Source organism: Pieris brassicae, chromosome 5 (assembly GCF_905147105.1).
Source record: "Pieris brassicae chromosome 5, ilPieBrab1.1, whole genome shotgun sequence".
Lineage (NCBI taxonomy): Eukaryota > Metazoa > Arthropoda > Insecta > Lepidoptera > Pieridae > Pieris > Pieris brassicae.
Window position 1 is genome coordinate 18,689,513 of NC_059669.1, and position 1,150,695 is coordinate 19,840,207.

The 1,150,695-nt window shown below is 33.1% G+C and overlaps 63 protein-coding genes and 2 long non-coding RNA genes across 134 annotated transcripts; 31 read left to right on the top strand and 34 right to left on the bottom strand.

The window, feature by feature from the left end:
* Positions 1-7,913: 7,913 nt before the first annotated feature.
* Positions 7,914-14,781, bottom strand: LOC123709690 (protein krasavietz). Its single transcript, XM_045661185.1, has 11 exons — positions 14,520-14,781; positions 14,111-14,182; positions 11,766-11,942; positions 11,490-11,590; positions 11,086-11,151; positions 10,861-10,933; positions 10,152-10,317; positions 9,514-9,757; positions 9,072-9,218; positions 8,370-8,565; positions 7,914-8,121 (listed from the first exon to the last, which is right to left on the bottom strand). Exons 2-11 carry the CDS (start codon positions 14,169-14,171, stop codon positions 8,093-8,095), a joined length of 1,260 nt encoding a protein of 419 aa, XP_045517141.1. The 5' UTR covers positions 14,172-14,182; positions 14,520-14,781; the 3' UTR covers positions 7,914-8,092.
* Positions 14,782-15,733: 952 nt separating this feature from the next.
* Positions 15,734-17,348, top strand: LOC123709527 (probable 39S ribosomal protein L45, mitochondrial). Its single transcript, XM_045660929.1, has 4 exons — positions 15,734-16,010; positions 16,186-16,429; positions 16,530-16,918; positions 17,025-17,348. Exons 1-4 carry the CDS (start codon positions 15,987-15,989, stop codon positions 17,325-17,327), a joined length of 960 nt encoding a protein of 319 aa, XP_045516885.1. The 5' UTR covers positions 15,734-15,986; the 3' UTR covers positions 17,328-17,348.
* Positions 17,349-17,415: 67 nt separating this feature from the next.
* On the bottom strand, positions 17,416-72,188 carry LOC123709526 (regulator of G-protein signaling loco). Of its 8 annotated transcripts, none has more exons than XM_045660922.1 (14): positions 72,118-72,188; positions 71,606-72,042; positions 68,910-70,423; positions 68,579-68,761; positions 25,985-26,077; positions 25,441-25,592; positions 23,744-23,948; positions 23,257-23,397; positions 22,820-22,942; positions 20,307-20,486; positions 19,779-20,021; positions 19,292-19,435; positions 18,647-18,815; positions 17,416-18,459 (listed from the first exon to the last, which is right to left on the bottom strand). In XM_045660922.1, exons 2-14 carry the CDS (start codon positions 72,009-72,011, stop codon positions 18,353-18,355), a joined length of 3,660 nt encoding a protein of 1,219 aa, XP_045516878.1. In that variant the 5' UTR covers positions 72,012-72,042; positions 72,118-72,188; the 3' UTR covers positions 17,416-18,352. The 8 variants fall into 8 exon arrangements, 7 of the variants coding, with proteins under 7 accessions (XP_045516878.1, XP_045516879.1, XP_045516882.1 ...); XM_045660923.1 differs by having other exon boundaries at positions 71,606-72,029; positions 72,118-72,132; XM_045660926.1 differs by lacking the exons at positions 68,579-68,761; positions 68,910-70,423; positions 71,606-72,042; positions 72,118-72,188 and adding an exon at positions 62,704-62,820.
* A 290-nt stretch (positions 72,189-72,478) lies between these two features.
* Positions 72,479-80,378, top strand: LOC123709644 (nucleolar complex protein 3 homolog). The gene is made up of 13 exons (XM_045661108.1): positions 72,479-72,639; positions 72,730-73,007; positions 73,145-73,329; positions 74,002-74,249; positions 74,606-74,771; positions 75,180-75,300; positions 75,485-75,698; positions 76,209-76,397; positions 76,719-76,900; positions 77,767-77,975; positions 79,102-79,280; positions 79,684-79,895; positions 80,164-80,378. Exons 1-13 carry the CDS (start codon positions 72,634-72,636, stop codon positions 80,354-80,356), a joined length of 2,382 nt encoding a protein of 793 aa, XP_045517064.1. The 5' UTR covers positions 72,479-72,633; the 3' UTR covers positions 80,357-80,378.
* Positions 80,379-80,383: 5 nt separating this feature from the next.
* On the bottom strand, positions 80,384-88,913 carry LOC123709645 (cingulin). The gene is made up of 14 exons (XM_045661109.1): positions 88,725-88,913; positions 88,379-88,562; positions 88,010-88,105; positions 87,699-87,784; positions 87,301-87,484; positions 86,842-86,976; positions 86,085-86,173; positions 85,359-85,486; positions 84,280-84,496; positions 83,837-83,975; positions 83,009-83,142; positions 82,587-82,728; positions 81,544-81,758; positions 80,384-80,739 (listed from the first exon to the last, which is right to left on the bottom strand). The coding sequence occupies exons 1-14, from the start codon at positions 88,778-88,780 to the stop codon at positions 80,586-80,588; spliced, it is 1,959 nt and encodes a 652-aa protein (XP_045517065.1). The 5' UTR covers positions 88,781-88,913; the 3' UTR covers positions 80,384-80,585.
* Positions 88,914-89,163: 250 nt separating this feature from the next.
* LOC123709646 lies at positions 89,164-90,121 on the bottom strand. Its single transcript, XR_006753744.1, has 3 exons — positions 89,913-90,121; positions 89,391-89,565; positions 89,164-89,310 (listed from the first exon to the last, which is right to left on the bottom strand). It is a non-coding gene; the product is annotated as an uncharacterized LOC123709646 (long non-coding RNA).
* A 373-nt stretch (positions 90,122-90,494) lies between these two features.
* On the top strand, positions 90,495-91,803 carry LOC123709773 (trafficking protein particle complex subunit 2). Its single transcript, XM_045661313.1, has 3 exons — positions 90,495-90,716; positions 91,071-91,220; positions 91,392-91,803. The coding sequence occupies exons 1-3, from the start codon at positions 90,627-90,629 to the stop codon at positions 91,569-91,571; spliced, it is 420 nt and encodes a 139-aa protein (XP_045517269.1). The 5' UTR covers positions 90,495-90,626; the 3' UTR covers positions 91,572-91,803.
* A 349-nt stretch (positions 91,804-92,152) lies between these two features.
* Positions 92,153-93,661, bottom strand: LOC123709740. Its single transcript, XM_045661266.1, has 4 exons — positions 93,427-93,661; positions 93,017-93,268; positions 92,621-92,767; positions 92,153-92,411 (listed from the first exon to the last, which is right to left on the bottom strand). The coding sequence occupies exons 1-4, from the start codon at positions 93,509-93,511 to the stop codon at positions 92,353-92,355; spliced, it is 543 nt and encodes a 180-aa protein (XP_045517222.1). The 5' UTR covers positions 93,512-93,661; the 3' UTR covers positions 92,153-92,352.
* Positions 93,662-93,975: 314 nt separating this feature from the next.
* Positions 93,976-98,083, top strand: LOC123710244 (DNA-directed RNA polymerase III subunit RPC4). The gene is made up of 10 exons (XM_045662026.1): positions 93,976-94,130; positions 94,261-94,420; positions 94,493-94,620; positions 94,804-94,910; positions 95,085-95,217; positions 95,334-95,408; positions 96,118-96,224; positions 96,621-96,722; positions 97,047-97,157; positions 97,853-98,083. Exons 2-10 carry the CDS (start codon positions 94,263-94,265, stop codon positions 98,015-98,017), a joined length of 1,086 nt encoding a protein of 361 aa, XP_045517982.1. The 5' UTR covers positions 93,976-94,130; positions 94,261-94,262; the 3' UTR covers positions 98,018-98,083.
* A 424-nt stretch (positions 98,084-98,507) lies between these two features.
* On the bottom strand, positions 98,508-99,452 carry LOC123710245 (probable 28S ribosomal protein S26, mitochondrial). The gene is made up of 2 exons (XM_045662027.1): positions 98,895-99,452; positions 98,508-98,719 (listed from the first exon to the last, which is right to left on the bottom strand). The coding sequence occupies exons 1-2, from the start codon at positions 99,360-99,362 to the stop codon at positions 98,549-98,551; spliced, it is 639 nt and encodes a 212-aa protein (XP_045517983.1). The 5' UTR covers positions 99,363-99,452; the 3' UTR covers positions 98,508-98,548.
* Positions 99,453-100,714: 1,262 nt separating this feature from the next.
* LOC123710497 (calcineurin-binding protein cabin-1-like) lies at positions 100,715-106,991 on the top strand. The gene has a single exon (XM_045662476.1). The coding sequence runs from the start codon at positions 101,015-101,017 to the stop codon at positions 106,946-106,948; it is 5,934 nt and encodes a 1,977-aa protein (XP_045518432.1). The 5' UTR covers positions 100,715-101,014; the 3' UTR covers positions 106,949-106,991.
* Positions 106,992-107,034: 43 nt separating this feature from the next.
* On the bottom strand, positions 107,035-110,154 carry LOC123710498 (protein unc-50 homolog). The gene is made up of 6 exons (XM_045662477.1): positions 109,733-110,154; positions 109,464-109,529; positions 109,030-109,150; positions 108,533-108,669; positions 108,141-108,242; positions 107,035-107,983 (listed from the first exon to the last, which is right to left on the bottom strand). The coding sequence occupies exons 1-6, from the start codon at positions 109,962-109,964 to the stop codon at positions 107,847-107,849; spliced, it is 795 nt and encodes a 264-aa protein (XP_045518433.1). The 5' UTR covers positions 109,965-110,154; the 3' UTR covers positions 107,035-107,846.
* Positions 110,155-113,983: 3,829 nt separating this feature from the next.
* Positions 113,984-123,910, bottom strand: LOC123709888 (clotting factor B). Its single transcript, XM_045661480.1, has 7 exons — positions 123,788-123,910; positions 118,199-118,252; positions 117,094-118,083; positions 116,645-116,837; positions 116,246-116,406; positions 115,912-116,168; positions 113,984-114,279 (listed from the first exon to the last, which is right to left on the bottom strand). Exons 1-7 carry the CDS (start codon positions 123,849-123,851, stop codon positions 114,124-114,126), a joined length of 1,875 nt encoding a protein of 624 aa, XP_045517436.1. The 5' UTR covers positions 123,852-123,910; the 3' UTR covers positions 113,984-114,123.
* A 7,531-nt stretch (positions 123,911-131,441) lies between these two features.
* LOC123709885 lies at positions 131,442-134,626 on the top strand. Of its 2 annotated transcripts, none has more exons than XR_006753772.1 (3): positions 131,442-131,576; positions 132,973-133,086; positions 134,321-134,626. It is a non-coding gene; the product is annotated as an uncharacterized LOC123709885 (long non-coding RNA). The 2 variants fall into 2 exon arrangements; XR_006753771.1 differs by having other exon boundaries at positions 131,453-131,630.
* A 1,840-nt stretch (positions 134,627-136,466) lies between these two features.
* LOC123710466 (glutamate-gated chloride channel) lies at positions 136,467-160,767 on the top strand. 9 transcript variants are annotated; one of them, XM_045662374.1, is made up of 13 exons: positions 139,372-139,609; positions 140,859-140,933; positions 142,231-142,343; positions 144,403-144,473; positions 148,822-148,891; positions 149,425-149,661; positions 151,242-151,376; positions 151,709-151,861; positions 152,013-152,287; positions 152,813-152,991; positions 153,361-158,230; positions 160,301-160,398; positions 160,598-160,624. In XM_045662374.1, the coding sequence occupies exons 2-11, from the start codon at positions 140,866-140,868 to the stop codon at positions 153,398-153,400; spliced, it is 1,341 nt and encodes a 446-aa protein (XP_045518330.1). In that variant the 5' UTR covers positions 139,372-139,609; positions 140,859-140,865; the 3' UTR covers positions 153,401-158,230; positions 160,301-160,398; positions 160,598-160,624. The 9 variants fall into 9 exon arrangements, with proteins under 9 accessions (XP_045518328.1, XP_045518330.1, XP_045518329.1 ...); XM_045662373.1 differs by having other exon boundaries at positions 160,306-160,398; XM_045662372.1 differs by lacking the exons at positions 139,372-139,609; positions 160,301-160,398 and adding an exon at positions 136,467-136,590 and having other exon boundaries at positions 160,598-160,767.
* A 2,215-nt stretch (positions 160,768-162,982) lies between these two features.
* On the bottom strand, positions 162,983-164,610 carry LOC123710339 (cyclin-H). Its single transcript, XM_045662163.1, has one exon. It carries the CDS (start codon positions 164,481-164,483, stop codon positions 163,506-163,508), a length of 978 nt encoding a protein of 325 aa, XP_045518119.1. The 5' UTR covers positions 164,484-164,610; the 3' UTR covers positions 162,983-163,505.
* Positions 164,611-166,116: 1,506 nt separating this feature from the next.
* Positions 166,117-168,666, top strand: LOC123709329 (ras-like protein 2). Its single transcript, XM_045660568.1, has 4 exons — positions 166,117-166,344; positions 166,817-166,904; positions 167,097-167,308; positions 167,544-168,666. The coding sequence occupies exons 1-4, from the start codon at positions 166,240-166,242 to the stop codon at positions 167,736-167,738; spliced, it is 600 nt and encodes a 199-aa protein (XP_045516524.1). The 5' UTR covers positions 166,117-166,239; the 3' UTR covers positions 167,739-168,666.
* A 1,419-nt stretch (positions 168,667-170,085) lies between these two features.
* On the bottom strand, positions 170,086-172,329 carry LOC123709328 (ATP synthase subunit b, mitochondrial-like). 2 transcript variants are annotated; one of them, XM_045660566.1, is made up of 5 exons: positions 172,180-172,329; positions 171,661-171,805; positions 171,311-171,509; positions 171,004-171,192; positions 170,086-170,394 (listed from the first exon to the last, which is right to left on the bottom strand). In XM_045660566.1, the coding sequence occupies exons 1-5, from the start codon at positions 172,205-172,207 to the stop codon at positions 170,221-170,223; spliced, it is 735 nt and encodes a 244-aa protein (XP_045516522.1). In that variant the 5' UTR covers positions 172,208-172,329; the 3' UTR covers positions 170,086-170,220. The 2 variants fall into 2 exon arrangements, with proteins under 2 accessions (XP_045516522.1, XP_045516523.1); XM_045660567.1 differs by having other exon boundaries at positions 171,661-171,802; positions 172,180-172,311.
* Positions 172,330-172,927: 598 nt separating this feature from the next.
* On the top strand, positions 172,928-174,658 carry LOC123709330 (small VCP/p97-interacting protein). Its single transcript, XM_045660570.1, has 3 exons — positions 172,928-173,088; positions 173,572-173,736; positions 174,285-174,658. Exons 1-3 carry the CDS (start codon positions 173,029-173,031, stop codon positions 174,297-174,299), a joined length of 240 nt encoding a protein of 79 aa, XP_045516526.1. The 5' UTR covers positions 172,928-173,028; the 3' UTR covers positions 174,300-174,658.
* Positions 174,659-180,145: 5,487 nt separating this feature from the next.
* On the top strand, positions 180,146-197,359 carry LOC123710444 (solute carrier organic anion transporter family member 1B2-like). Of its 2 annotated transcripts, none has more exons than XM_045662316.1 (13): positions 180,146-180,306; positions 186,620-186,676; positions 186,985-187,146; positions 187,901-188,068; positions 188,874-189,059; positions 189,607-189,801; positions 189,924-190,045; positions 191,556-191,645; positions 192,382-192,581; positions 193,644-193,757; positions 194,467-194,594; positions 195,266-195,406; positions 195,668-197,359. In XM_045662316.1, exons 2-13 carry the CDS (start codon positions 186,646-186,648, stop codon positions 195,865-195,867), a joined length of 1,737 nt encoding a protein of 578 aa, XP_045518272.1. In that variant the 5' UTR covers positions 180,146-180,306; positions 186,620-186,645; the 3' UTR covers positions 195,868-197,359. The 2 variants fall into 2 exon arrangements, with proteins under 2 accessions (XP_045518272.1, XP_045518274.1); XM_045662318.1 differs by lacking the exon at positions 180,146-180,306 and adding an exon at positions 184,628-184,800.
* A 653-nt stretch (positions 197,360-198,012) lies between these two features.
* LOC123710445 (UTP--glucose-1-phosphate uridylyltransferase) lies at positions 198,013-213,965 on the top strand. 5 transcript variants are annotated; one of them, XM_045662319.1, is made up of 7 exons: positions 198,013-198,142; positions 198,524-198,550; positions 210,746-210,932; positions 211,378-211,610; positions 211,976-212,181; positions 212,642-213,410; positions 213,851-213,965. In XM_045662319.1, the coding sequence occupies exons 1-7, from the start codon at positions 198,119-198,121 to the stop codon at positions 213,956-213,958; spliced, it is 1,554 nt and encodes a 517-aa protein (XP_045518275.1). In that variant the 5' UTR covers positions 198,013-198,118; the 3' UTR covers positions 213,959-213,965. The 5 variants fall into 5 exon arrangements, with proteins under 5 accessions (XP_045518275.1, XP_045518277.1, XP_045518279.1 ...); XM_045662321.1 differs by lacking the exon at positions 198,524-198,550 and having other exon boundaries at positions 198,017-198,142; XM_045662323.1 differs by lacking the exons at positions 198,013-198,142; positions 198,524-198,550 and adding an exon at positions 199,759-199,909.
* Positions 213,966-215,574: 1,609 nt separating this feature from the next.
* LOC123709789 (solute carrier organic anion transporter family member 74D-like) lies at positions 215,575-223,143 on the bottom strand. 2 transcript variants are annotated; one of them, XM_045661335.1, is made up of 12 exons: positions 223,010-223,143; positions 222,432-222,596; positions 221,943-222,113; positions 219,658-219,837; positions 219,345-219,536; positions 218,943-219,064; positions 217,959-218,054; positions 217,659-217,849; positions 217,119-217,232; positions 216,782-216,912; positions 216,167-216,307; positions 215,575-215,754 (listed from the first exon to the last, which is right to left on the bottom strand). In XM_045661335.1, the coding sequence occupies exons 1-12, from the start codon at positions 223,017-223,019 to the stop codon at positions 215,588-215,590; spliced, it is 1,680 nt and encodes a 559-aa protein (XP_045517291.1). In that variant the 5' UTR covers positions 223,020-223,143; the 3' UTR covers positions 215,575-215,587. The 2 variants fall into 2 exon arrangements, with proteins under 2 accessions (XP_045517291.1, XP_045517292.1); XM_045661336.1 differs by having other exon boundaries at positions 222,432-222,593; positions 223,010-223,136.
* Positions 223,144-224,240: 1,097 nt separating this feature from the next.
* On the bottom strand, positions 224,241-235,795 carry LOC123709899 (venom protease-like). Of its 2 annotated transcripts, XM_045661497.1 has the most exons (9): positions 235,640-235,793; positions 233,192-233,902; positions 231,045-231,199; positions 230,669-230,861; positions 229,153-229,294; positions 226,879-227,042; positions 226,371-226,472; positions 225,378-225,562; positions 224,241-224,919 (listed from the first exon to the last, which is right to left on the bottom strand). In XM_045661497.1, the coding sequence occupies exons 1-9, from the start codon at positions 235,695-235,697 to the stop codon at positions 224,773-224,775; spliced, it is 1,857 nt and encodes a 618-aa protein (XP_045517453.1). In that variant the 5' UTR covers positions 235,698-235,793; the 3' UTR covers positions 224,241-224,772. The 2 variants fall into 2 exon arrangements, with proteins under 2 accessions (XP_045517453.1, XP_045517454.1); XM_045661498.1 differs by lacking the exon at positions 233,192-233,902 and having other exon boundaries at positions 235,640-235,795.
* A 3,918-nt stretch (positions 235,796-239,713) lies between these two features.
* Positions 239,714-263,443, bottom strand: LOC123709790 (NGFI-A-binding protein homolog). Its single transcript, XM_045661337.1, has 8 exons — positions 263,195-263,443; positions 246,930-247,031; positions 244,516-245,246; positions 244,130-244,257; positions 243,723-243,792; positions 241,917-241,969; positions 241,767-241,842; positions 239,714-241,241 (listed from the first exon to the last, which is right to left on the bottom strand). Exons 1-8 carry the CDS (start codon positions 263,313-263,315, stop codon positions 241,122-241,124), a joined length of 1,401 nt encoding a protein of 466 aa, XP_045517293.1. The 5' UTR covers positions 263,316-263,443; the 3' UTR covers positions 239,714-241,121.
* A 4,271-nt stretch (positions 263,444-267,714) lies between these two features.
* Positions 267,715-282,620, top strand: LOC123710016 (kinesin-like protein Klp61F). Its single transcript, XM_045661666.1, has 21 exons — positions 267,715-267,915; positions 268,325-268,472; positions 268,736-268,885; positions 269,283-269,501; positions 269,865-269,953; positions 270,481-270,729; positions 270,987-271,240; positions 272,302-272,531; positions 272,828-272,991; positions 273,911-274,050; positions 275,507-275,598; positions 275,713-275,916; positions 276,628-276,795; positions 277,298-277,518; positions 277,667-277,827; positions 278,136-278,251; positions 278,711-278,842; positions 279,129-279,351; positions 279,992-280,122; positions 280,752-280,874; positions 281,251-282,620. The coding sequence occupies exons 1-21, from the start codon at positions 267,854-267,856 to the stop codon at positions 281,359-281,361; spliced, it is 3,387 nt and encodes a 1,128-aa protein (XP_045517622.1). The 5' UTR covers positions 267,715-267,853; the 3' UTR covers positions 281,362-282,620.
* A 1,745-nt stretch (positions 282,621-284,365) lies between these two features.
* Positions 284,366-297,519, top strand: LOC123709554 (protein masquerade). The gene is made up of 15 exons (XM_045660958.1): positions 284,366-284,381; positions 284,933-285,103; positions 289,995-290,144; positions 290,837-290,950; positions 291,406-291,599; positions 292,636-292,833; positions 293,197-293,324; positions 293,523-293,647; positions 293,862-294,065; positions 294,205-294,276; positions 294,391-294,550; positions 294,841-295,028; positions 295,316-295,405; positions 296,406-296,560; positions 296,669-297,519. Exons 1-15 carry the CDS (start codon positions 284,366-284,368, stop codon positions 296,834-296,836), a joined length of 2,133 nt encoding a protein of 710 aa, XP_045516914.1. The 3' UTR covers positions 296,837-297,519.
* Positions 297,520-298,311: 792 nt separating this feature from the next.
* Positions 298,312-301,253, bottom strand: LOC123710271 (chromatin target of PRMT1 protein-like). The gene is made up of 5 exons (XM_045662069.1): positions 300,851-301,253; positions 300,599-300,741; positions 300,193-300,288; positions 299,753-299,883; positions 298,312-299,481 (listed from the first exon to the last, which is right to left on the bottom strand). Exons 1-5 carry the CDS (start codon positions 301,049-301,051, stop codon positions 299,348-299,350), a joined length of 705 nt encoding a protein of 234 aa, XP_045518025.1. The 5' UTR covers positions 301,052-301,253; the 3' UTR covers positions 298,312-299,347.
* Positions 301,254-301,988: 735 nt separating this feature from the next.
* On the top strand, positions 301,989-316,121 carry LOC123709829. The gene is made up of 8 exons (XM_045661405.1): positions 301,989-302,361; positions 302,720-302,906; positions 303,097-303,201; positions 307,980-308,114; positions 310,036-310,164; positions 310,785-310,953; positions 312,976-313,118; positions 314,110-316,121. The coding sequence occupies exons 1-8, from the start codon at positions 302,213-302,215 to the stop codon at positions 314,197-314,199; spliced, it is 1,107 nt and encodes a 368-aa protein (XP_045517361.1). The 5' UTR covers positions 301,989-302,212; the 3' UTR covers positions 314,200-316,121.
* On the bottom strand, positions 316,084-317,677 carry LOC123709831 (protein C19orf12 homolog). Its single transcript, XM_045661406.1, has 4 exons — positions 317,395-317,677; positions 317,290-317,355; positions 317,060-317,218; positions 316,084-316,816 (listed from the first exon to the last, which is right to left on the bottom strand). The coding sequence occupies exons 2-4, from the start codon at positions 317,351-317,353 to the stop codon at positions 316,590-316,592; spliced, it is 450 nt and encodes a 149-aa protein (XP_045517362.1). The 5' UTR covers positions 317,354-317,355; positions 317,395-317,677; the 3' UTR covers positions 316,084-316,589.
* A 13,626-nt stretch (positions 317,678-331,303) lies between these two features.
* LOC123710039 lies at positions 331,304-332,419 on the top strand. The gene is made up of 2 exons (XM_045661708.1): positions 331,304-331,676; positions 332,013-332,419. Exons 1-2 carry the CDS (start codon positions 331,391-331,393, stop codon positions 332,234-332,236), a joined length of 510 nt encoding a protein of 169 aa, XP_045517664.1. The 5' UTR covers positions 331,304-331,390; the 3' UTR covers positions 332,237-332,419.
* Positions 332,420-332,681: 262 nt separating this feature from the next.
* LOC123709889 lies at positions 332,682-333,706 on the bottom strand. The gene is made up of 3 exons (XM_045661481.1): positions 333,443-333,706; positions 333,152-333,368; positions 332,682-332,956 (listed from the first exon to the last, which is right to left on the bottom strand). The coding sequence occupies exons 1-3, from the start codon at positions 333,548-333,550 to the stop codon at positions 332,838-332,840; spliced, it is 444 nt and encodes a 147-aa protein (XP_045517437.1). The 5' UTR covers positions 333,551-333,706; the 3' UTR covers positions 332,682-332,837.
* A 339-nt stretch (positions 333,707-334,045) lies between these two features.
* LOC123709580 (ubiquitin carboxyl-terminal hydrolase 8) lies at positions 334,046-355,003 on the bottom strand. Of its 4 annotated transcripts, XM_045660999.1 has the most exons (20): positions 354,727-355,003; positions 354,414-354,644; positions 354,022-354,158; positions 353,493-353,655; positions 353,179-353,335; positions 352,690-352,831; positions 352,327-352,421; positions 350,644-350,763; positions 350,232-350,357; positions 349,353-349,476; positions 348,656-348,831; positions 348,456-348,542; positions 348,196-348,315; positions 340,863-340,993; positions 339,824-339,923; positions 339,076-339,201; positions 338,243-338,437; positions 337,465-337,805; positions 336,486-336,622; positions 334,046-335,834 (listed from the first exon to the last, which is right to left on the bottom strand). In XM_045660999.1, exons 1-19 carry the CDS (start codon positions 354,825-354,827, stop codon positions 336,523-336,525), a joined length of 2,772 nt encoding a protein of 923 aa, XP_045516955.1. In that variant the 5' UTR covers positions 354,828-355,003; the 3' UTR covers positions 334,046-335,834; positions 336,486-336,522. The 4 variants fall into 4 exon arrangements, with proteins under 4 accessions (XP_045516955.1, XP_045516954.1, XP_045516956.1 ...); XM_045660998.1 differs by having other exon boundaries at positions 334,046-336,622; XM_045661000.1 differs by lacking the exon at positions 348,456-348,542 and having other exon boundaries at positions 334,046-336,622.
* A 163-nt stretch (positions 355,004-355,166) lies between these two features.
* LOC123709705 (synapse-associated protein of 47 kDa) lies at positions 355,167-379,660 on the top strand. Of its 7 annotated transcripts, none has more exons than XM_045661210.1 (10): positions 355,167-355,532; positions 356,085-356,297; positions 358,096-358,175; positions 358,784-358,849; positions 360,201-360,322; positions 374,832-374,969; positions 375,933-376,072; positions 376,372-376,481; positions 376,920-377,018; positions 379,018-379,660. In XM_045661210.1, the coding sequence occupies exons 1-10, from the start codon at positions 355,402-355,404 to the stop codon at positions 379,140-379,142; spliced, it is 1,224 nt and encodes a 407-aa protein (XP_045517166.1). In that variant the 5' UTR covers positions 355,167-355,401; the 3' UTR covers positions 379,143-379,660. The 7 variants fall into 7 exon arrangements, with proteins under 7 accessions (XP_045517166.1, XP_045517171.1, XP_045517170.1 ...); XM_045661215.1 differs by lacking the exon at positions 379,018-379,660 and adding an exon at positions 377,472-378,894; XM_045661211.1 differs by having other exon boundaries at positions 355,168-355,532; positions 356,085-356,288; positions 379,018-379,659.
* Positions 379,661-380,320: 660 nt separating this feature from the next.
* Positions 380,321-388,016, bottom strand: LOC123710432 (organic cation transporter-like protein). Of its 3 annotated transcripts, none has more exons than XM_045662300.1 (5): positions 387,924-388,016; positions 383,719-384,144; positions 382,783-383,190; positions 381,993-382,236; positions 380,321-380,989 (listed from the first exon to the last, which is right to left on the bottom strand). In XM_045662300.1, exons 2-5 carry the CDS (start codon positions 384,123-384,125, stop codon positions 380,561-380,563), a joined length of 1,488 nt encoding a protein of 495 aa, XP_045518256.1. In that variant the 5' UTR covers positions 384,126-384,144; positions 387,924-388,016; the 3' UTR covers positions 380,321-380,560. The 3 variants fall into 3 exon arrangements, with proteins under 3 accessions (XP_045518256.1, XP_045518257.1, XP_045518258.1); XM_045662301.1 differs by lacking the exon at positions 387,924-388,016 and adding an exon at positions 387,818-387,917; XM_045662302.1 differs by lacking the exon at positions 387,924-388,016 and adding an exon at positions 386,435-386,471.
* Positions 388,017-394,263: 6,247 nt separating this feature from the next.
* On the top strand, positions 394,264-396,770 carry LOC123709555. Its single transcript, XM_045660960.1, has 5 exons — positions 394,264-394,270; positions 394,315-394,443; positions 395,274-395,445; positions 395,960-396,213; positions 396,655-396,770. Exons 1-5 carry the CDS (start codon positions 394,264-394,266, stop codon positions 396,768-396,770), a joined length of 678 nt encoding a protein of 225 aa, XP_045516916.1.
* Positions 396,771-399,560: 2,790 nt separating this feature from the next.
* On the top strand, positions 399,561-471,046 carry LOC123709286 (inverted formin-2). 5 transcript variants are annotated; one of them, XM_045660491.1, is made up of 26 exons: positions 399,561-399,672; positions 400,185-400,271; positions 411,261-411,367; positions 442,845-442,871; positions 453,571-453,679; positions 454,376-454,456; positions 454,825-454,984; positions 456,485-456,518; positions 457,882-458,020; positions 458,344-458,523; positions 459,070-459,184; positions 460,007-460,218; positions 461,346-461,450; positions 461,874-462,034; positions 463,369-463,557; positions 464,280-464,406; positions 464,922-465,074; positions 465,483-465,677; positions 465,885-466,007; positions 466,309-466,438; positions 466,834-466,962; positions 467,083-467,220; positions 467,761-467,905; positions 468,062-468,183; positions 468,580-468,687; positions 468,886-471,046. In XM_045660491.1, exons 5-26 carry the CDS (start codon positions 453,578-453,580, stop codon positions 470,238-470,240), a joined length of 4,203 nt encoding a protein of 1,400 aa, XP_045516447.1. In that variant the 5' UTR covers positions 399,561-399,672; positions 400,185-400,271; positions 411,261-411,367; positions 442,845-442,871; positions 453,571-453,577; the 3' UTR covers positions 470,241-471,046. The 5 variants fall into 5 exon arrangements, with proteins under 5 accessions (XP_045516447.1, XP_045516444.1, XP_045516443.1 ...); XM_045660488.1 differs by having other exon boundaries at positions 400,202-400,271; XM_045660487.1 differs by lacking the exon at positions 400,185-400,271.
* On the bottom strand, positions 471,035-474,060 carry LOC123709287. The gene is made up of 6 exons (XM_045660494.1): positions 473,944-474,060; positions 473,382-473,862; positions 473,048-473,316; positions 472,172-472,371; positions 471,432-471,543; positions 471,035-471,363 (listed from the first exon to the last, which is right to left on the bottom strand). Exons 1-6 carry the CDS (start codon positions 474,019-474,021, stop codon positions 471,247-471,249), a joined length of 1,257 nt encoding a protein of 418 aa, XP_045516450.1. The 5' UTR covers positions 474,022-474,060; the 3' UTR covers positions 471,035-471,246.
* Positions 474,061-488,947: 14,887 nt separating this feature from the next.
* On the top strand, positions 488,948-490,286 carry LOC123709965 (cyclin-dependent kinases regulatory subunit-like). Its single transcript, XM_045661606.1, has 2 exons — positions 488,948-489,159; positions 489,482-490,286. Exons 1-2 carry the CDS (start codon positions 489,101-489,103, stop codon positions 489,702-489,704), a joined length of 282 nt encoding a protein of 93 aa, XP_045517562.1. The 5' UTR covers positions 488,948-489,100; the 3' UTR covers positions 489,705-490,286.
* A 390-nt stretch (positions 490,287-490,676) lies between these two features.
* Positions 490,677-821,728, bottom strand: LOC123709958 (dystrophin, isoforms A/C/F/G/H). Of its 2 annotated transcripts, XM_045661594.1 has the most exons (51): positions 821,676-821,728; positions 818,894-819,307; positions 813,430-813,491; positions 812,085-812,177; positions 811,081-811,528; positions 810,490-810,794; positions 809,360-809,756; positions 808,138-808,815; positions 806,861-807,601; positions 806,642-806,784; positions 806,013-806,506; positions 805,500-805,641; positions 805,023-805,403; positions 804,517-804,705; positions 802,658-803,278; positions 801,019-802,071; positions 800,747-800,872; positions 800,430-800,621; positions 799,424-800,293; positions 798,643-798,909; positions 792,760-792,879; positions 789,441-789,578; positions 788,594-788,924; positions 764,717-764,811; positions 757,873-757,971; positions 746,775-746,880; positions 706,788-706,856; positions 704,997-705,208; positions 702,057-702,211; positions 701,160-701,301; positions 554,343-554,515; positions 544,854-544,998; positions 543,745-543,868; positions 542,055-542,221; positions 502,317-502,576; positions 502,078-502,236; positions 501,710-501,846; positions 501,234-501,352; positions 500,530-500,699; positions 500,343-500,424; positions 499,743-499,875; positions 498,032-498,254; positions 497,630-497,741; positions 496,841-496,961; positions 496,467-496,614; positions 496,152-496,292; positions 495,630-495,756; positions 495,311-495,439; positions 494,692-494,815; positions 494,147-494,230; positions 490,677-492,683 (listed from the first exon to the last, which is right to left on the bottom strand). In XM_045661594.1, the coding sequence occupies exons 2-51, from the start codon at positions 819,003-819,005 to the stop codon at positions 492,568-492,570; spliced, it is 11,775 nt and encodes a 3,924-aa protein (XP_045517550.1). In that variant the 5' UTR covers positions 819,006-819,307; positions 821,676-821,728; the 3' UTR covers positions 490,677-492,567. The 2 variants fall into 2 exon arrangements, with proteins under 2 accessions (XP_045517550.1, XP_045517551.1); XM_045661595.1 differs by lacking the exons at positions 706,788-706,856; positions 821,676-821,728 and having other exon boundaries at positions 818,894-819,396.
* Positions 630,040-636,440, top strand: LOC123709960 (spidroin-1-like). 2 transcript variants are annotated; one of them, XM_045661602.1, is made up of 12 exons: positions 630,040-630,197; positions 630,792-630,878; positions 631,103-631,228; positions 631,583-631,600; positions 633,488-633,535; positions 633,635-634,090; positions 634,168-634,206; positions 634,480-634,605; positions 634,801-634,827; positions 634,897-635,655; positions 635,692-636,090; positions 636,301-636,440. In XM_045661602.1, the coding sequence occupies exons 1-11, from the start codon at positions 630,143-630,145 to the stop codon at positions 636,069-636,071; spliced, it is 2,121 nt and encodes a 706-aa protein (XP_045517558.1). In that variant the 5' UTR covers positions 630,040-630,142; the 3' UTR covers positions 636,072-636,090; positions 636,301-636,440. The 2 variants fall into 2 exon arrangements, with proteins under 2 accessions (XP_045517558.1, XP_045517557.1); XM_045661601.1 differs by having other exon boundaries at positions 635,692-636,085.
* On the top strand, positions 636,689-647,172 carry LOC123709959. Of its 5 annotated transcripts, XM_045661600.1 has the most exons (27): positions 636,689-636,865; positions 636,941-637,523; positions 637,593-637,667; positions 637,742-637,813; positions 637,906-637,979; positions 638,086-638,139; positions 638,240-638,449; positions 638,602-638,739; positions 638,957-638,983; positions 639,061-639,093; positions 639,426-639,566; positions 639,687-640,430; positions 640,510-640,569; positions 640,685-640,822; positions 640,935-640,955; positions 641,216-641,263; positions 641,328-641,351; positions 641,427-641,459; positions 641,702-641,830; positions 642,729-642,743; positions 642,813-642,845; positions 643,459-643,575; positions 644,079-644,564; positions 644,655-644,738; positions 645,493-645,549; positions 646,422-646,550; positions 647,049-647,172. In XM_045661600.1, the coding sequence occupies exons 1-26, from the start codon at positions 636,769-636,771 to the stop codon at positions 646,541-646,543; spliced, it is 3,615 nt and encodes a 1,204-aa protein (XP_045517556.1). In that variant the 5' UTR covers positions 636,689-636,768; the 3' UTR covers positions 646,544-646,550; positions 647,049-647,172. The 5 variants fall into 5 exon arrangements, with proteins under 5 accessions (XP_045517556.1, XP_045517552.1, XP_045517553.1 ...); XM_045661596.1 differs by having other exon boundaries at positions 644,079-644,738; XM_045661597.1 differs by having other exon boundaries at positions 644,079-644,738; positions 646,422-646,539.
* LOC123709964 lies at positions 647,908-651,890 on the top strand. The gene is made up of 5 exons (XM_045661605.1): positions 647,908-648,051; positions 649,695-649,869; positions 650,919-651,002; positions 651,275-651,432; positions 651,782-651,890. The coding sequence occupies exons 1-5, from the start codon at positions 647,985-647,987 to the stop codon at positions 651,859-651,861; spliced, it is 564 nt and encodes a 187-aa protein (XP_045517561.1). The 5' UTR covers positions 647,908-647,984; the 3' UTR covers positions 651,862-651,890.
* On the top strand, positions 653,144-656,456 carry LOC123709963. The gene is made up of 5 exons (XM_045661604.1): positions 653,144-653,289; positions 654,169-654,309; positions 654,495-654,603; positions 655,239-655,396; positions 656,273-656,456. Exons 1-5 carry the CDS (start codon positions 653,247-653,249, stop codon positions 656,416-656,418), a joined length of 597 nt encoding a protein of 198 aa, XP_045517560.1. The 5' UTR covers positions 653,144-653,246; the 3' UTR covers positions 656,419-656,456.
* A 1,734-nt stretch (positions 821,729-823,462) lies between the features above and the next one.
* On the top strand, positions 823,463-841,089 carry LOC123709620. Of its 6 annotated transcripts, XM_045661067.1 has the most exons (11): positions 823,463-823,819; positions 824,494-824,965; positions 833,037-833,178; positions 835,783-835,962; positions 836,599-839,486; positions 839,708-840,016; positions 840,086-840,240; positions 840,317-840,383; positions 840,540-840,646; positions 840,751-840,809; positions 840,913-841,089. In XM_045661067.1, the coding sequence occupies exons 1-11, from the start codon at positions 823,772-823,774 to the stop codon at positions 841,031-841,033; spliced, it is 4,548 nt and encodes a 1,515-aa protein (XP_045517023.1). In that variant the 5' UTR covers positions 823,463-823,771; the 3' UTR covers positions 841,034-841,089. The 6 variants fall into 6 exon arrangements, with proteins under 6 accessions (XP_045517023.1, XP_045517021.1, XP_045517024.1 ...); XM_045661065.1 differs by having other exon boundaries at positions 839,708-840,240; XM_045661068.1 differs by having other exon boundaries at positions 839,708-840,240; positions 840,738-840,809; positions 840,913-841,059.
* LOC123709621 lies at positions 826,045-828,321 on the bottom strand. Of its 3 annotated transcripts, none has more exons than XM_045661073.1 (4): positions 828,194-828,321; positions 826,991-827,250; positions 826,713-826,853; positions 826,045-826,302 (listed from the first exon to the last, which is right to left on the bottom strand). In XM_045661073.1, the coding sequence occupies exons 1-4, from the start codon at positions 828,213-828,215 to the stop codon at positions 826,141-826,143; spliced, it is 585 nt and encodes a 194-aa protein (XP_045517029.1). In that variant the 5' UTR covers positions 828,216-828,321; the 3' UTR covers positions 826,045-826,140. The 3 variants fall into 3 exon arrangements, with proteins under 3 accessions (XP_045517029.1, XP_045517027.1, XP_045517030.1); XM_045661071.1 differs by lacking the exon at positions 828,194-828,321 and adding an exon at positions 827,444-827,893; XM_045661074.1 differs by lacking the exon at positions 828,194-828,321 and adding an exon at positions 827,363-827,439.
* A 1,861-nt stretch (positions 841,090-842,950) lies between the features above and the next one.
* Positions 842,951-855,806, top strand: LOC123709247. 3 transcript variants are annotated; one of them, XM_045660396.1, is made up of 22 exons: positions 842,951-843,048; positions 843,407-843,516; positions 843,724-843,857; positions 844,406-844,597; positions 844,830-844,916; positions 845,329-845,421; positions 845,805-845,998; positions 846,573-846,708; positions 847,382-847,464; positions 848,125-848,261; positions 848,368-848,520; positions 848,725-848,843; positions 849,320-849,370; positions 850,514-850,675; positions 851,155-851,280; positions 851,607-851,825; positions 852,144-852,233; positions 852,585-852,725; positions 852,998-853,123; positions 853,348-853,458; positions 853,721-853,877; positions 854,448-855,805. In XM_045660396.1, the coding sequence occupies exons 2-22, from the start codon at positions 843,414-843,416 to the stop codon at positions 854,555-854,557; spliced, it is 2,724 nt and encodes a 907-aa protein (XP_045516352.1). In that variant the 5' UTR covers positions 842,951-843,048; positions 843,407-843,413; the 3' UTR covers positions 854,558-855,805. The 3 variants fall into 3 exon arrangements, with proteins under 3 accessions (XP_045516352.1, XP_045516354.1, XP_045516353.1); XM_045660398.1 differs by having other exon boundaries at positions 845,808-845,998; XM_045660397.1 differs by lacking the exon at positions 842,951-843,048 and adding an exon at positions 843,106-843,244 and having other exon boundaries at positions 854,448-855,806.
* A 3,386-nt stretch (positions 855,807-859,192) lies between these two features.
* Positions 859,193-884,907, bottom strand: LOC123709248 (facilitated trehalose transporter Tret1-like). Its single transcript, XM_045660400.1, has 7 exons — positions 884,691-884,907; positions 870,475-870,661; positions 868,622-868,757; positions 862,973-863,181; positions 862,369-862,635; positions 860,920-861,141; positions 859,193-860,402 (listed from the first exon to the last, which is right to left on the bottom strand). The coding sequence occupies exons 1-7, from the start codon at positions 884,708-884,710 to the stop codon at positions 859,869-859,871; spliced, it is 1,575 nt and encodes a 524-aa protein (XP_045516356.1). The 5' UTR covers positions 884,711-884,907; the 3' UTR covers positions 859,193-859,868.
* A 15,844-nt stretch (positions 884,908-900,751) lies between these two features.
* Positions 900,752-911,826, bottom strand: LOC123709456 (mediator of RNA polymerase II transcription subunit 1). Its single transcript, XM_045660837.1, has 13 exons — positions 911,422-911,826; positions 910,757-910,890; positions 910,321-910,444; positions 909,998-910,114; positions 909,590-909,728; positions 908,958-909,204; positions 908,583-908,712; positions 908,059-908,181; positions 906,776-906,956; positions 906,318-906,552; positions 905,368-905,564; positions 904,895-905,279; positions 900,752-903,969 (listed from the first exon to the last, which is right to left on the bottom strand). The coding sequence occupies exons 1-13, from the start codon at positions 911,578-911,580 to the stop codon at positions 901,392-901,394; spliced, it is 4,749 nt and encodes a 1,582-aa protein (XP_045516793.1). The 5' UTR covers positions 911,581-911,826; the 3' UTR covers positions 900,752-901,391.
* Positions 911,827-919,750: 7,924 nt separating this feature from the next.
* LOC123709756 (orcokinin peptides-like) lies at positions 919,751-930,391 on the bottom strand. 2 transcript variants are annotated; one of them, XM_045661289.1, is made up of 7 exons: positions 930,313-930,391; positions 925,543-925,622; positions 924,315-924,354; positions 923,100-923,202; positions 922,780-922,866; positions 921,094-921,213; positions 919,751-920,178 (listed from the first exon to the last, which is right to left on the bottom strand). In XM_045661289.1, exons 2-7 carry the CDS (start codon positions 925,615-925,617, stop codon positions 920,067-920,069), a joined length of 537 nt encoding a protein of 178 aa, XP_045517245.1. In that variant the 5' UTR covers positions 925,618-925,622; positions 930,313-930,391; the 3' UTR covers positions 919,751-920,066. The 2 variants fall into 2 exon arrangements, with proteins under 2 accessions (XP_045517245.1, XP_045517243.1); XM_045661287.1 differs by lacking the exons at positions 919,751-920,178; positions 921,094-921,213; positions 922,780-922,866; positions 923,100-923,202 and adding an exon at positions 923,404-924,007.
* A 7,874-nt stretch (positions 930,392-938,265) lies between these two features.
* Positions 938,266-944,747, bottom strand: LOC123709721 (gustatory and odorant receptor 22-like). Of its 3 annotated transcripts, none has more exons than XM_045661243.1 (9): positions 944,363-944,747; positions 943,952-944,090; positions 943,310-943,560; positions 942,423-942,683; positions 941,032-941,159; positions 940,524-940,683; positions 940,370-940,441; positions 939,532-939,621; positions 938,266-939,161 (listed from the first exon to the last, which is right to left on the bottom strand). In XM_045661243.1, the coding sequence occupies exons 1-9, from the start codon at positions 944,471-944,473 to the stop codon at positions 939,081-939,083; spliced, it is 1,293 nt and encodes a 430-aa protein (XP_045517199.1). In that variant the 5' UTR covers positions 944,474-944,747; the 3' UTR covers positions 938,266-939,080. The 3 variants fall into 3 exon arrangements, with proteins under 3 accessions (XP_045517199.1, XP_045517198.1, XP_045517200.1); XM_045661242.1 differs by having other exon boundaries at positions 942,339-942,683; XM_045661244.1 differs by lacking the exon at positions 944,363-944,747 and adding an exon at positions 944,205-944,241 and having other exon boundaries at positions 942,339-942,683.
* Positions 944,748-946,439: 1,692 nt separating this feature from the next.
* On the bottom strand, positions 946,440-949,211 carry LOC123710391 (charged multivesicular body protein 2b-B). Its single transcript, XM_045662243.1, has 6 exons — positions 948,970-949,211; positions 948,793-948,884; positions 948,455-948,571; positions 948,080-948,260; positions 947,828-947,934; positions 946,440-947,229 (listed from the first exon to the last, which is right to left on the bottom strand). Exons 1-6 carry the CDS (start codon positions 949,001-949,003, stop codon positions 947,128-947,130), a joined length of 633 nt encoding a protein of 210 aa, XP_045518199.1. The 5' UTR covers positions 949,004-949,211; the 3' UTR covers positions 946,440-947,127.
* Positions 949,212-949,938: 727 nt separating this feature from the next.
* Positions 949,939-979,433, bottom strand: LOC123709640 (putative phospholipase B-like lamina ancestor). 3 transcript variants are annotated; one of them, XM_045661102.1, is made up of 11 exons: positions 979,290-979,433; positions 972,145-972,255; positions 959,243-959,583; positions 958,220-958,369; positions 957,220-957,472; positions 956,297-956,571; positions 954,916-955,144; positions 953,994-954,196; positions 953,046-953,205; positions 951,070-951,346; positions 949,939-950,687 (listed from the first exon to the last, which is right to left on the bottom strand). In XM_045661102.1, exons 3-11 carry the CDS (start codon positions 959,359-959,361, stop codon positions 950,359-950,361), a joined length of 1,995 nt encoding a protein of 664 aa, XP_045517058.1. In that variant the 5' UTR covers positions 959,362-959,583; positions 972,145-972,255; positions 979,290-979,433; the 3' UTR covers positions 949,939-950,358. The 3 variants fall into 3 exon arrangements, with proteins under 3 accessions (XP_045517058.1, XP_045517060.1, XP_045517059.1); XM_045661104.1 differs by lacking the exons at positions 972,145-972,255; positions 979,290-979,433 and adding an exon at positions 959,802-959,920; XM_045661103.1 differs by lacking the exons at positions 972,145-972,255; positions 979,290-979,433 and adding an exon at positions 959,769-959,786.
* Positions 979,434-1,013,782: 34,349 nt separating this feature from the next.
* Positions 1,013,783-1,018,460, bottom strand: LOC123709617 (aryl hydrocarbon receptor nuclear translocator-like protein 1). The gene has a single exon (XM_045661059.1). It carries the CDS (start codon positions 1,018,076-1,018,078, stop codon positions 1,016,534-1,016,536), a length of 1,545 nt encoding a protein of 514 aa, XP_045517015.1. The 5' UTR covers positions 1,018,079-1,018,460; the 3' UTR covers positions 1,013,783-1,016,533.
* Positions 1,018,461-1,021,318: 2,858 nt separating this feature from the next.
* LOC123709416 (serine protease persephone-like) lies at positions 1,021,319-1,030,658 on the top strand. The gene is made up of 10 exons (XM_045660743.1): positions 1,021,319-1,021,681; positions 1,022,027-1,022,099; positions 1,022,672-1,022,808; positions 1,023,205-1,023,228; positions 1,023,334-1,023,425; positions 1,023,897-1,024,006; positions 1,024,733-1,024,876; positions 1,026,119-1,026,234; positions 1,027,375-1,027,532; positions 1,028,512-1,030,658. Exons 1-10 carry the CDS (start codon positions 1,021,627-1,021,629, stop codon positions 1,028,680-1,028,682), a joined length of 1,080 nt encoding a protein of 359 aa, XP_045516699.1. The 5' UTR covers positions 1,021,319-1,021,626; the 3' UTR covers positions 1,028,683-1,030,658.
* A 71-nt stretch (positions 1,030,659-1,030,729) lies between these two features.
* LOC123709417 (KRR1 small subunit processome component homolog) lies at positions 1,030,730-1,031,930 on the bottom strand. Its single transcript, XM_045660744.1, has one exon. It carries the CDS (start codon positions 1,031,830-1,031,832, stop codon positions 1,030,816-1,030,818), a length of 1,017 nt encoding a protein of 338 aa, XP_045516700.1. The 5' UTR covers positions 1,031,833-1,031,930; the 3' UTR covers positions 1,030,730-1,030,815.
* Positions 1,031,931-1,032,520: 590 nt separating this feature from the next.
* Positions 1,032,521-1,034,434, bottom strand: LOC123710340 (serine--tRNA ligase, mitochondrial). Its single transcript, XM_045662164.1, has 4 exons — positions 1,033,642-1,034,434; positions 1,033,238-1,033,425; positions 1,032,999-1,033,166; positions 1,032,521-1,032,842 (listed from the first exon to the last, which is right to left on the bottom strand). Exons 1-4 carry the CDS (start codon positions 1,034,233-1,034,235, stop codon positions 1,032,527-1,032,529), a joined length of 1,266 nt encoding a protein of 421 aa, XP_045518120.1. The 5' UTR covers positions 1,034,236-1,034,434; the 3' UTR covers positions 1,032,521-1,032,526.
* An 831-nt stretch (positions 1,034,435-1,035,265) lies between these two features.
* On the bottom strand, positions 1,035,266-1,063,144 carry LOC123710461 (NFX1-type zinc finger-containing protein 1-like). The gene is made up of 28 exons (XM_045662359.1): positions 1,063,009-1,063,144; positions 1,060,023-1,060,053; positions 1,059,752-1,059,802; positions 1,059,165-1,059,239; positions 1,057,648-1,058,240; positions 1,057,286-1,057,505; positions 1,056,197-1,056,242; positions 1,054,997-1,055,222; positions 1,054,148-1,054,321; positions 1,052,348-1,053,205; positions 1,052,054-1,052,209; positions 1,051,036-1,051,183; positions 1,049,331-1,049,414; positions 1,048,810-1,049,078; positions 1,047,807-1,047,953; positions 1,046,530-1,046,704; positions 1,045,931-1,046,073; positions 1,045,710-1,045,861; positions 1,044,882-1,045,065; positions 1,044,147-1,044,272; positions 1,043,648-1,043,776; positions 1,042,522-1,042,680; positions 1,041,752-1,041,980; positions 1,040,930-1,041,104; positions 1,040,465-1,040,576; positions 1,037,312-1,037,529; positions 1,036,783-1,037,081; positions 1,035,266-1,036,664 (listed from the first exon to the last, which is right to left on the bottom strand). The coding sequence occupies exons 2-28, from the start codon at positions 1,060,042-1,060,044 to the stop codon at positions 1,035,952-1,035,954; spliced, it is 5,883 nt and encodes a 1,960-aa protein (XP_045518315.1). The 5' UTR covers positions 1,060,045-1,060,053; positions 1,063,009-1,063,144; the 3' UTR covers positions 1,035,266-1,035,951.
* Positions 1,063,145-1,063,429: 285 nt separating this feature from the next.
* Positions 1,063,430-1,071,489, top strand: LOC123709655 (DNA (cytosine-5)-methyltransferase PliMCI-like). Of its 5 annotated transcripts, none has more exons than XM_045661132.1 (10): positions 1,063,430-1,063,446; positions 1,063,810-1,063,900; positions 1,063,991-1,064,357; positions 1,065,166-1,065,379; positions 1,065,659-1,066,306; positions 1,067,180-1,067,565; positions 1,067,893-1,069,853; positions 1,070,085-1,070,265; positions 1,070,958-1,071,139; positions 1,071,373-1,071,489. In XM_045661132.1, the coding sequence occupies exons 2-10, from the start codon at positions 1,063,823-1,063,825 to the stop codon at positions 1,071,442-1,071,444; spliced, it is 4,089 nt and encodes a 1,362-aa protein (XP_045517088.1). In that variant the 5' UTR covers positions 1,063,430-1,063,446; positions 1,063,810-1,063,822; the 3' UTR covers positions 1,071,445-1,071,489. The 5 variants fall into 5 exon arrangements, with proteins under 5 accessions (XP_045517088.1, XP_045517085.1, XP_045517086.1 ...); XM_045661129.1 differs by having other exon boundaries at positions 1,063,433-1,063,561; XM_045661130.1 differs by having other exon boundaries at positions 1,063,436-1,063,552; positions 1,063,748-1,063,900.
* Positions 1,071,490-1,072,806: 1,317 nt separating this feature from the next.
* Positions 1,072,807-1,078,431, bottom strand: LOC123710057 (ESF1 homolog). Its single transcript, XM_045661744.1, has 8 exons — positions 1,077,705-1,078,431; positions 1,077,422-1,077,545; positions 1,077,094-1,077,196; positions 1,076,676-1,076,793; positions 1,075,883-1,076,073; positions 1,074,779-1,074,980; positions 1,074,177-1,074,374; positions 1,072,807-1,073,470 (listed from the first exon to the last, which is right to left on the bottom strand). The coding sequence occupies exons 1-8, from the start codon at positions 1,078,156-1,078,158 to the stop codon at positions 1,072,824-1,072,826; spliced, it is 2,037 nt and encodes a 678-aa protein (XP_045517700.1). The 5' UTR covers positions 1,078,159-1,078,431; the 3' UTR covers positions 1,072,807-1,072,823.
* An 88-nt stretch (positions 1,078,432-1,078,519) lies between these two features.
* LOC123710058 (TP53-regulated inhibitor of apoptosis 1-like) lies at positions 1,078,520-1,079,267 on the top strand. Its single transcript, XM_045661745.1, has 2 exons — positions 1,078,520-1,078,766; positions 1,078,847-1,079,267. The coding sequence occupies exons 1-2, from the start codon at positions 1,078,620-1,078,622 to the stop codon at positions 1,078,946-1,078,948; spliced, it is 249 nt and encodes an 82-aa protein (XP_045517701.1). The 5' UTR covers positions 1,078,520-1,078,619; the 3' UTR covers positions 1,078,949-1,079,267.
* Positions 1,079,268-1,079,603: 336 nt separating this feature from the next.
* Positions 1,079,604-1,080,754, bottom strand: LOC123709884 (transcription elongation factor SPT4). Its single transcript, XM_045661477.1, has 4 exons — positions 1,080,632-1,080,754; positions 1,080,463-1,080,569; positions 1,080,110-1,080,165; positions 1,079,604-1,079,794 (listed from the first exon to the last, which is right to left on the bottom strand). The coding sequence occupies exons 1-4, from the start codon at positions 1,080,698-1,080,700 to the stop codon at positions 1,079,676-1,079,678; spliced, it is 351 nt and encodes a 116-aa protein (XP_045517433.1). The 5' UTR covers positions 1,080,701-1,080,754; the 3' UTR covers positions 1,079,604-1,079,675.
* A 12,542-nt stretch (positions 1,080,755-1,093,296) lies between these two features.
* Positions 1,093,297-1,098,940, top strand: LOC123709953. The gene is made up of 3 exons (XM_045661588.1): positions 1,093,297-1,093,458; positions 1,097,132-1,097,244; positions 1,097,664-1,098,940. The coding sequence occupies exons 1-3, from the start codon at positions 1,093,393-1,093,395 to the stop codon at positions 1,097,791-1,097,793; spliced, it is 309 nt and encodes a 102-aa protein (XP_045517544.1). The 5' UTR covers positions 1,093,297-1,093,392; the 3' UTR covers positions 1,097,794-1,098,940.
* A 2,041-nt stretch (positions 1,098,941-1,100,981) lies between these two features.
* Positions 1,100,982-1,103,529, top strand: LOC123709952 (nanos homolog 1-like). 6 transcript variants are annotated; one of them, XM_045661585.1, is made up of 7 exons: positions 1,100,982-1,101,160; positions 1,101,439-1,101,568; positions 1,101,691-1,101,795; positions 1,101,967-1,102,071; positions 1,102,148-1,102,290; positions 1,102,421-1,102,598; positions 1,102,995-1,103,529. In XM_045661585.1, the coding sequence occupies exons 1-7, from the start codon at positions 1,101,101-1,101,103 to the stop codon at positions 1,103,168-1,103,170; spliced, it is 897 nt and encodes a 298-aa protein (XP_045517541.1). In that variant the 5' UTR covers positions 1,100,982-1,101,100; the 3' UTR covers positions 1,103,171-1,103,529. The 6 variants fall into 6 exon arrangements, with proteins under 6 accessions (XP_045517541.1, XP_045517540.1, XP_045517539.1 ...); XM_045661584.1 differs by having other exon boundaries at positions 1,100,983-1,101,160; positions 1,101,448-1,101,568; positions 1,102,148-1,102,299; XM_045661583.1 differs by having other exon boundaries at positions 1,100,985-1,101,160; positions 1,101,970-1,102,071; positions 1,102,148-1,102,299.
* A 2,906-nt stretch (positions 1,103,530-1,106,435) lies between these two features.
* On the bottom strand, positions 1,106,436-1,142,081 carry LOC123709650 (arf-GAP with coiled-coil, ANK repeat and PH domain-containing protein 2). The gene is made up of 20 exons (XM_045661120.1): positions 1,141,861-1,142,081; positions 1,141,649-1,141,765; positions 1,141,304-1,141,477; positions 1,140,685-1,140,769; positions 1,140,287-1,140,430; positions 1,133,483-1,133,578; positions 1,132,126-1,132,382; positions 1,129,559-1,129,675; positions 1,128,733-1,128,924; positions 1,128,358-1,128,464; positions 1,126,362-1,126,450; positions 1,125,169-1,125,263; positions 1,124,483-1,124,617; positions 1,122,460-1,122,530; positions 1,121,749-1,121,880; positions 1,120,425-1,120,582; positions 1,110,657-1,110,770; positions 1,110,146-1,110,252; positions 1,109,121-1,109,269; positions 1,106,436-1,108,034 (listed from the first exon to the last, which is right to left on the bottom strand). The coding sequence occupies exons 1-20, from the start codon at positions 1,141,911-1,141,913 to the stop codon at positions 1,108,015-1,108,017; spliced, it is 2,412 nt and encodes an 803-aa protein (XP_045517076.1). The 5' UTR covers positions 1,141,914-1,142,081; the 3' UTR covers positions 1,106,436-1,108,014.
* Positions 1,142,082-1,142,211: 130 nt separating this feature from the next.
* LOC123710338 (transmembrane protein 19) lies at positions 1,142,212-1,144,151 on the top strand. 2 transcript variants are annotated; one of them, XM_045662160.1, is made up of 6 exons: positions 1,142,212-1,142,374; positions 1,142,521-1,142,754; positions 1,142,836-1,143,084; positions 1,143,151-1,143,300; positions 1,143,385-1,143,705; positions 1,143,870-1,144,151. In XM_045662160.1, the coding sequence occupies exons 2-6, from the start codon at positions 1,142,598-1,142,600 to the stop codon at positions 1,144,028-1,144,030; spliced, it is 1,038 nt and encodes a 345-aa protein (XP_045518116.1). In that variant the 5' UTR covers positions 1,142,212-1,142,374; positions 1,142,521-1,142,597; the 3' UTR covers positions 1,144,031-1,144,151. The 2 variants fall into 2 exon arrangements, with proteins under 2 accessions (XP_045518116.1, XP_045518117.1); XM_045662161.1 differs by having other exon boundaries at positions 1,142,212-1,142,370.
* Positions 1,144,152-1,150,695: the final 6,544 nt, after the last annotated feature.

The window sequence follows — 1,150,695 nt, forward strand, 5'->3', positions numbered from 1 at the left end:
CCGTGGCTGAATTACCGGGTATAACTGTCACGTGTCTTTTTTTCTTTTAAATAGATGATGTATCGAATGTTCTATTATAATTTGTCGTGAATTTAATATAAAATTTAATATATTGTATCCTATATTAAAACGATTTAAAATAGAGAGAATTGGAATGAACAATTACTGGAGGTGTCCATGAACCGCGATGACTGTCCTTTTTGGGGGTCTCCTGGGCTCGTTTGCCCCCCCCCCCCCCTATCATAAAAAATAGAATTAGTTTCTACTACTTTATGCACAATCATCATTATTCATAAATTTTTCTTATTCAAATTTTCAAAGAGCGCTTCATTCATACGATTACTAGTGAAGTGTAAAGATAACGTGACAGTATTGTAGGTAGCGCACACGTGTTAGCTTAAATATTCAATAATAACCGTATAAAAACAGAAATGTGTGTCACATCGGTTAATAATTGTTTGAAACCCGCTACTCATATACATTTTGTTCACGAAATTATAAATCTTCCGGTCTCAAATGGTTTTTTACGTCGTGTTACGACTACATATTTTGTACCTCGAAAACAGTTCTGATTTCGAATACATCTCATTAATTTAAGTATAACTTCCTCGGATACAACCAAAATGTAATTACACGCAGTGTATGTTTTTTTCAATGGATGTACCATTGAAAAAAGTTAGGTATTATGTATATTTTTTATAATGGTATACTTATTTTAGTTGCTTAATTACACACGAAACAAACATACATTCATTCAATGCATTTAATACAATAATTATCCCAATCCTATTTATCCTTTAAATAAAAATACCAATATTCTTTCATGCAATTTCAAATGTCAATAAAACTATTCTATGTAAAATATATTAATTATAATTAAATAATTTACACCTATAATTTATAATTATAAATAATTAACCATACAAACTCGTTGAATTTTAGTGTTAGTGTAACTGTAGATTACATGACAAATTGTTTTAAAAGCAGTTCCCACTCTCAATAAATTAAAAATTGAGTTAATAATAAATATCTGCTTAATTTAAAAGCTGTAGGAACAAGCCATTCTTGTTCACAATAGACGATCAAAGTTAAGTTTAATAATCAATTATATATATTATTATTATTACTATGTAGAACAATAATATTAAAAATACTATATATTTTTGGGTTGGAAATAAATATCATTTATGATAAATATTGAAAACCATTTCACTAGAACTTGCTTTGCGTTCATAAACCCTTCAAAAGCAATTAATAGTCCTTGAAGGTGGTTAAGTATAATAACCTGTGATTGGTCACAAAAAGCGCGTTGAAATTGGTCAGATGTCGTCCAATCTGGCAGATGCACGGCAGCTGGCTTGCGATGCACCCACTACACACTGTACATGGTGCTACTAAATTATTTCTGGGTCAAGACGACATTAAATAAAACTTGTTTGACGCGAATTTATTAAATGTTCTACATTTATTACACGAAGACGTTTCGAGTGCTTTTTGACGAGAGACGTGGTCAGCGAGCGTCTTTCTCAACTACAGTACTTTGATACTTCGATTCTATAATATTAAAGTATAGAGATAAATAACTTTGTCTATTATTACTTTCAAGTGGAACACATATTGTGTAGTAGTATCATTATTATAAACATACGAAATAACTAGTAAAACTGAAACACCATGTATAGATTACACATGACACGTAGCTTTTATTGTATTTCAATTACTTAATTTTTATTAGCATCAAAAGCATTTTAAGAATGAGAAATTAGAGATAGCTATAAAAAGTTGCTATTTTAACGCAAAAACTTAATAGATCAGAATAGAAATACTACTTTTTTATATTAGCTCACAGATATGATATTAATAAATGTTATTATTGCACATACATTACCCGTAATGCATGTAGGAGCTGTTAATACCACATTGATCCTAATAAGTAAAAAAAATGTATCCAGTCCTCATTGTATGCAGCTTGCGACAGGTGGCGGGGCGACTGATTTTCTGGCTTCCCTTCGCATATTTATTTACTATGCTAGTAGGACTAGGTCTTTATGCTTTTAGTAAAACTGTTTTACCGACTTTGTATCGGTTTGATAGCAATACTTATAATCTTGTATGAGACAGGGACCAGACATAAAGGCGGCTCATTCGCTGCGTTACTGGCGTTATTAAGTAGAAACTAAAATACGCATTTGGTGAATATTGTGCATTATATTACACAATTTACCTGGACTGTGATAATTTAATGACGATATACGCTGTGATATCTAAACTATTTTTATATTTATATATAAAATTATTAAATATTTTATTAAACCCATCAATTGTGAAGATCTCATTCGATGTGTATAGTGTATAGTATAATATTACGGAGAATATAGTTTTGTAAATGACGGTGGTTTGCTAAATTATCTATGATACTACAACACAATTAATTCTTTAAGTAATTGTACTTGATACTGCGCTCATAATAAACACTTTATGGTCTGTACATATGATCTGTCATAGACAATAATTTATTATTTAACATATGTATATCACCTATATACATATGTTAAAAAACAGTATGATTTTTGTTATTTTAAAATTATGGACATAACTCTTTAAAAGTAAACACCGCGTTTGATATAAGATATCTAAACAACGTACGTTTATACGAACACACAAATATAAACAACTTAAACCACGTTGCAGTAATCATATTAATATGTACATAGGATTTTTATTGTTAATGACACTTGACACGTAGGCATTCCTATTCCGACTTCAATAAATCCAAACGAGGATTAAAATTCAACCAATATTTTCTTAACTTAAACAAAAATACCTATGACTTTGACATAATGTAGAGTTTACATCTTTGTAACACATCACAGACTATTTTACATGTTCAACGATTGACACCGGAATTTCTTTATTACTCTTATTTTGACGTACGAATGCTTAACAAACATATCATAGATTTTTCCATTGAATACGTATGACTAATTTACGGCTCAGGACGGTTAGTATTTTGAATATAGAAAAACTACCTTACGGCATAATCCTACACCTAACCTACAACTGTTAACATATTCTTATGAATTCTAATAGAAGTTAGCTTTGTATCGAATGTGACCGGCACAGGCCCGGGGGCAGACCGGTCGCAAGCGGGACGACCGTTACTCCACTGTAACGACACGCGATTCAGTTTTCTTATGATAAACTTTTCTATAATAAAATAATCGCCATTCAGCTGTAAGCTTCTTTAATAGTAGCTCGACTGTAAGGCTTGGTTTTAATTGTCGGGGAAGGATTTATGTATATTATTGTATCTCTGTAGCTAGATGACCCGGCTCTGAGGTAATGAGAATTCTAATGATTCACTTTCAACCTTTGAAATCTTTTCAATCAGTCAGGCACAGAGAGCTAATATGATGAACTTGTCTATAAAAAAGATAATTCATATAATGAATCACACCCAGGAATGTACCCATTGGCGAGTTAACATCATCGAAGTGTGGTTGAATGTTGACTACTCAATGCTAATAGTGCAGATAGCTCAGTCCCGTTCCTAGAGCTAGGCCTTTTGACCTCGCCTCCTCTCACTACGCCCCCGCACTCCGCTACTTTCCAACTGTTTAACACAAAATTGATTTTGATCCCTTTAAACCTCAATATAAATGCGTTTGTCAAATCTGCAATAATTAATTATGACAGGATTATTATAAAAACTATAATGAAATTATAAACCGCCCAAATTAATGATTTTGGACAAGCCTCACCGATTATAATTATTTAGTTTCATTTTATTATCTTATACGCTGAAAATAATTAACCTCTAAATATGTATACTATAAAATTTTGCTTTAACTGCGTCATAAGTTAGATTTCTGGATAAATATCACTTGTTTCGAGTTGTAGGCAAAGTAGGCATCTGCTTCTTTTCCACAGGACTTTTATTTAATATTCAGCATGTTCGATGAGCAAAGGTATACTTTTAGTAAGTTAAGTTCCAATTTAAGATACGCAATAAAACAACACAAAGATAAAAAAGAATTTGTTTAAATAATTTCAACTGAAATATTCAAGCGTAAACAAAAACCAGGTACAAAATAAACTGTTACAATGTGCCCAATGATTGGTAAAATTCAATAGTATTCTATTTTCAAAAGTCTAAAATGTCAATTGTCACCATAAAAGCTTTCTCGAAAGCTGGCATTAAATCATAAATCCCGAAACGTAATAACTAAATGTATTGTATACCTACCTGGTTTTCTAGGAAGAAAAAAACATCTTTTGTATATCCCCGGACGTACTTTCCCCAAGCAGTTTGTGAGTTTTTTTTGGGACGAATTTTCTGGGGCTGTCAGTCCTGCCTTCAATGTTAGTGAACGATAATGATTTACAATAGTATTTGTTTTAACATTATTAAGATTTAAATAATGTTTTTACACTAAAACCTGATTTATAATAATATATATATATATAATTATTAATACATATATGTGTATACTTGTATATACTTTAAAAATAATATAACAATAAGATAGTAATAATGTTCCGTAACCAACTATTAGGGGTTGATTCCTGATATTTTAAGGTGTGGCTTCTATACGGAAATACTGTCAAGAACTGTTATAACGACATCGTAGGGACTGCTCATATTTGGTCTTAAAAACCGATATATACAGCCGATGACGATGTTATTAAGTACATAATACATAAAAATACATAGAATTTAGCCGGGACCTTTGATATTGGTATAACGGGTATGTTTTTCTAAACGATGTCGTCGTAAACCATTTTTGATTTAATTATTTTCCCAGGAATCGATCCTAATTTTATAATCGTATATCAAAACTAACGATACAGTTACATATATAAAACGTGTTTACAATACGCCTTGTTGTACTAATGAATGCATTTGGTTTCTTAACTATATTATTTTAAGTTCACTTTCAAGTAAGTAGGAAGTCTTCTGAATTCTGGCTAAAACATACTTCATTACGTGTACGGTGTGTATTTTCAACATCGCTTGTCACAGATAAAAGTATTGTCTTGGTATGGGAAATTTATCTCTTCGTTTGTGAAACCATGTTATCTTGATGCCACTATTTCGTTAAGATTTCTATGAAAATTGAGAAATTAAATGTCTAGATTGCCTACGCTTTAGTACATTCGCAATTTAAAAAAAGAACGTTGAAAATCGGAATGACAGCTGCGTAGGAAATCTTTAAGCAAAGGAGGCGTACGAAGATCGCTTGAAAAGAGCGCGCACCTGGCTTATTGTAGCTTTGAATACGACGCACACATGCGCACCCGCACTTATCCCAGTACAATACCGGATAAAGATTTACCCATGATATAATATACCTGGGAGCAAAAAATCAAGGATAAGCTCTGGTCTAATGATCACGCCAGAAAAAGTTATTCAGGAATCCCGTACGCTACAATGCACCATTTCACCTCAATTTGATGTTTTAATGTTATAAAAAAGTGGATTTTAAAAGATTTTATTTTTATATATTTCAGCATTTTATAAATGGTACAATTACTTTAAACGCATAATTCATTGTATGAGAAACTTTCAACATATTCATAGCAAGGCATAGTTATACACTAAACGCGCAGAAATAAAAATAAATCAAATAAATCTGCAGCTATATTTCAATACTTCAAATTAACTTGCTTTTTCAGACACCAAAGTGTATTTTTTTCAAATATAGTCTTGATATTTTATTCATATGAGATTAAATCTCAACTTCTAATGTAAATTATCACCGATCTGTCATAATGGTTACCTACTTAATTTATCTTTCAAATGACTGCATTATAATAAATTTACATTTTATTTGGAATTAACCATGCCGTTAATGCGACCCTATTATGAGATGGCAAACTCAACAACTTGTTCCCAGCGTGTTTACTTTTCTTAAACAAAAACTATTTCCATTTTTACAATCATTTCTAAAATCTAAGCATTCAGTACAATTCAACAACATTTGTTGTCTAAACAAGATTTTCGAATTTATAAAGTTTAACCATCTGAGTTAAATTGTCTACGCGTAGCACATTTGTAGAGTATCCCTGAAAATTCATTAACAGCAAAATTTCAGAAATAAACCTAACCATTTTTAATTACGTAAGACGTTGGGCACCTGACAACTGACATCTGACCTTGGCGCTCCGTGTCCCGTGGCCTTGGACCGCGAAGGGTCTCACAGACCCACAATAGCTGGCCGTTAAAACTCGTCTGATGAATACCGCGGAAACCCTCCCCTTGTGCGAAATCCGGCTAACGATTTTCTTTATTTGTCCTTTATGCTCTATTTTAACTACGTATTGATATGTGGGGTTCATTCGAATACCGTTACTGTCAAGTTAGATCGTTTAAATGTCCATAACTTTTTATAATTTTATGGCTTCTCTTCGCAAAATCCCTTGTTTAATTTTAACCATTGACAAAGCAAGTCCGCAGATCTATTTTCAAAAATAAGTTTTACGATTTCTCTATTATTATTTTTGTGATTTGTAGCGTCTATTTATATTAGTAATTCATAGGGTTTATACCATTATTGTAAAGTTGTCTATTATAAAAGTTTATTACTTTAACGTGTCCTAAAGTTTAACAAATTAATAATAACAATTATGTGCTTGTTTGTTAAAATAATATGAAAACCTATATTGATTGCTTTGAAATACACAGAGGGCGCTAACGTGTTCATCAACTTATATACAGTTATGATAGTAATCGTGTTCAATCTGTAATTATTTATCTCATATACACCTTTTTATTGACTTGAAAGTACAACTACAGCAATAGAGCTTTTTTGCACAACGATGACATTATAAATGAATAAAATAAGAGCAGTCCGGAATTAGGTTCCTGTTTTAAAGACACGCATCAATAATAAAATTACCCAAACGGCTTATTCTTGGAAGTGCCCGAAAGCAATTCTAAATCCTTTTTAATACAAAATAATAAAAATCACTTTCGTGAGAATAACCTTTGCCTAGCTAAACTCAGTTTCCACGTTCTGTCATAGACGTTTCGAGTTTAGTATATTTTACTAGAGTGAATACTCTATCGTTACATGTTAATTTACGTATAACATGTTTTTATTTTCGAAGTCCAAGTAAAATTTAACACAAAGGTTCGAAATCTATGAAGTCGGTTCAAAATAGAAACATTTTTTTCAACAAGAGTGAAATATAGGGTCCAGGCTATTGTTCAATCGAGGACTTATGAAACTCAATAGCTCAGTTTGGTACAAAGCATATTTTCTATTCAAATTATTGTTTTGTTGTTGTTCCTAGGAAAGCTGGCGATTAGGGTTCATAATTGACATTCATGAATAAGAAATGCAAGTAGAAAAATATTTTTAAATGTAAGTCGTTGATGAATCTAGATATATTTTTTATTATTTCAAACCTTATAGAGATTGGTCATTGGCGTATCTGGGGTTACTTTTGAAGCAGGCGTGTCCAATTTCACGCTGCTGTCGAACTAAAGTGCATATTGCAATAGATTTTCAGTATCATAATATGTAGGTGTAAATTATAGCAGATAAGACCCGTTTAATATAAAATTTCGCAGCCTTAGATGGTGATGGAATTTGCATTTTTTTGTAATACTAAATTGATCGGTTAATATTAATTAATTAAGTCAAAACCTTTGATGGCCAATGAATAAAAAAAGGGTAAATAAAAAACCAATTTGATGTGTCGCCACATTTATTTGAATTTTACTTAAAAAATTGAATAAAAAATATTGTATTTCATCAACATTACTTTAGAAATGAATAATATACAGTGGTAGAAAATCCGTTTGCTGCACCCGGAATTATTGTTATTATGACGGGGTGAGCGTCGGTAGCGCCGCCTCGTGGTTGAACGAGACAATTAAAAAAAATGACTTTACATTCATACATGAATAACAGAATACACATATTTATTATTTTGTTCAATCATACTACGGGCAACACAGGTTTAAATTTTCTTTCACAATACTAATACGGGTCAAGTTTTCTAACTGTCTCTGGGTTGGGTGGATTATTGGCTTGTCTATGGGTTGTTTGAAGGCGGCCGCTGTCAGTCTCACGCTGCTCTTAAATTAATCTTCTTCCTCACCACTCTCCGACTCTGTGGAAAAATATTTTATAAAAAACGGTTTTCTAAAATACTCTAGAAACTTGGATCAACATATACCCAACACCTTACTGTTGTTGCTGGTTTGGTGTAGTTAATTGAGAGTTATCAGTCAAATGGTACACATTAAATTTACGTTTTTATCTTTAATGTGTACGATTTGACAACTGGAGGCAAATCAATACAGACAACATATTAATTCAATTGGTTCTAAAAGTGAGTAAAGCTCTGTAGTAACTCACCCTCCTCAGCGCTCTGTAGCCACTCGACAAATTTCTTCATCTGATCGAGGAACATATGCTTGCCCTTGGAAGAGTTGGGGTCGCGGTACCAGCGCAAGATTACTTCCTCGGAAACCACTTCACTCTTGTACAGCATCACAACCAGCTTACTGAACGCGCGCATGAAGTTCATGTTCTCGTAGCAGTACTCTTGGACCTGTACAAATTTAATGTGGTCATAATTATAAATTGAAAAAGCAATTTTAATGCATCAAATCCGAGTAAACGGCAATACCATTCATGGTAACTCAGTTGGCAAGTGTCAAGATGCATTGAGGTAAGAGTGCTTATAATTAATACAATGGTTGTTGTATTGGAGTTGCCAATTTAAATGCAGTCATGTAGGCAATTTGTTATGAAATATTTGTTGCGCTTCAACATCAGTCTCGGCTTTAAACCGAACCTGGTAAATATATCCACGCGATACTATTGCACACTTTCCACACCGACGCGACTATGTTCTAATCGTGACTGTTCTACTTATGTGCAATAATGAAATGTAACAAAATATATTTACTGATATTTCCTGTGACTAAGTACTAAGTATTTTAAGGGTCTTTAGGTTCTAATAATACCAAGAACGAATTTCTTCAAAAAATAAGATACATAACTAATAGGATAAGAAAAAAAAACTTATTATTTTCAGTAAACTAAATAAATTACCTTAGTCAGCAAAGCAATTTCAGCCTTAGCAGAGTGAGCAAACGCAGCTAGAAGCGGCGTATATTGGCGCAAATGTTTCGCAGCTTGCTCGGCCAAAAGTTCCTCTTTCTTATTCCACTCACCGCGAGCCATCACGCACTGCCAAATCTGAAATTTAGTTACCGTTAGTAGCTTATAACTACAAAAATATATATTAATTTATATGGGATAATGATCAGATTGCCATGTCAACATAGCATGACAGCTACTGTGTAAAAGCTTAGCGACGCCCGAAAGACTCAGTTGCCACTAGCCTCAAACACTAAAACCGCCACACTCTGACTCGTCATCAAGTTTCATCATATGAGAGGGTTATAAATCATTTATTTTAATGTTAAAATGTCTAATAAAAAAGAAAAAAACAAATAATGATATACATCATTTACAAAAATAAAATACTTACAATCGCGACCACCTCATGGTCTGGTATGTCATTCTTCTGCGCCATGTCTCTCAGGTCTGGTATGATGTCTCTCACTGGTTTTTCATCATTTAGCTCCTCATCAAGAACACGAGTTAGTTCCCGACGAGCTTCCTGCGAAGCTTGGGCCCGGTGCAAGCGGACAACTTCGCCTAGACCCCGCGCCCCAAACATCGTGGCTAGAGATTCCTCGCTGCGACGATTTAGGGGCAAGAACTCCAGAAGCCTTATGGAAAAGAAATTTTGATATTTATACTAGAAGTATGCAGTAATCCATGGATGGGATGTAAAGGCAAATTTTACAACCTTCAACCTTTAGGGATTTTTTATGTAGCCACATTTATGACGACATCACAATAAATGCGATGAGCCAGTACATGTAGCAGTTATCTTTCCCAAATCTTAAACATGATCACATTAAAGAAAATCATATTACTTTTGAGATTGGGATCATCCTTTTCAATGTTTGACATTATAACAGGACTCCTGTATTTGTGTATGCATTGTCTAATATGGTTACAGAAATTCAATGAATTACACCATATAAATATACCTTTAAAAAATGGTGGGTACATAAAATTTTAGTATTGAAAACAATTCATGAACTTAGCCTCACTCACCTGCCTTCAAGTTGCCCCCTCTTCAACGCAGTAACTAACGAAGTAACTCCACGTTCGTTCTTCATTGTTACGAATACTTCAAGCACGAATTCTAAAGCAACGTTTTCCTTCAGAAGGTGCTCATTCACCAGCACTAGAAGTACTGATGGTGGGACGCATCCGTTGCCTGAAATAAGATTTTTTTGTAACATGGTCTATGTACGTATTTGATATTAAATAAAAATAATTGATTAAGATCTGTTACGAAAGTAAACATAGTATATAACATCGATAATAATAACTACCTTAGAAATTTGTAAAACAAAATGGCCGTTGCCACTAAACAAGATGGCGGATATAAGCATCCGAATTTACGATTCGATAATATAATAGACCATTACAGGTTTTTTTTAAATCCTTAGATAGATGTTCAAAAATTATATGTAACACCGTCAATGTATCGGGCCCCACGCAAACAGGGACCGAGAATAATCTGTGGCGTAATAATATCGCACATTTCGACACCCACCAGGCTAGGTAACGCCGGGCCGGCTCTAATTGTGTGCCTAATGATTTTTTTTATATTTTACGTTTTGTACATAATTTTTTTATGATTATTTAGTTATGGTTTTAACTCTTGAACAGATAAGTCAAGTACTATTAGTACTCTTACATAATTGGACTACTTATAAAGCAAAAATTTTAGAACTTAAATATAATTGTAACTTACATATCCACAACGCCGTCATCCTTGCCAGTTTGATGCGCTGCAGAGGTTCGAACCCTTTAATGTACACCAGCACCTGAAGACACAAATTTAATTTTATCATTTTGAAAAACACCTTTATAGATGTAGAATAATAAATTGTAAATAAATTTCTTACTATTAATAGGTCTTAAAATAAACGACTATAAAAATCATTTTTATGATTATAGATTGATAATGTAGTATTACCTTTTTCATTTCCTCTTCAAACATTTTTTCCAGATACTTATAACGTCGCATTAGTTTCACGAATACCTAAAGAATACACATCTGATGAGAACAATTTACGAAAAGATTATTAATTTTAGGGTTACTTCTTTATAATCAGCAATAAAACGAACGAGTGAGGATTCACATCAGAATTCAGATCTCTAGCCAGTTGTTTCATCATTTTAAGTTAAACATTTGTACTATTTTACTTTTTGGAAATGTAATTGAATAATATTGATCACAAAAATAAATTACATATATGGTTAAATTTTTAATGGCGTAATTATTAGATATGATAATTACTTGATAAATATTAATTTTGGTCCCTATTGAGGGTGTGCCAAATGTTCCTAGATATTTGTACATTTTTAAATAAAAATTACCTGTTCAAAGTTGTGCATTGACTCCATATCCTCACTAGCGTTGAAGATGCAAGTGTTTGTCTTCGGTGTCTCCCCATCCATCGACACCGAACCACCGGGGACTATAGGAACATAATTTTTGTTAGTAATAATAAAGAACATTTATGTAATTGTATTACTATTAAGAACAATTAGCCTTTGTAAATACAAATTTTAGAATATGTAAGGCTACTATAAAATACAAAGAACCAGTATATATTTATATTACATATTAGAATTTAATTTTCGGGTACTTACGCAATAGCCCCCCAGCAATAAGAACATCGAAAATGACCTCGCCATACCGGCGATAGTCAAGTTTGGAGCCGGCCGCGTCTAAGAACTTATAGGCCGCCTCCAGATCACCGCCCGCGCGCTCCAGTCCTTGGACCAGAGCGTCGCGGAACCCGTTAGGGTCATACTTCTCTTTCTCATCTGAAACAAACACGTATAGTTATGAATTTACTTTATGTGTTGCTGCTATGTTCTGAATCGCACTTTCCAGGTTTCCTAACACGCTATTTAATAATGCATGGTTAGGAATCCTAACCTAATCCTATAAATATAATATCCTAACTTAGGATTTTTAATGAAAATAGTGAAGTTATAAGAAACCAGTAAAGTTTTTAGAAACAGACAACTTAATAAATGATACTCTTTATCTTTACACGTCAGGAAGCGATTACGTAGACAGACATTTCAGATGTTAATTTACTATATGATTGTCATAAATCTCTTGTGTATCATAATCATATCATATTTTTAGTCCATTAACAATAAACAGAACATGACGCAAATGAAACGAGGAAGAAATTATTTTCAGATTGTGTTGTTTGTACTAAATCAGTTGATAAATTGCGTCATTCTTAAAAATTTTGTTTATACTTATATGAAGTCGGATGAAACTTGGACCTAATTATGTATTTTAAACAGGCCTGGTTTTACAGAAGCGCATGTTTTTAACCGCCTGCAACCGAATTTGCACATGTACGCAATCAAACATTAACATAGAAAAAATGTTATTGTTAAATATTAACTTGAACGATAAATTATTTAGTGATTCATATTGAGCAGCGACCTTATTCCTTGTAAAAATTTAAAAAAGGATTATGTATAATTGGAAATTAAACAAATTTTTGATTACAGAAAAAGTGTTTCCCGACACTATATAGATACTATAAATACTTATATTGTTAAATTTTAATTTCGAAAATCGAAGGAGTTAAAAAAAATATACAATAACATATTGGTTGCTGGTGAATAAATCCAAGGCAATTGCAAAATCATCCATTAATTTATCAACATACTGTCGATGTGTACGACGACTTGAGCAAGGTTACGTGATTCATAAATAAGCACTTGGCTAAGGAAAACTACTTGGAAGTATATAAATATACAATTAGTCAACTTAATATATATTACATATATAACTTAGTAATAATATATTTATAAACTGTTGCTATGAAGTTCAAAGTTTTTGCAACAAGCGCAACATGTATTGTGATTGATTTGTTCATTATTTATTAGTAGAAAATCATCACATAGACAGCTATATGTTAAATAATTTTTTTTTTAGAATAATTCAATTTGAGAAAGGATTCATGTTAGACCAACAATATAAAACAATTGTTTAGAATGGGCTTATATTTTTGACAGTATAACAATATGTACCTAGATGGGAGTGTGAAGGTTACCGAAAATTAAGTAACCTGTATTAGCATCTTATCATTAACTTAATTCACACTGCAAGACATTTTAGCTAGATTCTCTCATGCTTGTAGCCAACATTAATAAAGTTATAAAGCTTTAAATGCTAAATGAGATTTAACCTACATATAAAATTAAGAATTTCAAGTTCAAGTTTTCCCATTACCTTTTTAGCTGTAGTATACAGATAACACTCTTAATAAATAAAATGTAAGATTTAAGTAATAAAGAAAAATGTTTATTGATATGCGTACCAAATCTATTTAGTAGAAACAGCTTGGTATAGCTTTAATCAATAGTTTAATCTCCACAGTCAAAAGAAGCCAGTTTGGACACATCTATTCCATTCTGGGGCAAAGCTGTGGCTACATTGTACTATTAAAAACCTCACAGAAATTAAACACAGCCTACATGAAATATGCCATATAACTAAATAAAATTGTACATGGAGTAATTACTGTTTTGCATAAAAAAAATAACCTAAAAATTATTTTGTATCAGAACTTTATTATTTAAAAAAGTAGTCTACCAACACATTGAACATAAACATGAAGTAAATCTGCATTGTATATTAACTACCTATATATGGTAATATCTATGTAGCTCTTTTTTAATCATGTTATTAATTTAATATCAAACAAGCTCATCAAGCTACTGTTATTTTAGCCATTATCGTTGAACAGTACATTCGCATGAGAATTATAAATGTTCACATGACCCACTTCGTGTGATTCATTAATATTGTTAGTGTGTGCCAAGGTGAAGGTTATGCGGAAAAAAATATCTCCTTTAAGCAGTCCTATTTTACTTCCATAGTACAACTTGAGGCAATAGATTAGTAATTCTAAAATAATTAGGAGCATGCGACTTTTACAATAGCTACAATCACTGCTTACCTCTTTTTCTGGTCTTGATCCGTTGACCCGATAATACTGGTTTTTCTACCTTTTGACTCATACAATATATTGCTGAAACAAAATACACGTGGCATTTACTTGAGTAGAGAGGGGCCCTAGGATTTTAACGAAAGGTCATCGCCCCGAAAGGACCACATGTTGAAAAATTAAATCATAATTTTATTTTAATCAAACCAAATAATTTCATTTACGAAAACGAGGCGACGCCTACTTACCACAAGGCAAGACACAATAAATCACTAAAATCTCTAATCCTTTGTGAGCCCAAATTACAACCTCCACAAATGACTCAGCAAGGATATCGATATATTATTAATGAATTTCAACTAGTATTTTAAATGCAACTGAAATACAATGAAAAACTAATCGATAATACACTTATACTTACGTAGTTACAGGTTATGTAGGAGCCTTTTACTCCTTTTGCGAGTTCACTTCGACTGCGCCTGTTCGGAAAAGAAAGAAACGCTCGAAGATCTTTGACTCGGAGAGCTAGAGACAACGTGTATGGAGTCGCCGGATATCCGGTTTTAAAAAACCGACATATCGATTTTCTCAGTAAATAAAATTTGTTCTCTTGCAAACTGCTATTTTAATCTTCTTTTTGCCTTTAACACAATAATTTGAAAAATAAATCAACCCTCAGATTTACGTGTGTTGGAAAATATAAGATAAGGAAAAAAATTGATGATTGTCGTATAAATATAAAAATCACATAAAAACTAATAAATGCAAAAATCTACAATTAAAATTTTAATTATATATTTTAAAAAGACGACACGATAATTTAATCAATTTTGTAATATTTATTTAAAAATCACAATTTGAAAGGAGAACATATGATTACAAAAATATTATTAATAGACAACATAAATTTTTTCATCATACGCTTCGTACAGGCATAGTCTGTGGAAGCATAAGTAGCAAACATAGAGCAGAACTTTATTAAGCCAATAGCAAAATTAGGACCATTTGAACCACGCTAAAGTAGCTAACGAAATAATATGCTGACTCTTTATTTTCTAACGTTTAATGCGTAAATATCAGATAAAATAAAGGATATCCTGTATTATTTTACGTAGGCTGACAGTAGCTAGAATAGTCGACATCATCCTTTTTCGACATAATGTATCGATAAAAATAAAATATCGGCTATTCTGAAGTTTTTGGACAAGAATTATAGAAATAAAACAAGATGAACCAAGACCAAAATCTATTTTGGACTTTAAATATAAAATAAAATTTGAATGACATCGTGTTTATTGACATTTAAGGATTACAATTATTATTATAATTTGACCAAATAACGTTGTCACTTTTTAGAAGTTAATAAATTTACACAACTATACACTCAATTTGATATTTTAAAGGTTAAAAAACAAGCATCTTAATTTAATTAGTTTACGACCACCAAGCAAGAAACGCAGGAGACATATTTTTTTTAGAACCAATGTATAAGCTGTCCATTGTTATTTATTTATATATTTTCTATGCTTTGGTACTTGTGCACAAGTACTATAGTGAGTATTGTATTTAGATTTAGTCTAAAATGTTTGTAACCTGTGGAGTTATAATATATAGTTAGTGATTTATTAGCCTAAATGCAGTAGGCATAAAATATAATATAAATAGGCTCATAGTAACCATAGAGTAAAACTACTCGGTGTGTGAATCTGTATACTAAATGTTAAATAATAAGGTTCATAAATAATTTTATTGTATTATTTAGCGATTAAGAGTTAAACACTATATCAACAAAAAAATCTAAGCCGAGGATAGTATTATTGTATGGTATAATACCACAAATTGAACAAAGCCTTAAATCTATAACGTGTGTTCTGAATTCTGATTTAAAATGGCAAATTGCATTTTGGCAAAGGTAAATATACTGTGCAGATGGTTAACCTCCTCCCTCCTAACTCCTATAAATCAACGTATTAGATTTTTATGTATGGGATTTAGTTAGTAATAATCTTATCCTAAACTTCTACTGAAAATATGTATACATATAAATCTCATTGCGTTTTAGACATTGCATTTCATATATGTTTCAGATAGGTCAACTACGATTACTTCCAGCAACAAAACTTTTACAATCATACCGCACAACCACATCAAAACATTACGACCCCAAGTTTAAGAAGCTTCGTAAAGAAAAATTCCTTAAAATAAATCTCCATGACTATAACGAGGATATTGACAAACTACCTGAAGAAAAAGTCAGGCAGAAGATGAAAGAGCGTGGCTTGCTTCCTACTAGACCTTGGAATGACAGACCTTTTTACATTTCAGCAACAGGTATTACACGATTGCATTAAATTGGTCAATCTGAACAAGACATGACATGACATTAAATTGATCTTAGATGCTTGTTAAACATAAATATATAACTTTTTAGGTGGTGTATTTGAGGCATACATCCCACCAGAGGGTGATGGAAAAGCTTCCATAGTATCAACTACACGAGCCAAACAAACTGTAGAGCTGCTTGAAAAAAAATCTAAATCAATGATGGCAATACGTAAAGTTAAATCTTTTGATGAAGATTTTGATACCAAAGAATTTTGCCGGATAGCTCAAGATATTTATGTTAAAGCACATGAAAGTCTTGTTAATAATGATAGGCATGCATTGAGAACATATGTTACAGAGAAGGCATATCCTGAATTTCGGCATAATTCATTTGGAAAGACAATAAGATGGAAGTTTTTGGAATCACTAGAGCCACCAAGAGTAGTTCATGCCAGATGTACAGATGTCATTAGCAAAGAGAATATATTTGGACAGGTTTGCATTTTGTTAAGAAGCTTCTGAATATCTATATTAAAATAATACATTCATAAGAGTAGTTTTGAATTTAAAATGATATTTCATTAGAAAATTTATGTTACAGATCACTGTTCGCTTCCACACTCGTCAGCAGTTGTCAGTCTATGACCGTTTTGGAAGACTATTGCATGGTAGTGAGATTCTTGCTAAGGATGTCTTGGAATATGTTGTATTTGAGAAGCATTTATCTAATGTTTACGGTAATTGGAGAGTGCATGGGAAAATCATACCAGATTGGGCACCAAGTAAAGACCCATCCAAACTAACAAGAATAATGCCAGAAGAGAAGGCTGTGGTGCCAGAAGAGACGGCTGTGGTGCCAGAAAATACTGACAATGAAAAAACCCCAGTTGTAGCTAATAAGTAGTTAATAAAATATACAATGTTAGATTTTTTTATTCATATATGTATGTAGATATATGCAATTGGTGAATACATACATTGTAGATAGGGCCTTAAACAAGCTAAAACTTTGAAGTATTTGCTTTGTTGTTCTATGAAGACAAAGTTAATAGTAACATTTTACTAATTTAACTAATTTTTGCTAATAATGGACATAATAACAATATTAAAAACCAACATCAATTGCAACACTTTTATTGTATCAAAACTCTTAAATCTCTACAAAGTATAGTTATTTTGTATGATAATTTAGATGCCAGTTGACTTAAAAGTGCAATAATTGTGCATCAAAACATTCTACAAATATAAATTAAATTTTATATTTCTTATTTACAAATTTTAACTAATAGGATTATATTTTGTACATTAATAATACACTTCGATATATAAAATATATCTAATAAAAATAGCATTTTATATATTGTTTCAAAATTGGTAAGACATTTTCAACTCTAACAAGTAACAATTATAATACATATGTTGATTTGTTTTCATTTTTAGGAAGCAATATTTAACCAGCCACATTATGTTGTATTTACAAGTTAAACATGTTTCTATTTATTTAAAGCACTTAACTATTATTTCAGTGGTATACATTTGGAATGATCAGATTTTATAAGAGATTGCGTAAGTCTATGAAAATATTTTTATTATTAAAATAAAAATACTTATCAATCTTTTAAGATTAGTTTACACTTAACAATAACGTCTCAAAGAAATACTTAATTTATAAAACAGTATTCAAAATAATTTGATCTCGTTCAGATCCAATGATTGGAACATTGCGTTTCAGGCATGTTCCTTTCATTACAGCTAGTTGGTGTTGTTCCCAGTTATCACTATATGTCCATACAGCTATTGGCGTTTAAAACGCCTTCATATATCGTTAGATAATGTTGCATTTAACTCCGTCATCTATTCTGCAATTATATAGCATTTCCGACGAATCGTAAGATTGTACACGATTATCCGAGTATATTGTTTCGGCGTTCAGACTACAGTGGGCGCTGTGCGTTGCGTGGGTTTAGGCGGAAGCGGCGGCGGGGTCCGCGGCTGCAAACGCTGCCTCTGGGTTTCACGGAGATTCTCTAAGAAATCTGAAAAAGAGAAAATATTTAATTTAATAACATACAACATTCTTAGGGTTGAATTACTTTATTATAGGTATAAAGGAAAAAAATATTATAGGATCGGCTAGTTGAAAAGATTAGCAGGCGATCATTCATAGGGGCTCTCGCTCAATAACATTGTTACTTCTTTTTGTGTAATAAATTGAATACTTACGCGGTGGGTGATGATGTAAGGGTGGGCCGGGCCGTAAAGTAGCTCTAACTCTATTAGCGGGTACGGGGCCTTGAGACAAAGAGGACTGGGGATTGGGTCCATCTGTGTTCACCCCATTACGTGACGCCTCGCTAAAGCCTCCTGAACTGCCAGAGGTGCGGTCTATACTCTATAACAAAAAATATTGCATTGTTATTGCAAATAGATACATATTTTTATTCTATGAAATCCTAAGCCCGCCAAATAAGGCAGCTAATCGTTATTTCGTTTCTAGTTTTAATGAAATATAGTATATATTTATCGACTGTATTTATTAAATCATTTTTTTATGACAACGTGAATGTAAATTGTTATCTTGTAAATTAGAATGTAAAACAAAACACTTAAGACAAAGCGTAAAGTTTGATTGTGATTGGTTAAATGGACGTAATAACCTGACGTATGTTGGGTGCCAATGCATATTGGAGATGCTGTTGACCAAGTACAGTACTGTCTGTGCCTACAATCAATACGATGACGTCATACCCGGAAAAGTTAACAAAGTTACGACCGCTAAAGCTATGTACAAGTTTTCGACCTTAGTCTAACCACTGGGACCTTCTCCCACGTAATACATTCCCACATTCCTACAGGCTATAAGCTCACCAGCGTGTCTTCATCGTGAGGCCGTAAAGTGACGTCAGGTATGGAGTCAGCGTCATCTTCCTTTTCACCTCTCTGGTTAATTCTCACAGCGCGCCATTCACCATCACCGAAGTCCACTATTTGCAGCCGAGCGCCGTCTAATTCCTAATAATAAATAAATAATTTATATTTTTTTATTGTTTAAGTAATAAAAATATCAATTGTGGAAGTGTATCACCTATGGCCCAACATGTTAAAGACTTTAATATAGAAACACGTTTGTCAGCTCTGAACACTAGAATTAGTTTTGACGATCTACAATTATTACTTAATGCTTATGAAGTAAAGGTGTATTTATTAAAGTAACATGTCTTTAAGCGACAAAATTTAAAAAAAAAGGTTGTTCCGGGAACTATTGATAGCGTATAATAATCTCGAAAGGTCCATGTCATATGTCATGTATTCAAAAAATCATAACATACTATGTCTATACATTAACACATCGTACCTGTAACAACGTATCAGGATGCAACGCCTGCGCGTCTGTGGGTATATTCCTCACATTTCCATCTGGAGGGTATCTTTGCAATAACGGCCTTAGTACATGGCGCAATCTCCTTGTGGGGCGACATCTAACGAGCACGGCGCGGATGCCGATTCGTATACGCACGACACAACGTTTCTCTACGACCGCACACTTGCCCGAGAGTATTGTCGATGGTGATTCGGCGTCTATCACGCGGGATTCGCCCTGTAATTATGTTGTATTACACATATCGCCCTTTGATATATTATTGTTTATGATCTACATCAACACTAGATCAACAAATACAGGTTACGTTATGTGACATTTATCTGCATATACAAACTTAATTTTTTATCACCTAGGCATTTTTGGGTTCTGTAAATTCACAAAATGATATTTAAACAATTTAAAAAACTCAAAATACAAAAAGATTCTTCAATATTCGTGTGATTATAATTAGATGTTTTTTATTGTTGTTAAAATAACTTATTTATTAATCAATTTCTTTACCTGATCATCAAGCAGGACGTCGTAAGTAGTACAGAGTAAATTTCTTCTTTGCAGCAGACGGTCTACTAATCTTCTCACCGTCACGCCCTCGCTTACGCCAACCACAGATGTCGCTCCATCCGGTAACACTACACGGCAAAGTGAACAGCCTCCAGATAACGTTTGACTGGCCGCAACCACCTGCAAAGAATATTTCTTCTTGATTTTCACACGTAAAATCTTGTTATAATACTGATAAATCATTTAACAGTTGATTTCAACATTTTTAACACACTATTGGCGACAATTAAAAGCTACACCGAAATTAGGTAAACAAATTATTCAAATCCTACGTAAGATTGTCAATTTTGTAGTTAATCTCTGTTTGTAAAGCGCAAAGCGCTTATGAGGAAAACGCTTATCACGCAAAATTCGGCAAACGTAAAATGTGAATATTTTTTTCATTTAAATTCTAAAAAAACAGAATACTATCTTGTAGTAGTTAATGTATTGACTTCATTATTACTAATAAAACCTTAAAAAATGTATAAAACCTTTTATGAAAATCAATTTTTTTCCTAATTAACCTAAAAAGTAATTTAACATAGGCTGGTTTAAATTGTCTTACGTAGGTAGACCTACTCTGAAGTTTGGCATTATTTTCTATTGTGACTCTTCCTCAACTACACACACACTATCCCTTTTTTTGATTAATATTTGTTGTTAATGATTACATTTATTTATAGAATATCTCTAAATATCAAAGTAATCATCTAGATAACACAGCATATATAAAAACTCTTGACTCTTAACTTATGGTATGTAGGCGTGTCTAATGATAATTGCAAATAATCCTATCGTAAAGACAAATATTAAAATATGGTACAAGTTGTTTGGCATTATGATATTTCACGCTGGTATAGCTGCTCGAAGCGTGGGCAAACGAATTTCAGTAGAGCTGCCGAAGTCTAAACATTATCTTTGAGTTATTATCACATATGTACAATAATCACAGTATTAAACTATTATAGAGTATTTAGCAGTTCCATTAAGCATTACGCCGAAGAAAGTTGTATTCACAATCAAGTTTTGTTCTATATATTTATTCTAATTTATTGTTAATAATTTCAGAATGATTAGAAAAAAATATTTTAACATATTTTTGGAACAAAACAATTACTTACCTATGTTGTTCAGTTGTATTATTATATACAACTCAACAACATAGGCGGATTTCATTTTCATTCATTTTTTAATCTATATTTTCATTTGGTTGTTTGTTCACTAATAGTGGTTATAATTCCTTTATAATGGGCTTACAATAGGAATTTTTATAGAGCCCTGAAATGAGATTTGATAAGATAAATTTTAAATTCTTTATTGATACATTTACTTTGTAGGTTACAACACTTTCATAATAAATATGACTGTTAATTTTAATCGGAAATGGCCTCGTCATATATCTTTTTGAACATTGGGCTTAGAGACCAAAGACTTCTTTTCTAAGATCTACAAACTATCTTGCTCTCAAATACAAACTATATCAGTTACAAATAGAAAATCAAAATATATAAAAATTTTGTAACAAAACCATGCTAAACGTTTACTGAACTTTTCCAGTATACTGAAGGTTACACTCGTACGCTATAATGACGTAGGTCAACACCTTTATTTACTTCGTCAAGAAAAAAATATATTTTGCGCCTTCAATTATTTACTAACAAATATAACATTATCATACCATGCGCTCGTAATTATTTCACAATTGTGAAATTCTAAGAAATAGTTCAATATTAGTTTAACTTATTTGTTTAGTTCAGTATTGTTTATATTCCTGTGTACTCAAGTGTTGCGTGGATTGATATATTTTGTTAACATTGAGGTATCACAGTATTAATGTTGTTTAGAGGATTTTGACAGTTGACATACATCCAACGTTTATAGACAATTAGAAATGTCATATCTTGAAAATGGTTAACATTTCGTTCATTTTCTTTAACGCAAAAAATGCTCTTTCGGTAAGATTTTGCAATTATTATCAATCTAATGCAATGGGAATAATATACAAAGTACAATTAACCTCATATAATATATATATATATATCATATAATACTTTTTGGTACCACTTAAAAAAAAAGGATGATAATTAACTTGTGTTTTTCTTGTTTTTACATCTCTCTCCGGGTTTTTTTCTAAGGTAATTTTTAGGATATCCTGAAAATAACTGTAACACGCAATATTGGCGTGTTTGACAGATTCAAGGGGGCATTAAAAATGCATGTCAAAGTGAATATGGTGAACTAAAATTGGGACGTGTCGCTCGCTCATAATATTTAGTTTCTCATGTAAATAAAATAGAATTTTTTGTAATGAGAAATAAAGTTCTTTAAACGTTATAAATATATATATATATTTCTTAAGACCTGTTTTTGGGGGTGGTTAGGTGGTGTTTCGTTCAGAAATCATATGTATAGAAAAAGGGAACAATACGAATTAAAGTCTATTATTACAAAATTATATACTAAATACTCACATCAGTGGTGGGTGGTGTATCTTCTTCAACACGATCTCTTGACGCAGAGCGTAGCCTCCAGCCCAATAGGGAACCGCCTCCACTGCGACGTCTGTCTGATGCGTTAGACGAAGACTTTTTCACCTGAAAAATATATTTATAAGAAATTTTGGTTTTTCATATATATAAATGTAACCTAACGTCTACCGAAAATGATTTTCACAACAAATTTGGACAACGGACGTTAATAATTTAAGTGCAGGTACCAAGCTTGATACTGTGTATTTGGTATATGAAAATAAACAATGTTTTTATTTAGCTGAGCTGGACCTCATTTACTGAAAATTTCTACTACTTTTATATTTGGAACGATAAGTATCCATAGCAAGAATCCACTGGACCAGTCATACAAATGATTAATTAGGAAAATATATTATCCAAAAATATTGACAAATTACTTTATTATTAGTCTCAGCCGGCGGTATATAAGGACAGGGCAGGCCACGTAGATCTGCGCGTGCGCATTCGGCGTGCACTCCTGAACGTAGAAACCGTGGGTAGCTGTCGAACTTCATAACGTTGAATATTTGTTTCTGAGCCTGTAACAATCAATTGATTTTATATAAAATATGAATAAGATACTTTTCGATAAGAGTTACGTATCTATAATATATTTCTTTAGTAAATAATATTTCATATGAAGTAGCCATCTGTGCTATAACGACCGTAAGCCCTATAAAAATTTAGATAATGCAAGATCAAATATAGACTAAACGGTAAAAAATGGTATTGTTAGTAGATAATGGCTTTGTATAGAAATAACTTTAAAATAATATCGATATTTACATCGGGCATATCCCGATATCATCATCACAATCGTGCTGGTTTTCCTTCACCGTATAAAGAAGTCGTTTAGCCAATTAATTACGTAATTCGATTAAATACCTGAATAAACAAATCAGCCGGAGGTGGCCTCTGATCCAGGCGTAATGCCGTAGCCCGTTTTGCGGTAGCGTCTATATTCACTGGTTCTGGGGCTTTGTCACCCAAATGCCTTTGCCAGATTTCATTCGCGAGCGACGCCCGTACTTCAACGCTTTCAGACTCATTTTCCGAACAGGTTCTATACTGTTCGCAGGACCACCAGAATCTGTTAAAATTTTAATTATTAATAAATTCAGAATAACATTTCAAAAAAACGCTCAACAATATCAAATAAACATATTCGACTTTTTCAGACGATTAATCGGTAGCAATTTGCACATAGGGTAGCCTATGTGATCCTGATTCACACTTATATTATACATTTCTGTCTCTTTCTGGCAAAATTTATTTTCGCTATGATGAAAAGAGGCAGACGATTGTTTTAGTAAAACGGTGCAATTGGGCCTATATTTTATTAATTGGGATTTGTAGCTGGGAGGCTGGTGCCTAATAGGACTATAGAAGTATGGTAACAGGTGTTAGCTTTTATTATTTATTTAATTAAATTCTAAAAAAAAATTATGAAACATATTCTTAAGAATCATGCTACATTGCCATATGCCAAATATTTGATTCGATTGTTTAGGAATTGTTACCAATTGACGTGGAACATCTGCCCGAAGTGGCATGGTGGAGTCGGAGTAGGGTATATATTATAAAAGAAATTGCGTCACATGCGCATGGGCAATTACCTGGTATAAGTTTGAAGTTGTACAGTTTATGTAAAGTCACTGAAGTGAATTATAGCGAATCAAGTCATTATTGGATTTAGTATTGTCTTTTGTTAACATAGCTTTTACACATTTTTATGTTTTAAGTTTAGTTAGTGTTAAATGCTAAAGGCAAAGGCGGCTGATCACCTACAAACAACAGATACAGAAATCTGAGGCCCAGATATAAAAAGTAGTTTACTGATTTATTTGATGTTTTAAGTGTTAACATTGATTAATGGATAAAAATTGTACACAAGCACAAAGTGTCTTCCCCTTAATAGAGACTGTAAGTAGTGTTATTGGACCCTTTTCTGATGTCAAATATCGTTTTTAGTAAATTGGGTAAATGATGCCTTAGTGAGACAATTTATAAAAACTTTGACTTTATTGACAGAGGTTACGATTGCTAAGAGTACCAATATGTGATTCCATAAATAAATCAGAATATATACGGAATGAACAAGTAACTGTATAAAATCAGTATATATTTAAGATTCTAAATAGGAATAGTCGGAACGAAGGTCTCTTTAAGTGTTACAGGGTTAGTTAAAACTTCTCCAAATATTAGTAAGTGGCCGTACATAATTGTTATCTATTTTTAGATGAACCCTTATCGTGTAACACAAATATAACATTTGTATTAGCATTCTCTATTACAAATATTGGTATATTATAGCGATATTGAGCAATTCAAAGGGCAATTTCATCACCCGAAATAAACATTATATGGATAATAATCCTAAGGTGATACAGTTAATAATCTAGATTTTTCTTTTTATAGACATTTAAATTTAATTAAATATTTCAAAATATTGTTATATATATTATTTTATATATTTAAATCCGAATGAAATTAGAACAACAGTTGCTTACATAGAATTGATAGCATCTTCTGCGATCCAAAAAATATTATTACGCCTTCAGGGTTGCCAACAAACACCTCACCTAATATTTTCGGCGGCAAACTCCTTGTCCAAAAAGTGGGCAAACGCAGCCGCGCCGGCCGAGTCCGCAAGCAGATGTTCGAGGCCGAGTGACCAGCGAGCCACTCCGCCGCCGCTTTTACCGCCGCCAGGGCTGCCACCTTCGCTCATTTGCTGTAAGAAATAATGAAAAAAAATTGCTTAGATATGTTAAACACTTATAATATGTTTTGGAAAGATTGGAATGTAGTAGGGAAGATGAGAGACAAAAGGAAGAATTTGGAGGCCTTCACTCTATCGGAGGTTGAGTACTAATTTTAAATATAATAAACTTAATGTAATCCTTATTATAGTACACAGTACATACAGGCTATTTTATATTTATATATTTCACAAATATAGTAGGCGACCACCCAAGACTATTAAATAATACTAAGCATAGCTCGTTAATTAATGTATATTAAAAATCTTGACAAGCACGACGAGTCTATCAAGGCTATTTATTTAGTCATGATATAACATTTATTATGTATATTAAAATATCAAAAAAAATACTTAGAACTTACTTTATTATAAATATTGCGATGCTCGTGATGTCTATAGGAACTGCCCGCGCCACTGCCCGTTGTCCACCGGCGGAATGGTGATGACTGCTCACTCTGAAACAAGGATACGCAGATATTAGTTACTATATACTTAGTCAAAGCAGGATTTGTTTATATGTTCTTTCATTGTCCTTATATGGTCTAAAATTACATCCGAAATATCTTCCAATTAATATTCTAAGTAAAAAATCGTAGTCCAAATGATTATCCTTAATCCATATAAGACATATCCTTATTACTAGTCACTTATTAATTGTTATTACTAGTATCAATTCACTTGTAAAATACTGATCGAAATTAAAATACCTCACTTTGCTCATGTAAAATTAAGAAAAATTCTTATCATTAAATCTACTTTAATATCACTATAAAAACAGTGGATACTTGGGTTAACGCACAATGTACATATTTGGTGTCCGATATTTAACTGAGGAAACAGGTGACAATTTGTGCGGAAAAACCACAACCGGCCAAATTTGTGGAGAATGAAATTTGTTTAAGCGTGTACCCGGACTAATAATTGAAATTATATAGAAGCAAAGTGATATGTAATTAGGTAAAACTGTATACATATATAAGTTACCTCACTATCGGCATCCGTCACATACCACACCACCATATTTAGACACTAAATTACAAGCCACTTATATGTTTAAACTATCACCATAGTTTACAATATCTTTTTATTAATTAGGTTCCCGTCGTGTGGGGAGTGCCTCTAGCGCTGTCCAGAATGACACTATATCGAGTCATCGCAAAATTACAATGACAATCGCAACGAGCAAACAGCCCCGTTTCCGCTGAAGGCAGCTGTAAGACATAGGCTTAAGCGGGCGGGGCCGAACTCTACTTAGACTGAAATTCATAGTGCTTAAACTTAGATTACGCCAAGCTTAGTGTAATCTCAAGAGTTCAAAATTATAGACCTTCTGGAGTTTACAAATTACAGGTTAAGCAAGAGTTCAGCGGAAGGGCACCCGTGACAAGACGGAAAATTAATTTAATTTCAAATGAAAATGCTGTTATAAAAAGATACGACTTTTGGTTTATATACTTTTGCCATGTAGTACGAGCCCCGATCCAAAATAGTTCGTCTAGTATGGAAAGTAGTGCAAATCGTAAAATATAGAGAGAAAATATTAGTAAAATAATTAAGAACGTTTAATAAAAATTAAACTACAATTTGAGGAACATTTTAAAGTTTATTTTAACATAACTGAAATTCTTTCATCACCTTACATAACATAAATAGAAAGTAGAGAAAACTTACTTTTAAGCTTAATATATTTTAGTTTTGTACATGCTAAAATTATAGAATGATAATACAAAACTCATACTGAACCCAGTAACGTACGCATTAACGTAAATACTACGTACACAACGTATAAAAATATGTCTGCTTGCGTAGTTTAAACTAACCGGATAAACACCGACGCCTACTCGTAACATTGTATAATTTATTAAGGAAACAACTTCAAAGATGCGCCAATATGATTGGCAATAATTGTAACAAGGCCGAGGTTAAATCAATGTAAGCAATTGAATGCCCTCAATACTAAATTTAATTAACGAATAAAATTGTTTAATGCATTTAAAAATGGTTTTGAATTGGATGAAATGTACTTGATATAAATTATTAATCAATTTGTAGATGGAAAATGTTTTCATTGCAGTTTTTGAAAATTTAAAAATAATGATATTTTATTTATTTCATAAATCTGCAGGACATGAGTAAAGCTAAAATATTAATCCTCAATCCCCGTAGATTACTTGTATAAGCTAAAAATCGTGTGTTAAACAAAACAATTTCTATAAATTATTTCTCCTATAACTTATACTATATATTCTGACGCCAACGAATGAATTGAATAATTAATTTTTCACTCCATACAGCGGTTTCAATGACCAACGCTATAAGGACGCTATTGTACATCGTATTAGGTGGTCGATCGATTAAAACATAATGAACTTTATCTAACAGTATTAGAGTCGAAAATCATTTAATTTTTTAAGTGCATTCTTGCGTTTGATAAACAAATACGTTTATATTAAACAATTTGAACTAAATTCGCTACATGACCTGAAAACAAGCAAAAAATTCAGTGTATATAATTTTTTATTAATATATAAATTAAAAATTATTTATTAATAAATGTAAAGTAAGTTTTTGTCAACTTATAAAGATGTGAACGAACGCTAAGAACAACCTGTATAATCCTGTTTAATTATTTCTCAAATATTGGCAAGATTTCCTGCGTCTGCTTGGAAAATTTTGTCAAGCTTAAGCAAATATTGGTATTTTTATGTATGTGCGAATTACATACGTTAACTTATATTTTTTATATGTTAGTAGATGTACAACTTAAAAAGTTCCGAACGCTCCAAAAACTATCTATAGGGCAACTTATTTAGCACAGAAGTTACGTGCTTTGACTTATTTTTTCATCGTTCATAACACGAAATTACCATAATCTCTTAAAATATAAAGAACAGCTTTATATTAAATAAAGTGGACTCAACAGAAGTATCCTTAAGCTCTAACCCTTGAGATACGTAAATATATTCGATAGGTTAGGATATAGGCAAGTATAAATTACAGAGGTGAGTGATAAACATCGAATAAATGAAGTGGGCTTGGTACCTGCATGGCAACACAGTGAAACTAATTAAGTTATTTATATGTGCAGTTCGGCATTCGAGAGTAAAGATAACACGATAGCGATATAAATAGAACGTTGAGTGTTTTATTTATATTGGATGCGTAGGAGGCTCCTCAATGGGTTATACAGGGATCGTGTCCCCTGAACCTCGTGACATATACAACTTATATCACAATATAGCGATATTGTATCGATATGATATGTATAGGAAAGGGGACAAAAATATTCAAGTCAAGATTTATATGATGTATAGATTGCTAGAACTTTACATATAAATTATACGTTAGTGAAATGTTTTAGTAAAAATTTCCTTATCAGTTTTCTATTTTTAAATTAAACTTGTAATCAAATACAGTTTGATTAGTATAAGTATTCGATTAAATGTATTTTAAATAAAGTATAATAATCAAACAAAATCTTTTTGACTAACTGATACGGAGCATTTAAGAAGAAATACTCATTCTACGTCTTTCGGTAACGTAAGCTTAGTAAATACATAATTTCTTTCATGATTTTAACTTACTCTACGGCCTAAGACCAAATGTGTCAAGGATATCAAACACATATATATGCATTACAAGTACTTACAAACCACGAGAGCCTCGCAAGAAACGTTTCAGTAAGAAGCGTTGGCATATTCTGTGCAATTTTCACTTCAAACAATAATGTTATTTTGATAAAAGACAAGTCAAGACACTTGCAAATTGACACAGACTTCACTTTTTTTCAGAGTAAGCACTGGCATAAAAAGTTAATTGGTGTTCTTTTTTTAAAATCCTTGAATCTTATTGTACTCTTTGACATTCACACTTTTTCTATTCGAAATTCAAAACACCATTAATCTAGCAAAAAATCGATAATGCTGGCAATTTTTTCACGAGGAAGGGATATTGTCGCGCGTCTACCGTGGTATCGTATCAACGACTGACGCTCTCAGCTACCTGTTGTCTTGTTATAAGCTCTTATCACTGATAATACAGGCCGTACACGCGTGATACGCCCACGAAGTAATTCGGTGAAAACTTACTTTTATTAAATAACTAATTGCATATCGGCCTTGAGCGGTCAATAGCTTTTGGCTAGTGTTGTAATATTTTGTTTAGTGGATAATAAAATAGAATTAATTGACTTAAAATTACCGCTCCTTCGAATGGTGAACTGATCATTATTAGTTAAATCTTATTTTTTAGAGGACCTGAGTTATGATTGCTTGGCTCCAGTCATGGTTTGTATTGATTGATTTCCTAAGTCTTTAGTTTCATGAATATGTACTGTAGTGTGACCTTTCAGGCACCAAGGTTAAACCGGTTAGTGGTTGTTTTTCTGTTATATATTACGTACATTAACGAAAAAAAAAGCTTGGTTAAGCGAAAAATTCTCTTGAATTTTCTGAATTATGAACTAATTAGTTTTTCTTACTAACTACTGGCCGACAAGGACCATCACATATTGATGCCTATATATATATATAGACAAATCACAAAATAATATAAATTTGATCTGTATGTTGCGTCCGTATATGATATTTCTAAACCTTGATAATCTATGGTTTCTATGTTCACTCTTTCTCACAGAGTAAATTAATTTTGAGAAAAGACAAAGTCTAGACACTCTCGAGGTTCGACATTATTAGCCCAAAGTCATTGGGAAGCATGTTAATCCAACTAATCGCAATCTTAGGCTTCTGATAAGGACTACGGCTTATAGAAAGGTTAACAATACACGAGAAAAATATCGCCTTGTACAATAATCCAGTGGCGCTACAACGTCTTGGCCTCAGATTCCTCTATTTGTTTCGTGATTTTCTTAATAGGCCTTCCGTATGACGTGGATTGTATAAGACATGCATGCTTCCTTACGATGTTCAATTGTGTACATATAAAGAAAAGTCAGTGCCTTGATTTGAACGTACGATAAAAATTGAGAGCTGGCCGCTCGAGCCATTAGGCTAACAATTATCTTAACTCCAATAAATGAGATATGATTTTTTATTTTTATACCGACCTAACAATTCATTACCGGGTTTCAAGTAATTTACAAAAGAAAACCATACGCTTCTTCAAAAATCCAGGATGCTTTACAATAGATTCGTAAAGCATCCTGGATGTTTTTTTTTTGCTTGTCGTGTATTAGGTACTACCACCATATTATATATTTCATTATAGGCAAAAAGAAGTAGACAGTTATATAATACACAGATAACAAAATAACAGGTAAAAAGATAAAGCAAAAGAGAACAATAGGTCATAGATACAATGCAAATAGATGTACAGAAATAAATCTGTAGAAATATAATGATAACAGGTATCTTGCGTTGGAAAAACACAACATACCAGATATAAATAGATAAATTTACTTAGGTAGGCGACATATGATTGCGTTTTGGTCATTATGTGGTTATATGGTTTTGAGGAGGAAAAAAGGGCTAAAGACAAAGATGGGTTTATTTATATGCCGCAACGTATCGTAAAATATATGGAATTATCATATCTCCCAAAAGGCACATGTTCATATTAGTCTATGTGATTTAGGTCCAGGCTCCAATGTGGTTAATTACGAGCGTATTAGTTAGTACGCTAGAAAAATGAAACTTCCCTCCACGATCTTCGAAGGTGCGTCCACAGAGTTGGCTCTCGCTTAAAAAATTGTCTTACACATGTATAATCTTTGTTTAATTTACACATTGGAATATTAATTAAGATCGGTAATAGATATGTGTCTGTCGCCACTAGCTTTATAACTTCTATTTCGTAGCAGTGCTACAGAGGAAGAGGATAAACGCGTTAGCCCATAACTGTGAAATGTCACAAAAATATTGTAAAAACATTTTCTAATAATAAAATATATACTCTAATTGATCCTCGAAGTAAATTGGTATTAATACAGAGTACCAGAAACAAAATAAATTCAATTCTAATTTTTATTTTTTATTACACAATTTAATAACACGATTATTAATTAAAAATCTATACATTATTGTTCATACAATTGTTAAAATAAATGAGCGAATAGTTTTAATCTTCTTAATAAAATCCAGTATTATAGTAATCCTCTATAATCAACTATTCGCAATACGTGTAATTATAACAACACATTACAACTATTTAATTATATTCTATATTCAAATAAAAGAAATTTTATATATTAGATAGATGTCTAATATATAAAACTCTCGTGTCATTGTGGATGTAATTAAACTCTTTCGAATGGCTTGACAGATTTTTGTGATTTTTTTTTGTATCGGTTACGTCTGCAAATCGGACATCTATTTTTCATCCCTCTAAGTGTTAACGGTGGTTCACTCTTCACTTATTTATTTTATTATTTAGACATTTTTCTATGATACAGCATACAAAATACATACAACCCTTAATTTTTACCCCTCTACAATCAACCCCTATTTTTATGTGTTAATTAAAAACTTATGACTTGAACTCTGAAGTTTATATAGAGAAAAATTCATAGGAAATCTTAAGAAGAAATCATTCCGGAAAACCGGAGTCTCTGGAGTAGCATAGTTAGCAAAATGTTTCATGTTGGTATATACTAAAGAGGTAGGCTAAGTAAAATTAATTAAGGAGAAACGAAATTCGTGGGGGCAGCTATAGATAGTATACTTTATCAATATAGAAAGACCGGGTACAATATAAAACCATGATTTATGTATATATAGGTAGAACACGAAAACATTCATTATATTGTTAGGCTACAAGTGACTTATTAGTTAAATATTAATTAATAAGTCACATGTGGTCGATAAAATAGTTTTAGTGATATTATAATCTAGTACTTTCTCTGGTATTCTCTACAGAATGTCGGGCGCCATCTTTTTTTAGTTTTTTGAACCTCATTTTATTTTAAGAATGTGTTTAGAAGATACAGAATATATACATTATACATAGAGAATTGTAAATATTTCGGGAAGGTCTGTGTATCTGCAAATAAAACTTTACGAGGCAATAAAAACCTTGCGATTCGGTTGATAGAAATCACACATGATACACTTGATTCCAAGTTCAATATCTGAATACGAAAGCATTCCTCTCTATGTAAAAGTAGTTTCCTAATAAATTGACGAAAGTTTTTTTTAGTTTCTGGAAACTCAAGCGTTACTAAGCTACAGTATCTGAAGTAAGCTGTTAGAAAAACCATTAAAGAACGTTTACCGTAATTTCTTACGTCTTCCGGATCAAATCGATTGATTCGAGCTACGATTTCTTATTGTTCAAAAATATTCATTCATACTTGCGACTATGATTTAAGATGATGCCAGGGCAAACTGTCTATAAGGAGCATGATGCTTCAAGACCTTTTAAGTGAGAAAAAATATTTATATCAAATTCGAATGCAAGATTTTCTAAACAAAATAAGTAACTTCGTCGAGGGCTAGAATGTAAAATTTATGTATGTATTTGATAAATATTTTGTTTAATTTGATTAGCGTTATTAAAATGAATCTTCAATCAGACATAATCAAACATTAAATTTCACATGAGATTGGAATTACAGATAATGTTATATTGGATGGATTTTTTTGTTAACGAACATTTTATCTATAATGAAGACTATTTTTCAATCCATCCTTGCAAAAACTTTGATTAATATCAATTTACCACGACAAAGTCAGTGTATTTAAAATTTTATATTCTCAATATTTTAATTTTTAAAAATTAAACAAAATTCCATAGATACAAATTCGTTTACATTATCTTACGCTTTAGCTTGTCTGGCTGCGAAATACTTCTCTTCAATATTATACGTCCCACTATGGCGACGTGTCAAAGGTGTGAGTTGAAAATGTCTAATCATAAGACTGCCATACATGTTTACATACACTATCTGTGAAGAGGTTTACTATAGGTATTCTATGGAAACATAAACCACTTTCACTTCACGTTATGCGTATGCGAACGATGTAAGCAACAGGAAGGCACATGTCACAACGCCAAACTGATAATAAATATTGAGGAGCCGGTTTCTATTAGATTTAAGAAAGCGGTATTTATTAATCACGACAGTTAGTAAAAAAACTATTACTTAGGATAACAGACTAAAGATATATTAAGATAAAGAAGAATCTTGCTTTGATAACGCGTTAAATTTTACAAAAAAACAATTACGAATCTACTCTTTTCCCGCGATCTTTAAAGGCATATGCTAACATGAATTAGATTAACGTAAATACTAAATAATCTTGAACTTCAACACCTTAAAAAGTTCTAAGATTGGAAATGTATTAATATCTTGAACGCCTAAGCGAAACCGAAACGTCTAGACACTAGACACTATAAAAACTGGAGTACCACAATAACAAAACACATCGATCACATGATTTTGGCAATCTATAATCTATCATAAAAACTTATAACTTTCTATCATTATCCTACCACAGACTATGTAGAATCTAGTAGGCTGAAACGTTATTCTTTCATCATAGATAATAAATATCATAAACATGGGTAACCTTACGGTACCTATGGGATCACCGTCATGAAAAAGCGTAACTTATGAAACGTATGAAAGCGGACATTATAATAAATATATGCTTTAAAGTATAATTATAACGATATAATCTTGTTTATCTTAGTGAAGTACGTTGTACTAAAATTCAAAATACGATTAAAATATTCATTTTTATCTCTTACGGGAACAGACTTAATTAAAATCAGCTTTTAGATAAAATATTATTATTAATATTTTATATTTTGTTCAAAGTACCGCACAAACGACAATATTAATAAAGTATTAACATAAATACATACCCTAATATTTTCTATTCGTTCCACGGGCAATCACTGACCACTAGTTATGGATCAAGATATAAGGCAGAACCAAGACAAGACAAAAGAGGATAAAAATATAATAAAATCGATCTTTATTACACTAAGGATCACGCTGTAATTGTCACTCTACGTTAAAGTAATGTTATTTTACTTAAAGGGAACACAGCACCTAAGGTAGCAATGGGCGACTGAACATGGTGAGATGGAGCTTCCCACGGCAACAATGGCCAACCAATTACGGTATCTGACCGCTGCACGCCATCTTTCAGTTTTATAACATAGTAATTTTACGGCTTTTGAATTTTATCAGATTGAATTCGGGTTCAAGAGTTCAAAACGTATCTGATTCTTGTGTGAGGCTATTATATAAAGCTTTTTTTTTATAAACTGTCTGTATTATAAACTGTACAAAGACACAAATTAACATTACGATCTAGCCTAACTTAAGACTAATAAGTACATAATTTAAATGTAACCTAATTTACTAAAATATTTAACATAAGAAAGTGTCCAATAACACTACTTACAGTCACAGTTTCTGTGTACTATTGCGAAAAGATATTCATTGAACGGAAATTTAAAAAATACCTTTCTAATGCTTGGTTTAAGAAAATTAAATTTACAAAGTACTTGTAACATAGTATCCAATTTCAGATAGCATACCGAAATATATCTTTTAACTGGCAGACATCCGTTGCTATGTGGAAGCATTAAAAATATACGTTAAACATAACCCGTGGCATGTGCCAAATAAACACTTGAGCAAGCAGAATATTATTTATATTAAATGCTATTTATTGACATTAGTATATAAAACATTTGTGCAAATATTTGGCGACATTTTGCTTAAACGTTGAAAAAAATGTTTCGAAGTCAGACATGCCACAACGTAAGCAAAATTAATATTGTTATGTATGGGTTTTTTTTTATTATTCGATAATTATTCGATTAAAAAAAACAAAGAAAAACTCTATACATAGAGACTTTGAGTTTTTGCATGAATTTATTGAATAATTAAATTAAATTAAAATATTATCTTTAATATATATAACGTTCTTAATAACAAATCCATGATATTCCATACAACATAATATTATCTATAATTCCAATCTCACGTTCGGAAGACCATTGTACTATGCGCTACATTTTAATTAACTAAAGAATTAACATTTCGTGAGGCGTTACGAATACAATGGATCATAAACTATGCCGCATTGGACAAAAACTGTTAGAATACTTTATTTTATTTAATATACCTAGTGAGTACTTTGTACCAACATAACGCTAAATAGATTTGAAATAATAAAACATATCTGATGGTTTATGATATAATAAATGAACATATTAAAAGTGATTCGCCTCATGTTTACAAAAAAATATTTAGCTAATGAAATTGAACTCTTAAATTGAGAATTTACCTAACTGAAAATGTATGAAAGCTATTAGTAAGCAGTACAGCCATAATAAACAGCTGAATTTCAGGCTTTTCTTCCCTCGAAATAACACTCGACCAACACCACCAACCCTGTGGCGGGGGTGTGTAGAACCAACGTCATAATCGATTCGCCCGATACAAACCGGCGATGCAATTTCTTTTTAGGTATAAGCCTATTTTCTTTTTCCGCCAACTTTCGCTTCAAAATTTCGTTTGTCAGATCTTTCACAAAGGATTTTAACTTCCGTTAGCCCTTTAGTGTCACCCAATGAATAAGATTCATAGTCGAAACCTACGCTTGAAGTCTCCCCATGTCAAATCTCCATTACCCTAACAGCGTCAGTTAAGCACTTGCAAAGTTTATCGCTTTCCACAACTTTGTTGTCAACGTCAATGTTCACGGTACGCGATTCGGTTTAACTTTATCTTTCCATTGATCTATTGACGTGTGACGTCAGCGTTTTTACGTATATAGACGATTAGCATTAATTACATACGTCAGCCCGTAGTTAATATTTGTCGTTAGTATTAAGTTTATATAGTGTGTAGGTTTGATAATGCTTTGAGAAATAATTTTTAAAATAAAAAGGTAATCTGTATTTGCAGTGCAAATGCGACAAAATAAATAATGATAGGAGTCTGTTACGGCATAAAAATCTCATTCCGTCAACGCCATATCGGAAGAGATTACATCGACAACATGCAAATTTCTTCTATTTTCACTTCGCTCGTGTGGATGTATTATGCAGACAAACAGAGGTCAATATATGTACGAATAATAAATATAAGATTTCTTTTAAAGTTTATCAGAAAAACGATTCAACTTTAAGCCAAATTTAGAACGTGAACTATTTAAGGATTATTCCTTAAATATAAAACCTTCTTGTGGTCGTAATATTAACGGCAACGACAAAATTCTACTTTGTATAGAGTAAGCTAATCTATAAGCCCTTTTCGTTTCATGGAAAAGCTAATTAGGGACACGCTAAGCAATAATTCGCCCACACGCATTGCCTTATCACGACACTCATGTGTGCTTGGTAAACACTTAGAGCTTTCTATTTGATTGTATTTAGTGCGATGCGGATTTAACCGCTTAATTCCAACCAATGTTTATTATATGGTGTCATATATCATAATCTATGTAACTTAAGTGATTGATAATTAATGTAAGGGTTTTATAATATTCTCACTTTATCTTTTCCTCCAAATGTCATAATGAAAGAAGGACAATTCTATACATTATTTTTTTTTTAATTTGATTTAAATTATTTATACGATATAAACAATTGGACCTATACAATAAATATTTCTCAATTTTCAATTACTCTTAACAAATCTATTTTTAACCCTAAACATTTGGTCACATTTAAAAAAATATTTTTATAAACATTTTGTATGTATTATTTGTTTCTCATTTACGATCGCTTCTAATGTATTGCACGATCAAGACGTGAGATAATAAAGAAAACTTTGAATGGTTCGCTCATTGTAGATATTTTGTTATGTATGACAGAATATTATATAACAATTACAATATTATTATAACTAAGAATACGAAGAATACAGTGTGAGCTGCTTTAGTATGAGACTCTCATTCCTGATGAGGTTTGAACCCTTCCCAGTGTACTTTTATTTCTATATACACTTTTAACACTTGTTCGTACGGTAAAGGAAAACATCGGGAAGCATGCAAGTACAAAGAATCCAGTTGATTACCTACTTGCTATTGGATAAAACAAACGATCACGAAACAGATACATTTATCTGAAAACCAGATCTTTAAAGTTGTAGCATCAATGGTATTTTTATAACTAAGAAATCAAAAGGAAAATTACTTTACTTAGTGAAAGGCCAAAACTATTATACCACCTATAATTATATGTTAGTGTGCCTCATTAACTCATAAGCCTAAATGCCTATATTCTCGTTCGATATCATTTATCTAAATGGCGGTTGACACTTTTATAAGAAGACAAATATCGTCTACTTCATGTTGACAAAAATACTTAGCAAGACTGCTGAGTTATTTAATATGCAATTCGCGTGTCTATTTCGATTACGCTCAGCAACTGAAGTAATGAAAAATCGTTTATGTCAATCTGTTTTATACACGAAAACGCAATGAAATCTAACATCACTGAAGTTTGGGTCCTGAAAATTAAATAAAGAATTTGATGATGGTCTATAATTGTCACAAGCAGTTGTCCCATTAAATATGTAATCGAATCTTCCGTATAAAGCCAGAACTGTTAATTAAGTTCACAATACTTATAATAATAACATAGGATCTAATCTCTATGGAAACAAAACCGCAATCAAATGTACGCGGTACTTAATTCCTTTGGAGATTTATAAAGAAAACCCATTTTTGAATACTACAGACCACGAGTTTACCTCGCAAAAAGCAAGTCATACTAGATATTTACAATATTTAAAAAATACATAAACACCTTATATATAATTTTCTAAGCTTAAATTGCCGAATACGAATTTTTCAAACAACTTTAGTAAGTTGCAGTTGCTCCAATATACAGATACAATAATTAGAATAATCACATAAGAATTCATTTAATATGATAATAAAATTGGAAGGTCTAAATTTACATTTACTACCAGTTCCTAAATGAAGGGCCGCTTTTATGCCCTTCATTTTGGCTTAAAAGAACTGGTAAGAAAAACTCCGCCACACTTTAACCGCGTAAAATAATTAATCACCCTATTACCAAGTAAGCCTATTACCCTATTACCTTAGTGGAAAAAGTTTCAAATCAAATATATTCAATTGAAGTAAAAGAAAGACTGTACAAGCCGATAAGCAATGATTCGGAAACAATAACATCAAAAACGACCGGAATTATTTTACGGCGACCATAACTTTTATCGCACGATAAAACTATATTTCATTTGCTTCTTTGTTTAAGTTTTTGCTGAGACTTCGGAAAAAAATTAAATTCAATAACATTAATTTTTTATTCAAGTTATTAAATCAAATACGATTCAGATATAAAAGACGCTGCCACATTTTTTAAATGATAAATCTCGAACAAATCCTCCAATTCAAGTACATTTTAAAACCAAAACCGCACCTGTTTTCCAAGCAGAAGAAACTTCTGAGGATTCAGCTCTTGAAGCCTCTGGCAGAGCTGAACAGCACTGGTAGCTAGACGAGCCATTGTACAAAATCCGAAACACACTTCACTCAAACTTCGTTTACATCACGATAAAGTCGTTTTTTATTCACGATAAAATGTTATTCACAATGTATTTAAAGATCATACGTGCACTACCTACGCTGGTCAGCGACGGACTGAATCAAGCGAATTTAGTTTACCACTTGCCGTTTTTCGTATCATCTTAACAAACATGTAGACGTGTGCTATCATAATTACATCGATATACTGTAACCACTTCCATACCGAATGTTTAGATAATCAATATATCTTTAAATAACTTACACTTCGTGCTCTTGATATCAGCAATTTAGCAATTTTATTGAAACTGCTTTAAAAATTCCTCTGCAAAATAGTGAAGATTTGAAGACGGATAAAATATTTTCAAATTATAAGATTTAAGAACCACGATAAAGATTCTCAAAGGGCATGGGAAATTCAAATAATAAAAAAAATTCCAAATGCCATTGGGAAACTTTCTAGACCGTATAATGGGGCCAATGCATGCAATGCAATCTAGGATAACCTTTTATGTTTGGTGACTGAATTGGTTCCAATATGGAGTACAATGGAACCGAATCTGTGACGCATTTTCGGATTATTCAAACTGATATCAATCTTATAGACAATGCAGGTTACCATAATAGTAATACTAATCAGTTTGGAAAATAATTGATACATATAGTTTCAATAGACTTACTGACTTTAAAATAATTTCAATGACAGTAACGCTTTTTAGAATGTCTAAATAATCCTATATTATTATCACCATCATCGACGTTGCGAACCGCATTAAACTCTATCTATATAAGAGATAAGTTGGGATAAATACGGACTATTCATAAACAGCAAAAGATTGACCCACTTATAGTTTGCAGACGATCTGATTTTATTTGCCTCAATATGCGATGAATGGGAGAAGATGGTCTCAGAAGAATATGGACCTTGACTCGGAAAGCAGGATTGACGGTGTTAGAATTTATGCTAAAAGCTTAACAAAACCTTCTTAAGAAATCTAAAATACAAACGTTAGCGTCTCAAAATTAAGTGTCAGTTTGCCCCACGGTACATATTCTGACAGGACATGGAGCATCTGCTGAATATCTATATCGCTTTCATTTAAAAAAAAGATCGGCCGTATGTGTGTCTCCGAAGTCCAAGAAAACGTATTACGTACGTCTGGATTATCCAGAGTAAGGTGCACCAGCTACTACTTTCTGCGAAGAAACTATAAAGGTGAAACGTATTAATAGGAAGGAACCTGAGCCGTAAATATTTAAAAAATATTGTTGGGTAATTGGCGCAGCTGGCTTCCCGAGTATCCTGCAGGACCATCAATTATTGTAGTCTTTAAAATATCCCTGACCTCTGTTAAGGTATCTCTTGTAAACAGAAAAAAATATATATAAATATAAGAGAATAACAGCTAATGTATTATAATCAAATGACCACATAAAATCCGATAGTAATTGAGAAGCGCCCACATAGTAGATCAAATGACAACGTTTATGTAATTAAAAACACCAGTATGTTAAGGGCTAGGCTTTAGTAACAGCGTCGAGTATATATTAATAGTCTTAGAAGTAGCCTCTTCGTAAAAGCAATCAATGTACTTGCACTCTTTTAACTCAAATCTTCGTCTCTTTTTGTGAAATGGTGTATACCCTTTGATGACAGAGGCAGAAGACAGACCGAAGGGTCAGTATCTAAATAGCTATTATTTCTATGTGGCTGTAGCCGTTTACAAAGTAAATAGAAAACATACTGCATATAAAGGATATAATGATACCGGTTTAAAAAAGGAATACTTTTTGTTCTGCTGTCTTTGTTAAAACAATATGGCTGTCGTTTCGATTTTCTTTTAAGAAAAAGTTACAGTAGATTTAAGTCGTAACTTACGATTGTTTTAATATCATCGTAATCATCAATGGCTTTACAGCCCCTGGACTTTTTCCTACTCAAGTATATTTGCCATCGCAATCGATTTAGTTAGTTTTTCGAGGTACCAAGACCCATTCCCCATCATCAAAGCCTCGGTCTACCGGGTTTTCTCTTACCACCAGGTTGTGAGTCCAGTAAGGACCTTAGGGTACTGTCTTCTGCCATTCTGTCCCGTTTCTTTTAATATAATTTTTTTTATATTTGTGTAAGTAAAGTAATTCGTATTATAATTAATCTATATAGTGATAAAAATCGCTCAGCTTATTAACGAAAGCATACACTACGACAAAATAAACATCAACATAATATGAGATATTAATATGTCATAAATTACATAACTCATTATAATTGTTGTAACAAGTTATTACTACTTTGATAAATATTGGCACATATCTATTATATTGCTTTATTTGTTAAGTAATTGATTGTTAATTACATATTTGTGATGAACTTGTACAAGGCCAATGCATTAATTTTTTGCCACCCTCATAATTTCAATATACTTATACAATATACAAGATTTTTTAAATTTTATTGTGTAGAGGAAATTGTCCGAACTAAAGGCTCATTTTTCTACAGGCGAAAAAGTCAAAATGATATATAAGTATGTTTCTATAAGAAACCATATTAATTTTGACATAAAAGATATTTCTAAGGTTCTATTATATTTATCTTGTGTCTTTGGTATCAACCAATTATAAACATAGAATTCTTGATTCGATTTGAAAAAGCGTCTTGAAAACATAGTACCGATTTACGACAAATTTTTGTTTTTCAATTTTACAAACTCTATGGGTGACATCTAATATTACAGCAATGGTAACGTTATTACAATTAGTAATCAATCCTTCATCCGAGTTATTGATAAAACAAATTTACGAAAAACACAGCTTCAAGAATGAATCGGAAAGCGATTATGTTAAATCCAGCCGATCGTCGGTCGAACATCGTGATAAATTAGGAAGTCCTCGAGAATTAAACTAAATTTTGTGTCACGATTTGAGATGAACATCCACTTAACATGTTAAAGCTGAGAATACACAATAGCGTGTTGGCTAAAATAAACCAGTAGCTACTAAAAACGATAAAAGGTGGAATCTTGCATTGGACAGCGAGCTAACTAACATTACATCTAAGGGATCGTTCAAGTATTACGTCACGCAATTTTTGGAGACTCTTGACCCGTAACTTTTATGTATCCAATAGTAAAACCTTTCGTGACCACCCCCAGCGACTCTGTATACCTAAAACTTACCATTATGTGGTGTAAAATAATATTATCAATAACGCATAATTCAATCCCCGCCCCGCATCGTAACGTAATAGACAGTAATATAAATTGGAAAATTTATTCTTAAAGAGAACCTTTAGAAGAGCGTATCACTACCTAAAACGCCGGCAAACGGCAATTAAAAGTTTCCTATATAAAGCAAAAATACTTTTTGCAGTATGAATTGACTTTATGTTCTTACTTTTAAAAATCCCTTTTGTGTACTTTGCTTTAACATATTCTAAATAATCATGTGCACTAAGTATTACGACACTACAATCAAGTCAATAACCGAACTATCTATTCAGGACACAATTATCCTCGAACTGAAACAATATTTACAAAAGAATTTATCAAACAAGAGTGACGAACGAACGTACGAATTTAATGTTTTAAGGTGATTTTCACCAAACTTATACCTTTATTAGGTAAAACAAAACAAATTCCATTGCAATGTACAAATATTTTATTTACCAGCCAGCATTTGGTTGGTTAATCGATGCTGGCAGATCCAACATTCCTAACACATCTGCATTCTGTACCCTATCGGTAAGGACTTTAAACGGGTAGCAAGTAACAGCGGACGACATATGGCCTGATAGGAATATTAAGATTCAAAAGAAAATACTATAATAACATTTTTCACATATAAAACTGCATCTGTTATTGTAAAATTCAAATTAACGACTATTAATAATCCTGTAACAATGTAAATTACGACATAGAGTTTACATGTGAATTTGTAAATCACGATGAGAACATACATTATTTATATATTAACGGAATAATAGGGCGTACCAAGGACACTTGGATAAGAGGAAAAGGAAATAATTTAATATGTATATACATTCGTTACATAAATATTGCGTTTTATGGACTATAAATAACTAATAATTATGTATCTTCAATCGGTATTACTAGAAAAAGTACAAAATCTTCGACTTGAATTTTTGGAAATAAATAATTTCTGTTATATTGAAAATATCATGGACGTTTATGTTTTTCATGTATATCTATTTTGTTTTTATTTGCGGCTAACAAAATAACTTTCTTATTTGGAAGATTTAACTCAACGTTAATATTTCTTAATGCAAATAATGTTGTTAGCGGACTGCTATGAAGAAATTATTTTCCAGTGATCTGCCTTAATTTATGGTTTCAATGCCTACTGTGTACTGACTGAAACAATTATTGTGTCAACGGAAATGAATTAACCCTATTACTTTATTTGACAGACTGAGCACAGTAGAACATTCCTGTGTGTGTGACCCGATTCATCCGAGGTACAAAAAAAAAGAAAAACATAGAACGTAAAAATGTACAGTAAAATAAATAATACATGTCATCTAAATATTTAAAAATACCGACCGCAATTATCGTTATTATTTTTAATTATTATAAAAGTCTTAGAATATCTTAGTACCAACAACGCTTTCATCAATTATACGTGACTGCGAACAACTAGAGAACACTGTCCTATTGACGTCAATGGCTGCCTAATATGCTCAATGGCACATTACAACACAAGTCATGTTTCTATTGTTACGCTGAATACGACAAGTGTTAATTAAGGACACCTGTTATTGCAAGAAGTCAATAGTGGAAGTCTTCGTGATACTTTTATCAGCTACACAATATCAAACGATATTTGTACGTTTAGAAATCAATTAGAAAAGATGCTTCTTGTAAACTGTAAATAACGCGATTCAAATGCTAAATGTTCTACTTATATAATAGCGTATATTTTTTTTCTCTTTATTATACAAAATAACATAATATAATCAGAATATGTTACCGCTGTGGTTTGTATTAATGTAACCACAGCAGTCTTGTATAGGAGCGCGGCAATTGCATATAAAAGTAGGTTTTTTTAATTTACTGTTTATGTTGGTTAGCGTTAGGCTATCTATTATCTGATTGGGCCGATAAGTAATGCTTTCGTTAAATTCGAAAATCCTCTACATTGGAAAAATCGTTGCATTGTGTAAAGGTTTTGTCATATTGTGTTGTGCAATAAATAAATAAAACAAATGGTAAAAATTTCACGTAGTTACTGCTATAGGCAATTTTAGATGATAATATAATGTAAATCTGATAGCATCCCTTTAACATAATAGATACGGCAAACCATTGATGAATAAATCACGAAATATTGTAACAGCTCTGCTTCCTGTAGAGTATTTCTAACCGTACACAAGCAATTAGGAGCACAAATAGGCATTGTTGGTTTGAAAGATGAATTGAAAGCGGTCAGTGACATGGATAAGATCGACAAACAAGATAAAAATATGCATTCTTGCATACATTTGTCGCAACATACTGTTTGGTTTTCACAGGAACAACGGTATCAAGTCACAAATAACGCAGATATTTTAACAAAAAAGATTTTATAATATATATAATTTTGTACTCAGCCTACTATTTCAGTAGCTACTTATATGGAACATTTTACTATGCTACCTTATAGACACTGCTAGCTTTTCCGGTTTTTAAATTTCCATAAAAACCTTCCTCAGTGTTTAAGTAATAAAAAAATACTCGAATTGGACCAGCCGTGTTCGAGTTTTGAGCTCAGCAACATATTTTCCGATCCATTTTTATTTTTATAGATAAGAACTTTACAAGAGACATCAATACAACTTTTGCCTTCGGCCATAGACCAGGGTTTTATATAAAAGTTCAGTCTACATGCGTATTAAACACATAGTTTCAAAACCAAGTATATTTTAACGCTTTTGATTAGTAACTTAATAATAACAATGGAATCAGCAATATATTGCAATTTTGCAATAGCTTTCATTTAAATATTTAAAGAATCAAGGGAACGGGACGAATATTACCAGTTTGATAAATTTAGAGCCATTTACGTTTACGCGGGAAAACAAATTTTTTTTTTGACACAAAATTGTCAGTGTCATTTACTGATTTAAATGTACACCAACACAATGTACAAATTTAAATGTACAAAGTTTTGTCATGATAGGTGTATCATGACAAAACTTTATCTAGACAGTGCACTAAGCCAGCGATATAACATTACGTAGAAATAACCCAACACGCATAATCCACATATATTTTTGTTACTGTACTTAAAAAACAATATTAAGTTATATCCCACAGTTCTAATTAGCACTGTTAATGTCGGAGAAATATGTTTCCGAGGCGCTAGTTAAAATATAATTAAAACTAAAAAAATGTAAAGAAAATATCTGGAATACAGGAAGTTGTCGTGTCTGTGATTCCCTTAATTACTAGTAACTTCCTGGATCAACTAACCGTTTCGATCTAATGTTATATTTAGCAGATTAAGACAATCAATGTGTTTAAAACTTATTCATTATTTCTTCTAATGAGTAATATAATATATATTAAGTAATAATAATTCGACTTAGTGTCCTTCAAAAGAGGATACCCATTCATAAAATACCGGCAACGCACTTGCGAGCCCTCTGGCAATGTGAATATCTGTAATCGTCGGTATCACTTAACATTAGGAAAGCGTCCTGTCCGTTTTGTACAAAAAATAAAAGGTAACAGAGTTGTACTGCAAGTTCCTTTGTAAATTCATCTCAGCAGATACGATTAGTGACCGAATGTTTTTAAATAAAAATGCGTGAAGAAAAACACTTTTTGAACGGATTAAAACTTATAGTTATTTACATAATTCTAAATTTTAATTTTTTTCCGACGTTCCGCGTACTTTTCAGTGGTCACGGTGACCACGCACACGAGTTTTTCTTAATGTGTAAAAGCTATTTTAACAAAAGACAATAATAAAAATGCGTGTTTATTACGTTCTATCGCAGTCTCGTGACTAAGGTAAATTCGTACATGTGGTATATACTTCACAACGACAATTTATATCATACAAGTGGTATAATTTATTCACGTTTAAAAGGTATTGAAATCTTTTGTTAAAACCCCATTCAACCAGATAAAGACAACACAAAAGCTATTCAAACTAAATGAAATATTATACAGATAGGTTTCTGAAAACAAAGCACACAAAACCGAAATAACGATCGCATGAAGTGGCGGATGTTTAAGCTACCTTTAAAAGACGAATAAAAAGGTTTATTATTTAATTTAAAATAGGGATAATATACCACAAGATATTCTATGAAGAATCTGAAAAAACGCATATACACACGAATATATGACATTATTTACGATGTCCGAGTGATTTTTAGCAGTCGCAGTCTAGAAACTGTTATATCATGTTTACAGATATTTGTTATTATAAATTAAAAATAAATAAATTCAAGGTAAAGAAGTTTAGCCTGCGTTAATGATTTATTACGCATTAAATTTTCATTGAAAATAGCAAATCGCTATGTACCCCAAATGATTGCTCAATGGATATTACATTAACAATTATTTGTCAGTTAGCAAAATACGAATATACATTTTTGGGCCTAAATTCTCACTTTGTTTATGATATACATCAGAATACGATTAACGTTTAATGAATCACACTAACGCGGACGGAAGAAAAGGACTGAAGCAATTGCCAAGCAAAATCCACGCTATATATAGAACCTAACTCCGGAAGCAAAGACAAAGGAATATTTTAACGAAGGTACTAAGTAATAATCTTTGAAAGCAATATGGAGCATTGTACGCTTTTAAACAGGTCTAAATAGCAGGGAGTATTAGGAGGGTGTTCACCTGCCGTGTCAAGCGCAGGTGTGGTGCCACCTGACACAACGACCCCTACCTCTGCGCTGATATAGTAGTACTGAATTGATAAAACGCCGATTTTTACAAATATTTTATGGTTCTAAGTTTAAATATATAATATACCATATGTAAAGAAAGGGTTTTTGAAAACAGCTTCGATAAATGACAAGTAGGATTTTAAAGATATACGTAAGATGATCACCACACCTTCTTGCTCCGTTATCACGACTTATCGCACACATATAAATAGAAATTGGTATTACCAAAGATACACTAAAAATATAAAAACTTATAAAAATTAAAATAAACTCTTCAAAACAATTTGAAAATGCATATATGCATTTGTTATACAATAAATATATAAACGCCTTCAGGAATTAATATAGAAAACGGTTTAAGTGAGTGAATTACAATATGGTTATGAAACAATTAAAAAAACTAACAGACATGTATGCTATCTGTTCGAAATATCGATAATCAGTTTTGACATACTTTGTACCAATAGAGAAAATTATTACGATGCACTTGAGCTGTTTCGGCATCTTTCTTATCTTAAGGCGATAATATATATGGTATATCATGCGACTCCCATTCCTTACGTCGTATGTTCGATCATTAGTGTGTGTGCAACAATGGACTTTGTATGTGCGAATTTAACACTCGTTCGTACGGTAAAACATCGCGAGGAAACCCGCAAGCCTTAACGCCAAAAGTCGACGGCGTGTGGCACAGAAGACTCATCTTTTTATCTATTAGAAAAAAATATTACGAAACAGATACACAAATTTGAGCCCTACACTTAGAAGGAACCTTCTCCAAAGTCGATGCAATGACCTGCCTTTATTCCAACTTCTATTGTATGAAATACATAGAACCAACTAACACGGAGTTAGATGTTATCATTAAGACGAAAATATTCCATCAACTATGTGTGCTTTGACGCGATAGGTTGATTGATGGTGTGTTATAGTTATAAAAAGAAGAGTTCAAACTGAGATCACGACCTAAACTGAACTAAAGAGGAAAACTAAGACTAACGTGTTTTTATGCGAACAACTTTGAAATTCAACCAGAATTTTGAAACCTCGAATGATTTACACGAAAACAAAAATTGATAGGCCGGAAAAGAGGTTTCCAAACTGCCAGTACGAAATCTATTTCAAGTTTTTCACTAACGATTCAAAACTTTATCAATCTTAAACAACACCTTATCAACCTGTCTCCTATGCTGATTCGGAAAGGATTCTATTGTGCAATTATTGTCAATTACCATTAATATACCAAAAGGAAGATACTATCTCTCTACGATACAGGGAATCCTAGTGCAATTATTTCATTTAACTAAACATCCTTTTTTATTAAGTATAATAAAGTTTTGACATTTTTTTTCTATTCGAAGACAGACCGGCCTGCAACTCTCATCCCTGAGGTCGTAGGTTCGCTTGCCAGCTGTGCATGAATGGACTTTCTATGTGCGCATTTAGCATTCGCTCGAACAGTGAAGGAAAACATCGTGAGCAAACCGGCTTGCCTAAGACCCAAAAAGTCGACGGCGTGTGTCAGTCACAAGAGGCTGATCACCTATTTGCCTATAAGACTGATTACTGGCAACTGATTTACTTATTTTAGTAATTTGTTCGACGACAGAGCGTAAACAAAACGAAATGCTTGCTAATATTGCTCCTTAATAAATATATAGGTCAAAGCTAGTCTTAGATTTACGAGGAAATTACAAAAGAGCGCTTTGATCCAAACAGTGATGCCTTGTATCGTGAGCCATTAAAATGTAAGCATAAACACGAGGCACACAATATTGGGTATAACGATCGTAAACGTTACGTTTCCGTTTCACGAATTTAATTATAAACAATAGCCGGTAACGGAGTTTATATGGCCGTCAACTCACGAGCGAGTAAACCAAGCTAACAATACTAAAAACTTAGCCATACGGCTACTTAAATGTTAATAAACATGAGCACACACATGCACACTATCACACAACACAGCCGAACATAGTTGTATGTATTTCATAATTTTAATTGTTTTTTTTCCTTTCTAAGTTTGAATCTTTTACATATATTATGTGTTCCGTCTGTGACTATATATTCAGCGTAACCAAACCCAACCAACGAAGTATCTACCCCATTGTTCTGACTTCAGACAAATTTTTGACAGATACCATGTCTACTTTCGTTAGTGAGTTCAAAATCTTATTACGCAATGTTGATATTGTAAATATTTTGTATTTAGTATTATAACCGCTTCATCATGCTCACGTGCCAATACCTATGTAAATCTACGTTGGTCGACTATATGCAGTGTGATATGGTATCAGATAATTAATCACTTTTGAAAGCGGTAACTTCAATGGATTCCTGGTGTGGAGGTAGGTAAAATAATTTATCTTTAACTTCAGACAGAGAGGAGAGAGAGGATGAAAGATAATTAGACAGAGCCCCTGGTTACGCGTAAAACTATAACCTTCAATTTTCTTGTGTTATTAATATTTTATTATAAAACAAATTTACAACAAGAAATTACATAGAAACCTTTGTTATCAAATATCATTCTAGTTAAGCAGTTCCTCTTTTGTTTAAATTCAGAAACCATTCACGTGATTTGCCTTTTATTTATCTAATATATAAAATTCTCGTGTCACAATGTTCGTTCCCATACTCCTCTGAAACGGCTCGACCGATTTTTTTTATGCATATTCAGTCTGAGAATCGGCTACTACCTATCTATTTACCCCCTTAGTGATAGGGAGTGTTCAACCAAAAAAATGTGTTTATGGTTTTTGGTTATATATGATTTTTTTAATGTTAGAACATACAACCCTTAATTTTCACCCCTCTACTATCAACGCCTATATTTTATTTGATAATTCGAAAATTATGACTTGAACTCTGAGGTTTACATAGAAGTATTCACAGAAAAACCTAAAACGTTTTAATAAAAGGAAATCGAACAGTGTCTAGGGTAGCATAGCAAAATGTTCCATGTTGGTATGAACTAAATAGGTAGGTTAATCACAATCACAGTAAGGAGAAAGAAGTTCGCGGGGGCAGCTAGTTATATATATATATATATATATATATATATATAACAAAGACAAATCATTATTGACAAAAACCCGGATTTATATAATGCTTTGTATGAGACTGACCCGCGTGGTATCAAAAGTAAAAATATACGTCAATTTGAATTCCTTCGGTTCGTTTGGAAAACAGTTACAAATCGTGTACACGTGAAAGATATTCAAAAATAGAACATTCAGTTAAATTGAAGAATGATACACAAAATTAAAAATCTAACAGAAATGAGGTACCTCGGTGTTGATGATGCACAATGCATTAGTCATATGTGACGCTTCCGTGAAGTAAATAACCTAAAGAGTGCACAGTGCACAGACCTCGAATAAAGTACATCACATATTTTTATTACAGTAGTCAATAAATGATGATGTCTTCTATAAGCCACGAACATAGTATTAATAAAAATAATTAGTTTATAATTTGTAGCCCTACTCAAAAATTCATATTCGTTCATTAACCTTAAGACGCAACAAGAAGGTCTTTATTTCTAAAGGTCTTTTTTAGATATAAAACAACAATTAAAAATCTAAGAATGAGCATATGTTCGACTATAAGGACTATGGAGCTATGTGTATAAGGAGAGGACTGGTAAGAAAATTTAAATTACTTTTATAGAAATTTTCATGTAGGCTAAAAGTAAACATACCGTTGTTGTAACTTGCGGTTTGCGTGCGCGCAGTGACATATACGCCCTGTCCATTGCCGCGACCGCACCATTGGTCGCGCACAGCATCCTCACAACAACCGACTTGGATATATCCTCAATTGTATTGGTTTTACACACTGATTTACATTAAACTTCGGGTTAAACCCAGTCAATAGATCATTCCGTCAGAGTACGAAACTATTCGTTTGCGCGTCCAACGTTTTCCACAAAATAAAAATAGATTTCACGATAAACCCAACTAAGAATGTAATAATTTCATTTAATCCGGGGATAAAATAATATAATATTTAGAATAAATTAAATCAATAATGTAAAATACAGTCTCACGTGATATCGGCTCAACGGTCAAAGCATGACTGAACGTTACTGCCTACTGCCTGTCAGCCTGCAGAGTGCGCATACGCGCGCCCCCACGTTATTTTCGTATCCCTATATTATAAACATAATAAATGACAGAGCGTCTGTTCCTGTTACATATATTTTCAACCTCAATTATTAAATGTGTATTTAAAGAACCTAATTTCATATATTATTAAAGAATTTAGAAGAGGTTCCTAATTTATTTCGATTATAAAAGAGGATATTGAAGAATATATAATAGACCAGCTGACCCGGCAAACGTCGTGTTGCCATGTATATTATTTCCAGGAAAAATAAATTTTAGTTCAATAAAAATAACCTATCTACTATAATAAAAAATAGGGATTGATCGTAGAGGGTGACAATTAAGGGTTGTATGTATTTAAATATGCTGTATCACAAAGAAATTAAAAAATAGAAAAAAATCACAAGCATCGGTCAAGCCGTTTCGGAGGAGTATGGGAACAAAAACGAGAATTTTATATATATAGAGATAGAACGTATCAAGTCAACGTTTTTATATTATAAACTAAAATATGATTTGTATTAGCGTACGGATTCGTTAGACAAAAGTAAACAACCACGCAGAACACACATCCTGTTCACTCAGTTAATTATGGAGTGTAAAATTACTTAATAATTTTGAAATCTTGTCATTATAAGGAAGCCATCGTGCAGAAGAGTTGTTTAATAGTTACATCTATGTTGAGAGCACTCTAGCTATGACAATCTCTCCTGTGAATTCTCCTCCTTATCACCTTGATTACATACGCGGAATGGGTGTGTTTTACTTAGGATTAAGAGACACACAACGAGCGTAACTTAATGTAATTTCCATAAAATTAGTTTAATAGCAGGTCGTGACCAACCGATGGCGTAGACGTTCAGGTTTAGCTTTTTCATAATACCCAACAATTATGAATATTTTACAAAACTGTTTAAAAGTGTTCCTAGCTGTTGATTATTAAAGTATATTTTCACACGACGACAATATTATATTTCTTGTTGATAAATTAGTGTTGACGTGTAATTTTAAACAATTTGAAATCTAGGAAAATCAAAAAAAACCTGTATAGTAACGGGTATAATCAATTCGTTATTTTCTCCAATTAATACATTCTAAAGAAGAAAATTGTGGAAAGAATAAAAAGAGAGTCGCCATGACAATTATTAGCGCAATTTTATTCATTATTTAATTCCAGCTACAACTGTAATTGGACAATTTGACGTTCGAGGAAACAATTTGTTAAGGTTTCAAGGGCGACGCTTTTCCTGAGTTCTCTATGGCTGTGAGTAACCATAAAACTATACTTAGGAAGTATATAGAGTCTTGTCTACATAAATAAAGAAAATTTGTAAAAAAAGCTTATATCAACCAATACAGCACTCGAAATGTAGAACATATGCACGATAATTAATATCCGTTATATTTACAACTTGATTTTTTCTTTTTTTTTCTCACGATCTAGATGGCTATACGCATTGTAGTGGGTGCCGACCTTTGAGGGAGGAGTATACTCTTTCGTTTTAACAGTAATTGGCGAATCTACCAGGGGAGATCAGTTCCACAGTTCGCTAGTTTGCAAAAGCAAATGTATTGTGATGAGGACTGTGGAAGACTTGACAGAAAGAGACAAATATTTTAGTACAATTGTGTAATAAATATGCTTTGTATTATAATGTACATGAAGACTAGATCGTGTCCCAATTCCGTATGTTTATTCGCGTAACGGTTCGAATGTATCTGTGACCTGTAACAACGCTGTTTGTTCTACAACTATCACATTACCTAACCGTACTAGCTAACGTGTGCCTCTATCTAGTTTAATGTACAATAAATGTGTGGAAAGCGCCCGGAAACGACTTAAGAATTGATTCTTGAAGATAAATTGGTATTGAAAAGAAAAAAAACTGATAGATTATATTTACTTAAAATACATTTACTAAAAATCTTAAACAACATCTTCTTAACCTGTAGTTTAATATAAAATCCTCAATAGTTTAAATATAAAATGTGATCTGTAGAACTTATTGTCCATGGCACAGGGAATCCTATGGGCCTAGTGAACTTTATTTTTACCTAAATATACTTTTTAGTGTAACATCGCTTCGATAACACAGTATAGGTATTCAAAATAACAGATGCACTCAAAACTCTCTAGATTTATATACAATTAATGTGTGGAAAAGGAAAAAAACTGGTCGAGTATAACAGATAACCATCGCTTTGATGACACAGTATGTAGGTGCAAAAACTGCGGACCAGCTAAATCTTTCTCTAACTACATATACAGACGTGTTAAATATCGTATCTATTTTATATCAATGATAACATTTTCCATAACAATTGAGGCGAGACGGCCTGAGTCAGACCTTTGTTCCAATTATGCTCGATAGCCAACGTGCGTGGGAACGCCTTAATGAATCAAATGAATAAAGATGGGTCATGCAGACGAAATTATTAAGGAAAATCATACGTTTTAATTGCGAGATGTGTAATAGATTATAATATACAATAGATAGATAATGTAAGTGACTCGCCAGCTGCTTTACCTAAGTCCTGTAAAAACATAATGCACGCCACGAATTTTTAACCTATTTTTTATCTTTCTTTAAATATAATTTACAAATGCGTGCATCACGTAGTGGCGTAGTATATACATACTACCTACGACTTGATATTACCAAATCACAAACAACTAATTGACAACATTATATTAACATAACCAAATAATGCCACAGATAATCTTATAACTATAGCAACAAGATTATCGTAAAATTCTATTTTTAGGTTGCTACCATCTTTTACGTCACCAATGGCTGAAACGGCCTACCGTATCCTTCGACGCTAGTGCACCGTTTTCATTCAACAAAAATGTTTAATGAATGTGTCAAGGGACAGAGGTGAATCACAGTGACGATAGACAATAACGTGTACATTGTCATAGGCGCCACTGACGTACTTAAAATAAAGGTAGGGCTGGCACCTATTCTGATATAGATGCTTCTACTACGCAAACTGATCCAAATTCAACAAATGCTAAAACACTTTGAGAATCTATGAGACGGAATTAAGTCACTGATATAATTTGTTATTACATAAAAAACACTTAGGTTAAGGCTTTCTTCGAATACAACCAATGCAAATGAAATTTGATAATAAAACCAAATTAAATTACTCATAAAAGCGCAGTTTTACACTGGTCTGCTATTGTAATTATATTGAATGTACATTATACAGTTTCATCAAAATTCATTTCACATACGTAGAAATCAAATATATCGATACAATTCTATATAGACAACCCTAAAGCGAACATCTTAGCGTCATTACTCGTTATTCTTGACTCAAAGAATTCGTAGTAAGGCAAAACTATTTCTGGACACCATAAAGGCGTTTCTGCGTAATTTAATAAAATAATACACGAAGGAGTTCAAAACAGACAAACTACTGAAAGATTACTTCGCGTGGCTGTGTCTAGAGCCCATAGTTCCCTTTAATGTGACCTTCCCGCCCCTGAACATTTTATAATCTTGAAGAATTCTCTTTCATTTATATCATATTGAGAGCAAGAAATGTTTGACAATGTTTTTTAGGGGTTTGTTTACTTGGGCTCAATGGTGACTAGTGATAATAATCCTGAGAGATCAGTAGACGCATTGTGATAGCAAATTATCGCTACTTTGGCCTTCGTAGATATTTCTCGACTTCTCAGAAAGAATACCAAGCTTGTTCTGTACACAACTGCTGCGACCAGTTCTCACTTATGGTTCTGAAACCTGGCGCCTTAGCAAGAAAGATGAGATTTCTCTCCTTATTTTCGATGATCCTTCGAAGAATCTTTGGTCATGTTTGCGACGACGGTGTTTGGCGTTCAATGAAAAACTTTATAACATGATTGACGACACAAACATCGTCCAATTCATAAAGTGCAACAGGCTCAAGTGGTTGTGACATGTGCACCGAATGGCGAACGATAGAATCCCAAGGTCCTTACTAAACTCACAACTCGGCGGGTGGCAAGAGAAACAATAAAACCTAAAAGCTGCCTTTGGTGGGATGGAGTTGTCAAGGACTTCGAAGTTGGACGTTGGAAGCACTTGATAGATTGCGATGGCGAACTGTACTTTAGGAGGCTAAGGGGTTGTATAGCCATTGATGATGTTGATGATGATAATGATGACATTATTAATTGTTCGCAACTACAGTAAAAAAACCCGTCACCGAATTTAGAACAATGTCCCAATTGCAGTTCACTGACCAATGCTTTTTGAGTGTGTAAGATATACGGAAACAAACAATAACATATGTGGGTCAAGTGACTATTCATTAATCCTTGAATTGAGATCGGGGAATATATTTCTGAAGTTTGCGATGTTTTCCTATATGAAAATAAGACGCCATTAGAGCTATATACTATAAAAACATATTGGTACAGAAACCTTTAAAAAAGAATTTGTCTAATAGAGTTAATAAAAATAAATCTAATATAAAAGTATATTATTATTATAAGATAATACTTCGACAAAATTTCTATAAAAAAGCCTAGGTAGGTAAAATGTTATTTAATAAATCTCGATGGTTAAGCCTAATGACACAAGGGTCGATTTTAATAGATTTTCCTATTTATTGGCTGGATGGTATGCGCTGGTCCTAATATCATTTTAGAAGAAGAAATAATAAAAATGCGAAGTATAATATAATGTCGTATATGTCCAACGTATTTTTAATCAAAAATTTCCGTGTTTTTTTGCAAGAAAAATAACTCGACAAACCGAAACAGATGGCCCAAGAAATTAGTCCATGCAAATATAAATTCCGTTCATATGGGACCAATATAAATGTCCTATTTATTTGGACGCTGAATCTGGGTGACATATCGAGCATGATTCATTTCAAAGCATGAGCAGCAAGCAACGTCTAAAATGAGACATGATTATACATACCCTAACGCAAGCTATTTGGCCCTGTAAATGGGCGGTAATAGTGACCAAGAGATTATTCTAATTTCTACAAAAACTTTACGGACCATACAAAATTAGACACAATGGATAAAATTATTTATATCGATGCAAAAGGTAACAAATTGCGTATAATTAGCGCGATAAGACAATACTCCTGCTAGTACTCTAATTGATGCTTCTGGAAGGAGTTAGGCTGGCTAAATTACCCAGGGCTTTTACGCACAACGGACCAACTACGCGTCTAAGTGCGGAAATTGAGTCCACCATACCATACCCATACTCTAATTGTTTTATTCTAATACCAAGCTAGTTTTAATGAAGGCCATGCACCTAAATGATCATCAGTGATCACTTAACAATAGGTACGAATTGACTTTTGGCACCGACTTCCAAATTAACCTCATAAGCCGTAAAAAAAAAATTTTTAGTTTAATAAATTTTATTTTCTTGGCGGTACAAAACCAATGAATACAAATAAAGGATATAATATTGATTAATATATATAAAAATGAATCCCTATTTCCCTTGGTCACGGCATCATGCGTTAGACCGACTCCGCTAGATCATTTTTTTTTGTGTTTGTTATTGTCAGGAGAAAGTTCTTATGAAAGAAAAAAATAAGAAAACGGAAAATTTAACGTGGCCTAATTTTTGTTGCCGTTGTTTAGAATCACTTATCAGGGCTATTTATACTATGAGATGTACTATACACGGTCTTCTAGATAATGTATCCACGTGAAGAGGATGTTATGTAACGATCAGCCGTGCTCCGAAGCAGGATGTCCGATGCTCGATACGGCGTGACCGTCATGACAATTGCTCATTATCACAACTTATAACTCAGCTTTGTTTCTTTAAGACAAGGCTTTTCGTAGTAAGACCGTTATTATTCTTAACTTACAAATCTATTTAAGTCATAGTAGAAGATTCAAAGTCGAGACCTCAAAGAGAAGAGAAGTCAAATTCTAACACGACTATAGCAATTTATCTATAAGACATTTGGGAATTCTATTGTATATAGTATATAAACGTTTATCAACAATATATTTCATCTGACGTCGTGTTTGCTTATCTTGCCGAACAAAATTAATTATTTCAAAAAAACTGTAAACTATGAGGGTGTGAAATTATTTAATAGATTACTTTCAAAAAACGTAATTTTAAAAGGGTTTTAAAATTACACATTATAAGCCTAAAAACTGTACAAAATGACTACTGTCCGAGGTATTACAATTGAGTTCTAATAATAAAAATGTAATTTTGTTTATGAGAATTAAGTTCTTTAAACATTATATATATTGGGACAATTAATACTAACAGCATATGTTAGGTCAGCTTTTTAGTTTAAAACAGGAAACGCGAATTTATATAATAAAGTGGCTGTGAAAGTCGCCGGACACGGAAAAGTGCCAACAGCCGCTTAATGGCGACTAATTGGTACTATGTAGAGCTAAGATGATATCAGCCTCTATTTTAATATAACTATTAACTGGATAGATTAAAATATACATTTTAGTCTGATGTAAAGCCTTACACCATTTTCACTCTATAAGAGTTCAATTCATATGTAAACTTTGATAAAAAGTGACAGAAAAGTACTTTAGTTGAAACGGTGAAATTAAATTCATATAATTTTTGTAAATAAAGGAAGTCTTTAGAAAATAATTTACGGTCAATAATTATATAATTTATTTAAAAAGCAGGCCTTCTCTATCTAATAGAGTTGTTTATCTTTTGTGTATTGTTCTGTTCAATCTATGGTATCTTACAAGGTAGAGAATAACTACTCTTGTCGTAAAGCTCGAGGTTAATGACATTACACATACGACTTTGATATTTCCTATTCCTTATTTCTTCCACTCGAATAATCTCTCGAATTCTAGTGGATTGGAAAGGTCAGCTCTTCAATCAAGAGCTGCATATCCTTCTTCGAAATGACGTACATTTTGTGTTACGTACGTTATAGTCGCTTGGAACCTTGAACGAAAGTGACTTGAAACACTGAAGTACTAATAATATAAACTAATACGATATGGATTAATCGATAATCTATGTTGTCGATATACAATTCAACAAAATAATTATGGATATATGTAATCACAACGATAATTCAAACCAACCAAAATTCACAAACACGCATAATTAAGGTCTACGATTTTTCTATAATTAAATCGAAATTTTCTTTAATAGAGCTGTAATCTAGTCACCTACACAGTACCGTCAGAAAAATGGGGCCTATTTAATGTTAAAAAAAAAGTTTATTATTTAATATCGCTCGCCCAAATATTTAGCTTATTCGTGGAAAATCAAATAATCTGTTACATTTTAAGTTAGGATTCTTTGTATTGCATTACTCATTGAATTTGAACAATACTGCTGCTCAATGGATACGATAATTTACGTCTTCAAAATCTAACCGATTGATACAATAACAAAACCCGATCAACATCGGAATGCATGAATGTACATTCCAGATATTTATGGATACTACTGTTAGTATTCCTCTACATGAATCATTCATCTATATATACTTAAGCAGACTAAGGCAGAAGAAAATTTCTTTGTGACATTGGCGCAAATATCGTGAATCCTTTAAAGGAAAACAAATGAAAATCGCAACAAAAGTTGACGAAAGAGTTTTTACGTACCTGACCTTAGCATATTATGAAGAAAGATAAATTACGGATATTGATATAACATATCAGCCGTGACCATATATTCGTATTCGACGTAGCAATATTCAGTAGAAGCACATTACACATAGGCAAGACAAAATTTAAACAAAACAATTCCAAAAAGTTAAAATATCAGCAAATACTTGACTAAAATGTAAATACATAAATTACAATATATACTCTTGAATCTATAAAAAAAACATTTACTTGCAGGCGTATTTGTACTGTTTAACTAGTCTTGGGCTTCTGACATGTGTGATCATATTGTGTTTTATTATTCTAATACTATAGAAATGTGACTAACGTTTCAAGCCTGAGCCAATATAACTTTGACAAGGAGGACACATATACGATATACACCATGACCCTATGGTGACGCCACAGCCGCCATTTCATAACGACAAACTGAAGCCACACCCCACAGATTACTACGACATATAGACGGTACATTCCGCAAAAGCTTTAATTAATCTAAATATAGCACTTGAACAATTGATGACGTGTGGCAGACGAAGCGTGAATCACTATGTCCTGATTAGGCATATAAAATACCATGTATCATTGGTGTAATTGATTTGTTAAAGTATATACAGCAACGGAGTATTGATATAAACTATAGAGGCAAGTATGACTTAATTTATAAGTAATAATATCTCTAGCATTTCCCAATAAAATTTGAAAGTGAAAGCTGCTATATACTTATACGTTGTATTTATCATTTTATATAATGTTATAATAGATTAATTAATACTTATATATATAGAAGAGACCGCAAAAGTGTACGCTTGGTTTCTATATTACTACAATTCCTGCGATATTCGTATCTGACTTCTGTTTGATAACGAATGTGGAGTTTTTTTCCCACATAATTATTCTATGTGTACACTTATTACTTATGCTATACTACACAATAATACCTAATCCTGAACAATTCAACAATTAAAAAAATCATATACCTACATATTATGATTAATAATAAACGACGGGAACTCAGCCAGAGTTTATACAATTAAACAACCTTATTGATTACAGTATCGCGGCGCACATCGTACAGTTGTACCTTCCGGATCAGATTTTTACTTGGAACCTTTACACCTAGTCTCTCCATCATATGTAGGGAGTATCCGGATGTAGCCAGCACCCTTCTGAGGCGTAGATGGTCATAACCAACAAACATAAGTGGATACAAAGGATACACTCCAAACAGTCTATTGTAGAGCTGACGGGAGAAGTTATTTGGTACACACTATTGCGTTGCACTCCAAGTGACTTCTGACTAAAGCATTGTATAAGGTCACTGATATTCGTGAAGCCATTTAATATACAGACATCAGAAAAAAAACAATTATAATCTTCATATAGGATATTACGCAACGTTATCTTCATATAGTTTACATTTAAAAATTGTTGTTTTGTGAATTCCGATATACGTGATTTAGGAATACCGATAAAAACTGATTTGTCTTTTCAGGAAATATTGAGAAATATGGCCTCTAGATAATTTCAAGAGATACAATCTCCGTATTGATTTAAATTTCATATGTTTGTATATTTGTTTCTTAGCTGTGATATATATTATTACAACGGTAAGTTGCGTCGCCATGACTCGTTGGTGTTGGTAGAAGGAAAAAATCATGGCTTCGTAACGTTAGTATTGCAACTACGGAACTGTTGCTGCATCTGACATAGGGCAAGTCGCGCTTCACGAGACTTATGTCTAACCTCCAGTAATGGAGGTTGGCCGGCTTTTAAGGAATATTTATTTCAATATGTGTAACATATGTGACATACCCTTATGTCAGAGTAGGACTAGCCCACCAGAACTAGCTTAACTTAACAAAGTCCCTTTCATGGAAAGAGGACTAGGCGTAGCAGCAGCCACAGATCTGTCTGATGGTAGGCTAATAGGGGCCTTAATAAAAAATATATTCAAAGTTGAGACTTAGCGCGAACTATAACTCTCGTGCGGTCCCGAGCGATGTGCCAACGAGATTGAAATAGTAAAAGGTAAAAATTGGAGCCTGACGGCTAAAGATAAAATACATTGGCCGCATCTTAAATATCTAAATTGTATATATCTTTCGTATATTGTATGTAAAAAAATATGTGTATTAATAAAGGCTTAATATTATTTTAACTGCATGTATATTCGATACATATTTTTTTATTTTGGGAGTCAGACTTATCGTTAAGTCTCGTTCTGAATCTCACTCTCAGATCAAAAGATAGACGGCGTGAGTCAAAGGCCTACCCACTTGCTTAAAAATATCTATGAAATATGTTTCCAAGTTCCAAAGCAATTTTATTCAAATGTACAATATAACATAAGTATACATGCACATACATATACAAACTATTCTGGTCTTACCTACTAATTAAGTAATGGAGCAACGATGCGGGTCTTAACTATTACCAATTGAACTTCATTTAATCTATTATCTATGAAAGGGATCGTTGATACGAATCAAGTATTGCCATTTAATACTTTATTGCTAATTGTATCCGGTAATATAAAGTATTAATACGTATTTGTCAGCAAGAGTAGAAAATAAAATATTATTGCCAAATTTATTTGATTTTATTTTTAAAAATAAACTACCATTACAGATTATTCCAAAGCCGCTACTATATAGATTTACATCACATACAAAAATACGTACACAAAGAAAAAAAACAACACCACACACACAGATTTAAATACAAAAACTACGTAGTTTCAGCGTGCGATTCTCATCTCTGAAGTCGAGGTTCGATCCCCGGCTGTGCACCAATAGACTTTCTTTGTACGCATTTAACACTCGCTCGTACGGTGAAGGAAAACATCGTGAGGCAACTGGCATACTTTAGACCCGGCGGAGTGTGTCTGGCAAAGGCGGATCACCAACTTGACTATTAGACAACGCAAAAGATAAAGAAATGTGAGGCCCAGACCTAGAAGAATGTAACGCTATATGTTTGTTTTGTCATATAGGCATTCTGTAAGTGCATTTATGCATTTGTCAATCAAAGAAATCAGAGCAATTCCAACAATGTGTGAGAAAATTGAAAACAAAAAATCGTATCACAAAGAATAACGTCGCTTTTCCGCAATTTCCATTTGTATTGTCTTTAAGAAACACACACTAGCGGTTTTACGATGTGAACGCAATCGAGAAATCGGTATAAAATTATTACATTAATAAAAATCAATTATAATTTTACAAAATATCGCCTACATATTGTTTAGGTTCAAAATTAACCACCAAATTTATGCGGTTTGTTATAAAGCTCAATTCTTTTGTTTATATAAATTACATTAACATTTGAGCGAGAGTTTTTACGTTTGCCATACTATGTATGATGTTTTCTAAATAATAGACAAATTTGATACACAAAAATTAAATTCAAAAAGAGATACTGTATAAATTGCATGTTCATATATATTTCTTTTATTAAAATAGGCATTTGCCAAAACCATCGTCAACAATTAAGATTATTTTAATATTTCCAATAATTGCTCAATATATTTTGATGTTTATTTTCCTTATAACCTTATAATAACCGCAACATTGTCCTTAAGCCTGCTCCAGTTTAGTCTAATTTAGTTTAGTAATTAGCTACTTGCCTCGGCAGGAACGATTAGTGGTACTTGAGACTTGTTGAATAAGTATATCGCTTCTATAAGTCCTCAATTAAATTAATTATCTGCTACCCTAGCAATTTTGCTTGTATGTTTCTATACGCCATTTAATATTAATATGTTAATGCTGCAATTTCATAATATATCATATAACAATTGTTTATATAGAACGAATTCCATTTTTAAATATTTAAATTATCTGTAGGTGGGGTTAAAACAACCTCTTTAGTTTCTCAGTACCTTCCCGAATACTGTCACTTATAACAACGTGCAATCACCGTTACGAGTTAAATGTTCTAAATTTGTATATCTTTACTCGAGTACAGTTACTAATTTACAATATATAAGAGAACTCACCATCAAATTATCCATAGAATTATAACCGCATATAACGTATCCCATCATTTTATTCGCCATAATCACTCGACAACCGTTTTAAACACACTATCACATAATCACGTCAATCTGTCGCGGTAGTCTGTAACGCACTGAAAGTTGAAACGTCTTCTCCCAGTGGTGTATGGGATGTATCGTAAACACGCGTAGAATGTCTAGCACGAAATAATGACGAACGTTTTCGCAAACATTTCCATTTCGCCATACTCGTCGATTAGATAACCTTAAATGGTAGTTTAATAATTACAATTTATCCAACTGCAACATGGATTTGATAAGGAGTGATCCAAGGATGAATAGGACAGTATACCTTGTGCATTTCTTTAATTTTAATTTTACTCCTAATGAACGATTTTCAATATCTCAGAGATACTATCAAATGTTATGCTAATTTTATAGCATCTGAAGTTCGCACGTAAAATATGTGAGTGTATGTATATGTAATCATGCCTTATGAATTATACGTCCGATACACATTTCTGGATGGATATGCTTTTCTTAATGCCTAAAAAGATGGCCTTAATACTATTCTTGAATAATTTAAACGTATTTTAACACGATAGTTTCATAACCTGAATTCATACTAGGCTCTTAATGTGTATGTCTCAGTTGCGGTCAACATGATATTTAATAGTTCGTAATGAGTGATGCCGCGGTCTTATATAGGCCAAATTAAATTTAAATTGTCTTTAAATTTAAAACCTATTGTAATCTAATTATTAAAAACTATTTCGGAACTTATTCATATATGAATATTTTATAACGGCACCCTGTTACTCTTAGTCATTATAGATATGTCGCAGTACAGTAGTTAAATCAGAGAGTTAATTGACTCTCTAGACAGTTAATTAAAAATCGATATTCAATCAAGTACCTAAAATTCCGCCAGACAAGTGTGTAAACGAAACGTTTAACGAGTTTCCTAAACGTTCCTAGATAGCAAGACTAACCTAACCTAACAACTATGTTGTATATTAGAATAAAAAATTACATTGATAATATGTATCTCCTATCGGTAACAAAAATGTTAGGTAAGTCTAAAGGCTATAAGAAGAATGAGGAAAGCTGTAAAAATAAATTTCTATTTAAAACTTTAAATATCTTTAAGCACGACAAAAATAGATCGCCAACGCATCACTGAGTTGTAGTATGTGGAGATCTCTCAACATTAACCCTTTTTGTCTGTATGCCATGTATATAAAAGTATGTTTTCAGATATTAAATATCTTCAACGCCGAGATAATATATATTGTTTTATTACACTCAAAATAAGACTGATAAAAATGTATATTAATATAAATATAATTAGTACGATACGATATAAATATAATAAACACGTTACACGAAAAATAATATTTTTATATATTCCAAAATAATATTGTGGCGAATACTCCACTGTATTACAAGAGACTTTTGTAAGAAGATTTTTTGACATAACGTAACCTAGCCGACGTTTTATATTAATTTGGTAACAAAAAGTATATAAATTATTTCATTTATTTACAAACTTCATTGCATAATTACATAAACCTATATACAAACCTAAAATCTGCAAGTCATGTGTACTTTACTACCGTATTACCGTTTCTATTTATAAGATAACAATCGTATCAGCAACGACTAGTAGCTTTCCCTAAGCTTATGTAAATCGTTCGTTTCTATAACAAGGAACATATTCCGACTTTAATGGCTGTTTGATAACCCTAAATTCATTGATAAACTTACAATGACCGAATTGCGTGCGGTTTGCGACTTATTTGACACATCGTGTTTCAAGACGTGATAAGGTACGGCATATAAGAAACTTATAATAAAAAACGTTATTAACGTTTCATGGAAACAGTTTTAAGGAGGGATCTAGAACTTGCTACTTATTTAAAATCCTCACGGGTAGAGTAAGTAAGAGTACAGATGTGTTAGAGATAGTCACCTATTCACCACACTAGACATGGGAAACGGAAAACTCTTATATCTTTTCTCTTCGGAAATTGCTGTCCGGGCGATTCCCAGATCCCCCTTCACCACACTGCAGTCCTTCAAGTTATTCCTTTTTTTTAATGTTTATATTACAGGAGGCAAACGTGCAGGTGGCTCACCTGATATTAAGTAATACCGCCGCCCATGGACACTCTCAATGCCAGAGGGCTCGCGAGTGCGTTGCCGGCCTTTAAGTATTGGTACGCTCTTTTCTTGAAGGGCAGTCAAATTCGTAACGCATTTCCCCACGAAATAGCTATTTTCAGTTTTAAACTGACCGAAATCACAAGAGTTGCATAGTCCATTATTTGTTAGGCTAACGTTTTTTTTCGCTTTACCGAATTAGTGTTAAGCTGCTGTAAGGGTGGAGAACAAGGTTCAAATAAACCGGACATTAAAATAAAAACTCTATAAAATAGTTACAAAACCATGGTAGAGGTTTTTTTTTTAAAATACTGGTTTTTTGTGATGACAATTGTAGGGCGCTTAACTTACTTCCTGTATTGCATTGAAGGCTTTTGCTTGAGTAGATTACAGATGTGGAAAAAATAGGAGTCTAAGTCGCAATACGGAAAGCAAACCATATTTTATAATTATATTCATACTGTTGATCAGTTAAATGTAACATCGTAAGATTTTTTTAATATTATATGTGACGTAAATGAGCTAATCCTGATGAATGTAACAGGAAATTGATTTTATAGTACAGAAAAATGGAAATAAAAATGAAGTTCTTCTATTAAGTAATTGAATAACATGTAGATAATACATATATTGCTAGAACCCTCCTTTAGGATTCGGCTCATATTTTTTTATGATTTAATTCAAAACATTTTTAGAAATAATTGTATTTTTTAAATAACTCCTCCTGAAAAGGGTCGATGCAAAACTTTTTGTGTGTTGATTCGAGAATGGATTAGATTTACAAATACATAATTTATGTATTTCAAACGTGTATATAGGACCTATTGCAATTATTTTATTTATGATAGTCTCCCGATACAATATTAACAAAAATAATATAAAAAGAAAACATATAAGTAGAATTATATAAGGGAATGCAGAAAACCACACTAGAGAAAAAAAACATCATAGAGGAACTCATAGTGGCTAGTTCAGTTATCATAACAGTTTATCTGATTGAAAGTACCGTTTTAGATCGGCTATCAGCTGATTTTCATATTCCCCATTAATACAACAATCAGTATCAAGTCAGCTTGTTTACTAGACTTTTTCTACAGCAACGTAGAAATTACTTTGTTTCACATTAGCACAAAATGTAAGGACAATGTTTGTCAACATGTACATAGTATAGTGCTAACTTTATAGAGTCGTGAGGCGTTCGTTTAGACTAAAACACGTAGTACTCCTAAAATAATACATATGATCATAATATGAAACAAAGTATATTATGTAACTAGATGTAGTATAAACTACGAAAATAAGTTTAATTGTATCTACCCGCATTCTGTTACATCTCCGCGAAATCGAGCAAAAAGCGGCACGGCCGTAACATACTTTTCTCGAAACAGGTCGAGCCATTTTTGGAATATATTTTTAATATTGATAGGGACAGATGTTAGGTTAGACGATGTACTTAGGTAATAAGACAGAAGGTCCCTTTAGTAGAGACAAAATAAATTAATCGACTTGGTATTACATGGATTTTACAACTATTCACGATAGAAGCACTCAGTTTACTTTAGAGTTGATTTTGATAGCATTGTCTACTTTGCTTTCCTTTATATTATAACTAGATATTTTATTTGTCTTCATTCCATGAAAGAGATACCTATTTGTTTCCTTATAAATAAATATTCATGACTTTCTCATTAGAAATTAACTTTTTAATGTTCATCATACGGGCAAAATCATGATCACTAATGAATTTACAAAGCAATCGTGATTATCAATTCACAAATTTGTATCTAAAAAAATATAGTTTGACAATTTTTTTTATAAATAATTCTAAATTAGTTTAGTTCATATTTCCACACACTATTATTATTTTACTCCGTAACAGAATTTACACATCGTTAATATTTAACGTAAATATTTTGCACGGGCGTACTGCGTTGTAATGCTGCGTACACGCACCTACCTACTAAGTACATTAAAACTCAAATAAACAACTATTCCTACATCGTTAGACAATATAAAGTTTTCTGACCCGTCGCTGTACTAATTAAATTTGTAGAACTATTTTGCATCTTTCTTTTAAATGAGAAATAATTTGAAATTGTTCAAAAAATCCTAGTCAACAATATTTTTAAGCTCTCCTATTTCTCTTTACAGAAGAATCTGCGTCCTGCGGCTAATATCAATTCACACATGCATTAAATATCCATGCATTTGTCCCTGACTTGTCATTACAAGCAAATTTGGCCTTGATATACAATACGATATAATACTTGAATACCGTATAATTTACGTGGAATCTATAAATGTTAAACAAATACGCATAGGCATAACATAGCTTTCAATTATTACATTTAAGATTTATTATTACTAACGAAACACAAAAATAATAATAATTTAAAAAAAAAACCTAAATTCATGGAAAGAAAAAAAAATTAAACCTCCATAAAATAAGACTTAAGAATCTAACATAAAAGTCATATAAAACACCTCACAGCAATATACGAAGGTAACGACTCAGTTTATTAGCAACGACAAAGATTTATCGTATTGTCTATTCGTATTTGGGTCAGGAGTCGGCCTCGATACATCGCGATCAATCAGTCTCCAGTTACATCGTCGAGCCATTTATTGACCCATTTCGAGATCACGAAATTATTTTCAATGCTTCAAATGATATTAGAATATAATTTTGTTTTCAATTCTAATAGAATTATTATTTTTTATTAGCAAAAACAATTTGTTACTGTATATTTTTATCAAAGCATAGTAGAAATAGAGTATATAAATATTGCAAATTGCTAATTTTATTAGTTCCAATTCAAATAATGTATGATTCATGTCGCCGGTTGCTTCTAAAGAGATTTATATAAATTTCCCTTATTTAAAAAACACAAAAACGAGCTTAACTCGACCTTCGTTCTATATTTAACGGCCCCTGTGCATTGATAACGAGTTGATAACGATCGTATTGGGAAATGTAAAAATAAACAATTCGACGAAACGTTGATAGTATGTATTTAGAACGATTACTTGAATGTACTATAGGGCCTTTGTTCGTTCCATGCTTAAAGGATATATATATATATAAGCATGGATTATATATATATTGTTAAACACCAATGCCACACAAATGGCATTTTTTTGCGATACAACTGTAAAACTAGTTGTCTTAAATAAGCATAGGTAATTAAAAAGAAAATCCACATATACATAAAAATCGCCTGTACTAAGTAACTAAGAATAGAAACCCGGTTTTCCATATAGAATTTTTGCAGTGCGCTTTCACGATTTCGACATCAGCGCGACGAAGGTTGAAAGAACTTCATCGAAATTGCATACCCGTATCGCTATTGAAAGCTATTGCTGCCTAATAATCTAATTTAATAAAAAAATCTCACAGTGGTTGCCTGGAAGAGATCGCTCGAAAGCGATAAGGCCGCCAGTCTTTCATTTAATTATGTTAAATTTTTATATTGTAATGCAACGAAGTGCTAATAAATAAATAATACTCAGAATCAATCAGTCAGTAATGTTCATAATAGAACCTATATAATCTGATAACTGACACTAGTTTTGTTGCAAGATAGTCATTGGTCGATACGCGCCCTCATTCCGACCGACATGAATTAACAGAATAATATTACCGGCTAAGTGAATTATTTTAGCATTTATTGTATACATCTGGATACCATTTATAAGCAGTATGATTTTTACTAACTTGTGTATCTCTAAGATCGGGTTCACTAGCAGCAGCAGGCAACGCATCTTCGACGTGTGATTCATCGCCTGCGCTTGCGCTTAGCGATCTACGCCGCCCGTCCTCTTCTCGTTTGTCACTCTTGCCCGTCAACATATTCTTCGTTTTTGATAACAGGTTAAGCGGCTTGATAGATTTGCGTACCTAAAAGTTTCAAAATTATTATAATTATATAAACCTTTGATAGGTACTGTTTTTTTCTAAATTATAAAATAATATCCCCTTAACAAGCTTGCATATACGATGCGGTCTTGGATATAATATAGGAACATAAAAGTATTATAATTTTTACCTTGCATTTAACAGCACCGGGATGCAAGAATTTACCCTCATCTTTATCAGACTCTTGAGGTTGATCCCTCAGTCCAAGTACAAGCATATCATCCAATGAAGCTTGAAGATGCTTTCTACGTGACGGGCGAGCCTCCTCATGACTCCGAGACGAGTATACAGATACTGTGTCCATACTAATCTTACTTCTCCCTGAAATAACTGTCACATTTTCCACCGACTCATTAGAATGGTAGTCTGGATGCCTCGCCCGCTCTTCGTAAATCTCCACAGAATTAAAAGTCTCGCCAACGCGATCTACCTCATCCATCTCCAAATTCGATGGTATAAACTCATAGTGGCCTTCATTCTCTGTGTATACCTGATCATATACTGCACCATTGAACCCTCGTGAACCTGATGGCATGTTACCATATATATTATTGTAATTGTAATTGTCATCCTCGCTTCTAGGATTATGCCTTGCCAAATCATTTGCGTTTAGTATCACGTCATCCAAATTCAATGGCCGGCCCTGTCCACCAAATCCATCAACAACTGGGGTCGTATTTGATAAAAATGATCCATCTGCATCAAAACTACTACAACCAACCAAGCCTAGAGGCCGAGAAATTTCTTGATGATACCGATTTGGAACTGGCTGCTGATTCGCGAAGTCAACAACTAATATTCTATCCGCAATGTTTCTACAGTCATTATGAAAACCAATGCCTGAGTCACTGTTACTTGATGTAGTTGTGATTTCACTGTGATTACTTGGTTGGGGAGAGTTGGCGACAAATTCAGGCTCCATTCGAATCTCTTCATGTCTACAAGGTCGTCTCTCGCGGACTGGTCTGAATGCTGGTCTATTACACCGTGAGAAATTACTTGGGGCTGGACTGTCACTTTTCACAGCTAATTTTGATATTTGCTGTAGTACGGGACTAGCACAATCGTCAGGTGGCAAAGAGTACATTCCTCGTATGACCCCTACGACGTATTCAGCAGATGGCGGAAATTCTAAGCAGCGCTCTGCAACAGGATCTCTGGTACAATTAATTTGAAACTCTCTAGCTCTTGTTACATGCGCTTCGTGTTCTGTCATTCGCGGATCAACCACAAAAACATGACAAGAATGAGAGAACGCCTCAGCTTCCGAGTCACTTACTTCGGCTGCAGTTACAAGTCCAAAGAATCTTCTATCAGCTTCAGAACCACAACCAGCGTAAACTATTCTTTCCCGCTGATACTGAGCTAGTACTTGTCCCGATGGTCTTCTAAGTAGTAATGAACTAGGGAGAACTGATAAAAGAACTGGTGTTGCTGCTCGTCTTTCTTGACGAAGTTTTCTTACAGCATTTCTGACGTTTTCTGGAGCGGAATTGGCTGTAGCTTGAGGCGTTTCTATAGTGCCTAAATAGCCCACAACTGCCCGGCATTCTAATCGCGCAGCTTGGTTTGGCGCAAGCTGAGCGCGACTTAAGTTTTGAAGAATTTCGCTGATGCCGGATGTTGTAGGAGCAGCATGACAACCTGAAAAATGCAAACAAATATTTTAAGGGACATTCAGATGAAAACATAAATGTAGAATTATAATAACACTTCCAACCAGTTGTGGTAGAGATTAGAGACAAAATTTTGGTATAACTGAGATGGCAATTTGGAGTATGTTTTAGTATAAGATACAACTTGTACAGTAGGATAAATATTTAAATGATAGAATTTTCTAATTTGATAGAAATAGTCAGTAGTTAAATGTCATTAACACAATCATTTTAAATTATCACTTGAAGGATTTTTCTGTCTTATGGTCACACAAATTTATTAAAAAATATAGTTGGACATTTTATAAAATTAGATTTACACTTATTTGGCCAGAATTAATTATTTAGTATAAAATAATTAAAGCCGCTATGATTTATATGTTCCATTATAGTTACAAATACAGACAATAAAACTAGAAAGAGGCATGCATTACATACATTTTCATATTTATACTTTTATATGTTGAAAAGTTCATTTATGCAATGTAAATGTGAACTTTAGGTAATGGCACATGAAATTTCAGTCATAGACTATATAAAAATGTGCAATTAGACTTATGAAGAAACAAACATAATACTATTCTAACTACAATAAAGTGTTATCATTCTAAACATTCAACAGTGTGTTTATTTTTAAAAACTGTTTTAATTACATACATAATCTTTATATGTTATAAGAGTTACAGCTTTAATATGAATATTAATTAATTTAATGAATTATGGAATGCATTTACAAATTAGTAACAATATATGCACTATAAATAAGTTCAAACAGAATTCAAACAAATTTTAAGACACAGACACAATAGTGAAAAAACATTCAGTAGGATGTGAGCTCAGAGACAATACTAAATTACTCACATACTAAGTGTATTGGGCATCAAGTCATCTGAAAAACAATTTAAAAATTTATTCTGAAATACACATTTCAAACTTTGTGCAGGTTCTGTCTAAATAATAGTAGCTGTAAAAATAATACTAACACCCTGACTTATAAGCTAAGTACTAATAACATTGAAAATTAACATTTAAGTAGTGATACAAGAGAGTAATGAATTTTCTACATCTTAAGAGTCATATAAAATAGTGTAGAATTTATTAAATTTTAAATGATTTATGATTACTTAAAATAATGCCACCACCAATAATAATAGGAATAATTCCAACATACCTGGATGATGTAACACAGCAGGCTGTGGCCTTCTTCGCGGAGGAGGATATCTCCTACGAGTTCTAGACCGCTCTTCTGGTTCGGTATCTTCTGTATCAGTAGGTGGAGATTCTCTAGGTGCAACTGTGAGTGCAATCGGCCCATCCGCTCCTGCTATCGTCCTAGCGACGGACGCATGAGGAGATCGCGAAACATTTGCTCCGTCGACAGCCAGTAATGCATCTCCAGTGCGGAGACCTGCTCGTTCTGCCGGTCCGCCGGTTGCCACGGCAGAAACGACACAAGGACGCTGTCCTGCAATTGTAAATCCAAAACCACCAGCTCCTCTAACTACTACAACCCGTCTTTCTGCATTCTTGGACAATACAGCCCGTCGACGCCTTCTTCTTTGCTGTTGAGGCACCATACTCCAACTTTTACACTTCTGGTAATTGAATCTTGAAAAAAGATAAGTAAGGAACGTACAACATTTTAATAATTTATGGATTTCTGAATATATCCATCACACTTACACTTAGAAAACTAGAAAAACTTGAATTTAAAAACTCAAGAAAGTTTCGAGGTCTTTGTAACTGACTTGACGTTTAGACTTATTTAGAAAGTTTGAGTTTGTTTAGAAACCTGTTTGATCTGTGTTGTTGTGTAAAAATATTACGTTTTTTATTTTAAAATCTGCTAATTTTGACGGTAAATTAAAAAATAATTAAATATAATACTTAAAATTTACATTTTAATTTATTTACCCCTTTGTAACTTTTCCATTACATCTATTTTTAGTTTCCTCCTTACTTCTAGACGAAATATTTAAAAAAAATCCTCTGTCATCTGTCAAAGGACTATATATAATTTTTAGCAGTTTGTCACTTATGACATAAAGTCAAAACAGCATGCGGTTTATACTTTAGTTTACTTTGTACCTTGGTTTTGAACCAATATTGAATATTAATTTTTAATGTGTTTTTATTTAAATACTTGTATTTATTAAATATTTATTATTTAAGTGCATAGTAGTAGTTATCAACTTTAAAATGGCGGTACGTGTAACATTTATGTTTTGCATAGCTCTAAGTTTTATAACATTAAACTAAAAATTTGACTCTCATTGAATTTGCTCGTTATTACAGAAAAAGGGCAAACCAAAAATAAGTAAGTTGAAGAGAACTAACCACACAACTAATAAAATGAAAAAGGCTGGTAAACTCAAACTACAAAGGCATAAACAGAAACTACAGAAACAAAAGCAACCTCTACAGAAGCAAATAGAATATAGCAGTGAAAGTGAAGAATCTACCAATGAATGGGCTGACATGTTGGATGATGAGGAACAGAAATATATTCTAACGCGGCTAGCAAAGCAACCTCAGCTGCTGTCCAATGTTCCAGAGGAGGTAGAGAGCAACAAGTAAGTTCGGGTTACTCCAAATATTTTACATGATTATCGTAATAAATACTGCAAGCACTTTTCAATCAAAATGGTTTCAAATATATTATAATATATATATATTAATATTGTATAATAATCATATTTCACTTTCACAGACAAGGAAAGAAAAGGAAAAGAAGTCGAGTGAAAGTACAGAACCAAGAAGGAGACAGTGGAGCAGAGAGTGATATGGAAGAAAAATATGAACAAGAACAAGCTGACAAACCAGTTAAGAAACTAAGGCCATTACTTCCCATCAAGACAAAAGATGGAATTTTACAGAGAGCTGAGGAGGTGGAATGTAAGTTGTATTAGAGATAAGTTGATTCTACATAATTTGTAAAATCTGGAAATACATGTTTATAAGTATTCAGTGACACCATATCAATACTGGCATAGTCCAGGCTATACTTAGCAAAACTAAGGTTCAAATTGTGGGTCACCAATTATGGACAATTAAGTAGTAGAAAGACAGATGAAATAAGTAGGAGAATTATATTATTAAATTACATGAACTTATGTTTTACTATGATTATAATGAATAAATTACAGCCCAAAATCTGTTATAACAACATTGATGGAACTATTCATATTTGGTTGTAAAAACTGATAGTTGTAACAGGAAATGACATTGTTAGTAAGTACCTAATACTTTTACTGACTGGGACCTTTGTTTTTGGTCAATATAACCGGTATGCTGTTCTAAAAGGTGTTGTTGTAAACGGTTTTGACTGTACTATTATTTTAATGATTTTACACAACATTTGTACAGAGCTGCAACTATTACACCATGTTCCCCATGCCATCTTAAGCATATTAAATTAAAAATAAAGATATTTAAACTGTCAGCAGAAAGCATGGTGAAGTAGGGGCACACACTTATATTCTCGTGGGAACGCCACTCAAATGCAATATATAATCAAGTGTTAAATTTTTAACCTTTAGTATATAATTATGTATATATTATTTTCAGTATCAGACACAGAATCAAATGACAAAGACGAAGAATTGCAACTTGAAGGGTCTGGGGATGACCATGAGCATCAAGAAACAGAGGATGAAGTAGATCAAGAATCAGATTCAGGTTTAGACCCTGGTGAAGAAGACGGAAGAGTTGTGACTACAGTGGAACTGTTGGCCGAGAGAAGAAATCGGCTACAGCATGAGAAACTAAGGATTGGAGCACTTTGTTCCTCGCTGCTTGAGAGTCCAGAGAAAAAGGTATTAAAGAGTATTGGGTACTGCACTAGAAAGTGACAACAATTCATCAAACAAATTAATGTATATCCATTGAATTTGACTAATAAATAAATCTGTACCACTAAAATATACCAAAACTTGTAATCATTATATATATATATATTATTATTTTTTATTATATGAAAACTTCTATGGTTAGAGTTTAGGCACTCTAAACAGGACAACAGTACAGGTTAAAATGTATATCAATCTCTGGTTATTAAGATGCAAAACTATTTTAATTCTTAGTAAGCAATTGACAAATTAAGACTACTTGTAAAACGATTTTATAAAACCACAAAAAATTTAAGTCTATAAGTGTGTATTATATATTTCAGCTTAAGAATCTATATCCTATTCTATATTTGATGGAAGACAAACTAAAGGATGGTTCTTTAAATCTACTGTCAGTACGTAAGCTGGCAACTGTATCTGCTGCTGAAGTATTTAGTGATATTTTACCAGAATACAGGATTAGGCATCAAGATTATTCTGACATCAAGTGTGAGTACTATTGTTGTGATAGTTCAAAGGCATCTTGCTTTCATAAATGAATGTGAGAAATGTATAATTTATGTTTTTATAACAAGAAAAATATGGTAACTCTAAGGAATATTGGTTGTGTTAGAACACCTCCGTTCCGGGGCTACTCTCTTTCCTTGGGTTTGCTGCCCTTGTAGTGTAACCAAATTCTGGTTTGTCAGACAGGTCTGTGCCATCTGGCTATGAGAGTTATGCAACTGAAAGTGCAACTGTGTCTGTATACAGAATGGGCTCCATGAACTATGCCAGTCTTACTGAGATAGCTGCCATGTCAGAATTAATCTAAACAACTTATTGATTTAAATAATTTCGATATTAGGTATTGTTTAGTCTGAAGTAAAATAAATTAACATAAAAATATTTTTTTAGTAAAAAAGGACACATTGGCTTTATACAAGTATGAAAAGGAGCTATTGGAGTTTTACAAGAGATACCTTGTTAGAGTAGAGAGAGCTGCTAATTTATTGAGAAAGAAGAAAGGCGACAATCGGTAAATTACTGCTAACTGTAACAGAAACACAATAACAATATTCTGAAAATTAGCCAGTGTATATTAGAACTTATTAGAACTATCCATGCATTCCATATTCCATCCATATAATACAAGCCATAATCAAAATATAAAGATTTAAAAAATTGAAAAGAAAAGAGAAATGAATTATTTATGTTTTCAGGAAACTAGATGCTCCAACAACTAGTCTAGCTATACTTTCCCTTCGATCAATGTGCAGTCTTCTTGAAGCCAAGCCCAACTTCAACTTTTCAACTAATATAGCCCAAAGTGTGGTACCGTTTCTGGACAGTGCCATTCCGGAAGCCAGGAGCTTAGTTACTGAATGTTGCTGTAATGTTTTTAAAGATGATAGAAAGGGAGAAATTACCCTTGATGTAAGTTAAATTTTAATATAAAAAAAAACATCTATTGTATTGTCATAAAATATTATCGGTAGTTAAAAGTAAATCAACAAGTCATTCAACAATCAAACATGTAGTACCAATAATTTAGTTTTGATATGGTAAATTAGTTTAAACACATTTAAAAAAAATCTTGTTTTACGTATTAGGCGGTTATTTAAGACGATCACAGAGCGCGATACGTCAATAAGATAATATAATTTTTTTGACAGCTCGAATCGATCGACGTTTCGTAGAATTTAAATACTACATGTTCTGTGTGAGTGATGCTTCTCTTTAGTTCTAAATTCATACTGTTTTTGAAACAAAATGTGTAAAGAGCCAAAAAGAAGAAAAAAATGTGTAAATATATATATATATATATATATATATATATATAATTACATTTCTATTACGATAGATATTTGATTTAACATTTCTTTCGTGTTCTAAAAAAATCATCAGTTATCCGAATCGAGACTTAACCGTTCTTTATATTTACAGATAGTACGTCTAATTAACCAATTAGTTAAACGCCGCGGTGAACGCTTACAACCAACCGCCTTGGACTGCCTACTGTCACTGAAGATCGCAGATGTTCAGCTCGATGCCGAAACGGACATTAAGATGAAGAAGAAACAAGATGAGAAGCATAAGAAACGTATTGTGAATTTATCAAAGAAGGAGAAAAAGGTATTTATTCGAAAATTGCTTGTTTTCGATTGTGAAGAATGTATGTTTTTTTTTAAATAAGTATAAATATTTGTTTTAATGTTTATAGATGGCGTTTTACGAAACGTGAATTAAAAAATTAATTTTAAATTTCATATAGAGTTGTTAAAGAAAATGCGTTTGTACTCATCATTTTGTCTACAAAAATAAGACAATAATTTTATCAATCCTGGTAATCAAACTTACTGTCTGGTATTTTTATCCGTCATATACAAAATGAAGTATTTAAAAAACGTGTATTTTACTTTTAAAGATACTTTAATTAAAAAAAAATATGTTTAGCGTGCCAAGAAACTTAAAGAAGTAGAACGTGAACTTCTAGAAACAGAAGCTAAAGAGAATGAAACTGCTCGACTGAAGCAGCTTACGGAAGTTACCCGACTCGCCTTCCATATTTACTTCCGGTTGCTTAAAACCGCTCCGAGGTCGAAGCTACTCGTCGCTGTTTTACAGGGACTAGCTAAGTAAGTAAACTTATTATTAACCGATTAAATAACCGACTTAAAAAATATAATAGTCTAACTGTATGTTTGTCTACAAATTTCTTACATTCGTAATAACAGAGTTTAATTTAACTAATGGAACTGTCTAAATGTCATAAAAATCTGTTTAATAGTTAAGATATGGCTGTTCAATCTCTTGTATTTTTCATTGTTTTTTAAACTATTTTCCTTGTAACTAAGTAAATAATGTTGAAGTCTGTTCAATGTTTCTAAGTACCTTTTTTGTTTCTAAACTCATCGATATTATATCAACCAACTAACCATAAATATTACCGTTGTATAATGTAATGTGTTGTGTTTTTTTAATATCGAGATTAAATTGGGATTGATTTGCTCCAGTTCAAACAATTTGTACGACTCAATACTTGGCGATTAAAAAGTGGCGGAAAGTTTCTTACCCGCTCTACGCCCTTGACTTGCGAACTGGTAGTAAATGTAGATTTACAATTAATTTAACTTTTTTTTGACGTTTATAAGTGTGCTTGTTTACCTATATGAATAAAAATATTTTGAGTTTTAAATTGTAAATGGTCACGCCTACCGCAGAATAATATTATCTTGATGTCGTTCAGATTTTTGTAAAAAAAATATATGCATATTATGACTTTAAGGCATAGATATGTAAAAATTTACTACCTATTTATATTTTCTTTACGTCAATTAATAATAAGTTCAAATGACGATTGAGAATTTAATGATCTTAAGGTATTTTAGTCCAATATCTTGTTTGTGACTGGTTGGATAATAGTGTATAAACGTAATCCGTCTAACTACAGAATAAAAATACGATGTGTAATTAAGTTCTACATGTTCTTGAATTTCCACAGATTCACACATGTCATAAATTTGGAGTACTACAGTGATTTAGTTGCTATTCTGACGCAGCTAGTTCGTGACGAATTAGTCGATGCTCGTTCTAGGCTTTTGTGCGTTCGTACAGTACTTGCGATGTTATCGGGTGCTGGGGACGCACTTAACATTGACCCCCATCACTTTCACGACCATTTGTACGCAAGTGCACTCACCGTACACGCTGGTAAGTAAATAAACTGGAGAGCAAACAAATCGACTCAATTCATACTTTCGCACTCAAAGTGCTCTAGGTTTAAAGTTAAGACCTAAATCTCAATTTAGGTCATAAATTCTTAAAGTTTTAGGTCTAGCCTTAAAAATAAAAACAATGATGGCAGGGTTAACTTTTAGACAACGTCACAATAGTCGAGGAATGGTCACTGTATCATTTCGTACTCGTTCACTCAGTTAGCATTGCGCGACCTTAGGGCGTACCGATGCGATCAATGAGGAACCGATTAGAAGCTGTAATCAGAGCAAGAGTAGGTAACACCAGGTATTAAAGCTGTTATCATGTTTAACTAAGTTTATTTTAAAATGTTATGTTGTTTTTTCTTTTAATTTTTTATCCTTAATTTTTCAAGTTTCAGTACTCGCAAAGTTTAAAAGCATTTATTCTTCAAAAAAATTGTGCAAGATGTGTATTTGTACTCACTATAAAGCTAACATCTAGAAATTAAAGATTTTAAGACCTAAATTGAGATTTAGGTCTTAATTTTAAACCTAGAGCACTTTGAGTGCGAAAGTATGAATTGAGTCGATTTTTTTGCTCTCCAGTATATATAGAAACGTCGGGTTTGAGGGCACGGCAGACATAAATGTATTGTAATACTGGTTGCACAATTATCCTTATCTAAATAATACAGTATAAGATTTGTCTTTAATTAACATACCTTTTACACATTTAAAGAAAACACTTTTACACAAGATTTTAATTTGGATATTATTGGATCCCAGTCGTCGGGAAAAATTCAACATTATGTAAAATAATTATAAGTTTATAATAATACATAGCTATAATCCGTTAAAAAAGTGTTTTCTTTAAAAGTATAAGATTTGTTTTTTTTAAATATTAATATACATAGGTCATTGGTAGATTACAAACACAGTAATTTTATTTTTTATTTGCTATACGGTAATTTCATTTACTGACAAAATTTATATACTTAATATTAATATAATTACTGTAAATCTGTTGTAAACATACCAAAAAACGTAATGAAATTTCATAGATTCACGCATTATCATAATGGACTAGCAGGCATCTTTTTATCTATTCAATGGTTCTTTAAACAATATTTTATTTCCAGCATCAAATGATTCAGAAAATCGCTTAGTACTGGAGGCGATATCGGCCATTTGTGGACGTGCTAGACGCGTATCGGCCAGTGTACTTTTGGCATTTAGCAAACGTTTGGGAACGCTTGCAATACAACAACAACATCACGCGGCATTGGCTGCTCTCACTTTGCTTCACCAACTTGTACAGGTACAAATCATTTATATAGTTGCTTGACTTAAAACTTTTGATTTTTTTAACAAAAAAATAAATAAACACATTCAGTCCAGTAGGCAAATGCTAATTGCGTAGAATATAGTCATTTTTAGTATTTAAACTGTAATATTTCTGGCTCTTTTCATCCCAGCGTAAACACAATGTGACAGAAAGAGACGAAGTAGTACTTAAGATATATTATATTATAAAGTGTAATTTTTATGGATTCAGTCTCTCTAGGAAGTATATTATTTTTATTAGTGTCATTACATCATTTAGGACTGCAAGATAAGATTGAACTACTAATCTGAATTTCTTAAATTTTAATAACACGTGTTGTTGGATTTGCAATTCCGATTGATTTTAATTTTATAATTAATGTTTTACTTTTTTTCAGCACAGCAAATCCGTCTCCTCCCTCCTAGACACAGAAGAGATAGTTGGATCTGGTCGTTTTGATCCTTTTGCGAAGTCACCTGAACATTGCGCTGCGCATGCGGCGACACTTTATGAACTGTGTGCTCTATCTAGACATTATCATCCTACTACAGTCAAAGTCGCTAACGCTCTACTTGCTGGAGGACCGTTGCCCAACGAGCTTTTGAAAATGTGAGATTAATATATTTTATATCTAATTCAAGTATAGCGCCATGTCTTGTGTACTATATTTTGAGCCTTAACACACGAACGCTTCGTATATAATTCAGTAAAATGTGTCAGTACGAAATTGTTTAATTATTGTTGATCATTGTCTCATTGGTTAATCAATTACAGTGCAAACCTTAGTTATTTTTGTGGTACTGGTGTGGTGTGGTAAACTGGTATATAGACCAGTTTACCTAATAGATTTTTTTATTAAAAACTTTTGTATTACCAGGAGTCCTCTTCAAATATTTGACAACTACAATGGCTCGCAAATGGCCTTTAAACCTGCAATACCACCTCCGGCAGCCGAAATAAATAGGAAGAGTGGTTCAAACCGTCCACACGTCTGGACGCAGCAAGAGTTTAAAACACACTGCCTTAATGTTGAAGAAAATGTAGAAATAACGATTGACAATGTTACATAAATAAAATGCATTTAAAATTTTAGTTTTCTTTAATTTGACTGTAAGTAAAATCATTGAAAATACATTTTTATTATTACAATTGATACACATTATAATCTACAGAATATATACTTAGCAATTATTCTTTTCGCTGAACATGTATGGCATGATCACTCCGGTATTTTACTATTGTCTACTTTTGTTGAGACAGATATATTTTGTGACGTATACTATAATAAAAGAAGAGCAATCACTGGAAATCCTTACGAATCCTTTCCCTGACCTTGTCTATCGCATCTCGCATTAATCTCTCGTGTCGTATTCGTGATCTTTCAAATACTTTGTCTGCGTGCGTACGCGCAGCATCCGCTACAGACTTCAAATATGCCACTCGCTCCTTTAAGCTGTGAAGAAAAATAATTCCTAGATTATTTCTACTTAGGTATACCCTTAGCTTATATATATATATATATATATATATATTAATTACTTAGTTATACCAAAGACAAAGTAATAATCCAGCAATGAAGAATTTGAGAAAATAGACAAACGACAAGATTACCTCGTAATTCCATTGTATGTATATGTATGTATCGATTTATTTACCAATAATATTATTTCAACCCAAGATCCTGAAGTATACAAAGTATTATATGAGTTGTAATTATGATAATAGTATTACCATTTTATGTTAATATTGACCAGTTTAGGTATGTAAGTACCAATTGCAATATTCATTCATTGTTTGGGTATCTTTTGCTTTTGAATAAATCAATAAATAGTGTTGTATCTTATACTTTTGCGACGTTGCACTTGCATATTATAGTCGCTATTCAAAGATTGGCAACCTCATCTAGGCATCAGGCCATAGGAAAGATTTTTAAAGAGATTTTTGTTATTGTGATACAGCTTGACATCCATCGTCAAAATTTGTAATTACCAAGAGTGTTACGGCTTTTCCTTAGCAATCATTTGTCTACTTTTAGTCTTATGTAAAAATTGTGTTTTAAAATGTACAGACGGAATTTATCTTAAACCTATTTTTATACAAATTTGTGATATTCAAAAACAATTAAATTTTGTAATCTAAACCTATTATATTAACATTTAAATTATGTATTTGTATATTTATTTTAATAAAACTAAAAAAAGTATCGGTAAAAATCCGGTCAATAGGGATTTAAGAAGCACTAGGAATAAATACTCACAGATGATGCTGTTCCTGCATCTGTTTTAGCTGGTCCTCTACCTCCTGGTACCTCATGAGCTCTGCCTTCATCTCCTCAGTTCTCTGTTGCAATTCGGCCTCTTCCCGGCTCCACGCGGCTGCTGATGCTGCATCAGATGTCATCTCCTCCTCCAAAAGTTGCTGTTCACGGTCAATAGATACTTTCACTTCATATATTTTTGAACGGGTTTCCTCCTGAAAATAATATTTTGAAATGTTTAAATTACTTCAATAGAATAAAATTTGATAAGAGGTAGACCAGTGTTTTTCAACCTTTTGTGCCATGCCTTATTAAAATCCTTTAATGATAGGTTTTATGAAGTAATTACATGGAATTTTTTTAGTGTCTGTGGAGAACGTGGAGCGCACGTCGGGAGACATTAAGTTAGACAAAATAGTTTTAGTTCTAATACTTTTTTCCATTTTGTCCAACATACCTCTGATATTAGTGGTTAAGACCGATATCCTCAGGTACTAAACTAAGTGTTTTAACACTTAACATCCAAAGTCAGGATATTTTGTTTACAATAAGCAATATGTATATTTATAATTAGTAACAATCCTTATATTTTAGAAACGTCATTAAAACAGATTTTGCAAACCCTTTTAATTTGATAAAATAAATCAATGTCGCTACAACCTTTTTAGGTCTGGGCCTCAGATTTCTGTATCTGTTACATGATCAAATAGGCAAGTAGGTGATCAGACCTCTGTGCCTGACGCACGCCGTCGACTTTTTGGGTCTAAGGCAAGTCGAGCGAATGAGCACATAGAAAGAAAGTCCATTGGTGCACGGCCGGGGATCGAACCTACGACCTCAGGAATGAGAGTCGCACACTGAACAAGAAGGCCAACACTGCTCAAAATTTTAATTTGATATGTTCACATAAATCTTACACATCATCTTGTAAAGAGTTTCACTATTTTCCTTATTTTGTACTTTGTACCAATTTAATTCTATGCTTTTCCTCTTACCATATTCCCAAACTAGAATAAGCCAATAAAAGACCAAGTAATGCTAACCGCCATTTGCGCATTCCGCCTGTGGAGCTGCGTCTTGGACCTAGCTCGTTGAGAACGGCGATCGGTCTGCGCCGTCTGCTCACGCTGCAGCTCTTCTACTGCTTTAACCATCTTTTGGACACATTGTTCACTCATCACCTCCCTTTAAAAACGTTTCTTTGAAAACCCTTAGACAATAACCACTCGAGATCTTATCAGGTTGTTTTTTTTTTTAAATTTATTGTGATTTTACAATTTTAAAAACCTGTATCGGATGTTATTAGAATTGAATATTATTTGAGTACGATGATCCACATAAATCCCGTAACTGTATGCTGTTATAGAGTTCATTAAATATCAGGATGGTAATTTAATTTAAATTTAAAAATGTCGATATACAAAAGGCGAGCAGTTTTTGTCCAGCTAATATAAATGGTACTCACGATTCATCTACAGCGAGTGAAGCCAGGTGTGGACAAACCGGGGTTAGGTGTATGAGTCCTTGCTTGTACTGAGCACAACACTCAAGGGCACGCTTTTGCCATAGAGCCAATTCGTTCTCCTTTTTTATCAGCTTCTGAAAATTTAAATCAGAATATGAAACTTTTCTAAATAAAAAAATTGCTATACATCATCATTAAACATATCATATCTCTGCATTTTTTTTTAAATATTACACATAAAAAAATAAGCTACATTTTTTTTATGTAATTCATATTCATGCAATAAATATACGAATACGAATATAGGTCTTTAATGCAACATTTCAAAAGCGGGGGTCTCCCAGTGTGTTGAAAAATAATAAAGCAAACTACATATAGTTACAAAAGATTCGTTAAAAATATTGCGCTATGTGCATATTACAGTGACGGGTCGCAAGATTTTTTTACTAAACTTTTTCGTGGGTAACCCATAAAAATGGTTGAGACACGGTGTTTTAATGTATTGTGTGGTAGGTTTGATGATTATTAATCATACCAAACCTACATTCTAACAAAATAAAAGCTAAACTATATAAAGAACAGCCCAAATAAAATCATTATTTATTTAAAAAAATATTTAATTTATTTTAAGCAGAAAAATATATTTTAGATAAGAGAAACAAACAAAGATATATTTTTGATAAGACATGGGGGCGACTTAACTTAATTGCTACAATTATAGATTCTAAGTAAAATGCAAATGTTGATCTTGTTGACCTATAGCTGTCAAACTATTTTGATTGAGGCTGATTTTTTAACTCAATTTTAAATAGGACAAACTTTTCTTACCCTAGAAATATCTTCAGCAAGTGCCCGTTTAGTATCAATAACTCTTCGGTTGAAGCCAAGCCTTTCAAGTAATACATCCCGTTGCTGTACTGACATGGTTTGAGCTGCCAACTCGCTTTGAAGTTGTGCTTGTTGGGGTCTGTAATTATTTCAGTTTCTTAAATATACAATAGCAAAGACTAACTGAAAAGTTTTTGGTAAGACAAATGCAAAACTAAAACAAAATTTTAGTTTTTAACTGAAATTTAAAAGAATTTCATTAGAAAAATAATAAATTTTGATGAACAACAAAAAAATGTTGACAATCTAATGAAGCATGCAGGAGCAAAAGCATGGTTAAAAATATTTATTGTATATTCCCACCTTATGACTTGTGTCACTATAGAAATAATATATGATAGTCTAACTGAGGCTCAGTTGAAAACCGTTTAAACAGGACTTACGTGAGCCTCTCAATCTCAGCAGCAAGTTGTTTCTTGCTGTCTGACAGATCATTCGTACGCGTACGTTCAGATGTCATTGTGTCTGCCAAATTGCGTCTGTCGTTCTTCACCGCTTTCATTTCAGATCTGATGTGAGCGAGACGACACGACAGTGCCTCCTCTTTCTCACGTTGTCCTGAGACCTCTGCTTCGCTCTCTTCTAGGTGGGTTTTATATTCTATCGAATGGTATAATTAATATTTAAAAGCTTAAAGACAAAGCTCCTTTCTTAAGAGAGTAACTGGAAGATATTACTGTGAAAGAGGGTTTTGTTGTTCGTCTCGGCAGTTTACATTAAATAATGTTTACATGTAATTTTCTTCCAGAAATAAAAAGGGGTTAATTTTTTAATACTTGATAGTGTTTTACTCCCTGATTTCAGGAAAAAAGGGAGAGACAGTAGAAGACATATAGAGTATAAAATTTAAGCACAGAAGTAAATTACGTAGTAGTGTCGGCCTGGTGGCTTCTGCTTGCGGCTCATATCTCCGAGATCGTCTTTTCGATCCCCTACTATGCACCAATGAATTTTGTTATAGAAGTGAAACGTCGTGAGGAAACGAATCCAGCACGAATTAGACCCAGAAACTTGCTCTTTAAGCAACAAATTATTACGAAACATATCTAGATGAAGCTGAGGTCCAGTCCTTCAAAGCTCCAGTTTTTTTTAATTGACGTTGGCGTCATATGGATTTTGGATTTGTGAATAAAATTAAGACATTGTCTTACATAGCGTTTTATAATGAAATAATAGTGAAACCATTTATTTCAATACAGGCACATAGTTATAGTGAAAAACAATTTTACTGCGTAATATTGAATATATATAGTTTTTTAACGACGGGAATGAAATGTATTTCTGCAGTGTGAGCCTCGTTATAACAACCCACTAAACGCCTCCCACCCATTACGTAGGTAAACCCCCATTAGCATTCTACAAAGATTGAATATATAGGATGTTTTTTGCAAATACTTTATTTTTAAATAAAAAATATACAATCACATTATGATTATGAGTAATAAATAATAGATTGACTTACTTTTATTGATCTCCTGTAGTTCGAGCACTTTTTGTTCATCAAATCCAACAAGCTCTTTGAATTGATCGACATATGAGTTTATACGATCAGAGACTTCTCCTTGTTGACTTGTCCTGTCTGAGTTGAACCTATACAAATATTATTATTTTTCAAATATTATTCTATGCTTTTCAAGGGCGCATGGGACAGACAAAATTTATATATATTTATAATCATTTAAACCTAATTGACTAGTTCTATGATACAAACTACTTTTATTTAGAATATTGTCTTTTGTTAACATAGCTTTTACACATTTAAAGAAAACACTTTTTACCGGATTGAAGCTATGTATTATTATAAACTGATAATTATTTTACATAATTTTAAATTTCTCCTGACGTTTCGCCTGCTGTTACCGAGTGCGTGGTCACCTGTACTTATATTTTCAAAAAAAAAGGAAAGAAATATATATAAACAAAAACAATAAAATTGTCATACGAAATATTCAATCAAGACATATCTGCCCTTAGATAGTTTTATGTCAGACATACAATCTGAATTTTTGTTATATATATCAGGAGGCTGATCTCATGTTAAGTGATACTGCTCAAAGACACACTGTTTTTTCGAAGGACCCTTAGTCACATTAATCGGAAATACTTTCGTGCAGCTGATTCGACATAGTGGAGGCGCACCAAAAAATACTCTCAAAAGCGCCCAAACGTGTTTTAAGTAATCACTTACATTCGCCATCCCTCCTTGAAAAACTCTCTCCGAAGGCAGGACACCTCATCAAGATGTTTATATAACCATTCATCAGTGACGGGCCGCCTCTAAAAGTCATTATTTTATGTGATATTCTCAAGAACTATGTACAGTTACATCTAAAGTTAATTTTATACAGTCAGCACTATTAATAAGATTGGTTTATTATCTGTATATAAGTTGCACTTATGGTATGTTTGACTGTATACTTGTAGAAATTGAAATGAATAAATAAATAATTATATTGCGTGTTGTTCCCACGAGAATGTAAGTCTGTGTCCGTATTTCACCATGCCTACTGCTGAGAGAGGACAAATCTTTGCTTTATTTTATTTTATTACTTAATTATAATAATTAACTTATTACTTAAGATGTCATGTGGGATGTGGTGTAATGGTTGCAGCTCCTTACAAACATTGTGTAAAACAAAAACTCGGCGATTATAAGTGGCGAAGAGTTTATTGCCAGTTAAGCTCTTCCGTTCTACGCCCTTGATTAGAGAACTAGCAGTAAATGAAAAATTTAGAATAATTTAGCATTTCATATGCATTTCCTTATTGACATTCATAAGTGTACCTAAATGAATATTTTTTGTTTTTTTTTGGATTATAAAACACTAAAGGTTATACTCTAAGCAAGTGTTGATGGTAAGATAAGTCTATGGCCACAGCCAGTTGAAGCAGCTTGGAATCTGTACAAATGCAAATAAAATTAATTATATCCAAATATTACTTACAAGATCACACAAGATGTCAGTGAGGTACGATATAAGTGCTAATGCATGTGGAAAGGCGTGTAGAGTATTGACAGTACGCAGCCAGGACTTTGATACAATACCTGGGTATAAAAGACGCTTGACTAGATGTGGCATCTGAAAAGCAAAAGTTTTTTTATGAATCTAATGTATGCAACTATGTTTTGTAAACGTAATTCAGTTATTATAAATACAATAAATTATTAAATCTACAATTTACAGTAATTCTAGATGGGTAACCTTTTCACCCAAATACTATTTTTTTTAATGTTGAAGAATTTATACAAATGCATGCACATCGAATGGGGATATTGTTAGCATAGATAGTATAAAATGAGTTCTTTAATGATAAAAACTTCTAGCAAACTAAACTTTAATCCAGGTTTAACATATAAGTTAACATACATTTTCAAAAGTTTACAAATACCTTATACTATTTACCTTAGTAACATATGTGTCATTATTCAATTTAGGATCTTTTAGAAGGTGTGTAATTAGCCCATTCACTATTTCAACAAACCGGGCAATGGTCAACGGTCGGTTGAGTCCTCCTAATTCTTGAGATGTTAGTACTTCATTCATTCGGGAACACTCTGAACGTTGCCATGCTATGTTGCTTATTTGTCTGAAATTTACATGAAATAGCTAAATTCAGTTCAATGAATAGTTACTTTTACATTCAAAAAAATAATCCTTCTAGATCTTAATCATTACGACAATGTCCTAGATATTAATTTACACTTAAAATGCCAAAGCATTTATAAATTAAATGGGCTTGAATAATATAATTCTATGATATGACATCATGACAAAAACAAATGTTTAAAAAAATTACAAACCTTTGATCCTTAACAGTATAAAATGCCAGCACACGGTCCAAGGCAGCTTGCAGGTCAATTTTACCTCGCTCCTTGGATGGTGTCCGCTATCAATTGTAAACTTGAATTAAAAAACTACACATACCATTGTGCCCTTTAAAGACCAAAATTATTTTCTATAATATAATAAAATTCTCAGAAATCTTTTTGTCATAATTCCCAAAAGGGGAGCATAAGTTTTGCTTTACAAACTTTACAGTGTAGTTACGTACTACAATTATTACTTAAAGTAAAAACTCCATGGTAAATAAATAAAATAAGATAATACATACATTTGGTGTATTAAAATTCCTGCTGTATTGGCTTGATCGTAGAGGAGTTGTTTTTTCATACTTTACTTCACCTCCACTAGTTTGAGAACGGGACCTCTACATTATAAAAAAATTAAAATATGATTCTACAGTCTAAATATGTTATTTCTTATGCAATACTACTATTATTAATATTGACAGTAGTATCATAAGCACTAGACTAGAAAACATTAAAAATAACATATTCAGTCAGTTTCTAGTCTATTTCAAAGCAGAAATTAACTTAACTCTTGACTTAGATATTGAATTATTCTTCTTGAAAGTCAATGTTTTAAAAATTTAATCATTTATACAATAGAAGAAAATAAACAGGAAACAAAAAAAACTCACCCCGTTAAGAGGTATTTTAGTGGCAGAAGCCTCTCGACTTAACCGTCCTCCAATAGTAGCTCTAGGGGGTTCAGCACTGCTGGATCGATAATTGACTGCTGATGGCCGCTTAGCATCTATAGATGGTCTGTCGACCGAACCTGGACGACGTAGCTTAGGCAATAAAGACATCTTGCCATCCAACCTGGTCCCATAAACAAAGTATAAAGGTAATTTGCATATTTATGTACCTGTTATTCATCAGTGAGTTCTTACAATAAAGGAGTCTTGCAATTTTTGAAATATAAGGCGGTTCCATGAGAGTAGCATCAAATACTCATGAAAAATTCACAAATTCTTAACTTACCTAGATTTTCTAACCGCTGACGGTGGTCCCGCCATTGAACCATATCTACTAGCCATATTGATACTTAGTACGCTTTTGATGCAGTAATTTTAAATAAGTAACTATTCAGTTTTCAATCAATTTAAAACAAAGCAACAATCAACACCAGAATAAACATTTAAATACCAGTACAAAATTCAAATTCCAAAACTTCTATAACGACGGTTGCTGATTGCCCTGTATTTTAGTCACAGACTAAAGAGACTATCATATACTCTGTGGTGCTGAAATATTACAATCATACAAAAATAAAACTACTAAATACTTTCTTATCTTCTACTGTGTTGATTGATTGACAGTTGCTATATTTCAGGCTCTGGCGAGGTGCCTCGTCAAGGCATTCGACACGAAAGATTTTATTTTAATTTGACGACGAAAAAAATACAATAAACTTGTGACGGTATGTTTTATAATACTTTATTTTCCTAAACATTTTCATTGTTCAGAATATTTTGTGTTTCATGAATGATCAGAGGAAAAGCTGGATCAAGAAGGCATAGTTTCACAAAATTCTTATAAGCTCCAGGCAATGGAAAATTGAATGATTCTGAAAAATAAAAGATTAAGTTTTAAATATTTTTTTGCTTTTCAAATGTTATTAAAACTATTATAAAAATGTAGAGGTACCATTGCTATTTTTTATGTTATTTAAAGCAGTTTGAAAGTGCTCATTAATATTGCGAAACTTCATATTTTTATTAATAAATCTCGTAGATTGATAATTTGAAATTGGGAAATGTTGACTCAATTGTCGTATAACACTAGAAGTATTCGCTTTTATTTGAAATTTTAGTTTTCGTACCTAAAAAAATAAATACTCATTTAATCTTAAAATTGGTGATTTAGATAATTAGCTATAACAATTTAGTTCTTATTCTGAAGGTATATCTTTATGGTTATTTAATAAGCGTAACTAAAAAAAGAGGAAACGTAATATTTTAATTTGAAATAATTATATATTTTCATGCTATCTCTTAATGTATTAAATATACATGATACTTTATTTGTTTCATATAACGATACATTTTGATTTAAAAAAAAGTGTTAAATCAATAAACTGAATGACAAGGACAAGTATTAAAAACATTTAAATATACTTTATTTTTCAACAAACATAGTATATATATATATAACAAAGAAACGCCATACCTTTTGAGAATTTTCGGAAACCATTAAAACTAAAACGTCATTTTTATATATCCCTTTAACTTTGCTATTCATATTGAATGTTTCAAAAATTGTATTATCTAAATCTGACGTAATAAGAAGTTGATCTATGTGTACATTCAAAAACACATCATTTGTTTTGGAATAGTTGGATATCCAATTTCCTCCGCGCCATAGCCGTAAATTGCAAATTGGGAATCCTTAAATTGATCATTAATCTTTTCATTCATATTTTTAAATAATTAAATCTATGGTGTACTTACTCTTACTCATTTTAAATGGATAAATTAACTTTATTAACAGAGACTTAAGTTTTATTTATTTAATAAAGGTGATCTTGATGGTCTTTAGATTAATGAGCACTGGTAATTAATGTAAATAACATAAAGTACTAATAATTAGTAGTAGTTAAATACTCCGCAGTACGATGAATATTGGCGCCTTTTTCATATTGCTTAAAATGTTAGTGACAGTCCTCAAATCTGCCAGCCGTCAAATACTAACACATTTGATTATAGATGTAAATGTCAGAACATGAAATTTAGATTTCAATTTACAAGAAACTATTTGCACTTGCCCAATAATGTTTGTTCTACCAAAATAAGCAGTATTAATATTTGTTTGTTTATATATGATTCAAAACTGTCTTTAATTAATCTAAGAATTGTTTGAAAATATATTAACAGGATAATTAAAATGGCTGGAACTTATTATTTTGTAATTGTTGGCCATTCTGATAACCCCATTTTTGAAATTGATTTTATACCAGTTACCAAAGAAGTAAAGGTATTAATATTTTTGATTTCTCAATAGGTGTTTTACCTAAGAGCTAATATACTCTTTTAATAATCTCCTAATAATTAGATAGAATAGATAGTTATGAAAAAAAGACTGATTAGCACATAGTATGATAATCAACAGATTTAGCTGGAATGTCTTCTCATTTTTCATACTACATGTCCTTATCTAAACTATTTCATAAATAGATTATAGATAGGTTTTTATTTTTTAAAAGGCAATACTTTTAATATATTACTATTAATAAAAAAAAATATTTAGGCAAGGACATTGAACTTCCTATTTAAGTTTTAGTATTATGAATAATTTGCAAAACCAAGTCATCTCCATTATAAATTTCAGAAGGAAGATAACAGACATCTAAACCAATTTATAGCCCATGCAGCCTTAGATTTGGTTGATGAACATATGTGGAAGGGTACAAGTACTTATCTTAAGTCTGTAGATAAGTTCAATCAGTGGTTTGTCTCTGCATTTGTTACAGCTAGCCAGGTTTGAATATTTTACGAATATAAATATTATATTGAATAGTGAATTATGGCTGTATTTTTTAAAAATATGTATATGTAGATAAGAAATTTATGAGAGTGAGTTCTGACCAATTTATAACTTTATTATTTGATACAAATCAGAGAATTCAAGATATTTATCAAAAAATTTCAGATGCGTTTTATAATGGTTCATGATGCCAGAAATGAAGATGGTATAAAAAATTTCTTCACAGATGTATATGAAGCATATATAAAACTTATGTTAAACCCATTTTACAAAGAAGACACAGTTATTACCTTCTCAGCATTTGAGAAGAGAGTGCAGTTACTTGGGAAGAAATACTTGACATAGCCCAAGTTTGATTTGAAGGGCTTTTTGTTGAAAGACTGAATTTATGTGACACTAAAATAAGGTGAATAGACAACTTCAGAGTGCAATGGTGACTCATACTTCCTACAAGTGCCCATAAAACAGATTTTTAGAATCATAACATAATTATTTTTAATCTATGTTGTTATTATTTGATTATATCATTATTTGCCTGGAAAGTTGTTTACTATTTTAAAGAAAAAGGTTGCTACTGGCCTTGTAATTTTATGATGTATGATATATAAATAGCTGGAATGCTGTAAAATGTTTAATCTATACTTATATTGTATCAGATAATTGTAATGTTAAGATTCAGAGATGTCACTTAGCACTAGATATGTTAAAATCTAATAGAATATCAAATATATTTAATTCTGAATCTTGGGGTTACTTAATAAAATATAATATTAAAATATATGTAAATTTAATTGGCAATATTTATAAACCAATTTTATTTATTCCTATAATAGTCCCCTTCAAAACAATTTCTTTAATTGTGAAATGACCATGATATCTTAGTTGTTGATAGTGTAATGTAATTGAAAAATATAAGTCACAAGTCATAGTGGTATGATTAATGACATTATTTAATTTCTATTACAAGTTTTTAATTCCAAACAATTTGAAGTCCAGAGTGATGTCAGAAACATAAAACTTTCCATAGTAGACTAACACAAAATTTGTTTATCATATTTTTTTAATATAAGCAAAATCTAAAATTATTATGATTAAATGAAGATATGTATTTTTTCTAAATTGATAATTAAAATATGTCAGGTAAGTTCAATTCCGGGTCTGGTAAGCTGTCAATGGAGAAATCATCTGTAACAATAAAACATATGTATTGTTTCTATTTCTTCTATTCTATTTATATCTGGGAGAAATCTTAAATAAACATCATTAACATTACTGATGTTTATTTACAGACAGTTAACATCAATGCAAAGTAAAACTAAGACTATCCCTAAATGAGATAAATTATTGTTGATATAGTTAAGCTCAGCTTTAACAAACTAATTTAACTCTCTTACCGGTATAGAAATCATCTTGATAGGAGCAGTTTAAATCCATAGTTGGTTTAGACATAGTGGGGGGTGGAGTATTTGGAGGAGTAAATATTGTTGGGATTTTTAACTCAGGCAGAGGTAAATAGTCTAACATATCGGTGTGAAAGTTATCTGAAAAAAAAATTTTTTATAGGTTTATGCTTATTCTAAGAGTATTGTTGTAAATCTTTATCTTTTATTCATTTTTACATATAGCAGTGTACATGTGTATACATAAATTATAAGTTCGAATTTTCATTCGGGTGCTTTGGTTAGTCACACTATTTCACTATTTCATCTAGTCACTGTTGGTTCTGATATAAATTTTAGGATAGCAATGTTATATGTGTACAATCTATATATGAATGAAAAATGAATTACCATATTTATTTGAAAATCCAGTAAACTGTATATCCATGAAGGAAGATAGTTCTTCTATGTAGGCATGGTCATTGTAAATCAAAGTTTCTACTTTAACTCTAGGTGTGGAAATCTGTTGAATTGGTGTACTCTGTAAGGCTTTTCCCTTGTTTGACATGAAAGACCTCTTGATGTTTGTTTCACCCTTCTTCATAGGTAAATTAGCTTCCATAGGTTTAAGAGGTCCGTTGGATACGGTTTTACCCATATTCTCTAAAAAAACAGAAAATGTCGTAACTACCCACATAAGAATGAAATAAAAATTTATAGATGATTGCTGTTTTACGTTTAAGATAATATTTGAGAGGTATAAAGAAGGTGAAATAGTAAACTTTACCCAATAACGCTAGCTAGATAGCTAGCTTGCTTACCAATTGACGATATCGGCTGACGAACAATACTTTTAATCGTCGATTTAGATGCATCACCAAAAATATCAAATAAGGAGTCCCCCATTGTTTTTAAGAAATAACAAATACTTTACGGTGAAAAATTCGAAATAGCGTAATTTCCAAAGCGAGATTTTAGACGACACTGCCGATTTAAATATTTATGAATTGAAAAATAACGAATAACGATCGCTTATTATCATTGACCAATAAACGTAAGCTGCAAGTAGACGGAAGTTCGCCAAAGACCACAGACCCAAGAATACAGGTAACGGGCAGATTTTTGGCCTATGATATGGATTGTCTTGTAATTTTTGCAGTAGCTGTGGTCCGTACTTCTTACTGAAAGCCAGCTTATATATATATATAACTAATTTTATCGAGTTTTACGTAATATTTATTTGACGGTTAACTTATTCCATATATATTTAAAATAATGAGATCATATCATTGTAACATATTAAAATATATTTGTTCACAACACTGTTGATTGACAAAGGAAAATAGACAGTTATCAGTTGTCACAAGCCTAAACAATTTTTTGATAAGCACTGAAGTCTTAACAGAAGTTAACACTTAACAGTGTTACACAGATTTTGTTCTAATGATAAATGATTCAATCGTTTAATAATCGTTTATATGAATTAAAACAAACATATATATAATAACAGTTCTTATAAAGAAAGGTGCCAAAACAGTTTTTTGTTTTAAAATAGTTTGTTTTTCTATTTACTACAACTTTAATAATATTTCAAACCCCTATCTCCGCAAACATAATTCTAAATAACTTTTAATCGTATTATTACTTGGTTATAGAAATGTCTAATTTAGAGGATAAGACTAACGGAGTTGGTTCGAATCCTCTCCAAAGATTGGCTTCATTGAAGGCGCCTCGTGATCTTCTTCTTGGTGGTGTTAAACCAAATAAAAAGGTGTTTACCCCAAACCTCAATGTTACAAGAAATAAAAACAAAGGGTAAATATATAATTGCCTCACACTTTAACTTTCATGTAATAGTGTTTTATATTATGGTTTTCTATATTACAGATCATGCATAGCAAATACTCGGGAACATAGGAAAGATGAAAGAAATAAAAGAAATAAAAAGAATGATAGAAATAAGAATTTCAAAAATGGACCAAACATTATTAAGTCCTCTGGGGTTTTCTCAGAAGGTATAATTTAACTAGAGGTTATTTTTTTTGAAGCACAATTTTTGTAATTCAACAATAAATAATCTTATAATTTCACTATCTACATATTGTACAATAATAAATAATATTATATGTATTATGTATATGCATTAGATATAATATTGCACTTGATTAAATTATTATAGTATAATAATCAATCTATAGGTATGGGTAGTGCTGAGCGGCATTCAAACCGTGCATCATATGGAAGGGATGTTAATGCAGCACCAACTTTACAAAAACCAACAATACGAGTGAAAGATGTCATAAAGGTTATTATTTTACAACTATATTTATAATACCAAAAATACACACTAGTGTAACTATTTGAACTTATAATTTTCCAATATGTGCTCCATTGTACAAAACTAATTTGTTTAATATTAGCACAAAGTTAGTTAAAATATGCACACACACCATATTATATTATACATATTACTATTTAGATTGATAAAGAGCTAGAAGATCAGAAAATAAAAGCAATTCTTAGTGAAGATGGAAAGGAAATAGAAGAAGCAGAAGATTTCAAGCAAGTTCTAGAAACAGATGCTCCTGTGAAACTACCGATGGACGATGGAGGTATGTAGGATTTGCAAATTTGTTTATTTAAATATATACAAAGTAAATAAAAATTAACTAGAGTCATGACAGCTGCTCTTTCAACCCCACTATATTAAATATTTGTTTTCTTTTAGGATGGTCAAGCAGTTCAATGAAAATTAAAAAGGAGGTAGTGATTAAACAGGAGCCAACTGATGATGGAGAAATGCGTAAGCTATTAATCAGTATAAACTTGTTTTAAAGAATACACAGTAAATAGCTGCGTATAAGAATACACAGTAATAGTCTTTACTAATTTTAGCAACTGTGCTTTATCACTCAACTGTTGTCGCTATTGACAGTGGGCGTAATGCTATGTAGAGTGTATCATTGGATGGAAGGCAAGCTAAACCAACCAAAGCCAATTGATTTCGACGCTTTAGCGAGTTCGTCGTTAAATCGAGGGACGTCACATGGCAATCGTAAATTGGCATTTATACTATTTTCGCATATTATATTTATTACTTACACTCGCACAAAAACTTATATGTTGCGCAGTATGATTGATCTAAAGTCTACACTTAGTTGTCTTTAACCTGGTACCTCTCAGCTGCTTCCCTTAGAAATTCTTTAAGTAAAGTAAGTTAAAAGATTGATCAATTCTGGTCTGACCAATCAAAGGTTACTTTGGAAGTGATTTGAACAGGATTGATTATAAGAGCTTTATAGCAATTTATTTTATATTTTCTGCATTGTATAATAATCTTTACGATAAAATAACAATGCGATTACGAGAATTCGAAGCAATAATTTACCAAAATGGTTTATCAAGAACCCGTGTCATCAATGATTCAATAAAATCCAGTTACAGTCGAGTTATGGAGTTTCAAGCGTTTTTAAATTTTACACAATTTTTTCTTATGATTTTTTTTTCAATAGAGACAGAACCAGAAGAGAAACCAATTCCAGATGTTAAGGATATATTTGAAGATATCAGTGTCGCCAACCTAATGAAAAGTGACAAGCCAACATTGATATTATTACAGGTGATTATTCTGACGTACCATATGAAACGTAAATATCGCAAGTCCCTGTGGAGCAACCAAGATGCTACAATTAGGCTACCTCTGCTTACAAATGGAAATCCTTTACTATGCATTATTTAGTTATTATTTTTTAAACAATGAGTAGGCTCAGAATTATACCCACACTTGTAAAAAATTAAATTTTTATGCTTTTTTTTAAATTAGACTCCATACGTCCACGAGCACCTGTAGCGATTAGAAATTCGAGGTTTGAAGTATTCGAGGTGGTCGCTGTCTAGGATTTGATGCCCTCTTTTTTGAAGGACATAAAATCGTATTAGTTAGAAAAAATTGCTTTAAAAATCGTTCTAACTAACACAATAAAGATTGTGTCTACATTTGTGTCTTACATTATAGTTATCGGATACATTGCCGGGTCGTGGAGGCAGCGGTGATGATGATAGGAAAAAAACAAGCAATCAACCTTCTAGTTCCAGCGAGGAGTCTGAACCCAAACCGGTACGCTTTAGTTGATAAGGCTTAGATGGCACTTAAGCTAGCAGCATATATATGTTTTATAGTAAAGTCAGAATTTTGTGCAATTTAGCAACTATTTTTCAAGAGAAACCAAAGTAAAAATGATTTTTCCCTGGTCATTAAGAGTGGCTAACTTCTTGGTCATGTGAGACTTCGACTGCTAAGCTCGGGGTATCCGGTTTCAGTCCTGGTTCTTTAGCAAATTTAAAGTAATTAAATTTGTTCTCCGCTTTAGTAGTCGAAAATTTAGTTTGCACTTTTTGACTTATTTTGCCTAATTATAGAATTTAAATTTATGATTTACAGCCATTGGACACAAAATGTCGTTTATCCGATTTAGAAGAAGGACGTATAGGAAAACTAAGAGTGCACCGCTCCGGTCGAGTAACACTTGCTCTTGGGAATACTATTTTTGAGGTATGTATTTAAATTGGGTTGGATTTAGAAATACGTCGCCTGAATTTGATGATACTGATTATGTAGGTATCTCGGAGGCTCTAAGTATAAAAAAAATTAAATTAAATTTTGTGTATTGTATTGAAATTCGTTAAACGAAACGTATATTTCATACTTTTTTCTTAATTATTATAATATTTCAAGCAGCGTGTATTTTAAAACATGTGAAACGAAACGCAAACCACTATTAATAATGTAGATTTTGACAGAAATTACACTGACAGCAGAGAGATTCAATCCGTTACTTTCAAGTTTACGTGGATGTGCTTCTGCGTTTATTTTATTTGAAACTTGGCTATATTTTACAATGTATATATATTACACTACAATTCATCTACATGTGAACTAGATTTTGGTTTGTTCGGTCCGCGTTTATGACAACATCAATTCAGCTAACCCAACTAATGTGTTACTACTCTGTTTTACTCCTTATATTTAGAGTGTTATCTTAAATGCGTAGGCGTGGAGGGCGAGCAGCCCTTGATAAAATACATATTCTTGATCAAATACATGTGCTTTGGTAAGCCAGGGTGGAGGGGCTCCATTTCCCGAGGCGCCGAAACTGTCCAAAAAACCTATTATTATCTATTGTTAGGTTACATTATATATATATATTTTTTTTAATAATTAAAATCCTAACCCTTGTATAATTTTAGGTGAGTTCTGGAACAAAAGCTTCCTTTTGCCAAGAAGTGGTATCTGTGAGTGTTGATGATAGAAGCCGTTCTGCTAGTATGATATCTTTGGGATCTTTACAACACAAGCTGAATGTCACACCAGATTGGCAGGCAATGTTTGATGAGATGGCTATTAAGTTGTAATTATTGTTTAGAGATACGTTAAGTTACGGTATTTTAAGGATTTGTAAATATATTGTTCACTGCTGACAATTTTTTTATAAACCCCTGATAACTTTAAGCTGATCTTAAAGAAAATTATTATATGTTCTAGGTTTTGACTTCTTCTTATCCGGTACACTCTTGATAGAGCGGTCGTGATCGCTATGTTGTAGTGGTATTAAACAGGGCATTAGGTCTTGACTATGCATTCTTAATCCTTTCATGTTGATATAATAATTCTTATAATTATAGTAGTTAATTTAAACTGTAATATGTATATCACACTGTTATGAACTGCCCTTTGATAGTTGTATATTGTTAATTATTTTAACTTTCTTTATAAATGAATTATAGGAAACCAAAATAGTAACAACCAAAACATAATGCACAGACTAGTCCTAGCAAGATATTGTTAATGATGTTTTGTACTAATGATATGAACTATTAAAAAAAACGTTTTAGATGCCTATAAATATTTATTAATGTAATGTAATAGTATAAATATTGAATAGATTAGTTTGCAGCTTCAACCTTTTTTTTATCTTCATATTCTATTTCTGTGTCTCTTCCTTCATAGATATTTCCTTTTGAGTCTATAGCAAAGTTGTAATCAATAGGATTTGCCAAAACATGTTCAATTGTTTCTTCTAAATTTTCACGTGTGACAAAAGTTGTACTCAATTCCTGAAATAAAATTAATTATTATTAATGGTATTATTATAACAAAAGTTAAGTAAACTCATCATAACAATCATCATATTTAAAAGATGATTTACAATTAATCCAAATTCAAGTGCTATCTATCTCTTATTATGCAATGCATCTAGTCTATTTGGGCAATGTAAATTAAAAACTGTACCTTTTCTTTCTTAATTTTTTCTGAAGCTCTTTCAATTCTCTCCTTTAATGCCTTGTCTTTAGCTTCCATCCTCAAAAGAGCGAATTCTTCCATAGCTTCGAGTTCCTTCTTTCGTCTCTCTTCTCGGTTAGAAGCTATTTGTTTGTTCCACTTATCATTGAGTTCTTCACATTTTAACCATTCGTCGGCTTCTAAACGTTGGGACATCTCCGATGTCGCACTTTCTAGAGATGATTTTTCTCGTACCCAGTCTTCAACATAAAACCTCCTAATAGCACGCATTTGTGTGTTATAAGCATTGTTTATTCGTCGCAATTCTAATCGTTCATCCTCGGATACTACAGGGCGTTTTGGAATTCGATATATTTTACTTTTAGCAACAGGGAGCCACCGAGGTTTTCGGTGAGCCTCAGCGTGTTGAATATACATAGGAAGTCCACGTTTTAATAAATACCGTTGAGATAGCATTTTATACAATAAACTGAAATGTTATTCTTTAAAAGGTATTATTTTTCTTCAACTTTTGGAAAACAACCTAAAATTTAAATTTACAAATATGTACCTTGTCATTTGTCAATGCCCTTGTTGAATGATTATGTATGTGTCGTTCGCGATTGATCGGTTCAAAAGAACCAGATCTTCAAATCCTCGCTAACGGATGGGTCACTTCGCTTCGTTCGCAATTCGCAATTCGTTCGCTTAATGAGGTCGCGACTCGCGGTGGGTCGTAGCGATCCATGAGAAACTGAGCTATGAAACGAAGTAACGAACAAACCAAGCGGGAGCCGACGATGCGGTATTTAAAATTTACGAGAGAGACAATCGAATATGATACTTAAATGTAGGTAAATCTATTTTATACTTTTAGTTTGCTTCTACTTAAGTTTAATAAGCTATTCTATGGGGGTACAAATAAGGTTCTATCTTCAATATAGGTCGCGGTTATATTATTTTAGAACTACTTGAACTAGCCGATATATTTTGAAAATTTACTTTTTTCTTTAAAACAAAAAAAGGTCCCATTTAAATTTTATATTTTAGTGCCATAGTGTCCTTTTGCGTGTTGATTGTTAACTTAGTGGCGCGTGAAAATAATTAATTACGAAAGTTTATCTTTTTTAAAATAATAACAAAATAAGTTTAGAGCTAATATTTATTAAGTAAGGTATTTCAACAATAATATTTGTAAAGTTTACGTAGGTAGTAGATACTAGGTAGGTACACTCTACTTAAATTAATTGAGGTAAATTAATAATTAACATGTGAAATGAATTTAATGCAAAATGATGCCAAGAAGTACGAAGTGAAAAGATAATATCAATCTTAACATTACTAACTAATAATAATATGTATTTTCAAATCTGACCCGAAACAACCCGAAACGATTCAGTTCGAAATGACCTTTGGTTCGTATGAACTATGAAATTGAATCAATCGTTTGATTGAACGGGTCGTACGAACCAGATCATTTTGTCAATGGGTCAGTATTGATTCAGATCTTTCAGATCGAGCGAACGACACATGCACACACATGAATGATATACTGGATTAAAGCTTTAACATCACAGATTACTAATTAGTTGCCTTAATTGTAAGTGAAATTAGAAATAGCTTATTCACACTCATGTGTTGTTTAACAAATGAGTTACAGTTTACGATAACCACGAACAAAGAACTTGAGTGTGAATTAAGATTAGATTTACTCGTACACATATTGCGTCACATTACGTAGAACAGTGAAGACCGTTTCATGTATTTCTAGTCTTCGATGTATTAATAATAATTAAGTTCTAATGATTTTAGTTTATCTTTCAATTTTCACAAACGAAATAATTTAAGGATCAAAAAGTATATTTTAGATAATATGCTTGAGTCGCCTTTGACTTCATACTTTTATCTATTGCGTAAAACTTGACTAGTGTTTTTACTTTCTTAGTCTATCCTTTATTTGCGGTAGTCTGTGGCCCAGTGTTTACTATTGTTTCGTGATTTGTTTAAATTTTTCTTATGACGGACTGTTTTGATTTTCCTCCTGGCTGTTTGCGTGCTTTATAGCTGTTTTTACTTTAATATTTATACCAAATAAAAATCTTGAATGAATGAAAAAATAATCCAATAATATGATAAAAATAGCTGCTTTAAATGACGAATCCGAAGAGGATAGCGGTTCTGAAGAAGAAGTCTCGCGAGAAGCATTAGAGCAAATAGCATTACAACAATACACTAAAGCTTTAGATTTACAGAGAAAAGGGAGTCTAAATGATGCAACACAACTGCTTAAAGATTTATTGGAAACTGAATTATTGTATGATGTTAAAAAACCAGTGCAAGGCGAGAAAGTAAGTGGACCGCTATTCAATTTAAAGTATTTGTGTTATAAAAACCTAGCCTCTATGCTGAGTATGGCTGGTCAGGTGGATGCAGCTATTGAAGCTTATACTTGTGCTACAGAGCTAGATGATACAGATTTGACACTCTGGTATCGTTTTGGTTTAGTATGTTTCAAAGCGCAACGTTACGAATGTGCACTATATGCTTTTGAACGTGGTGAAGATATTAATCCCCGCCATTGGCCCTGTATTGATAAAATAGTTACACTTTTACTTGGTATGGACATGAAAGAACAGTGTATAGCTGTTATACATGATGCCCTTAAATTAGATGCATGTTACCTTCGAGGAATTGCATATAGAAAACATATTTATACTGTTTATCGCCATATGAAGGAATATATGGAGTATTTAAACCCAATTTATAAGTGGGATGAAAAAGATGATGAACCTATTAATGAAGAAATTGCAAAAAAACTCATTAAAGAAGCAGAAGAAATATATGATTCATTTATAGAACAACAGCGAGCACAAAAGGAAATAAATAAAATGCCAAATTTAGTTTTACAAAAACCAATAAATAGGTTTACTTGGGAGTCAGTAGGTGAGTCCTTAGTACATATGCATAAGTACATATCTGAGAATGGACTTAGCCATGCAGCATTTGTAGAATTAGTTTTTAACCAGGAAGTCCAACAGAAAAAGATGGAAATTTGTGAAGATCACCATGAGAGTGATAGCGACAAGGTAGAGTCTAAACCAGAGGAAGTTGATGAAAAACCAGTTGAAATAGTCTCCTCAGAAAATGAAATGAATGATATGTCTGATAAAGAAAAACCAGTAACAGATAGTGAAAAAGTAGAAAGTGATATTGAAATGGTAAATACAGAACAGTTAGAAACAGCACCTGAACATAAAGAACCAAAAAAAACTCGTGGGCGCAGACGGGGGAGTGCACTTAGTTTTTTGGAGCAATGGGAGTGGTGTACAAAACGCAGATCTAGTCGAAAAAAAAACTCGAATAAACAAGATAACATTTATGATATTCTTCGACGGATGGTTCCTTTGAATTTAGAGACTGACAATATTAAGAACAATGATAATCCAAGTGACGAACCATCTTTAGTTAACTTGGAAAATTTGTTTGAGGGAAAAGAAGAATCTGAAATAGTAAGTTATTTTAATTCAGAGGAGGAAGAAAGAGATGTAAAAGAATTTATTAAGAAATATATGGAACAAAAGAGGGATATGATAGACATGCTGAAGGATTATGTGAAAATACTTTCACAAAAATGGAAAATGAAGTGGCCAAGAGATTTGTCCAAATTTTTTGTACAAGCAAATGAATGTTACAACAATCATATTGAAATACCTGCTTGTACTGATGACAATATTGAAGATTTATTGCACTACACAGCTGCCAATCTCCTAGTTGAAGAGTTTGTTGTAAATGATAAATTAACAACTACTGATGAAAAAGTAACACATAGCTTAAGTGTAATAGATAACATAGAATTTATTCTTTCATTTAAACCTGAAATTTATGGAAGCACTGAATGTTTAGAAGTAATATTAAGACAACTGTGGCTCAAAATGCACATTTACATTATAAACAAAGAAGAAAATTTTGCCTTGGACTGTTTATATCAACTATCAGAAGAGTTTGAAGCTATGGGTGAACATAAAAACTCATACCATTTACATATCATTAACTTCAGGTTTAAACCAATAATAAATAAATATGAAGTTTTGGAGTACATAAAGTTTTTGGAAAGAAACAAAAAGCTGTCCACTGTCAATGATCTATTTAAACGAAATTGCCACGAAGAAGTTTTAGCTATAATTATAGATTCATTTGAACACTGCAGAACCTTAGCAAAAGAACAAGAAAGTGAAATGTCACTTGATTTTGCTGTCCAACTGTCATTCATATTAGACTCTTATTGGGCATTGGAAAAAGTTGGTGATTGTTTAAGATGGTCTTTTATATGCTTGCACGAAGCTTTAAAGCATTATTTCCGATTTCCTTCTGGCTCTCCAGATTATGCGAAATGGACTCTGGCCGTGGTTAAAATATTAAGTTGTATGGAACATCTCTTATCATCAGAGGGCTTTGCATGCTTAGATGCCATTTCGCCTAGAGAAATGAGTCAAGGGCTTGAAGATCTTATAAGAATAATTGGTCATCAAATGGAAACAAAAACATCTGATATGCCATTAAATACAGTTTCTCCTTGGATAATAATGCATTATATACTGCAAAGAGAAGAAGATCAAGGAAGAGGTAGACCAGTGGATGAATCTGACAAGTCCTTAGATGAGGAAATTTCAAACCCTCTTATGGTGCTATTTATTGCTCACGAAAAACTAGGTAGTAAAGGTTGGTGCGATAATTCAAATGGGAAGCTTTTATATTTTATCTTAGATACAGTGGTTCCGTTATTGCGTTCTCCGGCATTGTCTAAGTCATTAGAAACAATATGTCAATATATGGAACAGTGTGTTTATTGCCTTTATGGACATCCGGCAAATCGAAAAAACAAAGTTAAATATGTGGAAATACATAATAATATTTCACCTCATACATTAGATTGGGTCAGAGCTCAACAACTGTACGAAATCTTTCGCCCACCTATCCTCCCTGCTTTAGAAGGAAAATTAACTGGTATAACTGCGGATATAGAAACATTGTTCCATCGTATTTTAGGATTGTTGCCTAACGAATGTGACCCGCAAAAATATGTTCCTGACTTGGAAAAATATATTAAAGGCATTGATCCTAAATTGCCTTTGTTTGCCCCACTTTTGCCTTTTAAAATTAAGGATATATATTTTTTGCTCGGAGACTATTATTTCAAGAAAGAAGAGGGTAAACTTGCTGTAAAATACAACATGTTAGATGTTATAATCAATAAAAATAGATTAGAATCGTGGGCAGAAATATCGCTTGCCAAGGCAGTTAACCTAGAAAGGGTGTTAAATTCATGTAAGAATCTGAATAACGAAAAAGAATTCTTAAACCCTGCTAAAAGTACGATACGTTGTTTCAAGAGATCTTTAGAAATCGATCCTTATCACTGTAATTTATGGATAGAATATGGAAATTTTGTTTATTCCGTACATTCTTTCGTCTCTAGGTTGCTAAAGCAAGCTAGTGAATCGTTAAGCATGGAAGATTTTGAAGCTCTAGAAAGACAAAAAGAAAATTTACTTGATACCACACAGAAATGTTTTACGAATGCACTTGATCTTAATAATAGTGTCGAAAATGAAAAGGCAAATGAAGACTCTTGGCTATTATATTACATGTTAGGAAAAGTAGCAGAAAAGCAAAATAAACCTCCATCGATTTACTTAAACTATTATATGAAAGGTGTTAAGAGTCTGCGGGAGGTGGACGCTACATATCCTTTGAAAATTAACTATAGTTCACCTACCCAATTGTGCATAGAAGTTTTGGAGTTACACTATAGAATTCACGCGTCTATCCTTAAATATATAGAACAACATGAAAATAAACCTATACCCACATCAGTAGGTAAAGTATTTTTAAATTGTATTGAGGAATGGCAACAAGGCCCTTTTACTGGTAAAGCAAAGAAAGAAAATGCTGAAACTAAGTCTGAAGAAACTTCTGTTCAAGCTGCGAACATTTTAAAACGGTCTATTAGTGACGCAGGAGAAGAAGATAATCAAGAAGCTAAGAAACTTAAGTTAGAATCTGCTGCTGCAAAAGTTAGACGGTCAGCTTCCTACGACACGGAGCGTATTAAAGATGTTCAACAAACTAACTTTAATTGCTCTGAAAGAAAAGTAACTGATACAGAAACGAAAAGCAACGTTGACGTTATAAAAGAAATTCAAAATAACGACGAAAGAGATAAGACTGAGCAAGGCAATGCTGCTCAAGAAAATGTTGAAAAAGACAGCGATTTGGAAAAAAAGGAAGTTAGCTCGAGCTCATCGTCTTCATCATCCGACTCAAGCAGCAGTGAATCTTCATCAGACAGTTCTGATTCAGCAAGAGTAAGTGAGTCTTCTAGTAAGTCCTCAAATGAAACCAAGCCAATAACCGAGGAAGAAATTATGAAAATAGTGTCAGGATGTCTAGATGCTTTAGAAGACTGTGCGAGTCGGTTTCCACCACATTATAAAGCCATTTATAGGCTTGCTCATTACCACTTCTATTACAAAAAGGGTAAGGATATAGAAAGATGCCGCGATTTAATGCTATCTTCTTTTACATCACGATCAGGCCAAAAGTTAGGTGGTTTATTTAGTGAAAAAAAGACAAATAACTTTTTTAATAATATATGGAAAATCCCATTAAACGAAGTTGATAGAGGTGGTAGTTTTGCTTTCCACATGAATCGGTCGGTTCTTCTTACCATGGAAATTCTAAAAGAAATTGACGATCACAAAACATTACTAGATTTGAGTATTCATTTACAACGAATACCTGAACCAGATAAAAAGTATTTACGGGATTCAGATAGAGAGGATCTGGCGCAACAAGCATTCTCGTTATGTGTTCAGGCCCTTAAAGGGCAGTTGGTTAAATTTAGCCAACAACCAGATATTAAAAGTAATGAAGTTGAACGTCAAGCATTGAAAAGTTTGATGTTAGATATTTATCGTTCATATCAAAAGGTGCAAAAACAACCTCTTTCAAAACAATTCGTTAACTTATTAATTGATGCGTACAAACTTATAACGACTACTCCAATAAATGAAAGTATGAATTTGGTGGACTTGAGTATGAAATACTGTCAGTCTATGAATTTGGCCCTAAAGCAGCAGGCCCTTGCTCAAGCAAATTTGGACAAAACGCAGACACAGAAGAAACAAACTGCAAAATCTACTGAATGTAGCAAAATCACGCCCACATTAATCCCAACGTCTCAGTCCAAGTCTGAACAGAAACCTCAGCCAACTGCTACGTTAACTACTGCGGTACCCAAGCTCCCATCCCTTGACATCACAGCATCTTTCCAAGACTATATGCCAATGTTAGCTGAAACTATGCTCTCCCAACAAAGAGCTGCTCTATCATATCTCAGCAACATGAGCGCCCTCGCAAACTTTACTTCACTGCCAAACCCATTGCAATTTTCCGCTCAAAACTCATTTCAAGCCGAGTTTTATAGGCAATTTCTTAGTCAAGGGCTGTCTTCATTTAATCCACCTCCGACAAAAAAGCAAAAGCGGGCCCCAAAACCCACATCCAGCCGTTTAACAACATCACTACCGAAGCACAAGTTTACATCCACTGTGACCAAGGCAACATCAACGCCGGTTATAACAAGTATGACGAAATCAGCAACAACGTCTTTAACGCCCAGTATGGGGACAGTTTTACAAACTTTGCCTGCTTCTATGACCGCAAATTTACCAAGCTACGCAGCATCTAAAACAAATAGTTTGCCATCATCTCAATTACCGTCTGTCTCATTAAAGACAACCGTACATACAAAGCCAGTGTCCAATCAGGTCAGCCCAGGAAAAACGTTGCAGGAGAAATTAGCAGAGCGTCAAAAAAATATTCCGGTGTCTAAAGCTTCAATCGATATAAGTGCCTCTATAAGTCGGTTGCCATCTTCGCTTACAATAACTAAAACTTCCAAATCTGGACCTAAAAAACCAGAGGTTAAGAAAAGTATTTCATTCCACGAGTCAAAACCGAAGGTGGATGATGAAATTATAGTATTAGATGATGATGATTAATAATTTGTTAATATTTATACTTTAATAAAAACAAAGACTTTTACTTTATGCTTTGTATTTATTTTAATGTATTTAAAAAAAACCAAAGTACATTGAAAAACACTCGAAATTTCGCGTCCAGTTAACAAAACGAAGATTAATATAGCTAGTTTTATAAACTTAATTTAAAATCTATTTACACCAATGTAAGTTAAAATATATATATTGTCATAATATAAATGAAACTTTAACGTTTGAATGCTAAATTATTAAATAACAACTATTGTTTTGAATGTTTCACAGGAGTTGTGCCCAGCAAGCAACTGTCTAAGAATTTACTTACACAACATAATGTATTATTTTATATTTAAATATGAAGAACTGAAGCAAAAGATATCTCTTATAAATAACATTGAAACAGTATTGTTTTTTTATACTAGCAAACGGCGAACAATAATAACAAGTATATTTTTGTATAATATATTAATTTACAATTAAATCACTTAAACTAACAGTTTACAACCATGAATAAATTTTATTGCCTTGGTCACTTGAGTTTATAAAAGTACTCATATGGGTTTATTCACGTAACAATACCTAATTTATCCATTGTATATAGTTGCAGACATACAAAACTGAGATAGAATAATTTTAGAATTGTTGTTGTTGATCACAAACTAATTAATAAAACAATGAAACACAAAACAAATGGATGGCATCCCATGTATTATCTACCTGCGTTTCACGCGAAATAATAAATAATCAAGTCCCAATGTTACTATTTATTTAGTTCAAATGATAATAAATTCAACAACACTTTTAAATAATAGGAAATTAGTTTCTTAGACTAAGTAGTTTAATATTTTTCATTTTTCAGGCAGATATTACAAGCATATATATAGTGGAATAAGTGTTTTTCTTAAAGTACTCTGTAATGGTAAAAATTCATTAGCATATGACTAAGATTCCAATCTGCCATTAGTGATGCTAAATAGAGCAGCACCAGTAACGGTAGGGGCAGTAGAAATATTCGAGTATTTTTCATCATTGGTAGATCTGAAAGAAATATCATTAAGGCCAAGATCTAAATGTCAGAAATATAAGTAATTAATGGTGCATGGATACTGTCAAAGTATTCAGTTACACGGTAATGATATAAGTAAAATTTAAGATTCTATATATGCCAATTATTTAGGCCAATAAAAACACTTACTGCTGTATCCCAGAAATGTGATGTACAAATAATATATGAAGGAAGCCAACCAAAATGTGTTTGAAACAACACATGACAGTAAACCGCCATGACTAAGAAGGCCTGAAATTGTATAGAAAAATTAAACTCATTTCTACCTAGAGTACAAATTATTAAATCAATTAAAGTAGAGATTTTGAGTTTGCCCAAGTATTTGTATAAAATAAATAATAATATTATGAATGTGTTTGATATTATAAAGTATGGCAGCAGAAATATGAACACTTTTAAAGTCATAAACTTTACACACAATGGACTAAACAGAAACTGGGTCCACATTACATTAAAAAAATTATAAGAATATATTAAGTTACAATTAGTCATAATAATATTGAATGTAGTTAAATACATACCATTGAAAAGTAATATCTGAAAGCAATGCAATAGTGACAAGGGTGGAAAGAATGCATTAATATGGACATCAAATGCATAACCCCACTCTACATCAGGGGCTGAAGAGTCCATTCGTAGGTATTTGTTGCTTACAACCCTAAAATAAAAAGTAAAGATAATTATAATTTTTCTCTCAACAATTATCATATCCTCTAACAAGGTAATTATTATTTTTAATAAAAGTCAATTCCAAATTGTTCAATAGTTTAATGAGCTTGGGAGCAATTTATACTGTATACTGATACTATCCTAGTCTACCAACTACATTGTGCCTTCCTACATTCTATAATAACATTACAAATACAAACATAACAGTAATTACTCTAAAATTGAAAAAATTGATCAGACAGAAAATAAGTCTAGTAACAATCTGTTTGTAAGTAGTAGTAAATTATGTTAACTACCTCTTACATTTAGACTGGTAATATTATGTGTGTAATAGAATGTTTTTGCTTACCATAATACTGTTGACATAAATATCCCAGCTCCTATAAAGTCAACAAACACAACATACAGCACAAATAATGCTGTTTGTATTGTTGTAAGTCCCATAGCCAGCGCAAAACATACTGAAGATACTGAAATTTATTTAATGAAGTGTTAAAATATTGAAGATATAATAATGGCTATATTTTGGTGAAAACATATTTTTCAATATATTTCACTATCCAATTAATATTTACATGACTCAGATTGGTCAATAGTCTTATAAAGTACTGGTATTGGTGCAGTGCTAAAAAAAAAATTGAGTACCCCGGGTAGACAGTGGATGACCTACTACTTGCCTATAAATAAAAATATAAGTATATTAAATTTAAGACACAAATTTTAACATTAAACATAAAGATTGTAAGACAATTTTGGGTTCGCAATATCACAAAAAATACTTACAGAAAAGCCACACACTCAGTAAAACTAGAAATGCAGGATCATCTCTGGCAAATTGTGATTTAGTATCTGTAAAATTAAGATAAGATTTTATATTATTTTAAGAATATAAAATATTTTACTTGTATAATATTATATTTATAGTAATACAAAAATTTGGTAGCAAACTAAAAAAAATATTAATTAAGTTTACATAAAAGATATTATTTTTATGGTTTCCACAATAAGGTGTCTTGGATATAGACCTTAACATAATAGAATGTTCTACTTACGTTTTCTATAGTTGAAATTTCTAAACACCTTCTGTGGTGAGACAAACAAATATACCATTTGCCAGGCTGCAAAATCAAAGTCCATTTGATTGAATTTGAACAATCTTCTCAAGTATATGTAGCGTTTTGCCGCTGCACTAGGTGTACATGGTTGGTAATTAGCTGGTGCAGGCAACGGAGAAGTACTTCTGGGATAATTAGATGGTACAGGTGAAGTTGTGTATTTTACCATTATTATTAGTCCAATCACAGTTTCAAAACACACACAGCAAAGTCAAAAAACAATACTTTTTGTTGTTTATACAAAAATCGATTAGAGAAATAATGGGCATCCTAAAGTAAATAAAATCTTATTTTTAAAATGATATCAAGTTGAAAAATATTGTAGTAATCATCATTCTTGCGTCTGCGTCATTTTATTGATAAGTCGTTACTCACTGTCAAAAAAATACGGCAGACCTAATCTTATTTATCTATAGTCTAATTATGCATATGATAGAAAATTGACTTTATTCAGGCAAATCAAGGAGAAAGATGTTTCTGTTTTGGAATGGACATAAGAAGACATACCAAAATAAATTATAAGTCAGTGAGTTTCTTGATTACTGTTGTTGTACTTAAGGTCGGATAAGCAAATTAAAACTAATAGAGACTTTCTCTAAAGGGACCTCCACAGGGTTTGGTTTGGGATTTCTGTACATGTGGGATAGTTAGCACTTATCAATGATTCATATACTATATACCCAGTAAAGCATTCATGTTACACCCGGGTGACATAACGTACTATGCATTTCAATTACTTTTTTTTAACATGGCAGCTTTGTATTTTATTTATGTAAGTTTTTGCGTTGTTTGGAACACGAAAGCAAAAGATTTCTTGTCAGTTAATTATTTGAAATGACGTTCAATAAAAACGTTTAATAATTTTTTAAGGCATTCATTGACAGATTGATGATTAACTCCCAGAGAAGATAGCTAGTTTGGTCAATGAAAAAATAATGCGACAATGTTCTCAAAATTAGTATCTGCAATTTTCATAAAATTATCTAGTTTAAAGTCAATCAAATAATCAATGTGATGAACTTGTTTTCATTTCCAGATATATAATCTACGTACTCATATATTCCTTCCAACTTTTTATTACTTATTTTAATTTTAAAAGGCACACTAACGAAATATACAAACAACACATAACATACAAAAACAAAATATAAGTCCCGCACGTTGATATTGCGACTGGTGGCCATCTTAGTGACGTAGTCGAACTGTTAGTGTCAGTTTCGTGCGCAAGGTCAGCCAGCGCTTAAGGGTAATGAGTACATCTACCACGTATTTTTTATTGCTTTTTATTTTCGTTATCCTGTTTTATTTTTGTTATCACTCTTATCCTATTAAAATGAGCAAGAAAGTAACAGCCGTGCTCGTGAAATGATTATTATAGTGGACAATAATTTCTTAAGTATAAATGAATATTTTTATTATTAACTTTTTTGCTGTCTGTACTTTTCTACTGTGGATAACGTCACGCAGCTGTTATTGTGACAAGGTTCCATCGCAATATCGACATGCGGGGCTAGTACATGCATGTGCATCAATGACAAGTGTACACAACATTTAGAGGGAAACATTACAATAATAAAGAGAAAATAACTTAAAAAGTAAAAGACAAACTAGACTACAAAATACAAATGTGCAATTTCAACATTTTAATATATTTCTACTTTGCAGTTGTCACTAATGGTCACGGATCAACAGTGGCTGTATCTTACACCTTACACCTGCTTCGCATGTACTTAGAGCGTTGTTTAATGCAGATTACATCTGAGTCATGCTTTTCAACCAAAGGTTTCAGTTCCTCTTGTTGCAAATTGCACAGCTTCCTTCAGAGACAACATTTCTTCCTTTAGCGGTGATATTTCAGACGACAATATATCACGCAAAATTGTAGGCATTTCTGCAATTAGGATTGCTTGAAGCTCACTTCTATTAATAAATACTCTCTCATCCTGCGCCATCGCTGAGTTGTGACGTTCTTCACTTCTACGTATTAGTATACTTAATCCTTAAGCAACTCAAAGATAATACATACATATGACAAGGGCGTTAATACAAAATAACCACGTCTTACACAGATAAAACTGTCAATCTGGGTTCTCATTTCCCTTGCAAATATCTTATTGGTCACAATTTATAGTCAGGGTTATGACTACGCGCTTTTTAAGCTTTGACAACCCTTTCAGTGACACTGAATGGAATTTAAAAAAAATATATAAATGCGGAGGGCATTAACAACAGTGTACAGTGTGAAATCTGATAGTACGCACTTTATAAATCAACTTTGCTGTAAATTCGGTACTTAGTTACTTAGGAGACGAGATCTTCAATATTTGATAATTGTCTATTGAGTGTTTATTATTAACTTTTTGAGAGTACTATGTACAAATTCTTTTCGTGTAATTTTCATAAGTTGTAATGAGCACTTGAACGTTCCACGGTGAAATTTTTTTTTTAAATTTTTTTCTCAGCGAAATTTTTGATCTCTAAATTAATAATATTTGTTTTATTTTCAGAATATTATTGAGATTTAGAATAAGAATAAGCATTATAATTAGGCTAAGTATTATGATTAGCTTTAAGGTCAGGACAAGATAGGACAAGACAGGACAAGGCGGGACAAGACGGGACAAAACGGGTCAAGACGGGACAAGGCGGGACAACACTTATATCAATAGTATTTCCTATTATAATACAGTCACACTTTCAGGAGATTGTAGGGAGGATGTGCACTTGGCACATGATCAGGTGGTCGCCATTAATGATGTTTTTTAGGTTTTAACTTTATATTAAATAATTGCATATCCGATTCCACTATTGGACTCCGAATGATTGGTTACTTTTGATAAAATTCTAAAATCCATACTAAAATCGTTACCCGACTCCGTCATCATAAGTAAACGCGCGGTGCCTAAGAGTGCAGTAGTTAATATCAAAGTGTGCAAGTGCGAAAGTGTGGTTGATGCTTCCGCCTCGGCCCCTCACGTCTTTTGACTCGCACCCTTAAAACCGGATAGGCGGCTAGGCGAGGCTAGACGACGCGAGGGGACACGAGAACGCGCCGTCCACCCCTTCCTGACAAAAAGGGCTCGTAGGAGGCCCCGACACATACTAACAGATCCGGACGATCCAATTACCGTAGCAAACGATAAATTAAAAGCCGCCCGCGCGGCCAATAATAAAAATAAAAATAGAAATTCACAGATTAGGGTAAAAAACCGCCTTCACCGGGAAAGGCGAGGACCTTTACTACGCACTTCGCTCACTCCAGTGAGCTTCCGTCCTGCCCTTCAGGCGATTGACTACCCCGCGATGGCCCAAGCCGAGGTTCGAGTCTCACAGGAGACGCCCTTGCGCTAGCCGCGGGATAAAACGCCATTCTGGCCGAGCTACGATCGCCAAAACAGCCCGAGCTGAGCTGTAAAATCCCTTAAGGCCAACAGCGAGATTTAAAAAAAAAAACGCCGTCCACACTCTCGCGCACATTTTCATACAAATTCATTTGACGTTAGTGGATCACGGCTACCAAAAAGTGACTTTGTCTCGTCATGAGGAAATACGGATGGTATTTCCAATTATGTCCCGACGTTTTATGATGAAATTAGCTTCAGTAAGAAAAAAAACTAATGTAATATCACATTATTTATTATTTCATTTAAGTACAAAAACACGGAATGCTTTTATTATGTATGAGTTATGTAGATACGTAATGTATTTATCCAAATATTAATTATAACGAGGGAGAATTTTCATCCATACTAAGAAAATAAATAAGCATTTTACAGCAGTATCCTTAATATAAAAATACGTTAAATAAATAATTTAATATTATTAATGTAAATAATTAAAACGGCACTTTTTGAAGTGAAACTTCTTTATCGGGGTTTTTAATAAAAAAATACCGTCACATTTGTCGGTTACGCGTCACATTATTCCGTTACGTGCCACATTTTTCCGATACGCGCCATCTTTTTCGTGTCCCGACCACGGTTGATTCGAAGAGATTCGAAGCCATAAATAAGCCATAAATAACAAAAATAACGATATCAATGATAGTAGTAATTCTATGAAATTCTGTAATAATCTTAGTATTAATAAGGTAAAATGAAATAATTGTAATATTTGTATTCAGGTCTAGGATAATAAAGCCTTTTCTTAAACTTTATCTAACCAATTTCTGTAATGTTGCATATAGTAGATAAGTTTCACTTCTTACGTGTGTACACTTATTTTTATATATTTATTAAGCTCATATTCACACTTTTCTCGCTTCCGTTAAAATACACCTTTTAGTCCTATTGTACAATAAGTTAATAATGGTAAAAACTAAATATAAGTTATGTTATATTTTGCTGTAGCCAAGTGAGATAATGTGTTACACGTGTGTAGACACCCGGGTATCCGGGCTCTCCACACTTGTTTCCAAACGAAACCACACCAATTTGAGTCCACCGACCATTAGCTTGCAACATTAATGGCCCTCCAGAATCACCCTGAAAAATTCAAAATGGATGAAAATAATGTTTAGTTTAATATATTTTTATGGAATAGTGTAATGTTTAATAAAAATAGAAATATTCAAGAGTTAAATAATTTTAAAACAAGTATTAGTAGGGGAGCCCAAGAGGGGATTTCGAAATTTACTACAGCGTGGCAGATTAATATACAGGATACCTTGTAGCCAGTGAAGTACCTGCACCATATATATGGCCGTCCGTCAAGGATAAAGGATCAGATTAGTAAAAAAATAATAATCATCATATATTCTCGAGCGCGTCAGATTAAAGTAGGGTAAGTTATGCTGAAAATTGTATTTTTCACTAATCTGACAATTTGCAAGTGACGTAAATAAAGAGGAGGGCTGCAAAGTTGTAAAAATCGTCATCTCGACATTATCAAGCGTAGCTGTTCTTTTGTTATTTTGAAGGAAATAATTCAAGGATGACGAAAAATATATAATCTGATGATTTCCACAAGCCGAAGTAAGACAAATTCATCGATAAAGTTTAAAACGTGCGGCTGCATGATGCCTATATTCGTTTAAAAATATTAAATATGAGTAATCTTAACATAAAGTGTGTATTTTGTGGTTATACTTTGGAAAAATCAATAAAATTTACATTAGAAACATTAGAAAAATGTACAAATATTTTAGAATACCGTCGAGGTTAACCAGTTCTTCCGGTTAATGATTTTCTAAAGCATTTTTTTAAAATTATTTCTTTATATTGTAATGTAACGAAGTGTTAATAAAGAAATATAATAAATACAAGTTCTACTTAAACATCATACACTTTTTGCTATTTCCTGAGCTTATCAATCAATTAAGTTCAATGATTTGAAAAAGATGTTTTTTTTATTAACAGTTTAAACGAATCCCTTCAGATAATCGTCAGACTATGAGACATCACGTCTAAGGATATAAAGATGAACCATATATATCTTAATCTGACGCGCTTGAGTATTTCAATTTTTTTTGCATATTCTAATAACGGCCGCAAGTTTCCGTCGCATCCAAATCGTCAGATTATTAGATGAGATCGTTTTTTTACGTTCACTTAACATCCCATTAGAAAATCTGACGCGCTCGATTAATTTCTGAATATTTTTATTTTTATTTTCAACCCTTACGTACGACCACCCACCCCCATGCAAACAATTAGATTAACATACGCACATTATTAAAAATACGTAGGACATTGATGCTCTCAATATCTGACGCGCTCGAGTATGTCCATGGCACAGTTTTTTTTACATTTTTGAAAATCTATAGCCACCGATGAAAAGGTTTATATAACATTTTTTTCTTATCATTATCTAAGCTTCGCAACCCAATAGGTCTCTATGACGCTCGAGTAAATCCCCTTTTAGCATCGTGGGCTTCCCTACTATATTATTAGTACTGTACTGAAAACTATAGTTATATAATCAACTTTAGTTTACAAGGTGTTAAGATATTCTTAAAAGTCGATTTATTTTTGTTTAAGTGCAAATATGTCCCGGTTTCCCCAGTGTTGTACAAGATAGACCCTGTCTGTTTCCCGGTTTTGACAAATGAAAGTGGGATATTTTTTGCTTTATTTTTTAAATTAAGTAATTATTATATACTTAGATGCTTTTTTTACCTGGCAAGCGTCAACACCTCCTCTGGCATAACCAGCGCAAAGAAACGTATCAGTAATTGGTTGAAAATATGCCTTATCACACTCCTCATTCCTCCAAACAGGTAATTTGGCTTCTAGCTGTTTGGAACTCTCTCCACCACCATATCGAGTGGTTCCCCACCCGACCACGGTGGCTACAGCACCATCAAACTGCTGTCTTGATAGTTCTCCATGAGGAAGGCATATCGGGATTACGTATTTTGACTTTTGAACATTTTCTGAAAGTGATTATTATATCGTAATTGTTTGTTAGGGAATTGAAAAGTTAAACCGAAAATGAAGAGGTTGGTTTTACCTGCTAGCACTAAAATAGCGATATCATTATAAAATCCAACTCTAGAGAATTGTTCATGGGCACGAACGGCGGTAACGCGTAGAGTGACAGGGCGGGACGGTTCATCCTCACGTGACAAATCCACGTCTCCGAGGCGCACTGTGAATTGCCGAGGTGGGAAGCTGCAATCAATAACATCAGCGATTATTTAAAGAATAACTTGCCGTATAGTGGATAATTACGTTTTTTAATTGGGTACAGAGACCAAGATTCTATGGGTAAAATTCAGAGATGAGACTGCAATGTTTCTGAGATACGGGAGTGATCAGGAATCGGAGGAATAAAAAGTCTTGTCAGACGTCACGGACTTAAGATTAAATCCTCCAGACTTAAAATTATTTTTTATTAAATATTACTCACGGTCTTTGCTTAGAGTCTCTAGTACAATGTGCAGCTGTAAGCACATGCCGTTTTCCAACCAAGGTACCTCCACACCAGAACTCTCGTCTCTTGTTTCCGTGCAAGTATATAGCCGCCATCCAAGGCCAGGCACCGGGCTTTGATTCTGTACCTCCTACAATGCGACCTCCTTCATCTTCTCGCTGGCCGCATTCTGAAATATTTCATCAAAAGTCTATAGATTCCTGTATTCATTACGAAATTGTAAGTTTTATTATAATATAACAATTAACAAATTAGTGGTTCCCGCTACTTGCTGCAGAATAACTAATTCCAACGATTTACAATAAATATTTTAAGGCGGGTGGTTTAAATACTACATATAACTGTATTATTACTTAGTATTACAGTTAACTACAGTTACAAAATATAGGTACGCGTTTTCCGGAACACGCTAAATATAAACTTACCGTTGGCATCCACAATATTCGAATAATTTGCGATTATAGGTGGTGTAACTGTATAAAAAGACGTAGTCGATGGTGGGCGGGATGACGTCACCGTTGGTTTTGTAACTGGCTTTGAAGTAGTTATCGGTTTCGGCCGTTTTGTAGTTAGGACTAACACAGCTGATGGTTTGCTTGTTGTAACTTTCTTAGTCGTTGTTGTTACAGGACGTTGAGTTGTGGATCTCTGTGTTGTAGTGGTTCTCTGAGTGGTCACTGGTACCAAGTAAGTTGGCTTGCTGGTTGATGCCACAACTGGTTTTTCTACTGCTGAAGTCGACGGCACTACTGCATCCCTTGGACAGCATACTCCAGGAACGAAAAGCTCTTTAAAACACAATGATTCTCTAAGATTTATAAGATTAAGTAAAAGTTGTGGACAGTTGCTCAAATCCTCACATACGCCATCTTCTCCTTCAGGTGTAGTACAGGACTTAGAATCATTTTCATTTAAGTTAGGAGTAGCTATCTTACTAATGGGTGCGTCGGGAAGTACTTTGGGTAGTGCTTTCTTTACAATAGGCGCTATTTTATCGGTAACATTTCTGCCCAATACATTTTTGCTAATTGTGTACAATGCTTGAGGTAGTTGTTGCAGATTTGGGTCTCCATCTCTCCTATCATTATCGTTTACCATGTCAACTAGATAATGGCCAACTGTATTGATTGCACCGAGAGTTTCAGAGATTTTTGTAAAAGCTGAATCAGATAGAAGTCTTCCATCGTTTGGGTTCTGTATAGAAGCTGCTGGAACCAGATCTATTGGTGATATGCTGTCGTAGTATTGTGGTTGTTGTGGGGATATAAATTGTCTATTGTAAAATGCTTGACTATATGGATTGTTTTGGAAGAAATTACTGCCTTCTGGTGATCTCATGCGAGACATGGAATATTGGTTCCAATGCGGATATCGGTTCTGAAGACTCGTTTCATCCATAGTCCGTCTGAAGGAGACTGAAAATTACATTACGATTAAATATAAAATTATATAAGAAGCTCATTAAAGTGCGTTTGGGAAGTAGATAATATAAAATATGTTTTCGAAGATATACGAATGATGCGTACCTACCCGGGTGGAGAACAGTTTGTTGGCATTTTGTTCTCAGCGCCAGGAAGGATACAACTGCAAAATGGAAAAATAAATTAAAAGTATTAGCTTTTCTCGAATATACTCGATTATTTCGAGTATACATATGGAACATCATGATCCGGATGCCCTTTAGTAATCATATAGTTAGATAGATAGACCACTGTGGTAAAAAATATTAATTCCATAGAATGCGTTATATAAAATAAAATTAATACATTCTAAGTACGTAATTGAGATTGGTAAACGTGACAGAAGATAAAAATAAAGTCATTAGGTAAATACTCATTTTCCCAGACGTGAGAGGTGTGGTTTTGTCATGCACAGAGCAAACAGACGAAACGGCTTTCACATTATTTAACTTCATAACTTAGATCCTTGATAAGATGATTGTATTGTCTTAAAGAGCGTAAATTATAACAATGCGTAAGTTTCAAATAGCGTCGATTTCTATATGAAAACACTGTACAACTCTCAAACTGTAAAGGTTACAAGTTCAGTTAACTAAGTAGGCAGTACTAAGTACCAATACTTAATTACAAAATGTTAAAAGTATTGAATATATGCAATGTAACTATTTTAAGAGTTTATCAATTTACCACCACCTATTTACATTACTAAGTCCCAAATGGGACTTTGTCAATCAAATACAAAATTTCCAGGAGCTATGATTTTTTAAACTGTTTCATTTGCGAGGTTAGTACATTATTTAAATATAAAGGAATGAATACACGTTCCGTTTAACGGTTGAGAGGACGAGAAAGTGACATCTATTATTTACCTATTCTTGCGTAACTTAGACTTAGATTTCCTTGACTATAAAAAAATAACCTTAATTGGACACGTTTAAGGTATTTCTCGTGAACGAATCAAATTATGTAGTAGTATTGGTAGATATGCAGCTAATAAAAAACACGTAATGTAAGAGAACAATAATATTGAAGTTTTATATACGTTATCTCTATAGACTTATTTCATTTTTACTTAATTCAGAATATAAAAATATCAACTTTAAGGTACAACCAACTCTGATGCCATCGACGCCTGCCGATGATTTTAACCTCAATATTTAGTTAATCATCGGCTGGAATTTGCACTTTATAAAAACCTTTCCTCTTTCGTGTTCTAAGGATGTGAAAATATAAATAAAAATATAGTTTCTTCAATGTAAAAACTGATACTTCACATATCTGTCTATATTGTATCCCGACACTAGTCTATCCTTAGTATATGTGTACTATTACATCAATATAGATGCTTGGTTGTACTAAAAACTCACTTAAGTATTTCATAAGTAGACCTTGGGGAAATACGTCTAAGAATAAATATTTGTATGCAAACTGCGTTTCACCTACATAAAACGTAACACATTACAGTGTAGTTGTAAGTCTAATATAATTACGCAACTTCATTCATAATAATTAACCAAAACAATCTATGCTCAATTTTTTTTCGAAATTATGTTTCTCTGGATTATGTATGTTAAGTGACCATTTACTAGCAAGCAATTAATTGTTTAAAAATGTGAATATAATTATGCGAACATTATGTAAATAGAAGATACTAGCCCGCATGTTTGTCCGCAATGCACAGGGTATAGAGGATCATAGAGCAAATATTTTAAAATAAATCAATCAGCCCTCAGTCAATTAATATGTATATTTACTAATAATACTTCATAATTATTTTAACTTTACAGTTATTACTAATGCGATAGAACCACCATAAGACCTACCTTATTAAAAATAATAAAACAAGCTACTCTTATGAACTCGGCCAGAGTAAAAACAAATAGGTCTTTGGTAGGCCTATCTGTTTCTGCATAGTTTTATAAATATTAATTTCGTTTTATGTTTAATATGTAAATACACATGAAATTTAAACGCGTGTAAAAGGCTCTTTTCTAAACGGCCTTAACCCGTTGACTCATTGACCGGCATCTAGTGAAAGTGTGTGATGTCACGCGCACAACTAATCTACAATCTCGCAAGTGTTATTAGATAAGCGAAATTTACAGCATTTCAAGTTATATTCTTAGATTAATAGTTATATATATCAAGAGATTCAGTAGGGACACGAAGCGCGTGCGCGAACGATCGTATGCCAAAATCAAAATCCATCATTTTTGACGTACGGGGTTGGGTTGCTTTTGTGTGTAATAGATCTTTTAGTAGAGTCAAGTTCACAGATAATAAATCTCATTTAACAAGCCATTATGTAAAAATTAGCTTGCCAAGTAATAATTCAATTGTAATATTACGTGAAATTATGTAACCGCAGACAATGCAAGCGGATGTTTCGACATTCGAGAGATTGGATCCGGTTCTGAGGCTGCAAGATGTAAGATCTGTAAGGTTAAACATGTAAAGAACAAATTTTCGTTTAAAGCTATGTTTTTATTTGTAATATCGTGGTATAAAGGATTTAAAATAATAATAAAAACTCATAAAAATTAAGGGAATATTTATAGACTTTTAGCGACCCGTTCCAGCTTTGCAGTTCTTTTTTTCTAAATATAATTATGAAAAAACATTCGATCTAACGCCTATTTTTGTTTATTACAAAAATACAAAACTTTCTTCTTTATAATATTAGTATGTATAAATTCCTGTTGAATAAAGGTATAACAAACAATCATATACTTCATCTAAACTTCTTTTGCTACCATCGAGGAGGGTTCCCCCCATTACGGTAGATGGGGTATAATTTTAAAGGCCGGCAACGCACTCACTAAAATGGGTGTCCATGGACTGGGATAACTGCCCTTTTTGGGCATGCCGTAAACATGTTAGCTCAACTAAAAACCAATAATAGCGATGGACGACGGTAAACTAATCGTACGCAGATTGTACGATATTTTATGTATAAAACTGGTATATAACATATTTATATATATTTCAATAACAAGCTCAACTCATTTGGTAAGTCGTTAATTAACGGGGAAAAATAATAAAAGCCCGTCATTATCGGTATTAAACATATACCGTTTGGTGTCATTATAAATCGAAATCCCAAAAATACCAGTATCCGTAAAACCGGCTCGAAGGTTCAACAATTCCTTTGTTAAGGGTCATCGTACTCGGCCCAAATATCTCGATCACACATGTTCAGTTTTAAGAATTGATTAATGAGCACAAATACACAATGAGGGCTGATTGCTTTCTAAGTATTGTGTAATTTGTTGATAATAATTATTTATTTGCAAGAATATGGTACAAAAATATTGTTGTTGGTACAGTCTTAATTGTATATTCTGTTATAGATCATTGGTAAGTTTGTTTAAATATTTAAAAGTAAGTTTTATATAGTAGTTACATTACAGTATCATATCATCATAGTCAATTCTAAATTTCTTAAAGACGTGTTCTTAAAAGGCCTTATATGCGAGTCTTATGACAATGTGAGTGTCCTGAACGGTATCACTTAACATCAGGTGAGCCTTCTGCCCGTTTGTTAAAGTTATACTTCTTTTGGCGCTTTAGGGAAAAATGATGAGAATAAATTTTAACAATGCGCGCGCACACCGTCACAAAAACCCGACGCCCTGAAGTTAGCTATAGTCAACATTTTAGTTTTTTCTATTGTTAGTGTTGTATTTTTCTACAAACGTAGATTTTTTTTTGAATTTTTTTTTATTTTGTTACACTAAAGAAGTGTAACTTGTAACGCGTTTACTTAAGTAAACACACGTTTTTATTTTATCACTAACTACATTATTAAACATCATCATCACATTATTAAAACATATAAATCTAAATAGTCATTAATAGAATGATATTAATAATATTTTTTTACAAGAGTAGCATATTAATTCAATTCTTCAAAACTGTAGTAGGTGGATCTTTGAATGTTTTTGGTAAATTATTAAAAACCTCGTTCGCCGTACAAGAACTATTTTTCCTATACAATTCCTATTTAACAAAATCTGCGTACTTTTCGTAGGATGAATAGAAAACGGTTATAAATTATATTAAACAGTTCATTAATCATTAAACCAAAAAGCTATTCAAGTGATTAATTAGTACCTCTTAAAATACATTCACTTTTACGTAATAATTAGCAGATATTGAATTATTCATTCGAATGCATCTCAGTAAATCACTGACACAGATCAATGTGAATCAGTGGCTACGATATATATTTTATTTTAAAAAGGCCCAACGAAACAGACATATAGTGTGCCACACTTGAAAAACATTACAGTTATAACTTATTTATTCGTTATGTGACATCTTTTGTGATAAAGAAAATAATAAATACATAAAGAAAGATGTTACTGTTAGCTTTTAGAAAACGAATAAAATATATAACGATTAGTTTCCAAAATAATCTTTCTCATCACGATTTTATAGTTGTTTCAAAACGTGCAGTAAAATAAAGAAATTTTTATTGTATCGATCTAAGATAAACTTTCAGAGGTATAATTATATTGCCATTTACGTACGAAGAATCAGACGTAAATACTTAATGATAGAAGTATGCATACGTAGCTGGTGTAGATTTTATTTTAATATAAAATAATTAAAGTGACCAACTGATTGTATTAATCTGTTGCTAATGAAAAAACTATGAAGTAATAAACAAAACTTTATTAATCCGGTCAGTGACTCATGCGCATGTCGTGATGCGTCCATATGTGACATAATAGTTTATTGATGCAATTATATTTAACACGTAATATACGGACTCGTACACCTAACCTCCTTTAACCAAACTTTTTTCTGTTTGCAAAAGATATTATTTTACATAGGATATGCGTAGTTCGCCACGAACGTAGGTCAGGAAATACGATTATTTATAATCAAAGAAAGTTCTTATTTTAGAGCATTAGAAATTTAAACCAATTGCAGTTTCATTAGCAAAAAACAAAGGCTTTCTCTAGAATTAGCGTTTTGTTTTTATTTGGCCATAGTTTGTGTCACTTTCACTGTTTAATTACGAAAATGGTCAAATGCGTAAACCGATTTCGTAACAGAGGAAAGTTTTACATACAATTAATGGGTTAACAGCCGTTGTTCAGTATTTAGCGTAACATGAGATACAAATACAGACCGTATTTGAGTCACTAGAAAGTTTCCTTGGTCTTTTAGGTGCATACAAATCTATCATCGATCAATCTTTTTCCTCGAAATTTTCCCGTATTTTACGAATTATTGTGGTATTTATTTTTGCTGTATTTTAAAATGTTTAATCTCAAGAATTTTAATACTTTACTGTGCAATACAGTACACACAATTTCAACGGTTCTACGCTCATTAAAATTTCCAATTGGTTTTATATCTAAAGGTTGTAACATTCGATAAGTATATGTAACGGTCTTAGTGTTGAAATTTTGAAGGCTTAACAACAAAGTTAGGAAAAATTTCAATGTATGTTATCTTATGTTACGTGGATTACATTATATATATTGTACTCTGCTGTGAGATTTATTTCACATTATTTTTTTATAAAAAAACTTATATTAAAATTTGAGGTTGTAAAGAATTAGGTGTGGGAAATAGAAATGCGTAAGTCAGATTTAAAGTGGGATGGGGTGTAAATTATTGTCATATTTAATTCATAGTGACTTACCAAATACAACTAGAAAAACTATATCTACGGTACGGCACTTCCCTATGCGCATAAAGTCCGCCATAACGTCTGATCTAATGTTTACGTCACAACACTTTCACTACAACAACATCGTATAATCACTTATGAAACCGGGGGCTCTGCACTCGTTGAAGTTCAACGCACCAAAGAAAAAAAAAAAGAAAAAAAGGAACGTCAAAATGAAGTAGGATGAGCGGGAAGTCAAAACGTCAGATGGAACGTTTTTTTGAATTTGAAAAAAACGTGTTTCGCGCTTACTTTCATGGCGCGTTATGCGGCGCGCGCGGCTTGCGTTGTGCTTTTACTTTCAAAGAGAAGACAGAGGGGATTACTTTGATCTTGCCAAATATATTTAACAAAGGGTCGGTGATGCGTCAACAATATTGCTTGAGTCGTCGGCATTGACCTCTTGTCTGGCCTAAATATACCAGGATCATTCAAAGAAGTGTAATATTCACTTAAAATATAGACGGAAGAAAATAATAGGTGCATCATAATCATTTCAATTGTCTTCAATCAAATACAATTGCATAAAATATATAATTATCTATTTTAGTTTAAGACAATTGCCTAACGATCTTGTTTATTTTTTAACAAAGACCTGAGAGGCATCTACATTGGTACATTTAATAATCCGAAAAATTTTAATCGTATTTTTTAATATCCCTTTTTCTTTGTCCACAAATCTAATAACCTAAACAAAATGCACGTAGCTCTTGAGTACGTTGCCAGGCATATTCGGCAGCAGTATGCTTTTCCTGAGTGTTCGGATCTCGAAACGGAGCTGAATTGAAACGTTGTGTAAAGCCATATAGGTCTTCGTTATCATTCTGCTTCTAATATATAATTTATTTATAACCACAATAAATTTGTACTAATTGTACATTTACTATAGTTCTCAAAAGGTTTCTATAAATGTACTTTAGTAATTAATAATAGTCATTAGTATAGTTTGTAATAAATATAGCTGTTAAAAATCAAAATTTATTTTGAACCTTCAAAATCTATAACTTTCTTAAAGATGTCGCAAGAACACCTTGGAAGCTAAAGGAAACTCATATTATTAATCATAAATGGAGTTATTATTGTCCGTAAAACCCGACTACGCAACGTATATGCTCCATTTGTGGAATTGTTACAAAACTCTTGTATAAGGTCCGGCCGATGACGGCATACATTTCTAATTTCTTATTTACGAAGCTGCTAGCTTACGGATTTACGCAATAGCAGCTTTGTAACTCGGGAAAACCAATCTTTGTATATTAAACGGAAAATTAAGTAACTTTATTTAAATATTTATATGTAATCGTAGTTGTACACAAGGTTTAAATAAATAAAAAACGCTCAATTTTATGTGACTGACGACGCCGCCCAAGGACACCCGCAACACCGCACACTCGAAACACAGAGGTTTGCAAGTGCATTGATGAATTCGCTTTAATGAATAGCTTTTTTATATCTATAACATTGGAAAAGTAATCAATATTAAAAAGATGTGTTTGAACATAGTACAGTAATAATCATTAATTTAGACATACACATATGGTATTTCTATTGATAGGTCACATACTAGGTTCTCGCTGGTTGCCTGCCTGTTGTTTACCTTAAACCAGCTGGACGTTGAGGTATTTCTGAATCAATCAATACGACTTACTTCTTCAAGAGTATATCTATTCTTAAAAGGTTTTTAACGAGAAAAAGTTCGTACCAGCCCTCAGCGTGCGTATCCATGGGCAGAGAGGCTTACCATCAAATGAGTCTCTTGCCTGTTGCCCCCCAAAGAAAGTATTCGAAGCGTCCAGGTGAATAATGCCCAACTCACGATGAAATCCGGTAAAGAAGTTATTTAATATAAGTCACCAATGTCTAGTCTAGTCTTTTTTTGGCCTCTGACTGATTGAAATCGGGGTATTGGTAGGTTATAGTTTGTTAGATTAGATGTAATAAAATGTTTTTTTTAATTTTAATGTTAATTTTTAATAATTAACGTAAAAAAGTCACGGTACATTTACATAATTTTGAAGAGAATTCTTTGTTGAAATGTCATTTCAAAAGCCTTGGCCCCCAAATTTACAATCTTTTGCCGTTATTTCTCTTAGATATAGCTCGTGACTTTAACAAATCACAAGTACTGTCGACATTTAACCAAATCTATCATTGAAAAGTTGGAAACTTCTAGGTTAGACTAAAAAATACAACAAATGGTCAAAGGCGAAAATTGGAATTTATTTCGGGCTTTTCCCAATATGGTCAAACCCAGGACATACCCTTGACTATGACATACATTTAGCCTGTTTAGTAAGCTCTGGATATATTATGATATATATATATATATATATGACCCAATTGACAACAATGGGCCATATAATAAAAATGCCGACAGCACTTCAATACAGATTCTCACAAAGGACAGGACGACAGGCTCATAGAACGAATCTTTTAACTTCCTGTATGGAGCCTTATATTATGTGGAATTTGGGTCAGATGCAAAATATTGAAAATATTTTGTGCGGGAATTTTTATTCAAATCTCACGAATTGTAGGTGAAAATATTAAGAAGTTGCGTTTCTTTACAAAAAAAATAGTGATGTTAGTGTGATGTCATGCAATTTATAGGAGTTTGAGGGCCAGCCTTGAGGGATGAAGGTTTTTACCCTCGTGTCGAGGAAGTCGAGAATTTAAAACGTTTGGCGCGATTAGCTACTATGGAGAAATGGTACTATACAATAGCGGGGCATAGAACCGTGGAGGCTATTCGTCCAGTTCTTAGTGACTGGGCAAACAGAAAAAGTGGTACCCTTACCTTTCGTCTTGTGCAGGTGTTGACAGGAAATGGATGTTTGGGGCGATACTTGCATGTCATCGTGCGGCGAGAACCAACACCGAGCTGCTTGGAGTGTTGCGCAGATGACGACACTGCACAGCATACGTTGGAGGATTGTCCGCAGTGGTCTCAGCTTCGTCACAATCTTTGTTTTGTGGTGGGAAGTAATCTTGCTTTGCCTTGTGTTGTGGAAAAAATGGTCGGCAGTGGCGAGGTTTGGATTGCAGTGGTATCCTTCTGTGATTATCATATACTACAGAAGGACACAGCAGAACGAGAGAGCCCTTTAGGACGAATCCTACGGGTAGAAGACGGGAGTAAATAGAAGATATGTCCATCTCCTACCTCCTATATAGTGTGTACTGCACCGGAGGTTTGTGAGGGTAACATTCCGTTGAGGTCCCGGTAGAATGCGACAGCGACCCCGGAGCTTTGTAGGAACTACTCGAGGTTATTTTAGTGGGTATTGTTCACCCAGTCTCTGAATAGCAGAGATTTTGGCGTGGGTCGAGTCCCACATACCCATGCAAACTTTGAGGGCAGGGGATGTGCAAATGCATTTCCACCTCGGATATCAAAAAACAAAAAAAGAGGTTTAGCCTTAAACCGAATGTAAATTGTCTTGTATTTGACACCTAAACGGCTGGATTCTCGAGGTTGAAGTTTTGCATAGATACGAGAAACTTAGAAAAAACTCATAATTGTTGTAATTCTTGTTAGAAGTCATAGGCAATAAGTCTTTCTCATTAACACTTAAATAAATGGACGTGTTAAATAATTACTTACGTAATCTCTAATCAATTATGATCCCAAAGTCATCAGCGATACGGATATCAAAAAGAACTAGAAATATACAGCACTATATTGAAGTGCGTATATTTTATAGATTAGGATCTCAGTCACTATTGGAAGTTACAAAGTACCGACGCAAAACAAAATAACACACAAAATTTTGTACTTACATTACCAGCCCCGAATTCATGTCGTTTAGTTTTATTAGAATTTTAATCTAAAACCTTGTCGAAAAACAAACATTAGGATTATATTTTAAAAATGTTTCGTAAAATATAAAGTAAAAAGTACTAGTTAAATAAGTCAATTACGCCGTAGTGCGGAGTACATCAAAGCAGCACTCACTGTAAGAGGGATTATAATTAAGTTACCCTCCGTATAAAATGAGAGGGCATAGAAGTTTTACGGGCCTAAATTTCAGGGGCAAACTTGCAATAAGATAAATACAAACGTTTACGTAGTTTATATAATAAATTTAATAACTATTATATCTGTGTTTCAAAATAGAATGCGATTTAAATTTTGTATTTAAAATTAATATCGGACTTTCTTTTTTTAAAGAATGCTTTGTTGATTATCTTTATCTTTGATTCATAGTTAATTTATTTTTACTTAAGTATTATAATATTATTGCAATGAAATTGTAACCAATTTGTCAATTTGTCCACCGTCACATACATAATATTTGTATTTTTTTAAACATTAAAGTGATCTTTCGTCTCTTTCATAAAGGGAGAATAGATTCAACAATCAAATTTTATGTAACTTTTGCTCAATAAATTGTACAGGCGAAATATTCATATTGCTTGGTTCCTAATAAGGACTTTAAATAACTTTGCAATATTATAGTTTATTTCTATGTGTTGCACGCTCATCATAAACACTTTTTTTGTTAGTACGTGGGTAACACTGAAAATGTTTAGAACTGGCCAGTTAGAAACATTGCTGATGAAAACTTTTTTGATTTTCAATTTTAGAACTCTTTGTTAACCTAATTTAGTATATTGCATTCATTTGTCATTTGTTTTTGTGAATTCGCGGCAAATCTAAATCTCTTATTACACGTGAAAAGGAACCTAATGGAAAAGATTCGGCCAATGATTTAGTATGACTTTCGTTGTGGGCTTACTCGACAACAAAGCTATGATAGGCTACGATTAGCATTTCTTAATGAAGCTCCAACTCGGGCCCCTATTTTTTAAATTTGGTTTAACGAGTCTAAGCGTGGACGTAGCAATCTCAATGATCATCCGCGTGAGGGACGTCCTTTAACAGCGACTACTAAAGATAACATAAGTGCTGTGCGACCCATGATAGAGGAAGATAAGAGAGTGACCTATCAGCACATACGGGCAAGCCGAGGCATTGGTATGAGTCAAGTTCAAAAACTATTACACAAAAGTTTAGGCGTCAGGAAGTTTTGTACCAGATGGATTCTCTATACTTTAACCGACGACCATAAACACCTTCGCAAGGACTGTTCGACAGTTCAACGGCGGTGACTCAAATACTGTATTTGACATCGTCACAGGTGATGAAAGCTGGACATATTGCTACGAACTCGAAACCAAAAGACAATCAGCTCAGTGGGTGTTTCCTTTCGAGGATCGGCTAACTAAGGTAGAGAAAGGAAGAAGTCACGGAAAACATATTATTGACTCATTCTTTGGTCGGAAAGGTCATTTCGCGACAGTTGTACTAGAAGATGGTCAGTTACTGTAGACTGATATGTCAATCGCTGTTTGCCTGTTGTCTTGGAAAAAATTTGACAGCAGCGCCCTCGAAGCAGGATCCTTCTTCACCACGACAATGCTTTAACGCACTCCGCAAAACGGACTGTTGAATATTTGAATATGGCAGGTGTCGAGATAATGAGTCATCCGCAATACAGTCCTGACCTGGCACCCTGTAACTTCCATTTATTTCAAGAATTAAAGATAAAATTCAACGAAATCGTACGAAAATGCCATAAAAGAGAGGGCTAAGGAATATGCTAATATGCGAATATGATAATATATCTAAGGAAGAATGGGCCCACTGTTTTTTCCAGTGGTTCAATCGAATGCGACGATGTGTCTTACCTACACATACAGAGATTACTTCGAAAAACAATAAAAGTATTGGCAACTTTCTACATTAAGCTGTTTTTCATTGTTTAAACATTTTCAGTGTTACCTAGGTACAAGAAGTTCTATATCTATAGCTTAGTAAAGTACAAGATTGTAGACTTAAAAATAACTTACAAGGAAGTGCTTTACATTTCTATCAAGTTACATTAAAGCTGCGATGTCTCTAGCGAAACTAGGCGCTTATGGCTTCTGATAGTAGTGGTTTAAAAATAGAACTTTTCGCGATTATTATCTAAAAGGCGATTTTTATTTAAACAATCTGTGCTATTATCTCTTGAATGTCATAGTTACAATAGTTTCCTGTTGGCAATCACGTGATAGACGTTATGATTAAAAGCGTCGACGAAGAATTAAAAAAAATAATGTATCTAACAACAGAGGCTTCTTTACAACTTGAACCTTGACGCCCGCAGTTCCTCGATAACATGGGCTAGTGTGTAGCCTCAAAAGGACCAAGCCCTTGGAGCTAATATTGTTTTAGCAACTATTTGTATAGTGCTAATAAAACTGTAAAATTAAGTTCTAGTGAACACTGAAAATTATTACTAGCTTTATAAGGCAGTTCTTTAAGACTCTGGTATGTCCTTCAATGGATTTTAAATAAAAGAGATTATTGTTTTATGTCAGATGTCATGTTGATTAGCTAAAATAGTCTAGTTCTGTATAATAAAAGTGTAAAAAAGGCGTCGTTATAGTTGGACTATGACAATTTTGACCAAGTTATTATCGTAATTTTACAATCTCAATTTTACCTTAATTACTGAAAATGTTTTAAAATAACGCGAAATGTTCAATTGACAACCTGACATGGTCCACACTACTATATCGTCAAAGTTAGTAGCTTGTGGCAAGAAAAGGCAATTTCAGAAAGCTTCGACTTGTGTCAAACTTGTCAGAAGCGCGTGCCCTCATTTCCAGTGTACTGTAACAATAATTTCAAACCATTCGTGCTTCAACCCGTCGTCTTCTAGTTAGATTTGTGTATGTGGTCTGTCTCAGGTTATGTTGAATGAGCTTACGTAGTACAGTTGCGGAACAAGAATTGCTGTCATAGAAAAAATATTTGCACGGTTAAGGCCGTCGACGTCAGGGCTGAGCCCGCATAGGGTTCTGTGCTGATACTGTTGGGAACAAACTTACGAAGAATTTTAATATAGTTTATATTAAACATTATATTAAAAATCAATTTTTATAGATGTACCTACATCATCTAAACGTCAACCATAGTTACATCTATGTGATTGGAGGAACTAAAATTCTTATTACTAAAAATTATAACGGTTATGATATCAGGTAATACTGTATTTCATACAAGTAAAAATGAGTGCAGAAAAAGCATTAATCAATTATTCCACACAGACAATTATTCCGCTAGCTGGACTACCCAAAATGGCCTCCAAAACGAGAAACTCCTAAAGCCCCCTTGACGGATTTGTATGGAAATGACATGGGCTCACGCTTTGTCATGTGAGCATTTTCATACAATTTCTTACCTTAGGTACCTTAGATTACGCCCGTCGAAAAATGGTTTGTCTCAAAAACCTGGATATTATATAACTACTCGCCGAATAATATTTTCTTTTATTATATTTTAAAGGGCAAAGAGTCTTGTGAATAAATGTCCCTAGTCCAAATTGATATTAAAAGTTAGATGAATTTATTAATAAAATAATTCTAAAACACGTAAATACAAACAAATGAAATACAATACAACCTTTTGAATGCGTAATGCCAGATACTACCACACAAAGTTATTAGTGATTAAAGCATATTATTTTAATAGGTAAAGTCCAGTAAATATTTTATTAATGGGTGACCAATCTCCATAAAATACAAATCTTTAAAAAAACAAACCATATCTTATTATATTATTATAATAAAAAAATAAGTCATAAAATCTTGTTCATACATGTTTTGAATAATATTACTTCGGAAATTTATTACCAAATAAAATATTTCAATAAAAAATGAAAATATGAAATGCAATGTTTAAATGAATAAAGCGTTTAATAAGTGACACAAAGTGAGTTTGTAGAGTGCTTGAAGATATCAGTTGCGAAGTGCCCTAGCCTATTGGGTGGCTATTTAATTTAATTTTTTCTCTTAATACAAACAAATATTTGAAGTGAAACTTCTTTATCGGCGTTGTAAACAAATTACCGTCACATTTTTGGGTTACGCGTCACATTATTCCGTTACGCGACATCTTTTTCTTGTCCCTACAACCTTCCACTGATTCAAAGAGATTCGAAGCCATTAATTACACATATATATATAATAACGATAACAATGATAGTAACAATTCTATTACAATTAATGAAATTCTGTAATAATCGTAGTAGTAATAACACAACAAATCATTTTGAACCTGAAACTTAACTGATTATGGAACAATTTTTAGTTATTCTTATTTGTGCCCCTCATCATCTACTTATTTCCTTAACAATTTTTTTGTGGAACTCGCTAAAGTTAGTCGTTTTTTAGTAGCTTTATTTAAAAGCATAAACTTAACAAAATAATTTTACCTGAGTTGGTTAAGTAATAAACGATTTGTTATGGACGATATTAATTAATTTGATAATTTATCCTTTTGATGTAATTGTAACATACACAGGCGGATAACAATTTTCTTTTTCAATTCATGAGACCCTCATTTGTGGAGATCTTTCTAAACAGTAATATAAAGAATTAATAGTTCAGACACACATATACATATTTTTACATAAACAAACACAGTTGACGATAAAGATGTATGGCGCTAATTCATCTCTGCATGTGCGGCTTCCCTGGCAACTTGCGCTGTGCAAGTGTGTGTATCTCATTTTACACTAATAGTAAAAACTCAATTTTCTTTTGCATTGTATAGAATCTCTGTATACCTTGCATTATATAAACTTCTCAGCCGATTATTACTATTGTAACCGAGTCTTTGTAAGCTAAACCATTGTTGAAAAGAGTGTCCATGGAGTTTCTTGCCGGTTCTTCTCCATGAGACCCACTTTTTGGAACCGTGCAACTAGACGTTTCATAAGAGCCTGCAAAGGCCTATTTGAAATAAAAACTTTTGATTTTTGATTTTGATTTTGACAGAGAAAATACAACATTAAAAAATACGAAACATTTTCAAACAAAAAACATATAAGTATAATATGTTTAGACTAAACAATACTATTAGATCTATAGTAAAGTAGTCAAAATAACAAATAATCTAATTTATTGTTTTGACAGAACCGTCTAGACTAAACATTTTATTTGTAAAGTTCTTTGTCCCTTCGATACTGCCAGGGCAGTGTTATTTCTAGGCAAATAGAGTAGTTGAAAGACCGAATCGGGGTGTCTTTCTTATTTAATAGTGATGATGTGAACTGGCACTAGTGGTAGAGCCTATAAAATATTTTTTTCAATAATGAATTTAAAAGTTCCAGACGACGACAAATCGACGAACAGTCACTTTTCGAGCGGCTTGATCATTTGGCGTTGCGTAGAGATTTGGGATCTCTCTGCATCTTCTGCCGCATTAACCAAGGAGAGTGGTAAGAGCATTGGTTCAGATTAATACTTCCAGTTTCTGAGCGTTTTTTGAGGAAGTTTTTCTTATGCGGAACAAGACACTCACTTAAGTATTTCCAAACGGATTCGGCTTGATGTCCTTCAGTACAGGACATAAGTAAGCAACGCATTAGCGAGCTCTCTGGGCATTGAGAACATTAAGTGAGCCACACGTTCTATAAAAAAAACAAGCAGCTTTCAAGCTACAGTATTAGTTTAAATATTAACATTTAATATTTTTCCAGCCACGTGACAGCGTTATTTTACTGTAGCACGTTGTATAATTGGGGAAAACATAAGTATACTCCATAATAAAGAATAGGACAAATGACTCGTCTCATTTGAGGCTACAAAAATATTCATAACATTCTAGGCCATGTTAGCGACGAATGACTTGAGCAAGGTTTCGCGAAGGCTATGTCAATTCATGTACGAGGTCACGGGGCACAACTAGTGTTGAGAGCTTGCTAAAATAGATTAATTGGGATGTTTTATGAAAAATAAACATAAGTAATTGTTATTTGGTAGTGCTAAGTGTGCTCTAATTTTTATAAATCCTGATGATTTTTTCAGTTAGACGCAATATTTGCAGATTGTTTACATAATTTCGAATTACTTTACTTTAATAATGCTCCCAGCTTCAGGTTTAAAGCATGTAACATTTAACAATCATAATTAAAATCACATATTGTAGTATATGCGTATTCTATATTGCTACGGTTTTCTCGTAGCGTAGCACGCACTATAAAAAATAATATTGAATTTAATTGGTATATAATGCTGCTTTTGATTACATATAAGTTGGAGAATCATACTGAAAACAAAGACAGTAAAGCTATGTTCTTATAGTAGGGGAGCCCAAGAGGCGATTTCGGGATTTACTACAGCGTGGCAAATTAATATACAGGATACCTTGTACCCCGTGAAGTACCTGCACCATATATATGGCCGTCCGTCAAGGATAAAGGATCAGATTAGTAAAAAAATAATAATCATCAGATATTCGAGAGCTCCTCTACTATTACTTGAATCTTAGCGAAGTTCGATGTCCCGTACGTCGAAAGCATATTAGTTTCACATAGGGTGTTGAAGATTTAAAATTGAGACACCGTTGTATGATAACTACCTCATTTAGATTTTGTTTATTATATTTTAGATTTGAGTTATTATATATGTGTATAATTTAATATAATAATCTATTATTTAACTGTTTTAAAGCCTACGCCAAAACGCGCAACTTCAACAGGGAAGATGGTGAAAAACAAAAGCCAGGTAAAAGAAAATTGAAAAATCCTTGGATATTGCAAATACCAATTTCACAATAACAGTTGGAGTTAATATCAATAACATTTATTACGCAATAAGTGCATAATTTTGTTTCAAACACATTTGTTTCATTAAGTTAATAATTATAAAATAATGTTTTCTGTCTATCTAAATGGAATATAATTCACGTTTATGTTAAAAACGTTTAATTAATAATAGATTATGTATTCTATACCAATAAATTTTTTGTGTGAAGTATTGTTGGATGTTAGATGATATTGCAGTATGGGAGTGTAGGCAAATCGTAGCCAAAAAGGAACTTTTAGATTTCTAAGCTGACCTTTTGAAAATTGGACGCATATCCAATTAAATGTTTCTAACTACATGCATGACCTTTGTAAACATCAAAATCACGACTCAGGTGGGTAGTTTTCATTAACGAAACAAACATGGCGGAAGCTGTATTTATTAAATAGACGTCGATCAATATAAGGGGGTGCGTCAGACGGGAGCAAATTTAATCTGAAACCCGCCGTGGGGCAGGGGAGATGTGGTCAGTTAGGGCTTAGTCACACTAGATTCATGATATAATCTCATTAAAATTCTTGTCATTGTTAATCTAAATTTTCACATTGTCGTTTGTTTTATAATGAAATAAGTTAGCTTTAAAATTCGTAGCTACGTAACTTCCAACAACCAAAAATACGTAGAACGAAAGCCTTTGTAATTTACTATTTTGGTTCAGTCAATTATGATTATTAATATAATGGTATAATGGACTTTATAGGGCCAACATAAAAATGTTCGCATAATTTCTAATACTGGGTTGGGTTGTGCTTCCCATTGTGTCTTTTGTTTTACACTATGGGTGTGTACAGCAAAAGTAACAGAACACCTATGTATGCTTATGTATAGCGTCTGGCTGTTGCTATATGAATTTAGTTAATAGTCTATGTGTATGAGTTATTTGTAATACGAGAATTGAACACTAGCACTAACCACGAGTTTGTCATTTTATAAATTTTTATAACAATTATAGGCTGTTGTAATTGACATAAGTAAAGGGTTATTTAAATGTTAAATTATGACATATACATATGTAGTACTCTAGTAATCAATTTGGGTTGAGTTTAATAATCGTCGAGTTATTAACAGTCTTAAGACGAATTTTAAAAAATACATAGAATCACCCTATTAGAACTAGGACTTTTGAGGCTTCCGAAAAATACTTTAATAAGTTTATCAGAATTAAATCGCTGTTTGTCACCACCATGAATGTCCATGACACCACGGGTCTAGTGAGAAGACTGAAAAGGACAAAACCATTTGAATTAGTGATAGTGCACGTTAGTATTAAGTGAAAAAACAGAACACAAGAAGAGAGTGTCAGAGAAGAGACTGTTAAATAGTGTTTTTGGACACTTCCTGTTAGAAATCCTTTTTAGCAAATTAGCTTAGACTTAAATTACTTATTAGTCTTAATTAAGGTTAGATCGTAATGTTCTATGATATCTTAGTACAGACATGTAAAAAAAAGCTGTTTAGGTTTTGTATCATGACCATGTGCTAATAACAGGAACGCGCAGGTAATATGTTAATATTTCGAGCAGAGATTTACTAGATTGCATTTATAACAATAATTACTTAAAATCATAGTAAGAGTAGTAAAAAAACGATGATTTCTATATTTAAAGCAGTCGCTTAAGCTCTTTATTATAGGAAAGAGCAACCTACGTCATAACTCAGGGGTGCTAGCGACACCTTTGTGTGACAGAATCTTCGTTTTTAATACATTGATTCGCATTGAATACTATTTTGATTTTGGTGTTCATAATACACTAACTTTATCGATTTATATCAACTTAACGAACTAAAACACAGCTTTTCGACTGTAAATATATTTTTGATCTGTTTTCAGTGATGTAGGCTTGGTAACTTAGTAAACCTTTTTGTACTTATTTTCATTTTCTCATCATTTGCGTAAGGCAATGTAAGTCATACAAACCGTTTTCATCTTGAAATTCATCCAATCTCGCCAGACAGGAGTCTGCGCGCTTGCTCAATCGATACAGCCTCCGATCCAGTCTACCCGCGGCCGTAGAAGCCTTCACGCGCCATTTTTTACACTTTATTATATGGAACTGTTTTTTTAACAACTTTATTAGAGGTTTTTACGTAATAAATACTCCGGAAATATATCTGGAGATGGCACACTGCTGAGGGTAAGTTCTATGTTGTATTCTTTGATATGCGAATTTTCAGTTTTAATTGAAAGTAATTTAAACCTCTAAAGGTTGAAAAAAGGAAAGAATATGTATATGTATATCCCTTTATGTAAGGAGCAAGTTTAAAGTAAAAATATTATTTTTGACTTTTTTTATCTTAGTGTATTTATTTAATTATTCTAGTTCAATGTTATAAACACAAACAAGAGTAGTGCTTTTATACAAAAACTTTATACTCGTTCATTGATTATTGCGGCATTTATAATTAGTCTAAAAATAACGTGTTTTCGTAGACGGATTTTTTAGCGCCATCTAGTGAGATAAATGTTGGGTGGGCCTCGCCCATTGAAATTGCAATGTACGCAAGTGCAAGGAGATGCAGTTTTTTGTGGCAAAACTTGTTAGAGGATATCAATGGGAAATCAAAGTATTATTACATTATATTAAATTTTAACAGTTTCATTATTCGGGTTTTATAACAAGTCTTATAAAATAAAAAAATTCTAGGTGTACTTTTCTATTATGTATGCATGATTTAAATATATTAGTACTAAATAACTAAATTAGATGTATTAAAAATGTTATCTTTTGATTACAAACGTTTTACATGGCGTCGCAGTGGCTAGATCATTGTGGATAATGAGAAATAACTATAAATTTAGTAGCCTTATTCATCTAAGCCATATAAGTACAAATCTGATACATTAGTAATTATTGTGAACACCCGACAGTTTTCATAAATTTAATATTCCTTCATCACTTAATTACTTTATTTCTTCTTAACCTACGATTTGTACTGGGCTAACTTTGTTAACATTCAGAATGTATTTTTAAGTTGGGAGTATTTTATATAATTTTAATTTTTCTAAGTACTCTCATAAGAAGAGAGACAAGTTAATCTAGGAAAGCTTTCTGTCAAAGGATTTTATTATCCCTTTATATACCATGTAAATTCTGGGAGCTTTGTCATAGATTTGATTTAATTCCGGGGTGTAGTTCGCAGCCAGGAGCCGCAGCCATAATTCCCGGAAATAGACCTCAGTTTTATTTTATAATCTGGGGACTTTGTGCATCCTCCAGCTGAAAACCCCTGCCTTTTGCGGGGCGTGTCTTGTAAATTACCCCCTCTTTTGACACGCCCACTTCGCCATCCTTGCACTCCACAGGTAGTATTGATTATCAATAAAACCCAGGACTATTCTAGGACCTAGGCTTAGTTAAATTTTTCAAACAGTTTTACCTATCTACAACTGTATACGCATAATTCAAATATGGTATTAAGAGACTATAGAAATTTTACTTTGAACATATATCTTATGAAATATACTTGTCGGGCAAAAGCGAGACAAAAACCATTATTACGCGTTGGCTTCACAAAGACGTTGTCTTAAACATGTATATGTATGTTACGCTTATTGCAAATTACAGAAATTCTGGTTTACAAAAACTTTGACAACAAGTTATTCTCATATAATTTTAATTAAAAAACTGTCATTCACATTTCATTCATGAACAAATACAGAATTTCACCCCAATTATACTTGTTAAACATTATTTTTAGCGGCAGCTCGTTACGGGCGTAAACAAGGCTTTGAACAGCATGCATTGTGCTACTACTTGACCGGAATACCGCTTTTGTTCTAAACTTTTGTCTATGCCGGTATTTGGATTATGGATTGATATTTAAACGTTACGATGATTTAATTTTACAAAGTTTTTTTATAAAATTTCAATGTGAAAGCATTTTATTTTTAAATATTTCTAAAGATTTCATTGAATTGTTTTATTGGTCCTTTTTCTTTAGTTTTTTTTTATATCTCTTCGTGTATGTTACATATACGTTATTTTTACATATATGCTATATGCTTAACACATTCTTTTTTAAATTATTCTCACACATTCACACTCGGTGTGTGCAAGTTGGAAAGCTTTTATAAATAAATAAATAAAGATTATATAAGAAAATCTTTTATTTTTTTATAGTGCGTTGCTTTTGTTTTACGAGTATCGAAAGGGCGGACTATAACGTTCATGTAGTCCGACTCTTGACCGGGGTGGAGTTATTATTCTGACGAGAACTGAAATATTCCAGTGGGAAATTAGCTTGCTCTGCAGATATTGAAGTATCTATTTGGTCCTTTGTCTACTGTGAAATAAAAATTCGAGTATTACGACATTTTACTGACATACAAAATCTCACCCAGATTAAAAATAGATAGCCGTGTTAAAAATATACTAAAATAAAGAGAAAATTTTACAATTCGTTACTAAATATCATATTTACCTCATACCTCCATTAAGAATGACGTTAGTCTACTGTTTAAGATGGCGTCTTTGCACCAATGTGTGAAACCAATGTGTGAAATCCAATAAAACAGATGGGTAATTGCGTCTGCCCTATCCTTGTTAAAGCATTAATATATTTAAAAATATATTTCATGAGAATGGTAAAAACGTTTATAAAATATTCACAAGATATATTTTTTTATTATATAAGGCTTTTAATAGAATTGATTACAAAAATAGTACCAATAATTTCATTATGCAAATAACTGCTGCGGGAAAATGGAAATGTGTTATTTATCACCAATGCAATGAATATCCAGTACGTGTGATATTAATGCCATTAGGCACATTTAGAAGTTCTAGACTGCCATTTTAAAACCATTTCCCGCGTAAAAGGTTCTGTCAAAGTGACATTTGTTTCCGATATAAGGTCATCGCGCAAGCGACGGAATGCGCAAATGCAGTTTTATGTGTTGGCTCTCAGTACTCAGAAGTCGGGGTACTGACTACTCAGTTCTATTTCGGCTGTCAGCAGTAGCAGACTGCTGTGTGAAATAAATAATAATTGCGGTATAATAAATTACCAGTGTCTAGTTGAATTAAAGCATTTATTTTGGTTGACATTTAGTACTTTGGTGAATTTCGTGTTCTCAATTTACTTCACTTTATATTACATAAATTGTGCAGCGCGAGTGAAATTGTTTTCTAAGTTTAGACAGGAATTTAAAAGGTTTGGATTTGTAAAGTTTTATAATTTGTTTATTATTAAAATACAATACTTTGAAGTTAAGATTTTCGCTGTCTTAACATATTTATTTGAAGATATTATTTTCACAGCTAGGCAGGATTTTAAAAACAACTATTTAGTTAACAACAATATTGGCGTATATCCAAATAAATGACAGACACACGAGAAGAATTAATTTTAAAAAAGGCTCCTTTTACTCGTGTTCAATGCTAATCCTCTTATTTAACATCGTGTCTGCATTTTAGTTGACTTTTTTATTTGTATTTGGTATTTTTATACACTTTTAAAATTACATTAAAAAATCTACATTTTAAATTCAATAATGGCTATTATTTTTTGTCGACCATCAATTATATCCTGCATATTAAAGGGTATAATCTACTATTACGTAGCCTGATCGTAGCAAGTTGCTCGTAAAGGTACTACAATGCAGCTGCTACGAATTTCGCTCAAACTCCCTCTAGATGTCCGATAATTCATTAGATTATTATAAGAATTTAACGCATATGAAAGGAATCCAATTGGTTTAAGCGAAATATATGTGTTAAGTGATATATAAGACCTAATTAATATACGAGTACTTGTCAAAGCGTGCTTGGTATAAGTGCTCGTGTAGAACACGGGCTAGCAATTAGCCACTCAAGAGCTAATTCAACTTCTTTGCATAATTGCTTGCTAAGTACGTTGTTAACTTAATTGACAGGATTACTTTGAACTTTTTAACTAAAACAAAAGAGGGTTAATAATATAGTGGTCATGTCTGTGTATAGTTTCACTGATTGTGTTTAAAAACGCTCGTGCTAGCTATGTATTTTATTAAGTATGTATGTATTATTATGTATTTTTATAATGTGAAATATATTAATTTTTAATTAAAACTCTGGATTATATTTATGCATAGGCAACAATACGTCATTTAGGTTTTACATAAAGTAATAATTACTGTAATATTAAGAAAACTTGGGAGTGGCAGACTACCAAATTGCTGGCAGCGATTCATCGCTGTAATTTGGTGATATACTTTGTGAGAAAGGAACCTGAAAAAGAGCTCTAGAGTCAATGATACACCAGGCATACTTTCTGAATAATCGTACTTGTACAACTATTAACCGAGATTTGTCTCTCTATAAGGATTAGATTTCCATGTTTGACACTTTCTTTAATTATTATTTTGAACTATTTGTCCATACAATTAAAATAAATAAATATGTGTAATTAAATGTTGTTTCAGGGAGAGGATGGACTACTCTCGGCCAATATGTGCCCTCCTTGCTCTAGTAGTTTTCTACTTATCACACCTCGCACAGTAAGTAACATCTTCCGAAGTCGTATTTCCTAAAGCTCATATTATAATGCAAATTTCATTTTTTTCTTAAAGAATAAGATTGATGTAAGGCACATCACCATACTACATTGTAAATTTCTTCGTAATCCTGGTTTATACTATGTATTGTTTATATTTTTAACACGCATTATGTTACCATTAATTCTCTTTGTCTAATTCATTCTTTGTCTAAATATTAATTCACTAGGCATATAATAAATCAAATTCATTCAACACGTGGTTATTAGTACACTGCATATTAAAATTTACTACTTAATGTACGTTTACAGGGATAGAGTTGTGCTCACCACGTTTCTGCTTCAAGTCTTGAGTTATTTAGAATAAATGTCAGATTAAAAATCTTAATTGATCAAAGACAATCCTAGCAGTAGATAGTGAAAGTAAAAGATAAATAATAAAAACTTCACAATAATCAAAAATAAAAATTCAGCTAATTTAATTAAAATATTGTGCTAAATTAGTTATAGAAATATTTTATAATTTTATTAAATATAAATATTTATCCATCATATGTTTACGTATAAAGTAAATAATATTTAATTCCAGTCTTATAATTTATGTTCATACGTATTATACTTAGTAGACAGGAATGTCACAGCATTTGCCAAATAAATAGTTTGTGTGCGCATAATTATGAAAGTAATATTAGTGATAATATTTATAGTTACTGGCTTTAATGGAATTTATTCTCAATAAAACGCAATACTTAAACAGCAACTTAGCACAGATAATGATAATTCAGACAAAAACATTATTTTTTATTTAAAATTTATTATTCATTTGTTTAAGATTGAATATATCATCGAATGATTATAACATTTTATTAAATTGATAGCTATTTTTATATATAATGTAATGATAGAAAAAATTAACTAATCCAGTTAGCTAAAGTAAAAAAAAACCTCAAAGAATCAATTTTGGTTCAGACTAGCTTTTATCATACAAATAGAAAATCTATGAATAGCAAAGAATGCCGAGAGTGAGTATACAACTGCCAACACCGTACAATATCTTTGCACTTACATATGTCAGATCTAGAGTCACGTGTAACATATTATTTTTACATTATTTTTCAAGAATTTTTATGTAACTGTAACTGTGTTACACCATACTTTGTAATCAGCATACTGAAATAACTGAAGTCATTGTTATTCAGCCATAAAGCGTTTAAGATCGTATAGAAACTCGATATAGAAAAGTTTCGTACTGTTTGATTTTACGCCTTAATGGTTAAGTTTAATCAAATGTTTAATACCAGATGCACGAATGCGAAGATAAACTTCAGGGAGAAAGAAAAACAAATTCTGGACCAGATTCTAGGTCCAGGGAGATACGACGCTCGAATCAGACCTTCCGGTATCAATGGCACTGGTTAGTAATATACTTCTTTTTATTTATAGAAAAGTCTTGTCTGAGAATTTGTTTTTTTCGGCAAAAAGTTTTGATATATTTTGGTACAATTCTTAATTCAAAGCACGAAACTACGTTGGAAAATGTGTTTTTAATTCTTTAAAGAACAAAATTTGATAATGTATAATTACTCATTGTTGGAAATTTTTGACAATGACAGGGGTAATAAATCATAATTTCACGCTCTAAGACCTAATGATAATGGAATGCAAAGACAATACAATTTGGAAATACATTTTTAAATATAATTAATGTATCGTTCGAAGCTTTAATAAGGCTTTCATCCTCAGGCTTTATTATAACACGGGCTAAACCTGTGAGGCTATTGACATTTCATGGCCTAATGATATAATCGTTATCACGACTAAATTGTTTATTAACCCGTCTAATTTCTACAAATCTATACAATCAATAAGTGTGGTTTCCTTCGATTTTTACAGTATATGTTGTTCTAAATATTTATGACATTAGTCTCTGACTACTCCGACAGATGGACCCGCCGTAGTAAATATAAACCTGTTCGTCAGAAGTATAACAACTATAAGCGACATTAAGATGGTTAGTAACAACAAAGGTGACGAAGATCTTTGTTAAATAGTTATAAATCTCATTTTGTTGTCGCTCCTTAGGACAATGAAGTGAGATCAAGTGTTAGTGTATCTCTTACCATGGGGACGTTATTAATACTAGTGAGAGAAGTGAATGAGAGAACGAGAGAAACAAAAGACTATTGTATGCGCAAACATCTGTTACTGTTATTTTTAACACTATGGTAAGGGAAAATTAATTCCGTACGCCATTTTGAATCCCTTTGCTTAAATTAAAACTTTTTCGACTTCCAAGACATAGAAAAGTATTATAGTTATGTCTAGAAAGTCGTTGAATGAAAGCTCATATTACGGCCCGGTGGTTTTTTTTTCTTTTTTCTTTTCTTTGGGTGCGGGCGTGGGTATGATTTACTAAATGATTTTTTTCAGCTTTGTTATTGTATATGTAATTGTAATTCAAATAAGAAAGGGATCGATAATGTTTTACTTACAACCATAGTTTGTTAACCATTTGAAAAATCAATACCATGTCACGATATTTTTCATTTGATTTGCTACAAAAATTATATGGCAACTAGATATTGGTCTAACCGTATTTAGATGAGACGATAAAGGTAATTATTATAATTGTAGTAATTTTAAACGAATTAAAGTGAAACTATAAATGTTAATGTTTTTACGGTTTTTTGTGAAAGATAGGCTATGCTTATTATTATTTTTATATACGAGTAAATTTTAAATCTGTAATGATGTTTAGCGCTATTGAATCAATTAAGAAAAATGTACACAAATTCGTATTAACAAGTTGAGAGGTGAAGATTTATGATCATAATTTTAATCGTCCGTAATTATGCCTAAGGAGTTAGGTTTTTCAGGTTTTAAGGTGAGTACGACACGTCATCGCCGCGAGATATATAAAATACTTAATCCCTTAGGGTTTAGTTTCTTTTGTATATATTATCAACCGTATATTTTGCTTGGTACTTAGATGGGCCAGCCGTTGTGAGCGTCAATATATTTGTCCGAAGTATATCAAAAATCGATGACGTCACGATGGTAAGTCGACTGGACTAGATTAAGCACTATGAGATAACTATTTTCCTTAAAGCGGTTGTTCGATTCTTCCTAACAAGTCAAATGAATGGGCAATTCACTCCGCAACGAAGGAGAGTTTTACCCGGTCGTGTTTTCTTTAATTATTTTTTTCATGTTCCTCTTTGGTGTTGACGACCAAAATCGTTTTTCGCGCGCGGTGATCGGTCGTTGCTTTAAAGCTGGTGTCATCATAGTCATGAAAGGTGAAGCTAGATGTACGAACATTCCATATAGTCTGGCTCATTTCTGGAACTAGACAAATTATCATATAGAATCATACATTAGAATTTTATCATCTCGACATCAAGAATCATGACTGTGTCATCGATTCGCTGGAAAAGGCTAATTATTTAAATGATTTTTTTTCTGTCGTTAAGGCGATGCGCCAACGTTTGTACACGTCAACATGTTTCTACGATCCATCAGCAAAATAGATGATTACAAGATGGTGAGTGAGGCTGCACTAAGGCACAAGCCGAGACTATTTCACGACACTTTTATTAAGCAAAGTTTCGTTATTGGATACGTGTGAAGCTTTGTTTATAGACTTGGCTGTTCTCAAATAACTGTCAAATTGCACACTGCTACGTTAACGCTAACAATTGGATGTCTGTTTTGTATTCTTTTGTTTGATTTCTGTTTTACCCTTTTGTTGCCTCAAATCTTCAATCAGCCCTTTTTTAAATGATTGCGGCGCCGCGGTCCCCTTTTCGACTTAACATTTTTATTTACTTCCTGTACATACACAATTAAACTGTTGAAATAGTAGCACAACGTATAGCACTAGGTACAGTACATATAATTGGCACACATGGCTTAGGTCAGGGGGGTATCCGCGGCCCGCACATTTTCTTCACCTCATATTATAATTTCATCATGCTTTATTTGTCATGCATTAACGATTATGATCGTAAAAACTATTTTGGTCGTGTACGTTGATTGTGATTTTTGATATTGTCTTGTTCATGTGAATTTGTGTTGTAAAGAATTTGGGTTTAACGCGCCCGCACTCGCCTTTGGTGCTTACGGTGGTTGACCACCCGACCGCAATATGTGACCCCCGCCATAAGGCTAGATGTACTATACTGTAGCTCTAGTTGTACCGGCCATGCCTGCTAAGCATTCCTTCATCGAATGCTGTGGTGAGTTCTAACTTATTGCTTCCGTAGTTGACACCGAGCATGCCGTGCCTGATATCGATATGAATGAATATAGATTTATATTTTTATCTTAATCTATTTATATCGATATTTCACTTTAAATTAGCTTTTGGAAGTCTAAGTGTCTACTTTATACTATGTACATACTTATCAAGGTATATATGGAATATACTACTCTGTGAGATAATTTTGTTTGCTTTTTTCTTTTTAAATTTATTGTATACATTTAGGTATTTATAAGAAAAAATAAACAGTTATAAGGCAATGGTTTTTTCGATTTTTTTATCCAGAACTAGGTAGGCTCGTCACTGTGGCTATTCTAGAAGTTTGATATAATATAGATGCGTAGTTTAGACATTCGTAAAGAAAAATATGTGATCTTAATTTAACATTCGTTTTTATGTAATTTATATAAACACATTTTTAAACAAATCTGGAACTCAATTTAAATTGGTAAACAAATTATTATCATAATAGATATTTAGGGTTTACACATGAACTAGGGTTTACCTCTTATAGAGTTGCATGACGTCTTGTTAATCTCAATAGGGCATTTACTCATTCTGCGACTGATAAATCGATAACTTTTACCAGGTATGTTTTACTTTAATCAGGCGTTTATGCCTAACAAATATTCGGTGTTGTGATTTTAATAGGACTAGTTGTTTTCCATACATTTATTTTATAGATACATATTTGTTTGTTCTATAATCTACTGCACAGCTAGATTTCGAACTCACGACTTCAGGGTCTTATATTACAATCATTATTATTAAATTAACCAATTCACACCACGTAAGTACAAGATAAAAAAAAACTTTTGTAAAACAGACTATAAAACACTAAACACATAGATTTAGTCAAGCAAGTGGTTGTTCGAATGAATTCATAGTCATAGATAAATATTAATAGAACTGTTTATAAGGGAAATATTTACATTGAGTATCGCCCCACACGAAGCGTGGGCGGTAATATGTCTTGATAGTAGCATTTGGCAAACAGCCAATATAGTAATCATTCATAATAATGCCGCATCAATCAATGTCCACCTAATATTTGTTAACTTTCAAGTTAATTTTTTTGGTCTTCCGGTCCTGATTTTAGGGTGTTGTTTGATGAAACTAATATTTTGAAAGCATAATTTTTTCTTTTGCTAATCCAATACTCTCGGTGACACACATGAAACAATTGTTTGACCATTAAGAGAACTCTTGTATCCTTATACGTATGAAAATAATGAATAACTGATCATAATCGTGTCTTTCACTTAAAAGGACTCGTAGCATTGTGCTACAATATGCTACGAAGATTCAAGATTAATTATTCTGTGTTACCAGAACAAATAATTATTGTAAACATCAATAAATACCGGTATGCGGGATTCAAGCAGTCGGGGGCGTTTACTTATATTATATTAAATTCTGGGGTATTGCACAGAATATAAAAAGGTCCTAATAGTTGTAATGTTTTTTTAATAAAATTTTAATGTCTCTTATCGATGTTAAGCGCTAAGTATTATTTTCGTACGTCAACATCAATACAATCTTACCAACATTTTTAAGTTCCGAAAACGAAATATAAAATCCAAAAGCTAATTTAAAAACTTTGCAGCTTATAACATGCCTTATTTCTATTATTATAACATAGCAATTTAACAAGACTATTAATATTGCAGAGTCTCTTTTTCTATTACGATTTCCAGAATTATCTAACGCCGCTTTTAATAATTTAAATTTTAAGCCACGCTATGCTATAAAGCTTATAAAATAATAATCTTAATATTTATTGCTAACAATTGCTTTTAATAAAAGAATAAAATTCCAATATACTGTTTATATATATTTGTTTAAAACTATTGTCTACTTATTATTTATGGCATGCGCAGTTGGTTGCATTCACATCGATCAACCACCGACATTTTTATCAACAATAACACAGTCTGTATTTAATGACGTCCAAAAAAATATTAGTTGCCAAGTTGTAGCAAAGATTTGATAAAAAAACGTGACAGTGACCGGTTATTCGAAATTCGAAAAATAGATTCGTATATCTGTTGTATAAAAAAACATCAGAATAATAGAATATAAAAACTCTCTGGTTTGAATGCACCAATTAATAGCGTAACATCTGCCACAGAAACGACTTGAATTGTAAACGCGAGCGCTTGAGGAAAATATGGTACTTTTCAAGAAAATCTACTAATATTAAACTGTCAATGTGTTTAAGTAATTGAAGATTTATTCGTAATGCTAGTATAGGAAAGGCTGATCCTGATTTGTCCTTGTATCTTTAATATATGGAATACGCTTTTTTCTTCAAGTTTTTTTTGCGTCTGTTTTCTTTTGTAACTGACAACCTGAGGTTCGATACCCGTATTGACTGTTAATTTTTTGTCTCAATTGAGTCGTTTCGGTGCAGAGGTTTTGATGTAAGCTTTTTCGTTAAAAAAAATTCATTTGACTTGCTGTTTTGATGTCGAAGGCAGTAATTTAATGTTGAATGTAATATATACCTTCGACATCATTGTATGTGTGTTACTGTGTTTGCTCTACACGAACAATAAGTTATCACTTAAGAACACGTATTGTTAGTACATTTAGTTTAGGGTTGCCAATTATAGTAACTATTAACTATTTAAACTTTTTTATAAAACTATTTCGTGAATTAGATTATCATTTATTTTATATCATCAAAGATGTTTTGTAAAATAAAGGATATTCTATACTTAAGTACAGTCTTTATAAATCCTGACTCTATAAACTCTTGTCGAATTATGTGCTCCCAATGGGAGTCGACTAAAAAATATTTTTTAGTACATTTCCTTCTTCTTAAATTAGATGCGCGTACTACACACTAAAATACATATACTTCTTTGACTATGTATCTTAAAATAAAAGCTAGATTCAATTTGGCAACCCTATTTAAGTCTCATAAAGGCACATTAAACTATAGATTGCTGAACCAAAGCTTCATAGAACTTGTAACTTTGATTTATAAAAAAATATTATATAAAAATTAAAATTTCCTTTTTTTAAAGAACTGACTTGAATGTATGTACCTTATATTAAACCTACTTATTGTTTTAAAATATTTAGAGCAGTATTTTTGTGATATTACTTAAAATAGACTTCGGGTTATTTACCCGAAGTCGACTCTACTTCGAATGCCATAATCTATTATTACTCATAAAACATCAAATATGGACCATTCATCCGTCAGTTCAGTCCTTATGAATCTCGTTAAATTTTGCAAATATATACATATGACATATTTATTAACTATATATAGTACGGATACAGCAGGGTAATAATGTTAAACGATGTCCAGTATCGTTAGATTCTAATTGGTCAACAGCATCTCTCGTCCAACGGCGTACAAACATCAAGATTTGCTATGATTTTACATCAGTTTGTCAAATCATAATCGTACGGTTTCGTCCTTCGTCTTTTGATTTACATAGTGTATCTTATAAATGTTATTTTAAAATTATCAGCGTAATATATATAAAATACTGCTAAAGGACACATAAAAACGACAAATTCAAGTCGGTTTAAAGACCGATTAAAACTTTTCTCGATAAAAATTATGTTACCTTAGGGATAATAATAAAATTTTAAACCAACTTTACGTTTTTAGGAATACTCTGTTCAGCTGACGTTCAGAGAACAATGGCTGGACGAGAGACTGAAGTTCAATAATTTGGGAGGTAAGTATTATACAGAGAACATACATTGTCTTTGGTAATATTGTAGATAATTAAGTTATAATCACCATTTATAACTGTTGTCTATGAATAAATAAACAAAGCTCGAAATAACCGACCCTAAGTTTAATACCAGTCGGCAAACTCACGCAATGCGTTCGTAAAAAGCTTTTAAAGTTTCAAAATAAACTTTACCCTTTACCCGGTGTCTCGGAGGGAGTTAATGTTATGACTATGAACTATACACATTTTGATAATGTTAGAAAAAAACTACAGTTTTTCCGTTTAGGTATTTGCTATATTATATATTATTAATGAACGGACTGTCAGTTATTAGATAACTTAACTTAATGAAGAATATAATATTTGATATGCAATTGTCGCGATCCTACCATGACTGCTATTGTTATATGAATACAAATCACAGTGGATATAAGCATGATTTAGATTGTATTATTCTGTAAAATAAATATATAATAAAAAAATGGTGTATAAATGTGTGTGGTATTTAAAAATTTATACATTTTCATTTTCAGGACGTCTAAAATACCTTACACTAACCGAAGCGAACAGAGTATGGATGCCTGACCTCTTCTTCTCCAACGAGAAGGAGGGTCACTTCCATAACATCATCATGCCAAACGTGTACATCAGAATATTCCCCAATGGCAATGTACTATACAGCATCCGTATCTCTCTGACGCTGTCCTGTCCGATGAACCTGAAGTTGTACCCACTGGATAAGCAGACCTGCTCGCTGAGGATGGCTAGCTGTAAGTTTTAATATTTTTATACACGTTTTATAAAAACAGCTTTCCACTAATTTGAAGTCGTTCAAACCCCACAGAGGAGGTAATAATAAAAAAGTATACTTACCTACATGGTAAAATTAAAAATAATACAGGATTGATAGAAAACTAAAACAAATTTAAGTAGTTTTAACTTTATTTTAGTTTACTGGATGGAAGCTTTTCCTCGCTTTATTGTGATAATATTTGTTCATTTATTATGCTTATTCTATTATATTACGTAAATGTAAAATACCCACTGTAAATAATTACATTAAATACTATTTGTAATAAAGCACATTTTCAATAATATTAGAAAAACATTGACAATTTTTATAAAACGAGACGAGAATGTATGGGATTTTGGCATACGGGAGACATAGTACGTGCTAAGTCTAGTTTCTAAATCTTACGCTAAATTACGCAAATGTAGTTTTATCTAAAAATTATTTGAGTTGGCAGAAAGAACCGAATCAGTAATTAAAATTAGAACAGTATAATGAGAAAACACAGATTAACATTGTCTTTTATCAACTGTTATATTTTTGCCAAGAGTTACCACACATTAGATTTAGCGAAAGATAAAATAACAGTATCGCTACCGAGCGTTTGGTTAATGTAAACAGGGGCCGGTTATTTTTGTAAAGGTAAACGTTTTTACCGTCTTGACATATTTACTGCAATTTCCTCACGAAAATGTGAATTAAAAATGGTATTGCTAATGGATGTACGATATTAATAAAAATACTATATCAATTGATTACCATCATAGTTTAAATAAACCTATGAGCAATGTAAGAAATGAAAATAGAAGGAAATATATCTGATAGAGTCAGAACAAAAACACAAGATTTAATATTATTTCATTTAAAAAATAAACTTTCCTTTTTTGACTTTTTTTGACATTTTCATTCGAGGTGTTAAGGAGTCCACTTGGTATATTAAACTTTAAACGACACCTGCAACTACAACGTTTGTAAATTATGGATTCGTATTTAATTCGTTACATTTGATATAAAAGCACGATAAAAAGCGTACCATGAATTAAGTTTTATTACTCCTGATTACAATAATTGTAAATTATTCACAACACGATGAGATTTTAATAGAAAAATATATAATATTCTTTATATTGTTATCAAAATATACAAGCTGTCTTATACGTCATAAGTAAGGTTGTTTAACCCCACAAAATTAAGAAAATTTACATATTATTAAGATTACAAAACCTAACTAAAGTAAAGCAGCTGGTAAAACGATAGAAACGTACTCGCGAGCCCTCTGGCATTGACAGTGGGCGGTATCACTATCATCAGGACGATGTACTCAAAATTATTATTGTATTCAACTGTCTTGAAAAAAAACCATATATAACGGTATCGTTATAAACTATATTTAATTTATATAATTGACCCGCCTTCGTCAGTGTAACGTGATAACGCATGTGGCGTATTAGGGTCTGGGATCGTACAGACGGCTGAAGCGAAGAAATGAGCGTTGCCTATAGGGAACGCCAAACGAACCATATCATTTATAATCATGTTGATTTTTATATTGATTTACAGACGGCTGGACGACAGATGATCTCGTGTTCCTGTGGAAGGAAGGTGACCCAGTCCAGGTTGTGAAAAACCTTCATCTGCCTCGCTTTACCCTCGAGAAATTTTTAACTGATTATTGTAACAGTAAAACTAATACAGGTGATTGTTTTTTTTTTGTCAACCAACTCTAAAGCATTCCTATAAGTTTAACATATTGGTATTAGAAACGGATAAATCGTTGTAAATTTTATCTTGAAGTTTTCATATAATCCAAATATCTTTAGAAGTTATTTGAATATTTAAGATCTATTAAAAATCCTATTCTTAATAAAAGATACCAGAATCCAAGTTAGTACATATTAAAATTTACTATTTAATATCAAGCGAAATAAGTGGTAGTGGTAGTTTTCCAATATAAATAAAAATATATATAATAATCATCTAAATATATATCCTACATACATTGTAAAGTGAAATAATTAATATTTCAGGCGAATACAGTTGCTTGAAAGTGGATCTTCTTTTTAAGAGAGAGTTCAGTTACTACCTCATTCAGATCTATATACCTTGCTGCATGTTAGTAATCGTCTCCTGGGTGTCTTTCTGGCTCGACCAAGGAGCTGTCCCGGCGAGAGTCTCATTGGGTAAGATAAATTTTCTTGCATAAACCGTAAAGTTGCATTTTGATCCGTTTTTCCCTCAATTAGTCTTATATTCTATTTTATTAAATATATCTAGCAGCAGTTTCTCGTTAGATGGTGGCCATGTTTTTCTATATATTACCGTTTTTAACAGGAGTAACGACACTTCTAACTATGGCCACTCAGTCGTCTGGAATCAACGCGTCGCTCCCTCCAGTCTCTTACACAAAGGCCATCGATGTCTGGACCGGAGTATGCCTCACGTTTGTATTTGGAGCCTTACTTGAGTTCGCTCTGGTGAACTATGCATCTCGCTCTGACATGCACCGGGAGAACATGAAGAAAACGAGACGGGAGATGGAGGCAGCTGCAAGTATGGATGCGGCCTCTGATCTCCTTGACACAGATAGTAACACAACGTTTGCAATGGTGAGCCGCATTTAGTTTAACCATCTGGGATCAAAGCAGATTTAGACCCGAAAGCATGTCCTATTTTATTTCTATTTGGACAATTTATTTTGCATGTCTTAAAGTACTCAGTTAACAGTTATACTCTTTGATCCCATGAGATAGATGCTTCTTATTTTGGTATTTTGAAGGATACATAGGTTTGGGTTCATGTAGTTAGAATCAATTTTATTATATAGGTTTGGAAATTGGTGAATGACTGTATTTCATTGTATTTGGTAGAATGTGTTATCAATAGTTTGTAACTTATAGCTTTCCAGGCTTTCTGGAATTATATTAAATTAGTAAGTATTTTATTTGACGCAATACACTATTGACCACGTAAAACATACGAAACATCAATTCATGACATTGAAAATCTCACCTTACAAATAAATATTTTCTAAATTTGAAAACCAAATCTGGCCTTTAAATACCAAAGGAAGTAGCATTCGTATCGTAGAGAGTGTAATATTACTGTCGTGCCTGACTCTCTGCAACTGACAGAAACCGCTGATGCGCGGCACCAACGACAAGATGCGGCAATGTGAGATCCACATGACTCCGCCAAAGAAGAATTGCTGTAGAATCTGGATGTCCAAGTTCCCGACGCGCTCTAAGAGGATAGACGTGATCTCGCGTATAACTTTCCCGTTAGTTTTTGCGCTCTTCAACTTGGCCTATTGGTAAGTGTTTTAGGTGCTAAGTAGACTGTTATTCACTTGATCTGTATCAGATACAGGATTCTCGGGGACACATGAGTATGCATTTTCGACGATACCTTGGTTGAAATAGACCAGTGTTTAAACCACAAAATCATTGCGCAAGATTATTATTCGTTTTTTATGGCATTGCATTCATCTATCGTGAATGAAAATGTTATGAAAAGGTCAAACAAAGCTCAGGCATACATAATCATAAAACAATCTCTTAATCGAGAAACATTTATTTAATTCCATTGTAATTCTTTAAATAAATTTACACAGACAATAGACAAGACTACGCTACTTCTATATCTTATCTATATCTTTCATTTTGACTACACTACCTTCCAGGTCGACCTACCTATTCCGCGACGAGGAGGAACAAAAGTGATTCTCGCGTTCAAGTGGCGAATTAGGGCAGGCGATGAAGCTGACCGCCGCCGTGCTTGCGCCCTACGTCTTATTCGTGCTCGCCTACCTGTGCTGCCTGCGACGACCCACCGCGTCTGCTCGCGTGCGCGTGCGCAGGCATCGAATATAGTCAATGAAACGTTGAGATTCCGATTCTCACATTAAATTAAAAGGCTTTCGGTTACATAACACGTGTCAATCACTAACTAACTGCTCAAAACATCTGGTGTACGTTACAATTTTTTAGAACTTGAATCACAACAATTGTTCAATTAAATAATACTGTAAAGGTATCAGATTATAAAAATATCAGTTTCTGAATTAAAAAGCCTTGTTAGTTACACAACCATAATTCATAAATAACTTATAAGAGATACGGAAACTTCCATTCACTAGCTCTCGTGCATTTCACAAAAGCGCTTAAAACTATCCGAATGTAAAAAATAATCATTAATAAATTATTTAGATATATTTAATTTCTCTAAATTAAATTAATTTTTCTAGATAAAAATGTGTCAAGTGATACTTTAAGCTTTCTTGATTTGAACACTACAGAGAGCATTGCACCTACTCAAAATTTTGTTGTTTCATTGGTCATAATCATTACACATCACGAAATAACTAAATTGAGACTATGACAAAATTGAGACCTTAGTCATTGCGCCTCTTTATATTGCCCGAATTATTCAATTGAAAGGATGAAATTCAAAGTGACACAATGGAAATTTTAGAATTGCCATCATCTTTCATAATAAATTTAATTACTGTGCAAGACCAATGTCAAATTAACTAAAATATTCTAGTCTGCAAATATGGATAAAACATAAGACTTGGATCAAAATACCTTAGCGTTGTAGCCTACATGCAAGCACTAGATTTTACCAATTATATTATACACGCATGTAAATTAAAATTAACTAAAGATATTCTTCAATTGTAAACTTCATATCTCCGTAGAGTAGTTTTTTAACATACATCTACATATGTGCTTGAATAACTTATCTTGGATCTCGTAATATTTTGGGCATTCTTAGATATTTTTATCTATAAAATTTTCAAATTTCGTCATTTTTCACCCGACATTTCGTGCGTTCTATTTTGGCTGTGACTATTATGTATCCGAAACAATGCTTTCATTTACATTAGATCATCCAGGTAGACACAATGAAGACAAATCCAAGAGCACTGCGGCTGTAAGCTTGAGGAAGGTCGTTTGTTTTATTAAGATTTTGATATTTTTTACTAAAATACCCTTGGCGTAGTGTATGTTCGGTGAGATGTAAAGTAAGGTAAGTGTATAATAATAACTCATCACATACCATGGAAAAATCCTTTTCACATAATTACCACGAACTAACGAAACAAATATCTAAACGTTATTCATGTAACTGTTTAAAGGATTTTTTCAAATCTACCAAATAGAAAAAACACTAAAAAATTATTGATGTACCTTTACAAAGTAATTATCAGCAATATTTTAGATATAGATTATAGTTTTCAATTCGAATCAGTAACGATGTGACAATGCAAACATCACGCACACAATAACTGATTTAACTTTGTAGTATCCGTAGATTAAACGGGAGTTAATTACCTGTAATTAAGACTATTAATCTTAGATGATTCTAAGAAAGCAAACTTAGATGATAAAATAAAGGAATTTATGAAATAAACGTTAATTGTAGCTTAGATTTAGTGGGGTTAAAAACATTATCTTTTTAATGTTTATTTTACGGTTGAAGATAGACATAAAGCCTCCCATAGACAAAGAATATAATTGTGCTATTGTATTCCACAGTACTGCTCAAGGTAACAGATTATGTATATTAAAGCTACATTTTACATTACGGTTTTGTGACATAAAAAATAGTAAAAATATGGTAGTAAAATTAACTTCTTTGAAGTCAACAATTTCAATCAAACGTTCGTAATTAATTCGTCACAATTTAATCGTATAACTCTCGACGCATTTTTTTAAAAGATAGACGATTCGGCTCAATAAATGTTCATTTAAAGAGATAATGTTTTTACGATAAAGTAGGTATTTATGTATATAACTGGCCTACTCTACACCTGTGTCGCTCAGTGTATATAGATAATATTAATTAATCTAAGCTTCTATCTGTTATTTTATCACTCATTTCTCCGAATGTAAATAAAATTGTCTTTATATTGGATATTATAATCATCGCATATACATTCTGGCAAAAAGTATCGGGAAAGAATGATTTGTTTACGGATTCCAATTCCATTTTGTTAGTTTAGCGCAACTATTTCTGTTTAGCTAAATCATATCTAGTGTGTATCGTCATAATAGATACAAACATCGAAAAAAACATGTTTTCTTAAATTTTGCATCTTGCGTAATTTTTCAATTTTGGATTTCTATAAGTTTTCAATTTGCCAATAGAATTTTTTCGGAGGTCCTGGTAATGTTATAATCACGTGATGATAAGTAGTACAACGCAGTACTGATATTAACAGCACGTAAGTGAAGAAAACCCTCTTTTGATTGATTGAGAGATAGCCACTGAACTTTCTATCTCACAAGTCGATACGTTCCATTAAAATTATCATTTTGGTATGAAACGCCTCTCGGCTAGATGTTGCGCCACCTAACATAATAAGCCTTCGCACGAAGCCCTCATCATGATCTTTTTACTCGAACCTCAACAAAAACCATCTAGCAGCTACCTTATTTACTAGATATGGCTCCAGTCAATTCCTTTCTTTTTATAAAACTCAAATTACCAATATGGCACTAACCACGTGACGTCGACTGACGTCGTGTCGTTAATCGTTTGAGGAGGAGTTTAGTTTAAAGGCGAAGACATTTTGTGTATTTATATTCATCGTTTCCTAGTACTTTCGTTACATAGACAGTTACTAGGTTTAAAAACGAATGTATAGAATTTTTAAAATACACGCAAAATGAATAATTATGGTATATCCTTTAGTCCACTAACATTATTGTAAAATTTTGTCTATTTAAATATGTTAATATTAATAGTGAAAAGGAAAACGGTTTCAACTATATAATTGGCAAGACGTTAATTAAAAATACGCTAACGTAAAATGTGAGATTCACCTTCGAATACAAGGAATAAAAACGTTTTAAAATCATTGTTAACATAGGTTTCCTTAACTTCTTAAACGCATTATTTGTATTTGCAACGTCTAAATAATGTTATATACATGCAACTACTATCTATAAATTTCAACAACATTAAAAATACGTCATAGAGTTCTATGTAGTCCTACATCTCCGTATTGGGGCGGAGCAGAATACATTCCCCAATACCATGTCGGAAGAGATGGGTGTCGTAAGAGGCGACTAAATCCGACCGGTGGGAGGGTAAGGAACCCGCCTGGCTAGCTACCACCCCCTGATGCTGCATCAGGAGTGCCAGAAGGCCATATCAGACCTCGACAAAGTAATCGATTGGGTGATTGATCTGATCAATCATCAAATCGTGGCTCGAAATGTTGAGGACTGATGATCGGCTCAGGTGTGAACGACCACGCGGGCAGCATTTGATCCAATGCACTAATCTTTTGATTTGATTTAGTTGTTTATTTAACGTTTTCGAAGTGCCTTTGCCTTTTTTTAGACAATGTTAATATTTTTTTTAGAAATAGACATTGGATTTGGAAGAAGTATATTGTTGGTTAGGTTTCAGTACAAAATTTTAATGTAGATAGGTAGCATCTTAGTTTAAGATCTCCAGTCGAAAATGGACGTTACCTCTTAAAATACGACTTGTGATGCGTCGTCCCCTTGCTTCTATATTGTTAATAGTTAGAGTGTGCCTTTATTTTGTTTTATTTAGATATTTCATGCATTTAAAAGACTTATAAAGTCTTTAAGATACGTGAAATATCTTCTGTGGGTGACAAATCGTCTAGTTGCATTGTAAGAGCATCTTAAGTTAGTTTATTCATTTGTTTAATGATTTGGTTAAAATTACTTTCATATTGTTGTATAAGATACTTTATTTTCCAATTTCGACTGGCTATCGGCCATCATCAGTAGGTTACACCATTCACAACATCTATAGACAAATAACTTCAAATAATCATAATGTAGACCCGAAAAATAGTTAAGTCTAGTTGTAATAAAATAATGTTAAAATCCCAATTACACAAATGTATAGAAATCATCCGCCTAGAATTGTGTAATATAATATTTATACTATACATTTCTCAGAGTTCTATACATTTAGGTAAATAGTATTTTAAATTTCCTTTAGTTTTCTGTTTGAGTTCTTTATTTTTACCGTTTATTGTATTTATACCCGATTATTTTTATATATTTTATTCAGATATATATTTACATTTAATATTATGATTTAATATCGATTAGTTCCTTAATTAATTTGTTTTCTTTCATTAGTTCATTCCTGAGACTAGGGGCTATCTCTAAACTGATTTTATTTCATTTTCAATTAATAAATCGAAGTACAGGAAAGCAATTGCGATTTCCTTTACTTTGATTACTATAAATAGTGTATAGGTATTATTATTAAGTATAGAAAGTAAGCTAGAAATAATTGTATATACATTCAACACATATAAGGTTAAGAATTTTAGAGAATCTACTGTGAAAAGTCTGAAAAATCCAACAATATATATATAACATTAAAGCATATATGTATATTGCAACAATGTAGTTATGAAATTCCATCTTATATACCTACGTGTTAACCGTAGTAATAAAATCGTTTTTAGTAGACGTAAATCACGATATTTATTTTAATCGAATAAAAGTATTTGCAAGTTGCATTTGTGAGTAGCATTATTTAGAAGAAATGTAAGTATAATAATATCATTAATTGAATGATTACTTCTTGAAGTACATACTTAAGTTTTAAGTAATATGACGAGGAAACGCTGTAGATAAGTCACACCTAGGATTTCTTCGGACTTTGTTTAAGGAATTTTGATTATGTTACTCTCAATTATAAAATGTTTTACTGGGGATTAATTCTACCTGCCACATATCTACTATTCTATAGAACATAACGTTAAAATTATGTCAATGACTAAAATGTATTTCACAAAAGTGGGTTCAAAATAAAACACCTTATATGCTGCGATGATTATAATATTATAAATATTTCGGTGATCGTACTACTATGTGATGATAAATTACACATTTCCGCCATTTTATTTTTAAACGTGCTCATTTTTCCGTCCTTTTTTTCTTTACATTTGTTAATTGTTGACTCTAGTTGTTTATGGTTTTTAAAATAATATTACAAAGCAAACACTTAATCGGAACTAATGTCATATTGCACTATCTACACCATTAAATCTTATATCACTGTTATATAATATATTTGTAAGCTAGATGACATATAAATAAACCACGATGTAATACAATATCATAGATTTTCGTAGACACATAATGGATTCATTACTTTAGTTACTATTCCCTATTATACATTCTTGGGCTGTGATGAAGCTAGATTAAAAAAACATCACTAATACGTCTTATACCTAAATATTGGCAACAAAAACTGGTAGGGTTATTCCTTGTCCTTAACTGGTCGTCACTCGTCAGATCGCCTAAAAATTAAATGTCAATTAGAAACCCCTTGACAACTCAAAGCGCGGGAAAAACTCTACCAATGCCACGAAGTTGCCACTTCACTATGTTTCCGCTATTAAATTAATACAATTTAAGCACTTAGATGTACTCATCAATAAATGTTTAGCTATGTTATATGGACTGTTGGAATAAGAAAAGAATGGAAGGGGTTTTAATAAAATTATACCAAACAAAATGAATGTTATTTTATATAGACCTTGCTCCAGATAAATTAACGAATTTTCTTTATTACATTATAACTCTTTGGTTATGCCACAAACACTTTTGATCTATATACTGGAAAAAAGCTCTGATAATAATTATTTGAAAATATAGATTTTTAGGTTAATATGCATTTGTAATGTGTCCTATATTTTTTTCTTCAAAATGTATACACACCGGTTTAGTGGTTTTGGTTTAAAAATATAAACAGCACGCTGCCCTATTTATAATTTTATATTTATAATATATAAATATATACTGATTTACTTGATTGTGCTAATAATGCAGACAGAACAGTGACTAAAATATAATAGGAATTAAAACAGTGGCTTACCGAAACTATTGGAACTGGTCATCCAAGTTTATTGTGATCTCGTCATCATTATCAGACCGCTTTCCCCAACCGCTGGAAAACGTGAGTTGCCCATTTGAAGCAGCAAATAGATTTGCAGCAGCAAACAGAAGAATGACAGCCGCTCGTTTGAAAAGACGTAGAGATGCCATTGTTAATTATTCAATGAATGATTTTTCGTCTTCGTTCCCGTTTTTATACAAGAAGAAGAAACCTATGAAATTAATTTAATTATCTAGTTTATTAGAAAAACTTTCCGTCACTGGGAATATAAAAGTTTTGTTAAGGAAAAAATAACCGACCGCTAGTAAAAGTGTATTAAAAACCCTCATTTTCTACAATTCTTAATATATAATACAGATTTTACTAACTATTTATTATATTATCTAGTTTTAAAAAAATCATAACGCGATTACATTTTGCTACGTTTCAATTTTGTAAATATCGTGACAGTTCCATTTTTAGCAAAATGATGTCGTGATTAAGTTTGAGAACCACCGAAACCAACAAAGCGTCTAATTATTTTCTAACTTTCCACTAGTAATATCCTGTGTCTTGGAGAAAATTAAAAAAAAAACCTAAGGCTTCTTGGTGTATAAAATGGCCGTATTTACTGTAGCACCATCATATCATCTCATCTAGTTAACCATTAGAACGCAAAATGTACAAGATTTTTTTCTTCCTATTCATCGCCGCGTGCTTATGTTTGACACAAGCACAGCTTACATTTACATCAAGTTGGGGTGGAAAACGATCTTTAGGTATGTCCTGCAGAAGCGACGAGGCTGTTGCTAAAATCTACCGAATGATTCAGGTAAGGTTAGGTCTATTCATGTTTAGAAAATTTGTTATTGGCGGATCATACGTACTGATTCAAAGCGTATTATTTTGTAGAATGTTCAGTTTGTTCTGTTTCAGTCACAATCATACCTTCTAAAACTGCCAGTAGCAACTTTATTTTATAAATAAAATTTATAAAAGTTGAAAACCCTCATTTATTTTGTTTTTTACAGCACGAAGCAGAGCGACTACTTATGTGTCAAAAACCCTGAAAGCTGAAACTCTCGCTAAATTTCACAAGACGATAAAGCATTTGTATGAAGGAAATTACATATTTAGTTTCTCATGTTTTCACCATTTATAAGTGTAACTTTGTTATTAATGAATAAAAATTTGATGTAACCATTTGGATTTAAGTAAATAATACCTAACCACTTTTGTGTGTACCTAAGTTGGTACGACACGCGTAACTCGGAGGTTTTATTTTTTTATTAGTTAGTTTATCAGCGTAAAAATGATTTTTCGTTCGTTTTGCTAAAACTCGAAAATGGCGGGACTGATTTAGGGACCGGGACCTAAATATGATCTTAAAATATTAACCGTGAGAAAAGTGAATAACTAGCGGACCCGACAGACGTTGCCCTGTCTTAACTATGAATATTAATTTCAAATTGGTATAATTAACGAAAAAAATATTTCAGAAACAAAGTGTTTATTATTCTAATGCTTTATGATATACATTATAACAACATTCTTTGTAGTTTCTGGCGCGTTTTTGTTCGTATTCCGACACGGGATCAGGCGACACATACATATATAGGCGACAGGATTTTCAAGATTATTACCACACACAATAAGCAACTGTAATTATTGTACTTTAGATAGAAGCATTTGTTTAAGTCGTTATTCAATTTTTTTACGTCCTCTTTGCTGCATTCATGCTGGCAATGTTATGTCAAACCCACTGATTTTTTTTATTATTATTGTAATTGTAACAAAACTCAGGATTACTTAATATGGTGGTTAAATTTTCCAATTTTCCGCACACTTTTCAAAAATTTGCTCTCATAAGAACCTTCTCCTGACAATAACAAACACAACAAAATTAGTTCAGCCGTTCACGCGTGATGCCGTGACCAAGGTAAATATATATAGATAATTAAAGAAAAGTGCAAATATCTTTTTAGCCTTTTTAAATATTTTAACACAAATATACGTAGATGATACGAAGTTCACCAGGAACGCTTTCTCGCTGAAGACATGTTTTGTGATTCTATGTTTGTTATAGTACATATGCATGCACTTGCACTACAATAAATGACAATTACGGTAAAAAAATATTTGTACGTGAAAAGAGAATAACAAAATGTTAAATTACTTATTAAAAAGAAAGTTAAATTATCTCTTAACACGGATTAGGTTTTTAGTATCCTAAGCTAGCTTAATCATTTTTTTATGGACTACCAAACTTTAAGATACACACAAATCGAAAAGGCTATATGAATATATAGATGAGCAACTGCTTACGGACGAAAGAATTTAGCATAGTATAAATAAATAGTAAGGATATAAAATAAATTTAGCCTCTGCTAGTATACTATTCGGAAAATGCCAGAGCTTTTAAATCACGTAACAATTTAAATTGTGTGGAGGTCAAATCTGAAGGCGTGGGTTACCAGGAAAGTAGTTGTGTGTACCAGGAAATTAGAGTGGATAAACCTGGCGTTCGGCCCTTACGTTATTCAAAATATCGACAGGAAAAAACCTACCCACGCAAGCCCTTTCCGTGGTCTACAATGCCCCTGCTCACCCACCAAATTTCGAAGATGATTTACTCGAAGAGTTTATAAAGGTTATCTACCTACCACTCCTTTTAAGATATTGTACACCGAGCACATTTTTCGGCGTTGCTTTGAGGTGAACACGAACCTTACCCTTCATTTCATAAACACATAACAAAAACAACTGAGGTTGTATTTTGGGAGCTGGAACGGAATAATGATATGTTAAATAATTCCAATGGGGAAACTTGTAACTTTGAGTTACCATCAAGTTTTCGGAACGAATTAAACTCGTAAATCGAGGGTACCTAGATATCCGAGTATATTATTATTTATATAAAAATCAACTATTCGGAAGAGGGCTGAACTATATTGCAGTCTAATATAGTCTACTTTTTACATCGAGGAAGCAAAAAACCAGCAAGTAGGTTACGCATCCTCGCCAGAATAAATAAACAATACTTAGTTATTAATTCTACTGTTAGAAAAGTTAAAAATATTAGGAACAATAATTAAAATGTGAATATAATGTAATGGCGCCAACAACATAAAAAGCTAGCGCATCTGATCCGTGAAATTGATTGAACCTTTAAAGGGCTACCAAGAAAAATTATAAAGCGGCTTGGGGTGTAGTATACCCACCATACTTTTAGAAATGGTTTTAATTTGTATAAAAATGATCCTATATAACATTGTGTATAAAGGATTACTTTGTCTTTCAAAAATCAAATATTACAAAACAAGATTAAACATTGCAATTTCACCTTGGCCATGATAGCTGATAAACAAGTTCCTATAAAGGATCTCTTAAAGAACTTTTGTTATAAAAAAACACTATTCAAGTTTCAATTTTTATTGGTCAGTGGGTTTTAAAAATTAAACAAATTCAGATATAGTAGTCATATATACAATAGGTTTAGCTTAGCAGTTATTGAATTTAGCATATATGTAGTTTCAAATCTGACAATGATAAAATTGTATCTCCAACCATGCAATTGTATTGTTTTGTACCGTCTGGATTTATAAAACAATATCATAATTGTAATTTGTTTTTTTTTATCTACACTCTTTGTGTAAAAGAGGAGGAGGCCCTAAAAGGTGTTCTTACAAAAACTGGACCACTAAAAAAGAAAAAAATAAATCTTTAAAATCTTAAACTAACCAATTCTGTGTGAATAATTAATAAACTTATAATAATTGTAACAGTATATACATATAGTGTAGATAAAAAAAAGTGTGGCTATAAAGAAATTTAGTTTCCCTTATGGTCATTTACAACACCAACAACCAGGTCAAAGTGAGAATAAATTAAAACTAGGTTTCCAAGCATTTAGTAGTCACAATAAATATATATATAAATTTATGATGCTGATGGAGACAACACTTGTGTCACTCCACTTGTATCTAATGACATTCTACTAGTGCCAGTGTACTGCACATCATCCTCATCTAAGGCTTCTCGGATTCTCTGTTTATATATCTCACTATCAGGATTGTTCTCCTGATTTCGACATCTATCCAATTTCTTTTCGATGGCTCTTACTCTTTCACGAGCAGGACTCTCAACCATTTTAACCATTGATCTTATTTTTCTAACGGCTTCTATTAAAATTGCTAACTTATCAGGTCCAGCATCTCTAAACAACATATCAGTCACATAACTATCCAGGTTCTCTTGTTCTTTACTGGCTGCATGCAACACAGCTGCTAATGCTATTTGTGAAGGAGCATACAAAAGACAAGCATCAGTGAGAAAGACTTTTTCTAGAAACTCATCAATTCCTGAACGTAACCGCTCTGGGTTTGCCAGAGAGCATCTTGTCTTAATGTCAATAAGGAAACCCTCAACAGGGCGGAAAGGGTTGTGGACAGTCAAGTGATAATTTAACTGCTGCATTAGAAGTAATTCATTATTTAAAATAATATCAGAAGCTTTTTCTCTGTCACCTTTAATGTTAGCAACAAATTGTCCAATGGATACATTAAATTCTTCTACTTTGCATGCTAAATAGACACATGTAGCGAGAATTTCTTTGGGATGATAGTCCATAGAAGAATTGTAAAGATAGAAACGTTTGAAGTAATGAAACGCTGTACCAATAACGCCTTTAGGCATAGGAGGCTGGAATCTTTTACAGAATTCTTTTAAATGAAGCTCATACTGCTTTAATAAAAGTCTTTCCTCTTCTGGAGATAAAAAATAATTGTAACGTTGTTGTTCATCTAAGTTCTGTCCATGTCTTGAAATAAACTCTAAGTTGTGCTTTTCTCGATGACATGCTAACTCATTTTCGTCACTAAATGTCCAAAACTTTCTTTGTGAGCTAGTTGAAAACATATTTCCAATAAGAGAAGCCTTAAAAACTTAAGCACAATACATACATGTATTTTTAAACTCATAGAACAGTTAAACATTAAACTGTTGTAGTCTTTATAGGATCAGACACAGACTAGAAAGACAACAACAATGATGCAGGAATGTAGGGTGTTCGGACGAATATTTTCCACCACAGACACCTAATATAGTGAAAAGAGACAAGACTAATAACGAATGAAGTTTTTTGTCTCAGGCAGCAAAGTTTATACTCTGTATTTTAATGCTTCCTAACTCACGTTAGATTTCTTTTCTCCCACGTTAAATTTTATGAATTTATTTGTGTAGATCTCTTGTTCGATTCATTATTTTAATTTTTTTCTTAAACATAAAAATTAAAATAAAAAATTAATTTAAAGAAAAGTCTAATTAGACCTTTTTAATCATTGTATTTTTTATTAAGAATAATACTAATTGGTATTAAACCTTAAAAATTAAATTATATTCGTCTCATTATCTTGAAACCAAAATGTTTGAAGGTTTCACTTCTACCACGTGTGCTCACATGTTTTTAAGTTATGTTAAGATTGAAATCGTTTAGTCATATCATCGAGATCGATTTAAAAGTCTGATGTTGTGATGTAGTGAATTGTGAAGGATATTGCCGTTTTAACTTCTAATGCTGGTTCCCGAACTTTCACAAGGCGCCTCGTTGAGGCCCCCGCCCGAATTTTGGTGTGCCTACTAATATTGACAATGCCTTGCGTTAATATCACAAAAAAAATTATGTCATATCATACCGGTATAAATAATATTAAATATAAGTTTTATCTTTCTTAGGCGCTTACGAAAAGCCGCGCCTTAATGATGTTTTTAATTTACTAAAAAAATTATATGGAAGCCATACACAAATCGCACTTCCCCTCTTCAAAATTGTAGGAGGAAAAATATTAGTATAATAAATTTGTATATCACGTTGCCGTCGTACGATATACATATCAAATACATCGTACATCGTACGGAAAATCTATTAGGCTGGTCGACATCAATGTATATCAGTCGCAGCCAACTAGCTTATCAAACAGCTAGGCAATGAATCGATGACGTTTCACTTTCGTTCACACTCATTTCACGTTTACTTGCCTAGCCTGTTAACTGTTAATTTAAATTTATTTCCACTTTTTGCCACTCTCAAACTCGAAAGGAAACTCTTCAAACTATCAATATGGCGTCGGCAAACCACTACTTTGATGGTGTTTTCCAAAGAATCATGAAAAATAACAAGTAAAATTGAGAGTGTAGCGACAATAATAATATGAATTTAAGCAATTTTATTTTAAAAGTAATATAATTTATGTCATACGTTTTATCTGTTTTATTTCTGCCAAATAATGATTCTATCGTACGAATGGCCTAAGCATTAGCCATCCAGTTTATTAAATGTTGTAACAAACGCTACGGCTGAATATCTTTCAGGCCCTTAGGTTAACGGCGCCGTTTAGTTAAACAGCTAGGCTGTTAATTGAACGGCTGATTAAGCTAGCTGGCTGCGACTGATATACATTGATGTCGACCAGCCTAATAGATTTTCCGATATTTTTTAATCTATATACGATTTGTACCACATATTGACATATTACTTAGTCTGTGCTGAAATCTGAATTTATGATTGAAAAATTAAAAGGAATTAGGTGCTGACTACTAAGTACTGACTGAGAACAGTTTCTGTCGTATTACATAGAATTTTTACAAAACGAATTTATTTTAATTAGTTAAAATAATGTCGCGACCAGGTGATCGACCAAATCAAGCTCAAACCTATAAATTGGTAGTTGTCGGCGGTGGAGGTGTAGGAAAAAGTGCTATTACAATACAATTTATACAGGTATTTTTATATATCTTTACACCACCTACGATACGAAGTCTTATTTTCTTATTGCTGGTATTCACATCAATTTGTCTATTATCTCAAGAAATAGAAATAAATTGTCAAAATTTGATGCTTTAAGATATTTATGGGTTCGTGCATAACATTTATTCATCAATATAAATAGCATAATGGGTGCCTGTGTTTTTGTCAAGGTAAAGCATTAAAGACGCCGCCCACTAGTGTAAATTCATGACTAGATTTCTACATAATTTTCATTATCAATGCACATGTGAGAAATTCTTCGAATATTCTTACATCTTTAAAGGAAAACGTGTGTTGGTTACATATTAACGTGTGTGCGTAATTAAACACTTTATTTGTAGTATATATGGTTTTCATATTCACATGTTAAATTACACTTAGAGAAAATGATTTAAATATAAATCTAGTGACTCAGTGTGTAGATGGTAGTTTTTCCTGATTTCAGAGCTATTTTGTAACTGACTATGATCCTACTATTGAGGACAGCTACACAAAGCAATGTGTTATTGATGATATTCCTGCAAAACTTGATAGTAAGTAGATAAGTTATAGTTGTTAACAAGCAGATTAATTTATATTCAATTCTTTATGTAATCAAACCAAAATCATTTTAGGCGAATTTGATTATATATGGCCTATTAATTATATTTATACATGCTCTTATATTTAATAATACATGGTATAAAGTAGATTTTGATCTTGCAATTCCTTGATTTACTTTATAGTCCTTGACACTGCCGGGCAAGAAGAATTTAGTGCAATGCGAGAACAATATATGAGGTCAGGAGAAGGCTTCCTACTTGTTTTCTCAGTGGCTGACCATGCCAGTTTTGATGAGCTTTTTAAGTTCCATAAACAAATTTTACGTGTAAAAGATCGGGATGAATTTCCTATGCTGATGGTTGGAAACAAGGCTGATTTGGAAAGCCAGAGAGTGGTAAGATATAGTTAATTATTTCATACACATATACATAAATATTCTGTTTTTTAAAGTAGTGCTTTGTAAAAGGCTTCTTTCACTCCTATCTATTTCATGTTGTAGATCCCGGTTATAGCCATTTTATTGTATGAGTTTAATTTATATATCCTCCAATGATTTTCTTGAAGATTGCCCCTAATAATTTTTTTTTAATTTATTGTGCCACTTTTAACAAGTAATACAATTATTACAGGTTACATTAGATGAAGCACAATCTCTATCCCGCCAACTCAAGATACCATACATTGAGTGCAGTGCCAAGGCTCGTATGAATGTTGACCAGGCCTTCCATGAGCTTGTGAGACTTGTTAGAAGATTCCAGGAAGCAGAGAGAATTCACATTAAGTCAGAGCATAGAAACAAGAAGAAGAAATGCACTATCTTGTAATAAACTCAAAATTGGGTGAGGATTGCAGCTATGAAATAGTAAATATCAAAAACATTTAGTCTGCAAAGATTTAGATTCACACATTTGCTGCTTTGCTTAATTTTTGCTATTCCTTTTTTAAAATTTGTTTCTCTTCAATTTTGACTTTGAAACTTGATTTATTAATAAAAATCTAGGTTTATCTTCTAATTTATTAATTTATGTAAAGATCCAACTAGTAAGCAATTAGTTGTAATTCTGTGATTTACAAATCACATTTTTTGTGTTATTTCTTTGATACAAACCTCTTTTTTGTTAATTGTTGTCATTAAGTATAAGTTATGTACCTCTTCATTTGCAAGCCTCTGTTATTAGTTTTATGTAAGTTAATTCATAAAGGTATTTAAACATTAGTTTCTGCCGCTGTATTGAAAAACCAATGCCAATTACATAATTTGGCTGACACCTAACAAAGTACTCTAAAGTCTACTTAAAAATATGTGGTGTATTTACACTTAATATTATAATTGAGATCAGATTCACTATGGAAGTTTTGTAATGAGCATGCTGGGAAAAACCCTGTCAAAATTATTGAAAAATGTTCAATCAAGCAAACTAATTTACATGCCAGAGATTTGTGGCACTAGATCTCTCTTATGAGCAAGGAATTGTTGGTCTTATTTTATGGAAGGATATGTTATGCTGTTTAAGTCAAACTGCACAAATAGCTGTAGAAAATATCATTCTGGATCACATCTAAGTGGTAAAATTTAACTTTTAAGCAACAAGTCTCAAATTCTATGTGACCTCAATTTCTTTCTTTAAAATCAGTTTTGTATGTAACATTGATATTGTATCTTAATGTTTATATTATGGTCATGGTTTTTATTATGTCTCGAAACCAAAAACTAATTTTTATACATTCATATAGGTCAGCTCTCAATAGACATCTAAAGATAGAATTTTCTTGTATATTATTTAAAAAATACATTAAAACACTCTTAGAACAACATATTCCGTTCAGATGTCTATTTTGAGCTTTTGTTGTTTTCACATTCTCGTAAAACGAGTGTTTTCCGATTTGAAATTTTTTACAATTTCATTGTTATATTAGTTTTTACACCAAAGTTATACATTTTGTACATTGTTAACACGAGAATGTAAATACGACGTTAGTGTAAGTTTTGTATTTATTAACAATTGTGTTTTCAATGTTTTGTGTTTGTCAAATAAACAGACCTCATGGAGCATATTATGCATCATTGATAACAGTCTTGGCTCTATAAACCAGTTCTAATGAAAAATTTAAAATCTCTTTTCTCTGGTGCATATATATATAGCATATATTCAGCATCAAAACATTGGAAATAAAGTATACTAAACATAATTAACAATATTAACATCTAGTGTATTAGTATTTAGAAGAAATCATATATTTTTATATTATTTGTTTTTAGGTTTTTTTTGCTAAGCGTCAATTTACGTACATAGATTTTGATAAACGTTTACAATATTTAGTATAAAAGCTATATTTGGCGGTTTTAACGTTACAAATGTACGCACATTATTTGCTAGCTTTGTTTTTAGTGTTTTCCGTTACAGTACCTGTTTATCTTGTAAAAGATCTAAAAGCTGATGTAATTAGTTCAATCGACATCCCCTGGTATCAAAACGCCGCCATTGAAATCTTAATATGATGCAAAAAAAAATTGATTGTTTATCTTATTAATGAAGCATAAACAAAATGTAAGACAAGTGTTCTGTTTTTAACTCAATTTTGTACTGTGTAATTTATATGTTTTACGGAATTGAGAGCTAATGTAGTCTAAATATCATTTTCAGTTTTAAAATCTTCATATTTTGAATATTGTTAAAGCAAATGTACTAATTACATTTGCTTTTATATCATGTTGTGAAACATCTACTATGTGGGGCATTGTAATAGTAAATATCATAGACAACCTCTCTTGAAATGGCAAAAAATCTCGATTATAACATGCCAAATATATTTTTTACTTAAAGGCTGCTAAAACATTGTCTATGTTATACCATATTCCATTAGTGTAAAAATGACATTTTGCTGTGGATTTCATGAAAATGCTGTGATATTTTAATATCAACAGTCATTTTTATATAAAAATTAAAAGAGCTTTAACTAAGGCGAGAATGTCTTACTGTTGTTAAGGGCATATAATATTATGTAATTGTAGTAATAAAGTAACATGAAAAGATAAGTCTTTTATTTACAATAATATATGTTAGTTTACTTATTGCTTAAAGTAGCACAATTTTGTTTTGAAAAATGTATGGTAAAGAGTGATGTTACTTTGTATGTAAAGGACTAAGGGTGTAGAAAAACAACAAAAAATATACTATCACGATTCAGCGTTTATTAACATAATATATAAATAATTCTAGGTGTTGTAGAATGTACATGGATTCTAGAGACAGAATAATTTAATATCTAGAATGTTTGTGTTCGTGTTCATGAAATCTAGAATGTTCACTTGCGTGCCATAGCTGCCAGGTCTGCAATGCAGCGGTCCAAGGTCTGTTTCTCTTGATCAGGAGTAATAGCCTTACTGACATTGGTGATAACCCAGTCAACGAGAAGCTTCTGTTCAAAGCGGCGTTCGAGCGCTGCCTTCTCGAGTTGGAAATCCAGTCGTTTCTTGACCTATTTGCATTATTAAAGATTTGATAACAATAAACAATATTCTATAAATTATTGAGCAGTGTCGGCCTAGTGGCTTCAGCATGCTACTCTAATCCCTGAGGTCAATCCCCGGCTGTAGACCAATGGATTTTCTGTCTATGTGCACATTTAACATTAGCTCGAATGGTGAAGGAAAATGTGAGGAAACCAGCTTGCCTAAGACTCAAAAAGTCGACGGCGTGCGTCAGGACAAAAGGATGATCACTAACTTGTGTTTTTGATTAACAAATGATCATAAAACAGATACAGAAATCAGAGGCCCAGACCTAAAAAGGTAGCACCATTGATTTATTTTATTTTTAAATTCTATCAATTACAATCTTAGCCATAGGCTTTCTTCAATTCTGTATTGCAAATAAGAAACCAGATATGTAGTAAGAAAATTTTAAGAACATTGGTGTCTTGACAATTCTCTAACAAGATTTCCTGCAAGATTGATTGTTTACCAGGCATCAATTAAGTTTCTGAATAATAATTTTACTATACACTAATTGAAATACAAACGAGAAATATTTTTATATAATAAGAATGCATTATTAAAGCACATTTGTATTGTAAATGTCTTATTACCTCCTGGTAGGTATTCATGAGGCGTTCACGGTAAGCAGCTTCTAACTGTAGAAGTACATTTTCTTTCTTAGCCTGAATAAGCAGTTCCTGGCCTTGGGCACGCCATTGAGCATCCTTTTCTGTTGCAATACTCTCTTCCAGTGTTTTTATGGTGTCTACTCTTCCTTGGTTAAGGTCAGTTTCTATTTGCTAAAATAATAATTTATCAATCGGTTTAAAAGAAAAACAATTTGGTAACGTAATTTTATTGTATATTGCATTTAAAAAGTAGTTTTTTTGGTATAATTTTTTTATTATTAACACTTACATCAACTTCCTTGTCCAGCCAAGATGCAACTTTAGGGCCAAACTTAGTGGTAGCATAATAGACCATAATAAAAATGGAAAGACCAGTATAGTATTCATGTTCCATTACATAGATTTCTTTGCTGAACAGGTATGTTACTAGACCAGCACCAAATGTGTATGGTCCTGTCACTCCTGTTTTTGAATGGAAGAATTGAAACCTGAAATTTATTGTATAGTTTTAGTGAAATGTTAAAAATACAGCTTGGTTTCCATATATTTCAAATTTCTGTGCTAATAACTTTGGATTTTGAATAGGTAAGGAAGTTTTTTACACATTCTTTTGTAAAAAAATAATAATAGGATGCACACCATTCTTCTGGGATGAAGCCAAGCCTAACTTTGCCAGGTTCACCTCTCACAGGTCTAGGGAAGTTCTTCTCATCCCGTACTCCACAGGCATCAGTGGCCGAAGTGCGAGCTACAAGGGCTGTGGGGGCTGACTGCCGGGCCACTACTGAAATTAAAAGATTAAGTGTTTAGGTTTTAATCCACAAAAAGAATTTTTAACGTAATTCAGTCGGAAGAGTGTCTAAAGCAGTAAAAAACACAATCTTATAGGTACCGAGAATATTCTCATTATGAGCTGATAAAGGTTAGCTACTATATGAAATATTATTTGATTTATGGACATAATAGTACTAATTTTCAAATTACAAATAGTTTCTTTATATCATCTTTGTTTTCTAATAGAACTTTTAAAATAAGAATAATCTAAAACACTAGGTAGGGTCTTGTCAAATGATTACATAAACCTGCGCACTAAGGTTAATAATAATTTTGTGTTTATGTATTAAGTTATTGTAACTAATACTTTATTATAAATCATACCTGAACGCAAAGCCACGCGAGATAGCATATTTTTATGCTTAATTTTCAAATAATTTGAATTTTTCCGACAGTCTCCTCAATAAAGTACTTTGCGTTAGAGATGTTCCAAGTTTCAACTTCCAATAGTCGCTTGACTGTTAATCGTAATTCGATCACAGATTAAAAATCAAAAATAATATATATATGGTTTCCAATCCAGTACGTTGTATGCTCATGCTATAATTATGATTTAAAAACGTTTATAATATCAAAATTATTCATTATTTTTATTTTATATATCAATAGTGTTGAATAAAATTTTATTTATTGTAACTAGCAAGTATCTTCTGCAGACTGTAATATTGATCTTTTGTGTTTTTCCACCATTATACGGATGATTTTGCAACAAACTCTTAACGGCCAAAAAAATTCAAGAATATAATTTTAATACGCGTTGCAGTTTAAATTGTGCAAATAGAAACACAATGGCAAATATGAACAATATTATGAAGATGATGGTTAGTTATCAAAGTAGAATACTTCTCATAATTATAAAATTTAGTTTTATTATTTTACACCTACTTTAGATATTTAAATAAATATATTGTTCCCTATATCCCTTTACGACGAATGGAAATTGCTTAAGATTTGTAAGAGAAAAGTATACAAACTAATTAAGTAGTTTTTTTTTATGAAACGTTCCCACCCGTCATGTCAATTAGGCTATTCTGTTGACATATTGACATTTATAAAATTATTTGATTGTCAGATCAGTATTCGGTACAAATAAAAACTAAAATGAACGATGCTGTACGAATGTTTGCAGTATAGAATACTAAAAAGTGGAAAATTAATATTGTTCTTCTCAATATGGGGCTAATTACATCCTGTTGTAAACCCTCAGCATCAGATGTATTGACTCCAGATACAGTAAGTGTATTCAAAAGTGACTCAAAATAAAATTTTAGTATGTTAATAAGTATCCCTTCTAAATTTTTCCCAACATAAAACCAGTTTAAAATGTAATACATAATCAAATTTACGAGAACAAGTATAAAATGGCAAATTGTTTTTCTTATATGCATGCTTTTTAAAAAATATGTTAGAATAGGATTAGGATAATTTTTTCGAATAATATTTTTCTGTATACCTTATTATTTGAATGGCACGATTTTTTCACCGTTCCCCTCATCAATTTTTTCTTTTTATTTACTGTATTTGAAGATGATAAACATGAGCTGTCACTTCTTAAGTTTTTGTGTGCAAATTCCCATGCCAACTCCAACCCATGTTGGCCCATGTTAACCCCAAAAGGCCAGTCCCTGCATTTTGACAGCTCCTGTACTTCTATATTTAACATTAAAACTTATGTTTATATATTATTTATTTATATTTATATAAATATATCGATAGGAAACACGACGTCGTCAACAAGTCGAAGCAGCTGAACGTCGTCGTGTTCAAGAAGAGGCCAGGGGTGTAAAAGATCCAAATAGGGTGAAAAGAATGCAACAACGATCTGAAGAGATGGAACAAAGAGAACAAGAGTTACAAAAGCAGGGTGGAGCTACTCTAAAGGTAAATCTACAACAATAACAACAACAACAACAATACATTTATGAAAATATTTAGTGTGCATGAAAGTAGTAATCACTATTATAAGACTTCCAATGTAGATTAAAATTTGTATATAGACTATAGATAGAATTACTTTCAATATCATCATATGTTTAGTAGAAGCATAATTGATAAGTAAATAATAAACTTATGTCTAAAGCTGTTCACTACGGGTAAGATTCTGAGTTGCTACAAAGCTATAAGTATTTTGCCTATTGTATGACTAAGTCATAGTTAGGTAGAATTATTGTAGTGGTTGAAAATTTGAAAGACCTTACCACCCATTTTTTCAAACCAGGATGTAATCTCATCTATAATGCCTATAAATGTTTCCATTCATAAAATATCACAAGATGAAAAGATAAAATAAAAGAATTTGTATTTTTCAACCCAATAAGAATTCTTTGTTCAGTGGTGGACCATTAAGTATTTCCTAGGATACCCATTCACGATTTTACCTGTACCAATGTACCTAAGCATAATAAAGCTAATGTACTCCTTTTTTTCAGTGGTCAGCTGACTGAGATCAGGCCCAAAGTGGGCCTAGCAGAGCGAACCCGAATGAAAAATATAAATACAAAAATTAAGCTAGGTATCATTAATGTGCTATCTCTATTCATCTATTTTGTATATTTCTACACAATAGTCTATGCCTATGACGTGACCAATTTTTCGATGCTATTCTATACACCCCACAACATTTATACTTAAGAGCTTTTGTGTATATTATGGTGAATAATTTATTGAAATATATTCTGTAATACATAATTTATATTTCTAGTTATAAAATATAAATGTCTATTAGATAAGAGTAATGTAATATATGCTATGAGATGTGTTATGTATGTCATACCTTTGATTTTATTAAAGTGTACTTGTTCAAAAAAATATTAAAATAAAGGATTTTATTTCATTCTTGTTGAAAAGTGAACAGTGTTGGCTTAGTGGCTTCGGCGTACGACTCTCATCCCTGGGGTAGTAGGTTCGTTTCCCGGCTGCACCAATCGATTCCCTTTCTATGTGCGCATTTAACATTCGCTTCAACAGTAAAGGGAAATATCTTGAGGAAATCAATGAATATGTTGTCATCATGTCAACATGTCCCTAGTTAGATTTGTTGAAGTTATACTTCTTTTGGTGCGTAAGGGCTCATTCAGACGAACGGCACGCGCCAACTGCAAGCGTCGACAGCTGCCGTCGACTACCGTTAACGACAGTCGTCTGTGCGTCGACAGCAAGCGCCAACGTGTCGGCGGCAGCCGTCGACGTTTGTCGACGCTTGCAGTTGTAGAGTGCCACGACCGCCATTTTGTCAGTCGACTGCAAATAGTCCAAGAGTGCGCAAGCGTCGCGACTCGCGTGTCCACACAAGAGCTCCAGTGAACAGATTGATATTAAATTGTTGATAGTTGCAGTAATAAAAAGAGCTTGTATTTGGAATAATAAATTACGAGACTATAGTAACAAAATAATAAAAAACAGGGCACGGGCGGCTGTGTGTTGTTGACATTCGAAAATAATTGAAAAAAATATTTTTGTTTCTTGGTATACGTGGATAGTGTAAAAAACCATCTTGTTCTCTGTACATCAATATTTCTTCAACCCATAATGAACGTGTCTGTCTTCTTCACTTATGTCGGCGACGACGGCGAAGTAGAAGCAATAACAGTGTTTCTTCATCGGAAGCCATTTTGCAACTGGCTCCCTGTCTATATTAGTTACGTAGCACGCAATAACTGCAAGCATAAAAACCCATCGACGGCTGCCGCCGAAACGTTGACGTCTGCCATCGACGCGCTAACGACTGCCGTCGAATGCCGTTGACGGCAGTCGACGGCCAGTCGACGCTTGCAGTTGGCGCGTGCCGTTCGTCTGAATGGGCCCTTAGTGAAAAATGAGAGTAAATTTTTACGATGCGCGCGCACACGGTCACCAAAAACCGACAGCCTGTTGTTAGGCGTTAGCATAGTCAAAATTTTAAAATAAAAATGTCCATTTCTTTAATTGTGTAGAAATATATTATTTGTGATATTTAAATAAACTTTATTTATCTTGATAATGCGTCATAATAAAACTTTCAATGTATTAAATACCTTTTTTTCCATTGTTAGAGTCGTTTTTTCTGCAAACGTAGAATAAGGCGAAAGATAAAATTTTCTAAAAGATTTTTATCTTGTTACGCCAAAGAAGTATAACTTCTAACACGTGTACATAAGTACACCTCAGGTTTTTTTTCTATGTGATTTTTTCAAATGTACATTTGTTTCACAGGTGCATGCAACATAGACACTATAAATGTTAAAGAAAATAAATATAGTCTATTTTTTAAAGTTTGAAATAACATGTTTTGAAAAATATACTAAGTCAACACTCTCAAGAAATGTTAGTTTTATACACGCAGAGATTTTCTTCCATCATTTCGTCATAAACATCAAAATAAATGGCTGGCTGCGACAACACCACTATTTTAATAAGTATTACTGGCCACTTTGACCTCAAACATATCTCTCCTCTTTGGTTAGAAATTCAAAAGTTCATTTTTTTACAGCTATCTACTAGAGCATTTGTTTTCGAAAACCATATTTAATTTCCCGTTTTAAGTATTTTTTAATCTTTTATCGAGTACGAGTTCCGCCGTGGCCTTTAAACGGCTTGAAGGGTTAATGATGTGTATGGCGGCCGTATCGTAAAAGAAAATACAGTGCGTTTTGGTTCCAACATTTTCGTTACTGAAATTGTGAAAGCGGATCCATCGCAAACTACGTCTGAGCTGCCACGCTGTCAGTGATAAAACTGTATTAATCCACTTGAAGCAAATTGGGACACATCTTGAAAGGTACCTTACGAATTGAGTCAAGCAAATCGACAAACGAGCGTCGACTTCTGCGTTACAGTACTCAACCGGCACAATAAGGAAGGGATTTTAAATCAAATCATTATCTGTGATAAAAAGTGGAACCTGTACGATAATCGGAAGCGCTCATCGCAATGGCTGACCCAGCCGAACCTGCCAAGTCGTACTCCAAGCGAAAATTGATTCCGAAAAAGTTACTTGTGAGCGTTTGGTGGACTAGTGTTCAATATAACTTTCTAAAATATGACCAGACGATTACGGTAGATGTCTATTGTCAGCAACTGCGAACCATGATGGAAAAGCTAGCCCATTATTATTATTAAGCCTTTATTTCTGACACCCAGCAAAATATATTAACACTTATTTAAGTTACATAATAAAACTTATTTCTATTACTTAAATAAAACTTAATCTCATAATATAATAATAATAATATGACGCGTTTAGGTAATCAATGTGTCCTGTGACAGGCTGGAGGAGACTGCTAACATTTTTTCTGATGTTAGCTCTTCTCCGAATTGTGCCTCCTATTCTCTTTGTATCGTCTACCCATCTCTTGCTCTGTCTTGCTCTATTCCTGTTTCCATTGCGCGGTTTGCCATTATGTAATAATTTCTCTCGTCATGTGCCCGGTCCAGTGCCATTTCAATTGCCTTATTTTCTTTATAACGTCCTCTACTTTGTTCGTTGATCTTATCTCTTGTGCCGATGTCTCAGTGTTACACCCACCATGCTTCTTTCCATTCATCTTTGGCATGTTCTCAACTTTAGAAGAAGTTTCTGAGATAATGCCCAAGTCTGGCAGCCGTATGTGACACATGGTGAGATACATAAGTTGAACACCTTTTTCTTAGGTACCATTGGGAAGTCTTTACATTTAAGTACTTCCTTAAGGGACCAAAATCTCTTCCAGGCGCAAGAGACTTCTTTCTATCTCAAGATCTATTTAGTTATTAAATTATATTATTTGCCCTAGATATACGTAATGATCCATATATTCGAAAGCATCTTCGCGTATTTGTATGATAATGGTTTCTCTATTCGTCATTTTCGTTTTAGGTTTATTCATGGAAAGCCCAACCATCATGCTTACTTTTGTCAGCTGTTGCAGCATAGTTTGCAAGCGTCTTTCCGTTATCTGAAATGAGCACGAAATCGTCTGTGAATTTTAGGAGGTTAAGTTGTCTGTCGTTAATGTTTATGCCGACATTATCCCATTCCAAATGTCTAAATATATTCTGCAAAATGGCTGAAAAGAGTATTGGGGACAAAGGATCTCCGCACACCCCTGGCTATAGGAAATTCTTCACCCGTTGCTCTAGTTTTATTTAAGCCGTGCTACTTGTTAATTATTATTATTTCTAACTATACGTATGTATTTTTTGGGTATTCCTTGTTGTATTCAGGATCTCCAGAGGCAATCGTGTTTTATAGAGTAGGATGCTTTACTGTAATATACAAAAGCGATGTATAGGGCTTTACCGTATTCTATGCACTGTTGTATTAGCTGTTTTATAACATATATGTGATCCCCAGTTGAGAATCCAGCTCTGAATCCAGCTTTTTCTATGGGTTGTTATTCGTCCATTGAATTAATTGATCATTTTGGAGAAAACCTTATAGATATTGGACATGAGGCTTATAGGTCTATAGTTTTCTATGGTATTCCTGTCTCCCTTTTTGTGGAGCAGTGTAATTAAGTTCTTCGTTCAATGACAAGGTATGTATTCCCTATTTAGTATGGTGTTGATTAGTTCAGTAAGCTTTCTTAAGTTCTCTGGTGCTGCTGTTGATGCTTTGTGATCCGGTCCAGGCGCTGTGTGTTTTTTTGGCAATTGATTGTGTGTTGTAGTTTTCATTATACCTTTTCTTTTTGTTTGTTGTTTGCCTACGTTGTTCTTATATCAATAAGGTATCTATTGAGTTGTTTCTAAGAGCTTTTTTAACTCTTCCAGTCTTGTTTATGTGGTAGTTAAGTGCTTCTATATTTCTTTTCGTCCTTTCTTTTTAAATGTTATTACAAATTTTCTTACTTATTTCTGATATCAATTTTAGATATTGCTTGTTTTTTCCAAGCTAAGAGCCGTTTTCTTTGTTCCATTAGTTTTTGAGTTTCTTTTCCAATTGGTTTCTTGTTAATTTTTGGGGGATTGCGACATAGACTTCCAAGTATATCATTTACTTCATACGATATATTTTTCTTATATATTGTTTTTGACTTTGTTTTCAAATGTCAGGGATTTGTTTTACTATCATTTTGTCTTGGATTTGTTTTACTATCATTGTATTGTATTTGTTTTTACTTGTCTTTGGTTTGGTACATTTTATTATATATTACCAATCGGTGATTAGTGTTGAAGTTGAGTTGATTTAGGATACTAACGTCCTGGAAGGGTTTCCTATTATTTGTTCCGATGTAATCAATTTCATTTTTGTGGTATCCGTTCGGTGATGTCCATGTGCATTTCATCGCTTTTTTTAACACTTTAACTGTGTACAGTTTGTGTTTCCACCACACCAACTTCCTTTATATTAAGAACATTTATACAATAAATAAATAACTGTTCATGAAGGCTTAATTAATTTCGAGGGCTAGATTCATTTTTGCTCCTTGGGCCAAAGCCGAAGTTGCCTGTGATGTTCTCTTCGCCAATTTTTACCATAAAGCCTACTCCATAGCTTCCTTTTGTTTCACCTATATAATAGAAGTTCTACTCTTTGTGATCTTTAACGCTTTCGCATAGTGTTCTTATTTCGCTTAATCCTAGTATAACCCTATTTATTTAAAAGAGCTACCTCTAGTTCGGTAAGTTTTCCGTGTGTTCTCAATGGTAGACACATATCAATTCAGAGTGGCCATATAAAGTATCTTGTTTTCGATTGGGCTATGAGTGTTTGACCTTGTACTGTTTTTGAAGTTCTTGTCATCTCGTTCCTACCATATAAAACGCTAATTTCATATGTAAGGACCTAAAATAAGTACCTACGTAGTATAAGAATTAACGTTTTTAAAGGATATGAATTGTCGTAAGTGTCGATGTAAACAAAAATGCTGTATTTTTGTTATTAACAGAATTTTTTGGTATGTATAAAAAGAATGGTCAATTTGTTTTACTACGTGTTTGCTTTCCCGTGTCGATCGATATAAGGCTTATTATCATTTTTGTAAAAGCACCTTCCGAAATAATGCTTATTTTAGAAAAAAAAAATATTATCATAACTAAGTCAATTAAGATATAGACAGACGTATGTCGCGTTCTTTAAAACTTTTTGAAGGACAATATTTTTTGCATAAAGTATTACACTCCACTTTGATGTGCCTACCTAGATAAATGGACTATCCAACACAACAATAATTGAATGCAAACCCATAGTTTTTGACATTAGCGCGGTCAAACAAACAAACTCTTTATTTTGTTAGCTACCTAGAAGTAGGACACGTGCGACTACAATACAATGCCGATAGAGGTATTGTTATCTAATTACATTCGTTTATAATTGAAGTATATTATCCTAAAAGAACATTTCTCTAGTTCGCCTTGTTAGGAGCGCATGTACTTATATTTTTTAATAAGTTCTGTTCACATTATTGTTACTGTTTTGCACAAATAGTTAAAGAAACAATTTTGGTGACTTAGTAGTGTTAGTAACTTATAATTTTGTGGGATAAAAAATTGGTAAGTTTTATTTTAAACACTGAGGTGCCGTGCTCAGGCATTTCTTATAGCGCGCATTACAAATAGTTCAAGACGAAAATAATTAAAAATTATGACATTAATTACAGTGTACACAATCTAGGATAATAAATGATTCCTAATGCCTTAATTAAATATATTAAAAAGGAATAGGTAAAAGAAAATTCAAAGGGCAAATTTTAATTAGTTTAAACGATTTTCCATAATACAAATTACAAATATCCGCACAATCAGCCATGTATAATTACGTATGCAAATGTCATATAAATTTTTACAATTAAGAACATAATATAACGTCAAAGATAAATTATTTACAATATTACAATCGGTGTCAAATCTATGGTCCAAATACTCGCCTACGCTATAAAGGCACTTTGCCTAAATTATAATAATAATAAGACTTACTTTTCTCACGAGTTGTCAATAAAAATGTGGGAATTTGTTTGAGCTGTCGTTTAGCATTTACTTAGTAAATTCTTAGGTTAGACGAACTATCAATGTTAGCCCTAAGATAACACTGACCAGGATCTCACTAAAGTTTGGCATGAGTCTGGCCAAATTTCATCATCATCATTTTTCATCATCTTTATTTAGATGAAAACTTCCCTGAGCGGATCTTGGCTCTACAAGTTTTGTAACTGACATAAATAGATTAATATGTAGATGTGGAGAGATAGATACCTCCTAATATTATAAAGATTAAATTAAACAACTATTACGTTTTTTCCTTCTCCAAGCTATTTGTTAAAATTATATACGGAAAGAAGACAGTAAAATTTTAAACATATATATGTTCTACCTATATGTCCGCGCACAATGGTAGGTCCATTGTCGATTGAGCGTCTAAGTGCGAAAACAGAGTCCACACATACATACATACCTATATGTCCGTGGGGTATATTTTCGTGTAAAGGCTTACTGAGAACTGCTTATAAAGCCCAAAACAAACCCTTGTTTAGCAAAACTACTATTTATACATTAGCTATAGAAAAATTACTTCAAACAATATGAACCTATTCTAAAACAATACATAAAATGATTATGAAGTATATTTTAAGTAGTTACTTAATAAGCAATACGAAAAATGACTCATAAAAAACCATGCTCGGTGATTAAGATACTTCAGTCTGAGTACATCCGATAAAGCTGACAATATTTTGTTGTTACAGCTTATGTAATCTCGATATATCAATGAATGTAAAGCAGAAATATATAATTTATGTATTGTTAAATTTGAAACCAATTAATAAACTTTCAAATGTAGATTAAAAATGTAATAAAATCATAATTTTGTATTGATACAGATAAAAGTTAAAATAAACTTATTAAACTATTTCAGTAACCTGTAAATAAAAAAAAAATGTGATGGATGCATCGTATAAGCAAAGAAAATTAAAGTTAAGTAAAAAGTCTGTAATTGTTTCTATATTAGCCTTCTTTCCTAACTTAACTACAAAAATATGTTCAATAATTCCATTCAATGTAACAAGGAATAATTTATTCATTGAATTGTTTTGCTTTTGATTTAGTTTGAACTGAAAATAATGTGTGTTTTCAAACTATGTCTAATCGTTCTGATATCTTTCCGTTATCTTATCCTATCTCTTATCAAAAAGAAATTCTAGTTTTATTTATGCGTCATGAAGTATATAGCTATTGTACAGGTTCCTTCAGACAAGATTTCTTATTTTTCTTTTTATTTATTTATAATAATAATAGCATATATTGCAGGAACTACTACTTATAATAATTAAAATTAAAATAAGCACTAATAATTAATCGGTAAGCTGGTTAATTTCTGTTTTACTGCTTTAAGAATTTTCACTATTCTCGGTGTCTAGCTTTACGTTGTTACTTCTTTCAAAACAGAATTTTCCTATGGTTTTCTCTTCAGTTCTTCTCTCATCTTTACAGGTCCCTATTTTACCGTTGAAATTTCCCCATGACAATAACGTTTTTGTGAGCTTGTGCTATTGTATTCTGTAGATCATTGTTAATGATGACCATTATTCTTCTTTTGTTCCGGTGGGTATTAATGTGTTTAGAACGATCTTCTCTGAGATACCTATGATTTCCTCTATTTTTGTATGCAATTTTTTCTTAGCTAGAAATCCGACACCGTTTAATTCTGAAAATCCCCTTTGTGATATATTATAACAAGTCTGGCCATAAGTTCTGTTACAAATGAAAACAACTTCAACTTCTTAATTATTTTGAATTTGGAACACGAATATTATTTTTAAAAAATCTTTCGATTTTGCGCCATTTAATATATTTTTTCATGTTATCACCCCATTCCCATCTAAATTCTATATTGTAATTTAAGTTATCAAATTACAATATCGAATTGGGTGTTAAAGAAAATAGGATTGCCTTGCATGCTGTTATGCCGTTAAAGCCAGAATTCGTAAAATAGACCTAAAGCTACGGTGCTAATCATGGATATACAGGACATGCTCTAAATCAATCTTTAGTATTAAAGAGAGTGGATCGATCAAAAAGCCTTCTGTCGCGCAAAAGCACAGAAATATCCTCTTTACCGATAAAACAATTTTTCACGATTGAAGAACACTACAATAAGCAAAATGATAAAGTGTACCCTCACAGTTCTAAAGAAGCTGCTTAAGTGGTCGGAAAGGTACAACGTGGTCATCATCCTTATTCAGAGATTATTATCTAGGAGTCTCCAAACTACATTTATGTGAAAAAGGAGTGAAATCTTCGGCCAATGAGTATCAAATTACGTGGGTAACACTGAAAATGTTTACAACTGGCCTGTTAGAAACATTGCTAATGAAAACTTTTTTGAATTTCAATTTTAGAACTCAATTTTAGAATATATTTATATTCATTTGTTATTTGTTTTTGTGAATTGGCGTCAAATTTAAAACTCTTGTTACACGTGAAAATGAACCTAACGCGAGAAAATTTTCGGTCAATGATTGATTATGACTTTCATTGTGGGCTTACTCAACAAAAAAGCAATGACAGGCTGCGATTAGTATTTCTTAATGAAGCCCCATCTCGTGCCACTATTTACAATTGGTTTAACGAGTTTAAGCGTGGACGTAGCAATCTCAATGATTATTCGCGGGAGGGACGTTCCGTAACAGCGACTGCTGAAGATAACATCAGTGCTGTGCGACGTATGATAGAGGAAGATAAGAGAGTGACCTATCAGCAGATACGAGCAAGCCTAAGCATTGGTATGAGTCAAGTTTAAAAAATATTACACGACCTTTTAGGCGTCAGAAAGCTTTGTACCAGATGAATTCCCCATACTTTAACCGACGACCAGAAACACCTTCGCATGGACTGGTGTCGTCAAATGTTAGATAAGTTCAACGGCGGTGACTCAAATGCTGTATTTGACATCGTCACAGGTAAAGAAAGGAAGAACGAAGAAACGAACTACTCAAGCTTGGCTTGTAACCAACGTTCCGTACTTTATAAAAACTGCAGGCTGGCCCTCATCTAGATTAGACCTTAAGCATTTAGACTTCAAATGATGGTCAGTTTTAGAGGACATAGCCTGCTCTAAACGACATGGCGACATTGAGTCTCTTTAAGAATCTTTGGAGAAAGCACTGGCATAATTTCCCTTGGTAACAGTACGCAAATCCATAGATTCATGGCCAAACAGATTAAAGGCCTGTATAAAATCCAAAGTTTTTTTTAAAATTATTATTATGTAATAGCAAGTAAACGGGCAGGAGGCTCACTTGATGTGAAGCGATACCGCCGCCCATGGACACTCACATTGCCAGAAGGCTCGCAAGTGCGTTGCCAGCCTTTCAAGAATTGAAAGAATCTTTCAAGTTTCGAATAGAATATTGTTTAATTTTTTACTGAGAGTATAATAAATATGTAGGTATACATTTAATTAATACTACATTACTTCATTTAAAAAAATTGCATTGTCATGTGTAACAGAACTTATGAATGGACTAGGTATATACTCGATGTTGTTCCTTCCTTCTCATTTGACACATTCCCAATATATCCTATTTAATATTAACTAAGGCTAATTAGTTCATGTAATTTAACGTCTTGACTGAGGGCACTTTATATTATTATATCCGAATAATTTTACTTACATAAAGTTTTAAACATACTTTTCGTCTGAACTTGCTACATTTGTATAGACTGACTGTACTGACTACTAAGTATAGTTACAGCCAGTAACTTTTACTTAATATTACTAACGTTAAAACTCTTCAAACAAATTCAATTATAAAGAAACATGGCATATTTATTTCGGACTTAGCCTTTTCTATTTACTTCTTGCAAGATACACGCGTGACCATTTTTTCATTAGCTGTTGTATCAGAATCGTAAAATTATCACAGCTTCTGTAATCTCGATATATCTAGTCTATATAACTACGAGATATGATGAGAATATATACATATACCGTGATACGTAAATTATGAGCACTGGTTTATCAGTGGTCTGAGAGTACTGTGGTCTTTTATGGTAAGTATAAGTTTTGCTGTCACGTTTTGAATTCACACTGAAACATTTTATTAAAAAGGCATTGTTTATTCGTTGATGTTTTACGAGATAAGTTTGCTAAAGTTCACTGTTGGTATTATTATTTGTGGTATTTTCTAACACATTTATTGAGTATAATTCAGTTTTAACGCAAAATTTAAACAAAAATTATAGATACGAATGAGCTCATAATTGTGTCTTAATCGTTATTAAGGTTTGCTTTAATTTTTAAATTATTACTTAAAATATTCCGATCGTTTTAGTTAGGGTCTCTTTTTTTCTATAAACTATATTTACGATTATATTATATAGATTAAGATAAAGTTTGAATGTTTTGCTTTAATGCTATCAAAAGTAATATTTCTTATATTGCTTTACAACAAAGAATTTCAATTGTTATAAGTTAAAGGAGTGTGTTAAAATAGCTGAGAAATGATAAGACTCTCCATCCATTTATAAACGCAACTAAGAATGATGAGGTTAATATTAAAAATGGAAATTCAATCCAACATATATTCAATGAAAATAACATAACACACACATAAATTAATATAATAAAAAACAATAACAAACCTTTAAATATAATGAAGATGCTAGCAGCGTTCCCCCTATGAATAGCTAGACTAATTCTTTGTCCGAGGTAGCTGCCAGTTCTTCAGTCTCCTGTGATATCGATTAACTTTTTTGCTATTTCCTTAAAAAGCCTAATAGCGCTAGGACTCCATAGACCAAGGGTCTCGCATGGGACAAAATCATATTCAGAGCCTAGACTATTGTATAAAACATTATAAATATATTGATTTAAAAAAAACAAGTGGGCTGTCATTGCTGATAAATAATTCTGATTTAATTTATTATATTTATATCTTACTTGCTAAGCTTACATGAAAAATTCCGTAAATAAAATAATTCAAAATAACTTGACAATTATCCATAATATGTTATATAGGTAATATCTAATCGGTAATCACATAACCTTGCCCTAAAACCTGAGTTATCATAATTCAGTATAACGGGTTGAAAGTATTTTAAGAGTTTGTTGATTTATTTTTAAACATTCAGGAAATGGAATTAACTATCAAACAATTAATGTATCTGATAAATGTTTTAAAACCATAGTAAAATTGTACTAATAACTTATAATTTTACTGTACGTGTGTATGTCACTGAACACCTTTTGAACGGCTGGACCCATTTATGCATAGTTTCACAAATTTGCCCGATAGATGGCGCTGACCTCAGTATCTAGGTTATTTATCTATACAGCAAATAAACAGCTGGTATTTATATATATATATATATCTGGGCAAACACATTCGTTACTTAACTCCTAAATGGCTGGACAGATTTTAATTTAGAAAAAAATTGTATGTAAGACGTGTGTATAGGACGTCTATCGGATTCGCTAATAAGTTATAAAAATCGAATAAAATCGACGAAAATGTTAAGTATTCAAAACCCATAACAATTAGGATATGTTTATACAATATTTTTAAAAGTAAAAAAAATATTGCAAATCGGTGAAAATCCTGTACTAAAATAATACTGTAATACATCATAGGGGAGTCATACTTAACGATATTACATCTAACTCTGTGACATATGTTTTGTAAGCTTTGATTAGATATTTAAACGTTTCAAACGTTTTACTATTCCGGGTGAAGATTACTTTATGAGAAGGAGTAATGTACAGTTATCTAAGTTATAGACACATGTTAAAATGTTTTTTTTATACTTCAGAACGATACATTTCTGATAAGTGTAATCAGTGAAAAGATAATCAAATGATCTAATGTTTTAGTTCAAACTGAATTGGATTGACGGAAAATGGGCTGTTTTAATACTGTGTGGAGTAAAGGTACTTGTATTTTTTTCTATATAAATAAGGATTGCACATAAAATCAATCAAACTCAGACTGAAAATATTTTTTTTACTTTACACAAAATCGTTATGATTTAAGTTATCTGTGCAAAATTCACCAAACTCTGGCTGTCTAGGTTTCTTTTTCGGAGTATTCAGTTAAAACGATTTGAACGGAAAATAATTATTGAAATACATAGTAATAATAGTATTGAAATTGATAAGACGCCGATACAGTTAGATTGCAAATGTAAAAAGGTCAAATTGTGTGAGCCATAAAATGATCTTACATTTTACGTTTCCAGCAAAATCAAAAGTCCAATCATGGCACAAGACAGAGTTTGTCCCGAGCAAGGTTCGGGACCCTATATTTGGGAACATAATAACTATATCCATAGCGGAGACAGCAGCTTATAGGATCATCATTCAAGATCTGAGAGTGGGTCTATTGCCTTCATATGCACCTTGTAAGTATTAATAAGAGATACATATTGTATGTCTTTAGTGGATAAGGTAATTTATTCTTAGAAAGAGTTCATAGACTTCTAGATATGAGGTACCAATTGGAAATTCACGTGGAGACCCTGAACCGGCTAGAGCCAGTAATCTATGTAGGACTGATGCAAAATATAAATTATTCTCGTATTAAATAATAATATAGGTGCTGCGTTTGAAAATAATTGAAATGACTATGAAAGCAAAGGGTCAACTAACTATACATGTGTTAGGGCCTATAGCAATCATTAAAATTAAATTATTAATTAATTAATATTAGACGATTTATTGCACCAAAACTTAAAACTATTATTGTTTTGTTGTTAACATGTATTCCCTATTCTAAAAATCTTATCTATTGCCATCGTAATTAATAATATCCAAATTACATGAATTAGGTACGTAATAAACACGTTGTTTTTGTCTATTTCATTATTGAAACAACAGCTTCTTAGGTGATGCATATGACTAAAATAAAACAAGATACTCTTGGCTTTGGCGTGCGTCTTAATCTTTAGGACGTACGTAAATCATGGTGCATAGATTATTCTCGGAGTGCATAATTTTAATTCAGTTTAGAACTTATCAAAGTCAATCTTTGGTAAGGCTAATCTGTAAAGGCGAGATCGTTGGTAAATGGGTCGTAGCTTTCTATTGTTGTTTGATGTTTAACATCTCTTTAACAATATTTTTTATCCAAAGTAAAAATGTCACATTAATCTTTAGATTTGCTGATATCATTCGTCGCAATGTTCGAGGCAATACTGGGCCCTTTCGTCGCGTGGTGTGGATATAAGACGCGGAAGAGAATGTTGCTAGGCTGGTCAGTTGGTTTGATCTTGGCTTCTTTTTGCTGGTTTGCAATCCCGTCACCCGTGAAACTTGAGGAGTCAGGTAATCAATGAAATCAATATAATACAATATTACGTCTATTTCGAATTAATAATTTATACCTATGATTACATATTGCAACCTATTGCAATTTAAACAAATATTAAAAACTACAATAATTTATATTCAAGATTAAAATAATTTTCATAATTCCAATAACTGGGGCGTGGGTTTCAAGTGCATAGGCGCCTATGAAAGAGTTAGATGGGCGCCTGGTAGATAGTATCAATGTCCCCAGAGCTGGCACATTACAGTTTGGAAATGCTGCCAATGTTAAAGGTACACTGCCACAGGGATCATTTTTTCTTCTTATTATCAAATTGTAGATTTTAAAAAAAGTTCAAATAAAGAGCGTAATACAAACTTTAGACCTGTCTCGGTACTTAGTAACTTCTAATATCGATTCCAAGGTCAATTAGAGAGTCCACAGGGACTAAACTTTACAATTTACTTTAGTTGTCTATTTACTAATTTTTTATTCATACTACTATGTAGGTTAAAAAAAGTGTAAAAACTGTATATTTCTGTGTTGGAAACATAACTTTCATGTGAATATAATCATGTTATATGTATATATTATTTTGACAAGTATAATATTTTTATTTTGGTATTCGGCAGGAATTTTCATGTATGCGTTTATTTTAAGGATGGAAAAATAATAGGATAGAAGCCTAGCGCTGGTGTGTATATGTACTTAGCACTATCTGATAAGCGATGCTCACAATGTTTACTGTAAAATAAATATTCTACAGAAGTTTCTTTCCAATTTACTATCTTACCCTGTTATCAATATCAATTTATCTTACAGAATTTTGCGAAAATCCAACTGTCAACACAAATATTCTCTTCGCTGGTCTATCAGCTCGGACAGCAGTGCGGATGTTCGTGACATTATTTGTAGCAATATGCTTCTCTCTGGCGAGGGTGGCCACATGGAGCCATTACATAGCTTACGCAGATGACCAAGATCCTACTAGAACTACTGTTGATTTTGGTATGAAATTATTGTGTAAATAACAGTAAACTGGTACAAAGTTTCAGCACTGGTTACCTAAGTGTAAAAGGACTTCTAAATATCAGCTACTCAATCACGACAGTCCAAATATTAACATAATTTATATATTTACGTGTATATGACATCGGAATATAACAAAAGCCGAAAGTTTATCAATTTCGTAGGATTCTACAGGAGAGATAAATTGAATTATTATACGCCCACATTTTCGCCAATTTATCAATTTGCGACCTCTCGTGGTAAATTTATAAACTTGTGGATTTTGCTATATTTCCTAGGAAATTTATAAACTTTCGGATTTTGTTATATTCTGGTGACATATACATTCATTAATGTTTTACACCCAGGAACATTTATATGTGTTTAATTTGATTGCACAAACTATTACAGTACAACAGTACAAGATAAAAGAGTACAATACATCAACAATGGACAATAAATTAATAAATGAATTCTAAATACTTTATGCTAAAAAAATAGGAAAAAAAATAATCTGGCGTTTTATTGTTGTATATTTAATTTCCAGGGCTCCTTGTTATAGCTCGAGTGATACCCCTTATTTTTGGTTATAAGATGCTGAGTACGATTGTGGAGGTGTCCGTCCTCCTAAAGATCCTCATTATAACAATATCAACGCTCCTAAATATAGCAAAAATTTATTTCTTTGTACCAACATCTGAGCAGCAAATCGAAGCGAAGGCACCTCCAATGGAAGACAGAGGTATTTATTATACATGGTGTTAAAAATAATTAGTCGTTCGTTTTATAATAAAATCTGTGATATTTAAAAAACATAATACTGGGATCACAGTTTCTATGCATAAATTAATTTCATGTTAACAGGTTTCTTCAGGAGTTTGTTTCGAGTGCTGTGTAATGTTCTCGCTATGTCGCAAATGCTGTCCATGGCGCTAATCGCTGCTGCCTTCTGGGGATTTGGGTCTAACGAAGATGAGGTTGTCAAGGTTGGTAAACTGTTTTAACAATACGTGGGTAACACTGAAAATGTTTAGAACGGGCCAGTTAGAAACATTGCTAATGAAAACTTTTTTCAATTTGCATTGTAGAACTCTTTGGTAACCTAATGTAGTATATTGCCTTCATTTATCATTTGTTTTTGTGAATTGGCGGCAAATCTAAAACTCTTGTTCCACGTGAAAATGAACCGAACGCGAGAAATTTTTCGGTCAATGATTTAGTATGATTTTCGTCTTACTACTTATTCAACATCAAAGCTGCGATAGGCTGCGATTAGCATTTCTTAATGAAGTACCATCTCGTGCCACTATTTACAATTAGTTTAAGTGTGACGATAACATCAGTGCTGTGCCACGCATGATAAAGGAAAATAAGATAGTGACCTATCAGCAGATACGGGCAAGCCTAGGCATTGGTATGAGTCAAGTTAAAAAAAAATTACACGAATATTTAGGCGTCAGGAAGATAGGGAAAGAATGGGGAATGGGGAATCCATCTGGTTGTACCAGACTCCTTCCCAATACTTTAACCGACGACCAGAAACACCTTCGCATGGACTGGTGAATATTTGACTATGGCAGGTATTGAGATAACGAGTCATCCGCCATATAGTCCTGACCTGGCGCCCTGTGACTTTCATTTATACCCGAGGAAAAAATTCGAGGTATTTTACGAGCCCTGAAGATGCGGTTAAAGCATACATAATTCCAAAATTCCATAGAAGAGATCCCTAAGGAAGAATGGGCCCATGAATTTTTGAAGTGACTTTGACTTTAGAATAAAATTAACCGTCACATTTTTCGGTTACGCGTCATCTATTTTTTGTCCCTACCACGGTTGATTTGAAAAGATTCGAAGCCATTAATAACAAAAATATATAATAACGAAAACAATGCTAGTAATATTTCTATTACAATTAATGAAATTCTGTAATAATCTTAATAGTAATAATAAAATTAAATAATTGTATTATTTGTATGTTTGTGTCTATGATAATAAAAGCCTTTTGTTAAACTATATCTAATTTAAATATGTAATGTCATAAAGAAGATTCACTTCTTACGTGTGTACACTAATACACGCACACATTTTTTTATTTTCATATTTCGGCATAATATGTGGCCTATCAAACCCACAAACACAAATAACGTGGTTTTCTAAAAAAATACAATTTTTAAATTGTTCATAATATTATTACAGGTAACTCAATTTTTAACAAACCACAATTTATGTAAATTTTCAGTATTTTTTTTTAATAAGAAAACTACTAAGATCTCTTATTTATTCGATACTGTATGCCGCCATAACAAAAATATTGTATTTGCCCACAATTTTATAGGATACGAAAAACTTTATCGAAATTAGTCCATAAATCACGTATTTACAAGCAAATAAGGGCATTCTCCAGAGCTGTAACTGAAGCAAGTTTGATCAGTGTGTGTGAAAATTCTATGACTGTCGCAAGCATAAAAAATGAAATAGTTTTTACGATTTCAGACAAGCTTTGACATTAACGTCTCGAATGCAAGCATCATCGATCATCATGTGGAGTTCTTTCGATATTTATGTGCGATTCTTGGTGTGGTGGTGAGTACAGTTTTCTTAGATATCATAAACTATAGGTACTTTAGTTCTTATTATTCTAAGGAAGTTATATTTGTGGCCAATGCCGGATTAAGAGGTCTGGCAGTTCGGGGCAACAAAGGTGTGGAGGCGCCAAATTATATTTTTTTTAAACTAGACAAAAAAAATTCAGTCGAATTTCCAATTTTTTTTTTATTGTGAAACAAAGTAAGTTCTTTAATTATTTAAGTCTCTTTTGTGGTGCCTGGTTGCCCTCTCCATGGTCGTTGCAATTTGTTGGAAGACAATTAAACAAATAATGTATGTCGCAAAATTTTAATAAAAAAAATATAGATAAATTAAACCTATTCAAATTTATGTAATATTAAAAGATGAAACACCTGAATGAAATAAATTGGTTAAATAAAATACCGTAGAAACCCTCAAGGTTCGTAGAAGCATTCAAATATCGATTCCGGTACACCAAAACATGTTTCAGGTAAGAAAAGAAGGGCTTCTTGCTATAAAAATGTTTAAAAAAAGAGGCACACATATTGTTTCCTTCGATTCTGTAATATTCATTTAAGGGTAAGATTGAGAGTCATGACCATATAGATTATGAACAAAATTAAATATAAAATATTTAATATATTGTCCTAATACATTTTTACTAGACTCTGAATGTTATGTTGAACCATGACTTTTTAGTAGTGCTGAGAAAACTCTAAAATTGCATTCAAAAAGTTGTAATTTTTTTCAGTACATTGGCGTCAAGTATTCGACCCCAATACGGACTGATTACGAAATACCCAGGGCCCTCAAGCATATATGTAAAATGACACTTATCGCTGCAATCATGTATATACTTATTGTTATGGTGCCGTCATGTAAAAAGGGTCACGTGGCTGGCTTAGAAAACAGCAATGTATACACGCATCCACAATGCAGTTTGTCATGTGGGTGAGTAAGAACCTGAAAAACCACCTTCTGTAAAAAGAAGTTAAAAGTGTTAGCAGCACTGAGATTTTATATGAAAAATAGATAATAACACTAAAATGAAATATTAAAAAACAAATCAATGGCGCTACAACATTTTTAGGTCCGGACCTCAGATTTCTGTATCTGTTTTATGATCATTTGTTAATCGAATAGGTGACCAGCCTTGTGTGCCTGACGCACGTCGTCGACATTTTGGGTCTAAGGCAAGCCGGATTCCTCACAATGTTTTCCTTCACCGTTTGAGCTAATGTTAAATGCGTACATAGTAAGAAAATCCATTGGTGCACAGCCGGGGATCGAACCTACGATCTCAAGGATGAGTGTCGCGCGCTGAAGCCAAGACCGCTTTGATTGCAAAAAAAATATTATGCAGAAATATACGACTTAAGCCCGGGTTTTATATTTAAATTTTATATGAGAATTTTCTTTAGTTTTGGCCAAATTTTATTTTTGTTTGATAACTTTACGATAACCAGTGTTTTACATTAAAAATCAATTATTATTTTATCGCTATTGCGTATAGTCTATTATTTTCGCCTAACGTCGTTTATTGTACCGGTAATTATTGTTGTATTTTTTTAGTTATTTTATTAAAATCTTGCAATATTGAGGCATCTTCGTGTTAAAGCACATATAAGCAATCCCAATTTGTAAAGAACTGATTTCTTTAAAAGTTCGTTACGTATGATGCCGACAAAAGAACGCAAATAGTTCCGCAGTTTTAACTAATTTCGGCCACCTAAAAAGTACTTTTATTATTTTAATGTCGTTATTTAGGATGGGTGTTATGCTATGTAGAGTGTATTATTGTATGGAAGACAAGCTTAACCAACCAAAGCCGAGTGATTTCATCTTTTTTTTTGCAACGATTTAACGACAAACCCATCTGTCGTTAAATCGTTGCAAAAACAAAAATACAAACATAGAGCCTGTGAATGAATCTTAATTGTTATTATCTTTATATTGTTATATCTTTTTATCTGAAGAGTCATTTTTTTAAAATAAATGTTTACTTTATTGCAGTTGCGTGCCAAAGTGGAATGAGTACAATCCTGTATGTGTAGTGGACACTATGACGACCTACCTTTCACCATGTGAGGCTGGCTGCACAGGTTCCTATACAATTGACGATTTAATGTAAGTGTTTTATATTAAATAGGTTTACGCACCGTATATAAATATTATAAATAGACATATGTGTGTGATAAAGTCAAGACCATGAAGTTAAAGCGAGCTAAGAACATAGAGTAATTACTAAAATAATAAGCCTACTTTAGGTATAGTATAGTATAACTGGAATTTTAGATTAGACGCTCAAACGTTATACGCTTTCTTCAGTCGTTAGCTTATCTGGTTACGACTGCCGAAAGAACTATCTTTAATCTATAATTAGATAAAGAATGTATTCATTCATTAGTAAACGAATTTATTCTTCATTCCTTTAAATTAATATAATAATAATAATAAGTAATAGGTCACATTTGTCTGTCTCAATCTCTCAATCTCATCTGTCAGTTTTAGCTTCATATGACGTAACATTGTAACGACTCAGTTTACTCTTTAGAAGATTAATAATTGTTTATTGTTTAGAATAGTATATCATTAAAAGAAAATCGTAAAATCTTATTGTCATTAATACAATAAATAGGTATTTAATCGGAATTGAAAAAGTTAAGCCTATTGCTTAACTTACATAAAATAAATTATATACTGTTTATTCGTCGTTACCAGATAACATAATTGAATCTTGATGAGGTGTCAAATCTAATCTATTAAATTAGGACTATTGTAGCTGTCCCACACTTTTATTACCAAGTGTAAGTGAAATTAACCAATGTCTTTTCAGGGTATACTCCAACTGCAGCTGCGCAGGTCCTTCAGGGCAAGTGGCACCGGCACCTTGCAGTTATTTCAACTGTCAGAGTGGATATAATTTTCATAGGACAACCTATGCAGCAATCGTGATTTTGTCAGGTTAGTTTTAAGTCGCATATAAAAACCAAGCCATAAAATTTCCGCAATATACAAATTAGAAATAAATCTGAATACTTAGATGTCGCTAATGTTTCAAAATATGTATCAAAAATTGGTAAGTCATTACGAAAATTTTTTGTCTGTGGGAAATTGTATGAGTTTTTCGTGTTTTTTTATACAGTGCAACTTCCCCAATTTCCGAATATATAGCTGTATTCTCAAACGAACGAGTAAACGAATGTTCGTATTTTTAATATCATTAAGTAAACTAATAAAAGCAGTAGGTATAATAAATAATGACCACCCTGAAACCCTTTGTTGTTAGGTGTATTGCTATATATACTTACTATACTAATATTATAAAAAGTTTATGTGTGTGAGGTTTATAAAAGTAAGTCGGAGAAAAAACGGCCGACGCAGAAGTTTTTCTTTGCCTTAACGATGTGAGAATTATAATTGAGTTTTAGAGAAAAGTTTTAGAGTTTGATGATGGCCACAAATAAGCGACACTATATTTCCTATGCCACGTCCATCTGTAACTGAATTTTAGGTTCGGTTTTCATGAGACCTATAATAATTCATCTGGAGGGTTTTGGTACATAATTTTTCAAGGTTGCCCGTGCGCAGCCGAGTTTTTTATACTATACTAAGTTTAAGACTATCGCTTTCAGTGCTGGCGTTCCAGTCACAAGGCATGGTGATCCTCAAATCTGTGGACCCTCGTGATAAGTCCATCGCCATGGGAATGATGTGGTCTGTCATTGCAGCTGTTTCCTATGTCTGTGCCAATAATATCTTCTTGTCTATTGCATGTGAGTATAACTTTTTTACAACGTAATTCTTCGGGATTGAGAGTGAGTGAGTGAGGGGAGAAGTGGTATAACAATTGCATTTATATGAATTTTCTTATTGTTGTTAAAAAAATATTCATATTTTCAAAAAACCTGTTATTTGACGCAAGCCAAATTAGGCCTAATTAATTACGTAATTTCTGATCGTTACCGTAATGATTTAAACACCATATACATTTTGCATATTAATAGAATAAGAGCTATACAATACTTTTGTTCCAGGGAAAACATGCAGTTGGTACACAGGAGACAAATGCCAACTTTACGAACAGAGATTCTCGTATATTATAGGATTTACCTGTGCAGGACTCATGTTTATAGCATTAGTTATAAACTTCGTAGCCATAGGATATTTGAGATTAAAAAACAGACGAACAGAAAATAGGAATGAAGATAACGGAGAGAGAACTGTTATAGAATAGAGTTATTCGTAATACTTACCTCAATTAATCTCGTTGATTCTGTGAACAATTTAAACATAATCATAAAATGTTAATTATTAAAGAACAAATATTTTTTGTAATTAAAAACTTATTCGTTAAGTATAAAATTTATTTCTGACTGGCGTTTATCCGTTGAAGAGATATATTTAAAAACAAAAATTACATTTTTATTTATTTAGATTATATTAATATTGATAGTGTTATACGACTAGTCTTGATGTACGGCTAGGACGCTAACCATAAGAGCAGAAGCTACTGGAGGTGGAAGTCAAGATATTGCGTAGTCCTGGGGCCGACAAGGAGAGAGAACGGGTCATATGGAGTCCAAAAGATTGCCAAATTACTTTGCTCTTTTATAACATTAACTCTTCTATAAGAGTTAATAGAAAAAATAGCCTTGCCCAACGTTATAGGCGAATACAAGGCATCGATGGCTGGGGCACCTTGAGGGCATGGGCCAACATCGGGCGGTGAAGTAGCCAGTCAAGTGCTCGGATGCCCTGAAGTCGGCCTAGGTACTGCTGGATCGACAGAGTGTAGAAGGACCTGCTGCAGCTGAAATTAGCTAAAAGCCAGCATGCAGCGTATCACTTTGAAGGCCAAGTCAGTTTTTAAGCTCCTTTGGCGCTGAGCCAGTAGAATAAGCGTGAGTGATATAATTATAATTTAAATAAAATTGACTACGCACAAATATTAATAATTTAAGTTTTATATTATAAGTATTATAAAATATAATATAAATTGAAATAATAACTGGGAACTTCAATTTATTCTTAATATAAGTTCTATCATAAACCATGAGTCGAATATACTAATATATATTTTAGAAAATTTTCATTCCATAGTTCCCTCTTACGATTTATAATATATTTATTACAAGCTCCTATTAGAGAATTCTTATCTGTTACTTGTCGATTCCATAAAGAAATTGTTTGACAGGAGCTTGAGAAAAAATCAGTTTTCGTCAGTCGTGACCCACTAACACCAAACGAGTTTGTACGTGATAACTGACAAAGCGTCAGGTGATGTCATTCCCTTCTGTCTCCCTTAAAGCTCGATAAAAGTTTTCTCTACCTAAGGTTTAATGTTTAATAATAATTCAATTAACATTTGACATTGACGGTAACTTTTAATTTCATAACTACTTTTTTTAAAGGGGACTAAATATAAAATGTACGTGTTATTAGGCCATAACAGCTGAATTTGCATAATTTAAATTATGCAGAATTTAAATTGTACTAGAAAATTTATGCATGTCACTCTATTACAAAGTAATCGCTAAACTTTTTCTGAGTATAAAGTTTAGGACGATTGATTGTTGTTAAACACGTATAGACTTAATTTGTTAACAATATTATATTTATAAATAAACTAATTCTTTTTTTATAATTAAAGCTTTACAGCAAGTCTTTCTTGCTTAGTAAATATTTCTGACAATTAAATGTGTTACCAAAGACAATAGTAGCCAATATTTTTTAGTTTCATTTTCTTTAGATTTATATCGAATTTATGATTAATTTACGAGACAAAATAACTTATTAATTATATAAATAATATACAGAAACATGATAACATCACAATAATTTATTTTACATTAAATGACGATAATTAATCACTACTACAAGCTGTATTAATTGTTATATAAAAAAAAATATTTAAAACTTATTTTATTCTTCCTTGGTCTACTTCTATGTTTGACACTTCTTAAAATTGTAAGAGACATATTTGATTTATACAGAAGTTAAATAATATGCATTAGCGTTTCCTTTGGGGTGAGAAACTATATTTAGCGGGCACTTGGCTCTGTATGGCAAAACTTATCACGTTTTAAAAGTTAAACTTATATTAACGGTAAATGTCTGAACTGTCACTTTCATACAAATTTAGTTTTCGACTTTCTACATACATATGCATTACTGTTAAGCATCTTGATTTTTTTTTAATGGAATTTCGCTGTTGGCCTTTACAGCTCAGCTCGGGCTGTTTTGGCGAGCGTAGCTCGGCCAGAACGGCGTTTTATCCCGCGGCTAGCGCAAGGGCGTCTCCTGTGAGAGAGAGACTAACGATATTACTCGACTTCTTAGTCGTTTGTCAAGTTTCAAGTGCCAACAGCTAATGTCAAATTTCAAAAACATCTGATTGTCAAAAGAATACATTTAGTATTGCATTCGGCTTATTTCGCGTAGTTGATTATCATAACAAAGTGGAAATACGGCTTGATAACAAAAACATGGGCGATAGATGTGAAGCTAAGGTAGGTTGTATTATTATGTTATGCAATACATAAGTCATAGAAATAAAAACTATCTTGTTTGTGGTGCCCTCCATGTGACCTTGCCTATGACCATAACAAGCAATTAATAAAACCATATTAATGTCCTTATCAAAGTGGACTGAGTAACTCGAAAACTGCATATAATAAAAAAGTATTTGATTATATTTAATATCATTTTCCTCCTTCTGATAACACTTAAATGAGGTTACATAGAGACTTTTTGGGATAACGTCTGCAGGTCACCTGAAGATTGGCTTGTATGTGCCTATCATAAAACCTACATACTGTTTATATGGCCCTGATGTAATATAAATATTAATATGAAAAGATTAAATGTGACAATTAAATTCAAAATTCCAGGCAGATGACCACAGGCTGAAACCAGCGGTAAGGTCTATGTAGATGATTTTTTGTTACTAATTTGGTTTTGGAATTTTCAGTTTATAATTTTTGTTAAACACATATTTGAAGAATCTTTTTAGTCTAGTGTTTATAAGTGCATGAAAGTATTTAATGTTATTATATTTATAGTTTGTATTTTATATAATATAGATAAAGCATACAGAAGCAACATTTTTTTAATGAAACTTGTACTACATTACTAGTATATTAAGTGGTTTGTTGATAGACCTATATATATTTTTTAATATTAAAGTATTAAACATATATATGTACATCACCTGTATCAGTATTTTATTCAGCAATGCCCTAAAAAATATAGTGTAGTTTTTTTCAGTTGTATAAATTTAAAAGAAAATTAATGACTTTGAAAACTGATAAGTAGTAAACTATGTTTAAGTATTTCTGTATATAAATTTATGAAGTTTAAAAATAAATCTAATCAAAAACATTTACATACATACATACTTTTGCATATAAAATAAGTGAATAATTTATGTGATTGTTTCTAACATTATTTAAAAAAAACATTATATCATCTTATGTATGTATTTAAAAAGATGTTTAAAGCAATAATGAATATAAATTTTATTATCAAATTATTTACATTCCTAGATGTTTGATTTTCAGCAATCATGGTCAGTAAGAGAATAGATTTGTGATATTAATTTTTAATTGGACCCTAAGACTTGTAGGTGTGAATTCTGTGAAGTTTACGTAGATATTTTGCATGTGTAGGCATATGTGGATTTTGATATATCCATTATACATTTATAATTTATAAACCATGGTAATAAACAGTTAATTAAAGTATTGTTTATAATATGGTTTACATAGATGAAATTTAGACATGAAGAAAACATCAAATAAAAATTTGTGTGAATAGTGAATTTGTGAATGTCCATTTACCTAATTACTGTAATTTAATTAACAACTAGTAATTAAAAAGTCATTAGCAATATTTTTATTATCAAATTCATTATGGAAGTGATGATTATTATCTTTTTTGGATATAGCAGTATTTTTTAAATAGCATTTTAACAGCTACATTTGAAGGCTGACCCTTGGGACAAGTTTACTTTAGTGTCTGATTGTCAGTCATAGCCGAGTAGAAAATTTTCCTACATACTTAAATATTACTTAAGTAATATTGACTACTAATTGTCAATGACTGATACAACAAGTACTTGTGGACTCATTTACCCTAATCATGTCATAGATAAACAGTACTCTTGTACTGTCTACTACATATTTAGTTAGAAGGCAAATAGCTTACTGAACACAAGTGTAGTAGTGTTGAAGACCTTAGAACCCTTGAGTTTAAATATAATGGATTGGCTCAACAATGTAAGTATTTTTTGTTATCACAGTGAGTTTATAAAGTACTGTTAAGATTTGAATTAAATTTAATACATTGACAATACTGATGGTTTACAATATTTGAGAAGTTTAAATGAAATGCTGTTTATTTCATCAACTTTATTTAAGTGGAGTATATTTTATGTTGTGCCTTCACAATGGCTTTGAGAAATCACAACACTGGGGGACTTTCGTCTTCCCATAGGTTTTATGGCTTCCTTCACTAGAGATATGATAAAGGCCTATCAAGCTTATAAGGCAATTATCGATTACATTATGTATCCCACACATTTTGGAATGTCTCCAGAAACTTCATACATAATAAACATACTCTATATGTATAGGCTACCTGTTACCTAAAGTGGTAAATTATTTTAAAGGGAATCATTTTTAATCATTATTAATAATAAAAAATAAAATGTTATATAAATTTACGCTCAATATTTTTCTTATATAACTCTTTAACATTTGCTCACAATAACAGAAAATTGTTTAGTTGAGTGTAGGTATATATAAAAAGATAAATTAATTGTAGTTAAACTGTCGCTTTAACTTGACGTTAGTTTTGTGTTTCTCTCATCGCGATATTGATAATTCAAATGGATTTGCTATCGAAGGTAATAATTTTAAGTAGTTTTATGACCATTTTTATTCTAAAAGAAATATGTATTAAAATGTAAAAGCTTAGTTACCGATAATAATTTACACATTATTTTAAGTACTAATTTTAAAAATAAAATTTGTTATCGTAGTTATTAAAGGAAGTAATTGCTGGCACGATAATTATTGAAAAATGGATTGTTATTTATATAATTTGAAATACATTTATATATATATATATATATATATATATATATATATATATACACAAACGGATTAATCGTTGCAATTTAATATCCTTCGAAACACCCTGGCTGGTCTTTGAGATTTAGAAATCATAATTGACTCTTTGAAATCACTTTACCAAGGTACTAATACGAAATCTTCCTTTTAGCATATGTAAAGTTAATTTTCAAGTGTGAGCCCTGGTCTAAATATTACTCGTAACGGGACATTTTGGTCCCCGTCTCCTGTGAGTTTATTTTTATTTAACTGTTAATTAGTTCATATACGTAAAAAAATATTTATTTAAATATTTTACCTTTTATTTTTTCTCACCCTGAAAAATATATATTCTTCCCTACCTGCGACGAAGTTGGACTATATATAGAAAATGACATTTATATTTAAAAAAACCTAACACTATTTATAACAATAAAATTGTAGTAAATGATAATTAAAGTCCGTCTCGTATCATTACAGATAAATAATAAGGTTTATCTGGTCATAGGTTACGATAACTGAAATAACCAAGTTATCATAATTTTAATGGCGTTAATTACCACACAATCAAGAATAGAAAACAAATACAAATTTAATATATGTGTTTTGAGTAAGGCTATCTGTCCACATATAAATTCGCAATTAGGGCCATATTTTTAGTAAGCAGCTGTCAATATCTGGACTTATACGTTCTTAGCGCTTTATCTCACTAATTATTATCTGCGTAGTTGACACATAAACACTTCTCCTTAGAGATTATTTAAAAACGACAAAGTTCTCTATGTAAATTATGTCGTTATATACTTGCGAGGTTAAATAGGTAATTCTATATGTATAGTTCTATACTGTTGGGTCGCGTTCGTGCATATCTTTTTCCTTGTTATAACATCTCTAGATTATAGATACCTACTGTTCATGGTAGAGGACATGTTGAACAATTGATCAGTGATTTTATCTACCCCTGGCTTTATGTTCTAGTACTCAACTCCAGAACTTCGTACTCGCATAAACAGAAGATAATCTTAAGTAAAAGACATTGAGGTGTTACATATGTTCATTAGTTAGTATCTGGTGAACCGACAAAATATTATTTTGGTTTTCAGTTGTTTGTTTAATCGGACATACACAGCCAAATATATCTCCTTGTGTACCAACTAAAAGAATTATAACTTCGCCTGACTTTCGTTTGAACTAGTCAAATGTTTGATAATCTACTAAAATGCTTATAACGATTACTCTTTATGACAAAAGTGTTTCACAATAATTATGTACATAACGTTAAGGTGATTTTGTTATAAGTTTTCCAAAGTGATCATGACTATGAAATAATGATTATTTCGCCTGACTTTCGTTTGAACTAGTCAAATGTTTGATAATCTACTAAAATGCTTATAACGATTACTCTTTATGACAAAAGTGTTTCACAATAATTATGTACATAACGTTAAGGTGATTTTGTTATAAGTTTTTCAAAGTGATCATGACTATGAAATAATGATTATTTCGCCTGACTTTCGTTTGAACTAGTCAAATGTTTGATAATCTACTAAAATGCTTATAACGATTACTCTTTATGACAAAAGTGTTTCACAATAATTATGTACATAACGTTAAGGTGATTTTGTTATAAGTTTTCCAAAGTGATCATGACTATGAAATAATGATTTTTTCGCCCGAGTTTCGTTTCACCAAGCCAAATGATTGATAATCTACCAAAATGCCTATGACGATTACTCTTTATGATAATAGTATTTTACAGTAAAATTATTTTACAATAAAAGTATTTTTACAATAAAAGTATTATACAATATTGGAGTAAGTTTTTCAAAGTGATCATGACTATGAAATAATGATTATTTCGCCTGACTTTCGTTTGAACTAGTCCAATGTTTGATAATCTACTAAAATGCTTATAACGATTACTCTTTATGACAAAAGTGTTTCACAATAATTATGTACATAACGTTAAGGTGATTTTGTTATAAGTTTTCCAAAGTGATCATGACTATGAAATAATGATTTTTTCGCCCGAGTTTCGTTTCACCAAGCCAAATGATTGATAATCTACCAAAATGCCTATGACGATTACTCTTTATGATAATAGTATTTTACAGTAAAATTATTTTACAATAAAAGTATTTTTACAATAAAAGTATTATACAATATTGGAGTAAGTTTTTCAAAGTGATCATGACTATGAAATAATGATTATTTCGCCTGACTTTCGTTTGAACTAGTCAAATGTTTGATAATCTACTAAAATGCTTATAACGATTACTCTTTATGACAAAAGTGTTTCACAATAATTATGTACATAACGTTAAGGTGATTTTGTTATAAGTTTTCCAAAGTGATCATGACTATGAAATAATGATTATTTCGCCCGAGTTTCGTTTCACCAAGCCAAATGTTTGATAATCTACTAAAATGCTTATAACGATTACTCTTTATGACAAAAGTATTTCACAATAATTATGTACATAACGTTAAGGTGATTTTGTTATAAGTTTTTCAAAGTGATCATGACTATGAAATAATGATTATTTCGCCTGACTTTCGTTTGAACTAGTCCAATGTTTGATAATCTACTAAAATGCTTATAACGATTACTCTTTATGACAAAAGTATTTCACAATAATTATGTACATAACGTTAAGGTGATTTTGTTATAAGTTTTTCAAAGTGATCATGACTATGAAATAATGATTATTTCGCCTGACTTTCGTTTGAACTAGTCCAATGTTTGATAATCTACTAAAATGCTTATAACGATTACTCTTTATGACAAAAGTGTTTCACAATAATTATGTACATAACGTTAAGGTGATTTTGTTATAAGTTTTTCAAAGTGATCATGACTATGAAATAATGATTATTTCGCCTGACTTTCGTTTGAACTAGTCAAATGTTTGATAATCTACTAAAATGCTTATAACGATTACTCTTTATGACAAAAGTGTTTCACAATAATTATGTACATAACGTTAAGGTGATTTTGTTATAAGTTTTTCAAAGTGATCATGACTATGAAATAATGATTATTTCGCCTGACTTTCGTTTGAACTAGTCAAATGTTTGATAATCTACTAAAATGCTTATAACGATTACTCTTTATGACAAAAGTGTTTCACAATAATTATGTACATAACGTTAAGGTGATTTTGTTATAAGTTTTCCAAAGTGATCATGACTATGAAATAATGATTTTTTCGCCCGAGTTTCGTTTCACCAAGCCAAATGATTGATAATCTACCAAAATGCCTATGACGATTACTCTTTATGATAATAGTATTTTACAGTAAAATTATTTTACAATAAAAGTATTTTTACAATAAAAGTATTATACAATATTGGAGTAAGTTTTTCAAAGTGATCATGACTATGAAATAATGATTATTTCGCCTGACTTTCGTTTGAACTAGTCCAATGTTTGATAATCTACTAAAATGCTTATAACGATTACTCTTTATGACAAAAGTGTTTCACAATAATTATGTACATAACGTTAAGGTGATTTTGTTATAAGTTTTCCAAAGTGATCATGACTATGAAATAATGATTTTTTCGCCCGAGTTTCGTTTCACCAAGCCAAATGATTGATAATCTACCAAAATGCCTATGACGATTACTCTTTATGATAATAGTATTTTACAGTAAAATTATTTTACAATAAAAGTATTTTTACAATAAAAGTATTATACAATATTGGAGTAAGTTTTTCAAAGTGATCATGACTATGAAATAATGATTATTTCGCCTGACTTTCGTTTGAACTAGTCCAATGTTTGATAATCTACTAAAATGCTTATAACGATTACTCTTTATGACAAAAGTGTTTCACAATAATTATGTACATAACGTTAAGGTGATTTTGTTATAAGTTTTCCAAAGTGATCATGACTATGAAATAATGATTTTTTCGCCCGAGTTTCGTTTCACCAAGCCAAATGATTGATAATCTACCAAAATGCCTATGACGATTACTCTTTATGATAATAGTATTTTACAGTAAAATTATTTTACAATAAAAGTATTTTTACAATAAAAGTATTATACAATATTGGAGTAAGTTTTTCAAAGTGATCATGACTATGAAATAATGATTATTTCGCCTGACTTTCGTTTGAACTAGTCAAATGTTTGATAATCTACTAAAATGCTTATAACGATTACTCTTTATGACAAAAGTGTTTCACAATAATTATGTACATAACGTTAAGGTGATTTTGTTATAAGTTTTCCAAAGTGATCATGACTATGAAATAATGATTATTTCGCCCGAGTTTCGTTTCACCAAGCCAAATGTTTGATAATCTACTAAAATGCTTATAACGATTACTCTTTATGACAAAAGTATTTCACAATAATTATGTACATAACGTTAAGGTGATTTTGTTATAAGTTTTTCAAAGTGATCATGACTATGAAATAATGATTATTTCGCCTGACTTTCGTTTGAACTAGTCCAATGTTTGATAATCTACTAAAATGCTTATAACGATTACTCTTTATGACAAAAGTATTTCACAATAATTATGTACATAACGTTAAGGTGATTTTGTTATAAGTTTTCCAAAGTGATCATGACTATGAAATAATGATTATTTCGCCTGACTTTCGTTTGAACTAGTCAAATGTTTGATAATCTACTAAAATGCTTATAACGATTACTCTTTATGACAAAAGTGTTTCACAATAATTATGTACATAACGTTAAGGTGATTTTGTTATAAGTTTTCCAAAGTGATCATGACTATGAAATAATGATTTTTTCGCCCGAGTTTCGTTTCACCAAGCCAAATGATTGATAATCTACTAAAATGCTTATAACGATTACTCTTTATGACAAAAGTGTTTCACAATAATTATGTACATAACGTTAAGGTGATTTTGTTATAAGTTTTCCAAAGTGATCATGACTATGAAATAATGATTATTTCGCCTGACTTTCGTTTGAACTAGTCAAATGTTTGATAATCTACTAAAATGCTTATAACGATTACTCTTTATGACAAAAGTGTTTCACAATAATTATGTACATAACGTTAAGGTGATTTTGTTATAAGTTTTCCAAAGTGATCATGACTATGAAATAATGATTATTTCGCCTGACTTTCGTTTGAACTAGTCAAATGTTTGATAATCTACTAAAATGCTTATAACGATTACTCTTTATGACAAAAGTGTTTCACAATAATTATGTACATAACGTTAAGGTGATTTTGTTATAAGTTTTCCAAAGTGATCATGACTATGAAATAATGATTATTTCGCCTGACTTTCGTTTGAACTAGTCAAATGTTTGATAATCTACTAAAATGCTTATAACGATTACTCTTTATGACAAAAGTGTTTCACAATAATTATGTACATAACGTTAAGGTGATTTTGTTATAAGTTTTTCAAAGTGATCATGACTATGAAATAATGATTATTTCGCCTGACTTTCGTTTGAACTAGTCAAATGTTTGATAATCTACTAAAATGCTTATAACGATTACTCTTTATGACAAAAGTGTTTCACAATAATTATGTACATAACGTTAAGGTGATTTTGTTATAAGTTTTCCAAAGTGATCATGACTATGAAATAATGATTTTTTCGCCCGAGTTTCGTTTCACCAAGCCAAATGATTGATAATCTACCAAAATGCCTATGACGATTACTCTTTATGATAATAGTATTTTACAGTAAAATTATTTTACAATAAAAGTATTTTTACAATAAAAGTATTATACAATATTGGAGTAAGTTTTTCAAAGTGATCATGACTATGAAATAATGATTATTTCGCCTGACTTTCGTTTGAACTAGTCCAATGTTTGATAATCTACTAAAATGCTTATAACGATTACTCTTTATGACAAAAGTGTTTCACAATAATTATGTACATAACGTTAAGGTGATTTTGTTATAAGTTTTCCAAAGTGATCATGACTATGAAATAATGATTATTTCGCCCGAGTTTCGTTTCACCAAGCCAAATGATTGATAATCTACCAAAATGCCTATCACGATTACCCTTTATGATAAAAGTATTTCACAATAATTACGTAAATAACGTTTAGGTACTGTTGTAATAAGTTTTTCAAAGTGACTATGAAAACATTATTATGTCGCATGACTTTCGTTCCGCTAAGTCTAATGATTGATCTATCAAACATTCAGTCAAACAGTTTTCGGGGGAAAAAGGAGTATTATTACATATTGTGCTTAAAATGTATTTAAGATTCTCATGTGTACACAACACAGATAAAATAATTTGCACAATTATTAACTGGAACATTCAAGCAAAACAATCGGTAAAACTGAGAACTGAATGAGAATACAGACATTAAATTCCAAGCCCCAAAATCGATGTCTTATACAATAAAATATTTAGCACCTTCATCTTCTGTGGAGGCTTCAATCGCCTTAAATATCGCAATTGGTTCACATTGAATACTGATGAGTTGTAATGACTTTTCCTCTTGTTTGTCGTGTTCTTCAGTTGTGTTATTCTTATTATAAGCCCCGATGAAAATTTATAAATATTTTTTAGGATTTATTTATTATTACATTGTATTATTTCATTTATATGCTTTTTTATCAAACAAGCGTGATCGATATGATTATTAGTTACAATTTATGAAGATCTGTTCTGACGTTAAAACAACGTTATTGGTTCTTTTTATTAGGCAGTGAATCGTACACATATAGGCATGTACTTTTTTCCAAATATATGCTTTTTCTCAAATTTGGAATATAACATTGATCTTCTCTAATCATAATTCTTTAAGGTTTAAATTTTAAAAAATATAATTTTATATTATGTAGTTGTATTTTGAGTCGCGCGTCGCAACTTCTCGAAGTCTATTGCGCTCCAGTAATAGAGTCAATTGAAGCTAATAAATTAACTGAACAATAAAATATAGACGAAACGTTCTGGAAATTTCTTATCAGTGTCTCAGGCGATTGATTGATAAATTTAATGTTTTATAAAAAAACGATTTTATATATTTTTATTCAAAAATCTGGATATCCAAATACATTACTAAAAATATAAAAGTTGCAAAGTAACATTTTGTACTAATTAATTTTATTTACGCAGTGTACCTTTTATAAATTCATACGCTATACTATTCGTATCCTCTAACCGCAAGTTATTATTATTGAAAGTCAATATTTTATTTTACTTTTGTATAATTTCCTACCTACTTATCAAACTACGAAATAAATATGAATTTTTGAGTAGAATTTCAAGAATTCGTTGCATTTTTTTACTTTCAGTGTATCGTATTATCTTGTTGATGTGTAATTGTAAGTAAAGTTTAATACGGTGTCATTTTATATAGCTAATTGTATTTAATTAGGCGCACAATATTCTGCAGTATAAGATTTTTACGATTGCTTATCTAGTGTGCGTGAGCGCAACGAAGGTAACTCACGTGTGTTCTTTATTTCAATTTTATCCACAGACAAGATACATCCTGTATTAGCGAACTTATAAGATAAAAATTGCGTTTTTCAATTGGGTTGCTTTGGAGACGGGCATTTGTTTGTTTTGTTATATTAATCAGTGATGGCAAGTGAAACAGAATTTATACGTTCGTGGGTATGTATTTATATCTAGGAAAGATATAAATGATAATAATAAAATATTTTTTTTACAATCTTAGTTATAAGCCTTAGCTTATGTTATTCAAAACTAATATAATTAATTGTATACTAGAATTTTTCAATGAAAAATAATTGTTACATAAATTAATACGCATCTAAGCAAATAGTATGACAATCGTAAACAGCGGTCGTACTATCGCGTATAAACAATATTTGTTATTCTAATAACTTGAATAGATTCTTTAATATCATGTATGATTAAAAATGATTTATATTTATAATAATTATCGTACAACCTGGTGGCCACGACTGTATTCACGTGAAATCGAATTGAACATTGTTTTATAAATTTTTCCCTTGTAGGTTTTCCTTGTTGCGAGCTTATTGTGATAAAAGTATATTTTTTTATTGCTTTACAATTTATTACAAAATATGTATTGATAATTTCTTGCTACGATTATGGCTATATAGGCTATAATGATGTATACAACATTTAAAATGCATAGTCATTATGACTAGCAAGAAATATAAATTTAAATGTTTTTATCATATTGGTACGGAAGATTTAAATGAACATTTAGTACCAGTTCCCGAATCAAGGGCGTAGAGCGGGCGAGAAGAGCTGTCAAGACACCACCACTCTTCTTATGACCATGGTCTACACGGGAATTTTGTGGAACTGCAACCATTACGCCATTCTTCGCTTGACACATTAAACAGCGGTTGAAAAGATTAAATTACTAGTTTTCGTGTTAATTATTAACATAAAATCAAAATTTTCTGCTTTTCTATGTGTTGGCTACATTGGCTGAATAGCGCTCGAACTGTCAAGTTACATAAATAATATAATAAATCCCCATTTATATATAGAGGTTTATCTGTAACACTCGCATAATTTCTATTTCTCAAGGTGACATAATAATAATTATGTAAGTCATTTTATTGTGCGTATAGAGTATCATTCATGATAATATCAAGGTTATGTATCTGTCATTAAAATTGATTAATGCGTGTCAATTCAATTCTCAAAGATTTTCATGGTTTACACTACAACAAATGTCATTTAGTATATTGACTTTGTTGGGTAAATAATCTGATATAATGTAAACTAAATTGATGTGTTCACGTTAGGGCGTAATTTCGGAATATGTTATTAACAGAAGCAGTCGAGGACAGTGCAATCTGACCAATTATCGTGTTTGATAGCAGAGGTCAGGTTAAAGGTCATTGCTTTTTGTTTATCCATTAAAGGCACTTAATTCTATCAATTATTTGTACAGTTCATTATACAGTCAAAACCGTTTACGACGACATCGTTTAGAACAACATACCGGTTATATTGACCAAAATCAAAGGTCCCGGCTGAATTTTATTGTATAAGCTACTTAATAACAACGTCATCGTCTGTTACGACTATCGGTTTTTACGACCAAATATGAATAGTCCCTTCGATATCGTTGTAACAGATTTTGACTGTACAAAGTATCCCTTTTAAAGATGTTCTTGTATGTAAAAATGTCTTTAACAAAAAAATAAAAAAAAATAAAAATTATTAACTATTATTATAATAATAGTTAGTAATTATTGTGTTACAAAAATACAACATTTCATTATGTATTTATTATAAATATAAGATATATTTAATTATTGAGAATATTTATTTATATTTGTTATTATGAAGAATTTGGAGGCACCGGGGGTCCCCCTTCACAGGTAGCTGTGCTAGCTAGACCTGGGGCCCGGAGGAAAAAGCCATTTTTACCTAACCCACCTGGAGCCCGTATAGGTCAGCAGATTTAGAAAGGTCCAGCGTCCTCCCATTTAAGTCCATTCCATGAGGTGACGAGTTTTCTCCCTCTTCCATCTTAAAGTCTACCTTTCGTCCCGTCCACTTCCATTTTGTTATGCTTGACTGATTCTATGACGTATTTTTTTTGGAATCGTTTAACGCTGAGAATATTGTACTCTAGGTCCCTCTGACAAACTACTTCTATATTTATTTACTTAAACAAATGTATTTCGCATTTTGTACGACGTCTAATTCACTATGAAAAAGGAGTTTTTGTATTTTTTTCTAAGATTTCGAATATAAAATGCAAATTAAAATAATTGCGGTGTTGCCGACCGCAAGATGTCATTAAGTTACAACTAATATTAACGTCAAGCATATTATTATGTTGTTGGTGTATTTTTCTCGGTATTTTGTTCAATTTGTCTTTGATAATGTTCCATAATAGTAACTTATCAGTAGACGCTGCGTCGGGTTTTTAACGGAAGTAGACGTTTATTGCCAGTAATCGAACTCGAAACCTTCAAATAAAGGCGTTAAATATATCAAGCATTTAAGAAACTAAGCCGTTTAAATAAACAAGAAAATAACAGGAATACTTCTCATCTTTCAGATCCGGAGTCACCAAAGAACACCGTCAGGATCCAGAGATTTTAAAGAGGCGACCAAAAGGGATGCATTAGCTCGCCTGGAGGTGGAATTAGAGAGGCTACTCTCGAGCCTTCCTGAACCCAAGAGACCAGGAGTCGAAAAGGAGTTCAAGGGCTTTAAGAACTTATTTAGCAGGTTCTTGGCCGAACGTGAGTATCCTCTTATATCTATACTAAAAATAGATCTTTAGGCAATATAAAAGTTTTAAAGCAAATTAATTTATTTTTCATATTTTGTTATTTATTATTGAATATAAACATTAAGGCCCATATTCTAATTCGTATTTCAAGTAACCATCTTGTCTTGAGCGCTGTTAAATATGTCAAATTACATACAGGAAAAATGTTTTGACAGCTCTTGAACTTTGATTTAAGTTCGATTGTAGTTCGAGATCGGGCCTAATTGAAACAAGAGATTTCGGGACTTAATTGGTATAGGCTTATTATATATATTATATATAGTTTATCATGCTAAAACAGAATCGGCTTGTTGATAAAAAAATCTTAAATCATATAAACGTGTCGTTTGCCATTCTAGAGTACTTTACTGCCATACTCAAATTAACACTTAAATATATTTATATTTAAATTACAGAGGGGCCATCTGTAACATGGGAGAAAATCCAGAAGTTGCCCGAAGGCGCTGTCATCGACTACTCCACTCTGAGCACGCCGACCACAGATAACATCCACCATATGCTGGATAAGCTGGTGGTAGTAAAGTTAAACGGTGGTCTTGGCACGTCCATGGGTTGTAAAGGACCCAAGTCCGTGATTCAGGTTCGGAATGAGCTTACGTTCCTGGATTTAACTGTACAACAAATTGAGGTGAGAAAGTCTACAATTTATTGGTTAAATTGTCTCGCTTGAACTGCTGATTCTCTTTTCACTTTGGATAGACATTTTTTAATGATGCTAGGAATAACAATGAAATAATTTTTAAACCAAATTAAAGATAAATACGGTTTCAGCGTAAAATAAAAAGTCAAGAAGATTATAAAGAAAGAAGCAGAAATGCGACACATATTTTCTTTTTAATTTAAAAGTTCTGTAATATAAATATTATATACTGTAACATGTCAGATTGTAACAAGATGCCAATACAAATGATGTAACGAGCCTACTCCCTGTATTTTCATTGACACTATTTTGACGTGTGTCAAAGTATTTAAAGCATATATCTTGTTTTCCAGCACCTTAACAAAACGTACAAATGTAATGTACCCCTGGTTCTAATGAACTCGTTCAACACGGACGAAGATACTCAGAAAGTGATCCGCAAGTACAAGGGCTTGAAATTGGATATTCATACATTTAACCAATCGTGTCACCCGAGAATTAACAGGGAGTCATTGCTGCCCGTACCGAAAAATGTAGATGTACAAAATGATATTGAAGCGTAAGTACTAAAATAATTATTTGAAGTTGTCTGTGTACTAAATGACATTTCTAGTCCAATCATAGACACGACACATTCTGACCAATCACAATGAAATGGATCGTCGTACTCTATCGTTTAACATTCTCACAGATTACTAAACATGTAACTAGAATTTGAATTTCGAATCCTTATTAGCTTTACAGTGAATTGTGACCTACGCCAGTGACTCTTTATACCTAAAACTTACCATTATATGGTGTAAAGTACTGGAAAGAACATTATCAATAATGCGTAATTCAAGCCCCTCCCCGCATCGTAACGTTTTACAAGAGGACCCTCCCCCCAAATTCGTTACGTAATACTTGAACGCGCCCTTAACCGAGATTTCGTAAAGTTTATAATTGTGTGTTTTAATTCAATATATATATATATATATATATATATATATATAAATGTAAAATGTATGTTCCATTTTCAGGTGGTATCCCCCCGGTCACGGTGACTTCTACGAATCCTTCAATAATTCAGGTCTCCTCCAGAAATTCATCAAAGAAGGCCGAACTTACTGCTTCATCAGCAACATCGACAACCTCGGAGCGACCGTCGACCTGAATATCCTGAGTCTACTCCTGAATCCTGACCAGAAAAGCGCTGAATTCGTCATGGAAGTAACCGACAAGACCCGAGCCGATGTCAAGGGAGGCACTCTCATTCAATACGAAGACAAATTGAGGTTATTGGAAATTGCCCAAGTGCCGAAGGAACACATCGATGACTTCAAGTCAGTCAGCCAGTTCAAATTCTTCAACACGAACAACTTATGGGCGAAATTGGACGCTATTCAAAGGGTGGTCGAACAGGGATCCCTTAACATGGAGATAATCGTCAATAACAAGAGCTTGGCTGACGGTCTCAACGTGATCCAGCTGGAAACGGCAGTCGGTGCTGCGATGAAGTGCTTCGAGGGTGGGATCGGGGTAAATGTGCCGAGGAGCCGGTTCTTACCGGTGAAGAAGACGTCAGATTTGCTGCTAGTGATGTCCAATTTGTACAGTCTGTCGCACGGATCGCTAGTGATGTCTCCGCAGCGCATGTTTCCGTCTACGCCTCTAGTGAAGTTGGGTGACAATCATTTTGCGAAGGTTAAGGAATTTTTGAACAGATTCGCGACTATTCCGGACCTGATCGAGTTGGACCATTTGACGGTGTCCGGTGATGTTACATTTGGGAGAGGTGTTTCTTTGAAGGTGAGTTCAGACTGTTAATATTACAGATATATTATTAACATTTATGAGTTGCTGCCTCCTGCCCGTTTGCCCCCTATTTTATAAAAAAAATATATTTATTGATAAGCAATTGATACGAGAAAAATATGGCATTTCAAATTGTATACACATCTATGTTCTCTTAATTAAAATGTATAGTTGTCTATATTGTCGATAACTATAACGTTTTTTCTAGATTTTAACTATTTATTAACAGAAATCTCTGTACAAAGTGCATCTTATTTATAAGAAACGTAATAATTGTTTAGCACAATCAATGGCTTTTAAAATCATGTATAAATTTCTTGTTTGTAATCATAATTGTATTAAATGTAATTATTATTTGAAGTGTGATAAAAAAAATTTCGTTTTCTCAAAAACATAGCATTTTAATTAATTAAATAATTATTTTAAATTTTCAGGGTACAGTAATAATAATAGCTAATCACGGCGATCGAATCGACATCCCGTCAGGAGCTCTGCTAGAAAACAAAATAGTGTCAGGAAACCTGCGTATATTAGATCATTAATTTATTTTAAAAAAAAACTATTTATTTTTTATTATATTATATTTTATTAAAAAAAAATTCGTCAATGTTTAATCAAAATTTTCCTTTGATAAACACATTTGATTCTTATTGTTATTTATACTAGAATTATTAGTTTAAAATATAGTCAATTTTATTTTTATAAGTAGATACAACATATTGTCATCTCTATCATATATTAGAAGAGAGAGTAAGACATATTTGAATTTGCAGTGTTATTATAAATAAATATATATTTGCTTTGTCAACTAGTAAATTTTACGATTTTATTTTAATGGATAAGCACAAGATTAGGACGTAAGTATAATTGATCATTTTCTAATATTTGTATATTCATATTTTTCATGTTAGAATGAGTGCCATTGGGGAATAAAAAGTTTTACGTATTTTGTCTTTGATTTTACTTAATACCTTTTTGATTAAGGAGTATGGTATAGTAATACGTGGGTAGCACTAAAAATGTTTAGAAACATTGCTAATGAAACTTTTTTTAAATTTCAATTTTAGAACTCTTTGGTAACCTAATGTAGTATAGTTCATTCTATTGTCGTTTCTTTTTGAGAATTGGCGGCAAATCTAAAACTCTTGTTACACGTGAAAATGAACCTAACGCGAGAAAATCTTCAGTCAATGATTTAGCTGCTGCGATTAGCAATTCTTAATGAAGCTCCATCTCGTGCCACTATTTACTATTGGTTTAACGAGTTTAAGCGTGGACGTAGCAATCTCAATGATGATCGGCGTGAGGGACGTCCTTTAACAGCGACTACTGAAGATGTCATCAGTGCTGTGCGACGCATGATAGAGGAATATAAGAGAGTGACCTATCAGCAGATACGGGCAAGCCTAGGCATTGGAATGAGTCAAGTTCAAAAAATATTACACAAACATTTAGGCGTCAGGAAGCTTTGTACCAAAGGGATTCTCTATACTTTAACCGACGACCAGAAACACCTTCGCATGGACTAGTGAATATTGTACTATGGCAGGTGTCGAGATAATGAGTCCACCATACAGTCCTAACCTGGCACCCTGCGACTTTCATTTATTCCCAAGAACTAAAGTTATTAGAGGTATTCACTTTACGAGCCCTGGAGATGCGGTGAAAGCGTACGAAAATTTCATAGATGAGACCCCTAACGAAGAATAGGCCTACTGCTTTTCTCAGTGGTTCCATTGAATGCGACGATGTGTAGAGAGGAACGGAGAGTTGTTCTTCATTTTTTAAACATTTTCAGTGTTACCTAGGTATAACCATAAAGTGATAAGCTGGCCCATTTAAAAAAATCATGATGAACCCTCCGTTGAGGAGGTTTTTATTTTATTTGTTTTTTATTATTTAGACCACATAATTAGGACAAACACATAATATAAATTGACATACATATAAAAAGCGCTGCCGTCCCTATAACATGTGGACACGACCAGATAACATGATAAGCATAATAGTTTAATTTAAGTAAAAAAGTTCAAAATTAAGTATTCACATAACTTTTTACTTTATATGAATAAACTTAACTGAAAAATAAAATGTGGCAATTTTATTGAAAATAGAGGGGAGAAATAAAGAGGGGTATAATCAAACTTCTATAGATTTTCCATAATTTATTATCAGCTAACACCGTTAAGGGTAACGACCTTGTTGATACTAGCCCGGCTGGCTGCAAAACTGAACACTGCCGATATGAGACAGAACACTACACTCACGACTGGCATAACCCATACAATGTCCCCGTGGAATATACATACGCCATTCACTTTGTAAGCACAGGTTAATTCTGAAATATTATAAAAACTTAAGAAATCACTTCCTAAAGCGTTCAACTTCAAACCCAAATACATCTGCATCATAAAGAATTAAAGATTTGACTCCTTGATGATGAATAGGTTATAAAACGCCGCAGTGAAGTCCGGGTCCACGGGTCCATATACATTGGGATAAATTTGTTTTTACCGATATAATTTAGTTCTTTACATACTAAAAATTAAATTCGTGAGCTACGTATGAACGATAAACTCAAAAATACCGAATGTATTATCTATTTTTGATTGATTAAAAAGGTTAAGTTTTCTAAATGTTGCCAAAACGCGAAATTCATGCGGACGAAACTTTGAACGCATGCTTTTTTAATATTGTTTTGTTCTAAGCCAATACAGTACAATACTGCATTTGCAATAAAATGCACTTACCACTAATTAACATATATAAGAGATGACCTAAGGCGTGTGACACCAGACCAACTATCGCAAAAGCCACTCCCACAGCCAGCGGCTTATCAAGCCGACGCGTACAGCGTAAAATAACCATGCCTTGCATCAACAAGGATGCAGCTGGAAGTTATTAAAATAGGTATTCAATTAGATGAATATTATACATTCTTAATTACTGGAAGAAGGCATACATACGGTGCAGTACATGGGCTGTATGTTATTGAATTCTATGTGTGTTTATATGCTTTATTAAAAATCGGAACATATATACAACACGGTAATGCCTTCAGTATTTTATGTACGTGATCTTTTAGAATATAGAAAATATTTAGTTGCTAAAATGGATAGATTTTTTAAATCTGATTTATTAGAATCGCTCTTCGTATCCCAAAAAGTGAAGCTGTAAGCATCCTAAATATGCTTACAAAGCTAAATTTGAGGTATTAAAACCGTATTTTATACGAATAGTTAGATAACCAAGAGATGTCTGGTATACGAAGTGATATATGCGAGTGAAACCGGTGTACTTTTAGTTTTCGTTAGTCTAAAAGTTACTCAGTTTAAACTCGAAAGGTGGCTATAATAGCTCTGTACCTCCAGCAGCTAACATGACGGTGAAAAAGACCAGGTAGATGTTATAGATAAGAGCACACGACGGAAGCAATGAACAACCGCCACGTACCGCGCGTTGCGTCTGCGCACCACACGTGCAGTTTTGTAAGATCCTGAAAATATATCGCTATTAATCCTGTAATGAGTTAACGTTTAATATATCAATAATCAATATCACCTTTATTCATATATATAGTTTCGCTGTATAATATGACAGGCCCCATTATGGATACATCATCATCATTTGTTGCTCCAGATTGAAAGCTCCATAAGTATAAAAACTATATGTAAATAGGTTACCAGCACATCATATACTTACAAGAATCCGTTGAGATCCTCATATTGGTTACAACCAGCGTGGCACGGAGAAAAATAAGTGGTTTGACTATCCACTTCACATACAGGACTGAACCCGTACGACTCCGAAGTACACCTTGGAATTATAAATTCAATGATTTATCATGTAAAGATCACCTATACGATTAAAAATTGTAAAACAAAACGCACAGATATTTTTTTTAAATTTTGAGTTTTAGTTACAAACCCGTCAACATTCACGAAATTTTCTAGCACCTATTAAGCTTACAAGAGTAGGACCAGCGACCGAACTTTGTAAATTCCAATAGCGGAAGCGATACCTATCGCGACATTTTGGTTTGTAAGTTCGCTGTAGTACCATCAATATCTGTAAATGATGTCGCAAGCATTGATGGCGCAGAACAAAAACTCATTATTGGGATCGGGATCGTTATCGGTATCGGTGTTGGAAGTTTTTGGTTATAGACAGTTATAAGAAGAAACAGCTTCAACGTTCGAAGCTACTGAATCATGATGGTATCGTACTTAAAAAAATACATACCCGCACTGCATACTGCACTCGGGCTGCCGGTATTCGCTATTTAATCCTGCCATGTCTCCTGTGTTACAGCTTAGAGCGGCAAGAACACAGAATAATACTCCAACAAAAACTGCAACAGCTCCACCTACTTTCGATGCTGTGGTAGCTTTCACACCGTCGTTACGCCGACCCGAGAAACGCATGCGGAATATCTGAAGATACATAATTAAATATTAGTTTTTTATGGTTATAACATAAATGTACTGAAGAATAATAAAAATCTCGAATTATCTGTGTAAAATAATATAATGTGGTACTTACAGAGACAAAAAAGATAATAACTAGAGATCTAAAGATGTCAATAATAACCCGGGATGTGCGTGGATCCTGGCGTATTGTTTCCACATAGAATTTTGTCTGAAATCATACAATATTAAAATACTATTATAAAATATTGTAACGGCCATGTATTGTCACTTCTATATTACTTGTATATTGCTTTAGAATTTTATATTTTTAAACGTACACTTAACGGAAGAAAAGAACTAGCAATAAACTCTCTGCCCCTCTTTTCAATCGCCAAGTTTTTTGTTTTACACAATGTTTGTAAGGAGCTGCACCCATTACACCATGTTCCACATAACATCTTAAGTAATAGTTAATAATAATTAATTAATAATAAAATAATTTAAAAAAAGATTTATCCTCTTTATAAGAGCACATGATGAAATAGGAGCACACACATTCTCGTGGGAACAACACGAAAATACATAGTCGATAAAACTAACATCACCGCAAACACGAATTCAAGTCCGACCAGTCACCACAAGTAGCACCTGTTCACGAGTATGACGCATGGCCAGCCATCGCCGCCCTCGCCATATTTTAGGGAGAGAGGCATTTAAGCGAGTTTGCCAATCCTTGAATAGTGAACTTGGCTACATAAGAAAATAAAAATAATACTAATTATACTGAAATAATTCGATACCACATGGATCACGGTTTGTTCCCACTTTACATCAAACATTCCCACATACACCAATAATTATTAGTAAGTTGTCTTGATTAGTATATAATGTTTTAGTAGTAATTCTTCGTATACATAGTGTAATCCGTTTCGTGTAATGTAAAAAATGAAAAAACTGAAGGTTGTCATGTCAACAAACTGTTAAATAAATAAATTGTAAATTGTATGTAACCGAATCAAATTCAACTGATTTATTAAAAGAAAATTACAGTTTTTATGTACCTATATCAGTCTGTAATTACTAAAAGTGTGTTCCCAATATACTTATAAAGTTTAACCTGTAACAATGAAGTCTCGTAATTATTAAAGCCAAAAATTGCAATCGTCAAGAAGGACATGCCTAACGACTGCAGGATCAGGGCCCTGTTCTTCAGCACACGACGAAGCGGCTGGAGTAGACCTTTAAGAAAAAATATTTTATAAATCTTTATAGAACTTATTATGTACCGGAGATGTATATTGTTGCTTCTATATTTTCTGAGCGTTATCTTTATTATTGTTCCGCGAGGTTGGGGAATTTAAACAGAAACAGGAGAAGGAATTCTATACAAATAACTATAGAAAGGGCTGCTGAAATCTAATCTGGCCGCAAGACGGATACTTATTAAATAAGTGCTGGAAAAAAAATTATGCTTCAATAATGAAGCACGAATAAAAATTGCTATTCAACAATGACTTACATGTTCTCTCAAGCGGGTCAATCTCCTTATAAGAAGGCATCTGTCTCGGGAAGAGAGTATAAAGAATACTGAACATTAGAGTTAGCATTGAGAGCGACACGTGCGCCTCATACCAGTCCTCTCTAACTGACCCTGGTCGAAGCCAGTTAGTGCCACTCAGACCCAGGGAAAGACGGATTGAGATAAGAATACCTGAGGAGAAGAAGATTATTTACATTTCAACGATAAATCTTGCTTTCAAATCCACCCGATGGATGCTAAAATATGTTTTTGATGTAGGGGCTCAATAAACTATATTAAATACACAACCTACCATAAAAATAAGGTCCACTTTGTGGTTCATGATCATCCAGATACGTGATACCATGTGCCCATATGCTAATCTTTGTAAGACCACACAACACTGCTGTAATCACCAGAAACACGCCACGAATGACTTGATGAGGATCTATAACCTCTGAGTATTTTGTTATCGCACCACCAGCGCATAGTTCTAGAGGGAAAAAAGTTTTAATATTCATTAAGGTTTTATCAAATTACATACATTGTTAATAATTATAAGCTAACTAATTATGTTTGTCAGTGTTTCTTTTTTTATTGTTCCATATTAGGGTAGCCTGGAAGAGATCGCTTGTTAGTGATAAGGCCGCCCGTTGCCTAATAACTAATGTAACCTACTTACTTTTTTGTTTTTTTTATTTGTATAATTATGTATATTATGGTATAATACGAAGTATAAATAAATAAATATGTCAATATCGTCTAACTAAATCAACCAATTAATTAGAATAATTATGATCTAGGTCGTAGGTTCTATTCCAGGCTCTGCATCAACAGACTGTCTATATGACAATTTAATACTCGCTCGTACGAAGAAGGATAACATCGCCTCGAGGAAACAATGCCTCGACGGCGTGTGTCAGGCACAGACTGTCAACTTGCCTATCAGAAAAAACAAATGATGACGAAACAGATGCTAAAATCAAAGGCACAACCCTAAAGGGTTTATAAAAAAAGTAATTATAGATATTAAACTCTTTAATCTTCCGTCCACGCATATTTAAGTGATGCTTATAAATGTCGCAGTAAAGTAGTTAAATCAGAGAGTTAATTGAATCTCTAGACAGTTAATTAAAAATCGCTGCTTTATTTAAATCAAAATGCTAGCGACTTGATTGAATATAGACATTAATTTACTATCTAGAGATTCAATCAACTCTCTGATTTAACTACTTTACTGCGACATACACATTCTATATTGACGTCATTTATCGTTATTATTTAATAAGACCCAATTAATATTTTTTACATAAATGTAGATAATAATTATTCTATAATCTGTGATAATCAAAGATGATTGATGAAATATTTTCATGTTGTTATTTCTCAAATTAGTATTTTATCGAAACAAAGAATGATAAGGATAATATTATAAACATAACATAATCGACTGGAGGTCCAATGATTTTATTGGAAGTGGGCGTTCGCGATGTTCCGAAATATATTTACACAAGTTTCATTAAAATTGGAGGAATCGGTGAAATTCGTTTATTCGTCACACCCGACTGTAACAGTTACAATAGACGCATAAATCTCGCATATATCATTTAAATTCATAAGCAAAGATTCATGGAAATAATCCTTTGAGTGTATGTGTCGCTTCAGTCTAAAACATTGCGAAGAAACTGGAGTATAAGATGACGTGTATAAGACATATGAACGATTTCTAAAGAAAAAAGATTAATGAAGTAGACACAGAAACGTGTCTGACCCATGCCCCATTGTGGGCTTAGGGCAATGCATATTTTATTCTGACGTATTCTTCTTACCAAAGGCGGATTGTTCTTGGCCAAATTTATATTTTGATTTTAGATTCAATATTATTTACTAATGCGTTCAGTAGAAGTCTGAGAGACGACTGTAGGATGTTATAATTTTTTAATTAGTATTTGTGTGTAGTTTAAGGTAGTAACTTTTATGAATTCTGAGATAGTCAAGTTTATTCAGATAAACTCAGAAAACACAACAAATATGCTACTTGCTAGCCAATGGGATTTCGCAAAGCATTCACTAAGTTTTAGACATGCACGGTATAATTGTAATTAATATTAAATTGTTAAGGTTCACAACCACATTTCTGCCATGAATAAAGTTTTATTATTATTACTAAATAAAAAATAGTCAAAATTAATTATGATTAAATATATTATATATTTGCTGGTTTAAACTAGTATATTTTAGTTATAAAAGTATTTTATGTTTTTTTCCTACAATAAAGTTCCCAAAAAAGAGTGCGACTGTACATGAATTACAATCTAGCCTATAGAATATTTATGGCTAATATATAAATATTATGTTGACTTACTTTTCTAAAATTTTAATGAATAGCTGAAACTAAGGTTATTCATTAGTAGTCTTAGTGTTCCGTAATGTTTTGACACTATGTTTATGTGTCCGAGATAATGCATTTACACTTATATTCATTACACTGGGTTTATTAACTTAAAAGGTTTAGTTCTCTTTATGTGTCTTATTCCTGTCGTTATGTTTTAGTTGTAATTGTTTTAAACAATTTTCAAAGTTTGTTTGAAAGCTTACCTACATCCGGTACGTTGATATTAGGGAATGGAAATGCCAGTATGATAAGACCAGAGATAGCTGTAATTCCCAGCCAGAAGGAGAGTGTAAAGTTACGCCAGCCTTTTCCTTGCCATGCCACTACAACACCCAGAAGAAACTCCACAATACCTACACCAACTTTCACCCAATCTAAAAAAGGGGAAAATTTTAAATATTTTATTACGTATTTTATAATAAATACGTTAAATTTATATCACAACTTAGCGTAACGCACACGTGTTTAATTTTATCGAATCGAAATAAAAAAAAACATTTCTTGGTTAATAACTAAAATGGATCTTTTTATTTGATTCGATCCGAACACAATTTTAGAAATCTTTGAGTAAATACTATTTTTTTAAAGCAAGCCTAAATACTTTTACTCTAGTTATTTATTTTGAAATGTACTTTATTAAAAAGTTTTACTGTTCCAGCTCGAACGGTTCAGATTAAAAATAATAAACAAACCTTGGTTAATAGTGTGTATAAATCCTGTATTGTCATTTCTTCGCAGCAGTAAAAAGATATTGCTCTCAAGGAAAATGACGATGAGGAGAGCTCCTTGCAGGAACAGATCGAAGCGAGGTATGGTCAATATATACTTCCTAAGTAGTTCCCATCCTTTTAGTACTACTGAAAATTGTATGACAGTACCACTATATTACATTACATATTACTACGCGGTAATGGGACCCTTGTTTTTAATTAATTGTATCCCGAAGGTCCATAAAGGTGATTTTGCCTTCCTATAAAGAAGCTATTCCAGATATGTGCACCTATAATGGGCTTTCACAATTCCCATAGTAAATTCTGTTGTACCTTTTGAAATTTAGTTTTTTTAATAAATTTAACCGTTTCAATAACAGAATATAATATATATAGAAATTTTAAAAAAAACTAGTCCCGTTATTTTAACATTCTTAAGAATCAATAAGCATATTTTGAACTCAAATTTATTAGATATTTAAAAAGTTACTATTCCGCTATATATATTTTTTAATTAAAAATTTAGTTCTGATTACAAAAATCATAATTAGTATACTCACTTGATATCATTTTGTATTTTCCAACGTTATCACTATAACGTACAATCAAAATTTATTAAAAATAAAATATTTACGGCACATTATAAAACGAATACAAAAGTTCGTTAATGTTACTCTAGTGAATAAAGTTGTGATTGCCAATAATGACTGATTGCATATCGTATAAAATTATACACTATCTACATTATCAGGTTTTGGTTATATCTCTTCCTGATATTTGCTATTTTATGTTTTATCACCTCGTAATTACATGAACGAATAGTTATAGAAATACGTTTTTATTTATATAACCTTTACGAGTTATAACACAATTATCTAGATAATACAAAAGGCCAGTATCGTCAAATAGTTTTAATTTATATCCCGGAAATATTTACGAGATTAATTATAACCTAGTACGGAAGGGTTTGGATCAATTACAACAAAAACATACAAAATCATTTATTTCCACAAATTCATAACAACTAGCTATCAATTATTGTACATAATATTTGAGTATGAGTAGGTATATCACTAATCTAATGCATTTCAATCCAATCTTGGACATCCGAAATGCCAAACATTTCTTCCGATTTGTCATGAATACCGTTGGACCATTACAATAAAATTAGTTTAATCTTTATACAGTCAATTCGGAGTCATCCTTTATCTCGAATTTAAATTGTAAATATAGCATATATGTTATAATTGGAATATATATGTTATAATTGGGATATAATTGGAGTACATTCCGTATTCCAATTATATCCTTAAGCACGCTTTATTGCAATTGCAACCGCAAGGAAAGCGGAAGCGTGGCGAAAGGGAGCCGGAAATATTTGGAGGTAAAAGACGAGGTTCAAGACCGTACGCGATAATGACTTACTGAAGACGCCCTCTGCCCCATTTAGGGACATTAAGATATTAAAACGTAATTAAAACCACATTGGTTTATCCTATAAAATTTTACTGCCCATTTATGTTTAAGAATAAATATTGTGCAACGGACCAGTTCAACTGGATTGGTCCTAGAACTTGGTGGTGGTGAACTTTCTGATCTTTGTTAATGCTTTATTGAAAAATTAGAACTAACGACTCTGATTAAGTAACATAAATAGAAACTTATATCACATAGTATTTATAATAATTTAATACACAACCTTATGAACTATTATTGTCATTGAGTGCTTACATATTTTTAGTATTAGAGCTCACATAATAGCATCTTTCTTTATAGGTTAAAGTTCTTTCTTTATTAGTTTCCTCTTAACTCATGTTGGGCCACACAAGGGCATTATCCAATCCCTTATAATTATTAAGATTTGTAACAGAAATTTTCTTTTACATTTTTTAAAATCTATAAAAATATTACTGTTCATGTATATGTATCATTTCACAAAAGTTTGAATATTTACTATCCATTTCTGTATTTGAAACATATTTGATTAAATACAACAATATTTTGAGTGCTAAAATAAATACAATAAGGTCTCGAATGGTCACAGTAATATATAGACGAACGCTACAATGGCGTTTCTTACAAAAAATACATTCCGGCAATTTTACAAATCGAGAGTTTGTCCATTTAGTTATTCCTATAAAAAATACAACAAACATTTATAAAGCAATAATACTATGATAACATCATTATAGATAAATAGTAGATAATGAAGTTCAATACTGTTTCTAGTTCAAAATGCAAGCCAAAGCGTCTTCCAGCTCAGCAGCCAGATGTTAAAGATGGTAGAAATTCGGTCTTTATGTAGCAGTTGGATGGATATATATTAAGATCCGATTATCTTCTCTTCTAGCCATGGAACAAAGTGTGTGACCCGTGTGTAGACACCGGGGAATCCGGGCTCAGCGCATTTGTTTCCGAATGAAACTATGCCGATTTGGTAGAAGAATGTCTGGTATGTTTCCGAGTTCCACTAAAAGTAAATAATTGGTAATTAAAAATATAATGTTTGCATAAACGTTACATAGACATACTTAAGAATAATAATAACATTTTCAAATGTATCCACTTTTAAACGTTTTTGTTTTAGTACCGCTACTACTCTACTCATATATAAAATAAATCAATGGCGCTACAACATTTATAGGTCTGGGCCTCAGATTTCTGTATCTGTTTCATAATCATTTGTTAATCGAATAGGCAAGTAGGTGATCAGCGATCCCCACGATGTTTTCCTTCACCGTTCGAGCTAATGTTAAATGCGCACATAGAAAATAGTCAATTGGTGCAAAGCCGGGGACCGAACCTACCTATATACATATATATAATACTTATTTCTGTTTGAAAGATATTAAACGTATTTACAACGATAGACAAGACAAAGCTCCTATTAACAATAAGTTGCATTTATTAATGAAAGCAAATACTCACAATAGGCTGCATCAGGGGTCCTCCACTGTCACCCTGACAGGCATCCTGTCTTCCATCCTTCCAACCGGCACACAACACTCTTTCATCTATCACCTGCTTTTTGTACTGTTTGTATGTGTCTTTGCACGCTGCGTTACTGACTACAGGTATCTGGGCTACTTGAAGGTGGGTTGCCGAGGGACCGCCTGAAATCAATGGAAGAAGAGAATTCACTTTGTTCTTTAATTACTTGGCAAATGAATAAGAAAGAAAAAAGAAGTTTTGTGTTTTTGTAACCATACGATTTTATGAATATTATTTTACGATTTAAGCATTTTAATAAAGCTTATTTTCTAATTCATTTTTGTAAAAAGCTATGATAGATTTATTTTGTCAAATTCAAAAGTCAATATACGTTTATTCAGTTTTGATGCATCTTAGCCTATGAATGTCAAAAACGTTTACAAAATTCGTGAAAGAGCAAGACTACGCCATGTCTAAACGGTTATTACTACGAAAACGATTTATATGTTTATCATGAATAACCTGTTTTTATCATATACTACTTAAATGGTAAAAATAACATTTTTTGAATGTAAAACTAAATTTTTTAATAAATATTATATAATAACTAAAATCTATTATAAAAAGGTGTCCGTTTAGGCAATGTTTCGTTACTAAGATACTGGCAGCGTTCCCCCTTTGAATAGCTAGACTAATTCTTCGTCCGAGGAAGCTTCCAGCTCTTCTTACTCCTGTGATGTCGCCTTAACTTTAAAGTATTTCCTTAAAAAGCCTTACAGGACCCCACGGACCAAGGGTGTCGACATCGAATGGGCCAAAGTTATATTCGGAGCCAAGACTCCTGTATATGCAAGATTAAGCTTTTTCAGCCGCAAACTCTGTTGTTGGTTCCATGTAGATGGGAACAGGTTACATCCCATACCCGCCCCATCTTCCATGGAACTACTACTTAAATTTAACAAAAAAGTCTTAAATGTTATTATAACTTACGGTATGAAACATCCCCCCATCCTGCTATAAGAGGATTGTACTTTTCAAAGGTTAGAGATCGTAATTTCTGATTTTGAGGGATGCAGATTGGTTTTATTAATTCTGAAACAAAACATGATCAATTTATTTAAACTTATCTAGATTTAGACATAACAAAATATTTTTGTCGAACAAGTTAAATGCGATGTTTTTCCTTTTACTCACAGCTTACGTTTAAATTGAACCATTATTTATGAATATACCAATGCAGTAATAGCAATGGTTTGATGTACAGAAGTTTTTCAGTGATTCCTTTTTGTGGAAACTACAAACACAAAAGTTATGTTAGCCTGCTGAAAGAAACTCTGCATAATCGCGTTCCCGGTTTTATAAAATTCGGAGGTTACCTTGTGTCATTGTAAGTGGTTTACAACGGCTTGTCTACCAAATGCGTAAATCATAAAACCATACACCAGAACTTAAATAACCCGAGACGTTATGCAATAGTGTGGTAATAAAATAAACTTACTGGTAAACTGTACGTCCTTGTCTAAGACGAGTAAACCGACGTCATTTGTGTAGGCTACTGAGTCGTAATTCTCGTGTTTGATCTTTGACTTGATTAGCACATCTACAGGTGCTGCTCCATCATTTTCACTTGCTAGATCCAACTCTCCTAGACGCACTACATACCTGAAAATATTATATTCTATTGCTCGTTCAAGAAAGGCATGTATTCTCTCATAGACAGTAACATAGAAACTTTCTGAATATTTTTTTTGGAAACAGCTTACAAAACAGTAAGTTGTTATAAAACCAAGACTCTCCATTATAAAACGTAAACAATGTAACAATAATCAGTCTATGGTGGGCTCTCATTCTGGAACGTTGTAACGTTGTAAATATAGTCTTCTAGTTTAACGGTGTAAATCTCTGGATTTGCTTGTTCAGTGAGAATAATTAACAAGAGGAAACCTGCCTTGATATCATCATCGTAAAACTACACGATGAGTTGGAAAAAATAAACGAACAAGAAACGAACATAATTTGAAGCGAGATATATTGCGTTGTAGCGCCAGTGGTTTATTATTAATGACTATATACTACAGCGTTAAAGAGTTAGGTTGTTGGGTGTAGAAGGTTGGCATTGTAATAAATAATAATGGGTATCATCATCGTACCATACCACAATTATTATTTATTGCCACATATTGTGATTATTTAAATTGCGACGTTTAAAATGCGGATGTGCGCGTTTGGCAATAACTAAAATATTGGACTGGCAATTTTAAGTCATATAAAAATGTTATTGACTACTTGTTATAAGATATATTATTAGAGGAGAATTATACTCAATATTTTATTGGTGTAAACAGATGTAAATTTCGATATGGAAAACAAAACAAATAAATATATTCCTAAAAGTGTTTTTGTGTTTGAACAAAAAGATAACAAAGTTAATGAGCGGAGAATTTATTTCGACTTGACTAACTGTATAGAAGCTTATACTGTATAAATACACTTGGATTTACAAATGTTATGTACCTATTAGATTCCGAGATTCTGCATCACCTTTAAAATAAAAATTCAAAGCTTGTACAATACAAGGATATGATTCAGTTCTAATATTAGATATTCAAGATTTTCAGTCACAATGACAAATGTCAGTGAGATAAAACTACGCATTTTGAATTATTAATTTTGAATTTATTTAAGTTATAATGTTGTGTATAATTGTGCAAGACATAAGATTGCTGTCCCTACACAGAGTTTCATTAAGCGTTAATTATTCTTAAAGGTATTTATATCAAGTTACAAAAAAATAAATGATTAACATTTACAAAAATATAATTTGAATGAACGACGAAACGGTATGAGTTTTTTATCTACCAATGTATCCTAATGTATTACTGTATTATATATATTTAATATTGTCTTTTGTTAACATAGCTTTTACCCATTGAAAGAAAACACTTTTTTAACCGGATTAAAGCTATTTGTATTATTATAAACTTAAAATTATTATAAATTTAAAATTTTCCGACGTTTCGCGTGCTTTTCAGCGTGCGTGGTCACCGTGACCACAAATAGCTTTAATCTGGTTAAAAAAGTGTTTTCTTTCAATTATATATATTTCCTATTGGAATCACGATAAATAAGTGACATCAGTCACTAACTAACACAATGTATAATGCAATGCAAAGTTTGTGTATTTGTTTAATGTAATAAAAGTGAGTATTTATAGTCTTGTGGTAAATAAGTACTTCCAAAGCATGACTCACAATGAAACTGAGTGAAAAAAAAACAATACAGAAATAAGAAATAAGTTAAACCATGTATTTAATATATACGACAATATTAAAACATTATAAATCAAAGTTCCCCCGCCCCGTCCATCTGTTTGTATGAACGCGATTAACTCAAAAATATCGAATTGATTTGTAACGTACAAAACAGTTTTCATGTCATATAAGGAATGGTTTGAAAGTATATTTTCTTATGGTTTTGTGAAATTAAATTTTTATTTTTGTACTCCAACATCACACATGTTAAAATGAGGATAATCAAATACTTATGAGAATATGTTATTGAAAGAATATTCTAGTGACATGAGAACTTAACAAGGCGCTAACCAGATTTTCGAAGAGAATTTTCGAAGCATCCGCGTATATACAAAGTAAATACTTATACTTAGTCGTAAAATAATTTTGACAAAATATACGAAATCCAGGCTGTTTATTGAGAGTTGTGTGTTTGTGTGAGAGACTTTATGTTCATCATATTAGTCAAATAAGTAACTTACATCTGCTCTTCATGGCCATGTATGCAATGGGCAGCTGTGAAAACGTGGTGTTGAGTCACCAAAGAACCTCCACATTTCCACCTGGTTTCAGGCCCTCCACGGCTGTCGTGGTAGCCCAGGAGTGCCATCCAGGGAAAGTCACCTGAAAGAACAGTCTTAATATTGGCATAACGAAATAGAATTATGAATATATTCAAAAGCTGAGAAGATGTAGTTGAGTGAAAAATTGAGTGTACAGTAGTTATATTGCATACTAATCTATTCTAATCTATCTACCTTTGAAGCCACTTTGGATTCGGAAATAAATGGAACTATTATTTCCGAGTTCGCATGACGATAATTAATAATATTTAATGAGCGGTGATTTTCCTTTATGTCGACTAAAAAACTTGAAGCTTATACAGTATAAAGATAAAAAAGCATAAAGGAAACAGGTCCAAGGTCAATTCCACGAAGTTGGTATCGCCAAGATTATCTAATGTATATTAGCTTGGCAGTGCCTAGTTTCTATAAATTACGCCATTTTATTTACATTTCAAAAAACCTATTAAATTTCTGTCTCAGTAACTAAATCATTTCTTTTGCAACACGCCGTCTAATTTTTGGGTCTAAGCCATGTCGGTTTCCTAACGATGTTTTTCTCCATCGTATTACTCATCATCGAGTGTATTGGTGCAAAGCCGGTGTTCGAACTTGCGACCAAAGAGACTCGCATGCCACCAGGCCAATACTGCTATATTTATATATATAAACACTTTACCACATGTAATCTGTTTTAAATAACTATAAATCATTTCATTTATTACGTTGTCGACTTTATGTTTTCGGAGTAACTGTTATATTAGCAAACATCAAAAACTGGAATCTTGACAAGTTACTAATCGTAAAACATAGAACAAAATACTAAGGATAAGTGGCAAATTGCACTTAGTTGAATACACAAGTTAAACACAGTAATTACACTTGTATTGGCACAAATGACCAGCAATTATGCAAGATAGTTATTTGTAATAAATTGCCGCGAAAGATTAGATAAATAAATCTAAATAAAGCTGTTAAAACAATTTTAATGTTTATTCTACAAAACATGTAGTACGTTGGAATCGTGGTTATCACTCCATGTTCCTTGAAGCTGCGGTAAAGTGAGAATGAGGCAGACTAAAAATCGTGTAAATCGCTCAGCAGAGAGTATAGCAATAGTAGAATATAATACAGTAATTATTCGCATCAATACAGTGACACCACCCACAGACAGAGTGGGCGATGTTGTTCAATGTTGTATTAAATCTTACTACTCGTGTACTCAGTATAGTTTTACATATAACTGCTTAAACCCGACTGACAGATAGATGCTTTTGTAATATGAAACAGTAGAGGATGTTATTACTTATTGTATTTTTAACTGGTTAAGTACCGATTAATAATTAGAAGTCTAATATGCAATTTCATGCGTCATGAGCAAGAGCTCAGACATAGAGTCAAAATTTGTAACTATTTAGAATGTCATAAAACTTACCAAGTTTAGCAGGAATGCCATTAACAACTCGACTAAATGATGCTTCGCTAACACCGCAAACGGGTGGTTCCGGAAGCGACGTAACTGGTGTCAAGCCATCTGTGTCCACCGATTTTCCTTGCGGCGAAGGAGCAACTGTCGTGGTTTGTGGAACTGGTGGCTCGTCTGGTATACCGGGTAAGGGGCAGCATACCTATAAAGAAACTCTATTTCAACGTTCGTAAGCTTATTTTTCTCCCTTCTTTCCTCTTAATTTAAGGCGTTGAATAAAACGAAATTCCTCTAAATATTATATACAAATAGTACAAAACGTCGTATACTTTTAAATGGATTTATAAATAGCGCACGGTATAGTGACAAGTAGACAAAACATTACCTTAGGATTTTGCCCTTCAAAACCGCATTGCGATTTTCTTAAGATGTTTACAATCGTCTTATCCCGGGAATCCTTCAGCAGCTTATAATAGAGGTCACACTCTTGTATCATTATGCAATTTCCGACACCACCGTCCACCGTTTCACATGTGTTCTCTAGAAATATTAACGTCAGATAAAACGTCATGTCATCTTGATATAAAAATTTATTAATTTATCCTTCCTTTATGTCTTTATCGTACCAATTTTTATACCAGTTTTGTACTAAACTGAATTCTTTAACATTGGTATACGGGAAATATATTCAATAATTGAAGATTTTTTTTAAATATAGTAAGGAAAGGTAAAGTACAATTGGTAAACATACAATTTACTACAATTAGGATTTTAATACGCGTGTATAATTATATCCATATATATGAGTTTTGTATTAATGAAACAAAACTTTACGACAATTAAATTAGAAAATCCACCAAGCATGCCACATAATTGTTATTCACACTAATTAGATTTAAAAAGTTATGCAGGATTTTGTGTGCATTTTAGCGATGACGGATTTAACTTCCATAATTATTATTTGGGCACAAACTTTGAACTCAATAGAAGTACATAAGCTATTTAAAATATCACAGACTCTGTCTATATATAAATAAAAATGTACCATCGAGTATTATTTATATTTAGTCGTTGAACTCGTAGAGAAAACTTGGAAACATTAAAAATACTGCTTTTATTTAGTAGTTGGTTTATATGCCGGGAAAGCCAACAGTATCTATGGAGTAGGATAAGAATATGTTCCATTTGTTGGTATTTAGCTACAAAAAAGGTAGGCAAAGTAAAAAAAACATATTGAACAAGGTTCGCGGAAGCAGCCAGTATTATATAATGTACAATTTAAGAAGTAATTATTGATTTTACATGGCCATTCAAATACACCGAATAGTTTAGAATCTAAAAAATATTATTCCAATCTCTTATGAATAAATGAAAAAAAAAATATATTTTGTTTTTGTTTATAAAAAATGCTAAATTATTTATAAGAATTTACAACTGTACAATTAAGTACGCTGGATGGATGAACAAATTTAAAAATCAAATGTGATTTCGTCCGTGGATTACGAGATGAGAGTTGCTAGGATATATTCAATATTTATTTCCTAGTAATACATGCATAATATTATGTTGCAGTTGAAAACTATATGAGATCCCTTGTATATAGATTATTGGATAACAAAAACGGGGAAGCACCTAGCGTACAAACGATAAAAATATACGTTTCGTTGTGATAGCGCGAATTAAGTACATATTTGACCCACTCGATGACCACTGAGTGGCCTTCGAACGTGTTATTCAACGTCGAGGAAAAGATCTTGATTTTAGTGACTTTGGCCGTGTTGATAGCATTATTATAAGTTATACCATAGTCGTTTTTGAACTTGTGTTACTCATATGACGTTACGTTACAAGGTAACGTTATTAGTAATGTTTACCATTAATTTATAAGTCAATTTAAAGACACAATAAACCTGATATAGTTTTTCTAGTGAATTTTAAAATATCTAATAATATTTGAAATAATAGTCGCATATCCGAAGTCGATAGTTAATATTGATATTTGTGATCTGTTTACTAATTGCTTTACGTATATGGACAACAGGTTTATAAAATTATGTCATGGTAACAGTGCTTAAACAATTTAATATATATTTTTAATACGAAATATAATGCAGCAGGATTTATATATTTTACAAATAGACGTAAAATATATTGAAAATATCTTAAACGTTTTCGTCTGAAAAATAGAATACACAAAAACCTGTAGCGTCAGTCATCAACCTTTCGTTCGTCACCTCTCAATCATGTTTAAGGTTTCATTAGCGTTCCGTTTTTAGTTTTATTACTTCTAAGGTAATTTAATTTTAAATAAAAGCATGATTTCGGGACAACTCGACTTCTTTAGTACTATAATAATACGCTCCACAATAAAGCAGAACCAAGATTATTAATAACATGCTATTTAACACTGTTTAATTAACTTTTATTAGGTAAAAGCGAGACTATGAATGATACCACATGCACCAACACCAATATAAAAGCTATTGCTTCGTTCCGTGCACCATAAATACATGCACTATGTATAATATTTACTAAATATTCCAGCTGGTCCAAAATTCATGTTTTGTCTTGCATCCGACGGCGGCACAGGTGTCAATGTTGGAAGGGTTGTCACCTCTTCTCCGTTTCTATCTTCAAAAGAAGGCTTAGAACTGGTATCAAAGTTTGGAGAACCTGAATCTGGTGTTATAAAACTTCCGAACCCTGGTTTATTTGATACAGTACCCATTATAAGGCCACTGCTGTGATTTGAAAAGCCTGGCTTGTAAACTTCATCGTAATTAATATTTTGCGTTGTTATATCTAAAACAGGTCTATTGGTGATAGGTTCGTATGGATCATTTTTATAGGGCTTATCTGGATTTTCTTGTCCATTTGTATCGCCACCCAAAGATGGCTTCGTTATGAAGTCTTGAAATGTCAGACCATCTTTTGGTTGATTTGGAACTTCTTTATAGTCTGGTCCAAAAGTATTGTCACCAGGATATGTTGGTCTAGCATTGTCTCCCGGGGTTGGAAATCGAACGTTGCTGGATTGGAAATTGTTATCATAGTTATTGTATGGGTTATGAGGTATACGTCGGTTGTTGAACGGATAGATGAAGGCGGCGTTGCTGTTATCTGTTTCAGGTTGGAAACTAAGTAAAGAACTTAGTTTCTGCTGAATTCTTCTTGGATTTAGAACATTTTCACTAAATCCATATTGGTATGGCTGTTGATAGCGACGGTCATTCGGGTAGAAACCTATATAAAATATAGAAATATATATATATATATATATAAAATTTAATACAAGCTATAACATATTTTTACGAAAAAAATATATTATTTGTGACTTTATGGTCTAAATCATGTGGCTCATCATCGGTCTCCTCAAGATGTTTTCCTTCATCGTTCTAGCGAATGATGAATGCGCACATAGAAAAAAATATTTATACATAGCCGTGGTTCGAACTAACGACCTCAGGGATGAGAGACGCATTTAACAGATTTCAATATTATAAGATTTATAGATCCCTATAATTCAATTCTCCTTTTCATTATCGTACTGATAATTGTTATTAAGGAGGAAAAATATATTTATAAATATTAATTAAAACGTGCAAATATTAAGCAGAAAATCCAGAAAAGTCTCATATGTGAAAAATATACATAAAATCGAATATTGACATTTTAAATATAAGTTATGAGTATAGGTTCTTTATTGCAAAGCGTTCAGACTCAAGGTCACCTAAGCTGAAGCTAAAAAAGCAAAAACCACAAAAAATCAATTTCAAACTGTCATGTTAATGAAACACCTCAAGGATTTAGCAAATAGTCAATAAAACTTTTAGCAATAGTAAAAAAAATTATTGATTTTTTTTATAACATGTTTTATTAAAATTGTTATTAAACATCGCAGTTTTAGATTATTTTGTCACTGACTTGATACAAGTAGATTATCTTATTATATGTTGAATTGTATAAAGGTAGTTTTTAAGATTTGTATAGAAAAAATTTGCTCCAAATAGGTTACTATTAGGATTCGAATAATTTTTGAGACTCTTAAGTAATTTTATGAGTAACATAATCTTAGTATCGACGATGTGATTATTATATTTTTTTCAAATTAAAATATAAAAACTATATCATGGCCATTGTTTATGAAATGTTTGGCAATGCTTTGCTATAGTGCTGGTCTCCAAAAATTCAAGAAATAAATCATTAGTTAAGTCTATAGAGGCGCTTTTAGTAAATAATAATAATTAACTATTCAAAAATGTGTGAATTCAATATATTTTTACAGACAATTCTTAACAGAACACTAAAAGCAAAATTACTTTTTCCGTGTTTGATGATCCAATTGTTAGATTAGAGCTAATTATACCCCAATTTATATGTGATTTCCGTTATTTAATGTCAAGACAAATTTTCTTTTTAATGCCGGCTGGCAATAAAAGTAAATTTTTGATAGATAAATGAAAAAGGTATTGTTATTTTGTTGTATTTGCAGTGCGTATAGAAACCTTATTTGTCTAAAACATTTATTATAATATCAAGTGTACTTCATTGATCCGCAATTGGTATGTACTTTATTTACTGTTTGTCTTAATAAAAAATAATTTTTGATGTAAATTGAATAAGCATGTAAACGTATAAATTACAAAAGAAATCGTGAATCTAAATCGTGATGTTTTTTGTTATCTTAGGTGTGTGTTTATCTTCCTTTATATTTCTTTAATATATGGGTCAAATATTTTTGTATTATTCAGATACACACTTGGCTACTTCTTGATTGAAAAATAATAATTAACGATTTTGCTTAAAAAGATAAGTAATTATTAGCGTTATCTGATCTCTGTATTTCTGGTTTTCATGTTCAAAGATTACATTGGTTAAACAATTCATTGCTTACATATTTATCAGTTTTTTAGTAAACAAAATATATGAATTAATTTATAAACAAATGTAAAAGGCGCAAAAACTTCTGCGTTAACTCACCAAACTGTCCAAAAACAACTTGAACACACAAACAAATACACAAAAATACACGCAACATAATTAACACAATAAGGTTTTAATTTTAAATTAATTTGCAGCACAGAATTTTCAAGGCGTGCGTCTTTTGCCGCCAGTTTTATAAACTGAGATCGCAGATCTTGACCAAGTTAGTTGATATTTAAAGGTCACACGACGTCACATTGACCGGAACTTAAAATGGAATCGAAATTTCCCCAACGATATGTCGCCTATACTTAAATCAAAGGGATACGTGAATCACTATACTAATTACTTAATTATAACCGCTTTAGGTTCCCAGTACAGAATCAAGGTTTCGAAATATATACACAGTTTCCAGTATTCAAGTACAAATAACACAAACAAACCAAACAAAATTAATAAAAAGAGAATCATATAAAACACGTAATAAGTCTAGATCGCTATTAAATTATTTCCAGTAGATAAATAATTATATATGTAAAGAAGAGATGCTATGTAATGATTTTATGACAGCTTTGACAACACGTTATATTGCATAGTAGAGCGAAAGATTTTGCTATTAAATATTACAATGAATGGGATACCTACTCTTGTACTTGAAAAATGTTATAGAATTAAACTAACCTTTGAGTTTCTGCGATCTCTTCTGTCCCTTGCTCTTCACGACAATTTTTACCCTCCGTTTTACATTGTGTTTCTGACTGGGTGCGTAATTGCTTTTATATGTATATTTCGTCATATTATTTATGAATCCATTTCTGGTGAACGCCTGGTTTCCCTCATAAAGCACTGGATAGATACTGGAATCACTATGCCCATAAATGGCGTGGCCATAAGTGGGATAACCGTGGCCATAAGTTGGATATTCGCTGCCGTAAGTTGGATATTCGTGGGCGTATGTAGGTGTACCGTGTCCGTATATCGGGGTTTCGTGTTCTGGGTAATGGCATGGCTTATTCTCGTGCAATTTCTTATTGTAATAGCAGTCATGGCCGAATAGATTCTGGATCAAAGCATCATATGCTTCATAGTACTCTGGGGCGTGCGTTGGAGTTGGAGGTTTGTATATAAAAGGGGTTTTTAGACATTTTTCGTGTTTTTGAGCTAGTATTAGCAAAACTGGAAACGACTGTATTAGTTTGCAAATAGTTTTACCGTCAATTGTCATTATATGTTAAACTTATTGACCGAATACGAAGAATCCAAGAGGCAAACTGAATTGAAATATCCACAAAAATATGCAATAATGTATTATTAGCCGCGGTTTCAATGAATATACAGATTTTATCTTCTAAACTTTCTAAAATGAATAAAGCCATATATAATTTTATCAATTGTGATAAAATGGGGTGAAGGTGAGTTTAAAATTAGAAATGCTTAGAATTTTGATTAGGTAGGTACATACATAGGTATCTATATGTAAAATACCTACGTCAAAATTTAAATATCTCCGATAAAAATATTATAAGATGTATAAGGAACTAGAACTAAGAAAATAGATATTTACGCTAAACATGATATTGACAGTGTAGACGTAAGTCTGCTTTTTCCCCAAAGAAAAGTGTGCAAACACATTCATGTAGCTGTTTCATTTTTCTACAACTATTCGGAACATATTGGTTCTTTAGTTCTAATTATAAAATCTTCAACAGCAAGCAATGCAAATAGCGACAGCGGACCGGTTTTGTTTTCAGCGGATATTGAAAGAACTATATATTAGTTATAGAGCCACCAGTCTACTGAGGCAGCTATACTAGTGAGGCCGTCTATAAGTTTGTATTTGAAATATCTTAGGTTGCGTAATAAGTGGTAGGCGATTAGGACCATCCTTAGCATTTGACTTAACACGGTTTATAACACCCTATTATGAAAATATTTGGAAATTTGATCTTACATTGTTCCGTTGGACAATGGCCTCGGTACTTGTAAAAGTCTAGAAATATGTAATTATAAAAATGCAAAATTTAAGCTAAAAAACACTAAAATTAACAGTTCCTTCCGTTGGGGTAAAACCCAGTAAATACACATATTCATACGAATAGAATTCAATGCCATTCAATTAATAATCTGTAGATATTTCGTTTTATTTCCCGGTCATTTCTGCGAAGTGACCAACATGACCGTGGTTGCGTAAACTGAGAATGCATTTTAATGACATTACGCATGTGACCAATGAATTCAGGAAGTTTGATGAAATTTAACGAGAGTTAAAACTTATGTAATGTTACGTAATATTAAAATCGTATCTCTATAATTATCACAAACGCCGAAATATTTATGTGCATATTTAAGTGTAATGATGTTTTGTTTTTTATTTCATATTTTTACAGTTTTTTTACATTCTAATTCCAAACTGTAACTTTTTTTATGAAGAAAGTCATTACAAAGTAACATACAAACTACATAATATTATTTGTATTCTACAAACTATTAACTCGATAAACTGTTACAAATTGTGAAAATAATATTAGCTATGGGTGAAAAATATTATTACGTTAATTGCACTGCGGTTTCAAAGCCTTTCGACATTAATCATACACGTTCCCGAGAGTTCAGAATGCATATTAAAGAACAGCTCTATTACTATAGAAATGACAAATACTATCTTATATCCAAAGGCTGTAATAGGAATTAGAATAGGACAACGATTTTGTCATCTCGTGATGTTTTTCCTTGCCGTACGAGCAATGCGTTAATAGCGTTCGTAGAAAAAAACCGGTCACGCACGCTGTACCGCTAGACTAACATATTTCTATTGATTGTTAGGCCGGGAATCGAACTGCAGGACAAAGCCGGAAACGATATATATGAATTATTTTAATTACATAGACTTACACCTATATCCTACTAAATAAATTATTAATGACACATTACCCGGAGACAGTTTTTATGTCAACTCAAGGTGTTAGAACCTAGTATTACTAATTCATATTGAGTCATAAATTATTATGATCTATAAGGTCGGTGTGACAAGCTGAGAAAGCCGTATGACATCGGGAAACTTAATATTAGTACTTTTTGTGCGCTTGTATATACGTATATTCATTTTAAAATTTAACGTGACGAAAGTGATTGTTTTTTGTTTAAAAACAATAGTCAAACATTCAAAAATAGAATGCATGAATGAATTTTTAATATAGAAGAAATGATTTGTTCGCTTAAAAAAATTTTATGATAGGATTTAGGAAAAAATACTATGAAATTGTAAACGAAACACAAAGTAAGTAAGGTAAGAAAAGTTTTAAAACAAATACTGAAAAACACAAATTCACGTTGGGAAATACTTTGCCGAAATATTTTTTAAGGTCTTCAAAGGTATATAATGGGGAAATGTTGGAGAGACCGTGGCCTACTAATCACACAGATTAGTTGCAATAGCTAGCAATGACGAAGGCGTGTACAAATTTACTTAGGGAAGCACTATTTACGTGCGTCTTGCGCACCCTAAATATGAGACATATTTAGTTGCACACAGGCTGAATTCACAAGGATTGCATCATTCATAATTAGTTATAAAAAGTGTAAGGTTTTTTTTTTTTTTGCTTTGTTTATATGTAATAATATTATGTTCTTAGTTTAAATTTCGTATTAATAAGTATTCTATTATATTAAGTTACTGTTATAATAGAAAATAAAGAAATGAAGGTTTTAAAGATCAGACTGATTGAAACGAATAATTCAAATTATATACAAGTTTTTATTTCTAAAATGTACATATATAACTTAATTTATGACTAAAAGGCATACTATGGCTTTCTTAAAATTAAATATATTTATTTACAGAATATTTTACAATCACCTTATAGATAAAATAGTAATTCTCTTGTTCTACAGCGCTTCGTCTAACCGAGTTTCTATGACTAAACCAAATAATTAGTTTAACGGATGCGCTCAGCTTTTTGATCCTATGTAATACTACAATTTGTACGGCTCTTTTATATTACTAGTTCTATTTTGAATGGAAATCTCGGTCATAAGATGCTTGCCCGTAAGAACGCGAAACAATTATAGACAAGCATCAAGACTCTTCCGAGTGAGTAGTTAAAACGAAAGACGTTGCGATAGTTCGTTTGATTGTGATTGGTCGACAGCACTCTAGCCTAATCACAGATACGAGACGTGTCGCCATCGTTTAATATATATGTCGTTATATATACACACACTTCCAAGGCTTGCCTTTTTACGTTGTCGCTTTCGGGGTGGATTTGACACGCCTTAAAATTCGACGTTTTTTGTTAAAGAACTGACGAAGGAGACAAGGACATTAAATTAAAATATTAAACAAAAAATTGGCAAACGATTGTGACGACTTTGTATGATTTTTTTTGTGAATAAATGATATCGTACAAGTACTGATGGTACCAATTGTACTATATCATCCATTTATTCGTTGTAAAATTACATCTCCTAGAATTTTATAAATATGTATGTTTTTTATACACGAAAAAAATCGTTTTATACAAATCTGCGACTCATCGTTCTAAGAAAGTTTCTTAAGTTCACACGAATAACGAGTTCTTCTGGGTATTTTATTGAAATAGATAATCATGCTAATTTTAATGACGCAGTAAAGTCAAGTCCCTGAAAACCAGTGATTGCCCAAAAAATGTTGAAGCGTTTAACTGAATAAATAATATTTTGTGTCGCTTATTTATTTTAAGTGAAGAATGTGATAAGCATAAAACGCGAAATCCTAGTACGATTCTCAATAAGACACTTTTTAAATCAATAAGTTATTCCATTTGTCCTTCCTTTCCGAAGAACGCGTTTTAGTCAAAGCTCATTGATGTCCAGATTGAGCAGTCTGATAAACAAGCAAGGATATCCATAGTTGCTTCCCTCAAACTTTAAAATCGATTTTCGTTTAGATTTTGTTATTTTAATTGTTTTGTTTAATTTCTTCGTGATTGTTATTTTTGCCTTGCTTGTCAAAATAAAAATAGTATATTGTAAACGTTGGCAAGCTTTTATCAATGAAAAAATGTCACGAGATTTATAAAATAACACGATATAACGTGCTATGCCTATCGTACCCTGCCGTATTTCTCATCGCCTTACGTAATACGTTGATTCGGTCATAGCCAATATATATTTCTTCTCGCCCTTAATATATAGATAATCCATCTTTTGTCTCATCTCATCTCATAATCTATACGTATTTTCTTATACAAACACTATCCTGACAATAACAAGCTCGAAAGGTGTCATTCAATTTGGTTCCGTCATTCGGTGGTTTGCGTCATAAATTTCGTTTTTGTTTATACATACAGTTTTATTTTCTTTAATAAAAACTTTTCTGAAAGAAAATTTTGTATTTTACCCCGAATCTACTGCTCAAAATCGTAAAAGCAAAAACTTAACGCTGGATGCTGGATTTTTTGTTAAAAGGAAAACTTAAAAATTACACCGAATTGTTATTGGTCGTAATCTTCAAAGTTATGAAATAGGCTGTGAGAAGTTTCTGCTAGAAGCCGTCTGAAAGTCAGTTTGAATGATTTCTCGCTGGATGTGGTGGTGGAAGTGGTTGTAAAGCTGGATTGGCTACTGCTATGATGCTATCACCACGAGCTGCTACTACTTGGGGACGGGATTCTTCCGTTTCCTGCAAAAAGAAGAATAACAGATTGCATACGCGCTGCTCTTAATTGTACACTGTGTCCAACATTATTTCAACTAAATAAATACCGGAACTCGGGCTGGTTAAAGTCTTTAGCAATAATTAAATATTAAGCTTTTTAAAAGTTTTGAAGTTACAGAGCACTAGGCTCATACTCTTTAACGTCCAATAGCGATTCCGCCTGCGAACTCAACTCCAACAATGAGTTTTTGTTCCGCGCGATCAGCTTGCGACAACACTACGGATTTTGAGAGAACTTCATCCAATTTGCATATTAAAACTTCGGGATCTGTATCGCTGTTATTATTGGGAATTAAAATATCTAAATAGAAATTTACTATATTTATTACCTTTAGAACATATCCAATTTCACGTTTGCATATACTTAACACATTCGACGTTTCGTATGATTGACTTTCTGATTAATGCGTGTACATTTTATATTTATGAAATCAATTTATATGCCACGGTCCTACGAATTTTTCTTTTATAATGTACAAAAATACTTACAGGTGGTGGAGTACTAGTACTGGAATATGAACACCTAGAGTCGGCGTCGTCACTCTCGGTCTTCATGCCCCACCAGCTGGAAAAAAATTAGTTAAAAATAAGGGATATATTATGGAAAAGGGAATAAATAGTAGTAAGTGATATACTAACGTATGGTTGGAATTTCTTGCGTCTGGACTGGCTCGGACACCATCTTCGCCTTCCTGTATTTAAGAAACTGTTAGTTTTGTAAGAACGAATACCAAAGTGATACCTCCCATCGATACTACTAGGAGGCTCGAAAGTGCTTTGCTTGCCTTTTAAGAATTTGTACTTTTTTTTTAAAGAACTGGATTACCTAATTTAGAGTTATAGAGCTAAAAATTGCCACCTATAGAATACGAAACAGCCACAGAGTCTACCGCCAGGTGCCCACGTGTCCTCCACCACCTACCCACTAGGATATAGGTAAATCCGCTACGCTAAGTATGACTCTTTACGTGTGTCAAAAACGTATTAGATTTGATGTTCTGAAGTCGTTCTTAGAACTGATTCTGTACATAACCCAATCTACTTTGCCAACGATTTAGACGATATCGTACAAAATACAATTGTATAGGTCATTGCGATGCGCTGGAGCTGTTGAACACGTGACCATATATCTAGCAATGATTATTTATTACTATTACTAGACTTAGACTAAAAATCTAACTCAACTGGTCCTCGGCCAATAGACAAAATACTTTGACTAACTGACCAAGCGCATCGCAATGACCGAGTATCTAAGCGTGGGGTAATGTAAAGTAATATATATATCATATGGGCTCAGATGAGTATCTAGCAGTAGTATTAGTGATTTTGTGAACGAAATCAGATTGATGTTTCTAGATTATATCAAATTTGACTAATTTTAATATAGTTCATCTATATAGCCTTAGCACGAAGAATACGAACTATATTTCGCTATAGCTATCGTTATAACAACTAAGTTATCGTATTGAAGTCACGAAAACTTTAGTCATTGTCGTGAAGTTCGTGCTAAGGCAAGAATTCATCTAAATGTGTGTCTAAAAGTGCTGTTTTCTAAGTGCTATAAGCAAAGGAAGACGACAATTAAAAATGTTTTTACAAAATAGTAGGTTAGTTAGGTTAGGTTCAAATATCTAGAAAACTACACGAGATTCCATTTTCATCCTTGGGCAGACTCACGTGTCTAAATTTAGATCAGAAGAAGTTCTATTATGAAAAGCATGCGAAAATTAATGGTAAAAACGAATTAGTTTTCTACTTACCAGCTATAATCAGTACCGGGTTAGTTGCAAAATTAAAAGTGAACGTGACGTGAATTGACTAGGCGTTAACGATACAACTCATGCTTACTAACTGTTAATAGATTACGAAAAAAAATATTGAAACTAAAATGGATCGATGCTAGATCTAATAAGCCTTTTGTTCCGTTGTATATTGTTCGTTCTAAGAATTCGTTTTAAATTTACTCAAATAAAGATCATTTATTAAACATACATGAGCGCTTGAATTGTAGGGTGATTCTAGGTTAAAAATAAAAAAAATGTGCGGCAAACGTACTTAGAACCGAGTTATTAAGGGTTATCTGAATTATAACGGATGGACCATAGAAAATATGATTTTGAACATTCGATCTATCAAATCCAAAAATATCTACTAAAAAGGCGCCAAGGCGATTCGCTATAGACAAGTTTTTTCTTTTTGTCTATGGTAATAAAATTTATGAACATCTTTTGAAAAATAGAAACTCATAGATGCATGAGTTAGACACAGGCTCACGAAAATGAAGCTAAAATAAAATAAGTAATAATTGTCATAATCGGCGCTATTCTAGAAAAATCTAAGAAAGAAAAATAGAGATTGCTAAGCTGTATTAGTTGGAGTTTTAAAATGTTAGACTAGAGCTACAAAGCCGTGTTAGTCGTGCGCAGTGAGGTCGACGGGAGAGACCTGTCGCGGCCGTTTGCTTGGTGTCTCCTCTTCATCTCTTTCTCTATCTTCTGCTGGAGTGGGCGGAAGGCTGAAAGAGAATTTTAAATTTAATGCACTTTCATTGATTTTGATAAAACTTATCACTAATAATTAAACTGTACCGAAAGGCTAAAGCGTATATTTAATCATGAATAAACAATTATTTTTTCTTGTCTTATTAAGATGTGACATGAGTGAAACAAAAGATCATTGTCTGCGTTTAATAAAAAGGGTTCAATTTTGCATATTCATTAAGTTTTTTTTTAATTAGACGATGTTTTTTTTTTTTGAAAAGGTGAATTAATAGTGAAAGAAAATATTAAATTTTGATAATTATTAACATAAATAATAAGGACCCAAATAAAACGTATTATCAAAAAATTTACCCATGCTTTGAATAGTGCAATCCAGCCCTTCTGACAAGCTGTCTTGCTAGTGGGAACAGCTCATCTCTCCGCGTGAGCAAGGCGGGAACACATCGACACATTTGAGCAGCCGCTTCGTTTACCATTACCTAGGAGATGCAATTAGTATTAATAGAGCCTTAAATGAAAAAAAAAATATTTTAAATGTCGAACTCATGCTACGATTAATCTATATTTCTATTATCTATATTTCAAAAAGAATTGTCTTAGAAACATCACCTTTTGTTCTCCCAACCCGAATTTTTTAAGCAATAAACTAAGACACGATAATTTATTAGCTCTTTCAAATGTCATATCAAATGCTGTAAAACTTAACTTACTTTATCAATTATTTTGTTAATAATTACCTCGTGCAATGTCAACGGCTTCTCCGGCTTCCGCTTACAATCGAATCGGCCATATATCGCCGCATACTTTCGTATCTCCTCCATCCTCCTTGGATCTGACTCTGGCATCATCATAACCAGCTCCAGATCTTTACACATTTTCTTTTTAGTATTCTGCGGCTTTGGTTCCAATTGTGGCAAATGCTTGCTCAGTTTGTCTGCGGCGGTTGCCAATTTATGTACATGGACATCTAAAAGAACTGGTGTTAATAGGGGCGAAGTTCCAGATCCCGGGCTGGAGCTGGAAGCTGGAGGATTGTTTTGGGGAGAGAAGGATCTCGTGGTAGGAGCTACTGGAGAGGAAGGAAGGACGATTTTGGTAAATGTATTGGTTTGGCTGTGAACCGGACTTGCGTTTGGGGCTGATGCGGTGGAACCACAGCTGTTTTCGGGGGCGCCAGGGGACGGACTATACATCGGCCTGTTATTATCTGGTGAGGCCACAGTGCGAGGTAGATTTGGAATAGAGGGTATATTTAGTAGTCTTTGGTTGCATTGGATAAAAGGATTTTCGGTGGGACATATATTTGGAACGATTGGTATTTGGAAGAGAGCAGGGTTGTTCACCCATTCTTGAAGGGCTTTTTGGAGGCGTCTAACGTGAAGCGGTTTTGAGGCCATTCCAACCAGCGCCATAATTTCAAGGAATTCCTCCTCACCAGCGTCGCAGAGTTGCTGTACATCATCCCCACCTGAAATGTGATACGTTTTTGTAAGTGAAATAATAATTAATTATTTCGGGACTCATAGTCTTGGTTTTGAACGCGTACCCATATTTCAAATACAAATACTTCTTTCGAACGACTCCAAAGCACACTAAGCGTTGAGTGACTTCAATAATGTACATAATGAAGCCGTTCACGAATTTGTATTAAAACTCTAAGTATATAAATACAGCGTAAACTCTATATAACGACACTGAAGGGGCTGGCAGTTTATGGCGTTATAGAGAATTCTCTTTAACTGGAGAGAAGAAAAACGTATAGATAATCCATGACTCCTGCTTATTAGGCATGGTCAACAACGGTCTTTACGTGAAAGCAATCCCAATTTGTAAACTAAAGAACGAATTTCTTGGAAAGTTGGTATGCATGATGCCGACAGTCGAGTTTACTGTGGGCTAGAATAAAGCGGTAGCAACTTAAAAAGCAAGTATTTATATTATTACTCAATTGTTGTCGGTATTGAGAGCGAGTGTAATGCTATGTAGAGTGTATGGAGGATATGCTAAACCAAACAAAGCCAATTGATTTCGACGCTTTAGGCAGTTCGTCGTTAGATCAAGGGTCGTAACATGGACTCACTCCACTTTATTTATATTTAATTTTTAAACTATTATGTACAATCGATATTAAAATATTGTTGTAATGTGTGATTCAAGACGGTTATTGTTCTTAATTTTTCTTATGAAGCTACCTAAAATTAACATATGTGAGAACTAGCACAATAAAAATACATTAAATTCAAGAGATAAAAGGTCATCCCCATCTTAAGTTTTTCTAATCTCCTTAACAACATTAATATGCAAAATATGTAACGCTGCAAGTTCGTTTCGTCGGTATTGTCAAAACACTATTTTAATTTGGATAAAATATATGCTAATTCTTACGTGACCATTTTTCGAATAAAAAAAAACAAAAGACGCAGGACCGCCGGCCGAACCCTTCCTTAAATCAGTAATTGCCAGCATTATAGAAAGGAAAAAATAAATTTGCATGAGTTGCCTGCGCAGTTTTTTGTATGGAATTATATTTTTTGATTTCTTTCTTCGAAGATGATGAGAAGCAATTTTTTTCGATGTTCCTACGCTTGTGTTTTATTTTTGTGTGACTCACACATAGATAACTTTAATTTAGTCTAGTTGTAGGCAGGGAAGTTATCTTTATAAACATATAAAGGGAATCGCGATAATTCCGCAGATTTAAGCTGAATCAGTTTATTAATAAATTATATATATTTTACTAGTTTATATATGTAATATTTATGTAGGTATGTATATGTAATATAACGCCATGTCGTTAATAACCTCATGAAACCTCGCCTTACAAAAATAGGAAAAAGAGAAAACTTAAAACAAATATATTTCATTAAAATTCTTAAGAAGTGTGCTGATTTTGTCCAGATTGAGATATAAAAGTACCGACACTATCAACATCCTTATATATTCTCAAAGTGAGTTCACAGTAGCGATATTGTGTCTTATGCACTTAATATTTTATTTTATATTTAAATTCTCCATTATCGTTTTGGCTTGATCCTGTAAAAATAATGTATCATGTATTTTTTTGAATACATATAAAATAAATTAATAACTTCACATACGGTTCCAGCGTGTTCATGTTGAGTTGTATTTACTATATTTCACAGATACTAACCCATTTCCAATAAGGTGTCATAGTACGCAAGGAGACTTGCTCGTTGCATCACCCGATACAACTGCAACTCGGCTTCGTTAGATGGCGCTGATGTCACAACCACTGGAAAAGAGAAACAAATGTTGTCAGTTGTTTTACTAAACTACTATAATTAGTTAATTGTGACACATGTTTTACGTTTTACTTATTATTTTTAATAAATACAACGCCAAAATATTAGTGTAAAACTAGTGAGTTGTTTATTATATAAATAAATTGTCAATATGTACAAGGAAAGATTTAAAAAATCAAACTGTGTTTAATTTTGGAATTAGATTGATTTTTTAAAATATTAAATTATAAAACTAAACAAGATACTTACTTAATATTATATCTATAAATCTATATCTAATATCTTCTTAACTATTTTTTGAACAGATTGGGAGCGTGATTTGTCGATAATTGCAAATCTATGATTATATATCTATGAATCTAATCGTGGTCGTTAAATGTACTCGCAGAATTTTGTACATCCTAATTCTTCACACAAACACATATAATATTAAATTGACAGCTTATATTTAAATCGATAAGCCAACTATAGCCCAGACGTATGCGTGCAAATAATAATTTTCGTTCTGGCTCAAATCGCGTGCAACAAAAAACAACCCTTTGTACCAACCCTCGTAATAACCGAAAAGAATCGCTCCAACCGTTAAACGAAAAAATAGATGAATAAGAATATATAAGATCCCTTTTGTTGAAACGGGTTTGCTTCCCGCCAATGCGATGGAAAAATATTGATCATAGACAAGCGACAAAAAATGTTGCCACCCCAAATGAATAACCCTCGAACACTATTGGTTTTTGTCGTATGAAAAAATGTGGGGTGTGTCGAGGCAGGTAAAAAAATTATACAAAAAATATATACTTGGTGTAAATACATAATTTCGATTTAGTGGTTAATTATTTAAACGTTCGTGTTAGATATATTATGTGTTTAAATTATAAGGTATTGACTAGGTTCAGAACTATTACACTAAGTAATACCTATTAAACGGACACGTTAACCCAAACAAGTATACAAATTATACCTAGCGATATATGAATTTTGTCACAACCTATTTGTCATTAAAAAAGTTTTTATTAATTGTAATAAAAAATATATTTTTAAAATAAACAATTTAAAAAGAAGCGGCTAACTAATATAACGACTATTATTATGTCTATAACATTACATTAAAACAGAAGTAGTACCATGTTAGTATGTGAACCTAAAAAAGATATCTATCTCACAAAGAAAAAACTGCATTAAAAAATCTTGACTTTTTGCCATAGTAAAAGAAAGTGTTCACAGACACAAAAAAGATTTCTCACTACGCTGCGATGTCCAAAAAACACATTTGCATAATCTTTTTGCATAAAAAATCGCCACTAGCATCGACTATGCAAATTATATTTTAACTAGATGAAGGGGTGTGAAGCGACCACATGGCAACTTCATTGTCTATTTTTTATTTTAACTTATAAAATTGTTCACGTAGTCCTTCCGAGTTTGGTTTTGTATTAATTTAAAATAAAAAAGTTAATTTTATGCACGTCTCACGGTGTCTTAGATTTTTTGTTGGCAAAAACATTTGATTATCTTCAAGATGTTTCTTGTATGGAAATAAAGTTTTTTCTATATTTTAAAACTCATATTATTTTTATTACTCTGGTTATAAATTAAAGCAGCTGATGGCACTACGATGACTTGGAAGATAAGAATTGTATGTAGGTAATGGAGAAACAAACCTAATAATAAGTTAAATTAATAAATTACGCGTATAATGTAAACAAGTTTTAGTACTAGCCAAATTAAACATATTTTAATGCATATTGAAGCGAAATTGATATATATCTAAGTGTAAGCCTATATTCCTAGTTACGATTCTCCGCTTAACAATGATTACTGAGTATTCAAATTCGAATTACTTAGCGCTGAAGAAAAGTTTCAAAATTCGAAAAATTATCAAGTTGGATTTAGTTCGACACAACAGATATTTTCCAGTCGGTGTTGAGTTACTTGCTGTATTTATCATTTAATATTCGATTGTTTGAAAAATAAATGGTATATGTAAGTTTCTAATAGGCTACATCAAAATAATATTTATAAACGGAAATTGACGTTTTGTTCCTCAATAAAACTTTTTAATAGATTTTACTTATTATTATTTTATTAACTAGGCTAGTTAACGATTACATGACGTTAACATCCTTCAATGTAAGATTTCGCTGAAATTTAATTATTTCTTTCATGTGATATTTAATCCCTTACAATGCATAATAATAAAATACAATAAGCTCATAATAATTTAATTATGTAACGAAACAATCAAATTAACACACATAGTAATAATAAATATAATTAAATATTAATAACAAGATAATTTAAAAAGTTTGGTCCCTCAAAGACGGCTGGACCAATTCGAGTTGTTTTTTAATCCTTGATCTTTGATACATGTTTTTCATGGAGAGTAGATTTAGAGAATTTTAATAGGTAGGTACTTAGGTTGTATGTAGCTACTAATCATATTACAGCTATCAGATTTTCGAGGGAGTTGCCATTATATAAATAAAGACTAATTAAGACTTCATACAATTAATTCTCTATCAAATACGAGGCTCAATACAAAAACATAGTATTTTATGCATTTTGCAATCGGGTATATTCTTTTTTTAAAAGGTAATTATTTTATATATAATGTGTATCTTAAATGACATACCCACTCACAACAAATACTACGTATTGACTGACTGAATGAACCAAGTTGTAAGCATACTTCGTCTAGAGTAGATATTATAGGGACTAACTAGTTGCAAATTAGGATTTGTTTTCACCTGCCCAAAGACCAATTACATTATAAAAGTATATCTTATTCTTATTGTGTAATAACATTGTCGTCATCTCATTACCGGATCTTATTACATCTGCATCTATATCGTGTGAAATACAGCTAATTCAAATACGAAAGTAATTAGGCCCCGTCTTCCTGCTTACCAAACGCCCCTTGTCTATGGTTGTATAAAACCTCATTCATAATATCTCAGATAAACAAAAAAACGTTATTGAAAGAGAAAAAAACCGCTAATGACACTGACAGTGAACGGGTGATGTTTAGAATAAGATAGCGGATGTGTGCATGCATCTGATTAGGTGATTAACACTTGCGGTGATTGATATGCGTAATATGGTTTATGAATATTAATAGTTACAGGTTTAACGAGTGAGAAAAAGGGTAAACTGTCGTGCGAAGACGCTGTGTTCGCGGATTTAAAATAATAGGGTTTGAATAAGAATTTATAAAAGATTATATCTCCAGTATTTATAGGTTATAATCAAAAGCTTTGTTAACGTTCTATAGGACAGAGCTTTCTTCTGACTGATCTTCAAAATAGTGTCAAATAAGGGCACTATTAGCCGAGTGTTTAAAAACAAAACCCAGACCAATCAACTCATGCAACGGTTCAAAATCATAAAGGGATGTTAAGCTACTGCATTATTATTATATGTAATCGCAGTAATAGAGAAGTGTTGGCCTAGTGGCTTCAGCGTGCGACTCTGATCCCTGAGGTCCTAGGTTCATACCAATGACTTCTTCTATATGCGCATTTAACATTCGTTCGAATAATGAATGAAAACATCGTGAAGAAACCGGCTATCCTAAAACCAAAAAATCGATGTCATGTATCAGGCACAGGAGGCTGATCACCTACTTACCTATTAGATTGACAAATTATCATGAAACAGATATCTGAAGCTCAGACCTCAAAAGATACAACTTCAATATTACAAAGAAAGAATATTTCAAAGGTATGTAGATAGACGCAACTGATATATTTTTTAATTATCTCAATAATAAGTACTCTGACGTTAGAAAGGGCTAGTGATATACTCATCTGCTATCATTAACAAAAAATCCTTTGTTTCATATAAAACGGAAATCACAGAGTGACTAGACGATTTACATACCAAATTGACCCAGAAAAAGCACCGGCTTCTATATTTTTTCTTAGCGATCGAAAGTGATATTCGGCAGGTGGCAACACTTTTTCTAATAATTAATCAGTGTTGCATCTGTTTTGTAATTACAGAGCGAAGGGTTAATCAAATATAATAAAGAAATTAGTTTGACGGACATGTGTTTTTGGATTTTGATATTGAAGTTGTAATTATAGCCCTAATTTAAAGCATGGTATAAACTTATATTGTTGTAGAATCTTTATTTCTGTTACAACATTTAAAAATGATCCACAGAATTATTTATGTACCTATAGACATTGTTTCGAAAGAAAAATTGATTTCTGTCCAAACATCCTAAGAGATTTTACTAGCAAAGTTACACGAGTACATGGTGACCCTAAAAGGGGTCAGCAAAAAGTCACTCAATCTACTCTTTTACTTGCTCCCCTGACATACAAAAACGTAGGGTTGTCAAGGTATTTTATTTAACGCCAACCGATGTTTTTCTTTTTACTTGTACAGGTCTCATGGCTATTATATATATCGCCAACTCTTTAATTATTACATCAATAATATAATGTACATCACAATTGTCACAAATAATTTCATACATGGAATAATAGAGTATTTTCAAGTTTGCTTATCTTAAAACGACCCTAAAAGCCATAAACGTAGCCCGAAGCGCCATTTAGACCTTTTACACATGTTTCCATTAAATGAAAAATTGTCTAATTGCTATCCTTCGAAAGCTTCGGGCACCGTCGTTAGCACCTCACGTTTTTTAATTGAAAAAATGCGGGGCGAAGTAATTTTGACCACCCTCAGGAGGCAATCGAATAGGGTTGTCACTTGAAAGTCTTAAAGTTTCTAGAAAATATATTTACTCACTAACAATTTACTTAAAGTAGTACTCTTAAGTCGAATAATTGTAAATATTTAAAAGTGAAGCATCAATTATTATCCAATGTTTTAAACAAATAATCTTAATGGAAAATCAATGCCTTAAAGGCCGGTAACGCACCGTATCTATGTTCTATAAAAAACATATCACCGATCATGAAAGCATACTCATTAATACAATTGTCATTTTCATCTTTAAACCCTGTCCGTTTAAGTCGACTTAAGCGTCTAGTAAGTGCATTTATTTTGCTGCATAATTATATTTTAAAATAGATAAATCTATTACGATCTCAACCCTAGACCATACGCGGCATCTGTCAGTCAAAGGGTTGCACCCCTCGGACACTTGGCTCCCAATATGTTTACTTACCGACACTTAGTTCAGTTACATTCCACATAATACAATTTACAGTCCATATATGGAAAAGAAAAAGAAAAAAAAGTGTACTAGCCCTAGGTTTACCTGTGGCTCAGCAGCCTCTTCCATTTCACATCAATGGAACTTTACTTAATAATTTCTACATCTACACTTACAATTTTATATATAAACTACTGTTGTACAAGAAGAATACTTTCCGTTTCAGCATAGGATTTAGAATCGTTTTGTTTTTAAGAAACTGAACTGGAAAAGTTGAAACGGTCTCTGAAGGAGTAAAAGCGTTGGGCGAAGAAAGTGCGTTTTTTGGGTTTTGGGTTTGCGATATGTATGATCTTATTATTAAGTTTACTACATTAATTTGTACTACACTATGACGGTACTCCAAGTCTCCCATTAAATGTAGATGTAGGATTAAACTTAGCTATGAAATTTATTTCCCGACGTCATTGCACTTTGAAAAAAAATTGGCTGGCTTCTGATACGGTGAAGTTTTAAAAATCTCTTTAATACAATAAATAATACATTAGTGAAAAATCCGGACAAAATTAAAGCTTTTAAATTGTAATTACATCAATTATTTTCATAAGTTTATCAAAATGTTACTCATTACTTAACCTGTTTAAATTCCAGTTGTGTTTTTTGTATAATTATTGTATTCTTTCAACTTACAAAGAATGCCACAAGACGTATATCAACAGATGCATGGTCCAGTAATTTTTTATCCGTCCACATCCTCTCATTAAGAACGTTTTACCATCTTCCCGGAAGTTAAATATGGGGTCATTTATTCCCACACAGAGCACCTTACGGTTAAAACAAACTAATAATTTTGATAGTGGCAACCCTTCCGTATTTTTTCTTTGCGTCCATTCAATCTGTATTCAACCTCTTCCGTGAGAACATCAAACATGACCAAAGAGTCTATAGACAAAAAGAGGACTCTATGGAGGTCTAATAAAAAACATAAAATTGGGGTCGCGAGTGGACAGTTGTCTTCATAAAAAGAGTTATTGCTTGGGAATGAATAATAAAAGTCCTGATCCTCAATAAAACGGAATTATCTGATATCATAGTAAACGTGGTTCAATTTATGATCAAACAATACAAAGAATTTACAAAATGAAATACATATTAATAAACGATTATTTTCTTTACCTAGCCATAGTAATAATATTTTTCTAAGTCTTATGGACTTAAAAACTAAAATCTTTTAGTTGATAAAATATTTTTATCAAAATAAAAGACCGACACTTTATTTATATAAACTACATATTTGTTTTTATCGAAAATAATTACCGCAGATGTAGAGAACGCTGGTAGTTGCTATTGTTAATTAAGTTTTTTTCCTCCTGTCTCCCTCGGCTACAGGTGTTGGATAAAAACAGACAAATAATACCAACGCTTGCGTTCTCACCAGGTTTTTTAATACTTACGAGTGGTGCCGCATTATGTACATCATCACTTTACTGCTATAGACATGTATTAAGACAGAATATGAAAATATGGGTCTTTATAATTAAAGAATTGCTGTGTTAAATCGCGTTAATATTTCATTACATTTTTAAATAAATGTTATAGAAACGATATTCCACATATTTTCGCAATTTTTAAATCAAAACATTTTTTGCAGCGTAAAGACTGTGTGAACACTGTGAGACATTATACAATTTTGCTTAGTGTAGAAGGTAGGTTGTGCGATGACCCCGACTGTCACCCAATAAATACAGACCACAGACCTGAAAATCTACCAATGGTAGGCATATATAGCTTGTTCAGATATTAGCGTATACAAAATAAAAATATTTCGAATTGCGTCAATGCTTTATTGTTAGATATTATTTATTTAAATAATAACAGGAAACAAATTTAAACATAGGAGCGTAATTTTACCGTTTGCTTTTACAAAACCCACTAATTTTACTAGAAGATATAAAGTATTTTTATAACTGCAATAAAATCAATCAAAATCAAATTATGTAGAAGCTCAATGAAATTATTTTAATGATAAATGAATTCGAATGACACATGTTATTTCCGATTCGGTAAATTTTAGATCTCAAAAAATACATCCTCACCCACAACTCAAATTGACAATTAAAAAGAAATAAAACAAATCTCTATGGTCCTTAATGTCAAAAAGAGCGGGAAAACAGACAACTGACGCTTTTTTACAGCAACAGGTGGCAAAGGGTTAACTTGACTAATGCGTATTCTTAGAGAAAGCGTGAAAAATACAGTCAAAACATGTGGTTAGATCGTTAATTAATTAGTAAAGAAATTGAAAGTTAACCCCTTTCTAGGAATTATTAGGACCATTAATAAAACTTTCCATTATCTTTTTAAAAGTATCATTTATATATAACATAAATATTCAGGTTTTCATTCCATGGCTGAACATAAAGATATTCTTGAATATGTGACAAATGAGGTAATTTAAAAGTATTGTACGACGAAGACTAATCAATAAGTCAAAAATCAATTGTCAACACCTGTCAAAAAAGTAAACATCAATAGGAATATCTGTATCAAAGGTCTTTGACCTTACCATTGATAAGGTCAAAAGAGTCTTAACTGATCTAAATAAGGCCCACGTTAGTAAAGCTTTTCACCCACAAAGAATTGTTAACATAATTGAGAGTATACTAAAATAAACGCGTTTTATACTTGTAATAGGGTATAATTTTGTGTGGTTATAAAATTTGGGTCTGTCAGTATGATTGTCCGTCAAAATTGTGAAACATCTGCCAAGCAGCTGCCGAGATTAGATCGGACTTGTCCGTTCCTTCAAATCACCGTGGTCGCGGAAGGGTTAAGTTTTTTATTCGCATTTAGTAATAAGATTTATTCAATTGTCTCATTGGTAAGGTTTGAGTCAACTTTGGACTTTATTACCCGCAATATAACCTAAACCTTTCTTGAGAATTTTCTAGGATTTTCGATTGACACTTAATTGGTGTAACCTTAAGGTTAGGCTTATATTTTTTTTGTAAACAGCGATGTATCAGAAAAATAGAACAATTGAAAAAGATAAAATTAATCCGATTGAGATCGCTTTAACAAAAATTATAAATATTGCTTGTTCGGTCGACAACACCCTAAGGTATAAGAAATTAACAGATTAGTTTTTGCCGTCGAGTTGCAACCAGCCTTTCGTTCGCTTCTTTTGATAACGAAATGTAAGCTTTTTCTCGACTTGAATTTTCATGAGCACAATATTTATAGAGTCGTAATTATGTGGTGCCTCGCGCCCTTTCCATACACAATATTGTGGCAAAAACTATTCGACGAAAAAGGCGTTTCGAAGCCTTAAAGGCCGGTGACACACCTGCGGATTTTCGGCCATTTTCGTGACACACTAATTAACCGTATTTAACCTACATTATAAAAGGTATTACAAATAACGAGTGCCGTGACGTTCGGTAAATTACTGAAAAAATTACGTTTATCAAGTTAAACTATTTATAGCCAAGTTTAAAATAATAGTTTAGTTTATTTAGGGTTTGTTAAAAGTTTTAATATTAATAAAAAAATATAAGTTCTATCGAGCAATTTTTTGTTATTAATTCTTCATAATATAATGGTAGGAGTGAAATGACAAAGCAGCAGTAAGAAATAGTGGAATTTCAGCAATGCAAGCGCTGTCTTTTATGTATCAGGGATCCGCGGTATGCTTTGAAAAGGATTTTGTTTTACTCAGTTCTGTTTTAGTTATATAATACTTCCTCGTAATAATATTGTATCTAAACTTCTTATTATTATTATATCTACGCAGTGCCTAAGTTTCACACTTATTCTACTTTCCTGTCGTATATTTATTGTACTTTATTACTAGGTTTACATTAGGTAACCTGTTGCCTACATACTTATCTCTTTATATTATTCAGCACCCTGATAGCAATATCTCTTATTCTATAATTAAATATCTTTGATATAATGTAACTTGCAATTTGATGAATTTGCTATTGATTCGTAAGACACGATATACCATTTCAAAGAGTAAAGACTATGATAGCACGATTTTCGTAAGTATCTTTGACAGTTATTCTATAAGGAACTCAAATGTACGCATCCTTTCACAAACTTGACCATCGTTTTTATAGACTGGCGGTTTTCGGTGTTTTTGCAAATCCGATGAAAACCATAATGGCATTTTATCGTGCATAAGAGATGGTATCATTAATTATTTATAATAGGCTCTGCAATTCGCTAAAGAAACTTGCATCTGTAATTTTTCGCTGCAATTTTTTTACCAGTGCGGAATTTTTTACCTTGCAAGATTGTTAATAGGGTGGAACTGGGTCGTGTCAATCATTAAAGCAGGAAAAAAATTTAATAGCCTGTGTTAAGTTATAGCTGTACTCCATACATGGTTAACGTTATTCTAACTAAATAAAAAATATTCTTATTATTTCACAATTATCTCGCTTGTCCGGTCTTAATAAGAATTTTTAAGTTAAATTCTTTCCATTCTGATATTGGTGAGACGGAATAATTCAGATTGTTTTTAATAATATTTTGGAAAGACCTAGATCTTATTAATTTATTCATATTAAGATTTTATAAATTGTGATAAATTTAAAATAATATGATTGATGTTTTATTCGGGAAATATTTGGGCGTAGCAGGAAATAGTATATCAATTACTAATTAAAGTTCATGCATAGTTCTTTTCTCAAGCATAAAAGTTAGATTTATCTTTTAACTATGTAAGAATTTCCTAAGAATGCGCAAAGACGATAAAAAAACAGCGATTGAACGTTGATAAGGCGCCGGTGACGGCCCTAAATGATCGTGCGCACGCGCATTTTACACTAACTATCGCCTTATACAGGTTATTATATAAGGCATCCAGTCATTGGTAGACTGTAAAAAAATAAAATATTCCTCTTCCGTACTCCATTTGTTAAAATACTTGATAACATATTAATCAATAAGATTATTGAGAATGTGTTTGTTTCCGAATAAATAATTAAATTTGATCCATGAACCGCCAATATAGAAATCATCATTGTAAGTTACTTGTTTACTTACTCCTTCCAATTCCAATCTTTTAGGAAGCTTGTACGTAATATTATTTGAATGAGTTACTTAAAGCAGTTGCAATAAAAAGTTGACTATGTATCCTTGCAGTTTCTCCTCAGACCTGGTAAAAGCTTTCTCACAACAAAAAGTTATGAGTGAGAGAAAATGAAAGGTTTATGAGGATCGGGCAAGTAAAAACCTCAGCAGCAACTAGTTTTGCTCGTTTCTATGAAGAAATTAAGAAAATATTTTCTTCAAAGAATTTAATTTTTTTATAATCGTTTTTATTGTATTTTGGGTTAATAAAATCTTAATAATAATAATCAATGGCGCTACAACCTTTCTAGGGCTGGGTCTCAGATTTCTGTATCTGTTTCATGATCATTTGTTAATCGAATAGGCAAGTACCTACTTGATCACCTGATCAGCCTTCTGTGCCTGACCCACGCCGTCGACATTTTGGGTCTAAGGCTAACCGGTTTCCTCACGATGTTTTTCCTTCACCGTTCGAGCTAATGTTAAATGCGCACTTAGAAAGAAAATCCATTGGCGCACAGCCGGGGATCGACCCTACGACCTCAGGGATGAGAGTCGCATGCTGAAGCCACTAAAATAAAATCTTAATATAAATAATTAATACTTCACCCTACTAACTACAAAATAGTTACGTTAATAGTTAATAACATTTACTATGTTATGTATGTTCCTAGTAAATTTACACAGCGAAGCGTCTTTATTACTATTCATTTTTTAAAAATCACAGCCGGCCTAGGTACCACGGGATCGACAGTGGAGAAGGACTGCGTCTGAAAGCTAGTAATTGCAGGTAGTGGCACAGAAGGGAGAGGCAGAAGTTTTTGTTTCGGAGCCCAAAACACACTTTGCTTACTAGCGGAGTGAGTAAGCCATGCAATACTCACGTAGTAAAAAACGTAAATCTAATCCTACATATACTAGAAACATGAGCATGTTTCTAGTGAATCAAAGTAAATACAATTTCTTCATGTTTCTTTTTGTGCCTTTTAAAACATTTTGTAATATTTTCTTCGCTTTCTTAAAAACTCTGAACGCCGATGGACATTTGCATTGCAGAAACAGGCATGTCTATGATCCAAAATGTCGATGGCGTGTGGCAAGCACAGAAGGTTCCACAAAACAAATGATCACGAAACAGATACAGAAATCGAATCGGATTTTTTTATTTATACATCTGTTTGTGTACCTATAGGTTGGAAATAATTTTAAAAAATTAATGAGTTTGAAATGTCTTATTGTGTATTAAAGTCTCGTTTGATTTTATTTATTGAGTATAAAAAACTAAGTCTACATGCATTGAGCGCCATCCACACGTAAGATGGGATATGACAGATGCCTCAGGCCTACCATAGATTACAAACCACGAGGCTATTTGCATAAGTGTATTCAAGGAGCAAGCAAGTACAATAGTTTGAATTGTGTTAGGTGTTTTGTTCCTACACAATTATGTTTTAAAATACGGCAAATATTTTAAAGATAAATGCAGTAGAATGTTATGCTTTTATTTTAATTATATTTCGTATGAATACAATTACAGTAGTACATTAAACAAAAGCATTTTCCTGGGTTGTTACAATATACAATCAATATTTATAATTACTTATTTGGGTTATGGAAACAACCAACGTTCCGCAAGCAAGTATAAGACAATACTAAAGATGAAATTTTGACAACTCATTCGTAATTACGTCTGTGTAATTTGTTTTTTAATGTGTGCGTAAACAAAAGGCAATATTAGCATAAGTTATATTAATTTGTGTCTTGGAATAGAATTCTCTAATATGGTATGGTATGGTACGTTTTTAATAGACTATTGTTTTCTTTGAAAGCTATAGCAATAGAACAAAATTTTCTTTCCTATAGAAAATATAAAGACGAAAAAAAGCATGTTTTCTTTTAATTTTCCTTACACACAGCGGGCTTTAAATCTTCGGCCGGCTCCAGCCCGTCTACAGAGCTTAAAAAACTTGCAAAGAACGAGTGTACAGCCTTAATAGGGATCCTTATTGGGAAAACGGCTTTTTCATTCATACCATAAATCATTTTCATTATTCTACTTTTCATATGGAAAAAGTCTTTTGAAATACTTAAATAATAATTATTGGATGAAGCTTCGGTTGGAACGTGATATGAAAATATGATATTATACACGTAGACGAAGAAAACAATTAATTCAATTTTTTTTAATATACAAGTCTCAGTTAGTAGAGGAATCTTTTATCACAGTCATTAATCATTTAATGACAGTACCGGTGATTTGGGTTTATAGTACGAATTATTGTAGGTACTAAAACATTCGATATAATATTAATAAAATCATATATTCATAGTATTTGCAAGATTTTATGGACTTAATAATGCTTACAAATTACGTCAAATGTACAAATACCCTAATTCAAACGTTTATGAAAATTTTAATTAGTTGTTAGAAAATAGTGAAAAAATGTTTTAGATTTAGGATATAAATTATTTCAAAGGCAAGTAACTTAGAAAAACAAATACTTTTATTACATATAAGAACGCATTTGAATAGGCCAAATGAATAACACATGCTGAACCACGCTAACGATTTACATTTCGCGCGCTTTTTTCGCCCGCCATTTTATTTCATTTCGTTTTTCAGTCGGCGCAAAGCACAGGGTTATTATCAACTGCACGTTCAAGATATGTTTTTGCTTTTGAATTTCATTCAAATGTTTGCATAAAAGTTGGTTTTTATTCTGGGTCAGCATGTTTGCATTCAAATTTGTTTGCCGCTTGGAAAGAAACGCATTTGAATAGTTTTCTATGTTTAAAGAAATTCGTAGAATTTATATTAAGAACGTTCTAAGGAGGTTTTAATACAAGTGCATTTAAAGACATTTTAGCGTTTCAAAGAGCAAAAAATTAATTCAATGAATATATTAAATTAACTAGTAGTAAGCACTAAAAAGCTAATAGGTATTTAAAAAAAGTTTTCATGCTATTTATAACAAATCATAAATACTTTTCGGGACTAAAAGTACGGGTCAAACGAATTTTAGTGCTGATTATTTATGGAAAAGTTGAACTCATGCTACTGTCACACTTATCGATTCTTGAATATTCAACGATTTGCTGAGATGGTTTTCTCCACAGTACGTGCGTTTGATGAATCTATTGAAGCACAGCCGCGACTTAACCCCATTGAGTAACCACAGCATAAGAGTTGCTTTACTCACTAGGCACTTTTCCTGTTAGCTTTCTGTTCCAGGTTGTATCAAGTGATCCCATCTATACTGGACCGTAATAAAGTGGAGTACATGGGGTAGACACCATCATCACACTCAAATATTGAGCTGCTCGTAGATGTTAATATTCAGAAAATTGCGTGCCCTAGGCACTAACCAAGCTTAATATATGCTTTTACAAAATCTTGTCATACACAATTCTAGACAGCACAGAAAATTGTGTATTGTATTTAAAAACACAATGAATGCAGTGCACAATGGTTAGTTTTTGCGAAACCGCATGTGAGAATCGTTTTTCCTTCATTTCCACGGTTTTTCCATCATTACCTACATACTGTGTTGTTTTTTTTGCAATTAATGTTTAAAGAAAGGTTTTAATACTTTAAGACATTTGTGTTGTTCAATTGTTTTAAAAAATAAAACAAATGAAGCAATGATGTGGTTTTCAAAATACAAAAGCGGAAATTCCATAGCGTGTTGTATTTTTTACAAAATCCAATTTAAAACAATACAACAATAAAACACTAGTTCACATGGATTTCATTACGGTTTGTATAAAGTATCAAGACATTTCAGTCGCATACAACATTAAGTATCAAACAAAAAGCCCGTTGAAGACAAAGAGCCAAGACCCGGTGGTGTAAAAACGCAAATTACACCGGTAACGGCTTCCCATCCCGCGTTTCTTTGAATCGATGCGTTTTTCATCGCGATTACGCGAAGCAAAAAGATTGTAGGATTGTGATGAGTTCACTATGTAATCAGTTTTCTTGTTACTTTCCCGCGGTGATTGTACGGTGAGGTTACTACGCGCTTTAAAGCTATGCAGTGTACGGATTGGGTGACCCTATGATAATATTTCTTGACTCAATGATAGTAATATAAAAAGCAATGTATCGTGTCCGCATATTGTAGGGACGGCACCGCGACGTATGTATGACAATTTGTTTGTCCTAATTATGTGGTCTTCTAATGAGTATGTAAGCTGTATGGTGGATAATCTTTTCACTTCTATATAGATTTTATTACAAATATAGTATACTTAACCTACAATAATAATCAAAAATATTTTGTTGGGTTTCACGCATATTAATTCTTACGAGCTCAAAACGTCTTGGCTATGAAACATCCGTGAGTGGTCAAATGTGATGATGCAATTTCTATGAGTTGGCGACTTCCACATGGAGAGAGATTATTATAACATTTTTAATTTTTGTATATTTGCTTCATTATACCTACGCTCAATGCTAGAAGGATCGCGAGTGCGTTGCCGGCCTTTTAAGATGTTGATTCTAGATATCAGAAATGTATACTATTATGAGTACCTTACATAATAAGACTATATAATCTAAAATTATCTTAATTTCTCTAAATAATCTTAACATATGGATTATAGTATTCACCTATTTATAACATCTAGTAATAATAATAATTTAAGGTAATCCAAACATCCATTTTTATGAAAGTTTTTTTAATGTTTTCTTATTAAAATAGTATCAGACCACAGATCCACACAGACGCTTTAAGACTATCTAATCTAAAATTAAGATCCCGCCTAAATTATAGTAGTAAACATGAAAATAATTCTTCCTTTTGTGTAAATACGGAACTAACTTACAAATGCTTACCTATAATATGGTTATTAAATGCATCAAATATTTGTATCAAAATCGCTTGCAACATACCTAATAATACTGGGACAAAAATATATGCGCAGTTAAAATATTGTAGAAAACATATCAAACTGTTATTTTTTTGTTTACTAACCTATGAACGTCTATTTAAAAAATTGGGTATAGAGTATACATTAACTGCCGTAACAAGAACTGTTAAAACTGCGGCAGTCTATTAAATCGCAGTTTTTAATAACAGTTCTTAGTAATATCTATATTGAGCGCCTCCTGGCTGGATAATATATTCAGAAAAAAAAACTAAATGTCTTATAAACTAAGACATTAACAAACACTCCTGTTTGTCATAACGTTATTTAGGATGTGCTGACGAATGTACATACATATTCATTAAATTCCTTCATAAAAGGATAACAGCTTGCTCTAAAAAACTTCGTAAACGGCATTTTACGTTTTTGTCAAAATGACATTTTGTTTTTATTTAACAGGGAAAAACTCTTATATAACATATCGATCACAGTATTCACCTATTTGTAACATCTAGTAATAATAATAATTTAAGGTAATCCAAACATCCGTTTTCTAATTTTAAGATTAAAAGATAGGCCATAGATCTTTCTTAGGATCTAAGACATTTTCTAATTAAAAATTAATATCAGACAACAGATCCACACAGACACTTTAATTTTAAAGTTATATTGTAAGTAAGAAACTTAAATTATCAATTGACACAAATGCTTTGGAAATCGCAACAGGACTGCAGGACATCTTGTGGCAAAATATATGCATAGGTACTATTTGGGAGTTATTTTTTAATAAAAAAAGTATTTTTAAAACCCAATCATAGAAAATTACGACTCAAAATTACTAGGTCAAAGTTTGTGTGTACTTTAGTTCGTTGGGCCTTAAAATTAATACAATCTTACAGTTCGATGCAAAATCGGAATCTCAATTTTTGTGTTTCATAATTTTATTTTAGTTAAATAATAAAAAGCCGACAGTTAATATCTCGACATGAAACAATTTAATTTCAGTTCGAATATCTTCCTCGGAATAAGTAGAATTAAAATTTTGATGTGATCTAAAATAATATTATTGTGACTTACTTGTTCCATTCACGTTTCTTCCGATAATCTTATTGGAGCCGTTGGGCTGCGGTGCGGGGTGCGAAGCACGTCCCGTTTCCTCGCCCGGACTCTCCATATCCCCCTTCTCACTCGCACACATTAACCCGCCAAACTTCACAACTTTTTTTCTTTAATATGTCATGACAATTGACTAACACAGAGAATAATTTAAAATAAAAAATATATAGACTAAATAATAAATACAGTTAAATAGAGCCGCGTTTGAAATTCAAAATGAATTTACCGCGCGCTTCGCGCTTGGATAGTCGCAGTGACGTTTGCTTGTTGAAGCCAACCACTCGACTGAAGTCAGAGGGCCACTAGCGAAGCCCTACGCTGCAGCTGCAACGCCCCGCCCAGCACCCCACAGCCCCTCCAAGCGACCCACACTTTCACATAAAAAAGAATATAACCGAAATTGTATGCGTATAGTTACGTCTTTACACAAGGCACTGGTAGGGACGGATAGGGTTTGCGAGGGTCGCCTTACAAATTTTTTTAATGGCATTTATCGATCGAGTCATATTCTGTGGAACATATTTTTAAGAAATGAATACGGTAATGCTTTGTAATGACTATGAAAGATTATAAAGGATCTGTGAAATGGACTTAGAATACAAGTTAACAGAAATTAACCCTCATCGTTCTAATAAAGTTCAGTCCAGACTAAATATAAAAATACCTTGTATGATTGTACATACACATTTACCAATTTCTTGGATATACCATTACAATACCAAGTATTGACTTTTTCATCAATACGAAAGTCTGCTATGATTATCTGTATACCTAAGTATATAATATTGTAATAAGTTATTATTACTATAACATTTTACTACATATTAATATAGTAAAATGTTATATTCACTGTTTAAAATTAATAATTAAAATAAATCAACAAATCTTCTTTTCTCCTATGAAGTACAGATTTTCGGATTGTTTTAGTTGGTTGTTCTCATATCGAATTATGAAGTTGGAAAAAAATGTGCACAAATATTACATAGGTAGTATTATTACATAGTAGTCCTATCTGTTCTTAATTACGATTCTTTATATTTTAGTATACCGAGACACACGAGATTATGATGTGTTAATAAATCCAGCTTCAAAATGTGCAATTTCAATAACGTGGTGAAAGAAAGCGGGCGCATAACCTATATTTATAAAACATTATTTTTTGCAAATCAGTTCGTACCGTTGCCGCGCCGCCATTTTATAAGTTTTTTATCATTTCCGCGAACCACTTTGGCCCAATCGAGAATTAAGCTTTGGCAACTGATTATCATTTTTTAATTTGATTCCGCCACGAACGGGTTAACCTGACCTATTTTTTGTTGATTTTATTTACTCAGAAATAGGCGAGCCTGGGAAATTTTTATAGGCCAGCCAGAGCCGTTGTTTCAAAATTGAATTATTTGGTGACACAATTTTTATATGACTTTATTTTACATTTGAATCGAGAATTAGTTTATTTTTTAATGTACCTAATGTGTAACTTTAAAGGATCTGGTGAATGCGTACGTAGTTGAATAAAGATGATCATGAAACAGATACAGAAATCTGAAACCTGAAAAGGTTGTAGCGCTATTGTTTTTTTTTTTTTTTGTTTAATAAAGAACTCGTTAAATAAGATATACTTAGAGATCTTTTCCATCATTCTTTATTACTAGTAATCACGACGTAAGTTAAACGGGAATCGCTCACAATTCCTCGTATAAAAACTTACGAGTATCTGTATTAATATCAGAATCATAGTCAATAAATTTCCAACAGTTAAACATAGAAAAAGAAAAGCGCGCGCAAATAAATTTTCTAAAACGGTTCTCATAGTTTTTTCCGTTGTTTTCACAAAAAGGTTTCCCACAGTACTGGTTGGCAAGTGGTAGGTTTATCATATCGACATATTTCCAACCAGCCAGCGTCACTACAACCTTTCACCGGCCAAGGAAAAACCTACACTGCCTTAATGGTCCCTTAGACATTATTTACAGAAAAACCAACGCCACTAAAACGGCGACTTCGCTTTAAAAATAATAAAAAACTGATATTCCACTTCAAAATACTCTTGCTGTTTATATTAAGACATTCTTGCATACTTCAACCAATAGTATATGTAGAAATATTATCATTTATTACATATAAGTCGCGCACATTGAAAGTTGGTACGAGTGATCGACACTGGCATGAAATTCATAGACTCGAGGTTAATTCACACAGAGCACTATAATCAGTAGCAGTAAGTAGGTAGCATATAATATAGTCACTAAGTGTCATTAAAAATAATATTTATTTTAGAGATACATATTATGCAGTCGTTATATGTTCCTATGTTACCCGAATGAGACTCTTCTTCTGTATTCCAGTTGCGCCCTCTTCGTGGCCACAGATGCGGTAGCGGACTCTCCAATGGGTATTTTCTCACGCTGCCTCGCCTTGCAATAAGCTTTTCTTCACTAATCTTATAACAACTTGTTCAGGGCGTGACCAGCCTATAGGAAGAGGAACTAATAGGCATATCCAAATTTTATATGTATATATTTTTGGAAAAATATATATTATCAATATCAGGGTAGCTTACATTTGCTCCAAAAAGGAATCTGTTATTGCTTACACTAGGTAAGTGGTGCGTGTCAAAAAAATTACGATAAACTTTATCAATACTACTTTAAATTTAAATATGATACATAGTCCTAAGTTATAATCAGAAAAAATTACCCACAGTCTAATTAGATGTCTTACAGGAATTTTCTTGTTCGAAAATATATATTTTTAAATGAACCAACGACAAAAAATAAGTTAGTCAAAAACAAAATGTATGTCATTTAAATTAAATTAATTCCATTAAGATTTACACATAAATGTGCATTAATAAAACAAGAATTTCGTCGAATACTTTTTACACGACTGTATTCGGAACGTAACGTCATTTCGGATGCGCGGGAAAAACTATAAAATGGCGGCGGGCGATGCAAATGGCACTGAAAAAGCGCTAGCGCGGTAAAAAGTTAAAGGAACTCATAGTATTTCATCGTTATCGACCAAGGTAAGGCTTCACATACACTAAGGTTCCGTAAAGCTAGGTCTATCCTATAAAAGCCAACAAAAGTATTTAACAGGCTTAAGAGAAACACACCACGCAAATTGATGCACGAAGACATTTGATACGTTAGTCTTTTATTCTTTGAACATCTAATTAATAACATGGACATAACAAACGTAGTATAATCTCGAGAGAAAAGAAATTGTAATATGGGTGGGTATGTTTGCTAGAGCTGGCCTTAAAAAAAAAGTACTATTATGAATATGAGATTTAAATAATTTTCAGTTTATTCGTGTCATTTAAAACTACACTTAATTAATAATTATTTGATATCAGGGAATTTCGAAGTAAAATATATTAAGCTGATACTAAACCTTATGGTTTTTGCTCTAAATTCCCTTAGCGGCACGTCTAGTTTTTGCCGCGAGATGTAGTCTGGGAAGCGCGACGCAGCGGCCACAAAAACTTTCCGCCATATCGCCGGCTAACAGATGCAAAAACGTCGTACAGATAAAATTAATGCGGCGACTCTTTAATTTTTAAGAAAGCGCGGGAAATGGTGTAATGAGTGTTGCCAGCAAGACTTCTTTCTTACTGAGCATATTTATCCTGTTTTTATAATTATAAGTCTTTTCAATCTACTGATTTGAATGTTTGTTTGAAAATAATTAGGTCCCAGACACAAATCTCGGGCGGAGCCAATGAAAAACGCTAATGTAATATTTGTAAAATAGTTCGTGCGTTACCCAGTCAGTCACTTTTTAAGAATAAAATATCTGCTTAGGTACTTTGAACGTACCAAGAGTAGTGGTCCATAAAGTGCACTATAGTATCTCCTCATTAGATAGCTTCGCCAAATCCACCAGGAAAACGTGAAATTTACAACTATAATATTATGGTTTATCTGTGGAAAAAAAAATAGACCGTACGCGAAGAAGTGAATCTTTTTGAAGAAAGCTAATAAAATATTCTAATTCCGTCCTAATATTTTGTTTTACAAGTGTTTATAAGTAACAATTATACATCATACAACAGTATGATGTAATAAATAAAGATCGAGATAACATTTTATTTTAAAAATTATATTTTTTGCTTTTGGTTATGCTCATAATTATAAATAGTCAGAAAAACAACATTTAAAATAGTGACCTATAACTGTGTACACCGCCATCTACATTGGCAACTTCGTCTTAATTACAAATGTGAATAACCGAATGCTTCATTACTTCATTACTCAACTAGATGTCACTAAATAATTTAGACTGTACAGTAAAATATTTATTGTGCATGTTAAATCATGTATAAAGCTGTGAATTAATTGGAGGTATTAAAATTACACTATATCTTAAATGTTGTAGTTTAAAACATTAATCGTAAATAATATATTAAGATTTTTTTAATGGCAACAAACAGCGACGCATTTGAACGACAGTTGTCAAATTTGAATTGTAACGAAAACTTTTCTAACGACTCCCAGTGAATGATCTTTTACTAATGGATAGTATTGTATATTAATTTGTGTTTTAAACCTTTGTTTCGTGGTGTATAAGACAGATAATATACGGATTATTATAAAGTGTATTAAGTTTAATGAAACAATGGCGGAAAAGGGAAGCAGGAAAGATAAAAATCAAAATATTCAAGTGTTCGTCAGATTAAGGTATTTCTTGAGATGCATCGATTTATATCTTGGAATTCATAAAAAAATGTACTTTAAAAAGAAGTCACCCAATTCATTAATACTTTACTAAAGCTTATCTGAACCTATATTATTCATTCAATTTTAATGGAATTAAAAGCAGCGTTAAGCTCTATTCTCTCGCTCATGTCCTGCTCGATTTAATAAAAAACAATCCTTAAATTGAATAATCTCAATATTGATAAATAACAAATTTGTTAATATTAAAGAATGTATGCATATAACGAGACAACGTGTAATTAAGGCAGCATTGTGCAGGATTTAAAGGTTCTATAAACAATTTTAGAACCTTCCTAAATCCTTTAAGGTTAATTGCCCTTAAGTTTTCTTAGCTAGTAGTAACGATGTATTAAATTAAAAAAAATTTTAGACCTCTTAATCAGCGAGAGAAGGATATCAGATCAATAGGCGTTGTGGAAGTGGTGCATGGTCGTGAGGTGGTGGTCCGACAGTCTAATCAAAATTCTCACACAAAGAAGTTCACTTTTGATCGTGCATTTCCACCACAGACTAAGCAGGTATTATATTTCTTCCTTGTTTTAATATAAGGTTGGATTATGTTATTTGAATATGTTTCCATGACTTCTATAATAAAACCATTGTTATAATATTATCTCTGTGCTTTGCACATTAGGATTAATTTTGGATAATTGTTTGACTCCAAAAATGTTTCATAAGAACTTTGTTATTATAATAGCTGTTAATTACTATATATTATATCCCTTTCTTGCATTAAAACTTAATACTTTGTGTATTAAATAATTTTTAAAAATATAACTAGGTGGAGGTTTATCAAGAGGTTGTAAGCCCTTTGATTGAAGAGGTTTTAGCTGGATATAATTGCACAGTATTTGCATATGGACAGACTGGAACAGGCAAGACCCACACTATGGTGGGGGAACCTGCATCTTGTGAAACTTCTTGGCAAACTGTAAGTATCAGATTTTATTGCTTAACTCCAAAAGTAACTTAATTATTTGGTATTATTTGATTGTAACTCAAAGTAAACTAAACTCAACAATAGAATTTAAATTTGGAAAATTATTTCACATTGAGACAGTTACATTATAGTAAGTATGATTATTTGACAATATTTTTAGAGGTTTCATTGGAAACAGTGCTTCTAGTTTTTCAGCATTTATATAAAGCTTTGAATTGAATTATGATTACACTATACCAACCATAGTAGTTACATGAGAAAATACTGAAGTGTGATTGATCCCAGATATAAATTATTAGCTATTTCCTGTGACATTGTAACTTGATGACTGGAAAAATGTTGTATAAAGAAAACAGGTATGAATATCTATGTGTTGTTCCTGTTCAAGGACCCAGAGGCTGGCATTATTCCCCGAGCCCTAAGCCAGTTATTTGATGAGCTCCGCCTTACTAATACAGAGTATACTGTTAGAGTTTCTTATTTAGAGCTTTATAATGAAGAACTCTTTGATCTGCTTTCTACCTCAGAAGACAATTCCAAGCTGAGGATCTATGAGGATGTCACTCGAAAGGGATCGAATATTGTAAATGGGTTGGAGGAGATTACTGTAAGTTTTTTATAAAATTATTTAAACACTGACCATTAGTCATTGTCATTCTGTTAAGATAATAAACTGTTATTGACTTATTCTTGTATGACTACAAGAGAGAAACCACAATTAGTGCAACCATTATATAATCTTATTGTGTAAATAGTCTGTAATATATATCCATTTGTTTATGGTTAACACAGAGTGTCCAACCTAGTTTCTGGCTACAATAATTAGAAAATACATTGTATCAGTAAGAGCATGAAAAGGTCATATCTATTTTGCCAAAAAAATATCTACAATACCGACTGAGAATGTATGCAAATGCCATTAAGAAGTACATGTTTATATGTAGATCTTTATCAATATTATATATTTTAGGTATATAACAAAAATGAAGTATATAAAATTATGGCTCAAGGACAGGAAAGGAAGAGAGTTGCTTCCACTTTAATGAATGCTCAATCTAGGTAAGATATTTTTTGATTAAAAATAAAATTTAAATATTGTTTCATTATTTCAACTAAAATTTAATATTGCAGCAACCAATGTAAAGTGAATACAAACACTTTGTGAGTACATAATTTACCTGATAAAATGTAATGTAGAATCAGGTTACTGCAATATTTATTTTGTATAAAACAAGTTGTATGTATTCTTGCAAGATAGAATATTAGTTTAGATTCTGTATATTGATTAATATTTTTAATTTAATATTTTAAGCTATCTTAGATGCTATACAGTAATAGTTGGTGGTAGGATTTAGAATAAATATATTCAATAATAAATTCAATTCTATCCACATATTTTAATTAATACATTGCAATTAATCTAAAAAATATAATGTAATTGTTTGAATCACATCAATAAGTGACACAAAACATATTTCAGAACTACAATTATTTATTGTATCATCTAAAATAGTTTGAACTTTCTGATACAATATATTTTAAAAAGAATTATCATCTTCATGATTTTAATCAATTTTTATTCACAGCCGCTCCCACACAGTATTTACAATTGTAGTGCACATGAAAGAGAATAGTCCAGAAGGTGAAGAATTAGTGAAAATTGGGAAACTTAATCTTGTTGACTTAGCTGGTTCGGAGAATATTAGTAAGGCTGGCTCGGACAATCCGGCAAAACGCGAGCGGGCTCGAGAGTGTGTTAATATAAACCAGTCTTTATTGACCCTAGGCCGTGTGATCACTGCCTTGGTAGAGAGACATCCACATATACCATACAGGTAATATATAATATACTTAGCAATGCTTGTTCATGTGCCAATCAGGATGCCACTGTAAGTTACAAAAAAATCTATTAAATCTTTACCAAGGATAAACTTGTTTTTTTTTTAAAGAAAAATATTGCTTTGCTATATCAAAATATGGAAGATGTTCATAATAATTGTTTTTAATATTTTTTTTTGTTTAAATTTAATAAATCTTGTTTTGAAATACCTAGTTCTGATAGATTTGCTAATGCACACAAATTATCTTATAGAGAATCAAAACTGACGCGTATTCTCCAAGAATCCCTTGGTGGTCGGACCAAAACATCAATCATTGCTACAATATCGCCCGGACATAAGGACCTAGAAGAAACTATGAGTACTTTGGAATATGCCAACCGCGCTAAAAACATACAGAACAAGCCAGAAATAAACCAGAAGATGACTAAAAAGGCAATACTTAAAGAGTATTCAGAGGAGATTGATAGATTGAAACGGGACTTGCAGGCTGCAAGGGATAAGAATGGTAAGTTTTCGTTACTTTTCCATATTTTTTTGATATGACACAGTATTAGGCTTTTCAGTGGCTTACAAAAATATAAAGTATGCTGAGTTTTATATTATTGTAAGCAAAACTAAGTTAAACTAAGTTTTGTTAGAAAAATTCTAGAAAAGCCCATTTAGATGAAGAGAGTTTCTCGTCTTGAAGGTTCGATTATCGATTTCGAATTTTTTTAATTGTCTTGTCTAAACAATTCGATGTTTTGCGCCAGTACTTGTGGTGTTTTGTAGTACGAAATTCTGAGGATTTTCATAAAAATGTGTCCAAAGAATTGTACCAAGGCCATTTATGCACGTAAATATTTTCAACCTCAATTCCAGTCCACAATTCTCTCGTAAATGCATTAAGAGCTGCAATTCTCGCATTACGGTTTTTATAATTTTCTTTTTCCATGTTGCACAAACTCTCGTAACTTCTATAAAGTTTAATGAACTTAATATTATCGGCAGCGCAAATTAAAAAAAAAATGTCATTTTTGAGAACAATATATAGGTGCGCTAGTTATCACTAAACTCGAATGAAAGATCTCCCACACAAAACAGTTCAAACCGATTTGTAAGATACTCGTATGAACATAAAAAATGTCATAGATCGTGTCTATCGTGACTAGTCGAGATTCTCGTAAGTAAGAATATTCTTACTAAAACGTCGATGTGTAAACAGACGCAGGAAATTATCGCCTAGAGAAAATCACTGGGGATTCCCGTTTGACATAATCGTAGATGAGAATTTAGTTCTTACCTGTACGTAAATTATGATACGGCAATGATATGGCTATTATTGATTATTGCTGTTGTTAGTCGCGTACGATTTCTCGCACCAAAACGGAAACTCTCCATCTAAATGGGCCTTTAGACAATTTTTATTTTCAACATTGGTGCCTCAAGACCCACACCTCACAGTAGATATTCAATTATGTACTTAAAACTAAAGATTTAAATAATATATAAATTTAACTATACAATACTAAATATATTTTAAACAATCCGGGGAAAAAACGAACTAATAATCGACATTATTTTCAGGTGTTTACCTTGCAAACGAGACCTATGCGGAATTGACATTCAAACAAGAAGAACAACGGAAGGAAATCCAGGAACTGATCCTGAAGAAGAGAGCAATCGAAGAAGAGAGAGAGAGAGCTGAAAAGATGTTTAATGATCTAAATGGACAACTCTTTGCAGAGAGACAACAAAAAGAAGCAACTTTCAATCAACTTTGTGAGACACAGAATAAGCTTGATGATACAAATAATGTAAGGTTTATAGCCTAAACTTCTTTTGAATTATTTTTTGAAATTTGAAAAAAATAAGTGTTATTTACCATTAACGGTACTAGATATATTATACAAATCAGTGCAGTTATTGTAAATATAAAAACTGTAAAAGTTATAAAAAATCATATCAAAGTCCTGTTGCTAAAGTATGGTTGAACTTCAATGGGAAAGGAAAGAGTTCCTTACATAAGATAAGATTAAATTTGAGATAAAATGTAAAATATGTAATTTGTTTCAATATTTTTTATTAATTCTTTTATTGCCTTTCATTTCAGATGCTCGAGAAAACTCGACAGCATTTCGAGGAGCAGCGCCACCTTGTAGAGAAGCAACAAGATACTGAGCGTAATTTAAGTGCGCAAGCGCAGGAACTGTTGCAAGTTGCCGACGTTGCTACCAATGATGCTAATTGCCTTCATGATAGTGTTGATAAACGGAGGTAAGCCTTTTCTTACTATTAACTATCCTACCAATAAAACGAATTTAATGTTGAAAGGCGTTTAAAAACTGTCAAAATTTAACAATTGGAAAACAATATGTCGGATGATGTCTGTCAACCGACTATAATTAGATGTAATAAGGTCTAGATCATGGGTATGAAATTGAACACTTCATTAATTACTTGATTCACTATAATTCACTTCTCTAATTTTACATAAATTGAATCACTTCAAAGTCAGACGAAGAATGCCCGTGCCACAGCTTGTTTTGTATTCCTACTCCGACTTGACCATTCCACATCTAGCAGGTATTCGATCTAAATTCGACATTGATTAATTTAATACAAAATATATAGAATTAAATAAATATAAGCAGCTAACAGATGGGAAGTATTAAGATTACGGTTTAATGGTCAACGGCAATTGTGATAAAACAACCACATGTAACTTGTATGAAAGTAGCGTTTATAATATGATCAATGACCTGGCTTTATTACTATTATTTACGCAAATACAAAACTTAAGTAAGCATATAGTTAGATATCATGTGTGCTTGTGCTATGGACACATGTTTCCCTGTCCGCTTGAAATATCATGTTCAAGCGGTTAGGATATTAAAAAGTATGAAAGTAGCGACTGTAGCGCCATCTGCCGAGCTGATTTGTGAATCTAAACCATTCAGGGTGCCACCCAAACGCATACAAAAAAGTTCATTCAAATGGGTCCAGCGACACACACACACACACATGTACATTAGAATTATATATATAAAGATTAAATGCATAACAAAGTTTTACTCATAGTCAAAATCGTAAAATAGGTTAAGCATCGCATTAGCGTTGTTGGAATGATAAACCTGAAAGTTTTACCCCAATTCTTGTCTACGCCGAAGTAAAAATATTTTATTTATTATTCTAGATATGTGGAGACAACAAACCTAGAGGTTACCCGAACCTACCGCGAGATGTCAGCACAACATTTGAGCAATATTGCTTGTCGCACGCAGCAACATCAGTCGGATATCAACTCAGCACTTTTGGAAATACACAATGTTGCAAGTAAGTATATAAAATGTTCTACAACTAATATTATAAAAAGAAAGGATTTGTATGTTTGTAACGAACAAACTCAAAACGAAACGACCAATTTAAAATATTTAATATAATTTTCCAAAATATTAAAAAGTATAAGTTTGTTTGATGCAAAGGTCTCTTAATGTATTTGCAATAAGGGGTGATTTAATTTTATATTTATTTTCAAATTCTGATCTACGAATTTAAAAACAATATATATTTACTGTTTATGTGAATTAAAATTACAATTGGCTTCTAGGGAAATAATATGCAGCAGATATTATATTATCATATTTTCTAGTTAGCCATTTGTGCCGTAATATCTTGAATTCGTATTTATAGTAACCGTATACTAATTTATAATATCGTATACTTTGTGTTTATTTTGTTAATAAGCAATTAAATATTTAATAAAATTACTAATCTATACTAATATGATATAGAGGAAACATTTGTGTTTTTGTATGTATGAATGTTTGTAATGTTTTCACACATGTTTTAAAACTACTGAATCGATTTCGAAAATTATTTCACCATTAGAAAGATGCATCTTCACTGACTGACATAGGCAATATTACATTTAAAAAAATAGGGATTCTTAACAAAAATGCAAATAAGATAACCCAAGGCGTAAAACAAATATCCATAAAAACATGTAATCGCGTGCGCTGTAGAAACTATTGATGGTAGAACAAAAAAATGTTTAACAGTATTATAGAATGTATATCTAATAATAATAAAATAGTATTATCTACAAAAATTATGTTTTACCCATGGGTCCCTATTCCGAGTCGGAAGTCCAAAACATGATATTATTTTGCTGATACAAAACAAAACTACAAATTTTGTATATAAAGAAGTTCTAAGACACTGAAGTTCTATAAATCTCTTCTTTAATATTATAGAAGAAAGTTTTGCATTTTGAATTTTAGTTTTTTATTTATAACAATCAAGCTAAAAAATCTGGATTATCTTTCATTAATTACTTGAACAGAATAATTTTACAATACATGTAGAGTATTTTTGAATTTACTAAGGTAGGACCTTCTACGTTAATGATGTTACGTAATTAAAAATGTATTAGATCTTATATATACAGATTTTACTTTACAACGAATATTCATTCGTTTTATTTATATATTCGTTATATTTTACGTTATAAGATTATGAATGTAAGTGTGTATCTCATAATCTGAAAGGAAGAAATCAAAAACTGAAAACTGTATAGTTATTTTTAATAATAAAAAAAATATATAATAATATATCTTTAGTCCGACTTACAGACTTTCCACTACCACGTGATCGTTATCTAGTTAGTAATACTGTTCCAACCAAACGAAAGTCAACCAATCCAAAGGTCTAAGACCCAAAAATACATCCCATAAAAATAAAATAAGTAGGCGTTTATCATTGAAGATACTTATCTACTTTTTTTTTTCAGGCACATACACCAATAACAATTGTCAAACATTGACGGAAAATCAAAAACAAATTGAGCAATTAATCAAGGCTGAAAACGATACTACTGACAAGGTAATTAATTGCAACTCAACTCCTAAGTGTGCTTAATAAAAGTTTATTAAAAGCTCTTTCATATAGTGTAAAATAACATTTTTTTTAAAATATTTTTTTATTATAACATTACAGCTTAATTCCCTGGCCATCGAGCTCTTCGCCAGTTTAAGCGATATGACGACTACAGGCAAAGAACGCATCACATCATCGCTGACGTCACAGTGTGAAAGCGTACATACAACGTTTTCAGAGTTCTCTCGCTGTTTGTCTGTATGTCTTCAACGGGCTACAGATATGGATATGTGCGCAGATCTCGAAACGTTTCTGCAGTATTGGGTGATTATTTTCATTTTTTGCTTATTCTGTTTTATCAGTTTTACAGTAATATTCAGATCGAGTCATATTTCTGAATTAATATAGTAAAATGATTTGTTATTACTTAATAGATCATGTCTCTAGGCAAGATAACAATACAGCGGAATTTGTATATTTAAATATCCCTCAAATTGTACTAGCTAAAGTATGATGAGAGCCGTATCGCTAGAAACGATGGCAAGCGGCCGGATGGGATATCGTTGGTCCCTTGAAAGATGGGATGGGCATTGTTATAGGGTGTTTTTCCCTTCTCACCTCCCTCGGATAAGCAAAGTAGAGTAGGCGGAAAATAATAAATGGCTCAAATATCTTCTCGTCTTTCTTCCAACTACGATTTTGTGCCCCTTTGTTCACCCTCGAAAAATCACAAAATTATATTTGCTTACACTTATACCTCGATACGTAGAAGCAATATAAATCCTATATTCAGTCTTGGTATTTAAATTTTTGTTATAAAACATCTATTTAAAGTATTCAAAATGTCGCAGTTTCTCGCTTACCATAATTGCTGAAACTAGGAACGTCGTGTTACGTACATACATTACATTACATACATAATAATATACTATATGTTTATATGCCTTAAGAAGTTTTAGGTAAATTTGTAATTCTAGTAAAACAAACACAATATTATAAAAAGCTTATATTACTATTAAAAAATATATTTTACAGCACGGCGATACGACCAATCGTATGTCATCTCTAAACGCAAGCGCAGGTCGCTGGGCACAGAACTGCCGCGACGCGACGGACCGACACGCTACTGTCGCCCAACAAATGGCTGACATTTTGCGACAGAGGCACAACGTGCTCGCTCAGAGAGTGCACGACAAACTTGCTGTAAGATTATTTCATGGTGTAACGTCTTTATTAGATTTAAAAAAAAATATTTCTCATAAATTCTGTAAGTGGACTGCTTACTTAACTTGCATAACTTGTTATTGTATTGTGAATTTGCGGACGAATCTCGGTGAAGAATTTGTTTCGTATGGGTTGTAGCCGAACGTGGTAAATCTCTAAAAATAATAAATATCATATGACTGTTACTGACCCAATGCGCTGATTCTGTAATTTATAAAAAAAAGTATGGTAAAATAACTTTGCTAAGGTCAAAACGAATATCTATGGTTTTTCTAGTGGTATTTTTAATACACCATTTTTATTGGTGTCTGTCTAAAATTTGTATATAATATAACATATATGTATAGTTACCAAATTTGGAAACGGTAACAACACTCAGCCTCTAATTTTAAATAATACTTATCAGGGTATAGTTCAATTATATTTTTTTTTCTCTGCCTAAAATTTATGGCCATTCCTAATGAATGTTAAATATCTTTAGCAAATAAAAGAAGATAAAGATGAAACAGAAAGACGGATAGCGAAACAGCTGTCTAACATAGAAAAAGAAAAGAGAGATCTTGAAGCTCAACTTGCCGCTTGGGCGGAGAAAGAAAGAAGAGAGTTAGAACAACGTATAGAAAACTATGTGACGATACAGAGGAAGGTCCTCGAACAGAGACACGCGGAGAGGATGACTGAAATCGATGAGGAACAGAAGTGGTAAGTAATTACTAACATTTGACAAAAGTAATAGTTTTGATTGTATATAATATAGATCTCATCGTAAATACATTAATATAAAAATATAATAAAATAATTATGTTTTTTTATATTTAAAAATCTTTTGTTATTTTACTATTGTTTATAGGTTTGCAAATAAGGTCGACAGCTATGTACAATGGCTAAACGATACTAAGGCCGAAAATGAGAAAGAGATGGAGCTGGTTCTTAACTCAATACAGGAAAGTGAGAAGGAGATAGAAAATCACCGAGATAACGTGGAGCTAATGTATACTGAATGTGGGAGAGGTATAATGATTTTTATACAGTTTTGTACTAGTATTATATTTTGTTGACCTTTGTATTTGAGAACGCGACCGTCGAAGTACGTTCGAATCCTGGCTGTCCAATAGATTCTATTACAAGTGCTCGTATGGTAGAAAACAATGCGTCATATATTCAACATTTGACGAGTGTCTCAGGTATAGGAGGCTGATCAATTACTGGCCCAAAGTATCATACATTTCATTGTATGTAATCTAAATCAAATTGATATCAGAAAAAAATTGTTGGTATTTTTACTAAAACACTTTTTCATATAGAGTTAATATTTTCAGGTAATGAGTCTGTGGTGACGGCTTGCAATGATTTGAACGTGACCGTCCTAAAACTGGTGGAACAACTTAAGGACAACTTTGTCAGCTCTATAGGGGACATGCAGGCTTATGTCAATGTAAGTTCAGAAACTTTTATATTACTTGTTGACCTGGATACAACAAGCCTTTTGGCTGTAGTCTTTATTATAACAAATTATAAAAATTAAAATGTCTGTATTATGAACTACTTATTTATACTTTTCCGCTGTTCCGCCGTCTACACCGCTGCTACGCCGACATCCTGGTATGCACAGAGAGTTGAAAGTTGTCAGCAAAAATATTTCTCCTATACTATCTGTATCTCTAAAATTATCGCTAGAGACCCATATCTATGTATGACACTGGGGTTAAACGTATATGCTTTGTATGGTGTTGAAAAGTTGAGTAATCCAGGTCGACCTTGTGTAGCCATGTGGGCAGACACTTTAAGGACCAAAGCAGATCTTAATCTTCATAATCTTTGGAAAGTAATAATTACAGACTCATCAATACTTTTAGATATTATTATTAAAACAATCAATTTAATACATTTTCAGGAGGAAACGACAAAGGCATTGCGAATTAGCGACGATAAAACGACGGAAGCGACGTTACATTTGACGAATGTATTAGATGCGCATACGCAGTGTTGTCAACAGTCTGTCAACGCACTTACACAAGAGATGCAAGTAAGTTTAAAACTCATTACAAAGTTTGAATTGATAATATTATTTTTTTAATGATATATTACTGTTTTCGTAATACTATATATTATATAAAATAATTCTTGTTTTACAGTTACATAAAATGTAAAACATTTTTATAATTAAGATTTATCTACTGTCGGGGCTTAGTGGTTAACATACTCGTACATGGCATCTTACCCGGAGTCCCAGATGACTACTAATAATCTACATGCCTTCACTTGCCATATTTAATAGAAATAGTTATGTATATCACATTTGCGATTTTCAGAACCTGACAACAAACACAACAACAACACTTTCAAAACTAGCGGCCAACAACAACAACATGTTGTCAACAACACAGCAACAACAGAACCGTCAAGACGAATCGCTTATGACGATACAACAGACAACACAACATTATACAGAATGTGTCACTCAACACGTGTCGGGACTTCAACAACTCGAAAATAGATGTCTGCAGGAACAATATGCTGTTTATTCACCAACTGGTTAGTTAAAAGAAATTGTAAATTTAAGCTTAATCACGGTCACATGCGATTTAACTGCTTCAATTTGCGGTTAGTATGTCCCATTGGAGTAACAGTGTTGCCAGAATAATAAAGTTGTTACTTTTTATTCTGGCACCATTTTGTCACAATAGTGGCAATGGTTCCTTTTTAAACCAAAATCTTTGTTCGAAAAGAGTTTGTTACCAGTCTCTTCTCGCCATATAGTAAATTTTAATTTAAACGTGTATTGTCTGCACCTCAGGCAAAGAAGGCTGATCACCTACTTGCCTATTAGATCAACAAATGATCATGAAACAGATACAGAAATCTGAGTCCCAGACCTAAAAAGGTTGTAGCACCATTGATTTATTGTTATCTTATTTAAATATAGTTTTAGTTACCTAAATGGATTAATGATTTCGGATTTTGGAAAAAAATACTTTAAGACCTCAAACGGAGTGAAGGTCTTCAAATTCACTTATCTCTTATTTTCCCATCTTCCTCTCCTTTTTCTGCCCACTGGGTCGTTTTAATTAAGGACCTTTATGACCCAATTGCCATCACAATCGAGGGTAATTTTTTTGACTGTGTTCCATCGTCTGTTATTTTTATAAGAATTTTAATTCATTAAATATTCCAGGCAACACCCCGGCCCGTAAAGAGTACAGGTACCCACGTGCCTTAGCAGCGACTTCGCCCCACGAGAGAATCATTGCAAGGTACCGCGCTGACAGACTTGAGGTCTTAGATGACACAGATACCGTTACACTGGTAAGTTATATTCGTTAAAACGGTAATTTATTATATTCTCTTTACCTAACTTTAAAATCTTAATCTAACTTTTTTTTTTTAGTTTTAATTTAAGCCATTTTTTCCTTATCTTTTAAGAGACGATAATAGTACATAGGTGTAGTTAAAATTTTAATTTACCCATTTTCCACTATTATTAAACATTAGGTTCTTACTTGCTTAAAAGTTTTACCTAATTTTTAATTATATATAATACATATTACAGTTTCTTTCATCGATAGTTGAGATTCACTCAGACAATTTTCTTACCTAAATAATACATACAAATAGTAGTTGAGTAATTGTAGGAAAGCTTGTAATTTTGATTGCCAAAGAAAATCTCTTTAATAACTGAAACACTGAAAGGTTCTTACGTATTAATTATTATGACTAATCCTTGCTTTATGTGTAATATTACAGACAGTTAGATTTAAGGTCAAATTCAGAGGCAACTAAAAATGCAATACGTTTTTGATATATGGTAGTCATACCATATAAATAAGGTATAAAAGATAATCCTTACAGCTGTAATTGTAAATAATGTAAAATAATTAATCTTAATGCCAATTCCTGATTTTTATTTTAACGTATTATGTAATTTGGTATTCCAGAGTGATTCAGAATCAACGGAATCCGAAGACTCGGCTGTGGCGATACAAGCGCCATCTCCACCTATGGTTCAGCCGCCTCCTATTGTTAAGTGCACGTCTGAGAGCGACATTTTTGCTAATCGGGTAAGATTTTAATACTAAATTCAACATTACTTTTTATAAAAGGTAAAATTTCAGTTGGACGAAATCACTTCTTCTTCTGTTTTTGCTGTTAATGCTGTGGTTTCTTTAGTTAAAGCGCTGCAATAAGACTTAATTTTCAATGAAAAAATATTTTATCTTAATTTTCTTAAATTTTATATTTCTTATTAGTTAGCAAGCATGATATTCTAATTAAAAAGAACATACGAATCTAAAGAATGAAAAAAAATTATCTACTTACTATTTATTAAATTATCAATTACTTAATCTAGTTTAAAATTTTACTCGAGTAAAACTGAATTTGCATTTGTCTACATACATACATACATTAAAAATATATAATTAATATTTTTTCCAGAAAACAACACAGGGAAAGGAAAACATGAACCGTTCGATGACTTTTAAGAAACCTTCGAAACTACCCTCACTGTCTGTAAAGAAAACCACACCGCTGATAGATAAAAACTAATTGTGTATCTTTATAATCGGTGCTATTATAAAACCGGCTGAATCGATTTCAGTAAAACTTTATAGAGATTGACAAATGGTTAGGCTAAAGGTTATAATTAATATTATGTAGACAAGGGAATACTTTTCAGAATTTTTCCAAATTGATCACTCGTATACAAAGAAATTGTATGGAAAATGATTCGTTTGAGCTGTCAAATTCCAGTATTGACGCTTTAGCTTTACATGACAAAACTTCTGTAATCTTCGTGTTAAGGAGTTTAAAAAATATATTCATTAAACTATATCTTAATCGTTCGAATTATTTTAATGTTTGTGTATCCATAGTTTAACCATTTTAAATTAAACTTACCAGAACCATGTTCCTTTTTTAAAACATTTCCAAGTCTTTCCTTAACTATTCAAAGTGGAAAAATCATGGAGACAATTGTAAAATTCATTAATTAAAATATTTTTGTATTGTATAGGGAGCATTCAAGTATTACGTAACGAATTTGGGGAGGTTCCCTTTTGCAAAACGTTACGATGCGGGGGGGGGGCAAAATCTCCAAAAATTGCGTGACGTAATACTCGTCCCGTTCCGTACCTATCATTATTGCGATGTGAACTTTTCGTAATAATTTTTTCATGCAAATATTTACACTCGAGTCGACTGTCATTCCTTTTATTTTTATTCGATTTTAACTAACACTTAAACACAATTCATAAAAATTATCGATTTTAAAAAGGAATATTATTCATTTATATTCTCCTATATTTAATAAACTTAGGGTCTGTTTCACAATGTACTGATAAGTTCTACATAAGTTATTTATTACTTATTGGTAGGATAAACACTATTGTTGCGTTTCACGGCTATCACATAGCGTTATTTGACTAATAAATTCCATAAAGTCCATCATAAGTTATGAGTCCGATGAAACGCGAAGAAACTTTTCTTTCTTAGAAACATTTATCTTCCAAATAATTTGTGTTGCATATTTATTTGGTACTTGATCCATACATTGTGAAACAGACCTTTAGACTTGGATTGCTGTTTGCTAGTGTTTTACGATTTTTACATCTTAGCAGGAACTATATGTCGCTTACGTCCTTTACTTTGTGGTTTGTGTTCTGCATATTGTGGGGTATTTCTTGTAAATGATATGATGAATTGAATATGATAAATTAAAATAATTATTTTTTTGATCCACCGAGGATAAATTGCTTTAGATAACTTTATGTAGACTTAGTTTAGGCAAAATGTTATTATCAAATAACGATATTTATCTTAGCATACCAATAAAATATGAAAACTTTAATTGGAGTTTTATTTGTCTTAAGAATCCAGGATGTGCTTTATTTAAATGGCTGAGGCAGTCTTACAAGTAAAAATAAAAAATCAATGGCGCTACAACCTTTTTTAGGTCTGGCCCTCAGATTTCTATATCTGTTTCATGATCATTTGTGTATCGAATAGGCAAGTAGGTGATCAGCCATTCGTGCCTGACACACGACGTCGTCTTTTTGGGTCTAAGGCAAGCCGGTTTCCTCACGATGTTTTCCTTCACCGTTCGAGCTAATGTTAAATGCGCACAAAGAGAAAATCCATTCGTGCACAGCCCGGGATCGAACCTATGATCTCAGAGATGAGAGTCGCACGCTGAAGCCACTAGGCCAACACTGCTCATAACTCTAACAAGTATTCCATGAAATAGTCACAGTGATATGTCTGCCCCATGGCCCAATGTATACAGGACGTGTGACGTTAGTGTTTTGATAACATAAATCGATAACATTTTCAAGAGTATTTTAATACAGTAAAGATGTTTGTTTGTTATGTTTTTCTGACTTATAGATTTATGTATTTTGTCGAATTTGCCAGCGTGACTGGAGATTAAGACAACAGATGAGCCTTCTGTTACTGTAATGTAATACTGACTAGGTTTTTGTTTTAATTTCCATAATATATGTGGTTCAGTTCACTCCACTAGTTTTTAAATTTACTTGATTTACTAGTAATAATTTTGACTCCATATATTTTAAGAAAACTTTCAGTTAGAATTTTGTAAAATGGTAAATATGGACTTACATTAAAAGTTATTTTAATTTAATTATATTTTTTATGTATACAAAAACCAGTTTTTTTATGTTTAGACTTTCTTACATCATTTTTCTAGGCTCTTCAATTTCAGCGCTAATCAAATAATAAAAGCGCATTTTATACCTCTGAGTACAACTTTTTGTCTGATTTCATTGCGGTCGTATTGTGTATTTACTAATATTTAAGTCACAATATAAAATAGTGTTATAAAAACAAAAATCAGTTGCAGCTTAAATTGTTATCTTAGAGTATAGTAGGTGAAAAGACTTTAATTGAATAATCTAATTAATTTTTTCATAGAATTAAACAAAATTAATCTATTACGTACCTCTAGCTATACGATATATCTGAGATATTTCTTAAATTCTAAAGCAAATGTTAATTTATGACTCACGAAGTGTAACAAAAAGACTACGAAAGATTAACATTTTTAATGGAAAGTTTAGATTTATTAGAAAGTATTCAAAAGCTAGTTTTCAAGATTTTTAAATGAATTTAATTGTTTATATAATCCGTAGTCGCCTTATATTCAATTTATAATATTTATATAATGTAAACGGATACTTTTGAACATACACTTGTGCGCTGCATAGATACGTCAAAGTATGAATAATTTATAAACAACAGAAACTGTAAGAACTTTATTATTTCACCATTAATTTGATTTTCCAATGGATTGTACATTGTTTCAACTTCAAATGTTTGGCTTATTCGGTCGTTGGTTCGATACAAATAATGTTTGTCATATTCCTATTTACATATATGTTTATACGAATATAACAATCATATAATGTGTTTTTAAAATACAATATAAATAAAAGTCCTCGCAAGACCTACATATATGCAATACAAGAAAAAAGTTCGACCTAGAATTATAGTTTACGACAATATCATCGACACTTGTACATAATACATAAAAACCATGGGAAGGCTTGATCGTAATCTAGATAGTAATCAATGGCTATATTCATTCATTACAAATTCGTAAGTAATATAGTGAGCGGCAAGATGCCCATAAACGCTAACTAACATAGAAGCGATTAAAACAGATAGTACAATCATATAACTGGATGAGAAATTACTAATAAAATAAAATGTAAATTAGGTAAATGGAATTAGCAATGTATTAATTTTTTGATGTCTAAGAATCATATATAAAACAAGGAATATTTCGCTATATGTGATATTGTCTGAGTTAGATGAGTCAGTCTTTATAAGGTATTTTGACGTTGACTTCTTCGTAAATCTTATTAACTTTAATCAATTATATTTTAGCGATCCTAGGAGGGATAAATCATTTTAGATTTTCTGGAAGCAGTATTAATAAAAAAAGTTCAGTGCTTGGTAATCTTGCTGTCAGTAAAAATATTTATACAAAACAATTTAATCTTAGGAATATATATGTCTAGAGAGTTGATTAAAAAAAAAACAAGTTACAAAATATCTTAGCAGTTCTGCGCGCACATATCTTAATCTTTGTTATGCGCAGACGCTGGCACCTTTCTTTCTTTCACTAGTGCTATCGGACGCGACGCGGCGGCTGCACGCCATGCCAATATCCTGACGCGAGTGACCATGACAGGGATCACTGTGTTTTTCCTGTTGGCGCTGCCTTTCACCACCGCCCAGGATGAGTCCTTTGCCAGTTCCTTTTTATCAGGTACGTTTATACAACAAAAACTTTATATCCGTTGCTAGTCAACAGAAGCTTAGTGGGCAGTTAAATGTTGTTACCCGATACTAGTTAAAAATTGTTTGAATGGGTTAAATAAGTGGGTCAAATGATTGACCCAGTAAAACAAGGTCAGATGCGTACGGAATGAATAAATTCCGAACTAATTTGGCGAGTGTTTACCGTTAGCACCTGTGGCTAGTAACGGGGTAACTCTCTAGAAGCGCTCCACGTATTGGCGGTATTGTTTCTCTCAATAATTTCGACGTAACGTAAATTACGAGTAACGGATGGTCACTGTGGTAATTGTAGAATAAATTCTGTTAACTGCAATGGCTCTAATATATTTAAGAATTCGCTGAATTTTATATATAAAATATAATATTTTTGACAGAATTATAATTTACAAAATTTACTTTGTGATTGCCTTAATTTCTTTATAACAAATTGATGAATTTACAAAACTATATTTTACCCTGATACGTCTATAAATTTAAAGTTTCAAACATTTATTTATATAGAGTTCAGGAATAAATTTATGTATCTGTAATAAGTATAATGTGCTTCTGAAATGTACTACCACTACCACTACTAAAAATACCTACTGTTTAAGGTCTAATCAAACCTAAAACATGGTTGCAATTAATCTAAATTTAGTTAATTAATATAAGAGAGAGCAGATTGTATCTGGTACTAGTAAAATGAGGCACAAATTTAATATTCCAACCTAGGATCGAAATGTAATTACTACGAAACTAAATAAAAACTTATTTCTCATATATATATATATATATTCGGATTAAACAATACCCGACAGACACGGGTCGTAACGGTGCGCGGGCGCCGTTAAACTTGATTTGCTATTGATGTGATAATTTATTCCACTTGCCATCATTGTGTGATGATGACGGGAAATTACTGTATTTTCATTTAGTATCTATTAGCAGCATTCAAGTTCTTCTAAATTGAAAGATTTTTTAAATGTAATTATGCTTATTTAAAATCTTTATTTAGAAGGTACAAAAATATGTATGCATGGGAATTAGAGTTTTCAGTAGTTCAAAGCTTAGAATGCAAAGACATCAACGCGCGTAGCGCTTTTTTTGAAAAATTGAAAATATTCTTATCTTCCATACTTATTTTCTTATTCTTACAATAACTTAATGCAAAAACTAAACCTGTTAATATTTTAATCGTTATGACATATGAATTCAGTGTATAATAAATATAAATTGATTTACCTGGTTTGTAACTACAAGTGGCCAACGTAACTACTTAATTAGATTACAATAATAGGAAACACGCGAATTTGATTTTGACATTATAATGCTCTTTTTATAGTTAAGAAAAAAGTTTAACTTATTTTTATAAGTTCATCTAAAATATTGGTATCTACTAAAAGTTAAGAATCACTAGAGTCATGTATTCTTTTGATAGTATCTGCCCTCCGTTAAGACTCTAATATTCGCAGATTTATAATTTATAATGTTTCCATATATCTCCAATACTGCTCCGAAACATTCATGCGCATGAAAATCATTAATATACAAACTGTAACTCTTTTAAAATATTTCAAGTGAAGCCGGTATAATTGGTATGATACATGTCAAGTGGCAAGGACTCGAGGGAAAGGGGTATGGAGAAAGTGCAGTGACGTCATCCCCTCAGCGCTTGCTAGCCGGTTAGGGTGACGCAACTTTTCGAAGGCCTCAAAAATATATTATAATTACTAACTGCTCCGATGGCTTTTATTTTATTGAGGTAGCTATCATTTTGATCCAGGGCAATTAAACTAGCATTCATTTCTACACCGTGAACAGTGCAATAGACTTATAATTAGATAGGACGGCTTCGTATTGCTGAGACAAATTATTGGAATTATGGAGTTAAATAACATTTGTATTCTTAAAAACTGCTTAGGTATATGAAAAGACAGTCGACAAATTGATACTTGTCTTAGTTCATTTCAATTATATTCAATTATCAATCCTAGGTATACATTTTTCGTAAATATGTTTAATTTATCACTAGTTACACGAGGCGTTTGTAATTTATATTATCATTATAAATTAAAAAAAAATATTGTTTATTAATTTATCTGTTACATCTTAGTTTCTGATTTTATTGGTATTAATTATATTCTAATTAAGTATTACAATACAATATTGGTTACAATGATTTGAACGCTGCGCTGTAGCCAATGCTTTCTCGCGAGGTGAATGTACTCTCAACTAATTGCTGGGTGTCTCACTTCATATTGCATGATACTTCCATCTAAACTGATGTTATATAATTTATCTCATATTTTGATCCTTTCGTAACACTTAATCTTTAGTTGCATTTTTTAAAGGCATCGTCTTAAGATCGTTTAACTTGAAACTAGAGATATTTAATTAAATTTGTAGATTATGAAACGCTAATATAATAGTTTCGATATATTTTTGTTACATTTTTACATCTATAAATCAAAGAAATGTTTATTAATTAGCACATAGTACTAAACTGGTCCGGTAGAAAGTGCCCGACGCATAGTGTTCTAGACACAAGTCGTCTAATCACGTTCTTATGAAAGTTACATTATTATAGTGGGCCAACCCGACTCTTCTCGGGTATAGACGCATTTTTACTAATTCATGTGGCACGTAAATAACACCTACATAATAAAGCTTTCCGTTTTTATACCTATTGACCCCCGTAACTATGTAATGGTAGCATCAGCACAAATTCTTTCATTGAATCGTATTACATTGATAAGATTATCAAAAAAAAACTAAAACTTTCATTAATTTTATGCAAACATTAATAGCGGTAATTGAAATAATAATATGAAATAATATAACCACAGCACTTACTACCGCATATAAGATACGCTTGGTGTAATGCTAACTATTTTAGAGACGTAGGTAATGTCCAAGACGTCAATTGTCATTGGTACTTTCATTTTCGGCACACGATTTCTCCCCGAGCACGTTAGGTCATTGAGTAACGGCTAACGGCACGTTTGTTTACTCACGAGCTAGTCACGCTACAACGTAGGATTATTCTTTATGACTGACTGTATTATCCTACTTTAACATATATAACATTAACTCTCTCATGTTGGCGACTTCGTACGTACTCAGTTTTTAACTGATTGTTTTAATTGTTCATAATTTCGATATCATGTCATTAATCCATTGTTTTGTTTTCCATTTGATTATATATCATTATGCCTGAATACCAAATTTGCTCGCAATATTATTACATCAATCAGAACTTTCAAATTTCAAAGTTTCAAAAACTTAAATAAGTTGTTTAAGTTAAAGGCTTAAAATTGTATTGAGAAAATAGGGCCAGATTTCCATCTTCTACGCTAAAATGATTGTATTAAGTCCTCTTGAAGATATGGATGTACCATGTAAATATTAATCGCGAAACATGAGAAAACTTAACAGAATCACGTTCTCGCTTACGCTTATATTTTTCAAATATATCAGAGATCCTTGATAAATTGAAGCATAACTTAAAATTATGACAGAGGTCGAATTCCTTTGAACTGATGGTGATATAACGGTATTGGGAATGTGGACACACGTTTTGGGCTAGGATTACAGTTAAGGTCGTTCCAAGGCCACAGTACAATCATCTTTTTAAAATTTACCAAGTTTACTCGATTACATTATACGGTGATTAATGCGGCTTCGTTAAATGGAGTTAATTAAAACCATCAAATTATAGTAGAAAGCATAAAATTTTAAAAGATTTCATTAAATTTGAACTATATGTTTCATTTTCATTCCACATGTACTACGATTCGTGATTCGTGATTTTTGTTATTTCAATATTTTTATTCTTAAGATTACTTTTTATGTTACTACTACAGTTATAATTTCTTTCTTGTTACCTGAGTATTTATTATATAAACGATAAGACCCGTTGCCTTCATAATGATATGTGACAGTTTACCTGATTACCTATATATACTATTAATGGATCAAAGTGTTACTAAATATAATAAAACGTATTTATAAAGCCTTTCAATTAAGCTAGAATGACATTAATAATTTTGTTTGTTTCTTATCTTGTTGGTTATTTTTAAAGACAGGTCCTTTTTCATTCATTTTATTAGTACTTCATAGTCTCCATCGAAAGAGAGTTCAATAGTAAATCCGTTTTTTTGTATTCACTGAGTAAATATCGAACAAACTTTCATAAACACATTGTAACCAATACCACAATAAGTAATGTTGTAATAGTGAATGAGAAAGCTATCAAACTTGAATAATGTTTGATTACCTGAGTGACTGAAAAGTGGCGAACGCCGGCCGGTACGTGTGTAGCATAAGTGATTTTTAACCGGTATAAACCAGTATAAAAAACGTGTACAGGTTTCAAATACAGTTATATTTAGTTAATGTAATGACTGATTTATACATCTATATAACTATTAAGTATTATACGTTAAAAGTGTGATTATTGTTATAGGATTTTTTACAATTCACTTCCTGGTCATTAATTTATTTACCGTATTTTTATTAGTTAGCCAATTAACCAAAAACAAATCACTGTACATGACGTATAATTTTTAGGTCAAATGTTCGTTTCTCAGAGAAGAAAATTGTTATTTTTTCATAAAAATTAATTAATGAAACTGAAATTAGTTTTTTCATAAACGAAAAATGAAAATTAACAAAGTACACACGTTGTTTACTCAAATTTCATGCAATTCCTGAATCCTGGGACGTTACAACCCCAATTTAAATATTATAAAGAATTTCTTAAAAATTTAAGAGTTACAGTTATACCTTAATTAAGAACTATTTTAGAAATCTACTTAATTACGTTTATCCAATTAGCGTTTCAGAGAGAAATCTTTTCTAAGATGTATAATTATTTTCAGGTCTTTTAGACACGTTAGACACTCAAGTGGATGCCAAGAATTGTCCGGGTGTATGTATGCACGCGCTCACCTCACTAATCTGCTCAAACGTTCTTGATGAAGTTGAATGCCCCAAACCGTCTATGAAATGTTGTGTTGATGAACCACTAGGTAAGTGTATATGATTATCGTCCAATTAAACATTAATTAGTGATTAATTCGATCTTTGCTGATCTTATATTCAAAATTCCCGTGTAACGGTGTATGTAGCACCACTCTTTTGAAACTGCTCGACGGACTCTTTGTTTTATTTCCTAGGAAATACGGGTTTACATACTGTTTTTTTAAATTTTGAACAAAAAATTCTTATTATTTTATTTAAATAAAACATATTACTCTTAATTTTCATCATTCTACCACCGCCTTTGAGTCATTAGAACTTTCAGTGGACGATAAGTTATCCCGACATACATTCGAATTAATTTTTATATTATATTATATATATATATATATATTATATTATACTAAAATATTTACTGTAAAGAAGTAAGCTATACTGCTTCATTAAAGAATAGGTTAAACAACTATGATAGTCCTAAATCTACTTAAATATTTTGTGTTGTATGGTCTACTTAAATAACATTATTCTGTCATGTTTTGTATTATTTTGCTTTATATCTTATTTTTTATCAGTGAAACTTTTTGTTGAATGTGTTAATTTTATGTTTTTACTTTTAGAGATGTATTTGTAGTTTTGCCTAAATGTAAAAATAAAATGTAATAAATTGTATATATGGTTTCATTTCAAAGAAACTGTGAAGAAAAATAATCATTTATTAAGGCAAACGTTTACAAATTTTCAGGTAACGAAACAATGGCGACAACGCGTCGCCCATTCACAACACGTTACACGACGACTGAGAGCTATGACGATGAAGACACAACAACTCGGCCGACAGACAAATACAAAGACAGTGGTAATTATTAGGTACACCCTATTTAGTATTAGGATAAAGTACAAGATTAGAGTGCAACAAATTGGGACGTATAAGAAATCCCTACTATAGTTCTGTAGCAAAACACAATCAACGTTTACAATCAATACGATGCCGTCAAACTTTAAATTGAATCCAAAGTGAATCCTATCTTAGCCATTGGGTTCTTCGAGCTAGTTAATGGTTAGACTAGCCGAGAATCGTTTTAGATATGAGTAATGGCACAACACCCTTGATCATTAGTCGTTAAAAAGGATAGCAAGAACTTTAAAAAGGAACAATTATAAGGCAGAATACAAAACATGAGTTTTCAGAACATACACGGAGTAGTAGTTTTGCTAAGAGTTGTCTTTCGATTTCAATTTTTTTCTCGTACACTGGCGTAGATCTTAATAAGGTTAGTTGACGCTTTTAAGCTAATTATGTACATTTTTCAGGCAACATCGCTTGTCCCGGAGTATGTGTAGAGTCACGTTTGACACAGTACTGTGAGGCCTATCTCACTTCAAGTGAACTTTGTGTGACTGGGCGTCTTTGCTGTGTCTCTAAAGATGGATATGGCGACAGACGTCCTCCAGACCTAGTTGTGCCTAACGAAAAGAAGCATTCTACAAAACGGCCTACAACTGCGGTGAGATTTGTTCAATTTAAAATTTTTCTAAAATATAAAGTTTTATTCAAAATAGCCTATTGTAATTCCAAATAGAACGACTGTGTAAACTCTATCTAATGACACTGATGGAAATGTGTATGCGAATTCAAAGGCAATACCCAGTAAACCATGGTTCTATGAGATTAAATGTTCTAAAACTGTCACCTCCATCATATCTAGAATGTGTTTAGGACATGTATGTACAATTGTACACCTCATCATTTAGCAAGGCTTCGTATTGTTGATATCAATATTTGTGAGTGTGGCGAAGGTATTGGTGACCTCGACCATATTTCCTTTTCTTGTTCACAATATGACCGCACCTTCTTTCTGTATTCTTTACAATTACTACATGTTCCGTTTCCGACTAAAATCTCTTGCCTTTTGCTTTATCTTTTATTGTATTATAATGATCATAATCAAGAATAATATTAAGATGTAATATGTTTATGTACATATTTTGTTTTTAACTAGCTTATCCCTTTGTTTCCTTTTGATGTCTTTGTTTATTTTTTCTCGCGTGTAGTTACCCAATATTTTACTTCAAACTGGCATAAAGTTAAAACTATTGCCATTATATAAAAAATGTGCATGTTATGGCATTATGAAGAAGAGAAAAACGTATAGATAATCCATGACTCCTATTTAATAGTCATTTTCAACAACAGTCTACACGTGTAAGCAATCCCAATTAGTAAACAAAAGAACGAATTTCTTATAAAGTTCCTATGCATGATTCCGACAGACGAGTTTATTGCGGGCCAGGATAATAAAGCGATAAAAGAACGTACACAGCTGCGCAGTTTTCACTAATTTTAGCTACATAAAAAATACTTTAATGCTCAATTATTGCTGTTATTGAGACTAGGTGTAATGCTATGTAGATTGTATCATTGTATGGAAGACAAGCTAAACCAACCAAAGCCTGATTTCGACGTTAAATTAAGAGACGTTACATGGAGTTTACACTGTACGTAAGTAGTGCTGAAAATTTTATTATTTATTATGATTGCAGCTTACAACCACACCACCACCAAGGAAACCTGGTCACAAATGTCGAGGTGATTGCATAAGTGGGCTTTTTGCGTTACTCTGTGACCATGTGGATGAAGATGCCGTTTGTCCATCGGAAGGTACATGCTGCATCACGGATAGCAGTGATTCCGCTACCAGACGCCCCTATTCCACTACCACGCCTAGGCCAACTACTCCGGTAAGCAAAGATGTAACAACTTACTTTTTCTCAAAATTATAATAGCTGTTTCTGTGTGTTTGTGTTGTTTTAATTAACGTTCTATAGTTCAACAATTTTATTTTTAACATATTATATCTCCCTGATAAAAAAATGTTCTAAAAGGATCACAATTAATATGTAATTGAATATAATTATTTAATTTAATTCATTTTGCATCTATGTTGTAAATATTTTACCTTTTTTAAACAAGAACAGGTTTTTGAAACTACAAATAAACAAGCATATATGTTGTAGGGTAGTCAAGAGCTGCGTAACGATTCTATTTAATTAATTGTTACAATCTTAAAGTTTATCTAAAGATCACTCCTTTACAATTTACAGGCGCCATTACCCCGTTGTCCAGGCTACTGTCTGCTAAACATCATGGCAGCTTTCTGTGAGCGACCAGCTGTTTTACTCTCTCACACTAGCTGCAAACTTAGCGGATCCATTTGTTGTGATAACACTAGGTATTTAACACAAAAATATATACCTACTTTACATTTTTTCGTATGAAGTTGATTACTGTCGAACTATAATGATGGACCAATGTTATCAAAATAACAAATGAAGTCGATGAAAGTTATTTAGCATCGCAGCGACCTCAGTTACCACGTCGGTTTTATATTCGCACTGACTATACTCAATGCAAACAAATATGGTTTCAGAATGCCTCCCCGGACTACTCCTCGTCCAACCACCACAACAACGACTACGACTCCAGCGCCAGTGGATCCACGACCAGATTGTCCAGGGTCTTGTATCGTGTCCCTGCTATCCTTCACATGCTTCCGTATGTATTTTAGGATAGTCGTTTTAACACATAAACAACTTGCAAGAATAAAACAAACAATATGTCGGTTAAATTCAACTTACATAACTAAACGTGTTTAATCTGACTAAATTGTCTACAAGCAAACGTTTTAATACGATTATTGCTTAAATATAGATATATAAACCTCTAATTTAAAAATTACAGATAGACCAATAATATATAATATTTGTAGGAAACGCAGAAATGACAGATGTCTTCAAATGCAAAAAAGCGGGAACGCAATGTTGTGCGCCAAAATCTAAAGTGTTAGAGGCAATGGGAGTTAGTCGTAACGATACGTATCCGTTAGCTGTCACTCACCCACCTAACACGTACGTGACTCCGTATACGTACACGCCGGCACAAACGTATACGCCTCAGCACACTACGCCTATGCGTAAGTATATTAATTTATTTATGGAATATGTATTTATACATTTCCAATTTTTTAACATTCTTATGTATACACAAATACTTGAAATATGGTCTTATTGAAGATTCAAACAAATTTTCAACAAACATTATTTTATTTTCAGCATACGAGCCAAATTACCCAACATCGTTAAGGACTCCTGAGAAATATAACAAGTATGTCTGCGGTGTAAAGGGTAAGTTGCTTGGAAGGAATAACTTGCCCAACCCCATAGAGTAATATACGGACATATAGAAATTAACTTAATAGGTATATTTGTTACGTATAAGAACCATGTTTTTTTATTTAGGAACATCGTCACGGGCGGGACGTGTGATGGGTGGTGAGGATGGGGAGAGAGGAGAATGGTGTTGGCAAACAGCACTCATTAATTCTCTTAATCAATATATCTGTGGAGCAGCGTTGGTTGGCACGCAGTGGGTGCTCACCGCTGCACATTGTGTTACCAAGTTAGTATATAAAAAAATCAAAAATAATTGAGGAATACCTTCTTTGGCATATATTTCCCATTGATACTATTATCATTAAAAGGAAGACGTTTATGTATATATAACGACTGTCATATTATTAATCACTTGCTTCAACAATCCGTTCGGAAAAATCAGGTTAACCTAAATGTACGGTCAAAGCTCTGCAGTTGTGTTTCACTAGTAGTCACTTTTTTAACAATTACAATATGGTGATTTTTGTATCTTAATCTATGTTTTAAGTTATTTGATATAATATTTCATCATTTTAGTATCGTTCGTTCCGGTGACGCAATGTACGTGCGGGTGGGAGATCATGACCTCACGAGAAAATACGGGTCCCCAGGAGCCCAGACCCTAAGAGTGGCTACAACTTACATCCACCATAATCACAACAGCCAGACGCTTGATAACGATATCGCGTTATTAAAGCTCCATGGCAAAGCAGAGCTCAAAGAAGGTTTATTATATTTAAGATAAAAATATTCGTTATAACTTAAACGCTGATAATATTGTTTTTGTCTTTTACGAAAATTATTAGTGGCCAGCAAATGGAAATTAGTGACTTTTGACAGTTATCCTCTGTTACGATACGATATAACTATATTATATCGGAGGGTTTAAAGAACTAAAATCTTAATAATATAAAATTATTTTAAAAGACTTCTATGAGAAAAAGAAGACATAAAAAGAAGTCTCAGAAGTCTAGATATTTACGATCTAACAATACAATTTTGCGATTTTCAGGAGTATGTCTGGTGTGTCTGCCAGCTCGTGGAGTGAGTCATGCTGCAGGAAAAAGATGTACGGTCACTGGATACGGATATATGGGTGAAAGTGAGTATTCTTGTAATAAACTAATAATTGAATTTGCTTTCAGAATTCAATTTTTTAACCTACACTACTGAAAAATAATGTCCCAACAGAAACCAAATCAAGTTTAAAAATTTAGAAGAAGAAAATACGAATGTGCTGCACATTTGAGGTTGTTGGATTTCATTAAGCATGGTTTCTGATCTAGTAAACTCGGATTAAACCCCGTAATACGCTATCCGAAATAAAAAAACAATTAACACATTATATTGACGGCGAATATACAAACTTTCACAGAATTAGCACTGAAAGCACAAGTTTTATATATATTTTAATATCGCCTTAAGAATTCCTTTCAAAAATTCCACACCTTCATGCGATAAAAAATACAACTGCCTCGAGTTAAGTTCGGTAATAATAACTCTCGGCTCGCCATTTTTATATAGCAGTTATCATAACATAAAAGCAGTGTTGGCCTAGAGGCTTCAACGTACGACTCTCATCCTTGAGGTTGTAAGTTGATCCCCGGCTGTGCACCAATGGATTTTCTTTCTATGTGCTCATTTAACACTCGCTCGAACGGTGAAGGAAAACATCGTGAGGAAACCGGCTTGCCGTAAATAGTCGACGGCGTGCGTCACGCACAGAAGGCTGATCACCTACTTGCCTATTAGATTAACAAATGATCATTAAACAGATACAGAAATCTAAGGCCTAGACCTAAAAAGGTTGCAGCGCATTGATTTTTCTTTTGTTATCATAACATAAATGGCACCAAAGCCCCGCACGGCCCCCGTCACCCCCGTTACCCGCACATGTACAGTGCGGGTGCTGCCATGTATAAGTAATGAAAACAGTTTAATACATCATACGACCTTGGATATCATCTTGAATCATCAAGAATACATTAATTGTAGTAAAAATATTATTAAGTTAAATTTAAACTAAACGTTATTGCATTTTAAAAAATCAAAAAGTTTCAGTGAGATTAATTTGAATAAAATTACAATATATTTCCTTCCAGGTGGTCCAATACCATTACGTGTTCGTGAGGCAGAGTTGCCCATAGTAAGTGACGCAGAGTGTATCCGAAAAGTTAACGCAGTCACCGAAAAGATCTTCATACTACCTGCTAGTTCATTCTGCGCAGGCGGCGAAGAGGGAAACGACGCTTGTCAGGTTAGATTTATAATTTTTATACATAATATAACACATTTCTAAATAATTTATTTATATGTTCTTAGTGCTTTTTATACTTAATCTCAACGATATCGTTTTACTTCACAGGGCGACGGCGGTGGCCCTCTAGTATGTCAAGATGATGGATTCTACGAGTTAGTGGGACTTGTCTCGTGGGGATTCGGATGTGGTCGTAAAGATGTACCAGGAGTTTACGTTAAGGTCTCCTCGTTTATCGGCTGGATCAATCAGATTATCTCTGTTAATAACCTTTAGTAGAACTTCGTTCCCCATTGATCGATAGGAGGTTCAATAACAATAACCAAATACGGAAGTTGTGTCGAGAAATGTCAAAATTCTTATTAATAAAAAATACTTTGTCAGTAGTTTTAGAGACATTGGTGACAGACGTCGATTTGAAGTTCGAATACATGACGCCATTTTAAGTAAAGCAAATTTTTGCTAATTTTAACTGATAATTTGAACATCTGTTCTCTCGAACTATTATTAAACTTAGATTATAATGGGGAAACTCTTAAAATCTACCATGCCGTTACGGGCTGTCTCATTACCAAACATAAATCAAACAAATAAACCTTAAGAAATATTATCAACATCGAATACGGTGCTATATTTATTGAGAGAAAATCTTAAAATTTAAAAGTGTTTAAGTATTTTGTAAGTCTCAACGCATTTATTATTCCTCTATTTAAGAGTGTAAATACTATTCCTAATTATAGAATTATTTATTTATTTTAGAATAATTTTCTGTGGGGTACTCTTTTAAGGCTGCAAGAAATATATATTAGGTACCCGTTATTAGATCTAAGTAATTAGCTCTCCCACCATAAGTATTTATTTAAACCTCAATTTTATTTATGTTTAATACAAAATGTAATAACGCACAATTAAAATAGCAATTTTGTAGTAACACCATATTTTTTTATTTATTTGACTTGGATGACTGTTCCATTTGAAATATATTTTAGTACAGTTTAAGTAACTCAAGCAAAGTTGTGAAATGCTTTTTAAGAATTCCATTAAAATCATAGATAATAAGTGCCAACAATTAAAATTTGTCTAAAAAAACATTTTTTTTTTAAATTCTTGAATGAAACGTCATCCAAGTTTTTATTTTAGGATGTGTAAATAGATAATAATTGTTATTCAGGCTTAGTGTAAACCTAAGTGGATATAGTCTATATCACATTGTAAAATGTACTTTAGTCTGTTTTCTTAATAAAACAATATTAATGACGTGCATTTTTAATTACTTGCGTACTAACTAATAATATACCATTTTTTATTGTATATCTAAATAAAACATAATATCATAAAAAAGAAATTTATTTGAACAACAAACTTACAAAGTAATTATTTACACATTAAAACGAAAAATAATCTTAATTATTGCTGGCTGGTTTTAACCTCAGATAATTCAGTCACATAAATCGGTTGAGGAAAGTACCATATACAGAATTGTGTCGGACGGACTCATACCTCGAAAACTAGCTAACTATGAAAGTTAGATTTATTTAATCCGGTTAAAAAGAAGACAACAGTAGTAGAGTAAGGTTACAGCTTTAGTCAGTTTTACGAGTTTTAGCAAATTTATGATTGTAGGTTTAGTAATTAAATATACAAAACCCTTGCTTATATTTAAAAAAAAAACATTGAAAGTTTACACTGTGATTCTACTGCACATATAATATTCTTAAATTAACGAGGGGTATTAATCGTTAGATCCTATGTAAAATATTTATAATGTATTTCAGTTCCACATCAAGGATTGTTAAAACAACTTTTTTTTCTAACGCAAGAAACCTTTTTACATCTGTACTAGGTCCTCAACATTTCGGTGTTTTTAGCTCTTAAAAATATCTTGCAATAATATATTCATTCGGTTAAAATAGCTTAGCAATAATTTTTGACTGTTCATATCACTTTCTTAAAGGCTTTCATACTATTATAATATAAGATGGACGTATGGTGTGGGGAAAATAATGACATAAATCAATACATTGCTACTTTCAGCCTTATATACAGTTTTAATGATCCAAAGAGTTTTAAGGCATGAAAAATGGAAATGGTGCTAATTCTAATAAAATAAATTCTAGACAAGTCTCCATTAGAAAAATCTTAACTATTTCTAATTTAAAGATGGACCAAACTGAAATCCATTTTCTCTACATAATTAATTAAATCCTATAAAAAAGTTTCAACAGGAGTGATTGGTATGCCAAGGTAGGCTCGAGCGTTTTTATGTGTTTCTGTAACTTAAGTTAATTTAAAGTTTATTAATACACAAACAATGTTGAATTAATGTAGATTTCATTCTTAAATATACCCCTAATGAGCCGATTTCAGATCCATAAAATGTTCTGGGACACAAATAATTTTGCAGAAAAATCATGTCAGTACTACACTTTTATGTTTGTGTGTTTAAGAGTTAAGAATTTATCAAAATAAAAACAATAAATTTAATACACTGTTGTCCATGGTTTGGCCCCAAATGCCAAAAAATGAGTTTCTCCATACTGTGACTTGATAATTTTGCTACATATGAGAGTCAGCACCATTGTTTTGTATTTCCTAGATTTAATTTAATAAAATAATTGCAAGAAATAATTTTAAACCCAATTACACCACAGGTGGAAGATGAAAATTAATTCTTTGCTTTAAGTTATAAAGATCTATTAAAAATATGTTATTTATAAATCCCCGTATAGTTAGTTTTGGAAAATGCCTTCATTGACTTTAAAATTTAATAATATTATTTTATTTATGTCACTCCTCGTTCATAGCATCTTTCATATAATCATCTAGTTGTTTGTCGAGTGCCCATTGGGAATTTGCCATGTAATGCTCCAGTTGTGTGTCCAATTCTTCTTTAGTTGGTACTTTCTTGGCAGTTGTGGCCCCTAAAGAAGAAAAATTTAACTAAGTAATTTGAAAGGCATTATAATATTTGTAGAATTTATATAAAAATAGTTTCCACATTGTGTTTTTTTAATGGGACACATTAAAAAGTATGATACAAAAATCCCCTGACCTGTATATATGTGATATTGTTGGAATTGGAAAGTATTTAAGTCTTCCTATATTAGTCTTCACAACATGTGTCAAAATTCTATATGAGATTGTATGGTATTGCCTTTTAATGAAAAAAATGCTTTTTGTAGTATTTCTTACCTCTTCCTCTACCCCTTCCTCTCCCCCGTGTCTGCCCTCTCGCCCTCCCTCCTCTAGCCCCTCGCGCCCTTATTTGTTGAGGTGGTGCACTCACTCTTAGTCGACCCATCTGTTGTCGACCACCTCTACCCCTGTATTTTAAATTGTATGAGTATTATAAATATGCTCACGTAATTGTACTAAGAGTGGGTACTTGCTATTTTCCAATTTGATTAGGTTGGATGAGCATAGCTGCATGCTATTTAAGCTTTATAATTTGTGAGTGTTTAAGGGACAGAAGGTTTAATGAATGATTTTCAATGATTTTAGTGACCAAGTGATATAGATTAAGGGAAAATTATTTTAGAAAAAATATGGATTTAAAATATTTCATAATTAGCCATAAACATACAGCTGATATTCTTAAATTTATAGAATTGTATATAATAAGAGCTACATACCTTACACTTCCACGAACAAGTCTTATGTGTGGATTTCTTAACCTAATTCCACTACTACGCCACATTCTAGAAGTATTGTTGAATGGTGATACCCATCTGAAATAAAATCACAAAGTATAAAACATAATCTATTATATCAATAACTTTTAATCTCTAAATCTTAGTTCAAATATACAAACTAATAATTATATACTTTATTATAAGAGATAGTAGTGATAGTACCTTCATGTTATTAATCAATATAAATACAAATTGTAGTTTACACATAGTAAAGTGTAGCCTTAGCCTTATATATATTTTATTTTTAATGTTATTGTAATTCTAGACAAAGTTATTGTAAACAATATTTTCTTACAATTGATTATTTATATTTTAAAAGCTCACATAAGACAGTTTCGAAATATACCTTTGATTACTATCAGCATAAGTCCATGCAAGCCTAGTTTTAACTCCTTGATTTATATTGCCTGTGCTATTTACTCTACGGAGACCTGGTAAGCTACTTGCACTCCTATATCTACGAAGACCAAGTCGCTGCTTTACTCTTTGCTGTGAAGAATGAACAAATAATGTAAACAATAAAACAGTAAATGGGTAGGAATTAAAAAAATTACTAAAATTGACTTAATATTTAGTAGGTACATATTTTATAAATTACCCGACTACTTTGCTGCAAGTGATAAGCTATTTGTTGGGGTAACTTCTGGCTTCTAAGGTAATAGCTATTATTAGGGACCGGGTGTGAAACCAGGCGTTTTCTTGGCCTCATGACAGGTGAAGGTAGAGTTTCCGCCAGTAATGTAAACCGGGTATTGAGGGTTACGCTCGTAGCGTTTATACCAAACACTTTTTCAATCATCTTCAATAACTAAACGCAAGTGTTGATGAAGCAGTATTAAATTACTATATATATTAAACAACAATATTCGGCATAGATTATCGATCCGAACAAAGAAATGATTGATTGTATGAAAAATAAAGAAAATCGAACCGAGAACGGTTTTACGCAAATCGCAAATTTAATCGCCGCCACCGCGCTGTCATTGTAAATACTAGAGCATTTGTAAGTTGATAATTGACATTGAATACTTCTAATGTCCGTGACAAAATCCTAAATTCCATGACATTCATTCAATAGGCAGAAAATAATGTAGAAAAACTATTGCCATAATATAAAAAAAATAAAAATAATGTAGATTCAAAAATTAATTAGGTAGTTCTTGCAAGGAGAATTCTTACATGGTCACCAAACCATGTAATAATTTGATAACCAAATATAAAATACAATAACCAAGTTTGTTGCAAGTACATCCAACTCTAAGAATTAATTTATTTAACATAAGGATGTTTATCGTACTTCAGAGATAATACCTTTCATAATTTTAGGTCACTTTTAATTTTAAAATGGTTTTCTTAGATTAATGGAAAGTAATGTGTGTGTTTTAATTTATTCAAGAAGACCCTGAAATTTGCAATTCTCGAAGATTTATTCTGGCGAGTCGTTAGAACCCATAAATTCGAATCTCAGAAATCCCATTTCAATCACTAATCCTCGAAATTGCTAAGAAGCTGGTAGTGTCTAGTCAAACATATTATTTAAAATTCGAATGCTTTTATTTATTAATATATTATTTGTTCACTTGCAACTATATTTCACAATTTTGATTTTATTGTATGGTGTCAATCAATCGGAGAATAAATAATTAGTTTTTTATTGTGTAAGGTATTCTGTCAATGCCAAAAGTCTCAACAGTCAAATTTATGTTACAAACAAACTTCAAACTATTGTTTTATGTCAAAACTGAATTGTTAATTATAAGTTTTATTTTTAATATTTTTTGATAATGTCATTTGCCGGGATAATGCTGTTATTTAAATTATAACATTAGAAAATACTATAAATACGTGACTATATAATGTGTTTTTTGGCATTTTGGTATAAGTTCCGACGAAGATTATTTAGCGATTCGCATTGTTAAAAACTTAGAAACTTGTTGAGGTTAGTTAGGAAACACGCAAGATGTTGACCTGCCTTATAAACAGCAGTGGTTGCGATGAACGCTTCATTTCGATCCAACCGACGATGTCGGAGGTTGCTAACGGATCTCCAATAGAACTAGACCAACTTGACGAGATGGACGCATGTTACGAAACATTCGACAAAGATGGGTTCGACTTTTCGTTTTCATGACTAAAAACTTTTGCTAAATCAATTGAAACTAGTTTTTTTAATTGTGTTTTACATACATACTATGTTCTTTGAACTATCAGTTTTGTAAATATTGTTGGGAAACATTAACTTCTTTGCATAATCTTAAATTAAAATTTTTAGTCGTATATTTAACTGAGCTGTGTGTAGAATACAGCTATCTTTTAAAAATATATTTTTAAATCAGGATGGAGAGAACATAAACATTCTTTATTTATAAAGAATAAGTGTTACTATATAAAAGCTACACTTATAGTTTAATATATTTTTTTAACTGTACTTTATTATCAATTTTATAATTAATCTGAATTTTGATAGGGATGGGAAGTTGAATCTTGATGAGTTCCGCCTGATTTGTAAGGCTCTCTTCCGTAATGACAAAGGCCACATCTATCCATTGAGTGAAGAGAGAGCTAGGCATATTTTACAAGTATTTGATAAGAATGGAGATGGATACATTGATAAGGAGGAGTTTACATTCTGCTGGAACCATTGGATTAAAGTAGTAAGATTTAAGTTTCAATATATCTACTGGTTGTTTAAGCTCATCGGTGAAAAACATAGATTCTTCTTTCTCTTATCAAATATATAAAGTTTATTTTACTTTACTTCATAATCTTCATTGTCACATTTTTATCTTTTTAGTTTCATATTATTCATTTTGATACTTAGTCTAATGAAGGATTGTTCTACAGATAGTACGACCAGTGAGTGCATTCCTCATTGTAGATGTCCAGAATGACTTCATCTCTGGGACTCTCAACATCAGCAAATGCAATGCCCAGCAAGAAGGAAGTGAGGTGAGTTAAATATTGTTTAACATTTATACAGTATTTAGTAGTTTAGTTTATTAAAAGTATTTTACTAAAATATATATTTTTGTATTAAAGACATTGTAACCCCTCAGTTGTTATGTAGATGCATTTCATCTATTTCAGTAAGTTGTTTCTATAAGTAAGTTAAAATAATTCTTGTATCCCTGGGAATCAAACCTATAGAGACAGCCCTACTTGTGAATTGCATATGTATTATGATCTAAATGGAGTCTGAGATGTGATGAGGTGAAACTATATTTAAAAATTTATAATAGATATGTTTATAAATGCAAAATAAATTCATGATGTAAGTAAAGCATTAGATGTCAATATTTTTTTTACACTAAATATTTGGTCAATATTTTTTTTACACTAAATATTTGGTCAATATTTGTCCAATATACTTAAACTTAATCTTTTTGAGGTAAGAATTAAGGTAAATTCCTGGTTATTGTATAACTGATACAATTGATGTTTTCATATTTTGCTTTAGTATTTCGTTTAAAACTATTTAATTTAAAAAAGTTAATAGTTGAGAATCTTAGCTTATACTAAACGGTTTTTTCCCAGATGTCGTAAATATCGTCAACTGAAATGGTTATTTCCTGCAAAATGACTAAATGTTGTGCACATGGAAATTACCAATCTATTAGTCAAGTTCATTTACACGTTTTAGCTAAGCTACTAACTCTTTTTGTTAAATAGTGTTTACGCTCTCAAAAGAAACTTATTTTTCCATGATCTTTTTATAAGACACATATAGATGTTTTGTTTGATGCATTTTTCATCAAAGTAACATTGCACTGATAAAGACATAACATTTAACAGTTTAAGGATGTAAAATTATTAAGTGGTACACGAATCACACAAAACTATATTTTTTGTCGCGCCATGTCAAAGTCCACCCGCGGCATTATTTACAAAAATAGTTCCACTTACAATGTTGCTAACTTATACCGAAGTTTTGCAGGTAATAAATAAGATAGGAAACAGGGAAGAAAAATAATGTTACTCTAGAGTTGTCGTGTCGGAAGTCAATTTGTCCGATATTTGCATAAGGCATAATCCACCGCACAACCTCAGTACCTAAATTTAGCTGCGTGGCTTGAATCGATGATGCTACCCTTATATTTGGATATAAATGCAATTTGAACCAATGTCCTGACTTTATTGTAGATGAAATATCGCCTATAAAATATGCAGCTGAAAGTGCAAAGTCCGTAGTTACATAAATATCTATTTATATTAAACATTAAGTAATAACATAATATTTTTTACGACTACTAAAGCCATTCGTGTCACATAAATTATTTAAAGTAGTAATAATTAAGTTTGGTACCAATTAGCATAGGTATACAGCTGGCCAGGTATTCTCAGGATATGGTATATAGGGTCTATGTCCAACACCTAACAAAATTCACACAATGATAAGACAATTCCTATCCTCATATTTTCCCAAATCCTATTTATCTACGAAATTATTTTATGCGCATTGAATAAATAAAGCCTACAAAAAGAAGATGTCTATTGTCAGCGAACCTACGTTCGTTCGTTCATTTTGTCTACGTCTTACGAATAAATAGGAAATTGAATTCCTATATGCAATACGACCTTTGCATGCATTGTGTAACTAAATATTCACTTCGACCTAGGCGCTGAAATATCAATATTGTAACCATATTCCTGAAATATAACACTTTTAAACATTGTAAATTCGTATCAAAGAATTCGTATGGTCGTCCAAAAAAACCAAGAGCTTAGAGGTTGCGTTAGGTATGATACCGAATGAATCTTACACTACAAGCGTCAAAACCTATTTAAAATGGAACTTAAATTTATCGATGGTTCATAATTGGAATAAATTAATATCGATGTTTACCATAGAATGTAAACTTCTTAATAATTCACTATAAATTTGGATTCAACCCAAATAAATAATTTCTTTCAATCGGTACCTAGAGTTACCGACCATAGAATGCAGGTAAACGTCGCATGCAACGTAACTTTGAACCAATTTTCTTTTGAAATTGCGTTTTTTTTTAGAAAAGGGCAAAGTGTGAGTTATTTTTAAAACTTTAGTTATCGTGACTCAAGTAATTTTTTTATGTGTATTTTTTTATTATTGTCTGTTTCCTATGTAAACATGTTTTAATTGCTTTGTTTTGTTCCATTCGTTTTGACTAAACTCTCACAGTGGTTGTCTGGAAGAGTTCGCTTGAAAGCGATAAAGCCCCCAGTTACCCTCCTTTTTATTTAATTGTACTATATTTCTGTATAACAAAGTGTTAATAAATAAAATAAATAAACAAATACTCAAAATATGCATGAAACGTGGCTACTTCAATTTTAGTTTTCTCAGAAAAGTAATATAGATGTTCAGTCACAATAGTTTCCTACAAATCTACTTAAACGATGTTAACTGTAAATTGTATACTAAACAATATGACAATCCCTAGTATCCGAAAACTACAAGTAGGTAGTATCAACCACAAGTATGTGATAACGATAGCTAAGCCTCAATCGACCAAACAAATGCGTCCTTTGATAAATCACCACGTAGGGCGTAGAGTGCTTACGTATCGACTCATTTGTGGCATATATTAGATACATATATACTTATATAGATATACCTACGTTATTGAAATGTAGCTTTCATTTACAGTTTCGCTTATAGGTAAAGTATGGTTGTCAAGTACATTGAGATACTTTTAAAGATATGTATAATTTTTTTACAATTACATAAACAGAATCTTAGTGTTACAGTAGGTTCATTATTTACCTACACACAACTTTTTTTTATATTAAAAAAGCAGAAAAGTGAGATACCTAAGCCTAGTTCTTTTGCTATGAAATTATATATTTTTTTGATTCTATTCAAACTTTGGTTTGTTATATTTTTAAGCATGTGTTGTCAGAATATTGATATTTATTTATTCACAATAAATACATACACTATCATAACATTAGAGAACTAATACGTTATGCATTATAAAGACAATGCAGTTGTTTTTGGTTTGGACAAGGAAGCACAGTTACAAAGGCACAAACTAATCGCGTGATTAATCATTGTTATATCAACATTGAAAAAATTAATTTCCCAAATTAAACTGTTGAAAGTTGCCGAAAATGATGACAGCGAAGGTGTAGGTGTGAAGTGTTCACGTACCACCATCAATTAACGTACCAGGTACGACTTATTACCGACCGATTCCAATCGGTCTACTTATTAAGGTCTATTTTTGGTATCGCGTCCAGGGTACCACAGTTTTATGTGAGGAAAGGTCAGAGCATTTCCATTTAGACAATTAAATGAAATTCATTGTGTTTTTAAAACATTTTTGAAAAAACGTAATGAAATAAAATTAATCTGTGGCGCTACAACCTATTTGGATCTAGGCGTCAGATTTTTGTATGTTTCGTGATCTATTCAATCTAATAGGCAAGTAGCTGATCAGCCTCCTGTGCCTGATACACGCCGTCGACTTTTTGGGACTAAGGCAAGACGGTTTCCTCACGATTTTTCCTGTACCGTTGAAGGGAATATTAAAAGCGCACATTGAAATAATTTCCATTAGTGCACAGTCGGGAAGCGAACCTAAGATCTCAGGGATGAGAGTCGCACGCTGAAGCCACTGGCCCAAAAAATACGTAATGCGTCCTTGATAAATAATGGGATTTCAAACTAGCCAATTGTAAAATTCCACATTGTGTTTACGCTACAGTGAATGGTAATTGTGTTGTATTGTTACCATTGATTAATTGAACATAGAGGAACTGCACCAATACATAGAAGTTTTTAGTTAAATTATCATGATGACTTGCGATTTTGTTTGTTCCGGAAAATGATCCACTATATGACTAAATCAGACTCAGTTTAGTCTTAAGTATTTGTTACTTGACTTTACGCTATAACGAAAAGAGACAATATGATGTTTCAGTTTTACTATAATTCAGTTAGTAAAATTGACTTTATACCTATTCAAAATTAATACAGTCAAAACCGTTTACGACGATATTGTTTAGATCAACGTACCGGTTATATTAGAGTTGACCAAAATCAAAGGTCCCGACGGAATTCTATGTTAATAACAACTGCAATGGCTGTTGCGATTATCGTTTTCTATGACCAAATATGAGTAGTCCTTTCGACGTTATAAAAGATTTTGACTGTATATAATACGCGTAACTTACATGAAAAGGATGGTTCAGTAAGGGATAATTAATCGCTAGCTTATTTGAAGGAAACGCGTAAATAAAGTTTGGTGGTTTTATGTATGGATATGTTCATATAAAACAATTTGTTTTTATTTTAACAACTAACTTTAATGGTTTAAAATATGAGCTCATAACTAACATACAATTACGAGTTGTGGGCTATAGCTAACTAAAACTAACTTGGCTTATTTAAAGATAAATCTAAGTGATACTTCAATAAAAGACCTTTTTGGACATTATCGGAAAAGAGAATGTTAATTCTTATTATTAACTAATGTTAATAATAAGTAAATAAATAAAACTTAAATAATGTTACTGTGCAATAATATTTTGGTCTTATTTTTATTTCTTGCAATAGTGTACTCTTACTTCTAATTGCGATATTATATGTCGCTAACATCAGCATTGCGACAATCAAAATAATATCGAAATTGGGTACAAAAACTAGGTCGAAGTTACGGAGTTTAGGCGGGATTATACATGAGGCACTTCCATTTGTAGTACTTTTATAATGTTCTAAACTTGCTCTATATATTTTTTGGTTTCAGGTGGTAGAACCGATAAATGCGTTACTAGAGTCGGTGCCGTTTGACTGCGTTTTTTATTCTCTTGACTGGCATCCACCGGACCACGTCTCCTTTATTGACAATGTACATATGCGGGAGCTGGATCCTTCGAGTCCTGTGAGTACATACTTTTCAAAGTAAATAATTTTTTTTTATTTCGTTGGTAATTTGATATGTATATATGTTTTTGATATGCGTTACATGCCACGTTTGGCATTATTTATTATTTTGATTACAATGTGTACGTCTACGTCATAGATATGAAAATTACGCTTGTTGTCGACGCTCAAACTGTAAAATGTTTTTTTTATTCTAAAAATATAAGAATAATAAATAATAATTAGAGTCTATACACAGTATAATACATAGATTGTGTGTGCTAAGACACGATAGATGATGCTTAATTAGGATCTATTGAAGTCAAACCAGGAAAAGATGATTGACAATTAAATATTATTTATAATCTCTGTGAAATAGTTTAAAATGGTTCTTTGTTTAAACTGAATGTTGCGTGGAGGAAGTCGCGCTGAAATAGAAATAACTTGTAATTACAAATTATAGATAAGTTGAAATAGTTATTTTAAATGTTAATTGTAAATTTAAATTACAATTTCATTTCGAAGTTCTTTTAATTATCTAGGCTTCTACGGCCTCCGCCGTCACCGATGTTAATTACTGTCATTTATTATAGCTTTTCGTTAAGGGGCCGTTCAAATATTACGTAAGCACTATAGGGGATGGGGGTCTTTGATTTTCTTATTTAGTGATTACGTCAACAGTAATTATTAACTTTTTTTACACATATTACACACACATTGTCTATGCTTGAATACAACATACAGTTTCGAGGATTTCTACAACAAATTAATACTTATGTATATGTATTATTATTTTTGAGGGCTTTGCTTACTTTTATGGACAAGAGGGGGGGGGGTTAATTTCAGGAAATCTGCTTACGTAATACTTGAACGGCCCCTTAAACTGTAAATGAACTTATAACTGATTTTCATATATTTAAAATATCTCGACAAAACATTTTATGAAAATAGCAAAAACAATTCCATTTTGTAGAGGAAAGATTTGTATTTCGCTATGTTTGTAACGTAAAAATCCAAAACAACTTTATTTTTAAAACCATTCCACAATAATTATCACAAGGATTTGTCGTATGTTTTTAAAATTCCCACGTAGCAGATAATACGGCTCCAAATAATGTTTATTTTCTAAATAAAGTATTTAAATAAGCCGTTATGCCTCTGAATATTTATACATTGATGATATTGAATTCCATTCAAAGGGAGAGGTCATTGGTTAAGTTCAAAACAATATACCTGGAATAGTGTAGAAAACAAATCACAAATAAAAATTCAACATCATTTATTCTCACTCTTTTTAAACGCCAAGTATTTTGTTTTACACAATGTTTGTAAGGAGTTGCATACATTACTGAGTATCGGCTACTATGTATATTTAAAACCCCTAAGATAAGGGGTATCCAACGCAATTTTTTTTTACTTTAAATACAAAATTATTGTTTTTTTTTTATGTGGTATTCAAAATATATACAACAATCGCCATTTTTTTTCTACACTAGAAATTATTTACATGACAAACAACGTCTGCCTGGTCAGCTAGTTGTTTATATAAATTAATTTGATTGGGAAATGAATAAAAATTTAATCTCTCAGCAATTTTATAATAAAGCTAATTCCGGTCTGGCAACCATTTCTTAATGTCAAAACAAGCACTATTATACTATTACTTTAATAATTACTAAATAATCCATAAATTATTGAAATTATTATTTTTGTTTTAATTTATTTTTTTGTGTTTTCTTAAAATGTCAAAAACTTCTGATAAACAGTTTTTACTACATCATAAGCCTACGTTGTTTTGTTGCCAACATATATATTATTAAAATACATTCGAGTCTGTGATATGATTCAGAGTTTTTGATAAGTTCTATGTGTTTTCAAGGAATCTTCATTTATTCAGTTTTATAAGAAAGAAAGCATTAGTTTATAATGGTTCCTTTCAGGTTTCAGCTGATAAAGCACAAGCCTACGACACAGTCGTCTTTGCGGGCCCTCCTCCAATGAGACAGCGTCTTTGGCCACGGCACTGCGTACAAGACTCCTGGGGCGCAGAACTTCATAAGGACCTCAAGGTCAGTAAACGTGATTAAGAAGTTTAGATACAGGAATTGATGAGACGTGATGATGTTTCAATTTAGATTTTATATATTTAGATAACCTTAAATGATTGATTAAAGAAAATCTGTTCAAAATTTATCAATACAAACAGGTACTTGAACACGTCAATAGGTATGGATTTTGTGGAGTTTCGTATTATTTAGACTTTTTAGCTTTAATATTGTTTTAAATTTATTATTATTATATACAATACGCTCAAATAAAAAAATAATAATAATTGGAACTAGTAATGTTTTGAATCTTTATCTTTTTGATATCCTTTAACCATCTCCATAAATACTTAATTTGTACGTAGGACGCGAGACTAGTTCTAGTACTAGGGTGTACTACTAGTCCTTCATAGATCGGCAACGCACTTGTGAGCCCTCTAGCAGCATTTATCAGTTGGTATCGCATCATCTATGTGATTTGTGTGAAGTCTATTTAAAAATCAATTGATTTTAACGAATTGAATTATTCTATTGTGTTTGATACGTTTTGTATGGATTTTTTGACAGTTTTAAATGAATCGTAACCTGTCAGATTGATTTATATACTTTTAAAAAAAATATCGTTAATATTTGTTTCCGCTCAGGTAGTAGACAGCGCGATAAAAGTGTACAAGGGTACAAATCCGGATGTGGACTCGTATTCAGTGTTCTGGGATAACAAGAAGCTGACCGAAACAAGTCTCAGCACTCAGCTGCGTATGCGCGCGGTCACTGATATTTACATCTGTGGCATCGCGTACGATGTTTGTGTCGGTATGTTTATCAATTTATCTTTATGATATATAATTTATAGTTCTAGGGAAATTAATTTCAAGTTCACCAAAATTGGTATCTGATTAAACTGATTGTTTTAAGCCCAAAGGTCAAGAAATAACTTCGTTAGCGTGTATTAGGGTATGACGTCATCGTATTGATTTGTAAGCAATTGTAATTTAAATTTTAATGTAATTTTTCTTTTTCATACTAATTTTTACAAGCGATTAGATGATTTAACTCTAACTTTTACAAAATGCTTGTACCTACTTGTATTAAGTCATATAACGTTATATTTGCTATGTTTGTATGCTCTTATAGTCTATGCGGAACGAGAAGAAATATTAAAAAAACACGGTCAAATGCAGTATAGCTTTCGGCAGTTCTATTGATTATTACGATACGAAAGCGAAAGAAATGTGTTTGTGTTAACGTTTTTGACTCTATTTTGAGATTCACACTTAGCGCCATGTCTATGTATCTATCTAGGGGTCCTTTAGTGACAACTCTTGAAAGTAAAGCTTGATTGACAATCTATGACGGTCTAAGTCGATTATACTTGCCACTTCTTTAATATTGGGTAAAGGCGCATGATTACCCACCAGTAACAAGGTATCTGGAATCGATGGTGAGGGCGGATCCCCAACCCAGCGCTGTGTGTTGTGTCTTAATTCGCGTTCTAGGGTCCAGTCTTTTGTATTCCATACTTTCGCGAAACAGTCGTTACTAACACACTAAAGAAAATTCAATTAATTCAAGTCTTTTCAAGACTATCTTACATACAATATAAATTAAATTAAGAAAGTTACTGTTTTGTATGTGTTACCTGATCATTGATTTTTCGTAATAGACAAGTAGTTGAAGCTGTGTCGGTATACTACGACTGTTCTCTCTGTATAGACTATTAATTTATTTATTTGAATACAGTTAAAATCTGTTATAACGATATCGAAGGAACTACTCATATTTGGTCGTAAAAACCGATAGTCGTAACAGCCGATGACGTTGTTATTAAGTACCTAATCCTAATACAATAGAATTCAGTCGGGACTTTTGATTTTGGTCAATATAACCGTTATGCTGTTATAAACGATGACATCGTAAATGATTTGGACTGTATACTAATAATACTAAGGTATTTAAGTGACGGCCAGCGGTGAATCCCCAAAAAAAAAAAACTAAATATATTTCAATTACTATAATTAAATTACTACTATAATTCAGTCTTATTAAATATGACTATTTCATCGGCCCGATATGAGGTGCATGACAAATCTTAATATATATAAATCTCCTGTCACGATGTTTGTCCGCGATGGACTACTTAACCGATTTTAAATTAAATTGGCTGGACCAGACTGCTCACGGTGTAGCAGTCTGGTCCAACTTAAGAGATAGGATAGCTTAGATCTTTAATTATAGTCGCAATTTTATTTTATTGCAAATTATTTGTCTATAATTAATTGAGAGTCACAATTATCTGTTAACTCCAAAAGATTCTTACAGATGTCGATACTCTTCGACTGGATTGAGTAAGTAATCAATAGATGGCACTGCCATGGTAAAACAACAAATGTGTCATATAAGCTACAATTCAATATCATGAATACCACGTGTTATTGGGGCTAAAGTATAAATTATATTTATTTTGTAGTAAACGAAATACCGTGAAATTCAATTATTTATACTTTTTAATTTTTGGTGTTAGCTTAGGAAACCACGTGTTACTTAGACCGAAGTGTAAATCAAATTCAAATTATAGTGACGATAATACAGTGAAATTATTCTTTCGTGTCGCGGTATTAAGGCTAACTAAAACCACATTAAGGAGAAGTTCGCGGGGGCGGCTAGTAATCTATATAATAGACTTATTACTAGTTTGAGTGTCTGTCCGGTTCGATGTCAGGTATCCGTTCAAAGCTATTTGTATCTGTTGTAATGATGATGTCAGAGGGGTACAGATACTGCTTAGGATGTGTAACAAGATGGAAAGCATATTATATTTTTATATTTTTTTTTCAGGCGCAACAATAGCAGACGCACTTGCCATAGGCTACCGTGCAGTGTTGATAGAAGATGCCTGTCGTGGCGTGGATTTGGCTGACATGCAACGGACTAAGAGTACCATAATAAATAATAATGGACTTATTATTAACTCTGAAGATGTATGTATGGCATTTTCATGTAATTTTTATTTATAAATTACTTATGGTCAGCCATGCCTAGTGGCTTCAGCGTTCGTCCCTCATCCGATTGTAGGTTCGATCCCCGGTTTGGATTCAAAAAGTCGACGTTGTGTGTCAGGCACAGAAGACCGATTACTTGCTTATCAGATTGACAAATGATTATGAAAGAGATACAGAAATCTGAGGCCCAGACCTAAAAAGGTTGTAGCGGCACCGATTTTTTATATATTTTATACTGGTTAATATAACTTTATAGAAACTAAAATTAGGTCACATTCAGATGTGTCACCATTAAGGTCAGTGTCAAAATGTCAGTCTAGTTAACAAGATTCGAAGTGTTTTTTTTTTACTTTTTTTAAGTGGACTGTGTAATTGGGGACCGAGAGACGAAAACTTTTTGGTTTAAAAACACAAAAGCCTTGACCATTATTATTTTTTAGAGCTAAAGTTAAACTAGGAATTATCCTCAAATATTTGTATTGGTACAAGTAACAATTAAGTTTTTTGACGAGTCATATTTTGTTTTGGCAATATAATCAAACTATATTCGCGAACACTTTATTATATATATACATTTTATTATATGTAACCATAATATAGAAAGAAAAGTTTATTAAATAATGATGATAATGTCATATTATGTCGAATAGAACTGTCAACTAAGGTGATGACTTTCCAAAGTATGATTATTGGTTGCTTATTTTTTTCCTGTGGTATCTTTATTACGGATAAACCCAAAATACTTTGCACGCACGCATCTCGTGATTATAGTCATACCTTTATTTTTAAAACCCACTGCAATCCAGATTTTTATATATTTTTGTGATATTTTTTTTTAAATTGGACAGTAGGTCTGTGCCTGACTGTGTGGATCTTTAAGTCTAAGAGCTTCGTAGTTATGTCCTATCCTTTATCGTATAAACGGTCATGTCTCACTTATCGCCACTTTAAATTTTTTGTCTTTTTAAAGGTCCTGGCAATGGTGGAAGGCCGTGATCGGAGGCCTGAATTGGGATATAAACTCGCAATGGAATTGAAGAATGCTATGGACGAAGAATAATGCACTTAATCTTAAATATTTTACGTTTATAGTAACCAGTTTTGCTTCTTTTAGCTAGTTATTAGGTATGTCACAATACACCGCACAAATGCACTAAAGGTCTTAGGCCTTATTTTTTTAACATTAGGCTATGTTCTGATGAAATATTGACTAGCTTTTGCGGCTTTATTCGTAAGTTGATCCTTTATTTATTATTATAAGATACACTTATCTGCTGGGGTAAACAAACAAATAGAAGATTGCGAACATAAAATGTAACAAGCAAATTTGTCTAATCTCGAATACGTATGTGATCCATAAAATCAAAAATACTTAATCTGACATAAAACAAAAAAAGTGTGATATTATACATTTTTTGTGATAAACAATTAATATTATAAGTTCAGTGCAAAATAACGAAAAACTGCGGCGAATCGTTGACAATTGATACCGTCAAAGAAAGCTTTGAGCTGTCGATGAAACATTCTCAACACATAACTATAGTATTGGTCATTCAGAATTGTTCTCAACGAGTGTTTGGAGTGTTGGCTTGGGGATACAATTTTGGTATACTAGACACAAGAACGATACCGAGTTCGAAACAACTCTTTACTTTTAATATTATTTTTTTATCATGAATATAATTTATTTCTCTCATTCCTTCATAGACGTAGAGTTAACAACGATACCAGTAGTATATATGGATTAGTAGTGGTGTCGTCGCCGTGTGTCCCCCGTCCTGAATGGTCCCGCCTATATAGACAATAACTTAGCAAAGAGGCCAATCAGCCATGTCATAAACAACATCAATGCCAATGTCCAGTTCTTGAATACACAGAATGAACTAAATATCTAGGAGTAATAATAGATTGACACCTTAGTTGGGAAAAAGCACATTGATGCAGTTCTTTTTCGTATTTTATGTCTTTTGGCACAACTATTTGAGGAATGAGAATGTACAACAAAGGACAGCAACAGCTCTTTTTTCTTCATAAAATGGTTCTAATCATTTCCATTTTAGAAGTACTGTAAGTCATCAAAAAGGGATTGACCACTATTGAAACCATGACAATTATAATTTCAGTGTTAATCACAGTAATCAAATACTTGATTATATAATGAATATTTAATAACTACTTAATGTTGTGTGATAAACAAAAAATATGCTCACTATCTAAATATTAGTAGAAACTAAAGACAATTGACAATCAAAATATATTCATAGCAGTTACTTTCATAGTGCTTTTGCTTCTAGAATAATTAGTTAAAATGGGTCTAATTTATTTTTAATAAAGGGGTAATATTTATTTTTATTTGTCAATTATAATTTTTTGTTATTGTTTTTTAGGTGTATGTAATTTATTTAACTTAAAATTATTTAATAATTTAACAGAGTACAAAGCGTTTAGTGTTGTAATGCACTTAGTGTCATCTCATTAGTGTATATGGTATATGTGGGCTTAGTGTAATAAATTAATTTAGACCTTCATTCCAAGTAACTTCAGAAATCTTAGTTTTCATTGTTTAGTATTATATACTTCTCAGTACCTATATGTAGTAATAATCTACTTAATTCTGTGCTTATACTACACTACTATTTATATCTTTTAAAATTTAATGTTTCTCAGTAAGTAACCCAATGTGGAAATAACTTTTAGATTGGCTTTAATATATTATTATAAAAGGCATTAGTCATTCCTTTTAGCTGTAATGTAACAGTTAGTGAGAACAGATTCCTATGTACACCTATGTAGTTAATACTTTTTTAGATAATACATCATAAATAAATCACTATACTGTTTATTTATTTCATAAAAACATTGGCTTTATAATAAGAAAAGTTAGTTATGTATGTGTCCAGGTCATGAAAGTAGTAGTAGAATAGAAAAATTGCATTTAAATTTAATATCATTTTATTAAATCCAATCCTATTAAAAAAACAAATTTATCTACTAAATAAATTAAATCAAAATAAATAAATGGATTCAAATCTGTATTATTAGAACAAATGAATTTACAATACATTCTGTTGTATGAAAGTTATTAAATAAATTCCAATAGTGCTACAGTTGTTTTCTTTTATATACATGTTAGATTTCATCTGATTTAATTACCATTTAACCTATATAGGCAAGCATGTGTTCATAAGCTTTCTGAGTCAGACAAGTCTCAAAGTTCTATGTCAAAACATGCTAGTTCTGCACTATACAAGCAAGTGTTATTTAGACACAAAGTTTGGCCTAAGAGTCAATTATCCACAAGGTCCCTACTGGTCTATAAATATCATTAGTAACTATAATGTGATTTAAAATCACAGCAATTTTTATAAAAATAACTTAATTAATTTCTAGAAACACAACCCATTATTAAATCTCAAGCTCATGTTATAGCAACCTTATAACTACCTCAAATCAAGCTGCTGTTATATTAGATATTACTTCTTTTCCAAGTTTGTGAGCAATAAAGTCTAAAAGAGTAAAAACAAGTTCTCTCCGACTTGATGTACAGGCCATAAGTATTGCGATACCTCGTTCATAGTCAACAGGATCTAGTCTACGCAAGTAATTGAACACAATATATACAAGCTCTTTCAGCTGTTCCTTAACTATTGACCAAATTTGACGTAGGTGCACAACAGCTGAAACAAAACAGTTAAGTTTAAAAATTTATTTTAAATTTATGGAATATTTACCTCAAGTTTTATCTAGGATAAATAAAGGTAGTTCCTTTAAGAATAGTAGGTATTACTATTAAAAACAACAAATGCATGATAATTGCATACTTTCTGGTAAGTGCTTATCCATAAAAAAACATAATAACAATCATCTTGACTTGACACTTGATAACTTCCATGTCAGGTCTAAACAAAGTTATTACTTACTTGAGGCTCCAACACCTACGGCACCTCCTATACCAACTCCCAGAGCTGCACCCATTCTGCCTCCTGCATAACCACCAAGCAGACCACCTGCCACGGCCATTACTCCAGCTAAGAGTGCTGTCTCACCATCCCATACTATTCTGATGTTAAATGCATCAGCTGTTGAACATAAACATTATGTTTAATTCATTTTGTTTATCAATTTATGAATAATATTTACTTAAACTTACCAAGTTCTAATATAATTCTTTCGATTACATTTTGATTAATAACTTCGGTTCTTACAGAATCCATCTTCCTATTCAATTTAGATTGAAAATCCTTTCATTTAATATCGATTATAAAGTACAGTGTAAATAACTAGGTATGTAATTATTTTTAATAAAATATGTTAATCCAGATTCCACTGCTGTCAAGATCTAAAAAAAATTCCTGTTTGGTCGAATAACATTTATCCACAGGGGATATCAGTATATAGATAATATATATGAATAATGTATAATAGTGATCATATTCAGATAGACTTAATAGTTAATAATGGTAAGAATCAAAAACGCAACTTCGCTCCAACTATGACACCTCCAATACACTGTTGAGTGTTGACGTTCGGGAATAGACTGGTCGCTATCTCGTTTGCTAATCAAGTTTAGATGAATCTGTAGGTGATTAGTACGTGTCGTAATGAAACAGTGATGGTTCTGACAAGGACAGTTGTAAACGTTATCGTCATGAAACAATAGTTTGTTCTGAAAAGAACAGTTAATTGCGTTATCGTAAGACCACGATATCGAACTGTTCTGAGAAGAACACGTTCGTACGCTTCGACGAGGGGGGTGTTTTGTCCTGTTCGGGGCGTATGCCCCCTTCAGGTGGTGTCTGTGTTCGCGCCCTGCTGATACAGGGCGGTACGGGGGCGGGCATATAGCCCTTGGTGAGGGCTGCAGGCACGCGGGGAGGCTCAGTCTCTACCCGCTGCGCGCAGCCGATGGGGTCATGTCCGGAGTGTCAAGTCCGGTGGTGATGCTGATGAGGAGGGGGCCAAGGAGTAGTCTCGACTTGGCCCTGGTGTCGTGATGAGTGATGGTATCGGGCAGCTTGCGCGGCTCGCGGTCAAGCACCGCCGGGTGAGACCCCCGGTGGACCCGGGGGAGGCCCAGCGAGGCGACCAGCGGTCGAAGCCGCGGTTGCTGCCCTGGTGTCGTCGGGACCCGCGGAGAAGAGCTCACGGGTACTTGTATTGGTCGGGCGGCCTGGAGTGCCACGGCGCGATGTTTTGGAGGTGAGGATGTCGAGAGGCGTCCGCTCGATCAAACATCCTCATCGCTAGCCGTGCGACGAACTCGTCGATCGACTCCATCCGCAAGTCTCGCGCTATGGTGGCGTTTCTCACGTAGCGTGGTGCCTTTACAGCGCGCCGTAAGACGGTGTTTTGTACGGTGCGCAGTCTTCGGCGGTTGGTCTCCTTGGCATAGGAGAACCACGCCGGTGCCGCGTACGTGAGGTGAGGGCGCACATACAGTTTGTGTAGCGCGAGCTTGGTGCGGAGAGGTAGGTTGCCTGTGAAGAGTGGGCGAAGCGTGTGCGCCGCCCACTTGGCTCTCCCTACAGCCCTGGAGATGTGGTGCGTCATGGTCAGACTCCGGTCTATGGTGACCCCTAGATAGGTGACCGGCGTCTTCCATGGCACGTCTCGATCCAGGAAGCGTAGGGGTGGTGGCAACCAACCCCGGCCGAAGACAATGGCCTGTGTCTTGTCCGGGTTGGCGGCGAGTCTCCACTTGTCCAGCCACTCTGGCAGGAGGTCCAGAGCGCGTTGGAGTTTTTGAGCAGCGTGCGAGGCCTTCAGCGATGACGCCACGTACGCCGTATCGTCGGCGTAGAGGGCGAGTGTGCACCCCTCGGGGCACGGAACGTCGTCGGTGTACGTGGTGTAGAGCAAGGGCGATAGCACGCTGCCTTGCGGGACGCCCGCCGTGATGGGTCGCGGTCTCGACGCAGCCTCTCCCGTCGCAACGAAAAACGTGCGCTCTGTTATACCAATAAGATGTAAACCTTAATGCTAACACAATACTAAAGACAGTCATGTCATCATAAGTAAAAAGGAGATAGATACGATTAGTTTAGTAGCAGTCAGTCTGCTTAGAGATCTTATCCAGAACGGTTGTTTTTATTCAATCCTAATTACGAGTGTTAAATCTTGTATTTGTATTAATCATTTCAAGTTATTAAATATAGATAATTAAAATAAGTTTTTTTTTAAAAACTTGAATCCACAAACTCGTATAACATTTTGGTGGCAGCGGTGGGATCCGGATATTCCAAGTGCCGTTCTGCAGACTCGCGCCGGATCTCGCGTAATCCAAATCATAGTTCGTTACTATACTACGAATTCTGTGAATCCTGTGAATAGTGAAAATAACATTCAGTGCAAAGAAATAAGCCCTGCGAAATATATCATACCTTATAACATACTGCGGTGGTCCTGGAAAGGATCTGTGTTATATTGTTAGAAAATATCAATATCCTCTCTATCTTCGAGCTGTAACCACTCACCTTCAACGTGTCCTCAACCTGTCCTGACGCGCTATTGGCATACCCTGGAAAAAGGAAAAAACACCTACCTGTGGAGGAATCAAACTAAGAGATATAATTATTTGCTACATATCGTGCATCGGAATGTTCCTAGCCGGCGCCGTCGTTTTCTTATCAGCCGCCCACACAGTATTTACACAGTAAGTCTTCGGTCATTGTATTGTTTAATTTTAGAGTTCCGTTAGTTCATTTGTAAAACTCTTCTTGATATTTTAAAAGTGTATATCGTTAGTAAAATATTTGTAATTATATCGGCTGAGAATTATTTATTTTATCCAACAAACGATTTATTTTTCTTGTGGTTAGATCTATTATGCTAGGACCACCCAAGGTCGAAGAGACCTCTCCTGAAAAGTCAGACGAATCCACAGACCCAAAAGTTCAACCTAAATCATCTCGGCAACCATCTCCATCCTCCAGAAGTACTAGATCTAAATCCAAAACTACTGAGATGGATATTAATGCCCTTCTTAAATTTATTAAGCCTTACGATGGCAGTAGAGAAAATCTTAACGCTTTTATTATTAAATGCACTAATGCTATGGACCTGGCGTCAGATATTCAAAAACCAATGCTTTTTAAATATATTGTCAATTCATTAGAGGGAAAGGCTGCTACTACATGTGCAATTAAAGAATTTAGTGACTGGTCCCAATTGAAAGATTTCTTAAAAACGCAATTTAGTGAACACAAACACTACACTCATCTATTAACTGAGCTACAGGAAAGTAGACAAGGTGTAAACGAGCCTGTGAGCCAGTTCTCATTGCGAGTAGAAACTTCTTTGTTTAATTTGTTGACAGAAATCTCTTTAGGTAATTATCCACAAAAGGAGATCCCAGGTCGTATTGCCTCAACGGAGGACCTGGCCCTCCATCACTTCCTCATGGGCCTATTACCCAGACTTTCGAATTTAGTTAGGGCCCGAAATCCTAAAAATTTAAACAGCGCAGTAAATCTAGCGATGTCAGAAGAAAAGATTCAGAATAGCCAATTCACTAAACGTCATACCAGTCAAGGTCAGCCTCACTCTAATAATAAGTCCCAAAACACCCAAAGTTCATCCGGTGGAAAACCTAATTACAATTCTCAAAATAAACCTTACCCAAATTATCCTTCTAATTCCCATTCATCCAAACAACCATCATTATTTTGTAGATATTGTAAAGCCACGGGTCACGAGATTAAGGATTGCGAGCTCCGTATAACCAACAATAATCGCCGCAATCAGAAGCCTGGTAATGGCAATCATTCTTATCCTAATCGAGTGTCCCATGTAACCGAACATACCGATGACCGTGATGATGATTATCCTGTCGAATTAGAATCTTTAAACGAATAAACGTCTCGACCCGGTGTTGCACGAGACGAGATTTTAAAGCCAACACCCCTTCATCACAAAGTTCTAACGACCCCATCCTGGGTAACCAACCCCAACAATCGCGTCGTTTTAATCCTCAATGTTCTAACGACCCCATCCTGGGTAACCAACCCCAACAATCGCGTCGTTTTAATCCCCAATGTCCTAACGATCCCATCCTGGGTAACCAACCCCAACAATCGCGTCGTTCTAATCTTTCTGTTCGAATTCCTCCAATTCCTAATAAAGAGGTTTACGAAATCAATATAGACACAACGAAAAGACTACTACCACATATATTAATAGAATCACAAGTTTCAGATAATCCGTTATCTTTGTTAGTGGACTCTGGCTCTGCCATATGTTTACTAAAAGAATCCAGTATTCATGTTAATCGAAAACTTAATAAAGAATTAATAAAAATTAAAGGTATTGATCCTGGAGATGAACCAACACAAACTGAAGGTCATTTCCAACTTAAACTAAAAACATCCAAAACTAAGTTCATTCCTTTTAAATTCCATGTAGTCAAGAATATCAACTTACCTTATGATGGTATTATTGGTACAGATTTCTTAACAGAGTTTGGATGTAAAATTGATTATACTTGTGATATTCTAAAGATAGGTAAACACGAGATTAAATTAATATTTTCCGAACCTTTTTTCATCATTCCCCCTCGCTCAGAAGCTGTCATACAGTGTACAGTTCATGAAAGTAATCTTAAAGAAGGGTTAATTATGGATCAACACATCTCAGAAAATCTTCTTATTTCTAATTGTATTGTTAAAGTAAAAGATAACAATTGTGTAAATATAACTGTAGCAAATACCTCAGAGTCTCCTGCTAATGTAAAAACTAACCTAAATCTTAATATTATACCGTTAGATTCCATTTCATATCCTATTAATTCAATAAGTCGTGATATAACTCACCGTACCGATGAAGTTATTAACTCATTGAGATTGAGTCATTTAAATATAGAGGAGAAGAATGCTCTTATTGAACTGTGTTCGAAATTCTCTGATATATTCTATCTTCCCGATGATCAACTTACCTACACTTCCGCAATTAAACATCATATTAAAACTAATAGTGACATTCCTATTCATACTAAATCTTATAGATTTCCAGAATGTCACAAGAAAGAAGTAGAAAAACAGATAAATAAAATGCTAGACCAAAACATTATAGAACCCTCTTCTTCCCCTTGGAGCTCACCAATTTGGGTAGTGCCAAAAAAAATGGATTCTAGTGGCGAAAAGAAATGGCGTATTGTCATTGACTATAGAAAGTTAAATGACATCACCGTGGGTGAAACTTATCCTATTCCTCAAATAACGGAAATACTTGACCAGCTAGGAAATAGTAAATATTTCACTACCTTAGACCTCACATCGGGTTTTCATCAAATATTAATCTCAGATGACGATGCATCTAAAACAGCTTTCTCTGTTCCTCAAGGGCATTATCAATTTAATAGAATGCCTTTCGGTCTTAAAAATGCCCCTTCCACATTTCAGAAATTAATGAATAATTGTCTTTCCGGGCTTCAAGGCACGCGTTGCTTCGTGTATCTTGATGACATTGTTATCTATTCCTATGATCTCAGTTCTCATATTGGTAATTTAAAATCTGTTTTCAATAGGATACGTTCTTTTAACCTAAAACTACAACCAGAAAAATGTGAATTTCTTCGAAAGGAAGTAGCTTACTTAGGCCATATAATCAGCGAAAATGGGGTCCAACCTAACCCTGAAAAGACGAAGGCCGTATCTGATTTTCCAATTCCCAAAACCCCTAAAGACATCAAATCCTTCCTGGGCCTAGTTTCCTATTACAGGAAGTTTATACCCGAATTTGCAAAATTCGCTAAACCTCTCACATCACTTTTAAAAAAGGATGTTCCATTCAATTGGCAAAACGAACAGCAATTTTCCTTCGAATCTTTAAAAAAGAAATTGATTTCTGCTCCAATATTATCCTACCCGGATTTCACAAAACCTTTCCTCCTGACCTGTGATGCCTCGAATTATGCAATATCCGCTATTTTATCCCAAGGGCAAATCGGCCAGGACAGACCCATAGCTTTCGCGTCTCGTACTATGAATAAGGCCGAATGTAATTATAGTGTGACGGAAAAGGAATGTCTTGCTATATTATTCGGCACTAAAACATTCCGCCCTTACTTATATGGTAATCGGTTTACTGTTGTAACAGATCATAAGCCTCTGCAGTGGATTTTCAATTGTAAAGATCCCGGATCCAGATTAATCCGTTGGAGACTCAAATTAGAAGAATTCGAGTATGATATAAAATATAAAAAAGGTAAAATTAATTCCAATGCCGATGCTCTGTCTCGATATCCCGTCAATCCAGTTCAACCGGAATCTGATCCTGGAAAAGGAGGAGAACCAGTAGATAGAGATCTTATGGATCTTTTAATATCTCCGCCCTCTTTCCATCCCGAAGAGTTACTTTCACCTACTTCTAATCCAATTACCCTAGAAGGTAACGATTTACTCCCATTACCTGAAATAGAGCCTAATTCTACATCCTCTGAATTATCCAATCAAATGACTGGTTCACCTGCTCAAATCCCTGAGGTTACACCTCAGTTGTCTGAAGAACAACCAACTGCTCAAAACATCTATGATGATCCGATGCCCTCTACAAGTGCAAATCCAGATCTACCCGTCGATGATTATCCTACGTTCCTCAAATCAATGGCAAATAAAGACAAAAGTTATAATGTCGATATTGAAGAATTTAATGAGAGTTTAATTAAGACCAATTCTAAAGTTATCCTAGTCCCCACTTCCATTGATCTAGACGAATCTAACCCTTATGTGCTGGAAATTCTAAGCGACCCCGAAATCTTAGAGAATACTCGGAATTCCGAAAAAGAACTTTTCTCTTTTCAAAAGATTGAATTTAATAACAAATTGTATTATTTCATATTTACTAAAGTCCATCACTTTGATGAAGCATCATATCCCGAGTTATTCCAAACTCTAAAAAATATTAGAAATGAATTAGTTATTTTCGGCAACACAGATGAAATTGCCATATCAGATATGAAAAACCCGTTTGAAAAACATTCATTCATTAAAATTTACAATATTTTATGTTATCTTTTCCATAACGCTCAAATAAAAATCAAAATTTACCATAATAATATTATATACCCAGCTCCTGTTGAAATTAAGAAGATCCTTTTTGATAATCACGACATTCCTATCGCAGGTCATTTAGGTTCCGTGAGAATGTATGACAGAATTAAACAATCGTACTTTTGGAAAGGGATGCGTAGCGATATAGAATCTTACGTAAAACAATGCAAGTCCTGCCAAGAAAACAAAGCACTTAGGAAACTAAACCGCGCTCCGATGCGAATAACGAGCACTTCCAGCGAACCATGCCAACGAATATCCATGGATATCGTCGGGCCTCTCCCGGAAACGGGTCCTGCTAAACTTAGGTACATTTTAACTTTTCAAGATGACCTTACCAAATTTTCGAGTGCCTACCCCATCCGTAGTACTACAGCCGAAGAAACAAGTGAGTGTCTACTCCATTATATTTCCATCTTTGGTATACCCAAATCGATATTAACCGATCAAGGCACCAATTTTTCATCTGATCTTTTTAAGAAAACATGCGAATTTCTCAAAATCAAAAATCTATGGGCTTCTCCTTATCACCCACAGACCCAAGGTGCCCTTGAACGGAGCCACTCTACTCTAAAAGAGTACCTCAAGTCCTACATCAACAAGGAACAAACAAATTGGCCTCGTTATGTCTATACAGCAATGCTTGCGTATAATACATCTGTACACTCAACAACACATTTTACACCCTATGAATTGATTTTTGGTAATAAACCGTTTATTCCAAATTCCATTTTCAATGAATCCCTAGGGGCTACTTACCCCGATTATGTTAGAATGCTACAAAATCGCCTAAAACATTCAAGGCAAAAAGCTCTGGATTTCATAAAGAGGTCCAAAGAATCTTCTAAGTCGTATTATGACTTACATACTCGTAATATACAATATAAAGCCGGAGAATATGTGTATCTCAAAAATCATTTAAGATTACGCAAAGCTCTCTCTCCATTATGGAAGGGACCCTACAAAATAATCAAAGTAAATAGTAACAACACACTTACTTTGCTTATTAATAGACGCCATATTACCCATCACTTTGACCAAGTAAAACACGCGACTAAAGTAGATAACTTTTAAAATAGAATAATAGATTTAGCATTTAATATAGTATAGTGTAGTGAAGCTTAGCATATTTGCAGAATTCAAACCGGAGGTCAATGGCAACAGAACTATGCTCAAACAATCAACGCTAGCGCAGGAATATATTTTGATTATTTAGGTAATTTAAAAATTAATAGTGCTGTTTTAAAAATCATTGTACCTATAGATATTTCACACCTTGATCCACACAAGGAATATTAACCATGTCCTCAAAATTACTGAAGATTACTGTAATCAAATCCCAACTATTCGGTTAAATACAGATTGTCATAGTATGTTCCAACCTTTAGTTGTCCGCTATCATGATTTAGAAAGAGGTTTCGAAGCGATTTCCCATTTACTAAACAATAGAGTAAAACGTAGTTCTTGGTTTGGGGGTGTTGGCACAGCTCTAAAACACATCATTGGTACCCTAGACGAGGACGATGCAGTAAAATATGATCAAGCCATAAATAGTGTCCAAAATGATATTAGACAATTATCCCTTTTAATGAAAGAAAATATTTTAGTCACTACTTCCGCTTTATCATATTATAATGAAAGTCTGAACAAGATAAGAAATAACGAAATGATATTAAATAACGCTATTAATAACCTCTCGTTGAACATACTAAACATTTCAGAGCTCACGAATGAATTGCATATGTGGACACATATAAATAGAATATTTGACAGTTTAGAGTCATCCATACTTACATTGTCTTTCCAGTTAGAAGATATAACAAATGCAATTTTATTCAGTAGTCAAAACATACTACATCCAGCCATGATAACACCTCAACAGTTATACCAAGAAATATCCGATAACTACAGATATTTGCCTAACGGTCTAGAATTACCTGTTTCATTAGATATAAGTTCAGTTTATATAATTTTAAAATTATGCAAAACAATTTGTTACTATATTAATAATAAGATAATATTTCTGTTGCAAGTCCCATTAGTAAAAGTTGATCAATACATGTTGTTCCACAATATCGCTTTACCTACTCCATACAATTCTAAGCAACCGAATTCATTTAGTTTAATTATACCAAGCAGTAAATACATTGCAATGACCAAAGATAAGACTCATTACTGCAACATAGACAACCTTGAACTCTGTATAACCATACAACCCGGTGAGTTCATTTGTGACATACCTAACATATATTCTATAGACGCAAAACCCAGTTGTGAAAGTGAGTTTTTGTCCAAAATTATCAGTGAAGTTCCTAGACAGTGTGATACAAAGTTTATTTTTGGTAGTCTTGATATTTGGAAACCGATACAGAATAATAGGTGGCTTTATGTGCAAACCAAGCCTAACAAAGTGTCTATAGATTGTATAAATTATATGCATGAAATTGATATAATAGGAACCGGTATATTTACCATTCCTGACCATTGTACTGCATTCTGTAAAAGTACTACATTGACACCTAAATATAATGTGTTAAATATTACGTCACCCATTAACAGCATTCCAGAATTTAATGTTATCAACGACCCTTGTTGTAATTATGCTAAGTTTAATATTGTAATAGATAATGTGTCCCCTACTAATCTTCAAAATATAGATCTTGATGAAATAAATTCGAAAAGTAAACTTTTAACAAATTCCATTTTACATAGTCTAAATAACATTGAAAACAAACCTCATATTATCAAATATGGGACACACTATTCTACTTTAGTAATAGTTATTTCATTTCTTGTAACCTTATATCTATTATTTTTAAGTTTTAAACTTTTAAAATACTTAATGTTACTTTATAGGAATAAGATAACCGTAGTAGATAAACTCCCCACAGAACATGATTTGAAACATACAGAAATAGAAATGGATGACTTTGCTCCCACAAGGACACAAATATAACCAAAACTTATTTACCCTATAAGTTTTTGTCTAAAAGGGGGAGATGTTATACCAATAAGATGTAAACCTTAATGCTAACACAATACTAAAGACAGTCATGTCATCATAAGTAAAAAGGAGATAGATACGATTAGTTTAGTAGCAGTCAGTCTGCTTAGAGATCTTATCCAGAACGGTTGTTTTTATTCAATCCTAATTACGAGTGTTAAATCTTGTATTTGTATTAATCATTTCAAGTTATTAAATATAGATAATTAAAATAAGTTTTTTTTTAAAAACTTGAATCCACAAACTCGTATAACAGCTCGGTGAGAAAGGCGCGGAGCACGGCGACCATTCGGCGGGGCAGTGGAGACTCGATGAGCTTCAGCACGAGGCCGTCGTGCCAGACACGGTCAAAGGCCTTCGCCATGTCCAGCATAACGGCGGCGGCCCCCTCCTTTTTGTTGAGGGCCGAGGCTGCAGTGAAGAGCACCTTCGTCAGCTGCGGAAGCCGAACTGTTCGGGCCTCGGCTGCAGGTACTGTTCGATCCTCTGCAGCAACAGCCACTCGAACAGTTTCGACTGCGTCGAGAGCAAGGTGATGGGTCGATAGCTCTCGGGTCGGGTAGAGTCCTTCCCGGGCTTCGATATTAAGATCACCTTGCCCTCTTTCCATGATCTGGGGAAGTGCGTATACCGGAGGAGGAGGAATACCGTGAAGAGGCGCGACAGCGCGACTATCCACCTCATGGGCAGATGGCGCAGTGGGTGATGCCGTGCGGTCCCGGCGCCTTCCTGGGTCGCAGTCGTGAGATCCTCTTCCGCACTTGTGACGGCGAGAAGAAGATCTGGTCTTCGTCGGTAGAGATCGGGCACGTCAGCCACGCCTCGACAGCGTTCACCACCTGTGCCACGCGCGTAGGGGACGTCGCGGGGTTCGGCGAGAACTGACGCTGGAGGTGTTCGGCGAATATTTCGGCCCGATCTGTGTCATTGTAGGTGATGGCGCCGTTGCTGTCACGCAGGGGACGCTTCGGCTCTGGAGTCCTGTAGAGACGGCGGCAGAGTTGGTAGAGGCGAGTAGGCTCTGTGGTGGCCTCTCCCAGTGTGCTCTCCCATGTGCGCCGTTCGTGAGAGGCCAGCTCGGCCTTGACACGTTCGGCGAGGCGATTCAGCTACGTTTTGAGCGTGGGGCAGCGGTTCCGCTGCCATTGCCTCCTGAGCGCGCGCTTGCGCTGAATCAGCCTTTGCACATGGGGTGCAAGGTCCTGGCAGGTGATCTCCGGCGTGCGCGTTGAGGTCACTGCCGTCAGAGCTGCCTGGAGTTGCCGCGTCATGGACTCCGCCATGTCGTCAACGACCTGTCGAATCCGGTGGGCCGGGCGCAGGGGTGTCTTCCATGATGAACTCGAAGGTGTTCCAGTCAGTGACCTTCCGGGTGCGTGCGGGCGGGGATGGAGCCCCCGCAATGAGGCACAGCACCGGCTGGTGGTCCGACTGGTACTCGTCCATCAGAACCTCCTGCGCTAGGTGGAGGTCAGGCCGGTTGTGCACCACCAGGTCGATGGTGTCCGGCCTGTGGGCGGCTGCTCTAGGAAAGTGGGTGGCGGAGTCAGGTCCGCACACCACGTAGCCGCGCTCTTCGGCGTGGTGCAGAAGGCGACAATTTTCGACCTCGCGTGTTCGTGACTTGGGAATGCCAGTTGATGTGTTTGGTATTCCAGTCACCCGCGATGATCGTCGGCTTCGCGCTGAGAGCTGCCTCCAGCTCGGCTTCAATGAAATTTGCGCCGGGGGGAGCGTAGGCGGCCAACACGTCTGTGGGCTGACCGCCCAGTTCCAGCTCAACCCCCAGCGTCAGGATGCCAGTCAGGTTGACGGCCTGGATAGCGCGGTGAGGAATACTCCTTCTAACCAGCACTGCCAGGCCGCGCATGGGCGCCCCGTTGATCGCCTGATGCTCTTCGCGGTAGACGAAGTAGCCCGCAGCACTCAGACGATCGGTGGGGCGCAGGTGTGTCTCCGAGATGAGCGCAACATTCACGCTGTGTGTGCGCAGAATGTTGCGCCTTTCCCCCTAAGGCCCTCGGCGTTCCAGTGTAGGAGGCGTAAGATCATCGTTGAGTTGTTGTGCGTCTTACGCCTCTACTGCGCGGCCGGCGTCGTCCGTGGGTCGGGGCAGGCGGAGTCGGGTAGAGGGCGCTCAACAATGAGTTGACCGCCCTGTCGACCGCCTCAGCAATCGCCGTCTCGCTGAGGAACATCTGGCCCCTCAGAGGGCCCCCGCTGCGGGGGCGTGCGGCGCGCTGTCCGGCGGTCCTGGAGGCTCCAGCGGCTGGAGCGGAGTCAGGAGCGGCCCACGCTTCGACGGTTGCGCGCAGAAAAGGACAACTTTTTGCCGCGCCTCGATTTTATCGTCTACGCACCCTTCGCATCTTGGTACCACATGTTACCTCTAGTGGCCAGTGTAGGATAACTTTTGTATATAAATCTACAGTTTTTAAAAATTAAACACATTCCACATTCCATTTTCACCTTTTCTCAACGAATTATTAGGAAATTTTATTTTAACCAAATAAGGACCAATCAACCTAAATCAAAACAAACCTAAAGGCTTATACCGACTTCGACATGGCTGAATACGGACTTGTGTGACGATTATATCTATTTGATTTTGCCGAACGCAAAACGATATTTCTCAGGTATTTTGGGGAATGTTGCACTTTAAGAAAACACTTTTTAAACGGATTGAAGCTATGTATTATTATTAGAATAGTCACCGTGACCACGCACGCTGAAAAGCACGCGAAACGTCGGAAAATTTTAAATTTAAAGTTATAAACTTATATTTTTTAAATTATAAGTTTATAATAATAATACATAGCTTCAATCCGTTTAAAAAGTGTTTTTTTAATATGTAAAAGCTATGTCCAGAAAAGACAATACAATGTTGCACTTCTTAGATGAGTTTACTAACCACGCGAACTGCAAAGCAGCAAAGCGTATACTATCACCTCGATATAATGATATTGCCGCATATAAAACACATTAATTTCGGCACATTTCAATTTGCCAAATTATAGGGGTTTGCTTGGCAGGCATCTCGAAGAGCACTAATTAACTTATATATATAACTAGAAGTACTAAAAACGAGCAGTGTTGGGTTAGTGGCTTCGGCGTGCGACTCTTATCATTGAGGTCGTAAGTTCGATCCCCAGCTGTGCACCAATGAACTTTCTTTCTATGTGCGCATTTAACATTTGCTCGAACGGTGAAGGAAAACATCGTGAGGAAACCGACTTACCTTAGACCTAAAAATTCGACGGCGTGTGTCAGGCACAGAAGGCTGAACACCTACTAGTCTATTAAATTAACAAATGATCATGAAACAAATACAGAAACTGAGGCCCAGACCTAAAAAGGTTGTAGCGCCATTCATTTTTTTATATAACTAGAAGCACTTTATTATTAAAGAAAACACTGTTTCTCATGAAGATCATTAAATCAAATAGTACTACATTAGTACTTAGGTAATCTATTCTATACATGATCAAATAAATCAGTAAAAACCGTCATCAAATCAGTAAAAATACATACGTATGTCATATAATATACATATTTCCAAAAATGAATAGAATATAATTTACCTTGCATCATTTAAATTAAAGATTTTGTAACATTGCAAAGTGAAACCTGGGCCAGGAAGAAGGTTTTAAAGGTATTTAAATACAATTTATAAATAAATTATCGTTGGTTAGAAGTAGTGCGTTTTTGATTCTAGAATAATACGACGTTATTAGAGGACTGATGTAATAATAGAGCGATTTAAATCTCAGGAAAGTCAAAATTAGTATAATTATCCCGCAGCAATTACCTGAGCAATAGTGCATGGATTATCGTGACATATTATGCGCTGTAAATAATCAGTAAATTTAGGTGTAATATTAATTTTAATCTAACATATTTGAGATTCTTTTGGTCTCAATTCTCTTTCTCTAATCCAGGCTCCTACGAAAATAATTTGACACGCGACAATGAGTCGACGTCTGAAACCTTACAACTCTTTTTACAAAATATAATAAAGCATATGAGAGAAACCGTTATAAAATGAGGGTAGGCCTTTTAATTTTGAATATATTTTCGAGAAATAAAGGTAGTAATAAATTTCTGGAACTAATTTAACCTTTTAGTGCTTCATTCGGTGACTTGAATTCAGCAAGGCACATTAGCTACCTCTCCTTAATCCACTACTTTCAAACAAAAGAATAATGTCTGACTTTGAGTCTTCAGATTCAGAGTATGAAACGGATCTAGATGTTTATTCGAGTGGTCCTGAGTTACCGTTTAATCCGAGTATGATCGAAGATCTTATTCTGTCGATCACAGATAAGTTTAATTTTCGCGTGGTGATGAGCGATAGAAGAGTAAAGAACGCTGTGCTGGTGACCACTGGTCTGTCAGTCGCTGGAGCGTTAATTGGAAAATATTATGGAGGGAAGACAGGTGCTGTTGTTGGGGGTGCCGTCGGTGGTGTGTGCGGACTTGGAGTTGTTGGTATGTGGTAAAATTAAAACCTTAAAAGTTTTTACTTTTATAGATTAATACACAATTATTTTATATGTACTTAACATGAAAAATTAAGTACATACAAAACCGTTCCAATTTGCGTACTGCTGCTTAAGACTACAATTTTCATTTTTATAGAACAAACTTGCTGTGCCGCACATTAATTCCGTAAACTTGGTCGTTCCCTGTCATGAGTGCGTTCAACCAAACCGTTCAGCTTTATAATACTTGCAAAATTATAGTCTTAATTTTAAGTCTTAACTTTGACTTTCTAGATAGTTCAGTTATCAGTTAACACTTTTAAAAAATTCTTTTGTTTTACAGCAGTCACCATGAGAGAAATCTGGCAAGAGATAAAGGGGAAACTGCCTGAACTCTATGAAATAGTCTATGACTACCTAGCTGGTCTAGGTTTTGATGATTACCATAGAGCAATAAAGTTTGTTCTTCAGCATAGTGGTGCTACTACTCAATTAGGTATGCTCATATTGCAGATCACTTCTGATACTTTAGGTAAAAAGATTCTTTCTAGTTTCACACCTGCTTAGTTTCACATGTTTGCTTTGATAGTTTACATCCAAGGATTTTGAATTATTGATATATTAAGATTGTTAATGCTACTGTATAATTGAAGTGAATTGTTTGCGGAATTAATGTACCTATTATATTAAGATAAGTGTATCTAACGTAGGTAACTTTTTTACATAAATGACCCTGACATATATAAAAATAGAATAGGTTTTTTTATGTATTTAAATACTTTCAATTTATTAATTGACTTTAATGTTTTTCTGTTAAATATTTCTAGATGTCTTTTCTTCTTTCCGTTATTTACTGCTAAATTTTTATAAATTGTGTGATAATAATTTCTATATTTGTTATTAATTTTATTCGATTTTTATAATAATTAAAATAAGAGACATTTAAATGAAATTGTAATAGAGTTAAGGTTGCTGTAGATTAAATATTATAATAAAATAAAATGTGTTTTAATATTTGAACTTGATGTTTTATTTCTTTATTCTAATTTCACATTATATACCACCTATATTGCAATCAATTCTTTAGGTTAATAATGCATGCTGTTTATACTTCTTCCTGCCTTAGCACTTTAGTATGAATATTTCTAAATTCATGGTTAAAGATCATTCATCCCAGTAATGTTTCATCAGCTTTGTCTGGTTCAGTATTTATTATTGAATTCATATTTTCTATCAAGAAATCAAGGTCTTCCTCTTCTTCTATATCCTCTTCTTCAGACATGTGCCCTGAAAGAACAGATAAAATTGTGATTAGAATATCTAACCTTATAATTTATAGACTAACTGTAGAAGTTTATTTGAATTAATTTAATTTTAATACTAAGGTATGGCTGAATGAAACCTGAAATTGAGGCTTCTGACATACATCCCTAACACCCTTAATTATTGGTCTGGCTAACAAAGGAGCAAATTAAGTCTTACCAAATACTGAATTTGAACAAGTTAAATTAAGTTCTTCTTCATTACAAGCAGTTGTCATATTTTCCTCATATACAATCATATCCTCACTGTTTGATTTTTTAAAATTCTTCATTATGTCAATTAATGATGCGGAAGGCTCATTTGTGGTGGATTTGTTAACCTTTTGTGACCCTTGAGTTCGCTGCATTTTTATACTTTCTAAACTCAATCTTTCAATCTGGAATGTAAATAAACAGTAATTTAACATAAAGTAAGTTTTCTATCTTTGTTCTTACGCATTTAATAAGCTACCTGAAGAGAGTTTCTTTCCTTTTTAACTAATTGTAGAGCTTTTATAATCCATCTCTCTTCTGCTAAAAGTTGGGTTTCTTGGGCGATTTGCCACTGTAGTTTGGACATTGTTAATTAAACTGAAAACACAAATGATTGTTAACTTAATGATGTTTGCCTATGTTTTCGAATTTTAAACGTTTGGTATCAGAATAGACAATACAGGTATCATAATTAATCTATGCGTTTGGTTATGTTTGTTTTTGTGCAAGCTTACTGCCTATACTAGAACATCCTTCAACAAATCTAGTCTCAAAATTTGTCAAACCACTTTTTCTGAACATGAAGTTTGACATATTTGACAGCTTTCAAGACGAAATTGTGACTAGAGAAATTAGAATATGGATTATTTTACAAAAAAAATTTGAAGTATCATACTTTTATGGTTCTAAAGGTGTGTGTATTTAGTATACATTTTGCATAGTGCTGAATAACGAATATTAATACTAACTGTCACTGCTAATTTTATTATTAGTTGATACATCAACATAGCTGCACTTACCATCGAAAACCAAAAAACTAAATGGTAAAAACAAAGGGCGAAGTCATAATAAAAAACGATAATATATTAACAAAGAATTTAATAAATTCTGCCTTAAGTATACACTTTATGTATTTAGTAATGTTTATATACAATTGGGATTAGTCAAAAACAATAAGTCCCCCTACTACACTACTACTAGGACACAAATCGGCGCGATAAAGGAATACAAAACTTGCATGAAAGAATTACATATTAAATTATTTTCTTTTCTTGAACATTAATGTTACAAATTTTTATTAAATTATGTGTCGTAGCCAATTTCGTTAATAAATTTGTCAGAAAGCAGCGTCCATTACTTTTAGTTATTCCTAACAATGTAACACGACATAATTTGTATTATATAATGCAGATATACGACAAACTTTACACACTACATTCTTTAATCCATATAGTAAATAATACATGTAGTTCGCTGGGAAAGTCTAACGGTGAGTGTTACTGGGAAAAAGTAGAAAACAAGATGCGGTATATACATACGTTTAAGGCCCAAGCAAGGTCGACATTCATAGCATTGGCGAAAACTGTTTAGTCTTTGTATGTGTTAAAAATATTACGTAAGAAATTAAACTAGTTAAACAATTAAAATAAGGAATTTTAGATTTTATAGTTTCACGTAATATTTAATCGACTAGTGTCAAAAGAGGATAGTTTTCGCTGAATGGATGGAACTTGTAGACTATACGGAATTTGGAGCTTATATTAAAATTTTCTATATTTCGTTCACCGCTAGACTCATGCGAGGTGAATTTCAGTTTTGATATTAATATACCTTTTTATAGCCATGTAGATGTTACATATGTCCAGTATACAAGACATGAATAACCATATAGTAAACAAAATGTATTATTCTAAGGAAGCTGTTAAAGACAAATAATTAAAACATTTACTAATGACATATTTTACCATTCAGTCTTTCCATAAACCATTCAAATATCCAAAATAAATATTTTTACATCTTTAGTGAGATTTAGCATTATACAGCGATATTTACAAAACACGTTTAGAGCAAAATTCTAAGGTTTCAGGTGACATTTTTGCGTCTGTTTTGATGTTATTTAGACTGTTAAATGTATAAATAGTTTACTATCAAACTATATAATTTCTCATTTTATGTAATAAAAATAAAATCAATATTTTAACCATTTTGCCCAAACCCTTCATTTCCGTAAGTAATTTATACAATTCAAATATATTTCATAATTTTCAAATAACTTGGCTGGTAGGAAGACGCCTTTTAAAATAATGGTAAAGAAAATAAAAATTGTACTTTCCTCTACGTCAATCTCTTCTTCTTCGGAACCAAAATTTTCTGTCAATCATTCATTGAATCAACGTCCACTGGCAATATTCGTAGTCAATTACACAAAAATCAGTAAAAGATGACAGATGACAGGACATGACATATGTAGGCCTTTCAAGGCCGCTTAGCGGTGAATAAAAACTAGAACTATCTTGCTATTTTGTACCATGCAATTAAAATAAGCAATTTAAATATAAATAAATAAACGTCGTCGGTCAGCGGTCACGTGACTAACAAAGCAAGGTGAAGTATTTATTTCAGTAAGGCAGGCCAAAGACAACGTAACTGGTCTAAATATGGTGCAAAATAACAAGTTTTTACTGTGAGTTGGTCTATATGGTACCATTATAACAAACAATATAAATAGAACGATGTAGTAATGTATGGAAAACAGCATGTCATTGTCATGGGAATACTAGACGAAACTTAAAAGTTCGTAGCTGAGACGGTCTTCAAAGTATTTCGGTAGAATTCTTTCTACATCATCAACCAAGGACTGACTCGGCCATCTAAAACGGTTTTAAATAAAAAATATTTACAGTTTGTACTTTTAAGGATTGTAATGAATACGTTGATTTAATAACCAGGTGTCAAGATGTTATTTTCGTTACGGCGATGTTAAAATGTTTGTGGTTACGTTACAGTGATTAAACGAAGAATTCAAGAGTTCAGAAACTTTAAATGTTGGTCTAGAAATTTCCTAACAAGGATTTTACGATTGTTTTTTTTACTTGAATTGATAAATTTACCAATGGGTGTGTTGTGTAAAACGTTGCATACAAATTTGTATTTTGTTAATAAATCTAGGAGATTTATTCCGTATTCAAACAGTTGCAAAGTGTCAAAAATGTGACATCGAATCATTATTACGTTAAATCTTAAGCGCCATACACATATTAAAAGGCCGGAAATTCATCCTTTATCCAATCGACGTTGCAGGTCATTCAGTGTTAAAAAAATACCCAAAGTTACGATGACAGTTAAAGCAAGATTGATATTTATTATGAAACAAGGGCGCTATTACGTTCAAAGTAATAATGAAACAATCTTGCTAATACTGATATTGCCATTTTTGTTGAGTTGAAAATTATCTACAAATTTTTTAAACGTAATAAAACTAAATCTTTTTACTACACATGCGAATGCATAAGTACACATACGTTAGGGCGATAACACATAAATCATTAATACACATCACTATCGTTCGCAAGACGTATAGAAGAGAATGTAGGCGGCGCTAGACTTGACTTCACTTGGCGATATCTCAGTCACAAGATGATCGTCGTATTTGTACCATCTGAAAAAACATCACACTTTAGCAAATCTTACGCGGACCAAAATCGTTAAAAAGACCACGAAATGTCCAGTTATGTCTATATAAGGATGAGATTCAGAAACGGTTCCATATTTGAATTCGTATCTCATGTCACAATCTCTTGAGCGCTGTCAAATATGTCAAAACAAATGCAAACGTTTAACAGCTTTCAAGTTTGATTGACGTTTGACTATGACTCCCGTATCTAATGATAATAAAACTTTATCCATGTCAGAAATATGGTTGTGACAAAATTGATAACGTTGATATTCCTTTCACTGGGGAGTATTTTTACAATTATACTGCGGTAAATTTTTAGTAGTCTTAGTGTTACATCTAATGAAACAATAGTCGTATAAGACTATTTATATTACTATTCTAAACTCATTAATTCGTTGTGCCTGATTTTGATTTATAACCTCAACTTATTTATTTTATTTGTAAAATAATTATATATGTAATATTTCGTTGGGACTCTATATTGATAAGATATTATGATTATGATGATGATGGACTAATGTTGCCAGTGGTCACCGTGGACTTAGGATGTGATTCGGACGTTACACTCCTACTCTCATGTGTCAAAATACATTGTGAAGTCTCGTAAATCAGAGTAAAACTAAACATTTCGTCACTTATATTTTCACTTCAAGACTGATGATATTGCAAGTTAAAGTTAACAATTGTTTAAATGACGTAAATAAAAAAAAACAATTACGTATACTTATAATAGATGATGGATTGAAAATGAAGAGCTTTTTTTTCTTAGATTGATTCATACGTTAAAAGTACTGAAATCGCAGATTAGGAAATTGTTAACTTACTTTCCATAAACACTGCTCTTGCAATATGCAGTATAGTGTCCACCTTCCATAGAGCCGTAATGATTCGACACAGCGTATAAATTATAAACAGGGTTGCCAGGGCAATTCAAAGAAAATTGCCGCATATCCAAGTTTTCTAGTGGAAAGTCTATGTATGTCTGCCTCTTCCTAAACGCGTTGCAATACTCCTTGGGGTCAAGGTAGAACCTCTTGAAATGTATGACTAAGACCGGAGGCAACCGGGATATATCTAGTTTTTTTACGGCGTCCCGTTTATCCTTACAATTCGGACAATTCCAGCCGGGTATCGTTTCGCCGTTTAAGTAGAGTTTTAGGCAATCCTGTAATATATATAAAAAAAACAAAATTATTATGTCAATAGCGGGCGTATATACTAATAATGCGTAAAAATAGTTTTAACTGTAACCCATATTTTTTCTTATGTAACAGACTGATGTTAAGTGATGACGCTGCCGTAGACTGACACTGGCAGAGGGCTCGCAAGTTTCCGGCCTTTCAAACGTGAAATGTATTTACCAAGACGAACGATTTTCAACTTACACTAAACTTAATTATTCTGTAATCTGTTATAGCCTAATTAAGTTAGTTAACAGTTATAGTCTAACATAAAACAGTGTCTTACGTAATCGAGTAGACTACTCACTAGTGTTTTGGACAATTATTTATGAATATATAACTGTTATATACAAAAATATTTATTCGTATACACATCAATATTATACATGGTGTATCAGCTTTAAAATAATCTCAAACTTACACTAAGCGTACACCGTGAAGCATGCGGCGGTAACTCTAGTGACAGATTGGAGAATGAGTCGTACGTAGCACTATGCGTTGCGCATACGCAGCAGCGGACTGTTGATTTAATCTGCCCATAGAATAGTCGTAGCACAAGACTTTCCTTGGATTTCGTGTATTCGTGCCAGGCGCGTTCTGATGCGCCCAAGTTTTCCTATGAATTGGAAATTTCTTTTAATATTGAAGAATGTGTTTCTCAATTTCTCTATATACAATTAATGTGATAAAAATATTTCGGTCGGTGCGTATGAACGTTTCAATAATAAAAATAATATCTACAGGCTGTCCCAAAGATTGTCAAGCGGTAGTCTACAAATAGAGCACCTTAGAGGAACCCCAATAAACCTCATGTATGTTCTGAGATTTTTTGTAGTTTAGCAGTTATAATTGGTTTTGGTGAAATTCTTTTAAAATAATGAATATAATCATTTGTTTCTCCATTCATTGCTTAGCTTGTGTAAGCTTATTCGACATAAAAACATAAATTTATTTTAGGGGTTATTCGGGTTTCGCAGCAAAAATATATTGTTTTCGCATAGCACACATTTTTGGCTCATCCTTCACTATTCAACTTTATTTTATTTGTGTTAATAACAAAAATGTGATTCAGAAATAAGAAAAAAAAACATACATCAGTAATCTCAGCACATAACACCGATACGTTGTTGTTAGACACATTAGCTCATGAATATAAAAAAACGTAAACATTTTCGACACAAATGATTAAAATAGCTTCTGAAGATTGTAAGCTTGCCGCTAGATACGGAACTTTTTATAGGTACACAAACTTACCTTTAGTGGTGGTTTAATTGAGAACTGGAGGTCTAAGTGTAACCAGTCCATGAGGATGGTGAGAAACTCGTGCGAGTCCTGCTGTTCGCTTCCACGGAATGTACGTTGGTGTTTTCCTACTTCGTTCTAAAAAAATACATTTTAATAATGAAAATCTCTTTACTTACATACATTTAAATTAACTTTATAAACGGATTTAATCCTCAAGGCCTCGAGAGCCTTGATAGTTCAGCTCGGGCTGTTAAAGAGTATCTTTGGCGGTAATGGGCTCGACTAGCACAAGGGCGTCTCCTGCTAGACTGGGTCCTCGGTTTGGGCTGTCATTTTCAATCGCATGCACGCAATTTTTTTAACCTTAGTCTAAATAGGATAAACGATCATTCGGATCCGTTATTATGTGGGATTATTGCGGGACCTACGTTTTGTCGGGAGTAAAGCTGCGGGATCTTACTATACGTATCTTTCAAAGGAAAGCTTTAGCAAGCAGTGTTGGCCTAGTGACTTCGATCCCCCGCTGTGCATTAATGGACTTTCTATGTTTGTCTTTAACATTCGCTTGAACAGTGTAGGAACACATCGTGAGGAAACGTGCTTGCCTTAGACTCAAAAAGTGAACGGCGTAGTTCTGGAAAATGGTCATGAAACAGATACAGAAATGGGGCCCAGGCCTTGCCACCTTTCTTAATTTTTATTATAAATCCATATTACGAAATGAGACGAAGAATGTCTATATATATACAAGTCTTACCCTTAGATCTTTAGTAGCGATAAACCTATATTGTCCGGACCATAAACCTCGCACGACCGCAGCCAACTCTTCCGCTATCGCACCGCGAGTGCTGTGTGATCTGTAATAATTTTAATTATATTATAACTATTCTGTAACATATTGCAAGTCATTACATAGTTTACGAGGTGAACTTGCCACGGATTTAAATGTAGGTTTTAATACAACGCGAACTACGTTGCCTCATGTCTACTAGACTTCACATTGAACCAAGAGCCAACTAATAGTAGACCAATGTATTTTAACAATAACAATATAATATTTTTTGTGCAGGACTAAGCAGTGTTGGCCTAGTGACTTTAGCGCGCGACTATCAACCTTGAGGTCGTAGGTTCGATCCCCGGCTGTGACGTGACTGCTGTGACTTTTTTTCTATTTGCGCATTTAACATTCGCTCGAACGGTGAAGAAAAGACACATCGTGAGTAAACCGGCTTGCCTTAGACAATAAAAGTCGATGGCGTGTGTCAGACAAAGGAGGCTGATCACCTACTTACCTATAACACAAATGATCATGAAACATACAGAAATCTGAGGCCCAGAACTAAAAAGGTTGTAGCACCACTGATTATTTTTTTTATTTATTTAGTGTTAGAGAGAGGGTTAATGATGATTGTAAACTTGTATTTATTTTATACCTACGTTAGTGAAGGTCAGGCACAGGAGACTGATCACCTACTTGCCTATTAGATTGACAAATGATCATAAAATAGATACATAAATCTAAAGGCCACGCCTAAAAAAAAGGTTATAGCACCAATGATTTATATATTTTTGTGGATTGATTTTTGGATTAGTAATACTCATATTAAATCCAGTTACATTATTCAGAACAAACATTACAAACATTACCCTTTTAATGAAGAAACTCTTTTGTGTTTTCTATCACATTATGTTTACGCTGTAGTGAAAAGAGACTTGTGAAGAGAGAAGTAGGCACTTTACGTAAAACTGCAAAAGTACATTTAAAAACATATTTATTAAAAAAAAAATTGTCTCACCTATTAACGTGTTCTAGGTACTGTCCATTGCAGAAGTAGGTGACCAAAATGGCGGTATTATTGAGGCATTGAATAATGGAATTCATATAACAGGTGTTACCCAGGTTCTTCAGGCCAGTCAGACCTCGACCCTATGAAATAAATTGATGTCAAAATACATAGTGATATATAAAATTACTATACGCCAAATAGTATAATTTTATGCCTATCCTGTACTTGTTGTAACCTATATTTTTTCGTTATTCTGTATTTTTAGTTTTACGTGTTATTGTAAATCTTATAAAAGAGTTAGTTACGGACAAATTACTATGTGCCCGTAACTAGCGATTTTATATTCATCTTCTAGTACCGTCTCTCTTATTTTAATAAATAAATAAATCATTGTAGTGACAATTAAACATAAAATAACTTTATTCATATGTAATTTTGCGCACATTTGTAGGTTATAATTCTAAACTTTCGATAATTCGGACATCCTTCCGTTTGCTTATTGAATTTTGGGAGACAATTAGTCTAATACTCCGATACGTATGTAATAACACTGTTGAGGGACTGTCAAACTTCATAACAAAAATAACGATTCTTGTAACGAGATCAAAATTTGAAAATGGAATTAAACTCAAATCTAATCTGGGCAACTGTCAAACCATGTTCAAAATATGACAGGACTAAAGTTATTTGCCTTTCCCATTAGGGATAACTTAGTATCATCATTGTTATCACAATATGACGGGTTTGACAGTAGTCAAGACGATTGTGGCTTGCGATAACTTCATCACAAATCAAGTTTTTTTTTGTCCCTTGCTACCCTTGACTAATCTTACTACTTTTTACGTGAATTTACGCATACCCGCACCAAAAGTGACAGGGTATGTGGGTGTCGCCTATCATGGTAATTGAAAACATTATTATGTTTATAGCGAACACATAGGAAAGGCCTTATGTGAGATTACACGTCGTTCAGCTCGACCTTAACCTTTCGTAAACTGATTTACGTGTAGTTTCGTTATAGCTTCTACCTATATACTGCGAGGGTTAAAGCATAATGCTTATGTAAGGTCTATTACATAGAATATATTATTTTTATTTACCAAAGCTTTCTAACATTAAGAAAACAAATAGAAGTTTCAATGTGACAAGCTGGCTTATAGTCAAAGCCATTCAGATATTATAAAAAAATGCGAGTCATGTGAGATGGATATCCAGACCTAGCTTGTTGTCACGCTAGACCTAGAATGCTCAATATGGATATCGTTTTTCTATACGGAACAAAGGTGTTGACGGGATGCTTTGGATATGTCGAGGGTACACGAAATTTAAATTTAGTTAAAATCTTAAAATATTTCTTTGACAATTTTGTGAAGAGTTCCGTACATAAAGAAAACAAGAAATCGAAGTAATCTATCCTACATTACTTTATAAACTTAAATTTGTAAAAAGTTACGTTTTACTACCGTCTATATATTATTGTTAATACGTAGGGTCAACAAAAAAAAACTAAGTATCGGCTATTTTACTTACACGTTTGAAAAGCCATATGATGCCATGTGTGACCTTGAGTCTGACCTTCACTTTGAACACCATGCTAACTGTCTCCATCCGCATTCATAGCTGCTTTGATAATTTCATCGTTACAATATAGGAATATTAAGTTTGCAGGCGGTACTTATTTAATTACTTTAATGAGAAATATATTAAATATTATTTATGGATAAACATTAGTACTTACATGTTGCTATTGAAAATTCAATAAACGGTTCTATATTTTGATAACGGAAATATTAGCACGAGAAGAACTATTAAATACAGCATGAATATTGTCGCAACTACACTTACAAACATTTATTTAAAAAAAATGCTATACTTTTTAACTATTTTAATTTCAAACAGCCAGTAATGTTTTGCACACAATTCACATACAGACTATAATTTATTTATTGCAAATAAAAATTTGAGTAATTATTTTCACTATTGCACAGATAACGTATCTAGCACAGACTGAAATGTTTTTTTTTATTTTAAGTATCTTTCACAGAATTTTGAGTGGCCAAAAATTTATTTTTCTTCGTACACGTTGGTTGTTGTTATTATTTGTCGTTAGACGTTGTGTCGTTAGCATAGTTGTGACTGGACTGGGGATGATTCGCCTCTAGGGGTGGACAAGGGTGAGTGGTGTTACCATGTTATAGGTGAAAACAAAATATTGTCTTTGATTTATGTGAGCAGGTCTCGCATTGGCAACTATTGTAAAACGCTCAAGACAGTACATCTATTTGGCGCTAATTCTCGTTACTGAATATTTAATGTCAAAACTAAACTAAAGTTGGATGATAAAGAAATAATTGTATAAAAGAAACTAATTTGACGAAACCAATACACACTCATTTAGGATAAGAGCGCAACTTTAATAAGTATTGCTTGTTCTCATTTCCGTATATTTAATGCATATTAACCTAAAGGATTAGGCTTTAAGTTAGATATCACCCCAAATTTATTCCTAAATAACACCCAAAAATGGTCACCCCACTCATAAGACTAGAAACAGTATTCGCCTTCGTGTTTACATACTCATAGACGCACCCGTAAAGTAAACAACAGCTTATATATTTTACCCGTGTACTTTTGTTAGTCAACGCTAACAACATGAATAATTAAAAACAGATTAAAAATTCTTACTACTGTATAAGGAGCCTTTTCATATTGACATTCCAAATTCAAAAATTTTAAGTACCATAAATGATCAATGGACAAAGTTTTTAGTAGCATATTATAAGCACAACTTTTGCTTGAAGTTGATCAGACATGTTTAAAAAAAATATTGTTATGGAATTTACTATTAACTTTGCTATGAGCTCGCAACCCTGAGGCAGGTATTTTTTATAAGAGTTCCCAAATCTTAGGAATACACACATTTTTTAATCTATCCAACCTTGACTCTACCGAAAAGATTATTAGAAATATCTAGAATCATAAGGACTAATAGTTCGTGTCAGTGGTCAGTTTGATGATAGCGTATGCATCAATTCGCGCTTTTCCTTCAAAAGAAAATGCTCTAATAAAAAAACCCGCACTTAATACCAGCTTGCACGCAACTGTAGTGTACGAATTTTCTAGTTTTAATACCAGACAATATTATAGCGATAAATAATACGTTAAGAAAAATCATCCTAAACCTTCCTAATGTACAGTGTAAGTAATATGTAATATATATGATTAGAAAACCATTAATATGATTACAACAAAATTTTGTCAATTTCAAATAAATAAATATTTAAAAAAAAATGTGTGCGTGAACTAGTGTGCATATGTAAGTGAAACTTCTTTATGACCTTATTTTTCGAAAAAATGATCTAATATATGCAACTTTATAGAAATTGCTTAAATAAAGTTAAAGTTTAACGAAAGGCTTATATCATCATAGACATGAATACAAATAATACAATTATTTCATTTTACTTTATTACTATTGAGATTATTACAGAATTTCATTAATTGTAATATAATTATTACTATCATTGTTAAACGACATGCTATACCTACTCCGCTGGAGTAGTACCCTTCGAATCAACCCTGGTAGGGACAAGAAAAAGACGGCGCGTAACGGAAAAATGTGACGATACATTTTTCTAAAACACCGATAAAGAGGTTTCACTTTAATAATGTTATGTTTTTCTGGATTAAAACAGGAAACTATATCTAAAAAGATACCGGACAAAACCTGCGTAAAATGTGCTTCAAGCTCTATCTGTATAACAGGTATCTTTAAGTTATTCGCTTTCCAACCCAACACTTGCTCCGACAATCGAACCCAATCGCTTTAAAATTTAAGCTATAAGTTTTCGTTACTGTGTGTTTGTAAACTGTGTTTGTAGTATCCGGTGTAAAGCTATTAATAGTCCTATTAAAGCCATCATGGACGCAAAAGGTCAAGGTGCAAAATTTCTTATCTAAATCTAGGTATAAATGTTGCCTAGGCTATCCATCACAATGGCTGGGGCATTTAAATAAGCCATTTTTTTATATTTATCGTAAAAGTTATTGCAGAACTATTCTTGCTAAAGTAGCTTTGTCTCTTTCTGACAAATCGTGATGAAAAGAGGCAGATGTATCCTAGTCCTGCTATACTTCGCGAGCAAGGTACGTCCATGGTGAAGAATTTACTTCTAAGGCTAATAAATGGACTATCCATGTTTATGGAAAAAACCCTGATACAAATGCTACAAATTTTAACAATAACTTTGTCCTCTTGAATTTCATGAGATGAAATGTCTGTATGTATGTCAGAATAATACACTAGGACGCAATTTTTTTTATAGATTATCGCGATCTGCCCCTACGTGCGCGGGACCTTTAACCTTTGAAAAACTGAACCTGAACCTTCTTTTTAAATGGATCTATATATTAGGAAACCGCAATAAATTACGTGAAGTAGTTTTATAGTTTAACATACATCGCGGCGGAAAATTATTTTAGACATACATGCTGTTGCTGATCTTTTGTACCAAACTTTTCTCTAGAACTCAATCATATATTTCTAAGGCAGCAACGTAAGAAATAATGTCATTCGATAGTATTTTCTCCGATTTACACGAAAAATATTTAATTTTTGCGGCTCAATATCTATTGTATGACAATCACAAGCAATGTGGCCTTCTATTGGTAAACGGTAGACGCGGAGATTAACCCAAATCTCTCCCAAACAACCTCCAAAAACTGTACCTCGTCATAATAGTATAGATGAGCTGTAGTTTTCGTGTATTCCGAGCACACAAAAATATAATATACGTTATAAAAATAGGCTTCAATGGTTCCAAATTCAAATTTAAATTTTTAAAATATAGACGAAGAATGGACCATAAACATTCGACAATCTTTTAAATTGCCATAAATATATTATAATATAGACTTAAATGCCAATGCAGAACACATAAAAACCTTACATATTAAGGTTATTAATAATTAAGGTATTCTATGCGGCAGTTACATAAAATTGAAATATTAAATATTTATCTCTGTAAACATTGTCTTGGGCAGTACAAAGGCACGCACTGACTCGACAGACTATACGTGATCAAGTGGTCATATTGTTCCTACTTTCAGACTTGCTGATCCACGTCATTGGCCTATAGAATTTTGATACGGCTTTTTTAGGTGTAATAACGTATGAATTTATCTGATAAAACAATGATTAATAGAGTTCCCGGCGATACTCTTTCATAATTCGATAATTTTTAATACATATATATTTTTGCATAGAGCAAATGAGAAAAGGTAGAGCAATCTTTTCTATAATCTACGAAGAGCAAAGGATGGAAAGGATATTAGTAACACCTGGCTCACCATATGTATGCGGTATCACCAACCGCCCAAAGACAACTCAATGGGTTCGCAAGTGCGTGGCCCATAAAGTACAGAGTTTGACACAATATAAAATCATTTATTGCCCCAACTAGACGAAAGATTTTTCATATAGGTATGTTTTTTTTGTCAATAAGTCGCATTTGAACATCAAATTGCGGAAATGGCCGAAAATCATTTAATCCAATAAAGGTTTGTTGATTTATTAATTTCATTAGTGTCACGTGTTTTGCGACATGTTTGCTGCGAGTCGCATCGTGTGTGAATTTAATTGAGATTTAATCAATATTTAGCTCGTATCAAATAATAAATTAAATACATTAAAAACGTCTTCGGAATCGGACATTTTGTAGAAACAATTTATTATGAATTGAATCCACCTATCCAACACACATTTAAAAACATTTTTTCATATTTCATGATAATTTTAAAATAATCTAAATCGTCTTCAGATCTGTCAAAACTTCTTTAATGAAGTTTGTCATTTTTGACAGCTCAAGATAGTGACCATCTGTCATAGAGCACGAAAGGATATAACTTTTATTACAGAAATGTCTATAAAAGTTCGAGAAGGTAGTTGATGTCATAAGTTAACGCGTGGGTAGTCTAAATTTTTCCCGAGGCAACAAATGTGCTCAATCAAATAAGCATGTGCCCTTTAAACGTGATACATAATCCAATAACTTGTGCTTATATTACAATTCTAACAGTACTAACTATATCGATGGGAAATAATTATTTAGCGCCAAAATAGCGATTTTATTACCATGATTTATAATTCCTCGAATACAATTGACTAAATATATATTTCATATGATGACTGTATTAGGTTTTTTTTAAATAGAGGCAAACGCAATTCACTCTGCAAGAAGGAAAAAGATATTTTAACATTTACTGTTTTACAGAATTATGAATAAAATTTAACAACTGCAAATTTTCGAATGCATTCGACTTAAGAGATAAAAGAAGTCCCTGCACTTGCGAGCCTTCTGGCAGTGTGAATGCCCATGGACTGTGTTACGTATCATCAGATGAGTCTCTATCTATCTCTCTCTGTCAAACCACAGTGGTACATTTGAGTGTAATATTTTATTATTTTAGTATTATTCTCTGAACTAATAAATATACAATATTTTTTTTAGATTTTTAACACAATGGTTGTGTATAAGTTTCTAAATATTGTGTATTAATAAAAACATTAAGAACAAATAGCAAAATTTGCTATTTTCAATTTGTAAAAATTACTTCCTTTTCTTAGCACATCCCAACTTATACTTGACGATTGTAATTAAATAATCGTAATGAAGGCGTGACATGTCGAGTAAGCCGCTTTGCAATACACGTGAAGATTAATAAGATTACATTTGAGAAATATTCGACAGACCTGACAGTTGACATACACGTGACATTTATAATGTCATTTTCGGTAGGTAAATCCTTTTTATATGCAGAACCATGATATCAACAACACATTGATCAATTTAATAAAGCTTTAACTTACAATACGTGCGCAAAATTAATTAAAAATATACAGGTAACATTATAAATCATTTTCAATACTAAATTCTACGAACAACAATATCACAGAAATTTTATTAAAAGTCCAAATATCGTCGAAAAGTCATAAAGTATTTCCCAGGTGTGTAAATGTCAGTGCCCATCAAAGTTGGACAAGTAAAATTATATATAGTAAAATATCTATGGTAATCTGTGGTTTAAAATAAAACGGTATCTTGTGACATTTCGTTTAGACATAGATAAATGTTTAATCTGTAATTAATAAGGATTATACCGATTATAAGTTCGTCTTATTAAAAATAATGAAACTTGTAAAAATTTGATTTAAACCCGTAAATTATACATACATATTAAGTAATATAGGTTTTTGTAAAGATATTGTTATTCGTAGCTTGTAGTAAATATAATAAAAGTCGCGAGAACACATTAAAGCTATATATTTTACGTAAATACTCACGACATCTGCCCAAACCGGTTGAAAGTCCCTTTGTCGTAGTTCACTAGATGGCGCCACTTTGGCTGGTTTTGTACTTCGGTCAAAGCTTGGCACCACTGGTTCCTCTTCATCAGATGATACCTATATCATTAGGTTAAATCAAAATAAATTAACATTGCCTTTGATAAACATACAATATTGGTTTTTGTCACAATTTGTGGTATTAAGGCTTGAAAGGGATATTTAAATAAGTTAAATTATGATAAAAAATAATTTATTACTTTTGCGATGTTCGGCGAAGATTGCGATCGATTCAGGGCTGCATTTGCACTCTCAGTACTGGAGCCGTACGATTCAGTATCTTCTTCCTAGATTATTAATATTAATTTTGTTATGAAGCTATTCTATAGATATTTGAGAGTAAATCATCTATTTTTAATTTTTTTTAATTTTAAATTTAATAATTTTAAAATTACCCTACCTTATAATTAGGTTTCTGTTTCTCCCTAGCCTCAGCCAGTTTCCGCTTCCGCTCGGTTTCAAGCGCTTCCCTTTGCCTGTCAAGTGACACTCTCTGTGCGGTCACAGCCGCGATACGAGCACGCTTTGCTTCCACATCGCGAGCCGCAGCTTCCCGCTCACGTGCTGTTGCTACAGCTAAATTTTTTTAAATAATCGTGAATATTTATTTTATAACGCGATATATTTAAATTTCGAACGTCACGTTATTATTACTATTACAATTCGAAATTCAAAAAGACATTGTTGTTGCTTTTCTTATTCCAATTATGGCCGCTTTGTGCATTATTCGGACCTTTATAGATTTGGCTTTAAGTATAGTAGTAACAAGTTAAGGTATGATACTACGTACAACGTATGATATTACGTCAATGTTAAAATATTTTAATTTAGGATATTATTAAATATTGTAAGTGGTCAAACATACCATACATGATAATGACAGACATCAGTTAAGGTATATAGAAAAATTTAACTATAATTTACTTGTTGGCCTGGACGAAATCGTTTTATAATATTTACAAAAGCTTGCCAACGTTTGGCATCTGATAAATATACATACATAAGAAAAATTGTGAATAAATTAATTGTTAATTGTATTTTATATTAATTGACTACTTATAGATGCCATGGTTTTTGGGCTGATCTCCCGTATTCACCTTCATTATCAGCAGATGGCGCTAGGTGTGACCGGGCGATGCTCTCAGCGAGTTTGGCTGCCTCTTCTCTTTCCCTTCTCTGATAATCTTCCAGCTTCTCACGCAGAGACTGGTTCTCTTGTTCCTGAGATCAAAACTGAAGTTACAATAACAAATGGTATTTGGTCCTGTAAAAGCTTATGTTTATACAATTTTAATACATTTTTTTCTCAGTTTAGTTTCCATTCCACAATGGTTGTTCATTTTCAATTCAAATTTTTCTATTTGCTGTTGTGAAGGGAAAAATCTTACAAAGAATCCGCGAAAATAGAGGACATCGTGAGTCATTTCTGCAAAAACCCGTCAACTTTTAGTCGATACCAACTCCGCGGAAATAAATACAGATGATATAACTTTCGCTACAGTTCTGATACTTTTTGACAATCAACACCTTTTGTCTTTAGTCACCGTGACCACGCACACAGTAAGCACGCGAAACGACGAAAAAATTTAAAATTATGTAAAATAATTATAAGTTTATAATAATACATAGCTTTAATCTGGTAAAGTAAAGTAAAAGGTAAAGTGTTTTCTTTCAAAATCTTACTAGTCAAGACCAAATATTATCGAGATCTCTGTATACAGATTCTAGTAATTAGTAGAACTAAATAATACCTTGCGTATTTACAATAATTGAAAATGAATAACGTTATGATTTTGTTACCTATTACTATGCATAGATGGCGCAAATCAAATACCAAATAGTAATTAAATACGCAATACATGGTAAACCAAGACTATACACTTTAATTAGACCGCTTTAGAAGCTACTCATATATCTCTTTTTATTACAGCTTTCACACAATTCGATAGAGAAAGACACAATTCAGAAATATATACCATATCAAACTGCTTGTTTTCGAGCTGCATAAGCTGTGAGATAATTTCTTGTTCCCGAAGCTGGTACATGGCTCGCAACTCATCCCGGTGTTCTGTTTCCCCTTGTTGACGTATTTTTTCCCAGTCCTGAAAAAAATACGCTTTAGAAGGAAAATTTGTTTTTTCGAATTGCGCAGATTCGTTGCTATTATATTTTGTCATAATTTTCTATATTTTGTATTGACAGAAGCGACTAATACGGTTACGTAGTTAATATAAATAATTGTTTCGGGTAAAAAATAAATCAAATGGGTTATTTGTCGATCTGTGCATTATAAGTATTTTTATATAACAAATACCTCACCGTGTCACCGTGACAATAATTATACATAGCTTCAATCCGGTAAAAAAAATATTTTTTTTCAACAAATACCTGTTCAGCCTCAATCCTTTGCATCTCAAGAGTAAGCGAAGTATCAGCGATAAGTTCCTGCTGTTCCAGTATATGTTGCATGTTACGAGAGCGCTCTGCATATAGTTCTACTGCAGCTGACTAAAAATGTTAATATTCTATTTCAAAAGAGGTTATTTTTTTTGTTTCAGCAGCAAATATGTTCAATTTAGACATTATACACATATATGTAGCGACACCTACAATTGGTGCTTACAAATCACCGCCGTGACGTCATACTCTGAAACGCGGTAACGAAGTTATTCCAGCCGCTCTTTATATCTTTAGATATGCAACTTAACCTTAGCTATTAGGGCCTTCGGGCATTATCCTTCCACCACATAGATATATACCCTTGCTTATATAAACTAATTTACTATTTTAATTATTCAATAATCTTAGGAAGGCAATCAATAAAAGTTATTAATAACTATTATAAAAAGGATTTTTTAAAGCATTTATCGCGCCTAATAAAATACGCCGAAATAAATAAAGACATTTTAAATTTTACTCCAATTCAAAGTAATATCATATCACAAAATAGGTTTTAAAGAAAAACTAAAAAGAATTAATAAGCATCCGTTTTTATTATAATTACAAGCTTTTGAAAACCATTGTTGATTGATTTTATCGGTTTATATGCCAGGCATTTCTGAACCCATACTTTACAGTAAAATTATACGGATTCTTCAGTAGGTGTATCACTTAATATTAGATGAGCTATTAGTCCAATCGTGAATAACAATTCAATTCAAAATTCAAGCTCTTAGAGGCACCTTTACTGGTTGTACCTTTTTTGGCAGCACAGATTACATACACTCCAAAAATTGACAGCTACTGACCAAACATTGTTTTAGTAATTTAAGTAAAATAACGGAACCAAATCAGTAACCAAAACGATAACAATTAATATTAACAGATAAAATTATTGTATTTAATGAAACTTTAGCTGGTTTTTTTTAAGAAATACGCCATACGTCCATGTCATGGAATGTCAAGTAATTTTAAGAAATTCTAATAACGATCTAATTCGACATGTATATATATAGAATAAAAATATCCTTCTCTATTTAAAAAATAAATCAGTCCAATAGCACCGTTTTAAACGAAATAATTTGTCATTGGCGGAAAGGGATGACAGTACATAACTTAAAATAAAAATGACATTTAAGAATAAGGAATAAGAAGGCAATAAACTCTCTGTCGATTTATTAAATCACCAAGATTTTTGTTTTAATAAATATTTTCATCATATGTTAGGGAGCGTTTAAGTATTACGTCACGCAATTTTTAGAGATTCTTAAACCCCCCCCCCCCCCCCATGAAACGCGAATAGTAAAACGTTTCGTGACCAACCCCAGTGACTCTTTATACCTAAAACTTACCATTATGTGGTGAAAAGTACTGGAAAGTAATATTAACAATAACGCATAATTCAATCCCCGCCCTGCATCGTAACGTTTTAAAAGAGGACCCCACCCCCAAAATTCGTTACGTAATACTTGAACGCTCCCTTAGGGAAATATATATATTTATATAAATATTATATTTGATAAAAAGAAAAGATAGCACTTTTCATCCCAATATCTGATTTTTATAAAACAAAGCTGTTTTATTAAATTTGAGATGCAACATTTGACTTGAATAACTATTAATAAAGATTACCTTGCTAGCGCGATCTATGACTGGTTCAGATGATATGGGTCGGCTAACAGCAGGGGTGGGGTTCAAATCTGACCAATTTGGGTAGTCTATTTCACCTAAAATCATACATTTAAAGATTTAAGATATGTGTAGTCAAATAAAAAATAGATATACCTCGATTGTCATAACGTAATTTTGATGTGTTATCTGTCGAAGTGGGATCAATAATAATTGTAAAATACCATAATAAATTGCACATATGTTAGGTTCAGACTATCTAACACACCAGGTTAGCTAACATATAAACATCAGCTTTATGGTTTAAATCAAAGTACAAAATTCTACTTTATGATCATAGTCAAATGTTAAATGTAGGGATCTCACCAAGCATATCATCCAACATGATATCCTGTGAGGGTGGTATAGCCTGTGGATTAGTGGTGAAGGCCGGATACTTTAGTAGCCAGTCTTCATAACCACCCCATAGTGCAACTGGTTGTCGGGAGTATTGAACTTTGATGTCCCACTAGAATGATATTGAATTTGTTATTTTAAATTGTATACATTTTATGTTTGGTAATTACTATAGGTCAACTACAACTAGGTAAACATACACACACACAATACACATTATGTTGATGTTATAAATTTAAATTAATTTAAACATTACATGATTTATTACATGCTGCAGAGTCAAATCCTTATTGAAAATTAATGTAACAATATTATAATTCTAAATCTACTAAATAGAATCTAATTCTAATTCTAATAAAAGCTGTAAACAAATGATGTTAAGACAGAGTACTAGTGCTAGAGGATAACTGTACATAAACAAAATAAAGCTAAAATTCAATCAAACATAGAGTATTTTACCTTGAGTAAGATTGTCTTGAGTAGGTGCAGCGGTTTTCCTGGAATGACTGTAGTGCTACTCCAGTCCAGCATCACTATCAGCTCAGAGCTGGCCCGCTCGGCCCAAACGGGACGAGATGCAGATGGTAAATTCTGTTCTAAAACATTTGCTGATTGCCTGAAAAATATATTACATTTGTGTTAAGAAACATAAAACAACTCATTCTTATATCACAAAAATCATTTACTTATCTAAAATACAATATATGTTTACATTAATTCATTGGAACAAAAAATATATTAATATTGTTAAAAGTTTAAAAATATATAGTTACCCGGGTGATATACATTCTTCTGGCACACTGATACAAGCAGGATGGTTGATGTGTGAGTTAATATAATCTTTACCAGGTCTAGCATCTAATATCATTACTTTGAGTTTGCCATTTTTTAATATAGTATACAGTTGATCACTTTTGATTGTAACTTCATCAGGACCTGAGGCAAGATATGTTGATTAAAACAAGTCTTAATCATGTTTATGTTCATCAAAATAAACCAAATATTTTAATTCTAGTGGTGCATGTCATGAATAAAGCATTAATGATATTTATTTCTAAACACCTTGCTGTTCCTAAAAGTAAATCAATTTCATTAAAATGCATTTAACATGACCAATAATAATATAAACATACATTGTGTAATTTTATTATTAGAGTAACAACACTAATAATAAAATTACACGCAGGTCTGAAATAAGGCCACTTCTCATTTGGAAATTAGTCCTTCTTTGGCTGAACCAAATAGTTTTATTGTACTTCTTAAATTAAAACATTATATATTATAAAATACTCTAATACAGACCTGGTAGCCCAGTTGGAGGTGGTGGTTCAGCAGCAATCGTGTCCATAGCCTTTTTACGGTTTTCATCAATTTTCTGTTTGATTAACTCATTTTCTTGTATATCCATTAATCGTTTAGCTTTTTGCTCTTTAGCATATCTAAAATAATATGATATTGACAGAAAACTCAAGCAATATATTTTAATTTATTCAAATAAAGTTAACAAGTTATTTAGCCAAATTTTAGATTTTAATAAAAAGTTAAACCAGTTTTGATTAGATAAAAACCACATTATATATTATAATATCAGTTTTAAATTTTCAGACAACATTTTCTACCCTTAGACAGAATTTCTTATTTCTGATAATAAAAGAATCAGTAATAGTAGGTAAGTAAAGAATTGTTAAAGTTACCTCTCAATCAGACTTATTTTCAATTTCTCAGCCGCATCAATAGCTTTGTTTGGATTCTTAGGCCCAAGCATATTATTAAAGTAATTTTTATCTTTCAGATACTCTTTGTCTTTACTGATAAATGCAATTACCCGAAGGTATTTCATATAGTACACATAGGAGTACTCCTCATCACCTTTTGCACGAGCTTCTTCAGCACTTTCAAAGAGTTTTTGAGCTGTCTTGCATAACCTAGAGAAGGGAAAATACATTGTCAAGCAATGTCGCCACACAAATAAAAAATCAAGTATTCAAGATATTTGAAGATACTCACAAGGTTGCTCTCTTCGATTTTAAGTCGGGTACATTGTACAATTTATCCAAATCTTCTATACATTTGCCCAAATGGAGCTGTATACGACGCGTCTCGGTCATTATTCAGTTTTCACAAAAAACGAGCACAATATCAATAAATAAGTAAATAAAGAGGCGCTAGTATCTTTTAGTTTTACATTGGCGTTTAGTACTAGAATATACATAAAATAATCCCTTTTATCTAGGATAGTTGAATAGGAAAACAAAAATCTACGAATAAGTAATATTTATCAGAAAAACACATAGTGACAACTGACAGTGTCAAATTGTCAGAAGTTGAACGTATAGAACTCATAGATTATAATGTTAAATTGTAGAGCTGCACTCTTTAGTATAATTAAAGTCAAATAAGTTAAATGTCAACTGTGCATACTAATCAATATATTCTGTAACTTACCCACAGATATTTTCTGCGTAAAAATGTACAAACAAAATAAGCTGAAGGTGCGCAAGTTTTCATGCGCAATGAAAACTTCCTCATTTTAAGCTGGTCGATTACGGTGTTCCATTTAGTTTTTCAGCTGATCACGCTTCCATTGGGCGCTCCGCAGACGACGCGTGTGTCATGAGCGAATCTCTCGCAGCGTAGTAAAATCGAGTGCTTGTGTCGTGTAGCTAGCTAGTGGCAGTGAAAATGTTTTCAGGACTTACAAATCAGGTCAGTTCGTGGATGGGAGCAGCTAAGGGCGACCCTCAAGATGAAGAGGTTCCCACCCCAACGAAAGAAGCGACAGGAGAGGCAGCTGCAGAGGTTGACAAACAAAGGTATACGTTCTTTTGTTTATATTTGTTTTAGACGAAACCTTGTTTTCTCAATTTTTAAATATTTTTTTCGCGAATTTAAAAGTAATAGAATGTTGAGGGGTAAATGCAGCACAGAAAAAATGGCAATTTAGGCCATAGGCTTTAGGTGGCAATCTGCGCAGAACAATAAAATGACGGAATTAGTAATAGAAAATTCCGTGTATGATATTCCCATTGTTGCATAATACGTTCAATATTGATCCATGTAATGGGGTCAATGAATTTGGACACATCTAATAGTCTTGGGGTTCTTTAAGTACCTATTAAATAGCCTTGTTGGTATAATAATCAACAATTTTGTTCTTGGAGTAAAATATAACTTTTCTTATAATTTCTTATGGGAATCTTACAAAAATATATACATTGCATTAAATACAATAGGAAGATATTATATCATTATTTCAAACTACATTTGTCACACAACATTATCAGCATGGATTAAATTTAAAAAATATTATTTATGTTATTCAACAGAATACTTTTTACTCAGAACATTAATTTTATTTCTTATAGCCCAACAAAGGGTGGAAGCAAACTGGACCTCATCACAAATGTGAAGTCACAGATGACAGGGTGGCTGGGCTCTGGAATTCCTGGAATTCCTGGTTTAAAAAAGAATGAAGCACCCTCTACTGATGTTCCAGAGGCAGCTCCAATAGAACCCACTGAAGTGGCAGAAGCCAAGCCAGAGGGAAAAGAGGACGATGACAATTCTAGGTACATTAGGTATGAGGGGTTGCAGACAGAATGAGTTTCGCTGTCAATGAAGCTTATTGGTGTTACTTTTTAAAAAACCCAATAATTTCAATTATTTTAGTTCGAGCATTAAAATTTATTCATTAAAAGTGTAAAACAGATGGGATGCTCGAAATAAAAGTTATTAATCATCGAAAGTCTTATCATAATTGGAATGCATGTCTAAATCTCAAGTGTAAGTCATTCACTAAGCTTATGTAAGCACTCATATAGACTTTAGACCGTATAGGTTTTTGCACATTAAAAAATTTAATATCACACCACTTTAAATGCATGAATACAATTAACATAAATTGGGCTCAGAATTTGTTCAATATTTGATATTACTTTATCTAAAAATTATAGATATACAATTAAGATAAACTCAATCAAAGTACAATCTATGCTTCTCGTAAACTCATTTATTCTGCCTAAACCCCATTTATGACTCCATTTATTACTTGAATTTAAACTATTACTAAAGTAGATTTTTTGAACATTGTAGAGTGACTATAGAAGTTAATGAAATTGTAGATCTGTTCAAAGAATATCATCTTATTTATATATTCATATAGTTTTAACAGTATGTCTGGAATCTAAGGAAACAGTAAAGGGATTAACTATGAAAACATTCATTAGTCTTGTTTTATCTCTGGTAAGCCACATAGAAAATTCCCATTTGTGCAAGTCGTAGCGCTGTCTAGGAGCTAGGTCTACGCACAAGAGGTGTGTCAAATATGTATTGGATACTCTTAGTCTCGTTTCTGAATTTTATCGTAAAATGTAGTGTTTTTAAAAATATTTATAAAAACTAGTATTCATACGGAAGAAGTCGCATATAGCATAATCATAAGTCACTGACCTACGAAGTGAGAAAAGGGAATATTATATTGAGTGTCTGAATGCTCAACCTAGATATGATACTTTTGGCATAGCCATTTGTGGATGCAGTTGCCAAGTAGACAATATGACGCATTGTTCTGTGACGTAATGATCCGTAACCACAATTTTTATACCTTCAATTTCGTATATTGCTTTGTACGCTGTTACGTCTTTAATATATACGTTTTAAATTAACTTGATTACTTAATAAAATTATTCGGTTATCTTGTAAGAATTTTATTATTTCTCAGATTTAAATAATACAAATATATTCGAATTTTCGTTTGCTTTATATAATGTAAGTATAAGGATACCCCTCTACGCATACACAAACAAGACGATATTTCATATATCGTTAAAATAGTTGAATCTAATCAAAGTTGTGCTTCCTCTATCTCCTACTGTTCATTATGTGCACTTTACGCTAACTATACCAGCGGCATATCAGCCACAGTGCGACCGTGGTCAAGTTGAGCTTTTAATATTTGCTTATTGTGTACAACGCAAGAATTAATTGAAGAAATTTATATTAAATATATCCATTTTAATATTACACAAGAGAAAGAAGAAACCATTGTTAATTGTCTTCGCTGTTAAAATAAAGATACAAAGTTATAGTAAATTTATTGGACAACAATAAAACCCTCTGATATCTGTAGTCTCTTGGCGTATATAAATATGTATTAATATATCATTCTAGTGTGTCAGCCAAATAGGGTGTTAAGATATTATATAACAGTACCATACTGTCTTAGCTTATATCTGGGATATCATCTATAAATAATATAGTACGCCTAATAACTTTTCTTTATCTTGTATTAAACTCTTTATATTTATAGCACAGTCCTACTACTACTACGTCTGCCTAAGTATATAACTGTGATATAACTATTTTTTTATTATACAGTGCCACAGGTGGTGCGGATAGTAGACCAGGTTCTACTGGTGGGACACCCACTGAAGAACAACCAGCTGGTGTCGGGAATGGTAAGCCAAAAACGCGAAAAAGCTTCTGACAATTTTACGTAATAGATACCTTAATTTCTCGTAGTATAACCCTGTATCCTTTTTCTGTATCTGCTTTGGACAGGCCTTTAATTATTTTACAAGGTGAACTGTTATGTAACAGACATTGGTCTTGATCAATCATAATAACTGGCGATCCTTCGATTCAGTTTAAAAAAAAATTGCTTGATAGTATATGTGTCAATTTGGTAGATGTTTCTCTGACTCTGTTTTGTAGATGACTCTCATCTCTGAGTTCGTAGGTTCGAATGCGGGATGTGAACCAATAGTCTTATTGTCTATGTGCGCATTAAACATTCGCTCGTACGGTGAAGGAAAACATCGCGAGGAAACTTAGAGAAGTCGACGGCATGCACTGAAGGCTAATCACCTACTATTACACTTGTCTATTAAAAAAAAAAACAAATTAAAAAACAGGTACAGAAATCTGTGGTTGTAAAAGGCGCCACTAGTTATTTTTCTTTGAAGTCTAAGCAAAGTCCTTTATAGATTTTCGTCCCTTAATTAGTGCTATATGTTTTTGTATTTTTTAGTCGCTTTTTGTAGTATTATTTTTTGTTTGTGCACAGTTTCAGGTTCGCACAGTAGAAAGATATTCACAGTTGACGCTATCGAAGTACCAGATATGCAGGAATGTTAGTATTTTCATTTCATTACGCTTTGTACATACAGCAGAGAACATTTTTGACTAATGGCTTTTCCGAAATGTAAAAATCACGGTCCGACACGTTTTTAGTGATTCACAGTCGGTCTTTTTATTTAAGAAATTATTATTTTAATACCGTCGTAGTTTAAGCATTTTTATTTTATGAATTAGTTATGGATTAACACTGTTTTGGAAAATCAAGTTTTAGATTCTTATGTTTATTTACAACGTGTTTCGTTGTGTATAATTTAAAAAAATGGAGTTTGCGCAGACTATCTATATAGTCAAAATTACTTTTGATTAAATAATTTACAACGTTAAAACACTTGATATATTTCAGTATCAAAATAATGATTGTATTAGCAATGGAAACAATTTCGGAGCTCATTAATACTTTGTGTTGCAAATACAGCTTTATAAAGTGGCACTCCGCGATTTAATAAGCATTTATAAAATCGTGTATAATTAAAGTTGCCAGTATTAATATGGAAATAATAAAGTTTCCAAATGAAATACGAAATAGCGAAAATGAATAATACATTTCAATTTTATTTTACTATTCGCGCGTATTTATTCGTAAGTTAAGTTCTTAATTATTTGACTGTATTCACAAGATTTGATTGGAGAAACTCTTAGTATCTACCGCTATGTGCTGAAGGCTACAGCGTCTTTTTGCCATGTCTTGCGACGATTTCCAACGATAGGTAGCGAGAATCCTTATTTATTTCGGCGTGTAGTAAATTTTTGTGACCATAAATAATACGCAACCTAGAATAAGTGAATTTAAAATCTCACCTGCTTCTACCCCTCCCCCTCCGGGGACGTCGTAGCAATAATTTCTTAATTATTCTGTAGTTAGCATATATGTTAGAAATAAACATAGGGGTAGTAGGTAGGTAACAATACAAATTGTTGTATTTTCCATATTTTTTGTATGAGAATACATAGAGCTAGCCAAAAATAGACTTGCCTAGTAAATTAAATTGATGTTATATGTACATCATACGAAACTCCACTTATAAATTCATACTTTTTCTTTTCGTTTAGAAAAATCTTGGCTAAAAGCCCTCTTTGAATAACTTTAAGAGTACTTGTAACTTTGATATACCTGCTTGGTATTAAGTTAAAGAAAATACTTTACAAGTATTTCTTTCTCAAGTGTTAGTAACTCGGGTTCATTAAATAGTATCTACTTTGGAACATAAATCTTAACAAAGTATTCAACAATCAAAAAACTTAATCGTTTTGGTAATAATAGCAATATTTATCTACACAAACCCCGGTATCAGCTAGTGTAACACGAGTAGATACTAAACAGAGATACATCTTCATATTTACAGTTACTACGAAGGCGGTTGCTGGAGCGAAGTCCCTTGGGAATTTCCTATATTCAGCCGTGAACAAGGCAGGCGCTAAAGTCAGCGAGGCCAGTGCCAAAATAAAGAAGACTGTTGAAGAAAACGTAAGTACAAATCGATCACAGATATTAAGAGTCAAAAGATTTGTTGGGTATCTTAATTTACGGTATCCTAGAAATATCTATGTATATAATTCCACCCTGATATAAACAGTTTTTAGGTCATGATAATCATAGGTCAGGTTTAGGATAATGTTAGGATAATTTATTATATATACTGAATAAAATTCTCTTTATGAATGTACTCACTGCTAGATAAAGCATACAAGAAAATCTAATTTTTCTATTGGCTTTAATTCACTAGACGCGATTTCTACTTTATGGTATGAATACAAAAATAGGTCCTACGATTTTTATCTTAAAAGTATCACTAACGTAACATTTTTACTAAAACCGTACAGATGCAAAACCTACAACATTAATCGGATGTTAGGAGGATCGAAATTCAATCAGAAAAACGGTTAACCGGGGTATAAATAACAATTTGACCAGCGATAGGTAATGGTTTCAACGAAATTAGTTTTATGCTTTTGGGACCAGCGCTTTTACATTAATCTGTTTAAAAGTTTGCAATTGAAAAGTTATTTTCGACTCTATTTTCATAGGGTTTGATTTGATATTGGTCCAGACCTTCAGTGAAAACTAGAAATATTTTAGAAAGTTATTATTATAAGGTTTGTGTCCTTCTTCTTTCCATCCATCTTTTAAGTCAGATTTTGGAAAAGAGAAATCAACTTGAGTATAGACGGATCATTAAGACTATGATCTTATAATATTTTATCATAAATATGTATCCTTATTAATTTTAAATCCTGCATTGTGTAGGAGGGAAATGTAGGATGGCAATGATTCCATTTATGTACCAAAAGACCTGCGGCTTACGGAGAGGAGAGTGATCGATACTGTTCCGTAACCTACCTCTAAGTTACGCGACATTTTTGTGTACAGCTTTTAGGATTTGCGTCATTCTAACCAAATTGTCATTTATGTTAACATTAATGGCGTTTACATTTCTGACATGGCCATTAATATGTGCTAACTAGATACTTAACAAATTAGAGAATCGAAATTTACTCCATTCGATTTATCTATTATATAGTGTTAGAGGTAATAGAGAAGAGCAGTGTTGGCCTAGTGGATTCAGCGTGAGACTCTCATCCCTGAGGTCGTAGGTTCGATCCCCGGCTTTGCACCAATGGATTTTCTGTCTTTGCGCATTTAACATTCACTAGAACGGTGAAGGAAAACATCGTGAGGAAACCGGATCAGACCCTTAGACCCTAAAAGTCGACGATGTGAGTCAGGCACAATATGCTGATCATCTATTAGACAAATGATCATAAAACAGACAGAAATCTGAGGCACAGACCTAGAAAGGGTTGCAGCAGCAATTATTATATTTGTATTTATTTTTACACTACAGAGAGGGCTAGTGATGATTGTAAACTGGTATTTATTTTATACCTAGGTTAGTGTAGGAAAAGTAATGACTGACTTTGTGAACTGTAAGAGTAAACGTGCCAATTAGACGCGAAGCCGATAACTTTGATAAAGGAAAATGGACGATAAACTTGGAACAACTTCGGATCGTCAACGAGTTTGGATAAGTTGGCCAAAGGATCTAATATTTTGTTCACAAACTCCCGATAACTTGATAGAAGTCGAAACGGGTATATCTTCTATTTTGTGAAACACTTTGATGGCTGACTCCATCAATTAAAATTGATGGCGAGAATGTAAAATGAAAAACCAAATCGATGTTAGTCCATTTCGGGCGATCCGTCTTATTTCATCAATTACAGTCAATTCTAATCGTAACATACAAAGAGTGTGTTATTTTAAAAATAATAATCCTGTAGCGCTACAGCTCTACAGTGGCCCGAGATTGCATCTGATTTTTTGAAGAGAAATAGGTCAGCCTATAGAATTGTTAGTATCCAAGTTATAGAGTCGATTATTGGTAAAATATTGTGCCATTTGTTTATAAGTACAGTATTGACGTTGCCTACTTTATATCGTTAGTTATGTTAATTGACGGTTCTGATAAGACGTCAGACAGTTGCTTGACAGTTTTGTATTCTTTACTAGGATTTTATGGTGGTTAAGCTTTAGTTTTATGTATTTCTTGTACTAAATCAGTTAAAATAACGTCTTTACAACATTTGATAATTAAAATATTTTTATCGTACCGTTATTCTAACAGACATCGGGAAATATTTTTTATATTTTATTTTTAAGCTTAGACAAACTATATTGAAACTATGGTATACAGTAGAAGTTGTTCAAAATACAAAAATACTGTCTGTACTTTATACGTCTGCGCCTCATATGTCTGAATCTGTTTCGTGATTAAATGTATTTTTATAATAGATACGTAGGTGATCTGCCTTCTGTGCTTGACACAAGATAGTACTTTCGGATCTAAGGCATGTAAGTCTTTTCACGATGCTTTAAACGTGTAGTATTTGTTTTATTCTTATTTTCCAATTCCTTATACTCGGAAATATTTCAAATTATTTTTTGGTGCTTATGTTGCTGTACGCGATTAAGAAATTTTCAATTTCTCAAGATTTTCTTCAAGTATGGGAAAGCGCTGAAGGCAGGTTTTCGCGATTTTATACTAGTCTGGCGAGTTGCCAGCTCTGAGAATGAAGGTGGTTTTAACGCTTATAGAAAAATAAGAGCAAATGCTTTTAACCGCGTGGAAAACTCATCAAAACTATTGCTACCGAGATTTTAATTACTTTTATCCGACATGACGGTTCAACTTTGTCGTTCATTCGCATTCATTGAGATTTTTATTAACGATTTTGGTAATGGTGAAAATTAGCTTTCACAAAAGATACGTGTAGTTAAATTATAGTATTAAATTAGACTTTATTTAGAATCAGAATCAATAATTTTATTTTAGTCCTCTATATTAACGTAGTAAGCCTTGATTAAAGAGAGTTGGCTGATTGATCGCCTATACGATTGTTGGGGCTCTGTCATTGACAAATTTACCCGTATACTCAAACTCAAATTAACTTTATTCATATAGGTAACCAAGTACACTTATTAACGTCAAAAGATGTCAAATTGATTCTTATTTTACATTTACCTACCAGTTCGCAAGTCAAAAGCGTAGAGCGGGCAAGAAACTCTCCGCCACTCTTTTTAATCGCCAAGTTTTGACTCATACAAATTGTTTGTAAATATTTGACCTGTAGCAAATCAATCCCAAGGATTAGGAACATTTTTATAATCGTCAAATTAAAAAGAAAGCTTTATTGATTAATTTACGTTTAACGAGAGTTTTGTATTTATTCAGTAAAAACGAATACAATAATATACCACCTTCATCACAGCGCCCTAATTTACCGATTTAGGTATGAAAAATGCCAGACAGATTTTGACATTTCGAGTAGCAGACGGAAGTCAATACCTATCGGAAACTCGATTGGGGACAATCAAAGTAATCTGGTGCTCTGGCTGATTGGATCTTTGCGAGAGACTCTTAAGTGCTGTTGTATAGCAGATGTTCAGCTTCATCCTTTCTTCAAGAAATTCTAAGTTCACGTTGTTAAAGTACAACGTTGTATAGTGTGTAAGTAGATTGTCTATTGTGAGGTACTAAATTGATCTGAGCTTTCAAAATCTTACAAATATATTTGTTCAGAAAATTTGAATTCTTTCTATTGATATTGATTTCGTGTGTCTCACTTGATTGTTAAACTAAAGTCGACATGTTTTCGCATTTCTCTACAGGTTCATTTATGAATCAAATAATACAGTTGTTATCCGTTCTATATTTTTTTGCATTGTTAATATGTTATATCTTACAAATATTAAATTATCTACATATCTCAACGTTCTGCTGATGTGAATTTTTGTTTGTGCAATTTGACTTGTGTCTGCTATAGTAATGTATATGTCTATTTCTTTATAATAAATTTATATACAATATAGTAATTCAGAATTTCTTAATATTAAAATCTTGAAGGTCAATAATCAAAATAACTAAATCTTGAAGGTGAAGAAAATCTTTGCTACTCCCGCTATGAATTGTATGCTAATTGTAGTATATTAATAATAAATGTTCCGAAGAAAGACAGGCATGCACGTCAAAAAAATACAATTTCCATTATTATTCTACGGTGCTCTTCGTATATTGGAATCCTATTGACCCAATTCCTAACTGACGCCGGCGTTTTAATGTAAAATGTTTCATTGTTGCCTATAGGAATTATTAGTGATATAACACTATTAGTATATAGGAGAAAAATTTCGGAAGCAATTTTGCTCTCCAGACCATCTCAGCTATCAGATAACCTTTATGGATTGGTCATGTACGCTGAACATGCAATGGTCAAATGTGTGTGCAGTGCTGTTACTAGTCTATAATAAATAAAATATCAAACGCTAATCTGGTTCATCAAGAGCGCAGTGTTTGCCTAGTGGCTTCAGCGTGCGACTCTCATCCCTGAGGTCGTAAGTTCGATCCCCAACTGTGCACCAATGGACTTTCTTCCTATGTGCGCATTTAACATTCGCTCGAACGGTGAAGGAAACCGGCTTGCCTTAGAACCAAAGAGTCGACGGCACGCGTCAGGCACAGAAAGCTGATCACCTACTTGCCTATTCAATTTACAAATGATCATGAAACAGATACAGAAATCTGAGGCCTAGACCTAAAAAAAGGTTGTTGCGCCATTGATATATTTTTTTAATCTGGTTCATACTTTGAAATCGAAAAAAACCGGCATGGCGGGACATAATATGATATAAATATGTATGATATTAGAAGTATATATTGTTTCTATATGTATAAAACCGATATATTCACCAATTTTTTTATCTTTGATAACATCTTTATAAATAACCTTTGATTATTATAACTAATATTTTTTTTGAAAAGGAAAAACGTATCTTAGTTTTGAGTAATACTTAAGTTTCTACAATTCGCGATCTTATTAAGATCCCGAAATAATGGATCTTTTGGTGTACATTTTTATCGGTTTAGCGACATGAGTTAAAACGGTAGTACTTTGACATTTGCCATTCAACTGTGAAATAACGTTTCGTAGTATCGAGGTGATTGCAGGTCATTAGAATATCGAGGTTTAGTTTGCGCTGCCCGGTTCAATGTTTATTGTTGGATTTTTAAAGTCTCTTGAAATATTATTTCCCAGAAAAATACGTAGGTGATGAATGTTAATGAGTTACATTGACTAAAGCATTGCCTTGAGGAAAGCTACACAAAGAATTTCCATTCTATGCCCTATTCTATGTATGGCGACTAGTTTTCCATAACTGTCTGCGTATCATTCTCTTTCCCTTCTTCAAACACGAAAAAGCAGCTTAAAGGTATGAAACAAATGAGATCACATACTTTTTTATATAAAACGTGGAAGCAGTGATGTGTATGAATTTGAGCTAATCTTGAAAGCCTTCCGCAGCGCTTCGGAGCTCTGGAGCTATGATGGCTGGCCTTCCTCTAATGGTAGAGTTTAGATTTACAGAACCGTCTCGTAATTACCCCTTTGTACGTAGCCTAAATGATACTTTTAATCCTAATTACCAGAATTTAGCTTTATCCGCCTTATGTGTTATGTCTTACATAATTCGTAATACATTTAAAATGGTCACCTTTCGAAATTGTCTCCATCGCACAGTAAAACATGCAACAAATCATCATAAATTAATTAATTAGAAATTAGAAAAAAAATACAAAAAAACCCCTTTTATCTTTTGCCAATATTAATAATCCATTTTATAAATTGCAACCGCAAAGCTACACGAAAATACATACTTATTAATGTAGAAAATGGTGTTGGAAGATAATATCCTAAATATTAATAGTTTAAGTGGCAAGAAGAGTTATTATAAAAATATAATCAACGCGTTAGAAAAACCGAAAACATCTTAACCCTGTTTGTGGTATGAGTTGGGCTCATTTAAGATTAGGTCAATTATTACGAGGCTAGGCTATTACTAGGCTGTACGTAGCAACTGTTTATAAAATATTTGTGACTACGCCCAAAGTAACAATTCCTCGTCCAATTTTATACTGTATGTTTATTTAGATAAAAATGTTTCTAGTACTCTTATTCTAAATAACGAGACTTTTAAGAGCAAGAATTCCTGGCACTGAAACCGTAAAGGAAAATATATTAAATTACTTAAGTACGTGGCGAGATTTTCCCCGAAGCGCCTTTCTCGGGAAATCGATTGCTATGCTGTAATACGTTCTGATTCTACGTAATTCAGTTTAGAATTACCTACGGGATTATCGTGTGCAGCTTCGCTTAGAGTAAATTAATTTGAAATTTTCATTTGCGGTTCCAGTTTAACTTTGCTTGCATTTAAATTACACAATTTGTTACTTTTTCATAAGTTTTACTGCTGTTAATGGCATTATTGAAATGATGTTTCAGTCACTCCAACAGAGAGCTCTCATAATTGTTCTATTTTCAGTCGTGTCCTCTTGTATAATCAGCTTAGCAAAGCTTTTTCGCTCATCTCCGCTAATAGCAGCCTTTAGTACTGCTTCAACCAAATTGCTTCATCTGTTATTCATGAGAGGACCAAGTAAATATTGTTTCAAATCCGCTTGCAAGATAACGGATTCGGCAAATAATGGTTATTGAGTTAAGACGTTAGAGGACATGCTCAAAGGCTTAACTCTTTACGAGGATTTCATAATTAGCCTCTATACGGTAGAAAATGGGGCGATCGCATATTTGAGTCTTTTAATAACCTCGTGAAAAGTCGGAGATGCTCTTTTGTCTATGTTATAAAAGTGCTGAATAATATATAGTATGGTTAAGTATACACCGTTCTCTTTGCAATGATTTCCAATAATTCAGATCGACCTCAGCAGCGGATGTTATCCCGTAACATCGACTTCCGCTCTGGAAGTTGTTTAATGTTATATGAGGTGGCTTTGACTCAATTGAATCTATCGGAAGAGAAATGATAATGTTTGTTTGTATTGTCGTTATTAATCAATACATAGCATCAGTCATGATAAATAATACAATACTAATATTTTCATATAAACCTTCCTTTTTAATAAATAATTAATTTTCTTGTATAAACACCACCGCTACTGTTGGGGATCTAATCAAGTCTTAACGCGAGTGTTTAACGATTTGAAAAGACATAATCAATTAGTTGGAAGAGTCATCACAGAGACTGACTTATGAATTAAGACACATATATATGCATTTGTTTTTGTACTACCACATAGAGTTCTGACGAATCAGCGGCGCGCGCTACTGACGGTTATCAAATTAAAATTAAACCGACGCCCCTGATTGGTCGATACGGAGAATGCGCGCGGTGTCGCCTGCCCGATCAATACCATCGGGTTACGTAAGTAGACGGCGCCTTGGAGCCTCGCACGCACGAATGTATCGTAAATGGGTGTAAACGACCAGAAACAACTTATACAGATTATAGCACTTTGTTTATAATCTATGGCTTACCAGATTTGGAGCTTTGGAAGTCGTGTTTTCATTTTTGGAACTTTCTTGAATTATGGCGACTGTAACCTAGCTTTTTTCAAGTGATGATTGACTCTTTTATCTGGTTTATACGGTCGTCCAAACGTGTAAATACCTTTATCTATATCTTTGAGTTCTTCAACGCCTTAAGATTTTCGAGTATATTTGAAACTGGACCCTAAGTAGTAATATAAAACTTGATCAAAAAAGGTTGCTGGCAACTTTATTTTTAGGATAGGTTTTCACTTTACGAATATGATAAGGGGAACGTGTGATATATTTGACGCTTTCCGCCATATTTACAATTTAACACGAGAATAGACATTTGTTTGAATAAGAAAGGTTCATTCCTCGGCGTTTTTCTGGAAAATATTACATGGGGAGCAGCGTTATCCGGAATAACATCATTTATCTTTTTATTTACTGCCGCCTTAAGATTTTGCGACCACATTCAATATATTACTCCTTTGTTAGGTTGTTGTATTTGATTTTTTTTATAAAATATTTCTTAATAAGTAGAAAGGCTTAAGCCATGGATAAATCTTTTGTCCTGCGGATAATAAACGTATAATTGAGTTGGAAAGGTAGAATAGGAAAACTGTAGACGGCTTGGCGACGTACAAGAGGAATAGGCAGCATGCCAAATGACTTTAGTGGACGTCGTTGTTAGACTCATTCCAATATGACGGTCCAACAAACTTGGGTCGATAGTATATGGCATTTTTTATCCCGCACTAGTTTGTTATAAATAATTGTTTGTAATTTAGCAACATCTTGGAATACTAATAAATTTCATCGTGTTTGCATAAAACGAAGTCGTGTCCATGAAGGACGTCCATTCTTCGACGCTAACGATTTCTTTTGTTGCGTCCAGGGTCTTTTACGTGAACTCGAGTGTGGACGGCTTTGTTAAATTTCACGTGAAACTCGTCATAATTGAGGAAATTTAAAAATTTGTCGCTTTGCAACGAAACGACCTTTTTAAATCGACAAGGTGTGAAGTCAGCGGATTTGACATTATAAAAGAGAACGATATAAAGGAAGATAAATGAGCGTTATGAGATCGGGTCTGTGAGGACAATAAAACATTAATGGACACTGAAACGTGGAGCTGCGGGAGTGCTCGTAAACAAAGAGCTCTCGACACGTAACAAGCCACTGTGGTCACTGGATATCACTGGAAATGTTCTGATTTACTTTTTAAAAATATAATGTTTAACAGTTACCATGTTATATTTGCTTTTACATTTTCCCCAAGTCTGAGAGACTGACCGCTATTCACACCGGACTATAAGAATTTCTTAAATTGATACTTGACATAATTGAGGCATTTTTTAAGGTAAATTGCTTTGCTTGGTGGATGGTTAGTTTCTTCTTAAGTCGCTGTATTTATGAGTCCGTATGTGCCAAGCCTTTGGTTTACCAATTACTTAAAGGTAATAGTGTAACACATTCCTATTGTATTCACATTCATTTGAATATGTCTATGTAGCATTTGGAACATTTGGCGTAACTTCTCGAATTCCGAATGTCCGAAAACGTTCAGTTTCATGCCTTGTGCATGTGACCACCGATAAACAACGTGACGCTTAGTAAATAATTTTTTAAAGTAAATAACTTTAGTGAATAATTCCGACAATAATTTACAAATAAATATAATGGAGAGAAAACTAAGTGAAAAAATGGAAAGGATTTAGATTTCATTAATTCGATTCAAACATAATCTTGTTAAAACGTGGGATTATCTTCTGCAGTAGGAGACTGTGACGTTATTTGAAAAGTTAAATTCTTTTTTCTTTTATTATTTTGCGTTTTTAACCTGTATTCGCATAGTGGCTTCAGCGTACGACTCTCATCTCTCGACGTTCGATTCCAGGGTGTGCACCAATATACTTTATGTCCATGTGCGCATGCACTCGCGTATGATGAAGGAAAACATCGTGAGGAACCCGGCATGCCTTAGACACATTAATTCGAGGGTGTCAATTCAGGCAAAGGTCGATTTGAAATGATCCAGTATGAGATACAGAAATCTGAGCCCACTCCTAAAAAGTATATAGCATTCTTTTCGATATAAAATACGGATCAATGGGTGGGAATAATTAATGTTTGCATTATGCATTGTAGTTTTTACCTTAATTGAATGAGAACGAGATTACATTTTACAGGTTATACACCGATGGCTCCAAATTTACACGGTTTATACGTGCTACCCGAGTGGCTTTATGCCATCCCACATTATTTATACCATCATAATAATATCATACACAATGTAGTCAATAAATGTTTTTATATAAGAGAACTTCATATTATTTTACCTATTAATGAAGTCGACCTCATAATTAGATCGTTTTTTTTCTCATCTGATGTCAAGTGATACCGCCCATGACACTCACATGACCAGAAAGCTCGCTAGTGTGTTGCCGGCCTTTTCAACTATCGGTACGCTCTTTAAGAAATGTTTTATTAAGGAAAATAGGTGTTTAAAACAAAATTGTAACTAAAAGGCTGATTTCTGGCATATAGAAGAAACCGTAAATGAGAATTATAAAATAAACTAAATGGTTGCAATAGAAAGCGTGCTAAGTGGAAAAATAAACGGAATGAAAACTGAATACGATGTGAAATGTGTAACACAGTAGCTTCAGCATCAGGAAGTAGTACAATAGACGGGAAATTTAATTCACAGAAATGCTGGAAACTAATGTGTTTCGCTTGGCACGTTAAGAGATTTGTTTCACTGTAGAGAAATTGTTTCTAGAATGTTTTTATAAGGATTTTTGACGTTAAGGGGTGAGCTTTTGCATTATATTAACTCATATAATGTAAGTTCGGTTTTGCGGCCTGAGCTAAAATTATACGCGGTGATTGTTAATTTAGTAAATTATTTTTATATCGGCTTTATGCAACGAGATCGTGAGATCCTTACTATTTACAAATAAAATTATTTCTTCATAAAAACAAAATTTGTAATAAAACTGATTAAAGTTGTCGTTCGTCTCGTTCTTTCAAATTGTGTTTACGCTATGGTTAAATGAGATGGTTGGAATATGTATAGATGTATCTCCTTATCTTAAAACAGTCTGATTCCACCGTGTTAACTTCATACTACAGTACTCATCGGTTTCTTTTCATCATAGCGTATATACGATTTGACAGAAAGAAACAAAAGATCCCTTGAAATCTGCACATATAATTGCACATTTCTATAAACAAATCAATATTTATGAATTAGTAGTATTTAGTATTAGTAGGGATAGTTTTGTTGAATAAAAATAATCAGATTTTGTCGGTGAGCGCATTTACATAACAGCTAAACGAATATTAACGTAATTTGAGTGTGGGTAATCCTTATTTAATTTCCCATCTAAAATGAGCTTAGGTAAAGTTTGTATGATGGGTTAGATGACGTGTTTGTTATGACCTTTGGCCTTTGGGTCTGTGTCAGCATCTATCACCGGATTATGGCGATATCGATAAAGGTTGAGCGGCTTTCGCTAATTTATAGGTCAGTATTTGTACAGCTAATGCTATAAATGTTTTACCGATGTAACATTTTAAATTATATACTTATTTATTAATATAGTTATAAATTTACTAAGTTTAACACTGAATACACACACTGTATATACTTTGTATAGGTGTTAACAGAAACTGCGTGTAAAGGTAAGGTTAAAAAAGTTCTTCGTAAAGGTTCGAACTGTCGTAATTATTTCGACTTAAATTAATGATAAAAATTCAGTGGTAGGTACAATAGGTAAGACTTGGCCGCAGATTGCATCCGTTTCCGTGATTTTTTTTTATAGACAAGTAGGTGACAAGATCGTCGATTGTCTGATTTGAAACTTATATATGCATATACATATGCACATTATACTTTACAATGTATGTGCATATGTATATAAACAGAAAATTGGCACAGCCAGGATCGAACTGCCACAATGGTTCAGTCACACGCTGAAAACACTACTGACTTTACGGAAAATATTTACAGGCATAATGTGTTTAAGTTAATAATTTACAATACAATGTTCAAACAATCGTTAATTGCTTATTTTGAAAAGTCCTTTCAACGACACCTTATTTTTAAAATTACAGTTTCTCCCGTGGTTTCGGATAATACAATAAATAAGCCAGGATACTTTATTTATGTTAATATATAATTTATTTAAATTAATGTTGAGTCCTAAATAAAAATATCTTTTCCTATATAAATACTTAGTATTCGAAATGATTATAATGAGAATTAAAATCATGACAACATTTTGCACTGTCTTATATTTCCTCGTTGAAAAATTCAGAACATTTAGCATATGTAAGCTAAAAATAAAATAAAATTTGCGATTCTCTTTGAAAATCACGTTTAGTGTTTCACAAACGTTTTCCCGTACAGAGCAATTTGCTGTCTCTTGAATTGCACGCTTGACCTAACATACAAACCGCTGGGGATCTCAAGTGAATATTTGTATTATTTATTTATCCTTTAAGGCTAACTAGATATATCTGGTATTTTGTATTTTGACCCTTTATTTAGTACGCATTCCGCTTGCCGAAGCCCAACATTTTCTAGTGCCTTTGCGATTTCTTCTAAAATTGTAGCTTTAAGCTCGTAAAGCTCTCCGCCCTCCTCCTAATTATGTGCGTAATACTTCTATCATGTCGGATGCCCGTCAGGCACCTGTGTCTACGTTCCTCGGTTGCTCTGTCTTAAAGAGAATAGTGGTTCAATTGGCCTGGGCCTGTAATTAACAAAATAAATTGCAGTTTCGCCTAACGCTTAACATAGAACTCGCAAACACACTTACAGTGTCCAGGTCATGTGTCAATTAACATCATGTCCAGGATACAATTTCCCCTGTTCTAAATAAAACTATCGATTAGAACCTTCAAGAGACAAATTACATAAATACTTTTTGCTATTCGAGTAAGAATAGCATGTAATAATAATAATCATACGTGCCGTTGTAAACGAATGGCTGATGATCTGTATGTAAAAAGGCCTACATGGTAAAAAAAATAACTGTGTATGGGAGGTTATTTTATAATTAATTTTCATTTTTTTTGATTGTGTACCTTAAAGCTAAGCTATTTATAATAGTCAGCTTAAATAAAAACAATTATTACTATATTATACTTTTATCTGTGGATTTGTAATATTTGTTACACTAGCGACAAAGTCGGTAAGCCATCTAATGATTAATCTTCCGGGGTAAATAAGATTAGGAAATCAATGCTTCCTTAGGATCCCTTCCAATCTAATTGATGTGATTAATACCTTTGATTACACTCTGAATTCCCTCTCTGATAATGTTAGCTTTACCTGTGAGATAGCTATTTTTTCATTTAGCATTTACGAATAATAATTAAAATATTCGAATCATTTTAAGTTTATTAATATCTATAGATAAATTTAGTCCTAATAGTAAATATTATTCCTAGTGTCGATTTTAGGAGAAAAGTAAAAAGAAACCTATTTATTTGGAATAAGTCAAATACTCATCTGAATAGTAAAGGTGAACAATTCTTCGCTTGGAATTGCATGAGTTCAATTTCGCAACTTGTGGCTTATGGTAATATTATCTTTAAGCCATTCTAATTGGTCACTGATACTAATAACTAAATTTATCGCAAAATGAGGGCCATAAAAGCTGCAATATCTTTTCATTAGCACAGCTCTGAAACATTAAGACATTAATATGAATTATAGCGTTTTATTCATTAGCTAGCGTTGTAATGGCGCTAAGGGACATCGCGGAAATAATTATTAATATAATTTATGTTAACAAAGGATAAAGAATTTGCTTTAATTAAAGTATGCGCTAGTTTTATTGTACTATATGGCGATTGCGTAAGTCATTTCATCTTACGACTTTGTAGACGCTACGTAGGTTTCATTTCACGGAAATTGAATGTTCGAATTTATTTAAAAGTGAAGAAAGTTTCTCATGCGTCACTGAGATTATTTTTAGTACTGCGCCTGCTATTTTAACTCTCTATTTATCGAACAAAGGTGGTAGAAAGCATTTAACAATACAGGAGAGTCGTATTCTCTGTTAAATTAGAATTTAACAGGGGTCAATTTGAATGCCAACTGTGGGGTGATTATTTATTCAGAAAGCGTAATGAAAGTCGTTCAGAAAGCGACAAAGTATATTGACCGACGCTTATGAATAAACTTCAATGTGGTGACGCTAGTCTGTCAGTTTATTTAATTATCCTTGGTTTTAAATGTATGAACAGCTTTTAAACTACTTTCGTTTGAGTCGTTGGTATTTTGTTTCGGTAGCCAGGGGAGCTGGAGATCGATGGTTTCATTCTGACTGGAGGCTGACTGGTGGCACGGCCCCGGATTTTATTATTATTTTTTAACTACTGTTTGTTAAATCAGTTAATTGTGGCAAAAAATAACATTAACAAAAAAAAAACAGTCGCCGCTGCTACTGTCATATTCGCGTTAGATTTCAGTTATCAGCTACGCGTAACACTCTTTAATTTTTGGCTCCCCACCGGTACTTTAACTCACGACAGTAAGTACTCCTTGGCCATCACTGTTCCTGTGAACTTCGACTTTAATCATAAAAACAAAGCTTTTATTTTTATGATGAAAAATTGTAATTACTTCAATGAAGTATAGAGAAGAGAAACGTATTAATTTTCTCAATTTGCAAATGTTGTAGTAAAATAAAATGTCTATTTCGACAATATTTCTATAATTAATTTAAGTAACACAATAATTTACCTGAAAAAGAAAGTTGCGTCGTTAAAGTCGTCTGTACCATTTAACGAAGCAAATGTTGAAGTGTCTGGTGCAAAACGCGATAATTACTTTGCCTAACTTTTGTATAATTAATTGATGAGATTGTCTTAGGATAATTTACGTTTTTTTATTGTCGTATCATTGTTTTAAGGTATATTAGACAAGTATTTATTATAGAGCACAGAGATTATAGTAAATTCTAAAACTTTTCTAAACAGGTCACATAATTGCACATAATACTTGTAAAGATAGTCCATGCGTGCGTAGTTGGTAGTTAGTAATATGTTCATTGCTGATATACACATTTCAGAGCATCCTTGGCGAGTTTAACCGTGAACAGGACGCGTTCATCAAAGGCCAAGAGAAGGAAGGAGGTGCTGCAACTGCCCCATGGGTCGGCGCTCCCAATGATGCTTCTCTTAAAGAGGAGTGCATGTCACTTTCAACTGTAAGTTTTACACCAAATAAGCAACACATTTCTATATTTATCTCTACTAACTCTAGATAGAACATAACCAGCTATGTTCTCTGTTTATGCTACATAACCTTGCAGAAGAATGCAAGCAGAAAATGAGGCTATAATGGGCTATAAAATGGCTCTTTCGTCTACTTAAAACGAAACTCTCAATCTCTATTTGAACTTTACTTTTATCAAGAATGAAGCCAATCCATTTCAGTGTGTGACTCCAGACAGAATCTATTGTACTTTGTTTTTGTTTAGCTAATCAACCGTTTACATAATGAATGATATGATCTTGAGCGATATTTTGTGCTACTCGAATAGTGTGTTGGTGAAGTTGTCAATTGTAAAAAAAACATATGGTCGTATAGTTGAAAGTAATATAGTTCAAACCGTTGACGACGACATCGTTTAGAACAATATACCGGTTATACTAACCAAAATCAAAGGTTCCGGCGGGTAAAAGTTAGGTACTTAATAAGAGCAGTGTTGGCCTAGTGGCTTCAACGTGCGGTTTTCATCCCTGAGGTCGTAATTTCGATCCCCGGCTGAGCACCACTGGATTTTCTTTCTATGTGCTCATTTAACACTCGCTGGAACGGTTTAGGAAAACATCGTGAGGAAACCAGCTTGCCTTAGATTCCAAAAGTCGAGGTTGGTCACCTCCTTGCCTATTAGATTAACAAATTATCATAAAAAAAGATATAGACATCTGAAGCCCCAGACCTAAAAAGGTTGTAGCGCCTTTGATTAACTTTTAACTTAATAACAACGTCATCGGCTGTTACGACTATCAGTTTTTATGACACAATATCCCTTCGATGTCGTTATAATTTTGGCTCTCTCCGAATGTGATTAAAAATGCCTGGTTGTGTGGATCCTAGTATTATATCAAGAGCGTTACCAAAGGATTTGTGGAGGTGTTATAGTATTTACGAATAAATAATGCAGGACCGACGGAACTTCGTGCGCGCCCCACCGGCGGGTGTGGAGTTCGACTTTGACTACGACAAAATGTACCCAGTGGCCGTAGCTATCATGGCGGAGGATCCCAACCTTGAGAAAATGCGTTTCGACCTCGTACCCAAAGTGTAAGTATGAAATATCTCAAAATATTCCTATTATACAGATGACTGTCTGATTAATATTTAGGAAAAAATAATTGTATTAAGTATATCTCATTACATCTTTGTAAAAATATAGAATAATATTGTTAAAACTTTCATATCACTTAGAAGACGGATTTAAGTGAAATTATTCAAACGAAAGAAATCAAATAATAGCTAAAAAGGGAACAATAGTGTTGAAAGAGTAACTGGTGTCAAGAGTCTTATGAATTGCGTAACATATATTAAATAGACAACCCCTAAAGAAGTCCATAACATTACAGTATAACAGAGGAGAACTTCTGGCGGAACTATTTCTACCGCGTCTCCCTAATCTGTCAGGCGAACGAGGCTGACGCAGTCGCCCGCCAGTCCAGCGCTGACGACTCGCAGGGTGAGTATCCGATTTTTTTATCATCTTATTTCGCAATCTATCAATCGTAACTGGTACGAATCGTCGATTAAGAAAAATACATATGTAACGTATAGAGTATTATTTTCGACAATTTTCAAGAATTCGTAACACTTACGTCTGGTAATAGATTCTTAATATATCCGTAATAGTGATTATAAAAAAAAAACATTGAGGCAGTACATTTCTTTTTGTTTCTCTGATCTTTTGAAATGGATCACCCATTTGGTGCAGAAATTATATTTTATTTTAAAGCTTATTTTATAAATTCCTAATATATTGTTTGTGTTGAAAAGTATATTTAATACAAAATATGTTCTAATCTTATTTTACACTGCTTGGATTCGTTGTATTTTGAGCATTTTTATTATTTTACCCATTTGCTAGATTTTTTTATTTTCCTTTTTATTTCACCATTAGACAGTAAATCGGCAAGCGAGGATCTAATAGCGAAAGAGAGTCAATCAATTGATGACGTCAAGAAAAGAATTAAGTCGTTGAAAGTCGATAGAGATGATGGTAAGATTTTGAACGACTAATCGGTTTTTTTATACAATATACTAGTTACGAGTCGTTGATTTTGTATGGAAAAGAATCTTTAGAAAACTACGATTTGGACGTACTAGTATATTAGATATGGAATCCGTCCTAATGAAAATGTATTTGCTTGAAGGAGTCTCTAACAATTTGTCTTCTTACTTGGTCCTTAAAAAATCTCTGAAGGCCTTCTATACAAAAATTCACTAAAATCTGTTTAGCCGTCTGAGGGTTAGCATGCACTCTTGTACAGTAATACAGTTATTTTTAAATTAGCAAATTTTATTTCACATTTATCCTTATTTTATTTTAGTAATTTTCGCTATGAGTTATTTTGTCTTCATTTTTTAATAGTTTTTGAAAATTCTTCGACTACAACCAACTTTGAGAATAATCGCAATGATTTTAATGTGTTTTTTCGTTTTCGGAATGCAGCTTAAGCGACGGACAACGGATTGTTAAAATACTATGGTAGCCCTACTTTCCCATGGCCCATACCCCGGCCGATACAATACTTTATTAATAAGAGTTCATGTAGTTATGTTTGTAGCATCGCGGTGTATGGAGTGTATACTTGCCTTCTGTGTTTTCATATTAATGTGATAATGCCGAATCTGTGTAACATTCAAAATTAAAAAAAAATTGTGATGGTGGAACTTTTTAATAAAGAAAATTACTATATTTTAAAAAAATCATATTTGATAGACAAGATATGACAGCTGACAGCTGACAGCAGTATTACGAAACAGCTGTCTGTGTCATTCAGGGGATCGATTGTGTGGAGTTTGTGTTCCGTTTTGTCACTACCATTAACTTCCCATTATCTTTGCCGAAGCTAGTGTGAAGAAATCTGCTCAATGCTTTAATATTTTTGGCTTTATCACATTAACGCTGTTGGATCTCATTATTTTAACGTTATTTGTATTGATATTTTATCGCTGTTCTATAATTTGACGAATTCAAAGTATATCATGTCTCATCCTTGTTGATGTATCGTGTGTTGATGTTAATATATGACAATATAGCTTCTTGTCCTTATATGAATGTATATATCTATTCATATAAATTCACTGTTTCAAATTTTAGCTTTCATCACCGGCTTAAGACATACTAAAGTTAAATTATAATAGTTAACTTAGTAGTCTTTGTCTCTATTGAGGTAATTTGTTAGAGGCGGTATCAATATGATGGAACTTGTAAACTGAATGTTATATATGTGTATAAGTATAGTGACGTCACGTATTCTACTCCGGTTTTAACATTGCTACCGTTGCTTAGCGCTTGGTCCGGCATATTTACACGCGTCGAGTCTCAAAGTTGGTTTGTAGCAATGTTGAAACTTAATGTTGTCAGATTTACTATTAAGGGTTTTCAAACTTGTCAAATCATTAAACATTTCGAGCTAGTGGTTCACATATATAGCCGCGACATATCACTTATGTGTGACAGTCAATTAAATTCACACTAACTGCCGTTGCTTAGGACTTTGAGAGCTGACAACATTGACCCTCTGTTAGCGAGACCCTGTACTTACAATGTTTCGTAGAGTAGTTGGTACGAAGTGGGGACGGGTGATAACGTACAGGCCTAGATTATTTTCTGTCGCTACTCTATATTGATTTTTGTAAATGTTTTATTCGACAAGTCTTGATACTTTAGCTAATATTTCGTCCTTTATCAGTATTATTAAACTATGTTATAAGTTCATTCCGTTGTCTACGTAGCGACAGTATAGATGTTACACTTTCTATTGTCAATACTTGAAAAATGTTTAGTGAAATATAATATTATAGTTAACGGCATTTATAGTTAGTTATTATGAATTGAAATAATTATATTATTCTAAAATAATTGGTCGTATTATTTCTTGGCGTTTTTGGGAGAAGAAGACAAAGTAACTCTTTGAAGGTAGTAAAAATTAATTTTATTTTTTTACTACCCTCAAATGTTTTTCGTAAATACATTTTTTGTGACATTTCAGAGCAGTGGGTAAAGGAATTGGAAGCTGAATTGAAGGAATATGAGGTTGTCGCCGAAAAGTCTGGCGATGATAAGTGGGAGAAAGAGTGCGAAGATCTTCTCGGGGAAGAGATGGATCTTAAGTAGATTTGACTAAAATCATTGAAAGGTCAATTGAATTTAGTATCGGATTATTTATTGAACACGTATTTACTCGAGTTGAGTTAGTTTTCAATTTAATATTCAAATAATTGATGAACGGCTTCCTGGAACAGGGGAGTGCTTGCATAAAGATTTGCAAAGAAATTTAGAATATAAATGCTGATAGAATAAGACAAGCTTTCGGACAGCCAATGATTTCAAATGCGGAATAAACACAACTACTAGAGCCTTTATTCGTTTTTTTTTTTAAATTTATTTATTAGCCGGATACAAAGTCCTTTGGCAAGCCTTTATTCGGTTTCTATAGTGTTGCCATTTTGGCTTTCACAATTTCATTGCCCTCCCCTGACTCACACTTCTTGTGACATGGATCATGCGAATCTTGTGGCATGCCTCACATTTGCGGCACGGTGCTTACATTCCTTTTTTATGTATTATTATTTCGACATATAAATAAAGCTTTGGTAAATTAATGGGTAATTAATTGATATTTCAAATACTTTAAAAAATATAATTTATCGCTTGATGCATTTTAACATTCTTATAATAAATATTATAATAATTATATTTAAGTTCCAATTATTTTTGTGTGTGGTAAGTCTTTTGTACAAAATATTTATTATTTTACCTAATTAATGTTTTGCCTAATGATACTATGTAGGTTTAATTGTAAAAAATTATAGTTTTCCATTTGGTATATATATTCAAACATAATATTAAATTAATTTGAAAATGGTGTAATATGACATTAGCTGTGTAAACTTCTTTACGTCGAACCATTTTTTTATTAATTAATAACAATTATACGAGTGAATAATATATTTAATAGATTATTAATTATAGTGTTTTTTTGTATTTAATTCCTTCTATTTAAATTAATATAAAAATTTTGTATATGATATGCGTTTTACATTCCAATAAAGTGTTTGTTTTCATGTCTTTAATTTTTATACAATATATATATATATATTAATTACCATGGCACAGCTTTGTACCTTAAATTTAAGGTTATTTAGACACAAAACTTTGCTAATGCACATAAGATCTGTTTTGGTCAGCGACATCTGTCGTTAATTGTAGTACATTGTGTACGTATGCATCCTTGTTTTTATTATTGTCAACGGTGCATAGATGGCACTTATCGAAAGTAAAGAAAGGCAGGATACGAAAATCACGTTTAATATGGTTTAATCTTAATAATAATATCACAATTCACAAATCTATAAAATATTTTATAATCATTAACGCCAATATGCGCTTTACTCGTACCTGTTTTTAAACGAGTTTAATTTCTTCTATCGTTAAGACATTTGCCGTACTAAACTAAAAGTAAACAACTGAACCGGAACAATACTAACATACACAGCAAGACCTTCGTTTAACGATACTAGCATTATATCCGACTATTTGCTAACATCTTCTAAGCTATCTGGTAACGTAGTACCTTTTGTCTCTGGCAAGAACAAGCACATAGCGCTAGCAGCTATAGCCGCAAAGCCAAACACCACAGTCGGTAACCATGGAACTGTCAACGCCAAATTAGAAATAAATGGAGCAATCATGGACCCTATTCTCATGCACATAGAGCATGCCCCCATTGACATATTTCGCACGACTGTGGGGAACAATTCTGACGTGTAGATATAGATAGAGGCGGCTACGATAGCTGTACAGCTGACTCCTAAGGTGCCAAGGGTGAGTGTAATCGCGTAGGTTTTAGGAACTACGCCCAAGAGTAAAACACATATACCGCCGAGGATAAATGTTAAGGCGATGGTTAGTTTCCTCCCGAAGCGCTTGATCAGCCATATAGATATTATGTTCGATGGAATCTGAAAACATGAAAAATAATTATAATATGATAGAATATAATAGTTCAAAGAAAAGATTTTGTAGAGTTCGTTAGAACTGAAACTGACGAAACTTCATCAATCGTCAATTCCGTAGATGTTGTCAGCACGAATACCTGCGCTATTATTAGTTCATTATACGATTTTTTCTATAGGTTTGTCAATACTATTTGCTAAAGAAATATTATATAAAAGGAAATATTTAGGTCTAGCATTCGGAATCAAAACTTAGAAAATGTTTCTGACATACTTAGCGTTAAGACACGAATTTGAATTTTACCTTAGAAGATAACTTATCCAATAAGTTTCAATATAATTTTCACCATTATTCATAATTAACAAAATTATCTCGTAATTGCATAGTGAGTTTCGGTAATTAAATTAAAATTACTTCACTATTTTGTACGTTTTCCTGTAAAGTTCAAGGCGCCAAACGAGTTTTGTGTTGAATTTGAGATATACTTATAACTTGATATGCATTAGGCAATTCAAGTATTGAGATTATTCATTATTATGCGCATATTCTGTTTATAAATAGATTAGCCTCTATAACTTTTGCAGAATAGAAGAGTAGCTTGATAGAGCCCCCTATCACCCCATATTTGTTTACTCTATAATGAAGAGATATATAAACATAAATAACATAGTTAAAATCCTGCAATAATTAGACTAATTACTTTTTTATTGATATGGGAAGTATATGTACTATTTTGGTTACGTACTTATAAACAGACAATATACTTGATTACAATTTAATCAGCTTAATAAATGCTTTTTCTGAACAAGACTGACCGACCCTGGACCAAAATGTTTCATTTAAATTAAATTTATAATTTATAAAAACCGTGCAAAATGTAACCTACGTAAGAAATACGTAACATTTGAATTTCAGGAGCGTGTTATATGTTTACAAATTTAGAATATATAGACAAAGCAATTTCGACATATAACGTTAAATCGGTTCGGGTATATAGCTTGATCGTACCTGTATGGCTCCCGCCGCTGCCACGGTCACAAAAGGATCTGGGCTGGTCTGACTGATGTACTGGTTAAATCCATAAAAGGTTAAACCAACAATAGTCCACATGACGCAGCAGCAGACCGTCTTCACTAGGAGGGCTGGTCTCAAAAGATCGGTATAATTCGCACGCCCTTCCTGTGATTTAGAACGGATGTCATCTGATAGTTGCTTTAGAGTCTCATCAATTTTAGTTGTTGGTAGACCGTTGCTGAAATAGTTTGATGAAATGATTGAATATTGTTGCTTTTTAGGTTGGAACGAAAATTTTGCAACGATGCTAACACATCACGACAACAAAAATCATTAAATAGAAAATTGGTTTTATTGAAAAAAAACATTATTTAAATACTTTAAAAACAAAATTATGACTAACATCAAAAATACATTTAAGTACTAAAAATCTCAAACAATATCTTGTTAACCTGTCCTCTTCTGATACAGAAAATATTCTTATGTTGCAAAAATAGTTTAAATATAAATGTCTCTTATGTAGAAGTCATTGAGTAAAATACTGTTAACATGTCAAACGGAAAAGACTGGCTGCCCACAACACAGGGAATCCTAGTTTGGGGGCCAGTGCACTTTACTTTATCTAATCCTGTATATTGTGTTTAATAAAGATTTCTTTCTTAAAGTAATTCTTAAGGTAATTTTCTTTTCAATTAAAGTATTAAATAATATCTATATTTGAAATTGTGTTTGGGATTTTATAAAGAAATAATGCGTGCGTATTTAATAATTCTTGTCAACTTACAATTGGGCTGCTTTCTTCACAATTTTGGCTGCTTCATCTACCCTTCCCACACTGAGTAACCATCTCGGAGATTCCGTCAAAGAAATAAAATACATCAAATATATCAGGGGTGGTACAGCCATAGCCAAACTATAAGAATCCCAGCTTCTAAAGTAATACGCGAAGAGCGGTACAGTCATGTGGCCAATAATAAACGGAATTTGGAACAGGCATCCGAGCATCTCCCTGTAGTTTGATCCAATGGTCTCCATTACAATGACGAAAGAGACCACCATAGTTCCAGACGTTGCGACTCCCCAGAAGAAACGAATTACAGTGAAGGTGGCATAATTTGGTGCGAAAGGGATAGCAAATCCCAGCAGGACTAGAAACGTGATGGATATAAGGAAGGTAATCTTTCTGCCATACCTGGAGAGGAAAAAATTTAAGGTTTTGTTTGATGTGAATGTTAAAAAGATGAATTTTCCTGGGTCCTTGTAGGATTTTTTTAACGTACATATATGAAGATACATAATATATAATGCTCATCTGTTGTGACCAAGAAATAAATAAAAGTTACCTCTAAATTTTGCATTGTGACACTAATTTAAATGCTAAAGTATATGGAACCTCGATTCGGTTTCATACCTAGAAAGTATGTTAATTATTAGCCAAATTGAGCGCACCTTAGACTAGATTGCAATGAACTCAATCCTATATAGTATATAAATCTATATATGTATGAGGATAGTGTGATACTAACTCCCTTCTACATTTTTATATAACTTGCAGAAGAAAAAATAATCATAGTTCGTCGAGCACAATTTAAAAAACATGTATCGAAATATTCCAAAGAAAAAATAAATTTTTATAGCAAAATAAACAAGAGATTAGAATTACTTTTACATATTTTCATAACTGTCGTGGTTTAATACAAAAACTTTTTATTATTCTTACCGGTCAGAAAGAAACCCAAAAACAATACTTCCAAGGAGGATTCCCAGTTGCAAGACCATTTGCGTGAAACTAGCTAACCAGCCTCTCTCACAAACCAGATCCCATTCCGATACAATTGTATTATCAAAAGGAGACGCATCATAATCGTACTTCAAGCAATCGGAGTAGCAAGTGGAGTTCTCCACAACAGGAGCAGAAGATGCTGAGCCATTTCTGAATTCCACACACCAAAATGTTAGCTTCGGCGTTAGAAAGAGTATTGCCATTTGAACCCATCCCGAGGATAGTTTCACAAGGGAGACAGTTGCGAACACCAAGAACTGCCATCTTCCAAATTGTCCGATTAAATTTGCTAAACTATCTTCTTTGTCCGGTGCTGTTACCTGCGTTGCTATACGCTGCACCATTTTGCTTTTTATCTGAATTCTGGAAAAAAAAATCAAGAACATGAAAGAACCCTCAGAATTAAATAGCTTACTAAATAAAGAGAAATTTCTATTGATGATTCGTTTATACAAAAAGAAAATAATGATTTAAATCCTCCGTATAATTTAAGCCACAAAATACCGCCTCTAAATGATTGAGTAACATATGCAAACTTTTTGCCAGTTATGTATCTGGTACAATAACCACGCTGTATAATTTTGATTGGCCAAAACCGTTACTCAATTTGCTAACATTCACCAAATAAGTGAATTTTTGTTTTAGTAAGAAAACGAGGCATTCTTTCAATGCAATGTTGTATAGTTATTACTACATTATTCCTTTAAGAAAATAGAACCGACTCCAAAATAACAACATTTTTTCTTGTATTAACAAGTATTTAATGAAAATATATCGATTTATATATAGTTTAAAGATGTTATGGAAAACTTCAAGGTGTCAGTGACGTAATAAGTACTCATATTCATATAATATTCGTCTAATTTTTTAATCTTTTTTGCCTACATCCACATCGCTCGAACTACATTAACATTATGCGAACTATATTTATACAATTATACACCTGCATATCTTGAATCTAAAACCGTTACATTAATAGGTTAATAGACTTATAAGCGACAAATCACGACACGACGGTGCACATCACAAATAATAAAAACACGCATCATCTTTGGTTTTTGGTTGATCGGTTAAAAGTGTTGTGATTTGTATCATAAATATAATTTAGGCCATGACAATTTTTTTAATGTTGATGACTTCATAATTTATAGAATGTATATTTCAAATTAGGATGCGAAGCGAAAGTTGTGTAAATTAAGTTGCAGAGATTAAATACAAACCGGTTTTAAGACTACTTATTTTTCGGATCCTGTACATAAAGGCCCTAGGCCTGGAATTATAACAGAGAAATTGTTTAACGATTGTGTATTCTCTACTGAACCGAGGCCATTAAACATATGAACTCAATGCTAGTTCTATTCTAAATTGTATTTAATTTAATAACCTAGAATTAATATTTCATCTACTATTTAAAAGACAGTTTTGAGATACGAGGGTCGAAAAAACAAAATCGCATCACCTAGCTGCCAATACTAAAACCAAGTATATTCTCGCCAAAAGGGTTTAATCCCCTTTTGATCGGCATTTACAAAACAAATGAATTGAACATAACCCAAGCTTTGAAATAGAAAGCGCGCAGATTTCTTCTAAGCATATCTATAAGAGCTATTGAATTGCCAAAGTTAAATATCTTAAAGCTAATTGTCTAAATGCGACATAATGATAGTTATTAACGACGTTAATAATTATTGCATACTTTAGAACAATGTTAATGTTCCAAGGCTCATATATAGATAAATCCTATTGTTATGTTGTGGTGATTTTCATTAAAAAAATTAAAGGTTATTAACGAAACATAGGAAAGTATTGCGCAGTTAACAAGTTCCGATATCATGAACATTACATCATCAGCTTACCATGTAACTTTAATAATGTTATATTCAGTAATCGTAAGTAACTCTCAAGTGAGGATCCATAAGCTACGTCAAGATCACACTGGCAAAGTTTTTTTATAATTAATATCGTAAACACAAGTTTGTAGGTATTTATAATCTACTAAACCGATTGGATAGTTTTATATAAAATGTCAATTATCAGTATATTTAAGGACAACATCGGAATATATAACGACATTAGAAGTATTTATTCTAGAGGTGGCCTAAAGTTCGTAGGCTAACATAGAAAAAAATCTTATTTTTTGATAGAATTTGATTCGATTATTCAATAGCCTTTGAGAGCGATACAAAGATTATAGCGGTCATACTATTTTTGTAGTGCAATTTGTCTTTAGCCTCAAAATAGGCGTTGGTATCGGTGATTTCCTCTTCTTCAACGCGAAATTTCACCACTACACCGCAGGAAATGGAACTTTTCGTCTGTGCCGTTTTTCGGAATATTTATCTATTTGGAAAGATTTACAGCTTACTTACTTTACTTTAATACAAGATATTTTTTCAATCGAAACCTCAAAAGATTTACAGAATTACTGAAGAAAGATTAGCAGAATAATAATATGACCGAGAGAATGCGTGTAGGGTGTGTGTGTGAATCTGAAGCGTATGCGTTAAAAGCGGCTTGATTTACTTGGCGATTATCAAAAATCGCAATTTATTCTGACCGTGGTTTAAAACTTCTTGAGTTTAGCCACTAGGGCTAAGGACAACCTTAAGTTTAGTGCAGATATGCTGCTATATATGATTTTATAAAATAATACCTTTACATATTATCTCTCGTCACTTGAAATGCATGTTATTGCGAAAAGCAAACACGAAAAATTTACACTTAAGCCCTGTATAAATTGTATGGACTTAACTCTTGATATTTTATCTTCCACAGATAGTATATTCTTGCAGCGTATAGATAAACAAAGTAAAACATATGTCCACAGAATATTAGAAAATTTTTGTTTGATGCAAACTTGAAACTGAAAGTGAGATTTGTGTCCAGTTAGACGGAAAACTATTTTTTTTACTGTTTGGGTTATAAAATATTTATTTATGCTACATACACATAAATATTTATACATTATTTATTGGTTTGCACCAACTTTTTACAGAAATACAACACAGAAAAGAAAATATTCATTACATTATTATAATAATTATATTGAAAAATAAAAAATAAAGCCAATACAAAAAAAATACATCTTTTTACCTTCAAGGTATTTGAACCGCCATGAATACACGTTCATAACGAAATATTTATTACTACATATATAATTATATAAAATGGTGCAATTGATAATTATTGTATGCAATCGAATTAGCATAGTATTTTTTGTTTGATTTCTATTAAAATAGCTGTGAACCGCAGTTTTCTTATAGACAGACATCACTTTATTATTCAGTAAAACCAATACAGAAATACATATCTAATGAATGGGCTTATAAGTGCGGATATATTGGTTGAAAATACCGGAACAATATAAATGTTTCAAAAGACAATACCGCTTAGTATGATAAGCATAATAATTAGATGTCAACATCCAAGGTTAAAACTATTTTATAAACCGCCTTCATGGCTATGTTAACGCACACGTTCACACACACACGGGTTCAACTCCCTGAGAATCAATTGTTTCGGGGTCATGAAGCGGATTTAGCCAGCATTAACAACTGGACTTAGGTAATGTACGTAACAGAGTTCATGTTCAACAGGATACAGACGCAGAGACATATCCCATAATTCCCCACAGACCTGACCAGACTTGTTAACAATTATTAAGAATAATGAAAAAAAAACAGAAAACACTTTGAAAACCACAACGATATAATTAGAAGCAAGAAAGTCAAGTGAACTATGTTTTAACTTCTTAAATAAATAACTGACTTTGCAAAACCGTAACATAACATCTACAATCAGGTGATTATTTTTTTCTCTCTATTTTGAAACTGGTTTTGCGACGGGAACTCCGAAAGCACCGAAACTTAGCTTATCAAGTCCTTTCACCTTCACGTTTTATTAGATCACATTTTAGCCGAATGGCATGGGTCTGACAGTGTTTATCATTATTCTTTAGCAAACAATCATTGTTTCCACGGAAATCGAATTCACAACAGGTTAAAGAGATTGAACAATATAAGTGGGGCTGACTTACACTTGACCATTACTTTTTGCCGAAATATTACCATTGCAAGCCAAAATTATTTCATTAAATTTGCTATAAAATAACAATAAATAAATGTAGTATAGTAACAACTCACGTGTTAAAAGTTAACTATCACTTCGCGACAATATAACACAATATAAATATGAGATAATTCAAGATGTGTGTGTCTCTAGACGGTAAAGTAAACACTGACTGTGCTCACTTGAGAGGAAATTGTAACGAAATTCAATTCCTGCCGTGTTATCGTTCATATACAGATTTCGATTTCTGACGATTAGATTGTTATATTACTTTGAAAACAGTACTTAAATTTGCCGATGCGTAGTGTAATGGTGTAACGCAAATGACATGTATGTCCCTGGATTTGATTCCTGGCGTATTTATTAATTTATTTAGATTTCGGCGCCTTAAGAAAAAAATATCTGTATCAGGGATTCCACCTCTTCCATAACAAACTTAACAATTCCTACAATTTTTTTTAATGCCAATACAACAGATGCAGAGATATGCCAATATTTACATTGAACACACTGCAGGTTGAGTTATTTATTTATATGTATAGCTATTATAAAATATATTGTCAAATCTTCTACATATCGGGAGTACGTTATTGAAATAATACATTTCCTAAAGGCATTATTGGGTGTAGTTATTTTGTGATTTATACATATAAGGTTGTACTCATGTATGTCAAAAAAAAACTAAATATAGGTTAAAAAAGACACCATTCTTTTGTATAAGACTTCTTTAGACTGCTTTCTACTAATGACAATGCGGCAATTAAAAGAGTGACAAAGAGTTCCAGTTCAAGAACAGGGAGCTAACGTGTCGGATGGCTCACCTGATGTTAAGTGATTCTGATACAGCACACTCCCTTAATGCTAGAGAGCTAGCGAGTGCGTTGCCAGCCTTTCAAGAATTGATACACAATTAAATTTATTATTATAATCAATAATAAAATGAATGTTTGGCAGAATTCAGAAAGACTTTGGGTTTTTTACAATAAATGTAAGCGGACGACGTCGACATTTGTTAAGTTTGCTAATGCTGAGCATAGATGGCGCAATTTGCATATGAAATCTAAATATATTTTAATAATATTCATAATTATTTATAACTAACGAATTGACCCCATAATGGATTCCCAGATTTTATTAATTCATTTAACAAATATAACGGATTACACTATATATATGAATAATTACGACTAAAACATTATATGTACTAACTACGACCATTTATTATTTAAATTTATTGATTGAGGTGTTTGTGGGAATCTAAAATGTGTAAGGATGTGTGAGTGTGTATTTTTAATTAATGTGTTATGATTATTGTTTATCAGTAATAAAGGCTTTTGTATTTTGTAGAACTAACTAGATGCATATGGCAACACAAGGTGGGTACTATTAAACTATCCAACTATTAACTTCATTTTTAATTTCATTATTGAGAGTTACAGAGCACTGGTAGTAAATGTAAATAAAACGACTTTTTATGTTCATTTATATACTAAAATGAATAAATTATTTTTTATCAATTTTTAACAACTTTTTTTTTTAAACTTAACTAGTCCTATTAGGTATGATGTTTTATTTAACATACATATTAAAATACGTTATGAGTAACAATTTCATTAAATACTATATAATTAATTAATTTTGTATTAATAAGAATATCTGACCAAATTATGTTTTAAATAATCGCTCAACATGTTATTTATTAAAACTATGTCACCTACCTAAGTGTTTATATACATTGAATGGACATAATATGTAAAACTTAAATTGATTAATATAATATATGGCCCTAAAAGCGATTAATAGTTGTTATATGTTATATTATATGTTGTTTAGGGCCATTGAATTATAAGTATTTAGATCACCTAGAATATAATGATAAGCTCTCTCGGGTCAGTGGATCAATGTTCAGAATTTAAAATTCACCTATTCATGATAAGATAGCGCATCTTGGTTTTCCGAATCAGTAGGCTAGACTATTGACTCATTATTTACAAGTAGATATGCATTAGGTGTAAGATTAGGGAACCCTTATAAAAATAAATGTGTCAGGGTTCCCAGCTCTTCCATAATAAAATTATTATATATTTTATTAAATTACAATTTAGTTTTTTAAACATTTACAACATATTTTCCTTAATTCTCTTAACATTGTTATAATTAAAGCATTAATGAGCCATAATTTTTATAAGCAACGTAAGCGTTCATTCCCCTATGTCCCCGACATGCCTAATTAGGTCCAAAACATTGATATGTGTCAGGTATTACGACCTACTTGACTAAAATTATCTACAAAACATACACTAAAATATCTGCCTAATTAGCTTAAACATAACAATTTGTTATTACAAATAATATGATTCTTTGAATATGTGTTCACAGTAGATAAATTTTAATCGTTATTATAAACTCGTAGATTTACTACGTACTACGATTTATACTAATAAATCGCTAATCGTCAAATCTAATATATAAATTTATTGATTTATTCTAACAACATTAAGATTCTCACAAATAGCAATGTATCTCAGAAGAAATATTATTTCACTTATAAAGTTCGCTGTCCAAGGATGTTCTATAAATAAGGAAACTTATGTGATATCATTTTTATTAATTATGATTTGTTTGACCCTATGTTGTGCAGCGATGCTTGTAAATCAGATAGTACTTATTGCTGTCACATTGATAGTTCTGTTAAATGGATTTGTTATTATAATTTATTATAATTAAAACTGTGTTATTATTTTAAATTTACGTATGACAATGTTTATGTTGTTCGTACGTTAGTTTCATGGAGATCACAGAATAACGCATGGACAAGAGAAACAAACAGATCCTGACTTAGCCTAGCGTCCGGGACTTTTAACTTTTTTCTTCTTTCCGAACCTTTGTCTTCTAAAGGGATCAGCTGATTTCTTACAGAGCTTGCGAGATCTTAAACCAAGGTAACAAAATTGTAAAGATATGATAATAATAAATGTGAAAGAAAACAATTTTTTAACCGGATTATTATAAACTTAACCAAAGACAATACTATTATAAATGTGTCTTTGTTGATGTATAATGACAATAGTTGCAGTCACTTTTTAATTTATTATTTTTACTTTTTAATTAATTACTAGGATCTCAAATTCAAAAATGTCCCAGCTCTATACAGCGCACAAACTTGCCGAAAATTTGTCCAAAGTAACTATCATCTCAGTGTCGTTTACCGTATCTCAACTCACCATCACCGAAAGCATTAAAAGTCTTCAATAGAAAAAATTGTTTGACAGATCTTCAGTTGTAAGCATGTGACGTTCAAGAATACGGTCTGACAACGGGTGTAGCATCAGATTGAAATTATCCATGATATTCATTGAATAGATAAACCAGTTAGTATGTAAATTCAACACGACAAGTTATTTTGACAATGACATCAATAGGGTTGTCGTCGTTCAGATTAAAATACTTTAAATTAATAACTAAATTATTGTAACTCAAAATAATTCGGTTGTTTAGAGATCAATCAAGAAACCATGTATCTATCTTTTCATCGTAATGACTTACTGTATTTTATTGATTACCTACTATGGTTGGATACTTTTATAACTTTTCTCTCCTCATTACATATCCCCTAAAACCCCACAACATCGCCAGCAAACGCCCTAGACCGGATATGGTAACAGGTTGGCCTTGTCCGATTCCCGCAATAAGCTGCTTAAGGCACGGCTCTCCATAGCTCTCGGCCAGACTCTCACCCATGGTGTGTTAGAGCTAGTTAGACCTATTTTGTAGAGCTAGGGGATGTCATGTCCAATGCTAGCAATGATCCGTCAACCATTTATCTTTTAGGAGCATTCACACCTGTTCCTCCGAACTTTTTTCTCTTAGATTAGATTATTGACAGCCCTAAATAACCTTTCTTATACGGATTGCCCAATGCATCGGTAATCATGGAGATAAACTTGTACATGACGAAACTTAGCTGGTTTGCAAGGTCAATTAAACTTATTTCTTCGCTACTATGGATCGAGGAGAAAGTATTTATACTATTGTAGTAAATATGTTGACCGTAATGTGGACCATAATCAATACTTATATATTACGTAAATGACGTCTGCTAAACAGAAAGGCTGCTGATGATTTCCCGCAAAGTTATAGGATTATGGGGTATTGGGTTAGTCCAAGACTGGGATGGGAAAGAGCCTATATATAGGGAATTGTATAGCATTTAAAATAAAATAGCCTTTATTTTGAAAAAGTTCCTTTTCATTTACAATAAATATAAAAAAAGTCGATGCCTACAAAGCCCTCCAGACACTTCCATTCTGTCCTTTACCGCTCCACTCTTGACCAAACCTCCCAGCGTTGTGCTTTCAATTTACGTCAACTTTTATTTATTTAACTAATTAAACTACCATTACAAATTACTCCAATGCGGTAACAATTTATATTTATACCACATACAATGTATACACATTAAGCAGTCAGTTAAACAATTATAATTGCTAACACAAAAAGTTTATGAAGTTTTGAAAAAATATCGCCCTTTTATCAGGATATGACATAATATTATTTGAGTAGGAAACACGTTGTGCAAACGCTTTCACCATCTCCTGGTGCGGCAAGCTGCCATATAGAGAAGAAAGATGATATCATGTTTACGCCAAAATATTTATTTGTGTGTTTGAGCTTTGTGTGGATAGACCACTGCGGTAAGTTATTCTAAAGAGTTATCATATTTTCCATCTACCTAATACAATCTAGAGCTCTCATCTTAAATCTTTTTCCAGTACTCTCATACATGTAATATTACTTTGCCAAAGTAATCCGGAACCTCCAGGTTACTGGTATATCTTTCAATCATTATTGTAGTACAATACAAAGGAGAGTAAAACCCTTTGTTGTTATTATAAAAAAAATTAATTAAGAAATTAAAAAATAATTAATTATTTATTACTTTTATAAAATACACCCACTATTAATATGTCCTACTGAAAATACATGCATTAGTGTAAAGCAGAGTTCATATTTACCTGTAACAAAATCACACAATCGAAATTATTCTAAAATCTTTCTTAAGTGGACATTATATTTAATCGACATGAGTAGGTATGTGTTAATTATGTATGTTAAAATCTATTTGTGTATGAACGGGGTTCATACTCTTAATCTTTCAACCTTTACGTTATGAGCAATAGTAACTTCAACAGCAGTATTCATTTAAAATCGTAATATGATTATTATTTTTATTTCAATTACTAAAATATACAACATATTAGTGATTTACACCTAAGCTAAGTCTTAAATCTTCGTCAAATAAATAAAATACAGCTCATTTAACTCATAATTTTTATTTATATTCTATAACTAGTTCAGAATAACATTGCTGCGACTCGAAGGTTTCCAACATATTTTTTATAGTGATAACAAAAACCTTAAGTACTGTAAAATTCAGAGACCATGAGAAAATCATTTCGAAATCGTGCTTTAGTAGTTAATATAACTACAAAATTATGAAGTTTTTACATCTGGTAATGTGGCCATGTGCAATGCAAATGTGGAGGGAAACCAAGCAGTTTTCTATTTTTGTAACTTATTTTATTAATATTTTTACAGAAAACCAGTTATAAGCAATGCTGGTCATACTGCCGTGCTTGGCCCTATTTTTAAATGTGTTTGGCCAGAATTTGAATGAGACACAAAGCTATGATCCATCTAAACTTTTGTCGTAAGTCCAATTTTCATTTTTGAATCATCTGATATAATAAGTTAGTACAAAAGATATACATATCATACAAACATTGTATGTTCATTGTTACGGGTTATAAATTATATTTATTTTTATATTATTTTTATTCAGAAAATAACTAATAAAATTGGAAGTGAATTGTAATAAGATTATCCCTCGTTATTGTTAGATTAAAATGTTTTTGCCAAGACACCACTATGTGGAACCAACTGCTCACTGAAGTATTTGCGAACCAATTCGACTTAAGGTCTTAGAAAAAGAATCTCATTTTACATTACGACTTTGATGATTTTTAGGTGTTTATGATTGGAAATATAGCAGCTCTTTATTTAATAATAATATTTGGGCAATTAGAATGAATTAATAGATAATTAAGATAATCATTATGGTTTATAACTTATTAATAATATTTTTTTATCCAATGAGATAATCGGTTTCATTTTAAGTTATTGTCTTATATCCTAAACCTATATAGCCGATAACAAATATTATTTCCCTAAAGCAATCCAGGACCTCCACGCTACGTGCGTTAACCATAACTAGTTGTAGTACAAAGGAGGGTAAAACTGTTTTTTATACTTTTAATTTTTATAAAATATATTTAAAAGTTGCCTCTAAATGTCTAGTTACAATTTTTTGTAGACAAATATTTAATCTGGAAGAAAATGACACAATCGCAAGGAATGTGCCGTATTTTGATCACAACAATTTCAAAACCCACGACGGTTCTAAAGCTTTCTTTTCACGTAACAAATTTAAAAGAAATAGGAGACAAAAATCTCAAAGACTAAATCCAAATGGATTTTACGGAAACCCTTATCAAAACAACAATATTCAGAACTATAATACAGGACATTTTTATGGTAAGTCTTATTTGATTACACATATGTATACAAAAAGAACTGTCTGAATATTTAAAATAATTAAAACTTCTATAAATAGGAATGTATGGATCAATCATAACTAAAACATTGAACTAAAGTATTTTTCTAAAGATTTCAGTGGCGGATTTACACATTATCAGGGTATAGGCTGTGAAGTCAGTACTTGCCTCTATAATTCAATTGCAGGTATAATTAATTTTGGGTTTGATTTTTGAGCACATATGGGATGATAGAAGAGGGAAATTTCATTGAAACCTTTTTTTGCAATTTCGGTCTTTTCAGTCATACAAAGTGTGAGCTGAGGGCGCACTAGCTATTTTACTCTTGAATATGGAAGTTTGCTACAAATTTACAACATCAAGTAAGAGAGAAAAGCCATCGGAAAATTTTGTTGCAGACAACAGTTCTGTAAAACATAAAAAGATCGTCAGCATGCAGAAATTATTTTTGATTTCTATGAAGTAGAATAAAAAAAATCGGTTCCCAAATATTGCCCCGAAAATCTGCCGCTCTGGGCTCCAGCCTACTCAGCCTGCTAATAAATCCGCCACTGATGAAATCGATTACTTAATATATTCTATAGATTTATATTTAGGCAATGTTGACTGTCGAAGTCATTACTAAAATAATTGTATAGGCGCTTATAATTTAATGACAGCACCACATCCTTCATATGTTACGTTTAAAAAAATAATTTAAATACTTTAATTATCAGTATTGTAAATAAATAAATACTACTTAAATATAGTACAACATCTTTACATTAATTGTCAAAAAAATTAGTGTATTGAACGTTAATTAAATTTCAGAACGACCATCATTTGCCACAGAAGCCCTATCACGAGTGACTGAAGCACTAACATCGATAGTGCTGTACGACGACTTCCAATGTGTGCCGCGGCTTTTATGTGAAGCGGCTGGTGGGGGGTTAGGCAGTTCCAACGTTCTGCAATCTGTGACTGGATTACAGCCACTTATGACGTTAGTTGACGAGTATAGTCTTGCCAGCTTACTGATCCTTGCATGCAATAGAACGAAGAGATTTTTCTACGGTTTTATTATCGCCGCAGAGATGTATCAAAATTTGATGGTGTAACGTTAGTTTAATTAAATCAAACTCCGAAACGATTGGAAGGACAGATTTTAATGACTTTTGCGTTCAAGTGGTTTCAAAATATGATTAATATTATTACGCCTTTTTGCCTAAGGGGTAGGGAGCTATACCTGACATCTCTCGCTTCATCCACTTTCATGACATTCCCCATGCATGCTTTTTGGGTACTTTTATTTGATCCCTTTCTCTTCCCCCTTGCTATGGCCGAACCACCAACCGGTTTATAGTATTTCATTATTATTATGTTAAATTAAATAACTATTTTCGATACGCTTACAAATTAATATAAGACAGTTAAATAAGTGGTAATGACTGTCTGTATAACTCTAGCTCCAGTTTTGTATAATAACTAAGGTCTGATAATTTTTGTATGATTTTCAGATTACTCTCAGCCTACGGTGGTATTAGCTCAAACCCTCTGTTCGTTTTCGGTAGAGCAGTTCTCTTAGGAATGTCCTCAAAGGGAAATCCTGCGTCCTGCCGGTATGGGTATCCTCTTTGCCCTACGGACACTGAGCAATTGGTACATTATCTAAACAACCATAATGGAGGTTTTTTTCGATTCTTCAATGCACCGCAAAAGGGACAAAACATTCAACAATTCTACAATCACTTGCAGGGGAATCCTCAAAATGGTCATTATGGGTTATATCAACCTAATCATCCAGAAGCTGGATTTAATCCACATCAGCAGAATATTGGTTTCGTTAATCAAAATCAAGGGTATGGTTATCAAAGACCATATGAACAGTACCAACAAAACTATGGATTTGCGTTCCCTTACGGAGAGAATTTCAAAATACAGAAGCGTATTCAGAATAATCCAAACGCTGATAATGCTTATAATACTGATATTTATTCCAAATGGATATTTCCAGAAAATATTGATGATATTGACAACGAAAATGTAGAAAATGATAATAGAAGAGGAAAGGAATTAAAGTTTCCTGAAAATTCAAATTATGTTTCGACAGAAAATCATGAAACAACTTTTACGTTCCCAAATACTAACCGAGGTGTTGAGTCTATTAATTATAATAATGATGAATTGTACAAAAAGTATAATGATTATAAAGTTAACTATGTTAATAATGATAAATATAATGATTTTGTAACTGTGTACGTTGTCAGGGGTAATGGAGACCCGAACAAACCAGAAATTGTTAAATTGAGACCGGGACAATCTTTATAGATTTGAAATGTATTAATAGACATAAATACACACATCAACCTTTTAATTTATTTAATTAATGATAGTTTATATAGAACGAAATTTTATTACAGAATTGACAAAAGATGCAAAGAGTACGTAGTTGGAAATATATAATACATTGTAAATTTGATAGTTTTTTATAATCGATTACATTTTCACCAGTTTTGTCACATAAAACTTAACATATTTATATTTTATTGCTCTTACTACTTAGAACTGTAGGTACTTATAATCGTTTATTTACAGATAATGCTTACTTAGTTACAAATCTAAAGAAGGTCCTTCACTACCTATAGTCCCTTAATCAGTAGTTAACTAATTGATGCTTTGACTTTATGTAATCAAGAAATTAAGACCAAATAATATTCCGATATTTTTGTCTAAAACTTTATATAAATATCCTTTTTATTTTTATTTTATTAGAGGTACTTTATTTAATTAACGTATTGTAAATTATATTACATCAAAATAAAATACATAAAGCCTTTAATTACTAACATAAACAATAGCGCAAATTCGGCCCCACGTGTAGTATGGTTCTCACCCCTGGGCGGGAGTTGCCCAGTACCAGCTCCTTTCACGTGACCATATTCACCGAAGAGCGATTCTAATCGTCGAATCGAGTTGTTCGGATTAAAATACCGGCATCCGAGTTTCATCATCGGATGTCAACGCAGAATAAGAAATACCACCTGAATCACCGCGACAAGCGTTTTTTAAGTCGGTTACGTTATAAAAAAAAGAAATTTAAATATACATTTTTCCCTAACACAAGCCACTTCGAGCCAGCATTGGTCAGCAGTTTTAGAATGTGGACAACTCCCATCACACTTGGGGTCGTCGTTTGCGCTTTACCATTTTTAATCCCTTTCAATTTAGTCTATTGTAAAGCCTCAAATATATTATTTTAGCCAATTAAAAACATTTTTATTAAAGAAAGGTACATTATTTGAGAATGGATTTTTTTGTTTTGTGTTGGACATAGCGATGGTACGCGGCAGAAACTGCCTTAAAAATGTAACCTAGTATAGGTCGCTTTTCGCTGTAAAAACATTGACAGCTATTTAGAACTTCGACGACGTCTATGGCGACGAAATTCAAGGTTGTTGTACTTATTACAATTATTTCTAGGTTCATATACTAATTAGGATTAAAATCAGTATTGGAAGTTGTATGGACGCCTTACGAATGACATAGTCCGTGGTTATTTCCAAGGATGAACTACGTCTAAGTACACCTGCAGTCCTTATTCGTGACAATTGCCAAGATAAACATTTTCTTAGATCGGCGGATAAAAGACATGCAAATCAGACATCCTTGTTAGGGCAACCTAGACGCATCTTCGTAAACATGTTGCGTAACCATACGTGAGAGGCATATAGTTAATACTTACGTAGCATACTTGTATGATATAAAGTTTGTACTAATAACGGTGTTTTGCGAATTATCTTACAAGTAAATATCGAAGAGAGTTTGCTACTATGTGTTAAAGTTAAATTACTTTAAGAGCATTTATAAAAAGTCGCAAAGGTTTCATCAGTTTTTTCAGTCGAAACGATTGATTCAATGATTAAGAGCAGAACCAACCAGCTCTAGTTCTACCCCTACAATACAAAATCAGCGGGGATCTCGGGGAAATCAAGGGGGAGGTCATGCTCCTTCATGCGTTTTGAACAGGTTTTCCTTTTATCACAATTTATGTAATTTTTTGATGCTTTTAAGAATTCTTCCACATTCTCCACGTTACTCTACCATATACGGCAATAACAGATTAGTGTCATAAATAATAAGGTTTGTAAAATAAAAAGTAGCAATTTGATAGTTGAATTTGAAAGAAGAAAGAAATTGTCTGGTTCAAACTGACTTTTGCCCGTACCTTCTTACTTGTACTGCTTACAGCGCTAAACGCAGCGTGTTGATATTTGACTCAAGCCAGCATACCACAGTGTGGACACCTACAGTAACAATATTCGTGTCGAAATTGGTTATTTAAATTATGTCATGCCTAAATTTTCTACGCTATGAAGGGTGTCGTCAACAGCGGGTAGGTAGAAGAAGCTAACATAATAGGAAACACGAGAATAGACCTTTTTAATAGGTTTTTCCAGATAAGTTGTATGTTTACATGTTTAAATGTATAGTAAAAAACCACGTCGAAGTTTTAGACAACTCACAAAACTACATACTATTCCCATTCTTTACATATTTTCCTCGCCCTCATGCGATATAATTCATTCTTTTTACAGCATAAAAATAAATAGGAGTCATTGGTGAATCTCCTTTTAAAAACTTAGTACAAATGAAGTAGAAAAAAAAAATAACAGATATTTTTCCGTAAAACACGCGAAGAATTCATTATACTGCTTTTAGCAGCAAGACAACTCTTCCTTTGAATTCTTTCATTTTAATTTCTTCTGTTTTGCGCTATTGTGGTGTAAATAAACTGTTATTATTATTAGAAAATATAAAACGCACAAATTTTTACACCTTTACACATTAAATATTCCCACACACACACACATCTCAACCATTAAATTATTAGTAAATTGTCTCGGCTAGTACGTGCTTTTTGTATACATAGTGTAACCGTTTAGGCTATTTTTTTTAGTTTAAAAATTGTAAATAAAAATAGCTGTGGATTATCAATAAACTAAATTATTAACGTACTGTGGATTAAGCGCTTGTGAAAGTAAAGCAGAAGCTAGAAGGACATTCGCACGCTGCAACCGCTGCTTTATTCCGAGTTAATCTGTAATCGCCGTACGCGCCGCCAGTGTGCTAGCGACTCTCCGCTCGAGAGGATGTATTATCAACTTCGCGTCGCGTTGCGCCAGTGAAAATTCGTAAATGTGTATCTGAATGAAAACAAGCTCTGATTTAAGTATGTCACGTTTTGTTTGTATATTACATAATTTTCACGCTATAATTAACGGAAGTTGAAGATTCTTAAATAACCGTCGCGAATTCGTTGTTTTTTCACGCGTGTGAATAAATTATACGGTTTTTATTAATCCTTGACTAAATACTCTTTGGACTCTACAAAAAATTCTAACTTCGGGTTGTTTACCTGAAACTTAAATTTTTCATTGTTCTCATTACATTCCTGGTTAAAAATATACTTGCGGTACTTAACTAAAACCTACTTAGCACGCTTTTTATCTACGTAGAATAATAATAAACTCTAACGTAAAAAAAGCGTGTTTAATTATCATAATTTAACAACTATTTGGCGTTTATAATGTTGAAACTTCTGCGGTTTTCATGGTCAAAGACTTTAGATTTTGCGTAGTATCAAAGTGCATATTGTCTTGTTTAGTTTTGTTTTAAAAATATTTGTCTTTGTGATACTCGAATAAAATATCGATTTCCACCTTTTTGGCGTACGTGAGAAAGTTAATCAATAATTTTAGGTATTTCAATAAATATTATCTATAAGATAATCGTATAGTCGTTGATGTTCGCGTGCTAGTACGAGTTTGGGTAAGTATGTTTATGAATATTGAATAATGCTTTAATTAGTTTTTAAAATATATACATTATTTTCAAATTTATTAGAAATCCAAATTCTATTATGGCATTTTTTTTTATCTCGAGATAAACGTTTTAAGGCGAAAATTTCGTAATGAGTTTACGTAAGGTGATTCGTTTGAAATTATATTTTTAACGCTTGCTTTAACCATTACAGCACGGAGCTGGTTATTATTAAACATATAAATAATAGTTATAAGTAAAGTAGTGTATGATTGAAATTGTATGTAATTATAGTTAGACAGAAATATTAAGTGAAAATGTACTACAATTGTACATAAAAATGTAATAAAAAAATCTTAATCATGATTAGCTTCATGTGAAAAGTGCTATAATCCTTTTGACATTGACAGTTTCTGACATTTGAACATATGTAACGTATACTAAAATATACAGAAAAGCTTACAGCGCCCCTGGTGATTATTCTCAGAACTAAGTAATTTTATACAAACATTTTATGCAGTTATCTTTAACAACTTCTATTGTTTGATATTATTATTATAACATATCTGTATTTAAAAATTTTATATATAGCGTATCTTACTATCAAATATATTTATTTGATTTCAGATATTAATATACATTAGCCGTATCATTAATTATATTTAGGTCATGTTTTGGTACGCGGTAATATATGCAATTGTTTTATCTGGTTGATACAGGTGTATTTGATTTAAGATCAGATAACACTGTTCTTAGTTCTGGCTCAAAGCTTAAATCCAGATTCAAGAGCTCTCCAACTATATTTAATTTAGTTCAGAAGGAGGAGAGAATTATATCTAGAATATAATATTTTGATGTTTTTACTTTGTAAGCAAAAAAGCTTCTAAAAAGTATCTTTTTAGATGAATTATTAGTCGAGCATGGTGCAGACATATGTATTTACATGAATGAAAACATATTATTAACGCTTAACTAACTGAGAAACATTGATGAACTTAATCAAATCAATTAATCTTTAAATCGATTGATTAAATAATTGCGTCGAGTTAAATCGAATTAACTCGATTGTTTAAGAAATATATCTCTGAGGTTGCATTATCAGTCAGAGTCTAGATCCTTTAGTCGAATTTTGTATTAGAACCAGTGTCGCCATTTCACACATGTCCTAATCTATAAAAAGGATAGTTTAGACACATAGAATCATGTGGCGTACCCACTCACGCTCTGTGGCACTGTTCTCGGACCCTTGGCATCCGATACGAGAGATCGGTGCCTACATTAATACATAATGTATTGATATTCGAGTCTCGCGAGATACATCGGTAATATTTTAATTAACAATATTCATGGGCGAGCCGGGGCGCAATTCCTCGTACATTATTCGTGAACTTGTTTTTTGTAATTAGTAAATTGTTTGGTTTTAGTAATTTGAGAGATAGATAAAGTCCCTGGACACAATGGAGTAGAGTATTACTTTAATAAAAAAAAAAATTTTTTTATTAAAGTAATACTCTACTCTACGGGAAAAAGGATTTTATGTTTGAACTATAAACTAATATGTCTAAACTGCTTTGATAACTGCATTCATAATCATCATTGTCAGTGAATCCTTGATATTTGGTTTTAAATAATTTACAACGTGTTAAATCCAATTTCTTTATTATTCAGTGCGAGGTCTTATCAATAAAAATTAAGAATTTTGCTTGAGTTCTGTATACAAGTGTTTATTTTAGTAAAATAAAATCAAGGATAAGCATTTATAGAGATTACGAAAACTACGAAAGGATTGTTTTTTTTATTTTGACATTTATTGATGTGAGTACGAAAATTACCGTTTTTATTATTCACTTTTGATAAGTAACCTTAAGTAGTATTCGAGTTTATTTTTATGAAGTATCAGTCCGGATGCTCATTCTTTGAACTGGATCGCCATCGAAGGTGAGACACTTGCCAGGGCTGCCACCTATGACCTGTGCTTGACCCTTTTATTTAGTTTTTTGGCTCGCAATTAGGATGATCGCTTTATGCCCTGCCTAGTTGAGATAGTTGCCCTGGTATGAGAGCAGTGAGTGTAAAATTCATACGGCACGACGTGGATGTAAATGGCTAGGACTTGCTGATGTTATACTGCCACTTGGTGAGGTAATTACTTGAATTTTAATAAATTAAGATCCCCAAAGAGCATGGAGTGATGCCCACCTTTCATAAGCTTTGACTGTGCCATAACCCCCTTATTTATTAGGGTTTAAACTAAATTCGATTTTTCGCCACTTTCTGACAATTTGCTGTTATGAAAATAGATTCAAGTATGATCTTTCTATAAATTATTAGTTTTAATATTTTTATATTCCACTTTTAAACGTAAAAGAATTTGATTAATCCTAATCAAACAAGAGACTTGTCTTAACGCAATTATCAGTATTTAAAAGAACAACTAAAATTAAGTTGTTTTATACATTTCCAGATACTCTTGATGTCGTTTAAGGCACTGTTGAACAATCACGGTCGGAGTTATTGAAATATTTTAATTGTTTTAAAATTTATACAACCTTCTTTAAACGAAAATATTTTCGTTTTACCAAACATTGCAAACTAATATGTTCAATTTCCATTCTTTCATATGATTCACGTTAAATAAGCATTGGTAATATGATTCCGTTACAATCAATTTTTCAAGGAAATCAGCAAATTAAGTTAAAATTAAAGGTTGGCACGTAGGTTGTAATGACTAGCTTATAGTACACAGTCAATGCCGGCTACTTTGTACTTTAACTAAACCACCCACAGGTAACGTAATTAATTTGTTACTTTTTGTATACATGACAGGCATTGTTGGTTGAAATGAATCAATTTATGAATAGTCTGTGGAATTTAAAACCTAATATATAATGTCTACATTACAGTTTAGTAGCTCTACTTTGAGTCTTAATTTTGTATATTATTCAAACATTGTATTTGTTAAAACTTATATTAAATGATTTTAACAGATATAAACTCGACGTTACGAGAAAATTTAAATTTGAAATTTTTCTTTAAAAGTATAGAAATTAACTTCCGTCTGCAGCACGTCTCCAGCTTTTTACGACCTCTTACAATAATCATTGTATTTCAGTCAATTACCATCATATGTATATACCATCGTTACATAAGAATCACATATATAGGTAATAAATAACAGTACAATCTGTTCGTTAAGTTTTAGCTTATCACCTTCGTACAAACCTACACGGCCGTGTCACCTCATTTGATAATATATATGGATGAATCTTAGTTTTGCAGTAACCAGCAAGAATTATGCAATTTAAAGGGATTAACACAAATTCGTGCGTTTTTGTTTTTTTATTATAGATCTTATAACAATCTAGGAACAACTGGAATCGAACCTAAACTTTTAATGTTATCTAGACCTTGTTGATGATTTTTTTTATTTATAACCTTTCAGCTCAGTTGAAAAGCTCTAGGGTAATAATAAAACTATTGATTTTGAAGTATTTTGAGTTTAGGTCTCTAAAAATATGCTGGCTTCGCTTATTCTGGTTTAAAGAAGAAAGTCATTTAAACAGTAATAAACTGTTAAACAAGAATAGTTTAAGGTCAATAATGATTTATGGAACATATGGTCGTTTGAGTCGGTCACAAAGCCCTTGGAAACAAACTTGTTCTCGGTTCTGCCCTATCGCTATGATCATGGTTTAGGCTTCTAGTACGGCCTTGGTTGTTAAAATCATATAATTTGATTATAATTTAAAATTAATGTTTAAAATAATGAAGTCACCACATCATAGAGAAAATTTAACAGAAAGAGAAAAATATTTTTTCTTTAGTAAAAAAGTGCAATTTCAATTACTCCTTATAATATATGATTTTAAATTATAATAACGACTCTAGTTCGGAAATCTTGTAGGATTTAAATACTGAAGAATTATTGAATAATAATTGTTAATAGTTAATGAAATATGAACAGAAAACACATTTATTGCTTCAAATTTCATGAAATATATACTGTCGGTTGATTTTCTTTCATCAGCCGTAACCACTAAGTTCGGTATCTATAAAATACTTACTATGTGGAGTGTGCATGGGGCTAATTACTACTAAAGTTATTACTCTTACAGAAATGTCCTTGTATCAAGATATATGAAAGTATATTCGAATTCCGGGATACTTTACTATTTGTTTTTCGATCGTGTACAGAAAACCTTAGGTTGAATGAGATGCAATCTGTCCCTTATGAATTCATGAATAATGCATAACATAGGTTTTGTTTCTATAAATCCGTCCAATGTGTGTCAGTGGGTCTTTGATGGTGTTTTGGGTTTAATTTCAAATTTTAACATTTTCTATGTTTAAATATTAAAAGCGTCGGTAATCCAAGGAAAAAATAAGTTTTAATGATTCCATATTTTACGTCACACAACGGAAATACATTTTATTAAATTATTAAATAAAAAACTATAAATTAAAAAACTCCGACATTGCAAGTTCAGCAAGCATGTTCTTATTGCGACCATGATATATTGTTAAAGTTAACAGAGTCCCGTATTTTACAAGAAATTCATTGTTTTTATGTATATTTAACTATTTATTTAAGTGACAGTAAAAATATCAATTATAAAAATGTATATACTTACGTAGGATCAGTTAGAGAAAGATTTTTGAAATAAAAAAGATTGTGCAACAAAAGATTGTGCGGCTGTGATTAATAGTAGGCGATATTTATACAAATTTGTTAAAATTCCTCAGGAATCGCGGGAAATGTGTCGAAATGACGGAAGTCACTGTCGAACTGTTTCGCGACCGAATTTAAAATAGTTGACATTTGAGACTGAAACATCTTCACTATTTGAACTGTTTTATTAAATACTGCTGCTCAGCTTAAAGGCACTTTATATTATGATAGGTATTGAACTTTTCAATACATACCAAAGTGACGCGATATATCCACATGACATACAGTTGTCTTCGTCAACTGTTCTGCGTTAGTATTTTTTCTAATGTTGAAAGAACTTAATTTTTTAATTACAAAATTGTATTTTATAGCGAGTGAGATACACGTCCCAATTTAAGTTAGTTTTTCTAGCTTTGTTCGTCGATAGATATATATGTGTTAGGTATTTGATATTTATGCCTCGGCATAATATAAAAATAAATAAATCAGTGGCGCTACAAACTTTTTAGGGTAGGGCCTCAGATTTCTGAATCTTTTACGCAATTAGATGATCAGCCTTCTGTTCCTGACACACACTGACTGAATTTTTGGGTCTAAGACAAGCCGGTTTCCAGACAATGTTTTCCTTCACCCTCCGAGCGAATGTTTAATGCGCACATGGAAATGGAGTCCATTGGTGTACAGCCGGGAATCAAATCTTAGGAATGAGCGTCCCACTACTCGGTAATATATATGCAAGAAAATTTGTGCAGGGTTGAGAAAATTTTATCAATGATAGTGACCAGATATAAATTACGCACTTAGCATTTACTTCTTTTTCGAAGTCTTGGCTTTTCAAAGCCGGGCCAAGCTGGTATTTTTAAAGATTAAGGGCTGTGTGCATGGGCACAAAGATCTATAACTTCCTAGTCAGAAATAGATCAAACACATGACGAGCGCACGAATATCAATTTTTACCATGATCGCTCTTAATATTGTTTGTTTTGAGGTTATCTAGACGTTTGTATACAATTTTATTGCACCCAATGGTAAATTTTATTATGGCTATTAAAGTTTCATTTGGTGCGAGAAGAAATTATGGCGACAAGAAAGTATTTTCAATGATTTATTACGTTATTTTTAACCATATTGATCCGAACTAAGAGGTATCAAAAATGATTTTTGATAAATAGAAATATGTAATTAATATACCCTTACAATGACCTAAGTACTAAGCTATCCTAACCTATCACGAGGTTCTAAAAACCACAGTTACAAATTTGTTTCATAATCATTTTAATGTAACATTATGATTATTAAAGATAGGATCTACTACTGGAACATAATATGTTTATATATTGTTCCCACGTGAGAAACATACAAGAAATATAATGTATGTATTCATGTCGTTTACCTAATATGATGGACATAATGTATTGCTTTATTCTTGTTCAAACATTTAAACTACTTGAAATTACCAGTTTTTTAAATAAAGTCAATAAGACTAATTTTTCTCTACCTGCAACGGGACGACAAATTTATAACTCTTAATAAATTTGATTTACGCGATTATCTATCTTATGAATTAAGTTATAAGATTTATTTTTAGATGATTTGTTAGCGTGTTTCAAGAACGGATGTTCCTGATCGTCGATACAACTTATATAAATCATAAAAGTTCATTCAGAGTGAATTATAGTAATGCAGTACGGAAATGCGCGTATCCTAATTTTTATAAAATCAATTGGAATGCAACTTTAGTTTCAGAAGTTAATAAAAACAAAAGAATTACTATTGCTTTGCAATTCGTTTTCATACTTTTACATGTGTAATGTTGCTGACGTAACCGTAAGCGTGCAAGTATAAAGTGTGTCGTGCGACATACTTATATATGTGGAAAAGCAACAGATATATTCTTTTTTAAAACAATTTAACAAAATTGGACATGTTTTCATTTGTTTTTTTTCAGTGTTCAAGACTTGTTTGTCACTTGACATATGTTTCGGACGCGCCTTGTACTTAGCGGTGATTGACGTTTTGAAACATTCAATTGTTACCTTGTAACAAGACGTCAAATGGTCACACTTTCGTGAGAAAAAAAAACAGTGATGCGACAACCTATTTAGATTTGGGTCTCAGAATTCATTATCATTTGTCAATGTAAAAGGCACGTAGGTGGTCAGCCTCCTGTGCCTGATACACGCCGTCGAGTTTTCGAGAGTCCATTGGAGCACAGCCGGGTAAACTGATCTTTCTAGACTTTCTTGAAACAAATTATTATTTCGCCCAAGTCCTTAGCCTTCTAATCGACGGCGATTTTGTCCTATAAACTCCAAATATAATCCTCATTTCCTGATAATCGGGTAATGCTAAGAACAGGCGTAGAGTAAGGTCGGAGCCTCGCAATTAGTCACACTTCGCATTTTGACTCACGGCCACACTCCATGTATGATACATAACCTTTGCTGGTGCCTGCGGCTCTATATATTACATTTGCACATAGCTTTACTTGCAGACCCCTGATGCTTGTAGTCAAAAATCGTGAGAGCGTTTTAACGTAGTTTATCTATTATTAAATCCGTACTTAATTGTGAAAGCGTAAAAACTAAATACATAATACTTTAGAAAGTTTATACAAAGCTTTTTTGCTTGATACTTTTTAATAATGGAAATACAACCAAACAACTTGTCTTGCTTAGATACTTCAAAAGTGAAATAATATTTACAAGTTCCTATTAGCAACATTTTAGAATTATATCACTAAAGTTAGTCCGGTAACGCATTCGCAAGCCCTCTCAAGCCAACTGCGACCCCACCACTTATCAGGGGAATCTCCTGATCGTTTGCCGTCTGTTCCATAAAAAAAGTTAAATCAAGAATAATGGATGTAAAAACTTTTCCATAGAAGGCTTTATTTAATATTATGAATATTATTACCTAGCATATTTAATTATATGTAATTAACTTCATTTAATACTATACCAAACAATATATTAATAGTATCAATGCGATATTTGTATATCTTAACATAATATAAGCGATGTTTTTTAAACAATATATCGGACTCTGAACTGTGTATATATACATATATGCGTACTGTTGAATAATATTCTGGTGTGACTTCAACAGCTTATCTTTATACAAATAACACAGTTGTTTGAAAGAGCCCTCGTGAATAATGAAACCCTTTAGCACCTACAAAAAATTAGGAGCTTTTCACCTACTTTCTTTCAAAGCAAATTTGCTTACGAAATTACTTAAAATGATCATAATTTACCTTAGCTTAGACTTATATAGAGTCCTAGTCCATGCAAGGTGTATGTATATGTGTTTATATGTGTACGTCGCTATAGTACATTCAATTGCCGTCATTTTACATACTAATTGAATGTGAAAAAATTTGTACTAGAACACTTTTTAACTCTTCGTAACAACACACTACTGAACATATATGGCAACAGTATTGTCCATACAAGATGTCAGCCTTGTAAAAAAACACAAAAATACTAGTCATTAATTTGGAATAGTAAACTATTTCGAATGTTTTGCTTTTTGAGTCTGTATGTTATGTGTCTTGGAATTGGATAAAACTTAGTCTTCTTGTTTAAAAAATGTGTTCTCTTAAAAGGTTAATTAAAATTCATATATGGATACATATCTAAGTATTTCTCCAGGGGCAATATATAATGTATCTAGATAATAAAGTTGAATAGTTGCATTTTTAAAATGTTTTTTTGAACCGCCTGTGTAACGATTAATGACAATTATTTTGAGTAAATACAACAAACAACAACAACATTCAACAAACAACAACGAAATACGATTTCGTTTAATGAATGTTGAATGAAAATGTCTTAATTAGATAATAAGAATTATTGTACAAACTAGTAGTACAATAATTTTCTTGTTTACTTTTTTCTTCAGAGACAGAAGTTGTAGCGGGATTTTTTTATAATTTCACAGAATTTAATGAATTTAAATGGTAATAAATGTTGGTTTAAAATGAATTACAAAATCCGTGTGATATATTGGTCGACGTTATCAATGTAATCTCTGTTCCAATTAGTATGTTTTGTAATGTCAATGGCCGCATCAAGGGTCAATATTAACTATCTTTAAGAATTCTTTGGAATAAAAAAATATTTGAAATTAATGGAATTAATTATTGTTTGGCTGGCTGCGTCTGTTTATTAATAATTGTAGGTAGATCTACCTTATGCCGACTTATTACTTCAGCGGTAATCGAACTCAGGACGGTGTTCCACACATTAATACTATGCCTCGGATATGCAAAGGTTTAATCAGGTTTTTATACGACTGCAATCCTTTCTATCTTCCACAACCCTCTATAGAATATTCTACAACCCTCTATATTGCAAGTAGAAATGAAAAAACAAATAATATACCTATTATTGATGAAAATATTGATACATTTTACAACAATCTTCCAACGTGTAAGTGTCCATTTAATTTTTATTTTGTGGTTGCTTGTTCTAATATAATTGATGTACGTATATGTGTAAAATTTGTGATGTCATATTATCTTGTATAATTTTATGCATACACGTTGTTTTAGAACTTATAAATAAAATAAATTACAAGTCGTATGAATGCATCGCTTAATGTAATAAGATTTCATCTTAAAGGTTATAAAACACGTAAGATCTCTTATTTATTAATTCCACTAAACACTCTTATTACAACACAAACGTAAAAACTGAATAAATGTTTGAAACTTTTATCCTAATTAGAAAAAAAACAATTTCCATTTAAATGTCTTTATTATAGGCTGTACTTTTTATATGAAAAGCATGTGATTCTCTTAATCGTTAAAGAATTTCTCTCAAAGTCAAATAACTGTTGTAAATCTCGTATTTACCAAGTTAAATCTTAATCAGTATTAGAATCGCGTCGGCGTTGTCAAGGCAACGTGGAGGCGCTGGCGCACCTTGCGAGACAGTATTTATGTGAACTAGTGTGACCAGTTTATAGAATATTAATTGAATTCGGGGAAATTTGAATATTGTAATGATATGAATTGACTGGGAAATAGGCCGTGATAGTTTCTTCTTAATATAGTTGCGATAGAATATTTTGTACCGAATTCAAAAACCATAAAATATTTTCTATCGTCTTTGATTTAGAATTAGCTAATACAGTTATTATCATTGTCAATTATTTAAATTATAATAACCTCTTAGATATTTTAAATATAAATTCCTTATTAATAACATAAAGTGTTTATTGGTGCTTTCTCGGATTTTATAATACATTTTTTTTCTACATACATTTATTAAAAAGTTTAGTGTAGATTTTTTACAACGTAGTCTTTAATTATATAATTAAAATTAGATTAAAATAAAGACAATTTATAATATTAATCCTCATAATTTATTCTCGTTCAAAGAGAAATGCATTGCAATTAAAATACTCTACCCTAGTCTCGATCTCACGACCTTTCATTTCAACTGCCATAAAGTAAAAACTATAAATACCGCGGTAGTACAAAGGGATTGATCACGGCTAATGATTATAGATATTTTATTATTTAAATTTAGTTTGAAAACAATTTCCTTACTGATATAATAAATAAGCCTCATTTATTCCTTGTAACATTCATCCATCTTTACAAAAGACACACACGCTTTATATAGATTTTTTAAATGACCTATTATACAGTATAGGCTTCCATCTCTCTCTATCTTGAGCAGTTTTCTCCCAATCTTCCCCAGAAATTTCTTTAAGGTTGTCAGCCTATCGGGAAAGACCGGGATGCCCTTATTTTTTTTCCCCTGGTAGCCCATTCCAACTATAAGTTTGATGCGGACTATTTATTAAAAGTCATAAAAGCCATAAAGTAGCAGTGTTAGTCTAGTGGTTTGAGCACCCCAGAGGTCCTGTGTTTAAATCAAGGCTGTATAACTTCTTCTTGTTAATTCGCATTTGACTCGGGCGTACGGTAAGGGAAAACATAGCGAGGAAACTCGCATGCTTTCCCATCGAAGACGTGGGTCAGGCACGGAAGGCCTACTTACTTGCCTATTAGAAAATACCTTCAACCAGCCTAAGGGTTATTAAAAATCTTTCAGTTATAATTGTTTAATTAAACGAATTCCATGATTTCGTTTGAGAAGCTCACAATTTTTTTTGTATTTAATTTCCTTGAAATATAGTTTTTAATGCATACAGTTTCTATATGTAAATATTTTTAAGGGCATATACAGAAATCGCTTATGCAACAGGCTTTATCAGATTTAGAGTAATTAACAAGTAATATGATTATTATTAGAGTATAACTATGTAGGTAATATATATTAGTGTGAATTTAACTAAATATTTTCTTGTTTCAGGTTTCCAAGTGCAATTAACTTAAAGACAGTGAAGTGAGTGATGAAAGCGACGAATAGTGTTAGTGGTAGTGACAATGAAGGATTTTAGAGGACTTTTGCGAAATTAGGTAAGTCAAGTATATATAATTTTTCGTTTATTGTTCAGTTCTAATATTAAATAAACTAATTCGTAAAAAAACTAATATTTATTGTGTTCCCTTTGGTGCGTATCCAGTACATACTTTTGGGCCGTGGAGTTAATTTTTTTATTTATTTATTTTATAAAATAATATAATATAATCACAATACGTTACATTAGAAAACCGGTGTGGTTTGTATTAATGTAACCATACCAGTCTTGTTTCGGAGCTCATGCTAATTTAAGATTTAAGTTGGCGCCAGGTAGATAGCACCCAGAGCTGGTGTTTTCCTCGAACGAATAAGTGTTCGCAATACAGCGAGGAAATGTTGCCAGCATTAAAGGTACTACGAAACATTTTAAATTTGTTTTAATTTTCTATTTATCATAAGAAATAAATAAGGGTTATATGTAAAATTATTTGCAATGTTCTTTACCTTCATAGTAATCATATTAATATTTTAAAATGCATAAATATAAGACTAAACTATATTTTAAAAGCTTTCCCTTTATTCTCGCTGTATTACGATACTTTCCGTTGCATATTCACTATTACTGTAATCAATTATATCTAAAAATTCTATCATTTTAATATATCTATCAAGACTAGACTAAAACAAACCTAGAGTTTCAATTGAGATCGCGAAACGTCAGGCAATAACTCAATTTGTATGTGACAGCTTGTTTCATCAGTGATTATTTATGTGTGGGATATGTGAAGAGCGAACAGCAGAGTTTCTACTCTTGCCAAACAAATCATTCGTGACCGTTCAATAATCCCGAAGAATAAAGCGTAAATCATATTTTTCTAATTAACAATAACAATTTTTTATTTATTTATTCGTTTAAAACCAATACCAAATAATAATTATAATCTATAGTCTAACTTAAATGCTAAAAACCTCGAACAAATTTTATTTTTACTTAAAATGTATAAAAAAAACTGACTAAGGCAGTTCTCGAACCTGTCACAAATATATGAAAACTGTTTAGAAGTTATATTTTGTGTGTAATGTTGAATTATATATTTGCAATTTACTCAAAAACGGTTAGTTTTCTTCGTTTACATTTTCGTGCATATTATTGAATTTCTTGTTATTTTAGTTGTGTTCCTCATACTTTTATAAAACCAAAATAAAATATTATCTGGGAAAAAATTCAAGGAAAATTCTATTATTATTACTTACATATTTTTAATATGTGTTGTGTCTGTTATATTTCCTTATTGAAAAGTAAATAAATAGATTACCTTTTAAGAAGTATTTTATAACTGTTCGATTTATGCGGTATGTCCTGTCATTAGGTGGATTTCGATATATAAACATATTTATTGTATATGTAGACCGTAATTTCAGGTTTAATTAACTAAAACTGGAAATGAATCAAACACCATAATGAACTTATGGCACATTTATATCTTTTAAAATTAATTCTACATATAATAGGAGAAATAAAAACTGTAATTTAAAAAAAACTTAATACAGCTGAGTTTATAAAATATGAACAAATTATCCGCTAATCACTTACACCACACGTAAAATTGGTCAACAAGTGCTAAGTGATGGCAATTGTGTAATTTCTATCAATCGTGCGCGGGTTCGATTCGCGGGAGTAACTATTTAGTATTCTAAACAAACTGTGTGTGCTAATGATGATAGGTCAATGTCAGATGCAATGTTTGTAGATTTCTTTGAGATAATGTACGATAATTATACATTTTAACAAAACAAACTTGCAATTTCCACTATGTATATTGTCAATTTTTCTTTGAAAAATAAAGTATGACATATTATTGTCTTCTGGAAGTTTTCCACGGGGTGCTTTAGACATTTTCTTTTGCGAACTAGCGAACAGTGGGGGCTTTCCCTCGAAGATACGTTTATACTTACATACATACATACATACATACTTCTCCGTCAAAGCCGGCAACGCACCAATTTTAGTGGGTGACTGCCCTTTATGGTCGTCCCTTAGGATAGTATGACCCGATACGTGATTAAATAAACCTTATAATAGTTTCTTTAGATATAAATATAAAAATATTCGGCTGTAACAAATCGGAAATCATAGTCTTAAGTTATTCTTTATAATTGTTAAAATTGATGGTATATCATAGGAACTAAAGCGACGTATTGCCCGTTGTTGGCGTCTGACGGGTTGCCATCAACGCACCCTGTATCCCAAGGGTTCACGTGGTGCTAGATTTCTATATAATTTTGTAACGCGCTCGAGTGACGCGCAAAATCCCCGTTTAGGCTGCCCTACTATAATTAATCATCACGATACTTGTTTAATAAATAGGTTATTTATATAATGGGGCTATTTTTAGAATATTTAGTTAATTGTTATATTTTTCTTTCTAAATCATATTTCTTATCAACATTTCATTTTATAGTACTACTATTGTGAATATGTTTGTTTCAGTAAACATTATACCGGCTTTGTTCCTGTAATATATTAAAGTTATAGGGAGGTGGAAAATGGCCTAAACTGTTTCGAGAAAAGGATGACCTTTTATCTCCACTTCCGATTTGCAGATTACTAGTGTAGGGGCGCACTGTCTCCCATATAAGCCAAAGTTACAAGCCAACGTACCAGTGTATCATTAGAAGCGCGGATCGATTTTACCTTCAGACATTTGGTCAGAGGTTAGCTACGCTCTCCTTATAGCGTTACAGATTCTGCAAATATTTATAAACAATGATCTCACCACTTCCTCACTAGGTAAATGTCAATTTTACCCAAAAATATCTTGATAAGAGTCGGTTAATGAGTGTATGATAAATATCCGCGTACGTAAGGTCGTGTGGCTAGCAATGACCTGTTTCACCATATCGGGCGGTTGCGAAACTGCACCTTAACATTCCCGCGAACATCTGTTTGCAAGGTTATGCCTTAGAACTTCGTATTAATTTATCAAAAAGTGCACTAAAAACATAAAGCCTTTACCCTAAGCACTTTATTAAGCGTTATAGAGCGCTACATTAATGGTTCACAGGTCTATGACCTTTATTAATTAAAAGTAAATCACTTTGATTAACTTTCGTTGTATATATATTGTCTCTCTAATCTATATAGTATTTCCGCAGAAATAAAAAGAAAAACTGCTTTAAAACTGTGTAATTTTTTATACACGTTTACTGAGACATCATGGGTAACGATATATATAATTGCCTATGAGTTATTAGCATAATATGTAACAATCCTCCAACCAAGCGTGTTACAGTATATGAATAAGAACAGAATATTAAATGGCTTGTTCCATAGATTAAAGTTGGCGCATAGTAAATAGTAACCAGAATGAATGAATGTGCTTGGCGTGGCTTTGCAAATGGCTTTACAGTGAGGAAATGCTGCCAGCATTAAAGGTACACAGGGACCAATCATTTCAAATTTATTTGTATTTTAAATAATTTCTTTTTGGCGGAATGAGTTCAGAGTTTACAATACATAAATATCGTTAAAAACTTACCAAAATGAAAAAATGTACTTTTAACAGTGTACCCATTTATGATATAAGTAAAAATATATTTGAATACTTCTGTTATTCGATAGAATTAGACTTAATTTGTTTTAACGATACACATATTTGAGAAGATCACGACATCCTTCTAATAAGTATGTGTAAGCGGAAACTGTAGCGGTTAGTAAGTGCAAACATCCGGAGCCTAAACCAATATTTATGTTTGTGGGTCTCACTGCCCGATATTTAACTGGGTCATTAGGTATGTGCTGTGGGGTTTTTTAGAGAAAAGCAATATTAGTCACGACTAGAAGAAACTAATTCGTGAATATTAGCAAATGAAACAAGAAGTAAACGATTTTTAAAGGAATCCAGAATATTGGGTAGAGATATAAATAAAATAACACAATGGCGCTACAAACTTTTTAGGTCTGGGTCTCAGATTTCTGTTAATCTAATAGACAAGTAGGTGATCAGGCTTCCCTGCCTGACGCACGCCGTCGACTTTTTGGGTCTAAGGCAAGCCGGTTTCCTCACGATGTTTTCCTTCACCGTTGATTTTAAATGCGCACATAGAAAGTCCATTGGTACACAGCCGTTGATGGAACCGACTTCAGGCATGAGAGTCGCTCGCTGACGCCACTAGGCCAACATTGTGTAGATATATTGAGAGATTTACAAGTTCATTTACTGACAGGGAGAAGATATTCACACCATTTTTCTTTAGAAGTGATCAAATTATTTTTATTATATATTTATATTGTATTTTTTGTGTGGTTTTATTGCGGTCACAGTAGTTGTAACAATTTAACACATCAATGCCTGCGGTGGGCGTCAGATTACATTTAACAAGATACGTTATGTTTATCACACAGTAATTAACACTTAAATTATTTTGATTAAGCATAAATTAAGGGAAAATGTTCGTCACTATCTCGGACGTTTCATTAATACATACTGAATACATATGAGGCACTGAGCGATATATTTTTTTTTATATTGTGTTAATCACGGGTAGGTCTACATAAAAAAATATCACGCAACGAAGAAATTTTAACTAGGTTATAAGATTTAAATACACAGATTAACAATTTTCCTACTATTTTCGAAAAAAAAAACACTTCATTATTGTTATTATTCTAACACCCAATTCTTCGAAAGCTTTATTATAAGAATTTGCAATGTGTAATGATTTAAGAACGGGGTCAAGTTCATGTTGAAGGAAAACAATGAATTATTAGTGAGTTAATGTGAAATTGAATGACATTGACCTCTTGCGAACTGGTTTATAAAAGGTTTAAGAGCATTATTTATGTTTTCGGGTACTTGAGTCATCCCGTTAACCGATGGTTAACCGAAAGATCTGGATCCTTCTTCTCGGATCTGATTGTGTTTACAGAGAAGATAAACCAAAAGCATGATTATTGAGGGCAGAGTTTTCCACGTGTACTTCAATAGAAATATGGATATATCAAGAATAATCATGTTAATAATTCCTTTGCGAAATTTGTTGTGATCATGAAAATGTTTAATTTTTAGTCAGTTTGGAGCCTTTACTAAACGAGCTTGAAGCATTGTAAACATTCCGCTAAAGTTCAATGACATAGCCAAAAATACACAATAAAATTGCATGCAACCTATCTCTTTTCAATCACATATCGATTGTATACCTGTCTCTTTCACAGCCATAAAAGTATGGATAATCCGGTAAGCCTGTTTTATTGAGAACAGAAGTTGGGATAGGTCGGGATATAAATAAGTTGATCACTTAATCTGAGTTGTACGTAGATCGTAAAAGATCTATCAAAATATCACGCTTTACTATTCAATAGTAAATAAACACTGTTTCCTCATTGAGACAGGGCAGGTTTATTGTCTGAAGTCCTATAATACCACAGACACATTTATCTAAACTATTCAGTTGTTATGGGCAATTAGGATTACCTCAAATAATTAAAGGTTATACAATAAGCTTTAACAACTAAATCATAAGGAAGTTATTGAAGTATGACTTCCAATACCCTCTGTCTTCGGCAAGCCTTAGCGCCTGTAAAGCCTCGGGGTCTCATGTCTTCCTCTCAACCGGTCACCATAAGCTCATCCAAGTTCGGGACCTCCGCGTGCTCTATGTCAGAAGAAGCTCAGGTATCCGTAATCCTAATGTTATCAAACACACTGAAGAAAGATTATCACTGTTGCCTGATGCCTGAGAATTTACAAATTCGTTCTTTTCGCTGTCTAGAAAATTTTGAGCATCCGCCTCCAACATCACGTTTCAAGATTCATCTTCTTCTTTTCGGATGCTTGCACAGTCCAAGTTTCAGCGCCGTATTAGAAATATTGCGAAGTAAGGAAAATAAATAATTTTATGTATTTTATTAATAATTCATCTGTTCTTCCCAGTCTTCAGTTTTTCATTATTAAATATAAACGAATCTGGAACGCTTACATAGTGACGAGAAAAATATGGCACTCAAATGGAAGGTTTTCATTTCATTACGCTTGGAAGTAGAGATAGTCTAGAGAAAAAAGGAATTTGTCTTTGTAAAAATCTTTTAAAAGAGAAACGAGGCATCCAACTTTTTCATAGACAAATCTAAAAACTCTTATCATATACGTTACGTACTTCATATATTTAAACGTTAAAGTTTTTAATAGCATACTTAGTCAATTGTGCCTCACTTGCTTCTGAGAACAACTGTGTTATGAATTCCATTGATATGAGCTGTACAATTTGTTTGGCTCAAAGTAAAATGTATATGATTTACTAATATAATTACGTATATATATATATATATCTATTTATAAACAAGTTTAACGATATAAACTTTATTTGTGTCATTACTCGATACTATTGAATTTTACCTGTAATATGGGTTGACATCGAAACTTCATTTAAAAGAATACATAATTCAAAAAGATATGGAGTTTCAAAAGCCCATTAATTACGTACCAGAGCAACCAAATCCGTGAAAAAGGCGAACAAATAATGGTTCTAACTTCAAAGATGTATGAGGGAGGAATACTACTATTGTCTAGTATCAATCGATAATTCAGTGCTTAGTGTGAATAATATTTGTATGATATGATTGGTAATAAATAAACCATAATGCACATAAATAAGGGAGTGTTTTAGTAAAACAGATGCAGGAGTCAATATGTCGCGGACCGGTCGTCCTTGATTCGATTCCTCAAGCGAACAATAGTTTAGGTATTTATCTAACAATGTGCGATAAATCATTGAAACTCGTATACAGCTTCGATGTTTGGACGAAAATGCCTGTTGCTTTTGAAATCGCTTGGGTAAGCAATAGTGATAAGAATTAGTTTTTTTTTAAATAAATGAAGAATTTTTGTTTTACGGATGAGGCTAATTATTTTCGGTAAAAACTGCAGAGAATAAATGTTATGAATAAAATTGCAAGTATGGGTTATTATTTTTCTTCATTCGCTCCAAAATGCATATATGTACGTAATACATACATGTTCGACTTGAATGCAAATATAGAGCCGGCAGTCTGACCAAGACATAACAATGAGTACAGGACACGCGGACGGAATAATGTATTTTGTTTAATAAATTATGTTGTATTATAGTTGGGTTTTCAACCTGTGGAAAATATAGGAACATAAATAACAAATTTAATTTAGATTTGATGTAAACTAATTCAAAGGACTGTATTGTTTAACTGTAGCGGAAGAAATAGCATGCAATCAAGGAATGCAATGCTCATATTCAGCCAAATATTAATTGGGGTGAACGGGAAGAAATGTCTGACCTAACACATGTTTCTCTTGGCTGGGAAGCTAGTGATTCTATTCGTGGAGCGGTTTTATAAAATGTAATTTATTACTGTTTAATTATAAATATTTTTTTTTAAAGTAATATTAGGTAATAAACCTAATTACAGATATGTAGTTTTATCCAGTTTATATGTAATTTTGATTAAAAAATAATGATATTTCTCTGGTTCGCTTTAAAGGTTTATGGGTATATAAATAAAATCTAAATATATTCAAATGATATTTTTACGAGGGGTCATCAACACTTAACGGTTTGGCGACTCGATCCACTGTGAAACATGATACTTTTATAACGATTTTATGCTTTCAAGTAGTTTGAATTTTGTAATCATTTGTAACTTAATTCCATAGGTTAAGTAGTTATTATAATTACTTAGTATACGTAGTAGAAGTCACGGCCTTAAGTAGTTTAGAAATTTCTAGTAGGTACAGGACAAACCCTCAGAAACAGTTAAATGCGTAAAGCATTTAAGTTATTTGTAAATAATTAATAAATCAACTCGTGTGGTCTATGTCACAGATAATTAAAACATTTGTCTATCTACATTCTTGCCGCAACAATTTGATGTGGCAAGTGTCAACGCTGAATGGGTGGTAATGTTATATCTGTCCAAAATAAGAAGATCGGAAATAGCTAGCGTGCCGCGCGATGCGACGGTGGCGCACCTGTCAAACGTCGCGCCATTTTTGCTGTCACTTTTTTTGGCGGGAGTTTTTTTTTTCTTAAAATTTCACACGTATAATCAGTAGTGGCTACGTGCGTGATTAATTCTAGCTTTTTGTTTTCATTCTCTGCTCTATATCTACTTATACCTACGATAAATCAGTACTTCCGATGAAATATATTATCTTTAATGCTATAATTAGAGTTTTATCGAGGTTTTTATGATATACATAAAGTATTGTTTACTTATTAAACTAAACGCCCGATTATACGATGCTTACTTTAGGAAAGCTGACTTTTAACCCTGTCAAAAAACATCCAGTCATCTTTTGAACCTCAATGCACAAAAAAGACAAAAGCAAATTCGTTTGAATTTTTAGTTGTAATTTATTGGTAACATTGCATAACTAATGGGGCATACGTCCGTTGTTAAAACCTGTATTTATATCGAAATACATGTTTACCACTTATCGGCTTAAGTTTTTTTATACAAACCGTTTTTAAGGCTTTAAGAAACTGACAGATACAATATCTATGGTTGACTTTATTTTATCTATGGGTACTTTCTGTCGACAACAAAGGAAGGTTCATTTCAATATATGAGTGATTAACATTTAACAGAACCGTCGTTAAATTACATACTATTTATTTAAACACGCTGCGTTGTTCAGAGAATAATTTTGCTTTGGTTATATTGTTAATAAATCAGCACTAATTTCTATGTAATTCTTTATATGTGGTAAAAATGTCATAGTGTACGATTATTTTGACCAAACAATTTCACGTAATTGCTCATTGATTTAGAAGGCTATATCTACTTAACCGTCCAATGAGGGGTTCATGATAATATAGGAAAGTAAGGCCTATACAATAAGACCTGATGTGTTTACACGATATTTGCAACGATAAAATTCACTGTCCTGACTTATTGTCGCTTTTACTATTTCACACCCCTTCTTCATACGTACAATACAAGCCAAACTCAACTATTTCAAATTCCTCGATTTAATACAAACTATTTACGTAAGTCAGTCATGTATCATGCACCTCAGATTATACACACAAGTTAAACTAAAACCTAAAAAAATATATCTTTTATTAATGATGGCTTTGTTATTCTTTCTTTTTGTTAAATATATATAATAATACATCTTGGAATTTCTTAAAAATAAACATATTTTTTTAACTTTTATATAAACAGGTAAAAATTGATAACTGTGCTTTATGTTTATATTTGAATGTGTATTCCTTTTTTGGGTTTTGTGTATTATGCAATTGTTTGGATTGTTTAATGAGTAGAAAATAGAAATATTGAAAGACTCATTGTAAATAATGTATTCTTGTATTACATGAAATAAAAAGGTTTTTATTTTTATTTTATTTATACTTTCTTAACACACTAGTACAATACTTACTTTGCCATAATGTCTGGTACGACAATAATGCTCAAATCGATAGACTAAAATGTCTAGACGAAAAAGTGTTGGGGGATGTTAAATATCTCACGGCAACCACCACATCATATACAATGTTATATCTACATTATATGTTGCAAGCTATATTTTCTCAAATTAAACGACAATTTGGTAAATATAAATAGTTTTTGACAATAAGGAATGAATACTAGTCAAATAGCGGATTAGGTAACAGATATACACTTAACAATGTTTTTTTTATATAATGGATCAGTCAATATTAATTACAGGAAATAAAACTCCATAATTGTTTATTGGAGCCTTAACTCACTCGTGTAAAAACCGGTTAACTTTTATCACTTCTTAATTTACCAAAGTGTAAAATTAACATTTTGTTAATTTACACAACTGGGCGTGCTGTCAAATTCGATTAGAGTGCATTATGTCGTAAAATCAGTTCTTTATATAGCAAGAAAAGAGCCAATTATAATTCTTGAATGACCGACAGCGCGTTCGCGTATCTGCCTTTGTCCTGTCCTGGCGGAGGCACCTAACATGCGAAGCGGCTCCCGCCCCTTTTATCGTTAAAAATAACACTTATAATGAAAATCTATCGTTTTTTTTCATTTAGCTTCCACTATTTATACACTAATTTTTATTTTTTGGTATAAATCAATATACTTATGACAAGTTTAGTGCAGGTCCCCAATTTGCAATGTCTGGGGGCACGGCATGCCGCGGCAGTGCGACCGCCATTTTGAGCTAATAAACGACAGAGCGGTACCTTTCTTTTCTCGAAGCAGTTGAGGCAATTTCCGATCCCTATAACTTCGTTATGGATAATGTTTACAGCTGAATTCAGTGTATTTATTTAAAACATAAAAGATTTGTAATATTGATATGGTCACACGATGATACATTTGCCAATTACGTAATAACTTAGAAGGAAGAAATTTAATAAATTAACCTTAAATTTGGTATAAGATGGATTTCACAGCTTTTTAAGTTACGTTTTCGATGGCATTGGATTTTACTGACCCTTATGCATATACCTACTGTTGGAGTTTGAGTGTGTAAGTAATGGCAGGCAACACATGTGAAGTGACAGTTTCGAATATTGGAATGCCTAAATGTTATAACAAATGAATGTATTCTGTTATGAAAATGCACTTCTCTCCTAGACACGGACAGTGAAACATTCTAGGGTTGTCTTAACATAAATTATTGTAAATGTGAAGTCAGTGTTTTAAAGTAGCCCTTCATCTCCAGAGCCCAGTCCCCGCAAATGGAACAGTCCAACACCTACTTATTGTATATGAGGTCCCAATCTAAACACAAAGCATAGCATAGCGTAAATCTGTTCCATGATTGTAACCAAAAGCAACTGTGTAACATGAACTCTTGAACTGTGAGCACGTGGATCCTTTTGATTTAGATATTCATTATTGAACTTGTAGACGAAACTTCTACTTAATTAACCATTGAGATCATGAGCCATTTAAACTAAGATTAGGTACACATACACAGTTAATATTAACAAACAGATACATCATAAATAGAAACCGAAAGATGTAATAAGATATGAAAAAATTTAATAATAAAATTAGTAGCCTAGAATAACAGATAAATAATATGTTGAATATTTTTATTTCTTTTCTAGTTAGTATCCGATTTATAACTAAATTATTTGTACTAAGCTATAGTATTGCAAAACACTGTAATAGTTTACGATGTCCGGCGGCCTATTATCCAATTGTACAAACACTCGTCTGTCAAATAAATCTCAATGATCGTTGATACGAGTACTTTCTCATCTTAATTAATTGACTAGAGTCAAAAGGAATCAATACAAAACACACGACACATTGATAACATCCCGTTTTAAAATTCGACAGATCTAAGCAAGTTTGAATCGAGTTGTAATATTTATTAGTTTTGTCCAGAACCTCTAATGGATTCTTGCTACATTCCTGGCATGATTGTCCCGCCTTGTCTACCGACGGCAGTACTGTATTTGAGATAAAAATATGAATCGGCATGGCTATAGATGCCATGACACGTGAAAGGAACAACAGAAAAGAGGAATTGGTATCAAATCCAAAATCAGATTGACGAGGATCTAGTATCTTCCTGTATGCTGTAGAATGTGGACTATCTTAGCTTGAGAAAGGGAAAGGATTGATGCCCTTGACATTAGATGGTGGCGTTTAGAAAACCATGGACGGTGAAACGCACCAATACATACATCTTGACCCAACTCCACATACCGACTGTCTACCATATGCCGGCAACGAATTATATCACATTTCAGCTATACAATGCGCAGAGGTGATGAGAATCTGGAGAAACCGATCGTCGGTGGTAAGACAGAAGATAAAACACGTGGCCCATCACTATCAGATGGACCGATCAAGTGACAGACTCGTCGTTCTCAATACTGTATACGTATTCGTATTGTCCGCTCCAAATGTTTCCTTGCTGAGCACGAGGCTTGCAGCTGAGCTACCTAAGACTTTCTTGTGTAATCAAACGTACTAATGAACAATCTTAATATATATGTTGATATGTTTTAGTTGATAGTTTTTAGTAGAAGTAGTTTAGTAATAGTTTTTGTTCTATAAATTTTCATGTATGATATTTATCAAATTCATGGTGTTAAAACCTTACTGCTATCAGATTCTCATTACACGTGTAGTCTTGCAGTAACATATGTATATATATATTAAAAGTAGAAATGCATTAACTATGACAATAAAGATGTCATCATAAAAAATTCTCCATTACCTACAAGTATTTATCATTTGAATAATATCTGCTATGAAAACATTTTTGTATAAATTTTATATTTAATCAAAGCCAATTTAATTAAAACAGATGCAGTATTAAGGAAGTGGTTTGCGTCCATGCTGAATTGTTCCGAAGTGCACGCAATTAAGGTCGACTCGCCACTAATCGATTCGACCGAGTGTATTTAAATCATTTATTGTATTACACACGCGGACATAGAATATGTTGTTTATAGATGCAGCAAATAAATAAAAAACAAAAAAAAACATATCAGCTCACGTGTCACCCAATAGAGGTCCAGACAGCAATATACGCAATGCAATTTAAAATATTTTTTATGAGTTTATCATAAATGTAATCTGAAGCAAGAGTTTCGCTGCCCTAGACTATACTATATTTATTAACAATGTTAATAACGTTTGTTACCGTGTCAGTTTTATAAACAAAGCGGAAAAATCTTTAAAATAATAAAAGTAAATCGTGTGATTTAAAAAACGATATCTTTGCCTTTGCCACACCTGCATTCACGTTAATCTATGTCTAAATATAAATTTAATGTATGTCTGTTACTAATAATACTATGACGAATTGTATTCAGACTGATAATCCTTCGGTTATTAAAGTGAGCACGCCCGCACTGACTTGCATAATGTCTTTATCCGTCATCGAAATTCAGATAGACAAATATAATTTTCGATATAAAACGGATATAGTAGATTGCCAAACAAAGTTGTATGTGCATGTCAGTCAAATGACAGATGTCAAAAATTAATACAGACTTTTCGGACTGTCTTGTTTCTGATTAGTCAGTCGGGTTAGTGTTCTGCACAGGTTTTAAACAAAAATGAAACAAGACCCGTAAAAAACCAATGGGTTTGACACATTTTTTTTATGCCAGTTTCAAGTAAAAGGTTGGGAAGAAAGCGCGGGAAACATAAACGAAGTTTCCCGCGCTTTTGAATTCTGCATATTATTTGCTTTAATTGCGCACAAAGAACGAAATCTAAAGGAGAAGTTCTGGCGTGTGACCTCAGGGCTAGCCGACCGATCGCAACTACAACTGTTATTACGAGGGTTAAGGATATTAAAGACAGATACTTTGATATCCAATATCCAAAAGTGACCAACTATGCTGCTTATAATGCAGAAATCTTAATTTCTCGTGAAACATGACCGAGTAGCAATGAACCGTGAAACTTGGGAACCAGTTGAGCGAAAAATTGGCACACTTGTGTTATCTATACGTTGTAGCGTAACATAAAAACTCATTGATTTATAAAATATGTCATTTTTTGGCAGAGGGCTCGCGGGTGCGTTGCCGGCCTGTTTAGAATTGGTACGGAAAGTTCTTGAAGGATCTTAAGTCGAATTGGTTCGGAAATACTTCAGTGGGCAGCTGGTTCCACATAGCGGTGGTGCACGGCTAAAATTGCCTTGAAAAACGCTCAGTAGTGCAACGGCGGACGTCGAGGTGTCACGGGTGGAATTTTGTATTCTGCCTCGTTTTATAAAAGATTATAAACTCAGATATTAAATAAATATACAGTTTTTTTAGAATTTCCTTATAAAAGTGTGTTTTCTACGATAAGCTCTTCACGCAACATATATTTACAATGTTATTGTAATAAAATCGGTTCCGCTTTACGAGATTAGCGGTCAAGAAAACTGTCTGCTAACCACGGCTTGGTCTTCTTATTAAAAAAAATAGAGTAAGAAGACATAACTTGAATAAATCTGTTTAAAATGTGTAATACTACTAAATATTGTTGAATGATTTTTATTTGACCTTATAGTAAACATTGTGTACAAGAAAACTGGAAATTCAAAGTTTCGCCAGATTTACTAAAGTGCCTGTAACATCAGCTAGAACCTGACCTAAATGCAAACACTAAAATAAATTGAACCAATGTTACAGGTTCAATGACCAGCGATTATGTGGTAGTGTAACAATGTGAGTTCAATAGTATCGTTTGGTACAGATATAGTGTTCCTATATGGAACCAAATATTGTGATGATAAAGGATTTCCACTACTACGTGGTATCAGGTGACCACTGAAGTATTTCCGAATCAATCCGATTTTGGGTCCTTTAAGAAAATAGTGTACCAATGCTTAAAAGACCGGCAACGCGCTTTCCAGCCATCAGGTGAGCCTCATGAGCGTTTGCTTCCTGTTATATAAAACAAAAATTGAGCCAGTTACGTCATCAAATATATCTTTTATAAAATGTAAAAAAAGATTTAAAATTGTATTAATATAAATAATTTTGGTTGACTTTTCTACTTGTAATCTTAGCAAATCTGTATGGTACACATAGTTCCTTAATTCATATAATTAATGCACTAATGTACTACTGTGATAACAGCTATCAGTTATCAATATTGATAACAAACGACCTTACACATTCCTCCTTCACCTGATAATGTTTTATTATTTTCATTCAGTGAAAACAGGTAAATAACGATATTGCTGCGAATATGACAAAGTAATTGTGAAAAATTGTTCCAAACAAGGCTTTCGGCGATCTTAGCGCCAACTGTGTCCAAGCAAATACTTTTTTTCGCCTTTTCTTTATTAATGAAACATTTTCATTTACAGCGACTATAGTAGTGGCCAAGGTGGTGTTCTGGTCACGAGTTGAAGTAACTCAACGATTTTTTTCAAGTGATACAATAACAAAATGACATTAACACCCAGAGAAAATATAGTGTTGACTGCGAGTGTATCCAAGCAACTGACCGGACAACGTCCGCGCTTTAAACGTTCGATATTTGAAAATAGTAAAATGGTGCTAAGACACTGGCGTTATTTTTAATAAATATGTACCTTACTTGATACTATACGGCGTTACGCCCTTTGCAAGCATTGAAGTCTCCTTATGTTTTTTTTTTATAAAATAGGGGGCAAACGGGCAGGAGGCTCACCTGATGTTAAGTGATACCGCCGCCCATGGACACTCTCAATGCAAGAGGGCTCGCGAGTGCGTTGCCGGCATTTTAAGAATTTGTACGCTCTTTTCTTGAAGGACCCTAAGTCGAATTGCTTCGGAAATACTTTAGTGGGCAGCTGGTTCCACATAGCGGTGGTGCGCGGCAAAAATTGCCTTGAAAAACGATCAGTCGTGGAACGTCGGACGTCGAGGTGATACGGGTGGAATTTTGTATTTTGCCTCGACGTCCGATGCTGAAACTCAGCTGCAGGTATTAACCCGAACAACTCCTCGGAACACTCTCCATGGTATATGCGGTAGAAGATGCAGAGTGACCCCACATCTCTACGCAACGCCAAAGGATCGAGCCGCTCGGAGAGGGATTGGTCATCGACGATTCGAACCGCTCTTCGTTGGATACGGTCAAGTGGAAGGAGCTGGTACTGGGGAGCCCCCGCCCAGAGGTGAGAACAGTATTCCATGTGGGGCCGTATTTGCGCTTTATAGAGTTGCAAGTGGTGGCAAAAAAGAAAGAAAATGTCTTTCTTGTCTTGGTAGGTCGTTTTACTTAAAGACATGAGGACATTGGGTCGATAAATTGCAAACGGAGAAAGTTATTGAAATTACCGTTTATGTTTAACATAGAGTAATAAGTATAGACTACAATACAGATATAATATTGTATCATCATTTAAAATTTAAAATAATTTGTATAGTACGAAAATTTGTGGGCAAATTGCGCAGTTAGTAAGCAATATTACACATTATAGAGATGGTATGTTATTATAATGAAAATTGTGTGTATTATTATTGTTTCATCAAATAAAGACAAAATTTCCATATTTCTGTTCCCTTTACGGTCCAGTTTATGTTGAACTTTGTATGTTCAGTAATTTATTGAAATTTCTTTCTATATTACGACCAACTGAAACTGGTTATGTAAATGAGTAACTCAGAGTGTTACACTAATGTTTTGTTATGTTTACTTATAAAATAGTATAGATGCATTTCTTATTAAAACCAACAACAAATAAAAACAAAACCGAGAAACATTAAGCACTGCACTACCGATAAAAATATACATTCGCTATTTTTTTTTCTTTAAATTTTTAACATCAGGTTTAACCTAAGCCAGAGTTCGATTCCTGATAAAAGTGATCACAAACATATTTATTTATTTTTCGTTACCATAATATACATAATTATACAAATAAAAAACAAAAGTAAGTAGGTTACATAAGGTAGGCAAACGACGGTGTTATAGTGTTCAGCAAATTCGTTAAATGTATAAATTACTCTATAAATGGACATATATATTTATTTATAAAGATACGCCTTCATCCCGAAGGGGTAGGCCACGGAATGCCACTTGCTACGGCCCTGACATTCCACTTCATCCACTTTAACCATGCCTATTCGTCGGTTATGGGTACTTTTCACATGTCCCTTCTCTAGAACGTCCTAGATTTCAGGTATAAGAGCATTCCAGTATTACGTCACACAATTTTTCGAGATTCTTGGACACTCCCCCCATGAAACGCGCCGTAACGTTTTCTGTATCAATAGTAAAACGTTTCGTGACCACCCCCAGTGACTCTTTATACTTTAAACTTACCCATATATGGCGTAAAGTACTGAAAAGTGGAAAATAATATTAACAATAACGCGTAATTCAATCCCCGCCCCGCATCGTAACGTTTTACAAGAGGACCCCCCCCCCCAAATTCCTTACGTAATACTTTAACGCTCCCTATGTACGACAAGGCCTACCCTCAATCACCCACGGTTGTATATCCTCTTTTTTCTCCCTTTCCTACGCTTCTCATTATTCCTTTCTACATAGAAAATAATGAAATAAAACTAAAATAAACTAAAACTTTATAAATTAATGAATCAAAGATCTTTTCCTGTTTTACCCTTAGTTAACAATAGTTAGCTTTTTTTAAATAAGAATTTGTATTTAAATATTATCACAATGGGAATTAAACAATCGCCGATGAGTAATATGTAATCTTAAGTTATCGATTATAAATCGCTTGCGATTAATCACATACAGAAATGACGTACATTTATGACGTCATATCTTTTGATTGCAGCCTCGATTAAGAGAAAATGCAATATATGTTAATATTGCATTTTTGGACCAGTATTTACAAGTAGCTTCAGCATGCGACTCTCATCCCTAGGTCGCAGAAACGGTCCCTGGCTGTCTGCTAAAGGACTAGATGTCTATGAGCGCATTTAACCTTCGTTCGTGAGGAAACTCAATTTCCTTAGACCCAAAAAGTCGATTGCCCAACAACTTGCCTATTAGACAAATGATCATAAAAAGATATATAAATCTGAGGCCCAGACCTAAATAGGTTGTAGCGCCACTGGTTTTCTCAACAAGATCACTTCGCCGTAGATTTATCATAAATTTTATATGAAACTGGCTGACCCGGCAAACGTCCTTTTGCCATGTATATTATTTCCGGGAAACATTTTTTTAGTTAAATACAAATAACCTATCTACCAAAAATCGGTTCATCGTAGAGGGGTGACAATTAAGGGTTGTATGTACAAAAAAAAATACTAAAAAATAAAAAATAAATTTAGGGTGGAACCCCTTATTACTTAGAAGTTTGAAGATAGATAGTAGCTGATTCTTAGACTTACTGAATATGCATAAAAAAATCATAAGCATCGGTCGAGCCGTTTCGGAGGAGTGTGGGAACGAACATTGTAACACGAGAACTTTATATATATTTACGAGAATTTTAAAAATATATATACAGATAATATAATACTATCCGCACGTTTTGTCATTGAATTCAGTCACATATTTAAATCAGCGTTATGCGTTATATAACTATTCAACGTTATTCTGTGTTCTGATTTTATTAATACTTTTTATATGGTGTTACAAACTTACTAACATTAAAAATAAAAAATAAAAATATTGATTGATTTTACAACAGTCACCCAACTTACCGTAACTTTGTTTATCACGCTCTTAATGAGGTTTAAGTTTTCATTGTTATTATTATATATATTTTTAGATGAAGTTATTATGACTTTTTTAGTTATTTTAATTTTGTGGCTGCTTGTTTTATTTTTTCCCTTGCTAGCTTGCTTATATTCTAATATCAATTATGTGTATGTGTGTAAAATTTTTGATGTCATATGATTTTGTATAAGTTGATTTAACATATTGTTTCAGAACTTATAAATAAATAAATAAAACAAAGAATAGGCAATGTGACAACTATTCTTACTACATGAAATCCTCGTCATTTGTAATAGCGACTATATAGTTCTGTGTTGACAATGCACATTTAAAGTAAATCTTTTATCCCGAGGTGCGTACTATCTATTAGAGACCGAATAAGAGTGTGACCATAAAGTTTAATTAAAATCGAATCGTGCGCATGAACAAGTCAACTAATTGTAATACAACCTTGGAATACCATCAAATGTCCTCACTTTCAAACGTTTTGTAACAGTGGCTGACTGGTAACACGATAACTGGACAGGATCTAAGGCTTAAGCTCAAGGAGTATCGAAGGTTGTCAGTTTTTTGATCAAAGGGTGGATGTTTTAACACCTGAAGGTATAGTTTTGGAATGTTTTTTTACTAATAATGCCCGTTTATCGTTGTCATAATATGGGTATCAAACCCAAGGTGAAACAGGGTCCACATAGAAAGTATTACTAGCTATTTGTATGCGGTTTCACCTACATTTGCTGATGATTTTTACTATATAGGGTTCCTGAACAAATGGATTAATTATAAAATAATAATTTTAAAATTTTGTAGTTTCTCTGATCTAGTTAGGATGCTCAACTAGATACAGTGACGGAAGTTCTCAAAAGGAATCCGCGCTTATTAATCGCAGCGTTTTATAACGTCTGATATCGATAGCTATAGTAGAATTTTAAAAATCGGTTTACTAATTGTAGAGTTTTGTATTAAACAACAAGAAAATTATTTTAAAAACTGAAAATTCGGGACCAAATTTTCATTCAATTTTAATTATTAATATGTATATATAATATAGCTTAGATTAAGATTCATATGTGAATTATATTTTAAATAACGCTTTACGTACAATAATAATAAAAACAATAAGTAAGTTCCTACTAAATCTATTAATAATCGACTTACTTCCGGTTCCGGGAAAAAAATGTTATTCTATTAATGATTATTCGCGTGAAACATTATAAAATTATAATTTTTAATGTTATGTATGACTACGGATTATATAAAATTGACTATGACTTATAATGTATGTAATTTCTGTGTGAAATTCATTTTAAGACAAATTTGCACGCTATCATATCGCAGTGTATGCCAACATTAGACTGTAGCACCATAGCATATTTGTACCAAATCCTTGCAAATATATTATTATTATTATAAGTAAGATATTACTTCATATAAGTGTAGACTACGCAATAAAAAAAAACCTTTTTTTACTACAAATTTACCTAACAATTAACGGGCGCAATAAAATAAAGTGGAGTCAATGTCATGGATGAGTTATACAAGATTATTAAATCTATTCATTATATTTAAGTACTAGTCAAAGACTTGGTCGTGTTTAATTGTAATTGCTATTAGAAAGTAGGTAATTCAATACGTTCCTTGTTAAATAGTCGTATAAAAAATTCAAAACGCTTTATTGGTACAACAGACTTGTCAATTATATTGTAAATATTGACGAAATTTTACATTTCCCACGGTTTCGCGAGTAGGCGTTCTTTTATTGTAATTATTGATTTAGGATATTTATTAACAGCTGACTATGCTACGACAGAATCTAGATTTACTACCATAAATGTTTTACGGTTCTAAAATTAGATTAATGTGTAAAAGCTGTACCAAGGATTTTGTATAATCTAATAAAGCATCATATTTATAATAATAAATTTTTTACTTCTGTAACAAATAAAATGTAATGAATATTCTATGTTATAAAAAAGTCTATAATTCTAAAAACCTTTTGTAATTCCTTCCCGTCCCATGCCTTCCTGCATAAATGTTATGTATATGTCATCAAACAAGCCTTTGCATCTTCCTATCGAAATTATTTTTTTACTTAGCGTATTTTAGTCGGAAACCCGACCGGTTTACTTATAAAATAAAGACATAAACAAATGTAAAATTTAAATATAATTACAAACAATAGTATAAAAAACACTTATTAAGAACCTGTACATATATATATACATAAGATTGATACATTATTATTTATTAACTCTTCGCTGGAAGTATACAGAAATATAGTACAATTAAAATTATTAAATAAAAGGAGGACAACTGGCGGCATTATCATACTCGAGTGATCTCTTCTAGGCAACCACTGTGATAAATAAAATTAGATGTGATGTTAAAGCGAACCTCCATAAGACATATTATATATATATATATATATATGTATATATAATAAATAATAATAATATGTATATATATATATATATATATATATATATAATAAATATACAATGAAACTATGAATAAAAACTAATAGTACAAATCAAAGCAATCAAGTCATATGTAAACATTGTAAAATTTTAATTTTAATAATATAAAAACACAGCAAAGAAAAATTGCATTAGAAATTGCAAATTACAAAAAAACTGCACAATCAGCCATATCAAAAGAACTAAAAACATTTAAACTATTTATAATGTCATAATAAATAATATATAGTCATCTTGTCCGCATTAATAAAGGACTATTCTTTTGAAAATATTTATATTATAACAGTGATTGTACAAAGAATGTATGCTTTGTAGTCCGTATGCAAAGGCCTTAAACGTCGATTTTAAATCGTCTGCTTTTGAAATATTTTGAAAGCGAAAGTATGGAAATACGTCTGTTTCACAAATGCTAATATCTTTTGTTCAAAGACTGCGGCGCTTCGCATTCTTGTTTTCTGTTTTGAACATAATATACATATATTTAGATCTATTGTCTTTACAATATCAACTAAGAGTACATGGTCACAGTAACCAAACTTTTTAGATTTTTTATTTATACATTTTTAATTATTATTATTACGTAATAAATAAATACATTATTAAATTAAGGATGGCTATGTGGCTCAGTGGCGCCAGGAGGTCGTTGGTTTGTTTTTCAAACTATAGTTATGGTAGGCACAGATTGTAGTGTGTCGGTTTTGGCGATACGAGTTTACCACTTAATATAATTTTTTGGTTTGATTAATTCGAACCCGCTGACGTAACCAACCAAGCTAGAAAGTTTCGCGAATTTTATTTAAAATTCAACATTTTACCTAAAAGTACGAGCTAATTCTATTTTAGTTTAAATTTTATATCTTAGTATTTTATATAAAAAATGAATGGTTTTTGTACAAATATTATTATAGATTATAAATCAACACTTGCTGGTTTTAAAATTACGTTAGATTCATTGTTTATTTCGATTTTAAAATTAAATGCGAGCAAACTTTTCCAATCATAAGCAACAATATGAAAGTCTAGCAGAAATAGTTCGCAGGTCATTGAGGTCGAACTTTCACGCAAATCGGGCCCTTGACATTACAAACACATATCACAATGCCACTTCAGTACCACTTCCGATTTGAGTATTTCGAGAGCTCATAGAAACGCCAGTTTTCATTTACGTAGGTGTCATACAGATGTTAGAATTTATGTATAATAATAGTGAAATTAAACGAGTGTATGATGCCTAACTTTAACCTCTATCTATATATATAAAGATGAATCCCTATTTCCCGTGGAACGCATCACACGTGAACGGCTGGACCGATTTCGCTTATTCTTTTTTTGCTGTGTTAGTGTCAGGAGAAGGTTTTTATGAAAGAATAAAAAAAATAAAGAATACTTAACCACCATATTAAGCAATCCTAACTTATGTTACGATACCAATTTTTTTCAGTGCATAGCTTTTACAATTCTAACTTTTTTGATGTAACCGTGTATCATAAAGCATTAGAATAATAAACACTTTGTTTCTGAATTTTTTATTTATTAATTATACCAATTCGAAATCAATATTCATAGTTAAGACAGGACAACGTCTGTCGGGTCCGCTAGTACAATTATAAAAGTCATAACTACTGATAGCTAATCAACGTTCTTATTTCTCGAGGACTTTTGGTCATTGGATCAAATTCTAGGAACGTGTATATAAAAAATTAAAACAAATGAATTTAGCTTGTGGCAGTGTACCTTTAACGCTGGCAGTATTTTCTCGCTGTATTGCGATACTTATTCGTTGAGCGAGGAACGCTCAATGCCAGAGGGAAGAAAAGCACCAGCTCTGGTGTCACCGGTACTATCGACCAGGCGCCAATTTAAATCTTTCATTAGCGCCTGTGTACCTGAAATCCATGGTAAAGCGTTTCTAAATCGTTATATTTACGTAGGAATTTGGAAGATTTCTATCATGACATGCGTCTATTAACTATACGTATATATAAATGTCATATGGCATGGTATAACATACAAAAACTATGAATGGGTTACTTTTATAAGTCGTCGACCTGGTGTAGGGTTACCATTGGGATGGTCACTTTACACATGTTAAGTGGAGCGCTACGATCCTGTTATTGTACTTAATACTTCATACCTGATGAATTACTTAAAAAGTAGAGACTTAGATATACTAAAATTTCACGTCGAGGAGCCAAGTATCAATCAATTCAAAGGACACAATCAGATTGTCAACCTAAGTAATAAAAAAAATCAATGGCACTATAACCTTTTTAGGTCTGTGCCTCAGATTTCTGTTTCATGATCATTTGTTAATCTTATAGGCAAGTAGGTGATCAGCTTTTTGTGCCTAACGCCGTCGACTTTTTGGGTCTAAGGCTAGCCGGTTTCGTCACAATGTTTTCCTTCATCGTTCGAGCGAAGGGAAGTCCATTGGTGCACAGCCGGGGATCGAACCTACGACCTCAGTGATGAGAGTCGCACGCTGAAGCCTTTACTGTTCTTGAAACCTAAGTAATAGTTACTTTTAAAATCTACCAATAATAAAATGTATCGCCATAGTCCGTTTTTAGAAATGCATTTGTATCCCGTTTTCGCTATTTAAACATCAATTGAATAGAAAGCTGGGAGTGGTATCAATTAAACAAAACACGTCACCGTTCAGTGACTCGTTCACTAATGGAGTGTAACTCATCATTCAATGTGATATCCTTACATATTAATGGTTCTATGCCCTACTAAAAAATATGCGTATCATAGTTGTTCTTTGCTTGATATTTACGTTAAGGGATACCTATGCTTTATTCTCAGAAAACAGTTTTAGAATTCACTCGGAACATTATATTAAATATACCCAAAGTTTTTAGTTTGATTATTACATTTTAAATCAGATATAAAATATGCTCCATGCTTCATTGGAGTTTGGAACAGTGAAGGTATAATAAAGCTATAGAGTTATTGAGTTATATAAGGATTATGCTGAAAACATCATTATGTTTGCTCGGATTTTATGACCATAAATAAAACAAAGGTGATTCACATTTAAGGGCCTTCTAAACACGTCATAATAGCAGACGATTGTTTATATAATATATAGAAAAACGATTATGCATCTTTTGTCCTTTTAATGGCTGGAGGAAAAGGAATGTGTCGGTTTAGACAGATTCAGTCAGCAATATCACCTCAGCAGCTCGCACGAGAAAGGCACACGGAATAGTTCAATCTGCTGATAGTTTTATCAGCTTAGCATAGAACCCTTAACCACCACCAATTTAAATTCTGTTTTATCTGTATTTTCTGACTGACTCACTACGCTGGCACTGTGACTTAAAATGTGTTTTGCTCTCCGAAACGACAAACACTTTAACGTATATTACTAACAATCTTAAGAAACATCTCAAGAGCTATGTAGAATTTATGACGATGAGAACGTATAATCAAATGTCAATGCCAAATAGAAGAAACTACTACTACACATTGAATCCTTGTGGACCTTCTAACTTTACTGTACATGTTTTTTTATAATTTCTTATAAAGTTTTCTTTTAATCTTTCACATGCATAAAAATATTGGTAAATTATAACATTGAAACATTGCGAATCCGTATGGGAAAGCCTTTATTGTTTTGCCAAAATTGTACCAAAACAAGCGTAAATAAAACTAAGTTATTCTTTATTGTCTCGGCTAATTTGTATGTTTGTCTCTTTTGTTATTGTGTGCAAATTTGTTATGACGTAGGTCATGTTCGTAATTCGAAGTCAGAGCTTTTGCTTAGTCAGAGATTTGTTTATAATTTGAGATCTTACTTTAAACAATTCTCGAAACATTATTTGGTACTTAAAGCGATAAAGAATTCATTATTTTTTTTACATCGATATAACAATATGATAGTAACTGCAACTAGTTTTAAAAGGCCGGCAACGCACTCGCGGGCCATTTGGCAATGAAAATATCCATTTGTGGCGGTGTCACTTAACATCGTATGAGCCTCATGCCCGCATGCTTCCTGTTCTTAAAAAAAAGAAGGAAATGGGGTATACATTTTCTGAGAGTACGTATCAACTTCCTTCTAAACATTTTTTTTCATTGAAACACGAACTCGGTACATATTAATTAGCCCCCGGTCATGACCCCAGAACCAGTCTGGATCCGCTCTTGTTCATACACTTGAATCAATTAAAACGTGTTCCATAGACGGCTTGTGGTTCTAAAGGCTTGTGAGGACAAAATGCTTAATCTCCTTCCGGCAGATCGATGGATCTTGAACATTGATGCCCCTTTGTTTGGATTTAGAAACTAATCATTTAAATTTGTACAATTACAATTGTACTAAGAAATCACCTTCAAGATAAGGATAATTAGACAGTGTCTTCTTGAATTTAAAATCTCAATCATATCTCATACGACTTGTGGTCTTCTATTCCATTCGATTTATAGTTTGTAAGATATATATAATATATACATGAAAATATAATGAAACATTTTATTAATGAACAAAAAATTAACGAATGAAGATAAATTTTAAATATAGTGTTCTAATATGAATGAAATCCTAAATTAGTTCATAGAAATAGTCACGGAAGTCACTTTTGTTTGCCAAAGAGAAATTTAAAAAGGTCCATTCGAATAACACGCAAGGTGAGAGTGCGTGGGCGCATACTAAATATTGATTTTAAACGTGATAATTATCCGCTGATATTGAGTGACATTTGTGAACTAGTGATCTTTCGCCAACCGGTCCAGAGGCCGATCTCTCACGATATTTCATGAGGTATTTTGCCATTATTTGCCGACTTATTAAATACGGAATTTACACGATAAAATAGAACGTAATAACTTAAACATAACACAGAAATGTTAATATGGATAATAGAACCTCGTTCCGCCCGTATTACTGTAATTACATAATAAAAATATATATTTATGAATTATTTATAATAATATAAATTTTCGTCTGGTTTAACCCTAATAACTAAACCTGCGATACTTCAACGTTGACGCTGTGAGCATCGTCTGTGCATTATTATCACCATCAGCCTCATTTTTTGTCCATTTCTGGACGTAAACCTCCTCCACCTTCCAGTACTTCCTGCACTGTTGTCTCTGCGTCCACTGGGAGTGAACCCCCTTGACGATGTCGTCAGTGCACTTAGTCGATGGGCGGCCGCGAGGTCTTTTGTTTTGCCGTGGTCTCCATTCAAAGAGCCTGCGACAGTTTACCAATGGAATTTTCTTTATATGTGTTTAATTAACTCGTAGGGTAACGGAAAAGTAAATACGCTTAGGAAGCCGGCATGTCTGAGATTTCTATCTCATGCCTTATGAAAAATGTTCACTAAAACAGAAACAGGAATGTATCTAATTATCTTTAGCCCTTAAACGCTGTATTTTTATGCTCTATTGTAGTTTTAGACGGCGTATATCTTCCACAATATTGCATAAGAGTTCGTTGTCCGAGATACAGTATCTATGAACACTGATATCTCGTTGATAAGAGCAACTTTAATTGTTTAATACTTAATTTTAGGGTTTTATGATATAATTCAAAGTTTTTACAGGTACCTTTTTTATTGTAAGTAAAGCCTAAATCTTGAAAGTATTCTTTTTGGTAAAGTGCTTTCTTTGTTAACGGATTATTTCTTTGAATATCTAATATCATTGACTTATGAACGACGTATAATTAAATGCCAGTTCAAATCAAGGCTGTAGAACGCTAATAATTTAACTACTAAGCCATCATTTCTCAACTACTTTTATGTCGTGACCTATGAAGGAGCCAAAAAGTTAAATAAATTCAGTCTTGTGACCCCGTCACTGTAAAATTATAATTTACTACCTATATATAGTTTATATATAATATTTTTCAACATACTACGACCCCTTTTTTGAATCAAACTTGACTGCTTGAGAAACGATGAACTAAGTTAAAGTTGACATTTCTGTATTAGTATTTTCATATACATAAGTATTTTATGTAAAAAATAGGCATAAATTATTATTTAAAAAAAACACTTTTTCAACGAATTGAAGTTATATATTATTATAAACTTATAATTATTATGTTAGGTACCCAGGAACAAAATACTACTTTTTGTTTAGTTTTACGATGAAAGTGTATCGATTACGGAAAATTAAAGTGAAGGTTGTGGAAATGACCTTGCGTGTGCGCCAATTAAGATAATCTACACAAAGAAAACGTTTTAGGTCTTCGTGACAAGGTGATACTGAATTTTTTATAATACGCAGTACGCACTAAATTACTATTTTACACGCAACACAAGGGTTGTTTAGGCAACATTGTAACTAATTGTTCTTTTTGTATAACGTAATTCAAATATAAACCTTTAAAAGTGAATAGGACCTTTTAACTAAAATTTCGAGTAAGTCATGAATATATTTATTTAGATAAATAAATATTTTTATTATACAACATAGTAAGGAGCTGCAGATATTACACACTGCTTCGTAAACACGAACTAAAATTAAATTTTTATTTTCCCATATTAAATAGATTGAGTTTTTCAAATTTTTGAACATATAACAACATTTGGTTGAAAAATAACTGATTTATGAATTTCCCGTTCTATCCTATGGAGTGATGAAATATTGGTTATGTAGTATTAAAAAAAAACATTTTAATGAAACATCATTTATGTAATAGTTTGTGATCGTCACTTGAAAACACCAAGGTTGTTGGAATATTCAAGAATGCGCACAGGGTCTGAGAGCTAGCTAAAAAATTCCTATGATACAGATACCGGCAAACTTCTTGGGCATTAAACAAGGGAGTGGGGGAAAGTTTGCGTAGCGCGGGACACAAACGTCAACTGACTTACCAATCACGCGATCGACACGTGTCTCCCGCCGCCCCTCCCAGTGACACCTAAAAATCGCTTCTGCGCAGGCAAGGACATTTGTTTAAGATGTTTGCCGGTACCTGTACGATAGCAATTAAAGGACAAAAGCATTCTTTTAACTTTTTCGTATCAGTTTTTCTTATCATCATATTCGTATTTTACACTAGCTAAGAAAGAAAATAATCCTTTAAATAAATCGCAGGACAGTGGCCCTGAGACGCTGTTTTTGACCCACTTTAACACATCTGTTTGCTTACGAACGCGTCAATAGGCATGCTCTCCAGTTTATGCAGAAATTAATGCTATATTAAACAATTATGTTTAGTAAGTACTTTATTTGGTTCATTTCGTTGGACCGAATGGGGAAGAAAATGCGTCGCTTTACTGTGCTCATTACTATACGAGAAAAATCTTGAAAATGTAGCCAGTATACACACAGCGATAATTCAGTTTCGAACACCGGCTATATACCAATTGGGTTTCTATCTACTTATGTGCGAGTATTCGTTACACTCTTTCCTACGTTTAAACAAAATATCGCGAGGAAATCGGCATGCCTTAAAATATAGACGGCGGTGTCAAAAGGCTGATCAACGTTTAAAAAATTAATAATCACGAAACAAATATAGAAATCTGAGGCGCTACCTTAAAGGTCTGGGCCCTCAAATTTCTGTATCTGTATGATCATTATGTATCCTAATTTACGCCATAAATAACAGGACAATGTATCATCGAGAGGATAACGTATTCATAGAGGGTATTAAGTATGCATATTTTTATATAAGTGATTTACTGGAAGTTAAAAGTCTATAGTGCAAAAGCTGTTTTAACGTCAAATTACACGACTGTTTCTTTGACGTTTCAGTACAGATTTCTATAGCATATTAGCTAGTATACACGGACTTTACATTGTTTACACATTTGCTTTAACACTTAGCCACTAGTTATTGATTGCAAACTATTAAAGGACATAATGTCTGTTTGTACATACTGACACTGTGTTACATTATTGTACAGCAAAATTAAGCTGATTTAACAAGAAGTATTTGTGACTTTTGTACTAAATTTTTTTTGAATACATGGCTCGCCATGGCCTTATATTATAGAAGAAACTTAATGGAATATAGAACTGTGATTACAATTACCAAAATCGTGTATATATATATATATTAAGTATATAATATTTATTTACTTTAGTTATGGTTAGTGTTACGTGTTATTTTATGTTCTCTTTTCAATTATTTATGTACTTCTTGTACCTAACCAACTGTAGGTGTTTTCTTTATCGTTCCATAATAGAGTTGCGTCGAAAATCGAAAATAAATACGGTAAATTTGGTAATCTTTTTGTTACATACAATTAATTAATTAATTATTAAGTTTTATTTTTATTTAGATCTAGGTATAAGTTGCTAAATCAACAGCACCTAAGATTGTTGCGATTTCAATGTTTTAATTATAAACAAGAATGCTAGATAAATAGTTACATAACAATTTAGCAAAAGGCTAACAAGAAAAATGTCTTCTGATACAAATAGTATTGAAGATATGCAAAATAATGACCTCCAGTGATGAGGTCAAACTGTTCAAACATATTTCCGTATTGTACCATTGTACGAATATTTGTTACTTGACGCTATTCAACATTAGGTTTTTAGTGTACTTTTTAGGTTTGTTAAACAGTGATTTTTTTCAACAAATAAAAGTTATTCTTATAATAATAATATGTTAGCTTTCTTTACTAACACTTCTGAATTTATATTCTCACCAGTGGTTTTTCGCAGTCTGATTGGTCGTAACAATATTGGTTTCTTCGTTAAGTAATAATTCCAAACTTGAAACATATGATTATTAAAAGTAATAGAAGGAATCTCAATGATTAACCAAAGCAACAATAAAAACAACGTTCAATAGACTCGATTATAACATTTCCTGATAATCGGAGCATTCCTTGACTATATATGTTTAGATATCACACATTATAAAGGTTTTATCCGCCTTCATATCATTGTTAAGAAAAGATATTGTCTGTGGTCTTTGGTTCCATTCCCGCCAAAACCTAGGACAAAAATTATTAGTAGTATTTAATTATTGAAATAACTGAATCATATTAATTAATTAATGTTTCATACAAGTACTAAGATTTCTCTAGCAAAAATTTCAAAATGGCGCCACAAAAACTTTCGAAACAAATGTTCCAAAAAGGTTGGAACGGTGTATAATTCTAGTCCAAATAGATAATAGAGTTACAGATAAGGCAATAAGTGAAAGGTATTGTTATCACCAAGTTTGGGACTGCTAACCTTTTGTACGTGAGGTACTCGTTAAACTAATTTTATCCTTAGGCATTTCACCTCTTTCCTTCCATCACAGCAAAACATGAAAGAATGGAATCGATTTTTAGTTCGAAACGAAATTTTGCGTTTGAAACACATTGGAAAACATAAACAAACGTAGTATTTGAGTATTGTGTATAAGAAATTTATTATTACATTAAATACAGTCAAATTAAGCCAATTTTTACGTGAATATTTACGAGATAATTATTTGCTGAGGATAATTTCGATTTCTGTCTGAAGTGGAATTATAAGCACCATGAGATAAAATTAACCATATGATAATAAGTACTTCAACATAATATGCGTTATTATGTTTTATACACGATTTCATATCACATATATACACTAGTAATAAACTAAAATATCTAATAAACAGTTTTATTAGATATTTTAGTAGGTACGTATTAATTAGAACAAATTCAGCATTAAACTTAAGACCAGCACTATATTTAATATAATATGGAACTAGCTGTCTTCCGGAATGTTCTATTCGCATCGTTACCACAACTGTCATTGTACGTCTAGCATTAAATAATGTGTATATGCCACAGCCAACTAGCTTAATTAGCCGTTCAATTAACAGCCTAGCCTTTTAACTAAACAGCGCCGTTTAACTAGCGGCCTGAAAGATATTCAGCCGTAGCGTTTGTTAAAACATTTAATAAACTGGCTGACATTAGCCAATAGCATTAGCTTAGGCAATTCGTACGATAGAGCAATTATTTGGCAAAGCAAAATAAATATAAAAGATGAAACATATGAAATAAAAAATAATTCTTTTAAAATTAAATTTCTTAACTTAAATTCACATTCTTGTTGTTACTACACTCTTTCATTCTACTCGTTCCTTTTCATGAAACTTTGGACAGCACTATCAAGGTTGTAGTTTACCGACGCCATATTGACAGTTTGAAGAGTTTTGTTTCGATTTTGAGAGTGGCAAAATGTGGAATGAGCTTTAAATTGCTTGGCAAGTAATGAAATGTCATTGATTCAAGTAATTTGTCTAGCTGTTTAATCAACTGGCTGAACATCTTTTAGGCCGCTAGTTAAACGGTGCCGTATAGTTAAACGGTGCCGTATAGTTAAACGGTGTCGTATAGTTAAACGGTGCCGTATAGTTAAACGGTGCCGTATAGTTAAACGGTGCCGTATAGTTAAACGGCTAGGCTGTTAATTGAACGGCTAACTAAGCTAGTTGGATGCGACATATATACCTTAATACTAGCATTTAAGAGACGGAAATAATAGATTCAACATATTAAAAGATACTTTTATAAGTCTCCCTAGCATATATATGCTTTATTTAACTTACTATGACAAGAAGTTGGACTGAGTCAAACGATGCGCAGATGTTGTTTAGTTCTTGAGTAGAACAAATACTTTATCAACCAAGATATTTGAAGTTGTCTTTCAATAATTATATGAAAGACTTACAACGGAAAATGAAAGGAATTCAAAAACTCCAGATTTTTCAGCAATCTACGTTTTACATTTAGCATTTTTCAAAAGTTCGGTGCTGACGTAAAAATATAATAGGGTCGAAAAAGTTTGAAGAGGTCTTCTCGGTGGCCGCATGTTAGCATATTAAACTATTGTATATTTTTCCTTTTGTACATTTAATGCATATAATATAATATATGCCTATAATTACTATATATTATTTCAATTACAGTTATGCCAAAAATGAAATTCGTTATGCACTGATTACGTTCATTATTTCAAATATTATTTTCTTTGTTTCAGACGCCGCATCCTGTAAAGGCTATAAATGTAAGTTGATCCTACCATTTTTGTTGTAAAGTAAAAAATAATATCTTGACTTAAACGGCAATTTGCGCATAACTCGGTATAAGGAAGCTATCTCCTTAAATGGTCACCCTTCCTACATAGATTGTAGACGCTGATTTTAATTACAAAGTTCATACATACAGAGAATAATAAAGTGTCAAAAACATCGGTATTTGATAAAGAGAGTCACACTATGCTCTGTGGTACCCGCATTAATTCGATGGTAGCACGATGTTCTACAGCCTAAAGCTTTTTCGGGATATAGATTTTTAAACAAAAAAAAAATTTTTTGTTAGACACATGGTATCGCAGTTTTTTTGTAGATATTGTGTCTTCTATAAACTGTAGTACGTAACTTGAGTCTACGTACTCTATTGTCAATAGTTTCCATAGAATACGCGATTAAGGAATTTTATTCGTCTTTTTAACATCTTGTTACAGTATCGTATTTCATGCTGTATCCTTCGTTTTTTAAATTATTCTGCAGCTTATTTTCACCAGGGATAATGTAGGGTTCTAAGGGTAAAATAATTTTTCAAAGCAGTCCTTTAGTTTTTGAGCCAATTCAATGCAAACGAATCAAATCTTTCCACTTTATAATATTAGTGTAGATAACTTTAAACGAGTTTCGGTCAAAGTATTGTTTACAGATTTAATTTAATTTTGAATTTAAAATTATAAATGTTTCCCGATGTTTGGAGTAATTTATGGTATGAACAGTTAAAGGCAGAACAGAAATACTGTGAAAGTGTATTTTTATTTTAATGTTTTATACTCGTATACGTAACTAATTATAATGTAATCTTATAATAAGCGCACCAAATGGATCTTAATGAGCGTAATAACGAACCAAATTAATTTAAGAAGCTTTATAGTTATAATCAAATAAGGCAAGACGCTTGGGAGATTTATAAGAGAGGTAACAAGTCTTCCAAAAGCTCAAATCTTCAATCTAATATAACTAATGATAAGAACAAGACTAACAAAAATGTTTTAAAAAATATATGTTTTGCAGTGTGTGTTTAGAACCACAGATTATATGTCGATAGAACTCTGGAAAGAAGATTAAGTCACCGCAAGTGTGCTGCAAGTATTAAGTCACGTGATTAATTAATACATTTCATGTTTAAAATAGAAAGGCCTAATTGGTAATTAGTTCAAAATCCCCTCAAAGGCTGTTTGTAAGAACTATAATGAATATGCTTTACATTTACTTATCTAAAGCTGATTTAATAGTTTGTATAGTTTTAAGTTATTGAGATTGGCATATCGCAGACAAACATACATTACGCAAGTACAAAAACACTTGACCATGAAGTATCGTTATAATTAAGTGGCGCCGGCGCATGATTCAGTGAACAGCCGTTAAGCAGATTTATTGTGCGATATGAATAAATAATTATCAATTATTGATTATTAAAAAAAATCTACTGTGAAACACTAAGCTTTAAAAAACTTTGACAACAATAATTCCTAAGCTCAATAATACCTATAATGGAAAAGGAAATCAATCAAGAAGAAACTTGAAATCTCTATATACAAATAACTTCTGAATCACCAAGTCCCGTCGCCTTTGCTTTCGTCGTCGGGTCAAGTAGGGACAACTGCCCTTCTGTCTATAGCAGTGTTACTCAACGTGGGGCCACGCCCCGCAGCATTCGTAAAGGGGGGCAATTTGGAAATTGTTTTTTTTATTTAACAATAGAAATAATAGAAAAATGTGATTTCTTTCTAATACCTATTTCAGTTTGTAAGTAAACAATCAATTTTCAATATTAAACACATCCAAATATATAAAAATGAATACCTATTTCCCTTGGTCACGGCGTGAACGGCTGGACCGATTTCGCTCATTCATTTTGTGTTGTGTTTGTTATTGTCAGGAGAAGGTTCTTATGAAAGAAAAAATGAGAAAATAGCGCGGAAAATTAGAAAATAGAAAGTTATCATGAATTTTGTTACGATAGCAATTAAAACTTTTTTATGGCGTTTGACATAACATTGACATGTAAAATTGAATATCGTTTAAAACAAATGCTGCGATCGGAGTTATAATGAGTATATTGATAAGATACATATAAAATAATTACAGTTGCTAATTGTTTATGGCATTAATCTTGAAAATCCATGTTTTTCACATGCAACAAACAAAGAATGTTTTATCGTAATTATACTAAAACCATTTTTAGTTGTTTATTCCAATTTGAAATTGATTTAGATTGATTTGATTCATAGTTAAGACAGGGCAACGTCTGTCGGGTCCGCTAGTTATATTTAAAAATGATGTACATAGGCAAGTATTTTATAAATGCTAAGGAGTGCACAAAAATGGATGGGACACAACTCTAGAGAATCTAAAAAAACCTTTTCAGTTGCTGACACCCCTCTGAATCACATATTCAATGTTTAGATTAGTTAACATTTTTGAGTCATCTTCGGTAATTTGTCTTACAAATTGCCTTTATTACAATTTTCGCTTCAACAAGGCATTTCCTTAGTGTAATGCCCGATACATTAATGTTATCCGATATGCCTGTCTGTGCATTAGCTATTGTGGGCTGGTAATGTTTATATAATCAGTGAAAATCGTATTTAGTTCCGCGGAGAAATACATTTTTACAATTAACTCCATGCTTTGGTATATGGTACAAGAATATTATGCGCTTACTATATAAGATAGTTTTAATCCGAAATGAAGTTTTATCATCTTTTTGAGGCTTCCAGAGTTGAGACTTAGCGGAAAGTCTCCGTCTCCTAAATTTTTTATAGGTTTCTTACATGTGGGATTTATACTAGGCATTACAGTGTCAAGACACTGTAGGTAAAAAAGCAGCTTAGTAGACAATCATCATAGGCTAGTATGTATTACTTCATTACAAATTATAAGCCATAGGGTAGACAGTCCTTTACGTTAATATAATTAAGTGAAAAATATATGTAATTGAGGATTTCAACCAGTTTATGAGCCCAAAACGAACTAGTAGTAGTTGTTTTTGACATTTGTTGCATAACAAATCAGTAGAACCCAAGGAGGTATACTCAGTTTCATTATTGTCCTTGAATTATTCTTGGACGATATCAAAAGTGTTCAGGGAACAGTCAGTGCTACTATACAATATACTATGATCGTAATGACTACTTCCATCGAGACCTTAATGACGTCACCAATTGCAAAGAACGTGGAACTTCGTTCGTGGAGCTCACGATCGAAGGCTTCACCATCAGACGAATGGCTAGGGAATAATTTCTTCTAACCACAGGCCTAGCGCAAAGGTTGAAGAGGGAAAAACTATATGAAGTAGGGAATATGTATTAGAGTACGTAAGTGCTGGAGCAGTGTTGGCCTAGTGGCTTCAGCGTGCGACTCTCATCCCTGAGGTCGTAGTATCGATCCCCGGCAGTGCACCAATACACTTGCTTTCTATGTGCGCATTTAACATTAGCTCGAACGGTGAAGGAAAACATCGTGAGGAAACCGGCTTGCCTTAGACCCAAAAAGTCGACGGCGTGTGTCAGGCACGAAAGCCTGATCACCTACTTGCCTATGATCATGAAACAGATACAGAAATCTGAGGCCCAGACCTATAAAGGTTGTAGCGCCATTGACGTTTTTTTACGTTAGAGCTAAGTGCAAAAAATAGAAAAGTGTCTTCCCTTTCATACTACTAGAAGTAAGCGTTTGTAGACATTTTCGTATCTTATCTTTAATAGTAAATTAGTTTAAATTGCTTAGCCTAAACTCCTAAAGTAATGCTCAATGATGATATTATTTCAGTGGTGATATTTTTTAAAAATCGAAGTTTATTTATCGCTCGATTGAAGTAATGCTTTAAATTACAAAAGGCCTACATTAGAACGAATATTAGCGCCTAACATTCTGCCAACGTTGACAAAACAGCTGCTTAACAAACCAGTTAATATTCCAGCCAGGTCTACTAATGGGATGCAGGAATGCTGATTCTCAGTAGTAGCTAGAGGCCATATATGGTTTTTATCGAAATGATTTAATGATCTGGTTTTGTTTTCCTTGTCATTTGCGTTTGTCAAGATAAAATAAATATTAGATAAATTAAGATATAAATGCATTTTAAATTTATGCAACGTAATTGGAACTCATTGGAATAGTTCACTGTTATTATTATAGCGTCTGTACAAAAGGCACAAGGAGTTTATTTTATACGTCAATGTGTTTTGGATTGAGTTTGATTCTTATGTATTTTTGTAAGAACAATCTAACTGAAGTGAATTAAACATAATACAAACAAGAGTCTTCACTGCAAAATCGATTTCAAAGCTAGTTCAGAATAGATACCTCGGAGCTGGCACAGTGTGTCATAATAAGAGCAATGAAATCCTGCCCAATAGTACGTTTACACACCACTCTCTGCCACAATAATATTATTTATTAAAATATCGAATATTCGAGTAGTATAATAAGGATTACATTATGTTTATGTTATTATTGTTTTTATACCAAATTCTACCATTTGTCTCTCATCTTCGCTACTATTTTCCAATATTTTCCCGCTATGTCTTTAATTTTATTTTCCCGGGTTTCCGGTGGGCGTTCTTTTTCTTCTTACTTCGTGTCATCAATATTACATATAGTAATGATTAAAAAAATAACAATGGCAAGTTTTTTTTTAAATTTAATGATTTAAAAATACTTACGATTGTTATGTCTATAGTTAGAATGTGTGCCAGAATTTCATATGCCTTATTATAAACACTAAAAAAACGTTGATCCTACTAAAAGTGGGTTTCTCCAAGCAATAAAGCTGGATTTCGTATCAACAAAATCATTATTGACATGTACATTGTACATATGGGGATCTGTACTATTCAATTCATTTTAAAATATAACAATAGGTACTCAAAACTGACCCTAATGTCTTCAAGTTCCGATCAATCAAGTGTTCAAAGACCAAGGTTGTGAGTGGGAGGTCCCGTGAAGCCTGTGGACTTATTCACGCACTACCAACGAAATTGTGATACCACATATAACCAACTGAAACTATTATGTTTATTCGAGTACTATACATTACTAATTCTTAATATAACCGCGTATTTATTATATTAGTTAAATATCGGCGAGACGCTGAAACTCTTTTCGTTAAAAATTACACAAAACCTGTGAATTTATATAAAAACTGTCATTTGAGCAAATCTCGTCTCAGTATATAATAAAATACATAAATTTTGGATTAAATTAATTATTTTAATAATGACAATATGAAGCCACAAATCATTTAATCTATTAATCTTTATTTGAATACAAAAGTAACTAAAAAGTTGTTAATTCATCATATATATAGTAACTGGCGCTTCATCGTGTAGCGTTTTCTACTAATTAAAATTTATAATCTAGAGTTTTTAATCTTACATGAATAATACTGTGTGGTAATAAAATGGTCTATCAAAGGCCACAATGGTAGCCATAAAGATCACGAGTCTAATGTATATGCTATATTCACATTGTCATACTGTGTCAATTAATTTTTTTGTTCAGTATTGTCGTGCCTTTCTGTTATGGGTATGTACAATGTAGGCGCTAATGTTTTATATAAAACAGGGGGCAAACGGTCATGTTTATGTGATGTTTCCATAGACACACACTGCCAGAAGGCTCTAAAGTGCGTAGTCAGTCCTTTATAATGGTCTTTACTTTATAATAACAATATTAGAATAGTAATTGAGTGATTTTACATTTTGTGTGAGTCAAATGAAAACTAATATACATGAATTCGAATTAATAAGTAAAATCTACGGATGGACTGTTTCAGGGCTGTAGAGCGAATTAAAAAAAATATTAAGAGCCGGATCTTGGCAGTGGCGGAAAGTACAATTTGTCTAATTTTGAGAGCAATCTTCTCCTAAAATTCAGCTCCTACTCATTTGACAGTTTTGCAATTTAACGACAATTTTTCAATTGTTTCAATTTTAATTGGAACTTCTACTTATAATAATAGTCCCAGGTCCGTATCATAGCTTATTTAATATTTGCAAAAAATATATAGCATTTTAGAATTAAAACATATCAACATTATTGTAATGTTGATAAATTAACATTTTCCCCCGCACTGGCATTATTAATCTAGTTATATTAAAATTTTGCAATCACATAATATTGTCAGATTTATTTTTAGTCGGCTTTAGGTTTATATCACAATTATCTTAAGCGATGCAGTAATTACATAAGAAAAAGCAAGCGTTAAAAATCTCACCTTCCGTTAATACATATTTTTGCCCGGCGGCCTCTGAGCAAGGTTTGCCCGTTTTGGTCAGGTCACCGGGACAAGTCCTGCCCTTTTACGAGCACTTTGAATTCTATCGGCAAGGTGAGGAAACGGGTAGGAAGTCGGTTTTCCTGATTGTGCTTGTCGGCACAAGTATTAACATTCTTTATAATTATATAGTTATGAGATATCTCTTCGTAATGAGTGCTGGTGCAATTTCTTTGAACGCATCAAAGCTTTCTCATTTTAAAAATAAACCAGGGGTAATATTTTTGATAAGAAAAAGTCTTAATTTTGACCATTAAAATCATAAAAAAATTGTGCAACTTTACATGAATAATCTAATAAGTAATATTATGTTCACTTAATTTTCTACAAAACTAGTAAATAGCTTAAACTACGGTATTGTTGATTAACAGTCTTAGTGTTCTATAACGTTTTGCCATTATGTTCGTGTGTCCGACATACCGCATTTGCACTTATACTACTACACTGGTATTTTAACTCAAAAGGTTTAGTTCTCTTTAGACGTTTTGATGAAGTATAACACGGTTTGCTTTATACTTGCAACACCGTTGCCTTGCCTATTTATCTATTTGTTTTTTTTATGTAATAGGAGGCATATGGGCAGGAGGCTCACCTTATGTTAAATGATGGACCCCATGGTCACTCACTTCGCCAAAAGCCTCGCAAGTGCGCTGCAGGCCTTTTAAGACTTGATACGCTCTTAGGTTGGTTTATTAAGCTTTTAATATTGAAATGTGTTATTAATGTAATACTTAAAAATTGTGTCACACTGTTCTATATCTCGTAATATTTTTACGAAATAAAAGTCTTATGTTAAAAAGTAAATTTTAACTGTTTCAGTGTTTATTATACACATAAAAACCAGCAGTACCATGACTAATGTCTTAGAAAATATAAGATTGTTACCCATCTATAATACGTCAGCGTGTGGTTGTACTTACCCAAAGGGTCACATCCGGCCAATAGGAACGCATCGCGCGTCTTACTTACAAGTACGAACTTCCGGTCTTATGTAGGGTTCGCGATGTACTATATAAAAGCATTATATAGCCTAAAATATAATTTATTTAAAAAAAGGCATAACAGTACACAAAAAACATTGTTGAGGTAAATTTATGCGATCGTTTCGTTAATTATTTTAAGGAATTAGATAAAATGATAACAAATAAGAAAAACTAATTTGTCACTGATAATAAATCCATTTTAGGACTATGAAGTATTGAAAAATAATAATAATATAACGATTAAATCCGGTTTGCTTTTTAATTGCGACACGCTTGCCATGCCTATTTAACGATTCCATAATTTGTTTGTTTATTAAGACTTTAATACTAAAAAATCTTCTTCTAAATATTAAGAAATCTTTCTTTAATACAATTTATGTATGTTGTACCTTTTATGTATAGACAACCCTAGTTTTCAGTACGTGTGTTGAACAATGCTTCTCTGTCCCAGAACAGTTACACCCCGGCCCAATTGACTATACTTTATAATCAGCTTCGTAATGAATCATTCGATGCCTATTCCCAAGCCATATTTCTAACAATGATTTTTACCACCATCTAAGGAGGATAAAGTAGTAATTAATTAAACGGTTCTTATTGGTATTTTAAATCAATTTTAACTTAAATATTTAATTAACTGCGAAAATAACTATTTTATTATATATAATAATTAACTAATAATAATACTACGAAAATCCAAAAAAACTCTTCTTAAACAAAGTAATGATAGTTTTTAACTATGATTGATGATTGTATTAATTATTATAAGATCTCTATGGCATAAACATTTTTATGCTGACAGCTTTAGCGCATGCGCGTTTTGCCATTTTTGGCGGCATTTACACATTGTTGCAATGAATTTCGTATGAAATTCTTTTTCATAAATACCAATGTGATGTGTCTAAAGTGAAGCATATTTTTGTTGGTAGGTCTTTTGTAATAATTTTTTTCGTGGCGACGGAGACGACAGACCAAGTTACGAGGAATTTATGGTATTACAGAGTATTACAATTTGAATTCATGAAGGTTAAATATATTACATAGTAAACTGCATATGAATTAAAATTCACTTTGTCCTTTTAGTATTAGACAAAAGTTTTCCTTCGTATACTCTACAAGTTCCTTACATTTAAAGCGCGAAATTCACATTAGTTTACATAAATCAAATACAGTACGCTCACGTCAGAACCGGTCAGTTACATAACCAAGGTCTGTGTCAGCTGTGAGCCAGTTTTTTATCACCACGAGAGCATTAGCTTACAAGGACAACCTTCAAAGAATATTGTTATATCGATATGTGCATCTATGTATTGTTAATCGCAACCTTCGTTTACAAAGGTTTTCTTTGTTAGACTTTTGACTTTGCTTCTATAAAAGACTGTCTTTTTGAACCATTTTGTCAGTTCGTTGCACTTTTAAAAGCGGGACCGAGCGTTTCCTACATCCAGGGAATTTTGGAGAGGCACCAATATTAAAATCTTTTGATATTAGCTAGTGCTTCTAATGTATTGTATTTGACAAATATAAACCGGTGACGACTGCGTAAAACGTTTGTATGAATAATCTCAGCGCCTCTGTTTTATACAAATAGATCGACAGCTATATTTATTAATAGTTTTTTATTAACATATCTGTGGTGGTGAGACTTTAGTAACTTTAAATCCAAAAGAAAATAAATTTATAGCAAACAGCTTGCGAATCTGCAACTCGTAAAATTTTATCGTTCGAATAATAAGCTATAGTACAAAATAGATGAACAAAATGATAATAAAAATGATGATTTTTAATTCTAAAAGAACGTTTTTTCTACAAGATATTGAACAAAGATTTAAAAAATTGTAATAGTACCATATACGTTTTATCTATCTTCAATAATATATAATAATCTAAATTTCCCAAAATAAAATAGTCCTTAATACTGTTGACTTGTAAATTGTAAATCAGTGTCTATGCAAACAAACGTAGAATTTCATTCGAAACATTTCCTTATAAGATTTATATGAACAGTCGATGCAGCCGGCGGAGTGTCGCTAGTTTGCAAATTGCATCCAAATGATTCCAAGAATCACCGATCAGCATCCACCGTTCCACTGAGCGGTTGACAATTGATACTCACTTAACATTAAGATATTTATAATCAGACAATTCACAGAAGTGTGTCTCGGCACTTGACTCATGTTACCATTGTTACGAGAAATTCGGATGGTATTTGAAGGATTTATTTAGTTACGTGCTAACATATTGTTGAATATCATTTTTTTATTTATTTCGTACAATACTTTATTATGTATCTTGTATGAAAGATAATTTAATAAAAACAATTGTCGCAATAAAAATATACGAAACTTTTAACAAATTTAATTACCATTTAAAAAATAAAATCATTTTACATTCAGTCTTCCGCTGCCTCAAATAATCCAATTCAAAAAATTGAAGAAACCACTAAGTAGCGAAATTATATGCGGAATTGTTGACTGCTGGCGGAGGTTAGTCAGCGAGATCCAGTCAGACAACAGGGTACGCCTCTGGAATCTAAAATATTTTTCAGGCACATACTATCTAAGCAATGCTGGATGATGGCCCGTTAAGCCTGTCTCCACAGAACATTTAGTGCAAATTAGTTGTCTGATTTCATGTTATTTAATATAGGGAAAAAAATGGAATAATACATCACTTCTACATAGAACTTTCGGTTAGTTTTTGAAATTATAAGTTTGTGGCACAAACTTGTACTAAATGATATATATATATATATATAGATTTTATTTTAAATGTAGAAGAACATTAAAGCACGTAGTTAATGTTTGTGTAATAATAAGCAATGATCAGTCAGTTTTTGTTCAATGTCATGAACAACAATTTTAATCATTATGGTTATGTCATGGTGTAAGAAAGTGTCGAGATTTGGGATTAATTATTTATATTTATTATTAAGACGTCGCTAAAATTAGATTGGGGTTTCGTTCCTATAGAAACAATACTTTTTCAAGATTATGCCAAGTAAATATGTAATATAGGGGCTGGTCCTTCTGGCCCTAACTGAAATCAAATATAGTTATATATAATACATTTTTTCATTCATCCTGGTAACGATATACACTTATAAAAATCTATATTAGAAAAATGCACGATATAAATTTGTATTTACTACAAGTTTCCATATCAAGACCTTACGGATGAAGGAGAACTGGCAAGGATCTGTCCGTCATTCTTTGTAATCGCCAAGTTTTTGAAATTGTAACGAACTCCATTGAATTAATATGTTATAATATAAGTAACAAACGCTTAGCAGGCAAAAAACATAAATGTATTTTGTCCTTGTCATTACTAAGATTAATGAACGAGACAACATTTTTTTAAATTTTACGCCTGTTTAAAGGAATGGTATAGTCTAACAATAATGATGTATTACAGAGTCACAATGGAGAGTCGTGTAGGCCTGGATTATATCGTGGAGCACGCTGAGTACGCCAGCAAACTTGCTGCAGCGCTTACGTCTCCAACTTCCGCCGTCAAGAAACAAGTAGGTTCTATGGATATTAATATTCCATTGCGGTACACAAATTAGCCATATAAGAGGTTACGGGTTCGAGTAACGGCGCAATAATTGTTCCGAGTTTCGAGCCACGAATGATATAAAACTAATTGGTAGATTTATTTATTATATCTTATATTTTGAATATTGCTGGTATCTTTCGGCTCCTTTATCTACCTAAAAACTGAACCATCAGTGGTGGATAGCATTATTCCTCATTTTGATTTGTTCTGAGGGTCGAATCGGGATTCTAGATAGGATTGATGATATGGAATGGAATTCCTTCTATATTATTTATAAAGTGTTTTCATATAACATAATATTTTCAAAAATAAAAATCAATGTATTTTATTAGAGTAGTGGCGCGTGACTCTCATACCTGAGGTCGTAGGTTTGATCCCCGGCCGTACACTAATGGACTTTCTATCATTTAACATTCGCTCGAATGGTGAAGGATTATATCGTGAGGAAACCGACTTGCCTTCAACCCAAAAAGTCAACCTATTAGAATGAGAAATGATCATGAAACAGATGCAGATATGGCTCAGACCTATAGATAGCGCCACTGATTTATTTTATTCTTTTAAATCTTGTATTAACTAATATTAAACACTAAATCCTAAGCTGTACTAATAATGATATATTTTCAAATATCTCTGTATGTATCTTACAATTACATTGCAGGTGTTTGAGCTGCTATCTGCTCTTTGCGTATATAATGCAGACGGGTACGCCAGAGCGGTTGACACGTTGGATCGATATAAGGTAGATATTCATACAAATCTTATACTTTACTGTTTTGTGTGAAAAAAAACACTTCAGAAACGATGAAATTGGTCTAACTAAACCTCTAATTCAAACACGTGTATAAAAATTTGTGTACAAAACTTCGTCTAAGGTCACAGGTACTATGAAGGTAGAATTACATTATTGCATGTTTATGGAACATTAAAAATCTTATGTAAGCCTTTTTAACGAACAACTATAAGCTACTACATAATATAGACTCATTAACACAGTTTAAACACTGAACAATTATAAGCAATAAGCTACTACATAATATAACACATCAACACAGTTTACGTTAAAACACTTGTAGATAAATGTCTAATATATTCTTAATCCATTACCAGGTATTGAAAGGCGATAGATACCGTCTGAGCATAGTTGTGGATGAACTACGAAATGCTGCCACCATAGACTACAAAACAGCATTGCTCGCGTTCATCAACTGTCTCATCATTTCCGCACCACGACTGCCTGATAGGATTCGAGTGAGAAACGAATTTATTGGTAAGAAATCGGATTAAACATAATTAGATTAATAAATTATCTGTATTCTGTCTATAATGACAAACGGTACTGCCTTACGTGAGTTACGATACGCTCAGTAGTCAACAACTGGGCGTTATTAGCAGTTATTGCCACGCACAATCACTATTTGGAACCAGCTGCCCTCTGAATTATTTCCGAACCAATTTGACTTAGGGTACTACAAGACAAGAGCGTACCAATTCTTAAAAGGCCCGCATCACACTTGCGAGCCTATTATTATTAAAAAAATAGTCAACAACTTTTTAAGTTTAGCAGGATCAAGAGGTATTATTATCATTTTATATCTGTATCCTAAACAAAACTATAGAAGCAACCACACCCTTAAAGTTCGGCTAGAACTTTATGAGCGCGTGCATGCCTAATTGTATGGGTAGTGTTTAAAGTCAAAAGGTCATAAGCCAAGAAAAGGATTTCATTATTATTAATGAAACAGAAATGTGTGTGTTTGCTCCGTACTAGACTTTATTCATTTGTTTCTGTGTTCGCGTAATACCTGATATGTAAGAATTTGTATATCATTACCAGTTTTCTAAAACTTTTTAATGACATAAATTAAATATATAGACACAACTTTAACTTTGGATGAAAACAAAAAATTATTACAAACTACAATGCGTAAATGCAAAATACTTTAAAGATAAGAATACTTTTGTACAGGGTTGACAAGTGGCCTTTGAGTTGATCCTCATAATTTCATAACTAGCTCGCTGTTTAAGGTCATATTAAAACAAATATTCATATATATTTTGTACAATCTGTAATATGCCTTAATGCTTAATTTACATTTAAAACTATTACGTTTAATTAAATTTAAATGTATGCATTCGGTTTTAGTAAGAGCCTCCATGGTATTTGGTTTTAATTTCCGGGTAAATAATAAAATGTACATGAGGCGGGATGAAATGTGCCTATTTCATGTGATGTAATGCATTTATTAGGAGGGACGCCAATCACGTTATATCCTAACTAAATAATTTTTCACCGGTGACACCAGAGCTGGTGCTTTCCTCACCTATCGAATAAGTATCACAATAGGAAATGATGCCAGCGTTAATGGTACACTGGCACAGGCACAAAACTTTTTAAATTTGTTTAAATTTTTTTTATTAATGTAAAGTTAAAGCTTTAATCCGTTCAAAAAGTGTTTTTCTTAATGTTTAAAATGAGTTTAATCTGACTTATATTTAATTGTGTTTATTCGTTTACTAAATTACTACAAGTATGGATTTCATTAAATTTCATAGTCCATATCATTTCTTTTATGAGAATTTTTCCCCAAAAACAGTTTATATTAATGGTAATGAGTCTAAAGCCACATGAACCAAACTTTTTAAGTTTCTATTAATTTTCTATTTATTATTACTAAGTATGCAGGTTAAGACATTTTTAAACACTGTATATTTGTATGTTGGAATTAAAAATAATTTTCCTAATAATTTACTATAATATCCTTTTCAGGTCTGGGATTACTACCAACATTGAGTAACGTAAGGTAAGCAAAAAGTAGCATATTACAATAATTGGCAGTCGGAACCATTTAAGAGTCCGCCCACAATCTTAAAACTCCAGTTGTTATTTCCATTGATGTGGTCAAACAACTTGTCAACAGTATTCACATTTTAATTAAAACACTACAAATCGCTTAAAAACCTAATTTGTCACTAACCAGTTCCAACGGTATTGTAATCAAAAAGGTTATATGATTTTTTAATCAGATATTTTGAATTTGGAATACTCTTCTGTAGATGTTGTATCTATGGTAGTCGCCATTTCAGTGATGATACAAATATACATGTAGATAAATATATAAATGAATTGCTGTTCGTTTGTCTAGCTAAAACTCGAAGGCTGCACCGATTTGGCTAATTATGACATTGAAGTATTTTTGGAAGTTCAGGGAAGCCTTAAGCTTAAGAAAATTACTAAAAACGACAATTATAAAATATTTGATGTCGTTTGTCTCTTTGTTGTCACTTGGTTGTAAATAAATGTAGGTGATACGAAGTTCTGTAGGTGATCTAGTGGTAGATATAAGTATAAATCAAAATCTGGAATCTTGGCTTTTCTCTGGCTTTTTAAAAATTACGGAATGCACTTTATCCTTATATAAATAGTGAAATTTGAGAGAATTTTTTTACGTATCTAAATTAACTTTACTCTTTCATTGCGCTAGAGCACACACACACATCACTCACATAAATATTTATATTATATCAGATAATATGTAGACAATTCATTATATAATTTCATCACTAGAAAGTATAGTCCAATATAATACTCGATTATTATATCATAGATAAACATTCGAGTAACGCACGTCTCCATATTAGTATTATAATAATATCGTTATTTCACATAAAAAATAACAAAGACTATAATTATTCATGGCACGTCAGTGAGTTAGAAAACGACCAAAAAGGCAATGCGTAGGCGCCTGCGCACCGAGAATGGACAGACTCGATTATGATTAATACGTAAACAACGTCCGTTTTCATTTTATACTAATCGTTATTCTGCGGTCATAAACCCGGGACAGTTAAGTTATAACTTAATAGAATCATTGTTTCGATATTTTTAGTTAGAATTATCTACATAATAGTCTGTTATGTATCAGATTTTTCAATTGAAGCAATATATTTTTTATTGTATTTTTTCTATCACTCTAGATCTGAATCACTGTAGTCTATAGTTTGTGTATTATTAAAAGTTATCCTGCATAAATGTAATTAAAAGAATCAATATTTTATATATCGTTTTGATTAGACATATACTCGTAAAACCTTTAGGCAAGGACCCATACTACTATTTTTATAAAAATCTTTGAATTGCTTAACGTGAAATATATGTTCTTACAGACATGACGCAGCGAGTAACCCAGAACTGGGCGTTCAGTTGGACGTGTTTGAGGAGCAACGAGAGAGTGACGAGGCTCAGGGCCCTGGTGGCATCAATCTCAACTCCCATCTCGATGTTTTCTATGCTATACTCAAACAAGTAAGACCATGTACTTATATATTATGACAGCTTGAATAAGATCTTTGATTCTTCTTAACTTCCTTCGTAAGTCGTAAATCGGTGACTACTGTGAAACTTTTAGTTCTAAAAATTAACATTTTTAGAAGAAAAAAAAAGGCTTTCTTATTATTATCTCATGCATTACAATTGTGACCCTTTTAAGATAAATATGTCAGGGTTTTCAGCTCTTCCTTAACAATTCTCAATAGTACCTTTTAGGACCTGCTTAAATGAAGACCGATTGTACCCAACTTCGTAATTTTTGCTTACCTCTTAGGAATGAAAGTAATTATTACTTTCAGGTTTCCGACACGCCACAAGAGATTCCGTTCCTTAGCATACTTCAACATCTTCTTCGGATAGACCCCAAAGAGCCCGTGAGTGACATCGTATGGGACACGGCAGAGACCTTAGTACATCGAGCTACGCTGTTAGAGAGCAGGGAAGATGCCGCTAAGTTGCTGCGAGCTCCAAGTGTCCAGGTACTGATTATCTAGAAAATTTCGATACAAACTACTAGAATGCTAAAAGCACTGGAAGTTTTGTATGGAAAATTATTTCCAAAGGTATTAAAGAGCACGGCGAACTTTTCTACATTTTTTGCCCGCTATTTTATAGAATAGAGTGCAAACGGCCGGGAGGCTCATCTGATGTTAACAGATAAATCTGCCTATCAATGCTTGATGGCTCGCGAGTGCGTTGCCGGACTTATACAAATTGGTATGCTATGCTTAAAACCTAAGGAAAATTAGTGCCATACAACACCACTATGTGGAACAAGCTACCCACTGAAGTATTTCCGAACCAATTCGACTTAGGGTCATTCAACAAAAGAGTGTACCAATTCTTAAAATACACACAACGCACTCGCGAGCCGTCTGGCTAAGAGAGGGAGCGGGAAGAGAAGAGGGAAGGGCTCAATTAACATCAGGTGAGCTTCCTGTCCGTTCGCCCTCTGTTCTTAAGGTTAGGACTATAAAAAGCACCTAACAACTAATACAGAAATATAAAATAAGAATAATTTTCAGGCTAAAGTAGGATGTATGTGCCAGTATCGTGATGCAGGGTCAGCTCGCAAGCACAGCCTGCAAAGAGCCCTGTCTCCGCCACCACCTCCTCCACCAGCTCCTGTTCCTCCACCTGGTAAGGAAGTGTAAATTATCATAATAATCGTCTAAGATTTACTAAGATATTCGGCGATTTACTTTGAAATCAGTTTTTATATTTACTATATATATCTACACTATATTTTAAGGCATTTTAATTAATATTGTAGTTAAACTACTTAGCATACTTACTATTTAAAATATGCTTTGTTCGTAGCATCAATACTTTGCAATTGACTTTTTAACCTAATTATTCAAATTAATTGATAAACAAACGTAATAATTATTCGATTTCGATTTTATTTGTTGACTCTTCATTTTCAAGCTTTTAAGTATAGCGTTATAGCATTACGTTATAGGTTATATTCATGTAATACGACTAGAACACAAATGCAAAATACCTCTTTACCACATTATTTATTTTGCTGGTCAGTTTAGAAATACAATAATATTTTTTCATTATTTGAAAAACGGTTCTGCCGTTTTAATAATGCCGGATAAATTTAACGTTGTCTAAAACATTGTTGACCATTCTAATTTAATAAGACCTTTAACCTAGTTAAAAAGCTAAAACACTAATCATGAGATTTTTAAACCTAATTTTAGATCTGTTATTATATATAACGCAAAAAATATTTGAATTTATTTAGTTTGTCTAACATTTATCAATTCTCGGTAGCAACCATGCCCCACGCATGGTTTCTTTGAAAACAGCAATTGTGTTCTATTTACATATATAGAACATTTTTAATTAATTATATCTTTGGTAGATTTAAGTCTTAGTTAAAATAAAAAGTATTTTTTTCACACGAATAGATGTCAACCAACCGTGTTATCTAAACTTTATACAATATTTCAGCGGCCCCCTTACCACCAGCTCCTCCAGCGCCACCGCCCGCGCCCCCACGTGGGCCACTACCCCCACCGCCACCTCCACTGTCAGGGCCTGCACCCCCACCATTGGGTCCGCCTCCCCCACCACCTGTCAACATTAAACTGCCACAGCAGGAAACGCCCCTGCCGAAGACCAAAATGAAGACTATCAATTGGAACAAGATACCCAATAATAAAGTAAGTGTTTTTTATATTATGTCAATAGTTTTAACTTTATTCCAGTTTCAAAAGGTGTTTAGCTTGCCTTGTACTATTGTTACGAAGACGGATCGACTGCAATGTTTCTAGATTTTTCTACTACTTAGACAACTTTTCAGCAGGCTGAAATATGATTTCTGACCGTTTCAGGAGAGGGTCAATCAAATATTAGAAAATTGTAATTTGCATAATGTTACTCTAAAGATAAACACCGAAGCGATAAAGTGCGAATAAAATGAAGTGATAAAATACAGTGTGAAGTGTGCATAATTAATAAGTGTTTTTGTGTGTAATAAGTGCATGTTTGCGAGTAATTTGTGCTCATAAATTTCTCATTGATTTATCAATAAATAAAACCCTTGAAGAAATCTACGGCATATTCTATCCGATCCCCTAGCTCGTAAGACTATTTTAAAGCTGAAGAATTTGTACGCACTAGGCAAAGGAGGTTACGTATAGGAATAAAATCGTGTTAATAGAAATATTTTTAAAGTTCTATATTACATATGAAGATATTTTCTTTTAAAAAGCAATAAAAATCTGAAGACAGTAGGTTTATCTTTTCAGGTTAAGATTACAGATTTGGCAATAATACATTACTCAGATATTTTTATTAACGCTTTATTAATACTTATCCAAATAAATACGTTATTCTTGACAATAATCCTTGACATGATTTGATTTCAATTAATGTCTTAGGATATATAATTATTATATAAAAAACAGTGGCGCTACAAAATTTTTAGGTCTGGACCTCAGATTTCTGTATCTGTTTCATGATTATTTGTCAGTCTAATAGGCAAAGTAGGTGATCAGCCTCCTGTGGCTGACACGCCGTCGACTTTAGGTCTAAGGCAAGCCGGTTTTCTAACGATGTTATCCTTTACATTTCGAGGAGGAGGAACAACGGCCATTGCTGTACATCTAGGGATCGAACCAACGACCTCATGGATGAGAGTTGAACGCTGTAGCCACTAGGCCAACACTGCTCATATTCATATTATTGCAGATTTAAAATTTATTTATAGCTTATACGTGGGCCTTATACGCGGCTGACAGCTAGCTTTATATTTTTTAATCGTTATATATAAATATATTGTGTTTAGGTAATTGGCCAGAACAATATCTGGTCTCTGGTCGCATCGAGTCACCAACATTCACCTAAAGCGGAGCTCGACTGGAGTGAAATTGAGGGTCTCTTCTGCCAACAAGTAAGTTCCATTTGTCATATTCTGTATCCCCTAGTAAGATAATTTTAGATTCTATTTTACCATATTTTTCTGCTTACTTCTGCTGACTTGGCAAGATTTATATCATCTCAACCAAAAACAATTTCGTCTAGGAACCCGACCGAGGTCTACGTTGTGCACACCTGGTGGTGGCTATAGCTATAGCTGGGCCTTATTACCCGAAGGACTTTTTTGTTGTTTTAAATCATAGCTATATATATATATATATAAGTAGTCCAAGACGGCTCGACCGAATATTATAACATTTAATTGTTTGATAAAAGAATGTATCGTAAAGTATATTTCTGTCTTGAAACAAACGTATGTGTGGGGCGCAGCTAGTATAGGAACAAAATAATTTTACATCTGCAATTATTTTAATTACTAGAAATTCCTATCTTTTAGATACAGCCACCAGGTTCAGCAGGCTCATCTCCAAGGTTGGGAAGAAGCCCAATTTGCGACAGTTCTGGTGAAAGGAAACAGAGGAAAGAGCCTTCTGAGATCACACTCCTCGATGGGAAGAGGAGTTTGAACGTCAATATCTTCCTGAAGCAATTCCGAAGGTATGTCTTATTCGATTTCGCTTTTATGTGGAGACTCTTCTATAGATCTTGTCATTCTTTCATTACTAACTTTAGCTGTCTCCACTCGACACAGCTGACACTTAAAGCTCGTACAAAGCTTCCTGACGCCTAAATGTTCGTGTAATATTTTTTGAACTTGACTCATACCTAGGCTGGCCCGTATCTGCTGATAGGCCACTCTCTTATCTTCCTCTATCATGTGTCACACAGCACTGATGTTAACTTCAGCAGTCGCTGTTAAAGGACGTCCCTCACGCGGATCATCAATGAAATTGCTACGTCCACGCTTAAACTCGTTAAACCAATTGTAAATAGTGGCACGAGATTGGGCTAAAGAAATGCTACAGCATAAGAAATGCGCAGACTATCATAGCTTTGTTGTTGAGTAAGCCCACAACGAAAGTCGTATTAAATCATTGACTGTTAAAAAGTTTTAGATTTGGCGCCAATTCACAAAAACAAATGAATGCTATGTACTACATTAGGTTACCAAAGAGTTCTAAAATCGAAATTAAAAAAAAGTTTCTATTCGCTATGTTTCTAACTGGTCAGTTCTAAACATTTTCAGTGTTAACCACGTCGTAGTTAGTTAATTTTTAAAATGTAATTTTGTTATTGCTAATTAATTTCTTATGTTAATTGCTTGTTTCGTCTGTAAATTTTATTCACTTATTGTGCACTCTTGTCATTTTAGGGTCTCCTGTTAGGACATGAGTGTTTTAATAAAAAAATTTTTAAATAAAAGAGGAAATTTTCTAGCTTTTTTAGCCAATCATTAAACCACCACTTCTAATATATATATATATATATTAGAAGTGGTGGTTTAATAAGAAAAAGTTATAGTTATATATAACTATAACTTTTTCGTTTTAGTGATTGTAAACATTACACTTACAAATGAACACACTAGTTTAGGACAATATATAATAATAATAATATCGGACTTACTTGACAACTAATACTCAAGGTTTTAAGTTCTTTACTACATAGGAAAAAAGCAGTAGTCCTACCACTCTTTTAGGTCTGGGGCTCAGATTTTGGTATCTGTTTCATGATCATTGGTTTTTCTAATATTCAAGTAGGTGATCAGCCTTCTGCGCTTGACATACGCCATCGACATTTTGAGTCTAAAAATGCTGGGTTCCTCACGATGATTCCCTTCACCAGAGCAGAGTGAATCGTACCCCGACTGTGTGTCAATGAATTGTTTGTCTGTATGTCTTTATTCAAGATTAGTAGCAATTTAGACTGGTATCTATGATACCAAAAACAGATAAAATTATTTCTTCTTTATTCCATACATTTCTTTTCAGTTCGAACGATGATATAATCCAACTAATACGAGAAGGTGCTCACGATGATATTGGTACTGAGAAGTTACGTGGGCTACTAAAGATCCTGCCTGAAGTAGACGAATGTGAAATGCTGAAGGCTTACACGGGTGATTCCACCAAGCTTGGTAATGCTGAAAAGTTCCTGTTACAGCTCATACAGTTGCCCAAGTACGTATTTACATTACAGTTGCTATAGGAAAAATAATAATAACAGAAATACAAAATCATAAACTATATAGAGAGGGATAACCCTCTCCGCCCTCGTGCTCCTCTACTGCTTCAAGTGCCTTTTAAAATCGTTGTTGTAATTGTTTTGTTTTTTGTGTATGAACTATAACTAAAATAAAATCTTATCTGCGCAACCATTCAAGGAAACTTCTATAATTATAACTGCAATTGTATTTGTGGTGTGTTTGTCTAGTCCATAAATAAATATAGGATAATAAAATAATAACAAAGATAATCTGTAAATAAATCTGCAAAAATATTAAGTTTATATTGTTGGCTTTCGACGTTTCAACGAAGACGTCTTAACCAGCTATTATTTAGCTTTAATCACATCATAGAATAAAGTTTATTTTGATAGACTTTTTATATGTAAAATTTATTTCACAAAATAACAGTGGACAGTAAAAATCCTCACAAAACAATTTAAATGTTGCTTGTCATATCATACAGGTCATATTTGCTTGAGCCTGATGTTTTTTAAGACATGGACATTAAATGGTTCGCCTAGCCGACTACAGATTTTTTTTGTTGGGCAGTCTAGCCAGACCTGCAAATCATTAAAGCCACGCGGGATTTCTGGGATTCGGTCTGGAAGGTGCAATGGACCAGTTAACATAACAATTTTACTTCATATACTATATTAACTTTATCATATATTTCAGTTATAAGCTACGTATTGAGTGTATGCTGCTGAAAGAGGAATGGGCTTCATCTGCTGGCTACTTGGAGAGTGCTATTAATGCAATCCTAGTAGCTGGAGATGATCTTATGTCTTCCAGAGCTATTCAGGTAAAGTTGTCAAATTTACATTCACGGTTAGCCGTCACATTAAAAAAAAATCAAACACGATTCTTAAAAATACCTACAGATTAAATAGAATACAATAACTGTGTATGAAGAATGTAGACAGAATAAAACATAAAATTTTCTCAAAAGCAAATAATGTTTTGTGTATTAATGTTATGTTTTTGTACCATTTGCAACATCAGCCATACAGTTATTAAAAAAGCAACATCGAAATCAGACCTCAGTTGGTTAATAAAAATAATAATTAAGAGCTAAACACTGGCAATGGTTCCCACTAATTATGTAGTCAAGAAATGGATTAAAACGTAGAGGCCGCTTTAGACTGGAAACAATTGTGTGTTCAACATTGATTACATAAACCGTTTGAGAGCTGAAACCCCGAAAGCGCTCCCGAAATCAGTTGACATCACAGATTCGGATTTAGAGATTATTTATGCAAACCTATAAACATTTTTTATATTTCACAGTACATTTATTAAATTATTATTTGGTTTTAGGAAGTGCTATACATCGCCCTAATAGCTGGTAACTTCTTAAACGCGGGTGGTTACGCTGGTGGTGCAGCGGGTGTGAAGTTATCTTCGCTTCAAAAGCTGTCTGATATTCGCGCTAATAAGCCAGGCATGAATCTCATGCACTATGTTGCTATGGTAAGCTGTCTTTTTTATATGGATGGATAAAATATTTTTCGTTTTTTAAATCATATTATTTAAATCAGTAGCAATAGCAGAGGTATGGAATTAGGATTTTTTGCATTTGGCTAACTTGATATAACGAGTACTCAGGTTAATTGTCTAGGACAATGTTTTTACAAGAAATTATCTTAGTTTGATAAGTGAAGGAGACAGAAAATTGTGAGGGAACATTTGACAAAGAAGTAAATAGTCCATTTACTTAGGATGGCTATGTGACACCTTGTTTAGGCCGAATTAGGTGGGGTAAGCCAAAGGTCACAGCTAGTTTTTAATAATTTTCAAATCATTACTATATGTATCAATAATAGTATCGATATATGACCGACCCTCAGTTGCATATTCAGGTATCCTGTTTAATTCCAGCAAGCTGAACGGAAGAACAAAGAGCTAATACACTTTGCTGATGACATAAGAGTTCTGGAAGAAGCCGCTAAAGCGAGTGTAGAACAACTTCACAACGAGATTAACACGTTGTCTACGCGAGTCACTGCATTGAAGAGAGATATAAATACCACAGCCCAACACGACATTAGAGAACAAATGGGGGACTTTTTACAGGTATTTTATATTAAAAAATAGTGTAAATAATCTAGTTTTACAGATACAAACATATACACTTTGTAAAAACAAAATATGTATGTTAAAAGCTATCTAAAGAAATCTTTTGGTCCTACGAGCCGGATAAAATCTTGATTTTCCATTCGTAACATTAGTTTCATATAGCATTGCAATTTGTTTGTATGTTTTATATGCTTCATGTTGAAGGTGGCAGAAAGAGAAATATCAGCCCTGAACAAAGATATGGAGGAAGTAGAGAGCTTGAGGAAACAACTGGCAGAGTTCTTCTGTGAGGATTCGGTCTCCTTCAAACTGGAGGAATGCTTCAAGGTAGTATTTGCCAAATTTCTTTTAAATGTTGTCTAAACTACTGTTATATCGCTAAGACCATAGATCAATCCGAAAATATTTGTGACATCATATATTTTTGATTCGAGACAAAGATGTACACTAAAACTTGTGAGTTACGATGTTCCAACTTTCTATATTAGTTTACGCAAATAGAATTGATTTGAAATAAACATTTTGTACATTATAAGTTAGACCTTACCAAACGTTAAAGGCGTCATTTTAATTCAAGTCATTCTTCAAATTCTTAAAATATCTTTTCGAATATTTTCATTTGTTTCAGACATTCTCGTCGTTCTGCAGCAAGTTCCGTTCAGCGGTGCAAGAAAATGAGCGTCGTCGCGCCAATGAAGAGCAAGCTGCGCAACGCCGAAGGGCAAGGGACGCAGCCACCGCTGCACGAAATAAAACTGGTATTTAACAACTTTCCTAAAACTAATATTGCCGAAAGTGCATAGTTCTACTATGGACAATATGATTATCGGTTTTCCGGTCGTTCTCTTTTTTAGACAATAGGCAATTAGATTGGGCCTGACATGTGTAAGTTTTTGGGGCTAGGACATGCCGCTTTCGCAATGTTAAATGCGCACATTAAAAAAAAATCTCTTAAGACAGACATTTTGAAAGACGAATGTTTAAGCTACTAAAGCTCTTTACCAAAAGTAGAAATACGCTACCATATAGAAGTGACCCTTAAGCATTTAATTTAATAGGAGACGTTCCTTGTAGAAATTCGCACAATTGGAAAATACACTTTTTACAAGGGTTGATTTATTAATTAATTTAAAAAAACTAAATTGTCTTACAGGAGGTAGCATGTGCAGTACGCCTGTATCGGAATGCGAGTCGTTGATGGAGTCACTCCTCTTAGATATCAGGAACGGTCTGGGACGAAGGTCACTCAGGAAGCAGTCCAGGGATCCGTCGCCTTCACCAGGTTTTATATCTTCTTATACCTTTCAAAATAATTAGCAGACATTGTAGTCACCAAATCTCTGAAACGTGTTTTTTTTTTATTTTTCTCGATACTAATGCCATCCTAAAAATTCTGTTCCAGACGTGACACCGACAGGCAGTCTGCGCAGACGCAGCCGCGCTAGTCCTGGCGAGGATGAAGAAGGTTTGCTGGAATTCTTGCGACACGCATCGCCCGCTGCACCTGACCTACGCGAACGCAGTGCTTGGGGTAGTCTTGGTAAGTTTCTGACAGACTTTATAACACTTATATAATTATTACAATTTGAATAATATTTTACATCATTTAACGCAATAAATGTTTATGAACGTCATTAGAAAAAAAATCTTCTAAATTGGAAATTTGAATTGCCCCCAGTTCTCGAATTAAGATTAGAAATGCAATATAACAAAAAGAATGATAATATAACATTTATTAATAATTTTTAAATAATATATTTGGTTAGTGAGAACTATTTTTTCTGAATTAGCAGTATGAGCTGTGTTCTTTTCGATGTTTTTTAAACGGCTACTGTTTATACTAGTTTATACTATTATTAAAAAAAATAACATGATATGAGATATAAAAACCTCGCAACCATTAAACTTTTACTTTAACATATAGTAAGTGTTGTTCTTACTAAATTAAATTCTACGTAAATATTGTGTAAATGAAATAATTTTGTTTGATTTCTCGTTTCCTATATACAAAGCTCGTATCTGTATATGAATTCGTTGTTTGAAAAGTTACGAAAAATTTAGGACTTTTTATTATTATTAGACCGTTCATGGTCCCGACGCGGTCCTGTTCGCGCAAAGCTGGAAATTCCCGAGAGAGAAAGAGAGAGAGAGCGTCCCGCTTCCCCCCGCGCTCCCGCGTCTCCAGCTTCACCCGCACCTCAGGATAATACCACAACTAAACCACGGTAAGTAAATGAACTTAAATAATGCTTAGCGGGGAATAATAATTAATATAAATTAAAGGTAGATAAATTACTAATTTAGTTTTAAAATAATTGTTAAGAAGATTATGCAAAACATGTTAATGTAATGAATAATTTTACAAATTATGTGTGTTGCAGGGAATGGCGTCAAAAGATCGAGTCTTGGCTGCGCGCAAATAGTCAGGAAGAAAAGCGCGATGCTGAACTGCGCGAGCGCACCAGACGTCTGCACAATAGACGCTCCTTGGAAAACGAGTCCGGTATGAACCAAAATTTCATCCGCATCACCTGGCTGGAAGTCCTCCACGGTCTGCTTCATTAGACATTTCCTTTTGTGACCTAGTGAATTGTGGAATCGACTCCCGGTGGAGGTCTTCCTTTGGAGATACGCCCTCCAATTGTTTAAAAAGAAGAGAATACTCCTCCGTCAAAGGCCGGCAATGCATTCACCAAAATGGGTGTCAGTTCGCCGTCCTATCCTATATAAAAGATTTCATTTATGTTAGTCTAAACTCCTGTAACCTTTCACTATGTACACTGTATTTGTTTGAAAGTTTTTGCTTTAGGCTTTCTGTATATGTATTTTTTTCTTTTCTATATAAAATGTTTTAAACATGTATAGTTTTTATAATTAAAAATAATATTTTAATTCCCAGAGAGCGAGCGCAGTACAGCCCTAGACACCTTACCAGAAAGTCGTGGCGATTGGCGACCTGCAGTGCTTCGAGATACCGATGTTGTGCGAACCATTGAAGCTGTTGAAGGTAATCGTCAAATATTAATGAATAATATGAATTGGATTTTCTATATAACGTTTGGGAAATACATAATTTTGGTATTTCTTATAATTGCTACTCATCTACATCGAATTTGCAAGCATCAAATGTTTTTCCATCTTAAACGTGCGGATTGAACGATACTAGTTATTTTTTACTTAGACTACAATTGACGTCCTTTTTTAGATGTACAACCTCCAGTGAAGGACAGAGTTCCTTGGAGGAAGACCGAGGAAAATGAAGAGATGAGACGGCTAAGAAGACAAAGATCAAGACAGCAGATTGAGTCATCTCAATCTCTCGTTGCAATCAGTGAAGAGGAGAAACGTAAGTTACCAGATATCACTGTGACTGACGCTAAAGTCGAGAAAAACGATAGAGTCACTATCGACTCGGATAATATAGAAACGCCTCCCGTACAAAGAAAACTCTTCAACCCACCCCCCGAAAAAGAGCCTTGTAGACGCCTACAGCCATCCCTCCACTCATCTAACACCGAAAAAGCGTCAACGGAAATGAAAGATCTATGCCAGGAAATATTGGGAGATGGACAATTCGACAGATTTTCAGCTGCAAGAAGAACGAGGAGATACAAGAAAAGCACAGAAACGACGTCACCTGAAGAAGAAAAGAAAGAAGTAACCGAGCTAGTTGCAGATACACAAGTCTTACGACCATCGAAACTGGAGGTCCAAGTTTCATACCCTATCGAGATTGCAAAAGAAACAGTGAAACCCGTCGAGACTGTCAAAGATGAAAAAGAAAGCAGACTAAAAAGATGGCAGGACAGATTAAAAAACCAAAGCACAGACAAAACTCCGACCAAAGAAAAATTACCCTATTCGAGAATGCGACGACAGACGTCTATCAACCAAGAGGACGTCCAGAAAGCGATACGAGAATTGAAATCACCCACGGAGAACCCCACTGGTGTTTGGTCTAGGACTGCCTACAGGCGATCGATGAGTGCTAAGGTTGACCCTAAAAAGGAATCAGAAAGAACGACATCTCCACGAATACCGAAAGTGAAAAGCGAACATGAATTAAACGATGAAGGGTTTGAAGAGACGCAAAGTTTGAATTCTGAAAGCGCATCACAAGGTGCATCTTCCGGTTGCAACATTGAATGTGATTCACCCATCCCTAAGAAATCGCCAGATATTCCAAAGAAAACTCCCGCCAAAGATCTTAAAATTCCACCGAGAACTCCTTTGAATCGAACTTTCTCGAATAGAGCGAGTTCGTTGCGAGTCGAACGGTCCGCGTCTAGAGCATCATTGAGAAGTTCGAGGAGCTCTTTAAACAGTTCAGCCTCAGTTGCGACCGTCAAGAGGGCACCAGTAGCACCCAAACCAGTCCCAAAACCGATCCCAAAGCAAATTTCAAGGATGCCAGCATCGAGATCGTCATCCAGCGGTAGTTCCATAGCTTCCAAACCGCCGGTGAAAACCCCAAATCGGACATCGAACTTCATGAGACCAACGCAGGCGTCCAAAGGGCGAGGATCCCTTCAGCCTACCGTCGTGAAAAATGTCAAATAACGCGATCCATAACTGATGTTACACAAATATTTTTTGAAGTTCATAAAGAACAGATAAAAAATATGTTAAGTCGGACATCCAATGTAATCTGCGGCCATATAAGGCATTATTAGTAATTATCAAATGTTAACCATTATTATTGGAGGCTTCAGATGTATTTAATGGTGCTTGAATCTCAAAGAATCTGAAGGTTTCAATGACTGATATTTTAAGTTAAGTTAACGTTAGATCTGTTTAAAATTATTTTTAATTTATTATCGGGCCCGTACGTATTATTTACATTTATATGTTTTGTAAGTAAAAATCCAAAAAGAACAATGTTTATTGATTTATAGTGCCACGATATAAGTACGGGTATTTTAAGCATAGACCAGTTAACGAACCAGTGACTTGGTACTCAGTCCAAAATATAATTTTGGGTCAGACAGAGCATATTGTTAGCCTGAAAGTATTAAAAAATACGTTGATATTGAAATAAATATGGTGCCTTCACTGTTAGATTTTTCAATTATCCGTCCAAGTTACAATTTTGTATAATATTGAACAAACGACAGACACAATATTATGATCTGCTTTTTAGTTAATTGTATTATTAGTACATTTTTAACGTCACAACAAAGTTTTTCAATTTGGGTATAAGTCAATAATTTTCCCGCCGGAACATAAAAAAAAGTATTAATCTCGAAGCATCAGCGACGACAAAAAGGTTCTAATATCTATAAATGAAAGCTATTATAAGATTAACACAATATTTTATTGTATGCGTTTATATTTACTAAACTATACAATAAAGTTATATACCAGGATTTTTGTTTTATTAAATCCCCTTTACTGTTCTAAATGATAACTAATGGCGGCTGTAAATTCTCCCCGAGAGACCACAATATCGGTCAATAGCGAGTATGCAGCTTTTATAGATCTTGGGCCTTTTTTTGTCCCATTTATAGATTTTGACTGAACGAAAGGACTCCGAGCATGTACAGCCAGCATTAATGATATAAATATTTCATAACAATCCCTGGTCAACTAATTCTATGACTAAGTCTGTCATTTTCTTTCGGCATACTTTATTGGAGGTGTGAACGGGCTTAGTACTTTCTTGAGATTGAGTTGCTTCACTTTCCTGAAAATTACACGTAAATAAATAAAAGTTATTAAAAAAAATTACAAAATATCTAAGGAAAATTTTACCTTTGCTTGATACACATTAGGTGCTTCATTACTATCACAGGTCATGATTGGGTACATGTCTAAGGCTGTCCCAAGGCCAAAGCGACTACTAAGACGAAATTCTTCTTGAATCCTACAAAAAACATCAAGTCACGGCACACTCCTACACATATAAATTAAATTACTTATAATTATTGATTTCATGTAATTTTAAAATTATCATAAACAAAAAAGAAGCGGACGACGAAATACATAATAATGTACGAAACGTGGTAGGTATCCGACCTATTACTACTAACCGTTTTTATTCCAATAAATGTTTCAAAGTGTTCTATTATAATTTTTTACTGAGAACTGTTATAAATTTAATCCAAATAAAGTTCTAATTTTACAAATAATACTGTCAAACTATTATATTTTATAATTGAGTTTTGTCCAGTTTTATTTAGCTACAACGCGTCAATAATAATAATCTACACTACAACCCTAAATGGGAAGCATTTTCTCTGACACATGTAAATTTTTGGAATGGCAGTGGAATACATGCTGGTTTCCTCACGGTGATTTCCTTCACCATACAAGCAATGGGTATATACATTTAAGCATTGGTACACAGCTGTATCAAATCTACGAACTTAGGAATAAGGGACGCTCGCTGAAGACCTAGGCCAACACTGGTCGTTACAAGAATGCTAAGGACCAATAATTCAATAGCTAATAGCTTGCTAGGCTGATACGTAAGTATAGATAATGGTTCTTACATGGTTGATAGTGTATCTCTGTCAAATGCAGTAGCGCCACTCATGGACACCACTCGTTCATACAGTTCATCTGTATAGTACTCTAGTAACGACGTCAGATGATCAGCTCGTTGTTGTCGATCGAGGCATAGATAAATCAAATAACACAAGTCTAAGGCTGGCGATGCATAGCGGGCCAGTTGAAAGTCCACTATGTACATCTATAATGGATTAATTTCAGTATGTCTAAGGAAAAACAATGGACCATTTGACAGGGTTTTAAAAAATCAGTTTAGTGACTATAAAATCTACACAAATAGTTTGGATTCTGTTTAGTATTGGATTTTAAAAATTCTACTTAAACTTAATTCATAATTTAAAGAACCCGCCAAAACGGTTCTCTATGCAAGATGGCGTCGCACCAGTCCGTATGACGTACTATATTTATAATTTGTAAATTTTACAAATACAAAAATATATTATATATTCTGATTAGGAATGTTTCTGATGAAACGTATAAAAATAAATATTTTTAATTCATAATTATTTACAAGGTTTTTTTCCAGATATTAAAGCCTGGTAACGAGACCTATAAGCCATTTAACTACATAACGTTTTATAAAGTAATGTTTTGCAAATTTTTCTCCACAGCACTATTCTTCATACTGTCTATATGACATAAAATATTAGTCCATTCTAACCTTCACGATTTAAAAAACTAATGCAATCTCCAAATGCGTCGAGTCGCAACTAACGAAGTATAATGATTTTTAAATATTGGACCAATCTTAAAAATTGTTATTTATTCAATTGCTAAAATACTTAGATCAGTGAGTTTTGACAGTCATCAGAACTAGCTAACTTTTAATAAATTAGTAGAAAAATATACACTCTTACTTCAGCAATTTCCTCATCTTTGTAACGAAATAGCAAGTTATTAGTCCAGCAGTCACCATGGCTTATTACAGCTAAAGGTTCCTTCGGAGATACCATATCAACCATCGTTTGAAAAAAGGTATCCTCATTGCAGAAGTCCTTGAGTTTTGTCAAGTATTTATCTCTATCAGAAGAATCTCTCAACTCCTGCTCTACCATGAAAATTGCATTTTTTGTAGCTTCAGTGTAATAACTTCTGTAATATTCTTCATTTTCCGTTACAAAAAACACTAAAAAAAGTTTGAGTTATTATAATGTTACACCTACAAAAAAGAATTGCAAATTTCGGAAATACCTTCAGTTATTCCGTCCTGAATATTTAGCAAATCGTAAAATCCTTCTGGATTGTAACACTTCATAGCCAAAGAAAGAGAATGAAATTGTGCTAAATTTTTCAACACATAATAACACTGTTCCACGGTCAAACCCTGCTTCCTATCGGGCATTACGAAATCCATCTCCTTTAAATCTTTTAGAATAACCAGATCATTCTGCGCAAGGTAACATTTAGGGATACTTTTGAAAGGTTGGGGCAAGTTCCACTGGTCTTGAAAAGAAGACAGAGCTGGCCAAATTTTTGTATAAAATGCAACTTCATTACAAAATAGTTCGTCGCTTTTAAATGAGTTTCGCCGCAACATACTTTCAGGAAGGCATTTGTAAATTATAGAGCCTGACCATGGCTCGGTTTCATTCGATAATTTTTTGTAACCTTTAAGTGTAATACGGTACACCATAGATGTATAGTTATCTCCACGTTTCGACCCCGGGGCGCCCTGTTGAAAATATCATAATTCATATATCATATTTAAGATTTCACTTACATCAGTCTTCTTTTTGATAAAGCAATTACTAGCCTGAAATTCTTCAATAGTCACATCTGGATAATCATGTTTTAATAAATCCTGTAAAAATTCTAATGTAATGGCTGTCATTTTTGGGACTATATCAAACGAATTTAAACACCAAACTAATCCCGAGGGAATCAAAACAAGACTACGATAACTTTATTGAAGCAATCATCGGCTCGTTGTGCAATGGCATTAATAGGGAGACCAGTTTCATATTGTTCAAGTTTTAGTGTTTATAATAGATCAGGAAATTTCGCTTTAGAAATTAGCCCTGAAATATTTTGTTTCCCTGATTGATATACTATTCACTTGAATAGACTGCGTAAAGCTTGCAAGCGTGTTTTAGTTTTTAAATGTGTACAAATAAACTTAAGTTACGACCTATTGTCGAGCGTTAATAACAAACTTAATATATAAATCTCAACTTTTGAATCTAGATTTAGTTAAGTTAGCGTTTTTGGTACGGCTTTAAGAATAAATGTATTTTCTTAAAGGTATTTTGAGGTACCAAGAAACCAAATATTTTTGTACCGATTGTCCGTTTTTATTAAGGAATATAGACACTCTACTGTTGGGGGAAATGATATTGAATTGCAACATGGATTACAGGCACTAGGGTCGGTATATTGAATAATAAGTTTGACGTTCTCGGATCTGTTTATACCAAGCTATAATAATATACTGTTTTAATATCTAAATATTATAAATTATTAGTAAATTAAAATAAAAACTTCAAAAATGTATTGCATTTTGACATATAGACATAGTTCGTTTCTTAATCTTACTCTAAGAGGCGAGGCTTTGCGCTGAGTATGAGCCCCTTATATAAAAAAACGTAGCGTCTCGAATATATGCTCCTAAAGCTTACTTGCTGTATTAGGTACCCATAACAAAATATGGTAATAAGTTGTAGTTAACGATTGTCAATGTAAAACAAAAAAATATTAAGAAAACTGGAAGCTTAAATCAATAATTATCACGGCAATACACAATTACAAAGTAATCTATTATAATATGTGTAGTTACATATTAAAACGTGCTATTGACAAGTTAAACACCAATTTGTTCTTACAACACCAGTAGTAGGGATTCCCGGCGACTGCCTCACGTGCAAAGTTCCCCCCTACGTCAAAAACGTAAAAATCATGGTTGGCCAAATCTAAAAAAAAAAATTGTACTCTACCCCCACTAAAAAGGTCGTGTGGAGTCGAATGCACTCACTCCTGAAGTGATAGCTCTAACCGTTCCAGAGATATTTAGCTTTCCCAAAACCCTTGCTAATTACTTACTAATCACCACCTTATCAGCTACTATTTCCTGCACGAAATTCCCACTCATTATCTAATTACTTAATGACTCAGTACGAATGCATCGTTATCTACTTTCCTACATTCACTAACCCGATCTATGGCTCTAAAAGAAAAATAGAATAAACTATGTCTAACCTAACCTCACCTACGGGTCAGCAAACAACAATAAATATACCTAACCTACATTAACACCATTATCTATAATAAAATTAGATGTAAGGGTTACATATTTAAATAAAACATTTTTATTCCAGGTATTATTCTTTTATTTATATGTCCATTATATTTCTATACAAATTTACTAGCACCGTATCATTGTTCTCTGAGTCACACGTAAAATTTCTAAAGAAGTCTTCTAATCTCATCCCCCTGAACTTGTAATATATGTATACCAAACAGTACTCTCCGCACACCGCCGATAGGTAATCCTGAACCGTAAGCCTATTGTATCTCCACATGCAACAATTCCTCCTTAAAAATCCTTCTATTGCTTCAATAGGTTTACGTCCAAACGAATCAAAGTATTCCCCAACTCTTTCAACGTTTATATGAATAGCCACCCAATGAGACCCCGGCTGTGAATCAGGGTCAAGATTGCATATGATAAGTGCTGGCACCTGATCATACATGGGCAATCGATTTGAAGGATATACGTTGCTCTAGAGGCTGGGATGAATTCTACGAAGACTCATTTGCACTTCTAGCGTGTTCATACTTTAATACGCGTTTACTCCCCTACTCTTTCACTATTTTACTGACTACATTTATTACTATCAATTCATATTTGTACCAATGTCTTTAAACACACATAATATGATCTCAACATAAGTAATGAGTCTCTTTGTAAAAAAAGTAATGAAGGTAAATAAAAACCATGTCATATTCGATTACATTATATTTTATTATTCTTAATATCATAATAATTACATAAGTGATTGCTTAACTACTATAATCCACACATACATTTCTGTTCTTATCTATTTCTATAATATTTGAAAACTCTGCGTAAACTACACAGTTAATTGTTTCAGTCAATGCGCTCTCGAATCTTACTTCCATTCTTACACTGCCATGGCGTACAAGATTCCAATGCACATTAGAGTTAGCCGACAAGTCAGGTGTAAAATCAAAAGCTAGTAAACAGTACCCATTTGAATATTGCTCCCTCGATATTCCATTACCTTCGTTAAGAAAATGTATACCGGTGCCTGAGTACAGGGTGTGGTATGCGCTAGTAAATACATCGTTTGGAAATGATGGTTGTAACGCTTTTGAAGGTATCTGTTGACCATCTATATATAGGCTAAATGAGCAAATACCAAAATTTTCAAAGTTGAAAGGATTTTTACCATAACTACCGTTGAATGCTGTATTATTCACAAAACCTATAATACATCGCTTAGGAACCTGTCCTAAAAATATATTGTCCAGTGTTTTATCCTGCACACCAGATGGTATGGTCAGGACTTTCACTTCACCTCTTGTTATAGGATATTTAGCCGTAGTAGTAGCAAGAACCTTTTGATGAGCTATTAGTATTGATGGATTAATTTTTGCTCTGCGTATTATTAAAGTTGCATCTGTTATACAGACTTTGTACTTATTATCTGCATTCTGTGACATGAGGTTAAATGTTTCTCTCGATCTAACTAATTTTATAGATAATTCGACCCCGTTAATGAGGAATTTATCTTGATTGAATATATCCCCATGTAAATGCCCAATCATTTCAACATCCTTACCATCCTTTGAAAGTTGTTGTCTTTTGTAAAAGCCCTTGTTTGCCTCATTAGTTTCATTCATTTTACCAGCTGTATCCTCGTACCACAAACCACATGTCAAATGTGATTGTTTGGCGGATGATGAATAATTTAATAGAGTTTCTATGAAAGCACGATATGCATAAGTATTATTTGGGGGTGACACAAGTTTTTGGTTTAGGTAAACATCCAATTGGTTAAATAAAGAATGTAACCAATTATTGACTGGTGCCACTACATTAGCTGCATTAACTGCAGAACCGTCTTGATTTTTAATTTGAGCCTTGAGATGGAGTAGTGTATGCAAAAGGTCTACGTAATCATCTCCTGTACCAGGTACTTGGAATTCGATGGGTCCATCATCACTTAATGAAGAAATTGGTTTGTAATGTATCCAGTGTCCATATTCGATACTTGTTTGTGTGGAAGGAAGAGCAAACAGATCCAATTCAGATTTAACGCACTCACATGAATGATTATGAATAAATGACATTATGATTAGTTTGAAAATATATCCTTGGAAATATTAATATCTTTGTTCCTTGTTTTCTTTGAAGCGCCTTTCACTTTGAGGGGTGAAACTCGAATGAGCTCATTACAATATTTTCGTCTCTTATTAACACCCGATCCAGTCATAAGTTTATCAATTTTGGTATCAACTTTGCGTTTAAGATTAGAACTAGCCTCTTTCAATCGATTTTTAATGGATTCTTTAATAGGTCGACTAGCTACAACATCTGACAAAAGCCCAATACCGCTGTTAAGTGCTTCTTTTCCAATCACCTTAGCACCACTAGTGAGTAAAGGTAGCACACTTCGAAATAACCCCCCAAGAAAACTTCCGATACCATGACCACGTTGATGTAAGGCTCCTTTGTAGATTACATTTATACCAGACCCAGCTTGTTGCGAATAATAATGTTCATAAGGACATATAAAAGTTTCTTGAGGTGTATACATTTTAAAAAGGAAATGTAGATTATATTTTTTTAAAATGAAGTTTCACACACGATGTACCGTATTGAAATGGTACCGCATTTCCAATGGTTGTTCTTATATCTATCTCAATAACATCAAATTATCTTCTCATTACCGGTAAATAATGTTGTGGTGAAAATATATGCATTTTATTTGAACCATATATGTATTTAGCAGGATCTAAGGGTATAATTCTCAATAGGGGTGTCATGACATCACCAACAATTTGTGGTTCTATAATATCGAAATACACAAATAATTGTAATGATAACCCCAAATGTAGATTAGCAGGGCGTTTACCGATATTATGATTTACTAAATTGGTATCTGGCTCAAATCCAAGTTGAAAGCTCAAATTACGTGATAGAGATAGTGAAATTATTGTTGGATTCTTTACTGCAACAAAGACAAACTTTGACACGGTGTCCTGGCGAAAACTAACTTTCTCTTTCGAATTTAAAGCAATAAGAATATTTTGTATATTATCATAGTTGGTGGCTGGTATATGGTTCTTATACGTTAGTGTGGTCTCTTCGTTATTGATGGTAGTTTTTTTACTTATGTGTAAGATATTTTCATGATCTTGCACGGAGAACATAGTAGAGGGATATTGAAACTCAACTATACCTACCATCCATTCTCCTTCTAATGTAATGGCTTTAGGTAGTTTTGTAGAAAAATTTGATGTCATATTTCCCGGGAAATATTGTGTGGAACTATTGCTGAGTAAAGTTAAATAGAAACTTTCCTTCATTGTAGATTTTTAATATTCGACAGTAAGACCCAAGAATTAAATTTGTTAGGATATCCTTTCCAGTTAACTAATACTTCCTTTCTAATACCGCTTTTACGAGATCTGATGATTTTATCAATTTTATATTCGGAAGTGGGGGAAAAAGTTATTTTTTGTAGTTCTTTCTCATAAAAAGTTCCTGTTATTGATTATTTTTCTGAATAGTTTAAAGTGTATAAAACCCACGGGGAAAGATCTATAATCGAAGTAATGATAAAAATTTCCTTACTCCAATTACTTTCATAACCTTTTTGAAAAACATGTTTGTATTTTGTAATTCTTACATAGTTACCAACGTTTAACTTAGGTACTTTGTTTAAACTTGAAATATAAGTCTTTTCATCATAATATAAATTCCGCCAAACTTCCATAATGTTTTCCATTTTAACATCACATCACATCTTGATACTAGAGTGCACACTGTGATTATATGTGAACTAACCAAATCTTGTAAAATATCTGTATAGCGATAAGTATTCTTATGTGTAAAATAACGCCACATTTTCATTTTCAATGTTCTCTGAAATCGTTCTACTATACTTGCCTTTATATCTGGATTATTTGTAGTGTAATAATTTATATTTTTACGTTTTAAATAAGTTTGGACATCCTTAGTTACAAATTCCGTACCCTTATCTGATTGAATATGTCTAGGAACAGTTTTAACTTCATCAAAGATGCTAGTAAAACACGTTTTTATTGTGCATGAATCCTTCTTTTTCATGGCTCTAACATAAGCATACTTACTAAAGGCGTCAATAATTGCCACAATTCATTAATATTTGATAAAATATATTTATTACGCGGGAATTTTTTTATAACCGGTTTATGTAATGTATATGTTTCTTGAGACTGGAATCATTTCGAAACATCACTTTTTGAGATTTTTCCATTCATTGCCTTTGTTAACTTATTGACACTGCTGTAACCGGCTGGATGTGATATATCATAATAGATGCGATGTAACTCTCTAATACGGGGTCCATTTCTCCCAATCACTTTTGTTTCTCAATTTGTTGATGTGTTTAGATTGTGATGCCTATTTGCCTACGACTTTACTATTAAGGTCAGATATATATTTGATTCTTTTCAGATTACCAATGTATGTTAGCGGTGTATTTATATCATTTAAAAACTTGGCGAATATTTCCCAACCGATTGGATCGGATCTCTTCGAGGGTCGTAAGATGTCATTCACTAAATCTATAATATTACTCCCTGGTATCTCTTGTCCACTTATGAAAACTGTTCCAATTTTATTCCAATTGATCTGTTTTATTTACTATTGTATCCTCGTATAAGTTTTAGGAATTAATTTTAATATTTCTTTTGGTTGTAACCCATATGCGATGTCTTCACCCGTTGGGGGTTGTTTAACATTTAGCATTTTTTTTCATTTTCACTAGTAGTTATATTATTGATGTTACGGTTTTCGTTAGTATTATCATTTATTACCTTTTCAGTTATTGTTATTTCTTGAGGTTGACGTTCTTCCATGGAATCCGGAGGAATTCCATAAGTATCTTTGTAAAATTTGTAGATAAAGCGCCCATTTTTCGCGATCATCCAATTTACTGTGGTGTTGCTTTATTTTCATTGTGATGTTTCAGTTTATCAATAAAGTCTTGCTCATCAACAAGCATTTTTTTTGTATTCATTGTGATTTATTAAAACAACTTACAAGGGTGCTTAGAATTGTACCCAAAATTATTGGAAGAAAGGACCCTCCTTTTTGTATTAATATATTTTTCCTGTATTCAAAACTTTTTCCTTTACTGATCAGATTACGTAAGAGATTTTTAACTTTTTTAATTTTGTTTTTGTATTCTCTTTTAAAGGTACTTTTCCTTGTAAAACATTGTGAATACATTCATATAGACAGTTAATTTCTTGATTATTACAAGACTTCAATAATATCCTACGATGTTTGGGTTTTAATTTATGTAAAGCTGATAACAATTCCTTATGCGTTGTTATTCCTTGATACATGGTTCATTACTGACTTAGAGTGGCTGTTTACAAAGATACTTATACCTTTTCATAGGAACATATATTGTACAAAAATTACTAGATTCAAATATTTTAGATTTTATGCGGCGAGCATCATCAGTGTTTTGTTTCAAATCAATCATTAAATAACCATGAGCTTCTTTAGTAGCAGCGGTATATGAATCTTCAATAAACTTGGTATCTTCCGGTGAAACTTGTCTAGCTAGAAATCGTATTTGTGTTTTGTCACGGGGATTTTTAAAATAAATAATATAACTTGAATTAAGTGAAATGTCGCGCTGTCCTCTTCCTTGATGAAATAAGTTTTGGGTTATGTAAAAAATACTCAAATTTCTATGGTGACAACCTTTTGTAAATATATCAACAACTCGACCATCAGATTCCCTCATTAAGTCATCTATTATAATCAAATGTGGATTTTTACCATCAAACATGCAATTCCGGTAGTCCTTGGTGGTAGTTTACTCCGGGTATATTATATAGCGGCTGCATTTCATCATAACACCATGTTATTTCTAAAAAAATCTCATTACATATACTACTTTTATGCTTAATGAAATTTACAACAAAGTTAGATTTTCCACACCCACTAGGTCCTGCTACGATGGCAGCAAAGGGATGAATAAAATGAATCATTATTTTTTGACTTCTGTCTTCTTCAGGGAAAGGAATAAAACTAAGTTGATATTTTAAAAACAATTTATTTATATGAAATATACAAAAAATGTAAGTGTTATATCACAATATTAATGTACACGTTTATACATTATACATGTACAAAATAAATTTATTTTACATAAAAATTTACAATTTGTTATATTTATAATAATGATTAACTTAATTACATACTATTGATTTGGTAATGACCTATAGGTAACGTATCGATTTTGTTTCGTAAAATGTACCGATTAGTGTCATTAAAAGATAAACACACCTTATTTATTTCCTGTGTAAAAATTGAATGTTTTAATGATCTAAACCGATACATTTTACAATGCTGTACGTTTTTATTAAACAAACACGACTTATAATTATCCAACGTTAATTTTTTAGTGACACATTTGTTAACACCCTTCGCCTTAGTAATAATTTTATCATCTACCTGTAATGCATACATTTTTGATCGCAAACCCACAAATTCTGAAAAGATTTTACCACAATTTTCATCTTTAAAATAACCTAATTTTTTCTTATTTACTTGAGGAAAATTAAAAACATTGTTTGGATCATAGTCTGATGTATCGAAATGTGTACAAATGTCTGGCTTTATATCATTATAAAAGTTACTAGTAAATATTTGATAAATGAGACTGTCAGTATCTGTATACAGTAGTTTCAGATTTGAAGTAAATTTCTCTTTCATGTAATTATAGTGGAAATCATACATCAGCGTTTTAGATATATCTAATATACAAAATCCGAGATAAATAGGTTTATTATAAATTAATTTCATTTTGTTTAATTGAATTGCAACAAGACTATCAGAAAATATTGAAACACTGTGAAAATGTGGTTGAGCAATTAGATCCCCAGCTCCCAATACTCTGCCCCTATTTTCCCAGTGGGTTAACAGTTTAACGTTAACTCGTTTCTTAATATTTTCCATAGTCTTACCAAAAACAACGTTGTTCATGAGTTTATAGAAATCTTTCTCAAAATCGGAATTAGCTCGAGTTCTTAATTGTGTATTAAGGTCTATATATTTCTTTAACCATGGACTCTGCTTAAATTTTAATATTCTATAAACTTTTAATAATTTTAAACCCATTTTCAAACATTGAATTAAATTTCGATAGTGAATAATATATTTGGATTTATTTTTTAAGTTTGGAATCAATCTAATTTCCTTAGCGTCCCCAACTGGTATATTTTCTGGACAAAGAGGTAAATCTGAATGTTTATCATGTAAATCCACCGGATACTCCAGATCTACTTCTAAGATAAAACCTATATCCGATGAACAACTAACATTAAAATCTGTATCAACACTAACCCACTCAAAACCACCTGTAGGTAGATATTGTGACATTGCCCAACCATATAGATTATTGGCATCGAAATACATTAAGAATGACTCTTTATCTTTTGCATTATAGTCAGACATGTAAACATTATTTGCTTTTGCATAGCGAGTGCTACATTGCGAAACACCACCACGAATTCCTGATTTAATAAAAGCAATCATATCTATATCAGAAAGTAATTCAATTTCTGTTTTAGTATGTTTTAACATAGCATCCCAACTTAATCCAGGTGCTGTATAGTAATGAGCCGGGTCTAAATCGTACGTTTTAATGCAAACACACCTAAAATTTTCAAAAATATCTGCTAACAATAAAACATTAGTTTTTAAATAAAGATTTGAATAATCCAACATATTTTTACAATTGAAATGATTCCAAACGTCTTTGGCATGGTTGTAATCTTCATTAGAAATAATGGAATCTGTAAGAGTACTGTAAAAGTGTGGAAGATCTGGAGGTTGATTGTAGTTTAAAGTATCAAAATCTTTAATGAATTCATATGGAAATACACCTTTTTTAGTCAGCCGTTTAAAGTCTTCTGAATTGGGAAAGCATTTTGATAATTCATTAAAATTATTCTTTGTGAAATTTTTTGCTAAAGTATCTAAGCTGCTGGGTAAAAATTTTAGGGAATCCACAAAACGTAAAGTTACATTACTGTTATTGATTTGAAACCTTTGAAAATGATATGTATTTTTCTTTATTTTGTGGGAGAACTTCTACCTGACCTTCATCAAAGTTTAAGGCATGTACGATAAAATGTGCATCATAATGACTTAAATTGTGCAAGAAGACTGGTATAGTGTAAGGTACTCTAAATTTTTCTGAACAAACTTTATGTATGACCCCAACAAATTCTCCAGTAAACCAATCGTAGTAAAATTGAATTGAATTGAATTCCCACACAAAATTTTATCACAAATGTAACAATGATTAGATTTGCTAAGTATATCTTGCTGTATTGGTGATATTTTATTAGCAACTTTTTGGAAACCAATTTTTTTAACAATTGTTGTCAAATTATCTTTCAGTGTTTCCATAAATTTTAAAGCACAGTTTTCACCAGTATATGTTACATATTTAGACAATTTATCATCGTATGAGCATTTAATGTAGTATCCAAAACTATACACATTATGTTTTTGTACATTTATTGTATGTGATTTTGAAGGATCGTTTGAACATGATGCTAAGGGACTTAAAAGAGCCTCAAAATCCGCATATATAACAAAAGGTAACATCAATTTACGTTGAAATTTATCAAAACTTAATTTACATTCAGAAACAATATCACCCCACCAATTTCTTTTATTTTTATCTAAGCTTGGTATTTGTGTACAAATATGTCTGCAATCATTTATTTGATGGTTATTTAAACGTTCAGATGTTGAAAAATATTGTAAACAAAAGTCACATAGATATATAGCTTCCTTGGATTTCGAAACTTGACTACTTATTAATCGTGACATATTTTTTATATAACAATAATGACCGATTTTACCCTGTGTCAAATATAGTAAATTTATATGAGTCTGCATTTTATTCTTTGTAAAATACAATGGCCCAACAATACAATGTTTTTTTCTTTGTTCATTATATTCTAACCCAAAAACATTAATGCTTATATTATTAAGACTTTCAAATTTGTGTATATCGTTTAATTTAACTGGAAATTTAATATTACCGAACTTTAATTTATGACTGAATTTGGTGTATGATGATACTCTATCCGAATTCTTATGAATTGGAAATAAAGCAGATAACAGTGCCCACTTAAAACATGCGTCATCAGTGTTTTTAACATTGATCACAGCTTTTTTTATTTTTATATCATGTGGTAACTCAATAAAGGATTTTCCTCTTAAAGGGTTAAATTGATTTACGTTCATATCCAAATGTAAATTTTTTTTCAGACTCCACCCACTATCCTTTCTCTCGAATGAATTTATATAGTTTATTAGAGATTTCGTGAGAGTTGTATAAAATATATTTAAATCATCAGCAATACAAACAATAAAATTCATTGATTGGAAATCAAAAGTGTTGTTAATGTTTTTTGTCTCCTGAACAAAGTCACCATATAAAATGAAATTTATTTTTAAAATGTATGATCTTCTATAGATTTATTTATTATTGTAAATATTATATCTTTGACTGATGCAAGAAATAACTCTGGTGTCTCAAACTGTAAATCATTTTGATTTTCTGAAGTTACTCTATAGGTTATTATTCTATTACCGAACGCAGTCTCAATTATCTTAACATTGGGTTTTATTGAATGTTGTATTTTATTTACATTATTTTTATGTGCATTGCTCCTTAGATGAATAGCGAAATATTTTTTGGAAACATTTCTATTACAAATACGGCAAAATTTCATGTTAAAATTATTACCTTCATTCGATGTTGATTGCTCTTGTGAAGACCGTGAAAGATGCATGTTCGATCCAGATTTTATTCTTTTGATGTCAGCAGAGTTAATATCAACAGCTCCTTTCCTTTTGGTTCCACGACCCATTTGATCAACCCTATCGAATACAAATTTTATTATATTTAACTGTTAGAAATGCGAATAGAGAAATCAAAAAAAAAAAATATATATATATAATATGATTATTAAATATACTCACAGTTTCCCATCGAATTCATCACATAGCACCATCATTCTTTGATCATAAAATGGGTGATTTAAATCATTTCTTTATATTTCATCACAAACGTTGAAAAGTTCAATTGTATCAATGGATAAGCTTTCAAATTCATGATCCATTTCATAAAAAAAACACTAACACATTCTTGAGACATTGTATATATGTATTCGTTTCACAACGGTTTTTTGTCTCACACTTTTAACCTTAATGCGCAAAGGTCTTCAACAAAAAGCACAATGATTGACTTTGTACAATGTAACATAGTATTTATACTAGTGGAAAACTGAAACATTACTTAATTATATAAACATATGGTATTAAAATCTGAAGCATGAAGAAACTAAATGAAACTAATTTTTAAAACTGTAACGTTTTACACTATCTTCCTCGGATATCCCCTTTGTTATGTTGTATACAATATCCTTTATCTGAACATCAATGTTGGAATCGTTTTTCATGTAATATTTAACACGAATATCTGCATTTTTCCAATGTTGTGCCACTGGGATTTCTTTCAACTTTTTTAAACGATATAATTCCATTTTCATAAGTATGTCAGCGTCCATTCCATCATCTTTATCAGTCGATATATATGATATGCTTCCCTCCTTCCCTGCACGGCCAACACTTGAAGAAAGTTTAGTTTTTTTCTTCTTCCGGTCAGGTTCTTGAAGAAAAAAGTCATCTAAACGATTGGTCTCCTTATTTTTATTTTCTGTTATGTTTAAAACCTCTTCGTCATCATCAGATAAATTATAATAATTATATGGTCTGAAACATTTTTTCCACATCTTTCAGGTTGTATGAAGACTGAAATATAACATAAACAAATCAAAATGCGTTTCAAAAAATAAATAGGAATTATTAAAGAATTTACTGAAACCAAATTTAAAAAATATAAATAACTTACCTCCATTGTTGTTTATTATTTCAAACTTTCAACCACTTCACTTTTGTCGAACTTAGAGCACAATACTAAATCTTTCTACAAGTATCGGGTTATATAGACTGGTAATGGATATCATTATCTAGTTACGATATTCAACTCGATTGCATGTTTGAACAAGTATCCATACCTATCAGTAAAATGTGGATAATAAATACAAAGGGCACTCTAAATACCCTTTGCAATCTTAATAGTCATTGCATTTTTTAAATATTTTTGAAATAGATAAGAACAGAAATGTGTGTATCTAGTAGTTTAGCAACCACATATACGTATAATTATTATAATATTAAGAACAATAAAATATATTTACGAATATGAAAATATAAACGAATAACCTTATCAGGTTTTTATTAACCTTCATTACTTTTGAAGTATATTTTAGGACAGGTTCCTAAGAGATGTATTATAGGTTTTGTGAATAATACAGCATTCAACGGTAGTTATGGTAAAAATCCTTTCAACTTTGAAAATTTTGGTATTTGCTCATTTAGCCTATATATAGATGGTCAACAGATACCTTCAAAAGCGTTACAACCATCATTTCCAAACGATGTATTTACTAGCGCATACCACACCCTGTACTCAGGCACCGGTATACATTTTCTTAACGAAGGTAATGGAATATCGAGGGAGCAATATTCAAATGGGTACTGTTTACTAGCTTTTGATTTAACACCTGACTTGTCGGCTAACTCTAATGTGCATTGGAATCTTGTACGCCATGGCAGTGTAAGAATGGAAGTAAGATTCGAGAGCGCATTGACTGAAACAATTAACTGTGTAGTTTACGCAGAGTTTTCAAATATTATAGAAATAGATAAGAACAGAAATGTATGTGTGGATTATAGTAGTTAAGCAATCACTTATGTAATTATTATGATATTAAGAATAATAAAATATAATGTAATCGAATATGACATGGTTTTTATTTACCTTCATTACTTTTTTTTACAAAGAGACTCATTACTTATGTTGAGATCATATAATGTGTGTTTAAATACATTGGAACAAATATGAATTGATAGTAATAAATGTAGTCAGTAAAAGAGTGAAAGAGTAGGGGAGTAAACGCGTATTAAAGTATGAACACGCTAGAAGTGCAAATGAGTCTTCGTAGAATTCATCCCAGCCTCCAGAGCAACGTATATCCTTCAAATCGATTGCCCATGTATGCTCAGGTGCCAGCACTTATCATATGCAATCTTGACCCTGATTCACAGCCGGGGTCTCATTGGGTGGCTATTCATATTAACGTTGAAAGAGTTGGGGAATACTTTGATTCGTTTGGACGTAAACCTATTGAAGCAATAGAAGGATTTTTAAGGAGGAATTGTTGCATGTGGAGATACAATAGCCTTACGGTTCAGGATTACCTATCGGCGGTGTGCGGAGTGTACTGTTTGGTATACATATATTACAAGTTCAGGGGGATGAGATTAGAAGACTTCCTTAGAAATTTTACGTGTGCTAGTAAATTTGTATAGAAATATAATGGACATATAAATAAAAGAATAATACCTGGAATAAAAATGTTTTATTTATATGTAACCCTTACATCTAATTTTATTATAGATAATGGTGTTAATGTAGGTTAGGTATATTTATTGTTGTTTGCTTAGACCCGTAGGTGAGGTTAGGTTAGACATAGTTTATTCTATTTTTCTTTTAGAGCCATAGATCGGGTTAGTGAATGTAGGAAAGTAGATAACGATGCATTCGTACTGAGTCATTAAGTAATTAGATAATGAGTGGGAATTTCGTGCAGGAAATAGTAGCTGATAAGGTGGTGATTGGTAAGTAATTAGCAAGGGTTTTGGGAAAGCTATCTCTGGAACGGTTAGAGCTATCACTTCAGGAGTGAGTGCATTCGACTACACACGGCCTGTTTAGTGGGGGTAGAGTACAAACTTTTTTTTTTTTAGGTTTGGCCAACCATGATTTTTACGTTTTTGACGTAGGGGGGAACTTTGACGTGAGGCAGTCGCCGGGAATCCCTACTACTAACACCACCATTTTTATAAGTAGTTTCTGTTGGATAAAACCAACTTTTTACTAGTTGGGCTTAAATAGTTTTAACCGAAATCTTTTATTTTTATTCCGAGTGGAGGCGGAACTAGTTTCTTTAGTTGCAGCTGAAAGGAACTGACTGGCGGGAGGTAACACAGGACAGCGAGCGCTCAAAGTTTCTTATTTCGGAGGTCAAGACATCTTTTGGGTCTCAGAGCCAGCGGCGAGAGTAAGTGAGAACAATTATTAAGTGATTTCATTATCATTTTTACACGTTACGTTGTTCCATAAGCGAACAAATAAAACATCGATCTATGCTATGGTTTCATGTAAACAAATCAGATAATTAAAAATTATCAATATTTATTATTTCAATAACTAAATCAATCTCTAATTAGACAAATCTAAGAATGGATAATTTTGATAGTTGACACATCTTCACAGCTATAGGCTATTGCGTCGTTGTTCGTGTAGCTGCAGTAATCTGTCACTCGTGTCATCTATCAGTTGTCAGCCTGCGTCAGGCGTCACCGCGTCAGCTGTTACTTTAATACTTGTTTTCCTTCTCAACACACCTTAGCGAAATAATTTTACTGAATCACCTAAATTTAATTACATACTCAAAGCCTGAGGATAAAGTAGTACTATACTATTTTTTTTCTATTTACGAATTGTTTAAAGATGCCTGCCGATCAAATACAATATTCAGAAAGATATAGCGATGACGTCTATGAATATAGGTAAGCATGCATAACATTTATCTTTGAATTTAAATAGAAACTCAAGATTTTCCAGCTTTACTTTATTATTACCCCTTATTATTATTATTATCACTTTATGCTGCTACATATGCCCTAGGACAATATAATAGTTGTGTGATAATGGTATTTCTCGGCATATAAAGTGCAAGCCAAAAATTACCATATTGGTCATTTCAGAAAATATTCTATCGATTAAATATCTATTTTGTACTGTTACAGCTAACCATAATTATATACCTAACTCAAAAACAATTAAACGAAAAAATTTGCGGACATTATTCTATGTAACAATTATTTTCAGACATGTCATATTACCACAAGATATTGCTCGTCTGGTTCCTAAATCTCATTTGATGACAGAGACTGAATGGAGAAACCTTGGTGTACAGCAAAGTCCTGGATGGCTTCACTTTATGGTACACAGTCCAGAACCCCATGTTTTATTGTTTAGACGACCAAGAACTGATGTTTCTACCTCAGTTAACAATTTAGAATCTACCTCAAACTCAACTGTTAAGGTGTGATAAGATTTCGCCTTTAGTTAATTATGCTGATGCTAATAAAAAAATCTTGCATGATTATTCTCAGGGATATCATTATGATTTATGTTATATTAGTCAAGCTTTATAGACAGACAAGTAAGGGCATCATTTATAAACCTCAAAGTGCAAACAATATTAATAATAACTATAATTATACTATTAAATATAATAAGCAGAGATTTATTTTATAATATGGTTTTAATTTTCTGTTTAGATTGGTTGTAATGTAATATAATTATCATCAAAAATGTTTCAGTAAAAAATGTTATAAGCGATAGCCAAATATTTATCAAAATGTAAAAACTTTATTACTCTCAGTAAAACTTAGCTAATAACTGTTATATATTACTTAATGTGAAAAAATAATGGTAGCTAAAAAAATTAATAGAACACATTAATATATCTCATGTTGCTTGTTTGATAATGTTATAAGATATGTAACAAGAATTTGTAAAGTTAGTTACAAAACAAGTTCCTGGGGGCTTTTGTGTGACACATATTGGTAACACATGACTGATAAAGTGCTGTAAACATAGTAGTTCTAATAAAATAATTTATAAAATGTATTTTTTTTTAACTTTTCTCTTTGATGATGTGATTAGATAAAGAGAGAACTTATATTCCACTCTGTAAAACATGACAGAAATAATATGCATCTCTTAAAATAATAAAAAAGAATTCTATAACCTCTTCCTAGAAAAATTCCTTATTAAAGCTAAAATTTAAATCTTAATATAAGTAATTTAGGTATGAATTTGTAGTAATAATGATAATTGGTTCATGTATTATACAGAGTAAACAGCATCAAGGCTAACTAGCCTCTGCAACAGTGTTTGTTACAATAAAGTGTTTGAACATACCTTGTTTATAAATAGCTATTTTGTTTGCATGAAGACCAAATCAAACAATGTGGAATGATGGAATACACTTATGGGTCTGAAATTAAAACCAATATCACTATGCAGAATGTTTATTTGGATTTAACATCTAAAACATTATAAACACAGTAAAATATACAAATAAATGCGAAAGTTACTTCATAATATAGATGCCAAAGAGATAAACATAATTTATAACACAAGAGGAAACTAATTGTCCTATGTTAAACAAATATAATAAAATTATTAACAATATATTAATAGTTAAAATATTTTTCGTTCGTTAAGTAATAATAATAATTGTGCTTTTCGTTTTCTTAAAATCTATATTAGCCAAAAATTATTAAACTTTCCTAAAATGGAACGGAAATTTCATAGTTGATGTTTAGGCATCATCTTTAATGACATTAAAGAAGCTCAAGTTTTAATGAATACCTGATATTTTTTCTTTATGTAGATGAAGAGACAAAATATTCAATATTCACATTCATTAAGTTCTTGAGGTTGAGCTCAAATTAATGTGTACAGTAATGCCATTAAAATAATAGAACAAATATTAATAAAATGATATGGTTAAATCGGAAGTCCTTATTGTAAATTAGTTTTAACAGTCACTTAACATTCGTATAAAAGTCATCTCTCCAATATAATCTTATCTAAAAAGGTAGGCGTCATCTTAAATATAGACACACGTTATAAAATGTCAAAGTGGCCACATTCAGTAACACTAGGAAGTACGAAGGAAGATCGTGCCTTTGTTATAGTGAAGTATTTGATTACACGGTTCCTTTGTCTCTACGAAGAGTTCTACTATGTCTGACCGCGAAAGGCGAAAGAAATCCACTAATTTATAGAAGCTGGATTATTAATATTTCATCATCTAACGATACATATTTTTTCGATTACTCGATATATGATAACATACAATATGCGCATAAACAACATGCTCCATATTCATTTGGCTACCTCTAAAACTACTGCAAAAACTTTTAACGAATTCATTAACTACAGCCACGCGTTCGTTGGCATAATATTGTACGTTGAAACTGTTCTTTACTAACTTTAACAATACACTTTCCACTAAAACGTAGGCCCTCTCGAGTGGCAAAGTTACCTTTACCGAATTGCGGTTAAAATGTCTCAAAATTGGTTAAAGCTAAAATTGTGATTATATTAAAGCTCAGCTCTCATGTAAACGACGTCAAACTTCGCGCCAAAGTCGATGTCAAGTGTCAACAACGTGACATGCCGTTTTACGCGATATTTTATAAACGCGTTAAATACAGCAAAATGATATGGCAATTTACAAGAAGTGATATGATTATACAATAGATATTGTACTAATAGATATGTACTTAAATGATAAATATATTTTTTACCAAGTGAAAAATTTGGTACAATTTTAAAAGTATAAATGCTGGTTACAAATGTCTTTTTAGATAATAGCAATCGCTCTGGCAGCGCCACCGATAACAGCATTGGTACTTGGGGAAAACTGAAGGGTAAAATGGAAAGTAATATGACTCAATCACGATACGTACTGCAACAAAGGAATGCCCTTATTTATACAATAAGCGTTGCATACAACTATCGTCTGCGAACCCTAGCTACCAGCAAATAATCAGTATATCTGATTACTTCGTGACTATTCTGTAAAGGCTGTGCCCACGACCATAACCTAGAGGCTCGTCTGATAGCTCTATACAGTGTGTCTCTTTCCATTGAATAATACAACAGATAAAACATTGTACAGAATTACCAGTAAAGCTATGTTAAAGCTCGGTTCGATTAGTGAAAATGATAAAGCTTTTGTATAATAAGGTGTAAAGGTTGAGCTTGTGCAGGTTAGTGATGAGTCGAAAATTAGTAGGTATAAAGTAAGTCAAATTTAGTTCTAGTGTCTTTGGTCCAAGATTCGGTTGAGATGCCAGAGCGATTGTTCGAAACCTTGGCGCGTTTTGATGAAATTATTCCTTTTCCTCTGGTTTGCCGTTGGTGTATCTGGGAGGCGCGTGGGAGTTCTGATTTTGTTGATCCTCCGCCATCACCGATACTAACTCTTCGACTGCTTTGCCAAGGTCATCTGAAAAAAGAAAATATATTAATTTAAGTTTACTATTAAACACGCCCTAGTTCATGTGAGTGATCTCGAATGAACCCGCGAACTTCGATTCTCCTTAATGTGGTTTTAGTTAGCCTTAATACCGTGACACGATAGAATAATTTCACTGTATTATCGTCACTATAATTTGAATTTGATTTACACTTCGGTCTAAGTAATACGTGGTTGGCTAAGCTAACACCAAAAATTAAAAAAGTATAAATAATTGAATTTCACGGTATTTCGTTTACAACAAAATAAATTTAATTTTTACTTTAGCCTCAATAACACGTGGTAATCATGATATTGAATTGTAGCTTATATGATACGTTTGTCGGTTTACCATAGCAGTGCCATCTATTGATTACTTACTCAATCCAGTCGAAAAGTATCGACATCTGTAAGAATCTTTTGGAGTTAACAGATAATTGTGACTGTCAATTAATTATAGACAAATAATTTGCAATAAAATAAAATTGCGACTATAATTAAAGATCTAAGCTATCATATCTCTTAAGTTGGACCAGACTGCTCACGGTGTGCCAATTTAAATCCAATTTAAAATCGGTTAAGTAGTTTAGGAGTCCATCGCGGACAATATCGTGACAGGATATATATATATATATATATATATATACGTATCTATATATTTATATTAAGATATAAATATATAGATACGTATATATAGTTTGTTCAACATTCAGTGGTATCCTGTTGAACCTTAAAAAAATAAAATAATTGAAACTAAACAAAAGGAATAAAAAAAAAGTAATAAAATAGTACAACAAGATTAAAAAAATTAACTGTAACTGTTTACTGAATCGCAATTACTTATATTTTGCATATTATATAAGTACACACTTTATTATTACCTCAAGGTATGCGTCCTGTTTAGCAGCAGAAACAAAATTCTGTATTATTATAGATATTCACACATACACAAGTAAAACTTGTTATTCATGCAATCAAAAATACTAGTAAAATTAAAATAAAGATTCTGCAAAATAAACCTCGATGTGACCAAAATGAAGCAATGCTATCTATATAAGCGAAAATAAAACAAATTCTATTAATTCACAACAACTAGTCATAAATAATTTGCTCGGCATGTAGCGTAATTATAGTTTTATTTATATATGATTATTATCAATATGTTCTGTACATAAATTGTTGTTTCTTGAGACTAATAAAAATAGTTGGTCACATTATAGTAAGAAAACAAGATGATGGTATTAACATGGTATTTTCAGACTTTTCACTGTCAAAAGTTATTGAACTAAAGATGATAAATAATGGAAGTTGTTTACAAATTTTAGTCTCAAACTGACAGCGTTTGTCATGGTAATGAACTTATCAATCACGAATGATAAGGATAAAACTTTGTTATTTTTAATATATGAATTTTGAATAGGTTATATGCCGAGCAAATTATGTCAGTCCCGAACCTGCGCAATGCATGAGCGAGTGAAGGGCGTGAGGTGGCGGAGGGGGGCGATCACCGGACTCACGCTCGCCCGCAGATACACCGTCTTTCAACACAATTATATTGTTACTTTATGTAATATATCCAATGTCAAAATCAATGTCAATAGCTAACGTAGCTCCTTATAGTCTTCGAATTTTAAATACTACACAAATGTAGCGTGTACGTTTTTTTTTACGACTCTTCCAGATGTGCACTATGCCTAAAGCACGCTAACAGTGTGGCATCAAGCTGTCATTGAAATGGAGGCTAGTCGCAAAACCTGTAGAATCAAGTGACAAGTATGTATCGACAATTAATGGAGCTACACTGGTACTCTGTAAATTCCTATAGAATAGGAATTTCGATGTAGTTCTCTCCATGTCTTTGGAGCGCTGATATCGCCACGGGATCGCGCGGTACAGACTCAACATTGAAGTCCAGGTCGACTATTATATACCGCTAGTGTACGGAGCTGTCTGGTCTAGATATTTTCAAATTAAGCACAAACTTCAATGAGTTACTTACTGGTGTGTGCGTCGTGGTAGAGTCCGTTGTGCATCTTGGCAGGTGAGTCCGTAGCGAGCTGTGAGGCGGTGACGGAGCGGGTCTGCAAAGTACCAGTACGACCCGCAGGCGAGCCCGAAGAAGGCTGGAATATAAATGTACATAAATGAAATAAAACGCATTGAAAATTGTAGGTGTCGTCTTGACCGACAAAATTATTGCAATCTAAATAAATGTATCATCTTTTTAGTTTAGTTTTGTGTTAATAACTGTATATAACATGTATTTTTGTACTACTTGCCTATCTTATGTAATTTAATACATTTTTTTTCTTTACTCAAAGTGGTTGCCTGGAAGAGATCGCTCGAAAGCGATAAGACCGCCAGTTGACCTCCTTTAGATTTAATTATATTCATTTTTTATATTGTAGTGTAACGAAGTGTTAATAAATAAATGATTAAAAGGTAACTCATAACAAATTGTATCCAAAGTTTTACACCATGAACTTGGCTTTATAAGTTTTGGCATCAAACAAAGACATTTAGTTATATGTTAATGTAAACTGTGGCCGATATACCTTTGAAAGCCCGACAATAGGCGAGTTATACACGAGCAAATTTTATGAATCTATGATGTATACCTCGTCCAGCAGTCTCCTAAGTCTTTGTAGTTGAGCTTCAAGCTGTCGGTTGTGTTCCTCGAGGATTTGCATGCGAGCTTCCAGCCGTCCCTTATGTTGTCGAAGCAAGCGAGCCTCTGCCATCATGTCCTGCAAATGGAAGATTACATTTTGAATTAGAAAACTATTAGACAGGTTACTATTTGTTAGACTATGCCTTTATTAATAATTTAATTCAATAATTAATTTAAAAATATTTTTCTACCACGGGTATCATAATATATATTAAAGATTAGATGTATGAATTAAAGCAAATATTTTCTTATCTCAAAGTTGTTACCTGGTCAACAGGTGCGTTCCTGTTCTCATTCAGAGCGAGTTGGTCTTCGGGCGTAGAGCCAGGAGTCTGCTTGGCCTTTAATCGTTCGTACTCCGCTTGTAGACTGGCGTTCTCTTCTTCCAGCTCCCTGAAAATTAAAGTAGGCATTTGGTTAATAAATTTTAATTTTCTCAATAACGATAAAAACATTAAACAACTATACTATATGTCGTAGATTCAACGCGGTTATTAATTGCAAACTGTAATTACTGTCGTCCGACATTTTAAATTAATATTAAAACAAGGTTCAGTGCACACATCCAGCACAGACGCCGATCAGAGAGCAACTGAACTCAACGATCAATTCTACGCACCACTGAATTGGCTTTGACACATTTAAATCTTACAGCCTGTAAGACGTCTATGATATTGCGTGGTGTTGCCATTCTAATAAAACAAATGACATCGTGTACTTTTATAACATAATCTCTGACACACCTAAGAAAAAAGAAATTATATCTAGAGTACTATTGCAAGAGTTACCTGATCATAGCTTCCAGCTCGTGTCTCTGTTCCCGGTGTATAACGGAGACGACATGGACTGGCGAGCGCGGCGCTTCTTCACCCTCTGCTCCTCCATTAAGTGACGCACAGTACTGCGCTATCAGCTGATGCTCCTCATCACTATAGAGAAACTTTAGTATTAGTCGTAGTTCAGCATTAACCTTCTTTTCGGATGTTTTTGGGCTTTAATTTTATTTATTATGCTTTGTGTTGTTTATTTACTAACGTCTAATAAAAACATTTATACCCATTTTTTGTCAAAAGTAGTTGAAAATAAACTAAAGTAAGTTTTACCTGTCAGGCGTATCGGCTGCGCGTGCGCCGAGCTCAACCTGTGCTAGCCGCGAGGCGTATAGTTCCAGACGAGAATGCATATCGTCACCTCCTGTCGCGCCACCACCTCCGTGCTGCGGAGACGGCGCTGGGGACTCCAACGCGTCACCTGCATACAATTTATTTTTAATGAATATTGCAATTCAAATTTTATTTACATAAGATAATAATAGATTTTAAAAGGGGTTCTACACGTTCGTCAACTGTAAAGACAAACTACAACTGTAATAAGAACGTAACAAAGGTGTATTTCATACAAAAAGAAAAACGAAGCGCATATTATTTTATTTTTTAACCCCATCTCTATAGCAAAGTATATCTTTATATAAACAAACCTTCCAATACAGTTTGTACGGGCAGATAACCAACTCGTGGATGTTTCTTGAAGTACCGTGCCGACTTGAATTTGTTTCGCAATGCTCGGGTGAAGTCACGCACGTCCTCGCCAGATGTCGTCTGAAATTTAAGAGTTATTAATACCGTTATAACATAGTAAACTGTAAATGTCAGTTAGGCTTGTATAATCTACAGATTATATTCAATATTTGAATTTTAGACATTCAGAAGTGACATCAAATTTACTAAAAAAAGGTGCTTAGTGCATTTATTTCGACATAATACTTTTGTCATAACTAACGTCACTCTGTGGTCTGGATATTATGTATGTAATATGTTTATGGGCGTGTGTATACGTAAATAATACGTAGAAATTTCATTTTTTAAGTAAAACTTCATAAAACATGGGTAATGGGCGAGGCATATAGTAAGATGCACAGATAAAATATGGACTTTAATATAGTCTTTAAAAGGAAGGAAGGGAAAGAAAAGGGCACCCTAAAAAGGTGCATAGAAGTATTAGCAGAAAACGAATGGAAAAAGAAAAGATATTTGGAAAATCTGGAGGTTTTTACCCGTGAAATGGTTACGATCAATAGTATAGAAGGAAGACGAGTAATAAGAAAAAAATATGTATAAGAAATCTAAACTGTACATTCAACATTTGTAAAGAGTGGAAAAAACGGGCTTTAAAATAATTAAAAATAAGTAGGTACATAATATATTACGCAGCTTTTAGTAGCTTTTAATAGCTCTTAATAAAATGAATAAATTAATGCAATACATACAGCAGTGCAGTACTCTTGCATAGGATGCGTGAGTTTGTGGTTTTTCGCCTTCTTGCCGCTGAAGAAACACTTTTGACACATGTCAAAGTTGAAGCACTTTAGGCAACGGTATCTGGAATGTAATATGTACTATTTTAATATTTGAAAATGGAATGAACGAACGAATAATAATTTATTTTACTATTTTATAAGACGTATAACGGATTATTCTAATTATGTCCAGATCTTATTGAATAATTTAGAATCTTTTCTCTTATGTTATAACTCATTTTAATAAATAATTTTAAATTAGCTCATCGTCAGATACAGCAGTTCTAAATGTTAATGATATTAGCGATATTGATCTTATTGAATTTCTCCGAAACAGTGCCTTAAGATTTTTACGAAGGCGTTTATACGAACCTAAAGCCCACAATGGGATAGTCCTTGCATATATTACACTTGGCCTGGTGCTTCGCCCCTTCAGCCGCAGCCAGACGGTGCAGCACTGGCAGCCACACCATGGACTGTGGCTCCCTTTGCAACCATTGCAGGAAGTGGACTGCCTCGATGTACGCCACTTGACCTTCTGCGTCTCGCTCCACGATCTTCTCCTTATCTTCTTTTTCTTTCTCTTTTTCTCCCACTGGAATAGAGCAGTAAGAAATTATTGTTAATGTAACGATTACGTTGTTTTTACACACACTTCTGTAATTCTTATAGTGCACACTGTTATGTATGGTGTAATGTGAGATACATTAGAAGATCTTAAGTTTAAATCTAATCTCATAGAAGCGTTTCTTACAAATTGTATGGTTCTAGGTCATCGGAGTGCTTTAAATAATAAAGGGATTTTGGTTACTCTATATTAACCACTCGTGTACAATAGAATATAAGCGAAATCATAATTGCTATGTAACAAATGAATGCAATGTAATAGTTGAGGAGACAGCTTACGTCTGGCTATACTCTCGCTCGTTACTCTCATGATTAAGTAAATTGCTATGAAACGAATTAATGCAATTTAGCAGTAGAAGAGACTGCTTACGTCTGGCTATACTCTCCCTCGATACTCTCATGATTAAGTAATGGCTATAGTCTCTGGACGTAACTACGACGATTTAAGAAATCGCCACGCTTATAAAACTAAGAAAGCCTGAGCGAGCAAACTGTACAGTCTTGGCTCGTAATTGTAATGTTTCTAAATTACAAAATCTATAAAATTATAATAAAACTCGTGAAGATTATATAATTATGAAACGAAATTATTTTAACATATTGTTACGAAGACGGGTCAATTGCCATGTTTTTAGATTTTTCCACTAGCTAGAGAACTTTTCAGCAAGCTGTAATATGATTTTTGACCGTTTCAGGAGAGGGTCAGTCACATATTAGAAAATTGTAATTTTCATAATGTTACCCTAGTTTTCAGGAAGCTGAACCATTTTTTCAGTCAGTTTCAGAACATGTGTAGTCGAGTGGTGCAGTTTTCAGGAGACCCGTTTTCAGGCGTTTTCAGGCCTAGTTATACCCCTTTGATGAAGGAATATTCTAGACCGAACTTTCTAGGTGTGAGACAAGGACGAAATGATACGAGAGAGAGAGAGAGAAGATCAGAACTTTCTCGAAACTAGACGAGCACTCTAGAACGCCGTACGACAAGGACGGAGCAACGTGCGAAAGAGACAAAGAGTGCGGACGTTCTAGAATTGTGCAATCGCTACTCAGTAGCAAGCCCGCCTAGAAAGTTCTCGAATATTGTATAGAATTATTCCCAGGGATATATAAGCGAGCCGAAACGCGACTAAGCCTTTAGTTTTGAATGCGATAACAAGAGCGAAACACCGAAGCGATAAAGTGCGAATAAAGTGAATATAAGTGATAAAGTACTGTGAGAAGTGTGCATAAGTGAAGTAATTAGTGATTGTTTTTGTGTGTGTAATTAGTGCATCTCTGCAATTTATTTGTGCCCATAAATTCCTCATTGATTACCAAGAAATAAACCCTTGAATAAATCTACGGCATTTTCTATCCGATCCCCTAGCTCGTAACAATATTATTAAAAATAAACTTGAATTGAAATACATATATTTCACATTGAATATTACAGATATTTTTTGATTGTATATCTTACCGGTCTTCCTGTCAAGAGTGCTTCCCTTGCCACCTTCTTTAGCAGCAGTTGAGGCCTGTTCAAAGCAGCTCCTGACAGATGGCTCTATATTGGAACCTCCAAATGCTGCTACCTCGCCCAACTGACGAGGCACCTGGATAGAATTATATTTTTTTTATTAACATCTGAAGATTGATTAAAACCTGCACGGAAACAGCCGGTAAATTGTGATATTTGTCTCTCAAAAAAAAACATCCGCATTTTTTTAAAATAAATACTGTTTTGTCTATGGTTTAGTGATGTCCTGTGGTGTACCGTATTGATTTAGAACTATGATCTATTCCTTTTGCAATTAATATAGGATTTTGAAAAGGTTGTAATGATAGAACCTACATTTAGTAAAAAATACTGCTGATAGATAGATTAGATTAGATTAGATCAAAAGAAATATCTTTTTTATACAGAGGGCTAACGGGCAGACTCACCTGATGTTAAGTGATACTGCCGCCCGTATACACTTACATTGCCATATGGCTCGCAAGTGCTCGGTGGTAGATATATTATAAAGAAAATTAGTTGGTTGATGCAAAACTGATGGTAATAGGTAATATTTTATAGTACCTGAATACAATCGTGTAATAGGAGTCCTAGTTTCCTTTGATCCGCGCGACACGATGGGTCAGCTATTAACCGGAACAAGTACCTGTTATACACATACATATTTTTATTTTCTCTTTACTGAAGCGTTACTGCATATCAATGGCCTTACGGCAATTTAGGGAAGAATTCTATGTGGTTGAAAACTCACCTATATTTCTCCTCCAGGTGCCCCTTGCACAGTAATACCAGCCCCACCTTAAAGCTGAGCACGCGGATCTGCCCGGTCCGCTGGCTGTCATACACATTGAGCAACCAGTTGATCGACAGATCCAGACAAAGCGGCACATTCACAGCGCTTGGGTTTTCGCCAGCAATCGTCTAAACAAATTTCAATAATTAAATATTTAATGGTGTGTCCCGTCCCTAAAGTTTTTTTTTTACTTTGCTAACAAAAATATTTATATTAAAAGCAGAGTTTATGTAAAGAATTTGATTGAGAAAGCGAATATTTTTTTACGTGACATCAGTAACAAACAGTGTACGGTACTCGTTTTCAAATTTTACTAAATTAAATTATATTAAGGTAAAATTAAAACTTAACTTTCGAAAACTAAACTTTTATTCGGAAGTACTTGTCAACTAAATTCAAGATTTTTAAATAATTAAATATGAGATGAATGTAAAACTATAGGCGAAATCATACGATTGATTTTGTTTGAACATGCGGACGTAATAACATGACAGTTGACATTTGACGTCTATTGTCATCATTTACATCATGACGAATCATGAATATCATGCGTGACAATACTGCTGACCAATCACAGTCAACTATAGTCGGAATAATCGTTGTTTCTTGCTGCTTTAGCTGTTCTGACAGCAACATATATACTGGTTGTTTGAAGTATATACCTCATAGAGTGATGTAAGTACGGTTATCATATCAGGTATATCAATTAGGCGGTCATTCTGCGCCCGCAGCCCGTGAGAGTCGAATGCTTCCAGCGCCGCTGGCAACTGTAGCATGTGCACTGAAAATATAATTACATTTATTACCCATTGAATACCCTGAGATACCTATAAGGCCGTTCTAAATTCTAGCTATTAATTTAGTTAAATAGATAGAAATATTTTTACGTATGTACAATGAGTAAGTTTAAGGAATTAAATATTATGACACTATATGGACACTCCATAAAATAAACCACTCATTATATGAAAATTCTATTCGTTTTTACAACAAACTATATTATGTAGGTTAGCGGTATAAATATTCTTAATAATTGTTTAAGCATATTTCGCGATAAACAAGGCGAGTGGGTTTTAAATTAATTAAATGTACGAAATGTGTGATGTTTTCATTATATATATGAAGTCTTAGTACTTACTACATAAAGCCTTTTGCACGGTTCTCAGCTTGAGCGCGGTGCGATACGCCGAGAACCTTACTTCGTTGAGGTCGGCCAACGAGTTCATTAGTTCTATCATCTTGGGATGGTCCCAGTGGGTCGTCTCTAGTTCATGACTGGAAACATAACATATAATCTTAATCTGATCTCGTATGACGTCTATAGTATAATATGTCGTGGGTATAAATAATATTTTTAAATGTAGGAAGTTTGTTCAAATATTCGTATATTGACGTTCTAGGTATTATCCTCACCCCTTAATCAAACACAAGACATCATTTTTGTACGATAGTTATTTAAATACCTATCGTGTGCTACACAAACTTTACGTGTGTCTCCCCACTTACTTGATATAGTATGGTACATTGGCGGGCGTGACAGCTCTCTCCCAAGGTGGGCGAACAGAGCCCGCAAGGAAGCCCTGAGCTGCTCCCGCACCACCATCCCGTGCTACTCCTGCCAGCTGCCGGGCCCGCTCTTCGCCACCCGAGCTTAGAGCTGAAACTCTGGAAACATACGTGATGATTAGTATACAATATATATAATAAATATTGTTTTATTTACTTTTCCTTTGACTGCTATTTACCTAGAGTTTAAGTCCTCCAGCCTAGCAACAAGATGCTCAGGTAATTGCACATTGTCCCTGCCCATCTGCTGTGCCTGCGCACGAAGCTCGTCCACCTGCCTTCGCAATGGTGGAATCTGCGCGCGAGCCCTGGTCACAGCATCGAGTTGTGTCCGGGCGTCCCGGGCATCGCCAGGTGCCCGCCATGTTGCCCGAGCAGCCTCCGCCGCTTGAACCCGGGATGCGAGTTCGTCTAGTGATGTCGTGAACTGACGTACACGCTGAAAAGGAGATTAAACAGAACTATAAGCAAACAATTTTAATGTTATTTACTAGAGATTATAATAAGTTAGCTCCGAACTAAGTTTATCATTGGTGAAAACCGAAGGAATATCAGTAATTTCAGAGATATTATTATATCTGCGTGTGTACAAAAAAAATTGAAAAATATTATATTTGAAATTGGAATCGAATTTTAATAGCATATCCCTTAGACAATGCATTTTTAAAAAAGAAAGTGAATATTATAAATGAGTGACATATTATACATAAGAGGTGTAACATAGCAGAGACAGTAGACCTTGTACGTCAAGGCAGATGACGTTGGCCTTGGCGTCTAGTATTGCCTAGGTCGTCTACATTGTATAGACATGTTACAATTATTAGCTTAGGTACATGTAAGCACCTCTTGGCTAAGCACTCTTTTCCGTAATGTATATCGCTCTGAACTTTCAAATGACAGTATTATTCAGGGTCATAATTAAAATTTCAACCTACAACCTTTCGAGGTCTGAACCTCAGATTCTCTGTATCCGTTTCAATTTAATATGCAAGTAGGTGATCAGCCTCCTGTGCCTGACACACGCTGTGCGCTTTTTGGGTCACTATTCGAGCGCATGTTAAATGTGCACATCGAAAGAAAGTCCTTTGGTGCACAGCCGGGGATCGAACCACTCGATTAGAGTAGCACGCTATTTAATCATCAACACTTTTACAAAATTGTTATAAAAATTACCCAGAATCAAAATTATATAGTAACCATATTTTACCAATACGCTCTTTTATATGTTTTCCTCGTAACTATTAAAGCGGTAATCGACACAGTGAATGCATGACTGGAATACCCGAGCTTCTTTAGTATTCCGAAGACGTTCATATGCGTGGGCGCCTCTTGTTTAGAACTTAGTTCTCAGTGACGTGACCTGTTATCGAAGCTGTAGCCAATAGGTAAAAGCTTATTTATATGCTATTCAATATTATTTAAAACATAAAATTCACCATAAAGACAGCCCTCTTCAGCGGTCACAGCTCATAATGCCGCCAATTGCACTCATGTGATTCTAGTGTAATAAAAAATCGACTCGAAGTTTGAAAAGTGAGAGTAAAGCCGGTCTGGCCTGGCTTCAGCGTGCGACTCTCACATCTAAGATTGTAGGTTTGAAGGAAACATCGTGAGGAATGCCTTAGACCTTATGCCCTAAAAGTCGACGGCGTGTGTCAGTCGCTACTGGCTTTTTTTTAAATCAACCCACAATGTTGTCTGGAGCGCAGTCAATTGTCAAATTTCATAATAAATTAAATCAAATCAAATCAACAATTAACAATTACACATATGGCCAATGAGTATATGTTTAAATCAAATTATAGAAGTTCTATCAAAATAATTACCTAAAACAAGTGTAATTTTATAACCTACTTAAGTCTTTTTAGGCTGTAATACATGTATTTCACCAAACCACACACCTAACCTTACGATTTAAATTACAAAGTTATTTGTATTTGCAAACGTGTTTAACTGAACAAACAAATCCAAAACAATTCTCTAGCATAGTTGTATAAATCGACACAGAAATCCCGCTTCTAACAGACTTTCTCTCATTAAATGGCACCCTTTAATGAAGGCTTTTAGAGTTAAGAGAAAGTTCTCTCAATTAAATAATGCCTCTCGGTTTACCTTTGAAACTCCAACCTGCCATTTATATCTAAAAGGAAAGTACAATCGCGAGAACGCATTTTCTTTCTCAAATGTTCAAATTCTCAAATTTAATCAAAATAAACTCTCACCTCTCTCATTAGTTATTTGAGACATGATCCTGATTCCAAAAATCACGATTTTCCGTCTCACTTTTTCTGCTAAGAGCTTAATTAAACCATAATTTACGTATCTGGCCTATTGATTAACTTTATTAGAAAATCAATTAAACCTACGCATTCAATTACATGTCATTTTTGATTAATAGAACGGAGCGGAGTGAAACCTTTGAAACGCATAACTGTGATTTTGGGTTATAACGTTATTAAATAATTTTAATTTCATTTAGTAATTTATGAAGGCAATCCTAGACAGCCCTATTGTCTTTAAAGCCTCTAATTGATGCACGACACAGATACATAGACCACACGGCGTCGGTCACGACTCCTGACAACCAAGTGGAGACATAACATAGGGAAATAGGATTTATTCGTAAATCTATTTTTGTATACGTTAATGTATCTATATAACTAAAATTCCCTCGTCTTGAGTACCTAACGCATAGGCATCTGTACAATAGATGTCTATTTGTAAACGTATTACAACGCTTTTAAATAATTTAATGACGATTATTTGCTAAGTTGATGTGCAAAGTATAAAGTATTCAATATTTAAAGACAAATTTTAACTGATTAAACTCATTTTAAATATCAAATTACTACAAATTATTCACAGACCATGATACACGATTGACGTTCATTGAGTTGAACGATGTGTTCTATACAATTCGACAATTGACAATTAAGACAGTTCCGGGGCCTGTCATTTCGCAAAATAAGTTTAGATTTTACATTTACCTAAATCAAAGGCTAACTTAGATTTATTATGAAATGCGATTACATAGTTTTTTGGTGACTTTGTACCATTAAAAAGATTTATTAATGTTAAAAAAATTCTGTGTTTATTGTAAAAACAGATAATTTATGAGATATTTATTTCAAGAGCAATATAATCATGACGTAAAATGTAAAGTTTTAGAAGCGTGTTTGAACGAGTCTAGTTATCAGCGAATTCTATTTTGGTATATTTGAAGATGAAGAATAAAGATTTTTCGCCCGTCATTGGGGACGTGTTATTTTATTTTCTGATTACATTATGTCTTTTTATCTGCCATTGTTCTATCTTTAGAATACCCATGTGTATTAATATACTCTACCACGAAATGTATGTATAAAATAGGGATTTGTTCCGTAAAGTTAAAAAATAATATATATGTTGTTGCATCCCATCATTTCATCATTTATCATTAAAGTTCGCTATAACTACTACTCGCTATACTATACTAATTATTTAAAACACTAAGGAACATCTTCTAGTCAATCAACAAAAAAATAGTTTCAAGATATAGTCTTAATTTTCTTCCGTATGAAGAATGACAAATTTAACAGTGCTCAAAGACATTGTGACAGTACGAATTAGAATACCTAAAAGGAGATTTGTTATTAAGTGAACCGTCAGCAAAATTATGTTTTTTTTTTATAAATTTACCGACACTTGCCGACGTTCATAAAGCAGATTACTAGTTGTGTGCCTGGTACAAGCAAACATAATCCTTGAAGGATAAATAATATAAGTACCGACTTATGTAAATAATTTTCTTTTCTGTCAATTATTTTCATATGTCGGTCATACTATTTAACACGAACTTTACTTACAATAATAACACTTAATGTTTTAATACTTGCGTGTTTTAAGTATAAATATTATAAATATTAATCAGAGCGTGATAACTGGTAGGTTTATAGGTAATATTGCATAATAGTACTGTTTGTGTTCAGGGCTATCAGCAGTTTTTTTTGTAAAGTATAATAACATCGCGACATATAGCCCTACAGTCTACTACTAATAAAAATGATTTAAAAAACCCTGCTTTATAAAAAAAAGTAATAATGTTACTAATTATAACACGTGTATACAGTACTGTTGCCACGGTAACGGTGTCTTGTAAAAATGATTACTCTGGTAACAAATACGGATTTCAGACCCAGAAAATATTTTTAATATATTTAAGAATTATTAAATAGCTGAAATTTTACTTAATTTAACATAGTAAGTTTTGACAGCCCTGAGTTTGACACAACAGGGGGTATTATGTTTATTCTGCATCGGTTCAGCACGTGTCCATACTGAAATTATTGTTGCATTGAGTCATACGGGTGTGTTTCCAGACTAACAAATACCTACTACGACATAGAACCTATTTAGGTCATAGACACCTTCATTTATAATAATATAAGAATCTTTTGTGAATTTGACAACAAAATATTTGACAACAAACTAAAACATACAGTAATACTTATTTAATGACATAACCTGGGAGCTCTTTTAAATTAAAAAAAAAAACATTTTTTAAATAAAATATAAAAATCGGTCTGCGAATAAAATTCAAATTTTTAAAATTCGAACTAAAACAACGAAATAACTTAAAAACTCTTTCAAATTTACAAAAAAGGACTAAGAACAGATAAAAAATAAATCGGTCAGTGACAATAATTCAAATTTTCAAAATTCGATATAATGAATACTGCACGTACACAATTATCAGTATCTGTCTTACTAAATAGAAAAAGGACACATTAGAGTAAAACCTTGTTTTTGGAATTATTAATGAATGGTAAACATGTTATGCTCGTTACGTGGTTATTACTACGGTCGATGACCTGTAGGTGTTATCGATATCTGTGAAATGCCCTAATTTGATGGTTATGCTTATAGCAAGTGATTGCATAAGGCCATAGTGTCAATATAACAAAATTTATGTGACTGTGGTTTATTTTAATGAATTGCATTGTAATAACAATTTGAAAAACAATGATTTAGCTTCTTTAAAGGTTCTAAAAAATTGTTTGAGAACTCTAGAGAAAGGTAGAGAAAAGGTACCAAATTTTTAAATTAGTTGGTTCAGAGATATTTTGACTTTCCAATATTAATAAGGTATGTTTTTATCCTCGAAGATAATGAATTTTATATAAAATTTCGGTGAGTTTTAGTTATGATTGATCTCTTTAACATAGAAATACTTTGGTAAAAATCATTATTTTCATTTTACCGGTATAAAGATGGGATAAAGCCAGGTGACATCACGAGTATAGTATATCAGCACATGTGTTCAAGCAATGTGCGTGGCTGATTGCCATAATTACTTCCTGATAGCTTATCATTGCCTTATTGCCTCGGTTAAGGCTGATATATTTGTTTACATTTGCTGTTTAGTTATTTATTATGGATTATCTTACAGCTGTATTCATAATCGCCAATTATACTTCTATTAATAAGGTTGTATATATTTGAGAGCAGTGTTGGCCTAGTGGCTTCAGCGTGCTACTCTCATCCCTGAGGTCGTAGGTACGAAATCCGGTTGTTAACCAATTAAGGAAAATATCGTGAGAAAACCGACATGTCTAAGACCCAAAAGTCGACGGCGTGTGACACACACAGGAGGCTGATGAACTATTTGCCTATTAGATTTAAAAATGATCATGAAACAGATTCAGAAATCTGAGACCCTAAAGAGGTTGCAGCCCCACTAATTGTTATTTTTGTATCTCTGAGATTGGTGCAAAGATTTATGACAGTATAACGCTTGACCTTTCTAGCTTCCGATTTCGATTGTATCTATAGTGGCATTATTTCATCTGGCGGGACTATACTGTATAGAAATTATGAATTTCTCCAATTAACATATATAGTGTTTTTAAGTCTAAGGTACGCACGTACGTACGGAAATACGCTTCACTATACTAGAAGAATAATATGTATTATCATTATTGTATGACTTTAAATCTAGGTGCATAAACGTGACAAAGTACATTTATAACAAAAGTAATTGATTTAATGCCTTTATATCATAATTTATTAAAATAAAAATTTCGATTTTTTTTAAACTTAGATTTAAACAATTTTATGCAATGTAGTTCATTAAGTATAAAACGCTTTATTAAACGTATGGTGTAATTATAGATTGAGTGTTCTGTTAATTTAAACTAATTCCTAATTTGAAAAATAATCTTTCGAACAACTTTGCAATTGTTTATTGATTATTGTTAATACATGAGCATAAAAATCTCAAGATTTTCTAGTTTTAGCTCATGAGATTCCTGTAAACAAGTTGGCGATCATTACCATATAAGTAGGTACTTCGAGTATGCAGTAACGGTTGGCAAACTAGCGATACCCTTATGGGGACCGGGTGTACCTTTATTGGAACGACCTTGCGTTTATTAGTCTTTGAACACGATGAGGTTAACAAACTGTATACGCGATAACAAATCATGATATTCATACCATAGTCACTGTTTCTTAAAAAAATAAATCTCAATGGCGTGTTTTGATTATGCGAGCTGGCGGGAAATGCTGACCAACATTGACACCCATAAGCTGGACTTGGCTAGAAAATAAAATATTTTACGGAACTGACGAAAAATGGGACATAGGTAAAGTGGCAAAATGCACTTTATTTCGCCCAAAGAAGGTTCTATTTTATTTCGAAATAGATTTCTTGTGAATCTTAATATTCGAAAATTATTGCTAGATACCGCAATGGAACACCACGTCCGATGATTCAGAAAGGAATGCCAAAGTGGGCGGGTAAGTATAAGCTGATAGTATATTTACGAGTTCTTCAAGAAAGGCAAAGGAATCAGGAGAAACTTACACAAACATTTAAGTGATAAATTTACAGGACTAAGGAGAAAAAGAAAAACAGGGCGCCTTAAAAACGATGAATAGAAAGCGAATGGAGAAAGAGATGTACAGAGATATTTGGAAAAATCTAAAGGAGGCTAAGCTGTATATTCTACTTTTGTAACGATTGAAAGTTAAACGATCTTATTAATATTAAGTGTACAGAAGACAATTCCCAGGTTTTGGGGATGACTCAAGCTATTTAAAGATATCCCATATGAGATACTGCTTAGTTTTGCATGCAAAATGCATACTACGAGCAGTGTACTTTTTATTCGAGCAAATAATTACCAATGCAAGCGATGCTGCGGGCTACTTCTAGAAAAAAATAAAGAAACTACTTTTCTTTCAAACACAAAGGGGTGTAAATTAATTAAAAGTTGTGTTTCTTTTGTTAAAGAACGCTTTGTAATAATAGGTTGATTGCACGCGGGAGCACAAGAAGTACAAAATATATAAGGATTTTAAATTTATTACTATTAACTGAATATTATGCGTTGTGAAATGTAATTTTTGAACGTGCAATTTCAGGGACGAACATCCTACAATGGGATCTGTTAAATCGAGCCATTAGAGATGATATTTAGCTTAGGTTCCTAAATTGAATCGCATTTTTTTCGTACCACGACCACTTATAAACTAAAACAAATGCAATTCGGTTATAAGCTATTAGGCTCGCAATACGAGCTCTTGGTAGGTCCCCTGTATACTTAAAATTTAAAATATAGCGACTTAATATTGCCTATAATAGAAGGAAATACCTCTTATTTTTCTTTCTCTAAGGCTTAAGCGCTACTGGATTATCATTATTAAAAAAATCTTAGTATATGTTAAAGTTGTTTTATGTAGCATATTATATATGGATTTGTCTGTATTAGGTTTATGGATATTTTTAAATCTTTAGTCACTCGTAAAACTACATTGAAGTTTAGATTTCTCGGGAACAGTAACCCCTTTTATTGTTCTCCGATTTATCAGTTTTAAACTTTATGACTCGAAGACAAGGTATGCTTTTGTTTGCTTAACATTGATGCCATATGTGGAGGGTGACTCAGATCGTTTGTAGTTTTTTATGGAGCGATGCGAGATTTTTTGCACCTAAACAATTCGTTTTTGGTTCCTACATTTACTGCCGCTCAAAATTTCGTATTTATTTATAACTTTTAGTCATGTATTTTTTATTGATCTATGAACAATCGAAATAATGTTAGATGCATAAAAAGTCAGATGTTAATCGTTTCCTTCCCCATATGAGAAAATTCGGTGACACAGAAAGCTAAGTAATATCTAGATCTACATAGTAAAATAATATAAAACATATCTACCGCATTCTATATGTTTTTTGTTGACATTTTTTCTTTATATGTCTGCAGGCGATAAGCATTATATACCTTAATGCATATTTTAAATCAAAAATGCAATTACACGAAATAATTTACAATTACACCATAGAGCGTAACAATTAAATGTCACGAAGTAAAATATTCAAATTGTAATCACGCCCAACGCTGAGTCTTCGTTGACATTTCAAAAATGTCAAAATCGTCACGCACACATGAATTTAATCTGTGCACATTAAGTGTTGCAAGCAATTGTATGTAAAACTATATCGTGGAACATGCTTTTAAAAGGTTAAATTTTAATATTTTTACTGGGTAATAAAAGGGTTATCGTTAAATTAATAATGAATCAATCTCGCTAATTTTCTGGCATGGTGTAAGTCTACTGACTATGCCTACATGTCACTGGTATATAAATGTTTTAAGAATGTTTGTATACCAAAAAAAGAAAACAAGTTCTTCTTCCTAGCAACTATAAAAACCCATTCATATAAATATATAATGTTATGGACGCTGTTGTCAATGTAAATGGATGGTAACAATGTTAATTTATTAAGTTTAGGATATAATCCAACAAGCTTGTTCAAGCAATCCTATCTAAATAACACATTGCATAGTGGTGGTGCGCAGTGTAAGCGTCAGCGAGCAAATCAATAAATATTCTGTTAATTCCCAGCAAAACCTTCCTTCGATATGGTGGTCACCACTTGTGGCGATTGGTCGATCGATCGGTGTATGTTTTCTGTCTTGATGAATCAAGGTGAACCTTGATACTATGTTTGCGTGTTGTTCCCACAGTAATTCGAATGTTAAATGCGTACATTGAAAGAAAGTTAATTGGTGGACTACCGAGGATCGAACCTACGTTATCAGGCATAAGAGTCCCACCCTAAGGCCAGCACTGCTTAACCAAAATATAAAAAAATACCACAAAGGGGTGTGATGCCTTAAGGGCTACACCACAGTACAAATTTCTTTAAATTCCTTATAATTAATAGGTTAAGTTTACCGCTCTGAGATCGATCCTTAAACCGCAGTGTAAATCGATTGAAATGTAATTTATTGATAAAGTTGCGTACAATGTACAGTTATCGAACTCCATACCTTGGAGTTACACGCCATTATGATAATGATATTTACTATAACTGCGACGCTATCTTGCACGACCAGGCAATCAGTTTAATAGTTACAAGTTCTTTTTTTTAATATAGCTCCCACTCAAAGACAATGTATACTGTCATTAAACATATTGTTAGATTGAATGAGTAGAACAAATAAAAAAAACCATTTGGATCTATTCTAGCTGTATCTAGTGATAGCTTCTTATACTCTAATAAATTCTCCGAATGGCTCCAAATGCATAAAAAAATAACATTTTTTATTAGTATTGATTGGTCTTGTAATTAATGAAAAATGTATTTAAATATTTTTTTTCATCATAAACAATGAGCACATTTAACTATAATCTTAGATCCTTATTTCATTCTATCTTTTGAAAATACAACAACATATTTCTATATATTTGCATCATCAAATTTTGAAGAATATTTTTTTGCCATACTTTACCAAACTCCTTTTACACATATAATTGAAATGTTCATTACCTGTAACAATAAAATTGTTTCATTAGAAGTCGTTGATTTCCATAGAAGCAAAAAGATAAAAGTAGACTAAATGAATAAGGAATCAAGACAAAATAGAAAAAAAAATATTGAAATGTGCTAAACTTTTTTATAACACCAAGGTTTTAAGATTTTAAACTTTATTACTGCATAGTATATTAAATAAAAAAATATGGCCTGCTAGCATCGGCTGTGAACCAAAAATCTACGGTGTGTGTCAGAAGGCTGACCCTTCTCGTCTATTAAGAAAAAAATATAACGAATTCAGACACTGATGCCAGGATTTGTGGTTGTTTTTTAAAATAAATAGTTACGTTAATAATGTAAGCATTTCCTTGCTGTGAATGCTATCGTTATACGAGAAAAGCGTTCTAGACTTCGCAACACGTGAGGACTATTCTAAATGTAATGTATTGCAGTGATTTTTAAGTTGCATTATGGTTAATGGCTTATGGTAATAAGAGGACCCATGTCATCTGTTTGCGAGTTGACGTTCTAGTCCTAGAAGGTACACTTTTATTTATTTGTTTACACTCCGTCACCATAGTATACAAATTTATACATATAAAAAAACTAAAAAAAAGCAGGTTACATAAGTTATTAAGCAACGGGCGGCCTTATCGCTAACAAGCGATTTCTTCCAGGCAACCCTAATATGGGAAAATAAAAAAAGAAACACCTACAGAGGGTAAAGTACAACATAAAAACTCAAAATATTATGTCACTATAACTAAAATACTATTAACTACTTAATTTTTTCCGCAAAATGTTGTTTGAATATAAAACAATTGTTATGCGCATCTAACGATTCTTATCTCTGCCGGACTATATATAAATGTGTAACTCATGTATTAAACAAATTATAATATATTTTGATGTTCAACAGTTTGAACAAGGTGTGAGGATGTATAGTAACGGTTGTGTTAGATTCAAATAAGTTCATTAAACAACGACCCGTTATTGAATATTATTGTACCTATAGTGTACTTATGCTACAGTGATAAAAAACTTAAAACTAACAAAATATTCTAGTCTTAGTCACCATGGCTCAGCAACATACATGCTAAATAAATGCCCGTATTTCAGAACGTCGTAGAACAGTGTTGGCCTGGTAATTTCAGCGTGCGACTCTCATCCCTGAGGTCGTTGGTTCGTTACCCGGCTGTGCATCAATGGATTTTCATTATATGTGCGCATTTAACATTAGCTCGAACGGTGAAAGAAAACCTCGTAAGGAAACTGGCTTGCCTTGGACCCAAAAAGTCGACGGTGTGACATAGACAGCTGATCACCTCCTTGCCTATTCGATTAACAAATGAACATGAAATAGATACATACATTTGAAGCCCAAACTTAAAAAGGTTGTAGTGCCAGAGATTATTTTTTATTCCACAATGTCAATTAAAGTTCAATCTAAGTTTCAAGAGGTTTTTTTATATGAAGTTTGACATGTGATAGTAAAATTAAATATTATCGGATTTTGTAACTTGAAATTCGAATTCTAATTGAAATTGAAAAGAACGCTGAGCACAAGATTAAATTCTAACACAGGAATGTGAGCACTGCCTGCCTTAATGGGGGAGTTATTGGGTTCAGTCAGTCAATTTCGTTTGAGCAAACTATCACTTTATTAACTAGCGGCCTGTCCCTGGATTCCTGCGCCAAGAATTTTTATATATTTCAGTCATGTTTTATTCTTCTATGGTGAAAGAATTTTTGGTCAAGAGATCGAGTATTCGAGATTACATTAGAATATATATTAAATGTTCATTAAAATACTGTTTTTAGTTCGTTTTCAAATTTCGCAACTGTATTGGGTTAGTACACTGTGTCAAACCGAATAAATTAAAATCGGCTTAACATACTTAACCGTCGCCATAATTCGTCACCTGTCAGATATTAAAAAAACGGCTTGGAACAACAAACTCTGAGGTCAAGGAATATTTATCATCATTACAGTAAAATATCAGTTTGATATCAGTCTAGGTCTTTCTTTTTTTATAGAACAAGGGGTTCTATTAAAAAATTGGCAGAACCAAACAGACAGTAGGCTCATCTGATGTGATACCACATATATATAACACTATATAGGGACATCCTATAGTATACTTTTTCTTGAACATGGTCACTTTCAATGCTTAAGAGCTCGCGAGTGCGTTGCCGGCCTATACAGTATTTTATACAAATTTAATTAGCGGGTCAAATATTAAATAATTATAATTGTAAATTTATGAATTTGTCCATATCGCCAACAAGCAAGTATATTGACTGTTCAATTGTAATGATTAACAGGTATTTTTTGGCCAACCTACGATGTAATTGCTTGGCTTTATTGTTATATAATACATATTATTTATTATTTCGTTTTATTATTAATTGTATTTTGTAAGTGTTTGTAAATTATTTGTACTGTGGTGTAGCCTTTCAGGAATCAAGGTTTTAGTAGTAATTTTAACTTTATGCCAGTTTCAAGTATTCTAGTAGTTTATAATGTTTAAGAAACTATAGAAAAAATACAGTAAAATTGTCATTGTTCTTACTGTCTTCCTTAATTTGAGCAAATAAATTAATCTTAACGAAGATATTTTAGCGCGGGCGTACAAAGTACACAGTCAAAAGTGAAAATTCTTTGTTAATTAATTATTACTAAAGTTATTAATTATTAGTAAAAGCCCCAATAGATGATCATTTACCAGTATATGATCACTCCATCTATATTCACACTGTTTACTCACTGTATACGTGCTTATTATAAATAAATAAAATCTGCGTTACTGCACAATACATGCGACAGAATTGCCATCTAAAGTTCTAATGTAACTACTAAACGACAACTAATAGCGTGTATTTTTTCCCGATCTCCCTTTCTCACTCTCTCTCAATTGCTCTCTCCCTTTTCTTCGACAAAAAGCTGCACATCTTCGTGACGTTTCATCCGTAATAAATTATTCTAATGCGCCTAAATAAGTTTTACTTCAAAATCATAGAATACATCACGTAAAACTAATTTAAAGATATTTTTTTTCCACATAATTATTATATCTTAACAGTTACTATGCGATAGAACTTCATAATATTAGCTACACCAATTATCTTACAGTTAAATAACGTTAAAAAAATATATATACCTAGATCTTATTATAACTAATAATATAGCAAGCAACTCTTGTGAACTCAGCCAGTTTACAAACAAATATTTCTACCTCGATAGAAATTCTGTTTATTTTTTGTTTTGCTCGCGTGAGTGGAGCTTCGCTAAGTTGGAGTGTGCCCGGTATACAAAAGTTGAGACTTCCGCCTCAGCTTTTTACTGGTTGTTAAAGGTTGGTACTCGTTGACCCTATATAGTGCGATACATATAATTCTTCCTTTTCAATCATTGTCTATTGATGAATGCGATAAGTGACTGTTCTGTGGAGATGGCGCTCTATGGTATCAGAACGATAATGTTTAAAAATGCGCATCACGTCTAGTGATGTGTCACTCGACCTGTCAGAGCATTTCATTTGTCACCGAACATTCTTGTTCTTCCTTTATATACATTATCTTTCCTTTGTCATAAAAATTAAATTAGTTGAACTGTAGTTTTAATGAGAAGAAGACTTGTAGCACTACGGAGAGCCTATGAAAGGCAGCCCATGGAGTGTTAGTGGGTGGGTAGCCGGCTGTAATAAAAAATAACTCCACTAGAAGTTGATTCCACAGATAGACAGTTCGCAAATTATTTAATCAAATTCTATGAACACTATGAAAGGTTTGTAGACTTATGTATTTTCTAGCAATAGTTTGAATTTGGAAGGAAAGTAGAATGAATTTTTTTTTCTTAACTATATAATTTATAAAGCAGTTTTATTTTTGTTTAAGTGCAATATATTTGGTATTGTGATATACTAAAAGCAAACCGCCTATCACTACGCCAATAGCTCGAACAATTAAAAATAAGCATTAATACAGACTGAACAGTTAAAGCACAATAAATTCTGTACTATATTCGTTATACTTTCAGTAACTTATAAAAGATTTTCTTTCACGTTGTACACAAGTAGGTAATGGAAATCTTGTACGTGCGAACTAAACTAAAATAGTTCTGACAGATGTGGCAACGCGAAGGCATCTCACATTAGAGGCCCCAACAAATTCCAAACACACCATTTGTAATCATACCGACTAATTACACGAGTACTTTAAATAGAATAAATTATAAATTATAACGCGTAGCAAAATATCGGCAAAGCTAATGTTATGATTACTTTAAACCTACTAATATAATATTTAGGACAACACAGCTAAACATTTTGCTCATTCCGGCTTTCTTAGTTTAATAAGCGTGGCGATTGTGAATGAAGAAATTATTATTATTATTGTAAGATTTATGTACCTTTGTATTAATCAAGATTTAATAAATGTTTAAGCATATTCATTACCCACAGGTGTGGGTAGAATGTTATTTAAGGCAAAGAGCTCAGACGCGTTTAAAGTATCTCATAAAGTTTTTTCTACGCGTTAGTAATAATACAACAGGGCCCTAAAAGACCAGAGTAAGTATGTGCCTGTACTGAAACATGAAAGCATGTAGCACCTTGTTGCACTCACCGCAACGCTGCAACGATTCAGAAAATTGCTTCAAATTGCTTTCACAGGACTACGTCAGCTGCGGTCCGAGTGACAAGCTTACTTCGTTGTAGAATGTTGGAGGTGAAACATTAAAGTAATAAAATAAGAATTGTTGCAGATTTTCTGTATGATGTATGGTTGAATGATGATTAGAATTTTTCTATAAATTGTGGGAGTCTAATCACCAATACTCAATCTATTTTTTTATATAAACGGAAGGCCAGTCAGAAAGATCGCAAGTGCGTTGCCTGTCTTTTAAGAATTGGTACGCTCTTTTTTTTTTTTAGTTCCAGCAAAATTCCTTTTAAAACTCAAAATATTTCCATGCAAAAGAGTATGTATGTGTATGTTCTTATATATTTATAACAATTAAACAATTTTTTATGCCCCACCAACTGACGTTTCTTTCAGGGTTTGTGTTATCTAATTTCTACAAATTGCTACTTGGTAAGTGTGATTAATGTGCATGACTCTCTTTGGTCTCATCTGAGTTTCCACTTACGCCAAAGAAAATTCGCCCCGTTCGTAATTTGCGCAGAAAAGCTTTCTTTGATACAAAACAAATAAAATAAAATGCAATTACAACTCAAACATAGCACAGTAAGCCTGTGGAGCATTAAAATTGTGCAATAAACACATTTTTATGAGATAAAGAGAGAAATTCAAAAGTGAAAGATACAAAGATGCACCTTGCAATTATATTCCAGTCTCTTTCCTGATAAAATATCATTATTGTACAAACAATAATTTAAAATACTTTTACATTGATATTAGGTTGGAACAGCACAGTTTCAACTTAATATCGATGTATTAAGTACGTGGTAATTCAAGGCACTATCATATGACCAAGCATGAATTAGGTTTCTGAAGGCATTAACCAAAATTTCCCATCATAGGTTTGATTTTATGTCTGTTATATCCGAAAACAAAAACGTGTGTGTAATTATGTAAACGACACGTTTGTAGAAAAATTAAAAAGTTGACTATTGCTAACTTCAGGGTGTCGGTTTTTTGTGTGCGCGCATCGTAAAAATTTACTCTCCTCATTTTTCCCTAACGCACCAAAAGAAGTATAACTTCAAAAAGAAAAAAGAGAGGATGCCCACCAGAAATCTGGGAAGCTTGGAGAATTGTGACGAGGATAGGAGACAAGCGCAAGAATTTGGAGGAGGCCTTCACTCCGTCGGAGGTCTAGTACTAGTGTAAAACATTATAACATAGACTTAATGTAATACTGTAGTACTTGAATAGTAGCTATGTATTGATGCTTTACTATAATATAATTTGTTGACTTTAATTAATAACAGAAAACAATATAAATTTCTCGTTAAAAATCACAAAGTCATCTTTAATTTTGCTAGCTTTGAGCGCGCTCTTTATGCGAAACCGCATCGTTACCACGGTAATAAAACACATCTTAAATTAAAAAAATCTCATAATCAGTATGTCTTTTAAGTTTGCACGCAATACCCACCACCAACACAGTTTCTTACCTACAAAAAGGAGGTACTTTTTATTATTACAGTCCATAATTGTATACGTATTCCCTTATAAACGCTTATATTGTTCTATATTAATGATGATGTTGTCCTCGAGGATTCAACCAACACAATTATATTTTATAAATTATTACGTCACTTACACGTACGTGGCTGTGCACTCCGTTGGCCTGGAGCTCTCCGTTCGATTGCTAATGGTTTTGCGTTGGTACAGAAGGAATACTTATTACCTACGGTTTTACTACCCTTAAAACAAAACTATTTATAACTGGAATATCAAATAAAGTTCACATTCTAAAAACAAGTGCCGATCAAAAGATTTGTCAACCCATACCACTCTCGTACCGATACCAAAAATATTCAAAACCAGTTAGTAAGGGGAGCACGATCGAGTTTTGAACTTATTTCGCGATAAAAAAGGCAAAAACCCGACCAGTTCATTATCCTGCGTTGGGAAGTGGTTTGTGAATAAATTAACTGTAGTTTTAGTTTTTTTTTTGCTGATCGGTTCTCAGTTCTCACTCTGAGATAATTAGTTCAAATTGCGCGAAAACCAGAGTGAAACAAGTGCCTGAGGTGATATTTACATTTCGAATACTTTTTATGTATGTAATGTTATTAACATTCTGCAAACATATGGTTGTGTGCGTATTAGGATATGAAGAATTGTATGATTAGTTTTCGAAGGAATTCGATATCAACGGGAGGAATATATCTAAAATTCTATACCAGAAAACAACTCCGGTCTAGTCAGGATGAATCCAAACAAATAATGGTATTAATATAGGTAGATTTATTATATTTGGAGTATAGAGCTCTTAATAAAGTTGCCCTCCTTTTGATTTAATTATGTTCAATTTTTTAATATTGTAATGTAACGAAGTGTTAATAAATAAATAAAAATAAAGATACTATATTAGACCTCTGTGTCGTTAATTAAAACATTTCAATCACTAAACACTTAGCTATGTATTTAAATAGATTGATTTAAGTCGTTAATTATCAGACATTTACAATCGTAGCTGATGTGCACTGTATAATTAGTAAATCAACAATCATATTTAATTTAATTAAACACTCTGAGTGTGGCTTAGTGACGTATGATTTCTAACTATGACGTAAGAAATATATATACTATTAAAAACCAGGCATAAATATTTAGCAAATTATATACAAAGCTCTGCATTGGGTTGCTTTGTATGTCTGCATCGTGTTTCGTTTCAGACAGCTTACGGAAATAAAATAAATGAACTGTTATGCTAAATTAGGTTAATAGAAATTAAAAATAGACTATTACTGAGAAGTATTACATCATTAAAGAGTTACCAGTTGAAAATTTAATTATAACAATTTAAATTCTGTGGAACTTTTTACAGTTCAGACAACAAAGTGTACACGAGGACAATAATACGCTGAAATCATGTTATTACTGACATTTGTTTTATTTTTAGTGTGTGCTAAGCGGCCCTTGGAAGAGCGCCACGTGTATATAAAAAAGATGTGCATAAACACCATTATAGTGTTTAGTTATTAAAGGAAGCAATCAATGTGTGCCGATATATGAGAGCACTCATGTCTCAACCACAACGCCGTGGGAACCATTTATGAAATTCGACACGAATCACGAACAAAAACCATTTTTAAAGATAATGGTTTTATTTTCACGCCATCATACAATAGGAACATTATTATATTGTGTTAAGGTGTTTGTTTAGAACATGTGTTTTGTCTGTGGTCACTTTTAGGCCAAATACTACTATAAAACGTCGATAATCATTTCCACGTAAATGATAAATATAGCAACAACTCTGGTACAGTTACTAACTAACAGTTAACACTACTACGTACGTCCACATTATAAGGGCGTGATAATTAAAAAAAATCGCATTATTTATTATTAATACTCGCTATACCAAAGACAAATGTTACAGATACAGTTGATAAGTGAATTTTATATAAATACGTAGCAATAGATCGTAGACGAACATCGTTATAAAATATATAGTTATTAAGAAAAACACTTTTTGAACGGATTAAAGCTATGTATTATTAACTTGTCATCCGTCATCTTTTAGTCTATATCAACTTTGGGGCAATAAATACAGATAACACAACTTTCTGTGCAGTTGTAATACTTTTGACATTTAACACCTTTTGTGTTCAGTCACCGTGACCACGCACGTTGAAAAGCACGCGAAACGTCGGAAAAAATTAAAATTTAGATATTTATGTAAATAATTATAAGTTTTTAATAATAATACATAGCTTTAATCCGTTCGAAAAGTGTTTTTCTTAATGTTTAAAAGCTATTTTAACAAAAGACAAAACTATTTATAGTTATTTACAATTTGGATTAAAAATAGTAAACGTCAAATCATTGAATGCCGTATTGGCGACCTATTTCTGTGTAAGTAAACGAATGAAGGGAAAATAATTTTAAGATGTTCGCATACTCAGACGACAGGTCTCAGTTTTGTTTACTTCGACACTCTTGGATTTAGCAAAACCCTTATTTAGAATAATATTTCCTTAGCACTTAGACGTTTATTTATGTATTTACCCATTTATTTAGTATTGTGTGGTTCCCACGAGAATGTAAGTGCGTGCTCCTATTTCACCATGCCTCCTGCTAATGTCATGTGGAACATGGAGTAATGGTTGCAGCTCCTTGCAAACGTTGTGTAATACAAAAAAAACTTGGCGATTAAAAATAATGACAGAGAGTTTATTGCCAGTTCTTCTCTTCCGTTCTGCGCCCTTAATTTGAGAACTGGCAGTTAATGTAAAATTAGAAGCATTTAATGTATTTTTTTGACGTTCACAAGTGTACATTGTGTTACCTATATGAATAAATGATTTTTGACTTTGACTTTTGACGTTACACTTCTTTACCTTTTACAAAAACATACATTTACAAAAGCAGGTCACTTAAGTTAATAGGCAATAGGCGGCCTTATCGCTAACAAGCGATTTCTTCCAACCAACCCTAGTATGGAACAATAAAATAACAAACACCTACAGAGGTTATAGTATAGTTAAGAAGTGCATATAAATAATTAAGAGAACAAATATTTCACTTGAGGGCGTAACGTTGCGTTCGACAGTGATTGATTAAAAGGACGTTCTGTTGACCAATCACAATCAAACCCGATAGTTTCGGCTTTTGTTTTTAACCTCAACATTTGACAGCCATTTCCCATTACCTACCGTTTCTTCCTCTTCTAAGGCCCTGATCAGCTCATAGTAGAGCATCTCAGCCTCCACCGATATCTGTATCTTCTCGCCATCGCAACTTTTACGGCGGATGTCACACGACAAGTCTGTTTGGAGGTGCATCGTCAACACTTACACTTTACACTTGCTCATTGTTTTACACTTTACATTTGCACTAATTTTGGGCTATTGGAAAGTGGATGAAGATGGATGTGGACGTGTTTGATGTGGCTTATTTGTTTAATGCTCTGTACGGCAAGACTGTTTTTAAGGGAACTGTTTTTGTACAACAAAAAATTAACTGCGGCCCGTGCTCCAGTGCAACGCCAGCAGTCTTGCAAGTCGGCGTCTTCATTTGTTTAATCAAAGTAAATTTGTGTGCCTAAAATTGAATGCCTTTGAGTATGTATGCGTGTCCGTTGATATATCCGAGGCAGCAGACCAGCACGTATTGTAAATCCATTGTATTTAGGTTATAATCAAAACACGTAAATAAATGTCATAACAGAACATATGAATAAAGATTGAAAATTTATATTTTTACGCAACACAATTTTTACCCATTAGTGTCGCCACGCTTGTGAAATCCTTGTGTAATTCAATAATTAAATTACCGTATAAGGGGAGGTGATATTTTAACTTGAAATATGTATTGTATTTATCGATACTCATTTCGTGATATTTTTTTCATTTAATGTGCAAATAACATTTGTAAATATTATATTACGAAAGAGTTTACAAAATAATTTTGTTTTACATTGGTATTAAAAGATACGACGTATATTATATTATGAAATAAGCCTTTAATTAAAGGTATTATGTATGATTTTTTTAAGTCCATTTTTATTAATAAAAGTGTCAAAATTATTCCATTATACAAGAATTTTAAAATGATCACAGATAGAACATGGCCGCCTATTGCCTTTAAGCGATTAATCGTGGAGTCCAGGGACTACATTTCAAACAAAGAAACATTTCTTCTGTAGTAATGTAGAAATATCTATACTTTATACGTAGTGTATTTAGTCACATGATAAAACAATGACATGGTTTGTTTCTTCATTAAATTAATGATAATTAACGTTAAAAATAACAGTAAAGCGTTAATGTTAACTGTCAAGCTATTTTCGCGTTGGCCGCAAACATTGAAATTAAACCACTTCCGCTACGTGAGTTATTTCTTACTTAGTAAATAGCCTATGGATACTCTGTGGTTAACATTACTCGAAGTATATAGATTTGTAAGTACGGAGTATAATTTTAAAACATAATTATAATGTTGGAAAGTTTTCTTTATTGAGTGATTAGTTTTTATTATAGGTTTTATTATAGGGTTTTGTTTATTACGACCCAGTTGACACGATGAGTGTAGGTTCCTAAAATGTCGCAGGACCAAAGATAAAATTTTGTTTGTGGTTTCTATCGAAACTATGGATTTTATGTCACTAAATATCTTAAAATAATTTTATTGTTTGGTTTACAATCGAGCGCATTTGACAATCGTTAAATTTTAGGCAATTTAAAATATATAAATTGTGTGGTACAGTTTACAAAAAGAAAAAAATGCAAGCAATGCAAAAACATTTGTAGTTTAGCCTACAATCTAATATCTAATTAAGCATATATAATCGTAATTCCATAAACCCAATTCTCACATAGAAATTATTAAGTTTTAAACTTGTAGAATAATCGTTGCATTTAAATGTAGGAGTTAGGACATTCTGCAAATAGCCAAAAGGATTGCTTCATTAGCGGGACGGCGCAAATCTGATTTATGTGTGCGCCCGCTACAACAGATAAATTAAGCTCTTTGAATTATTTATATCCGCATTTTTAAGGTTTATTCAACTCCGTTTCACTATAATTTTAATCGTTCTAGGACTCAATTGACAGTTACAGATAACTCATTTTTATTTTGACTAATCCATTGCATGGAAATAGTAATCTGTGCATATTTGAAAATGGAACATGGAAAAGCGAAATTCATGTTGACATATATTTATTAACAAGCATGTTCGGTGCTAATTAAACACAAACCATTTATATAATCTCCAAATCGTAAATTCATTCATTCTTGATATAATATTCAAATTCATAATGAAATATTAAAACAAAAGCGGCAAGTGCTTATAAATGCAAAACACATTCAAAAGTTCAAAACTGACGCATTAAGCGAATCCAGCGCTCGAGTTAACCACTGCAGCTGCGACCAAGTTTCAGCGCTTGAAGTGCAAACAAACCAAATGTCACTTCATTTGTTTCAGACTATTCGCGTTCCGAGCCAATTTGTCGGTATTGTTTTGAGTTATTAGTGACAAAATATCGCACTGTTGCGGTTTGTTCATTTGTTTGGCTTGTATGCATATATTTATTGCGTGTGATATTTCCGCGTACTTTAAATTTTTTAGCTATAAAATTATATAATTTACGGAACATAAATATGTAGGAAACTCAGTATTACAGTGAAGTGTCGTTTTATATGAGTGAGCTGAAGCTAAATTGAATTTATTTAACGTCAACCAAAAGTTCTATATTCGGTCCTACCCATGACCTAGATTTATCATTATTGCATTAAAGGACTAGGATATATATCCACAATATATATCTCGTTCTTTTAATAAGAAAATTTTGTTGGAAAATACATGAGTATTATTATCATACATAAAGTATAAAATCGATTTGCTATCTTTAATTAAATTTGTTTGAAAGCTAGTTATAGAGTATGGGATCTATGCATAACTGAATATATAATAACTAAATTTTTAACCAATTATACATACACATTCCACATCTACATACTCATATTTTTTTATGTAATAGCAGAAAGGGGCAGGAGCCTCATCTGATGTTAAGTAATACCGCCGCTAATAAACACTCTCATTGCTAGAGGGTTCGTAAGTGCGTACCTGGCCTTTTAAGAATTGGCTATCTATTGACTATCACGCGTTATACACCAATGGAGTATACAATAACGAATCACGGAATGATTCATTCACCTTACCCAACTCATGGAAACTTGCTAATTAGGACAGATCTAAATTCCACACAGTCGGACTTCATATTTGATTTATATGCAACTAATAACAATGTAAATTTATGCGTCTGCATCTCTAAGGTAGTCCTGGACCGTGGCTTTGCTCTAGACTCATAATTTAATAAATTTTAGACGGAGCTTTTGTTTTATGTTCAAAACATACACCAAGAAGATACTGAGAAAGTCTAATGACTTTTTTTATTCTAAATGTGACGTAAGTGGCGACACACCATTAATAAACAGAAGATCAGTTTGTACATCAAATTAAAAAAAACGGGAAATAAGCGTGGTAGCCATGGCATCAATATATGTATGTTATAAATGTTTATGTTTTATAGGAGCGAAATTTATTCGTCTAAACCACTAATGTAGAACTGATCACAGTTCTATATTTAAAGAAACTCTCACATGAGATCTTTCCATAGATAATGATAAAAGTACATCATCTATTCGCGCGTAACCAACAGTTTAGTGCCCCTGGTTATCCATTACATTAAGGTCAATGTTCGCAATAAAAAGCATTAGCTATCACCATTCACCACAGAGGGTGGCCCTAGTATAAGATACAAATATTAGTTTTATCTGTGTAAAAAAATGCGTGACATTTTATAAACTTTAGAAAGGATTAGAAACTCAATTACCCGATTATTCATAGTGACAGTAGTATTAAGTATTATTCATTCATTGAAAACAATTCATTGTTTGTAAAATTTGGGATTTAAGTAACAAATACCTGTGTCAGGGTTTCCAACTTTTTTTATAACAAACTTAATAGTAAATTCCATTATTTTTAAATACATTTTTTTAGTCTGTTAAATTGTAGGAGCATCTCAAACTCTGCGAAAGGTGTTTTCATAAGACAGTCCTTTAATTAAACTACACTAAATTGGGTTTGGTTAATACCGTCATCTAAATACTAAACTGCAGACAAAGTGTGAAGACGCACAGACATAATATCTTTATATAATCTGTGCTAAACTTTTCCTTAATCTACGATTCGATGAAGTGTGTTCAAGAATGGAAACCAAACAGATGATATAATTTTCGTAATTAAGACGTGTGTCTCAACATCTTTCCGCTAGGTATATTATTCATAAAAAAATATTGCATCAACTTTTACATTAAATTGGTGTCATTAAGTAAACAATATTGATAAACTAATGAATACTTAATACATTTTATAATATGTATTAATGAAACCATACAAATCGATGACAGTAAACAACATTCATACACTTTAAACTACTAAATAAATGCACAACACATAAATAACTAAGAAATTTTATAACGATGTATTTACTTCGCATAAAAGCTCCTGAACTAAGTTATTCTGGGATCGGCACGGCGCCGCAGAAAGCATTTCACTATTTATTTGTATGCGAATCTCTGTCTATAAATTCTGCTTTATGGCTCCTATCTCTCATAGTGAGTCTAAGCCTAATATATATTTGCGTTTGAAGCCGCTTAAGATAATTTTTAATAATGTAGTAACGGATTTGTACGATAAGGTATCAAAAATGCATATTTATTTTTGTTTTTAATTGAATTATGTACGTAGAGTCTATCATACCTTTTCATTCGGGACTACGGTCAGGCTGCTAAGAGTCCAATATTAAAAAAAAATATTTGTCTTTTGTTCTTATTATGTATTGTTCACCTCACGTAGGCCAGAGAACATTTTTTAGAAAGAAAAAAATTAATTGTGATTATATATTTTTATTCTTCAGGGATTTTGTGTAGAAATTAATTACAAGTCCGTATGCTATATATCCTAGTGATAAAACGAACCTGTTGATTTGGTCACTCTGCATACTACGAGAATCAATTGCCAAAAAAATCATGGAAAGTATTTTAATATTCCAAACATGTTAAATTCTGACGACAGATATAAAACGATAGTATGGCGAACCAAACCAACAGTTTAACTTGATAGAACTTTACTTGTTTGATATAGAAAGTAAATCATTTGCCAAAATTTCAACAAGTGACAATTTGATAAGAGATTCACAATTAATAACTTGCAGAACAGTCATTAATATAAATTATAATGAAATAGCAACACTGTCGTGTCACTTTAAGGAAGATCCATGTGATATTAACAACTTTATTAATGCCACTGCATCGTTATGCAAATTAAAGCAAAATATATAACACGATCGGGAGTGATTTTATTCGTTCATTATAATCTGTAAAAGCTTTCGAAATCGAATGTATTTATGTTTTAAATTCGCCAACAAACATTTAACGAGAACACCTAACTTCCAATACAATAACTTTTTGACGGAGCCCAATTCACAAACGATTGGTTTTTTTAATAAGGCGAGGCTATGGTCTTGATTAAAGGTCTGTGGGATATGGATTATGGTCACGTGACCAAGGGTGAGCGAATGTCAGTGCAATACAAATTTGTTTGTGAGACACTCCAGCCGCCGAGCGATCTTGTCTCTAGCACTGGAACTGTTAATTAGCTTAATTAGGCTGGATTTTAGTAAGATTGCAAGAAATCCTTGCCTGCACACTTGCACACTTGCCTGTTTACCTTATAAGTAATATAATCACAATTAACACAAACATTTCAGTATTCCATCATCCATTGGTTAGTTACGGAACTCAAGTCGATATCAAGAATTCAATATAGTGCTACTCACGTAGATATGCTTATAAATATGGTAATAAATATTCATCCGGAGATTTAATCTTATTAAGAACATAACTTTTGTATGCGAACCCTCAACACTTCAAAAGCACGGTCCCAACAAATGACACATGACAGATAAAACACGGATGAGCTGTCATTTTTCCCGCGCGAGTGCCCAGTGCTGCCACCCGCCGCATACAAATAGGGCCAATCTTTATTCCAAGCAGGCTCTAATGTTACTCGATTTATTTTCACCGGTTTTCCAAGTGAATTTCACTTTCATCTCGTTTATTTCTAAAACAATCTGTTTTCTTGGACGAAAACGAAAATAATATATAATAATTGTCGTTTTTACGAATTGTAATTGGTCAATTATTTTGTCAAATTAGTTACTTAGTACGATTTATAATTTTTGGACTATCGTATCACATCTCATTATGTTCGTAATAACCCTAACATAAATTTATATTTTAAATAAAAATTTTATAAACAAGTTTCATAAATGTTCATTATTTAGCCATAATAGCAATATAGCAAATAGATAAAGCATATCTGAACAGGACCTGTAAGTGCCCACGCGCACATTATGTAACTGACTCGAGCCAGGGAAAGTCTCTGGTGGCTTTCAACCTGCCTTCCTATTACTACAGCTGTTCTTTATATTTAATTGGTTTAACTTTGGTACTAGAAACATTGGTTGCAATAAGTATCTATTCATCTGGTATAAGTCAATATTTTATTTAGATTTATAAAACCAATGTGTGTAATGTTTTTTAGCCATTTTTACCTATAATCTAAAAAGTTATTCTAAAATTCGGAATTTTGAGAGGAAATCATTCTCACATTTAATTTCTTTTTGGTTACTGTATCTTAATCTTAAATTACTAAATTAAAGATATTTTGTGATAACTAATAATTTAAACACAAATACATAAATTGCAAAATATTTATGTTGCCAAGAGCAAAACTCGAACACGGCAGGACCATGTCACGTAATTTTTTAGAGAGGGATTGGAAAAAAGTAAAATATCACATTAAGGCGAAACAAAGTTCGCGGGGACATATTATAAATATATAACATTGACAAAAAAAAATCTTTGACTTATAAAAATTCTTGCTTGCCCTTAATTTGGGAAGTGGTAGTAACTTTAGAAACTTTTTTGGATATTGACGTTCATAAGTGTCGTATAGATAGTAAATGATTTATATTTTTTCTAAAAAAAAATTATACAGAACTGGACAGATGTTTGGCCACAATCCCACCGGATGTTAAGCTAGTTGTGGACCTCTTGGAGAACACGCCTGTCCAGGAGATGCCTTAACCTTCACTTAAATGAACCCCTATTATACTGTAAAGGGAAAACAATATAATACTACATTTGTTTGTCTTTGCTTTCCTTTATTATCTTACTGTCATAATCTACAATTAAAGTTGTAAAAACCTTGTTACCACTATACAGAGTTGGTTAAATAAATATTCGTTAGGAGATAAAGTCGGGATAAGCCTGTATGCTCCGGAAGTAGTTGCTCACTGAGTCAGAGGCCTATTGTATTGAGTTCAACGCATTTTGATGTGTTTTATATGAGCTGTTAAGTTTAAATATTTATAACTGAAAGCATTTTGCCATAATATGTAAATACGTATTCAACTAAAAAAGTATTTATTTATTTTATTCGTTTTTAGGGGATTTTTTGATTATGTCAATGTAATATAGAAGTTTAAAACGATTCAATTTTTTCGGAGAGTAAATTGTCTGAGTAAAACCGCAGTATATAACTTTATATTATACATAATAAGAGAATGTGATATCCATATCTAACCATGAACTTAAAACCACATCAAACATGTCCATTGCAAGTGCAGAATTGTAACGTGAAACCGCGATTTAGAAATTGCAAACATAGCCTTTTACAAAACACATCACAGATCACAGCACTATAGTCTATACTTTATTTCGTAAAAATGAATCGTTCGAAGTTCGATTTTTAAACGCGGTATTTAATTTATTCTAAATTCAAATTTGCGTGAAAGACGCGCGCGTGCGCTCTACGCCGGTCGGCCATTACACTGGCCGTAAAATGCAAAAGCTAGCGCTGCGCTGGCGCTGTATTTACATAATTATTATTGTGCTTGGTCCTGTCGTCCTGCGTATTAGTGATGCGCTATTGTCGATAAATACGTGGATTGGGATTTGACAACAAATGTGTAAAGCAATAAAATATCGAAGCAAACTCGGATCTCAAAATTGAAATGTAGTTGAAACGATAATAGTAATAATAAATAATTAATTATGTATAATATAATTATATCTAATTACTGTAGTAGCAATAAATTAGTACTACAGTTATTAGATATAATTAAACATGTTTATATTGACATAATTACGGTGTAATTGTTGATATGTAATTTTAATCAATGCTTAATCTTTATATATATAATTGTATTGTACGTGTGTATGTCACTGAACTCCTATTAAACGGCTAGACTGATTTTAATGTTTTTTTTTGTATGCGTTTGATTAATATTATTTAACGAATAAAATTTATAATCTTCCCTGATATATGCAATACTGATTTAATGATCGCATATAAATGTGATTTTGAAATGTAATGTTGTGGAAATTGTCGTTAATAAACTTGAAATAAAAACGGGTACCTTACGTTGTAAAGTCGATTTCAATTTATAGGTTAACATTTAATGGTTTAACGTATTTGTGTATTCGTATAAATTAATTTAAATGCTTGAATTTTATATGATAATTTGTTGACGATTTTTTTAAAACCATTGTAAGGCCAAAAAATGCAATGCAAGAAACAAGAACAAGAAAAATGCCCGAAAAAAATACGATAAGTATAGAGTTCGCCCCTCACTAAAATCATCGACAACAAGTCACATGACTTTTTGATACCCGTTACAGACAGAAGCAGTGATTCTGCGAGTGAGACACAAATAAACCTAACGTTATGTTTTTTAACGAACTTAGTATTACTATTAAAAAAACTCAACTTCAAGAAAACTCGCGAGCCCTCTGATACTGAGAGTGTCCATGGGCAGTATCCTCCTCCGTTTGCCCCCTCCTAAATATAAAAAAAAACTAGTAGTTCCTGATAAAAATTCACGTTACCAATTATAATCTATCTTCTAAAAAATGTATTACTTAAATATTGCTTTGAAAATACATCAATAGAAATCCTTCAGTCAGCGATTCTTCTCTGTGTCATAAAATTACAAGTGCCATTGTGGCAACTACAATACAATAAAGAGGGCGATAAAACTTCGCAATGGGGGGCCATTATTCTTTATGGGGGAGGTTTAATAAACGGGATGATAGAACAAAAAATACCCTAACAAACAAAGTAATATACAGATTAATAGATTGATTATTGCCGCGTAATGGTGGCGAAAAGTACGCTTAGATTTTTTTTTAAGAGTCTTCTTGCCTTTTAGACCAATTTTTTGAAAGTTATTTATAGGCCCTTTGGCGCCTGACACTGCAATTTTTACAATCCTTAATGTAAACAAAAATACAGTGTAAAATGCGTAAAATCCTCAAATTTTTAGCAGATTTTTAACATCGAGTATATTAGGTATATTTATGAGTTCGTCAGTAAACATTTTCCTGGACCAAAAACTTTTTAAGAAATTAAAACATTTCTACTCCAAAGTTTGTTGTAGCGACGTTCTCAATAATTACTATGTTCTAACTGCAGTTTAACTAAATTTTAACTCAGAGTGGTGAAGTTTAAGACTTACTTGAGACGCTAGAAAAAACTTAAAAGTTTGTCATTCATAGTACTAATTTTAAAGTTGAATTAATCTCTACTTAAAGAATAAAAATTCGCCTCAAGTCGCACTACGACCAAACGGGTATGAAGCGAAATCGAACTACCTTAAATACTATTACGTTTACCACTAAGCCACGGAGACGAACAGATTCGAGGAGCGCAATTTAAAAAAAAACAGTAATACTGTTAAATTTGCTAATATAAAAACATGCGCAGAGGCTATGAGAACTCGGAGGCATGGTCACGTGGCCTTTCACCAACCAGATGGGTCGATCAAGTGAAAGACTTATCGTCCTCAAAACTGTACATTGTAGAAGAGAGGCGCTAGACTGAAACAGATAATCCGCTCCAGTTGTTTCCTAGCTGACCACGACGCGTAAACATGAGCTACTGACTGCAGGGAGAATATAGAATATATAAGCCGAATGAATCGCGTTTATTTTATAAAATTTCCGACGTTCTGCTTGTATACAGTTTGGTCGTAAGCTCGATCCCCGGTTGTACGACAATGGACAGTCTTTCTATGTGCGCATTTAACATTCGCTCGAACGGTGAAGGAAAACATCGTAACGAAACCGGCTTGCCTTAGACCCAAAGAGTCGACGGCGTGTATCAAGCACAGGAGACAGATCACCCACTTGCCTATTAGATTGACAAATGATCATGAAACAGAAATCTGAGGCCCAAAGCTAAAAAGGTTGTCTGTTTTATTCTATTTATAGTTGAAATATTAAAGCTTTGTAGTCGGGAAATGCTACTATAGTTTCTTAGGTATTTTCGAATTACGCCTTTCTAAGTGAGATGAGAAAAATTAAATAAAGTCCTACATAACGAACCAGAGCTAGTTCGCTATTTAATTATGGATTTATGAGCATCGTGGAAAATTCAAACTCAGCTTTAGGTTGTATTCAACCATGAGAGGACGATGTAGCGATTATAAGTTATCTCTTATTGTCTCACTTCGATAGGTATTATGATTTATTAATGTCTAAAAAAATGCAATATTATTTATATGACCCTGTCTACCCCAGTGCTATACAGAAAGGTACTATAAGCTGTACTTATACGTTACGTACGTCTGTTGACTCACGTCGATAAAGGATGTTATGAATATTTTAAATGATTTTTATTGAACCGAAGAATAAGTCTAAAATAAGTTAAGCATTATAATTAACGCTAAACGCTTCGCTCATAAACGTATCATTGGTTCTGTGTACGAGCCCTCTCAGCGTAGTTTCTGGTTAATTAAGACAGTGTTTCAAGTGCCACTTACAGCGAGCTAAATAAATAATGGACCTACTCCGACACCGTATTTGGACATATTTAATGTTATATTTCATCATAATCCCGTTATGGACTCTGGAGGCTTTGTTTCCGGAAAACATCGTGAATGGAAATAATTACTGGGATTAGGGAATTTTCATATTTTGAATTAACCTTAATTAAAGATCTGTATTTAAATTGGCAAAATGAATTTACAGAAAAAAATAGTATATAATAGTTACTATTCGGCTTATCAAATGTAGTACTTTTGCACTCGAAAGCCAGGCTTATTAATTAATTAAGATTACAAAGAAGAATTAAATATTAGTAGGAAAAGCTCGTGCAAGAAGCATATTGCGGGCAAGGTAACTGTTTGTTCTATAAATCTATAATAGATAGGCGTTTTGGATTTTTTTTAATTCGTTTCATTTACGACCGATGCCATGACAGTTCAATCAAAACAATACGCGAGTGCATTTGTTGTAAAGAGAAAAAACTTTGTTTTGTTAAGATTTTTGACCAGGTTTGTACATTAAAAATTTGATAAATTTTATCGTAATTAATTCAACATTCTAATTGATGCTTTTTGTTAATGCTCCCAATAGGGATTGCGACATAAATATTTTTGCGTGGCTTTCATTAGGGTATGTTATGTAGGTTTACCTGTGTACCTTACCTAGTCTTACACAACGTATTAACGTACATTTCCTTAACACATAATACGCACAGTTACTAGTTATATATTAAAATGTAGTTCTATTGTAATTTAAGCTACGCTATTGTATTACAGCTGCAGTATTAGAGACAATTTATTAAGCCATAAACTCACCGGAAAGACACGCTCCATCGGACATAACTTTAATTGACATACTTGCGCAATCCAGGATGTGCTTTATTTTGTTTTGTAATATAAATTGTGTATAATATTTATATAATATGCATAATTAATTTACAAAAAGACTCATTGCTAAAGTTTTTGTCTCGGGTGTATATTAGTACATACATACATCAATGGCGCTACAACCTTTTTAGGTCTGGGCCTCAGATTTCTGTATCTGTTTCATGATCATTTGTTAATCGAATAGGCAAGTCACCTACTTGCCTATTCGATATATCATCAGTCTTATGTGCCTGACACACGCTCGTCGACTTTTTGGGTCGAAGGCAAGCCGGTTTCCTCACGATGTCCTCTTCACCGTTCAAGCGAATGTTAAATGCGCATATCGAAAGAAAGTCCATTGGTGCACAGCCGGGGATCAAACCTACGACCTCAGAGATGAGAGTGGCACGCTGAAGCCACTAGGCCAACACTGTGTTTTTATAAATGCTTTTTAAAGTTTAAAAAGTTTAAGCTCCTTATTAAAGATAACACGTTATATTTTACTAATAGCCAATATATTTAACTATTCAAGTAACTGTTAGCCTTAAATGTCATTTGTGTCTCAACATACGTTCAATTAGGAAACAAATCAATAATTAGTCTTACAAATAAACTCCGCCGCGACAGCTCGCAGTGAACTCAAAAATGCATGGATTCTCATGACTAGGTATATGTTAGTACATGGTCTCTACTGCACGAAACTATTGTGATATCAAACAAGCCATTTGGAGTATTTTAACCTCATTTTAAATAAAATATTAAATTCAGCGAGAAAAGGTTAAATTTTTATCGCGACAATTCAGCTCCCTCATTCAATTAGCAGTAACCGCTAGACGACTGGTGTTCACGGTTTGCGGACTGATATCCTAATGCTCCAATGTCCTTTTAAATAAAATAGTTTTTATGATAGAATTATTTGATTTAGAGAAAATAAGGAATGATTGGTGTGCCTTTAGATAATTAAGTTGCCTATTTTATTTAAAAGCGAACCTGCGTTTTCTCATGTATTATGTATTTATTTAAAAAAAAAAAAAGATTCTTTCTTGATTTCAGATTGTTTGTACTTACATAACTGAAACCTGACTGTAATATGAAACTTCGATTTGTTGCTTACCTGTAACAAAAACATAAAATAAATTTACAAGCTCAGTATACAGTCAGTTTACAAAGAAAACACAATATACTATTGTGCAAACAATGCGTTGCGCTCGCGCCGGTTACATCTTTCAATTAAAGTGAGCAGTTTATATTTAGCGCGATGCATTGTACCAAGGATTGACAAAAAAGCACAAAGTTGATCGGCGCCTGTCTGATATGCTTAATTTTTTTTTTCAAATCTTTTGTGTCAAATTTTGGGATATAGGATCTTGGACACGTGGGACATGGAAAAAAAAACCTATGGACATCGAAACTAAAATCTCAAGACAATAGTCTGTACGCAATAGCGTACATAGCAATCGACTTATACAAACTCCAAAAGCAGGGATAATATTGCTAATGGCGATAGTGGAGGCATCAATACAATTTTGTTATATATCAACAAATAGCATCACCTACAAACTCTATATACTAAATAGACGTATTTATCGCAATTTCAGTGCCATTTAATTGTAAGAGGATTGATAGTTTGTAATTAGAGAGCAATAAATAATAATTACTAGCCGCCAATACTGTTCAATATGTGCTAGTAATTAACGTATAGCAATGTGTTTGCAATCATTGCACGAGTACTATAAGTACCTATCTCTTTTCGTCAAACTGTGTTTACGCTTCGTTAAAAAGAGACAGGCAATGTATATTAGATTTACTTAAAGATATTAGAATGCGATAATATTTTATGTTATAAGGCAATAATTATGTTTAGGTTATGTCTCATCGATTGATTGGTTGAAATATTTTGGGGTACTTTCCTTATTAAAATGTATTAAAAAATTATATTGGACAACATTTCGTGCTAAAATTTGTTTATATTATTAGTAATTATAACAATCAAATATACAGTATTTACAATTTTCTTCACCTACATATTAATAATAAAAAGAAAATTTAAACAAATTTAATAAGTTTGGTCTCTGGCAACAGCATACCTTTAACGCTGGCAGCATTTTCCGCCGTATTGCGAGACTTATTTGTTAAACGAGGAAAGCACCAGCCCTGGGGTCACTGGTAGGTACTAGATACCAGGCACCAACGGCCCAAGAGTCTCTACTCCGAAGGGAACAAAATCGAAGTTGGAGAAAAGATAACTGAGCCATTTATTATTTTCTACCTGCTCTGTGGCCGTCCCATCTTATTTCTCTATTCGTATATGCTTAAAGTGGCATCAGGAGCACACCCCACATACAAACCCCCATGGACAAGTGACTTTCACTTTCACACCATCACACAACACAGCCGAATTAGGTATTACTTAGTTAAATGTATTACTTAATTTATATTAACTTTTTCCTTTTGTAAATGTTTGAAAGATTTTTTGTATATATTATGTATTCCATCTTTAGATATATCTTTAGTATAATTGTTTATTGTTATATAAAATTTATGTTATCTATGGGATTACGAATAAATAAAAAATAAATGGCCAAATAGAAAATTTACTTGAAAAGCTGGAACCTATGTCAGATATCGCCTGGCATTTATAAGCCTATGTAGCCTGGGTTGTGCCCGCCATTTTTTGTTACGTTTATTAGCTAGCACGGATACAGCTGACCGCAAGTGCAAATTAAACCGGGAATATATTGAAATTTGATATTATTACTTGATTTACTTGTTTTAGTGAAATCCTATATAGAGAAGGGGTTCGGTATTAATTTCAGTAACCATCTGTATGCAGAACTGTCACAGGTATATTTTACTTATAAGGGGGGAAACTTCCTGGTCTAAAATTCTAAAAATTATAAGGTACCCACTTATAACGAATAAACAATTTTTTTTGACTTTTGTACTTATCGTTCTACGCCATTGATTTGAGAAATATAAATTTAAAAATAAAATAGATCAGTGGCGCAACAACCTTCTAGGTCTGGGCCTCAGACTTCTGTATCTATTTGTGATAATAGCCAAGTCAGTCTTCTGTGCGTGACACACGCCGTCGACTTGGGTTTCGACAAGCCGGTTTCCTCGCGATGTTTTCTTTCAAGCGAATATTAAATGCGCACATAGACATTGAAGTGCGGCCGGGGATCGAACCCACGACCTCGGGGATGAGGGACGTAGCTTAAGCCACTAGGCCAACACTGCTGCCGAGATATAAATTTAGAAGAATTTATGCTGACGTTCAGTGTTCATGTTCATTATCTATAACTTAAAATACTACGAACTTAGTAGAGGAGATTTAACGTAAAAGATACCTTTATAAAAAAACCTCCGTACATTATGAGAGTAAACAGTGAGGCGTGCGCATGAATATATTAAACGGTGATGGCTCGACAGTATTGCGAGACCAACGACCTCTGGTACACTTGATAACTGGTGATTGGCACAATGTATACACTAGGGTTAGCTTCAGTTAAAAATTAGAGCTGAGCATGACTGCTACCACATCCTTCAATTAATTATAATTGTACAAATCTAGTAGAATGGGAGTCCACGATCCTAAATGGGGGTTTACTCGAGCGTTATAGAGACCTATTGGGTTGCGAAGCTTAGATAATTATAAGAAAAAAATGTATACCTTTTCATCGGTGGGGGGAGCGAAAAAAAAAACTGTGCCATGGACATACTCGAGCGCGTCAGATATTGTTAGCATCAATGTCGTACGTATTTTTAATAATGTACGTAGGTATATTTATCTGTTTATAGGTTAAATGGCGTGTTGATAGCAGGAAAATCATGACATCGTAACGTTAAGTTAGGTAAGGATATTGCGACTCCGGAAAAGTTGCTGTATATGTCATGTCACAGGACAAGACACGCTTCACGAGATGGCTATTCTGGAGTAATGCATAGGCACCAGAAGGTAATCATGATGTGCGCGTATTGACGCGGAGTTTTACGCGGCCGTTTGCTCATCTAAAATAAAACTAAATCTTACTGCGTTGTTGTAACGTATCTTTTGTCTCTTTCTGTCAAATTGTGTTAACGCTGTGTTATATAGAGACAGTTATATTAGAGGCAGTAAAATGATTCAGTTTTTAATGTATTCACGATTACAACCCTTTAACTTACATTTCTGCATTTGTCTTTAGTACTTTATACAATGTTCAGAGTTGTATGATTTGGATCATTCCGCATTAAAAATATTATTATTTATTTATTTCACTTACTATCTTTACAGTACCTAAGCGAATATAATATGGACGAAAAAATTAATATGTATATTATATACACAATATCGCTACTGTACTGCGAATATATAAAGATTTCGATAGTGTCGTTGACAGGATTCAGTCTTTGTTAACGGGGAACTGTGCAACAGACTGGTTCTGGCCTTGGTCAAACAGCCTTGGCCTTCGCTGTCCCAGATATGCCCTAGGTAAAAAGACACCGAGGTCTTGGACATTTGGGTGGCTCAACACTTCCCACAAGACTTAGTATATAGTTGGCCAACTGAAAGTCCCGTCTCACTTCTATTGCATCCCTAAGACAAATACTGTTGGCTACATTAAGGGACAGGAATAGATGCCATACAGTCTGTAATAAAGGAATGTGTGTGTGTGTAAACTCATCCTGTATGCGTATCCAACATAAGACAGTATTTTGTTTCATGCGGAGCACGAACAGACGAGTACACTTTCACGTTCGGTGAGACAGAATTTCACAGTAATATGGTCAAATTTGATGAAGTTTCGGAAAGAGTCTTAAAACGATCTGGTTCAATCGTTTCAGTGATGCTAACGAGCTCCAGCTCGATGTAAACCGCCATTCATGTTACTAATGATGTGCCTTGCTTTGTCGATATATTTACGGTTTTACATTTACGATACATTTAATTACTTGAATCGTATTAGCAAATATATAACACACAATACATACAACGCTGGGTGCGTTCTAAATTGGGTATCCATGGGTAACTTACCCTTTTTGGGCGACCCGTAGGCTAGTTTGGCCCACTATACTAATTTTGTATTGATTTTAAAACTTATTTATGAAAAAATAATAATATCTAAACGTATAACATTCTGTTATCAAACGGTCTACTTTATAAAACAAACTCGATTACGCGACAAAACAAAAACCTATATATAATGTCTACCCGTTACAATAGTACTACAATGCTACAATGGAATCAATTACATTCGAAAATACAGCCAATTAGTTGTACATCGATAAATTGACATCACTAGTGCTCGTCGCAAGTGGTCGCATAACGACGTCGATAACGAACTCGCGGCATTGTTATCGACAAACGAATCGATTCGCAACTCATTTGCGATTATTTTATATTTTAAAGAACACTACAAGTTTCTCATTATTCCTTTTAGAATTTTGAATCGTTCAAATTTGACAAAGAATGAAATTTAAAATTCTCGTGTCTGAAACTAACTACATAACGGGTTTAACTTTTTTTATAATCTTGTGTGTCGATTCGGTCTTTTTTTATAGAACAGGGGAAAATCTGGCAGGAGGGTCATCTGATGTTAAGTAATACCACCGCCCATGGACATTTTCAATGCCAAAAGGCTCGCAAGTACCTCCAGCCTTTTAAGACGCGCTGCTTTCTTAAAGAACCCTCAGTCGAAGTCTATTCTAGGTTACGATTTTTATAATTCTCAGTGGGCATTTCATTAATAGATAAAGTTTTTTTATCAATTGGCAGTTAGTATATATAAAAATGTATACTTGGGACTTATTACGTATTAGAATATTAAACATTCTCGTAAAAAAACTCTTAAGCAACACACAGCAAGCAAAGTATTATTTGTAAAAACTCTGCTAACTGGAAGGGATAATTTTTTTACTATGTTTATTCGTAGTATTGTCTTTTGTTAACAAAGCCTTTACACATTGAAAGAAAACACTTTTTAGCCTGATTGAAGCTATGTATTATTATAAACTTATAATTATTTTACATAATTTAAAAATTTTCCGACGTTTTGCTGCTTTACAGCGTTGTAATGTCAAAAAGTAGAGAAAGTTGTATTATCTGTATTTATTTCCCCGGAGTTGATATCGTCGATATAAATCGATTTAAAATTATGTAAAATAATTATAAGTTTATAATAATACATAGCTTCAATCCGGTAAAAAAGTGTTTTCTTTCAATGTTTATTCGTTATCGGAACTCCCAATATTTGTATCAATGTTCCAACTATTGAAATTACAAATGTTATTAAATCAATACCTACGACTGCAACGGTGCGGTCAAGGCGGTAGTCGGAAATCAAACTATGTTCATTTCAAAGTTCACGCGGTCACGTGTTCGTTTGCGCATGTTTGACCAACGAACTAACTACGAGAGGTATCTTATTCAGAAAGGGGTATAGAAATCCTGTTATATTGTTCAGTGTATGAATTATCTTAATAGAAACCAAAAGTTGTATCAAATAGCTACCGTAATAGATACCCAAAGTTGGTGTATGTCTGGAAAACTTTTAAACAAAACATAAGCACGAAAAAGCATATTTTAAATAGAATAAATGCCTACTATGCAATATTATATGCATAGTCGAGCTCTCAGTAACATAAATTTGCGTTTAATTAAAATTACGATACAATTAGATACAAAGTAAGTCCAATAATCCTATGCCAAAGTCCGGTTTCAATCCAATTTCCGGTTCCAATCACTGGTCAAGTTATCGATAAAAGGTGTTTACAATTTTTAATTAATTTATATGTCTCATATTAGTACGATTCAAAGTATTATTAATAACAATAAATGTTTATTTCAGTATAGTGTTCCACGAAAAAGAGGTCGCTCGCTTGAGAGAAGATAAATGATAGAGAGAGATGGAGTCAGATGGAGGCGGCCTAGACTCTATAAGAGATTCTTAAATAAATTATTATTTCTCTAGTATGAAACAAAAAAATCAGTAGCATGTAGTGTTTTTTTAGGTCTGGGCCTCAGATTTCTGTATCTGTTTCATGATCATTTGTCTATCTAATTGGCAAATAGGAGATCAGCCGCCTGTGCCTGACACACGTCGTAGACTAAGGCAAGCCGGTTTCCTCACGATGTTTTCCTTCACCGTTGGAACGAAAATCCATTGGTGTACAGCCGCGATCGAACCTACGATCTCAGGGATGAAAGTCGCACGCGAACGCCACAGGGCCAACACTGCTCTACTACTGCAACGCTGAATATGTATTGTATAAATGTAATAGAAGTCGGGAAGCGTCATACCCCTAGCAATGTCCTCGTTGCAAATCAAACAATAGTCAAGCAATTAATCTTGTTTGATATTCAACCATTAACTCAGATATAAATGATATAGAAGGAACAAAATATTATTTAACAATTTTATATGTCTAGACAATTTTACATTTCAAAAAATGTCGTAAGAAAACTGATTTATCTTAAGCGCTATATGTCAAGTACATAAGGCATATCACCCATTTGCCTGAATAAATAGATCAATATAATGGACAGAAATTTTGTACCTAACTTTTAACTATATTTTGCAATATATTCTGTAAAGCTGATGTATTAGGACAGCTCTAAGAGTAAAGGTCCCCTCTATGGTACCTTTATCAATGGAATTTCACAATATTCTTTTTTACAAACGGTAACATTCAGTAACGAGACAGCGCAAAGTTTGACTAATATGTCAAATATTTATTTTGACTTACGGCAGTACAGTTCGTGCTTAGTTTTGTTTCTGAGTTTTAACATGAGCACACAAAACTCGAGTAACACCAAAAGTCTGGATTTCAGATTTCGGTATTAGTATTGTAATCATTTGTATTTTCTAATAGGCAAGTAAATTTAATATCTTTTAACAAATGATTACTAAAATAATGATTAATTAAGCACTTCCAGTTAGTATAAAGGATAGATCAGGCTTATTGAGCAAGAGATATTCAGGTCGGGTCGGGCGTGATCACATCTCGGCTATAGATATTAATCGTCCATACTTCATGTCATAGAATAAGTCACCTTTGGGAAATTAGTTTATGCCTTGTGCCTCATGGAGGCCCCGCCTCCATGCTATCGGTAGCTCACATTTCTAATATGACTGAGTTTGAGACTGAGACTGACTTTTGGGGCTGATAGTTTTAGGTAAGACGACGAAGGCTGGTAAAGAAAAGTTATAAATCGAGTAGAATGCGTATCTGTTTGTGAATTTCAAAATTGAGATAAATACGGCCAAAAATAACAATACAATTTTAGACAATTATAACGTGAGTGATAATTATACGGAAATGATACTAAAAAAATGGAATAAGTTATAATATTTTTTTATATAAAAGGGGGCAAACGGGCAGGAAGCTCATTGGTGTAAAGTGATACCGCCGCCCATGGACATTCACACTGTCAGAAGGCTCGTAAGTGCGATGCCGGCCTTTTAAGAATTGATACGCTAAAGGACCCTAAGTCAAATTGATTCGAAATTACTATATTAATTGTAGTAATTTTTTTATAACAAATTAATTTGTATGAAATCATGTTTCATGCTCACAAAAAAATATTATTACCTAACATTTAGTAAATTTATATAGTTAACGTTAATATTTTTAACGGTGATTAGAGACAGACAAATAGTATTATCATCTGTGTACTTAATCTTTGAAGCTCAATCTTTGTGCATGGCCATGCATATCCACGAAGATTTAAGATGAATAATTTCAATCAATAGAGGATATCCGGTCCTAATATCTAAATAAGTATTACAAAAGAGTTTTTTTTTAATTTACCGATAAATGAGGCCTTAGTTGTTTTTAAAGCGACCACCAAATGACAGATTTTTCAACAAAATTATATTTTAGTACCAATTTACAAGAATTCAATACTAGTGGACTGACATCTATGATACTCTGCTCAAGTCTAAAGTATCGATATTATCGACGTTTTTCGCTGATTACAAACAACACCGGTAGATGGCGCTGAAATAATTTTATAAAACAATTAAATTCAGTTCTAAACAAATCCTTGATCTGAAATGCGAACATCTACCTCATGTCTTTCTCTCTACGACACACATAGCATAAGACACAGATACAACTACATTTTAATAAAAAGTCGGATCGTTACTTTATACAGAAAATCTTCACATTACCTGTACAGCATCATCAAGGCGATGGCCCCAGGCGTCACTTCGATCAACAAGCGAGTTCCACTTGTCAGCTAACTTGGCGACCTCACGCCGAATGGACCTGGCCAGCTCCCGAGCCTGTTCTTCTGCAGATCGGTATCCGCGCGAGTCACCTTCACTCTCACGGCTCGCTGTGAAGAGGAAAATAAATATAACTCATTTTTAATTTAAAACAGTTACAAAATATAAATTAGTCCGTTTAAATAATTTTAAAAGCGTGCTCTCTTACGAAAGATGTTCTATATAATTACTTGTAATGTCAAAACCCTTTCTGGTCCTTATTGGAGGAGGCCTTCATCTCGAAAGGGGGTTTAATCATATATAAACAAAATATTATTATACTAACAAGTTGTATATTCGTATACTTTTATTATATTATGTTAAATAATTTTTTACAATTGTCGTCGCTGTACAAATTTATAATTATTTCATTTGGTAATTGACCTTTCGAACGGTTATATTCGAAATTTAAAAATTCTATATATAACCAAAGTTCATTAACCTATAGTATCTTTGCTTTTCAAATGACCACCGCATACAAGGATTTCATTCAACGTGTTTCTGAAGAATTTTGAAATCCCGCTGAAAAGGCCTCCTTCATTAAACAGATGAACCCTTAAATGTAGGTTGAGGTAAAATTCATTACGAGTTATTTTATATGGAATTTTTACCATCATTACATATACCGAATTTGTAAGCTGTTCAGTACCTATAGGCGAACATTTTTCTGATGCAAGAGACATACAGACATAACATTTATTACTAACTTAACACACACACAGAAACACACAAAATAATAATAATAGTAATGAAAAAAGGAAAGATAATAAAAAAATATGGAAATAAAAAAGGAATAAGGTACATCGTGTGTAATGTGTGTTTGTTGTGGTTGTAACTGGCCCTGACTCAGCATGCATGCTGTGGAGCAGACGTGTTCCATAGCAATAGTCATTCCGCCAGAGATCACAACAGTTAGTTTGCGCCACAGACGAAAAGAAAGAAAAAGAACATAATAATAATAATGGTAAAAATTTGTTAATGTAAGTAAAAAAGTCTAGTAAGATTTGTTTGTATAAATATATATCTAGTAAATAAAAAAATAGGAATAAATAACAGAGAAATACCCAAATTAAATATGGCAATATATCAGAATGTATATATATATATATATACATGTACATATTGCGAGGTAATTATTTAAAAAAAATAGACCAACCAAACAGATAGTATGTAAATCGTAAAACAAATTTGAACAAAATACAGCCATTAACAAGTAGGTGAGCGGTGATTGTGAATTCCGTGTGACGGAGAATCAATCACGGGCCCTAATTGAATCGTAGCTACAAGCTTACGGGTCCACGCATATTGGTAAAACGACCTGGCCTAGTAGATTATTTTTTTGCCACAAAAGTAGGTAAAACAAAAGACGATATTATGGCGTTTCATTTGATTCTTTCTTCAGGAATTGAACAGGGGCCAAACGAGCTGGAGTGACGTGTCCCCCATGAACACTCTCAGTGACAAAAAGGGTTTACAAATACGTTGCCTGAATTTAAAGAATTGCCACGTTTTTAAAGTGCATTTGTTTTAATATTCGCTTAAATAAACAAATGAAAAAAGGTTCTGCATGTGGAAAGCATTCTCAAAGGCTCACCTTCCGTATCACTTGTGTCTGACAATGGTGGTTCGTTAGCCACATACTGCCTTCCGCTGAGGAGGTTACTCTCCACCACAGGTCGTTTGTCTTCTAACTGTCGCCTGAATGCACGGTGGTCGTCCTGTAATATGATTTAATTATAACAATGAGGCCTGGTTGATAGTACCGGATGCCTTTAACACAATGGACATAAGTGTCTTGATTGCCCAAAGTTTTCAATTATGGGCTAGCTTCGCTTTAGCATGATATAACTGAGATATGCAAATTAATTGCTAACAGCAAGTCAAATATTAATAATTACTCGATAATTTCCTCATAGTTGGCAGCAAATAGTGATGCAACTATCTCAAAAATGTCGATAAAGAACGCGTTATTAGTTGGCTGAATGGCGCGAGCGCTATAAATTGTGGCAATGATGATAAATTATGATATATATGGACACTAACTGCTTAGTATGTGATATTTTAGTTTATTAATTGCGAGAAATAATGTAGTAACTTTAACTGTAACTTTAAAAAACGTGATAATTCAGAAAAAATACAAGATTTTAGGCTATTAAATCCAATCGACTTTTTAATGAGATCAATTCACACATTTTCATAACTTTAAAATACGAATAGAATTTCGTGAATGTATGAATAATTACAATAAATCTAAATGCACATTTCAGTGGGACAATTAAGCTAACACGGCCATTTTGTGGTGAACTCTTGACCAAAATGGTGGCTATTTGGTCAGCTGATTTAACGCGATTATACGCAATATCGTCTCACTCATTCATTTTCTATTACACTTTTCACTATTGTAATTATTTTTCATAAATTATATACAAACGGGCGACATAATAGGAAAGTAATATAAAGATAATAGTCATTGCAGTAATTAATCATTAATGAGGCAACATTTTTTTAAAATTTTAAGTTGACGATATTTGGTGTTTCGCTTTTGCATTAAAATAATACATTATATTTATTAAAAATAAATAAATTTCAACATATTTTAACTCATATATGATATACAGTACTTAGGAAAGCAAAAGCCGTATCAAATCACAATTTTAAATTTATTTAATGTAGATTTGTTTTATATTATTACAGAAAACTCACTTGTTGTTTTATAAGTGCTGTAAGATCACCCCTCGGTGGAGCCAGAGCGTTAAGTTCCGTTTCCTTCCTTATCACCCATTCTGTCAGCTCCCGCAGCGATAACAGAAGTGCTGACCAGTGTTCTGCATTGCTCTCAAGGCGGTTTCTGGAGATAATTGAACGTTTGTTATCATAAAAGCTTAACAAACATCTGTAATACGGTGATTTCAATATTGGTCTAGCTGTTATAAAGAGTAAAAGAGGATCTTATGAATTGGTAAGAAAAAAGTATACGTAGGTGTGTTAGTATGAATAATATTTAAACAATGATCTGATTTTACATTTTATGCCAGTTCCAAAATCAAGGAGTAAGGCGGGTAGTCAGGCGTTTATCGCCTTTTATAAGATTTAATTTTTTGGTTCATTATTACGCTACTTCACTTTACAAATCATCGAAGCACGCGTTTATAACTGGTAAATACTTTTTTAAAAGAAATATCGTAATTATTTTCAATAATTTTTTTTACACGTAACTTGCATGTTAAATCTCAAAGATACATTCCATTACTACGACGCGGCACCCCGAACAACTATAATTCAGAAAGTTGGCTACAATATAAAGCCAAGATGACTGCAATTGTGGAAATTTGGCCAACGTTCGCCTACTTTGTATGGTAAGCCTGAGACTTAAGATAAAGTTAGTGTTGGTCATTTATCGATATTATATCAGACGTTTCCATACTCATATTATTTTTACTGTACTATACCGATTGTCATAGTCGTATTTAACGGGAAGTTTGATTTGCGATTTAGTAAATTTATTTGATTATTGTCTAAAAAATGATACAGACATTATTTTCTAATTATAATTCACAATCTCATCTTGTGAACTGACAATATGTCAAACTTCACATAAGATAAATAATTTGACAGCTTTTAAAACTAATGTCATGTCGTTCGAACGCCTCAATATATGACTGAACGTAATACTAATTGATATATTATCAATAATTATTACATAAAGAGCTATTAACAATGCATTTACACTTTAAGTAAGAATGTTCTGTGTGTGAAATGAAAATCGGTTTGATAACTCTGAAAACTAAAGTCAGGAGTGATTGACGCTCTAACACCTGAATAAGTGACAGTATTTGATCATTGATCTGGTATCAATTATTATTAAATGAAAAGTTATATAACTACATTTTTTTAAATATTTATACGACAAAAACATCGACAACACAGCACCACACTGGACAATTAATCTCAACATTTGCTAAGAATTTTATTCTTACACTTTAAACTTTGAAGACGTAAAGTGGAATGTATCTTATTACAATGGATTTCTCCTCTTAATTATGGGATTAAGTGCAACTCGCGACGAGAAAATTAGGGAAATTAAGAGCCAGCCGGGAAAACCTAGGAAAGGATTGAAATAAAACGTTATTGGAGAGTTATGACCTTTTGCTTTTGTTTTCAATTAATTGTACAGTGCCGCATACTTCTCTTGGACTGAAATTGGTAATACCGTCGCCATGTTCAAATGACAGACTGACATTGTCAGTTATCTGTAATTTCTTGGTGCGTACAATAAATAATTTTATCATCTACCAACATCTAATAAAAATTCAGCTAAAATGTATTTAATCTGCATCATTAATTGGCAAAGTTTTCATTAAAGATTCGGAATGCTAGACCGTGTCATAAAATATATTATATTATTAGTACAGTTTCATATCAGTTGTTCCTTAGTTTGTCACATTTAATTAAGCCTAGAACTGTATTTTCTAGATACACAACTTTATTAAGACATTTCAATAAATTATTAAGTTTAGGAGGCTCCATGACTGCATTTGATGTCTTCAAATAATTTACCTTATAATGGTTAATTTTACTGGCAATACTAATACAAACAAAACCATGTCCATGACAACGTCGCTCTTAGCGGCCAAGGAAAATATGTGGCACTGCAGCCTAATTAATAAACAAAATCCTTGCCATACAATAATTTATTTCAATAAATTTATTTAAATTGTAACTATCTTTAAGCTGCCATTGATAATCAATGTCTCATTTGTCTACGGTGCAGTGTCCATTCGATTGTGCGTGGTTAATTTAGTTGATATTATTGCACAAATATCATCAAAATCTGTCCAGCCCTTTAGGAGTTTAAGTTTAAGCACATTTACTGAAGATTTATATTTTTTTTTATATTACATATATATTTATGAAGAATATAATATAATGAACGATAAATATATCACCGCTCGGTATCGCTATGGGAAGTTATACAGAGGCTTTAGATTGTTTTAGAAAAGAAATAATTGTTTTTCAGACATTGTCTTTTGGTTATTTTTTCAAAGCTTAGTCAAAATACACAATGATAACGGCTTGTTTCAAGCAGAATCTAACTGTCAAATACAGAAGGCTCTATAACTTTTAATAGCGATACTAATACAAATGTTTTCTTATGAAACTTCGTAGTTCTCTTAATATCCATAGCGCAAAGGATCGCTCTTGGAATCGCTACTGGAAGTTACAGAGTACGAGCGCTGAAGTCAACATTCAAAACGGATTGTATAATAATTTGCCACGTATTACTCAATGTATGAGGTGAACCACAGTCCACAAATTTACCTCATAGCCCTTATTGTTCGTATCGCTGCGAAATTTTGCTGGTACAAAGGAAAAATTTAAAAGTGGAAATTCCGTTTAAGTTATTTCACTCCGCGTACGGGAATCTATCAAAGGTCCACCGCTGAGTACCGTCAACAGGGGTAACGATAGGGTTGTCACAAATCATTTATTATTTATTTTTAATAAAATATATGTAAGAGTTATATTTAAGCTTACAAATACATATTTTAATGCGATAGACTAGAATATTTTACTAGAATTTCAAACTTACAACTGACCTCAATAATGTATTTAATACTATGAACGACTGCGATGAAGTCCTGGGATCGATTAACATTTAATAAATATTTTAATTTATACTTTAAGAGTTAAATTTTAATTTTGAGAGCGCGTGATTGGCAATGGTGTTTTGTAGTTTCGGAATCAAAGGCTCACTTCGCATCGTTGCCCCAGCGGAGTAGTGGTAGTAATTTGTTTGTACCTGCATGAGTGATACTTAGTGACAACCCTAGAAGCAAAGAGGCCGTAGTCGACCGCAGCAAACGCGCCGACAATATTCGTGCTACACCAGCTTATCAACCATTACACGTGTTCAATTTACATATATTTGCTAATTATAATTGTTAATATTATTTACACCAAGACACTAAGAGAGACCAAGAGGTCAGCGAAAAGTGTATCTCTGTTCATATGTAATAAATTATTTAAAGATCTCACATAAATATTTGTAAACTATATGAATTATGTACAAGTAAATTAAAAAAAAAATTCTAATGGCTTAGTTAAAAAAATTATTTGATCGAAACACAATTTCAATCAATACATAAAACACAATTATTTAGTCAAATATGAGCGCAACTCAGGGTTGATTTTAAAATAGATATTGTATATTATCAATTCCATATATAATTAATAAATTAAATCAAAATTATCTATCACCAATAATAAACCAATAATAATAACATAACTATAACGGGTAAATATTATAAAGATATGAAAAAAGCATTTTCAAATAATATTCTACCATATAAACATGTTCTCGCGCCTATAAAAGTGACAATAAAGTGATAATGACACTTTTATTCCACTATCAAATCAGTAAATATTTTACGACGAAGTTTGCATACATCGGATATTGTGTGGTCGCAGTGATAGCAACTTTAAATTCGAATTATTTGTTGCCCTGTCACTTCTAACATGTAAAAAAAACAAGTCTCACAACGTTTTCTGCCGTAAGACGTTGTGAGATACATATAATAAGTCGGTTAATTAATTTATTACAAAAAGAGTCTAAACTGAGATTAGAACGTCAAACATTTATTTAATTAACATAATCACTTGGTTTATATAAGGGGGGGATTCAAGAATCTCCAGAAATTCTCCTTATACAATGTGTTGAAAACAGGATGGGACGGCCATGCCACTTTTATGCTCGACTTGGTGGGCGCACTGCCATGATCTTATACACTATTAGGAAGGGTAGGGTTTACTTAATTTTTTTAACCCTAAGCAAACTCTGCAAGATTCTGAAAAAAAGGCAGCATTTTCTCGTGTGTGTTTATATTTTTGTGGAACCTTTATTTAAATAAAAATGTAGTGCCGAATTTAGAATTTGTTGGTAGATTCCATAAAATTTTAATGGTAGTAAGATAACATGCTTTAGGGGATGAAAAAGAATTTCTTGACGGCAAGTCGTTGACACAACGATTCGTAGCAAAGCGCTGTCAGTAGGACCAAGCAACGGAGGACGCAACACAATTTTATATGCAATATAAAACGAATAAAACACGTAATAGCGCGATAATAGATACATATATCACTGCGAAATGTGTCTGCCACAGATAAGTGCCTGTAAAAGTGTTTATGATGTTGCTATTTCAAGTTAAATTATAAAAACTCATCTGGCATCTATTTTCAATGGAAATTAGAAAAAAAAGTTGCCAACGTAAAAAACTATGATAGAGCAGATGTTAAGAAGGAATGGTGACGCATTGTTGGTTGTAAAATCTAAAATAATTACTTGAGTAATTGAAAGACTGATTTTCCCTTAACTAAATTTAAATTTCGTGTTCCCTCTTGATACACAAGGTATCCCGTCACTACATTCCACCAGCATTCCTATAGTTAATGCTCCCACTCCCTTACACTATGAATTAAAAAAAAATTTTTTTTAATGTTTGCCTTTCTTTAAATGTGTGCCGAGCTTTGGCAAGCTTTTGTAAATGAAAGAAATACAAACTATTTATTAGATCACGGTTTCGTTAGTATAAATAATTGCCTAACAGTGTACCAAACAATATCGATACAACTACATGAAAAAATAATCTTCTGTGTGTGTTTACCTTATTTTTTATTATTTAGTATTTAAGACGTGTGTATGGAACGGCTATATATATATATATATATATTTTTTTTTTTTTATAAAATAGGGGGCAAACGGGCAGGAGGCTCACCTGATGTTAAGTGATACCGCCGCCCATGGACACTATCAATGCCAGAGGGCTCACGAGTGCTTTGCCGGCCTTTTAAGAATTTGTACGCTCTTTTCTTGAAGGACCCTAAGTAGAATTGGTTCGGAAATACTTCAGTCACGGCATACGGCAAAAATTGCCTTGAAAAACGCTCGAACGAACGACGAACGTCGTGGAACGGCGGACGTCGAGGTGATACGGGTGGAATTTTGTATTCGTCCGATGATGAAACTCAGCTGTAGATATTAATCCGAACAACTCCTCTGAACACTCTCCATGGTAAATGGGGTAGAAGATGCAGAGTGACCCCACATCTCTACGCAACGCCAAAGGACCGAGCCGCTCGGAGAGGGAATGGTCATCGACGATTCGAACCGCTCTTTGTTGGATACGGTCAAGTGGAAGGAGCTGGTACTGGGCAGCTCCCGCCCAGAGGTGAGAACAGTATTCTATGTGGGGCCGTATTTGCGTTTTATAGAGTTGCAAGCGGTTGCAATTTATATAATTGTTACTTTAAATAAAATATTGCGGCAAACAACTCTCACTCCTGGCCTCAGATTTCTGTATCTATTTCGTCATTTGTTTTTTCTACTTACTTCCCTATGGAAGTAAGTGCCTTCTGTATCTGACAAACGTCAAATGTTTTCCCCTAAGGCAAGCCGGTTTCCTTAAAATTCTTTCCTTCTGCTTTAAACCTGTCTCGTAGGCTCGTTTGCCCCACTATTTTATACAAAAAAAGGTTTTCTTCCTAGCCGAAGCTAGTCGTTCTAACGATATACTTGCCTTTATTGGAACATTAATATAAATGAATTAATAGTGATAATAAATATTACGAAAGAAAAAGTCCGGCGAGCAATTTGTTAAGTTTTTTAATCAAGACTCAAATTGGGCGATTTATTCCCAGCGACTAGCGTCATTTGTAATTTTTAGGTAACTATAGGTGTACTTTTGCATGTGTATTTTATACATAAACATACAAAGATTATAATTGATGAATGTATAATGTTTTTAAAGCGACTATCATCCATAAGATAGCATAGAAGTATTTCTGTGTGTGCGCATATAACATTCGCTGGTGCGGTGAAGGAAAACAACGTAAGAAATCCAGCATAAAAGAGAAGAGCTGAAGGCTAATCAGCTATTGCCAATAAGAATCACGAAACAGATTAATTACATTCCACATTAAATATTACGAGAGGAGAGTAATTCACATTATATTACGTATTATCTAGGGTTGCCTAGAGTAGATTGCTTAATAACGGTAAGACCGCACCATGTTTTTTTATGTTTATTGTATTATTTAATCGTGTGCAAATAGTGTTATTAATAAACTATTTGCACACAATTAAACAATAAAATAAAATCTAAGCAATACTCCATTGCTGTTATCCAACTGTAAGCAATTGTATCCCTGTCTGCAGGAGCACGTTTTAGATGTATAATGGCTATCATATACAGCCAAGTTACAGTATATGATTGCCTCCAGAACGATTTAACACATACTTAAACCACTGGGACAGTATGCCCACACAAAAGTATATACACTAGTTTTGCTGTCCCCAGGAGAAGGTGCGCTCTGTTATTGCTTCATCATCACAATGATAAGCTTCACTAGACATTTTTGAAGTGACACTTCTTTATCGGCGTTGGAAGATAATTAACAGTCACATTTTTCCGTTACGCGTCATCTTTTCCTTGGTCCTACCACGGTTGATTCGAAGAGTACTTTCTCCAGCGGAGTAGAGATTGCCGTTTAAGCGGACTTACTCCCACCACTAGACTTGACTTCTATTCTATTGCACCCTTATTTATTTCTAACACTAGTGACGTTATATTAAAGTGAACAGCAAAATCAAAGGCTTTATTATAATTATAATTCCAGTGAATTTCATAAAAAAAGTAAATAATGATATTTCTAATACTTGGGTGTGGTTGTTGTATTTATTTATCTAAGTTGTTTAAAGTTAACATCAGTTTTTGATTGTATTTTTCATTACACCAACACGTGGGTGTGATTATGGTTTTTTTTTTCATATCTTTGATAATGAAAGCATTTTGTTAATCTTTATCTTATTTAACTTTATTTAACCATTTTCTGTAAAGTTGCATATAGTAGATCATTTTACGAAAAATAAGGTGACAAATAAGTTTACTTCTTACGTGTGTACACTAGTACACGCACACATTTGTATTTATTAAATATTTCTACATTGAGTACGACTCTTGATTCCTATGATACAAACAGATTGACTGTAATTGGACAAACTTATTAAACCTATACACTAAACATTTATAACGCCTTTGTAAAACCAAGTGTGGAACAAAAGGTATCCTTTAAGCTGCTACAACTAGGTCACCCATTTTTTGTAATCTTTTCAGTTTCACGGAAGCAATGTTACGTGGCTTTTCGTGTTTTTTTTTGTTCCCAGAAACATTATTAAAATGTTATATTGATGTTTATTGGTGAAATGAATTGGTAAACGCCAGTAGTGCTTGGCAACAATACTGTCAAAGCTTAAGTTGCTTACGAGGTACGTGCCAAACACTTGCTGAGAGTTCATACATTTAAATTATTACATACATTACGAAAATATCACTACAACGTCCGTCGTTCCACAAGTGAGCATTTCTTAACGCAGTTTTCCGCATCACTACTATGTAGAACCAACTGTCCACTCAAGTATTTCCGAACTGATTCAACTCAGGTTCCTTCGAGAAAAGAGCGTAGGTACAGATTTCTTAAAGGCCGGCAACGCACTCACGAGCCCTCTGACATTGAAATTGTAACATTTCACAATAATGGACTAACTTTATTTTATTAAAGATTACAATAACTTACAAAAGTTCAATTCAAAAATATTTGTATTGAATGTTACAATAAACGGAAAGCTTTTCACATCATTGAAGTAATATCGGAAGAAACTATTGAGTTAAGGTTACATTTCTATTTAAGAAAATGTACTAAATTGCTTGAAAGCTTTCCTAAAATCTCCCCACAGACAAGGTGAGGCAGTAATCGAATCTATTATCTGCCGACTGTGTACACTGCCTAATCTTAATGAATTGCAACAGATCCGTCAATCAATCTTCATTTGCATAACACTACTGTTCAAATTTATCATAATATTATGCACCAATGCATAGAACATTGACAAGTTATATAATACGATTACTGCTGGATATGTATTTACTTACGTATGTCCTGTAAAAGACTAGAAGTACAACCCTCGGTCTTTAATTTGTGTATCTGTTTCCTTGATGTTATAGGAAGGTATATCTATGCCTGACAAACGCCATCGAGATTTTGTTATTGGAGCTTGTGTTTGACCAGTTATCATATGACTATATACATGGAATATTTTATTGGTACACCGGGGTTCCAACGTAAGATTTCAGGGCTGAGAGCAAAAATATAGTCAGAGATAGAATACATAATATGTACCTATAAAAATGTTCAACTATTTACAAAGGGGAACAAACTATAAAAAATATTTAATTCAATACATTTAACTAAATGGCAATACGATGGCAAAACAAATGTCAATGCTACGAGGCTTTGAGATAAAGTTTTTCCAGATAAAACTCATACAATCATGGAAACTTATTATAAAAATAACATTTAAATTACAAATACTTGGGAATTACATATCTACTGTAATACCTATTGCCACAAAACATTTTCTAGTTAGAATATTAATAGAAAGATGGCGTCGTTATGACTGTAATGCAATCAGCGCGCTGTAGGGTACTCCACAACTAACCGAGTTAGGTATAATTGACAGCTACTGCGCGGACGAAGCCGGGATTACAGTCGCTATCGACTATACAGGTGATTTAATTCCTAGTATCGGTTTTAGCTTTAGAATTTAGGGGAGAATATTCTCAAAGTAATGCCTCAACTATGGTGAACGAAAATAATTTTTTAACATGTATTAACAAAAACAAACGACAAAAACTTAAAAGGAATGTAATCTCATAATATCTATATGTTATTGGGTGTGATACATCTTGCTTCTTACTTTTATCAGTTTCTAATGATGTATGTGCAAGATATTTGTTTAAAGAAAACACTTTTTTACCGGGTTGAAGCTATTTGATATTATAATTATTTTGGTCACCGTGACCACGCACGCTGTAAAGCACGCGAAACGTCGGGAGGAATCTAAAATTATGTAAAATAATTATAAGTTTATAATAATACATAGCTTCAATCCGGTGAAAAAGTGTTTTCTTTAAATGTGTAAAAGCTATGTTAACAAAAGACAATAGAATATTTCTTATTATTACAATAATTTCATATTAAATGCAAATTATTTTGCATGTCAAAAAGGTTATACGTAGTCTAGATTTTCTTATACATACATTTGTAAATAAGCTAGCTAATTCAAAAAAACATCCTGACCTGATAGCCATACTCTTCGCTTTTAAGTGATGCCATCTCTGGTTCATCTCATCTAGCCTTCTCTGCAGCATGACAGCGTCCTCCTGGGATGATAAAGATCCCAGGAGTCGTCTTCCGGTTCCGGTGAGCGATGCGTATACATCGCGGTGAGTTTCGATTTCTGATTGTAGATCCTGTAACAAGAAATATATAGTTTGAATAATATATTAGAGAAATGAGTAAAGAGAGAAGTGGTGATGAATGAGTTAAGAGTGGCGTAGAGTGCCAGTTCTTTTCTCAGACCAATTATTATTGGAATTCAGTTCCTAAAAGTTGTAAACTGGTTTCACGTATCAGTAATTTTTACTTTTTTACATGTCTACCAAAAGTTTTTTTTAATTGTCTCTGCACATTGACACAATTTAACATTACGATCTAGTTTAACTTAAGACTAAAAAGTAATTTAAAACTAACCTTTTTTACTGAAAAGAATATACACGATTTACAGTCTCCATTAAGGAGAACACTCTGTGCTTGTGTTCTATGCAACTGACCGACACACACCCTCCTAACACTTACACACACACACCCTTCTCTCTATCACACGCACCTACACACTCTCTCTATCGCACACACATACACACACTATGTCTATCATACACACACATCCTCTCTCTATATCATACATACACATACACACACCCTCTCTCTCTATCACACACATACACACACCCATACAACTTTATTTCTACAAACTTATAACTAGTTAACTGTTTTGGTTCGTTTGTATTTCCTTATTTAAAACTTTAATTGTTTGCCTATCCCCATATGTATGTACTTTTTGTTATCACTCCGTATGAATTTGTTGAGAATGGAAGCCTTATTCAAATTATTTATTCAAATCACAGGTTGTTACCTAGTTTTGAAACCAGTCTCCCAACACCTTATTAACTGTAATCTTATTGTTTGTTGCAAATGTTATAGGGGAGAAAATAAAGAAATTATTATTATTACATAAATAGTTTTTACTTAAAAGCTTCTTAAGCGAAAAACGGAAATCAATATAGTGCTCTCAGCATATTTGAATGAAGAGTGAACTTAATAATACGACTGTCGATGGCAACTCTACGTCAAAGCAGAGTATCGCAGATGCATTATTAAGTTAGAGCGAAGTAAGTAAGACCATTAAAGCGGTTGTAAAGTGCGGTGTTGGTAAGCTGCGGTACCAAGTTATTAAGTAAACGATACCGGCCTGATTCACCGCACCTGGGACCCGACATAGATTAGACAATAGGCAGTATAGAATTATTTACTGTGATTTTGTTTACGTATGCTGTAACTAGAGATAGTTCTGAATTTTATTAATGCTACTACTGAATACAGAATATTTGAATTTAGAATGTCCGTATGAGTAAAAGTTAATCGACAATAGAAATATTCAGGTTCAAGACCAGCCATTATTGATATGTTTTTAATTATTATGTGATATCTATTATAAACCAAGTAGCGCAGTTAAATTACAATAAAACATTTTTAAATAATTATTTTAATCAATTTTAATTAGGTGTAAAGAAAGTGGTTTCTTACTCTATAAGTTTTGATTTGATTACTCAAAATTGTACAAACAATTTACAAAGTGTAGCATATCAGAAAAAATCCACATTGTCACATCTGTATCAACTTAGTCTTTGTATTAAAAGGATAAAAGTGTACAGGTAGCTCATAAATCTCTGTAAGGCAGCCCTCGGACTGAGACGAATGGGGTGTCGGTTCTGTGTTGTATTATACTTTGTCTTACGCACAGATTTATGAAAACAATGAGGGATAACATAATTAAACCACGCCATTATCGCCGATCCGTCTTGTTGCCTTTATTTTCTTTTCAGAAATTCGTTAACTATAGTTCATTTATATCTATATTTTTTCATATTGCTCTGTCCTCTGTTTACATGTTTTAATTGCTTTGTTTTGTTACATTCGTTTTGTGTCCATATGATGTATTTTTGCACTTCTTGCGCTTTCCTTATCAATTTTTTTTAAATAATTTTATTCTCACGTTGGTTGCCTGGAAGAGATCTCTCGAAAGCTAAATGCCGGCAGTTGTCCCCTATTTCATTTAATTATGTCAACTAATATGTATTTTTCTTTACGTGCTCACGCTTTTAGGAGTTTTGGCATTACATTATTATTATTGATTTTTCATTGTACGTTTATATTAGATTAGGTGCCTGCGTCGTAAATTATTTTATCTAAGGGTAGAAAACAGTGGAGTCTGACCCTCACATGTATGTGTTTCGTGATAAAAATTCTAATACGCTTCAACTTTCTTCTAGCAGGCTTCTGTAATTGGAGCACACGGTCGCGGTTTTTGGGTCTAAGGCATGCCGGTTTTCTTACGATGTTTTCTTTCACAGTGCGAGCGAGTGTTAATTGCACCATAAAAAGAAAAGTCGGAGGCTTCAACCTTCGACTTCAGAGAGGAGCGTCACAAGCTGGGGCCCCTAAACCAATACCGTTTAGACTGTCTAAGGGTAAGACTTATTGATTTCCTATTCATTTATAATTAAAAATATTAAACTAACATTTGAAAAGCAATGTTTACTTTATGAATTGTTCCAAATTTTCCTTAACACTTTGTTATCATAATACCGAAAACAAACTCTCTTAAGTATTTCAGGGGTTTTCCTAAATCCAGCTGTAAATCTAATAACACGGGTAAGCACAGACCTTACGGCAAATTTTACGATTTTAGTGAATCACAACGAGTTTGCCTTCTAGCCTTTTTATTTATATCAATGTAAACATTATGTAACGAAAATCTATGTACTATTCAATGTGATTTTATTTCAAGAAAAAAATTAATTTTTATTTTTATTTCATCAAATTTCAATCTATCGAAATTAATTTCTGTAATAGCAATCAGCAAAACAGAATCGCAAAACGGAATCAAAGCCTATATCTTCTAGCCTTTACTTTATAGCTAAGCCGTATGTGGTTTCTTGTGAAACTTACAAAACTTCTTTTCAGAAAAAGTATTGTGATCTTTGAGGAAGGTGATTAAAGAAGTCGCCAAAATACACGAAATCACGAGAGCGAAATTATAAATTCTATGTCTCGGTATTTCAAAATGTAACCGCAATTAAAAACATTTTTATAGGAGTAATTCCATAAATCGATCATCATCATCCGTAAATATAATAATTCCATTTGGAACACAATTCATCAGCCGGTCGCGCAACAACGCAATCGGTCGCGAAAACGAAAACAATGGAAATTAATTAAAAATACAATTTGTACGCGATCACAGTTCGGCTGCTCCGTTTGGCCGCTGATTACTGCGGCTAGTTTTAACGTAGGTTTTAAATTTCATATTCTGTAACATTGTGTAAATATTACAAAGAATTTCGTATATTTTTTAAACTTTTAAAGTTTTACAATTTTGAAAAATTTTGTCTTTGATTAGTCAGTATTTTCGCTCCCGGGATAAAATAGGCGTAAAGTATACAATTTATAAGATTTAATTAAAAACTTGTCTCCGCTCCAGAAATAATCCCATAGGCTCTAAACTTTGCGTAAAATCTTAAACGGTTCACTGTACACTTTGTAATTTGTTTTGTTGCGGCTGTACGTGAAAACCCCGGTTAGGCATTAATTAAATATAAATTTAATAATATTTTGAAATATCTCACCCTCATAAATTAGACAGATTATCTGAAAGCATAATTTAAATATGGCAGATAAAATAATCATTATTACGACTCCCATTTTCATCCGACTCACGTCCAACCATATTAAAGAAATGACAATTCGACGGCCATCTTGCTCGGTCCGGTCGAAACCGACGCTAATCCAGTTGAATCTGGTTTAATCCGCTCAGAACCGGTTCATTAGGCATTCCCTCCGCGTGGCACACTTCACGTTTGACAAATGCACGGTTAATTTTCAACTCCTTAAATTCGTCATAGGATTCGTATTAACATAATTTCACCGAGTGTATTTAACTTGATCATGAAATGTAAAGCATAATATTTTCCTTAGATATTAGGATATATAATCTCAGTTGTTAATTTGTATACGAATATGCATATGCAAAATGGGTAAGGAAGTATGAAAAAGTGTGAATTCGTAGTCAATAAAATGACCACAAATTAAAGCTAAACAAGTCTTAAAAAACGAATAAATCTAACAGAACTGTATGGGAAGGGGGCAGTAATCCCTAGTCTGGTTACCGGTTGTAACTGGATTTAACCGGATACAACCGGCCGGCCACCTGCGATAACGACCTGCCCCGTAGCGTGTTCGTCTTGTTTCGATAAGCTGGCTTAGTTGTAACTTGGCCAAAATTTATGCTTAAGTTTTGGTCAATACAAGGCGATAGTATTATCGACGTAGAAAAGAGTATTGATATCATTTGACTGTGAACATAAAAGAGACGTTTTGCGTTTAAGTAAAGACATTGAAACAAATACCTTATTTATATGCTACGAGTTGACAACAATTTCATTATGGCTTATCAGTTGTTGTCTGCCTTCTACCGAAGGATGTATTTAAAAAAACAAAAGAAGAACTTAGGACTAGAATTATAGCAGACAGTGGATACCTAAATGATTTTTCAATTCTAGTAGCTGATAACACTTGAATTCCGACGATATCAATCTTCACTTGTTCGAATAAAAAGCTGATATTTGTGAATTTGTCGTTTTCCACTCGAGTAGATAGTTCTCCCTCATCCATCTAAGTCTAGACGTTCTACGTTAGGTCAGCTTGACTGATGGGTGATTATCTCTCGCCTTACAATATCCTTGAGTTTTCTTATTAACGCCTTAGTTTTAAGCATTGATGTAAACCCCGACTGATAACGGTTGGTAAACACAGCGATCAGCACATGCAGATAGAAATGTCATCCGCTACCAAAACAGTAAATACAATTTTCACTAGTAGTATTGCCATTTATTTTCTTCTTAATAAGTTAGAGTAAGACTAATAACTTTTAGACAAAATTTAGATGCGGTCTCCAGAGGGTGAGTTGGCGACGTCCTAACTAATGAAATTATTGCAGCCGAATCCACTTCTTAATACTAAACGGAACTTATTTTTTTAATTACTATTGGAAACCGGGCAGAAGAGTTTTAGTAGTAAGTCACTAAGTGAAACTTCTTTATTGGCGTTGTAAAAAAACCGTCACATGTTTCGGTTAAGCGTCACATTTTTCCGCTACGCGCCATCCTTTTCTTGTCCCTACCACGGTAGATCGGAGAGATTCGAAGCCATTAACATTATTAACGAACCATTAACAGAAATATATAATAACTATAACAATGATCTAATACAATTAATGAAATTCTGTAATAATCTTAGTAGTAATAAGGTATAATGAAATAATTGCATTATTTGTATTCATGTCTATGATAATAAAAGCCTTTTGTTAAACTTTATCTAATTTAACTTAACCATTTTCTGTAAAGTTGCATATATAGTAGATCATTTTTCGAAACATAAGGTCATAAAGAAGTTTCACTTCTTTTCTTATTTTTTATAAAATGAGTGTGATCTAATTAGTGACGCAATTAAATTAGTGACGATAAACCATGTTAAAAATGAAAAAAGCTGCATTAAAGCTGTCGAACTTTATTTCGATATGCAGCATAAAGTATCGAAAGCGATTAAGGTCGAGTCTGCTTTGACAAAGTAACTGAAGTTAATTAAACGGTTTCAGTTAACGAAATATGTTTCTGTTTGAGTCGCAAATTATGTTTTCGTTCACTTTGCTATTGAAAATATACCTAACAGTAACCTTAACTTTCATATAAAATATTAAAAGAGAAAACATCAGTTCAAGTTAGATGATGATGGCATAAAAATTCAAAAAGACTTACCCTCTCAAAATGGCTCAACTCGGCAAGAAGCACAAAATTAATGTGAATATATCTGGCGTCTTCACAAGACCTGGCTTTTAGCCTGTATCCTGGTTTGGTGTAGTAATAGCTATAACCCGTATACTCCGAACTATCTACATGAACCTTCAATCCCCCTGTGAACTGGTAGTCACCACCACAGCCGTAACAAAGTCCTTTGGTGATGAACTTTTCCCAGTTTCGCTTGGCCGCCCCCGAAGACCGGGGGCGGCCTGGCCATGTTCCTAAGTTCTTTCCGGGTCTTAGCCCTCGTGGGGTCCTATGCAGCTTCCACTCTTCGCTGTTTCTATCAGCTGTTGGTTTCCATTTCCATTTCGAGATCACTGATTCTAATTCTTGAAATTTGACTAAATATTTAATACATACTTAAGTGCGTATATATTTATTTTATTTCCTTTTGGCATATCACGAATTGTCCTTTAGCAGATGTGTCAATGTTTTGTGTGCATAATAAACTAAATTGATGATATTTTTACAAAGGAAAACCTAATACTCTAAACGCTATCGGCTAACTGAAAAGTCCGCTCTAGTTGTAAAACATTTTTAAATATATTAATATTTCTGTTAAAGCTCAGCAGGTAAAGTTGCTTTCTGTTAAAGCGAAATAAAATGTTAACAAATTATTTCCTTTAAAAAAGAACTGACCCAGTAAAATAAAGGCTTGGAAAAGTTTTTAAAATTTAAAACCTTAAATATTCAAGCTTAAAGTAAAGATCAAAGTTTGCCAGCTAATTTACCCGAGCAAAGTAAAAACGAGGGCTTAGCTGCAGATAACGGGAAACAGTTGCTCCATTAAGAAAATCAGTATTACCAACTGCACCGAAATCATCAATAAATATAGGTTTTTTCATATATCAACGCGCACAAATAGAAGAAATTTATTAATAGGTTTTATATATATAATAAAATGGAATTATGAAAAGCTAATATAATATTCCTAATCCGAACATTTGCATTCCAACTACTAGAAGTCCTGTGACCAATAGTTGTAAGCGGTAAATCTTCGATCGGTTCATTGAGACGTTAACCTCGGTCACGATAACTCAGCGCAATCAATTGCTCCCTGTAAGCCACGCTTCGATACGTTTAGACTTTAGAAAAGCATTCTATTTAGTTGACAAATTCTGCTTTAAAGTGGTAATTTTCTACAAATGTATTTTAAGATATTAAATACATTTATATTAGTGTGAATGGATTTGACATTGAAAATAAGTTATACGTATTTTTCAAGTATATATTACCGAACCCATTCGACTTAGGGTCCTTTAAGAAAAGGCATACCAATTCTTAAAATACCGGCAACACACTTGCGAGCCTTCTGGTAATGTGAGCGAGCATGGTCATCACTTAACATCAGATGAGTCTCCTGCCTGTTTACCTCCTATTATTAAAAAATACGGACCGGTGTATGGTACTTCAATTAAAATGAGAATGAAGATTACTTTTCTTTTAACTATAAATCGAAAAAAAGGATTTAAGTTTTTTCCATAACTATTAACTATTTCGCGTCAATTAAGTAAATTTAAGAGAATGAAAAAAATCGAAGCATCCTGTAAATGAATCTTCATCAAGTCCGTAATCAATAGCATTAGTGTTACCGAGAACAGATAAAAATGTGGTCAGTTAATCTTGAAGCGGTTGAGTGCGCTAACCTAACCAGTAGCGTAGTTACGGTAACTAATCAATCGCTTAACTAAATGGGAAAACGGTTACGACTTCTAGAACTTTCTGAAAGTTTTTATTTGTATTTGGGTAAGAGTAATATAAGGTAAGGTTAACTATTCAACAATATCGGGTTATTATAAAATTAAAAGTCACTAGAAAAATAAATTGTGTTACAGGCATTTAGATCAAATACAGTATTTTTATTAAGTCTGAGACATTGTCAGGATAATTTTAGAAAACATACAAAAAAGAAACCAATCGTGTATTAATGTATAACATGATTCATTGAGCCAGCATCTTTCTAAATGGTTTTTTCTTAAATTTCAAGACATCTAAATAGAATCTAGTCCAAAACCTCAGGCACTAATAGAGTATACATTCAACAAGCGGGCGGAAATTAAGAAGTCCGGAGAGGACTCATCCTAATGGAATCCCAACAGAGATGAAAAATGTCGACGTTTTGAAGTAAATCTCGCGGCAAATAAGCCGAGAATCGGTCTAGATTGCAAACCAGATTGAGATCTCAAGTGTTATGATGAAATCTTGAAATTATACTTGTTTATTTTTAAAGCGAAATTTAATGAAAGTATCACTCAAAATAAGGATAATTTAACTAAAACGAAATTGTTTTATAACGACGATGGTTTTGAAAGTGAATGGCCATTAAAACAAACACAAAAATGTCGCAGCTGTCGGGAAATATAATAAAAAACGAAATTCTATTTGTCAAATTGATTGTCCAACAAGTGATGAAACGTGTGTAAATTCAACGGGAAAACGTTCATTTTTCCGAGGAGTCTATAAGAAAATAAAAGACAGCTATAACTCAAATAATGTCTCCGGGCAATGATTAATCAAGTCTTACGTTAAATTATATCAATAGGCCCTAGCAGATTAGAACGGGAATATGCAGGGTATAAGGGTATCTAGAAGAAAAGATAAATTATAATAAAATTTAGAAACAAGGGTTGGGTTACATTAATATAATATGATTTATAACACTTAACCTCATCCTAGGCGAATTTATTCCCATTGAGACTTAGTGATTGCCTCAGGTATATATTGAATATAAAAAAATCAGGAGCCTTATATTTTTTTGTATTTGGGCTTCATATTTCTGTATCTGTTTCGTCATTTTCTAATATACTTACATTTATGCAATGCAATGTATGATTGATTAGGTGGTCAGCCTTCTGTGCCTGATACACGCCGGCGACTTTTTTCGGTCAAAGGAATGCCGATTACCTCAATCTTTTCCTTCCTAACGAGCAAATCAAATGCCCAACTAAACAAAAAGCCCATTGATGCACTGCCGGGAATCGAACCTACATCCTCAAGAATTAATACGCTGTAGCCACTGGGTCAAATCTGCCCTATTCAATATGCCGTATAAATAAATAACCATGATAGTCATAATGACAAATTTCATGATAAGGAAAATACATTCACAGCAGTAAAACAATAATTAGGAAAGCAGCAAAAAGTAGGAGTAACAAAATAAAAGAGAAGAGTGCTGCAAGTGAAACAATGAGGAATGAAACAAAAACGTATTCAGTGATACTTAATTAAGAGTTGCACTTGAGCATACAGATCGAGAAGCGATGGGGCCACTACCATTGCGATGAAATCGCTAAAGATTATTTTGCTACTTAACTATGTCCTTGTAAAAGGGAAATTACATTTCATATATAGACTCAAAGGATACAGGCAAAATGTTAAGAATACTGTAAAAAACCAGTGGCGGTATAATCTTTAAGTTCTGTACTTCAGCTTTATGTGAAGACGAGTGATATACGAAAAATTTAGTACAGTATATGTCTTATTTTTGAGCGCACATTGGCTAAAATCCGCCCAACCAGTAATCGACCTCTACGCCCACAGCTCACACTTTGTATCAGTGGAAAGAGCGAAATTGCAGAAACTGTATTTCACTCTTCCCCCTATAAACCTATACATGTCAGTCCGACTACTGGTTGGAAGCTGTGAACTGGATGGTTTGTCTATAATTGTGTGGTCAAACCCTAAGAATTATTTGACATGCAACGAAATTGTTGGAGTCTAAAAAAATATCAAATAATACGTTACGGTAATCAAGAACGCAAGTTAGAAATTTATTAGTGGTTTATGTTCCCCGCTGTTTCTCTAACCACACTTCCTTCAAGCTTTCCAGTTTGACAGTGGAAGCCTAATTGTCGTTCGCTGGCCCCGCGCCATACACTTAGCATTCGGAACGCCTCGTCCCGTGGCAAAGATTTAATTTTATTTTTGTTCAACCAGAGCTACTTGAATTTTATAGTGTCGTCTTGTCTCGTTAGCATTATTAGACTAGAGCGAATAGTTTCTGGGTTAATTCAATTATTTAAGCTGATAAGCCAAAATGTTTTTCCGTCCTCCTAGGTTTGTATTCGTTATTCGATAGGTTTAAGTTCGTTATACGGCAAGCACACATTAATCAATAGGACCACTGATTACACAGATCACATATTTGTTTAACAGCCACGTGAGTGCCAAACTATTAGTCGCCAACGTGAGCGTAAAACAATTGAAAGATCACATGTTTTGTTACGTAACTGTGTCTTGTCCAAATATTTTATACAGCAGTTAAAATTTAACTGTTTGCCATTGTCTCGTTGACGAGAAGTCATTGTTGGCTCCATTGTTGGAAATTGATAATATTTTAGTAAAATGCCTCTAAGTATATGTATGTTGGTCGAAAATATTTTGCAAAGCTGTAAGTCATATCGATATGACCATTAATTTAAAGTACCGGTACATATGGAACGTGGAACTGTACAAGTGCCATCGAAATCGATTTAATGATTTGTTAACATTTATTACCTACGCATTATCCCTTTGTAAATTATTTCCTATGATTTTGTTTTTTTTTTAAATAAATTTCTGAACCTGCGAAACAATCTCTCAAGTACCAATGAACAATAGAAATAAGTTCAATCATTATAAAATTTCGTCTTAAGAAATTAATCCACAGAATTCATTTGCTCTGACCGCTCTTCCCCGCTCCTCGTCAACGAAGCGTAAAAGCCTTCTCGTTTGGATGCGCTAATGTTTAATATTACGCTCATATTCGTTATTTTTTCGTGATTCGGTTAAAATTAATATTTTGTATCCGTTTTCATGTGGGTTTAATTAAATTGGAAAATGAAATGGTTTTTCCACTTTGACCAGCTTTATTTAGAATAACTTGAGGTCAGGACCTTCAAATCCTACGTATATGTGTTAAACTTGCAACTATGGTTGCTTCAGAGATATTAAAAACTTATCTACCCTTATTAACTTTTAATTAAGATTTATTTATTTATGTATTGGGTCAAAAGGGCAGGAAGCTCATCTGATGTTAAGTGATACTGCCGCCCATAGACACTCACATTACCATAGTCTTTTAAGAATTGGTTCGCTCTTTTCTTGTCTAAGTCTTTTGTTGACTACATTAAATTGGTTCGGAAATACAGACACAGCGGTGGTGCGCGTCAAAAATTGCTTTAAAAAAGGTTCAGTTGTGGAACGAAGGACGCGGTGATATTTGAAAGACATTGGAAATTGCCCCATAAAATAAAACAAAAGAGTCAAAAATTACCCCATAAAATAAAATAGCTTTGAACTTGCAAATTCACTCAATTTAAATCATGGAAAAAACATCAATAAAAGTTGGAGTGATCTCAAAACATCTCTAGTTTGACCCCGGCTGTTACGAGCCCACTTAACACAAGCATACAACTTAACAAGGGGAAACTTGATGCTATTCTTACTTGAAACATGATTACAGATATAGGGTCCTATAAAACGCAGTTAAATATTATTTATTTCTATTGAAAAAATAAACAATTCTATCGGTATGTCTTAATATACGTTTCCTACCACGTGTAAGCTGTTTTAGAATTTCAGTTGTTAATAACTTTCTGTCCTGCTTATATAAAGATAAATAAACACAATAAAATCGTGAAAATAAATTTACTTTTAACTGGATGTTTTTTTAAATAAATGACCCAGAGTAGGTCAATCCGAATACCACCTAAACATCGCAGCATTAAAGAAAATGTTCCCAAGTGACGACTAATTACTGATTCTAATTAATCACTGGAGTATTTGATTAATAGGTCTCCAATGGCGTTGCCAAGAAAGAACCCCCACGATGATGCAGTGATTTCAAACTCCAATTTTGCTTTTGTTTAATTACAATCTTGGAACCGTTTTATAATTAATTAATACTGATTTCAACGGAGATAAATAATGTTGTGGTTGGAAGTGGAAATTTAAATTCCTTTTCTTTAAACAAAAATAAGTGTCCCCGGCTACAGTTCTTCAGTTATTTTTTAAGATAGATGTTCAACGCCTAATCACCTAGCCTCCTGTCATTAATTAGTTTATGACTTAATATAAAATATCGACTTTACTAAGTAAAATAAACCGTACTAGTATCCGTACGTCATACTTGCCTTTTCTTGAAGGACCAACATTTGAGTAACATTTAGAAACCCTTCATAAATATATTTTTTGAGCCACTACTATATGTACAGAAATAGACATAACATGTTCGATTATATTCATTACTTAAAGTTTCGAAAGATACCGAGGGTTCAAAGTTTAAATACTTTGTAGGTATCTTAGAGTAATAAGAGTAAGACTTTCGAAGCTAATATCTTGTAATTTCAACGTTCATCAATGCTAAGAATAAAATTCAACAAACTTTGGTTCAAGTGACGCGGTGAACTTTCCAGTTTACGATTCAAGCCTCGAATTTGTATCATAAAATTTTATACAAACGTATTTTTTATTATACAATTTAATTATACTTTTAGCTTAATAAAAGCTTTCTATACATTTGGCAATTGAAATATGTAAAATAGGGCTGCGTTGAAAAACTGTTAATTATATAATACAATTTATATTTAACCGCTTATACAGCCCTAAATCAATATGCTACAACCACTGTTGTCATCTGATAAATGAATCTAAATAATGTCTGTCTTAAAAGAAATAAAATAAAGATACGCTTATTTCTGTGACCGTAAATATCTAAGGTAAATTAAACAAAGACTTTGCTTTAAAATACTAATTTCAAAATCTTCAAGAAGCATATAAACAAACTTAGTAATAACTGAAATATAGAAATCGTATCTCAAATTGTAAGATTTCATTTAGATAAATAAAACCGATTGACGCAAAACAAAAGTTTTGGACAGTTGGAGTGCGGTACGGAAAGGATAGACAGATACAAAGGAAACTCGATAAAGCTTAATAACTGGACTCTATTCTCTCAATGTTTGCTATCGCTAAATTTAAATATGCTATAAAGTAGTTTGGTATAATAATAAATAACTAATCCCTTCATTATTAATTTTACTAGAAGGCACGAATAGTTGACAACACTTTTGTGTCCTTATTAACCAACAACAGACTGAGAACTGATATTGTTATTAGGAAATATTTGTATTTTAGTCTGTTTGTAATGCAATGTTCTTTAGAATACTATATAAGGGAGATATATATCCAAAGAGTTCTATATGTAAAGATTATTGATGATCTATTATTTGTTAACTGACGTCTCATTTAATTTGTTTCTTAGTCTGTGGAAAAGACGCTAGGTTTGGCTAATCATTAAAATATTTATTCGAAGATTTAAACTAAAATGTGTTGCTGAAGTACGTGTTTATAGAAACGACATTTATAGTTTATTATTTTACTTGAAATTTTAATTTAATTCCTTTTAAACACAAAATGTTAATGTTAAGCTTATTTTTAAATAATTTCATAACATGATGTACATAACTAACATACTCTGAATTTTCTCACTCAGTGAATGTAATTCTGTGAGAATATTAAGTATCTTTGAACCAAAATGTTCCAACTAAAACAATCTTCGACTGAAAACTTAAAAGACCAGCCAAAATTAGCGTCTTTCCCATAGACTAACAAACAAATTAAATGAAACGGCAATTAATACAGTATAGATAATGAATAATCTAAAAAATATTTATACGCAAATTTACCACAGTCGTAATTAACTTTCATAATCAGCCTTATTAATATTTACTGCTATTTTCCTGTTATCGCATTTAAGAATACGTACGATTCGTGTTCATATAAAAAGCGCGCTTCCTGAATTTGTAATGTACCTGTAACAAATAAATTAGTTTATTAGATATTTATACATTGTGAAATTTATTAAAAAATCAACGACTTCTTTTGGTAGTAGAAAAGTATCAAGTAATTCATTTTCCGGTATGTAATATAATTGTTGTATTGTGTAATTGAAAAAAAAACCATTTAGATCTGGGTTTGCATGTGTATAGTGGTCATATATTTATGTTGCCGTCTAAAATTCATCGTCGACTTTAGGATCTAAGGCAGTGTTTTCCACGGCCCACGCCCACAGGGGTGCATGTCGAAAATGTATTAAAATTAGAATTTAAGTTTCTCAATATATATTTTACTTACAGTGTAACGTTATCAATTTCCTAGTCTAGAAAGGTATAATTTATGTTGCTATAATTTAACGATAAAAAATTACAAAATTGAAGTCAAAGTCAAAAATCATTTATTCATATAGGTACACTTATGGACGTCAAAAAAATGCAATACACATCATAGGCTTCTAAATTTACATTTACTGAAGATTATGTATGTTGAATAGAGGGACTTAAGAATTTTACTAAGGCTATGAGCACAAAAAGGGTCTAAAAGCACTGGTCTAAGGCAAGATTCCTCACGTTGTTTTCGTTCGCTATACAAGTCAGTATCAGTGTCAAGTGATCATTGATAACCGTGATTCAAACGTTTGTCCTAAAATTTGTAAGGCGTTAAACACAGGGAAACTGACCTTTAAATAATCCTATATACCTGGTATATCAAGCAACTCTGGCGATGCATTTGCATATAGTATTAAGCACCTACATATGGAACCATAGGTAAATTACTATTATTATTATTACTATTAATATTATTGTTATAATTGGTATTGAAACAGTTTAAACGTTCGAAATTTGCTTTTAATTTACAAGATCGATCCTTGTAAACAGATATTATTGATATGTACTAACGTCCCGCAGAGTTGACCATTCATCTTACATGGTATATTTACTATAAATATCATAATTATAGAGCATTGCAACTGTAATGGATTTGTTAAAGACTGATTTAAGAATCCATTCGGACCGTCATCTTCCGAAATCGAATAGAAATTTACAAAAAATAAAACACGTTTAATTATATTCTTGAGCTTTGAGGACGGTTTAATAAACGATTAAGCCGTTTAATAAACGATTATAAGTACAGTGGTAAGGATCATTAAATATCCATCCATAACTCAATTACGGTTGTAACAGTATTTTTAGTTAAATCGACGTCGGTTAAGAAACATAAGCTAAAATAATCAAAATCAACTATCAAACGATTTTGATAATTTAATTATGTCAACTGTATTATATTCATGTATGCAACGAAGTGTTAATAAATAAATAAAAATTATAAAGAAATTTTTTGGCGTATGGTAATTTAGAAAAGTATATTTGTAATTTCACCTTTAATAAATTTTGAAAAAAAAAACATGTATTGACAACATCCTCTTTCGGTATCTTTAGAAGTCGGTTAAAAGGTTGATACTTACAAATGAATTTCTGGCTCAAGTCACGCTCATGTTGAGGGTTTATAGAGGCAGGCTTAACACACTTCCCACACAGTAAATTGGGTTTAAGGTCTTGATAGTAATCATAACAATGAAATATAGAGTACTTACAATTTTCTTAATTATTATCAAAATAATTCAAAATGAATTTTAAAAAAAAGTTTGGTCCCTGTGGTAGTGTACTTATAACGCTGGCAGCATTTCCTCGCTGTATTGCGATACCTATTCGTTGAGTGAGGAAAACTCCAGCACCGGTACTTCCTACCAGGAGCCAACTATTAATTATTTTTATCTTTCTTTATTTTGAATAAATGATATTTGATACTACATAAAATATACTATTGCCATCATATCAGCATAATTCATAATAACTCTTATGTTTTGCTTAATTCTTAATATAAAAAGCATATTATTCTTTTACTTTCATCAGATCTTGTATAGACAATAAAAATCTTATAAAAGCGTGTGTAATTAGCAATATCTTTAAGCGCCCGTTCGAGCGGTCTCATTGTCCGTTCTGCTATGGCTGGCTATAATAGGAGAACACCTCATACATAATGACAATATATAACGTGAATCACTTAAATATGACAATAAAATTGTCGCTGTTCCAAAAAAGACCAGTGACTCTGGTCTTCAGCATTTCTGTATCTCTTTCGGGGTCATTTGCTTTTTTTATAGGCAATAGGTCTTCTATGACCTACACAGGCCGTCGATTTTAAGGGTCTACGGCGTACATATAAAATTCATTGGTAGCGATGACAGTGGCACGTTCAAGCCACGGCCAATAATCTATCAAAAGGTTTTTAAAGACTCAATATTAAATATCAATACTCTAAAGATTGAAATAGTAATTTAAAGATCAAAAAACATAAATTATTATCATTTATTATGACTATTTGCAAATGCAATTTCTTGACGCAAAAATTGTATACTTTGGCGCTCGCTATCCAATGGCCCAGTATTATTATTACTTTATTTATATAAAGCATTCAAATCAAACGTAAATCCAACATACAAACACGCTGAACAGTAATAACAGTGGTACAACTATGCAATTCCAGTTGCAAACACTCCCCTTCAACGCTAAATCTCCAAGATCTTAATATTAAACGCCCTCAACTGAACTAATACGGCTTCCACACGGATTATACTCGGTGTAGTTGCGAAATTTTGTGAAACTTATTATAAAATGTTAATTCATAAGCACATGTTATTACTATATAAATGTAAATTGTACTCATAGTAAAATTAACAGTTATAGAGATGAAGATTTAAATACAATAACGTGTTTTGGTGTCATTTACACAGCCAGTGAGTGATGAGGCTGTTTATAAACAGCAGTTCTCTTTTTGATTCTAATTAATTTATTATTAGAGGACTTTCTCCCTCTTACATTTTCAAGCGGAAGCTTTAAATACTATAGGAAACGTATAAGAGTTGTACTCGTATACACCGAGATTGAAAGGCATTTGGTTTTGTCTTTGAAAAAAATATTAAGTAAGTTTAGTTTATATATTTTAGTTAAATATAGAGCAAATTATTACAAATGAGAAATAGGTACCACTCTTATTAATTCAACTGAGCATTTTCTAAGGCAGTTTTTGCCGCGCACCACCACTATGTGGAACCAGCTGCCCACTGAAGTATTTCCGAACCAATTCGACTTAGGGTCCTTCAAGAAAAGAGCGTACCAATTCCTGAAAGGCCGGCAACGCACTTGTGAGCCTTCTGGCAATCTGAGTGTCCATGGGCGGCGGTATCGCTTCACATCAGGTGAGCCTCTTGCCCGTTTACCTGCTATTACATTAAAAAAAAACCATAAATTAAAAGAAAATTTTCCAAGTTTTTTTAAAAGGTCATATCTTTTATACTCGACAGTCGTAATAACCGTTAACATCGGTTACAATAAGTGTAAGTTACGGTTTTTGTTAGTCCAGCATCGCAACCCTATTACCACTAATGTTATGCTAGATATAAGCTCTTGTTCTGGACCATTAAAGACAGTTGACACTTAGCGTCGAACAATGTGTTTCATTTATTTGAACAACCCTGTAACAACTGCCACCGAAACTAATTCGCATCTTGAATTACGTGACAGATTACAGCGAAATTGTTAGATTCAATTTTTAATCTGGTCAACATTTTCGGCATTAAAAATAAACTCGCAGTAATATAAGTAAGTACAAATGTTGTAGAAATTTTTCTTTGAATAACCACACATATATTTAGTAAAGAGATAATCCGAAGTATGAAAATTGAAATATGGCCGTCATCATCGCGATTCCAAGTAATACAGGATAAGCGATCCTAATCCGCAAACATTCAAAATCGATTCCCTTAATGGTATAACTCGGAAAATTCCGAAACACTTTCAACCAATTCCGAAGGCTTTCCGCTCGGAATGCTCCTCTGTTTATATACTGAACGTATCCTAAATGTGAATAAAACAAATCTGTCTTCGTAGCGTTTAGCTCTTATTTCCATCTACTTCCCTGCTATTTCCTGTTTATCGGCGGGTTCAATATACAGGCGGCAGCGGATTAATCATTTAATTAAAAAGTAATTCTTTATTCAGGATTTGCGAAAAATAATTTCCAAAGTGTTTTTTGTATTAACACAAATAACAAGTCTGTACATTCATACAAAAATAATTAGTTGTAGTTTTTAACCTCAACTGTCATTTCATTATTCGAGTGATACTTTATGCTACACATGCGAAGATTAAAATCCGATAAATTAATTAAAACAAAAACGCAATTACTTTAGTTCATATTTTTTTATAATATTAAAGATAAGGTCAGCCTAATTGCGCGCTTAGAAATAAAAACTTTTAGGTCTCACGAAATCAAACGTTTTGGTAGATACTTTGGAGTTATTTTTTTGTCCTAAACAAAAAAAAAGAAACAACACAGCAATGAATCTTCATACCAATATATCTCTTGACGAACAGAACGATGTCTGTTCTGTGTCTTAAAAAAGGTAAGCTTAAAGCTTTCATAAACGCGAGAGCCTGTAACATGCACGGCCGCAGCGCCATTACATCGGCCCTATTTCGACTCAACAACATCGCCAACTATTCGCTTCTCACATTCTTTCAACTAGCTTTTACATCCGGTTCTGTCTCCCTCATCTTAAAATGTTGCAGAAGTAAAGGTTTATCTGTTTCACGTAATGTGTTTCTACACCAAATGTATACGTTAAGCCTTATGAAGCTGTCCAGCAAATATCAAACCTATACTGGTTACAATTGTGTATTAATTACTTTCACAGAGTTATGTCCTACGGTATTCTACTGTGGGGTGCTGTTGCATAGATTTAATCCATATTAGTGCTGGAGAAGCGGGTATTCTGGGTATTTGTTGTGTTTCCCTAAGGGAGTCGGTATGGAATATGTTTAAGGAGTTAAATAGTATGGCACTATCTGGTCAATATATTCTTGAAGCCTAGTCACTAGAATGATACTTGAAAGAGAACTAATCTAAGCGTAAGACCAACCAGTCTCCAGAAGGTAAAACAATGGAAATTGTATTCGTTTTTACAGAAAACTACCAAGCGAAATTATAGAGGTATCACTAAATAAATTCAAAGCCCTCGTTAAACGCATATAATTCAATAAGGCTTTTTATAAATTTGACGAATATTTGAATGATACTAACCCTTGGGATTGGTTTGCTTCAGTTCCAACAATTTGTATGACTCAAAACATGGCGATTAAAAACAATGGCGGAGAGTTCTAGCGAACTGGTAGTAAATATAAATTTAACATATTTTCTGTTGACGTTAGATGATTAAAGTTATAGTGAGTTTGAGTTTATATAAATATTTCCAATATCCCACATTAGAAAAGAGAAAATTAGCTTATATAAGACCTTTATCGCTCCGTGGCCAATTTGTTTTGCCTAAGGTAAATTAGTATTCTGTGCCTCAGGCTTATCGCATTTTGTGTTGTCTTTTGGAAACGTACTGAAAGCTAAGTCTAATTGATAATCAAACTATAGATACCAATAAAAATAAACGCTGAGACTTTTCTTTAATAATTTTCTTCTTGAAATTAATTATCTATAATATTATAAAGAGTATAACATTATAGATAATTAATTTCAATATAATAGTATAAAAATCGTCGAACGAAAATGTTTATTACAAACACTGCCATTACGATGAGAGATATATAGTTTAAAAATTGTTAGCCTTGATAGCGCCTACAATAAAGTTGACAGCATATACCTAAAGTTAAATAATACGATAAACTCAAACACTACACAGAACTTTTCACCAATACCCAGAATGATTCACGAGGAGTAATAATAATATACTTTTAAAGGTTTACAGGTTACGGTTGTCCATGTAAAGACGGCTATATTATATAAATCGATACATAATATCCACAGCAATGCAATACGCGTCAGTTTCATCACACGATAATTAATACATATTAGCAAATTAAGCTAATTCTGATATTTATCAAATTTTGATAAATTTGAATTGAATACGCATAACTCATTACAATAATGATGCAATATTGAATTGGATTGTTTGAATCAGTTTTGTTTAGACAGCGATACGTAGAAAATTCAATTTGTTATTTGTTGCTTGAAATCATGATTATTTAGGTAATAATATTCTGTGTGTGTGTGATATACGAAATTTTGTTGAAGGAAGAAAATTTAAATTGTGGAATGCTCGTGAAGAGTCAACATTTTATTTTCTTATTAATTACAGTTAATATGTTGTGTCGTATATGTGTTTGTAGTTTTATGGAATAAAGCTGCCTTATTATAAAAACCTGGACCAAATCCAGGAGGTACCAGAGGGAAAAGCAAGTTAGAAGTACCCATAACCCACGAGCATGCATATGCATTGTGAATGTTATGAAAGTGGCTGAAGGTGTAGAGGAATGTCAGGAACATAGCAAGTGAAGATCTGTGGTCTCTGCCTATCATATAAAATTATAATATCAATAAATAAACCACTTCGAAGATCAGCTGTCTATTCCTAACACACGATATAGATTTTCGAGGCAAAGACATTGTGACACGACGTCACCAGGCTTGGGGTACTTTAATAAACCTTTTAAGTTAGTGCCATTTTAGATTAGGTTAGTCAATATACGTTATACAACTTATATTACAGCCCTGGTGAATCTTTCACATCGATAAGTCACGAACACAAAAATTTCTAAAATATCTATTGTAATGGAAAAATGAATGAGAAGAAAAAAATGCAGACAATTTAATACCATATTTTCTGGCTCTGATTATATTATAATTTATTTAGATAGAATAACGAATGTGCCTCATTAAACAGCAATACCCGAGACCCTTTAATCCCAAAAAACTTTTTCTAACGACACCTAATAACGTGCAGGACATTTCAGAATGTTTTCGCTCAATTTGTAAACCAATCTAGAACAAGGCTTCTTGACGTGCAACCCTCATCCCTCTGACTGACATTTACGTCGGAATCATTATCAACAGTTCTCGGTTTTCCTTATTTCTTAGTTTTTCCTACAACATCGATCAGTACAAACTTTTATAGAATGGAAACTGTTGATTTTATAATAATACTGAATCAATCAAATGAAGCAATTTGTTAGAAACAATTTCTTTTAAAAAAGTACAAAAATATTTCTTAAAGTTCATTAAATAATAACATTTAAAATAAAATTTGCAATGTTAGTGTCTTTTGTCATGGTTTGGCATACTATCTCTTATTAATGTTTTGGAAAATATTTTTTCCCAGCTTAGTGAAATAAATAACAAATATGTGTCTATATTTCTGGCAGTATGTTTAAATATATACAATTAACTGTAACTATGTCGATTTATAAAGCCTATAAACCGGAATTCTTTAAGTCTTTTCTTGATTACATTTGTATATATTAAATAATTCTTAATTTAAGTACAATTTTAATAAGACGGGTATTTGTTGATGTCATACTCATTCACCCATAATTGCTCGAATAATTCTACCAGGCGTTATGTGTTACAAAGCCTTTTACCGCGCATCGTCGCTGCAATGAATGATGGTGGTCATACATCAAAAGAGTAAATATTTACAAGATCCAAGATAAAACTTTAAATTATAAACACTATCCTCGTAATGTACTATCCATATACATATTCAAATAATATATGATACCCCTTTTTTATATTTCAATCTCTTTACATAAATTATTATTTAATAGAAAAATTTATATACTCCATTACATATATACTACTAGCTTTCTTACTAACTACTTACTGACGTGCGACTTATCTTAAATTATCGTGATTTATGTGTCTTTATACTTTTTATTTTTAATGTATCATCTTTTTGTTTCCTGTTTAGTTTTGTCTCAATAACCGTGTATAATTTTTTTGCACTTCTTGCCTATCTTATGTAATTTAATACTTTTTTTCTTTACTCACAGTGGTTGCCAGATCGCTCGAAAGCGATAAGGCCGCCAGTTGCCCTTCTTTTGATTTAATTATGTTCATTTTTTTATATTGTAATGTAACGAAGTGTTAATAAATAAATATATGGAAATGTCACACCGTTGTTTGAACTACGTGATATAAAATTGATTTGGAATTGATTGGGAATTCTATAAAAAAATTCTTGACAAGAAACATAAAAGCCATCAGAACAATATAACATTTGTAACATCGGCCATCAGTTATCTAGAAATGCTCCGTATAATCCCGTATCCGTATTCACTCCAATAACTTTACGGCTCTATCCGAGTAAGACCCCGTTTATCTGCATTCATAAAAAAGTGCTTCTTCCTTATCATGTTCGTAGAGTTGCGGATATTCAAATTTGTATAAATCGTATTTGTTAAATTGTAGGTGGGGAACGGCTTTAGTGATGCACTATATATATCGACATATTTTGGTTGAAAGCCTTTATCAAGTAATTAGGGTTACTAAGTTTTGATGAATTGCTTCAAACTTAGTTTAATAGAATTTCATAGAAGCAATTTAAGAAATTTTTCAGCATTTTAAAAAATGATTTAAAATGTCTATTAAGGCCGAGATCGCGAAGGAGAACCGCCCAACCTAATTTCGTCCTGAGATTATAGCGAAAAATAATTGCGATTTCATTAAATTCCCGTTTTAATAATCGCCAAAATGTCACCATGAATAAATTTCCAGCCCTCTAGGTATTTGGGGGTTTTATTCCTTATAAAAGTGAGTGGAAACGTAGGGATAGCTAATCCCAGTAATGCCGCAACTGTTCGCAGCTAATCCCGTATCTTTTGAGATTTTTTACATCGTACGTGTGCTTCTCTGCGGGAGAAAGATTATCAATCGATAGTATAATCCCTGAATCAATTTATTTGGGAACGATTTAAAGAAACGTACAGAGATTTATTTACTATTAAGATGAATTATTATTTTATTAGTATTAACAAACGAACATAATACAATAAATATTTGATATTTTGTACGGAAAGCTTAAACGAGGTATTTCGAACTAAATGGAGTCACGAATATATATCAATCGAAAAGAGTTTATACAGTAACCTAATGTAATTGAGAAATCGACCTATTTAAACTGAGATAACCCTATTGCCTCATACTATTGGTTATCCTAAAATCTATGCTAGACGTCTGACAAATTTATGTCGGTGTATTTCATAAGCTAAATACTCCGAAATAAATGTATATATAACAATATAGTAATATGTAGTTGATTTTAGGACTGATGAAAGTATTTTTGTACTCTAAGTAACGTAGTACGTAATATCGCCAAAAGTTGCCGACAAGGAAGCGAGACAAAGCAACCTATTACGTCTAAATCCAAGCGGCAAAGTCAGCCATGCGAGCGATATGCATTCCCCGCACATCGCCGCTTCGCACAACGCTTATCGACTAATTGATCGCAACTACCAGCTGTGCACCTCACTAGTGACGACCCTCAACTATAGATAACTTGCACCTGAAAATTACATTTATTTGGCCCCAATAATCTAATACAAGAAACGTACCCAAAGAACTCCAAAATACGTTTAAATATATAATTCCAAATTTTGTTTGCTTCATAGATGCTTTGTCCTTTTAGACATTCAAATATTTAGAATAGGGATTAGAGGATTGAAATGTTTATAATATTCAACTAGGTTATCTGAGTATTGTCTATTATTGTCGCAAAATATGCATTTAAGAAAAATATCGATATGGTAACACCACTACGGTGGCATTAAGATGTTAGCCACGCAGCACTTAGTGGCGGTGGAATGTGTTCAACGATTTTACGGATACAGTTTCTGATATTTCTCATCCGAAATTTATGGAAACGCTTTCAAAATACCATTTGCAATTAAAAGTCTGGGTAAACCTAGCCACGCTCAGTAACTAAACTTTAATATAAACATTATTTTTAAACTTATATATTTCCTTAGACTATTTGACAAATAACATAAATATTAACAAGACTTTTCCCGTCTATAAGGATATTTGATCAAAAGTGCAACGGACTTTTTAATTTAGATTATTTCATTTTAGTATAAAATCTAGTCCTATTTCTACCTTTTAACCTTTAGTCTTGAGCTTTATAAGCTTGTTGCTTAAAATAACAACAATTGTATTGACAATATGCTCATATGGTCAATAAAAATCGTGATTAAACCGTGTTGGATACTCACAAATCAACAATGATCCAAGTACTAAATACTTTATGTACTTGCCTATTAAGAAAAAGGAATAAATTGGCAAATATCTGCCACATACCGACGGGTCTACAGGACTTAATACGAAATAATGTTTAATGTGTTATGAAATATGGTTTTGCTCTGGCCCCTACAGTTATCATTTAAAGCCTTACATTGCACAAAAAACATAAACCAGTGAAATATCAGTCGAACACAAATACAGTGAGTGTAAACTGAATTTGCACCATTTCGTATTTCGACGAGATTATAACGAAATTTACGGGCAATTTGTTCGGACGCGCGTCCATCGGTGATTTAGTACGGGCAAAATTGGCACATACGTTAGCGGCGGCCAGTGGACGATGACCGTTTGACACAGCCTCTAGTCGACAATGCAACCTATTGTAGGGTTTGTATTAAATTAGTTGCAGGCTGAAGCCGTTTGAAAACGGCAGCGTAATGGGCGGATTCGCTTATTATTGGTCAAAAGATTACACCTAAAGTAATGAAACATTTATATAACAGTTACAGTTAAGAGCAGTTAAAGTAAAGTCTTGCCGCTTTGCGCGTTTGCGCATCTTCCGTTCTGATGGCAACACTTTTATTTGAATCCCCAGACCAACCAACCCGTGATTCAGGGGCATATTTTTCGTTATACTAAATGAAGCGAGTGTTGCCAGAAAAAAAAATTACCGTTTCAGATAATTTCATAGGGACCAATACGTCAATAGGAGTATCGATTTCTCCGATAAAAAAGATGCTAACTAATTTAAATTTATTTTTCTAGTTTCCTGATTTGGTGTATAACCTGTAAAAGAGTAGTTCTAATTTCCACAAAAAGGGATAAGTTTGTATGTATGTACAATACGAAACAATTGTTTTAAAACAAGGATAATTAAAAACCATAGAGATGTATCAGAATAGTAATTTAAGATTTAAGATACTGTATTCTCTGTCATTTGTGAATTAGGTGTAAGAAATTCAAACATAACTTTTGTAACGCAAATTACCACGAATTTATTACATTTTTGCACTTATCAAGTGCTTTTATACTGGAAAGAAAGTCAAAATAATCATGCTATGCACCACTCATAGTTGGCCAAGTGGCTCTAGCTTGCGACTCTCATCCCTTACGTCGTAGGTTCGATCCTGAACTGTGCACAAATGGATTTTCTTTCTATGTGCGCATTTAACATTCGCTCGAACGGTGAACGAAAACATCGTTAGGAAACCGACTTGCCTTAGACCCAAAAAGACGACGGCGTACGTCAGGCACCTGAGGCCGATCACCTAGTTGTCTTTTAGATTAACAAATGATCATGAAACAGATACAGAAATCGGAGGCCAAGACCCAAAAAAGGTTGTTACACCACCGGATTTATTTGTTTTATTTAAAACAGTTATATTATTGTAACAGTCCCGCAAAGCAAAGGCAATATTATTCATTTATTTACTTATATGAACTACACCTGGTTCCCAAAGGATAGGTTGGTACTGTCCTCACCTCTATACATCTTTTAATTGGAATATTTACAATAAACGCTCGTTGGCTATATGTACTCTTGACCTACCCTTCAGGCAATAGGCGAGTAATACAAAGAAATATTAAAACCATATCTCTGCTAAAGAATACACGCTCACGTACGCTTAAGGAATATAACGTAACGGTTATCCCGACAATATAAATCAAAGGGGAATGAATGAAATGCGAGCGGTCATCTATTAGGTGCGCGGGTTCGAGTCCCGGATAACACGGGGCAAACACGGCACTATCAATCACGCCTCCCCCCACACTGACGTGACGATTTGTCAATTCCATTCTAATACGTTTGATGGGATTTATTTACTATGCCATTGATTTGGAATTTATTTGATTCTGACTCGTGTAAACCGTGTTAGGAATGTATTTTGTCGTGAACCGAGAGTTTGATCAAGATTGGCAAGTCAATGGAATATCTTTGAATATAAGAAATTGAAGCTTATGTAAGCAGGTTAAGACTCTAATAACAACAAATAAAATATATCAAAATAAATACGTATTTTTAGTTCATTTGAGTGAAATCAATTAAGAAGGCGTTCACGGCCCAGAGATAAACTTCGCCCGTAGCTAGGCCGAAAGGAAGCGCAATAAAACCTAACCAATTGATTTTTACTTAAATGTTCCATAAACGATACTACGATGAAAAAAGCATTGTAAGCCAAACCGAATATACCAAACTATTGAGCAGAGTTCTGGTTATCTCATCTATTTAAGTATATAAAATACGTCACCTAGACGCAGATATGTGTCAAACACACATTTAATGACCTCAAACAGAAGTTAAGTAGTTAAAAAAAAAACATATTTTTTGGTTAATATTGTGGAACAAAAATAATTTCTACTAGTAGTTTTATAGAATCTCTTCATTAATGCTTAGCATGAAGAAGCACGACACATCTATCTACAATATTTATCAGTTATCTAGAAACAAGTCTTTACGATGTTAATTCTCGTTAAAGAACTTAAGTACGATTATATCGCAGAAAGAGAAATTAATCATTTAAAATCCGCTGACACGCACTCATCATCAGAATCTCATCAATCACGCTGTACAAACAGATCACTCAATAAAAACTCGACAAATTACCATTCATGAATAAATACCATTTACCTTAATCAATTTATTGCTTATTCAATTCTATGAATGCAAGAAAGCAGGCTATTAGCATAACTTGGTATTTCTATTTATCAATATTTATTAAAACAAAACAAAGAATACATATTCTCTGGTTCACACATAGATAAAACGAACCTATAGAGGTTTCCTCGCTCCAATTAAAGTATACTGGATCAAGATTCGTTTATAGAAACCACTACTTCTACCTGTAACGCCTAAGTAGGCCTTAATGAGGAAACTAAAGCGCCAAATAAGTTTATCGTTTATTCTAAAAATAAATACCTTTCTTTGATTATCTTCCGTCCTCGATATCGACATATTGAATTTGACATTGAAAATTGAATTTAAATTTTAGATACTCACGCGAATAAAAAACAAGCGCAAACAAAAATAGTAGTTACAATGTGTACCACAAACGGTTCGATGGTCATTGTAACACAATTTTATCTTAAAATAATAAGCTCCGAGTACATGTACGATATATCTTGACAAAGGCACACAATTGTCAGTCGTAAGGATAATGTGTGGAATGTATGGGACCAATGAGAGAGGTTAGACAGTCAAAGTCAAAAATCATTTATTCATATAGGTAACACAATGTACACTTATGAACGTGAATAAAAAGAAATATGCATTAAATGCTTCTAATTTTACATTTACTGCCAGTTCTCAAATCAAGGGCGTAGAACGGAAGAGAAGAACTGGCAATAAACTCCCTGCCACTCTTTTTAATCGCCAAGATTTTTTTTGTATTACACAACGTTTGTAAGGATCTGCAACCATAACAACATGTTTCACATGACATCAGCAGGAGGCATGGTGAAATAGGAGCATGCACATACATTCTCATGGGAACATAACGCAAATTGGGAACAACACTGATTACAATAACTAATAATTTTCCCTTGAATAGTTCACAAAACGCACAAGACTCACTAAAAGCTTAGAGCGTAATTAATAAATAAAATTGACAAAATTGTGATCAAATTAGCCTAATATGCGTCTAACATTACCCAACCGAAACGCAAACGTAAACGTCTTAGTTGCAATATTATGGATCATCAAAATTTGTAAAATAAAAAGTATGTATTTCTAACACAATGCTATCAATAAATAATGTTAATTATCCGTTAAGTCTCTTTTTTTATATAAGTAACATTTTAGGTTAAATTAACTGTCGTTAAATAGCGGTTAACGGCAGATCTGGCTGTGCGAACTCCGCGGTCCGCTGCGATTAGTCGGGCATTTTAAATTAACGCTACCTCGACACCTCATCACCTCCAATTAAACTATACTGTATCAAGCTTTAATATTTGTAGATGATTTTATTTGTACTTTAAAGCAAGGTGAAAATAGGTATTGTTTTTGAGATTATATTTTGTCGTTAATGGAGGTGGTCTGTATTAATAATTTTAATTAATAAAACTGATATTCATTCAAAGAATAGATATAGTTTAATTTTTAGAATTTTAGAATCGGGTCAATAAGACAATCGGAACTTTTGCGCCAATATTATAACAAAGTAGTATTACAGTTACACGCATTCACGGATACAAACACATAAACAAAATAGTTAAAATATATGCGCAGGTTTAAAATATACACAATTAGGCAAAGAAGGCATATCATCTACTTGCCTATTTAATTGACAAAAGATCATCAGAAACATATACAGAAATCTGAGGCCCAGACCTAAAACAGGTTGTAGTGCCATTGATTATTATTATTAAAATATACACAGTTTAGGATAAGCCCATTATCTATAAAATGTCTAACTAATTACGGAATGTCTTTCAACTGAGGTTGAACCCATGAATAGTTTTTACAATGATTATCACAGATAAAATAGTATCGATTTCACATTATCTAACACAAAATAATTCTCTCTGATATATAGGCATATTATATACCTACTCACGTACATTTTAAATTAAAAAAATTAAACTTTTTATAACAGTGAATACGAGTACATCATATACACTGCATTGACACTCAGTTCCGAGTTTGTTTAAAATTTGACATTTATCTTGCCGCCTCTCAACACCGGTTAAGAAATACTATTTAAAAAGTTGACAAGTGTTTATGGGTAAGGTATTTTTATCTTATTGTTTTAACAGGTTAATGAATGTGTAAGCCATGAATTTGATGTGACTGAGCTGGTGTGGTGACATTACAATATTACACGGTTACTGCAGTTAACGCACGGCCAGACACCGAGCCTGTAATTGAATATCCAATCAACCACAATCATATTAGAGATCGTGATCGACCGAACTGTTGAGTGCTTTTTGCGTCACTTGCTGGCTTTGAGTAAAGTTATAGGAATTTCGGCATTAATATATAATGCACTGACGACTTTAACGTGGATGGACTACATGTGGGACTTTTAAAACGTACGCTTCTTGAAGACAAGTTCAGCTTTGCTACTTCCATCTCTTTTTGAATTTGCGTATTATTATATTAAAAAGATATTATTTCTATAATTGTAGTAAGTAAAGTTGTAGTTTTGGAGGTAAATACGCAATTAATTTTACTTATATACTACATATTATTACTAAGTAAATAAGTAATTGGCTAAAAGTCACTCCTAAATGAAACCTGCAACAAGGTATGGAAGGTAGATTTTATCTTAATTAATAAATATGTATAGCAGCTAAAATATATTGCTTTTTATTCATAACTATTGTCTAAGCGAAGAATGTTGTTTGCGATAGTTCTTCCATAAGACAATTTAGCAGATTCGACTGTTTTTAAATATGTTTCTGAATCTCAAAATATTCGCACGTGTCATATACTATTTATGACTTTATATACTTACAAATGTCAATTTCGTATGTATACTAACCCATGTTACATGCGATTTAGTAAGCAAAGAAAACACGTACGACTCAATCTATTTGAAAAATATTGTATTGCATTATTTATGTTGAGTTTAATGCGATTTCGAGGGAATAAATCCGTTTAATATACAAGGCACGGAATGAGCAGCTGCAGCTGTTGCTATATCATACTATAATTGTATTGTAATTTTGTACGTTTAGGTAAAATAGAGTCGCAAGTAGATTAAGCTTAGTACTAGACGGAATATTAGATATTCAAACTCATAACACAATCTATTCGTTCCACAACTGAGGTTTTCTAAGGCAGTTTTTGCCGCGCACCACCACTATGTGGAACCAGCTGCCCACTGAAATATTTTCGAACCAATTCGACTTAGGGTCCTTCAAGAAAAGAGCGTACCAATTCTTGAAAGGCCAGCAACGCACTTGCGAGCCCTCTGGCAATGTGAGTGTCCATGGGCGGCGGTATCGCTTAACATCAAGTGAGCCTCTTGCCCGTTTGCCTGCTATTACATTAAAAAAAACACTTATGAACGTCAATATAATTTTACATTTTTTTTTAAATAATAATTTTACATTTACTGCCAGTTCTCAAATTAAGGGCTTAGAACGGGCGAGAAGAACTGTCAATAAACTCTCCGCCACTTTCTATAACATATTTTTAAAGTATTATCTGGCTTTATTTTAACAGGTGTGAAGTTTGAGGGCAAAAATAAAAGATGGCGTTCGAAAATGATTACGGCATTACACAAATGCCGGTTACCTAGAAGTTCAAATCCAGCCAAAGCGCTAATTGTTCGTTTAGTAGGCAGCTGCTTAGCTAAAAAAACAGGCCCTGAGAGAGTTACGGGGCTGCCCACATTTTCTTTAGTTAATTTATAAGTGAGCTTCATACTCGCTTCACTATGCCGGAAGCACTTGGCGCAGGAAGTTGCAGTGCAAGTCATAACTTACATTATTATATTGCAAGTCGCAAGATTGCGGCTTTTTAATAATGTCTTCGGATACAAAAACTGTTTTTAACAAGATCTACTGGCGACGGCAAACTATTTCTCAACTTTTTCTTGTAATCCTCTTTGTTCTAAATTGCACTGCTCGAAGAACAGTTTTTGTTTGCGTCGAATAAAGAGATCATAACTATTAGTAGTAGTAATTTGGACTCATTTCCCGCACTTAGACTTATTTTTGGTCCCTCCGCAAATAGATGGAGGTATATAAATCAATGTTTTTAACAACTTTAGCCTAGTGGTGTAAGTGTACGACTGTCAAACCTGCTGTCGTTCGTTTGAATCACGGCTCCTACAAAGGAAAAGGTAGAGACAGCAGAAGAAGAGTGAAGAAGAAGAACGACTACGACATCTAGAAGATAAATAGAGGATACATTGCATTTTTATTTTTCAAAGATACATGATTGAATGTATTGTCTCTTTTAATATATTTTTATTTTTAGAATTTCGTGTTGTAGGTACAATAAAACACAGTCATTATTAGCCATATAAAAACTTCAAAAACTAAAAAAAATATCACGTTTAGTTGTTTATTTACGGCTGGCTGTAACGACAGGACAGCTGTATGTATACGTAATAAATACAATTAAAATGACCATCATTCCCTGAGGCTTATAATTCGCAACATGAGTGGAACAGTAAAAAAGCCCACAAAATACGATAAAATAAGCCAAACACAAGCGGTAGATGGGGCAAGTTTGCACAACATCGGGCGGATTAACCTGTCCACAGGCGGGATTATTTCGCTTTGACGTCGGCTACCCGGATACCCGGATGCCCGGATTGCCCCTACTAGTGTATCGTTAACGGTTTAATGTAAACGATTTAAGTGGACGAACGTCCTTTGTAATTCTGAGACCTTCCTGAGCCGATTACCTCTGTGTCCAATTGATTTTCTACGAAATTTCGTATAAATTTAAATAAACCTTGTTCCTATTGAGGATTAAAATAAATTATTATTAGCGTATTGACTAGGTCAGTTATTCTATTGCTTTCAGCTAGCGAATCCATTAAAATTGAATGGCAATAGTGAAAATTAAGTTGCAGATTAAAAAAAAGACTGTATCTTATCAATACGATATTGACTAATTTTCATATGTTCTTCCATACTGAAAGGCAGGTTATGAAATGAAATATATAGTAAGTATTTGTCGTAATTGCTCCCAATCTCCGAGATTAAAGCAAGCAAGAATCGCTGATTATGCTATCGGCGATCGCGCCATTCATTACCGTCCGGTAACAAGAGTAATTTGATGACGATTAAGCTCCGATTACCGCGTTGGCACCAGATCGATTGCAGACATTTTAATCGTACCTATTTCAGATTCCTATCTGTCATACATATAAAAGAAAGTTTTGTTCCCTCATTAACATTGTCAATATGACATAACTGTCAATGTCAAACGCCATATTGATATCTTGGCTTAGGTTTAGACATATTTTTCAGAGATATGTAACTAATTAAAGATAGAAAACAATTTTTTAACCGGATTAAAGCTATTTGTATTATTATATACTTATAATTATAAGTGTTTAAAATTCTCCGACGTTTTGCGTGCTTTACAGCGTGCGTGGTCACGGTGACTGAAGACAAATTAAAATTATGTAAATAATTATAAGTTTATAATAATACAAATAGCTTTAATCCGGATAAAAAAATTGTTTTCTTTCAATGTGTAAAAGCTATGCTAACCAAAGACAATACTATAATTAAAGATATTTTAAGGTATTCCTTTTTAAGTCGAATCCGTTGGCCGCTGGTCCCGTAAGTAGGTTAATGATAACCCACCGTATCTACGTTTGCGTTCACAAGAATAACTAAATAGCTCACAAATGTGGTTATGTGTGGGGTCATGACTATACCTCTTCAGATTGAATAAGAATCATAGTTGTGTAAATTTTGTGTGACTCGTTGATTATATATTAATGGTAGAAGATCATGGGTGCAGAAAGAAAGCTAGTTGCAGTTGTTTAACGAAGATTTACCTTCACAAAAGATACGATGCAGGCTAGTATTCAACTTCCGGTAATGATGATAATAAAAATTTAACATAATTAAATCAAAAGGAGGACAACTGGCGGCCTTATCGCTTTCAAACGATCTATTCCAGGCAACCACTGTGAGTAAAGAAAAAATGTATTAAATTACATAAGATAGGCAAGAAGTGCAAAAATACATGTTATACACAGTTATTAAGACAAAACTAAACAGGAAAAAATCTAACCTAAAAAGATGATACATTAAGAATAGAAAGTAAAAAGTAAAGACACATAAATCACGATAATTTAAGATAAGTCGTGAGTTAGTAGATAGTAAGAAAGTAGATATATTAGATATTAATACTATTTTCAAAGCCGAATAAAACATTTTTGATTTTACCAAAACTTTTTTTGTCTTTTATTTACATAACTTTTACACATTTAAAGAAAACACTTTTTTAACGGATAAAAGCTATGTATTATTATAAACTTATAATTATTTTACTTTTTGATATTCAACACCTTTTGTCTTCAGTCACTGTAACCACGCTCGATGTCGCTCCACGTCGGAAAATTTTAAAATTATGCAAAATAATTATAAGTTTATAATAATACATAGCTTATATCTGTTAAAAAGTGTTTTCTTTAAAACTTTTTTCTTCGATTATTTACGATGTAAGAAGAAAGTACTTTACATAAAACAGCAACAAAACTGAAACTGTAAATAGTATTTGTTTATAATGCAATTAAAAAAAAGTAAAAACATTGAACAAGCATTGAAAATGTATGATTTTAACATGTGTTCTTTTATAGTCCCTATTTTAATAGTGATAAAATTAATGACAGCGGTCATTTTGCAAAGTTATATATATTATTAATCATATTTGGTGTTGTAATATTAATATTCAATTTAAAGAAAATTTTAATATATTTTTAGTTACGCTTATACTATAGTTTTATGATTAATCAAGACCTTTTGACAAACCATAAGTTTGCTTTGAATCTTCTGAGTTTTCTTGAACTTATGTGAACCCACACTCTACAGCTAAGAAGAAAAATTCAGCTTTTTAATAAACATTTTACGCCTAAAACTGTTAAAAAAGATATGAGAAGCCCCAAAAGCCTATTAATATGTTCGTTATAAGCTCACCATTCAAATATACGATTGCAGTATAAAAGTGAAAATTCGCTTTATTTTGTTAAAGCAATATTGGGTTTATCTGAAGCCGCCACTGAATTGTAAACCATTTTGCGGGGACGCGATGTTTGTGCGAATCAATGGAAAGCCGTTTAATTGTTGCTTTGTAATTAATTTTAAACAGTGGTTTAAACGTCGATTAATTCTATTGTTAACGTATCTGTTCGACATTGTTACGCTGTCATTCATATTGTTCTCTCGCGCGCGTCATTTGTCAAAAATTTTGGCTTAAAAAAGGTTCTATATTTAAAGTTGTTTATGAAATTAATAATCTGTGTTATAGAAAGGGGCGATCCGTGCTATTCATAAGTATTTTTGTGGGTTAAATAGATCTCTTAGTTAACAACTTTTGCCTATGACTAATAAAAGGTAAAGGGTAAAAGGTAACGTGAAACGTTCACGCCATTGTAATAAGCGAAGGATTAGAGTGGCGTATACCTTTATATGTGGTATAAGGTAGGAGAGTCGAATCAATATATTTCCGATGATTGTATTGTGTTGAGTTATTGATGAATTAATTGTAACTGATCTGACTTACATATATATGATTTATTTTTTATTTTTGTTTATTTGGACTAAAAAATTAAGACAAACACATGTCGCAAATTGACGTACATACAAAAATATAAAAAAGCGGTGCTGTCCCTAAAACATGCGGACACGACCAGCGAAATCAAGTAGATAAGTAGTACAAAAAACAGTGTTAATACAAACAACCAACTATAAATAAGGAAACTATTTCAACCAAGTAATGAATTTATGTGTCCTCATTCTACTCTTAGCCGAGGACGAAGACCCATGAAATATGTCAAAACTCTGTGCAATGTCATTGTGGTAGCGACATAACCTATTAATTGGAGAGTTTCTGCCAACGTTTGTTCGACTATGTGGGCTGTGAAAATATTCGATTGTATAAACGACTCCCGAGGTACTTGTTTAAACGTTCTTAAATTTAATGATCTATAATATAGACACGTATGCGTCTGCATTTATCTATGACTTTTAGTAGTTTTAAAATTTATATGACACTCAAACTTCATAAATAATATTTCTAATTCAGTCTCAGCTTAGATACCGTCTGTATTTTGCGTCATTTGCCTCCATATAAAATTGAATGTGGCTGTACGTAATTGGTTATTAGTAAGAATGAGGTCAGTGAATATAATTAAATCTCATTATAACTTGGACCACGCATGACCGTAACTAACAGTTGTAAACACAACCGTAGAGTAATTTAATCAAATCGGCTTAGCACTTAAGATTCATTAGCGCTCACTTAAGTAGTTAAGGAATGCGGAACGCGCCGTAACGAAAAATAATATGTGAAATTCAATTGCATTCATGTTTGTTATGTAAACTGATTTATTGAAGTAACCTACACGGATCTAACCTAACGTCAATGTTTTTTTCCTTGGCTTGAGTCGAACCTGGGGTGTTTTAGTGAGTGGCGTCTCGCTACCCTAAAGCCCCCAGAATAGGAGGGTTTTGAGTGTACAGTCCCACAGTCTCATTAAGCTCGACATCCATGGGGCGGACCTGGGGGGTAAGTGCATTTTTACCTCATTAAAAAAGCCAATAATGTTTTAATCAGGTGAAACAACAAAACATTTTTAAGTAGTACATAATCAACTTAGACTCAAAATACAAGAGCTGTATCTAATGATATAGAAGGAAAGTTACTAAAAGAGTGGCGGAGAGTTATTGCCAGTACTTCTCTTCCATTCTACACCCTTGATTTGAGAACTGGCAGTACATAACTATAAAATTTGTTGTAATATAACAACTAATGCAATACAACAAAAAATAAATTTAAATTTAAACATGCTAAGACATAAAATAAATCAATGGCACTATAACCTTTTTAGGTCTGGCCTCAGTGTCTGTTTCATGATCATGTAGGTGATCAGCCTTCTGTGCCTGACGCACACCGTCTTCTTTTTGGGTCTAAGGCAAGCCGGTTTCCTCACGATGTTTTCCTTCACCTTTCGAGCGAATGTTAAATGCGCACATCGCAAAAAACTCCATTGGTGCACAGCCGGGGTTCAAACCTATGACCTCAGGGATGAGAGTCGCACGCTGAAGCCACTTGGACAACTATGAGTGGTGCATAGCATGATTAATTTTGACTTTCTTTCCAGTATAGGTACATCATAGCCTGCATGTATGGTTGTTGTGTGGCTGTATTTCGATTAAGGCCATCAAGAAATAAAAATACTAAGAAATAAAAATGATTAACGTAATAGTATAGATTAAGTAAAAAAATTGTTAGAGAAAGCTGTGGTGCGGTCAGGTCACTTCACGTGGGCTTCACGATGTCATTTTCATGTTCAAGAAAGTGGAACGCCATGTTTCCGGTCATTCATGGAAAACCTTCGCCCTTTATAGTGCAATTGTATGTATATTAATGATTAGCCTTCGTTCTGAATACATTTATTACTTATACTTCACTTGGGTTTTATAGAATAAACAACTAGGACATCAGCAAATAAAATAGTTACCCAGGCCCAAAGTTGCCGCTTAAGAATATTTTTTTATGTAATAGGAGGCAAACGGGCAGGAGGCTTATCTAATGTTACGCCGCCCATGGACACTCACATTGCCACAGGGCTCGCAAGTACGTTGACAAGCATTTAAGGATTGGTGGTTCTTGATGGACCCTAAGTCGAATTGGTTCGGAAATACTTCAGTGGACAGCTGGTTGCAAATAGTGATGGTGCACGGCAAAAACTGCCTTAATAAACGCTCAGTTGTAGAACGACGGACATAATTGGTTTCGAGCATTTGTTGTAAATACCTCTATTTCATACCTAACTAAGGCTTTTTTTACCACTTCATGCTTAAGCAGCTAAGTTATATACTATTCTATTTGTTATTTACTTAAGATTTTTTTACGAGCATTACATAAATTACATCTGGATAGACACAACAATAAAAACTGATAGTGCAAACTTTAACAAGCATGCATACACTTAATAACTACTGCTTACTAGAATACTTACAAACTATAAATATACTAAAAAGCGTGTGATATAAATGATGAATTATTGATGTGAAACCTCTTTATAGGCGTTGGAAAAAAAATTACCGTCACATTTTTCCGTTACGCTCCATCTTTTTCTTGTCCCTACCACGGTTGATTGGAAGCCATTAATAACAAAAATATATAATAACCATAACAATGATAGTAATAATTCTGTTACAATTAATGAAATTCTGTAATAATCTTAGTAGTAACAAGGTAAAATGAAATAATTGTATTCATGTCTATGATAATAAAAGCGTTTTGTTAAACTTTATCAAATTTTATTTTATTTAACAAATTTCTGTAAATTTGCATATAGTACATCATTATTCGAAAAATAAGGTCATAAAGAAGTTACACTTCTTACATTAGTACACGCACACATTTTTATTACAAATTATAAGTTTGATGGAAGGGATAATTTCGATTGTATTACTGTTAAGCTATAAACAGAAATACATATACAACATGTATAATGTATTTCCAAAATGTTTCAATTAATAGGAGTTATTAATACTGGAGGGTGTTTAATAAAATCGAGCTCAGCCTGGCTTTTAATATTACATCGTTGAAACAATTTATTGTTTACAATCTCTTCATTTTGAGCTCCAGCTGTTACGATATTAAGTCAACCTTGTTTTTTGTTTACTTTCAAACAAAAAGTTGTAATGTTTCATTTTTCATTTGTTTGATTTTGAAATAAACAACAGTATGTAACGTTTCGTAATTACAGCTCTGAATTATGTTTACATAAAAAACTAATTAATAAGTGTAAAAATTTGTGAGATTGTTTTTGTTTAAACTGTGCTGTGTACTCGAATGCACTAAATTACTATCCCCAGAATCCGCATCATGTCTTGGCTTTTAAAATATATTTATTTATATACGCTTCATTGCAGTGATACAGAAATACAGTATTAAATAAAAAGAAAGGATAGCTTGCGACCATATCGCATTCGGCCGATCTCTACCAGGCTGTGAGAAAAAGATGGAGATAAGGTGAATATATATTAAAACTTTACCTACCCCACAATATTTGCTTTATTTTTGGTAACAATAAACTTAAATATCTTTTAATATACTACTTCCGCATCTACCAGTTTTCCTTTTAGTGGTGAGGAAGTCAGAAATAAAGAACCGGTTGATAATCTTTGCGGCTTACGAAATTACTCTAACTCGAAAAAGCATTTTGAGTGATGTGCATAAAATCCACAATTTTACGTATAACATTCGCGTAGGTTCATCATAATATAAAATTTCCCCCGGGACGTGGAACCCCGCTAAAGATTGTCCCTAATCTCGCCTAAACTAATATAGGTAGCAATTACAAAAATTAACAGGAAGGACCTGAGCTTCGCAATCCCGCAAATGATCTGCGGTCCGGTTATTGGATCCCCTGAGGTCTGCCATTGTTAATCTCGTCGGGATTACGAGGATATACGGGATAATCTTTACCGACATATTTATTTGTTGTTTGACGGTTTGTGGGTATGACGAGTTGACAGGCGGTGTTATGAGGTTAGAGCGTATTGGCATTTGGTTATTGACAGCGGAAGAGAGCGCACGCGTTGGTAACGTTAACGATTGGAAGGGTGATAGTGTTAAATCGCTGAATTTACTCCAGAAATACAGAAATGTGATATAATCCGTCTATATTTGACATAGTCTACGACGTCAATAAAACATCGCTTTGTCCTTTATTTTATATTCTTACTTTGTATTGGTAGGTTAGCAACCAAAAAAAGTTTGACAATACAAACAAAAGTTTGAAAACAAAAAAGAGTTAACAATGAAAAATACTTTTGAATTCGACTTAAAGACAGAAAATGTATAGAAGGTTCAATTTAACCTAACACGTTCTCATTTGGTGTCGATATCATTTCCATCATTCGAAATCAAAGGTACGAAACACAATTACTTCAAAAGCATGAAAAATCTTTCACATCGTTACCGAAATATCAGCTCTATTTTTAATGTAGCACAGTTTATTTTTAATCAAAGAATCAATACCATATTCATTAGAGATGCAAGGGCGGGTTATAGGAAAATGTATCATATACAGGCGTTCTAAAGTTCAATATGGCCTGCTGATATAATTCAATATCCAATATCAGAATTTATTGTGGTCCTGATGGGGTCGAGTGATTTGTGTGTGTCCTGATAGGGACGTGATAGAATTTCGTTAAATATTCATAATATACAAAGGTTGAGTTAACATAAACGGTAAAAGGTACTTAATACTTCGCAAAATATAAGGGTTTGTTAATATTCGAAAACGGTAAAATATATTAGATGAGATATAGTCTTTATACATTCAACAAATAATATAAATCAATCAGCAAACATAGGCAGGATGTAGTGTAGCAGTGAGAAACATTATATTTACACAAATATTACACCAATGTCAGCCTTTTGAAAAGCCTTAAAGTTCTGTTTAAAATTTGTCATACTCTAAGGAGCTGAGAGCCCGAGTTTCAACCCTGAAGTCACGCGTTAAAATCTCTTATACCACACGACTTTTTATCTATGCGTGCCAAATCATAGGTAAGGAACGAGGAAAAAGACGTGACTATCAGGACCCGTTCTCTGTAACTTCCAATACCGACAGCGATCCCGATCTCAATTATGTGATATCGCGATCTCAAGGCCTTGATATTAAGAACTTGCATACAAAAACATCGCTTTAGCTACTGGAAGACTAAGACTAATAAATCAACGGCGTGTGTCAGGCGTACAAGCATTTTTTTATAAAGATAAGTTATTAGGAAAACACTTTTTAAACGGATTGAAGCTATGTATTATTATTAAAAACTTATAATTATTTACATAATTTTAAAATTTTAATTTCTTTCCGACGTTTCGCGTGCTTTACAGCGTGCGTGGTCACGGTGACACAACAAAAGACAATACTAAGATAAGTTATTACGAATCAGACATATATATTATATATATATATATATATAAAGCAAGATAGTTCTTTATATCTTAAATATACTATATCGACTATACTTAAGAAAACCATAGTTAACAAAGATTATTATACGTTATAATATAGTGAATATAGATACGGCATATCACCATTAGGTACAAGTATTCAGAGTCGCATCTCATAACGTCCCATTTAGCTAACTTTCAGTCTATTAACCATACCCTCTAAATTTCATAAGCTAATAACGCGAGCCTGTCACACATCATTCACTTCTCGACAATGATTAATCGCTTCTTATCATTCAAGATGCTGTGGACTTTAACACAACGGATTAGAGTTTTAATTACAATGGCAAATATATTCAAAATATCGGTATGACAATTCGAACAGTTATATTTTGATAACCGTTTACAATTATTTACATGTTAATAATGTAAAATATGTAACATGAGTCTGTTTAGAATATACGACGCTGTATGTTTTCTTAATTATTTTACAGTGGTAAATTTTTGGGCCTTAGACGTACTGGTCTCACGATTTTTTCTCCTTCATTTGACCTTAAACTGTTTGATAAGGCCACCCGTTTGCGTAATAATTAATGTAATCTTTATAAGTATGTTTAAGGTAACGTGTAAATAAATAGGCTATAGACGGAAACTTTGGTGTTAAGTCGTGTGGGTAGCCACTAGTATTATAAATAAAATTATAGAAGAATACTGCTTCAATAAATAATGAATATTTTTTTTTACATTATCCTTACCCTGCAAATTACTTAACTAGAGCTTGCCATACACATAATACACAACATTGTAGATAAAAGACATCCAATACAAATACTAAATGAAGCAATTTCCTTACAATCTCTATAGATTTCTCGTAGTACTAACGGCGTATGTAATAAAATTTATCAACCGGACGCTGGCGACAAAAATATGAAGGTATTTCGACGGAGCGGCGTAACAAACGGTACGTCACTCTAGTTATGGCCCTAGCATTATTCACAGTTATTTTTATTCATTCCCTTTGCCTTATTTGTCGTGCGATAATATTTCATCCGTGTCATATAACTTATCCGTATTGGGAGCGTCGTTGTTAACTTTAGGAAATTAAACTTTATATACATAAAGATTTTCTTTTATAAAGACATGGTCTATATAAATTGTATTAAAAGTCTTACGTAAATACATAATATACATTTAAATTAAATAAACAGCATATATCAACCAGTCAAGTTGCCATAGGCCACCTAGAGGTGAGAGGGGATCTAGGCCTGAGATGTCAGATTACTGAGTGATAAAAGTAAAGAATCTTTCTCTCCAACGGAAGCTGCTATAGATTCCCTTTCATTTATCTTGAGATTGAGAGAAAGGTTGTTAATTATAATACCTAATTGTTTATTATAAGTAACCATTATACACTGTTATTGTTAATAAAGTTCACAAAGCATATTCTTACTAATACCGATCGGTATATCCTTGACGATCTGTAATTATAGGAACTCATTTACGAGTGTGTTGACGTCTACTTTAGATTTGAAAACCAATGTTAATCAAGCCAATTCCTCGATATTTTATTCAAGTGAAACTTATTTACCGGCGTTGGAAAAAAATTACATTTTTTGGTTATGCGTCTCATTTTCTTGTCCCTAACACGGTTGATTCGAAGAGATTCGAAACCATTAATAACAAAAATATATAATAACGGTAACGATGATAGTAATAATTCTATTACAATTAATAAAATTCTGTAACAATTTTAGTAGTAATAATGTAAAATGAAATAATTGCGTTATTTGTATTCATGTCTATGATAATAAAATTCTTTTGTTAAAGTTAATCTAATTTAACTTTATTTAACAAATTTCTGTAAAGTTCCATATTAAGTAGATCATTTTTCAAAAAAATAAGGTCATAAAGAAGTTTGACTTCTTACGTGTACACTAGTACACGCACACATTTTTTATATTCATAACCCTTCAACATTTAAATTAAAAACATAGTTATCATAATCAATAGTTAAATGAGGTTAAATAACAGGATATTTAAACACTACGCAATATATGACATAGCTATGCCGGTAGCGGTTGGCGCGGTATGCGGGTTCGATTCCCTGCGTAACCAGAGCTGCAGCGTGCGCTGACCTGGCTATTTGCGGAATGTAACCGATAATACATAACGCCTTTTGCGTTTAATTGTATTCACATTTTATATAGATTTTAATTTATATGAAACTGTTTGATCGATTTACAACATGTTTACTATCATTGTTAAATGATCAGTAAAAGCGGAAGTATCTATGAGTCCAATATAAAGATAATAAAGAGGCTTGTCTGGTGATATATGACACCGCGAGTGCGTAGCGGGTTTTTTAAATATCCCTTGACCATATTAGTTTATATCCGTAATGCCTTAATATATCCGTTTCAAATAAACAGGACATGTACAGTGTAAAATTTGTGAAGTCATATTTCCTCGCATGTATTAAGACGTATAAACTCACAAAGTCAAAAACGTATTGAATTTGACATAGCAAATTCTGAATTTTATCTAGTCTTACTTCATAGGTGTGGATGGAACGTACCTGTAACAGATAAAAATATGTTAAAAACATAGAAATTTACCGAACACACTATCATATTAATCATATTCTAATATTATTTATATAAAGAGAGAACAGTGTTGGCCTAGTAGTAGTGCCTATAGCGACACGCATCCCTGATCCCGGTACGAATCCCAGCTGAGTACGAATGGACTTTGCATGTCAGAAATCAAGCACACATTGGCAAGTAGGGGATCAGATACTTTATTAATTAAACTTAATTAAAAAAACAAAACAACATTACAGATACAGAAATATCAGTCCTAGAAGGTAGCGCCACTAGTTATTTTATTATATACAAGAGAGACTACAAGAAGCTATAATAATGTAATTGTGTGTAAATGTATATGTATTACAACAGGTATCGTAGACAGTCGAATAGTGGCAGTACTAAGACAATTTCCATTGAATATTATCACAACACAACAGACTGTACAATACCATTAGTGGTTGAGTTGACGGTATTTGGGGAGCTTTTCAAATAGTCCTGGAGCCGCTTTTCGTAATTCACACTATAATTTCTTTTTTTAAAGTGTGGTTTGTTTATTTTGATAATTACATTATTTCCAGTCATAAAAACTATTTTATACCTTAGATAAATATGTTGCGATTTATTCCAGAATTAATGCAAGAGTCTTCTTAAACGCTAATCAATCGAGAGTAATGGATTTGGATGTACTTTTAAAAATAAGTTACATTTCGAAAGTTCGTTCTCTTTTATGTGATTGCCTGTTCGATATTTGGAACAAATAGAATACAAGAACAGTGTCTGTTTAGAGACTAAGTTCTTATATTAATTATACATATTAGTAAATTACTCATATTCCTTATTAGACTTGAATTAGGTCAGAGTGTAATAAAAATGTCTCAATGCAATTACATTACTTCAAGACTCTGCCATATTAACGCGAAACTAATACAATCACGAATATCATAAGTTTCCAACTATCGTCACCTCAGCGTTAACACGGTAAACTTTGCTATAACATAACAGTCTATGGCCACTATACTAGAGGTTTAAAGTGCGACAGTTATTCGTCTCATGTTAAACAAAGTAGAAGATTCGTTTGTAAGTGACTTGTAATCTGGTAGTATCAAGTAATTCATTATACGTGTACTTTTTTGGAACCAACAGAACTCTTCAATAAATATAGCATCATAGAGGTTATATCAGTAGTTATAATATAAAAAAAAACATAAGAAAAAGGAAAACCATGTTATACGAATTACAATAAATGTGTGACCTCAATGATAGTTGCAGACGGCTTATTAATATTGTAATGCTAAAATATTATAACTATACAAAGATTTTTACAAAAGCAAAACAAAAGCGAGCTAAAATTACAAAATATATCAATGCCCAATGCAAATATAGATCAATCGGATGAGCGATCCGAAAAACTGTTAAGATTCTTTGGGCCATGCAGCCGACACCACATTCCAGCTATTCTGAACACTAAAATACGCTTACTGGTGAGGAAAAATATTTTCATAGTTTCAACCTCTAGGAATATAAATGCTCAGTACAAACCAGATATGAGGTGAGTCCGACATATTGCACAGTTTATAAAGAAACATAGCATCCACAGATCCCCTCAACAATGAAGTGGCTCTTAATAATTCAGATAAATTTTAATGAGTTCGCTTATACAAACAAATATAGATAATCTTTTATAGGCTCACCCCTCGCTTGTTTCTTAGCCTTTATCGATCTTATGAAAATTCAGCGGTACACCATCGATGCTGGGGTATTTCTCATAGATTAATTGTTTAACTTATCTAAGTAACTCAAATGAATCCCTAAACCATCTCGATTTAATTATATTTTAAATCTGTTAAGTCAGTCCAGCTGTTGTCTAAACTATTTAAAGATCGCAATTGCTGGCAGTGCCTGGGGCGCGTACGAACTTACTCAGAGAAGCACCATTTACGCGTGTCTTGCGCAAAAAAGGTTCTAAATGTTATTGCTTGTGAGACAGATGTTTTTATTTGCGCACTGGCTGAATTCACAAGAATTGCATTATTTATAATTAGTTATAAAATGGTTTAGATTTTAAGTTTTTACTTGTTATGTTTATATTATGTTTTAAGTTTAGTTTTCCATTGCATTAATATTAAGTTACTGTAAAAATAGGAAATAAGGAAATAAATAAATACATTTTTTCCAGACAATTAAAGATAGATAATAAAACAAACACAATACTGTCACTATTAATAAATTTTAGGGCACGGAGATAGCATTCTTTTGTCACCAAGCAGAAGCAAAAAATGCTTATGGTATCGAAGGTAGGAACAAAGCTGTGGGGACGGCAAAAACAAAAATAAAGGGCGACGTGAACTGTATGGTTGCGATATTACTATATGTGGATGAAACTTGAGTAAGTGTACAGCTCGCCAGCTATTGGATTGCAAAATGTGTAAAATTTATATGTAATAAATGTCGAGAGTATCTGTATAATATGTATTAGCAAGCTGTATTAGATAACTAAATATATGAGAGGCTGAGACCAAGAACTTAACAATTCTATGGATCGCTAAGATGTACACCTAAATAGTGAATATATAAGTACAGCATGTCTGCACTAAGAGACCTAAGGTAACAGACGGAGACCTACGTTTTGGATCAAAGGCTCACCATGATAATTAAGGCCATGGCGAAGTCTTCGCCACTTTGAGATGAAGCGAAAAAGCAATATTAAAATCTGATTTATTGTTATAAAACAATATTTTAAATGCTACTTACACACACACACACACATATATATATATATTTATTTAAAACTACTTTTGTTTGGTGAATCGCACACCTTCAGTTATTCGAATTTGGAACTATCATATGAGACGTGTCAGCGTTCAAGTAAAATCTTAAAGAATTGTTTTTTTTTAACTGAAGACCTTGATGTATATGCTACCAGCCTCAGTTAATATTTTGTCACGTTATTAGGTTTTTATGGTTTACGATCAAGAGACAAATCATTCACCAACTTTCAGCCATTGCTCGATTTACAAACGCACCTGTTTCATAAAGGGTATATTAAACTTTAAAACAGACTATAGACTACAGGGTATGTCTGAATTGTATGAACGTATAGCGCGCTGAGCACGCTCGACAAAGCTTTGCATCAGTTCAACAAAGACCGCCTGAACTTTGACTCAACACCATTTGAGTTAAATCGATTTAGTTTAGTTTCAGACAGATATACGTCATACATTGTATACATACTTGTACTTTAGTAATTACAATATGAACAAATAACTCTAATATTTGTGGTAAGTACACATTTTAATTGAAATGTTGCACAATGGAAAATCCGCTATTATTGCACGGTTAGGCATTAATTCGATACCCTGGGTGGTTTAGTGGGTATTATCAACCCAGTTCTCTGACAAATAGAGATTCTAGTACGGTTCAAGCGTCACATACTTCTCCTACTTTTGGGAGCATCACGAATATAAAAAAGATGTAAATTACGCAAATAGGCGAAAAAATCTGTCTGCTACGTGGATTACTTCAAGCAAGTATTAAACTCGTAATTAAAATAATTCCAAAAAATACAAACTAACAGTAACATAAGGTATGTTACTTCTGTAGGTGTGTGGTGTGTTAACTAGGTCTACTGCAAATTAAACCACAAGTCGGTAAATTTCATTCTGATGATTGCTCTATACTTCACTATAGTATGCGAGTCTCTATTACCTCAACATTTTAATAACTATATACTCCCTAGTAAAATCATCAAAACCCCGTAGTTAACATTTAATATTCTCTGTGAAACATTAAGAGGCTTTGATTTTCTCAGACTTAATTCGAAAACCAAAATTAGGAGTAAACAGTCCATATTCGAATTTTGAAAAACCACTTAAACTCATCAATGTTGTTGTTCATATTATGTTCTTGTTTAATCTCAAAGCGGAAAATACATAGATAAACGATTATAAATGGTAAATATTTTCCGATAATATCTGTTATTAATACGTCAATCAACATTGTAATTTACAAAAATTTCCTCGTACGTATAAAGGCTTATTTTTACTCTAAGTATTTTAGATTTGAGAAAAGTGTTGTTATAGTATATATATTCTCATGCCATGTTACTAAACCACTATTAATTAAATAGCTTCCGCTACCTTATTCTATTCAAAGACGGAACTAATAAATACCATCTTATCAAAGTAAATTACTTTTTAAAAAGCAATTTAACGAATTCGTTTTTATCTAAACGTCAGCTCCACGCTTCGCAGCGCGGTGTTATCATTCACATTGTGATGTGCTTCGATATTGTGAACCAATTGTAATAGGTACGATAAAGAAAAGCCCTACGTTTAGAGTTTTAATTCGAGGGTATATAAAAATGTGTGCATGTACTAGTTAAATAAATAAATAAAGTTAAATTACATAAAGTTTAACAAAAGGCTTTCATTATCATAGACATGAATACAAATAATACAATTATTTCATTTTACCTTATTGCTACTAAGATTATTACAGAATTTCATTAATTGTAATATAATTATTACTATCAGCGTTATCGCTATTATATATTTTTGTTATTAATGGCTTCGAATCTCTTCGAATCAACCGTGATTGGGACAAGAAAAAGATGGCGCATTACCGGAAAATGTGACAGTAAATTTTTTTTCAACGCCGTTAAAGAAGTTTTACTTCAAAAAACTAACTTTTTTATGTCTACCCTCCACCTCAGTATATATACTTCAAATTTAGTAATTAAATGAAAATGCGGAAGGGACACTCTTCGAAGGGAGCTCAACCACATCCCAAAACAGGCAATAAATTTGAATCCCCAAGGATGAAGGAAACGAGGCCGCCTAAACAATTTTAGTGACGCTCAGTTGCCGAAGCACGAGCCGTGTGTTTGATATGGTCGAAGTAAATTGCACGGCTTAAGAAAAACGCGATGATATAGCATTGGAGACCTAGATGATGTAGGAAAATAAATCAAATAAATACAAGATGATTATAACGAGTAAAAAAAATATGATATTTGTAATAGTCAACGAATCATTTAAAATACTAAAACCGTATTAAAGGTACCTTAAGGCAAATTTATTTTTCTCGTATCTAAAAGGTTTCTTACTGAATGTTATGACAGTTCAGTATCTTACACTAAACTGGTGATAAAATAATCAAATAGTAACTAATGAGTTACAAATTTGTAAGTAACTTTTACGACTGACGAACAAGTTTGAGCCATTCTACAGTCATTAAATATTTAACATTTTATGGTTTTTAAATGACATCCACAGTTTGATATACAAAGTGCCGAAAACGATTCATAAGTCGTAAAAATCTGTTCCCAATGAAACTTACGACATATTCGTAGGCTTAGGTATTTTTATGGGATTTATACTAACTTTATTCTTCGATAATAACGCCACTTTCAAAAAAATTCTTTGGAGGCTTAAGAAACACATATTGTACTGGTCTGAACATTTATTTTATTTTTTATAAATATAGTTTGAATTTATTATAAATAAACAACAAAACAAAAAAATAATAGATCTAGATTCAGCCTTTTCCTCCCGTCGTAGTGCTGATATTTTTATTGTAAGGGCGATTTCGAATTAGGCCAGTGGAATTTCTCATAGTCAGCCTTGTGTGACAGAACATTCTTTAACTATTTATTTCACAGAACCTAAACAAAATGAATCCCGTTTATCTTACCAATTTCAAGGCATTTATCCAAAGATGTTTAATATCCGGGAAAAGTAACTGCTATTTATTATTGGATTCCTGCCTACGTATGTATTTGCGATGCATAGACAATACAAATAGACCCGTAAAATGAAGCTTATGAAATTAATATATTTAAAGCAGTGAACCAAGCTACTTTTGGTGACCGGCGGCTGGTTTACAGGATGGAGATCTGATACCTGACTTCCACGATGAAAGGCATTTCATTTTTAAATTTTCACTTATTTCAAAGCCATTTGTCACTTTTATGAAATCCGTCAAAACGCAGTTGGAAAATAGAATATTCAGTTCGCGTTTGTCAGCAAATTAATTAAAGGCGCCCTTATTCCATGAGGTTGAACATTGCGCAAGCGTCCCTTTCTAGTCCTGAGGGGGCATATCTTCTTTCTCGCTCGCGGCTCATTAAAATTAAGCGTGCTTATTAGATTATGGTGTTATGAGGTGTACTCACATCGTCCGTAATCTGCTATTAACCCCAATTTCGTTTGAGCGAAAATAATTTCTAACCAAATATTATTACAAAATTTTACGACTCCGTAATATATTTGTAAAGTACCTGCAATATAGACTAATGTTTATGAAATTTCGTTTGGGACGAGTGTCCTTATAAAGTATTTTTATCAAACCACCTTTTTAATATACTGTCTTATGAATACGTAAATAACGAATAACAGACGTTTTTTTATTCAAGACGCCAATAAGAAGGCTTATTATTATTAGGTCTTAACTTAAGAAGGAATTTAAAAAATGTTTCTAATTACACTACAGAATAATTGTAAACCACAATAGTTCCCTAGTGTGGGGAGTGGAGTTGGAACAATTTTGTCACAACCATATTTCTGTCATGAATAATGTTTTATTATTATTAAATAAGAAAGTGTCACCAAACTTGGAAAGAGACGAGAATGATAAAAACAAAACAATAACTATTAGGGTATGTTTTGTTTTTGTATTAATGTATTTTAAAGGACAACTTTAAGAACTTCTTTTATACATACATTTATTTAATTATTTTGTATTATTATTAATTATTTATCTACAAACAATTTTTACTCAACAGTCGAACAAACGCACTTTATAAGAACTCTTATTACTTATATTCATTTAAACAGAGCAGTGTTGGCCTAGTGGATTCAGCGTGCGATTCTTATCCCTGAGGTTGTAGGTTCGAACCCCGGCTGTGCCAATGGATTTTCTTTCTTTGCGCATGTAAAATTCGCTTGAACAGTGAAGCAAAACATCATAAGAAAACCGGCTTGACAATCCAAAAAGTCGACGGCCTGTGCCAGGCATGTTTGATTGACAAAGGATCATGAAACAGAAACGGAAATCTGAGGCCCAGACCTAAAAAGGTTCTACAACCTTTTTAGGTGGCACTACTGCCACTGTCTTTTTATTAGTTTAAACAAATTCGCACGAACATTTTCCTAATTCAAATAAGTTATTCGCATATGAAAAGTAAATGCAAGGTTAATAATAGCGGTGTGCTTCAAACTCGGGACAACGACCGTGATCTATGAATATTCAATTTCATCATCACGAGAGCTGGTACGGGCTCTGGCTATAGATAAGGGAGAATATATCACACCCACCTGTAGTTAAGTCTCACTACTATTTCAATTCACGGAATCCGCCTTATTAATGTCCACTTTTGGTTATTCTTAATTAGTACATGAACCGTCGTTTCTACGGTCATGGCTTAAACATTTGGATATTTCATCAACTTGGGTTTTCTTACTGATACGAACAATCTGGCTACTTTATAACTTAAAAGGATCAATGTTACAGCAAAATTTGCATGATGCTCTATTCGGGAGTTTAATTTTATAAAACATTGGTATTTTTATTTCGCATTTAGTGGTTGCGACAGTTGAGTGATACGGCCGAACTGGGTGGCTTTTCAATTAAAATTGATCGCTGTGAGCATTCTGGTAGAATGCAGTAGCATGACCGTAAATATACTAAGAAACAAAAGTGATTATACAATAAATAAAAGCTGGCATAAATTATGAAAAAGCTTGTTAGTCTGAATAAATGTCTTGGATTAAATTATTTAATCCGAGATTATGTTTATACTTGTTTATTCTACCCACAAAGTTGTATAAACTCTTAAACATTTTTTTTATAGAACAGGGGACAAACCGGCAGTAGCCCCACCTGGTGTTAAGTGATGCCGTCGCACATGGACACTCTCTATACACGAACGCTCGCGAGTGCGTTGCCAGCCCTTAAGGATTGGTAAAATATCACTTATACAATTAAAATAACAATGTATATTCACGCATTTATTACAAATTACGTCGTCAACCGGATGCGAGATCTATAGAGTTCAAGAAGTGATTTAATTCCGGAAATTAAAGTATTCTGAGTCATACTTATTACCAATTATGAGTCAGAATGACTGAGTGAGATGTGTACGCCTATATTTAGATATTTATATTGAAATTCGATACCTATATTATCGCTTGATATTGGCTTCGTATGTTATTGATTAAAGCTTACGTTTTTCAAGTAAGACTATAATGTTCAGGCGCATACCTAATTTATACCCTGATGTAATACTCACGTAAGCAATATGTGCGGCAGTCACATACCGCAATAAGAGGCCCTCGGGATTGTTATGATATTCTATTGCGATATGGTGTGTCAAGAGGCTGGTTTTAATTTTACACATTATATATAGACATTCTTATATAAGTAAAATAATAAGATTATTAAAGAGGTTCTTTATTTCGTGAAACAGTTTTCCGTACCTACTTGTTCGGAATTATTTGATAGCTTATTTATATTAATGTTACATAGTTTTATGCTCCGACTCAATTTACAACAAAAACCACTAGACAAGTTAGTAAAGCTTTTTTTGTTTTTTATATAAGTAAATCTTATTACTCAGGGATAATGTTACATTCGAATGGTAAATTAATATTTGAAATCGGATTTGTAGTTAATTCGGTGCAAACATCGTAAAAATGTTCTTTTTAAAGGCCGGCAACGAACTTGCGTGCCTTCTGGCAATGTGAGTATCCATGGGCACACATAACTTAACATCAGATGAGCCTCCTACCCGTTTGCCCCCTATTTCATAAAAAAAAACACTAATTTCCTCATTAGGATCGGATTTTTAATTATAGTTGAAAATAAATCTTCTTGAGAATTAATTAACTTGTTATGGCGTGAATTCCAGTTAACGTAACGTTTCCCGTCTTTAAACAAATAATCGTTAACGGTATGGTCACGCATTAATTAAACACGAGATAATTAAACGCTTTTTAACCGATAATTTTCTTTTATATATCGTACTTGTGAATACAAATATGTACATAGTTTAATAACGATGAAAAATCATTTGCAATTTTATATAAATATTTTATACATACTAGACCAATTGAGCTAAAGAATGACGTTATCGGCAATGAATAATTGAAACCTTCGATATAAGTGTTAATAAGTATTAGCGTGTATATGAAAATGACGTTTTCGAAGGTTGTTTAATTTGTACTTTGTCTTACGACATAGATACGAAACAAACAAGTATTTATAATTTATACAGCTCAAGATATCTATGAAACAAAGGTTTATATTTTAAAATCACTAGAGAACTGCCATAGTGTCGTGCCGGTCAGTTAAAGCCGAAAATAAACCTGCCCTGATATTGTATACCTAGATCTGTACGGGATAATTTTAAAGCGGTGACTTCACTACCAAAATCATATAAATCAGGAAAATCCGATAAAGTACAAATTTTAGATATGGAATACCGCATACGCATATAAAATTGATGGCAGGTTAGCAGGAAGTTTGATGTACAAAATTAACACCTGACACGTTTTGACTACTATAGTCACAACATTCACATTCATATCCTTCGTAAGAAATAATTTCTCTCGTCGTTGAAACTAAACAGCAACCCGCAGATAACAAATCTATTGCAAGTAATAGTCGTGTCAACACAGCGACAAAGATCTTTTCCGTGTGATTTATCTATTATATCCAATAAAACTATGAGTGAACTAATATCAACATCCTGTATCTAAACCGATTTGTCCTCAGAACATCCTGTATAAGATTGATAGCCAAATTGGTGAGGCAGAGTGTGAACGGAAGATCTGATTGAATTGTTGACATAGCCTATGTTACTAGGCTCTTGTGTATTATAACAGTATGAGGGATTTTATTACCAAGTTACATGCGGAAACTATTGAGGATGAAGTAACGTCTCCGTTCTATATATATATATATACCATAATAACCTATAATTTAATAAAATAAAAATAAAAACCCATAGGTTAATTACCAAAAGTAAAAAGTGTCATATACAGGCTTGACAATCTTTAGCAATCGTGGAACTGTCATGTTGACAGTGCAAAAAAATATTAACTTTTGGTAAGACTTGACATTAAATTTGAGTTTGACTCTCGTCTGAGAATATGTCAATTGTATTCTGTTAAGTGTAAATATGCATGTAATTTATTATAAATTCATAAATAATTAAAAAGTTGTTATATTTACAAATTAATGTATACATACGTTTCACATTCTTTATTAAAAGGCATTTTACTTGTATTCCATTGTAATTATCACAAGATTATGGAATCGTGTAAAACGGAACGATATTGTTGTTTCATTCGTAAATCACTTGTTTTTTTACTGCGACTTGGCAGACCGTATTATTTATTTTGATTTATAAAACTATTGTAACTCAACAGATTTTACAATCGACAAATTCAAAAACAAATCTATTAATTAAACAAACACATTTGAAAAAGTTATGTAAAGTTTTGTGTTTAACTAACGCCTTTGGAAATAAATGTAACATTTCTTAATTATGTTATTTGGTTATAAATTACACAGATGTTATGCAAATAAAATATGCAGACTAAAGTCTGGACTGAATATATTCTCCGACACTCTCATTATAGCGTCGGAATGGGCTACTTAAAAGTAATAAATAAAATACTAAAAGTATAAAACAAAACCTCCGTAGCCACAGTTGCATTCACCATATTTGTAACGTCGTATTTCAACTCATTTCGTTGAATCATATAAGCCCGGTAGCTGGATATTTCCGGATGAAAGCCATAAAAAAATCTCGGTTCAAAAGAGCGAGTCAAAACTAATGATCACAGACACGAAAGTTCACAAAATCTCACATACAGTCATATGCCCTAGTGTATTTAAAATAAGGTTGTAAATCGTATGAGAACTTTCCTGTGAGAGACCTGCCTTTGACAGTTACTGTACTATAAACTAGGTCTGTATGTGTAGGATTTTGATCTTTGCTATAATGAAATAAGGGATACTGTTGTTTGTCGATTTGCAAAGCCTAAATATGATAATAGAATCTAGGAGGATCTGACATGAGATATTTGGATGGTCTGTCTGTTTCTCGCTACGATCACTTCAGTGCAGAATATATCTGTAAGCACAAGTCGAATTCGAAAGTCGGAAATCCAGTTACTCATTAAGGGCCGTATATAATTACAATTTTATTTCACTATAAAAAGAAACTAAAGATCGCTCGCCTATTATTACCCAGGGCTCTATAAGACGTTTCCATCCGAATGTATAAATATTGTATCTTTATATATATTTTAGAATTTCTGACATGTTTTATAAAATAATTTTTCAAAACGTCCGACAAAGCTAAAGAGTTCAGAATAAAGTAATAAATATAAGAAGAAATATCTCAAAGAAACTAACTGCATCGCTGAAATTAACGTGGTTTTGCAGTTAAATTTAGAATTCAACGGAAATTGTCAAAACAAAATATCCATTGAATTACTAAAAAACTTCAATCAGTACAGGAAAACGATTAAATTAAAACTAGTTAAAATATAAATGTTTGTAGTTTGAAAAACTAGTACTTCACTGAATTACTAAAAAAGAGATATTCGTTAACGGTACTGTAAAAGCGTTAAAATCTCGTTTTAATCACTTTAGATTAGATAGCGGTAATCTTCTAAATTAAGATTTACTTATTATGATACTTTTGGGGTGTATGTAAGCAGTAAATGTTTAGATTTCACTATTAAATGTTTAGTAAAGTTTTAAGCAAATATTGCACGTATTGTAGAATAAATAAATTTAATTGTTCTAAATTATATATCTTATTAATAAACATTTTTAAAAACATCAAAATAAAAATATTAGCACAGTCTAAGGATTTCTTTAAATGTTTTATATACTTATATGGGTACTTCAATTTTCTACGGCACTAAGGCCGAAACAAAACTTAGCGCCAAGTCTGACAAGTTTTACCCTTATGTCAAAAATGTATTTCATTTTAAGTCTCATTCTCACCCGCGATCTTAATTATTGTTACCGAATCTCACTCTAAGAGGCTGAGGTGTTAAAGTGCGAAAGTAGGAACCGTGACTCAAACTTGAAAATACGTTCCTTAACGTCAACTTTTAAAACTATGATCGTATTGACTATCTTCTATTTGAACATAAATACACATAAAACGCTTCTATTACATACAAAATTATAATTTGCAAATAGTTACCACTTGTAGAACACCAATCAATAGATGAGTGTTCTATTCAGAAACCCTTGAGATGTTTGTCTTTGGCTGCGGCGTGCTTTGATAATTAGTAATTAGCAACTGTTAATTGATTAAACAAGTAGTCAATTGTTTTGCGTTCATCTTATTTACGGCTGATTAGTGTTCTTTGGCGGGATTATATAAAGCGCGATTAAATGGCTGCACGATTTTGAATGTAGCTGAACAAAACACTATCTACACATCTATTGTTTATTTTAAGGTTTAGGTGGTAACTGTTTAAAAATAGGCAAATGTGAAATATAAAAACGAATATTTTTTATGAAATTTACCAAATATGTAAGAAATTAAAAGAATTTAAAAGCCTGAGTCGTCGTATTATTTTTGTTTCTACACAGTTTTAACACTATTTGGATGAGCAAACATAACCTTGTATACGGCAGCAGCTCCGCATTCGCAACCATTTTCTTACGTAAAGCATGAATAAGCACTAAGAGAACCAGCAAAAACACTAAAAATAATAAAATCAAATCAAGATTTATTTCATATCTATAACATAACGTTAATAGAGAAATAAATGTAATTTAATTTACATTTAAAAAATAATTTGAAACCAATTATTTTTACTACGGCATATAATTTTATGTTTATATTTTAATTTTATTTTAGGCACTTTTAAACAAAATAATATTTAAATGTGCAATGTTAAATATATAGTTGTGATTGTCGTCAGTTGTCGCGTGCAACGACCTCGATTGTTTAGTTTTTACCCGCTCCTTTGCCGCACCGCAATCAGCAGGGTTACTCACTAACTTGTTTACAAATTAAATTTGTTAATTAATTAGTGTAGTCTTTTTTAAATAAAACTAATTTTCTCTGCGAGTTAGGTTAGTTGAGCATGAAAATAATGAAATCATCTAGTTTCATACAAGAAAGAAAATATAAACGAATTTATTGTAAAACATGATATCTGTAGTCCAGGTTTTTAATATTCCAGCTATTTTTCGGCCGTGTTGAAATCAGGAAATCGAAGTAAAAAATATGTGTGATAACGGGAAGCCATTTTGTTGTTCTGCAATATTAGAATATTTTTAAAAATATAATACGAGTATATGGGCCGAGTTATCGAGTCATATAGCTATTACAGTCATTGACAATTGACATATAATGACATGTTATCTGCAGATTGTGCAATCAAGTGTCAGTGATAGCCCTATCGAAGCATTACCGCGTTCCTGTCTCGCTGTTCTTGAACTTGATTGTAATTACCGATCAAGTTTTACGCACTCAACTTGTTGTTGATCAACTCTGAGATGATTAAGACTAACCATAACTTCTTTAAACGAAAACATAGCAATTCCGCCTCTCAAAGAAGCGATAGGTATGTTAATGTATATATGCATATTTATTAATAGTGATATACAATTAAATATATTTTAAATGAGAAACTTTATAATTGCGAGAGTGGCTACACCAAACGTCAATACGTTTACCCTTAATAGTTACCCTTTCAAAAGTCAAATCAGTATTCATCATTGGTCATGAAATAAATTCAGAAAAGCGTAATATTTTTGGCGCTCGCACGTCCGTCCAATTATTTTTTACGTCTGATTGACTAAGACCCGTCCTATAAATGAGTCGTTTAATGATATTTTCTTCGTAGTTGATTGATTTCTTCACTACCCATGAGAAACCCTATATTACTTAATAATTATACATGTGGAAGAATTTAAGGTGTATTTCCAACCCTAAGGACCCTTGACTAGTCTCACCACGAACTGGCCAGCTTGAGCGCCCCAGTGACTAAGGTTTGTGAACATATATATATATATATATTCTTTAACCCTATATTACTTAATAATTATACATGTAGAAGAAGTTAAGGTGTATTTCCAACCCTAAGGTAGGACCCTTGACTGGTCTCACCACGAACCTATTGTTGGTCGCCCTATTGCACTTCTCCCACCTCTCGTGGGCTGATGAACTTAAGAAAGTTGGTGGAGAGCATTGATTGGTTGGAGGAGGCCTATATTCAATAAGAAAAAAAAAAAATATATATATATTATGTATGTGTATATTTTGTACATTTTTTTTGTAAATTTTTCAAGGAATAAATGAGGCTTAATACTAATAGTTATTATTATATATATTCTCAGCGGTTGGATATACTTTGATAGCGCAATTCAGGGTAGGACGTCATAGCAGTGATTATAGGTAGATATGTAAAAAGGAAAATATCAAAGAATGTTTTACTACTAAGCACACAAAAGTGTTCTTTTCTTTTGTGTGCTTAGTAGTTCTAGTAGTTCTCTTAGTAGTACCTTCTCTGACAAAAAAAAAATGTCCAAGAGAGCGCATGTAAACAACGTTGAGACCACGTCTTCATATCTTACCATGTCGCTAAAGATTAAACACCTTTATTCTAAGCTTCGTAGCGCTTTCCTTAGGAACCTCAAGTTTGTATCGAATTTGTTGCAATACGGATTTACAGAGCATCATAAAATATAATTAGAAGTGAGCGAATGCCCCTTGTAATAAGTGTTTAGCGAATAGGGGTTAGTGGGGCATAAATAGCACAATTGTTTCCTTGTCGTTTGGAATAGATTTTATGCATTTTCAGTTTACATGTTTAGTATTGCAGTAAATGTGTGTTTATTTATAGATGTGTGTAAAGGCTAATGGCTCAAATCAATAAAACATTTTAGTCGTTTGTTATAGCCATAATATTGCTGGAACTTACACAGAATAAATTTAATTAGTGGTCTCAACGATCAATTATATATATCTATAATCACAGAAAGTATCTAAAATCTATTGCTTGAAATGTAGAAAACCGAAAGAATTCATAATTTTTCATAGTTTTTAAATCTGTACTTTAAGACGATTTAGAGAGCTAAAGTTCTAGCTAAAGCTAGACATATAGCAAACCTTCTAATATATGTCTAATGTTCATGAAAATTTGATACGATAAGCAGGTCTTTAAATTAAATTCATATTTCAAAGAATATTGTAAACTTCGAACGATGTTCTGATGAGCTTTGAAGTAATAAACTAATAGTAGCTATTTTTGAAGGTAAGGCAGAAATTAAACGACACACAACAAATCAAGCTGAGGGTAGGAAGATAAAATTTATTATTACCGTGACAATGCACCTTCCTGTTTTCCTGAAGCGGAAGGATAAGTATAATATAATTGAAGTTGTAATTACAAATAATAAATGATAATTTATGGAAATTTGGTGAAATCGTAATAACGCACATTTCGTAGAAAATAATTTATTGTCCTAACATGATCGTACTACGTAAAAGTCGGAAACGTAAAATAGTTTTTAATAAAACATTATTCAAACAATTTTCCATAGTTAATTGAGACTTATGCAATGAAAATGTCACATAAATTATGTAAACGTATTAGTAACATACTTACAGATACATTATTTTAGTGTTAATATAATTTTTTTTAAAACTATCTAGACTCTTTATTCTGCTTACCACTGAATTTATCGCTCTGTTATAACCATAGATTATTAGCGTGTTTATAACTCAAATTTCACTTGGTAAGACCAAGTATACGCTTTATTTTTCATTCAACCTTCTGAGCCTGTCATCGATTGACTAACAGCCGCTTTCTATACTCATTCTTTAATCTAAAATTATTTCCCATACAGATTTTCGCGAATTAAGATTGATAAATGTCAAATGATTTCGATCGGTTATCGAAAGATATTTTATGAGAAATGAATTGAAATATCTCTAGTAGTAAAATTGGATTGGGATTCAGTATAGAAAGGGTACGTAAGTCTATGACTAAATTCTAAAAATGTTTTGTCACCGATCAAGCAACTGCACATACAGATATAATACATAGGTGCACGGCCTCGTTCCAACATACGACGCAAGGGACAAATTACGTTTAAAAACTAATAGTTACATTTTCAAATTACGATCACGCACTTAAATATATTGTTAAATCGTTTAAAATCACACGCAACGTCAGTTAATAATTTCCATAATAGAGTAATTTAACATCGAAATTATATTATTTTAACGGAATGTTAATCGCAGCGAATTAATTGCTACTGAATTTGTGACAGCCCATTTAATTAACTACACATTAATTGTTTATATTCCATAATACACAAATATTAGTTGTGTGATACGATACCAGTGGTGTCTATGTTTGTTAATCCGTTCAACCTACTATTTTAACCTTAAGAAGGCAAAAGGCAATACTCAAACTCAAATTAACTTTTTTTATATAGGTAATCAAGTACACTTATGAACGTCAACAGAAAAGGTGTAAAATTGATTCTAAATTTACATTTACTACCAGTTCGCAAGTCAAGGGCTTAGAGCGAGCAAGAAGAATTCTTTTTAGAAAGAAAGCTTTTTAATCGCCAAGTTTTGAGACAAACAGATATATAATACAATAATTGTCCGTATCAAATGTCAGGCCGTTCACGTATTTGTCATAAATATTATATCCATTCATTATTATATACAGGAGATTTTATACATTATCTTAATATAAAGGCTTAAATATATATTTCTAAACATAAATTATGCACGTTCAAATTCTACAAAGACAACTTTACAGCTTAAACCAAACAACTATTATCTGTTGCCTCGATGATGTAAACAAGAAAATCCTTGAAACTTACCTAACACGAGTTTGTGAATGAACATGCGCTTACGCACAATCCATTGACACATCGCATTCACAACTTAAATAATAACACTGCACTGAAAACCCAAAACCACAAAGTACTTAGTATGTTGACGTTCGATTTTTAAATTCGCGTTTTTTTACGCGGACACCGTACCGACCGTGGTAACTAACGAGTAACGAATAACGGCTCGCTCAAGTTTACCGTCCGTCCCGCTCTTTCGTTGCGTAATGTTAACGGGGCATAGAGTATCGTGTGAAAAGACAATACCGACCGAGATATTGAGAGAATATTATCTAAATTGATCTCTTGCACGTTAGCAGGGTTTTTGAAAAGATTTTGATGTACAGAAGAGAGTAGAGATGCCGCCCGAAAAAGTTACAATTCATTGTGAATGAGTGCATTTTTCTACAACCTCAACGGCGTAACGGTGAAGGTTTTGGTGTGGGTTCCATCAAACTTTCTTAAAAAATTAATGAAAACACATTCCGTAACGATTCCGTTAATAATTTTCCTATTTGAACGGCTGAGACGGTCTACAATTAATGTCTAAGTACAAATTGTAGTTCATATGAATTCACTAAAATTCTTATAAAATAATTGATGTTATAATTTAGTGTGCACTTAGGTACGAATATTACTAATTTTCAGTATAATATTCAAACTAATGTGACAATAATTGGTCTATTATACGAGAACACTGTCATTAGTTAATTATTTATGTAGTGACCATAACATAAGCTGCTTACTGTGAGTTTAATATCAGAAAATTTTACGATCGAATTTCGAACATTTCTTTTCCATTTCCCAGAAACTACTTTATCTAACTGTACTGTACTAAAACTGTACTGTAATCGAAATTCTTAGTCATGTAAAAATGGTATTTACATGTGTAATACAATTTTATGTTATTGATTTGATAATTTTTCTCCTAAGCAAGTTTCCTTTCACGGTAAATAAATGTTAAAATAATTAAAACAAGTGGAATTTAGGGTTTGTTACAGGTAACCCTTCTTGTGTCACAGGAAATATCATAAAATAAATAATACAATTTTTAATTATGTCACTTGTCAACATTTAAACGATAAATTTAAAAAAAAAATACCGAACGTTACTTTTGAAACACTACACAAACAAATAAAATATTTGAGTCGTTTCAAAATCCTTTAAATAATTGATAACCATTCAATAAATTATTCGTTCTAGTTCCGTTCTGTATTAGTTTTAAAATGTTCCTTTGTTTGCTGCGGTCCACCGCCCACATGCGCCCACCACATTGCTTGTCACACGCTACTATTTAGCTAACTTATTGCCGCACTACTTAACTGTATATTGACCATTTTGTGCGCGATTGTACATGTCTATTCACAGATTGAATTTTAAAAATGGAAAACATTATGGTAGTTGTTAGTTGAATAATAAAAACCGTCTGCTTATCAGGACACGTCTTTAGTTATAAATACAATTATGCATATAATTAACTGTTGCCTCAACTATAATCAGCGCAAGTGACTTAAAATGCAGAGTAGGTAGGCTTAGCCTTGTAATGTAAAATCCATATAAATCCAAACTCCAAAATTGGGGATGAAATTTCATACTGCGTAAAATATTTAGGTAAATAAAAGAATAATAATAATAATGTTATAATATAATATTACAAGTGTTCTAGACCTAAATTTGACGTGTCTGGCATCAAAAAAATTGACACAAATTGCGTCATCTTCATACTCTATTAGAATACAGGTTATTATACTAAATAACGCGATTTAAAGTGTAAATATAAAGCGAAGGCTTAAACGACAATGGACGTCCGCAGGGCTCAGCTGGCAGTTCCAAAAAGTTAGTATATCATTAAAATTGTTAATTATTTGTAACGAGCCTTAACGGCACGCGTTGCCGATAAAACAGGACATATTTAGTAACTACATATTAGTACGATATATGCATCGTGGTAATTCAGTCGCTAATCCAAAATTTAAAGCATTTTGTACCTGAAACTTGTACTGCATAATTTGACAACATTTAATTTCCTCAAAAAACTTTTTTATAAGATGAGTAAACGAGACGAAAAGGTAGTCATTGCTGGCCTTCGAGAGAGGAGTTAAGCTCTTTTTTGATAAGCTACTTAATAATTATTTACAAGCTGTGTCTTATAGTTTCACCCGCAAAATTGTATATCAACCCACCAATTTATATATTGAAATCATACAAATGATTTTAGAATGATGCCTTACGTATACTCATATTAATTATCACGTGAGTGATTGGGATTATATTATATTTGATAGATAATAAATAATTTAATAATTATGTAAGCAATTAATTTGTGGTCATTAAATTTTTAGAAGAAAAATTATTCACAAATTTGCTTTAAAAAAAATAGTTGTTCGTATTAGCTTTTAAAAAGTTTTGAATAGCACGTTTAGTTTCCTTATTATTTATACTCAATAGATTGACACATAATAAATAAATCGATTTTATTGTTCAGTGACTACCTAATTACAGTTTGACACAATACTAGTTTTCCTTCTCTATACTTTTATGGAAGAGTAGAAAAACTTATATAAAAACATATATCATTATTATAATTAGACCTTGTTTCGTTTTGATATTTTTTTGCTATTATATAATGTATGTTATGTTATTATTATTATTATTTTTTCTTTAGATTTTACGTTATTTTATTTAAGTTATTTTGAGATTTTTTGTTAATTAATTATGCACTTCTTGTACTTTACCTTCTCTAGGTGTTTTTTTTTGTTGTTGTTCCATATTAGGGTTGACTGGGAGAAATCGCTTGTTAGCGATAAGGCCGCCCGTTGTCTAACTTATGTAACCTGCTTTTTTTGTTTTTTATATGTACAATTTTGTATATTATGGTAACAAAGTGTAAATAAATATAATAAATGTATACTTGATATATTTAAAGTATGTTTTATGAATATTTTGCTATGTTATTAACATTTTAGTTATATTTTACGTGACGATATTTCATGTATGTTTTTCTAAGGAAAAATTTAATATTGCTAAGATTTTTTTCAAAATTTAAAGGTACTCTGAGACCACCATGTATCAAACAAAGGCCACGAATGTAAGGTCACGGTTTTCGGCGATCAGTCGATTAGTACCGACCTCGGACACACAACGTGATCTTGGATTAGATGCGCAATGACAGATTAATAGCTCACAATGTGTACCTATTGTTCAAACGTAACGAATATATGATATATGATTATTTCAGTTGTATTGCCATACATAAGTAGAGTGAAGTTTTTAGTTAAGATAAACTGTATTGAGAATCTAGTCTATCAGTCTTCCTTTCCACAAACCTGTAAAAATACTAACTACATCTAGATATTTAAAGACATCCATAAATTTTTCATTTTTTTTATATTACATCTGAATATTTCTTTTAGTAATATTCACTACCATTAATGCACAAAATAGTATACAGGAACAAAATTTCGTAATTGTTTTGATTGCTATTTGTTTATTCAGAGAATTAAATGTACGAAGTCAAGTTCGGTGGCAGTTGTTGGAGGGATGCTGGGTGTCAATTGGCTTTAATCGTTTGAAAAATGAGGCTATAACTAATCTAAAATTAGGGTTTGAATTAACAAAAAACTAACTTGACTAAACTAACTGGAAGTGTTCTTAAAGTGACACTTACGTTACCTATAAAGAATAAAAGTGTAGTCAACCCATTGGACATTATCGGAAACGAAATGTTATACTACAATTTATGAGTGTGGTAAAAACTAAAGGGCTCATTTTGGCTTCAAGTGTGCGTGCTTACATTTTGTTTACGCATCTAATTATTAACTAAAATACATATTTATTTACATACTAAGATGCTATTAGGCTAATACATCAATGTTTGATGATTGTGAATCTGAACCACATCGAATATTTTGACACGGCTCGAACTTTTAATTTTTGAAATATATTTTACAGATCAGTTAATATCCTGAGACTTATCTATCCGATTTCAGATCAGCCAGAAGATCAAGTGACACAAATGAAATTGGAATGGCCATACACTCCGATGGGATCCCAATCATATTCCCAAGCAGGCGCTTGATTGGAATCCGCAAGGAAAGCGGAAGCGTTGCCGTCTCAAGCAAACCTGGTGCCGAACAGTTGCAGACGAGGCAACGAAAGCCAGAAGTACTTAGAGCGAGGTAAAACACGAAACTCGAGAGCGAACGCGATGGAGACTCATCCAGTCGTCCATCCGAATATAAAATTATTCCTATGAGAACAAATTCAGATCTTCTGACCTCGAACATCCAGATCCAGGGACTAATTTTATTTTCAGTAGGTTTAAAAATCTCTCTCTCTTTAGATTATAATCATACTTGTATGGAAAATGACCCGTTGTGTTAAGGGGCACTTAGATTGAATAGCCTTAACAGTAAAAGCAATTATTATAAAGTATTGTTAATGTGTCAGTAAGGGGCCAATTAAAATAGCTCAGCTAAAAACAATGAAATTCCTTCACCATAACAGTCGAACCTCACCACCATTGCTTTCACATGATCGCACTTTATAGGTAAAGATTGTATCATACATAACGCTATGCTATGTTTCTAAATAGTACATATACAGAAATTATTGCTTTAAATGACAGTGTTAATAATCCCGTTTAAAATATCGCACGCTATAAAAATTCGTAAATCACATAAACGTAGTGGCAACGTTATTTCTCTCTTCTCGTTCCTTGGCGTACACCAAAATTATTTACTAAAAATGTGTCTGGTGCGTTCGCACAAACATGGTAACGCCTCGGGTGCCTATAATAAAGTACGTCGGTAACGTTTTGATTAGCATTGTATGTTTTAGCTCTCACTGTACTTGTACATCTACGCGTGGGTACAGATTGATAACCACTCAAACTCGAACGATAGTTGACAGGTTCGTGCTTGCACGGATTCACATAAAGGTATTTTAAATCCTTCATTTAAAAATTATACAACGTGTGTAATTTTATTTTATTCGTACATATAAATGTAGCAATATTTTCTTTGATATAAAACTGTTGCTAGATTTAAATTACGTTCATTATTTTTTGTCACATAGTGTCGCCGTAACCTAATTTATATTCAAAATCATTTTTTCATATAGGTTTTACCTAAAAAATGATTTTGACATGACACCTTTGAACGTCAAAAAAATGTACAATATATATGTAACGTACAGTAAAAGATACAAAAAAGTTAAAAGGAATCTATTACTCTGTCATATTATGATTATACGATTTTAATAGATTGAAGAGGAAACCTTGCGATGGATACGTGTATAGTCACAAGTCGACCTCATGCAGGTCCACATCTCCCATCAGTGAGACATCAGAGATGGTCAACTTACAGGTGCATTGCGCACACATTATAATAATTCTGTAATGATCGACACTTGCAGTAATTTGTTATGATTTTTTTCTTTTCTATCAAGTAACTGTGATGGTAGAAAATAAGTATAAAATAAATAAAAATATTTTATTACAATGGAGTTGATATATATATTATACACTACGCAGGCAGTAGTATTATGTGCTTAAACAGTAGTAAACATCTAAGCGTTTGAGTATAAAATAATTAGCTATATTAAAGAAGTTATATTCTGTATATTATTTCCAACCAGATCTAGTGTAATTGTAAATATATGTCTACGAATCCATTATGAATAGTAACGGTAAAATGCATAGAGCGCCCACGTACGATCGTTTCATGAATGAAGATGCATACCTGTTACTACTTAAACTCGAATGGAACTCGAAATGTATTCGCTTTACGCATTTAAAATGAAAAAAGACACAATTGGAAGATTGTCGTTAACTTAAGGGATAGACAGTGTTGGTCTAGTGGCTTCAACATTCGACTCTCATCCCTAAGATCGTAGGTTCGAACCCCGGCTGTACACCAACGGACTTTCTTTCTATGTGCGCATTTAACATTCGCTCGAACGGTGAAGGAAAACATCGTGAGGAAACCGGCTTGCCTTAGAGCCAAAAAGTCGACAGCGTGAGTGAGGCACAGGAGGCTGATCACCTCCTTGCCTAATAGATTAACAAATGATCAGGAAGCAGATACAGAAATCTGAGGCCAAGACCTAAAAAGGTTGTAGCACCATTGATTTTTTTACGGATTTTTTACTTAAGTTTTTATAAACGGAGTTAAATAAAATATAACCGAAATTACTAAAGGAAAATAATGTTCACTTTTTAAATGTATTTGTATTTAACAGAGTTGCTAGAAATACAGTACATTTAAAATAATTAAGTAATAAAGATATAATTTAAAATAATTATATAATTGGCGGCCTTGTCGCTTTTGACGAAACTACAAAAGTTTCACAATAACTTAGCCATGAACAAAACAAAGAAATTAAAACATATGTAGACATAGAAAATACGAATATAGAGAAGAAGCTAAGCAGATAGGGACAGGAACCTCACTCAATAGCCTCAAGAAACCTGAAGGTTCTATGATTATATTAATGTCAGTATTAAAAACGACTTATCAAATATGTTGAAGGTATATACATGTATTAGTCAATAAAGAAGTGTAAAAACCAAATATTTACAACAAATAGTAGGATATTTACGATTATCCAAAGAAAGTCATGTTCATTGAGAATTTCGTAAGGCAATATTAAGTCAGCAAACACGTGGGTGGAGATACAATCTGTGTAATTATTACTTGATGAATTATTGTAATTATAGTTCTGGTTTGTTAAATCATTTCTTGACCTGTTAGTCATTGACCTTAAAGACTATATTAGAGATGTTTCGTCTATTGACGAAAGATGGATATTCTGTTCTTAGAATAAGTCATGTTCAATTTAATAGTGGCACAGCTCTAGTTCAAAATATTTAAAAAATGACTTGCTTTTGATGTTATATACGTCCGTCTATTACGAAGAAGAGAGTAGTAGTAGATGAATGAATATAGCAGACTCACCTGGCGTAAAGGTACTTAACAAATGGCACTCTAAAACAAATAGTGTCCCCTTTAATAGGGACTACAAGTAGTAGTATTAGATACTTTTCTGTACGTTTTTATTAAGTACATTCTAGTCTTACTTCAACATCAAGTATTTGTTTATGTATTTATTTTTCAATTAATATTATTATTACATCTAAAACCAAGTGTCAAGAAATTATTGAAAATATTGTGTATTTATAATATTATTTTTAGCGATTATATAAAATATATAATATTTAAGTAATAATGGAAAAATCTCAGTACACCTAGGTGTTTGATTTATTTCCGTTAACGACCATTAGTGATAACTAGACTTTAACCGGTTTATGTCGTTTTTAAATAAATTTAAAAAATCTTTGAATAGATAGCACATTGAAAGAGTCAACATAAGGCATTCCTCACAATAAATGTTTGATGAAAAGAGTTGTTTGTTAAAAAAAATCACTCGTTAAGCGTACAAGCTCTGCTTTGCAAACATTTTTAGCAGCCATTATGCGACGGTCTGCATAATGGAGAGCTGAAACAAAGGCCAGTTTAATTGTGGACAGGCTGCGGACTGGCACACTTTCTTAGGAGCTGCTCATTTGTGGATGTGGGACAAATCTACAAAGCGTTTTCAACATACTATGTAAAACAACTTGTCCTAACTAGACAGCCTGACTATCATTACGGAGGTAAGATGATATCCGGGGAATGACTCCTGTCATTGATTACATACCGGAGGGCATAGGCGCATTAATTCTCGTTTCAGAATCTCAGTCTAAAGCACTTAGAAATTTAAAAAAGTGCTTTCGTGAATTTTTTAAATGAAAATGCACGCGTGCATAAGGTCAATGACATTTTGACATATGCATAAAACTGTTACATAGGGTAATTGCTTCAGAAATTTTGATAGGAATATAGAACTTTTAAACAGTAAAACGGGCAGGCTCATCTGATGCCGCCCATTGACACTCTCACTGCTAGAAGTCTCGCAAATAAATTCCGGTCTGTTAAGAAATGGTACGCTCTTTTCTTAAAGGACTTAATGTAGAACTGGTGGTATTTTAGTGGGCAGCTGGTCCCACAAATTGTTCATTATCACGGCAAGAAGATTGAATGAATTGCCTTAAAGTATGATTAATATTATCTGTCTGTAAAAAGAGTGGCAGAGAGTTCACTGCCAGTTCTTTTCTTCTGTTCTACGCCCTTGATTTGAGAAATCAGGCAGTAAATGTGTAATTTGAAGCATTTCTTTTTTTTTGACGTTCATAAGTGTACATTGTGTTAGTTATATGAAAAAATAATATTGATTTTTTTGTATTTATTAATTGTATATCTATAGTCAAATAGTTTTAAACGTTTTTGTAAATTACGGTTATAATTTGTATAAAAATTACGGGAAATAAATATTAATTTAAATCAAAGTTCTGTATCATAATCTAGAAATATTTTGCAACTTGGTAAGGTAGAAGGAACAGGCTGATGTACAAAAAGCATAGTTAGTAAACATAAGTGTTTGTTTGACTGTTGTAACGTGTGTAAAATTGTGTATTAACAAGGTACGCATTTTAGATACGTTACAACAGTAAAAATAAAATAAACTAAAATGCCTATCTTGTTAATACACAATTTTACACAATACGTAATATAAACGGTAATAATCTGAAATGATAATGATGTAGAATGCTACTTGGAAAAATAAACAAAGAGTAATACAAAGTCGATGTGGGCCGTCCACACCAATGAACGCGTCAATCAAATTACATCAACAAAAGGTGGGTGATGAGTGAAAAACATCGTAGATATCTACAATACATATTGAGAGAAGCTTACCTGAAATTCAATGGTAAAGATATTATCATACGAACTTATTATTATAAATCTTTGACCTTTATATTGGGCCACTGTTGCTCAAGAATCAATGGATTTATTGTATCTATATGGATAATTTATATAGGCCAATACTAAGAGAAAGCAAAACAAAATTTTAGCGGCGTGGCAGAAAAGATCTACTTAAATCATCAATATAGAAATCAATAAGAAGTGAATGGTTCAATGGAATCAAAGGGTCGCTCATTATTCGGTCCGCTTTTTTTCAGGTTCCTGACATCAACACCAACTATGCCAGAAACTCAGTTTTATATCGCGCAGCCCGGACAAACCAATACGTTTGGACCAATATATAGCCTTTACTTGCCTAAGCTTATAATTTGCTTAAAATATCCAATACAATATCACTTGAATCTTGAGCACACCCCATATATATACGTACCCTTACTTAATACCCAATTATAGCGTAGTTTGATTGTATATAATAATTTTTTTATTTTTTGAATAGTTTCCTTCTGTAATATTTGAACCTTTTTGTTTAAACATATTATATATTCAATCTTGGCTAAAATTGCATTTTTTTAAACATAATATATGTTAGCTATAGGAGTCAATAAATAAATAAGTCCGAAGAAAAATTGCATTTTTTTAAACATAATATATGTTAGCTATAGGAGTCAATAAATAAATAAGTCCGAAGAAAAATTGCATTTTTTTAAACATAATATATGTTAGCTATAGGAGTCAATAAATAAATAAGTCCGAAGAAACATAACACAAGTCTCAATTTAATAACAATTTTTCTATGCATACTTCTGTCCCATTAAGTACCATTAGAAACATCCCCCTACATAAGCCCTCATTCAAAACTAAGGCGTGATACGTAAAGCTTATAAATAATGTACTATGTTATTATCTCGGTTGAATTTTACAGTTTTCCGTTGCTGCAGGTTTGAATACCTCAATTCGGGATATCGGCGGACATAAAACATGACCCACTCAGCTGATTGCCTGCCCTAGATATAGCACTGTAATATATCACTCGCAACAAAGATTTTTACTTGAGGCTTGATGCCAAAATCCATCGCATTCTAATACACTTGTAAAAAGAAACAAATTGATTTAAATTCAGATGTGTAACTGTTTCATGATGTGCGTGTGACGTGAGAATTTGTAATACAGTCGTAGTATGTAATAATTTGAAGATGTGTGAGTGTTTACAGACGGTAGGCCAATATAGTACCGTTTCCACTTACTAGCCGATTACACACAGTTATTTAAAAACAATATATATTTTTCTATAATACATCTAACAAATACAATTCCTACAACTTAACATTATGGTATAAAAGACAGTGAAAATAAAATTTTAAGACAGTTTGTAGATGCGATTTAAGTTATCTAAACGACACGGCACATGTTAAAGCTAACATTCGCGCACCTGTGTCACAACCACAGGGCGGAAAGACCGCCCGCCGCCCGCCCTGGCGTAAATATCTTTAGCAGGAGTTCACGAATTGTCTCTCAAATATGGTCGTCAATTTAATATTTTTAATAAATTTTTATTAATATTAAACTTATATAAGAAATTTGTTACATTACTATATCTCGGTAAACGCAAAAAAATATCGAACGTTGATGCATCGTGCATATGAATCGTTATGCAAATAAAAATTCGCATTTATATCCTTTAATAAGTTTAATAAAACGACATTACTATAAGAAAATTATTGTTATTCTTCCATGTGATGAGAGTTTATAAAATGCTTTATTTATTAATTTACTTTAAAGGAGAGTTTTGAATTTCTTCAGTATTAATTCTCTAATTTCGCTTGGGTGTTTGTTGCAAAAACGAATCCAATGTTCATATAAATATTAATGTCATAAATATTATAGACACCCATTAACTTGGAACTATCAAATCTTATTTATTTTCAGATATTAATCACAACTGTATGATCACTCAAACTTAAGGTGTTTTTCTTTTTAGAAATAATATCTTCAACTGTATTTTTCGTTTCTACTCATAAACCAACACATTTTTAATTATGTATTTTTCTAATTTGATACTAAGTTAGTAAATTATTAGCGATATCACAAACGCCATGGACTAACAAATCCGGACACATCTATGAATAGTCGTTTTGTATCCCCGGCACCAAATTGGAGAACTGTATTGGGCCAACGCTTCTTTCCATTGTAATATAATTTTATATAAACTCATAAATCATATAAAAATTAAGCTAGCTGAATTAGATTCCGAATCTATAGAGGTTTTACTACGTATATATAGGCTAACACAGACACAGCGCAAGTTTAAAATAACTCTTAGCTGCACTTTAAAATATATTTCTTATGGAAAATAAGATACAGGTATCACTTATTCCACGTCGTTAAATTTGTATCGGTAGACATCCCTACTCATTGGCAAAGAAGACAGAGGGTGTAAGCCGTATATTTTTACTTACAATAGTGTTAAGTGTCCTGTAATAAAGTAATATTATTGTAGAGAAACTTCCTTATCGGCGTTGGAAAAAAAAATACCGTTACTTTTTTATTAACAACAAATAAATCTAACCTCGCTACTCACGTGACTCTTTACCAAATTATCAATTATGAACCCATGTGTAAAGGTCAAAGGAAAAGTTTAAGAGCGCGTTTATGAATGTTTAAAAATATGAGTTAATATTTCAGTTGCAAAGCACTTTACACTAGCATAAATATAACTTTTGGACTAAATTGTGAGAAGGCTGCTCAGTTTTCACTGAGCGCTATAAAATAGATACTAAAAAGCTTCGTAAAGGTCACCGTATACAGTGAATTTAGAGGACTTTAATAGTTAAGAATAACCTCTAATAGAAATATAAAATAAAGGGGTTTTCTTATTTAGATTTTGTAAGGTATATCTTTTTTATGAGTGATAAGTTTGTCAAATTTATATCAAAATAGAAGATGAATTTCAATTGGATTTTTAAATTTGGTTTTTAGGTTATTGACGAATAATGAAAAGCACTCGAACCGTTACGTGAATAATGTAATATATTTCAAGTTATCTAAGTAAATTAATGTTATATATTTTAAGATTTACAAATAAATATGTTGATTTTTGCATCATTTATTGTATAAGATAATAGTAATACTTTTTATAAATTATTCTAAAAATAAATTCTGCTTGCAAATGAATTGATTTACAGAATTGCATGCACCGAGTATGCGGTGAGCATAACAGTGTCTTGGAACACTCTACGGAAGTCTCACAGGAATTTTACTCTAGATGGAGTTAACTTATATTTAGCGTTTTAAAGTGTCATGTTTTTGATACGAAAAGATGATGTACAAGTATCTTTAAGGTTACTTAGGTTATATAAATCCGCAAACTAACTGGCAACGGGTTCATACTTACTCTCTATTCAGAATTGTACCTTTCGTGAATCTCTAGCCCAATATCGTTACGAACTATCAAGTATGTAAACTTTCCTAATTAACACATCTAGTCTCAGACATGTTTAGTGCACTAAGTTCTGAGTGTTCTCTGGAGAGGTACAGGTGCATTTGATCGCAGAAGTTTTACAAATTGTTAATTATCAGTTCAGTATTCTAAGACCATTGTGATATAATTGATCAAAAAAGTATATCTATGCGTGTGTATACAGTACTTATAATTTTTCAAATGTAGGAGGGTTAAAAATTAAAACGAAAGGTGCAAGGTGAAATGCGATTGGACAAGCGAAAGTAATATGACGTATCAAGTTCATATGACAATTCGGTTTGGAATAAAATGTGTGGATCACGATCAAACGATGTGCCCTGTTTCACGCTAAGTTTTCCATACTAATGCCTGTATTGTGTTACTAACTCGCGTTCAGTGCAATGATAGATAAATGAGCAAAAGTTAAATGAATTTCAATCATCAGTCATTTTTTTATGTAATAGGAGGCAAATGTGACAAGTGACACTCACATTGCCAGAAGGCTCGCAAGTGAGTTGCCGTCCTTTCAAGAATTGGTGCGCTCTTTTCTTGAAGGACCCTAGGTCGAATTGGTTCGGAAATACTTCAGTGGGCAGCTTTTTCCACATAGTGGTGGTGCGCGGCAAAAATTGTCTTGAAAAACGCTCAGTCGTGGAATGAAGGACGTGGAGGTGAAACAGATGTATTTTCGTTTTCTGACTCGACATCCAATGATGATGCTTATGCTGATAAAGATTAACCATATTCTATATACGCTCTTATAAAGCTTTCACGTGGTAAGACCAATTATTGTTATTTATAAAACTGCTCGTCATTTTGTTATATGATAACGGCTGTTAGACTGTACTGTAGTTATCAAATTTGATCCCAGGAGAGAACATGAAGCTCGTTCCAGTAACTACATTTACAAATTTCGGATGTTCTATTAAATAAATACTAAAATTTCTCAGATTTCAGATACCTACCTAAGTTGATATGTTAAAATTGTTGCTTTATCACACACTAGTATCAATATATTTTCCGTTAATTATGAAACTCTTTTGAGATATAAAAAAAAACGTCCTATCGTTGGTAATTACAGTGTAATTATGTCTAGTGAACAAACCAATAGTGTACCAAAGAGATCCAAAATTACCTGTAACAAACAAAATATAATTAGCAATATTATTACCGTGGTGGTACAATCCTATATGAGATTTCAGTATAGGCAACATATCGACTTTGGAGGAGGTTTATTGGGCGTCATCTTGAAAATACTGCAAAAGCAAAGGTCCGTTCTAATCCCAATACAAAACAGTACGAGATTCATTGCGCACATAGAAAGAAACGTTCACAGCCAGGATGTGAACACACGACCTCAGTGTTGAGAGTCGTGTGCTCAAACCACTCTCACACAAGTAGTGTTAGCCGAATGGTTTGTTTTGAGTTTGTTTATATAAATAAGTAAGATTTATATTATTAGTAAGAAATCTGTTTAAAAGATCAGCATTCCTAGTCTGATAAAAACAGATTTAAAAGGGTTCAGCAATAAATATTGCACATTCATACATTTACGATGTGAGGATGTGAAGCGTTTATTTCAGCAAACTCTGGTCCAGGCCGCGCCCGCGCCGCCGGTGATTTATCAACGAATACATTTCCTATTTCAAACTGCTTTTTGTCGCTTCTATTGAGCGAACTATCGCGGTTTTAGTGAAAATATATTTGTAACGTTCCAAATTAAACACTGCATCTGGATTCAACGCAAAAATGGGTCAACAAATTTTAACCAGCAAAACATTGCAGTGTTATGTGTAGAAATTGTTAACAAAGTTTTAAAACGCCGTAGCTGAGCGAACTAATTCTCCTATACTAAATAGTCGATTTTGGCAGATAGCAGACTTAGCTTACTTTTGTGTTTCATTCTTCAGATGAGACAGAAACGGTCTATACACATCGCAGACACGTTACTACATTATGCCTGCCTTAATAGATAACCATGGTGAAGGACTCAGAGACATCTGTTATTTCTGGTTTTGGTCCTTTCCTTTAAGAACGAACAATTATTCAGATGTAACATAAGCTAACAGAGCAGTTTTGTTTTAATATAAACAATATAGTTTTGTGTTAAAAATGTTTGATGGTAAAGCAATTAAATTAAGTTAAATTCGACAGAGTTACCATAATATCTTTATTTAAAGCAAGAAAGAAATTTGTTATAATATAATCACAAGTCGGGCCTGTCGGAATCTCTGGCCGCCATTTTGATTCCGGGCTAACAATCAATCATGGCTTGACATCTCATTCGTTTGGGAGCTTTTGTTTTGTCGAGATTTTTCTCCTGTAATTAAGATGATTCAAACGCAACGACGGTTTTAGTGATGATGTTTTTGTGTTTCCTCTTGTGCTGAGAATCAATTATAAGGTTTAAATGTCAATCAATCAATTAAATGCTTCCTATTGTATTTTCGCCTATCACAGTCAAAAGAAAATACATTAAAAATACTATTACTTAGCACAATAATATTTTGTGCTAATATAACTTGTCGTTTTTCGCGTCAAACAGCAACAACAAAGGGTCAACTCGTACATAATTGTTAATCGTGATATTAGAAATTATATCAAGCATTAATTAAGCCTGTTAATTAGTCATACAACTAGAAACTTCATTTCAATTCAACTGCATATGAACTATCATGATATGATATTATTCTAATTAATATCCTAGCATCCTTACTTTCTACCCATTAATTTATTCATTTCAAAACATTAAAATATTCTTACATAAACATTTACTGTTCTTATATTTTTGGTCGAGGAATTCAAACTTTTCAAAGTGTGGCACGTGCGTTACTGGGTCGCACTTCCGGTCTCGGGTAGAGCCTGCTTCCGGTAGCGGCGAGACGCCATTGTTTGCCTTTGTTGCGCTTTTACTAAGAATTTACGTCTATTCAATATTTGAAACTTAAAGGGTAAATTTATTCTTTTACCTTCTTCTGTTATAACAAATTTATAACCAAAATCATCATAATTATGGGACAGGTTGTAGAAATATTCAATATTTTGTATTTATGTGGTAGCGCACCAATACATCAATATTGACGACCAACTCTGCATACGGACTCGCCTGTCTATCATAAGCCGACAACGAATGATATCATATTTCAGCCATACGCAGAAGCGGTGAGATTTTGGACAAACTGATCGTGGTTGGTAACACGGAAGGCAAAGGATCACGTGGCCGTTCAGCAACCAGATGGACTGATCAATTGAAAGACTCATCGTCCGTAACACTATACACTGTTAAGAGGTGTTGGACAGAAACCGGTGGAAACAGATTGTCCGCTTCAGATGTTTCCTTGCTGTCCACGACACTCAGACATGAACTACCAAATGAAGAGTGTTACTATGTTTAAAAATAATACTCTTGCAAGCAAGGTCTTGTAGCACCTACAAGACCTTGCTTTTCTGCAGCAATCTGGCTTTACGTATCAATATTACGTATCCTTACAACTCTTAATTGCCCATATAGGAAGAAAACTCTTTGAATTGTTTAACCGCCCGTTAAGTGTTAAAGTCAACATCTCATTCGAGTACAGGTCGATCTGTCTCTTGAGAATGTTACAATTTTTCATTTTCTTCATCTCTTCCTTAAATTTGAGTAGCATTTATTAGTATTATTTCTTTTACATTCAAGAACAAAAAAAAATATGGCAAGAGACCGGACGGTATGAGTTTTATTACATGGAAGATGGTGCTGGTATGGGATGCAACCTGATCAGACACACTGGCCGCTTCCCATCAACAGAGCTGGTGCGGCTTGTGATGCGGCTGAAAAAGCTAAAGCATGCAAATGCATGGGTCTAGGTCCGAATATGATTTTGTCCCATTCGGTGTCAAGACACTTGGTCCGTTGGGTCTTAGCGCTATAAGGCTTTTAAGGGAAATATCAAAAAGGTTAGTCGACATCACGGGAAACTGAAGACCTGGTAGCTACCTCGGACAAAGAATTAGCTATTCAAAGGGGGCTGCCAGCATCTTCGGAACTCCTTTTATTAATATATTTTAGTTATTATATTTGAAGGTTAGTTATTGTTTTGATTATATTAATTAATGTTAACAGTATTATGTTATTTTAATATCAATTAGCCATTGTGTTATTCATATGTATGAGGTTATTATAAAGAGTCACTAAAATCAGAACAAAAATTATATTACTCATGAAGAGCGTAGATAACTTCCCGTTACTATGTTGTCACACACTTTATCAAAGCCTGTCCTCACATATACCAACGGCCGATTACAAAAAACATCCACACAATACTAGCATCAATACAGTACTCCTGAAACTATTTAATCGTTTGGCCCGATTTGCATATGCAACAAAAAGTTATAAATCAATAAAAAATTTAATTCGCGCACCGTATACGAATTTATTCCGTCACGGCTTATTTAATATTGAAAAATAATATTAATAAGTAAATTGATTGTGTCTACCTATCAACGCGTAAAGATATTGGGTTTAAATAGAGATGTTTGAAACAGTCTGGTATCTTCTGTGGGTGGTCCCAGCACCGCTCACTGACCAGAGGACGAGTTAGCGCTATGTGGACGTTTAGGACTTTGGTCGTGCTGTGCTTAGTTGCTTCGGTCCTCAGTGGTAATTTTTAATTTTATACATTTTAAAAGCTTTTTACAATTCTAATTGCTTAGCTGATTTAGGAACTGATGTTTAACCAGCGGCCATTCCCGGCTTCAGGCTGGACATACCTTTTTTTAATATTTTAGAAATAAATTTATTCTATATCACTCAGATATAGAATAAATTTATTATCATTAATGATCTAATGATTTTTGAGTTTATTCGTTGTTAAAATAAAAACCTTGCCTTTTATAATATTAATATAGATAACAATACATTGTTGACTAATTAATTATATAAATAATTTAGGCTTAGCACTGTAAGTGAAACCAATTATATAACCTAATATATATAATTATGGTTGCATCAAGTTTAAAAGCCAATTTAGATACAGTTTATAATATTAAAGACGTCAGTCTTTATCTAGATTCCTAGCTAATGTGTTGTCCAGTACAATAGAAAGAAAATTGTATCGAATGAAATAATTATTGAAATCCTATTTACCTATTTTAAAATTTAATTTCTTGTCTATCTCAAAATGACTATTATTTAATAACTGTTTAGATGTTTTTAAAGCGCATCTTTAGGGTTATGTGTATATTTGTGTGACAGACGAACGAAGCGCCTACGCTAACGCTCAGGCTTCGGCGCTTGCGCAGGCCAACGCTGGTGGTATCTTCGGCGGCTTGGACAAAATATGTAAGTTGTAATTGTATCAAACTCGTAATTCATTTAAATGACAATAACTTCATATAGAAATATCTTATTAAACAAAAGCGTATTTTAACACAGATTAAATAAATATCGTTATACTGAAAAGAGAAGTAAAATATTTTTAATATCAGTTATGTTGTTTGATGTTTGTTGAAAAACAAACAATGATACAAAAGACGAATTGTTAATTAATTAATATTATTTCCCAGGGACAAAATGCCTTTACGAGGGTCAGATGTACTACGACTACAACCTGGGTGGTGGCTGTTTGGTGTGCGCCTGCTTCCTTACCAACGGATACCTCTCGCCTAAGTGTCGCTCGTGTAATGGATGTGGTGTGTATCATTGAATAATTTAAAGTGTAATTACATCATGACACTGTACAGATGCAATTTAAATTACAATTTATTTATTACTAATTACAAAAACTTATGGAATATATTAAGGAGAATTTATCGTACAAATTGTGGTGTTCATGGTTATAACTTTTACGTTGCCTATGTATAATATGTATGCATATGGAAAAGGAAAACGAATGTTTTATAAGTTGAAACGATATGCATTTAATAATTATAATATATATTATATAGAATATTTACAAAAACAAAAGACATTTATCAGGTTCTTAAAATAAATTGTATATAAAATTCACAATATATTATATTTGATATTATAATTTTATTTTGCAGGATACGATCCCCAACCCGGTGAGTGGATATACCATAGTTATCTAGTGGGCAAAAGTTGTAAGTTGCAGTTAGTTTAAACTTAAAGTTCATCGTAGTAGAGAGGCCGATTAAAGTTAAATCATACAAAAACTACAGACGAAACAAATGAAATCACACAAAAACAACATAATTTGATTCTTTCACAGATTTCAGGTAAAATATCTGTATTATTCAAATTAATTAATTATCTGAAATGTAATATTGTATGTTATAAAATATATGTATTCTGAAAAAGTAAGGTAAGATATATTTCAGAATCATATAAAAACTAAAGTCTTGTTTGGAAATAATTCTTAAAATGTACTGCTACAAGGTTGTTACAATTAAAATATCGAGTCTTTTCTCCAATATTGGTTATATATAAAATATAAAATTATGGTTTATAACTGCTCTTGAACTTCATAGCATTGTATAGAAATTATGGTAGAAGAAATAGAATTACAAGCGGTGGCCCGGAGAGTCGTATCGTCTCGCCTTGAAGAGAGACCAAGAGAGAAGAGAACACCAAGCTTCTTAAATACTAATTTAGCCTTCCCTTCCAAATGACCGAGAAACTGAACGGCATGCGATATGTTAACGCCCAGTAATCTGATGCTAGCTGAGGCTTTAAGGAAAGTGTCTTTAAATAGAGTACTAGCGACAAAAAGAGTTTTTTAGCGAAATCGCGCAAACTTGTTTCTTCTTGGGATGGAATTAGGCTAGATTTAGTCTGCCTCGTAGATTTTCGACTTCAGGCACAAATTTGTTCCAGTATTCATCAAAAATTGCCCGAGAAATACTTGACAGGTCAGTGAAAAGAGTATCCCCAAAGCTGTCGTCCGCACAGCAGCGAATGTTGCAACATATCATTAAGGAAATCAAATGGATTTATGGAATAAACAGGGTCGGGTAATAGTACACAACCTTGTGGGAGCCCAACGTTCACGAACAAGCTTCGTCGATGACGACCTTGATGCTACGATCAGCGAGAAAGCTGGAATCCAGTTGCATAATTTTTTTGGGGTGCCCATAGGCTGAAAGCTTCGAGAAAAGTGCTCTATGCCACACCATCGAAGGATTTAGCTATGACCAAAGTTACCGCCAACGCCTACCCCTTGGACTCAACTGAGTGACCACAATGAAAGCTGTAATGATAATCGCTAATCAGCTGGTAGTCCTCTAGATGCTTCAGGAGCTGGCCTTTAATAATGGTTCCAATTATTATGGAGAACAAGGAGGTTATAGTTATTGTGCGATAGTTGGATGGATCAGAGCGATGGCTTTTTTTAGGAATCGGATTTATTAAAGCGGTCCTGCAGCACTAAGGGACGTTTCCGAACGAGATAACTCAGGAGCAAGTACTCAGATCAAAACAAAACTTCCCTTGGACAGTGAAGGCCCGCAAAGAATGACCGCATCCCGTCCCAATGCTGACCTATAGTGCCAAATACGGCGATTATTGGTCAGTAGATTGGGACAACTTGCCATGTATCACGATTCCAGCAGTCCGAATCCTTTCCAACAGGGAATCTGTAGCCGTTTGAATGTGCTAGATGGGTCGGTCACTTTCGTCATTTCCGCTATGGGACTAATACAGGCACGCGTAGAATCGCGGATGGCCATCGCAGTTTACGAGCAGCCAGAGGTTAGATAGATCCCTTCCTTCTAGCGTTTCGAAGCGACGAGATAGCATCATCTCTCTAACTCTAGTGCAATAAACAGTATTGTTTTACAGTATGTAATTGCTATCATTTAGTAAGTAACATGTCTCTCTTATTATTTTTTCTAATAGCCCACCCCCGGGCCGTGGAAAGAACTAGCTTAGCTAGATTGAAAGACAGGTGGAGAATTTTTTATTCATAATCTATTTATGTTCAATTATTACAGAACCGAGCCCAACTCCGATAATCCCACCAAATCCACCAGTCAACCCATGTAAGTATTAATTTGTTTGTTTTGCTATCGGAATTATGCAAGAGTAAATTAAAATATAGAACAAGTACCAAATATTTTACGCGTGTGATATCTTTTCAGGCCCGCCGCCAATTGTCATTCCCGGACCACCAAGGCCATACCCTGTGCCTGTACCAATTCCCGGAAAACCAATCATCATTCGCGTGCCAGTACCAGTACCATCCCCACCTATCTACTTGCCGGGACCACCCAGACCTTATCCTGTACCAAAACCGGTGCCCGTCCCATACCCAGTTAACCGACCCTACCCAGTTCCTTCCCCACCCAGAATCATCACTGTACCTATACCCATTCCTCGTCCTTACCCAGTACCAGGACCAGAAAGGGACATTCCTATACCAGTACCTGTACCTTCTCCACCTGTGCGTATTCCGGTTCCAATTCCTGGACCTCCTAGGCCCGTACCTATCCCTGTACCATCTCCTCCAGTACCTATACCAGTCCCTGTGGAGGTTGACAGATTCATTCCAGTGCCAGGCAAAGACCGATTAGTTCCTGTTCCCTTGCCGATCACTCGTAAGTTCTTTATGATTGTTAATATTGTTAGTAGTATTTTATTTTAGATAGTAGATAATTTGATTTTTTTTCTTCAGATAACAAGTACTACCCAGTTCCCATTGTCGTCTATGTCGGTATGTTTCTAAGGCATTTCGAGTCAATATCTGTTATAACGACATCAAAGGGACTACTCATATTTGGTCATAAAAACCGATAGTCGTAACAGCCGATGACGTTGTTATTGTTTTACCTAATACCTAATACCCGCCGGGACATTTGATTTTGGTTAATATAAGCGGTATGTTGTTTTAAATGATGTCGTCGTAAACGGTTTTGACTGTATTAAGTTTGCTCAGTTATAAATTAAGATGAAATGTAAAAAAAAACTTAATACTTGATTTTTTAAGCTCCCCTGTGCCGAGGACACGCTCCATTCGTACCATTCCGAGTACCAGGAGATATCTGCCAAATTCATACTTGCAAGATTAAATACAACTATGTATACCTAGATACTCAGAGAGATCCGGACTGTGGTAAGTATTATCACACAAGTACAATCCACTTCAGAGACATTTTCACTATATCTTCTCAAATCTATATCCCCTCATAAAGCTGCTACGATGAATTTTTCTATTAAATATGTAATTTTTCAAAATGTAGGCTATTTATTATAAATGCTAATTATTTACGATTTACCGTATTGCTGACTCACTCATTATCTTTTTCAGACGTTACGCCAAATCCGCCAATCGGACGTAAGTTTTATACTTTTGTGTAATCTTAATTATTTAATTGAAAAGTTATTAATAATCATTGTTCTTTAGCGTGGTTCGGAGGTTCTTCCGCATCAGCTATCGCTAACGCTAACGCTAACTCTTGGGGAGGATGGGGTGGCTCAAGCGCTCAAGCAGATGCAGAAGCCAACGCCAATGCATTATCTGGAGATTGGGGTGCCTTGGGTGGACTCGGTGGTTATGCAAACGCGGATTCCAGTGCCAATGCCAATGCTAATGCTTACGGTGGTTTAGACGGTCTAGATAGTTTATCGAGTGCACAAGCAAATGCTCAAGCTAACGCTAACGCAGGGGGTCTGTTAGGTAGTTTAGGAGGGTTAGGTAGTTTAGGAGGGTTAGGAGGGTTAGGAGGTTTAGGAGGTTTAGGAGGATTAGGAGGGTTAGGAGGAGATTTCAGCGCGATGCGTGGTGGTTTGTCAAATGCTCAAGCTAACGCCCAAGCTAACGCTCAAGCTAACGCCCAAGCTAACGCTCAAGCTAACGCCCAAGCTAATGCTTTCAGTGGAGGTTGGGGAGGACTAGGAGGTGGATATTCTAGTGCCGAAGCTAACGCCGAGGCCAATGCCAATGCTAATGCTAATGCATATGGCGGAGGATTAAGTGGCTTGGGAGGTTTAGGTGGACTAGGAGGTTTGGGTAGTAGTTATGCCAATGCCCAAGCTAACGCCGAAGCTAATGCTAATGCTTTTAGCGGAGGTTGGGGAGGACTAGGAGGTGGATATTCTAGTGCCCAAGCTAACGCAGAAGCGAATGCTAATGCTAATGCTAACGCATATGGAGGAGGATTAAGTGGGCTGGGAGGTTTAGGTGGGCTGGGAGGTTTAGGTGGGCTGGGAGGTTTAGGTGGGCTGGGAGGTTTAAGTGGACTAGGAGGTTACGGTAGTAGTTATGCCAATGCTCAAGCTAATGCCGACGCCAATGCATTCAGTGGGGGCTATGGAGGACTTGGCGGAGGTAGGGCCAACGCCGAAGCTAATGCAAATGCTAACGCTAATGCTATCGCTAACGCAGGCGGTTTGTTAGGTGGTTTAGGAGGTTTAGGAGGGTTAGGAGGCTGGGGTGGTGCCAATGCTTATGCCAATGCTGAAGCCTTAGCAAACGCTAACGCTGGTGGATACGGTGGTGGCTGGTCCGATGTCTCCGCGTCAGCTTTGGCGCAAGCCAACGCCGGAGCATGGGGAAAAACTGCACCAACAGAAGAATGAGAAGTTTTCAAAAAGTAAGGTAATATTTATATTATTATTACATTAATAACTCGTCACATAAATATGTTCTTGATGATATTTATATGTTAATGTGTTCTGTAAATTAATTTGTGACAAAGCATAGAAATTAGAATATTTTGATTAATATTCATCCAACTTTTAATTTTACAAGCTTAATACTGAATGAAAATACAATACAAATATTTTTACGTGAATTTTCTTGTTTTAGATACAAAAGCTTCTAGTGATCTCCGTATACAGACCCTGCACGAACATGGATAATGATATACTTTTAGATTATTGAGCATAATATAAAAGGACAAATTGTACGATCCATACTCAAAAATAATAAAGTGGGATGAAATTTAATTTGTGTTTAATTATTCCGTAAAACTTTTTAATTAAATTGAATACTGTTTTTGCGCCATAAACTGAAATACTTTATGAATGTCGGTTTGATAAGTAATAGCCGACTTGAACAAATTATTTTGATGGAACAAATTAGCAACACATCCATTCCTAATGTACACTTCAATTTCATATGTATTACCTATAAATCAATATGACTGACGATTTTCACGGAGAGTTATGATGTATTTATAATGAGCTACCTGATTGTAATAAGCGCAGTCGAACCAACTATTTGAAATATAAGCAACAACATTGAGGGGCGGCGAGGAACAGTTTTGGATTAAGAATGCGGGGAGGCGTTATTGGAAGTATTAGCTTCCTTGCCTTCCTGTTGTTCCATTGCTCTAATGGTCAAAATATTTTATTAAACTCGCAAACTCAGGGTGAGTGAAATGACAATCTGTACTAAATTATAATTAAAAATATTTACATACTAAAACATTGTTATTTATGTGTAGATTTAAAAGAAAATTTAGGTGAAGTCAAAGCATCGAATGAAGATGTTACATTGAAAAGTACAGAAAGTGATTTTCAAAATAATATTTCTGATAGAAATGATAACGACATAAGTACAAAACCCGAGAGTCGAATTTTATCTGAAACTGACCAAGCATTGTTTTCTTCTCTACATGTGACTGAAAATAAAGAAGAGGAGAATTTGAGCAATCAATCGCTAAAATCTGCACAAGATGAAGAAAATGATATTAATGCGGAGGAAAAATCTGCTTACAGTTCAGCGATTGCAACCACAAGCAATTCATTTGGTTCTAGCAACAGCTTTGCTCAAGCAACTGCTTCATCATCGGGTGGATACGGTTCCATTCCACCATATAAAAATCATTTGCCAAACTCGGCTTCTAGTTTGGCTCAGGCATATGGTAATAGTAATGCTCAAGCTACAGCGTCATCCCAAGGCAACTCTTACTATAGATCAACACCTGGTTTTGCTCCACCAAGTCCGTCCTTGGGACTAGGATCTTCCTTGGCGGATTTCAATGCGCAGTCTACAGGTTATGGTAGATGGAATCCATTGGTGTCAAGGTGATTATATTAGGTGCCAGAATAGATCTTTCCTTAAATTCACATTTAGAACGTTATTCTTTTGTGCAGTTATCTTTCAGGCGAAAGTTATGCATCAGGAATGGCACAAGCGCAATCAGATTACGAGAGCCCCTACGGATTAGAGTAAGTTTCTTAGCCATCTAAAATCTGTAATCGTTATTAGTGGCATTTAATAATATACTACGAATAATGTTTAGTTTTCATAAACCAGACTTTAGTTATGCATCGGCAACAGCTGATTCAAGTGGATGGGGTCCGTATGGTCCAGGGTGAGTAAATAGTAAAGATATAAGTATGCTAAGGGATTACGATTGCATTGATCTTAGAAATAACTGTCACTATAACTTTTGCATATCACTAGGACTTATCCTGACCAAAGCTACACAGCAGAAGCTCAGGCCCAAGCATCCATTTCAGTTGGGTTTTATGAACCAGGTAGGCAATGAATATCATATTTAAATAATAATAAGGAATTATTCTCCAATTATTACGATACGTCATACAATATCAATATTAAGTATTTATTTATTTGTAAAAACAGGACGAGCAAGGCAATTTTTACCTCAGGAATACATAATTCCTCATTCAACTTCCGGTAAGTATTATTATATCAAATTTCTATTATATTTAAATATATATAATATATTGCAACGATCTTATTATGTTATAACTATTGAACTATATTTTACTTTTAGGACGAGATGAAATTGTATGTATGCGAGCGGGTGGTTTATACAGCATACTAACACTTGACAATAGATGCTTGATATGTACGTGTAGTGAAGTCCTAGGGCAATTGATGCCTGTATGCGTCGGCTGTGACTCCTGTTTCGCACTACCATTGCCGGAACCGGAACCGGAACCGTTACCGGTGCCAATACCGGTGCCGCCGCCTCAGCCACAGCGTTAGTAAATTTATAATATTTTTCTTGCATTTTTTAAAACCTTCATAACAACAATAGAATATCAAATAATAAACATTTTGTACTAAATATACAATATTCTCTTTCGATGTCAATATGATAAAATTCAATTATACATATGTATATTATTTCAGTGTCATGCTCACCCCTACCAGACGACACGCCTTTCCAGAATCCATTGAATCCGTGCCAAATATGTATTTGCGCTCATGTATTCAATGCGATCGGACAGCCCGACATACAGATCGACTGTCAGGAGACTCCAGCATGCCGTAAGACTATTTTGAATTCATTTAGAGAGGTGGTAACTGAACAAATTTAAACTCACCACTTATATAAACGAAACTAAAAACGCAAACAATTACCCACAAATCATTACAAAGTATACACCACGAAACACATATTTTTTATTCTCAGATATATAGTATATTACACAGACTCGAAAATCACTGAATTATATCAGCTCAGATAAAAAACTCTCTGTTACAGGATTGCCGACTGATATCACTCCGATACGTAAGTGATTACGCAGATTTATTCAAATATGCCGGAATAAAATCAATGTTACTTCTTATTCATCAATTCTTTTACAGCACCCATACCTGAACCGCCAGTACCGGTTCCTAGTGAGTTTTTATTATTTAGTAACTTATTCGAAACAATTCCTATTAAATTTCAATTAATATTTATAAAGTCTATGGTATATCTTAGAAAAAGTCTCAACTGTATTAACGACTATAATGAAAGTACTCCCGTAGTTTTTTCCCCGTTTCACTACGATTGATTTTGTACGCGGAAGATATTATGTCACATTTAACGTTTCTTTTAGATACGTGAAAAATATACGTAGTGATACAAAAAACGCATATCTAAGTAGCTATTCTCAAAAGAGAAATTGCTGCAACATACATTTAAATTCGAGATCAAAGACTTATAAGAATTTTAATAAAATTTTCAGTGCCTCTTTGCGAGAAGTTCCCATCCGAAATACTTTTCCCTCATCCAACAGAAAGTTGCAAAATTTGCAAGTGTGTCGTCGAGATATTGTCATACGGTTTACCGGAGCAACGTATTTTATGTATGCCAAACCCTGAATGCGGTAAGAATGTGATATTTAATTTTTCTTAAATAATTAGTATAATATACTGTTGTTCATTTATATTTTACAATACTATGTTCGTTTACGTAATATCATAATATAAATATTTTAATCTTTTAGAACAATCTTGGCCGGAACCAGAACCTTGGCCAATACAAGAGCTCTGGCCTCAAGGTCCTGAACCGTACCCCTATATTGAGCCAGTACCTCATGTACCAGAACTATGGCCAATTCCAGATACACTGCCGCCTGCACCTGAACCCTGGCCTATCATTGAACCATTACCACCAGCGCCAGAATTTTTGCCAGTTCCAGAACCCTTACCTCCTCCCCCTGGACCATGGCCTATTATCGATACAGAACCATGGCCAATTCCAGATATACTGCCGCCTGCACCTGAACCCTGGCCTATTATTGAACCTTTACCGCCAGCGCCAGAACCTTGGCCAGTTCCAGAACCTTTACCACGTCCCCCTGCACCTTGGCCTATTATTGAGACTGAACCATGGCCAACTCCAGATACACCGCCACCTGAATCCTGGCAAATCATCGAACCTTTACCACCAATGCCAGAACAAGTTCCCGAACCTTGGTATCCAGCTGAACCATGGCCCGTTATTGAGCCATTACCAGAACCATGGCCTTCTCCTGAATTCCTTCCATGGCCAGTACCCTCAGAACCTGAAATTTGGCCAGTTCCTGAGCCCTTACCTCCAGCTCCAGAACCTTGGCCAATACCAGGACAATATCCACCACCTCCCGAGCCATGGCCAATTCCAGAACAATATCCGCCAGCTCCCGAACCATGGCCAATTCAAGAAATACAATTGCCAGAACCTGTGCCACTTCCAGAACCACAACCATGTAAGCACCAATCAACTTAAAAATATGTTCATTTATATTTTTTATAATGAGTTGTTCAGCAAAATATTTTAATTTTTAGTACCTTGGCCACCTGTGATACCTGATACTCCACTTAGTCCTCTACCTGGCCCACCACCTCGTAAGTAAAATTTTATTCTAATTATAATTATTATATAGATATTGCAATACCTATTACTACAATTCACCGAGCCAAAAACATATTTATGTTGATAAATCCCTTTTTCCTATTCCAGATCAATCATGTCGACCTTATCCGCCGAACATGCCATTCCAACATCCATGGGATGATTGCAGAGTTTGTGTGTGCAGTGAGTTCCATGCGATCGGTATCACCAACATTGAAGTTAACTGTTACACAAAACCATCGTGCTGTAAGTAATGCTATGACCATAACATACTAGCCACTAAGTACCTTCAGTCATAATCATAAGTTAAGTCCACACATACATATAATAATGTCATTAAAGTCCGTTCTCTTTCCAGGCGTTGAACTACCATTCCCAGGTTTGTGTGAAATTTGAATATTTTGACAAAATTTTACTTTTAGTTAACTTAATATTACTTGAGTATACTTACAGCAAAATTGGTCTGAATAGTTAACACTACATACAACTATGAATACACACCACCCACAATAATTGGTTTTCGTTTTTATTACATAATAATAAACATCATCTATCATAAATCTCTGACTGTCTTACATTAATTTATTTATAGGCTCTATTTATGAGTAATTGTTTATTTTCTGACATGTTTTGTTACAGAACCAAATCCTCAACCATTACCCCTCCCCCCACCAATTCAGCAAACAAGTATGTAACTAATTAAGATAACTTTATTTCAATATTGGATTTCTAAATTGTATTCTTTTTTCAGTTCCTCAACCTATTCCATATATTGGTGAGGATGAGAATGATTTGATAACTTTATATTAACACCAAATGTGTAAAATATTTCAAATAGTATTTTTTTCAGAGCCACAATTTCCGGCTTCACAACTAACTTCAGGTACTCAATAAATATTTATACGAAATATGCATTCAATTTAATATTATTTTTTGGTTCTTCAACCCATTTAGTATTAAAGTAGGAATATAAACTTCATGTTGATCATGATCAACATGATGTTTTGAATCACAACGTCATGACGTTGTGTATCTTTTGTGATTCAATAGCCCGTGTCATTATATCAGAAATCCTAATATAATATTGCAAAATACTTGAAGCATCTGTGCTTCTTTATCATTTAGATCAGACCTGTCAATATCAAGATATCGGATCCGAATTCATAAGCCCCGAAGACGTCTGTAAAGTGTGCACCTGTCAAGTATTCGGAAACTACATAGTTCCAGTCTGTAGACGCTCTAGGAGGCCCGAATGTAAGTTAACTCTAATAAAACATATTAATAGGTATAATAAATACCTCGTAGTCTATATGACAGTTTTACATAAGTGAAGCTGTAGATTTAAAACGTTTCGATACTTGAAAAGCTATTAGACGAATGTGTTACGCGAATCACATAAATTAAATAATTTCCATTGTAATTTGAACAGCAGCGAGACATATCTATGAAACAAAGCGACTCCGTATTTTCTGCGAGTTTTCTAATTTCGTGTCTCGTTTGCTAAATTGCTTTTCTTGTCACCATTCGTCTTTTACTCTATCGCAGATAACCATTTGTTTTAACAAATTTAGATTTTGAGAAACTAATTTTCCATTGTCTAACGACGATAAACGTTCATAATTCGCAATAAAATACTACTATTGCATTTCCAAATGCATAGTACTCACTTAAAATATTTATTTCAAAACTGACGAATGATGTGAAAACAACAAAAGGTATAAAATAAAAATTTACGACGCATCAGGCGACACGGCCGTCGAAATTGACAAACGGTCGCAAAAAGCCGGCATAACGGACCCGCCACAGGTGCTGTTAAAGGCGAAAACATGGCGGCGAATATTTGGCAGGGACCCGTCAATAACCGGCTACAGATGCCTTTAGGTAATCATCTGGCAAAAGGAGATAAATTACTTGTCCCTCACATTCGAAGTTAATCGAAAGAATTTTATGATGATTGTGTTCACTATCATAACTTTTGTTGGCATTAGATTATAGAGACCCTTAATTCAACCCAATCGTCCAGGGAAATCAAGAACCAATAACCGTAACAAATAAAATACTAACGGTCAATCATTCACCGCGCTAAGTATATTGCGACAACAGTCCTAAAGCCAACTCAATCACGATTTCATCTATATACTTTTGATTTCAGGTGCGGCATCCACGGGTAAGCTTCGTTAATTCACAAATTGGATATTTTATTGACACATGTAGCTGATGCTTTTATTTTTTTTAGATCTGAAGCCGTTTAACAACGTGGTGTTTATTGGTGAGAAAGAATTTTATAGCAAATGTCTATTGTAATCGAATTATATTTACAACATTGCAGAGCACCTGATGACAACTCCACGGCTGTGGATATAAAGCGAAGCCTATCATTTAAATTAGTTAATTGTGTACCAGTTTCATGATCATTTGTTAAACTGATAGGCAAGTAGGTGATCAGCTCTCTGTTCCCGACAGTGAAGAGTGTTGGCCTAGTGGCTTCAGCGTGCGACTCTCATCCCTGAGGTCGTAGGTTCGATCCCCGGCTGTGCACCAATGGATTTTCTTTCTATGTACACATTTAACATTAGTTCCAACGGTGATGGAAAACATCGTGCGGAAACCGGGTTGCCTTTGACCCAAAAATCGACGACGTGCGTCAGGCACAGAAGGCTGATCACCTACTTGCCTATTCGTTTAACAAATGATCATGAAACGGATACAGAAGCCCAGACCTAAAAAGGTTGTTGCGCCATTGATTTTTTATTGTTTACCAGAAAGTCCTTAATATTTAGTCGTGTTACTAATACGGTATTAGAGAATCAATAAATTAATAAAATATTTGAGGTATAAAGTGACATTGAACAAATAAACTGAAAATTAACTTTGTGTTTCAGAGCCAACGTGTCGTTATCGACTCCCGAATCAGGCATACGTTGTGGATTGCAACGTGTGTTTCTGTCACCCTGTTTTTAATTACGTCATCGCTCGCTGTACCCCACAACCTAACTGTGGTATTTTATTTCGTTTTTAATCAACTACAGACCTACTTTCCCAAGCTGTCCTAAATTATTTTACTTTACAGAATCAATGTTACGAATATTTAGTTTTAGATTCAAACAGTATTAAGGTAATAAAATACTAAAGGCTATAATTTTTATACGTGAAATACAAAAGCGGCATAAATAAAATTCACATACAAACTCACATAAGTTCATTTTGAATTCAATATAGTGAGCGAAGTCGCGGATAAAATTGAATGTAGTATGAACAGTAATATTGCCATAAATTATTGTATTCCGTTGTGCCCGGGCTTAAAGATAACTTCGGACTTTCTGATTTTTTGTGAGCGCCTCGAGAATCCTATAATTTACGAAATTTGGTTTCTCAGTAAAAAGTTTACAATATTTTTCATGAACTTTCATGTTACATTAAAAAAGTGTTCACATAAAAAATCAAACATTTAACACATTTTTTTGTCTATATTATAACACAAGATAAAAATTGTAATTTTCAGATACTGTACCAGCATTTGCACCGGGAGGAACATTCAGCAATGCAGAAGCGAGTGCAAATGCGTATTTTGATTCATACGGATCAGGTGGTTCCTCTTTGGCTCAAGCAACATCTAATTCCCTTTATAACTCGGCATCATCAGAAGCTACCGCCATCGCACATGCTCAGTCAAACGTGAACTCAAATATGGGAGGCAGCTCCGCCTACGCTGAAAGCTCGTCCAATTCAGGCAATAAATATCCCTATGGCATCAATTTTCCCGGATCACATGATATTTCAGCATCCGCCCAAGCTAATACCTTAGTGAATGTGCCAAATATCAATTCGTATCCGTACTATGATGACAATTACTATGCTACAGCTCAAAGTCAAGCCGCTGAACAAGCGGCGTACTCCCAAGCAATGGCCAGTGCAACGCAGAATTCCTTCAATCATTTGAGCGGTCAATCGTATGGATCAGCAGAAGCGTTAGCTAATAGTCAATATGGTCTGTATGGAGGGACTCCCTACTATAGCGGAATGCCTGACGTAAGTCAAATGCAACCCGGATCTCTGACGACATCTGAACTTTATTCAGGTCTATACCAAAATCCCCAAACGACAGGAATGTATCAAGCGGGTATGTCTGGATGGGACAATTCAGTAAGCCAACAAAGCACAAGTAAGTTCTTTATGTAAATATTAATTTAAATTTTTAATACCCATATTGAGTGACATATAAGCCATTTATTCAAATTGAACTAATAATTAACGAAAAATTCGATTTCGATAGTTAATAGTAATATTAGTATGCGCCGAAATTAATTCTCGGTAATTATTATAACCGCATATTACGAATTCAGCTGTAATTTTTGGATTCATTACAGCCGGCTTAAAATTCGTAAGCGTTCCAAACATATGTATCCTACTTAATCATCTTTGCGTATTTGTCGTGTGAAAGTGACTTCTACGCGAGTAAACGCCGAAATTCCATTAGCTGAATGTATTTGACACGTCCCTGTGTAAATTACGAAATGAAACACAATATTTGCGACATTGTGTTAATTTCAATAATTTCTCCCCTTCTCTTTGAAGACAAACAGTAATTAACAGGTTTTATTTTGGTTTAAGTCTGCAGTAATATTACGGGGTAGAAACATTGATTAACACAAGAAAATATATAAACAATTATAGATTCAACATAAATCCATAGAATGTATAGTGACAAAAATTTATATTTGACTATAAACAAAAATAATAATTAATATGATTTCATATAATATAACTGTTTTTATAACTAAATGAAAGCAATATAGTAAAGAAATAAAGTTTTAACTAATCTGATGTTAGGCAATATTAAACCGTTCAATGTCGCTTTTTCTATGACTAAAAATTTAGTTCAACAAGCGAGTTCTTAAAGTATTTTTATTGTTTAGGTTTGCAGAGTTTGCGGCAAATTTCGGCGATTTCCGGTCGACCGTTAATACGTTCCGGTAGGTTCTGAGAGTTATTTCTTGTTATTCGTAACTCGGTAAGTATTATTGATGCTTTGCTCCGTATTTGCCTAAGGGATTAAAACTTTCGGGATATTTAAAATATATTAGAATCAGATGTCGTCAAATTCCATTTAATCTAACTTTGAAGACCCCGCATTTTTGGCTACAACTTTTAATTGCGGGACTTAACTCAGAAATCCAACAAGTAATGTTTATGGATTAAGTAAGGTAAAACACACACACATTATTTCAGGCATTTGTCGATTGCAGTAGAAAAATCATTTTGATCTGACAAAGATTTGATTTTCCTTAAAAACTTACTAACATATAATGTAGAAAACCAACATTTGGAAATAAATAGAATAATTTTCTGATAATATTAAAATAAATAATTAAGCAAGAAAGAAATTGGTAACGCTTATTTAAAAACAATACATTAATAGAAAATGGACCGTTATTTTTTAATCAATGTTTACGGCTTCAGAGTGGAGTTGATTAAATTTTAATACAAGGGTCATCGAGTTTATAGTATGACGTTTTTAATCTAAAATAATTTCATAGCGGCCATTCGATATCACAACTCTGAGAAATATGATTACGTTAAATGATATTTACTAAAAAACTTAATAATTATTATTTCATAAGTAAGTTTAATACATTTTTTTTCTTCATTCACAGTGGTTGCCTGGAAGAGATCGCTAGAAAGCGATAAGGCTGCCAGTTGCCCTCCTTTTGATTTAATTATGTTCAATTTTTATTTTCTGTAGTGTAACGAAGTGTTAATAAATAAATAAGTTAATAGCTATTCTAGTTTATAACCTTATTTGTTTTTTGGTCATTAACTTGGTCGTAAATAATTTTCTTTTTAGGCCCAGGCTTGTGCAACTACTCGGGAGACAAGTATCATCACAACTGCCAGGCATGCTTTTGTTTCCAGGATGGAAATGGAAGCCTGTTCACACTCTGCTTAGGCAGTCCTTGCGCCAAGTAAGAGTTCGGTCAGTGTTATTAATAATTTATTATTTATGAATCATAATATTGCTAATATAGTTTCCCATACAGCACCGATACATGCTAGGGAAAACAATTTTCATCCCAATCTCTGCATATGTATAAAGTAAAATACTTTTGACGTTACGTTTTGCAATATGTTTATTTACTTTATGTATACACCTTGGATGTACAAGATTAACAAGGCAAAATAACTAATACTTTAAGATTTTTTAAATACTGTGCTGATCACTGTTTATATGTTTTATTACTTTGTTTTTTTCATTACTTTTGTCAAAATATTTTATGTATTTTTGCACTATTATATATCTATTTCTTTTTATCATAGTGATTGCCTGGAAGGTTTCGCTCATAAGCGATAAGGCCGTCAGTTGCCCCACTTTTTATTTAACTTTGTCAGTTATATTATATTTATGTACATGCAACGAAGTGTTAGGTGAATAAATCAATGAAATAATAAATTAAACTTAAAACATTTTTTTCAGATGAATGACTCATTGATAACGAACTTAATGGACTACGATAATTTAATTTAAGTTAAATAATTATAAGATGGCATGTAGAGACAAAAGCACAATCCTACTTTAATAAATACCTACTAAGCGTAAATATTTTATTTTCAAACTGCTCTCGGCTTATCATGTTATTATATACTTCGTTAAAAACCTTTTAGTTTTACATAGCTAACAAGGGTGGCACTGCATAGCTCCATGTCCTTCAAGATGGAAGTAAATAAACACATCGTGTCCTGTTTCATTGATATTTTTTAAACTCAGTAATCAGGCTTCTGTGCGTGACATGGTTTGGGTCTAAAAGTAATGTTTTGTTATTAATTAAGTTCAAAGCGCAAATAAAAATATGTTGGGTTGCATGGCTAAGTGGGCTAATTATATATTAAAAACAAGCTGACCCGGCGAAATTCGTACCGCCAAAGGTACCGCTTAACAGTCAATGAATGTCGAGTTACAGATTAGTTGAACTTAGTTTATGGTTGAGAATAATACAATATTGTATTACTCTGTATAAGTGTACAACTATCACCGAATTGCACTACTCAACATTACAATGTGCCTTGAATTTCTTGTATGATTAAGATATACAGAGTTTACCGACTGGATGAACCTTAACCGTTTGACAGTTACAAAACCCATAAACATTTGTACCTTTTGTTTTATTTGCTTTCGTCAACTTTCCAATGTTTTAACAGTCATTCTGCTAATAAATAAAATTGGTCCAGCCGTTCTCGAGTTACAAAGATCCAAAAATACATTTGTTTTATTTTACATTAAGAAGATTATAATGAAGTGATAGTAAACGAAAATATTTCATACATACAAGAACATAACTTTATTTCTTTTACGCAATCAATATTGCAATACTCGCATGAGTTTTATATTAAATTCCGCTTTGCTATTAAAATAATGTTTACTTATTTTGTGTACGCCGAGCAAAGTGCCAGTTTATGGAGTATAATTTTTATAATAGATGGTAAAGTATACTTTAATATAAACCATCATACTTTCATAGAACATTTAAATTACTTTAGATAATATCCTTAATAAAGCCCAAGACCCGAGAAGTAAGAAACAACTTACATAATTTTCGTTCTAAGCGGAGAAGCAAAAATAATATTGCTACTAGAATAATGCAAATATATTATAACATTAATATTCTATAGTTGCTTTTAATTTTCATCTTATATATACGTTTAAATAACAAAGCTGTCAAGTTTTAAAATACTAAATAAGACACTTATATCGTCCTTAACTCCCGAATGGCATAGCGCAACCATGATCAACTGGTTCTTTGCCTACCAAACAATTATAGTTCACGAATATATTAAAATACTATTTAAAAATCGAACACTGTTCACCATTAAGTTGTTAAGTACGTTACAAGTTATGAAACCACATGAATCTCTAATAAAAATATCGAGCAATTAAAAGTGATTTCCCCAGCGGCGAGCGCTATTAGTCTATTACCAGAGATACAATGCACGCAGGAATTTTCTGGCCCAGTTACTGAACAAACCTCATATTCTGTTGGGAAATATTGCGATACTGTCAAACTGTTCACTAACTATATCTGTTTATTTGTAAATATGTCAGCTAACATTAGGTCATATGTGCAAACAATGAACGAGAACGACAGTTTCTATGGAAGCAGCTACAATATTTTTACTAACATTGGCAAAACCAGCGCCTTATAAAGGGTAGTAGATGAAGTTAGGTTTTATTAGATGTTTATAGTCACTTTATACTGTTTACTAAAAATTAGACAATTAATAGATAGTGTATTAATTAGTATCTTTATAAGTTAACCATATAAATAATATTTTTCAATATATGAGGCCTTAACAAAATTCTCGCTTCATAAATTATTATTGACACTGATTGGATGGAAAAATCATGTCATATTTTTTTAGAAAAACACGCTGCAAACATCTCCATGCTGTCTATGCCGCATTGTAGGTGTTTGTTTTTTTTTACTAAGAACATAGCAATTAAGACCGAATTGTTACTAACTCTAACTGTTACTACATTATATGTATATTGTATACAATCTAAAATAAATAAGTCTATACCAGGACACTGAAAGGGGCATTTAATGGCGTTATAGAGAATTGTTAAATGGAGGGAAAAAAAACGTATAGATAATCCATGACTTATTAGTCATGGTCAAACACAGTCTACACGTGGACGCAATCCCAATTTGTAAACAAAATAATTTCTGAGAAAGTTCGAATGCATGATGCCGACAGTCGTATTTATTGCGGGCTTGGATAATAAAGCGACAAAAAAATGTACACAGCAGCGCAGTTTTTACTAATTTTAGCAACTTAAAAAGTACTTTATTACTCAATTGTTGTCGTCATTTAGAGTGGGTGCAATGCTATGTAGAGTGTATCATTGTATTGTATGTATGCTAAACCGGCCAAATACAATTGATTTCGACACTTTAGGGAGTTCGTCGTTAAATCGATTAACGTTACATTTAGTTTACACTGTAAATGATTACTTAATCACAAATATATGAATGGTTTTACATAAAGGTTCTACTAACTTTAACTGTGTCCCTAGAGCGCGCAAGATACGCCTTTGAACCAAAAATTTATTAAGGATTAATTTCAGTTACAATATGCCAATTAACTCTGACCCCATTTGGGCTCGAACATCATGATATAATAGAACTGGCGGAGTTTGGAGACGCTCAACACCGTGGTGGTAGGTGGTATGCGTATGAAGGAAATACATCCGGTGAGAGCGGAAGCGATCTTAAGACTAGCAATTCAGCCCATAGAAGCAGGTATTATTACGTACTAGTTTATATTATTACCAGCTATTATTGGACCCATCAGAGTCATCTCAAGGGTCAAATCTTAGATCTTATAACGTACAATATACAACATAAAGTACTGCAATGCAAATTTAGGATATATTTCAATAGAAAAAAGGGGCGTCCCACAGGACCACGTTGTATGAGAGTTATGTCTCTAAACATATGTCCTGCATAAATGATAGTTTTTATAGTTCGTAGTTGTCTTGTTAGCCGATTTTTTTACTGAAAGAACGTGGATTAACCCAAGATCTTCAAAGAAGGCTTTTCTGCTACTGTCACTAGTTTACAATGTGAGTAAACATAACATGATAAAAATGCGAAAACATAAGAGTAGTTTTTATAGAAAAGGGTGCAAACATGTAGGAGGCTCGCTTGATGTTGAGTCCACCGCCCATGAACAGTCACACGGTCAGAAACATCGCAAGTGCGTTGCCGGCCTTTTAAGTAAACAATTCTGTTGATACAGTCAATACTTAATACATATGCAGCATACCATATGGAGAACAGTAATACCTGCAGCTGAGTTTCATGATCGGACGTCGAGGCAGAATACGAAATTCCAATTCCGTATCCCTCCACGTCCTTCTTTCCACACCACTATGTGGAACCAACTCCCCACTGCAGTATTTCCGAACCTTTTCGACTTATGGTCCTTCAAGAAAAGGGCGTTCCAAATTTTAATAGACCGGCAACGCATTCGCGAGCCCTCTGGCATTGAGAGTGTCCATGGATGGCGGTTTCACTTAACATCAGGCGAGCCTTCTGCCCGTTTGCCTCATGTACTATAAAAAAAACAAAAGCAATCTAATGACAAAACTCTCGGAAATAAAAATATGCTATGATAATAACCAATCTTTTAAAGTTTTATCCTATTTATATTTGAACGTCAAATGAATGTCATATACTTAACAGTCTTGCCACCATCAGCTATTTAGTTTTTGAACTTCGCTAACAATCTTAGAGTTAATACTTTCTCGAGGAAATTCTTTAAAGTTTCTGATATTTTATCATTTAAGCTCCGTATCGTCAGGCTCCGAGAGCGTCTCTTCAAGTTTGTCTTCGGAGGCGTCGTCTATTGAAACCAAAGAGGCCAGGCGAGCGTAAGTTTATAATGTTCATCGCAAATAGTACGTTTATTTGGTTATCATCTTATTTATTCTTGTAAAGCTACTCTAACATTACATATATATACTTCTGGGTATATTTCATTGATTAATATTTGGAACAGATTAACCATAACTTTTCATATAAAAGTATGGTAATAACAAAGTCAATATGTTGGCAGTAATGAGTCATTTATTTACTAATTTTACTAGACGTACAAAGATTTTTTTTCTTTATAATAATTGTTGATCTTTAAAAAAAATTTCAGAACAAAAACATGGCGTCAGTGCACACCATGTCCTCACGATATGTTAAAGAAATATATTAATTTTGGTATAAAATGGATCTGTGCAGCGTATCAGCGCGCGCGTCGATCCTTCAAGAGCGAGTGTATGATGCGGTATAGGAACTGTCAGGATGGAACTAGTAATAAAATTTATAGTTACATTTTGTTAAAGGTTTCAAGGGGCGTTCAAGTAGTCTTATAGTCTAGTAGGCACTGGTCTTTGATTTTCTTATTTGGTGATTACGTCAACTGTAATTATTTACTTTTTTTACAAATATTACCCACAAATTGTCTACGCTTGAAAACGAAATGAATTTTCCAGTGTTCCTACAAAAAAGTATACCTATTATTTTTTAGAACTTTAACGTAACGTAATATTTGAACGGCCTTATTCAAAAACAAGTAATATTATTAAGAAGAGATGTTTTAAGGTTATTACTTTTTAAAGATAATTAACTATATTTCATTATATGTTTTTTTTTATTTCAGTGTTTGTGAAGATATCTGACAAGCGATGCAAAAACAGCACATACCATGGTCGTCATTGGTTTTACGTTTATAGAGTTTGATGTAATATTAAAATGAATTTCCTATTGTATTTTGAATTGCGTCAGTCCCATGTCCCCGTCAGGCGACCAGCCTTCCGTGACAAGCCCTATTTACTTTTAGGAATACAGAAGCTTGCCTAAATAAATCTATAAAACAGAAAAAGTACTTGACTGATACACATAAACATTCACGCACCGTGTCAGAATTATGCAATCTTTTGAGTCAGCCTACATACAAGCATATTTACAGTTCTAAACGTTGGCAAATGAGTTTTCATCAAACTCGATATAAATTCTAAACAAAGCAATTTCAATTATAGGGAATTACGAAATTCCGCCATTATCCCCACATGGTGCCTAATAATATAAATTATTATTCGCCAGGCGCTTGATCGTTAATCACATCTCCAATTTGTTGACCCCGTGTTTTATACATTGCTATTAACATAATTAGATGAGATTTATCAGAGACGCAATAAACATTAGACCCGAATAAAGTACCTATTTACCGCATTCGAGCAGTAAATAGGTTGGATATGACTATTAAGCCCGTGGTCGTGTCTTCAAACCTCGGCTTAAAAAAAAAAACTAGATGATTCCCCGACTATGTACTCGTCGGAGGTATTTAATAGCTTACGTATAATATTGCTAACCCGGATGATTAAACACTATTATCTATTTCTTTTAACAACTTTTTTTATGACTTTTACAACAAATCCCAAAAAGATTATTTCCCTTAAATTCGTCCCTGTTACTTTTATGCCCATAACCTGTTCAGTGTTATGCCTGTCGCATCCATACATTGGACTGTCAGTCAGAACATGTAACACCGTCTCTTCAGCTGTATTGCTACAAGGACAGACAGCACTTTGTCTAACCCTGAACCTGTACCACCTCGACTGTGCACCAATACATTTTTCTATCTATCTGCGAATCTCGTAGACTTAACATTTGATATTTTTATATTGAGTACTTTTAAGTTTGGTTTTGTATGTTTATATACAATATTCATGTTTGGGTTGTCTGGAAGAAACTGCTTTTATCAGTAAGACTATTTACATGCTTGTCTTCATTTATGTAATCTTATTTTTCTTTTGTTTTGTGTTAATGTGATGTAAATAAAGTGCTATTATTTGCTAACAAAGTATCATACAACATAACATCAACAAAGTCTAAAACCCAAAATATGCACAATAAATACAAAAACGAATACGCTTTAAATCTGTGTAAAAAGAAATTCCGAAACAATCAAAATGCATGCCTACTGAATTTAAATATAAAAAAACATAAAACGATCGAGATCATAAAATATTTTATATAAATATAGTGATAAGCGTTCGTGGTCAGAATTTATGATTTTTCATACATTTAACAGGCGCTAAAGTGAATTGGTTTGATGAAATAGTATGCGGCTGCTGCCTGTCGAGATATCGCTATTAATAATCATCGGTAAGGCGAGTATTCAATTATTTATGAGTATTTCCACATGGTAAATGTTTGCCGATACCGTATTGATTAAATCAGAGGACGTAAATCGACTCCCAGCTAAAAGGAATCTTATTTACAAATACAGACAAATTATGTATTAAAGGTAATAATAGAGTTGACAAATATGTTCTTTTTATAATTGCTACAAATTTGTCTATTCTTGTTTTCTTCTTGAAAAGGTTAAATACAAATTTCCATGACACACGATCTATTCGATAAACTAAATGTGTATAAAAGTGTTGGAGAGTATATCCAAGAACAAGCAAAGTTAACTTTATCTGCGGTAAAAGCTTCGACATCAAAAGTTCCAAAGCTTCCTTGTAGAGCGGCCGCAAACTATTTCTGTTGAATTTCCAAACTTTCCTTTTTAACAAACCTTTATATGTCATAAAAATGACGTTGATCGTTTCAAAAATTTGCTTTTTTCTTAGTGTAATGCCAACCGCTTGCTCCTATTTGTTTATATCTTTAACTACGCACGTGACTCAGGAACTACACTTTTATGTTGGCATGAGCAAACTTCAGTAGATGTCTCCAAATATATTTAACGTAAATTCTATAATGATAACGCAAGGTTGCTCAAGTTTTTTTTTTAATTAGCTTATAACAAATCGAAAAAACTCCGATAAGCGCCATGTCCCCGTAAATCTCAGTTTATCAGAATATTTTTAGTATAAATCTTATACATTATATAAACATATACATGTAATTCAAATTATTTTCCAAAAACATATCAAATAATATTTAAACAACACGGAGCCTTGTATCAAGTGCTAAATGGCGAGTCAATAGAAGGTATAATATTTTTTCAAAATTAATGTGTTAAGTGTCCTCTTGCAGTTAATTTATCGGCGGCCCTGATAGAAAATGTTACAGTTAATGAAAATATAAGCAATGACATAAAACAAATAGAAACAAGGCGAAAAAAGGGCAAAAATAAGGACCTATCTACATCATCCTCGGAGGGTTTTCATAAAAGTGGTACAATATATAATGATTATTTTACAATGTAATTGTTAATAAAGTGAACAACATGTATAAAAGTGTAATAATTAATTTTAACCATAATTTAAATAGAGATTAAAACCTAGTCTGATTGTTACAATTCTATTAGAGTAGAAAATAATCGAAGCAAGTTTTCTCTATTTATATATGTAATTTTTTAGATGGTTCAAGTAAAGATGGAGAAAACGAGTCCTTAGACATATCGCCTTCATCTACATCATCCTCTGAGAAAAAGAACCATCCCAAATCGTCTAAAGAACGGAGAGGATGGTAAATTTATATTTTTACAATTTCAACAGAAATTAGAGTAAATCGGTTGTCTTTTAATCATTTTGTTTAAACAATTTCGTAGTAGGTATACAATATATACAATGAAATATATTTATATGAAATATATGTATGTGTACAATTAATTAAATAAATCAATGAGAGGACGCAGATTCTATAGGCAATTACAAACCGTATTTTGAAGATTAATTGGTAATTCGAACAAATGAATCAGTGTTATTTCTTGCTCCGGATAAGATAATAAGACGATATCAATTCAATATTGGCTTGAAATCCATAAACCAATTATCTTTATATTTAACTGTTATATAATTTTCATTACGTCTCTCTCTGAAGATATTCGACGACTTGTAGAAATTATGACTTATTTTAGATATAAGGCTTCAGTCATTTAGAATTAGGTTAAAATATTACATACTATTCATAAACTTAATTAAAGCTTTTAGAACGATGTCAATAGGAACATTTTTTGATACATTATATAACTGTATACTTGTTGAAAAAAAACTAAATCAAATTAAAAACTGCTATTCAATTTATTTTACAGGATTTTCTCTTTCATTTAAATTTCACACAAACAAAATAAAGTAGTTTTATTTTTACCTTAATTGTTAAAGGAGAAAATGGCATCGCAAATGTACCCCGTGCCCTGAAGACATGGTGAAGAAATGGAAAAATCCAAGTATACAGTGGATATGTGGAGCCTATCAACGTGCTCGGAGGACCTTCAAAAGCCTATGTATGATGTACTATAGGAATTGTCAAGATGGCACCAGTACGTACTTTAATATAAGTTCTCTATACTTCTATTTTAAGCTAAGGAGTTTGTTAATGCTAAGAAAACACTTTTTAAACGGATTGAAGCTATGTATTATTATTAAAAACTTATAATTATTTACATAATTTTAAATTTGTTCTTACGTTTCGCATGCTTTACAGCTAGCGTGACAAAAGGTGTTGAATGTCAATAGTATCAGTTGTGTTATCTGTATTTATTACCCCGGAGTTGATATCGACTAAAAGATGACGTCGGAAAAAAAAATATGTAAATAATTATAAGTTTTTAATAATAATACATAGGTTTATCCGTTTAAAAAGTGTTTTCTTAATGTGTAAAAGCTATGTTAACAAAAGACAATAGTTTGATAACGCGCTAAATTGATAGTACCGGATTGAATTAAAAAAAAGGGTTTTGTGTTGGATAGTCATTTAATAGTTAAAGGTTAGTCGTAGCATGGGCCAAATTGTCAAGAACGGCTAGTTCAATAGCATTGAATTTGTATATTACAGTACAATTGAAATTCGTAGTTGTTTTCAAAACTATATGAAATATCGAAAATGGGGTTGAAAACCGAAAGTGACAAAAAAGTAAACATTACAAGCAATACTGTTTAAATTACTTTTGCTGATATGAAATAATTGCTAAGGAAAGTTCAATAAATTCCATTCAGTGTCAGTGCAAAAGCCAGACCTCAAATTATTTTCAGGTCTGGTAAATCTTTAAAATCAAATGCTAATATTAATTTGAGAACGTAAAAACTGAAACAGGTCACGCTAATTAGCTTTTAAGTACCACAAGCTTAGTAACATATAATTTTATCTTTTGGTATTTTATTCCTCTTTGCGATATTAAACTTATGATTTTTTATAGTGTTTGTGAAGATCCACGACAATCGTTGCGCAAATGACACGGGACAGGATCAGCCCTATAATATTCACTTCTTCTACGATTACAATGTCAAATCCCGCTCTAGCAAAAGCTCGGACTCTACTCTCGAAAGTTCTATCTCTGTATAGACGTATTTTATAAATAATAAATGTCGGAATAACTCTGATAAGTATTTTTACTTCAATTGGCATCAAAGAAATCCCTGTAATGATAATTCTATGAATGTTACTGTAAGGAAATCATATGAATTTATATTTTGGTCTAGTTTATTTTGAACCACCCTTTAGCCATTTCTCAAAAGTATTAGAAGCAAATTTTATCAAGATACTAGATTTGTGTCTTTTTTATATAAAAAAAACTAGTGGACCCGTCGGACGTTGAATGAATATTAATTTCGAATTTGTATAATAAATAAAAAATATTTCTATTATATATTTATATTTTTTATTCTAATGTTTTATGACAACATTCTTTGCTTGCTTTTCTGGCGCGTATATAAATAGTTTTGTTGGTATTCCGACATGGGAACAAGCGACATATAACTGGCCATGTGAAAAACTTCGAGAATTTCGAGATTAATGCCACAAACAATTAGCGACTGTAATTATTTTATATGTATTTATCAATATAACTTCGATCGAAGCATTTATTATAAACGATATTCCTTTCTTTCTACATCGTATTCTTAAACTTTCTAATTTTCCGCGCAATTATCTTATCTCATCATCATCATCAAAAAAAGAATTAGCGAAATCGGTCCAGCCGTTCACGTGTGATGCCGTCCAAGGAAAATATGGATTCATTTTTATATATATAGATATCTTGTAAGGCTGTTAAATGTAATAGTTTAAACTCCTGACTGAACAATGAAGATTTTTTTCATATGTGCATTTATTCACAGATTAAGAAATATAGGAAACTAGCATTTTTAAGTTACAAGTTCTTTTTATTTTGTATAAGTAAAAATATATTTCTGTTAATACTTTAAATAATATACATCTTATAGAGCCTAAAGGAGTCTATTAAAGGCTTTTTAGCGAGACGTCAAAACTAGAAAGCCATTACACAGAGTGTTTTAAACGAGATCTCGTTACAATCTCCATCCGTCATCTCTTTACACCTGCGGTTATTAATGCGAAAGAACTTACTCAGCAAGCAATGCATTTAGCGAGCCGACGGGTGCCCGGCTCAGGCGAGAAGCGGAAAACGTATCAACGCAAAAAATAATCAAACAAAATAAATAAAAAAAATTAAATTACAATTAACGTCAAAAGTATGATAGGAGCCATCATCCATTTTAGTAAGTTAAGTTTATTTATTTATCAAGGAACAAACACATACATCACTTTAATAAAACAGTAAACTTCAAGTAAAATATAAATATCGACTTAAAATCCACTTTCTTTCTATGTGCGCATTTAACATTCGCTCGAACGGTGAAGGAAAACATCGTGTGAAAAACGGCTTGCTTTGACCCTAAAAGTCGACAGGCACAGGAGGCTGACCACCAGGCTTTTCGACTAACAAATGATCATGAAACAGATACAGAAATCTGAGGCACCGTACTAAAAAGGTTGTAGAACCTAATGACTTATTTTATTTTTCATAAAATCCACGGGAAATTAAAGTTAATTGATAGAATTTTTGTTCATTGATATGATTCAAACGTACAATCAACGGACCTGAAGCTGCGAGCCCTTGAAAACTGCCAATTATATAAATCTAATTATAAACCAGACTTTTCGAAATTACCTTACTATTTTAGTGTAATCAGTAGCTAGACAATCACCATTCAAAATTATAACACTCCGCTTACGCGCTTCAATTGCTCAAGGTCTTAAGTCACTTAAAAAAGCATTCATACCTGGAAACGTTAGACGAAAGCAAGCTCTAGTCCCAAACAGGTAGAGAGGATAATCCTAGATCCAGGAAAATAAAACAAGGAAAATCGTACACTACAAAATGATAAGGTTGTCATGTGTTGTAAACGCTTAGCACTTATTATGTCTGTCTGTTTGATAAATTGCTCGCCTGAGTGGGATTAATGACCGTGAAAGGGATTTGGTGTAGATAATAACTATGACGTTTCTCAATACACCAAACTATCGCGTCTCAAAGTAATGAATATTCCTGTAAACTGCGTTATATTAGTTTTGCCAAAAGCTAAATAATATATATGGTATAGGTACTTTAATTTCATACAGTTACTGCATATTTATCGCAAACTTGCTTGTGTTGTGTGTCCTGTCCTGAACCCTGGTCCTGGGTTTGGTGTTCGGTGTACAAGGTCCCTTGAAAGACGTTATCGATGACAAACAGAGACATGTTTACGATCCCAAATAGTACCGATATAAAATATAATAACAACATTTATAAATTATAAAAGTAATAATGAATAGTAAAAGTTTGAAGGTAACAAGTTCAAATCATTTAGGAAAAATACCTAATTTCTAAAAAAAGTACAATACCTTCAATGGAACTAATTTGTGCAATTTAAAAAAAGAACCATGCGTAATATTGTGACAACAAAAATATTAAAGAGGGTATTTCAGAGCAATACATTGCCCTGTCGTTAAAGGGCAACGTTACTTTGATGTTGGGATTCGATACACCCTTAAAATTATTATTCTATATTATAAAAGATTTGGTAAAATTCCTTTTGTGTCAAATATACTTACTAATGGACCTAAGTATCATAAATTTTAGTAAAAATAAGATCAAGTTCGCGCGTTTTCCGCAAAAAAAAAACTCTTTGAAGACACTCTCACAGCATCGGAATACTGATCGTTGACATAACGAATGACATTCAGTTTCGCAGTCATTTGGAAGGGATGGCTAAATTAGCCTGTAAAAAGCTTGTGTACTCAGCGAGACAGTACTTCACTTCGGACCGTCTAAAAAGCGCAAATCCGGCCCCACAGCAGTACTGTTCTCACCTGGGCAGGAGCTCCCCAGTACTAGCTCCTTCCAGTTCACCGCATTCAACGAAGAGCGAGTCGAATCGTCAATGACCAGTAACTTTGCGTTTGGCTTGATCCCTTGGTATTACGTGGATATGGGATCGCTCTGCATCTTCTACCGTATGGTAAATACGGTGGATAGATGGATAAATAGAGATCGTTTAGAGGAGTGATTTGGTCTAATACTTGAAGCTGAGTTTCATTATCGAACGTCAAGGCAGAATACAAAATAAAATCCGTATCACCTCGACGTCCGTTGTAGTGGTGCTAAGCGTTATTTAATGCAGTTTTTGTCGCGCACCACCGCTATGTGAAACCAGCTGTCCACTGAAGAATTTTTCGAATGAATTCGAATTAGGATCCAAAGAAAAGAGTGTACCAATGCTTGAACGGCCGGCAACGCATTCGCGAGCACTTTGGCATTGAGAGACTCACTTAACGTCAGGTGAGCCTCCTGCCCGTTTACCCCGGTTCTATAAAAAAAAACACACTTGCTAGCCTTCTGGAAATGTGAGTGTAAATGGGTGGCAGTATCACATGAGGTGAGCCTCCTGACCTTATGATCCTCTAATTACATAAAACAAGGGGAATTTCTGGGTTTATTTCACTGAATGAAGAATGTTAAAATACACTACTCCCTCAACCGACTGACAATTCTTCATCACGTACCTTATCCTCAATCTACGCCTCATTTAACAGATCGAAGTTATTTATTATACCTTTTTTAAGCAACTGTACTCGACCTAATGACACGCGATGGAGTAGATCGATTTACATATATTTTCATTCATTAAATTCCTATAGAAAAAGAAAGCTATAGAAATTTACACTTTTATATCATTCGATATAAATAAAATATTCAATATTAAAGTGACACCAAAGATTAATTTTAATCTTGTTGCTGAAATAGTAAGAATAGCTTCTATTTTAAACTGACTTCAAGAGCCTCCTGCATCATAAAAAAAATCGAAGAAGGTTATCAATTTGAGGGTTGTGTTTCATTAATCTGTCCGCGGGCCGATTTGAATGGACGAAATTTCTAAATTTGAACTGTTGATGTTTGAAATTTGAAATAGAAATCTGTGGTTGAAATTTGAAAAAAACTGAAGTAAAGATAAAAATCTATTTTTGCTTACGACATCCAAATTCTGCCTGATAGTATGTTAACTTTACATTTAATTATTTTAGTAGCACATGATCAATTTATACATGTAGGAAATATTGTTATTTAATACTTTTTAAATCATTTAAAAGTCGTTTATTTTTAAAGAATTTATTAAGTTAAATTTCACGTATTGTTCTATATTTTATACTTATACACGTATGTTCTTCGTATGTATGTTTCACTCTGCCTTGCATACAATATTTATGGATTGACCAGCAGTGAAAACTCAACACACTACTGAAATTCTATTATTTTATATTATTTTTATTACCTATTTGTTGACTATCATAAGCCTTTCAATAACGCGCGAAAAATATCATAAGCCGAGGCGACAGTGCGCTACGTTTAGAGGGAAATCATTCGGAAAATTGGATTCTTTCCGGGCGAAAAGCCACCCTGTCAGATCTAGCGGGGCTGCCTGTCACCTGGGTTTTACTGGGATTCCCTAAAGGAAAAACTAAAGTTTTATCTGAACTGAGGGATACATTTTAAATTATTTTTACTCTTTTGACTATTTGTATGTTTCTGGTCCGTAGCATTATTTTATTTAAGTGTGAGCTTACTCAAAGGTTACTGAAGTAAAGATAAAATAGTTAGTAAAGATTCAATTGAGAGCTAAAGAAATCCTTATCTAAGTTACAGCTTTTGCTAATTAAATGGGTATTAAATGTCAACTTGCCATTCTCTAGATAATTGCAAATTCATGTATCTATAAATGATAATTAATAATTGAGTACTACTATTAGCCATCTCTTTTTTAGATAAATATGAAAGAAGAAACGACGTTAATTATTTGTTCATGCCGATAAATCAGTACGTGTTATACATAAAGATCAATTTTAGAAGTCAATGGTCTGTATTCAAACACAGGTGGTTAAAGGCTCTATCGCTGTATCCAATGTCCAATAACCCTTCAATAAACACAGCTTGTCAAACCCTCACTATAGCTATCGAAAAGTTGCTTCCAAAGCATCGCTCGCCAATTTTAACTCTATTACCAAAACCTACGTGCCAATTTCTATTGCAGTATTGTAAAGTAATTGTTTAACCAAACGCATAATTGAATATTTTTCGTGTAGAGTGCTTTTCATGTTTTTACAGTATAAAGATTAATTATTAAAGACTTGTTATAGAATTCAAAATAATTGTTTGCTAGGATTACACAAAATATTGTTAATGATTTCAATAGAATTTTAGTTCTAGTGCTCGTATAACTTCACTATTATATTAAATTGTATTAACCCTGGCATAGATAACAGATTGATAAAAAATGTATTAATACGGTCACAATTTCGTTTTGTGTACTCAATTAAACATTAATAGAATAATATAAATTAGTTTTGGGTTCGAATATTCAAATTCCGAATATTTTTGTCTACTACCTTGCAACAAAGTCGTAGGCCTCTACAACCGCGTCTACTTTTATAATAAATAAATGTACCTCGAGTAGTGTAGTGCGGATATAATTTCCGTACTTAGACGTTCATTTGGTCCATTGTGCGTAAAGTCATGGATAACTAAGCTTCCATAATCTCTAAATAATTTACCTCTATATATTACTTACTACAAATCTTATGTTGTAAAGTCATGAGGTTGAAAAGTACCTGAAATCAAATAAGGAAAATATATTAACAAGAATTTATTCTACTATAAATACGATAAAATAATAAGGCTGTATAAAAAAAAAACCTTGTCATAAATGCGGTAATTATATATGTGTAACTTACTTGTGCATACACATCTGTGCACATTCTCTTATTTAACGGCTTTTGTAAAAGTTTTTACAAAAAAAACTCAACAACAGCAACTTAAAAGGTAATTTTTTTTTAAATCAGTGAATCTAACTTACACAAGAATATAGTATTTCCCCCAGTATACATGCCAAGACGGAGTCAAACAGAAAACATTCCACAACTTTTTCTATTACATAAAAGGCACTTCAAAATGTAACAATAAAAAAAATTAAAAGCCGCGGCCCCCGCCTGAACAAATATAATATATTCGCTTTGACCTGAATCAACAATGCTCTCAATATCAAGTGAGCTTCCACAACAACCTAGAAAACATTATCCACCTTACTAGCTACGTATAAAAACCACATTTTTACTGTGAACTATCTGATTTTAATGTAATCTAATGTATGTTTAATGTATTTTAGTTATATATCAGTGCTACAAGCTTTTTAGGTCTGGGCCTCTGATTTCTGTATCCATTTCATGATCATTTGTCAATCTAATAGGCAAGTAGGCGATCAGCCTCCTGCTTCGTGCAAGCCGGTTTTTCTTCACCGTTCGAGCGAATGTTAAATTCCCACATATAATGAAACTCCATTGGTGCACAGTCGGGGATCAAAACTACGACCTCCGTGATGAGAGTTGCACGCTGAAGCCACTAGGCCAATACTGCTCTTAAGAACGAACAGACGATAAGATTAAACTAATACAACACATTTTCTTATAATGTCCTTGTCGTTAAACTAACTAACTTACATACTATTTAAGTATAAAATTATATTGCGTCTGTAAAGTTGTTTTAAGAAGACTTATTTTGAAAGTTATTAAATGTTTGATCTTTACCAAGAAATTCATTAGGCATTACAAACAAAATCTGTTATCTTGACAAATTCGCAGATGATAAGAGTTCTATGAGTCGAAAAAGTTACAAAAAATATTGTTGGAAGAATTGTCATAAATTACAAGTTGTTATCTTAACGCAGATAATTTCGTTATTTGTTCCAACTGAAGAAAATAAATGATTAGTGAAGTTTTAATCTCAAACCGACAAGAGGTTCATTTGTCTTGGCCTATAAGGCCTAAAAGTATGACTATATAATTGAAATAAAACACTAAATTTAATTTAATTTTATCTCTGTGTCAGAGTACTTTTGATACGAGGATATTTTTGTTTTCAAATAAGTAAAACTTACGGTTGAGCGATCAGGGCCATTCCACAAAGCCTAGTCCTTCACATATCCACTCAAATATACATTTAATTTTGTCATTACAACAATGGATTTTTCCCTACTGAAGACACAAATGTGAAGATCTTATTTCAGATTGCATTATGTTGTAATTTGTAGTTCATGCGTACATGCCTTGGCCTAAAAGATGTTTTCTCTTTATAACCATTTAGTATTTAATTAAATAATATTGTTTCGCAATGTAACTGGGATATGATTTGTTATGTACTAGTAAATAAGATAACTTATATATAATTCACTTCAATTTATCAGTAATCGGATGATGATAGTTTTAATGTTACAAAAGTATTATTGAAGACTCACTACAGACTACAAGTGTTATTAAATAGTGTATGTGCCTGTGCATGACATATAATGAATATTGAAACTTTTTAAATGCAAAATTAACCTTATTATTTCTGTAATATACATAAATGATCACTGAACTATAATAACTCTCAATTATCGATTTTTTAAGGCCCATCTCAGGGTTTCTGTTTCTGAAACATCACCGATTTTTTGGTCTAACTAGCACCATACGTGCGAATGCTAAATGTGCTTCTTGAATGAAAAGTCCATCAATGCTTAGCCATGATTCACGACCTCAGGGAAATGCGCCCGCCCGCTCAAACCGATCTCAATAACAATTACACATCCCTCTAATAATCCAAATTAATTGAGTAATTACACTGTTATTATATACCCTCATTAAACATTTTATATACTATGATAAAAAGAAACAAATCTTAAAAAAATGTTCAAAGAAACACTGGCAGGCGAAACGAAACATATTTTGTTTAATTACAAACAAAATACTGTTATCTTGACAAATTCGCAGTTAGTGTACCTTTACTGTTTTAATTCAAATACAAAAACTTAAAATCAATCTTTAATATAAACAAAATATAAAATTCGATTTCAATTTGAAACAACACAAAAGTTTGCGAAATCTCAGAAACAAATAGCGGATCTTAAGTCTCATAAATATTTGAGGTATTCGAGACCCAGTTCCGGAGTTAAATGATAGTTGGCATGTGAGACCGACATTACACACTGTACTTTAGTTTCGTTTTGTTCCCGAGATGTTAGTGAATGATATAGAAAAGATTCTTTGTTTTTAAGCTATGTTGGCTGGAATTGGTCCATTTTGCAATGTCTGTAGAATCGTTTACCTTCTATAGTTTGTTAGTGTCTATAACGTAGTTTTAATAATAACATACTAATATTTGTTTCTCTTTACCCTCACAAAAATATGGAATTCACTATTTTTCACGCTGTGCACGGATGACACCTTCTAGTTATAGAGGGAACACATAACCACCGTTTTATATGAATAATGGGTTCAAATGCTCAGGCGCTAATTAAAGATTTAAGTCGGCGCCTGGTAGATAGTACTGGTGATCCCAGAGCTGGTGTTTTCCTCGCTCAACGAATACGTATCGCAATGCTGCCAGCGTTAAAAGTACACTACACCAACTTTTTAAATTGGTATTAATTTTCTTTTTATTATTACTATGTAGGTTAGATCAATTGTAAATACAGTATCTTTGATTGTTTTGATTACTAATAAACATTATAATTATAGCCATGAATATTAGTTTTGAATGACTTAATTAATACTTCCATGTGGCTTATTCGTAAAACTATTCCCATTCACTAGAATAAGCAGTGACATAACTATCAAAATTTGTATTTTGCATAATACTATCAAACTCTTGAAATAAATGAGGATGAAAAATTGAGTTACGAGGCAATTGAAATTATTTTAAAACGTATATTCATTATACTCAGCTGTTTAATTTGGTTTTCGGAGATCTAAACTAATAAGCATTTCGGTAAAACAAAATACATTGGCTAAGTTACATCAAAAACCTTGGTGCCTTAAGAGTCTCGACATAGTACATAATACGTCATAAATTCATCTATAAACTTCCTGAATGCCACACATAAAACTTTTGGTTTCTCAAAACTAAATAACAAGGTCCACACTTAATTATTCCTTTATACCAAAAAACTGTACGCTTCGGATTAAAATGGACTAATGCAAATGTTTTAACAATAAACTAAACGGGAGAAGTGGGGGCGGGGTGGAAGGCACAAAGTGGGCCAAACTGTAATAACAGCTGATTTTCCAGCTCATCCTCAGACAATAGCGCGTTTTTGCTCAAATTAAGTAAATTTTTTACGGCATCCATTGTACTCCTTTAAATAAATGCGTGACGATTCTATGAATGCTTTATTTAGGGAATAATTACAATGACAAGAAGTGGTTAAATATAATTTTACGTATATTTTTTTGAACACCAAAATACGATCGACTATTTCATTGTCAACTTAGCATCTATATCGTTTAATTATGGATCACATGTCTTGAAACAATAACTATAATATAGATTATCGGACTGAATCATTAAAGTTATTTGAAGTCACACGAAGAATTTATTATTGATACCAGTACATACTGTATTTTGTTAACATAGCTTTTACATATTTAAAGAAAACACTTTTACACCGTGACCACGCATACTGTAAAGCACGCGAAACGTCGGGAGAAATTTAAAATTATGTAAAGTAATTATAAGTTTATAATTATCATAGCCGGTAAAAAAGCGTTTTCTTTAGATACCAGTATAGTTATTATATTCCGCATAAAAAGAATTAGCCGGGGTTTTAAGCCACGACAAGCCTTGCCTTATCGTAAGCTAACACTGTTCACTAACTATAATATCTATAACACAAATTGTTCTCTCTATATTTCATCACCCCGCGCAGGCGGCACTATTGCAAATTAAATGAAATGTGCCAATAGAGGGTAAAAGGGAATTCTTTCTAGATAGCAATTTACGGCGCCGGTGTGCAGTTTCAATAAAATTACGTGTAGAATATCTTACACACCCTTTACAGCGGGATTTATGGGCCGCTAACAACGACACGCGAGTATCGATAGCGATAAATTTTTACGCAAACCTGTATAAGCTACAATGTGTATTAGAATAGTAAAGTTGCAAATTGCGAATTTTATGTCCAGTTGACTAAGGTAGCTGATGACTTTTTTTATAGAACGGGAGGCAAACATATAAGTGATACCCCAATGGACTCTCAACCCCCAAGGGGCTCGCGAGCGCGTTGCTGGCCTTTAAACGAATGAAAGAATAAAATAATAGGTACGCCCTTTTCTTGAAGGATTAGTTCGGAAATACTTTAACATGCAGCTAGTACATATGCATACACAGAGGTGGTGCGCGATAAAAACTGCCTAAAAAAATTCTCAGTTGTAGAATGAAGGAAGTCGAAATTCGATTACAACAACTCGGCTTCAGGTATTATTCCGTACAACTCCTGTGTCTGTGTCTTCCGTACAACACTCTAGGAATTAATGCTTGAGGCTCACACGTGGTGGCCAAAAAATTAAATACGCACGCGTCAACAACTAGGCTTTGCCCCTTTCAACTGTTTTTTTTTATCTTTAGATCTTTAGGACGTGTCCTATTACCACAACACCAACTTTCAAGATCTGAAGTAAAATTTACGAACACACACATATTTTAGTTTGTTATAATGCTATGTGAAAGTTATATTAATAATTTGACATTACGAATATTCAAAATTCAATGCAACAAAATATTTTGAAAAAGCAATCAGTTTTACGTATAGATGAAAAGTGAAGAATTTTCACTGAAACACCTTACTTTATTGGATATAAATTGGCCGGGTTATGACGGAACGCGGTTGGCGCTGCGATTTGCGGTTTTTACATCAAACTATTGAAATATATTTTAAAATTATCGGCGTATATATTTTCAGTATAAGATTTTTTATTAAGTTTAAACTTTATTGCATTCCTGTACACTGTAAGTATCTCATTAAATGGTGTAAAGGAATAATAAATTGGCAGAATTTTTCTGTCAATTTCATGCATAATCGCTCAATGAAGAAACAAATGTTTATAATGTAGAAGTGAAATTGTAGTGTACAAAACTTTGTAACTTAAACATTTAGAAAGGAATAAAAACAATAAGTAGATACTATACGTAACAATTTTAGGGACCAGGATACTCGATAAGAGGCTAAATACGATTTTTGTTATTGTTAATATTATTTACATAAAATAACAATTAACAATATCAGAAGAACGAAATATTCTCATGTAAATGTTTAGTATTTCTGCCGTTATCATATCCGGGATCTAAATTAAATTGTTTTTAGTAAAAACGCGCGAGAGAAAAATCTAACAATACTAATTTTGTTGTGATACCGTTTGTTCTTCCCCTTGCTTACAGAACTGAAAAAATACAGCATTCATTTACTTTTTTCAAAATGCGATGTTAAGACAAAACGCAAGCTATAAATTTTTATCTTAATAGAATATATATTTAATGTGTACTATTTTTTTAATGATTAACGAACAAAGCAATATATAAAAGGTTTAAGTTGTAAATCAGAAAGATTTTATGACAGAGATTAATTACAGATTAACTTGAGAAGTCATGTGGAACATGGTGTAATGGTTACACCTGCTTACAAACATTGGAAGAGTAGAGTAGAAGTAAAATTGGAAGAATTTATAAATAAATGAATATTGACTTTGAATAATAACTTTGAAAACATAACTTGAAAAATATAGGAAACCAAACTAGTATATAGTAAGCTGTTTTCGGTAAAAAATGGTGAACCTATCAAAAATCAATCAATAACGATACAATAAATCAGCAATTCACTTGAGCGAGTAAGTCACTCAATTCGTAATGTATTTCTTTCAACTCGTCACAAGTGTCGATCACCGAGAAAGGTCCCCCACGGGACAATCCATTTGCGGATACACGCCATATTTATATTTCGTTCTTTGGTAAGGTGAGAATTTATACTTGCATTATGTAATGAATATGATTTAAATCATGCTTGTTTCGTCGGTAACCTAGGACGAACACAGGAGCTCTGGAATTCCCGCCCCATGCCAATGAGTAACGGAAGCGGTAATAAATCTAAAATAACGCAATCACAAAAATCTGTGCGTTTAATGTTTTATAAGCTGCTACCTAATTTATTGTATTGTCTTATATATTGTATTTTTTAAATTAATTTATATATACGCGCATTTTTCCGAAGTGATAGGCACTGGTCACAGGCTTCGACTGTATACGATGCATGCTGGTCGGTTATGGCTACTTATCACCTGTGCGTTCTCGAGTAAGCCCTAGAATTGACTGTATGTATGTACCTACAAGGTCTATCCATCCTTCCTTGTTGTTGACTTAGTGAGTTTGAATGAGTGTGTTTATATATTAATATACGACAAGATTTAAATACATTCAGAATATTATATTCGAATACAGCTCAAGAAGAAGAAAAATAGTAACAATATAGTCTATATGCCAAATATATTTAAAAAAATAACGACCACTAGAAGTTCATGTTTAACGAAAACCAGTTCATAATAGCGTCACCACAAATTATACCCTAAACACGACAAGCTATGTAATAATGTGTCGCCTGGGAAATGAATGCGTCAAATAAGTTGCATATCGATGTAGCCACCATATAAACGCCCCAGTCATAATCCATTTCCTTTACCCCTCCCCCTCCCCGGAGAGAGCTCGTCTAACCTTTTTGTATTAATATCCGTCGTCTCGTGTTTATTTTGCAAAAACCTCACACAATATATCTTAATTTTTTCCCTTTATTTCCCATGGCACTGACGAACTGAAATAACTGAGCAATAATATGACATATTTTATAGAGTACATACGAAAAAGATATAGCTTTCACTTATGTACTAAAATATTTCCTATATATTCCTATAAGTAGTATATGTTTCCATGATAAACATCGGGGTATGATTTAGCGTACTTCGTAGACGTTGTAGGACGCGTAGCACTTTACGCAAGATGTATATATACAGTGCTACGAATACAAGATCCATCCAGAATATATTTTTTTTTATTATTGTCTTAGCAATCATCTCAGTCTGTTATATTTATTATAATTCCACAGTTCATCATTCAGTATTTCAATAAAAAGTAAGCCAAGTATAACAAAACTCAGCTACATTACACATTTTATCTTGCATTAAGCTTTCAAAGCTGTATTCCTTAATAAAAAGCTTTGTGTAAGCGCGAATTTATTAAAAAATATCAGGGAAAGCGTCCTGAACTCGTGGAGAATTTCAAAAATTAAATGTTAAAAGTCGCTGAATACTTCACAGGCGTTCTCGTGACTGCGACACATTTTTCAATGAAGACTCTTTTATCGGGAGAATTCCTTTGAAACGGATGTCTTTAATGGCGCAAATATCGCTTCTGTTTATATGAAACAATGCATAACACTTTATCCTAGTGGTCTGCATTAAAGAAGAACTAAGGAAATAATTTAACAAAGGTTTATTGTTTAAATATGTGATTGTGGGATTTTAACAGACGTAATTCATATATAACAAGTAAAAAATATGTATACATAAATACTATAAAAAGTTTCTTACCGAAATTTTTTGAAGAGCAATATTAATTTAAGCACATTGAAATAACTTTCAACAGGCGTCAAGTTTCTGTTCACCTGTTCTTTATTCTTCGAGTGTTAACGAGTGCTTATATATGTTGAGTTTTATAACCTGTAGTTAGGTAGCAATTATTGATAAACAATTTTTAAGCAACAATGATTTTATTTATTTCCTATTTTTACAGTAACTTAATACTAATGCAATAGAAAACTAAACTAAAAATATAACAAGTTAAACTTAAAATCTAAACCATTTTATAACTAATTATAAATAATGCAATTCTTGTGAATTCAGCAGTCACATTGTTTTTAAAATATTTCAAATTAAATAAATAAATAAAAATGCATTCGACTATGTAACTGTGTAACTGGGACTTTGTTGACCAGCCCATATTCAAAACGCTTAACAAAAGCCAACAACCACTACTTGAAGCATCGCCTTCAAAGTGGCGAGTGAAATAAATTATTTGACGTATATTAAAATCAAAAAAAGTATATTATTGCACAAGAAGTAGCCACAGAACTAAGTCCCGGGAACAAAGTTTGAGCCGGTTCGTTACTGGCCTTTGTGTTGCGTAGCTTTTACTCGTCTGCTTTATACACTTTGATATAGTAGGATAAAGTGCTATGTCGATGTTACCTTACATAATTTACATAGTCTCGAGTGCATTTTTATTTATTTATTTAATTTGAAACGTATTAAAAACATCGTGAGTGCTGAATTCACAAGAATTGTATTATTTATAATTCGTTATAAAATGGTTTAGATTTTAAGTTTAACTTGTTATGTTAGTTTTTGTTTTAGTTTAGTTTTTTATTGCATTAGTATTAAGTTACTGTAAAAATAGGAAATAAATAAAATCATTGTTGCTTAAAAATTGTTTATCAATAATTGCTACCTAACTAACTACAGGTTATAAAACTCAACATATATAAGCACTCGTTAATAAAACTGATATTACATTATTTGTCCCAGTGTTCCTTCAGACATATAAGCCCTTTGGTCGTTTTTTAAACTTTTCAACACGACCAATTCGAGAGAAATTTATTCAATTCGGAAAAACAACTTCGGAAATTGTAATTAAATATTCATTTAGCGTTAAACGAGTTTCTACTTTTAATAATTTAAAATTGAAACTGCAAAGGGGCTCGCGGTTTTACTGCGTGTGGAAACGACACGCGTTGTTGTAAATTAGTTGTAAGTTGTTAGTGATTTTATTATTTGTAGTGGATATTTTCCAGATTTCGTTTTTACAGAAGAATGTTTCGTTTATTAATAATTGCTCAGACAGAATGTCAGATAGATTCGTATGTCTGTGATTAGATATATAGAGATTCCGTTCAATTTACTATCTTACCCTACTGATACACCTAATAGCAAAGACATTTGAGTGTAATTCAATTATCGTACTTCATTTTCTGTGTCTTTGAACCAGAATAAAAGCTTTATCTCGAAAATAACCTAACCTACCTCCGAACAAACATGATAAGCGGTACCGAAAAGTCACGAGGATAATTGGAAATATCCAATCAAGTATCAAAGTAAAAAAGAAGAAAAACGATAATACTCTATTTCTTTTAAATGATTATAAGTATATCTTTATATAAATATCAGTAATACTCGTTTTATACGTTGTATGCTAAATAAATGTGATTTCTTTCATTAAAATGGAACCATTTTATACACAAAACACAGCTAAACAGTTAAAAAGGCAAAAAACACTTCCATTCAAAGTTTCTGTTGAAACCCGACGCTTGTAAGCATGTAATAAGTTCCAAGTCTCATCGGAATTTTGAAGACATCCCAAAATATTTGTCATAGGTTTTTACAAAACGTCGCCTGTGATGATGCATACAAATATACGACAAAAATAAAATATAAAAAAGAAATGCTATCTCTTAATATACCTAAAATTGGAAATGAATTTGTAATATTTATCATAACTGTTATGTATTTTAGAAAATATACCTTGTAACATCTACTGTAGATATAGCATTATATATGATGTGGTGAACTTTAATAAATAAATAGAAATAAATAAATGTGTAAAATGATGTTATGAATGTTTGAAGAAATCGGAACTTTTAAAATATGTTTACGTTGTCTTATACTTCACGCACATTATAAAATGATACACGTTTCAAATATGCCTTAAATGTTGTGTCTGCGGATAGTAATAGAACATTAAATTCTATATTGCCTAAACCCTTTCTGAATAATAAGTGATTTTATATAACAAGACGCAGTTCTGCTTACATAAAATATCTGCCGACATATTACATTTGGCGAATAATGTTATTTGTATGCATATTTAATATTCCATAATAAATAAAGTAATATTCACAATATTAATAATTTAACAAATTAAAATACCATATACAAATATTAAATTTTCTCAGTCAATTACGTTGTGTATTTTCGTTGGTCCGATAGTTAATAATAAGAATGCGTCCTCAATTAAAAAAATGCATTACGTGTTTTAATAATTTCGTCCTTGATTACGAAATAATTGTTTACAAGAAGCCTACAAGTTTTTAATTAAAATTCATTAAGCTTTATTGCATTTGAAAATCACAAAGGCACCACAAAACGCGGCACAAAGAATCCAGGGTTGTATGGGGTCATGTGTACGGTGTACCTTCATTAAAATTCCCCGCAGGGCTGAAACGCCTTACATTCCACGTCAAATCACTGTAATTCACGTAAATTAATACCATTTTGACATCCGACAACGCTAAGAAATGTCAAACGTCGCTTAATACAATGTAAATTCCTATGGGGTTCGAAAACAATGAAAGATATTTCATATGCGGATATTAAACAGATTCAACGTGTGAATGTGTAAAGGAATCTTAGAAATAATCTTTTAGAAGAAAGATGCGAAGGAAAATTTTCAAATATTTTACCCTGAGGTCTCGCGTACAAAATCCAGCTTTCGAACCCACGAACTATTCTTTCTATGTGGGTAATATACTGGCTACGGTGATGAACAACATGATTAGTAAACTGGCACTTTTAGGACAAAAAATCGGTGACATACGACTTTTTTCTTTAATTCTAGTTGAGTCTAAACAATAACAGAACGATAAAGACACAAAGAAGAGGAAATTATTTAGGTAACATAGCCTTAGAGACCATACGATGGAGAGTGTTCAGAGGAGTAGTTGAGAGTAGTACCTGCAGCTGAGTTTCATAATTGGACGTCAAGACAGAATACAAAATATCATCCGTATCACGTCAATGTCCGTCGATTCACAACTCAGCGTTTCTTAAGGCACTATGTCCGACCCGATTCAACTTAGGGTAAGAAAAGAGCGTAACAATTATTTAATTGTCGGCAACTAACTTGCGAGCCTTCTGGCAATGTAAGTGTCCATGGGTGATATTAACATCAGATGAGCTTCCAGCCGGTTGGCTCCTGTTACATTAAAAAAATGGAGAGGAAATCACCTTTTTGCCTATACAGAAAAGCCTAGGTGCAGAAATGTACCGTCTCCCGTTATTACGCTAATCAATACGACGTGACAATGAACTGTGTAATTATCCTAATCTAATTTTGTTAGCAGCCCTATCCGAACACGTGTAGATTTGTCCCGGGACAAAATAATCCGAGCACTAAACATTAATGAGGCCATTTCAATAAGCGAGACGCAATTAGGGATTCCTTTCAAACCTACCTTTGTTTGAGGCTTGTATCTAATATTTACTTGTTTAGAGAATACTAAGAACATTTACCAACATTTTCGTAGAGAAAACATTATATATGCTTGAATTTAAAGAACCAAGTATCATTTTGCTTGTAGGAAAGCCGACAGCTGACCACTGGCATAAGATATGCATCGGTTTGCCGTTGCTGATGAGGGATAAGATAAAGCATTACATAAATATGGAAGATAAACTTGAAGAACAATCGTAAAGTAAACTAATAAATATATTGAGTAGACAATCATAACCTTCAGTGTTTCAAAGAAAGGTTTCTGAATATTTCGGGATATTGAAGTTAAAAATACATTTCTTTCAAATCATCGCAAACTTCATTATTCGTATAATAAACGTGTTGTATACAGCGTATTTATAAACTGAATGTAAACATTATGAATATAAATTGAATGAGTGTTAACTAGACACACAAAATTACACAATAAACGCTACAAAATCGTTACACTTCTTTGAAGTGATGCGTAAACATAGAAATAACATAAACAGACCGTCTCTAGACAGTGAAATTCAGTTTAAAAACAAACATTGTGAGATAATAACACCGGGGTTGATCGAATACGCGCCCGTGTGTACACAGAAACTTCCTCGCCCTCGAAAACATACGTGTGTAAACATTACCCCGTTCTAGTCAGCACTTTAGAGGATCCAGATATACTTCCAATGAATTTTCGACTTTAAAGTTTCAGGATAAGCATCAAATTCGAACGAAAGTGAAAAATAGCTGAAAACCTAACAACTTGTCGACCTAATACTCTTCTCGGTGAAATGGCTAAACTTGTTCGCACTACCGATTAAAATGTAAAATGTTATTTTCGAACTTATTTTAAAGTACTTTGCCTTACATTGAATTTAATAGTTTAACTTCTTTAGGCTAAGTTGGCTAATATGCAATATTCCTTTAAAAACCTATACCCAAATGTTCTTTTGTCTCTTTTCATCATAAGATGAAATTGAATGGAATGAACACAATTTAATAGAAAAAGGCAAATATCTGTTTGCTTAACAGTTATTATTTTCATAAATAAATGGGTTACATCACGACAAATACAATCATAAAGTCATTGTTAAGACTCATAATCAAGTTCTATCGGTCAAAGTCTTCTAATCGAATCGAATTCGAATTATGAAAATAGTCTCTTCAATCAAAAGTACTCCAGATATTCACCCTAATTAATATTTTATGTCCTTACAGACCCTATAGACATACCCTAAGAATACTTTTGACAAGTTAATCCGACTCTGAAGTATTCAATATCTCATTCTAAGAAACTAAGTAATTTTTTCGGTCCAATTCCCGTAATTTCAATTTGCCCGAAATAATAGCCACCCATTTTATTGTAAAATCTTCGAAATTAATCATTCGAAAATTTTACTTTTATTTCGACCCCGTTTTTAGCGTGTAAGATTTATCTTTATACGTAGTATATTTTCCCAAACGAAAATCCAGTCTCTAATTTTAGACAAAAACTTTTTCTTTTTTTATACCGAACTGGAACGACTACAATCCCATCTGATGTTAAGTGAGATAGCCTAGTGAAGGCCACGCCTGTACAGGAGATGCCTATTTAATCACCGCTTAAATTAATATTAAGGATATCCACGATTTTAAGGAAGATGGAATGGGCAAGGACTTCCACTCCTTTGCAGCTTATACAAGAAACGACGAACTAAATCGTCTAGTGCAGCACCAGGGGATGTCAATATCGAAGCAGAAAACCTCCAACGTCCTTCTAGATAAGCGTTAAACTAAGACTAAAATCAAAAAAAATACCAATAGTTGTTGGCTTTTAAACAATAATAGCAGATAAAAATATTAATAATTACATACTTCTATAGAAAATGTCATTCTCCAAAAACAGATTACTAATATCAACCATAAACAATAAAGTGCTTAGAGACACAGTTTTTAACATCGAACCGCTACGACTATGACATGAAGATATTAAAAAACGATACGACTTTTAAAATGTATAATAAATTATTTTGCCATAAACAGGTACACAAAGCAAACATGAATCACATGGCTCATGGCTCCTGACGTAGTAAAAACTGTATTTCTGGCTCCTGTGGTTACAAAGTGTAGCAATATAGTGAGTTAATTATAATAATTTAAATTTAAGAAAGTTTAGAAGTAAATAAAATTAATTTATTATACGATAAGTTAATATATATATGAGAAATTAACAATATTTTATTTTTTCCACATAATTTAGTAGATTTATCACAACGCCATAGTTAAATGCTGTAAGCCAGTCCGTGATAACTCTATATAATAAAATTGCTACAATAAACATAAACAAAAGTATTTGAAATTATTCAATGAAGTTGTCTTATAAATTATCGCAAAACGAACAAGGCGTTTTATATAATCATCTATTTATTTAAAGTAAAATAAAAAACAGGGCTTTGTTAATGGGTAGTAAATGCTCACTCTAAAGAGAATTCTCATGAATTGGTAAACATTAAGAAAAGGAGGTTTAAAAAAGATATTTGAAGACCATTTAAGACCCAAAGCACTCAATAACAGAGTGATTTGCAAAAAAAGTCAATCCCCTCTCACCATCGCGGACGCAAACGTGCTGACGTCGCAGTTTCACTCTTAACTTTACTTTAAACAATTAAATTTTATAGTAATTGTTCTATTCAACGTAAGAAATAAAAATCTTATTCACAATGACTCAATAATTTCTATGATATTTTACTATAATATTCGTTTCTTTCATACAAGATCGTGTTTTATGTGACGGAGAGAGAAAACAGATGGGTGCAAATCGAAGAATTTTTCATGATCAAAGAGGTTATAATCCAACCTATGAAACACAGCTAACGTCTTAACGGACATTAACTATTTTATATATATATATATATTTGTTTCGTATACTTCGGTGTATGTAGTAAATATTAATAATACGCGATATAGTGACGTTCTGATATTCAAGGTTTTGTCATCGAACGTATAAAATAAATATAGAAAATAATATACATAATTCATGGAAATCAAACGAAGGGACTCACGGGACGCCCTGTATCAGGTTATTATCAGGCTTTAACTTCCATCAAATTAGATAAAGACATAGTCGTCAATACTACGTAAGATTATTTGAAAAGTACCTTTCTTAACGGCTAAATTGTAAGTAATGTCCGAGTCGTATAGTATTTTTCAAAATTAAATTCCGACTTGGACGATAATTGGAAACGAGCAGAATTCTTTCAACCATCACCAGCCTTTATTGACTTTAATTAACGCATTTTCCAGCACTTAAAAAGAGATAATATTTCTGATTGAGTAGTGACTGGCCTTGTAATTAGTAAGATAATTTAATGTATTAAGTGTTAAATTCTATTTATTTAGAAAGAATATGAAGATCCCATAAATCAATTTAGCAAGTCGGTGCCTGAAGTAAAAAGTACCAAACTAACATAACAACATTACATAACATTCAACAAATTCTTATTGAAGTCAAACTTCTTTAGGCGCATGAGGGTAATTTTTTTTAACCGATGAAACGACACGAAGATGTGCAGCGTTTTTGTCGAAGAAAAGGGAAAGAGCAATTGACACCTATTGAGAGAGAGTGAGAAAGAGAGATCGAGAAAAAAATAGTCGTGTCGTTTAGTAGTTACATATTAGAATTTAGATGGCAATTCTGTCGCATGTATTGTGCAGTAAACGCAGATTTTTTATTTATTTATATTAGCTTTAGCACATATATAGGGTGCAAACAGTGTGAATATACACATACAAATACATGGAATGATATACTGGTAAATGAATGAATCCATTGGGGTTTTACCTTAATAATTATTAATTTACAAAGAAGTTTCACTTCTGACATGTGTACTTTGTACGCACGTACTTTTTTATTTTAGGTTTCTCAGCAAATAATTGAATGCACACATACAATGTTCGGAAATAAACATCTACACACACATATATCTAGTGTTATTTTTAGAATAAACAATTAATTTTCAGATCTATCTACGACACTATTTAAAAAAATTGTTACAATACTGCACCTTGTTTAAGCTCACTTTGTAAATGACCCTTTACCACAATAATTGTACATACATTTCTGCATCTATTTTAAAATTAATTATCTACGTAATCTAACATTGTAAATGAAATAGAAACCGGTTAAAATATCCGGTTAATAAACATTCCGGAGTTAATCCGTACAGCTGTGCGTGCGGTTAGGCGGCCTGTCCCGCCGCTTCGAAATTACATTTTTCGCTGCCAAAACAATGTTGTTTATTAGCTAAAGATTTATTAAATATTTTCACCCAACACCATTAATAATTTCATTTCACTAATCATGATTTGCTGTTTATATAAAATAAATTACAAAGTAATCGGTCTAATGGAAACTTCCAAACAAGTACTTATACTTGTTTGCCCTTTTTTAATATACGTAAACATGTTTTTAACATCACTATTAAATAATAGTAAATATGTATGTATTAATGATTTATTTGTGAAATACTGCACATCAAATCGATAGTAAAATAATCTAGCGCCTGATATAAAATAAAAGCAAAATCTCACGTAAGCATAGAATAATATAATATTTAAGCAGGTAAAGTTTTCAAAGGAAAATGTATAATATTACTAGGGCACCAACACCAGTAAGAAGAAATATCTCTGTATATATATATAGAGGTATATATTCGTACCTTTTTTTTAACTTAGGCATATTACAAAGTTCGATGCGCGTACAACCTAAAATAAACTATATATTTGCTGTTTTTAGTCCCGTGAACCAAGTAGCCTAAGACAGATATGATTTTGTACTTGGAACTTACCGGAAGCATGACCAAAAATCGTTTTTAAAGAACTCGTGCGAATAAAATATTTTTACAGCAAAAATACCTACGCACCGATATTAATGGAAGTACGTTCATTATGGTCCAATGTCCACAGAAGGGCCTTGGGTAATTATGAGTGGACTGTCCGTCGGGAGGGTCGAAACTACAGAGTATGAGTACCGCATTATTATTTCAAGATAATCTTAATTTGTTTGTACATACGTTAATAATTAAAATATTTCAGGTTTCTATTTTTAATTATACAGTGCTAGACTTTGTGTTGTTTACCTTGTCCAAACAAAGTGAATATTTTATTCATATAATATCTATAACGCCAAATGTCCAGCTTAGCGTCGTTATATTTTTATTGAGTTATGCGAGCACTTTTAAAGGTTATTTATATAAATAAAATATTTCAAATAACTGGTTTAGTTTTGTGTACGTAATGACTGGAAATAGCGTTTATATTCAATTTTGATAAACTCAAACTAACTTTATTCATATAGGTAACCAAGTAGACTTATGAACGTCAGAAAATAAGTTAAATTAATAGTCAATTTACATTTAGTACCAGTTCGCAAGTCAGGGGCGTAGAGCGGGCAAGAAGAACTGGCAAGAAACTTTCCGCCACTATTTTTAATCGCTAAGTTTTGAGTCCTACAAATTGTTTGAAATTGAGCAACACAAATCCCAAGGATTAGGATCATTTAGATATTCATCAAATTTATAAAAAATCTTTATTGATTAATTTAACGAGGGCTTTGAATTCATTTAATGATAATTCTCTAATTTCCCTTGGGAGTTTGTTGTAAAAACGAATACAATATCCATATAAGGAGTGGTTTATCTTCTGGAGCACAGTTCTCACACACTTCTACACTCAAATTAGTTCTGTTTCAAATATTATACTGGTGATGTTGGTGGTGGTGGATAACATTTGTTTTAAAATCGTTTATATTTTTTTGTACATACAACAAGGCGTCAATAATATACTGAAAGAAACCTGAAATAAGGTGTCAAATGTGATCTATTAAATTGGCTCTACTATAATACCCGTTTATAAAAACTTTATCTTCACTGGATAAAAAGCTCGATTTTCTGAGAAGCACGTCCAAACAGTATTTTAATTCTACGAATCAACGTAATTGTTATTGTCATGATTGTACTTGTAGCAAGGTGAAAATATTATTTTATATAAAAAATTCGATATTCAATTATTAATATTAAAGTTTAGTTGCATCTTTTTCGAACGCCACAGAACAATGCACAATTTTTCCAGTGCGACAGGTCACATAATAAAATTGTCGAGATTTCACCCAATGACCTCGATCCGAACAAAAGTAATGAATAATTAGTAGTAATTATCCACCCGGCCGCCCTTCCGCTGTCGACTTCTCTCGTTGAGAAAAATTAAACCGTTCCTGCATTTATGATTTACTAGCTTCAAACCCAGCTTTAGTTGAGCTTAATGCCCTTATTGAATCATTACAATATTTATATTTGAATGATACTCGTCTCAAGGTTCTTTTACGATGTTACCTTTATATTTTTTTTCTATTTAGATTACGAAGTAAGTCACGATACGTTGAAGTCGCGTCTTAAACCCATTCGCTCTTCTTCATCATGCCACATTTAGGGACAAAAAAAATCAATGGCGCTACAACCTTTTTAGGTCTGGGCCTCAGATTCTGTATATATATATATGATATCATGTAAATGATCATCATTTGTTAATCTGTGCCTGACACAGCCGTCGACTTTTTGGGTCTAAGACAAGCCGGTTTCCTCACGATGTTTTCCTTCACCGTTCGAGCTAATGTTATGCGCACATAGAAATAAAATCCATTGGTGCACAGCCAGGGATCGAACCTACGACCTCAGGGATGAGAGTCGCATACTGAAGCCACTAGGCCAACACTGCTCATGGACAAAAGTATGGACAAAAAGTAATTTATGTATTCATTTGTGATCTTCACTAGCATACTATATTAAGCAAGTTCAAGAAAACAATTTAAGCGCTTTTGACCGCTGTGAAATGGTTATATCTCACAAAGAGTAAGTGATTAAACACATTTTAGAACGCCATAAAACTTAATTTTACTTTGATTTACATCTTGAAATGATTATATTTCAGACCCTATGGTTTATGCCTATTGTAAAGGCATATAATAAAACTCACGCGATATAATCTTAGGTAACTCGTGAAACAAGATTTTCAAAACTCTATTTCTACTCGCACTATAAAAATCCATTTAAAATACTTTGCCTCCAGTTAGCAAACATTAAAAAAACCTCAAACGCAAACAACTTTCATTGAAAACTTGTGAAAACTTAAAAACAATCGTTCGACAGTCGAACGCCAAACAATCCCAACTTTAAAATCGCAAACTGAGAAAGTCGCTGGTCTACTCGCTCCCCATTGGTTTGTCGCCAAAATAGTTGTAACACAACTTTTAACTATCGGAATTTTCAATTTTAATATTGATTCTTATAGAAAAATGAACCTTTTCCTTTACCAATAGAGTCTCATTTGCTACGACACAGATACTTGCTGATGTATTCAAACATTTATGGTTCAATGGGCGGAATTTCTTACAATGGTCATTTCTACAGTTCAAAAGATATTATTTTCGGTCTTGTTGACTATAAAGCATTTTACAGTCGGCATTTTAATCATATCTGCATTGGAGCTTCTAAGCTCGAAATTATTGCTCTTAAAACGAAACATGCTCTGTTTAACTTGTAGCATTTATCTTATACAAAGGGAAACACTTTTAAATATTTCAATTTGGTCATCCCTATATTTAGAGAATAAATTATATATTTATTGTTATAAATTATATATTTATTGTTATAAATTATATATTTATTGTTATAAATTATATATTTATTGTTATAAATTATATATTTATTGGTTTACAATATATTTATAATTTAATGGCGTTGCAACCTTTAGCGCAAACTATGACTTCAGTATGTCAAAATCCAATACGTTCTTGAACACTTAGCGCTTAATGTCGCTTCATACCTATTATATCTTACCCCCAGGTTGTAATTTCTAATCTAATGTAATGAATGTGTGTAAACCTTATAAATAAAAAGAATAATTTGTGAAAATGGTCTATTGGCAACGATTTCAGATCACAGAGTAAGGAAAGCTATAAATAACTCATTCATAAGTTAACCTTTGCGGTCTAAGCGTTTCATTAAAAAGGGATATTATCCTGATAAAAGGAAATATTTTTCTTGTAAATCGGACAAAGGGCGTATTGGGCATCACATCAGTCTCGCTGACACATCAATGGGAGCCCGGCAATTATTTATATAGGTGTAGAGAATTGGACGTACGACGTATTGGGGTTGTTTTTGCCTCCCTTATGTTATTGAATTTATAAAGGAAAATTATTGTATTTATTTTTAACTAAAAGTACAAGAATTACAATGCAACAAAAGTTTTTTGACTATATATAACCCTACTTTAAATAAACCGTGTTCCCGATACAAAAGCGCTAATACAATACTAATACAATGCTAATACCCGTATACGCGTGTTCGTAGAATAGAACTAAATAAAAAACTAATTCCCATCTAAACCTATAACTAAATTATCTCTGAATTCATCTGTTTTCATAATCATCTTTTAATAAACATGTTATTTTTAATGTTTTAAAAACAGGACAAAAGAGCTTCCTTCGCGAAACTGTCTCAGTATAAAAATCGGCAATTTATCTTCCGTTAACTGTAGCGCAGGTGACTTTAAACAACACCGGTACTTTTACATAATGCGGTGTCAGTGTGTACTATAATAAAGAGCTTTCCGCAGGAAGCGTCTTTGGTAACAAAGTGAATATTCGACTTGTCGCGAAATGAAAAGATAACAACTAGCTTGACCCTATTCTATATTATAGTGCGTAGTGTTAGTTAATCTTAGTCAGCTAACTGTTCACTAACGTTGACGCGTCACCATTGTAGCCTAGACTTCATTGTACCGTATAGATTACTTTGACAGACGCTAAAAAATCATATGAAATATTATATTCATGTTTCGTAAGCATGGTTTTACAACACAACACACTGTAGTAAGGTTGATATTATGATTATATGTCTACCGTACATGGAGCTTTGAAATACACTAAATCTTTTAGTGTCTTTGTTGTTACAACGGATAAAAGCCGTGAATAATTAGAAGCACATTTTCCACATAATTTGAAAAGAACGTACGTAATTATGCGTATAGCAATTCTGTTAACTCACTCTCTCGCGCAAAATATCTAGTTAATAAGCTTACTAGTATGTGCTTTAAGTATATTTACACGTAATTCTCAAACCTCATTTATTTACGTAATATTTGATATCTTATTCATATATTTACTTAAATTTAATGCACAATGTACAATAGCTATATATAGCAATACTTATTTATAAAAATATTTATGACACAATCGAAGCTGTGGTGTTTAAAACATTCGAAAGGTTTACAAAATATCTGGGCCTCAGATTTTTGTATGAGTTTCATGATCTTTTGTTAATCTAAAGTTCTTTGGTGCACAGCCGCGGACCGAACCTACGACCTAAGGGATGAGAGTCCCACACTGAAGACACTAGGCCAACACTGTTCCTTAATAGTTTAATATAAACACTAAAATGTAAGTTAAAGGCAGCTAAACTAATACTTTTTAACGATATCTGTAATCCTAAATACAGCCCAAGAGCTCAGGAAATAATAAAACTTAAATGGTATATCCTCGATTGAAATCGATGAGGATTCATATAAAATGATATAGAAAAGCTAATATGCTTGCCAATAGTTTGAATCGCTAAGTTATTTTAAAACTTCGAATCGCAACTTGACATTAACTTTTCAATCGAAGGATTAACTTTTGATTTAAAATTCGCTGTAGTTCTCGAACGTTAAGTATTGGCAGGTTGAGCTCTGAGGGTGAGTTGGAACCTTATTTTACTTAAAATATTACTTCTTTTTAAAAAACTTTTACCAGGTTTTATTAACGTATTGAGTTTTAAAACCTTTTAATTGATCGTTTGTGTACTGCAACTTAACGAAAAATTTTAATTAATTATGCCAGACTTTTAAAGAAGAATTACAATATTTGGATATCAATTATTTTAAACAGTTCTTTGTTATTTTGTATCTACAATCAGTAAATGAAGACTTTTTTTACACAATGTATATATTGTTTATGTTTAATTATTTCGATAAAGTTGGTAAAAGAGCGACTTAAAGTAAATAAAATAATTAAGACCACGATCGTGAAACCATATTTTAATAAAGGATTGTCAATATTGATTTAACTCATTATATGAAAAGTCGTAAAAGCCTATACAATAATTGTAAATTCACTTCCGAGTTCACTATAGCAATTAGTATATTTATTAAATTTGCCAGAGTCGACCCCTGGCGAGGTTAAGTGAACACTTGAGGGAATGTTAAAAGACCTTTCACCTTTACTCAGAGAGTAAAGCGTCTAAGTAATTCTTATCTTCAATAGATTCCCTATAAAGATAATGCACTATTATGTCAACGACTATAACAATAGTTTCCATTATAATACTCCTAACAAATATTATAAATGATAATATGTTTTTAAGTACAGCTTCATTAAACGAATTCAGTTATAATTTGCATTAGATTTAGTATCTTAAAAATATACTTCATTGTTTCAAGATTACATCTAAACTAATGATAAATAATGCGTTTGTAAATAGAAGAATATCAACCAATGTAAGAACGATAGTGTTTTTGTTCCGAGTTAATGTCAAATATTAAATAGATTACGATGAAATATAGCGAAAGATAAAATGCTTGTGACCGTGTATTTATTTCAGTTAAAAGTTATAAGTCTTAGATTAAAGTTATAAGTATTAGATTATATATTTTTTGACATTTTCCTAGGATATATTTCGACGGCTACAGCGGGTAGATAAATATCATTGCTCTACTTCTTGGAAACTTAAAAACATGTTGAAGTTATCTACTCTATTAGCAAAGAATAAACTTTTAAGCTTAGTCAAAACTTTCTAATACTCTATAGTAATAATATTTGATAAGCGTTGAGAATTACATATATAATTTAATTAAATATTTTTTCTTTACTTTTGTGCGGTGTTATTTTGCCACAAAGCAGATATATTATTCGGTGTTAACATATAACTCCTACTACTTTACCATTGCAGTATAAAGATACCAGACTGAAAGCTAGAATTATTAAACTTTTAACACGATAGACGGAGAAGTCTTTATTACGACAATTTATAATAATATAATGTGGAAAATATCTACATATCGACACAACTTTATAGAAATTGGTTAAATAACGTTTAACAAAAGCTTTTATTATTATACACATATAATACAATTACATACAACACAAATAATACAATTAAATCATTTTACCTTATTATTACCCAGATTATTACAGAATTTCATTAATTGTAATATAATTATTACTATCATTGTTATTGTTATTATATATTTTTGTTTTTCGAATTGACCGTGGTAGGGACAAGAAAACTATTGCGCGTAACGGGAAAATGTGACGCGTAACGGAATAATATGACGTGTAACCGAAAAATGTGACGGTTTTTTTTTACAACGCCAATAAATAAGTTTTACTTCAAAAATACAATGCCTATATCTGAGTTTAATAACACAAATGTATGATACAAAAGCAATTTTGAAATTAGAAAGGAACAATGTATCTACTTACTTCGCAATATATTTAATAACGAGTCCTGAAAATGGCAGAAACTTGACTGAGTGAGTAGAATAAAAAATGGAAAATATATTTTGTTCAATATTAAAAACACGGGAAGTCCCGACGCAGCCGCGACGCAATCGACCTAATTATGAAGACCACTTTAAAAAGCTGCGTATTCCGCCATGTTGGATTTTATTAAGACGTTTAATTATTGAATCTAATATTTTATGACTACGTGACTAAATCCCGCACCCACACCTGGTATTGGGGGACATTTCTGCATCAGTGATATGTAATTTTCTATGAAGCCTGTGTCTACAATTTCGCTTTTTACGGAAAGCAGTATCATCAAATTTTAAATGCAGTTTCAAACCTTTTGACTGATTAATTTGAAATCGTTTTAGCGATTTCAAATTATTCACATCTGATTTTCATATCCACTTATGTCCTTATGTCTAGAAAAAATGTGTGCGTACACACGTAAGAAGTGAAACTTCTTTATGAGTTAATTTTTCGAAAAATTATCTACTATATGCAAATTTACAGATATTGGTTAAATAAAGTTAAATTAGATAAAGTTTAACAAAAGGCTTTTATTATTATATATATAGACATGAATACACATAGTACAATTATTTCATTTTACCTTATTGCTACTAAGATTGTAATAGAATTATTACTATCATGGTTATCATTATTATATATTTTTGAACTGAAACTCCTTTATAGGCGTTGGAAAAAAATCCGTCACATTTTTCCGTTACGCGACATCTTTTTCTATTCCCTTCCACGGTTGGTTCGAAAAGATTCGAAGCCATTGATAACAAAAATATATAATAACAATAACAATCATAGTAATAATTCTATTACAATTAATCAAATTCTATAATAATCTTGGTAGTAACAACAAGTAACAATAAAAATGTATTCGTGTACTAGTGTACACACGTACTGCAAAAAATCGTTATTATATGGCTACAGTTTAATGCAAACAAGAAGAATATTTAAAAAATATCTACAATTTTGTAGAGATCCGGTTTAGTTGCAAGTTGACTGACACATAAAAAACATTTTCAGAGATAAAAAAAATATTAACGAGTTAAAAGCGGTCATGAAGCGTGTGTCTGCATGCAAATGGGAAGTAACGGCTCAATCAAGCAGGCCCAGAGGAACAAGGTGGAAAAATCTAAATTTAATGAAAGCCCGAGCGCGCCATGAATAAGCGATGCGACAACCCTCCACTCGCAGTTACTCTACGACAATCTCATATTTCCTGACAGGATCTAGATTTTTCATCTTAATTATTAAGTTCTTTGGGAAAACGTATTGAATCAATTGTTTGAAGTCGTTCGTGAATGAAAATCTGTGTCGCGGCTTCTGCGGTGCGTACGTGTTGGAACTTCCCGAGCTATTAGTGTCTAAACAGACATATAAAACACGCAAAGACACTGAGACTCTGATAGCATAAGAAAGCTTCTTCGGGAACCTGCTGATGGAATTTTAAATAAAATTGCTTGGAAAAAGGTTGGTGCAGCAATATTTTTATCTAATATGACCAAAGAAATTAGATTAGACGTAGATTTAAAATTATGTATTCCATAAAAAAAAACAGGGATACTATGTCCCTAAATCAACACATACGCCATCTAGTGTCATTATCTCCGACCCAATCTCTTCTGACCCTTCCACGGACTTCAAAGCAAATAAAACCCTAAAGCAGGTACGTTTAGGCCGCGTATCGAATGACAATGCTTTATCTTGAAATATGATCGGTAAATCAATGAAGTAAACTTATGTCTCATCTCATAACCTTTGCAATGTTTATGTATAATATAGAACATCTGCTTTTAATATTATTACGTCAAAATATTTTATAACGATATCGAAGGGACTACTGATATTTGGTCGTACAAACCGATTGTCGTAACAGCTGATGATGTTGTTATTAAGTACCTAATACAAAGAATTCTGCCTTTGATTTTGGTCAATATAACCGGTATTTTGTTCTACGTTTTGAATGCATATATTAAAAAATACTTAACTCCGTAGACATATTAAGGGATTTTTTTTTAAATCTTTACAAAAAAATTAATACATAATTCTTTACATAAAAAATAAATAATATTTTCAAATGCTAGACTCATCTTCGACTCAATATCCTAAATTAATTGTATTGGTCGAAAGATATAAATCAGAGGGCGTAGTATTGGTAGTAAACATCTTTTGTACTGAGTTGATAAGGTTTAAATTAATGTTTTTTTGAGTATACCAATCGTTACTAACTGAATTATATATGCATATATATAAATGAATCTCTATATACCTTGGTCACGGCATCACGCGTGAACGGCTCGACTAATTTTGCTAATTATTATTTTCTTATGTGTGTTATTGTGAGGAGAAGGTTCTTATGAAAGAAAAAAATAAGAAAATTGCGCGGAAGATTAGAAAATTTAAGAATACTTAACCACCATATTAAGTAATCCTCAATTTTGTTACGATAGCAAATTTGTTTTTTCAGTGCATAGCGCTTTTACAATTCAAACTTTTTTTGATGTAACCTCATGGCGTTCGACATACGACATATGGCCAGAAAAACAAACAAAGAATGTACATATCATAAAGTATAAGAATAACAAACACTTTGTGAAATATTGGTTTTTACTTAATTATACCAATTCGAAATCAATATTCATAGTTAAGACAGGACAACGTCGATCGGGTCCGCTAGTACAAAACCATAAAAGCAATCAAATACACACTGTATTGTGTAATTTATAAAACCCGTATTCAGTTAATTTTGAGATTAACAATCATAATTATCAACAAAGTCTAAAGACACTCGTGTCACATTTAGTTATACTAAAAGCACAAGCGATGCTTAAAGCGATTTCTCAAAACATAAAACTTCATAGAACTACATAAAACTATTTATTCCAGTCCAGTTGGCATCTTATTTAATTTATCTAACCGTACGAGTCAGAGCAAGTCGCAACTTCCAAATGGTATATCATACATTCACTTCCACGATTCTCAGTAAAAATTGCATCAAAATTAATATAAAAGAGCGCACGCGGGCCATCTAACTCAACGTTTTCCTTGAATCCTCGGAATTTTCTTGATATTTTCCTTCCGAAGTCCACTCGCGCCACACATACATTCTCGGTGTTATTGAATGGCAGACTACTGCCGACAAATTGTTTGAAACACGTTTATGTTCGCTATATTTTCAATGTTATTTTAGGGTATATTTGGTAGACGAAAAATATTTTAAGAAATCGAGACCATTACGAAATCACACAGCTGTAAGGTTCTATACAAAAACCTAAATTTGACTTTTAATCTTATTTCACGACATCATCTATATTATACCCATATTTATGACCTTAGATTTCTACGACACAATTTATCTACATTTCTTTTGAAAATGCTACAAAAATGGCAATATAATACAAACTATGAATTCTTTTATATAAAATTGTATGAACAAAATTGAATGAAAGCTTATTACGTCAAAATGAAGTCTTTTCTTCAATTATACTGGATGATGTATCGCTCTAACGTACCCATCTCTACTAAAAGCTCAACCAGATCCCACAGTTTACGTTTATTAAGAAAATAAAAAAAATATGACAATAACATTTGTATTTTTTATGTATAAAATATACAAATGTTATTGTCTTTCTAGAAGTTTTAAACGTTGAAAAATATTATTAGAGATTAATAAAGTTACTGATTACATCCTTTTGTGTTTCTGTATATAAAATTTGGTGCTTTTATTTATCTGCAACCGGATATTAGAAGCTAAAGATACTAAAATAACGACGGTTTTTGAAATTCTATTCAACTACCCATTTGTTAAAATGTTCTATGTACTGTGGGTTCATTCGATTAACGCCCCGCTGCCTGTATTAATAATATAGAATTTAATTTCAAGCCTACGAGAAAATCTGCTTTCTAAGTAAACTACTAATAATTTTAAGCAGTACCGTAATAAAAAATATTATTCACGCCTATGACTAACAAGCTACGTAATATCGTAGAACATTTCTGACGTAGCTACTTTACAATGTAGCACTGCTACGCTCTACACCTCTACACAATATCGCTTTATACTACCGGCTTTCGGCGAGCTTTTAATTACATTGGAATGTTTTTTGACTTGTTAGTTCTCGAAAGACATATATTGCACTTAAAGTAATTATTATCATCTGTAAAAAATAAATTTACAATTAAAAAGATTATATACAAACAAATCCTAATAAACTATCAATATTAAACGAAATTGAGTGATTTATATGTGGCTTTCTGCATAGTCTATAATTTCATCATTATAATTTGACTATATAAAATCTTGAATCTTTTGAAAAATGCAGCATACCCATAGCATAGTTTAAAATATTTTCTACATTCACTTATTTTAATGATTCATATTCAAATTATGTTGGTACTGCCATAAAGCTTAAGTTTACGCCCTCATTGGTACGCCCTTTTGTTAAAAGATAATTAATATCGAAGGTATCACGTTAACGTATCTAAAATAATTAAATAATGCAAAATCAGTCGATTTACAAAGAACTTCGTTACAATTGCGCTGTTACTGAGTGTATTATAATCCCGCTTGAGCGCGTCGAGTAGCCATACAATATTCTTTATCGATGACATTAAGTGGTACGTAACTCCGGAAAACATGATGCGGACAAAAAAGGTTATAATGAATTTAAATGAATGTTTTTAGGTTTCGGATTAAACTGCTCGCACCGTAATTATGAAGTTGCATTTACATAGTACGACAATTTAACTTACTTAACTTTAGGATAGTATGTTGTATCGCGTGGTATATTTACGATACGTAAGATTTTCCTGTAACGTTATTAGGGTTACAAAAATTAAAAATGTGTGAGACTTATAAGTGGGCGTATGTGATACGATAATTAGCGACTATTAATAATTACACAACAAAATGTATTTATTCCCAACACACTATATTGAATATTCTTTTAAATTTTGTTTTAAGTTCAATTTACATAGGCAGATCTTCATTGTAAATTTTACTTTGTAGCTTGTTTACCGATTTTATAGTACGCTTCACAAAAAGACTGATGACAGTTTTTAAACGAGTTCTATGTATTATTAAAATATTATGACTCTAACTCTTTCGTAACTTTAATTACTTAAATGAATTTTAGTTTTATTTGCCTTAAAACGCAAATTAGTACACTTAGCATTTAGCGGTTTTCTTTTAACTACCTTGCTCTTATCTACAAAAGGAAAACCTCGTGTTTTCATGTAATGAGCTTCCATTCCGTTCACCCATGTAATCAAGAAACAGGTACAAATAGAAATTATTCGCGTTTAATTACTATTTTAAACATACAGAATTTTAAAAAAACTTACGTGCTTGTTTGCAGCAGTACATATATTTTATTTATTGGCCTTAAGCTGGACTAATGTTATTATTACGTGTTATTAGTATGGTATCTGTTACATTAGTTACGGATTATTTTTGTAATATCATCGGAATACTGGTGCTAGCGTTATCGCACCTAACGAACTAACCCGTATTTTATGAGTCAAAAACATGTAAGATTATTATCTCAAAAAAATATACTGAATGTTTTTATTGTGTCTCTGCTATATAATATAAAATAAGGTTAGCCTAGTGAGAATCAGGCCCAGCACAGTATTAATATGATTCTTTCTTTCTACATGCGTAATAAACTCAAACTCTTCCTGTGTAAGAAATGGAAGCCGTTGCGTAAAATCGTCAAGTATACGTCATAGAAAGCTGTACCTAAAGAGACGTCAATGAACAAGATGCGTGAATGCTACCTCATATTTTATATATGTAACTTAAAAGGTGCTAGAAACTTTAAGGTAACAAATAATTCATTGAAGCCCATAAAGCGAGGCGGTCGTTTTTGCGAATCATTTAATAGAAAGTGAAGTTTTCAAATCTCAGGTTTCGCGTGATCCGTGATATTTCATATTGAAACAAAGGGGGGATTCTTCAGGAAAGAGGTCAATAGGTCTCAGGGACCGCGCGGCCGTGCGGTCGAAACGACCCCGCGCTAAGTGCTCTGTGAAAATCATTTTTTTAATGCTAGTTTCATTTCTGAATTTCATTTTTAACATTTTTACTTTTGTTAAACGATGAAAACCTTTTGGTTGTATCAAAAAATGAAAGTTTAAATTTGGAACAGGTAAGCAAATAGCTTCCTTACCAAGTATTGTCTTACAATAGAAATATCTATGAATATAAAATACAGGTATTACTTATTCCACGTCCTTAAATTCGTACCAGTAGACATCTTTACTTATAGGCAAAGAAGACAGAGGGTGTCGGCCGAGAGTACAAGCTGGCGTAAATAGTCTCGGTACTTTTTTATAATAACAAATCACCAAACAACACTTATTTTTAATCAAATATATCAAATTAATTAGAAGTTGCCTGCCGAGCACTACTCCCTTGCCGCTTTATCAACTAGATAATAGTTAATTTTATTGTAAGCCTTTTTACACAGCTTTTCTTTAATACATTTCTCAAATTTATTAAAAAGCAGACATAGAAGAGCCTCTGGGATTTCATTAAAGAAAAGTATCCCTTTTCCCAAAAAAAAGACTAACGCTAGATAGTCTAGTACGAGGAAATTGCAGCCTGCGTTTGATCCGAGTATTAACATTGTGCGTATGTTCTATTCTAGTAAACGTTTTTGTAATCATAGATAATATTTTCATAAATATATTGCGAGGTTAAGGTAAGTAATTTCCTTGAATTTATCTCTGAAAGATTGCCTACATTTTAAATTATAGATTGCACGAAAAGCCCTATTCTGCAGGATGAAAATTGTTTCGACATCCGCAGCATGATCCCCTAATAATAAGCTGTGAAAGTAACTAAAATAAACAAGTCTAGCTGCATCGACATCAGTTAGTGAACGAAGTTTTTTAACCGCGTAAGCTGCAGAACTAAGTATTCTTAGACTAGATAAGGCTACATAGGTTTTTATTGATTACTAGCAAGAAAAGTAGTTGTGGACACTGGGTATGTGAGAGTTTAAAGGCTGTCCGCCTGCACGCTGCATAAAAATATTTTCTATTTTATATGTAGGGTAACCGTAGAAGGAATACATGCTCAGTCTTACATTTGACGTATCATAAAATACTCATAATATATTATGGTTTGAAAAACATAAATGAAATTTTATGACCCCTACGCAGTTTCGAATACTTTACATCAAAATCGTAAGTCATTATTTCTTTTGAAAAGTTCGTCGATTCTTAATAATAAAATATGAAGTTTTATATTTATTCGTCATATTTTTAACGTCTGGTGTGCTCAATATATATCAAGTGAACAAATGCAAAGAATGAATAAAAATAGTCTAAAAACTTATGGAGTGGCCCGATGCAAATGATTTGCAGTTCGACGCCAGGTGATATCAAAAGTTATCAGTCCACAGACCTCACGGAATGTATAATTCAATTTAATTCAATTATTCAACATTCAGTGAACTCGGGAAACCAGCCAGGTTTCAACTAATCATTTCTAAATTCACACCGGGATAAAGCGAACTTACAGATTGTTAATTGTTCACAGTCTAATTTCAAAGCGATGAGATAGCCCTTATTTTCCATTTCCATAGGCTTGAAAAGGACAACATTTCCTATTTATATTGAAGTCTATAGCGTCTGTATATTGGCACCCACCATTTGCATTACTTTAACCCGAAGAAGGGTACGATTACTGGCAAAATAATTTTGTATATATACAGATTTTTTTTAAATCGTTTATCTATTTCTATATGTAATTTATAGAAATAAATAAAATTATATGTCTTCTCCATGTGAAATTACAAAAGTTAACGGGCAATTTAGCGTGTAAACAAATGAACATTAATCTTGAAAGTTTTTGGTTAAAAAGGTATCTTTAAATAAAAATATGCTAAGTCTATACAAGAGTTCAAAATCAAACGTATTAACTTAACAGTATCAGGCCGTAATGTTGAAATAAGTAAATAAGTTCCTGTACTCACAACCGTTAATTTATACCGTATGTAAAACATTGGTTTATTACATATATTTATATAGTTTAAACAAAAAACTTGCATTGTTGATCCAGACTCTAATAGCTACACAGGAAATAAAGCATTTTACGAGTAAAAATTTGAATTGGAATGTATTTCAGTGAGTTCGCTCGCTACACGCACAGTTTTATTAACCGCTGCATATTCCAGTTTAGTTTACCTCACTGTGATTCGCGGGTTTGTTTGATTTATAAACTCATATAAACACCGTTCGCTACGTTATTATATATATTAAATTTGTATAAAGTGTTTAAAATAAAAAGCTAATTATTTGAAACCCGTAATGATTGACAGAATAAAAATAGATTACAATAAATTGAGATGAACTAGGAAAGTAAATATTTAAAATTGAATAAAATAATACAGTTATGGTTTAGTTCTGCTAAATTGATTACATTAGATCTCGAAACATAATTATTTGGAAAACCGTAAAACAATGCTGAATATGTAAAAAAAAACTTTACAAATCCAAATATTAACGTGTAAATCAAAAATAAAGAAAATAGTTTCAAAGAAAATTTAGGTCTTTTAAAACTCGAGATTTATTTATATAAATAAATTTAAATATTCGTTATAATCCCTTTAAGGACGCCAAACACAATTTAACTATGAAGTGACAAGTTACAAAAATGTTAACTCACAGCTCTAAGCTATTTAAAGGATCATTAGCTAAATTAAATAATATTTGTGAAAAGACATTCACAAGTACCTGAAACAAGTGTTTGACTTCACATAACAACGTAAAACGACCTCCAGCTAACACAACGCTACACTCGGCTTATGAAAATATGCTTTGTTTCTCGCGTTTACTTTAATCTAGCTCAAATTATTTAAAACGCACGAGGTCTGCACTATTTAATTATTATTTAAAAACAGGTCGTTATGGCTGCGTTATATTGTTGATGAATTGGTTTTAAATGGTTATTTTAAACATAAACAAAGCGTTTAATGTTTAGATAAAATTTACATATAATTAGCAAGTTAGTGAAGTACTACGTACTACTTAGCGTACTAGGAGTTGTGTAGAAATTATTAAATTAGAACACTAGTTATTGGAGTTAAGAATCACCTGTGAAAATCTCTCCTGTGCATCTAAAATGTCAATGAATAAGGAAAGTTTATGATCCATGATGGGAAAACCATTTCTAGGTTGCTGAAGTAGGTGTCGCACCGCTTCCCTTACAGCTGCCGGTGTACTCGGAGTCATTGGCGTACCCATGGGTGTACCCATACCCATGGGCGGATGTACGCCCATTAGCGCGGACAACCCATGGAACGTAGCAGACATCTTTGGCGGGTTTTGTCCACCGCCGGGTAAAGATAACCGACGCGAAGTAGACGGCGGCACTGCACCATAACCGTTCGTCATAATCGCGGGTCTTTGCAACTGATAGTCACTGCGGGAGGACGGTAAGAAAGGCGCGCGAGCCGGAACAGTGGGCACGGGCCGTCTCGGGACGGGTTGCAGCAGCGGAACGGGCCACTCATCTTCAATGGACCCCAGAGAGTGGGGCCGCCGCGCCACCTCGGGTATCTGCCGTGGAGACACCACGCTCTGGGGCCGCCTCGGCCGACGCTCCGGTTGGATTGGGTTAGGTGGTGTGTAAGGTGAGAAGCCACCAAAATCATCAGTAATAGGATGCGGAGGCTTTGTATCCGGCGCGGGCGGGGGAGGGTCGTCCCATCGTGGCCATGCGAGGGTCAAAGAGTCCGGCTTCCGGGGCGGCGCGGGCCTGGGCCTGCCCGCCCCCTCGGTCATGGCTGCCGCAGGCAGGGTCACATGGCGCGAAGCGTGCGTCGCGCACGGCGTCCGCCGGCCGACTGACGGGAAGCTTGCATCGCCCGGCGCCCCGCTGCAGCGCGTGTTTTGGTTTCAGGCGTTGACTACAGAGTCCGCGTATATAGAGAGCTTTCGTAGATCATCTACGAATCGTAGTAAATTACAATATTTCGTTGCAGTTTTTCATTATAGCTCAAAAACTTTATAATCCCACTAAAAATGTATACATTTATCAGCTACTAAGTTATGTTTTATGTAAATGCTAGTAGATCGGTTACAGAGAGTTTACACGATCAAAAGACAAGCAACATACAAAAATACTTTTTTTACGTTAACATTAAAGCCTTTGTATTTATAACGCGAGAAGCATGTTACTATTTTAATGAATAGTTCGAAATATAAACTAGGTGCTCTATGCGTGAACAGTTCTGTGGGTCGAGTTTACTTTCAAAGGTAAATGGGACAGGCATGGTGGGGCGAACTCGTCCCTAAACCTATTAGACCTAGTCGTGACACCGTTACGTCAAACTTTATTAACAACATCTCTCACACTATCAGTTACAACTAACAATACGTGATATGGAAAACACACCTATTAGAAGTAAACTAATAAATCCGTATTACCCAAAACTGTTTTAATTCTTTATTACGTGATAACACACCCATAACCACTCATGCTTTAGTTTTATTTTGTTTATGACTTCTGTTTCGTCATAGTACATAGTCATGATTTTGTATATTTTCTGACCGCGGTAAGACTTACCTGTTACCACAGGACTTCTATCGCACAAACATGGTCAATACTTGCAGCCTGTCAAGTGGTAAAAATCTTTCCTTTCCATATTGTTTTTACAGAATATACGATACGTCGTAGTGTTAAAACTTTCTGTAATTTAGAGTGTATTTTGAAAGAAAATTTAACGAGTTTATATAGAGAGACATAGTCATGAGGCTGTTATAAAGTGTAATGCGCTATAAACTCTCTTGTACGCTCTATATCGGACACTCGTAAATCAACATTTTATGATTTTTCTCTTTATACGACGCTCTTTCAATACCTTAGCTTATTAAACACATGTTGGAAAGGTTTAAACAATGATTTTGGTATCAACTGCTCGCTGATGTAGTTGTATTTTATTATAAGTGCGTGTCAATATATAACGATTAGATTATGATAGAGAGGAAGTAATATAAAATTTTATTGTGAATGTATTTGAAACACTTATAATTTTATTTTGCAATTCCCTAGATTTTTTATAGTAAAGTGATCAATTATTTTTCTCTAGAGTTTTAAAATATATTGTCTGTTTTTCAAAAGTTGTATTATGATAATGAAATTAGATTTATACTAAGCTATGTATTTGCGTGTTGTGCATGTTTCACCGTGACCACTGCTAATGGGGGACAAATCTTTGTTTTTTTTTTCATTATTAATTACTTAAAGATATCATGTACTACATGGTGTAATGGTAGCAGCTACTTACAAATATTTAGTAAACATACAACTTGGCGATGAAAAAGAATGGCGGAGAGTTTATTGAAAGTTATTGTCGTCCGTACTAGGTCCTTTTGCGAACTGGCAGTAAATGTAAAATTAGAAGCATTTAATATGTATTTCTTTATAGACGTATGAACGTCAATATGTATTATTACAGTTATGAAACTGTATATCGTGTTACCGAAATAAATAAATGATTTTGAATTTGAATTTAAGGACAATGTGTGAAACCCGAAGGTCTAGAACTCGATTTACGGTCAACCAATAATTGTTTCAGGTGTGAAATCATGTATATATACACCTTGCCTAATTACGAGTCAACGTAACTTCAAACAAATCGTTTAGATATCTCTATTAGTAACTCGGTGTCTTAAATGTAAAAAATGTATTGTTTTATTTCTATTCAATAATAATTGTGTACGCAGTTGCTTAGTCTATATATAAATAAAAAATGCCTATAAGGTAATTTTGTGTTGCACACAGCGATGAGTCTGATATAGTAAGACATTGCGATATCCGAAGACTAACTTCGTGAAGTACGTCTATTTATAAAGAGAGTATTGCTCTTGAGTATTAAACTGAATCCTTTAGCGGTTATCTTGTATTGGAATATTTATTTATGGAGTTCAATATTAACCCGTCCATTATGGCTCGTACAACGTGCTACACCCGCTTGCCCTGAACTGATAGAAGCATATCATACTTATGAGCGGAGCGATAAACGATTCGATATTATCAAATAGTATTGCGGAGTTACTAATAGTTTCATTTTACGTTGCAGTTTAAATATATATTAAAACGGTAATTTTAATAATAATTATATATTAAAATTCCCAAAAATATTTGACACAAATTGCGACTTAAAGAAAATTTCAGGATCGTATTATAAAGTTATGTATATTTAATATACACAACGAAAATAACTACTTCAATCAAACTTCCATACAGATTTATAATTATTAATTGGTATCAAGTCTTGGGATATACGGATGTAATATTATGTTTTTAATATATCATATCGCTCCGCTTTTGGCTGCACTCTATACAGAGCTTTCAATGCATTTAAGTTTGGATATTTCGGTCCGGAATGGATCGAACAGGCGCCAGGCGTCATCATAGTAGCTACACAGTTCTACTATTACATGAGATTCAAAACATTCATTACAACAGCGTTTTTGGACAATATACGAGTCAATAAAGTTCTCTCATACGAATGGAAACTTCGAAACATTGAAAAAAAATAGCTCAATTTTTATTATTAATAATACTAAGCTTCATTTAATCTAACTTCACTTCACAGCACCTACGGTCACAATATTGGTGGTGGTTTTAGACCTTAATAAGTGAAACATATGAATAACGATTACTACATCATTATGGACGCTTATATTCGCTGAATCAATTTAAAATGCCGTGATAGTCTAACATTTATTTTGAATATTTTAATAGATTATTTACGGATTTCAAAACATCTAACGCCATTCCGTTACAGACGGAAAAAACATATAAAGCTATTTCTCAAGAAGCCACCCGCGCGGAATTTCTTTTAATCCCGATCATAACAAAATAGGGGGAGGAAAAGAAAAGGATCAAAGGAGGTAGGCAGCTTCACTTTAATAGGATGTGAACACGCCTGTGAAAATATTGAGAGAAAAACCGATATTTAAATCGTAAAGGAATATAGGTCTGACATATTAGGGTTTATTTTTTATATTAAGGAATAAACAATGACAGAAATGGTGACGAAAATCTGCCAATATATTAAACAACCACACCTATAATTAGATGGTTTTTATTACCAAAACTAAAGAAATAGCTGACTATTCAGACCACCAATATAGTCTAAAGATTTATTGCCTTGCCAGAAAAATATGAAAAGAATAACACGTCCTCATCTGAGTCGAGTTTCCATAAAATATGATGATGTCACAGGGGTCCGTAACTAGCGTCGTTACTCGTTATAGATCAGCCGTTGAACGCCGCATCCTTCGCCGGAAATAGTGTAATATTGGAAGGAAACACGGACTTCTCGATAAAAGCTTTCGAGTTTCGAATAATAACCAACGTCACTAAATAAGCTTCCATACTTCATTATAGCCGATTTTATTGCACGCTCTCATTAACATTATTTCTCTATTTACGAAAGGAATTATTCACGAAACAAGTATATATTTACCGTAATATATAACAATTTAAATTATATTTAAGTTATGTTCCATTTGACTGAAGCAAAATATCAGGCAATCCATGTTAATATTGTTTTTGTAACCTAAAATAGTTTGCCATATGCGCATACATATGAGCTTTTACGTTTAGTTTGGTCTTATAAAGACATCGAATTTCATTTCAATATCAATGTTATTCCTATTAACATTAACAGCGGTTAATATTAATAGGAATAACATACCCTTCATTTTACTCTACTAACACTAAAATTGTTATTCATTGTTCTACCGGTCTGGAGGAGTTAAACGGCAAAACTGCACTGACTTCAGATCCGAATTTCATTGGCAAATAAAACTCAAATAAGACGTCCGCTGTTCGACATATATAATTTTTCAGACTCAACCAAGTGGCTTTTTCCAAAGTTTCCAACCAAAACAAAGAAGATAATACACATTCTTAAAAGTTTGGTCCGTGTTAAAGTAAAACTTACCTGATAATTTTAAGAGCCGGGAGAGAATAACTTACCTGTAAATAAAAATTGTTTATCATAAATAGATTTTTATCATACACTTTGTATTGTCTTTCGTTAAGATAGCTTTTACACATTAAGAAAACACCTTTTAAACGGATTGAAACTATGTATTATTATTATAAATTTATAATTATTTACATAGTCACCGCGTGTAAAGCTGTAAAGCACGCGAAACGTCGGAAAAAATTAAATTTATGTAAATAATTATAAGTTTATAATAATAATACATAACTTCAATCCGTTTAAAAAGTGTTTTCTTAATCATACAGTTTGCTTATACAGACCTATTGTATTTCCATACAAATTAGAGATGACGATTTAAGTGTTACGTCAATTATCTCAAGAGTACATAAACAACCTCATCTGTGAGGATTTAGTAATAAAATAATTATAAAGAAACATTATTAAGACGTTCTAATAAATATTATATATTACTTGTAATCGACTAAGCCATGGAAGTAGCGAGCTGGAGCTTTACAATAGCATAGGTTGAATATTTTAAATGAATTCATAATTTTTTCAAACAAATACGGAAATACTATAAAACTATATTGTACGTGAATTAAACTTTCAGTCTACATATAAAACTAACAACGTAACTACGTAACGTAACCATAATGTCTTATACAATCTAACATTTAAAATAAACCCCTATTCAGTAAGCGGGTAAGATAACGTAATAAAATACTTGTATAGAGTTTCATATTAAAAGCGCAAAACAAATAATTTCTTAAGTGCAAATAATTACAGCATTTCAGTGGAACTCTGCGCAAAACAATTCCTAACTTTGTCCGGATAATTTAAAACTACGCCCAAGTTTTGATTGTGCTATACATTAGCTGCCTTCTGAGTTAATGTTAAAATAGTTTCTGGACTAACATTTATATTCACTTTTTAAAATAATCATTGTTAATATGAAAATCGTCGACTGCTTCAGAATATAAATGTGAGGATTGAATTTTGTACTGCAGCCAATGTAACTAAGATGCGAATGTAAGAATACTACCCACCAATTCATTCTACATATAACATCTATGAATTACTATTTTATCAAATGACGTGTTCTAATTGTATAATCGCATATTTTCCTTTACATAACTATTAAGTAATATTTTCACTACATTGTTTAAAATGTCGACATATTCGTATATTAGCGAAATACCTAAACGAAACTATCTTCGTATCAACCTCAAATTGAATCATACAAAAGTAACCCTTAATCGATTTCTTTACTATATTAAAATATATATCAACGCCCTCTATACGAAATGGATGGTTAAAATGAACGCCTAATTGTAATTGTGAGACTGATCTTTGTACAAAGAGAAGACACCAATATGATAAAAGTACAAATGAAAACTTGTAGAAAGCGACATCTATCGGTGCGACCTGAAATCATTGTAAGCTTCTGTACGTTGGATAGAAAAATGAATAGACTCTACCTTTTTACTCATGGAATATAAAGATGGCGCCGAAGTTTTTGTGATAACGAAACGATACAGATGGCGCTGACAACACGTACGTTGTGCATTAAATTAGCAGAATAGAGAGAATTAAGATTTAATAAACATTCCTTATAATTCATGTATCAATTCCATTAAAATTAGGTGAGTAATTAGAAGTATATTTCATTATTATGGGAGCCTTACACTTCTTATCTGACATACTATTAATATTGTTAATGTCTAATAATTTGTAGAAGTTATGAAACTTGACAAAATATAATTTTTAGAGTCAGTTAAGTGTATAATTCTTGCGTTTTTTATATGTTAGTAAAATTGGAATAGCTATGGAACATCTAAGTAAACCAGCCATGAAAATTTATAATAGTATAAAATCTAAACCATTAACCTTCTTGATTATAAGCAAAATCATGAGAATGCACTTCATACTAAAGTTTTTCTAGCAGCTTTTGAGACAGACATTACTTTTATTAAATTTAAAGATATATGCAATATATAGCTATAAATAATTGGTAATGATTAAATACCTTGAGCAGATGAGGATCCCTTTCTGCCGCATCCAGCAATGATTCCGCTTCGCTTAACCAGGCTACGAATTTCTCAAGTGACCGATCAAAGTTTTGTAGAGACGAAACAGCTGAGTGGAGTGCTTTTCCGCGCGCGATTATACTAAAAGAGAAAACCACAATTTTTATTTATAAAATACGGTGATTTTGGAATAAAAAAGAACTTATATTCAGTATACGTGTACGAGCCAAGGCTGTACATTTTGCTCACTCAGGCTTTCTTAGTTTTATAAGCTTAGCCATTTCCTAAATCGTCGTAGTTATAATCGCCCCCAAAGTATAGCCAGACGTTGGCACCTTATTTATCTGTGGCATTCATTCGTTTCATAGAAATTAACATTGAATTATTTCGCATATATTATATCGATGTAAGAGAGTGGTTAATATAGAGTAAAAATAAAATCCTCTATTATTTAAAGCACCGATAACCCAGGAACAATACAGTATGTAGGTATTTATCCAGTTTGATAAATACAATAAAATACCATTGATTAATAACAATATATTATTATTATTATTAGAAGTATTAATGAAATAATATCAAAATATATTTTGTACAGAGACATCTGGAGAAAAAATTAAGTGTGAATATCAGCGCCATCTGTGTTTACATGAGAAATTCGGTATAGCGACCTCTGTTTATTAAACTGTGAACTTTACTGATTCTTATACGAAGAATTCTTATAATTTTATACACGTTATCCCTATTAATTTTAAATATTGTTCCCTGAGAGTAATACCAAGTATCAAAAGCCTATATAGGTTTGATAAAGTATCTATATTTTTAATATATATAGTTTTAACATAGCATTAACTTTACTCTATGCATAGTGTATTTACTGTTATGGGAACGCTTACCTATTGTTAAGTTCGTTGTATCGATGATTGATCGCTTCTGTTGCTCGTTTGATCCTTGTAGTGTCATCGTTTCGGTACACAGCTATCAGCCTCTGCGTGAGCTGACCGAACAATTCGACCTGATGTTTGTACTGGTGGACTTCCGCATGGAACGACTGAAAATACCAAATAGTATAAACTTTTCAGGTAAAATAACAATATAATAATCATAAATCAATTTTCATTACTAATATAATGCGCTTAAAAAGGTTAATTATAAAAACTATTCAGTGGTACGGGTTTATATACAATACGCATTATAAACAGATGAGATCAGTGTTTGTAGTATCTCATAATATTACATAAAAAGTTGCCTTTTATAGACCATTGTGATAAATATTATATGTTTCTAACTGTCCAGTATTTATTTAGTTCAGAGAATATACGCTTCAAATACAAAGTTGTCAAAGCTAATAATATTGGTCAACATGTTGAATTTATAATATATAAGTTTTATTTATATAAACACATTTTAACATAGAGGAGTAATGATATGATAACTATATTACTTTGAAGTAGAAAATAACGGTTCGTAAGAAAATAAACAGCTGTAGCTACTAATGACGTACGTGATTAAAAGCGGAACATAAGTTTAATGTAATTAAAGAAACTTTTGATTGAATTACTTGTAAGTTCCGAGCTTTCCAGACATGCTGACTTTCAGGGCAACCAATGTTTTAAATATTTAAGCCTGCAGTTTGATTTAAAGTCTTTTTTTATAAGCAGACTGGTTCTTTGCTTTTTCCGTCCAAATTTGGTCTATGGTTAGATATATATACTATACTTTGATATATGGATGAGATGCGAACTTCAACAGCGGTACTTTCAAAAACTCTCAATTGTAACTTTTTGCTTATCTTAATATTTATTTATTAACATTGTTTTAAAATACCTTTGCTAAAACGGTTCAACTAGTGGATCAAACAGCATATTATTACGATTAATATAAGGAACTACAATTACATTAGGAATTTTCTATTATATTATATAATTCTGCTTTGGACAACCCTGTGTAGTCGCTAATCACCGCTCGATAGGGATAGGGGTCTGCATGTTATTATTATAACTAGCCACGCGTCAGTGTTGCTTCTGAATTTTATTTATATTAAATTTTATAAGTCTCTATTAACTTTAGTGAGATACTGATATAAGCTCATAGCGATTTGCGTTATAATTTGGCTGGCTCTCGAAACCTGCTTTGCGGAACGACTCAGTGAGATTAGGTTATATGATAGCCCAGTTATAGATTTCTTGGGTTCATGATATGTTCAACGTTTCATGAAATAGATTTAAAATAAATAATTTATATGCGCTTTTAAAAAGTATGTTATTTTCTTGATGGGTGGCGATGATTGTAAGAAAAAATGGTTTAGGCTTTGAGGGCGAACTCGATAAAAGTGTTAAGGTACGAATTGCCTCATTCATGCTTATTTTTTAGAAAAATAATGTTTTTTTTATAGAACAGCGGGACGACGGGCAGAAGGCTCATCTGATGTTAAGTAACACCGCCGCCCATGGACACTTACAATGCCAGAGGGCGACCGACTACGTCGCCGTACTAAGAGCCGGCACCCTTTAATAATTGTAACGCAATTTTCTTAAAGGGCCCTAAGTCGAATTGGTTCCTGAATAATTCAGTATTCAGTAGTCAGCTGATTCCACATAGCACTGGTGCGCGGCAACAACTGCCTTAAAAGCGCTCACTTGTGGACGCCGAGATGATACGGGTGTAAATTCGTATTCAGTATCAACCTCCGATGATGAAATTCAGCGCCAAGTAGTAATCCGAACTACTCCTCTAAACACTATCCATGGTAAAGGCGGTAGAGTGACCCCATATCTCTACACATCGCCAAACATGAAGCCACTCGGAAAGGGATTGGCTGTCGACGATTCGAACGGCTCTTCGCTGAATGCGGTCATGTGGAAGGAGCTGGAGAGCTCCCGCCCAGATGTGAGAACAGTATTCTATGTGCGGCCGAATTTGCGCATTTTACAGTTGCAGTTTCCCGGAGTGAAGTAACGTCTTGCCTTGCCATTTAGCCATTCCAACCAAATGAACTGGAAACTGAATATTGCTCGATATGTCAACAACAAGTATTCCGATGCTGGCTGTGGCTTTAAGAAGAGTGTCTTCGAAAAGAGGAGTAGCGACAAACGGTGTATATTTATCAGAAAACACGCAAACTTATATATTCTTGGAGTTAAATTGGACTAGATTTAGTCGATCCAAGTGCTAGAAACCATGTAGTAGGGTTTCTACTTCAGACACAAGTTTGTTATAGTACTGCCAGTGTAAGGAGTACCTATCCCCTGTGCTGTCATCCGCATTGCAACGTATCATGGATATGCAGGAGAAACAGGGTATTAAGGTTTGGAACATGCTCCGTCGATGACGACCTTGATGCTTCGATCGGTCAGAAAGCCGATCTAATGGCATAATTTTGAGAGCTGGGAGCTTCGAGATAAACGCTTTAACACACCCGACTTTCGCTATATCCAAAATCACCGCTAGCGCTTCCTCCTTGCGCTCAATTGCTTCCGACCTGCCTGCGTCTATGAGCAAGCAACGTCTTACAAAAAGATCACCAGATAAACGAAGACGAAAGCCGTACTGATAATCGCTGGTGGCCCCCTAGATACCTCAGGAGCTGGCCGGCAATAATGGTTTCCATTATTTTGGAGAATATATCGGCTATAGTTGGACGGATAAGAGCGATTGCCTTTTATAGGGATTGGATGTATTTAAGCGGTCTTCCAGCACTTCGGGACAGTGCTGATCTAGTACAGGTACCGGAAAATCCATGTTATTACCTGAGCCAAGTCATGAGCACAATTATGCAGCAGATAGTAGGGATAAGATAGTGCCTTGCAGACTTCACATTGCCAGAATATGAATACCTTTTGCTCTCTAAGCTGCATCTCGAGTACATCGGCTGTGTGCCCAGGCGCAGTCATGGCGGCCAGCCGGGTCTCCATACGCGAGAGCCACGCATCAGCATCGCGCCTGCGCGCTTCGTATCGCTGCGAATCACCCAACATGGCGTCGAGTTGAGCTTTTCGCTGGAGCACGCGTGCGTTGGCCTCATCCCAATGTTCTCGTAGAGCGGTCACTGAAAAACAATTACATAACAATTAATATTTTTGCTATACTTGTTGTTAAGCAAAATAACTAAATAAATATTTCGAACAAATCGGACAACATTCAGAGAAAGATCTACAATATTATTGAGCCAAGGCATTCTTTAGTACCTGTAGAGCAAGGATATTTAAATTATGTATTTACACAATAATAAGTAAAGTCTGTTTTAAATAAAACTCATAGTATATTGGTTACTTTAACAAATGGTCTAATCTAAAGATATTTTTTTACTATTCATTTTCTCAAGTAAAAAAATTGCATAATTGCAGGACTCTATCTAGTGAGATGAGCTAAATGTTAATCAAACCAATATCCCTAGTATCCCTAACGATATATAGTTAGGAACTATATAGGTTTGATTCGAAAAGTAAATATCTCTAGTCTATCCAACTAACGTGGTTTATGTATATAATATTAAAAACAAATTGATAGTGAACTGCAATAAGGTAATATAAAATTCTCGTTCAAAGTGAACAATTGCAAAGACTTAATAAACTTAAGTTCGTCTCAGGACGAGGTAGAGCATTTTCATAGAGATGTTGACTCTTAAAAAATTCACAATTCACTCTGAACCCAGTTTCTAACATAATATTGAGTTACAGGATAAGTTTGTTCTCCTCTGTCCAAAGCAAGATATAGATACTTTGAGAAGTTTTATGAAAATTAATGGAAATATATCTAATTTATAAATAGTATTTTAGCTACATAACTTATACTGTATATTTTAAGGATCTCAGATTTATGTATACATGTTTCGTGAACAATAGTTTTTCTAATAGGAAAGTTGCTTAGCCTTCTGTGCCTGACACAAGCCGTCGGGTTTATAGATCTAAGGATGCAGGGCCGGTATCCTCATGAAATTTTCCTTTACCATTGATGCACAGCCTGGGTTCGAACCTATTCTCACGGTTTGCACGCTGAAATGCTGAAACCCTTGCACGAAAACCAAAACTGTTCTCGAAACAATCATTACATACACCAGCTATGTGCCATTACAAGAAAACGGAAGAACGCAAACAATAATTAATATCACTTTTGCCTTATGTCACAATGTATGAATGCATAAAATCTCGATAGCGCCTTATATTGGAAGCTATGTGGTAGCGTTGAGGTCACATACTTTTTACATTTTATAGCAACTAAAATTTAATCCCTTGTTGGGTTGAGAGCTTTATAACAACACTCTGCTATGTAATGTTTTGAATCCCCGAGGCTTTAAAGCAACAAGAACACTGAACAAAATGAAATAATATTGTTACGTATAATTGTTTGATGATACTACGCATATGTTAGAAGTTTTATAATGTACGCTAAAGTTACGTTAACATTGTCATTAGGTCTTAAAATTTTAGGAAAAGATTTTTAACAGCATCGTTACGTGTTTAGTGTTAATAATGGTGTAAAGAATGTAAAGCGAAAGATGACATGGTGAAGCGTTGCTTTGAGAAAACACTATTACAATTAGTATCGGTAATGTATGCACTTAATAGGACATAAACATGTAATATTTGTTAATCTGCGGTTATAACTTTGCGAAACAATTTTCCAACCTTTGAGCAACGATCTTAAGTTTAGCAGATGTGCACTAGTTTTTGACACTGGAAAGCCGGTTATTTCAGCTGTAATCAACAGATTGTATAAGGCATACACATCGTAAATAATATACGGGAAAATATATCGTATAAAGATATTGTTTTGTAAGGAGCTAGGTACCAAAATTAAGTCCAACTACATAAGTTCTCAATGTATTATTAATCCTAGGCTATGGGAACCTTTTGTGGCTACTAATTAATTCATGATTATACTCCATTATTTCGCCGGGTACTGATTCAAGGTACTGTTGTGGTCTCTGGCAGAATGACTAGCGCTGTGGAACATGCCTGCTCCACAGCATAATGCTGAGCCAGGGCCAGTTACAACCACAACACATACACATTAAACACTTAAAATGTACCTTTATCCTTGAATTTTTTTTTGTTATTTTTTTTGGTATTTTTGCAATTTTTTTGCGTGTGTCGTTAGTAATAAATGTTATGTCTATGTCACTACACAGGTGTTTGTTATATACCTATAAAGAAAAAAGTAACTTAGTAAGTAGCAGTAGAGTAGTAACAAAAAGTTAAAACATAGCATAAAATCGATGAACCACACGATTTTATAACTCACCCTTCTAATAGCCTGTCCTATTCTCTATCTAATGGTACACGTCGTCATGATCGAAGCAAAAAAACTACACACTCCCCTCCTAAGTTTTTATATTTAGTTAATTTTTTATCGTACTTAAATAGCTATTGATTGATTGATTATGGATACTTTAAAACCTTTTAACTTCGAACACAAGTTAAAAAAACCTTCCTTCCCCGCCAGCCAGCCTACCTGCGATATGTAAATTGAGTTACAGATAGAATTAACCGGATCCTAAAACGAGCTTCTATTAATACAATTTTCAAGCCGCACAAGAAGATTCAGCAATTCCCAAGACCAAACAAAAGGAACACCCCGTTGCACGATGCAGGTATATACAAACTGGATTTCGACTGTGGCCTGTCTTACATAGGGCAAACTAAACGCAATATGTCCAGCAGACTCAAAAACACATTGCGGACATAAGACATAGCCGATACACAAAATCAGCAGACTGTGAACACACACTAGATAGGCCTAATTATTACGTACTCTTTGACCAACCGAAAATACTTGCGAAAGAAAAAATATTATTTCCAAGATTAGTACGCGAAGCCATTGAAATCAATAGAGAAGGCGGCCTAAAATTATCAAACACCTGGGATCCAATAATATCCAAATTATAATCTCAATACAAACAATGCGCGAAAAGTTTATAATAATTCATAGCTTCAATCCGATAAAAAAGTGTTTTCTTTAAACGCTATAATAATCGTAGTTTTTTATAAATTACTCATAATACTTGTTTATTCATAGTTATTTACCATAATTGTTTATTACAAATATATAAAAAAGGTGTTAAGGATTTCATTTCATATTTGGCTTATAGTTACTTAATAAGACGTTAAATACAGTTCCTGTCTGCCTGCGTCTCAAATTGCCGTTTATCGAAAATAGGAACATGAAAAGCCTGATTAAGAAAAGTTGACACGTTCGATGTTTTCGATGTGTTAACAGGACGAAATCTGTTGTGAAAAGTCAAAATATCCATTTCTCGCTAATTAATTATTTTAAGTTCAAAGAGTTGTTTACTTTTTGTCTTCATTTGCGTTCACGTTTTCCTCTTTTATAAGCTCGGACTAATTACTTTTACTTTAACTTCTTTTTATAAATATAATATAAAATGATATTCGTCTGTTTTTCTCTAAAATAAATTTATATTTTACGGATAAAACACGTTTACAGACCGGAATAAAACAAACAGTACAAACTGATTTTCAGTACCTACCTCTAAATATATCACACGTGTAATAAATCATTGTTTTGATATATAATTCCCAGAGCAATCGTAAAATGTAAACCGGTTAAACACGAGCATGACGTTGACCCGGGAATAATCGTCCCGGGTGCCAGAATTCGGGTAATTAGAAAGCTCAAAGCAGTAATGGGTTGACAAGTGCCAGGTAAAATTCTGTGCCAAATTTCCTGACAATTTATTAAATATTAATTATATTATTTACGTGTAATTCAAGAAATATAACGAAGTTCATAAGTTATTACATTCTTTGTTTATATATATTACGATCAGGTAGGGGGTCATTAACCTAAAATTAGTCCCATACTCATAAATTGTAATATAACATTCTCGTTTTCGATAATATCCAATAGGGCCAATATGTCGACACTGATATTGAAGTATTACTTAAATTTTAGTACCCTTAAATACACCAAAAAAAATTTTTATCCCATTGTCCTAACCACACTACCACTTATTTTTTTTGTTATAAGCTCATCATTAAACAATAGCCAGTTAATAGCCAGCTTCAAAAAAGGATTTCATTTAACATATTTCAACATATCTATAACAATTGCCACCGAACTTGACTCGAAATATATTTTTTTCGTTTTCGTTATTTTGTATATAAGCCCTGGTTAAACCCATTCTAAATACTTCAACAACTTATAATTTTATTCCAAATTGTGGTACTGACAGTCCAAATTAAGTTTAGTGATGTTCATTTTTAACAATCTTCGCTTTGAGGCTTTTATTATTATACAGCACCACTATTGAACATTCAAAAGGCTCGCCGCCTCATAGCTAGCTAAATTCTCTCTGTGATGCTTGTTGTTATGAAAAGCTTACATCTAACGCTTTTGAGTATTACAACTAATTAACTTGATGTATAAAACTAAGTGAAACCTAACAATTTAATTAAGTTGATCGCGAGGTCTGAGAGCTTCTCAGAGTTTTTGTCTTAAGTTATTTCGTTGCTGTGAATCACCGTTTCTTGAGTTACGACTTGAGGTGAGGGCTACATTATAATTTTGACCGAGATTTTTTACAAAGTAACAATCCACTAGAGAGTGGAGCTGTACATTTCAAGTAGGAATTGAGACATTTGTAAGCAGAATTATTTAAAATAACCGTAAGAAAACTTTTGTTTTAGAATTTAGATCACTTTTCACTTTACAAACAAGTCCTTATGCGTATGAACTTATGGGCTATATTATATGGTCTATTTAACTGTGGGACTGTACTAGTAAGAGCCAGATCGAAATATCGTAAGATTGCTTAACACAGTGTTCAGGGACATAATGGTATCTCCCTGGTATGTTCTTAATGTGAGAATCCAATAAAACAGATGTTGGAGCTCACGAACGAAGGCTCCACCATCACGTAAATGGCAAAGCTATTCAAGGTTATTCATTCTTAATACCACCGGGCCTTTGTGATTAGAAAATTTGTGTTAGTATGTATATGACAGTGTTAAGTGGTAAACAGTCTCGCTCATAATAGAGGCTTTAAGTGGTGTGCCTTATGTTAGAAGTAAATTATAATTGACTTAAATTACTTATTAGTCTTAAATTAATCAAGTTAAAGTTAAATTGATCAAGGATGTCCCGTTGGCATTCATAAAAAAATATATATTAAAGTATAATAGATATAATAATAAAGTAATACCATTTTTAATTATATGTAAATTTAACCACAGATTAAATACAATTTCAAAAAGAACACAGTGCACATTCGCACATAACAGATTATAATGATTTCACACGTAAATTATTTACTTAACAATATTTTTTTATTGGAGTTTACGAAACATACAGCCACTTTGTGTTTATAGACCTTTAATTAACAAAGTGTTAATGTGTTTAACATGTAGATTATAAATAAAAGAATTTCATATTGAATTCAGCAATGTATTTATGTGAACGTGTCTGTCTTCAAACAATAATAAATCATTTATACGACAAACATCGTTGCAAAAACCAGTACCAATTACAATAATTAATTAATAATATATACCATATTTTTAACAATACATATTCCGCTTACCTATGAAACTCATAACAGCTGTATCGCGTTGTTCGTAAAATGAACAGGTGTACTTCAAAATAAACCTTCGTAGAGTTTCATTTAATATAATGGATTCGAAAAAAATCTATTCATATATTGTGACAAAATTACAACCACAGAGATATCCGTCACGTTTGTTCTGTTTGATTTTAAAAACACTCATTAATAATTCATCATGAATGTTTCAATGCGTAGTATCTTCAGTAGATATTATTTGAATAAATTTTTTATAAAATAAACTCAAAGAAACGAAAAACTGAATATTTGCCGTGTTGAACATTCAACGCATACAAGAGCTATAAGTAACCTACAAGTTATAGGCGAAGAAATGACAACCTCGTATATTGTTCCTTGCTAAATGTTTACCTTCAAATCTTAAAATAACAACATACAAATTTTGCAAGGGAAAGGTATTTTTAGCCAACCTGGGATGTCATTGCTTGGCTTCATAAGATAGATGTATTACATTTATTTTTTCGTTTGTTGTAATGATATCGTTTCGTTTTTTTAAGTTAATTTTATAACTTTTTAACTATTTAGCTTGTAAGTAATTTAAATTTGTACTATAGTGCAGTCCTTCAAGCACTAAGGTTAAACCCTTCAGTTGATTTTTGGTGTTTTCTATACATTTAGTATATAAATATAGTATTGCCTTTTTTTAACACAGCTTTTACACAGAATTATGTAAATAATTATAAGTTTTTAATACATAGCTTCAATCCGTTCAAAGTGTTTTTCTTAAATATAAATATTTTAAAATAAGAAACAGTTTCATTGTAATACTTTATAAACAACGCGCTTCGTACGATTTCTATTAATAACAAATATATGGCGTGGATTGTGGTGATTTATAGTCCCTTCAATAAACGACATCATTCGCATCATAAATGTCAGTTGTTCTTGCAAGATGGCGCCCTGCAAAATATTAATAAACCGGGAACAGACAACTTTGACGAAATGAATCGAGTTGCAGAAATGTAATATTCTTTGTGATCGGTCCTCGAGATTTCTTATTCATAGAAATGTTTATTTTTTTTTTTTTTTTTTTTTTTTTTATAAAATAGGGGGCAAACGGGCAGGAGGCTCACCTGATGTTAAGTGATACCGCCGCCCATGGACACTCTCAATGCCAGAGGGCTCGCGAGTGCGTTGCCGGCCTTTTAAGAATTTGTACGCTCTTTTCTTGAAGGACCCTAAGTCGAATTGGTTCGGAAATACTTCAGTGGGCAGCTGGTTCCACATAGCGGTGGTGCGCGGCAAAAATTGCCTTGAGAAACGCTCAGTCGTGGAACGTCGGACGTCGAGGTGATACGGGTGGAATTTTGTATTTTGCCTCGACGTCCGATGCTGAAACTCAGCTGCAGGTATTAATCCAAACAACTCCTCCTCCTCAAACAGCTTACCTCCAATAGTTTCTTTGAAAATTATGTAGGTAAGCTGTTTGAGGCGTTCGCTGCGTTGTTGTTTTATATAAGTTTCGATACTTAACTAAAAACATATCTTTCTAATCAAGACGTATAAAACAATTGGAACGCCGAATTATTTAAATAACATAATTGAATATAGGCAGGATTTTTTAACTTAAATTGAAAATAGTTAATACTAAAGTTAAATAGACATTAGTTCATTAAATTTCATAACGTATAATGAAGAATTAAGCGTATCAAGATGAAGGAAAATTGTATTTATTTAGGAACAGATTTTTACGGCGATAATTATTTATAAAGTAAATAATACATAATAATATAACAAGTAAATAAGTTCAATCAAATAATATTGCCACTAAGTAGAAATGAAGAATATATTTCGCAACAAAAAACTTTCTCCTTTCAAAATCTACTTCATGGCTCTGTCATTAATTTGTATACATCATAATATCCATGGAACAAGTTCCAAACTTCTGAATTGAAGAATCAGTTAAAACCACTCTTTTATACATGATTTTTATAAGTATAAAAAGAAGCATACATACGCACGGATCGCTCTAGTCAACCGACACATACTTGACCGGATATTGATCGGCCGTGTAACCTGGAGCGCAATTTTCAAGAGTCCTTGTGATTTTCCCGCTTTTTTATACAAATGTATTTCTTTCATACATATTTTATGAATGATTTATAGTTTATTGAATAAATGTTAATATCAAATAACTGAATGTTTTGTAAAAGAAAAGGTTCTATATAAACATGTCTTCAAAAACCTCGGCTTCTCATAAAACTGGTCATACAATTAGTCGCGTACGCAGGATATTGTAATCTTCCTATTTCACAATTTATTCTCCAGTTAGCCGTGTGTCCGACATGACTAGAATATCACACGAGCGTAACACTGCTTAAAAACCGAAATTATTTTTTTAATATGCTCTTAAATAGCAATTTAACCGCCCAAGATTCGAACCCAATCTCATAATCAAACTCAAACGCAACTTAACATTATTCATATTGGTAAATGTATCCTTATGAACGTCAACAGAAAACATGTTAAATTGATTCTGAATTTACATTCACTGCCAGTTCGCAAGTTGAGGGCGTAGAGCGGGCAAGAAGAACTGGCAAGAAACTCTCCGCCACTCTTTTTAATCGCCAAGTTTTGAATTCATTCAGTAATAATTCTCTAACTTCACTTGCAGTCAAGCCTAATCAGACCAAAGCAGTCTGGTACAAACATAATATACTTAGTACTTAATTACTTAGATGTTTCTTTTATATGTTGTCTCCAATTAATCCTGATTTTTAGAAAAAGGTCGGGACGAAAGAAATTCAATCCCGCGAAGCCTTAATTAACAGCTGGGAGGCTTTCCCGGATGTCTTAATTAGATACTATACAACTATATCGGCATTCGTCTCACGTTACCCATTTCACAACCATTCTGAATTTAAGATAGGTGGTAACCTTAAGTATTTTACGTAATACGTAAAAAAATACATTTTTTTCAGTTCATTTATTTCCAACAAAACACACACACAGAAACACATAAAATAACAATAATCAAAAATAAAAATAATAATAATAGAGAGATAACAATTTTTTAAAGACAAAGGTTTAATTGTGTAATGCGTGAGTGCTGTGGTTGTAATTAGCCCTGGCTCAGCATTTTGCTGAAGAGCAGAGTTGTTCCACAGCGCTGGTCATTCTGCCAAAGACCACAGCAGCTAGTTTGCGCCTCAGTCGTAAAAAAAACAAATAATAATCTAATACTCAGTAAAATAAATTATAATAATAAAAGTAGTAAAAGTTAGTCAGTCAGTGTAAAAAATTGTAAATAAAATAAAATTTAAAAATAAGAATAATTGTTAAGTAGGAAGTAGATAAATAGTTGAAGATTTTTTAACGGAGGAGGGATATTATTCCAACATTTCTTCGCGCTATATTTAAAACTCCCACGAAATGAAGCCGTCCGATGCTGGGTTTTTTACTGCCAGTTGGCCATTAATGGCTAAAAAAGCAACTCTCATTACTCTTATCAAACTAAACTTTAGATTAAAGAATCTAAAAAGCTGTATTTTAAAACTAAAGTTTTTCTAGCCTTATCCGTTTCACAAATATTTGCATTGATACATTCGTTCACATGATTTTATTCACTGAAATACTTACCTATATAACCTCTAGTTGTCAAAAAAATTGAGCGAGACTGAGCTGTTTATTTTGACGGTCTTGAACTTTCGATATGCTTAAACAAATGTAAAATATTTTTAATGAGAACAAAAGCCATACATTTTTTACTTTCTTTAACATCTTGAGTCATATGAAAAGATTTTCTATAATATTCAAATAAATGTGCTCAAGCGCGGAACCATGGTTACGAATGTAAACATACAGGTTTTTGCCGAATTATTATTGCATTATGCTTCGGGCAAAGTATATAAATCGGTAATCGAAAATTTGTATACAAACTATGATTTAGCAGCGTTATTTATATTCTAATCTAGACTTTAGAATAAATGAATTATTACCATAGATATTTATTATTCATTCGAGTTTAATAGGCGCTTTTCTCTGTACTGAATATAAATTTTGGTTTATTTTACATTTTACATGCCATGTAACTCATTGAACTCTATTAACAAGCGATATTTTGAAGGAGTTTAATTGTATGATAATACAGCCTTTGGCGGCGAGTAGGATGTGACGTCACAAAGGATACCTTTGTAGAGCTTATTATGAGCCGGAAGGAATCAGTGAAAGCTTCCTTTCGCGATAACAAAAGAAATTACACTGTTATTCATCCTACTTAATTATGTTTCTGTAATACCGATGATGCTTTTTCGATCAAGTTTTAAAATGTACCGATTTTTCTACTTTTTTTTGTATATTTTGTAGGTCTGGGAACAGACAGTAAAATATTATCTATGCTTCTAACCTTTTGATTTTTTTCTTATTATTTGCAACCGATAATTTTCACCTTTTTACCACTATTCAGGTTTTAAATGGGGATATTAGTAGGTACTGTAATAATTTTAAAATTACTAAACATCATTTTCCGGAAACTAGAACTCATACTCGTAGAGAAGAATTTGTAAAAAATTACACTTGTCCGCAAAGGAAATAGATAACTAAACATAGACCTCGTACATACATATTCTTCTGTGGTGATTTAAACTGCCACAGATTCCTATAGGTCGGGAGCAAATTTGCCTTAGTTTACTTCAGCGTTTCTAACACAGATATAATATAGGGAACTAATTAAAAATTAAAATCCGTGTCCATCGCGAGACCGAACAATTTCCTTGTGATAAATTTTCTTTACAAATTCATGAATAATGGATGTTCTATCTAAGGGTGACGCTCATTTCAAACTTTGCGAATAATTAATTTTGATCCTGTTATTACGTTACTTGAAAATATTTTATAATTGAATTAAGGTAATTAAAGCTCGTTAAAGATTAGATTAAAGTTATCATATTAAACAATTTCGTAATATCAACATAAAGTCAACATAAATTAATGAATATTTTGATAACCGAACGTTGTGGAGATTTTTTGTAGCGTAGGTAGATTTTTCTTGTCAATTCATTAAAAGTATTTATTAGATGTATGAATTATTAGTATTATAGTACTGTTTTTTTTTTCCTCCACTTACGCCGCCTAGGTTTTATTAAAAAAGAATCGGTCGGAAATATCGCATTTATTTCATAATTGTTATACATTAGTTGCTCATATGTAACATCACTGGAAGTCAATTGTTAAGCCACGCACATTTATATACCGAAGTAAAGCCACCCGAAAAAGAGTATAGCTAACAGAAAATGTTGTCACTCGTGATTTTTCCCAACGATGTTTACTTGAAACACATCAAAGGTTTTTTATATAGAAAGCTTTTGTTCGATAACACGATTCAAGTATTTTTCTTTATCTTCATATAATACACATTCACAGCTATTGAAGCCACGAGAACTAAGTTTTCAAGGGGCCGAAATATGTTTTGTTTTAATTTTATCAGGCGATTATGCCTTCTTTACCAAGTCTCTTTGTATAATTTGCATACGTAAATAAAGATGCGATCCACTTTTATGGAAACTGTCTCATCTTGACTTAGCAAAATTGTTATACACCAGCCCGTCTATTACGTTGCATTACCAATAATTTCAATATAATTAACATTGCTTGTGGGCAAACGTAAGCTTTAATTCACAGTTATATGCTTTTTTAAGTTCACCGTTAGTCGCATCACGGGATATCACCGCTTCTACCCATGCTTTTTTTTTTTTTTTATAAAATAGGGGGCAAACGGGCAGGAGGCTCACCTGATGTTAAGTGATACCGCTGCCCATGGACACTCTCAATGCCAGAGGGCTCGCGAGTGCGTTGCCGGCCTTTTAAGAATTTGTACGCTCTTTTCTTGAAGGACCCTAAGTCGAATTGGTTCGGAAATACTTTAGTGGGCAGCTGGTTCCACATAGCGGTGGTGCGCGGCAAAAATTGCCTTGAGAAACGCTCAGTCGTGGAACGTCGGACGTCGAGGTGATACGGGTGGAATTTTGTATTTTGCCTCGACGTCCGATGCTGAAACTCAGCTGCAGGTATTAATCCGAACAACTCCTCTGAACACTCTCCATGGTAAATGCGGTAGAAGATGCAGAGTGACCCCACATCTCTACGCAACGCCAAAGGATCGAGCCGCTCGGAGAGGGATTGGTCATCGACGATTCGAACCGCTCTTCGTTGGATACGGTCAAGTGGAAGGAGCTGGTACTGGGGAGCCCCCTTGCATTCTCGCTTTCGCCGCCTTGCAAGAGCGTTTCAACCAAGGCTTTGACTTGCCGATCGGCACTGTAGAGATTGGAATGTGAAGTTACAACTTCAGGAAACTAATCATAAGCTAATCAATCGGAAAAATCGGCAGATAATGGTCTATACGTATTCATGTACATACATTCGACGTCTTAGGGAATTCTCAGCGTGTTGATGCGTGTCAGCGTCTCTCATATTCAAAGTCCTGGATCAGTAATCCAAAACATCCAACACAGACAGAGATCTTGACATTTTTGTATGCAATTTTGATGTAGTTCGTTCATTATTTGTAGCGTTGATATTACTTTAGGAGCGCGCAATACAAAAACACAGCTTTGAATTCAATGTGAAGTGGTCTATGAAGGGGTCTGCGGATAGGTGTGGCTTATGAGGGTCTGCTGTTTTATTGAAATAGTTTTCTTATCTATAACTTAATTAGCCGATACGTGGGCGGCGCTTTGTTACATCAAGCGTATTAAGAATATTAACTAAAGACTTTGTGGATCTGCTTTGATTAACGCTAGATTCCTTTCATGTCTTGAATTTAAATTTTTATCATAATCCGATAGCAACTTTTCATACTAAGTATTCTCTTAAAAATATTTTTTTCCTTTTTTCGGGTTGATAAGAAGTTACAGCTGCAAGCAAGTTACGAACAAGATGTGAATACTAATTTAACATGTTGATTTACAACCGACCTTTGGCTTCATATTTACTGTTATAACTAATATTTATAACTTAAGAATGTATATCTTAAAAAGTCGACAACGCACTTGCCTTCTGCTAGTGTGAGATTCGATGGTCGCGTATCACTTAAACAGCAGTCGAACGTCCTGCCCATTTGCCCCCTATTTAATAAATATAATCAAAGCCAAAAACCAATTTCAGGACGTAAAACATATATTGTTAATTTGTATTGACTTATATTATCTGGTTTACTTTACGTATTTCAATACTTCTACAAAAAAGAAATTAGTGTGTGAAATTAAGTGATTTTTACAGTACCTGGAAAATACAGTGATTCTATAAATTTTCGTTTTTAGTTTTGGCAAAAAAAAAAATTGGCATTTTTGCCAAAATTATTTATAGACAACATCAAAATGTCAGGCATTCTTTCTTGTAATTAGTAATTAAAGTGAAACAAGAAAGAAACTATTAACTACTGACAATAACACATATTAACAAGCTATAGCTAACTATATATTAATACAAAACAAAATGGCCGCCATAATATATTTCGCGTATCACCTGCGCACTACGTGACTACATTTGGAAGCAGCTAGTTTATGAGTTATAGCTGTATTTTCGGTAAAAATTACATACAATTATCCGTGTGGTTGCTTCAATTTTGTACAACCACTGTTTTACTACGACGTAACGTATGATCACTACAACGCCCAAAACTTGCGACTACGAGATTAGCCGAGAGCATCAACTATATTTTAGTTTCATGAATATTTTTTATATTTATTTATATTCGTATATTTTAGATAAAAAAAAGTCTTACTCAAAGAATACTTATAATTCCTTAGTAGCAAAAGCTTTATTTATGAATATATATATACATAAATAAAGCTTCTATATATATATATTTATATATGGGTAGCAAAATAAAAAACGTTGCAGCATTGCACACAAACGTTGTCGATTTAGGTGTGCTAAGTTTTCTTTGGTTTATATTGTATTGTACTATTATACTAATTTATAACATATCTCATGAAAACAGCCTAATTAAGCTGCTTCAAAGTACTCATTTGTCTCTTTTTATCACAGCGTAAACACAATTTGACGGTATAGGACGTAAGAACACTTAAATCTAGATTGATTTCGTTTCTATAAATAAGGTGATCAGGATTTATACTTATATTCGTTATCTACCTAATCATTCTATTAAAATCTTACCAAAAGCAACTAATTAGTTACCTGTAACAAAAAATACATTTGATACTAATAGAATCAAAATTGGAAGTGGCAAGTTATATTGTTGGAACCCTCTTCTAGAAAATTTTCCCCTTCACGCGAACTACCACACCTAGGGCCACTGCATTCTAGTTTTATTTTAAAAATATTTTTAGTACGAAGGCATAAAAATGTATATGAATTTAAAATGTACGAGTATTTATCGCCTTTTTTCTGATAATAATTAGAACAGATTACAAAACATTGAGTATGGCAACGGATTTCATATCGTTGAAATTCCTTTTTTAAATTAATTCAAAATAAATACGTTATCTTATTTATTTAGTTGATTATTTATTTATTTAGTTATTCAACTTGTCAATTTCTCCATACAGGGCAGCCCTACCGAATTTAAAGCTCCCTAACAAAAGATGGGAGGGGATCACAGACACACAGACGAAATAAATGAGAGTATGTCTACCCGAGAATGTATTGTTTGTGTAAAACGTCTTCGCGATTTTAAATAGAACATGTTCACGTATGGAATTGTGCTTACATCGGACTACATATTAGAACAAAAATAAACGAATACAACTTTGGATTATAATCGCTTTCGTTCTGCATACCTAGATTTCATTATGTGTTATGGTAGAATTATAATCTAAACTAAATTTAGTTAAACGATTTATGGAAATGACTGAATTAATGAGAATTAAATGTAAGTTAAAAACTTTTTGTTAACAAAAAAGGGGTTTGATTTTTTGCAGAAGCATATAGTATAAACTCTTCGTTATAACTTACATCATTATAATAAAGTTCCGCTGTTCTACTTCTCTTCTAAAAGTGCATCAGTGACGACATTAGTAAAAGGATTATCGATAAGAGGGTTGCATTTTCCACATTAAAACAGCAACTTAGCAGCGAGAATTTTTGAAGAATACATATATCACTGATAAAGCTTTTTAATTCTTAAACGTCAAATTAAATCTTTCATAAGGCTTTAATAACCGAATACAAGTGTATAAAATAAATAAATATCACATTAGAATATGTAAATTGGTTGACATTTTCGTCTTGTACATACAGCTAATCTGAATACATTGGTAGAAAAATAACATAAGTTTCATTTCAATCTTACATATAAGGTGAGCTAGCAAATACATTTATATGCTTGTTATTTTGTTCCAATCCTGGTTCTACATATATATCACGAATTAGTTGATGTATCACCTGCAAGTAACTGTTAGTACTGTAGTACACTACAGCTTCTCATCGCTATAATGTAAGATGGTGTGATCATTTGCTTTATACATTCCATACGTAGGTAAAAGGGAGACGCTTGTAACCTAAGCAATAATATTCTAGATATATCTCATGGCTTGCTGGTTTCATGGCGTAGCATTTTGATCATTATTTTTAACTATAGCAGAATTTAAAAAGGACTGCCTAATACATAATATATTCGGACAATTCTGTATACCTTAATCAAAACAATTAGGTGAGCCTTGCTACTTAGTTGCAGTTACTTAAAATCTGTATCGTCACATTAAACTTATTGGTTTAATAAAATATTTAAAATGCCTTAATACTATGCTTATTGGAACAATCGGGTCAGCGTTAATTTCATGTTAAATATAGTTCGATTATTATCATTGGCAGTCACTGCCAGTCTCTAATTGGAAGTATTCACGTCTCGTTAATAATTGATTTCGGATATTCGCGAGAACGTCGCATACGTTCTCGCAGTATGGTATGGTACAGTTTTAACCGTAAATATGCATTAAATAGTAAAAATTATTTGTTTCATTTGATTTAGGTATAAGGGTGTGCAATTAGTTAATCACTATCATTTAAAATTCGCAATATTAGCGCGTTTAACAAACTCAAAAGGTCATTAAAGATACATGTCAAAGTGAATCTACTGGACTAAAATTAGGACGTGTGTCTCGCACGTATACACATAATGTTAAGTTTCTCATGTAAATAAAATACAATTTTGTAATGAGAAAATAAAGTTCCTTCAACATCAATTACTAACGATGATTTACTGCATAGCATAAATATGGTAAGTGACAAAATTTGTGCTAGTTACTCTTAAAAAATTATGTACCACAAAGAACGGTTCGGTGGCCGTCGATACACAATCTTATACTCGAAAAATAAGTCCTGAGTACATACCTCGTTACAATATCTTCTTACCAGGAAGAAAGGCACATAATATTATCAGCCGTAAGGATTTGGAGAAATTCTATTAGTTTGGGAACAAAGAGAGGTTAGACTGATGCTAATGCCTCACGATAGTTCTCAAAAACGCACTACAACAATGACTCAAATAATAAATGTGACGATCGGCCGAGAAAAAATATTTGGGATCACCCTCATCAAAAATTATTAAATTAAAAATTATGTATTTCGAACAAATTATAATATCGTAATCAATTGTCCTAATAAAAAAGTAGTAATCTTTGATATGGTTTTTAATAATTAGTATAATCGTTATTTACAATATGTGGAAATTAATTATCTGAACAATCAATCCAAAGTCAACTGTCAAATTGTAACATACGTCTAACAAATGTTCAGTTACAATGAGATGCCAGCGCCGGTCTCGGGAGTTATAATAGTTTAGGAACAAGTGGTTAATTATTTAATTGTGATAGAAAAATAATAAGTTTCTACGTCTATGATTATTACATGAAACAATATTTTTTATTCTAAATTAACTGCTTAAGTCAGTTAATAGACATCGTTTGCTTTTTTGTTTGAGATAAAGGATGAAAAACTACTAAATAAACTTAAGACAGGTAGACAAGTGAAAGTGCAGACATCAAACATATAAGCTTCATATAAAATTTATTGATTCTATTCCGCCATCGCATCACAAAATTATTTGAATGAGAACAAAATTCTATAATTTGAAATTTCTGCAACCCTTACCTTTACCAACCCAATAAACTAGTTTAGATCATATGTATGCACTGAATTACATTGGATGGCAGCGGTGTAAATATAGTTATATAAAAATTATTTAATTTACTTGTAAGATATTTTTCCATTAAGTTATTACTTAATAAATGCTATATAATACTGCGATAATAGCAAAACTTTATAAATAAAATGTAATGCTTCTATGTAAAAAAATACTTCTTGTAAATCAATTAATAAAGCAATATCCTGCTCAGTTTTAAAGTTTTAATTTGAAATGGCAACACAGCAATTAATCAGTAGTATCTGCAATAATCTGTGCGGCTGCAGACGCCTGACGCAGCACAAATCAGAACATTCGGCTCGATCAGCTTTGGCTTCGCTTATTCAGTCTGATCTATATTGGCTTAAACGGTATATCGACTAGCCAGGGTTGGCGCTTAGATTTTAACAGAATGTAGACGTTAATACAGAGGGTTCAATAACCTGCAATACAATAATTAATATACAGAAGGCTGACAAATCTTAAAAATTAATTAATACCACACAAAAACGCTCCAAAGTACAGATATAAATTAAAACATACAAGGTCTTGGCTGTAAATAGCAGTGGTTCAGCGTTATTTGCTTTACATTACGAGAGAGAACTTTCTCGCACAGAAGTTTTGATTGGTTGCACGAGTGATTTTAATTTTATACCTCCACACTTTACGAGGCTACTTTACCCAATTAACTACATCAGTAACATTAATTAGTGGAAGCAATAGGGATGTAAGAATCGTGCTTGTTTTAGAAAACATTAGACTAAGTTGATTAGAAGTTTTGAAGTAATTGAGGAAACTTTTCGTGTCGTTAAACTAAGTTACTATGAATAGCTATTGCATTGATAAAAACAAAAACGTATCAAATCAAATGAAATATTTATTTTGCTTTTGTAAACTGAAATATCTTTAGATTCACAGTCACTTCTCAAATTAAAGTTAAACGAACGAGAATTGGCAAGAAACTCCACCAGTTTTAATCACCAAGCATTTTGCTTTTAAACTATCTTCTGATATGCTTGCTCCACATTTTTAGAATTATTCTTGATTCTGCGAAAAAAATAATACACAAACAAAAGTGTGCATCACGAAATGGTGTTATTACAAAGTAAATATAATGTAAAAATAAAATGCAGCATGTACATTTTCAATTTTCTTAAACGGACAATGTAAGTTTTGACTGATGTATTCCGTAAACGCCGCTCGTGTAAAAAATAATCCCGATAATGATACTTTCGCCTGATATGTAAATACAATTCAAATCTATTGTCGGAGCCACAGTTTAAATACTATAGTTATACAACTTATGTATTCTTGGGCTACAACGAGCTACGAGCAGAGTACGTGTATATTTTTTTCTTTTTGTAATTATTCTTCAGCATATTTTTAATTAATCTCTTACGTTTGTTTTAATTTTCGTCAATATCCCATATGATAAACGACAAGACGGAGGATCATCTAATTAAATTTTACAGGTTGTTAGTATTTGACATTAAAGCCTAAATACAAATCTCTTACAGATTTCAAAAATAAATTATATCACGAGTACAAAAAAAGCAATTGTTTGTGAGCTGAGAAATGTCTTTGTTTGTGATTAATATTGAACGGATCAAATATAATTTTAGCATCACTATCGGTAGCGTAGACTGTGGTTGCGTGTGGGCTATCGCCTGACGAGGGCTGTTAGCTCGTATCGGTGTGATACGCCGTAATTAATGACTCTATGGGCCCCTACCCACCCTCTGAACCACATCAGTACCTTACCAGGTGGCAGGTATCTTAATGGAGTTCATAAGCAACCGATATCTAACAAATAATCTAGGAACGATTGTGAATATCTAAATAAGAAGAATATATAAAACAAATATTTCAAATATAAGGCTAATAAATTTCACTTTAATTAAAAAATGATAGGCCACCTTAGCCCACTCTTAGCCCACCAATGGGGCAGTCGGAACCAGTTCAGTATGACGCATTTCTAAATATGTTTTAGTTTCAGAGAGTATTTTACCCGATTATACATCTAAGTTAGATATGGTATGGTAGGATACAACGAGTTAGAAGTAACTGGCATTGCCTACACAATATGTTTTTTAGAGGTTCCTTAGAGGATATCTACTGATATATTGAGGAGACTGCAGCTGCGTGTGCCAAAGAATCATACTCGGCGTGGTCGGTGATTGAAATTAGTAGCGCGAACAAATTTACTTATGGCAGCACCAATTAGGCGCCTCTTGCGCATCCTTAACACATTCAATATTGCATGTGCGACTTGATACATTTAATTGCATACTGGATGAATTCACAAGGATTACATTATTCATAATTTGTTATAAAAAGGTTAAGGTTTTACGTTACCTTATTTTGATTATCGAGATATATTATTAATTGGCGAACACAAAATCTGTAGCCCAGTTAAACATGTTACGCTTTTCACAAATTCTGCCATAATAAAAACTCTTTTCACAACTATACATAGAAGCCTGCGTAATATCATGTTATTTATTTACTTAAAAAACGTAGAAACATTCTAGCGATAGATTTAAAACGTTAGATATTTGTAAAGCTCTCAAATCCACACCCACTTGTTGAATTCGCTTTGGACTCGATATTATTATTTTAGTGTATAATAATGTTAGTTGAGTTTACAATGCATACAAAATAAATAACTTTAATAATTTAATTACTGACATTAGTCTACATTTTGAAAATCTATTATACACTATTGTCAGATTTTTTTGCATATATCCTGTGGATTCGAAACAATTATATAAATACATTTTATTTTATTCTTTAACGTACAGCATCGACAGAATGAATATTAGACTTTTGACAGTTACAAAATCCATGAACATTTAAAAGTACTTTTTGTAGTTGTTCTTGTTTTGTATTTTCCAAGGTTTTTAATAGTTCTTTTGATATTCGGGACGGCAACAAAATATAACAATAACCATGAGAAACGATCCAGCCGTTCTCGCGTTAACGCTTTAAGCGTTAGAACAAACTCGACTTTGTTTTATATAATAACTTTTACATTATTCGACCTTTTGAGTCCTTTTCTGCAATCATTGTCTAGAGACTGTCACATCAAGATGACAGATAAGACAATAAAAACAAAGCCCTTAATTGTTGAAAAATACAAAATACTATACATTCTGTATTCACAATTATCTCTCGATACATTATTATCTATGGTAAGCACACCATGGCATAACACAAACCATGCTATCCGTGTAATAGAGTATATTTTTTACGTACATATAGTACTTATAATAGAGTGCAGAATATAATTTAAAAATTTTGTAACAATCGGGTAGAATAAAACGCGGGATAAGCCATAAGGGTCGTCGAGTCTCCTAATCCTGTTTAATGGGAGTCCGGGATGAGGATTACCTGTTGATTTGCTAATGGATTTCATCGATTAAATACAGGTTAATTCGATTATAGTTTACTCGCAGAGATTTTGTAAACATTACTACCTCATAGTGTGACGGAAAAATCTACAAAACCTAGGCTACAAGCTTTTAAGTCTCAGATTTTTGAAACTGTTTCGTGATAATTTGTTATTTTAATAGGCAAGTAGGTGATCAGCCTTCTATGCTTGACACGCCGTCAACCTTATATCTATATAAGACAAGCGTCCTTACAGCGTACGAGCGAGTGTTAATATAGATAAGATAGAACTTCAGAGATGAGTATCGCACGCTGAAGCCACTAAGCCAACACGAGTCTGCAGAAACTATATTAAAATTATTTTTAAATGGTTTCAAAATTTGTTATGGGCTCTTAAAGTAGTCCAATTGCCAATAAAAGTTTTAAATAAACCACAACTCGTATGTTTAGAATATTAAAATATTCCGACACATATTTCGTTTTGCTTCGGCACTTTCGAAATTTATTCAGTTCTTTAACTTTTAAATTTTAACAAGCTCACTCACAGTACGAGTTTGTAATGTAATGTACAAAGTTGAGTGTGAAAATTGTGTGAACAAATATAAAACAGTCCGAAACGAAAGCTACAGAATAAACAATAACCTAACAGAACTAATGAATTTTATGTGAAGAATTTATTCTAACATTTTAACAGTCTCAAGTGGTTGGGACACGTGCACCGAAAGGAAGACGACAGGACCCCAAGGTCCTTACTGAACTTGCAGCATGGTGGTAAGAGAAAACCCGGTAGGCCGAGGCTGAGTTGGTATGATTGTCAAGGACCTCGAAACAATAGGGATTCAAAGGGGTCGACCAAGAAGCTCTAAATAGCTTACGATGGCGAACTTGAGGGGACTAAGGCCCACAGGGGGCTATATAGCCATTGATAATGATGATGATTTATACTATTATATTATTATTGAATGCGTAGCTACAAACTTATATACATAAAAGAATTTTAGCTTAACTTAACTAAAGCTTTCTACCCTAAGCTCGTTCATTCACACCAGCTATTTCTCTGAACTTCATTAACACTTATACACTACGAACAGCAAAGGATTACGTTACTATTCATCTTTAGTAGAGATTCAATAGACTTAAATAACTAGTTATGCCAAGTTTCCTAAGAGATACGACCTCCAAACTTAAAAAAGGGTATACTTCTCCCTTAAAGCCCGACAACTCTAACATGAGTGTCTATGGGCTTCGGCAGCTGCTTTTTATGCCTGTTTCTTAGGATAATTTGGATGAAGAATTGCAAAAAAATGGGGTATATAAATTCATATCCATTAAAGTTTTATTAAAATCTTTAGTACATTTTCAAACAGATCTAACTTTTTCTAGAAGTAAGTCTTTGTTACGAATTTATGCATCGTCAAATAACATAATGTATTTTTTTAAATAATAATGTTAAAAAAAACTTTGTTTAACGGATTGAAGCTATGTATTATTATACACTTATAAAGTGTTTTCTTTAAATGTGTAAAAGTTACTTTAATAAAAGACAATACTAAATGTAAAAAAAATAAAGCAGACGTAAATATAATTACGTCCTCTAATGAAAAAGGGCCAATAATGAAACCCAATAGCTACCTATCAGATGTTCCATTAGCGGGGCGAGCATTTATTAGAGAAAAATAAAATGTTGCCAGCTATGTAGCCATTTGTCACCGTTATCTCTCGGCAGCCATACATATCTATTGGCCCCGTTCATCTTAATGTAATTAGGGAACAGGGAAAGTAATTGGCCTTTTTTTGGAGATATTATACGTTTTTCTTAGAAAACAGGACTAAAAACGATTTTTAAGTTCTATACGACACAAAAGTGTTGACGCTAATAAAATTTAAAAATATATTTCTTATAAAATATTTATTTTACACCTAGAAAAAAGTTGATTATAAATAAATACCTTAATTATTAAAAACCAAGTTTCTTTCAACATAGATTAAAAACAATGAATATCTTGTTTGTACTCGAATAAAATGATTCGTTAATACACTGATACTACTTGTAAACTCTCTTCTACGAAATCTTACAGAAATATATTAGTAAGTACTGTCAAAAATGTATCTATGCTCGAATATATTTCGGAACAAAAACGGATGAATATCATACATCGCATCCTCTGTAAAATAAAGCTCGCAGATCGCGAACAATAAAAAACTAAAATAAAAACACAAATGTTTTGATAAAACTGAGATAAAAGGACAAAACTGGCTTTGTACTTTACGCTGAGTTGTCGACAATTATTTTTGTTGGAAATATTGCCATCAATTATTTACCTCACGGCTCTGAATCCACCTGTAATCCTTACAGACAACACAAAATGGCGGATCCCATTTTTACATTATAATTTTCTTCTTGGCTTAAGAAAATTCTTTTGTTTTTGTTTTATTTTTACAAATGCAGATGTTTTATATCTGCGTCTTTGTCCATCTAATGACGTTACAATGAAAAATCAAATCAGTGATCAGAGTCGCACGCTGAAGCCACTAGGCTAACACTGCTCTAAAATCCATTTGGTTTTATTTCATAGGTCAAACTAGAAAAAAAAAACGCAATTATAATAAAATTAACGTAATTCTCACATCACGTGGCCGTCCAGCAAGACTCAGAAGGACCAAGTCTTTTGAGCTATTGTAGTTTGCAACTATAAGGAGCGGACGCTAAAGTTTTAGTGAACTATAACAACCATGTCTACATTATCAACGTTATATTATTATTTCATAATATTTGAGGGTAGACTTAAAGTCAGGAAAAGTGTGAGTGAAGAACTATTTATTAACTAAAAATAAAGCAGCTTCATATTTCAATGCTAGTAAATCTTAAATATTTTTTACATAAAAAATGTTCAGTATTCAGTGTAACCAAACTCCACCGAAACGACTGTAAATTTATTATTAACGGGTTTAATCGGTACGTCTAAAAATACTTGGTAATTTTTTTAAAATTTTGTGATAAGAGTGTATCAGGAACTGGATGCTGATGACCGACTTGCCAATTAGATTGACAAATGATCATGGGACATACATAAATCTGAGGCCCAGATGTAAAAAGGTTGCTAAGCTGATTTATTTTATTTAAGTCATAAGATTGGGTCAGCCCAAAAAATATATTGCTGTCGGACCAAGTTGAGATGGCATTTAAAATACATATCACCCTTAATTTACAACCTCCGTCCACATTTTCAAAACCGCTATAATAAATAGCGATATTAGTTCTGTGAAAATCAACAACTGATCAATCAGCAATAGTTCACTACAAATAATTTAAATAACAAAATAATAATCTTTTGAGAGCTAATTCCATAGGTCAAAGTAAAATAATATGAGTGGAAACATTGGAAAACGTTATAAACAGCTATATTAACGCTTTACGATTCCTTCTGACACAATAGAAACAAGCCATTCTATTGTGTGTACAGTAGCCAACAAAATTGCCTTTGCATAATTATGCTTATACAAAGTAGTTTAAAAAAAATAGTTTAAATTATATTTTGTATACATGGAAAATTGTATATTAATAATAATGAACGCCCAAAAGCTGACTTCCGATATCAAATTCAATTAAATATCGAGTTTACGTACACAATTACACAAGTACACAACGGTTATTGACAGTAACTATATCGAACTTTAGTTTTGTTGATAGATGTTAGGTAGTACCAATGCCAGCCAATCAGTAATTATTGTGTATCAGTCTGGTTTGCCAGACGCCTGTTGCCCTGTTCAGTTGAAAAGCAACATTTATCAGTCATATCATACGTAAAACTAAGCGTAGTTAAGGTAACATAATAAATTTTGCGCGGTTTTGAGAATATAATGAAAATGACTAATTTATTTCTATATGAAAAGACGAATAGTAATAATTGTAAGACGGAAACGATTTAATGTTGGTAACTTTCCTCGATCTCGCGATAAAAGAAAATTAGATTTCCATAAAATGAAATTGCTGTTCCAGACTTTGGTTGTAACGACGTATTAAACTTTAAAAGGTTGCTCAATCATCTATTTGCGATAAAAAAAAGTATTTCTCAAAATAAACTTTATAAATTGTGAGCTTTACATAAAGCCTTGTTTCATGCAGTTATCTTTATAAATCTTCTGTACGTTTGTTTTTAATTAAACCCTTTCAAAACGGCTGTACCAATTTTTATGAAATTTTTGCGTTAAAGATAATTCGAGGTTTAGATTTACTATTAGATTGTATTAACGAGTCAAAACAAGGTTTGTCGGGTCTTCCAGTTTTATATGAAAATAATTATGTTTATCTACAGCCCCAAACTGTCAGAGCTTTTAAATAATAATCCGCAGCAACAAAAAGCTTACACTTTCACAGCAAAAAAACATTCCCTCGTTACCAGAAATGTATCGATCATAAAAACACTTATCCTCCCGAGTGTAGCTTTATTAATATTTAATGGCATGTCAACACGACTGTACATTATTGATTTGGGACCATTCCAAAACATAGCTATAATGTTTCCTTTCAAATGACTTGTTCTTTGATGTTTGATGCATTTCTTGACCGACTTATCGAAAGGCTGTTTTTGTTTGTTGCGTAAGACGAGAAATCAGCACAATCCATAAATCGCTTTGCAGATGATCCACGGGACCCCTCAACACATTAGTACAGTACATTATGCCATAGATAATTATATTTTCGGTAAGAATATGAAATAATAAATTACACTAATACTATGTGTGGATAAAGTAAATAGATAAACACATAATAATATATTTCATATTAACTCCGAATTACCAAGTTGGTATCGACCAGTATCTTGGATAGTTCCGGAAGAAACTCATTAACAGTTTACCTAGCTAAAAAATCAGTAGGAAGAAATAAATAATAAAAATGAGTGAAAGTCTATGGCCCCTGTCTGCCCCTTTAGACAGACATAAGCTGTATAAGTAACAAAACATATAACTGTAAATATTATGTAGGTGCATCTGTAGGAGGTTGTATACAAAGCCGGAAATAAAGGAACATCTGCGCCGCCCTGCGTATATGATATTTACATAACATATTATATACATATGCAATCGTACCCGGTTATAGTATTTTCTATAATAGTATTAGTACAATGGTTGACACACATACGATTCTATAAAGAACAGTATTACATCTATGGAATTAAATTATGTATAGCAGCCGTGCCGTAGGTCTTAGAGACGATAATTAACACTAAGTATAATATAAAATGTATATTAAAAACCTATTGGATTCAGTCAAATCGCTACTCCGAATTAGAACTTCCTTTTACAATACAATACTTTTCTATACGAAGGTCATACTCGACTCTAAATTTCAGTTCAATCACGTTCTGTATAGATAACACTTTAAGCTATTATAATAATTAAATATGTTTTAATATTAAATCAGAAGCTAAAAATCATTGACTGTCGTTGTTCAACAATTAAGTGTTAAATGTTAAAAAATAAGTTATATTTTTTTTTGAATTTTCATAAATTTAATGACGTGAATGTCAGTCTATTCAACTCCTCAACCACGGGCCTAATGAGAAGACAGAAAAGGATAAAACCATTTGAATTAGTGATAGTGCACATTAGTATTAAGTGCTAAAAAGTGAGTGAAAAAATAGGACACAAGAATAGAGTGTCCCTTCAATAGAGACAGTAAGTAGAGTTATTGGACACTTTTTTATGTTAATTAACATCACAAGTTAGGTTAGACTAAAATTTCTTATTAGTCTTAAATTAGGCTAGATGATAATATTCCATTGTATCTTAGTAAAGACACATTTATAAAAATAAAATAATTAATATATATTACGGCTGATATGGGTAAAGTAAAAAAGTACGTAACCATATAAAATAAATAATAATACATATTTAGTTTCATGCATTTTATGGACATTATTTAAAATTGTTTATTTTTCTACACAGCCATATAAGACCGAGATTTTTGTTGCTTGTACACGTGTTCCTTCATTCTGCAATAGTTATTATTGGCGAGATACAATGCATTCGATAAATTACAAGTATCCGAAGTGAACAACTATTATTCAATAGAGCCGGGTGAATTGTCATAGACAACTCGGGAAATGCAGTTATGCTTTCAACGATAGTACTGGTGAATAATTTGTCTATGAAGTGAGAAAAGACATGCATACATGTCTTGATAAATAGGAAAGCTCAATTTTAATTTACAATTATTGAATCTTGCTTTCTATTAAAATATAAACATAACAATCAAATTTACAGTATTTACAATTATCTTAACCTACACAGTAAATATAATAATAATAGCTTTAAATTATATTTACATGTAAAATTACGTATACCTAATACAATAAGCTTTCCAAACGCTTGATCACCTCACAGTCTGTGGTTAGACTATTTTTAGTGTTAAATCAATTCTGAATCGTTCCCGGCGCGTGCAATTTCATAACCCCATCTATAAAGTATAGAAGCGGAAAATTGTATTTCAATCACTATTCTATTGTCCGCTCACATACCTCTTTGAACATTACGAGTAATACGAAGATGTTTCGATAGTACGAAAAAAACTACGTAAGTTATTGTAATGGGAGTGTAGATTTAAACCCTTTTCGTTGTCGTTTTATTTAATTTTTAGGCAAGAAGGTGATCAGCCATCTACGTAACAAGAAACATTAATTAGTTTGCAGAACCGAATTATCACTAAGTAGGCCGTATGAGATATACTAAACCTAATATAAGATGATGATGTATGATGCCTCCTTAAGAATGATGAAATTAAAAATAATTTATTGTTCATAATTTCCTGAAATACGTCATCGTGGTAACAGGAAAGCTTACTTAACACGAGAAGGATTAAGCACCTTATCTCAGCTTACGAGTTTTATTACGCGCAATCAGCTTTACTCCTTACATTTTATCATCGTGGATTAATATCGAAAGCAAAGTGATTCGGACTAACCCTAGCTATAAAGCCAAGTTAGAGGTCGCGGACTCATTTGAGAAGGGTGTATATCGTAGTAGCGAGTAAGCGAGTAGCAGCCGCGATACTCTGTGAATGGATCGATCGAGGTCACCGACCCCACAGCTGACGCACAGGTAAACACTTCCGACGAACCAAACCTACCAAACTACTAAAACTATCGGCATGGCTTCTTAGCTAAATTCAAAGTTTTTTATTAAACTCACGACTTCAAAGGAAAATGCAGGAGCTTCGAGTGTAATTATTAAATATAAAAATTGATACTTTTATAATTATCATGTTTACTGATACTTATTTTACTATTTTTAGTTTAGCTAGAAAATAAATATATATTAATATACAAAAAACGAGCAACATCACAAGAAACTGCTATTCGAAATTAATTAATATTTTATTTAATTCGATCGTGGAGTTTCTAAGACAGATTTTGATAATCATCTATAGTTTTTGCTATATAGCTACGAACAACGGAATTAATTAAATTCGGCGTGACAGGAGTTAATTGAAACACCCTCTTAGTGTTTATATTACGTTGAATATTGTGAGTACACCAACAAAATTATGTTGCAGTCTATCAAGATTTTATTAGGAATATTAAATATAAAATTTCGCGTTTGGCAGCTAAAGGACCACGTTTAGCCATAACAGAGGAATCACAAGAAGCGTTTGTATACATACTATTACATAATTATGTAAAATTCATCGTATAGTTTTAGTAGTTTTTCTATCATCTATTGTTGGTTATTAGAAACTAAAACAGAAAGTATTTTTTATATTTAAAGGCAGCTAGGAAATGTTTTCTATTTTCCTATTAAATCAACAATATGTGAACACTGTCTCTGTTATTTTTCAAAATGTAAGAAAAATATGGCAATAAAATCAGAAGAGTAAAATCGAATTTCCTGCCGAAGTAGAGAAGCGACGGCTCGGAGCCAAGAATAGCAGGAGAGATACTTGAGAGGCGCGCCCATTCATTGATAATAATTGTTGTTCACTACGCAATCTGCATTGTATCTTTTGGATTTTCAAAAGATATTGTTAACATATCTCTATTACAGTTATGTAACATTAGAAATGTATTTAGTTTGATTTTTGCAACAGTTAAAAGTCGTGCGAATTGATTTGATTCATACCTGATTCGGGACTATGCTCGATGGAATGCAGATCCTGTTGTGATCTGCGGCGTTGCCTGTAATCTACACGATACTCTGGCCAGCGACCATACTGCGCCGGTGCATTCAAATACTCCTGCGAGGAAAACCGGGAAGTTCTCGCTGGAAAGCCAACTTGCCCGTAATAGTCTTGCCTGTATACAACATCCGGGTGGATTCCGCCAGGCACTATCTGGCTTCCAAAGTGGCTTCGATGACCTAAATACTCTGACTTCATTGGTGCATCTGTCAACTCATGGCCTTGAATAGATGACGATCTTTGCGGAACGTAATCCCTTAATCGGTTGGAGAACTCTAGGCCCATTCGATGGGGCGAATAGTCTAAACCACGAGGACCCATCTCGAAGTGGCTAGCTGTTCTTCCTCTATAAATGTTGGGAGAGAAAGGATTCTTGTTCTCCCGAGGCGCCTCCTGTTTCTCTGTCTTCTCTTTGTCATTCTGGGAGTCTCGATCTGGTCGTTTGTCGTCCTGTGAGGTGCGCCGGTTTGATTCCTGCGCCTTCTCAGCCACGAAACCCTGTTGCGGTACTTGCGACATGTCTACTTGTAAATTGTATACATTTAAAAACACTACGAGCTTATCAAAATTGTAAACAGTAACACATTCAAAATGCTTGATACACAGGAAATAAAATCACAACCGTATACATGTAACTAGAAAAAATAAACTATTTTTAATTAATTTCTTTAAAAATGTTTTTGTTAGGTCTGCCTTGGAATTATACTTTTAAGACTTACATGTAATAAAGGAATTGTTTGCACACGTTTTATGAATGGTTATCCTATGTATTAGGAAATAAAATATCATCATATATATAAGTAAGGAACTTTTTTAGTAGACATTTAGTTTATTAATAAATTATGACAATTTTTTGCCATTTAATTACTAGACATATCCTATTTCACAAAATATATTTTATATGCGATTATTCAATCCAACTCTATATACAAATATATTTTAACACAAATTTTGTAGACTCGTAACTGTTAAAAGGTTTTTAATGGAATCATTTAGATCGGCATCAACAGGAAAGCCAACTACAGTCTTCATTCACCCATTGAAATAGGAGAGGCAAGCCATATATTGTTCCCAGCTAGTGTCAAGCGGTGATAGGTCAGACCGCCAGCCAGACACTGGACGAGCGCCAACGACTCTTATCTAACGTCGATAGCTACAAAATGCACAGTTGATGCGTATCGAACTAATTTTTTTTTTAATGGAAGAAGGGGCATTTGGCAAGCGGCCCACCTGACGTTAAGTGAGACCGCCGCCCATGGACACCCTCAAAACCAGAGGCCTCGGGGGTGCGCTGCCTTTTAAAAAAAAATAAACTTTTTCTTAAATAAGCTTTTTCTTGACGGCCCTAAGTCGAATTGGTTCAGAAATATGTCAGTGGGCAGCTGGTTCCATATAGTGCGCGGCAGAAACTAATTATTGATGTATTGGAATAAAACTATGTAACAGACAGGAGGCTTAATAAAAGCCATGTTTTGAATTCATTCCGAAAAATCGCTACTTTATTAAACTCAATTTGAAAAACTTTTCATATAATAATTTATCAACTCAAGTTATATGAACGAAATTTACAAGAGCAATGTCTTGTATAAAAGACTTGGCTACACAGCAGTGAGTTATGGAGGCTTTTAAGGAAATACCTGCGTTACGCTTAACGTAGAAGGAAATTAAGGAATGCCTTAAGCGGACTTAAACTGAATACAATATTAAGTAAGGCCTAGTTTCATCTGGCTTAAGAATTTGCCTATAGTGTCAATATAAACGTCGACTTTGCAATTAATGTAATAGATACACGTTTAAAACGTTTCAAGTTAAAATATGTAATACTTTTGTTATCCAAAAATTGAAATTACTATCGTCTATTATAGCGTCAAACAAAATGACGGAGAGAGAGCAATAAGCACCGTTACTAAAGTGTAATCGATTTAATTTAGTTTTTATTCATAACATAAATTTTGATTAATGATCACAAATGACTATAAATAATATTACGTAAAATAACACAATGATCTGCTGTGCCTGAAAGCTAGCAATGACGAGAGGTAGCACAGGACAGGGAGTGCTGGAAGTATCTCATTTCGAATGCCAAGACACTTTTTGGGTCGCAGAGCCAGCGGAGTAACTAGTAAAATATAAGTTTCGATATTTGTTTTGACATAATTAACTGAATACATGGCATGACTCATCCACGATTTTATCGGTTACACATGATCACTATAAATTTTAAATTAAACGACGGGAAATGACATATATTCCGTTCATAAACAACATGTAATCGAACATGTTTATTATTGCACGCGACCAAAATAAACTTCATTTTTTATTAGCTCAATACAGCTGGTTTGAAAATAACAATCCCTCCAACAATAGATATATGAAATTATTTAGACTATGTCCACACCAAAAACACAAGCAATCAGCTTCTAGAGTCATATCTGCGCTCTATACGATTTACATACGTGTAATACTTCTACATTTTATCTGTATCTATCTGGACAATACGGACATCTGAAAGAAGAAAAATAGATGATCTAGAAATGTGGTGTTGGAGGTTGGTTGTATGCTTAGGATTTCCTGGACAGCTAAGGAAATAAATGTGCCCATACTAAGCCGTTTACAGATAAAAAATCTTCTTAGAAAAACTAATGATTTAGTGGCGGAGTGGAGGGCACCAGACCTAGAGGCCGATCCCCTACTCGCTGGACCGATTAAGTAAAGGCCCTTACAGATCTTACCATAACCCAGTTGCAGAGATTTGCCGAAGACAGGAGAGAGTGGAGGAATTTTCGCGGTGCCGCTAACTCGTGAAGAGTGCGACTGAAGAAGAAGAATCCCTTTATGCCTTCTAACTAGATACAATTATTAATTATCTGGAAATCGATCCCAAGATTGCCTAATTTTACGCAACCATGTTACCTCGTGTACGAATCTATATTAGTCATAAATCAACGTCAAAAAGTAAAATGAGACGCACTTGTCAATTGTTAAACGTGTCAGTTTTAGGTATTGACAGTCACTTCAATTGCACAGATTATCTATCAACGCACTCATTCGCGTCTTTTATGTGAACACCTTGAATGGGTATCAGACAAATTGATGGAACTCGTAGGAATATCTAACTGAATAAATTTTAGTTAGTTAGTTTAGATCTTATCTTCATACAACTTCGTGTAAATAAAATTACATCTAAAACCGATCAAAGCTATTCAGTTTAATAAATCGCTGGCGGACGTAATTGTGTGTCCGTAACGTAAGTATCCTTCATCAAACATGAAGTACTCATACATATATATTGCACCGACTCCACTCGCTTGGATCACGTCCAAATTTAGTGAGGTACTTATTACAAGTCGATAGAGTTTTCAACTGATTTTCACTTTCTATACATTTAACATATATTTTATTAATCAATAAAAGAATCGCATGCTTAACCTTCCCAAGAGTTTATAAATAAATTGTATTTAAGGGTCATTAAGTTGTTTAATTATTATTTTTTATAATAGCAGTGTTAAAGTAGTTCTCAAGCGTGTATTTTCGACCGATTTAAACCGTTGTAAAATTGATATGCAGACAATCAGCCGCGTTCAGTTCAGTCTCGTACAGTGTAGTAAAAACTTTAAAAAAAAAATTAGGGCTTTTTACCCCCAAAAATTATCAGGAAATGTTCTGATCGAGTCAAATGAACGTCGTTGTCATTGTTGTTTTGGTTAATCATTGAGATTCCTTATATTTTAGGTTCAATATTTAATTTGATTCGATTTGTTTTGTTAGTATTAAATTGTTTCATAATGAAGAATCATTACTTAACAAATCGGAGTAAGAATATTGTTACAACCAATCAGAGCCTCAAATGGGGCTAACTTGACTTTGGACAGTGCGTTCAGGGCACGCAGGGTAGTACTGATTGAGTATTCAGTGGATCATTGTGGTGATGGGACGTTGGACCGAGTTGAGTCTATGTGATTTGTGGTTGAGTAGATTTTGTTCAAAAGGAATTTAAGTTAAAGTGTTATTTGTAATGTTAAAAAGGAACAATCTTTATTAAATACGATAATAAGTCGTCTTTTGTGCTCGCACTTTACCCTCATGACGCCCAGTAAGCCTGATAATGACCACACCCATATCTATATAGTGACGATATCTCTGCGACATATATATATATCTTTTGCTAGGTTAGAATCTCAATCATTGACCATTTGACTTCAATGCCTGACGACATATATACAAAAATACAAAAGGTTGCCTTATTAGAACCGATATGCAGAAAATCAATTACCTTCGCAACTATTGTCATTAATTATAACTGAATTGTTGAAGCCACGTCGCAAGTAATTAACGTGCAGTCGATACCAGCAATAATTCCTGATATTATTTCATGTCGATACAAACACAAACGACAACACTCCACTCAACCTCTGGCTGATTAATAATTGCACTAATTAAGCATGAAATAACGATGGGTATGTATGTTGAACAGTGTTAGCCTAGTGGCAAAGTGAGTCACCCTGAAGTCGAAGGAAAAAGCTATCTCAGGAAGGGGTACCCATAACAGAGAAACATGCGCTGATAAAGTTGAATTCATAAGAACCAAATTCTAACCAATTGCGTGAACTAGTTAAGATCCATAAGAAATCCAAAATTCTTTTAAGAGCAAAAAATTTGGCAAGTATTTTTTCAGTTGGTAGTGGTTTTCATTAACCAGACGCGTCTCCTGCATTTTTGTAATAAATATTCCTGCTGTATAAAAGACTTGCTTCTCAACGTGCCGTTCACCACATCACCTATAGAAATATCTCAAAGAATGTTTCTATAACTTCTGAAAGTAATAACCGATGATGGATGAGAGAGCTTATATGAAAATAAAGCTTAAAGCTACGACAGCGCTCTTGTAAATTCTTAACAAACTCTCCAGGGTGAGAAGATTAGTCCCGCTCTGTTACGCAGGGCGTCGATAGCTCTGAGTCGGAGGTTAACAGGAAAACTGACTATGAACACGACTTACTGTAGCAACTAGTGATCATAGCGACAAACAGCTGTTTACTAGAATTCAATTATATATGTAATTATAATAATTCATTGGCGCTACAACCCTATATAGGTCTAAACTGCAGATTGCCTTCGTTTCTTTGATCACATAATTTTTATAGACAACTATGAGACAAAATGTCATTTTTAAGATAAATCTATTTATATAGCCGTGATTCAAACACACGTCTCAGGGTTGAGACACATACTGAATCCACTATGCCAACACTACTGAACAATTTAATAGAAACATAAAATGTTCTTGTTTATGTTTTTATTGATATATAGTGTTTAATAGAAAAATATAACAAAAAGTTTCGATAAATCAATGATCCCCACCCTAGTATATCGTATAAGAATACACTTATCGCCGGAGGCACAATGTTACGATGCAGCGAAAAATATGTTCCCAAAATTGAACCACTCGAGTCACAAGATCATAGTTTATGATATTACTCAACACAGAGCTTATTTCATTTCGTAGCCTGAGATTTTCTTACTGAATCCGAGTTAAATTTGTTTATATTATATTAAGTCGTCAATTTTAAACAAAATCACTTCACTGTGAATAAACCTATATTTTAGTTTACATTATTATTATTAATATAGTTTATTATGTGTTTAAATTGTTACCCAATTTAATGTCAGACATTTTTATTGAATTAACAAGACTTCACAAAATCCCAACGAATACAGGAATCGATCACAGACAATGAATAAAATCGGCTTTTAATTTTGTCTTATGAATAAAACATCCTTACGATCTCTTAAATTAAACGTTACAATTTGTAAAAAGTATTTATATATTTCTACTGCTTTAATGGGATTGGTGTGTGTAGACGCTCCCGTGTGGGACCAGTGTCGACAAAATTATAATTTTCCCATTTCCTGTCATTAAGTAACGCTTTGTGTCCTAAAACCTGACTACCCCTACTGGTAAACACCATCAACTATAGAACTTCCGGATCGCATAAAGAACTGTATAAGGTGTATTGTTAAGAAAACTATGACGAGCATTAAAAAGCAATAAAATCATTAGTCACAATGCCTTTGAAGCCTAAACAGAACGTATTCTCTACACAAGTTATATATATTATCATTGATTCGTTTAATAAGGGAAATAGGCATCGCACGTAATACACAACATAACAAAAATGGGGCAATTTTACCCGTCCGTTGCGATCCTTCCATGAAAATATTATGGGACAGATTTGACCCTTCATGGGTGACGGTTGACCTGACCTTTTCATGGTTCGTCAAGAAATTAATTTTAATTGAATGCAATAATTAATTACACGGCAGTCGTTTTTAACCACCGGCAAGTAGGTTGTTGATGAGATGTCAACTATGAAGCATATTCTATCTTTATAGCAAATGTCCCATAGAGGGAATTTTTATAAAAATTCTTACGTATTATTTTTTAAAATATTGATATAATAATGTATCAAAATTCAAGATATTAGAGAAACAATACAACAAAAAAATATTAAGAAAACTAGGATAAGTTTTTTTATGTACATCGTCTTAGATGATGCTATATTTTATAGCTTCTACTACATAAATTTATATATAATATATTTACGTTTACTATAAACAGTACTATGGCATAATTACGATATATGAGTAAAACTTAAACATTTGTCGTTGAATGGTGCAAACATTTCCTTACAATTAGACATTCCACAAAGCATGCTGTATGTATAATTCCGAAGCAAATTTGCACTGATTACCACTAACATTACACTAAAACACTAAATAGCTGATATGTATGTTGAGGCCGCGAGACGTTGTGTCAGACGCGCGCGCGGCGACCGACTACCGCCCGCCCGGCGCTGCCGCCCAGCGCCGCCGCCCGCCCTAGCCGCACTATATAGGTTAACGATTACGCGATAACCAACGTCTCTGCTTCTTAATAATCTTTAGATAATTATCCCGTTAAGATACTAATATTACTACGGCAGAATATATACATAACACGATAGATAAATTGAGAATTACTTCAAAGTGTAGTAGAAACTACAGCATATAGAGGAATACAAATACTACGTATTTCTAAGTACCTAATAAAATCAAATATTACTTTACTCGTAGTGATAACAATTCTAATCCTATAGTAAGCATAAATTACAAACAGAGCATAAAACTTATATAGATATTTTTTATATGTTAGAAACATCTTGATGCGTATAAGTGCTGTTACTACCATTCAACAATCCAAGAAATCAACATATTTGTGATAAATTGAGTTATCATGTATCGTAATGTTGCGTTTGTGTGCGTTTAAAATACGGTGATGTGTGCTATATAAATTCACACCTCTACAAGAGAAATGGAGCTAAAATACGTCCGGGAGATTTTGATTGATTTCGTTTCCATATATCCGAAGGAATATATTGAAAGTTTGTAACGTTAAAAAAGAAATACTTAATATTGAGCATCAAATAAATTGCGAGATAATTAAATAAATATACATATATTTTGTACACTGAAGTATATTATGTTAAGCATTGCCGTATTTTAAATTTATATGATATTATGGGACTGCGAAAAAGCCGAGAAGGCGACAAGAGGTGGTGTGAATAAGTGATTATTTGTACCCCCAAGTCAGCTTTTTCACAGTTCCAGGGATTATCTTATACAAGACTTTTATTCCTAATCAATTTAATCTGAAGGATTTTAAGGTAAGTATCATATAACAGCCATATTCAAAATTAAAACATAACTATTGAAGAGTTTATACTCGTACATGTACATTTGTTTACCGATACTTTCTCCTAAATGTTATGACTATTTTGATCTGTATTACTTAAACCATACAGTTCAAATCAAAACGATGCTTTCAACTGACGAGTTGTAATGCTAACCTGAAATAGCCCTTATTATTCAAACCGTATCGTTTATAATGGTTTGCTACGCCATTTTGTTTTCATTTACAGACAGTTGCACAAACAGTGGTTAATAGGACGGTCGCGGGTACTGCTCTTATTGACAAGTTAGAGTTGTGTATCTTCAAAAATATATCGATATAAAATACGTACATAATAATTAACTATGTAAAAAAATTGTACATTGTTTTGACTAAAAGCAAGTGAAAATACGCTGTTAGAATAAATTGTTTTATATTATTTGTTTAAGTCATCCCAATAATACGTTATGAACAATACAAACAGAAATACATGGTAGCATTTTATCGACATAAATCTAGTCGTCTCTAGTGCGCGTAGCCATCTACGACTTATCTCTACGACCCCTCTGCGTAGACCCTCCTCTGAGCCGCGCTTTCAAAGCATAACATTTCGAATTCGTAGCGCCATTGAGGAAAATATTTCGTGTCTAATTTAGTTCCCTACAGTACCTTGTTATTAATTTGTTAATCTAACCCGTTTTTAAAATATTGTATTGTTAAAATAGCATACTGGATTGTACTAAAAAACATAAGACTATGCCTAGTGTAGACATATCTGCGTGTGTTCTACTGTACACTCATTCATATTATTCTAACTGTATACAAAATACGATTACAAATATACAAATTATAAATACCTGATCCAGTATTACGCTAACGAGTTCTATGGGACGAACGGCGAATCAAATCAATCACATTTTAACAAAGTTATCTGATTAATATTCATTGTATGTTTCCAAACAAGAACAGTAATTATAAGCATTTTATGCTTACATTTTAACTGCTTATTCAATGAATTATTTAATTAATAACACTGTTAGCTTAGTTTATAAGTGGGCGAATTTAAACTCCTTAAGTCGTAACGTCAAACATGGTACACCAATTTATTTTCCTTTCTTTATTAGTAAGCCGAAATATTAACCTAAAGAGGAGACATAAAAGATGTTTATCTGCTTTTTATAAATTTGTTCTCCTAAGTTTTGTTGCCATAAGCAAAATCGAATTATTTAATCCAGGGCTGTGCTTGACAATCTCTAAACATTAGACGAATGTATCTGCATCAAACTAAGCAGATATATGACGGATAAATAGTACCTTTATTATTATTAATATAGATAGTTTAAATAAGCAAAGTGTCAGCCATCCAGATAATTGCGACTGCAGACATAATTACTTAAAATTTTGTTTTCATAATTTTAATGAAACTGACTCCAACCGTAGCCGTGAAAACTGTCACAGAATAACAATAAACACTTCATTTCATCACAAACATGAAATACCACACCTACCTAATCATAAAAATGAGCCAGAAGATGCAGTTGTTAATAGAATTTGTTCCCAAAACCCTTTTCTTAACGATTCTCTTTTAGTACATATTAAGATTAAAGTTACATTAACTGCGTAAATGATACGTAACAACCTTATTTTATAGATATTAACGAGTTATGTTGGGGCCTGGTAGATAGTACCTGTGACCACAGAGCTGATGCTTTCCTCGTTCAACGAATAAGTATCGCATTACAGCGAGGTATATATATATTATAGGTTAAGAAATAATGTATATTCGATTGTTATGATTACTAATAAAGTTATCAAATGCAATAGTTATTCAATTATTGTTTTTTTTATGGAACTTACATGAAGATTATTAAACTTTTCATGTTCATAACATAAATTATAAGGTTATTAAAGTTTTGTCATTTAAGGATAATGTTTACTTGTCTTACGTTTAAGTTAAATTTTACAGAAATCAAAAGAAGGAATGTACGTCAGGCGATTTAACAGTTAAGGGCGGCATTTAACAAAATATGCATGTAAAGGCGACAAACCGAGGCGATGCAAATACAAAACATGTTCGCAAAGGAATGTTTCCCTAAATGTTCTCGTTGAGCGTCAAGCTAATGCTGACAACCGAATTACGACACATTCTGTTATTTTCTTGAGCTACTAACCGAGCGATACTGTCAAAAATGGAGAAACAAAGTTTTTCGCGGACACTTAAAACCTATATTAGGTTAAGTACCTAAAGGACTCAAATAATTTATAAATGGACATGTAAAAAATTACTGATCCAGTTGTCACAACCTAACAGCGGCGAACTAATTACAAATATAATTTGCTCCGAGAGGATTCAAACTTGGCCGTTTGAGGCCGCTGGCACCGGCTTGCCGGTCTACCAAACGTTTGAGGAGATAATAAAACCAAACAAACCCAAACAAATAGTATTAAACGTGCTTATTTCAAAGCTCCACTCGACAACAGGTGTAAACCCGTCACTGGTCGTAAACGTTAACAGTAAAAATGTTCATAAACACACACACATAGGGCCACTCATAAAGCTAGTATGCGTGATACACACAAGCCAGTGCTTTTTGTGTAATTATTATGTTTCGTCTTTATTACCGTTCTACTGTCTCATAAACTCTTTACTGTTTAGCATAGAAAATTTAAATATTAGTCGTATTTATAAATAAGATAAATATTATTATTTATTTACACATATGTATAATTATAATGAAGTCACTTTATTTATAATACTGCTACTTAATGACAACTCGTAACAGTAAATAAATATAGACGAGGTTTCTTACGACAATAGACGAATTGAGACATACAATTATGGGAAAAGGCTTTGTAATTCTTGGAAAGCATTTATTTTTATTAACTACATACAATATTTATGAGTTTGACGTATTTGATTTAAATAACAAATGAAGGTGTTAGTTTTAAAGTCGGACTCAACATGTCACGCACTATTTTACAACCTTTTAAAATCATCCCGTCCAGTTCTTCAGAAAATAATTTTATAGAATACTAGCTGCAAACGTTTTAGTTAAATAAAATAACTATGTACTAATAAGAACTAGGAGATGATCGTAGAAGGGTGACAATTAAGGGTTGTAAATATTTTTGTATGCTGTATAATAAAAAGATAAAAACAAAAAAAATTGTCTAAAAAATAAAATATCGTGTGGAGACCTTATCACTGAGGGGTTTGAAATATAGATAGTAGCCGATTCTCATTCTCAGTAGCCGAACATGCATAAAAAATTTCATAAGAATCAGTCGAGTATGGGAACGATCATTGTGACCCGAGAATTTTATATATATATATAGAGATATCAAAGCTTACTACTCGAAGGAAGCACTCAATTAGTTGATAATCTGTCGAGTATAATGTTTTATAGTATGATACTATGACGTTTAGACGTATTATGGCACTAGACGAACCAATTGCGAGAATTTCGTTAAATAATAATAATAATAATAAAATATGTTTATTCATTTTAAGTTCAATTTCATTACAATGTGTAAGATTTGGAAACCCTTTTAAGTAAAAAATATACCTGTGTCAGGGTTTCCAGCTCTTTCATAACAAACTTAGTTATACATTCCTTAAAATATTTAATTTATATATAATTTAGTTACATCTTCTATTAACTTTTTTTACTTTTTTTGTTATTGATTTTTAACTGTTATCAACACACTGGAGTGCATAAGTGAGTGTGTGAGTGCAAATGTGTGAGTGAGTGAGTGAGTGAGTGAGTGAGTGATTGAGTGAGTCAGTGAGTGAATGAATAAAGTCTGTACTACATACTAGGCCTCAGAAGAAGCTCCAACTCTGCGTAGGGTATGTTCATGAGCCAGTCCTTTAGTCGTATTTTTAGATTATAGACGGTAAGCGGGTAGATGTTAAGCAGCCTATTTAATTTATTATAGATGTAGTCTGCTTGCATATTGCGTCTCGCAAAGTCAGTCCTAACGGTCTGACCGACGACAACATCCCTATTTCTTTTTAAGAACAGCCTACTATCAAATGGTAAAAAATAAAAACTTTATTGAATAATTCCTTATAGTAAGAGTGTAAAAAAAGGACAAATAATTAATATGAGGCGTTATCTTCCGGCAAAATGTATCAGCAATAAATGTCTCAATTGTTCAGACGCCTATTAACGCAGGCCTTAAACTTGGTTCGAAATGGTGAATTATTTATTGGAGCATGACCAAAGAAATTCCCTAGGGGTTTAAAATATGGGATAAACAATTTAAAGCCGTATTTATAGCTTAAATACGCGCGAGTTAAACCAGGATTAATAAGTCTTAATATACAAATTACATGGTTATCATAAGACAGAAAAACGGGTCATATTAGGCTTTATAACGGAAGATAGCAGTTTACTTAGGTGGAGCTCAATGTATTATATTTCTGTATGCAACGAAGTGTTAATAAATAAAAACATATGTGTGCGTGTACTAGCGTACACACGAAAGAAGTGAAACTTCTTTATGTTCTAATTTTTGGAAAAATTGATCTCCTATATCCAACTTAAATAAACTTAAATTAGATAAAGTTTAACAAAAGCCTTTTATTATCATAGACATGAATAGAAATAATACAATCATTTCATTTTACCTTATTACTACTAAGATTATTAAAGAATTTAATTAATTCGAATCAACCGTGGGATAAGAAAAATATGGCGCGTAATGGAAAAATGTGACGCGTAATCGAAAAATGTGACGGTAATTTTTATTCGCCGATAACGAAGTTTCACTTCAATAAATAAATTGGGACTCTCTTTGTTATTCTGTCAATATCATTAATAAAGGAATATTTTAACAAAACTAATGTACTAAAGTCTGCAAATAGCATCTCACTGATCAGCTAGTTAGGTTATCTCCCGTTAAAAATCTAGGAATATTACAAAGACATTTTAAGGTTCTGATTCCTTATTCCAATTTTAATAAATATGCACCGAATAACGAGCCTGATAAGGTAGTTTGGTGAAATGACTTCCTTTTACCGTCACAACTGTTGACATCAAGGACGCAATTTATCAAGCGAAAGCAATTATAGATTCATCAATCTTTCTACCTCCTCTGGGATCCAAACAAGTAACATATGCCTACGTGCGCACGTACGTACGTAAATCTAGAATGTGTATAATTACTATCCCTCATCACGAACTTCAAGGGACAGAGGCTTTTGGTTTGAATTAAAAGCATAAGATAAGTAAAATTTTATGAAACCTAAAAATCTAACAAAACCTAGTGTTTAAGTGCTTTAAGATCATAGATGACTTCTCCATAAATACATACTCCCCTATGCCCTGTCGGTAATTTAAAATTATGATAGATATTTTAAAATTATATACAAAATATATTTTCTTTATCAGTCAATTGTTTTTGTCAGGCAAAGTTGATAGCAAGGTCCCCTTTGTAACACACTATATTTTTATGGTATATATAATAAAATGTTTGAGATACTGAAGCCCAACTTCAAATAATCACCCAGCATGCAATTGCTAGCAGTGACGTAAGTGCATACACATTTACTTAGAGAAGCACGTAGTTATGTGGTGTTACAGTATTCATAATTTGTTATAAAAAGGTTTAGGTTTCTATTGTGTTAGTATTAAGCTTCTGTAAGAAATGAAAATAAGGAAATAATTAAACATACCTTTTCCATGTAGCTGCTGTCTGTTTTCTGTACCCTTGAGACTCTCAGCCGTATGCAGCAACTCGTCCAGTTGAGGTTTCTTCTGTTCCAACTCACGCAACACACCCTAAAAATAACCAAGTTCAGGTAACATAATTGGTTAAGAATAGAAATAGAAAGCAATTAAAAAGTTCCGTAAAAGGATTTCGGATATTAAAATAAATTTCACTTCTGACTACAAGTTTTTCACATGGTAAACGTCTCCAAATGGTCAGTGTCAGGTCTTTGTAAGAGAAAAAGACATAACAACATTGTACTAAACCGTCTCCAATATTTGTTAACTAAAATAAGTCCGTAGATTTATTCACTTCAAAGTAAAATTTCTCAGCGTTTCAACGTTGGGCTCGTTCACCGGAATAAGTTTCTTTCATTTCTAAAATCATAAATCTATAACGGAAGAATAGCTAAGTTTTTGTTAAAGCAACGCTCATTATTCAGAATATTTATAAGCCCGAATAAATATTATTAGGAGATTGAAGGAAAAAACGTTTTTTGGGCGTAATTTGGTTGGATCGATACAACCTATAACAATCGCCCAAAGGTACGCCCGTGCTTCGTTTAAGTTAACATCGCACTGGTGTTTTTCAGTTTATTTATTTGTTATTTATCATCCGTATTATATTTAATATTATTATTAATAGAAGTATTATTTTAAAATAGTAGGCTTGTATTTTAACGTGCCATTCACACAGTTTTCACACACCAACGGATTATTATTTTCATGTGTACAATTAAAAACACCAACTCGAGTTGTTGACGAAAAATATCTTGAGAAAACCGGCATATGTTGGTCGCAAATCCACCGCATGTGTCTCAGATAGCTGAACACTTGTCGATAAAATAATGATATGATAAGTCCCACCGGTTATACAATATTTTAGTATATTATTTTAATAAACCGAGTGATATGTTATATGACCACAAACACTTACTAAGAAATTATGTAATTCAGAGCGTAACTAAGAAATATACTTGATAAAAATATAATCAAATTCAATGTGTCTAACATATGTATTTCGATACATAGTTTGGAAAACCTGTAAACTCATATATAATATATCAATCACAGAATATTATTATTCTTTATTATTTAATTCTTTCATTAACTCCACGAAAATTGGTAATAAAAAGAGAGGCAAGCAAAGCTTTTTATATCAAAAAAAATTATTTCGCAGTGCGAGTATGAACTACGGCAAAGTTTTTTTTTTGTTGGTTTTGTATAGCTTAATATGTTTACCTTAAGTTTATTTTTGTATATTTATTTTGTTCATCTTAATTAAATCGCGTTTATTATATAAATACTATATTATTTTGTATGAAAAACTTAATATAAAATACAATAGAAGGCTCTAAAGCTTTTTCTTTAAATAATTATTTTATTTATTTTAACGGAACTATAATTAGCAACTCCAGATTATAGTGACTGCTCATGGCACGTCGTAACAGCTTTGTAATAATATGGATTGTGTTTTCATCTCACACGACATCAAAAGCTTCAGTAGTTGTAATAATGGGTTAGGTAATGGGAAGTGATTTCTTTTACGCCAAAAAGTTGTAGGTACTACAATTGTTATATACAATTCAATTTAATTAAATATATTTTTTTTTACTTTATTTTATAACTACATCTGTACAATGAGTAGTGAAAATGTGAGGAATTCAATTAACTATCGAACAAAGCCAGCTCTAATGAGGTAAGTATTATGAAACTGAGCACTTTTGTTACAAACTTACAAAATAATTCATTTCTACTCTTAATTAAAAGGTTGTTGAAGTAGAACGATATCGAAGAACAAAAAGTATATAGTTAAAAGGCCGGCAAGGCACTCGCGAGACCTCTGGCATTGAGTGTCCATGGGCGGCGGAGCATAGCATCAGATGAGCCTCCTGCCCGAACGTTTGAATTAAAATTTTAGAATATTTTATAAATTAGAATTAAAAAATTATTAGTTAGTAATATATAAATAAGTCTTAAAACAATTATTTTTGATTGCATTCGTTACTCAACTATGAGTGAGATTTTTATTGTTTATGCTTTAACATCAGACGTAATGTATAAATCTTTGAAATAATCGGTGTTATATTGGTCCCTAGCGAAGAAAATCATGGTGAAATCAGTGTAAATCGAAAAGAAGAAGTGAGTTGTATATGTGTAATATACAACTCACACCTTTAACAGCTTTAGATTATTTGTAACAGCCAGTAATCAAAAGTATTTGCCTCTAAGTTACGTAAAGGGATTTTCGGGTTATTGAACTGACAAATGTTATGCAACCAACTTATAAAAGACAACAGTATGGAAAGGACCAAGGGGAAGAAGGAGAAGAGGTTGCCCCAAAAAAAGGTGGATAGAAGAAATAGAAGCGGTAACAGGAAGAAACAGAAGAAACAAATGGAGAAAGAAAGTACATAGTCAGTTGGAAAAAAACTGAAGGAAAGGCGAAGGGGTTCCGATCGAGGATATTGAATTTAGCTGAGAAATATATAGGATAAAAAGATAAATAAAATAATGTATAAAATGTAAAAAATCTAAACTGTATATTATCTTTTTTGTCATGATTGGAAATTAAACGGGCTTTATTATTATTTACTTAAAGAATTTTTTTATCGCTCAACAAAATGGGCAAATACATAGTTAATTTGTCTTACTATTAGACGTTGATTTGTACTTAGAAGTAATTTACAAAAGTCTATATGTAGGGTATCAATACTCAAGACGAAGAATATGCAAGTACTATAGAAGTACCTCGACACAAATTCTTATACCTATTGGTAATTTATTCACATAACGAGTGTACCACAAAGAACGGTTTGGTGGCGGTCGATACATAATCTTATACTATAACTAGCGGACCCCACAGACTTCGTTCTGTCAAAAAGGTTTGAAATGTGGCAGTTTTTTGTTCCTACCAATTTTATAGTCGGCGCAAAAAATTATCATGGCAGAACCATCACCCTGATGATAGGCTGATGTGTGAGGTTCAGCTCGGGTGACCAAAATCTTCGCTTCCACGAACTTTGGCGACTCTTCTGTGCCCCACTAAAAAACCCCGACTGGGATGTCTGCTAGAGAGCTTCAAACTAAGAGGCGAACTTAGGATTCAAACCTGATTGGAAAATAATCTAAAGGGATAGTGGGAACCTAAAAGTGACAAATATTTAAAAAATTTTGTGGCTTATTGATATATTTTCCCATTAGTATGTTTTCAAATAATTTTGCTCAGATAGGGATATTAAATTAATAATTCCAAAATTGAATCCTTTTTTTTCCGCCATTTGTTTAACAGACAGCATTTTATGTCGCATGCCGAAACTAAAATAAAATAAATAAAATCGCGAAGCCAACTAAATTAAAAATCAGTACTAATTATGTATAGCTCTCACATTTTTTTAACAATTCAATTTGGTCGGGTTTGCGATAGTATCACTTGTTGTGTTTCGGAACGCGACATTGCAGACAACAATGAGTGCTTGTTATTTAATATGAACTTTATTGAATAGCATTAAAGTTCAAATTTACTCTACATTTTATTTACAAAACGTTTGTATGGGAAAAAGAAAAGGGCTGTTTTAGTGTTTTCCCGGAAATTATTCGAATTTTTCTCGCCGTAAAAGCCATCCTTAGACTTCGATGAACATTAAAAAAAAAAATTGGTACAATTGTTCCAGGCTTTGTAGAGTTATGCACTTACCAACACATTTTGCGATTCATTTTTATATTTTAGATAATATGTCCTGAGTACATACCTCGTTACAATATCTTCTTACCAGGAAGAAAGGCACATAATTTTAGTTTGGGAACAAAGAGAGGTTAGACTGATGCTAATACCTTGCCTCACGATAGTTCTCAAAAACGCACTAAACACTCACTACAAAATTTTAAATAGTGGACGTAACTATTATCAATTATAATTAACAAAAAGTATATATCAAAATAAAGATGTGTCTAACGTAACCCAAGTAAATCTCAACAATGACTCACCTAATAAATGTGACGATCGGCCGAGAAAAAAATATTTGAGATCACTCTCATCAAAAGTTATTAAATTGAAATTATGTATTTCGAACAACGAGCTTTAAATATTTAGTTTTATTAACTTTTAAATCAATAACAAATGGCACTTTATAAGGTAAAACATAAAACGTAAACGTTTAATCGTTCGTAGATGATTGGATTTAGGTTTAAAATGTTTATATTATATGTATGTCGTGGTTTTCAATGTATTCGGTAACATGTTTATAGACAAATGAAACAAAATAAAAACCATGAAAATCGTTCCAGCCGATCTCAACTTAAAAGTTTTCGAAGAAACCCGACTTTGTATTATATATTAATATTTGAATATCCTAAAGCGCCACCCTGTTTAGAGAAACGAATGTTTGGATGTTTACAGAGTACCGCAACGATCTACAAGAGGGCGTTGCAAACAATAAATTATAGAATTTACTACCGAAATGTACGACAAGTTGAAATTTATAAAAATACAATTTAAAGGCATGGCTTACATTCAAAGTGTCATTAACGGCTAATTGACATTAAAGATTTAAATAACTCATGTACTCAAACGGAAGATAATGCCTATTTAAAATGTACTACCTTATACTTAAAGAGTCGTTAAGTAATCGTTATCTATTAAATATTGTAGTTCACCGTTGTTCACCAAAAACTAACACTTTATATCTATTCTTTTGTTCGTGAGCATTTATTTTTCTAATAGGCAAGTAGGTGATTAGCCTTCTGTGCCTGATACACCCGGTTGACGTTTTCGGACTAATACCGACTTCATCACGAAGTTTTCCTTCGTACGAGCGAGTGTTAAGTACGCACATAGAAGTCCCATTGATACGGGGATCTAAAATACGACCTCACGAAAGTCAGTCGCACGCTGAAGCCACTAGGATACACTTTCTTAACTCTTTTTTATCTTAAAAAGTTAAATTAACTATAGATCTATGACTGTAAATTAGAAAAACAAGATTCACACTATCATGCATTACATACATTTTTATGTATTGAGAATAATATTGGCTCCATAAATTATTCAATATGCCTGTTTGGGAGAACATCCGTGAATATTTTAAATTGTACCAGAAATACGGTAATACTATATTGAGCATTAGATGTAATTTTACTATATTTTGATAAGTTCTACACTTCATAAGTAGTATATAGTAGTAAATGTAAAATAAATAATAAATATAGTAGCAATACAACCGTATGGGGTCCTGGCCTTCGATTGCATAATGCATTTATTTCTTGGATCATTATATTTTACGTCTGTGCCTGAGACATGTCGATTTCCTCACAATGCGGTTGCGTTATGAAAATTGATAACTACGTCCGTTGAATGATAAATATGCAATGCCACAGCCGGGATTCGAACGGCTCAAGGGTAACGAACATCATGGTTGAAAGACGCATACTTAGCTAAGAATATTTATACAATTTGAATGAATACTAAGCTCTGAATTCCTACACTGTGTGTTAAGTTCACACACACAAACGACGATGAAGTGGTAGACATAAGACTTGTTTGAAGGTATTTTTCTTTGATAATATTGGAAAAGAATAAGCGTTAATATAAGTAATACTAGTTATGATGATATATATATCATTATAGTCTATATATATATAACTATTGTGAATATAACAAAGGCAATGTAAGTTGGACAGGTAAAGATAATTTACGACTATAATAAATCGTAGCAGTGAGTGAACTGAAAAGTGAAAAATTTACTACAATGGGTTACGGAATCAAGATTATGCGAGCATGCTACGCTACGCGCTACGTTTCATGTTATCCGTTGCCTAGCAACCCAGCTTGCTTCCATCTCTTGTGCGCATGCGTTATCTGTAGAGGGGGAATAGTGCTGATCAGAGTCGATAAACGTATTCGAGACTTTTTGGAACATGTGGCAAGTTAGTTAGCAATGGATTTCTATTGATACAAACGAAACTTGATATAAACTACATACTTGCAAATTTCCGCTGCGCAGGAAAAAATGGATTGCATAAAGTTTATTGAACAGTATAAGCCTTTATTTTAAGTTTAAGTTAAAAATTAGGTATTTTAGAATTCAAAATACCACACAACACCATGTATATATATATATATATATATATATATATATATAATATGATAGCACTAATTATCAAAACAAATTTTTGAATTGTAACACTATTTTTTAAATATTTTATGCTAGTGATATCATAATATCATAGATGGCAGAAATGATACTCTTATATCAGGAACTTTATTTTCATTAACAAAAAACAATATCGACAGCCCAACACTATTACCTGCACATGCGCAGTCACTATGACGTGAAACGTTCCCGAAATGTTTGCTCAGTCATCAATCTTATACGGATGAAGCTCATTGTGTTGGCCCCTACAAATACTTAACCAATATCATAGTTGAAACAACAAATTCAATAGCAAACAACGTATTAATTTCGTCAACCGCTGACAACTGTCACAGATTTTTTTTAAAGATTTATATATTGAAAGAAAAAAAATACAGATAACGGAACTTTCTACAGCTGCGATACTTTTGACATTTATCACCTTTTGTCTTCAGTCACGTGTACATGCACGCTGTAAAGCACGCGAAACGTCAGAAAATTTTTAATTAAAAATTATGTAAAATAATTAAAAGTTTATAATACAAATATCTTTAATCCGGTTAAAAAATTGTTTTCTTTCAATGTGTAAAAGCTATGTTTTAACCAAAGACAATAAGATTTATATAATAAATTAGATTTAACTTTTCTAACACTCTTTGCATGTATTATTACATAGAGACTATGAAGAGATATGTTTAAATAAAATTAAATAACAATATTTTCAGAGGCGTGGTAGCAAATTTCATGTTAGTAATTCTTCAATGTGTGTATTTTTTTCCTACTACGTGCCAAACTAACACCAGTACGATGCAAAACATTGTGTATAATCTCTCGTCGTCTAATCTACGTGGGCACGTATCGTCAGGCACAAACGGCTGATCACAGAGTTGTATAGAGTCATCCATCAATAAAATGGACACAGAATGCTCATTTTGGGGTAAAATACTTTAAATACATATTTATTCATTTATTATGTAAAATTGAAAAATAACTAAGACATGTTTGTTAATATTAACATTAATTAGCAAAGTAAAACATTCTTTGAATCTAAAACTATAAACCTTAATATAATAACTAAAATATAATATTAAAAGGACCTTACCTAGATATTATTTATTTTGACTATTATAAAAATTGATAAATAGAAAATTAAAGCAAATTCAAAAAGTTTTGTAACAGCGTAATAATTTATTTTTTGATAATAAATATAATTGCTAATATTCTTGCAAAACTGTCATTTCCATGTTTATTAAAAAGTGGTTTGTCTATGAAATATTACTTGTACTGAACTTTTATCTTTAGGTAGTTAAGGCTTTCGAGTAAAAGTTGGTAAAATAAAGGCTTATAAAGTTAACCACGAACAACTCGCAGTCCAAGCAGACAACGGGTCCCTCCGAATTTGTCAATTTAATAAACTTTTTGTTTGTTACGGGCTTTCAAATAATACACCCTCACATTAATGCCTTTTGGGCTATTCATACGTGCCGCGTGTACCCGCTTTGGGACGTCACAAAAAAACAATTCTTAGTAAAAAGTTTTATAATTCCACGGTCTGTATGCTTCGAAATGCTCTTTTTAACGTTTTAAAAGCCTTTACGATTTCGTAAATCACTGTTTATTTTGTTAACAAAATGTAGATTCACGTGTATATTTTAACTAATCAAATATAAGCAAAACTCAGCAAATGCATCCCTTCCGAATGAATGTTTAATCAGGCAAAAACGACTACGAGGATTTGGTGTAACTTTACAGTATTTTAGCTTTCCAACAAATAGTACTACAGTTTTTATAGACAAAAAACACAATCCTCTACTAACATATAACCCTAAATCATCAATAATTCACAACCAATGAATTTTTTTTACGCACGAAACAAAAAATTCAAAAACTACTGTAGGTACCAACAAAGTTTCCTTGTTGTTGTTACCTGTTACATTTATCCTTATCCTATGCAAGCACATCTCTCATTGATAAAAAGTGTAGGTTTAAAAGATAATTTGTAAAAATAACCTTGAAATCGCTGATCGAAGTGGTTGAATTTGTCAAATATGATTTTGAAACGATTATAAATAGCATTTGATCTCTCTTTAAGGACGTATAAAAAACCCGCCGCGTAACCGTCTCCGTGTTAAATGCCTTTAACCGCGATGGCTCAGTAGCTAAGCAAGTCCGCTCATTACGTATTCGTGGCGCGTAGCAAGGGATCGATGAAGTCGGAGTAATGAGATTTTTTTATCTAATATAACTGACGTAAGACTGACACTAAACCGTGTTCTTTACTAGCCACAGATAACTTACCATTATAGCTTTTAAAAATGTTATCAAAAAAACATTCGTATGTATTTATTTATTTACACGCGTTAGAAGTTATACTTCTTTGGCGTAACAAGAAAAAATATTTTTTTAAAAATTGATATTCCGCTTTAAAACACTAACAATAGAAAAAAGGTAATTAATACATTACAAGTTTTATTATGCATTATCTAGTTAAATAAAGTTTAAATATCACACAAAAAATATTTCTACATAATTAATGATATTGACATTTTTTATTTTAAAATGTTGACTATGCTAACTATACCGACAATATTTCGTGACGGTGTGCACGCGCATGTTAAAAAAATACTCTCATCATTTTTCCCTAACGCACCAAAAGAATTCAAAAATATTATATATAATTTAATAAAAATGTTTCTAGTTGTAAATAATTCCATTGTACATGTCGTCCACTGCAAATTATTATTTATTGTGTTACTTTGTGGGAGCGGCACAAAAATGTTTAGCTCATTTATTTTGAATTCATACATGTCATGTGGATATTATTCTAATATAACGTTTCTTTCTTAAATTCCTTGAAGTGTGGTCGATTGTGGGATGATCTATTTAAAAAAGTTCACCTATTAGTAACCGCATTAGACAAATGAGTATTTCTTAATTTATAATTTGTATATGCATTTTTTATCTTTTTTTTATTTGTGTTTTTATTTTTCATTTTAGGTTTACCTCAATTAAATCATATATAATTCGTAATTTGTTAAATATATATTTAATTCTATAAATGTAAGTTTTTATTTTCTACTAGCCGCCCCCGCGAACCACGTTCCGCCTTAATATGATTATTAAGGCAAAACGAGGTTCGCGCTTATGTACACTTAACCTACCTACCATTTTGCTATGCTACCCCATAGAAACTGTTCGCTCTTCCGAAATAAAGCCTTCGTACTAAATAAAAATATTTTTTTCAATTATTTAGTGTCCAACTGAATTCAAAGTGCTTTCATGCAATTTTTCTCTCCATAAAAACCATTCGTCAAGGAATAAATAAAACCAAAAATGACTCGAATTGAAAACATCTTTGAGTTTTGCCCAAGTTTTTTTTATTTATCATTATTTTAAAGTAATTATCTACGTATAAAAAAATAAATAAATCAATGGCGCTACAACTTTTTTAGATCTGGGCCTCAGGTTTCTGTATCTATTTCATTATAGGCAAGTAGGTGATCAGCGTCCTGTGCCTGACACACATCGTCGAATTTTTCGGTTCTAAGGCAAGCCGGTTATCTCACGATGTTACATGTTCTGACCGACTGTCCAATCTATGGATACGACAGTTATAACACTGAACAAGCTATGGGTACAAAAGTAAAAGAGATGAGGTTAAGGGAAATAATGTTCAACATTAGGTTAAGAGAAATCTTTCTGGGATTTGCTGTAAAAGTCATAAAAAAGTTGTTGAAAGAAATTGATATTAGTGTTTAATTATCCGGGTTAGCAATACTATACGTAAGCTATTAAATACCTCCGATGACTACATAGTCGAGGCATTATCTAGAATTATAATTTAAAAAAAAAGAAGAAAAAAAACCGGTTATCTCACGAAGTTTTCCTTCATTGTACGAGCGAGTGCGCATATGAGAGAGAGGCCAGTGGTACACAGCAGGTGATCGAACCTATGACCTCAGGGATGTAGATGGAATCGCTTGCTGAATCCATCAGACCAACACTACTCAAGCTAAATCAAATACTTTTCACAAATATAGTGAAAATAGTAATTAAAAACGATTAAATAGAAAAATAAAATAAATTTATGAAACATATTTTGTGTTACATTCTGTAGAAAGTGTATTACAAATTATGTGTTTTTTCAAAATAAACCAATAACGTAAATATAGTAATAAAGAATAATTTTAATGAGTGCCTAACTCACAAAAAAAAATTATAAAATCGAATAGGGTTCACTTAAAATCACTTTATTATGTCTTGAATGAGAAATTTTAATTTGCTTTAAACTGTCCAGACTTGAGACCGAAGGACTTATGAATGACAGCTCTATTAAAGAAAGCTAAGTAAAAAATAATTATTGACAAAGAATTCTCATGTTTTTAATAAGCTTAAACTTAATTAGAAAATTTCTTCCGACACGTCAATACGCTTATTTATTTATATAACAAGTGTTATGATAAATATTTAGTTCAAATTGTCAAAGTATTTTTTCATGTACCACGGGCAAACGACATACTCACATTACTCACTCGCAAGTGCTTTGACGGCCTTTTAAGAATCGTTACGCACTTTTCTTGGAGGAATTGATTAAAACATACATCGATCGGGAGCTGTTTCCACATAGGAGTGGTACGCGAAAAAAACAAGCCTTAAATAATGCACAGTTGTGAAGCTGATACGATAATGAAACTCAGATATTAATCCGAACAACTCCTCTGAACACTCTCCGTCATTCAGATCAAGAAATAAACAATTCGCACAGTACAATACGCGTTATTAAAAAGAAACCTTTCTTCATTACTAGGGCCACCGATACTATTGAGGTTTTTTTTTTATTATCCCTCCCCTATTTTATTGATTTACATTAGAATTTTATTTAATGTAGAATTTCTTACTCAGTTTTATTTTATTTTAATGAGGTTTAAGTTACCTTTTGCTTGTCAAGCTGCGACAGTATCTCGTCGACGTCGCCGACCACCACAGCTTGTGCTCTCAACATCTCAACCTCAGCTGACACCCAGTCTCGTATCTGTCATATAAAAATCAATATGGATTACGTCAAATCTCTGACATATTATAAACTGTTTTTGTTGAAACGGGGGTTAACGGGGACATATCTGATGTTAAGTAATACCGCCATAGACAAAAATTGGTAGTGTCTTGAAATCCTACGTGAAATTGGTTCGAAAATACTTTAGTAGGCAGCTCTACATAGTGGTGGTAAAAACTCCCTTAAAATACGCTCAGTTTTGCAACGACGATGTCGAGATGATAAGGGCGGAATTTCGTATTCCGTCTTAACGTCCGATGATGAAACTCAGCTGTATTGTTCCGAACAACTCCTCTGAACACTCTCGAAGGTAATTGCGGCAGAAGGTGCATAGAGAGTACATCTCTACGCAATGCCAATGGATCAACCCGCTCGGAAAGTGACTGGTCACCAACAATTCGTCTATAAATGGTTTGTCTCAAATAAATTAAGCAATAAAATTGTAAACCATCTCCCAATGTTAGAACTGAAAAATTGTTTATAATCAATTTTTATTAACCAGTCAATTTAATTATCAAGTCTATGTTACTAACGCTAGTATACGTTGGATTTTGGTTAGATTAAAATTATTTCGTCTACATAAATATCGGAAAGCATTTTACAAAATACTATACACTGTTTTCCTAATGAAAATCTTCAAAAAATATGGAATAATACCGGAAGGATAAGCTTCTCTTTATAAGGATAAGGGATATGGATGCTATACAGTAAAACAAAACAATAACGGCAGGCACATTCGGCGATATCGGATCGATCCGCCGCAGACAAGGGTAGGGACTGATTTAAACCAGTTAGCTTTGTACCGCCGAGAACTGTGTGGGACTCCGCTTAGTTAACACGCAATAGATAGGGCTTCGAACTTTGTATCAGCACCAGAGTCGTCGGTTAAATATCCATTTTGAACATGCAAAATTTATGTCATATGATTGTTTAATCATATACCACGTTGTAAACTCGCGGCATGCAAGTGTGTTAAAATTGCTCTTTTCACTTATTCCGTGATTATAATTTCACAAGGCTTCATTTACAAATATATAAATATTTTATTGATTAAAAAACTATATTTTTTTATAAGAAACGTATACTAGAATGTTTTTGAATATGAATAAATAAGATCCAACATGATCAGTACATAAGGAATTGAATTGCGTCAACGATCCCACACCCTTTTCGAGGAAATATGCGTCGGAATAGTTTTCTCGTTTCTATCAACATAAAGCGTTTCAGCTCTGACCGAAAAACTTCCAATAACAATGTCGACCCAAAACTATATAGTATTGACCCGTCTTCCTGAACGTCGCGACATTCATGCAGATGGACAAAAGATGCTTTGTACAGCGGCGTAAACGGTTAAAAAAGCCGCGTTTTTGTGAACATTTGGTTGGGTTGTGGTTGGCGCTTCTAGTAACTATTTGAATAAGTATTTTATACTTCTGTATCTACAATTAATACTATTCGAGGCGTATTGGCTGTATACATTTACATAGAAAATATTACCTGTACAAATCAAAATATGTTTAAGTCAAGTCAAAGTCAAAAATCATTTATTCATGCAGGCAACACAACGTACGCTTATGAACGTCAAAAAAAGATATATACATTAAATGTTTGGAATTTTACATTTACTGTCAGTTCTCAAATCAAGGGCGTAGAATGGAAGAGTAGAACTGGCAATAAACTCTTCGCCACTATTTTTAATCGACATTAATTAGTATGAGCAATTTAAACACAGAAACAGTATAAAATTGGAAAAGAAACAAACGTCAATCAAATTATAATTAAATAATATAATGTTTTATATAGTAAACTTAAATAATACAATTAAATATCAAAATATTATTCGATATTGCCGATATTCTCGTACAAATAAGTAACAAATGTATGCCACATATAGACATAAGGTAACGTTAATTTACGCAATTCACTTCCGTACGTTTGCTCGTACAGGAGAGGAGTCTGCGGGCGACCGTTTCAAGGGTGAAGGTTACGCTATTTGGAGGGTTTCATGCTTTATATGTATTCGAAACCACGTTCTCTTTATTATAGTTTTGATTAAGTATGTTTTTATTTTGAATCACATGATTTGTTGTGGTTTTGTTGGCCTGGCCTGCGCTTCTAGATTGAGGGACACTGAAGGTTGAAATAAACTTGGCGTTGAAGTTCAGGTCTTTAGCTCATCACTTACTCAGTACCAATGTTACATTTATTTTAATGTTATTTCTTCGAAAAGTATTGGTACGTAATTAAATTTAGAGCTATGAGAAATGAAATGTAACGTGATTTAATACTTCTTAAAACTAAACCAGTCGTCAGCAACGCAACATCCGGAGAGGATAATCTTTAACCGGCTTCCGTCCAGCACCGCTCTAACAGTGTACAGTTTCGTGGACGATAAGTATTTCACTTGATCGGTGCATATGGTTGGTGAACAGCCACGTAATCTTTTGCATTCTATGTTACTTAACACCATTGGTTTCTCCAAAATCGCATCGCCTCTGCGCACTGTATGACCGAAATATGATAAAATGCGTTGTCGGCATATTGTAGACAAGAGTCCGTATGCGGAGTTGGGTGATCAAAATCGATGGTGCTCTTCGCAGTCTACTGTATTCTTAACATTCACCTCCAGCACCTTATCTCTAAGGCATCCTTTATCCTCAAGCCAAGATAGTCCGCGATTCAACTCCAAACAGAAAGCTAAAGCTAGTATTCCTATCAGCCCGTATCAATCTGATTTTGGTTTTAATACCAATTCCTCTTCTTCTTCTTCCAGCTGTAGCTTAAACGTCCTATTACACAAATTTAATATAAATATGTGTTTTTCTATATTGTTATAAGGTTCATTGCTTTAGTTAAATTCCATTTTTAGCTTTATAAAGTCTACTTTGTTTGCGGGTGAGAGTTTTGTTGCATTGTACCCTGTGATTGTATGCTGTTATATTCAATATAAGAGAGAGTTTACTAGTATGTACTCTGACCGAGTATTAGCATCATTACAATTATCTTACTCTCCGAGACAGTGTCAGTATAATTAACCATATATTAATCACATGTTGTCATTATTAAAACCAAAAAACAAACACAATATCTTGTACAGTTTGTGATTTTTTTTAAATTTTAAAATGATCGTCCCAACCTCTATACCTCTGTTGAATAATAGTATGGCCATATTTATACGACCTAGTTAATTTAAAATTCTAATGTGTACTTCAGTCGTAAAGTGAATTTTAGCTTTGATGTCCGCCTATCAATTTTGCGTAAAAACCGAAACGAATTTTTAAGTATTTCTGCTGACTGGGAATTTCTAAGTGTATTTTCAAAAAGCAATAAAGTTCGCTGAAGCACTCTGCCTGTGCTGTAGCTAATGCTTTAGGAACATAGAATTTAAATTCGGTTTAAACTGCCAGCTCCGGCGCATTCACCAAAAATAAATCCTTCTGAAAGGAACGGAATCCAATGTAAGCAGGCCCCTTCATTGAATTAATTTCACTTAGGCTCGTTATACACCGGCAGGGAAACGGTTTAAAAATGGTTAAGCTTTTTATTCAGAGTGTTTTTTCATGTCGCTTTTTGATTAATTAATTTTTCCTGTCTTATTTGTTTTATAAATAATAGAATATATCTTTAAATATAGTATTGTAGATTTTCTTGTTATGTTTTACGAATCTATTCAATGAACTTCTACTATTTCTGGTAAATGACAAATTTTATAACAGTGAAAACACAATCTGACAGACAGATTTAAGTATTTAGTAAAAAAAAAATTATATAACTATCTTTAAACAAAAAACTTTTTGTATAACTGTATTTTTTTAGATTTAAAAAAAATTAATAATTTATTCGATACTTCAATATTCTGAGAAGATATTTTGTAAAAAAAAGTATTTGTTTTTACTAAAGTAACACTTAGCTGTTACTAAATGTTTTAGTAATATTGTTGATAAGTGGCGCGAACTCTCAAGTATTTAATCAACAAATATTTATACTTGATAATATCCCTGACTTGTGCCAGGGGATTTTTTGCAATAATAATATAAGATATAAAAATAGTTATATTATTTATTAGGTTAGGTTAGGTTAGAGGATCTTTGACCACTTGAGACAAATCTTTGTTTTTAATTTATTTTATTATTAATTATTTATTACTTAAGATGTCATGTGTAACATAGTGCAATGGTTGCAGCTCCTTACAAATGTTGTGTAATACAAAAAAAAACTTGGCGTTTAAAAAGAGTGCGGAGAGTTTATTGCCAGTTCTTCTCTTCCTTTCTTGGTTTGAGAACTGGCAGTAAATGTAAAATTAGAAGCATTTATTGTATATTTCTTTTTTTTACGTTCATAAGTGTACATTGTGTTGCCTGCATGAATAAATGATTTTTGACTTTGACTTTGAGTAACGCATAGAGTTTTCGAAACGCCGAGTATGTTTCCCGCTTGCAACACGGCTGATTAAGTGCTCAATTGAATCGTTACATTTGTAGTTTTCTGTCTCATGGTCCGACAACCCGCCTTTGTTCTCGAGTTACCAAATTTTCCATTTTAACTAATACCTTTTGTGAGTTAGCTAAAGCTGGGTGATTATCGAAAATCTGTTTTGTTGCGTAGCAAATTGGTTCACACGTTGTGTTAAGCGAGAAAAAGTATCCCCTTCTTACTGAAAAAATTAATTAATCTGATTAAAATAACGTCTTTCGATTTCTTCAATACAAAAAGTCCCCGTGAGTTGTGTGCTACTCGATTGTGGGGAAATTGCGTAGATAGATATGTTTACCGCTGTGCCTTTCTATGTTCTTATATTATTCTCACGCATGTATATCCTTCCTATAACATACTTTCATAAGCATCTATTTCCCATCACTTGTGATGTTTGAGAACAAAATAATAAAAAGCTGTTTTCAGTATTACAGAATGTAGTATTTTTTTTTAAATATCCATTTAATAATTTTCTGTAAAAACTTGTAATTTTTTTTTAATGTGACATTTTAAAATATCGGCATAACAGGAGATGTGATTACTGGTCTCTTGATATCGCGGTACATTAATTTTTCCACCCAGTTTCACACGACTTCGAGCTCCCGGCATTGTATGAATGTTTCCTGGGAAATATTCCTTTTCCTACTTTCATAAGCGGCTTATAACTTATAGCTTTGCATTTATTATCCTTCAACGCTTGACCTAGTTACACCTCGCAATGACTTTATTTTTTAAGCTCCTAAGATCATATAATAGTCCTCCACATGTATATAGTTCTTCTAGCGACTTATCATTTTATAAAATGTAAAATAATTGTTTTATGTACTAAAAACATATGTGTTGCAGTGCGATTCCTCACTCACATAAAATATATTCGTAATACTAAAACAATTCAATTGTTCCGGAGATTATTTCCAAGGAAACAAACAAAAAACTTGAATATTTAAAAAAATAAAAACAGTTAAATTTCTTGTTGTTTTTGCATATTGCATTTAAGTTTTTAACGTGCCACAAAATAAATCAAGATTGTTTCTAATTTCCTCAAAATTAATTCTCTAACTCAATGTTAGATTCTAAGCTACACTAAAAGACTACTCCGTGCAAAACAACTTAAATTAAAAAAAACCATACAGTTTCGTCAGCGAACTGTGTTTTATTTAGAATGTTCATAGTGCATGGCAATGAAATATCAGCGTCCGCAGGCTTTGCTCACAGCACATTCACGCTCCAACATCCGTGCCTACAATTTGGCACATAGCCACTATTTTACTCATTCAGAACTTGAAATACTGCAGTTCGCCGCTTCTTTACCGCCACTAATAGGACTAAATGTATTATAAACTCCGAAGGTTTAAGTATTTTTTGCAGCGAAATTAAAACTGTGGTAAAAAGACGACTTCATTTCAAAGCATGATTCGTTCGTCTTTAACGTTTATTAAAGTATTACAACCATATTAATCCACCTCACCTCTGACCTCGTACAATTGTCTGCGTTTCCAAACGCGAAACTTTAACATCACAATAATATAGTAAATTTTTCGAATTTGTTTTCGTATATATGTATATATTATTATACATATAACCCAATACCTTTCACTAGAATCACTCTAGCTATTCATGACATCAAAACATGTCGCTTAGTTATGAGATCTAATTGCAGAACGGAACGGTTAGCCTTAATACCGTGACACGAAAGAATAATTTCACTGTATTATCGTCACCAAAATTTGAATTTGATTGACACTTCGGTCTAAGTAACACGTGGTTGGCTATAATAACACCAAAAATTCAAAAAGTAGAAATAATTGAATTTCATTGTATTTCGTTTACTACAAAATAAATTTAATTTATACTTTAGCCCCAATAACACGTGGTAATCATGATATTGAATTGTAGCTTATATGACACGTTTGTTGGTTTACCATGGCAGTGCCATCTATTGATTACTTACTCAATCCAGTCGAAATGTATCGACATCTGTTAGAATCTTTTGGAGTTAACAGATAATTGTGACTGTCAATTAATTATAGACAAATATTTTGCAATAAAATAAAATTGCGACTATAATTAAAGATCTAAGCTATCCTATCTCTTAAGTTGGACCAGACTGCTCACGGAGTGCCAATTTAATTCAATATCGGTTAAGTAGTTTAGGAGTCCATCGCGGACAAACATCGTGACAGGAGATTTATATATATTAAGATAGATATATTCAATCCGTTGAAAAAGTGTTTTCTTTAAATGGGCATACCTGTTGAACACTAGTATCGAAGGTAGCAAGAAGAGCTGCAGTCGCGGGCGCCGTTTGCGACGAACGCCGCCGGGACCCGCCACGTGCACCCCACTCTGAAATGATATTAATACTTCACATATAACATACTCTTTAAAATTAAAATTAATTAGTAGTACTAGACGCAACATCTACCAAGGAGCAAACTCCTCCTATCATGCTTTTCCATGGGCTGTCTTATTGCTATTCCGTAGGCATCGAATCAAAAATAACATAAATAAGGCAAGTCTCAATCTCCTGAGAACGTGTATAATTTGACTTAAAATCGTGTGTTAATCATACAATATTTACGTTACTTAAAGTAACGAACCTAGAATATTGAATTACGTTATAATTTACGTAGTTTCTTAATAAGATACTTATAAATATTATATTATTGATACATTTTTGAAGTTATTTAGTTAGTTAAGTTTGGGGAAAAATTATGAGAGGATTTTTTTACGATGCGCGCATACACTGTCCCAAAAAACCTACAGACTATAGTTAATCAAAAATCTCAATTTCTTTAATTATGAAATAAGAGATATGATAAATAGAAATAGATAATGCGTTATAATAAAACTTTCAATGTAATAAATACCTTTTTCTATTGTTAGTGTCGTTATTTCTACAAACGTAGAATAAGGCAAAAGATAATTTTTTTATAAAGATTATTATCTTGTTATAAGAAGTATACACGTGTACATGTACACACATGTTTTTTATGTAGCTATATATCCAGCATCAGCCTTCGATAATTAACAAAAATGTATATTGAAGATACAGACTATTTAACTAAAGACGTTTTTCTCCTATTTGTTAAGACAGTTCAGAAATAGTTTGAGCGGGTAGAGTATGCTAATTATTTGGACCTTTTGTTTTATACAACGCCGAAGACGGAAACTATTTTGTTTCTCTTCGATATCTTTAATGAGGTTTGTTGGTAAACTCGCCAAGTTATTTAGTCCTTATTAACTAAACAATATGTCTTAATACTACGGACTTGTTCAAAGCGTCGGTTGCATTCATTATATTAATTTACATGGTAACACTGATCTTCATATAATCAAAATCAAAAAAAACAAATTTTATTAAAATATAAAATCAATAAATGACAACCAATGCAGCGAATTATTGCTTAACGGAAAATCGAAATAACAAAAGCTCTATGCTTTGGAGGAAAGATAAATTGTATGCAGCTTATTTCAAATACCAGATATCCGAATGTCCCGTACAAAAAACGTCGTAAATGGTCATACATTTAATGTTATTCTATTTATATATTAGATTTATTACCACCGCAATCATATCAGTCTTAAAACCTCTGAAACTAAGCCGACTTTGTCTATATAGGGATATTAATACTAATGCCAAAATAATATTGTTTATATTGTTCTCCTATAGTGGTAGTGGCGTGGCGAGCGGAGACATAACAATCGCATTAGAGGTTAAAGAGTTAATCTCATTATCCACGGGAATGAACTTTAATGCGCCAGAACACCTACAACAGACGCTGGTCTAATGAGACTTCACCTAATCTCTAACTATCATATATATTCAGTGTACTGAACGATAATCAATAGCTCCCGCAAACGGGTCCAAAACCTAAGTCAGCTTGTGATTCTCAACCTGGAGGTGGAGTGTTCGAGTTCCGGTCGTGGACCAATGGATTTATTTTCGAATATTTTCCTATCGTTACATTTATAGAAAAACAAATATAACACATACAAATTATAAGGCATATAACGGGCGGGTTTAGTAAAAAGCAACCCTAGTAAAAAGTAAATATGATGGGTTAAGTGCATAAAATGCATAACCTGAGCTTATAGAAAAAATATAGAATCACTAACATTAATCTAAAATTATTAGATCGGTATATGAATTATTTATGAATTAATTTATACTTTGTTACATTTATAGAAAAACAAATATAACACATAAAAATTATAAGGCATTCTACGGGCGGGTTTATCGCTAACAAGCGATCTCTTCCAGGCAACTCTAGTAAAAAGTAAATATGATGTTTTAAGTGCATAACCTGAACCTGATTATACAAAAAATATAGCATTACTAACCTTAATCTAAAATTATACAAAATTACAACTCATTCGTGCGGAACGATGATGATGTGTCAGTCACAGCATACTGATCACCTCACTGATCACTACCTCACCTCTATATTTGTAGTATATACGTATACACACACATAAGTTCAGAATGCATGCATAAAATCAATAAATAAATCAGTGGCGCTACAACCTCTTTAGGTCTGGGCCTCAGATTTCTGAATGTGTTTCATGATCATTATTTAGGTCTAATATCAGCCCCCTGTACCAGACACACGTCGACTTTTTGGGTCTAAGATCATTCGAATGAAAGAAAGACCATTGGTGCACAGCCGGGGATCGAACCTACGACCTTAGGGATTTGAGTCACACACTGAAGCCACAAGACCAACTCAGAATTGATGCATAGTTGTAATTTTTATAGCTAGGTATAGATGAAAGCCTTCTGAGGGTGCATGGAGACGGCCTCTTACCACTGAGTGGCGGGGGCAACGCACGTATAATTACATCTCGACTTAAGTGCATATTGTGGAAAAGTTTATAAAATAATGTGACGTCAAACACTAATGTTATCATTCCAAAAGCGTGATCTCGGATATATGACGTCTGAAAAAGATAATTTCTTTAAATTAATTAAATCTAATTCCAATTAAATTAGAATATCTTCAGTTATATAATTATGATTGATCGATTGTGGGTACTTAGACATCTCAGTTGTTCAGATAGGTGGAGACTTCTAACGAAGATATTGTTTATAGTTAGTGAACTGTTTCTTCTTCCGTTCTGTGTAGGAACAAATGAACTCTCTTAATAAGAAGAGCATATTGTTATATATGACTAGCTGCCACCGCGAACTTCGTTTCTCCTTAATGTAATTTTACTTAACCTACCTTTTTAGTATATACTGACATGGAAGATTTTGCTATGCTACCCTAGAAACTATTCGGTTTTCCGGAATGAAAACTTTTTAGTTTTTCTGTGAATTTTTCTCTATAAACCTGAGAGTTCAAGTCATAAGTTTTTCGATTAAAAAATAAAAAATAGGGCTTGATCGTAGAAGGGCAAAAATTAAGGGCTGTATGTAATTTTGTAGGCTGTATCATAAAATATAAAGAATAAATACAATCTAAAAAAACATTATGTGTGGACAACCCTTAAACCCTTAATATTTAGAGGGATGAAAAATAGAAGTTGTCGATAGGCAGACCTAACCGATATGTACACAAAATTTCACGAAAATCAGTCGAGCCATTTCGGAGGAGTTCAATTCCAAACACCGTGCCACGAGAATTTTATGTATTAGATATAAAAGATACATCCGAGGTTTGTTGGCTCTTGGCTTTCCGAGAAATTAAGTTAAAAAGAAACAGTTGTGCTAAAACCTTCATAGGCCTCAGGCCCTGTATCTGTATCTGAATCGTGATCATTTATTTTCATAGGTGATCAGCCTTTTGAGCCCAATACACACGACTTTTTGGATGGAAGGTATGCCGGTTTCCTACACAGTACGAGCGAGTTTATATAGGTTTGCGTAGGTACACAATATGGCACATGAATGATAAAAGTGCTTTGTAAATATTGGAAAAGGATCCTAATATTATAACACTTACCTCAAGTTAAGTTAATCATTTTCATGTGTGTATATGGTCAATAATTTTATGTCTGAACCTTATGACATTCATAAAATATACTCGTAAATGCTAAGATATAAAACATTTCATTACCTAAATAAAACTACAGGTAGGGTAACAGTTGGAGATTTTTTGTGTAACTTTTCAGAATTGATATTTTCGAATATAATACCATACTTCCTGAAAAAAAACAATTGTTTATCCGGATTAAAGCTATTTGTATTATAAACTTATAATTATTTGCATAATTTTAAATTTAAATTTTTCCGACGTTTCGCGTGCTTTACAGCGTGCATGGTCTCGGTGACTGCGCGCACGCAGTAAAGCACGCGAAACGTCGGAAAAATTATGTCAATAATTATAAGTTTATAATAATACAAATAGCTTTAGTCCGGATAAACAATTGTTTTCTTTCAATGTGTAAAAGCTATGTTAACCAAAGACAATACCATACTTCTACTCGACGCCTGTCGACAACAGATCGACGTACGACCTGGTTGTGGGAGCAGTGGAGGTATTTCCTAACCAATACGGCTTAGAGGCCTTCAATAAAATAAGGTAGTATATCCTCAAAGGCCAGCAACTCACTCATAAGGGGAAATTAGAACGTTACTTGAAACCTGCCTGCTCATTTGCCAGACGGAAACGTGAAAATAAAAGAAAACTAAAGCGATTATTTTTACTACTAGAGTTTGTTTCGATTAACTCGATAATCACAGAAATCTCAGAAACAAATTGGTGGAATTAAAAACTATTTTGAGTTGGATTATTTATCAAGGAAGCATTTTTAACACACACTGTTTTGTGATGCTGTCATTTGGAGTGACTTTCCATTGGCAGCATCTACTCATAATCTGCCTAGAGCTACTGCCAGTTTTCTAGCTCTAGAATATGGTGAAGTTTTAGTCGACTCTGGTTAGTTTTACTGTCTTAATGGTGAGTTGGAGAGTTCGTTCGGGTGACAACTTAACCGCTCCTTGTAAAACTTTGCAAAACAACTATAAACTAATAAAGCTACATCTATATTAATTTATGTATGTATAATAAAATAAATAAGATTAGGGCTAAATATTAGCTCCTTACATATGAAATTGGCGTATTTCGTACTGGCCACTTTAATCACGATGTTCTCCTCTTTGGTAAGGAATTCCAAATTCAAATTTGTACAGCTATTTACTCATGTATTTGTGCCCGTCCGTCATGTTGTGTCGTTATGACCGTCATTCATTTGTTTTTTTCTGTTTGCGTCACTCATTTTACAAAATGGAAAACTTAAAGTATCGCATTATTTACGAGTACGAGTTCCGCCGTGGCACTAGTGCTGCGGAAACGACTCGAAGGGTGAATGATGTGACTGGCGGTCATGTTGCAAAAGAAAACACAGTTCGTTTTTGGTTCCAACGTTTTCATTCTGGAAATTTTGCCAAGCCCCATGGACGGCCTGAGACCCAAGTTGATAATGAAGTATTGAAGGCTATTGTGGAAGCGGATCCATCGCAAACCACGCCCGAGTTAGCTGCAGGCTGCGGTGTTAGTGATAAAACTGTTTTAATTCACTTGAAGCAAATTGGGAAGATTAAAAAGCTTGAACGGTGGGTACCTCACGAATTGACTGAAGCAAACCGGCAAATGCGCGTCGACTGCTGCGTTACATTACTGAACCGGCACAATAATGAAGGTATTTTAAACCGAATCATTACCTGTGATGAAAAATAGATTCTTTACGATAATCGGAAGCGCTCAGCGCAATGGTTGAATCCTGGCCAGCCAGCCAAATCCTGCCCCAAGCGAATATTAACCCCAAAAAAGTTACTTGTAAGCGTTTGGTGGACTAGTGCCGGTATTGTTCATTGCAGTTTTCTCAAATCTGGGCAGACTATTACGGCTGATGTCTATTGTCAGCAATTGCAAACCATGATGGAAAAGCTAGCGGCTAAACAACCTAGGCTGGTCAATCGCTCCACGCCACTGCTACTTCGGGACAATGCTAGACTACACACTAGATCACAACAGACGGCTACCAAATTAGAAGAGCTTCATTTGGAATGTCTAAGACATCCTCCGTACTCCCCGGACCTTGCTCCAAGAGATTACCATTTTTTTCGAAATTTGGGCAACTTTTTGCAAGGGAAAAAATTTAACTCTCATGGGGCAGTCCAAATCGCCTTCACAGATTTTATTGGCTCCCGTCCACTGGTTTTTTTTAGTAAAGGGATCAATGAACTACCTATGAGATGGCAAAAGTGCATAGAAAACAATGGTTCATACTTTGATTAATTAAATATATTATATTTAAAAATATTTGACTTTTTGTTCCTCCCAAACAAAACGCCAATTTCATATGTAAGGTACCTATGTACCTAATATATGAATTTACAAAAAAAGTTTTTCTTTTTATCTTGACATAATAATCAATTTTATTCAATAATTCGCATTAACAAGTAGCACAGAAGATATTGATATATCACGAGGTATCTTAACCATCTTAATCCGCCCTAATCTCAGCCTTACAGATTCGCCCTCCCTACACCGCACTCGCTTGAACGCTTTGGCAATAATAGCGAGCTTATTAAAATCAAATATTGTCTTTATATTCACAATATTTTAGAAAAATTCCGACTCCATGATTACTGATATCACAATCAACAGGGAGAAACTCTGTCATGAAAGTAATATACAATATAATTAATAATAAGGTTATTATTTCATATAAACTTGAAAGTAATTTCGTGTCAAAATGCTAGTCGTGTCCGTACAGTCACGTAACTCATCAGCACGAGCAGACGAGACTAATGTGCCCGCCCGGCGTGATACGGGATACATTTTAAAATAAAAAGAACTAAATTGAAATTCAGTACATTATTACTCTCAAAATACGCTTTGAGGTTTTTCTATGGGACATTCTTTACCTCAGCTGGCGTTACGTGAAATTGAATGATAATTAAATTTATAATTGTTCCGTAAGACAATATATAATAATTACACTAACTCCAATGTCTAAGAGAAATTCGGTAACCATACAATCTTTATAATTTCAATACAGGTATAATCGAAATACAAGTAGAATTCAATGTTACTTAGAAAATAGTAGCAAAGTATGTAGTACCAACAAACCGAAATTAAATTTAAAAATGAATATTATTTTGACTTACGCAACTGCAATCCGGCTGATATACATAAGTTACTATTGATGCTTTATACATTTATTAATATCTGTATGTACCACAAAGGAGGTTTGGTGGCCGTCGATACACAATCTGATACTAGAATAATAAGTCCTGAGTACATACCTCGTTACAATATCTTTTTACCAGGAAGAAAGGCACACAATATTATTAGCCGTAAGGATTTGGAGAAATTCTATTAGTTTGGGAATAAAGAGAGGTTAGACTGATGCTAATACCTTGCCTCACGATAGTTTTCAAAAACGCACTAAACACTCACTATAAAATTCTAAATAGTGGACGTAACTATTATCAATTATAATTAACAAAAATAAAAATGTGTCTAACGTAACCCGAGTAAATCTCAACAATGACTCAACTAATAAATGTGACGATCGGCCGAGAAAAAATATTTGGGATCACCCTCATAAAAAAATATTAAACTGAAATTATGTATTTCGAACACTGTAACTTATATAAAGCCTTAGATAATACCTAAAACGTAATTTTGCTACGATATTAATCCCGTCGCACACATAACTTATACTACCTTGGACCCGAAGCAACTCGCTGGAATGTCTCGGGGTATGTAGGAATGTCCCGGAATGTTCCCGTTTTAGGAAAAAAAATTAATGACAGTGAAAGTATTCGAAATATATTGTATTAAAAGGGTTTTAGAATCCGTAGAAATAACATTACAGTTTTTTTAATAAAACTGATGGATGTTTAACAATAACAATAGAAATCAATATATGTAATTTTGAAGCACTCAGTATTGACATGTTCGAATCAAACTTTCCAGGTGATCTGTGGAGTGGCAAAACACTAGAGGCTTCCCATGTAGTCACGTATTCATAGACGTCAATTCTATGTCAAATTTCTACAGGTCAAACGCATGATTATTTCATACAATTTGTTTAGTTGCTATTCGAATGTATGTAAACTCGTAGCATCGATCAAATAGTATGTATTTGATCAATGCTACAAGTTTTCCATACAAATAATGATTGTTACTATCGCTTTTTACGTCAGGTTAGAGATGTAGTTGAGAACAATTCAAGAACGCAGTGACGAGGTGAATATTGATAAAAAAATATTGCTTTTAGCGTAAATAGTATAGCCGCGGTAATCCCGGTACCGCCAACAAAAACAAACGCAAATACTTTTTAAATGCAAATCTAAATCCCGAATGGTGCACTTTTTTTGTATTCTGCCGATCAAAAAGTATTTAATAACCCTATGTAAAGCTTGAGAATCAGTATTTATCAGTCAAATAAAGCATACGTTTTACTTGTAATTTTTCGTTTAGGATATCGGAATAACTAAGCGGTTAAGCCTAGGCTTTAGCGTGTGACTATAAACTCGTGGTAGTACGTGGTAGCACAATTAACACGCGCCCTTCGAGTGAAAGTAAACATCTCGCGTAAAGCCTTAAAAGCCAAATAAAAGTACGACATGTTTCAGGAACAGAAGGCATATTTATTGATAAAAACCCATAGGGCAGCGTGTTCAGGATTATTATATTAAAATCAGAAATATATTTTTTTTAAATATCATGATAAGTGTACTACACGGATTGTACACATGCACATTTAATGAATCCCGGCATTATCACAATGCAATATAAACACATTGTACCATCAACGCTACACATCTCGCAACTTACATGTGATTTAATTTCAACAAAAGCTCACTCTTTTGTTTATTTTCAAGCTTTTACCAAGCTTTTCCCTTTTTGATTTTTATTTGAATTTTAGTACAGTATTCTTCGTTTGTTTTAATAATAAAATTATATTGGTTAAATTAGATTTAATAGTTGTTGTAAGACGCGTTATTTGAAAATTTAAGCAGACACCAGGATCCCAAGCAGGTGGCAGGATCCCAGAGCTATTTCCACATAGCTTATTAGTATCGCAAGTCATCGGTTAAATTTTAATACAATTACTCTATCTAAGATTTTTTTTTTTATATCTACAAAGTCCAAGATGCATACGTCATTATATACAGTTAATTTGAATATCCAGTGAATAATGTTTGGCACATAGATGACAAGCATGTGTGCAATGAGCTGTGTGTGGTAAATAGGGCGTGAGTCAGCACATATCGAGGCTATTTATACGATGGCAGCCCTCACCGACCGAACGATGTCATCATGTTGTTTGAAGGTGCTTTTGTTCTATAATCTGTGTTTGATTAACGAAAAAAGATAATTTAATTTTAAGTGTCTGTTATAAAAACTAATTATTATATTATTATTGGGTATCCTTCAAACTTTTTTTTATTTTTTCGTTTATTATAAAATGTATTTACTAACAGTAATAGACTTATTTTCTTAAACTACACTTTCACTTATTTGAAAAATTTGCTTAACCCGAAACTTCTGAATCCCATAAAGTACACTCAACAAACAATGATCTCCACAAGCAACACACTTACAAGCCTTCTGGCAATATGAGAGTCCAGCGTGTGGGAGTTTTTAGCACACAATGCATTTTATAACCTAGCTAAACTTTTTGGACATTAGATAACTTGAATTGGACTATTTTTTTTACGTACAATATACCTCTATTGAATAGTTATAATGTCACAGAAAAGCAGCCTGAAAGTGTGCCTTAACCTTTATATCCGGTGTTGCCCTAAATAGCTGTGCATTTACAAAGGCTGTTTTGACATTTCATTAGAGCGACCTTTTAGCGCCATTACGCGAGCGTTGTGACGTCATGTCACTAATGGCGGGAAAACTTTCATAGATTTCACGTCAGCATTACGCGATGCCACCGGTACGTAATCGCTGTTGACACATTAAAGCAAGATTTAGGTTAAAAGTTTGAAAGAAAAACAGTGTATACTGTAATACATCATATTTACTAAATGCATTATGGCCCTGCAATATGTCATAAAATCAACATAGTCTTAGACTCTAACAGTCGATGTCACGTATCGAGCATAGAAGAATGATCACCAACTTGCTGAGAGAACAGAACAGACAAATAAATCTGAGGCCGAATTCTTAAAGGCAATCTTTTTATTAAACTAGACTATTATCTGTTATGATCTACTTAATGTCATTGCAGAGTAAACACAAATGTATAGATAAAAAAGTTAGTTATTACTTCTATAAAATAAACAAATCTGGCATTCATTAGCAGCGAAATGACTTACAAAATATGATTTTACAGGCATCCTCAGAAGTAGCAGTAATTTAGTAATGTGTAAACAATATATATTTAGTTAAAACACGTTAAGATGATACGTTAAAATTAGTTTTTATGAGGTATTAAGTTATAAGAATATCGACTTTATTTAAATAACATTTGGGTAATAAATTTACCCTTTATTACTCAGCGATAATGTAGCATTCTAATAATGAAATAATTTTAAACTGATCCAGTATTTTATCACATGAAAACAATTGTTCAATAATATCGTCATAGTAAATACAAAGAAAGTACAACTCTTATAGTATAGAACTAAATTGCCATTTAGGGTGCCCCCCATATCATGGATTTTGAGGCGCTAATGTTGTCGGATGTAACTGAGCGGGATTCCACTAATCCCAAGATTATCCCCAATATCACCTCTCTAATATACAGCTTTCATATAATGACTTGCCTCTACATCAACTTTGAATAGGAATATGATATTCTATGACTAGTATGAACCTTAATATTTTAAGGTAAATAGCCTCCAATAATGAGATAGTAAAGTTATACTTGATAATTGATGTTACATGTATTTGAATGAAAATGTAATTAAATAAGTGTGGTGCGAGTTACTACGTTAATTACTCACATCGTATATACCGTAAATACTGAGTGTATTTCTATATTATTGAAAACTTCCCGAAATAACAAGGAAGTAAGTTTTCATTTGACAGTCCCCGAATGGTAGAAATGAGCCATCATTCAATATTTATCCATTTTATTTTGGCATAAAAATAATCATTAGAAGTCAGATGAATCTGGTCATCTCAGCTGTTAAGTACCGGGTTAAACAATGCGACGTCAGCAACTCGGATATTAAAATAATTACACCGAAATTGCATACAAAAATGTATAGAATTGAGCCACTATTGAAAATAGCAGAGTCCCGTCCGTCCTGCCAGATTCGATTACCAGTTACAAGCCACTACGAGCCCTCAGGAATTAATTCATTATCTAAGATATTCAGTTCTATACTTGTTATACCCTTCATTTTGCAATAGCAACTTAATTAATTTCATAATATAGATAAATCGTAATTGTTTTGTAATATCAACTGACGTGAGAAGAAACATATTACGAAGGTCTTTGATAAAAACGAACTAGTACTTACGGACGATAGGTACGAAACAAATCTTGGGGCAATTTCCCCTTAGCACTAGTGCAGTAAGATTGATTTAGTTCTTAAGAAAACATCGTGAGGAAAGCGGCATGCCGAGCCAAAAATCGACAGCATGTATCAGGCATTGAGAAGGCCCATCACCTACTTGGCTATTGTTTGTTACTTTTCTGCTAGGAGATGGCGCTGCCGGTCCAATCACGCGGTACAGTATTGGGGCTAATGACGTGACAAATATGAATAGATTTCTTTCCTGATGTTATTGTTTATAGTCTACAATATTTGCTCCCATACTTAGCAATATATTTTAGGGTTGTACATAATCACGAAAAGGAGAAATTTTAATTTTTAGTTTTAAATTAGGTAAGTTGGTAAAAATCTCACTTATTCTAGATTTGTAAATATCAAAGACAAAAATAGAAGTAAATAGAATAAACATTTCCAATGTATTTAAATTAAGTAAGGAATAAGGTCAGGTACGTTTTGGTATGATATACAAATTAGTTTAAGTGTTATATATACCATGGTTACATCTCGTTACTTTACGTTTCTATACATCTTAAAGGACCTTAAATGAGAATTTTTAAAGCGAAAGATATGAAAGCAATCTCAGACACGGCATGTGTGAGGCATAACACACGGCATGGGGAAGGACTCTCCCCCCTCCACTCCCGAGCCGACAGTAACGTGTTAGTGTTTTTATGAGAGAGCAATTTAGTCTAACATTCGTCTTACGCTTTTCACGTTTCACCTATGCTCATATAACCATGAGGATGCGTATAGCTTCATTTTTTTAGCTGTTCTTATTAATACACAACACTTACGCACTCGGATATAGTTTAAAATGAATTTAAAGGGAATTTTTTTATTGACTACATATATTTTAATTACTAGTGTTCTACTATTGTATATCTTAAGTAGTTGTGCACTTGTTGCCTACGTTATTGAATTATATAATAATTACTTTTATAAGGTCCTTACATATGAAATTGGCGTTTTGTATGGGAGGAACAAAAAGTCGAATATTTTTAAATATAATATATTTAATTAATCAAAGTATGAACCATTGTTTTCTATGCACTTTTGCCATCTCATAGGTAGTTCATTGATCCCTTTACTAAAAGGACCTAATATTTCAATAGATACTTTTCTCTCTCCCTTTCTATCAGGATCACCCCGTACGCAATAGCAATGGTTCTGTTATGATTTAAAACAAGAAAGAAAATGGTCATCCTTCTTCGTTTCAGAAATTATACCCTTTCAATTAATAATTATATTAGTAATTATAACACAAACGAATTATGTTATTTTATTTACTTGTAAATTAGTTAAGCATTTGAATAAGCGATAAGAAAGCATTAACTATAATTAATAACACCTTATTAAACTCGAACTTCTGAAAGTAGTTAAGATACTTAATACAGATGATGGTATTATAGTCATAGTCACAAACTTTGTTATCTTCCGTTTCCGTGTTCTATTCAGCCGTGAGATCCTCTCATTGATACAGATATCAAAGAATTTTCATTCGAAAATAACCCTGTCACACGCGAGAATATTCGGTTTTAATAAATAAAAAGGAACCGTAAACTCCTCTTATTTTTTGTTAAAAATAATATACATGAATTTCCTCTTCATTTTAATTTGCTTTTAGCAGGCTGTAGGTATTTTTTGTAATTGTAACTACGTCATGTGGATAATGGTAATATGAGTGATTAACGCAGGTCACGAGCGGTGATATGTGAACTAGTGAGTGGTGAGTGATGAGTGATTGAGACGCCGCAATGCGGTCGCTGTCATTCCACTACTGCGGATCACGTTGCCGGCTAATAAAGCTGCTTATTTACTTTTATGTTAGGCCTCATAAAATATACTGCAGTAATGTATATTACGTTCATATATTAGGAATTTCAAGATCAAAGATATTCTCTCTAGGCCGTGTTTTAATGACAAACTTATCGTGTGGTATAAATTCCACTTTTACTAAAACAGTAAATCAACGCTAATTTGGTTATCTTAATCGACCGGAATCGAAGCTACAACCGCGATTTAATTGTGATTTATGTGGAGATATCGTGGTTCGTGGCGTTCAGCTTGCGTCGCGTGCTTTTGTTTTTACAATTTCAATTTGCCTACGTCAATCGTTGACTACCCTAAAATGTTTAATGAAGCAACTAATAACATTTAAAGTATTTTATTCTATATTTAAATAAACTTGACATTCGCGATCTAATATAAAGCACTGCATGAGTTAAATAAATTACTTTTTATACCGGATGGAATTTTAATGAAGGCACTTCCGTTTGCTTTAAAATTGGAATAGGAAATACCTTCAATACAGAGGCGAGAGAAAATCTTTCGAAGTAATAGTTTATATGTTGTCTCGAAAAACCTTTTAGTAGTAAGACCGCATTTTACTTAGTCTACTTTCAGTGTTTATTATAATTGATTATTTATACATTTAAGTTACTTTTATTGTTATTTATTAGATTAGATTTTTTTTTAATAACATTTCGTGAATATAACATTCGCTAGTTTGTACGCTGTTCAAACATTCCGAACTGTGTAACACACACATTCGCCGTGTGGTTTTTATTGCTTTCGCTGTGTTTGGTAATTTTATGACTCACGGTTCGATTCCCGCTGAACGTTATTTTTCAGTTGGTTCGTGACTTTATTTTTTATTGTATTTTGATTGATTTATTCAAATGCGAGCTTGGCTGTAAGGCAGCTTTGTAAGGTAGTTAGTTAGTAACACCAAGTTTGTGCACAGTGATTAGGAATTTCGTAGGTCACATCCTTTTATAGAAAATTAAAATAACTTGTTTCTATTAAACTAAGCCATAAACAATATTTTTTTAACGTATTGATAACAATTTATCATTCTAAAAACAATTATTATTTATTTTAAGCCATATCATTTACTATAACACTTTTTTCGCATCGAATTTGTATAACTTGAGGTATTAAACCCTAAAACAGGCTTTTCATTTTCCTTTCAAAATATTTTAAGAGTAAATCAAATATTTTAAAACACCCCGCGGCAATAAATAATCGGATAATAGAAGTGAAGGGTTTCCCGCTACGGAGCTCCAGCTACGCCATCTTTAACGCACAATATCACCTACACAATGTATTATTATAATATTACATAAAAGAACTCCTAGTATTGGCTGAGATATGAAATTTCTAAAACAAAACGTTGAGCGGTTTTTTTCAATACCGGTTTCCGCATTTCTGTAACTTATAAAGTATTTATATTAAAGAAATATTTTTGTACAGGATGTATTCTGGCATTAGAATATTATGCTGTATTCCTTGTCGTACGTATATACAAATAAACGTATATATTTATATATGTAACATAAAACAAAGAAAAAATATTTTAAGACTATTCTTTACTCCTCTACAATCATTTATATTTATTAGAGTAACAGGTTGTTTCTACTGATTTATCTTTAACATTTTTAAATAAAAGTACCAATTTACGGGGCGAGTGTGACTCTGTAAGTACCCTCAGTGTCGGGTCCACGGCACCAAATAACTGACACTTTAGTTAATCGCTACTATTACCGTTAACCAACGTTTAGCATTTGTTCTCAACTACCGAGTCCCGACTCATAATTACGACATAGGTCTACATAATTATGCTACTATAAGCCTTATTTCGTTAGAGATTGTTGACTTTTTCTGTTCAAAAAAATCGAAAACTATAATTGAATTATTATAATGAACTTATTGCTAAGAGAAAATATTAAAACAAAAATGCTTTTAGTAAAAGCTGAGACTATGTAAAGTTTTCCTAATTACAGAAACAAGTGTATATATTTACTACTCATATATATATGAAGTCACTTGATTTTAATAAGTATCAGATTATTTTCCTGCAAATATTTTTAAAAAGTTCTCGAACTCTTTTCATAACTTATAAAGTTTTTTTCGGTCAATGTACACAGGTTATTGCATCATTCTGACTATTATTTCAACATTATTAAACTTGACTGAATGCAATTGGAATTCCTTAAATTTCACGCGGGGTTTAAAAATATTTTCCCGTACATTTCCCGTAAATCAAAGTTATTACGCACGCAGAGGCTATTAGCCATAGGCTTTAAGCATATCTGCGCCTGATAATAAAACACTATACCTTATAAATCGCTGTTGATTCTTCTTGGTAAGCAAAGACACACGACTCGCCACTGAAACTCCGATAAACACGTTTATATAAACAGCTGCCGTTCGGCGCGCGCGGGCCGTAGTCGGGGCCTGACTGACGTTCCAACGAGAGGGAAACTTCCCCCGGGGCCTTCGTCCCTGTTCGACGTGGATTCGAACATATTTCCGTTTCGCGCCGACTTCCCCGGCCCTATTCAATGTGTTCATTGACGCTGCTACAGGATGTTTTCTTTCAGACTCGTCGCACCGTAATATGTTTCCGATAAGGGGCGCACGTTTTATGGTTAGGTGGGTCTGGTGTCAAGGTATTGGATCGATCTAACTCTATTTTATAAAGTACTGGTTTGCTTTGGTAAAATTTATTAGCATAGTAATAATTGATCTATGAAGTTATTTTACATTTATATGCGTAGCAGCCTCGCTATATTTCCATTTTCATCAACAGAAAGGTGTAGATCGGCGACGCACATTGCGTACAAAACGCAATGTCGTAGCGAGGGTTGGCACCTCGCTTCAGCAGAGTTTCAAGAGCCCTTCACTTGTCACTGACAGCCCTGAACAACACCCTCTCCAGACCCTCAGCCATAGCCTATCGGACGCACTGTTTTCATAATTTTAAAATCTGCAGATTTCAATGACTGCTTTATGAACAAGTTTTAGACGATGTAGTGACAAGGACTTTTTAAAACACACTAATGATCAAGGAATACTAATGACAGGAGTCCAAAATTATTCAAATAATTACGCAATATTTCTTTTCATTTCAGTGGTGATATTTTTGGCTAAACTAAGTTTAAGGCGAAGAATTAAAATAGATCACCTGTCTTAATAACACTTGGCCAGTGATTTTGTCTATTTACTATATTAAACTAAGTTATACGTATCAATGTACAGTTTGTACTTTAGTACACGTAGCTACGTCGTAGTCTCTACAAGCTCGTAGCGGCGCAATACGTTTGACGTTACAACCGTTGACGGCAATTCACAGCTTCTCGCTTTAATTAAACGGCTTGAATGTGTAATCGCTACTTGATTTGTGTTATTACGAAATTAATTGAGACCAAAAGTACATTAATGACTAAAAACCCAACGTAATCGGTCTATATGTATACACGTAACTAGATGTAAGACTGTAAGCTTTTTTTGGAAGAAGTTATCCTTTAAAGCATATCTAATTGTATAAGTGGAAACATATAAATCGGTTAGAATTTAAAAAATAAAGCTATAAAATATTAATAAAATTCGCAATAGTAAGCTCAAGGCCTACGGGGCACAGAATAAACTTAAATTCAGTGGTTCTATAGGTTAAACAAAAATATGTATGAGGAAATAGCGATATTAGTAGATGACACCAATATATAATTAACCATAGTCTTTATATATGTAAAATAAAATAATAAATATGAAAGGAATTATTTAAAACGAAATTATAAGGAATAATAATGGCTATTATTATTCTTTATAATTTCGTATTTTTATGTGATGATCGCAATTCAACATATATTTTATTATACAAGTTTATTTCTGTAATCCAAGCGTAAAAATACTAAGACTGTGCCATGATATCGCTCGGCATCAAACTCAACGGAGAACGAATCTCTTCCTAATTCCAACAAATTGAAATTGATCCACAAAACGATCGCAAGCGTTTCGCTATAACTTCAAATTATTCGAACATTTTGCTGCACAAATATTTACAAGTCTAATTGCGGTATATATCAAAGGCAACTGAGCGTTTTTAAACATAGTTTTCACTGCGTAGACGTGATGTCCTTTGGCCCGTTTGGGTATAACTGCTCCATTAGAATGGACAAAACCAATAATGGAATTTTAATCTTAAACAGTACTTCGCGGGCGTATTTGAAACTAAATGGACGCACAAAAATATAATTCGTATACTGGACTTTATAAATTGTTTGTCAAAATTAATGTCGAAAACTGATATAGTAATTGACATTGTACATATTATATAATAATATAAAAAAAAAATAATAAATAAAATATTGATAATATAATTATAATTGTATAGTGAACTTTATAAATTGTTTGTCAAAATTAATGTCGAAAACAGATATAGTAATTGACATCGTACAAATTATATAATGTATATAAATAATAATAAATAAATTATTGATAGTATAAATAATTGTAAAGTGAAGTTTATAAATTATTTGTCTAAATTAATGTCAAAAACTGATATATTAATTAACATTGTAGATATTATATAATGTATATAAATAATAATAAATAAATAATTGATTATAAAATTATAAGAAATGTACTTTACACATATATGAATTTTTGTTAGAAGTTTACGATTTTGGTTTTAGGTTTAATTTAATTGTTGAACCCTTCTGATGCGGCCAATGCATTCGAAAAGGCGCTTTAATTCTGTACCGTTTGACATTACCTTAAGCCATATATATATTCTCAATCAGGTTTGGAAACTTCATATATCAGCGAGACATACAGAAAAATTTACAATAAAAAACTAATTATGAAGAGTTCAAAGGACTCATGTTTGAATAAAATCCATGAATAAGAATGAATCTCACTTTACTGTGTTAATTTTACCCTTTATTAAATGCATATGCCATTAAGTAAGCAGCTCCAGTTCATTACGCATACGGAGCTAAAAGAAAGAAAATCCTGCGACAATATTATCATTCTGTATTGTTACAGCAACATCTATATTACAAAGCATACCTTATTAAGTCGCATTTAAAAATCGGGCTTTCATAGAAAATGGGTATATGCTATGCGGATAAAACTTCAAAAGATCTGGCTTCACATAATTTTAAACCGATTTACATCGCTAAGAATGCTGCTTGTGATGCGAAGGGTCTTGGAGACTAGATCGCGCACAAAGAAACGTCAGCTCTCACATAAATTGCAACGTAAAAATCTGTCAGATATCGCATTTAAAATAACTTTAAAGTACGTACTATCTTTGAAATAGCAAGGCATTTCTATAAAACAATCGGTTTTTCCGTAATCTATCTGAGTTTCGTAGCTTGATAAACGACACGCAGGTAACTAATGCTCCTCATTTATTTTCTTTTCGACGTGTTTCTGCGTTTCACTAATCCGCTGTTATTTATGTGCGATGCCGTAGATTTATGTCTTCATGTTGTAATATTATATCGAGAAAGTACTACACGATAGTTAGGCTTACCACACTGTAGCAAGTACGTAGCAAGCTACGTTGCTACGTACGTGCTACGCATGGTTTGTAGCCTTCAGTACAATCTCATTAATATCGTGTTCCCCGTAGATATTTGTGACTAATTAATGTATTCTAATTTAATACTATAATTATTAAATTATTAATGTATTCTAATGTAATACTATAATTATTTATTTATTCGCAATGTGTATTTATTTAATATTATATATATTTGATAGATAATTTATTGCCGTCTGATGAAATCTAACAAAAAGTAGTGGCAACAGAACAACTCTAATGAAGCCTAGTGTGTTTTCAATGTTACAATAGAGATATTGTTTAGGATAATAGTTAATTGTTACTGCAGGTAGCAGACAAGGCGAGCGCAAGTAGAGCAGCCGCAAACAAAGCGGCTAACTATAGTTGTCGGCAGTCGCAAGCGGCGGGCTGCGCTTTTCTTATTGGCCTACTTCATACGAGCTAGGGGCGCTCCGGTCTCACTAAATATAATATCGATACCGCAGAATCTTTCACATTATCAAAACAACGCTAAGGTGTAATTACGATGGTGGCGTATACTAAATTTTCAGTTAAGTTAAAAATTTATCTACAAAGTATTTAAAACCGTGCGGCGAGACATTCAAGCAAGCATAGCCGCAATGCGCCCATCACTATTAGCCAGCTCATCGCTTCGTCCCAGAAAGCAGCTTTGTGATTCGTCTTTACAATACTTTTCCATTGTCATTTGCAGTTTTTCTGTAAATAGGTCGCGCGTTTAGGTCTGACACATTCCACTGACACTGCTCTTGCAGACGAATTCGACGTATTGATAGAAAAGCTATTTAATTTGATTTATTTCTAAATCGTTGAGCGGTTTCTGTCTAAATATCGTCAACGAGTACAAAGTGCTACACTATACATAAGGCAATATGAATAGAATTATTTATTATACTAACCTCTCTTTGTTCTGTATATAAAACATTTTATAATTTCAAACGCGACCGCAAAGCATTGTGCTAGTATGCTATGCGTATTTCTTAGTTAACTGTCCTCCTATATATCTCTAACATATAATTAAGACATAGTAAAGAGATAATTTATTTCTTAAAATAAAAAAAATATATATTTTTCGCAATTCAGTTCGACTTTCTTCCTTGATTATTATTGTTATTTAATTACTCTCTTCAGTCCACATTATGGTATCATAAAACGCAACACACAAGATAGTGTCAATAGATATAATCATATACTTAACTTATCATACCTTAATAGTAAACGGGCGGTATTTAAAGATTTAAGTTGGTCTGGTGTTGTCTCTTGTTAAAATAGCTTTTACCCATAAAGAAAAACACTTTTTGAACGGATTAAAACTATGTATTATTTTTAAAACTTATAGTTATTTACAGAATTCTAAATTATTTTTTCCGACGTTTCGCGTACTTTACAGCGTGCGTGGTCACGGTGACTGAAGACAAAAGGTGTTAAATGTCATGTCAATGGCAGCTGTGATACTTTTAGAAAATTAATAATAAAAATTAGAATTATGTAAATAAATATAAGTTTTAATAACAATACATAGCTTTAATCCGTTCAAAAAGTGTTTTTCTTAAGTTGGTCTGGTTACTACCAGGTGACCCCAGAGCTGGTGCCTTCCTCACTTATCGAATAAGTATCGTAATACAGCGAGGAAATGCTGCCAGCGTTAAAGGGACACTGCCACAGAGACCAAACTTTTAAAATTTTCTTTTAATTATTTTTTTATATTTAGGTTAAGAGAATTGTAAATATTGTATATTTGTTATGATAACTAATAAACAATGTATACATTGAATGAATAATATAGAAAAAGCAAAATTAATTCATTATTTACACTACAATGGATTCCAAATATTAACCACATACCGCATAATGAAAATGAGAACAACTTTTCAAAGTATGTGCAAAGGGAACCGGCTCCGGTTAGCGTTAATGAAAAAACTTGTCGGTTAATTTGGCGATTTACTAAAACTCGTTTGGACTCAGTCACTCTTCCTTATCCTTTTCTACGCACTAATTACATCGCCTACATCGCGTAATCTCAAATAGAGCTAGATAATGATCGTAAGTCTTTACACGTTTCTGAAGTTAGTTTTGTTAAATACAAATTAAAACCATTGTTAATAGTGTCCCCGTCTTGATTTGTTTGCTCTTTTATTAACTCTGCTTTAATTAACGTAATTGCGACTGTATGTATCGTAAAGGATTTACCCATTTTGTTTTTAGTTTTGAAAGTTTGTTAGTTATATTTTGAGTTATTTATGTAATATATTTAGGATGTATGTTGTTTCCTAATAACAAATAAATCATTACAACTTTATAACAATATCTTGCAATTATTATTTTAATATGTAACATTTTGCGAACAAAAAGAATAACTTGAAATACGTAATGCAGAAAACATAAGATACGTCTATTTATTTATTTACACTACGTTACCATAATTATACAAATAAAAGCAAGTAAATAGGTTACATAAGTAATTAGGCAACAGGCGGCCTTATCGCTAACAAGCGATTTCTTCCAGGCAACCCTAATATGGGACAATAAAAAACGTTTTCTTGTCCCATTGCCTCAACGAATTTCGTATAGAAATTATCTCCGTTTAGTTACTTAATGAAGTGAAATTCCTGAAATTGGGAATCTTCCTTTTTAAAAACATTAAAAATGAATACTCAACAATAAAAAGTTATAAAAACTGACGCTATAACTGTATCATGATAATTTGCCAATCTAATAGACAAATAGGTGATCCACCTCCTGTGCTCAACACACGTCGTCGACTTTTTGGGTCTAAGGCAAGTCGGTTTCCTCAGGCCGTTTTCCTTGAGCGTTTGAGAAAGAAAGAAAGCCCATTGGTGCACAGCCGGGGACCGAATCTTGCCGCATGCTGAAGCCACTAAGTTCCACGACACGGATAAGAGTCGCATGTTGAAGCCACTAAGCCAACACTGCTCTCAAAGATGATGATTAGACGTTAAGATACAGAATATATGGCATTAATATTTCAGAGGTTACTCAATGCATAACTAACGTCAGCTATTACCTCCACGTATAATCGGCACGTTTGTGCACATACACTAAGCCCGATTGGTATTTAGGTATCTGAAGTAGGTCGGAGCCCAGATACGACGAGGTCTCTAAAGACCACAATTTGGTCACAATCAGGCCATGGCAACTCTCTTCAAAACGTTCAAAGATCGTCCGACAAAATAACGCGAACAAATATTGCTTTTACGCACGTGTTTTCTTCTAAAGTTCTAGTTTAGTTTTATACGAATTATTGACGCATTGAAGCATATCCCCAATACAAGGCCGGTGTAACCCATACGTTAACAACTTAATTTAACCAAATTATATTTCTTAATAATCTCGCAATACTTTTTTAATAACTCAAATTTCCGTCAAACACAATTCATGTTATTTTTAACTAAAACACAAATAGGCACGGTTTTTTTTCTATAAAGAAGTTTGTCTTACGTAACTGTCGTCCTATATATCTCTAACATATAATTGAGACACTAGAGCTAATTCATTTATATTAATTTTAATTAATAAATATTAATTTATTTCGCAATTCAGTTTGCATTTCTTCCTTGTTAATTATTTGTATTTGATTACTTTTCACAGACCACATCATGGTATCATATAACACAATATACGACAGTAATGTTGATATAAAAATATAAAATTAAAAAAAAATCGGACACAACAGACGTATACATTAATAGCGAACGGGTTAGCGAATAAAACAAGCTGTTAGTAGCGTTTCATACATTTATTAGACATTACACCCAATATTTACACTTTTATGTAATTGAGTCGTTATGAGTTTTAAATTTTTTATAATTTGATTATTGAAAATTTATTTATCATAAATTAATCTAGAATAATGTATGGCGGAGCAATGGCGCTGGTATCAGCAGACATTGTCATTATAAATCAATAACATCATAGATGCCATATCTATAAGATGTTATTAAATTATGATGACAATAGCAGCAGATACGTGTCTCAAAGCTTTTCCTTACTAAACCCGTAATGACTCATATTAGATACAAAAATTTTAACCAACTTCAAAATGCATATTATTTATACTTTAAAATCCAAGGCAATACGAAGCCGTTCATTAAATAATATTCTCATAGATCCCATTGGCAGCTAATACTAAGACATTATAGCCGAGTTGAACTATTTAGCATTATCATCCAGGGATCTTGGGATATATAATATGCTAGCGATCCCTCATTTTACACGGTAGATTGGTTCCGCGTTATAGGAAATGCTGTGTAGGTATATTCTGGAATAACGCGTTTGTATATATATATATGACTAGCGGACCCGACCGACGTTGCCCTGTCTTAACTATGAATATTGATTTCGAATTGGTATAATAAACAAAAAAAATCAAACATAACAAAACTCCATATTAATATGAACTTTTAATATTAGGCGTGATAGCTCTGAACTAATGGCGATGTGCACTAAGAAATTCATTTTTTGTTAGAAATCATAATTAACTATTTTATATGTATTATAACAATATAATAACTAAAACCGAAGCATTTGTTTTAAACGACATTCATTTTTTTACATCCTCTTTGACGATATTTGCAGCATTCTGTCAATTTCTATAGTCAGTCTGACAAAAGTCAGGATTACTTAATATGATGGTTAAGTATTCTTAAATTTTCTAATTTTCCGCGCAATTTTCTTTAGTTTTCTTTCATAATAACCATCTCCTGACAATAACAAATAAAACAAAACAATAATTAGCGATAGCGGAAATAGGCAATAATTTAAATAAATAGTTAAGTCGAGGATTTCACACGTATTTCTGTACTGTGTAATGTATTATGATTTGTAGGCACATATTTCGTCCATAGAAAGTTTTCTCTTAATAATTGATTTAAACACCTGTATATTCGTGCTATATGAGGTAATACAAGCGCATTACGCGAGTGCCAAATAGTGTTATACGAGGGACCGAAATCCCGTAATATGAAAATGCGTTATGTACCGTGTTGTAAGGGCATTACTGTATATCGTTCATAAAAACAATTTGCGTCTCCTATGAATGCAATTATTGGATCTGTATCTATCGTCAATATTAAAATAAGGCTGTAATAAACAAAATCGTAATAAAGTCAGTGACAGAAGTTTTAAATGCAATTTGAAGTTGGTTCTTTTCCGTTCGAGCGCTTCATGCGAATCCCTAGTCTGTGTGACACACCACAACCAAGCGTTTTTGTGAAATCCGTTAGTAGACCGCAATAATACCGCACCCACATGCAACTCACCCGCCATTGGACTGCTAGCTCTGTCTGCCGGTGTACTGCTTCTGTCGCCAGGAGTGCTGCTCCTCTCCGATTGGAAGCTATTTCTTTCGCCTGGTGTGCTACTCCTTTCCATCTGAGCACTGCTTCGTTCCGTCTGGCAGGTCCTCTCCACCTGGGTGATGTTTCCTGGTGCAGCAAGGGCTCGCAAGTGGTCCCAATGACCCCTTAGTTCAGCGACCAATGGCCGTAAATCAGGCGCCAACGTATGACCAGCCGCTCCGCACTCGCGTTCAAGGTTATTGCAATTTTCCAACACTTCACGTATCTCCGACTCTTGTTCCGATATCGATAACTGCAAATTAAAAGTTCACACTTAAAACATATAGTTAGTTAGTTAGTTTATATAGTATAGTATAGAGTTCATGTTGAACTTAACTATAAAAGGATTTATATTGTACATATTATTATTCATTGTACGAACAAACTTAAAATAAGTTTATTCATATAGGTAAACAAGTACACTTATGAACGTCAGAAAAGAAGTTAAATTAATAGTAAATGTACATTTACTACCAGTTCGCAAGTCAAGGACGTAGAGCGGGAAAGAAGAACTGGCAAGAAACTTTCCGCCATTCTTTTTAATCGCTAAGTTTTGAGTCATACAAATTGTTTGAACTGGAGCAAATTCCTCGTATTTTGCTCCTGGGACTGATATTCAAAAACAAATACGGATTAAAAGCCGTAGAAAGCGCAAAACAGCGTCTCCATAATTTTCTTTCTAATTTTTAAAAACATATATGTAGATAATTGTTCAGCTATATAAAAGCATAATAAGACGCCCGCTATACGAAATTACTATAAATATTACCGTAAGGTCTGTCGTGTGTGGCCTGGCCCTCGAAGCTCGTGCCCAAACTAGGGCGGCGTGAAGGCGCGCGTCGAGCTTTTCGAGCGCCGCTAGCCGCCCACGCACGTACTCGCCGTGTGATGACAGCTTACTCTGTGCCTTAGCAGTATAGATATATATAAAGCATTTACTTCCACAGTCTCTAGATATATTTTATTAATCTTGAAAAAATATTTTAAAGTTTTACTGAATTAAAAACTTGTTCCATCGAATTTATATTCTGGAGATTTCATTCCCAGTTTATGAGCCACTTCGGTGCTGATACATCAGGCACTTTATTTCGCGAATATTATAATTTAAATATGTCTGGAAAGTTAAAGTGGTTCGTACCTCGTAAACGCAGAGCTCGCGGCCTGACCGATGCGATAAGGGTAACATCTCGCGCAATCAAACTTTCAATACTTAAAATAAAATTTCTTTAACAGACAAACGCGTCGGGGCAAGGCCCTCGAGTAATATTAAACATGCAAATACACGTTTATATAATAATCTGTATCTTAATTTTAAAAAAAATGAAATAACACTCTCCATAGTAGCTTATCATTTTAAAAAATCAATCACACAACTACACGCAACACTCGTCGAGCGAGTTTGCTTATCTTGCCGAAGTTGCGCACAAATTATTTGAAGAGGTCAATTAGGTATGAGGGTGTGCAACTATTTAATCAATTACCGTCTAAAATTCGCAATATTAGCGCGTTGAACAAATTCAAAAGGGCATTAAAAATACATGTCAAAGTGAATCTACTAGACTGTAATTGGGACGTGTTTCTCGCTCATATACATAAAGAAAATAAAGTTCTTTAAACATAATATATATATATATATATATATATATATATATATATGTATAAATCACGTAAATTAAACACAATATAATAAGCATATTCATTCATTAAACAAGCATAATTAAAAAAAAGTAACTCTTATTCCCTATTAAATTCCATCTGTATTTTACAAATGAGGCCAAAAATTCACACATATCGTATATAGATAAGGGAACACAAGGTAATTTCACATTTGAAATAAGCCGCATTACTAGAAGGTTATAAACATATATATTATAGGTACTAACCGCGTTTTAGATAATTTTAAGTCTACGGACATATATAATGAACCAATGAACCATAATAACCAACTACCAACGCAGCCAAAAGCGACTCTCATCTCTAAGATCGTAGTTTCGATACCGGGCTGTGTATGGTGAAGGAAACATGTCTCACATTAAAAAATCTACATATGTCACACAAAAGGCTTTTAAGGTCAAGGACCCATTAATGGTTGTAGCGCTACAAAATTATTATTATTAGTCAGATGACTAATGGTCATAAGCAAGGTAATGAAATTTTCGTCGCGCATAGTGGTTTAATGTGTCAAAATTCAACCTAACTAGAGGTCAATGCGGAAATGTGTTGAATATCTTATGGAAAGCTCTCAAAGAGAATGCAGCAAAATTTAGCTGAGTATTACAGAGCAGCATCTAACTTTTAAATAGCAAGGGACCTAAAAAACATATACATATAGCTTGCATAATATATTGGCTTAGACGGATGTATATCAGCATTGTATTTCTAATGTTTATATATTATAACTGATTCTCCTAATTATTACTGTTTTAAAAAAAAATATCACTAACATATATTTTACTTACTAAAACTAAAATTTGTTTGTATTGTTACAGGGAAATTTAGATCTGAATGGAAAATATCTATAACACAGTCTTTTGTTTTCACTAAAGCACAATTTTTTTGATAAAAGCGTAAACCACATTTGATAAACAATGACGAAAGTACCAAATGTATCAAAAACACTGATTTCATTTGACGTAGTTCGATTTTCAAAATATCTCGCAAACGAGTTACGAGCAATTATGTTATCTGTTATCAAAAACCCTTATAAAGCCACAACAGGGCGAGTATTAATTACATACTATTATCGAGTTGTGTGCGTCCCGTGACTCGCATACAATCCATGCGAGGGGGAGTTACATAATCTAGGCTCTACCAGAGACCGTCTGCACACAGTCTACACACGTCAGTGAAACAATGTCAAATGAGGCGCTGTTTTTGTCGATGAATATTAAATACAATTAGCATCTCAGCAGTAAGCAAGCGAGCGGAATTAAATATAAATCTCATACTACGTACGTATTATTTTAATTTACGACGTGAGTTCAGGAGAACGTTTGTTGGGTCCTCTAGTTCAATATTATATACATTATTGCCACAGAGTTTCATAAAAGTCGATTCAGTAGTTTTTTTTAACATATGGGTATCCAAGCATTTCGGAGGACGACATTCTAATATTACCTAAGTAAATAATGTGGTCACGTATTTGTAATCGGTTTAATTTTTGTAAACTGAATATCTTACAGCACAGCTATCTATTTACAAAAAAAATCCTGCTCTATGCTAAAAATTTAATTTTGTCTAATATGTTTGCGTACGTACACTGTGGGCACTCGCTTCTATGGCGGAAGCATCGTGACTTTACACGGCCTTTACACAACGTTAGCTCAAGCCCGCGTAAGGACAAGATTTCTTTTTCACATTTCCAGCCTCATTTCAATTTATTTAAATTCTTATTTGAATATAGAAATCCGATTACAACACGAAAAACTCCTAAAATAAACTGTAGACAATACATTCAGAAGAATATTTTTGAGACCATGGTGATTTTAACTTTAACCCATATTTTCAGGTTCAGGTTCCAGCGTCTGACACCTGGCTTCGCACGGCTGGTTATTTATTTAAATTAATATGTAATATTAGATAGGGATGGGGTTTTGTTTGTAGACATTGATGTCATCTATAAAATTGTATCTCACTTTCTAATGGTTCCCGCAGCCTATGTATCATCTATATTATCTATGTAGGATTCTAATGGTGAAAAAAAAAACTCAAATCAGTCCAGTACTTTTGGAGCCGTGAAGAGGAATGTTAACTTTTTTTTTTAATTCGTTCGTTCGTTAGTTTTCGTATGCTATCCAAAAACAATAATTACGCGTCAAATTGATAATCCTTCGGGTTATTTGAGTCGGTCAAGAAACCTATAACATTTGCACTTTTCTCTTTTAGCACGCTTTAGAAATTTAATTTACTTTTTCTTGCGTAAATAAATACATTTATGGTATCGTTACAAACGTTTTTTGTTTCCAAAATCTCTTAGTTCATATACTTTTTTTATAATTTTGTTGTGAGTAATCGCCACTAACATTAGTACCAAAGCTTCAATATATATAAAATATTATATGTAATTATTTATATAACATCTTGGTTACCTGATTCAAATCGTGAGCGAGATCCCGTAGTTCCGTGGCGTGTCGCGACGAGTCTTCACCGGAGGATGATACCAGCTCTTCGACTTCCCGAGCACTCGCACCAACTTCTTCCTCACGAGCCTGAAGAACATTAATCCTTTGTAATGTTATATTTTAAACATCTAACTACTCATAGTGAAAATCCAAAGGAGCCCAGGAGTAATAACTTAATCACCTAAACAGAGAATGCTTAAGTGGACGGAGATAATCAAACCTAGTAAGAATCTCCAATAACATGTGCCTACATGATTATTACAAATGTATTGATGATTAATATAGATTAGTATTGTACCAACATACGTATTAAATAGTCGTGTCTTGAAGAGCCTTTCATTACAATACTCAGTACCTTATATAGACACGAATACGAAATAGGTACAAACATCAGGCTTCTTTCAGGAGTCTTTCAACTAGAAAAATATGGTTTGAATAGAATCTGCTTTGATTCCAATCTACCTTTATTTTATCAAAATCCACTTATTCTGGTAACACCCCGGCACATTTTATAGCATGGTTTCTGCTGGATGGCGGCAACTACATTGTCTGGTGATGCCTTATAAGTTTAAAATATAAGTTCGATTGATTTTTCCCGGTTGGAAGAATCGGATCAGATCTAATTGAAAAGAAGACAGACCTTTATGTACTATTCTGAGCATTCAGCACACGCCGTAATTACCAATGCAACACAATTAAGCGTAATAGGCAGGCAATAATCTTGCAGTCTGGGTCTCAACACAAAAACCTTATAGTAATTGTACATTTAAAAACCCTATAAGCACACCACCAGCCTGAGTAACACAGAATCACAGTTCACGAAATATTGCTACGAAAAGCGATGCACGCGGCAAGACAGACTAACACTATTCACAATTCAAAATATTTCACCAAATTTAATAACGAAAACGAATCAAACTAATTTGAGTTCAGTTTCTGTGATAATAAGATCATATTCGCTTAGTTTGATTGTGGAGGTGTGATATTCAGTGAGCTCCGATTAAAGCTTTAAGAATATAAGAACGAGAGCGAACTTTGAACCGTAATCTGTCGTAATAAGGCAATGAGTGGCGTAAGGCGGCAAGGTGGATACGCCCGTTTAAAACGAGGCGGGTTGCTGCGACGGGGACTCGTATGGGACCAGAAATAACTTCAGTGAGTTTACTATGCGCGGGAGTTACAAACTGTATTTGTTTACTTAGATATTAACGAAATATCAATGGCTGAAAGACGGTAGTACAAATTTAATGTGTTTAAACACTAAACTTTTCCTTGTATACCTAGACCGTAGTAGTATTTTATAAACAAAATAATATTTATACATGGAAATATCATCATTTAAAAAATAAAAAAATATATTTAATCTCGAAACGATATCGAATTAAAGCAAAAAATTCTTTGTAAATTCCACCTTATAAAATCCAATACTATAATAACGACATACAGTTGATGTTTATCAAGCATTTTTATTAAAAAAAGGCACTGCCAATGTGCATATCATCTCGTGTATTTTAAAACCGTCAGAATGTTTTCCACAGGGAAATATGGCAACGACAGTATCCACGAGCCAGACACTATAACACTTTACGAAACCGACCTAACTTTACCTTAGAGAGCACTAAACAATTAGTGAATGTATATTTTAAATTATAAAGTTACTACTAAAACAAAATTCCGGTAATATTTTGTTTGTATAACAATCTTTTAATCCAGTCGTTTTTAATTCAACATTAACGTAGCTAAACAATTCAATAATTTTTCCATAAATCTTTTTATAAAAAAATCTTAAATCTATACAATATTTTTCTTACACTACTTATGTACTTAGTCATACACGAACTAACATTGGAATAATAAATATTAATAATTTTTTGACACGCAATGTAAGCATTGATTTGAAACAACTTGAATGTTTATTTCCTTATGTCTTCGTGTGCTCTGTAAACAATAAAGCGTTGACCAATCGACCACAACTGCATTCATAATTAAAAATTCTCATTTTAGTGATAATACAACATAACTGTCATTCAAAGCACATTAGTAATTTACCGTCCCGCTCCGTCTGGTGGGGGCAGGTCTCTCTTCCGGCGGCGACGTCAATTTACATAGCAATTACTATTTCGCAGGTTTACACCTTCACCTCCAACCAACGGTGTAATTACAAAGCAAATAAATATGTTTCAGTAATTGTTGCATTTCATTGTGACGATATTCCTCATGATGCAGTGGCATGAAAGCTTGCAACCAACTATTTCCTACATTTCTTTCGTTTTATACTTATGGTAATAAATTAGAAATATATATCGAATGCCAAGGAGCAGTGTTGGCCTAGTGGCTTCAGCGTGCGACTCTCATCCCTGAGGTCGTAGGTTCGATCCCCGGCTGTCCACCAATCGATTTTCTTTCTATGTGCGCATTTAACATTAGCTCGAACGGTGAAGGAAAACATCGTTAGGAAACCGGCTTGCCTTAGACCCAAAAAGTCGACGGAGTTATGCACAGAAGGCTGATCACCTACTTGCCTATTAGTTTAACGAATGATCATGAAACAGAAATCTGAGGCCAAGGCTTAAAAAGGTTGTAGCGCCATTGATTTATTTTTTATCTAATGCCTTATCTAGATCTCCCAAGCAACACACGGAACAGATTTGTATAAATTGTTTTGAGTTTATTTATCTCTATAAATATAAAATTCTCGTGTCACAATGTTTGTTCCCATACTCTTCCGAAACGGCTTGACCGATGCTTAAATTTTTTTTTTTGCAAGTAAGTGATAAGGGGTGTCCACCCCAAAATTTATTTTTTTATTTTTTATGTAATTTTTTTATAATACCGCATACCAAAATACATACAACCCCTAATTGTCACCCCTCTACGATCAACCCCTATTTTTTATTATAGTACATAGGTTATTTATAGTGAACTAAAAAAAATGTTTCAGGAAATAATATGCATGGCTAAAGGACGTTGGCCGGGTCAGCTAATATAAATCCACAATTACCAGTAACAGTTTTAACTAGACTGAAACCTAATTGTACAATTTAATTGTACTATTGTATTTGGCGATGCTACATCAACTTAGGTATGTGCCTTGAATTTTAGTAACTATATCATGATACATTTTTTCTTATAAGTATGTAGCCTTCTGCGTCTGACTCACGCCGTAATTTTTTAGTCTAAGGCATGCCCGAAGGAAAATCCTTTATCGTCCGAACGAATTTTTATAGTGCTAATTATTATTATAGGTATAGTTTAATTGTATATATACAACTGACAAGATATTTGTTAAGCGATCACAATCTAAAGAATAAATCTTCGATGTAAAACAAAGGTCGTTTTGGAATGTGGCTGGCACATGTTGCACTATCGTTAGGGCGTATCAACGACCCTCGCTATACCGCCCAAGTCTGTCTAGCATAGGTAACGACACTCTGACATTTTATTTATTAGGGTAGGTATTTTTTATAGAGCATAAGCAATAATATCAGATACAATAAAAAATAAGAGGCTGGGATTGAACAGAAAATCGTACAGAACAGAGAGAGAAAGAGAGAGAGAGAACAAATTGAACGTAACTGGTTGCTAAAGAAAAAATAATTATTATTATTTTACAAATTGTAATTAATTTTGTGTGTAAATAACGGCCAGGGAATAAAGGCTATATTTATTAACTGTAATAGAATAATAATTGGTCAAAACACATTACATTCGCTTGAACTGTGGAGGAAAACATCATGAGGAAACCGGCTTGTTTTAGACCCAAAAAATCGTCTTCGTGTGTCAGGCACAAGAGGTTGATCACCTACTTGCCAATTAGATTGACAGATTGTAATAAACAGACATCTGAAATCCGGTCTTCAAAAGGTTGTAGCGTCACTAATTTTTATCTATTTTGGAGACATACTAAAGTTTAGTAACGCGATAATCTCTGAATCGCCCTGAGATGCAATACAAATTGGCTTTACGAGTATATGTAAATGAGCCAATGAATATTTTAATAAATTTGATACGTGCAGTGATATCATATAAGTTAGTACTGTATTTATTCGTTAAACATGAGCACATAAAACCGTATTATACGATATTCGAAGTCATAAGGCGTCCTTGAAAATCCAAATCATTTTTCGCTATTTAATTTTTGTGACCAATATTACCAAACAATATGAATTTATCATGATTCATGTACACTTTTTTTCATATTCGTGTTTATATGAGTGATATTGTCCTGTTCACTGTTAACATAATGTTTTAATTTCTTTGTTTTGTCTAAATAACTACATATCTTATGTATTTTTACACTTCTTGCAACTGTATGTAATTCTTCTTTTTTAGAGTTGCCTGAAAGATCGCTCGAAAGCGATAAGGACGACAGTTACCCTTCTTTTTATTTAATTATGTCAATTGTATTATATTTCTGTACATGCAACGAAGTGTTAATAAATAAATATTAAATACTAAAAAACCTTGATCGCCTTCCTACATATGAGCCTTGTAAGCTGTTGATGTTTTGTCGTAATCCCTCTCGTAACACAATGATAAATAAATGTGACAAAACATCACTTAACCCTTCAGGCATTCGCTTATAAGACCGAAAAGGTTATTTACCGGGCAGCCAATTGCTTCCCGAAGCAAAATAAAAGTGACATTGACACGAACCACTCCAGTCAAACAAATATGACTCCTATTACATCACATTAACATTCAATTTGCAACTATTCTTAGTTAAAGGCGAAATTTTGCTTATTTCCCCTACACAGGATTCATAGTCTGGCAAAACGCCAAAGTTCATGCATATCAACATGTTCAGTTCTACAACTTGAACCACGTTGGTCTTTTATTTTTTAGTAATTTCGTTTATTAATCGAATGTTTGCCAATTTTCCGTCATCAAACAAATAATTTTCTGATAAATGTCCAGGTTTTTGTAGCCCGTTATATGTGTAAATTTAACTTTCTTTTTTTTTCATTTATGTCCGATAAATTTACTTATCATACCATAAACTACTTGAGCCGAGTTTAGTAACGCTTTCAGATAATAGAACGATTAAAAAAACCTTTATAGCATAGCAATGTGATTAATATAAATACAGTCAATAGGAATAATTAAATATGTATAATGAATAAATGAAAATGAGATTTACCCCCATTTATATTTACGACTTTTTATATTTTAAAATCATTGACCTCTATACCATCAACTAATTGATTGTAGTATCGCTTTACGAATATATGTTAGAACCTTTTTTTATACCATAGGATTTTTATTGATATATATTCAACCTATGACAATAATTATTTATTTCATTTATTAATATAAATAAAAAAATTTAAAAAATCTACCCTATGATTTCTTGCGCTGTTAAAATGATGAATTTTATTTTATATTTCCTTTGTGTCTTTTTTTTAAATATATTTTATTATATATAATATATTTTATTTTTTAATATATAACACGATGTCTTTTAGTAATATCTTTTGTTAAAATAGCTTTTACACATTAAGAAAAACACTTTTTGAACGAATTAAAGCTATGTATTATTATTAAAACTTATAGTTATTTACATAATTCTAAATTTGGAATTGTTTCCGACCGTTCACAATGTCTTTTGTTTTATAAGAAAGGCAACACCACGTAATGTCATATATATCTTATAACCTGCAATGGGGTGTCAAAGTCTATTTGTCAGTAGTGCGTAGAAGCGATCGTTGAGTACATTTGCCCTCTGATCGGCGCCTGCGCCGGACGTGCGCATTGACTGTGTTTAAATATTAAGTAAAACTGTCGGACGACGGTAGTGACACCAATTTTGCAATTATTAATCGCGTTGAATCTGTGACATATATAGCTTACCTTGACTAGAGTGAGGCGTACCGCAAGACTAGTACGGTCAGCAGGATTAGCGGCAGTTGTAAGCAGCAAGTCCCTAGAAGCGAGAAGCGCTCGTCGTGCAGCCGGAAGTCGGCGGGCAGCAGCAGCACGAGTGGCAGCAGACGCTGCGCGATCACGCAGCGCCTCTAACTGCTCAAGCACGTCACGGGCAAGTGCACCGCTGCAGGCGCGAACGACGCTTCGTCCTGCCTCTGCTGTTTCCGAGGCTGATTGCACTACTTCCTCCGCCTAAGAATAATATGACTTAGTAACGAAATAATAAAAATGCTGCGTTTTGATAAAGGGGTATTGACACACCTTATAATAAAAGGCAAGCCACTGAAATTCGAATCGAATGAAAATAATATCCTCTCTATATATACAATTCTCGTGTCACAATGTTCGTTCCCGTACTCCTACGAAACCGCTCGACCGACACTTAAGAATTTTTTATGCATATTCAGCAAGTCTGAGAATCAGCTACTATCTATATTTCAAACCCCTCATGGGTGGACACCCACCCTAAATTTTATTTTTTTGACAATTTTTTTTTGTTTTTTTATGCAACTCACCAAAATACATACAACCCTTAATTGTCACCCCTCTACGATCAACCCCTATTTTTACAATAGTAGGTAGGTTATTTTTATTGAACTAAAAAAATGTTCCCTATAAATAATTACATGGCAAAACGACGTTTGCCGTGTCAGCTAGTTTATTTATATAATTAAAGGGAATGACAGCAGTTAATCAGCATTTTTACCTGGTCCTCTAAGCGGCGCAACGCATCTGAGTCCTGCGGCACGTCATCCAACTCCCGCTCTATAGCATCGAGGCGGTCCCCGGCGGCTTCTAACGACCCATATAGTTGTGCCCACCGAGCCTGGCATCGAGTCCAGACCTCGCGCCGCCGATCGTTCGCCTCCCTTAGCGCAACCCACTCGCTTTTCAGCTTATCCGCCACACGCCTCACCCTCTCTCCGCCACCTCGTCGTGCCACTCCTTCCGCTTCCTGCGCGGCGGTGCCTGCCTCCGCCACTAAAGACTTCACTCTCTCGAGAGCGTCCTCCTGCAGCGGGAACTCGTCAAAGTCCCGCCCGCCAAGCGGAGATGCGCGCAGGGCCGCACGCGCCGTTGCCACCAGCGCTCGAGCGCGATTTAAACGAGTAACTGCCTCGCCCCCGTCGCCGTGATCGCCCTTTTTGTCCTTACGACGGGCGGCGTCAAGGTCGTCTCTCGCAGAACAAAACGAGGCACCGAGATCGGCAGCGATGCGTTCCGGGAAGGCGACGCGTTGAGCCCGCAGGTCGCGCACGAGATCCTGAACGCGCTCATAATCATTCTCAGCATCGGCTAGGTCGTCGAGGCGCGGACGGCGGAGCCATGCGCGTAGACGATCGAGAGTGGTCGCTAACTCCCGGCAGTCGTCTTCAGCACGCAAAGCGGCGGCGCGCTTGAGCTCGATCTCGGCGCTGACGAGAGCCCAGCGATCTCGTAGACGGTCGAGTACGTGCGCCCGGACGTGCTCGGCGAGCGCGGGACGTTCACGGGCTTGCTCATATACAAGGCTGTCACCGCGGGATATGAGCGCCACAGCGTCTGGTGCAATTGCCCCCATTTGATTCTTCAAAATCTACCAACAAAACATGACTCATAAACGCGTGTTACAAACAACCAATGTAGCAAATAAACGAGAAGCGAAAAAGGTATTGAGACATTGGCGACGCGACATACTGAGAGCAATACAAAAAGTAGTGGCACACACTGACCTCGAGCCGCTTGGCTGGATCTCGCTCGCTGGAAACGGCACCGAGCGTCAGCAGTAATACGCTTAGTCGCCGCGCCATGCGCTGCGCTGCCACTTCAAACTGTTGCACGTCATCTCCTTCCCCATTTTCGTCATCCTCCACACTATTTCTGACTACGCTGCTCTGAAGAGATGTTTCGCTCTTCTCTGACAACTAAAAATGTTTTACTATTAGACAGCAGGTTGAGGTTACAGTTACATTTTTATGGTTATTTGCCATTAGGTGTATGACTGGACGGTGCCCTCTGATAAATTCGATGGCAAGTGGAGACAGAATACCTGCGAGTAGTGTGTGGGGTCTTTGGGGGAGACGGCGACTACGCAGGCTGGTGGTCGTTCCTCTTTCAGAGGGGTGGATGTCGCAGTAGGCCGCTGCTCCTCTAGGTCTTCGCCGTTAAAACGCACCTGGAATAGTGCCATCATAACCATAACCTATATCTACTACTTTTATACATTTCAAAATACCTATACCGTAAGATTAATTTCAAGTATATTTAACCACTTCCACACTTCTTCATAAAATATGCAAGTCTGCTGTCGATAGGCATTACCTGTTGCATGTCCTCTACTTCGGAGTAGATGACATCGTCAGCAGGTCCCTCGGTCGACAGGCTTGCGGTAGCGGACGGCTCCGGTAAGGCTGCCTGCTCCTTCGGCACTTCATCCAAGATTAGATATTCATTCACTTCATCTCTCATCAAATTCTTTACCGCCTCCTTTTGCCGCAAAACGAGGTCATATAGCAAAGGACATTCTCGCGCTTCCGACTCGTCCATCGGCGTGGGTGGAGGAGTTTCCATGGAAACGTCGTTGTCGATGTCGGGAATCAAGTCTGGAACTTCGTTGACGGTAACAGTCTTTTTCTTCTCTTCACCTCCGCTTCTGTGTTTCAAGATGCCTAGTGTTGGCTTCATACGCTCATTTAACTTTGTGACTTCAACGACGAATGTTTTGGGCTCCGACCCTAAATCGAGCTGAGGTGACCTGGCATCCTCGTCATCGTCGTCGTCTCCCTCAGTATCATCAACAATCTCGACAGTGTCGACTGTCTGTGGAATGAATTCAACCACAGTTTCAACGGTGTCCGAAATGTACGCCTCCATTGGCTCAATGGGACTAACGGTAGATTTCACAATTTCGTGTTCTTTTACTTCGACGACTCGGCAGGAGTCTTTTGACTTTTCCGTTTCGATTGCTGGTTTTGCTTCAATTTTATTCTTAGATATTTGAGAAAATAGATCGCTGTCTTTGAGCAGATTAAACGTACTGCTATCTTGTTTGGGCGTGCTGGGTGTAGACGGCAGGGAACACATTGCATAATTTTCTTCGATAGAGTCGGCTGACATGACGCTAGTGATGCTCGTAGACATAGGACTGTCGTCTTTCTTACTCTTTCTCTCCACAGAAGATCCACGACTTCTATTTCCAGCTTCTTGGACCTCTTTTTTAATCGGCATTGGACTTTTTAACGCGAGCGGTATTTTAGATCTCTTATATTCGGGGCGTTCAGTGTCTGGCGAATTAACCGGACTCTCTAAGCGTCTCTTAATAGTGTCTGTTATATTTTCATACTCAACGAGAGCGGCCTCGTTAGATTGTACAGCCTGCAACAAACTGGCCACTTAGTGCTTCGAGTTAATGTTAGGCCTGGTTATTTACATGTTAGTCGTTCCCGTCAGGTGAGGTAATGGTATTAGCGTGATCCCAAAGCGTCAATCTGTTCGATGAGTTTGAAGGAAGCATGATCCCAATTGAAGTCGATGTGAATGATTTTTATGCCGTGATACAAAAAGCTTTTTTTAACCACACCACCAACACCAATTCGATTATTTACAAACATCTATAAACACATCACTCGCAGTCTCATCACAAGGTGATTTAAAAGGTAACACGTTTCGATCATTAATAATTTAGTATGTTACACGGTTAAGGTCACACACTGGGTGAAAAATCACACAATATCATAAATACGCGAATCATAGCAGTGCTGTTGTGTATACACAGTGAATGGAACAATCAAAGCGGGTGCGTCAACCGCTAACCAGTCGTCAGATTATACACAAAAACCGAAATGAAGACAAAACAATCCAAACATATTTACACGAGGAGTGAAAAGAAACGATATCCCTAAAATTGGCGCATCTGTAAAGTAAAGATGATTATGACCCCACATAACAAATGGTAACTTACCGTTATTTTCTCCATAACTTTCGCCCATTGGTTGCGGAGAGTCTCGTCACCTATGGATTCTACCTCTGCAACCCTGGGTCGCAAGTCGGCTACGATCATCGCCAAGCGTGAGGCCGGTACCCCACTGGCAAGGTCACGCTCGATGTCTGCCAGGCGGCGACGCAACTCTTCGGCCGTGCATGATGCAGCACGAGGCTTGCGCAATTGCAACCAACGCTCGTTGACGTCGTCTATCTGATCACGCAGCGATACCAGTCGTGCAGGCTCACAAAGCGCGGCGAAATGGCGGAAATTGTCATTGAGCTTGTTCCGTACGGCCTCCATGCGCGACATTTCGAGCTCTAGAGTCTGGGGCCCAACGGCAGGGGCTAGACCACGCAGCCATGAACCTAAAGCCTGCAGGTCGTTCTGCATCTCTCGCGCCGTGAGCAACGCGCCCTCCAGCCGCGACTTAGCCTCGGTCACATGCGCACCCAACTTGTTGTATAACTCCTTGAGGCCGTCAATTTTCTTCGAGAAGTCTTGAGGTTCAGCCACGGCCTTCTCCTCGACCATTTTTCGACCCGTCTTGATTACGGTTTCAACTTCAGATTTGATCTCACTGAGAGTCCTATAAAATCTCTGAAATAAAAATGAGAAATCAGCCCCTTATCCTTGTCTCCATCTTGAAATTAATTATGCGCAATATATGTAAAACTCAACTCACTAGCCACTTGGAAAACAAGAGAAAGACAACTATGGTCGAATAGAAAATATCAGCGATCATGGCGGCGACAGTACACAAGGCGACCGAATCTGACCCCGCATCACTGGGCTGTGATCTACATAAACGACAATCGTCACGTGGGAATCTTTAATTACGTAAATTCTATATATCATTTGGTTTTCGCACATTTTTGCGATTACATTTAACCAACGTTTAATATTTGTATTGTCATCATTTTAAACAAGTTATGCTAATTAATTGATGCTCTTAATTTTTTTTTATACATTGGAAATGGAAATTCAACACAACTCGACGCGACTTTTAGATTTAATAAAGTTTCAAAAATTAAAAATTAATTAGTCTATAGTAACGTCACATCATGGGCCATTCGCGAAGAAGCGATCGATGCAGGGCGTGCAGTGCTCTGTCAGCCGCAACGGGTTCAACTTAACAATTGCTATTGAACTTTATTGTGCCATGTACATCGTTGGATGTGTTCGGCGGCTATTAATTAACTGACGTCAGCCGACATACTAACCACTGGCGTGTGCGTAAGCCGCTTACGGAACTAAATCCCACCTCGATACTTATTTGATTAATAAGAAATGTATACTACCGCAGGAGTAACCTTTCCTATATAACCTATTCCTTATTTCAATGTTATCTCTATTTTTCCAAGTCATTGAAGTTCAAAAATCAAATCAATGGAGAAGACAAGTCTAAACTATAATATATTTCAGAGAAATGACCGTGCATGTCTCAAATTTCTACATCGGGACAGTGAAAGTTTTTATCACAGCTTAAAGTTACGACTTAGAAACTAAAATATGTACAGATACAAGAATTTTATCGATTCCAATAAAATAAAATTTCGCATAGTCCAGAAATTGTCTACAACTGTCAAAGGTATCAGAACTCCTTTACAATCATTACATTGCCTATCAATCAATACTTCTAGAACTAGTGTAATGTAGAATAAAATTTAATACACAACGAAATCCGGCTCGAAGGACTAAAATGTACTATTTGTAAAATATGTTTTAAATATATATTTTAATCACTCACGTATACGTACAATAGGTTAGTGCTAAAAAAAGGCATTTGTAAATTGCATTGAATCAATATTTAACAGAAAAAAAGGTTCAGTACTAACCAGGCAGGTCCTAAGCTGGGCTCGCACGGCATCAGGGTCTGCGCCTGCCAACGTTAGCTGTGTGACATCTCTTTGCACGTCACGCAGTCGGGCTACCGCTGCCTCTAACCGAGACTCTATTTCCCCGTCTCCACTAATCATATCTGAACCAGTACTCTTCAGCTCTTCTTCGACTTCATCCAACTTACTCTGTTTATAAGGAATTTATTATTTTTAGCCTCGGTTACTTTATGGCCGCCACCATGTTTAAAGTAAGTATAAAATGCGTACAAATATTACACTTAGGACTTAGAAATTAAAAACATATATTCATAATAATTCTAAAAGATTTTAGTGACAGTTTCAATAATTATTTTTTAATTTATTTAATTATTATTTTATTTAATTAACCATCGCATTTATTTTAAAATATAATACACACACACGTTTTAACTGGGTGAAAACCTTCTAAGTGTTAAAATAGGGAGCTAATTAGTTATAATTGGACAATTACTACATCAAAGTACCTGAGCAAGCTGCAGCTGGTCACGAAGGCGGTCTGCTGCCTCGATATTACCAACAGCGCGGTAAGCTCGCTCATGATCTCTAACAGCGGCTAACGCAGCACGCTGGGCGGGTAGATCTGCAGCACTTCGTCCAGGGTCACGTAGCCATTGCTGCAGAGCATCCAACGCTAATTGACTTCGAGCTGCTTCTCCAGCTGCCGCCTCCAGCTCTTTTGTTCGCTCCTCTGCTGCGCGCTGCAATGTCGTCCATCGTGCTGTAATAGTGTCCAACTCGTGCTGGATCCAGCCCGGCATGATGTGCGCCTCGATCAATTGTCGCCCGATAGCTTCTATGCGCTCCACGCGTTCTGTACTTCTGTTCGCCATGTAATTCTCCAATTCCTATGGAGACGGGTTAAATGTGAGTTGACTAGGTGCTACGAAAGGTATTTTTTTATAAAAGGTTGAGGTAAATGAAAATATTGGGAAGGTACTTACATAGAGCTCGTCGGAGATTTCCTCTGCATCAGCGCGAGCTGGGGAAGTACGTAACCTACGTTGTAGGCCGTCGAGCCAGGCTGTCTGCTGCGCCAGCCAGGCACGGAGCTCACCAGACTCATGCCAAGCTTCCGCTAATACTCTGACATAATTAAGTTAAATTAAAAATAAAATTGTATAAATAGGTCAACGATGTGACTTAAAACCCATTTAAAAGGCCGGCAATGCAGAATACCAAAAGTAAAGTCTGAAGTCTGAAGAGTTTAGAATTGTAAATTTATTATTTTTAATTATATTTATTTATTTGTATTGTTTAGGCCGAGTATTTGTTTCCTTATTTACATAAGCCCACCAACTATGTACAAACACTACCCATATCATACAGGTATATATCAATTTAGTACCGTACTAATAACAAATAAGCAATAAATGAGACGAGCTAACACAAATCTGAACCGAAAAATAATTATAAAACCGCAAAAACTTAACATAACAAAATATGTATGTACTAACTTGTATCGTTCGTAGATTGCGTGCGTGCCGCGCGTCCATAGCGCGTTTAGGTGCGTAAGGCGACGAGCGAGTGCACTCCCTCCACCCGCTAACAGTAGGTCATTCCCGGCCTCGTTAAGGTCACGGAATTCGTCGGTGCGATCGTCACATTTATCCTTAAGCGCCTGGAAACGCGCCTTCATCTGGTACAGCTCCCCAGAGTCACGGATGGCGCACTCATCTTCAGCGGGAATCTCTTCTTCCAGCTGTTGAATCCATCGTTCCATGTCGTCAATTCGACGAAAGGCGTTCTCGGTCCTTTCTAGTCCGCGACGCAAGGCCTCGTTGTATTGGAGGGACTTTGAAGTCACTTCATGGAATCGGGTCACCAACAGCTTCACGTCAGCCGTGATTGATTTCGCAAACGCGTCGTCACAGTCTTCTAGTATCGTGTTCTTCGCGATCTCAATGCTGTCCAATTTCGTCTTATATTTCGATTTCTCTTCGTCGATATTCTGAAAAATTATTTATTATAGCTAAAGAGCTAGCTGATTTATGTGTCATGATGGGTAATTGAAAAATTATGTTTGTTTTAATTTAAAGCTTTTTAGCTATATCTTAGTGTGTATGTCGTATTAAAATTAAAGTACATTGCTTTTGATGAGCAGGGCTTCGAGAGCGGCGGTGTCGCCTAGAGGCGGTGTCGGAGCTTCATCCACAAATGTCTGCACAACCTGAACCCATGATGACACCTCACTCAAATCTGCTTGTAGACGGGCAACCAGTTCTATACCTGAAAACAACCCCAATGATAGTCAAGGATCTTTAAAAAAATGAAAAATTAGGTATTTTGGCTAAATCTGGTTTACCTTTTTCTAATTTTTGTATTTTCTGAGCCAAAATTGTCTTGGAGTCGGTGAACCTTGTGACCAAATTCTCGAGGCTGCTTCTCAAGTTCAGCTCCTCCACGCTACCCCGCTCGTAGAGTTTTTTCTCTTTGACCACTTTGTCATAGGAAGACTGGATGTCCTCGAACTCCCTGTCCAGCCTTCTCAAACCCCCCAATTTTTTCTCCATCTCCTCTTTAGTCGAAATGATAGCATGTTCGGCGATAATTTGGCTCTCCATATCTCGTATTTTTCTTTGAACCGTTTTATGCTCGTCTTCGTCGTTGTCCAGAGTCCTCTTGTTGAGTGCCAGCTTCACTTCGACCTCTCGCCGGCCGAGGAAGGTCAACATTTCGTGGAACTCGTCGTTTATTCGTTTCGTGTCGGCTTCGATGTCGTCTTTGTGGTTCTGCGGAATGGGCTTCGTCAGAAGGATGATGGAGTGCGCGTTGAGCTCCTCGAGTCGGGGCTGCAGCTGACGCAAGAGCCTCGCGCGATTGCGCGTGTGCACGAGTAGCGTGCCGCAGGGCGCTTCGGTGGCGGCGCGATCACGCCAAGCTCGCACTTCGGAAATCGACGTCCGAATGCCGCGGGCCGCATCCCGCCACGCCTCTTCATCCTCGCGCAAATTGACCGCGTTGCGCACCTCCGTCAGAGAACGTCGTATACCTTCCCATCGCCGGCGCAGCGACTCGATGCTTTCCGCGTGCTTCTGCGCTTCCTCTGCGAAAAAAAACAACATTAGAATACAAGGGTCAACTGGTGTAGTCATTTATCCTTTCTATATAATCCTAGTTACTAGAACTAAAAGTCTTTTATACGTACTTACGGCTACTTGGTCCAGCGAATAGCCTTTATCTTCATATATTACTAATATTAATTAAAATATTTATATATATTATACAACAATCTTCCTTAAGAAAAACACTTTTGAACGGATTGAAGCTATGTATTATTATTAAACACTTACAATTATTTACATAATTCAAAAAAAAATACCAACACGTTCAAAAAGTGTTTTTCTTAATGTGTAAAAGCTATGTTAACAAAAGACAATACTACGAACAATCTTCCTACTTACCGTAATTTTAAGTATTAGGCTCTTAATGAGGTTCAAGTTTTTATTTACTGTTTTGAAACCCATATGTAAAATAAGTAATGTGTATGTGTGTAAAACGTGTGAAGTCATGTTTCCACATAACGTTAAGGCATACATGTTGTTTCAGGTTTTCTAAATAAAGGCAGTTGAATACGGTTACCTTTAAACGAAGCGTCGGCGGCGAGACGCGCGTGAATCTCTTCGACGCTGGCGAGGTCGTTGCGGCGTTCTTCGCTTTCGTGTTGGACTCGCTGTAACTCGTTTCGTGTTTCGTTACGCCACTCGTCCGCGGATGCCGTCCACACACGTTCCAAGCACTCTCGCAGCGCCCGTTCGGCTTCTTCAGCCCACGTCTCAAACGCGCGGTAGCCGACCTGGAAGTCTCCAGCTCGCTCGAGGCGTGGCTTCTTCTGTGTGCCACCGAAATCGGTGGGGTCTTTGGGTGACTCTTCCGCACTCGCATCGAGTTCGAAACCCAGCTCCTTAATGCGGTCGACTTGCACCTGAAGAATCATGTCGAGCGCGTCGAGTCGGTCGTACAGCTCTTCGGCATCTTCCAATGCGTCACCGGCTAACGCCGCGCGTGTGTCGGTCAATGAACGCCTGCAGCGCTGTAATTCAGCAACGCGAGCGAGTACCTCGCCCACTTCGCTGACGGGACAGGCCTCCATGCGCTTCAGATCTCGCTCGAGACCTTCGGCGGCCGTACGGAGCTCGGCGGCTCGTTGGTCGGCGGCGTGCTGGTCCTGCGCACGGCGAAGTCGGTCTAACGTCCATTGGCAGGCGTGAGACCAGCGCTCGCCGAGCGCGCGCAGCTGGTCCTCGATTTCCGTTACATCTGTGTACAGATTATACTTTTATAAAAGCAAGCAACAATATAGTACGTCTAATTATAAAGTAATTTTAAATATCTTCTATTCAAATTTAATATATGTTATAATATGAATATTGACTAGTCCGCGAACCGTGAAATAATAACCGTAAAAACATCGGAACATCGATTGGATTTCTGGTACCATTTGCCAAAATTAATACTTCCAATCTTCAACAACGACCAAAGTCGTTTAAAGTGTCGAATAATTGAAAAAAATTGAGATTTATTTATTTTAAAGAGGCACACTAACGGAACACATACAAACACTTACAGAGAACACACGACACACAAAAACACAGTACATGTATATCAATGACAAGTGTGCACAACACTTAAAGGGAAACATTACACAAAAACAGTATACACTGTCAAAAAGCCCGTATATTTTTAATTGAGGCCATGGATGTCGAGTTTGACGCGGGGTCTACACTCAAAGACCTCTGCTATGGGCCCAACCTTATCGCCAGGTTGTTGTCAGTTATTTTTTTAAAGTAAATGCAAGACTGACCGTCGTGATCGTGCTCGTCGTCGACAACGACGACGCAGTCGGCCAGCGCATCGACGAGCGGTTGCTGCGTGCGCAGGTCCGCGTGCAGCGATCGCGCTTCTGCCAGCCCCGCGCCTTCAGCCTCCATTCGAGACATGCGGTCCTCGGTGGCGGTGAGCCAGCGTCGGAAAGCGTCGAGATGGCGCTGCTGGGCGGCCATGAGGTCGGCGTGGACAGAGCTCTGGCGGCGCATAGCCGCCACTCTCAGTTGCTCCCAGCGTTCGTTTAGCAGCCGCATCTGCAGTCGTACTTCGGCGGCCTCTTCGCGGCTTAGCGCACCGTCGCGGAGCAGCCGCGCGCCTTCCTCTAGCACCGCACCTACGCGGCACTGCTGGCCGGACAACTCCAGCAGGAACTTCTGTACACGGGTTAACATTGACTACTTAATAAAGTGAATGTACTAAACCTATGATATATACAACGTCTATTGCATTTATTTGTACTACAAAATTAGAAAAAACACATGATACAAACAAATTGACGTACATACAAAAATGTCATTAACTGTCCCGTTCCTACAACATGTGGACACGACCAACGGTTTATTTATTTATTTATACTTCGTTACTATAATATACATAATTAAACTAATAAATAAATAAAAAGTAAGTAGGTTACATAAGCTATTAGGCAACAGGCGGCCCTATCGCTAACGAGCGATTTCTTCCAGGCAACCCTAATATGGAAATAAAAAAAGAAACACCTACACAGGGTATAGTACAAGAAGAACATAATTAATTAACAAAAAAAACTTAAAATAACATGCAACTATAACTAATAATAAATAAAATCCAAAGAAAAAATATAAATAATAACATGTATAAACAGCCATGTAAAAGCTAAAGGTTAATTGACTCACAATTAATATATATATATATATAAGTAGCTAATTACGAGGCAGAAGAAAAATGATCAAACAGAAGATTTTTAAATAAACGATCTCAAGTACAAAACACATATCTACATAATCAGATTTTATATTGAATTTCACATACCTTCAATTGAATCTACTCTGCTAATCCTTGTGAAAGCAAGAAACATTGATAAAGATAAGAACACGGCAAAAACATATAAAGAATGACAATTGTCACCTCATGTGTATGAAAGCGTTCCTTCAGCAGGGCAAGATGCTCGCCCGGCGCGGCAGGCGGCGATGGAGCGGGTTGAGAATGCGCCGCTAACCGCTCTTCACCCGCCAACAACGCCGCTAGCGCTTCCTCCAGCGCTGCTCCATACGCTCCCAGTTCCACAGAACACGTGGTGGCACTCGACACGGGACGGGACGCGCTCGCCTCGCACACCTCCGCCTCCTCAGACTCACCGTGAGGCAGCGATTGGAAGAGGCACATTACGTACATCATTATTGACTTCTTGTCTGGGTTGGGCGTGTTAACGTCTGGAAGTTCAATTGATTAAATATATTTTACTTAATGCGTAACAGTTAAATATAACCAACTATATATCGATTAAATGCATTGTGATAACATATGAACGTCAATATTAAAAACAATTGAAGATCTCAATTTACTAGCAGTTCTCAAATCAAGGGCGTAAAGCGGACGAGTAGAACTGCCAAGGAATCTTCTTTTTAATCTTATCGGCCCCTGTTCAGAGATGGTTCGTAGGAGTTTTGTACCATTCTTCACATTTATTATAAGTGCTAGATGTGTAAGAAAATATACCTTCGGGGTCGAGCAATCGATCGATGCCGAGATGGTCGTGCGCTAGGGTAAATGCGCGTTCGAGGCGTTCACGGGGCGCGCGTTCTCGCAACGCCGCGTAATCGAAGAGATGGGGGCGGAAACGATGCAGAAGCGCATTGAACGCGAGCCCATCGGCCCAACTGCTCGTAAAGTCTGTAACGTCGACTCCATCATAGCCTGCCGTGTGTGCTCGACACCAGGCCAGTAGAGTCCGTTCGAGAGTCGAATGTGGCGCGTCCGAGGTTAACGGCCGGCCCTGCCAGTGCAGTATAATGCTCCACACGAGCCCTAGTACTAATTTCGGGTTGCCGTCGACAATATCCCCGCTGCTAATGTTGACGAGACGAACACCAGCCGTTGCCAACGCCCGCAGCGCACAGTTTACATTGTTCAGTCTGTGCACGCGCATATGCCCTCGTTCTCGCTTCTGCAATGTGTAAATTACGATACTGTAATACAAGGCAAGGCATATCAAAAGATCGACAAAATACACGACATAAACACAAATAAACCAGGCATTATTATTATATTCGTATTTACAGATTAAGTCAAGGCAAAGCAAGAGACACTACGTACGTTAGTGCTTACACGTATAATTTATGATCCGGTTCCTGTAGAATAAATATTTCGTTTGTAGGCTACGAAATTAAATAAGCAATAAATAATAATTAAAAAAAAAATCTTTATTCTGAATTCAGATTGAAGCCTCCCTAGTAAGTCAGAGACCTGTGACAGGGAAGCTTAAGGGACAGGTAAATTTGCAATAATTTATTAAAAAATTCAACCAAACTGAACACTTTCTACATTTTATTAGTCACAACCATTTGGGCTTCTAATAACGTATTTATTCATGAAAATATAAAAATAACACAAATATTTTCTTTAAGGACAAACAGTTGTTGAACAAATAAAAATTAGTTCGTGTGTGACCCAACTGAGAACGGAAATACATCTTAAAATTATTATTTTTGACAAGAACTTACAAATTGTTGTCCCGTCAGTATCTCGAGCAAGGAGAGTAGTGCCTCGCCGTCTCGCAGGTCCTCGCACAAGTCCTGTATCGGCAGCTTGCCGTGCTGAAAACCATACCAATAAAGTAATACTGAACTAATCTTTTTTATAGATTTTTTTTACGACATTGGCGTAGTACTATAACGATAGTGTATATATTTTTATTAATAAATAATCTTTACAAGTTTAAAAATGATGTGTGTGTGATGACGTAATGACCGCAATACCACCAAGAATCAGACTTTAGAGTTTATAGTTGACCCAATTTCAGACAGACTTCTGAATGAAATGTGAAACGGATTTATTTTATATAAAATGTATCTGATAAGCCACGTGTAACGGGTATAAGAAGAAATCACTAGCAACAATTCGAATTTAGAACGTTATTTAAACATCCTCTCATGCAATTATAAACATTCAGTCAATTCTAGGCAATAATGAACACTAGTGAGTGGTGGGATATTTCATTCATCAACTGGAGGTCATCGGCCTGTCACACACCAATGTTCATACATCAACATCGACCTTAGCGCGGCTTTGCGGCTTCGTACAAGTGATCTGTCAAATACTAATCAATCAGCGGGAATGAGTATCGCATAACGATTTTATTATTCTTTATTTATAATGGATGTCTCAACCCCTCAACCAATCCCCAAGCGAAACAATCTCACTTAGGTAATTAACTTGTACAAAACGTTATTGACGTGATTTGTATTCTATTATTCGATTGAAAATTTAAAAACAGAATATGAAGCCTTACAAAAAAAGCCTTACTTAATAGAGGCGATTTCAAACTCAAGAGGGGATATGGGCGAGTCATACTGCCCGTGTTTGTGATGGCAGATGGGTCAAGAAGGTTTTTATTTGATATTATTGTCCTTATCCTTAGTACAAAAAGCCCATTACGTTAAATTAACAGCAGAAACCTGTGAAAGGAGGAGGAGGCGGTCTACACTCCTTAGTAGTATTTAATATCTCTATATATATCTATATCTTTCTATCTATATTTCAAACCCCTAAGTGATATTTTATTTGGTTTTATTATTTTTAATGATACAACATACAACCCTTAATGTCACCCCTCTACAATCAACCCCTATTTTGTTAGTAGTAGTTATTCTTATTAAACTAAAAAAGTGTTTCCTATAAATAATATACACGGCAAAACGACGTTTGCCGGGTCAGCTAGTATAATCTAAATTTATATTACTCAAAGGAATGCTGCTTTTATTTTTATTTCAGTTTGTAATACGAAATTAATAAAAAATTAAGCAATGAATAACTAATTGATACAATAGAAGTTGCGTATATCCAAACCTTCGCAAGTTGTGAGTTGATCCATTTCGCGAATGTTTTCTTTTGCACATCTTCTCTTTCATCTGAAACAAATATAATGAATACATAATTTGCAATGGGTGGAATGAGACCAAAACGCTATGAAGTACTTTTAATTATGTATTAATCAGAAATAATAAGTATTATTTCTATACTAATAAGAAGGTTTACTGCGGCTGCTACTGACGGCACTGACGGAAAATCTAAATAATAGACAACCCCCACATTACATACACGCGTTGTTGACAACTGCAGCGGACACGACCGCCTCACACGCCTTCAAGAGGGTTAGCATGGCAATATCGCACACATTTAAGACCTTGATTCAAATATTATTGCACCGAAATGTTTAAAATCCACGTCTTTTCTACACTAGCGCACTGTATGGAGGCTATGTGACAACCGTGTCTATTAACACCGCTATGATAATACAATATGCATAGGCACAAACTAGGCTACACAATTATATTGAGTTTTGTTCTTGGCGCTAGTAATATTACTGAGTATCTGATTTGTACTAATTTTTTCGTTCGGAAGACGGGAGACGACAGTTCGCGCTCCAACGATTTTAACAAAACCGCGCCTGCAGCCTTGATACAGGCCTTGCACGATTCCAATATCAGACATACGTGGCGAAATATACGTAAGTAATATATACGTACGTAAATTGGTCACAATAATGGTTTGCCTATACGTCTCAGCTCTGGCGAGTCGTTTTCCGAGGAAACTAAAGTTGAGAGCATAATTCACTGCCTTGCTCAGAAGTGCTGTATACACCGCGTACGTAGTTTTTTTAATACTTTGACCACAATGGTAGGTCAAACGACGAAGACCAGCGAAGTTAAGTTATATTAGAAAAAAAAACTACTGTAAAAGAATAAATAAAGAACTAAAAAACTTAAGTTCATATTCATTTCTATTTGGTCTCTATCAATATTATATCATACATATTGAAATTAAATAATTCATATGAAAATTTATTTCGATTATATAATCGATGTCAACAATAATGGTTCCATCACTAGGCCATCGACTCCGAACACAGTTGTGTGTCGGATACTGCAACGCTATAAAAACCTCATAACTTATGCGTGCCGCGAGCGCATACCCGCTCATATGTGCTGACACACGCTGACAATTGACTTCCGAGGTAATTACCTAACACACACCATTTTCATTATCTAGTTGCGTTAGCGAGATCCTAATGTATGAACAAGCACTCATTCACAAACGTACTAATTATGACTATGTATTTAGGTCTTTTTATCAAACAGTTATATAATATTTAATTCGCCGATTATTTACAAAGTGAGACCAATAACAACAATTAATTCTGAAGCAACGTACAAAACATAATCCCACTATATATCTACAGTATTAATTGAGGTCTCACACTAATAATTGTTCGATCTTTTATTCATAGCCTATTACAATAAACAATTGTAACACACGCGGCAATTAAAAAGTCGACGTTTCAATAACTTACTTGGTGTCTAACCTACTTACAAAATGTATAGACACTCGTAATTTCTTGCACTAAACAATATACATAAATAAGCTTCCTAGAAACATATTAGAGCTTTATTGCCTATTGCTGACAAAGATGCGTTCAGGAATGCATACGATGACTAAGTGGTTGGAATTGTCCTACAGTATCGAGAGCAGTTCGTAATATTACTTGCATACTTAAAATTCATACAAAATATTTGTAGACTTACATATACACTAAACGTATTCAGTAACTACTTTCTCGCGTGGTCCAAGTTTTTTCCCTGATCTCGCCATTACGCTGTATGAAAGTTGCGGTTCCCTTATTGAAGTTAATTGCTCTGTGACCTACTATCAGCTATTTAATTTATTTCTTTCATTATTATTTCATCGTACGAAATGTATATTTACATCTAGGAATGTATAAAACATCACTTAATAGTGAATTTAGGTTTGAAAGCCAAATAAGAGTTTGTTACACTTCCCGTTTAAGTCATGATTTAAATATACTCTGTCGATTGAAAAATAATTTTTTTTATACTCATTCACTACCCAGTCGTATGCTTGTAGTAGTTATTATATTTTCAGATTTTCCCTAAACGTCGCAGCTTGTATTTTTTATAAATAATTACATGAGGTACATTTTCTAACTATGGACACAACGAGCATATGGCACCTGTTTATAGCCCTTCGGGTGAATATGATCAACGGTCTCGGTCAGTGAGCTTCCTTTAAGGATTATAATACGTTCCGTACGTCACAAAATAACGGCTCAAGACGCGTGATACGGTCATTGCATAATTATCTTTGCATTAACCGAAATTACAGATTGTAAAATATATAATTATTAAAATATGTTTTAGCTCGATTTTTAATGAAATCGGAAAGTGTTGCATTCTTGTGTTTTTTCGCGAGTCATGCAAAAACTCCGAACACAGTCGCTAAACAGTAAAAACGAGCACTGAAGACCGAGACACCGCGGAATTAACTAACGTTATAAATGTGTCTCAGCAAGCGCATCTATCGGGCTATCTTTTATAGATTAAAATTTACTGCTTAGAAATTACTTATGGATGTATAAATTCTACTTAATAAGCGTAAATAAATATAATTTTGTTAAAATTTAGTTCCGCGTTAGTTAACGTGCGGAGAAAACCGCATCATGCATGAATGAACTGAAACTGCTTCTTGTAAATGGCAACCTTCTATTTCTTATTATATATCTGTCTGGTACAATTTTAACATTTTTTTTGTTGTTACATCGAATTAATTTGATACAAAGCGAAAAGACAGTTAAGTTAAAACAAAACGCAAGGTCTAATTAAAAGATCAAACGGTCCAACGATATAATCAATATCATTACATATTTTAACAAAACCGCGAAGCAACAAGACGTACTATGCAATGCGATTAATTATTACACAACAAAAAAAAATGAAATTAAGAAAAGGCTTTACTTTTTTATTCACTACAAATATCGCCCACATGTCCTACTATTTAGTATTAGTAGTGTGCATATCTGTGTCATGCCATATTGTGAGATTCATCAACCCACGTTGATTTCTTGCTGACCTTTTTTAAACAAGACATAATATGGTTCAAACTGATCATGGAATAATAAGAAGTGTTAAACATATATATATTACAAAAAAAGAAATCTTTAAACCACATTTGATTCTTTACTTGTTTTGCGATTATGTTTTTAGGTTTTCTTCTTTAAGAATGTTATGCAATACTACTTGCTGCAATAAACTCAAACATATGGTACTCTGATATTTTTAATAATAAAAAAGCCAGAACATTAAAATAAGGAACTAACTATGGCGATACAGTTTTTTTATGCTAACAATAAAGTGGTCAGTACTCCTTCTGAGTATGTTAATGTTAGTATTATTTTTAGCAAAAATATAATAAGTACTGTAATATGTATACAGGCTCCATGAAACTTCACGGGATGTAAAAGGGCAAAGTTTGTGTAATCCAGTCACACATATAGTGATATAATAAAAGTGGTTATAAATGGAAACTTTAATTTATATGCTTGAGTAAAGTACTATAATTATTTATATATTTCAACATCAACAAACATAGACAAATCTATTGTCTGGTCATCTAATTTTGTAACATTAATTTATACTCATACACTAACGATATTAGTGTTCTGACATCATACAATGTGTAATCATTATACACAGTCACTTATGCCAGATTAAACAATTTATAATAGTTCTAATCCTATTTCAAAAGATATAGCCACATGCATTAAGTCTTTACATAGAAGAAATTAAAGAAAACTCTACAACATTTAAAAGAGAAATTATCATAATTTTCTAATTCATAATTAAACTAAAAATGTTGACTGTATTTGTCATATTATATGTTTTTTTCTACAAAAGTATTTCAGTAGTTGTATTTATTCTGTTAAGACAATATATTTGGCTCTCATTAAAATTAAAATTCTTCAAGTCATGCCATTAAAAGTTAAGAGACCTACATTTATATCATAAATAATTTGGGACGTTCCTAAATATAAGAGTTACAGATGGATAATCTAGGGTGTAAGAGAAAAGTTGCTTACACTATATCATGTGTACACAACGAAAGATAAGATAGTGTGTCAGATTTTACCTATAAATGACATAAAATTATGAAGACGCTGCCGTGCGTTACCTAATTACATCACAAGTTTTACTTAATCTTACGATAACTTCAAGGTCTACTTTAAGTAATACAAGCAAGGAGCGAGGTCGCCAGGGCAACGTAGAGCGCCGCCTTGTACTTTCTTAAAGATTTATAAGATTTACCATACACACTTACCTACGCCACTAGTCGTCTCCATTTTTATACGCTTCTAATGAAGTTTATTTTATAATTCGAAGTTTCACCGACATGACCACAAACACTTCGCCACTCCCAACTTTTAAACTTTGGAAAACTTTGCGACGTACACTAAATGGTTCACTACTTTTTTTACATACACTTAGATTCCTTAATATAGTTTCACTGGTATGTTTTAGGACTATATAATCCTTGCTTACTTAAAGAAATGTGAAAATTTAGAACTGAACCACAAATACCTCCAAGCTCCGAAACAATTTCCCAGTTAACTACAGACCACAGAAAATAGGAAACAACAAAACTTCATGTAAACTTCCTTCTGTCAAGTTACAGACTACAGAGCATAATAATTTTTGAGTAAGCAAACTAGAATCAGTGTTGCTACACGTTTTCTTATTCACCGAGAATGTGTTAAATTTATAAACTGTAGAATTATTCAGTTTATTTGCAAGGATTTCTTTATTAAGTATCTTTGGTGATCAATTTGTGCTGAAGAAACCAAAAATGAGCTAGATGACCGATTTTAATTAAAAAACGGTTTTCTGTTCACTTGTCATGCGTATACATTTTTTTTACTTATTTTTCGTGACATTCAATTTTTTGTAAATTTTAATATATCGGATGGATTTAGGATTAATACATGCAGTCTAACTAATGTAAAGATTGCCCTATTAGCAGCAAGGCGATTTATCGCATTAAAGTATACAAGTGATATACAATTTGGGCTTAGATAGCAAATAAACAGAGGAGAATATGAAGAAGTTACAGTTGTAATTTCAATAACTATTTTTTAATACTTAAATTTAGTTAGTCTTTGTGTTTTGATGATACAATTCACTATACGATAGACTTTCTTTGAGGAATTTTCTATTAAAATAGCTAATGGCAATGACATTTAATTTAAACTTAACTATAATTAGGCTAATTTACTAGCAACCCCATGTTCTGCATCTGTATAGTCTATGTCGATTTTTCTATTGACTCTGGCATAAAACATTTCAATAATTTCGCGCCATATTCGTAATTAATCTAATTCGTATTAGAAACCAACAATTTGTTGGTATAATATAATTATTGGTAATTATTCATAAAGTTTATTTACTGTAGCGAAATTACTTACTTTTACTATAGTTTAGATGTACTTCATAGGTTTCACTTCTGTGCGGTGGAACTTCGTCAAATTCAATGATCCAAGTTAATTTTCGGCGTTGCAGCGGTGAAGGTAGTGCCATCTTTTGCTCAGCTTGTGTACTGTTTCATTTTGTAGCACAAACTTCATAAAGGTAAACTATTGGACGTATTTTTTTAGTTTATATCATGGAGTACATTATATATAGGATATGGTTTCAACCGGACCACTACAAATAGAAGTCGTGTGAAATCTTAATGTACACTATGCCCATCTAAATAACGTTTAAGGGCAATTAATATAATTTAATTTATTATTAACCATACTTTGAAACGATAATCCCATTTTTATTGATTTGGATTTCACAGTGAACTTCAATGTTTTCGTTAGGCGGCCGGACGATCACTTACAGACGGTTTAAAATAAAAATACTATCCTTATATTATTGGTAACAAAAAATAATAATCGTAAATAATATGATGAACCAAACTAGATCGAATTTTAAATTAAGGCTACCTAGAATTAAAATCACTTCACTTTCACTGATCGCACACCCCTTTGATACCGGACCGCATGCTTTTTCTATGTTTTTTATCCGCTGAATATGCGGTTATTTTTAAGCCTCGCCACCGCGTTAGCCTTGAATGAGAATCAAACAGCCCATTGCCCCATACTAAGTAAATATTATTTAGAACTTTTAGGTGACGATGAAAAAAAAAATTTGAGTTAATTATAAACACACGAGCCACGACTGCTGAAAAGAATTCGAAATTAATACGACGTTACGTATATAAAAAAAGTTTATGATTTACATAAAAGCCTATTTTATATTTGAACTACGTAAATTCTGCTTTAAAAAAACAGATAAACCTAATAATATGACAAACAAACACAGTACTTTTTTATTTTCAAAAGAAACAATGGATTCTATGTTTGGCTTTTTGTAAATATTTATCAGATTTAATTGTAAATCTACATTGCAAATTTAAATGAGACTACATACAATGTATTATTAGACGTATCGTGAGTGGGATTATAAAGATAGAGGCGACCCCAGTCCAGCAGGTTCAGCTCAATATACTACTCGCTACCGCCATGTTAGTCTTTTTATCATACCACAGACTCGCGACGACTACGCGCCCTACTGCTTATTTAAATCTAACTATAATCTCATTGTTACTAGTGCCAATACAACTAATACACATTCATTATTATATGAATATTTATATTAATTTATTAGAACCGTTTTACTGGAGAGAGTTTTGCATATGAGCCATACAGCCACTGAAGAGCAAGTTTTGTTAAAAAATGACCTTTGCATGCCTCTTAAGGAATGATAGGCATTTCAATTTATATAAAGTGATTTTAGAATAAATTACCAATGCGGGTCGTTTAACATATTATTTATGAGTAATAACCAGTAGGAAGATACTAGGTTCCAATGTAAAATAAATGAGGTACTATGAGATTGTGTGAGCTGCTTTAAAGACAAATATTTAAAAAAAAATCTACTGAAATTCCTGTTAAGGGTCTTAAGACAGAAATTACTGATGCGCAACTACAGTATTGCCACATAAGTCTTTGACCTAACGGTGAAATGTCAACGCCATGTGAGAATAGAATGTTTATCCGTCGAGTCTTACAATTGAAATTAAAATTTTGCGTTGCTACCGGGAATCGAACCCTATACTCCATTTCACGGTCCCTTTAAAGGTCTTACAACATTAAACTTTCTACATCTCTAAGTTGTGTGTATGTACCTTATTAGATTTTTATATAACTTCAAAGATACGTGATATCATAATTTTAATTCGGTACAATAAACAGAGTGAAGTAAAAAGTTTTTTATCAGATTATATTTTGTTTTTTTAATGTAAAGATAATTCGATCGTGACAATTTAAGATTATGATAGTGAAGTAATTTATCATCTATATACACGCTATGTATGTAACTCACTAAACGTTGAAACCTTTTAAATTATTACGACTTTACCACTTAGGCGTTATACCTAATTCGCATAATTTCACGTGTTACAGTTGTAATAGAATGCTTCCCTTTTAAAAATGTTAAATTACTCATTATTTTAACGGAGTTTAAATATCTCTAAATAACTATTTACTGTGTTAAATGTAGTTGTTTAATACATAAAATGTTGTAGATATTATAACCATAAATTGTTAAATCGTTTTGGTTTACTTTCCGACCATAAATAATCCATGGAGATAGTAAGCTGATTAGTAAAATATTGACTTATTATATTTTGTTAACCACAGACGTTAAACGAGTCAGTCGCTAACACGCGAAATGCTACAAAATAACTTCATCAGAATATTGTCAAGGTCATCGCCTGACTTTCGTGTTTTCGCTTCGCGAAAAACGTTGTTTCCTTGTATGTAAACAACAAACAAATGCTGAGTTCAAACACAATGGAATTGAACAATTTTTAGGTTGTTTGTTTGAAATACATATAACTGTTATGAAAAAAAATACGCTGTACACAATTAAAATTAAGACTTACTTTTAACAGTTTTATCAATATGACAATATGAAATTTTAGATGTAATTAAATATATAGAGCTAATTTAACTTGCTAATTACGTGTTATTCATCAATTCCTACGTAATATTACAATTATTTAATCGTTAACTTTATTATTATTATCTAATCGCGTCCGCCTGGGCTCAAAATGTAGAGCATATGCAACTAATAAATAAGTGGTTATCACTGGCACAGTGCACTTTATCATAGACCATCATGATACACGACACTCACTTTGATTAATTCAACTATTTGGACGCGAAGTAATCACGATACGTCCTCACCACACGCCGGCTGTGGGCATACTATCAAATACTATTAAGTATTTTGTATATTCTATAATAATTCAAAAAGAGCGGGAAATTCCGGTTCAAACAACGAAAAATCGCATATGTAGAACTTTATCAGGGATATTAACGCGAATGTATTACTTATCCACATAATTTCATGACAGGAGCGTTCAGGTCAGCGTGGGACCGTTTAATTTTTATTAATTTAAGTGTTATCTCTGTATTCTCAAAAATAGATTTGACGAGACTTAATAAAATATTAATTAGGCATGCAGAATATTTCATGTTATTTGGCAAACGTTTTAAGTGGCTTATCTTACCTAACTGCTACGAAACATTTGCTTATATTATATGTATATATATTATAAATTTTGTCAAACGTACATGCGTACAAAAACTATATGTGCGGGTTGCGGTCGAGGTGAATGGCAGCTGTTTTGACACAGCCGTGAGTAGCCAGTTACGTCAAAACAATATAATATATTAGATACTTAATACCAAAGATAATTTGTGACGGGCATATAAATGCACCCCATATTAATTTGTTAATATTATGTGTCTGATATTATTCCATATAATGAATAATTATAGTTACTTTTATTTAAAAACCGAAACCTGAACGCATGGTAGCATTTAAAATATCACATAAATGTTTTGTTACCGGTTGTTGTATGTATTGTTGTCGGTTCGTCTATTATAAATATTCAATGTACTTTGCGTTACTGATTAAAGAAACCCACAGGCCGGTCAACGACTCAGCGGTCTATTGGCCCTATGATTGATCAATGATCGCAATCAATATTTGTCATAATTACAAATGAAGCAGTAGCGATGGAATGCTGATGGGAATCGCCTTTATGGTCAGGACGCAAACGAGCAAGCGAGTCATTTTGAATAAAGCGTAGTCAATGGACACCTGCTAGGGCCTTGCATGCGTTGCCGGCCTTGGAGAGTATGGTCGTATCGGTTCAGGAATATTCTTCTGGCAGCTGGTTCCACTTAAAGTCTGTAAATATTTCTCCTATTTCAAAATTATATACTACTTATACGGAATAATGTATGAAAAATTATTGCAAATAATTATCCATCCTATGCTTTGGTTTGCATATAACAGTGATTCTGCATACTAGGTCTACAATAATTTAAAATTCAACAGGACATCTATAGTAGAAACCGGAAAAGTGGATAATTAAAAATACTTGCTATTCGAAAGTCATGAAAGTTTAGATTAAGTTCAATGAAAAAATCAGAGATGGCGCGGGTAACAATTATAATATTTCTTGTCATTTTATTTTTATTAGCTATTACTAAATATTGTGTTGAATTGTATAATATACACGTCTTATATATATAACTCATATTACTTAAAACAAATTTACTAAATAATATAATTAACTAAGTAAAAAAAATATAATTTTTAACATCCCAAATTACTCTAAGACTCAAATTTATAATGGAAAAGTGATCTGAAGACAATGAATGTTGGTGGGAGCATAACAAGGCGGCGCCAGTCACACCCAGTACCAGCCCTGCTCCCTGCGGCAGGGCGGCACTCGCAATTATTGCGAAATAGTATAATAACTAATATATTCTTTAAACCACTGCTTCATAAACCTTTGAAAAATTTTGTACCTACCTTCATTTATCTAACTTATTTAATTCCAAAAGTTTTAGGGTAAGTGGATAGTTTAACCTGATCCAGGAACAGGTTTATTAGTTCCAACCTCACCAGCCGTCATCGCTTTTTTTATAATAAACTTTTCAAATTGTTATCCTGAGATTGTGTGCCTACACTAAACAAACATAAAGTTCGTCTCTGTAGGGCGTTTGTTGGTGCCACGCTGTACTGGCACCGCCCGGATCGGCCGCCTTTCGTCAGTGTTACGCTTCCGCCCAGCCTCTGCTCTTCAAACCACTTACAATTCTTTAATCCATAATCTTTGTTTCGTAAAAGTTGATCTACGCGCGTGTATTTCGAAATGTTAGTAACTCAAGATATTACTGTTAAGGAATTGGTGGATTTACACACATAATTCAACAATGAATGGAAGATCTGATGCGTCAACATCGACAGATGACGTGCTGAAGGTAATCAAAATGTTTAATTGGTCTTCTTACTTAACAATTATACTCAGTAGTGATTTGTACATTTATATCTAAGTTGTTTGAATAGTTTGTTTATATACTTCATAGTATCTAAGGTCATTTAAATATCAGCAAACATATCGTCATACAATAAAACGATTTGACATTGCATTTTGGAATATAAAAATGAAACACAGTTACTTAGATACATTAAAGTAGGAATATATTAATAGTTTTTTTTTTACATTTATAACAGGGGTAAAGAGGCATGAGGCTGATCTGATGTTTATTTATTTATTTTGTAACACTATAGCTAATACTATACACATTATATAAAATAAAAAATAATTCTACTAAAGATCTATCCAAAGATGAAAATTATAATAAAAAACCTTTACAAAACGGAAAAATGTTAAGTTAACATCGCAAGGACGTGCGGGCCTTTAAAAAATTGGCACGCTTTTTTCTTGAAGGACTCTTGAAGGAAGGAGTCGAATTGGTTGTTTGCTACGAGCCAACGTGGAGTAGATAATGGAACCTAGGTTTGAATAAATTGGATAGGACTGGAACACACTATTATAATTGAAATAATGCCGACTAAAGTGTTTTACTAACACCTCGTTTGCCTATGAATAGCGTTATCGTAAGCTCTTAGTGTAATAGCGTATGTGTTTCAGGGTCAGCCGCTGTGTCTGTTTTACTTCACGCACCCATTTGGCGTGGTGTCTCCGGAGCCACCGTTGGTAACAGCGCCGCCGTCGCACTTGGCGCGCTGCTTTGCCAACACGCCTTTTAGCACCTCAACGCCGGACTACTGCTCCGACTCTACGCCGCTTGACGAGCTGCTGCGCCGGGACTCTTTCTCCTCGCTGCTCTCCAGCTCGTTATGGCTGAGTTCGGGGAGCGGCGAGCGGCGCGTGCTACCGTGCCACAGACTTCCGCCATTGCGATTGCCCTCCCCGCCGCCTGTTCCAACGCCGCCCAAAGCCCTCGCTCCCGCACCGCCCGACAGAGTTTTCTTGCCCCCGATACAACTTTCCCTTGGAGCTCCCGACGCAGATCGGGAATGGTTTAGGGATGTGACTAAACGGCCAAAGCTCAGTGGCGTACGCAGGATGCTGACCGGGTTGGTGCGCAGAAATATTGAAGGTATGAACTATTAGTTGTAGTTATTATTTACTAACATTTCCAATTAACACTGTGTGCAGTGTAAGACTAGTGGCTTGAGCGTGCGACTCTCATCCCTCAGGTCGTAGGTTGGATCTGTGTGTGCTTTGTTTATACTGCAAAGGATCTAAAGTCATTTAAACCGTTAGGGCTAGATCCCGTGGCTTTGCATATGGGGACCCACTGCATCTTCTTTTACATTTACCACGGAGAGAGTTCAGAGGATTTGTTCGCATTATTTTCTGCCAATGATCATGAAACAGACACAGAAATCTGAGACCCAGATCTAAGAAGGTTGTCGCGCCACTGGTCTCTTTTTACATTTTTACCATTTAACACACCAGTTGCTTGCTAAGTTTCATAAATAAAAGGCCAGAGAAAATAGTATAAAGTATAATTGAATCCATCTTACATTTACGGTAAAGTCATCCTATAATTAGCTACTATAAGAATGAGAATAAAGGTTAGTACGAGGAATAGTAGAGCGAAGGCAAGCGCAGCGAACGCTGAAGCTTCGAATGAGGCAAGTGCTGCTTGTACGCTCACTGCCGTCGCCAGTGCAAATAACACAACGCTCCACACCGCCATGAACCAAATGTACACCTCGCACAATGCATCGCTTTCGTGAACAGCTGCAGCTAGCACAAGTGCGTGTGCCGCAGCCAACAGCACACCTGACGCTCCGCAGAAATAGCGCACAGACCTTAGCAGTGATGTTCCCACAACACCGCTTGTTGCTAGCCGGCGCGCACCTTCCGTGCTGCCAACCCACAAAAATCCTCCGGCGCCTATCAGGCCGAGAACGCCTATCACTACTGTTCCCACTCGTAGTGGAACACAACAGCAGCAAGAATGCATCACGGGGCACTCGTCCAGAATGTATCCCATATTTTAGGGCTCGGTTTTAAAAGCTTACGTGTTACTTGCCGTGTATAAAGTTTTCAATCCTCTCATGTTATTGTTTTTACTTAGATATACTAAGTTTTGTGTAATCCGAAAATACATGACAGTGCGACAATATTGCTGTCACTCCACCCTTCGAAATTAAATAAAACAAAGAGTATAATAACTGTGAGTTGACAGCTCAGACATATCAACTGGTCAACTCTCTGTAATCAGTAACAATACAAAGTTGTGGGTTTACAAAGAATCCAGAGTTAGGTACTCAAATCTTCGTCGTCATCGGAGTCTGAGTAGCTGGGTTCGCCCTGCCCTTCAGGTAGCAGCTCTAATTTGACCCCTCCACCGCTCTCTGCTGTACCTTCCTCGATGAAGACATCTGCGCTCCTAAACTCTATGCCCGCGCTAGAACTCCGTACCTGAAATGCATAATACGGTACGTTCACTCTATATTCGCGGATTGTTTGTCTTGGGGTCTGCGAAAATAGAGGACAACGTGAGTCATTTCTGCAAAAACCCGTCATCTTTTAGTCGATACCAACTCCGGGGAAATAAATATAGATAACACAATTTTCTCTACAGCTGTGATACTTTTGACATTCAACACCTTTTGTCTTCAGTCACCGTGACCACGCACGCTGTAAAGCACGTACAACGGCGGAAAATTTAAAATTATGTAAATAATTATAAGTTTATAATAATAATACATAGCTTCAATCCGTTTAAAAAGTGTTTTTTTTATGTGTAAAAGCCATGTTAACAAAAGACAATACAGAGTACATATGAACCATTTGAATTCAGACATCTTAAACTAGATATTAAGCCTAACCTGTTGAATGACCTTAAGTATTTCCACCTTCGCTGTAAGCTTCTCATTGTCTGACATCTTTCTAAAAGACGGAATCAGCGACATAAGAAAATGTCTGTCTTCGTCTATCTTCTCTGCCTTCGGTAGATTGCATGGCTGTAACTGAAATATTTTTTCATAGTATAAACTTACTAACAAGGTACTGTTTTAATGTTAAAATATATCTTCTAGTACTACTAAATAATTATTAAAAAAAACAGATTGTTTATGTCTAAATTGTTAATTAATAAATAACAAACTTTGCGCTTGAGTTTCTTGAGGCGTGTAGGTTCTGATAGCCGCGGCGCGTATTGCGTTTCGGTCGCGGGGACGTCTGTAATGTCTCCTGTATCGGACGGCGAAGCGACATGCGGCAGCAGAAATGACATGTGTTTGAAGTAGACGTATGGCCGCCGCGGAGAATCCGTTCCTCCACCGATGCGCTGCGCCCGCCGTTCAGCTTCCACATGTCTTCGGAACGTATCGCGAAGGTTCCGCCACTTCTTGCTTAGATCCGACACTGCCAAGGCGAAACAATTATTTTAAGAGGATTTCTAAACATGAACAAATGAGATTACTGTATCGTAGGCATCTCCTGGACAGAAGTGCCCTTCCAATAGACAACATCTCACTTAACATAAGGTGGAAATGTGGCCAAACGTCTGTCCAGTTCTGTATAAAAAAGTAGTGTTAATTTCTAATGGGTATCACACCTTTAACTTCTTTTTGAATTTCACTTAATTCTTCCCAATCAGGGATTAAGGTTTTCGCGACTTCCTTCCATACTTTGGTCTTAAAATGAAAGTTTGTCCTCTCCAGGTTATCTTTCTCGTACAAAACTGGCCATTTTTGCACTTCTTTTATTATATTTAATGGGTGTATGTCTTCTAAAATCTTCTTATTCTTTGGCATCGTCATAACTTCGTTGTATTAATAGCGTATGAGAGAATTTACATCTTTCAGAATTGCGTAATTAAATTTCTCGATAATTAATATTTAGTATTCAATACAAAGGTTTCCAAACGACAAATTATTTTTCTTGCTGTAACTGTTTCAATTACGCACTTTAAATTATATTATTTGGAAGTAATAATCGCGATTTATAAAGTTTTACCGGGTTAAATTTTAATACAACAATACGTGCGTTCGTCGCGTGTCTACTGCACGAGGTCATGCGAAGCGAAACGACGCGGCGCGGGACGCGGTGGGGCGCGGCGAGATCGTGTCGTGGTCCCCCGCCCCTTCCAACCCGCGTCCCACATAAGAGCCAGTAAATAGTACCAGTTTATTTATTTACACTTCGTTACACTACAATATAGTACACATATAGTTTATTTTATTAATATCTTCAATATAATATAATATTAGGTCTTTAATCGACGATTATTCTTATAAATGATTTCTAGATTTAAAGTCGTATATTAATTGAAATTAAAAAAAAACGTAATGATTAACATACATACATAGATGGGATCCATATTCCATAGTGAGATCGAAGTTAAAAAGCCACAGAAAGCCTACTTAATTTCTTGATTGAAATCTCGAAACATATTAATTACTCGTACAATATTATATTATAGCCCAAAATCAGTCAATCTTTTCACCTTGAAATATAAATGAAATGCATATATGAATTTTAAATTACCCATATAATTTGTATGCTTGCAATTATTGTTTAAGAAAATTATAAGGGAGCAGCGACTAAAACTCAGTTTTCATATACTAAATACCACCAGTATGAAATGAAAACTGCCCTACGAATAGCCTTTAGGAATACAGCGTATTTGATGATGTAAAAATAATAAATATAAAAGGGTGTCAATGCTTAATTGAACTTTTAAATGTTATTTTTCAGTGATATATATATGACAATTATAGTAGGCCAGCTTAATTAGATTTACCGTGTCTTAAAGTCTAGTGTATTTAGTACTTTCTGAGCTCTTGCCTGTAGTCTGTATTTAAGCCTATAAAGCGTATAGTAGTGTGAACGTGCTCGTGGCGAGCGTACGTGTTTCGCGCGTCCGTTAGAGCTAGCGAGAAGCGGCTGAACGCGACCGAGCGGACCACTCACTACGTACCACCACAATAGTACTACTACCACAATAAATTCAACTACCACTGCTTATCCCCGGTTAGTAAAAATATCCGGCAATTTTACGGTTTAATAATGTGGATTAAGGAAATTAATTATATTCTGTGAAATTACACTCATGTTTTTGAATGTTACGAAAAATTGCATACAACAAAAATAACAGGTTTAGTGTGATGAAGGAAAACATGGTAATCTTTACCCTTGAGTATTTTGCTGATTACAAATAAAGCCACCGTAAAGTAGTTTTACATTCGCATACTTACACTATTATGACGAATCGATTGTAAGTACTTTTGATAAAATTTATAATCATAAGCGTTATCAAAATTTATTTAACCACAAATCTTTAATAATCGTAATATTTATCGCAAAAAAAATAAAGAGGTATAGGTCCTTTATTTTTATTGTCTTCTAATTTTTCATTGATCCTCTTCCATCATAGTTCAGATGACTTGGCACATCGTCGATTGTTAGGTCCGGTTAGTGTATCAAATGTTTTCTTTTGCCGATGATGATCAAGTGTTAATAGCGCACGTAGAAAAATACATGCACAGCAGAGATGCGAAATCACGTCCTCAAGGTTGAGAGTAGCTTAACCAAGAACTATTAACATTTCTCGGTAAATAAATAAATAAACAATTAACTTAAAAAAAACTCAGTTGCATCTTGAGCACACCATCACACACCAGAGCCAAATTAGGTTTTGTATGAAAAAAAATTATTGATTTTTTCCTTTCGTAAATATTTGAACCTTGTATATATTATGTATACCATCTGGCTATATTTTAATTGTTTTTTTGTTGTATATAAATTATGTTAGCTGTTACGAAATAAATAAAAAAAATTAAGCATAAAGAATTCATATGGGATGCCAACATAATAGTATAGTTCACATTTGTGACTCAGCAACGAATGGCTTGCTGTAGTTATTTCTATATTTGCATTCAAAAGTTAATCTCATTGTTAGGGTTGTCCAGAATCATTATCTTCGCGAGTTTACGTGATTAGTGGGAACAATATAAGGCGGATATGGTGCTAACACTTTAGTTCATCAAGTATATTATTGTCTCTTTGACAGTTTACTTATCATTTCATCATCATTTTCAATTGCTTTGCTTTGTTCCATTGGTTTTGTCTATGTAACTAACTATATGTCTTATGTAATTTTAAACTTCTTGCGTACATCTTTTTTTTTCATCAATTTTTTCTCACAGTGGTTGTCTGGAAGAGATCGCTCGAAAGCGATAACACCGCCAGTTGCCCTCCTTTTTCATTATTTTAATTGTACTGTATGTAAACCCCGGACCATTAAGCTATTCTCGTAGTGCCGACATTATAAATCGAATTCAACGTGTGTCAGATAGAAGACAAAACACAGACTTGCCAATAAAAAGTACATTTGTAGTCTACGGCATTCGATAAATAAATAAACTATTAATATGTATTAATAAAAAAAGCTACCCTAACTAACCGATATAATATCTTCTAAGTGTCTTCGTCAATTCTACTTGACCAAACTGTGCAAAAGCACTATAAACAAAATAAGCACTTCTAATGATTACTTTTTGTCGTTAAAGGAAAGTTACAAATCTGTCAACCAATACGTTACTGATTAATAATGAATATTGACACTACTAGTTTTTGTTGAGGCATTTCTAGTTTGCATGTGTTAGAAGAAAGTGAAAGCCCTAAGATGAGATGTGTGGGCGGATACGAGGCGACCACAGTGACTCATGGCCTGTATCATTGAGGACTAAGTTGTCCTACTGAAATATTGTACGTATTAGTAAAATGATCAGATTTAAAGTGATTACCGCAATAATAGATCCTATAGATAATAGATAGATAGAGAGAGAATCCTGACTGGACTGGCTTTTGGATACTATTTACACAAATTCAAACCGAAAATTGTTTCGAAAGAACGGACTAAAAGTTGGTTAATTTACTTCCTGAATGTGCGACTTTCGAAAGACCCAGGTGCCAGCTGTACTTCGAGACTTGCATAAGGGTATCCCGGGATGGGCTATCAGACATGTTGCTCAAGGACAGGTCGCAGCTAAAGTTACAGGCAAAGAATTGTCAAATATGTCAGTAAGAATAGCACAAGAGTCCGGAGTCAAGCCTATCAGACCTAGTTTAAGCAAATAAAGTCAGTGCTTTTTAAGAAGCAGGAGATTAGACACTACCCTGCTGTCTAACTCCTAGGCCACAGATCTGCTTGATCGCGTGCCCTGTAACGGTTAATATATAATCCTATATAATAAAAAAAGGAAAATACTGAAGTACAGTGTGGAGGATGCCCCGACTTGATGTTTCTACTGTTTGTTTCTGTAACGTTTTTACTTGTGCGTTGTAATGTCTTGTGTTTTAATTAATGAGTTGCTCGGTAAGTGAGGTTATTTTATTTGAGCGTTCGATACTGTCGAAGGTCAAAAGCTTTGCCCTCTCCGGAAGGTCGAGGCTAACAACCAATGGCGACTTCCACTTTCGGCTATGAGATATAATTTTTAACTATAGTATATAAGATGTGTAAAATATTCGTACAAAATCAATTTACAGAAATTGCTATTTATATGTATAGTAGCGAAATGTTTATATTTCCATGTCATCATCTCGAAGTTGATTCCGCATTTTCTGTTTATCGTGTTACTAAAAATTTGGAGATTTTTGTTTGAACTGAACTGGTAAAAACGAGAATATTTAATTATTATAAAAAATAATCAAAAATTTACAGTATTTGAGGATTATTCCTTTTTCGTCTATAATAATATATATTCCACGATAATTAATCACAATTATCATTCGCGTAAGAATTTGAGGCACGTTGACTGCAAAGGAACTGAACAACAATACGTAAATGAAATATTCAAACGTATCATTCAATAATTTTACATAATTATTGATTTTGTTATTATTTTCAGCGATTATTATTATCGGAGGTTTTAGATAACTTACGTAAATGACATTGGTTACTGGTACTACCTATTTCTTTTAACAACATTTTGTATGACCTTTACAGCAAATTCCAAAAAGATGCCTCTTAACCTAATGTTGAACATTATTTCATTTAAATTCGTCTGTGTTACTTTATTGCCACGGCTTGTTCAGTGTTATAACTGTCGTATCAATTGGTCAGAACACGTAACAACGACTCCTCAGCTTCGACGGGGTATACGAGCTCCATGTTACAAATAGCCATCAATAGAGAAGGAATTCTTTCTTCAACTATGTATATTTACATACATATTTTAGTTACACATAATTAGGTCGTTCTCGCTATGACACTAATTACGATATGGACATCGATGATGCGTGGCGGCTTCTCGATCTCCGGGAGTCGCGCTCTGAATCCGACGAATACCTTCTCTCCCTCTCTTGCATCCTCAGATGCACTGCATATTATGTTTGTTCACGCGATCCGATGTCTGAGACAATTCGCCGCACATTGCAAGGCCGCTCGCTTCTCAAGTGTCGGTTGCCTTTGTTCTATCTTAAGAAATAGATACTGACCACTGCAGCGGTTTGCAGTTTAATATCAAACCAGCAATAATATAAGTTCCTACGTACCTACATTCTTGGAATATTCGTCTCTTTCCTTACCGTTGTATTTTTGATGTAAATTAATGCGGTTTCATATTTAATAGCGAAACGTGAATGTTGTTGTATCGTTGCCATGGCAACAAACACTCTACAAAGAGTCTAGTATCGAGTAGATACAGTGGCGTGTGGGCTCGGGTGCAGTATGTGTGTCAAGAGAGGTGCAATTATACCGATTTTGACCCACTTGCAGGGCGCCGGTAGTTCAACGACCTCCGCGGACCTATCTTTATTGATATATAATTTCTTTTTACACAACCAACAACAGCCTTATATACTTTTGAATTCCGAACGTAATCGATACTTAGGTATCTGTATAGAACGTAATAGTAGAAAAGGTATCATATAACTTACCTAAAAGACGTAAAAAGATATGTGTTATGTATTGTTAGTAGTCTAAGCGCTTGAAATATAATAATAAATATAGTTAGAATAGAAGGACGTTAATCCAATTTAGTGTCCATTCATTTTCGTATTGATTTGTTTCTGCTTAATCGTGTCCAAATTATATTTTATATTGTAAATACTGTATATTTGTGTTTTAGTATATGAATTTGTTTAAATTGCTTGAATAAAGAAACATTTGATTAAATATATGTTCGGATGTTTTGGAGCAGGCGGGACAAGACGGCGTCGTCGACGAGCATCGCCTGGTGTGGGACGAGCGTCTCCATCTTTACGACGAGCATCGCCGGCGTTGAGGGAGGCTTTGCGGGTGCTGAGGGACGCCTGGCCATCGCCTGCGCCACTGCGGCTCCGGTACCATACCTATTTTATGTATCACGCTAGAATGTATCTATTTTTTACCCTCCTCTATCAAAGTTCTCATCTGATATGTCTTTTGTTTCATGTTCTCTAAAACTACTACTAATATATAACTAAAATAATAATTCGATTCCGCCTAATATGTTTACATTATCGTAATCTTTTTTCTCACAAAAAATTTACTGAACAAAAATCTTTTTCTAATATTATATAATTAACAGTCATTAACAACTTCTTCACTATTAATGTATTAAACGACTTCAAAAAAACGAACGAGGAGTTTAACCATTTGACGTTGAATAAGTATGGTTTATTAAAACATAAACATAACAATCAAATATACTATAATAATAAAAAATGAATAAAAAGAAAATTAAAAGAGTTTAACCAAATTTGGTCCCTGTGGCAGTGTACCTATAACGCTGGCATCATAAATTATTAATTACACATTTATTTGAGACGATATATAAGACCAAATTTAAATATGTATGTTCGATAAGTTACGTAAAGTTATAAATACATTAATTTAAGTACGAAACTATATAAAAATATTTCTGCGCAACCGTTTTGCAGGGAACAAATTTGAACAAAATTAATTCTAGTCATTGAAGCTGCTTTCAAAATTATTTTATTTTATTTATATAATCACGCCATTTTTAAGTCGGGGAAGTAGAGGAAAATATACATTTAAAAATATTAAACGTATATAAAAAATAATGAGTTTTTGCTCCACGCGATCAGCTTGTGACGTCAGTGCTACAGATATTGAAAAATTACATCAACCTGTCATACAAAAACCTCGGGATCTGTTTCGCGGTTGATATTGCAAGGGCCCTGGGACTACCTAAATTAAGATTTCGTATTCGAATTTCGAACCACTGGGAATACTATCCAAAAATACTATAAAGTCTAGCACGATAGGTTTCACTTCTGTAGTCTACGAAATTGCTGTAAAGGACATCGCTTTTGAGACGGACCAGACTTGGTATGTTCCTAAAGACTGGTGTGGACCTTATGACCGTGAATTTTACAGCAAACGAACCTGTCTCATCTATATTTCAAAGATAATTAAGAAAAATTTTTTAAATATTCAGATATCGCTGCCCAAGGTTCTGAAGCAAATATTAATTTTCCGCGTCACTTAATAACGGCCGGCTCTCTGCAACTTGATACTTATGTCTTTAATTTGCATACGGAGATACAGCATAATGAACACACAATGAAACGCCTGTGAAAGTCTAATTAATGTTTCCATATGCTGTTCTGAAAAAACAAAAAAAAAATTGTACTGAGCAATATAAAGGCTGGGAATTATGAGTTATACCTAGATATACATATTAATAATAATTAAAAACTAAGACAAAAGAAAAATATTTCGTCCCTGTGGCAGTGTACCTGGGTGGATACAAAGTGGAAAAGGCCACCAGGAAAAAGAATGAGAGGTCTCCGCTTCCACGGTGGGCTGACCTGCTTAAGAAAGTAGGTGGAGAAGATTGGGAGAAAAATGCTCAAGGAGAGATATGGAGCCAATTGGATGAGGCCTATAATCTATGAGGTCCTTGAAAAAAAATATAGATATTATTTATTTTAAGTGAATATATATTTTGTAAATGTTTCAAGGAATAAATGAGGCTTAATAATAATAATTATTTATTTAGAAAAGTATATTCTTTGAGCGAGGAAAGTGGCCTGTGCACTTGAACGCCACAGCTCAAGAGTCTCTACTCCAAAGGGAACGTAGTCAAAGTTGGAGAAAATAAGATATTTGAGCCGAGTTTATTATCTTCCTACATATTACTTTCTGTGCTTTATTAAGGTTTCTGGCCACCGAGAGAGACTAGTTAAGAATGTGCGCAGTAAAGTACTATTCTAGAACAAACTGTCTTTTGTTTTTTTTATACATATTTAACAGGACTTAGATTGCCGGCGAAAAAGCTAACAACAAATTGTCTCAGTTTAGAGACACACTGTAAATATAACTTAGTTTGGAAGCCAAATTTGTGCTATAATTCTTATCCAACAGTCAATATAATGATGGGTACCAGTATTCTAAGTACCCTTAAATAGATAAAATGTGGTGGTCGGTCAGAATGCGAGAGACGCACTTCTATTCCCGGCGCGAGCATCTAATCGCAAATAGCTCGCTGAACGAATACTCTTTGCGGCTTTCGACTCGTCAGTCAGTTTCAACATTAATTCCTAGATTAATTCATGAAACGCATTCGCCTCGTTGTCGAGTACCTTTTATTGTGAACCTTATGTGGCTAGTCTGATATCTTGTCAAGATAATATGGTTTATAAACTGTATGATGACGTTGTAATTCGCTGATCAATTACGATAAGTGCCCGTCGCCGGCCACCACTCAACCACTAATGGACGTTTAAGTGCAGGGAGGGGAGGGGATGCACTTAATGTTGCATATTATTTGGTAGGTACTATCTAGATGATATGTGACAGCTACGTCATAATCCTAAAGAATTTGTCATATTACAAACTGAATTGCAAAACTGAAAAATTGCAATCGGTATTTTTAACAAGACACGATAATGTGCCACGACATATGTATATTAAATAATTAAAATTGTTTTCACGAACAGTTTCAGAGGTTCCGGTGACGAACGCAGCACCGGCGCAAGCGGAGAAGATAGTGGTGATACAGTAGAAAACACTGGTAGAGACACAGAGAATCAAAGCCAGGCGCAGGCTATGTGGTGGGGTGGCGCATCCCCCGGCCTGCTGCGGCGCCGCTACTCTGTTCCCGAGACTATAATGAGGAAGTAAGTATTTTTTATTTTTTATTTGGACCACATAATTAGGACAAACACATGATATAAATTGACATACATACAAAAATATTAAAAGCGTTGCCTTCCCTATAACATGTGGACACGACCAGCGAAATCAAGTAGATACAATAAACAGTGTTAATACAAACAACCATAAAACTAAAAATACAAACTATAAAAGAATTAAACTATGTACTGTATCCTAATTCTACTCTTAGCTGAGGCCAGAGAACCATGAAAAATTTCAAACCTCTGTGCAATTTCATTATGGTAGCGACATAACCTATTACTTGGAGAGTTTCTGGCAACGTTTGTTCGACAATGTGGGATGTGAAAACATCTTCGATTGTATAAACGACTCCCGACCCGAGGAACTTATATGGTTAAACGTTCTAAAATTTCTGGGCAATCCACAATTCCGCTAATTACCTTAAATAGATATAGCAAGTCGATGTTTGCCCTACGCACGCTCAGAGATTCCAAGGTATAAAAAGTTAACCAATCCTCATATTTACTTAAAATTGCACATTAATTATTTTTAAAGGATAAATGGTATAAAAGTTTTCCAATGATATATCAAAATAATTAATATAAGTAAACGTTTAACATAAATTGATTATATTTCAGATATCGGTTGGCTCAACAGCGCACTGAGTGGGAAGAGGAAAGTGCGCGGGAGTCGGCGCCGGCATGTGGGCGGTGCACGGGTGAATGCGGAGGCGTCGCTGTGGGTGACATGCGAAAGTCTGCCTTATTACGAGTGTGGGGTCGCGCCGAGCAGTCGCGCTGCCGTTGCGGCGCCACGCGCTCTCTCGACGGATCCCGATGCGAGCTAAGACAGTCGTCACGCTGCGTTACTCCTAAACGGCCCCGTCTCGATGCTTTATCACGCTCTCCCGATCCAACCCTAAGACTCACATCTAGTGCATATTCCAATAAATCTACGAAAAGTTCAGAAACAGCGCTATTTTCAACTGATACCAGTTCTAATTTTCGACAGAAAATTCTAACAAATCCCACTGATACATTTTCCGAAGAATACTCGTTCACAGAACCGTCTGACCCTACGTCAATGCCAACCGCTAAAGAGATCCCTATTCGAACCAGCGAACTACGTGAAGTGTCATCGAGCGGCAGTCATATTGATGGTCGTGTCAGCGAGGACACGCTCAACGCGGAAAATGAAGATTGCAATGTCCTCCCTTACAACCAGCCTCTGTCCATCGATACACAACAATATGAGATTCTTGAAATCGTGGTTTCGGAGACGTTAAACGTCCAACAGAGCCGGGATTTAAATTATGAAGGCTTGTCGAGTCCAGTCAGAAATACGACTATCAAAAGTAAGAAAATTCCAAATATCAATATAGATGAGTATGTATCTAATATATTAGTTGAAAGTTTGAATTCACTTACTGACCAATTAGAGTCTATAAACGCTTCCATGGGATATGAAAAAAGACTAAACATTGTTGAGAAAGAAATCAAAGTAAAGTTACAAAATACAGGGGTTAACACAATTGTCCACCTTAGTCCTACTTCTAATAATCAAATCATATTTGGGAATGAAGAACTTTGTAATAATGATGGTAGACTAGGAATCGAGAATGACGTGAGAAATGAGAGCAGCGTTCATATAAGAGACAGTGCATTAAGCGTTGAGACGAATAATAATCTTACCTCAGCAGAGAGTGTTAGGGATAACAACGGCAACGGTGGTCGGCAGGAACCAGATGGCTTTTTGACTGTTACCAACAATGACTCCGTTAACAAAGCAATTTTACAGCAGATACAGAAACTTTTTAAAGATGAATTTAAAAAGAGTGGGGGTGAGAAAGTAATTTCTCATACACAAACATCAAACGTTGACATTGATTTAAATAAGAATATTGGCACGCATACAAATTCTGAGTCTAATAATTCAGCAACTTCATTAACGCAAATGCCAAGTAATTCGAAGTCTTTAGAGGTTTTAGGCGGAGTGGGTGCTAGAAATTATTACGAGGACGTTGAAGAAAACACCTTAATTCCTAGATTATCGGCTTTACCTCACAGTGACTCCATGGAAGTGAATACATCATCTTCTGACGACACTGATATGCTGGGGTCGGAGTGCGCCAGTCTTGTTGACAGCCTAGATGACCCCAATTCACCACGCTGTGCCCTATTACGCCGGAGCCGCGCCTCGACACACAGAGCCGATCTTGTACGGTCAGCTATTGATGTGTTGGACCTCCTACCGGAGAATGCTCAAAATGGTGTTAATTCTCCCAAAGAAAAAGGTGAATCTTTTTTCGTAAGAATAAAAGATGGCGATTGTGACTGCGAAAAGGAAAATATGATTGTAGCAGATCATATGCCGGAAACCATTAAGCAGAGATTATTCAGAAGACACAGGAAACGAGAACAACGAATGGAGTGTGTTAAACGGACCAAAGTAAAACAATTGAGAAGAGATGTAAGAAACAAACAAAACGAAGATTATAAATTTAGAAAAGAAATTGAGAAAGAGTGTTTTGCCATCGTTAATGCGCTCATTGATGATGTTATAGCAAAGATTGTACAGAATGAATACAAGAATTTAAGAATCAAACAGCAGTCATATAATGTTTTAGCTGCAAAATCCGAAGAGAATTTAAGCAGGAAATCCAATAAAAAAGAGAAACAATCATTGCAATCAAATAAAAGTAGAATGATTCACTCTCAATCGTGTTCAGAATACATTGACAAGAAATTACAGAAATTGAATCAACAACAGCATGTCAAATCTAGTGTTGATTTACCACCAACGGTCGTCGAGCCGAAACCGAAGCGAATTTATCAAAAATCCGAAATTTATGACGGCAGTAAGTGTATAGAAATTCTTGAAATATTAGAGTACGCAAACACTTCTCAAAATTCTTCAGATACTACAAACTCTGACGAAAATCACAATAACTTTATAATAAAAAGCAAGAAGTCAAGAATACCAATTCCTGTTTATGAAAGAATTGAACGTTTACCAAAAAGTAGCAGCCAAAAAAAATATAAGAATGATTGCTCGCGAAGTCAGTCACCTCAGACGAGGGAGAGAAATCAGAAAACCAAGCAGTTATTGGCTAGTATGCTGTTCGATGCATTTGCGGGAGATTCGGGACCGGCTCAAGACACCTCGCACCGTCGTCCACCTGTACCGTGTGAGACCCGCGCGAGGTCCAACTCATTACGGTTTCATAATCCTTTCGATATTATACCTGAAGAGAAAAGCAGTCTGAGTATGGAATCCACAGGTGAAGAGTCCGCTGGACGCCGAGCTTCTGCGCCCAGCCTTGCCGACGACACGTCTATTGAGTTCAACGAAAAACCCAAAGCACAAGAAAGACTGCAGACGCCTAAGTTGCCCACCAAATATCTTAAGAATGCAGGAACGTCTCCTATGCCGGAGCTGAAGCAGCCACAAAAACACGTAGGCACAGCAACATCGCCAAGTCGCAAGTCAGCCGCTACCAGCCCCCGGCGCCCACCACCAGCAGCAGGTACCCCAATCTAAACGCTGCCGCACGCGTCTAGCACTCGCCACGCTCGAGCTTACAGCGTTCCTCTGGAACATAATTTTTTGGTTAAGTCAAATATATCACAATAGTTATCGGCACTCCAACGTGTAGAACTTTTGCATTTATTATAAGATGGTTTATTGATGAATCGTTTTAAATAAATTATATTATGTGACATCCAGTATCGTTTTATTTTCTTAAAGGTTACGAAAAACGGAAGTCGGTAACGACACAGTGCGATGAGACGGTAAAAACAATAAAAAGTGATACGGAATCAAATAATGTACGAAAAATCAAAAGTCACAATTGTCTCAATAATCACACTAAAGCACCACAGAAGCAAACGAGACCCAAATGCGAGCGGGAGAAGTATAAAAGTTCAGCACAAAGTGTAGGTTGCGATGCGGCGTCGGAGGAAAGCAGCAGCTCGGGTGAATCAGATGCCGCGCTGGTGTCACCAGCCTGGCTTGCAACACGACGCCGACGTCGTGCGCCCCCTGCCACCCGTCTTGGTAGGTCATCGCCTGACATTAGCTTACAGCTTTGCCGACTCCAAAATCTATCATGGATCCTATATGCAGGCGAGTGGGCAGTGACGGTGGCAGGTTCTTGTGCGGCCGCCCTCCCTAATGACGTCGAGATGCGGCTACGTTTTCCTGATCCGCGGCCATCCCGTCACAACCCGCATCCCGCATCGCCTCCGCGGCCGGCACATCGTCTTTCGGAATCCTGTACGGTAAGCAAAGTATACGACTGTTTTTAAGGATTCGGTCCAGGTCAGTAAAGGTCCTTAACATTAAGGATGTTCTCAGATGGGTAGCGAGCGGGCAAGGCGAGGCAGCGAGCGGCTCACTCTCACGGTCAAGAAGGAAGCCTCAGGTTATTTTTACTACATTCCACCACAGACTATACACACGGCATCTAATATAGCGTAAAAAGTCCATACAGCCTTCTGCAAAGTGGTAAAGTATATTTAGTTTTACAAATCTTGGACACATTTTAAAGGGTTAATCTGTATTTTTTAAATTACTTTAGATTCTTCAGTTGTTGCATCAAAGAGCATGAAGAAATCTCGAGATCTCCTACCGGAGCTGCAGGAGACATTTCGCGCTTCCCGCACAGACACACGGAGCTCCCTCAAGGTACACAGACCATAAATCTCCTCGCTTCTGAATTTCTATGAGCCATATGATATGTAATGTTGCTTGTATACATATTATTTACATCGAGAAGGCGGTTGTTTCAGACTCGGCGGGGATGCTCCCTTCATTGCTGGCTTCCGGAAGAAGACTCCGCAAGCATCAGGTCAATTACCTTAATTCCTTAAGAGGAATCCACATTAATTTACAGACATAAACGTGTATAATAGACAAGGACCAATACATGTTTGTACTTTGATTGTGTGCAGGGCGCGTGGCGATAGTAACGGATCTCTGTGTGTGTCGGGTCGCGGCATCGTGCCGGAACGCAAGCCGCCGCGAGCCCCTTCCATTCGGACTCGACGCTACCCATCCGATATGAGATATTAAAATCTTCCTTACACTGCCCTCTATTTACTTGGATTTTATTTGTTACATCAGGCACTCATAAAAACTATGACAATCAACCTTGTTTCATTTTGAACTTCCTATAACGTGATATTAAAAAATAGGTTGTTTATATGATAATTTGAGTTCGGTTTCGAGTCTCACTGCGTAATTCAGATTAAACACTTCTTAGCTTTGTTACTGCATATTAAAAAAATACTTGCAAACAGAAAAAAAAACATAATTAGTTATTTTTATTCAAAGCGTACATTTACATAATACATACGTTTGGAATTATATTTCATTGCATCCTTATCAACGATGCGCAACGGAACATAAACTTAATTAGCTCTAAGTGTACAATATATATATATATATTTATATAACGTTTGCGTAAAAATTGCAATGAATTCTACTTCAGGCGTTAGAGATTGGCTTTGGAATTAAAAATATGATTTATATTCGATTGCAGGTCATTTTCAAAATTCAAAGGCTATTTCCAGTATTTTAAATAGGTATTAGAATATTTTATTATTTACATAATAAATCTCAAAAATACATAATACATAAGATAAATAAAATCTCACTTAACAGAAAAATTCTTGAAATATCAATCAAATATAAATAAACTAGATTGCTATTTGTTCTAGAGAGCCTTTAATAATAATTTATGAAAGGCGTAACAAATTTGTGGAACTGAATCACGTTGCAAGCGGGTTAATTGTCATTTCGCGATATCGATTACCGATAACGTATAGCACTAAAAATTTGTGTCTAAGACTATTATATTATATATACCTACTACATCTTTTTCTATGTTAATTGTAAATCACGTTGTAAATCCTTATCTAATTAGTATTTAATTGTTGAAATTTGCTTTTTTTTAAAACGACGTTTGCATTAGAAAACTATGTATCTGTTCTCGAAAGCAAAATGTAATTTAACTATTTAGTTACATCAAGATGTCATTATGTACATAACGTAACGAAATAAGATCTATAAAGTTTCATGTAATACCAATCTATCAATCTATCTGGACACTACTAATCTTCCGAGCTTATATAATCAAAGCTATTACACCTTTAACAATTTATTACCAATGTACTAACTTGAATTTTCAGTTAGGCAGAAATTCAATAATTACGGAGTTAGAAATTAGAAGTTTAACGTACTAAAAAGTTAAAGCCATAGATAATAAACTAATATAATATGGTCGGCCAGGAATTCCAATGTGTTTCCTACAGGACATTACCTAAGAACCCTTAAGTTAAAAGTTAAATACCTAAGTTCTGATTATACCCACTAAATTTATAAATCTAGATAGATAGGTAGATTCTATGCTGTATGCAATAGGTAAATTAGAATAAACTATATACTATTGTATACAAATCCAAAATATGTATTTACCTTATCAAAGTAATTTAAATATATAAAATATTTTGAGTGACATTCAATTAAATTGGTACAATTAATTGGAAATAGTCTGCATTTTATATACATACTAGAGGTAGAAATGTCATAACTCAATACCTATCCCTGTGAATTGTGACCTAAATTTTTCCTCGGCAATAATGCAAAATAATATATGTAAGCGATGAATAATTAAACTAAATGTCTAAGTAAAAAAACAAGATTTCAATTATAATAATAAAAGTGTCATCAGCTATCACAAAGTCCCTTTAAGAATTTTTTTTACGAATGTCGGTCTAATATGACGTCAATGGATAAAAGTCGGCAAGATAATTCGGCATTAGTGTGACAGAAAGTTTGTTGCGTTACTACATTGTCAAGCTTGTGGTTCATTGGCCGAAATGCTGCATTTCCCTATATCTGATTGGCGACTTAAAATTAAAATGGAGTAGAAAACGTAGCGTGTCGGTCACTTGATAGTTCGCATTTTTAACGCGTCGGCATATTTTATATTTATCGTGTGAGTGGCTCGGTTAACATTGTTGTTCCGTTTTGCCTACTTTTCAAAATTAAAAATTATAAAAAAAATATACTGTTGACATTTTATGGTGAGTGCTAATAATGATACAATCAAATTTATCACACAAAGATATTTATAATAAGTTCGTGCATCCAATATCATGTAAGCGGTGTTCTCATCGTTTCATCAATGAAAGCTATTCAAGAGAAATGAAGGAGTTGAAGCGTCTATTTCGGCATAATTGTTTTAAATTCTTATGCTGCCTACTTTATTACGAATGAAAAGTAATTAATTGTGAATTATTTTGACTTCATTTAATTAGAACTATTGTAATTAATACAATGTAATACATAATACTATAGTCGTGAAGTTTTTAGTATCAGTTGGCGGGAATTTGCATTTTTTATGTCATAGGTTATGGATTTCATTTGTTGCTATTCTTTCAGAAAGTACATGACAGACAGTATGGCTACGATGGACGTAGATGAGGCACCCACTGAGGAAGTGCCAGAAGGAAATCCTCAAGAGTTAACGAGAAATCCAACTGCATTAAAAGGTTAGTATTGTTTTAGGGAATGAAGTTACAGTTTTATTGTGATACTTGATTACTTGATACATTAAGATGGTACTCATCCTAAACTATTTGATTCACTAGTAATAAATATTATTATTTATCTTGGAGGGGTACCAATTAAGGTCCCCCGAGATACCTACATAATCAGTATCATCAAATTTCTAAATCCAACCCTATCTTATTTTGAAGAAGCACATGAGGAAATGGCCACTTTGGATGTACTTGTTTGTGGACAGTGTCACGAAGCTTATCATTTCTTGGAAGAATTTAAAGACCACAAGGAGAAAAAGAATTGCACAGGCAAATCACCAGTGAGAGATAGTGTAAGTTTTAAAAGAAATTTACATCTGTATCTTTATGTGACAATATGACAAAAATGATATCTTTCGTTCGTATTGTTGTTCTTTCACTCAAACTTTACAGGCAAGTCCATAATTGCACCTTTCATTACACACTTAATTTTTTTACATATTTCCATGTTTATAGTTCCTCATTGAGTAGGTATTACCAGGTAGGACCAGTATTATGGTAATTTAAATATTGCTTTTCAATTATAATAGGAGGAAGCCACTTGGGCCTATACATAAATTTATAGACACATCTTGTACTCTGTTAAAGATGCATATCATTATAATGTTGAAAGGAGTACTGATATTGTAAAGCTTTGTTTTCAATACTAAAAAAATTTGGCAGCAAATGATTTTTGTGTTTTATGTTTAGTTGACACATAGACTTCTTTAATTTGTGATTGATATGTGTAATGTCATTGACTATGAACTTTTTTTGAAACCCTTAGTTTTATTTAAACAATATGTATTAAAGTGCAGTAACCTCCATGATAGGTTAAGTAGTATATTAGTTTTTGTTGCAGAATGAAAGCAAAGCTCAAGTATGGGCATTCCTTTTATGGAAATGTGCTTCCGCTCGAGATGGGTCAACATCTGTAGATAATAGTTGGAAACTTTATCAGCAATGGTGTCGTATGCCAGAAGCACAACGCACTACTTGGATAACTGCTGGATCCAATGTGCAGTCCTTGTCTAAGTTTGCTCATGCTAAAGTGGTATGTTTTTTTTTTAATTTATGAAAATTATAGTTTTTTTTATTGTTCTATTTATATAATATGATTTTATGTTCTTTTATCTGTGGCACCTCTTGTAAAAGTTACTAAAATCAATGCATACAATAATAATCATAAATCGAATTTAATAATTGAAACTGACTACATTCACATTTGTTCAATAACATCATTTTTAGTTTATCAGAAACTAAATTATATATTTTGGCATTTATAGATGGAAGTGAAATCTGATGATCAACTTGTTCCCGTTCAGACAACAGCCGGTGATGTGAAAAGAAGAGGCAGGCCAAAGAAAAAACAGGTCAGTTTGCAATTACATTCTATCATATATTAGCAAGGAAATATATTATTTACCGCATAGTTGTATTGTTTAAATGTAACTGTTGGATCATGTTGGATTCTGAAGGAAATATATATATTAATTACTGATACATATTGCATTATAGACCTAGAATATTCATAATTGTACTAGCTTTACATCTTGACTGGTGTCCAAGTAATATATCTGATGAAAAATTATTATATATTTTAAGATCTATCTCAGTTGTTAAATGTAATTACCAATTATTTTTAATTATCCTTTAATCGCTTAATATAATATTAACACTTAAAGGAGATTTCTGTATTTGAATATCTCTAACTAAACATCAACCTTTTAAATGCAATCAAATCAATGTTTAATTAAATATAAATTATAATTTGTATCTTTTTAGGAAGAGACTGAACCCCAGCCATCCGGAGAGGAGAGTGATGACAAGTCAAACAAAGCTGTTTCCAAACCACTTATTTCAGCAGCTAAAGTAAAGGTTGTTAAAAGTATAGCATATTAATGTAAAATGTCCCTTTTTACATGAGTCAAGATGTACAATTTTGCATTTAATTAGTACGCGTCAGTTTACTCTTCTCAGCCGATCAATAGTTTTTTCAGTAAGAATCGAATCCAGGTCCAACTTATATATGTGTGATAATTATAGCCATTTGAGAAAGCTCTTTTAAAACAAGTATAGCCTTTGAATTATTTTAATACGCCTTTAGTCAAATATTTTTGACATCTTTCGTTGCTATATTTCTTAAGACCAGTACTTGGTGGATTCCCAGTGAAATAATAATCAGAGTGTAGGATGGTTGACAGCTATTTGAGTATAACCGGTACAAAATTTTTTTTATTCGATAACAAACATTTGCCCAGCAGGAGGATAACGAAAGTATCCGCGGTGCGCAAGAGCGCGTTCCAGCCGCGGAGCGTATTGCGCGGCGGACGGAGCGAGACGCGGCACCTGGAGAGGTGTCGCAGCAGTTTGTGGTTGAAAAGATTTTGGCAAAGAGGTTCAACCCACGGCGGAAGCATTATGAATATCTGCTCAAGTGGGAGGGATATCCGCAGTAAGTCTTACGTGTACCAAACCCTATTTTATTTTCTTTCTTTATTACATGGAACATCCATTATGGTTGGATGGAATGGATGATTTACAATTCCAATTCAGATTTGTTTTTTTTTATTTGAATTTTTTAATAACACAAAACAAAAAAAATGGTTTAAAGTGTGTCCTGGACACTTCTATACTCGCTTATTTCTATTGTGAGAAACTTTATTTTGATTTCTTTGTATTTACAACTTGTTTTCTTCAATATTGTAAGTAAGTAAATAATTTTAAAATGAATCTAGAAATTTGAAATATTATGTGAATTGGCTGGATAAATGTTTTGCCTTCTGAATCTCTATATATATACCCAAAAGGTTATTTTTTACGTGTGAGTGTGAAAAAAAATTTAATCTACAAGGTTCTTCAATGGATTTCCATTAAGATTATCTTTAAGGTGAAAGAGTAAGAAAGTGGATAATTGTAATGACAATCAATGAATATTAGTTAAATGGAAGTAGTTTTTTTTTAAATTTAGTTAAAAAATTTGATTAAAGTAGTAGTATAGTGTACAATTTGTAATTGTAATTTTGTAGTGAGCAGAACACATGGGAGCCCGTAGAAAATATGGATACATGCAAACACTTGCTGGAGGCGTTCGAGAAACAACTTGCCAGGCAGAAGGAGCTTAAAGCGCTAAGGGCACAACAACAAGCTCAAAATACAGTTCAGGTATCAGCTGGTTTATATATATGTATACAGGGCGTCCCAAAGTTATGGGACATGAAGGAAAAGTACCTTAAATATCGTAGATAGGGCATTTTGGGCTGAAAGAAGACTTTGTTATTTTTAAAAGTTATTAATTCTGCATTCAAAGACTTTCTAAATTACTTGCCTCGTCTGGGAATCGAACCGACTTAAATTTAAAAAAAATCTAAAGAATGGCCAAAAACTCATAACTCTTCTTCATTAATATAGTATTTTAAAAGAAAGGAGCACTGTGAAATTAAAAACATACATTAAACTGTTATTTATTAGAATATAATATCATTTCGTAATTTTTAAAAAAATAGTTACTACTACTTATACGCCATGTTTCCCAAACATTGTAGAGCTAGTAAAAATATTGATAAGAGCAGGAAACGAAACTTGTTGAAACGACTTCATGTAGACTGTGTTAGCATTTTCTCAGATATATACAACATAAAAAGACTTAAACATTGCATCAAAATCATGAACTGGAAAGATCTTTAATATTCTTAGTGAAATGTAAAAGCACGATTTTTATGCACATAAATTAATGACATTACATAGAATCGAATGCTTAGTTTATATGTATTATGTATTATGTATTATAATTGAACAATTAAATTGAATCTTAACGGAATATATTGTAAATTTTCAGGTAAAGCAAACCAGTACTCCATTACCGCAGGTCGTCAAACAGATGGTGAAGAAAAATGAATCTCCCACATTGACTCCTACTGGGTAAGATTGATACATCAGTATTATAGTTAAAATTGTGTTTATATATAAAATATCAACTAAAACAATGTTGGTCTAGACTTTAGAATCTTAATCGTGCGACTTAGAGTTCGTTTGTAACTTCTAAATCTTAGCTCCGTATACTAGAATGAACTTAAATATAATTTCAAGACCTATCAAATATTTGTTCTACTTGAACTTGAAATATTTGACAGTACTTAAGCAGAGATTGTGACATCAAATACTTTAGAAATAGGTTCTTTGTCAGACACAGATTAGATCCCTTATATGTCTTTAAAACATAATTACTAAACGGAGTGATGTAACATGTAGTCAGTAGGTTGTAGCGCCACTGGAATAATATTTATAATTTCAAATTCGATATAATAATAAAATTGATATATTTGAATGACAATACTAATATTATCTGTCTTTGCTGGGCAAGATATTTATTTATAATATTTATTAATATACCTGAATAGTATGTAATGTATATGTATATGGAGAATACATTTAAATTGGCCCATTCGTTTTTTAGGTCATACTTTACAAATATACCAAAATACGAATCTTTCCTCTATAGAACATTAGTAATAATAATATAGTGTAAAGATTGAATAAATATAAATTTACAGTCAATATTTTTTTTATTTAAAATTTCAGTCGCCTACAACGTAGCAGTAAGGCCCGTGCCCTAGACCAGGTAAAAGCTTGGTGTGGCAACGCAGATGATGAACCTCCCAGCAAACGGGTCAGGCATTCTTCTGACAATGACTACTCCGAACCTGATGAACCCAAAGGTATGTATTTACGTATAGTTTTTATTTGGCCCTATATTTTCCAAATTTTAATTTTTTTTTATATTTATATAAACATATAACCTTATGTTTTCCTTCGCTTTTTTAGTGGAAGTAAGAAGTGTCGTGAACGGTCAGCCCTCTCCGAAGTCATCAGTAGACCCGGAATTGGTAAAGTCGCTAGGACTTAGTGGAAAAGGGATGCCTAACATTAAGGGTGTCATCAAAGTTGACCCTAAACATATGCCTAGCTTGAGTACAGGTCAGTTATATTGCCACATTAAAAATATATTTGTTTTAGTAGCCAGACAAGCCAACAAGTTATAATTACCATATAGTATTAGATTTTCAAACCTACTAAACAGTTTTTAATTATTATTGTGTTTTTAAACTAATAATAATAATACATTTAAATTATGTTTAATTTTAGTTCACAAAGTAAAGAATGTGTATTTATATGTTTTAGGTGTGTATATAATGTCAAAAAGCTCTGGTATTATGAAGATCAATTCGCCTGGAAAAATTGGACCCGGTCTTAATATAGACCAAGAAGTTATCAAGAAGCAGATTATGGCTGCTAAACAGGTAATATTGCCTCTTAGTATGGGATATTCTAATATGAGATAAACAGTTTCTTATAATATATTGAATCGTAAAAATATTTTACATGTGTAGTTTCTCGTAAAACATAGATTAATTCTTATGTATGATGAGATTTTTATATAAATTAATAAAAAACTGCAATGTATGAATAGCATAAATAATAACATCATCATCAGACATCAGATCTCTGTATCTGTTTCGTGATGGTTTATCTCTTCTATAGGCAAGCAGGTGCCGGACACAGGCCGTCGAACTATGTCGAGGCATGATTCCTTGCGATGTTTTCCTTCGCAGTTAAAGCGAGTGTTAAATACGAACATAGACAGATAGTCCATTGGTGTGCATAGCCCGGAATAGAAATTTCGACCTCAGGGATGAGAGCCACTAGGTCAACAGTCATCAAAAATTCGATTATATAATTACCATATTATATCATTATGATTTTTTTTTATTTCCAGAAAAAAATGGAAGAAAACAGAAAACAATCGATGTCATCACCAACTACACAGGTATAATTTTTAGCGTTTTAATTTTACTATGAAAATTAACATTATTAGTTTGATCTCACTGAAACCTAGATGCACGGAAATGTAAGCCTTATTACAAATGATTCAACGACCTGAACTGAATTTCTCAAGATATGTCATTGGGCAACATAGTTACTGAGATTTTTTCTATATAGCGCTCTATTGTATTTTCATAAACCAGAATTCTTGTTTTTTTAAATTTGTTTTAAAAAAGTAATTTATGAAAACTATGATTTTAAATTTCAATTCCAAAATATGTGTCTTCTTAAAGATAAAGTTTATTTTCTATAAAAATACTTTGATCCCTTTAACTGTACACAAAAGATTTTGATAAGATTCAATAAAACATTGTAATTTATGAAAATTTAATGTTATATAGAAAATTGACTATTTAACAGTGGACTTTGAGCAAGACTTAGAAATAAGACTAAGCGCGATGTCTGCCTCACTCATACATAAAATATATATTAGTTTTTAACATATGGCACTCCTTGTTATATCTATAGTTTTTACTATATAGATATGAATCAAGATAGGTTCAAGTCATGCCGTCCATTTCCTTTACTATACGGTTTTACCGTATTAAAATTGAATATACTATAGTATAATGCATCAAGCATTAAGAACTGAGCCTTCGGGTCATGAATCATATTTATCTGTCAGTCTCGCTCGCACTTACAGGTCTTATAGAGAGGGGTAGTGATGTGCGTAAGAATTGTATCGATAACGGTATGGGTACGATCGCTATACTAAGTATTAATAGGTATAATTTTTCGCTATCTGAAGATAAAAGTTTTTTATATATAAGATAACATGTTTGTTTCGACGTAATCATAGAGATAAGTGGCCCTAAAAAGGCTGGGATCAAATCAAATGGAATCTTTTCTAGGGATATTTCTTAGTTCTTCTAAAATTCTCATCTGTATCTTTTCCGTCTTTGTCATCTTACTGTAGGCTAACAATCAGAGGAGGTGCTTGATATCTTAAAATAGCTTTCCTTAAGTCCTTATCCCGAAGCTCCTCGGCATGCCTCACACATTTGGAACAGTCTTCTTGTGTAACATTATTAAAAACACAAACAAAACCAATTTGAGAACAAGAAAATTCAGCATATTATTGTTCCAGGTGAAGAAAACATATGGACCGGCTGGGCAACAGGTGACCGAGAAGACGATAATCACTCCGTCTGGACAGAAGATTATACAGAGGACGATACAGAGGCCTGCTCCATCTTTAGGGTCTGATGGGAAGTCACCTGTAACGATATTGAACAAAAAGTTGGCACAGGTGAGATAAAACAAAATAAAAAATACGCCGAAATAGTAACCTCCTCCTTCGGCCGAAGTCGGTATTTATTTTATAAATTCTAAAAATTATTTTATTAGTTTATACTATTCTATCTATAATTATTTATTTAAGAACCTCACCTATTTCTTAATTAATAATCATCTCTTAAATTAAACTATAGATTCATTTAAAAGCCGAGTTCCCGATGCAGTTCATAAGATAATTCAGTGTAATTCTAAAACTCTTAACGGAAGTAGTGTTCCGTCTCTTTCTATCAAATTGATAAAAAGTAATGTATATTTTCAAACATAGAAATATTTTTAGTTTCAATAAAATTCGGTTAAAATATTAACATAATATCGGCAAAGCCCACTTTTAATAATTAAAATTAGATGCTTTTAACGAAATCTCGAGTAATAAACTAAATAATTAAAACCGTATTAGGACCATTGCAAAGATAATAAGATTTTTTTTATCAGTCCCAGAGCGCGGGTGACAGCCTGTTACGTCGAGGTGGGACAATGAGGGGTCGCGGCCGCGGTTCATTCTCACTCTCGCCCGCCGTACGGCTTAAGGAGAAGACTGTCTCGTTCGATTTTGATAAGGTTTATTTATATTACATTATTATTTAATGTTTTTCGATTTGGTTAAAATACTTACTTGTTTATAAAAATAATGATTCATCATTATGCCGTAATGTGTACGGACCCAAACGGATTTAGGGGGTTGTCTAATTGAGTTTACATTAATAAATTATAATATTAGCTATGATTTAAGATAAAAGTACATATTTTGCGTTATGGACTAACTTAGAAGACACGACATTAATGAGATAATAATAATAGTTTAAAATAAATAGTTCTCCCAGTAATTCTAAAAATAATGCTAATTAACACCTTTTTTTAATTACCCTATAAAATTTTCATTCTAGTGGAGCACATCATCAGAGTCCTCTGACGGCGTGGAAGACCCCTTCCCTAAGGAGCTGGGTCCGATTCCGCCGACTAGCCCCGATCGGCCGCTGACCCTGTGTCCTCTGTCGGGCAAACGTCTAGCCAGGGCGGAGAACGAGCCCACGCCACCGCCTACGCCTTCTCCGCCACCCACGCCTCCACCTGACACGCAGACGCAGGGCACTATGCTTATGAAGGTAAGCAAATAAATACTATTATACTGACGGTAAAGCTCGACATCAGTCTAGTTCTTCAGATTATTCAAATCAAAATAATCGCATTTCAATCCTAAATTACCAAATTTTTATTTCACGTGATATTGAATTCGAAGGTTATATTTAAATTTTAATATAAGTGTTTAAATAGATAATGTTTGATTAAAGGGACCATTCTCCCAAAATTTATTGTTGAATAAATAGTTTTTGACTTAATTAAATTACATGAAAATTATCCAGCGAGTGAAATTTTAAATACCAAAACCATGTTTCAAATAAAAATTTAATTATTGTTTGCAGGTGGAAATGTCACCTGGTGGTACAACGGGAATAGTTGTGCAAGGAGACGGTGCCCAGCCCTCATTACCAATGCTGACAGACGAAGATGGTGTAAGTACACTAATTTTAACTATTTAGATAAAATCTGCCTTAGTCAAGTAACTAAAACTGTACAAAAACTAATTATTGCAAAAGGTTTCATATTATAAGGTGCTCTTATAACTAGAAGCCTCAACTGATAACAACTTTACATAAAGTTTCATATAAATAAATTATATAATTAAGACCCTTAACCTTTGATTATAAAAAATTCTCTTAGTTGCTGCTCATTTATAATTAATGATTTAAAAAAAATATATTCAATAAAGAGAAAATATTTTTTATTTTCATTTAGGCTTTATAACTCCACTCTTTATCTGACTTGTTGCTCGCACATACTTAAAGTTCATTTTCCAATTGTAGACGGAGGTAAAAGTAGAGTCAAGTGCAGTGAAACAATTATTAGAAGAGGGAGTAGGCGAGGATGAGACTGAAGAAGTGGGGCTGCAGTTACATGCGGGACATCCGCTCATGATACGAGGGGAGGATGGGGTACTCTACCAGGTATATCCCCTTTTTATGTTACATATTCTTAAATTATCTTTAAGTAAACCACACCTAGCCTTTATTATTCTAGAACATTGAACTTTAAAAAATACTAGTTAAAATTAATTACTTTTGTAACCAACTATCGCCATCTAATTGCAACAAAAATTTAATTATTTTTGCTGTAGTTGTCGCATTCTTTATTACTTGTTTAATCAGAATTAAATGAATGGTCCTTCGAATCGGAATTTGTTTAACCCATTTCAAGGATACTATGAAATAATTATCAGGTCGCGGGTGAAAACGAAGCGGGTCAGACTTTACTAGTGGCAGCGGAGGGCGTAGAGGGGGCAGAGGAGGGAGCGGGAGAGGGAGACGGGGAAGGCGTTATGTACGTCACGAGGGAAGATGGGCAGGTAATACCTATTTTATATGTACAAATTTGTTTTAAGGGAATTCACATAGTATTGTATGTATTTATTTATCCACATTATGGTTGATAATAACAAATGCTGTTGAAGGGATTTTAAACAGAGAAACATAAATTAGCGTACAAAGTAAAGTCTCATCACCAAGAAACCTTTTGGGCAACACGAGAATATATTGAAATGTTTTACATAACTAAGATATTTCCCAACAGACGTTATTAGTATCGACGCAAGGCGTACAAGGAACCGTCGAGGGAGTAGAGGCCGGAGCTGAAGGGGAGGGAGAGGGAGTCACATACGTCACCAGAGGAGAAGATGGACAGGTGAGATTCTACTTTTTATTACGAAGTTTCTCCGCCTGTTGGCTACAAAAAACTTGAGTAGGGTATGTCACCAGTTTAATATTAGACAAATGACATCCCCAAAATAAATAATAAAAAAGAATGTAAAATTATTTTTTATCTATTTAAATAAATGTAAATGTAAAAGAAATTGTTGATTTGCTCTTGTTGTTTATAAGTCACATAACTGATATGTTCAACTGAATTCATACATATTACTAATGTAATGTTGAAATGTTTCCAGGACGTGCTGACCATAGACCCAGGGCAGCTGGCAGCTCTGCTCCCGGGCGGCGAGGCGGGAGGTCTGCAGCAGGTGGCCGTGCAAGTGGAGGGCGAGGGGGGAGAGGACGCCACGCAAGTCATTGCGCAGCTCGTGCAGGCCGATCTGCCTTCGCCAGGTATTTGTTACAATATTAAAAATCGAAAACAATTGGCGTCTTTTATTAAAATGGCTGGGTCTCTTGGTGTGTGAACTATATCAGGAATGGTGAATTGGTGGTGGTGGTGGCCTTAGATTTTTTAGTCTAAGGCGCATTCCTCACGGTTTTTCCTTCACCATATGAGCAAGTGTTATTTCCATAAATATTATTTTTACACACAAGGTTACACATACATATATATACAAACAGTCAAACCGTTTACGACGACATCGTATAGAACATACCGGTTATATTGACCAAAATCAAAGGTCCCGGCTGAATTATATTGTATTAGGTTTAGATACTTAATATCAACGTCATCGGCTTTTACGACTAAATATGAGTAGTCCTTTCGATGTCGTTATAATAGATTTTGATTGTATAATATATATACATATGCATATATAAATTCCGTAATTATATAAACTTTTGCTTGAAAAGTAAAAATCTTGAACTATTTTCGTAAACGTTATAACGTCCGTAATTAATGTTTACTGAATTAAAAATATGTTTCTCACTCTCATTGTTCATCACTCACTCAAATTTCAGGTGGAACGCGGCGTGTAGTACTTCTATTACCCGATGGAAGCTTTACAATGACCGAACTGGACAAGGAGCAATACGAATCGATCACTGAGGCTGGCAAGACCCAGGAGTAATGACTGATTTAACATAAGTTCGTAAATAATGTCGTGGATTTTCGAAGTCGGTTAAAAGAAATATTCCATATGTTATGAGATGTCAGTTCTTAAATTGTGTATACTGATGACATGCTAAAATAATATAAGTTATTGTTAATAGAGAAAACTAAAGTGTCCTATTAAACGGATATGAAAAAACATAGTTTAAATTAATCCGTAATAAGGGAGCGTTCAAGTATTACGTAACGCAATTTTTTGGAGATTCTTGACCTCCCCCCCCCCCCCCCCAAAACGTGCCGTAACGTTTTTAGTATCCAATAGTTCCAATCCAAAACGTTTGACCATCCCCAGTGACTCTTGATACCATTATATGGTGTAAAGTACTGGAAAGTCAAAAATAATATTATCAATAACGCCGTAATTCAATTTGGTTACGTAATACTTGAATGCTCCATAAGTAAAAAAAATATGTGTGAATTATTAGTTAATGTGCGTCGTGAGTGAATATACATATTTTGTTAATATTCAAAGCATTTATCAATTTCACTAAAATGTTCTATACAAAATAAGTACATTTAACATATTTACCGTGTTAAAATCAAGTTAAATTATCTTTTTTTTTTATATACAGACAATTATGGGTTCTAATATTTGCGGTGAGATTCTCGAGTCAGTTTCGTTTTAACAGCTATCAAAAAAATAAGAAAAATTTCCTCAAAACTTCAAATACGCTGTCAATTACCATCTCAGAAACTAGAGCGTGAGCTATCCCTCCCATATGTCAAAATCAATTTTTGACGTACGAGAGTCAAACTTAGCGTTTGCAATACTCTTATTTCCAAACAAACAATTTAAAGTACCTTACTAATTTCTACCTTTTATAATTTTATGTTATTTTTATTAATTCATTAACAAATCATTTATAATCTCAATTTTTAAAATAGCACAAAGATCTAGTTGTGTCTTTTGAATTAGGTTAAAAGAACTTTGGTTGTGGCCAACGCGAAATGTCAAGTTTTACTTAAAACGTTATGGTTCACATGAATGGAAACCTATATTTTTAATTATGGGCTATGACGCCCATATAACTCGTAACCCTGAGGTTGTCCGTTCACATCCCGAACGGTTAAGGAAAACAAAGGTAGGAAATCCGTGGTATGTCTTAGACGACAAAATCGATGTCTCGGCTAAATGATAGGCATGTGCCTATTAGGGAATGCAATCCCGGTCTCGATCTCGCGAGATCCCGTGTAATTTTTCGGGATCAATCCCGAAGCATAATATGACGAGATCCCGTTCGAGATTGACGGGATTGGGCTGCAATGGTCAGCGATTCTACACACATCCGCTCGGGACGCTTCACGCGACATTGCACATTACATAGGGTACATTGCAATGGACATTAGATGCCGGTTAGCAGATAGCACTCTGGAGACACTTTAGAAGATACTCTTTTTTTAGAAGTTACTTTCAAAATCACCAATTTTAATCTCCTTGAGCTATACCTACTTTTGTTTTGATTATGTTCATGTAATTAAAATTGTTGGTTGTTTAGTTAGTAATATTAAAGGATAAAGGCTTTTGTTTTCTTTCAAATAATATTTTATTTACATATATACACTATCACAAACATGCAGTTTTCATCGTATTCAGTCATGTGAAATATTTTTTTTAAACTATACGAGATCCCGCCGGATTGATATTTCTAATCCCGCGGGATCTCGAATTCACGAACTCGAGTCGGGATTGCATTCCCTAGTGCCTATTAAGAACAAAATATCAAGAAACAGACAGCTACTGAGTTTTGTATTTTACTCATACAATGTATTTCAAAGTACCGAGGTTTGTTGTTCGTTATATTTTCGTTATACGGAGGGAAGAGCAATACCTATCTTATATATCGCACGTATCAAACAATCTTTTTCGACAACGGTTTTCTTTTACTGGTCATCGTGTCAGTTTCAAAGTTTGTTTACTACTGATAATATACGGTGACTATGGTGCGTTTAGTAACTGAGACCGACATTTCCTACTGGCAACGTAATCTAATGGCTGGTTTACATTTGCTATAAATTCCGCGCTAATTAGCATGGGGTTTTTAGCATGCTAAACTAAAGGGCTGCTAATTAAGATGCCGATATACATTTGTTATGCTATTTTCATCACAAGTTGTCTCAAAAGCGACGAAAGCACTCGCATCGCAAGTAGAAAATATGGAATTATTTTGCAAGCGGTGGAAATTTTTCGACAACTTTACCTTCTTAAGTTCTGTACCGTAAGAAGATCGAATATTCTTAATTTTTAGTTTCACATCATTTATATTTATGTTTAAAGTTTAACCGCACTTTTTTAAAAACCACAGATAACGATAAAAATCTGACGGTCAATCAGATTTTTTAGCGTGCTTTATAGCATAGCACATTCACATTTGCGAAATGCGTGTTAATTAGATTTCTTGGAAAAAGAATGCAAAAAACGTATTAAAAAGTAGCAAATGTAAATCAGCTTTAAGAATAATGCCACATGCTAATACAATTCACAATAACAAATGCGAGACGGCTGTTTATGACCTCAGGTGTCTTAGAAATTTCGGCACCTCAAAAGGCTAGTTTTGAAAGCTGATTATGAAAACAACTACACTTAAGTATGTTGTTGATGCCTAAATATTTCTACGTAGTAGATAATGGTTATTGCGTTTTAAAGAGTGAATTAATATTAACAAACAAATTTACCTCATTTATCTATAACGTATAGAAAGATTTCAGTTACAACGAATGGCGTTACAAAATGTATATTTAAAAAAAATATCCTAATTCATAACCTCAGCAATGCTCTCGTGTTAATGCTAAACTATACACAGAAATTGGCATTTGGAATCGTCCAGTTAAATAACTGCCTATCTTCAGTTTCTTCTAGTCTTCTAGAAAAAGTACTTTTAAATTTTTAATGATGGAGTTTTATTTCATTTTAGCCGGAGAAAATTCATTTAAATATATAGTTTTTATATGAATTCGTGCTAAGTTCGTTAATTTAATATGTAATAATTCTACAATTTAGTTTAAATTTGACACGTGTTTATCATAAATACAACAAAGACTTCGTATTTTACAATATTGTATATAGTAATTATACATTGTAAATAATCATCTACGATCATATATATTGAACTGATGACTAGAAAAAATTACTACAAAAATATACCGATAATGCGTGATAATATCTTATAATATATAAAATTCCGTGACCAATATATATTAAATATAAGTGACTTATAATTAAATGGTACATATTCTGTTTCTGAACTATTAGGTTAAAAATATGATGAATACTTTTTGTGTTGTTTATGTCTGCGAGTGATGATCTGGTCAAGTTTTGCAATAAATATTGGAGAGTTTTCCCGAAGTAAAATGTTTTGTGCTGGTCTCACCACTTGCCTATAAAAATAAGTAAAACTGATAATAAAATTGTCTGTCTTAAAATGTGGACTTCATTGGTTTTTATAGTTATAGTGTTGCCAATATCCTAGTGGTGTATTGGTCATAGTTATAGGTGATAAAAATGTCTTCTGACCGTTTGTAATATAATGAGCGATATAACTTTTTAAATCAATTTTATTTACAATAATTTTAGTTTTATTTACATTCCTGTTATTAGAGTTTCACTCAGTAAGTACTCTACAATAAACAACTATCTTCCATTACATATTTCAATAGCATAGACATAGCCTACTTCTTAGTGAGATGGTATCCATTCAATGACTCAGATTGGAAGGAAGTTCAGATGATAATGCAAAAGTTATTTGTTAAACAATTGGAGAAAGCTAAAGATACACGAGGACTTCGGCGAAAGTCTAGTGAAAACCTCAAAACCAGTCTTCGATGTCGTGGTATAATAGGAAAATAGCGTGGAAATAGCGGTGCAGTTCACTAAAGGTCAACTGGCTCCACAATAAGAGGTCGTGATGGATCTCGATGAGATGAAGTTGGGTATAATCCATTGTTGACTATCCGTGGGAGTCGGTACGGAAGAAGTTTAACGAATTAATGTGACACTATCTGCTGAATATATTCTTGAAGCCTTGTTGTATGTACAAAAAAATATAAACGATTTTTAAACAAATGGTGACTTGGTATATATAATACGCGAAATAGAACTAATTTGAGTGTACTACCAACCAGGCTCGAGAAGATAAACCACTCCACTCCTTGTATGGAAATTGTATACGTTTTTACAACAAACTCCCAAGGGAAATTATAGAATTATTACGAAATAAATTCAAATCCCTCGTTAAACGTAAATTAATAATTAAAGCTTTTTTTATAAATTTGATGAATACTTAAATCATCCTAATCCTTAGGATTGATTTGCTCCTGTGCAAACAATGTGTATGACTCAATACTTGGCTATTAAAATAAGTGGCGGGAAGTTTCTTGCCAGTTCTTCTTACACGCCCTTGATTGCGAACTGCTAGTAAATGTAAATTTACAATTAATTTAACTTCTTTTTGATGTTAATAAGTGTTGTTTACCTATATGAATAAAGATATTTTGAGTTTGACATTAGGATTCAAAATATATGGAATATATTATAGTAATTATAATAAAACACATAATAACATAGTATTCGATTTATTTTACGTACACTATTATAAAAATAATTATAACTGTCCTATGTTATGTCCTTATGATTATGAAACTGACTATTGTTAAATAAATCACAGATAATCTCACATTTATATTTTCAGTAAACAATAGATGATGAAAAAATTAAGAAAAGTAAAGATTTTGGAACGGTAACAATTATTACATATATATATTGAAATTCCTATTCATCCACACTTTTAAAACTAACCATAATTACGTTACCAATAAAAAAAATTGGGTACGAAGGCTGTATACAATCTATAAAATCGTTAACATTCACGGAGGTTGAATTACAATATATTCTACATACAAAACGTATGAAGTATGGTTCATGGTTTGTATTATTTCATCTTAATCACCTAGAGAGCACTTTTAAACTATAACTCATGTAAATGTTAAACGTTTTCGAAATCGAGCTAAATTAGATAAACATGTATTCGAAATAAAAATGCATCTCAAAATACAACTATACAAGCTACCTACACAATTTTTGAAACATACCGTTGACTGTATTTTCTCTCTTATTAGCAAGTTATCTTGCCTACTGTGCTTTCACAATTACGTAATAAGGAATTTCTCTAGAATTGTAAAACATTAAATACGCAATAGCCGCGTTCGAAAAATGCTTGATATACACCCACCCAGGCTGGCCTTGAGTTTAAGTACTTAACAATATTAATACTACATTAGACGCTCTGCCCATTGTCCATTTTATTTCTGGTAACCCATAAAATGTTTGGTTTTTGGTAATACTGTTCTATTTGTATTAAGGATTTTCCTTTTGTCTCTGGAAGAAGTAGGAAGAGTACAATAGTGGCTAGTGCGGACGATGCTCCGAACAAGCCAAAGACTCCAGCCATGCCTATAACGTTTTTCATAACCGGGTAAAGTTTTGTGAAACCGAATAGGAATGCATTGAAAAGACAGAATATGTAACCTCCGCAGAGTCCACGGACCTTTGTCGGTAATAGTTCCCCGATCATAAGACCTGGTAAGAGGAAGAAACCTAGGGTGTTAAATGCCACGTATCCGAGAATAAGAGTTGGAGGGACCACGCCGCTTCCCGGTCCTTGGGATAAAAGGAACGCTAGACTCAGAGTACACGCAGTTGCTCCAATCCCTGACACCAAGACCAGTGCTCTTCTTGTTACTTTAAGTAGCATCACACACGCTAACGCAGTCACAGCGAGCCTGACTAGTGCACTAGCGTTGGCAGCCAGCTGTAAATTAAAACATATATTAAATTGAGAAATGCTAAATTTAAATTTTAAATTCCATTAAAAGTTAACTATTACTGCAATGTCCGACTGCACATGAATGATTATTACATACACATGAGATAAGATTTTATTTTGTTGTCTTACCATTTCATCGCAAATTTTATAAAAATTACTCCCTTTTCCGTATGTGCTTTATGTACGTAGATGATATTTTAGGAAAGTTGTCACATCTATTATTGCTATAAAATGAAACCAGGGTCTCGAGTATTGAATAATGTTCACTAAAAGGTTACCTAAGATGATTTTATATATAAATTTAACAAAATGATTACCTTGATATGTTATAACGTACTTACTGTGTAAGTCGAATGACTGTTTTTCTGCTTGAAAAGATTGGATAATCTTAATAAACACGCAAAATAGATCAGACAGCTTCAAATGCATGATCCAATTATATAATTAATATACACCTCTAATAAATAACTATTGTAATATGATAAATAACAAGTACACATACATGTGGACTCAGAGATCCTCCAGAGTCCTTAACGATGTCGACCGCGTAGAATATCACCACGTAACTGCCAGAGAGGATTTGCATCAAGTTGAAAGCATTTATAAGCAACAGCGGCTTCAACACTGGAGGACGTAGCACAGTCGCGAAGAAACGTATTGTCTCCTCGCCTCGAGCCTTTTCTTTTTCCCGGGCCGATATTAATTCATGAAGTTCTCTTTGTGCCTATAATAATAAAATAAATCGATTTTATTATTTAAGTTACGCTTGAAGGTGGTAATAAAAATATCTAATAATCTGTTTGAAATTCTTATGTAAGTACATGAAGAAAGGTGTAGATGTTTTTTTTTTAATTTGTTATTTATTTCTGCTCTTCCTAATAATGATCTCAAGAATGAAACATTCCAAGACCATTAATTACTAAATAAGCATAGTACTATTGTTCTCATATGTCCATTGTTTTTCTACATGTTTCTCTGTTCTCTGTAATTGAGCTCTCCATAGATTATTAAGATTGATGTTCATTTGTGGAAAATAATGTTGGTGTCACGTTCGTGACTTTGTAAAACTACTCGTGTATACACAATATCTATTAAGTACAGAGTTGTAACATTCCAGAAACATCAATTCAATTGGTAGCTTCTTGTTGAGCTTATTAGAGACGATTGTTCGAATTGTGTGGACTTACAAAAACAAACCAATTAAAATGTATCTTGTTCGAATATCATATTTCATTACATTTGGGAACAGGAAGTTGGGCAATAAACTTAATTGCGTTATGTAATTCGCGCAATTCGTTTTAATTGTCTTCTTCAGTTCACAAAACTTCAGAATTAACGATCTATCGTTTTTTATGGTAACATCTATGTTACCATAAAAATAATTATTGTCGGCTCGTTAATACTCAACCGACATTGGCAAGAAACAAGTCAATAAAGACGTTTTTAGGTTACATTTTTCGGTCGGCTCTATACACGTTACACATAAAAATTAATTAATCAAATTGCACCGTTTTAACTGACTCTTATCACGAAAAAAACTTACATAGCCCGAGTCAAAAATTCATTTATGTTCATAAAAAAGATCAATCAAAAAGTGAGTAGAGTAAACGGCCTCTTTATTATAAATGAATATACATTGTATATTCGCGCTTTAACTCGATAAAATTTAAAATTAATTTGATATATCGACGATCGACAGGTCTTCCGAGACTTTTTTTTTTTAAAATAGGGGGCAAACGGGCAGGAGGCTCATCTGATGTTAAGTGATACCGCCGCCCATGGACACTCTCAATGCCAGAGGGCTCGCGACTTTTCTTGAACGCGACGCTCTTCTCTTGAAGGACCCTAAGTCGATTTGGTTCGGAAATACTTGTGACTCATATCCATAAACATTTTGTTGACTGGTACGTAATTATTAATGCTATACTTTTTAATATATTGTTGCACTTACCGTATCTGGATCTCCTCGTAGCCTTGACATGGCTGCCATTGCCTCATGGAATCGTCCTCGTCGTGCCAACCAAGTTGGGCTTTCTGGTGAGAAGCATAAAGCCACGAAGGCTAAAACAGGTAGTAGTATTGAAAGATACGCCACTTGTCTCCATTCCAGGGCTCCCCCGAGGGCATATACATAGAGCACTCCCAGGGAATACGCCACAAATGGAGTTCCTATTAGCAAACCTCTCAGTCTTGGCTCTGATATTTCTCCTAGATATACCTGCAAAGTTTTATTTGCGTCAGTAAAACTAATGAAAATAGAAAATCAGAATTGTAGCTCACGGTTTGTAACAAACGAATATCGGACTGGAAGCACAGAGCAAACACCGGTAAATAAACTTTTATTATTTAATTATATCATACTTATGAATGAACCAGACAAACTATTCAACCAATGAAAGTATAATTATATTTAACTTTTTTATTATTTAAATAACTGTTAAGTTTGGTTTATTATCTTATAATACGAATTTATAATATTATGTAGTGGCCATTCACAGACTTGACCTTGACAATAGAATAAAGTTTGTATTTTTATGACTTAAGAAGTTACTTACTTGTGAAGGTGCTGCCATAATACCAACAGCAAATCCACAAACTACTCGTCCCAACAGCAATAGTGCGTGATGAGATGCCGTCCCTATGAGAATCCATCCTATAACTAGTGGTAAAGTGGATGTTTGCAACGTCCGTCGTCTACCTATGGCCTCCATTATTGGTCCCGACAACATCGATCCTAGCGGTGTTGCTGCAGAATGAATACTGGCTGCAAACAAAAATAATTTTATAAAAATTATGGAAATGCATTTTAAAAATGTTTTATTTATGTATTTTAAATAAACTTACAGGAGATATGTAAGTTCTTAAATATATGTACAAGAAATATTAACATTCCTTATTTATTAAACTAAGAATGTTAAATTGTATCAATAAATATAATATCTACGAAACTCTAAAACCATGCAAATAAATAATAACTAATGTTTACTAACTTTATTTCTCATTATAAATAATGTATTTTATTTACATGAGAAACTTAATATCTATATACGAACGAGATACACGTCGCCAGCAGCCGTTCCAATTTTAATCTACTAGACTCATTCTGATATGTTCTCTAATGCCCTTTTGAATTGGTTAAACGCGCTAATACTACGAATGTTAGACGGTAATTGACTAAACGATTGCACACCCTCATACTTCATAGACTTCTTCAAATAATTTGTATCTTCTTCGGCAATCGGATAAGCAAACTCGCTCGATGAGTATTGCGTGTAGTGGTCTGTTTGATTTGTTTGAGAGTTAACATTTAACAATAACTAGAAAACAATATTTCTCGCATAACATAAAAATTATGTAAGTACGTGCTTGTATGGCAGTCAAGTTTTTGAATATATATTTTTATTTTTTCATCAATTATCAACCTATTTAGTAAGTTTGTCGAAAAATCTTTTCAGTTAAAACTTACGTCAATTGTACATAGTTGATTGTCACGTGAACTCGATACTTGGTTACTAAATATTATTTAAACAACACCTCTTTAACGGATATACACGAATTTATTTCATTATTTACACAAATTGACGTTTCTGCTTTTCAGCAATTGCTGTGAGACACTGTTGAGATCATCTTAAAGAAGTTATTTAAAAGTTGAATATTTCTATTCCGAGAAACTATCAATTGTTGTGACTTGATCAAACCCGTAATAATTGTTTAACTTTTAGAGGCTTCTATACATGTTTAAAAACATTAATATCCAATAAGAATTATATTTAAAATAACGAACGGAAGATATTTAAGATCCTCCACATAATAATTTTTTTACATATCACATCATGACATTATCTCAAAATAACTACGCGTGCTTCCACCGTGCTATAAATGTATGCAAATAATTAATCAGGGAACGTAGTAAGAGTTGTGAAGGACTTTTTCTTTACCTATAGTGAACTTATTTCATACTAATTATGCGACTAAATAACCGTAACACCTAATGAACGGGTCACAACGGATTATGAGTAAAATGGTTAAATCTAATTTATGAGAAGGTGTAAATATCGACAAAACGCTAGACTAAAATAAATAAAATCTAGTATTATTATACCTATCAATGTGTTATTAACATGTAACGTGATAACATGTAAAATGCAATGTTACGTGTGACCTTTATTCCTAAATAAATGAAAAATTACTTTGCAAATGTTTATGCGATCACGTAATCTATTAGTAATAGGCACATAGGACAAAGCAATTGTTGAAGCCCTCCTTTAATTACCAAATATATTTCGCGCAAAATCCCAATGAAAGTTATCCAGTGACTATAAAGCTTTAACCCTGTAATATGTCTGTATTTGCCTAAAGTAACAGCCTTCTCTCACACACGGCTGTTTCTGAATAAGACATGGCCGGTTTCTTCTCGTTTTCCTTCACCGTATAAGCAGAATATTTCTCAACCTATTATCACTACAAATCGCTTAAGTAATATGCTAACATCATAACATGCGATACGTCAAACGAATAATTTACTATAATAAATATTAACATTATTATAATTTTGTGTCAAATTATAACAATAGAGCTATATTTTAAGAAAACATATTTGATCGTTATTTAATAACATACAATCTATTTAGTGGGTATTCTCTATTGTATACAGTTTATAGTTTGGATTTATAATATTATCTTTGGACTTAATAATAACCCCCTTAATTAGGGGGTTTGGGTGTGACAAGCTTTTTTCGTATGTTCTCGTACATCCTGCTCGCTCGATAACGCTCGTTTTCGGGTATTTTAGTTGAAAAATATGAAAACACAATCGTTGTTTATTTAAGATAAACTCTGTAAAAGTACTGGGGGGGGGGGGGTGGTCCTCTTGCAAAACGTTACGATGCGGGACGAGGATTGAATAACGCGTTATTGTTAATATTATTTTCCACTTTACACCACATAATGGTAAGATTTAGGTGTAAAGAGTCACTGGGGGTGGTCACGAAACCTTTGGGTACAGAAAACGTTACGCAGAGTTTCATGGAGGAGGGGGGGTCAAGAATCTTCAAAAATTGCGTGACGTAATACTTGAACGCTCCCTAAATGTATTTTCTTAAGTATTTCATTTGTTAACCTAAAATACATTAAAATTAGATGTGTGTTTAAGAAAATTTTGTATCTATAAAGTAACCAATTAACTCTAAAATGTTTAACAAGCAGCGTAACAGCATTTTTGGTCTGAGCCACATATTTAGTATCTGTTTCGTGATTATATGTTTTTTTTTCAACAGGCAAGGTGAGCAGCCTATGTGCCTAACATACGTCATCGATTTTTTGGTCTAAAGTTCGTTTCCTTTTGGGTACGAGCGAGTACATAGACAGCAAGTCCAGATGGAGCCTACGGCCTCATGGATGAATGTCGCACGCTGAAACCACTACGCCAATACTAGTCTAATTTTATAGCGCATACTGGGTATTTTTAAAATAAAATATTTAATTAATTTATTGTAATCAAAGTCAAGTCACATATATATAAATAATAATTAATTAAATATACTATATATATTAATTGCATTTCATAATTTTCCTTGTATTTCCGCATATTAACTATATTTTGATATTAACTATAGCTCAGTTTTGCAATTGACATGCTTTGATGTTTGAACGTGATCGCCTTGACTTTTAGCCCTAAGGCGCAATTTGCATGAACAGGTCATGTCCGTTGTTGCTAAGTGCTTATAATATTGAGTAAGACATAAGTCGAGTTCATATTTGAACCACATAGATATAATCAGGGCCGGATTTAGGGGACGTTAACCGGGGCCATAGCTCCGGCGCTCACACAATAGATTTCAGAAGAAAAAAAAAAGGTTTAAATTCGGACTAGTAAACTACTTTTATTATATTTTTTATATATATTTACTTTTGTTATATTTTTTATGTTTGTTAAATACTATAAGAAATTACTTGGTTTCGCAATAAATTATTTATTGAACTTTGTTTGGAAGATATTTAGGGCCAGTGCCACTGCTTTGTTGCCCCGAAGCCTGTAGACTTCTAAATCCGGCCCTGCAGATATTCTTATAAGCAAAGTGCGATGTTGTAATTTATTACCTATATGTATATCTTAGTACTGTATTATCCAAATATAATGGTTTCAAACTGCTGCCAAACTGCTGTCACGTGGTTTGCCTTGCACTGAGGCCAACTCACTGCGCTCTTTATCTTTTTTAATGTGTTACTTTTTTGTGCGTGTTTAAAAATGTTTCTTTCTTGATCGACGTGATGTTTCGGGTAAGTTCGCAAGCGCAGCTAAAAAAAACAATATTTTCTGTTTACAGTTCTGATACTTTTTTGTTTTTGAAAATGTAAATGAATTTTGCAGAACTTAAATTCTTGTATTGTATATAATTATATAATATATAAGTTTTCATGATTATTTTATTACTACATAAGTTTTCATTGTATGTAAGCCAGTTATTGAAAACAATGTTTTATTTATAAATAACTCGCGTTAAATTTAATTTATTTACAATTTAAAGTTATTTGAGAAATTAAATTAAGTTTTAGTTATGTTATAAATTCACGTTTATGCATTAAATATGTTTTAATCGCTTGCGTAAAATATAAAATGTGTTCCACATTTATTTCATATCCAAAAATGATACTAATAAAATCGGATCTATGCAGTAACATACAAGTATGTTTTGTTTTACGTGGTCGGCCGAAACAGCTCTGGCTACCACAATAGCTGAGTAACACGGTATAGAAAAGGGTAAGGAGTCTGGAGCGAAATGAAAAGATTGGCATCCAGTCTTTGATTACTCTCTGCCCTACTTAGAGGACTTGTGATCATAAGGTTTGTTTTATTATTAACGAATTCACTGTAATTAAATGCAAGGTTTAGTATGTGGTAAATGTTATGAGGAGAACTAATCGTAATAATTTTACTCGATAGTTTAGTCATCGCGAAATACCTATTTTTAAGCCAGATAACTAGTAAATTAATTTCGTTTATTGTAATACCGGCTGAAATTTAGGACAAATTAACTATTATCAACCTTATTATTTGAATTTTAAGGCAAAATTAAGTTTTTGGTCTAGATATACTTAATTATACAATTTTAGTGTTCGTTTGGCACAGTAGACGCATCAATATACATGAACAGGGAAATTTTCCATTTGCCTTATGTGGCTTGGAAATCCAGTTCTTAGTGAGTTGAAATTTATAATTTCTAAAACATTCTCTAGAGGTATGGAGCATTATAATCATTATGAACATTCCTAAACAGCAATAACGAAATAGCCGTCATAATTCGATCGATCCAATAATCACATTTAATTTACTAGCAGCCCTAAATAGTATTACGAAAATAATTTATACTCTAAGCACACGTGGATTAAAAATAATTTATCATTCTGAACCACAGATACTTTATAGTTGCTACGGTTACTTCTATTCCACTAGATAATTTTTTAATTAAGATATTAATTAAACTTTATATGATTTCCTACTGAATTTTTTAATCTTTTCCTGCAAGTGGCGTTAAAAAGGATATTTTGTAAAGGTATAGGAAGCCATTTGACACATCTAATGACTTCCCGCATTTGTTTTAGAAAGACTTGCTTGGAATTCAAGTTTTGTTACATACGTTCTTAATTACTTTTCTGGTATGTTAGTTTTATAGTATTCAGTAATGTATTTATCCTTCAAATAGTTCAGGTTATTTATGTTATCATCATATTAATTTATTGACTGTTAATTTGTTACCCGGTAAAGAGAATCATTAAAATTTGTTCAGATATACACAAAAGATATATACACAATTTTCTATTCACACAATTAGATTCACAAAAGTAGAACCGTATAATATGCACTTTATTTTAATTAATTTATTATGCTAACATGTTCCAATACGTAGAGTACTTCAATTTTGATACAATTTCTTTAGTTATATATTGAAAATTTTATTTTCTATGTTGTCCCAGTAGTATTGAAGCACTCGCGGGAGTGGTTCTTTCACCATACTATATTTTTACCACATACAGCAGCGATTTCAATTACCACCTTGGAAAATTATAAGCCCGACGATTTTGAATCTAATTTCTACTGCTCATTCTCTTATATTTTTTGTTTTAGGAAAGCTTATGGAAACAGAACAGCTATTTATTATATTTACCATCCTAAAACAATTGTAGATGGTTTTGAACAAACTTACCAATCCACGATCCCATATCATCATCTATCCTAAGTGCCGAAGTCTCATTTCGTAGTTGAGGTAAGGCAACAGCGGAGAAGCCGATGGGGTGTCCCGCACCCGCGGCCAATATTAGTACAGCACATGTTATAAGGCACTGAAACAATACAATTTTTACTTTTATTTTTTACTCTACTGAAGGTCGTGCTTGTCTTGAAAAGCCCTAAGCCATACATCGACTGCTGCCTCCTCACCACTTTATTCTCAGCTTGTCTCAATTCATAAGGGATGTTGAGACCCATAATTGTCTTTACCTGGTCAGAACAACGGGTAGACGATCGACGCCAACCATAACTTAGGAGGCTAACTACTAACTACTCCTCCATTACTAACTTGTGGAGACTATTCGGCCCTATCCTTAATATAAATTTCCTTATCTATAGAAAATACTGGAAACCTTTTCCGAGACACGTGTTGATAAAAATTATTATTTTACGTTCGAATCAATTGGAATTACGCAATTTAATTGATGATTTATCAATTTTATGACAAGCGAATTTTGAACAAATTCAATCATTGCAATTCATTAACAAAAAATATATAATTTATAAATAGTTAAAAACCTATAATCTTAAAGTTTGGTCATTTCATTCAATATGAACGATTGTTAATCTGACTATGGGGCATAGAACACACTGTACCCTCATGGAGCAATTTTTTAAATATTAAGCGTTAATTTTGTGTCGTGAAGGTTCACACCTGGCAACCCTAAAGTTGTGGCAGACTGAGAGCTGGCAACCATTACTTTCGACATCATTTCCTTTAAAATGACGTAAAAGTGATATCAGCAAATTAATTATACAAATGGAAATTGCGGTAATTTTTTATAGGCAACCCATCGCTAGATCCATTGCATACAACACGTACATACAAACTTTAACTGGCATCAGTCTCACACAAACAAGCATTTCCTTCAATAGAAGAAAATTATCTATAGTAATATTTTGTGACAAAATAAATAAAGAATAATATTATTAATATTAATTTCATTAAAAAACAGTTTCAGTGATATTATAAGACCACGTCATAGTAAAAAAAACAGACGGCTAAATACGTTAAAGCGTTGACCGACCAAACCTATGAAGTAATATCCCATATTAATCATGGTAATGGGTCATTATTAGGTCATGTAACAAATATTTGTTTTAATTTATCAATGGCGTCTTTCTCCGCTCTACGTCATACGTTTCCAAGAATGAACCTGCCTTGTTAGCTTAATACGTTTTACAACAAGGACCTTGTTGTGAGAATTACTTGTATTTATCAAAAGAATCTTTCAGTTCCGCGTTCCGTCTTTAATTTGTGTTCTAGAGGCAAACTAATTACCTGGTTATTATGTATATTTACACGGAAACAACACTCCGTTCAGGAATAATATTCAGTCAAAAAAACACAAAATTTACACACGGTTTACCAACCAGTTTACTAAAAAAATATTGGTTGAGGTGTGTGTGGGAATTTGTGAGGGTGTGTGTGAACGTGTAAGTGTACGTTTTTACTTGTAACTTAAGTGTAATGTTAATACAACAAAGACAATCACTTATATCACTTAAATCACAAGATATTTTTATTATTTATCTAATTTCGGGTTGTATTTATTAAGACCCTTCAGCCCTTATTTCAATATTGAATTACATATGTATAATAATTTGGAATTGCGTTGTTTTTGTGTGAGTTTCTGCCAATTCAATCAATAGTTGGAAATCGCTATCGTTACACTTAGTAGCACTGTTGGGCTCACTTACTTCATATATATATACTATACAAGATGATCGCTAAAACAAATCTTAAGATAATACAGAAAAGATTCTTACCTGGTTAAAAACTCCTCGTACAGAGGAGTACGTCTCGCCCTTTACATAGGGCGGTAGTGTAGCTGTCGAGCTGATGCTGCGAAGAAAACTCTGCAGCGCTTCATATTCTTCAGAACTCTTAGTCTCTTTACTTTTGACGGCCTTTGGCGTCGAGTTCTGAGACAGCATAGCCTCGTGGGCTCCATCGCTGCAAATTGATTAAAATATAATTAATAAAAGGTCAGTAAAAGGGACGGAATGAAGTTTTTAAAAAAAAATTAAGTTATAAATAGATTTTTAATTATAAACCGATTTTATAAATATTTTATATTTTATGTTCTCATTATTTTGAATAAAATGATGATGATGACGCGACATGACGGAAAAGAACGAGGTGATGTAACTATCGATAAAAAGTTATCATCATTTAATCATGAAAATATTAGACCACGAAAGAACAAAGTTATCGCCATTGAATAACTTATAATTTAGTTTTATTCGTGGAGATAAGTTTTATTATAGTACAAGCTTCGTTAGAATTCAGATACTTGAAGATACTCGTTAGTTAAAGAAATACTAATTAGACTAATAGGTTATAATTAGCTCTATCTAAAATATTCTGGCTGAATGCCATTCGTCATTTTCATGAGTTGAAAACGAAATTGATTTACTTTTCTCTAAACGCGTGATCATACTGCTTTTTTAATAGAGAATCCTTATCTAGTCGTACAATATAGATTATAATTTCAATTATATTTTTATCAACAAGTCTATCGATGTTTGAAGGACACGCAAAAATATGATACGCTGTGCGTCATATTTTTGCCAGAAATACAGAGATTGCAACAAATCTGTATAAACATTGCTATTATTTTTTGATCTACGAAACACGGAGTGATGTTCTGTATTTACTAGTTTAACGCAATGTACAGGTTTAAATATAGATTAGGAAAACTGTAGATGTACTTTCCAACACATAATATGAAAAACTTCTCTTCTCCATTTCCACTTCTCTTGTAACCACGGCGGAAAACGTGATTGAAAAATATAGAGATTTTTTTTCTATATTAGGGAATATTCGCAAAATTTTATCCTCTTTCCAGACCGGCTTATCCCTATTATGATATAATTGTATTTGTATGTAAAATCTTTAATATTTTCATGGTAGCAGTATTGATAACCCTTATCTATTAACTGACGCCGTTAATAGGGAAGTGATTGCGTAAATAGAATTTGAGTTATCTCTAAAAATTTGTCCACGATCGTACGTAATGGTTGAAATGTTGGCAATCTTTTATCTGACCTTAAGAATTATGTTCATTGTTTCAGCTGTTTCGATTGGCGGTAGTAAGTCACGGCTTCTAAGTGTTCTTGTCTAAACACCCAAGGGTTATCGTTAGTGTTATACGGACCTCACATGTATTTGTCTCATGAAATAAATATGTTTATAGATTAGATTTTATCGAGACGTTAAATATTTTAAGAGCTTTTGTAGGTCTTGATATGCAAGAAGTTAAGTCAATATTGCAAATATCTCGGGGCTACGAACAGTGCTAAATTCCGGATCGTCATAGAAATATTATAGGTAGATAATGATATATCTGTAATGACGTAACCGCCATTCAATAGATATTATATCTCTTCAAAATCTGGGTCGATTATCTTGAACTTGAAAGCTTATCGAAAAACGACATCATATATATTATAATATGTTGTCCGGTATGAATATGTGAATATATAATGATACTGTTACTATATTAATGAAAAAAGAGTGATTTTTTATTCAACCACTTATTATCAGAACTTTTTATAAAAATATACTTTAAAATTTGTTGTTTTTGTCAAAATTAATTTAAGAATAGTCGATGTATCCTATATGTAAGATAAACATACATAGATGATTATAAATAAATAAATAGCCAAGAAATAATCAAATAAATCAGCACCCGTACTCTGTAACTTCCAATAACGACAACTATCCCGATGGTTTTGTATGCGAATTCGATTTGTTCTGTCAATATCCGTAGCGCTGTTGTTGCAAACTTGGAATCGGTCCGAACAAAATCTCATTAATGACATCGGAGTCGCTGTCGGTATCGCTATTGGAATTCAGAGTATTTAAATGAATGGTTTAGTTCGTATTAACGCCTGCTACCATCTTAAAAGAACTCAAAAATTACACGTACGTATATACAGTTTTATTTAAAATAATACTTGTAAAACTTGAAGGGAGCTAGTAGAACATCTGTTTTAGATTTGACATTTAGAAAAACCTGACACTATAATACGACAGTGATAGGAACGATTAAAAAATCAAGTTTGCATGTATCGATTATATCATATGATAATATTATTTATTTCAGTGATAAAAAATAGTTCCTGTGTGAGTCAAGCCCACTCACGTAATCGATAAGATAATCTATAAACCACGATTGAATCTGACAAATCTGTGACCGCAGTTTTTAATTTCATCGTAAAAATACTTTTAACAATTTTTTTCAGGCTTAAAATCCTATTTTTTCAATTTTCTCAAAATTCTCTCGATAATGAAATCAATTATGTTTATAATTCAAAATATTTAATTTCGTCCACCACAGATTAACGATAATTACAATAAGAAGACACGGATAGGGGCGTAGCCTAAGGCTGTAACAGGCTCATTTTGGGTCACAGCACACATATCAACTCGAAAAGGGAACGTCACCGTATCACCTCGAGCCGTTCAGTATTGTTTGTATGAAACTCCCTACTGCAACGCAAACTAATCGGAACCGTAACGTAATCGCCTCGCCTCCCGTCCTGCAGTTCCCGCGCTTACCTCTCTCCGTACCCGAACTCACGTCTCTTCGTCAACTCTTGCCCCTGTCCCCTTCCTCTTCATCAAGTTATATGATAGCCATCTCAAGTATTATAAACCGGGACGTAACCGTGAGCTACATTTAACGTTCAACGTTTCAAATTCGTTTGTAGTCAAACTGATATGGTACCAATCAGGTGAGCCAGCGGTCGACGAGCCGTAAGCGCGGTTGATGTAGAAAAGCTGCTGATACGCTTTGGTGATGTGTATACTTTAGGTTGACGGGAGGCGAAAGGCGATATGGTGACGATCCCGATCAAATTTCCGAGTTGATATGTGTGCTGTGACCTTTAAGGTGCGATAAAGTTATGGCTGGCTGTCAGCCTACTCCATTAATTTTAATATCTCTGTAGCTCTATATTAGAGCAGTGTTAGCCTAGTGCGACTCTCATGTCTGAGGTCGTAGTTTCGATCCGCGGCTGTGCACCAATGCATTTTCTTTCTATGTGGGCATTTAACATTCGCTCGAACGGTAACGGAAAACATCGCGATGAAACCGACATGTCTTAGACCCAAAAAGTGGACAGCGTGTGTCAGGCACAGAGGAATCTGAACACCTACTTGCCCATTGAAAAATGATCATGGAATGGATTCAGAAATCTGAGGCCCATACCTAAAGAGTTTTTCTTTTAAATCTCTCAGGCTCTATACATATATATGCTTACGCAAGTAAGCAAATCGGTTCCTTGATATTTGTATTAAAAAAGTGAAAACATTAAGTTGTTTAATCTTCTTATAATGATGTAAATAAAAGGTATCGCAACATAAGTATGTAGTCTGATAATTGTACCTGTTCAGGTCCAGACTAGTGTATAACAATTTTATATTAATTAACAACATGACATGATCATGTACCCGATAATTACTAGATGTTTAGATCTGCACTTGCCCGCGGGCTTGAGAATGTGTTGACGGCCCATTTAGGGAATGGTATTAATGGGGTTTTCTTGAAGGCCCACCCCTGAGTCGTGTCGGAAAACCTCTGTTTGTGGAAAGTGTCTCAAAAAGCGCTGTGTTGTAAAATACCAGATGCCAGACTAAAGATTTATGGTCGCTCTATGGTACGATGGATCCTGTTCTGTAAGGTATTGTAGGCTTGCATATACAAACCTTTCTATTCTAACGACACGGAACTTAAAGTAAGGTTGAAAGTAGATTAAATAACCGAATAATGAGAAAACCATTATTTACAACTCGAAACAATGCACTTCCTTGGACACTTGCTCACAACTGATTTAAATGACGTGATAAAGTTATCAATGACCACTAACCCGACCCTGCGTGTAAGTTGTATATAAGCGAGCCATATCCTTACGTGTTAAAGTTACTTTCAGGAACTATACTACCTGTGTATCAAGTAAATTATTTATTTAAGAATAACATATTAAAACCATTCGTAATTATATGAAGTTGACAGTAGTAGATAAGCTTTTCTTGTAATGTTACAGTGTCCATTAATACAAGGGAAATACTGGTATCATTATAGTAAATATAGACATCTTTCATTTAAGTCCAGTAGCCATTCATGGAGCAACAATTTCCGAGTCTGTTCATAGGTCTGCCGACAAAAAAAAATGCTAGGAATCGAACGCTTTTTAGGCTACTAGAAAAAAAAATTGTGATTGTAACTGTCCGTGTATGTGGACCCTTAGTCGTACGGTACATTGTAGTAAAAATATTTCTCCTTCACTCGTTATGTTATAATACGAGAGGGGTATACCTACAAGTTTATTTTTAGATAGCCGTTGTTAATGACTGTAACAATTAACAAATGAGATATCATTTTAACAATAAAAAGAACCGGCGTTCAAAGTTCAGTAGCAACCATTACTAATAAAATAAAAAAAAACAAAAAGCAACCAACATACAAACCTTTAAAATTAATGTTTACAAAAAATCTAAAATGACTTGCAAAATCTCAAAAATTCTTGTGATTTAAGTGATTTTTAAATTAGTCGTACTTTGTTGCGTATATTCAAATTAGAGATTGAATACCGATTCATGATTAATAGAATATTGGCATTTTTATATTTTTGTTTATATTTTACGCAATGAATGATTTGAGGTATGTTTTTAAAAATATTTTAAGGCCAATCATTACAATGCTAAATGTAAGATAATCCTGAAACATAATTTATCAATTTATTTGAAGTAAGTAGTAGCCTTGGATACCATGGCCTACATTTCCAAAAGTGTGCAGGTCGTTTTTCTCGCCGCGCCGCGCTCAACGACATTATATGCAGCTCTGTCGCCTCCGTCAATATTCCATCAATTTTGTAGCCAACAGGCATCGCAAGTGACGATGGCAAGCGGACGGATGGGATTGACTCCTTGGAAAATGGTACGGGTTTGAAATATTACAATTTGTTAGTATGGGATGCTATACAGGGAACAAACTTTTTATTTTTTACAACTTTGTATGTTAAGAAAATTGTAAATATAAAAAAAAAATCCGAATAATGTTATTTGTTTTGACTTATCACATAATAATGAAAAGTCTAAAAAAGGTTATCTGGTCCATGCCCTATAGGCAGGTCTTCCCTTCTTTTCACTAGGTATTATATATTTACAGCATATATGTTAAACATAATTATTATATAGATAACTTACATACTACCAAATTTTAATTTCTCTTTAAAATATAAAAACAACTTACAACATATTATCTACTTAAAAACTATGACACAGCATTTTTCAAGACAATTACAAGTGTCGGAAACGCAAATACGGCCATCGAGTAAATTTTCGTTATCATATCAAACGTATGTTATTGTCAATAGATTATTAGGTTCAAGCTTTATTGACATTTATTTCGCAAAATGACCTCGAAACATATGAGAGAGACTTATCACAATTTATTTAGCAATGTTTAGGCCACTCCTGTCAGTTCATGACCGTGAGTAAATCTTGCCATTGTCAAACTGCCACCGGAATATTTAATGAAATTCGTCAAGGTCCAAAGAACACAGGTTTGAACATATTACTTGCAGTTTTTACGAAGTTAAAAGTTCGCTACCGGAATAAAACAGAAAGCGATAAACGCTTACGTATGTATTTAAAGTCACAATCCAAAACGATTGACAAATGACAAATGACAGTTGTCAAAATTGAACTACACTATTTAAGAAGATTATATAATATAAATTGACTTGATTTAGTCACCCTAATGAATTATGAAATTAATATAAATATAGATTATATCGTAATTTACGCAAGATAAAACAATACAATTTTCATTCAGTTCGACGCAAGTTAAACGTGGTTATCAAATATATTTATCATAATGCCCAGATTAATAATCTATCATTTTAGGAACTGTAAATTCTCGTTAATCTATTCACATTTTTATAAAGCTATCGGATTTATTATACTGTAAGGATGATACAAATAAATATGGCAAAGAAACTTGTTACATTTTCAAAGAAAATCTGCATGATTTTGTTTTCATTGGCAGCTAGGCAATTTATATACCTTACATAAGAGAATGCAATATGCCTTATGCAATAGGCAATAATTCCTTCCAATTTATGAGCCTTGATAACTGATTGAAATACTCGCGTATCGCTTCAGTTGAATTTACAGTCTTTAGAGGCTTGTTTAGCAAACATCTTTATTAAAAAAAAGTTAAAGTTAATCTCTGACATGATTATAATTTATTGGCACAGTTTTCTTTTGCACTTTATGCGTTGTAACCATGAGATCCACGGACACAATAATTATTGCTTTCGAAGAAATTTGTCAACCGTAGTAATTATAATAATAGATTTCATCTATTACGCAACTCAACTCAAATATTGAAGCACTTTTTCTACCTTTAACTAAAATGAACAGTGAACTAATTTTATTTTTGAAAGCATATATAAGAGGTCTGCCCTTGTCTGTATCGATCCATTAAATTATTTAATTAATTAGATTAAAGATCATGGCATGAGCGTTCTAAATATTATATCACATTTGTTTGGTCTTTATATCTTTAGGTCTTAAAGGTCGAAGGTATAAATATATGTTTTTGTTGCAGTTATTAAAAGTTTTTAATTCAGTTTCGACTAATAATTCTGGCGATTTTTACTCAGAACGTAGTTAATCTCATACCTACTATACCGAGAGGTTTTCGTCTAGAATCTCTCAATATCGCATAGATCTTTATGTAGTATTAGTCTGTATTTAGGAAACACGTAATTAAAGATGCCATGCCTTAGACAACTGTCTCGTTTTGGTACAATATTCAGCTTTGTTGCTATGACTACGAAATTCAATACGAACTCGCAAATAGTGGGGGAAAGGTGTTTCAATATCCTATTTATCTAAAAAGGTATAATATACTTTATGAACATCGTTATAAAGTTATATTAGGTAATGAGGAGCAATTTTTCACCAAAACTATTAATAAAGTGTAATTTGTTATATAAAATCATTTTGTTTTATTGGAAAATTCATTCGTGTTAATAAAATATTTTATTTGTATTTATGAAAGTTAATTAAGAATGAGTTAGTGTCGGTATTTTAAAGTTTTATAGAAATTGTGTTTAAACATTGTGGATCAGTATAATTGCATGATGCAAGGTGAATGTCAAAACGTATCAGATTTTGTCCTGAATCTGCTGACCTGATAGAAGTATTATAATCTTCGCTCACACTTCTGTTTATGTGCTGCGTAAAAGGCTAGTCTCAAATAAAGACAAACTCATATAAAACAATGGATATGATATTTTTCTATAGTCAGTTATTTCTAACAAAAATGATTAAAAAAACCCGTGCCACTATGTAGTAGCTACCTGTTTTAGGTCAGGGCTGGATTTATGTATGTTTCGTGGTCCGTTATGTTTTCTAATAGGCAAGTAGATCACCCTTCTATGCCTGAGATACGCCCTCGAGTTTCTGAGTCTCAGGAATACTAGTATCCTTACGATATCACATCATACTAATGTTAAATGCGCGCATCATTCGTTGTGCACGAATGGATATTGTATTGATGCGCGCGATTCAATTGATTGATGATCCGGGGGACCGAACCTACCTCAAGGATGAGAGTAAGATCAGGCCAACACTGCTCCATTGTTTTATTATCCAATACGTAATCTTACTAACGGGTGTACGATATTATAACTGATAGACGCTGAAAGTTGTCTTAAAACTTTGAACAGTCAGTTGTCATAAAAGTACTAAACTCACTAGGACTAAAGGTCTTTGCCTTTCCTTTGATTATATTAGTGATAAACTAATATAATCATCTAAACTCACTCGATCACAAAAACTTATCAGGTTTTACTGGGTTTATCGACTTGGAAAATTTTCTCGCCTTTTAGTTTCGTGTCACCTTACCGGGCAATGAACTTACGTTATATTAGTAACAATTTTGGTCGCGTCGTTGGATTTAAGTGAACGAGTTCTTCAAGCGTAACAATTCTAATAAGGCCGGCATTGCACTCACGAGCGCTCTGGCATTGAGTGACCATGGGCGACGGTATCACTTAATATCAGATGAGCCTCCTGCCCGTTACTATATAAAAACAAACTAAATTTCCTTAGAAATTCGTTGATATTTTCTATATTACAAAAAAAACAAGATTCATACAATAATATTGCAAATAGATAATTTGCAAAAAATGGTCACAAATATATATATCACAGGTAACACCTGGTTGATTTAAAAATTGAATACATATTATATTATGTCTAAACGGTATCTTCTAAGTTATTCCAGTTAGTTACTAGATAATAGTTTTCTAAGTACGCAATTATGTAGTTGTTATACTACTTCATAATTGCAACTATATTGAACATACATTATTGTAGAATAATAAATAATAAACCAGGGGCAATAATTAAAACGGGGAAGTCATGAACTATTAAATATTGCTAACTATTGCAAACCCTGTACATAGATACACGAAAACAGTTACATGCTTAGATCAACTTCTAACTAATTCTTCCCTGACCAACGGTAGCTCAGGAGAGGTTAATTGCATGGACTATAGAACATAATGATTTAATTTAGAGAGCTTATATTAGAGTAACTGAATTACAGCATGATTACACTGCATACAGAACAAGAATGTGTCGGGAATTTGTAACTGTTATTAAGCATATGGAACTGGAATTTTATTTATTTAGCTAAAGTTTCTCTTTAAAAAAAATTGTGTCAATGTACCATTTTATACCTTTTATAGAACTTAGGCGGCAAATGGGCAGTAAGCTGAGGTGATACCGCCGCCTTCCCTTGGCATCAGATGACCTAATGCCACACTAACAACTATAATACAACAAATAACACTGAATGCCAGAGGGCTCGCAAGCGCGTTGCATGCCTTGTACGCTCTTTTTTTAAAAGACCCTAAGTCGAATTAATTTGGAAATACCTGTAGTTTTGACTTAAACGCTCAGGCGTGGGAGGACAGATGTCAAGGACATACGAGTGGAATTTCGTATTCTGCCTCGATGTCCGACGACGAAACTCAGCTGCTGGTATTAATCCGAACAACTCCCCTGAACACTTTCCATGGTAAATGCGGTAGAAAATGCAGAGTGACCCCACATCTGTACGCAACGCCAAGGGATCAAGCCGCTCGAAAAGGCATTGGTCGTCGACGTTACGAACCGATATGATTAGAATAAATCGCGTTGTTAACATCGCCTCCGTATTTGATAATCACGGCTTGCTTTCGCGGTAATCAAGTTGTGTGGTCTATTGAGGTGTGTAATTGTGTATTGTTTGTTATTCCATAACAATGCTTTTTGTTTTCATTTGTTTGATTCTAGTACACGATCGGAGTGCCAAAAGAATTTCGACAGTATCTATGGTAAAGATTAAGAGAGAGACTTAGCGGTGAGTATGGCTCCCACATGTCAAAATCATATCTATAACATCTAATTTTTACAATACTATAGTTTTATTGAATAACACACAAATATTTACAATATTCTTAAGCTAAATAATAATTAGTAATGGATAAATAGAAAATAAAACAAATTTAAAAAAAAAATGTTCGTCCCTGTGGCAATATATAATGCTGCTATATTATGATTATCTTCCTAATATGTCTCGATCTCCGAAACTTGAAAAGTTATTATTCATTTAATTTTACAAACGACCGTGACAAACAAAGCGTGACTGATACTGACTTTTGTGCATTTTCATTTTAAACAATAGCCAATACCTTCGTAATAAGTTGGCTAGTCGTTAGATATGTAATGGTTTTAGATTTTTACTATTCAAGTACATGCGAACTTTGCACCACCACTCAAAACTGGCAACGCTACGTGCTGAGAATAAAACATTTTAAAACGAGGTAATACAGACGTCATTATATTACAGGGACAAAGTACAAGCCTATTCTGACATCTACGCTATAATAACTATTCAGTAAGTACTTACAAACCAATTGAAAATATATTGATACACAAGTATAGTATAAATAAACTTCAATAGATTTTCCGTTCAAGCGATGATTATAATCTTAAATATACCAGCCATAAGTTCCGTTACAAAATGAAAATGCGTTTTTTAATGACGTTATGTAATATTAAAGTTTATACCAACATATATTAAAGTCTCAGCCAAAAATAAAAATAAAAACACCACTATTGGCGTATATATAGCCTTTAATCTGTATGGCCACGAATCTATGAATTTGATTGATTCCAAGAGAAACTTCGTCACTGCTTGCTCCAAACTTTTTTCAGAGACTCAATGACGCCGTGTCGTTTAGAGCAAGCCCTTTAAACTGTCCTCTGTCCTCTAAAACTGACCATAATTTGGAGCCTAACAGGTTGAAGTCTGGGCTAGATGAGGACCAGTCTTCAGCTCTTATAATGTCCGGTACGTTGGTTTCGAGACAGGCTTGGTTCGTGCCTTGGGACCAGAATCCTGCTGGAATATACATGGTGTATTTTTAAAAAGTGTATTTCCGTAAGGTTTCACAACATGATCCAACACTATATCTTGAAGAAGGCTGAAGTTTTCATTCCTTTTCGTTCGTTCGTTGATAAGACATGCCTCACCAAACCATCACTGACGCAGGACCAAGTTGTACCTTCCCGACCACTTGAGCAGCTTCTTTAGAACTGTGAGCGTACACTTTCTCATTTTGCTTATGGTAGTGTTCTTCAACCGTGACATTTTTTTCATTTGTAAAGACAGAAGGCGTTTTGATCGATCCAATGACTGAACCTTTAATTGATTTAGGGCTTGTCCTGTATATCGACGATAAGCACCGAGCTTCAAGTCTTGTTTTATAATACGAGATATAGTCCGAGCGGAAATCTTTATTTAAGATTTTTTGCTTCCTAATGGGGTTTCGATGAATTCTGGCTTTAACAATTACAGCCTTTGTAGTTCTAACAGCACGCGCCCTATGTTTTCTGGTCTTCGACAGACGAAGTATTATTGTATCTGTTGATAGTATGAAACACGAACATACGGCTGATACCAAGCTTTTGAAGTGTCCAACGGCTCCAAACCCTCGTGCAAAGCGATCACTGCAATCCTATTTTCTTCAACACCAATTCCATAATGCAATGTAATTTGATAATGAACACAGAAAAATATGAGAAATGGCGCAAAATCGAAAGAAGTTTTAAAAATAATTTACGTGCTCCAAATTCAAAATAATTAAAAAGTTGAAAAACAAAAGTTTTTTTGTAACATTATTTATGGCCAGACCCATATATATATAGTATATAAATTCGCCATAAACACCGATCTCGTGGTAGTAGAAAGTGTACTAAGTTGGACTATATATTTTTGTTATCATTAAAGTTTTATTTTACTTAGTTTTTAATTACTTCCTTTCAGATAACACCTACATTCATAATCAATATACAGACTTTACTTTATAACAAATATATTGTTTTGTGGCAGGAAAATAATTTCCTGCTTTGGAGTTGCGACTCGGGATAGTCCAACATACAATATTGCATGGGAAAAAAAATATTTTTGCAGATAATCATACGTTCTATAATACCTACCTATATATAGTTACCACAGCGCCGCGATGATAGCTCTTTTATGGATATTTTTTACACACCTTGGGTCATATTATTGCTTTTTATTAGGGATAATTTTTTTTGAAAATGTATGTATGTATAAAGGCTATGTCCGTGAAGATACAGCTTTCGTATGGTGAAAGCATTTTTGAAATCGGTCCAGTAGTATTTGTGTGAAAATATTACAAATACAAAAATGTTTCCTCTTTATATTATTATAGATTTAATATACACTAAAATGAAGTTTGTACTTTTATTCTCTTGTAGACAATGTATCATATGTACAATAATTGTGAAATTACTATGAAATTACTGCTTAGAATCAATTTGTGGTAAGAGGACACGAACGTAATGTGAAACTTAGTATTTAAAATACAATTTAACTTCACGACAAATCGTTAAACTTTATATCTTGCAAATCTATACAATTTATAAACCAAATGAGTCTTTGTAATGTTATAGTTTAATCATAGGCACATGTCAGGAGGTTCCTGTTATAAAAATTTCAATTTTAGTTCAGTCTAATCAGTGTTTCAACCTTATTTGTGCCTTAGCCTTTCTAAAATTCTTATGCCCCATAAGTTGGTTTGAGTTTATTTGTTCACTTATGAAACTTAAATGATATGTTTTAGGAAGAAATTACTAGGAAATTGTGAACGAAACTAGTAAGTAAATTTTCAAAACATATAATGAAATTCTGAAATTCAAGTTCCATATATAAATATATTTAATAATATAATATATAAATATAATATATAAATATAATATATAAATATATTTTCGAATTGCCCTCCCGTTGGTAAACAAATGTGACGATACTGCCTTTTTACTTTATCCGGCGTCCCTGTCCACCATTAAAGTTCACAAATCATTTGACAATAAAAATTAAACAATTTCCTATGACGTAAGATATTGATCATTACTCCAAAAAATATCCATTTAAAAGCAGTCATCGTGGCGCTGTGGTAACTATTGATTAAAGAACAAAAAAACGTAGTAGGTATTATAGAACGTATCATTATCTGCAAAAATAATGTTTCACCCATGGGCAATTATATCTTGGACTATCCCGAGTCGAAACTCCAAAGCAGGAAATTATTTTGCTGCCACAAAACAAAACTACGTCAAATGTTGTGTATAGGAAGGGAAGTTTTATAAGACAGTGAAATTCTACAAATTATTCTCTTCTCATCTATTTTATATTAGTTATAAATTAAAATCTGTATATTCATTATAACTGTAAGTGTAATCTCAATGGAAAAATTTGCGTCACAGTTTAAATAAAACATTCGCACTAGACAAACCTTTCAAATAGTTTAAATATTTTAAGTCGTTAATTAACTAAGATTTGGTATCCTAAACTTTTTGGAAAATCCATGAAACACGAAGTAACGATCATTTAAATGGTTCTAATACTAGTTCACTGAACAAATTACTAGAAGTATGTTACATTCAGTCAATCAGTTTATAGGTTTTCAGTACAGGTAGGTGACATCCGCTAAACGATTGTTTAAAAAATGTTAAATGCCTCGAAGCAAGCGTAATGTACTAATGGAAATTTTTAATTTGCTGATTTGATGAAAATTGAGCATTTCAAATTGCATTTGTTTTTATTCTGATTAACAGATTCGCTATGGTTTTAGTAGTAAAGTAGTCAAAGTTAATTAAGCGTTAACTTCCGTTAATTTTTTTCCTAACTCACCATAGATATAAACAAATTCTTAACGCGTCTTTCTCTGTCCTATGCTTACTCGGTTTTAGGTAAACATTTTATATCTTCTATCATAGTTATTTTTAATGTGGAGCCTAGTACAGCTTGTTACGGCTTTAGTGAGTGTCAATTATTTTATTGAAACTATTTAATTTCTATTTAGAAAATTTCAAATGTTTATTTATTTACTTTTTAATAGCTAAACAATTGTAAAGGGGTTAATAATTAGAAAAAAATGATTCACTTTTTAGTTATATATTTAATTTAGATTTATTAATGTACTGATGTAGTAAGAATAATATTATTACGGTATAGGACAAGGACAACTAGGTATGTCTTTATTCGTCTAAAAATTTAAAGGGTCATTGACGCAAAATGTTTGCAAATCCTTAATAATATTACGCATTATATTTTATTACTTAATTGTATTTAATAGTGATCAAGTCTTTATTCATTTCAAATAATTTAGATGGATTTGGATATTGTTATGACGGATGTAAATAGTATAATTTAATAAGTTTATATATTATACAACTTATGCCTTGTCAAGCATTATATATTATTTAGATATAAATTGCCTTGTTGTTAAGTCTTAAAAATAAATGAAATAGAAAAATGTTACCACAGATAAAATTGAAAATCTAAATAAAAGCAAATCGGTAAACCAAATTCAAATTAACTTACCAACTACTTTTATCCTTCATAATGGAAATGAGCTAAAGAGATTAAAAAAACCAGTTCTTAGACACGATACACTTTCTAAATTACACGTAATTTTAAATATATAAATATAGAGTTCACTGCGATATTTTGTTCTTGTAAAGCATTATGGCGATCGATTGCCAATGTTGGATGTTACGCCAAGACGACGCGTCTGCTCGCAAGCGGTGCGAAGACTGCCGGCTTCGTAAAAATTAATCTAAAAAGCTGAACGCCTAAACCGAGCAACGTCACAATGACCACAGCATACATGAATAAAACATGTGTTGCTTATCAGTTTACCATTGATTTGACTTTAAATTCGTATGTTTGTTTAACCTTGAGTTCACAATAAAGTCTTGTAACGTTGAGCTTAGGCATTTAACTGTTTGCCTAATATAAATGTATGAACAATTTATTGCTATTAAATATGGAATGATAACACTTTGTTTACAAACAAAATTTTCAGTAATATTTCAAAACTCACCTTACATACATTTACTAATAATCTCAAACATTATCTTGTTAACCTATCCTGTGTTTATACAGAAAATATTTATGTCATATAGTAATCGTAAAGTAAAGTACAGTTAACGTGTCAAAAGGAAGAGACTGGCTGCCCACAACACAGGTAATCCTAGAGTGGCCTCACACTAGTGCACTTTATTTTACCTAAATATCCTGTTATTGTGCATAACAAAGTTTTCTTCTTTTCCTAAATAAATAAATGGGCGGATACTACAAGTAGCCAACCCAGACATAAACAATATAGAAGACAAAACTTAAAACACAGTATAAAACTTCATATACAGGCTAAGGAAGAACAGGGAAGAAGGTTATCGGCACAATATTGCTTACTTCTTAAATGCATATTTCGTCTGCTAGCTTACGCCATAGTTTTGGTTAATTAACATAATAAATTTGTTAATATCAGGATTAATTTGCAGACAATAGGACAAAAAGCACTAGCGGACATCGTCGGGCAATAAACGATCAAAGGAAAACTGTGGTAAACATTGACATAGTCATTATTTCGGTGACGGTTTATCTTTGATTACAATCTATAAAAAGATATTGTCTATCACAATTTACCGACAGTATGCAATTGGCTTAAAGGTCTCGTTACCAGGCCATAAAATTATTTAAAAAAAAAAGACAGTATGCAATATGGCAAAATAGATGTAAATGATCAAATTTAACGTTAAATAACGGCATTTAAAATTAAATTTGATAAATGGATTCTTTTATTATATTTCCTTTATTTTTTAGAAAGCATTTGGATTTCTCTCAACCTTTTCCACGTAAACGTGTTTCACCTTTGCCGTTCTTATCGTTTAGTGATGTTATTCGTTAAATGTTAACAAGGTTAAATCAATATTATTGGGGTTGAGTGTCATAAACCATTATTAATGAAGAGTTATATAGTTTTAACTATGTATTATGAGCAGAATATAAATTTATATTAAGCAATCTTTAACGACTCTGTACTGTTTTTATAATCTTTAAATTTATTTGTGTATAAAAATAAATATTAACCTCGTAAGAATGTTATACTGTATATACATCCAAAATACAGTGTATATAGCAATTTTCAGCTGTTTATAGAAAAAGTATTGGAACAGTAGCCGAGTAGCTTAGAATTTAAGCATTCGACTTTGTAGATACTGGCATATCTAAGATTAGGTAATTTTAGGTAAATTTAGAAATCTAAGTATGACTCCGTAACTTTGGCATACTGGAGTTAGAGTTTGCGATAAGTCTCGATTTTTATCATAAATTACCCTTATACATATCAATCAATGACATGATGATGTGTTATACACAAGGCTGACAGTTAACCATACTTATCTGCAATAATGATTAAAAAACCGACACCATAGACTTAGGACTTCGGGACTTCATACCTATCTTTATTGATTAGATTGATACACTTAATTCTTAGTACATACATTACACAAACTAATTTATTATATAACAAAATACATTGGATTTTGCCTACCACTAGTCACTTTTTGTTATCCTAATTAATTCCCGAGAATTTATTATCAATTGACGCTAATATAAACATAGCATTGAGTTATAAAGCGATTAAAATTTACGAGAAAATAATTAAAAATTAATAAATAGAAAATTAAAACAAATTTCAAAAGTTTGGTTACTGTGGTTTACTATTACTAGATAACTTACCACTTATTCTTTGAACGAGGAAAGCACCGGCTTACCGGGGGTCACGGGCACCATCTACCAGGCGCCAACTTAAATGTTTAATTAGCGATTGTGCACTTGAACCCGTCGTCCCAAGAGAATCTAATCCAAAGGGAACAAAATTGAAGTTGGAGGAAAGACACATGGAGTATATATGGGCAGAGGCTGATGTCAATGCGAAGTGATGTAGGGCCTAAAATTTTGCCAGTGTCCGGCTTCCCAATACCCCACTGCCACCAACTGTGACCCAATAAAATTGAAATGTGATAAGTGAATGATTCCATAGAGTGGGACACCGAAGTACAAAAGGAAATTTAAAATGAACAGCGGTAAGTGTATCCAGAATACGGTGAGAAAGATCTTTAAAATTTGATATTGTCGAGTTAAAGCATTCTTCAAAAGCTTCTTTGAATATCGGTGCCCTAAGAGGTACTGCGGTTTTTATTATTTATTTTTATTGGCTGTGTCAAAATTCTCACCATTTAATGTTAGACCTATTTAACTAAAATCTGATACTAATCTGAACTTGCGGTGAATATGAGCGGGTAATCAGGCGCCAAAAATCTCAAAGTTTCTCATAAAATCCATTATCATGCGAAGAATTTATTAATAATAAAGTAGTCCTAGTTGAGATTTTTCTATATTAAAATTAACATTCACATAACATCGAACAATTTTGATAAATTCGAACATTTTTTTTTTCAACAGGTCGTCGATGCAATTACGTGACTAAGAAATGCAAATATTTGTTTACTACATTTGTATAATGTTATTATTGACTTATAAATGTAATATTGTTTTGATAAAATATTTTATATGTACATGTTATGAGTATGCAGGTACATAATAAACATTTAAATGTCGTTGTTTTAAATAATAACATAACCTCATTGTTGTTTTCATCGTTTTATAAAAGGTTTTAATTTTAATTAAAATTGTTTTAAAAAAACAAATTAGGTTTATTTGCTTTACGAACATTATACGCCGTATAACTGTCGCAGTAAAGTAGTTAAATCAGAGAGTTAATTGAAAATCTAAATTCAATCAAGTCGCTAAAGTTCCGTCAGACAAGTAAGTGAACGAAACGTTTAACGAGTTTCCTAAACGTTCCTAGGTAACAAGACTAACATAACCTAACCTAACTATTTACAAGAAAGCAAAACACGGAATGTCCAAGCTCTCAGTTCTACAGGATCACACCGAAATAACAATAACAAATTAAATAATCATGGCGGAGTTTTGTTAATCAACATGCTGGCTTCCGATCAGACAGATAGTTAAATGTTTTCGACACTGCTTTATTTAAATCAAAATGCAGCGACTTGATTGAATACCGACATTTAATTAAGTGTTTAGAGATTCAATTAACTCTCTTATTTAACTACTTTACTGCGACATAACCATCAAAAGCTGCAAACATTTTCGACATGTCACGTTGTAAACAAAACAAAATATTAAATTTACTATGATCCTAAAGTTTTCTTAATTCTTCTATTTATTGATATGGTTTTCCGCTTAGAGCGAATATTAGAACAATTACGTACTCGCTTTTTTAATAGTACTGCTACAAAAATATTAATGTATCCAATATTTCAATTAAAAAACACATGATCACATCCTCTTTACTAAATATATTGTTGCTTTTCAACGTTCCATTTTTGTGCCATGTCATAGTAACGATAATAACACACAGTTCTTATTAAACTGTATGAAGGATTTTTTTTCATATTACGTATTGTTTCACAACATTTATATAATAATATTGTGGTAAAGAAATACAACCAAAATATGAGGCTAAAATTATAGCTTGTTTCAGTATTTATGAAGACATAGCACTGCTTAAACTTCTGTTCTCATTGAATTTGCCGTTGATGTCAGCAGCGAGGTGTCAGCAAAACTGCAACTGTAATTATAACCTTTTTTGGGTACTTAAATATTATAAAAAGAACAAGAATTATATATTCTTGTTCACATATAACACATGTTAATAACAACTTATTAAATATTAACGAATTACTTAATGTTGTGCAATATTCATCGATATGAAGAGATAATATATGGTTGACTTACATGATAATAATGCAAATTTTAAAATATAAATGTTTTTGGTAATAATACTAAATTGCTCTAAAGGACTTAAAAGTCACGTCACGGAGTCACGTGTACATTTCACGTTGCATATGATTTTTGTTTTTAATCCATTTAATTTTTACATTGAAAAATAACTTTTGACTATTCAAATGTACAACAAAATCGAGCAGACAGAAGCGAATAATCCAACACAATGTACGTGGTAGGTAAGTAGACTTACCCAGGTACGCGCCGAGTATAGACTCGAAGTAAAGTGCATTCATTATATTAAAGGAATTATAAATGTTTAATTTAATATCGATCTTCTTTTGTATGATTTTTTTAATTCTAAGTCTTCATTTATATTTACTTCAAGGAAGGCTTCAAGCTAGGCCTTACATTTTTTTTAAATGTTATACCAGGCAAACGGGCAAGAGGCTCACCTGATGTGAAGCGATACCGCTGCCCATGGACACTCACATTGCCAGAAGGCTCGCAAGTGCGTTGCCGGCCTTTCAAGAATTGGTACGCTCTTTTCTTGAAGGACCCTAAGTCGAATTGGTTCGGAAATACTTCAGTGGGCAGCTGGTTCCACATACTGCCTTAGAAAACGCTCAGTTGTGGAACGACGGACGTCGAGGTGATACGGATGGTATTTTGTATTTTGCCTTGACGTCCGATAATGAAACTCAGCTGCGGGTATTAGACCGAACAACTCTTCTGAACACTCCCCATGGTAAATGCGGTAGAAGATGCAGAGGGACCCAACATCTCTACGCAACGCCAAGGGATCAAGCCGCACGGAAAGTGATTGGTCGTCGACGATTCGAACCGCTCTTCGTTGAATACGGTCTAGTGGAAGGAGCTGGTACTGGGGAGCTCCCGCCCAAAGGTGAGAACAGTATTCCATGTGGGGCCGAATTTGCGCTTTATAGAGTTGCAAGCGGTGGCCCGGAGTGAAGTACCGTCTCGCCTTGCTGAGCACACCAAGCTTTTTGGAGGCTAATTTATTGCAGAATAAACAGGGTCGGGGACGAAAGCCGTACTGAGAATCGCTAATCAGCTAGCTGCCCTCTAGATACCTCAAGAGCTGGCCGTTAATAATGGTTTCCATTATTTTGGAGAACAAGGAGGTTATTGCGATTGGGCGATAGTTGGACGGATCAGAGCGATCGCCTTTTTTAGGGATCGGATGGATCAAAGCTGTCTTCCAGCACTTCGGAACAGTGTTGAGGGAGTACAGGTACCGGAAAAGGCACGTTAGGACCGGAGCCAACTCAGGAGCACAAGTACGCAGCACAATTGGGGGGATGCCATCAGGCCCGCTCGACTTATGGATGTCCAGGAAAAATAAATGTTTACGGATAGCACGTTGCCGGAATGTAACTTCAGGCATCGTAGTATCACACCGCAATAATGTCGGTGGTTCCTTCCCCAGATCATCCAAAGTTGAGTTCGACGCAAAGAGACAGCCTAGAAGATCGGCCTTCTCTTTTGCAGTATGGGCCAGTGAGTCATCCTCCCTATGCAGTGGTGGAATAGAGGGCTGACAGAAATTCCCTTGGACAGCTTTGGCAAGAGACCAGAAGGCTCGAGTTCCCGAAGGAAGGTGGGCCAATTTCTCACCAAACCTGGCAATATGCTCTGACTTTGCCTTAGCGATTTCCCGTTTGAACCTCCTAGAGGCTGAATTGTATGCTTTTTTACGTTCGCCGATAGCCGCATCACAGGATGTCGCCGCTTCTGCCCAGGCTTTAAAGCATTCACGCTTACGGCGCAAAGCCTCTTTGCACGAACGCCTAAACCAAGGCTGGGACTTGCCACCGACCGGCACCGCAGAGAATGGAATAAAAAGTTCCATGCCCTGCAGGACCACATCAGCGACAGAGTCAGCGACGGCATCCGGAGTACTCAACGAAAAGCAAATGGGCCCCCAAGGGTAGGGCGCAAAAAAAGACCGCATCCCGTCCCAATCTGCTGACTTATAGTGCCACACACGGCGACAGCCCGCAAAGCTAGGCCGTAAAGGGCGCGTGAGCGGCACAATGCTCCGTACCACACAATGATCTGATGAACCCAATGGCGGGTCAACAGAGACTTGGATGTGAAGTCAGCAGAAGGTCCAACAAAGAAGGTTTATGACCATCCACATCTGGTATTCGCGTAATCGCAGGGACCATTTGCGTCAAGTCGTAGGCTAGAGCAAAGTCGTGAAAGGATCTTCCCGCGTGATGGGTGGTTTCAGAGCCGAGCCAGTCGGCATGGTGGGCGTTAAAATCGCCAAGTATCACGATTTCAGCGGTAGGAATCCTTTCGAGCAGGGAATCTGTAGCCATTTGGATGTGCTCAATGAGTCGGTCAGTTTCGGTATTTCCGCTATGGGACCTATACAGGCATGCGTAGTATCGCGGATAGTCATCGCAGTCTACGCGCAGCCAGAGGTTAGATAGGTCCCTTCCTTCAAGCGTCCCGAGGCGACGAGAACAGATATCCTCTCAGACGTACGCGCAAACTCCAGCCCGCGGCACAAATGAATGTTCCAATTTGTACCCCAGGTAGGAGAGGTAAGAAGTATCAGCCGGGAAGGAAATCTGAGTCTCGGTAAGAAAGAGCAAGGCCGGCTTCGCAGTCTCTAAATGATAGTGGACAGCGTGGATGTTGGAGTTGAGCACCCTAATATTTGTAAAGTCCACGGCGAGTGTGGATGGGGGTGCCTTTGTTGGATTGCTCTGTTTGCCCCGAGACCGATAAATTTTTTTTAAAGAGCGCAGAATTGCCCCCCCCCCCCCCCCCAGAATACGAAAGGCAGCCTGTGCGTCCACCACCGGGTGCTGAGTATCCCGGTGGTGGACACCCAGAGAGGGGTTCTCCACCGCAAGCGCGTGTGGTACCCCCCTGGGGTAGATTCTGATTCTTCTGCACCTTCATATTTCTTGTAGAGAGGGGGGGGGAATGGGCTCCGGGAATCTTTCTCACCGCACGAAACGCGAGTACAAGAAGGCGAACCTTTTGTATCACTTTACGCCGGTTCTGAAAGACAGTGGTACTGCCCCGGTCGTGCCTGCCCGTTTGGCTGAAGCCAGGAGGCAACAGCATGGCACTCTCACTAGGAAGATTGCGCTGGTGAAATAACCTCTGTCACAGGTTATTTCACCAGTGGGCGATGGGGTCGTCACGTCCAGACGCCAAAAGACGGACCGTGCCCATTGCGCCTTGTACAAACAAGCATTTAGTGGGAAATAGAATTTGCTCGTTTTTTTTAATAAGGACGAGAGGTCTCATACAATACAGTTTAATGGTAAAGTTTATTTATCTTTGAATTCAAAGCCAATGTTTTGGTAAAGTTATCGTACTGTTATACCTTTATTCTGTTAGCCTTAGACTGACTTAATTTTTTCCTTTCGTTACATATACATTTTGCACCTTATATTAGGTCCTTACATATGAAATTGGCGTTTTGTATGGGAGGAACAAAAAGTCGAATATTTTTAAATATAATATATTTAATTAATCAAAGTATAAACCATTGTTTTCTATGCACTTTTGCCATCTCATAGGTAGTTCATTTTACTAAAAAAACCAGTCGGACGGGAATCAATGCCAGTTCATCTCTTCCGTTCTATGCCCTTGATTTGAAAAAGTAAATGCAAAAGAAGCATTTAATGTATATTTATTTTTTTGATGTTCACAAGTCTGTTGTGTTACCTATATGAATATATGATTTTTGACATTGACTTGGCGTGGCGTGGCGCCTGGCGTGAAAAACGAACGCCAAACGAATTTGTATTACAATGGTCACGTGACAAATCGTGAGCTAACGACATTCCCATGCAAATTCATCTTAAATTTATGGAGCTAAGCAATCACACCCCGCGTTATCAGCCCATATCTTTTAATGTTCTCTTGCAATTTTTAAGAGGTATTTTGAGATAATTTCCGATTTTGTACATACTATTCGCACCACTTTTGTAAGGATCTGCAGTTGTTTCAGAGCGATTATGAAGCGGTCAAGATTTGAGGTAACGAATCCTAGGGTAAAATATAACAAGAGAGCAAACCCATGACATTTTTTGTTTAAAGTTCTGTTAATAATTATATCGGTAACAAGTTTGCTTGCTGTTTTCTCCCACGAATTCGAATTGATTTTTAATAGATTGCTCGAATTTGCTCACTCATATATTTTTCTTTAATTTTATTAGTAGACGATAGTAACATTACCATACTAATGGATGGTGCGTGGTGGTACTCATCTCGTTTTAAGTTCACAACCCGTTTGAACTCTACTATTTAAGAGGCTAACAATAGTAGAGGAAATTTCACTGCCTGCAATTTTAATGTTTATCTCGTTATTATTAAGGCAAGAATCTTATCTTAAATTAAAGTATTTTATAATTGGAACTTCTAACGGCTTTACTAAAAAAATGTTCAGTTTAATATTTCAGGTTCAGTTCAGACCCTGTTGAAATTAGAAATAATATTCCTATTATTTTTAATTTCTTACCTATTTTGTTTATTAAAACCTAAACATAACCTAATCAAATATACAGAATTTACAGTTTTCTTAACCTACGTAGTAATAATGAAAATAATTAAAAACAAATTTAAAAGCTACCACGCTGGCATTTTATGGCTTATTCGTTAAGCGAGGAAAGCACCTAGCTCTGGGATAACCGGTACTTTCTAACAGGCGTCAATTAAATGATTAATTGATGCCTGTTAGATAGTATGATTAAATGATTAGCGCCTGCGCCCTTGAACCCTACGGCCTCTACTCCAAAGGGACAAATCGAAGTTGGAGGAAAGACTTGAATAGTTGAACCGTTTATTATTTTTCGCCTGCGGCCGCGCTAGTTTTATTCCTTATTGATATTAAAACGAATTTATGTAGTTGTAGGAATATCGTGCACTTAACATAAGCGAGCTGATGTTTGAGAGTACTTATGCGTAAAATTAGGACAAACCCTTGTATACTTTATGGCTCTTTAACAAAATTTATCAATTTATCGCTGTAAACAAGATGCAATGTCACATTTACAACATTGGAATCGGTCGCTGCATAAATTAAAAAAATCACTACTACTGGCGCTACTACCTCTTTAGGATTTCTTGGATCAAAGACGGTTTACTCACGATGTTTCCGTCACCATTCCAGATGGCCTGATGCCAGAAGGCCAACACTGCTCTAACTTAGTAGTAGTAACAATATTGACGCAATGATTTACCTTGTCAAACAACATGAGTATAAGCCTTATGTTTCGACGAATTATAGGTATTAGTGATCTGTTTATATTCAGTATTTATCTCTTCAGTTGAGTCACTGAAGTTATGTTGTTGCGATGTTACGTTTGTCATTCAGACATGGATAATATCTTTATGTAAGAATTATTTCTGATTAATCCAACAATATGTCTTTTCAATACGTATCTGCATTAATTAGGCTTTGAAATGAGGTGGTAGTTATTTCTATGACTTGTATAAAATGCGCTTTTAATTCTTACTTTTTAGATCATTTACAATCATTAGGGCAAACCGTATTTTAGTTTGCAAGTACCACTCTTCCAGTGCAGGTAAAAGACGCCATTGGGATTTAGTGATAGAGCTCAGCGACCGAACAGTAACTTCTAGAAACCCAACGATGGAAAATAAATCATATATAAAAGAAAAAAAGTAGAAGATAAATTTAGCATGCATACACAAAGTTGTGAAATTTCTATGCATGGATTTTCTGCTTAAAGCGGTGTCTGATCAACAAAGAACACTCCGTAGACTTCGTTTACCATCACATGCACCATAAATACATCATGACGCCATAACAATAACTAGAACCGGAGTTACAATCGTACATTACAAAGGTACATTTTCGAATGTAAACATGTGTGTCACCGGAACATATATCAGCCTGTAAAGTAAGATGCAGTTAGTAAAACAGTACAGAAATTCCAGCTTAATTTTCATTTTGCCTCGCAACGCTGAATCAAAGAGCGCATGCAGGAACTCCGAAACAAACTACTTCACCAGAGAATTGTCACCCTCGCACAGGGTCTCTCGTGCGATGCCTTTTAACCAACACGGTGGCTTCCATGCCTCCTCTTTAACGTCCAAATCTGCCTTACGCATTCGATATCAACGAAAAAGCCGAGTACTTAGCCGTCAAGCGCGTTAAACACGTCAACCGCAAAGTCGTCGTCGTCGTCCTGTGTCGGTCGCCGAAGTTAAAACTCTAATCAAGACTTCACTGCCTCAAAAAATACCAGGTCTCGACGCAACAAGCTCTTCCGATGCCTCCCGCCCCATCTGATGTGCTTGCTAGTGGCCATATCCTATTGCCTCTTCGAAAACTGCACCTTCCGCAGTGGAAAGAGGCGATTTTAATTGGTATCCACAAACCAGTCAAGCCCCGTAACAATGCCACTAGTTACCGCCGCCCTATCAGCCTTCGCAACGCGCTGAGCAAGTTTTACGCCAGTAGTCAAACAGCGACTGCTAGACTTTGTCCTATAAAACGGGCTCGTTAAGGTCATTTCAAAGTCCAGTACCTACCCCACAGTACAAATTTGAATTCCTAATAAACTAAAGAGTTAAAAAGAATACTATATACATAAATATATATTAATATACATAAATAATATTACATATATAATACATTATCTAGCTAATTATAATAATCGCTAATTCATTTCATTCATTTTTAATTAAGGTTAGGATAAAATGTGGCAAGAACAACACAATTAGTGCGTTAAATCGAGTGCAAATTTCATTTCAAAAATTTTATTCACAAAAAAAACAAACATACACTATCCTTCAGTTCTGAACCAATACGATAATGTAATTAAAAAAATATTTAATATTAAATACAAAGCGTAAAATATGTTAACAGAAAGATATGAATTACTATACATATATGATAACATTCTTAGTATGTTTATATCATAAAATACTTACGGGGAATATGAGCGAGAGAAAGTAACCAATAAATTCCAACGTTTCTCATAGAATCCAGCATTTTTATCATACGAAGTCTTTCTTAATTAGGGTGGGTAATCCGAGTTGAGACTTAGCGCGAATTAACCGTATGCGAAAATGCAATATGTTTACGCTGTTTCATTAAATATTATCACGATTTATTTATTTTGATTTTAAAATTAACAGCTTGTGCTTTACAGCTGGGGTAATTTCATGATAACATCGAATAATTTTGATAAATTTCGAACATATATTTTTTTAAAGACGTCACTCCGAACTCGTGACCAAGGAATGCAAATTATATTTGTTTACTACGTTTGCATAATCATATTAATGACTTGTAAATTAAATATTGTTTTGATAAAATAATTTTATATGTATATGTTATTAGAATGCAGGTACATTAATTAACATAGAAGCATGTTGTTGTTGTAAATAATAACATACATACTCGTTGTTTTCATTGGTTATGATTAAAGATTTTAATTTTAATTAAAATTGTTTAAAAAAACAAATTAGGTTTGTTTCCTTCACCAACATTATACGCCTTGCAACCATCAAAAGCCGCAAATATGTTCGGTATGTCACGTTAATTAAAAAATGACACGAGTGTGATAAATACTAAATGTTATTAAATTTACTATGATTCTAATAAAATAAATCAATGGCGCTACAACCTTTTTAGGTCTGGGTCTCAGATTTCTGTATCTCTTTTATGATCATTTGTTAATCGAATAGACTAGCAGGTAGTTGATCAGACTCCTGTGCCTGACGCACACCGTCGACTTTTTGGGTCTATTGGTGTACAGCCGGAGATCGAATTAACGATCTCAGGGATGAGAGTCGCACGCTGAAGCCACTACTAGGCCAACACTGCGTAATGATCACCAAGATCCTAAGGTTATCTTAATTCTTCTGTGCTTACTGCACTTGCGAGTTATACGTATAATATATACGTATAACTCGCCGCCGTATAAGTTTTTCCGCTTAGGGCGAATATTAGAACAATTACGTACTCGCTTCTTCAATAGTAGTACTACAAGAATATTAATGTATGTATTGGATAAAATTCAATTGAAAATCTATATTTCACATGATCACGTTCTTTTGTTGCTTTTCAAAGTCCCATTTTTGTGCCATGTCATGGTAACGATATAAACACGCGTTCTTATTAAACTATGAATGAATATTTTTTTTTGATATTACGTATTGTTTCGCAACATTTATATAATAATATTATGCTAAAGAAATACAACCAAAATATGAGGTTAAAATTAAAGATTGTTTCAGTATTTATGACGACATAGCATTGCTTGAAAATCTGATTTCTGTTCTGATTGAATTTGCCGTTGATGTCAGCAGGCAGTAGCGAGCAGATGTCAGCAAAACTGCAACTGTAATTATAACCTTTTTGAGTACTTAAATATTATAAAAAGAACAAGAAAAATATTAAAATATATAGATGACTTTATTTTATTTGATGCCAATCAAGAGAATAATAATATTTTTTAAGTTACATGGTATTTTGAAAGAAAGGAACAGCGTAACAACGTTTGAGTCAAATTTCAAGAAAATTATCAGTCTTTGTGAATTGTCCTGACATATTATTAATATTTATTTATAGCCGACGACGACGTTTGAAAAATAGCTATATTCTCATTCCATAGATAGCTTTGGTTATTTACAAATAAGTGTGGGTACTTATTTAAGAATTAATACTATACTTAAAAAACTTAATCTTCCAACTAGTTGGAGCCAGTGCCGGAATAAGCCAGCGCGGGGCCTGTAGCAAATTTTATCAAAGGACCCTGGCTTGCTTTAGGTTCTCAAGTTTAGGGTATTAAATGTAACAAAAACCGTTACAAATATTTTTTTCTGGTTCGGCAAAGTGACACCTTCAATATAGCCTTCTTTAATTAAATCATGTTCTATATTTTTTTTTTCAAGGACCCCTACGTACCAGCCTGGGGCATGCAGTCAGTCAGATATGTGACCGAGTAGCAAGATAGCAGGGGAGTGTCGAAGTCTCCCCTTTCTTAAAAAGGGGCATTATTAACTAAGAGGGTTGGCGTCTCCCGCCGGGCCCGGGCGACAACTACTCCGGAAATATCATGATATTTATGGGCGAGTCGGAGCCCTCTGACCGGCGCCACCCGCGTTACCTCTCGTGCTATTAATGTCAGTGTCATGTTTGACGATCTTGCCGCAGAATTTTTCCAGCTGCGATCTGTGCCTAAGCAACATGTCGCATAGCCCATCCCGGGATATCCTCATGTCAGTCTCATGCCCATTCCGGATATCCTCATGCTCTATATTTAACAAAGTGATTAAGATGTTCTTATAAAAAAATAAAAATCTGGCCGCTTGAAAGGTAGTTGTGGTATAGATGCTAGTCAAAATATGTCGATTATATTTAAATATTACGGTACAAAGTTTGTAAAATACTTCTAGACTAAATGTTGTTGTTGTTGTTGTAGAATGTGGAAGGGAAGTTTTATTACGGTTACGGGTACGTTGGAGCGCGGGGCCCCAAATTCGCGAGGCCCGTAGCATTTGCTACTCTTGCTACGTGTCTAATCCGGCACTGGATGGAGCTGCGGCTCATAACAATCAGAGATCAGTAAAGTTTCAAATCAGTGTTTCTCTACTTGGACTGGTACACCAAGATATCCTATCTACGATATTTAAGGTACTTTTCCCTGCCCCTTAGTTTTGGGACACCCTGTATATATAAATAACAACTTTTAAAATAACACTGAATTGCTTAATGTTGTGCAATATTACTTACATGATATACAGACTTACACGATGATCATGCGAATTTTAATTGCGTATTTGGTAATAATATTAAATTTCTCTAAAGGACTTGAAACTGAGGAATCACGTACACATTTCGTTACATACATTTTTTACATAATTTGAATATAAAGTGAGAAATTGATCGTTTACTCTCATATAATGCAGTTTAATCGTTACGTTTATTTATATTTGAATTCAAAGCCAATGTGTCGCTGGTTATGATTTATCGTACACAACTCTCCAAATGCACATATTCTAAAAAGCGATGCGAACTTAACTCTATGTTAATAAAAACCATATCTGTTATATCCCATTAATAAAAGGAGAAATAATCAGAAAAATTCTGAATGCATAAATCGATGCATGAAAATTTTAATCAATCAAGAACACTCCGTAGACTTTGTATACCATCACATTTACTATAAATATCTCATGACGCTATAACAATAAGCGGAAGCGGAATTACAACCGTTAGGTACATTTTCGAATGCAAACATGTGTGTCACCGGAACGAATATCAGCCTATAAAATAAGATGCAGCAGCCTTCGATGATTAAACCGGGACTAACGCTTAAGCCTAACATTTTTGGAATCAAACAATGGCTCCGTTGAGAATACTTTTCAGTTTGTTCTTCTTGTTGTCTGCAGTTTTTGTTCAATCTCAGCCGATAGATTCCGAGTTAATGGAAACAGCTGAATCGCAAAATCCGTTTTTGCCGCGTTTTGCAATGAAAAAGTTAAAGGAGAGACGGGAGAGAGTTCGGGCTCAAAGAAGGAATTATAAGAATCAGAGGAGCTTCCAGCCTTATTACAACCCAAGGTGGTCTCCAGCATACCCATATTATTATGTGAGTTAACTTGTTGTAACTATGTACACATAATCTCCGCTATTAGATGAATTTTTTTATATTTTATATTCCTGTTTTGTGGTTTAAAAACATGTACAGCTTATTTCCTTAAGATAAAATGTATGAAGTAATGCTTACGATTCAATCAATAAAATTTAATACGTTTCGTAATCGTTATAGTTCTATAACTTTGGTCAAGACTGAAAATTAAAGTCAAATCAAAATCAAATACATAAAACTCAATTTAGAAAGATTCTAAGTGTATAGAAATCATGAAAGTTTAGTAAAACAATATACATATAAACACAAACTTAATTTTCGTATTATGTGATAAAAGGTGTAATAAGTTTTTTAATTTAAATTATTAATAACGATAATATTTACGAGCAACACAACACCAAGGGCGCCCTACTGCCCCACTTAAATAGCCCCGAAGATAATATGACAAATAAGATCACTCATAAGGTTCTAATTATTTACATAAATAGAACCAACTTACACCTTTCTTCGACCCAGATTATTAAATATAAATATTGTAATGTACAGTTCCTTAGTCAGTCGCTAAAACTTAACCGAGATCACTTCTTTCCAGTAAAAATGAAGACGCACGTAATTATAATCCTAGTTTTTGGACTCTCTGCATACGCAAAAACCATAAAGGAGGTGACCGCAGAAACGGAAAATGGAGCACAGATCACAGACAGTTTTAACGACCCACAGACAACAGAGAATAGTTTTGTGACATCGGAACCAGAAATTGATTTAAATTTAAAAAACGTTGATGCTAGTATGGAAATCGTAATCGAAGAGAACGTAGAAACGCCGTATGAAGCTGTAACCGACATTGATCTGGGCGAGGTGTCACCCAATGAAGGTGACTTCTACTACAATGACGTCATCCACAGAGACCCCAATGAAATAATGGATACTGCTGCCGGTTTCGCACCATTACCTTTTCTTAAAAAGAGGAGAAAGACACAGAGACCGTATGCAACAAGAAGATTCTACCAAAAACCTTACGCTTATAGAAGATTTCAGTACTTTTACCCCTATTATTATGGGTTCTACCGCCCGAGCTCTCTAAGATATTATAATTATTATAAGTAAGTTAGTGTCATTTTTAAATATTATTATAATAAAAGAATTAAATATTTCATCACGTTTATTTAAAAACACCTTTAAATAAGACAATAAATGCTACATATACCAATCCCATCCATTTTTATCCACTATAGATATTTTTATAAACCTCATGAACTAACTAGCACAAATTATAAAACATATTCATTGTTTCTTTTGGTTTTTTAAATTACATTAACAACTTTTAGTAAAGACCCAAGTAGTAAATTCCATTTGTTATTGGTACAATGTTTAACTTAAAAGTTTATATAGATTATAATATGTAATTAGGTGGGTTTACATAATTTAAATAAATAATATATTTTATTACCCACTAAGCAAAATACGGAATATGGAGACAACTATTCAGTAAATTTTGTTTAATAGTATGAACCTTATTGTAGGGATTTATTTATTACCAATTTGTTCCATTACATTTTTACTTAAAATAAAATACCGTACTCAGTATAAAATAATTAATTTTGTATAATATTGGTGACCCTTTCAAAAGTAAATTATGAAAAATAAGTTCTTATAAACTCATGTCAAAATAAGATATCCAATAATAATATTTTACATCTGATTTGTAACAATAAACAAATAATATCTTGTTCATTTTAATACAATTTACATATAAAATATATGTACAACAAACATTTTCTTATACATTAGTCGACCAAACTTATTTCCCGGGGCCAACCAGGGCTTCATCCATCAGTTCATCATCGGATATACAAGGGGAGTTTGAATGAGGAGAAGCAGCGACTAACGGTGACGGAGCTGGACTCTTTGACAGCTGCAAGAGAGCAGGAGATGGCGGATAGACAGGTCTAACCGCAACCATTCCAGAAACCTTACTGGCAGAGGACGATGAGAAGTCCAACAGCATTTCAGCCGCTTCCTGTGGAGTAGTTGCTCCACTCCGTGGGACGGACCCACTTGTTGGCGGTTTCATGCAAGAATCTGCACCCTTTCTATCTTCAGAACTTCCCTTTGGCGCTGGAAACCCCTTTGCCATATCTGTCTTAAAATCCAATGGCATTAAGGGATACGATCCCGAATATGGCTCTTTGCTATCATCTTTTGATCTTTGTGTGCTTTCACCTTTAGCTAAGCTTTCTGACACTTTTGAAAAATCCGCCGGTTCAGCTTTGGTAACCAATGTTTTTGGACTTACACCACCCATATTTAGTAAAGGTTTTGGAACATTCAATGGATAACCAGATTTCATTTGATCACTACTTCTGTTTGGGGTGTCGAAGTGGGGAAATGGATATTTATTTTGATCCATGGATCTAGAGAAATCGTTGACCATAGAACGACTATCGTATTGAGACACTGGATTGTTTTTGTCGGTAGGGTTCTGATTTTTCAATTTTGGTATTTGAAATTTGCTCGTATCTAATGGTTTAATTAAACCTTCAACCAGAAAACTTGCATCTTTGGAACCCTTAAATCTATCACCGTCGACATCATCTCTAGATCCACTAGGACTGGAATGCCGTTCAGATTTCGATGAAAATAGAGATTTTTCAGAATTACTCATAAGCTTATTCCTTGACTTTTCGCGTTCCCTGTCACGCATAATTTTGGCAAGATCAGAACTACTGCTTTTTGGGGACCCCGAACTGGATTTAGAGCTCGACTTCGATAAATTGATACCAGCATTACTGCTACTGGATGATTTAGAGTAAGGCACTTTTGGTGAAGCACTTGCGCTAATGCTGGAAGAATCTGATGGACTCATATTTGCTTTAGGCGGCGTGGAGCCAGGAGTCAGGTTCCCAGATTTAGAAGACTGCATTACTTGAGTCTTCTTGGACGCAGGTCCACTGATTACACCCGGTTTTAAGCCCGTGTGAGTTTTCGGTGATCCTTGACTGGGGGGAGTCAACTGTGGAGAAGATTGTTTATTGGAGCCAGAATAACTTAATTTGGAGCTCCCACTTGAGGATTCCTTCGTTCTTGTTTTATTGATAGTAATCTTCATTCCATCTAAACTGGGTTTCACCATATACTCCTGATTTTTGCTTTCACTCATTTTTAAATTACTGCTTCCTGAACTGTTTTTTGAATCATTGAATTTGCTACTACTACTAGAAGAACTAGATTTGGAGGGTGTTATTTCTGAATCAGTTCCACAATGTTGAGCAGACTTAAGCTTGTCTATGACTGCACTAAGGGAACCTTTTCTGTTGCGGGCTTGACTCGGGGCATTCGACTTGTTAACCTCAACATTTGGTGGTGAAATCAAAGGCTCAGTGACAGGACTATCGCACGTAACTGGAGTAATTTCAAGTTGTTTTAATTTTAGTGGATTTTTTAATTTTGGGCTACTTCTACCCGAACTAGAAAAAGATAATCCGGAGTGTTTCTTCTCTTTGTCTCTCGAAGACATCGATGACGATCCGTACGAGTCTTTAGATATCTTTTTCGTGAGGTCATATCCTGTGGTGCCAGATTTTCCTGAAGGCGAACCACTAGTCGCAGACTTCAATGTAGACATACTAGGTTTCCCCGAACCGGACGAGCTATGTTTAGGGGAAGAGATTGTGTGGTTTTTTGGACTGGAATACCCAGCCAAATGTTTGGGACTACTTTGTACTGGAGAATGCCTGGGGCTATTATGGTGGCTTGATGTCCCAGAGGGTTTACCCATTTTGACGGTATTTGGACTTGGGGACTTTGTTATAGATACGGACCTGCCGTGTGTAGGACTGGGACTAAATTTTCTTAAAATAGAGTTTGGGGATGTCGACTGCAATGGTGAACCATCGGTTGGCTTAATACTGACTGACACCGGTTTTGTAAGTGGGTCTTGTTTCGGCGGGACTTTTTCAGGGGGTCCCATGGAATCATCTCTTCGGCGCTTCTTTTTCTTTTCCTTGCTACGTTCTTCGCCAGATTTGCTTGATTTCTTCTCGGATCGTATGCGGTCATCCATAGACTTCATTTGTGAACTAGTAATAGGGGTTATTGTTATAGAACTGGGCAATGCCGCGGGTGGAGCGGCAGTTATAGGAATAATCTCTATCCCGTGCCTTCTATCCAGACATAGCATAGAAGACAAACTAGACGCTGAGCTCGAACCGGATTGGTTTGAGGAATTTGATGTAATTGGTGTAATACTCACAGAAGACGGCATATATGATTTGCCGTCCGTGAGATCTAGGAGCAACGAAGACGTACCTCTGTTGCGAGATTCTACTTCTTTATTTTTCACTTTTTGCCTTTTGTGCTCGGACTTATGAAAAGAATTCCTGAAACGAGATGTATTCAATTAATTCACTTTACTTAAAACGTCAACTTTATATGTTATGAAGTACATGACACATTAGACAGTACAGTTAAACATCCTAAAGGTACGATTCCACTAGTGTGCTGCACTGTACGGCACAGTGTGGCATAGCGTACGGCACAGTGTTGCACAGCGTACGGCATAGTGTTGCATAGTGTACGGCAAAGTGTTGCACAGCGTACGGCACAAATGTTTGTTTTGGTCGAATCACTCAAGCGAACAATAACAAATTGTGCGCGAATATTCCGTTAAAGTTCGCGTACGACTGTGCACTTGTGAGCGCACAGAGTCGTTGTTCGCGAACTCTATCTTGCTTCCGCTACCAAAGCGAACACATTGAATTGTGCGCGCACTCTGCCATTTTGAATGATCTAGCATATATTACAAAGCCCAACGTATTCCTGCCTATCCATATCAGCAATTGTTGGCTATCTTCACAGTGAACAAGTGTGCAACAGTGCTGTAACAAAACTTTCACACGGCATTGCCGGTGGAGACAGAAGCCAAACGCGATACGTGCTTAGAACGTGTTCTGCTATTGTTTTGCACAAAATGTTTGTAAACAAATGTGCTGTACGCCATTTTAGTGGAATCGTACACGAGTCAGTCAATTAAATTACAGATTTTAATTTTAGTTTTTATCGGCTATTTATTTTGTTTAATAAAAATAAAATATAAACTAGATAGCGCAAAGTATAACTTATATAATGGTATATGAAATTAAAAATGTATCAAATAAAGCTAGCCTAGCTAGCCTACGTTTTAAGAGCTTTCATTATGTATGTCATATAATAATCAAATACGAAATAGAATATATTTGTACATTAAGTACGTTATTTTTATTTTTCACGACAAAAGCAATATTAAACATTCCAATAAATACATACCTGATTATATCTTCAACATCGCCATCGTTCGAGTTGTCAATATCAGACGAGGTCCGATTATCGGTTCCTCCCAAGGCATCCGCATCCATCCCTGACAGTTCCAGATCTGACGTAAAATCATTCTGCGAAATTGACGACTCCTGTCCCTCAATATCGTCATTGGTAGAATTACTGTTCATCGTATTGTCATCCTCGTTATAACCGTCAGAATTGTCACTCTCACTGTCAGAAGCGCCTAAATCTCCCAGACCGGGTTTCCCTTTCTTTGTGGATGGCCACAGGTCTGATTTACGTTTTTTGACCTTTGGATCCATTTGGGATTTCGAGTCATTCGAGTCCTGACACATCATTGACATGTGGTGCTGCTGATCAGACAGGTATGCGCCTAAAACAATATATTTAAAAAATATATGTCAGATTTTTATTTAAGAGATGAAAAAACTGAGAAAATAAGACATATATATTATACTCACCCCCCTGATGCGGATGCGAGACCGAAGAGGGGTAAAGGGCTCGATTGTGGGGCGACGGGGAAGGCGAAGGGGAGGGCTTGTGGTCGCCCCCGGGGTCGATGCCCCCCAGGCCACAGCTAAAATTCGACTCGAGACCGGAGTAGCCGCCGTTCATTTGTTTCGCTGCCGCTTCCCGCTCCCAGATATTCACCAAAGATCTGAATAAATGTTATATAAAATAATATATATAAAATAACGATTATAACCACTAAATAAACGGAACATTTTTACATGTAATTTCATTTTTGTTAATTAATAGTAATAAGTTTCACAACTATTGTAAATAACTTAAAATATTATTACGACATTATGTTAATGTTCTTATTAAACTCTATGAAAATTAATATGACTTCTGCAAGTCATTTTTTATATGGCTGATTCTGCGGATTTTTGTGATTAATCAATCTAAAGATTTATTTATTTATATACTCTACCATTAGGTTATTTATTCTCACTAAAGTTTCCTGGAAGACATCGCTTGTTAGCAATAAAGCCGCCCGTTGCATCCCTAATAATTTATGTTTGTGTTTATTTGTAATGTATCGAAGTTTTAATTAAATAAATAAAAAAGGTATATAAATAATCCCTAAAGCAACTCAGACACCGAAGCTTAATCTATGACTTGTCAAGAAACTTTTACTATACGGTTCGAAACATTTCTGAAACACTTTTCATATGATTGAGTAACGTATTAATAACCACGTGCGGAACCAAATTATACCATAGATTATTAAAATCACACAGTCAACATCAGGCTGCTACAGGACGCAAACGGGCAGGAGATTCGCCTGATTTTAAATTATATACACATGGACGCTCACAAGCGCGCTGCCGGCCTTTTAGGAATTGGTACGCTCGTTTCCTGAAGGACCCTACTAAATACTTCGTACGTAAATAATACGTTTTTTTACCTTAATGTGATTGGTATAGAATGGCTCTTCTGAAGGACCTTGCTGATATAGTCGTCAACGTGGTCCCTGGCTGGCGAGTTTAGTGTGTACACTGTGGCGCGCGGCGTTGCCGGTTCGCCCAATTCTAGTTCGACCGTTGCCATAGTCTCGTCTAACGGGTGTTCGAGGGATATCGAAATGTGTTGCCATGACAACGCGCTCACCTCGAACATTAGTACGCTTTCTAGGTCCACAACTGAAAAAGATGACGTGAAATTATATTATTCATAGTTAATTAATTTGTTGAGTAATTACGTAAATAAATTCGTGTTTATTTTAATTTTATATATAATTTGATGTAAATCCCTCTCACATTATTAATAAATTAAATAATATAGTATTTTTTGTATACTTCTTAAAACAAAATAATAACAATAGTATTTAGAATATTATAGTAATTAGAAAGGTCATGTCCTCACCATGTTTAGTCTGTGCGCGTACGCATGACGCAATGAGGGCGTTGAACAACGCTTGCTGACGTAACGCGGCGAGCAATTGCGGTACGTGGGAGGGATGAGTGAAGGGAATGCTTTGTACCACACAGCCTTCGAGTCCACGACGTTCACAGAGGAAAAAGCACTGCCATTGGTCTGGCAGCTTCTGTAAATTCACGATATAGGGTTTTTTTTTAAATTTTATGTTTAAAAGCTTAGGCAGTAAAAAAAAATAATTGAAATAACAGAAATATAAATTGTTATGAAAGTAACCACTAAGTTGGTTTGAAGAGCTGGGATCCCTGTGTCAGTGTACCTTTAACGCTGGCAGCATTTCCTCGCTGTATTGCGATACTAATGCATATTAGATTTTTGTACCGAAAAAGGAAGACAATAAATATAATTTAATTTAAATATTATGTAACATTGAAGAAAATAATTGTAACGTTTTAAGTCAAAAGTCAAAGCGAAAATTAATTATAAGAGCGAAAACAAGAAGATTCAAGAAGAAATAAATATTGATATACATATTTAAATAAAATGGAGCGCTCGATTTTTCAATTGAAACTAAAAGACAAAGTCAAAAACGATGTGATACGAAGCCGTACAAAAACAAAACACGTTGTTACATATACAAAAAAGTTAAAATGGAAATGGGCACATTCAGGCAGATGGATCAAAAAGAACCTTAATTGGAATGGCCTAGTGGGAATAAAAAAGAGAGGATGCCCACCAAAAACTTGGGAAGATAAAATAAAAGGAATAGCGGGGAAACTTTGGAAAATTGTCGCAAGGAATAGGCACAAATGGATGAAGCTGGAGGAGGCCTTCACTCCGTCAGTGGTCGCATACTAGTGAAATCATAAATGACATGGACTTAGTGTACTCGAATAAAGGCTATTTATATTTTTTATTTTATTATTATTACACTTTACTCAAAATAGAATAGTCAAGTACTTTACAATCGTTTATCCAATTCATAAATTATATCACATTATTAATTAGAGAAATTTACTTTTTTTTAAATAAAATTAGTGTACCGGAAGAGTACGTTAGTACGTTCGAATCACGTACACCAAGGAACTTTCCTTTTTACGTGCTATAAGCACTATCTTATCTTGGCACGGTAAAGAAAGTCTTCGTGAGGAATCCGGCATGCCATAGACCTAAAAATCGATTTATGTCAGGCACATAAGGGTCACTTGCCCATTTGACTAAAAATACCAAGAAACAAATACTGCTTTTTTTCGAGTGCTAAAATATCTTACCACAAACAGTCCTTTACTAAGATTCAACTCGATGATCTTCCCTGGAACTAGACTATTGTACGCCTGTTGAGCGATCAGTCCCAACATTGGCTTACTGTTCGCCCAATCACCCCCAACTTCCACCTGTCAAATGTCATGTCAACTATGAAAAAAGGGTTTATTGTACTTTGTCGGTACACACAATTCAATTTAAAAAATTCCGAACAAAAATGAGGACCAACACCTAAACTTAAAAAACTTCTTAAGCTTAGCCACTGAGCGTTCGGGCCAGTCACTGGTTAGACAGGATCTTCCCTTTAGGTCGGAAGACAGACTTCTTTCACAAGTTTGTTCAGTCAGTATCAAAAGTATCAACAACAAAATTTGATATGTATTATAATTTTATTGGACAATATTTCGGTCATAAAAAGTTTTTTTTCTGGTTCATACATAGGTTGAAACGCTTAATACGCAAACTCAGTCAAGTTTATTTTTTCTTAAAGTTTTTGTAATAAAATCGGATAACAATATTACTAGGATTTTACCTCAGTAGTGGCATGAATGAGCTTCGCCAGTCCAGCGCATAGCGGTGTTGGCTGTGACAGTTTAAGCGTGAAGCAGGCTGGCAACATCGCACTGTTCTGTGGCACCAATTGTGCGTATACCGGACCGTTGCTGTGGATTTTTGAATTTAGAACTAATATAAATTATCGTAGTCAAAACTATTGCCATAATATTTAAAAAAAAATTATCGTGGATCGTAATCGTCTTTATTATTTGTTATAAAGGTGTTATCTGCCTTTTCTATTAACTTACACAAAAAAACATTTACGTAAGCAAAAAATATGCTATGTAATTACTTATTGTATGTATGTATTAACAATTTACTTACTACTACAAATATATATGTTAAAATTTACCCTTTCCCAACTCGCTGTCCACTAGAAATAATAGGAGCTAGTTGCAATTTATTAGCCGCTGAACCCTCTAATAGTACTAGGGCTGAATGACCTATAAGCGTGCGACTGGGAGTGACGAGTGACGTAAGCCCGTTAGAGGGAGACGGACGACCGTCTGTCAGTAACTCCGCAGTAAGGGGCTGAAGTCCTTTGTCCTTGTCTAACAGTTCGTAGGGCGATACGAAGTATGTTAGACGCATCGCGTGTCCTGAAATGAGGGAGAGAATTATATGTATTTGGAATTATTATAACATTTAGATTACTTAAAAACTTCTCATTTGGATGTTTTAAATATAATTTATGTTTAAGTGTGAATATAATAGCTATTTTCCTATATTTATAAAGAGAATGTGATTTGTTCCGTTGATTTTATAACTAAACTTAAAAAGTGTTAGATAATGTTGCTGAAGCTATAGATTATAATTATTTATTCTCATAATAGAAAAATAATATTTTCAAAATATTGTTTGAAGTCCCAAACAGTCTGTCAGTCAGACACATAAATATTTTTTTTAGGACAAATAGGTGATCATGTAGAGATCCTTCCCTATAGAGCACTTAGCTACAGACATATAAAAAATAATTTACTTTACCTCCTCTCCTCCGTTGTAGGAAACCAATAGGACTTTTATGTACTTGTGTCCAAGGATCTTTTATGAAACTTTGCAGCTGTCTCATGGTGCATAAGTCTTCTTCTAAACTTTGCAAAGCACTGAAAGCTTTACATTTCACCTGAAATTAATTTATTAATCTATTTAATTTCAGGTTAAACTTTCATTTATTGAACTCTCAGATTACACTTTAAATTTAAAAAAAAAATCCACATACAACGACTCTATCATTAGTAGTTTGTGATAACTAATCAATTGTTTACCATTGGATTTTGTGATAGATGCTTGCCCATATAGTAAAGGATAATATACGGAGGAAGCCTGTTTCGCCAGAAGCCGGAAATTCTCAGTATTTCGTTATTATAAGAAACACACTGAAATTAAAAATACCTTCTTCTCTGCATTTAACTGGTAAACAGCTGTAAGCCCTTCAAGTTGTGCAGTGAAGTCAGCAAAATCACCTCTTGCGATACACTGTACTAGCTCTTCACAACTTTGTTGTTCAATCTGTATTTTCAAAGAAATAATCAGTATTTGTATAGTGAAGGTTATATTAAAATATCTTTTTCATCTTCACAAAAACATCATCAACAACTGCTTTGAAAACATTCTGCTGACTTTTTTAGTCTTATCCTAAAAAGGGTAGAGTTTTGTGACACTAAGTAATTTTTATATCATAATGATGAAGAGTAAAGCTGAAGATGTTACTTTACCTTGCCCTCATGATGTATTTTGACATCTTTCACATTCCCAGATGATTCAACCAATATTTCTAAATAGAACATGTCAGAAGATATAAAAAGATTTACTCCAGATGTCCCAACAACAAATTTTAACCTGAAATATATAATATATGTTAGAATATTATAATTATGTACATGTCATTGTTATGCTATTGAGCACAGAATCTACTTTTTGTATGTTTAGAGAAATTCATTTATATCAGTAGGTTGCAAAAACTAGTAAATAAAATCCTTCAGGAGCTTTTGGAGGACTTTAATGACATGCATTAATGTGCCGATAAAATGTTTGCAAATCATAAAAGTTAAAATCAAATTTAACAAAACTTTTGACAAAAGTTTAGGTCCTATCAATAGAGCAATCTAATAGGTCTAAATATTATCTAATGCTATCGAAGCAATCACATACCCAAGTTGTCTTGATAAGCATTCAAGCCTCTCAATAAGGCTTTGAAGTGAGCTAACTTTGATACAATGCTGTAAGCTATCTAGGCATTTCTGTAGAATTATTCTGTCAGCATTATCTATAGCCCATCTTTTGTCCTGCAATAATACATATAAATATTTAAATATCTAATAAAATAATATAGAAGAGACAGAATAACTGCTTTTTATTAAAAATTAAAGGATTTTTTATCTCAAATTGAAGCTCGGAAAACATTCAGTTTGTACATTAGTACATTGTACAAAGTTTTGATTTTACTAAACATGTAATAGATTAAGATTTATTATGTAACAGACTTTTAACCACAATATTGTGTAATACATATTATTACTGTAATAGGAATTGGTTTAACTTATATCATTGAGAAGAAGCTAGAATTGTTAAGTAGTCGGAAGAAAAAAAGAGCCCTGTCTATTTAAAATACCTAAAATGTAAGTAACTTACAAATTGAAGACTTATCCCTTATTAATAATATGTAACTATTGATAGGTTCCTTAATTTAAGCCTTCATAGGAAAAAAATCCGTTTTTTTCATTTACTTTTATCCAAATGCCAAATTTAATTATTATTCATACATATTTTATGAACGGCAACATGCCAAGTTAAATGTATGGAATTTTATAACATACCAGTAGAGCCATGCGAACTGCTTTAGATGTTTCAGATAAGTTTTTATATTGTGATGTTTTAGACCTGAGCTTTTCCATCAGAATTTCTTTTTGTAATTCTTTAGACTTATCATTTAAGCCGTTCGTAGGAGGCATTGCAATAGGTTTTGTATCCGTCATCTTGGCGTGAATGATTTTGTTGTAATGTTAAGAAAATTACTAATAGTTTTCACAACACTTTTGTATACACAGATGTTATTTTTTTTCGTAATGTTATGGACTTTTATAAGTAAAGTTCCAAGTTCTATTCTATTTTATGGTTTGACTAAAATTAATTGTCTATATATGTTTGACTAAATTAGTCATTATTAACGTGTTGAAAGCATCTTTTAACATGCACTTAATTTACTCAGCTATGCCACAATCTAGCCGATATAATATAAAAATTTAATGAATGTTTGACGTTTACTGTTTGAGTTTTGACTTTGACAATTTACAATGTCTTACAGTTACCCGGTTGTCATTGACAGAGTGTTTTTTATTCGCACATAGGGCTGGCCAAAATCTTTTGACCGTCAATTGTCAGCATTTGTGGATGTTTTTTTAATAAAGTATTAGAGACTTGTAAGCGCCGATGATGATAAACATGACTTCTTTAGCGAATTATAAGGAAAAGAAAGGCAATTACTCGTTTTGGTCTTCATAACCACTTTTTAATTGTTTATAAAAAGCTTTGTAAATAAAAAAGGGTGTGTACTTATGTACACGCGTTCGAAGTTATAATTCTTTAGCGAAACAAGATAATTTTTATCTTTCGCAATGTTAGGTTTGCAGAAAAACAACACTAGAACTAATAGAAAAATTTAACTCTTATCATTTGTCCCTAACGCGCCAAAAGAAGTATAACTTCAAAAAAACTAAAATGTTTCTAAGCTAGCTATAGCTAACTCCAGGGTGTCGTTTTTTTTGACGATTTGCGCACATCGTAAAAATTAACTTTCATCATTTTTCTCTGATCTGCCAAAAGAAGTATAACCTTAAGAAATAATAAGTACTTCCTTTTCGTGTTCCGGTAAAAAAAATGGTTTTTGGACGCACATAAATTCTATATTTTGAGTGTTACAGTAGTTTAATCTTATTTTAGTTAGTTTAATCTATTTAGAGTTAGGACCACAGTTGTCAGCATGTTACTGTTTCCACTAAACGTCCAGCTACGTAAAACATGTAATGAATTTGCTTTGCATGCAGTAGAAGAATAAAAAATAAGTTTAATATACCTACTTTTTCGGATCGGCTCAGTCAATTTCATGAGCTTGCGAGGGAATACGAAACAGCTAAAAATAAATGAACAATAATACAAATAATGTCCAATTCACTGTTCTTTTAGGGGTTTTTAACGATCCAATTTACACAACATTGTCCAATATTCTGCAAGAATGCATAAAGAGTTAACTTGAACTTCTTCTACCGTAAAATTTTAGTTACTTACTAATACTAATTGTTTATGAAGAACTTACTAAAAACTTTTTAAATACATAAAAAAACAAACAGAATCAGTGATCACAGGTTAGCATAGCTCTACAGATGTATATTAATTTATTATCGAAAATGTTATAATTGATAAATAGTTTAGTCTATTGGTTAGGCTACACTTGTTTTTTTTTGATGTGCGCATTTAATACGCATACGCTGAAGAAACATCATGTGTATATAATATGATATAAAAATCGATGGCTTCATGTCATGAACAATTGATAACTTGAACTTTTAAATCAAATTCAGGAATCTGCGCTACTGTTTTTTTCTTATTATGTAACATACTAATTGTGAATGTTACTAATATCGCGCGGGTTATGTGCTGTAGGAATGTATGTGACAGATGACTTGCACACTCTTAATACACACTGAAGATGTTATTTAAAGTTTACACTTAAAATTTAAAAAGAACAGGGTAACTTGAAAATAGTTATATTCCCGTATTTTACTCACGTATGTTCACAAGTAAAGGGTTCAGAAACGGGTTAAGTGAGAGGTACGGCTAACGAATCTAATTAAAGGCACTCTTTGAGTCTCTTTGAAATACGATAGATACCTTTTACTGCTCTTGATGCAGGACAACGAGTTTATAAGTGTCTGGTCTGTAGGTCTCAAAAAGATGTCCATTTGATATGAAGGAGGAACCAATTTGATAAGTATAAGGGCCTAGCTATATATAGCCAGAAGCATTATGCCGACATCTACGAGTATGTTAAGTTAAAGAATACCGCTACTAACATCATCCAATTCTGTATGAAAATAGTAATATTACTTGTAATGTTGCGTTAACAATAAAACTTGCGTTATTGTCACTTTTGTTTCTAAATATAAAAAGAAAGATTAATATACCTGTATTAGTAGTTCAGGCAGGGTTCACAGCTCTTCCATAACACAATAAATAATACATTCCATACCATTTTTTTTAATTACCATTTTGAAAATTTTTAATACTGTTTACAACAATTTATTGTCTTTTTTTAACAGATAGCATTACGTGACGCGTGACCTAACGAAATACAAGAGGCCTTTAAAAAAAAAGGAAAAAACTTCAAATAAGAATTCAATTTACTCAATTAATATTAGGAAACTCTCTAACAATGTTCACCGTAGACTGACTGTTGTCGACTTGCGATTATCTTTCTATTTTCTAACTGATGATGATTAATTATGAAAAGGACTTTGCCACACCTGACGTTTAAGGGTTATAACAGGACTAAACAAGTGATGTGTAAATTCTTCCTAATTTAATGTCGTTGTTGATCTATTACTATATAAGATATAAATCTCGGTAAGTATAAATATGAGTAAAACGTCACAAACGGAAAACCTATGTGGCAGTACTGATTAAGCATTCGTTTGTTAATTTTTCCAAATTCACGAAGAGAGGAAGGAGCCGGCCGAGGTAACTAATAAGAAAAGGTTACTCTTCGTTGGATTTCTGGTTTTATTTCTGTCAGCGACATCGAAGTAATTTAAGAATATGAATATGGTTTACCTTCCTGATACGGTTGCAAATTTTTATTAGAAAATAAGATTATTGAAAGTGCTTAAATCAATTTAAATTGTCTTAATTCATATTTTTTTAAATTAATTATTAATGAAATAACAATTTAAAACTATGTCGCCTTCGCACCTTTTGGTAACGATGTGTTTTTTTTATGTAACCCAGTCACAGACATATAATATTCGTTTAGATTTTTTGTTATAGTTTAATATATCTGTCGACGTGTATAAATGTCTGACCTGACCTTGCTTTGAGCCAGCCTAGTAGGCTCTGCTATATGTCTAATGTTAATTTCTAAAATTTGGCTACGCAGTTTCTTGGCTTTTAAGTTTTTTAGTCAGTTCATAGTATACGCGTGACACGATAACACCAACTCGATTTACAAAAATAGCAATATGTCTTTCGTTTGTGTTAAAGATACTTGCATAACCTTATTTACTCGCTTTTATATATATATCCTTATTAAATCTTCAAAAAGTTGCGTTGTAAAGTCTTAATATCTACAAATCACATTAAATGTCTTTTTAAAAAAGTTTGTTATTGTGGTTTCCATTTAAAAAACTCTTTTACCACGATAAATACAGTCTGTAGTCCGTGTTTTATGTATGTATCACATTGTGTGTGTATTTATTTATCTATCATAACATTGTATTAACCCTGAGCTAAAACACAAAAGCTCAAATATTCATTGAACATTCCTATAATGTCTCTCTAAAGGCTGTGCGAATTAATTTAATTTCATCAATTCTTAGCATTTCGATACGCTAAGGGAACCGAAGGCTTTTTACCAATAACACTTCGGATGTAATGTAATAAGTGATCAATACTCCGCTAATACTGTATATTAATATAATTGGTGCTACGTGTATCGCGAAAGTGCTTGTACAGCATGTATATACCGAGTATGCTTATAATATTAATGCTTCACAGTCTTAGCTGCAGTTTTAATGCGTTTCCTACTGTAGATACAGGTTCGTATCTAACGCCGTTATTTGAGAATAAGACCTGCCTAATTGCACTCATTTATTACCTCATAAACAAGTGAATATCGCTGTTGATGCCTATTTCAACATGCCTCCTGCTGATAGAGGACAAATCTTTGTTTTAAATTTATTTTATTATTATTAATTACTTAAGATGTCATATGGAATATGGTGTAATGGTTGTAGCTCCTTACAAACGTTACGTTACGTTGTAAAACAAAAACTTGGCGATTAAAAAAGTGGCGGAGAGTTTATTTAGCAGTTCTTCTCATCCGTTCTACGCTCTTAATTCGAAAACTGGCAGTAAATGTAAAATTAGAAGCATTTCATATACATTTCTGTTTTTGACGTTCATAAGTGTATATTGTGTTACCTATATGAATAAATGATTTTTAATTTAAATGGCTCGCTCAGAAAAGTAGTTTAGTTAGAATACAAAAAAAAATATGAGACAGTGGAAGATAAATTAGTTACAATTTTTCCGTGCACCGAAGCGTTGACAATTAGAACAGTAATTTAATGATTATTGGTTTACAATATAAAGTGCGACAGTAAGAATCATTTGTTGACGCCCGTGCTTAGTGTCAGGGTACAAATATTAAAGTCGCCTTTATATTTGAGTGGGAAAATACGAAATAAAAGAAGAAACAAATAGAGTAAATAATATCACGAATATTTTGATCAATGTAGTAGTTTGATATATATGATAATTGTCCAATATCACAAATTAACAATTTCGGGAAATAGAGATTCACGTATAACATGGCTTTGTTTGAAAGGCTTTTCAATCAATTCTCCGATATGGACGTATTGCTTGGGTGCGTTCAGTTAAATAGTAAACCAGGCAAATCTATGATTGAACTATATCGAATTCAATAATATTTTTTAGCTAAAGCAACAGCATCACTTATTTAAAATATTCAAACAAGGACAAACTGAAAAACTCAATAATAAAAAATTTTGTTCATGTATTATCTGTCATAACAGTCCACAAATATTGAATAGTCCGCAATTATTTTTTAAGTATACCTTTGCAGTCGTTATTCCAGTATATATAAGTATATGTGTAAGTACCGAAACACGTTCTATAAATTTCCTAAGATGCGTGAAAGGGTCATCTAGGGTCATGACTTCTTGTTATACAGACAATTTAGCCATCTTATACACGAAATTATAGCCATTTCATAATGCATCTATTAAACCTCTTACCGAAAAAGTTGTATATATTTATTAAACATCCAATAATAGGCAATGGATTTTCAAGACTCAAATGAATTCTCGGAACGTCTTTGTAATTATTACATTTTAAATCGAGAGTTTTTTTGATTAAACGATACTTTTATAAAATTTAAACCCAAATGTTTTCCTGTAACAATTTAACAAAAAACCATAGATGAAAAACGAATTTAATGATTAGTTAAGCGTGAAAAGGTTTTTGTAATATTGTCTATGCTATAGAGCAGGAAATAGAAGAGAAGTAAAATGTATGTATTCTTTATTTACGTTCTATTTGGTATTAAGTTTAAGTCTCCCTAATTACAATTGTGTTTATAATTTATTTGTATTCTTACCGCATTGAAAATGGCGCTTTTAATTAACATTTTAGTGAAGGAACAAAATATCCTAAGGATACAATATTAATTAAATATATAATTGTTTTGTTGAATTTTACAGTAATTCATTTTAATTTAATTATAACGATTTTGTGTTTTTAACACAATAGCTTTTACCTAGACGTGCTTTAGAATGAGCGTGTATATAAAAAATATTTACTTAGGTCATAGAAAGGGAAGTGTTCGGTCAGGCGTTTATGTCCGTTTGTGTACCTATGTTTATTTTTTATTTCGATGGTGAAATAATTACAACGTCAGACGCAAAATACGCAAAATTGTATATACATAACAAACGAAATATTTAATAATAAAACATGTGCCTGTCTCATGGTCCGGGGAGTACAGATCTTCATAAAGGAAATAAAAATCATTATGTCCATAGGCACAGACTACTCTTAAACTATATGTCGAGTGTGACTAACACAAAGCAGCTATTTGCCGAGATAATTGCACTATCGGCACGAACTTTAATTAGCTTAAAGCGCTTCTCATCACGACGCTACACATACCGACGTGACACTACATACATCCTTACAGTATGTCCAATGATATATCTATGTGAGCTTTTTTTATATTATAGACCACTTAGAATGTAATGCTTTGCTCTGCACTTTTCCATTGCGGAACAAAATAAGAAACCATAATCAATAAAATACAAATAGCCTAAATTCGAGTATTATAATTATTACATTAAGTTTGTTACAGTCTAAAAACGACACTAAAGGGCTTTATAGAGAGTTGACGTGAAAAGTGGAGAAGAAAAACGTATAGATAATCCATGACTCCTACTTATTAGTCATGGTCAACTACAGACAAGCAATTCCTCTTTGAAAAGAAAAGAACGAATTTCCTAGAATGTTCGTATGCATGATGTCGAGTTTATTGCGGGCTAAATAAATAAAGCGAGAAAAGGGTACACAGCTGCGCAGTTTTTACAAATTTTAGAAACTTAAAAAGTACTTTATTACTCAGTTGTCGTTATTGGGAGTGGATGTAATGCATGTAGAGTGTCCCTCCCTCCCTCCTAATCCTTTAGCCTCTTATTTTCGCTATTATTTACTAATATTTCCCGCTACCTCTTTTATTTCATTTATTCAGATTTCTTGTGAGCATCCTCTATTTTACTTTCCACTGGGCTATTTCATGTAAAGGTATTTTTGATCATTCATCCATTTAGACATTCCCAATCGTAACTTTTTTGAGTGTCTTACATCTATTATTTTCATATTTTATAATCTATACATGTCTCAAATATCATGTTTTTAAAGAACAGGGGGTAATGTTTACTTGATGTTGACTAATATTACTCATGAACACTTACGTAGTGTCATATCATCGTAAGTATTTGACTTATTGGAATTTAAACGGTTTCGAGGTTCACCTGATCCTGAAGACCACAGTACATGAAAAGCTTTACTGTGAAATCTTACTGTATAAAGCGAGGTTTAATAGTAACTTTAGTCCATTGTTTCGCCTACCACAATTCCTTGAAATTTACTTTAGATTAAGATTTCACTGCGCAACTATATTATATCGAAAATTATTACAAGCAAATCTATATTATTTAATTAGTTCCGTTTGCACCAAAAAGTATGGAATAGTAAATAAATATTGGGGTCGGAAAATTGGTAATTGTATTGTTTGAGTTTACCTTCGGGACAAGTGGGCGCTTCAATGAACAGTTCTCATTTCCGTTTTTTTAATAAAGCCGCAAACAGGTCATGCGATAGCTAATCTCGTATTTTATTATGTTTAAAAGAACTAAAACAATAAAGATTTTAGTTCATTGATGTTTTAAAAATGCAATAGAATTGCGGTATTTTCTGTTATGCTATTTTGAGCAGTTCTCTGTTAGCTTTTTTTATATTATGGCAATGTTTGTCCGTTAGCTGTTTTTTTTTAAATATTGTATTTCCCCAAGGGAGTCGGTTTAAGGAATTCAATGTTATAACACTATCTGGTCAATATATTCTTGAAGCCTTGTTGTATGTACAAAAAATATAAACGATTTTAAAACAAATGGTGACTTTCACCAGTATAATACTCAAAACAGAACTAATTTGAGTGTACGACCAGCCAGGTTCCAGATGATAAACCACTTCTTATATGGAAATTACATTCGTTTTTACAACACTCTCCCAAGCGAAATTTGAGAATTATCACTAAATGAAAGACCTTGTTAAACGTAAATTATTTAATATAGCTTTTTATAATTTTACGTATATTTAAATGACCTAGTCCTCGGGATTGATTTGCGCTAGTTCAAACAATTTTAATGACTCAAAACTTAGCGATTAAAAAGAGTGACGGAAAGCTTCCTGCCAAAACTTCATGCCCTTCAAAGTTCCCTTGACTTGCGAACTGGTAGTAATTGTAAATTTGCAATTAATTTAGCTTTTCTGACGTTCATAAGTATACTTGTCACCTAAATGAATAAAGCCATTTTGAGTTTGAAGGATAGACTAGATGTAATAGTTTATGTTGTTTTGATTTTCATTTCTAAGTTTTAGTACTACTTAGAACAATAAAATAAGTACTGCTCGTTTTTTTTGTTGTGATAAGTTGTTTTTTCAATGAAAGCAATTATATATTTAAATAAAGGTTTATTTAATGAAATAATATCATTCACATATTTTTGGATTTTGAAGTTAATTTGTAAAATATATTTACACTAGTTTAGTATAATTAAGATTTTAGGACTGTAATCCCTCCTTATTTTACAATAAATAATTATACCTATGTAATATGTGTAACAACATTTAACTAACATACAATTTCTTACAAGGATAAATATTTTTTTATATTAAAAGCGTTTAATTTTCTTCTAATAAAATTACAGTCAGATTAAAAATATATCTAATATAGAATACATAACTTTATTCATATAATGATAACCAATAAACAATTTTGTTTATGATGTTTTAAATAAAAAGAAGTAAAGTTTATATCGTGTCAATGTATTCCAAGAAAGCGAGACAAATATCTTAATACGTAGCGATTGAGCCTTTTAGGATGTTTACTGCATACTGATTATCGTAGAGAGTGGGTATTTTCCGATCTTTTAGAACCAATAGGGAACTGTGAGAAGTCAATTTCGTCCATAGGATAATCGGGTCTGTAGCGCTTCTTGTCTAGGCTTGAGCTGAAAATATTATCTTAATTAAAGCTTTATTCCGTTATTGTCTATGTGAATTTTATCTGTGTACTTCGTGAATTTCCATAAACTTTATAGAAACACAAAATGATATCTATTTCAAATAGAGTTTTCTGATGGGAGTGTTGTAGTAACTGTCAATTTTGATTTGGCGCCAAAAATATAATCAAAGAAGTTTTAGCGTATAGAGTAAACTTATACCACAAGTTTATCAAAGTGTTAAGCACTAAGGTATGCGTAAAATATTATTATAATCACCACTGTCACCAGCCTCGGTGGTAATTAAATCATCAATCATCTTAAAATTAATTATTCTTACACGGTAAATAAAACTTTGGACTGGAAAATTTTAATTTTTTTACGTTATTAAAAAAGAATATGACTTGGACAAAATTGCTATGCAAAACCAATATATATATCAAGACGGAAGTAACAAAGATTTTAATACGCTCACGCTATTGTTTGAAAAGGATAATCCGATTACCCAAAGTGGGTGTGATGGCTTAGCTACAAATTTCACTAATAAATGTGACCTTTAACTTTGCTATGATACCAATATCAAAAGATCTCTAAGAGTTTTGCGGTCCAAAGTTTCACAAGCTGCGATGTAAGTTTTGATATTTCATATTTAGATTTCACTACGAACATTTCTAATTAAATATTAACATTGGAGTTGAACTAGCTTTGAGAGTTGAGAATTGGAATCGGGTAATAATAATAATTAGTTTTGATGATTGTATATGATATTTTAAATATATCACAGCATAATATTACACTTATATATTTATCTAAAACGAAACGAGGTACTGTTAGTTATATTTTTGATTTTGAGACCTCTTATCTTTAAACTATTAAGGCTACTTTAATAATGGTAGTAATTTAAAAAAGTAACTCAATTCTTACACTGGGATGTCCACGTAGTTAGGTCCCATGAACGGGTAGAATCTCTTGAACGGGAAGGGCATGGACGACTGGTCTATTTCGTCGAAGTTTCGCTTCTTCACAAATGTGTTCAAGTTCGATCTGAATAAGTTTAAAATTGTTAGTTTTAGATAAATCACCTTAGTTGAGAGAGAACTCGAAGATCCAGGGTTCGATCCTGACGAAAATAAAAAGCTGCTTTTAATTTAATAATTTAGATTACCAATGGCATCAGACATCTAGATGTCTAATCTAAATGCTAGCGGTTCCACAAATAGGAAGTATAAATATATTCAAAAAGCAAAAAAAAAAGTAGAAAGAGTTCATAAAACAATGAAAATCAATTTCGTTATATTACTGTTCTAAATATTAACAAACGACTCTTCTCCGCTCCCCTTTATAGAACAAACTTTCTGAGCCCATAGTAGGTTACTATAAAATATATGCCAGAAGTGCTTTTAGAAGATTCTTCAAAAGTTTGCTTAAAGATTTCTTTTATAAATTCTTTTAACAAAATAGGCCTCTTAGAAATGAATTTAAACGTGAATTTCATTATTTACATAATTCGATGTTTTTGTGGTTCCGACATCGAGTGACTTGCAGGGTAAGTTGAAATTTTGTCATATTACGCCATCTATAGCCGGGAACTTGATGTTTACAAATTGTTTGGAAATTTCTACATTTGTAGGCGTTTAATAAGTATTATTCGAATGTTTAGTTCTTGCCATCAAAGTTGACAAAGTAAGAATAACATTAAAAGACAACACAGCGGGTAAATGGCGTCAGCATCAAGGGTACTCTGTGGCAATCTTTGATTAATTTTATTTATTTATTTTTATGTTGAGATTAAATTGTACGTTACGAATTATAGTATACTAGTTCAATTGTATATAAATACTAAAAGAATAAATTATTACATAGCATTATTCAATGTTAATAATATAAATCAAAATATATACAAGCAGTTAACCGTTTAAAACTACAAACAACTCATACAAAGTTGAAATCGTGTGACGGACTAAACAAACGGATTTCCCCTGTGTGCTATATGTCTTGCAAATTTAGTAAGATCATTTCAAATTCATAAGCACGACCATTATTTTGTCCTACCCAGTATTGACCAAAGTTTAAGCTCGTTAGAAGTTAGTAAAGCTTTTCCAAGGGACAGATAAGACGGTAAACGGAAAATAAAAAGCTTCAAAGTGTCTTTAGGTTAATATGAACCAAATTTGGGGTATTGGTCGATTTTTACGGCTATGACACCCGTAACTCTTAATTTATTTCATCGATTTAAGTCGAAAGAAAATTTGAAAGAATTGGATTCGAAAATTTTGGGGCGTTCTTTAATTTTATTTAAGTGAACGACAAAACATTCCGGTGCTAAAGAAAATAAAATGAAGAGAGAGATTTTATAATTAATGGAATGTCATAGATATGTTAAAGAAGGCTCTGCGAATATTAATAATTAATATTTTTTACTTTTGCTTTACTACAAACTGGAATCATCACTAAGTAGTTTCGTAAACTATACGAAAAATACTTATATTAAGTAGAAGTGTTAAAATGTTGAAATTTTGGTAAATTATATTTTATTTATGATGATTTAATAAGTTAGTATACACTACTTCTGATATATAAACGATACAATTGATAATAACTAGTACTCACCGGTCGATTTCATCAAAGTTTCGTTTTGGCAGACCATCTCCGTAATATCCGTATTCGAATGGCGCAACCAGATTTCTACCAAGTGGACTAAAAAATAATATATTTTTAATTAATAGTCAACAGTCATATAGTTTATAAATAATAGCGTCGCGTAAATAAATAAAATTTCGAACGATTAATATGTTCAAACGTTTTTCACATGTATGAAATGAGATGGTCGATGGCAATTAACTGATTCTATATTTATATGATACTGACTGAAGTGTCTCTCGTTATAATTCTCAGACATTGAAGCTAATATGTAGTATTGTAGTAATTACCTTATATATTCATAGCGTCTTCCCAAATGTGACATGCGATGAGCCTCGCGGACTTGCCTCACCAAATTGTGTCCTATAGACTCGAGGTTTTGTGGTTTGTTACCTATATTAATAAACGGAGTATAGAATATAATTTACAAGCCGTAAATATGATTCCATCTTATACTTACCTGTTTTGATACTTAATATACCCTTATGTTAAAATACGAGAAAGGCTTAAAGGATATGTTTCTAAGCGAATTTACTTAATGTTCTTTAGGAAATTGGCTCTAAAATGCAGGGTAAAAAAACGAATGTATTATGCATATTTATTTTTAATTCAGAATCACATACATTAAAATAAATTGATAGTTACAGCTTGCAGATGATATCACTAATAAATTGATTAATCTATATTCACACTAAGTTGCCACCTCCTATGGAATCAAGCTCACGGACAAAGTTTCCCCCTCCGATAGAATCTAAGTTGCGTACGAAGTTACCTCCGCCAAGAGAGTCAACGTGCCGTTTGACTAGATTCGGTCCACCTATGGCATCTAAGTTCTTCTTTACCAGGTTACCCCCACCGATAGAATCCAGATTTCGTACGAAATTTGCCCCACCAATGGAGTCTAGGGTACGGACAAAATTTCCCCCACCAAGAGAATCAACAAATCGTGCGTAATGTTCATTGTCAATACTTCTACCAAGTAGAGTTGAACCACCTAAGTTGTCCAAATTTTTGCCACCCGTAAGGCTTCTTCCCAAAAGGCTACTGCCACCAAGTCCATCAGTAATTCTTCCATTTCCAAGACTTCGGCCCAATAAAGTGCCTCCGATGCCATCCAGATTCCGTTGATACCCGTTCCTCATTTGCGATTGCAATATAAAATGTAGAAACCTTTCCAATTCCTGTCTTTCTCTTATCTCTGTAAGAAATAATAGCTATTGAAATAATCGTTATGTATTTGTAAAGCAAAGCAATATGTATGTACTTACCAATAATGTGCCCAAAAAGCTTGTGCGTTAAGAACTGTGCGAATCCATCACCAAGAGTCGTGAATTGTGAAAGTGTGCAAAAAGTCAATTATTGTGAAGACTTTAAGATACTGTGCACGGGGTTAAAGGAGAACACTGAGTGGCTTTATAAGTTAAGTGATTGAATTACCAAATTGGTGTGAAAACCATAAGGTGCTCAGGTAACTGTGCCGTATTTTTAGTTAAGTAGTATCTTACCATTGTCGTAACGATCAGCTGCGTTGTGCTCTTCTTGCTCCTGTAAAATAATAAATATGTTACAAAAATTATGCATGAAAAATGTATGTATAGGTAGAGTAAACCATTCCTTATATGGAAATTGTTTTTACAACAAACTCCCAAGCGGAATTAGAGAATTATCACTAAATAAATTAAAAGCCCTCGGTAAACGTAAATTGCATTAAAGCTTTTTATAAATGTGACGTATATTTAAATGATGCTGATCCTTGGGATTTATTTGCTCTAGTTCAAACAATTTGTATGACTCAAAACTTTAGCGATTAAAAAGAATGGCGGAAAGTTTCTTGCCAGTTCTTCTTTCCCGCTCTACGCCCTTGAATTGCGAACTGGTAGTAAATGTAAGTTTACAATTAATTTAACTTCTTTTCTGACGTTCATAAGCGCACTTGTTTAAATAGAGTTATTTTGAGTTTGAGTATTGTTTGTTAAAATATATTCTATGTATGTGCGTTAAGGATATTTTATTAAAATGTAGAAAAGTATTCATAAAATATGTGGCATCACCTATGAAACCCTTTGTAATAACATATTTTATTTGCTTTCTTAGAGTCAATACGAGTTCGGTCCGTAAATACTTGAATATGAGAAAATCGTGATACGCACACAAGTAGTTATGTTTGTCATACTACAAAAGGTTTTCTTTGTTCTAATAAATTTTCACAATCGGATAGTCCCGAGGAATACGAAGAATTTTAAAATACTCTAGATAGTATTTGCACATGTTTACTCTACAACAATGTCTATTTTTATGGGCCTATACCATTCTCTGAATATGAAAGGAATTTATTTGGAAATTTAATTCGTTATCAAAATGTCTCAAAAACAGAGCTAGCAATTATAAGTAAAGACTAAATTATTCACCCAATTAACATTTTCCAATTAAGAAATGTAATTTTCGTAAGCTCTGGACTCGATAAAATTTTCAAAATTATAACTGACGGAAAACGTGAGATTTTTGCAAATATCCATCGCTAACAATTCATTGCTCATTATATGATTTTTCAATTATTATAAAATAAAGACTGCTAAAGGTATCTACTACAATTTACGAACAAGGTAAGGCTTCTTAGTATGCTCTGAATTACGGGTATAAACCGTAATCTGTCAGATACTGGAATGTTGAAACCCATGGAATCCATAATATGGCAATTACTTTGTTTTTGTTAAACAATAATTTGGTTCCTACCTGACGAGGGTCAGCATTGCAGCAAACAACTAACGTAACCACGGCAAACGCCACAAATCTGCTGACACGTAGCATTATTTCTGTAAAAAAAATTAATTAAATATACAGCCCCAACATCGAGTCCAATTGTAATATAAAATTTAACAAACATAGGGTTTTATAAGTAAATTTCACGTGGCCTAGGTAAAGTTCAGTGACATAACAATACCGTAATAACTTTATTCACTTATTTAATTTTTTTTTGCGATCATCAAAATTAGTTTAGAGGTAAGAATCATTTTTTTTTATATTTGTCGTAAGATATGTATAACAGGGAAATAGCTGGTTTAACTAAACTTATTTTTTACTCAACCACATAGTAGATAATTAAACATATTAGACGATGATTATATCACCTCTAAACAGGGAAACTTCTGAAATATCCCAACACAAGTCCACATAACAATAATCTTGTTTGTTTTAGTTTGTGAACCATATTGGCCTCAATACACGGCCTCTACGATTTCGTAGCATATTGCTACAGTAAAATTGCTATAAGCTACGATGCCTGCTTCTTGCAAGATTGTCGTAATGTGTGCCTGATATTTAAGGCTTCTTTTATGCAAGAGCAAAGCCTAGTAAAAGAGAGCTTTTTCATAATCCTTTTGAGTACACTAAAATATATCACTACATCATGTCTAAAGATTATTTGAATAATCAAAGTCACAACTTAAATAACATAATTTTTGCTCTATGAATTGGTTTATTACCACAAAAAATTATAAGATCTTTAAAAGAACCATCACAAAACCGCTTAAAAGTATCGCAAAACAACGAGGTCAGGAGTAACTAACTTCTAACTCTAGCGGCATTATTTCTATGAATAAGTATACTAATACGTATCGTAAATAATTTTATTAAAAAATATATAGATACAAACGTATATATGTACAATGTTTTCAATACACAATATCGACATGTGCTGTGTGTTCACGCATCATTTACACGAGCTGCAAGTCGTCGTGACAATGTTCAGTGATAAATTGAGGGACTATTTATCAAACTCACCATAAATACTGTTAAAAGAGGTGTTCATTTAATGACTACTTTTACATGTATATTTTTAATATCATTGTAAAGACACTTTTCTGAAAATAAATTTCTGTATAGAATTCCTGTATTTAAATTTATTCACAGAATTAATACCTTACATTCATTTTCAACATATAGTTTTATGATACATTCTCAACGTCATATTTAGCATTTTATTACATTAATTAAAAATGTAATAAACGAAAAAACGCCATGAAACTTCCAATAGTGTTGGCGGTTGATATCTCGATTCAATATTAAGATTTTGTACACCAAACCAAGGATATGCCATCAGTGGTTCGACATTAGGAAATTAACATCACATCGAAAACAAACACGTCGCACTCAGTATCGCATCCTGATTAAAAGTTGTACAGTAACTGAGCAACATTTTGTAATTGTGTCAACTCGTCAAGGTACTCTAAAGTTTGTATACGAAGGTATAGGGTACGCGGAATTTTGTGGTAGTCATAACTATGACTACCTAAGTGTAAACTAAGTTATTTACTCCTAAATTATTTAATAATATTCTACATTAAAGGAGTCTTATCGTTTTGAAAGAAATACGATCAGATCCCACTGTTGTGTGCATAATATCCTGTTTATTCCCAAGATATCAAGAGTATCTTAAATATTGTACATAGGCTACTTTGTTTAAAGAAGACTTTAATTTATTTTAAAAAGTATTACTGCACTCAATGATTTCCTATAAATTATTCGTCTCGTCTGGTAGTCAAACAGAGTCAAAAACACTCCTTATTTTTTTGATGCCAATGAAGAAATGGAAATAAAATAATAATTCTTCTTATTTTATTAATGCATTGACAGTATTCGAATTAATGTTCTTCGAGTATTGTATAATTAAACCGTTGCTCACAGCCTTGGATTGCACTTAGTCGTAATAAAAATATATTTCAATTTGAAAGGCGACAGGCGTTTTCATTAGTGGGGGGTTAAGTGACGGTGAATATTTTAGTGAGGGTTAATCAAATTAATAAATGTACCTTAGGTGTTTCAGCCCAAATGTAAAATAGTAATCCTTCCACTGTATGTTAAAACTATTGCAGTGATTTAAATAGATATTTATATCCCGTTTTGAAATTCAACTATATGGGAAGGCCTTTAGAAGACTTACACATAGAACTAACACGGAAAGGCCGTTTTGAGACCTTAACCCATTTGACATATTCAAACCACTGTCATCTGTCCACTGTCAAAATGTGTTTATCAGTGTTTTAGTTAAAGCAGTGTTATTGAACTGCTTAGATTTTTGAAATGCGTTAACGTGTACACCGTTCAATATTTCTAAGCTAAAAAAAGGATTCCATACGAAAATCGACTCAAAACTTTTATTTTATACGTTTCACTAAGTTGTGTAAACCTTTGTACATGAGGGAGTTAAATCTCAAATATTTCTTCGTGATTAATTTGCGTGCCAAGTTTTAATAAACAATGTTTGTTTACTTGATGATTATATTACATTGTACCTTTGCGGTACAAACATGGTTTTTATAACAGTTTACGGATATAAACGAACTTCTTTAATTATTTTCGAATATGTTATTGAAATGCATAGCATTTAATTTTCATTCGTATATAGCTACTGAATTAGGGTATAACTGAAAGCCTCGTCTTGCGTTAGAAAGAAAAATAAACATGAAATATATTCGCTATTATTTTAAATGAAGTATGATATTTTAAGCCATAGATTCTAGAACAGGGGTTAATATTAAACATTGCCCATAATTATACAATTTTATAGCATCTGTCTAAATCAGGCCTAAAGAAAATATAAAGTAGTTTATATATTAATGCTGTTTGACAACTTTGGTTTGTCATAGATAATATTCTAGACTCATACTCGTATCAGTAGAAACATATATATAAATTTTTAAGCTGTCAGTATATTAGTTGTAATAGTAAGGCTATTTGCCTTGTTACTTGTCACTGTAAATACAAATGTAGGGTCCCTAAGGTATAGAGAATTCGTAATCGCTTTATGATGTTCTTTGTATAGAAAATGTGATCTTTCATGTATATAGGATTACATAAAGGTCTTTGAAAGCACACTAGACGTACCCTGTTAATAATAAATGAATAAGGTGAAAGAGAAAACAGATTTTAAGAATTTTCATCCATATTTTTACATTTACAATGATAATGTCATACAAACAGAGAGTGTTATATGTGGAGACGCATTTTGTTTCAAATTTGGTTTACAATGAGATATTGAATGAGAAAAAAAGACAATTTGAGCCGGATTTCCCGGGTAACAAACAATTTATGTGGTTTCTAATTACGAGTGCAGTACGATATTATTTAATATGTACGTGAGTTAACTAGTTAAAAATATCATACATCAAAGATAATACGAACGAATGACAACAACGAAAACTAATAAAATGATTTTAACGCACAAATGTATAACAATCGCCCAAAGTCTTATTACAAGATTAGTACGTTTTTGTCTTACAAAACTGTTACCCTCGCGATTAAACATGTTTTCTACTCTACTAACCAATATATATATAAGCAAAACATACATTTACTTTTCTGTATCTGCCTTTAAAAATTTATTAATAATAAGATTTCCTAATTACAAATAATAATATATATCTATTCCAGGAAAACTTATACATACAACATTAATTTAAGAAGAAACTTTGACAGTTCGTCTCCAATGTATTAAGATTTAAGAAAGTTAAATCTCTGGAGATGAGAGTAAATCGACCGTGTATTGAATTGGACAATTTTACTAAAAGTTACCAAGATCATTGAAAATTCTTTATATCCTTGAAATAACTTATAAGTGTGGTTTTTTATAAATACCAACAAATAAATACACACTGGTAACCGTAATTTCATCGATTTATAATATTATTTTTACGACTTCATAACCACTTTAAATATTTATTTAGAGAGGGATTAAATTTAAAAAATCCCTGTCCTATCCAACAATACCTATTTTTATAAAATATATACTAAACCATTTCATATATATCAGACTCTGCATTCAATTCATAAAAATTGGTATCATTAAGTTCAGAATTAATCTGTTGATCTACTTTTCTACATTTACCTTGAAGATATTACACGTGTGACTAATATAATGATTGCTTAGGATTTTTGAATGGAATATTTTTAGATATTGAATTGGTGATCAAAATAATAGAAAAGTTTTACCAATGATATGTATCGTCATTTACAAATATTAATGCGTGTATTTAACTATATTCATTATATTGTTAAAAAATTAAGTTTTGATTTTAAAATATTCAAAGAACTATATGAGGACCAGCTGCGAATAAAAGATATACTAAAGCTATCTTGTATCGTTGGTGTATTTGCTACCGCAGCTAATAAATGGTCTACCCAATCAGATATTAGATACCCTAACATTAACCAAGATAAGTTGTAAATTAAAAAACTACTTTTATATTCGTTTGTCGCGCTCCTAAACAAGACTGCTATGGTTACATTAATACAAAGCACAGCGGTTTTCTAATGTAACATATTGTGATTATATTATATTGTTTCGTAAAATCAAGAATAAAAAATGCAACTAAAATTGTTTATTTAGTTAAATTGTATTTCTATAAAAAAATAACTTTCGAATAACTCTCTAAAGGTATACGAAAGCAACATATATTTAAATTGTTATTTAACTTTAAATTTTAAGATAAAATATATTTCTCTTACCTTTCACAATAATGCTGGTTTGGGATTGTTGTTAAGTCGGTGATGTGGTGCGTTATGCCGTGGAAGACTTGAGAGCGGCTTTTATATGGTTGGGAGGTTTGGGCGGGCGGTCCGCCCCACGCCTCGTTAATGCAACAAGCTGCCTCACGTATCCTCTATTACCAATTACCTATTGTCATCCCTATTTTATTATGATACTGTCTCTTTAAAAGATAAAATAAATATGTAACTGTATTCATTATTTGTCAATTTTTAATTATTATTATTAATATGGGGGGTGTCTTATTAAAACACTATTATGTTACTGTTTAAATGACACTAACGTTATGCTGGAAGATTTTTTTATTCGCATACGAGGTTGTTTGTTTTTGGACATCTCGTAGGTTAGTATTATTAAAATAGTACTTATAGTTTCAATAGTAGTATGTTTATATAGTTTTAATATGTATACAAAAGTTTTTTATGTCAATATTTGAAATTTGTCAAATTCTTTCATTACATTACTTTCAAAACGAATTGCCCTAAAGTACCAATGGCACTTAAACCTCACCAGTCTCAGATTTCTTTTTCGTGATGGTTTGTCTTTTCTAATAGGCAAGTAGGTGATTTTCCGTGCCTGAGGCACTCCATCGACTTTTTGGGTCTAAAGCATGCCGGTTTCCTTACGATGTTTTTCTTGGCCGAAGAGTATACGAAGATATACCGAAAGTCCGTTGGTGCATAGCCGGGAATCGAATCGACGACATGAGAGTCACTCGCTGATAATGCTCTTTAATAATTGTGATAGACCTCATGTTATATCTCTATAGTCTAAATGCATATTAAAATAATATTCGTGGAATATTCATCCCAGAACTAAAATTTCAATTGAGTTAAATTGGTTCTGAGAATCCAATGTTGATTCAGGCTAACTACGATAGTATCCTACATTATAGCATATTATTTTGAAGTATACTGTATTGTATGTGTAACTAAGTTATGTTTACGCAATATGCATCGAACATGTTTGATTATTTTCTCTAGCGACGTTTTTAGAGTATACATAATAATAATACAATGGCGCTATAACCCATAGTCTTGGCCTCAGACATAATAGACTAGGTGATCAGACTTCGGTCGGACATATGTAGATTTTGGATTTGAGACAAGACAGTTTTTCAAGTAAGTTTGCCTTCTTCATACTTGCGAGTATACATAAGATGCGCAGACTGAAATTCCATTGCACATTCTGGTGCACCGCCTGGGAGGAACCTACGACCTCAGGTATGAGAGTCGCACGCTGAAACTACTGAGCCAACACTTTTTTAAAGCTATAAGGTATAAAGTTATGTAATAGGAAGCAAACGGGCAGGAGGCTCACCTGATGTTAAGTGACACCGCCACCCATGGGCACTCACATTTATTTTATTCTGCCTTTTGAAATAGTGAAACTCAGCTGCAGGTATTCGACTAAACAACTCCTCGGAATACTCTCCATGGTAAATGCGGTAGAAGATGCTGAGGGACCCCACATCTCTACGCAACGCCAAGGGATCGAGCCACAAGGAAAGGGACTGGTCGGTGACGATTCGAATCGCTCTTCGTTGAATAAGAAGCTGGTACTGGGGAGCTCCCGCCCAGGGGTGAGAATAGTACTCCATGTAGGCTTGGGTCCATTTGTGCTTTATAGAGTTGCAAGCAAGTGCAAGCTTTATAGAGGTTAATTTAGCCTTCCCTTCCAAATGACCGTGAAACTGAACGTCATTCGATATATCAACGCCCAGTCTTCCGATGCTAGCTGCGGCTTTAAGGAGAGTGCCTTCAAAGAGAGGAGTAGCGAAAAGGGGAGCTTTTTAGCGGAAAATCTAATATCTATACAATATATTGCTTATTATTACGACCATAGGACTTTAAGTAGAAACTACTATTATATGTTCGTCGCTTCAAACTTAACTTTGGAAGTCCAAGGGACTGAAAGATTTCTGACGCAAGTCTTCAGTAGACTAAACATTTGTATAACATACTAGTACGAATGTGTTACCAGCCTTTCACGCGTTCGGCCATATTTAAAATTATTATTTTTACTCCGTATAGATGAATTCTATATTCCTTTAATAACTTTTCACGTAGAATGTAAGACGGAAAAAAATGTGTCATGTATAGAAAAATTCAGCAAGATAGCTAATAATATTTTCAATTTCAACAGAAATTTCACATAACTTCAGTATAATACTTAAGTTATTCGTCTTCTTGGCGTTACAGAATTTATTGCATTTTTGAATGCAATAAAAATTTAATGATATGAAGACGTCATCCTAAATTTTAAAGCTATTTATAGAGTGCATGCAAAAGCTTTTTATAATCAAAATATGGTGTAATTTGTCTTTTCACACTTAAAGAAAGTTTTTAGAAGGGAAGATACAAAATGATGTACTATACATTTATTACTTATTAAATCATTGATAAAAATTTACTTAAGTTCAACTTGTTATCACACTCTAATGTTTTATATAAGAGAACACAATTTTAACAAGTTATTGCTCTAACAAACTTTTCTAATATATTTTAGGACACGGTCCAGTTTGTGCAGCTTTTTAAGCACCACAGGTTAACTAAAAATACTGGGGATTTTTGTAAATTGGCGATCTAGGTTCAAAATCAATTTTTCGACGGAGGAGATACCTAATCTGTGTATGTATTTTTACGTTATTTGCAATCTATTAAGTATTGTTCAGAAGAAAATACGCCTTGTATTATATTGAAAAAATTTGGTTGATTTGAATTAAATAATTCTTTTAAAATCTAATGTCTGATCTAATCTAATGAGACAACTATCCATTATCGAACTATGAAAAGTGAAACAAATAAAATTGTATCAAGATTAATGTACCATTCTGTATGCAAGACGCATCCTATTATATTATGTCATTAGTAAGATGACGTACTTTGTAATTATTGGAGTCTTGACGAGTCCAAATTATCAAAGGGCTAATGTTTAATACCAAGAGGACAGTGATAATTTTGTATATATATGTATATCTTTGACTCAAACTTTCAATCATCAGAAATTATTATTTAGAAACTTTAAAACTTTGAAACTTATACTGAAAAAGGGTTTTTAAGTAAATTTTGAGACTTGTATCGTGGAGTATAAAGCTTGATGTTTTTAACGAGTGATTATTTATGACTGTTATTCGTTCGCAAACTATTTAGTTTAAACTTTGAAATGCTACGTAAATATACAATTTTGAGTTGAGCCCTTAACAACATTGATCTTTTCGACTACATATTTAATTGATTGTTATTCGGCTTTCAGCCAGGCTAAACTCTGTAGACCAGTGTTGTCCCAACGTGCGGCCCACGCCTCACAGAGGGAAAATTTGATTGTTAAGGGGGGGGGGGGTCGCAATCGAAATCGGCTCGATATATCACAACGTGGAGACTTGACACTGAAGCTAACCAAATTGGAACCTCATATAAAATCTCTGTGCAGCAAGCATGAAGCACAAAGCTCTCACGAAATTAAAATAATTTATAAATTATTTGGAATTTGAATTTCAGTTTTCTGAAAATTTACTTAATGTGTTTCGTTAAAAATTTGATTATTTCTAAAACCTTTTAAGAACAAAATAAGTTAAGATTTTTGTAATATTAAACAATATGTATGTAACGTGTTGTAAAGATAAAGTGAGAACTTTAGAAAGGCCAAGGTACACCACAAAAAAGGTTGGGAAAAACTGTTGTAGACCATACCATTGTCTAATAAATTTCTCTTGAAAATACTACGATCTCGTCGGGCATTTTTTTACAAAATGTAAATTCAAGGGATAAGTAACATCGCCATAGTTTTATTCAAAAACGTACTTTTCATTTAGCATCTATGGTTGCATATTAATAATCACTTCCTGTATTAACAAAGCCACGAAATCCCAGTAATAAAAATGTGTAATCATCCCAAGATTTATAGTCTGTGTAAAATATAGCCGTCATTAGAATTTGCTCGTATGTCCTGTTAATTACAGCTTTCAAATAAAAAAAATAATTGAGCGGTGGGTTTTGTATCATGATCCGGTTTTTATTACAGCCGATATGTGTGGGGGTATTTGTTATTGAAATTTTCATAGCATTTTTATGAAATATAAGTTCTTTACACATGTTTTGTTGTACTGGCCACTTTGACCTCAAATATCTTCTTTTTGGTTAGGAATTCCATATTCAATTTTTTTAAATTTAATTCTGTTTACACATGCATTTCTTTCTCGTAAACCGTAATTAATTTAATCCTCCAGTTTTGATTAACATGAAATATGGCGATATTTACGAGTACGAGTTCCACCGTGGCACCATTAATGGCGGCGGTGTCGCAAAAGAAAACACAATGGATTTTTGGTTCCAACATTTTCGTTCTGGAAATTTCGCTCAGTTGTCGGCCGGAGACCAAAGTATATAACGAAGAATTGGTTGGTTCCTCATGAATTAAGTGAAGCAAATCGACTAACGCGCGTCGACTGCTGCGTTACATTAGGTACTCAACCGTAAATAATGAAGGGAATTTAAATTGAATGAATACCATATGATTCAATATTACCTGTCATGAAAAGTGGATGCTGTTTGATAATGTCTTTGAATTTGACTCCGAAAAAGTTGTCAGCGTTTAGTGCACTAGTGCCGGGGTCGATAACAATAACTTAGATCTTAAATCTAGACAGTCGATTACGGCAGATGTCTAGTGTCAGCAACTGCAAACTATGGTACTAAAAGCTAGCTGCTAAACCTCCAAGGCTGGTCAATTGCTCTAGGCCACTGCTGCTTCCCCACAACGCTAGACGACACAGTGCACAACAGACTGCTACCAAATTAGAGGAGTTTAAATTGGAATGTCTAAGGCATCCACCACACTCCCTGGACCTTGCTCCAACAGATTACCATTTTTACGAAAATATAACTCTGATGGGACAGTCGAAACCGCCTTAAAAGATTTTGTTATCCGAATGTTTTTTTTAAGTAAAGGGAACAATGAGTATAAGATGGCCATTCCCAGAGAATATTTCTTTCTTAACCAATAAAACATGACTGTTTGCCTCATTTTATTGACTGGATCTCATATCAGTAATTTTAAGAGTGTTTCATTTTACATTTACTCAACAGGTGTATTGGTGGTTCCTGTTTAAGCCAATTCCATTATCTAGAGTGCTCTTAACAGCAATAACGGCACTTGAAATCAACTTTTCATTTCGACTATGATACGAATCATGTGATTGCGTCAATTGATAACATTGCATTGCTACTGTTGTATATTGATTACTGGAGTTTTATATTGGTTATCCCCTAAAGTCTCCCGTCCTTTAAGTGTTAAATGTTTGTGTTTGGTCCATATTGTAGATTTTTATGTAAATATATAGAAAGCAATAGAATTAAATATATAAATTATTCATAAATGGTAAACAGTATTTAATAATGCTTTTAATCATATTTGTGCTGTCTGTGCTCACAACAATCGAATTTCAACTATTTTTTTTGTGCATAATCAAAATTAACTTAATTATTATTTTTACCGATCAATCTCCTTCGTGTCTTCTCCATCTACACGACACTGGCGAAGTACCTTGTGCCCAGTTCGCATAAATAAGAGCCATAAACAAGAAAAAATATATTGGTTATAAGAATTAGAAAATTTCAGCGGAAGTCTGAGGGTTCACTGAAATAGTTCTAATTCCGGTTGTGCACTAATGGAATTTATCTGTGCAATTACGACCCAAAAGTCGATGACATGTGTCAGGCAGAGAAAATTGATTTCAGCCTATAAAAAAATAAGTTCAACATTACTTTATGCTGCGTAAATCTCCGTTAGGAGGATACCGTGTAAAAACAAAAAAAGTTTTATTTATGGGATTTCTACAAATTCATTATATTAATATTTGTATATTAAGGAAAGTTTCTCCGTATTTTCCATATTTTATTTACTATAATTTCTTTGTTCAAAAATCTTCAAGAACTTAATCAGTGAACTTGAATAACTAACAATCAGACGTATGAATATTTTATTTTGCTAAATCTTAAGTTTTCATTAACTTTAAGTAAAGTGCAATGCAAGTTGCAATGTAAAACTTTGAAAAAACCTATAAATATTATATGTATATCCATATTAGAACTATTAAATCTTGCGTGATATTTTATATTTATTAAACACAAATTATAATTTTGCTGTACCAAGAATTTGTTATAAAAATTTCGCTTAAAAATAAGATTTTGTATATAAATCGGCGGTCGTAGTACTTATGTTAAAGCTTCTAAATCGTGATATAATACTTCATTTTTTTTTATCCTGACAGATACAGTTCAAATATTATTTTTATAAATAGACTACCAAATATATATAACAGACTCACATTATATATTTTTTCATACATTCGTATACCCGGTTTAGATATGTTTTCCATCGGGGAAAAACTTCAAATAAATTCAAACACAACCTTTTCTATGTATAAATCTTTACTTATGTACTTCATTATTTATATTTTTTTCGACAATCCAACTTATTTGTAAAAATTATCAAATGCGTAAAGCCCAAAAGCCAAGCAAAACTAATGAAAGTTTCAATTATTAATTATACTACATATTCGAATTGTTCGAAAGAAAAACAGTTACACGAGAAACATTAGTGATTCAGTTCAGTTTGATATAACAATGAACTTTGCATGTTAACAACTTCGCAATTCGAATTGCAATCTTGTTGATGTAACAATTATTTAATAATGTACCTGTAATTTCCAATTTCTGTCTAGTGTTGTGAGATCTGGATTATTCATATCCGTCAGTATGAAATTATGTTTATAGAATGCTTTAACCAAGATACACAGTAAATAAATGAAATAACAACTTGATACTATTCTTTCATGTTGGTATAAAAGTTTTAACAAGGTAAGGATGTTTTTGTTTTTTTTCTGTGTGCAACTTAAAGCAAATACTTTTTCTTTCTTACATTTCTTTTTTCTAATAGAAGCCTAAAAGAACATGCTCGTAAAGTGGCGAAGACTGTTCTGACCCCTCAATTGTGTAGCAATTGACAACAAGAACAAAAGACAGCTCCTTACTTCCTGGTAAGCCTGTCTATAGCTGTGTAATAAGTTAAGAAAATATATAAGGCGTAAGATATTTTTTAACATTGGATTGATCTTTTGGCGTACGTAGTTCATATAACGCAGAACGAAAGTGTGTTAAATAATTAATTGAACCAGGTTTATTACAATTAATTATTTTCTTTGCATACAACTTTCTTATTTTCGTAGAAGTGTTTGGAGGTAATATGGAATATTATATAGATGAACAATACGAGTAATTTTATTTTAATCATGGTTTATACCAGAATATTATTTCAAAGTAGAACTATTATTGTGTCTATTATAATTATTACGTACAATTTTTTTCTGTGAAACCGGAATAGCGCTAGATATTTGGTTAGATTAAAATTGGAAATGTTTACTAAAGAATGCCCAATGTAGCTGTCACAACGTGAATTGATGTGACAGCAGTTGTTATTCTATCGATTGACTTTATACATTTAAGTAATTTAATTTATTATAAGGTTGCTTACTTTGATGTGCTATGACAGAAATATGTGTTCAATTGATTCCAACTTCGTTCCGGAAGTAGAAACTAGAGTAGTAGTCTCAAAGCGCTGAAGTCTAACTAGCTTCTAAAAGATTTCAACAAAGCAGACGTCTATTCTTCAGAGTCATCAGACATAGGCTTTGAATTTTTTTTAATCAGATAAATAAAATATACAATACAAATAAATTATAAACGTTTTTAATCATTATCATACATAACTTTACAGTCTAAAACAACTCGGTCTAAACTACCTTCGATAACTCGTAATATAATATACTTAGGACATCTACAACACAACTTAGGTATTATAATACCGGTACGATTCTGGATAGCTGGAAGGACCAAAATGTACGGTTCCTGGGTTTTATAATAGAAGATTATTATATATGATAATAGGGATTAAATAATAGAAAATTTTTGTTACACTCTATATTAACCACTTGTGTACAATAGAACAAAAGCGAAAGAATGACATGTTAATTGCTATGCAACGAATAAATGCAGAGTAGCAGTTGAAGAGAGTGCCTGCGTTTGGCTATACTCTTGGGACGTAACACCGACGACCTAGGAAGTCGTCTCGCTTATGAAACTACGAAAGCCTGAGTAAGCAAAACGTACAGCCTTGGTTTATACAATACCACTGTTATAAATGTCAAATAAGAATCTCAATTACACTATTAAACATAAATTAAGATGTTCTATTGAAAATGAATACACGAATTTTCGCTTTAACTTTAGCTCCGTTGAGATTTAAAAAATAATAGTAAAACGTTTCAGGCACACTCTGTCAATAAATACTATTTGGATTAGCGCGATTAGGATAACTTCGTCTCCCAATAAAATGGAATATTGTAACATTACAATTTAAGATTAAATATATAAACAACAAAGTTAGCAAGACTAGTTGCTAGCAAATAGGTCGGAACTTTGTTACGTCGTAATATAATTTTTTACTTCGTCTACCTTTTTAGTAGCTACACTTTATACAAAGATATGGAACATTTTGCTATCTTATAGATAGTGTTCGCTTTTCCATAATAAAACCTAAGTACTAGGAACAAAAATAACATATACTCGAATAAATCCAGCCGTCTTCAAATTTTGCGCTTTGCGATTAATTTTATTTATATACACTATTTATTGATTTGTGAATCACTTGATTTCAACAAACATACGTTTTACTTTATCTGCGGTTCCTTCGGAAGCGAAATCTTGAACTGTAGAAGCACGATGAGGTATATGGCAATCATGCTGATAGCCTGAAAATAATGTTTGTACGAGGGATTATAGGTACTCATCGACCAGCAGGCTCGTTTGCTCCTACATAAAAAGTAACAAACTCCAACCACTACGTGAAACAATCGTAAACTTTTAAATCTCAGCTGGCAGGTACCAACCTGAAAGAATTGTTGTTTCGCCGCTAATCAAACCCGAGACATGGTTATACGTCGTAGAAGGTTATCCACTAAGATGAGGTTTTATTCTGTTATGACGTGTACAAGGACAAAGTTATATTAAATGCTATTGTGTCCTTAAATTCATTTTATTTTCGTTCTCATATATTGAAAGACCCAATATCAAGCTCTGGCCTCCAACCAATAATACAACAAATCAAATAATGAAATATACCGAAGTAAGTAGTTCCCGGTTGACATGAGCGTATCCCTTTAAACTCACTACGGCCGGATTCATCTCAATAGCTTGAATGAAGTGATCGATCTGTGGATTATCGTAAATTGCATTTGAGATAATTATTGCGTAAATTTTTCATTTTGAATGTTGCATCCAAAATATAAAATTAATATAAGCTTAAATTCTAAAAAGAATTAAGATTGTGACTGACCAACGAATTGGGAAAAAATGCGTGTTAAGTTTAAGATTAACTATGGAAATACTATCTCTACATATTTCATGTGATTTTATACTTAACAAAGCCTTTATATAAAATATATTTAATTCATAATAATAAAACATTGTAATATGAGTTATATGAATATGCTATACATATAACTCATATTACATTCCTATTATACACTACGCTTTACTTACCTTTTTGCTATACACGCATATTCAAGTATTGACTTAATTATAACTTATTTTTCTTCTCAAAATGCAATTTCAATTGAATCGTCTACGAGAAAAAATTACATTATCTCTATTGACCCGCTTATGTCCGTTTCAGTGATGGAAATGTGTCCATTACAGTATTTACTTTCTATTATTATAAAAATACATTTATATCGTACTAACGCAAATTTTAACATTGAGATTGTTTTCCCTTATAAATAAAAAACTAAAAACGTAGTATTTAGTGCTCTTCCGTCTCTTATAAACTATGTTTTCTTTTTATCAGTCTAATTGCATCGTTTTTGCTTTAGGTTTAACTAAACGACTAAAACTTATACTAAAGATGAAACGGAAAGTTATTTTTTTATGAATTAAATCTTAAGTTTAATAAATTCAATACCTCTTTTTGTGTAGGTCTGTCCACAGACAAGACATCAATTGACAAAAGTGTGTCCTGGACACCAGCTGCGACCTAAAAACAAAAGAAGAGAGCCGAGCATAGAGTTATTACGCGATATTAAAATAATTTTCTGGCTTAAACAACAATGTGGTACCTTTAGCGTAGATTTGTGTGAGCAGTCTGCGAATATGAACAGCAACGTAGAACAATAAGCCGCATCAACGAATAAACCCATTTCCTTGAACGTAAAACCAAAACCGTGGTCTACAATCTCTGACAGTGCACCGTATATCGCTATGGTTATGTTGAAAAACCTGTAAAGTTTGTTATATATTTATTACCGGAGGCAAACGGGCAAGAGGCTCACCTAATATTAAGTGACACTCCCACTGCCAGAAGGCTCGCAAGTTTTTGACCCTAAAGACCCTAAGTCAAAATGTAATGTTTTTAACTAAGAAAATCATACTTAGCGTTTGCCTTAAAACGCAAATGTTTAACTGTAAGTATTGAATGTGCTAGATTTTAGTTTAGCAGACTAATCTGCCGTGAACGCAAAACGATATTTTTATGTGTCCTGCCGCGACAGCTTGTACGCATTTAGTATCTTAGCACAAATATTTTAATCATTTTCTATATTGGCTATTCCTAAATAATTAACTTACATAAAGAGGCAATATGTTGAATAAGTTCGTGCGTAAGCGTTGCCAAGGGATTGTAGGAGTTCTGACAAATTCAGCCACAAGTAACGATAGCTTGATATTAGGTGAGCTGTACATTCTAAGCTCACATCCTAGAAAATATATTATTAGGTGATAAAATAACTAACCAACATTGCGTCATCTGTTATGATTTTCTAATAAAAAGTGTGATGAGATAACTGCCCTAAAATCCTGAAAAACAGCGAAATCTACTTATTGAAACGACCAATAGATATATTCACTTGACTTTTGTAGATAAAAAACTAAAACTTCAAGTATATTTTATATAGAATACGGGGCAAACGGGAAGGAGGCTCACCTGATGTTATGTGATACCGCCACCCATGGACACTCCCAATGGCAAAGGACTCGCAAGTGCCTTGCCGGCCTTTTAATTTATATATGTATATATATTTGATAACCTTAAATGAATTTATATATATATTTATACGATTCACGAAATTACAGTGCTATGTTCTGAAAATAAATGATATAATACTGTAAATGAATATCGCTAACAATTAATCTCTTCTAGGCTCTGTACTCCTCAAAACTTCAGGTAAAATAGTATTTTCATAATAAAATGAGTTAGTCATTCCGACCCGCATATCAAAAGATAAAAGCAACTCATAAAATGGATTGATAAAATATAATATGAATATTAAAATTAACAATTCCAATCCAGAGTTTACTAATGAAGTAGATATTATGTATCGCTCAAAGAGAATCGTTTGAAAGTTTAGACAAACGGATCATTCTAATCGCATACGAATCCATTTGCATGTTTTCAATGGACTGTTTTTGTTGCACGGACAAAGGCTGATATTTTCTAACAACGAACTATTTTCATTTGTTCTATTTAATACTAACACAAATAACGCAGTTTTCAACGAGCCGTAGAGGGATTCGTGGCGGCCTAGTTTTGCATACACTATCAATGTGGTCTGTTTTTTTAATTAAATATAAATGTCGATTTATGATCTGTGCTACCCTGTTTGCAGGGTGTCCGGTTTGGAGTTTATGGCAATTTAAACATATCATATTTATTATTGTAATCTCAGGCCGTGAGGAATAATTCGTTTGTTGCATTCTGTGTCCATAGGATTTTGTAACTTCGAAAAAGTATATTTTAACATAAAAGATTTATGAAGACAGATTTATACAGACGATGGGGTAGCAAACATATCAGTTGCCGTTTTTCAAGTGTCCAGTCATTGTAGATCTTAGGTTTACATGATAGTGATATTTAAATACGGATTGTTTTAACTTACATCGTACTGGATAAACGAAGAACTGGACAAATGAAGCATTATGCAAACGAACATTGATTCATTAGGTAAACCAAAAAAAATTACCCGTCGAAAACACTCCGACAGACTCTGTGAAGCGGTTTTAATTCCTCGACAATTAATATACCAAAGTGCGCAATTCATATTTATCATTGTTATAATGTGGAAATAAGCGGCCGTGTGTCGCAATAGAAATCCTTCCAACAATGCACACAGACTCAGCAGGAAACAAACCGCTAATAACAGACATCCAACACTTATTATTACAATAGTCGTCTTCAAATTCGGGAATTGAAGGTTCTCTCCCGTAACGCGGTAATACCTTACCTGGAATAAACAAAATAATATACGCCTATCATGAAATTCCGTAGTTATGTTACAATGCCTCAAGCGTAAACGCGATATTTAATTATGTTGAAATTTGTACACAAAGGTCCTTGTTTCTCGAAGTTTCCCGAATAATCCGATGTCGACATTTCCAATACGAGTTTTCCGATTTAATAGTGCTTGCCTATAAAGGTTCTGTTTGGTTTTCATATTCCGCGACTCATGACTAAATTTACTAATAAAATTATATAGCGACCAGACAAATGTGTTTATATAGAATTTCCGTTTCAACATACACTGTGATATATCTTATTGGAATGGAAGCTACACATCTCTGTGGGCATTTTATTGATTACTATTTATGGATAAGTGACTAGACTTTGCCCCTAATACGCATATTTATAAACAATAAGGCGCGTTATTTAAGGAGTGTAAGTATATTACTTCGTAGCCCAATCGTAAATATAATTCTTAGCTACAATTCACAGCATAATATGAAAACTTTTTCACGAAATATTAGTAGTATAGTATTAGACTAAACAACTATTTTATAATATAACCAAAGTATTCAAATGTACTATGGGACTGCGTTTAATAATTTACAAGTGTTATAAAGATTTCTTTACTTGGAATTTCCCCCAGCTGGTCTTATAAATAGCAACTTGGTTCGCCACCCCCCAACCGACGAAGGGTATCCAAAAATGCGGTACCAGAAATGCTACAAATATCACAGCGTAAATATAATCGTCGAACTTTCTAATGGACCTTAATATCATCACTCTTTCGTATCCAACAAATAGGACAACCACTGTAGCTATAATATAAAAGCAAATCGCGTAGGCCGTGGCTCTGGACCTCCAGCTAAATGTTATCGTTCCTGTAAACAAAATATTTGTTACTTTAATTTGAAAGGTCAACATATTGTTCTGTTCTCTGTAGTCGTTAATGATGTTGTGAGCGCAGATAAATAAAGTAGATTTAGATTTTTTTTTTTAATATTTACAATTTATTTAAACATTATTATATAATGTAAAAATATATGTACTGACCAATGTCTTGGTGTTTATAATAAAATTCATTATATTTATAGGTTGTTATATCTACTAAGAACACATAGGTACATCTATACACATTTATTAGTGTATTTAAATAAACTATAATCGCGATTTTCGCCTACATAAACACGGAAAGAGAATAATAATCATAGATCACAAACAAATACCTAGGCTTATACAACATTTCGTAAAGTAATAATTAAATTAGGTCACCTGGTCGGGAACGCGTTATTGGCATAACAGCAAGAGCTCTGAACAGCACCAGTAATAGCTTATGATCCCGGTAGAACTGATCATGAATCTCACAAGTATCCGAGTCCTGGGACGAAAGCATATAACGTTGTTCACGTTCCTACGAGAAAATATTTTGGTTACTTTGTTGGTTAGCTAGTTAATAGTATGGAATAATAGATTTGACGTTGGAACGATCATTTCTAGTGCATTGACATTTTTATAAGATACAAACCTTTTTCGGCTTACAAGCTCGTAAATATTTACGCAAGTTCTCCGGTCACGCTCGCTATGCTAACCAATATGGCGCAAAGGTAAAAACTATAATTTAAATAAAACGTGAAACAGTATAATGTTTCATCTTAAAACTCATGTATACAATAAATAACTTACATAATCCCTTTGAGACTTTTCATAAACATCGCGATGTTTCTTAACGCATTCCATATCCTTTTGTAATAAAGAATTATTAATTCCCTCATCGAAAAGGTGGTCCGGAATCATATTGCATACTACCTTTTCAGTGGTTTTCCGACAAATGATGTTTGTAAGTTAGATTAACAACGTAAAATTAATGGAAGTCGTTAAAACGTAGTTTACAAAGAAGGTAAACAGAAAGTGGAAATTTAGGCGCGTGGTTCATTAAAATTTGAGGCAAATGATCGTTGTCGTGAATTTAAAATAGATCGTGACCTTGTAAATGTTTACAGTAGAAACTTCAAACAAATTATTTTATATAATAGATGTTGATTGCTTTTTAATAACAGGCTTTTGTTCAATTTCAAATGTCATGCTCGACGATAAAAGAATTGGAATAATATAGATCTTATGTTTTGTTAGAATATGTTTTACTCCTAAAATGCCAGCGTCTAAAAATAATAAATATCCAAATAGCCAAGTTTAATAAACTGAAGGAACTTACTTTGTACACCTTAAAATGTATAAAGTTATGCCCAAAAATCAACATACATAAATGAATTGACGCATTAGTCACCGTTTCGACAAAAACCAGAGATTAAAGGCGTTTAAATTTGTAAAAAACTACAAAAGTACAGATCATTCTTCGTTGCAATTAGGATTCGACTTGACTGTTCTCTATAACTTGTATGGTTATAATGTTGATATTTGTTGAATGTTTAAATTAAAAAATGTGTTGAATGTTAATTCGTGACTAATCACCATATGAAATGTGGAATGAACACCACTAGCAAATACTCCAATACTCTGTGATAGTGTTACATTGATGATTGATTGATGGATTAATTATTATAGATTAGCAATAGGGAAAAAAACGGGATATCTCTTGCAACTCCATAATGCGCAAATTCGGACCTACATGGATAACTGTTCTCACCTCTGGGCGGGAACTTTTTGGAACCAGCTCCTTCCTTTCAACATAACGATTCTAATAGTCGACGACCACCGTTGTCACTTCCTGAGCGGCTTGATCGCTTGGCGTTGCGTCAAGTTGTGGGCTCTCTGCACCTTCCACCGCATTTACCATGGAACGCTCCATGGTAAATGCTTGGTTGGTTGGTTAGATAGTTAGTTGGTCGATAAGAGGTTGTTCGGACCTGCTGCTCAGTTTTATCATCGAACATCGAGGCAGAATACGAAATTCCGCTCGTATTTCGCACACCACCACATGTGAAACCAGCTGACCACTGAAGTATTTCGTACCAATTCGACTTAGGGTCCTTCAAGAAAAGAGCGTACTAATTCTTAAAAGTTCGGCAACGCACTAGCTTTCTACCAATGTATGTCCATGGGCGACGGTAACACTTAGGTCAGGTGGGCCTCCTGCCCGTTGGCGACCCAAAATGGCGATTTGGATGGAATTGAACCGACACCTATCTCCCATCCCTATCAACGGCTACAATCACTGCGATTGAGTCATAACCTGAAACGAACTTCTCGATCTTAGCCACCGAGTCCTTTGGAAGAGGTGGTCTGGTGAGAGTGGTCCAGAATCCTTAATTTGCTGGAAATTAAATAATAATAATCAATGGCGCTACAACCTTTTTAGGTGTGGGCCTCAGATTTTTGTATCTGTTTCATGATCGTTTGTGAATTGAATAGGCAAGTAGATGATCAGCCTTCTGTCCGTCGAATTTTTGGGTCTAAGGCAAGCCGGTTTCCTCACGATCTTTTCCTTCACCGTTCGAGCTAATGTTAAATGCGCACATAGAAAGAATATCCATTGGTGCACAGCCGGGGATCGAACCTACGACCTCAGGGATGAGAGTCGCACGCTGAAGCCACTAGGCCAACACTGCTCCACTGGAAATTATCTCCGGAAAATATTGGTATGAAAACCTTAGCGCGTAATATTGTTCATAAAAGATATGTTACACAGATTTATAATTCTCGTCAATTTCATGGTAGTATCTGTACCGTAGGCGAGTTTCGACCATGAGTTGGCGAATATTAGTGTTCATTGTAAGCTTGGGTTAGAAGTAATAACACAAAAGTTGTTTAAACATTTTAATGATTATACAAATTATAATAATATATCACCAGTTCTTCTTATATGAAGCTTAACTATAAATACTACCCTTCGACCCCCATGGGAGTAGATTTTTTTTTAATAATATATACCAGCAAGGCCAATATTTTTCTGGCTTTAAAAAGATAATAACCACATTACACCAGCTACCAGATAGCCTATTTCTATGGGGACAAATGTCTCCATCATAAAGACCTTAGTACAAACTATATGTTCAAACATATGATCTTTTCATACAATTATAGTTTACAATACTAATTATTTTAACAATGCATGTTCGCATGTAAATATAAAATAAGTCCATAAAATGGTTTAAATTTTCTCATACAGAAATGTATCAAAAAATTTTTTTATTAGAATTTACCTATTGCTGGTGTACACCTACTGGCCTTAAAACATATTTTTAAATTAGTGAAATATTTCTTCAATTTTTTTTCGGGCAGCCCTAAAAAATCTGGACGGATGGATTTTAAGGATTTGTGTCTTAGATTAAAATCATAACATTTCTTAACACTTAGCCATTTAGTAAAGTTTTCAAGTTTATGACCTTCCTTAAATTAGTTAAATAATCAGGTATATAATATAAATTTTACTTGCCGACTCTAAGTATAGATTTATAAGCATTTAGAATAAATATATTTGCTACAATACATTAACTTGACTTCAATTTCGCGAGCTGCGCCATAATTTCCTTGTCCGCATCAGTTGTCGATTCACCAACTTTATTTCTAGATACAGATGGTGCATTTGCCATCTGAAAAAAATTTATGAAAATTGTGTTATAATTAAGAAGATAACTAAACTATCAGATTACCTCGTGCTTGCTGTGACTGAACGTCGGGAGAGGTGTAAAATCATTATAAATAATTTTATATTTTTGTAAAAACCTTTAGAAAAAAGCTTTCTTGTACTTCAATTGATTTTAGTAGGAAATTACAGTATTTTTCTAGAAAAGGTTGTGGTGTTATTTTATTTTATAATTAAAATTATTTTATGACAAGAATTATATGTGTAATACTGCACTTCCCTAATAAGCAACAAAATTGCTTGTGCAGTTTTCAGATTAATTAGTGAAATGTATGTTCATAACTTTCCTATTTGCAAAGAGGTGTAAATAAATAAAATACATATCAAGATAGTCAAAATCGTTTTCGACGACATCGTTTAGAACAACATCCCGTTTGTTGTTATATTGACCAAAATCAAAGATCCCGGCTGAATTCTATTGTATTAGGAACTTAATAACAATGTCAGCAGCTGGTACGACTATCGGTTTTTACTACCAAAAAAACCAAAGCCTTTGATATCGTTATAATATATATTGACTGTATATAATTTAAATTTATACATACCTTGCCACTGACTTCAATACCAATCTCATCAAGAACTTGATTAATAATTCCTTCGGTTTCTTCCTCATCGCCTGATTCATTCATTATATCATCCATTGTTTCTGATACTAAAAAAACAATACATTTTGTTAACAAACTGCTATTTAAAGTGTAAATAAACCTGGTTAGATAGCCTTCACTTTCTATAAACTAAAACTACCGTTAAACTGAACTACAGACTTTATAGAAGAGTAACAATGTAATATGACTTACTCATCTCATCAGTCATTTCCATTTTAGCATTGGCATGCTTGAAAGCCTCCATATTTTTGGCAATTTGTTGTGGATTCATTATCTTATTCATACTTCCCATAGTTTTAGCTGTTGTTCCCATAGCACCAGCAATTGCAACATTTGCACCCATAGCTTTATTGTGGATTTGTACACTGGATATCTGAAAAGATTATAAATAAATAATTTCAGAATATGTTAAAGAAATATTTACACAATATTAAGCTTATTGTTAAAAAAGGACTGTGATAATAATTTATGTAGACAAACACAATATTGTAAATTCAATGTAAACCAGTAAAATTTATAATAAATAATTATATATTTTGCTTCATTTTAATATTCTTACATAAATACCTTGCTACTAGCTGAATATAGCCTAGTCTTTTGATTTCGCAATTGTACTAGTTGTTTTGCTAAAATTTTACAACCAGCATTATTACCTTCCTTAGCCATTTTCTTTATATCCATTTCCTGAAACAGATTGTTATAAAGTTGTCTTAAAAGTAGATTGAAACATATAAATATAATAAAACATACATTTATTAATGGATGTACAGAATGATGAATTTAAATAGCTATGAAATTATTTGATTCATTATCAGGAGGCGCAGAAACTATAAGTAACCAACATTGTTGTTGACTTGAGGACATATGATAAGTCATAGTATTGTTTATGAATGTACTTTTCTCACCAATTTTTTCTCTTCCCTTTCAAGAGCAGCTTTATCTCTATCCAGATCTCTGCTTGCCTTTCGGAGTTCACGATCATTTTCCCTCTGTTGTTCTGAAAATGTTTTATATTCATTGTTATGACGTAATACTGTATTGTTGTAAACTGAAAAATTTGGTTACTAGTATGATGTATTTACCTTTTATTGTTGGTGGTTTCTTAAAGAAATTCATAATGTTTTTTTTAATATTTAATTCGTTTCACAATTGAATATAACTTCAGATATTTCTTGCTCACATTAGTTATAATTATTTTAAAACCATAAGCAGTTTCTTGATATAAATAAAAGTATAACGAAATTTATGGTTTATTTTTTATTAGAATGAATCATTTGGGTAATCACAAATTAATCACTTTCCACTTAACAAAATATAACGACTGATGACAATCGCACAAACTAACTAAATCTGACATTTTACAAAGAACGTATTGTCTTGACATTTGATTTGACAATTGTAAGAGACTAGCATCGGCATCGGAAAAAATTGATTTAAATTGATACTTTTTTTTACCGATTTGGAAAAAGCTGAAAAACAAGATAACTCAAAAATGGTACACTTTTGCATAGTCACCCCTGAGCACCTCAAAACGAGAATACCAATAAAACTAATACCTTACAATTACATACCTTTTATGCATTTCTTCTAGAACGTCTGGCAGATGAGAAGGCAAATGTGGCAACATTTTACCATACAGTCGAAATGCCACTGACTACCGACATAATTAAAAAGTTACTCATATATGAAGAAACATCAATTCCGTTGGTAACAAAATTAAATACATACTATAATAATGAATGATTAACCAATTTTTAATAAGTCTATAACTCATGTAGTATATAACCTATGTCAAAAACATATTTGATTTGATGTACGAGTCACAGTTGAGGGCAAGATTTTAAAAGGGTATCGAGAAAATCATTATAATTTTTCACAGATTAAAACATTTCATTTATTTATTTTAGTAGACTTTTTTAATTTGGATTTTGGATCGTGTGCAATGCTTATACTTACTATATTTAAAAGCTTCTAAGCGATTTCACCGTTGCAAAGTAATTATTTTTTAATATTTATTATGTTTTTTTAAAGTGATAAATAAAAAACAAAAATCTATATACAGTAAAACATTTATTCCGAAAAAGTCGAAATATTAATTCAGTCACTTCATTTTTATTACAATTTCGCGTCAACGATTGTAATTTTCTAAAACAAACATAAAAAGACAGACACAGATAAGACAAACTACATAAGTATAAATAAAAATTAACTAATTAATGTAGATGCGATGGAAATAAATTAAGTCTAACATGTATATGAATAATGTCAATGGCTAAAAAGGATTTAAACGGCTTTATTACGGGACTTGGACGGAAATTGATTAAATAATTAACTATACTCAGAGTCTATTAAATATTGAATATAATGCAAATTTATCACAAAATTTATTAAAATTTGACTAACATAGGAGCCTATATAAAAGCTTAAAACGGCTCAAACTCTGTAATGAACGACTCTGAGTACTGATTAAATCACCAGGACCAATTGGGAGTGAATGTTCCGAAATTCCATACATCGGGTAAACCTTCGTGGGGATCATTTTCAAAATCGCTTTGGGACCATTGAAAAGGTTTTATAACATCTTTATTAAGTATTTTGAGGTTTTCCTCTTCCTCCTCTAAACGTCTTTGCTTAACCAAGTTCCTTATTTCAATGCCGTTAAGGACTGAGACGTCGTCAAACTTGTCAGTGTATATGGAGGCGATGTTTCCCTTGTTGACGGGTACTTGAGTGTTATTTGGTTCGGTGAAGGGTGGACCAGATATGGCGATGAGTTCTAATGTACCGTTCTTTGTGTTACCTGTAATAAAAAAAAATATTAATTTTACCGTCACTTAATTTTTTTTATTTTGGTGGTACTTTGACTTATAAACATCTGACCGGTTAAGGCCAGCGTGGGTATTCTGTAACTTCTAATAGTGATAGCGAACTCCAGTTTGGACTTCAATATTAAATTCGCTACTATAGAAAGAACTGTATAGAAAGCTGAATGACTTGGAAATTACAGAGTACCGCCGCTGACATTAACAAAAGCCTAAAGGAAGTATCTTCTGTGAGAAATATATTTATAAATTGTCATTATCATTAAATAATTACTATTAGAACTGAAGTATTGTCCAGAAATTACGATTAAATTTCCTGAATCTAAAATTTTTTGGAAACCTTTATAGAAAAAACATTACCAGTAACAACTTTCGTGTCAATGATTCCATACGATTGCTTGAAAAAGTCTCCTCTGACTCCGGGCACAGAATATCCAAACTCGTAAAGACATTTCTCATCACAATTCTCACTTTTAGATGTAATATTATTCAGACGCATCAATTTCAAAATGCTTTCTAAGGATGTAGCATTTTTGAACCCTCGTTTGAAGATAATTGCTCTGGGTGATTCTGATTCTGAGAACATGTGCCCGTAGAGTTCTTCCATCTTTGATAGTTGTGTTGTTTCTGCGATGTCCTGAAGACAATTATTAATTTTTATAGTTTTTTAACACAATAAAATATCGTTTTAAGTAATATATCGTATGTTATATACACTCAAATATATAGAGTCTTTCCTTCAACTTTAATTTTATACTTTTAGGAGTGGATACTTCGTACAAGTGCTAATTAAAGATTGAAGACGGCGCCTGGTGCTTTCCTCTCTAAAGAATACGTATCGCGATACAGCGAGCAAGTGCCAGCGTACGCTACTACGTACGTATGTATTGCCATGGGACCATCCTTTTTAAATCTGTTATAAGTTTTTCATTATTGTTAATATTACTTTGCAGAATAAATAAATACTGTATATTTGTATGTTGGAAATAAATATATACATATACACTTAAAACATACAAGATTTATGATTACTTCCAAAATTTGAAAAAATGTCTAACCAAGCGCAGGATTCGGGTCGTTAGTTTTAAAATAATAACAACTTTACTATAGAACTTTTGCTTTTTATTTAATATTGATCTGGCTATAGACAAAGTATTAAACTTTAGGATTAAGAAAGTATTACGCATAGGACGTTTCGAGACAACTGTATAAACAATATTGTTACGAAGACGGGTCGACTGCAATGTTTCTAGATTTTTCCACTGAGTACTTAGAGGACTTTTCAGCAGGCTGTAATATGATTTCTGACCGTTTCAGGAGAGGGTCAATCACATATTAGAAAATTGTAATTTTCATAATGTTACCCTAGTTTTCAGGAAGCTGAAACCTTTTTTCAGTCGGTTTCAGAACATGTGTAGTCGAGTGGTGCAGTTTTCAGGAGACCCGTTTTCAGGCGTTTTCAGGCCTAGGTATACCCCTTTGATGAAGGAATATTCTAGACCAAACTTTCTAGGTGTGAGACAAGGACGAAATGATACGAGAGAGAGAGAGAGAGAGAGACGATCAGAACTTTCTCGAAACTAGACTGAGCACTCTAGAACGCCGTACGACAAGGACGGAGCAACGTGCGAAAGAGACAAAGAGTGCGGACGTTCTAGAATTGTGCAATCGCTACTCAGTAGCAAGCCCGCCTAGAAAGTTCTCGAATATTGTTTAGAATTATTCCCAGGGATATATAAGCGAGCCGAAACGCGACTAGTCGCCTAAAGTTTTGAATGCGATAACAAGAACGAAACACCGAAGCGATAAAGTGAATACAAGTGATAAAGTACTGTGTGAAGAGTGCATAAGTGAAGTAATAAGTGATTGTTTTGTGTGTGTAATTAGTGCATCTCTGCGGTTAATTTGTGCCCATAAATTCCTCATTGATTTACCAAGAAATAAACCCTTGAATAAATCTACGGCATTTTCTATCCGATCCCCTAGCTCGTAACAATATTTTGGTCACGTGATCGTTTTAATGGTCGTAAGCTTTACTTTATGAACCTGAATAAAATATATTATTAACTACAATTTGCTTCATAATTTTTTTTTAATATAATATACTTAAATTACTTGCTTTTGCTTTACCAGATCTATAATATAAACGTGAATATATTTTACTTTATTTATACAACATTTTAAGCGCTTTTTAGCAAATTTGTTTAATCTGTGTTATCAATACAGATAACTATTTGATATGATGAATACAATTTAATGAAGTTGCGTAACTTATTAAAGATAATAAATTCAGGTTTAACGAATATGTAAAGATTTATTAACGTTTCAAAGCTTACTTTAAAATGCGGCAACCCATATGTAGCCAAGTACGTCCTCTCTAACAGCGCGTCCGAAAGATCAGCGGAATGCGTGCGTCCGGGAACTTGTTCGATCAGCCAGACGAGTCCCTTTGTGTGTCCTTTTCCAGGCCGGTGAAGGACTATGTGCCTTGTGTCACTGTCAATTATACACATAATACTTTATTGCACAGAGCACAATTTAAAAAAATCAAAAATATATAAGCCTTATTTTAACCATAATTATCATATATTTTAGAAAATACAGCGTGTAACATATACTGTAGATATTATATATGATGTGGTGAACTTTAATAAATAAATAAATAAACAAGAGTTAATTGCACCACAAATGTGGTTCATCTCCATAATAAATCGGATACACGGGATATGAAAACTTATTAATATTTTTTCAGAGTCGGTGAATATCCGAATAATTTCTATCGATCATCCAGATCGGTCCATAGTATAATTATGCTTAAACATACAAAAAAATAGTTGTCTGTGAAGTCGGTTTACGGACGATAGTTTAACGTGACAACGTCATAACAATACATTAACGAATTGATTGCATATTTAAGTCTTCAAGTGTAAGAGTACAATGAGCGAAACGGGACAGTGAACATAACGTGACAATAAGCGTAACGGGACAATAAGTCATGCTTTTTCATGCATGCAGCATTTATCCTTGTCACGTCAAAAACAGAAAAAAATTATTAAGAAGGACTATGATTTAGTTTAAGAAGGTTTAGTATAGCTGTGACGTCAATATAAAGGAATATAAGATACAGGTATCACTTATTCCACGTCAATAAATTTGAATCGGTAGGGATGCTCATCAGCAAAGAAGACCGAGAGTGTAGGCCGAGAGAAAAAACCGGCGTAAACTGTCGGTTTGCGCAGTACTCTAATGTAATTTAAATTTTTTTATATGAAAGTAATTCTTACTTGCTAACAATCTCTGTGACGACCTCCGTTTGATCTTGGTGCTCTACGGGTTCTTGTCTATGCAAATTGTCAAATCTATCATGGTCAACGACCAGCCACTGTTTGCAGCCAGTGCCTGAGTTGCTGGAAGCCAGCATATGGCTCCAGGTACTGACGTTTGTTGCAAGGTGATTGGCTGCCGATACCCGAGGACCAATAGGCAACTGTAATTCGATTAAAATTAATTATTTTTACTACGTCACAGTTTTGAATAAAAAATTTAATAGAGTTGATTTTACGTAAAATTAAACATAGATAAATATTATTAGAGCTTATATTTTAAAGATAAAGGAAACTCATTATAATTGTTTTTCTAATAATAGGAGGAAAACAAACAAATATATTTAGATTAAGGAATTTTGTTTGTAACCTGTAATCATACTATTACTATGTCGTGTTCTGTTCACGATGGTATGTTCACATTAATATGTTTACGTATATATTAATATTTAGTAAATATGTTTTATTTAATAAAACAAATCCAAAGGTACGCCTAAACTCATCATACAAAGTAATGCGCACTTTTAATGTTTTTTTTTGAGTTAACTTAACACAAAATTACTCTTATTTACTCGACAAGTATGCATTACTTCCTTAGTGGCTTTAGCGTGCGACTCTCATTCTGACCAATGCACTTTGTCTATGTGCGCATTACATTTTCTTATACAACAGGGGGCAAACGTACAAGAGGCCCACCCGATGCTAAGTAATACCGCCGCCCATGGACACGCGTAGCCGCCCTTTAAGAATTAGTACGCTCTTTTCTTGAACCTTAAGTCGAACTCGGTTTGGAAATAGAGAAATCTAAGACCTTAAAAGGTTTTTTTTAATTACTCAACAAAGTATGCAATATGACGCAACAGGAAACAATACAACAACTCACCTGTTCTGTAATGTTAACATCCTTCCACAGCTTGTTATTGTAATTCTTGATCGTCGTGCCGGCGATTGATAGTCTGTGGTTCGACCCTTTAATGACGTAGAACTCATCTTGGCTGGTGATAGATCCTGGATAACTTGAGAAGTCTATGGTCAACCCGGCTTTGTTGTCTTTGGTCATGCTTTGATAGTTTAACTTGTACCTCTTCATTATTCGTGTCATTGATGAATAACTGAAGAAGTCATTTAATTTAAGTAATATTATTTTATTTATTTATAAGTTTTTGAAAATTTATATATTATAAATAAAGAATTAAAAGACACAAGAAAATATGACGTCACAAATTTTACACACATACACATAAATTATATTAGTATTAATCACTAGCAAACAGGAAAAATCTAAAACGAAATAGAAACTTAACCAGGGACTTTTTAAATTTGTTTTAATTTTCTTTTTAATCATTTTAATGATTACTATGTAGGTTAAGAAAATTATTAATACTGTATATTCAGTATTGTCTTTTGTTAACATAGCTTTAACACATTATGAAAACACTTTTTAAACGGATTGAAGCTATGTATTATTATTATAAACTTATAATTATTTACATAATTATAAATTTAATTTTTTCCGACGTTTCGCGTGCTTTACAGCGAGCGTGGTCACGGTGACTGAAGACAAAAGGTGTTGAATGTCAAAACCGTACTGTATATTTGATTTTTATGATATAAATAGAAAATTAAGCCGCATTAAGAGCGTTATACACAAAAATTACGGTACAAGTGGGAAGATTGTTGAAAAATATATATCAATATTTTTAGTAATGTTAGTAACTTAGTTGCAAGAACGAGTCCTATTCCCTAGAGCATTGAAAGTAGCAGATAAGCGACGCATGGGTACGTATTTTTTTAGTTTTAGTATCTCTAGGATTACATAGAAAGGAAAATTTAGCAAGGTATATGAGTATTAAAGTTAAATTTTATACAAATGAATGTGGCTAATGAAGTCTCGTCGGAGTTTTAGGATCTAACTCGGATCAGCGAACCTCGTACGTTTAGTAGACCATGCAACTGTTTAATCGCAAAACTTTCTTATTTAGTTTGATATCATTTATTTTTAAGAAAGTAATGCCTTTTGTGTCTGACCCACAAGGTAAGATAGAGAGAGGAAACTTTGGTAAGCGCGAACCAAAGTCATTCTTGCCCTGAATGTTACCTTATGTCCAAAGACATGCTCATACTGTATGCAAACGCTATATATATAGAAATATCAGGAATACCGTTTATCAGGTATGCTCTTTTCTTGAAAGTCTAAGTCGACTCTAAGTCGAATTGGTTCGGAAATACTTAAAAAAATTGTTAAGATTAAAAGCCTAAGATACCTTCCAGCCGCATTTTGTGCTATAAAGAGTTTCTTGACGCTTTCATCGTCAGTATCATTGGCTATTCTTACAAAAGCACTGGATAAGCCGGGCAGCTTATTGATGTTTGGTTCTTCTAGAGTTATATTGAGTTTTTGTTGAATTTCTGCAACCTCTGACACCGAGTTCAACCAGTATAGATCAGATATATCTGTTTCATATTCATTTTGATTCCTCTCGACGCCGTGCTTCCAGCCAGTGAAGACGCCCCTAATTTGTGTGTAGTATAATGATACCTGGTAAAAAAGAGTTTCAAAATTAAAAGTCATATAACCTTAAATATAATCTGTTTAATTTGCTGATTAGTTAGTAATTTTCAGGCCAATATGGTGGCGGATGCTCATCTCTAGAGGCTGGTCAATTAGGCATTAAATCATTTGATTCCAGAGCAAATCCAGACCACGTCACACCAAAGTTAGTGTATTACTTTGAACTCAAACTCAAAATTATTTTATTCATATAGGTAACGATGTAGAAAAGATGTTATATTGATTATAAACTTACATTTACTACCAGTTCGCACGTCAAGGACGTAGAGCGTACAAGAAAAACTGGCAAGAAACTCTCCGCCACTTTGGTTAATGCCAAGTTTTGATTCATACAAATTGTTTGGACTGTAGCAAATCAATCCCAAGTATTAGGATCATTTAAATAATCGCCAAATTCAAATAATCGTGAATAGTTCTTATACATCAACAATAAACTACTACTACTAGAGCAAGACACTGTTCAAATCCATGGCATATGTCAGATATGAGGAGCAGGATCGCTTACCGTACTTACGCGAAGCACGCGAATTGTTATGCCCCGCTAAATACCTTACTTATGCCTTGGTTCTTGTCAAATAAGTACAGTACAGTAACTAAAGGTCTATAAATCCTTACATGATGCCAATATGGATCTGTAGCAGCTCGATCTGCTGCATAACTTTTCCAGATGTTAGCAGACTTGTCCAATGCATCTCTTAGCTTGTCACACTGCTTCTCTATTGGTCGGTCCTCACATTTTGCACGAATGGTGTTTTCCAGGTGAACATGGATAGAGTACCAGGTCAACGCACCTTCTACAATGCCTGCTGCATAGGCTTGGATCTCGTCTGGATACGAACCATTGGTTTCCACTTCGAGTAGGGACCAACTGAAAGTGAGCAATATACAAGATGTTGTATACATAACATTCAGTTATACACTTATTTGAGAATTAGATAAATTCAGACAACTGCAGACATTTACTAGCGAAAATATAATATTTTTCAAATAAATGTATAAGTGATCAGCCAGGTTTTTCACTCAAATTTTTTTTAATATAACAGGAAGCAAACGAGCAGGAGTCTCATCTGGTGTTACCGGCCATCGACATTTAATTGGCCAGAAGGCTCGCAAGTGCGTTGCCGGCCTTTTTAGAATTGGTACGCTCTTTTCTTGCACTGAAGTTGAACTATGGGTAGTTTCGTTACTTAGTTTTTTTGATCAATGTATTTATATATACGAAAAGAAAGAGGACGCCCACCAGAAACCTGAGAAGATGAAGTTAAAGAGAGCGGGGAAAGATTGGAAAAAGTAGCAAAGATGAGTGACAAGTGAAAGAGTTTAGGAGGCTTTCACTCCGTTAGAGGTCAACTAATATTAAATATAAAAACGTAAACTTAATGTAATCCTTATAGAGTGGCTTTTTTTCACCTATATATTTTTGAATCTGTCACATTTCACACGATTTCAGTCTACCAAAGATATTCTCTATCGCAAATATAAGTTTTATTGCGCTCAAAGGACACATTGCGGGTGTCTATTTCTATCAAAAAATAAAAAACTAAGGCAACAAGAACGGGACTATCATATATAGTTTTATGCTAAGCCGATTTTGTTTTAATTCATGAAAACTTACCCAGTACTATCGATTTCGGGCCTAAAATATGCTCGGGCCACTCCTCTAGGTATATTATTTAAATCGTTACTTTGCCCCCAAAATTCAATGCTGTATCCGGTTTTCTCTGAATAAAATACAGTAGCTGTGTAGTTGCCATCTTCTTGTATTCTGTAAAATTATGAATGTTTAAAAAAGTATGTGATTTATGCAAGCGAGAGATTTATATTAACGTTTTTTAACAGTATATTAATTTAGTGAGTTTACATAGGAATCTCAAAATTAAAATGCGCTTTGACGCTGACAAAAAGCCTTAAAGCGCCAATTATAATCACGCGTATGATACGGGGTATTCTTTATATACTTTATCTTATTTAAAAACGTACAATTAATGGCTTAAAGAAGATTTTATTAATTTATTTTTATTATAAAAATACAAAGCTTTATTACGAGGATCAATTTAAAAAAAAACACCTTAAACTGAAAACGAGTTAAATATATAAGAACTTTCTTCCTAGTTTGGACGTGTAAATTATATAAACAAGACTTTTAAGGTTATTATTATTAGACAATAATTCATGGCAGAGACATACATTGACTTTTGTGACGTATATTACCTTCTTTAGTAATTTAGAACATATAAACACGATAAAGTTTTGGGTAAACATATACACAGTACATAGTCAACATTCGTTTTGTATAAAATATTCGAATGAATTGAAAAATATTAATTATTTACCGGAAATAGTAAGGTTGTTTATTTATTTAATTATAAGTAATCTTACAGTTAACATACATATTATAAAACAAAACACTTAGACAATACAGAAAGCCAAAACAGATTACATTGATAAACAATATATATGAAACAGAAAACCAGTAAGTACATTAATGGACAAAAATATTATTTTTTTTTAACTAAAGAAAACTGAAATTTTACATTTGAAACAACAAATAATATTTCCATCAATGGTGTATCTATATAAACCTCTATGACTCGTTAATATTCTGTATCTATTAATTATCTGTAATAATTATGCTTACCTCTCAATTTGTCCAGCAAAGAGCGCCAATATCGCGAGGATTCCAAGAAATCCAAGTATATAAGAACTAATTTTGGTTTGCAGCCAGGAGGCGCCAACCACCTTTAGTATTTTTGCCATTTCTAATATATATATTATAAAATAAAGAAGATATTAAGAAATTTAATAATAATGAAGTGACAGTTGGTATAAATAATTTTCTCCAGTGGGAGAGCGACCATTAAAGATGTTATAACGCGTTTTCAGATTTCGTCTCGCCACAAAATGTAGGCGGCACCCGCATTTGATATTGTTGCGACGTATTCTGTGCTTTTCCACACTAATCTACTTTTCCTTTTAACCCTGAAACAAACGAAAATCTATGTTATTCCTAGGCATTCGTACTCCTTGTCTTTTATAGTAGTTCTTCTTAGTAGTAGACTTCGCTTTGATAAAATGTAGTTCTAGTTGGTTTGGTTATTCGTACAAACAAAACATCTAAGTCAGATTTTAGATCTGAAAACTACAAAGAAACGTAAACTACATACTTGAGTCCAAAACAGTAAATAAGTTACAATCACACACAATTTTTAATGCACTGATCAATTATAAAACCACTTTCATATGTAATTCACTAAATAATATTTTACAACTTCAGTAATTTAATTAGAAAATAATAAAGCGATGTTTTGTTCGTAATTTCTAGCAAGACTAAATAAGTCCCGGTAGGATGACATCTTATCATAGAACCAATAAAAGATACTCTAATGTTTAAGATTTGTGTTCTGTTTTATCTTTACCCATTTCACAATACATGATGCTTCAACGCGATTAAATATTGTAAATATTGAAGGTATATTGAACTTGAATCATTAGCGGAAGAACAACTTCATTGTAATGTCTTCTGTTGATAGACAGGCCGGTCAGTACATAAAATAGAATATTATATGGCAATGTATTGTCTTAGGACGACGCTAATAAATTATTGCTAAGGAGACATTATTACATTTTCGAGTGCTTTTCAGCAGTTGCGAAAGCGAGCGGCTGTTTCTGTTATGTTCGTAAGTCATATTCTGTAAGAATGTTTTATTGAAATAATTATTATACTGATATTAGAGCGAGTGCAGTTTCTTTGTATAGAAATGCATAGCGCTAAAGATATTACTAAGTTTATTTTTAATATTGTTCAGCTAAAGCCCGTACATAGCAATCTGTCTTTACAGTTAGCAGAAACGATTTTTGAAGAAAAAAATTGAAATACACAAAATATTTTCAGAAACATTTTTCGCTATTTACATATTAAAATAGATTTATATATTTTTTTAAATTGTTATAGCGTAAGTATCCATTTAAAAGGTCTATTAATACATTAGAAATATACATAAATCATACCATATTTTTTTTAAAAACAAAAGTACATACCTACTTTACAATATTTTTGAACAACTACATTTTATGAACTTAGCACGGATAATATGTAACACGGCCAGCCTAGACCAGGCTTTACAAAATATGAACTATTTGCCAAGACAAAAGCCCATAACTGATATCAAATTATACACGTGGAGCGGATCGACGATCCCAAGTTTAAAGGGATCTTCGTAATCTACGCAACAATTTAACGCTATTTTACAAAGCGTGATAATAACACAATTCAATAAAGTTATAATAATATGTAAAGGTAGCTAGGCATTATTTTAGTATCATTGGTCAATTTGTATAAAAGCACTTTTTTTATGTTAGCCTTCGTGCTTTTCGGTGGGTGTCTTTCGAAACAATGTTTTGGAATCATAGATATAAGGATAATCCTACTACTTCAGTGTGTAGACCCAATCGGTAGTTACGGAATAAGTAACTTCTAGTTACATTAAATTACACTAAAACTAATTAAAGCCGCATAAAAATTATGAATGCAATATTCTTATCTAGTTTTTCCGGAAGCTTCAGTTTCACAAGATGTGTTAACTGATAGTAAATTAACAGCTTCCGTGTTGAATAGCGCTACCGCGAAGGACAAAATTCTACGATCGTAGATAGGCTCTTGGTCTTTGGAGATTTATTTATTACTAGATTATACTTGCTTCTTCAATCGCGGTTAATTGTTTTTTAAACTTTCTCGTATAAAGCTCACACCAGCTAGTTCTATAATTCGAACACCATTATTATTTATTTATCAGTTTAGAAGTAAATTTTCTTACTTAGAGGAACTTCATACGTTTTTTTTAAATAAAATCCCATTGGAGCTCGTCTATTTTAAAGTTTTGAGCCGTATTAAATCTAACAGCCCGTTTTTACAAAGAGTTCGAAAGAGAAACGTAGAAAATATTATGCTAACACTAAGATTTATAAGCAATTGTTCGTCGACTATTATTATTTTATGCATGTTTAGCTTACAATGAATGTTATTACGAATCTAAAAATGTTAAAAACTTACTGAAAAATAACAATATGTTTTTTACGCCTGTTTTCTCACAAAAGAACGTTTCTTCTTGGTTTTCAATTTAGGAAGATACGATAGTATGAAGTATCAGACGCTACGATTGGTATTATAACGAAAAACACCATAAACTTAATATTCCTGGTATGATTCTATATTTCTTGGTACTTCGCCAAGTGATGCATTATTGGTATAAAATTTTAAAAGCTACTTATATTTGATTCACGCGTTTACGCATTTATTTTAAGATGTGTTTTCCGTCATGAGTAGTAATATTATTTTGAGCCTACATAAAAATGATAATACATGTCGTTATAATATACCTCTAATGTAATATTTAATCTTCCATTAAGTACTAATATAATGGCTGATAAACGCAAACATCAGATATATAAAATAAAGCAATGTTTATCTCGATTCATTTGTCATTTGTATTGAAATGGGAAGTAATAACATTTTCGTTCTTCTATTAATAGTGGCACGAGTTTATAAATATTCGTATTAAATCGTGTTCTATCGTTTTTCTGTAATGATAACGAATACGTAACAAAGGAAATACACATTGTAATCTTCAAGGCTTTAGTTCTACGCCTACTTGCACCTCAAATTATTACTAATAATGTATTATTTAGATGGTAAATTCTTTTAATTCAGATTATTTATAATAGGTTCCATTAATCGAGTGGCTTAGTAGTCTCTTAACTACACCAATATTCATTTCTACGTTACATCCAAGAGGTGGGTGGCATACAACCCTGATCATCAGGTATATCAAATATGTCCTAACGGATTCGGATGATCCAATTACCGTAGCCAATTAAAAGCGCGGCAAATAACATTCAAAATCAGATTAGAATCGCTTGCACCGGGGAAGGCGTAAACCGTTGCTTCGTATTTCGCTCACACCAGTGAGCTTCCGTCACGTCCTTCAGGTGATTGACCACCCCACCACAGGTCAAGCCGAGGTCCGAGTCCGAGAGACTCCTTTGCGATAGTCGTGGGAAAATGTCCATTCCGGCCGAGCTACGCTCGCCAAAACAGCCCGAGCTGAACTGTAAAGGCCCTTAAAGCAGAAGGTTGAAAGATATTATTGGCTTATTGGCAACGTCGCTTGTTGTGCTCAGTCTATGTAAAGAAACAATTCTCAGGGCTTTCTTGAAATTTTCAATTAAAAAGTGTTGTGTAATAGCAAGTGTCAATTGTATTATCACACGTGTATATCACCATCCCTAGCAATAGTAATTGGAGGCCTTTAGTATTAGCGCCATGGTAACTAGGTCATAGATCATATTTCAGACGCCGTTAACATGATATGTCATGAGATATTATAATCTTCACTTTTTAATCTTATTCAACAATATACTTTATTGGCATATATTTCTCAAATTAATATTATTCTTGGATGTACGTATTTTCAAAAAGTTTTGATACACACAGGGACTTTTTTTATTATAATTAAAGATTTGTTTTATGTTCGTCTATATAAACAAATGAAGTGATTTTTGGAAGAATCTTTCAACAAAATCGGGTTAATACGCATACACCATTTATAATACGAGAACGGCTGGACCCAATTCGTTGGATGCGTCTGAAAATATCGAAAAATGTTTGAGTGATCTCGAAATTGAAATGAAAACCAAATATGGATATCAAAAGACAACACTTGAGAGTTCTTTAGGCATTTTAACGACGTCATAGACAAGAATTACTAAGTAGACATTTTTTTATATGTTGCGGTCAATCATTGTTAATAAAAGTGATTGCATATCGCAAGCGTATAACTTCGAACGAATTCACCAACTTTGATAATTATTTTTATTGTCGTTTGTTATAAATTAAACAGATTGGAAAATATAAATTTAAAAAATCGAACTGAATGAATGAGGTTGAAGACAATTTTCAATAAATTGGCAAAATAGTGTATAGCCATAGACTAAAGGTATTTACGCTAACATAACACTACAACGAAAATTTTGAAGAATCAGCAAATTAATGTGGGTTTATATGACAGGGAGATTTTGCAGTAAGCATGTCACTTGTATGGAACTATAACTAACTTTGAGAAATCAATGCCTTTTATTCTATGATTTAACTACTAAATAAATGACAGTAAAGTCTTACCCAGATGTAAACTGATTCACACTTATCTAGCAATTGCTCTAAACATGATCTATAACTGTTATTATTATTCCTCCAGATAAAACACAGGAGTGTCTGTATAATTAACAGATGTATAAAGCGTTTATTTAACAATAATGTGAAAAGTCTATTGACACGTTGGTATAAAATAGCAACACTGACACAAATTTGTTGGAAAGATTATTCCGTGTTCTTTGTAGAAGGTACTCAAGACGTCCGCAAAGCATGTAAACGTTACTGAAATAAATCCAATTCTAACAGATATTACTTTTACGAATTTTATGATGATGTTCACATACAAATATTTTTAACGAGCGTTTCTGATATTGATTTTCTCACTCAAATATAAATAAAATAATTTTCATAAACAACTATTTCCGTTTGTAGAATTCCAGAAATCTGTTTTATTCAATCATAAATCAAAATATGAAATCTTTACGGATACAGTACAAGCTAGTGTAATAAGTTTGAATGTTTTAAGAATAAAACTTCGGAAATGATTTTCAAGTTTTGTTAAATGTAGCAAAGTTTCAAATTGCTTAGTGATATAGGCTACATTGATATACGAGCTTTTGATTGTGACAAAAAGTTGTGTTTTGTAACCGAGTTAAGAGTCCAGTAATTTATTTTGTTTGATTATTTTAATTTCCTACAGATACTTATAATTTTAATATTATATAATAGCCAACAACTGGATACATAATTTTTTTATTTATGTAATAAGAGGCAAATGGGCAGGAGGCTCATCTGATGTTATGCGATACTGCCACCCATGCACACTCACATTGCCAGAAAGCTCGAAGTGCGTTATCGGTTTTGAACAAATGGTACGCTCTTATCTTGAATCCTAAGTCGAATTGATTCGGAAATACTTAATATAACAATAATATTAATATTTAAAAACAAACATAAAACAGATAACAATAGTTATGAAACAAGATAAAAAATTATATAATTGTGTATTTTTTTTAATCAATAATTACAGGTTTCCTACTGAAACAACGATTGTTATATTATAAGGAGCAATCAAAATACCTGATATAATGATAAAGTTGGTATTTAATTATCCATTATAAATATTAATATACTAAATTTGTATAATAATATAAAGGTCGTACGATACATATATATACACCGGAATAAAATTGTTTTAAAAAGGAACATTATAATGACATGACAAGATTTTTTGATATTCCACCGCCAAAATGAATAATAAAGGAGTCTATTTTTGACGGGACGCGAAAAAATATTACTGATATTAATTTAGACTACAGTTAAATTCAGAGTAAATAGTGCTAAATCCACGTAACACATCACCAAACAGAATTCATAGCAACAGTAATAAAATGAAAAATATCAAAATTACATATTAACAGATTACATAATGGCTTATGTTTTAAATAATATACATTAAAGTATCTAGATAATAACGTCACAATATGCAAATATTTGAAAAATAATTGCAATCTCAACAATAATTTTACCTACTTTGAGAAAATAATAGTTGCAACATTTAGTGAATTTGAGTGAAGATTATTTCTTCCTTTCATTATTTTGTATTTAATCAAAATTAATCACGTGTGTAATTTTTTTTATTACAAATCATTCGTTATAATATTTATTAAACAAAAACTTGTATAAAAATTAACCCACGGTTAGCAAATTTTAAATTTACTTTGCATTATTATTTTGTACAAACTATATTAAGATTCTATTGATTAGAAAATTAATAGTACTAAAGAAATAATATGCTCCTTTTCATTGCGGGGTAAGAGATATTGAAACGCTTATTAAAAAGCTAAAGTGGAAGTGGACTGGACATGTTACAAGAGGTAGTAAGGAGAAATGGTCCTGTAATTTGACAGAGTCGAGTCCACGCTTCGGAAATTGTAAATCGTGGTCGCGCACCATGATAGCAAATGGAGTAGGGTGGGGGAGGATTTTTCCACTTCGCAAGCGGTTGAGGAGCTGGTGCTAGATATAATATTATTAGAATAAAGTCATATTTTAAATATTATAAATATTTCACCGCATATATAGCACCGTTCCGAGCACGAGAATACAATTTACTTCGTCCTTTGTTAAAGGTTTAAAAATAAAATTATTAGTTATAATTTAACACTGAAAATGTTTAGAACGGGCCAGTTAAAAATATTGCTAATGAAAACTTTTTAAATTTACAACTCTTTGGTAAGCTAACTTGCATTCATTTGTTTTTGTGAATTGGCGCCAAATCTAAAACTCATGTTACACGTGAAAATGAACCTAACGCGAGAAAATTTTCGGTCAATGATTTTATTATGACTTTCGTTGTGGGCTTACTCAAAGTCAAAGTCAAAAATCATTTATTCACATAGGTAACACAATGTACACTTATGAACGTCAATAAAAAAGAAATGTACATTAAATGCTTCTAATTTTACATTTACTGCCAGTTCTCAAATCAAGGGCGTAGAACGGAAGAGAATGCACTTACATTCTCGTGGCAACAACACGCAAATACATAGTCAAAAATAACTAACATCACCGCATACACGAATTCAAGTACGACCAGTCACCACAAGTAGCACCTGTTCACGAGTATAACGCATGGCCAGCCATCGGCCTCCTCGCCATATTTTAGGGAGAGAGACAATCCGACGCATGGACGCCGCCACAAGCAATGACATTTAAGTGAGCATGACGATCCTTGAAATGTGAATTTGGCTACATAAGAAAATAATAATAATTTAACTCTACAACAAAGTTTAATGAAGCCTCATCTCGTGCCACTATTTACAATTGGTTTAACGAATTTAAGCATGGACGTAGCAATTAATGATCCGCGTGAGGGACGTCCTTTAACTACTAAACTACTAAAGATAATCAGTGCTAGGCTACGCATGATAGAGGAAGATAAGAGAGTGATCTATCATCAGATACGTGCAAGCCTAGGCATTGGTATGGTATCAAGTACAAAAAATATTACACGAAACTTAGGCGTCAGGATGCTTTGTACCAGATGGATTCCCCATACTTTAACCGACGACCAGAACACCTTCGCATGGACTTTTGAATATTTGACTATGGCAGGTGTCGAGATCCGCCACCAATCCTGACCTGGCGCCCTGCGACTTTCATTTATACCCAAGAACTAAAGACAAAAATCGAGGTATTCGCTTTAAGAGCCCTGAAGATGCGGTGAATGCGAACGAAAATGCCACAGAAGAGACCACCAAGGAAGAATGGGCCCACTGCTTTTCTCAGTGGTTCCATCGAATGTGACGACGTCGACGTGTAGTGTGGAATGGAGATTACTTCGAAAAACAATAAAAGTAATGGCAACTTTCTATACTAAGCCGTTTTTCATTTTTTAAACATTTTCAGTGTTACCTAGGTATTTAAATTTTCTATTTATAATTTTTTATTTAATATAAAATATATTAGCGAAAACGTTAAATTTATATGAAAAATGGGAATATTCTGTCATATGCTTTTAAAATAATTCCAATAATTTAAAAATGTACGTCCCTTTAACTAACTAATTTGCCGGAAAACTTGTCTCAAGAGGTTTGAATAACGAACGCCACCTTGGTATACACTTATTACGTCAATAGACTACATCATCTGGAATCAATGTGATATTTTGAGTAAGCTGATAAGCACAAGGATAGTTGGTTACGGTATTTGCACTCTCTGACGTGCACACATAAAAATGTATACTCTGTTTACCAGCTTCAAATTAGAATTTTACGTACGTACTCTATTATTGGTAATATAAGGTTATAAGTCTAAAAAAAGTTCATTAATCTTCAGGCTCTTGTCAGTAGAACTATACTATATTTCGCTCGTGATGTCAAATTGTTTGCTCAAATACTCAATATACTTTTTATTTTTAAATAATTGTATGGTAATTGAGATATCCTCTGATACAATCTCGCCTAATTAAAGACTAATAATTGAATTTTACCCTAATTTGCATCGATACAATTAGTGTTGTAATTCGTACTTAGTTAATTTTGTCAGTAAATCCTACCAATAAATAGTCTCTAAATGGCAATAGTATCCTAGTTTAATTGCTATTTTCATATTAAATAAGAATAGTTTTACAGTAGCAATCCTCAGCCAACTTACTGCGGTCGACTTTTGTTTATAAAATCTCACGTAGAGGTGAAAGGTTTAATGTAGTATTGAGTGAAAGTTGCAATGTATGAATTCTTTGATCTCCTTTACAAAGGAACTGTTAATCTAGCAGTTCGTTTATGTTGACAAATGAAACCCAGATTCTTGTTTGTTATGAACGTTATAAATAGTATTTTATGCATTTAATAGTATTATTTATATTTAAAAAAAACGTAAAAAACCAAATATAACAATGAGTAAAACTGATTTGTCAATCATTGAAATCGTTAACAAAACAAAAGAAAATAAGTTCATATTCTTCCTACCCTATTTATTATAAGTAAGAAAGTGGTTTCATGATTATTCAATTTTGTTAGCGAAACAAATGAAACTCAGCCGAGTTACATGGTTGATTTGGGTCGTGTTCTAATATTCTTATATTAATCTTTTAATACATTGTAACACTTTCATACTATTATGTGGTAGTATTAACACTCTATCGTACAGTGGAGGAAACCGGCATGACTTGGACCCAAAAAGTCCACGGCGTGGGTGACCACCTACTTTCCAATTAGAAAAACATATTATCGCGAAAGAGATACATAAATCTGAGGCCTAGAAGGTTGTAGCGCGTTTTTGAAGTTAATCTTCTTGAGGCGCATGAGGGTAATTTTTTTACGGATGAAACGTCACGAAGATGTACAGCTTTTGATCTAAGAAAAGGGAAAGAGCGATTGAGACCCATTGAGAGAGAGTGAGAAAGCGATCGAGTAAGAAGAGATCAAGAAAAAATACGCGCTATCGGTTCGTGTATTCGTTTAGTAGTTACATATTAGAATTTAGATATATTGTCGCATAACGTCTTGTGCAGTAAATAAAATTAACGTAGATTTTTTATTTATTTATATTCTGCTAATGATAGCACGTAAACAGTGAGTAAACAGTGTGAATAAGATATACAAATACATGGAGTGATGATATACTGACTGGTACATGATCATCTATTGGAGCGTTTACCATAATAATAATTAATTTACAAAGAAATTTCACTTTGTACGCACGCACGTTTTTATGTAGCACCAAATACTAAAGATTTTATAAAGATTATTTAATTTTTATATTATCATAAAGCTAGAAACTAAAAACATAAAAGGCAACTTAGGCGGAGCAAATTTTTATCCGATAATACATACAATTGATAAATATTAATATAAAAATAAAATCACTACTCTTAAACAATAACAAAACTAAAAATCTAGTTTTTCAAGTGCATATCATGTCTGCAGGTAGACGGATTCCACATTCCTTGGATACCTTTGACCAGACGTCTTCAATACGTCGTATAGTCTCAAATCGGTAACATTAAGTGATTGAACTTCGTGAAAATTTAATGAATTTTTTGTTTAAAACTTGTATTATATAGAACTTGTTGTATTATATAGAACAATATTATCTTAATTTAATTGTCCATAGTAAAATCAGTACATGGAATGTATACCAAAAAATGTCGGAAATTGTCCTTTGAATACATTTTCACGACATATTTTTATAAAAAGAGAGGCCTACAGGCTACGTCACGCCACAAAAATATGCCCATTGGCTCTTCTCTAACACTTTTCTCTCTTGTGGAAATCAGACATAGAGAGAGTGTATCTTAGGCAACAAGAAACGCCGAAGATATTATTAAATATATAACTTAACTAGCTGCCCCGCGAACTTAATGTGGTTTGAATTAGCCTTAATACCGTGACACGAAAGAATAATTTCACTGTATTATCGTCACTATAATTTGAATTTGATTTACACTTCGGTCTAAGTAACACGTGGTTGGTTATGCTAACACCAAAAATTAAAAAAGTAGAAATAATTTAATTTCACGGTATTTCGTTTACTACAAAATAAATTTAATGTATACTTTAGCCTCAATAACACGTGGTAATCATGATATTGAATTGTAGCTTATATGACACGTTTGGCGGTTTACCATAGCAGTGCCATCTATTGATTACTTACTCAATCCAGTGGAAAAGTATCGACATCTGTTAGAATTTTTTGGAGTTAACAGGTAATTGTGACTGTCAATTAATTATAGACAAAGAATTTGCAATAAAATACAATTGCGACTACAATTAAAGATCTAAGCTATCCTATCTCTTAAGTTGGACCAGACTGCTCACGGTGTGCCAATTTAATTTAAAATCGGTTAAGTAGTTTAGGAGTCCATCGCGGACAAACATCGTGACAGGAGATTTATATATATTAAGATTACTATTGCGCATATATAGCAAAAAGCTTTATAGGTAATCGATAAAAGCTTCCCCTTAACATTTATTGAAAGGAGCCGATCCAGTTATAAAAACTGCATTGGGATAGTGCATTGAACGCACTAATGGTGTACGCAGGTTAAAGACCCGACGTTGATAAAGACTTTTTCAATGGTTTTTCAATATTGTATTATACCTGTCTTTAAAATGTGTTCGCTATATACTTGTCAATCTATATTAAGTTTGAACAATTCGGCAAAGGCAACATTAAGTTTTTTAGTAATTTTATTTAACCAGTAAAAATTTGAATGAAAACTGTACACAGATAAAACATATAACGATACGATGATTGTTAGGATATTTGACGACCAGGTGGATTGCCCAACCTTATAACAAAATTTATATTTCGTGTAACCTTAGATAGCCCAGTTTTTTTTGAATGGAATCTCGCTGTTGGCCTTAAGGGCCTTTACAGCTCAGCTCGGGCAGTTTTGGCGGCCAAAATGGCGTTTTATCCCGCGGCTAGCTCAAGGGCGTCTCCTCGAAGCTCGGCTTCGGCCGTCGCGGGGTGGTCAATCGCCTGAAGCTCACTGGAGTGAGTGAAGTGCGAAGTAAAGGTCCTCGCCTTCCCCGGTCAAGGCGGTTTTTTACCCTAATCTGTGTTTGGCTATTTTTATTATTATTAGCCGCGCGGGTGGCTTTTAATTTATTGTTAGCTACGGTAATTGGAAGATAGCCCAGGCATCCCATCATCGCATTTGTACCTCCTTTCCAGAGACACACGTTTTGGCAAATTCACCGCTTTCCAGATTGACCATTCTGGTAAACGAGCTGGGTCTGGATATCCACAGTTGCCCTCCTCACACTTTAAAATTGATTTTCATTTAGTTTTTATAGTTTAATTGTTTTTTTTTTAATTTCTTTTTATTATCTCTTCTTGTATTTTGCTTATAAGTGACTGTCACATTAAAAAAATGTATTTATTGTTCTTCATACCAAGGATATATTATAAATTAATAACCAGAATCACGTTTCCCAGCAGCACTGGAACCTTTTAACCCGAACCGTAGATTTGTGTATCTGTCACGTGTGTGTTTTCTTTTAGGCAAGTTGGTCAAAAGTGTTATGCGCCTGACAGATGTCAATTTTTACGTCTTATACATGCAGTTTCCTCACGATGTTTTCATTGACAGTACCAGAAACTGCTTAATGCTTATATAGAAAGTCGTTGCGCACGACCTCAGGGATGAGAGTAAGGACTTTTTTGATATTTTTTCTCTTCTTTAAATCCCATAGCAAAGGATTAAACATGCTCAGCGCGTGCACATAGCGAGTTTTAACACGTCAATGTTTGCAAAGCTCTATACTTGTTAGCATACGTTATCTTCCCCGTTTTATTGCCGTGACAGATGCATGATGACCATGCAGCACGAGAAAGGTCAATGTCCGTGCTTGATTGATTAGTTTTATTTTCATCATCTGGTAAACAGTTCCCTTTAAGTTCTAATTACGCGGTCATTATTGCTACTGCACGAGTTCGGCAGGGTTATTCAGTAAAACGATTAAATGGTACTATTTAGTTGTTTAGTACACAAACAATATCGAATTTATCTATAATATAATTCATATCGGAAGGATAATTGAAATAGAAAACGATTATGACGTGTGCCAATTTTGTAGATATAAATTATAGATCGCTTATTAAGTATGAATAAGGCTTAGTTGTTTGTTATAGAAGGTGCCACTTACGTATTTCCAAATCAATTCAAATTAAGGACACGGAAGGAGCCCTTCTTAATAAGAGCGTAATTTTTATTTAAAGCACTTGCGAGCTTCCTGGAAAAGTGAGTGTCAATAGGTGGCGGTATCACTTAACATCAGATGAAATTACTGCTTCTTGGCTAGGCCAAATAAAAATATTTTTTTACGTACGTTTTACTTAATATTTTTTAATCCTTAAGAAAACTATATATATATACTTACAGCGTCGGTGGTGTGACCACAAACACAGAAACTCGGCGTACTCAACCCATCGGGATAGGACAGCTGGTAGCTTGTGGCGACGGTCGATCACAGATTTAGACCGTAACTGATCTGAAAAAATAAAAACAGTATTTAGACCCGTAGTTCTAAGACAGACTTACATTTCGTTTCAAGAACTGCCAAATAATTACTTTTGTATGAAGTTTGACATATTCTTGCGTACTCTGAATATTATTGCGCGTGAGACGGATATATAATAATTAGTTGCACACTGGCTAAATTCGGAAAAAATTGCATTATTTACAATTAGTTAATAAAAAGTTTTATGTTGGGCAGTTTTCTATTAGTACTAAGTTATTGTAAGAATAGAAAATAAATAAAATAATAATCTTTTGACAGCTCTTAAGAATGAGATGTCTTGTGATACGAGTGTCGAGCTAAGACGTCATAAAATAAACGCAGACGTTATGAAATAAAATGTTTACTTTGTAAAAAATGTTTTGATACATTATCTGTATTTGCGGCCTAATTTTCTTTCAATTCAATTTTTATATCGTATTAGATATAAATTTGATGATTCACATAAATTCAATCAGGTCAATTATATATTACGTAATCAATGGAAAGATTTTTGCTTTCATATGCTATTGATTATAATTATATCATGTATTATAAGCTTTTCATAGAGCAGGCATATTTCTGTGTCTGTATCGTTTATCACTCTTCGGTTAAGTAGACCATCTTCCTATCCTGATCCGTAAGCCTGAGGCGTCGTCAATTTTAGACTACATACTTTCGTTCTTACTTTGTACATTATTAGAAAATGTTATGTACATATATAGAAATATATACACAGATATACGAGGTTAACGGATGACTTCATGTTTAGACTAACTGAATAAGAACTGCCCCGTGGAGATGGGTCAAACATAATTATAATCTGCTTTTTGCTTATTCACAATTACGATCACTTTCTATGTTCTTAAAAACACTGAATATTTTTATTAAACAACTTGTTTAATTATGTTTGCAGTCATACAATAATGATACAATAAATGATACAATAAAACATGATACCTGAAACCTTTGTAAAAGCCTGTGTTCAGGTGAACACATGGTGGCATGGGCCATGGTGCAATACTTTAAAGCGACGGTTATGTGGGGATTGTTGGCAAATGAAAGGCATTATGCAAAGTATCTGTAATAGAAAATGGATTGACAGGTTCAAGTTTTATTCAGTTATTGGTAAAACGAATATACAATTAGTGAGGTGAACATCAATTTAATTCCAAAATCAGGAACGTGATATACAATAGTAAAACAACTGTATTTGGGGTGGGGGTATTCTACCCCTTACTCGGTTGAGAAACCCCTAAATCTAGGGGGAAATTATCTGATCTGGCAACACTGAGTCATATCCGTCACGGCACTTAATAAATTGAATAAAGACATTATTCACTTTCAGTATAACAGACATTATCTGCCAAGAATAAAGTTTACCGAATTGGATACAACAGAACGTAGAATGGCGCCAAAAATCAACACCTGACACATGACCGCGCAGTCACGTACATAACCATAGATACAGATATACTTATGCCATAGAGATCTCTCTTATTGTTAATGCGTTTTATTCATACCATCATCGTGATTTTTAAAATGACGGATTGAGTATACAGCCTGGCGATACATATAATCAAAGACACGTATTCTATATGGAGGATAAGAAAAAAATGTATTTCATTAAAAAGTTAGAATTGTATATCCTAACATAAAAGATATAATATGGGAATTAAATCAATTTTCTGTATACTATAAACATATGATAGTTATTTACTATTGTGCGACACAATAATGCAAAATCAACTTCAGGATATGAATCAAGAATGGAAAATGCAGCCTCGAGAGTTAATATCCGTGTTTAAATTAAATTTACTATAATGATTAGAAGTATTACTTAGCATATAGGTAATTTTTGTACGTTGACAATTTCCAATTATGTATTTGTAATTTAATTTACAAATTTAAATATAAAACAATAATTGTACCGCGTCAGTGGAATTGTAATAACTCATAACTGATTAATTTTTGTGAAAAAGTTTACACAGTCTACATAAAAACATGTAGTCTGTGTAATTTTTTTTTTATTATTATTACGGCAATAGTTTTGACTTTATGCCAGTTTCAAGTAAAGCTGCGTAAACTTTGCAATATTAATAATTCATAGATGTACTTTAAAATTAGAAGACATTTGTAAATCACTTGATTCTGATTGACCAACAGCGTCTAGACCAATCATAAACAAACGATCAGTTCTCATTTTTCAACTGCACATTAATAATGTTTATAATCTAGACAGACTAATTGTCTTAACACGCCTTAGCAAGAACAATTAACCAGCAGATAATACAAGCAAACAATAAAGATGTAACTGAGAGGATTTATAGCTCTCGGCTACGGGTGGTCTGTAAATTATGTTACTTCGTTATAAAGCTGGTGCAGTGTCCACGGCCATATAACCGCCTCGGTGACTTAATAGTTAACGAAAGTGACATCGGACATGATCCGAGTTTTCGATTTTAAGACTACTTACCTAAAAAATTCACCCTTAACTTGAATAGTAATGGCGTCCGATTCTGAGTTCGATACTGAGTTTTCGTACTATGTTTTTTAAAGAACTACAACTAAACCATCGTTAAATGACATCATATTTTTTTCCGTAATGCACTTAATGCATAACACAGCTATTATTTGAGTCAATAACTCGAAATAAGGTTTGCAGAGTAGCAAAGTCAAAAAAATATAGATTTTTATACGTATATACAAACACTGTACAGAAATAGACGCGATGATAAACCATGTATGTTCTTGACAATCCTTTCTTATTTATAGCAAATGCTATACTGTAATAGTCTGTGTTCATAGTGATTTTCTAGTAATTTCTAGTTCTTGACTTAGATAAGATAATTTCCGCAACTAGAGATTCAAAGTTATGATTTAATATGATACGAAAATAACGCAGAGTTTTGGAAGACCTAATTTTTACAAACTGTTTTACTGCCCTAAAAACCAAAAACCACTAAAAATATATTTTGTACATGTTAACATTTCGGCATTTATTTACTAAAGATAAAAATATAATAAAATATTAAACAGTTTTATTATATAGTTTTACTTATAGAAAGATAAGGAACGTTTTTTCCTAAAAAATTATATAATATTTACCAAGACTTGAGCTGTGATCTACTCAGTACTTTTCCTGCGAATCAATCAAAAACCTTGGCACGTACACACTAACATACCAACCCTAATTCTAATAAATCTGTTTATAAAACGATATATTTTTCTTTTTATTCATTGACTGTTGAATAAAAAGAATGTTGAATACACAATGCCTATGATCAGCCTTTAGTGCGTTTAAAACCCGAATAAAAACTGTTCCAAATGTTATCAATTTTCAAGCCCCAATTTTGTTGCTCTATATATATAATTCTCGTCAAACACGGTTGTATTTTATACTATTACTGACCTAATAAATAAAAAACTTAAGTATTTATAAGACCTAACATCCGTCGCTTCAAATTTGCAAAGCTAAATCAAACTTATGTTCTATTGTTTTGTTACGATAATAAATGCAACACTGTCATACAATAATTAAAATAATTATAAAAATGGCATAACAAATTTAAAAAAAATATTTTTCTAAAGAAAGTTTAATGTTGTATTGTTGTGAGCAGTGTTAGCCTGCGACTTTCATCTCACATTTCGTAGGTTCGATCCCCGGCTGTGCCAATGGACTTTCTATCTATGTGCGCATTTAACATTCGCTCGAACGGTGAAGGAAAACATCGTGAGGAAACCGGCTTGCCTTAGACCCAAAAAGTCGTCGGCGTGCGTCAGACACAGAAGGCTGATTATATATACTTACCTATTTGATTAACAAATGATCATGAAACAGATACAGAAATCTGAGGCTCAGACCTAAAATTGTATGTAGCGGACGATGCCCGAAACGTAGAACGCAAATACGGGGAACCATTTCTTTTGTATCATAAATAATAATAGAAATAAACTTAGAATAATGGGAGTATGTTAACAGATTAAAGTATAAAAAAGCTTTTTAGTATTCAAATTTACAAAAAGATACAGTCTTCCTATATGATTATAAAATATATCCTAAAGATTCTATACATAATTATAATTGGAACAAATGACCACTATTTGAAGAGCAAAAATATTTAAAAAAAAAACAAAAGAATTCATACTGAATTACCAATTATAATACTAATTTGCTATACATTTTATCTCAAATCGCAGTCACGTGAACGCATATAATCAAATTGTTAAAAATTACATACCCAATTAATTATAAATAATAAAGAAAGAAAATTTTAATTAGGCGTATAATTGTATTGGAATTAATTGGCATAGTGATTTATAGAACAATTTACATAACCAACCAATAGCCATAGTCTTATGTTATTTAAATAAAATTCTTTGCAATGTACTTCAACAACACACGCAGTTAATATTATGATTTAAAACTTCTCATTGTATGATCACAAATTAATTAACCTCAATAACTGTTGAGACCACTTTAATTCAACTAGGCCACAGCATCACCGTTAACAAGTATTATTTATAATTTTAATGATTATTATTAGCAATATTATTAAAATTCACTAAACACTACAACTGTTGATCTTAGCCTAAGATTTCTAAATCTGTTTTGTGTTTTTTTTATAACTAAATAAATCAGCTTTCTTTCACACGCCGTCAACTTTTTTGTCTATGAATGGTTTTTTGTTTCTTTCACCGTATGAATGAGTTTTACATGCGTAATTAGAAATAAAAGGCCATAGATACACAGCATATAATCTCTCAATTCGATCTAAGGGATGAGTCACACAGTTAAGCCAACACAATCTCTATATATATAAAATTGTCGTGTCACAATATTCGTTCCCATACTTCTCTGAAACGGCTCGACCGAGTATGATTTTTTTAATGGATATTCAGTTAGTCGAGAATCGGTTATTATTTATATTTCAAACCCCTAACCTATAAGGGGTGTTCACCCCAAAAAAATACCCATCCCCCAATTTTTTCTTGTTTTTATTTTTTAAGCGTAAGCGTTTAGGTGAGTTATGTAACCCAACATTAGTTAAGTTACATATATATTTTAGTTTAAAATTACTAGCGTAAACAAATATAAACAATTATCTCACACTTGAATCCAATATGAGCCCTTTATTTTTTTACCTCACTTATAAATTGTATTTTAACATTCTCGTTAAGTCATAAGTATAATTTAGATTTATGAATTCTTAGATAGCCAAGTTAGTCTTAGCGTCGCAACCGCTCTACCCCTAATTTTGTGTTAGTTATAAGCTCATATTTTAGGCCATTAAATTCTGTGTTTACCCAGCATAAAACAAAGAGTTTATTTAAGCATCTCCATAGCAAAACCGCCATCACTTACTACTTACTACTTTTCTTGGCCGGTGAGCGTCGCTGTATTGCCAGTGAATAAAAATTAACCATTATAAGGGGAATAATTTAAAGATATGCAGGCTAGTATATAATTTATTGAAATGCTAATAAGGCTAGTTTACATCAATGACACAAACTAAGGGACAACTGATATGATAGGTTTGTTACCTATGCTAATAATATAATAAATTTTAAGATACCTAGCAATCAGAACCGTTCGCTAAAACTTTCCCATAGTAATTACTATGGGAAAGTAATGCAAGGAATACGAATAAATAATAGATAGGTTCCAATTTGTTTCTTACTAGATTGTCTCTATATTGAGACATCATGGATTATTACGACTAACCTTAAGACTAATACGTAATTGAAATCTAACCTAATTTACTAATAAGAATATTTAACTTTAAAAAATGTCCAATAACACCTTACAGTCTCGATTAAGGGAAGGACACTGTTTTCTTTTGTTTTTATGAGCACTTAATAGGTGACTCAATGTGATAATAATTAATCACCATGAACTTGGAAATCACGGCCAATGTAACGTTCTTATAGAAAATCTTATGTCAATCAAGTACGTCGCCTTGGTGACGGTTTCGATTATGATGATGTTAGGAATATTCCACCACAGTGTGGGGTAAAATATAGTTTTAGTTGCTTAGTATTTGTGTTTTTTTATTTTCAGAAGACGGAGGCAAAAGGGTCTACTGAGCCGAACTGAGGAGTATTACATATATTACAGCATTATATATAAGCATAATTTGCCTTACCAGTAGAGACGCTTCATTACGTATACATATTAAATTCATTGATTTTATTACATTCCTAACCAAGGCCTGTATTATTTAATTTAAATATAGAAGAGCGTAATTGTGGTTATATTTTTATTCCTCAACTTTGAGGATTTTAACGCCAAACTAAACTGTACCAAAGCAAAAGAAGAACAAAATGTCGAAGAGAATAGTTTTCTCGTTTTTAGTCGGAAATTTAGAATTATGCGTTTTCACAACTAATCCACAAATAAGGTCAAGTCATTTAAATATGTAATTTATTTTATTTTATTTGTTCTAGATCTACTAGATGTGAAGCCGGAAGCGGAAACTAATCCGCAACAGATATAAGAAATGCAGTGTCTACGTTCTTGTTTGAAATCCTCGATAATTTTAATTTTTAAAGTCAACCACAATGACTGAACAGTGTTTGCGTAAATCGACTATCAGCACGTTCAAGGTCGATAACTCCACAGTGATGCCAAATTTCCGAGGCTCATTCATTTAACAAGTTATCTATGACAAACAATGGGTTAATGTTAATATTGGAATTCGTCTGGTGCTAAGCGAGACAGTCTAAATATAAACCACGTGGTATTTTGTTAGGGGACACGGTAAATGGGGTCAAGAGCCCTACGTAGGACAACACACTATGATATTTGAACAATTTTTTTTATGATAAATACATATTATAAAAGGTCAGCCATGCCGTGTTGAGAGAAAGTTTTGGATCCTTTCACGCAAATATAAGAAATTAAATTGCTATTACACTACTGTACGTGGCATGAAAACTTATCAGTATTTTACGGAAAACCCTAATTGGTTTAACTTAATGGTGCAATATGTTAGCAATAGAATATATAGGAATAAATTAGGACTTACGTGTTCATTTATTTTCTCTCTAAGTACAGGTAATGTTTTAGTAAAGCAATACGAATGGGCTACATTTGAATGGGAACACTTTAGGGCTTTCGTGAGAACTACAATGAGCCCTGTAGAGACACGACCGCTCGGAATTACATCGAATTGACGAGTAGAGTATGAAGTGAACAAACTGTGACGCACAGTCGCAAACGCAGTAATCTCGTCATAAGCGAGCCGTATTAATAAGTATTTAATTTTGATAACAAGAATTTAACTATAATTTAGAAAATTTTATTTTCACGTACATTTCTAGCGATTTAGAAGTTTTGTTACTTTAAATTTTACTATCACTTATTAAAATTAAAATTGTTAACAGCGCCATCTTTCGAACTATTCTTGTACTTCTTCGTGCGTTATCTTGTAGAGATTGAAATTGTATTTGTTACATTATTCTATGGAGTTACGAAAATACTAAAATAGATGGCTCTTTAAGTAAATCGTATATAGTTATATTTACCCAAGTCTAATAATATATAAAGTCGAGTATCGAGAGACGTAGTAGATAGTAGATATTATCTAATAGCTACTTCAAGACAGTTGTTATGCTGTATCAATAAAATATTTTCCGATCATTTAAACGTACACAATAGGCAAGCTTTGTCTACAACTATCCGTTGAAGAATAAGTAGGTAATATTTTATAAAGCAGATATTGTTAGGAGGCCCTTTAAAATATTTAAGGAGGCAAATCGATAAAGCCACTCGGAGTCCCATCGTAGGTACTTGAAAGATTTCAAGTTTGAGCGGATCGATGTGAATTAAATATTAACAGTTACTTAACTTTAAATTGCAAAGAATTGTTCAAGAAAATATAATAACTTTACGAATTCAGTTTTACCTAGCTAACTCTTTTATATTATGTATCAGATGTGTTTGTGTTTCTGATAACTAGGGGACTGCTACACTTTTTATGTGAGCAATATTTTTTAATTTAAAACACAATACAATTTCAAGAAAAATCCTTTGTCATCAAATTGTAATATTATTTTTAATCGTATCGGAAACAAAGCTGTACAATGAAATACAATCAATTATTGATGAATTGGTATCATTACGTCGAATGAAATCTATTCATTTCCCATTAAGTTTATTTTGAGATCTCTATAAATAGGCGTCACTCACATCAAAGCAACCCTCACTATGGCATAATGATGACATCTTTAATTCTTGTAAAGGTATGCTTAACAAGAATTAACCTAGTCTAAAAAAGAATTAAAGAAGTAAGATACATTGCTAATTTTTATCTACACGAATTTGACTCAAATTTTTCAAATCCATTCAAAATATAGGAAAGCTTTAGCTGTGTAAATAACGATAGTGAGTGAGTCATATAGAATTAATTTAAAAAGTATACATATAATAGACACTTTATTGATTATTATTTATTGCGTATTTAGTCTTTCAAGGAGGCGTAGAATTAGCCAATATCTATGCATAAAATATTGCCTATGTTTATCTATGATCATTTGTCTATACAAGCACGTAGGTTATGAGCTCTCTTCTGAGTCTCTTCGTCGTGGACTATTTACACCGGTTTTGAGGACGATAACTCTTTCACTTCATCAGTCTATCCACTTGGTCATTGGATGGTGTTTCTAAACCTTTACCTTATGGGTCACTAAACACGATCAGTATCTCCAAGATCTAATCGCCTCTACGTATTGTGTGGCCGAAATATGAGATGATTTCTTATCGGCATATGGTAGATAGACGAGTCCGTACGCGCATATACTTCATATTAATTAAATACAAGCTTTATACAGGTACATAAAGGATTTTGTTTTTTTTATTTAATTGATAAATTTTTGTGCGACAGCCAACATACCGATTGAGTCGTGATTATAAACTTTATTCTCAAAATAATTAGAGATTAATATTGACGTTTCGTACGGAAAAGAAGTACTGAGCGGTGCCAAAGGCCAGCCCTGACTAAACACAGCAGTGTTGGCCTAGTGCGATCTGCGATCCACTTCACGGTGAAGGAAAACATCGTGAGGAAACCGGCTTGCCTTAGACCCAAAAAGTCAACGGCGTGCGTCAGGCACAGAAGGCTGATCACCTACTTGCCTATAAGATTTACAAATGATCATGAATCGGATACAGTAATCTAAGGCCTAGACCTAAAAGAAAGGTTGTGGCGCTACTGATTTATTTATTTTTATATACGTTTAATACAGGAACGAAGTACTGAGCGGTACCAGAGCCCAGCCCCGACTAAATTCTGCTTTGGGTTCGCTAAGTATGACTCTCGTATAATAATGATAATAAAGATTATTTGCCTACTTACTACACTGTACAATACAGCTTTACGTGCTGCAGATATTGACCAAATTTGTGAGAGGCTACATAAAGGCTGTTTTTTGGTGTTGTTCCTATTTAGTTTTGTCTTAATAAATGTGTATTACATGTATTTTTGCACTACTTGCCTATCTTATGTAATTTAATACATTTTTTTTCCTTTACTCACAGTGGTTGCCTGAAAAAGATCGCTCGAAAGCGATAAGGCCGCCAGTTGCCCTCCTTTTGATTTAATTATGTTCAATTTTTTTTTATATTGTAGTGTAACGAAGTGTAAATAAATAAATAAAATGATAAACTAAAGTAACAAACAAAATAAAACTTAAGCATTATTAGTTATGGGTGTGTGAGGATGTGTAAAATAATTTAATTAAAAGTAAGAGACGTATAGATAAGCAAAGACCATTAAAGTAATAAACAAAAGTATTTGACGGGAGACATAAAGGCTTAGACTGCCTCTGTCCAAGAACTGAAAATATAATTATGATAACAGAACAATACATAAACTGATTATATAACAGTAATTATTGTATTGTCTTTAGTTAATATAGTTTTTACACATTTAAAGAAAACACTTTTTTACCGGATTGAAGCTATGTAATATTATAAACTTATAAAAACCCGTCATCTATTAGTCGATATCAACTCCAGGGAAATAAATACAGCTAATACAACTTTCTCTACAGCTGTGATACCTTTGACATTCACCACCTTTTGTCTTCAGTCACCGTGACCACGCACGCTGTAAAGCACGCGAAACGTCGGAAAAATTTAAAATTATGTAAAAAAAATATAATTTTATAATAATACATAGATTCAATCCGGTTAAGAAGTGTTTTATTTAAACAGTAATTATTGAATAAATAAACTTAAATAAATAAATTTGTTACAATTTATAGATAATAATAATTAATCATTTCAATCACGTATATTCTGTTTAATCAACACGAAAATATGATAATTAAATGTATCTTAAATCAAAATAATGACTCAGTATATTGCTACTAAATTTATTAATTAGATTCTAAAAACCACGCGCATTTAGACCTTGACCTTTCTTATCAAATAAATTATTTAAATAAAATACATATATACATTTCAACGAAGTTGAAACCTTATTAGATTATGAATACGTGACCCAGGGACATAGAGATACTAGATTTGGTGTCTGCCTCTAGTACAATTTCAAATATAAAAAAATAAATGTAAATTGGTCATAGGAGTGGCTCGGATCCTGAAGCTGAGTTTCATCATCGGAAGTTGAGGCAGAATACGAAATTCCACCCGTATCACCTTGACGTCTGTCGTTCCGCAACTGAGCTTTTTTAAAGCAGTTTTTTGCCGTACATACAGTATTTTCGAACTAATTTGGCATAGGGTCCTTCAATAAAAGGGCGTACCAATTCTTAGAAGGCCGGCAACACACTCGCGAGCCCTCTGGCATAGAGTGTCTACATAGGTTTGCCCCCCGTTCTATTAAATTTAAAAAAAAAACAAATTTTACGTCGGAAGTAGTAGCGTCAGTAGTGATATTTTTGGTCTATAACACGGACCAACCATGGGAGCTATGTATTGAGGTGCCAATAGACAAGACTATTAAATGCCGAATGTGGGTGGGCCATACGCTTCGGAAGCATCTAAGTCACATTGGCAAGCAAGCTGTCGACTGGAAAATTCAAGACAAAAAGAAACGTGGCCGCCCAAAACAGACCCGTGGAGTGAAATGAAGAGAGTTCCGCAAGACCGGTCAGGCTGGTCTTCTTCGCTCGATTCCCTCTGACCCAACTGGGGGCCATAAGACCTTTAGTCAAGTAGTCAAAATTCAGAATCATAAGGGCGTAAAGTGTGACCCCTATGTCAAAAGCGTAAAGGTTAATGTCTCGTTATGAATCATAATTCATTGGCTAGGGCAACCATTTATTCTTACTAACCTAGAAAATATTATAAACCTGCAGCAAATAGATGCTACTTTGTAGTACTTTCACTAAATTTCAGCATAGATACAAATAAACAATATATGTACATTGTTAAGTTTGATATCTGTCGAGAAAAAGGCAGTTGGAACCGCTAACCTGTGACGGCGAAGTCTCCCTTCCCCTGTCATTGCTATGCCTGTAAGACGTAGTTTCAGTGACAATATTTCTTTCACTATTTGTATTGTAGTTTGAATTAAGAAGTTTCAAAGGCTGATTTATAACAATCCTTATTAATACTTAATATCTTCTCTCTACTTCTTTAAGCTATGTCCAAACTGTTATATCTTTAATGAAAAAACCTCGAGATTATGAAGCTCTCATTGGCACAATTCTCTATTTCCTTGTTTGAAAATTAATTAGGTGAGGTTTAGGTGAGTAATTAGTTAGAGAGTGAGTTTTTATTAGGTTAGTCACAATACAATTTTAATAAGGAAAATATAAATATTTTCTTTTGTATCTATATATTTGTAATGATTATAGAATTATAATTTCAATAATAAGATGTTAATTATATAATAGGTCCTAAATTTTATTTAATTTAAAACGATAAGACAAAAATAGATTGCAGAGATGTTATTTTATGAAAACTGTCAAAATGACATACGACTACGGCTGTAGTTGCCAAATGGGTTTTAATGCAAATGTTCATTAATTCCTCAGAATAATTTAAGACTTGTAGCACAGATAAAAATATTTTTAAACATCTAATTATTTGACTTTTAATGTGATGAAATATGAATTATTTCAGTTATTTGATTTTATGCGGTAATCGATTTATGTTTAGAAACGTAATTTAGCCGAAGAATAAAACTACATTTTATATTTTCCAATCAATAAATTATCTTACAAAATCTTCACATGATTTTCTCTCGCTGTCAGATGATGTATTAATTTTAGACATTGAAATATTCACGTAATCCATGCGCATGAGTGCACGAGCTTGCCAAGTTTACACTGCAAGTGTTTGCAAGTGTAAAGTTGATTATACACTTTATAATAGTTATTTATTTTGCAAGAATTTTATGTCTCATTCTAGGATTCGGATCAAAGTCGTTACGAAGGGCCATTGATAAGACTAAGGTTGTTCGTTTGACCTGTATGTATGTTATACTGTTAGATTTAGATTATGTTTTTTTGCTTATATATACTGGCAAACATATGAACGAATACGGTGGTGACGTGTCAATCGAGTGATTGGTAAATCAGTTGACGTTTGTGTCCCGCGCTGTGTACGATGCGCAAACTTTTCCCCACTCCCTTGTTTAATGCTCAAAAAGTTTGCCGGTATCTATACAAGCACGTATACTAAATTTTGTTAGTCTATGTATGTTGGTATGTCCATAAATTTCTCGAAAAACATTTATATCAGTGATTCTGGTGTATTCCAACTGACGACAACTGTCAAAGTTTCATCCAATCCAATCAATAGTTATTACTGGGTAAATAATGACACATTATATGTTGACAAGTTATTTTTATGGTAGTTATAGTTGGTTTAGGTATAACTTACCATGATTAACATTATATGACGCAATGATTTATGATTTAATTATTTATGTAATGTCATAAATGTCATAATGTCATAAATGATTCATACGTTTACTACATTGCTGAATATATACACATTTCGTAGAGTGTAAAGGGGTCTTTACGAATATAGTAAATTGTAACACATAATGTACTTAAACATGTTAACTGGATCGTATAATATTATCAATTTGAAATAGTTATGATTATGAACACAGAATTACTATAGGAATGGCATTTAAAATCATTCGTATCGACATCTATAAGAAGAAACTCAAACTTACTCCGCCGGCTCAGTCACCAAAACTTAACCTTGGCCACCGTGACAGGAGAACACCACGTTGATCGCTACAGCTCCCAACCGGCCACTCGAGCTCTCGTAGATCCTTCTTCACGGCGTCTTTACCCCATTGTCTGGGCCTGCCTACACTTGATTTACAAGTTGATTATTTTTTAAGTAACTGTAGGCAAACGGGCAGGGGGCTCACCTTGTGTGCCGCCGCCCATTGACGCTCGGCTTGACAGAAGGCTCGCAAGTGCCTTGCCGGTCTTTTAAGAATTGGTATGCTCTTTTTTTGGACCCTTATTCGAATTCTTTTATGGAATTGATTCTTTTAAGACAGCAATCTTTCTTAATAAAAACAAATAATGTGACGCGGAACCGAAAAAAAAAGAAGTTTGACTTCAATAATAAAAAGAATGTGTGCGTGTTACACGTTACACGCAAGAAGTGAAACTTCTATATGACCTAATTTTCGAAAACTGATCTACTATACGCAACTTTCCAGAAATTGGTTAAATATTTTTATTTTATTATCATAAATATATCATACAAATAATACAATTATGTCATTTTACCTTATTAATACTAAGATAATTACAGAATTTTATTAATTGTAATAGAATTATTACTATCATTCTTATCGTTATATTTTTGTTATTAATGGTTTCGAATCTCTTCGAATCAACCGTGGCAGAGACAAGAAAAAGATGGCGCGTAAAAGAAAAATGTGGCGCGTAACTGAAAAGTGTGTGATTTTTTTTCCATCGCCGATAAAAAAGGTTCACTTCAATAATTAAAAACCTTATAAATTAAACTGTATTTTATTGTTGCTTTTGACAGAACCCGGTGTTACGGTGTTGTGACTCACCTGTGAATAAAAATTTAGTAAACTCATTCGTCTCCTCTCAAATTATGTTTACGCTGTGCTGAATGAGTACATTTCAAACGGTCCAATTGGATATAGGGCCAGAGTTGATAGATTTATGAAATGAGAATGAGAAATTTATGATATTTGTTTTCATTTGTAATATAACGAAGTAAATAAATAAAAAAATAAACTTTGTCAATTGTCAAACGTATATTTATTGTTTGTATAGAAATGTAATGGCTGTTAGCGGTTTTTATCATATAGGTTATGTACCTATATGATTGTGATCATGCATTTAAAGCAGTTTAAATATATACTGTAATTTTTTATCAATCTTGTGGAAGAAGGAAGGTGCTACTCTTCCTCTGACGTAAAGGAGGATGAACCAGTCTCAGTACAAACTGTCCTGGACTGATAAGTTATTTTACTAGTCGGAATAACTTTGTTACCACGTTTAAGGGTATGACGTCATCGCAGTGATTCGTAGCCACAGATTATAGGTGTCGATATTAATCAGAAAATCTTGTTTCAATTAACACCTGTTTTCAATAAGTAGACGGTGTTCAAAGCAGGTAGGGTGTAATTAACATTTCATGTAACATATTTATAGACTTACATGAGCTAGAGCGCGAGAAAGTTAGCATGGCCCTATTAGATCATCATTTGAGACGATATTTATAAACGATAGAACGTAGTAGATCTTATAAGAGTTGTAAATAAAGAAAAATATTAAACAGACATAGGACGTAGATGTATGCTATAGAAGAGTTCCAACTTACTTTGGTCATAACGCCCGTCGCGAACCGGATAACCTGGACCAGCTAGTTGTCGTCGACAACGTCGAAGGCAAATGGTAGTGGGTTAGAGCGCTCAGGTGTCGCTCAGATCATGATTCCCACACATGTCCTATAACAGCTGTGCGAAAATAAACTATAGACCTAACAAAGTGGAGAGATATCACTAGCAGGTCAGCAGGCAGCTCACAATGACAGGACTTTTAGTAATTAAGAATACCATTGAGAACCAAATATCATAAATATTCATAAAAAATATTATTAAATAAATGGCGGACACTTGCGTCTTCTTTCGTATAAAAGTCAGCGCTGCGCCTAGTTCGTAAGTTCCAAAGTCAGTTTTACATATTTATGCTTTTTAGATATATCACAATTGTTTGATTGTCCTCGTTTTGACATGTGTCATATTTGAGACCAAAAATAAAATAGTCATTAAAGTCTATTAATATTTATAGTAAGTCCGCTAACACGCCACAGGACCTCGCAGACACATTTTTGCGCCCGCTTTATTTATTATTTTTAAATATAAACTAAACTGTAATCAGCTTGTGCCAACACACTGTCAATTTTCTACTTTCTACATTTGTACAAGCAACTCGTGTGTACATGAAATCCATAATTCCACAGCTGAAGTTGGGTCGCTTTGCCAAATGTAAACTTTTCTGAATATAATAAAATGCATACATATTTACTATTACTAATAGTAAAAATTTGACCGAACTCTTCCTTTAATACTTTATTGCATAAAGACTTTTTTACACATATGACTCAACTTGGCTTCTGAGCCATGGGCGTGGCACGCCTTCTACATATTCAATGCATATACAAATTACCTACTCCTTGCGATTCTTGTTTATTACAAGCCAATATGGATTACGTCAAGTAATGTGATATACTGTTTATCAAATAATATACAATGTTGCATTAATGTACGCTTCGTCTGATTAATATTATTCAAGATAATAAGGTATTAATGTGTTGATATTAAAGTGTAATTTTCATTTAATAGCTAATAATTAATTTAAATTAATTCGCATTCATACGTAAAATACATTGTACAGGTGTTGCACACGACGCCGTTCATGATTTGCGGGAAAAATTAATTATTTTACATATATGTACATAAATATGTATTTATCTATCCCAGCTTGAACTGCTGTGTCAGTGTCTCGGGGTGGACTGTGGTACGCAATGGTGAGCTGCAGCGCTCAGGCGCGCCGGCCCGTAATAACAATTAGTTATGTAAAACATTAAATTAATGTGATGTTTTCAATTTTTTTACTGAAATGGATGTCAAGTAGACTTGCGATAAAACACATCCTGTAAATTTCGTCATAAAATGAATTCAACGTGTCAAAAATTGGCTGTGTTTGGATTTATTTTCTATCGAGTGAAGTTATTTAAATCGTGTATCGATCTTTCAAAATGGATACATAAACTACTCAACTCCACCATATATTTTTTCCATTCGCCATACTTAAAGAAGTGATGACAAAAAAGTGGAAAGAAACAATGTCCTTTTTTGGAGTTTGGCGACCTTAACACTTGCTAACCCAATTGTCGCACATTTAAAGCCAAAATGGGTCCTTTAGTTTTTCCCATACTCATAAATTGTAATATAACATTCTCATTTCCGATAATGTCCAAGAGGTCGACTACAATTATATTCTTTATAGGTAACGTCACGTCGTTATAAGTGTCACTTAGATTTAAGAACCCTTAAATAACCCAAGCTAACCCAGAATTTTATGATAGTTATAAGCTCATGTTGCCAGCTTAACACCTAAATCCAGTTGACACCCAGCTTCAAACAAAGAGTTCAGTTTATCATATTAGTACATCCCTATAACAACCACCACCGAAGTTAACTCACGATTCCATTTTTTCGTCAAATATTTTCTAAAGTGTATCATGAATTTTTATTCGAATAATTCGTGCTTAGCTCCAAATAAAGAGCGTTGGCCAAGTTTAACACAAATCAAACGAAACGTTAATTTTGTTAACTATTCGTTAAAACGCATTTTCGGCATCTAACAAGCACGCGAACATCGTCCAAACCTCGTGAAAAATTACAGAATTATGAGCAATATTAAGTATGTACTAAGAAACTTACAAATGACTTTGTGCGATCCATACGTTTCCACTTATCTTTAATCTGACCCTTATTTGATCAAACAAAGTTTAGTAAAATCCGTCAAAAAATTATTTTTTACCAAAAATATTTTGGAGTTCGGGATCTAATATATCTAAAATAGTTTATGACGGTTGTTTTATTTAAAATATAAGAGACGAATACACGTACATATAAGACACGTCTTCTATTACCAATGATAATTTAAGTAAATTCGGAGATGCTGTATGTATAAGTGTACCTTTATATGATATTTCAATATTTGTTTGTTTGCAATGGTGTGCTAATTTGCGACCTTGTCAATTCCTTTTTTTACATCTTAGTAAATAAAGCCTACTCCCTGACAGTTTGAATTGTGTAAGAAGGTTGGTAGACAGTTCCTCCAACCTAAAGGGAGAATCAACGATCAGACTAGCCACTTGGGTCTCGAAACTCATGAAAATCTCGACTGTTTTGGCAAGCGTAGCTGACCGGAATGAGCTTCCCGCGAATAGCGCAAGGTCGGAAGCTCACTGGAGTGAGTAAGGGACCTCCCTGGTGAAGGCGGCTTTCTACGGTTTCGGCGTTGGCGATTAATAAGCTACGGCGATTGGAGCATTGGACCGGATCCGTTAAAATGTCGGGGCGTCCTGGGGCCCTTTTTTGGGAAGGCGTAGTAGTTGATGCTTTTACGAACCAACGGGTTGGTTGGACAAAGCCAACTTCGTCCATTGGGCTATGGTTCTCCCAGGGAGCTCCAGGTCATGGCGGAGATCGACATTAATCACGCAGAAGACACACTAACTGGAGCACCTGTAGCCAGTGATTATGGGAAGAACTATTTTACAGTTGTTTATGTTCTTAGTGACCGGAATAACTATGTTAGCGCGTCAAGCTTCTTATTGCAAACCGGCTCATAATTTGTAAGATTATACACACAGGAAGACAAATCTTCAATCTGTAAGAGCTTAGAAGTATTATTTTCCTATCTATGATGTTTGTTTGACAAATACAGAACAATGCTAGGATAAACCGCATATGAAAATAACAAGATAATAACTCAAACAAAACCTAATTAGCGGGTACAGCTTCCAATGACTACTCAGTTGTTTCAAAAGTCGTAAAACATATGCGTATTTACCTACGTCCAACCATGTCTACAATCGTAGTACGACATGGTTGGACGTAGGTAGGTAATAAAATCTCAGATTAATAGCGATAAAAATATAAAACAAATGCAACGTTTATGTTACGTCGTGACTAACGCGTCATATATACTGTCAAGACATATCATTTGAAAGATTATCGGGGCTTGTTTTAAAACAATCTCTATATGTATATAAAAGAACAGAGAACTCGAGACAGACTGTACCGATTTGGCTGAAAATTGGTGGGGAGGTAGCTTAGAACCAGGGGACGGACATTAGATACTGCTTTTCATCTTGTTTCCGTGACATAAAACGTGGAAAGCAAAACACAACACACAGACACTTCTATGTGTAAGTATGATAGAAAATTGTATTTTTTTTAGTTTTGAAGTTGATTTGTTGATGTGTTTATTTCGATTCTATTAGCTTATCATGCCGATATTATCAATAACAATTCCACGACCAAGACGATTCAATCTTTCCCGACAAAGCCAAAAGATGTAAACTGTACAGGACAACGTCTGTCGGGTCCGCTAGTAATATACGTAGTACATAAACGGTACTCTGTTTTGTCTATAGTAGGTGCCAGGCCTACACGTAATAGCTGAGGTATTATTGCATAATCTGTAGTAATTTCATGCAACATTTAAGTATAAATGAAATTCTCGAGATTCACAATAATACATGCACTATCCAGTATGGTTTTGTCGAATATTAAAATATACATAATATACACAATATCGCTATTGTGAACTCCCTTTGCGAACATTTAAGTGTCGAAAGGGTTGGAGACGGCATTCAGTAACATTAACAGTTTCGTTTCATAACATTTACTTCCAAAAAAACACACACACAGAAACACATAAAATAACAATAATCAAAAAATAAATAATAATAATAGAGAGATAACATTTTTTTAAAGAAAAAGGTTTTATTGTGTAATGCATGTGTGCTGTGGTAGTAATTGGAAAAAAAATTGATTGCAAGACTTTAGAAGAAGTTCCGTTGATTCCTAAAGTTATTGCTGCATTATTATATATTATAAACACCGATAGCGTAATAAGTTTTTATCAAGAAAGTAGAGTAGAAACTAAACGTGTTTACTGATAACGCTTCAAGCCTATTAAAGTGACCATGCTTTATACGTAAGCAAGTATATTATATACATATACAATACATACATTTGTAATGTGGACTAAGTTTCCGCACTTAGACGCACGTTTGGTCCGTTGTGCGTTAAGTCCTGGCTAATTAAGCCAGCCTAGCTCCTTCCAGGTGCTCAGAAGTTTCCTGGGAACGGAACTGCTGTGCGCGGCTTCATGGAACGACATCACTACTCCGAGGATTTCTGTTCGTTGGGAAGCCACAACCACGAATCCCAGGACCACGTCGGTGACTGATTCCTCTGCGCTAAAACAGCCTCTGCACAAGGGACTGACTGTCGCGCAAAGACAAAGAGTTGTTTATTAAGTAGACAGTGGCACTTGTCCCGAATAAGTCTTTATAAAGTACACAATTAAAAAATATGGTGTTTGCGTTGCGATGTGATATTTGTTGTTATATCAGATGCGTTAACGCAGATATCATAATCCTAATAATTTGTTTTGGCCTAATGTGGCCCTGAATGATGAATATACAGTTTGTATTAACTAAACAATACATATATATTAACCGAAAAACAGTTCAGGTTTAAAGTCCTATTACTTAAGTTCCTGAATGATTGAAGTTTAAAGTGCTTTTATTAGACCTGTTTCAGGTAACCACCACTTTCCTCGAAAGCCATGACCTAGATTTTTTTCTTTAGTTTTTAAACGCTTAAATTAAATCAGTCTTTTTAAATAACCAAAAGCGCGAAAAGCGAAATTAAATATATTTAAAAAGTTTGTAAACACGTGCCCAATAATAAATTGTATATTTATGATACAAACATCCCAATTTCCAATTATTATTACTGTTTCAGACTTAATACAAATGTTGTTGAACATCCTTCTTCCCCAGACACGTGTAGCTTTCAAAAGGACTTAATGAAAGTTGAGATATCAGCCATGTTTTTCAATGTATCGTTCATTTTAATATTAACGATCTTAAACCGATCTTTTTTCATAATATTCGTTTTGGTTTTAAGCGGAAAGTCGAATTAGAGGAACTAAGTTGTCTATATATTAAAAGAAATATTGAATAATAGGCGTTAGAAATGAAAATCGGGGAGAGAAAAATACGGAATTTACAAAATAAGAATATAACTAGTCTGGCCATAAAAACTGTTACATAAAACCTTTTGTTTCTTTTTCAACTTTTTATTTATTTTGAATTTGGAACGTTTATTTTTTTAAACTTATTTCAATTTTGCACCATATTTTTTCGTGTTTATTGTCAAATGGAATATATGTGGAATTGGGTGTTAAAGAATCAAAATATCAAATAATCAAACAACACTTATTTTAAAACAAATATCGCTAAATAATTAGAAGTAGCCAGTCCAGCACTAGTCCCAGGCCCTTTTATCAACTAGATTGTTAAGTTTGTAGTAAGCCTTTTTACACAGCTTTTCTTTCATACATTTCTTAAATTTATTAAAAGGCAGAGATAAAAGAGCGTCAGGAATTTTATAAAAGATTAGTATCCCTTTTCCCAAAAAAGAATTACTAACTTTAGATAGTCTTGTACGAGTAAAATTGCAACCTGCGTTTGTTCCGAGTATTAACATTGTGCGTATGTTCTATTCTAGTAAACGTATCACTGTTTTGTAAACATACATAATATTTTCATAAATATATTGCGAGGGAAAGGTAAGTATATAAATTTCCTTGAATTTATCTCTCAGAGATTCCCTACATTTTAAAATATAGATTGTACGAATAGCCCTCTTCTTCAGGATGGAAATAGTTTCGACATCAGCAGCATGACCACATAATAATAAGCCATAGGTCATCAAGCTGTGAAAGTACCTAAATAAAACAAGTCTAGCTGTATCGACATCAGTTAGTGACCAAAATTTTAACCGCGTAAGGTGCAGAAAGCGTAAGCTACCAAAGATGGCCATTTCGAATAGAATATTATTTTTATTTTTTGCTAAGACTGCTTGCTTTAATAAATATGTAGGTATACATTGTAATAATATTATATTACTTCATTCAAAACACAAATATGTTTATATATAATAATGTAAGAAACTTACGGCTGGACTAGGTACATTATACTATTAAGTTAATGTATATTTCTTTTTTATTGACGTTCATAAGTGTACATTGTGTTACCTATACGAATAAATGATTTTTTATTTTTGAAGAAAGCACAATAATTTTTATAATTACATTACTGTTCGAATGAGTCCGTAAAGAAAAGAGCGTACCAATTGTTTATAATATTCTTCAACGCACTCGCGACATAGAGGGTGTCCATGACTCAGAACAACGCTATAAGATGCTGTTTATTTTACTACGCCGTACGTTTTTTTCTTTTTTATTATTTTCTAGATAATTCCCCGACTATGTATAAAATAGGCATTAAATAACTTACGTAAATGGTATTTAAACTCGGATTAAACACTACTACCTATTTCTTTTAATAACTTTCTATATGACATTTCCAGAAAATTCCAGAAAGATGCCTCTTAACCTATTGTTGAACATTATTTATCTTAAGTTCATCTCATAAGACAGTCGGTAAAAAGTGTAGCACCGTCTCTTCAGCTGTATATCTACAAGGACAGGCGGCACTTTGTCTAAGTCTGAACCTGTAATTATACGACAAAATTCCACCGTGATCTGTCAACATTTGAGTAATCAATCCCGTTGGTTTAATTTATTTAACTGCCGAAACAACATTTGGAAGGAATAACTTAGAATAACAGCTGCTTCGCCGTTGCGATATCTATGATCCCATTTGTATATCGGGTTTCTACTTAGACAGTTCTTCAAATGCGATATGGCGAATCTATTGATGCCTCTTCTTGATGCGTAGCTTCCTTTGCCAGTTGGTCTGCTCTTTCTTTCCCCTTCAAGCCCGCATGCACTTTACCCCATAAATAAGTGAGTGATTTTCTTCTTCTTCTTCTTCTTTTTCCTATGGTATTGTACTGTTGGCTGCTGCTGCAGAGGTTCAATCCATATTTGCGCTGCAGAAGCAGGCTTTTCAAGGTATTTGATGTGTTTTCTCAAGGGAGCCAGTACAGAATAAGTTTAAGGAATTAAATATTATGATCAATTTGACAATTAATTAAATCGTTGGGATTGATTTGCAGTTCAAGCAATTTGTATGACTCAACATTTGACGATTAAAAAGAGTGGCGGAAAGTTTCTTGCCCGCTCTACACTTTTGACTTGCGAACTGGTACATGTAAATTTATAATCAATTTACTATCTTTTCTGTTAACGTTCGTGGGTGTACTTAGTTCAGCAGTCGTGGTTGGCGTGTGTGTTATCTGAAAAATGAGATAGATATTTTGATTATATAATCATACATATGGCTGTAACATAAATAAGTCTTTTTCTGCTAGGCGAACAGGGAATCCTAGTGTAATAAAGTTTTTTCCTTCTTTCGGTTGTATGCTTTAATGCATATGTCGCAGCCCACAGCTTAATTAGCCGTACAATCAACAGCCTAGCCTTAACAGCGCCGTTTAACTAGCGGCCTGATAGATATTCAGCCAGTTGATCTAACAGCTATGCAAATGATTTGGATCGATGACGTTCCATAACTTGCCTAGCCTGTTGTCAGCTAATTTAAATTCAGTTCCACTTTCTGCCACTCTAAAACTCGAATCGAAACAACACAACTTTGATAGTGTTTGTGTTTGAGTGTCCAAAATATTAATGAAAATGAACAAGTACAATGGAAGATTGTATTGGCAATAATAATATGAATTTAGCTATGACTGACTCGAGCAATTTAATTTTAAATAAATATTTTTATTTTTATATGGTCACTCTATCGTACGAATGGCCTAAGCATTAGTCGGCCAGCCAGTTTAATAAATGTTACAAACGCTACGGCTGAATATCTTTCAGGCCGCTAGTTAAACGGCGCTGTTTAGTTAAAAGGCTAGACTGTTAATTGAACGGCTTATTAAGCTGCGACATATATTCGCAAATCTGCGTCTGAAGTGATCTTGACGACTGAGGTGTCATGAGTGTCAATAAATTCGCTATAGGATGATTGACCTTGAATATTCGAACCAATACTTAATATTCTATAACTTTATAACATTTTGATATCGAGATTTTTTTAAACAGCGTATATACCATTGACAAGGAATAATCTTATTAAGCTAAAATTTGAATAGTTTTACGATATAAAACGAGACATTCTTAATGGGATCCTTCTAAGAAATCTCTGCCTAAAAATAATACTTCAAAGTCGATGCAAGACCGACCAACCGTTTATTGAAATTATCAACTATTAGTATCCAGTACGTCTACCACGAAGCTTCAAATAGCAATATCTATTTATCGTTATCGTTTTTATAGAGTAACAGTGCTGGCATTTAATTCATATTTATAGTTTTAACATGTTTTTATTGTTCAAACACACCCACAGAACATAACCAAAAGAGTCCATCAGCAGAGCGTACCAACTTTTAATGCCGGCAAGGCAAGAATGATACTTGTAGCGCTGTGAATGCCAGTGGAAAATATTATATAATGTATTTAGCAACGGTCTATAATATACTAATATACTAGCTGACCCGGCAAACGTTGTTTTGCCATGTATATTATTTCCAGGAAACATTTTTTTAGTTCAATAAAAATAACCTACCAACTATAATAAAAAATAATGGTTTATCGTAGAGGGGTGACAATTAAGGGTTGCGTCTTTTTTTGTATGCTGTAAAAATAAATAATAAATTTTTGGGGTGGACACTTTTTTATCACTTAGGGATTTGAAAGATAGATAGTAGCCGATTCTCAGACTTACTGAATATGCATAAAAAAATCATAAGCTACGGTCGAGCCGTTTCGGCGGAGTATAGGAACAAACATTGTGACACGAGAATTTTATATATATAGAGATATAGTACCAGTGACCACAGAGCTGGTGATTTCCTCGCATCGCAATACAGCGAGGAAATTCTGCCTGCGCTAAAGGTACACCGCCGCACAGGAGCCAATTTTTTTTTTATTAATTTTTAATTATTTTCATTATTACTATGTATGTCTACATTGTAAATACTGTATATTTTATTGTTATGTTTAGGTTTTAATAAACGCAATAGTGATAAGTAAATAAAAATATATAAAATAAATAATATTTTTTCCACACGAGTACATATAAGTAACTTTAACAGAAACACATTATTGTGTTAACGCCTGATACGCATTCAAAATGTCGAATTAACTAAATCACTTAACCAATTGTTAAAACTACAATTTAGACATTTATTTATCATTTTAAACAGCACTGCGCATATCTAAAACGGATAAAAAAACAATGCATGCATGTATGCAATGCAATCAATCAGTAGTCAGTATGATGATGCCATTGAAACGCGTCCGAACAAGATGTCATACTTTATAATTAACGGACCAGATATACGTTAACCTGTCTAAATCTAAACCATTCTGAAATTCACTTGAATACACCAAAAAAATATTCAGTTTAGGAGTTAGTTAACCTGTCTAAATCTAAACCATTCTGAAATTCACTTGAACACACCAAAAAAATATTCAGTTTAGGAGTTAGTTAACCTGTCTAAATCTAAACCATTCTGAAATTCGCTTGAACACACCAAAAAATTCTTCAGTTAAATTTAATTTGTAATCTATGTATGTGTTACAAATAGTAGACTTATTTTTATAAAGATTGATGCTATATATATATATATACGCTGGACATATATAATAAAATAATAAAGGCCGAAATGAGAAACTTCCAGTGCTCCTTGTCTGTTGCTTTACTTTCACTTTTTCCTCCGACTTCGATTTTGTTTTCTTAGGAGGAGAGAGACTGGGCCGTGAGGTACAAGTGTTCAGGCGCTAATTAAATATATTTAAATTGGCTGTTGTTTTCCTCTCTCAATGAATAAGTATCGCAATACAGAGAGGAAGGTACACTGTCATAGGGACAAAACTTTTTAAATTTCAAAATTTAAGCAGCCATTCAATAAGACTTGAAAAAGGTATCTTTAAATCGGTAACTAGGCATATAGTTGCATCATTATATTATATAGCCTAGACTAGGGGTAATGTAGGACTAATGGTGTAAGAATTTTTCAAATTGCTTTTGTAGTATATTCAATGCATAGAAGCCATAATTTAATGGCCTAATGAGAACTGTTTTTTTTTACTTAGTGCCTAATCCATGCACGATATGATTCATATATGATATACGGAGTCCTTAGGATTTTATAGACTTATTTACTTTTATCATATATTAAAGTGTGCGTCTGCAGCTATGTAAACAATTTTCAATCAATAATACATATTAAAATTGTGATTTTATTATTATTAATCGATTATGCTGTTACATAATACTAATTTAACAGACAATAACAGTACTGTGTTAGTAAAAATGTTAATCAAAATGTTTTTGGTGAAACATTTTCCATTTTACATTCGAGTATTCTTTAAAGTTTAAACTTACTTCAAAAAACATCTAAGAGGAATTCTCATTCATCAGTTATCTCAAGTTTTGAAACGTGAATTTATTTGCGAATTATCACGAAAGCAATAAGTGGAAAACTTGGTTGTTGATAGCTTTTTGTGAAATTATTCGATAATCTCTAGTGCGGCGTAGTCGAAAATAGTAAATACTCATTGTTGAACGATATTCAGTTCCTATTTTCTACTACACACTCAGTCATAAATGAAACTATTTTCGTCAAAAGTGCGTTTGCGTGCGTTTTATGAGCGGAATGTCTACCATTTGCCGACGACGAAACATCTCATATTTGGGCCATACAATAGAGTAGAGGCGATGATGTCTTGAAATAGGTGGTAGGTAACACAGAAGGCATAAAGATTAAGTGAAAGACTCATCGTCCCCAACGCTGTAGTAAGAGCAGCAGCTAGCCAGAAACCGGTTCGTTCCAAATGTTTGATAACCACGACGCTCAGACATGAGCAACCGCCCGAAGAGAGAGACGAACTTCGTTCTTTGAAGAGCCTTAAGTGAGATAAAGGAAATGATTTTGCAATCTCAAAATCAATGTTCTTTATCTTCTATTTGTCTTGAAAAAACAAAACTTCTTATTGTTCAAGATGTTTTCCTTCACCGTAGGAGCAAGGGTGATCCACAGAACGTCCATTGGTGTAAAACCGGGGTCAAATCTACGGCCAATACTACTCGTTAAACTATTATCTGGATAGACACGTATACGCAATTTTATGTTATGTTATGTAATGCCTGAGTTTTCATGTGTGTGCCCTGCAGGTAGACACATATCTGATACGGTTTATGTATGTAAATTTTTCTCAGAAACCGAACCCTAAAGCTATATAGCCAAATAACCAATAAATGAACTCCGAAATTCATACCACGTTGCAAAAATTAATTTCTACCATAATATAAACGTATTAATTAACTATAACATTAATAGTTAAATACACTTTAAAATTACAACACTCCAGGTTGTTTGCAGTTAAACCTAAATGAAGGCCTTTCAAAGTGAATAGGAACGAGAGAACTTGTATTACTTACCTCTTATTTATAAATAATTACGTGGATTTTCTAATACTTTTTTCATCACTTTGAGTGAGCCCTTATGATCATTTTTATCAATATAATGCAACATATATATATATTGTGATTAGGTACGGTACGGACTCATACTCGGTCTGATGTGCGTTGTGTGTTACGACGACTCAAAGATCGTTCGTTCGTTTCAGACAATAGGAATCCAAACATCGTCCGATATATAAAATGCAATAGGCTGAAGTAGTTGGGTAAGGTTAGGTCGTGCATCGAATGGCGGACAACAGAACCCCAAGGTCCTTAACGAACTCTCAATCTGGTCGCAAGAGAAAACCCGGTAGAACTAGACTGCGTTGGTGGAATGAAGTTGTTAAGGGCCTCGAAAGAATAGCTGTTCCAACCGACACAAGAAGCAAATGATAGATTGCGATGGCAAAATATACTTGCATGCCATGAGCAGCATGTACAGCCATTTATGATGATGGGTGATAAGTTGGAGCAAATATACTTTTCTACGGATATAGAACCTAATCACGTTAAACAAAAAATATGTTTATTGTAGCACCAGCTTTTACATTTGCGTACCTAGTCAACACCTTTAGGCCTATAGACCAATGCTAAAGTGTCACCTCGTAGTCCTTCACTCCTGAAAAGGGATACTTTTTTGAATAAGATCCCAGAGGCTCTTTTATCTCTGCCTTTTAATACATGTATTAAAGAAAAGCTGTGTAAAAAGGCTTACTAGAAAGTTAACGATTATCTAGTTGATAGGGCCTGGGACTAGTGCTAGACAGGCTACTTCTAATTAATTTGCTATATTTGTTTAAAATTAAGTGTTGTTTGCCATATTAATTTTTACCGAGAGTTTTTTTACGTCGGATTCTCTCGGCCCTCTGTCTTGTCGGGATGTCAACTGATTAAAATTTAATGATGTGGAATAAGTGATACCTGTATCTTATATTAAACATTTTTTTAATACAATCAAAATTTTAGTTGAGGAAATACCAGGACGGGTATAAGTTAATGGTGAGTTCTTCGGGATCCAAGATACATATAATAATAATTAAGCCTTATTTCAGTTTCATTCATATTACAAAAGGTACATACACTACGTACACTTAAAATTGTATATATTTTATTTTTTTTGAAGGACCTCTATTGCGTATAAACCTCCTCCCATTGGCACCATCTCTCGATCTTCAGCATTTTTCGTTAACTTATTTCAGCTTGTCTTTCTACCTTCCTTTCCACATTGTTACCCTATTTATACATCTGCCATTATACATGCGAACGTGAATCATTTCCACTTGAGTTGCATCATGCATGCATGCATGGGATCATGCATGAACATTTGTTTTTTTCTTATTTCTGTACTTTAGTTTTAAATAGCTGTCAAGTTGTTATTTTTTTTTGTTTGTGTTCCAGTCATATATCTATGATTGTCTATACCATAAGCAAGTTACGGGCTCTCTGATCTGTGTCTGATTCACGACATATGAGGATAATATCCAACAACCAGCTTCACGCTCATTAATATCGTATCCTGTAATTATCAAGGGTTGATATGATCCTCTGACTAAATATGAAATATGAATGACATTGACTAGACCTTGGTCTGCAAATGAAAAAGAGCATACCTATTGAAGTGTTGCAACAGAGAAATGGAAGTCCTGTGTTATTATGTACCTCCTCGTCACAAGGCTTCCAAACAAGGCCAATATAATAATAATATTTTAATGTAATAGGATAACTCGGGAATTTATATAAGAACTGTTTCCGTTCGAATATATAATATTAAATTATCTTCTGTTTACCCCTGAGGGTACGCGCCCCAAAATTCCTTGTTATAATAAAATAAGTTTAAATATTTTCCGTATTATAAAAAAAAACATTTGTAAAAAAGTTTTATTAAAGAAATACGATTATATGTTATTATGTAAATATAAAGTTATCATAAAGACCAGTTATAGCGGCTTATACGTCACTCTTGACACTGTGGTTGTGCATTTATATGCATTTCTTATACACAGTGAACTCCAACAGTAAAGTGACGCTGGACGCTGCTAGTTACAGAAAGCCTACTTAGACAAGTAAGCAAAAGCAAGCAATGTAAGAAATCTGTCGCCAAGACCAAGGATTGTGACGCCACTGAATTGTTATTAAAAACGTAATTCGGTTAATTAAAACTTACTTCACTTAATAAAATTGCCAACGCAAACATCACGATAAATTCTATGTTTATTTTAGAGAAAAAAATTCAGTTGTCATAGCAACCTACGCACACCAAGGTCAGCTGAAACACGTTTATATTACCATGAAAACTCACTCAAAGGTGCGCAATTACGTATTAAATATAATCGAAAAAATAGTTGAAATTAGCAACGCTGTTTTTATTATTTCTAACAAATTAAAGAAAATCACTTCCGTAGTTCATCTTAAGGTTGGACGAATATTCTCATTCATTTTACTATAGACTTTTATATATCTTTTACAATGCCAATTAACATATAGTTGTATATTAAAAGTAACATTAAGTACGGTTTATTTAAATTAAATCTACTATTTTAGTAGCACCAACATAAACTGTACTGTGTTCAATGTTATACGTAACAATATATTGTATTAAACACTTCTTACTAAAACTACGACGAAGTTTCTACCACTAATTATTATTTAAAATAAAATTAAGAGGCGCTACACTAATGGTAAAATTCAGAGTCAACGCTAAACACTAAGATTGTTTTCGTCCGGTCGAGCTTCATTTCTCTTCCTACACTTTTATAATATAAATAAACCGCTTTAATTTTAACTCCAATTAAAATAATAAGTTTATTCAAAGAACGAAGGTATGTTCAAGGTCTTAATCGTTGAAATCAATTGAAAGATAAGTAGTAGTGGATGGAGCGGGATTCCTCGCCCAGGTTGCTTAGCAACCGACAGTCGGGGCATACAGCCTCCCGGACAGGGTGGCTTGACTCCCGCTGCACTGGTTTCAAAAGGGGGTACCTACCTTGTTATCTACAATATTATAATCTATAAAGAAGCAATAAATGTATCACATATGAAATGACCTAATTTCCTATTTGGAAAAATATTCTGATAATACCTACAAAATTGAAAATCAGTATAAATATATTTGTATTTATAAATGTGACAAAGAAAAGAAGCAATGAATACTTGCTCGTTCTAAAAATAATCTGTGGCCAACGTCTGGGTTAAATCAAATTATGTTGTCTGTGAATTGCGGTTTCTAACTACTAACAGAATGTAAATTAAGTTAAATCAATAATAAAGTGTCTGTTAATGCTTGTTTTTGATAGCATTCCCACTGTTTTACGCACACATAATAGTGACTTTCAAAGCTACGTAGTAAATAAAATTTAAGTGCCGCCGCCCATGGACCGCCACACCAGGAGTTGCCGGCCTTTAAGTTGGTACGGTTCCATAAAGTGGTGGTGCGCGGCAAGAAGCATCTAAATAACGCCAGTCGTTCCTTGACAGAGCGGTCAAGGTGGAATAGGTGGAGTTTTGCGATGAATAAATTGCATGATTTTTTTTTCTTATTTCGCTATCCGACGTATCACTTTATTCGCGTGCTAGTCACATATATTTTCATTTAAAAATGTTCTACATATATATAATAATAATAATCAAATATTCATAATCAACCTATAATCTCTAATTACCGAATTTCACTTTAGCATCATTGAAAATCAGTAAAGCAGACAGATCTGTTAATACAGACGAGACAACACTTTTAAACTATCACGTGACAAAATCGATTTTCCGTTACGCCTCTCTAGCTATATTTAGTGCATATAAAAGTGCATTCAATGGGGTAGGGAGAAAGGGATAATGGAAAGGGTTGGAAGGGCAAGCCACCTGCCTCACCCTTAGAACTTGAGCCTCGGGGCAGTAATGCTAGAATATATACATTTTCCTACAATATTGTTGGTTTTACCCGCTTTTGCAAGTTTTAGATAACATTTGTTATTACTCTTATTAAAATTGCCCGTAATGAGATATAAAAACATATATCCACATATAGGCTATATCAATTTCAATATGAGAAATGTGTTACAGATACTTTTATAACATAATGATGGTTTTTTTTATTAGTTTGTAATGACCACCAAATTTAGATTGGAAAAGCTACACGACGACCTGGAGATACTGGATTTAAAGCAGAGACAGATGTACATGTATTATCTGTAGGGGCAACGAGTTTAACCAGTACTAGCCTATCAACGAAAATCTACAAGAATGCTAATCTTAAAGTTCATTTTTGATACAATTGGAAATTAAGTCAAACATATTTCCCGGTCAACCAACTCCCATCGACCATTTTATGTAACTTCGCTAGACATTTAAAGCGACACGTGATTATATGGAATAAGTCATGATTTTTATTTGTAAACTAACAGACGTTGTCCTGTCTTAACTATGAATATTGATTTCGAATTGGTATAATTAACTAAAAATGCTTTATGACATACAAAATTCTTTGTTTGTTGTTCTGTATATAAATAGTTCTTTTGGTATTCCGACATGGGAACAGGCGACATAAAACGGCGGCCATGTGAAAGACTAATCAAGACACACACAAACAAATAGAGACTGTAATTATTTTATCAATATAATAACTCCAATCGAAGCATTTGTTTTAATGATATTCATGTTTCTTACATCCTCTTTGACGAAAATTTTTCCGAGCAATATTCATAAGAACCTTCTCCTGACAATAACAAACACAACAATAAAGAATTAGCGAAATCGGTCGAGCCGTTGGCGCGTGATGCCGAGACCAAGGGAAATAGGAATTCGTTTTTATATATAATTCGACATCCTATTGCCACTTACCATTTAGCTTTTGTGTAGTTTATATAGTTTATATTGTATTTGTGTGGGGAAGAAAATAAATGAAAAGTTGTAAAAATAAAAAGAGTGGCAGATGTTTTAATGTCGAAGCATATTCCTGTGACTAAGTGTCGCGAGACAAAAAATCTTAAAACTAGATTCGAGATGAACCAAATACCGTGAAACTTAGAAGAGTTTAAAACTAACGTTATTGCTAAAATGATAAAGTCTAAAATCATATATTCAAGCAGATTCTAGCTTGAATCACGTTATTGCTAGGTCAATCTTTTTTTGTGTAACCTTTTGTTTTTATCCCGCTAGTAAATTATGTATGGTAACAATGAAATTACTGTGTTTAAATTAGTTACAACATAAATAACCTTGACTTATAAATATTTAATTTACACAATTTATTTTATATTTTATTTATTAATATTATCACGCTTTTTTCCCGAAGAGAAAGCAGAGTCAGAGCTACGCTTCGGTCCTGACAAACATCTCTCGCTTCATCGACTTTCATGACATTCACCGTGCATTCTCGTCGGTTATAAGTACTTTTAACTTATTATTAGATTTAACTATGTATTTTATAAGGAAACTCTACTTCGTCGCTTACTGAAAACAGTGTAATATGCTGTTTACTTTTTTAAACGATCATAAAAGAAGTTTATACAAGCTCCTGGCAGCTGCGATGTGATCATGCCGAGGTGCGCGGAAATCCTAAATGTGGCATATTTTATCTATGTCCGCTTGTTACCGCTTGTTCTGTCTTATTACCGGGGCTGCATCGATTCATTTGACTAAATATAAATATAATCTTAGTTACTCTGGAACAAATCAAACTCTAATCTAGTTTTTTAAATAACAGAGTTACCATATACCTTTGTATCAAATAAATCAGTAAAATTATTATTCTATTACTTCTCTATAGTCTGTCGAATTACATTTTAAAATGCGCGGAAAACAATTAAAATTGTATAAGTATTGGTGAAATTGTTGTTGATTAGAAATACCATTCCTTGAATGACTGAGATTTTTTTTTGTAAACTGCGCTTAAAACATACAGTTTATTATTTTCGTAGGTACCAAATTAAAATTCATAATTGAGGCTTACTTTCCCAAGATATAACGCAAGTAACCCGGATATAGCACGACCAATATTACCATTATTGAAGGGGTTTATAATAATCAGACTTAGCAATAGGAGTCATACTGAAGAGTCTCAATTTTACCCATAAAGCATTTAGAAGTGTCAAAAGAAATATATATGTTTCTCTCCTTAACATAATGAATTAGGTCCCAATTAGCAGGCATGATCTAGAGACTAAGGTAGCTACTTTCTTTAGCAGAGAAATAATAATAATACCTAATTAATAACTGCGCACTTTGTGTCCTGGTTTTATAAAAAAAAACCAGTGGCGCTACAACCTTTTTCAGGTCTGGGCCTAGGCAAGTAGGTGATCAGTCTCCTGTGTCTGGGACAACGCGTCAACTTTTTGGGTCTAAGGCAAGCCTTCACCGTTTAAGTTGCACATATGCTTAATGCGCACATAGAAAATCTATCGGTGCACAGCCGGGGCTCGAGAGTTGCACGCTACAGCAACTAGGCCAACACTGTTCTTTCCTGGTTATAAACACCTTTTAAAAATTAATTAAATATCCTGGGAGTTTTCCTAGAATAACAAAGAAAAAATATTTCAAATACCATGAATAATACAATTACCAAAGCAATTAATCGTCAAGAATTATATATTATCATCGCAACTCGGAAAACGTGTTGCATTCTAGATAATCAAGTTGCAGCCTATAGGTATATTAATGCTTCACTAGTATACAGAACAAAGCGATAAGAAGCCTGCGGAGAGGGGCGGTAAGGTTAGGGGGAGGGGCGGAACAGTCGTCGATGCAACGTAGAGGTGACATTGCGCGGTCACCGACCTCTAACCACGGCCTTGGTGTCAGTTAATGGGCCGACTGGGCGCCCCTCAATCTTATGGTTACCAGAAAAGTGATCTCTCCCTGAGCATAGGTACTTTAAGATGCTCACGTAAGCAGAAAACTTTAGCCAATTTTGAAGATTCATACATAATTATTTTTATATTTTTAAGAGTCCTATTTTTATTTGTTTTATAACATACTGTGGATACCTCTGTAACGTATTTTAGTAGATGTCAGTTTACTATGAACAATTTATAATTAATGCTATTTTATGAATAAAAATCTGGCAACCCTAATGCATCTATCGCATTGAGTGCGACGAGCGGCAATCGTCGGCCATCTTGCTCCGCCATGCTGCATGTGCGTTAGTTAGATACAAAATAGAGTACGTGTTTGTATGGAATATTACCTCGAATCTCGATCAATAAGTATGCCACTTCCTTCTAACCTTTAAGGTACTTAGTACTTACATACTTTGTTGTAAGCTACGGAATAATACAATATGCGTGTGTCTAATCTTTTGCTTTACTTTGTAATAAATCTCATAATTAGGAATTTAATTTTAATTAATTCTGGTGAAGTTCTGACGTAGAATGTAAAAAATAGTTATGTAGCGTAATTGAAACGTTAAAGACAAAGTATTTTGTTAAATTAATTAAATCGCTTGTATTTTTAGTCTTCGTAGTTGAGAGGAAATCCTTGTTAAGATCACGGCTTAAACCTATGTCAATGTAAGCCGTTGTCTGTGGTAAATAAAACCTATTTTTTAAATCTTATTATTAGATTAAACGCAAACAACATTTATATTGCTGCGCTTGGACCAATTTGTTTTACTAATAAACAGAATTAACAAGCTCTAGCCAAACAATGTTTAATATGTTAATAAATCAAGGGTATATAGTTAATATAATTATATAAATTATTTGAATTACATATATGATGTTTAATAATAACAAAATAATACAAAGTAATTCTTGCGTGAGAACTTATATTGGCTTAAGGCCAAAACAAACAGTGGGCCAAATATACGTTTAACAAAAAGCAAAACAATCAGTATTATAAACCGACGATTTTAAAGAAATAATAAATTTATTACGTATTTATTTTAACTTTACAAAAGCATAAAAAATACACAAACAATAGGTGATCATTACTAATAACCCATATTATACTCGTTGGCAGAGAAGATATGTTACATTGTTAAAAATTAATGCGGATTTGAAATCAACAACTGAAGTCGAAACATCTCCCATGAATAATCCTTTATATAAATTACGGAAGGTTGCATACTTACGCCATGCCTATTTCAGCTCAAGAAGGTCTAGGGCGAAAGACATACTGGTGAAATATACTAAAACACAACAGGAAGATTTGCGAGTCTGATGACGCCGTATGATGAGTGGCATCAGATGGTAGTGTTTTTATGGTCAATCAATATAAACGTCAATGTTGCTGGCAACTTCTCAAATCACGGAAGCTGCGCACTGCAGCCGAAGTGTAAGCATAATATTTATATTCTATGATGATTTCAATATACGAGTTTTTTTTCAGTATGCAATTTAATGCTTGGAAATATTTTCCAGTATTAAAGTAGTCTTTGTTAGATATGAATGCTTAGTGTATAAGCAGATATTCCGGCCGTATCTTCTTCTTCTTCTGGGTGAAAGGTAAAGATCTTAGAAAGAAAAAAATATCTCTAGATAGGCTTCACCTGTCCCCCACGACGTTGGTGTGTTCCCAACGAGGTTACAAGGAAATCTAAACTATAAGCATATCGAAAAATATAACACAATTAGAAGAAGGATCCGCTAGTAGAACTAGTATTTAGCTTAACAGCTTTTAATTTTTTAGGAGTCCGTAACGGATCAAACGCATTGTAATCAGCCTTTAGTGGGTCTAAAACCCTAATATAAACATCGTTTCGCCCGGAATTCCAACTGTTCCAAATGTTTGACAAGCCCCAAATTTGTTGCTTTTGTAATCTATATATATATAATATTTGTCACAATGATTGATCCCATACTCCTCCGAAAAGGCTTGACCGATGCTTATGAATTTTTTGATGAATATTCGGTAAGCCTGAGAATCGGCTACTGTCTATCTCTCAAATCCCTAAGTGATTAGGGGTGTCAACCCCAAAAAATTCTATTTTATTTTTTAGACAATTTTGTTTTTATTTTTTTATGATACAGCATACAAAAATACATACAACCCTTAATTGTCACCCCCTCAACGATCAACCCCTATTTTTTTTATAGTAGATAAGTTATTTTTAGTGAACTAAAAAAAATGTTTCCTGGAAATAATATACACGGCAAAACGACGTTTGTCGGATCAGCTAGTTTTTATTTATAAATTTCCGTCTTGTCAAACACGGTTGTCTTTTACATTATTACTGACCTAAATAAAAAACATAAGCATTTAAAAGACCTAACATACGCGCCTCAAGTTTGCAAAGCTAAATCAAACTTATTACTATACTTATGTTGTATAATTTTATTACGATAATAAATGCAACACTGTTTTCAAATAATTAAAATAAACATAAAAATGGCATAACAAATTTTTAAACAACGTTTATTTAAATACAGTTAAATATTGTATCTTTTTGAGCAGTGTTGGCCTAGTGGCTTCAGCGTGCGACTCCCATCCCTGAGGTCGTAGGTTCGATCCCCGGCTGTGCACCAATTGTTGGATTTTCTTTCTATGTGCGCATTTAATATTGGCTCGCATAATTATTTTTTTCCAGAATGCTGAACAGATGTTTAGTGATAGCCGTCTTCGGACACTCACATTGCCGGAAGGTCCGCAAGTGTGTCGTCGGCCTTTTAAGAATTGGTACGCTCTTTTCTTGAGTATTATTATATAAATAATTTTACTGTCAATCAATAACAATTTAGATATTGGTAATTCACTAAATTTTGCCTCACCCCTTACTTGTTTCTATAATTTATTATTATATTATTCATAACATATGTTCTTTTAACGTCATGGTTTGGCACATGAGACATAGTATTTTATTTTTTATATAATAATTAAATTAATGTCTAATACATATATATATATATATATATGTATGTATTTCGCATAAATTAATTTTCGCACGGGTAAGAGGTAACGAAACGAAATCACATTATGTACATAGCTATTTCTTATATTTATACCTAATATTTAAATAAAACAATATAAACAAAAGCATTTTAAGTACCTACCTACAATATAAATTCATGTTTATAATATCCTGCATCGTTTCTTAAATCATCATTTTTAAATAGCAAAATACTATAATGCCTATACTCTTGGGCCAAGATATAGCTTAGCACAAAATCTGCAAATGGAACCTTAATTTGGAGTCTGTGGTTAGTCTGTGGAAGTTTTGCCATATCATATTTTAGAAGCTGAAATAACCGCGTAGAAATTATTTTATGTTGAATCAAATAAATCAATGTTCATCTCTTGATCTTTTGAAATTATTATAAAAATATTTTTATCAATAAAAAACCACGTTACTTTTGAGTGTCTCTGTTTTTTTACTTCTTCATACATTTCATAGTTGAAAATTAAAGTAATTAAGTTCTGACTTAGAATGTGTATAGTCGGAGTTGCAACGTCGGTGAAGAAACGGTTCAACACTTCTTTCGAACGTTTCCTTAGCGTTAAGATATATATGATTGAAATCTAGAGAAAAATTGTAGAGCTTAATAATAATGACCTGGAGCGAGAACGAAGAGCGTTAGCCCTAAGGGGTAATATGCCCGGATCTTTGTATGCTCACTAGAATTCAAAGTTATTCTGTTCAAGGCGTATTGTCCTTTTACTTGGCCTATGGGCCCGTTTTACCCAGAAGGCGTTAAATACGCAGCGTTTTCAGTATTACAACACGCTATTGGGCTTGCCGAGGTTCTGCAGTGCGTCAGATATGTCTGCCGAGAGCCGGAGTGACGGTTTTAATTCGGCAGTGGGTCATCCTTGATGCATCGTGTTAGGCATAGCCCTAATGGTATCCTGAATGTGTCGATTACAAAGAACACGCATTTCTTAAATCGATGATATGCTTTCCATACTCTACGAGTATTATAGCATATAACATACATACATAGTAACTAACACCGAATTGTTACTAGCTCTAACTAGAACAACATATGGATTCAATTTGACATTCTATATTTCGGTTATTACATTAACAATTCCTACAAAAAAGTCAGCAATCGTATGGCTAACTTTTTTGTAAGACAAGTTCGACAACGCTTTATCTGTGTATGTTAACGCTAACTCCAAAATGAATTGCGGTTTCGCCAATATCCAGAATGAGTCATGATTGTAGTTTAGCTATATACTTATTCAAGGTTTACGGGTTACAGTTTCCCGATTTTGTGTTTTTTTTTTTTTTTGGAGAATACATGTAGACAATGCAAGAGAAGTTGGAGACTAAATAGGCAATCCTAGCAATATTGGATTTCCGCGCAAAACTGCACTATTCTATAAATGCAGAAATAAGATTAATTATAATATATAGTATTTTTCTGAAGCAGTAAGGTAACTAAGACATTTTATAGTTTAGAAATTTATTGATTTATGTGATATTTTGATGTGTCCCTTTTTTATTACTGTCCCTTTTACTTACACATGTTTTAATTGCTTTGATTTCTCCATTCGTTTTGTCGAAAAGTAAATTTGTCTTAAGTAGTTTTGCATTTCTTGCGCTACTTACTTGACTTAATGTCCCATAACCCCTAGATAGGGCAGAGGGCGTCCACAGTCAGTTTCCATCGCGTTCGGTCTTGAGCCTCGTGTTTCACTTCGCTCCAAGTCTTTCCGGCTCTCTTTGCCTCGAATACAAGTGTTCGGCGCCAGGTTTTTTGGGGTATTTTTTGCGCTAACCTTGTCTAAACTTTTTTTTTTTATGGTTGTAGGGGGAGAACGTCGGAAGCGATAAGGATGACAGTTGCCCTTTCTTTTTAATTAATTATTTTAATTGTACGAAATAAATAAAAATAAATTTAATTACTATTATAATTTGGAATATGATACTAAACATAAAATTTACATTATTTATAATAATAATTGTTTAAGACATACAAATATTTAAAAATTTATTACTGGCTTCGATCTACTTCTTAGTTGGTTCATTTAATTACATGACCTTCTAAATAAAGGGTTCAAAAGGTGACCTATACTGTTACCTGCCTTTGTTAATCCAAGAACGATATCTGAGAACTGGTTTAGCTAATTGAGCAAGCGCCGTATTTCAACATTTTTTTTAGATCCTTTTACTACTTTGGTTGATAAACCAAAAGAGGTCCGATGAACGCAATGTGAAGATAGATTATTTTTGGATTTATGATCTCATAAACTAATCAGCATATATATGGTATATACATAAGGAATATTTTGTATCGGCTATTTGTTTCTTAAGTAATACGAGGACAAAGCATTAGATGTCTATTTGCTGGTTAATCTTAGATATTATCAAGAGAAGCGATGTTTTGTATGTCGCTTAAAGAAAATAATATGTACTATAAGAGAGCTGTTTTTTCTATTATAGTTATTAAATAATGTTAAAAGAGAATAAACTTAATAATTAGTGAACTAATTTTAATAATTGTTTTACCATAAAAATTATATCCCTGAGTAACATTAGCTACATTAATTCAAAAGAATTTTGAAAAATAATTATCCAGTTCTTTAATTCTAATTTCCCATTAGACTTTATAGGTATATACATATGTTTATAAAAATCCCCTATCGTAATTAAAAGACATAAACGCAATATTGGAAAGGACTTTTATATTTTTAAATTGCGGGTTACCTGGAAGAGAAAGCTACCCGTAAGTCATTTGCATTTGTCACCTCTGTAAATAAAATCAAAATTATGATTTTATAAAATATTTTAGGCGGATTTTCGTGAATCGTGTATTTAAAAACTCGTGTTATTAAGTGTAATACCCTTTATTTTACTTATCCGTAAATAAATATTCTCTTTCCTAATATTCGTTATTAAATATAATAAATTGGAAGAAAAAATTATAAATCAATCGAAAGAATCAACTCGATTTATATAATCGCCGATGTCACTATAATAAAATAAAAGATTTGTAAAAATTTAAAACTATTACTAACCATTCAAAGATAACTCTCAGCTACTTCCTTTAACGTCTATTATTATGTTACGCCGTATGGCCACGACAGCACAATATATTTTTTACTGTGCCCCTGATAACTATTTCAGTCAAAAGAGTTCAACGACTTTTAAATTTATTACTCATTACTCAACAATTCTGTAGGCGTCGATAAAACAAACCTGCTTACGACTATTGTTAGTATTATCCGAAATCATAATTTGAAAAAACAATGTGCGTAATTGGCAACACCGCAGGAAAGGATTCAAAATTTTCAAAAAATATTGTGTACATACCTAAACCACCAGTAGGAAACATTTATTAATTACTACAAAGTACAAATTCAAGTTTAAATAACAAGACATTGACGTAACGTTGACTTCAGCGCATATTTTTTTAGAATGTAGATGGGACTTCCATATGAAAACGACGCATAAATTAGGTTTAACCTTATTACACAACATTAGGGTGCTTATCAATGTGTAATGGAAAACCAGGAAAATAAATAAGGTAATTAAATACCAACGCATTAGTAATTACATATATCCTTGACAGACGCTAATCGCCATTGTTATTTATTTCAAAGGATTAATTCAATACAAACTGTGTGACTACTTTCCGTTTTGTAAGCCAATTATTGTATTACAATACATTCTAAACGAGTTTTTACATTCAGACCAGTGAATTTTACCAAAAACTGATTTTGGACAAGATTATTTATTTTATTATCTACTACATAAAGTTTTACGGCAAAAAAATAAAGCCGTTTAATACAAATTTACCAAGAATAGTTAGACACGTCACCTGGTGCTGTAACTAAATAAACTTGTATTTTTTTAAGAAATCAAAAAATACTTTTATGAAGTCCTAAGGCGAGCATTATTAAACGCTACATATTTCAAGTTAATCTCTTGGCTAAGTTTATTGCACAAAACAAAGCTCACAAAACGAAGCTGCCAAACGGCGGTTTTGGCGCGCTGTAGAGGGCACCTTCAATCGTAACCATTGACCAAGGTCAGGGACACTCCGGCCCTGACACAACGCAACGCTCACTCAGTTTCATTGTCATGAATCGTGATGTAATGCTACGATTCTCTTCTCCTATACGCCGGCAGTTCGACATCCTATTGAGGTAGGCAATGGAGGTATAGCCTGTTTAGTCAAATAAAACGTTGTTGTGCTTGTCTTTTTTAAAGGTGAATTTATAAGTAATTTATTTAAAATGCATTACGGAGAAGAAAATTACTTTTGTTTACAAAAGGCAATGCGCTGCGGGAGGTCTGCATAGAATAAAATTAAAGTGACTTGTGTTATTTTCCAAGGTTCTATTCCGTCTTAAAAATCAAGAACGTAAATTTATAAGGATAGATTTTAATAAGCTTAGGCTTATTTTAAAAAAGTTCTGTTTAATTTAAAAACTGAATAGAACCTAATATATCATAAAAGCCTAGATAACTACTTTCACAACACAACAATTTTCCAAGATACTTTGGCTCACTACGATATTGATGTTGCCACATTTATCAATTAAAAATTTCCTCTATTCTGTGTTTTCTTAATAGCCTTAATAGTCAATAGCCATGACTCGACACAAAAAATTAACATCAATAGGTAGATATTATAATAGGTTACATATTTAAAAAATACGACTAAATTATAGGTTGTAAAGCAAATTGTATCGCTAAGGCATTTATTATGTGAAGAAAAAGGACAAACTGATTTGTTATAACCGCCAGCATTCAATGTCGAATATAAAACTGGTTACGGCCGTCATTCGACTTTGATTTATAAAACCTAGTTCCTACCTCTGATATTATGTTCCTATATCATCCAAATACGATACGTTTCTCTTAATATATTTCATAAAATTCAGTTATAGGTTTTCATGATAAAAATTCTGGCATATTTTTAAACATTTTATTACATCCAGTACAATAATAGTACATCGAATAATATTCATGTAAAATATAATAATTTTGGTCGCAAATTATTGACTAATACCTTATTTCTAACATTCTTAATATCTGGTGGGGAGTAGGCATTGACATTTACATACACTAATAGAATAGTTATACGAAATTATAATTAAACAAAAACAAACGGTTAACCCTTGCATCGGACTGAATATTTATAAATATGTATTAGCGGATTTCATTGTTTTCAAGTCTTATATGTTTAGAAATTTCAGTTTTTTACAATTATTTTATTCTTAAAAAACTTGTTTTATAAAAAAGTTTGTTCAACGGAAAGGCTTTAATTTAGATGAATATGAAAGAGTAACTCTTAGTAAATATAAGCTACAATTATGTAAAAATATAGAACTAATAGGCCGAAATATTATGGGACAAATCATCACAACCCTAAGCTAATTGCTAACACAATGTTAAAGGTTGCCACATCAAAATGAAACTAATAAATTCAATATAACACAGTATGGCAACATAAAGCGTTAATTTGAGCAAACCAACAATTTTAACCATATTATGTATATAGAATACCAAAATATTTTAATATTTTTAATAGCTGACTTGATGCACTTTATCCAGCATTAGTTTGTGTTTACAAATAAGGTTTAAATTCCATAAGTTTAAATTAATTTTCTTTCAGTTGCTTTATTTATAAATAAAAGAATATTGTATGTAAAATTCCAGAATAAAAATACCAACCTACCATATGTGACCACCCTAAAAATAGAAAAAATATATTTTAAACCTTATAATGGCAAAAACGTTTACTAACAACCATATGAGCCATGCTACTTTCAAAAGAATTTATTCATCATGGCACAAAAAAAAATATCTAAAAAAGTCTTTTAAAACCATAATAGTTTTTAAGTTTTTCTCCAGCTTTTTTATAATGCTGAACCCTTCAACAATTAATATACTATTGAATTATATATAATATTAAATAAAGTTATATTTACATAGGAGTTGTAACATTAAACTTATAGTGTGTACAATTATAGAGGCACACAGCTGCCTAATATGAAAAATCATAAAATAACCAAAGGGCCAAAGCATATTGAATATTTTCAAAGATCATAGGTTAGTCATATAAGTATTCATCTAAAGGTTAGATCCCATTTTAAAAGTGCACGCATAAAAAAAGTTTTAATTTAGCCATTGAACATTCAACAACATGAAAACTGGTTTTTAATGTATTATTTATTATATACATTTATTGCACTTCAAATATAACAAAATAACATAATAATATCCGAAATATGTAACTACTTGCCAAAAAAATGCACAGTTAACAGTCACTCCTTCGAGGTATGAAGCTTCAAACACTTAAATACCTACTTATTGAGCTAGGTTAAATGTCATAAAAACAATGTAATCCTATTCAAGCAAAATCCCAAAATTTTTATATTTTAAAAAACATTCATAATAGTATAATTGAATAAACATTCAGTCAAGGTATTCTTATATTATAATAATTGTATATAGGTATTCTAAATTATATTTACATTACTAAATATCAATCGATAATTGGACACATTCCGATAACAATATTAGTTTACACCTAAACATAATCATAGTCATTCAATAAAATTGCTTCAAAATTCTGTTAATTATGCTTCCGTCCATATGTGCTCTCTTTGTCTATTTTATTTCATTGACAAAATAAGAATGTAATATTGAGCACCTTAACAAGATGAAATTATTTACACATTATCAATATAACACTCAGATCTTTTAAACACATTAAAATAACTACTTATTACATAACTTAGCTGTCCAATTATGATGCCTGATGGTATGGATATGTATCAGAAAAACAGCCTGATACATTTAATATATTATTAGTGCCAGACTAAAAGGGACTTATAATATATTAAATGCAACAGTTTTGTACTGTTTTTTTTTGTAATTATATTTTCAAGTACACCTGTAAGATAATTTGCTTTGTGCAACCATCATACGACAATGTGGTTTATATGATCATCATAATATTACACTATTAAAAGCCTCTAATCATAGCAACGCTGTAGAATGCTACCATTAAAAAATGCACTCAATAAACTAAACTAAAAGGCTTAGAAAAAATGAAACAAACATTTTCCATGGCACTTACTTGAAATATTTTTTATCATTTCACCTACCTTTACCATAATTTTTTACCCTGATTTTTTCACGCAACTTGTTTTGGCAAAAACAAGTATTGTCACTTGATAACAGGCTTTCCTTAGATAACCCTGCCATTGTAAATTCGCCACTGTTTCTCCTATTTACCAATTCTAAAATGCTTCTTTAAAACCACTACAGTGATGTCAATTGAAAAAAAATATTAATTCTATTTAAAAAATGGCAAGTTACAGTTTATATAGCTCAATACATTCGTTTTTTTAAATGTAGACCTAGAATTATATTTGGCACAAAGATAATTTTTTTTTGTAAATAAAAAGTAATTTATCAATGCACCTCTTAAATACACTGCCCAGGGAGAAAAAATATTTGCTTTTGCATACAAAACATTTTGTTTTGTATTATTTCTGAAAATAGTTTACAGGCATACCTTTTTGGATGGACACAATTGGTAATATTTCTTAATTATAAATACATACTTACATGTATCACGTTTATAACAAATATTTAACCTGACTTAAATGTCCATGGTTAAAGGAACACAAATTAAATGACATTTCTTTTGTTCAATTATCTGATAAGCAAATTTGCCTTTTTAAGTGTTCTTTACTATCTTCACAATCAGAATTTTTTCTTTTCCGTGTATCAAACCTAACACCCGTTTCATGAACAACCCTTTCACTATTTTTAATAGCAGAAATAATATTCTCTTTAGAAGGTGCTACCAATTTTAACTCATCAAAATTATCACTAGCAGCCGGTTCTACCAAATGCATAACAATTTGCTCTAAATGTTTAGGGTCCTCTACTGGAGCTTCATCTTGTGTGATTGCCACATCACTTTGGTTAGTTTCAACATCAACCATTACTGAATATTTTCGTTTCATTTCTTCCATCATCTTACAACCATATTCTTCTCCTATAACACTATTTACACATACAAAGCTTTGAACTTTTTTAGTAGCTTTGTCTATTTCCAAGAAACCTCTTGTTCGCATGTAGATGAAATGACCTGACCTAGATATTAATCTATAGTAAGATTCCCCAAATTCCTTGCTTTCATCATACATTTGACGTAACACACAAATAACCCAGCGGACATCTTCTTTATGCATGAATACAAAAGCAGAGGTTCCTGTAACTTCTTCCGTCATATATCCAGCTGCCAGTGAAATGCTTTGATCACATTGGACAATTCTGCCATCAACAAGGTGCCTGGTCCAGTACTCTGAATAAGCTGTTGGTGGTAAAATCTTTACTGGCAATGGATTCGTAATAGGATGAACCATACCAATAAAAACAAAATCATTTCCACTTGATGAGAATGTTCTCTGATGTCGGACTCTTTGCCTTCTTATTGTTTTTTCATCTTCAACTCCATTAGATGTAGCTTTATCTGACTTACGTAGCATACCATCAATACGACAGCGTTCATATTTCGGTGGATCAGCTCTTGCACCAGCACGCAGTATTCTTATACAGAAATTATGGTGTTGCTCAAACATTTTTGAATCACAGCCAGTCTGTAATTCAGTTGGATAAATATGTTTTCGTAAAATTTCTTTATCTTCATTGTGAACATAATTGTATATATCTTGACCAAGCAGATCAACATGACAATAACCTAATTTTTCCTGAACATTTGGCGACACGTTAAAAATGCGACCGCGACATGTCACTGCGATCATAAATCCTCCAATAATGTCAAAAAATTTCATGATTGCATTTGACCAAGTTTCTAAATGACAACATTTTATAGTATCACCAAATACATGTTCGTTGCGAAGTTTGTTAGCGGCTAATCTTAGAACACTAGTTTTGTCTACCTTTCTCTGGGAGTGCACAATATCAGAAAGAAGGGTCATCATTTGTGCAATTTCTGAATTGAATTGACTTCTACGGTGCTTTTCTGCGATAATACGACATTCTCTATCACTCGCTTTAGCCTTCGGTAAATCCGGCGAGTGTGCATCAGACGAAGAATCTCCGCAACTGGTACTAGCCATATCAAAAGTAGGGGATATACCAAAATCTGGACTCGGCATGCTTGCTTGGGTAGGTGTAGCAGTATAGATATTTAGTCTTGTATTAGCAGCGCCTGGAGCAGCCATATCGAACAAATTTACTATCAAAACGCTGCCCTCGCTTACTTCAATTCATGCAACTAAAACGCTCGAGGGCATCGAAATAAAAAGCACCAACACTGAACTTTGAATCTGCATTAATCAACTATGCAAAAATTCCATTTTTTTAACATTTACATAGTTTATATATATTTTCAAAATAATAAGGTTTATAAATTATTCCAAAATAAGAGTCAGCACTTGTTTCACAATTTATTATCACTGGTCACAACAGTACTAACCGTTCGTATGATAACAACACGAGTCACGACTCACGACCAATCGAAAAACGGAATACGCCAAACATGCAACAATATGCTCAGAAGAAACTGCTGTCCCGTAGCTCCACTGTCTTAAATTGGCAATTGACATATGTCAGAAATGAGAAATCTTACTTACGTCAATGTCACTATATGTTTAGTGAATCTGTGGTTTTATTAATTATCTATAACTTTTCGACATTAAAATGTTTTAGATTATATTAAATTGTAACGTATTTATAGGCAGCGGCACGTAAGTCTAACGCTGGCCGATACGTGGAGGGGATTGCTGCGCATGTGTACTGTCGCGCACGCAATACATTATAAGCCACTTTGATTAATGATTACCTAAATAACGATATTAAGCTGAACGAAATGTGAAGGATAGCTGCTGCGCATAATTACTGTCGCGCATGTAAGTAATATTACCTATCTATAAGATATAATAAGACAGTAAAAAGTGTCTGTACATAGAACGTATTTCCAAAGAAGACCTAAGATATTTTAACAAGTTTATGGGTGTAGAAAAATAAAAACATTATCTTTTAATTTGTAATCTTTTATTAATCTGAATCAGAGAATGGTATCACGCCTTCAATGGTCTCGCGACAAGGCCTTTTGCTTACTGAGGGCCCGGGCTCAGGACTACTTCGTTCGTCGGCACTAGCGTCATCTTCATTGCTATCCTCGGAACTATCTCCATCGACATGAATAATGAATTGTTCTGTTACCAAATCCACGACATGATCACTCTTTGCATATTGCTCTTCTATATCCTTCACCTTTTTACACAACTTTTGCCAATCGCATGTACCCATTAGTAAAACCTTTTCTTGTATTAGGTCTATACATTTACTGACACTCCATTTTATATTTTTGCTGCCTACATATTGTTTAATATCCGACCATGCCATTTCAATCGGATTTAGGTCGGGGTGGTATGGTGATAGTCTCAGTACCTGATGACCTCGTTCAGCTAGGATTCGATCAATCGAAAATGTTTTAAATTTATCTTTGTTGATCTTTATTAAATTGTATAACTGAGGTTTCAAATGTGTTTCCTCGTACTGTATACTTTTTTCAGTGAGCCAGGCCTGCATGTCAGCTTTTTTAGAATAAGAGGTTGGTGCGCGATCCCACTGCTTATTATGACAGGACGCGTTGTCGACTACCTCGACAGAACTGGGTTGTAGGTTGGGCATTAATTGGGTTCGGAGCCATTTTTCGTAGTTTTCAAAATTCATATTATCGTGGTAGTCGCCTGATTTGGTACCAGCTTTAAAAGTCAGCAACGCATTAGGTATAAACCCAGTATCAGACCCTGCGTGGACAATGAAAACTCGCTGTCCTTTCGAAATAGGTTTCTTAAGCCCCTTAGTAGTACCATCGGTCCAGGCTTTTGAAGAAGAGTGTGATGAATCTACGTAAGATTCGTCTGTATAAACAATAGGCTTTCCCTCTTGGCGATATTTCTTTATTTTCCTTAAATATTCGATACGTTGCAAACGTATATTAGAAGTCTCAATCAGCACTTTCCGATTGTTTTCGGTCTTTTTCCACCGAAATCCCAAACTCTTAACTATTCGCCGAAGACTTCGTTCTGAACCTTTGAAATTTATGTCATCTTCAAGCTGCTTTTTAAGCTTTCCGATGGTAGGAAGTTTATTATTTGTCTTGTGAAAGTTATGAATGGTTCTCTTTATTACTCCTTGGTCGAAGTTATCGATATTTGTGACCGGTTTTGATCTGGAACGTTTTTTGCCAGGTGTTCTGAACACTGTGATCAAATCAGAACTTTTGGCTTGATTGGAGAAGTTTCTTACCGTTGCAATTGACGTTTTTGTTCACTCTGCTGTCCTTTTTTGGATTTTACCTAATTCGCTGATTATACTATTAAATTTTATGTTTCCTGCCTTAATGATTTCAGCAGTTTGTTTTATCTGGCTCAAATTTACAATGTTGCTGTCCGAATGACTGAACAAAGTATTTGTAGCTTCGTCAATCTCACTTTGGATTTGTTTCAAAGAATCAATTAATTCGTTAGATTCCCTTTTTAAAAAACAATTCACGTCATAAACCATTTTCCTGGCTTGTCTTTTCAAAACATTATTTGTTCTAGGCATATTCAGTCAAATAAACTTAAAAACTAATAACAAACAACAAAACACTAACAAATTCAAACGTAACAAAAAACAACAAAACGTAACAACAGTGACAATAATATTAATCGGTGCGGGGGATGGAATGCGACTGGAGAGCCAATCGACGCTACGCGCGCCCGCTCTTCATTCCGCTAGCCCCCCTCAGGTACCTTATTTTTTACGTATTTATCGTTTTAATAATGCCTCATTCGTATAAAAACGAAAAAAGGGTACAACTTAATAATATTCCGAAAAATGCATAGATGTAAGTTACTTATTTATATGGCTGCTATTATTTAAACTTTTTACTTTTTCTGTAATTTAAGAATGATAATTAACACGAATTTTGGCGGGTTATTTAAATTACGAATGTTTAATTGGAATTTTAAAGCCAATACTTAATATAATTAGTAATAATAGTTTACGTAGATTCTATAGTCGCTAATAAATAATCTAAAATGGTTTATAAATTCTTGTGAATTTTAGGGCGGTAAAGTTTTTTTTTATTATGGCAATAGTTTTGACTTTATGCCAGTTTTAAGTAAGCGGTAAAATTATTGTTACGCGATTGGCATCTCTGTCCGTAGAGTACACTACATATTATACTGCTAGAGTCGTTAACACAGACTATGTAGGCTATAATCTACATATTCATTAATAATAAGGCTCTCTGTGTAATCATTTTTAAATTTTTTAATTAACTTAAATTACGAAAGAATCGTTTTGTACGTAGTACTTGCAAAAATAAAATAAATCCGATGTCTTTTGTAGTTAACAAATTTTATTGAACAGTATTTAAGAAAAGAGATATGTAATTTACATATATAAATGCCCTAATTATAGGAATAGTTTTTTTTATTAACAATACCGCTCATTAATCAGAGAAGACAGTATTTAAATATTATCGAACTACGCATACAAAAGACAGAATTGGAATACACTCTTAATTAGAAGAGGAAGACATAACAATATACTATTATCTACAGCTGAGCGCGAGCAATATAGAACCGGTTTTAACTGTAATCGAAGATAGGTATTTGAATTGAGGAAAACCCCGAAGTATTGTGGCTTACTAAAGTCAACAATCAAAATCAAGTTTTAGTATGCAAACCACCTCTGGCTTACGCTTAATAAAATGTTTAAAATACTAGCTTTCTTTGCCGTTTTAAATGTTGCAGTATCTCGTTTTGGTAAGTTATATTTTTATAATATAATGTTTTTAAATCATATTGAAAGCAAATATTTTTAAATTATTTTTTTAAAAGCTAGGTAGAGTTGTTTAACTATAATGTTTATAAAAATTTCGTAGACTTCCTAATCCTTATGTGATTCTATGATTAAATTTATTTTAAAATCCTAATCCTTATAACCACAACTGAATGTTTTGTTTAAAAAAAATGTAGATAATAATAAGAATGGCTGTAAAAGGAATGCAATAACAACAAATTTTATATACTGTGTGTGTGTTTTAGTGATATGTATCTTATGTGGTTCTCTAAATCTGTGCCCAAATAAAAAATATATTTTCATTACAGTTGGTGATGAGTGCAAAACATCTGGCAATGAAGGAACATGTGTGTTAGTCAATGATTGCCCTGTGGCCATTAGGTCAGTCTCTTTCGATAATGTTATCACAATATACAAAAGAATTCTTATATATATGTTACACATATTTGCAAAGATAACAACATAACATAAAATATGTAGTATAGATAAATAATTCATTACAACAATTATGTTTTTATAATAAATTTAATTGTCCAAAAAACCTAATTGCACCAACTTACAGATTTAACTATACTTATTGGTCTCTTTCTGTTAAATTGTGTTGACCATGTGATAAGTAATTGGTGATTCTATATACAGCATTTAAAAAGTCACATTAATTCATCTTAATTTTTGAGATACTTTCGTTTGCCAAATATCAAATCAAGGTTAAATGCTATTTTACATATTAAAACTTTAATACGCCAAACCGCTATTAAATACCTACTGGAAATTGATTTACTTTTGCCAAATGAATTGGATGGCTTTTGTATAAGTGATTTTGATTAGCTGCAAAGATAACAATATTTTATAAAGATTAATGTATATCATATAATTATTTATTTAGTCTATTGAAAAGTGTTACGTATTTAAGTACATAAATATGAAATACTAATCTTTGAAATTTGTTTCAGGGCAATAAAAGAGAATGATCGCCATCCATATAAGAGATGTGGTTTTAGTGCTGAAATTGAAATTGTATGTTGTCCTAAGACAGAAATTCTATACAAACCTACAAGGACCTCTACAATAAGAACAGAAGAGAAATTTGGTAATTTAAAAAAAATCAAAAACCGTTTTATTCTTTTGTTTTAAGCTTAATATTTTTAGTCATATGTTAACTTTATGAAAATTGGCCTTTTCATTCAATAATATTAGAGCTACAACAAAACATACTCTTATTACCACAATTATAATTTACATAGTTCAGAATTATGCATTCAGTATAAATGAGGAAAAACAAGTGCCCTGTAGTTGGTATAAGTATTTGCTTTACCATTTTTGACTTCAAAAAACACCAAGGAACTGTACAATTTCCTTATGAGATATTTACATTTTGTGTATTTTATCGCACTTGAGAAACTTGCAAGTCTTAGTTACTTTGTTAGGTGACGGATTAAAACTGTTCGAACAAAGAGATAACATTGGATAAAATATTATATTTCAGGTGGAAATCGAGTTGCAGATATTCGTAAGTACAGCATTTTAAAATTTTATTATTAAAATATATGTATACGCAACTATTGACTCATTATTTTAAATGAAATACAGTTACTAAATCATATAAAATTTACAGAATGCAAGAAAATAGTAGATTCTAGTATACCTCCATTAGGATTACACATAATCGGCGGTGAAACAGCGTCCCTCGGGGAATTTCCGCACATGGTAATTAGTTTTCCTTATTGATTGGATTTTACGTAATGATAAATTGGTTTATTGTTGACACAAAAATGTATTTTAAATTGTGGCATTTATGTGCTTCCATCTAATTAACAAAATTTTATTTTATGTCGTGGACGATTCAAATCGCTCTTCGTTGACTATGGTCAAGTGGAAGGAGCTGGTTTTGGGGAGCTCCCGCCCCGAAAAGTACTCCATATTCTTAATAAAGCAAGCGAAGGCCCGGAGTGAAGTACTATCTCGCTTTGCCGAGAGTACCAAGTGTCTTGAGACGCTAATTTAGCTTTCCGTCTAAAAGATATTATAATTTAACGTCATTCGATTTGTCAACGGAGTAGCGTCAAAGGATGTCCAATCACAAACTCACGCGATGATGCGTCATTACGTCCACTTGACCAATCACATTCGAACGGAACGTTGCGTCTTACAGTCTTACACCTTGAACTTTCTTTTCAGGTTGCACTAGGATACGAGCGCGAGGACGGTTATGAATTCCAATGCGGCGGTTCACTTGTTTCCGAATATTATGTTCTTACTGCGGCGCATTGTATAGACACACTGGACCAGTAAGTATGAAACCTTAATCTGGCATCCTCGGTATCCCGCAGGGAAGTATGTTGGGTACAATTATGGTAACAACGAAAAACATTAAAAAAGGAAACTCAATACAAAATCAGGAATTATTAAGACAAGATCATTGACACAAAGCTCAAACAATTCATTCAACATCTTATTTTAAAAGAGTCTGCTAACATAATACAAAACATGAAGCCAACAACATATCCACGTACAATTATATAAAAGATTATCAAAAACCTGTAGCACAAGGTCTAGGCCTCAGATTACTTGACATAGTATATGTTTTCAGATCATATAATTTTCTTAACACAAGTAATATATCAGCCTTCTCTGCATGACACATGCCGCCCAAAAAAATATTTTGAGAAAACCGGCATGCCTTAGTGAGTCTAAAAGGGTTTTCTCAAAATATTTTTTACTATTGTACTAGCGAGTGTTATTTGCGAACATTGACAGTATGTCTATTGGAGCTCAAACCTAGGACCTCAGCGATGATAGCACGTCCAATTCGCTAGACTTTCTCCAAAAAAAAAAACAATTTCGAAAACGAAAATTTTATACTGCGAGGGTAGGAAAATAAGAGCTTAATGTAAATGATTCAAATAGATAATACTTAAGAGGTAAGACGTAAATAGATTATTATTATTAATAGATCTTATTAAGAAAAGTTTCAAAGAAAACAGATTTTTCTGTTAGATTTAATCCTGTTACAGAGTAAAACCAAGCATAGCGCGGATGGGTGTGGTTGAAATAGGAGGCAGTACGTTCAATTCAGAATCAGATGTAATGATAGCCGAATTAAAATTGCACCCAAACTATGCAAGAAAAGAGAAATACCACGATCTCGCTTTAATTAAGTAAGTACAACTATTGTAGTGAAACAATTACTCCATTAAAGGAGAGATGAAAATATTTAATTGACGAGTATTTAATAGAGAGATCTAATTAACCTTGTAGTGTGTTAAGGTATGATTCAAAGCCCATACTTTATGTTTTTTTTCTTCTTTATGGCTTTTATTTATGCCAACTGGGCACAAGGTACTTCGCCAGTGTCGTGTCGACACGAAGGAGATTGATCGGTAAAAATAATAATTATACTTTATGTTACTCCTGTATGTAAAAATCGATTTGACATAAGGTCGTCGTACTTATATAAAGTCGACGCATTTTAAACTGAGTCGTCAGGCAATAAATGTCACTGACAGTAGGAATGTGCACGCACTGCAACTCGTTATCGATACTTAGCTACCTGCGCACGCACAGACTACTGATTGGTCGTTACGTGTAAGGGTTGTTGTTTTTATATAAATATAAGATTTTTGAAGTTGTACTTCTTTTGTCGCGATACGGAAAAATGATAAGAGTAAAATAAATCTTTACAATGCGCGCGCATACTGCACAAAAAACGACACCCTAAAGTTAGCTGTAGCCAACATTTTAGTTTTTTCTATTGTTAGTGTCGTTTTTTTCTACAAACGTAGAATAATTTTTTTTGAAAAGATTTTTATGTTGTTACGCTAAAGAAGTATAACTTCTAACGCGTGTACGTAAGTACACACTAAATTATTTTTTGTTATAATGGAGAATTTATTTTCAGAACGTGGTATTGAAAACTGTTGACATTTATCTTACAAATTAAAAACTTTTATTGTCAGATAGCGAAAAAATTATCCTATTAATACTTAACATAATTTAGCTTAAGGAAAACACTTTTTGAACGGATTAAAGTTATGTATTATTTTTAAAACTTATAATTATTTACATAATTCACGGTGACCGTGACCTCGCACACTGAAACGTACGCGAACCCTCAGTTCATAATGCGTCGACTATAACTAAGTCGTGACTCTAAATGTTAGGTACTCAAAGTAACAACTAAGTTCCGTTCTGAAATAGTACAAAATTTCCTCGGTATTAATATATTCGTTTCGGTTTTTAAAGTATGGGCGCATTTTCCAAGTTAGTTCAAACAATAGTTTAAGAAATATAAAAATAAGTCACGGCTAAATACAAAAATATATATTTAAAAAGTTGTATTTTAGGAAGTGTGTGTTATTTTTATTTTTCCATAATACTAAATAAAGATCTTTAATCGATAGGTTACGATCACCAGCTGAATTGTCATCTAATTTGAATGCGATATGCCTTTACACCCAAGATGATGACCCGCAAGTTGCTTTAACTGTCACGGGTTGGGGAAAAACCAGCACAACACGTGAGTATACCGGCACATGTGCACTACGATTAACTTTAATCTAGTGACAAAATAGGGTCATATTCTTTGTTTACATACTTCAATTTTATGTCTGTGTTTGACAACTGACAGGTGTCGTTTTTTACAATTGACAGTTCTGATTTTCTTTTTAATTGAAAGTTTTTTTTTTCGTTTAGCCCTTTTTAGGTTCCATGAGTAAAAATATACGTATATTGTCTCAGGTACAACAACGCAAATCATCTTGTCCATTAAGACAAAAAATACTTGTACAATATAAAAATACTTCATACAAAATTTTCTGGAAATAACGCTACATAATAAAAAAAAATCCGTCATTTCTTATGGTGCCTATGTTCAGTCAATTATTCGCCACATTTGACAAAATGTTAGCGCCAGGAAGTAAACATAAAGCAAACAACACATCGACATTATACACTAAAAGACTATCAAAAACCAGTAGCGCTACAAAGTACAGGCCTCAAGCCTCATTGCTTGGCTTTGTATATTTTCCTGGTCATATATTTTTCTTAAGACAAGAAGGTGGTCAGCCTTCTCTGCCTGGTACATGCCGTCGAATTGTTAGGTCTAAGGCATCACAATGTTTTCTATGATTGTACGAGTTAGTGTTATTTGCACACATAGACAGTAATTAGATGTATTGGTATGCAGCTCGGAGTTCCTCCTTTTTAAGATTTTTACGTACAAAAATGTACGTATATTGTACGGTGCCGGCAACGCACTTGCGAGCCCTCTGGCATTGATAGTGTCCATGGGCGGGGCGGTATCACTTACCAATAGATGAGCCTCCTGCCCGTTTGCCCCCTGTTCTATAAAAAAAGGCTCGCCCATTAAGACTTACCAAGACCCAAAATACTTACAAAACAGATTACGGTATATGATATAGTTTTTTATAAACTTGTTCACGTGAATTCTTTACTACCGCGAGTTAGATAGTCTATCTATACATGTGAACTTCTAAATATCTTGCTATGATATACCAATATTCCTAGTAATGTTGAGGTCGAGGCAAACGGGACACTTAGAAAGATTTACATCTACAACGCTTAAAGGCTTATGTTGCTGGAGTTTGAGGGAACGAAGTCTTGTTCTATCCTAAGTGGTATTTTGGTGGTATTGCAGGTGACATAAAAAGTAATATATTACTGAAGGCAAATGTGTCTGTGGTCGATATATCCAAGTGTGGCGAGTCTTATACAAATTGGCGGCGGCTGCCCAAAGGTATTGCACAGACACAGATCTGTGCCGGCGACGAGTTGGGACGACATGACACCTGCCAGGTGACTTTACTAATACCGAAATATTTTTTCTTTAATTTCGCTATTATTTTTAATTTAAAACAATATTTTTAACTGTGAACTCTAAATGTTGTTACAAATATTAAAATATGTCTGTTTCAAATTAAATCATACAACAATTCTTATGCTATATGTGTGTGTGTTATAATTATTAACAATGCTAAGATTTTCTTATCTATATCTGTGGTAAACAATATATAAAAAATGGAGAACTTTCAATGGAAAATTTATTGTCTTGTCAAAGTAATATCGTAAGGCCCAAAATTATGTTGATTCAATTACTTTTGACTAAGCGTTTGATTCAGACTTGCTCAAACTATAACTCACGTTTGTCAAAATTCAATACATTTTTGACGTACGGAAGTTTTATTTTCTCCCTCTTATTCATAAAAACTAAAGTTCATAAATAAATCAACACCTGTCAAATAGTTTACACGATGGTGTAGGTGATTTTTTTTATGAATAAGGGATATGACGTACTCTTATATATTCGTCAAGTCACTTTTACAGACTGAACGCATAGACCATAGATAATTTCAAAGATAATAAATGCCTTTAGAATGCATCCTCATTGTTCCGTTTACTTCCTAATAAGCTCACAGAGCGCTCCTACATACAAAATATAGTCCTCCCTTTTACATAAAAAATATATAGTCTATGGATTTTCCAACTGGCATCTAAAGGAGTTAAACATAGGGTACCCACTAATCAAGCATTGTTTACCTTAGCTACCCTGATTGTTTTGTGAATCAGTTCAGAGCATTAAGGCCCGTATTTTAAGAGGTATCGCTTAGAACTGTCTAGTATGTCAAACTTTAAATAGAAATAATTGACAGGTCTTCAAAGTTAATTTTATTTAAAGTGCATTCCAGAATACGGGTCTAAGTTTGCTTTGAGCCAGTCGAACCGGTTTCCTCCAAGTGTCAACTGAGCCACTAGTTTTATTGAGTTTTTTTTATAGGGTGACTCTGGGGGGCCCCTCCAAGCTCTTACGGAGAGTGACGGGAACTATCGGTTAATCGGTGTGACGTCATTCGGCCGCGGTTGTGCCTCTACAGTGCCTGGAGTGTACACGCGTGTCTCTGAGTATCTCGACTGGATCGAAAGTGTCGTCTGGCCAAATGAATCTTAAAACTTGTTTGAGGGAATAGATAAATATTAGCTTTTTCAAATGTTCTATAAATGAAATTTGTTCACTTGCCGCTAGTGGTACCTACATGATTTATCCCAGTTTACATTGTGTTCATAGTTCTCTCTGAAAAGTTTGTTTTAATCAAAAGCTGTCGTTTATATCGACCTTTATAATAATTGTGATGTTTAATGTTTAAAAAAAAGATCTTACACCTAATTAAAACGTGTAGTAAATACCGTGTTATACCATGGTTAAGATGCCCATAGAAAAACAATGGTCACCAATGCCATACTAGACATACTATCGTAAGGCAGCGATACGAATTGCGATAGTGTTCGTTAATCTCCATAAATCTTAAATACCTCAGAAGCTTTGCCATGACTTTAACATAGTATAAAAATGTAAGATTTTTTGGTAAAAAAAACCTTTATGTATACTGCAGTTACAAATTTAATAATAATTGTACTACGTTTTGAGACATAGTCACTTTCCGACAGGTGTGACCCAATATGTTCTATGAGATTATTTTTTTAGCTCATTCATTATCATTTGCTTACGCTACGTCACGTAACCATTTATTTGTCTCTAGCCCCGTGTTTTGGACTAGAGATGTCATTGAGAAATCACAATGTAAAAATCGTTTGACAATTCACCTTTCACATCCAATTTTAATAGAGAAATGAATGTACAGTACTCCCAAATTCATAATGCGCTATATTTTGCGCGTTTTCGTATTCGTGGAAACACCCGTATCATTAAATCGTAAGAGCCCTAAACAATGCACTTACATTTTGCACCTTGTTCGAAATAAATAGTGATATAAGAGAAAACCTTTTATGAATATAAGGTTTCAATAAGCTAAAATTAACAGTAAAATATGTTTTGGTTACATTTGATACATTGACACAGACACTAACAAAACAGATTCACAACAACAGAAACAATGTCATCAACTTATTGCTGATAGTTTCAAGCAAGAAGTTTACATCGGATAGGGAAACAAAATCATACACATGTATACAAAGTCATGCACATATATTATATATAGTTTACACAATCGAAAACTATTCGGGCGGCCGCCGCCGCTAGCATTATTAGTTTGGGAGTACTGTATAAGTTTGTAATGTAACAAAAACAAAAAAAATATTTTTAAATACATATATATTTTTTATCATATTCACAAATTCCTACATTTTCTATATGCTGATGCATTAGTCACAACAATGTTAAAGACTGCACTAAAAACCTAGAGATTTTAAGATTATAAGTTCAAAAATATTTTAATCAAAACACCTACAATATTGTAAACATTTAAAATATTAACTATAAATCAATAACTAACATTTATGTAAGAGTTTTAAGAAATTTAAATTTCCTATTTGGATATAGTAATCCATTTTCTAATCATTTTTTGTACATGTGTAATGCCATACAATTATAAAAATGCTTATGTTAAGAATATTATTGAAATAATATATTTTATTTCAACCATACTTTATTAATTATGACTATTCATGTGTTTTAATAAAACATTTTTCGAATGTCCCTTCTGAGGAACAAGTTAAGATCGAAGTAAGTTTCCAGAAGTGTTATTTTTATTAAATCACTGGGATCTCAAAACATGTAACATACATTTTATTTTAAAAGAAACATTTCAATTACTTATTTAGAAACATAGACATAGATTTTTTTTTATTATTTTACAAAACTACCATTATTATTCTACTGTACTTGTAGTAACAAATATAATGGATACTATATAGTATCCATTATTATTAATTATTAAATATATATTTGAAATAGCATTTACTAATTTTTATTTATTCTATAGTAGATTATGTACTAATGTTGACAGTGACTGTTCAATGTAACTATTTTTATCACTGAGTGGTTGATCAACATCAGTAACATAGATATTATTGCAAAAACATGTTAATGAGAATGTAGTATTTCTTTTAAGTGCCATTGTGTCTAGTTTGTTAGGTTCACAGTGAATTTGACGTAAAACTGTTGAAATAAAATATATTTTAAAGAAAAGATGTATTATTTTAAATGTATATTTACAAAAGCGCCTTAATAATTTTTTCTTGTATATAATAAAAACACAAGGATTACAAAAAAATATTAGTTTGTTTATTTATTTTTAGTCTGTTTTGCAGCTTTTTTCAGCTTTGCCTTAAATGCACTAATATTAACAGTAGGTTCAGTTGATGTATTGTTTTCATATTTCTTTTCCTCTGGAGGAATAAAATCTTTTTTCCTTGCTTCTTCTTTGGCCTTCTTTGCTTCTTGTTGCTTTTCCTCTTTTTCATGTTTTCGTTTTGCTTTTTTCTGGTCATCTTTGAGGAAGTATTCACCAGTTGCCAACTCTTTATCAATTTTACTTTCTGGTTGCTGAGGTGGAAATGGAGTGTAAGGTTTTTTGTTGATTTTCTTTTTAGGTTGTTTTCTTGGAACATTTTTACTTTTAAAATTAGGCAAAAATCTGTCCCAACTTTCATTTTTTAATCTTGAATCTTTCATCAATTCACGCTTAATCATAAGACTTTTGATATTGTACATAGGATGTATATTTTTCATGGTATCTTCAACAATTCTTCTCACTTGTACTAAACCTTTATATGGGCCTACAGCAGAAACAGTGTTACCTTGAACTAATACATAACATTCAGTCAATAGTTCTATTGATTTTAATGTTACTCCATTAGGACCAATCAATCTTTGTCGTCTTTTAAGGAAGGTCTCCTTTTTGCTAACAAAAGAGTTAATTTTAATAATATCGCAACCTATTTCATCCTCTAAAACTCGGACAGCTTGCTCAAAGGGAACACTTCTAGACAGTAACTTCATGAAATCTCGTGCTTTTATAATAATATAAGGATCCCACGTTTTCCTCGTAGTTTTAACAGTTAGGCTGCCTTCAATAAGGTCTAATTCGGCAACAATGTTATGGTTATTCAATACTTTTTGTACTAAAGGCCAGCATTCTTTAAGATATTGTTCACGATATTTAGGGAATAAAGTTGCAAATTTACTTTCCTCCAGGAGCCCATGTGGATTATCTTCAGGTTTAAATTTTGGTATTTTCATTGACCAAGCATTTTCTACTGGAGCTTTTTGTGTTTCATCATCAGAATCGTTATTTTCCATTGTAATTTAATACGAATAAGTGGTGATTATAATATAACTTGGTTACAAAATACAAGTTAGTGAAGTTGCTGTACTAACTACTACTATTCGACATTGACAAGTTATACTTGTCGAAATAAAATTGACAAGAAATACTAGCCGACAGATGAGAAAAGCCACTAACTATTTGCTTAACTCAGCCTGTGAAATTTCTTTTACTTAACACTTAACGTATTTTCATTAATAAACAGCATTATTTACTTATGCCTTCGTATTTTGTAGTTTTAGTTAAAAGAAACAAACTATTCTATAAAAACAATACATAAGTATCATCTTAATACTATTTTAATTTGTTACAATACCATACGTAATACATTGCGTAAATCGTACTTTTTATTATTATTTAGTAGGTATTTAATAAAATGTAGCTTTACAATATAAGTACACGTACAACATGCCATAAAAAAACTATTTAAGCAAATTTGTTTGTTTTAGCTAATGCTGTCACTCTTGTAAAAACCAAGTATGAAATATTCTTGCATTATTGCAAGTTATTTATTTTTTCTAATAATTTAATCTGCAATTCACAATAAACCACTCTGCTGAGCTAAGTAAATTTTGTATTTCCAATTTGGATGGAACATATAAGATACAATACCTCCTCTAATTTGTGATTACATTAGGATTAAAGAAGAAAGGATAAAACCAGAAATTTTTAGTTTTTTATTTTTAAAAGTTTCAGCTTAGGAACTGTAACATTTTTTCCAATATACTTTTTACCATTTATAAAAGGCTGCAAAATTTCAGGTATTCCTATTTTGCCTTTTGGATGCTGATGTGTTTCAACTAGAGAAATGAGCATTCTAGGTACAGCACATGCAGTCCCATTTAATGTATGCACATGCTTAGTGGTCATACCATCCATATATTTAATATTAAGACGTCTGGATTGATAGTCTGTACAATTACTGCAACTAGATATCTCTCCATAGTTATTTCTCCCTGGCATCCAAGCTTCAATGTCATATTTCCTAAAATAAAGTTTGTCTTTATTACAATATTCTTGTCATCATTCCAATTAATTAATATCCCAGTCATGCCTAACATTGACAATTAAGTTATTTAATTTTTCATGTATAAACTAATAAAAATCATAGAGGTGTGAAACTTATATAAATAATACAAACCGAAATGCTGGTGCACCTAATTCATGTGGTGGCATGTCCAAAACTCTCATATGTATCCCTAAAGGAGAGAATAATTCCTCTTGTGTCTTTCTTATGTATTCCAAAATATCATCTGAATCTTCTTGTTTTGAAACAACAAACATCTCAACTTTAGTAAATTGGTGTACTCTATAAAAGAATATTTAAAAATTGTTATGTCTTGAAGCAAAATGAGTGGTAAGGAATGTTAAAAATACTACCTATATGTTCCTCTTTCTTCAATTGTATTTGATGTTTCAGCTCTATAGCATCTACTCACTGATGCTAATTTTAAAGGTAATTTTTTACTGTCATGTTGAGTATTACTCAAGAGACCAGCAAGTGACATTTCAGCAGTACCAGATAAGTGTAAGTCAGCACCATGAAGATCAGGATCTAGTGAATAGATCTGTAACAGATAAGAAAAAATGAGAATTAAATACGAAGGAAATTGTTAATTGAGATTTAAGATAGGAATGATCATTTTCATAAATATAATATTTATGACTCATCTCAATAACAGGAACTTAATAACTTAACACATTGTACAATTTATATTTTAATGAAAGTAAACATCATTTTATGAAATTTTTATTATAAAGTAGGAATAAAGCTGAGCTTTTACCTGAGTTCGGTCACCATTGACTGCCATACCGCAACTTTGAATTATATTCTTTGATAATACATCAGGTACTGATACCAGATTAAAACCCTTTTTTAATAAATACGACACAGTATATTTTAATAATGCCTCTTCATACTCTGCTAATTCACCAAAATAATAGTAACTTTTATTATCGCATGTGTAACCAAGCTTATCTGTTCTCATTAAATTTAATAATTGTGTTATTTCACTGAATTGTAAAGGCTTGTAGGATCCAAAATCTTTTTTATGATTAATAGTGTAAATGGTATGAGGATGTTCCTTGTAATCTCGAACATCAGGGTGGGTTATGTTCGGCAATTTTACTAGTTCTGAGTAAAAATTCTCCTTTAAACTTTCATACATACTATCACCCCTTGAAAGAGATTTAAACTTTTCATACAATTCATGAACTCTGTTTATGTCACCGACACCCTTTCTTATTTTAATGTTGTGTTTTATTTCCGATAAATTTTCACTATGACAATAATATTCGACGTCTATTTCGGGATAACATGTTGAAAATAATCTTTTACCAATATTACAATGTATTCTTTTTATGAAAGGTGACAGCATCACTATTGCTAAGATTGTATTTTACAAACAACCGAGAATCGACGTATTAGTACGACGACGACGACAACGTATTAGTCAGTACTTAAGTCTTACCCACATAACTTAATCTTATTAGTTAAACAATTTAAATTAGGTCTTGAAGTCGCAATCCGTTCGTAATTACCGAGGCAACAATGTTGATTTTGACAAATGACGTCGAGACATGAATATGAAGAGTAAGGTCTGAGACAAAGTCACTTTTCGATAGGCGTGATCCACTAACGATAAATTATTTACATTTACAACCAACATTAGCTGACGCTTTATTAAGTGATTATTTTTATACAAATTTTGTCACAACGTGATTTTTTGTATCTAGCTCCTTATTTTCTGTTTATAAAAGCTATATAAATCTGCTGCCTATCGTCGTGTTGTCGCTCACTCTGCAATATTTACAAAATGGACGTATAAACTAACGTTAATTTGATAAATCTTTATATATATATAATATTATTAGCTGTAAACAATCAGTTCTATGATAATATGGCAATAAAAATAATTAAGTAAGAATTTTTATTTTTACTCTTTGTGCAATTTAAAAACCCGCTTCTATTAGTAACTTAATTCTTACTGACTTTATATATAAAAGAGGTATAGGGCTTTTTACGATTTTTATTAATATTCTTACGGGCAAGATATCTCATTGAAAGGGTTCACATTCTAGAACATGGACACTTTCTAAATAATTCGGTTCAAAGAAAGTTATTTTTTATTATTGAATTCGGTAAATTGAGTTAATGAATTCTAAAATATTGTTATTGTAGTGTATTGCGACCTCTATTTTCAATATCCAAGCTATCAGAACTCGCTTTTCTCAATTAAGTCTAATAACTAATAATAATATTACTAGTTGGAATATCATAAAAAAACGTATTTAATGACAAGCGATTATTCTTTTTATTATACTCAAATCGGTTTCATAGGCAGCTTTAATTCATAGAAACGTATCAGATATCCTTAATAGTTTTAATCGAGGTAAAAAAAAACCAAATAATTATGAAATATTTATTGTATGCCTAAGTAATAAGCGGATTAACATTCGTAAGCATATTAGTAATATAATAAAGATATAATGAAAGAAAATGACCCCACCAACCTGAACAAACACCTCAGTACCGTTTTAGTGTCGAATGGGTAACAACTGTTTTAGATTTATTAAGATGTATAATATATTTCTGATACTTGCAGAACTCACAGTCACAATATTGTTGGAAAAACATATTAAAAACTTTATATTTAAAATAATTATGTCATCATAGTGGTTGAAAGAAATATTATATCATAGAATAAAAACAAACTATTGAATTTAGGGTTTCAATTAAAATAATGTAATAGAATCATAAAACAATAACGAAAACAGTGTCTTATATTACACAAAAAATATGAGTTGTTTAGCTCATCAGACTAGTTATGGGTGCCAAATGAGCAAATACATTTTTATGCCTTTATACTTTATTTTTTTATTACTCCAAGTAAATAATTGTTTAGATTTTAAGAAATAATAATAAAAAAGTTTTGTCGAATAATATTTTTTTAAAAACCGTTAAGTATTTTGACGTGCGGTTACTGAACATTATTTGAGGACGAGAACAAATTAAACTTATGCATATTTCAAAATCTTTCCCCATTATGTGTGCTCTATTACAGGAGCCGTAATTAATGACACCTTAAGGTATACTAGTCAAGTTGAAAGTTTTCTAAATTATTTTGTTCAGACCAAGCCGGGAATTTTGAGTCGTCCATTTCCTTGGCGTGGGAGTTGCTAGGCAACAAGGTGTGACTAGTTCCGCCTACTGCCGTTCCACAATCGGGACATTTCCCGACCACCATAGCTCCACCGCATTCACCAATACAATAGAAATGGCCATTCGGACATTTAAACCAATGCCCGGCTTTCAAACCGATCGCTTTGACAATCATTGTCCGTTCTTGTTCAAATACGATCACCATGTTCGATTTGATCACATCTTTCAGCGACTTTAAGGCAGCTGTGCCTTTTTCCTTGTCAAATGTTTCGATACTGAATATTATCCTTTCAGTATCTTCGATAGCTTTCAAAATATCCGGTTGATTTTTCAGCGTATAGACACTACTTACCAACTTCTCATATTGAATTGTAGCGTGTAAACGATTGATCTCACAATTTATATCTTGCTGTTGCTGATAATTTATTTTTTTTACATTCCTAATTAGGTATCGGCAGATGTCGTTAATTTGACTGGTAAATTCCGCTTTGAAATGTTTTGCTACTTTTAAATAAATAATTCGTTTTTCTAATAGAATCTCCAGTATATTACTATATATTAAACTCATCTCTATTTGCATAAGCGAAAGTCGCTTGTTCTTTTTAATATACTTCATTAACGCATTATAGGCTCGTTCAGGGTAAGCTGAAAAGAAGCGAAAATTATTAATAGATACAGATATCATATCATTATGATGTCTAGAAATTATTATTTATTCCATATCTCTACCCAAAAAGATTTGTTAAAAACAATGTAAACACACCAGGATTTGGATGAATTAATATGTCCTTTATATCCTCCGAATATATATGTTGTAATTTATTATTTAGTTCTTCCATCTTCACAGTAATATCTCGTTTACTCCCGTAAACCTTTTCTTTAACGGGATTTATATCGAATTTAAATATATTGTTTATAATATCCTTATAGCGGTAGCTCTTGAAGATAGGCTTTCGACATTTTGGACATGTCTTTATTCCTATTGTGTCCATTTTACTGGACATCCATGTGTCCATTTCTTCTACTTCAATGATGTGGTTACAGTCCTCCAACAAGACGAGCCTGAAAAAACATACACAAATATTTCGCATACAGAAGGTTTATTTTTCTATTTGTTATTAAACCGAGCAATAAAATCAATAATTCGGTAATTCTGGTATCTGTAATTTTTTATCTGTCGATGACACACGCTAAAGACACTTAATAGGGTCAGTGACTATCTATATTTACTAACGTAGGTATTACAAGTTTAATATAATTTTTTTTTGAAAGATCAATATAATATAACTTACTTTGCATCATCTTCGTAATCATCACCCAGAAAATCTTTAGGAAAGTCGTCTGGTTTGCAAATCTTGCAGACGTTTGGACAAGGGTGGCCACACAGACCTCGGCAAGGGTGTTTACACTTTTGCATTTTGGGACACGGCTCTGAGCAAGCAGCAACAGAACATGGCTGCCCACATAGCCTGTTACACTGCCCGTGAGGACACCGGCGTGCACATTTTTCCTGCGATATGATATAATTATATAGGCATAAAGCTAATTAAAATAAATCTTAGAGTCAGTACGGTAAGGCAACAAATAAATAAATTTGTTCATATTGTACACTTATGAAAGTCAATATTAAAAACAGCAATATCTAAATTTACATTTACTACAGCGAGCGAGTATTTACTGCTTTTTGCTAAAACTCATTTCAGTATAATCGGAAAAAGACTATTTGCGGGCGGGGATTTCGGGATTTACTAAAGCGTGGCAGATTAGTAAAAAAAGTCATCATCAGAAATTCTCGAGCGCGTCAGATTAACTTAGGGTGAGTTAATTACACGCTAAAATGTTTATATATTACTAATCTGACGTAAAGAACGGAGAGGGCTGCAAAGTTGTAAAAAAAACGATCATGTCGATATTCTCGAGTGTGCCTGGATTTTATTTTGAAGAAAATAATTCAAGGATGACGAGAAATATTTTATGTGACGAATTCCACACGCCGAAGTAACAAAAAATCGATAAACTTTAATACATGCAGCTGCATGATGCCGTTATTAACCTCTCCGCGATTTTATTCCTCTCCATCTATTATTCTCTACCTCCTCCTCACTCTGGTTTATGTGCCATCATCACACAGCTCGTGCGTGGTATGATATTATTTCCAATAATTGTCTGACGTTTTGGCTTATAATGTTATTTAAATATAACTTATGTGCATTAAAGTTTAAACATATTAACTATGATATTGTTACGAAAACGGGTCGACTTCAATGTTTCTAGATTTTTCCACTAGTTAGAGAACTTTTCAGCAGGCTGTAATATGATTTCTGACCGTTTCCGGAGAGGGTCAATCACATATTAGAAAATTGTAATTTCCATAAAGTTACCCTAGTTTTCAGGAAGCTGAAACATTTTTTCAGTCAGTTTCAGAACATGTGTAGTCGAGTGGTGCAGTTTTCAGGAGACCCGTTTTCAGGCCTAGGTATAACCCTTTGATGAAGGAATATTTTAGACCAAACTTTCTAGGTGTGAGACAAAGACGAAATGATACGAGAGAGAGAGAGAGAAGATCAGAACTTTCTCGAAACTAGACTGAGCACTCTAGAACGCCGTACAAGGACGGAGCAACGTGCGAAAGAGACAAAGAGTGCGGACGTTCTAGAATTGTGCAATCGCTACTCAGTAGCAAGCCCCAAGAAACGGTCAAGGTACGTATATAGTGCTTACACAATTTTGGTAGTTGAATATTGTTTTTGGTTATAACTTTTGATTTATTTAGGATTTGGATCTCCCCGAACAGACGTCTGCTCAACTTGTTTGCAGCATGATGAATTAATAAAAGTAGAAAAAGATATATCAAAACTAAATGATATTATGATGGATAGAAGAGTTCACAAATTGCGAGCCAAAGCATTTTATGATTTAGTTCGCGAGGAATATGCTGATGTGATGACATTTTGTTTTGATTGTCAAAAAAATTGTCCTATGCCTAAACTTCCTGATCAAACCACTTATTATTCTAGACAATTATATCTATATAACTGTACCGTTATTCAGAGCACTTCTAAAACAAAACTTTTCATGGACAATACCTTTGCGTACTGCTGGACTGAAGACACTTTTGCGAAAGGCTCAAATGAAATTGCCTCTGTTGTATTCCACCGACTTCGTTCAACAGACTTTATTGGAATAAAATCAGTACGTCTGATTGCGGATGGCTGCGGTGGACAAAATAAAAACTCGACTATGGTGACCATGATAGCTAAGTGGCTGACAAATTATGCCCCGGAAACCGTAAAAGTTGTTGAAATAGCGTTTCCTGTAGGACATTCATTTATACCATCGGATCGAGTATTTGGAATGATTGAAAAGATATACGCAAACGAGAGATAATAAAACATTCCAAAGAATACTTGACCATTATAGAAAATTACAGTACTGTTTTTAAGTTAGGAGATGACTTCAAAGTACTGGAGAAGCGCTAGGAAGACTTGTGTTAAAGATGTCGGTCAGTGGCACTTTCAGTTGCAAAAATTTAAGTTTTTTTTTTAAAAGACAAAGATAACAGTTGATGTCGTCGTAAAGGGAGACTTGATCTATAAAGTCAGCGACGATATTTATAGAGGGATAACAAAAAAAAAAAAACTTTGATACCATGACTATGACATGTTGGTGAAATTATTTATTCTGGGCGCGTAAACACAAATAAGTTAACAGATGTAAAAAAAATATTAATAAAACATTACGAGAAAATTGGATTGAAGATGAGGAATTGTTGTTTTATAAATCTTTATTTGAGACTTTAGAGAATACAGAAGATGGAACTACAAGTTCTAACGCAATACTTGATGTAGATGAGATTTTATGTGAATATCAGAATGAGGAACCTTTTTTACGAATATGATTATTTTTTATTATGATTAAAAGTATAATGTTCTTAAATATTACAACATTTTTTTGCGTACATAAGCACATTCAAAATGTTTTACTGTTTACCTAGATGGGCATGATTTAGCTGCGTATAGTTTTGTCAACATAAGAATTAAAATATTTTATGAGTTTTCTTTATATCAAAAAAAATCAAAGACTCAGTTTCGCAAAGTATCAAGATAATTTACTCACTCATTGTTTAATTTCAAAAATGGCAGTCTCCAACACAGTTACTATCAAACCCGGCTATTTCCAATAATGCGTAACAAAGTCGGCAATCTCTATGTTTTTTTTAACGATTTCTTTCAATATTTTCTCCTTACCGCTATTAAATCGCTTCAAACTACTAAATAATAAAACTATGAAGTATATTTTGTAAACTGTTAACCATTTTGCCAAAATAATAATTGAAAAAAAACGTTTTTCATGTTTATTTCAAATGTAAGTGAAATGGAGGATGCCGTTTTTGATATTACATGACTCATATATGTACATACTAAACAATAATTTATCAAATTTACCTTACAGAATACACATGGGCTACCACACTTGTTGTTACACTTCGAATGTGGACAGCTTACTTCGCAAGGCTTGTTGCAAGGCGGACATACCTCGTTGCAGGGTTCAACGCACCTATTGAAAATATAATAATATCAGTCAACGTTCCGACGAGACGGCCATACAGTGGCCCAACATAAAGCATGTTTGTATTGCCATCACCCAGCAAATGCCAAAATTCATACTTACCGATGTTGTCTGTTTTGCTTTGACAAGTAATAAGAACAAAAATTTGGCGCCACAAGGATCTCGAGACAGAACCATTTGTCAACAGGAATTTTATGGGAATGACATAAGCTCACGCTTCGTTACGTTACGTTACTATCTTCATGCAAATTAGTTAGTGTGTCACGCCTGATGAAAAGTGATGTTGTCCCAAGCCTAAGGCCAGTTAAGTATTACCAAACAGTTTTAAATTAATATAATACCGATGTCCACAGATGATGTCCTTGTTACATTTGGCGGCGCAGGGTGCGTGCAGACGAAATTGATAACATTTAGAACACGAGCCTTCACAACGATGGTCGCAACTCAAAAGAGCTGAACAAGGGAACTTACAATAACGTAGAAGCTGTTTCTTGAATCTAGGATCATTTGGATCATCTGTAATTTAATCGGAATAAAAACTATTATAAATTTATAATAATAAAAATAATTTACGCCTCAAAACAAAACAAATAAATAATATGTAAATAATATAAATATGTAAACTTATTTCTGATCGATTGCTACAAAGACTATAACAATATAGCACGAAACTACCACATCGAGATTACAGTACAGATTTTATATTATTAGTCTATTGCCATATTAACGCCATCATGACAGCTTTAAAACGTCAGTTTATGTAAATATAGAATAAGTATGTGGGAAAATAAATAAATACATATTCGTTAAGGAAGCTTTCAGTTAAACGGATGTAATAATTTTTAAAATTATGTTTTACAGACGCTAACCAGTTATTTTCATGATAAGACACCATTTTCCTCAACAAATCTCTTTGTCTGTGGTCAACTAACGTTTGGTTTTATTAATACATGTCTTGACTGCTTACGAGCCGTATTTTTTTTTGATAAGGCTGTAAAACTAACTCGAAGAGAAACCGTAGCAAATACGTCTCGATAAAGACATTGGATTAGAAAGAAGTCTTTTTGAAATTCAGTTCATTGTAATTTGCACACATCTTAATTATGTAAAAAATATCCGCAAGGTTTTTTATGGCATGTATTAAACGTATAATTGTTACTTACCCTTTGCCATTTTACATGGTATTATTATTTTATGGCCACATAAGCCTGTAGTCGATTTTTCACTAAATTCCTCACATTCACGTGCATCACATGGCTGGTTACATTGCTTGAGGCATCCATGGCCACATTCTAGCAAGAGCTTGCATTGTTGCGTACATTTATCTTTAGTAGGTTCTACGGAACACTTAACTCGTTCGACATGATTACAACCTGGTATAACTTTATTGACCTGAAGGTTAAAAAAGATTGTTAAAAGGATTAAATACATCATATCAGCAACAGAGACTGTCTTTCCTGACTGTTACTATTTGTTATTATTTCGGGTTAAATCATTTTTATTTCAATTCTAAAAGCCAAGTATTATAATTTTTTAAGATGATAAGTGTCTATGTTTATTTTTTTATGATGGGGGAAATACAAGTGAAGACATAAAAGGTAGACGCCGAGCCCATGGACTTCCATGTAACTCGTTGCCGGCCTTTATGAGCGGAGAACGGCCTTTTTATTATAAATTGGAGGTTCTATATCCCAGGAAAGACCACTGCCAATCAATTCCACTCGCCAGTTGTAAATACGATTTTTTCATAGATTGACAACATTTATTGCTATAGGTACCAAAAACACTGAGCGGACCTTGGTTCCTCGACCGCTGAACCAAGCCTTTAAATATTTATCTCAAACAAAATTAAAATAAGCATAATTCGGCCTTCGTTCTACGAGCTAAAACCACACATTTTTTTGGAGTCGGTAAAATATGGAAACGCACTCACCAGTTGATCACAGTCCCCGCATTTTTCGTTACACATCTTCTTGCAGAAGTGATCGCATTTTAGTTTGCGTGCGCATTTATTTTTACATTTGATAGTATTAATGTCGACGTTACACGGAACTTGCTCCAAATGCTTGCATGTGGTCCTTCTCTTCTTTACCTTAATAATGAGTGGACAAAAAATATTATACTTTCGGTATACCGTTTTTTATATCGATCAAGTGTTAACCCATCCAACAGTTAACCGACGAAAGTTAGTGAAATCACTAGGAAATTGTAAACGAAACACTTTTTCTTGACGTCCGATAGTGAAACTCAGCTGCAGGTATTAGATCGAACAACTCTGACCACTCTCCATGGTAAAGATGTAGAAGATGCAGAAAGACCTCTATGCAACGACAAGGGATCAAGACGCATGGGAAGTGACTGGTCGTTCACAATTCGAATCTCTCTTCTTTGAATATGGTCAAGTGGAAGGAGCTGGTACTGGGGAGCTCCCACCCAGAGGTGAGAATAGTATTCCAAGAGGACCGAATTAGCGCTTTAGAATTTCAAACGGTGGCCCGGAGTGAAATGCCGTCTCGCCTTGCTGAGCACACCAAGCTTTTTGGAGCCTAATTTAGCCTTTCCCTCCAAATGACCACGAAACTGAACGTCATTCGATATGTCAACGCCCAGTATTCCGATGCTAGCTGAGGCTATAAGGAGACTGTCTTCAAAGAGGGGAGTAGCGACAAAGGGAGTTTTTTTTAGCAGAAAACGTGTTGTGACTTGTGTTTATAATGTTATATATGTGAAAGAAAGTAAATAGTTACTGTTGACGTCATCACCAAATAAGAAAATCAAAGACTCCCCCATAGGCTATAGTGCTTACGTAATACTTGAACGGCCCTTACTGAAAAACGTCGAGGCCATTTTCCAATTGCAATAAGCAACCAAATCACCGGTCCCTATGTGGCGTGGTCCCGTTGGAAAACCACTGACTTACGAGTAGATCCAACAGGTCGACGGCGTATCTAGCACGGAAGGCTGATCACGAAACAGTTACAGATATCTCAGGTGCAAACCTAATAGGCTGTAGCGCCATTGGTATATTGATTTTAATAAGTCCATTATACATTACTCACCTCTACTTTGCACTCATCACACTCTTCATAGCACATTTTTTGACATTGATGCGCAAGCGATTCGTTTTCGATCTCTGACGTGAAGGTACATCCTTTTTTGACATTTGCGCATGGCTTTTCACACTTGGTCTAAAATAGTAATATATACACAACATTTTACAAAATTAAAGATAAAAATAAGTGTTATTTATATAATTTATTGACCTTTTAAACGTTTTAGAACACAAAGTTCATATCGTAATGAAATAATATATATAGGACAAAAGGTCACTGCTTAGCTATTATAAACGTATTTTCTATATAAAATTAATGTTTTCTCTCATATATTATAGATCATAATAATAAAATTACAGATAAATATTTTACATAACACAAAGATGTCTCAGGATCTAAGGTTGGTTGGTGGTTTGGAAAGTACGTCCTTTTGTCTATCTGCATTTTAGATTTTGGCTACCATATCATTTTATTTATTTCTAATGCAATTAAACCGTTACATTACCGCTTCGTGATACGGGTCGCTTGTGACGTGGCAGGATTTCTCACACACGTGTCCGCAATTCATTCGCGCCTTACACGGTACTGAACATTTTACGAAGTCCAAATCTACATAACATGCTTTTTGTGCCTGAAATAATAATTATTGTCATTTATATTTAAAAGGGTAGGTCAGTTTTTAATAAGGTTTAAGGATTAAGCCCTGTAGCATATGTGTATAGAATCGCAAATTGTGTTGTTAGCAACAGCCTTAGGCGCTAAACTCAAAGACGGCAGGACCAAATCGAATGATTTTGTTTTATTTCTTTCTTGAAATCTGAGGAAGGTTTTTGTCAAGAGAACAATGCACGACAATCCCTCAAATTCAACGAACTTCGCGGGAACAGTTAGTTATTAATAAATTAATTTACGTAAATATGTTGTCCAATTGGTGACTTGATGTTTTGGCGTATCAATCCATAATAAATCGAAATTTTTCATTTTTAGAGACGGTATACTAGCTATAGGCCAACATTTGATGGCGAATAAATAAGTTAATCTAAGCTTCCGACTAAACATTCTTTTTTTATATAATAGAATCATTCTACAAAAAACTTTAAAATGTATTTATTAGGTAACTTGTACACGTTAGGAACGAGAAGAAAAAACAAATGAAGTGTCTTTGAGACGCAGTTCGTTGAAATACATTTAGAGAATCGCCCTACAGGTTATGTATTTCAGAATCAAATACTCTTCTTACCTCATGGCCGCAATGGGGTAGGATGACGGAAACTGTAGTAAGACATTTGGCGTCTTTTGGTTCGGTAGAACACCAAATATCCATATAATGAGTACATGGCAGTTTCTTGTTTAGGATAACTTTGCAAGGTTCGCATTGTCTTGCGCAGCGCAGAGGGCAAACATGTTGCTTTTCGCAAATTTTTCTGGAAATTTCGAACCGTGTTTATTCGTTCACCTTTTCTGATGTATGAATATACATGACAAATGCAAAAACCTCTTATACAGGGTGAAATTGTTTTGTCCACTCATGCGTTACTTTAAATCACTATTTGATTAGTGTCAATAAAACAGAAACATATCGCATATCGTAATATACGACAAAGGTCACTGCTTAGGTTATAACAAAGGTATTTTCTATAACACGTATTTGTAAAGTTGCCATAGAGTGTAAAGCACGCATTAACCAATAAGTTGCATAATTATAAAAGACAACAAAAAGGTTCCTCGTTACAGTGATTCTTGTCTTCTCTTATATATTATACATAATTAAATTACATAAAACATTTTACATGTAATTTTTTTAATGTATACTGTAAGTCGGCAGATGGGCAGGAGGCTCACCTGATGTTGATACATGCCCATGGACACTTACATTGCCAGAAGGCTCGCAAGAGCGTTGCCGGCTTTTCAAGAATTTGTACGCTCATTTGTTGAAGGACCGTAAGTCGAATCCGTTCCAACTGACTTTTATATCTATTAAACTATGACGATTAAACGATCCCTCAGTATCTCTAAAGTTGGCGATTTCGCAAAACCTAAGCAATTTGAAAAAAAAAATTTTTTTTACCTTTCACATTTCTCAATACATGTTATCTTCTCGTGATTCCTATCGTAGCCATGACACACCAGCGGGCACACGTGTCCGCATGATAAACTTAAATTGCATTTTAACAAACATCCACCCTCAGGTACCTTATCGAAGTCGACGTCTGTCGTGATCTACAAATAATATAAACAATAATATCCTGTTTATGAGATTTACAAATATTTAAAATGGAACGAACATACATTTGTTATTTGTTCCGGGTGGAACAAACATTGTAGCTCAATACTTGAACCCACAGAGTCCTCTTGCTCGAGAGTTGCAGAAATATTCTTCCAAAGTTCAGACTGCGATTTGAGCATATTTATATTTCCAAATATGTAGAACCCTAAATCACACGATATAAATCAATAATTAAGTTGTTAGTGAGTGGTGTAAGACCTACCCTAAGGGCGAATCTCCCCAGCAGGTCAGTTTGTTAGGAACAGAAGAAAACTGACGAAAGGAAGATAAAGACGAGAGATCAGATAGAGGTTGTGTGACTTTTTTTTCAAACAAGATAATCAAGTCAATTTAAACAGGTATATAATTAAGAAAACACTTTTTAAAGGATTGGAAATTGATATTTTTTAATAATAATACATAGCTTTCGTGTCCACGCAAGCTGTAAAGCACGCGAAACGTCGGAAAAAAATAAAATTATGTAAATAATTATAAGTTTATAATACATAGCTTCAATTTGTTTAAAAAGTGTTTTCTTAATGTGTAAAAGCCATTTTAACAAAAGACAATAGGTATATAGTTAGGTAACGTTAGTGTTACGTAAGTGTTTTGCTCTACGAACCTTCTTTAGCTCTCGATAAGGCGACACAAACTCTGTTAGGAGTAGCCAAAAAACCGATCTTGTTATCGATATTATTTCTCACTAGTGATAATATAATTATCTTCGATTCCTCCCCTTGGTAGTTATCAACGACTGTCACTTTTACGTTATCCAAATGGACGTAGTTCTTCTTCTCCTAGAACGAAGTCTTACATTATGGTACTATAGATAAAACATAATTAATAAAATTAATTCGATTTAATTAGACTGGACAACAAGACGAGCCATTCTATAGAAAATTTTCAAGTGCTTTACGAAGCTACGACCTACATAATTTTTTGTACAGTAGGTAAGGCGGCCTTAACTCTAACTTCGGGTGCTGTTCATTTATATAGCATGGCTCAACAGTAGAAATAGTAATTTAATAAAATGGTCAATTCAACATAGACATATATAAAAATTATTTGCTCTTCGTTTGTCGCGCTAAAACTCGAGAAAGGCTGGACCGACATAACGAAGGTTTTGACACAAATATATGTATTATTTTATTCATTGTTTGAGGCGCTGGTTAAAAGGTCATTTGGTGACAGATATATTAGAATTCGCGGTATTTTGGAATGTGTCAAAACCGAGTAAATAAAATAATTACAAATAAGTGGCATTATGTCACGATGACAATAGTCTCATACAACGGTCAGTTTTAGTACATTTTTATCAAAAACTTTCACCATCTCTCAGATGGGGCATTTTTTTTAATGGTATCTTGCTGTTGGCCTTAAGGGCTTTACAGGCTAACGCAAGGGTGTCTCCTGTGACACTCGAACCTCGGCTTGGGCCGTCGCGGGGTGGTCAATCGCTTGAAGGGCAGGACGGAAGCTCACTGGAGTGAGCGAAATACGAAGTAAAGGTCCTCGCCTTCCCCGGTGAAGGCGGTTTTTTACCCTAATCTGTGTTTGGCTATTTCACTATTATTGGCCGCGCGGGCGGCTTAAATTTATTGTTAGCTACGGTAATTGGATCGTCCAGTTCCGTTACTGTATGTCGAGGCCTCCTACGAGCCTTTTTTGTCGGGAAGGGGTAGTAATTGATGCTTTTACGCACCAGCGGATTGGGATGGTGTTTAGCCTTGTCGAAGTGGCGATGGGGCATTGACATTTACACCCGTATTTATACAAATTTAATGCTGATGGCAAAAAATAAAATAGGACGGAAGATGTTGGAGGAGGCCTTCTCTCGGACAGGGGCCGCATTTGTATATGTTAATAATATGTGGATAAGTATATTTTATGAATTATTACCCGCTTCATGTAAAACATTTGTGCCGCATAGCAACATAGTAACGTTATGTCTTCAGAATTGTATCCTTGCTGCATTAAGTAGTTTGCTAGTCTTAGTGCTACATCTGCTTCTTTGCTGTTAAATTTACTTGTGCTATCATTTCCTGTCTGAAATAAATATCGTTTATCCTTTATACCAACGGCAATATAACGTTCCTTGATCATTTCAAACAGGCAAGTTGGTTAATGAACCTTCTGTGCCTGACACGCTCAGTCGGCCTTCTTTGTGTCTAAGGCATGGTGGCTTCCTGACGATGTTTTTTTTTCATCAAAACTCATAATAAATGGTAAACATTCTAAACACAATAATCTTTAATTAAATGTATTAAAAAAACGCGTGTGTACATAACACGTTCGAAGTTATATTTCTTTAGTTTAACAAGAAAAGTCTTTAAAAAAAATCGCCTTATTCTAAGGTTCGTAGAAAAAACGACACTAACAATAGAAAAAAATACTTCAGCATTTTCCCCTAACGCGCCAAAAGAAGATAACTGATATAACAGACTAATTATTTCCTTAACAAGCTTTTCTATATTTTTTTCAAACAAATGGTGAATTCTGTGGAGCACTGTTTTTATATTTATTTATTAAAGTACCACACCATACATAAGTACTCAATCTACGGCATATTTTACAAAATCTTCCTTGTAAAGTGTATGACAATTGAAGTAAACATATGTGTTACAAAAAAAAAACAATTAAAACATATACAAGATAAAATAAGCACACAATAAAATTATCAGAAATTTTTGGTAAAGCAGAAAAAAAAGAAAAAAAAATCAGCAAAACAGCGAATTAGGTTCGAAATAGGCAGGATGCTATCTCTAAAACCGATCAGCCCACTACCGAATAAATCCAGCTCTGGATAAGCACAGTTCAATCCGTTAAAATCACGAAGAATTCGAAACAGTATATTATCTTAGTTACATTGCATTAAAAAAAAATTTAACGTTAAAAAAAATACCTCTTCCAGATTGTCATGAGTGTAAAAGAACAGGTTCTTTTTCATTCCTCGGATTTTAGGAAAATTTTCAACTGACGCATGATTTTGTAGGTCAGGGTAGATATGAGGCGATATCAGGGCAGAAAATTCTGGCCTCATACGATGTTGTACCGCCAACCGGCGACTGTGTATTTTGTTGTTGATCATACGTTCAAACAATGACACTTCAATGTTGTAATGCCTAGCCAACTCCATATGGGCAGCAGAAGGCCTTAATTGCTGTTGATCACCTGAACAACGTTAAATGATAACGTCAAAGAACCGAGCGAATATATATTTTAGCCATTTTTATTTTTGAATCAAATCAAGAAGCGAAATGGTCATATTACGTAATATAGTGTCTGCAATTTTTAACAACACCTATGACTTTGACAGATGTTTCATACATTTTTATTTCTATTGGATATAATTGGCTTGGGCCATTTGGCTTATTTTATATTTATTACTAAAATATGTCATATGAAAGTAAAACCCAATCTCACCAATTAGAATAACATGTTGACAATTCTTATGAAGCGTTGTAATTATGTGTTGTTCCAATACTTCAGCAGCCTCTTCAATAATAACTAAACACACAAAATATTATATCTTTATAAATAAAAATTAATCGTAAAATATGTTTCTAATAAGGCGTCTGGACCAATTCGAGTATTCCTTGAACTCTGAGGCAGGTTGGTGTAGAGAGAAAAAAAATGCAAGGAAAACCCTATGGGGTAGCATAGTAAAATATTTTATAAAAAATCATACGGTGAAACGAAGTTCGCCGGGACAGTTAGTTATCAATATAATCAACGCAATATTATTAGAATACGAGTACGTGGGTAACACTGAAAATGTTGAAACATTGCTTATGAAAACTTTTTTGAATTTCAATTTTAGAACTCTTTGGCAACCTAATGTAGTATATTGCATTCATTTGTCATTTGTTTTTGTGAATTGGCGCCAAATCTAAAACTCTTGTTACACGTGACAATGACAACTTAACACGAGAAAATTTTCGGTCAATGATTTATCATGAATTTCGTTGTGGGCTTACTCAACAACAAAGCTGCGATTAGCACTTCTTAATGAAGCCCAATCTCGTGCCACTATTTGCAATTGGTTTAACGAGTTTAAACATGGACGTAGCAATCTCATTGATGATCCGCGTGAGGGTCGTCCTTTAACAGCAACTATGCGTATATAACATCAGTGCTGTGCGAAGCATGATAGAGGAAGATAAGAGAGTGACCTGTCAGTAGATACGGAAAGCCTAGGTATTGGTATGAGTCAAGTTTAAAAAATATTACACGAACATTTAGGCGTCAGGAAGCTTTGTACCAGATGGATTCCCCATATTTTAACCGACGACCAGAAACACTTTCACATGAACTGGTGTCGCCAAATGTTAGATAAGGTCAACGGCGGTGACGGCTGTATTTGACATCGTACAGGCTATGAAAGCTGGATATATGGCTAGGAACCCGATACCAAAAGTCAATCAGCTCAGTGGGTGTTTCCTTTCAAGGATCGGCCAACTAAGGTAAAGAAAATCATTTCGCGACAATTGTGCTAGAAGATGGAAGGACAGTTACCGCAGACTGGTATGTCAATCGCTGTTTGCCTGTTATCTTGGAAAAAAATCGACAGCAGTGCTCTCGAAGCAGGATCCTCCTTCACCACGCCAATGCTTTAGCGCACTCCGCAAAACGGACTGTTGAGTATTTGACTATGGCAGGTGTCGAGATAATGTGTCATCCGCCATACAATCCTGTACCTGCCCTGCGACTTTCATTTATTCCCAAGAACTAAAGATAAGAGCGAACAAATTCTTAAAAGGCCGGCAACGCACTCGCGAGCCCTCTGGCATTGAGACTGTCCATGGGCGGCGATTTCACTTAAGCTCAGCCTCCTGACCGTTTGCCCCTATTTTATAAAAAAAATTCGAGGTATTCGCTTTACTTAGCCATAGAAGTGGTTCCATCGAATGCGACGATGTGTAGAGAAGAACTGAGATAACTTCGAAAAACAATAAAAGTATTGGCAACATTCTACATTAAGCCGTTTTTCATTTTCTAAACATTTTCAGTGTTACCCAGGTATAAACAAAAAAATGACTGAAAAAGATTTTTAAATCATATACAGATTTTTGTAATCCAATACATTTACCTAATAATCAAACGCTATATTATGGAAAATAGTGCATACCAATTGGTGGTGCCAGTTCTTTGATCATTTTTTGTAACCTCGCAGCACCAGTGGTAGTCATACCTACAACCTTCTTCTCTTTGATGGTATCTATGTCTAGAATCATTCTAGCTTCGTCATATTCTTCTTTAGCTGCTAATGCGTTATCCTGTAAAACATAAAAATTCTGTTAAACACAACGCGATGTTATACAAAGAAATGTGTGATAAATCTTGAGACCCTGAAGAACTATTGTTATTGTTGCTCTCGTGTTTTCGATATATCAAGTTCTGTGGTATATTTAAGTAAAGCGACTGAAGAAGATAAAGCATGTAAATACAGAATTACGGGTCTAGCTTCCGAATTTGATTTTGTCCCATTCGGTGTAGAGACCCTTGGTCCGTTGGGTCCTAGCGCTATAAGGCTTTTTAAGTAAATAAAAAAAAGGTTAGTCGATATCACTGCAGCTACCTCGGACAAAGAATTAGCCTAGCTTTTTATAAAATACTTTAGTTATTATATTTTAAGTAGGGATGCATCTATACGCCTTTTAGCCGATACTCTAATAGAAATATCGCGATTACCGATACTAACGCTCATTGAATTAAAATCAAATGAAGGTAAAATATATCAAGTTTGGTTTAAAGTTTTTAATGTTAATTATAAAATATAAACACTCTTTGAGTAAGATTAGGCTTTCATAATTAAATTAAAATAAATAAGTGTTAATAATTAAAATTGAAATTGACAAGATTTCTTAAATTCTGTATTTTAATTAATGTGATATCGAAAAAATACTATGCGCCATAGCAGTTAAAAGCCAACTAAAGTGTCTAGTTAAATGGAACATCCCTCATATTCAAAGCTATAATATTCAGACAAAGCTGAAACCCTCTCACCAGGGGCAATGATGCACTAATTATTGTTTAAAAGCGCGATATTTGAAAAGTATCTTTGTATGGGCGATATTACTGTAAAAATAGGATATAAGGAAAACAAAATAAATTTTCGGCTGGCATTTTTGTAAAGATTGCTTTACCTGTAAAGTCGAAACATTTTCTAGTAATTTTATTTTTAATTTGGCAACCCATTGAAAATATAATTTCCAACGATTATAAATTGGCATTTTCGTTGGATTACCGCGAGCCACATTAGTATGCGCATTTTCATCTTGTTCCCAAAGAGACTTCATTTCCTAAAACATATTCACTTTTAACACAATCAACAAGACCTTAATACAATCCATATTATAAGCAGTTTTTAAAATACAGTTTATTAAGAAAAAATTACAGCGGCAATAATATAATCATAATATATTTTAATATTAACTTACTTTAAATACATCTATCACTGTCAATATTTTATATATTTCCCGGTAATCGCCGTTGTTAGTCATCAATTTAATGACGCGTTCGTATTCATTTTTTAAGGAAAACACACAAATGTTGCTGACACACGCATCCTCCATCACGAAGTCATCTAAATCATCATGTATGGTTCGATAATCATTTTCCGTATTAGAACAGAAGGCATTTAATTCATTTTGCAAGAATTGAATATCAGGCAGTTCCACATGAAATTTAATGTTCACTTTTTCAATTAACCAATCAACTAGACAGTACGTTGTAGCCGTACCTTGCGAGTACCTTTCGCGAATGTTGCCACATACAACTTTGCTCTCTTCAACCAAACTCATAGTATTAATATTGGTAATACCACTATCCAATGCAAGGATATTATTTTGCAACTGCTTCAAGTGAAGAATTGTTTGTTTTAATTTATCCTTTTTTTCGTAATAGAGTGAATTATAATGTGAGTGTTTATTTTTGCTTCGAACGTTATTAAGATTGTATGGCTTCATTGTATCTAAACGCGATTGCCCACCAATTCGCACTAAAGAATCCGTTATATTTAAAATCGCTTCTAAAAATTGATCGAGGGCGTGATTTGTGTAGCATACTATGAGTAAAAGACAGTCCACATGATGTAAATTACGCAAGAGGTACTCTGCTACTTTTACTCCCATGTAGGTTTTTCCCGTGCCTGGTGGGCCTTGAATAACCGCAAATTCGTGAGTTAGCGCCAATTTAAACGCTTCATATTGACTGTTATTTAGACCGGTTTCTTCGGCAGTTGGTAAAATGTTTTCAATGTTTTTATTCTCAAAGAATTGCGGAGCCTTTGACGATGCCTGAAACAATTTTTTTTGTCTTTTGTAATTGAAGTAAAGATGAAATGTGTACTCTTACAAATGACACACATTTCGCCCTATTAGATCGTGGTACCTGATGGCAAATCATCAATACTTTAATCAACTGAAACACGGGCGACGAGAACAGAATGTCTATGAGTTAAATAATGTTAACGGGAGTTATGTAAGCTAACATTAGTTAAGTTATATATTTATATATTAGTTAATAATTAGAAGCGGAAACCAAATGTTAGCACACTTGAAGCCAAAATGAGCCCTTTAGTGATTCCCACACACATAAATTGTAATTTAACATTCTCGTTGCCAATACAATCCAATAGTTCGACTACAATTATATTTTTTATAGGTAACGTAAGTGTCACTTAGATTGAAGAACCTTTCAATAAATCAAGATACTTTTTTGTTAAACCAGCGTCGCATGTCTTAATTTTCTGTTAGCTTATGTTTAATACTATTCAAGCCAGTTGACACCCATCTTCACAAACAAAGAGTTATTTAACATAATAGGTTGGGGAAAAAGTTTTTAGCATTTTTTAATATAGTTTCCGCAACTCTTTTTCGGGGCTTGCGTTGCATTTTTACATTTTTTAAAGTAAAATTAAGAATAATAAAGATAAATATAAATAACACATTTTCCTAATTTGAATTTGGAATTATCTTCTTTAAAATTTAAACTTTCAATGATACCAAAACCAGCAAGATACAAAAAGTATAGCCAAAGAGATTTTATTACCAGTTCATACATACTGTAATGCGAAAAGACTTTTTCCCCTATCTAATATGTAAACATCCCTACAACAACTGCCACCAAACTTAAGATATTTCATGCAGGTTTTTATAATCCGATAAAGCGATGTATCCACTTTGATTTCCACTTCGATAACGACATCGGATGACTATCACAATAAAGAAAAGCCGTACCTCAACATCCACAATGTATTTCTTCATAGGCAAGTGTTTAGGAAATGATTGATCTTGCAAAACTTTTAGTACGTGGTAATAAGGCTCAAAGTAAACATCACTTTCAATCATTATATATTTGTCATCTTTATTAAAATCAAGACGTTTTCTCTCGGTTATTAAACTTACTGGAATCTGAAATTAATTTCTTATAGATAAATAATAATCCAACCGAGTTCGGGTTCGGATCAGGACTTCAAATAAAGTAAGTGTTTTCAGGGAATGTTTTGCTGTTCACTGTTTTGCAAAATACCCCTACTAAGGGGCCGTTCAAGTATTACGTAAGCAAATTGACTGCAATTTATCTTCCCCTCCCCCCCTCCTCATGTCAGCAAAAGTAAGCAAAGCTCTCAAAAATACATACATAAGTACATAAATGTAAATACCTCTACTAAGGGGCCGTTCAAGTATTACGTAAGCAGATTTACTGCAATTTATCTCTCCCCCCCACTCCTCATGTCAGCAAAAGTAAGCAAAGCTCTCAAAAATACATACATAACATAAGTACATAAATGTATTATATTTTTGTAGGAATCATTTTTCAATCAAAGAAAAATTGTCTTTTCGGTAGTATAAAGCCTGGCCTAGCTTGGTTTTAATGATAAGATAATTGCTAATACTATTCGCCAAAAATCAATATCATTTATTCATGTATGTCAGTCACTTAACGTACAAGTGTGTAGTGACGTAAATCAGAAAGTCAGAAAAAATGAAATTATCCTCCTCACGTATTAAAAAGTAAGGCATTGTAATTAAATGTACGTTTATATGTTAATAAATGCTAGAATATTTACAACTGTGTGTACTCACTTTTCCTCTTGAAAGATATTTTGGCTCACGATCTGCTATTGTTGCTACGATAAAGCTCTTACAATTATCTTTGCTTAGGAGTATCAAAGCACCGTACAGGAATCGTTTATTGTAATCCCATTTTATAGTCTTGAAGCTCTTTTTTGTGTGTCTGTCAACCTCAATAATAATGCCAAAATTAACTGCAGATACGTAAGGTTCAGCAAAATGCACGTTTCGAAATATCCTGCAATAAAATAGCAAGAATAAAATAACGGAGGAGAACTAATCCACACAACGAATTAGGAAACGCGTATTTGAGGCTTATAACGAATAATGACATGTAAGGCAACACGTGTCTTCAGTGATGTAGTTATAGATGGATACATTTTCTGTATCGTGGAAAATTAAATTGTGACTAAGTTGTGCGAGACTCGATAGTCGCTGAAAGAAGCAAAGCGGCGTGGGGGGTTTGTAGTTTTATAGTGGGTGTGATGTAATGTAGGTTAGATACAATTAAAAATCCAAAGTGCACAATATAGAAAGAAAGTTTATTGTACACAGTACACGTCACAAAAGTATAAGCAAGAAGGAGTAGAAAATTCAGTAGAAGAAATAGCACATATAACAGAAATAATAAAATTAAGCGGAGTAGTAGTAGTTCTTGGCGCAAGCAAATAATTATCAAAATTTAAAACTATCAATATCGGAGTGCGAAAGCGGTTTGCTCATTCAAATTTAAAATTTAGTATAGGTTCAAGTTATTTTTAGGTTTATTACCAAACAAAATAAGTAGGCCATAGGGCACTACAGTTTTGGGCTTAGGTATGTGCACTTACCGCTGAACTAATTAATGTATTTGTGTATTAATCTAAAACACTTAGGGGAACCTAAAAACCTCAGCCAGGGTTAGAATAACTCAACTCAACATTCAAAGACACACACAGGGTTGAATAATTACCCTTTCTCAACTCGTCTGATGAATAATATTCTTAATGTGAAACTCACTTAAAAAGGAGTAGGTTTACACGTTTCCACCTGTTTTTATTTTCTTCCTTGTCTCCTCAAACGTAAAATTAAAGAAATGTTCGTATTTGTTTTTAAAATATTTTATCATGCAACAGCACCCTGACTGAATACTTTAAAAAAAATGCTTTGGAATTCAACATATTACCAGTCATCGGAACGATGACACTGTATCACGCATTTTAGTGAATTTACCTTATATTGTCGTAGTGCCTCCTGTTCGGCTCTTTTCGATATTGCTCTGAAATAATGAATATAGCAAGTTAATAAAAAACATTTGTTAATTCTATATATAAACTAGCTGCCCCCGCGAACTTCGTTTCTCCTTAATGTGGTTTTAGTTAGCCTTAATACTAAGTCACTATAATTTGAATTTGATTTACACTTCGGTCTAAGTAACACGTGGTTGGCTATGCTAACACCAAAAATTAAAAAAGTAGAAATAATTGAATTTCACGGTATTTCGTTTACGACAAAATAAATTTAATTTATACTTTAGCCTCAATAACATGTGGTAATCATGATATTGAATTGTAGCTTATATGACACGTTTGTTGGTTTACCATGGCAGTGCCATCTATTGATTACTTACTCAATCCAGTCGAAAAGTATCGACATCTGTTAGAATCTTTTGGAGTTAACAGATAATTGTGATTGTCTATTAATTATAGCCAAATAATTTGCAATAAAATACAATTACGACTATAATTAAAGATCTAAGCTATCCTATCTTTTAAGTTGGACCAGACTGCTCAGGGTGTGTCAATTTAATTTAAAATCGGTTAAGTAGTTTAGGAGTCCATCGCGGACAAACATCGACACAGGAGATTTATATATATTAAGAAAATATCCTTAAAGAAAAACAGAAAACTTATATTTAAATAGTATTTAAACGATTACATACGCGTACACGTGGGTACACCCACACACAATTATCGAAATATGTATTTACTTGATGAAACAATCGACTAACGATTGTGTACCCAGATACAGTTCTTTATTTTATTTTATTAGTGCTGTAAAATACAATATTAATAGCTTGAAAGACTACAGAAGAATTTGTTGACTACCAATATGAATATATTTTTGTACTAGTATGTTACTAACGAGTACTACTACTAATTCAAATACTATACTATTACATAATTCGAGAGCCAGGATATATTTAGTTTAAAGATATTAAAAAAATTAACTACAGGAGAACGAAAGACGAAAACGGGTTTCGTTTTCCTTACCTTCGACTATCGTTTAACATTCTCCCTTTTTACATAAGTTGTTACTTACGTATGCCTTCTCGTATTGGTCCAAAGCAATCTTCTCTTAGCAATCGAAACTGTACGTCTAAATAGTGATCTACATCACTATAGGCTCCCTTAACTATGTTAGGACGTAGAAATGGCTGTGTTTCTAATAAATCTTCTTCAGTTGGTAACAAAGAGAGTTGTCTAAATGATGTCGGTGGTTCTCCTTCACACATAGGTATCCTGGAAGGATTTTCTAATACCTAGAAATAGAGATTATTTACATTAAAATATAATATTCAATTACAGTGATTAGTTGTTCATTTATCATACTGACAAATTGCCCACATTATCACAATTCGCCGATGAATCACAAATTGCCAATCTTTATACAAAAGTTCTTACCTCTGATTCTTTAACTTTTTCATGCTCCATGATCATATCTCTCACATTCTGTAGTCTCAATGTATACTCTTCAGGTAATACAAAGCCGTGTCTTTCTTTAAGTAAGTCAATGCAAGCTTTTGAAGAACCTTCTATAAGAGCCCTGCATCTGGTCATCGCAGTAAACGGTGATATAGCAGTAATTGTTTCAAGTAAAACAATTAAATTATTCCAAAATTTAACTTGATCATTCCAATACAACAAATTATCTCTCTTCGTCGCACAATAAGGCAAATTTGCTAAATATAATACAAGATGTAACTTGATAAAGTTCGAATTGCAAATATCGAGGATAAATTCCAATTTCAATTGAGGAAAGTTACTGTCCGAAACTTTATTAGCTATTTCTAATATTATAGGGAAAAAATCTAATTTTTCAATTGGATTCTGCAGAACATCCATGATGGCAATTTTATGTTTATTAAATTCCGTTATAATGTCTTTGCTGTCACACTGAGAGACTTTAAATAGAAATTGATATCCAATGAATGTAGGCCGCCTTTTGTTTTTATTTTCGCCCGAATGGTGGTCAAACTTTGAATGAGCCGCATTATCTAAAAAAAAATTACTTATAAAAAGTAATCTCAAGATTACCATTGGTGAAGCGGTAAGTTTCGCTTTAAACTTCACGTAACTCTAAGTTATATAATCGTGAAGACATAAAAATCAGCATAATAGAATATAAAAATAAATATTTAAATAAATCAATGGCGCTACAACCTTTTTAGGTCTGGGCCTCAGATTTCTGTATCTGTTTCATGATCATTTGTTAATCTAATAGGCAAGCAGGTAGCTTTCTGTGCCTGACGCACGCCGACGACTTTTTGAAGCCGGTTTTCTCACGATGTTTTCCTTCACCGTTCGAGCGAGTGTTAAATGAGCACATAGAAAGAAAATCCAGTGCACAGCCGGGGATCGAACTTACGACCTCAGGGATGAAAGTCGCACGTTGAAGCCACTAGGCCAACGCTGCCAATTATACTGCACTCAAAAACTGTCAATCCTCACCTTCGGCTCTTAGCGCCTTTTTTCTGTTGAGAACAGGAAAAAGTCGCGAAGGGTCTAAAGAGAATGCTCGCTGGAGAGAAATTTTGCACTGAAGATGTAATCGCCGTAACTGAAGCCTATTTTGAAGCTAAAGTACTATAAAAATGGTATCGAAAAACTGTACCATCTCTATAATCGCATCGCTATCGAAGGCATGTATATTGATTAATCAAATTAAATTCTATTCAAAAAGATTTTTTCTATTTCGGACTACGAATTTTTCAGCCCACCTGTTAAGCACTGGCAAAACATCTTGAATAATATATGCAGTAAGCATAGGGGAAACAACGGAGTTACCCCTCAAATAGGATTGGCCGTCAAATTTAGACACAAAAGAAAATTCCTGTATCCAATATATTTTGTCTGTCAACAGAATTGTTTCCAATACTAATAAAAATAGCAATACCATTCTGCGTGTTCGAAAAACTTACACTGCCTGACGCCTGGTGTTTGACGTGTATCGCTGTTTTGATTTGTAGGTTTTTGGTGTTTTGGTTTGCGAGGATCTGAAATATTTATAAGTAACGAATTGGAAGTCACCCAGAAATACGAACACAAATAAGCTGACAACATTAGTAAGTTTAGGCCAAGTCAGTTTTCAGTTTAGCCAAAAACGGCATTCACCACCATATGAAAATCACTATAATTAAATAAGCTGTGTGCTGTAAGAAAACTAAAACCTATTTGATTTGTAAATTTTAACTATTTACAGTATGGAATTGAATTAGCTTTATTATTGAGGGTTAGCAAACGACTATAAATATTCTCTAGCCAAAATGGTTTGTTAATTGTGTGATGCATGGACAACCTTGCAGTATGACATATTGTTGAAAATCACTCTCTTTTAAGTAGCACAGAGAGTTACTTAACTGTATGCTCAATTTTAAACATTCATTTTATTTATTTTATCTTTTAGTATTCCAATTATCTTTTCTAATCGCCAACAAAGATTTTAGATAAAATTTATTACATGTGTATACTGTATAGGCTATATAATGAATTGATTTTAGTTACATACTTGGTCTATATTTCGAATTACGACCTCGATTGTGGTTATTTCGCGACGTACCTGCAAAAAGATATTAGTTTTATAAATAAAAAGTTTAGATGCGTGTGATTTAACATAAATAATGAAGAACTTGATGTAAATGTGGAAAATAGAAACATTTTAAGTAATATGTACTTCATACGCAATAAAAATTTTATTGTTGATTTCATATTATATGAAATTTGGAACTCGATACATTAACAATAATAGTCAACAAAAACAAAATAAACAGGACACATACCCGGTCCTTGACCGCTATCCATTTTCGGTGCCTGAAAAAATAATGCTATATTTTAATCTTATCAGGTACAGCTTTTTTGTCGTCCAACTGACAATTTACAGCACTTGACAACGTGGAAACAAAAAATCTAAATTTTTGACGAGAAATAAAATATATTAAAATAGTATATCATACACGCCCCCCGAGGGAACGCGCGGTCATGCCTCAAAACTTGTCCAGATTTAGCATGGCCAAGCTTTTCCTGAAGCATATATGTAATTGTGAAAACCTACTATATATACGCTGGCCAACTTATTTGTCGGGTAAAAACAGAATAGAGTAGAGCAGTGTCATTTCTAGTAGAAATGACACTGCGCTATACAGGTGGATACTGTATGAAAAGACTTGATTAGGGCAGAATTCATCTAAACGACAAAATAAATTGGCACACGACAATTTTTATTTTTCAAAAATACCTTTATATTAAACATATACCAACTTTTTCACTGTTTTGTTTTGATTTCGTTCAAAGAATACAGTTAAACAATAATATATTACCGAGAAATAGTTGCAATATTTGTTATCGTTAATGTGTGTTTAGATTAGACGTCCGGTTATATTTGTACAGCAGCCCCACTAAGTTATGTCTTATGACTTATAATATAATATAAACAAATTAATGACACCGGACGTATAATGAAACAACTTTTTATTTCGCGGATTGAGAGTATTTTGAGTATTCAAAGAGGTCAATCAAATTAAAGATCACCTGGACATTTGAAATCACATTGTTACTTTATTCTATAATGTATTTTAGGCGTCAATATTTGCGAGACATTTCATTATTTTCTAAGTACGTATTTAATAAACTCTCGTATTACGTTGTCATAAAATTTAAGTTAAAGCATTAAAGCTATTTTCCTTGCAAAAAAAACTATTACTAAAAACTTATATTTCAACAGTCAAATTTATAACATTCATACTTAGATTTTCGTTAGATTGGATTATGCATGTGTCGTTCGCTCGATCTGAAAGATCTGAATCAACACTGAGCCATTGACAAAATGATCTGGTTCGTTCGACCCGTTCAATCAAACGATTGATTCAATTTCATAGTTCAAACGAACCAAAGGTCATTTCGAACTGAATCGTTTCGGGTGGTATCGGGTCAGATTTGAAAATATTATTATTAGTTAGTTATGTTACGATTGATTTTATCTTTTCACTTCGTACTTCTTGGCATCATTTTGCATTAGATTCATTTCACATGTTAATTATTAATTTACCTCACTTAATTTAAGTAGAGTGTACCTACCTAGTATCTACTACCTACTTAAACAGTACAAATATAAATTATTGAAATACTCTAAACTTATTTTGTTATTATTTTAATAAAGAGAAACTTTCGTAATACATTATTTTCACGCGCCACTTCGTTAGCAATCAAACCGTAAAAGGACTATGGCACTAAAAAATTAAATTGAAATGGGACCTTTTTTTGTTTTAAAAAATAAAAGTAAATTTTCAAAATATATCGGCTAGTTCAAGTAGTTCAACAATAATATAACCGCGACCTATATTGAAGATTGAACCTTATTTGTATCGCCATAGAATATCTTATTAAACTGAAGTAGAAGCAAACTAAAAGTATAAAATAGATTTTAGCTACAATTTACCTACATATAAGTATCATATTCGATTGTCCATCTCGTAAATTTTAAATACCGCATCGTCGGCTCCCGCTTGGTTCGTTCGTTACTTAGTCTCATAGCTCAGTTTCCCATGGATCGCTACGACCCACCGCGAGTCGCGACCTCATTGAGCGGACGAATCATTTTCAACCCATTCGTTCGCGAGGATTTGAAGATCTGGTTCTTTTGAACCGATCAATCGCGAACGACACATACATAGATTAGATGTATAAGTACTATAAGTCAATTGCTACTTGCTTTGGTTTATATTAATAACTAGCATTTAACTGTACTTTAGTGCTAGTTTTTAAACAACACAATGTTATTTAGAAATATTAGTTAGTAGAATATTATTTTATTTTTTTACATTTAAATAAATTTATGAAAACTATTTATTTTTTCTAAAAACAATCTATGCAGTCCTGTTTTGTTTTTAAAATATATTATGTGTGTATTTTAAATGGTCATGTAGAATTTCTTGATAATAAAAAAACTGAATATTCTTTATTTTTTTTTATAGCATCATTGGTGAAAGTTGTTGATTATTAATTTAAAAATTACAGTTATTGTGAATTTTAGTTAATTATAAAATAAATAAATAAAAATATCTACTATATTTGTGAAAGAAGCAAATTAAGTAGCAAGTAGAAATTGAACAAATTCTTAATATTTGTTACAATGCCTATATTGTAAGCTAAGTTGATTATAATATTTATAGTGGATTCTATAATAATTTATTAAAATAAAACCATACTTTTATATGAACAACCTTAGAAAATCCCTATGAATAGAATTTTGAAGATTCAAAAGTTTAATGTATCCACAATAGTATGCAACAGTTTTATTCTTTTAATTAATAAAGGAGCACTATGTAAACACAACTAAACACAGGGAGTTCTATAGTGCAATAAGGCTAATTTACTTTTTATGAATGTGGATGAGTGCTAGAGCATAACATATAACTTGAATAAATAGTCATTGGTGAAATCACTTTTATGGTAAATTGCTTATTATGGCAACCTAAATAGCATAGTATTAAACCTATGGAGGTTTACCAATATGAATGATCATTAATAATGAAATATTGTGCAAAACAGCACATGCAACAATAATGAAAATGAAACGGTTGAAATTGTCTTTCACATCCCAAAGTATAATATTTGTTTAGAATACAATATTGACTGAAATCTCGTAATAAATGTAGAATAATTGCATAAAATACAACTTAATACGGAGCTGAAACTGGCCTTATCTGGCAAAGATTGATGTACTAAGTTAATTATAACTCTACAAAACAATGAAAAAAAGTTACTCACTTTTAAGCCTTCCAAATAATTTGAAATCTTTTCTTAAGCACAATTTATAAAGTATTACAAATTAAAATATTAAACTCAATAACGCATTCAACTTGAACTAATAAGTTATACCTGACATAACTAAGAAATATTTGATTAGTAAATGACGCCGATGAGCAGTAGAAGTTGAAAATTTTTGTTCGGGGATATTCCAATTCAATGAGTATAGACGAACGGGTTGTGGTACGGTCTGTACAAGTATTGTCTGTGGTGCTGTGGAGGATACGTTTAACATTAAGTAGAGCCAAAGACAATGAATATACGTAGTAGAACATAGAAATGTCAAAATAACAAACCCAAATATTATGTCTGTGATTTTATGTTTATGCCTTCTATTTCTAGCAAGTTGCAAGTTGAAGTATTACCTGTTAATTCTAACCAGACTTCAAGATAATATAGGTTGTAACTTGTTTCGCGCGTTTTAATCATTATTATTATTTTAATAACGTTAATTTTGTATTATCAAATGAGGCGGAGTTTACAAAAAATATATTTTTGCTAAAAAGTACGCTACGTAAGTTGTTTAAAATACTTTCTATTATTAAAGATATAAAAAAAATATGTTTTTGTAAACATGTCGAATAATTCTGAGTTCTGATAAAATTATTCTATAATAGTGCTGCAGTTGGATAACTTTAAATTCAAACATTAACATTTTAAGTTTTATCGAAGCTTCACTTAAAGTTAATATACTTTTTAGGTGTTAGAAGTGTGTATACTTTCTCATATTTCTTTCTCTTTTCTTAAATTCTTCATATGCAGATCAAATATTGCAATGACTAGTCAGCAACCGAAAATAACTACTATGTTTGTAAAAAAAAGAGCCAGATCTCCTGACTGTGAGTCTGAAAATGTAAGTATTATGAGCTTCATGTAAGTTTTCCCAAGTGCACTAAGTATGTAATTATTATAATAGTAATGACTATGATATTTCGTTTTTTAGAAAAAGTTAAAGCGGAATGAATCAACAGATTTTAGTTCATATTTACCAGATAGCCCAAATTCATTGTCGGATGACAATGAAATATGTGATAATGAAATAAAAACTAAAGCTTTAATAAATGTCAGTGTTACTCACGAAAGCGTTGAAAGAACAGATGAAAATCAAAATTTGAGTGTTAATAAAACAGAAAGTAAATATGAAACCCCTAAATCTGACAATGAAAAGAGAAAAGATCCAGATATGGAAAAATGTGATATTTGTGGACAATTCCTTAATAATTCTGACATAATTTATTATCAAGGGCACCCACAAAATGCTGTGGAAGAATTTGTTGCATTGACCAATGAAAAATTACTCCTTATCTCTGGTTTGTATATTTCATAAAATTACTTATATTATAGATGGCTTAAAAACTGGTCCTGGCTTTGAGATCATGTATCTCATTAAGAGATTACAGAAATTCTAGACCTTAATTTGGTCTATTTTAAGTGGCAAGTTGTTTGTTTTAGTTCTAGACAAATATTACATTGTCTTTGATAGTCCGGTCAATATAGACATTTGAAATAATAAAAATTCAAATGAAGCTGATGTCCTCATAATTGAAACAGCAATAGAAAAATTTAATGCAACAAACAACAATTGTAGTTGGTGAAGATGTTGATTTGTTAGTACACTTATGGCAGGGACTGCAATGGATACAATTGTTTATTTTCTGAAACCTGGACGGGCTCAACAGCGTACAGAAAATATATTCTTCACAAAATTTATCTGCTTATCCCAAAACTTTCTTTTAATTTTACATGCAATAACCGGTTGCGAATCTTCGTCAGCAATGTACAGAAGGGGTAAAACTTCAGAATTTGATTGATTGATCTATAACTTTGGCTTAAAATGTTTTTTGATAAAACTTGCCATTTTCGAGAAGAATTATAAAACTTCTAATTTTGTAGCACACATAGGATCGATGGGGGTTTTTATAAGTTTATATATAATGAAACCTCAGCTCTCCACCAATTCTTGGCTTTCCAGGAACTTTTGTTATTTGACCATCTAAATTGACCGGACTATGATGAAGAAGCCAATTATGAATGTTGGCTATTTTTTAAAAAACAATCTGTTTGGTTTGTGTCAGTATTATTTAAGGCATATGTTTTTAAAACTTATTATTTGTTCAGGTGAAGAAGGAGATATTATGGAACGTCCACAAACAAACATAACAGGATTTTCAATATTTGATCAACATGGTCACCTAGTACCGATTGACGGAGGTCTTGTTGAAAGTGATGTACGCATTTATATGTCTGGATACCTAAAGTCTATATGTTCAGATTGTCCTGATATTGATGAAGATTGCATTCCAGTTAAAGACATTGGACCTATTATTGAATGGTGATTAAACACTTATAAATTCAAAAGAGCCCCCATTAATTGTTTCTTAAATAGATTAATGTTCTGAATGGTACAAATACTGTAATGGAATCATTTCAGTATATTTCATAAACATACTAAAAACCTAAAGACCTTAGTGAACTCTAGTGACCTGGTTAAATTTAGGCTGTATATATCTATATAGTATTTATGTGATTTATTCATTTTGCATATGTAATAGAGATTTTGAAATCTTTATAGACTATAAATTATATAAAACAATATATTATTTAATTTCAGGTTCATTCATGGTTTTGATGGTGGTAGTAGAAACTGTGTAACTTTATCAACTGAATTTGGTGAATATAATTTGCTTAGGCCAAGCAATGAATATATGCCTTTAATGAATAACTTATATGAAAAGATCTGGTTGAGTAAGGTTGTAATAGAGTATATTGAAGAAAATGACTACACGCAGCCAGCGTATGAGGATTTGTTGTCTGTGGTTCGCCAATCCAAAATACCTGATTTAAATGATTTAATGATGTCGGAAGAAATGTTACACAAACATGCACAATTTGTTTGTGATCAAGTGGTTAGCTTAGAGACTGACGAGGACAATGAACCACTGATTACATTACCTTGTATGAGGGAGTTAGTAAAGTTAATGGGAATTAAATTTGGAAAAAGGAGAATTCGAGCTAAAATAGATTACAAGAAGGTAGATAAGAAGGCATGGACTAAAGCTACTACTACACCATTAGTTCAAAAGACATTCGAGAGTTTCTTCTCAAACCAGTTGGACAAAACCAATTATGAATTAGTATTGAGACGGAAAAGATGTGGCGTTTGTGAAGCCTGTCAGCTTCCAGACTGCGGGGAGTGCAATCATTGTAGAGCCATGCTTAAGTTTGGAGGACATGGGCGGACAAAGCAAGCCTGTATAAGGTATAATGAAAACATTAAAAATGCAGTAGTTGCATTTATAAAGTCAAACGAATACTGGTATATGCCTAATAATTAAAAAATTGAGTAATTTTCAGCTTCTTGGGAAATTAATGTAGTATTTTGTTTCCATTTATCCATTTTTAATTCTCTTCATAGTTGGTCAAATATATAATAGACCTTTTTATAAAGTAACTTTATTATATTATAAAAATATCTGAATAATATTTAGACAGTGTTTAAAACTTTTGGGTTTTAAAATATTAAACCAGGCTAGTTTCTAGTTAAATAATTATACTGTTTTAGTTTGACTTTATAAAAATTCTTCCAGATGTAACGCGTTTGCGAAAATGACATTTTTTGTATTAAGAGCCGGCAACACACTCTCGAGCCCTCTGGCATACAGACATTTACGGTATCACTTAACATCAGTTGAACCTCCTGCTCGTTTGGCGTTCTATCGTTTCAAATTTATAAAAAACGTAAATTAGGTTTAGTTTTCATTTTAATATTCTTAATTATATTCTGTTAAATGTATAAAGCATGTTTAAAAGACATGAACAATTTCAACGTAATGTATATTGATTGTTAAAAGTTTTCATATTGTTTTTCATCATACTATATGGATGCCTTAATCGGCTGTAACTTGGAAAATCTAGTATATTTTTAATCAATAAACCAATTTACATTATACTTCTTTAGATAAAGAATTTTGTGGCTAACTCTCTTATTCATAAGAAATAAACGACTCTAATTGCATGAATTATCTGTCTCTCTACATCACATCGTAAAAACAATTTGACTGTAAGAGACAAAAGAGTACAATCAGACTTGTTTAGTTGTTATTATAGTATGGTTGAAAAATAACAATTATAGACGCCGCTGTCCCAACATGGCCGTTCAACAAGCAGACGATTCAGATCCCGACGAGGATGATGAAGGCCCTCAAATAACTGACAAATTAAAAAGCAAGATTGACGACGCCGTACCGGTGAAACTAACCGGAGCTTACAGAAAAACTATTTGGATTGGAGAACCCATAAAGACAGATGCCGCAAAAATTTACTATGAAAAAGTTGAAATTGACGGTGAAGAGTTCACTATAGGAGAATTCGTTATGGTTGAGACGACTCAAGCAAATGTACCGGCTTTAGTCTCGCGAATTGTGTATATGTGGAAGGACACAAACAATCCTAGCGTTGGTTTCTTCCATGCTGAAGTGTTTATTCGAGCGTCTGATACTGTTTTAGGAGAAGTTGGAGGTATTTTTTTATTTATTTTATGTAATTTGTTGGATTCTTAATTTTTAAAACATGCTCCAACCTAGCTATGGAGGATAGTTGAAAATGAACGTATAGCTTATTATCGGTTCAAGTAATTGAAACATATTCTGTTTTTTTTTTTTATAAAATAGGAGGCAATCGGGCGCCGCCCATGGACACTCAATGCCAGAGGGCTCGCAAGTGCGTTGCCGGCCTTTTAAGAATTTGTACGCTCTTTTCTTGAAGGACCCTAAGTCGAATTGGTTCGGAAATATTCAGTGTTTATAATATTATGACACAGTTACTGCATTCCTCATGTCTTTACAGATCCAAGAGAAGTTTTTCTCGAAAACCGTTGTTGTCACGGTGCTCCCTTGTCATCGATTCTTAGAAAAGCCATTGTCAATAAGACCACTATTCCCGACGATTGGAGCAATAGAGGCGGGAATGACGTAGAACAAGACTTCCACGAAGACGACGGGAAAACGTACTTTTACAGCAAATATTACGAAAGGTTCACCGCTCGATTCCAAGATATTCCCCCGGACCCAGTATGCCCGAACGAATTGAGAAAACACAGATTCTGCCCTTCCTGCGAAAGAAAAACGAAACGTGAAGTGAAGGACATCCCAAAAGTGACAGGAAAGTTAACGGAAAAATCTGACAACGTGAAAGAGGAAACCAGATCCGAGTGGACTCTCGTGAAATGGCAAGACTACGAATACAAAAGGGGATGCGGAGTGTTCTTGAAGCCGGGCACGTTCAAACTAAAAAACGGTCTCAATCACAAACGTGATGACCTGAAGTTAAAATTGGAAACCGTAGACGAAGACATTTACACCGAGTACTATCGTAAGAGCGATAATAATTTACGGGGATCGAACATCGACACGAACGAACCGTTCTGCATCGGACACGTCGTCGCCGTAACCGCTGCCGGCGAAGGTCCTCTCGTGGCTCCGCAAGACATCTACGTTAAGGTCAACGTCCTGTATAGGCCCGAAAACACAAACAGCAAATACCCGCAACACGAAGACCTCAACCTCGTCTACTGGAGCGAAGAAATACGAGAAGTGCCTTTCTCCTGTGTCGTCGGTCCCTGTACTTTATCTTACATAGACAACGTACCGCAAACGGATTCAATTTACACCTGGCTGGAACAAGACCCCGGCAGGATTTACTTTAGAATGTCGTACGACAAGAAATCTGGGGAATTCAGAGATGTCCCGCAGTACGCTCGACTCATCGGGCCCAGTAAAGGCAAGGACAAGGGGAAGGGTAAAGGAAAGTCCAGCAAGCCGGAATTGCGCGTCGTTAAGCCCGAGGAAGTGAAGGTGCGTCCTCTGAGAACGCTAGACGTCTTCGCTGGTTGCGGCGGCCTATCGGAGGGGCTCCACCGCTCCGGGGTCGCGGTCTGCAACTGGGCCATAGAGAACGTCGAAGCGGCCGCGCACGCCTACTCCCTCAACAATAAAGACTGCACAGTATTTAATGAGGACTGTAACGTCTTGCTCAAAGACGTGATGTCGGGCGCCACGCATAGCTCTCGTGGGCTGAGACTGCCGATGAAGGGTGAAGTGGAACTATTGTGCGGCGGACCGCCGTGTCAAGGGTTCTCGGGAATGAACAGATTCAACTCCAGAGAGTACTCAAATTTCAAAAACTCTCTCGTCGCGTCTTATCTATCGTATTGCGATTATTACCGGCCGAAATACTTCATACTCGAGAATGTCAGGAACTTCGTTGCGTTCAAAAAGGGGATGGTGTTGAAATTGACCCTGAGAGCGTTGTTGGATATGGGTTATCAGTGCACGTTTGGGGTGCTCCAGGCTGGGAATTATGGGGTGCCTCAGACGAGACGAAGGCTCATAATATTGGCCGCGGCGCCCGGTTGCAAGTTGCCTTTATACCCTGAGCCGACGCACGTGTTCAGTCGACGGGCCTGCACCCTCACTACGACGATAGACGGAAAGCGTTTCGCGTCGAACATACAGTGGGACGATTCGGCTCCGAGACGGACCTGCACGATAAAGGACGCCATGAGCGATCTGCCCCAGATATGCAACGGAGCAAATAAAATAGAAATAGATTACGGGTCGATGCCCGAGAGTTATTTCCAACGCTTGGTGAGGAGCAAGGACGAGAATGCGAGGTTACGGGATCACATATGCAAGAACATGGCGCCTTTGATTCAGGCTCGGATATCCCGGATCCCGAACACGCCTGGTTCCGACTGGCGGGATCTTCCCAACATTTCTGTCACTTTGTCGGACGGAACTAGGTGCAAGGTGAGTTATTTTTCTAACTAAACATTCAAAAGTATTTTTTAGTCTCAGACGTTATGCATTAAAATCTGTGCCTTGTTATTGAATGTGCATATGTACTTCTTTATAAATCTTTTTTGTAACAAAACATTAAATAAATTCAAAATGGTGGTTAATTTTTTGTACCCCATAACATATGTCCATTATGTATTGTTTGCACTTTAGTCAATTTGAATAATTATTAAAATTAATCAGGTTCTCCAATATCGGTACGAAGACGCCAAGAACGGTCGTTCGTCGACCGGCGGCCTCCGTGGGGTATGCGCGTGCGCAACGGGCGGGACTTGCAGCGCAGCAGACAAACAGGAGTGCACTCTAATACCTTGGTGTCTTCCACACACCGCTAATCGGCACAATAACTGGGCTGGACTTTACGGTATATATATGTTGGGGCATGGACTACAACCATGGTTTTTAATTCAATAAAAAAAGCTATATAAGATATAAATGCATTTGAAAGCCGTTCAGTATGTCTCATATCTAGAACCTGAAAATACCACACATCCTTACGTGCTGGGAAACTATGCATATACATATGTATTTGACTTTTTTGTCTAGTTAAAAATTCAGCTTAGATGATTGTTTTTAACTAGTCACACTAAATTGACTTAAATTCCAATAAATGTCTAAAGGCCTTACCCGTTGGCCCACAGACCGTATCTCAACTTAGGGTCCTTAAAAAAAAGGACGACAACGCACTCGCGAGGCTTTTCGCATTGAGACTTTGTTGTTTTCCAAACAATTTGTATTGTTAGTCTGTAGTGATCGAACCGGCGTAGTAGTTATACGAACTCATATAATTCTTATTTGCTACGAAAATTCTTTTCTATATTTGAATTCATATTAAGTATCAAGTACTGTTTAACTATAATGCCCTAACAGTGTCACCATAAAAGTGTACAATTAGCACCGCAGCAAATCAAATCCTCTTTCCGTACAGTTTATTCCCGTATCTTATTTCTTAGGAACAGTACGAACGCTGGCCTCTTGTGGCCGCGACTTCGCTATTTGATAGTATTATCAAGGTGTTCCAAGAATGTATTTTCTATTAATAAATAATAATTTCAGGTCGTATATCATGGGACGGATACTTTAGTACGACAGTGACAGACCCAGAGCCAATGGGGAAACAAGGTCGGGTACTACATCCCGAGCAAAACCGAGTTGTCTCGGTCAGAGAGTGTGCTAGGTCACAGGGATTCCCGGACACATATCTCTTCGCAGGGTCAATACAGGATAAACATCGACAGGTATTTTTATTCTTAAATTTAGATTGCAATATTAGTCAAATAATTATTTGAACTTGCAACATTTGTTACATGTCATTTTATATAAGGTCAACCGTCACAAGTCGTTATTACTAAATTTTAAATAATAATTGTAATTTATTCCCGATTAATGTTACCACCTAAACAATATAATACTAGTTCTTAATTGTATTAACCATTAAAAATAAAATATACTAATTGTCAGTGTTTTCCAGGTGGGTAACGCCGTCCCTCCGCCGCTCGGTGCTGCGGTAGGAAGAGAAATCAGAAAAGCTTTAATATCATGATATTGGACCTGCTTTTGCTTTTTATTAAATTTTGTTAATGAAGTACTCTGGTCTTTTATTTTAACTTTTGTATTAGGTACTTTTTAAATAGTGGCAACACACTTGCGAGGCTTCTGTCTTCAAAGCCCTCGTTAAACGTAAATTAATCAATAAAGCTTTTTATAAATTTGACGAATACTTAAATGATCCTAATCGTTGGGATTGATTTGCTCCTGTTCCAACAATTTGTATGACTCAATACTTGGCTATTAAAATAAGTGGCGGGAAGTTTCTCGCCAGTTCTTCTTACACGCCCTTGACTTGCGAACTGGTAGTAAATGTAAATTTACAATTAATTTAACTTTTTTTGACGTTCATAAGTGTACTTGTTTACCTATATGAATAAAGATAGTTTGAGCTTATGTGCTAAGTAATACCTTACCTTACAACTTAACATCAGATGAGCCTCCCGACCGGTTGCTTTCTATAAAAAAAAAAAATATAGGAATCAAAGGCTCATTAGGCACATGGTTCACAGATTACTTAAAAAATCGTACTAAGGTAGTGAAAATAAACAACACCCATAGCGAGGTTCTATTTTTGGCTTACGTCAATCAAATGCATAACCAAGTAGACCACCGCAGTTGTTACCAGTTCGGCGATGATACGTGCTTGCTACTAGAAGATCCCTCCCTCCTGATAGGGACCCTCATAGAGCTCGAGTTCCGGTTTTAACATCTATTAAAGTGGTGCGACGATGTTAAACTAGTACTAAACATTGAAAAGACAAAATTGCTTATCATAAAAGAAACCACTGGTGTAGGATTGCTAGTGTAGGAACACGCATGTATCCACAAACCAGCCTTGTCAACTTAACGACGCGATTTGCGAATCAGTCAATAATCAGCTAGAGTAAACTCCCAACTTATCTCAACCTAATATATAACCTACTAATTCCGAATCCTCAATGTTTTGGAAAATCTGCTAGACTTTAAAAATTAAGAAGGAAATTTTTAACGTTAAGAAGTCAGTCCATTCGAGCACTTTTTTCGAGATAAGAGATAACGTCTATCGTGAGATAATGTTAAGCTATTTGCTACCGTTGTCAGTTATTAGATAGCTTAACGTCATGCAACATAAAAACGTTTAACATAATTAAGTATTATTTTCATCGAATTTGTCTCACTCCTCACAAGAATTGTTACATTAATACAAACCATAGTGGTTTTCAAATGTAATATACCATGATTTAGATAGATTATATTCAATCTATAATCTTATATTCAAAATATAAGAATTCGTAAAGTAAGAAATAATTCTAAGGAAAGGATGAAGGAGGAACAAAGCAAAACATAAAAATTAAGAACAACATTTTATCCAACGATAAATATTACAAAAACCTATTTATTCTTCAAAACACCTTTTGTTTTCCTTTTAATATTTTTAACAAGTAAATTCAATTCGATATCTTCCTTAGATCTTTTGGGTTCTGTGGAATCGGGCAAATCAGCTGGTCTTCGCTTTAACTTTTCATGTACGAGTTTTTCCATATTTTTAGTCTTCTTGAAATTAGGATCACTGGGATCTATGTTATAGTGGTGTGACTCATATAGAGCCGCGAATCGTTTATCGTTCAAATCTATATCGAAATCGGATACTGTTTCTTTCTGTTCTTTCATTTTCTCTTTAAGTTTCTTCTTACGTTTAGACTTTTTGGACGTGGTCTCCGCTTCTTGAATTTTCTTTAGACTGAAATGTCTTTTACCATCATCTTCGTCTAGCAGTAACTCTAATTCTGCTTTATTACGTTCGTCCTCAGATTCATCGATTTCCAAAACTTTCTTTTTATCTTTGGTTTTCTTGAACTCGGGTTTATTAAATTCTTCTGCAAAGTAGGGATCATTCATATCGACGTCTGACGGGATATCATCAGGCTCCTCATCAGATTTTTCTTCATCGCTTACTTTCTTCTGATTCAATTTGCGTTGTTTCTTCTTTTCTTTGCGCTTTTGCAGTAATTTCTCGAATGGTGTCAAATCTTTAATATCTGAAAATTTCAAAAGTTTGTAAAGTACACACAGTATTTAAACTGTAAGTTAAGTGTAACTTTATAGTGCCTTTGAAAAGCGCTAAGCTAAGAGTAAAATAACTTCTAATCATCGAAAAATCTTTAATTAAAATATAGATTGCTAACGTCAGTCTCGTCACGTGACACAAAAGTTTATAATTCTTGTATATAATATCTTCGTCTGTCCAATTAATAACGTCGTAGACTGTTTTCGATAGAAATATAAGGTGTAATTTAAAAACGATTATAAACACGGAAAAATTTAGACGTTTGATGTGTTGACAAGCATGGTACGTCATAATAACTGGAGCTTTGTCAATGAACTGGAAATGCCCCGTTTTGGACAGTTCTTGAAAGAATGAATGATTTAATTTAAACTTGTATTTGCTTTATAGTCACTAATAAATAATCCAAAATTTTATAGAAATTATTGCCAAATCAAAAAAGACGTCATAAAAAGTAACTGATTCTGCTTACAGTGGTTCAATTATTTCAACGTTTAGACATAAAATATATTAAAATGCAAAACTGTAGACTTTGGTAAAACACTCAACTAATGTTTCAAATAAAAAAGTTTTTGTTTCAATTGTAAATTTATCAATATCTATATAATATCGAGCTGCCACCGAAATAATACAATCTGGTGTATAAAGTTATTCAAATGACTTCGCTTTAAATACATTACCTTCAGACATCTTCTTTTTGACCAGTTCCTCAGCCTTGTCCTTAAGTCCAAGTCCCCACGTGATCTCCATTTCCATGTCTTTATTTTGTTTTTTGTCTTCCTTCTTCTCGATATCTTCTAGAAGCATTTTGTACTTTTGGATAGGATCATCCGTTTCAATCTCTGGCTGCTGTACAGCTTCGTCCTCTAGATTTTCATCTGTTTAAAATTCAGTTGTTAAGTAAGTGATTTCCGAGAAACTTTCCGACTTCGAAGCGTTATATATAGATACATATTATGAGGCTCGAATAGGACATCTCGTGTGTATTTAGGTAAAATAATATGTCTGAACTAACATTAAACGAGTAAATTCAACCGATTGAAAGTATATAAATTAAAAAGCTTTTTTTATAACGCTCCGATTGAGGTCCAAAAGCTATGAAATATTTTAATAATTCTATTCCAAATGTCGAATCCTGTGCCAAAAGCTTACTTCGACATTTTTTATTTATTTACAGGTTTACTATATATTTACAGTCTATGACACTCACATATAAAATGATTTTCAAAATTAGTTTCAGTACATCCAAAGTAAATCACAAACTTCTTTATATTAATATTACCTTCACTGCTGGAAGCCAGGTACTCCTTCAAATCTAGGTCATCGATCTTCCCATTTAGAGCACATTTGATGGTCTCCGCCCTGTTGGGGTTGGTCGCGTCCCACGTCAGTTCCACTTTGGCTTGCTGCAAAGCTGTCGTGGTGAACAGGCGCGGCTTGTATTTGGTCAGGTCGGGAAGCTTGGTGCATACTTCGCGAGGCTCCTGTTAAATATATTTTTAATTAATCACGGTGTGTCTTACTATTCAAGGACTATATATATATATATATATATATAATTCTCGTGTCACAATGTTCGTTCCCATACTGCTCCGAAACGGCTCGACCGTAGCTTATGATTTTTTTATGCATATTCAGTAAGTCTGAGAATCGGCTACTATCTATCTTTCAAACCCCTAAGTGATAAAGGGTGTCTACCCCAAAAAAAAATGTTTTTTTTGTTTTTATTATTTTATGATACAACATACAAAAATACATACAATCCTTAATTGTCTCCCCTCTATGATCAACCCCTATTTTTATTATAATAGATAGGTTAATTATTTAACTAAAAACTGTTTCCTGGATATAATATAATGGCAAAACGACGTTTGCCGGGTCAGCTAGTTTATATATATATGACATGATAATAAAATCAACAATACACGCGGCCCAGCACATATGTATATGAAATTTCTCATATTGAGTGACAATATGAGAAATTGTAAATTGTAAATACATACTGTGATATTAAATCTAATAAAAATTGGTTAAATATTTATTAAACTTTGTATGTATTCTTGTGTTGTAATATTTTTGGTGGTAAATGTATATCATTAATTATCTACATTTAAAGCTGTCGTTAGCTTAGTTGCGACGTTCTAACTTTACAAGTTATTTAAGGAGCTATTAAGTGCTGCATTATTCTAAAAGAATAACCTAAATTAAAATATTATAATTATAATAAAAAAACTTTTAACAATCACTAATCCAGCGCATTAATAACACAATTCGAATCTGAAAATCGGTGTCGTGTTTAAATCTCGATGGGGCCGAAAAGATATGCATCATTTTCGACAAAAGAATTTGAGTGTTTGAACTTGCCACTTGTAAAGCCTTAAATTACCTGATCAAACGTGACGTCATCGGGAACAAAACGCATGTCCAGCTTAGTAGCACTGCTCTCGTACTCAATGCCATCACAGTCAGTGTAAATTTTGTCTGCAGTCGTCGGGGAATCAAACTCCGCCACCGCATAGTAATACTTCAGCCTATTGAGTTGGTATCGTCGCAGCTTTTCCATATGATACGAGGAACCTTGAATTAGAAAAAAAAAATTACATTTACACTGTGCATATACATATTAATAATTACTATAAGACTACATCCAGTTCGAATAGCAATTGTTAAGTAGATGATTAATCCTTAGTTAAAACAATCCTAGCCTTCTGTCATTTTCTAATTTGTATTTCGTCACAATCTCGCTTGTCAAATGTCAGTTTGGTTCAAAAAAAAAGGTTTGACAACTCTTAAATTTAAATTAAAGTATTTGACGTTGTAGAATATGGGTCTAACACGTGTCGCCAATTTCCTCAACTTCAGTTTACAGCCATAATTAGAGCAAACAAAATGCAGAGGTTTAATGTTGCACCCTTAAGCCACTAGCCCAAGTTTTTAATGTATGCAGTAGTAACGAGACTTAGCACTTAATATTCCAACAATATCAAAATACAGTATGTTTTGTTTCTGCATCATACCCAGAAAATCTTAAATTTTTGAAAGAGAAGTTATATTTTTATAACAACATTCATGTTTAAAAGTGAGAATGATACTGATGCCTCTTAAATACAAAACAGAAGAACTCTTTCAATTAATAAAACGGACAAATGTTGTAAATAGTGTAATAATAATTAAATTACCCTCTTCATTGCCACCATCCACATCTAGAGCAACATCTTTTTTGTTCTCAGTCAACTCAATGGGACCTCTTACTTCTTCCTCTTGAATTCTCTTTATACCATACTCAGATGGATAGATCTAAAATCAAATAAATATTATTATTTAAATATATGTTGCCAGATTTGGACATTACAAACTATTTTTTATGTTGATGCAATAACTGCAATAGTTGGTAGTGAGTCAATAGTTATAAAGTTAAAAAAGTGAAAATTATTGTCAAAACCAGCATCAGGTATGTGTCATATGAATGCTTTTAACACCACTTCCATTGGTGATTTTCTCATCAATAACACTGTCTTTAGGTGTTGTTTGTGCCTATGTGATCAACATCATGTTTCAATATACTGTTGGAGATACTTAATAGCTTATAGTACTTACTGTAACACTATGTAATATTCCACCAGCTGGTAAGAATGAACTTAACAGCACCATTAAATCAGATGCTTTTATGTTGTCCCAATCCATATTACAAATTGCTATCCTGTAAATAAAAAAAAATTATGTCAACTATGGTCAAGAACATAAACAGTTACTATGGAGGATGCGGCATCTGCCTTCTGCTCAGTTCAGATTGCTATTTGCTAAGGCAATCTGAATTGTTAACAACATATATGCACACATAGAGTAAGCAATTGTACAAGTAAATAAGTCATAGTGCTAAATAGATTTTATAGTTCAAACTATCACTGTTTTGTATTTAATATACCTCTTAGTAGACTCATCAGTTGTGTCTGCATCAGCATCTAATTCACCCCACTCATGTTCTAACTCACTGTCTACCTCATCCTCACTACTTTCTTCGTCACTTGAACTGTCAGTCCAGAGAAATCCTGTAAATAAACAACATACATAATATGTTAAATTACAAGCCATAAATATGTATATTAAAGTCAGACAACTAATATAGTGGAATGTTTGGTGATACTGCTGTTTGAAATTATAGCCATATTGGCCTAAAAGCTACTTTATGATGTAAATTGAACTGGAACCTTCGCCTCGAGCATAATCTATGTCCAAATCCAGTAATCGTTTCTTAGTTTTCTTATCTAAGCTCCCACGAATGAGTTTGTCATTCTTGAATGCCTGAGAGTCAATTTTTTCCTTTTCTTCATCACTTGGAAGTCGTTTCACGAATTGACCTGGTTGTTCCTCAATTTTATTATTATCTTTCTCAGTGTCATCTTCCCCATATTCAGATTCTGCATCACTATCTGTTCCATCTGACTCATCCAAATCATAGTATTTCCTTAAGTTTTCCGTTGAAGTTTCATTTATAGGTCTACCTCGTTTATCTACTGTATATTTTACTTTAAATTTTTCATCACTAAACATCGATTGAAACCTTTTGTCAATTTTAACCTTTCTTTCATGTTTAGGTATTTGTCTATATTTAGGATCATTAAGGTATTTAGCAAAACGACTGTCTTTTAAAATATCAGACATGGTGATTAAATTTTTTTATTTAGATTTTAAATTTTATTTTTGTTATTTCTAGTCGAAATATATTAGTTTAGAAGTAGAAAATATGTAAACACAACTCCCTAGTTGAAGAAGAAGCCCTCTTTCGTTTTAGTAAAAAGTACTGTTTTACATACAGTTCATCAACATGTTTTGTAACTTTCTAACATGCTAAGTATTAGCAACAACAACATTATCACTCTACTCAAAATATAACCTCGAAAGCAGAAAATATTACTGAGCAATACCACAGGGAAAATAAGGAGTTAGACAACGAAATGACTTCTAACAAATATGTATGTCATATGCTAATAAAAGTCAAAATTTTTAGTCTGTGAAATAACGAAAGAAATTGTGTAATATACCTGTGTAATTTTAAATTTCAGAAATAAGTAATACAATTACATAAAATATTGCATTTTTAAGTACAAATCTATTAATGCAAAATGAATAGTATAGGTGAAGAGTGTACTGAATTGAAGAAAAAATATGACGACTGTTTCAACTCTTGGTTTTCTGAGCGATTTCTTAAAGGAGATCATGACGACTCAGTTTGTGCCGGAATATTTAAGATTTATCAAGAATGTGTAAAGGTGTGTTTTTTCATAGGTTATACTGATAACATAAGTTTTTTTTTATATCTGTCACTAAAATCATTCTTCTGGAATTTCAGAAAGCTATGAAGCAGCAAAATATTGATTTTAAAGACATTGATAAGGATGTTTTAGGGACTGAAAACGAGTTTAAGGTACCACCAACTGAGGGCAGTAGTTGACAAAATTGTGACTCAATGTGTGTGTTTAATCCAGTTACTTGCTGGAATATCTTTAATTTTAATGTTGCTAAAGGTGCAATTACAAATTCTGTACAATAGTAAATATACAATTCTATGTTAATTAAATAATGCAAATATTCATCTCTTAAAAACCCATTATACTAAATAACCCAATAGTATAACAATTCTAACTTATGATAGTGGTTCGATTGTGACATAAAATAACTATCACAGAATTATCTAGAACTTCCTTTTTTTAAACTTTGTGTTTTTTTTGTTTTAGTTTAGTTAGTTTTGAAAGTTAGTGAGATATAAAAATACAATTTTGTGCATTTATCTACTATCTAAAATAATCAATATATTTTAAGTTATTTATTATTTGAAGGAATGGAGTGTATACTTTATAAAATCCTGTAATTTAAAAAGTATAATTAAATTTGAGTACATTTTACACTTGTTAAATATATCACAACATTATTTATGTTAAGCTGTTTTTTGAATGAAATAGTATTCAAGCAAAGATCCAATAGTAACAACATAAAACAGTGATGTTATAATTTATGTAGTAAATTAATACTATAAATGTTTATTAAAGTGTTTTATTTTTATCAAATATAATATATTTCCTATAAGTAAAAGGGATAAGAAAAACATATTTTATTTATTCATATACATAATTTATTTCAAATTAATAGTACTTATAATAAGATCTGTAACATGGATATTTTTAACGTTGGCTTGTATCTCTAGGTCTATACACAATGCCACGACTTTTCATCTCCCTTATAACACCTGCAGGAAGTCGACCTGATACTGATATAGCGTAGACTCCCTTACAGAAGCGGCCTGTAATGGTAGACATTATGAATATTAACTATTTGACAAGATTATAAAAACTGAATAATATAATTATTAGTAATTTTAAATAATATAAATATACTACATACAATTAATTTTATTGGTAAAATCTGTTTTTTTCCATTACCCATCTTGGCTTATATTAGATGATTTTAAGGCCATTAGGGAATGCAAATCCAATGATTTGTTTTCCTTCTGTAAATTGCAAACTATCAAATCGCAGCTTAATCTAAAATTGCACTAAATTATAATAGATGTCATTTAATTAATATTATTAAAGATGTAATCAAGTTTCATGCTTACTTATTCTTTGCCATTTACACACCCAACTATCTTCTGGACTCATAGCAGCAATCATTCTGAAAGGATTATATTAAGATCTTTTAATATTAAGAACTCATTTTAAAATCATTGTGGTATTGGTTGAGTTTTGCTACATATAATTTAAGTTGTTAAGCATTGATCCATAATTAAGTTTTGAATACTTGAACTACTGAAAGAAGTGAAGACAAACTGACTGCCTGCGCATTATATTGGTGTAAAACAGGAAATAAATGTAAGGTCAATTTTTAAAATAATTGTAAAATTATAAATATAGATATTTGTAGTTTATGACATGGTATAGTATATATTTAAGCATTAAGAGTTTTCCTTACCCGTCAAAATTATTACTTGTACAATCGTAAACATTATCTTTGTTATTTTTCATCCGAAGAAATTCATCACAGTTATCGCAACCATCATATTCAAATTGGTCAAAAGTCTGAAAGTAAATAAACATTTCAGTAGAATGAATTAATTACAAATGTATTACTAATCTATTACCTTTACTAATGAACACACTAAACACGCCCGCAAACCTCGTAAGTCCTTGGGTACGGTATCTAAGGACATTGTTATGGAATTAATATAATAACAGTCTTGCAAATCGTATTTACACTTGAAAAATGAAAACTGAAAGAGAAACTAACATATTATTTGACAATTGACAATACAATAAAATAGCTCCACAGACGGAAATTTATTAACAAAAATTATGGCAATAGTTTTAACTTTATGCCAATTTCAAGTAAACTATGCGAGAAAAATAAACGATATTTCAGAAAAAAATATTGCCACCCTGACAAGTTATGCTACGCCACCATGCCCATCAAATCTTTCATCACGCAAGCAGGTATATCCAGAGATCCTAAATAGGTAGCCTAACTTCAATCACGTGTCATATAATGCGACAACAACAGGAGAATGTTTATTTATCTAATATATTATAATCATGTTTCTTTGTTTTCCTGTGTTTGGAACAACACAGGAGTAAACCACAATTCCATTGAATTATCTTGCAATCCATTATTTTTAATAACATTAATTGATTTTACTTTTTCAATAATAGAGGCAACGTGGGACGATTTCAGTAAATTCGAGTCTATTAAAGTGCTTAATAATAGTATAATGTCTAAGACATCAGATTTTTCTTCCGGAAGTCTTTTTATACAATATTCCAACACGATCATACCAATGTTGAGGCTTAGGAGAAGAGCGAGGTTTTAAGAATACTGTCTCTTTGACTTTTTCTTTTGAGATACAGACTTGGCAGCGGAAGAATATGTGGGTTTTGGTACTTTCGGATCTGTTGAACTTAATGCATCTGCGCATGAAGGCTTAACAGAAGGAAAATATTTATTGGCTTCAAGCAGCTATGAGCTATTTTAACTTTGATTTCATTGACAGACAATCTCACAAACTTAAATCATATTTAACGTATGATTGAAAATTTGACAGTTGGAAGTTGATCGGTTAACTTATTTCGAGTTTCTATTATAAAACGTATCGTACCGATATTATTATTAACAATGCCACGACCAAGACGATTCAATTCTTACCGACAAAGCCGTAATGCCATAAATGTTTGATAAGTGTTTAAGTGGATTCGAGAATAGTTCAGATTATTTACGATTAGATGTTTTTTGTTTGTTTATTTAAAGCTTGAAATTTTGTATATTATATGTGTGTATAGGACAAGGACTGTCGTGTGCGCTAGTATTCTATAAAAAAATAATCATACCAATAAATGTTGCCAAAGCATGCAAACGCAAGTTGTAGGATTCTTCTAACAACAACAAACTCTTACAAAATATACTAATGGTCGGTAAAATATAATATAACTAAAGTGATCATAGACAGGGACCAAAACATCTATCCATTAGTAAATCCGACCGATGAACTTGTAACCATGGTCGTGTAATAAAATTTAAAAAATTAACTGTAACAACTTTCATTTAGGCGCTATTTTTTTGTAAACAGCGAAAAGGTAATTTATGGTTATTTGAATCTGGTTAAATCTGGTTCAATAAAATAGATATTACAAATGGAAAATTTTCCTCGTCTATCAATACCATTGGTATTTTTTAAAAATATCTCCTTTATTGAGTTGTCCTACTTAACGCCGAATCGTGGTTGTTTTTACATGAAAGAAATGTGATTTGGTATAGATAATAATAGTATGGTTGTAATTTGGTACTAGAGAAATCATAGGAAATGTAATGTAAATAGCATATTGAAATAAGGAAAATCTAAATTTCTGCTGTCATTCCTTTCACCAGACCACGGTCTATTCTTTAAAATTACTGCATTATTTTTATGCAAGGGTGCAGTCCTTACTAAACACACGATGCGTGGGAAGTTTCTTAGTGAAGCACTCGAGGAATTTATTTGAGACTGTGCATAAATAATTATATTATAAGGTTATCCTAGCGATGTGGCAGTGAATTTGCACTGCAATTGGAATAGGTGCGTGGTTCTAAAACATCTATAAAAGCCACACTTTTTTCTTAAAGTTAAATTACTCCGCGACGGTCAAAGCCGAGGTTCGTGTTTTACGCTCTTGCGCTGGTCGCGGAGAAAACGCTTATTCAGGCCGAGCTACGCTCGCCAAAACAGCCCGAGCTGAGCTGTATTGAACTGGTTTGAATAAAGCTTAATAACATAAATAGTTAAGTTGTTTTGGGGTAAAAACAACTGTTTGTAAACTTGCTTTTAGTATATGTTTTAATAAAATTTATTGTAGAAACTGCGTGTGCATTAAATGCAGTTTCTACATATTTATTATAAAAAAAATAAGGTTATATACATTATTTAATGTTTTCTTATTTTAGTTTAATTCGTTTTAACTATAATAATATAGCCATTTATTCAGATCGACTTAGGTAAACACATAAGCATAGATCAGTACATGAAACTAGGTTCTAATACCTAGTTTCATGTACTGATCTATAAGGTTCTATAGGTTGAAAAAAAACTGTTCTATTATTTGGATCTTGGTTGATTTCTGCAGGTCTGTTTGCCAATCGGCAAAGATCTCCTCCACCCTCTTCCATTAGTGACTTTCTTGTGCCACTCTGTTCCACATCACTCCTGCCAATTGTCTGATCCAAAAATGGAAAACAGAATGAAGTTTACGTATAGGGATAAATATTAATTACGCAAGAAATACCTTTCGTGATTATCCTTTAAAATGGTTAATTACAAAAAGTTATTATAGTGTTTAACAAAGTTACATAAGTGATTTTAACGCTGACGGACTTCTAGTCAAGAAAATTACAAACTAACGCCGAGCGGCTTAATTTTATAATTTAGTTATCTTCCAGTATTTTCCACGGTCGACACTGCATAAAATAAATGTAATTTAATAAGCATACGTTAATATAAAATTACTCGTGTCGAAACATCGCCAGTTTTACAAACAGTAAGTAGAACCCGCAATGACAATAACCAAAAATTACTGATATAAAAATCCATATTTGTCAATGTATAAGTGTAAAATTATATGAAACTATGTTTTTATCTGTTGAAGATAAGGGCTTTATTGTTTTGTAGTGTATAAATCTGTGAATGAAATGGGTGATAGGTCATAGAGCCCTATCCAGATCACATGACGTTAGCAGCTGTTGACAGTACCTACTAGGGTCGATACGTTACAAAATCAAATATATTTATTACACTTATGAACTCAAAAACTCAATGTTTCCAAATTTACATTAGCTCTCAAATAAAGCGCGTAGAACGTACGAGAAGATTTTTTTAGAAACGCTCTGCAATTCTTTTAATCGTCAAGTACCTCGGTCCAGATGACTGAAATTGAGTTATGATTCAATTAATAGAAATTGAGAAAGTTGGTATTTTAATTTTATGAATTTTTTCGTTCATATATTTATTGGTATTTTGTTTAATGTATTTGTTTTGCCGAATAAAATTAGAATTTTGTTTATACAACTTAATTTGACGTGGAATGAAGGTTTTAAACATATTTTTCATAACGAGTGCAATTTATCGATATGACAACTTAAGTAGCAATGAAATTATTTCGTATGTATTGTAAAACTATAAATGACGGTAGATATAAAAAATTCCTAAATTCAAAAATATGTATTTGACCTAGACATGGAGGTATGATAAAATTATATCATGTGCCCGTTAACAATGTTCAACGTTTTTTTTTAAATTTTAACGGACTTTATTAACAAATACATAGAATTATTGGACAGTGTGGGTATTCTATAAAAAAGATACCCTTATTACGATATGTTAAAAAAATTAACATATTATTTTACTCCTTGAACTGTGAGGATGGATTTTATGGAGAAAACAATTGGAAAATATAAAAACTAACAATTTAGTGATAATTTATAAATTAATGTTTTTATTGCGGTAAAACGAACAGACTCAGAACAGTTTTTTATGGATAGCTTAGTAAAATGAGTCAAAAGCTATATAAAAATCATATAAAGGGATAAGGGGGAAATGTATTTTATGTTACAGTTTAAATTGCGTAAATATTATGAATACTTTTGTAGATAATTATTGTAATAATAATAATTTATTTGTTAAAACAGACAATCATAAGCCCTATGCGGCTATTATTGAATCTAAGGCATGACATAATAATCGAATAAAAACATTAATCAATAAATAAATCAATATTAATCTTAAACAATAATCTTAAAGGTTAACTCGCTGCCACGATGGTTAAAAGCACTCGAAACGTCGAATTAAGTAAATAAATATCTGTTAAAGAAGTTGTACATTAGATATTATTCATTACGCCAGCCCTGTAAATTAAATGTCTTGATTAAAGTAATAACTGCGTAGTTTCTATAGAAATAAATAATCAATAGGTACTCCCTCTTGTAACTTAATGAAACTAATGAGAATTATTATCTCCAAAGACACAAGGCAATATTACCATCATAATTTACAGATCTTATTAATATTTAGACTGATAGGTGAAACACAGATAGCACCCAAAATTTGAGGGACGTCATTCGAAAATACGGGGCCGACCTTTTTTGAATTATAATCTAAATATCCTACCACATTGTAATGCGGGATCTTTGCTCCGTTCTTGTTGTATTTTGATGACTTGCGTGCGGTTAGCCGTAAAAATATTAATAAATTACTATTTCGATTACATGATTTTACATCATCGAACTAGAGACTTTGTACATAGAATTGTAAATGTTACTTGTTCACCATAAATATATTTATTTAGAGATTTGGTATGAACATTTTCGTCGCATTTTTGTTTTACATTATTTTTGCTCTCAAACATCACACTGTTAAATTGAAGACAATCTTACAAATATCGAATATATAAAATTCTCATGTCACAATGTTCGTTCCCATACTTCTCTGAAACAGCTCCATCGAATCTAATGAAATTTTTTATGTATATTCAGTAAGTCTGAGAATCGGTGATGTGTGAAAGAAACCCCAAAACAATTTTTTTTATTTTTTTATCATACAACATATTAAAATACATACAACCCTTAATTGTCACCCCTCTACGATCAACCTCTATTTTTTATTATAGGAGATTTTTATTGAAATAAAAAAAAATTCCTGGAAATAATATACATGGCAAAACGACCTTTGGCGGGTCAGCTAGTATATTTATAATTTTTTTTTAGAAAAAATGATATGAGAATTTAAGAAGGCACAACGTTAACCAGATCCATGCAATTTCTTCAAAATCGAGTTGCCCTCAATATCGCAGCACACAACTCACAACTTATTGCATCGAGAAGTTGCATGGGTCTGTCAAGTATAACAAAACAAAAATAGATAATATCAAATAATTGACATAGCAAGGTTGCTAAAAGGACTCGGCGAAAGGTCTATGGAGTCGCTGAAAATGTCCATCGAGTCATTTTTCATGACAGTTTTATTTTACTGACACAATTTAAAACCATAGACCTAATTTACATTTTTTTGTGTCGGCAACGAAAGATAAAAAATGATTTCTCTAATTCACAATAATAACCATACTTTTGTCCTTGACAACTCCTTATGAAAGAATTATAGTAAGTCGTAGATTGTAGGAGTAGGATAGCCTCTGAACTATGTGATAAGCACGTGCTTCATTCTACATATCACGAAATGTATAAATCCGATTAATACATTAAACGGATATTTAACTGATTACCGTTGAGCTTGAAGTACTTACACACTAATTATAGCCGTAAATGTATATAATAAAATAAAACAGGCACCTACCTTTTTAGGTCTGGGCCTCAGGTTTGGGTATCTGTTTCATGATCATTGGTCAATTATAGTTATTATAATATTTTAATATAAGTTATTTTGAATATTAATAATAATTCATTCCATATACGACATGTGTTATGAAGCGCCGGTTAAAGCACATTTCTCGCTTGGGAATGAGACGTTTTCTTTAAAAATATTTTCTCAGGATGTTTTCCTTCACCGTTCGAGCTAATGTTTAACGCGCACATAGATGAAAGTCCATTGGTGCAGCCGAGAATCGAACCTACGACTTGGCCAATACTACTTTTAATGTATATAATAATCCCAATAATAGTAGTAGTCCTTTAATTTATAACCAGTTCGAGGGTTAATATCCACCAGGCGCGACCCCCGAGCTTGTTCTTTCAACAACGCTTTAGCAACGTAACTCAGCGAGGTAATGTCACCCACTCCAGCATTGCAGCGTACCTTGTCTATAGGGATCAGACATTTTGTGTGATATAGTTTTGCATTTATTAATTTATTTATATTAGCTACAAATATACGTAGAATTTGCATTACGTTCTTTTTTTATTTAAACATAATAGCTTCAGATCAGGCAGATCTGTGTAGAAGCTAGGCAGCAGAAGAATGTCAAATTTTCTCTTTCCTAAAATGTGATTTTATTTGCTTAAACTTAGGCCCAGTTCTCTCGCGTCTTCTAGATCCATTACGTTTGTTTCTCGTAACAATACCTACTGGCATTTAGAAATTTAAATAAGACTTGTAAATATAGTAAATATTACACAGTAGTTTATGTCCTTTCATAATTTAATCCCGGTTGGCAACTGGAAAGTTATAAAACGGAGTAGGTTTAATATTCAACTTACTCAAACATTTTTAATGGCTGGAATTCAAATTTGTAATTGGAAGCAATTCGTTTCATAACTGCAAAAAAGATTTACAACTTATATTAAAATGAATTTGTTAGCTTGAAAACCTGTTATAATTTGGTTTAATTCTTTTTTAACTATAAATTTACGTTTATGTTTTCTGCTTATCAAAAAATGCTAAATTTCTGTAGACAATATAAATTTTGACTTCAAACAATTTTGTAAATCATAAATGTATTTACGACTGAAACTAAAAAATCGTTTTAGTAATTACGCAAATATATTTATCTATCTAAAGGTATATTTACAATGCGTGGCAATTGACATAGCAAAACATTGAAAATTGTGGAATGGCTTACCCGCGGTCACTATAAATACAAAGTGTTATTTTATTACTTACTGTTAATGTCTTGTGTCGTATGTATGTATATTTATTGAATTAACATAAATCTATATTATTATTATAAGTGACTATAAATGACGACTCCGAATGAGTGAATGAAACGAGATCCTGACAACTTAATTGGCTAGAATTTGTTGACCTTCACACACCAGTTCAGCATACATCAATATTCTACAAAAAATATCGATCATAGGCGATTGTTTTTAAGCAAAGCCGTTCCGAAATTTCTCCCTAAACAAACATATTTAATGTGACTCATTAAAATACGCAGACTTACAAACCTGGCCAGACGGCAATCAATAAAATGGACAGTTTTATTCGTGTTCGTCTCGACTTTACTTACACTTTACTTTTAATATTTTTGTTTTCGTGATAATAAGAGGCACATTTTGGACAGCTGTTATAGAATAATCTGGCATCAATCCAGCACCTTACAAGCTCTAAGGGCAACGATGGCGAACATGCATTTTGTTTATATAACATTAAAAAAAAGTATGGACGTTACGGACATACATTCGTAGTTACCCTCAATATTTGGAAAATGTTTCCATTTTTTGGGTTAAACGGTTCATCAACAGAGAAATCTTAATTACTAAACATAGACAATAGATACTAAACACATAGTACAGTTCTGTGAATTATATTCATAAGGGTCTTTTTATTATGGAAGTTTACGAAATTATAAAACTAGTGAACCTAACAGATTATTATTAATAGGCAAGTATGTGCTACTAGCACACGCCGTTATTTGGGTCTTTGCTGGTTTACTAACGCCATTGTATTATGCACATTTATAAAAAAATCATTTAGTTTGATCACACAGCGTATTAGTAAATAGAGGAGGTTCGCTAATTGTATTTTTTTTTTAAATTATACCTGGCTCAACAACAACATACATTAATCAAAGCATCTTTGTTAAAACTATTATTATAAACATATAGAGAATAAAAATACTAGCAGGAATCGCGAATTTATTATATTGTATGTTGTTGCTTGACCGTAGTTTAGAGCTTCGCAATTGCGAGAAAGCACGCAAGATCGTGAATGAGACCTAGTTTTCGTAGCGTATTTATACACGATCACCTGACAAGTGAATAGTATGAGTAAAACGTCTGCAATGTGCAAGGAATGCTAGATTTAGACTAGTGAACGACGGTAGCCAGACAACGAGGCACCGCGTGCATGCCCATCGCGTCATAGCGTTGTTACATCATCTTTTTTAAATTGTGTTGGACTGATTAGAATATGTAGACACATACTATAGACATATTTTGGCACAGTTTTATTAATAGTGGACTTTCGACCTATAAGGGTAGTAAAGGGCATTTTCCTAAAGCTGTGTTTACAAAAATATCCCGCCATGAAACACGTGTGGAAGGCGAAATATAACGCTTTTTATTTATATCGAATCTATTGAAGTCATGTAAAAAAACATGAATCACTCCACGATACAAATATTTTTGTTATATTATCAGTATTATATATTATTATAATACTAGGAAATTTCCTATCCTTAATAAAAAAAACATTGAATTATGTCGTGTTGCTCCGTTGTCGAAAAATCGAAAGGTTATTTTTAACGTTCATCGTTGGGATGTTTGTTGATGCTTGCGGGTCCTGATTTTATACTAATACAATTTATTACAGGCACAAGTTCATAGATGTCAACTATTTAACGGTTAAATTAAGTTTCTTACCCTAATAATCCTTTGCCCTAGAATACATCAATGTCAAAAAAAAATTCTAAGTCATGTGCTGTACATTGTGTCAGGAAAAAACATTTGAAACGATTGAATATAATACAAAAGCCACTTTTTAGCCATAGTTCAACAGTCGCGAATAAATAATTATATAATAAATATATTGTTATAGTTCGTTATGCGATTAATTCTTGATTTTTATTTAATTATTATTATTAATTCATGCTTATCCTTTTGGAAAATACTACGTAATACCCATTAATCAATTTAAGACTTGTTCAGTAGGTATAAAATATAAATGTCATTATACTAATCCAACAAAAAATATAATTTTTTTTGCTGGCTTTCAACTGAATCGAGTAAGACGGAATAAAGTTCAGTTTATGTATATGTTATTATGAATAGCTACTAATATAAATTCTACTACGTCGTTCATATCGGGGACATAGTACTTGTTGATACCCAGGCAGAAGCCTGGTCTCGAGTTCCTACTTTCCACGTTCCTTATGCGTTATAAGAATCGCGATATATTGCGGGGAAAAAAATCGTGTCGTAATTGGTAAAAAACATTAGTACTATTTTGGTATTTATCAAGAATTCATATACAAATAATCAGAAAAGGTAACGTTTTAAATTTATGGAACTTTAAACAGTGTTTATAGTTAAGTTATAGTCAGTAATTTTAAAATTTGAAATGTTGTTTTTTTTATAAACATTTTTATTTGTGTAATTTGTTAAAGAAAATCTAAGAAAATACTATTAGTAACGCTAGATTTGTTTAAAAAAAACATAATTTCTATTAGATAAGATGATTAATTGACGGGGAATAAGTGATATTCCATAACAAAATTAGTTTTTTTATAATTATTAGCTGAAAATCTAATGAGTGAACTACTTATTTATATTAATTTCAAATCAATTTAGGGCTAGTAAATTCAAAGTAATATTTGGTCGGTGTTTTGTTTCAAGAAAATTGTATTTTGCCTGGTCCAATTGAAATTCATCGTTAAATAAAAAGTGCATATATCCTGTGGTCTACTTCCTCTTTGTCTCGTATCACTTGCCCAGATTCGCCAATTGCGTCACCGCTTCGAAGCTGAAATAAATAAGATGACGCGGTATAGCCCTTAAGCCACTAAGTACGTGACAATGGTCAATTTTAATAAAAAAATAGACTATACAACTCTAGGTCATTTAATGTCCGATTAGTTAACAATAGATTATGGACATATTTCATACCCTTACTTTATTTATCTTACGTAATTATCTAAGTAAGATAAATAACTAATATAGATAGATAAATTAAATAAATGTTTGTTAAAGTCAAATTATGCGGTGTCTAACGATAAAACTGTTTTTGCGATATTAACGTATGCTTACTTTGAAGACGTAAGTATGGAATTTACTGGCTCACACGTAATTTGATAAATTAATAAAGAAACTAGAATTCACTTTGAAGGTTAAAAAATAACTGTGTATAAAACTTGAGCGAGCTTGTATAATAATTTAGTAAAAATTTAAAAAGACCTATTTCCCGATACTATATATATGGAATAAGATATATAATACTACTAACTGTTACCTAGGCTAATTAATAAGGTAGGACAAATTTTTCGAACATAACGGTTACTCAGCGCACAAAGGAATTATAAACTGCCTTAACAAAAAAGCAAATATGAATATTTACTTAGTAACTGTCAAATTTTGATGAGCGACTGAATACGGCTATATATGTATATGATTTTTCATTAAACTCAAATATAAATGTACAATAAAATATACAATTACAATATTAAATAACCCTAGAAAAGTTTCCAGTTGGTTCTATACTCAATAAGAGGCCCTTGAAAAATAAAAAGAAATAAATATATATATTTATTTTAAGTCTGTGTATATTTTGTAGAATTTTCAAGAAATAAATGAGGCCTAATTGTTATTATTAGAACAGCGTTTCTGTATTTTTCAATAACAGCTATCAATGATGCAATAATTATGTTACTTATGTCAAAATGTGTATGTGTGTTTACATTTTTTATGTCGATGGTATTTGATTGATTGATTTTCATAAATCAAGAAAATATGACATCAATAGATATTTATCATTTAGAAAAGAATGTGTTTTACAAAATATAATATAGTGTTAATGTGTGTTAACAAATTAAGAAAAGTATTCAATATATATATAACACGCAACTAGAATTCCCATTGAAGGTGAGAAAAAAATGTAAATATATATTAATAAAGTATCTAAACCTGTTATTTATCATGCGTTTGTATCCGTAAAATAAAATAAAACAAATAGTAGTAAGTAGATTATTGTAAGATTGTTATATAGAAAACTGTGCTACTTAAATAATTTGTATCGATTAGAACATAACTGGATATCGGTAACGGCATTCGAAAAAATTTTGAAAGTGACTTCACAAAAAATTAAATTTGTATCTACCTCCATTTGAAGAAAATGAAAAAACGACTTTCTATAATAATATATAATATTATATATAAATCGAATTTTTAACATCTGGCATTATGCATGGTACTTGTGTGCACACCGGAAAATTCGTGATAGATTGTACAAAAAAGTAAATATGTATTACTGTAGTAATCATTAAATCTTAATTAATGAAATAATATTCATAGGGATCTTTTATTTACGTATAATAAATCTTTTAAAGCAGTTACCTGAGGCAATGTTTATTCTACTAATTCTAACAAGAATGTTACTTTAAAATAACTAAAGGTTGTAAGTTAATTAATGTGTCCCTATAACATTGCCATGCGTGAGAATATAAATAAAATAAAATAAATCAGTAGCGCTACGACTTTTTTAGGTCTGGACCTCAGGTATCTGTTTCATGATATTTTGTCAACCTCATAGGCAAGTAGGTGATCGGCTTTCTGTGCCTTCCTTCACCGTTCGATCGAATGTTAAATGAGCACATAGAAAGAAAGTCCATTAGTGCACAGCTGGGATTGAACCTGCGACCTCAGGGTTGAGCGTCGTACGCAGAAGCCACTAGGCAAACACAGCTCTGCGCGTGCGTATATACTGATTAATAATTAGCAAAAGACGACTTCTATAGTTTTTTTCATAAGCATCATAAATACCTATTACTTAACATGTAATTTGTAAAAATGAAAATAAAAGTTGGAAAAAAAATAACATCTGCTTGTAAAAAAATTATATTAAAGCACTTTGCAGTTTGTATATTGTAGATTGTATCAATTTGAACTTAACCGAAAATCAGTAACGGCTACGAAAAAATTTGAAAGTGACTTCATAAAAAATAAATTTTCGATCTACCTCCATTTGAAAAACGAAATTCTTAATGAAATAACGAATTCTTAACGGCTAAAATCAATATATTCGCGGCATAGTTGTAGGGTGAAATGTGACTCTATATATCGGCTCTAGTATGATGCAATTTATAATCATGCTACATCAGTGGGAACAAGGCGCCAGCGTTTATTTTTCTTTGAAATTAAATTAAACCCAGGCTTTATTTCACAAAGCTTTGTTAAGAAATTCCACGTTATCCATAATTAAAAAAAACGCCCGCCAATCATATTCTTTTGGTCAATATGAATATAATAATATTGTAACATTATAAAAATAGCTAGGTTTCTGAAATTTGTGTGATGATCTCAGTATTATAATTCAACACTACGTCACAGCTTTCAAAGATAACAAGTGTCAACCAGACAATTTAAGTAACAATTAAAAATTATCACGTAATACAAATATTAAACAATGGAATTTATAAGATCATCGATCTCGTAGTATCGGACGCAAACAGCTCATGTTTATTGATCGTGCGGTCACATCTTCGCGGTTATCACTAGTGACCACCACATTCGTAGTGGATCGTAGTACAAAATCATTCATATGATTAATTATATTATCTCGTAGCCCTTAACGCTACTACGATTTAGCTAAGGACAATCTGTGACCAAGTCACAGAAATTATAAATATCGCAGCACGCGACACACGCCGTCATTCACCTTCGGACAAGCACAGCGCGCACCGCATTTACCTTGTCTTATTAATACAAAGCATAATCTCTAAAACAATGAAGTACTTTATTGTTTTCATATCTATGTGCATGTTATCAGCAGCATCAAACCTGCGCGAGAGGGTGAGTTTACATAATTTAAATTTAACTTATTTAATTTTTTAGTAATAGTGCGGCTAACTTTTTACATTAGTTAATTTTCGGTTAAATATATGTGTGATTAAGGTTTTTTGTATCATTTATTTAGATTTGGTTCTATTTATCTTATAGATAAAATGTACGTTAATTTTTAAAGCATTGACGGAGTTGACTTTTCCCGCGTTTTTGTCATATTCTGTCGTTAATAAAAATATGTTCTTCATTCCGCGTAATCAAATAATATAAACAATTTATATAAAATTGTTTTGGTTAAATCTGAGTAAACAAGAATGTGCGTATTTATTGATATTTATCGTTCGACGAAATCACATGACGTGTTCATCACACAATCACATTTTCTAATATCTACGCTCAATTTACGAAGGCATTTTTTCTCGTCATTGTACATTTTAAAGGTTGTTCCTGTGAACCGTTAAAATTAGATTTAAATGTTCTAAGATTAATATAATCACTGACCTTGAACTTGTTCAGTCTGATCTAGAGAGGTATTTCGATTCCCCTCCCATGCTAAAGTTAGAATATAGTGCAACACGCGTAACACAGTCTTAAAAATTGGGTGTATTTCTTGATATTATTGAGTTATCGTTGTGAGGAGATGTGCCGATGAACTTTTGTTTTTTTGCGCTAAAATAATATTTTTAAATAGATATTAATTTTACATTTTGTCTTATGGTAAAGTATTTGTTTTAGATCTTCAAATTACTTAAATTCCTATAAGCAATAGTACAGTTATGTAATATACGTAATAAATGGGAAGAAGCGGCATTTCCTTTTCTAATGGATACGTATCTCGACAACATTGTATTAATGATATTCTAACGACTGTAAATAAGAAAATGTTAACAATAATTTGGTATTACTGTAGTTTATATTGTATATTGTTAGGGTGCGTTAAATATATATATCCTCAGAATATCCTTTATATATAAGAATATAAAATTTCGCTTCGTAAAATGTTTAATGCGGTTTATTTTCTTGTTTGCTTTAATCTTAAGTCGGCAATTTTCGGTCTATTCAAGTATATTTTTATACGGTTTGTAGATATTAAAAAAACGATAATTACGATAAGTTTTGCACAACTCGTAACTTCGTTTAATCGATATTTAATTTCAACAATTACGCCTGTTAAGAATCATAACTATTATCGTAAACCACGCCGAAAAGCCTTAACTCTATGTCTGGGTCAACTATTCTCATAAAAAAAAACAATATTTTTGTAATTGTGTTCATTGCGTAATTTCTTATACTTTTACAATGTATGCTGGACAGTTTAAACACACAAAACCGTAACGGATAGATTGTATCTATTAACGGATTCGTTTATATCGGCCGAAGTATTCCGTAGCGGATAAACGTTATACGGATATCGGCACTTAGTGTAACGCTTAGTACTGACGTGACGGAGGCGTGCCTCGTGACGACGATCACGTTTTCCATTTATGGAATACATTTCTTTAGTTTTTCCGAGTATTCGCATATCAAAGTATTTGCTATAGTTATGCTACTATTTGGCCCTAATTTTGGCTAGTGATTGTAGGCCTATTGTTTTTATATTTCGTATAGGCAAATAAATATTATTCCTTTCTTCTGCGTTCATAGTACTTCAGTTACGTGCACGGCTTAACAGGTTTTAAATTTTTTCTATAACGTTAATATTGAATATTTTTTCTGTATTTTGATGCGATGATGGATTTGACATACGTACGTTCTACTTCTTAAAAATTAACTAGGATGTACCCAATTCCTTAATGCGCATCGTCACGTACGCCGAGCCGCTATAAAAATTGCGTCAGTCTATTATGCACTGCTCTTGAGGCAGGTCAGTTAACAAGGTCTAAACGAGCCAGTACCTACAGTTATTTTCAGCATGCCTATTTAATATTGTTATCTCCTTAAAGTGTCTAAATTACTCTTTTCTCTAACACGGCTTTGGAGCTCGATATAATCTATTCTAATATTCAAGCCTTTTCTTCATCTTCGATTTTATTCCCTTTGAAGTAGACTCTTGGGCCGTGGTGTTCAAGTGCACAGGCGCTAATTAAAGATTTAAGCTGGCGCCTGGTGGATAGTACTGGTGACCCCAGAGCTGGTGCTTTCCTCACTCAACGAATAACTATCGCAATACAGCGACGAAATGTACACAGCCAGAGGAACCAATTTTTTTTTATTTTTATAACTTTTTAATTATTTTTATTATTACTATGTAGGTTAAGGATATTGCAAATACTGTATATTTGTTTGTTATGTTATGGTTTTAGTAAACGATATATTCTTATAATATATAAGAATAGATTATATAATTTAGTTGTATTGTGGAAAGTAAAACAATCCGGCAATGCTGCATAGGCCTCAGGGTGCCTGATAATTAAGTTAGGAGGCAACGTTTTTGCCAATTGTATCAGTGTGCCGAGCGTTGGCAAGCTTTTATCAAAAAAATAAAATAGACCGCCATTACTATTTGTACTCTCTGCGAAAACTAACCTTCGAAAGGGCACACATGTATGGAATGAACTGCATAGATAAACAGACGTTTTTAATTGTCCGTTGTGTGAACTGACTAAGGTTTGCTTCATGTCAGTTGTACTGTAAAAAATTGTTAGTGTTTTCGTGAATATTTTAATGTATTACTATTGACTGTAGTGTTCATTTTTTTATGTAAGACTTTGTACGTGATGTTGTCGCATTGGGGTAATTTGTAATGGTAGCTTATTGTGTAAAATAAATATTTATGTCTATCTATTTTAAATAGTACTGATATAAGCTGATGAATATAATTTTCTTAAAGGAAGCACAAAAGCTTATAATGAACACATTTATAAGAACACAAAAACACTAACATTCAAAATATTCGAACGTAAGAAATATTAAATAGCATATCACTGTTTCATGAGAAAATATTTTTCGGGTGTGCTATAAATTGATTATGCCAAGGTCAATAGGCCAATGACCTGCAGCCAAACATTGGGTTCCTGTTGACAATTTTTTAACATGGATAAGATAGTTTCAATGGCGCGATAAATCGCATCTACTACTCATGTTTTGCATACATGTCGTTGCAACAAATTTTGCGGATACGTTCAAGGCCATTCCTACGCTCATACGTTACTCGACTTCGCGGTAGATTACCGCGTGAATAAACAATACTGATAGCATTCGTATTTATTGAGAACACATGCCGGAAATTAAATTTTGATTTATCGGTTCGATTCTGCATGCAAAAATGTATTGTTTACATTTTTTTAGACAATTCAGCGCTTTATTACATGAAAGCGTATGTGTATGAAGCTTGTGGGGCTAATCATATTGCATTAAGATTGCCAGTCTAAATATAATTAATCAGAGTCTCACAAAATAAATATATAATTAATAATTATAATTTGTATTAACGATATATTTGTATGTACGATAGAAAACTAAATGAACATAACATAGCCTAATAAATGTCACTTATCACTAAGAAGGGATCTTTCTTTTTTATATTTGCTCTTAAGCTGATCAGGGAAGACATATTTTTGCCTCTGTTTCTGTTTTTGGACAACTATTGATTAGCTTATACCTTATACAGTTATAGTTACACAGATTCTGTGTAAGCCACGGTAGTGGTAGAGTTAGTACTAATTAATTGAATTTGTTACAGCGGGATAACTATCCCAATGGCACTGCAATTATTTGTGCTCCTCAAACCCCTTGCGGGTGGAAGGTATACAACCCAGTGACTAAGGTGATACAGATCACAGTCAATAATACATAGTAAGTTTTTTTTAATCTACCATCATCGTAACAGAATCAAAGAACAGTGGACAGGCGATGTGATTTTTTATTATTTTTCTCTTTGTTTCACCTTAGGAGCCTAAGATTCTTGCAAACATTTCATTAATTTAATATACTCAACAACTAACAAAGGAAAATCAGTTCATGCGTTAACAATGTTGAGATTTACATGCAAAGATCTTGGTGAACATTCTAGCTGTAAATGTTTCTTAGGTCTTAAAATGTATTTTCTATAGAAATTCATTGGCAATTTTAGTTTCAATATAGAAAATAAAATGTTAAAACAAGGTTGGTCAGAATCGGAATCAGAATTGGTGGAATGAACCTGAATGTTAAAACATTTCCCTATTGTTTTTGCTATAGAAAGAATATGATTAACACATCTTTATTTTTTTCAGCTGTATATGCCGGGAAGGCTTGTCTTGCAACATTGAGGGTAACATCGAAGCGTCTAGTACGTACGTGATGAAATGCCGGGACCCAGTACCCGAAGTCGAAGGGGCGAATGTTGAGACTAATGATGAATAGGTCGTTGTAAAACACCTGGGAGCCAAGACAATATTTATCGCAAACGTGACTCGCTTCCGTCGGTCAATTTTTATGAAATCGTGAGAAGTAATTTTTCAATACCATCTGTTCACGTCGCGACAGCGAGTGACGCCCGCGAAAAGATTTGAGACTTGGCTATCCTTTTTTTAAGTATAATCTGTACTATTAGGTATGACATTTAGATATTTGCCGCCTGTGGTCATTAGTTTATAAGTATGACGCGAATAAGACGTCAAATTTGGAAGCAGAAGTGATGTATTTGCCTTGTTTATTAAATATGGTTTAACATCAGTAAAATTTAATAATCCTTGTTGTTTCGATTTTCGAAAGTAGATTTTAACATCTTTATCACTTCTGTTTTTAAATAAGGTTTTATGGATTTGTAGCGTCATTTAGAGATGGCCGTCTTCTTAGATTCATGAATGCTTTTATAGTTTCGATTAGTATTCTTTGTCAGGAATGAAATATTTTTTGATATTCGACATTTTATTAAAGTATATAGAAATCATAGATAATCATTTTCATGCATTTTAAAATAGATCTGTTTACAGTTTTTATCTGACATATCGACATAAATAGTGTATTGTGTTATCATCTGAGAAGACATACCATGACCTTTAAGTTAGTATTTCATGTAACCTGTACAAGTACTTATTAGTTCTTAATTATTGTCTGTGTGGTCCTTATTCCAGAATGATTTAATATGGAGCCCTATTCAAAAAAAATACAACAGGTATGGCGCACTATCGCCAATTCGATTTGTATGGAATTGTCACAATCACGTGGTTCACGCTTGGTGTGTGTCTATTTCGTACAAATTTAACTGGCAATGGCGGGCCATGCCTGTAGTAAATTGATGTTGTCTAGGGCAACTATTTGAAAGACCGTCTTAATCTTTGGAATCTGACTTTGAGACCTCTTGACTTAGGGATAAAAGACGGGTTTTGGAATATGTGACAAGTGTAGTACTTATTACTGATTGTGTATGAATCTATTTTATTTTTAAGACATTTTTATGTTCCTTTTTATTATGAAATACGATGGTAATTCAGATAATTAAATAATAATCACTTACTGTACGAGTAAGGACAGTTCAAATATTAATAATAAATACATTTATAACTAATTACATCATTTCACTTATTTTACTTTCCTATGTATGCTGCAAAACCTGATAACGATGCAAACGATTTATTTATTGAGTGCCACCGTCGGCTGTCCTATATGCTTCTTTAAATCCTAAAATGCTAATGGTCCATTAAATTATCGCCGAGTTGCGCGATTTATTCGAGGTATCCATTATCCTGACAGTCGTGGTCTTCCGGAGCGGATTATGTTTCCACCGGTTACTATTTAGCGCCTTTCTTCTTATAGTGAAGTTTTGAGAATGATGAACCTTTTACTTGTTACCAAACAACATCAGTTTATTCATGTTCTAATAACCTCTGGCCGAAATAATATTATATTTTAGTCCTTTTCGGTATATGGTGGACATACGAGTTCGTATCGTTCGTGGAATCAATATTGATGCAAGTATACTTAGTTATAATTATCAATCTACCATTCGAGATAATTTAATTGACCTATTGGGAAATACCTATAATTACAGTACTCTAGCTTTCGCTTATTTTCGAATAATAATACAAATCATATACGGTAGGAGAGACGCTTTTTATACATATTAATCTAGTTTAAATTTTAACTTAGAATTAGTCCAAGGTAAATACCTGCTGCGGGTGCGTCAGCTAAAGCCTGGTTCACCAAGAAGTATACAATGCTGATACCTACATATATCATGTACCTGGACTCTAAAGTTGAATAGTTAGACTGATGAATAAATAATTAAAATTTGAATGTTTTTGAAGGAAGGCTTTCTCGGACCTAAAGGGAGGTTCCTCGACCAATCAAACCAGTGACTGGCCGTCCTGAAGGCCCCAGTGATTGTCGAGTAGAATGTCCATTTATCGTTAAACTTTTAACTCTAAGGAGCCTGTTAAGAGACATGCTAAATTTTGCTTACGTGGCTTTAATAAGCCAAGAAACAGTTATAGTAATAATTTGTAACAAAACATTTATACAGATACACGATACTTTTAAGATTAATTCTTGTTCTAATAGATAATGGTATAAGATTTTTCGGCGATTCAATATTTTACTACTTTTCGAACAAATTTGCCTATTCACCGCAGCCCCGCATCCCGCGTGGACGCTATTTTCCGTTTAACTTGGCTAAGCAACGAGGCGAATTGAAAATCTATTAAAAATAGATATTTTAGATTATTCGTTAAATGCTATGTATTCCGCCCAACGGCCTTATTGTTGCAATATATATAAGCTTAAATATATACATGCCGTGTATGGATGGATGGATACATTATATTTTTAGGTTGGCAAATAATGACAGGACGAAGGCAATTTTCGTATAAGGGCTTAACCAATCATCATTATTGCCCAAATCACCTCTACAAATGATTTATTATTCAATGAAATTTGCCCCACTACCAAATCATATTGAGCATTGTAAAACGATGAAAATGATTTCACGAAAGATTTTTTAAATTCATGCTCATACATTTTACACATTGCCAGAAGGCTCGCAAATGTGTTGCCGGCCTTTAAACCAATACGTTTATACCAATTTGTATATAAAATTAAGTGCTATAATAATATACCTACTTTATTGCCATCACGATAGTTTATATAACATATATTGCGAATTATACGTAATATACAGTATGTATTTACAAATTTCTTAATCTACATAGTAATTAAACATTAATAAAATGAAAATTAAAACATCATTGTTATTAAAAATGTTGGTATAACATACATTATACATACTAATCATTAGTCTCACATAATAATCGTATAATGACAACGCATTTATTTGTACGGCTAATTTCATTATTTGGGTTTTTACCACCTGGTAAATATATACCTGGGTGTATACACACACTTCATATTATTTTTACTTAAAATATTACATACTAAAATTAACTAACAAATGTTTATAATAAATCTTCAATATTTTCATATTGTAGGTAGATAAAAATCCAATGACTCAACGTATCTCAAAATAGGGGCTTAACGAAATTGAAGGTAGTTTAAAAAATATTCGATGTATGAGATATTTCGGTACCAGGTAGTGACAGTCGTCGATGGCATCGTATTACAATATAGATTATGCATATATATATTGTTTTGATTCTATAAAAGCTTTGTACGGTTCGGGAATGTTCTATTCCCTTCGAGTCACAGTAGAGATTTCGTTATAAGGTTTTGTGAAATGATGCCCAATTACGTTGAAGAGAGAAGCATTGTTATGGCTACTGAAATTATTAATACTGTAAGTATTTACGATAAAAGTGTTTATGATTTGGTAATGGTTGATTCCGTCAAAGGTTTTCGCGTATAAGCATATTTCTAGATTCTTAATTTATGTATTTTGAGACGTGGAGTATTTCAATTGTTTTGTTTGTTATACGTGTATTTTATCATTTCTGTATGGTTTTGAATTGAACTTAAATATATAATTTTTATTAGGATTTTTGTGAGATAATTAGGAAGTGCAATTAAAATTCTCATTATATTTTTTTATAAATTTCGATATCGTATTTATTTTAGTTTGCTCAGGGATCTACTGCGCCAACGATGAACCACACTGGGTCACAGTTTTCTCCAGATGCAGCTCCTTTCCAATCTCTAAACAATTCTGGATATATGAATAAAATGGAACCACAGATAGCGGATCAAGGTAGTTTTTTTAAACAGAGTAGATTAAAAACAAATGACAATCGGGCGACGCCATGTTTTGAAAATTGATGATTTGTTTAAAGATAACTTAAGTGTTTACGTTAAAATAATAAATTATTTCAGATCCAATTCCATCCACTTCCTCTGGTGGTCTTATTGGGTTTATTAATGATTTTTCAAAAATAAATGTAAACGAGCAACCAGAAAATCAAATTAAAACCGACTTGGGTGAGTGACTCAACATTAACAGATTCTAGAATGTTGTCCTCAGGACTTTACACGTATCTTTACTAAGACTTCATGGAGCATTACGATCTAGCCTAACTTTAGACTAATAAGTAATTTAAGTCTAACCTAATTTGTTAAAAAGGATTACAAATGATTCTTTTATTTTTCTAGAAGACAAGAGTGGTGCCGATTCAACCGCGGGTTTGAATGTAATTTCTGACGATTCTGATATATTCTCATTTCTTAACACAGACAATTTAGATCTGGTTGAACAATGTATGTATAGATAGTAAAATTTTGAATTTGAAAACATTTTTCCGTATATAGTGTAGGCAGGATAAATTTATTTTAGGTTTGTCAACAGCTAACTACTACGTATCAATGCTGACACGCGATCAGCGAAATGTCCTAAGGTCCATTCGTCCTAATATTTTGTACGCATTCCTGGTGGAGGTGGCTAAGATAAGAAATGAGAAACAACGACTACAACGCCAGGTAATAGATGTAAGTGAAGCCATAATACCGCTTTAAATTATCGTTAATATAGATAATTTACAATAGAAACTAAATGATTCACTGATATTAAAAATTATTTAAGAATTTTAGTAATAAGTATATTTTTCAGGAATGTGCTTTTTGCAAGAACAATGGTGAAAATGAAGAGTTCTACCTGTCTCATGTATTGAAGGACAGCCGTGGTCGTGTGCTGTGCCCAGTCCTCCGCGCTTTCCGCTGCCCACGCTGTGGTGCCACCGGGGATAGGGCGCACACCATCAAATATTGCCATCAAAGATCAACTGATGGTAAATTTATTCTCTTATTCAATAATAACATACAGTAATAGACAGTATATAAGAGTCATTCAAAAGATCTTAGGCGTGGACATCTCTCCAGTTCAGTTCCATATTAGTTCTTAGTATTATCTTTTGGTAACATAGCTTTTACACATTTAATGAAAACACATTTTTACCGGATTGAAGCTATGTAACTTATAATTATTTTATATATATTATTAGTTATTTTCAAGTGATTGTATATTATGTTTAATTAATATCAACATTAATGATTGACTGTCCGTATTTAGAACTTTTTAAGCTTTTCTTGAACATATTCTTTTTAGACCTTGCATCCTGTGTTACGTTGATCAACGTAACGTGTAAACCTCATTATATTTAAATTAAAAGTCCCTTGTTTGGCAGGTTTCGACCGCAATGGATACTTTCCACGCCGTCGTGGTCATTCGCCGCCACCGAGTGTGACACTGGGCTTCAGCAGAATAGCTGAAGCACGCAGAATGGTCGGAGTGAACACTGAAGAGCCTCTGTATTCCCCGGAAAACTCTGATAACTGGTTTGCCAATAATGGCATACAGTAAATGAACAATGTTTTCAATCATAGTATAATTACTTTGACAGTTTGAAGTATTGCTATGACATTGACTTAGCGATGGTCTGTTTTTACTTTACACGTATATGTTTATATATTGATGACTTGAACACTTGGTGTATATTTAGTAATAAGTCATGTTTTGTCTTGATTAATGCAAAAGGTTGGTTTTACTACGTCCAGTAGAATTTTCAACGATGGCAAACGGCGTATTTCAATCGTTCCAAAGTTGTATGCAGGCCATACTATTTTCGATGACGAGTCATAGCCGAGTCGAGATAAACTAGCTTTTCATTGGGTATTTGAAATAATTGTTAATTAAATTTTAAAATGAATATAATCTCTATTTCGGCAATTTGAATTAAATAAAAATAATATCATTATTGAGAAAATCGTAAAAAAAATCAACTGTTTTTAACATTTTATAAATCAATTGTTTATAATCCAATGAAATAAATTTTTAGGGTGTTGGGATTTTGGGTTCAATAAAAAATTTTCAAGCATTCCTTTATTTTCATACATTTCCCCACTAATGAAATAAAAACAAGATTGTTTTATGCAAAATTTAATAGCAGTACAACTACACATAATTATTATAACATCAAACATCAATCGAGTATTATATTTATAACTAATGGTAGATAATCCTGTGTGTCCACGGATGATTTGTCAAAGAAAAATCCTGGATTTTCTAGATTCGATGTTTATAAGATTATATATAATATCTATATAACAAGTAGTACAAGATGAAACAAATTCACAACAGATTCATATAACATAATTTAGGTTTGTAAGCAACAAATATTTACATAAAGTTAATTGTTTATTATACTTTAAAGCAATCGAAGTAGGTGCTTTTATTAAATGGCACGTAACAATACAAACAGAAAACAAGTTGATGCCTTGAGCTCAGATAATCGTCAAAAAAAGGTAAGATTTTGCTTATCATAAAAGCTTTATGTATGCACAATCAATACCTTAATTGAGATTGCGTTCACCAGCCAGCCTCTCCAGCTTCCTATTTTTTGGCAAATTTAGTTTTTTAATAAAAACAGCTGTAATATATAATAGTTTACGTAATTATAAATACGAAAGTATATAGGAAACTTTATTATGCACGAATATTCGCTAGGACATCAAAAAGTTACGGTAAATATGTCAACTAAAATTTTCAATATTCTCGTAATTATTTAGTGTCCTATAAATCAATGTCAATTCGGTTAACATCGCTAGAAAATTAATAAATCTTTATTTGTTTGATGTTAGAAACAAAATGTGTTATACTTTGGAATTCGCTCTATAGATGCCATCTTTATTTGTCACTTACCAACATTGTATAGGACATAACCGGTTGGATAGTTGTAATAGTATTTTTGAAGACACATTCAGAAACTTGATTGAATGGCAATAATTTTCAAAATACGGGACATAGATTTATTATAGTTAATTTTCTTTTACCAACCCTATCAACCGACTTGAAGTTGATTAAGGATCATTAGTATAAATGCGTACGTGGCGATAACAAACCACACAAACTTTCATACAATTGACGCAGACATTTTATTTACTTTGTCCAATTTGATGATAGTTTAAAAAAAAAACAATTGTTATATCCTAATAAGTTAATTGTAGACTTGTTACGGCCCACACATACAACATTGGAGTGAGTATAAATAGAACGAACAAAAAATCAGACCACTCACAAAAGAGCCAAAGCATGGTCTCGAAATCCGTTTGACATGCCTTATTTGTCAAAGGCTACTTTTGACAATCTATAAACTAACGAGTCAGATTAAAAGCAAGAGATTCGTTAAATTCGTTGCAAATGCAAATGGAATGATATTTAATTAGGAATGTTTTATTTCGGCAACGTGTAACATTGTGTTAAAATTTTAACATAAGTAAGGCTTTCCGAAATAGTTTTAATTTTATTTATAATACACCCATACCGCCCATGAACACTCTCAATGCCAGAGGGCTCGCGAGTGCGTTGCCGGCCTTTTAAGAATTAGTACGCTCTTTTCTTGAAGGACCCTAAGTCGAATTGGTTCGGAAATACTTCAGTGGGCAGCTGGTTCCACATAGAGGTGGTGCGCGGCAAAAATTGCCTTGAAAAACGCTCAGTCGTGGAAAAAGTAAAAACCCTTAGCACTTATAATCGAAAACGCGAGCAGCGCTCCGTGGGCATATTTGGAACTAATTTCAAAATAACGAAACTTATTTCGATATTTGTATGTAAGAAAATTAATGTATTATGCAACAGTTATGGTTAAAGTCTTAAGTCGTATTAATAATATTCGTGTAAAACTATACAAATCAAAATATAAATCAGTGGCGCAACTTGTTTTGGGTTGAGCCTTAGTTTTATGTATCCGTTTCATGATTATTTGTCAATCTCATATGCAAGTAGATAGTGCCTAACCACTGTCAACTTTTTAAGTCTAAGGCAGGCCGGTTTCCTCACGATGTCCTGATGAGATTTCCTTAACCGTTCGTGCGAATAAATGCGCACATAGAAAGAAACTAAGAATTATAGTAAACCATACGTATACGAAAACTTGACAAAACTGTATGTAGTTTGGCCTTTTCCGTTGTTGAAATAAATAATAATATTAAATTGGAAACAGTTTATCATTTCCATATATCTTTCTATACACAATCGTTCTAAACGTTTGCTAAAATCGAATATATTTCTAAAGTTGCGTTATACTATATTACTACTTCAAAACGTAGTAAATAATATATAGTATAAAAACTAACAAAATCGTGTTATCGTCTATTTTTATAGCTTGCAATTATTCGATAGTCTTCGTTCATTGGCACCACAAATTAATTACCATTTTCTATACTTTAAAATCAGCTTAATTTTTATCACAGGATATAGAAGTTTTTAAAAAACTTATTCGATAATTGATTATTGCTTTGGCCAGACGAATTAAATACAAATAGTGGAATTAAAGGACATTCGCCAATCGTTGGCTGAAATTCAGAATCGGGACTTAGCACATAGCTATGATGTCTATATTTAAAGAAAAGGCTTTGATAACGGATTGAAGCTTTGTACTATTATATAATTATAATTATCATACATAATTTTAAATTTTTCCGACGTTTCGCGTGAAATAAAATCAACTCCAACAAATAAATACAGATACAACTTAATCTACAGCTGTGATACTTTTTGACATTCAACACCTTTTGTCTTCAGTCACCGTGACCAGGCACGCTGTAAAGCACGCGAAACGTTGGGAAAATTTAAAATTATGTAAAATAATTATAAGTTTATAATAATACATAGCTTAAATCCGTTAAAAAGGTGTTTTCTTTAAATGTGTAAAATTTATGTTAATAAAAGACAATGCTATGAGGTCTGTATGTCCAAAACACTCATATTTTTAATCAGAAACGCTAGGGCTTCATTTTTAACCAGATTGTAATCTAGCGCCACCAAACGGACAATCATGTAATCAAAAATACACACAAAATAAACAAATATACAAAAATACACAAATTTGGTATTAATTTATCGCTTGAAAATTGATTTTTTTTACACTTATTACACTTTATTACATCTGGCTTTAGGTGGATAAAAAAGGATTCATTTCTTTACTATCGTGAGGGCCGATGGGATCCTGAAGGCCCAGTCCTATTTGCGAGCCTAGTGCTCGCAATTCTTAATTATTTTCATCGCGATACTCTAAAAATACAATTTTTAGAGTTTCTTGAAAAGTTTTCAATGTAATTATGCCAAAAGTAATATAACCTTTGTGAAGTTTGACAAGAAACAATGTTTCTGAATACGCTTCCGCCGCATCACCGCGACCTTGGCGAAGCCGGGACTTGGAACCTAACAACGACTCCATATTATAAATTTTATCTCATGTCAATCTCTTTTTAGGCGCTGTCAAATTGACAAAAATACTTTGACAGCTCTTAAAACTAGATTGAAATATAATTGACATTATCCGCAAGTCTCGCTTCTATAACTTAGCGACCGCAGAATTGATCGTGTCTTGTTTGATATAAAAAATGTACGTTATACTTGGACTCTTCCGTCTCGCTCTAACAAATTGTGTTTACGCTATGATGAAAAGAGACAAAGTTTTCAAGAGTACTTTGAAACGATACATTTTACTATTATGTATATGAATGAAGGCATTTATGTCATATATTAGATAGTTCTATGTCAGTTGATTTAATTATTAACAAATGAATTAGGAATGTAATAAAATAGCATTATTTTAATATATTTGACATTTAAAGCATTTAATTTAGAGATCTTTTACTATTAAGCCGATTTGAGTATAAGGCAAGTAGGTGATCGGCCTTTTGGAGAATGATTATTTCACCGGGATTCTCCGTGCGATGTCTCTTAACCACTAAGCCACCGCGATTTAACTCGTAATAATATCTAATTAGCACAATTCCTATATTCAACGATTATAAATCCGTACGTTATACACAAAACAATTACCAATATAGTCAAACACGAATTTCATCAATATCGGTCCAGCCGTACAGTTGTAAAACCAACACTAAGAAGCATATATCTAGAATTCATTGTTATTTTATGTATATGGAAGGATTATTGAATTATTTATTTTAACATTTAATACGGAATTAACAGTTTTAATATGATTAAAACGGGTTTAAACCATTTATAATACACAATAATAAAAACGAAATAATTACTACATATTATTTGTATATATTACACATAGTTTTTGAGTAAAGTGGTAGAAAAACGCGTTCTAAATCCGTTAAATACATAATATGCCATACTCATTCCTCGCACCACCAGCGTTGGAAGCGACGAAGCTGTTTCTCTAGACGTCATTCACTTGATTGTTCACCTGAAAGTGTCAGATTAACACTATTAAAAATTAAGTGTAAAGATACAAATTAACACTTCAGCATTTTTGGAAATTGAAAAGGTTATTTTTTTTTATTTATTAATAAAAAATCTACAAATCTAATAATGGCTGCAAGTGGAGGTTTTCTCAAACATAGGTATTTAAAAACTAAACTACTCAAAAGTCGGCAACTCATCTATAATAGTTACCACGAGCTGCTTTTGCCTCAACACAAAATTAATTATAATTATAACATATATTTTATTTAGAGAATGAAGGTAGGCACAAAATAATAATCAACAATTACCACACCCATTTCTCTTATTATTCTTTATCTGTTATTTTATTTAAAGAATGAAGTTAGGTACAAAATAGTAATCAACAATTACCACACCCATTTCTCTCATTATTCTTTATCTGTTATTTTATTTACAGAATGACGGTAGGCACAAAATAATAATCAACAATTACCACACCCATTCCTCTCATTATTCTTTATCTGTTATTTTATTTAGAGAATGAAGGTAGGCACAAAATAATCAACAACAATTACCACACCTATTTCACTCATTATTCTTTATCTGTTATTTTATTTACAGAATGAAGGTAGGCACAAAATAATAATCAACAATTACCACACCTATTTCTCTTATTATTCTTTATCTGTTATTTTATTTAAAGAATGAAGTTAGGCACAAAATAATTAACAACAATTACCACACCCATTTCTCTCATTATTCCGTATCTGTTTCTCAGTAGATGATTAGCCTTCACGACGTTTTCCCTTAACCTTACAAGTGTTAAATGCGTACACAGAAAGTCCATTGGTACATAGCCGAGGTTCGAACCTACCCCAGGGATTAAGCACTGCTGACATTCATACATATCAAAACTGTTTTTACAAGAGTTATCTTTCGCTCCCTATTTGAAAAATCACAATAAATATCCAGTGGCGCTCGTGTCTTAGAATGAATACGTTTCGATGATTTTTATTTTCATCACGATTTGCCTTTACATATTGAATGATTTGAAAATTCCATTGGACACAGCATTTCACTAGGCGTTACGTTACTATTTGTAACATACCGTCATTATTGTTATGCCTGGGCCGCACGAGCCTCTCGGGGTGGGAGTGGGCCAACTGAGTGTAGTCGCGGAACACCTCGTTGTATGTGTCGTCGTTTGAGGACATCTCACTTTCGCGCATTTCCTCGTTGAGTTTTGTGAGGCGGAGTCTAAAAACAAAGTTATATTGTGTAAACTAAAAAAATTTAGAAGTCGTTAAAATATTACACAGAGTCAATTTTAGCTTGTTCTAATTATATTTCCTTGGATTGAAAAGGTATAGGCAACAGTCTGTCGATTTGTGCGCAGGGACTGGGCTGTAAGGCCCATGTGATATGGGGAAATTGTCGCATTCCAGATATTTGCCACGCAACTTATATAAGTTTTCAAAAATTATGCATAAACTAAATTTTGAATCTAGCAATATTTGGATAAGTTTTAGATGAATTTAGTTTAGACTTAGAGCTAATAATGGCTCCTGTATGCCGTAAAAGTAAGTTTCTACTCTGAATCTTACTCCATAGGGTTGCAATTGTCAGCAATTTTATATACTTCGTTGAGTTGAAGTCAGGTTAGTTAGGTTAATTTGAAAGATTCTTCACGTGTTACTATCGCAATACAGCGGGAAAATACTCTACTACTAAAGGTATTTTTTTAACAATATAATATACTGCTAATATATAACATAGTGCGTTCGACTCATGGTTATGCAACTGGACTTTTCTATATATATTTTTCGTAAGAGAAACATTACAATCGACATGTGATATGTGGTGCTGACTGATTCTTGCCTATTAAGAAAAAAAAACGATTTTTTTTATTAAGAACTGGAACTAAAACTTTATTATTAAAAAAAACATGTGTAATTTTTTTGTATTGACTTGTTTTTGACTTTTTTTTAGTATGGACTTTTGTTAAAATAGCTATTACACATTAAGAAAAACACATTTTGAACGGATTAAAAATATGTATTATTATTAAAACGTTTCGCCCACAGTCACCGTGACCACGCACGCAAGTGTTTTTCTTAAAAGTGAAGTACTTACAACGTAACGATATCCGCATTGGCCTGCTCGACTGCTATATCGAGCGGAGTCCGTCCCTGGTTATCCACGATTGCTTGGTCTGCGCGGTACCGAAGAAGCAGACATACCTTAGAACGTTTAAAGAGAAAATGTTACTCATCGACTACCCATTACAACTATTACATTAGTTCCTACAATGTGACTTTGGACATATTGAATCCTATTGGTCAATATGTATTAACTTTAATTTGGACAATTCCTTTTTTAACAAAACTAATTATGACAATTTAATTAATCACTACTGGAATTTTAAAAGCGCCATCTAATTGCCAATTTATAGTATAATATTCTCCCTCCCTGCCATTCAGGCACTCGTTATACAACGGCGATCAAACGTAAATTTTAGAACTGTCAAAATAATTATTCTGTTTGACATTTGACAGCACTCGATATTGACATAATTGTGATTTGAGAAACGAACTCTATATGTACTTCAAAATCTAATCGCATTAAAAAAAATTATATAATTTACCTGTCCAGTATGACCAGCTTCGGTGGCGAGGTGTAATGGAGTCATGCCGTCCTCATCTTGGTCATTGATTTTGCTGCCATTGAGCAATAGGAATGAACACGCCATTACCGATCCCTGGAATTGTCGCAACACTGGAGATATTGTATCTATATCACTCAATACGTATACGTTTCGTACTACAGAAAAAGTAGAAACGCCTTTGAACGAATTTTGTACTAATAACGTACACGCTGTAATTAATTTTTCCACTATCGCGGTATCTTGATCAATAAGACGATCACAAAGATATATTTTCTTCTGTAAAGGGCCGACTAAAGACTAGGATGTGTTAGCCTTTTGGCAGTATAAGAGTTACACTTAACATCAGATAAAAAAATCGAAACAGTCGTTGCAGGTAGTTTGGTGAAATACGATTGTTTAATTATATAATTTTGTACTAATAACGTACACGCTGTAATTAATTTTTCCACTATCGCGGTATCTTGATCAATAAGACGATCACAAAGATATATTTTCTTCTGTAAAGGGCCGACTAAAGACTAGGATGTGTTAGCCTTTTGGCAGTGTAAGAGTTACACTTAACATCAGATGAAAGATAATAAAAAAATCGAAACAGTCGTTGCAGGTAGTTTGGTGAAATACGATTGTTTAATTATATAATTTTGTACTAATAACGTACACGCTGTAATTAATTTTTCCACTATCGCGGTATCTTGATCAATAAGACGATCACAAAGATATATTTTCTTCTGTAAAGGGCCGACTAAAGACTAGGATGTGTTAGCCTTTTGGCAGTATAAGAGTTACACTTAACATCAGATAAAAAAATCGAAACAGTCGTTGCAGGTAGTTTGGTGAAATACGATTGTTTAATTATATAATTTTGTACTAATAACGTACACGCTGTAATTAATTTTTCCACTATCGCGGTATCTTGATCAATAAGACGATCACAAAGATATATTTTCTTCTGTAAAGGGCCGACTAAAGACTAGGATGTGTTAGCCTTTTGGCAGTGTAAGAGTTACACTTAACATCAGATGAAAGATAATAAAAAAATCGAAACAGTCGTTGCAGGTAGTTTGGTGAAATACGATTGTTTAATTATATAATTTTGTACTAATAACGTACACGCTGTAATTAATTTTTCCACTATCGCGGTATCTTGATCAATAAGACGATCACAAAGATATATTTTCTTCTGTAAAGGGCCGACTAAAGACTAGGATGTGTTAGCCTTTTGGCAGTGTAAGAGTTACACTTAACATCAGATGAAAGATAATAAAAAAATCGAAACAGTCGTTGCAGGTAGTTTGGTGAAATACGATTGTTTAATTATATAATTTTGTACTAATAACGTACACGCTGTAATTAATTTTTCCACTATCGCGGTATCTTGATCAATAAGACGATCACAAAGATATATTTTCTTCTGTAAAGGGCCGACTAAAGACTAGGATGTGTTAGCCTTTTGGCAGTGTAAGAGTTACACTTAACATCAGATGAAAGATAATAAAAAAATCGAAACAGTCGTTGCAGGTAGTTTGGTGAAATACGATTGTTTAATTATATAATTTTGTACTAACAACGTACACGCTGTAATTAATTTTTCCACTATCGCGGTATCTTGATCAATAAGACGATCACAAAGATATATTTTCTTCTGTAAAGGGCCGACTAAAGACTAGGATGTGTTAGCCTTTTGGCAGTGTAAGAGTTACACTTAACATCAGATGAAAGATAATAAAAAAATCGAAACAGTCGTTGCAGGTAGTTTGGTGAAATACGATTGTTTAATTATATAATTTTGTACTAACAACGTACACGCTGTAATTAATTTTTCCACTATCGCGGTATCTTGATCAATAAGACGATCACAAAGATATATTTTCTTCTGTAAAGGGCCGACTAAAGACTAGGATGTGTTAGCCTTTTGGCAGTGTAAGAGTTACACTTAACATCAGATGAAAGATAATAAAAAAATCGAAACAGTCGTTGCAGGTAGTTTGGTGAAATACGATTGTTTAATTATATAATTTTGTACTAACAACGTACACGCTGTAATTAATTTTTCCACTATCGCGGTATCTTGATCAATAAGACGATCACAAAGATATATTTTCTTCTGTAAAGGGCCGACTAAAGACTAGGATGTGTTAGCCTTTTGGCAGTATAAGAGTTACACTTAACATCAGATAAAAAAATCGAAACAGTCGTTGCAGGTAGTTTGGTGAAATACGATTGTTTAATTATATAATTTTGTACTAATAACGTACACGCTGTAATTAATTTTTCCACTATCGCGGTATCTTGATCAATAAGACGATCACAAAGATATATTTTCTTCTGTAAAGGGCCGACTAAAGACTAGGATGTGTTAGCCTTTTGGCAGTATAAGAGTTACACTTAACATCAGATAAAAAAATCGAAACAGTCGTTGCAGGTAGTTTGGTGAAATACGATTGTTTAATTATATAATTTTGTACTAATAACGTACACGCTGTAATTAATTTTTCCACTATCGCGGTATCTTGATCAATAAGACGATCACAAAGATATATTTTCTTCTGTAAAGGGCCGACTAAAGACTAGGATGTGTTAGCCTTTTGGCAGTATAAGAGTTACACTTAACATCAGATAAAAAAATCGAAACAGTCGTTGCAGGTAGTTTGGTGAAATACGATTGTTTAATTATATAATTTTGTACTAACAACGTACACGCTGTAATTAATTTTTCCACTATCGCGGTATCTTGATCAATAAGACGATCACAAAGATATATTTTCTTCTGTAAAGGGCCGACTAAAGACTAGGATGTGTTAGCCTTTTGGCAGTGTAAGAGTTACACTTAACATCAGATGAAAGATAATAAAAAAATCGAAACAGTCGTTGCAGGTAGTTTGGTGAAATACGATTGTTTAATTATATAATTTTGTACTAACAACGTACACGCTGTAATTAATTTTTCCACTATCGCGGTATCTTGATCAATAAGACGATCACAAAGATATATTTTCTTCTGTAAAGGGCCGACTAAAGACTAGGATGTGTTAGCCTTTTGGCAGTGTAAGAGTTACACTTAACATCAGATGAAAGATAATAAAAAAATCGAAACAGTCGTTGCAGGTAGTTTGGTGAAATACGATTGTTTAATTATATAATTTTGTACTAACAACGTACACGCTGTAATTAATTTTTCCACTATCGCGGTATCTTGATCAATAAGACGATCACAAAGATATATTTTCTTCTGTAAAGGGCCGACTAAAGACTAGGATGTGTTAGCCTTTTGGCAGTGTAAGAGTTACACTTAACATCAGATGAAAGATAATAAAAAAATCGAAACAGTCGTTGCAGGTAGTTTGGTGAAATACGATTGTTTAATTATATAATTTTGTACTAACAACGTACACGCTGTAATTAATTTTTCCACTATCGCGGTATCTTGATCAATAAGACGATCACAAAGATATATTTTCTTCTGTAAAGGGCCGACTAAAGACTAGGATGTGTTAGCCTTTTGGCAGTGTAAGAGTTACACTTAACATCAGATGAAAGATAATAAAAAAATCGAAACAGTCGTTGCAGGTAGTTTGGTGAAATACGATTGTTTAATTATATAATTTTGTACTAACAACGTACACGCTGTAATTAATTTTTCCACTATCGCGGTATCTTGATCAATAAGACGATCACAAAGATATATTTTCTTCTGTAAAGGGCCGACTAAAGACTAGGATGTGTTAGCCTTTTGGCAGTGTAAGAGTTACACTTAACATCAGATGAAAGATAATAAAAAAATCGAAACAGTCGTTGCAGGTAGTTTGGTGAAATACGATTGTTTAATTATATAATTTTGTACTAACAACGTACACGCTGTAATTAATTTTTCCACTATCGCGGTATCTTGATCAATAAGACGATCACAAAGATATATTTTCTTCTGTAAAGGGCCGACTAAAGACTAGGATGTGTTAGCCTTTTGGCAGTGTAAGAGTTACACTTAACATCAGATGAAAGATAATAAAAAAATCGAAACAGTCGTTGCAGGTAGTTTGGTGAAATACGATTGTTTAATTATATAATTTTGTACTAACAACGTACACGCTGTAATTAATTTTTCCACTATCGCGGTATCTTGATCAATAAGACGATCACAAAGATATATTTTCTTCTGTAAAGGGCCGACTAAAGACTAGGATGTGTTAGCCTTTTGGCAGTGTAAGAGTTACACTTAACATCAGATGAAAGATAATAAAAAAATCGAAACAGTCGTTGCAGGTAGTTTGGTGAAATACGATTGTTTAATTATATAATTTTGTACTAACAACGTACACGCTGTAATTAATTTTTCCACTATCGCGGTATCTTGATCAATAAGACGATCACAAAGATATATTTTCTTCTGTAAAGGGCCGACTAAAGACTAGGATGTGTTAGCCTTTTGGCAGTGTAAGAGTTACACTTAACATCAGATGAAAGATAATAAAAAAATCGAAACAGTCGTTGCAGGTAGTTTGGTGAAATACGATTGTTTAATTATATAATTTTGTACTAACAACGTACACGCTGTAATTAATTTTTCCACTATCGCGGTATCTTGATCAATAAGACGATCACAAAGATATATTTTCTTCTGTAAAGGGCCGACTAAAGACTAGGATGTGTTAGCCTTTTGGCAGTATAAGAGTTACACTTAACATCAGATAAAAAAATCGAAACAGTCGTTGCAGGTAGTTTGGTGAAATACGATTGTTTAATTATATAATTTTGTACTAACAACGTACACGCTGTAATTAATTTTTCCACTATCGCGGTATCTTGATCAATAAGACGATCACAAAGATATATTTTCTTCTGTAAAGGGCCGACTAAAGACTAGGATGTGTTAGCCTTTTGGCAGTGTAAGAGTTACACTTAACATCAGATGAAAGATAATAAAAAAATCGAAACAGTCGTTGCAGGTAGTTTGGTGAAATACGATTGTTTAATTATATAATTTTGTACTAATAACGTACACGCTGTAATTAATTTTTCCACTATCGCGGTATCTTGATCAATAAGACGATCACAAAGATATATTTTCTTCTGTAAAGGGCCGACTAAAGACTAGGATGTGTTAGCCTTTTGGCAGTGTAAGAGTTACACTTAACATCAGATGAAAGATAATAAAAAAATCGAAACAGTCGTTGCAGGTAGTTTGGTGAAATACGATTGTTTAATTATATAATTTTGTACTAACAACGTACACGCTGTAATTAATTTTTCCACTATCGCGGTATCTTGATCAATAAGACGATCACAAAGATATATTTTCTTCTGTAAAGGGCCGACTAAAGACTAGGATGTGTTAGCCTTTTGGCAGTGTAAGAGTTACACTTAACATCAGATGAAAGATAATAAAAAAATCGAAACAGTCGTTGCAGGTAGTTTGGTGAAATACGATTGTTTAATTATATAATTTTGTACTAACAACGTACACGCTGTAATTAATTTTTCCACTATCGCGGTATCTTGATCAATAAGACGATCACAAAGATATATTTTCTTCTGTAAAGGGCCGACTAAAGACTAGGATGTGTTAGCCTTTTGGCAGTGTAAGAGTTACACTTAACATCAGATGAAAGATAATAAAAAAATCGAAACAGTCGTTGCAGGTAGTTTGGTGAAATACGATTGTTTAATTATATAATTTTGTACTAACAACGTACACGCTGTAATTAATTTTTCCACTATCGCGGTATCTTGATCAATAAGACGATCACAAAGATATATTTTCTTCTGTAAAGGGCCGACTAAAGACTAGGATGTGTTAGCCTTTTGGCAGTGTAAGAGTTACACTTAACATCAGATGAAAGATAATAAAAAAATCGAAACAGTCGTTGCAGGTAGTTTGGTGAAATACGATTGTTTAATTATATAATTTTGTACTAACAACGTACACGCTGTAATTAATTTTTCCACTATCGCGGTATCTTGATCAATAAGACGATCACAAAGATATATTTTCTTCTGTAAAGGGCCGACTAAAGACTAGGATGTGTTAGCCTTTTGGCAGTGTAAGAGTTACACTTAACATCAGATGAAAGATAATAAAAAAATCGAAACAGTCGTTGCAGGTAGTTTGGTGAAATACGATTGTTTAATTATATAATTTTGTACTAACAACGTACACGCTGTAATTAATTTTTCCACTATCGCGGTATCTTGATCAATAAGACGATCACAAAGATATATTTTCTTCTGTAAAGGGCCGACTAAAGACTAGGATGTGTTAGCCTTTTGGCAGTATAAGAGTTACACTTAACATCAGATAAAAAAATCGAAACAGTCGTTGCAGGTAGTTTGGTGAAATACGATTGTTTAATTATATAATTTTGTACTAACAACGTACACGCTGTAATTAATTTTTCCACTATCGCGGTATCTTGATCAATAAGACGATCACAAAGATATATTTTCTTCTGTAAAGGGCCGACTAAAGACTAGGATGTGTTAGCCTTTTGGCAGTGTAAGAGTTACACTTAACATCAGATGAAAGATAATAAAAAAATCGAAACAGTCGTTGCAGGTAGTTTGGTGAAATACGATTGTTTAATTATATAATTTTGTACTAACAACGTACACGCTGTAATTAATTTTTCCACTATCGCGGTATCTTGATCAATAAGACGATCACAAAGATATATTTTCTTCTGTAAAGGGCCGACTAAAGACTAGGATGTGTTAGCCTTTTGGCAGTGTAAGAGTTACACTTAACATCAGATGAAAGATAATAAAAAAATCGAAACAGTCGTTGCAGGTAGTTTGGTGAAATACGATTGTTTAATTATATAATTTTGTACTAACAACGTACACGCTGTAATTAATTTTTCCACTATCGCGGTATCTTGATCAATAAGACGATCACAAAGATATATTTTCTTCTGTAAAGGGCCGACTAAAGACTAGGATGTGTTAGCCTTTTGGCAGTGTAAGAGTTACACTTAACATCAGATGAAAGATAATAAAAAAATCGAAACAGTCGTTGCAGGTAGTTTGGTGAAATACGATTGTTTAATTATATAATTTTGTACTAACAACGTACACGCTGTAATTAATTTTTCCACTATCGCGGTATCTTGATCAATAAGACGATCACAAAGATATATTTTCTTCTGTAAAGGGCCGACTAAAGACTAGGATGTGTTAGCCTTTTGGCAGTGTAAGAGTTACACTTAACATCAGATGAAAGATAATAAAAAAATCGAAACAGTCGTTGCAGGTAGTTTGGTGAAATACGATTGTTTAATTATATAATTTTGTACTAACAACGTACACGCTGTAATTAATTTTTCCACTATCGCGGTATCTTGATCAATAAGACGATCACAAAGATATATTTTCTTCTGTAAAGGGCCGACTAAAGACTAGGATGTGTTAGCCTTTTGGCAGTGTAAGAGTTACACTTAACATCAGATGAAAGATAATAAAAAAATCGAAACAGTCGTTGCAGGTAGTTTGGTGAAATACGATTGTTTAATTATATAATTTTGTACTAACAACGTACACGCTGTAATTAATTTTTCCACTATCGCGGTATCTTGATCAATAAGACGATCACAAAGATATATTTTCTTCTGTAAAGGGCCGACTAAAGACTAGGATGTGTTAGCCTTTTGGCAGTGTAAGAGTTACACTTAACATCAGATGAAAGATAATAAAAAAATCGAAACAGTCGTTGCAGGTAGTTTGGTGAAATACGATTGTTTAATTATATAATTTTGTACTAACAACGTACACGCTGTAATTAATTTTTCCACTATCGCGGTATCTTGATCAATAAGACGATCACAAAGATATATTTTCTTCTGTAAAGGGCCGACTAAAGACTAGGATGTGTTAGCCTTTTGGCAGTGTAAGAGTTACACTTAACATCAGATGAAAGATAATAAAAAAATCGAAACAGTCGTTGCAGGTAGTTTGGTGAAATACGATTGTTTAATTATATAATTTTGTACTAACAACGTACACGCTGTAATTAATTTTTCCACTATCGCGGTATCTTGATCAATAAGACGATCACAAAGATATATTTTCTTCTGTAAAGGGCCGACTAAAGACTAGGATGTGTTAGCCTTTTGGCAGTGTAAGAGTTACACTTAACATCAGATGAAAGATAATAAAAAAATCGAAACAGTCGTTGCAGGTAGTTTGGTGAAATACGATTGTTTAATTATATAATTTTGTACTAACAACGTACACGCTGTAATTAATTTTTCCACTATCGCGGTATCTTGATCAATAAGACGATCACAAAGATATATTTTCTTCTGTAAAGGGCCGACTAAAGACTAGGATGTGTTAGCCTTTTGGCAGTGTAAGAGTTACACTTAACATCAGATGAAAGATAATAAAAAAATCGAAACAGTCGTTGCAGGTAGTTTGGTGAAATACGATTGTTTAATTATATAATTTTGTACTAACAACGTACACGCTGTAATTAATTTTTCCACTATCGCGGTATCTTGATCAATAAGACGATCACAAAGATATATTTTCTTCTGTAAAGGGCCGACTAAAGACTAGGATGTGTTAGCCTTTTGGCAGTGTAAGAGTTACACTTAACATCAGATGAAAGATAATAAAAAAATCGAAACAGTCGTTGCAGGTAGTTTGGTGAAATACGATTGTTTAATTATATAATTTTGTACTAACAACGTACACGCTGTAATTAATTTTTCCACTATCGCGGTATCTTGATCAATAAGACGATCACAAAGATATATTTTCTTCTGTAAAGGGCCGACTAAAGACTAGGATGTGTTAGCCTTTTGGCAGTGTAAGAGTTACACTTAACATCAGATGAAAGATAATAAAAAAATCGAAACAGTCGTTGCAGGTAGTTTGGTGAAATACGATTGTTTAATTATATAATAGACTTTACATAACACATTCTTTATATATAGTTTGTACCTTCGCATATAACCCAATTATTTAAGCGCAAAACCTCAAAAATAGTTCAAAACACAGATTATATTTTCTTAATAATAAAACTATATAAACTATAAAGCGTCGTAAGTGCTAGACGTATATTGTTTGAAATACATAATTTTTGTTTCATTTGGTGAGGATAATATAAAAAAAAAATTAACTCGGCAAATTGTCAAATTTTTTAATTGACTCACTTTGTTTCAGTCGGATTTGCGTTGGACGCTTTAATACCTTTTTGCCAATTATATTTCTTAGTACGTTACGTCCTCAATTTTATAATTTTGTAATGAGTATTGTAAGGCAATCTAACCTCTCTTATTGTTCTCAAACTAATATTCCTCATATCCTTACAACTGTTTTCTTCTTTTTAAGGATATATCGAAACCAGGTATGTACTTAGGACTTGTTATTTTAGTATAACATTGTGTATCGACGGCCACCGAACCGTCCCTTCAACAACGAACAAATTTCATACTCTAGCAAAATATTAGTATTTCAGATTTAAAGAGAAATTATCCCCCTTATTTATAAAGCTAAATCAATATAATTTTGCTATAGCATTCTTTCGTCTCTTTCTGACAAATTGTGTTTATACCATGATACTAAGAAACAGTGGTTTTTCTTTTTTTATGAAATAATTATTAGAACAATTTAAATTTAAAGGTTATTGAATACATATAGTATACCATATTACTAAAAGCTTTCAAGGAGGTTCTATAAAAAATGCACAGAAATAAACCAAATAAAAAAAGTGTTTTTTCTTTAGCTTGCTAAACTATGAATAACGATACTCACGCTCAACACGGCGCAATGCAGAGGCGTGCGTTGCCTGTCGTTCCTGCAAGTCGGGTCTGCGCCTGCGGCCAACGCGGCTCTCATCACGCACACGTTGTGCGCACGCGCAGCGCGGCATAACACTGCGTCGCACGACAGGCAGGATATGTCTTCTGCGTCTATCAAACACCATACGTTGTAATTAGGGACAGATAATTGACATTTATGCTCTGTACTCCAGTATGACCAACTCAAATTTAGTTTGAAGAGATATTAAATCATATCTTACATAATATACAGTTTGACAGATTTGCCAGTTGTCAAAGGCGACATTGTAATTTGAAATACGATTCAGAAAGCGGGGCTAAGATACTTTTAAAATCAATATGTTGAGTTTTTGCCTTTTAAAAGTAGAAGGCAAATGTAAATTTGTGTATATGCGGCCTATATAATGTTCCATACTAGGATAGACTATGTTCCCAATTTTGATTTTGTTCCCTTTAGGAGTAGGGCTCATCGGCCGTGAGGGTTGCACTAGCACCTATTAAGGGTTTAAGTTGGCGTCTGGTACTAGTAGAGGGTACCGGTGACCCCAGAGCTGATCCTCGCTTAACGAGGAAGTGTCAGATTTAAAGGTACACTGTCACAGGGACCAAAGCTTTTTATTTGTTTTTATTTTTCTATTTATCATTTTTTAACAATTATTTTATAACTAATTATTATAATATGACTATCTAGGTTAAGAATATTATAAATACTGTATATTTGTGTTGGAAATAAACGTCTATGGAACTGTAAATGTTATTTACATTTACATTTTTTATTTTTATTTATTTTATTTTATTTTTTATTTATTTATTGTTGTATAAGTGTTCTTAATATAAAGGTAGTTGATGTGGTGGAAACACAAACTGTGTACAGTTTTTCTATCCACCAGGACGTCGAACATAATTAAATCATTAACACACATATATATATACTAAGGCCAGTGACATATAAACTGTAAATTTATAACAATCAAACCATTCAAACGATTTAAAATTGCACGTAAAACGTCATAAACAAATCTAAACACTGACGCGCCATAGATAGCCGATGCAAGAAACCTGTTCTTGTCGAGAATTCTCATTCACATACAGGTGAGTTCCTATATTCGAATATATATATATATATATATTTTAATGACGTATATGGCATAATTTATGTTATGCATAATTTATAATTGTTTGACTTATGTAGTACATTAATTAATCTATTTTTTAATTGAAAATAGTGTTTGAAAGATTTGAACAAAGCGTAATACTAAGAGACCCACTGCCTATACTCTGACCAATTCCGAACTCACCAAGATCGTCGTCTTCTCCCTCTGTAGAGTCATGGTCTGAAGGCAAACTGAGGTCAACAGCCCTTTCACTTGACAACTCCTTGCCTATTAGGAGGACTGGGCTATCTTCCGACTTGCTCGAACTCTCTGATACTATTAAAGAACATAAAAATTAAGTATTGTCTTTTGTTAACATAGCTTTTACAAATTGAAAGAAAACACCTTTTTACCGGATTGAAGCTATGTATAAACCTATAATTATTTACTATATAATGGTTGAATTAACACATAAAAATTAATTCAACTAATTCGGATTTTGAATAAAAATATATACAATAACTCAGCGTCATTGGGCCTTTTCTAATTAAAATAACAAATTTTGTGTAAAACTTACTGATTTTATATAAAATTAGTAATATTACACTTCGCGCTAAGTCTCGATTTGAAATCTCACCAGTATATTATTAATTTTAATTTACAAAAATTAAATCAGAATATGAAATAAAACATGGTGCAACGGCGATGGCTACTAAGCAATTTCTTCCGGGCATCCCTAAGCTTCATTTACTACTGTTAAAAATAAAAATACTAATAATAAAACTACTGTCGGGACGTAACTCCGATCTAGGTATTCGCTTTGATTATAAAACTAAGAAAGGACAAGGCTGTACGTACATATTTCTCACTCAGGAGCAATATGTACGTACGGCCTTGGGTCGTACTCTAACATACCACTTGTATTGCTATTGACGTCACTTTTTTCATCCTTTATAGTCTCTGGCACTGTGGTTGACGCGCGGACTCTGGAAATTAATTTATTGCAATATAAAAATAAAGGCAAGCTACGTTCAGAAAAGTTTTTAAATTCCGTACAGAAACCTGTAAGATGTTGAATATTAATGACGTCGATTGGATAATTAAAACAAAGGAGGTAGCTGAGTAACTTCTCAGCTAATACATTACTCACATAGTACATATATATGGAGACATTAACTTAATATTTGCTTAAAAATAATAAAGTCTGTTCAAAGAAACTTATCAAATTTCTGCTTTTCGTATGACTTATCTCGTATCTTGGTTTTGGTAGAAATCAACAAAAACACACTAAACCTAATTGACACGTTTTAGTTTCTCTATATTCGCTATTAATTTTATCAAAATTCTATTACGCAGGCCATACGACATTTGTCTTTTGTTAAATTATCTCTTAGATAACTTTTGTAATAAATTTACAATCCTGCTTTTCTTACTAATCATTTATTCGAAAATTATTCTTACTAATAATTTATTCGATAATTATTCTTACTAACCATTTATTCGTTATTTATTCCAACTAATTATTTATTCGATAATTATTCTTACTAACCATTTATTCGATAATTATTTTTACTAACCATTTATTCGATAATTATTCTTACTAACCATTTATTCGTTATTTATTCCTACTAATTATTTATTCGATAATTATTCTTACTAATCATTTATTCGAAAATTATTCTTACTAATCATTTATTCGAAAATTATTCTTACTAATCATTTATTCGATAATTATTCTTACTAACCATTTATTCGTTATTTATTCCAACTAATTATTTATTCGATAATTATTCTTACTAACCATTTATTCGATAATTATTTTTACTAACCATTTATTCGATAATTATTCTTACTAACCATTTATTCGTTATTTATTCCTACTAATTATTTATTCGATAATTATTCTTACTAATCATTTATTCGAAAATTATTCTTACTAATCATTTATTCGAAAATTATTCTTACTAATCATTTATTCGATAATTATTCTTACTAACCATTTATTCGTTATTTATTCCAACTAATTATTTTTTCGAAAATTATTCTTACAAATCATTTATTCGATAATTATTCTTACTAACCATTTATTCGTTATTTATTCCAACTAATTATTTATTCGAAAATTATTCTTACTAATCATTTATTCGATACTTAACAACGAATATTTAAGAGCAGTGTTATCCTAGTGGCTTGAGCCACTCGCCTCTTTAGCGTACGAATCACACCTATGGACATTCTTCTATGTGCACAATTTACGCTCACTTAGGGAATGTAATCCCGACTAGAGATCGTGAATTCGCGATCCCGCGGGATTGAAATTTTCGGGATCTCGTATAGTTTAAAAAAAATTCACATGACTGAATACGATGAAAACAAGTTTGTGATAGTGAGATTAATTAAAATAAAATATTATTTGAAAGAAAACAAAAGCCTTTATCCTTTAATATTACTAAGTAAACAATTTAAGTTACATGAACATAATCAAAACAAAAGTACTTATAGCTCATGGAGATTAAAAAGTGATTGAAATTCGGGTGATTTTGAAAATGACAAAACATGTCTTAAAGACCCGAAAATCTACATGTCAGACACAATAGGGTAATCACCTACATGCCTGTGAAGAAATATTATCACGAAACAGGCACAAAAATCTCAGGTCACGAAGTTTTTGTCACACATTCTAATATTATTGGACATCTACGAAACACTATTTTCAATTCACACGATTATTAATTATTTTATTAATTGATACGATTACTCGAGGCGAGCGTTTATTGAATCAAAAATGTATTGACATTCAAAAATACTTTTTAATTTGATTCGCAGCCGGATTGATATTACGAGAGATATGTTTGGTGATTGTAATATTGATTAACAACATTCACAATATATAAAAACATTTTGTCTGTGTATGCAGTGAAGAAAAATTAATATTTACCGTCTCCTCGCTCTTCGTACTGACCACCGTCGTCCATTTCTCGCGGGCTCGTGTCGAGGCTCGCTCGCACTCACGATGTTACGTACGAACGATAACGACACGTACTTGGCGCGAATCCACGCTTCACGCACCGATCTGATTGAAATTTAATAAATAATTTGAAATATCTGGAAACGCCCGGAGTCTACGAGCTGGTTTCTATAAAATTCGAGTCGTTAGGAATGGTTGAATTGTTGATAGACAGTGATTTTTTTTGAAGAAAATTTCTTATAACGACTCGTAAGTAGTATTGTAATGACATTACAAGTAGTGATTAGTCATATTGATTCAGAAAAATCGTTTACTTGTTTGTTCCTAAAAAATACGAGCCGTTATTACTAGAAGTGGTTGAAGTTTCTATATACCGCAAGAAGTTTTTTTTAATAGAAATTCTCTCTTATCTCTCAATTATAACTAATTATTTAAACATAATACTACAAATCGAATAATAAATCCAGCTGGATATACAAAAGCCATCAGCCAGCCACCCGCTGTAGTAATTCCGAACAAATTTGACTTAGGGTCCTTCAAGAGTTTATCAATTTTTAAAAGAGCGGCAACGCACTCGCGAGTCCACTGGGCGACGTTATCACTTAACATCAGATGAGCCGCCTGCCTGTTTGCTTCGTTCTTTAAAAAAAACATACGTTTCACATTCCGGAGTTGCTCTAGGTATTGTGGAGCTTTCAGTTTTGGCTTCGTATATGAGATTCACCACTTTATTTCCCAACTCGGCCATGACCTGAAAGAATCGTCAATAAAACTAAACACTGTGTTTTAAATGCTTTAGTAACAAACAGAGTTATAAGAGTTATCACGTTATGCATGAAAACTAAATGACTCTTTGACTCTTTCCGTTAAATAGTGATTACGCTGTAATGGAAAGAGATATAACACTTACATTACAACGCTCCAATAAGACGAATGTATTTTTTATGAGACAGCGCAAGTCTGTACGTAAAAAATGTATTGTATTTTGACGTACGGGTGCTATAGTTAATTAGCATAGATAAATAATTGACACCATCTTATATATATTTTTGATATTAAATTTATTTGTTTATATTTTTTATAGAGATATCTCTTGGAACGCTTTTATTACGCTTTTATATTAGTTCCGGCTTCGCACGGCTGGATAAATATCACATTATATTTTTTTAAGGTCCTTAGAGGTAACATATATAATGCGGAAATGTTGGAGAGACTGGGGCTGCGTTTGCCAATCGATCGCAATTGCTGGCAGTGCCTCGGCCGTGTACGTACTTACTCAGAGAGCATCATTCAAGCGTGTCTTGCGCACCCTAAATATTATTGCTTGTGACACAGATGTTTTTATTTGCACACTGGCTGAATTCAAAAGAATTGCATTATTTATAATTAATTATAAAAAGGTTATGGTTTTAAGTTTTTACTTTTTATGTTTCTACTATGTTTTTAGTTTAGTTTTCTATTGTATTAGTATTAAGTTACTGAAAAATAGGAAATAAATATGTATTACATATTGTATCTCGGAGTTTTGAACGCCTTCTATATAACTGTACATCACTATGCTCGTCTGTCAATAATTCGCTGCGATATGGGGATTTTTAATAGTATTTTTTTCATACCTTGGGTAACATAAAATTTCTTACGGATCCTTAACTTTTTTGAAAACAATCTATATCCTATATTCATCAGGGATAATGTAGGATTCCAATCGTGCATTTTTTCTCTATATGTAGAAAATAATGTTTGTTTTGGGCAGACACATTCTCACTCATTATTTATTTATTTATGGTTGTCAACAATGATTATTATTTTACTGGGTATCAAGTATATGCCTAAGTCTTTAAGTACGTACCTTTATAATATCGGGTTCCCAGTCATCTAAGGTTAGCGAGCGCACTTTACTCACGTGTACGCCAAGCGAACGGTGAATTCCCGAACATTCTGACAATTAAAAGTTACATGATAATTCCTCAAAAAAAATTTGCAGTTTTCCATAAATACTATTCAACAGTTTACGGTTCAACCTAATGTACCAAAATACATGATAATCACGACGATATTAATCTTTACACAAAAAAAACTAAGAAAAGGAAAATAAATAAAATTAAACTTTAACCTAATGATTACATATTTAAAGATACTTTTTAATTGATCAGTTGATTACGTAGTATCTAGCTCTAGATAAGTACAGTTTATTCTGTTAAATTCGTGAATAATTCGAGTATTATTAGAATTGATAAATATTGCAGGAAAAATAATTTCATAACGATTATATCGTATCAGATAATAGGATAATTTTTATAATTTATTAATGTATATAAAAAGTTTCATTATATATTAATCATAATTTTGATCCGTAATATACGATATTTTTACGGTCCTAGTAGGAAGTTGAAGCTTCAGGTTGTGAGCACTGATACGCGTTTTAGTTACAAGCCCTAATTATAGTATAAAGGTCGTTTAATGCATTTACTTCAAAAGATCACTAAGTACAATTTAGTACTAATATTAAATTTTAGCTTTTTATTAGAGAAATTGTATATTTATTGATTTAATTTCGGGAAGGAAGTGTATGTCGCCATTTTTGTTACTAGGTAGCAAGGTATTTACGAGATGTTATAAGCCTGCTTTTTTAAATTTAGTTATCAGTTACAATAAATAAATGTTTAGAGCCAAGCTTGTTCGAGCACTAACGATGACTTTATTTTTACTTATTCATAATGATAATATCACGCATGCATGTGTAAGGCTGACATGGCCGCGTTTAGTTGAAACCGCAATGAACAGTTCATAATAATAAACTCTTAGCAAAAACGCCCAGCCTTGGAAGAGGCCCACCAAAAAAACTGCCTAATCAAATTGCAAGCTAGCATAATGTCGAATATACATCACTAAGAAATACTCGCAAAATATTTTGCTTCGAGCATAACACGACGGATACAGTATTTTTATATTTATTCCTTGAAATCTGAAGGTTGGTATGGAGAGAAAAAAAAGAAATAGTTTTATTCCGGGAAAGCGGAATTCTATTAGGCAGCACAGCAAAATGTTCCATATGCTGGTATGTACTTAAAAGGTAGGCTAAGTAAAAAAAAAGCATATTAAGGCGAAACGAAGTTCGCGGGGGCAGCTACTCATAATCAATGGCTTAATGGCTTTATTAAAGTATTTATTATGACATTGTCTATGTTAGTATCTCAAAGCTTTGTACCAAACACACCTTTCACTTAGGTGTCACCTATCTTTACATGTTAGTGATCTGTAACTTCTAGGAAAGAGATTGAATACAGCCAAATTCTGTTATAACGACATCGAAGCGACTACTCATATTTGGTCGTAAAAACCGATAATCGTAACAGCCGATGACGTTTTTATTACCTAATACGTGAAATTCAGCCGGGAACTTTGATTTTGGTCAATATAACAGTTGTTATAAACCCGTGATGGGCAAAGTACGGCCCGAAGAGGGTCCATCAGCATGGATTGTATGCGGCTCGTTATAATTACGTTAAGACAGTTAAGAGATAAAAGTCGATTCTATTTGTATTGTTTTTATAATATTATACAATTAAAAGCTTCAACACCAATGCATTTTTCTATAATTCTGGCCTTCCTCTAGAATTTCTTAAACTTCGTGGCCAGCCATTAAAAAAGTTTGCCCACCACTGTCCTGAACGATCTCGTCGTAAACAGTTGTGACTGTAGTATGATTGCAATTGCGTATCAATTTTTTGATATAAAGAGTCCCAGAGAGCACCAGCCACTTGTTAGCCAATAGTTTCCTCGGTAGATCTGCGTGTGTGGGTGTGTGAAGTTTCTTTAAATGATATAAATTGAAGTTAACTTACCGATACATAAAGTGATGCCCAGATTAATACTAGCCCAGCGCGGGTTAGGACTTCCACAATCACAGCAATAGTTGTTCCCGGGAATACTTAACAACTGCTCCCATATCCTGAAAAATTATTTCACGCAACTGAGGCAATAATAATTTTAATACAGACATTCGCTTTGAGACATGCCGGTTTCCTCGCGAAGATTGCCTACTAATTGAGAATTACGGACTTAAAAAAATTGTAAGAATCATAAGAACGCATGAGCTCTGAGATGAGCACACATGGTTATGCAGGTATGGCTACGAACTGAGCAGTTCTATAGCGTAGTGAATTCTAAAACATATTTCTTAAGGTAATTGGCCTTTTGATGAATATAATGATGTATACCTGACTTTTTTCATCAATGGATAAGCCACGTTATTTCTATCTCCATTAGGTCGTGTATCTGGCACCAATACTAGTTGTGAGTCTGGATTGTCTCTGCTCTGCCCCTGTTGTATGGCAGACCGTATCCCGTTTTGCAATGCTTGGATCCAGAGATTTAGCATTTCTTCCGAGTCTGCTTGTAGCATGTGACTTCTGTAAAAAAGATGGGAGCAAATCTGTCTAATAAGAACAAGTCATACACAACTCACGCGATTTGTGCATCGCAATTATTGACTTGTGGGTTTGATACAGATACAAACGGTGGTTTAGCTCGTCACGACTATTATTTTATAAAAGTTTGAGAATTTTTTTGCCTACAGCCTTTGCCACATATTCCTATACTATTTGGTTAAATATATACTGTATAATACTAACAGTGATCCGCAGTTTCACTCGCCATAGTGCGATTCTAGATAATCGCTTCTCGATTATGGACTATCCAATACAAATAGATTCAGACATTAGTTCAAGCAAATTCTTCAGATATATAAAATTCGAATCGATATTGTCTTTTTTAACAAACAAATGCAGCAGAGAATTGTGAGTGCACAATTTTACGGCCAATCAAATATTATAAAACCTCAACTTCTTTAGACAATATAGATAACAAACAAAAAATATTCGCAGTTTTGTCTATGACAATGTTATCTATAGTCATAAAGAAGCAATCTCATAGAATAGCGTAGTCTACGCGTGCTAAATTTTATTTTTGAATTTGTTAAGTATTTTACAAAATAAACATAATGCATGGAACACAAAGCATGACCCAAATTTGCATAAAACTTACTTTGAAGGTGAAAGTACTTCGAAACAATAGCGCCTCTCGCCATCAACCACGAGTTTGACAGTACACAATCTCAAATCCTCTTCCATCACTGTCACGTTTAGTTCGCCTGTCCTCTTTCTATCAAGTATAGAAATGTCAAATATATTAAAAATACCTATGAGTATTGTTATCTGTAGGAGGTTATAAGTAGATTTTAAAGAATGCTCTACGCAATGCTTGATCAATTTTTTTTTTCTTTTCATGTTGTAAAATACTCCAGAAATACAGTTCTCACTAGATACATGGTTTTTGTGATCAGTTTAGGACAATAAATTATTATTATAAAACGATTTTAAGACATGACCTAGCACTTGAGTGTGCAACTTGCGTGCAATAAAACTTTCTATGTGTACAATTATCACATCTTTGACATTGCACAGATCTATAAATAACGAATATAAAAAAAAAACAAATGGCAAAGTCTAAATAAGTAGTGGATTATTATGAAATCATCAAAAATCATAAATCCAATTCGAGATGAGTTTTTTTTTTATATAACTCAAACGAGGGAGACACTGAGACATTGAGCATGTTAAATGATACCTATGGACACACATTGCCAGAAGGCTCGCAAATGCGTTGCCGGTTATTTAAGAATTGGTACAGTCTTGAAAGACCCTAAGTTGAATTGGTTAGGATGAATCGATTGGTCGGGTTTTTGGATAGCTAATTCCACATAGTACGACAAAAAAATTCTTAAGAAACGCGCAGTTGTGGGAAGTCGAGTCAATATGGAATTTCATATTCTGACTTGATGTTGAGGAATAGCAAGAATATTTTAATAGCGGAAAATAGCGGAGCTTAGCGAAAAGAGTACCACTCCTTAACAAAATGTGTGCGTGTACTAGTGTACACACGTAAGTGGAACTTATGACCTTATTTTTCGAAAAATGATCTGCAATGCAAATGCAAATGCAATGCAATGCAAAATTACATGCAACTTCACAGAAATTGCTTAAATAAAGTTAAAGTTTAACAAAAGGCTTTTATTATCATATACATTAATACTAATAATACAATTATTTCAAGATGAAATCCATTAATTGTAATTGAATATTACTATCATTGTTATCGTTATTATATATTTTTGTTATTAATGGCTTGGAAACTCTTCGAATCAACCGTGGTAGGGACAAGAGAACGTGTAACCGAAAAATGTGAGGGTAATTTTTTTCACAACACCGATTTCACTTCAATAAACAAAACTCAGTTATGTTTCAGAGGAGCAAAAATATAGTAACAGCAAAAAGCAATTAATTAGCGCGCCCATGACCGCAATGACTTACGACCCACTTAGTTTTAGTTGAAGCGTGACCGATGTGTTAATATGATACCTTTTAAACGCTTTTCTATGCCTGTCGCTAGAATTCACATAAAACATTCTCAAAACAGGATTATGCATGTATTATATACATACGCGGCCATAGGTACTTGTATAATTTCTTTCTAAAATTATTATGTACAATGTATTGCATATTAAGAGCAGGGTTGGGCTTTATCCTCTCTCATCGTAGGTTCGATCCCTGGCTGTGTACCAATGGACTTGTTTATATGCGCATTTAACGGTGAAGGAAAACATGGTGAGAAAACCAGCGTAACTTCGACCTTTAGCCTCAAAGAGACGACGGTGTGTCAGGCATAGATGGCAAATAAGAACGCCTACTAACAAACAGATAATGAGAGAAATGGTTGGTCAATGTAGTTAATTATTTTGTTTTTAGAAATTATTACGGAGCAGATCTGAGGTTCAGACCTAAAAGGTTGAGTGTCATTGGTAGATATTTAAAACATTAAATGAAGACGAGGGAACCAGAAAGGCAAAATTTTCCAGTCGTATCGCATTGTTTGTATTAATGTAGTAACAATTTAATGTATTTACAGCCAAAACAACTTAACGACTTTCCATCTACGTACAGGAAATACTAAACGACAATAGCGTACACATGAATACTTAACACATATACGATTTATATCACTAAGCGTTTAATGGATTTTGAATAAAAGAAATTAAACGTACATATAATCATATATTTTGCAGTCTTAAACAAGAAAGCAAGCAAGACACAAATATGAATTTAAAAAATCATTTCTATAATCAAAGTCGGTCTACGGATTTATTATTAGCCTTATTTAGCCACAATTTTTTTTATATGAAAATAGACACGAAGTTACCTATGAATAAAAAAACAGAATCTGTACGAAACTCGTCTGTCATTTTTCATCACAGAGTAAAAATTATTAGCCAGGGACGAGTCTTTTAGTTAAAAGTGGCGCTACACTTCACTGTCTGGTCATTTATTAACCAACATTTTTTACACTGGTCACCTACTTATTAAGAAAAATGGCACAGATGTGCTGGATTTCCTCACAATATTTTCCTTCACCGTACCAGCGAGTGTTAAATGCGCACTTAGAAAGGAACATCCACGGTTGGCCATGATTCGGAGAACCACATGGTTGAGAGAATCCAACACTGGACTTGCAGTTATAAAGTGTAATTAGTTAGTTTTAGATAGGTTATAACTCACCTATAAACAAGTCGATTGTCATATAAATAAAACCATCTACGATTCCACGTCTTAAAAGCGTTCGAGGTCCTCTTGAATAGATACCCCTGCATACGTGGCATATTTTTAAGACAAGGTGGGTTAAGCATGCCATCCTTTTCCCCCTCGCCCTCGCCAGGCTTACAACTTGGCAGCACCGTATCTTTGCTATTAACAATTGTATGCCGATTCTCCATCTCCTTGTCGAGTGATTTTGTATCGTTACGCATTACTGCGATCTGCAATTCAATTTACTTTGTACGACGTATGTAGACCAATTAATTAACATTTTTGTATGATTGACACGCGATTATTGTAAATTAGTATGAAATGTGGAGTTGATATGTTGAATTATAATACTTTATTAATTAAACCTATTTGTTGCATAGTTATACCCACTCTAGGACATTCCTCTGTGGTTAAAAAGACTCTTCCATGGTACAATAACGAAACAAAACTTAAAAATATGCAGTGCTTTTACTAATCGAAATGATTCGATTGCATTTGCGTGATATGTATGGGTGTGTGTAACCCGATAGAGACTACATATTCGAGGTGAAAATTATTTAAAATTAAAAGACAAACGTCTGCTTTGGTGGAATAATTTTAATTGGTATCAGGATAATAGTGGTTGCCAGGAGGAGAACGTTCGAAAGCGATAAGGCAGCCAGTTGCCCAACCTTTTCATTTAATTATGTTCAATTTTTATATTGTAATGCAACGAAGTGTTAATAAATTAATAATATAGTGAAACAAGACGTGATAAGTGTGACATCCGTACGTCAATATTGTATTGATATACGTTATTAGTCGCTACGTCTCTTCTTTGAGTCACTGCCATAGACTAGGATTACTGCATTGAACCTATTGATAAATGAACCATATGACACAAGTTCAATACCAGTAGTTCATGAGATTCAACGATACAAACAAACAGATAATCAGCTTTAGTATTGTTAAGCTGTAAGTGTATATATACATTGAGTTAGAATACCGGTAGGAGGCTCACCCGATGTTAAGCGATAAGCGCAAGTGCGTTGCCTGCTTTTTAAGAATCGCTAAGCTCTTTTCTTGCTAAAATACTGTATTGTTTATATGTAGGAGAATTTAAAAAATTAGATTTCTATAATAATATATTATGATACGTTTTAACACACTTCTAATCAGTGATTTCACTTTTCTATAACTATTTAATACATTAGTTATATTGCAATCAAATTTAGAAATAGTAATACGAAATTAATATATTTATTTAATTTAATTAAAACGAAGAATTTATGAAATAAATTACGGAATAAATGAAAAAAAATAGGACCCACTGAAACATTGTTCACTTTACCTCGTCAGCCGTAGATTTCAAAAAGGGTTCCAAGTCTTCAGAGAGATCAGCTCCTTGATGGTTATAGGTGCAACAGGCTTGAAGATACGACAGGAACTGTAAATAAATATCATCACTTACTAGGAAGTATGACATCATTATCTGTGCAGTATTGCGTATTATCTTTATTTAAGGATAACGATAATAAATATAATCTATAATATAAAAATATCTATATTTATTTTTAAAACATTTCTTTATATTGATAAGTTCACTAAGAAGTTATTAAGTTAGCTTAATTACAATAACTTAAGCCAGAGGCCTTAACTAATTTAACCGAATTTAACAGATTACATGCATCTCCAACTTTTTACGGTAAAAGTTGAGACTTGTTTTTTTAAAGATATATTATTTATGGCATTTATTTGCTATTGCTAATAAAAACCAGCTTATATTCACACACATATATAAAAATTAAAAACCTATAACATGGAATTGTATTTTGGAATATTTCACTGCCCTACCCTACTGTTTTAGTGGTTAACGCAAAATTTCATATAGTTTAATCTAGCCCCGAAGCTATAATTTATCTAAAAAATATTAATAAAACCGGTCCCCTATTGAAAAAGAGTTATTTTTGATTCCAACAAACTTTCACTTTACATAAATGCCTTTATAATATATTACATAGACACGTCTAAAAGAAGAAAACGTTTACCTCATTGGCCAATCACATTTGACAATTTAAAAATCGAACACTTGTACACTTTCACCTTACACAGATAAATTTAGCGTCTTTAAACGCTAAGCGAGCAGCCTAGCCACCGCGCCAACGAAAACTAAGTACCTGTCGAACTTAGAATGACTAATCCAATGACGATTCGCCGATACGTTATCGTAGATTCCGTATCTACTGTAACTTATTATAGCCGTAAATTGGGGTTCATTTTGGATGAATTGTACCCATAGACTTTTATACGAGGCGACATAGGCGTTTAGTAATGAGCATTTTGTAGCTTCCGTCCGAAAACAATTTCATTGAGTAACAAATACAGAAGCTCAGGTTTATACGGCATGTGTACGCCCTGAAGGCGGTACGTTTTTTGATTTGTACGACAAAATTAGGACAAACACATGATATAAACAAACAAATTGACGAACATAGAAAAATATGAAAAGCGGTGCTGTCTCTACAACACGCGAACACGACCATAACATATTATGAACAGAGTTACTTTGGATATTTATCAATAATTAATTACATGTGCTATGAAGCGCCGGTCAAAGCACATTTCTCGCTTTGGAATGAGACGTTTTCTTTAAAAATAAATGGCGCTACAACCTTTTTAGTTCTGGGCCTCAGATTTCTGTATCTGTTTCATGATCATTTGTTAATCTAATAGGCGAGTAGGTGATAAGTCTAAGGCAAGGTGGTTTTCTCACGATGTTTTCCTTCACCGTTCGGGCGAATGTTAAATGCCCACATAGAAAGAAAATCCATTGGTGAACAGCCGGGAATCAGACCAACGACCTCAGGGATGAGAGTCGCACGCTCAAGCCACTAGGCTAACAATGCGGGAGACGTTTTCTTTAGTAAACATTTAAAAAATTCTGAGATATCGACCCACTATAGAGAAATATTGTACTCTACCATACAATGGAACTTACGATAGTTTTATCAACTATAGGAATAAAAGTATTGTGGCTTTTGACAGCTGGAAAGTATCCAACAGTAAACTATACAATTTGTACTTAAGTATAACATGCAACGGTTTAGTTCTAAATACTATCACTAACCTTATTAAGTTTTCTATACAATTGTTCAGAGGAGTTCGAATTAATACGTAATTAATAGCGAGTGTTTTTAAGGCAGTATTTGCCGCGCACGACCTATGTGGAACCAGCCGCCCACTAAAGTATTTCCGAACCAATTCGGCTTAGGGTCTTTCAAGAAAAGTGCGTACCAATTTTAAAAGGCCGGCAACGCACTCGCGAGGCCTCTGACGTTGGGAGCGGCGGTATCACAAGTGATATAAACATTATATTTATATATATTATCATGATATTTTGATTAGTGGTTGAATATCGTTTGAACCTCCTGCCCGTTTGACCCCTGCTGGATAAAAAACAACCTGTCTCGATTTGACTATTGTTCTAACTAAGCTACTACGCTTTACGTGTTCATCGAAGATAATAAAAAAATCAAGGGCGTTGCAACCTTTTTTAGGTCTGGGCCCCAGACATTAAGTTTTCATTACTATTAAGTTACTGTAACAAAGCTAAATGAATATATATTTGAATGATTATATATATGAATTTTGTATGGTTAAGGGGGCATAGGAAGATTACTTATTTGCCAACAATTTTAACCACAATATTTTATCCAATGAGTCATTGAAACATGATACGGAAAGTCAAAGTCAAAAATCATTTATTCATATAGGTAACACAATGTACACTTATCAACGTCAATAGAAAATAAATATACATTAAATGCTTCTAATTTTACATTTACTGCCAGTTCTCAAATCAAGGGCTTAGAACGGAAGAGAAGAACTGGCAATCAACTCTCCGTCACTCTTTTAAATCGCCAAGTTTTTTTCCTTTCCTTGAAGGTTCCTTTACTCCGTTTATCACTGAACTGTCTTCTACTAGATATATGTAGACCATGCGTTTTGATCCGGTAAACAGAATCTTATGTCAAGTCAAAACGACACTGGTAAATTTAAGTTGGATTCTCTAACGTTGATTAGTTACGAATCCTTGATACGTTCTTCGTAAGATGCAAATAATTACTTTAACATTTGGCTTAACATACATATACTGGTATATGTCGTTAAAGGCCCTAGGATTGACTTTATTATATACTAGCGAACTTTGTTTCGCCTTTATGTTTATGTTTTGACATAACCAATATATCGAACATTTTACTATGCTACCGTATTTTCGCTTTTCCGGAATAAAAACCTACCTACTTAATAAAAAAATTTTTTCCAATATGTGCAAAATTTAGAATGTTAATAAATGTTTTCAGTGTTATTATACACTCGTGTTGTGTTATTAACATTCGTGTTAAATAACATTTTCATTCTAATGCTTTAAAAACGGTTTTTTTTCTGAAAATGAAAATGTTTCAATCCATATTTTTCAGCTTAGCAAAAAAAATATTTTTTAATATAGATATAGCGAAGAAAGTTATTTGTAGGTTTTATATTTATTGTTACACATATTCTAAATGTTGTGTGTATATATTAAAGTTTATTTAATTCTAACAATATAATTACGTTAAGATAGCCTTGTTCTGGCACTAAACAAATTGTTATCACATTGAAATCTCTTTGGAATATACGTTTAAAAACCCCTATTCCATAGAGACAACATTATGGTTTAGATATTATATTTCGTTGGTACATAAGGTTATTCCGTAAAAATATAAATTGTATTTTTGTAAACAATTCCCACGTGCCCATATAGTATTGTTGTGTCGAATACCATAGACAATGCATAATCGCAATTAAAATCCATCGTCACCTTGGTGAATTAAATTACGCAATTAAAATTGCAATCACCGACACGAACAGGACTGGCTTCTGAAGATTGACCTCATATTACCTTAGGGAAATATAGAAACGAAACATAGCGCGAACTGTGACTTCCTGTGTCAAATTCCAACACGTTTTCACATACAGGAGATACAGGAGGCGCAAACTCTAATTTCTTGGCTCAGTTGAAATAGACTATGTGATCGTCATTGTAGAACACACCTTCCAATCCTATTTATTCTGTTGTTAGTTCGTGTTAATACTAGTTAGCTAAACGGCGTCGTTTAGTTAGAAGGCTAGGCTTTTAATTGAACGGCTAATTAAGCTATTTGGCTGCGACAGATACATATTTAAAGAAGAACTTTCTTATTATAATTAGCAAACTAAAGTCACTTATAGGCAGATTTTGTTCAATATAAAAATGCATCTGTACGTTATATTATTCATAATTAAGACAAGCCACATTTCATATAAATATTTGAAATATGAGGTACAGCATGAAAACACAATATTATTATATCTTAGAAACACTACAAAATAAATTAATAAAAGCACTATTTAGATAAAAATTGTTAACACTAATAAAATCTACAAAGAAACCAAAATTATGACGATTAGGCAACTTTATGTTTCTTAATTAAAAAAATAAAATCTCTCCATAGTAGCTTATCATTTAGAAAAATCAAACAGACTACACGCAATACTCGTGGAGCGAGTTTGCTTATCATGCCGAAGTCGCGTACAAATTATTTGAATAAGTCTATTAAGTATGAGGGTGTGCAATTATTTAATCAATTACCGTCTAAAATTCGTAAAATTAGCGCATTTAACCAGTCCAAAAGTACATTAAGATACAGATGAGCCTAGTAAACTAGTTGGGACGGCTGGTAGGTTATTATGTTAGTACATATATGTCAAATTAATAGCCGAAAAGCCGAGTATATATGTAAGCTTACTTTATATGGTAAAACGAAAAGTTACACATCGAAAAACGTACTAAGTCTTGGCCGATTCATTGATTTTGAATATTTAAGTAGAGTCGTAATATTCCGATATCAGTAATTTTTAAATATAAATTAAGCAGTATATGTATATGTTTTAACATATATACATTAGTACATTATTAATCTTGCAAGTGAACTCTGACGCATCATAATCATTTGACGCTTCGTGACGATACAATGGACTTAGGCTAATCAAAATTATGAGAATACTTCTGAAACTGTTTACATTTTTTTTTGTATGTTACAGGAGTGAGTTGGCTCATCTGATGTTAAGTGATACCGCCGCCCATAGACACTCACATTGCCAGGAGGCTTTGCAACGGCGCTTCCGGCCTTTTAAGAATTGGTACGCTCTCTTCTTAAAGGACTCTAAGTCGAGTTCGGAAATACTTCAGTGGGCAGATTCCATAGCGGTGGTGCGCGGCGAAAATTACCTTTAATAACGTTCATAACGCTTATATGTAAAAGACCTAAAATGCCTATTGCAACTTCAATCCCAATAAAATCAAGTTTGATTAAACTACATTTAACGACAATTTGAATCCTATCACTTAACTTAAATATAAGCTGTTAAATATTACCGCATGAGGCACGAGAGCGTACGTTGTACGTTGCAATCACTATTCAAGGATAGTACGGACAAAGAGGCTAAAAACATTTTTTTCGGGTTTCCAGCCAGCATCAATCATGAGCCGTAAACGACATATAATCTTTATAGACGTAGGATACGGAGAACAAGCACAGATATTTTATAAAAATATACTCCCAGTGAATTCACTAATTATACACCTGCGCAAACAAACATACGAGCCCAAGGATACAAAAACATAACGGTAATTTTAAATTATGTTAATAACACATATTGACGTAATAAAACAGGTGAACACGACGTAGCGGTTACTACATTACGAATTCAGTGTTGGTATGTTTACTTAGTCACGCATTGTGTATTATACTGATTCGATAGCCTGGGTGTTACGCAATGGAAGGCCTAATAGTTCCATTGCCACCAGAAAATATGTATATATCCCCCGTGTGCGACAATATATTCACAATTGTTTCATATGCATCGTACGAACAGGAATTACCTGCTTAATCGCTAATGTATCAGGTTTTTGCTAACTACAATACAATTTATGAAGATGTAGACATTTTCCACCTTACTTACTTTGACTTAATTTTTTAAACTACTTTTAATATTAAATTGTAGTGTGTTTAATGTTCAATTTCAATTTTCTTCTTTTTTAAATCTATTAATGTATTTATCTGACTTCTGTTTTGGCTTTGTGTATTAAGTATGTGTTTTATTCTACAATATGCGTATGTGTAGCTAAGATCACTTATACAGAAATAAATAAATAAGACGCAGTATTAACAAAACCTAAAAACCAAATGCGCGTAACTACCGTCCACAGTCACATACAAGAAAGAATTTCAGAAAAAGTTTATCATTAATTGGTTAGCAAATGGCACTTCCGAACAAAGCCCTAACAATGTCATTTACCACGAAATCCAATGTCGTTTTAATAGTGTGGCAACTTAAAAGTACATGGTAGGAAACTTAAATAAAAAATATATATAATTTAGGTAACGCAATATGATTCTATATATGTATACTTCTACAGCCAGGTTTTCTATGGAAAGCAATTCCTTCGGAAGGTATATAAGGCTGATGATGTTAGTATGCGTGTCTATCTATTTGCCGATAGGCTTCCTATTATTAACGTGCCTATTAAAATATCAGTTTTTAAACAAAACTTCCAAAATAACTGTGTAACATTTCATTTCCACAATTAATTTGACTACCAAAAACAATCATTTCGTTGGAGTATCAGTTTTCAGGCTTTCGAATGGTTACATCGATTAACTTGTTTTATACACCAGTTGTCACTTACATGAATGCTAAGTGATAAAGATTATTTTTTACATAATAGCCTCCTTCCTAATTAGTACAGAAATTATATAATTGAAGGCTACGGTTGTGGCAGTCACGCTTGTTGTGCTATACACGTGTCTATGGCAAGGTCTCCATAAATTTGATTATTTCTTATATAATATTTTAAATTTGGAATCAGATTGACAATAACAACATTAAACTGATTGGTTATCACACTTATGGTTATGTATGATTTCCTGTAGCCACTCAATAAGGGCAGACAATAACATCTGTTCCATTTATTTTTAGCTAGTAGGTGATCAGGCTTTCGGTACCTGACTCGTTTGAATTTTGGGTGTTTCTTCTACATCATTTTACAAATACATAAATATGTACTACTTACAGTAGCCAATATTTCATGTCGTTTTCTGGCCTGTAGCATGGTAATCTTCTGAACATGATCAAGTGCAGTGTGACGGAAACAAGATCTTGTTGCCAGTAGGAGATTCACAACTTCCTCTACATCAGTTGCCTTGTGACGTGACACCTTTGTGAATAAAATATTACAGGATAAGCTATTATTATTTAGGCATACATTTAGCTTAAAATAAAGGATTTAAACAAAAGGCAACAGGGATCTCAAACAATAACATTTACAGATAAACTTATATTTTAGTTTTGGAGGGAAATTTTTCCCTCAGAGAAGCTCTCATTCATTTATTTAAAATATAATTATGGGGTATCATTGATTTAATTGTTATATTAGATACATTAAAAAGTATTTGAGTATATAAACAGTACCTGTGAATTTCTTATTAGAGCAATATCTAGATCATTTGAAATTTTTTCAAAGTGATGTTTGCTCTCCTTTACCCCTTTAATATCTCTGAAAAAAAAACCAAATATAAACAGTTATTATCTGTGACCAAGATGATTCATTGCACTATAACTTGGAACCTGATAGTGAATCACAATAATACAGAAATAATTATTATGTATGTTATATTTGCTTAATAAAAATAAGATATAATTTACAACAAGTTATATGTATGACCTTCAAACAGTTTAAATATTTCAGTCCAACTTATTAGCTAATATTTAAATCTATTAAGAATCTAACAGTTAGTTTGAATTATATTTAATTGTTAGATCAAACATTGAAATCCTACAAAAGGCAACAAAAAGACATTCACAATACTAAAACTACTTCATAAACCAACATTTTTATGAGGTGTCAATGAACTTTACAGATAAGTTTGTGATTTAGGCAGATCATAAAAAGTAAACTTCACAACATCATCCCTATTTCTATAATCTACTAGTAATATTCTTTTTATAATTATTAAATATGAAAACTATTTTAAAATATAGCAAAAATATGTTGTGTTGATACTATTTCTTTAACAATTACAACACTTACACTTTGATAAATGCACTGAGATTCTTAAGTATTGTCCTTGATGCTTGGTCAAGCAATATAGAGTGGAATTTTGTCATCTCTTGCAAAGCATGTATCATTCTATTAAGCATAGACATAATTGATGGGTCCTCAGAGAAGTTACCACTCAGATCCCATAGTGCATTTGTAAATATGCTGCAAATAATATTGTTATAAAGAAATTATAAAAACTTGAAAAAGTGAAATATGATTAAACTAAGGAATAACCCAATTAGCAACATCCTGTCTATGGGTGTAACCATTGATTTGTAACAAAGGCTTATCATGATATAGCTTAAATAGATTCTGTTATGTATTAAAACTCACCTTCTCTGGTTCATGTACGTTTTCCCAGTTTCTATCATAACAGAACATGTCTTAAGGATTTTATCAAGCTTTTGTTCCAACGCGTCAATACTTGATTCTTCTGTTTCCAACTGTTCCCTAAACAGTCGTTATTTATATGATTAGATTACAAAGCACGGACAAAGATTCACTTTCTATTGCACACTTTCAAATAACAAAGTTTTGTAACTTACCTAAATTTGGGAGAGTCTCGTAAACATTCGTCAAAATCAATTACAGGCTTCATCGTGAATTTTGTAATACTGTAATTTTAAACAACAAGGGCCATTGCTTAAAATTTTTCTTGAGACTTTTATAAACCACACAACATAAATGCTACACTAAATGAAAATTAATTAAAATACATAAAAGTAATATAAAAACACTAGTAAGCAAAACTAACTCAAACAGACGATTTTACTTTGATGATTGATTGAAGTTTGTATTCAATAATCAAAATCAAGCTTTATTATGTCACTGTATAACAAATGACAACTCTCAATCTGCCAATGTCAACATTAACTGGTCTAATGAATCGTGTCGTCGCCACCTAGCTGTGGTCGGGCACTCGGCAGTCGGCACCTGCCATAGAATTTAGAAATGAATCCTTTATTTATGTAGTTTTATTTGTAGACATAAAAACTCTTTAAAAGTATAAAACTCGGAAATTGGTTTGCTAGAAATTTTCCTTTTTTTCAGACTCAGTTTGTAATTCTGCTTATTTATTTTATATTTTTTTTTCTGTAAATGTCTTTATGTTATTGGTACAATAACATTAAAAACAAATTGTGTTTGTTTTGAATTTAAATGTACTCATATTACATTCATTGATTTTTATTTGCAACTAAAAACAGGTCCGTTTGGTATACGTTCAATTTTATTGGTTGTGTTTTATATTGATATTGAATGCTTGAAGTAAATTATTATAAAAATGGAAATCAAGAAAAATGACATGGAGGATAAAAAGGGAATACAAAATAATCACGTCTTCTCAGTGCTTTCAATTGCTATTGCAATACCATTGTCAATGTCTTTTTGGATTATAAATATAATTTACTCAAAATTATTTCAGAGTGAAGGTTTTGATGGTATGTAATGAAACCTAAATTTACCTAAAGAAACTATAAATTTTTAACTAAGTGTTTTAAATTTTGTGATTTTTTTTACAGATTTCCCAGTGATATCTCCTAGTAGATGGCTAGCATCATGTTTAATACCAATACCAATAGCTGTTTATGGCTACAGGAGAAGAACTTTAAATCTCAGTGGGGCCTTACTTGCCCTTGTTGTTGGTTTTATTCTTGTTCTATCTAACTATTGTTTTGTAATTATATTATTGACATTTTTTTTTACCTCATCTAAGGCATCTCACTTTCGTCCACATCTAAAAAGGAAATTTGAAGAGGACTTTAAAGAAGGTATAAAAGATTTAAATTATAAATTGAGATTCTCAAATTTTAATTTTATTTATATCTTTCAAATAGGTGGCGAGAGAACTTGGGTTCAAGTACTTTGTAATGGAGGAATGGCTACTCAGCTTGCCCTTCTATATTTAATTGATGTTGGGTCTTCTGAGCGACCTATTGACTTTATTAAAGACTATCGAGCATCATGGTTGAGTATGGGAGTACTTGGTAAATCAAAATAAGCTTATAATAATAATTTTCATCTTTTAATCATCTTTAAATGTAAAAGCATACAGATCTTTTTTTTTACAGGAGTACTTGCTTGCTGTAATGGGGATACATGGGCCTCAGAATTAGGCACAGTTTTATCTAAATCTGACCCATATTTGATTACTACTTTTAAGAAAGTACCAAAAGGAACAAATGGAGGAGTTAGTTTAATTGGAACTGTTTTAAGCACTGTTGGGGGACTTGTAATAGGAATTGCACATTATTTATCTATTTTATATTTTGTTGATACAAACATACTTACATATGCACCTCCTCAATGGCCTATTATTATCTATGGTGGAATTAGTGGTCTCATTGGAAGTGGTATTGATTCACTTATGGGGGCAACCATGCAGTATAGCGGTATGAATTTTTACATGCTTCATAGTGCCTTAGATTCCTCTTTAAAGGATTTTTTTATTAATTAAAGTGAAATTCAAGCTTAGTTGTTAGCGAGGAATAAAATATCTTGCAATTATAGTAGTTTTCATAATGGGTGTTTGTTACATGATTTTTTTTTGTTTTAGGTGTTGATAAAGCGGGTAAAATAGTATCCCACTCAAGTATATCTATTAAACATATAAGTGGAAAAAACATTTTAGATAACAATAGTGTTAATTTAATTTCAACAATTATTATGGGCTTGATGATTCCTACTATAAGTAAGCAATTTTGGCCAATAGTTTAAATTGCATAATGCTTATGCATATAACATAACTTGGTCCATTTTAAAGGCAGCATTTCATTAATGACTAACTAATAAATTATTTTTATACGAGTTCTTATAACAAATAAATGTATAAAAATAGTACATGTAGTTTGTTTTCCAACAATCCAATAAAATCTAATTTATTTTGCTTGATTAACTTGCACGGCATACGCCATACCGCCGAAAGATACCTAATACATTATGTAGTTGTAAGTATACTAGTCTACGAAAAAAGAGCGGGTAAAGTGGCCCCTCCTGATGCCCAAGAAGAAAACAGTAGCCACATCCCCATTGTTCTAAATTTTTTTACTGTTTTGTAGATGATTGATTTAGAAACTATACAGTATCTCTATTCTTCAAGTATCTTTTTAAAAATGGTGATTGATGTCTGTAGACGAGTATACAATAATATTAAACATGCTAAATATAAGAATACTTTTCAATTTGAAAGTACATATTATTATAAAATAATTGTCATCTTTATTTCCTTTTTTTTATTTGAAGTATTAAGATACTAAACTCACGTGATGAATGATTAATAAATTTATTGATGCCTTATATATAGGAAGCTGGGGAGCATTTAAGGATATGATTTGCTAGTATTTCGTATTCATAGGAATTAAACTTCGGACCAATATGACAATTTTTTTTAATGAATTAAGGTAAGTTTCTGGGTTTTTAAGCTTTCACAGGCCTTTATCTGTAAAATAAAAATCAATAAGTATTAAATCAACGATACTAGTCGTGTCTGCCTCTCGGGTTAATGGTCAATAACATTTAGATAACGAAGTGTAGGTGATTAGTACGTGTCGTCATGAAACAATAATTTGTTCTGAAAAGAACAGTTAATTGCGTTACCGTTAGGACAACTTTTTGCCGCGCCTCGATTTTATTGTCTACGCACCCTTCGCATCTTGGTACCACATGTTTACCACTAGTGGCCAGGTAGGATAATTTTTGTATATAAATCTACAGTTTTTAAAAATTAAACACATTCCACATTCCATCTTCACCTCTTCTCAACGAATTATTAGGAAGTTTTATTTTAACCAAATAAGGACCAATCAACCTAAAGTAAAAACTACCCTAAAGTGGTGACCCCGAGAAGAACACCAAGAAAATTGAAGATGACGAACACAGAAAATTCCGGTGCAGAGCGTCAAGTTTCATCACATCCGTCGAGCCAAGAAGTCTCCGGTATCTCACTGTCGCTCCGTGTCCCACCATTCTGGCGCGACCAGCCGCTCCTCTGGTTCTGCAGTTTCGAAGCAGCAACCGCCGATCTAAAACGAAGCCAGGCCCAGCTCGCCCAGATGGCCATCGCACAGCTTGAAAAGCAAGATATCCAAAACATCGCTGATCTCATTTGCTCGCCGCCGGAAGCAGATTACTACAACACCATTAAAGACCGTTTAATATCGCTATACGAAGAATCTAACAGCGCACAAACGAAGAAGCTACTGTCGCAAGTTGAGCTTGGAGACCAGAAACCCAGCCAGCTGATGAGGCAAATGAAGCAGCTTAACAAGGACAAATTTCCCGAGAGCACCATCAAAATGATGTGTCTCGAGCATCTGCCGCCACACATTCGTTCCGTGCTAGTCGTCAGCGAAGCGTTTAAAATCAAAACGACGCTTGACGACCTGACCTTGCTCGCGGACAAAATGATGGAAGTCCACACGCCGTCGCAATACATCGCTGCCGCCGCGACGCCTTTCACACCTGTAGCATCGCCACCAATTCCAGAACAATCAACCATCGACACCCTCATCGGTGAAATAAGAAGGTTGTCTTTGGAAGTTGCCGAGCTACGAGTACAACCGCGCGACAACTACCGCAACAGTCGTTCTCGCTACCATTTACAATCACGCTCGCGGAACGCATCAACAAAGCGCAACGAAAACCGACGAGAGTCGCAGATGGAAGATCGAAGCCGGAAAAATTCTCCAATGCCGTACTGCTATTACCATCATCGCTATGGTATGGACGCGAAGAAATGCGCACCACCATGCAGTTTCAAGCCCATAAATCAGTCGGAAAACTAAAAGTAACGCTGGCCGCGGCGGGAACCGGCGTTACCGAATCATCACACCGCCTTTTCGTTACCGACAGGGTAACGAAACTTACCTTTTTGGTCGACACAGGAGCCAATATCTCCGTGCTACCAAAGGCAAAAGGCTCACGCGAAAAACCACTGCCATTTCAACTCTACGCCGCCAACAACACGGTCATTCCAACATACGGAGAGAAGTCACTCCAACTTGATCTTAACCTCCGAAGACCATACACATGGAAATTCGTCGTAGCAGATGTGTCTAAGGCAATCCTGGGAGCAGATTTCTTGCAGCACCACCACCTCATTGTCGATGTAAAAAACCGAAGATTGATCGACGGGAAAACAAAGCTGGTAACAAACGCTCAACTCAGTACTGCAGACATACCTACAGTTCGTAGTATTGACATTGAGCAAAGTTAAATACCTACCTGCACAACGTCAAGAAGCGTGACAAAACTAAGATCGACTGGACCACTGAATCAACGCAAGCTTATGAAGCATGTAAAGAGAGCATAAAAAACGCCGCTTTACTTGCTCATCCGTCTCACCAGGCGACACTTGCTATATTCAGCGACGCTAGCGACAAAACAGCTGGTGCCGCACTCAACCAATTTATCAACAACTCATGGCAACCACTCGGCTATTTCTCGAAGAAATTCACCGACGCACAGACTCGCTACAGTACCTACGATCGAGAGCTACTCGCTATCTACATGGCTGTTAAACATTTCCGCAAAATGTTCGAGGGACGAGAAATAATAATATTCACCGACCACAAGCCGCTAACTTTCGCTTACACAAAAACAAATACAAACAGCGAATCACCGAGACGCACCCGACAGCTACTTTATATCAGCGAATTTACCACTGATATACGACACGTCAGTGGATCTCAAAATGCAGCCGCAGATGCATTATCACGTGTCGAAGCAATCACCTGTCCATCGCCGATTGACTACAATCTACTTGCAGAAGCTCAAGAACGCGATAGCGATACCATTAAAGCACTCAGTCTACAGAGCAACTTATGTTTCAAGAAAGTCAACCTGCCCGTCTCAAATATCAAATTACACTGCGAAACTTCAACCTCACAGTTACGTCCGTACCTACCAGAAGAATACCGACGTACCGCATTCAACGCAGTACATAACGTTAGCCACCCTGGAATCAAGACTACGAGAAAATTAATTACGCAACGTTACTTCTGGCCCTCAATGAACGCAGACGTCGGCAAGTGGGCAAAAGTATGCCTACAGTGTCAGCGCGCCAAAATACAACGCCACACATCAAGTCGATTATCAATTTTTTCACCAACCGAACGATTCGAACACGTTCACATTGATATCGTTGGTCCGCTACCTACCGCGGCCAGCGGTCATCGATACCTCGTGACAATGATCTACAGAGCAACAAGATGGCCCGAAGCATACCCATTATGCGAAATATCAGCTGAAGACGTCGCCAAAGCGGTATACGAAGGTTGGATTTCCCGTTTCGGTTGTCCTGTAACAATAACAACGGACCAAGGACGCCAATTTGAAAGCAGAGTATTTGCATCTCTTTCTCCCTTACTAGGAATCGAAAAAACGCGTACAACTTCATACCACGCACAGTGTAACGGTATCATCGAACGATGGCACCGTGTCCTTAAAGCCGCATTAAAAGCAAGACTACAGACCGCAAGAAGCTGGATCAACGAGCTCCCAACCGTCCTACTCGGATTACGCGCCGCTATGCGAAGTGACACCGGCGTAAGCGCCGCTCAGCTTACCTACGGTTGCAACATACGCTTACCCGGTGATTTCTTATCAACGACCCGCAATGATGTCATCATGGACTCTGGCTACATCGATCAGCTGCGCGACGCAATACGTAACCTGCAACCAATGCCGAGTCAACCACACAGCAACACAAAACCCATATTCGTTCACCGCGACCTACAATCATGTGAATACGTATTTGTACGCATAGACGCCGTAAAGAAGCCATTACAAGCACCTTACGACGGACCCTATCGCGTGCTGAAACGAGACAGCAAGATATTCACGCTGCAGTTACCTAACCGTGAAATGAATATCTCTATCGACAGACTCAAACCTGCCTACACTATCACCGAGCAAGATGTGCCTACTGATACAACAACGAGTACCTGCAACAAGCAAAACACATCAAGTGCGAGCGAACTACATGAACCATCAAATAGCCTGAAACATCAAAATGACAACAACCTGAAACAACAAGACACTGGGAACACCTCAATACCTACAAGAACAACTCGCCGAGGCCGCGTTATACGCCTGCCGGTACGCTTCGCTAGAGGGGGAATCCTGTAGGTGATTAGTACGTGTCGTCATGAAACAATAATTTGTTCTGAAAAGAACAGTTAATTGCGTTACCGTTAGGACAACTTTTTGCCGCGCCTCGATTTTATTGTCTACGCACCCTTCGCATCTTGGTACCACATGTTTACCACTAGTGGCCAGGTAGGATAATTTTTGTATATAAATCTACAGTTTTTAAAAATTAAACACATTCCACATTCCATCTTCACCTCTTCTCAACGAATTATTAGGAAGTTTTATTTTAACCAAATAAGGACCAATCAACCTAAAGTAAAAACTACCCTAAAGAAGAAAATCTATAACGCACACATTCAGATCTGCATTATCGCAGAAGGTAGATGTAAAAATAAGGTCTAGTAAATCCTTTTGCTAGTCGCTGCTTTTGGAGCTAAGCGATTTTTTTAGAGCCCCCTAAATACAAAAAAAGTGTTCAGACATTTTACTGACTAACCATTTCATTTCGTTGAAGTCCGCGAATCTGAGGGATAGTATTATGGCTAATTATACGACGATAACTATTACTATTATTACGACTATTGTTTTTTTAATTTTTTTATTGACCTGCGGACATAATATGAAATCTGTTCCGAAAAAGAACCATGAAGATGTTATAATAAATAAATAAAATTAAATGGTCTGCTTTCGGAATATCACTGGCCTGGGAGACTAAGCAATATTGCTTATATTGTTTAGTCTGTTAAAGAGGCAGACACAAGAAAATTAAATAGCACATTTTTTTACCGACACGTTAAAGCGCTCTTAAAATAAATTATGTTTATTATGGAATATAAGATACAGGTCCACGTTATTGAATTTGTATCGGTAAACATCCCTGCTCATCGTCAAAGAAGACGGAGGCTGTAAGTTAAGAAAAACTCTCGGTACCCGTTTAAAATACCAGAAAGGAGGGAGATACGGTCCACTCTTTATTTGTACAAAATTACAAGACTGAAGGGAAACCTCGCAGTCCAGTTTCCGGAAGAAGTAGGCGGAACAGTTCACAAGCATGACATTTGAGCTGCCTCACTGCCCATCGTTTTACTTAACCTTATTTGAGGAAATTTAACGACCCGTCAGACAACGCCACCGCCCCAGTCATTTGAGTAAACATGACTGCTCCGGCATCCCAATTAATAAAACTAAAGCTAGTGCGCATCTCCCTTCCTTCAGGCTCAACAAGCGGGCACGAGTAAACAGCACCACAAGACAGCAACTAAAAAAACCTAAAAAAAAAGAATCACAAAACAGCAAATGGTGCTGAAATATCATGCCACTGCCATTTGTCACAACACTTATTTTAAAACAAATTTCGCAAATTAATTAGATGTAACCTGTCTAGCATTACTCCCAGGCCCTTTTATCTTAAAGACTTACTATAAAGTAAGCCTTTTCAAACAGCTTTTCTTTAATCCATTTCTTAAATTCCCTGAGGCGTCCCTTTTAATTTTAAAGAAAAGTATCCCTTTTCCCAAAAAATAGTTCCTAACTTTAAAAAGTCTAGTACGGAAAAAATTGCAGCCTGCGTTTATTCCGAGTATTAACATTATGCGTATGTTCTATTCTAGTAAACTTATAACTATTTTTGTATATATACATAATATTTTTAAATATATATTGCGAGGGAAAGGTAAATATATTGATTTCCTTGAACTTGTCTCTCAGCGACTCCCTACATTTAAATTATTGATTACACGATTAACCCTCTTCTGCAGCTTGAACATAGTTTCGACATCAGCAGCATGACCTCATAATAATAAGCCATAAGTCAGCTGTGAAAGTAACTAAAATAAACAAGTGTAGCTGTATCGACATCAGTCAGTGAGCGTTTTTTTTAACCGCGTAAGCTGCAGAACTAAGTCTCTTCGCCAATCCGTAAATATGAGGGGACCATTGAATCCATGGTGATTCCAAGAAATATCCATGTATCATCCAGATTCAATTCCTCATCATTTATAATTGGTCTTGTATCTAGATTCTGCAACCCTTGCATTTTTTGCACAAAATTTAATACATTTCGTTTTTTTGCTTTTTTTTTTTTTTTTTTTTGAATGGAATCTCGCTGTTGGCCTTAAGGGCCTTTACAGCTCAGCTCGGGCTGTTTTGGCGAGCGTAGCTCGGCCAGAATGGCGTTTTATCCCGCGGCTAGCGCAAGGGCGTCTCCTGTGAGACTCGAACCTCGGCTTGGGCCGTCGCGGGGCGGTCAATCGCCTGAAGGGCAGGACGGAAGCTCACTGTAGTGAGCGAAG

Excerpts from the sequence above, each read along its gene's own strand:
- LOC123709690 (XM_045661185.1), bottom strand. The coding sequence starts at position 14,171 with ATGAGTCAAAAGGTAGAAAAACCAGTATTATCGGGTCAACGGATCAAG. Across the intron at positions 9,758-10,151 it reads AGGGGGCAACTTGAAGGCAG|GCTTCTGGAGTTCTTGCCCC; the intron begins GTGAGTGAGGCT and ends CTTTTCCATAAG. Across the intron at positions 8,122-8,369 it reads GCTACAGAGCGCTGAGGAGG|AGTCGGAGAGTGGTGAGGAA; the intron begins GTGAGTTACTAC and ends ATTTTTCCACAG.
- LOC123709527 (XM_045660929.1), top strand. The coding sequence starts at position 15,987 with ATGGCAAATTGCATTTTGGCAAAG. Across the intron at positions 16,430-16,529 it reads TTTTTACATTTCAGCAACAG|GTGGTGTATTTGAGGCATAC; the intron begins GTATTACACGAT and ends ATAACTTTTTAG. Across the intron at positions 16,919-17,024 it reads AAGAGAATATATTTGGACAG|ATCACTGTTCGCTTCCACAC; the intron begins GTTTGCATTTTG and ends TTTATGTTACAG.
- LOC123709526 (XM_045660922.1), bottom strand. The coding sequence starts at position 72,011 with ATGGTGCCTCAACAGCAAAGAAGAAGGCGTCGACGGGCTGTATTGTCC. Across the intron at positions 26,078-68,578 it reads CCGATCTTAGAGATACACAA|AGTGAGCAGTCATCACCATT; the intron begins GTTAGTAAAAAT and ends TCCTTGTTTCAG. Across the intron at positions 23,949-25,440 it reads TTTGCCGCCGAAAATATTAG|ATTCTGGTGGTCCTGCGAAC; the intron begins GTGAGGTGTTTG and ends AAATTTTAACAG.
- LOC123709644 (XM_045661108.1), top strand. Across the intron at positions 77,976-79,101 it reads TGCACTCACCGTACACGCTG|CATCAAATGATTCAGAAAAT; the intron begins GTAAGTAAATAA and ends TTTTATTTCCAG. Across the intron at positions 79,896-80,163 it reads CCCAACGAGCTTTTGAAAAT|GAGTCCTCTTCAAATATTTG; the intron begins GTGAGATTAATA and ends TTGTATTACCAG.
- LOC123709645 (XM_045661109.1), bottom strand. The coding sequence starts at position 88,780 with ATGGCTAGTAGATATGGTTCAATGGCGGGACCACCGTCAGCGGTTAGA. Across the intron at positions 88,106-88,378 it reads CTAAAATACCTCTTAACGGG|AGGTCCCGTTCTCAAACTAG; the intron begins GTGAGTTTTTTT and ends TTTATAATGTAG. Across the intron at positions 83,143-83,836 it reads TTGCTGAAGATATTTCTAGG|AAGCTGATAAAAAAGGAGAA; the intron begins GTAAGAAAAGTT and ends TTAAATTTTCAG.
- LOC123709773 (XM_045661313.1), top strand. The coding sequence starts at position 90,627 with ATGGCTGGAACTTATTATTTTGTAATTGTTGGCCATTCTGATAACCCC. Across the intron at positions 90,717-91,070 it reads CAGTTACCAAAGAAGTAAAG|AAGGAAGATAACAGACATCT; the intron begins GTATTAATATTT and ends TATAAATTTCAG. Across the intron at positions 91,221-91,391 it reads CATTTGTTACAGCTAGCCAG|ATGCGTTTTATAATGGTTCA; the intron begins GTTTGAATATTT and ends AAAAAATTTCAG.
- LOC123709740 (XM_045661266.1), bottom strand. The coding sequence starts at position 93,511 with ATGGGGGACTCCTTATTTGATATTTTTGGTGATGCATCTAAATCGACG. Across the intron at positions 93,269-93,426 it reads TCAGCCGATATCGTCAATTG|AGAATATGGGTAAAACCGTA; the intron begins GTAAGCAAGCTA and ends CTGTTTTTTTAG. Across the intron at positions 92,412-92,620 it reads TCAAGATGATTTCTATACCG|ATGATTTCTCCATTGACAGC; the intron begins GTAAGAGAGTTA and ends TTATTGTTACAG.
- LOC123710244 (XM_045662026.1), top strand. The coding sequence starts at position 94,263 with ATGTCTAATTTAGAGGATAAGACTAACGGAGTTGGTTCGAATCCTCTC. Across the intron at positions 94,621-94,803 it reads CTCTGGGGTTTTCTCAGAAG|GTATGGGTAGTGCTGAGCGG; the intron begins GTATAATTTAAC and ends ATCAATCTATAG. Across the intron at positions 94,911-95,084 it reads GAGTGAAAGATGTCATAAAG|ATTGATAAAGAGCTAGAAGA; the intron begins GTTATTATTTTA and ends ATTACTATTTAG.
- LOC123710245 (XM_045662027.1), bottom strand. The coding sequence starts at position 99,362 with ATGCTATCTCAACGGTATTTATTAAAACGTGGACTTCCTATGTATATT. Across the intron at positions 98,720-98,894 it reads AAAAAATTAAGAAAGAAAAG|GAATTGAGTACAACTTTTGT; the intron begins GTACAGTTTTTA and ends ATTTTATTTCAG.
- LOC123710497 (XM_045662476.1), top strand. The coding sequence starts at position 101,015 with ATGATAAAAATAGCTGCTTTAAATGACGAATCCGAAGAGGATAGCGGT.
- LOC123710498 (XM_045662477.1), bottom strand. The coding sequence starts at position 109,964 with ATGGTAAAATACACAACTTCACCTGTACCATCTAATTATCCCAGAAGT. Across the intron at positions 109,530-109,732 it reads AAATTTCAACTATAGAAAAC|ATACTAAATCACAATTTGCC; the intron begins GTAAGTAGAACA and ends TTAATTTTACAG. Across the intron at positions 109,151-109,463 it reads ACTGAGTGTGTGGCTTTTCT|TATCTTCAGTATGTTTTGCG; the intron begins GTAAGTATTTTT and ends AATAAATTTCAG.
- LOC123709888 (XM_045661480.1), bottom strand. The coding sequence starts at position 123,851 with ATGGCGGACTTTATGCGCATAGGGAAGTGCCGTACCGTAGATATAGTT. Across the intron at positions 116,407-116,644 it reads AGAGACTCTAAGCAAAGACC|CTTCCCACCTCGGCAATTCA; the intron begins GTGAGTAATATT and ends TATTGATTGCAG. Across the intron at positions 114,280-115,911 it reads GAGGTGTTGACGCTTGCCAG|GGTGATTCTGGAGGGCCATT; the intron begins GTAAAAAAAGCA and ends TGAATTTTTCAG.
- LOC123710466 (XM_045662372.1), top strand. The coding sequence starts at position 140,866 with ATGGACTACTCTCGGCCAATATGTGCCCTCCTTGCTCTAGTAGTTTTC. Across the intron at positions 142,344-144,402 it reads TTCCGGTATCAATGGCACTG|GCGATGCGCCAACGTTTGTA; the intron begins GTTAGTAATATA and ends TCTGTCGTTAAG. Across the intron at positions 149,662-151,241 it reads CTCGCTGAGGATGGCTAGCT|ACGGCTGGACGACAGATGAT; the intron begins GTAAGTTTTAAT and ends ATTGATTTACAG.
- LOC123710339 (XM_045662163.1), bottom strand. The coding sequence starts at position 164,483 with ATGTTTTCAACTAGCTCACAAAGAAAGTTTTGGACATTTAGTGACGAA.
- LOC123709329 (XM_045660568.1), top strand. The coding sequence starts at position 166,240 with ATGTCGCGACCAGGTGATCGACCAAATCAAGCTCAAACCTATAAATTG. Across the intron at positions 166,345-166,816 it reads TTACAATACAATTTATACAG|AGCTATTTTGTAACTGACTA; the intron begins GTATTTTTATAT and ends TCCTGATTTCAG. Across the intron at positions 167,309-167,543 it reads ATTTGGAAAGCCAGAGAGTG|GTTACATTAGATGAAGCACA; the intron begins GTAAGATATAGT and ends CAATTATTACAG.
- LOC123709328 (XM_045660566.1), bottom strand. The coding sequence starts at position 172,207 with ATGCTATCTCGCGTGGCTTTGCGTTCAG. Across the intron at positions 171,510-171,660 it reads GGCTTCATCCCAGAAGAATG|GTTTCAATTCTTCCATTCAA; the intron begins GTGTGCATCCTA and ends AATAAATTTCAG. Across the intron at positions 171,193-171,310 it reads GGCTGGACAAGGAAGTTGAT|CAAATAGAAACTGACCTTAA; the intron begins GTAAGTGTTAAT and ends TTATTATTTTAG.
- LOC123709330 (XM_045660570.1), top strand. The coding sequence starts at position 173,029 with ATGGGGCTAATTACATCCTGTTGTAAACCCTCAGCATCAGATGTATTG. Across the intron at positions 173,089-173,571 it reads ATGTATTGACTCCAGATACA|GAAACACGACGTCGTCAACA; the intron begins GTAAGTGTATTC and ends ATATATCGATAG.
- LOC123710444 (XM_045662316.1), top strand. The coding sequence starts at position 186,646 with ATGGGCTGTTTTAATACTGTGTGGAGTAAAG. Across the intron at positions 189,802-189,923 it reads ACCTCCAATGGAAGACAGAG|GTTTCTTCAGGAGTTTGTTT; the intron begins GTATTTATTATA and ends TCATGTTAACAG. Across the intron at positions 194,595-195,265 it reads AGCAATCGTGATTTTGTCAG|TGCTGGCGTTCCAGTCACAA; the intron begins GTTAGTTTTAAG and ends TATCGCTTTCAG.
- LOC123710445 (XM_045662319.1), top strand. The coding sequence starts at position 198,119 with ATGGGCGATAGATGTGAAGCTAAG. Across the intron at positions 210,933-211,377 it reads TAGCAGGTTCTTGGCCGAAC|AGGGGCCATCTGTAACATGG; the intron begins GTGAGTATCCTC and ends TTTAAATTACAG. Across the intron at positions 213,411-213,850 it reads GGAGAGGTGTTTCTTTGAAG|GGTACAGTAATAATAATAGC; the intron begins GTGAGTTCAGAC and ends TTAAATTTTCAG.
- LOC123709789 (XM_045661335.1), bottom strand. Across the intron at positions 217,850-217,958 it reads TTATTATCTTTTTTGTCTCT|ATATTCCGCATGCGTTTCTC; the intron begins GTAAGTACCACA and ends ATGTATCTTCAG. Across the intron at positions 216,913-217,118 it reads GAGGATCTCAACGGATTCTT|GATCTTACAAAACTGCACGT; the intron begins GTAAGTATATGA and ends ATATATTTTCAG.
- LOC123709899 (XM_045661497.1), bottom strand. The coding sequence starts at position 235,697 with ATGTTGCGTGTATTTTTGTGTATTTGTTTGTGTGTTCAAGTTGTTTTT. Across the intron at positions 227,043-229,152 it reads CATGGCCATGAAGAGCAGAT|GTATGTAGTGCGTCTAGGAG; the intron begins GTAAGTTACTTA and ends TAATATTTTCAG. Across the intron at positions 226,473-226,878 it reads CAAGGACGTACAGTTTACCA|AATTAATAAAACCAATCTGC; the intron begins GTAAGTTTATTT and ends GTTTTGTTTCAG.
- LOC123709790 (XM_045661337.1), bottom strand. The coding sequence starts at position 263,315 with ATGTGTGCGAGTGAGAAGGGGGATATGGAGAGTCCGGGCGAGGAAACG. Across the intron at positions 245,247-246,929 it reads TGACACCTTATTGGAAATGG|GTGGGGATGATGTACAGCAA; the intron begins GTTAGTATCTGT and ends ATCACATTTCAG. Across the intron at positions 241,242-241,766 it reads GTACTAGTACTCCACCACCT|GAAACGGAAGAATCCCGTCC; the intron begins GTAAGTATTTTT and ends TTCTTTTTGCAG.
- LOC123710016 (XM_045661666.1), top strand. The coding sequence starts at position 267,854 with ATGGCGGAAAAGGGAAGCAGGAAAGATAAAAATCAAAATATTCAAGTG. Across the intron at positions 268,886-269,282 it reads GTGAAACTTCTTGGCAAACT|GACCCAGAGGCTGGCATTAT; the intron begins GTAAGTATCAGA and ends TTCCTGTTCAAG. Across the intron at positions 280,123-280,751 it reads ACACAGATACCGTTACACTG|AGTGATTCAGAATCAACGGA; the intron begins GTAAGTTATATT and ends TTGGTATTCCAG.
- LOC123709554 (XM_045660958.1), top strand. Across the intron at positions 293,325-293,522 it reads ATTTGTTGTGATAACACTAG|AATGCCTCCCCGGACTACTC; the intron begins GTATTTAACACA and ends ATATGGTTTCAG. Across the intron at positions 294,066-294,204 it reads TCAGCACACTACGCCTATGC|CATACGAGCCAAATTACCCA; the intron begins GTAAGTATATTA and ends TTTTATTTTCAG.
- LOC123710271 (XM_045662069.1), bottom strand. The coding sequence starts at position 301,051 with ATGATTGAAAAAGTGTTTGGTATAAACGCTACGAGCGTAACCCTCAAT. Across the intron at positions 300,742-300,850 it reads ACTTGCAGCAAAGTAGTCGG|CAAAGAGTAAAGCAGCGACT; the intron begins GTAATTTATAAA and ends CATTCTTCACAG. Across the intron at positions 299,884-300,192 it reads CTTGTTCGTGGAAGTGTAAG|GGGTAGAGGTGGTCGACAAC; the intron begins GTATGTAGCTCT and ends TTTAAAATACAG.
- LOC123709829 (XM_045661405.1), top strand. The coding sequence starts at position 302,213 with ATGTTGACCTGCCTTATAAACAGCAGTGGTTGCGATGAACGCTTCATT. Across the intron at positions 302,907-303,096 it reads GGAACCATTGGATTAAAGTA|ATAGTACGACCAGTGAGTGC; the intron begins GTAAGATTTAAG and ends ATTGTTCTACAG. Across the intron at positions 310,954-312,975 it reads CGCGTACGATGTTTGTGTCG|GCGCAACAATAGCAGACGCA; the intron begins GTATGTTTATCA and ends TTTTTTTTTCAG.
- LOC123709831 (XM_045661406.1), bottom strand. The coding sequence starts at position 317,353 with ATGGATTCTGTAAGAACCGAAGTTATTAATCAAAATGTAATCGAAAGA. Across the intron at positions 317,219-317,289 it reads AAGAATTATATTAGAACTTG|CTGATGCATTTAACATCAGA; the intron begins GTAAGTTTAAGT and ends TATGTTCAACAG. Across the intron at positions 316,817-317,059 it reads CGTAGGTGTTGGAGCCTCAA|CTGTTGTGCACCTACGTCAA; the intron begins GTAAGTAATAAC and ends GTTTTGTTTCAG.
- LOC123710039 (XM_045661708.1), top strand. The coding sequence starts at position 331,391 with ATGTCTGACTTTGAGTCTTCAGATTCAGAGTATGAAACGGATCTAGAT. Across the intron at positions 331,677-332,012 it reads GTGCGGACTTGGAGTTGTTG|CAGTCACCATGAGAGAAATC; the intron begins GTATGTGGTAAA and ends TTTGTTTTACAG.
- LOC123709889 (XM_045661481.1), bottom strand. The coding sequence starts at position 333,550 with ATGTCCAAACTACAGTGGCAAATCGCCCAAGAAACCCAACTTTTAGCA. Across the intron at positions 333,369-333,442 it reads AGGAAAGAAACTCTCTTCAG|ATTGAAAGATTGAGTTTAGA; the intron begins GTAGCTTATTAA and ends TTTACATTCCAG. Across the intron at positions 332,957-333,151 it reads TTGTTCAAATTCAGTATTTG|GGCACATGTCTGAAGAAGAG; the intron begins GTAAGACTTAAT and ends CTGTTCTTTCAG.
- LOC123709580 (XM_045660999.1), bottom strand. The coding sequence starts at position 354,827 with ATGACCGAGACGCGTCGTATACAGCTCCATTTGGGCAAATGTATAGAA. Across the intron at positions 354,645-354,726 it reads AAATCGAAGAGAGCAACCTT|GTTATGCAAGACAGCTCAAA; the intron begins GTGAGTATCTTC and ends TCCCTTCTCTAG. Across the intron at positions 340,994-348,195 it reads AACCGGTTTGGGCAGATGTC|GGTCGAGGTCTGACTGGCCT; the intron begins GTGAGTATTTAC and ends TTTATTTCATAG.
- LOC123709705 (XM_045661210.1), top strand. The coding sequence starts at position 355,402 with ATGTTTTCAGGACTTACAAATCAGGTCAGTTCGTGGATGGGAGCAGCT. Across the intron at positions 358,176-358,783 it reads ACCAGCTGGTGTCGGGAATG|TTTCAGGTTCGCACAGTAGA; the intron begins GTAAGCCAAAAA and ends GTTTGTGCACAG. Across the intron at positions 358,850-360,200 it reads AGTACCAGATATGCAGGAAT|TTACTACGAAGGCGGTTGCT; the intron begins GTTAGTATTTTC and ends TCATATTTACAG.
- LOC123710432 (XM_045662300.1), bottom strand. The coding sequence starts at position 384,125 with ATGGTGCAGCGTATAGCAACGCAGGTAACAGCACCGGACAAAGAAGAT. Across the intron at positions 383,191-383,718 it reads TTTGGGTTTCTTTCTGACCG|GTATGGCAGAAAGATTACCT; the intron begins GTAAGAATAATA and ends TTTCCTCTCCAG. Across the intron at positions 380,990-381,992 it reads CAGCGGCGGGAGCCATACAG|ATTCCATCGAACATAATATC; the intron begins GTACGATCAAGC and ends TCATGTTTTCAG.
- LOC123709555 (XM_045660960.1), top strand. Across the intron at positions 394,444-395,273 it reads TAATACAGGACATTTTTATG|AACGACCATCATTTGCCACA; the intron begins GTAAGTCTTATT and ends ATTAAATTTCAG. Across the intron at positions 396,214-396,654 it reads GCAGGGGAATCCTCAAAATG|TTAACTATGTTAATAATGAT; the intron begins GTCATTATGGGT and ends ATGATTATAAAG.
- LOC123709286 (XM_045660491.1), top strand. The coding sequence starts at position 453,578 with ATGGAGAGTCGTGTAGGCCTGGATTATATCGTGGAGCACGCTGAGTAC. Across the intron at positions 454,985-456,484 it reads AGTGAGAAACGAATTTATTG|GTCTGGGATTACTACCAACA; the intron begins GTAAGAAATCGG and ends TATCCTTTTCAG. Across the intron at positions 465,678-465,884 it reads AAATGGGGGACTTTTTACAG|GTGGCAGAAAGAGAAATATC; the intron begins GTATTTTATATT and ends TTCATGTTGAAG.
- LOC123709287 (XM_045660494.1), bottom strand. The coding sequence starts at position 474,021 with ATGACAGCCATTACATTAGAATTTTTACAGGATTTATTAAAACATGAT. Across the intron at positions 472,372-473,047 it reads AAGATGAGGAAATTGCTGAA|ATGTACATAGTGGACTTTCA; the intron begins GTAAGAGTGTAT and ends AATCCATTATAG. Across the intron at positions 471,364-471,431 it reads CTAATGTGTATCAAGCAAAG|GAAAGTGAAGCAACTCAATC; the intron begins GTAAAATTTTCC and ends TGTAATTTTCAG.
- LOC123709965 (XM_045661606.1), top strand. The coding sequence starts at position 489,101 with ATGCCTGCCGATCAAATACAATATTCAGAAAGATATAGCGATGACGTC. Across the intron at positions 489,160-489,481 it reads GATGACGTCTATGAATATAG|ACATGTCATATTACCACAAG; the intron begins GTAAGCATGCAT and ends AATTATTTTCAG.
- LOC123709960 (XM_045661602.1), top strand. The coding sequence starts at position 630,143 with ATGTGGACGTTTAGGACTTTGGTCGTGCTGTGCTTAGTTGCTTCGGTC. Across the intron at positions 630,198-630,791 it reads AGTTGCTTCGGTCCTCAGTG|ACGAACGAAGCGCCTACGCT; the intron begins GTAATTTTTAAT and ends TTTGTGTGACAG. Across the intron at positions 634,207-634,479 it reads TCCCATTGTCGTCTATGTCG|CTCCCCTGTGCCGAGGACAC; the intron begins GTATGTTTCTAA and ends TGATTTTTTAAG.
- LOC123709959 (XM_045661596.1), top strand. The coding sequence starts at position 636,769 with ATGCGGGGAGGCGTTATTGGAAGTATTAGCTTCCTTGCCTTCCTGTTG. Across the intron at positions 637,814-637,905 it reads TGGGGTCCGTATGGTCCAGG|GACTTATCCTGACCAAAGCT; the intron begins GTGAGTAAATAG and ends GCATATCACTAG. Across the intron at positions 637,980-638,085 it reads AGTTGGGTTTTATGAACCAG|GACGAGCAAGGCAATTTTTA; the intron begins GTAGGCAATGAA and ends TTGTAAAAACAG.
- LOC123709964 (XM_045661605.1), top strand. The coding sequence starts at position 647,985 with ATGTTTACTTATTTTGTGTACGCCGAGCAAAGTGCCAGTTTATGGAGT. Across the intron at positions 651,003-651,274 it reads ACCAAAGAGGCCAGGCGAGC|AACAAAAACATGGCGTCAGT; the intron begins GTAAGTTTATAA and ends AAAAAATTTCAG. Across the intron at positions 651,433-651,781 it reads GAACTGTCAGGATGGAACTA|TGTTTGTGAAGATATCTGAC; the intron begins GTAATAAAATTT and ends TTTTTATTTCAG.
- LOC123709963 (XM_045661604.1), top strand. The coding sequence starts at position 653,247 with ATGCGGCTGCTGCCTGTCGAGATATCGCTATTAATAATCATCG. Across the intron at positions 653,290-654,168 it reads ATCGCTATTAATAATCATCG|TTAATTTATCGGCGGCCCTG; the intron begins GTAAGGCGAGTA and ends GTCCTCTTGCAG. Across the intron at positions 654,310-654,494 it reads GGAGGGTTTTCATAAAAGTG|ATGGTTCAAGTAAAGATGGA; the intron begins GTACAATATATA and ends GTAATTTTTTAG.
- LOC123709958 (XM_045661594.1), bottom strand. The coding sequence starts at position 819,005 with ATGGCACTACCTTCACCGCTGCAACGCCGAAAATTAACTTGGATCATT. Across the intron at positions 757,972-764,716 it reads TCGATACTAGTGTTCAACAG|ATACGAGACTGGGTGTCAGC; the intron begins GTATGCCCATTT and ends TTTATATGACAG. Across the intron at positions 501,353-501,709 it reads CGTGCAAAAGGCTTTATGTA|TGCACATGCTACAGTTGCCA; the intron begins GTAAGTACTAAG and ends TTATATTTTCAG.
- LOC123709620 (XM_045661065.1), top strand. The coding sequence starts at position 823,772 with ATGAATGGAAGATCTGATGCGTCAACATCGACAGATGACGTGCTGAAG. Across the intron at positions 833,179-835,782 it reads CCTGCGCCACTGCGGCTCCG|TTTCAGAGGTTCCGGTGACG; the intron begins GTACCATACCTA and ends TTTCACGAACAG. Across the intron at positions 839,487-839,707 it reads GCGCCCACCACCAGCAGCAG|GTTACGAAAAACGGAAGTCG; the intron begins GTACCCCAATCT and ends ATTTTCTTAAAG.
- LOC123709621 (XM_045661071.1), bottom strand. The coding sequence starts at position 827,648 with ATGACGATGCCAAAGAATAAGAAGATTTTAGAAGACATACACCCATTA. Across the intron at positions 827,251-827,443 it reads AATTCAAAAAGAAGTTAAAG|TGTCGGATCTAAGCAAGAAG; the intron begins GTGTGATACCCA and ends TCGCCTTGGCAG. Across the intron at positions 826,303-826,712 it reads TACTTAAGGTCATTCAACAG|GTACGGAGTTCTAGCGCGGG; the intron begins GTTAGGCTTAAT and ends TATGCATTTCAG.
- LOC123709247 (XM_045660396.1), top strand. The coding sequence starts at position 843,414 with ATGACAGACAGTATGGCTACGATGGACGTAGATGAGGCACCCACTGAG. Across the intron at positions 844,598-844,829 it reads AGTTTGCTCATGCTAAAGTG|ATGGAAGTGAAATCTGATGA; the intron begins GTATGTTTTTTT and ends TGGCATTTATAG. Across the intron at positions 845,422-845,804 it reads TTTCAGCAGCTAAAGTAAAG|CAGGAGGATAACGAAAGTAT; the intron begins GTTGTTAAAAGT and ends ACATTTGCCCAG.
- LOC123709248 (XM_045660400.1), bottom strand. The coding sequence starts at position 884,710 with ATGAAGGATAAAAGTAGTTG. Across the intron at positions 862,636-862,972 it reads TTATGGCAGCACCTTCACAA|GTATATCTAGGAGAAATATC; the intron begins GTAAGTAACTTC and ends AAAACTTTGCAG. Across the intron at positions 860,403-860,919 it reads GAGGATCTCTGAGTCCACAT|CTGGCTGCCAACGCTAGTGC; the intron begins GTATGTGTACTT and ends TTTAATTTACAG.
- LOC123709456 (XM_045660837.1), bottom strand. The coding sequence starts at position 911,580 with ATGACGGATACAAAACCTATTGCAATGCCTCCTACGAACGGCTTAAAT. Across the intron at positions 910,115-910,320 it reads AAATACATCATGAGGGCAAG|ATTGAACAACAAAGTTGTGA; the intron begins GTAAAGTAACAT and ends TTGAAAATACAG. Across the intron at positions 906,957-908,058 it reads TTAGTAAAGGACTGTTTGTG|AAGCTGCCAGACCAATGGCA; the intron begins GTAAGATATTTT and ends GTGAATTTACAG.
- LOC123709756 (XM_045661287.1), bottom strand. The coding sequence starts at position 925,617 with ATGCTACGTGTCAGCAGATTTGTGGCGTTTGCCGTGGTTACGTTAGTT. Across the intron at positions 924,355-925,542 it reads GCAATGCTGACCCTCGTCAG|GAGCAAGAAGAGCACAACGC; the intron begins GTAGGAACCAAA and ends ATTATTTTACAG. Across the intron at positions 924,008-924,314 it reads AGCTGATCGTTACGACAATG|AGATAAGAGAAAGACAGGAA; the intron begins GTAAGATACTAC and ends TATTTCTTACAG.
- LOC123709721 (XM_045661242.1), bottom strand. The coding sequence starts at position 944,473 with ATGATTCCGGACCACCTTTTCGATGAGGGAATTAATAATTCTTTATTA. Across the intron at positions 943,561-943,951 it reads AATAACGCGTTCCCGACCAG|GAACGATAACATTTAGCTGG; the intron begins GTGACCTAATTT and ends TTTTGTTTACAG. Across the intron at positions 941,160-942,338 it reads CTTCGTTTATCCAGTACGAT|GATGTGAGCTTAGAATGTAC; the intron begins GTAAGTTAAAAC and ends TATATTTTCTAG.
- LOC123710391 (XM_045662243.1), bottom strand. The coding sequence starts at position 949,003 with ATGAATTTCTTTAAGAAACCACCAACAATAAAAG. Across the intron at positions 948,885-948,969 it reads GAAACCACCAACAATAAAAG|AACAACAGAGGGAAAATGAT; the intron begins GTAAATACATCA and ends AAACATTTTCAG. Across the intron at positions 948,572-948,792 it reads AAAGGGAAGAGAAAAAATTG|GAAATGGATATAAAGAAAAT; the intron begins GTGAGAAAAGTA and ends AATCTGTTTCAG.
- LOC123709640 (XM_045661102.1), bottom strand. The coding sequence starts at position 959,361 with ATGGCAAAAATACTAAAGGTGGTTGGCGCCTCCTGGCTGCAAACCAAA. Across the intron at positions 958,370-959,242 it reads TTTGCTGGACAAATTGAGAG|AATACAAGAAGATGGCAACT; the intron begins GTAAGCATAATT and ends ATAATTTTACAG. Across the intron at positions 954,197-954,915 it reads ATGTTAACATTACAGAACAG|TTGCCTATTGGTCCTCGGGT; the intron begins GTGAGTTGTTGT and ends ATCGAATTACAG.
- LOC123709617 (XM_045661059.1), bottom strand. The coding sequence starts at position 1,018,078 with ATGGCTGCTCCAGGCGCTGCTAATACAAGACTAAATATCTATACTGCT.
- LOC123709416 (XM_045660743.1), top strand. The coding sequence starts at position 1,021,627 with ATGTTTAAAATACTAGCTTTCTTTGCCGTTTTAAATGTTGCAGTATCT. Across the intron at positions 1,021,682-1,022,026 it reads TGTTGCAGTATCTCGTTTTG|TTGGTGATGAGTGCAAAACA; the intron begins GTAAGTTATATT and ends TTTTCATTACAG. Across the intron at positions 1,024,877-1,026,118 it reads CACGATCTCGCTTTAATTAA|GTTACGATCACCAGCTGAAT; the intron begins GTAAGTACAACT and ends TTTAATCGATAG.
- LOC123709417 (XM_045660744.1), bottom strand. The coding sequence starts at position 1,031,832 with ATGGAAAATAACGATTCTGATGATGAAACACAAAAAGCTCCAGTAGAA.
- LOC123710340 (XM_045662164.1), bottom strand. The coding sequence starts at position 1,034,235 with ATGCTGTCACCTTTCATAAAAAGAATACATTGTAATATTGGTAAAAGA. Across the intron at positions 1,033,426-1,033,641 it reads TCAATGGTGACCGAACTCAG|ATCTATTCACTAGATCCTGA; the intron begins GTAAAAGCTCAG and ends TATCTGTTACAG. Across the intron at positions 1,033,167-1,033,237 it reads GAAGAAAGAGGAACATATAG|AGTACACCAATTTACTAAAG; the intron begins GTAGTATTTTTA and ends ATTCTTTTATAG.
- LOC123710461 (XM_045662359.1), bottom strand. The coding sequence starts at position 1,060,044 with ATGGATAGCGGTCAAGGACCGG. Across the intron at positions 1,046,074-1,046,529 it reads CTTATCGAGAGCTAAAGAAG|GGTTCTACATATTTGGAAAT; the intron begins GTTCGTAGAGCA and ends CGTGTGATTTAG. Across the intron at positions 1,041,105-1,041,751 it reads ACCATGTAAAATGGCAAAGG|ATGATCCAAATGATCCTAGA; the intron begins GTAAGTAACAAT and ends ATTAAATTACAG.
- LOC123709655 (XM_045661132.1), top strand. The coding sequence starts at position 1,063,823 with ATGACTAGTCAGCAACCGAAAATAACTACTATGTTTGTAAAAAAAAGA. Across the intron at positions 1,065,380-1,065,658 it reads ATTGGACCTATTATTGAATG|GTTCATTCATGGTTTTGATG; the intron begins GTGATTAAACAC and ends ATTTAATTTCAG. Across the intron at positions 1,071,140-1,071,372 it reads TACAGGATAAACATCGACAG|GTGGGTAACGCCGTCCCTCC; the intron begins GTATTTTTATTC and ends AGTGTTTTCCAG.
- LOC123710057 (XM_045661744.1), bottom strand. The coding sequence starts at position 1,078,158 with ATGTCTGATATTTTAAAAGACAGTCGTTTTGCTAAATACCTTAATGAT. Across the intron at positions 1,076,074-1,076,675 it reads GGATGGTGGCAATGAAGAGG|GTTCCTCGTATCATATGGAA; the intron begins GTAATTTAATTA and ends TTCTAATTCAAG. Across the intron at positions 1,074,981-1,075,882 it reads ATGACGTCACGTTTGATCAG|GAGCCTCGCGAAGTATGCAC; the intron begins GTAATTTAAGGC and ends TATATTTAACAG.
- LOC123710058 (XM_045661745.1), top strand. The coding sequence starts at position 1,078,620 with ATGAATAGTATAGGTGAAGAGTGTACTGAATTGAAGAAAAAATATGAC. Across the intron at positions 1,078,767-1,078,846 it reads TTTATCAAGAATGTGTAAAG|AAAGCTATGAAGCAGCAAAA; the intron begins GTGTGTTTTTTC and ends CTGGAATTTCAG.
- LOC123709884 (XM_045661477.1), bottom strand. The coding sequence starts at position 1,080,700 with ATGTCCTTAGATACCGTACCCAAGGACTTACGAGGTTTGCGGGCGTGT. Across the intron at positions 1,080,570-1,080,631 it reads TAGTGTGTTCATTAGTAAAG|ACTTTTGACCAATTTGAATA; the intron begins GTAATAGATTAG and ends ATTTACTTTCAG. Across the intron at positions 1,079,795-1,080,109 it reads GTGTAAATGGCAAAGAATAA|GCCGCTTCTGTAAGGGAGTC; the intron begins GTAAGCATGAAA and ends CTACCATTACAG.
- LOC123709953 (XM_045661588.1), top strand. The coding sequence starts at position 1,093,393 with ATGAAGTACTTTATTGTTTTCATATCTATGTGCATGTTATCAGCAGCA. Across the intron at positions 1,093,459-1,097,131 it reads CATCAAACCTGCGCGAGAGG|CGGGATAACTATCCCAATGG; the intron begins GTGAGTTTACAT and ends AATTTGTTACAG. Across the intron at positions 1,097,245-1,097,663 it reads ATCACAGTCAATAATACATA|CTGTATATGCCGGGAAGGCT; the intron begins GTAAGTTTTTTT and ends TATTTTTTTCAG.
- LOC123709952 (XM_045661582.1), top strand. The coding sequence starts at position 1,101,101 with ATGATGCCCAATTACGTTGAAGAGAGAAGCATTGTTATGGCTACTGAA. Across the intron at positions 1,101,161-1,101,438 it reads CTACTGAAATTATTAATACT|TTTGCTCAGGGATCTACTGC; the intron begins GTAAGTATTTAC and ends TATTTATTTTAG. Across the intron at positions 1,101,796-1,101,966 it reads TCAAATTAAAACCGACTTGG|AAGACAAGAGTGGTGCCGAT; the intron begins GTGAGTGACTCA and ends TTATTTTTCTAG.
- LOC123709650 (XM_045661120.1), bottom strand. The coding sequence starts at position 1,141,913 with ATGAAGCCTGTAATTGATTTTGACGAATGTTTACGAGACTCTCCCAAA. Across the intron at positions 1,128,925-1,129,558 it reads GAAGTACTTTCACCTTCAAA|AAGTCACATGCTACAAGCAG; the intron begins GTAAGTTTTATG and ends TCTTTTTTACAG. Across the intron at positions 1,108,035-1,109,120 it reads CAGGCATAACAATAATGACG|GTGAACAATCAAGTGAATGA; the intron begins GTATGTTACAAA and ends TGACACTTTCAG.
- LOC123710338 (XM_045662160.1), top strand. The coding sequence starts at position 1,142,598 with ATGGAAATCAAGAAAAATGACATGGAGGATAAAAAGGGAATACAAAAT. Across the intron at positions 1,142,755-1,142,835 it reads TCAGAGTGAAGGTTTTGATG|ATTTCCCAGTGATATCTCCT; the intron begins GTATGTAATGAA and ends TTTTTTTTACAG. Across the intron at positions 1,143,085-1,143,150 it reads TGAAGAGGACTTTAAAGAAG|GTGGCGAGAGAACTTGGGTT; the intron begins GTATAAAAGATT and ends TCTTTCAAATAG.